A 1,013,411-nucleotide genomic window follows, 5' to 3' on the forward strand; every position below is an offset into this window, starting at 1 on the left:
CATCTGTGACCTCGTCTAGCGGTACTTACCTGCACGCAACCTCCGATCCTCACAAGATCTCCTCTTCCCACAATCGCATAAAAGATTTCTCCTGCGCATCATCCCTACTCTGGAACTCTCAACCACAACATATCAGACTCTCGCCAACCATGGAAACCTTCAAAAAGAACCCGAAGACCTACCTCCGACAAGCCTACAACCTGCAGTAACCACCGATCGACCAAACCGCTGCACGACCAGCTCTGCCCTCGCCTACTGTATCCTCACCCATCACTTGTAGATTGTGAGCCCTCGCGGACAGGGTCCTCTCTCCTTCTGTACCAGTCGTGACTTGTATTGTGTAAGATTACTGTACTTGTTTTAATTATGTATACCACTCCTCACATGTAAAGCACCATGGAATAAATGGCGCTATAATAATAATTATAATAAAATGACAATGCTAGTGTGATGATCTCTTGTGGTATGTGCACACCAGTTTTTCTGCTGAGTTCTTGTAGTGGAAACCTAGCAGGAACTCCCAAATTTTTGAGTAGTTTTGATTTATATTTTTTCTTTAGGTTTTTTGAAGACTTTCTGCTCCAAAAACTCAGTACAAAGACTCGGTGTGACCATACCCTTACACTGACTCTCATATCACTGTTGTCAGTGTCACCTCAACGATGCTGGCCATGCCAATATGTCTCTTAAGCTACTTGAAGTAGTCATAACATCGCCTAAAGATGCTTGAAAGACACTTCTTATTCATTTCTCTTGTAAAACCATTTTGCTGTTCCTATGTGCAGTGTTTTGAGCTTTTTTAAGGGTGTTGTCCAGTCTTCTGATAAAAGTCCGCTGTCACTTTGTAAGTTTTTTTTAATATAGGCTTTTATGGGGAGCCTAAAAATGTTTTTATGCAAAATTGCAAATATTCTTTTAACCGCTTACCGTCGTATGGTACACAGTTAGGTATTATCTGGCCCCCTGACTTTGGTGCATGCTTTGATATTCGGCCAATTATCTGCCTCTAACAGCCGTGAACGGAGCTCCACCCATGGCTGTTAACCTGTTAAATACCGCTGTCAATATCTGATTGTGGCACCCCAGGAAACCAATTGCCACAGTGGCATTGCCTCCCTCAAAGGGAGTAATGTTATGCCTGGAAGCAAGGAGGGGTCCATTTAGCCAGATGTCAGTAGGAGAGAGGTAGAACAGAACCTGGCAAGTGGAGCTGTGATTAAACTCGCCCCACAGCTGAGCGCTAGGAAATGGATACCGGAGTCCGTGGTTGTGTGGATACTGAAGTCCCGGCAGCTAAATCCGGAGGGCAGGGGACTGCAGGTCTCTTGGCCCGATCTAATACCTGGTGGCACAGCAGCATACTAGAGCCTGGAGCCGACACAAAGGAGCGCCACCTGTGATAGGCTCGAGCTGCCTGCCATGCGGGCAACGGTTAGTTTTTAAAAACAGAGAGAGGCAGCAGGAGGGTGAGCTGTTAGGCATCAAGGAAAAAGGGAGGACAGTGCAGAAGGAAGGCCTCTGTACCTACCTGGCCAATGTATCCAAAAATTGCTTCCAGGCTGCCCGGCTCTCCATTACGATCTGTTACCAGTAGCCTGGTCTGTACTATCAACCATCAATCAAAGGAAAAGAAAACTACAGCCCTTGTGTCATTCAGTGATCTCTTGCGACCTGAGTCCTGCACCACAAGGTACACGAAGCCTGACATAAACGGGACCGGTAGCCCCGTGGGGAGCAGGACCATCCCAGCTGCATCACTATCAGCTCCAGCAGTCTCCTTTAGCAGCGTCAGCCATCCATTACCGAACACCACAGGTGGAGTCACGTTAAATCCCATATACATATTCCCAATTTTATGGCACAGCCAGGGCCGCGGAGTCGGGTCACGGCCCCGTGACTTCCCTAAAGAACTGTCCAAAACGTTTCCGAGTACCCCACGGCCCTGGTGGGCAGAGGTATATCTAGGTTTTCTGGCACCCGAGGAAAGAATTCCCCGAGGAAAGAATTCATGTTAGCGCCCCCCCAATTCCCAAGAACATATGCGATTTGCACACTAAGGGCTCATTTCCACTTGCGAGGAAAACGGACGAGTGCAATCCGATAAAAAATCGGATTGCACTCAGACCAATGTTATTCAATAGGTGTCTTTTCATTTGCGATTTTTTTCTTAGCCGAAATCGGACTGAGAAAAAAATCGCAGCATGCTGCGTATTGCTGCGATTCTCAGACGAGACTCGCCAATGCAAGTCAATGGGTGTGAGAAAAAAATCGCACAGCACTCGCACCATGCGAGTTCTGTTCGATTTTTACGCACCGGTGTCCTTTGAAAAGCCGGCAATTCAGCGCGGTGTACAGTAAAATCACACTGACAGGTTAGAATAGAGTAGATATACACTCACCGGCCACTTTATTAGGTACACCATGCTAGTAACGGGTTGGACCCCCTTTTGCCTTCAGAACTGCCTCAATTCTTCGTGGCATAGATTCAACAAGGTGCTGGAAGCATTCCTCATAGATTTTGGTCCATATTGACATGATGGCATCACACAGTTGCCGCAGATTTGTCGGCTGCACATCCCAAAGATGCTCCATACAAGGCAGGATGGATCCATGCTTTCATGTTGTTTACGCCAAATTCTGACCCTACCATCCGAATGTCGCAGCAGAAATCGAGACTCATCAGACCAAGCAACGTTTTTCCAATCTTCTACTGTCCAATTTCGATGAGCTTGTACAAATTGTAGCCTCAGTTTCCTGTTCTTAGCTGAAAGGAGTGGTACCCGGTGTGGTCTTCTGCTGCTGTAGCCCATCTGCCTCAAAGTTCGACGCACTGTGCGTTCAGAGATGCTCTTAGGCCTACCTTGGTTGTAACGGGTGGCGATTTGAGTCACTGTTGCCTTTCTATCAGCTCGAACCAGTCTGCCCATTCTCCTCTGACCTCTGGCATCAACAAGGCATTTCCGCCCACAGAACTGCCGCTCACTGGATTTTTTTTCTTTTTCGGACCATTCTCTGTAAACCCTAGAGATGGTTGTGCGTGAAAATCCCAGTAGATCAGCAGTTTCTGAAATACTCAGACCAGCCCTTCTGGCACCAACAACCATGCCACGTTCAAAGGCACTCAAATCACCTTTCTTCCCCATACTGATGCTCGGTTTGAACTGCAGGAGATTGTCTTGACCATGTCTACATGCCTAAATGCACTGAGTTGCCGCCATGTGATTGGCTGATTAGAAATTAAGTGTTAACAAGAAGTTGGACAGGTGTACCTAATAAAGTGGCCGGTGAGTGTATACACATAGAATAGGTATATATACATATATATATGTCAGTGAGACACCTATATATATATATTTATATTTAATGCAGCGCTAGATAGCATAAAAGCCGCTAATTCAATTGCCGGCTTTTGCTCTCTCCTTCACAAACCCGACAGGATATGAGACATGGTTTACATACAGTAAACCATCTCATATACCTTCTTTTATTACATATTCCTCTTTACTAATGTAAGAAGTGTCTGTGTGTCAAATTTGGGGGCTCTAGCTATTAAATTAAAGGGTTAAATCGCGGAAAAAATTGGCATGGGCTCCCGCGCAATTTTCTCCGCCAGAGTGGTAAAGCCAGTGACTGAGGGCAGATATACATGGTTATTGGCCCCCCTGGCTACAAACATCTGCCCCCAGCCACCCCAGAAAAGGCACATCTGGAAGATGCGCCTATTCTGGCACTTGGCCACTCTCTTCCCACTCCCGTGTAGAGGTGGGATATGGGGTAATGAAGGGTTAATGTCACCTTGCTATTGTAAGGTGACATTAAGCCAGATTAGTAATGGAGAGGCATCAATTATGACACCTATCCATTGTTAATCCAATAGTATGAAATGGTTAATAAAACACACACATTATTTAAAAGTATTTTAATGAAATAAAGACACAGGGTGTTTTAATATTTTATTATACTGGTAATCCACCTGAAGACCCTCGTCCTGTAAAAATGGTAAATTAAAAAATCAACAATATCCCATACCTTCCGTCGTTCCGTCAGTCCCACGATGTAAATCCATCTGAAGGGGTTCAATCAATTTACAGCCAGGAGCTGTCCTGTCTGTAAAATGTTGTGAATGTCAACAGGGGAATGTCCTGTAGTTACCTTGAGTTGCGGTGATGCGCCCCCTGCTGGATGTCCTCATATGAACTCGAGCATGGGAACTTTTTCTCCCCCACCATCCCCATCATTGCCCTTTCCACCACATCCATCATTTCCTCCTCCCCACCATCCCTATCATTGCCATTTCTACCACCACCATCATTGTCCTTTCCACCACCACCACCATCCTTGCCCGTTCCACCACCTCCATCATTTTCTCCCCTTCCACCATCACCATTGTCCTTTCCACCACCGCCATCCTTGCCCATTCCACCACCTCTATCATTTCCTCCCCCTCCTTTCCATTATTGCCCTTTTAACTACCTCCATCATTTCCTCCTCCCCCACCACCATCATTGCATTCTCCCACCACCACCATAGTTGCCCATTCCACCACCCCCATCACTGTCTTCTCCTCCCACCCCATCTTTGCCCATTCCATCACCTCATCATTTCCTCCTCCCCACTACCCCATCAGTGCCCTCTCCACCACATCCATCATTTCATCCTCCCTCACCATCCCCATCCTCGCCCATTCCACCACTTCCATCATTTCCTCCCCACCATCCCCATCATTGCCCTCTCCTCCCCCTACACACACAACACCATTTACCTCTCTGCACATTCCCCCGCAGTGTTACGCATGCACGCACATACACACAACACACACAACACGCGTACACACACAGCACCTTTCACCTGTCCACACGCTCTCCCGCACCTGAAGCATCACCATTGACAGCTTCCTCTCTCTGGTACAGTCGGCCACTGAAAGATGACATCATCCAGAGAGACCAGGCGCGCTGATTGGCATCAGCTGTCACATTTCGTCCAAGATCGCTTCTCCAGCAGAGGAAGCCAGGGTGCCAACGGGAATAAACAGAAGTAGATTTTTTCCCATGTACTTTGCCGACCATTATGATGTCTTTCTACATGACTTCAAATGGCATGCGTTTTGACACACATCCACTTCTCACAACATATTGGGTTATATCGATCTGGTGAAGGTATTGTGAGATCTGGGCACTAAACTGAAATTTAGGTAATGTTCCCACTTGTGAAAACACAAAAAATAACTAAATATACAATCGCAGTCTGTTCTGAATAAGGTGGTTTTGCCACATTTTTTTTTATACATTTCCAATTTTCTATGTGTTTTTGTGCAGATTTGAAGTTTGTTTTTTTTTAGCGGCTATGATGGAATTGTGCACTTAAAGATGCAATATACAGCTCTGGCAAAAATTAAGAGACCACCACATTAAACCCTGTCATGGGCAGCCCAATCTCCAGACCTGAACCCCATTGAAAACCTCTGGTATGTAATCAAGAGGATGATGGATAGTCACAAGCCATCAAACAAAGAAGAACTGCTTACATTTTTGCACCAGAAGCAGTGTGAAAGACTGGTGGAAAGCATGTCAAGACGCATGAAAGCTGTGATTAAAAATCATGGTTATTCCACAAAATATTGATTTCTGAACTCTTCCTGAGTTAAAACATTAGTATTGTTGTTTCTAAATGGTTATGAACTTGTTTTCTTTGCATTATTTGAGGTCTGAAAGCACAGTTTGTTTGTTTTTTTTAATTTTGACCATTTCTCCTTTTCAGCACAAAAATACAAAATTTATTGCTTGGAAATTCAGGGACATGTTGTCAGAAGTTTATAGACTAAAAGAACAATTTACATTTTACACAAAAATATACCTATAAAGAGAAAAATCAGACAAACTGAACATTTTGTAGTGGCCTTTTAATTTTTGCCAGAGCTGTATATAAATTGATGAACCAGAATTGTGCCCCCCATTAACTATAATTGGCCACTTTTTTCCCCCACCCTCAACTTATGTCATGTCTTCTCTTCCACCACTCACATCAAATTCATTGTCATGTCCTCTGTTACCACCCCCAATTCATTATAAAGTCATATCATTTCCATCTAACCCCCATTCATTATACTGTCATAGTCTCTCTCCCACCCCACCCCCAATTCATTATAATATCATGTCCTCTCTCCCGCCCCCAATTCATCATTATGTCATGTCCCCTCTCCTTCCCCCAATTCATTATGTCATGTCCTCTCTCCTACAAACCCCAATTCATTCCACAAAAAAGAATCACACACCTCTCCAAACAATGTTGCGCTTTCTTCCTCTTGTTGCAGGTGAGTATGTGCTAAATGTCACAGCTGGTGAGATGACTTTGCGCTAGCTGAGTCATAGAGAAAACGCCAGGTGTTGTGGATTCTGTTTGTGGGCTCCCTCTGGTGGTTACTGCTGGTACTGGGTGACTTTGGTGGGTTGCGGCCTTTGGTTTCCACCTGTCCATCAGAGGCTGGGTGTTTCCTATTTTACCTGGCCTTTCTGTCATTCCCTTGCCGGCTATCAATGTATTCAGATGTGCTCTGTTTGGTTCCTGCCTACCTGCTCCCAGATCTTTCAGGATAAGCTAAGTGCTGATTTTCAGTTGTTTGGTTTTTTGTCCAGCTTGCTTATTATGTCTCTATGCTAGCTGGTAGCTCTAGTGGACTGAGGTTCTCCCCATGTGCCATGAGTTGGCACATGGGTTCTTGTAATCTCAGGATGGTTTTTTGATTAGGGTTTTTTGCTGACCGCTCAGACCCCTTTTGTATCGTTCTGCTTTCTAGTTTACAGCGGGCCTCAATTTGCTGAACCTATATATATCATCTCTATGTGTGTGCCTTCCTCTCATTTCACCGTCAATACATGTGGGGGGCAACTATACCTTTTGGGGTTCATTCCTCTGGAGGCAAGTGAGGTCTTATTTTCTCTGCAGTACTAGTTAGCTTTTAGGCTGGTGCGTGGCGTCTAGAACCAACGTAGGCACGCTCCCTGGCTATCTCTAGTTGCGTTTGTCAGGCATAGGTCAGCGGTCAGCCCAGGTTCCATCACCCTAGAGCTCGTCCGATATTTTGTATTACTTTGCTTGTCCCTTGCTATCCCTAGCCATTGGGATTCATGACAGTATAGCCGGCCCACAAAGTGTTAATTGTTTGGGCTGAAGCAGGAGAAAAAGAAGTGTTTAAGGGAAATTTTTTTTTTTTTTTTTCCTTCTGAGTTTTGCTGCCTAGCCCTTAATTGCTGTCTAGCTGCTTCTTACCTCCTCTTAACCCTTGAATGGCTCTGATATTAGCTGTTTAACATGGATGTCCAGAGTTTGGCTTCCAGCCTGAGTAATCTCGCGGCAAAAGTTCAAAACATACAGGATTTTGTTGTTCACACTCCCATGTCTGAACCTAGAATTCCTATTCCAGAGTTCTTTTCTGGAGATAGATCTACCTTCCTGAATTTCAGGAACAATTGTAAATTGTTTCTTTCTTTAAAATCTCGCTCCTCTGGAGACCCTGCTCAACAGGTCAAGATTGTAATATCTTTCCTGCGGGGCGACCCTCAGAATTGGGCATTTGCATTGGCACCAGGGGATCCTGCATTGCTCAATGTGGATGCGTTTTTTCTGGCATTGGGATTGCTCTATGAGGAACCCAACCTGGAGATTCAGGCTGAAAAGGCTTTATTAGCCCTCTCTCAGGGGCATGATGAAGCGGAAATATATTGTCAAAAATTTCGGAAATGGTCGGTGCTTACTCAGTGGAATGAGTGCGCCCTGGCTGCTAACTTCAGAAATGGTCTTTCCGAGGCCATTAAGGATATTATGGTGGGGTTCCCTACGCCTACAGGTCTGAATGAGTCGATGGCTATGGCCATTCAGATTGATCGGCGTTTACGGGAGCGCAAACCCGTGCACCGGTTGGCGGTGTCTTCTGAACAGGCACCTGAGACTATGCAATGTGATAGAATTCAGTCCAGAAGTGAACGGCAAAATTATAGGCGGAAAAATGGATTGTGTTTTTATTGTGGTGATTCAGCTCATGTTATATCAGCATGCTCTAAACGCACAAAAAGGGTTGATAAATCTTTTGCCATTGGTACTCTGCAGCCTAAGTTCATTTTGTCTGTGACTCTGATTTTTTCACTGTCTTCCATTTCCGTCGATGCCTATGTGGATTCAGGCGCTGCCCTGAGTCTTATGGATTGGTCATTTGCTAAACGATGCGGTTTTAGTCTGGAGCCTCTGGAAGTTCCTATCCCTCTGAAGGGAATTGACTCTACACCATTGGCTATGAATAAGCCGCAGTACTGGACGCAAGTGACCATGCGCATGACTCCCGTTCATCAGGAGGTGATTCGCTTCCTTGTACTGTATAATTTACATGATGTACTAGTGCTTGGTCTGCCATGGTTACAAACTCATAATCCTGTCCTGGACTGGAAAAACAATGTCTGTGTTAAGCTGGGGATGTCAGGGGGTTCATGATTATGCACCTCCGATTTCAATCGCTTCATCTACTCCTTCTGAGATCCCTGCGTTTTTGTCTGACTATAGGGATGTTTTTGAGGAGCCTAAGCTCAATTCGCTCCCTCCTCATAGAGATTGTGACTGTGCTATAGAATTGATTCCTGGCAGTAAGTTCCCTAAGGGTCGTTTATTTAATCTGTCACTGCCAGAGCATACTGCTATGCGGAATTATATTAAGGAGTCCTTGGAAAAGGGACATATTCGTCCATCTTCGTCCCCTCTGGGAGCAGGTTTTTTTTTCGTGGCAAAAAAAGATGGTTCCCTGAGGCCTTGTATAGATTATCGCCTTCTGAATAAGATTACAGTCAAATATCAGTATCCACTGCCATTATTGACTGATTTGTTTGCTCGCATTAAGGGGGCTAGGTGGTTCACTAAGATAGATCTTCGCGGTGCGTATAATCTGGTGCGGATAAAACAGGGTGACGAGTGGAAAACCGCATTTAATACGCCTGAGGGCCATTTTGAGTATTTGGTAATGCCTTTTGGACTCTCCAATGCTCCGTCAGTCTTTCAGTCCTTTATGCACAATATTTTCCGTGAATATCTGGATAAGTTTATGATTGTGTATTTGGATGATATTTTGGTGTTTTCTGATGACTGGGAGTCTCATGTTTTACAGGTCAGGAAGGTGTTTCAGGTTCTGCGGGCCAATTCTCTGTTTGTGAAGGGCTCAAAGTGTCTCTTCGGAGCCCAGAAGATTTCTTTTTTGGGGTACATTTTTTCTCCTTCTACTATTGAGATGGATCCCGTCAAGGTTCAGGCGATTTGTGACTGGACACAACCTACATCTGTTAAGAGCCTTCAGAAGTTCTTGGGGTTTGCTAATTTTTATCGTCGGTTCATTGCTAATTTTTCCAGTATTGTTAAACCTTTGACTGATTTGACTAAAAAGGGTGCTGATGTTGCTGATTGGTCTCCTGCGGCCGTGGAGGCCTTTCAGGAACTTAAGCGCCGGTTTTCTTCTGCTCCTGTGTTGTGTCAACCAGATGTTTCACTTCCTTTTCAGGTTGAGGTTGATGCTTCCGAGATTGGAGCGGGGGCGGTTTTGTCACAGAGAAGTTCTAATGGCTCGGTGATGAAGCCATGTGCATTCTTCTCTAGAAAATTCTCGCCCGCCGAGCGCAATTATGATGTGGGTAATCGGGAGCTTTTGGCCATGAAGTGGGCATTTGAGGAGTGGCGTCATTGGCTTGAGGGTGCTAAACATCGTGTGGTGGTCTTGACTGATCACAAGAATCTCATTTACCTTGAGTCTGCCAGGCGTTTGAATCCTAGACAGGCTCGTTGGTCGTTGTTTTTTTCTCGTTTCAATTTCATGGTTTCATACCTGCCAGGTTCAAAGAATGTGAAGGCAGATGCTCTTTCCAGGAGTTTTGTGCCTGACTCTCCTGGAGACTCTGGGCCTACTGGTATCCTTAGGGATGGGGTAATATTGTCCACCGTATCCCCAGACTTGCGACGTGCATTGCAGGAGTTTCAGGTGGATAAACCGGATCGTTGTCCACCAGAAAGACTGTTTGTTCCGGATGATTGGACCAGTAGAGTCATCTCCGAGGTCCATTCTTCTGTGTTGGCTGGTCATCCTGGAATATTTGGTACTAGAGACTTGGTGGCCAGGTCTTTTTGGTGGCCTTCCTTGTCTAGGGATGTGCGTACCTTTGTGCAGTCTTGTGAAGTGTGTGCTCGAGCTAAGCCTTGCTGTTCTCGGGCCAGTGGGTTGTTGTTATCCTTGCCCATCCCGAAGAGGCCTTGGACGCACATTTCCATGGATTTTATTTCTGATCTCCCGGTTTCACAGAAAATGTCCGTTATCTGGGTGGTGTGTGACCGCTTTTCTAAGATTGTTCATTTGGTGCCCTTGCCTAAGTTGCCTTCCTCCTCTGAGTTGGTCCCTTTATTTTTTCAGAACGTGGTTCGTTTGCATGGGATTCCGGAGAATATCGTTTCTGACAGGGGATCCCAGTTTGTGTCTAGATTTTGGCGGACGTTTTGTGCCAAGATGGGCATTGATTTGTCTTTCTCGTCTGCATTCCATCCTCAGACGAATGGCCAGACGGAGCGAACTAATCAGACCTTGGAAACTTATTTGAGGTGTTTTGTTTCTGCTGATCAAGATGACTGGGTTGCTTTTTTGCCGCTGGCCGAATTTGCTCTTAATAATCGGGCTAGTTCTGCCACGTTGGTCTCTCCTTTTTTTTGTAATTCGGGGTTTCATCCTCGTTTTTCCTCTGGTCAGGTGGAGTCTTCGGATTGTCCTGGAGTGGACGTGGTGGTGGACAGGCTACATCAGATTTGGAATCAGGTGGTGGACAATTTGAAGTTATCTCAGGAGAAGACTCAGCAGTTTGCTAATCGCCGTCGCCGCGTGGGTCCCCGACTTCTTGTTGGGGATTTGGTGTGGTTGTCTTCTCGTTTTGTCCCTATGAAGGTCTCTTCTCCTAAGTTCAAGCCTCGGTTCATCGGTCCTTATAGGATCTCGGAGATTCTTAACCCTGTATCTTTTCGTTTGGATCTCCCAGCATCGTTTGCTATTCATAATGTGTTCCATCGGTCGTTGTTGCGGAGGTATGAGGTGCCCGTTGTTCCTTCGGTTGAGCCTCCTGCTCCGGTGCTGGTGGAGGGAGAATTGGAGTATGTTGTTGAGAAGATCTTGGATTCTCGTGTTTCCAGACGCAAACTCCAGTATTTGGTTAAGTGGAAGGGTTATGGTCAGGAGGATAATTCCTGGGTCGTCGCCTCCGATGTTCATGCGACTGATTTGGTCCGCGCCTTCCATAGAGCTCACCCTGATCGCCCTGGGGGTTCTCGTGAGGGTTCGGTGACCCCTCCTCAAGGGGGGGGTACTGTTGTGGATTCTGTTTGTGGGCTCCCTCTGGTGGTTACTGCTGGTACTGGGTGACTTTGGTGGGTTGCGGCCTTTGGTTTCCACCTGTCCATCAGAGGCTGGGTGTTTCCTATTTTACCTGGCCTTTCTGTCATTCCCTTGCCGGCTATCAATGTATTCAGATGTGCTCTGTTTGGTTCCTGCCTACCTGCTCCCAGATCTTTCAGGATAAGCTAAGTGCTGATTTTCAGTTGTTTGGTTTTTTGTCCAGCTTGCTTATTATGTCTCTATGCTAGCTGGTAGCTCTAGTGGACTGAGGTTCTCCCCATGTGCCATGAGTTGGCACATGGGTTCTTGTAATCTCAGGATGGTTTTTTGATTAGGGTTTTTTGCTGACCGCTCAGACCCCTTTTGTATCGTTCTGCTTTCTAGTTTACAGTGGGCCTCAATTTGCTGAACCTATATATATCATCTCTATGTGTGTGCCTTCCTATTATTTCACCGTCAATACATGTGGGGGGCAACTATACCTTTTGGGGTTCATTCCTCTGGAGGCAAGTGAGGTCTTATTTTCTCTGCAGTACTAGTTAGCTTTTAGGCTGGTGCGTGGCGTCTAGAACCAACGTAGGCACGCTCCCTGGCTATCTCTAGTTGCGTTTGTCAGGCGTAGGGCAGCGGTCAGCCCAGGTTCCATCACCCTAGAGCTCGTCCGATATTTTGTATTACTTTGCTTGTCCCTTGCTATCCCTAGCCATTGGGATTCATGACAGCCAGGCAGAAAGCCAAGAATAGCTTCCTGTACTAATTTTCTATTCCTGGAAGAGAAGCTACAGGAAAGCTTCCTGTCCAATGATGTATGTGCCGATGGTGGCGCAAACAATATTATAGAGAGGGCAATCTGGCCAGGGGCCTCCCCGAGAGCCCCAGGCGGTTGCCCTGGCTGCCCTCATTATAATCCACCTCTGATAGTATATTACGTCTAAATTAAATATAAAATAGTGTCATCACCTCATATACAGGGTTAAAGATATACAATAACATGCACATTCATCCACACTCAAAAAAGGCACAAAACCACCACTAGACAACTGTATAAAATCCACCTTGCGGCTGATAGTACAAAGGCCTGTAGGCCGCATACCTTCTGAATGTACGCGCCCGATAGTGGGCAGAGGCGCAGTGTGCACCTAGCCTTACTGCATGTAAATATTCCAAATGGTTCATTGCCTAACATTGAAAATAATGTTCTTTATAGGAAGCCTATAGGGAGGGTGTTGCTGTATATGATGTCCCCAACAACTTCACACCCTCAAGGTTGCTTACTAGGGATGAGCGCATAGCTTCAGATACGTCCTTATCCGAATAGCTATAGCCTTACTGAACCGCTGCATCAGGAACCCGGATACCTGGAGCGCTCCCGAGCGCTCACTTATCTGAAGCTATTCTCTCATCCCTATTGCTTAAAGCAATTCAACTGTGAAAAATTCCTGCAGATGCCACAAGTGAGCACCAAGGGGCCTGCAAAGCCTAAATGGATTCTTCTCCAAGCAAATCTGTACTCTTGAAATATATTTGGTATTTTTGCAATATCATTTACACCTGCTTTATGATGTAGCTCTGGTGACCTCCAAGTTGTAGAGGTATATAAAACCAAGCTAACATTCCCACAATATTACATCCCATGGGGCTACACAGCAGCTGGAAACACAGATGTTTTTAAGTTTGCAGTGATGCTTCTTGCACAATGTGTTACATAATCCAGCGTTTCCGTGTGACGTGGAATTTACCACTTGGCTCAATTTTACAATGATTTCCTGGACCAAAATTCCTATCCCAAGAAAGTGATAATGCAGTTTATATAATAATATTTGCAAATATATATATGTGTGTGTGTATGTTTATAGTTATATATATCTATATATATTACAATCAGTGTAACATTTTTTCCTCGTTGGCCTAAAACTTTGTATTTTTGAAGTGTAAAGGAACGATACATGGTTTTCTAAATACTTAAAAATATAAATCTGATAATTGTGACGTGCATTTGTATTCAGGCCCCTCTCAGGGTTTGGGGGTAGGTCTCTACCAGCTTTGCACATCTAGAGGCTGACATTGTTGCCCATAATGCTTTACAAACGAGCTCTAGCTCAGTGAGATTGGATGGAGAGCGTTTGTGAACAGCAGTTTTCAAGTCTTGCCACAAATTCTCAGTGGGATTTAGGTTTGGACTTTGGACCTTTCAAACACATGAGTATGCTTTGCTCTAAGCCATGGATGGGGAACCTCAGGCCCCCGGGCCGTACGGCCCTTGATAACCTTTTATCAGCCCCTCAAGCAGATTCTCAGGGACCACATTCTTGGGCAGGGAGCTGTATTTTGATTGCCACCAGCTCATTAATTTCTTCTTGATCTGTTAGCACACACATGCAGTGTTCACTGAAGGGCATGCAATGAAAGATTATGTCCTGACACCAGTGCCAGAGTCAGGATGTACTTTGTGGGCAGAGTTTGTACGGCCCCCGAAGGATTGTATAAATATGCAAATGGCCCTTGGTAGAAAAAAGAGTCCCCACCCCTGCTCTAAAACATTCTATTGTAGCTCTAGCAGTATATTTAGAGTCTTCCTGCTGGTAGGTGAACCTATGCTTCAATCTCAAGTCTTTTGCAGCCTCTAACAGGTTTTCTTCCCAGATTGCCCTGTATTTAGCGCCATCCGTGTTTGCATAAACTTTGACCTTCTTCCCTTTCCCTGCTGAAGAAAAGCATTCCCACAGCATGATGCTACCACCATGTTTGATGGTGTGGATGGTGTTTTCAGGGTGATGTGCAGAGATAGTTTTCTGCCACACATAGCATTTTGCATTTGGCTTCAAAAGTTTTACTATGATCTCATCTGACCAGAGCATATTCTGCCAAATGTTAGCTGTGTCCCCTGCTTTGCAAACTGCAAATGGGACTTCTTATGGCTTGCTTTCAAAAATTGTGTTTTTTTTTACTCTTCATCCAGAAAGGACAGATTTGGAAGGGGGAACCAGGGAGATAGCAATGGCCGACAGCAATCCCAATATCATTCCCTGGACCCCCTCCTGCATAAGATCACGTTTCTCTGCTGCATTACCTCTGTGCTGATTCTCTGCGCCATCTGGACTTACCCGATACGGGGATGTATTCCTCACAGATGGTTCCGAAATAAGGGAGACACACTCTGGCTCAACTTCAATGTTAACTCTTTTACTCAGCACAGCTTGTTCAAATACAGGCACTTCAGGTATCACAGTTCATTTGTTCCCCTCTGTCCCTTCTCTGTCCTTTTCTTTACTATGCTCAGTCCCGAGTTGGACCAAATCTTCCGGTTTCACAGAATCTATTCCATCTGGAATTCTTGCCTTACATGGGGGAGTCCTACACCGCTTCACCCCGGTTCTAAGAACTGCCGCCCAGGCAAAGACCTGCCACATCTTGCTTGTGCTGCCCGGCTGAACAAACTTCTCTCTCTATGGGGACAGATTCCTTCTGCTGCGTCCGCAGTATTCCCACACTCCTTTCCTCCTAGAGGAATCCTTCAATATGCTGTTCTATGTTGGGCCCCTTCCTTAAGGTTGTGGGGCACAGTGACTCCTGGCTAGGCAGCCCAGTGAGCTGCACGGGCACCCAGACCCTGGCTGATTGAAACCAGGAAGCCTAACTATTCTTATGCTACTGTGCCACTACTATTCTAACTATACACTATAGTGCTTCCCTCTAGTGGCCAACTATGAACACTACGCCCCTATCACTATACTGGACCCGGGGACAAACTTTCCCTATCACAAGTGTGCAGGCAACTGTGCATGTAAAGGCATACATATATAAAGAGCAATACACAAGGGGTGTAGCAATACTCTTGTACATGGTGGTAATACACTTTATGTGTAGCAGTACCACCATGTACTAACACATTAATAATATACATTTGCATTCTTAAAGGGGTTGGGGAGAAAAGGAAACATCATGCATTTCACATCCCCTACATATAAATAGTTGCCCTGTGGACAGATCTGTGGACCTCTGCGGCTCCTCCAGAGTGAGCCATACTCCTTACATTTTTGGATGATGAATTGAACAGTGCTCTGTGGGCTATTTTTTTTTTTTATTCATAACCTACGCCTGCTTTAATCTTATCCACAACTTTATCTCTAAACTATCTGATTTGTTCTTTGGTTAAAAACCTACATCCCCATTCCTCACTTGAAGTCACCCAGCACAGCAGACCCTTTCTCTTCAGATGTAAAATGTCTTCAGAATACAGATTGATTCCTGACTTTTCATTTGGACAATTCTGCTTTGCACCAATACTTAAAGGGGTTGTCCTATGAACAAAGTACATTGTAATCAATAGATCTTGGAATAATAAGTTGCACAACTGGATATGTTAAAAAATGTTCCTGTGCTGAGATAATCTTATGAACATGCCCCTGCTATGTACTGTGTAATGGCCATGTCGGTCCGTATTGGAACATGGTAAGTACTTACTACATCTCCTAGACTGAAAAAGAAACAAAAGTGTATATATACAGGACAGCACGGGATCACAGCTGATTGTTTCTATGGAGTAAAACATTTCCCTGCCTTATTTTTCACAGGAGTGAATGTTTATGTCCTGACTCTGAGCTCAACATAAATCAAGTGCATGATATGTGAGCTCTGTGGAAGCCACAGCTCCTACCTTACTGACTCAATTTATGATAAACTCAGGGGACTGGAGACATGGCAAAAACACTCACTTGTGATAAAACAGCAGGTTAATATGTTCCTTACAGAATGAAGCGGCACCAAGCCACTCCTAAGGCATCTATATAATCACTTATTCTTCCAACTGTGGACAGAAATTGTGGTATGCACCGACCATGAACTGGAGCAGCTCTACATGGTCGGACATAGCCATTACACAGTACACAGAAGGGGCAAATAGATAAGATTATCTCAGCACAGGAGCATTTTTTTAAACATCCAATTGTGGTACTTATTTAATTCCAAGATCTATTGATTAAAATCTGATTTAAATGTATTTTGTTCATGGGATAACCCCTTTAAGCCATGCATTTTACTCTTTAAGTTTCTGCTGTTTCACCTGTGATGTGCATGGCATAGATAGTATTTCAGAGAATGTATCTTGGAGGTTCTTTTACTTTTAATAAGCTCTGTTTTTAGCTCCCTTTTTGTTCTCGCACCACTTGGTTCAGCAAGGCCAGTGAGCCAGTTTATACTGTAGTTATTCTCTGCTTATTTGCAAAATAATTATAGCCAAAATCTTTAACCCCTTAATGACCCCAGCTTTTTTCGGTTTTGCGTTTTCGTTTTTCGCTACTCTCCTTCCCAGAGCCATAACTTTTTTATTTTTACGTCAATATGGCCATGTCATTGCTTATTTTTTGTGGGACAAGTTGTACTTTTGAGCAACATCATTGGTTTTACCATGTCGTGTACTAGAAAACGGGAAAAAAATTCCAAGTGCGGTGAAATTGCAAAAAAAGTGCAAATCCCACACTTGTTTTTTGTTTGGCTTTTTTGCTAGGTTCAATAAATGCTAATACTGACCATCCATTGTGATTCTCCAGGTAATTGCGAGTTCATAGACACCAAACATGTCTAAGTTATTTTTTATTTAAGTGGTAAAAAAAATTCCAAACTTTGCTAAAAAAATTGTGCCATTTTCCTATACCCATAGCGTCTCCATTTTTCGTGATCTGGGGTCGGGTGAGGGCTTATTTTTTGTGTGCCGAGCTGGCGTTTTTAGTGATAACATTTTGGTGCAGATACGTTATTTTGATCACCCGTTATTGCATTTTAATGCAATGTCGCAGCAACCAAAAAACGTAATTCAAATTTTTTTCTCGCTACGCCATTTAGCGATCAGGTTAATCCTTTTTTATTGATAGATTGTGAGATTCTGAACACGGCGATACCAAATATGTGTATATTTGTTTTTTTTTAATTGTTTTATTTTGAATGGGGCGAAAGGGGGGTGATTTAAAGGGAACCTGTCACACCCCCCAGTCATTTCAAACTAAAAGAGCCACCTTGTGCAGCAGTAATGCTGCATTCTGACAAGGTGGCTCTTTTAGGTCTGGGTGCTGTAACTAGAGAAATTATCAGTTTTATAATTTGTCCGAAATACCTGGTCCTCAGTCAAGTGGGCCGGCGTTTCCCCCCTGCTTCAGACAGCACACAGCTGTCACTCACATCTTCTTGGCGCCGGGCGCCGCCTCCTCCTCACCGCTGTTTTCAAAAGTAGCCGGCGCCTGCGCTCTTATCCCCTGCCTGGTGCAGGCGCAGTGAGCGCTGCCCGTCTGTCCTCATATGCAGTCCAGCTGACTGCGCCTGCGTGGCCGCCCTGCTTGCGATTCCCAGCCCGCAGTGACTTATGATTTATTCACATTGCGGGGCTGGGATTCACAGGCAGGGCGGCCGCGCAGGCGCAGTCAGCTGGGCTGCATATGAGGAAATACGGGCAGCGCTCACTGCGCCTGCACCAGGCAGGGTATAAGAGCGCAGGCGCCGGCTACTTTTGAAAACAGCGGTGAGGAGGAGGTGGCGCCCGGCGCCAAGAAGATGTGAGTGACGGCTGTGTGGCATCTAAAGCAGGGGGGAAACGCCGGCCTACTTGACTGAAGACCAGGTATTTCAGACAAATTATAAAACTGATTATTTCTCTAGTTACAGCACCCAGAACTAAAAGAGCCACCTTGTCAGAATGCAGCATTACTGCTACACAACGTGGCTCTTTTAGTTTGAAACGACTGAGGGGGGGGGGGGGGGGGGGTGACGGGTTCCCTTTAAGCTTTTCTACATTTTTTTTAATATATTTTTTAAAACATTTTTTCTTTTACTTTTGCCATGCTTCAATAGCCTTCAGGGGAGGCTAGAAGCTGGCATAGCCGTATCGGCTCTGCTACATAGAGGCGATGCTCAGATCGCTCCTATGTAGTAGAATTGCTACATTGCTATGAGCGCCGACCACAGGGTGGCGCTCACAGCAATCCGACATCAACAACCATAGAGGTCTTCAATAGACCTCTGGTTGTCATGCCGAGGCATCGCTGACCCCCGATCACGTGACGCGCACATTTCCGGCCCGATGTCTGGAAGCGCTAGTTAAATGCCACTGTTAGAGTTTGACAGCGGCATTTAACTAGTTAATAGCGGCAGTTGGATCACGATTCCGCCCGCCGCTATTGCGGGCACATGTCAGCTGTACAAAACCAGCTGACATGCTCCGGATTTGATGCAGCTCACCGCCGGAGCCCGCATCAAAGCAGGGGTAATGTCCTCGGATGTACTATCCTGTCCGCGGAAAGAAAGAAAGAAAGAAAGAAAGGGGTTAAAGAGCTACTCCCATCTCCAAGATCCTACCCCAAGATCTGGTCAGAAAATTAGTAGTTGCTTACCCCATGTGCAGGGCATTGCAGTAGAATCACAGAATCATAAAATGTTAGAGTTGGAAGGGACCTCCAGCCTAACCCTAACCCTAAGGTCATCGTGTCCAACCCCCTGCTCAATGCAGGATTCACTAAACCATCTCAGATAGATGTCTGTCCAGCCTCTGTTTTAAGACTTCCATTGAAGGAGAACTTACCAGCTCTCGTGGCAGCCTGTTCCACTCATTGATCACCAGCTTGGCTTAGCCTTCATCATTTGTCCCTTTTCAAAGTTGCACAGATCCTTAACTTTGCCTATTTTTTTGGCTTCCAAAAATCTCCTCCACCTTTCGATGGTTTCAGCCTATCCTTATTTGCACTGTAAGACGTAGTATTGCGATGACAGCGTCTTCATCCATAGAAGGTGGTATATATTTCTGTACACCGAGGTCTCTATTGAACTGTGCGTAATAGTCTAATGATAGATGACAGCGCTTATCCATACTTCATCTCGTCTGACAAAAGTTAAGAAAGATCTAAAAAAAAACCCCTGGAGACTAATCACTCCTACAAACAAATGAAGTGCAGACCCCACAGAACAATCTTCTCATATTTTTATTAGTTGTCATCTTGTGACTTGCTAGATACTTTACAGCAGTATTGTTGAAAGATACAGTTAAGTCTGTAATTTAATTCTTGGCATCGCTGCATAGCAGTCACCAAATTGTTACACAATGTTTTCTTTTCAACTTGACTCACGTCACGTGACATAGAAAATGCTCTACAATAACTTTGTTTTCTACAAGTATGTGATTTTCTGTGCAAGAATAACAGGATATGCTTCACGACAGCTGTTTTCCTTTTCTGTAAAATTTTACCCCCAAAAAGAAGAGACATTTACAAGATGCAAATAGTCCTGATTGCATTATATGACAAGCTACATAAAAGTCCAGAGGTTAATAGTACTACATTACAGAAGATGATAGTTTAAAATGCGCAGGTAACGATAGAGCTTTTTGTGTTAGAAGAATAATTAGGGTCTCCAAAAATATAAACATACAAAAACCAATGCCCTCTGAGCCCACTGGGCCTCCAAACAATGCATAGCTGATCATTGAATATATGAATTTTTATCTGCATTACTGCCATAGGGCAGTTGGGATCCAAAAATAAACCTCCTTCTAGAAGTACAAGAAGTTACATAGACACAGTATTTATTACAGGTTGTACAATGACAACCATAGAATATTTTTAAAGACAAGTCTGAGGGAATCTGTCACCAGGTTCATCCTATGTAATCTGACAGCAGTATGTTGTTAGGTTAGAGACCTTGATTCCAGTGATGCGTAGTGTGCATGCTGTCATTTTAATAAAATCACTGCAGATCTCCCAGTTCTCTGAATGCTGAGTTCTATATGACCCCACCCACACCGCTGCTGGCAGTATTCTGTTTACACTGTGCATTGGCAGAAAGTTTGGGACTACATGGCACGAGACAACTAGTCCTCTAGTCGCAATCTCCTGTTGATAAAACACTGATTTTTATTGATATTTCAGTAAGGAGCCCATGTTGCTATTATCAGGGTCTCAGCCCCTATATCATGCTGCTGTCAGATTACATAGCAAGAATCCTCTGACAGTTTCACTGTAATGTGTATATCTCAGTGAAAGGCAAACAAGGACTTGTATAGTGCTCACTTTTTATTAGTATAAACACCAAACAGACAAACAATGGATTTGTTATGGGACACTTAGAAAAGGAGTATTACTACATGACCTCCTTCTTAAGAGGAATTGTATTGTTATCAAACCACCAAGTGGAGAAGGACGATAGGTAAAATGTAGAGTGCGAAATGCCTACCTGGGTGTCTGAACACCGCGCAATAATAGAAAGCCCATTATGATTTGCTTGGGATCCCCTCCCTTTAAATACACTCCATTCATCATATCTACAGGTCTGACATAGAAAGCAGTACAAAATTCACTTTTATCGATTACATATACACTCACTGGCCACTTTATTAGGTACACCTGTCCAACTTCTTGTTAACACTTAATTTCTAATCAGCCAATCACATGGCGGCAACTCAGTGCATTTAGGCATGTAGACATGGTCAAGACAATCTCCTGCAGTTCAAACCGAGCATCAGTATGGGGAAGAAAGGTGATTTGAGCGCCTTTGAACGTGGCATGGTTGTTGGTGCCAGAAGGGCTGGTCTGAGTATTTCAGAAACTGCTGATCTACTGGGATTTTCACGCACAACCATCTCTAGGGTTTACAGAGAATGGTCCGAAAAAGAAAAAAAATCCAGTGAGCGGCAGTTCTGTGGGCGGAAATGCCTTGTTGATGCCAGAGGTCAGAGGAGAATGGGCAGACTGGTTCGAGCTGATAGAAAGGCAACAGTGACTCAAATCGCCACCCGTTACAACCAAGGTAGGCCTAAGAGCATCTCTGAACGCACAGTGCGTCGAACTTTGAGGCAGATGGGCTACAGCAGCAGAAGACCACACCGGGTACCACTCCTTTCAGCTAAGAACAGGAAACTGAGGCTACAATTTGTACAAGCTCATCGAAATTGGACAGTAGGAGATTGGAAAAACGTTGCTTGGTCTGATGAGTCTCGATTTCTGCTGCGACATTCGGATGGTAGGGTCAGAATTTGGCGTAAACAACATGAAAGCATGGATCCATCCTGCCTTGTATGGAGCATCTTTGGGATGTGCAGCCGACAAATCTGCGGCAACTGTGTGATGCCATCATGTCAATATGGACCAAAATCTCTGAGGAATGCTTCCAGCACCTTGTTGAATCTATGCCACGAAGAATTGAGGCAGTTCTGAAGGCAAAAGGGGGTCCAACCCGTTACTAGCATGGTGTACCTAATAAAGTGGCCGGTGAGTGTATATCTATGAACGTTTTCTAGCAGACTCGAGTAGCTCTTTATAGAAGTGGTAAACTCTGAGAGTCTGCTGAGAGACTGGACAATACAGAACAGATGATGTCTGGCAGCCAGGAAAGCTAGGTATTGGCCCCTGCCCTTTCCTTGGGCACTTAGGCTTTGTTTTCACTTATGAGCACACCCATTCAAAAATGTACAAAAGTATGGTAAGTGGCAGACACAAAAATAAGAATGGTTAGTTTATGGCCCGTATAATAAAACAATCCTAGGGGCCGATACTGCAACCGGTTTGTTAAAATACAGTGGCCAACCCCTTCAAGTGTCATGAACAAACAGTCTTTAATTTAGACAGGAGACCCCTACCCTAAGGGAGGGTCTATACAACTACTTTGGCACAGGCTGTGGGGTCCAAGATTGCTACATGTCACTACCAAATTTAACATGTGAATGGGGACAGATTTGGACCCACAAGGCACCACGACCATAACAAGCAAGTCGCCAAAAAGTCTGAAGAGTTGGTCACAGTACCTTGTGGGCCCCAACGTGACCCCATTTACTTGCAATATGCTGCAATTTCGCAGCTTTCTACAGCAATCTTTGGCAGCATGACTTCTGACATGGCCATAGTCGCTGTATAGCCCCTACAAATCAGAGGGGGTCTTAGTGCATGAACTCCCACCATTGACATGTTACATGTCTAAATGTTATATGTAATAATTTACCATCTAGGTAAATAAAGGACTATGCCCTTACACGTGATTGACAGATGGAAAGTGCGTAATCTTTGGCACTACAGGTAGATTATTTAAGGGTCACCAATCTAACCCAAGAAGAGGTGCGAAACCGGCTAAATAAGATTAAAATAGATAAATCTCCGGGTCCGGATGGCATACACCCACGAGTACTAAGAGAACTAAGTAATGTAATAGATAAACCATTATTTCTTATTTTTAGGGACTCTATAGCGACGGGGTCTGTTCCGCAGGACTGGCGCATAGCAAATGTGGTGCCAATATTCAAAAAGGGCTCTAAAAGTGAACCTGGAAATTATAGGCCAGTAAGTCTAACCTCTATTGTTGGTAAAATATTTGAAGGGTTTCTGAAGGATGTTATTCTGGATTATCTCAATGAGAATAACTGTTTAACTCCATATCAGCATGGGTTTATGAGAAATCGCTCATGTCAAACCAATCTAATCAGTTTTTATGAAGAGGTAAGCTATAGGCTGGACCACGGTGAGTCATTGGACGTGGTATATCTCGATTTTTCCAAAGCGTTTGATACCGTGCCGCACAAGAGGTTGGTACACAAAATGAGAATGCTTGGTCTGGGGGAAAATGTGTGTAAATGGGTTAGTAACTGGCTTAGTGATAGAAAGCAGAGGGTGGTTATAAATGGTATAGTCTCTAACTGGGTCGCTGTGACCAGTGGGGTACCGCAGGGGTCGGTATTGGGACCTGTTCTCTTCAACATATTCATTAATGATCTGGTAGAAGGTTTACACAGTAAAATATTGATATTTGCAGATGATACAAAACTATGTAAAGCAGTTAATACAAGAGAAGATAGTATTCTGCTACAGATGGATCTGGATAAGTTGGAAACTTGGGCTGAAAGGTGGCAGATGAGGTTTAACAATGATAAATGTAAGGTTATACACATGGGAAGAAGGAATCAATATCACCATTACACACTGAACGGGAAACCACTGGGTAAATCTGACAGGGAGAAGGACTTGGGGATCCTAGTTAATGATAAACTTACCTGGAGCAGCCAGTGCCAGGCAGCAGCTGCCAAGGCAAACAGGATCATGGGGTGCATTAAAAGAGGTCTGGATACACATGATGAGAGCATTATACTGCCTCTGTACAAATCCCTAGTTAGACCGCACATGGAGTACTGTGTCCAGTTTTGGGCACCGGTGCTCAGGAAGGATATAATGGAACTAGAGAGAGTACAAAGGAGGGCAACAAAGTTAATAAAGGGGATGGGAGAACTACAATACCCAGATAGATTAGCGAAATTAGGATTATTTAGTCTAGAAAAAAGACGACTGAGGGGCGATCTAATAACCATGTATAAGTATATAAGGGGACAATACAAATATCTCGCTGAGGATCTGTTTATACCAAGGAAGGTGACGGCACAAGGGGGCATTCTTTGCGTCTGGAGGAGAGAAGGTTTTTCCACCAACATAGAAGAGGATTCTTTACTGTTAGGGCAGTGAGAATCTGGAATTGCTTGCCTGAGGAGGTGGTGATGGCGAACTCAGTCGAGGGGTTCAAGAGAGGCCTGGATGTCTTCCTGGAGCAGAACAATATTGTATCATACAATTATTAGGTTCTGTAGAAGGACGTAGATCTGGGGATTTATTATGATGGAATATAGGCTGAACTGGATGGACAAATGTCTTTTTTCGGCTTTACTAACTATGTTACTATGTAATGATTCTACTTGTCACGCAGTGATAGATGATGATACATTTTTTAGGATACTCGTTTATATTATATAAACAGGTTGTACAGTTTGCAAAGTTGTTTTTGCACAAAATTAGTGTAAAGGAGTAAATGTCTTAAAGAAAGGTTTCAGCTCCTATTCATCTGGCTTGTTAAGGGGGCCGGGAAGGAGTGCAGGGTGTTTGATTCATCAAGGGGTGTGAGGCAAAGCGGAGTGTCCCTCTGTGCGCCTTGCCACAAATCTTACATCATTCAACGACTGGAGTGAGATCTGTGACACAAGGCACACCACCTATCACATCCCCCAAGTTGTCACCAAAAATTGAACATTTTTGGCAGCTTCACATTTTGCAAAAAGTTTGCGGCTTTACAAAGCTCTTTATCCTAGTTTTCATGATGAATCAGGACCTACTTTCATGAGTTGTTGCATTTAGTGATTTGTGAGCTACAACTTCTGGAGGATTAGGCATGATTATGTAATTGATGTGCAAATTGCCTCTTCAGAGAAGAAGAGGGCTTGAACGCATATATGACTTACGGTAAAAACCAAACTAGAATCTCAATTTGCAGACACGTGTTTTGGGGTGTTGCCCCTCCTCAGTGCAAAGCATGAAACCTGATTTGGCTGTATAAGAGGCCTCTGACTGGGGTCTAACATCTCTCCCACCCATTGACATAAACAGTAGATTACACCCACTGAGGTATGAAAATGTAGGCATTCTATCAGATTCCCCCAGTGATACTTGTTCTCTATCTGCAGTGTTGAATTGCTAAAGGAAAATGTTTGATGGACAACCAAGCTAGATGGCTCTACATCGGTTTTAACTCAAATACATGCAAATGATTAAATTTTATGCAAAATAATAGGAAAATAGAATTATTTTTATACCCATTAACACCATCTTAATGTAGCCAGTTTTATTTGTAATATATCTACAAATCTATTAAAATACATTTTCTTCTGTATTTCTGCTATTTACAATAGTTCTTACTTTACTGCATAATTATTGTAAACCTGGACTTTATTTTATGAAGTTGGATATTAGGCTGGATTCATATCATACCTACCGTCTTGTAAGAGTTCACATGCTGCATCTTTGAATTTCCTTTTTACACATATTTCTTGTGCTGCAATAATTTATACTCATCTGTTAAATTAGGATTAGTGCTGAATTGGGGACAGAAAATACATCGTGTCTACAGTGATTTTTTTTAAAATAAAATATTAATGATTAGCATTCAGCCTGGTATTGAAATATGTCTTTTTGACCTTCAGAAGGTCACACCTTCATATAATAGAACTTCGTAGGACCAGACATTCAGGGTATGTGCACACGTCAGGATTTCTTGCAGAAATTTCCTGAAGAAAACCGGAAATTTTCTGGAAGAAAACCGCATTTTTTTTGTATTTTTTTTCCCGTTTTTTCGCGTTTCTTTTAGCATTTTGCAAGCGTAGTTAGCATCGCTTGGAAAACTGATTGACAGGTTGGTCACACTTGTCAAACATGGTGTTTGACAAGTGTGACCAACTTTTTACTATAGATGCTGCCTATACAGCATCAATAGTAAAAGATAGAATGTTTAAAAAAAATAAATAAATAAAAAAAATGGTTATACTCACCCTCTGCAGACAGCCGATCTCCTCAGCGGCATCCGTTCCTATAGATGGTGTGTGTGTGCAGGACCTTCGATGACGTCACGGTCATGTGAGCGGTCACATGAGCGGTCACGCGACCAATCACAAGACCACGACGTCATCGCAGGTCCTTCACCACACCATCTATAGGAACGGAAGCGGCAGCATGCACCGCTGAGGCGGGAAGACTCCGGGGCCATCAAAGGTGAGTATATGACTATTTTTTATTTTAATTCTTTTTTTTTGACCAATTATATGGTGCCCAGTCCGTGGAGGAGAGTCTCCTCTCCTCCACCCTGGGTACCAACCGCACATAATCTGCTTACTTCCCGCATGGTGTGCACAGCCCCGTGCGGGAAGTAAGCAGATCAATGCACTCCTAGGTGTGCGGAATCCCCGCAACTCCGCATTTTAATGAACATGTTGCTTTTTTTTCCGCGATGCGTTTTTTTCACAGAAAAAAATGCAACATTTGCACAAGAAATGCGGAATACACTGTAAATAATAGGAGGCATATGTTAGCGTTTTTTTTGCGTTTTTTTTGCGTTTTTATCACGTTTTTATAGCGAAAAAACGTGAAAAAAATGTGAAAAATACTGAACGTGTGCACATGGCCTTAGCGTTTTGATACAAATGTAATGGCGGTAAATTCTACCAAATATAAAAACTTTATGATCAGTGTGGGCAGAAACTGCACGTAAGATCCTAATATGAAAGCCAAACTTTAGTCTATTTTAGACATATGAGAACATCATCAATAATTTAGTTATAGTCTGCAGAAAATGGAGTGTGATGTTATCATTTTAATCAATGTAAATTTAACAAATATGAAATTATACCAAGAATATACACAAAAAAACACAAATTTATTAAAATTAGATTCCACATTGGAAAAGTGTGTGTCCAATTAAAATTGAGCAAGGTAGTAATACAAGGAACTATAATCTGCTGATGGGTTACATAGGGCATCTTCAGCGAAAATTCTCCACAGGTTTTAGATTAAATGCTACAAAAAATTTTGCCAAGTGATTTTTTTTTAACAAAAATAAGAAGCACAAAAATATTTGTTCACGTCACATTCTAAACCAGTCCATACATATTATAGAGCTATCGGCCATCAAGTCCTGCCCTTCTAAAATCGCAAGTAGGATTACCATACTGTCTAGCAGCATGTATATGATATACTGTACATGTGTACAGCATGTGCAGATCAGTATAAATAATAGCTCTTTTTTTTTACAACAGCCCATCTAGTCTCTGAAACTGTAGACTTTAAAGATAGAATTTAGAATGTTTACATTGATAGTCCCATCTCCAAGATCCTATCCCAATATGTAGTAGGTGTAATAATAATAATAATATTAGCAAATATCTCCAGTTAGAAATGTAGTATAGTTCTTCTGATTCGCTATATCCCTTTCCCCATGTAGGGCATTACTGTACTTGGACCGATTAAAGTCTGCTACGTTAGACATTTAGCTACTCTAAGCATATTATTTGAATACCAGTTGCCTTATTTAACTGTATGTGAACATTGTTGGTCAAAAATAAATGAAAAATAAAAGTCAAAACATCAGTTTGCTTAATTTTTTTAAAAAAATGGTTGCACAGGTTCACTTATTGCTATAGTCAGGCATTCTTACATTCTGCACAGAACTAACTCACATATGTTTTACATAAATATTTACTACAAACTAAAACCTGTCGTATTTGTTTTATCACAGGAAGATGGAGAAATGCTGCCTCTTTTCCTTTTTAGGCTTGTTCCAGTGCTGGTGGAGGCCGTGAGTTTGTATATATTGCTTGAATGGGCACCTTCCGCGGAATGCTACAAGTTGTTCATCCACAGTAACATTTTCACCAGTATTGTATAATTGTGGAAGAATCTCTATCCATTTATCCCAAACTTCTATAATAGCGGCTAGTTATTAGAGAATTACCTGCTGTAAGCAGAGGACACTTTTCCTGCCTGGGCAGAAGGCTGCAAGCTCCAAATTCCTTTTTTTTTTTACACTGAGTTGCTTGCATCGGACTAGCTGTCTGGGTATCGTGTCTCATCAGATTCAGCTTCAGAATCAGAATTCTCTTAATCCCTTTCCCCACCACTTATGTGGTCCTCATCTTCGGACACCTCTTCCAGTTGGATATCTTCTTCAGAATCTGAGGCGTTGGCAAGCTTTTCCAATTCAGCTTCACTCAATGGACGTCTTCGACACATTTTTATCCAACTTTACAAATAATGGACACTCACAACTTTCACGGGGTAAAATCAGCGTTGTGTAATAAAATAGCACTATATAAATAAACAACAATAATAATAATAATAAAATAGCAGCAAACACTAATCAGTTTAGCAACACTAAGAGCTCATATATAGAGTTGAGCGAATTTGTTCAGATTTGGTTGCCGAACGTGAATTTGCCATATTCGTGACATATTGGTACCCTATTCATGCCGAATTTATGTTTGATGATCGGTTCCGAACATATTCGGTAATTTCTACTCCCATTGACTCTAAAAACGTTCGGCTGTGTTCGATGAATATTGCAAAAACAATATTCGTTGCCGATCGTATTCGGACCCAAATCCGAACAAATTTGCTCAACTCTACTTATATACTGCAGCGAAACAGACCTGCTCAGACCTGTTCTCAAAGCCCATCCATCTGCAGTAACTTGCAAATGTATCGAGCGCACGGACCGGTGGGAACTGGAGAAATCGGTGAATAAAGTAGATGCAATAAATAATTCACATTATAGATCATTTATGTGACTGAAAATATGGCGGGAGATGTGTACAAAACACTATCGGGACATATTCACCCAAACAGTACATATGTAACAATCATTATTTCATACAAAAAAACCTCACCAACACTCATAATAGCAACACCTACCCATAAACAAACTCACCTAACCACGATTTGCAGATTATAATAATACATAATCTGCAGCTTCACAAACTTTTCCTCGAACCCGAATAGTACAGCAGGGTAAAGAGGCATTCCAATCTTCTAAGTATAGCAGATGCAGATCTCACCAATGGTATCTTGAGAATGAGGCCCTAATGTGTGCAGCAGTCAATGAAGAGATGGTCAAAATTTCCATTAATCTGTATTCAAATTTCCACTACCTCTCCAATGAAAGTTGGGAACGTGGGTCCTGTTCTCAAGATATATGTGGATCATTTTGGTGAGTCCAGCATCTACTATACACTTGGTTTTTATTCCTAGAGAGACGTGCCGGTCCAGCCCAGAAACGCGTTGATACTACTAGAAACTGTTTTGGAATTCCAAGACGAAGCGCAGCCCACCTAAACGTGCCAGCATCCATTTTTGCTACTAGACATTATTTATTCTATAAATGTGAAAGAATGGAATACCCCCCAAAAGGTTTTTTTTTTTTTTTTCTTTGGGGGGGGGGGATCTTTGAAGCCACTGAATATCCACTACACTAACATTTCTGCTGTTCAGGACTTTTGATACTATTGATGGAAGATGTATTAAGAGAATGTAGAAGCTAATAGGTTACTGTAGCGCCCCCACCGCCGCAGGGCCGAGGGGTACCCGGTACCGGGCCTCTGAGTCTCTGCTCCTAGGGTTGTCACGGCGGCTAGGCCCCGGTCCGTGACCCTGCCGTGGGGCGCACAGTCAATGCTAGGTGTGGATGTTGGTGGTGCAGTTGTGGGGTGCAGGTCGCGGTAAATAACGAGGACACCAGGTTGCAGTCTCTTTACCTCTTTACTGGAGATCTCTGAGTCCTCAGTCCAGAATATGGTTCACCAGGCTGCGCAAGTCCGGCCGGTCCAATGGCACCTCCAGAGTTCACTTCACAGGTGGAAATCGGTGCCTTCCTTCTTAGCGCTATGTGTTGTAGTCCTTCCCTGCTATGCTTACGGAAAGTACCCCACAACCGTTGTGTCTGTTTCTTAAGTTCCCTCACAACTCGATTAAATGATGTTCTTCTAATCTTCCGTCCCTTCCTGATGTTACAGTTAGAACGGCACCCGTTTGTCGGGTAGGCCTGGAGTTCTTCCGGGACCCTAGAGACGCCCCTCTCCCGCAATTGCCTCCCAAGACTTCATAGGTGATATGTGTTAGACAGCCCGCCTTAAACTGACTGCCCTGCCGCTGTTTAGAGTATTGCTTGAAGCTGATTATTGTAATACTCCCTCGGCGTTCCGGCCACCGGTAGTGCGCCTCAGTAGGATGTTGCTCCGGTCTTACAGCACGACCCCTACTGGTATTCTCCTATTGCTTGATCTCGTTTCTCACTCAGCACAATCTATCTCGCTTCTAGTCCTTTCTTGGGTCCCGCCGCTTCCCGGAGCTGGCGCGGACCCGTTACGTTCTTTTCAATGCCAAGCCTCTGTCAGGATCCCACCCCTGACAGAGACCCTACTGTCTCTTCCTCCACAACACCCTCTGCCACTAGGTGTTGCTTCGTCCAATCCAGTCAGCTTTCTGATCTAACTTCCTGCCAGACCCCCAGTTTACCCACTATGGTGGGGAGTGGCCTAATCAATAGCACCCTTAGCTCCCCCCGGAGGCCCAGCTGTGAAATGTATTGGTGTTTGTGATACCTGATCAGATGAACTCCTTCAGTGCCATCGGACGCACCGTAGCTCCCCATAGTGGCGGAGCCACAGTACTGCAACGACCAGGACTCTGGGGCGCTGCATTACAATGTAAAAAGATTGGCCTTGTAATAAGAATACCTGCATAGTAGTGTAAATTAGTCTAATTTATTTTTATATTTTCTTACTGTATAGATAAGGCTTGAAGAAATCGTTGTAATACACTTAAAGGGTTTGACTACTTTTGTCAATCTTTTATTTTTGTTATACAAATCCCCCCAAAATATTAGCTGTAGTATGAAAGGGGATTCTGGCCCTTTGAAACTGATGGAAATAAAAGGACTTGCTGGATTCTTCGGATACAGAGATGTGTTCTCTAGCTGCTCTTATCTTTTGCAAATTGATTGAGATCCTACCTTAAGGAGCAACATAAAAGCTTAACACGCAAATGGAAAAAAAAGAGTTTTCTAAACTAGATAACCCTTTTAAAAGTCCAGAGTGCTTGTGAAAGCTAAGCATAAAACCAAGAGAATCTGGCCTAGATATATCTACAGTTTCTAAAGGTGTCCCTAAAAGGCCCACTTGTTATTTTGCTAAGAAAAATGGTTTCCAGGAGGTTCTCTGGCGTTTCTCATACCTGCATTGAGCGCTGATGACATTGCGTTGGCAGATGGATGCCATGGTGCGTGTATCAATGGTAGGTATCAGACATGTATCCTGTTCTAATGAATTGGACAGGGTGCACCATACCTGTCGGTTGTGTGCATGAATTAGCAGGCAAGCGTCGAAGCAGAACAACAATGACTCTCGCCTCCTGATGTGGAAGGAGGATACCTTTAGTGCTCGTCATGTGCAAGGTAGGTCTATCGGGTTAGGAAGATGGAGATGCTGAAGAGCCACTCCAACAGTGGTGGTGCTTCGGGAGGCAAAATGATTCTGACAGGTTCCCTTTACATGTCATCCATCCAATAGGTTTCACTCATTCACAAGCTTTCACCAATGCTTACAGATGCCTGTTACGTGACTGTCTTTCCCTAGATTTGGGACTATTATTGAAATTTACAGTAGTGTCAGTTTTTAGCATAGACAACCCAGAGCAGCAGCATTTTTAGAAGGAATTCTATTGCTGTCACATTAGAGAAAAAGTGGATTGCGAGGGTAAGATAGTTTATAGCATATTACTATCATTACCCTTATTAGTAACCCAAGTACTTATGGTAATATACACTGGCAGCCATGAATTATCACTTATGGTTGTTCACTGGACACTTTGTTCAGAACACTTGATCACAAGGCAGCCATGCACATACATTCTGCCGATAGCCATCTTACCACAGACATAAATATTTACATTTTCGCCTCAAGTTTATATAAAACCGGCAGAAAGAGAGAAAAACTGATGTTAGACACCCTTGGCATCAGATTATCTCCTTGGTGGATCCTGCCAATTCCGGCTGATATGAACTAATCTGTGCAAGCTGCCTAAAGGCCCCCATACACATTGGACTAATGTTGGTTGAACCCACCTATGGGTTGGTCTATGGTTTAATGTGTATGGGGGCAGTGGACGACTTCTGGTGGGCGGTGATGTCAATTGCACTGAGATAAGCCACCGGCTGATGTGTCAGTCTGCAGCTTTCCCCTAGAAAACACAGGAGTGAGTGGTCCTATATATGGCCGTCTGCCGAGCAAACAGCTGAAGCATCACTCGGCCGACAGACATTTAATATGTATAGCCGCCTTAAGAACTGGTATTGAACTGATGGCTAGCATTTCCTGTTGACTACAAATCATATTGTTATGTGGTGAGAAATTAGATTCACTTTCAATCAGATCTATCATTTCTTTCTTTTATTTTTTATTATTTTTTGGTGTAGAAAAAAAGCAAATCACACAGTTGCTCTTCAATAATGCTTTCCATATACAAATAAGTTCAGTACTATGAATCAAATAAAAAGATGACAAATAAAAAAGGAACTATGACCTTCTAAGCTACATACGTACTGCATGTACAGTATGTTCGCATATCCATGTAATAATGTTTTCTAACAAATGATATGAAAATATGCACATTATGAAACCCTTTTTCTCTATCAATTTACCACTTGTCATTAAAAATAATAAAAAAAATGTTTTTCTTTTTAATTCTCACTCTACTATTTTTAGATATTACACAATTGCTAGAGAAACATAATTATTTCACAAGTAAATCTAACCGACCTTCCAATTTGTACAGGGAGTGTCACCACTTTCATGCTGATGGCAGATGTTAGTAACAAGAAGGTCTGGGCTTTTGTTTTTTTCAAGAGAGATAAGCTGCAGAAGGTGGTGTCTGACAATGGGGTACTCTTTTTTACCCATACAGAACACATGCCCATTTGACTGAGCCCAACATGCTGGTACAGGTGCTTCTCACAAAATTAGAATATCATCAAAAAGTTAATTTATTTCAGTTCTTTAATACAAAAAGTGAAACTCATATATTATATAGAGTCATTACAAACAGAGTGATCTATTTCAAGTGTTTATTTCTGTTAATGTTGATGATTATGGCTTACAGCCAATGAAAACCCAAAAGTCATTATCTCAGTAAACATACTTATATATAACACCAGCTTGAAAAATAATTATAAAATCCGAAATGTTGGCCTACTGAAATGTATGATCAGTAAATGCACTCAATACTTGGTCGGGGCTCCTTTTGCATCAATTACTGCATCAGTGCGGCGTGGCATGGAGGGGAACAGCCTGTGGCACTGCTGAGGTGTTATGGAAGCCCAGATGGCTTTGATAGCAGTCTTCAGCTTGTTTGCATTGTTGGGTCTTGTGTCTCTCATCTTCCTGGTGTCTCTTGACGAGTTTGCTGGCCAACCAAGCACAGTGATAGTGTTGTTTTTAAACCAGGTATTGGTATTTTTGGCAATATGGACAGGTGCCAAGTCTGCTGGAGAATGAAATTTCCATCTCCAAAAAGCTTGTCGGCAGAGGGAAGCATGAAGTGCTCTAAAATTTTCTGGTAGATGGCTGCGCTGACTTTCGTCTTGATAAAAGACAGTGGACCCCCACCAGCAGATGACATAGCTCCCCAAAAGTTTGTGGAAACTTCAAACTTGACCTCAAGCAGCTTGGATTGTGTGCCTCTCCACTCTTCCTCCAGACTCTGAGACCTTGAATTCCAAATTAAATGTAAAATTTACTTTCATCTGAAAGCAACACCTTGGATTACTCTGTGGTGGCTCTTGAAGCAATGACTCCAGCAGCAGTCCACTCCTTGTGAATCTCCGCATCTCCCCCAAATTTTTGAATGGCCTTTTCTTAACAATCCCTTCAAAGCTGTGGTTATCCCGGTTGCTTGTGCACCTTTTTCTACCACACTTTTTCCTTCCATTCAACTGTCCATTAATATCCTTGGATAAACAGCCAGCTTCTTTAGCAATGACCTTTTGTGGCTTACCCTCCTTGTGGAGTGTGTCAATAACTGCCATCTGTCAAATCAGCAGTCTTCCCCATGATTGTGAAGCCTACTGAAACAGACTAAGAGACCTTTTTAAAAGGTTGGGAAGCCTTTGCAGGTGTTTTTTGTTAATTATTTTAATTTACTGAGATAATGACTTTTGGGTTTTCATTAGCTGTAAGCCACAATCATCAGCATTAACAGAAATACACTTGAAATAGATCACTCTATTTGTAATGACTCTATATATATGAGTTTCCCTTTTGTATTTAAGAACCAAAATAAATTAACTTTTTGATGATATTCTAATTTTGTGAGAAGCACCTGTATATGGGAGAAGAGTAGTGATGAGCGAGCGTGCTCGGATAAGGTGTAATCCTAGTACGCTCATGTGATAATAGAGTATTTTCAGAGAGCTTGAATACCATGTTCGAGTCCACACGGCTGCATGTCTTGCGTCTGTTAACAGACGCAACACATGCATAGATTGCCTAACAAATGGTCAATCCCTGTATGTGTTGCGGCTGTCGAACAGCCGCGAGACATGCAGCCGCAGGGACTCGAAAATGGTATTCAAGCATGCTGAAAATACTCTATTATCACATGAGCGTACTAGGATTACACCTTATCCGAGCACGCTGGATCATCACTAGAGAACACTTGACACCAATTTAAACTGTATGGCTGCTTCAAAATCCTTGGGGTACACATAACAGTCTATATTGTTATATATTGTTATATTGTATAAAACCCTAGTCCATGCCCTCATCATCTCTCGTCTTGACTACTGCAACCTCCTGCTCTGTGGCCTCCCCTCAAACACTCTCGCACCCCTCCAATCTATTCTAAACTCTGCTGCCCGACTAATCCACCTGTCCCCCCGCTATTCTCCGGCCTCTCCCCTCTGTCAATCCCTTCACTGGCTCCCCATTGCCCAGAGACTCCAGTACAAAACCCTAACCATGACGTACAAAGCCATCCACAACCTGTCTCCTCCTTACATCTGTGACCTCATCTCCCGGTACTTTCCTACACGCAACCTCCGATCCTCACAAGATCTCCTTCTCTACTCCCCTCTTATCTCCTCTTCCCACAATCGTATACAAGATTTCTCTCGCGTATCACCCCTACTCTGGAACCCTCTACCACAACACATCAGACTCTCGCCCACCATCGAAACCTTCAAAAAGAATCTGAAGACCCACCTCGTCCGACAAGCCTACAACCTGCAGTAACCACCGATCAACCAACCGCTGCACGATCAGCTCTATCCTCACCTACTGTATTCTCACCCATCCCTTGTAGATTGTGAGCCCTCGCGGGCAGGGTCCTCTCTCCTCCTGTACCAGTTATGACTTGTATTGTTCAAGATTATTGTACTTGTTTTTATTATGTATACCCCTCCTCACTTGTAAAGCGCCATGGAATAAATGGCGCTATAACAATAAATAATAATAATAATAATATTGTTTTCTTATATCAGTTGAAGGATTTCACACAGCTATCTCACTCACTTTCTATAGATGGTGAATATTAAAAAGGTTGTCCAGGACTAAACAACTGGAGGATAGGTCACCCTAACACCCAGCGCTTTTACTTATCGGATGAAATCTACTTCGACAGTTGCTGGATATAAACAATGTATGGGGCTGAACTCAGAAGTTAAGTACATGTTTTACTGCCTGCTGCCAGATGGTGTGCATTATCATCTATTTTATGGATAATGTAGGCCATCAATTGTTTTCTCCCGAGCATTCCCTTGCTTTTCAGAAGAGTAATGGTAAGACCTTATTCAGGCGTCTGATTTTCTTACGTTATTTTGATCAGATTTTGGTTAGAGTTTGGTCTGCGTATTATCAGTTTTTCTTGCACGTAGAGAAATAAAAAGTCTGAAAATGGGACTCGGATATAATTTTTTCACGGACTCGTAGAATTGCATTGCAGATTTTGATCCGACCCTTGGATCAAAATGTTATATGTCCCCGCAATTTTCCGCAGACTGCTCGGTTAGCAAAGAGTCACGGATATGTCAACGGCCCCATAGACTTGTACAGGAATAAGTGATAACCGTGAAAATCAGTGATAGCCCTCATACGCAAAAAAACAGACATCCAAATGAGGCCTAACGGCGAGTGTTGGAGCTGTATTCTGTATTCTCATAACTGCAGAATAAAGCACAATACTATTTATTCACAAGAAATGGTGGATTTATCAATGTCATACTGATTAGATCTAATAAAAAGACTCTGAATACAGTTCTCGGTGACTTGTTCCACAATTATGCAACAACTGGGAATTTTTTTTTTTAAATCGGGCCAATTTCACACATCTGTCCATACACGGACCGCTTTGCACAGACTAGCTGAGGGTAACTCAGAAGCCTCACGTATACAAGGCTGCTGAGAAATACAGATGTGTGAATTTGGCCTTAGAAAGGGCACTCTCAAGCTTAATAATTGGAGGCGGACGGGCAAAACTGCAAATAGCTAAATACATTTTGTACTACAAGTGTAAAGTGCATGAACTAAAGGTCGGACCTGGCATGTTTTACAACAATCTGTAATATTACAGACACAAGTTATAGACTTCATTTAAGTTAATGGCAAAATAAAAAACCTCATCCCTGCTACTTTATGAACACATCTCCCCTATTGTGTTTGGCTTGCTTGACTGTTGTAGCATTACAAGTTGAAGGTCAGTATTAATAAAAGGTAAGTTTTGTTTCTAATGTACAGTAGCCGCTTTAAGTTGATGAATTTCATGGTCTATGTAGCTTGGGAACTGTGAGATCCCTTATTACAAGGACAACTGTAGCTAAATGTATAATTGAGGATTATTCACTTTTAGTATATAATGTATTCCGGGGAATGACTGAAGCTCAGGACGGTAGCTTGCTATCAGTGCATTAGGATGCGATGTTTCGCCTCAATGAGACTCTTCATTCCATTGTTACCTTACTTTAGATATATACAGTCTGAGTGATTGGTGTGATCGAGTGTCCATATTGGTAAAAAGCCCTAGTGTATGACAATATAGTGACCACATAGAAAAACTGTTGACGTTTGACCAAAGGCATTAGTGAATTAGGTGGATAATACAATGACTGAAACGTAACAAGTTAAAATTTAAGGCCTTTATCTGTAAATGAGCGCTCTATTAGAAATCATCTATATACCATATTTACAGATGCTATAATATATATATATATATTTCTTAAAAGTAACAGTTTTCTGTTCACAGTGCCAATATCTGTACAGGTAGCATTTCACAACTCGTCAGTATTTGACATGGGGATCAGTAGCTCCGTATATACAGAAAATAGAGCAGATACGGAAAATAGAGCAGATGCAAAAACAAAAACAAAATACATCTGCTATAATGACATTTATAAACCCTTTGTGGTAATGTGGCCATGAGTTGTACGAAGCCAAACAAGTCCAGACGAAAGTTTATTCAAACTCTCCTTTCACGGAGAGGCGCTTGCTAAATCCAAAGTGGTGTGAAAACATTCAAAAGTGTCTGTACATTTGTAGGGAAGTGTGGGTAGTGCTTCAATTATACCTTTAGTTCTGATCTAGACAATATAAAAAGTAAAAATAAAGAGCATATCTTGCTTGTGATACTTTACATATTCGTATAAACTTGTCTTGTCACATAGATCTCTTCTGAGTCCAGTTGATGCTGGTGTTTTTTTCCCATTCTGGTTTTGTTCATTATTTTGTATTTGCTCGTGAACAAAGTCGGATGTCACTCAAGAGGTTGGGGGTAGTTTTCATTAAGCATTGAAACGCAGTCGAAAAGTGCTATGTTACGCTACATTAGTCTGCATATGGCATTCTCTAGTTGGAAGGTTCATTCAGGAGAAACCACCTATTCCTGTGTCCTCATGCCTAATTAGACAGATTGATCACAGGAACCTTAGGGTACTGGTCTTGCCCAGTCTGAAATGAATGAGAGATGCTGGAAAGGCTGATATAACATGATACCAGACAGCGGGTAACCACTGTTACCCAGATTACTATACTCTGCTTCCTTCTGACCTCTCTGAGACCTGTTGTAAAAAGCAACAACAGCCCACCTGAAGTTGATAAGAATCCCTCTTCACTGAAAGCAGCTAAGGAAAAGGCAACAAAGACAATCGCAGATCTGGTCACTAGGGAACTCCGCCTTCACTGATATTTTGGTTGCCTTTGCCATCAGTTCCTTGCCCCAATCGATCTTTGCTCTTGCTGCGCTGCTTATGTAAAAGCGCTCTCCACTTGGACTTGTTCTTCCTGAGGTGATTTAGCATATTTAAAGATAGAGGAGTGTCTCCTGTAAATCTCGCCCACTCCACAAACAGTGGCTCTGCAATGTAGGTTATAAAGCCTAAGGACAAAAGAAAGAAAGAATGGAAATGTAAAAAATTGCAAACGATGAGCTGTTTTAGACGGGCAATAATGTAACTAGTTTCATACTTTCCATCTTAGCTTTCCATCCAAGTGTGAAATCGTGTGACTCCTAAGGGTATGTTTCCACGTTCAGGAAACGCTGCGTGTTAGACCAGATGTTACAGCATAGTGGAGGGGATTTCATGAAATCCTGTCTCCACTATGCAGTAAAAGATGCATGCGGCAGACCCGCGGAAACGGACATGCGGCGCGTCTTTTAAGAACGCAGCATGTCCTTGCATTGCTGAAACAAAGCAAGGACAACGCAGGTGACCTGCCAGTGACCTCAGGTGCAGATTTGGTCAGGATTTTACCTGCATAAAATCCTGACCAAATCCTGAGGCAATCCTGAACGTGGACACATACCTTAAAACATTCCTTGTTATCAACTGAGTGGCAGGGAATTTTTGGTGATACCTTTTTATTAGTTGAGCAAAGACCCCCATACACATTAGATTCAGGTGGGTTTGCCCAGCAGGCAGTCTAATATGTGGGGCTCCCAATTCTGCTGCGAGCGTGAGATTAGGGTACTTTCACACTTGTGTCGGTGCGGGTCCGACGCTAAGCGTCGGGCCGACGTACCAACGCACGTTGTGAAATTTGTGCACGACGTGGGCAGCGGATGCAGTTTTTCAACGCATCCGCTGCCCATTCTGAAGTCCGGGGAGGAGGGGGTGGAGTTCTGGCCATGCATGCGTGGTAGAAAATGGCAGACACGACGTACGAAAAAACGTTTTTTCGTGATGACGGTCCGCCAAAACATGACGGATCCGTTGCACGACGGACGCGACTTGTGGCCATCTGTCGCGATCCGTTGCTAATACAAGTCTATGGGAAAAAACGCATCATGCGTGCAGATTTGCGGGATCCATTTTTTCCCAAAACGACGGACTGCGACGGATGCCAAACGACGCAAGTGTGAAAGAAGCCTAAGGCCTCTTTCACACTTCCGTCTTTCAGCTCCCGTCACAATCCGTCGATTTTGGAGAATGCAGGATCCTGCAAAAAAAAATTTGCAGGATCCTGCATTTACTCATAGACTTGAATTAGCGACGGATTGTGACGGATGGCCATCCGTTTCATCTGTCGTGCACTGGATCCTGCGAAAAAAAAGGTCCGTCAGGTCTGTCAGAAAGACGGGCCCAGTGCACACGTTTTCCACAATCTGCACAGGACCCGTCATTTCAACGTCTTGATGGATCCTGTGCAGATTTGGAAGATGGAAGTGTGAAAGAAGCCTTAGTGCTCTGATCCTCTTGCATGCAAGAATCGGATCACAGGTGAGGAGAAGAAGGAGAGATGAATCTCTCCATCTCCTCCATTGTCTGTCTCGGCGTATATCGGATTGCACTCCGATGACATCTGAGTGAAGTCTGATATATTGCATGCACCCTTTGACATGAATGGGTGTGCGCCATATGATACACTGCCAATCGCAGCATGTTGCAATTTTTTTCTTATGCTGAATAAACTTGAGAAAAAAATGTGCAAATCTGCACTATCTCATTGAATTACACTAGTACGAGTGCAATACGGGATTTTCTCGCATTGCACTGCTCCGTATTATATGCCAGTGTGAGTGAGCCCTTATGCAGATTTAATGTGACTCTTGCCTGTGTTTTGTTTCAGCCAAACCAAGATTAACCGCTCAAGGACAGGGCAATTTTTTAATTTTTCGCTTTCTTTATTTCATTCCCCTTTCCAAGAGCCATAATTTTTTAAAATCCACTAACAAAACCATGACGGTTTGTTTTTTTTGCAGGATAAATTGTAAATTTTTTAATGTCTGTTAATGGAGCAGTGTTAGGGCTTGTTTTTTGCGCATTGAGCTGATGCTTTTATTGATACCACTTTGGGATACACACAATGGTTTGATTCCTCTTTATCGGGGATTTGTATCGCATAGGCATTTTGATTGTTTCTTACATTTCAACATTCACCTTATGGAATAAATATTGTATATATTTTAGTAGCGTGGGCAATTAAACATATAGAAATACCAAATATTTTTATTTGCTATCTTTTCCATTTGGCTAGTTATGCTTGTGGAAAAGAAAGCTTGTGGAAAAGAAAACTATTATATATATATATATATATATATATATATATATATATATATATATATATATATATATATATATATATATATATATTATTGTATGTAAACCATGTCTCATTCTGGTGGGTTGAATTATCGGCTATTCTGCTATCTAACTCTCTATGAAATATAACGATATATATACAGTATTATATGTATGTCAATTATATATATATATATACAGTACAGACCAAAAGTTTGGACACACCTTCTCATTTAATGATTTTTCTGTATTTTCACGACTATGAAAATTGGAAATTCACACTGAAGGCACCAAAACTATTAATTTACACATGTGGAATTATATACTTAACAAAAAAGTGTGAAAGAACTGAAAATATGTCTTATATTCTAGGTTCATCAAAGTAGCCACATTTTGCTTTGATGACTGCTTTGCACACTCTTGGCATTCTCTTGATCAGCTTCAAGAGGTAGTCACCAGGAATGGTTTTCACTTCACAGGTGTACCCTGTCAGGTTTAATATGTGGGATTTCTTGCCTTATAAATGGGGTTGGGACCATCAGTTGTGTTGAGCAGAAGCCTGGTGGAAACAAAGCTGATAGTCCTACTGAATAGACTGTTAGAATTTGTATTATGGCAGGAAAAAAGCAGCAAAGTAAAGAAAAACGAGTGGCCATGATTACTTTAAGAAATGAAGGTCAGTGTTAGGAGTCGAGCTCCCGCCGCTGCACAGGGGGAATCTCGAACCATGTCTGCTGCGGTCACTCATTCTGCATCAGCCGCAGTGGAGCCTGCTCAGCGAAGACGTCGGTCCCAGCGTCTCGCTCAGTCTGATTCTGTGCAAAGGGCTCTGCCATTGTAGCCTGTACTGATCGGCGGCGAGCAGACGTCTCTGGGACTAAGTCCTGCTTTTCCCCTTCTGAGCATGCCCAAAGAAAGACCTCTCAGTGGAGGTCTGGGGTCACAAGCTCAGGTACTGCAGTAGCTCCTATTGGTCCTCTAGGAAGCTCCTGAAGTTGCTCAGTTACTGTAGCAGTTCTCATTGGTCCTCTAGGAAGGTCCTGAACTTGCTGCAGCTATAAAAGGTTCGCATGGCCACATGGCTATGCGCTAGTATACACTTGTTTACGTGTGTGTGTTGTGAGTGAAAGTCGCTTTTTAACCCCTTAGTGACAGAGCCAATTTGGTACTTAATGACCGAGCCAATTTTTACAATTCTGACCAGTGTCATTTTAAGAGGTTATAACTCTGGAACGCTTTATCGGATCCCGCTGATTCTGAGATTGTTTTTTCGTGACATATTGTACTTCAAGTTAGTGGTAACATTCCTTCGATATTAATTGCGATTATTTATGAAAAAAATGGAAATATGGCGAAAATTTTTAACATTTTGCAATTTTCAAACTTTGTATTTTTATGCCCTTAAATCAGAGAGATATGTCACAAAAAATAGTTCATAAATAACATTTCCCACATGTCTACTTTACATCAGCACAATTTTGGAAACAATTTTTTTTTTTGTTTGGGAGTTATAAGGGTTAAAAGTTGACCAGCAATTTCTCATTTTTACAACACCATGTTTTTTTTAGGGACCACATCACCTTTGAAGTCATTTTGAGGGGTCTATATGATAGAAAATAACCAAGTGTGACACCATTCTAAAAACTGCACCCCTCAAGCTGCTCAAAACCACATTCAAGAAGTTTATTAACCCTTTACGTACTTCACAGGAACTGAAACAATGTGGAAGAAAAAAATGAACATTTAACTTTTTTTTGCAAACATTTTACTTCAGAACCATTTTTTTTAATTTTCACAAGTGTAAAAACAGAAATTTAACCACAAATTTTGTTGTGCAATTTTTCCTGAGTACGCCGATACCCCATATGTGGAGGTAAACCACTGTTTGGGCGCACCGCAGAGCTTGGAAGTGAAGGAGCACCGTTTGACTGTTTCAATGCAGAATTGGCTGGAATTGAGATCGGACGCCATGTCGCGTTTGGAGAGCCCCTAATGTGCCTAAACAGTGGAAACCCCCCACAAGTGATACCATTTTGGAAACTAGACCCCTTAAGGAACTTATCTAGATGTGTGGTGAGCACTTTGAACCCCCAAGTGCTTCACAGAAGTTTATAACGTAGAGCCGTGAAAATAAAAAATCGCATTTGTTTTCACAAAAATGATTTTTTCGCCCACAAATTCTTATTTTCACAAGGGTAACAGGAGAAATTAGACCACAAAAGTTGTTGTGCAATTTCTCTTGAGTACGTCGATACCCCATATGTGGAGGTAAACCACTGTTTGGGCGCACCGCAGAGCTTAGAAGTGAAGGAGCACCGTTTGACTTTTTCAATGCAGAATTGGCTGGAATTGAGATCGGATGCCATGTCGCGTTTGGAGAGCCCCTGATGTGCCTAAACAGTGGAAACCATTTTGGAAACTAGACCCCTTAAGGAACTTATCTAGATGTGTGGTGAGCACTTTGAACCCCCAAGTGCTTCACAGAAGTTTATAACGTAGAGCCGTGAAAATAAAAAATCACATTTTTTCTACAAAAATGATCTTTTTGCCTCCAAATTTTTATTTTACCAAGGATAACAGGAGAAAATGGACCCCAGAAGTTGTTGTACAATTTGTCTTGAGTACGCCGACACCCCATATGTGGGGGTAAACCACTGTTTGGGCGCATGGCTGAGCTCGGAAGCAAAGGAGCGCCATTTGACTTTTCAATGCAAAATTGACTGGAATTGAGATCGGACGCCATGTCGCGTTTGGAGAGCCCCTGATGTGCCTAAACAGTAGAAACCCCCCAAAAGTGACCCCATTTTGGAAACTAGACCCCCCATGGAATTTATCTAGATGTGTAGTGAGAACTTTGAATGCCCAAGTGCATCACAGAAGTTTATAATGCAGAGTCGTGAAAATAAAAAATATATTTTTTTTAACAATAAAGATTTTTTAGCCCCCAAGTTTTTATTTTCACAAGGGTAACAAGAGAAATTGGACCCCAAAAGTTGTTGTCCAATTTGTCCTGAGTATGCTGGTACCCCATATGTGGGGGTAAACCACTGTTTGGGCACACGGCAGAGCTCGGAAGGGAAGGAGCGCCATTTTGGAATGCAGACTTTGATAGAATTGTCTGCGGGCGTTATGTTGCGTTTGCAGACCCTTAATGTACCTAAACAGTAGAAACCCCCAACAAGTGACCCCATTTTGGAAAATAGACCCCCCCAAGGAACTTATCTAGATATGTGGTGAGAACTTTGAATGCCCAAGTGCTTCACAGAAGTTTATAATGCAGAGTAGTGAAAATAAAAAATATTTTTTTTTCCCACAAAAAATATTTTTTTAGCCCCCAAATTTTTATTTTCACAAGGGTAACAAGAGAAATTGGACCCCAAAAGTTGTTGTCCAATTTCTCCTGAGTATGCTGGTACCCAATATGTGGGGGTAAACCACTGTTTGGGCGCACGGCAGAGCTCGGAAGGGAAGGAGCGCCATTTTGAAATGCAGGCTTTGATAGAATGGTCTGCGGGCGTTATGTTGCGTTTGCAGAGCCACTGATGTACCTAAACAGTAGAAACCCCCCACAAGTGACCCCATTTTGAAAACTAGACCCCCCAAGGAACTTATCTAGATATGTGGTGAGAACTTTGAATGCCCAAGTGCTTCACAGAAGTTTATAATGCAGAGTAGTGAAAATAAAAAATATTTTTTTCCCACAAAAAAAGATTTTTTTAGCCCCCAAATTTTTATTTTCACAAGGGTAACAAGAGAAATTGGACCCCAAAAGTTGTTGTCCAATTTGTGCTGAGTATGCTGGTACCCCATATGTGGGGGTAAACCACTGTTTTGGCACACGGCAGAGCTCGGAAGAGAAGGAGCGCCATTTTGGAATTCAGACTTTGATAGAATTGTCTGTGGGTGTTATGTTGTGTTTGCAGAGCCCCTGATGTACCTAAACAGTAGAAACCCCCCAAAAGTGACCAAATTTTGGAAACTAGACCCCCTAAGGAACTTATCTAGATATGTGGTGAGAACTTTGAATGCTCAAGTGCTTCACAGAAGTTTATAATGCAGAGTAGCGAAAATAAAAAAATATTTTTTTTTCCCACAAAAAAGATTTTTAGCCCCCAAGTTTTTATTTTCACAAGGGTAACAGGAGAAATTGGACCACAAAAGTTGTTGTCCAATTTATCCCGAGTACGCTGATGCCCCATATGTGGGGGTAAACCACTGTTTGGGCGCACGCAGAGCTCAGAAGGAAGGGAGCACCATTTGACTTTTTTAGCGCAAAATTGGCTGTCGTGTTTGGAGACCCCCTGATGTACCTAAACAGTGGAAACCCCCAAATTATAACTCCAACCCTAACTCCAACACACCCCTAACCCTAATCTCAACCCGATCCATAATCCTAATCACAACCCTAATGATAATCACAACCCTAACCCCAAAACAGCCCTAATCTCAACCCTAACCATAACCCTAATCAAAACCCTAAATCCAACACACCCCTAACCCTAATCCCAACTCTAACCCTAACTTTAGCCCCAACCCTAACCCTAACTTTAGCCCCAACCCTAACCATAACTTTAGCCCCGTCGTCACAAAAAGAGTTCAATGTAACCTTTTTTTTGTACGTCACGTCCGCCATTTCCGCGCATGCGTGGCCGTAACTCTGCCCCCTCCTCCCCAGGACATAGACTGGGCAGCGGATGCGTTGAAAAACTGCATCCGCTGCCCACGTTGTGCACAATTTTCACAACGTGCGTCGGTACGTCGGGCCGACGCATTGCGACCGCCCCGTACCGACGCAAGTGTGAAAGAAGCCTAAGGCTACTTTCACAGTAGCATCGTACTCGGCCCATCGCAGTGTGTCGGGCCGACGTACCGACGCTAGCGTTGTAAGCGCCGCACAACGGGTGCAGCGGATGCTGTTTTTTCAACGCATCCGCTGCCCCATTGTTAGGTGTGGGGAGGCGGGGGAAATGGCGGACACGTCGCACAAAAAAGTTACATGTAGCTTTTTTTGTGCCGACGGTCCGCCAAAGCACGACGCATCCGTCGCACGACGGATGCGACGTGTGGCAATCCGTCGCAATGCGTCGCTAATGCAAGCCAATGGAGAAAAAACGCATCCTGCAAGCACTTTTGCAGGATGCGTTTTTTCTCCAACGACGCATTGCGACGGAAGCCAAAAAACGCTAGTGTGAAAGTAGCCTAACCCTAGCCCTAACCCTAACCCTAAATTTAGCCCTAACCCTAACTCTAACCCTAGCCCTAACCCTAGCCCTAACCCTAAATTTAGCCCCAACCCTAACCCTAACCCTAGCTCTAACCCTAACTCTAACCCTAACCCTAACTCTAACCCTAACCCTAACCCTATCCCTAACCCTAATTTTAGCCCCAACTCGTCTCTCCTGCCGGCCGGCAGATGGCAGCAGATGGCGGGCGCACTGCGCATGCGCCCGCCATAAGGAAAAAGCCGGCCGGCAGGAGGAGACAGAAGAGGACCCAGGGACACCGGGTGAGTATCATAGGGTCCCCCGAATCCCCCTATTTCTCTGTCCTCTGATGTGCGATCACATCAGAGGACAGAGAATTACAGATCGCTTTTTTTTTTTTTTTTTGCGGTCGCCGGTAAACTGTTAATTACCGGCGATCGCAAAACAGGGGTCGGTGCAAACCGACCCCGATCATGTTCTTTGGGGTCTCGGCTACCCCCGGCAGCCGAGACCCCAAAGATCTTCCGGGTGCCGGGCGGCGGGCGCACTGCGCGTGCGCCCGCCATTTTTTCCCAGAAAAAAGATGGCGGCTACCCTCGGCAACCGAGACCCCAGAGAAAATCCGACTCTGGGGGGCGCTATTCACTTTTTCCACAGCGCCGTTAATTAACGGCGCTGTGGTTTAAGTACCCTTAGCGGCCGCCGTTAAAAGGCGTATCGGTGGTCGTTAAGGGGTTAATCATCCCCTCCCTTGTGTTTGAATGCTCACGTAAGGAGGATGATTGTAATCTAGCGCCCGACTTGTTACCAACACTGGTACATAAACAGCGTCTATTACTGTGACCGCCAGTGCCCTATCACCACGCTTTCCAAACCCAAGTCTGGGTGGTTAGTGGCGTCCACCAGTGAGGCACCGCACGCACTCTCGTGCTACTTAATTATTATTTCTGTTACGTGCGGTACTGCGGCCCTGTGACGCAACAGGGTTTGCTTCTTTCACACAGGGTGAAGCTAAGGCTACTTTCACACTAGCGTCGTGCACTGCACGTCGCTATGCGTCGTTTTGTAGAAAAACGCATCCTGCAAAAGTGCTTGCAGGATGCGTTTTTTTCACCATTGACTTGCATTAGCGACGCAGTGCGACGCATTGCCACACATCGCAACCGTCGTGCGACGGTTGCGTCGCGTTGGACTGTCGCCACCAAAAAACGTTGCATGTAATATGTGCATGTGTATGTTTGGTGCATCGTGTCCAGCATTTCCAACCGCGCATGCGCGGCTGGAACTCCACCCCCTCCTCCCCGCACCTCACAATGGGGCAGCGGATGCGTTGAAAAACAGCATCCGCTGCCCCCCTTTGTGCGGCGCTTCCACAGTATGCGTCGGTGCGCCGCAACGTCGCGTTGCGACGTGCAGTGCACGACGCTGGTGTGAAAGTAGCCTAACCCTTGTGTGTATCCTCATTGTACCGCCATATAGTCCGGCATTGCTTAGCAGCAGGTTCCATCTCTGCACGGTGGACCCCGGGCTGCGAACGCACCTTATTCCTTTTCTCTAATTATTTGGTGCGTTCCCATAGCCCTAATAGTCAGTCCGAAAAATTAGGAAAACTTTGAAAGTGTCTCCAAGTGCAGTTGCAAAAACCATCAAGCGTTACAAAGAAACTGGCTCACATGAGGACCTCCCCAGGAAAGGAAGACCAAGAGTCACCTCTGCTTCTCAGGATAAGTTTATCCGAGTCACCAGCCTCAGAAATCGCAGGTTAACAGCAGCTCAGATTAGAGACCAGGTCAATGCCACACAGAGTTCTAGCAGCAGACACATCTCTACAACAACTGTTAAGAGGAGACTTTGTGCAGCAGGCCTTCATGGTTAAATAGCTGCTAGGAAACCACTGCTAAGGACAGGCAACAAGCAGAAGAGACTTGTTTGGGATAAAGAACACAAGGAATGGACATTAGACCAGTGGAAATCTGTGCTTTGGTCTGATGAGTCCAAATTTGAGATCTTTGGTTTCAACCACCGTGTCTTTGTGCGACGCAGAGAAGGTGAACAGATGGACTCTACATGCCTGGTTCCAACCGTGAAGCAGATGTGATGAGGAGGTGTGGTGGTGTGGGGGTGCTTTGCTGGTGACACTGTTGGGGATTTATTCAAAATTGAATGCATACTGAACCAGCATGGCTACCACAGCATCTTGCAGCGGCATGCTATTCCATCCTGTTTGCGTTTAGTTGGACCATCATTTATTTTTCAACAGGACAATGACCCCAAACACACCTCCAGGCTGTGTAAGGGCTATTTGACCAAGAAGAAGAGTGATGGGGTGCTACGCCAGATGACCTGGCCTCCTCAGTCACCAGACCTGAACCCAATCGAGATGGTTTGGAGTGAGCTGGACAGCAGAGTGAAGGCAAAAGGGCCAACAAGTGCATCTTTGGGAACTCCTTCAAGATTGTTTGGAAGACCATTCCCGGTGACTACCTCTTGAAGCTCATCAAGAGAATGCCAAGAGTGTGCAAAGCAGTCATCAAAGCAAAAGGTGGCTACTTTGATGAACCTAGAATATAAGACACATTTTCAGTTGTTTCACACTTTTTTGTTAAGTATATAATTCCACACGTGTTAATTCATAGTTTTCATGCCTTCAGTGTGAATTTACAATTTTCATAGTCATGAAAATACAGAAAAATCTTTAAATGAGAAGGTGTGTCCAAACTTTTGGTCTGTACTGTATATCTACCTATACTATGTGTAGACATTTATTTTATCTATTCTATTGTAACCTGTCAGTGTGATTTTACATTACACCGCACTCAATTGCCAGCTTTTCTATAGGACACCGATGCATATTTCTCGCAAGTCACACTGATGGTCCGTGTGATGTGCGAGTTTCTCACACCCATAGACTTTCATTGGCGTATTTTGGCCATAATACGGTGACAATCGCAGCATGCTGCGATTTCCTCCGCACATATAATACAGTCGAGAAAACAATGGATGATGGAGGCTGCCCCATAAATTAACATTGGTCCGAGTGCTATGCGATTTTTTATCGCATAGCACTCGTCCGTATTTCTCGCTAGTGTGATGTTTTTTTCGTCCACACTAGGAGTTTATATAAAAAAGAGCATACTTTGTTAATTCTGTTCTTTTCTTTAGGAAGCAAATGGTCTTTGGTTACAAAATAGACGATGCACCGAACTTCAAATTTTTCATGAATAATTCCTAACTTATGATCATAGGTTTACTCCTTCACACATTATTTCCTTTTATGAAGTGTACGGTTTAATATGATAATGATGAATTAAAGTGTACTTACCAACTTGTATACTGGGTATCGAGTCCTTTTGTTGATTGCAAAGTGGGCTTATTTCTAGGCCAAACTTACGTTCAAGGTCTCCTAGGAAGCAAATAAAAATGTCTTTTAGTTAGCCACCAATACCTTCTAACTGACCGCATATACATTGCATGTCCAGACAATAAAATTCACGGCAAAAGAGAGGTATTTAATAGGCAGCTTGTGCTGCATGTCATTCCTTTCAGTTACATAAACTAGAAAATAATTTGACTTTGGAAATGCAACCATAAACAGTGAATTAGTGGGTTAGTACGATACATGTTGGGGTAACATACAACTGTGCTTTCCCGCACATACTATTCTGGAATTGATTTAGGCTTCGACTACACAGCGACGTTGGCCAAGACACCTATTAGTTCTCCTGACATGTCTGTTTTGGTAAATATTTGCATTGCCCAAGAAATAACAATTTTGGGGAATCTAAAAACACCTTTAAATTAGTGCTGATAGGGTAAGAATAACTCACACATCAAGTTGTCAATAATATCATAACAGTGGTACAGAATAATACAGAGTTCTATCACCTATCATAATGTACAACTGCTGGGAGTCCCACTACTTGGGTCATTACTGAGCACTGGTTCCCAGTCCCTACGCTTCATGACTAAAGTGGGGCGGAGTTGTAAGCTGCATACATATTAGACTAAAGTCAGATTATCCTTTAGCCAACATTTGACTAATGTATATGGGGACTGTTAAATAGCCCAAAATTCCACACAATAACAGTCTAATGTGTATGGGGAACTCCTGACTCTCTTAGACAGATGATGTGTGTAACAACCCTGCCGGCATCACTGCATGGCCTTCCATCCCCCACCTGCCTTACACACCAGCTTACTCACTACTCCGAGTCACGCTGTGAGTTCTGTGTTCTGCCGGCTCCATGCTGGGTGCCTCTTGTCTCCTGCCTGCTCCCTGCATACTTCCTGGCTGTGTGCATAGGGGGGCGGTGCCGGCACTCCCTGGCTCTTATTGAGTCAGTGTGCATCTTCCTAAGGTGTCCCCAGCCAATTGTCAAGAGGCCTAGGTACTTAAGGCATCCCCGTCCATAGGAGGATGCCTGATCAACTTACTTCCTCAGTTAGTGTCTTGCTGCTGAGGTGCCAGGTCCTGTTCTGCTAGTTCTCTTGTGTCAGCCACCCAGAGGGGCTTCGTACCCTGGCCTGTACCTGTGTCTCTTGTTTCAGCCACCCAGTGGGGTTTTGTACCCTGGTCTGAGTCCTTGTTTCTGTGCCTTGTCCCGTCTGAACCTAGTCCTATACCTGTGTCCGTTTGTATCCCTGTCTGTAGCTTTTCCCATTCCGCTGTGTATTTCTTTGTGTTCCCTCGTTCAGCTCTTAGCTCTGCCTCCTACGTTTCTGCTCTTTGCTCCGTCTCCTGTGGTTTTGCCCTTTGCTCCGCCGCTTGCTGCTCTGCTCTTTGTCTCGCCTCCAGCGGTTCTGCTCTTGGCTCTGCCTCCTTCAGCTCTGCTCTTTGCTCCACCTCCTGTGGTTCTGCTCTTTGCTCCGCCTCCTGTGGTTCTGATTTTTGCTCCGCCTCCTGTGGTTCTGGTCTTTGCTCCACCTTCTTTCGTCTCTGGTCTTTGCTCCGCCTCCTTCGGCTCTGGTCTTTGCTCCGCCTCTTGCGGTTCTGCCTTGCATCCGCTCCTTGCGGTTCTGCCTTGCATCCGCTCCTTGCGGTTCTGCCTTGCATCCGCTCCTTGCGGTTCTGCCTTGCATCCGCTCCTTGCGGTTCTGCCTTGCATCCGCTCCTTGCGGTCCTGCTCTAGTTTTGTTTTGCAACCTGCGGGTCAGGTCCCTTCCTGTTCCCATATACCCTCCAGTTTGTACAGGTCCCTACCTGTTTCCATATACCTGCCCATATTGCTTTCCCTACCAAGTCAGTACCTGTTCTGCCAGTTTCTCAGCTGTCCCCGCCTGCCAGTGTCTCACCGTGCCCGCCTGCCAGTGTCTCAGCTGTGCCCGCCTTCCAGTGTCTCAGCCGTGCTCGCCTGCCATTGTCTCAGCCGTGTCTGCCAATCGAGCCCGTTGCCTGCTTCTGTCCTAGCGTTCCATCCCCCAGTGGGATCAGCAGCCACAGCCAGACAGCACCCTGGAGTGGTATCTGGCAGCTACCTGCCGCACAAGCCTGACCTCACCATCAGAGGCTCCAGTGAACACCAAGGTAGCTGCTTAGTCACGCCCGTTCCAGAGTAGTCTGGTTTGTGGCACAGTGGGGCCACAATCCCCTCGCTCACGCCTCCCAGTCAGGGCGTAAGCGTGACAACGTGAAGAAAAAGATGTCAGAATTCCAATGTCTATTCCTTGTTTTTCTTCAGGAGACAAGCCACTGCCAGAAGAATCTGACGGCAGCTCGCTCATAGAGAATATTGGAGTGCTCGCTTGTATGGTGGACTTGGGGAAAATATTTCAACAGAAAATTTTGTAATATCTATGGGGCCCTTTAATCTATGGAAGATATACAAACTGTTAAGTAAAATAATGAAAAAGAGCCAACCATAGTATCCAAATCAGTAAAGTTGCTCTCATTACTATGAATTTCACAATGCCACGATGATGGTAGGTGACTGTGTACAATGGTTTGGACGATGTAGAAATCCCATAGGAAAAATATAATATATATATTTTTAGCAAAAAAAAAAGTAAAGGTTATGAAAGTTTCCCTTCTATTTTAGTAAATGATGCCAGGAGGAGGCTGGATCTCCCAAACTTCATTGTGCCTGTAGCCAGAGTCTCCTGTGAGCAGCTCATCCCATCTACTGCTTTATTACAGAAATGAATATAAGCTATGGTAATTCACTTTATTCTGGAGTCTTAGCTTTGTCCTGAGAGGATCTTTTAACTTTTGTTTAAAAAAATGGCTGTGAGTTATTGGTTTGGCTCAGCAATGCTGGACACGTTGCTGTAAATTTCTGGCAATGTCTAACCTTGTCTGTAGAATTCTTCGCAGACTCTCTCACTCCATTGCTTGCTCAGCTCCCATACACGGCAAGGATTGCAGATGTCAGCACACTTCAGGGCAATCTGAAAGCACAATTCAATTCAGTAACAATGAGGTGTATAATATTCACTAATCATATGTCAGGTCTGAAAATTAATGTAACTGAATGCCCCATCACAGTCTTTGTACCACGATATATAGTACTCTATGGTTCCGAGCTCATTGTAACATTTTGCAGGAACTGGCTGTGAAATAATTGGATGTAGCCTAACAAACATTGGTGCACGTAAGTAATGGTCCATCATGCTAAAGCCAAATAAGATTTTTGGGCATGTAAGGAAAAGACAGATACTGTCAGTATGGAGGCCATACTGTGTACACCATGATTCTATCATCTCCATTCACGTGAATGGCTATGTCAGGGTTTTTGTGGGATTACCACGGTTTCCAATGGAAACCCATATAATCTGTCCATGGTTTAATGTGAACCTAATCTGAAATCAGTCCATTCAGTGAATCTCTGCAGATGTTGGTGCCCTTTTAATGACATTTTATACTGGTGTGTGAAAAAAAAAGAGAAAGGCCTTGAATCGTTAAGATTGTTGTTTCTTATGTATGAGGGGCATGCAGGAATAAGGTGCATCGGATTCATTAAGAGGTCTTATCAGTGGGATGTATCTCCGTGCACCTTAGCACAAATGATACTCCAGTCAATAAAAAACGGAGGCAACCATTACTGACTACCACATTTTTTGTTCTTGATTTCTTTTAGTGTTTCTTAAAGCCAGAAAGTTGCCATTTGAAATGACTTTAGTTTTGTGCCATGTCTGTGATCTGCTTTTTTCTACAAAATTAAACAACTGAATGAACATCCTCCAAGGCCGGTGATTACATAATTTTTGCCAGGGGTTGTGTAAGAATGATACCTTACTCACTAACCAGATATATATTGCTTCAAACTTTCAGGGCACACCGGTCTGGATAAAAACATTTAGATAAAAGGCCCTTGAAATTACAACGCCCCCTTGGTAAAGCGGGAATAAAATAAGAATTTTGACCTGTGACAGGTCCTCTCAAGGCAGCTATTCAGCACATGTGCAGATTCAAAAGGTTCTGCTGCCTGTATCTGCATGTGCGATTAATATCTTCAGTGCTTGCAGAAGAAGGACAGAGCAGAGGAAGTGGTCATAAGAGTAAACCACATGACCACAGCCATCTTAACTATTATGAACGCTTCAGTGCCACCATCCATAACTTAAAGAGGTTGTTCACTACTTTTACATTGATGACCTATCCTTAGGACAAGTCATCAATCTCTGATCGGCGGGGGTCCGACACCCAGACCCTCCACTGATCAGCTGTTATCAATGTCATACTAACTTGCCGAGCAGCTCCATCTACTTGTAGTGGCCGGGGCTTGGTATTACACATCCGCCTCCCATTCAGGTCAATAGGAGGCGGATGTATAGTTCCCTGCAGCAGCCAATACAGGTAGACGCAGCAGCTTGGCAAGTGAGTCCTTCTGCTGCCACCACCCATAACAGTTGATCGGCGGTGGTGCCAGGTGTCAGACCTCGGCCGATCAGACTTTGATAACCTATCCTTAGGATAGGCCATCAATGTAAAATTAGTGGGAAACATCTTTAAATCGGAAATTTGTGTATGTCAGGAGGCTTTAAAATGCAACAAAGGATAAGCAATGGGGGATTTAATGACTGTTTAAGTCAGAACAGTGCATTGTACAATTTTGGCTAGCAAGTGTACCACCAATAGTCAAATTGTTCATTTAGAAACTAAGGAACAAAAAAAATGCATGCTTTAGACTAGGATATAATTTTTACCTGTAACATAAAATGCCGGTGGTCTGTGTCTGTTAGAATGAGATCTTTATTTTCAAGGTGACCTTTAAAACGGCTTAGAAATTCATTCTGACGATTGATGTCTGTCGATAAGATTAAAGAACCCAATTGTTGTTCAATATCCAGCCTGAAATAACAACAAATGGTTAGGGTGATCAAAGACAAGCAAAAAATCTCCATGGCAGAGCTCATGTCTCCCTTCATGAAGTGTAGCCCCATGTGTTGTGGAATGGATTACAGTGGGCTGTCTAGTCTAGATGGGGAACTAGACCACCTATGGACAAGAGTGGAGCTGTTTTGTGGACAACTCTATAACTGTTTTTTATAATGCTATCATTAGCAGTCATTCTGACTGAGCTTTAGGGCTGGTACACAGGAGCATAATATACGGATATGCATTAGTCGCCTCTGTATTTCAGCTGGGACTCGCCCATTCAAATGTATGAGTGTGCAAAAAAAATCCGATCCCATATGGATCATATGTATTGCACCTGAATTTTACGGCTATATTGCCGATATTAACCTAGGCAAGTATCATGTATATTTTAAACTGTTGATGTATAAATTCAGATGCCATACCAACATAAAATATGGACACAGGGATGGAAAATGCATGACAATAGGGTTTCTTTACAGTTTCTTTGTATTTTCTTTTTTTTTTTTTTTTTTACAAAACTGTATAACCCTAAATACTGTATGAGGAGGATAAAATGTATGAAGGGATGAGCATAATATAAGAAAATGACTTTGTGCTTAAAAGTATTCTTCTTTATATTTTAGGTAAATGATAAATATTAAAGTTATGTGGTTTCATAATACTTACGTCATTTCCTTTGACAAATGTGCAAATAGCCTTGATTCTCTCAGCATGCCTACAGTGGACCTCCAGTGGTGGTTCTCTAAAACTGATGTGTTCTAGTGTAGGAATGCAATAAAATAAATGTTAGAAAATAGGAATCACAGGGTATTACCAATATAAACTAACCTATCGTCTAGTGGTTACCCCCACTAAATATGATACATCAATTATCATTGCTATAGCTTTTCTACTCCCCAATCGCATGACTGTATTATTACGTATTACCAAGTTCAAGTTTTTCAATGACTCAGTCAGTGACGCATGCTGTTGTAAAGCTCTGGTGTGGCCTTACCTATAATGTAGCCAGGATGTTTAGAGTCCACATGTACTATAAGTGGCCCGTTTAATGGGCTTTTTCAGGCTAATGATATTGATGATCTTTTTGACACCTGGCACTTGCATGGATCAGCTGTTTACAACTGTGGGGGTGGCTGGATGTAATCAGTGTATGGAGTAAGAACAGCATAGCTCGATAGACTGTGCAGTGACCGTTCAAGCGAGTGGAAACTGAGCAGCGGTAGCCGAGAATGGCCTCTACACAGTGAACAGACACTGTTTACATCCGGCCATCTTGGGAGCAGCAAACAGCTGAGTAATGGGGGTGCAGGGTGTTAAACCTTCAACAATCAGATATTGATAACCTATCCCAGGGACAGATCATTAATACTGAAGGTCTTGAAAACCCCTTGAATGGAGTAGTTTGATAGATTCTGGGATTGTTTACACAAAATAATAGCGATCCCAATGACACTAATCTTATCACTGGAGAGGTTGTTTCAAACCCGACTGGCTCCTAAAAGTGTGAGCCAAACATCTGTCCTACTAGACCAATGTGGGAGATTTATGAAAACTGTCGAAAAGAAAAACTGTCTTTATTGCTCTAACAACCAATCAGCTATAATTTTTTAAAAGCAGAAGAAATGAAAGTTAAACAATCATTGGCTGCTTTGGGCAACAAAGACCATTTTTCTTTTAATCAGTGTCCTAATTCTCCCCATTGTGTTAGATTTTTCTATTCTACAAGAGATTAGTGCTATTAGCTATTATTCTAACAGAAAGGATACTCACACCCTTACCATACTTTCATATCATAATGAAAAAAAGACAATTAAAAGGCTAAAACCCCATTCACATGACCCAAACAGACGTTTACCTGGTACATGCTGGCAAGATGGTGTTTAGTTTTGATCAAAAATGGCTGGTTTACTCCTGGGTGATCCACATCGTGTGCAGCTGCTGCCAGCAGCCCGAGCATTATATCCAGAGGAGTTAGATAGCTGGCAAGCTGGATGACATAAGTAGAGGTTTACTTTCTACAGACGTAGCAACCATCCTTACAAATATTATTTAAGTAACCAGCTCGCATAGGTATAAAAACCCTGCATAAATCAAGTCTGATGCATTAATTGTTTTTACAGAGGAAATTGGTCTGACCTTAGCCATTAATTGGGCCTCTTTCATAACTTACAGAAAAACTAAAGATCACAAATCTAACGGATCATCCTACAGAGTCATCCATCTAATATACAGTAATTAAATTACAGAATTTAAATGGATTGTTCACTTTCAGGAAAGTGGGCCCCAAGGTGAAAAATATTTAAAATAGCAAACTCAGCAGGTACTCGCCCTCCCTAGGTTCAGTGCTGCCCCCCTGCCTCTCATCTGCTCTTGGTGCTTTGGCTGTGGCGGTGACGTCACGTCAACGGTGCGCATCATGGCTCTAGCCAATCACAGAGCTCAGAGGCGCGTGCTACGGACCACGGCACAGCCACTGAGCTCATTAAGTGCCAGAGCGGTGATGCATGCAGTTGGCGTGTTGATGCTGCTGGTCCAGATTCCATAGCCAAAAAACTGAGTCTAGAGCAGCAACTTGGAGCTGGTGCTGGGTTCAGGCAGGGTGAATACCTGCCGTGTTTGTTATTTTAGGTATTTCACAAAATTTGGGATCCATTTTCCTGAAAGTGCACGAACCCTTTAAGGGTATGTGCACACACTGTTTTTTTGCATTGTTTTTCTGCCCCGTTTTGTCACAAACACTGAAGGATTTCCTAGGGCCAGCAAAGTGAATGAGATCCCTGAGGTCTCATGCACATGTTGCTTATTTTTTCTTTGCAAATTTGCAGACGATTTAAATCTACATAATGTCAATTCTTTCAGTGTTTCTGCTGCAGGTTTCACCCACAATATTGAGTGGAGGAAAATCTGTAAAAAAAAATGCAGTAAAAATGTGCATATTTTGAGCCGCTTTTTTCCTGCAAACACATCAGGATTTGCACCAGAACTTGAGCACATGCCGTAAAGTAATTATTATTATTATTATTATTATTTATTGTTATAGCGCCATTTATTCCATGGCGCTTTACATGTGAGGAGGGGTATACATAATAAAAACAAGTACAATATTCTTAAACAATACAAGTCATAACTGGTACAGGAGTAGAGAGGACCCTGCCCGCAAAGGCTCACAAGTGTTTTTTGATGTTTTAAAAATAAAGTACCTACAGATGTGTCCTTTTTAAGTTGTCTCTAATCCTGGCATATCCCCAAATGTATAGTATAACATGGTAAACATACATGAAAAAATTGTATATGGTGGGTAACTCGATGAATGCTATCTAATGGCCATCATCAAAGGTTCCCAGCATATTTTTACTTATTTTTTTACTGAATGGGATGATTATCTATTGAATTAAAAGCTTGACAAATTGTATAACCTAATATAGTTTAAGAAAAGCTGGTTGGATACACCTGTATAAATGTTTGATTGCAGTGAGGACAGGCATGTTATAGGGACATCACACAACACTGGCAGTATAGTATGGCCATGTGCTGAAGGTGAGACTGGCTTCCAGAAGCATTTCATCTACAGACAGTACGGACTAAGTGATACGTCATACTCTATTTGAACAATCTGCACACAATTTTTATAGGGAATCTGTCACCGGGTTTTTGCTATCTCATCTGAGAGCAGTGTAAACAGGTGCGTGCAATGGCGCAGAAGATGAAGACATAGTGGTAACTTATCCAAAGATTATTTATTTATCTAACACAACGGTTTAGGTGATTAGAATACAGAATTAAGAAGGATTGAGAAAAGAATGCAGAGAAGTATTTTACAATGGCAATGTGTGCTCCTTTTTGGGGATGGGATTTGCCATTACAATTAAAACTCTATCTTACAAGGCAACAAACAATAATGATCAGTCCTAATACCCTGCTCTATAGTGTGTCACAGTGAGACTCGTACTCTTGACCATAGTCTCTTAGTACGTCGGCAGTAACAATTTCAGTACAGGCCCTATGGGAGTCAGCGGTACTACTCCGTTAGGCTGCAAGTCCCTTATCAACTATTCGCGTCAGCGATGCTTTTACTCCAGCTACCTCTGTCTATTGACGTGTAGCCCCATGTCACTTCTGTACCGTAATTTACACTGCAGCCGTTCCCCTGATTTGCTCCCCTCTCTCGGGTTGTCTCAATCCCTCTGGTCGGCTCTCTCTTCCTTGAATCTTCTGATTGGCTCTTTCGATTCCTCTGTTTAGCTCCCTCTTCTCAATTCCTCTGATCGGTTCTGCCGCTCTCTCGATTCCTCTGATCGGCTCTCTTGATTCTTCTGATCGGCTCCCTATGCTCAATTCCTCTGATTTTTTCTCCTGCTCTCTCGATTCCTCTGTTCATCCCTCTTGATTCCTCTGATCAGCTCCCTCTGCTCAATTCCTCTGATCGACCCCCCCCCCCCTTCGATTCCTCTGATTGGCTCTCTTGATTCTTCTGATTGGCTCCCTCTGCTCAATTCCCTTATTGGTTCTCCTGCTCTTTCGATTCCTCTGATTGGCCCGCTCGATTCCTCTGATCGACTCCCTCTGCTCGATTCTCCAGCTCTCTAGATTCCTCTGATCGGCTCCCTCTGCTCAATTCCTCTGATCAATTCTCCAGCGCTCTTGATTCCTCTGATCGGCTCCCTCTGCTCAATTCCTCTGATTGGTTCTCCCGCTATCTCAATTCCTCTGATCGGCTCCCTCTGCTCAATTCCTCTGAATGGTTCTCCCGCTCTCTTGATTCCTCTGATCGGCTTCCTCTTCTCAATTCCTCAGATCGGCTCTCCCGTGCTCTCAATTTCTCTGATCAGCTCTCTCTCTCGGATCCCTCTTTCTTACTCAAGGCTGGGGCTTCACTTCAGTGATCAATCCTGTGCTGGTAGCTGCGGATATAAGGCAGCTCAGCTACTTTCATAAGTCTGTCCTGATAGATGTTCAGCCATTGACACTCCCCCTTCTCTGCTCCCTTGGGCCTTTTATAATTCTTAGCTGCAACACAGTTATCACATGACCTCGTGTCCCTTTCTTTTGGTTCCTCCCCTGCAACCCACGCCTATTTTATGGTACCTCTATTTCTTCCCGTTCTTACAAGCTCTGGCCGATAGATGGCGATGTTTGCTTATTTAAGCGTCACTGTACACTCGGCTACAAACATCCTTAATTCTCTTAGGGTACCGTCTCACAGTGGCACTTTGGTCGCTACGACGGTACGATCCGTGACGTTCCAGCGATATCCATACGATATCGCTGTGTCTGACACGCAGCAGCGATCAGGGACCCCGCTGAGAATCGTACATCGTAGCAGATCGTTTGGAACTTTATTTCGTCGCTGGATCTCCCGCTGTCATCGTTGGATCGGTGTGTGTGACACCGATCCAGCGATGTGTTCGCTTGTAACCAGGGTAAACATCGGGTAACTAAGCTCAGGGCCGCGCTTAGTAACCCGATGTTTACCCTGGTTACCGTCGTAAATGTAAAAAAAAACCAAACAGTACATACTCACATTCCGGTGTCCGTCAGGTCCCTCGCCATCTGCTTCCCGCACTGACTGTGAGTGCAGGCCGGAAAGCAGGGCACAGCGGTGACGTCACCGCTGTGCTCTGCTTTTACTTTACGGCCGGCACTCACAGTCAGTGCGGGAAGCAGACTGCGAGGGACCTGACGGACACCGGAATGTGAGTATGTACTGTTTTTTTTTTTTTTACATTTACGATGGTAACCAGGGTAAACATCGGGTTACTAAGTGCGGCCCTGCGCTTAGTAACCCGATGTTTACCCTGGTTACCCGGGGACTTCGGCATCGTTGGTCGCTGGAGAGCTGTCTGTGTGACAGCTCCCCAGCGACCACACAACGACTTACCAACGATCACGGCCAGGTCGTATCGCTGGTCGTGATCGTTGGTAAATCGTTTAGTGTAACGGTACCCTTACACTGTACAGCCGAGTGTACAGTGACGCTTAAATAAGCAAACATCGCCTTAAGACTTAAGGTACCTTCACACGAAGCGACGCTGCAGCGATAGCGACAACGATGCCGATCGCTGCAGCGTCGCTGTTTGATCGCTGGAGAGCTGTCACACAGACTGCTCTCCAGCGACCAACGATGCCGAGGCCCCCGGGTAACCAGGGTAAACATCGGGTTGCTAAGTGCAGGGCCGCGCTTAGTAACCCGATGTTTACCCTGGTTACCAGCGTAAAAGTAAAAAAAACAAACAGTACATGCTCACCTGCGCGTCCCCCAGCGTCTGCTTCCTGACACTGACTGAGCTCCGGCCCTAACAGCACAGCGGTGACGTCACCGCTGGTGCTTTCACTTTCACTTTAGGGCCGGCGCTCAGTTAGTGTCAGGAAGCAGAGGCTGGGGGACGCGCAGGTGAGCATGTACTGTTTGTTTTTTTTACTTTTACGCTGGTAACCAGGGTAAACATCGGGTTACTAAGCGCGGCCCTGCGCTTGGTAACCCGATGTTTACCCTGGTTACCAGTGTAAAACATCGCTGGTATCGTTGCTTTTGCTTTCAAACACAACGATACACAGCGATCGGACGACCAAATAAAGTTCTGGACTTTATTCAGCGACCAGCGACATCACAGCAGGATCTTGATCGCTGCTGCGTGTCAAACTAAACGATATCGCTAGCGAGGACGCTGCAACGTCACGGATCGCTAGCGATGTCGTTTCGTGTGAAGGTACCTTTACAGCAATGTCACTTACTGGACTTCTTGCTGTAAACTTGATAAAATCACAGTATTCTCTGCTCTACACCTACAGGTTACCTGATATGGAGCTCTTTATAACCTCCCCCACATCACTGATTGGCAGCTATCTGTGTACACTATGCACAAGCAAATAAGCAGTGTGTGTGTGTGTTGCAGAGTTATACAGAGCTCACGATTAAAGAGGACTACACAAAACCACAGCAAGCACCCCAGTAAGTGACAGCAAGTAGCCCAACAAATGACACATCATTGGAATCAGGGACTCCGCCCCTAGATTATGCTGCTCTCAGATTAGAGGGCAAAGGCCTAGTGACAGTTTAAAATTAAGCATCACAAGACCTCTGCACAGAAGGTTAAATGGATTAATAATGCAGATCTGAATATGACTGTCTTTAGAGTGACTATAGGGCCAAACAACAGTAAGATGTTACACGGAATTATTTAAAAACCTGACTTGTTCCCATTATATCAATATGTAGATATCATAACTAGTAGGGATTGTTAATTATCAGCGCACACATACCTTTGGGTCTTTCAAATAGCAGTGCATAGCTTGTGTGACATCTGCAGCATGGACAGCATTATGGTATGGGTTTTGATTATGGTAGTCTTCCTGAACCATGACTAAAACAAATTACCCAATAGACATACATATTAATGGTTAGGCATGCATATTCATTATTATAGCTAAAGGAAATAATCTCAATTATAGCTAAATGTTTAATAAACAGAGTCTTGATGACATCATGTAAGAAACAAGAAGCCCAAACCTCATAATCTTTAAAACATATGGTCTTTTTTGGTAACTATAAAATTGTGATTCAAATATAAGTATCAGAGCATTGGGTTCCAGAAAAATCAAGCTACTTAAAAATTATAAATAAAAAAAATATATAGAAATTATAGCTGGGCTATTATGATTTCTGGTGAGATTCCCAGTGTTCATAAACGTGTTTGTGGGTGCAGCCAGACGGCCGTATAAATCGGATCGAGATTGGACCACAATGCTAGGACACAGCGTAGATCTCCCAACCCGAGAGTGACAGCTGCATAGAAATAGATGAAGTTTCACAATCGGGTCGGGAGAGCAACACTATGTCAAGCATTGTGGTCCAATTTCGGTCTGATTTATGCGGCCATCTGGCTGCACCCTAACCTTTATTGAGGTGCTATCATTTCTCATGACTTATCTGTTATTAGGTACTTCCCATGAAATGCTGGGGCATGTTTTCTTACAACTCTGTGTCTCTTATTATTCCTCTCCTGGAATTTTATGAATGAATTGAGAACGAGACATTACCATTCCATTGCCCGTACATAGTCTGCCACCATCAGCACTGACTGGACGGCATTAGTGCCATGAAATTCCACCCACCTGTGAGTGACCAATGGACGCATCATTTGGCTTCATAATAAGCGGTCATTTAATGCTGCTGATGCATGGCGTTTAGGTGACCAAGCACAGGAAATGGCAACAAGTTGTCAATTTATTCATACAGTTCCAGAAGGAATAAAAAGGAATAAAACAAGGCATAAATCGAACAAAATTTACATTCCAGAACTGTTATTTCCTTCCGAATACTAGGGTTTAGTCACACAAACATGTCAGATCCCTTTACACTGTGTGTCAATATATATTACATACAGCCAGGAACATACCTAGAAACCTGTGCAATTTCACCATGTCAAGCTGGAAATGATGGATAAGTCCGTGGACATTGAAGAGATGACACAGCAGTGTTACAAGGCTGTTACCTGGTGAAGCAGAAATGCTTTCATTAGTTCCAAGTAATAGAAAAAAGCCCTTTCACGAGTCCTTTAATAGGGACAGTTAAGGGGGGCTCCTATTTATAACTGAGGTTTCGCATTTGGTATCCTGGGGTGCTGGATTGTTCACCTTTTTATTGCTGACATTTCACTGTAATACTCGGCTGCTGTCTTTAGCACTGACTGTGAGCTGTGAATAAGGGAAATACAGGAATGTGGTGAACCACAAAAGCCTTTTCATTCTTCAGTTGCCAGAAAGGTAATAAGGTTACTGCCAGTTCTTTATGTTCCTTGGAGAGCCGTGGGTCAGTAAGAAAATCAATAGCCTTCATGCAGAAGCTCCAAGTTTTGAGTATAGAAGCGGGAAACAATGGAGTATGTATACACTTCATCACTGGTATAAAAAGACTGTGTGAACTTCACAAGTTTTTGCTTTTGTAAAATATTGAGACACAAGTCTGGTTCCTCCTCTGGCCGGCACTTCACAGTAATGCTGGAGGTGATTGACAAGTGAGGAAGAGACCTGTCAATCACCTGCAGCAGGAGGAGCTGGCCAGGGGACCTTCAGAGTGTACTTTCTCTGATTATTCTTCACCAGGAGGAATCCAAAAGTCATTGCACCCAGCATAAGCTCTGACAAAGGCACTTTGGATTTCATCCTAATAGCCCACAACAGATATGGTTGTCTACCGCAGTTTTGCTGTTTTTCTCACACACTTGTGTCTAAAACTGTGCAAAACATTTTATGCGTGGTAGAACAATGCTTTTATCGGTTAGTGCTATATACCTTTTAATCCATCTGATGATCTTATTTGACTCATAGGCAGCAATTTGCTCTAAATTCCCATTTCCGTCACCATGTAAGTTTTATCATTTTAAAAATAAGCCATAATACTGCCCAAAAATGCTTTATGGCCAATGTGAACATGCGTTTATGTGCTGCATGTATACCAACTTAATCCAAGCTCAATTTTTGTGTTTTTTTCTTTGTATTTTTGCATTCTGTGCAAGCCGGGGTGTGGCCTCCCTCTCCTGAGCTGGAAATTAAAGGCTTCCCCAGACTGGTGTCCACTGGTTGGGACCTGGTCCTTTTTGTCTGCCCTTATTCACACACTGAGGTCAACTCTGACACATGGTAAGGTTTTTAATATTAGACAGCATAGGACTGTCTCGATCAGGGTCACCTTGTCAATGGTGGGATGGCTTTTATGCTATTTTTGATCAATACAGTATTACTAAGAACCCTGAGTTATATAAATGCACTTTTGCTTTTTACTTATTTAGTTACAGCAGGGTTTTTGCTCATATTGTTTCTTGTAAGTTTGGTATGCCTTATGGCCAATGTGAGAATGCGTTTATGCACCGCATGTGTACCAACTTAAACCAAGCTCGGTTTTTGTGTTTTTTTTTTCCAAAAATGAACCTACTCCTAGCTAAGCTCTATTATAAAAATATACCCACTATGTCCAGCACAGTGGTGTCTAGCGCACCAAAAGAATTGAATGTGTCCATGTCTTTGATTAGTGAATCATTTCTGTGGAAATTGTCCAAACGATCCCCTGCTGCTAAATTCGCTAAATCTTTTGCGCATTACTTCAGGCCAGATCTCCGCTGTAACAAGCATTTGTGAGAGATGCAGTTGTAATGCTTTAGCAATAATGGAAGTAAATAAGTGGTCTGTAAATGATGAGGGTTCATGAGAAGCATATGGTAGATAATTCACTATAAGTGTCTGTCCTAAACAATCACCATCTGCTGAAAAAATCAAGCTGATTATATTTTCATTATATAATGTTTGATGCCATTTACTCAGGATTGTAATCATCATTGTTAATGCTGAGGGCAGAGTTAATCTTCCTATGGTCACCTGTGGTTGGACAAACGCTTACACAATTTTTAACATCATGCTGCTAAATATGCGCAAAGCAGAGACAGAGATGAGAAAAGTGATCTGTGGTTATTCATACCAGCAATATGAACAATGAAAACCACTCTGATGCCTATGGTACACAAATGTTTCATGATTACGATGACAAATGATGTCAAATCCATAGCACATGTCAAATCAGCAGCAGTCATCAAGCTCTGCACATTGTTATCCATGTGAAGTAAAAGTAGGTGAAAATATGTGCAGAAAAATGTACGTCATAAATTCTGCTTACCATTTGTCAGGCGGTCAAAGAGGAAAATGTCAAAATTCCACATCCCCACTTTAGATAACATATGCTGGGAATGAAACAAAAAATTTTGTTAGCTTAATTGTTAAGTTAAAATGCTGTACATGTCAAAGTACATTACTCCCATAAATGCTGCCCGTACAGTCAATGAGTAGTAAAATATGTCACTACATCACAGTTCATTTCATAAATGTGCGGATCAGTGACCGGCCCGACGTAGGGGCTCACCTCCCTGTCTCTGTGATCTGTGATCGGCCCAATGTAGGGGCTCACCTCCCTGTCTCTGTGATCGGCCCAATGTAGGGGCTCACCTCCCTGTCTCTGTGATCGGCCCAATGTAGGGGCTCACCTCCCTGTCTCTGTGATCGGCCCAATGTAGGGGCTCACCTCTCTGTCTCTGCAATCAGTGATCAGACCAACGCAGAGGCTCACCTCCCTGTCTCTGCAATCAGTGATCGCCCCAATCGTAGGGGCTCACCTCCCTGTCTCTGTGATCGGCCCAATGTAGGGGTTCACCTCCTTGTCTCTGCAATCAGTGATCGGCCCAATCGTAGGGGCTCACCTCTCTGTCTCTGCAATCAGTGATCGCCCCAATCGTAGGGGCTCACCTCCCTGTCTCTGTGATCGGCCCAATGTAGGGGCTCACCTCTCTGTCTCTGCAATCAGTGATCGGCCCAACGTAGGGGTTCACCTCCCTGTCTCTGCAATCAGTGATCAGACCAATGCAGAGGCTCACCTCCCTGTCTCTGCAATCAGTGATCGCCCCAATCGTAGGGGCTCACCTCCCTGTCTCTGTGATCGGCCCAATGTAGGGGTTCACCTCCTTGTCTCTGCAATCAGTAATCGGCCCAATCGTAGGGGCTCACCTCTCTGTCTCTGCAATCAGTGATCGCCCCAATCGTAGGGGCTCACCTCCCTGTCTCTGTGATCGGCCCAATGTAGGGGCTCACCTCTCTGTCTCTGCAATCAGTGATCGGCCCAATGTAGGGGCTCACCTCCCTGTCTCTGTGATCGGCCCAATGTAGGGGCTCACCTCCCTGTCTCTGTGATCGGCCCAATGTAGGGGCTCACCTCTCTGTTTCTGCAATCAGTGATCAGACCAACGCAGAGGCTCACCTCCCTGTCTCTGTGATCGGCCCAATGTAGGGGTTCACCTCCTTGTCTCTGCAATCAGTGATCACCCCAATCGTAGGGGCTCACCTCTCTGTAATCAGTGATCGCCCCAATCGTAGGGGCTCACCTCCCTGTCTCTGTGATCGGCCCAATGTAGGGGCTCACCTCTCTGTCTCTGCAATCAGTGATCGGCCCAACGTAGGATTCACCTCCCTGTCTCTGCAATCAGTGATCAGACCAACGTAGAGGCTCACCTCCCTGTCTCTGCGATCACTGATCGCCCCAATCATAGGGGCTCACCTCCCTGTCTCTGTGATTGGCCCAATGTAGGGGCTCACCTCTCTGTCTCTGCAATCAGTGATCGGCCCAACGTAGGGTTCACCTCCCTGTCTCTGCAATCAGTGATCAGACCAACGTAGAGGCTCACCTCCCTGTCTCTGCGATCACTGATCGCCCCAATCATAGGGGCTCACCTCCCTGTCTCTGTGATTGGCCCAATGTAGGGGCTCACCTCTCTGTCTCTGCAATCAGTGATCGGCCCAACGTAGGGGCTCACCTCCCTGTCTCTGCAATCAGTGATCGGACCAATGTAGGGGCTCACATCCCTGTCTCTGCAATCAGTGATCAGACCAATGTAGGGGCTCACCTCCCTGTCTCTGCAATCAGTGATCGGACCAATGTAGGGGCTCACATCCCTGTCTCTGCAATCAGTGATCAGACCAATGTAGGGGCTCACCTCCCTGTCTCTGCAATCAGTGATCGGACCAATGTAGGGGCTCACATCCCTGTCTCTGCAATCAGTGATCAGACCAATGTAGGGGCTCACCTCCCTGTCTCTGCAATCAGTGATCGGACCAATGTAGGGGCTCACCTCCCTGTCCCTGCAGTCAGTGATTGGATCAATGTAGGGGCTCACCTCCCTGTCTCTGCAAACAGTGATCGGACCAATGTATGGTGCTCATCTCCTTGTCTCTGCAATCAGTGATCAGACCAATGTAGGGGCTCACCTACATGTCTCTGCAATCAGTGATCGGACCAATGTAGGGGCTCACATCCCTGTCTCTGCAAGCTTAAGTCATCACTTTTCAGAGGGTACATTTTTCTTTGTGTCAATGGCTACGTCTGTAAGAATTAGTGCTATTGCTACAACTATTATTGACTAGTCAGGAAAAAGTGTAACAGTCTTTGATTACAAGAAATACCATATTTCCATCAATAGCTTTTACCTTTTTTTTATCATAGAAAGGTAAAAAATCTCTAAATAATTCCAATTCATGTAATACTCTCTATGGACATGTTCACATGTTGCATTTTTGCTGTGGTTTCTTTTGCTCGTTTTCAAGGGTAAAAAATGCTGCAGTGTACAGTACCAGAAAAATGAATGAGAGTTCTGAAATCTCATATACGTGCTTATCAATTATTACCTTGCAGAGCAAAACCATTAGTTTTTTTTTTTTCAAATTTGCAGCATGTCATTTCTTTGAGCATTTTTGCAGTATTTTTTCACCCATTCAATTGAATGGGGAAAAAAAAACACAAGTAAAAACACATGTTATGCAGTGCTTTTCCTGCCAACACTCAGAAAAATCTACTGCAATTGCTCAACAAGTGCACATACCCTATCTAATGATTTCAGCCTATGTATCTTTGTATATAGTGGACGTGTGACAGCTACCACAATATTCAAATTATTAATGGGACCCTAAAGTGACCCAAACTCTCAAGATCTAGATTTTGCCAATGTGACGTGTGTTCAGAGCACATATTTCTATCAGATGAGAAAGAATTTTTGCCCTACAGAAATTTCCTAACATACCGAATATGTGATAACCGATGCCTCCCACAACATCCCCTTGTAAAAACCTGAAAAATTAGTACAAAATAAAAAGGGCCAAATTTCTGAAAATACATTAAAGATTAATTAAAAAAAACCCGACAACTTAGGGGGCAGAGGGAATAAAATAAGAGCAGAAACTGGCCACTTCTGATTTGGTTACTGGTCCCATTAAAAGTTGCAGCCACTAATTGGTGACCTGAAGTACTACTGTCATCACCGCTTATAGATGAGAGCCATGAGATGCCTGTTTTAACGTGGGCCATTTACATTTTCATGAGTTTTCCTCCTACTATGTACAATACATAGCTGCTTTAAAAACTTCCACACCGTGCTGGTTTCTTAAGAACCAAACAACAGTTAAGATTACCAGTAACCTGCTATTAGTTAACGTGTAGTCATGCCAGTAAATAAAGATGTAATTCCTATAGTACATCCATTCTGGATTGTCTTTACCCTTTAGTTGGTGTTTAACCATTCCCTATTTACTAATAATTGACAATTGGGTGTTACCAGTTGAACATGTGTCTATACACACCTTCACATCGTGCTAACAGTAATGTATGGACAAACCACTTTGACAAGTGAACAGAAACATCCACTTGTCAATTTTTTAAATACATTTCTTGGAGAAAAAACATAAGAACAGCACAGCATAGATCATCTAAATACAAGTATTTATTTACTAAAACAGACATATCAAAAGTGGTCGGAGATGGTTAAAGCAAATAATTTCCAAAGTTACTCAACTTTTTATAGGTGTCTAAGGGGTAACGCCTCTCCTTGTGGAGAGTGACATCCTAGACATGCCAGTGTAAGGAGACTTATAGGCCAGGCAATGCTCCTCTGTGAAATTAAATATGCAAATTGCCTTTTTAGAGAGGAAGAAGACTTGAACCACCTATTGGAAGTAGCAGTCTTAAGAGTCAATATCGACTATATAACGAGACTTGCCACTTGACTTAGGATAAAAGCCAAACCAGTATCTCTATTTGTAGAGACGTGTTTTGGAGTGTTGCTCCTCCTCAGTGCAAAGCATGAGATCGAATTTGGCTTTATCAGGTGCCTCTGACTGGGATCTAGGGGGTAACGTCTCTCCTTATAGAGAGTGGCATGCATGACATGCCAGTGTAATTAGCAAGGTTCCTTAAAGGGTCGATATTGACTTGTAAGATTGCTACTTCCAATAAGTGGCACCAGCGTTCAAGTACTCTTCCTCTCTGAAGAGGCAATTTGCATTATCAACTTTTTATATAGACTGTAAAATATTAGTGTCTGTTTATTTTGTTAACAGTAGAGGAGCTTTATGAACAACCTCCATTTTTTCAGGGATTTGATTGTAAGAACTGTGAGTACACAGAAGTGATACAGAATTTATTCTTACCCGTGCCTGGCCAAGATAGTCTTCATCCAATAAGTGCAGTGAGGCTTGTGGCACAATTCCACGCAGAAGCCTTGATGCATGAAAATATCTCTGAAAGCTCAAGAGTCTCTTTACTTTTTTCTTTGAGCCAATTTCTCCTGAGTGAGATGTATCTGCAACAACACAAAACCCATCATAATAAACAGAAGTGTTGGAAGAGAGATGACTTTATCTCTGATATATTTTACCCCACACATTAACACCTCTATTGATAGTCCTGCTACAACCAGCTGCATACTTCAAAGGCAACAGTGAAAGAAAAACAGTTTTGCAAAAAAAGCAACTTTGTAATCCATCTTATCAAAGAAATCTGCTTATCCTCCTGACTGATCTGTCACTCTCTCTTAATAGGTAAAGTCTGTTAAATCTGTATTTAGTGAAGACAGATGTTTCCATTACTTAGATAGGAGAAGACAGTGTTGCTTATAAGATTCTATGCAGGAGGGAGGAGAAATAGGAGGAGTTAGAGGCAGACACAGACATTCTTCTGCAAGATCACTTAAAAAGACAGACTTTACCTTTTTTTACCCACATATTTAGGAGAACTTGTAGCAGAATGTCTGTTTCTGTATCTAACTCTTACTGTCCTTTCTTCATAGAATTTTATGAGCACCAAGTGTCATCTCCTATCTCAGTAGTGTGAAAATCTGTCTTCACTGATATAAAATGGTGTTATTCTTTATGTACGCACACACACACACAGGACAGCTTATTCTGAAAAGATACATGAAAGCACAGTTACCCTTTAAAGGTGTTGTCCAATGAAAGCAAATAATCAACTTTCTGCAAGATAGGTATTAACTTGCTGGTTGGGGGGAGCCTGACCACTGGAACCCACACCAATCGCCAGAATGGCAAATTTTTATCCCCGCTAATGTACTTTTATTCCCGGTACTTTTATGCACAATCAACACTCCATTCACTCTCTCTGGGGCTTCCTGAAAAAGCTGATTGCATTTCTTGGCAAGCTCATAAGTAATGAGTGGAGTGGTGGTCGAGCATGAACACTGCGCCGTTTCATTCCATCAGGAATAAAAATATCCTGCTCTGCAGAACGGTGTGAGTCCCAGCAGTCAGACCGCCATCGATTAACAAATTTTCACCAATTCTACGGATAGGTGATAGCTTGTTTTCACAGGGCAACACATTTGGGGGTTTATCCAGGACTATTATTTTTACTATAGGCCTAAAAACAGGCAGATACAGTGGCTTGCCAAAGTATTCACCATTTTTTTGTGTTTTGCTACCTCACAACCTGGAATTTCACTGCTTTTGTGACAGTTTGAATCAGTTCATGTAAAGAGCATGCCTACAAATCTACAACTGTGAACATTTGTTTTTCTATTTTTTGTGAAATAAACAACAAATAGGCCAAAATAACTGAAATTGTCAGTGTGCAGAACTATTCACCTCCTAAAGTCAGTATTTTGTAGAGCCTCCTTATGCAGCGATTACAGCTGCAAGTTACTTTGGATAAGTATGAACTGTTCACATCTTGTCACTGGGATTTTTGCCTATTCCTTAAGGCAAAACTGCTCCAGCTCCTTCAACTTAGATGGTTTCCTCTGGTGAACAGTAATCATCAAGTCTGACCAGAGATTCTCAATTGTATTAAGGTCTGGGCTTTCACGGGGCCACTCCAAAACATTTACACGTTTCCCCTTAAACCACTTGAGTGTGTTCAAGTGTTGCTTTAGAATCTCCATCCCAGGATCAAATCACTGACAGATAGAAACAGGTTTTGCTGAAGAATATCCTTGTATTTCGTACCATCCGTCTTCTTTTCGACTTGGACCATTTTCCCTGTCCCAGCTGGCGAAAAATATCCCCACAGCATGATGCTGCCACCACCATGTTTCAATGTGGGGATGGTGTTCTTGGGGTGATGAGCGGTGCTGGTTTGGTGCTGGATATAGCATTTACTTTGGTGTCCAAAAAGTTACATTTTGGCCTCATCTGACCACAGCAGCTTTCTCCATACATTTGGGGAGTCTCCCACATGTCTTTTGGCAAACTCAAAATGAGCCTTACAATTTTTGTGTGTAAGTAAAGGCTTTCCTCTGCCCACTCTTCCATAAAGGCCACCTCTATGGAGTGTACGGCTTATTGTAGTCATATAGACAGATACTCTAGTCACTGACTGGGAATTCTGAAGCTCCTTCAGGCTGCCGTCACACTAGCAGTATTTGGTCAGTATTTTACATCAGTATTTGTAAGCCAAAACCAGGAGTGGGTGATAGAAACATATGCACAACTTCTGCATTTATCACCCACTCCTGGTTTTGGCTTACAAATACTGATGTAAAATACTGACCAAATACTGCTAGTGTGACGGCAGCCTCAGGGTTACCTTAGGTCTCTGTGCTGCCTCTCGGATTAATGCCCTCCTTATCCCGGCTGAGAGTTTTGGTAGGCGGCCCTCTCTTGGCAGATTTGTTGTGGCACCAAGTTCTTTCCATTTGATGATAATAGATTTGATGGTGCTCCTGGGGATCATCAGAGAATGGGATATTTTTTATGACCCAACACTGACTTGATCTTCTCAACAACTTTGTCCCTGACTTGTTTGGGGATCTCCTTGGTCTTCATGGTGTTTGGTTAGTGGTGACTCTTGCTTAATGGTGTTGCAGCCTCTGTGGCCTTTTAGAAAAGGAGTGTGTATATACTGACAGACCATGTAACACTTAGATTGCACACAGGTGGACTTCCTCTCAATAAGCATGTGACGTATAAATGTAATTGCTTTCACCAGAAATTTTTAAGGGCTTCAAAGCAAAAGGGCGAATACATATGCACATACCAATTTTTAGTTATTTGATCCCATAAATTAAATTTATGCCTATATTTTTCTAATTTCACTTCACCAACTTAGACTATTTAATGCTGATGCATCACACACAAATCGGATTACAGAAATATTTAACCACAGGTTGTAATGTAACAAAATAGGTAAAAATCCAAGGGGGTGAATACTTTCGTAAAACACTGTAGTTGCTAACTACCTGCCTGTTCTACCCAGCCCAGATAAGAGTGGTCCTTGACTGCCCCTGCTTTCGATTCAGCTGCTCAATGTGAACAGAGAAGTTCTTACTATTCCAGGCTACTTTGCCAATGGGGAATGGCCGCCAACTTCATGCTGACTGACAGCCAGCTCCCAGCTGTTTTAAAGCAGAATGAAAGAATGGAAGAGAAGCTACTGCTCTGTTGAAGTGACATCAATAGAAGCCAATGAATCGCTGGCAGGAGTGGCCTGTATCTGCTCTGTTATTGGAACAGATCACCATCGGACACAACAGGCAGGTACAGTAAGTAGCAACCACTTGCCAGTTAGGTTTTAGGTCCATAGTTCTGTATAAACCCTTTGAGTTGATACCTTTTTTTTATTATTCTAGATGGAAATGCTCTTTAAATCAAAACTTGTTGAAATTACACCTTTGCATTGACGCTTTGGATAAGAAATACTGGTGGGAAGACAATCTTTCCTATGAAATCACTGCTTATTTTATCGAGAAGACATATAGACTTCTATTCTCATTTAAATGGCATAATATTGCTTTTACCTATACCCAGAACTGTGCTCTACATCCTACATGGAGTATGACTAATGCTCTCTACAATAGTAATATGATACGGCTTTCATTTGCATCAATGCTGATTTGGTATGGTACTTTAAGCATAAAAGCAGATTATAAAGGTTTAATTTATGAGGGGCCAGAGCACATTATGATTACATAACAGCAGATTATTTTGAATCAGAAATGTTGGACACCACGCTTACATTCAATTAGGCTTTCAGACAAAGCTTTGCTGACTGGCACAAAAGTAATTCAGCTTCAAAATAAGTATTTCCAGTGAAGATGTCTTCCTAATTCTGAACAATCTTTCAATGGTCAAGTAAGTTGGTTCTAATCTAAAATACCGTTAAGTACGGTAGTTATGAGAATACAAGGTAGGCTTTGAAAAGGAAATCCAGCCACATGTGCAGACACAATGTATATATCTTTTATTAATATTAATTTTTCCATGTACTACTGAGGGATTATTGCACCCCCCCAAAAAAAAAACAACTAATTATCCCCTATCCATAAAATGGGTAAAACTTGCATATTACTGGGGGTCAGGCCAAGAACGGAGCTTTTGAACTCCTAGAATAGGATCCTGTAGGCCTGTCCTAAAAGGAGCATAAGTGTGCATGCGTCGATTTTGCTCCATTCATTGTCTATTGGACTAGCTGAGCGCTGCACTTGGTAGTTCCATGGACAAAAAATGGAGCAAAGGTGATGCATGGGCACCTCCTCTCCATTAAGCCCCATTTTTGGGGTTTGAAAGGCTTGGGTTCCTGGGATTGCTAGGAGTGCCCAGCTGTAGGACCCTCAGAAAAAAGGGTTATTTAAAAAAATGTTTTCTTGGGTATAACCCTTTAATTATAATAGATTATACATGTGAAAAAAGAGTTTACAATATATAACGCAAGTTAAAAACACAAGTACTAAAAACATGGATAGATTGACACACAGAGAGACAGAAACCAGTCAGAAAGGACTACCAACGTAAAAGCGAGTGGAGAAGGAGACAGTAGGTGGAGGCTGTAGCTGGGTTTTTGTAGGCTATAGACTTTTCTGAAGAGGGGTTTTCAGGTTGCTTTCAAAGAATTTTGTTTTTAATAGTGGTGGAGAGTCTGATGTGTTGAGCTAGAGAATGTCAGCATATTGGCGATATATGGGAGAAATCTTGGAGACGGTGGTGACAAGAGAAAAGAAGGAGGTCTTGTGTAGACCAGAGATTATGGGTTATGGACAATGGGCAATGGTTAGTCAATTAAGCCCAGCACTCTTAGTCTCAAAATGGCAGGTACTAGATGGGTATGTGGCCAGACCTAATCCAACTGAAAGAGCTTTTTATGCACAATGTTTTTCATTCGGAAGAGATGCTCCTCCATCAGATGCCATTTTGAAAATAGGGGTGCTCTGCAGTCCTCAAACTGCATTAACAAGGTACAAGAGGGGACTATAAGGGCTCACTCACACTGGTGTATAATATGGAGGTGTGCAATGTGAGAAAATTTTGCATATCACTCTGAATGCTATTCAATGAGGCAGAGCAGAGCGGCAATTTTTTTCTCATACAGATGCAGTGTGAAAAAAAATTGCAGAATGGTGCTATTGGCAGTGTATCTCGCATGGTGCAAACCTATTCAAGTCAAGGGGTGCGTGCAAAACATCAGACTGCACTCAAATGAATGAAGAAGATATAGAGATTAATCCCTCCTTCTCCTCACCTGTGATCCAATTCTGGCATGCAAGAGGATCGGAGCACAATAACAAGACACTCGGCTCACACCGCAGCAGAGTTTGAGTTGAGTGTCATTAGCATCCGATGCCATACAATAATGTGACCCCGGCCTAATACTTATGGTGTAACTATTGTTTCAGGAAAACTTGCCGCAGGATGTCTGCATCTGCCTCTATATCCTTCCTTCTTCTCCTCCCCTCTCCATAGAACTTTATAAGCACCACCTTTCACCTCCTATCTCAATAATTTGAAAGCACAAGCTCCCTGGAATCGCACTCCTGCGAAGGCGTACTTATCTGCTCTGTTTAGGGCAGAGCAAAGTACTGCAGTGTGCAGGCACCGGGAAAGATTAGAGAGGCCCAGCGCCTGTGCATCATACGACTTTGCTCTGCCCTCAACAGGGCAGATAAGTACGCCTGCGCCGGAGCACGATTCCGAGAAGCCTATGTGGATGTTGCAGGGACATGTCATCCACATGAAGCAAGCAGGAGGAAGGCTTCGCAAGAAGATGGGAGACGCCGAACCAAGAAGAGCGACACCCTTCGGACTGGACCACCCCGCAGGTGATCCTATGGACTGACCTGCCCGTTCCCCAGACCTGAATCCAATCAAAACATACATCATGTCTCGTTCCATCCACCAACGCCACGTTGCACCACAGACTGTCCAGGAGCTTACTAATGCTTTAATCCAGGTCTGGGAGGAAATCCCTCAGGAGAACATCTGTCACCTCATAAGGAGCATGCTCAGGCGTTGTAGGGAGGTCATACAGGCACGTGGAGGCCACAAACACTACTGAGCATCAATTCCTTGTCTTGAGAGATTTCCACTGAAGTTGGATCAGCCTGTAATTTGATTTTCCACTTTGACTTTGAGTATCATTCCAAATCGAGACCTCCACGGGATATTACTTTTGATTTACATTGATCATTTTTTTGTTTTATTGTTCTCAACACATTCCACTATGTAATGAATAAAGATTTACAACTGGAATATTTCATTCAGTGATATCTAGGATGTGGGATTTTAGTGTTCCCTTTATTTTTTAGCAGTGTATACATACTGTATATACATATAATAGAGCACAAAGCTAGTATTTGCCATCTGTTTAATTTAATATAGCTAATGCTTAGCAACCTAAGCCTTACTCTGTTGACATCCATAAAAATTTATACGAGCAGATGAGCTGGTCATGTAATCCTAGATTTTGTTATACATATATGCATAACTATGTTATGTGTCAACTGTGGACTAAGTGTTAAAAGACGTAAATTAAAAAAAAGTTATGTAATGCCACTGGCATTTAAGCTTCTTCAATATTGAATTGGATGATTTACAGTTTGTTGTTTTTCTTACCTAAAAATGGGCCATCTTCCTAATGCTCTATCTGATTGCTAGTATTACATATTTACTTCTGAATAATTTACTAAATAATTTTTCCTGCATAAACTAAAAAAGAAAACGGTATTAAAACATTAATTCTGACGAAGATTGAAAACAGTGGTCATTTTCCATTGTCAGTCATTTTATAGTATGCAAGCAATATTGTACATTTTTAATTTGTAACAATTTTTCCACTTGAAATGTTTGAATGCAGATTTATTAGACACCCAGATTCAGAAAAAAACTTCTATATCCGGTGGTTTTCCTTTTGGAATTTGTATTTTCTATGGCGTGATTGTTTATGTAGTCACACACCTATTAAATTGGTTCTTTAAGGAGTTTTGCAGCTTACTGCATTGAAGTCAAGTTGGAAGACATTAGACCGCTGATGCTAGTGATTGGCTGCAGCAGTCAATTGCTATAGTTGTAACATCACGGCTGCTGCTTTGTCACAAAAGACCACGGACAGCAGAAGAGAAAGAGTTCTGAAGAAGCAGTGGGGAAGAAGGGTTATTTTTTTTGTCACAGACTAAAGGACCAAATAGACAGGCAGATAGTCAGGAACGAAAGTTGCTAGGAACTTTCACTTCCCAAATATCGACCTGTCTGAACAGGTTGGCAAGAACGAACGATCAAAACATTTGTTTGTAGAGAGATGAAACAGAAGTGTGTTTGGGCTGTCTAAACAGGCGGTTAAACGACTTACATGTAGCCAATTGACAGTCTTTTAATGGCTGTAGTCGGCCCATCTAAATGGGCCTTAAATGCGTTACCCAATATACTGATGAAATCTATGACATAGGTCATCAATATAAGATTGGCGTTGGTCCAATACCTTGCACCCCCAGCAACAAGTTGTTATTTGCTCTGGCGGCTGGCGGACATTGAATGGAGCTGCTATTGTAATGCTGCTGCAGTGCAGTATAGCGCAACCTCCACTAGGGGATGCTGGTGAGGGAAAAGAGGTTGCACACACAGCGTAACAACACTGAGCAGCAGCACAAGCGCCACCAAGTGGCGAAAGAGTGGTCAGACGTGCCGAGTCAGAAACCGTCAGGACAAGAAGTACCAGAGGTCACAGCAATACATGTGGTCAAATACAAGCCAGAAGTCAGAGCCAGACGGGAGCAGATATAACCAAGATGACAGTAAAACAGGTCAAAAGCCAAGCCGGGTCACTTACCAAAAGGTCCAAGAACAGGGAGCGAACATTAAGACAAAGCGGGAAGGCAGGAAAGGGAAGTCATGAGAACAAGGTACATGGGCAGAGGACAAACACGGTATCAAGGGGTCAGCTGCTCTAGCCTGGAAGCATGAAATATCACTGACATTGGTCTGCAGGCCATAGCAGAGTGAAATAGCACACAGCACCCAAAACAAGGCAGAGGTTAACCCCCGCATGACCAAAATGGGGAGAAAATAACAAGAAACAAACCCCGACCTGGATCATGACAGATATTCAATGTATAGCAGCCATTGCTGGGTACTGCAGAACACCTATTTACATCTAGTTCTTTTGAATAGGAGGTGTTCTGGAGTACCTGGCAGCAGCCACTACACATACAATGGAGCTACACTGGAGCAGATATCATGTGTTTGCTCTGGGTGCGATATTGACAACTTACCTTTGGATAGGTCATCAATATGTTATGACCATAGACTTTAAGGCCATGTGCACACGTTCAGTATTTTTCGCGTTTTTTTCGCGTTTTTTCGCTATAAAAACGTGATAAAAACGCGAAAAAAAGGCTTACATATGCCTCCTATTATTTTAAGTGTATTCCGCATTTTTTGTGCAAATGTAGTCTTTTTTTCCGCGAAAAAATCGCATCGCGGAAAAAAAAGCAACATGTTCATTAAAATGCGGAATTGCAGGGGATTCCGCACACCTAGGGGTCCATTGATCTGCTTACTTCCCGCACGGGGCTGTGCCCACGATGCGGGAAGTAAGCAGATTATGTGCGGTTGGTACCCAGGGTGGAGGAGAGGAGACTCTCCTCCACGCACTGGGCACCATATAAGTGGTCAAAAAAATAAGAATTAAAATAAAAAACAGTCCTATACTCACCCTCGATGTCTTCCCGCCTCCACTGCACGCTGCCGTTCGGTTCCTGTAGCTGGTGTGCGGCGAAAGACCTGCCGATGACGTCACTGTCCTGTGATTGGTCGTGAGCGGTCATGTGACCGCTCACGTGACCGTGACGTCACGGAAGGTCCTGTGCACACAGACCAGCTATAGGAAGAGGAGCCGGACGCCGCTGAGGAGATGTCTGGGTGAGTATAAGCATTTTTTTATTTTTTTTATTATTTTTAAACATTCTATCTTTTACTATAGATGCTGCATAAGCTGCATCTATAGTAAAAAGTTGGTCACACTTGTCAAACGCTATGTTTGACAAGTGTGACCAACCTGTCAGTCAGTTTTCCAAGCGATGCTACAGATCGCTTGGAAAACTTTAGCATTCTGCAAGCTAATTACGCTTGCAGAATGCTAAAAAAACGCGAAAAAAACGGAAAAAAAACGCAAAAAAAAAATTGCGGATTTCTTGCAGAAAATGTCCGGTTTTCTTCAGGAAATTTCTGCAAGAAATCCTGATCGTGTGCACATACCCTAAGTGTACAAAATCTCTACAAGGACATTGCTTGTTTGGTCACAACTTAACCAACTGTTTGTTTGGCTTGCTAATTGCTTTTGTGCCCTTATTTGGAAAGTGGTTGTCTCTGATGGGACAATTCCTTTAACCTCTTCCCGACCTGTGACGCCACGTAGGCGTCATGAAAGTCGGTGCCAATCCGACCTGTGACGCCTATGTGGCATCATGGAGGGATCGCGTCCCTGCAGATCGGGTGAAAGGGTTAACTCCAATTTCACCCGATCTGCAGGAACAGGGGGAGTGGTACTTTATCCCATGGGGGGTGGCTTCACCCCCTCGTGGCTACGATCGCTCTGATTGGCTGATGAAAGTGAAACAGCAAATCAGAGCGATTTGTAATATTTCACCTATGAAAATGGTGAAATATTACAATCCAGTCATGGCCGATGCTGCAATATCATCGGCCATGGCTGGAAACCTTGATCTGCCCCCCCCCCCACTGCCACCGATCGCCTCCCCAGTCCTCCGTCCTGTGGTCCGCTCCCCTCCGTCCGCTCCCCCGTCCTCCTGTCCGCTCCCCCCGTGCTCCGATCCCACCCCCCGTGCTCCGATCCCCCTCCATACTTACCGAGCCTCCCGGTGTCCGTCCGTCTGCTCCATGGGCGCCGCCATCTTCCAAAGCGGCGGGCGCATGCGCAGTGCGCCCGCCGAATCTGCCGGCCAGCAGATTCGTTCTAGGTACATTTTGATCACTGTGATAAAACCTATCACAGTGATCAAAATAAAAAAAATTGTAAATGAACCCCCCCTTTATCACCCCCATAGGTAGGGACAATAATAAAAATAAAAAATATATATTTACTTTTATTTTTACACTAGGGTTAGAACTAGGGTTAGGGTTAGGGCTAGGGTTAAAGCTAGAATTAGGGTTAGAGTATGTGCACACGCTGCGGATTTCGCTGCGGAACCACAGCGTTTCCGCAGCTGCGGGTCCGCAGCGGTTCCCCATAAGTTTACAGTACAATGTAAACCTATGGGAAACGAAATTCGCAGTGCACATGCTGCGGAAAATGCCGCACGGAAATGCTGCATTGTATTTTCCGCAGCATGTCAATTCTTTGTGCGGATTTCGAAGCGTTTTACACCTGTTCCTCAACAGGAATCCGCAGGTGAAATACACACAAAAAAACGCTGGAAATCCACAGTAAGTCTGCGGGTAAAACGCAGTGCATTTTACCTGCGGATTTTTCAAAAATGGTTCGGAAAAATCTCACACGAATCCGCAACGTGGGCACATAGCCTTAGGGTTAGGGTTGGAATTAGAGTTAGGGTTAGAATTAGGGCTAGGGTTGGAAATAGGGTTAAGATTAGGCTTGTGGTTATGGTTATGGGTGTGTGTTGTGAATTAGACTTTTTGGCTCCCTCTTGTGGTCACTAGTGATATGACTCTGGGATTGTCTTTCTTCAGTTTGGCACTCACCTGGGTCGTTAGTCCAGGGGTGTTGCTATATTAACTTCCTGGATTCTTAGTCCAGTGCCTGGCATCGTTGTAATCAGATCCTTTCTGTTTGCTCCTGTCTGCTGGTCCGGGTTCTTGCAAAATTAAGCTAAGTCCTGCTTCTTTGTTTTTTGGTTATTTGCTTTGCTCTTATTTTTGTCCAGCTTGTACTAAATGTGATTTCTGACCTTGCTGGAAGCTCTAGGGGGCTGGTATTCTCCCCCCGGCCGTTAGACGGTTCGGGGGTTCTTGAATATCCAGCGTGGATATTTTAATAGGGTTTTTGCTGACCATATAAGTCTTCTTATTATATTCTGCTATTAGCTAGTGGGCCTCTCTTTGCTAAATACCTAGCTCATTCTTACGTTTGTCTTTTCCTCTTACCTCACCGTTATTATTTGTTGGGGGCTTGTATCCAACTTTTGGGGTCTTTTCTCTGGAGGCAAGAAAGGTCTTTCTTTTCCCTTCTAGGGTTAGTTAGTTCTCCGGCTGGCGCGAGACGTCTAGAACCAACGTAGGCACGTTCCCCGGCTACTGCTATTTGTGGTGCTAGGATCAGATATATGGTCAGCCCAGTTACCACTGCCCTATGAGCTGGTTTTTTGTGTTTGCAGACTTGGTATTTATTTTTGAGACCCTCTGCCATTGGGGTCATAACAGTATGCCAGGCCTTCATTGAATGTTTAATGCATTGCAGAAGTGGGATAATAAGAAAGGAAATTCTGAGTTTTTTTTTTTTTTTTCCCTCTCTTCCTCCCCTTTACCTCTGAGTGGCTTGGGCTTGCTGCAGACATGAATGTCCAGACCTTGATTACAAGTGTGGACCAGCTTGCTGCTCGTGTGCAGGGCATACAAGATTTTGTTACCAGTAGTCCTATGTCTGAACCTAAAATACCTATTCCTGAACTGTTTTCTGGAGACCGATTTAAGTTTAGGAATTTCAGGAATAATTGTAAATTGTTTCTATCTCTGAGACCCCGTTCATCTGGAGACTCAGCTCAGCAAGTTAAAATTGTTATCTCTTTTTTACGGGGCGACCCTCAGGATTGGGCTTTCTCGCTAGCGCCAGGAGATCCGGCATTGGCAAATATTGATGCGTTTTTTCTGGCGCTCGGATTGCTTTACGAGGAACCCAATCTTGAGGTTCAGGCAGAAAAAGCCTTGCTGGCTATTTCTCAGGGCCAGGATGAAGCTGAAGTGTATTGCCAAAAATTTCGGAAATGGTCCGTGCTTACTCAGTGGAATGAGTGTGCTCTGGCCGCAAATTTCAGAAATGGCCTTTCTGAAGCCATTAAGAATGTGATGGTGGGTTTCCCCATTCCTACAAGTCTGAATGATTCCATGGCGCTGGCTATTCAAATTGACCGGCGTTTGCGGGAGCGCAAAACCGCTAATCCTCTGGTGGTGTTGTCTGAACAAGCACCTGATTTGATGCAATGTGATAGAATTCAGACCAGAAATGAGCGGAAAAATCATAGACGTCAGAATGGGTTGTGTTTTTACTGTGGTGATTCTACACATGTTATATCAGCATGCTCTAAACGCCTAACAAGGGTTTGTTAGTCCTGTCGCCATTGGTAATTTGCAACCTAAATTTATTTTGTCTGTGACTTTAATTTGCTCATTGTCCTCTTACCCTGTTATGGCGTTTGTGGATTCAGGTGCTGCCCTGAGTCTTATGGTCTGTCATTTGCCAAGCGCTGTGGTTTTGTTCTTGAGCCGTTGGTAAATCCTATCCCTCTGAGGGGTATTGATGCTACGCCATTGGCGGAAAATAAACCGCACTTTTGGACACAGGTAACCATGTGCATGACTCCTGAACATCGGGAGGTGATTTGTTTTCTTGTTCTGCATAAAATGCATGATTTGGTCGTTTTGGGTTTGCCATGGTTACAGACTCATAATCCAGTCTTGGATTGGAAGGCAATGTCTGTGTCAAGTTGGGGCTGTCAGGGTATTCATGGTGATTCCCCGCCGGTGTCTATTGCTTCCTCTACTCCTTCGGAAGTTCCTGAGTATTTGTCTGATTATCAGGATGTGTTCAGCGAGTCCAGGTCCAGTGCTCTGCCTCCTCATAGGGACTGTGACTGTGCCATAGATTTGATTCCAGGTAGCAAATTTCCTAAGGGAAGACTATTTAATCTGTCTGTACCTGAGCATACCGCAATGCGTTCGTATATCAAGGAATCTCTGGAGAAGGGGCATATCCGTCCATCCTCTTCCCCTCTTGGTGCGGGATTCTTTTTTGTGGCCAAGAAGGACGGATCTTTGAGACCTTGTATTGACTATCGGCTTTTGAATAAAATCACTGTTAAATTTCAGTATCCTTTGCCTCTGTTGTCAGACTTGTTTGCTCGGATTAAAGGTGCCAAGTGGTTCACCAAGATAGATCTTCGTGGTGCGTACAACCTTGTGCGCATTAAGCGAGGAGATGAATGGAAAACCGCGTTTAATACGCCCGAAGGTCATTTTGAGTACTTGGTGATGCCTTTTGGGCTCTCTAATGCTCCTTCAGTGTTTCAGTCCTTTATGCATGATATTTTCCGGAAGTATCTGGATAAATTTATGATCGTTTATCTGGATGATATTCTGGTTTTTTCTGATGACTGGGACTCGCATGTAGAGCAGGTCAGGATGGTGTTTCAGGTTTTGCGTGAGAATGCTTTGTTTGTTAAGGGCTCAAAGTGTCTCTTTGGAGTACAGAAGGTTCCCTTTTTGGGGTTTATTTTTTCCCCTTCTGCGGTGGAGATGGACCCAGTCAAGGTCCGAGCTATTCATGATTGGACTCAACCCACGTCAGTTAAGAGTCTTCAGAAGTTCTTGGGTTTTGCTAACTTCTACCGTCGTTTTATTGCTAATTTTTCTAGCATTGTTAAACCTTTGACGGATATGACCAAGAAAGGTTCTGATGTTGCTAACTGGGCTCCTGCAGCCGTGGAGGCTTTCCAGGAGTTGAAGCGCCGGTTTACTTCGGCGCCTGTTTTGTGCCAGCCTGATGTCTCACTTCCCTTTCAGGTTGAAGTGGATGCCTCTGAGATTGGGGCAGGGGCCGTTTTGTCGCAGAGAGGCCCTGGTTGCTCTGTGATGAGACCTTGTGCCTTTTTCTCTAGGAAGTTTTCGCCTGCTGAGCGGAATTATGATGTTGGCAATCGGGAGTTGTTGGCCATGAAGTGGGCATTTGAGGAGTGGCGTCATTGGCTCGAGGGTGCTAAGCATCGTGTGGTGGTCTTGACTGATCACAAAAATTTGATGTATCTCGAGTCTGCTAAACGCCTGAATCCTAGACAGGCCCGCTGGTCATTGTTTTTCTCCCGTTTTGACTTTGTGGTCTCGTATTTACCAGGTTCAAAGAATGTGAAGGATGATGCTCTTTCAAGGAGCTTTGTGCCTGACTCTCTGGGAGTCGCAGAACCAGTTGGTATTCTTAAAGAGGGAGTTATCTTGTCAGCCATTTCTCCGGATTTGCGAAGTGTGTTGCAGAGATTTCAGGCTGGTAGACCTGACTCTTGTCCACCTGACAGACTGTTTGTTCCTGATAAGTGGACCAGCAGAGTCATTTCCGAGGTTCATTCCTCAGTGTTGGCAGGGCATCCGGGAATTTTTGGCACCAGAGATCTGGTGGCTAGGTCCTTTTGGTGGCCTTCCTTGTCACGGGATGTGCGGTCGTTTGTGCAGTCCTGTGGGACTTGTGCTCGAGCTAAGCCTTGCTGTTCTCGTGCCAGCGGGTTGCTCTTGCCCTTGCCTGTCCCGAAGAGGCCTTGGACACACATTTCCATGGATTTCATTTCAGATCTCCCGGTGTCTCAGGGCATGTCTGTCATCTGGGTGGTATGTGATCGCTTTTCTAAGATGGTCCATTTGGTACCTTTGCCTAAGCTGCCTTCCTCTTCCGATCTGGTTCCTGTGTTCTTTCAGAATGTGGTTCGTTTACACGGCATTCCTGAGAATATTGTGTCTGACAGAGGATCCCAGTTTGTTTCCAGGTTCTGGCGATCCTTTTGTGCTAGGATGGGCATTGATTTGTCGTTTTCGTCTGCCTTTCATCCTCAGACCAATGGACAAACGGAGCGAACTAATCAGACTCTGGAGGCTTATTTGAGGTGTTTTGTTTCTGCAAATCAGGATGATTGGGTGACCTTCTTGCCGTTGGCTGAGTTTGCCCTTAATAATCGGGCTAGTTCCGCTACTTTGGTTTCGCCATTTTTCTGCAACTCTGGTTTCCATCCTCGTTTTTCCTCGGGACATGTGGAGCCTTCTGACTGTCCTGGGGTAGATTCTGTGGTGGATAGGTTGCAGCAGATCTGGAATCATGTGGTGGACAACTTAAAGTTGTCACAGGAGAAGGCTCAGCGTTTTGCCAACCGTCGTTTTGTCTAGTTTCTAAAATGGGGACACATGTGGGGGAGCTCCAATGTTTAGGCACACAGGGGCTCTCCAAACACGACATGGTGTCCGCTAACGATTGGAGCTAATTTTTCATTCAAAAAGTCAAATGGCGCTCCTTCCCTTCCAAGCCCTGCCGTGTGCCCAAACAGTGGTTTACCCCCACATGTGAGGTATCAGTGTACTCAGGAGAAATTGCCCAATAAATTTTAGGATCCATTTTATCATGTTGCCCATGTGGAAATGAACAAATTGAGGCTAAAAGAAATTTTGTGAAAAAAAAGTACTTTTTCATTTTTACGGATCAATTTGTGAAGCACCTGGGGGTTCAAAGTGCTCACTATGCATCTAGATAAGTTCCTTAGGGGGTCTAGTTTCCAAAATGGGGTCACTTGTGGGGGAGCTCCAATCTTTAGGTACACAGGGGCTCTCCAAACGCGACATGGTGTCCGCTAACGATTGGAGCTAATTTTTCATTCAAAAGTCAAATGGCGCTCCTTCCCTTCCGAGCCCTGTTGTGCGCCCAAACAGTGGTTCCCCCCCATATGGGGTATCGGCGTACTCAGGACATATTGTTCAATAACTTTTGGGTTCCAGTTTCTCTTTTTATCTTTGGGAAAATAAAAAAATTGTTGCTAAAAGATCATTTTTGTGACTAAAAAGTTAAATGTTAATTTTTTCCTTCCATGTTGCTTCTGCTGCTGTGAAGCACCTGAAGGGTTAATAAACTTTTTGAATGTGGTTTTGAGCACCTTGAGGGTGCAGTTTTTAGAATGGTGTCACTTTTGGGTATTTTCAGCCATACAGACCCCTGAAACTGACTTCAAATGTGAGGTGGTCCCTAAAAAAAATGGTTTTGTAAATTTCGTAGTAAAAATGAGAAATCGCTGGTCAAATTTTAACCCTTATAACTTCCTAGCAAAAAAAAATTTTGTTTCCAAAATTGTGCTGATGTAAAGTAGACATGTGGGTAATGTTATTTATTAACTATTTTGTGTCACATAACTCTCTCGTTTAACAGAATAAAAATAAAAAAATTGAAAATTGCGAAATTTTCAAATTTTTCGCTAAATTTCCATTTTTTTCACAAATAAATGCAAAAATTATCGACCTAAATTTACCACTAACATGAAGCCCAATATGTCACAAAAAAAAAATCTCAGAACCGCTAGGATCCGTTGAAGCGTTCCTGAGTTATTACCTCATAAAGGGACACTGGTCAGAATTGCAAAAAACGGCCAGGTCATTAAGGTCAAAATAGGCTGGGTCATGAAGGGGTTAAGAAAGCCTTTTTTACTGACAGTAGTACCATCTTATGCCAATAACAACAAGGGAAGTTATATTAACCCCTTCACCCCCGGAGCTTTTTCCGTTTTTTTCGTTTTTCGCTCCCCTCCTTCCCAGAACCATAACTTTTTTATTTTTCCGTCAATATGGCCATGTGAGGGCTTATTTTTTGCGGGACAAGTTGTACTTTTGAACGATACCATTGGTTTTACCATGCCGTGTAAGGCTATTTTCACACTAGCGTCGGGCTCGGCCCGTCGCGGTGCGTCGGGCCGAGGTTCCCGACGCTAGCGTTGTCTCCGCCGCACAACGGGTGCAGCGGATGCATATTTCCAGCGCATCCGCTGCCCCATTGTGAGGTGCGGGGAAGTGCGGGGAGGTGGGGGCGGAGTTCCAGCCGCGCATGCGCGGTCGTAAAGCGGACCGTCGGGAGCAAAAAATGTTACATGTAACGTTTTTTGGTCCCGATGGTCCGCCACAGCACGGCGCAACCGTCGCAGTTAACGCTAGTGTGAAAGTAGCCTAACAGAAAACGGGAAAAAAAATTCCAAGTGTGATGAAATTGCAAAAAAAGTGCAATCTCACACTTGTTTTTTGTTTGGCTTTTTTGCTAGGTTCACCAAATGCTAAAACTAACCTGCCATTATGATTTTCCAGGTCATTACGAGTTCATAGACATCTAACATGTCTAGGTTATTTTTTATCTAAGTGGTGGCAAAAAATTCCAAAGTTTGCAAAAAAAAAATAAATAAATTGCGCGATTTTCCGATACCCATAGCGTCTCCATATTTCGTGATCTGGGGTCAGGTGGGGGCTTATTTTTTGCGTGCCGAGCTGGCGTTTTTAATGATACCATTTTGGTGTAGATACATTCTTTTGATCGCCCGTTATTGCATTTTAATGCAATGTCGCGGCGACCAAAAAAACGTAATTTTAGCGGTCAGGTTAATCCTTTGTTTTTATTGATAGATCGGGCGATTCTGAACGCGGCAATACCAAATATGTGTAGGTTTGATTTTTTTTAAATTCTTTGATTTTGATTGGGGCGAAAGGGGGGTGATTTAAACTTTTATATATTTTTTATTTTTTTTATATTTTTAAACACTTTTTTTTTTAAATTTTGGCATGCTTCAATAGCCTCCATAGGAGGCTAGAAGCATGCACAACACGATCGCCTCTGCTACAGAGAGGTGAAGTACAGATCACCTCTATGTAGTAGAAATGGTCGTGTACTTTGAACGCCGACCACAGGGTGGCGCTCAAAGCATTCGGCCATCAACAACCATAGAGGTCTCAAGGAGACCTCTGGTTGTTATGGCAATGCACCGATGACCCCCGATCATGTGACGGGGGTCAGCGGTGCGAGCACTTCCGGCCGCGCGCGCCAGTTAAATGCCGCTGTCAGCGCTTGACGGCGGCATTTAACTAGTTAATGGGCGCGGGCGGATCGCGATTCCGCTCGCGCTCATTGCACGCACATGCCAGCTGACGTACTATTCCGTCAGCTGGCAGAAAGGGGTTAAAGTCAAAATTGGTTGTCCAGATATACGGTAAATAGTATCATTGAACAAAGACACATGTCCAAATAATAGCTTCTCTTTAAGGCTACTTTCACACTAGCGTTAACTGCATTACGTCTCAAAACGTCTTTTTTCAGAAAAAACGCATCCAGCAAAAGTTTTTGCTGGATGCGTTTTTTCCCCATAGACTTGTATTGGCGACGTATTGCGACGGATTGGCATACGTTGTGTCCGTTTTACGACGGATGCGTCGAAATTTGGCCACACGTCGTCGGCAAAAAACGTTGCTTGTAACGTATTTTGTCTCCGCCTAAAAAACGTGTCGCGACGCATCCTGTGGCATACGTCGTTGGCTACAATGGAAGCCTATGAGCGACGGATGCGTCGGGACACGTCGTACGACGCAATGCAGCGCTGCAATACGTTTTTTTGCACTGAGCATGCTCAGAAGCTGGATTTTGTTGCCAATTGGCCAGACACCCCCAAATCTATATAAACCTGGCCTGGGCCTTCAACCCCACATATGCCAGCAAGACCCAGAGAGAAGACTGCCAGCCACAAGACCCCAGCCAGCCACGTATTTAAGTGCCACGTATATAAGTGCCACGTATATAAGTGCCACGTATTTCAGTGCCACGTACTATAAATACTATAACTACGTGGTTATACGTGGCACTTATATACATGGCACTTATATACGTGGCACTTATATACGTGGCACTTATATACGTGGCACTTATATACGTGGCACTGAAATACGTGGCACTGAAATACGTGGCACTTATATACGTGGCACTTATATACGTGGCACTTATATACGTGGCACTTATATACGTGGCACTTATATACGTGGCACTTATATACGTGGCACTTATATACGTGACACTTATATACGTGACACTTAAATACGTGACACTTAAATATGTGGCACTGAAATACGTGGCACTGAAATACGTGGCACTGAAATACGTGGCACTATGACTGTCAGAAAATGTTCATTAAACGGTTAGGGGTGAGGTTAGGGGTAGGGTTAGGGTTTGGATCCCTTTATCATCATCCGTAGTTCATTAATCGGATGTATCCAGAGTCGCCTCCGTCTCCATTGCTGCAGAAGCATCCTCCGTTTTTCCGCTGCCGCCTCCTTCTCCCGCACTATGATATCCAGGCGATTCGTCTCAAAGATAATGTCGGTAACCAAACTAGCAATGCTCACAAGAACACCTTCCATCGCTGCCACAAAACTAAAACCCTCAAAGATGGGCTGTAAAAACAGTAACTATATAGTTTTCCATATTTTCCAGTAGCCAATCAAATTTGGGAGCCTCCCTTTTAAAAACGGATCAGTCGTAAAAACGGATGCAACGGATGGTAAAAACGGATGCAACGTATGCAACGCATCCAGTATTTTCGACGGAAACGTTTAACGGATTTGCGACGGATCCGTCGAAATGCTGTATGCGTTGCATACGTTTTTCACTTTTTTGACGCATCCGTTTTTTCGGCAAAAAAACGGATTTGCGACGTAATGCAGTTAACGCTAGTGTGAAAGTAGCCTTAGGGATTTTGAGCACCTACAGATATAATTGATACATCTAAGGAAAGCTCTTCTGAATGATCAAAGCAATCTCTACAATTACAGCATATATACAGTACAGACCAAAAGTTTGGACACACCTTCTCATTTAAAGATTTTTCTGTATTTTCATGACTATGAAAATTGTACATTCACACTGAAGGCATCAAAACTATGAATTAACACATGGAATTATATACTTAACAAAAAAGTGTGAAATAATTGAAATTATGTCTGATATTCTAGGTTCTTCAAAGTAGCCACCTTTTGCTTTGATGACTGCTTTGCACACTCTTGGCATTCTCTTGATGAGCTTCAAGAGGTAGTCACCGGAAATGGTTTTCAATTCACAGGTGTGCCCTGTCAGGTTTAATAAGTGGGATTTCTTGCCTTATAAATAGGGTTGGGACCATCCGTTGTGTTGTGCAGAAGTCTGGTGGATACACAGCTGATAGTCCTACTGAATAGACTGTTAGAATTTGTATTATGGCAAGAAAAAAGCAGCTAAGTAAAGAAAAACGAGTGCCCATCATTACTTTAAGAAATGAAGCAAATATCCAAAATAACTCGGCACTCAAATATTGATGAAGAGAAGAAAATTCAATTTATTTTGCGTCCAGACATGGAACCAGTTTGTTGAACGTTTTCGGTCCAAGGTGGACCTTCCTCAGAACAGTATTTATCTAGTGCAAACAAGTTTTTACAAAAACAGAAAAATTATATAAATAAAAATACAAGCAAAAACAGAAGATCAAAAAGTAGAAACATCAGAAGGTAGAACCATGTTGCCTGTCTGATATTGCATAGTGATAAATATACTAATCAGCATATATATATCATAACTTGAAAGTATATATATGGCCGTCGCAACATTAGTCGTGCCCAAAGAGTAGGTATTACTTACATGGGTATAACCTAAAAACAAGGTTAAAAAAAGATAACCACAATAGGAACACATTAGGAACGATGACATGCTGCAAAGGATATATGTGCTCCTTACTAGGAGAAGTGCAATTTCCTTGTGGATCTAGTTCCATAATACGGACGGATTTCTTCCATATAATCAGTGCAGAAACGAAGGTCAGTCAGTCCGAAAAATTGGGAAAACTTTGAAAGTGTCCCCAAGTGCAGTGACAAAAACCATCAAGCGCTACAAAGAAACTGGCTCACATGAGGACCGCCCCAGGAAAGGGAGACCAAGAGTCACCTCTGCTTCTGAGGATAAGTTTATCTGAGTCACCAGCCTCAGAAATCGTAGGTTAACAGCAGCTCAGATTAGAGACCAGGTCAATGCCACACAGAGTTCTAGCACCAGACACATCTCTACAACAACTGTTAAGAGCAGACTTTGTGCAGCAGCAGGCCTTCATGGTAAATTAGCTGGTAGGAAACCACTGCTAAGGACAGGCAACAAGCAGAAGAGACTTGTTTGGGCTAAAGAACACAAGGAATGGACATTAGACCAGTGGAAATCTGTGCTTTGGTCTGATGAGTCCAAATTTGAGATCTTTGGTTCCAACCACCGTGTCTTTGTACGATGCAGAAAAGGTGAACGGATGGACTCTACATGCCTGGTTCCCACCGTGAAGCATGGAGGAGGAGGTGTGATGGTGTGGGGGTGTTTTGCTGCTGACACTTTGGGGATTTATTCAAAATTTAAGGCATACAGAACCAGCATGGCTACCACAGCATCTTGCAGCGGCATGCTATTCCATCCGGTTTGCGTTTAGTTGGACCATCCTTTATTTTTAAACAGGACAATGACCCCAAACACACCTCCAGGCTGTGTAAGGGCTATGTGACCAAGAAGAAGAGTGATGGGGTGCTACGCCAGATGACCTGGCCTCCACAGTCACCAGACCTGAACCCAATCGAGATGGTTTGGGGTGAGCTGGACCGCAGTGTGAAGGCAAAATGGCCAACAAGTGCTAAGCATCTCTGGGAACTCCTTAAAGATTGTTGGAAGACCATTCCCGGTGACTACCTCTTGAAGTTCATCAAGAGAATGCCAAGAGTGTGCAAAGGAGTCATCAAAGCAAAAGGTGGCTACTTTGAAGAACCTAGAATATAAGACATGATTTCAGTTGTTTCACATTTTTTTGTTAAGTATATAATGCCACATGTGTTAATTCATAGTTTTGATGCCTTCAGTGTGAATGTACAATTTTCATAGTCATGAAAATACAGAAAAATCTTTAAATGAGAAGGTGTGCCCAAACTTTTGGTCTGTACTGTATATGTGTATGTATGTATGTACATATATATATATATATATATATATATATATATATATATATATATATATATATATATTTATATTATAGGGGTTCACTCGCTCAGGTGCATAGGAGGAAACAGGAGGCACATTCTCTTCAGCGTTCATGTAGGTTTATTCACTCCATAAACCATTTAAGTCAGCAAAACAAAGGAAAACAGTCTTACATCAGACGGATAAGTCCTCAGTGTCCATAGTAGAGCTTCGCTCTCCCTCAGACCTGTAGGCATACAGGCTGTGCCATGTCCAGCACGTAGGCTCTCCAGCCTAAATATGGTCTCTGTGTGCTTCCAGGACGTCTGTCCCCACTTGGAACCGTCCAACACACAGGCCACTCTGCAGTGTCCAGCCAAGACACATGGAAGTGTGTCCACTCTGACAGACTTCCAAACACTCCCCAGCATGTGCCAAACACACCTCCATTATGTAGCCTGAAACCACACCCAGGCACCTGTCACATGATTAGACATGTGGTTCTGACATCACCACAGGTCCTGAAACAAACATAGATAGGCATGGTTATGCCCCTTACCCAGGGGTGAGGTATATGGGTAGCCACACCCTCCCATCTCTCATAGCTACCCGTAACCCAGACCCAAATATACCAAACACTTCCTTATTGCTTTATGTGCATTACAGAAAACACTCCGGGTTACATCACAGCGACAAGACTTCTCTGTGATACATACCTCCCGTCGACTATCCAACCTTTAGCCACGCTACAATATATATATATATATATATATATATATATATATAATTTTGGAATAGGTAGGCTGCGGGGCTAGGCTTAGATGTGTCCTTTATATAGAGCAAAGATTGTGAACTGTTTCCCACAGCATGGGAAAAAATCCAGTAAATGGTTGGTAAATGCTGACACCACGCATGAACACCACTAAGAAAAGGGAGAGTGCTATCAGATATACCATATATACTCTAGTATAAGCCGACCCCAGTATAAGCCGAGACACCTAATTTTGCCACAAAAAACTGGGAAGACTTATTGACTCGAGTATAAGCCTAGGGTAGGAAATGCAGCAGCTACTGGTAAATTTCAAAAATAAAAATAGTTACCAATAAAAGTAAAATTAATTGAGACATCAGTAGGTTAAATGTTTATGAATATCCATATTGAATCAGGAGCCCCATATAATGCTCCATACAGTTCATAATGGCCCCATAAGATGCTCCATAGAATAATATGCCCCATATAATGCTCCATAAAAGTTGATGGCCTCATAAGATGCTCCATAGAATAATATGCCCCATATGCTGCTCCATAAAGGTTGATGGCCCCATAAGATGCTCCATAGAATAATATGCCCCATATACAGTACAGACCAAAAGTTTGGACACACCTTCTCATTTAAAGATTTTTCTGTATTTTCATGACTATGAAAATTGTACATTCACACTGAAGGCATCAAAACTATGAATTAACACATGTGGAATTATATACTTAACAAAAAAGTGAGAAACAACTAAAATTATGTCTAATATTCTTCGTTCTTCAAAGTAGCCACCTTTTGCTTTGATGACTGCTTTGCACACTCTTGGCATTCTCTTGATGAGCTTCAAGAGGTAGTCACCGGGAATGGTTTTCACTTCACAGGTGTGCCCAGTCAGGTTTAATAAGTGGGATTTATTGCTTTATAAATGGTGTTGGGACCATCAGTTGTGTTGTGCAGAAGTCTGGTGGATACACAGCTGATAGTCCTACTGAAAAGACTTAGAATTTGTATTATGGCAAGAAAAAAGCAGGTAAGTAAAGAAAAACGAGTGGCCATCATTACTTTAAGAAATGAAGGTCAGTCAGTCCGAAAAATTGGGAAACCTTTGAAAGCGTCCCCAAGTGTAGTGACAAAAACCATCAAGCGCTACAAAGAAACTGGCTCACATGAGGACCGCACCAGGAAAGGGAGACCAAGAGTCACCTCTGCTGCTGAGGATAAGTTTATCCGAGTCACCAGCCTCAGAAATCGCAGGTCAACAGCAGCTCAGATTAGAGACCAGCTCAATGCCACACAGAGTTCTACCAGCAGACACATCTCTACAACAACTGTTAAGAGGAGACTTTGTGCAGCAGGCCATCATGGTAAAATAGCTGCTAGGAAACCACTGCTAAGGACAGCCAACAAGCAGAAGAGACTTGTTTGGGCTAAAGAACACAAGGAATGGACATTAGACCAGTGGAAATCTGTGCTTTGGTCTGATGAGTCCAAATTTGAGATCTTTGGTTCCAGCCACCGTGTCTTTGTGCTACGCAGAAAAGGTGAACGGATGGACGCTACATGCCTGGTTCCCACCGTGAAGCATGGAGGAGGAGGTGTGATGGTGTGGGGGTGCTTTGCTGGTGACACTATTGGGGATTTATTCAAAATTGAAGGCATACTGAACCAGCATGGCTACCACAGCATCTTGCAGCGGCATGCCATTCTATCCGGTTTGTGTTTAGTTGGACCATCATTTATTTTTCAACAGGACAATGACCCCAAACACACCTCCAGGTTGTGTAAGGGCTATTTGACCAAGAAGGAAAGTGATGGGATGCTACGCCAGATGACCTGGCCTCCATAGTCACCAGACCTAAACCCAATCGAGATGGTTTGGTGTGAGCTGGACCGCAGAGTGAAGGCAAAATGGCCAACAAGTGCTAAGCATCTCTGGGAACTCCTTAAAGATTGTTGGAAGACCATTCCTGGTGACTAACTCTTGAAGCTCATCAAGAGAATGCCAAGAGTGTGCAAAGCAGTCATCAAAGCAAAAGGTGGCTACTTTGAAAAACCTAGAATATAAGACATAATTTCAGTTGTTTCACACTTTTTTGTTAAGTAATAATTCCACATGTGTTAATTCATAGTTTTGATGCCTTCAGTGTGAATGTACAATTTTCATAGTCATGAAAATACAGAAAAACCATTAAATGAGAAGGTGTGTCCAAACTTTTGGTCTGTACTGTAGTGCTGCACAAAGGTTAATAATGGCCCCATAAGATGCTCCATAGAATAATATGCCCCATATGCTGCTCCATAAAGGTTGCTGGCCCCATAATATGCTTCATAGAACATAGAATAATATGCCCCGTATGCTGCTCCATAAAGGTAGATGGCTCCATAATATGCTCCATAGAATAATATGCAGGCGGGGACACCGGCGCACTATGGGGGTCAGGTGCCGGAGTCGCCGCTGGCTCAGGCCCCCGGCACTTGCGATATTCATCTGTCCCCATTCCTCCGCTGTGTCTTCCGGGTCTCTGCAGTGACTGTACAGGCAAAGGGCGCGCACTAAACACGTCATCGCACCCTCTGACCTGAACGTCACAGCTAGAGGATGCAGAAGACAGAGCCCGGCGATGGAACGGGGACAGGTGAATATCGCATGGCTCACCCTCCCCCGTCATACTCACCCTCCTGGCGCGGTCTCTGCACTTCCCTGCTTCGTCCCGGGGCCTGCAGCTCCTTCCAGTGTTGAGCGGTCACATGGTACCGTTAATTAAAGTAATGAATATGCGCTCCACGCCTATGGGAGTGGAGTCGCATCCATATTCATTACTTTAATGAGTGGTACCACGTGACCGCTGAACACAGGAAGAGATGCAAGCGCTGGAGACCATCTGAGAAGCAGAGACCGCGCCAGGAGGGGGTGAGTATGATGTGACAGCCACCACTCCTGCCGCTCCCCTTTCCCCGCCGACCCCCTGGGACAATAACTCGAGTATAAGCCAAGAGAGGCACTTTCAGCCTAAAAAAAGGGGCTGAAAATCTCGGCTTATACTCAAGTATACAGTATAAGGTAAGTAGACAGTTGACTACATGCAGATCATGATAATACCTTGTAATGACTGGTGCCTAAGACCATTTAATGTGAAACATGCGTAGAAAGTGAATATTTGATCTATTTTATAAGAAAACTTAATAGACGTTTGTGAGTCCATCTAGTATACATCATTACCAGGCACAATAGCATGCCTTCATGGAACCATCAGGGGTAAGAGAAACCTGATGAGACAGAACCCAGCACAAGTGTGAGAGAAGTCTATCATCAGTACCAATATACGATATGGAGTCTAACTGCTTACATACGTGAACTTGAGTGTGAAGCCAGACAGTTTCACACATAATCATTCACTGTAGTTTAAAGGGAACCTGCCCATAGATTCATACTGTCCAAACCATGGGAAAAACTCGGCTTTGTGAAGATTGGAGAACACATTTCATACATTAGTGTCTCGGCTGGAGAGGAGGTTTAATATTATATGTCTTATCAAGGGACCTGTCCCTGAACATACCAGACTTCTTTACATAATCCCAGGTGGAAGTCATTGCCAGCATCTTTCCATGCAAAAAAAATATGTTATCAAGTATGAGAAGGTGGGAGAGATTTAAATTCCCACCAAGTTCAATTTGATGAAACTAAGATTCTCATGGTATGTGGTAACCAGTCTGACCCCTTCTCCAAACTCTGACAGAAACTGGATAATACTAGCTAGAGCAGGCTGAATGCTGACTTTTGCTAGGGTAATGTTTTATAGTAGCATATACATCAACTCATGCTGCTTGTCTGCTTGGGTTAGCATTGCATTTTGTCATCCCTGCTATGGAATGGAGCTGTAGGAATATAACAAGTGTCCGGATATACTGTAAAACAACTGCTCCTGACTTATGGTACGTTTTCAGAGCTCAGGAAATTGGACGATTTACTTGAGGTCGATCCAAAGACAAACAAAGAGGAAGCACGCAACGCTCAACATTACACATTCTAAATCGCTGCACTTCACACGAATCATCTCTTCTATCTACTTATTTTTGCAAACATCATATTTGAAGAGATCTTTTATAGACACCCACAGTATTTGACTTTACTCATTGTGCAGTTTATTCTGTTTTCCCTGCGGATGTGAACCATCAAATTATTTTTTTTTTTCAAATCTGCAGCATTTCAGTACTTTGAGCGTTTTTACAGCATTTTTCACCCATTCAAATAAAGGAGAAAAACGCAAGTAAAAATGCATCAGAAACACATGCAAATACTTGTCAAAAATGCAGCATTCTTCCTGCGAACACTCTGAACTTTCTTGCAGAAACATCTCCTTTAAATAACCTGTGCTCATAGCCTAATACAGATGAGAAGTAAATGGAAGATATACTTATAAGTAGAAGAATATTCCAAAAAATCGTTCATCTTTATCCCTCAATATTACAACTTATAACAGTCACATAGAAAAAGCTTTCACTGTCAGATACAGCAAAACGGCTACACAACTGCTAACCAATCTAAGCCTTGCTGCTATTAACAAACTCAGATTATTATTTACTATGCTGTCCTTATATAGCGCTATCTTATTCCGCAGCGCTTCACATACTTCATCATCACAATTTAAATTCCCTATCAGTATGTCTTTGGAGTGTGGGAGGAAACCAACACACACATGAAGAGAACATACAAACTGTTGTCCTTGGTGGGATTTGAACCCGAGCCACCGTGATGCCCATGTATGACAGTGGTCACAATCCACATTTCTCAAGTAGAATCAAGACAAAAGGAATGAAGATGACAAAATATATTTTCTTGATTTTATTGACTTAAATAGGTGATACACATCTGCTCGATGAGCTGGGATCTCCATCCATCACTAGAACAAATGAATGGATTGGCATGGTTACACATTCCCACTTATGCTCCATTCATTGTCTATGGGATTCATGGAGATAGCTGAGTACGGTGGTATGTTCTCGGCAACTAATAGGCTCCTACTGCGCAAATGGCTCCTACGATGGGCTGAGATACATCAGATAACAGAAGTGAGTGATATTAAATAAGGTTCCAGCATGTCTGTTATAGGATTGTAGAAAACACCTCAGGAAGTTCAGTACTGCCATAACAGGGCAAGAAATAGACCTCTTTTGAACAATGAATCTTTGGAACATTCGGAAACCATGGATGAAATATTTTGACAAGTTCAATTCCAAGTAGGTAAAGGATGACAGTGCCGTGCCAATAACTGAAGTAATAGGAGGCTATAATTAGTATACACTAACAGCAACAGGAGGAAATACATGACAATTCGGAGCATGTATGTTTAATACGTCACAGGTAATGTTATACTTCCTTGAGATTATGCTTGGAACACTTTCTTGTCTGTGTATTGGCATTTTTCTCCATATTTCATATATCCTTCTCATTAAAAATGGAAGAAAATATATAGTCATTTTAGAAGTGAGAGAAAAGAATGGAAAAACAGGAGTGATTTACATGCAGGCCATGTCTAGTGTTTCCATTGACCAGCGGTTATTATAACCACTTGATTTCCCATGGTACAATATGTAATTCAGACCTGCAGCTCCACAGAAAGGCATTAGTATTCATATCTAGTCCGTAAGGCAGCTCACTTCTTCCTTGCAAACCCGATTCCTGACAGTTGTGGATTTGTATTGCGTGATGTCAGATCACTACAACTCATACAGTTCTTCTTGGGGATGCGTCCTGCCAGATTTACTGATGAGCTTGGCTTCATTTACATTTTATTTCAAGTAAAGCTAAGCTGTTACATAGTCATTGTAGCAGCTCGAACTCCACAATTACTATTTTGACAAGATGAAATCTTTTAAGATCCGAATGACCCTGCTTTTAATGAGACTGAATATTTCTAAGACTGTATACTGTATACGAGGGGCGTTCATTAAAGATTTCCCCTGGCCCACTTCTATTCATCATAGGGCGCTGAAGCTGCCCATGTGTAATGATATAAGTCTCTATAGGTTACCTGCCAGTTTGCAACTCAGAACTGATAATGGTCTTGATTTTACAGGTGCTGAAGTGGTGTGAGGTTTGATAATGGACCAGTGGAATACAGAGAAACCATCAAGTTCCTTTACTTGAAAGGCTGCACACCAAAGGAGACGTTTGATGCAATGAGAGAGGTTTATGGTCATGATTACTCATCATATGAAGTAGTCAAGAACTGGCATTGTCAATTCAAATGTGGTCGGACTTCAGTGCAAACAGCTCCAATTCCAGGGCGATCCCACTCTGCTATTGATGAACACACCATCCATCAAGTGAAGGTCGCCATCTTGGAAAATCGTCAACCATTCGCCACCTAGCCCAAAATGATTAGTGTGGGGTCTGTGGAAAAAAATCATCCAACACCACCTTCACATGCATAAGGTTCCCCAGCTGCTCACACATTTCCAGAAGCAGGAACAAGTAGAATGCTCTCAGGCTCTATTAATGATGTGTCATCCAAACCAGGAGGACTTTTTCAACAGACTGATCACACAGGATGAAAACTGGGTCCATCACTATGATCCTGAGACTAAATTCCAGTCGATGCAATGGAATCATCATGGCTCACCGCCTCCAAAGAAGGCACATGCCCAACCCTCTGCAGGCAACGTCATTATCACAGTATTTTGGGACCAGCAAGGAGTAATATTGATGGATTTCCTAGAAAGCATTTTCCAGACGATGAGACTCTGATTTCCGAAGTCACAATGTGGCTTTTGGAGCGACCTCTCAACTTCTACAAGCGAGGTGTTTACAGTTGCTTACAGAGATGGGAGAAGTGTGTGTCCCTTGGTGGCACCTATGTAGAGCAGGACTAATAACTGTGCCAAGTTTCATTACTATCAGTCCAAAGGAAGTGTGTCAGGGGAAATCTTTAATGAACGCCCGTCGTATTGTAGTAGCCTACAATAACGGTGCAAAAGTGGAAAAGACATATTTAAGGGAATCTGTCAGTAGGATCAACCCTCCTGAACCATCTATGTGGACATGTAGGTCATAGAAAGCAGAATAAAATGATATCTGCAATCTGCAACCTTGATAGGCTACGTTCACATTTGCGTTGTTGGGCGCAGCGTCGTCGACGCAACGCACAACACATGTCAAACGCATACACAACGCAGCGTTTTTTGACGCATGCGTTGTCCTATACAATTGAAGATCCAAAACGCCCCCCAAAAAATACATTTAGTCAAAAGGCGCGTCAAAAAACGCGGCTCAACGCAGGCAACTGCGCCCTATGCGTTTTCCATAGACACTAATGTGTTTTTTTGGCGCATTTACGACGCAGGTGTGTTGCATGCGTTTTTCTTCGGAAATGTGACGCATCAAAACTGCAACCTGTAGCGTTGTCCGCGCCCTGTCTGGTGCACCAAAAAAACGCATGCATCATACAACGCATGACAACGCATACCGGCGCATGTCCATGCGCCCCCTGTTAAAGATAGGGGCGCATGACGCATGCGTCGGTATGCGTCGATGACGCTGCGCCCAACAACGCAAATGTGAACGTAGCCATATCTGCGATCCAGAGAAATCTACAATTTTCTTAATATGCAAATGAGCTGTTAAGATCTATGAGCAGGACACTTATCTACATGGGAATCTGCCTCCAGAGCTTATTTTAAATAAAAGGGCAAGTTCACAGTGTGAGACATGTAACTAACACAGAACAGTAGAACTGAATTTTGTCTCCTTACAAACACATTTGCTGCAGCTCTCACAGCTCTGCTGTAGTGCAACAATATTGCAACTCTGCCTGAGAGATGGAAACTGAAGCTGAGAGGAACCTGCTGATGTGTCAGTTATAATCACACACAGCTCTGCAGAGAGATCAGGAAAGAAGAGAGCGGCCATTACACATCACACTGGTAACACTGGTAACCATTACACATCACACTGGTAATGCCTCCTACATGTAAAATAAGCTCTGGAGACAGATTCTCATGCAGATCAGACACCTGCCCATAGATCTGAATAGCTTATTTACATATAATAAAAATGTGGATTTCTCTGGAATAAGACATTGGATCATAGATATCAAGGTATCGTTTTATTCTGCTTTCTATGACCTGCATGCCCATATAGACGGCTTAGGAGAGTTGATCCTATGCCCACCAGTTTCATAGTTTGTTTGTTTTTACACAACTGCACCATTCTTTCATAGCGGCTTTGCAAAACCAGAGTGTGTTTTTTGTCAACTAGTAAAACAACATAAATATGTGTGAACAAACCCTACGAATACGTTCCCATGGGGCATTTCTGTTGAGGACCTCCTGCAATGGAAACACCTCAACAATATCCAAAGCAGATGTCATTGCAAAAGTGGTTCAGTTAAATTGCACATTTCACCCTTTGCACTGCAATGACATAATTCACAATGACTTTTGCAAGACTGCCCTGCAGTCTGCAATCCCGAAAGGGCAGGGCCCTCTCCTTTCTGTACCAGTCTATCATTGTTAGTTTTTTCCATATTTTATATTTGTATTTTGCATGTAATCCCTTCTCATGTACAGCAGCATGGAATTATGCTGTAAAATTAAATACTATTACTACTACTACTACTAATAATAAATGGACATGAAGCAGATGGCAGTGATGCTCAGTTAATGCTGCTGACATTTTATACAGTATGTGCTTGGGATTTCTTAAAATTCCAATACTGTAACATGTAGCAGACCTAAAAATCTGCTGGATTTTTGGTATGTAGGAACATACCCTCAAGAGGACTTTCTAGGCATGATTGTACTAAAAGACCAAAAGATTCAGCTCCCCCCCCAACAAACACATGCGAACACACACAGCACTTTTTTTTATACCAAAATTATATTTTTTGATTCTGCGGAAAAGTTTGGTTATTGATTTCAAGGTTTCACTTTGTCTCTCTATTATCTGGTAATTGTTGCTTGCATATACAGCACACACTACTACAGGTTTACATACTAGTACACTGCAGAGTGCTATTTTATTATACAAAATACGGTAATTCTCTCACAGTAAACTATATATCAGCAAAATCGATTATGCACTTCTACCCTCCTACACTATAGTTGCTTTCTAAGACTAAGTTCATAACTATGGTATATATTTACTGAAAACTCACCAAATCCCCTGGATATACAGTATATGTGCTGGTGAGGCAACAGAGAAACCATTTTCATTAAATGTCCAGGCTGGTTTATTGGTGCTTAATAAACCGTGCGAGAAGCAAAGAAAAATAAATGGTCTTTCAGTGCATGCAAAATACAGTAAATAGTTCCAACACAGCCAGAGATAGTCCAGGGCACACAAACTGGATAGCATCCAGCATACTGGCTCAGTCTGGAGAAGTCACACAGGAGGTCTGATCACCACCAGATACAGACCAAGTGTCAAGCAATCAGACTCCATTTTACCTTATGAACCACACCTAGGGTTGAGTATGTGGGCAGCCAGACCCACCCATCTCTCAGACTGCCCATAAAACCTTGCCCAGATGCACAAAATATGCCTCTTAGTACTACGTGCACAATAGCATTATCTCAGGTTTACATCACAGAGGACAACCCCCTCTGTGATACTTACGTCCCATCAACTATGTGTCCAGCAGCCACCATACAGTACCAAATGAATCCCCAACCTATGAGTGGACCTGTATCATAAGTGCCTAAGTGTGTTTTTCTATGATACGACTGAGCAGTGATTTATCACCTTATTGAAGTACAGTTGATACACATTTTAGTTTAGGAGATCCTGTTTATTAGCATAAAGTCTGGGTTGAATATACCATTGGTGCAACCTGTACAGCAGCAGATAGGCCCAAGAGATAAGGGGGCCACTATCACTAGCAAAGCAGCACAGTCTTGCACAGGGGCCCACGTCTCTGTGTCCAAAATTACATAAAATTGAACATATTAGGCCCTATTCCCAGCAAGTAAGTCTGGAGTACCTGCCAAGCATAGCCTATGTTACAAATCCAACTCTTGCGAACTTAAATGACACCTCCTCATATTTTTCTTATTGGCTTTAGTTTTCAGTTATTATACAATGTATATCTTACATAGCTAGAAAAGCTTAGGAGAGAAGAACAAAGTCAACGTGACAATGCCCAGTCAGGGGTTTCACATACCAAATTCTCCAAGAGCTCAAGAAAATGGCACTGAACAGGTGAGAAAAAAAAGAAGAAAGATTTGCAAATGAAAACACTGTTTTGCCTGAACTGATCCCAGCGAGACATGGGGTATGACTGATTTGAGCAAATCTGGAGATAGAAATGTTTGTGAAAAAGTCTGCGTAAGATTTGACAAATCACTTAAATGGCATATTAAGGCCAGTAAATATATGTTTAGATCCTTCGGGCACTCAAGGGTCCAATAGTACTGGGCAAAGCATAATCCATACTATTTGTCCTTCTGCTTGTAAATTGTTACAGCTCTGACATGTATATGTTTGGATGTGTGTATAGATCACCAGGAAATATTTATTATTACTCCTCATTAGGTCTGGTCCACGTGACTCTATTATGGATCCATGTAGTATAATAGAGATCATTATTAATATGCTAGATTACAGATGTATTCTCCCTTTAAAACATTCATGGGACAGCACATAGAGTATGGAACTGCAGAGACTGTGTGCACGTGGCAGCGTGTAAGAACCATATATTTCTCATCCAAAATACCCATGGCTTCTCCCAGCATCATAGCAGTATTCTACATTAAGCATGCAGTTATCATGCAATTATTAAATACTGTAAAATAGTGAAGGAATATGTGTCACTTTACATTCTGCCTGCCGCCATGGTTCATTGCTATACAAGCTTTGCAGATTTCCCTGAACGAGAACATTTCAGGGTGAGATTTAAAAAAAAATCTAAATCCCAAATGGTTTACTACATGACCTATTCTTATCTGGAATTAATATACCAGCTGAAACTCGAGAGAACAGGAAGACATGTTGATTTATCTCTCCTCATGGTACGAATGATTGATCAACAAAAAATATTTCAGTGCTTCACAGATCTACCGGGAACAAAAAAGAAAACTATGGAGGCACTGATTACTTACTGTAACATAGAAGATTTACAAGTGTTTATTTCAAATAAAAAATAAGTCTGGGCTTGAAACACTTAGCCGATTTCTAACAGTCACTCATGAGAGTGGTGGTTTTGAGAGAAATTCAAACTTTTCCAATAAAAAGACATACTGTATAACATTAATAAGTGTATATGCAAGAAATGTATAGCCTATTACTTCTATACCCTAATACCTATTTACTATTTTTTTAAGGAAATTACAATAAAAAAAGTAAAAATAAGAAGAAAACTAAAAGGTCCCGATTCATCAAAGCTTTTACATAAAAAAAAGTTGTATAAAAGCTTTGAAAACTAAAAAAAATTCAAAGTTGCACCAAAATGATGTGACTTTTGGCGTTTTCTCGCAAGTTTCTCCAAGATCCGCCAAAATGGGTAGGAGCTGGGGTGTATCGCCACATCTTATCTCATTCATGACAAGCTGTGGCAATCCATACACCAGAAATCTCGCTCCAGTGACTGGAGTAAGATTTGTGACGCAGCACACGGAGATGCACACAACTCAACAGACGTTCCAGATTCATAAAGAGGCGTGCACTTCTTCATTAATCAGGAGCATCTGACTCCAGCGCACCCTTCATCAAGACCGGAGAGAAAATTACCAGTCTTGATGAATTGGGGCCAAAATGTTCAAACAGCGTTACACATAAAACTTTTTGTTTTGTTTTTTTAATCAAATTGGTCAAGGCATATAATTGGTCCAACTTTTTCCTTTACTGAACAAAACTCCAAAAAGTACAGAATGTTAGAACTACTGTGACTATCATAAGCTATTTTAAACTTACCTTATATGACTTCTTTGTCAGATTTCTGGTCCGTGTGAAAAATACTCAGTGTGCATTAGTGCATAGGCTAACATTGTGTACTCTCTATTTTCCACACCGACAGCTCTTGGACTGAAAATACGTTTGTCTAAACATACCCGTAGCTTGAATTCTCACTTCCATGTATAATTGTCTGTGTACAGAAACAATTCCCAGACCAAAGGAAGGTCTCCTTACCTGAACTAACTACCTCATATGTGTCTATTGTGGCTATATTTATGCACGTTATTAAATAATGGTATAAAGTAGATGCTTCAGACAATTAAAGGGAATCTGCCAGCAGGATTGTGCACAGTAACCTACACACAGTGTCAGGTTGGCTCTGTTATACTGATTAAAATGATAACCTGGTTGATGAAATCCATCTTGTGGTTGTTGTTTAACCCCTTTCCGACATTGGGTGTAATAGTACGCCGATGTCGGAGTCCCCGTTTGGTGAGGGCTCTGGCACGGAGCCCGCACCTTTCCAGGCACATGATAGCTGATATATACAGCTGTTATGTGCCCACAACAGCCACACATGGAATCGCGATCCACCCACGGCTGTTAACTAGTGAAATGCCGCAGTCAATCTCTGACAGCGGCATTTAACTCGTGCTCCCGGCAAGCGCGCCAGAAATCCCGCCCATCGGTGACCCCGACACGTGATCGCGGGTCACCAATGGGTTAGCATTACAATCAGAGGTCTCCAGCAGACCTCTACGGTTGTCATAGTCAGATTGCTATGAGTTTAGCAAGTGAGCATTTCTGCTACATACAGGTGATCTGATCATCACCTGTACGTACTAGAGCCGATCAAACAAGTGCAGCTTCTAGTCTCCCATGGAGACTATTGAAGCATGCAAAAAGTAAAAAAAAAGTTTTGAAAAATATACAAAAAATATAAAAGTTCAAATCACCCCCCTTTTGCCCCATTTAAAATAAAACAATAATAAAAAAAAAAACATACACACATTTTGTATCACCGCATTCAGAATCGCCCGATCTATCAATATAAAAAAAGAATTAACTCAATCGTTAAACGGCATAATGAGGAAAAAAGTCAAAATGCCAGAATTACATTTTTTGGTCGCCATAACATTGCATTAAAATGCAGTAATGGGCGATCAAAAGATCTTATCTGCATCAAAATGGTATCATTAAAACATTAAAAACGTCAGCTCGGAACGCAAAACATAAGCCCTCGCCCAACTCGATATCACGAAAAATGGAGACGCTACGGGTATCAGAAAATGGAGCAATTTTTTTTTAACAAACTTTGGAAATTTTTATTACTTTAAAAAGAACCTACACATGTTTGGTGTCTATGAACTCGTAATGACCTGGAGAATCATAATGGCAGGTCAGTTTTAGCAGTTAGTGAACATGATAAAAAAACAAAACAAAAAACAACCATGGGATTGCACTTTTGTTGCAATTTCACCGCACTTGGAAATTTTTTTTCCATTTTCCACTACAAGATATGCTAAAATCCATGGTGTCGTTCAAAGGTACAACTCATCCCGCAATGGCCCTCATATATGGCCATGTTGACCAAAAAATATAAAAGTTATGGCTCTGGGAAAAAGTGGAGAACAAAATGAAAATGCAAAGACAAAAATACCTCTGGTCCTTAAGGGGTTAATCTTTATTTTCAGTTAATGATATGCTTGTGCTCTGGGACGGCCTGTGGGGGGGTCTTCATGTGGTGCTCTGATTAGGTATTCATCAATATGGCTTCTAAGAGGTCACTGATCCCTCACTGACCTGCCTCCTAGTTTCCATAATGAACATTATATACATTTGAAAAAAAATCCCCTTCTGCAGGAAGACGGCGGCGCCTGCGCTGCACCATAATCGCATCCATATTGTGCATATTGACTTCCCCCCCACTGGTCACCCTGGGGCACGGGCATATCATTAACTGAAAACTGAAAATAAGATGGATTTCAACCAAGGTATCATTTTAATCAGTATAACGGCGCCGACCTGACACTGTAGATTAATGTGCACAATCCTGCTGACAGGTTCCCTTTAAGGAACTTTATAAGATTTGATTAATGAATTTGTATGGCCTCCAAAACCAGCACCACTCCATGTTCAGTAATAATGGATGCAGCTCAATTATTTCGCTTCTAAGGCATCCGATAGATGGCACTAAATATGTCAATATCTATATTATATTCAGTATAATTTTGCTCCAATAATATAAGTATAGTATTCTTCATGGCACAGTTAGATCCTGAGCCGACTTTGTTATGCTGATATCAGATAAGCTATTATTTTTCTTGGCTAGAACGCTGTTAACTAAGGCATTAGACATGCCACTATCATTCTTGGAATTCAGACAATTACATAATGCATTGGCCATGGCGTGATGATATTATCACTGGTAAAATTATAGTTGTAATATCAGACACGGTCATTTTATTTTTTTCACTAGCGATATTAAAAATGGCCCAGACATTTTGGCAATTAAATGTATCGCAAGCCAGTCATATTTTAATTTTTAATTATTGCTATTGTTTAATTCAATACCATATGGACAAATCGCAAATAAAGCAGCATTTACTATTCTCACAGCTGCTCCTTCTCCAGCTTTCCAGGCAAGTAGCACGCAACTCGCCTTTAGACGTCATGCATGGGCTGACTAGTGTTTTGCTTTGCAGGTAAGTTTCCTCAAAGAAAAGTAACATCAGTAATTGAACGTAATTTATTAGTAAGTGCTAGTGGGCTGCTAAGAATACAGCCCAGTTAGACCACTCAAACATCCTCCGCAGCTTTGGCACATGGCCTGGTTTCCCTGCAGCCTTTACACATGTACTAACACGTGACGTGTCACATTGTCTCCAGCTCTCTAGCAAAAAATGGCCTGCATCTTTTATATTAAACCAGAAAATGAAATCTTTTCTGGCAATCATTACTGCTTTCTGGCAAACATTATAGAAATCTTTGCAAGAAAAAGCACAGATATGCAAAAAATAGGCACAAACAGCACTTGCGGTAAACTTTATGCCTTTTTGTCACCAGAAAAGTGGAGCAGAGGGGATGATAACTTCCCCAGTAAATGTTTACACAATTCCTGACATGGCCAATTTCGTTTTTTTGCATTTTTCTTTTTTTGCTCCCCTTTTTTTTAATTTTTCGGTCCACATAGACGTACGTATAGGGTTTGTTTTTTTGCAGGACGAGTTGCACTTTTGAATGGCACCATTCCTTTTATCACATAGTGAACTGAAGCAAGGGAAAAAAGTGCAGTGAAATTGCAATTATGCTGTAAAAATAACCTGCCACCATGATTGTACAAGTCAGTATGATTATAGTGATACCAAACTTGTCAAGTTTCTTTTATTATGTTAGTGGTGAAAAAACAAATATTGAAGGGGTTGTCCACTGCTAGGACCCTTTCCTGCACTAAATGTGATGCCCTGATAAAATAATAAAACCTATGCCAGCGCCGTGCACTCGCAGTCCCGGGCCTGTGATGCGGTGGAATGACACATGATGCCCGGCGCCCGATCAGCACTGGCGTCACTGTCACCACCTTCGGATAAACTGAACATGAAAAGGACGTCCCTGGCTTCCGGTTCATGTTCAGTTTGTCCGAAAGTGGAGACAGTGACGCTAGTGCTGATTGGGCACCGACGTCACATGTCACAACATCGCATCACAGCCCCGGGACTGCAAGTGCCAAAACCACAAGATGCGAGTATAGGCTTTATTATTTTATCGGGGCTGAACATTTAGTATAAGAAAGGGGTGACCTAGTAGTGGACTACACCTTTAACTTTTTTACAGTCGTAATTTTCTAAGACTCGAAACATTTTAATTTTTCGATCGAAGGAGCTGTGTGAGAGTGTGTTTATTGTGGGGCGTGTACTTACATAGAATTTTGAGATAGTTATGAAGCTTTAATGACTTCTTACTGCATTTCTGTAGCATTGTGGGGAACAAAAAAAACACGATTTTGGTGTTTTGATTTTTTTTGTTTATGGATATCACAGATCGGGCTTATCTAATTTAGGTAGATCAGACTTTTCTGGACTCGGTGATACCATGTATGTGTAATTTTTTAAAATCTTTAATTTAATAATGGAGGAAAAGAGGGTGGATTTGAAATTTTATGTTTCTTTTATTTTTTTTTAAAACATTTTTGCCATAGCAACCCAGCGGTGCTCCATGATTACATCATGGTAATGACCTTCGAGTACTGTATATATTTTTTTACATAAATATGATGCTATATAATAATATCTAGTACTGAACAGAGGTGAACTGAAACCATGCCCTGAAAGTGTATAGAACTTACATCTGAGTGAGACATGCATACTGCTTGCACTTCGTTCCGGCTTTCTGATGGTGAATGGTATGCCGCAGTAGTACATGTCCCTAAAATAAGCTTCAGCAACTACAATGAACATCTCAAGTTTTCTATCTAAGTAGGTCAAGCTTTCTTTCCAAAGACTACACAAGCTCCACAACATGAGCCACAAACAAAACATGCTTTCCCCAATGAACACCAAATAAAACTTTTCTCTTTTTACCCCCATAGAAACCACATTAATCTCCTTTCTCTGCATGGAGAAGATGGGTACTAAAGTTAAGATCCTCCCCCCTACATCTCCTAGGAAATCTAGAATACCACTTAAATTCTACTTACTTTTATTTCATTAAACCTTCCTTTCCAATGACACTGTTTACTCCAAAATCAAGAACACACTAGGCCATCAATGTTTTAGTTCCAGAAAAGCCTTTAAATGCAGGCACCCAAAAATATCACCTGTCCCTCCTTCATTAAAAGAAACTTGTCACCTCCAGAGATGCTGTTTACCTGCAGATATAGTGGTAATCTGCAAGCAAATAGCATTTAAATAATGCCTGGCAAGCAAACTGGGCCAGCGGCTACAGGGAGAAAAAAAGTTATGTTTTCCCTGCAGCCGCTCGCTTCCAGAATCTTCACCTTTGTTCTCTTTAGAAATGTGAAGTCAAAAGCTTTCACCCTCTACGAGGGCAACCTGAGACATGACTCAACCAAATAAACCATAAGAAGTGTTGGAACCATTGTAGTGAGGAGAGTGGTTGTATCCATGAAATAATACAAAAATGTCAGCAGTAACCACTTCTGAATCTTTATAATATCGTAATCAAACATGTTTTTCAAAAAGTGCAAATAATCCATAGCAAAAGGTTAGCTCCAATCCTCTACAACTGTGGCAATCAGTTCATATCTATCTACCTTTCTAGCCTTATCCGTGGCACAGTAATGGCACTAACATCTTGAAAAATTTTGCAGTCCATGAGCATTTGCTATATTTATATAAATTGTATAATAGCAAATTGGGCAGAATATTGAAAGAGCATCCAAAGGGTAAAACTATGTTCCACCTATCATTTAAATAGTACATTAAAATCTACGTTTGAATAAAGATGAATTGTTTCTGGTTACAAAGGGTTATCCTATCATCACATTGCATTGTCCATAGTTTAGTACTTAAATTATTTCTCTAATGAAAATAGATAGCAAATGTCAAAAAGGCTTCTTATTGTTCCCACAATCACATCCCTCTATCTCCTTCTCTTGCCTTTTCAGTGTAGGGGATGTATCCGGTATACTATCTCTAGTACACCCTTCCCTTTCCATCGGACAATAGGTTAATAGCGAACTTGGCAAACATCTTTAAAGTAATCACAAAAACATAGAAAAATATGCAAATATAACAATCATTTAAAAAAAAGTGTACAAGATCAGAAATAAATGGATACCTCCACCCGTGACTTACAGGCAATCACTACTGTAACTTACAGTGTAGTCATTTTATTTGACAGATCTGAAAAAAAATAAAAATTGTTTTCCCAGTTACCATTTCAGGTACTTGCCACAAGAAGTATCGTAACATGCAATATACACACTAATGTGGTGTCAAGATAATTGAATTAAGTCAAAGGTGAGACATGTTCCACCTCTTTATAAATACAAGACGAAAATATATATGGTCTATCCTTAAAATTGAACAGCCATGTAATAACAGTGGGGTCTAACTCCCAATATCTCCTCCTTAGATGAACTGAATAAGGGAATCCCTTACTTATTCATAAGGAACAGCTCTGTACTTTTGGTAGATGCTGTGTCTGGTAGTGCAGATCAACATGAATGGGAAGGGGCTGCTGTGAACTGCAATTGGGTCTCAGATTTGATATTAATAGACTACCATTGGTCGCTGTGTCATTTAGTGGCAGCTGTGTCATTTAGTGACAGCCGTGTCTGGCATTGCAGCTCAGCGCAATGTTGTCACTTATAAAGGGAACACCCCTCATTTTGATTTATGCTGCCCAAACCACTGAACTAGGATTATAGTAAAAGGCGGTTTAGTAGTGGAGCGCCAGGAGGTAGACCCAGAGAGGGGAGAGGGAAGAAAAGGTGCAGAGTCCCCCGCAGCTTCCAGCCGAACACCTCCAGTGGAGGATGCGATAGCAGGGAAAATGAAGATCGGTCTCAGGAGTGTAGAAAGAAGACTCGAACACCAGGTTGCATTTGAACCACAACACGTTTCAACGGATAACACCGTCTTCATCAGGTGGGCAGAACTGCCCACCTGATGAAGACGGTGTTATCCGTTGAAACGTGTTGTGGTTCAAATACGACCTGGTGTTCGAGTCTACTTTCTGCGTTCCTGAGACCGATCTTCATTTTCCCTGCAAACCACTCAACTAGTCACTGTAACACACCTGTCCTGGGTATTATAAGTTCTGCTTCCTTCATCTTGATTTGCTGCCCGCTGTGGTGTTCGAGTCTTCTTTCTGCGCTCCTGAGACCGATCTTCATTTTCCCTGCAAACCCATGAACTAGTCACTGTTACACACCTGTCCTGGGTATTCTAGGTTCTGCTTCCTTCATCTTGATTTGCTGCCTGCTGTGGTGCTCCACGTCGGGTTTTGTAGGTTGACATCTTAGGATTGAGACTCTAGTGTTCCATGTTTGGTTTACATTCATTCTTCCTGGGTGCCACTCTATCTGTCTGAATGCTTCTGAAATTCCAGATAGTCCAAGTCCTCGATTCAAATTTTCTCCTCGGAAGCTGCACCAACGCCCGGAGTCCATGTGCCCTACCTGGACCAGATGCTTTGGGACCTACCTCACCAAGTGAGCCTTACAGTCTCATATCTGTCTATGGTCCCCATATCTTTAAACTATGGGCCCAATAAGTCAAAGGATTCTGGAGAAAAAGTTTTGAAAATTTGCAAAATGTTGTTGCAACATAAGGATGCGATAAAATATGTTAACTGATGGTGTTCTCACACCATTTTTGCACAGCTACGATAAACTGGTTGGAGCTGGGTCAGGATGGGGGTCGTGTAAGATTTGTGACGAAGCGACAGTCATCTAACCAGCAGGAGTAAGGCCCCCACTAGTATAATATTGATGGCCCAATATGAATAAAGGTTATCAAGATACTAGTCCTGGAAAATCCCTTTGCTAAGGCTGTAATAATGGTGATTGGAAACATTTCTCTGTATATAAGACAATGACTAGGTCTAAGGGCAGTATGTTTTCTCATCCAAGAGAATCGGGTCGATTAGGCAAATCACACTCTTGATCAAACTGTGATCAGAGTGTGATCCGAATCCGATTCTCTTAGATAAGAAGAAGGAGAAAAAATGTTTTTCGTCTTCTCCATTCTGTCAGTCTATGGAAATCGCACTGCATTCAGCTATCATCTGAATGAAGTCCGATGGTTTCCACGGACTCACTGACTTGTTTGGCCAAGTGTGATCCAAATATCAGATCAAACTTGAGCATACAGCGACTTTTGCCTTGGGCAGCCGAGGTCCGAGGAACAAATCTGACATGTGCATGGCCCCCTAAACTAACACTGGTCTGAGTGCAATCTGATATTTTGTTGGATTGCACTCGGACACTGGAGTAAACAGAACTGCTCTACTATTAATGAAAAGCCAATCAATGAAGTAAGAAAACAAACAGAACCTCCAAATATTTTTCTAGCTTTTGAATAATACAAAGAGTTGACAGTAAAGTAAAGAAATAGCTAGATATGGAAAGATTTAACTTATGGGTATAGCCTGGCACATGAAGGAGTCCTTACAAATGTTTGTAGAGAAGTCTTTTTTTTTCTATCCACACCGAAATCTCAGAGTGTCACCCAGGAAAAAAGTTGCCATGGCAACAATGACAAGGTGTTCATTATTTCCCCCTGCTGTGACTGTATGTGATGAGGTCAATTGAGTTTGAAATCAACTTCAGACTTGGTCTTGGCCTAGGACTTTTATCAGAAGACCAGATGGTTCTGTGTTAAGCTTATTTCATGCATTTTTGTTCCGGGGAGTCATAAAATCATGATATAGTATATATATCGAGTACATCCTGCCTAATAGAGTGAACAGGAATTTTATTCTTATGTGATGCGTGGCTCACTGCTGTTTATTAACACCATAATGACATTTTACTTTTAGGACATGAAAGGGTTATGCAGGTATTTAAAACTAATAGCACATCCTTAAGATATGCCACCAAAATTGCATTGGAGTTGCTAAAATTCTGAATAACAGTATATTTTAGTATCTTCCAATCAGTAGTGGGGCAGCATCATACAGAGCTCATGAATATGGAGGACTATAGGGCAGCAGGATTACTAGTCCTCTAGGGATAATCCCTTGCTGATAAAGCAGTGATTTTTAGTGACAAATCGCTAGAATCAGGGTTTCGCTTTCTACATCATGTTGCTTCCAGATTATGTGGCAAAAAGTTGCTGACAGATTCCCTTTAGTTACATCTGTTTGTTAGGCACTCTCTGCATGGGTTACGGCTATCTAACAACCGCGAGACATGCAGCCGCAGGGACTCGAACATAATAATCGAGCACACCGATACTCGGATAACACCTTATCCCAGCACGTTCGCTCATCAAAAGCTAGAATCAGTATTTTGTATAAGAAGTGGAAGCTACAGAGAAATAGTATATGGAAAAGCTTGTTCCCTTTCCATGTTTTGGCCTACAAATAGTGAAAAGAAATACTGATTACAATACACAAATAGGAAATGGGCTTATGATAGGGCTATCCTGATACTTAAACTAGCGCTCATTCTAAACATAAAATCACACTGTCTGTATAATTCTTAAGCAATAATGTTTGATGTCTATTAAAGGTTTTGTCCCAGGATTAAAATAATGTCTGTTTCATGAATGCGATGGAAGCCTTGTGTACAGACTAATGGAATATCCCATAGAATGTAAGTCCGCAAGGACAGGGTCCTCTCCCCTCTGTACCAGTCTGTCACTGTAAACGTGTTTACTGTAAATGATATCTATAACCCTGTATGTAACTCCTTTCTCATGTACAGCACCATGGAACTAATGGTGCTATATAAATAAATAATAATAATAATATAAAGCATAACTCCATAGCACCCTAGTTCCCTAACTGAATACTACACTTGGAGATGGATGAAGTTTAGTCTACAGGTGTGGACGGTATGTTTTGAAGGTTAGGATAACACCCCATGTACATGTAAATTGGTTACATATTTCCTCCTGTAACACATTAGTTTTTCAAATGTACAAATTAGGCTCAAATATGTAAGCTATACTTACTGTTCAGGAGCCGGTAATCAATAACGGGGTATGAGCCACGGCGTTCAGAGAGAACACCCGTTTGACCTCTCACTCGAGCATCTCCTGTAAGAAATAAAAAGACTGAAATTTAACATTTTCTCTTTGCTAAAAAGAATAAAGAAAGGTAAGGTCACATGCAGCAGCCAAGCTAGGGCTAACAATTTCAATGGCAAGATGTATTACTATAAATCGGGATGTTTCTTTATTTTTATACTAGTAGATTTTACAGGTAAAAGATATCAAACAATCGCATAATAGGCATTGCAACTGTCTAAGCCACTTTGTGTGGCCACCCCTTTATGAAAAATCCCTTCTACTAGAAGACTTTGGTTATATTCCCTATATAGTTGAACGTGATCCAAATTCTGCACATTCATATAATCCATTTCTGTGGGTTCAACAAAATGATGAGTTCATGTTCATTCTTTTGGAAGGCAGCAAGAGCAAAAACTTGTAATACAAATACATAAACAGACACATAAACAAACAGCGCACACTATACACACATTTTGAAATGAACAATTATTTCTCATCAATTACAAAAGTTTATTTAATAAAAGACTCAAATGGATATATCAGACGCAAAACTAAGCATCCTGGATGCTTGTCTTCACATTGGCTAGGTACTGTGTTATAAGTGCATACCGGTAAGTACTAATATTAATGCAAAAAAGTTGGAACTAGGCGTGCGTGAGTTCACACTGCTCTTCCCCTGTGTGTATTTGAGTGGTCATGTACATGACAGTCCTGAGCACAGAGCTTGGACGGCAGATCATTGAGCCTGCATGAAATCGAAGGCAGAGAGAGGTAAAGAAGAGTACGTGAGCCAAAAAGATGTAACTTAACAGTTGCTGGAATGTAGGGAAAAATGTCTGATTTTGGCTAGTAAACTCTGAGAATTCTTGCAGTCCCCAGGTATCTGGAATCTGTACATATAAGAAGACAATATTAATTGCCCCAAGAAGAAAGGAAACAAGACACAGGTTCCACAAACACCGAGAACAGGAAACAAAAAACTGTACAGACAGCAACAGACAGGATACCGTGATGATTACGAACTAGTTTCCTGTCAAATAACTGCATAGAGAGAGACATATTGTCTTAAAGGCACTGTGCAATATTATATATTAGGTACACCTCATGCCACATAGCATAGGGGAGCATCCACTCTCATCACCCAATGTGACTAAAGGCCTCATTTAGACATGTGTGTGCTGCACATACTGTATGGGTTATATTCATTTTTTTCCTTATAATAAATTATAATGGGTATATTATAATCAATGGTACTATTCATATGTCTGTGTTTATTCACGGACCATGTGTCCATGCAAAACTCATGGAGACATGTCCGTTTTTCTCTGGTATCACGGATGAAAAGTACCAATACAAGTCTAAGGGCCCGTGAAAGACATATAAATCACATCTGTGTGCCCTCTGTGTGCTGTCTGTATATAACATTACAAAGGATAGGAGAAGCTGTGACATTTATTTATTTATCCATCTGTGAAAAATACGGATGACACACTGATGGTGGAAACGGACACTGGGACCATACACTGATGGTGGAAACGGACACTGGGACCATACACTGATGGTGGAAACGGACACGGGGACCATACACTGATGGTGGAAACGGACACGGGGACCATACACTGATGGTGGAAACAGACACGGGGACCATACACTGATGAAACACTGATGGTGGAAACGGACACGGGGACCATACACTGATGGTGGAAACGGACAAGGGGACCATACACTGATGGTAGAAACGGACACGGGGACCATACACTGATGGTAGAAACGGACACGGGGACGATACACTGATGACACACTGATGGTGGAAACGGACACGGGGACCATACACTGATGGTGGAAATGGACACGGGGACCATACATTGATGGTGGAAACGGACACGGGGACCATACACTGATGGTGGAAACGGACACGGGGACCATACACTGATGGTAGAAACAGACACGGGGACCATACACTGATGGTAGAAACGGACACGGGGACGATACACTGATGACACACTGATGGTGGAAACGGACACGGGGACCATACACTGATGGTGGAAATGGACACGGGGACCATACACTAATGGTGGAAACAGACACGGGGACCATACACTGATGACACACTGATGGTGGAAATGGACACGGGGACCATACACTGATGGTGGAAACGGACACGGGGACCATACACTGATGACACACTGATGGTGGAAACGGACAAGGGGACCATACACTGATGACACACTGATGGTGGAAACGGACACGGGGACCATACACTGATGACACACTGATGGTGGAAACGGACACGGAGACCATAAACTTATGACACACTGATGGTGGAAATGGACACGGAGACCATACACTGATGGCACACTGATGGTGGAAACGGACTCGGGGACCATACACTGATGACACACTAATGGTGGAAACAGACACGGGGACCATACACTGATGGTGGAAAGGGACACGGGGACCATACACTGATGACACACTGATGGTGGAAACAGACACGGGGACCATACACTGATGGTGGAAACGGACACGGGGACCATACACTGATGACACACTGATGGTGGAAACGGACTCAGGGACCATACACTGATGGTGGAAACGGACACGGGGACCATACACTGATGAGACACTGATGGTGGAAACGGACTCAGGGACCATACACTGATGGTGGAAACGGACACGGGGACCATACACTGATGACACACTGATGGTGGAAACGGACACGGGGACCATACACTGATGACACACTGATGGTGGAAATGGACACGGGGACCATACACTGATGACACACTGATGGTGGAAACGGACACGGGGACCATAAACTTATGATACACTGATGGTGGAAACGGACACGGGGACCATACACTGATGGCACACTGATGGTGGAAATGGACTCAGGGACCATACACTGATGACACACTGATGGTGGAAATGGACACGGGGACCATAAATGTACGACACACTGATGGTGGAAACGGACACGGGGACCATACACTGATGGCACACTGATGGTGGAAACGGACTCAGGGACCATACACTGATGACACACTGATGGTGAAAACGGACACGGGGACCATACACTGATGACACACCGATGGTGGAAACGGACACGCGGACCATACACTGATGACACACTGATGGTGGAAACGGACACGGGACCATACACTGATGACACACTGATGGTGGAAACGGACACGGGGACCATACACTGATGGTGCAAACAGACACGGGGACCATACACTGATGACACACTGATGGTGAAAACGGACACGGGGACCATACACTGATAACACACTGATGGTGGAAACGGACTCGGGGACCAAACACTGATGACACACTGATGGTGGAAACGGACTCAGGGACCATACACTGATGACACACTGATGGTGGAAAAGGACACGGGGACATTACACTGATGGTGGAAACGGACACGGGGACCATACACTGTGGATACACAGATCCAAAACACTGATGACACCTTACCATTTATTCACATACATTTTTAAACATGGACATGTGAATGAGGCCTAACGCAGAGATTCTCAGGGACATAGGCTGTGTGGTGCACCATGCATCTAGGTTGCCTTGTATGTCTTTAGTGTGTAATCCTAAAGAGCAGTCTTGGCCCCTGATTTAAATGAAATATTGCAGTCTTTAGGGGTTGCTCATTTAAGAAATGTCTTCCAGTTTCTAAATTATCCAGCATAGCGTTGCACATGCTAAACTTAATGAAGGGCTCGCTGGAGTATGACGCATAAAATTAATGATTAGGTGCATGACACTTAACAAATTAGGTGCATCTTCTGACTGGCATGCAGTGCCAGTACGTGTACGCCTTACAAGAAATGATACTCCAGTCTGGAACTGGATTAACGTTCCTGGCGTAATAAATGCTGGCACTTTTGCTGAATTAGTAGCTATGCCCCATCATACCTCGCCTCCTCCCCAGCTGCGCCCATTTTGTTGGAGCTGCTTCAAACTAACGTGAAAACCTCAAAAGTCTGTAAACTTTTTTGCAATTTCACAAAAAATTTACCTCTTTTAGAAATGTTTTACTCCAGTTTATAGGCGAAAACACTTTGATGAAGCGACCCCAAGCGCTATATAATCATTACAAAGTATCATTTATGAAAATATCCACACAAGTTCATTAAAGACATAAAAAATAAATGCTGTCAAAGCAATTCAAAGCAACCGTTAAAACAAAAAAAAGTGAAATTAGAAATGTTATAGGTGTTAAATCCATTCAATAATCAAAATAAGTGTAAAATTAATTAATACCAGATATGAGATATTTCCAAATGATATCAACAACAAATAGAATTCTACTACACTCTACTCTCCTCCGTACACCATCATAAGTATTGTGTACTAATGCAATGGTCAGCACCCATAGCACAACCAGAAAAAGAAATCAGTTCAAGATTTATATTCTTTTTTATTACTTTTACCAGTGGCAAAACATGTAAACTTGCAGCTTTTTTACAACGCTAGTCCTCTGCTTTGCACACTCATGGGATGAATGACATAAGAAGGAAGGATATTGCCGTCTACCACCAAAAGAGAAGAGGAAATAAAACTCTGTGAAGTATAGTTCTTATATATATTTCTTCTCAGACAGAATGTAGCTGTCGCCAGTCACAGTTGGGAACAGTTTAGAAAACAAGTTTAAGGAAATACATTCACATTGCGCAGAGAAAGCAATCCGCATCCACAAGTTGCCCTCCCTATCGTGTATACACTGTGACAGAAATTACTGCGCGTCTGTGTGAGGTGATGCAATGACAGATCTACCCATCCTCACATGAGGTCTCCAGCAGTCACATATCACCTTAACAGATTTATGCTTCCAGTTTTGGGAAACTTAAGGCCTATTACTTTGCTTCTGGTGCAGCAGCAAAAAAAAGGCAATCACAGTTCTAGGATGTACAGTCGTGCTCAAAAGTTTACATACCCCGGCAGAAGTTTTGCTTTCTTGGCCTTTTTCCAGGAAATATGAATGATAACACAAAAACTTTTTCTCCACTCATGGTTAGCGGTTGGGTGAAGCCATTTATTTTCAAACTACTGTGTTTTCTCTTTTTAAATCATAATGACAGCCCAAAACATCCAAATGACCCTGATCAAAAGTTTACATACCCTGGTAATTTTGGCCTGATAACATACACAGAAGTTGACACAAATGAGTTTGAATGCAACTAAAGGTAACATCCTCACCTGGGTCTGTTTGCTTGTAATCAGTGTGTGTGCATAAAAGCTGAGTGAGTTTTTGGGATCCAGACTGACTTTTGCATCTTTCATCCAGCCACTGATGCTTCTGGATTGTGAGTCATGGGGAAAGCAAAAAAATTGTCAACGGATCTATGGGAAAAGGTAGTTGAACTGTATGAAACAGGAAAGGGAAACAAAAAGATATCCAAGGACTTGATAATGCCAGTCAGCAGCGATCAATCTGTGATTAACAAATGGAAAATCAGGGGCTCTGTAAAAACAAAACCACGGTCAGGTAGACCAACAAAAATATCTTTCACAACTTCCAGGAAAATTGTTTGGGATGCAAAGAAAAACCCACAAATAACATCAGCTGAAATACAGGACTCTCTGAAAACTAGAGGAGTGGCTGTTTCAAGATGCACAATAAGGAGGCACTTGAAGAAAAATGGGCTGCATGGTCGAGTCACAAGAAGAAAGCCATTACTGCGCAAATGCCCACAGTATCTCGCCTACAATACGCAAAACAGCACAGAGACAAGCCTCAAAACTTCTGGAACACAGTAATTTGGATTGATGAAACCAAAATTGAACTTTTTGGCCACAACAATAAATGTTACATTTGGAGAGAGGTCAACAAGGCCTATGACGAAAGGAACACCATTCCTACTGTAAAGCACGGAGGTGGATCGCTGATCTTTTGGGAATGTGTGAGCTACAAAGGCACAAGAAACATGGTCAAAGTTGAAGGAAAGATGAATGCAGCACGTTATCAGCAAATAATGGAGGAAAATTTTCACTCATCAGCCCAGAAGCTGCACATGGGACGTACTTGGATGTTCCAACATGACAATGATCCAAAACACAAGGCCAAGTTGACCTGTCATTGACTACAGCAGAACAAAGTGAAGTTTCTGGAGTGGCCATCTCAGTCTCCTGACCTCAATATCATTGAGCCACTCTGGTGAGATCTCAAGCGCGCAGTTCATGCTAGACAACCCAGGAATTTACAGAAACTGGAGGCTTTTTGCCAAGAAGAGTGGGCAACTTTACCATCTGAGAAAATAAGGAACCTTATCCACAACTACCACAAAAGATTTCAAGCTGTCATTGATGTTAGAAGGGGCAATACACGGTATTAAGAAATGGGGTATGTGAACTTTTGATCAGGGTCATTTGGATGTTCTGGGTTGTCATTATGATTTAAAAAGAGAAAACACAGTAGTTTGACAATAAATGGCTTCACCCAACCACCAACCATGAGTGGAAAAAAAGTTTTGGTGTTATCATGCATATTCTCTGAAAAAAGGCCAACAAGAAAGCAACAATTTTGCCGGGTATGTAAACTTTTGAGCACAACTGTATTAAGAGAAGCATAGAATTTAGATCAAGTGAAGTAATTATCCCCCTCTACTCCTCTTTGGACAGGTCGCATCTGGAATACTGAGCCCAGTTCTGGGCATCACATTTTAAAAAAGACAAATCTGGAGCAAGTTCAGAGAAGAGCTACCAGGATGGTGAGTGGACTGCAAACTATGTCCTACGAGAAATGATTAAAGGATCTGAGAATATTTAGCTTGCAAAAAAGAAGGCTAAGAGGAGACTTAAGTAGTCTACAAATATCTGAAGGGACTTCACAGTGTAGATCGATCATCATTATTCTCATTTGCACATGGAAACATGAGAAGCAATGGAATGAAACTGAAAGGGACAAAATACAGATTAAGATATTAGACAAAACTTTTTGACAGTGAGGGTGATCAATGAGTGGAACAGGCTGTCACGAGAGGTGGTAAGTTCTCCTTCAATGGAAGTCTTCAAACAGAGACCGGACAGACATCTGGCTGTGATGCTTTAGTGAATCTTGCACTGATCAGGAGGTTGGACACGATGACCGTGGCAGTCCCTTCCAACTCTTACATTCTATGATTCTATAATTCTATGATTTAAAATGGCTATCTGAAGCCCAAATACATTTAATAATAAAAGTAAATAAGTAAGAAATATATATACTGTATATTTTATTAGGACCACATCCAAATGACTACTGTAGATTTATCAAGACTAAGAGGAGACAAAAAAGTCTTTGTTGCCCATAGCAACCAATTAGAGCACAGCTTTCAATTTAACCAGAGCTGTTTAAAAATGAAATGTTGTGCTAGTCCAGCATCCAGTCTTGTGCCTCTAATCGTCAAGTCTTCACTTCTGAACCTGAAATTCTTGGCCGGAAAGAACAGGTAACACCAAGTGCAATAGGGTCTTATCCAATGAACAATTTGTATAGATGAGGAGTACGATAACTGCTCACCATTTGGTGTTGTTTAACACCAGACTGAGGAATCAAGGATTGACAGCTGCTGCAGTACCCTCAGGTTGGGAGATTCCACTGTTAAGAGAAACAAGTGTGAGGATAGGAGTGGTAGTCTGCCTGCTGATGTAATTCAAGAAATCCAGAACACGTAATACAGGAATAACCATACGGTTTATTCTCAACACGTTTCAGAGTTGGACCAGTTTCCAAGGTACACCTTGATATCTCTGAATACTGAGTCCATTTTTACCAACCATCATGCAGATCAGATTAACACATTGAGAATAAACTACATGGTCAATCCTGTATAACGTCTTCTGGATTTCTTGAATTTCATCAGCAGCGCAGGCTAACACTCCTATGGAGAAGATACTACTTGGAATCCTTGGCCCGGTATCCTGCACTTCTTGCCCTCATCAGCCCTGTAGGTGCTGACAGAACGCCAGACTAGGGTAGAGCGAAATGAATTGTTCATCTCTAAAGCTGTGCTCTTCTAAGTTGATACAGGCAGCAATGGTTTTTTTTTAGATAATTTTAATAAATGAATTCTAATATTTTGCAACTGGACAACCCCTGAAAAGGATGCATATGTAAACCTATGGAGTGACATAAAAATAGGTAGTGCAGTAAAAGAGGACTTTTCATTGGAATTTTTAATTAGAAATGTGTCTCTCCTCCATTTAGTATTGCTCCACTGATTCCGGACCTGTTTTTCTCTTTCTTATGTGCTCCTCTGATGCAAAGTTATGCCCCTTGGTAATAATGGCACAGATCTTCCCTCAAGCAATTAAGCGCATGTCACAGAACTTGTATGCGGGCTTTTAATTTTTCTCCTCTGTTGCTGGCCCAATTAAGACACAATGAAGCACTGAGAAACTTACATATTTTTCAGTGGGGGACATTACTTTGGAACGGAGGGGTACAAAAGAAAAAGAAAAGTGGTTCCAGAATCAGTGGAACAGCACTAATAGAAGGAGGTACTCAATTTAAATTAAAAAATCCAGTGAAACGTCTGGCATTGAAGAACACCCTTCCTATATGTTACAGGACAATCTTGGTGTTATTTTATAGGGAAAACTTTACAACTCTCGAATGTACCATATAATGTAACTAAATGACTTGACTTATCATATGGCAATCATCATTTCCTGCAGTAGCGTCTACCTATATTTTTTAAAACTATTTATCTTTTAGCTCATTAGATTCAAAATACATGGTATTACAAGATGAAAAAAATACTTAACGTACTTTCACATATATGCGTTTTTGGCCTCAGCGCTGCCTACATGGAAAATGGATCACATACAGACAGCTCACAGACTAATGAATTGATGTAGCTCACATGAATGTTTCTTCACATGGACCGATGGTCTTTGTGAAAATAAATCACAGGATCTGCTAGTCTCATTTGTTTTTCAAATGAGACTTGTCTATACAATTCAATGGGTGTGCAAAAAAAGACAGATGCTATATACATACAATCGGCGGGCCTTTTTTAAAGTCATTTTTATTTCTTTCAACTTCTGAACGTTAATCAATAAGGAAAAAATTTGAAGCTTCTCCTTTAAAAAGGATGAAAAAAAATTGATGCAACATAGATGTAAAACAGATACAAAACAATGGGAAAATGGATGACACAACCAGAAAATAAGTAAATTTTTACTGGATGTAAAATTGAAAACTGATGCATGAATTTAGCCTTAAAAGGGTTGGTCACTTTTTCTTTATTTTAACTAATGTTCTGCGTGTACAGTTTTGTGGCACCTACGAACATTTAAGTATTACAAGTTCTCTTCTGCTCTTGCATCCTTCCTCACATACTGTGCAGCTCTCCTGCACTAACAAGTGAAAGTAGGAGAACCAGTTATATCTACAGGTGCTTCTCACAAAATTAGAATATCAAAAAGTTAATTTATTTCAGTTCTTCAATACAAAAAGTGAAACATATTTTATATAGAGTCATTACAAACAGAGTGATCTATTTCAAGTGTTCATTTCTGTTAATGTTGATAATTATGGCTTTCTGTGTCGAAGAATTGAAGTAAATTAACTTTTTGATGATATTCTAATTTTGTGAGAAGCACCTGTATATATGCCATAACATCATGTCCCCCAGCAGTGACATCACTTGAAGCCTGTGGGTCCCAATGCAAAATCTCCAATTGGGCCCCCAGCTATCATTTTGATAGTATTAGTCTTCTCATATGCACCACTGGGACCTTTTGTGTTCGCATCTGCTCCAGGGAACTGGTGCGACTACAACCAGTGAACCCATTTTTGTTACGTTCCTGTCCCCACCACATTTATTAAATTAAGATAAGGTGACCAAACCCTTTAAATTTCTGACTTTGCCCCAGCGTTGGTTACCTGCGATTTCTGAACTGTTACACGTACACATAATTACTATCCTGAACAATCAGGATCAGTCATTTAAAGCCTAGATAACGTGTATAATAACTATGTATGGTAACAATTTTAGGCGCAAACATAGCTTTATATTCATCTGCAATAATTAGAAATAATATGTCTAAGCTAGTAGGTCTCTTTTCACGCTGTGTTTTTGGCTTCCATTAAATGCACTAGCATCTGTCATCTATAGTATTCCACTGTGAGAAAAAAACAAATACTATGAGATATATTATTTTACTAAATGCCCCTTTTAGGAAAAGTGAAATATGGAAATCTGATATATACTAATCGGATAAAGTCCAAAGGATTTGCACTAGCTGGTCTGGTGTCAAATGTAGTATTTTGTGGCATGGCAGTGCATACTTCCTAGCCTGGCATTTGATTTGTGGCATCCTGGATGCCTCTTTCCATTACTAACCCCCATGACATTATGATGATGTGTGAGGCCTAGTCACTTGGCCTGATGATAATCTGCATTGCATTGTGAAATCATGATGTTGCAGGTACCTACTCAATGCAAGAGTCACCCAGGGTGCCGTTATTTGAGTGTTGTCAGCTGAAGGTCACACTGTCCTGGTCTGGCTGTCCAGGGTACAGAACCAGGCTAATGGAAATCTTTTTGCCTATCTCAAATAGTCCACCATTTTGTGCTGGCACATATGATAAATGTTCACCGCCAATATGGTATGAAAGTTGCAACATAAAAAACCATGTTATGGATGAAAGATATATGTTCCTAGCTAACTCATACAACTAAAGTTTTGTTGTAGATAGTACTAAAAATTAAATACAATTTGTCCTGTGAGTGTGCACATTTTGGTTAGTTTATGGTTATTTTCATTTAGTTTTGTATGAAAAGTATCTGAGCAGTTAATAACAATATTCTAACAATATGTCCTTTACAAAAAAAACCCTCAAGTACAGTTTCTTTAGATGGAAAATATTAGTTGTTGGTTAGCCACATAGAGTGGTAGCCACATCACAGAAATACCAGGCCCCTAAATGTGTGCCCTGAATTGTGGCATCTGTGTTAAGTGATATTGATCAATAAGAAATAATAGCCATCTCAGTGGAGTTTATATATAGAGTGTGCCACGCTGCGAGGCTTCATGATTTAAGACACTACCACCCTTGTAAGCTTTGCTTATAAAACATGTAGGCAGATACTTGTAGTACCTTATACAAATGTAAACTTTTGAAACTTTGGCATTTGACTCGAAACGTGGGTGGCATTACTAACCCGGTTACTTCTCAAATGTTCTTCTTCTGTTTTGCTCAATATGAGGAAAATGTAAAAGCCACAACTACCTTAAATTGAGAACATTTCAAAACTGGTTTTAGCAGTCAGTCATTACTTATGTCTCATCTCCGCAGGCATAAAAATGTACTAAGCAAATGAAACTTCAACTATGACCTATGAAGTGTGCCAATCTAATACAAAGACTTAAAAATAGGATAGATATTCCATCCCATCTCCCAGAAATGTATTCTATGACCATATATATAGTTTGTATAACTTGAATTAAAGAAAATCCTTTGCACAATGACCAATACTATAAAGAATCTACAATCATATGTAAACAAACTCCAAGATGCATAAAACCAATTTACTGGTTGTACCAACACCTGGGCCATTACTTCATGAATTGGGAAGGGCCAAGTCATCAGATGTAATTCGCTAACATGACATCAATGGTTACATATAAACAAGTGAAAACTTACATCTGTCTTGCATTTTATGAGGATATACAGAGTAAAATGTATCATAAAAAGTTATTACAGTAATGATTATGAGAGTTGTATTTGTAGGTTATGAGTACACTTTTATGCCATGCAGGTTAGAACTCTCAGTTCCTGCCATCAACTGAGTTAATTTTTATTTAAATTCCTTTTTTGTATATTGATGTCCTGTATAAATTCTGAGAATACAGGACACCTCGTGATATTTTTGTATATAAAGTCCCTGCGCATAACATAGTAGAAACTATTACTTATTGGATGCAGATGTAACCTCCTAGACTAAAAGTGGATCCAGCTTTAACCCCAACACCCCAAAAACTCTACAGTCCAAATGATAGTGTGCACTTACCGTATATCTTCTTGGTCTTAAAGGACCATACAGGTCTGAAACATGTTAGATAGGTTAAAAAAAAGACCTAGGTCCATCAAGTTCAACCTTTGTCCATCAATTGTGCATTTTGTCCCTAAAATAACTATGACCCCCAATGTTATGTGTATTGCCTGGGAACACAGTGGATATTTCTTTTCTGCTCTTTTAATTTTTGTGCTATTGTGTTCGACCATTTTTTGTGCCTTTTATACTACTGGATCAATAAAGCAATTCTTTTATGAAAATGTGAGTGCTTGCTATAGTTTGGACTGTTGCTATTACTGGTGTATCTTGCCGTGCACCTGGACAAGTGAGCTGATTGCTCCTCCTTCACCCCAGTTTTGCTTGGAGACTACGACAATCTTATACCCTGAGACCTATCCTTTAAGAGAGGCAATGTGTTGGCGACTAATCACTTTAACTGTCCATGTGCTTACTGTATCTGTTGCACAGAAGAAGAAACAAAAATCTATGAATTTATTTTCCATAATAAAAAAATAAACTTTTTTTATACTTCTGTCTAGTATGAAAATTATAAAAATTTGCAAACCACTTTATGAGGGGATTATATTCATACCTGTTAAAAAATGCATTTCAGTGGCTCTTAATCTGCTGCTTTTCCACAGTATATTGACCTGCACTGATATCAGAATGTACTCTATTTGGAGTACAAAAGATGACAGTGAAAAGCCAGCAGATGTGTCTCACCAGGAGATTGTTCTGATAAGGGCCCCTTTCCACTTGCGAGGAAAACGGACGAGTGCAATCCGATAAAAAATCGGATTGCACTCGGACCAATGTTATTCAATAGGTGTCTTTTCATTTGCGATTTTTTTCTCAGCCGAAATCGGACTGAGAAAAATCTGGGTCGGCTGAGAAAAAAATCGCAGCATGCTGCGTATTGCTGCGATTCTCGGACGAGACTCGCCAATGCAAGTCAATGGGTGCGAGAAAAAAATCGCACAGCACTCGCACCATGCGAGTTCTGTCTGATTTTTACGCACCGGTGTCCTTTGAAAAACCGGTAATTCAGCGCGGTGTACAGTAAAATCACACTGACAGGTTAGAATAGAGTAGATATATACACATAGAATAGGTATATATACATATATATATGTCAGTGAGACACCTATATATGTATATTTATATTTAATGCAGCGCTAGATAGCATAAAAGCCGCTAATTCAATTGCCGGCTTTTGCTCTCTCCTTCCCAAACCCGACATGATATGAGACATGGTTTACATACAGTAAACCATCTCATATCCCTTTTTTTTGGCATATTCCACACTATTAATGTTAGTAGTGTGTATGTGCAAAATTTAGGCGCTGTAGCTTGTAAAATAAAGGGTTAAATGGCGGAAAAAATTGGCGTGGGCTCCCGCGCAATTTTCTCTGCCAGAGTGGTAAAGCCAGTGACTGAGGGCAGATATTAATAGCCTAGAGAGGGTCCATGGTTATTGGCCCCCCCTGGCTAAAAACATCTGCCCCCAGCCACTCCAGAAAAGGCACATCTGGAAGATGCGCCTATTCTGGCACTTGGCCACTCTCTTCCCACTCCCGTGTAGCGGTGGGATATGGGGTAATGAAGGGTTAATGTCACCTTGCTATTGTAAGGTGACATTAAGCCAGATAAATATTGGAGAGGCGTCAATTATGACACCTATCCATTATTAATCCAATAGTACGAAATGGTTAAGAAAACACACACACATTATTACAAAGTCCTTTAATGAAATAAAGACACAGGTTGTTGTAATATTTTATTATTCTCTTAATCCAGCTGAAGACCCTCGTTCTGTAACAAAGTAAAAATAAAAAATAAACAATATCCCATACCTTCCGTCGTTCTGTCAGTCCCACAAAGTAAATCCATCTGAAGGGGTTAAATAATTTTACACCCAGGAGCTGTGCTAATGCAATTGTGCTCCTGTGTGTAAAAACCCTGGCGAATGAATGAAATGCAGGGTGACTGACCTGTAGTTACCTTGAGTTGCGGTGAGGCGCCCTCTGCTGGATGTCCTCATATGAACTCGAGCGTGGGAACTTTTCCCAGGCTCCAGTTCATGACATCCAGCAGAGGGCGCATCACCGCGAATGAAGGTAACTACAGGTCATTGACCTACATTACCTTCATTCGCCGGGGTTTACAGGCAGGAGCAAAGCTGCATTATAGCAGAGCTCCTGCCTGTAAAATATTTTAACCCCTTCAGATGGATTTACATCGTGGGACATAACAGATCTACGGAAGGTATGTATATTGTTGTTTTATTATTTTTAATTTGTTACAGAACGATGGTCTTCAGGTGGATTGAGAGACCAATAAAATATTACAACAACCTGTGTGTTTATTTCATTAAAATACTTTTCAATATTGTGTGTTTTTTTTTAAACATTTCATACAATTGGATTAATAATGGATAGGTGTCATAATTGACGCCTCTCCATTATTAACCTGGCTTAATGTCACCTTACAATAGCAAGGTGACATTAACCCTTCATTACCCCACATCCCACCGCTACACGGGAGTGGGAAGAGAGTGACCAAGTGCCAGAATTGGCGCATCTTCCAGATGTGCCTTTTCTGGGGTGGCTGGGGGCAGATGTTTGTAGCCAGGGGGGGCCAATAACCATGGACCCTCTCTAGGCTATTAATATCTGCCCTCAGTCACTGGCTTTCCCACTCTGGCGGAGAAAATTGCGCGGGAGCCCACGCCAATTTTTTCCGCCATTTAACCCTTTATTTTAGCAGCTACAGCGCCCAAATTTTGCACATACACACTACTAACATTAGTAGTGTGGAATATGCAAAAAAAAGGGATATGAGATGGTTTACTGTATGTAAACCATGTCTCATATCCTGTCGGGTTTGGGAAGGAGAGAGCAAAAGCCGGCAATTGAATTAGCGGCTTTAATGCTATCTAGTGCTGCATTAAATATAAATATACATATATAGGTGTCTCACTGACATATATATATATGTATATATACCTATTCTATGTGTATATATCTACTCTAGTCTAACCTGTCAGTGTGATTTTACTGTACACAGCACTGATTTGCCGGCTTTTCAAAGGACACCGGTGCGTACAAATCGGACAGTAATACGGATGTCATACGGATGATGCGATTACAAAAAATGGATGATGCGATTAAAAATCGCATTGCACTCGCATGACACTCGTATGACAATCGCATATGTTACATCCGTTTTTTCGGTCCAGATTACGGACCGTTTTTTCTCTCGCAAGTGGAAAGGGACCCTTAGCAGAACACTCAGAGGAGGAGTCAGGTGCTGAGCCATTCACTGCCATCATCTGTACTCCAAATGCTTACATTCTGATATCAATACAGCTGAAGGCAAGCACACAGACTGGGGAAAAGCAGTGACTTACATGCATTTTTTAACAAGTATTAGACAAATCCCCTAATAAAATTATGTAAGTTTCATAACTTTCCATGCTGGACATGATTATAAAAAAATGAAAGTTTAGTTATTCTTTAAGAACCAAAAAACCACACAGAACTGTAGCAAGAAACAATTCATTAGTGATTACCTTCCTTCATCAATTCAGTTCTGGTTTTGCAGGTACAACTAAACAGCTCCAAGGAGAGCATCACAATAAGTCTCCAAATTACTACATCCTAAAATATTTGGTTGGAATTCCCTTTATCTGTGCTGGTCTAATATGTATTAGCAAAATCTCACCAGTAGAAGATTTAAAAAGAAAGGTTCTTGGTAAGATAATTTACATTACAGCGAGGAAATGATTATTATCAACTACAGGAGAAAAAAAACATTTCAGTAAATGTTAGGGTACTGTCACACAGTGGCACTTTGGTCGCTACGACGGCACGATCCGTGACGTTCGATATCCATACGATCTCGCTGTGTCTGACACGCTACTGCGATCAGGGACCCCGCTGAGAATCGTACGTTGTAGCAGATCGTTTGAAACTTTCTTTCGTGGTCAAGTGTCCCGCTGTGGCGGCATGATCGCATTGTGTAAAGGTGTGCACGATATTGTATACGATGTGCGCACAGTAACCAACGGCTTCTACATCACAAATACGTCATGAAATTATCGCTCCAGCGTCGTGCATTGCGAAGTGTGACCGCTGTCTACGACGCTGGAGTGATATTGGAGCGACGCTTGAGCGTCACGGATCGTGACGTCGTAGCGACCAAAGTGCCACTGTGAGACGGTACCCTTACACTCAGTCAAAAATCTCTTATCAGATTGTCCCCCAGGGATTGTCCTTAAATGTGCGCAGTTCATGTGTCACTCAGTTTTAGATGTTTAGGAGCGAGAAAATCAGCATGTAGTGTATTACAGATGGACAGAAAAGTGGAATTTTCGCAAGCATTTGCCTAGAGTGTTACCATCTGTAAATACTTAGATATTGCTTATAGATTTCACGTCGATGTAAGGATGCGTGCTTGCGTGCATCAAGGTTTACAAACTGCTTTCCTGGCTCCTTCAAAGTTCAAGTAATATTTGGATGTCATTAGATGCCTTTCTAAGACAGTAAACTGGAAACAAAGAGAGGATCCACACGTACAAAGGAAGTGACCTGTGCAACATTATTTACAGGAGACGTGAAAATAGGGTGAATTTCAGTAAGGTTGGGGGGGGGGGGTGAAGTATGTCTGAAGCACAGCATAAAACTGGCCTTTGAGATAGACTGTAAAGGAAATCCTGCAATGTGTTGACTTTCTACTTTTTCTGTTTGCCACGAAAACTGCTAAAATCTTGTGAGCTCTGATCATTACGTTAGGGATTATTTTATAAAAACGGATAATTAATGCCACCTTGTGATTTGTGGATTCTGTATATTTAATGTAAATGTCCTGACCTTTATGTCCACTAATTAAAAAAAACAAGCAATATGAGAATGTAAAACGTCATGCATTATTATGTGCTCCTGGGAAAACAGAAGCATTTTGCCTTTACTCTTAGGCTATGTGCACACGTTCAGGATTTCTTGCAGAAATTTCCTGAGCAAAACAGGACATTTTCTGCAAGAAATCTGCATGTGTTTTTCTCGCGTTTTTTTACCACGTTTTTGGTGCGTTTTTTTTTTGCGGATTTTTCCGGAGGTTCCCAATGCAATAATATAGTGGGAAATCCGCAAAGAAATGGCAAAATTAATGAACATGCTGCGGTTTTTTACCGCAATACGTTTTTTTTTGTGGAACAAAACGCATCATGTGCACAAAAATTGCGGAATGCATTCGAAATGATGGGATGCATAATGTATGCATTTTTTTGTGTTTTTATAGCGAAAAAACGTGAAAAACTCGAAAAATCTGCTACGTGTGCACACAGCCTTATATGCAGTATATATTAAAAAAGTGAACAGTAAGTATTATGGCTACTGTTACTAAAAGGGAAACCTAGGAACGTCACAATGCTAAGAGAGTACGATATGGTACCCAGATATATGTTGATTCATATATGTAGCTGGAAAAAGTACTAAGCGCTGCGGAATATGTTGGCGCTATATAAATAAAATTATTATTATTATTATTATTATTATTAGGAAACACCCTAAACAGCACAATTTTAAATAAAACAAAATTGAACAATAAATTAAAATATACTTATATCAGTTATTACAGTGCCTACCTGGTGTACTTCGGAAACCCCTACGAAAAACCAGTTCACCATCGATTGAACCTGGATGTGGTGCAAGGAGTAGTACTTTCTCGCTAGTCGTTTGCTTGTTGATAACAACACTCCCACCACAGGTTAAGAATAGAAATAATGACTCTCCGACCAACCAAAAACCTGTTGAACACGATAGTAAGAGCCCTAGTTGACATGCATCATCTAATGGCCAACGGTTGTAACTCCCAAGCATCAGTGACATGTGTTTAATTAATGTCATCTGGGCAAGTTAAAAACACCGAGCCCGATTCATCAAAGCTTTTACGTCAGAAACTGTCATAAAAAGCTGGGGCATGATTTTGCGTGGTAATCTTTGCTCTTCAAATATATGACGAGCGGTTGCATTCCGTGTGCCACAAATCTTACTCCAGTAACTGACTGGCGTAAGATTTGTGGCAAGGCACATATTGAGATAAATGCCACTTTACGCCTTGCTTTATTCATTAAGAAGCATGTACCTCCTAATCAGTCAGGTACCTCACACTCCAACCTGGCTCATCAAAACCGGCATGAAAAATACCAGTCTTCATGACTTTTGACCACAGTATCCAAAGCCAAAATATATGTGTTTAGAAATACGGTAAACATTTTATTTGAATATTAATAAAAAATAATAACATGGAGTCCCAAATTGTAGGTAACAAAAATGTTGAAAATAGTAACCTAATCCTTGTCAAAAGTATTGCAGGTGGAGACTTGGGGATCATACATTGTTGCATAGCTAATACAGTAGAAAAATGTTCAGGTTCAACTGAGGGATTGGAAAGGAAGTGGAACATGCACAACCACAATGCATGATCCATTACACTGCAATAGAGCTAATCTTTCTCCCTTGATCCCAATTGTTGATCCACTGGACTATACATTCAGAAAAGAACTTTACGTATTTATATAGATACTAGATGGTGGCCTGATTCTAATGCATCGGGTATTCTAGAATATGTATGTAGTTTATTTCTGAAGATTTCAGAATAATGCAATGAATACACAGGATTCGGCCGGCCGGGCGTGACCAATCATCAAAGCGTGGTTCAAATCCCGTGCCAATTCGCAGCCGGACTGCATCTGTCGCTGTTTTTTTGTGGCAGGCCGGGCGCGACTAATCAGTGAAGCCAGGGCCAGCTCCAAGTTTTTGTGGGCCCCGGGCAAAAAAGTCTCACAGCCCACGTAGCATATAACACAGCCCACGTAGTATATAGCACAGCGACGTAGTATACAGCACAGCCACGTAGTATATAACACAGCTACGTAGTATATAACATAGGCACATAGTATATTGCAGCCACGTAGTATATTGCCCAGCCACGTAGTATATAGCACAGCCCACGTAGTATATAACACAGCCCACGCAGTATATAACACAGCCCATGCAGTATATAGCACAGCCCATGTAGTATATAGCACAGTCCAAGCAGTATATAACACAGCCCACGTAGTATATAACACAGCCCACGTAGTATATAGCACAGCCATGTAGTATATAGCACAGCTACATAGTATATAGCACAGCCACGTAGTATATAGCACAGCCTACGTAGTATATAGCACAGCCTATGTAGTATATAACACAGCCCACATAGTATATAGCAGTGTGGGCACCATATCCCTGTTAAAAAAACAATTAAAATAATAAATACTTATATACTCACCTTCCGGCGGCCCCCGGATCCAGCCCAGGCCTTTAGCGATGCTCCTCGCGACGCTCCATTCCCAGTAATGCCATGCGGCAATAACCCGTGACCATGTAGCGGTCTCGCGAGACTGCTACGTGATCCCGAGTCATTGCCGCAATGCATTCGTGGGACCGGAGCGTGGCGAGGAGTGGGAAAGGCTGCCGCGGACACCGGAGGTGAGACTATAATGTTTTTGTTTATTATTTTAACATTATATGTTTTTACTATTGATGCTGCCTAGGCAGCATCAATAGTAAAAAGTGAAGCGGTGTTTAAATCCCGCCCCAGTATCGCTGATTGGTCGCAGCCGACCTGGGATTTCCGCGACAGACGGAAGTTACAGACAAATAGACGGAAGTACCCCTTAGACAATTATAGATTTATGTTATGGTCTTCTAAAGATCCATTCACTAAGTTTGAATATAGAACCAAGGGTTAGACGAAATATCTAATGTAAGCGCTAATTTGAAAAAAAGCCATGGATCTAAATACCCGAATGCCAGACACTGTTGATTTTTATTCAATGCAATAGAAAATATCGATATATGGACTAGCCAAGCCCTTTCTTCTCAGTGACACCACAGCAAAACTACAGTTTCCAGCTCAGTATGCTGGTGTTTACAGTCTTGTACAGTGAGGACATTTTCATTGCTTGTTACCATCTGTATATGTACAAGCTTTACATAAAGATGTTCAGTCTCACTGACCAACACTGCATGTGGGACAAAGTCTATAGGAATGAAAACACAGGAAACATGCATGTAAGCTTTAAATATTGTGCAGCATGGTGGCCTAGTGGTCAAGACTGTAGCCTTACAGCACAAGGGGTCTGAGTTTAAATCCCACCAAGGATAATTTCTGCTCGAAGTTTACATAATCTTCCCATGATGGCATGGGTTTCCTCTGGGTGCTCTGGTTTCTTCCAACACTCCAAAGACACACTTACAGGAAATTTAGATTGTGAGCCCCAATGAGTACAGTGATGATGTACAGTTGAAAGTAGTTTACATAAAGACACAAATGCATACGCATATTTTCTCAATATCTGGAATGAAATCAGAATAAACCTTTCCCATTTTAGGTCAATTAGGATTACCATAATTATTAATATTTGCCAAATGCCAGAATAATGATATATATAGAGTCAGAATGTTTTAAGGCTTTTTATTACTTACTGCAAAGTCAAAAGTTTACATACAGCAAGATTTACTATGCCTTTAAGCAATTCTGGACCATATGATGATGTCATGTGTTTGGAAGCTTCTGGTAATTTTTTTTTTTTTGCAACATCTGAGTTAATTAGAGACAAACCTGGCGATGTATTTTAATACACACGTGAAACACCTTGCTTCTTTGTGTAGCATCATGGGAAAGTCTCAAGAATTCAGATAAGATATCAGGAAGAAAATTGTGGACTTGCACAAGTCTGGCTCATTCTTGGGTACAATTTCAAGATACCTGACGGTGCCTCGTTCATCTGTTCAAACAATTATACTTAAGTACAAACAAGATGGGAATGTCCAGCCTTCATACTGCTCAGGAAGGAGACAGATTCTGTGTCCCAGAAATGAACGTGCTTTGGTCCAACAAGTGCATATCAACTCAAAGACGAGAGCAAAAGACGTTGTGAAGATGGTGAAAGCTGGTAAGAATGTGTCACTATCCACAGTGAAAAGAGTACTGTATCAACATGGACTGAAAGGCCACTCTGCCAGGAAGAAGCCATTACTCCAAAAGAAACATAAAAAAGCCAGATTAATGTTTGCAAATGCACGCAGGAACAAAGAGCTTAATTTTTGGAGACATGTCCTGTGGTCTGATGAAACTAACATTTTTGGGCATAATGACCATCATTATGTTTGGAGGAAAAGGGAGAAGCTTGGAAGCCTAAGAATACCATCCCAACTGTGAAACATGGGGGTGGCAGCATCATGTTGTGGGGTTGTTTTGCTGCAGGATGGACTGATGCACGTCACAAAATAGATGCTATCATGAGAAAAGAAGATTATGTGGCAATATTGAAGAAACATCTCAAGTCATCAGCCAAGAAGTTAAAGCTTGGGTGGAAATGGGTCTTCTAAATGGACAATGACCTGAAGCATACTGCCAAAATGGTAATAAAGTGGCTTAAGGATAACAAAGTCAATGTTTTGGAGTGGCCATCACAAAGCCCTGATCTCAATCCTATTAAAATTTATGGGCAAAGATGAAAAGACAGGTGCGAGCAAGGCGACCTACAAACCTGGATCAGTTACACCAATTTTGTCAGGAGAAAATGGGCCCAAATTCCAACCATTTTGAGAAGCTTGTGGAAGGATTTCCCAAACGTTTGACCCAAGTCATTCAGTTTAAGGGCAATGGTACCAAATACTAATGAAATGTATGTAAACTTTTGACTTGGCAGAAAGTAATAAATATGGCTTAAAACATTCTCTGTCTCATTATTCTGGCGTTTGGCAAATATTAATAATTATGGTAATCCTAATTGACCTAAAACAGAAAAGGTTTACTCTGATTTCATATCAGATATTGAGAAAAACATGCATATGTGTCTTTTTATATAGTGTATGTAAACTTCTACTTTCAACTGTATGTAAAGTGCTGTGGAACTAATGGCACTATATAAGGGGGGGAATAAATAAATATAAAAGGGACCAAGACATATGAAGCCCTTTCAGATCGTGAAAGTGTTGCCTGTTGCAAAATTCATAGGAAGATTGGACTATTAAAGCCAGAATGATGAAATGGTCATGTAGGAGTGACAACTTTTAAGAGCAAAAGAACAATTATGAAGAGGGCATTTGCTAAAATATGGTGCCACAAATATTGGACTGAGATACATATCTGTATCTCTGTATTTAAGGCTGTGTAGGGAATAGTACCAGGAATAAGCACCAACATGGCCACTGATATCTAGGACAAATCTAAAAATCTCTTAGAAAGGAATGTGGAGTTAATTTTGTAGGTACCAATTCAAGATCATCATTGCCTGAGAAAGAAGGGTATCCAAAGCTTTAGAGAACCATGCATTACATTGGCAGGCCTGTTGTGAATTCTGCTTTTGGGCTCCCTCCGGTGGTTGTAGGTGGTAATGCAGTTGCCCCTGAGTTGCAGTCTTGGTCAGGTGTATCTGCTGATTGCAGATCTGACTGGGGTATTTAGGCTTGCAGGATTCATTAGTCCTTGCCAGTTGTCAATTGTTGTTGGGAGGTGTAGGACCTCTGCCTGGTTCCTCTTGCCTTTCTGCCAAATCAGCAAAGATAAGTGTCTGGTTCTTTTTCACTGTGGCACACATGTTGTGTGCTTCACAAGTCAGTGCTATTCTTTGTGTTTTCTTGTCCAGCTTAGATTGTGTCAGTATTTTCTCAGTCTTGCTGGATTCTCTGGAGTGGCAGATATACATTCCATGTCTTTAGTTAGATTGTGGAACTTTTTGTATTATCTGCTGTGGATATTTTTGGAAGGGTTTTAATACTGACCGCCTAGTTATCTGTCCTATCCTTTCCTATTTAGCTAGAGTGGCCTCTTTTGCTAAATCCTGTTTTCTACCTGCGTGTGTCTATTCTTCTCCTACTCACAGTCATTATTCGTGGGGGGCTGCCTATCCTTTGGGGGTCTGCTCTGAGGCAAGATAGCATTCCCATTTCCATCTATAGGGGTATTTAGTCCTCCGGCTGTGTCGAGGTGTCTAGGGAGTGTTAGGCACACCCCACGGCTGCTTCTAGTTGTGGTGTTAGTTCAGGATTGCGGTCAGTACAGGTTCCACCGACTCCAGAGAAAGTTTCATGCGGCTCCAAGGTCACCAGATCATAACACAGGCCATTGATTTTAATGGGGATTTATTTGCCCTGTGGCAGTGCTTCTGGTTTTACTGCTTACATAACATTGTTCTGGTGTCCTGCTTGCAGGACAATAATTACTGTCAGTTCAGTGGTTTCTTATTATAAAAAAAGCTATTGTTCCAGCCAGACAACTCCATCAAGTGCAAATAGAAATGACAAGAGACACTTGAAGTTTGTCAGTGCAAACAATGTTTGTAATGGTGAAAAGCCTATGACGCAGAAAAGTCTGTGAGCTTCAGATGTGAAGAGGACCTTTCACTGGATTTTACAATTTAGACTTAGCGCCCCCCACAGTTAGTGATGCGCCACTGATTCTAGAACAGTTTTTCTTTTTCTTCTGCATCCTTAACTTCCAAAGTTATGTCCCCCTGGTAATAATAGTGTACATTTTCCCTTCACCCAACTGGGTGTATACCACAAAACCTCTCTGTCTACTGTAGATAAACAAATTTAGATTGTGAGCCCCAATGGGGACAGAGATGATAATGTTTGTGAAGTGCTGTGGAAATGAATGGCGCTATATAAGCGAGTAAAATAAATCCTTTAAGTTACACTTATATAATAAAGAAATAAATAGAAGGGCTTATTATATCCGGTGGGTATACGTACACACCATGCTTATAGTAGTACCAGTTATGAACACAATCCAGTCTGTTTAGTGACCCTATGCTGAAGGATGCCATAAGTTTCTGTTTTCACATTATGTATTATATCTGTCCTAGATTTCTGCTAATTCTACTTGTGTCAAATACAGTGAGGGAGGGGAAGGACTAAATGTCCTGTCTATACTGTATATTTAGAGTTTTGTTTGCTAATAGAAACGTAACTCGCCATATGTGAAGAATTAATAATACCTGTCTACCTCATCAGAAGAAAACTGGTATATTGATGATGAATCATATTTCTTAGAAACATGGACAATCTTTCTGATAGAAGGTGCTGTCATCATACCGACGCAACCCAATAATTGACATTGGACTTATTTTTAGTATATATAATTTAGAAAAAATTTCCAGCATACATTACTCTGTGCTCATGTGATATTATTAAAAAACACAGTGTTATCATATCATAAAAGAAGAAACACCTAGCTTGGCACTGTAAAGTTCTGGGTTCTTCTACATTGGCTAGCAACGTCTACATTGTCTTACTCGGTGTTCATCTATTCTCACACAATGGACAGATGTGACATTACTTCAGTAAAAAGAACATCCAGGGACATCCATGTTAATGTAATAATTGTAATATCCCTTTGTGCTTAGCCCTGTATTTGGCTATCTCCGGCAGGCCCATACACAATAAATGGTCTGGGCCATCCCTCCATTCAAAGAAAGCATTTCAGGGCCATGTTCTCAAGACTGGTAGGGGTTCCAGAAGCAGCCCTCCAAGTGATTAGCAAGTTATCACCTATCCTGTGGATTACTGATAATTTGATATGATTGGAATAACCCTTTCATTATTTCAAATATAGCTTTATATATAGTTATTAGAATACTAGCTATTGTTTTTGCAAACAAATCACACTCCCAGTTTCTGGTCTGGTGTCAGTATTGTTGAGTTGTAATGCTTATGTGGTGTGGTCAATGTGTCATATGTAAAAAAAAAGTAGGACAATGTGATTGATTGTAAGGACAACTTGAGGTATTTCAAAGTCAGACAACAATGAGTTAAGAGCTGCGTATCCCACAAAGTGTCCTTTCAAGAATATGGTATAGATTCCAACAGGGTGGAAGTATAATTTAAAACATATTAAAAATGCATGTAAATGGAAAACAACGTACATATGCTATTAAAAAATGATTAAGGCTACTTTCACACATCAGTTTTTTGCCGTCAGGGACAATCCAGCGAATTTTTTAAAAAACGGATCAGGCAAAAGTTGGTGCCGGATCCGTTTTTTTCTCATAGAATTGTATTAGCGACGGATGGCCTCACGCTTCATCCTTTTTTCGCCGGATCCGTCAAAAATTAATTTTCCGGCGGCCAGAGAAAACGGACATAGGAACGTTTTTTGTGACCGTCGAAAAAAACGGGCAGCAACGGATCCGTCGCCGTGCGTAGTTTGCTATAATGGAACCCTATGGCGCCGGATCCGTGAAATGATGGAATCCGGTGACGGATTCCATATTTTAAACTAAGCATGCATTTTCCATTCAGGGGTTTCTCTCTCTCTCCCTGGATCAGCTAGTCGGATCAGGAGAAAAACGGATCCGTTGCATCAGTTTTTCACAATTTGCGAAGGACCCGTTTTTTCCAAAATTCAACGAATTCAGCCTGATGGCAAAAAACTGATGTGTGAAAGTAGAATAAGAGTTAAAGTTGAAACCAGAAGTTTACATACATTATATAAAAAGACACATACAGTATGCATGCTTTTCTCTTTTATGTCAGTTAGGATTACCATAATTATTACTATTTGCCAAGTCCCACCATAATGAGAGAGAATGTGTTAAGGCATTTTTATTACTTACTGCAAAGTCAAAAGTTTACATACATTTCATTAGTATTTGGTACCATTGCCCTTAGACTGAATGACTTGGGTCAAACGTTTGGGATTTCCTTCCACAAGCTTCTGACAATAGTTGGTCGGAATTTGGGCCCATTTCTCCTGACAAAACTGGTGTAACTGATCCAGGTTTTTAGGTCACCTTGCTCACACCTGCCTTTTCAGCTTTTCCCATAAATTTTCAATAGGCTTGAGATTAGGGCTTTATGATGGCCACTCCAAAACACTGACATTGTTATCCTTAAACCACTTTGTTACCATTTTGGCAGTATGCTTTGGGTCATTGTCCATTTGGAAGACCCATTTCCGCCCATGCTTTAACTTCCTGGCTGATGTCTTGAGATGTTTCTTCAGTATTGCCACATAATCTTTTTTTCTCATGATACCTTCTATTTTGTGAAGTGCAGCAGTCCCTCCTGCAGCTTTTTAACACCACGACATGATGCTGCCACCCCCGTGTTTCACAGTTGGGATGGTGTTCTTAGGCTTCCAAGCTTCTCTCCTTTTCCTCCAAACTTAATGATGGTCATTATGCCCAAAAAGTTAAATTTTAGTTTCATCAGACCACAGGACATGTCTTCAAAAATTAAGGTCCGTGTTCCTGTGTGCATTTTCAAATATTAATCTGTTTTTTTTTTATATGTTTCTTTTGGAGTAATGGTTTCTTCCTGGCAGAGTGGCCTTTCAGTCCATGTTGATACAGTACTCAATTCACTGTGGATATTGACAAAACCTTACCAAATTCCGCCATTATCTTTTCAAGGTCTTTTGAAAATTTACCCTTGGGTTGATATGCACATGTCAGACCAAAGCACGTTCATCTCTGGGACACAGAACCCATCTCCTTCCTGAGCGGCATGATTGCTGGATATTCCCATCTTGTTTGAACTTGAGTATAATTGTTTGAACAGATGAACAAGGCACCGTCAGGTATTGTGAAACTACACCCAAGAATGAGCCAGACTTACGCAAGTCCACTATTTTCTTCCTGATATGTTGTCTGATTTCTTGGACTTAACCATGCTACACAAAGCAGGATGTTTCAGGTGTGCATTAAAATACATGCACAGATGTGTCTCTAATTAACTCATATGTTCCCAAAAAATCCTATCAGAAGCTTCCAAACACATGAAATCATCATATGGGCAGTCCAGAATTGTTTAAAGGCATAGTAATCTTAGTGTATGCAAACTTTTGACTTTGCAGTAAGTAATAAAAATGCCTTAAAACATTCTCTCTCTCATTATTCTGGCATTAGACAAATATTAATAATTATGGTAATCCTAACTGACCTAAAACAGGAAAGGTTTATTCTGATTTCATTTCAAAAATTGAGAAAAACATGCAGATGAGTCTTTTTATATAGTGTATGTAAACTTCTGATTTCAACTGTATTAGGCTAGTTTCACACTAGCGTTTGCATGAGCTGCGGAGGGCTGCGGACTTCCTCCGTGAAGCCCCACCCTCGGCCGCACCTCCGCCTCTAGCTCCGCCTACTTCTGCATGCGGCCGGCTTGTGGCCTGTGTACCTATCTTTAACATTAGGTACGCAGGTCGTGCCGCAGTATGCGGATGCTTCCGCATGCGTCGTTTTGACGATGCGGCGACTAGCGTAAACGCAGCTTGTAGCAATTTCATTTTTTTGCCGCATCGTCAAAACGACGCATGCGGAAGCATCCGCATACTGCGGCACGACCTGCGTACCTAATGTTAAAGATAGGTACACAGGCCGCAAGCCGGCCGCATGCAGAAGTAGGCGGAGCTAGAGGCGGAGGTTCGGCTGAGGGCGGGGCTTCACGGAGGAAGTCCGCAGCCCTCTGCAGCTCATGCAAACGCTAGTGTGAAACTAGCCTTACATTTATCTAGCATGGATCCACCTGGTATTCACAGTGTATAGATGTATGAGCTGGGTGCAGTGAGCCGAGTGCTGGTGGTGGACACCAATGCTCATTTGTAGTCTCTGCTCACTACAGGGCAGCCAAAAAGAAATAGCTTCCTGTCCTGCTGGTCAGGTAAGGAGCAAAGTCACTATAACTGGAAGAACTGCTGAAAAGGAAGTAGAAACAGATTATATTGTCAGCTGCCAGGGAGGGAAAGAGACTCATTCTGTGCTGCCTCTAAAAACCTATATTATCAACCGCACCAAGACAGGTGGGGCATAGAAGCAAATAAAAATGTAAGTTAGAAAGAATAATAGAATAGTCCCATAAAAAAATGAAAGGTTATGCAGGCAATCAAAGGTATATGTAAATGTGCCGAAAACAGTAAGTTATATGAGTTGCTTATATATTTCTAACTTTCCCAGGTTCGGCAACTCGATCCACACGACAGCGTTTTTACTGTTTTCATGTGCCCAGTGCTAATTGTGAAGGACTGCTCATTTAAATAGCTAACCCATCCCTTTCCGTTCTCTGTTTATATATCAGCCCTGACCAAGAAGGGGACTGGCTTAAGAATTTTTTTCTTACAGCCATTTTCATAAAATCCCTGGTTATCTGCTGCAATGCTGGAGTCCTCATGTTACCAGAGAGTGAGCATGGATTCATCAGCATGCACACATAATTGAAAGAGCTTCTCAGCTAATAGTGTAGATAATCAGGAAAAAGGCAGCAAGCAAAAATGGGGTAAAGGCCCCTATACACATTAAACTAACATTGGCAAAGCCGGGCGATATTGTTGGGTTTAGCCAACAGTACAATTTGTCCCCAAATTTCCAGAGAGATGAAGTTGGGGGAGATAAAAAAAAACCCAGAATGCCCGTTTCAGGATCCTTTTGTTCTCTAACAGATAAGCCAAAGATGTATGATAGTGGTTCCCTCATAGAAAACAGAGGTCTTTTCTGTGTATGGAAGAGTCAGTTGAGAAAGCTGAGAGTTGAATAATTGGCTAACAACTATTCCCCAACTCCAGTCTTCAAGAATCACCAACAGGTCATGTTTTCAGGAATAGTTTTGCCCACGTGTTGGAATTAGTGCCTGTGCAGGTACTTCACTTATCACCTGGACAACACTAAGGAAATCCTGAAAATGACCTGTTGGGGGCTCTTGAGGACTGGAGTTGGATGTATGCTGTTACTTTTGTATATTATGTGTTGTGTGTCAATTTATGACTTTTTTTAACGTGATTTAAATAAATAAATAAATAAAGTTCTGATTTTATGTACAAGGTTATTATATGATTTTCTACTGATTGAGACCTTGCAATTTGATTTTTTTCAACGAACACTGATCTAAAGTGTATGGGGGGGCTGCTCTGCAATCAGGGTCTCAAATAATTGAGTGTAAACCTGTGACAGATTCCCTTTAAATAATGATGTATTAGAAATAATATTAGCTCTGAATGAATTTATTCATAATTACATACTGACAAATATGATGAAATTAATTTTTCTTTACTATTGTGGTCTTTAGAACACTGCTAAATTCACGCTATGCACATAGCCATCTATTTGTATTCTCTTCTACTTTACTGACATTTCCCAAATAGAAGTTGTCCATTTAAATATTTCTCAAATGTGCTCAATCCTCCCTGAAGGTTTATTGCGTCAATGCAGAAGATAGTGTAACCCTGAGATTACACGCACATTTGTTCAGATTGGTTCGTTTGCTTCACAACCTTGAACGATTTAACAAGAGACATTTCATAACTCTGTCTTTATCTTTTGGCAGCACTTTTGATGCTACACGATAAGCTTCTAAAGAGAGCACATGTTTGTAAGACTATATAATATATGCTCCCTTCCGCTGTATAAACACCAGACATGGTTGCAGTTTCCTTACCTATTTAGTGCTTAAGTTTAGGGCCAAATATTTTACACATGGAATGAATGTGTGCGATGTAAGTAATGCTGTGCAATTGTGAATGTATCAGTCGCATCCTTATATCCTATATCTTAGTCATTTGCACAATTTGCACGCCCAAACAGGTGGCAAGTGTTAACACGGCAAGAGAAGCTTAAGACATCAGATTGCAATTTAATAAATGAAAGGTCAACATGAAAAGTCAAATAACATTGCATCTAAAGTAACAGTGATTAAACAGGAAAGTAAAGCACATTATGAAAATGTACACTAGCATTGTACATTAAAGGAGGGTGTATTGCTTTTAAAGAAGCACTCCATTCAAAACATTTATCCCTTTAGTATATTGCAGTCAATGTGAGCTAACGTGCTTGGATAAGATGTTATCTGACCATGCTCGAGTGCTAACCAAGTATCTTTGGCGTGCTTGAAAAATACAGTTGTGCTCAAAAGTTTGCATACCCTGACAGAATTTTTGCTTTCTTGGCCTTTTTTTCAGAGAATATGAATGATAACACCAAAACTTTTTCTCCACTGATGGTTAGTGGTTGGGTGAAGCCATTTATTGTCAGACTACGGCGTTTTCTCTTTTTAAATCATAATGACAACCCAAAACATCCAAATGACCCTGATCAAAAGTTTACATACCCCATTTCTTCATTTCTTAATACCGTGTATTGTCCCCTCTAACATCAATTACAGCTTGAAGTCTTCTGTGGTAATTTTGGATGAGGTTCTTTATTTTCTCAGATAGCAAAGTTGCCCTCTCTTCTTCTTGACAAAAAGCTTCCAGTAAATTCCTGGGCTGTCTAGCATGAACTGCGCTCTTGAGATCTCCCCAGAGTGGCTCAATGATATTGAGGTCAGGAGACTGAGATGGCCACTCCAGAACCTTCACTTTATACTGCTGTAGCCAATGACAGGTTGACTTGGCCTTGTGTTTTGGATCGTTGTCATGTTGGAACATCCAAGTACTTCGCATGCTCAGCTTCCATGCTGATGATTGCAAATGTGCCTACTGTATTTGCTGATAATGTGCTGCATTCATCTTTCCTTAAACTTTGACCAATTTTCCTGTGCTTTTGTAGGTCACACATCCTTAAAAAATCAGCGATCCACCTCCATGCTTAACAGTAGGAATGGTGTTCCTTTCATCATAGGCCTTGTTGACATCTCTCCAAATGTAACGTTTATGGTTATGGCCAAAAAGTTAAATTTTGGGCTCATCACTCCAAATTACCTTGTTCAACAAGTTTTGAGGCTTGTCTGTGTGCTGTTTTGCAAATTGTAGGTGAGATACTTTGTGGCATTTGTGCAGTAATGGCTTTCTTCTGGTGACTCGACCATGCAGCCCATTTTTCTTCAAGTACCTCCCTATTGTGCTTCTTGAAACAGCCACACCGCTAGTTTTCAAAGAGTCCTGTATTTCCGCTGATGTTATTTGTGGGTTTTTCTTTGCATCCGGAACAATTTTCCTGGCAGTTGTGGACAAAATTTTTGTTGGTGTACCTGACCGTGGTTCTGTTTTTACAGAGCCCCTGATTTTCCATTTGTTAATCACAGTTTGAATGCTGCTGACTGGCATTATCAATACCTTGGATATCTTATTGTATCCCTTTCCTGTTTTGAACAGTTCAACTACCTTTTCCCATAGATCCGTTGACAATTCTTTTGCTTTCCCCATGACTCACAATCCAAAAACGTCAGTGGCTGGATGAAAGATGCAAGAGTCTGTCTGGATCCCAGAAACTCATCAGCTTTTATGCACACACACTAATTACAAGCAAACAGGTCACAGGTGAGGATGTTACCTTTAGTAGCCATTCAAACCCATTTGTATCAACATCTGTTCATGTTATCAGGCCAAGATCACCAGGGTATGTAAACTTTTGATCAGGGTCATTTGGATGTTTTGGGTTGTCATTATGATTTAAAAAGAGAAAACACAGTAGTTTGATAATAAATGGGTTCGAGTCCCCGTGTCTGCATGTCTCACAACTGTCTGACAGCCGCAACACATGCAGGGATTTCCTAAAACACAGGCGAACAGCCACGAGACATGCAGCCACGGGGACTCAAACATATTTTCGAGTGCGCCAGAGACACTCGGTTAGCACCGGAGCATGCTCGGATAACACCTTTTCCGAGCATGTTCTATCTTCACTACAGTCATCATATTACATAGCACTGTGTATATACAATTGTTCATTTTGCCCATCTACCCAGTTAATTGTTCTCTTTTCCATTAGGTCTATGACATCACATGCTTAAAAACTGATTGGCTAAATCCTTCAAAGCTCTATGAAGAAACAGGAGATCAATTTTCTCTGTATGACTCATGAGTCATTGCAACAGTCCCTAACAGGCAAGAAGAATGCAGCAGCTGGGTCAGGAGCTGTAGAGGGGAATGATAAATGTAGAGACAAGAGACTATTTGTTTCTACATAGAGCAGAGAAAAGAAAATAATTTTCTGGGTAAAAGGGCAAAATGAGCAATTGTAAGTACACAGTGCTATATATTATGATGACTGCAATATATTAAGAGGATAAAAACGTAGATGGGATGAGGGCTTCTTGAAGGAAATCCTTTTGTTACTACAATGTAAAATGCACACCGACATTCACTGATTCACAGATTTGTAAACAAAAACAAGTCCACTAAAAATGGCTTAGAGAGGATAACTCAAGCAGAGACTTGCCAGCTGGATATCGCTAGATTCTGTTCACATCTGTAATAGGAATTTCGTTTTTCTGTTCTGCTAAAGGAATTTATACAGGAAATGGATCAGCCACAAGATAGCTATAAACTCACACGATGACTATATTGGGGTTCTTCAGATTTTCTTCATTGTCTTCGGCATTTTGTCAGAAAAAAATTGTGCTGCGTGCTGGACTATTTTATCCAAGAAAAACTACCTTATTTGTGATTCAGAAGTAAAAGGATTGTAAGATGAAAGCATTTCTCCATGTAACTCTAATGATTAATCTTTTTGTCATATGTTATGTTTTTCATTAGGCCACAACAGATTTGATCCCCTGAATACCTCCCTTCCTAAGACATCATTCACATGCCCATGCTGCTCATATGTGTTGTATCCATTTTTTTCAAGGACCGTGTATCCGTTCAAAACACACAGAGAAATGTCTGTTTTTTTCCAACAGCATGGATGAAAAGTGACAATACAACTCTATCAGTCCATGAAAAACACATGCAGCACACGGATGGCATCAATGTATGTGTGCTGTCTGAGTTTAACATTGCAAAGTATAGGAGAAACTTTGTAATTAATTTCTTTATCTATCCATGAAAAATACTGATGACACACTGATGGTAAAAATGCACACACTGATAAAAACGGATACACGGACCATACACTGACGGTAAAAATGGAAACACTGATGTCACACTGATGGTAAAAATGGACACACTGATGTCACACTGATGGTAAAAATGGACACACTGATGTCACACTGACGGTAAAAATGGAAACACTGATGTCACACTGATGGTAAAAATGGAAACACTGATGTCACACTGATGGTAAAAATGGAAACACTGATGTCACACTGACGGTAAAAATGGAAACACTGATGTCACACTGATGGTAAAAATGGAAACACTGATGTCACACTGATGGTAAAAATGGAAACACTGATGTCACACTGATGGTAAAAATGGAAACACTGATGTCACACTGATGGTAAAAATGGAAACACTGATGTCACACTGATGGTAAAAATGGAAACACTGATGTCACACTGATGGTAAAAATGGAAACACTGATGTCACACTGATGGTAAAAATGGAAACACTGATGTCACACTGATGGTAAAAATGGAAACACTGATGTCACACTGATGGTAAAAATGGAAACACTGATGTCACACTGATGGTAAAAATGGAAACACTGATATCACACTGATGGTAAAAATGGACACACTGATGTCACACTGATGGTAAAAATGGAAACACTGATGTCACACTGATGGTAAAAATGGAAACACTGATATCACACTGATGGTAAAAATGGACAAACTGATGTCACACTGATGGTAAAAATGGAAACACTGATATCACACTGATGGTAAAAATGGAAACACTGATGTCACACTGATGGTAAAAATGGAAACACTGATGTCACACTGATGGTAAAAATGGAAACACTGATGTCACGCTGATGGTAAAAATGGAAACACTGATGTCACGCTGATGCACAACACCAATGACATGGATACAATTTTTTCATACATGCATTTAAACACAAACGTATGAATGAGGCCTTATAATGAGTCTGATTTCTGTGCCATATTCTGGTGTATTCTACAATACCACTGAAAATCAGTAGGTAAAAGGAGCATTAGGCTTTCCAAATAGAGAAAGTTTTGTGGTCTTCAGAATTATTTTTAATGTTAAATATATTTTTTTCCTGGAACTTCCTTTTCCTATTTATGCTGTTAGAAACTAGGATGTTTTTTTCTTTAATGTGACCACATTCTTAGTTTTTACATTGTACTGACATACAATTGAAATGGTTACTAAGCTCATAGTGAAGATACAGAATTGCAAGCGAACATATGATGGTGACAGTCATGTGACTTTTCCACTTAGAGGTGACCGACAATAGAGACTATGGAAAGAAAATCTGACAAGATGTAATTCAGCTAATGCTGTCAGGAAACACTCAGCACAGGAGAGGAAGGCATTGTGCTACACACCCGAATATACTGTACGTACTGAGAATTGTTTTGAATTCTTGTCCAACAGTTTATGGGACATTCTGTACTTACTGGATGTACCACAATGCTCCTAACTTTAGGAAGAAACCTTTAAATCCGAAAGCCAGTAGTATGATAGTAAGATATAGAACGCACTGTCAAAAACAATAACGATACACAAATGCAAGTATTGTATCCAGTCTTCATCTACGTAACTATCTGAAAATGTACTGTACGATAAACTTTCTTCTTTCCCCATCCAGCTGGCTTGTATAAACACTCCCCAAATTTCTAGCTGATGTTTAAGTTAGAAAAGTAGCTTGATGAAGCACAGATATCTGTCACTGGCCTTCTAAATCCCCTTAAAGGACACACTGACATGATATATGTCTTCTCCCACTGCCTGGGGCTCCAAAGGCACAATAGATTTATAACAGTTTGATGTGAACTCCTATGAGCTTTCCCGCTGTGTCTCCAGGCCCATGTCTGCAATGGACAGTCTGACGTCACAGAGCAATGATGAGCAGGCGATTTAAGTCAAGGTCGATCCACTTGGCAGGGCTTTTCATGGTTAAACGCCAGTGATTTGGATGTTGAAACTCTTACTCACTTGAAAGGTCACCGGGGAAATTGTATTTTAAAAAAGGTTTCCATACAGGTAACAAACAGCAGAATATTTGTTTCTTGTAATTATCATGGCAAAAAAAGCCTGTCTAACGTTAGGAAGCACTGAAAATGTCAATACCGAAAAAGATCTATCTGTAATAGGAAGAATCCATTTCCTTAAAATATAGGCTCAGCTTTGTAGATCAGAATCTACACCATGTCTCTATCCAGACTGTGTCCCTGACCACCTGGTGTCATTGAATTAGCATATAACGCACACATTAGGCTAGGTTCACGCTAATGCAGTGCTCTCTGCTAAGCACTCCTCTAAGGCCACGTTCACACAGTCAGTATTTGGTGAGTATTTTACATCAGTATCTGTAAGACAAAACCAGGAGTGGGCCAATCAAGAGGAAAGGTATAATAGAAACATATGCACCACTTCTGTATTTATCACCCACTCCTGGTATAGGCTTACAAATACCGATGTAAAATAACTGACCAAATACTGATAGTGTGACCGTGGCCAAAACAGGGATTCTGTTGGATTCTACCAAAACCAGAATTCTGACAGGAAACCCAGACTCCTCCCCAATGGAGCCATTTGTTTCACAAAAATGTGGCATATCATTCACATGAATGTCTGATAAAGACGAATACTGCCAGAATAGAGGCCAGACAGGGTGCAGAATGACTCAGTTGGGTTCACTGAAATTAATAGCTGCATCAGGGCTCTGCCAGGGTTCCCTTCTGCATCCTGTTTTTCGAGGATTCTGACACAAACCCCAACTCAGTGCTTGGCAGAGAGCACTATATTACTGTGAACCTCGAATTAGAAAGGCGCCTCTAGAATGGATGAATATTACTGCCTCTTGTGCTATATTATTTTATGTGGCCCTTCTGAATCAGATAGGGCTGATACCTTCATTTTAGAAATCTATCTTGGTGTTTTGCAGAAATCCAGCATTCAAATCTTATGCAAATGAGACACAGATGATTTGGGATGGGATACCGCACTTGCAGCTCTCCTGCCCGCCCTCAATACTGCCTAACAACCGCCTGCCTCTTGTGTCAGACTGACAGGTTGCAAGCAGGTGGCCGGATGCCATACAAAGACAGAGCACAAGGTGGAAGTAACCACTGAAACAATTTATTTCTCTGATATCGCGGGAATTGCAGAAACTATGAAACAGTTAATGCTAAATAGGGTAATTGCAGCATGAAACATACGATAACAAATGCACAAATAATCTCCAGATTCACTCTAGCTACTAGAGCAGTCTTTGGTTATATGTTCTTATAACTTCTGACAAAGGGGATGACACCGGCACCAGAGAAAGTCACTGCATTATCGATTATCCTAACATAGGCCCTAGCGGAGGTGTCCTGGCCCAGACCAACCCCTGCACTGTTTGTTACCGCGAGTGTCCACCCCTGAGCGGAGTCTTCTACAGGATCTTAGGTACTTGACCGACAGTGGATGTCTCTTGTACCCCATGAGATGAGGGCTGGGCATCAATTCTTGACGGGCGTACCGCACTCTGGACTCCAGGTATTGACCGGCGCAGGTCCGGTTTTCAGAATTTGACTGGTGTCTTGATTCTTGAACTTGCCTGGCGTGGATCGGATCTTCGAATCTTGACTGGCGTAGTCTGAATTCCAGAACTCGCTTGGTACCACCCTGGTTCTGCTTACAGGACACTGCCTCGTGCCTTTTGCTGCAGCCTGTCATTTCGGCCTCAGCGTCTTCCTGGATGCACGTCTTGCATGTTCCTTTACTTGGCTCCAAATCTCTTCCCGTTTTGATGCGCTCGCCTTTCATATCGGTGAACTGCGTCATCAAGATTACCTGACCCAGTGCTCCATTCAAACTCTTCCCCTCTGAAACTCTGCCTCTTCTGGTTGGTTCCATTTGGTCTTGTTTCTTGTCTCTTATGTTGCACCTTCTCACAAGGTCTTGTTTCAGTTACCTGCCTCCACACCGAGATTTCACACAAGCCCTTATAGTGCCAGGGGCAGTCAATGCACAGTAATGCCCTCATGATGTCTCTAGACCCAGTGAGTCAATCCGAGCATTCAGTACCAGACACTAATGGCACTTGCGGGAGATCTTGGTCAAGGGACCCAGGTCACTGAAACAAGATTAACTTGTCACTCTGACACAAGAGTTAGGCGGCGTTTGGGGAGTAATGAGGGAGGGGCAAGAGAGCTGTAAGTGCACCACCTTGAAACACTTTCGGCTCATTTGCATAAGATTTCAATGCTGGATCACTGAGAAACAATAACATTTGTAAAATCAAGCTATTAATTTAATCAGCCTCAAAGCTACTGTACATACAAATCATTTGTTTGAGACATAATATCCTCATGATAGGTTCCCTTTAAGCATTATGTATCATCTAAGGGCATGAAAGGGATTTTACAGCTTGTTTACAAACCTGACAGTGGCAAACTGGCAGACTGGAAGAGATGATAACCTATCTATCAGCCTCCTAATTCTGTTGCCAATCAGTGGCCTCAGCAGCCGTGTAACTGGTAGCTGTTACTTCATCACTACTGGTCCAGAAGAGACTGTTGAAATGGAAGCACTGAAGTGAGGAGCAAAATCCCAAGTTGAGTTCTTTTGTTCCCATGGCTTGACGTGGTCAGATTTTTTAACAAGCCAGAAAACCTCTTTAACCCCTTAAGCCCCGAGGGTGGTTTGCACGTTAATGACCAGGCCAATTTTTACAATTCTGACCACTGTCCCTTTATGAGGTTATAACTCTGGAACGCTTCAACGGATCTTGGCGATTCTGACATTGTTTTCTCGTGACATATTGTACTTCATGTTAGTGGTAAAATTTGTTCGATATAACTTGCGTTTATTTGTGAAAAAAACGAATATTTGGCGAAAATTTGGAAAATTTCGCAATTTTCCAACTTTGAATTTTTATGCCCTTAAATCACAGACATATGTCACACAAAATACTTAATAAATAACATTTTCCACATGTCTACTTTACATCAGCACAATTTTGGAACCAAAATTTTTTTTTGTGACGGAGTTATAAGGGTTAAAAGTTGACCAGCAATTTCTCATTTTTACAACACCATTTTTTTTTAGGGACCACATCTCATTTGAAGTCATTTTGACGGGTCTATATGATAGAAAATACCCAAGTGTGACACCATTCTAAAAACTGCACCCCTCAAGGTACTCAAAACCACTTTCAAGAAGTTTATTAACCCTTCAGGTGTTTCACAGGAATTTTTGGAATGTTTAAATAAAAATGAACATTTAACTTTTTTTCACACAAAATTTATTTCAGCTCCAATTTGTTTTATTTTACCAAGGGTAACAGGAGAAAATAGACCCCAAAAGTTGTTGTACAATTTGTCCTGAGTACGCTGATACCCCATATGTGGGGGTAAACCACAGTTTGGGCGCATGGCAGAGCTTGGAAGCAAAGGAGCGCCATTTGACTTTTCAATGCAAAATTGACTGGAATTGAGATGGGACGCCATGTTGCATTTGGAGAGCCCCTGATGTGCCTAAACATTGAAACCCCTAACAAGTGACACCATTTTGGAAAGTAGACCCCCTAAGGAACTTATCTAGATGTGTGGTGAGCACTTTGACCCAACAAGTGCTTTACAGAAGTTTATAATGCAAAGCCGTAAAAATAAAAAATCATATTTTTTCACAAAAATGATCTTTTCACCCCCAATTTTTTATTTTCCCAAGGGTGAGAGAAGAAATTGGACCCCAAAAATTGTTGTGCAATTTGTCCTGAGTACGCTGATACCCCATATGTGGGTGTAAACCATTGTTTGGGCGCAGGGCAGAGCTCGGAAGGGAAGGAGCGCCATTTGACTTTTCAATGCAAAATTGACTGGAATTGAGATGGGACGCCATGTTGCATTTAGAGAGCCCTTGATGTGCCTAAACATTGAAACCCCTAACAAGTGACACCATTTTGGAAAGTAGACCCCCTAAGGAACTTATCTAGATGTGTGGTGAGCACTTTGACCCAACAAGTGCTTTACAGAAGTTTATAATGCAGAGCCGTAAAAATAAAAAATCATATTTTTTCACAAAAATGATCTTTTCACCCCCAATTTTTTATTTTCCCAAGGGTAAGAGAAGAAATTGGACCCCAAAAATTGTTGTGCAATTTGTCCTGAGTACACTGATACCCCATATGTGGGTGTAAACCATTGTTTGGGCGCAGGGCAGAGCTCAGAAGGGAAGGAGCGCCATTTGACTTTTCAATGCAAAATTGACTGGAATTGAGATGGGACGCCATGTTGCGTTTGGAGAGCCCCTAATGTGCCTAAACATTGAAACCCCCCACGAGTGACACCATTTTGGAAAGTAGACCCCTTAAGGAACTTATCTAGATGTGTGTTGAGCACTTTGACCCAACAAGTGCTTCACAGAAGTTTATAATGCAGAGCCGTAAAAATAAAAAATCATATTTTTTCACAAAAATGATCTTTTCACCCCCATTTTTTTATTTCCCCAAGGGTAAGAGAGGAAATTAGACCACAAAAGTTGTTGTACAATTTGTCCTGAGTACGCTGATACCCAATATGTGGGTGTAAACCATTGTTTGGGTGCATAGCAGAGCTCAGAAGGGAAGAAGCGCTATTTTACTTTTCAATGCAAAATTGACTGGAATTAAGATGGGATGCCATGTTGCGTTTGGAGAGCCCCTGATGTGCCTAAACATTAAACCCCCCCACAAGTGACACCATTTTGGAAAGTAGACCCCCTAAGGAACTTATCTAGATGTGTTTTGAGAGCTTTGAACCCCCAAGTGTTTCACTACAGTTTATAACGCAGAGCCGTGAAAATAAAAATATTTTTTTTTTTCACAAAAATGATTTTTTAGCCCCCAAGTTTTGTATTTTCACAAGGGTATCAGGATAAATTGGACCCCAAAAGTTGTTGTCCAATTTGTCTGGAGTACGCTGATACCCCATTTGTGGGGGGGGACCACTGTTTGGGCGCATGACAGAGCTCGGAAGTGAAGGAGCGCCATTTGGAATGCAGACTTAAATGGATTGGTCTGCAGGCGTCACGTTGCATTTGCAGAGCCCCTGATGTACCCAAACAGTACAAACCCCCCACAAGTGACCCCATATTGGAAACTAGACCCCCCCAAGGAACTTATCTAGATGTGTTGTGAGAACTTTGAACCCCCAAGTGTTTCACTACAGTTTATAACGCAGAGCCGTGAAAATAATATTTTTTTTTTTTCACAAAAATGAAATTTAGCCCCCAGTTTTGTATTTTCACAAGGGTATCAGGATAAATTGGACCCTAAAAGTTGTTGTCCAATTTGTCCTGAGTACGCTGATACCCCCTATGTGGGGGGGAACCACTGTTTGGGCGCATGACAGAGCTCGGAAGGGAAGGAGCGCCATTTGGAATGCAGACTTAAATGGATTGGTCTGCAGGCATCACGTTGCATTTGCAGAGCCCCTGATGTACCCAAACAGTACAAACCCCCCACAAGTGACCCCATATTGGAAACTAGACCCCCCAAGGAACTTATCTAGATGTGTTGTGAGAACTTTGAACCCCCAAGTGTTTCACTACAGTTTATAACGCAGAGCCGTGAAAATATTATTTTTTTTTTTTTTCACAAAAATGAAATTTAGCCCCCAGTTTTGTATTTTCACAAGGGTATCAGGATAAATTGGACCCTAAAAGTTGTTGTCCAATTTGTCCTGAGTACGCTGATACCCCCTATGTGGGGGGGAACCACTGTTTGGGCGCATGACAGAGCTCGGAAGGGAAGGAGCGCCATTTGGAATGCAGACTTAAATGGATTGGTCTGCAGGCGTCACGTTGCATTTGCAGTGCCCCTGATGTACCCAAACAGTACAAACCCCCCACAAGTGACCCCATATTGGAAAGTAGACCTCCCAAGGAACTTATCTAGATGTGTTGTGAGAACTTTGAACCCCCAAGTGTTTCACTACAGTTTACAACGCAGAGCCGTGAAAATAAAACATTTTTTTTTTCCCACAAAAATGATTTTTAGCCCCCCAAATTTTTATTTTCCCAAGGATAACAAGAGAACTTGGACCCCAGAAGTTGTTGTTCAATTTGTCCCTAGTACGCTGATACCCCATATGTTGGGGTAAACCCCTTTTTGGACGCACGGGAGAGCTCGGAAGGGAAGGAGCACTGTTTTACTTTTTCAACGCAGAATTGGCTGGAATTGAGATTGGACGCCATGTCGCGTTTGGAGAGCCCCTGATGTGCCTGAACAGTGGAAGCTCCCCAATTCTACCTGAAACCCTACCCCTAACCTCACCCCTAACCGTTTACTGAACATTTTCTGACAGTCATAAGTGCCACGTATATAAGTGCCACGTATTTAAGAGCCACGTATTTAAGTGCCACGTATTTCAGTGCCACGTATTTCAGTGCCACGATATTTCAGTGCCACGTATTTCAGTGCCACGTATTTCAGTGCCACGTATTTCAGGCACTGAAAAATACGTGGCACGTAAATACTTCAGTGCCACGATATTTCAGTGCCACGATATTTCAGTGCCACGAATTTCAGTGCCACGTATTTCAGGCACTGAAAAATACGTGGCACGTAAATACGTGGCACGTAAATACGTGGCACGTAAATACGTGGCACTGAAATACGTGGCACTGAAATACGTGGCACTGAAATACGTGGCACTGAAATACGTGGCACTGAAATACGTGGCACTGAAATACGTGGCACTTAAATACGTGGCACTTAAATACGTGGCACTTAAATACGTGGCACTTATATACGTGGCCACTGAAATATCGTGGCACTTATATACGTATATACGTATATAAACGTATATTTCAGTGCCACGTATTTCAGTGCCACGTATTTCAGGTTAGGGGTAGGGTTAGGGGTAGGGTTAGGGTTTTTTGTTTTTTTCTTGTTTTCTTGTGTTTTTCTATAAAAACGCATGCGTTTTACCGCGTTTACATGCATTTTTTCACACATGCGGTTTTTTTAAAAAACGCATGCAGATAAAAACGCAAGTGTGAAACCAGACTAAAAGACGCTTTTTATAGCAAAAAAGTTTTTGCGTCTCCACATTTTGAGACCTATAATTTTTCCACATTTTGGTCCACAGAGTCATGTGAGGTCTTGTTTTTTGCGGGACGAGTTGACGTTTTTATTGGTAACATTTTCGGACACGTGACAGTTTTTGATCGCTTTTTATTCCGATTTTTGTGAGGCAGAAAGACCAAAAACCAGCTATTCATGAATTTCTTTTGGGGGAGGCGTTTATACCGTTCCGCGTTTGGTAAAATTGATAAAGCAGTTTTATTCTTCGGGTCAGTACGATTACAGCGATACCTCATTTATATCATTTTTTTATGTTTTGACGCTTTTATACGATAAAAACTATTTTATAGAAAAAATAATTATTTTGGCATCGCTTTATTCTGAGGACTATAACTTTTTAATTTTTTTGCTGATGATGCTGTTTGGGGGCTCGTTTTTTGCGGGACAAGATGACGTTTTCAGTGGTACCATGGTTATTTATATCCGTCTTTTTGATCGCGTGTTATTCCACTTTTTGTTCGGCGGTATGGTAATAAAGCGTTGTTTTTTGCCTCGTTTTTTTTTTTTTTTTTCTTACGGTGTTTACTGAAGGGGTTAACTAGTGTGCCAGTTTTATAGGTTGGGTCGTTACGGACGCGGCGATACTAAATATGTGTACTTTTATTGTTTTTGTTTGTTTTTTTTAGATAAAGAAATGTATTTATGGGAATAATATTTTTTTTTTTATTATTATTTATTTAGGAATTTTTTTTTTTTTTTTTACACATGTGGAAATTTTTTTTTTTACTTTTTTACTTTGTCCCAGGGGGGGACATCACAGATCGCAGATCTGATAGTGTGCACAGCACTCTATCAGATCCGCGATCATACTTTCATCGGAGCAGGCTGCAGCTTTCATCTGCAGCCTGCTCCGACCCGGAAGTGCTCCCTGCAGGACCCGGATACAGCCCCTCGGCCATTTTGGATCCGGGGCCTGCAGGGAGAAGACGTTCGGTACGAGGTGAGTACATCACCTTGTACCGATCGTCTCAGGGAAGCCCGCAGGGAGCCCCCTCCCTGCGCGATGCTTCCCTGTACCGCCGGTACACCGCGATCATGTTTGATCGCGGTGTGCCGGGGGTTAATGTGCCGGGGGCGGTCCGTGACCGCTCCTGGCACATAGTGCTGGATGTCAGCTGCGATATGCAGCCGACACCCGGCCGCGATCGGCCGCGCTCCCCCCGTGAGCGCGGCCGATCGCGTATGACGTACTATCCCGTCACCGGGAATTAAGGCCCACCCCACCTCGACGGGATAGTACGTCATACGGGCTTAAGGGGTTAAGTCATAGGGCAGGAAACGGGGAGAAATATTTTGTAAAGAGTTATAATACAAAAATTCAATATACATGCAATTTGTCTAATTGAATTTCTGCCCATTCTAGATTTAGAAGTCCAGTGTGTGGTGCAGTTCAGTGATTGAAAGCTGATATATAATTTGCTGCAAAATTGATCATGAGAAAATTCTCTGCATCCTGTTTACCATAAAATGTTTAGAATTCCTTTAACTGTACAAGGTCTAATATCCCCACATACAATGTGTGTGAAGATGGATCTTATATTTGTCTACCTTTTTATCATGGTGTCCATCTTACTGTCCTTCATGTAAAAGCACGAGGCCAAAGATGCTGAAATAATATTATTAAGAGGTAAATGAAAATATCCCAGCTAAGATGATTTGAAATATCACTGGTATCCTCCATGTAGTATCCGTCTGGGTTCCTGGACCCACCATGGAATATTATTGAAATATCACTGGTATCCATATCGTAACAGTCTTGGTTTCCTGGACTCACCATGGAATATTATTGAATATCACTGGTATCCAAATAGTTTCAGTCTTGGTTTCCAAGACCCACCATGGAATATTATTGAATACTAGATGGTAGCCCGATTCTAACACATCGGGTATTCTAGAATATGTATGTAGTTTATTTATGAAGATTTTAGAATAGTGCAATTTATACACAGGATTCGGCCGGCCACAACCAATTAGCGAAGCGTGGTTCAAATCCCGCGCCAATTCGCGGCCAGACTGCGCCTGTCGCTGATTGTTCGCGGCCGGCCACGTAGTAAATAGCACAGCCACGTAGTACATAGCACAGCCACGTAGTATATAGCACAGCCACGTAGTATATTGCACAGCCACGTAGTATATAGCACAACCACGTAGTATATAGCACAGCCCACAGAGTATATAGCACAGCCAAGCCATGTAGTATCTAACACAGCCCACGGAGTATATAGCACAGCCAAGTAGTATATAGCACAGCCCACGGAGTGTATAACAGCCCACATAGCATATAACACAGCCACTTAGTTTATAACAGCCCACATAGCATATAACACAGCTCACGTAGTATATAACAGCCCACGCATGCAGTATTTAACACAGCCCACGTAGTGCATAACACAGCCCAAGTAGTGTATAACACAGCCCACGTAGTGTATAACACAGGCCACTTAGTATATAACAGCCCACGTAGTGTATAACACAGGCCACGTAGTATATAGCACAGCCCACGTAGTATATAGCACAGCCATCTAGTATATTGCACAGCCACGTAGTATATAGCACAGCCCACGAAGTACATTGCACAGCCCACGTAGTACATTGCACAGCCCACATAGTACATTGCACAGCCCACGTAGTATATTGCACAGCTCATGTAGTATATTGCACAGCCCACGTAGTACATTGCACAGCCCACGTAGAACGATGCACAGCCCACGTAGTATATTGCACAGCCCACATAGTATATTGCACAGCCCACGTAGTATATTGCACAGCCCACGTAGTATATTGCACAGCCCACGTAGTATATAGCAATGTGGGCATCATATCCCTGTTAAAAAAAAGAATGCAGGCGAAGCGTTTACCGATGCTCCTCGCACGCTCTGGTTCCAAGAGTGCATTGCAGTCTCGCGAGATGATGATGTAGCGGTCTCGTGAGAACGCTACGTCATCATCTCGGGAGACCGCAATGCATGGAGCGGTCACCGGAGCGTCGCGAGGAGCGGAAAAGGCCTGTTCCTGATCAGGGGGCCAACGGACGGTGAGTATATAACTATTTTTTATTATTTTTAACATTAGATCTTTTTACTATTGATGCTGCATAGGCAGCATCAATAGTAAAAAGTTGGTCACACAGGGTTAATAGCAGCGTTAACGCAGTGCGTTACACCGCGGCATAACGCGGTTCGCTAACCCTGCCATTAACCCTGTGTGAGCGCTGACTGCAGGGAGTATGGAGCGGGCACTGACTGCGAGAAGTGAGGAGCGGCCATTTTGCCGTCGGACTGTGTCCCTGTGGCTGATTGGTCGTGGCTGTTTTGCCACGACCAATCAGCGACTTGGGATTTCCGTTACAGACAGACAGACAGACAGAAGGACAGAAAGACGGAAGTGACCCTTAGACAATTATATAGTAGATCACTGGTATCCATATAGTTTCAGTCTGGGTTTCCTGGACCCACCATGGAATATTATTGAAATATCACTGGTATCCATATAGTATCAGTCTGGGTTTCCTGGACCCACCATGGAATATTATTGAATATCACTGGTATCCATATAGTTTCAGTCTGGGTTTCCTGGACCCACCATGGAATATTATTGAATATCACTGGTATCCATATAGTTTCAGTCTGGGTTTCCTGGACTCACCATGGAATATTATTGAATATCACTGGTATCCATATAGTTTCAGTCTGGGTTTCCTGGACTCACCATGGAATATTATTTTGAGGCACCACCCTTTTTGTCTACAGAACATATATAATTTTATACAGAAAATTACATTTTTCGGGATATGTGGATATATTATAATGTCAGGGCATAAGCTCAATGAAGGATCCTCTGGCACCCTGGTGGGCATCAGGTTCTCTTTGTGAAATGTAAAGGCAGATTATTATTAATAATATATATCCATCACCAATGGAATTCAGTCTGCCATGTTTTGTGGTTCATCTTTATTTGCATTTAGTAAAACATAAATCTTTGCAAAAAAACATATTAGAAGTGTAGAGACACAGTAGTCTCTCATACATTCTGTTTATACAACGCTTTTTGGCAAATGAAAACACCGTCATCTGGAAACAGTGGATTGAGGAAGTGTTGCACACTGCCCTCTCTCTTCACTGCTCCAAAATGTTGACTTAATATATTTACTTGCTGTGCTAAAGCTAACACATACATCCTTAACCATAATTAGCCGCCTTCATAGAATATCTGGATGATTTGTTTGCTGGTACAAATGACTGCCTATTCATTTTAGTGAAAACCTGATTTCTGCATGAGGGACCTTACCTTTATGGCACTTAATAGGGACCTTATAGAAGAGAAGGAAAGACCATCACAAGCTATTCAACATCACTAGAGGTGGCAACAATTAAACTGGGATTTAAGACCTCATTCAAACATCAGAGATTTTTCACACACACCAAAAAAACCTCGGTCAGAGTGTCGTCAGTGTTCTGGATACAAGTTTCTTCAGTGTTTGGTTAGTGTGTCAGTTTTTATATAAACCACCAACAACTAGAAATGTTTGACAGAGGTATCCAGGAAAATAAAACAATCACAGAAAAATCACCGCCTAAAGTCATAAGTATTTATTAGCTATATCTTAAAAAGGAACCACTTAATAAAGTTCCAAACAAAGAGTACGAAAGATTGGGATAAGTTTGATGTATAAGTAGATGCATACATATATTAACCCACATAACAGACCATATGGAAGCAGCTGATTGTGGACTGCTTGTGGATCTACAAATAAAGTTGCAATCTGTAGCGCTATGTAATGAAAACTTGAAACATATGAAGTCTGAATTGCATTAGAAAATAGGAAAAATTTGAATACTTAGTGCAAAAATTGGCCAATTCATGTATAACTAGCAGCCACGATAAGGTGATTCTCTTTGCTGGGAACCTACCTAATGTGAATCCTCTCCTAGCCTGTAGCCTACTTTTATATGGAAAGGTAGGATCCTGCTATAATTAAAAAAGCCTAAGGCTGATAGGTGCAGTGCTCTGTCAGAGAGCCTATGTATACAAATATCCAAAGACTGGTAGTCACTTCCAAACAGAAAATAGGTGTGTACAGGTGTTTACTAAGAGTAGCCATCTGAATAGTTATACAGTTATATGAAAAAGTTTGGGCACCCCTATTAATCTTAAGCTGAATGTTTTATAAAAATTGTTTTTTTTTGCAACAGCTATTTCAGTTTCATATATCTAATAACTGTTGGACACAGTAATGTTTCTGCCTTGAAATGAGGTTTATTGTACTAACAGAAAATGTGCAATCTGCATTCAAACAAAATTTGAAAGGTGCATAAGTATGGGCACCCTTATCATTTTCTTGTTTAACCCCTTCACCCCCGGAGCTTTTTCCGTTTTTCCGTTTTCGTTTTTCGCTCCCCTCCTTCCCAGAGCCATAACTTTTTTATTTTTCCGTCAATTTGGCCATGTGAGGGCTTATTTTTTGCGGGACGAGTTGTACTTTTGAACGACATCATTGGTTTTAGCATGTCGTGTACTAGAAAACGGGAAAAAAATTCCAAGTGCAGTGAAATTGCAAAAAAAGTGCAATCCCACACTTGTTTTGTGCTTGCCTATTTTGCTAGGTTCACTAAATGCTAAAACTGACCTGCCATTATGATTCTCCAGGTCACTACGAGTTCATAGACACCTAACATGACTAGGTTATTTTTCACCTAAGTGGTGAAAAAAAATTCCAAACTTTGCAAAAAACAAAACAAAACAAAATTGCGCCATTTTCCGATACTCGTAGCGTCTCCATTTTTCGTGATCTGGGGTCAGGTGAGGGCTTATTTTTTGCGTGCCGAGCTGGCGTTTTTAATGATAGCATTTTGGTGTAGATACGTTCTTTTGATCGCCCGTTATTGCATTTTAATGCAATGTCGTGGCGACCAAAAAAACGTAAATCTGGCGTTTCGAATTTTTTTCTCATTACGCCATTTAGCGATCAGGTTAATGCTTTTTTTTAATTGATAGATCGGGCGATTCTGAACGCGGCGATACCAAATATGTGTAGGTTTTTTTTTTTTTTTATTGATTTATTTTGATTGGGGCGAAAGGGGGGTGATTTAAACTTTTATGTTTTTTTTATTTTTTTCACATTTTTAAAAACTTTTTTTTTTTACTTTTGCCATGCTTCTATAGCCTCCATGGGAGGCTAGAAGCAGGCACAGCCCGATCGGCTCTGCTACATAACAGCGATCATCAGATCGCTGTTATGTAGCTAAAATGCAGGTGTGCTGTGAGCGCCGACCACAGGGGGGCGCTCACAGCCACCGGCAATCAGTAACCATAGAGGTCTCAAGGACCTCTATGGTTACAATACTGAAGCATCGCCGACCCCCGATCATGTGACGGGGGTCGGCGATGCGCTCATATCCGGCCGCACGGCCGGATGCGGTAGTTAAATGCCGCTGTCTGCGTTTGACAGCGGCATTTAACTAGTTAATAGCGGCGGGTGATCGCGATTTCACCCGCCGCTATTGCGCGCACATGTCAGCTGTAAAAAACAGCTGACATGTCGCGACTTTGATGTGCGCTCACCGCCGGAGCGCACATCAAAGCGGGGGTCCCGACATGTGACGTACTATTCCGTCACATGTCGGGAAGGGGTTAAAATACTCCTACCTACTTTTTACTGACTTACTAAAGCACTTTTTTTGGTTTTGTAACCTCATTGAGCTTTGAACTTCATAGCCAGGTGTATGCAATCATGAGAAAAGCTACTTAAAGTGGCCACTTGCAAGTTGTTCTCCTGTTTGAATCTCCTCTGAAGAGTGGCATCATGGGCTCCTCAAAACAACTGTCAAATGATCTGAAAACAAAGATTATTCAACATAGTTGTTCAGGGGAAGGATACAAAAAGCTGTCTCAGAGATTTAACCTGTCAATTTCCACTGTGAGGAACATAGTAAGGAAATGGAAGAACACAGGTACAGTTCTTGTTAAGGCCAGAAGTGGCAGGCCAAGAAAAACATCAGAAAGGCAGAGAAGAAGAATGGTGAGATCAGTCAAGGACAATCCTCAGACCACCTCCAGAGAGCTGCAGCATCAACTTGCTGCAGATGGTGTCTCTGTGCATCGGTCATCTATACAACGCACTTTGCACAAGGAGAAGCTGTATGGGAGAGTGATGCGAAAGAAGCCGTTTCTGCAAGCACGCCACAAACAGAGTCGGCTGAGGTATGCAAAAACACATTTGGAGAAGCCAATTTCTTTTTGGAAGAAGGTCCTGTGGACTGATGAAACCAAGATTGAGTTGTTTGGTCATACAAAAAGCCCTTATGCATGGCGGCAAAAAACACAGTGAGTTGTATAGTTGACCGATGCACAGTGACACCATCTGCAGCAAGTTGATGCTGCAGCTCTCTGGAGGTGGTCTGAGGATTGTGCTTGACTGATCTCACCATTCTTCTTCTCTGCCTTTCTGATGTTTTTCTTGGCCTGCCACTTCTGGCCTTAACAAGAACTGTACCTGTGTTCTTCCATTTCCTTACTATGTTCCTCACAGTGGAAATTGACAGGTTAAATCTCTGAGACAGCTTTTCGTATCCTTCCCCTGAACAACTATGTTGAATAATCTTTGTTTAGAGATCATTTGACAGTTGTTTTGAGGAGCCCATGATGCCACTCTTCAGAGGAGATTCAAACAGGAGAACAACTTGCAAGTGGCCACTTTAAGTAGCTTTTCTCATGATTGCATACACCTGGCTATGAAGTTCAAAGCTCAATGAGGTTACAAAACCAAAAAAAGTGCTTTAGTAAGTCAGTAAAAAGTAGGTAGGAGTATTTAAAACAAGAAAATGATAAGGGTGCCCATACTTATGCACCTGTCAAATTTTGTTTGAATGCAGATTGCACATTTTCTGTTAGTACAATAAACCTCATTTCAAGGCAGAAACATTACTGTGTCCAACAGTTATTAGATATATGAAACTGAAATAGTTGTTGCAAAAAAAACTATTTTTATAAAACATTAAGCTTAAGATTAATAGGGGTGCCCAAACTTTTTCATATAACTGTATATATAAAACTAACAAAGTTGCACTCTGTAGCGCTATAGCATGGTAACATAAAATATATTACATTTGAATTGCATTACTGCTCTAGAAAATAGGAAACAATGAGAATACTTAGCGCATAAATTGGCCAATACATGCATACCCAGCAACCGCGGTAAGGTGATTCCAATTTCTGCGCTAAGTATTCTCATTTTTTTACTGGATAGGTTCCATTTTAATAATACAAGTTTCCATCTTTGATACACAAAGTGTCTGTGTAACCTTTCAATATTTAATGAAAATAGGTAACACCACAGTATGTTACTACAAGCTCTAATTTGATGAAGTCTTTGTGGAGTGTGGAGTCGTCATATATGTGTCTCATTTTACACTACATATGCAAAATCAGTGACTGAATCCACTAGTTTTGTAGAGGTGTAGTGTGGCCTTAGTCTATATTTTTATGGGCAGTCTAAGCAACTTATAGAACTCTGCACTTTGGGCAAAGTACAAACACACAACTAACAAACCATAAGGAAGCAGACATCCTTCAAATCCCTACACAAGAAAGTTGGGACAATTAAGAGTAAAATATAAATCCTTCTAATAATAAAGCAGTAATTCTAAAGTATTAGCAGGCTGGATCTGTAGGCTGAGTTTCCTATTCTACGATGCACACTTCCAGCAAGGCCAAAAAACCTAGTAGCCACTGGAAACTTGTGCTTATGTTGGCTTATGTCTGTACTGCTTGGCAGAAAAACAGTTGTACTTTGTAAAAAAGACAACAGGGAAGGTCCACAGGACTTTGGGTTATTAGTTTTAAAGGGGATCCTGCAAACTAAAATAAATATACCCTGTAAATTTAAAAAAATAAGTAAGCATTACTTAACCTTTGAATGCCCTGCTACTCCAGCACCACTAATCAGGGGACCTCAGTACTGGAAACAATGACATCCAAAACATCAGTCACCTGCTCTCTGCAGCCAATCACTGGCCTCAGAAACCACATATTGTGACGTACTTGTAAATGTCAAAACTGCAGTAGTCGGGCAACTAAACAACAGTATGTCATCACTTGCGTTATCAGCACATTCAAGGGGGAATCAAGGGGTAAGGCTACGTTCACATTTGCGTTGTGCGCCGCAGCGTCGGCGCCGCAGCGCACAACGCAAACAAAAACGCAGCAAAACGCATGCACAACGCTGCGTTTTGCGCCGCATGCGTCGTTTTTTTCATTGAATTTGGACGCAGCAAAAATGCAACTTGCTGCGTCCTCTGCGCCCCGACGCGGGCGCCGCAGCGACGCATGCGGCGCAAAACGCAAGTGCGCCGCATGTCCATGCGCCCCCATGTTAAATATAGGGGCGCATGACGCATGCGGCGCCGCTGCGGCGCCCGACGCTGCGGCGCTGGCCGCAAATGTGAACGTAGCCTAAGTAATATCATTTTTTTTATTCTATTTTAGAACATTGCCTACATCAGCCAAATTTAAAAAATCCTCTAAAATTTGTTAAATTTGTTCATCCTCACTTAAGGCGCTCAGACACTGTAATCTTCTGTTTTAGTCCTAAACAAACCATAATTTATCACTTCTTCATTTAAGTTCTTCTAAAGCTCTGGAAAAAATCCATTCGCTAAGAAAAAATTGGATAGAACAGTAAAAGAAGGGGAGAGGCATATGGATTGAAGAAAAATGTGCCTTTCAACTTTCGGTCCATGGATGTGAGTCATTCTGTTTTATTATCTAACATTAGGGTATGTGCACACGTCAGGATTTCTTGCAGAAATTTCTTGAAGAAAACTGGAAATTTTCTGCAAGAAATCCGCATGTTTCTTTTTGCGTTTTTTTCCCGTATTTTTTCGCGTTTTTTTTAGCATTTTGCAAGCGTAATTAGCTTGCAGAATGCTAAAGTTTTCCAAGCGATCCGTAGCATTGCTTGGAAAACTGACTGACAGGTTGGTCACACTTGTCAAACATTGTGTTTGACAAGTGTGACCAACTTTTTACTATAGATGCAGCCTATGCAGCATCAATAGTAAAAGATAGAATGTTAAAAATAATTTAAAAAATGGTTATACTCACCTTCTGCAGACAGCCGATCTCCTCAGCGGCGTCCGTTCCTATAGATGGTGTGTGCAGGACCTTCGATGACGTCGCAGTCACGTAAAAATTGAAAAAAAAAAGGTTTTTAAAAATATTTACATTTTTTTTTTAAATGTAGACATCCAACCCCCTTTTGCCCCATTAAAAAAAAATGAAAAATACACATATTTGGTATCACCTTGTTCAGAAACGCCCGATCTATCAAAATATAAAATATAAAAAAGAATCTGCTCGGTAAACTGCGTAACGAGAAAAAAATTAAAACCGTCAGAATTATGGTTATCTGGTCGCCACAACATTGCAATAAAATGCAATAACGGGGGATCAATACATTGTATCTAACCCAAAATGTTATCTATAAAAATAAGCCCTCACCCAGCCCCACATCCTGAACAATGGAGAAGCTACGGGTCTCAGAAAGTGGTGCTATTTTTTTTTAAACAAACTTCGGATTTTTTTTCACCATTTAATTAAAAGAGAACCTAGACATATTTGGCATCTGCAAACTCGTAATGAATTATAGAATGATAATGGCAGGTCAGTTTTAGCATTTGGTGAACATGGTTAAAAAAAATAAATTGTGGTATTGCACTATTTTTTGAAACTTCACCGCACTTGGATTTTTTCCCCCCGTTTTCCAGTACACTATATGGTAAAATCAATGGTGCCATTCAAAAGTACAACTTGTCCTTCAAAAAACAAACCCTCACACGGCTATATTGACGAAACAAAAAAAAGTTATGGATCTGTGAAGAAGGTGAGCAAAAAAACAGAAACGCCACTATATAAGATAAGAGATAAGCCACTGCCAGACATATTTAGTAGCAGCTTTCTTCTCCCTAGCAACACAAAAACACACGCATGCTCAGCTGAACTGAGCACTCCTGTATTGGAAAGTTGGGAGAGATGGCTGTCTACTGAACAAATGTTTAGCTAATAATGATCTCATGTATCTGTCCAGATTCACAAGTAGATAGATTATTTACCTTTCCTGCTCTGCTTACCCTTTTAGTTCTGAAACTATCACGGCAAACATCCTGATGGACCCCCATAATAAATTAATTAGGGCCACTGGGCACTGTTTGCATCTGTAGTGTCATGGATCATTGAGGCTTACGTCATAAATTAAAGTTACCACACATTTCTGTTCAGGAATGCATCCATGGAGTCCCTTCCTGGAAGGATATGTCAGACATAAAGAAACAATGTCCCTAAGATAAATGCAAAGTAGTAAAACAAAGTAGTAATAGCACAAAACATTGAAATCCAGTAAAGGGTCTGCATTGAGAACCTTCAACCTTTTAGCACACTGAGAACTATGTGATGCATTGGTCAATAATTTGGATTGATTAGTAGTCAGACTTCAAGACAATCCATACAAACCACTACATTGTCTTCAAAGAAAAAAAATCTTCTGCTAAATATAATAAATATCTGCTAGATGTGTCACACACACATATATATAGCCTTACCATTCTGCCTTTCCGCGTTTTCTTTCATATTTCACATTGAAATGTTACAATCCCACTATTTATAGGTTTCTCCCAAAATGACAGTATCGTATTTTCTGAGAGCAACATTTTTTTGTCTAGGCGGTCCAAATACTTTAGTGGGTAATATCTCATCTCCAGGGTTTGTGTAGGATTACAGCTATTCCCATAAAATATATTCTATGTCAATATAAATAATTCTATGTGATTTCAAGGCACACAAGGACACATGTCTGACATGACAACAAATCTTTGAATGTAGACCTATCCAAGTTTTATGTCTACTAGACTCCTTACTGTATACATTCAGCCTTGCGGGTACCACAATGTAAATACATAGCCTATCATCCATATCCGGCTATTTATAAATGCTGCTCATAATGCTGGAACATATAGCGATGCTATGTGAAATGTATATATTTGCGAATCCACCTCACTTTACACTACGTTGTGGTATTATTGCTGCTGAAACACATAAAAGGTCGCTTTTTCAGCATTGATGCGCAACCTACATATTTCACAAGCACGTGTGATAAAGCAATGTGCAGTAATTAGAGTAGATTTATCTTATGCTTGACATGTTAGCTAGTAAGATAATGGCTCATCATGTTGGCTATGGCGCTGCTCAGCTTCATTATATGGCTTGATATCAGTGTCCTTTTAAGATATGCACGTACAAATCAGCCACCTTCCCTGCATATGTGTTAAGGGCACTGAATTTAATTCCTAGGTGTTTATAGGGACTCATTCAAATGTCAGTGTTTCTTGTATAAGTGATACGTTTTTTTATGAATAGCACCCGTACCTATGATAGTCTATAGAACTGTTCACATGTCCAGTTATTTCCATGGACCGAGTGGTCTGCACAAAATAAGAAAATGTCCAATATTGATCCGAGTGTCGTATCAAAGTCTATGGGTCCATGAATAAACCAGACATCACTTTGTGCTGTCCCTTTTTCACAGTCTGTTTGATAAGTTAAGTTCACACATTAGAATTTCATCAAGAAAACTTGTGACAATTTTTTTCTCACTTATCATCTGTGTGCAATATTTGTGCAATCCGTTTTTACAACAGCAGTTATGAATAATTTACAGGACCATTTACAGTTTCCTATGTTAAAAGACTGCAATGTAACAATAAAAATCAGATGAGATATATATAGAATCTGTTGGGAATTTGTTGCGCACCCATAGACTTGATTCTGAATGTGCAATTCTCATCCAACACATGGGAAAACTGTGCCCGCTAAATCAGACTGCGCTCTGATGACATATGAGTGCAGTATGATGTTCTATACACACCCACAGACTAGTATGGGAGCACGTGAACCAATCATCGGATGCACTCACAGCATAAAAAAAATCACAGATCTGCACTGCCCTATAGTTTAACATTGGGCAGAGTGCTATCTGACAAACATCACAGATCTGCACTGCCCCATAGTATAACATTGGGCTGTGTGCTATCTGATAAACATCACAGATCTGCACTGCCCCATAGTATAACATTGGGCTGAGTGCTATCTGATAAACATCACAGATCTGCACTGCCACATAGTATAACATTGGGCTGACTGCTATATTATAAACATCACAGATCTGCACTGCCCCATAGTATAACATTGGGCCGAGTGCTACCTGAGAAACATCACAGATCTGCACTGCCCCATAGTATAACATTGGGCCGAGTGTTATCTGATAAACCACACAGATCTGTACGGCCCCATAGTATAACATTGGGCCGAGTGCTATCTGATAAAATATCACAGATCTGCACTGCCCCATAGTATAACATTGGGCTGAGTGCTATCTGATAAACATCACACATCTGCACTGCCCCATAGTATAACATTGGGCTGAGTGCTATCTGATAAAACATCACAGATCTGCATTGCCCCATAGTATAACATTGGGCTGAGCGCTATCTGATAAACATCACAGATCTGCACTGCCCCATAGTATAGCATTGGGCCGAGTGCAATCTGATAAAACATCAGAGATCTGTACTGCCCCATAGTATAACACTGGGCTGAGTGATATCTGATAAACATCACAGATCTGCACTGCTCCATAGTATAACATTGGGCTGAGTGCTATCTGATAAACATCACAGATCTGCACTGCCCCATAGTATAACATTGGGCTGAGTGCTATCTGATAAACACACATCAGATGTCCCCCCCCCCCAGGACATATGCGATTTGCACACTTAAGGTACCGTCACACTAGGCGATATCGCCAGCGATCCGTGACGTTGCAGCGTCCTGCATAGCGATATCGCTATGTTTGGCACGCAGCAGCGATCTGGATCCTGCTGGGATATCGCTGGTTGCAGGGAGAGTGGACGAACTTTCTTTCGTCGCAACTCTCCCGCTGACACCGCTGGATCGCCGTGTGTGACGCCGATCCAGCGATGTCTTCACTGGTATCCATGGTAAACATCGGGTTACTAAGCGCAGGGCCGCGCTTAGTAACCCGATATTTACCATGGATACCATGGTAAAAGTAAAAAAAAAAACACTACATACTCACCGTCTGTTGTCCGTCACGTCCCCTGGAGCTTGCCGTACTGACTGTCTCAGCGCCGTCCGGCCGTAAAGCAGAGCCCAGCGGTGAACCTGCAGTAACAGCGGTTCACCGCTGGGCACCGCTGTTACGGCCGGCCGGCGCTGAGACACAGTCAGTGCGGCAAGCGCCGAGGGACATGAAGGACGACAGAAGGTGCGTATGTAGTGTTTTGTTTTTTTTTTACATGGGGACTTCGGCATCGCTGAAGACAGTTTCAGCGATGCCGAAGTCGCTTGGTCGCTGGAGAGAGCTGTCTGTGTGACAGCTCCCCAGCGACCACACAGCAACTTACCAGCGATCACGTCGCTGGTCGCGATCGCTGGTAAGTTGCTTAGTGTAACGGCACCTTTAGTCATGTACCCACGAGCTGCTCTCCCTAATGCTCTCAATGTTCAGTGAAAAACTGAGAGAAGAAGGAAGAGAAGCTCGTTGTCACAGGACCAGAAGTATGAAAGTAGCATATGAGTGAAGTGTCCATGTGACGACTACTGGAACCTGCAGAGCTGAATCCTGACTTCGCAGGCTTCTGAATTCTCACAACTAATGCACTGCACACATTTAGGATTCTCCCTTGCAGGCGGACAGTCATGTCAGCACAAGCATGTGATTTGTATACCTCTGACCACATTCCGACTAGACATGCCTGATCTCGCTCAGTTCATTTTCTTTGACTGAGGCCACACATGTCTAGTCAGCATGTGACCGCATGTATGTAAATCACCAGCACCAGAGAATCCTGACAGCGTGCAGTGCGCACTGTGAGAACTCAGAAGTCTGCAGTCACAAAGAATGACTGCAGACTTATCACAAACTTGGACATCCCCTTTAATGCTCCTAACATAAATAAAAACATGAGAATTAGTATCACAAATAACATTTACATCCAGGTACCTTATAGATGATGTCGTCTCTGGAGTCATTCTTCTTTTCTTCATCTTGTCCAGACCCCATGATGAGTTTTCTCATCCACAGCTCGTTTCTGCAGACTTCCATATTCTCCGCTCTTTTGCAGAAAATCTCCACATGACGCCCTTAAAGATAGAAGTGTCATTATAATGCTCCTGAATAAAAAATTGCCCCTCACTATATTGTCGGCACAAAATATGACCCCCACACTGTCTCTCTTATGGTACGTGCTCTTAACACTGACCTCTCCTTTCCATACCGGCCCCCTCATCACACTGTGTCCCCCCCATAGGGCCCAGTATTTATACTGTACTCTCTCATCACACTCCCCCTCCTTGGTATACTGTCCCCTCCTGGCTGTGCCCTTACACTGTCCCTCCATGCTACGAACCCACTACTCAGTTTCTATTCTGTGCCCATTCACTTTTCTCCCCCCATACTGTCTCCTCACACTATTCCCCTCCCTCCTCATACTGTCTCCACTCACATCCCTCCTGTTCACCATACTGTCTCCTCATATATTTACCCCCTCACTTTCTATAGTGCCTGCTCACCTGACTCCCCATACTGTCTGCACACATCCCATCACCCTCAATCCCCGTATTCTGTCTACGTACATTTTTCACATCGCTACTCATACTGTGTCCACATACATTCCCCCATCGCTCCCAATAATGTCTGCACCTATCCCCCATACTGTTTCCTCATACATGCCCCTCATTCCCCCAGTACTGTTTCCTCTTACATGCCCCCCATTCCCCCAGTACTGTTTCCCCATCTCCCCCTTTGCTCTTCATTTTGTGTCCTTAAATCTCCCCCACACATTAAATCCCCCCATCCCCACTACAAATCTCCTCACACACAATAAATAACCCCATCTCCACTCCAAATCTCACCCCACACATTAAGCACCCCCATACCCACTCCAATTCTCCCCACACATAATAAATCCCCCCATCCCCACTCAAATTCTCCACACACCTAATAAATCCCCCCATCCCTGCTCAAATTGTCCCCATCCCCGTGCACTTAATCTTCGGTGTCTTCTGCTCCACTGGAGCACTTACCACCAGTGTTCGCCTCTGCACTGCAAGTGAGCGACGTCAGCATCGTGATCACATGATCTGATCACGCTGCTCACATCGCTCTGACCCAGCAGTCTGAACTCACTTCTGTAAGATGCCAGTACAATTGATCCCTGGGCAGGGGCGGACACTGACAGCTTGGGGCCCCTGTACAAGAAATGTGTTTGGGCCCCCCTCCTTTTATGGTGACAAATCTATATATATATAGCCACACACACAAAAATGTGTATATATTACATACCGTATATACTCGAGTATAAGCCGACCTGAGTATAAGCTGAGGCACCTAATTTTGCCACGGAAAACTGGGTAAGCTTATTGACTCAAGTATAAGCCGTGTATGTATTGACCCCTCATCACTGTCCATCATGTGTGGCTCCCCCTCTTGTCCTGCTCTGTGTGGCTCCCCCTGTTATATGCATGGCTCCCCAGTCCCATCTTGTATGCATGGCTCCCCCTGTCCTATCCTTGTATGCGTGGCTCAGCTCCCCTCCCATCCTTGTATGCGTGGCTCTGCTCCCCCCTCCCATCCTTGTATGAGTGGCTCTGCTCCCCTCCTCACATCCTTGTATGCATGGCTCTGCTCCCCCCTCCCATCCTTGTTTGCGTGGCTCTGCTCCCCCCTCACATCGTTGTATGTGTGGCTCTGCTCCCCCCTCCCAACCTTGTATGCGTGGCTCTGCTCCCCCTTCCATCCTTGTATGCGTGGCTCTGCTTCCCCCTCCCATCCTTGTATGCGTGGCTCTGCTCCCCCTCCCATCCTAGTATGCGTGGCTCTGCTCCCCCTCCCATCCTTGTATGCGTGGCTCTGCTCCCCCCTCACATCCTTGTATGCGTGGCTCTGCTCCCCCCCTCACATCCTTGTATGTGTGGCTCTGCTCCCCCCTCACATCCTTGTATGCGTGGCTCTGCTCCCCCCTCACATCCTTGCATGCGTGGCTCTGCTCCCCCCCTCACATCCTTGTATGCGTGGCTCTGCTCCCTCCTCACATCCTTGTATGCGTGGCTCTGCTCCCCCCTCACATCCTTGTATGCGTGGCTCTGCTCCCCCCTCACATCCTTGTATGCGTGGCTCTGCTCCCCCCTCACATCCTTGTATGCGTGGCTCTGCTCCCCCCTCACATCCTTGTATGCGTGGCTCTGCTCCCCCTCCCATCCTTGTATGCGTGGCTCTGCTCCCCCTCCCATCCTTGTATGCGTGGCTCTGCTCCCCCCTCACATCCTTGTATGCGTGGCTCTGCTCCCCCCTCACATCCTTGTATGCGTGGCTCTGCTCCACCTCAAATCCTTGTATGCGTGGCTCTGCTCCCCCCTCACATCCTTGTATGCGTGGCTCTGCTCCCCCTCCCATCCTTGTATGCGTGGCTCTGCTCCCCCTCCCATCTTTGTATACGTGGCTCTGCTCCCCCCTCACATCCTTGTATGCGTGGCTCTGCTCCCCCTCACATCCTTGTATGCATGGCTCTGCTCCCCCTCCCATCCTTGTATGCGTGGCTCTGCTCCCCCTCCCATCCTTGTATGCGTGGCTCTGCTCCCCCCTCACATCCTTGTATGCGTGGCTCTGCTCCCCCCTCACATCCTTGTATGCGTGGCTCTGCTCCCCCTCACATCCTTGTATGCATGGCTCTGCTCCCCCCCTCACATTCTTGTATGCGTGGCTCTTCTGCCCCCTCACATACTTGTATGCGTGGCTCTGCTCCCCCCTCACATCCTTGAATGCGTGGCTCTGCTCCCCCCTCACATCCTTGTATGCGTGCCTCTTCTCCCCCCTCACATCCTTGTATGCGTGGCTCTGCTCCCCCCTCACATCCTTGTATGGTGGCTCTGCTCCCCCCTCACATCCTTGTATGCGTGGCTCTGCTCCCCCTCACATCCTTGTATGCGTGGCTCTGCTCCCCCCTCACATCCTTGTATGCGTGGCTCTGCTCCCCCCTCACATCCTTGTATGCGTGGCTCTGCTCCAACCTCAAATCCTTGTATGCGTGGCTCTGCTCCCCCCTCACATCCTTGTATGCGTGGCTCTGCTCCCCCCTCACATCCTTGTATGTGTGGCTCTGCTCCCCCCTCACATCCTTGTATGCGTGGCTCTGCTCCCCCCTCCCATCCTTATATGCGTGGCTCTGCTCCCCCCTCCCATCCTTATATGCGTGGCTCTGCTTCTCCTCTCCCATCCTTATATGCGTGGCTCCTCCATCCTCCCCCCGTCCTCCTTCATCCTCCTTCTCCTCCCCCGTCCTTCATCATCCCCGGCTGTCATACTCCCCCTCCTCACAGCGTGCTGAATGGACTCATTGCATCTCTGTCCTGACTTCCGGCGTGGCAGCTTCTTCCTGTGTGAGTGGTCACGTGGTACCGCTCATTAAGGTCATGAATATGCGTCCATATTCATCACCTTAATGAGCGGTACCACGTGACCGCTGAGCACAGGACGAGCTGCCGGCGCTGAGACCATCGGAGCTGCAGGCACCGCTGGAGGAGGGTGAGTATGTCGTCTTCAAGGAGGTGGGAAGGGGGAGAGGGGGGGAGGGAGGTGGGCAGCCGGTTGACCCCAGACTTAAAAAAAACCTTGCTCAGGTGCCGCCTCCCGCATCCTGGCACCCTAGGCACATGCGCTCACGTGCCTAGTGGCAAATACGGCCCTGGGCCGAGTGCTATCTGATAAAACATCACAGATCTGTACTGCCCCATAGTATAACATTAGGCCGAGTGCTATCTGATAAACATCACAGATCTGCACTGCCCCATATATAAAATTGGGCTGAGTGCTATCTGATAATACATCACAGATCTGCACTGCCCCATAGTATAACATTGGGCCGAGTGCTATCTGATAAACATCACAGATCTGCACTGCCCCACAGTATAACGTTGGGCCGAGAGCTATCTGATAAACATCACAGATCTTCACTGCCCCATAGTATAACATTGGGCTGAGTGCTATCTGATAAACATCACAGATCTGCACTGCCCCATAGTATAACATTGGGCTGAGTGCTATCTGATAAACATCACAGATCTGCACTGCCCCATAGTATAACATTGGGCTGAGTGAAATCTGATAAACATCACAGATCTGCACTGCCCCATAGTATAACATTCACTGCCCCATAGTATAACATTGGGCTGAGTGCTATCTGATAAAACATCAGCTAGCATCTCAGTCAGCCATTTTATACGCTTGTGCGAGCAAGCCCTATGAAGCACACATATGGACATAATGTCGTAGCAGAAAAAATAGCAGCATACGCTAATCTAGAATACAAAGTTGTGTGTTGGTTGTGGGTAAAATAAAAAGTTTAAAAGCCCACAAGGTCTCTATAGAAAGTAGAAGATACTAAGAGCAACATATCGGAACAAGTGCGGTAAACAATACAAGACATATTAACCCCTTCATGACCCAGCCTATTTTGGCCTTAATGACCTTGCCGTTTTTTGCAATTCTGACCAGTGTCCCTTTATGAAGTAATAACTCGGGAACGCTTCAACGGATCGTAGCGATTCTGAGACTGTTTTTTCGTGACATATTGGGCTTCATGTTAGTGGTAAATTTAGGTCGATAATTTCTGCGTTTATTTGTGAAAAAAATGGAAATTTGGCGAAAATTTTGAAAATTTTGCAATTTTCACATTTTTAATTTTTATTCTGTTAAACCAGAGAGTTATGTGACACAAAATAGTTAATAAATAACTTTTCCCACATGTCTACTTTACATCAGCACAATTTTGGAAACAACATTTTTTTTTGCTAGGAAGTTATAAGGGTTAAAATTTGACCAGTGATTTCTCATTTTTACAACAAAATTTACAAAACCATTTTTTTTAGGGACCACCTCACATTTGAAGTCAATTTGAGGGTTCTATATGGCTGAAAATACCCAAAAGTGACACCATTCTAAAAACTGCACCCCTCAAGGTGCTCAAAACCACATTCAAGAAGTTTATTAACCCTTCAGGTGTTTCACAGCAGCAGAAGCAACATGGAAGGAAAAAATTAACAATTAACTTTTTAGTCACAAAAATGATCTTTTAGCAACAATTTTTTAATTTTCCCAAGGGTAAAAGGAGAAACTGGACCACGAAAGTTGTTGTCCAATTTGTTCTGAGTACGCTGATACCTCATATGTGGGGGTAAACCACTGTTTGGGCGCACGGCAGAACTCGGAAGGGAAGGAGTGCCATTTGACTTTTTGAATGAAAAATTGGCTCCAATCTTTAGCGGACACCATGTCGCGTTTGGAGAGCCCCCGTGTGCCTAAACATTGGAGCTCCCCCACAAGTGACCCCATTTTGGAAACTAGACACCCCAAGGAACTTATCTAGATGCATAGTGAGCACTTTAAACCCCCAGGTGCTTCACAAATTGATCCGTAAAAATGAAAAAGTACTTTTTTTTCACAAAAAAATTATTTTAGCCTCAATTTTTTAATTTTCACATGGGCAACAGGATAAAATGGATCCTAAAATTTGTTGGGCAATTTCTCCTGAGTACACTGATACCTCACATGTGGGGGTAAACCACTGTTTCGGCACATGGTAAGTCTCGGAAGGGAAGGAGCGCCATTTGACTTTTTGAATGAAAAATTATCTCCATCGTTAGCGGACACCATGTCGCGTTTGGAGAGCCCCCGTGTGCCTAAACATTGGAGCTCCCCCACAAGTGACCCCATTTTGGAAATTAGACCCCCCAAGGAACTTATCTAGATGCATAGTGAGCACTTTAAACCCCCAGGTGCTTCACAAATTGATCCGTAAAAATGAAAAAGTACTTTTTTTTCACAAAAAAATTATTTTAGCCTCAATTTTTTAATTTTCACATGGGCAACAGGATAAAATGGATCCTAAAATTTGTTGGGCAATTTCTCCTGAGTACACTGATACCTCACATGTGGGGGTAAACCACTGTTTGGGCACATGGTAAGTCTCGGAAGGGAAGGAGCGCCATTTGACTTTTTGAATGAAAAATTATCTCCATCGTTAGCGGACACCATGTCGCGTTTGGAGAGCCCCTGTGTGACTAAACATTGGAGCTTCCCCACAAGTGACCTCATTTTGGAAAGGAGACCCCCCAAGAAACTTATCTAGATGCATAGTGAGCACTTTAAACCCTCAGGTGCTTCACAAATTGATCCGTAAAAATGAAAAAGTACTTTTTTTTCACAAAAAAATTATTTTAGCCTCAATTTTTTAATTTTCACATGGGCGACAGGATAAAATGGATCCTAAAATTTGTTGGGCAATTTCTCCTGAGTACGCCGATACCTCATATGTGGGGGTAAACCACTGTTTGGGCGCATGGCAAGGCTCGGAAGGGAAGGCGCGCCATTTGACTTTTTGAATGGAAAAGTAGCTCCAATCGTTAGCGGACACCATGTCGCGTTTGGAGAGCCCCTGTGTGCCTAAACATTGGAGCTCCCCCACAAGTGACCCCATTTTGGAAACTAGACCCCCCAAGGAACTTATCTAGATGCATAGTGAGCACTTTAAACCAACAAGTGCTTCACAGAAGTTTATAACGCAGAGCCGTGAAAATAAAAAATAATTTTTCTTTCCTCAAAAATGATTTTTAGCCCAGAATTTTTTATTTTCCCAAGGGTAACAGGAGAAATTGGACCCCAAATGTTGTTGTCCAGTTTGTCCTGAGTACGATGATGCCCCATATGTGGGGGTAAACCACTGTTTGGGTGCACGGCAGGGCTTGGAAGGGAAGGCACGCCATTTGGCTTTTTGAATGGAAAATTAGCTCCAATCATTAGCGGACACCATGTCGCGTTTGGAGGGCCCCTGTGTGCCTAAACATTGGAGCTTCCCCATAAGTGACCCCATTTTGGAAACTAGACCTCCCAAGGAACTAATCTAGATGTGTGGTGAGCACTTTGAACCCCCAAGTGCTTCACAGAAGTTTATAATGCAGAGCCATGAAAATAAAAAATAATTTTTCTTTTCTCAAAAAAATTTTTTTAGCCCTGAATTTTTTATTTTCCCAAGGGTAACAGGGGAAATTTGACCCCAATAGTTGTTGTCCAGTTTCTCCTGAGTACGCTGATACCCCATATGTGGGGGTAAACCACTGCTTGGGCACACGTCGGGGTTCGGAAGGGAAGTAGTGACGTTTTGAAATGCAGACTTTGATGGAATGCTCTGCGGGCGTCACGTTGCGTTTGCAGAGCCCCTGATGTGCCTAAACAGTAGAAACCCCCCACAAATGACCCCATTTTGGAAACTAGACCCCCAAATGAACTTATCTAGATGTGTGGTGAGCACTTTGAACCCCTAAGTGCTTCACAGAAGTTCATAACGCAGAGCCGTGAAAATAATAAATACGTTTTCTTTCCTCAAAATTTTTTTTTTAGCCCTGATTTTTGTATTTTCCCAAGGGTAACAGAAGAAATTTGACCCCAAGAGTTGTTGTCCAGTTTCTCCTGAGTACGGTGATACCTCATATGTGGGGGTAAACCACTGTTTGGGCACATGCCGGAGCTCGGAAGTGAAGTAGTGACGTTTTGAAATGCAGACTTTGATGGAATGCTCTGCGGGCATCACGTTGCGTTTGCAGAGCCCCTGATGTGCCTAAACAGTAGAAACTCCCCACAAGTGACCCCATTTTGGAAACTAAACCCCCAAGGGAACTTATCTAGATGTGTGGTGAGCACTTTGAACCCCCAAGTGCTTCACAGAAGTTTATAACGCAGAGCCGTGAAAATAAAAAATCATTTTTCTTTCCTCAAAAATAATTTTTTAGCCCGCAATTTTTTATTTTCCCAAGGGTTACAGGAGAAATTGGACCCCAAAAGTTGTTGATCAGTTTCTCCTGAGTACGCTGGTACCCCATATGTGGGGGTAAAGCACTGTTTGGGCACACGTCGGGGCTCGGAAGGGAGAGAGCACCATTTTACTTTTTCAACGCAAGATTGGCTGGAATCAATGGTGGCGCCTGTTGTGTATCCGCTTTTTGGGCTCCCCTGGTGGTTGCTGGTGGTACTGGTGACTTGTTTGCACTTTGCTTCTTCTGTTCACCTGCTTCCATCAGTGTTTGGGAGTTTCCTATTTAGCCTTGCTCTCCAGTCATTTCCTTGCCGGTCATCATTGTAACCAGAGCCTTCGGTTGCATGTTCCTGCTACTAGTCTGCTGATCAGCTAAGTGGACTTTGTCCTTTTGTTTTGTACCTTTTGTCCAGTTTGCAGTTTTTGTAATTCTCTGTAGCTGGAAGCTCTTGCGGGCTGAAATTGCCACTCCTGTGTCATGAGTTGACACAGGAGTCTTAAAGTAATTTCAGGATGGTTTTTGAAAGGGTTTTCAGTTGACCGTGAAGTCCTCTTTTGTATCCTTCTGCTATCTAGTAAGTGGACCTCTCTTTGCTAAATCTACTTTCATACTGTGTATGTCTTTTCCTCTTAATTCACCGTTATTACATGTGGGGGGCTGCTATCATCTTTTGGGGTATTTCCCTAGAGGTAAGCCAGGTCTGTTTCTTCCTCTACCAGGCGTAGTTAGTCCTCCAGCTGGCGCGTGGCATATAGGAAGCCGTAGGTATGCTCCCTGGCTACTGTTAGTTGTGTGGTAGATTTAGCTCACGGTCAACTCGAGTTTCCATCACCCGAGAGCTCGTTCGTTACTTATATGTTTCTTATGTTCCCTTGCCATTGGGAACCATGACAGTATGACCGGCCAGTGTTAAACTTATTGGCAGAAGAAAGGAGAGAAAAAAGAAGTCTGTAAATTTTTTTTTTTTTTTTTCCCTTTTTCCTCTATGCTTGCTCCATAGTTGGATCTGTTGTATTTCAGCTTTAATTAAAGCCTTTGCCTTTCTCTCCTTATAATCCTTGAATGGCTCTGAGCTCACCTGTTTAAAGATGGATCCTCAGAGTTTGGCTGCAGGTTTAAATAATCTTGCTACGAAGGTTCAAAATTTACAAGATTTTGTTATACATGCTCCTATTTCTGAACCTAAAATCCCTATACCAGAGGTGTTTTCCGGAGATAGATCTCGGTTTTTGAATTTCAAATATAATTGTAAATTATTCCTTTCTCTCAGACCTCACTCCTCAGGAGATCCTGTCCAGCAGGTTAAGATTGTAATCTCTTTGCTGCGAGGTGACCCTCAAAATTGGGCATTTTCATTGGCACCAAGGGGATCCTGCGTTGCTCAATGTGGATGCGTTTTTCCTGGCTTTAGGGTTGCTTTATGAGGAACCTAATTTGGAGATTCAAGCTGAAAAAGCTTTGATAGCCCTATCTCAAGGGCAAGATGAAGCGGAGATATACTGCCAAAAATTTCGTAGGTGGTCTGTGCTTACTCAGTGGAATGAGTGCGCCTTAGCGGCAAATTTCAGAGAGGGCCTTTCTGATGCCGTTAAAGATGTTATGGTCGGGTTCCCTGCGCCTACAGGTCTGAATGAGTCCATGACAATGGCAATTCAGATTGATCGGCGTTTGCGGGAGCGCAAACCCGTGCACCATTTGGCGGTATCTTCTGAAGAGACGCCAGAGAAAATGCAATGTGACAGAGTTATGTCCAGAAGCGAGCGGCAGAATTATAGGCGTAAAAATGGGTTATGCTTCTATTGTGGTGATTCTGCTCATGTTATATCGGCATGCTCTAAGCGTACTAGGAAGGTTGACAAGTCCATTTCAATTGGCACTTTACAGTCCAAATTTATTTTGTCTGTAACCTTGATTTGTTCATTATCAGTTATTACCGTGGATGCCTATGTGGACTCTGGCGCCGCTCTGAGTCTTATGGACTGGTCCTTTGCCAGGCGCTGTGGGTTTGATTTAGAGCCTCTGGAAGTCCCTATACCTCTGAAGGGTATTGATTCTTCACCTTTGGCTTGTAATAAACCACAGTTCTGGACGCAAGTGACTATGCGTATGACTCCAGACCATCAGGAGGTGATTCGCTTCCTTGTGTTGTACAATTTACATGATGTTTTGGTGCTTGGATTACCATGGTTACAGTCTCATAACCCAGTCCTTGACTGGAAGGCTATGTCTGTGTTAAGCTGGGGATGGGGACTCTCCTATGGTGTCCATTTCGTCATCTATTCCATCTGAGATTCCGGCATTTTTGTCTGATTATCGTGATATTTTTGAAGAGCCTAAGATTGGTTCACTCCCTCCTCACAGGGATTGTGATTGCGCCATAGATCTGATTCCTGGCAGTAAATTTCCAAAGGGTCGTTTGTTTAACCTATCTGTACCTGAACATGCTGCTATGCGCGAGTATATTAAGGAGTCCCTGGAAAAGGGACATATTCGTCCTTCTTCATCACCTTTAGGAGCCGTTTTTTTCTTTGTCTCTAAAAAGGATGGCTCTCTGAGGCCTTGTATTGATTATCGTCTCCTGAATAAAATTACAGTCAAATATCAGTATCCGTTGCCTTTGCTGACTGATTTGTTTGCTCGCATAAGGGGGGCTAAGTGGTTCTCTAAGATTGATCTTCGTGGGGCGTATAATTTGGTGCGAATTAAGCAGGGGGATGAGTGGAAGACCGCATTTAATACGCCTGAGGGCCATTTTGAGTATTTGGTAATGCCTTTCGGCCTTTCTAATGCACCTTCTGTCTTTCAGTCCTTAATGCATGATATTTTCCGTGAATATTTGGATAAATTTATGATTGTGTACTTGGATGATATTTTGATTTTTTCTGATGACTGGGAGTCTCATGTTCAGCAGGTCAGGAGGGTTTTTCAGGTTTTGCGGGAGAATTCTTTGTGTGTAAAGGGTTCAAAGTGTGTTTTTGGGGTTCAAAAAATTTCATTTTTGGGGTATATTTTTTCCCCTTCTTCTATTGAGATGGACCCTGTCAAGGTTCGGGCTATTTACGACTGGACGCAGCCTACTTCTCTGAAGAGTCTCCAGAAATTCTTGGGCTTTGCTAATTTTTATCGTCGATTTATAGCTGGTTTTTCTGGCGTTGCTAAACCTCTGACGGATTTGACTAAAAAGGGTGCTGATGTTGCCAATTGGTCCCCTGCTGCCATGGAGGCCTTTCGGGAGCTTAAGCGCCGCTTTTTGTCTGCCCCTGTGTTGCGCCAGCCTGATGTTTCTCTTCCCTTTCAGGTTGAGGTCGATGCTTCCGAGATCGGAGCGGGGGCGGTTTTGTCGCAGAAAAGTTCCGACTGCTCAGTGATGAGACCTTGTGCGTTCTTTTCGCGAAAATTTTCGGCCGCCGAGCGAAACTATGATGTTGGTAATTGGGAGCTTTTGGCCATGAAGTGGGCATTTGAGGAGTGGCGTCATTGGCTTGAGGGTGCCAGACATCAGGTGGTAGTTTTGACTGATCACAAGAATTTAATTTATTTGGAGTCTGCCAGGCGCCTGAATCCTAGACAGGCACGTTGGTCGTTGTTCTTTTCCCGGTTTAATTTTGTGGTCTCGTACTTACCGGGTTCTAGGAATGTGAAAGCAGATGCTCTTTCTAGGAGTTTTGAGCCTGACTCTCCTGGGAATTCTGAACCTGCTGGTGTCCTTAAGGATGGAGTGGTTTTGTCTGCTGTCTCTCCAGATTTGCGACGTGCTTTGCAAGAATTTCAGGCGGATAGACCTGATCGTTGTCCGTCTGGTAGACTGTTTGTTCCTGACGAGTGGACCACTAGAGTCATCTCGGAAGTTCATTCTTCTACTCTGGCAGGTCATCCGGGAATTTTTGGCACCAGAGATTTGGTGGCTAGATCCTTCTGGTGGCCTTCCCTGTCTCGAGATGTGCGTGTTTTTGTGCAGTCTTGCGATGTGTGTGCTCGGGCCAAGCCTTGTTGTTCTAGGGCTAGTGGGTTGTTGTTGCCCTTGCCTATTCCGAAGAGGCCTTGGATGCACATCTCTATGGACTTTATCTCGGATCTCCCTGTTTCTCAGAAGATGTCTGTCATCTGGGTGGTGTGTGACCGTTTTTCTAAAATGGTTCATTTGGTGCCATTGCCTAAGTTGCCTTCCTCATCTGAGTTGGTCCCTCTGTTTTTTCAAAATGTGGTTCGCTTGCATGGTATTCCGGAAAACATCGTTTCTGACAGGGGTACCCAGTTCGTGTCTAGATTTTGGCGGGCAGTCTGTGCCAGGTTGGGCATTGATTTGTCCTTTTCGTCTGCATTCCATCCTCAGACCAATGGCCAGACGGAGCGAACTAATCAAACTTTGGAGACTTATTTGAGGTGTTTTGTGTCTGCGGATCAGGATGATTGGGTTGCCTTTCTGCCGTTGGCGAAGTTTGCTCTTAATAATCGGGCTAGTTCTGCCACTTTGGTTTCTCCTTTCTTTTGCAATTCAGGGTTTCATCCGCGTTTTTCATCTGGTCAGGTTGAATCTTCGGATTGTCCTGGAGTGGATGCGGTGGTGGATCGGTTGCATCGGATTTGGGGACAAGTGGTGGATAATTTGGAATTGTCCCAGGAGAGGACTCAGCAGTTTGCTAACCGTCGTCGTCGTGTTGGTCCCCACCTTCGCGTTGGGGACTTGGTGTGGTTGTCTTCCCGTTTTGTCCCTATGAGGGTTTCTTCTCCAAAATTTAAGCCTCGGTTCATCGGTCCTTATAGGATTTTATTATAGGATATAGGTCCTTATAGGATTTTGGAGATTCTTAACGCTGTTTCCTTTCGTTTGGACCTCCCGGCATCTTTCGCTATCCATAATGTGTTCCATCGGTCGTTGTTGCGGAGATATGAGGTACCGGTGGTTCCTTCTACTGAACCTCCTGCTCCTGTGCTGGTGGAGGGTGAATTGGAGTACGTCGTAGAGAAGATCTTGGACTCCCGTATTTCCAGACGGAGACTTCAATATCTGGTTAAATGGAAAGGCTATGGTCAGGAAGATAATTCTTGGGTAACTGCCTCTGATGTTCATGCCTCGGATTTGGTTCGTGCCTTTCATAGGGCTCATCCAGATCGCCCTGGCGGTTCTTGTGAGGGTTCGGTGCCCCCTCCTTAAGGGGAGGGTACTGTTGTGTATCCGCTTTTTGGGCTCCCCTGGTGGTTGCTGGTGGTACTGGTGACTTGTTTGCACTTTGCTTCTTCTGTTCACCTGCTTCCATCAGTGTTTGGGAGTTTCCTATTTAGCCTTGCTCTCCAGTCATTTCCTTGCCGGTCATCATTGTAACCAGAGCCTTCGGTTGCATGTTCCTGCTACTAGTCTGCTGATCAGCTAAGTGGACTTTGTCCTTTTGTTTTGTACCTTTTGTCCAGTTTGCAGTTTTTGTAATTCTCTGTAGCTGGAAGCTCTTGCGGGCTGAAATTGCCACTCCTGTGTCATGAGTTGACACAGGAGTCTTAAAGTAATTTCAGGATGGTTTTTGAAAGGGTTTTCAGTTAACCGTGAAGTCCTCTTTTGTATCCTTCTGCTATCTAGTAAGTGGACCTCTCTTTGCTAAATCTACTTTCATACTGTGTATGTCTTTTCCTCTTAATTCACCGTTATTACATGTGGGGGGCTGCTATCATCTTTTGGGGTATTTCCCTAGAGGTAAGCCAGGTCTGTTTCTTCCTCTACCAGGCGTAGTTAGTCCTCCGGCTGGCGCGTGGCATATAGGAAGCCGTAGGTATGCTCCCTGGCTACTGTTAGTTGTGTGGTAGATTTAGCTCACGGTCAACTCGAGTTTCCATCACCCGAGAGCTCGTTCGTTACTTATATGTTTCTTACGTTCCCTTGCCATTGGGAACCATGACAGGCGCCGTGTCGCGTTTGGAGACCCCCTGATGTGCCTAAAAAGTGGAAACCCCTCAATTCTAACTCCAACACTAACCCCAACACATCCCTAACTCTAATCCCAACCCTAACCACAACCCTAACCCCAACACACCCCTAACCCTAGTCTTACCCCTAATTCCAACCCTAAGGCTATGTGCTCACGTTGCGGATTTGTGTGGATTTTTCCGCAGTTTTTGAAAAATCTGCAGGTAAAACGCACTGCGCTTTACCTGCGGATTTACCGCGGATTTCCAGTGTTTTTTGTGTGGATTTCACTTGCGGATTCCTATTATGGAGCAGGTGTAAAACGAAGAATTGACATGCTGCAGAAAATACAACGCAGCGTTTCCGCGCTGTATTTTCCGCACCATGGGCACAGCGGGTTTTGGTTTTCCATAGGTTTACGTGGTACTGTAAACGTGATGGAAAACTGATACGAATCCGCAGCGACCAATCCGCTGCGGATCCGCAGCCAAATCCGCACCGTGTGCACATAGCCTAATTCTAACCCTAATTCTAACCCTAATTCTAACCCTAAGTGCAACCCTAGCCCTAAGTGCAAGCCTAGCCCTAAGTGCAACCCTAGCCCTAAGTGCAACCCTAAGTGCAACCCTAAGTGCAACCCTAGCCCTAAGTGCAACCCTAAGTGCAACCCTAGCCCTAAGTGCAACCCTAAGTGCAACCCTAGCCCTAAGTGCAACCCTAGCCCTAAGTGCAACCCTAAGTGCAACCCTAAGTGCAACCCTAGCCCTAAGTGCAACCCTAAGTGCAACCCTAAGTGCAACCCTAAGTGCAACCCTAGCCCTAAGTGCAACCCTAAGTGCAACCCTAAGTGCAACCCTAGCCCTAAGTGCAACCCTAAGTGCAACCCTAGCCCTAAGTGCAACCCTAAGTGCAACCCTAGCCCTAAGTGCAACCCTAGCCCTAAGTGCAACCCTAGCCCTAAGTGCAACCCTAAGTGCAACCCTAGCCCTAAGTGCAACCCTAAGTGCAACCCTAAGTGCAACCCTAGCCCTAAGTGCAACCCTAAGTGCAACCCTAAGTGCAACCCTAAGTGCAACCCTAGCCCTAAGTGCAACCCTAAGTGCAACCCTAAGTGCAACCCTAGCCCTAAGTGCAACCCTAAGTGCAACCCTAAGTGCAACCCTAGCCCTAAGTGCAACCCTAAGTGCAACCCTAAGTGCAACCCTACCCCTAACCCTACCCCTAACCCTACCCCTAACCCTAACCCTAATGGAAAAACAAAAATAATTATATTTTCTGTATTTTATTATTGTCCCTACCTATGGGGGTGATAAAGGGGGTGATTTATTTACTATTTTTTTTATTTTGATCGCTGTGATAGAACTTATCACAGCGACCAAAATGTGCGGGAACGAATCTGCCGGCTGGCAGATTCGGCGGGCGCACTGCGCATGCGCCCGCCATTTTCCAAGATGGCGGCGCCCATGAAGCAGACGGCCGGACACCGGGAGGGACATCGGAGCTAGGTAAGTATGGGGGGGTGGGACCGGAACATGGGGGGGGGATCGGAGGACCTGGGGAGCGGACAGGAGGACCGGGGGAGCCGACAGGAGGGAGGAGGGGAGCGGAACGGAGATCGGGGCAAAAAGGACGACTGGGGGGGCGATCGATGGGGTGGGGTGGGGACAGATCGGGGTCTCCAGCCATGGCAGATGCTATTGCAGCATCGGCCATGGCTGGATTGTAATATTTCACCATTTTCATAGGTGAAATATTACAAATCGCTCTGATTGGCAGTTTCACTTTCAACAGCCAATCAGAGCGATCGTAGCCACGGGGGGGGTGAAACCACCCCCCCTGGGCTGAAGTACCACTCCCCCTGTCTCTGCAGATCGGGTAAAATGGGAGTTAACCCCTTCACCCGATCTGCAGGGACGCGATCATTCTGTGACACAGCATATGCGTCACAGGTCGGATTGGCACCGACTTTCATGACGCATACGCTGTGTCACAGGTCGGGAAGGGGTTAAATGGCATGTTCCTTATGGTCTGCTGTATACACTTTTCATCATTTGTGCTTTTCCCAAGTCTCTTGCCCTGTAAACAGGAGTCTTTTTATATTTTCCAGTATCAAAATTGCATTTTGAAAGGAAACCATCTGCCATTTGCCACTAGATGCAATAATATTATCTAGAACGATTCCTATTTCCAGCCATGTTAGAGGGCAGCTAGTGCTTTATGTTGATGGACAGTGGCAATAAATTATATCCGATGGTATTTAAAGAATGCAGAAAGAAATTGGGAATAAATGTAGGTTACAGGCCTAAAGAGACAGATCACAAAATGTAAACCTCTGAATCAGTTGCATTCCTATCTCTATAAATCATTCCTTTTATTTCCCCTTAGAAGCTATAACAAAAACCTAATTTAATCATGCTGCTACCATGTTAATACACAGAGGAAATTGTGCTCCTTATTTGTCAGGTTGAAATGATAGGTGGAGACATTTTAAGTAGTGATCACGACCACAGGATGTGGGGTAAATAATGTGTTATAAAGGTAAAAAAATCTGTCAAGACTTCTGCTACTATATATCATCATAAACCCTTAAAGAGGTTGTCTAGCAGATGAAAATCACTATTTATTAATATTCACTCTAACTTGCCGGTCTTGACTTCCTGGCCCAGTCTTAACACACCAGAAATGGCTGGAAAAGCCCACTCAGCCAATTACCGGTTGCAGCAGTGTCCCATCTTAGTCATTAATTGCCTGAACAAGCATTTTCGGGCCATTTCCCCACTTCAAAGCCCAGTTTGTCCATTAATTGACACATTCTTCTTTACATGTAAAGACTAAAAACCTGTAAAGACCTAGTAGTGCTCAAAGCTGTGATAGTGTTACAGTGTACCAGGGAAGGCCTATGTGTCAGTCCAGAAAAAAGACAGAGTTATGAGGATTGTGCAACATGTTTTTATCCATTAGACATGCTGGATTACCATGATGGAAGGGTAGATATGCAGAACATTTTCAGAACGTTTGGAAGAAAACTTGATTTTGTGTATGTCTTCCAGCCATGTGCAATGTAATTTTAACAGCTGGCTATATCACTAGAAACCTAAACAGATAATACCGTAATTCTGAAAAACTAAAACAACCAAGATGAAGTATAAAGTGACCATAGAATAGTGTGAGATCTCTGCTGTGACCTTGGGGCAAACCGATCGGCTTTACTTGACTTAATCGGCTTACAGCCAAACAGCCTATCACCAAGCATATGCAGTCACTTTCTATATGATGCACTTGTGCTTACACCCAAATTCCCCTTACTGTAAAAAAAAGATGCTACATCACAAGAGAATTGCAGTATCACCAATGATTAGGACTACTATTCCAATGCATCACTGCCTGGAATTCCCTAGCAACCAGGCAACCCCCACATGTACCGTACTTATGCTGGCTAACAGATGTAAATCATTCAGCTGCGGCAAGAAAAACTAAATCTCCGAGCACTAAAAAATACTCGGAGGACCCCCGAGCGTGCTCGAGAAATCTTGAGTAACGAGTATATTCGCTCATCACTAGTCCAGATGCAAATCCCATTGAACACAAGTGGAGAGATCTAACCCACTTTCCGATCTTTAGACGTATAGCTACGTCCAAGGTCGCCTCCCCTTGTATGCTGCGGACTCCGGCGATGAGCCCACAACTTTTCTGATACGTCAGCTAATTTCATCAGCTGACATGTGCCCCTGACAGCTGCAGGTGGAATCGGATTTTTTTCACCACTTAAATAAAAAATAACCTATACATGTTTGGTATCTACAAACTCATATTGACCTGGAGAATCATAATGGCAGGTCAATTTAGCATTTATTGAACATGGAAAAAAAAAAAAATTGTAGAATTGCCCTTTTTTGCAATTTCAACGCACTTTGAATTTTTTTTTATGGCACTGGGAAAAACGGAAAAACCCAAGGTGGTGAAGGGGTTAAAATTGCTATGTGGTGAAGGCACCCTTCAAATCAATGACTTGAAGCAGTTTTAAAAAGAAGAGTGAATCCGAAATTCCAGTAGAGAGGTGTAAGAAGCTTGTTGGTGGTTATAGGAAGCGATTGATTGCAGTTATTTGTACAAAGGGGGCGCAACCAAATATTACAGTAAGTTGGGGGAGCCAACACAACAATTTTGTCCGGACCATTTTGCCTTTTTTTCCTCATATGTTCGTGTTGTTCCAATATACCTAACGGAAATAAATGTGTGTATAACAAAACAGGTATAATTGCAATAATTTTCTGGGATAAATACTTCATTTTCTGGAGCAATTTAAAGGGTGCCAACATTCTCGCCCATGACTGTATAACCACAAGTCTTGTTTGTTGCTTTAGGCTACTTTCACACTAGTGTCGTGCACTGCACGTCGCTATGCGTCGTTTTGCAGAAAAAACGAATCCTGCAAAAGTGCTTGCAGGATGCGTTTTTTCTCCATAGACTTTTATTAGCGACGTATTGCCACACGTCGCAACCATCATGCGACGGTTGCGTCGGACCGTCGCCACCAAAAAACGTTGCATGTAACGTTTTTTGGTGCGTCGTCTGCAGCATTTCCGACCGCGCATGCCCGGCCGGAACTCCGCCCCCTCCTCCCCGCACCTCACAATGGGGCAGCGGATGCGTTGGAAAACTGCATCCGCTGCCCCCGTTCTGCGGCGCATTCACAGCTAGCGTCGGTGCATTGTCTGTCTCTGCCTCTATTATTTCTCTATCCCTTTCATAACTTGGTAATATACCAATAGAAAAATAAAGACTTGATATAACTAGTCCAAGTACGAGTTACCATTTAGTATCAGTCTTTTCTTACTAGGAGGAAGGGTGAGGGAGTCTTAAACATGGATGTAACTATTTTTAAGCACTAAAAATTAAATAATTTATTATATATGAATAACTTCCAATTACGCAATGTCAATATTTTCCAATATGTTGCCCTGTCTCATATTGGGAAGGGAACATGCCTGTACACTTCAAGAGACCAATCGTTTTGTGTGAGAATATAGAAGAGTTGGTGTCAATGCATTGGGTTACCCACTGTCCAGTCTATACCTATACATAGATATCTCTGTAGAGGAAATCTGTATACATAATATATACATATTACATATGTACAATGTAAATATATTTACAAAATAAGGTAATTATATTTTGCTCCATGAACAATTTTAACATATTCCAAAAACAAAGGCAAACTTCCAATTATTCTATACAGTGAAATAAATATATATACCCATACATTATATTGTATACACACATACAGACATACATTATACACATATATAGACACACACATTATATACACACACCTACATTATATATACACACACATACAGACATACATTATACACATATATAGACACACACATTACACACACATACATTGTATATACACATATACATACAGACATACATTATACACATATATAGACACACATACATTATACACACATACATTGTATATACACACACATACAGACATACATTATACACATATATAGACACACATTACACCCACATACATTATATACACACACACAGACATACATTATACATATATATATAGACACACATACATTATACACACACACACACACACACTATATTAGTTATCTATATACACATACAGTGCCCGGCCATCTACCTTGGCCATTACCTGGCAGTGCCCCCAGGGCATCCACGTCGCTCTGGAGGTCCCTGTGCTTGGCACTCAGGATGCCATTCTTTGACTCCCACAGCAGTTTGACCATCTCGAAGATTTCGGGCATCTCGCAGAGCAGGCTCCCCGAGTGGTAGGCTGGCATAGCCCCCATGCAGGTCGGTAGCAGCACCTCACCTGTCCTCCAGCTCTCGTTATAGCCGCGATCCAGCACTGGCATCCTGCCCTGCACAGGGGCACACCGGGCACACAGCCGCGAGCCCTGTGAGTGCAGGAGGCTGCTGGCTCCTCGGGACGGAATAACAAGTCTATGAAATCGGTTTCACGCACATGACACCGTGCAGACAGGAGGCTGAGTGCTGGGGCTGACGCTCCCCCTGGCTTCTGCCTCGTGTCATGTCTTCTCCCCCTCAGGAACAGCTTGTAGGGTCTCCGTTAGCAGCCAGTAGGTGCTGGGGCAGCTCAGTGCACGGTGTGAGCCCAGCAGTTCAGTCAGGGAGTGAGTGAGAGAGGAGCGCACAGAGCAGCTGCCTCCTTCCCCTGTGCTGGCAGGGCGCCAGCTCTTCCTTCCTCTGGCTGCATTGTCAGGAGGGCACGGGTGCCATGTAATGACCTCTGTGCTGTTTGTCAGTCACACACAGGTATGTGCGGCCATGCTGGTGGTGCAGAGAGCAGCACATGTGTAACTCCCTGATCAGCTCTTTCTCCTGGCTAATGGCAGCTTATACTGTGAGGGAACTACCTCAGCACCTACGGCAGAACTTTTCCTCAGACATTGACTGCCAGTGGCAATGTAGGGAAGGCAGCCATCTACCTCTACAGCCACTGACGACTTATGGCGAATGTGTGAGGCTGCTGAGCTCAATGACTGACTGCAGCGGTTACGTGTTGTAGATGTTCAGCCATGTAAACAAGGCCCCCCACAGCCGTTTCCCCCCAAAAAATGGTGCATCGAATAGTAATGGCTTCACCCCTAGGGCTCATTCACACATCAGTTTTTCTCATACAAGTTCTATCCTTTTTTTTTTCACATAGCACTTTTAACGAATGTACGGTTTGCATGTCGGTTCATTCTTGTGGGCCAAGCTTTTAAGCCAGAAAACTCTCATAAAAAGCTTTAAAAAGTTGATGATGGAGCACCGTGACCGCAGTTTGTCATGAATTTGCTCCTTACGTCACAAACCTTGCTCCATTTCCTGGCTGATGGCGAAAACCAGTTTTCTTAATGAATCGGGATCTCACTCTCCGGCTTGCCCCTCTGCCGGTCTAGATGAATGGCGCCTCAGTGTGCACATACCCGTACTATGGTTCTCTGGCAAGAAAATGTGCATCAGCTCTCAGCTTTTACTGTTCACTAATTCTTAGGCCACATTCACACGTTCAGTATTTGGTGAGTATTTTACCTCAGTATTTGTAAGTCAAAACCAGGAGTGGAAGAATCAGAAGAAAAGTTTGTAATACAAAAATCGTTTTAAAACAAAATATTCTTCAAAACATATATATATATATATATTAGATAGCTAGATTAAAAGCTGGCAAATCATCTGCCACGTACAGTATAGGTTATAATAGAATAGATAGAATAGATATATACACCTAGAATAGGTGTATATATAGTGTACACACTACGGCTCCAAAGTTTAGGGTCACCCAGACAATTTTGTATTTTCCATGAAAACTCATACTTTTATTAATCAAATGAGTTGCCAAATTATTTTAAAATCTAGTCCAGACATTGACAAGGTTAGAAAAAAAGATTTTTATTTGAAATAATAATTTTCTCCTTCAAACTTTGCTTTCGTCAAAGCATGCTCCTTGAATTCAGGACCGTGGGAAAATGCCAGGGATGAGGTCACAGCAGTTCATGTCGGCTGCAAGAACAGCTTCAGTGAATAGAGGTGATGTCACTGATGCTGCGCTCCCTCACAGCCTGACCCGCACTGAACTCTTGAGCGTGGGAAAATCAGCTGGCATTTTACCACGCTCAAGAGTTCATCTGAGTTCAGGCTATGAGGGACCGCAGCTTCAGTGATGTCAGCTCTAGTCACTGATACTGCGCCGGCAGCTTCTCATTCATTCCCCAGTAGTTTACAGCCGGGGCGGTCGCATTAGCACCGCTCCCGATTGTAAACCTGTATATCCCCCAAATATGGATTATGGCGTGGGACAGACTGAACGCCGGACAGGTTTGGTATATTGTGATTTTCTTATTTTTTCTTTTTTACAGGAGATCGAGGGCGTCGCATGGATTAGCAGTAACAATAAAATAGTCAAACTGTGTTTAGTGTTTTATTTCATTAAAACACTTTTTCTGGCTGTGTCTTTTTTTTAACCCATTAACAACTATAGAATTAGTAATGGATAGGTGTCTTATTGACACCTCTCCATTACTAAGCTTGCTTGATGTCACCTTACAATGCAAAGGTGACATTAACCACCTATTACCCCATATGCCACTGCTACAGGGCAGTGGGAAGAGAGAGGCTAAGTGCAGATGCGCCGTTTCTGGGGTGGCTGTGAGCTGGTGTTTGTAGCTGGGGGGCAATAACCATGGCCCCTTCCTAGGCTATGAATATCAGCCCGCAGCTGTCTGCATAGCCTTTTCTGGCTATTATAGGGGGACCCCACGTCATTTCTTTGGGGGGTCCCCCTATTTTAATAGCCAGTAAAGGCTAAATATACAGCTGCGAGCTGAGATTCATAGCCTGGGAAGATCCATGGGTATTAACCCCTTCCTAAGCTATAAACATCTGCCCCAGTTGCTAGCTTTCCCTCTCTGGCGCAAAAAATTGCTCGGGACCCACGCCATTTTCTTCCCTGAAAAGATTATTTTATTAAATACATATAAGTCCCATAATTTGTACACACACTATACTAATTGTATTGGTCACACACATCTATATGTCAAACTATTCTGCATGGATTTACTGAATGTAAACCATGTCTCCTATCCTGTCAGCTCCTGCATTGATTTTACAGAAGCCTACAAATTAATTACCGACTATTCTTCTATCTATATCTATATGCAATATAAAGATATATATATATGTGTGTGTCACTGACATAAATATATATATATATATATATATATATATATATATATATATACACACTACCGTTCAAAAGTTTAGGGTCACTTAGAAATGTCCTTATTTTTTAAAGAAAAGCATATTTTTTTCCAATGAAGCTAACATTAAATGATTCAGAAATACACTCTATACATTGTTAATGTGGTAAATGACTATTCTAGCTGCAAACGTCTGGTTTGTAATGCAATATCTTCATAGGTGTATAGAGGCCCATTTCCAACAACCATCACTCCAGTGTTCTTATGACACTTTGTGTTTGCTAACTGTGTAAGAAGGCTAATGGATGGTTAGAATACCCTTGAAAACCCTTGTGCAAGTATGTTAGCACAGCAGAAAACAGTTTGGCTGATTAGAGAACCTATAAACCTGACCTTCCTTTGAGCTAGTTGAGAATCTGGAGCATTACATTTGTTGGTTCCATTAAACTCTTAAAATGGCCAGAAAAAAAGAACTTTCATGTGTAACTCGACAGTCTATTCTTGTTCTTAGAAAAGAAAACTATTCCATGTGAGAAATTGCCAAGAAACTGAGGATTTCCTACAACGGTGTGTACTACTCCCTTCAGAGGAGAGCACAAACAGGCTCTAACCAGAGTAGAAAGAGAAATGGGAGGCCCGGCTGCACAACTGAGCAACAAGACAAGTACATTAAAGTCTGTAGTTTGAGAAATCGACGCCTCACAGGTCCTCAACTGGCAGCTTCATTAAATAGTACACGCGAAACGCCAGTGTCAACGTCTACAGTGAAGAGGCGACTCTGGGATGCTGGCCTTCAGAGCAGAGTAGCAAAGAAAAAGCCATATCTGAGACTGGCTAATAAAAGGAAAAGATTAATATGGGTAAAAGAACACAGACATTGAACAGAGGAAGATTGGAAAAAAGTGTTATGGACAGACGAATCCAAGTTTGAGGTGTTTGGATAACACAGAAGAACATTTGTGAGACGCAGAACAACTGAAAAGATGCTGGAAGAGTGTCTGACGCCATCTGTCAAGCATGGTGGAGGTAATGTGATGGTCTGGGGTTGCTTTGGTGCTGGTAAAGGGGGAGATTTGTACAAGGTAAAAGGCATATTGAATAAGGAAGGCTATCACTCCATTTTGCAACACCATGCCATACCCTGTGGACAGCGCTTGATTGGAGCCAATTTCATCCTACAACAGGAGAATGACCCAAAGCACACCTCCAAATTATGCACAAACTATTTAGGGAAGAAGCAGGCAGCTGGTATTCTATCTGTAATGGAGTGACCAGCGTAGTCACCAGGTCTCAACCCAATTGAGCTGTTGTGGGAGCAGCTTGACCGTATGGTACGCAAAAAGTGCCCATCAAGCCAAACCAACTTGTTGGAGGGGTTTCTGGAAGCATGAGGTAAAATTTCTCCAGATTACCTCAGCAAATTAACTGCTAGAATGCCAAAGGTCTGCAATGCTGTAATTGCTGCAAAGGGAACATTCTTTGACGAAAGCAAAGTTTGAAGGAGAAAATTATTATTTCAAATAAAAACCTTTTTTTCAAACCTTGTCAATGTCTGGACTAGATCTTCAATTCATTTGGCAACTCATTTGATTAATAAAAGTATGAGTTATCATGCAAAACATAAAATTGTCTGGGTGACCCTAAACTTTTGAACGGTAGTGTGTATATATATATACAGTATATATACACCTATTCTATGTGTATATATCTATTCTAGCTATTCTAACCTGTCAGTGTGATTTTACTGTACACAGCACAAGAATTGCCGGCTTTTCTAAGGACACCGGTGCGTATTTCTCGAAAGTCACACTGATGGTTCGTGTGGTGTGCAAGTTTTTCTCGCACCCATAGACTTTCATTGGCGAGTCTCGGCCAATGTACGCTGCAAATTGCAGCATGCTGCGATTTCACTGGCATATATAATACGGCCGAGAAAAGAAACGGTGATGGGAGCTGCCCCATAGATTAACAGGGGTCTGAGTGCTATGCGATTTTTTCTCGCAGAGCACTCATCTGTATTCCTCTCTAGTGTGACTCCGGCCTAATAGAAACACGTCACCACTTCTGTATTTATCACCCACTCCTGGTTTTGGCTTACAAATACAGGTGGTAAAATACTGACTAAATAAACATGGCCTTAAAAAGGGTTTATCATTTGGGGGCAACCTTTTTAACACTTTGAGCGTGTTTGCATGAAATTTACACCGCCCACCTTGTACCTCAGCATTTTTCCCCACTATGGTTTTAATATCAAATAATGAAATATTATTCACATAGATTTTCAAAGACTACAGAATTGATGACACATACTTATAGGGGTATTCCCATCTTCACGATCCTATCCCAATATATAGAGTAGGTGTAATAATACTCACATTAGCAAATACCTCTAATTAGAAATGTAGTGTTGTTCTTCTGATTCGCTATGTCGCTTACCCGACCTGTGCAGGGTATTGCAGTAGCTTGGGTAATCCATGGTTACATCTAAAATGCTATTATTAAGGTTCTGTGCTGTTACTGCAGTATATCACAGAACAATGAATTCACAATCACATTAACTATACAGGAACAGTAACTCCTTATCTCACATGATGAATTATTATTCACAGACTGACTACCTCTCCCATCTTCAATCTGCTCCACTAGTGCAGTAGGTCAACACAATCCAATTGTGGCCATTTTATGCCCCTATGTAGAATAGGCTGTGTTCTCTGGTCTCCTATCCCAACACTGTAAAAACATAAAATGGCGCTGCTTGGTCTGCCCTCATCTTTTGTACTGGCTGTGATAATCTCTCCTGATTGGCTTCGCTAAACGATGTAATGTGATAGCTGCAGTGCATTATGGGGAAGCGTGCCTAGCTCGCTCTGTGATTCTTCAGCAGTGCAAGAAATGACGCTGGGCATTTTTTTATGTCTGATCTGCCCAAATCAAATCTCAAACTATTCGAATTATCGGGGAACTGCAAATTTCAGAAAATTTAACTTGAAATCGATTTTCCACAGATCAGTTCTCATTCTGTCATCTTTATATAACAACACATCCCTATTAAAAAAAAAACATTTGTTGGCATGTAAAATAGCAAGAAGAATAATTTCAAAACTATTTCCACCTTAAATGTCACCCAATGACTGTACAATTCCATTGAAAAATCTAATATTTTTGCTAGAAAATTAACCCCTTTCTGTCATTGGACGTACTATTCCGTCCATGTGAGGTGGGCCCTAATTCCCAAGGACGGAATAGTACGTCCAGCGCGATCAGCCGCGCTCACGGGGGGAGCGCGGCCGATCGCGGCCGGGTGTCAGCTGACTATCGCAGCTGACATCTGGCACTATGTGCCAGGAGCGGTCACGGACCGCCCCCGGCACATTAACCCCCGGCACACTGCGATCAAACATGATCGCAGTGTACCGGCGGTACACGGAAGCATCGCGCAGGGAGGGGGCTCCCTGCGGGCTTCCCTGAGACAATCGGTACAAGGCGATGTGCTCACCTTGTACCGAGCGTCTCCTCCCTGCAGCCCCCGGATCCGAAATGGCTGCGGGGCTGCATCCGGGTCCTGCAGGGAGGTGACGTCACAGCGCCTGCTCAGAGCAAGCGCCGGGAAGCCTCCCTGCTGTGCACGTCAGATCGCCGATCTGACACAGTGCATAGCAAAGTGTCAGATCGGCGATCTGTCACTTTACTGTGATGCCCCCCCCTCCCCCCGGGGCAAAGTAAAAATGTAAAAAAAAAAAAAAATTCCTACATAAATAATAAAAAAAATTTTTTTATTGTTCCAATAAATACATTCCTTTAGCTAAATAAAAAACAAACAAACAATAAAAGTACACATATTTAGTATCGCCGCGTCCATAACGACCCGCCCTATAAAACTGTCCCACTAGTTAACCCCTTCAGTGAACACCGGAGGGGAAAAAAAAAAAAAAAACGAGGCAAAAAACAGCGCTTTATTATCATACCGCCAAACAAAAAGTGGAATAACATGCGATCAAAAAGACGGAAATAAATTACCATGGTACCGCTGAAAATGTCATCTTGTCCCGCAAAAAACGAGCCACCATACAGCATCATCAGCGAAAAAATAAAAAAGTTACAGTCCTCAGAATAAAGCGATGCAAAAATAATTATTTTTTCTATAAAAGTTTTTATCGTATAAAAGCGCCAAAACGTAAAAAAATGATATAAATGAGGTATCGCTGTAATCGTACTGACCCGAAGAATAAAACTGCTTTATCAATTTTACCAAACGTGGAACGGTATAAACGCCTCCCCCAAAAGAAATTCATGAATAGCTGGTTTTTGGTCATTCTGCCTCACAAAAATCGGAATAAAAAGCGATCAAAAAATGTCACATGCCCGAAAATGTGACCAATAAAAACGTCAACTCGTCCCGCAAAAAACAAGACCTCACATGACTCTGTGAACCAAAATATGGAAAAATTTTTGCTCTCAAAATGTGGTAACACAAAAAACATTTTTTGCAATAAAAAGCGTCTTTTAGTGTGTGACAGCTGCCGATCAAAAATCCGCTAGAAAACGCGCTATAAATAGTAAATCAAACCCCCCTTCATCACCCCCTTAATTACGAAAAATTAAAAAAATTAAAAAAATGTATTTATTTCCATTTTCCCATTAGGGTTAGGGTTAGGGCTAGGGTTAGGGCTAGGGTTAGGGTTACGGCTAGGGCTAGGGCTAGGGTTAGGGCTAGGGTTAGGGCTAGGGTTCGGGCTAGGGTTAGGGCTAGGGTTAGGGCTAGGGTTAGGGTTAGGGCTAGGGTTAGAGCTAGTGTTAGGGCTAGGGTTAGGGCTAAGGTTTGGGCTAGGGTTAGGGCTACAGTTAGGGTTAGGGTTGGGGCTAAAATTAGGGTTGGGGCTAAAGTTAGGGTTGGGGCTAAAGTTAGGGTTAGGGTTTGGATTACATTTACGGTTTGGAATAGGGTTGGGATTAGGGTTAGGGGTGTGTCAGGGTTAGGGGTGTGGTTAGGGTTACAGTTGAGATTAGGGTTAGGGGTGTGTTTGGATTAGGGTTTCAGTTAGAATTGGGGGTTTCCATTGTTTAGGCACATCAGGGGCTTTCCAAATGCGATCTCAATTCCAGCCAATTCTGCGTTGAAAAAGTAAAACAGTGTTCCTTCCCTTCTGAGCTCTCCCGTGCGCACAAACAGGGGTTTACCCCAACATATGGGGTATCAGCGTACTCAGGACACATTGGATAACAACTTTTGGGGTCCAATTTCTCCTGTTACCCTTGGGAAAATACAAAACTGGGGGCTAAAAAATAATTTTTGTGTAAAAAAAATATTTTTTATTTTCACGGCTCTGCGTTATAAACTGTAGTGAAACAGTTGAGGGTTCAAAGTTCTCACAACACATCCAGGTAAGTTCCTTGGGGGGTCTAGTTTCCAATATGGGGTCACTTGTGGGGGGTTTCTACTGTTTAGTTACATCAGGGGCTCTGCCAATGCAACGTGATGCCTGCACACCAATCCATCTAAGTCTGCATTCTAAATGGCACTCCTTCCCTTCCGAGCTCTGCCATGTGCCCAAACGGTGGTTCCCCCCCAAATATAGGGTATCAGCGTACTCAGGACAATTTGGACAACAACTTTTGGGGTTCAATTTACACTGTTTCCCTTGGAAAAGTACAAAACTGGGGGCTAAAAATAGTTTTTGTGGAAAAAAAAGGATTCTTTATTTTCACAGCTCTGCGTTATAAACTGTAGTGAAACACTTGGGGGTTCAAAGTTCTCACAACACATCTAGATAAGTAGATAGGGTATCAGCGTACTCAGGACAAATTGGACAACAACGTTTGGGGTCCAATTTCTCCTGTTACCCTTGGGAAAATACAAAACGGGGCTAAAAAATAATTTTTGTGGGGAAAAAATAATTTTTATTTTCACGGCTCTGCGTTATAAAGTGTAGTGAAACACTTGGGGGCTCAAAGCTCTCACAACACATCTAGATGAGTTCCTTAGGGGGTCTACTTTCCAAAATAGTGTCACTTGTGGGGGGTTTCAATGTTTAGGCACATCAGTGGCTCTCCAAACACAACATGGCGTCCCATCTCAATTCCAGTCAATTTTGCATTGAAAAGTCAAATGGCGCTCCTTCCCTTCCGAGCTCTCCCTTGCGCCCAAACAGTGGTTTACCCCCACATATGGGGTATCAGCATACTCAGGACAAATTGTACAACAACTTTTGGAGTCCAATTTCTTCTCTTACCCTTGGTAAAATAAAAAATTGGGGGCGAAAAGATCATTTTTGTGAAAAAATATGATTTTTTATTTTTACGGCTCTGCATTGTAAACTTCTGTGAATCACTTAATGGGTCAAAGTGCTCACCACACATCTAGATAAGTTCCTTAGGGGGTCCACTTTCCAAAATGGTGTCACTTGTGGGGGGTTTCAATGTTTAGGCACATCAGGGGCTCTCCAAACGCAACATGGCGTCCCATCTCAATTCCAGTCAATTTTGCATTGAAAAGTCAAATGGCGCTCCTTCCTTTCCAAGCTCTGCCATGCGCCCAAACAGTGGTTTACCCCCACATATCGGGTATCGGCGTACTCAGTACAAATTGTACAACAACTTTTGGGGTCAATTTTCTCCTGTTACCCTTGGTAAAATAAAACAAATTGGAGCTGAAGTAAATTTTTGGTGTAAAAAAATTAAATGTTCATTTTTATTTAAATATTCCAAAAATTCCTGGGGGCGCATGCGCGGACTCTAATGGAGCAGGAAGTGCTCGGCTGAGCTCCGCAACCCGAGGCCTGTATTCCCCCCTTACAGACACCGGAATCGGGACTATTTTATAGCGATCTGCCTCCCCTCACCTCCGAGAACACCGAGGCCCGCTATGCCCAGGAAAGGAGGCGCAGGACAGCCGGCAAGCCACCCGATATCTGAGCTCTTGGCGGGCGGCGGTGCAGGTAAAATGGCCGCCGCACCTGTCTTCACGCACACTCACACCCCGGCTCTGCAGCTCTGTGAAGGAGCAGATGAGGAGGACTTAAATAATGGAGGGGACGCTGTTATATCAACAGCAGCGCTCACCAAATCCCTCCAAGAGACCTTCCGCACGGAACTCTCTGCAGCCATGAATGCAGTCACCACCCAGCTGCAAGATATTTCCCAGCGCACAGTTTGTTTGGAGGAGAAAATGGAGGCCACTGCAGAGGCCCTTAGTGAAGACCAAGAGACCCTCACACTTCATGCTGACCGCATTGTGGATCTAGAGCTGCGAAGTGAAGATCTAGAGAACAGGTCTAGGAGAGGTAATATTAGAGTACGTGGCTTACCAGAATCTTATGTGACATTAAAAGAGACAGTCACTGCATTATTTACTGCGCTCCTGCCACAAGCAGATCCATCTACACTGCATGTCACAAGCATTCACAGGGCACTAGGCAGAGCACGTTCTGCAGATATTCCCAGAGACGTGGTCCTCAAGATGCAATACGAGGAATCTAGAGATTTAATTCTCAATGCAGCGAGATCTTTATCTACACTTCCTGGACTTCCAGACTCTGTGAAATTGTTTGCAGACATAGCGCCAGCCACGTTGTTCCGCAGGAGAGCCCTTAAACCAATTACTACAGCGCTACAGTCAGTGCAAGTAAAATACCGCTGGGGCTTCCCATTCTCTTTATCCTTTACACATAAGAATGAGCAGCATATCTGTCGTACTCTGGATGAAGGCAAAAAAGCGTTGGAACAAGCTGGAATCCCGCTCCCTGATATCCTGCCTTCACTCCCGCAAAGAAGACCCAGACCAGTTAAAGAATGGCAGCAGGTTCCTGCGACCAGGAGCCAACGATCAAGAATCACTTGACTGTTTCCTGGTTTCTTCGGGTTTATTTCCTTAGACGTGGCTTTACATTGTTTCCACCGGTTGACTACATCGAGTTATTCTGAGTTGTCTGTTAACGATCATTAGACTGATCTGTATTTTCCCGATTTCGAATTTATTTGAATAGGCCTACATCTGTTTGATCCTCCTATTTTACTTATTTATTATTTTTCTATTAGATTTCCCATCCCCCCCCTCCCCTTTCTCCCCCCCTCCCTCCCCCTCTCCCCTCCCCTTTCTCCCCCCTCCCTCCCCTTTCCCCTCCCCCCTCCTCCCCTTTCCCCTCCCCCCCTCCCCTCTTCCCCCCCCTCCCCCTTCCCCCCCCTCCCCCTTTCCCCTCTCCCCCTTCCCCCCCCTCCCCCCCTCCCCCTTTCCCCCTTCCCCCCCTCCCCCTTTTCCCCCCTCCCCCTTTTCCCCCCTCCCCCTTTCCCCCCTCCCCCCCCTTTTTTTTTTTTTTTTTTTTTCTTTCTCTCCTCTTTTTCTCTCGCCCATCCCCCTCTTCTCCCTGGCTGGGCTTGTAATCATAACGGGTGCGACCTCGGGTTTACCTCATGTTGCCTTATTTTGGTGATTCCAGGTTTACTTTTAATATGGTATCCCTGATCTCCATTTTTTGTGAGCCTAGAACTCACACTCTTGTTCTATTAATGTTTTATGTGTTTGTTTTCCCTTGTTCTGTCTCTCTCCCTTTGTTTTCTTGTAGATCTTCCCAATGCTATCCGCCTCACAGCTCTCAACGGAGGAAATTAGGCAGGATTGGTCGAGTGTTTGGGCCCGTAAGCATTAATTGTCTGTCTAACAATGTGTAGGGTAATTTCTCACAACGTAAAGGGACTAAACTCACCCATTAAACGGAGGAGAGCATTCATAGATTACCATAAACACAGACCTGATATTTTGTGTTTACAAGAAACCCATTTCTCCTCTTCTTCCTCCCCTAAATTTTTTGACTCAAGCTATACCCGCTACTTCCTTGCCTCTTGGGACAGAAAGACCAGAGGTGTTGCTATATTTCTCAAAAACTCTTTCCCCTTCCACCTAACAGATTCATATTCAGATCCAGAAGGAAGGTTCATTATATTACAGGGAACTCTACAGGACAAAAAAATCTGTATTATTAATAGTTATCTCCCCGCTACTTCTCAACTACGGGTTTTCAAATTAATTATAACAAAGCTCTCTCAAATCTCATACCACCACCTGATTTGGTGTGGTGATTTTAACATGGTCCTTGATCCAACTCAGGACAGTAGCGCAGCTCGGAGGTCTGATGTTTCCAAGAGGGATAGGAAGCGGGTTTTGCACTTGATGAGGGAAAATAGATTAGTGGATGTCTGGCGGGAGCTCAACGGGCAGGCAAAGGGATTCACGTTCTACTCACCGGTACACAAATCATATTCTCGCATTGACTTACAGTTAACGACAGCAAACACACTAACATCAGCCCTGTACTCACGACATGTCCCATCAGCTTGGTCAGATCATGATTCTGTTCTGTCGGTTTTTAAGTTCGATATTGCCACGTCCGGCCTTTTTAAATGGCGCTTAAATGAATCCCTGCTCACAGACCCCACTATATTTTCTCAACTCAAAGAAGATCTTAAACTTTTCTTCCAAACTAATGTAACTAATGATTCCTCCCCTGGCAACATCTGGATGGCTCATAAAAAGTTCATAACTGGCTCTATAATCAAGGTTGCTTCCACCCGTAAAAAAAACAGATCAGCCCTCCAAAATAGACTGGAAACCAAATTGTTCAAGCTAGAACAGGCCAATCAGCTATCAACATCTCGCTATTTAATAAAACAAATCTCGGACGTTAAAAAACAGCTGAGCTCATTACTTACTGTTAAAACAGAGAAAATCCTTGCCTGGACTAGAGCCTCCTTTTATAAACAGGCAAACAAACCCTCCAGAATGCTAGCACGCCAGCTACGCGCAAGAGAGTTTTTAAACTCTATTCCCTCCATTAGAGATAACTCTGGACGCATATCTGCTCACCCAGAGGTCATTTATAAAGTCTTTCACGAATACTATCAAAAATTGTACTCTTCCCCTCAAAACATCCCCTTGAGCTCCCTGAATTCCTTCCTACAAGGTATTTCCCTTCCTAAAATTTCCGAATCTGCTATTCAGCAACTCCAGTCAGAAATCCTTCCTGAGGAAATTATTGCAATAATCAAAAAATTAAAATCGGGAAAGGCCCCAGGTCCGGACGGCCTGTCTGCCCTTTATTACAAAAAATTTGGAGGTCTCCTAGTTCCCCACATTAAGAATTTCTGCAACGCCCTTCTTTCAGGCTCCCAAATGCCGCCCGAGTTCTATATTGCCCACGTTACTGTCATTCCCAAACCAAAACGTGATCACTTATTAGTTAAAAATTACCGTCCCATTTCTTTATTGAATGTCGACTTAAAAATTTTCACGTCCCTTATCACTGATAGACTGAACAAAATACTTCCCTCGCTTATACATCGGGATCAGGTGGGTTTTATCCCGATGAGACAGGGACCCGACAATATACGCAGGAATCTCAACATCATCCACTCAGCGAATCATACGCAGAAACCTTTGATGGTACTAGCCCTAGATATCGAAAAAGCCTTCGATACAGTCCTTTGGCCATATCTCTTTTCAGTGTTGGAAAAATTTTACTTCCCTCAAAAGCTGATCTCCTGCCTTCAACTAATCTATGACAATCCATCAGCATATCTCAAGCTCCCATCCACTAAACCGTTATCTATAAATATACAAAGAGGTACTCGTCAGGGATGCCCGTTGTCCCCTGCTTTATTTGCTTTAGCCATGGAGCCGTTAGCTGCAGCCATAAGAGAAAATCCCAACATATTAGGACCCACGGATCTAGGTGACAAATACAAATTGAGCCTTTTTGCTGACGACCTTTTACTCACCTTGTCTAACCCCTACTCTACTTTACCCAACCTATTCTCGCTTCTCCGTACATTCGAAAGGATATCGGGTCTCAGGATAAATGTCGATAAGTCAGAGGCCTTATTCGTCAACACCTCCAAGACTGACCAAGACAATCTGGTCTCACAGTTCGGCTTTGCAAGAAAGGAGCATTTCTTATCTTACTTGGGAATTAACCTTACGACTCATAAATCTTCCCTTTTCAAGTGGAACTATTCTCCTTTAATTGCAAAATTCAAGACAGATATAGCAAAATGGTCCCGCTTGAAAATCTCATGGTTGGGCCGGTTACATACTATAAAGATGGTTACTCTACCGAGATTCCTATACTTATTTAGATCACTCCCTATTACGATACCTTTGAAATGTCTCCGAGATATTCAGTCAACTATTTCCAAATACATATGGAATGGTAAGAGACCCCGCATTAAACAAAACATAATGTGCCTACACAGAAAGTGTGGAGGTATGTCACTACCTAATCTCTTGATATATTTCAAATCAGCTCAAATAGCCCAATTGACAAAACTCTCTCCTAGCAGTAATACTCCCAGATGGGTGCAACTGGAATCCTACTTTTTCCAACCATATTCTCTTAGTGGCCTCATGTGGTCTACGGTGAGACTCCCGCCAGACATTCAGGTCACAGCTCCCTTTTCGGCTCTCTCTCTGATCATATGGAGAAAGGACAGATTTAAGCATAATCTTCAATCTAAGTCCTCGCCACTTGCATCATTGTTTCGAAATCCTATGTTTCAGCCGGGATTGAGGCCTGCACTGTTCTCCTGGTGGATCGGAAGGGGGATCACCATGCTAAAGCACCTCTGTTCGCCATTCAATATTTTACTCACTAAACAAGAATTTATACAATGTCATGGCCCTCCGACAGGAGAGGCTATGCGCATCAACCAAGTTTTTCACTTTGCCAGACAGTTTCTGTCACGGGGGGCCCCTTTTCGGCTCACCAGTTTTGAACAGAGGTATTCTGGAAACCCTATGGGTAGTGGGGTGGTTTCGCTGGTGTATTCCACGATGAATGTCGCACATATATCAGGGAAACTAAACTATATGCTACAATGGGAGAAAGATCTGGGGCTTACCCTGCCTTTAGAGACGTGGCATAGATGTAGTGAAACCCTGTCCAGAGGCAGCCATCAGACATCTTTGATGGAAACTTCACTTAAAGTGTTACATAGGACATATTATGTTCCAACTAAACTGCATGCTATTTATCCGCACATCTCTGAAGATTGCTTTAGGGGCTGTAGTATCCCTGGGGATATGCTCCACATTTGGTGGAAATGTCCGATCGTTGAGAAACTATGGCAAGAAGTTAACTTAATCATTAACCAATTATTTGGCAAACCAACACCCATGGATCCCACAATATATCTATTGGGCAAGAAACAACATGGGTTCTCGAAGAATTTTCAGAGATTAGTGAATACCTTATGTATGGCAGCTAAAATTCATATAGCCTCTAAATGGAGATCTCAGACGCTGTCCATTTCAATGGTGAGAGATAGAATGAATGAAATCTTAATGTGTGAGAGAATCCAAGCAACTAGGTGTGATGACCTGAATACTTTTTTCAAGATTTGGAACCCATGGCTCGATCATGACCCCGACTCCCCCCTGACCCGTACCCTCTTGTTGTCTCCTTGATTTTTTGAATTTCTATCTTCTGATGCTTGTAAAGCTCATTAACACAATTAGTACATTGCGATAAATCTACACTCACCTAAATATCAATGCTTGATGCCGTGTCTTGCTGGATTTCTCCCCGTATCTGGTAGAACGAAGTGGTGTTATTCCCCTTGTTGTTTCTATCCCTAGTCTGTCCTGTCTTGTCTTTCCTGTTTGGTTTATGTGATTGACCTTTATGGTTATGGTTACTTTTATATCTTTGTCAAGATATTCTGCAAACAACTATGTCTTATTTTACATGGAAGGTTGTATTTGTTATATACCGTTATGAAAACTTTAAATAAACTTATTGAAACTAAATATTCCAAAAATTCCTGTGAAACACCTGAAGGGTTAATAAACTTCTTGAATGTGGTTTTGAGCACCTTGAGGAGTGCAGTTTTTAGAATGGTGTCACACTTGGGTATTTTCCATCATATAGACCCTTCAAAATGACTTCAAATGAGATGTGGTCCCTAAAAAAAAAAGGTGTTGTAAAAATGAGAAATTGCTGGTCAACTTTTAACCCTTATAACTCACTAACAAAAAAAAATTTTGGTTCCAAAATTGTGCTGATGTAAAGTAGACATGTGTGAAATGTTACTTATTAAGTATTTTGTGTGACATATCGCTGTGATTTAATTGTATCAAAATTCAAAGTTGGAAAATTGCAAAATTTTCCAAATTTTTGCAAATTTTCCAATTTTTTCACAAATAAACGCAGGTAATATCAAAGAAATTTTACCACTGTCATGAAGTACAATATGTTATGAGAAAACATTGTCAGAATCATCAGGATCCGTTGAAGCGTTCCAGAGTTATAACCTCATAAAGGGACAGTGGTCAGAATTGTAAAAATTGGCCCGGTCATTAACGTGCAAACCACCCTTGGGGGTAAAGGGGTTAAAAAGAACTAAAATAATGTAATTGCATAAATATGCAATCTGTCACCCCCAGTTGAGTATAATCTATCTTGTTTTTCTCCTCTTTCAGGTTACATCGGGGGCTTATTTTCAGCATTACAGAATGCTGTAGATAAGCCCCTGATGGCTGTGGCCGAAGCTTACATATGAAAAAGTAGGTGACAGATTCCCTTTAAACTAATACTTTGTTAAGTACTGTGAAGCACACGCACCTTGCCACCCCGCCTAACATCACTATTACATCAGAGGGATCATGCAGTACGGTTTCCCCACTTGCACCAATGTGACGTTCCACACCTCCTGGGGACACGTAAGGTCAGCTTGGAACAGTTTTACACAGACATCCCCTGTCCACACGGGCCTGGGGAGGCACGGGTAGAGAGAGAGAGTTGTCCCACTTGCTAGCAGCAGTGAAACAGAGCGTTATCAGCCCAGTAAGACTGCCAAGAGTTCCTCGTTAGATATAAGACTATAACGGGCCAGAAACCAGCCCCGGAAGCATATGAAGTTAAAACTGAGAACATGGACTTATGGATTTGTGGATCGAGATAAAAGAGCAGCCCAAGGTTAAATTACATATTTAATCGCCCTAAGGGCACTCTAGACAAAACACTATATACACAATGGTTATAGATATACAATTGTCAAATATGCAAATACAGGTGAAGTACAATATAAATAAGCAAATGAATCATATCAGTCACTGATTTAATATTCGACCATGTGTGCTGGGCCGCATGCCGGCATGGGGCTGCCAGCTGATTCCAGTTCCTTCTAGCATGCTGCGCAATGTGCCCCCCTTACCCTTTAGAAGTGAACAGGAAGCATGACAAAGAGAGAGTGCATTGCCTTGCACAAACATTTAACCCCTTGGTTGGTTATTCCCTGTTTCATCCCCTGGATGATCCTAATCCCCCTCCCCTGGGTGTTTGTAGCTAAAACTTTAAAAATCTATCAAAGATCATAACTTCCCAACGGAATGTCATAGGACGGCGTTTTCCATCAGATCCAGCCAGGCCTCCATTATGCTTGGAAACCAAACACAACTTTTCTATGTGGCTTCTACTAACCGTTTTGCGTATCTCCTCACCTTGAGGTGCCAGAATGGATTGAGACCCTGGAAGGTGTTCAGCCCATTTCAGAGATCTCGAAAATGTAAGAAATTTGTGGCTAGGACGTACAATAACTCCATATTTGACTTAAATTTCTTTACGAAATTCCCATCTGACTGAATGAAGCAGTTACACAGAATAACCCCCTGTGGATATTACCTAAGCTGGTGGGCATGTGAATTTTCCCTTTTCAGCTGAAAAGACTGGACCACCTGCTGAGCCAGGTGGCCCTTTACAGCTACACATGCAGAAGGAGGACTGTAGTATGATATGATACAGTTCATGGGCATGACTTAGATCCCCCCAATATTCTTCACAAGTACACTTTGAAGTAATGACAGTATTCAGGAGTCTATCAGCAGGATACTTCGAATTGGCAATCTTTAATGCTGTTGTAAGCTTCTTGGCAACCACCTGGTTCAATTTTCTTTTTGTCTTTACATACATTTTTGAGGGACATGTAGCACTAGTTAGTCTCACTGTTGTGCCAAATTTAAGCCACTTCTGGAAGATGTCTTCAGATTGTTCCACGTAATATCTAATGTTTTGGATTTTTTTTCATATACCCTTCTGATTGATAATTTTCAACAATAAGATCCCTTTGTTGTGTTGTAAGTAGTTAGTTTAAAGATGATGACTTTTTGCTGATAATGTAAATAAGAAAATGTCAGGAAAATCTACTAGAACAACTAAACTTTATATGGGGTTAATCAGAATAACTTTAAATAATGGTGGCCATGTACTGAATACTATTTAACATGAGTTTAAATGTGATTGTAATTCTGAACACAATACATCCCCGATTATAGAAGGATGTTCATACTTATGCAAACAAATAACTTTAGTTTTGTTATTTTTATTTCCCCCTGAAAAATATTTCAGTTTGTTTATCAATTGAATTGTGACATTAAAGGTGGAAAAAGATCATGAAATTACTTTTCTTGGTATGATTTTTTTTGAATGAGAAAAATGTTGCATTTAACAGGGGTGTGCAGGTATTTTAGATCCATTGTTCATGCATGAAGTGAAGAAAAAAGTATATAACCACGTGTATCATGGCACATGAATGTTATAATTTGCATATTGCCGAACTCTCATGAAGGTGTAAAGTCTACATTATAAAATGAAGAAGGAAATATGTTTTACATTATATTGCAATGTGAATACTGACTACAAATAAAAACAGCACATAAAAATCAGACAAAGTTCAGAATATAAATCATTTTACATCCGTGAATGCATGGTATTAATATATCATGTACCTATTATAATTTGCCAGTTGTTTTTAGCTTTATAATCCATTATCCGACACATAGTGGTCAAAACATACTCTGCCTTTGTAAGGGACTGGACCAGGGCAGTAGTCATGGCCGAACACTCCGGTGTATCTTTGCCCAGGCCCCCCATTACATGAAAACATTGTCCATCACTTTGTGTACCTGTGGCTTCATTCTCTGCGTCATTAGGGTCACCTCTGTTTGTCTGCGTGTCCCCATCAGTCGGAATGTAATAAAGATTGAGACACGGTCCTTTTCAACTTTCAAATCAACAACTTTACTGTAAGCTTTATGCAGCACATCCAGACTCTTCACAGCAATTACAACAGGATCAGCATTACACATTTCCTCTTCTGTCCCTGCACCTTCCTTCCTTTCACATAACGCATATGAAGCGGCCCCCAGATGCAGGGCAGTGGGGTACTCGGTACCGGGTCCCTCAGTCTCGGTTCTGGGGTTGTCACGGTGGCCTGACCCGGTCCGTGACCCTGCTAAGGGGCGCCCAATTAAAGATGTAGGTGAGAGTTTGTCAAGTGTTCGTGACGCCACCTGTGGTATTCGGTCAGGATGACCGACGCTGCTAGGGGTCCGCTGGGGTGATGGAATGGCAGCTACATGGTATACCTCCCCACAGGTGAAGTATGTCCCCAGGGCTTCCCAGAGGTGTAGATGGTGATGGTGTAGATTGCAGTAAATGACGAGGACACAGGGTTGCAGTCTCTCTACCTTTTACTGTAGACTTCGGCATCCACAATCCAGAGCACTGCTAACAGGGCAAGCTGAGACCGGCCGGTCCGAAGGCACATCCAGAGTTCCCTTTGCAGGTGGAAATCGATAGCCTTCCTACTTGCGCCTGTGTGTTGTAGTACCTCCCTGCTGAGCACCACAGGATAGTCCTCACAACTCTTGTATCTGTTTCTGATGTTCTCTCTCCGTCCCCCAGTTGGTATGGCTAGGACGCACCCGTATGACGGGGTAGGCCTGGAGTTATTTTATAGGGACCCTAGAGACGCCCCTCTCCCACAATTGCCTCCGTTGTCTGCTTAGGTGAAAAGGTGAGACAGCCAACCTAAAGTTAACTGCCCTGCCATAGTTCAAAGTAATGCGTAGAGCCTGTTACTTCCTCGGCATTCCGGCCGCCGGCTACGCACCTCAGAAGGATGTTGCCTCGATCTTAGGGCACGACTCCTCCCGGTATTATCTCCTAGTGCTGTGATCTCGTTTCTTACTTCTCCAACAATATACTCCGCTTCTTGTCCTTTGTTAAGATGCCGCCGCAATGAAGTGCAGGCGTGGCTCCATAACGATCTGTCTCTTGCTAGGCCACTGTCAGGATCCCACCCCTGACAGGGACCCTCCTGAGTCTTCCCAAGCAACGCTCTCCTCTCACTAGATGCTACCTGGGCAAGACCCAGTCAGCTTCTTCCTAACTTCCTATCCAACCCCCAGTTTTACCAGAGTGTGAGGAGTGGCCTAATAAATAGAACCTTTTGCTCCCCCTGGTGGCCGGAGTGTGAAGTGTAATGTATGACTGTGATACCTGGCCAGGTGAACTCTTTTAGTACAATCAGACGTACCATCACTCCCCTTAGTGGCAGAGCGACAATACTGCACGACCAGGACTTTGGGGCGCTGCACTCCCCCCCCCGTTAAATCCAGTACTCCCGGACTGGGAAAAGAAGAACAACAATACATGTTAGGAAAAGACATACAAAATTTTGAAATGCTGTAAACAATTAAATATAACGGTGCTTCCCTTTATGGGAGGTGAGGACGCTTGAACGTTACAAACAGAAACATATTTACATTGGACTTAAGTTTTAAATAACACTTACAATTAACTGACTATAAATAACTATTATGACCCAGCCGGGCATACTATCTATTAAGTGCAATCCCTGAACAATAATTTAACTTTTCCTTTAAGGGCGTATACTGAGCCCACTAAAGGCATACTACAAAATACTACAGTACAAATTAACTTTTCTTTATTTCTCTTTTCTAAGTGCAAAATCTATGAACCATCCATCTATGGTTCTCCGGAGGACTCACTAACCCCTACGGGTTCACTTTATTGAAACTCAGCTTTCAACTTTCCTTTGTCCTCAATCTCTAAGGTTCGTCATTAAACATTTTCCTATTACTAACTAACTATATGCTATTTCTATGTAGAACATTATCACTATTCAACTTTCCTTAAGGCAACATTATGGCTTAGACTAAGTGCAACAATTATACATTCCTTTTAAGAGGGTACCAAGTCTCTTCTGAGGTAGTGCAAATTCTCGATCTGCAAGTCCGGTTAAAGCAAGAACTTCTGCGCTGTACTCAGGAACAGTCTCTTCAAAAAGCTCTTCTTTTTGTAAAACCAGTAGGGGGCACCTTTAAGAAGGTGCAACTATATACAAGCGGCAGTTTGTGAATCATTCACTGTCCATGATTCGGCAGTCTCTGGATAACAAAAGTAGAAAAACTTGAAACAATAGGGATCCTGGGTCAACAAAGGGATCCCTTTAAGAAGTAACCCCGGTCGGGTTTAAAGCAGCAAGACAGGAAAAACAAACAAATAACTATTTACAGTTGTTCTGGTTCTGAGGTCTATTCTTGTGACTGTAGCGGCTTTACCTCACATACCACCCCTCTCAGCCGAGAACGGGTGGGACCCAAGGTCACACGATGGGTCCGGGCAGCCTGATGGTCCGTAGTGGAGGTTGCAGTCGTCTTCTCTGCGACGGGTCCGATTTCCTGGGCCTCAGTTGCAGCCAGGAGAGCTGCGCACCGCTGGACATCCTGGGCTCTCCACCTAGTCCCCCTTTGCCACTGGGTGTAGGTCACGGCGTCCCCAGGTTGCAAATCGCGGTCTGCGTCGACCTCCCCGTGGCAGGGCTCTACCTCGCTCCAGGTGACGTGCACCCTCAGCGGCACTCCAATCTCTTGGATAACTCCTCGTCCCTCCTGGGAGTTGAAGGTTACTACTAGGGTTGAGCGACTTTTACTTTTTTAGGATCGAGTCGGGTTTCGTAAAACCCGACTTTCTCAAAAGTTGGATCGTGTGAAATCGGCCGATTATTGTGAAAAGTCGGGGGGCCGACCGAAACACGAAACCCAATGCAAGTCAATGGGGATATTATATATATATATATTTTTTTTTCTCTCTCTCTCTCTCTCTATCCTCAGACAGTGTAGATCGCTACATTCCTCGGACTGTGTAAATCGCTACATACAAAACGGTAAGATGGCGTTTATACCCCCCACCCCCTGTGACGCCGCAGAAAGCAAGACGTGACCTATGTCATCACGCTGCCCACACTCCTTCATTGGCTGAAAAAAATGGCGGTTAAAGCGTCATACGAAACGTGACTTTGGCGCGAAGATCGCCGACCGCATGGCCGATCCCACACTGGGATCCGCTCGGGTTTCATGAAACCCGACTTTGCCGAAAGTCGGCGACTTATGATATTGACCGATCCGTTTCGCTCAAGCCTAGTTACTACGACACCCCACTTCGGCGGAGGATCGTCCGCGTCGCCCTGCAAATCAATCGTGGCCGCAGGTCGGGTCTCTTTGCTCCACGCAGCCACCAGGCGCCGCCAGTGTTCCATCCAGGGCAGAATCTTCAAGTCCCGCTCCCGCGGCTCACGACCCGGTGGTGGGGTCCGTGAATCCTCTGCAGTCGGAGCGGGGGAAGAGGGGAACGGGGGGGACAGGCGGATCTCCGCAGGGTGGCCAAGCCGGGAACTCACAAAAGAGAGTAGGCTTCTCGGCAGCGCACCAGCTGCCGGGCTTTGGCCGCGGCCACCCAGTCATCTGGCGACTGGCTGCTGGGCCTCCCCAAGGGCAGCTCTGCGACGGTCAATCCCCGCAGCAACGGTGGATCCGGGCTCGCTTCGGGTGATGAGGCCCTGCGCCGGGCCGGGATGTCCCCACGTGGCGGCCTGGGAGTCGCCATGTTTGTCCCATCTTCTGGGTCGTCTTCCCGCTCTTTCGGGGGCGGCCCCGTCTCCATGGTCTCCACCCTCCATAGAGAATTAGGAGGTGGATCTCGGCTGCTGACGGACACGTCCTCAGGACACAGAAATATTTAGACTGGGCGGCCATTATTTTTCGCGCTATTCAGTTTGTTCACGCCCCCAAATCCACATCCTTCTTCCTCTCCTGCACTCCTCGTTGCGCTATAATGGCGGCAGTTTTGGCGGGAATTTTTGGCAGCAAGTGGCAATACACAGTCTTTGCAATAAATCAGGATTCAAGCACAATTCAGTCACAGTTCCAAGGCACACATGACCTGATTCTCAGGCTTAAGTAGATCCTGTTCGTGACGCCAAAATTGAGCAGCGCTGCCACATGCATTGACACGGCCGGTGTCTGCACATCCCACTTATCCACCAACGCGGATTCCAGCCACTGCGTACACGGAACTCTGAGGACGGATCCACACTGATTCCCTCACCCTGCGGGTCTATCTTGCTAAAATTAATATACATTGGCTCTGGCTGGCTCCGTAAACAAGAAGTCGTGCAGGTCTCCCCAGGTGACTGGTCCATCCCTTTAAAAGCACCAGACATTCGCCATGACAGGCTTCTCAATCTAACAGCCTTTGATGCATATAGCAACCGACCTCTCTCCACGGCGGCCGCTGCACCAATAAGATTAAGGTTTGTCTACCCTTATTATTTTGGCTGATACCCTAGCAGCACCAGTTACACCCTAGAGAAAAGAATTTCTACCTAAGGCGATTTAGTGATCAAGGCCACGGGTTGGCCGAAACGTTTTTGTACTTATCGCTCCACCCGAACATCTCCAACAATATACTCCGCTTCTTGTCCTTTCTTAAGATGCCGCCGCAATGAAGTGCAGGTGCGGCTCCGTAACGATCTGTCTCTTGCTAGGCCACTGTCAGGATTCCACCCCTGACAGGGACCCCCCTGAGTCTTCCCAAGCAACGCTCTCCTCTCACTAGATGCTACCTGGGCAAGACCCAGTCAGCTTCTTCCTAACTTCCTATCCAACCCCCAGTTTTACCAGAGTGTGAGGAGTGGCCTAATAAATAGAACCTTTTGCTCCCCCTGGTGGCCGGAGTGTGAAGTGTAATGTGTGACTGTGATACCTGGTCAGGTGAACTCTTTTAGTACAATCAGACGTACCATCACTCCCCTTAGTGGCAGAGCGACAATACTGCACGACCAGGACTCTGGGGCGCTGCACATACCAGGGTCGGCCCATGCCGCACTGTTCCTTAGTGTGTAAGGTACTAGCAGGAACACGGGATGCAGTGATGAGCAGGGGGCAGAGCAAGAGTTAACAAATTTTATATCAGAATATGTGCCACTAGTAAATACTCCACGCAGGGAGTAAGAGGTGTAAGCATATGGGCCCACAAAATATATTTATCAATAAAGGAATTGCAACAGGTGTAAAGCGGGTTAACTTATCAGTCTCTGATTCCTGGATGATGGTTGGTTGGAAGATCCCACGATGGCGCCGTAGGTGGCGCGTGACGTCTCAGAGCCGGTCCTGGAGAAAGGTGAAGCACTATCTCTGTACAGCGACGGAGTAACCTGATCTTCTTATATGTGGTTTGGTGATCGTGGAACGAGGTGCAGTATGGGGGAAGGATTTCTGCACAGCCAAATAAGTACAAAGTCCCAAAGCTACAGACCGCACATGTCACGCCCTGTTTGTGAATCCCAGCCCCGCACTCTGTTATGCATTATGCAGAGTGCAGGGCTCGGATTCACAAGCAGGGGGGCCGCACAGGCGCAGTCTGCAAGCCTGGCTGTGACGTCAGACGGCCAGAGCTCACTGCGCCTGCACCAGACAGTACTACACAGCGCAGGCGCCAGATTTCATGCGAACACAGCGCGGAGGGGGCGGCGCCCAGCGCCCCTGAAGATTTGAGTGACTGCAGTGTGGCGTTTCAAGCAGGGGGGTGAGGACCTGCCTCGCTGGCGAAAGAAAGGTATTTTGGAGAATTTATAAAACGCATTATTTTGGGAATACATGCACCAAAAACTAAAAGAGCCACCTTGTTAGAATGCAGCATTACTGCTGCACAAGGTGGCTCTTTTAGTTTATAACGGCTGGAGGGGGTGACAGTGGCCCTTTAAGTGGCTCTGCCAAGGAAAACATATGTACATGCCTCTATATCAGCTAAAGCAGACTCTTATTCAAGAAGAGCATGTGGCTATTTCAGGGTTCTAGCCCTGATTTGTACAGAGTAGGGCACTGGTTGGCAGGCGTGAAATCCCTTTTTCATTCCTTTTCAGTTGGGAACCAGTTCTGAGCAATGAAAAGGTTGAAATCATGTGCTAATCTGCAGCAAAATCCACCTGTAACACAAGAAAATTTTGCCTTGGACTTGTGCTTCATTGCTACTTAACCCCTTCATGACTTTTGACGTATCTATACATCCAGGTCGGTAGGCACTTAATGACCATGGACGTATGGATGCTAATTAAGGGCTTTCCAGGAGTGGTAGAATTTTCACAGTCTCCCATCTTTTCCTATAAGCGAGGACGGAATTTGAAAGATCGACTGGTCCACTCGGATATAGGTTCGGGAAGGGTCGTTCCCGTACAGAGAACGTTGGCTCCTCCTAGGCAGGGCAATTTGCTGCGGCAATATGCTGAAGGGAGATTTTTTTCACCACCCCCATAGAGGGAAGAAAATAGCAATTAGGGATAGATATACATGTACCTCTAGTTTTGTTATCTATATGCTAGTATGCCCCTGCGGTTTAGTATATGTGGGGGAGACGACGATGGAGGTGAAGGCACGTATTGGGAAACACAAGAGTACAATTAGAACTAATATGGTGGAGTTACCTGTTCCTAAACACTTCTGTGAGAAAAAACATGCCATTAGTCAACTAAGATTCAGGGTTATAGATGGGGTAGAAAAAAAAAGGAAACAGGCAGCCATGTGGTCCCATAAAACATAACACTTTATTGAAAAACGTTAAAAAACACCATACATAGAACAGGGGCACAGTAGGGGATGCAAATACATCCAATTGGCAATGCAAACAAACAGACAAAACCGGATCCAAAGACCGTGCTGCTATATCATTGTAACATATCTAGCATCTCCCCAAATGAATAATAACCAGTACATAGTCCAGAAAAATATATATAAGGCCAATGCCCACATATGGGGGATAAGTAGTAGGAGTTATGCAACATTCAGCATATCCATAACAGGTAACATACCTTCAATAGACAGCACAGGTATAAGGAACGGCAAGCCTGACCCCTTTTTAACGCGCGTTTCGGAGCGTAAAAGCGCTCCTTCCTCAGGGGGTAAAGGAATCAACTCCATGGTATGCTTTTTATACCGCCAAAGGCGGAAGTAAGTGTGCTAACAAGCCGCACCTGCGCAGTGGCGGTATAGACGTCATCCAAACTGGCCGCCGGCACCAACAACACGCAGGGCCCCACGTGGTTGTGCGCCGGACGGCGAGAAGGAGCGCTCACACCGCCAGAAGATGAAGCGCATGCGCACACGGCCAACATACAAAGAAATTGCCATGACGCAATGGGGTAAACGTAAGGGCAAAAAAAATTAACAAACAAAATAACAAAAGAAAATAATACACCGGAGATACAATAAACAATGCATAATTATACTGAATCCTGCAACAGCAGGTATATTTACATAAAAATACGCAATATAACAGATATAGCATTATATTCAAACCCGTACCCCATATATAACATATCAACGATGCAAAAAAACCTCATGCATATACATAAATATATTACATTACATCACCCCAAAATTATTTAATAGTATATATAAATTTGCAAATGTCCAACAAACAAATAAAAAACAAAAAATAAATAATAATAACCACAATAAATAAATGTTGACACGTAGCAGCGCAGAGAAGCAACTTGATAGAGAAATCCATCAATATTCCTGTATCCATACCATACATGTAGATGGCATTGAGATGGTAGCGGACTCCAGATTTAAACACGCAGATGAACACTGCCGATAGCATCACATCAAAATAAAATAAAAAATAAAAAATAAAAACAGAAGTTAAAACCAGATATTAATAAACAAAGGCATTCACCATGGATGACAGGGGATATAGCATGCGCAAGCAAATGTGGATCACAGGAATGGGGCAAAAGAAATTTTTTCATTTAACCCATCAGGGTGAATCGTACGCAGAGTCCAGATCCACCTTGACTCAAGTTGCGCAAGGCGTTTGGACAACCCACCTCCACGAATGTTAATGTTGAGCAGATCTATGCCACGTACCCTCAACGACGCTGCATCACAGGAGTGGAAGCTTTTAAAATGTCTTGGTAGTGTGTCAAGAGTGGTAACATCAAGACATGTGGTTGCCGCTTGAATACCCAGCACATGCTCTCTAACTCTGACCTTAAGCTGCCTTGTGGTTAAACCAACATATATAAGATCACAAGGACAGGTGGCGTAGTATATAACGTATCTAGATGTACAAGTGATACGTTTTTTAATGGTGTAATTCTAAGATTCTAAGATTCAGGGTTATAGATGGGGTACCACCACTCCGGAGAGGTGGAGATCGTGTCAAATTGTTGAAGCAAAAAGAACTGAAATGGATTTCCCGTCTGGGTTCATTGCAACCTAAGGGGCTTAATATTGAGTATAATTTGCAAATATGTGCGTCATAATAAGTCTTGGGATTATTCTACGGTCTCTCTTAAGTGTGGGAGTGTTTTTAATTGGTTTTTTATATAAGATGTTCTTTTTTTCTTTTTTTTATATTTCTTTAGGTCTATACTTATAGATGATCATGGTATGGGAAGAACACATATTCGGTTTTTGCTTGGGAGATGTATCTTCGCGTTTTGGCTTCTATTCTACTTTGGAATATGTCCTACATGTATGTACTGGCTTGTCTACAGCGGCCGACGAGTTCAAATTTGATTATGAAATCGCGGGCTTATATACCGCCTTTTTTTCCTCTATGTAACTTTGTGCTTATGAGTATGTACACCATTCTTTTACATCTGCTTTGAAATATGTGTTAATATGAGATGTAGGTGTGATGGATGGTCTATTGACCAGAAATTATCCTATGGTTATTGTTACCCCAACGTTTATAGATTTTATGGCCTGGAAATTGGTTGTCAGTATATGTTGGTTAGTTGCGATATCCTATGGGGGTTCTTTTCCCCATGAGAAGTTATTACTATACTTTAGCACCCATACATATGTGCACTAATCTTCCGGATAGTCCCTGGGTGTATGTCGTGTCACCAGGTTACACAAGGGGCCTGTCCCCATTGTGAGAGTGTTAGTACGCAACGTCATACGAGTGTTATGTTATTGGAAGCCTGTGCGCATGCGTAGTTGTGCAGCGGTAGGTGTACATTGTTTTGGGTGACGCTTCTCCTGATGGGCGGTTGATGGACAGTCGCTTTTCCCTAGGCTACACAGGGGGCGTTCCTTCATGGAGAGGGCATCGCTATGCAGTGTCACATTGGTGGCATATGATTGGACGCCGGTACGCACGCGCAGTGATGCGGCGATGGACGTACTTTGTTTTCCTTATGGGGAGGCGTCCTTTAGTGATGACGTCCCGGGTGGGTGGAGCCTCGAGTGCACGCCTGCACATGAACATGGAGGCCCGGATGCCGATTTTTTAAGGGTGGTAAGACTGACAGCTCTTCTTATTGGTGATCGCACATGTGCTTTTTCTGGTGCTTTTATGAAGCAGCTCATCTATTGGTTGAGCTGGTTGTTTTGTAAACAACACAGGGGACGTATCTGGGGATTGGTGCGCTTGGGACCTGAGGCATGTTGGGTATGATGTCTGATTGGTGTGAATACATGAAGCATACATTGGTTGAATATGCACATGTGGGTGGATGGGATAGTAAACTGAGCCTGATTGGCTCTAAACGAGCGCTCAAAATGTGATATACTCTGCGATTGGTGCTGTGTTGTCATGGATACCATGACACTATTGTAAGTGTTTCCTCTCAAAAGTAAAATATCAACCATTAATGTATTTGTAAAGAATTTTTGTATTTTGCCGTGATATCTAATTTGTATATAGTACAGACTCTATTTGTATGGATTTATATGTTGTTTTTAACTGTATGTGTCAATTGGTGGGTACTGTGTAGGGAATGGTGGATGTTAATCCACTTCCTATATAAGTCCGCCATTACCAATGTATTGTATGCTTGAAAAAGACCCTTGTGGTTGAAACGTTGCACGTGGCAAATAAAAGAATTTGATTTGGATATTTCACCTGGATTGGATGCTGTCCTTCATTGCTTTTTTGGTATGGATACATCGATCAGGCATCTCTGGCACTCCCGAGTTGCCAGGTCCTGATAGACACTGGTCAGAAAACCGCCTTTAATATCTAATTCAGTAGTGTAGCTACCGGGGGGGGGGGGGGCAGAGGGGGTGGTCGCCCAGGGCCCTGCGCTCTGAGGGGGCCCACCCGGAGTGGCGCTACTGTAACTGTATCGGCGTGCACATCGCGCCGATACAGTTACATTCTGCAGCAGAGCAGGGAGAATTGATCTCCCTGCACTGCCACCCGGCTGCTATGGGGCCCCTAAGCAGGCGGGGGGTCCTGTGCCAGCAGTGGGCCCCCACCCGTCATCGCAGGTTATACTACACGGAGACGGTGGACCTATGGGGAGTGCATTATACAATATGGAGACCTATGGGGAGTGCATTATACTTTATATAGAGTCTGACTATGTGGAGTGCATTATACTATATGGAGACCTATGGGGAGTGCATTATACTTCATATAGAGTCTGCCTATGGGGAGTGCATTATACAATATGGAGGCCTATGGGGCATGCATTGTACTATAAGGAGGCATATTGGGCATGCATTATACTATATGGAGACCTATGAGGAGTGCATTATACTATATAGAGTCTGCTTATGGGGAGTGCATTATACTATATGGAGATGGTGGACCTATGGGGAGAGCATTATACAATATGGAGACCTATGGGGAGTGCATTATACTATGTGGAGACCTATGTGTAGTGCATTATACTATATAAAGGACTATCGGGTGTGTTATACTATATGGAAGCTTTCTAGAGGGCCATCATACAGTGTGGAGATTACAGTGAGTGGGCCATCATACAGCATTGGAGCCATTAAACAGTTTGGGGGATAGTAAGGGGTCAGTATATATACAGTGAGAGCTGTGAGAGCTTATACTGTGTATAAGAGAGCATCACACTCTGTATAGGGGAGCTGTACAGGGGGGAGACTCGGGACATTATTAAATGTAAAGTGGGCACTTATTGTTATAGGGGAATTCAGGTTACTGTGACTGTCAAAGGGGTACACAGAGGGCATTATTACTTTTTAGGGGACTTAATGTGGGCACTGTTTTCTAGGGCATTTGCACCCAGCATTACTATATTTTAAAGGGTTGCTTTAGAATTTAGAGGGCACAGAGAACCACACAGCAGGTGCAGTAATAGATACACATACGGCAGCAGCATTGGGGTACCAGAAGGATGAGGAGTTTGTGCAGGTTGGAAATAGATGGTGACGTGCTGAAAATGTGAGATGTGAAATATGTCTTTGATGTAATCTCTGCAGCCAAGTCCTGGCTGGAGGAAGTTGTCATGTTGGTCTGAGCCAGATGGAAAAGGCGTAAAAAGTGAATGATTCCATCAGAAAGAACATCAGCTGTAAGTCACCATCTATAACTTGCTGTGATCTCTTATATGTTCTGTAGGACGGATGTCTACCACTGATCATATTGCGGTAATATCAATATTTATATAGAGATTATTTTCAGCAACAGCCCGGTCATCTGCTGAGGTTCTCCTCCACGATGAGGGTGCGTCACCCATTTATAATCAAGGTTACCTGGTTAGGGGCCCGCTCAGAAGTTTCACCCCCACTGAACCAAAACCCTAGCTACGCCTCACATCTAATTATCTCAATTTCTGGGCTCTAAAGGTAATCCATGACCTTCATTATTGGTGTATTAAGAAAGCGTACACAAAAAAACCCATTTAAATAACCATAAAAGTAATAACACAAAAAGTACCCAAATTTCATAACTACTGCCAAATAGTCTCCAGTGTTTTGGACATAACTAATACTAAACATTACAAATTGGTAAAAAAAAATTAATTGTAAGGCACTTAGATACTACTGAAGTCATAGTCGCTCAGATTCAGATGTTAAAAGTTCAGCAGAAGAAAAGCATTGACAAAAACAAAAGCAAGGTTGACAGATCATATCATATCAGAGATTATTATTACGTATTCGGATGCAATGTGCCTAGAGGTCATTTCTAAGAGAACCTTCTTATTTGTAAGAAAACCCTACTTATTTCTATGAAATATCCACAAGCTTGGCATTATTTGAAGTAAGAACCTTAAAAAAAAAGAGCCTTCAGGCACAATGAGCCTGAGACGCCAAGGAGGTCATACCTGCTCTCTGCAAGGACAGTGGTAAAACTGAGTAGGGAAGTTTCAAGCAGTACATAAAGATAAGAAGATACTGGGGAGGAGGGTGTCATGATTCTCAATGGCGAGAGAACATAGCCCAGCATATATGAGAACTAGCTCTTGGAAGATGGAAACTATACTGACCATGAACTAAACCTGCCGCACAACTAGAAGTGGCCGGGTAGCATGCCTACGTTTTTTATTCCTAGATGCCCAGCGCCAGCCGGAGGACTACCTAATCCTAGCAGAGGAAAATACAGTCCTGGCTCACCTCTAGAGAAATTTCCCCAAAAAGGCAGACAGAGGCCCCCACATATATTGGCGGTGATTTAAGATGAAATGACAAACGTAGCATGAAAATAGGTTTAGCAAAATCGAGGTCCGCTTACTAGATAGCAGGAAGACAGAAAGGGCACTTTCATGGTCAGCAGAAAACCCTATCAAAACACCATCCAGAAATTACTTTAAGACTCTAGCATTAACTCATAGCACCAGAGTGGCAATTTCCGATCACAAGAGCTTTCCAGACACAGTAACGAAACAGCAGCTGTGAACTGGAACAAAATGCAAAAACACACAAGGACAAAAGTCCAACTTAGCTGGGAGTTGTCTGGTAGCAGGAACATGCACAGAAAGGCTTCTGATTACATTGTTGACCGGCATGAAACTGACAGAGGAGCAAGGTTATATAGCGACTCCCACATCCTGATAGGAGCAGGTGAACAGAGGGGATGATGCACACAAGTTCAATTCCACAAGTGGCCACCGGGGGAGCCCAGAATCCAATTTCACAACAGTACCCCCCCCCTCAAGGAGGGGGCACCGAACCCTCACCAGAACCACCAGGGCGATCAGGATGAGCCCTATGAAAAGCACGGACAAGATCGGAGGCATGAACATCAGAGGCAGTGACCCAAGAATTATCCTCCTGACCGTATCCCTTCCATTTGACCAGATACTGGAGTTTCCGTCTGGAAACACGAGAGTCCAAGATCTTTTCCACAACGTACTCCAACTCACCCTCAACCAACACCGGAGCAGTAGGCTCAACGGAAGGCACAACCGGTACCTCATACCTGCGCAACAATGACCGATGAAAAACATTATGAATCGAAAAGGATGCAGGGAGGTCAAAACGGAAGGACACAGGGTTAAGAATCTCCAATATCTTGTACGGGCCGATGAACCGAGGCTTAAACTTAGGAGAAGAAACCCTCATAGGGACAAAACGAGAAGACAACCACACCAAGTCCCCAACACAAAGCCGAGGACCAACACGACGACGGCGGTTGGCAAAAAGCTGAGTCTTCTCCTGGGACAACTTCAAATTGTCCACCACCTGTCCCCAAATCTGATGCAACCTCTCCACCACAGCATCCACTCCAGGACAATCCGAAGATTCCACTTGACCGGAGGAAAATCGAGGATGAAACCCCGAATTACAGAAAAACGGGGACACCAAGGTGGCAGAGCTGGCCCGATTATTGAGGGCGAACTCCGCCAAAGGCAAAAAAGCAACCCAATCATCCTGATCCGCAGACACAAAACACCTCAAATATGTCTCCAAGGTCTGATTAGTCCGCTCGGTCTGGCCATTAGTCTGAGGATGGAAAGCAGACGAAAAAGACAAATCTATGCCCATCCTAGCACAGAATGCCCGCCAAAATCTAGACACGAATTGGGTCCCTCTGTCAGAAACGATATTCTCCGGAATACCATGCAAACGAACAACATTTTGAAAAAACAGAGGAACCAACTCGGAAGAAGAAGGCAACTTAGGCAAGGGAACCAGATGGACCATCTTAGAGAAACGGTCACACACCACCCAGATGACAGACATCTTCTGAGAAACAGGCAGATCCGAAATAAAATCCATCGAGATGTGCGTCCAAGGCCTCTTCGGGATAGGCAAGGGTAACAACAATCCACTAGCCCGAGAACAACAAGGCTTGGCCCGAGCACAAACGTCACAAGACTGCACAAAGCCTCGCACATCTCGTGACAGGGAAGGCCACCAGAAGGACCTTGCCACCAAATCCCTGGTACCAAAGATTCCAGGATGACCTGCCAACGCAGAAGAATGAACCTCAGAGATGACTCTACTGGTCCAATCATCAGGAACAAACAGTCTACCAGGTGGGCAACGATCAGGTCTATCCGCCTGAAACTCCTGCAAGGCCCGCCGCAGGTCTGGAGAAACGGCAGACAATATCACTCCATCTTTAAGGATACCTGTGGGCTCAGAATTACCAGGGGAGTCAGGCTCAAAACTCCTAGAAAGGGCATCCGCCTTAACATTCTTAGAACCCGGTAGGTACGACACCACAAAATTAAACCGAGAGAAAAACAACGACCAGCGCGCCTGTCTAGGATTCAGGCGCCTGGCAGACTCAAGGTAAATTAAATTTTTGTGGTCAGTCAATACCACCACCTGATGTCTGGCCCCCTCAAGCCAGTGACGCCACTCCTCAAAAGCCCACTTCATGGCCAAAAGCTCCCGATTCCCAATATCATAATTCCGCTCGGCGGGCGAAAATTTACGGGAAAAAAAAGCACAAGGTCTCATCACGGAGCAGTCGGAACTTCTCTGCGACAACACCGCCCCAGCTCCGATTTCAGAAGCGTCGACCTCAACCTGAAAAGGAAGAGCAACATCAGGCTGACGCAACACTGGGGCGGAAGAAAAGCGGCGCTTGAGCTCCCGAAAGGCCTCCACAGCATCAGGGGACCAATCAGCAACATCAGCACCCTTCTTAGTCAAATCAGTCAATGGTTTAACAACATCAGAGAAACCAGCAATAAATCGACGATAAAAGTTAGCAAAGCCCAAAAATTTCTGAAGACTCTTAAGAGAAGAGGGTTGCGTCCAATCACCAATAGCCTGAACCTTGACAGGATCCATCTCGATGGAAGAGGGGGAAAAAATGTATCCCAAGAAGGAAATCTTTTGAACCCCAAAAACACACTTAGAACCCTTCACACACAAGGAATTAGACCGCAAAACCTGAAAAACCCTCCTGACCTGCTGGACATGAGAGTCCCAGTCATCCGAAAAAATCAGAATATCATCCAGATACACAATCATAAATTTATCCAAATAATCGCGGAAAATGTCATGCATAAAGGACTGGAAGACTGAAGGGGCATTTGAAAGACCAAAAGGCATCACCAAATACTCAAAATGGCCCTCGGGCGTATTAAATGCGGTTTTCCACTCATCCCCCTGCTTGATTCGCACCAAATTATACGCCCCACGGAGATCAATCTTAGAGAACCACTTGGCCCCCTTTATACGAGCAAACAAATCAGTAAGCAGTGGTAACGGATATTGATATTTAACCGTGATTTTATTCAAAAGTCGATAATCAATACACGGCCTCAAAGAGCCATCTTTCTTAGACACAAAGAAAAAACCGGCTCCTAAGGGAGATGACGAAGGACGAATATGTCCCTTCTCCAAGGACTCCTTTATATATTCTCGCATAGCAGCGTGTTCAGGCACAGACAGATTAAATAAACGACCCTTAGGGTATTTACTACCCGGGATCAAGTCTATGGCACAATCGCACTCCCGGTGCGGAGGTAGTGAACCAAGCTTGGGTTCTTCAAAAACGTCACGAAAGTCAGACAAGAATTCAGGAATCTCAGAGGGAATAGATGATGAAATGGAAACCAAAGGTACGTCCCCATGAGTTCCTTTACATCCCCAGCTTAACACAGACATAGCTTTCCAGTCGAGGACTGGGTTATGAGATTGCAGCCATGGCAATCCCAGCACCAAAACATCATGTAGATTATACAGCACCAGAAAGCGAATAACCTCCTGGTGATCCGGATTAACACGCATAGTCACTTGTGTCCAGTATTGTGGTTTATTACTAGCCAATGGGGTGGAGTCAATCCCTTTCAGAGGTATCGGAGCCTCCAATGGCTCCAAATCATACCCACAGCGTTTGGCAAAGGACCAATCCATAAGACTCAAAGCAGCGCCAGAGTCGACATAGGCGTCCGCGGTAATAGATGACAAAGAACAAATCAGGGTCACAGATAGAATAAACTTAGACTGTAAAGTGCTAATTGAAACAGACTTATCAAGCTTCTTAGTACGCTTAAAGCATGCTGATATAACATGAGTTGAATCACCACAATAGAAGCACAACCCATTTTTTCGTCTAAAATTCTGCCGCTCGCTTCTGGACAGAATTCTATCACATTGCATATTTTCTGGCGTTTTCTCAGTAGACACCGCCAAATGGTGCACAGGTTTGCGCTCCCGCAGACGCCTATCGATCTGAATAGCCATCGTCATGGATTCATTCAGACCCGCAGGCACAGGGAACCCCACCATAACATCCTTAATGGCATCAGAGAGACCTTCTCTGAAAATCGCCGCCAGGGCGCACTCATTCCACTGAGTAAGCACAGACCATTTGCGGAATTTTTGGCAGTATATTTCAGCTTCATCTTGCCCCTGAGATAGGGACATCAAGGCCTTTTCCACCTGAAGCTCCAAATGAGGTTCCTCATAAAGCAACCCCAAGGCCAGAAAAAACGCATCCACATTGAGCAACGCAGGATCCCCTGGTGCCAATGCAAAAGCCCAGTCTTGAGGGTCGCCCCGGAGCAAGGAAATTACAATCCTGACCTGCTGTGCAGGGTCTCCGGCAGAGCGAGACTTCAGGGACAAAAACAATTTGCAATTATTTTTAAAATTTTGAAAGTGAGATCTATTCCCCGAGAAGAATTCAGGCAAAGGAATTCTAGGCTCAGACATAGGTGCATGAACAACAAAATCTTGCAAATTTTGTACCTTTGTGGCGAGATTATTCAAACCTGTAGCTACACTCTGAAGATCCATTTCAAACAGGTGAACACAGAGCCATTCAAGGATTAGAAGGAGAGAAAGAGAGGAAGGCTGCAGTATAGGCAGACTAGCAAGTGATTCAATTAAGAGCACACTCAGAACTAGAGGAAAAAAAAAAAAAAAAAAAAAAATTGTAGCAGACTTCTTTTTTCTCTCCTTTCTCAGCCAGTAATTTAACCCTTTTTTGGGCCGGTCAAACTGTCATGATTCTCAATGGCGAGAGAACATAGCCCAGCATATATGAGAACTAGCTCTTGGAAGATGGAAACTATACTGACCATGAACTAAACCTGCCGCACAACTAGAAGTGGCCGGGTAGCATGCCTACGTTTTTTATTCCTAGATGCCCAGCGCCAGCCGGAGGACTACCTAATCCTAGCAGAGGAAAATACAGTCCTGGCTCACCTCTAGAGAAATTTCCCCAAAAACGCAGACAGAGGCCCCCACATATATTGGCGGTGATTTAAGATGAAATGACAAACGTAGCATGAAAATAGGTTTAGCAAAATCGAGGTCCGCTTACTAGATAGCAGGAAGACAGAAAGGGCACTTTCATGGTCAGCAGAAAACCCTATCAAAACACCATCCAGAAATTACTTTAAGACTCTAGCATTAACTCATAGCACCAGAGTGGCAATTTCCGATCACAAGAGCTTTCCAGACACAGTAACGAAACAGCAGCTGTGAACTGGAACAAAATGCAAAAACACACAAGGACAAAAGTCCAACTTAGCTGGGAGTTGTCTGGTAGCAGGAACATGCACAGAAAGGCTTCTGATTACATTGTTGACCGGCATGAAACTGACAGAGGAGCAAGGTTATATAGCGACTCCCACATCCTGATAGGAGCAGGTGAACAGAGGGGATGATGCACACAAGTTCAATTCCACAAGTGGCCACCGGGGGAGCCCAGAATCCAATTTCACAACAGGAGGGGCTCACACAAAAATGTATGAGCAGTGCTAGTCAGGCCTATTACACAGCAGGCCACCTGGAGTCCTTGTCCCGAGGGGGGTGGTGATGCCCCCAAGCAACTCTGTGATCATTGCTGGCCTGATGCAAGCATTAAGCCTGCCAGCCAGCAGAGACACTGAGTTGCGCATTGCTCCGCTGCGAAGGGTGAGAATACAATTGATGCACCAAGCTGCGGGCTGATATTTTGAGGCTGGGAAGGGTCGAATAACCATGGACCTTCCCAGCCTGATAATACCAACTCACAGCTGTCTGCTTTACCTTTGCTGGTTATCTAAAATAGGGGGAATCCCACTTAATTTTTTTCAAGTTATGTATTTATATATTAGGGTCAACAAGCCAAAAAAGCTGTAGAATTAACTCCATATGAAATTGTGTAAGTTTATGATAGGTAGAGACTTGTCAAATTATATATCTGCAGGATATCTATTCTATCTATTTATTTATCTATCTATTCACAGGGTATTGACTGTGAATTTATTATACTTGGCTGATGAAATCTCGTCGTTCCTTTTTTTCTCATACCCATTGACTTGCATTAGCGAGTCTCGTCTGACATACGCAATCAATCACAGCATGCTGCTATTTTTTTCAGTCTGATTAGAGCTGAGGAAAAACTCGCAGATGAGCACTAATTGACTGATTGACTTATTGAATAACATTAGTCAGAGTGAAATGCAATGTTTTCTCACATTGCACTCCTCCCTATTATACGCCAGTGTGAGCGAGCCCTAAGTCATGTGGTAAGGGTCATTAAAGGCTCAATATGGATTCCAATAGGTGGCAAAAAATGAACATACAGATGCATCTCACAAAATTAGAATATCATCAAAAAGTTAATTTATTTCAGTTCTTCAATACAAAAAGTGAAACTCGTATATTAGAGTCATTACAAACAGAGTGATCTATTTCAAGTGTTTATTTCTGTTAATGTTAATGATTATTTCTTACAGCCAGTGAAAACCCAAAAGTCATTATCTCAGTAAATTAGAATACTCTATAACACCAGTTTGAAAAAATGATTTTAAATCCAAAATGTTGGCCTACTGAAATGTATATTCAGTAAAGGCAGTCAATACTTGGTCGGGGCTGGTTTTGCATCAATTACTGCATCAGTGCGGCGTGGCATGGAGGCGAACAGCCTGTGGCACTGCTGAGGTGTTATGGAAGCGCAGGTTGCTTTGATAGCAGTCTTCAGCTCGTCTGCATTGTTGGGTCTGGTGTTAAGATCAGGCGAGTTTGCTGGCCAGTCAAGCACAGTAATACTCTTGTTTTTAAACCAGGTATTGGTACTTTTGGCAGTGTGGACAGGAGCCAAGTCCTGCTGGAGAGTGAAATTTCCCTTTTTTTCAGTTCAGAGTTTTTATTAAGCACAAAAAACAAAAAATATATATAAGTCTGATACTGATGTAAATGCACTGACCTGCAGAATCAAATTGACTTGGTATTTACACCATAAACTGAAAGGCATAAATATATATATATATATATATATATATATATATATATATATATAATAGAAAAAATTGGAACAGCACAAATCCTTTACTTATCTTCGGGTGCAAGGCCCAAACAACCCGTCCCTTGGTTGCTTTCAGTCCATATAAGTCACAAAAGCAGGCAGCACTCCATATTCTTAAAGGTGATTTGCAGGTCTTTATTGAGCCCACATCTCATGCAACGTTTCAGCTCTCAACTGAGGCTTGAGAAAGGCTCAGTTGAGAGCTGAAACGTTGCATGAGATGTGGGCTCAATAAAGACCTGCAAATTACCTTTAAGAATATGGAGTGCTGCCTGCTTTTGTGACTTATATATATATATATAGCGCCCCAGGGTCCTGGTAGTCAAAGTAGCAGTGCTTTCCTCACGGGGAGAGTGATGTTACGCTTAAAGGCAAGAAGAGATAACTGTAACCAGGTACCACCAACATGCAATACATTCACACACCAGGCCACCAGGGGGAGCTTTTGATCCTACTTACTAGGTGACTCCCCATATATATATGCAGCGCCCCAGGGTCCTGGTTATTGCAGTAATATCGGTAATATCATTATCCTCTAGGGGGGAGTGATGTTACGTTTGGAGGCAATAAAGGAGATCTCTTTACCAGGTACCACAAACATACAACACATTTCATACTCCAGTCCACCAGGGGGAGCTATGCTTCCATTTATTAGGGCATTATTCACAGTTAGGTAAAACTGGTGGTCTGGATAGGAAGTTAGGCAGATGCTAGCTGAGCTGAGCTCAGGCAGTTGCTGGTTGAGCTCTGGCTCAGGTAGTTGGTCCCTGACAGGAGTGGGATCCTGTCAGAGGCCTAGACAGAGGGACACGGAGCTGCGCCTGCCCCACGTGCGGCAGTTCCTAAGAAAGGACATGAACAGAGAACTGTATTGTAGAGAGTGAGAAAGAAGTCATAGCAAAAGGAGTGGAAACCAGAAGGAGTTCTGCCCTGCACAGGCTGCCTCCTTCTGAGGCGCAGGATCCGGTAGCTGGAACACTGAGGGAGCAACAGTCCTTTATGCCTTGCTCCAGAGACCGGCAGGACAGCTAATTTCACGTTACTGATCCGCCCCATACCCAGGAGGCAAGGAGGCACCCACGAAAGGCCGGGGCGTGCTAGAGTCCCTTTAAAAAGCCTCAGGCCACTGGTCATATGGGTTGTCCTATCCATCTGGGGGACAGAGAGAGAGACATAACATCTAGAATATCTACAACAGTTGTGAGGACCTTATGAGAGGCTCAGCAATAAGGTACTACAACACCCAGGCTCTAGAGAAAGGCTACTGATTTCCACCTGGATAAGGGGACTCTGGATTTGCCTCCAAACCGGCCGGACTCTGCCTGCCCTGTGATCTGGTGCTCTGGACTGTGGATGCTGAAGTCTTCAGTAAAAGGTAAAGAGACTGCAACCTTGTGTCCTCGTTCTTCACTGCGCCTCACACCATCCACCATCTACACACAGGGAAGCCCTGGGGACATACTTCACCTGTGGGAAGGTATACCATCTAGCTGCCATAACATCAACCCAGCGGACCCTTTAAAGCAGCATCGGTCACCCTGACCGAATACCACTGGTGCCATCACGAACATATCCCTTTTAGAGACCTTTCCCTTTTTACACCGGACCTCCCGAGGGCCATGGACCGGGTCAGCCACCGTGACATCCCCTTTGAGAACCAAAGGACCCGGTACCGAGTACCCCACTGCCTACGGGGGCGCTCCATATATATAACTAGTATTCTGTAGGGAAAGTCAGTGAGTTCTTGCCAGGAAACAGACTGGATCAGTCTGAGGCGGCAGAGGGTTTATGGAGCTGTATAGCCGCAGTGCAGCAGCTCCTGGAAAGAGACATTAAGAAAGCCGAATACAATGCAGAGAGCGTGCAGGAGAGCAAAGCACAGGAGAGAATACCGGGGGGAGACCAGCCCTGAGCAGGCTGCCTCCTTCTGAGGCGCAGAGACCGTTAGCCAGAACACCGAGGTTGTAAGGACCTCTATGACTTACATCGGAGACCGGGAGGACAGCTGAACTCCACGTTACCTGTCCGACCTAACTCCCAGGAGGCACGGTGTCACCCCTCAGAGGCCTGGGCGTGCTAGAGTCCCTATAAACAGCCTCAAGCCACCAGTCATACGGGTTATGTCCTATCCTATCCGGGGGGCAGAGAGAGAGAGATAACATCTGTGAGGAACTTATGGGAAGCCCTAGGCAGTAAGAGACTACAACACCAGGGCGCTAGAGGAAAGCTTTTAGTTTCCACCTGGATAAGGGGACTCCTAACTTGCCTTCAAGCTTGCCAGACCCTATCTGCCCTGTGATCCAGTGCCATGGACTGTGGCTGCCTGAAGTCAACAGTAAGCAAGGTAAAGAGACTGCAAACCTGTGTCCTCATTCTTTCCTGCGCCTTTCACCATCCTCCATCTACACACCGGGAGCCCTGGGGATATACTTCACCTGTGGGAAGTTATACCATCTAGCTGTCATAATGCAGCGCCCCAGAGACCTGGTCGTTGCAGTAACATCGCTCTGCCACTAAGGGGGGTGATGGTACGTCTGATGGCACTGAAGGAGTCCACCTGACCAGGTATCACAGACACCAATACACTTCATAGTCTGGCCTCCAGGGGGAGCTAAGGGCGCTATGTATTAGGCCACTACTCACAATCTGGTAAAACTGGGGGTTAGATAGAAAGTTAGGGAGAAAGATGACTGGGTTGGAACCAAGCAACATCCTGTGGCAGAGGGTGTTGCAGGGGAAGATTCAGGGGGGTCCCTGTCAGGGGTGGGATCCTGACAGAGGCCTAGCGAACAGAAAAGAACGTTAAGGAACCGCGCCTGCACTACATCGCGGCGGTATCTCAAGAAAGGACAAGAAGCGAGGTTTATTGTGGAGAATGAGAAACGAGATCAAAGCAAAAAGGAGATAACACCAATAGGAGTCGTGCTGTAAGATCGAGGCAACATCCTATTGAGGCGCGTAGCCGGTGGCCAGAATGCCGAGGAAGTATTAGGCTCCAAGCAATACTTCAAACAGAGGCAGGACAGTTGATTTTAGGTTGGCTGCCTCACCAAAATCACCTAAGAAGACATAGGGGGCAACTGTGGGAGAGGGGCGACGCTAGGGTCCCGGAAGAACTCCAGGCCTTCCCGTCATAGGGGTGCATCCTATCCATATCATCTGGGGGACGGAGAAGAACATCAGAACAGACATAAGTTGTGGGAAAGAACATCAGAAACAGACACAACAGTTGTGAGGACTATCCCGTGGTGCTCAGCAGGGAAGTACTACAACACACAGGCGCTAGAAGGTAGACACAGATTTCCACCTGCAAAGGGAACTCTGGAGGTGCCATCGGAACGCCCGTTCTCTCACAGCCCTGTTAACCGTACTCTGGATTGAGGACCTGGAAGCCTTCAGTAAAGAGGTAAAGAGACTGCAACCCTGTGTCCTCGTTATTCATCGCGACCTGCACCACGCACCACCACCTACACCTCTCATTGGACGCCCCTTAGCAGGGTCACGGACCGGGTCCAGCCACCGTGACGACCCCAGAACCGAGACAGAGAGGCCCGGTGCCGAGTGTCCCGCGGCCCTGCGTCTGGGGGCGCTCCAAACTTGGCGTCACGAATAGGATCTACTCCAGCCTGAAGAATCAGGTCATGTGTGCCTTGGAACTGTGATTTATTGCAAAGATTGTGCATTGCCATCACCGCCAAAAGTTCCCGCCAAAGCCGCCGCCATTGCAGCGCCAAGAGGAGCGCAGGAGAAGAAGAAGGGCATGGAAGTGGGCGTAGACAAGCTGAAGGGCGCGAAAGACGATGGCCGCCCAATCTAAATACTTCTGTATCCTGAGGACGCGTCCGTCAGCGGCTGAGGTCCGCCTTCTCATCCTCTTTGGAGGGTGGAGACCATGGAGACGGGGCCGCCCACGAAAGAGAGCGCGGGAAGAGGACATCATGGAGGAGGCAAAGATGGCGACGTCGGAAGCACCGCATGGGGACGACCCGATCCAGCGTGAGGCTGCATTACCCGTCACAGCCCCAGATTCGCCATCGTTACAGGGACTGGCCCTTACAGAGTTACTACTGGGCAGACCCAACTGGCCGCCATCCGAGGAGTGTGTGGCTGCAGCTGAGGCCTGGCGGGTAGCGCGCCGCCGGGAGGCCGACGATCGTGTGATCTCTCGACTGGGCCAACCCACGGAGGTCCGCCTATCTCCGGTGTCCCCCGCTTCCTCCATCCCGGCCGCGGCAGAGGCAGAGTGTGAGCTGCAGGCACATGGCCTGAGGATCCTGCCGGAGGCAGAACACCTGCGGCGCCTGATGACGGCGTGGAGAAATAGTCCCCAACCTGCGGTCCAGATCGACCTGACGAGTGCTGAGGCGGTCCCACCATCGCACTGGGGTGTGCTGGTATTCTTTAACCCTCGGGAAGGAAGGGGAGTCATTCAAGAAATTGGAGAGCCGCTGCAGGTCCGTGTTGACCGGAAGGAAGTGGAGCCCTGCGGTGGAAGATATGACAAAGACCGCGATTTGGAGCCCGGAGACGCAGTGACCTATACCCGGTGGAAGAGGGAGGTCGGCTGGATGGCTCGGGGCGTTCAGCGGTGTGTCGCTCTCCAGGCTGCCGCTGGAACATCAGAGGACGGACCCCCTGCGGAAAAGGTAGCGGAACCTGTCCCCGCGGAACCCCAGGAAATCCTGACCCACCATGTATCCATGGGACGGGGCCGCTCTCGGTTGAGGAGGGTGGCCCAAAGAGGAGTGCTGCCGCTGCCTAGATGAGGACCGGGCCTTTCTACACCACCACGGGCCGTTTGCCAGGTGAGGCCCGGAAGGAGACCACCTCCGGATCAGCCGGAACATGAGTAAGCAGTAATGCTTTACAGAATGTATATAGTTAACTGTTCGTCTTTTTGTGTTTCTCTGCTGCTATAACCCGATCAAGGTTATCTCTTAAAGGGATCCCTTAGTTGACCCGAGATCCCTATTTTGCCTTTTTGATTGGTTCATCACTGTTTTAAAGACTACCGAATCATGGACGGTGAATGGTTCACAAACTGTTTTGTAAATAGTTCACACCTTATTAAAGGTGCCCCTACTGGTTTTACAAGAAAAAGAACTCTTTGCGAAGAAACTGTTCCTGGAAACAGTACAGGAGTTCCTACCTTACACGAACTTGCAGCTTGAAAAGTTGCGCTACTTCCAAGAGACTTGGTTCCCTCTTAAAGGGAATGTTCACCTATAGCACTTAAAGTATAATGATGCCTTAAGAGAAGTAGCAATAATGTTTATATGTAGAAGTAATGTGTAGTTAGTTAGTTATAAGAAAATGTTTGATAATGTTGCTAGAGATTGAGGACAGGGAAGTGAACCCGTACGGGGTTAGATGGTGAGTCCTCCTAGGAGCCATAGAGAGATGTTTTAGTGTTCCTGTGCTAAGAAAAGAGGCAGTAGGCCTGGGCAGATAGACAGGAGGTCCTGCATAAGACAAATCAAGAAGAAAGTGTTGCACTTAGAAGAGAAGTGATAAAAGTTAATTTATATTTTAGGAGTTTTATAGTAAGCCTTTAGTGGATTCAGCTTATACGTCCTTAGAGGCAAAGTTAAATTATTGTTGAGAAGTAGAATACCCAGCTGGGTAAGAAAAGTTATTTATAGGATGTTATTTGAAATATTTAACCATGTTCTGTTTGTAACGTTCAAGTGTCCTCACCTCCCATAAAGGGAAGCTTTGCTCAAATTTACTTGTTTCTGCATTTCAAAAATTGTATGTCTTTTTGCTAACATGTATTCTTGTTTTCTTCCCTGTCCAGGAGTACTGGATTTAACCGGGGGAAAGTGCAGCGCCCCAGAGACCTGGTCGTTGCAGTAACATCGCTCTGCCGCTAAGGGGGGTGATGGTACGTCTGATGGCACTGAAGGAGTCCACCTGACCAGGTATCACAGACACCAATACACTTCATAGTCTGGCCTCCAGGGGGAGCTAAAGGCGCTATGTATTAGGCCACTCCTCACAATCTGTTAAAACTGGGGGTTAGATAGAAAGTTAGGGAGAAAGATGACTGGGTTGGAACCAAGCAACATCCTGTGGCAGAGGGTGTTGCAGGGGAAGATTCAGGGGGGTCCCTGTCAGGGGTGGGATCCTGACAGAGGCCTAGCGAACAGAAAAGAACGTTAAGGAACTGCGCCTGCACTACATCGCGGCGGTATCTCAAGAAAGGACAAGAAGCGAGGTTTATTGTGGAGAACTGAGAAACGAGATCAAAGCAAAAAGGAGATAACACCAATAGGAGTCGTGCTGTAAGATCGAGGCAACATCCTATTGAGGCGCGTAGCCGGTGGCCAGAATGCCGAGGAAGTATTAGGCTCCAAGCAATACTTCAAACAGAGGCAGGACAGTTGATTTTAGGTTGGCTGCCTCACCAAAATCACCTAAGAAGACATAGGGGGCAACTGTGGGAGAGGGGCGACGCTAGGGTCCCGGAAGAACTCCAGGCCTTCCCGTCATACGGGTGCGTCCTAGCCATATCATCTGGGGGACAGAGAAGAACATCAGAACAGACATAAGTTGTGGGAAAGAACATCAGAAACAGACACAACAGTTGTGATAAAACAGTTATAACTTTATTTGAAGACCAACAATACATATATCATAAAACAATGCCTCAAACCATAATGTTATAAATAGCAGATAGGCGTAGAAATAATCCTTGGGATAGCAGAGAGCATAGGGTAATACAAATAATCATTTGTCTGTTGAATCCACCAGTAGAGCATGCTGAGATAACATCATAGATATTTCTGATTATGGTAGTAGATGCTGCATTCAGCTATCAAACTCAGTATGACTCAGCTTGCCTACTGGGGAGAAACAGTACAGAGAACTATTGTTACAAATAATGCTGATCAGGGCTAAAAATATAACCATGCACTGACAAAAATAAGTCAGATAAATAAAGAATAAATGTTTATGGCGTCCCAACCGTATTTAATAGATAATCACCCAAAATAATGGAGATTGCTGTGACAAGCCTGCATAAATCAGCATTAAAGCGGTTTCCTCAACAAACTAATGACAGATTTAGTACATGCATTGGATTGTAAGGTGTCACAGCAAAGTACTCAAAAAACGATCACAGTGTAAAAGGGCAGTTCAACGCAATGCTCACCATGTACCTATATAATGCACCTGACTATCAGTTAAAGCTCAGACCTCCCGATCATATGAGGTAATGCATGTATCTATCCAATTGAACAAAATCTGAGTCAAAGAAACTATTATATACGTATTACCTGACAGTGTAGTGCTCCCTGCTCCCAGCCACACGTGGCACGCCAACCTCCGCAAACCCCATGGGGTACACTGTCAGGTAATACCACAGGTGGCGTCACAAACATAAACTTTATTCCCTTTACAGACCTTCCCCTTTTAAATGGGCGCCCAGAGCCACGGACCGGGTCGCCACCGTGACATCCCCCTGTGAACCGCAGGACCCGATACCGAGTACCCCATGGCCCTGGCGGGGCGAGTCATATATATATATATATATATATATATATATATATATATATACTGCATATATATATATATATATATATATATATATATATATATATATATGTACTGCAATAAAGGAAACACTTAAACAACAGAATATAACTCCAAGTAAATCAAACTTCTATGAAATCAAACTGTCCACTTAGGAAGCAACACTGTTTTACAATCAATTTCACATGCTGTTGTGCAAATGGAATAGACAACAGATGGAGATTATTGGCAATTATCAAGACACACTCAATAAATGAGTGGTTCTGCAGGTGGGGACCTGTTGTGAACTCTATTTTTAGGCTCCCTCTAGTGGTCACAATCGGTACTGTGTAGTGTTGTCTTTCTGCAGGTTGGCTGCATCAGCTGGTTCGTTATCCTTGGTTGGTTTCCTATTTAACTCACCTGGATACTCAGTTCCTTGCCTGCTATCAATGTATTCAGTGCTCTTCAGATTCCTTGTGATTACCTTGCTCCCAGCCTCTCTAGTTGGTGCGGGGGTTCTTGAAATCTCAGTGTGGATATTTTGTAAGGGTTTTTTACTGACCGCACAGACCCCTTACTATTTTCTGCTATCTAGTATTAGTGGGCCTCATTTGCTGAATCTGTTTTCACCCCTGTGTATGTGCCTTCCTCTTACCTCACCGTTATTATTTGTTGGGGGCTTCTATATCTTTGGCGGTATTTTCTGAACAGAGACCCGAGTCTATGCAATGTGACCGAACTCTGACCAGAATTGAGCGACAAAGTCATAGACGTCAAAATGGGTTGTGCTTTTACTGTGGTGATTCTACTCATGTTATCTCAGCATGCTCTAAACGTTTAAAAAAAAATCGCTAAACCTGTCACCATTGGTACGATACAGCCTAAATTTATTTTGTCTGTTACTTTGATTTGTTCTTTGTCGTCCTACCCAGTTATGGCTTTTGTGGATTCGGGTGCTGCCCTGAATCTGATGGATTTGTCGTTTGCCAGGCGCTGTGGTTTTGTCCTGGAGCCTTTGGAATTTCCTATTCCTCTGAGGGGAATTGATGCTACGCCATTGGCTGAGAATAAGCCTCAGTATTGGACGCAAATGACCATGTGCATGACTCCCGTACATCAGGAGGTGATTCGCTTTCTCGTTCTGCATAATTTGCATGATGTTGTTGTTTTGGGTCTGCCATGGCTGCAGGCTCATAATCCAGTTTTAGATTGGAAAGCTATGTCTGTGTCAAGTTGGGGTTGTCAGGGAATTCATGGCGATACTCCGTTGGTGTCTATTGCTTCTTCCACTCCTTCTGAGGTCCCTGAGTTTTTGTCTGACTACCAGGATGTATTTGATGAGCCCAGGTCCAGTGCCCTGCCCCCTCATAGGGATTGTGACTGTGCTATAAATTTAATTCCTGGTAGTAAATTCCCTAAGGGACGACTTTTTAATTTGTCTATACCAGAGCATGCCGCGATGCGGAGTTATATAAAGGAGTCTTTGGAGAAGGGACATATTCGCCCATCCTCTTCCCCTCTTGGTGCAGGATTTTTTTTTTTGTGGCCAAGAAGGACGGTTCTTTGAGACCTTGTATAGATTATCGTCTTCTGAATAAAATCACAGTCAAATTTCAGTATCTTTTGCCACTATTGTCTGATTTGTTTGCTCGGATTAAGGGGGCCAGTTGGTTCACTAAGATAGATCTCCGTGGTGCGTATAACCTTGTGCGCATTAAGCAGGGAGATGAATGGAAAACAGCATTTAATACGCCCGAAGGCCATTTTGAGTACTTAGTGATGCCTTTTGGACTCTCTAATGCTCCTTCTGTGTTTCAGTCCTTCATGCATGACATCTTCCGAGAATATCTGGATAAATTTATGATTGTTTATCTGGATGACATTTTGGTCTTTTCTGATGATTGGGAGTCCCATGTGAAGCAGGTCAGGATGGTGTTTCAGGTCCTGCGTGCTAATGCTTTATTTGTGAAGGGCTCAAAATGCCTCTTCGGAGTACAGAAGGTCTCCTTTTTGGGTATTATTTTTTCTCCTTCTACTGTGGAGATGGACCCAGTCAAGGTCCAGGCTATTCATGACTGGACTCAGCCTACGTCTGTTAAGAGCCTTCAGAAGTTCTTGGGTTTTGCTAATTTTTACCGTTGTTTCATCGCTAATTTTTCTAGCGTGGTTAAACCTTTGACGGATTTGACCAAGAAGGGTTCTGATGTGACTAATTGGTCTCCTGCGGCCGTGGAGGCCTTTCGGGAACTGAAGCACCGGTTTTCTTCAGCTCCAGTCTTATGTCAACCAGATGTCTCTCTCCCCTTCCAGGTCGAGGTTGATGCTTCTGAGATTGGAGCAGGGGCTGTTTTGTCGCAGAGAAGCTCTGATGGCTCTGTGATGAAGCCATGTGCTTTCTTTTCAAGAAAGTTTTCGCCTGCTGAGTGGAATTATGATGTTGGTAATCGGGAGTTGTTGGCTATGAAGTGGGCATTTGAGGAGTGGCGACATTGGCTCGAAGGAGCTAAACATCGTGTGGTGGTCTTGACTGATCACAAAAACCTGATTTACCTCGAATCTGCCAAGCGCCTGAATCCTAGACAGGCTCGTTGGTCGCTGTTTTTCTCCCGTTTCAACTTTGTGGTCTCATACCTGCCTGGTTCGAAGAACGTGAAGGCTGATGCACTTTCTAGGAGTTTTGTGCCTGACTCTCCGGGAGTTTCTGAGCCGGCTGGTATTCTCAGAGAGGGAGTGATTTTGTCTGCCATTTCCCCAGATTTGCGACGAGTGCTGCAGAAATTTCAGGCGGATAGACCTGACCGTTGTCCACCAGAGAGACTGTTTGTCCCGGATAGATGGACCAGCAGAGTTATTTCCGAGGTTCATTCTTCGGTGTTGGCGGGTCATCCTGGGTTTTTGGTACCAGAGATTTGGTGGCTAGGTCCTTCTGGTGGCCTTCCTTGTCGCGGGATGTGCGTTCCTTTGTGCAGTCTTGTGGGATTTGTGCTCGGGCTAAGCCTTGCTGTTCTCGTGCCAGCGGTTTGCTTTTGCCTTTGCCTGTCCCGAAAAGGCCTTGGACGCACATTTCCATGGATTTTATTTCGGATCTTCCAGTATCTCAGAAAATGTCTGTCATCTGGGTGGTGTGTGATCGTTTTTCCAAGATGGTCCATTTGGTGCCCTTGCCTAAGTTGCCTTCCTCCTCCGATTTGGTTCCTCTATTTTTTCAGAATGTGGTTCGCTTGCACGGCATTCCTGAAAATATTGTGTCTGATAGAGGATCCCAGTTTGTGTCCAGGTTTTGGCGGACTTTTTGTGCTACGATGGGCATTGATTTATCTTTTTCGTCGGCCTTCCATCCTCAGACTAATGGCCAAACCGAGCGAACTAATCAGACGTTGGAAACTTATTTGAGATGTTTTGTTTCTGCTGATCAGGATGATTGGGTGACTTTTTTGCCATTGGCCGAGTTTGCCCTTAATAATCGGGCTAGTTCTGCTACTTTGGTTTCGCCTTTTTTCTGCAATTCAGGTTTCCATCCTCGTTTTTCCTCGGGTCAGGTTGAGTCTTCTGACTGTCCTGGGGTGGATTCTGTGGTGGATAGGTTGCAGCAGATTTGGAACCATGTGGTGGACAATTTGAGGTTGTCACAGGAGAAGGCTCAGCGCTTTGCCAACCGCCGCCGCGGTGTGGGTCCCCGACTTCGTGTTGGGGATTTGGTGAGGCTGTCTTCTCGGTATGGTCCTATGAAGGTCTCCTCTCCTAAATTCAAGCCTCGCTTCATCGGTCCTTATAAGATCTTGGAAATCCTTAACCCGGTGTTTTTTCGTTTGGATCTCCCAGCATCGTTTGCCATTCATAATGTGTTCCATAGGTCTTTGTTGCGGAGGTATGTGGTACCTGTGGTTCCTTCTGTTGAGCCTCCTGCTCCGGTGCTGGTCGAGGGAGAATTGGAGTACGTGGTGGAGAAGATTTTGGATTATCGTATCTCTAGACGGAGGCTTCAGTATTTGGTGAAGTGGAAGGGCTATGGTCAGGAGGATAATTCCTGTGTTGTCGCCTCTGATGTTCATGCGGCCGATTTGGTTCGTGCCTTCAACGCGGCTCATCCTGATCGCCCTGGGGGTCTTGATGAGGGTTCGTGACCCCTCCTCAAGGGGGGGGTACTGTTGTGAACTCTATTTTTATATTTTTAGGCTCCCTCTAGTGGTCACAAGCGGTACTGTGTAGTGTTGTCTCTCTGCAGGTTGGCTGCATCAGCTGGTTCGTTCTCCTTGGTTGGTTTCCTATTTAACTCACCTGGATACTCAGTTCCTTGCCTGCTATCAATGTATTCAGTGCTCTTCAGATTCCTTGTGATTACCTTGCTCCCAGCCTCTCCAAGACAAGCTAAGTTTTTGTCCGTTCATTTTTTGATTATCAGCATTCATCATGTTTCTTGTCCAGCTTGCTAAGATGTGATCTCCTCACTTGCTGGTTGCTCTAGGGGACTGAGTTTCTCCCCCCACACCGTAGTTGGTGCGGGGGTTCTTGAAATCTCAGTGTGGATATTTTGTAAGGGTTTTTTACTGACCGCACAGACCCCTTACTATTTTCTGCTATCTAGTATTAGTGGGCCTCATTTGCTGAATCTGTTTTCACCCCTGTGTATGTGCCTTCCTCTTACCTCACCGTTATTATTTGTTGGGGGCTTCTATATCTTTGGGGATTATTTCTCTGGAGGCAAGAGAGGTCTTTCTTTCTCTCTAGGGGTAGTTAGTTCCTCAGGCTGGTTCGAGACGTCTAGGATTTTTAGGCACGTTCACCGGCTACTTCTAGTGTGTTTGGATAGGTTCAGATTTGCGGTCAGTCCAGTTTGCCACCTCCCTAGAGCTTGTCCTATGTTTGTTACTTAGCTGGAGTAATTCGTGATCCTCAACCACTAAGGATCATAACAGGGACCACAGAACACATCTCAGTACCAATGCTTTCTGGCTGATGTTTTGGTAACTTTTGAATGTTGGTTGTGCTTTCACACTCGAGGTAGCCTGAGACGGACTCTACAACCCACCAAAGTGGCTCAGGTAGTGCAGCTCTTCCAGGATGGCACATCAATGCGAGCTGTGGCAAGAAGGTTTGCTGTGTCTGTCAGTGTTGTGTCCAGAGGCTGGAGGCGCTACCAGGAGACAGGCCAGTACACTAGGAGACGTGGAGGGGGCCATAGGAGGGCAACAACCCAGCAGCAGGACCGCTACCTCAGTCTTTGTGCAAGGAGGAACAGGATAAGCACTGCCAGAGCCCTGCAAAATGACCTCCAGCAGGCCACAAATATGCATGTGTCTGCACAAGCGATTAGAAACCGACTCCATGAGGATGGTCTGAGTACCCGACGTCCACAGATGGGGGTTGTGCTCACAGCCCAACACCATGCAGGACACTTGACATTTGCCACAGAACACCAGGATTGGCAAATTCGCCATTGGCGCCCTGTGTTCTTCACAGATGAAAGCAGGTTCACCCTGAGCACATGTGACAGACGTGACAGAGTCTGGAGACGCCGTGGAGAGCCATCTGCTGTAATACCCTTCAGCATGACTGTTTGGCAGTGGGTCAGTAATGGTGTGGGGTGGCATTTTTTTGCAGGGCCGCACAGTCCTCCATGTGCTCGCCAGAGGTAGCCTGACTGCCATTAGGTATCGAGATGAGATCCTCAGACCCCTTGTGAGACCATGTGTTGGTGCGGTTGGCCCTCGGTTCCCCCTAATGCAGGACAATGCCAGACCTCATGTGGCTGGAGTATATCAGCAGTTCCTGCAAGATGAAGGCAATGAAGCTATGGACTGGTCCACCCATTCCCCAGACCTGAATCAGATTGAGCACATCTGGGACATCATGTCTCGCACCATCCACCAATGTCACGTTGCACCATAGATTGTCCAGGAGTTGGCGGAGGCTTTAGTCCAGGTCTGGGAGGAGATCCCTCAGGAGACCATCCGACGCCTCATCAGGAGCATGCCCAGATGTTGTAGGGAGGTCATACAGGCACGTGAAGGCCACACACACTACTGAGCATCATTTCCTTGTCTTGAGGCATTTCCACTGAAGTTGGTTCAGCCTGTAACTTCATTTTCCACTTTGATTTTGAGCATCATTCCAACTCCAGACCTCCGTGGGATATTAGTTGTGACTTACGTTGATAATTTTTAGGTTTTTTTAGTTTTTTTTAGGTGTTCTCAACACATTCCACTATGTAATGAATAAAGATTTACAACTGGAATATTTCATTCAGTGATATTTAAATTCCCAGAGGAGCATTGTACGGCAAATAAGCCTCCTTACCTTGACAAGCCAGAGATGGTATGTCACTCTCCATAAGGAGAAACGATACCCCTTAGACCCCATGTCCAGAGCCTTTCACCTAGCCAAATCAGTTCTCATGCTTCGCACTGACGAGGGCCAACAGCCCGAAACACCGTGTCTGCGAATTGAGATACTGATTTGGCTTTTATCCTAAGGCTGGGGTCACACATGCGTGTTTTACGTACGTAAGAGCGCAAAAACTACGTACGTAAAACTCGCATTACATACGGCACAATGCTTCTCAATGGGGCTGCTCCTATTAGCCGTATATTACGGTTCAGTATTATACGGCGTTCTACGGCCGTACAAAATCGCAGCATGCTGCGTTTGTCAGCGTATTGCGCAAATAATACGCCAATGAAAGTCTATGGGGGCGAGAAAAATACGGATTCCACACGGACCAGCAGTGTGACTTGCGAGAAATACGCAGCGCTGTTAGTGAAAAGTCGGTAATTCAATTGCCGGCTTTTCATTTCTCCTGCACAAACCCGACAGGATATGAGACATGGTTTACATACAGTAAACCATCTCATATCCCCTTTTTTTTTGCATATTCCACACTACTAATGTTAGTAGTGTGTATGTGCAAAATTTCAGCGCTGTAGCTGCTGAAATAAAGGGTTAAATGGCGGAAAAAAATGGCGTGGGCTCCCGCGCAATTTTCTCCGCCAGAGCGGTAAAGCCAGTGACTGAGGGCAGATATTAATAGCCAGGAGAGGGTCCATGGTTATTGGCCCCCCCGTGGCTACAAACATCTGCCCCCAGCCACCCCAGAAAAGGCACATCTGGAAGATGCGCCTATTCTGGCACTTGGCCACTCTCTTCCCACTCCCTGTAGCGGTGGGATATGGGGTAATGAAGGGTTAATGCCACCTTGCTATTGGAAGGTGACATTAAGCCAGATTAATGATGGAGAGGCGTCAATTATGACACCTATCCATTATTAATCCAATTGTAGGAAAGGGTTAAAAAACACACACACATGATTGAAAAGTATTTTAATGAAATAAACACAGCGGTTGTTGTAATAATTTATTGTTCTCTCAAATCCATTTGCAGTCCCTCGCTTGGCAACATAATAAACGCACAAGATACATACCTTCTGATGTACTGTCAGGTCCAACGATGTAATCCATCTGAAGGGGTTAACTAATATTACAGGCAGGAGCCCTGCTAATGCAGCGGTGCTCCGTGCCTGTAATCCCCGGCGAATGAATGAAATGTAGGTCATTGACCTACATTTCATTCATTCGCGGTGATGCGCCCCCTGGTGGATGTCCTCATATGACCTGGAGCGTGGGAAAAAGTTCCCAGGCTGCAGTTCATGAGAACATCCACCAGAGGGCGCCTCACCGCGAATGAATGAAATGTAGGTCAATGACCTACATTTCATTCATTCGCCGGGGATTACAGGCACGGAGCACCGCTGCATTTAGCAGGGCTCCTGCCTGTAATATTAGTTAACCCCTTCAGATGGATTACATCGTTGGACCTGACAGTACATCAGAAGGTATGTATCTTGTGCGTTTATTATGTTGCCAAGCGAGGGACTGCAAATGGATTTGAGAGAACAATAAATTATTACAACAACCGCTGTGTTTATTTCATTAAAATACTTTTCAATCATGTGTGTGTGTTTTTTAACCCTTTCCTACAATTGGATTAATAATGGAGAGGTGTCATAATTGACGCCTCTCCATTATTAATCTGGCTTAATGTCACCTTTCAATAGCAAGGTGGCATTAACCCTTCATTACCCCATATCCCACCACTACAGGGAGTGGGAAGAGAGTGGCCAAGTGCCAGAATAGGCGCATCTTCCAGATGTGCCTTTTCTGGGGTGGCTGGGGGCAGATGGTTTTAGCCACGGGGGGGGCCAATAACCATGGACCCTCTCCTGGCTATTAATATCTGCCCTGTTGTGAATTTGCTTTTTGCTCCCTCTAGTGGTTACTAGTTTTTTGACTCTGGTTTTTCTGTCATTCCTTTTATCCGCACCTGGGTCGTTAGTTAGGGGTGTTGCTATATAAGCTCCCTGGACCTTCAGTTCAATGCCTGGCAACGTAGTTATCAGAGCTAGTCTGCTGTGCTCTTGTCTACTGATCCTGGTTCCAGTTATATCAGCTAAGTCTGCCTTTTGCTTTTTGCTATTTGTTTTGGTTTTGTATTTTTGTCCAGCTTGTTCCAAATCTACATCCTGACCTTTGCTGTAAGCTCTAGGGGGCTGGTGTTCTCCCCCCGGACCGTTAGACGGTTCGGGGGTTCTTGAATTTCCAGTGTGGATTTTGATAGGGTTTTTGTTGACCATATAAGTTACCTTTCTTGATTCTGCTATCAGTAAGCGGGCCTCTCTGTGCTAAACCTGGTTCATTTCTGTGTTTGTCATTTCCTCTTACCTCACCGTCATTATTTGTGGGGGGCTTCTATCCAGCTTTGGGGTCCCCTTCTCTGGAGGCAAGAAAGGTCTTTGTTTTCCTCTACTAGGGGTAGCTAGATTCTCCGGCTGGCGCGTGTCATCTAGAATCAACGTAGGAATGATCCCCGGCTACTTCTAGTGTTGGCGTTAGGAGTAGATATATGGTCAACCCAGTTACCACTGCCCTATGAGCTGGATTTTTGTATTCTGCAGACTTCCACGTTCCTCTGAGACCCTCGCCATTGGGGTCATAACAGTTTGCCAGGCCAGTATTAAATGTTTAATGCATTGCAGAAGAGGGATTATAAGAAAGAAGATTCTGAGTTTTTTTTTTTTTTTTCTGCTTCCCCTTTACCTCAGAGTGGCTATGCTTGCTGCAGACATGAATGTCCAGACCTTGATTACAAGTGTGGACCAGCTGGCTACTCGTGTGCAGGGCATACAAGACTATGTTATCAGAAATCCTATGTCAGAACCTAAAATACCGATTCCTGAACTGTTTTCCGGAGACAGGTTTAAGTTTAGGAATTTCGTGAATAATTGTAAATTGTTTTTGTCCCTGAGACCCTGTTCATCTGGAGATTCTGCTCAGCAAGTTAAAATTGTTATTTCGTTCTTACGGGGCGACCCTCAGGATTGGGCTTTTTCGCTGGCACCAGGAGATCCGGCATTGGCTGATCTTGATGCGTTTTTTCTGGCGCTCGGTTTACTTTATGAGGAACCCAATCTTGAGATTCAGGCAGAAAAGGCCTTGCTGGCTATGTCTCAGGGGCAGGACGAGTCTGAAGTGTATTGCCAAAAATTTCGGAAATGGTCCGTGCTGACACATTGGAACGAGTGTGCACTGGCCGCTAATTTTAGAAATGGCCTTTCTGAAGCCATTAAGAATGTTATGGTGGGTTTTCCCATTCCCACAGGTCTGAATGATACTATGGCACTGGCTATTCAAATTGACCGGCGGTTGCGGGAGCGCAAAACCGCAAATTCCCTCATGGTGTTGTCTGAACAGACACCTAATTCGGTGCAATGTGATAGAAAAACCGCAAATTCCCTCATGGTGTTGTCTGAACAGACACCTGATTTAATGCAATGTGATAGAATCCTGACTAGAAATGAGCGGAAAATTCATAGACGCCGGAATGGCTTGTGCTACTACTGTGGTGATTCTACACATGTTATCTCAGCATGCTCTAAACGTATAGCTAAGGTTGTTAGTCCTGTCACCGTTGGTAATTTGCAACCTAAATTTATTCTGTCTGTAACTTTGATTTGCTCACTGTCATCTTATCCTGTCATGGCGTTTGTAGATTCAGGTGCTGCCCTGAGTCTCATGGATCTCTCATTTGCTAAGCGCTGTGGTTTTACTCTTGAACCATTGGAAAATCCTATTCCTCTTAGGGGTATTGATGCTACACCATTGGCAGCAAATAAACCGCAGTAGTGGACCAGCAGAGTCATTTCCGAGGTTCATTCCTCGGTGTTGGCAGGTCACCCGGGAATTTTTGGCACCAGAGATCTGGTGGCCAGGTCCTTTTGGTGGCCTTCCTTGTCAAGGGATGTGCGGTCATTTGTGCAGTCCTGTGGGACTTGTGCTCGAGCTAAGCCTTGCTGTTCTCGTGCCAGCGGTTTGCTCTTGCCCTTGCCTGTCCCGAAGAGACCTTGGACACATATCTCCATGGATTTCATTTCTGATCTTCCGCTATCTCAGGGCATGTCCGTTATCTGGGTGATATGTGATCGCTTCTCCAAGATGGTCCATTTGGTTCCTTTGCCTAAGCTGCCTTCCTCTTCCGATCTGGTTCCTGTGTTTTTCCAGAACGTGGTTCGTTTGCACGGCATCCCTGAGAATATTGTGTCAGACAGAGGATCCCAGTTCGTTTCCAGGTTCTGGCGATCCTTTTGTAGTAGGATGGGCATTGATTTGTCGTTTTCGTCTGCTTTCCATCCTCAGACTAATGGACAGACGGAGCGAACCAATCAGACTTTGGAGGCTTATTTGAGGTGTTTTGTCTCTGCTGATCAGGACGATTGGGTGACATTCTTGCCGTTGGCTGAGTTTGCCCTTAATAATCGGGCTAGTTCCGCCACCTTGGTTTCGCCTTTTTTCTGCAACTCTGGTTTCCATCCTCGCTTTTCTTCGGGTCATGTGGAGCCTTCTGACTGTCCTGGGGTGGATTCTGTGGTGGATAGGTTGCAGCAGATCTGGAATCATGTGGTGGACAACTTGAAGTTGTCACAGGAGAAGGCTCAGCGCTTTGCCAACCGCCGCCGCGGTGTGGGTCCCCGACTACGCGTTGGGGATTTGGTATGGCTTTCTTCCCGCTTTGTTCCTATGAAGGTCTCCTCTCCCAAATTTAAACCTCGTTTTATTGGGCCTTACAAGATATTGGAAATCCTTAATCCTGTATCTTTTCGTCTGGATCTTCCTGTGTCGTTTGCTATTCACAATGTATTTCATAGGTCCTTGTTGCGGCGGTACATTGTGCCTGTAGTTCCTTCTGCTGAGCCTCCTGCTCCGGTGTTGGTTGAGGGCGAGTTGGAGTACGTGGTGGAGAAGATCTTGGATTCTCGCCTCTCCAGGCGGAGGCTTCAGTACCTGGTCAAGTGGAAGGGCTATGGTCAGGAGGATAATTCCTGGGTGGTCGCCTCTGATGTTCATGCGGCCGATTTAGTTCGTGCCTTTCATGCCGCTCATCCTGATCGCCCTGGTGGTCGTGGTGAGGGTTCGGTGACCCCTCACTAAGGGGGGGGGTACTGTTGTGAATTTGCTTTTTGCTCCCTCTAGTGGTTACTAGTTTTTTGACTCCATACCCCATATCCCACCGCTACAGGGAGTGGGAAGAGAGTGGCCAAGTGCCAGAATAGGCGCATCTTCCAGATGTGCCTTTTCTGGGGTGGCTGGGGGCAGATGGTTTTAGCCACGGGGGGGGCCAATAACCATGGACCCTCTCCTGGCTATTAATATCTGCCCTGTTGTGAATTTGCTTTTTGCTCCCTCTAGTGGTTACTAGTTTTTTGACTCTGGTTTTTCTGTCATTCCTTTTATCCGCACCTGGGTCGTTAGTTAGGGGTGTTGCTATATAAGCTCCCTGGACCTTCAGTTCAATGCCTGGCAACGTAGTTATCAGAGCTAGTTTGCTGTGCTCTTGTCTACTGATCCTGGTTCCAGTTATATCAGCTAAGTCTGCCTTTTGCTTTTTGCTATTTGTTTTGGTTTTGTATTTTTGTCCAGCTTGTTCCAAATCTACATCCTGACCTTTGCTGTAAGCTCTAGGGGGCTGGTGTTCTCCCCCCGGACCGTTAGACGGTTCGGGGGTTCTTGAATTTCCAGTGTGGATTTTGATAGGGTTTTTGTTGACCATATAAGTTACCTTTCTTTATTCTGCTATCAGTAAGCGGGCCTCTCTGTGCTAAACCTGGTTCATTTCTGTGTTTGTCATTTCCTCTTACCTCACCGTCATTATTTGTGGGGGGGCTTCTATCCAGCTTTGGGGTCCCCTTCTCTGGAGGCAAGAAAGGTCTTTGTTTTCCTCTACTAGGGGTAGCTAGATTCTCCGGCTGGCGCGTGTCATCTAGAATCAACGTAGGAATGATCCCCGGCTACTTCTAGTGTTGGCGTTAGGAGTAGATATATGGTCAACCCAGTTACCACTGCCCTATGAGCTGGATTTTTGTATTCTGCAGACTTCCACGTTCCTCTGAGACTCTCGCCATTGGGGTCATAACACTGCCCTCAGTCACTGGCTTTACCACTCTGGCGGAGAAAATTGCGCGGGAGCCCACGCCAATTTTTTCCGCCATTTAACCCTTTATTTTAGCAGCTACAGCGCAGAAATTTTGCACATACACACTACTAACATTAGTAGTGTGGAATATGCAAAAAAAAGGGGGATATGAGATGGTTTACTGTATGTAAACCATGTCTCATATCCTGTCGGGTTTGTGCAGGAGAAATGAAAAGCCGGCAATTGAATTACCGGCTGTTCACAGATATCGCGCTGATTGAAATCTAAATACAGAATATATATATATGTGTCACAATGACATATATATATATATATATACTGTATATATGTTTTCCCGAACATTTGAGCACATAAATCCATTAGATGTCGGTTTTGCAAGCCTGCGCGAAAATCTCGCAGTACGGATGCCATACGGATTACATACGGAGGATGCCATGCGCAAAATACGCTGACACACCCTGACTACGGATCACTATTTTGGGAACATTTCTCCGTATTACGGCCGTAGTACGGACGTATAATACGTGGCGTATTGTCTTACGCCATGTGTGACCCCAGCCTCAGTCATATTGCACGACTCGTTAAAGGGTTGATTGTGACTTGTAGGATCGCTACTTCCAATAGGTGGCACTGTAGAGTTTAAGTCCTCTTTTTCTCAGAAGAGGCAATTTGCATATTTAAATTCCCAGAGGAGCATTGTACGGCAAATAAGCCTCCTTACCTTGACAAGCCAGAGATGGTATGTCACTCTCCATAAGGAGAAACGATACCCCTTAGACCCCATATGCAGCTAGAATAGTCATTTACCACATTAACATTGTATAGAGTGTATTTCTGAATTATTTAATGTTAGCTTCATTGGAGCAAAATGTGCTTTTCTTTCAAAAATAAGGAAATTTCTAAGTGACCCTAAACTTTTGAACGGTAGTGTATGTATATATAAGTTTTGTATTTTACCCGTCTCATTACACTTGGAATTTCATCCCACTTTTTTCATATTTTTCTTCCTGATAAAATGAATTGTGTCAATGAAAACTGAAAAAACTTCACATGGCTATGAAAATTAAGCATCTGAAAATTATTGCTCTTGAAAGGAGGTGAAGAAAAACAAAAGCCAAAAAATGAAAATTCATTGGGTTGTGTAAGGGTTAAAAGAAGCATAGCTATTCATGACAAGCACATAGTTTTAGCTTTATGCAAGTCATTAGAGCGGCCACCCTTGGAATACTGTGTATAATTTTGGTCTCCTGTGTATAAGAAGGACATAGCTGAACTAGAGAAGGCACATTTAAGAGCAATCAGGGTTATTAAGGAAATTGGTGTGCCAAGACAGGTTGTCAAACTTTGGGTTATTCAGTTGGGGATTAAAAAACTTATATTCAACCTCTGGTGCCACTACAGCAATGTTTGCAACAGGAAACACTTGCCACTCACATGACATTTTTATATCGTGTGAACACTGCAGCCCATCAACAGCGTTAATGGGCTGTGGCAATCACTCTTCATTCGGACAAAACTCGGACATCCATGGGAAGCTGTGAGTGCTGCAATCCATTAGCGGCCCCATCTATGCTATAATGTCATATGGGTGCCGAGAGACCCAACAATAACATTGTTGGAATGGCACCAGTGTTGGAGGTGAGTATATTTTTGTATTTTACTCTGGAGACTACAGCATTTAAGAAGGTGTTGTCCAAGTACTAGACAACTCTTTTAAAGACAACTCAGCAACAATGCTCAGAGATATTAGATGATTATAGGTTGGACTTGATGAACCTGTGTCCTTTTTCATCTATATCAGCTATCTTATGTAACAGTGCATTAATAATTATAATTAGTGTGAAATACCAAAAACACTGTCTTTTTCAGGCAGCAGAAAATATTAGGTTTCTTTTGCCTTAAGGTGGGGATGGTTTTCTAAAGAAAATAAGATAATTAGTACTAGTCTACTAACTGAAGAGATTATGTTGCCACTATCATTAGGTCTACTCTCTAGGTCATTTAATGTCACAAAGTCCCTGATGATTTTCTAACATATTATACAAAGTAAAAAGATATAGGGGCCAAGTCATCAAAGATTTTACGCCAGAAAACCGGCAAAAAACATTTGAAAAGCTGCATAGAAAAATTTTGCGTTTTTGGTGAGTGCTCCTGTGTATGGTTGAGATGGTCGACATAGTTGCTGGGCAAACCATCAGTCGGCTGGCAGCCATCTATGGTGTATTGGAGGCTTTAGGTGCAAGACTGATAAAAGTTTTAGTTATTAGAGCATGTGCTTGTATTAAACATCTGTTATGTACATAAGTCACTCATACATGGGTAACGGGAATAATAAAGCCTACAACACAGAGAAGCAGCACTCCTACTTTACTGGTCCTTGTACACACTAGACAATGCCTAGTCGCACAACTGAAAACATAACCTTGAACCTGGTTCCCTAAAGGGCCTTCAAGGGGTTTCTCGTACGGCCTGAGGAACTAAAGGGGAGGCCGCTGTACACAGCTAACTATGAGAAGGAAAGTCCTCAGAGGGATAAGGGGACCCAGGTTGAGGAAACAGAAAGCACGAGCCCAAAGGGGACATAAGGAGAACTATGGATAATAATAAATGAAATGAGAATAATCTCCAACCAAACCTAACTGAGGAGGAAGGAAATGTGCTGGGAAGGCAGACAAACAAGCACACAGCAGAAATACACACAGTGATTGCCTTGCAGGGAAAATCCATTTTCTGAAGAGCTATACATTCTTAGCACTAATCCATGTAGAAGTATGGCCAGCAAGGAAATGCAGTGAAGGGTGAACATATGTAGCCCAAGCCAGGACGTGAAAGGGCAACAAAAATGGAACAATAGGAAACACCTGAAAGGGAACAAACTCAGAGAGGAAAAATAAAGGCAATAAGAACCATCAGCAAAAGGAAAGAGAAGAGAAGAACAATATCTCAGCAGACAGGAGAACTGACCAGAGGTCACCTGATCGAATCCCCAAGCTGAACCATGACAACATCCTTGTGTCCATCACATAAAGAGATTTGTATCCACTAGAAGTGCCTTTTCATTATACAAAAATTACATTTGCTGAAACCTGAATATTTATGGACACTGTGTGGATGTCCAAATATGCATCTAATTAAACTTTGTTCTGTGCAGATTTGTGGCAAAAATAACACAACAATGAAAACCAATATAGTTCATAATGTCTTCAGGTTCCTGACACTGATAGCATGAGAAAATTGAAGCACAAATACAGAAAAACAATAGCACATTCAGATATCACACATGATTATTTAAATACAGAGTTATTATTTTATCTGGAAGTTGAAACTGGAATATTTAGCAAATTGGTAGCATTAGGTTGTATTCCCCTGCAATGCCAAGATTACCTAACTTTCCAGAAGTAAATAGGTCAGTTTATTGATTGCCACAAAGTCTGTCAAATTTTCAGGCTGTCTGTGTTTTATTTTTTATAAGTGTCTTATTATAGAGCTGAACATAGGATTTAGTTTCTTTCTATATAATCCCATTATTATTATTTCTGTTATTAATGTGTGTTGACTCCCCTTCTTCCTTTCATGATTTAATACCATTTATGAAATGTGCTAAATGGAAATCTACTCCTTACTGATTTCTTCAAAATGAAACATTTGGTGTGGTAGGATAAAGTGGGGCAAGATATAATAAAGCAGGGAAGATCACAGTGCAAAAAGAAAGCAGTAAATAAAGTATAAGTTAAAAGGAAGTAGAATATTTTTCAACAAATGTATAGGAAATTGCATGCAGGACCAAGCAAAGTATCTTGGTGTCTTAGGGTGTACTTGGAGCGCCCCCAGACGCAGGGCCGCGGGGTACCCGGTACCGGGCCTCTCTGTCTCGGTCCTGGGGTTGTCACAGTGGCTAGACCCGGTCCGTGACCCTGCTAAGGGGCGTCCAATGAAAGGTGTGATGGTGGTGCATGGTGCAAGTCGTGATGAATAACGAGGACACAGGGTTGCAGTCTCTTTACCTCTTTATTGAAGGCTTCAGGGTCCGCAATCCAGAGCACTGCTAACAGGGCTGGCTGAGACCGGCCGGTCCGAAGGCACATCCAGAGTTCCCTTTGCAGGTGGAAATCAGTGCCTACCTTCTAGCGCCTGTGTGTTGTAGTACCTCCCTGCTGAGCACCACGGGATAGTCCTCACAACTGTTGTGTCTGTTTCTGATGTTCTTTCTCACAACTCTCGTTTCTGTTCTGATGTTCTTTATCCGTCCCCCAGATGATTTGGCTAGGACGCACCCGTATGACAGGTAGGCCTGGAGTTCTTCCGGGACCCTAGAGTCGCCCCTCTCCCACAATTGCCTCCTATGTCTGCTTAGGTGATTTAGGTGAGACAGCCAACCTAAAGTCAACTGCCCTGCCGCTGTTTGAAGTAATGCTTGGAACTCAATACTTCCTCGGCGTTCCGGCCACCGGCTACGGGCCTCAGTAGGATGTTGCCACGATCTTAAGGCACGACTCCTACTGGTTCTATTCTCCTTTGTGCTGCGATCTCGTTTCTCACTTCTCCACAATAAACCTCGCTTCTTATCCTTTCTTAAGATACCGCCGCAATCAGGTGCAGACGCGGTTCCGTAACGTTCTGTCCTTTTCGCTAGGCCTCTGTCAGGATCCCACCCCTGACAGGGACCCCCTGAATCTTCCCCTGCAACACCCTCTGCCACAGGATGTTGCCTGGATCAAACCCAGTCAGCTTCTCTCTAATTTCCTATCCAACCCCCAGTTTTACCAAATTGTGAGGAGTGGACTAATACATAGAACCCTTTGCTCCCCCTGGAGGCCAGAGTGTGAAGTGTAATGTGTGACTGTGATAGCTGGTCAGGTGAACTCCTTAAGTGCCATCAGACGTACCATCACTCCCCTTAGCGGCGGAGCAACAGTACTGCAACGACCAGGACTCTGGGGCGCTGCACTCCCCCCCGGTTAAATCCCGGACTGGGAAGAAGAACAACAATACATGTTAGTAAAAGACATACAACATTTTGAAATGCAATGAACAAGCAAATTCAACAGTACTTCCCTTCATGGGAGGTGAGGACACCCGAACGTTACAAACAGAAACATATTTACATTTTTAAATAACACTTATTAAATGGCTAACTATAAATAACCATCTTTACCCAGCCGGGTATTCTACCTACTAAGTGCAAATTCTGGAACAATAATTTAACTTTTCCTATAAGGGCGTATAGGCTGAACCCACCAAAGGTCCACTATAAAACTCTAGAATACAAATTAACTTTATCTCTCTTTTCTAAATGCAATATTTTCTCTTTACTCTCTGATTTTGGAACATGCAGGACCGCCTGGCTACTCGTCCAGGCCTACTGCCTCCCCTCTTTTTGCAAGCTTCATTCACAGTATAAGATCAATCAACCATCTCTCTATGGTCTCCAGGAGGACTGACTAACCCCTACGGGTTCACCTCCACCGAAACTCGACTTTCAACTCTTTCCTGTCCTCAATCTCCAGTAACATCATTAAACATTTTCTATTTTTAAATAACTACACACAATCCATTATCATTCAATATTCTTAAAGTAACATTATACTTAAGTGCAACACATGAACATCCCCTCCAAGAGGGACTCAAGTCTCTTTGAAGTAGTGCAGACTCTCTTTCTGCAAGTCCATTTAAAGGCTAGAACTTCTGTGCTGTATTCAAGAACAGTCTCTTCAAAAAGCTCTCCTTTTTGTAAAACCAGTAGGGGGCACCTTTAAGAAGGTGCGAACTATTTACAACACAGTTTGTGAACCATTCACCGTCCATGATTCGGCAGTCTTTAAAACAGAGATGAAAAAAACAAAAAGCAAAAACAATAGGGATCCCGGGTAAACAAAGGGATCCCTTTAAGAATAACCCTGGTCGGGTATTAGCAGCAAACATCAGGGAAACAAACAGTTAACTATTTACATTGGTTCCAGTTTCAGGTTTACTCCCGTTGAGGCGGCTGCAGCTCCACAGGTAGCAATGGGCAGGGCCATCCACCCGAATACCTGCAGCTACCAGATGTTGCTTCAGGAGCTTCCTTACTCCAGTTAGAGGTCTGGGTCCCCACAGTTTTAGATCTTGGGATGGCCTGGGCGCTAGCCATCACCGCAGTCAGTTCCCTAGCCACCACAGTGGCGGTGGTGGCTATAGTGCAGGTCGTGGTCTTGACGATAGTGCACGTCGGGGTGGCAACAGTGGTCTTGGTGGTCACTGTAGCCTGACCACAAGGGGGCGCCTTCACCATGGGGGACAATTTCTCTGGCACCATGGTTGGGGGTGTCACGGGGCTTCGCCTCTTGTAGATGTTCAGAGCGAACCACCCCTTCTCCCCAAAGTGCCTGGTGTAGGTGACTTCATCCCCGGGGTAGAGATCCCGATCCGGGTGGCCCTCTTTAAGGTGGGACTCTACATCCCTCCGATTCACAAAAACCTCAGCGTACAGGCCCGGCTCCTTAATAAATCCCCAGCCCCCTCGGAGTCTAAAGGCGGTGACGATGCCCTGCCTGCGCGGGGCCTGGTGGCTGGTGCGGTCCTTGCGGGCCCGGTCCTTCACTGCTAGGTCCTTCTGGTGATGGGCCTCCCGCTGGGCCTGGTACTCCTTCTCCTTCTCCTCCCATCGTTGGTCCAGCTGGGCCTGGTATTCCACCCAGCTAAGGGCCTCCACCAACTCCCCTTCCTGCGTCTTCACCCCGGGGAACCCCATGAAGTTGGACCCTGGGTTCACCCTGCGGCACACCGTACGCTCTGCATAGACCTTGCCCGGCAAGGTAACTGGCGAGATCGGGGCTTTTAAGAGGTGCTCCATGCCCGTGGCCTGGTCCCAGGCAAGGAGGCGCTGGAGTCGATAGGTCCCGGGGGGAGGTGGCGCCGCGACTGGGCCTACCAGCAGGTCCTCCGCTAGCGGGGCAGGGTCAGCGGGCTTACCGGCCTGTGCGGCGCCCTCCCTCGCAGCTGGCTCCACCGGCGGTGACATCAGTGGGGACATCGGCAGCAGCTCGAGCAGCGGCACAGGAACCGATGTCAGGGGATCCTCCGCTAGCGTCTCCTGGGGTGCAGCCTTGGTCTCCATCCGCAGTTGACGGAGCTGCCCAATTAATTCCTCCAGCTCAGGCTGCAGGAGGTCAGTGCCGACTGTGGAGATTTGACCGTTCTGCTCTTCCGGGTAGCTGGGGGAGCCCTCCGCTTCCACCCCACACTCTGGTTCTGAGCTGTCAGCCATGGCATTCTCCACGTGGCTCACTTCCTGGTCTTTTTCTCGCTCTCTTCTTCGTGGGCGGTTTCGCTTTCGTTGTCGCCGCCCTCCATTGAGGATTAGGAGGCGGATCTCGGCTGCTGACGGACACGTCCTCACGGTACAGAAATATTTAGACTGGGCGGCCATTGTCTTTCGCGCTCTTCAGCTTGCGTACGCCCACTTCTTCTTCTCCTGCGCTCTTCCTAGCACTGTAATGGCGGCGGTTTTGGCGGGAATCGGCAATGCACAGTCTTTGCGATAAGTCACAGTCAAGCACAATTCTGACACAGTTCTAAGGCACACATGACCCGATTCTTCAGGCTTAAGTAGATCCTGTTTGTGATGCCAAGTTGGAGCGCCCCCAGAAGCAGGGCCGCGGGGTACTCGGTACCGGGCCTCTCTGTCTCGGTCCTGGGGTTGTCACGGTGACTAGACCCGGTCCATGACCCTGCTAAGGGGCGTCCAATGAAAGGCGTGATGGTGGTGCGTGGTGCAAGTCGCGATGAATAACGAGGACACAGGGTTGCAGTCTCTTTACCTCTTTACTGAAGGCTTCAGGGTCCGCAATCCAGAGCACTGCTAACAGCACTGGCTGAGACCGGCTGGTCCGAAGGCACATCCAGAGTTCCCTTTGCAGGTGGAAATCAGTGCCTACCTTCTAGCGCCTGTGTGTTGTAGTACCTCCCTGCTGAGCACCACGGGATAGTCCTCACAACTGTTGTGTCTGTTTCTGATGTTCTTTCTCACAACTCTCGTTTCTGTTCTGATGTTCTTTCTCCGTCCCCCAGATGATTTGGCTAGGACGCACCCGTATGACGGGTAGGCCTGGAGTTCTTCCGGGACCCTAGAGTCGCCCCTCTCCCACAATTGCCTCCTATGTCTGCTTAGGTGATTTAGGTGAGACAGCCAACCTAAAGTCAACTGCCCTGCCGCTGTTTGAAGTAATGCTTGGAGCCCAATACCTCCTCGGCGTTCTGGCCACCGGCTACGCGCCTCAGTAGGATGTTGCCACGATCTTAAGGCACGACTCCTACTGGTTCTATTCTCCTTTGTGCTGCGATCTCGTTTCTCACTTCTCCACAATAAGCCTCGCTTCTTATCCTTTCTTAAGATACCGCCGCAATCAGGTGCAGGCACGGTTCCGTAACGTTCTGTCCTTTTCGCTAGGCCTCTGTCAGGATCCCACCCCTGACAGGGACCCCCTTGAATCTTCCCCTGCAACACCCTCTGCCACAGGATGTTGCCTGGATCAAACCCAGTCAGCTTCTCTCTAATTTCCTATCCAACCCCCAGTTTTACCAAATTGTGAGGAGTGGCCTAATACATAGAACCCTTTGCTCCCCCTGGAGGCCAGAGTGTGAAGTGTAATGTGTGACTGTGATACCTGGTCAGGTGAACTCCTTAAGTGCCATCAGACGTACCATCACTCCCCTTAGCGGCGGAGCAACAGTACTGCAACGACCAGGACTCTGGGGCACTGCATACTCATAACATGTTTTAGCTACTGTACATGTCAAGGGCTATGTTGGGACTTTCGTTTGGAGCCCTGAAATATGGGATTCAGGTGTGCAGTTGTGTCCGCTGATGGAGCCATTGACTTCAAAGAAACAAAGTCACTTTGGGCTCTGTCATTTTCTGCGGTGTCTCCCTTTTTGATGCGGGTACAAAAACGTGGTCAAGTGCGCTTTCATGCCCACCTCAAAAAGACAGATAATGCTGAAAATTAGGTCAGACAGAGCACAAAATGACTCCGTCTGCAAAAAGCCAATTGCTCCTTTGGCAGATAACCCTGAATCCTGTTTTTCAGGGTTTCAAATGAAAGCCCCTACGTACCCACTAATGTGTGTCAAAAACGTCAAGGAAACATATCCTAAAACAGATAACATAAATTGTGTCCTTTTCTGCGTGTGATAGAAGTGATTGGGTTTAGAATCATAGTCTCACACAACTACTCAATCCGCTCATATTCACTGATGGCCGATTAACTCCTTCATGGCGGGTCCATTTCTTGTGTTTGTTCTTTTGGTTTTTTCCTCCCCTACTTCAAAAAGCCATAACTTTTTTCTTTTTGCATCAACATAGCTGTGTTTATTGTACATGGAGTTAATTTTTCTTTTTAATAATACCATTCACTTAACTTTATTTTACAGCTGTCATTGTGCAGTAAAAATGATCTGGCAACATGATTCTTCAGGTCACTAAAAATTACTGATACCAAACTAGGTAATGATAGACAGACAGACAGACAGACAGACAGACAGACAGACAGACAGATAGATAGATAGATAGATAGATAGATAGATGGATAGATAGATAGAAAAAAAATCTATCTATCTATCTATCTATCCATCTGTCATTGAGACAGGTTCTAACTTTAGAACCGAAACGTCGCGATGATGGGCCATTAACCAGGAATTTTTTTCATTTTGAGATGCGTGCTTCCTGCAATCTCTGGAAGTACATTGAAGGTTTGGTGGATACCTGGGGGGCTTGGCACCCAAATAATACGTGTTAGTGCTGCTCTTGTTTTCTTTTTTTAGATAGATTGATTTTTTTCTGTTGGTGGAGCTATGTAAGGATTTATTTTTTGCATGCAAATATTTTTTTATTGCTTTTTATTGCATCTTTGGGGAGACGTGCAGTGACCCAAAAAAAATGACAATACCAAATATTTTCATTTTTTAAATTCCCCTATTTTTAAATTGGGGAAAAGTGGGATGATTTAAACTTTTGTACTTTTCTTTTCAAAATACATTTTTACATTAACTTTAATTTTGCTTTTCAGTCCTTTTAATCTCCCTATCGGATTGGCTTGATTTGTATACTATATTACAAACTATTATAGTATACTGGAGTACACTATTATACTGTTGTATAATAGTAGAAATAATGATCTTCTGTGAATCCTATGAAACCCGGCATGTACAAACTCAGTAAAAATACAGTGGAGATGGGGCCTTCAGTATGCCCTCCCCCAGTTATCTGCTCTTATCGATCACATACCTGGGCATAGGCTGGATGAGGAAATGGTCACACTACCAGATGGTGCCAGTTAAAAGCCCCCGCTTTAAAGATTTGTATTTTTAAAATGTTTGTTAGTTACATGTTTACCTGCTAAAAGTCTGCAAAATTGCAAGATTTGCATGTAGAACAGTACTGCTACAGACATTGAACATGTACAGCCTGTGTAGCTGCACAGAGTATCAGTAGCCAAAGAGGACAATAGCCAGATGACCTGGCATCTCTTATTACATGTCTGTTTTAGTAATACTTGTATTACGTAAAAAATAACATATTTTCTCATAACGCTGCACCGTGCTAGTCTTTTTTTCTTTCTAGAGATGTATGAATAAGTTCACAGCTCAACATAACTATTCCTGTTGGCAATAGGAAATCCTACGAAAAGATAATACGGGACCCTTATTTGATGTAATTACAATTATCTATTAAAACGGAAATGTCTCCTTGAACAAATTTTTGAATGGTATTACTAAAGGCCCCGTCTCACATAGCGAGATCGCTAGCGAGATCGCTGCTGAGTCACAAGTTTTGTGACGCAACAGCGACCTCCATAGCGATCTCGCTATGTGTGACACGTACCAGCGATCAGGCCCCTGCTGCGAGATCGCTGGTCGTGTCAGAATGGCCTGGACCTTTTTTTGGTCGTTGAGGCCCCGCTGACATCGCTGAATCGGTGTGTGTGACACCGATCCAGCGATGTCTTCACTGGTAACCAGGGTAAACATCGGGTTACTAAGCGCAGGGCCGCGCTTAGTAACCCGATGTTTACCCTGGTTACCAAAAAAAACAAACAGTACATACTCGCCTTTCGGTGTCCAGGTCCCTTGCCGTCTGCTTCCTGCTCTCACTGACTCCCGGCCGTACAGTGAGAAGTGAGAGCACAGCAGTGACGTCACCGCTGCGCTCTGCTCTCAGTGTACGGCGGCTCAGTCAGAGCAGGAAGCAGACGGCAAGGGACCTGGACACCGAAAGGCGAGTATGTACTGTTTGTTTTTTTTGGTAACCAGGGTAAACATCGGGTTACTAAGCGCGGCCCTGCGCTTAGTAACCCGATGTTTACCCTGGTTACCCGGGTGCTGCAGGGGGACTTCGGCATAGTTGAAGACAGTTTCAACGATGCCGAAGTCGTTCCCCTGATCGTTGGTCGCTGGGGAGAGCGGTCTGTGTGACAGCTCCCCAGCGACCACACAGCGACTTACCAACGATCACGGCCAGGTCGTATCGCTGGTCGTGATCGTTGGTAAATCGCTTAGTGAGACGGGGCCTTTACTTTAATCTATGTAGCACAATAGTTGGCATTGTTGTTTGCAATGATGGTGCCTGGGTTCAAATCACATTAAGTCAACATCTGTATGGAGTTTGTATGGTCATCCTATCTTTGTGTGAGTTTCTTCCAATTGCTGTAAAGCAAGGATGGGGGACCTTTTTTCTACTGAGGGCCATTTGGATATTTCTAACATTATTTGCCATACATAATTATCAACTTAAGAATTATCCTGCTATATGTGGTGAAACCTTTAATTAACTCACACCTAATGTGATTACTTTAACTGCTTCTGTGGCACCCCAGAAGTCCAGTTGCCACAATATCATTGGGATCACCTTAGAAGGTAACACAAACATACAACACCTTTCTAACTCCAGACCAGAAGGGGAAGCTCTAAACCCGGTTTCAGGGCTCCAGAGGATGATGGAGTGTTGCCTCGGGCACAAGAACTTTGAAACCATTCTGTTGTACCTGGATGACGTCATCATCTTCTCCAAAACCTATGAAGACCACTTGAAGCACCTGGCCAAAGTGTTTGAAGCCCTGTTCAACATTGGCCTGAAAGTGGAGCCGTCCAAATGCCACCTGCTGAAGCCCAAGGTACAGTATCTAGGTCACGTGGTAAGCGCTGAAGGTGTGGCACCAGACCCTGATAAAGTCACCGTTATCAGGGAGTGGCCAAAACCCAACAACATTCATGAAGCACGGCAGTTCCTCGGGTTGGTAGGCTACTACCGGAGATTCACCATGGGCTTTGCCAAGATAGCTGCACCCCTGTAAGACCTCTTAGTGGGCCAATCCAAGAAGACTAAGAACAAGGGTCCTCCGTTGTTCCGAGTGGAACAACAGACTAGAAGAATCCTTCACTAGGTTGAAGTTGGCTCTCACGGGAGATGAAGTCCTGGTCTATCCTGACTATGACCAACCATTCATACTTTATACTGACGCCAGCAACGTGGGATTAGAAGCCATGCTGTCACAAGTGCAGAAAGGCAGAGAGAGAGAGAGTGATTGCCTACTCCAGCAGGAAGCTTAGTTTCCACTGAAACGAACCCTGACAACTACAGTTCCTGGAGTTCCTCGCCATTGTCTGGGTGGTAACGGAGTGCTTCATGCACTATTTGGCTTCAGCGATGTTTACCATCTACACGGACAATAATCCGCAGACCCACCTTGAAACGGCAAAGCTAGGTGCATCCAACAGCGATGGATGTTCAACTAAGAATTTACCATCAAGTACCAAGCGGGACATAAGAACGCTAATGCTTATGCGCTGTCCAGAAGGCCCAATTTACCAGACGAGGGAGAAGATCTGGAAGCACTCAAAGAAATCGAGTTACCAGTCTACCACCGCCTAGTTGCGGCCCAATGCTCCCAGGGAGTGAGGAACAAGCCCTGCATCATGCAAGAGGCCACATTAAACCCATTGCCCCACCATGAGTGGGCAGAAATGCAGGATAGCGATCCAGCAGTTCGCCTTGTAAAGGAGCTACTGAGACAAGCTGACTCACACCCTGATCCAGATGCTCCACAGGAAGTGCAGCAGTTGTGGAAGGAGAAGGGCAAGCTGTTCATCTTATGAGGGTAAGCTGTGTCAGAGGAACATCAACCCACGCACTCATGAACTGGTCTGGCAGGTGGTAGTCCCGAAGCAGGATGCGCCAATGGTCTTAGAGGCATACCATGATGGAGCAGGGCACTTCGGGTGGAAGAAGTTGGAGGTTCTGTTTCGTGAGAGATTCTACTGGATTGGCATGAGAACAGCCATTGAGAAGTGGTGCCCCTGCAACCTGCGCAGGAAAGACCTCAACAGCCAGCGAACCCCAGCCGATCATCACCAAACAACCGCTTGAACTGATAGCCTTGGACCACGTGAAGCTGACCCCAAGCCGATCAGGCTATGTCTACACCCTCACCATAGAGAACCATTACTCAAGGTTCCTGTTAGTCATGCCTGTTAAAGATCAAACAGCAAAGACAGCAGCCAAAGCGTTCCAAGAGCACTTTTGTCGACCTCACGGTTACCCTGAAAAGGTACTCACCGACCAAGACCCAGCCTTTGAAGCAGAAGTGTTCCAGGAGTTCTGTAACCTGTACGGTCTCAAGAAAATCAGGACAACGCTGTATCATCCACAGACAAATGGCATGTGTAAGAAAATGAACCAGGTGGTAAATGACCTATTGAAGACCTTGCCCCTGGAAGAGAGAAACCAGTGGCCAGAGAAGTTGCCAGATTTGGTAGATCTGTACAACCATATCCCAGTGAACTCCACCATCTGTACACCAGCCTACATAATAAGAATGAGACCTGGCAAGTTACCTATTGACTTTGATATGGGAGTCATAACACCAGAAACAACATCACGAGATGCAGACTGCGATACAGAGCGGCAACAGCAATACCGCAAAGTGCAAGAATGTGTAGCAAAAAGATTGTCCCAAGCAAGGCAGAGACAGGAAAAGAGCTACAACCAACAAGCTCCGGCTACTCCTTTAGTACCAGGAGAACAAGTTCTCAAAAGGAAGAGAAGAATGCACAAACTAGATGATCAGTGGGAGGCTGAACCATACACCATCATACCTTCAAACTTTGATAATGCCAAGCTATGCATTGTCAGTAAAAATGGAGGAGAAACCTCAGCAGCCGTATCAAGAGATCATCTGAAGGTATGCCCTGAACAATTAAGAAACAAGGAAGAAGACCAAGATGCCCCTCAACCTATAGAAGAGGAGGAAAAGAAAATCCATACCGTTCTTGGAGACTTTCCCCAGTCATGGACACAGGTAAACCAAGCAATCGCAGTACCTGTACTGATCTTTCCCCTACCTACTGCACCTGAAGCAGCATAGACTCTAGATCCGTCAGCTCAAGCAGCAGATGCCACACTAGCAGAGGAGCAAGAGAGTCCACCCCCTCCCAGCGGTGAACCTGTCATGCCCACAGTGAGCAGGAGCAGTCATAGGAAATCAGGTATACCTGTGCTACGTAGAATCACCTGTTGCATAGCTAATAGCGGGTACACTACACCAGTGGTAGCAAGCATAGTGAATCCGGTTAGGACACTGTCAATACCTGTACTGCATAGATCTACCCGTAGTACCAGACGTCAGGTCCCAGCCTGTTATAGGGACTAAAATGTCACTGTAAAACTAATATAAATAAGTTGAAATGTACAGTATAACTTTGCAATAGTTAAAGCATGAGTACCTACAGAGACTACTGTATGAACCTTTAAACATGCATAATACCCTGTTAAAAGACAATTGGGCCACAGGACTATGTGTGGTCAGGACCTTTTCTTGTACATAGTTACCCCGGTTTGGCCTAGAAAATAAACCGCCGGCTTGGCCGAAGACCAGGCCCACCAGCAGAGTGCTCTGTAGCCACGCCCAGGGACGATACATAAGGTGGGTTGGTGCGATTCCCACCAAGGAAACTCAAAAGTCCGGAGGGTAACAAGAATGGACCAGTGTTTCCCCCAGGAACTTAATTGGCCAATTATTACCGTGTTGTTTTGGTTTTGGTAAATTTTTATATTTTTTTAAACTCTGTAACCCTTTACAATTGTTCCCCTGTTAACATGTTCTTCTTTTTGTTTCCTCAGTTGGGGAGTACTGAATTGTACTAGGGGGTAATGTGGCACCGCTGGAGTCCAGATGCCACAATGGCATTGCCTTCCTCATGGGGGGTGATGTCATGCCTGGAGGTAAGAAGGGATCCACTTAGCAGGTGACACAAACATACAACACCTTCCTAACTCCAGACCAGGGGGAGCTCAAAACCCAGTTTCAGGGTAGCTTCCCTATAAGTTCCTGTCTGGATGCGGGGTTAGAGAGTTTAGTGTGAGACACTGAAGGGAAAGGAAGCACGTGAGGAGAGAGACTGGGGTCTGGAGCTGCGACTGGGCTCACCCCAGAGCAAAGTGCCAAGAAACCAGACACTGGAGTCCGTGGTGGTATGGGAATTGCATACCCAGCCACTGAATCCGGAGGACAGGAGATTGTAGGTCTCCTGGCCCATCTAACATCTGCAGGTACCACAGCAAGTCAGAAGCCTGGGGCTGCCAGAGAGAAGACAGTGTCCATGAAAGGTTCAGGCTGTCAGCCATACAGGTTGGGAGTACAGACACTAAGAGGAACTTGTGTAAAGCTTCAGGCAGCAAGGGATAGGAAAGAGAGCACAGCGCAAAAGGAAGGCTTCCGAACCCACCTGGCTAGGTGGATCCCAAGATACTCCCAGACTGCCTGCACCTCATCAACACCTGTAACCTGTGCCCTGAACTGCACCTGCAATTTCACCAGTAAAAGGTAAAGGAAACTGCAAATCCTGTGTCCTCCCATTATTTCCGGCACCCTCAGTCCTGCACCCCACCATCTATTATCCCTTACTAACTGCATCGGTAGCCCTGGGGACTAAGCTCTACCTGTGGAGAGCAGTGCCAACTCTGCTGCAATACCATCAACCCCAGTGCTCCCCTTTAAGTAGAGTTGGCCATCCCTGGCCGAGTACCACAGGTGGCATCATGAACATTTCTCCATAGATTTTATACACTTCATCCCCTTTAATTGGATGCCCAGGGCCACCAACCGGGTCACAGCTTCTGTAACTACCCTTTTAAGTACCAACGGCCCCGGCCCGAGTACCCCATGGTCCTAGCAGGCGCTCTACTTCTCTTTTGTGAGGCATGTGATGTTAGGTGGCATTGATGATATTGCTGTTTGCAAGTGATTTTCCAGGTCAGTCCACTCTTTTTAACGTTAAGTCTTGAAAAGAACTGCTCAGTAAGTTGTTCCAAACGTGGATGCATATTTCACTGCATGTCTCCTCATCATGGAAAATTTATCACCGCTTATGTAACATTAATAGCGCTATAGAAGTGGGAGGTTGCAGTATACTTCACATAGGATACACCAAGACTGCTGCACATACATCCCATAGGATACACTGAGAATGTTGTACTGTATATACATCTCAAATGATACACTGACTGTTGCATACATCGCATATGAGACACTGCGACTGCTGTACATGCATCACATAAAATACACAGGGACTGCTGTATATACATCACATAGGACACCCTGAGACTGCTGTACACATCACAAAGGATATACTGAGACTGATATTTACATCGCATAGGATACCCTGAGACTGCTGAATACAGTGGGTACGGAAAGTATTCAGACCTCTTTACATTTTTCAATCTTTGTTTCATTGCAGCCATTTGGTAAATTTAAAAAATATACCTATAAAGAGAAAAATCAGACAAACTGAACATTTTACAGTGGTCTCTTAATTTTTGCCAGAGCTGTATATACACTATATATACAGTAGGTACGAAAAGTAATCAGACCCCTTTAAATTTTTCACTCTTTCTTTCATTGCAGCCATTTGGTAAATTCAAAAGAGTTCATTTTTTTCACTTTAATGTACACTCTTCACCCCATCTTGACTGAAAAAAAAACAGAAATGTAGAAATTTTTGTAAATTTAATAAAAAAGAAAGACTGAAATATCACATGGTCATAAGTATTCAGACCCTTTGCTCAGACACTCATATTTAAGTCACATGCTTTCAATTTCCTTGAGATGGTTCTTCTCCTTCATTGGAGGCCAGGTGTGTTTAATTAAACTGATAGGACTTGATTTGGAAAGGCACACACCTGTCTGTATGAGACCGCACAGCTCACAGGGCATGTCAGACCAAATAAGAATCATGTGGTCAAAGGAACTGGCCAAGGAGCTCAGAGACAGAATTGTGGCAAGGCACAGATCTGGCCAACGTTACAACGTAATTTCTGCAGTAATCCAGGTTCCTAAGAGCAAAAGGTTTCCTTTTTAATAAATTTGAAAACATTTCTACATTTCTGTTTTTTTTCAGTCAAGATGGTGTGCAGAATGTACATTAATGAGAAAAAAATAACTTTTTAGAATTTACCAAATGGCTGCAGTGAAACAAAGAGTGAAAAAGTTAAAGAGTTCTGAATACTTTCCGTACCCACTGTATCACATAGGATACACTGCGACTGCAATATACACTCACCGGCCACTTTATTAGGTACACCTGTCCAACTTCTTGTTAACACTTAATTTCTAATCAGCCAATCACATGGCGGCAACTCAGTGCATTTAGGCATGTAGACATGGTCAAGACAATCTCCTGCAGTTCAAACCGAGCATTAGTATGGGGAAGAAAGGTGATTTGAGTGCCTTTGAACGTGGCATGGTTGTTGGTGCCAGAAGGGCTGGTCTGAGTATTTCAGAAACTGCTGATCTACTGGGATTTTCACGCACAACCATCTCTAGGGTTTACAGAGAATGGTCCGAAAAAGAAAAAAAATCCAGTGAGCGGCAGTTCTGTGGGCGGAAATGCCTTGTTGATGCCAGAGGTCAGAGGAGAATGGGCAGACTGGTTCGAGCTGATAGAAAGGCAACAGTGACTCAAATCGCCACCCGTTACAACCAAGGTAGGCCTAAGAGCATCTCTGAACGCACAGTGCGTCGAACTTTGAGACAGATGGGCTACAGCAGCAGAAGACCACACCGGGTACCACTCCTTTCAGCTAAGAACAGGAAACTGAGGCTACAATTTGTACAAGCTCATCGAAATTGGACAGTAGAAGATTGGAAAAACGTTGCTTGGTCTGATGAGTCTCGATATCTGCTGCAACATTCGGATGGTAGGGTCAGAATTTGGGGTAAACAACATGAAAGCATGGATCCATCCTGCCTTGTATGGAGCATCTTTGGGATGTGCAGACGACAAATCTGCGGCAACTGTGTGATGCCATCATGTCAATATGGACCAAAATCTCTGAGGAATGCTTCCAGCACCTTGTTGAATCTATGCCACGAAGAATTGAGGCAGTTCTGAAGGCAAAAGGGGGTCCAACCCGTTACTAGCATGGTGTACCTAATAAAGTGGCCGGTGAGTGTACATCCCAGAGTATACAGTGAGACTGCTGTATATATCACAGAGGAAACACTGCGACTGCTGTATACATCACATAGAATACCCCGAGACTGCTATACATATCACATAAGGTGCACTAAGACTGTTGTATATACAGTACATTATACAGGATACACTGAAACTCTACTGTACATATATCACATAGGATACATTGTGACTGTGATATACATCAAATAGGATACTCTAATATACATCAAATCGAATATTGTACACTGAGCTACACTCTACATCACATAGGAGACACTACAACTGCTTAACACATTGTAGGCAGGAGTGGGACAAGAGCACAGAGCTCACTAACTTTCCCAGAAAAGAATTCCCTGATGCTGTCACCGGGCAGCTTTGGATATAATGCTGCATTGCGTTATCTGTGGTGGCATTTAGTGAATTTTCTGTGCATGCACTTTACAGAAGACTTAAATGTCTGGCAGCTGAAAAATATGGTGCCAGCAGCCCACCTGGAAACTGTCCTACTGCCAGATCAACTGCCCTAAAGACATACTGATTGTGAATATCGATTATGAGCTCCATTGGAGATGGTGATGAATGACAATGACTGTAAAACACAGTGGAATATGTAGGTGCTATATAAGCAATGACTATAATTATTAATTCCCAATTGGGCTTCGTATCACTCATGATGAACAATGGTTCACCTCAACATTTAGGAAGGTTTTCCCATTGCATTGCAAGCAGTAATATCTGCCACATATCTTTACAATATGGAAAATGCACTCGACTACACTGGATGTGAATAGGGTTTTGTATTATGTGTAAGAAATTATGCTGCAACCTGTTTTGGATTTTGTATATGGAACTCATTCTGGTACGTTGAAACAAATATAGGATATATAATCTCCTATTGTCCATATTCACTAAATTTTCTTTATTATCTTTTAAGCCCTGATTCATCATTGTCTTTGAGCCTTTGTGGAATGATGTGGAATGAAAATAATCTTAATAGTGACTATTTTATTTGTACCTTATTCATTATTTCATTTGCATTTTTCCAAAGTTAACTTTACTTGGTTTTGTCTGTTTTTTGTTTTTTTGTTCAACGATGCTGACATGGCTTTCCTTATCTAGTCTATCATACTGGAGTACAAAATCTATCTAATTTTATTTTTTTGCAGTGGAAGACATTTTAAAGGATTTTGCAAATATGTGCTCTAAAAATAAACATATTTTGCACAAAATTAATTAACCCCTGTATTCCATTTTGATGTATGTGGCACAAAAAATGCTAACTAACTTTCAAAAACGATGCATCGGGGCCTTAATATTTTCATAACCATGAAATCAGATAAAGGAATTACCATTTCATAAAAGAGTGTGTCAGGCAAAATTAAAATACATGAAAAAAATATGTATAATATTGTATTATAATAATAATATTTGACTTTTGATGTTGTGCTTACCAAAGATCCATCTGACTAGTTATGTACAAAGATGGGTATTTCACCCCTTCTTTATTTCAACTGTAAAAATTGGAATTACTGGAAGAAACTGAAGAAAGAACCAATCAATCATGGCTACTACAAAAGTTATGGTAACAGATTAGATTAGTACGGATGTTTACATGTCCACTAAAGGATAGCTAATCAATATGTTGTAAATGATTACACATAAACCCTAGTTGAGCAGACATCTGACCGCTCAATAATGTAACTCCAACATTTCCTATAGTACTTTCTGTAACAATTCAGGAATTTACACACCCTTACCTTAAAAGAGATCAACTACATCTACAACTTCTCAACTACAAAACCTATGACATTCCTACCTAGCTGATCATCACTTCTTATAAAATACACATATTACCGACTACATAGTAATTTAAAAGACAATTAATCATTGGCATTTGTTAAGTCACTTTTCTTTTTTTGTTTTCTGCCTTATGTTGACTTTTTTGGGTCAAATTCTTCACAACGGCAAGTGCGGTTCTTGAATTTTGCATAAAATAAAAAATGCTTGCTCTCTGGGCTTGTGGAACTACCGTATATACTTGAGTATAAGCCGACCCGAGTATAAACCGAGACCCCTAATTTTGCCACAAAAAAACCTGGGAAAATGTATTGACTCGAGTATAAGCCTAGGATGGGAAATGCAGCAGCTACTGGTAAATTTCAAAAATAAAAAATAGATACCAATAAAAGTAAAATTAATTGAGACATCAGTAGGTTAAAAGTTTTTGAATATCCAGATTGAATCAGGAACCCCATATAATGCTCCATAAAGTTCATGATGGGCCCCATAAGATGCTCCATACAAAAAATATGCCCCATATAATGCTGCACAAAGGTTAATAATGGCCCCATAAGATGTTCCATATTAAAATATGCCTATTATAATGCTGCACAAAGGTTAATAATGGCCTCATAAGATGCTCCATATTAAAATATGCCCCATATAATGCTCCATAAAGGTTGATAGCCCCACAAGATGCTTCATAGAATAATATGCCCCGTATGCTGCTGCTGCTGTGATAAAAAAAAAAAATACATACTCACCTGGCCAGGTGTCGGTGTCCTGAGCAAGCGGGAACACCGGCACGCTATGGGGGGCCAGGTGCCGGTGTCGCTATTGGCTCAGGCCCCCGACACTTGTGATATTCACCTGTCCCCGTTCCACCACCACGCGCCGCTGTGTCTTCCGGGTCTCTGCTGTGAATGTTCAGGCAGAGGGCGCACTAAGCACATCATCGCGCCCTCTGACCTGAACATCACAGCTAGAAGACACGGAAGACAGTGCCTGGTGGTGGAACAGGGACAGGTGACTATCGCATGGCTCACCCTCCCCCGTTATACTCACCATCCTGGCGTGGTCTGTGCACTTCTCTGCTTCGTCCGGCGGCATGCAGCTCCTTCCAGTGCTGAGCGGTCACGTTGTACCGCTCATTAAAGTAATGGGAATATTCATTACTTCAATGAGTGGTACGATGTGACCGCTGAACACAGGAACAAGCTGCCAGTGCCAAAGATCATCGGAGAAGCAGAGACTGCTCCTGAATGGGGTGAGTATGATGTGACAGCCGCCACTGTTTTTTTAAGTAACTTGACAGAAAACTCTTGGAGAACTAACCACGGATATTCTGTGGATGAAGGCTTGTACAAGTCATTCTGTATCTTCATATAATTACAAACAGACGTGAATATGTTGAGATCAAGGTTCTATGAGGGTTTATATTATCACTCACAGAACTCCTTGTTCTTTTTTCCTTAAGATAGTTCTTACTGACATTGGCTACATGTTAGAGGTCCTTTTCCTACTGCAAAATGCTCTTGAAGCAATCAGATGCCTCACTCCCCCCTGATTGTATCATAGGTTAGTATCTACCTATATTTCTCAGCACTGAGAAAAATAGTACTGTATGTAATGACATGTAATTACACAAAAAAAGCAAGGTCCGCACAGGTTAGTTCTTTAAATAATGGTAAAAGGGAGTTGATTACTAAGGATAAAAAGGCAGAATTACTAAGTGGATTCTTTAGCTTTGTATATACCAAAGAGAAATGTAATTGATCCAAGTGCTCTTAATACCTCAAATAATATACTCAGTTGGCTAAATGTAGATATCATTCAAGCTTAGTTACATAAAATAAATATAAACAAGGCTCTGTGCCCAGGTACAATGTAGGAAAGAGTTCTTAAGGAATTTACCATATTTTTCACACTATAAGATGCACTCTTACCCCCCAAAATTTGGGGGGGTGCGTCTTATAGTCCAAATGTAACTTACCAGGGGGTTGCAGTGATGGTGGAGTGGGATAACAGGATGCAGGTACCTTCCTCAGGATGCCAGCGGTGGCGATGCTGTAGGTCCAGTATCGGCTGAGTGCATTGCTTTCCCAGCAGCCATTTTCGTGAAGTCATGGGCCGCCAGAGGCGGTGCATGCGCACACTGGGAACTTGCGCGGTTGGAGTTCTCAGCAGAGTTGAGATACCAGTCTGCACATGCACCGCCTCCGGCGGCCCACGGCTTGAGGATAATGGTGGCAGGGAAAGCAATTTACCCCTTTCTGCCTCACTGCTGACACCAGGCTCACAGCATTGAACAGCTTGGCTCCCCCTTTTCCCACCCAGGGCCCGCAGCATTGTCCACTTCTGCCGCCACTGGCTTCCTGAGGAAGGCACGATGCCTCCTGTGACCCCACTCCACTTTTTTTTTTCCTATTTTCCGCCCCAGAATTTGGGTGCGTCTTATAATCTGAAAAATACAGTAATTTAGTTATTGCTGAGCCTCTATAATTTATAGAGACTCTCTAGTGACTGGTGCAAAACTGCTGTGATTCCCGTTTTCAAATTCGGGATTTAGGCTTTCTCGAGTAATTATAGACCAGTAAAGTTAACATTCATTGTGAACAATTTTTTCAACAAAGTATTAATGGTTTAATTAAAAATATATATTATTATTTGTTTTTAAAGGAGTGAAATATGTTCCACTTTTAAACATCAGGGGGATCAAATGCTGACATTTGCCATGAAAACCTAGTGTATTGCTGGTGTAAATTACGACTGCAGTAAATTGGGACGTGATCCGCTCACGTGTGTGACATCATTCCTCCCGTCCTCTTCTGGGCATTTGCAAAAGGTCAAGAGAGGATGACAGAGGATCACGCTGCAAAGCCATTTGGTCGGTGACTACAAAATGATACTGAGATGTGGACAGTATCACCGAGGACGGCTGGCAGCTTCGATTCTGTTAGTTAGTTCTGCTCACTGTATCATATGCTGGGGCTAGTTACCCGGAGTGAATCACGTGCTGTGATAAATCCCAATGTGTGTTACACTCCGCATATCTAATTGCAGCACGTGATACACTCCGCGTATGTAGATACAAGGCTCAGTGTAGAGTATCACGCATGATGGTAATAGATACACTGATCTGGGGTGTATCACTATAGAAGGAGAGTGCCCCAAAATATACATGTTCTTCCTTCCCCCCAAAATATACATATATATAATGCATGTTGTCCATGTATTTCAAATATGTATGTTTATATGTATATATACAGCTCTGGCAAAAATTAAGAGATCACCACATCAAAACCCTGTCATGGGCAGCCCAATCTCCAGACCTGAACCCCATTGAAAACCTCTGGAATGTAATCAAGAGGATGATGGATAGTCACAAGCCATCAAACAAAGAACAACTGCTTACATTTTTGCGCCAGAAGCAGTGTGAAAGACTGGTGGAAAGCATGCCAAGATGCAAGAAAGCTGTGATTAAAAACCATGATATTGATTTCTGAACTATTCCTGAGTTAAAACATTAGTATTGTTGTTTCTAAATGATTATGAACTTGTTTTCTTTGCATTATTTGAGGTCTGAAAGCGCTGTTTTTTTGTAATTTTGACCATTGCTCCTTTCTCCTTTTCAGAAAAAAAACCCAAAATGTATTGCTTGGAAATTAGTAGTTTATTGAATAAAAGAAAAATGTACATTTCACTCAAAAATATATCTATAAAGAGAAAAATCAGAGAAACCGAACATTTTGCAGTGATCTCTTAATTTTTGACAGAGCTGTATATACTGGTTTAGTGTAATGGTTAAGACATGGGTGACTGGGGTTCAAGTCCCGTATCTTACCTGTGGAAAAATAAATTATATACCAAGGCTCCTAGCACCGTAATACACTCTAGGTGGCTGTTATAGTGTAGCGGTTAAGGTGCACAACCACCAGTCTGGCTCTACCCTTGGGCAAGACTGCTAGCACTATAGTGCCTACCTCAATAAACATGAGAGTGGAGTGTCATGAACAAAGTCCCATCAATAATCGTGATGCAATTAGATTATTTATAGCCTTTTATAGTATCTACCTCTAATAACAAGGAGATTCATAATACTAACAGCCTCCTTCATTTTAACTATGGATTTCGTATTCCACCCAGGAGGGAGCACATAAGCGAGGTGACACAAGCCCACTTTCAGGATTTTTCCACCAATACTGGTGGTGGAACGCTTCAACAATAACAAGTGAAACACACATCCATGTTTAATACGTCATCTCCGCCTCAGTGGTGGAACGCTCACATGACAGATGACACACACACTCATACCCGACACGTCACTTCCGCTTCTGCGGCATGTTGCTAGGTTACCGCCCCACCTGCAGAGGACCGTATCTATCCGCTGGCCGGGCTCATTAGTACCCGCCCACAGCGGTCTCCTATATGAACATTCTCCCATGCGGCCCCCACACTGCGGTGGACGCCGCGATAGCAGCCTCGATCCAGGTATGTCACAGCCTGCCTGCATATCATGCATAAGCCGTTCCTAGCACATCTGGCCCCTTAAATATCGCATATAACCTTTCATCTAGGCCGCATTTACCTCACACAGATGACTCCTAAGTATCTACAATCCACATTATTGGTAGGTCTTCTGTGATCCTATTTACGCAGCGTTCACGCTAGACTCACTTATTGGCACCTATGCATCACCTACACACTATCTCTCCTATAGGCTTGAACAGCTACTTCCATTCAGCATTCCACATCCCTCTGTATGGTACGTTGTTCTGCATTTTTTCCACTCTTTCCCGTCCTTTCCTTATGTGATCTGACTATGCCTTGATATACCAATTTCTTCCATACCGATATTACTGTTATGTGTATATCCATCTGCCACTATGGAAATATGTGAGAGTATCTATATATTTTCCTGTGTATACTTTGTTATTAGTTTTTTCATTGCTTTCGATTTATTTTTGTAATTCCTATCATACCTATACATTTGATATACTATATACTGTATCTATGTACATTTCTACAGCAATTGATGAAGGTCTATGGTTTGGACCGAAACGTCTTGTCACATACTGGGATCGAATAAATTCTCTTTTACCTTTACCGCAAAGTTGAGTGCCGGGTTCTGCTTAATTCATGAACAAAGAGTCATGCCGGCTCGGACGTCGCCTGGATTAACAAGGTCCGCGTCAGATGTTGAGGGACAAGGACAATCTCATGATAAATGGGCTACTGGAGCAAAAACCATACATGCACAAGGCAAGAGAACCTGGATCTGATGAAATGCTACTTTAACAGCAGACCAAATGAGAGGGGATATATGAAGCGTAGGAGGAAACTCTGGATGGATACAAGACCTGCATGTCCACTGACTGAGAATACTAGTCACTAGTGTTGAGCATTCCGATACCGCAAGTATCGGGTATCGGCCGATATTTGCTGTATCGGAATTCCGATACCGAGATCCGATACTTTTGTGGTATCGGGTATCGGTATCGAAACAACATTAATGTAAAAATGTGTAAAAGAGAGAATTAAAATAAAAAATATTGCTATACTCACCTCTCCGACGCAGCCTGCACCTTACCGAGGGAAGCGGCAGCGTTCTTTGATTAAAATTCGCGCTTTTCTTTCCTTACGTGAAGTCCCGGCTTTGTGATTGGTTGCGTCGCAGTCACATGGGCGACGCAACCAATCACAGCAAGCCGTGACGTAATTTCAGGTCCTTAAGGATTTTAAAATTACGTCCCGGCTTTGTGATTGGTTGCGTCGCAGTCACATGGGCGACGCAACCAATCACAAGCCGTGACATCACGGGAGGCTGGACACGCGCGCATTTTAAAATGCGCGCGTGTCCAGCCTCCCGGCTTGTGATTGGTTGACCGCGACGCAACCAATCACAAAGCCGGGACGTAATTTTAAAATCCTGAAGGACCTGAAATTACGTCACGGCTTGCTGTGATTGGTTGCGTCGCCCATGTGACTGCGACGCAACCAATCACAACGCCGGAACGTAATTTTAAAATCCTGAAGGACCTGAAATTACGTCACGGCTTGCTGTGATTGGTTGCGTCCCGGCCACATGGGCGGCACGCGACCAATCACAAGCCGGGACTTCACGTAAAGGAAAGAAAAGCGCGAATTTTAAACAAAGAACGCTGCCGCTTCCCTCGGTAAGGTGCAGGCTGCGTCGGAGAGGTGAGTATAGCAATATTTTTTATTTTAATTCTTTCTTTTACACATTAATATGGTTCCCAGGGCCTGAAGGAGAGTTTCCTCTCCTTCAGACCCTGGGAACCATCAGGGATACCGTCCGATACATGAGTCCCATTGACTTGTATTGGTATCGGGTATCGGATTGGATCCGATACTTTGCCGGTATCGGCCGATACTTTCCGATACCGATACTTTCAAGTATCGGACGGTATCGCTCAACACTATTAGTCACCCAACATTTCAATATCATAAAGAGAAAGCTATTATTACAACTTGAGATGGATCAACTGCAATGCACATGAAGACCCTGGAAGAACAACATGTGCAGCCCCCTGAAGATCCTGATCTAATCCTGCAACTAGAGAGCATTGCATCTGATCTGAATCAGAAGATCTTAGATAAACTAAATATCATCAATACCAGAGATCGACTGCCAAGGCTCAGCAAAGAAACACCCACAGAAAGTATGCTAGAAGATGCCAATAGAGCACTTGCATCAATACCTACCACCCCCATAACTCAAACCATGATCTATGCTACTGTCTCAGCAATCATGGAAATGCTTGGCTATACAACCAGCAAGAACAACAGAAGTACGTACCACCCTTGGAAGACTGGAGATCAAGGTGACAGGAAGGGCACATACATAAGGGTGTAAAGATCAAGAATAAGATCAAGTTAGACAAGTACAAAGGTCTGACCCCAACTGAAGCCCTAGAGACTGCAAAACTGAAGCTCACAGCACTCTCTGCAAGACTAGGGAGATACACCAGAGAAGCTGAGGCCAAGATGATAAATGCCTTGTTCTCCGAAGAACCATCCAAGGTGTACTCCCAACTACAGAGTAACAGCACAAAGGCAGAAACTCCACCAATAGCAGAGACTAAACAATACTGGAGGAACATATGGGAGAAGGAAAAACACACAACACCAGTGCAATGTGGCTGCAAGATCTGAGAATGAAACACAGCAACCACCTAGAGCAAGAACCAGTCACCATTACAGAAGCAGACATCCAGCAGCGCATCAAGAACATGAAGAGCTGGACAGCACCTGGCCCAGATATGATCCGCACCTACTGGCTAAATAAATTAACAGCGGTACATGAACACATGGCAAAGCAGATGAATCAACTGCTAGAAGCAGGCCACCACCCAGATTGGCTAACACAAGGAAGAACAGTGCTGATCATGAAGGATTCTCACAAAGGAACAGCTCCATCCAACTACTGCCCAATAACCTGCCTTACAACAACATGGAAACTCCTGTCAGGTATCAAAGCCACCAAGCTACAGAACCATATGAACCAGTACATGAATTCAGTTCAGAAAGGCATTGGGTCCGACACCAGGGGCTCTAAGCACCAGCTCCTAGTAGATATAGCAGCTGCTCAAGACTCAAGACCAGACAGACCAATCTCAACACAGCCTGGATTGACTACAGGAAAGCCTATGACTCAATGCCACACACATGAATCTGTGAATGCTTGCCTCTCTACAATGTCAACAGGAAATGTACCCCTTTGGGTGGTTTGCACGTTAATGACCGAGCCAATTTTTACAATTCTGACCATTCTCCTTTTATGAGGTTATAACTCTGGAATGCCTCAAGGGATCCTGGTGATTCTGACATGGTTTTCTCATGACATATTGTATTTCATGATAGTGTTAAAATTTATTTGATATTACTTGCGTTTATTTGTGAAAAAAACGGAAATTTTGAAAAAAATGGAAATTTTGAAAATTTCGCAATTTTCCAACTTTGAATTTTCATGCCCTTAAATCACAGAGATATGTTATACAAAATACTTAAAAAGTAGCATTTCCCACATGTTTCCTTTACATCAGCACAATTTTGGAACCAACATTTTTTATGTTAGGGAGTTATAAGGGTTAAAAGTTGACCAGCGATTTCTCATTTTTACAACACCATTTTGTTTTAGGGACCACATTTGAAGTCACTTTGATGGGTCTATATGATAGAAAATATCAAAAAGTGACACAATTCTAAAAACTGCACCCCTCAAGGTGCTCAAAACCACATTTAAGAAGTTTATTAACCCTTCAGGTGCTTCACAGGAATTTTTGGAATGGTTAAAAAAAATGAACATTTAACTTTTTTTCACAAAAAAACTTATTTCAGATCCAATTTGTTTCATTTTACCAATGGTAATAGGAGGAATTGGACCCCAAAAGGTATTGTACAATTTGTCCTGAGTATGCCGATACCCCATATGTGGGAGTAAACTACTGTGTTGGGAGCATGGCAGAGCTTGGAAGGGAAGGTGCGCCATTTGACTTTTCAATGCAAAATTGAGATAGGACACCATGTCGTATTTGGATAGCCCCTGATGTGCCTAAACAGTGGAAACTCCCCACAAGTGACACCATTTCGGAAAGTAGACACCCTAAGGAATTTATCTAGATGTGTGGTGAGCACTTTTAATCCCCGAATGCTTCACAAAAGTTTTATAATGTAGAGCCGTAAAAATAGAAAATCATATTTTTTCACAAAAATGATCTTTTCGCCCCCGATCTTTTTAGTTTCCCAAGGGTAACAGGAGAAATTGGACTCCAAAAGTTGTTGTGCAATTTGTCCTGAGTATGCTGATACCCTATAAACCACTGTTTGGGCACATGGCAGAGCTCGGAAGGGAAGGAGCACCGTTTCACTTTTTCAATGCCGAATTGGCTGGAATTGAGATCAGACGCCATGTCGCTTTTGGAGAGCCCCTGATGTGCCTAAACAGTGGAAACCACCCACAAGTGACCCCATTTTGGAAACTAGACCACCTAAGGAACTTATCTAGTTGTGTGGTGTGCACTTTCAACCCCCGATTGTTTCACCAAAGTTTATAATATAGAGCCGTGGAAAATAAAAAATCATTTTTTTTCCACAAAAATGATTTTTCGCCCCCAATTTTTTATTTTCCCAAGGGTATCTGGAGAAATTGGACACCAGAAGTTGTTGGGCAATTTGTCCTGAGTACGCTGATACCCCTTATGTGAGGGGGAACGATCGTTTGTATGGCAGAGCTCGGAAGTGAAGGAGTGCTGTTTTGGAATGCAGAATTCGATGGAATGGTCTGCGGGCATCATGTTGCGTTTGCAGAGCCCCTGATGTACCTAAACAGTAGAACCCCCCACAAAGTGACCCCATATTGGAAACTAGACCCCTAAAGGAACTTATCTAGATATGTTGTGAGAACTTTGAACCCCCAAGCGTTTTACTAAAGTTTATAACGCAGAGCCGTGAAAAAAAAATCTTTTATTTTTTCCACAAAAATGATTTTTTAGGCCCCAGTTTTGTATTTTTACAAGGGTAACAGGAGAAATTGGACCCCAAAAGTTGTTGTCAAATTTGTCCTGAGTACACTTATACCCCAAATGTGGGATAAAACTACTGTTTGGGCACGTGTCGGGGGTCGGAAGGGAAGAAGTGGCGTTTTGGAATGCAGACTTTGATGGAATGGTTTGCGGGCGTCACGTTGCATTTGCAGAGCCCCTGATGTACCTAAACAGTAGAAACCCCCCACAAGTGACCCCATATTGGAAACTAGACCCCCCAAGGAACTTATTTAGATGTGTTGTGAGAACTTTGAACCCCAAGTGTTTCACTAAAGCTTATAACGCAGAGCCGTGAAAATAAAAAATCTTTTTTTCCACAAAAATGATTTTTTAGCCCCCAAATTTTTAATTTCCCAAGGGTATCAGAAGAAATTGGCCACAAAAGTTGTTGTCCAATTTGTCCTGAGTACACTGATATCTCATATGTGGGGGTAAACCACTGTTTGGGCGCACGTCGGGGCTCAGAAGGGAAGAAGTGGTGTTTTGTAATGCAGACTTTGATGGAATGGTCTGCCGGCATCACATTGCATTTGCAGAGCCCCTGATGTGCGTAAACAGTGGAAACCCCCAATTCTAACTCCAACCCTAACCCCAACACACTCCTAACCCTTATCCCAACCCTAACCACACCCCTAACCCCAACACACCCCTAATACCAACACACGCCTAACCCCCAAGACACCCCTAACCCTAATCCAAACTCTAACCATAACCCTAACCACATCCCTAACCCGAACACACCCCTAACCCTAATCCCAACACACCCCTAACCCCCACACACCCCTAACACTAATCACAACCCTAACCATAACCCTAACCACACCCCTAACCCTGACACACCCCTAACCCAACCGTAAAAATAATCTAAACCCTAACCCCAACTCTAGCCCCAACCCTACCCGTAACTTTAACCCCAACCCTAACCCTATCCCTAATGGGAAAATGGAAATAAATACATTTTTCTTATTTTATTATTTTTCCCTAAGGCGGTGATAAAGTGGGGTTTGATTTACTATTTATAGCAGGTTTTTATAGCGGGTTTTTATGTTTGGCAGCTGTCACACACTAAAAGATGCTTTTTATTGCAAAAAATAGTTTTTGCGTCACCATATTTTGAGACCTATAATTTTTCCATATTTTTGTCCACAGAGACATGTGAGGTCTTGTTTTTTGCAGGACGAGTTGCCTTTTTTATTGGTACCATTTTTGGGCAAATGACTTTTTTTTTTATCGCTTTCTATTCCGATTTTTGTTAGGCAGAATGAACAAAAACCAGCATTTCATGAATTTCTTTTGGGGGGGGGCGTTTATACAGTGCCGCGTTTGGTGAAATTGATAAAGCAGTTTAATTCTTCGGGTCGGTATGATTACAGCAATACCTCATTTATATTTTTTATGTTTTGGCGGTTTTATACAATAAAAACTATTTTATATAAAAAATAATTGTTTTTGCATCGCTTTATTCTGAGGACTATAACTTTTTATTTTTTCGCTGATGATGCTGTATAGTGGTTCTTTTTTTGCTGGACAAGAAGATGTTTTCAACGGTACCATGTTTATTTATATCCGTCTTTTTGATCGCGTGTTATTCCACTTTTTGTTCGGCGGTATGATGATAAAGCATTGTTTTTTGCCTCGTTTTTTTTTTTTTTTTTTACGGTGTTCACTGAAGGGGTTAACTAGTGGGATAGTTTTATAGGTCGGGTCATTACGGACGCGGTTATACTAAATATGTGTACTTTTATTGTTCTTTTTTAAATTTACATAAAGAAATGTATTTATTGGAACAATATTTATTTTTATTTTTTTTCTTTATTTAGGAATTTAAAAAAAAAATATTTTTACACAGTGTTTTTTTTTTTTTTTAACTTTTTTTCATTGTCCCAGGATGAAACATCACTATATGAAGTCAGATCGCTGATCTGAGACTTTGCGCAGCACTGTGTCACATCAGGGATCTGACAGGCAGTGCTGGAGGCTTGCCGATGCTTGGCACAGACAAGCCGCCTCCCCGCAGGATCCGGAAGACCCCGCGGCCATTTTGGATCCAGGGGCCTGCAGGGAGGAGAAAGGAGGAGATGCTTGGAACAACGCGATCACATCACGATGTTCCAAGGGTCTCAGGGAAGCACGCAGGGAGCCCCCTCCCTGCGCGATGCTTCCCTATGCCACCGGAACGCTGCAATCATGTTTGATTGCAGTGTTCCGGAAGGTGAACCTTCTGCCAAGTCTGAAGTCCAGAGCACTCTGATAGAGGTTTTCATCTAGGATATCTCTTTACTTAGCCACATGTTTCATGTTTCCTTCAATGACAACCAGTCGTCCTGTCCCTGTAGCTGAAAAACACCCCCATAGCATGATGCTGCCACCACCATGTTTCACTGTTGGGATTGTATTGGGCAGGTGATGAGCAGTGCCTGGTTTTCTCCACACATACCACTTAGAGTTATCACCAAAAAGGTCTATCTCTCATCTCTCTGGTCTGAGTCACCAGACCAGAGAATCTTATTTCTCATAGTCTGGGAGTCCTTCATGTGTTTTTAGCAAACTCTATGCAGGCTTTCATATGTCTTGCACTGAGGAGAGGTTTCCGTCGGGCCACTCTGCCATAAAGATAAAATTACAGCTAAAATTAAAAAGGAGTGGCTTTAGAACAACTCTGTGACCATTCTTGACTGGCCCAGCCAGAGCCCTGACTTAAACCCAATTGAGCATCTCTGGAGAGACCTGAAAATGGCTGTCCACCAACGTTCACCATCCCACCTCATGGAACTGGAGAGGATCTGCAAGGAAGACTGGCATAGGATCCCCAAATCCAGGTGTGAAAAGCTTGTTGCATCATTCCCAAGAAGACTCATGGCTGTACTAGCTCAAAAGGGTGCTTCTACTCAATACTGAGCAAAGGGTCTGAATACTTATGACCATGTGATGTTTCAGTTTTTCTTTTATAATAAATTTGCAAAAATTACTACATTTCAGTTTTTTTTAGTCAAGATGGGGTGCAGAGTGTACATTAATGAGATAAAAAAAAGAACTTTTTTGAATTTACCAAACGGCTGCAATGAAACATAGAGTGAAAAATTTAAAGGGGTCTGATTACTTTCCGTATCCACTGTACAGTGGGGGAAATAAGTATTTGATCACTTGCTGATTTTGTAAGTTTGTCCACTGACAAAGACTCGAACAGTCTATAATTTTAAGGGTAGGTTAATTTTAACATTGAGAGTTAGAATATCAAAAATAAAATCCAGAAAATCACATTGTATAAATTAATTTGCATTTTGCAGTGAAAAATAAGTATTTGATACCCTACCAACCATTAAGAGTTCTGACTCCTACAGACCAGTTAGAGGCCCCTTTCACACATCAGTTTTTTGCTATCATTTGCAATCCGTTTAATTTTGAAAAAACGGATCCGACGACTAATGCCGCCGGATCCGTTTTTTTCTCATAGTATTGTATTAGCGAAGGATTGCGACTGATGGCCTCACGTTTCATCCATCGTTCGCCGGATCCATCGAACATTGTCTGGCGGCCGGAGACAGCGGACAAAGCAAAGTTTTTTGTGTACGTCGAAAAAACGGACAGCGACAGATCCGTCGCCGTCTGTTGTTTGCAAGAATGAAAGCCTATGGTGTCGATGTATCAAATGATGGAATCCGACGATGGATTCCATTTTTTTTAACTGAGCATGCTCTGATCCAATTACCTATGTCTACTATTCGAAGCCATCCAAAAAACGGATCAGTCGCATCAGTTTTTCACAATCTGCGATGGATCCGTCAATCCGTTGAGCCAATGGATTGTGACTGATGGCAAAAGACTGAATTGTGAAAGGGGCCTTATATAGTCACCTTTATAAAAGACTCCTGTTCATAGACTCAATTAATCATCTATAAACATAATAATCATCTAACCTCTACAACATGGGCAAGACCAAAGAGCTTTATAAGGATGTCAGGGACAAGATCATAGACCTGCACAAAGCTGGAATGGACTACAAAACCATCATTAAGATGATGAGTGCAGGACCTGTTTTAGAGAAAGTGAGGGCCTCGGAAAAATTTCAAGTGGGGCCCCAAATGCTCACATATTCCACATCACATCAATATTTTGGCTGTATTTACAGGTGCAGAGTTCAGGCTGTCAATCGAGCATGATCAACAATAATGAAGTTGTTTGACGTTTGCTCTCGAGTTTCTTTACACCGACTGAGGAAGAATGATGGGAGCAGATAGTCCTCTATACAGTATAATGCAGGTCCCATATAGTACAATGCACTCTACAAGGTCCTTGATAGAGTATGCTGCAGCCCAAACACACACACACGCACACAGTATAATGTAGCCCCTCCCTACACACACATGCAGTATAATGCAGCCCCTCCCAACATACATGCAGTATAATGCAGCCCCCCCACACATGCAGTATAATGCAGCCCCCCACACAGTATAATGCAGCCTCCCCACACACACAGTATAATGCAGTCCCCCCACTCACAATATAGTGCAGTTCCCCCCACATGCAGTATAATGCAACCCCTCCCCACACATGCAGTATAATGCAGCCCCCAATCACAGTATAATGCAGCCCCTCCCCACACATGCATTATAATGCAGCACCCCCACTCACAGTATAATGCAGTTCCCCCACACAGTATACTGCAGGCCCCAGTCACACAGTATAATGCATCCCCCAAACACACACAGTATAGTACAGCCCCCCACACAGTATAGTGTAGCTCCTCCACATACAGTACAGTGCAGCTCCCTCACACACACACACACACAGTACAGTGCAGCTCCCCCATGCACAGTACAGTGCAGCTCCCCAACACACAGTACAGTGCAACTCCCTCCAACACACAGTTCAGAGCAGCTCCCCCACACACAGTATAGTGCATCTCCCCAACACATAGTATAGTGCAGCTCCCTCCAACACACAGTATAGTGCAGCTACCCAACACACAGTATAGTGCAGCTCGCCCAACACACGGTATAGTGAAGCTCCCCAACACACAGTACAGTGCAGCTCCCCAACACACAGTACAGTACAGTTCCCCAACACACAGTACAGTGCAGCTCCCCCAACACACAGTGCAGTCCAGCTCCCCCCAACACACAGTATAGCACAGACCCCCACCACACAGTATAGTGCAGACACACACACAGTATAATGCATATATTCACACACACTATACTCACCCCTCCTCCTTGTTACTTGCACTGCTCCAAGCTCTGCTTCAGTCTCATCAGCTCCACTGCTGGCACAGCACAGCGCACGATGAAGTGACGTCATCACGCGCCCACTGAGTCACAATCAGAGGGGAAGTGACGGAAGAGGGAGCATCATCTGAATGGGGCACTAGGCATTTGCCTGGTCTGCCTGCCCCTAACACCAGCCCTGGCTGGGTGAGAAAGAGACAACTGTTGGTGCAATAGTAAGAAAATGGAAGAAATACAAAATGACTATCAATCGACATCGATCTGAGGCACCATGCATAATCTGACCTCATGGAGTGTCCTTCATCATGAGGAAGGTGGGAGATCAGCTTAAAACTACACAGGAGGAACTTGTTAATGATCTCAACGCAGCTGGGACCACAGTCACCAAGAAAACTGTTGGTAAAGGTTTAAAATCCTGCATTGCCCGCAAGGTCCTCCTACTCAAGAAGGCACATGTGCAGGATGGTCTGAAGTTTGCCAATAAACACCTGGATGATTCTGTGAGTGATTGGGAGAAGGTGCTGTGGTCAGATGAGACAAAAATTGAGGTCTTTGGCATTAACTCAGCTCGCCATGTTTGGAGAAAAAGAAATGCTGCCTATGACCCAAAGAACACTGTCCCCACTGTCAATCATAGAGGTGGAAGCATTATGTTTTGGGGTGTTTCTCTGCTAAGGGCACAGCACTCCTTCACCGCATCAATGAGAGAATGGATGGAGCCATGTACTGTAAAATCCTGAGTAGTGTTGAGCATTCCGATACCGCAAGTATCGGGTATCGGCCGATACTTGCGGTATCGGAATTCCGATACCGAGATCCGATACTTTTGTGGTATCGGGAATCGGAATCGGAAGTTCCCAGTGTATGGTTCCCAGGGTCTGAAGGAGAGGAAACTCTCCTTCAGGCCCTGGGATCCATATCCATGTAAAAAATAAAGAATTAAAATAAAAAATATTGATATACTCACCTCTCCGGAGGCCCCTGGACATCACCGCTGGTAACCGGCAGCCTGCTTTGCTTAAAATGAGCGCGTTCAGCACCTTCCATGACGTCACGGCTTCTGATTGGTCGCGTGCCGCTCATGTGACCGCCACGCGACCAATCACAAGCCGTGACATAATTCTCAGGTCCTAAATTCCTAGAATTCGGCATTTAGGACCTGAGAATGACGTCACGGCTTGTGATTGGTCGCGTGGCGGTCACATGGGCGGCACGCGACCAATCAGAAGCCGTGACGTCATGGAAGGTGCTGAACGCGCTCATTTTAAGCAAAGAAGGCTGCCGGTTACCAGCGGTAAGGTGCAGGGGCCTCCGGAGAGGTGAGTATATCAATATTTTTTATTTTAATTCTTTATTTTACACAGTAATATGGATCCCAGGGCCTGAAGGAGAGTTTCCTCTCCTTCAGACCCTGGGAACCATCAGGATACCTTCCGATACTTGGTGTCCCATTGACTTGTATTGGTATCGGGTATCGGTATCGGCGATATCCGATACTTTTCAGGTATCGGACGATACTATCCGATACCGATACTTTCAAGTATCGGACGGTATCGCTCAACACTAATCCTGAGTGACAACCTCCTTCCCTCTGCCAGCATATTGAAAATGGGTCATGGCTGGGTCTTCCAGCAAGACAATTACCCAAAACATACAGCCAAAGCAGCAAAGGAGTGGCACAGGAAGAAGCACATAAAGGTCATGGAGTGGCCTAGCCAGTCTCCAGACCTTAATCCCATAGAAAGCTTATGGAGGGAGTTGAAGCTCTGAGTTGCCAAGCGACAGCCTCAAAATCCTAATGAATTCGAGATGATCTGCAAAGAGGAGTAGACCAAAATTCCTCCTGACATGTGCGCAAACCTCATCATCAACTACAAAAAATGTCTGACTGCTGTGCTTGTCAACAAGGGTTTTGCCACCAAGTATTAAGTCTTGTTTGTCAGAGGGATCAAATACTTATTTCTCACTGCAAAATGCTAATAAATTTATATAATTTATACAATGTGATTTTCTGGATTTTATTTTTGATATTCTATCTCTCAATGTATAAGATTGGGCAGAGTGCTCTCTGATAAAACATCGTAGAGCACTTGATGACCGTATTAAACACCAGTGTGAGCGAATCCTTAAGGCTAAGTTCCCAAGGTGAGTATTTGTAAGTATAAGAGTATTTTTGCTGTACAATTTCCAGCAAAGTCAATAGGATTTATAGAAGTCTTATGCCAACTGTGCACTTTTAAGTCTTCAATATGTCAATTCCTTTCGCTATAAATATGTGTTTGTTTTTTTTTTGCAGACTTTCCCCATAGACTAGAATGAGATGAGAAAAATCCACATGTTAAAAACGTATTTGCATTCTTGGTGCGTGTTGAGGGTTGAGTTCCCACCTCTGCACAGGGGGAATCTCAGGCCATCTCTGCTGCAGTCTCCCATTCTTCTCCTGCCGCAGTGGAGCCTGCTCAGTGCAGACGTCGGTCCCAGCGTCTCGCTCAGTCTGACTGTGCAAAGGGTTACTGCTGCTTTTCTAGCTTCTGTCATTGAAGCCAGTGCTGGGCAGCGGCGAGCAGATGCTTTTGGGACTAAGTCCTGCTTTTCTCCTTCTGAGCATGCCCAGGGTAAGATCTCTCATTGGAGATCGAGGGTCACATGTTATGAGTTTTGCGCCAGTGTGGTCACACTTGTGTGGATTCAGGGACCCGGCTGAAATAAGCCACTTAGAATACCGGCACCTCCAGTGAGGAGATTGTGTGTATGGTTTCAGGGCCCCGGCTGAAATAAGCCACCTAGAATACCGGCTGCTCCGATGAGGAGATTGTATATTTGCCTCCTTGACTGCGTGACCACAAGCTGCTATCTGCTCAGCAGTTACTGTGTATTCCTGTGGAGTTTAACAGGACACAGTCCTTTCTTTATAGCGACTCTGTGAAGCAACAGAGATCGCTTCCACCGCCATATAGTGCCGCCGTTTGCCAGCAGCAGGTTCTTTTCCTGCACGGTGGACCCTGGGCTGCGAACGCACCAAATAACAGCTCTATATTTACTCGGTGCGTTCCGCCAGCCCTAACAGTATACTAGCGCCAGTTCGCCGTCCAATTCCGGACTCTGGTCTCTTAGCTGGAGTGGCCGGATAAAGTCCTTATTCCGATGTTCTGGAAAGGACTGGCAGACAATGTGAAGGACGCCTTGGCCACAAGGGAGATTCCCGCCACACTGGAGGAGCTCATTACTATATCTACCCGCATCGACCTCCGTTTTAACGAGCGGAGGTTAGAGCGGACCCAGTGTAGGCAGAGGTTTCGGCTGGCTCCCACCTTCGCCAGACCTCTAGAATCTTTCGTTCAGGCGTCCGACTCCCATGAGGCCATGGAGGTTTCTCGAGCGGGACCTAAGTCTCAGACCGCTCGAGTACCCGTGGTTTGTAGAAATTGCCAACAACAAGGACATTATGCAAATAAATGTCCACGGCGGTCGGGTAAACGATCGCGTCTAGTAACCATTGGAGGAGGTTCACTAGACACAGCGGCGTTTTCCTCCAAGCTGTCCTTCAAAGGGACAATCATGTTAGGCTCATCCTCTCTAACAGTCGAGCTTTGTGTGGACTCTGGAGCAGAGGGGAATTTCATGTCCTCTGCGCCATGCAATACCTCTGGTGATGCTCGCCAAACCGGTGACTGTTAGAGTAGTGAATGGGTCGACTGTTATGAACTGGTGGCCTAGGAGCAGCATGGACGAGCTCTGGAGTAGGTGGCCTCTATACTGACCGCAGACTCTGAACTTAACACATCAACTAGAAGTAGCCGTGGGATGTTCCTGTCACTCCCTAGACACCTCGTCACGGCCGGAGGACTAATTACACCTAAAGAAAGAAACAGGAATACTATCTTGCCTCAGAGAAAATTCCCAAAGGAAAGGCAGCCCCCCACAAATATTGACTGTGAGAGGAGAGGGAAATTACAAACGCAGACTGAAAACAGAATTTAGCAAAGGAGGCCACGCTACCTAGAAAGAAAAGACAGGAAAGAGTACTGTGGGGTCAGTATAAAAAATACTACAAAATCCACCACAGAGAATGCAAAAATCTCCACACCTAACTAAAGGCATGGAGGGTAACTCTGTGACTCCAGAGCTTCCAACTTGGCTGAGTAAATCTTAACACAGACAAAGCTGGACAAGAAAAACATAGCAATTCACAGAACTATTAAGTCCACCGCATGTGGACTGCAAAAACAGAGCCAGGACTTATCTTTGATGATTTGGACAATCCAGAAGGAGAAACCAAGCAGAGATGTGGATTCCTAGAAAACAATGGACAACTGGCACTCACTAAAGGAAAGAGCCAAAAGTGGAAGCAGCTGATGACTGTTGTGAAGGACAAACAGCAGCACTACCACTTATAACCACCGGAGGGAGCCTAAGAGCAGAACCCACAACAGAATTCACAACAGTCGACACTTCCCTCGCAAATCACACACCAGACTGTCCCTTTCACATTATCTATGTCCCCTTCCCATCAGGAGATTATTTCCCTTCTTGTTCTTCCCGAGGGAATGGACGAGATTCTGCTGGAAATACCCTGGCTCCGTTTCCACTCCCCACATATTGAGTGGACCTCTGGGAGGATATTGGGTTGGAGTGATTCATGTAAGGGCAGATGTGTGAGGGAGTGCATTCAGGTTTCCTCTACTGAGATACCCGCAGATCTCTCTTCCCTTCCCAAGTGCTATTGGTCCTATGCAGACGTCTTCTCCAAAAAGGCTGCGGAGTCCCTTCCGCCACACCGTCCCTATGACTGTCCTATTGATCTCTTGCCTGGAGCAGAACCTCCTCGGGGACGGGTCTATCCCCACTCTCTCCCAGAAACGGAGGCTATGTCCCAATAAATCCAGGAGAAATTGGCAAGAGGGTTCATTAGGAAGTCAGTATCACCTGCAGGGGCGGGGTTCTTCTTCGTGCAGAAGAAGAACGGAGAATTACGTCCTTGCATAGATTACAGGGGTCTTAACGCCATCACCGTTAAGAATAAATACCCGTTGCCCCTGATTTCTGAGCTCTTTGATAGGCTACGGGAGCAAGGGTATTTACCAAATTACATCTGCGGGGTGCTTATAACCTGATTCGTATCCATGAGGGGGACGAGTAGAAGATGGCGTTTAATACCAGGGATGGGCACTATGAGTATCTGGTGATGCCCTTCGGGCTCTGTAATGCCCCAGCCGTTTTCCAAGACTTTGTCAGCGATATCTTCCTGGATATGCTCTCCACCTCGGTCGTAGTCTATCTGGATGATATTCTCATCTTCTCTCCAGATATTGACTCCCACCGGAGAGATGTTGGCAGAGTCTTCGACCTCTTACGGGCAAACTCCCTCTATGCAAAGTTGGAGAAGTGTATGTTTGAGCAGGAGTCTTTACCTTTCCTGGGCTATATCATCTCCGCCCAGGGATTGGCTATGGATCCTGCCAAACTACAGGCTGTAATGGACTGGCAAGAACCCCATTCTCTTAAGGCGGTGCAGCGCTTTATGGGGTTCATAAATTACTTTCGTCAGTTCCTTCCCCACTTCTCAACTTTGGTAGCTCCCTTGGTAGCCCTCACCAAGAAGGGAGCAAATCCCAAATTGTGGTCTGAAGAGGTTTCCAAGGCTTTTTCTTCTATTAAGTCTCATTTTGCTAGCGCTCCCATCCTACATCGTCCCGATGTTGATAAGCCGTTCATAATGGAGGTGGATGCCTCATCCGTTGGTGCAGGAGCAGTCCTCTTCCAAAAGGATGCTCAAGGTCGGAAGCATCCTTGCTTCTTCTTCTCCACGACCTTCACACCAGCAGAGAGGAATTATTCCATCGGGGACAGGGAGTTGCTAGCAATGCAGTTAGCCTTCTCAGAGTGGAGACATCTTTTGGAGGGGGCTTACTTTCCCTTCCAGGTCTTCACGGACCACAAAAATTTGGTTTATTTACAAACAGCCCAGCAACTAAATTCTCATCAGGCCAGATGGTCCTTGTTCTTCTCCCGGTTCCACTTCACCCTCCATTATCTCTCTGGGGAGAAGAACATTCGTGCTGACACCCTCTCTCGCTCCATTGTGTCATCTGAGGAGGAGGAAGGGGAGCCTCAGCTTATTGTCCCTTCTGAGAGCTTGAGAACCGTAGCTCTGGTTTCGCTAGAGTCTGTGCCTCCGGGCAAGACTTTTGTACCCATTAATTTGCGACCAGAGGTTCTCTCTTGGGCTCATTCGTCCAGGGTGGGTGGACACTTTGGGACAAAGAGGACATCTGAGCTGCTGGCGAGGACGTACTGGTGGTCACATATGGTCCGTGATGTCGGAGATTATATTCGGGCGTGTGTCTCCTGCGCCAAAAATAAGTCTACTCGACAACGGCCAGCTGGGTTGCTCTATCCCTTGCCAGTGGCAGACAGGCCCTGGGAGATGATCGGGATGGACTTTGTGGTGGGTTTGCCTAAGTCTCGTGGCTGTACCATCATTTGGGTTATCACCGATCATTTTTCTAAAATGGTGCATTTGATGCCGCTTCCACGGCTACCTTCTGCACGGGCCTTGGCAGCGTTGTTCATAAAACACATCTTCCGCCTACACGGTATGCCGGACAAAACTGTCAGTGACCGGGGTCCCCAGTTTGCATCTCGATTCTGGAGAGAGCTTTGTCGTCTTCTCATCATTGAGTTGAATCTCTCTTCCGCATATCATCCCGAGACGAATGGGTTGGTAGAGAGGGCCAACCAGGCCTTGATCACATATCTGTGACATTTTATCTCAGCCAGGCAGGATGACTGGGCTTCCCTGCTACCGTGGGCGGAGTTTGCGCTGAACAATGCCGTAGCTGACTCCACTGGACAAACCCCATTCCTCCTCAACTATGGTCAGCATCCATGGGTACCTGTGCCTATGCCCGTGTCTTCCGCTGACTCCAGGGTGGCAGACTGGGCTGTGGAGACACGGGATATTTGGGACCGCACTCAGGATGCCATTCAGACCTCCAAGGAGAGAATGAGGTCCTCCGCCGATGCACATCGGCGCCCCGCTCCGACCTTTGCTCCTGGCGACTTGGTGTGGCTCTCCGCCCGTACCATCAGGCTGCGAGTTGAGTCCACTAAGTTTGCACCTCGCTACTTGGGCCCTTTCAAGATCCTCAAACAGGTTAACCCTGTGGTCTACCGTTTAGCCCTTCCACCACGCCTGGGTATCACCGACACCTTTCATGTGTCCCTCTTGAAACCCGTATACATGTCTCGGTTTTCCGAGTCATCTGCCGGGACATCGGGTTCGTCTATGGACGATTACGAGGTGAATGCTATTTTGGGGTGCAAGGTGGTACGTGGCAAAAAATTTTATTTGGTGGACTGGAAGGGTTATGGTCCTAAGGACAGGTCCTGGGAGCCTGCTGAGCACATTCAGGCTCCGCAGCTCATTGCTGCCTTCGAGCGTAGCGGGGTCCAGGGAGGTGGGGGGTAATGTTAGGGGTCAAGTTCCCACCTCTGCTCAGGGGGAATCTCAGGCCATCTCCGCTGAAGTCTCCCATTCTCCTCCTGCCGCAGTGGAGTCTGCTCAGCTGAGACGTCGGTCCCAGCGTCTCACTCACTCTGACTCTGTGCAAAGGGTTACTGCTGCTTTTCCAGCTTCTGCCATTGAAGCCAGTGCTGGGCAGCGGCAAGCAGATGCTTTTGGGACTAAGTCCTGCTTTTCTCCTTCTGAGCATGCCCAGGGTAAGATCTCTCGTTGGAGATCGAGGGTCACATGCTTGGATACTGCAGCAAAGCCCATTGGTTCTCCTGGAAGGTCCTGAAGGTGCTCAGGCTCTGTGGCAGCCTCTCATTGGTCCTTCTAGGAAGGTCTTGTAATTGCTGCAGCTATATAAGGTTCGCATGGCCGCACGGCCATGCGCTAGTATCAATGCATGTTATGAGTTTTGCGCCAATGTGGTCACGATTGTGTGGATTCAGGGACCCGGCTGAAATAAGCCACTTAGAATACCGGCACCTCCGGTGAGGAGATTGTGTGTATGGTTTCAGGGCCCCGGCTGAAATAAGCCACCTAGAATACTGGCTCCTCCGGTGAGGAGATTGTATGTTTGCCTCCTTGACTGCGTGACCACAAGCTGCTATCTGCTCAGCAGTTACTGTGTATTCCTGTGGAGTTTAACAGGACACAGTCCTTTCTTTATAGCGACTCTGTGAAGCAACAGAGATCGCTTCTACCGCCATATAGTGCCGCCGTTTGCCAGCAGCAGGTTCTTTTCCTGCACGGTGGACCCCGGGCTGCGAACGCACCAAATAACATCTCTATATTTACTCGGTGCGTTCCACCAGCCCTAACAGTGCGTTTTCGTAACTATAAAAATAAACTTGTAAGATTTCTATTTTTATAAGCATTCTTATTTTGCAGCATATTTTCACAAACTTTTGCACAGTGCATATCACATCATCAAGTTTCATTTTTTTTCCAAGCTAAAACTTTGACTTTTGTTTCAACTAAAATACCATATATGGATAAAGAGTACAAAACTAGAAACATAAGTGAAATTATTCTACAACGTACCATTTGCTAAATTATACAAAATTTAATGGTCTTTTCTCTTATAATAATGTCAATCAAAACTATTCAATGAAAAGGGGATGAATAAAGTTTCAGTTTATGATGTGTCTCTGGACTGTCCAGTAAACAGGACAACTAAACAAGCCGGAGAAAGCAAAGGTGATTCAGTATATAAGTGAACACACTGGTGAATAAAAATATTTTTATGCAAATGTTAATTAGAATTTTTTTGTATATGAGTTGAATTAATGAATGTTATATATTTTATTAAGTTGGCCCACTTGACCAGAATGCGTTTTATATATTTCCACAGTTTGGTCAACAGAACAAGCAGTAGTTTAGAGAACATCACAAAACTGGTGCTGTATTTATCTGTTTTTCTCAAAGTTGCAATCATATGGCTTTTCTCAATGTAAGATTCCACTTTTGATTAACATTGGCTACAAAGTCACTAACTTTAGAGCCTAATAGAAAAATGCGGGCAGGACAAAGTACCAGCTATGGAATTATCCCATGATCAGTAGTGATGGTAAAAAAATATAAAAATATTAACCAGCTTTGACTAGTCCATATTCCTATTCTTGACACATCTTGGCACATTTTTTTTCTAGTACATGTGGTTTTATGAGCTTTAAAATTTGAAGCTGGAAAAAGTGTGAAAAAACACATGAAAATAAGCAGTAAAGAAACGTGTGAAACCAAGCCAGATTATGTGTTATACCTTTGATTATACAAAATGCCTTCCTTTTAACCTGTGAGTCGCCCGCCAGGGCCGTGGGGAACTCAGTAGCAGGTCCGGTACTTAAAGGGGATGTCACGGTGGCTGTGATGTGGTCCGTGGCCCTGGGCGCCCAATTAAAGGGAAAGGTCTTTTAAGAGTTTAATAAAATTTGTGTTCGTGACGCCACCTGTGGTATTCGGTCAGTGGGGACCGATGCTGCTTAAAGGGGTCCGCTGGGGTTCTGCCACGCCAAACGGGTTTTTCTTCAGGTATCTGTAAACAAATGTAAACTTTAAGGCAATGCTAGGACACAGTCCCATTAAGAGTTTTATGTAAAACCAGTAGAAAGCACCTTAAAAGGTGCCAACTATGTGCAATAAAGTTTGTGAATCATTCACTGTCCATGATCCTGATGTCCTTTTAAACAAATGAACTGTTAACGGAAACCTGGCCAGGTTAAATGAAACTTTTAAACTTGAACAACTTTAACTTTCAGTAGTCATATTCAAATTTTGTAATCAAAAACTGTCAGGGTAGCTTTTAACTTTTAACTATTCACAGTCATTTTAACATGCAGAAATTCTCTATTTTCTCCTGCCGGACAGGAATTGCTGTCTCTCCCTCTCCTCCCGATGCCTGCAATTCTCCCACCAGGTGATCATGGGGATCTCCCCCTGGAGCGCAATCATGTCCTCCTCCGCGGGTCCCTCTGCAAACACCATGGGTTCCGGGGAGCTAGCCTGAGGTCCACTAATTGGGATAAGTGGGGCTGTCATCTGCCTCAGGCCGCTGTCATCCTGGTGTAGCCGGTAGCGTACCCGTTCGGAGTCGGTGGGATTGGAAAGGGGCCCAGCAAGGTGTCATCGGGCCCAGAGGTTGTTGCAGAGCTGGCAGCCGGGATTCCCTTGAGGTGCGGTGACGTGTCATCGAGGGCCTTGTAACCCTGGTCTGGTGTGTATAGCGGTGCAGGTGAGTCGGGAATGTCTGTTGAGCCTTCCGCCACCAGGGTCGTCAGGGTCATGCCCCTTACCTCTGCCTCCAGAGCGCCGGAACTTCTTTTCTGCTCTGGGCCAGTCAGGGTAGCTGGTGGTCATCCGGCAAGACTTCTGATGAAGGCCTCTCTCCACCCGGTCACAGTCTCCTGCTGCATCCTCATGAGCTGCCGGGTGAGTTCTTCTATCTTTCTCCGCAGGAGGTCTGGATCCTACTTCAGTGACCGGTATGGTTCTTGCAGGTCCCGGCTGGGGGAGTCCTCCTGCTCCACCCCACGCTCCGGTGTCCACTCACCTCATGGGCATATTCTCTCACATAGTAATACTGATGAGGGGCGGCCATGGTTTTCGCCCAATTCCTCCAGGTGCCACCCACAACAACACACCCTTTTCCTCCTGCACGCCACATGGTGCTATAATGGTGGCAGTTTTGGCAGCAATTCACAGTCTCTCAGCACAACACAGTCTCTTAGGCGCACAAGACCCACTTCAATGGGTCGGTCCATCCTGTTCATGACGCCAAAGTTGAGTCGCCCGCCAGGGCAGTGGGGAACTCGGTGACGGGTCCGGTACTTAAAGGAGATGTCACGGTGGCTGCGAACCGGTCCATAGCCCTGGGCGCCCAATTAAAGGGAAAAGTATTTTAAGGGTTTAATAAAGTTTGTGTTCGTGACGCCACCTGTGGTATTTGGTCAGTGGGGACCGATGCCGCTTAAAGGGGTCCTCTTGGGTGATGTTATGGCAGCTAGATGGTATAACTTCCCACAGGTGACGTAGGTCCCCAGGGCTCCCGGTGTTATGATCCGGTGGTAGGATCACCAAACTGACCTGATAGGTAAACCTGAATAGTAGGACAAGCTCTGGGGATGTGGAAACTATATCGACCGCAATCCTGATCCTATCCACACACACTAAAGGCAGCCGTGGAGCGTTACCTAAATAATAATAACGGTGAGTTAAGGGGAAAATACAAACGTAGGAATGAAAAACAGGTTTAAGCAAATGAGGCCCGCTAACACTAAATAGACAGAAGATAGCAGGGATCTGTGCGGTCGGTACAAAAACTATCCACGCAGAAAGTACAAGAACCCCCACACCGACTCACGATGTGAGGGGCGCACTCTGCTCCCCAGAGCTACCAGCAAGCGAAAAATCACATATAAGCAAGCTGGACTGAACACATCATATACTGAGAAACAAATTCAAGGAAACAATGAGCAAAAAGAACTAGCAAGACTTAGCTTCTCAGAAATAGACAGGTCACCAGGAAAATCCAGGAGAGGTCAGAACCAGTACTGAATACAACGACAGCAGGCAACAAGTAAAGGTCCAGGTGGAGTTAAATAGGGACCAGCATAGCAGGAAATGAGGCAGCTGAGCCCAGCTCCAGACCCACAGTATCGCTAAAGGCCACCAGAGGGAGCCCAGACAGAATTCACAACAGTACCCCCCCCTTGAGGAGGGGTCACCGAACCCTCACCAGAGCCCCCAGGCCGATCAGGACGAGCCGAATGAAAGGCATGAACCAAATCGGCCGCATGGACATCAGAGGCAACAACCCAGGAATTATCCTCCTGACCATAGCCCTTCCATTTAACCCCTTCACCCCCAAGGGTGGTTTGCATGTTAATGACCGGGCCAATTTTTACAATTCTGACCACTGTCCCTTTATGAGGTTATAACTCTGGAACGCTTCAACGGATCTTGGCGATTCTGACATTGTTTTCTCGAGACATATTGTACTTCATGATAGTGGTAAAATTTCTTCGATATAACTTGCATTTATTTGTGAAAAAAACGAATATTTGGCGAAAATTTTGAAAATTTCGCAATTTTCCAACTTTGAATTTTTATGCCCTTAAATCACAGACATATGTCACGTAAAATACTTAATAAGTAACATTTCCCACATTTCTACTTTACATCAGCACAATTTTGGAACCAAAATTTTTTTTTGTGACGGAGTTATAAGGGTTAAAAGTTGACCAGCAATTTCTCATTTTTACAACACCATTTTTTTTTTAGGGACCACATCTCATTTGAAGTCATTTTGAGGGGTCTATATGATAGAAAATACCCAAGTGTGACACCATTCTAAAAACTGCACCCCTCAAGGTACTCAAAACCACTTTCAAGAAGTTTATTAACCCTTCAGGTGTTTCACAGGAATTTTTGGAATGTTTAAATAAAAATAAACATTTAACTTTTTTTCACACAAAATTTATTTCAGCTCCAATTTGTTTTATTTTACCAAGGGTAACAGGAGAAAATAGACCCCAAAATTTGTTGTACAATTTGTCCTGAGTACGCTGATACCCCAAATGTGGGGGTAAACCACTGTTTGGGCGCATGGCAGAGCTCGGAAGGAAAGGAGCGCCATTTGACTTTTCAATGCAAAATTGACTGGAATTGAGATGGGACGCCATGTTGCATTTGGAGAGCCCCTGATGTGCCTAAACATTGAAACCCCCCACAAGTGACACCATTTTGGAAAGTAGACCCCCTGAGGATCTTATCTAGATGTGTGGTGAGCACTTTGACCCAACAAGTGCTTCACAGAAGTTTATAATGCAGAGCCGTAAAAATAAAAAATCATGTTTTTTCACAAAAATGATTTTTCGCCCCCAATTTTTTATTTTCCCAAGGGTAAGAGAAGAAATTGGACCCCAAAAATTGTTGTGCAATTTGTCCTGAGTACACTGATACCCCATATGTGGGTGTAAACCATTGTTTGGGCGCAGGGCAGAGCTCGGAAGGGAAGGAGCGCCATTTGACTTTTCAATGCAAAATTGACTGGAATTGAGATGGGACGCCATGTTGCATTTGGAGAGCCCCTGATGTGCCTAAACATTGAAACCCCCACAAGTGACACCATTTTGGAAAGTAGACCCCCTAAGGATCTTATCTAGATGTGTGGTGAGCACTTTGACCCAACAAGTGCTTCACAGAAGTTTATAATGCAGAGCCGTAAAAATAAAAAATCATATTTTTTCACAAAAATGATCTTTTTGCCCCCAATTTTTTATTTTCCCAAGGGTAAGAGAAGAAATTGGACCCCAAAAATTGTTGTGCAATTTGTCCTGAGTACGCTGATACCCCATATGTGGGTGTAAACCATTGTTTGGGCGCAGGGCAGAGCTCGGAAGGGAAGGAGCGCCATTTGACTTTTCAATGCAAAATTGACTGGAATTGAGATGGGACGCCATGTTGCGTTTGGAGAGCCCCTGATGTGCCTAAACATTGAAACCCCCCACAAGTGACACCATTTTGGAAAGTAGACCCCTTAAGGAACTTATCTAGATGTGTGTTGAGCACTTTGACCCAACAAGTGCTTCACAGAAGTTTATAATGCAGAGCCGTAAAAATAAAAAATCATATTTTTTCACAAAAATGATCTTTTCGCCCCCATTTTTTTATTTCCCCAAGGGTAAGAGAAGAAATTAGACCACAAAAGTTGTTGTGCAATTTGTCCTTAGTACGACGATACCCCATATGTGGGGGTAAACCACTGTTTGGGTGCATAGCAGAGCTCGGAAGGGAAGGAGCGCTATTTTACTTTTCAATGCAAAATTGACTGGAATTAAGATGGGATGCCATGTTGCGTTTGGAGAGCCCCTGATGTGCCTAAACATTAAAAACCCCCACAAGTGACACCATTTTGGAAAGTAGACCCCCTAAGGAACTTATCTAGATGTGTTTTGATAGCTTTGAACCCCCAAGTGTTTCACTACAGTTTATAACGCAGAGCCGTGAAAATAAAAATTCTTTTTTTTTTTCACAAAAATGATTTTTAGCCCCCAGTTTTGTATTTTCACAAGGGTATCAGGATAAATTGGACCCCAAAAGTTGTTGTTCAATTTGTCCTGAGTACGCTGATACCCCATATGTGGGGGGGAATCACTGTTTGGGCGCATGACAGAGCTCGGAAGGGAAGGAGCGCCATTTGGAATGCAGACTTAAATGGATTGGTCTGCAGGCGTCACATTGCATTTGCAGAGCCCCTGATGTACCCAAACAGTACAAACCCCCCACAAGTGACCCCATATTGGAAACTAGACCTCCCAAGGAACTTATCTAGATGTGTTGTGAGAACTTTGAACCCCCAAGTGTTTCACTACAGTTTACAACGCAGAGCCGTGAAAATAATAAATCTTTTTTTTCCCACAAAACTTATTTTTTGGCCCCCAGTTTTGTATTTTCCCAAGGGTAGCAGGATAAATTGGACCCCAAAAGATGATGTCCAATTTGTCCTGAGTACGCTGATACCCCATATGTTGGGGTAAACCCCTGTTTGGGCACACGGGAGAGCTCTGAAGGGAAGGAGCACTGTTTTCCTTTTTCAACGCAGAATTGGCTGGAATTCAGATCGGATGCCATGTCCCGTTTGGAGAGCCCCTGATGTGCCTAAACAGTGGAAACCCCCCAATTATAACTGAAACCCTAATCCAAACACACCCCTTACCCTAATCCCAACAGTAACCCTAACCACTCCTCTAACCCAGACACACCCAACCCTATTCCCAACCGTAAATGTAATCCAAACCCTAACCCTATCTTTAGCCCCAACCCTAACTGTAGCCCCAACCCTAGCCCCAACCCTAGCCCTAACCCTATCCCTAACCCTAGCAATAACCCTAGCCCTATCACTAGCCCTAACACTAGCCGTAACACTAGCCCTAACCCTAGCCCTAACCCTAGCCCTAACCCTAGCCCTAACCCTAGCCCTAACCCTAGCCCCAACCCTAGCCCCAACCCTAACCATAGCCCCAACCCTAGCCCCAACCCTAACCCTAACCCTAGCCCTAACCCTAGCCCCAACCCTAGCCCTAACCCTAACCCTAGCCCTAACCCTAGCCCTAACCCTAACCCTAGCCCTAACTCTAGTCCTAACTCTAGCCCTAACCCTAACCCTAATGGGAAAATGGAAATAAATACATTTTTTAATTTTTTTATTTTTCCCTAACTAAGGGGGTGATGAAGGGGGGTTTGATTTACTTTTATAGCGGGTTATTTAGCGGATTTTTATGATTGGCAGCTGTCACACACTGAAAGACGCTTTTCATTGCAAAAAATATTTTTTGCGTTACCACATTTTGAGAGCTGTAATTTTTCCATATTTGAGTCCACAGAGTCATGTGAGATCTTGTTTTTTGCGGGACGAGTTGACGTTTTTACTGGTAACATTTTCGGACACGTGACATTTTTTGATCGCTTTTTATTCCGATTTTTGTAAGGCAGAGTGATCAAAAACCAGCTATTCATGAATTTCTTTTGGGGGAGGCGTTTATACCGTTCCGCGTTTGGTAAAATTGATAAAGCAGTTTTATTCGTCGGGTCAGTACGATTACAGCGATATCTCATTTATATCATTTTTTTAATGTTTTGGCGTTTTTATACGATAAAAACTATTTTATAGAAAAAATAATTATTTTGGTATTGCTTTATTATCAGGACTATAACTTTTTTATTTTTTTGCTGATGATGCTGTATGGCAGCTCGTTTTTTGCGGGACAAGATGACGTTTTCAGCGGTACCATGGTTATTTATATCAGTCTTTTTGATCGCATGTTATTCCACTTTTTGTTTGGCGGTATGATAATAAAGCGTTGTTTTTTGCCTCGTTTTTTTTTTTTTTCTTACGGTGTTTACTGAAGGGGTTAACTAGTGGGGCAGTTTTATAGGTTGGGTCGTTACGGACGCGGCGATACTAAATATGTGTACTTTTATTGTTTTTTTTATTTTATTTAGCTAAAGAAATGTATTTATGGGAATAATATATATATATTTTTTTCTTTATTTAGGATATTTTTTTTATTTTTTTTTTACCCACATGTGGGGAATTTTTTTTTACTTTTTTACTTTGTCCCATGGGGGGACATCACAGATCATTGATCTGGCAGTGTGCACAGCACTCTGCCAGATCTGCGATCTGCTGTGCAGGGCTGCAGGCTTACCAAGTGTCTGCTCTGAGCAGGCACTCGGTAAGCCACCTCCCTCCCTGCAGGACCCGGATGCCGCGGCCATCTTGGATCCGGGACCTGCGGCGAGGAGGGAGGTAGGAGACCCTCAGAGCAACGCGATCCCCCTCCCTGCGTGATGCTTCCCTATACCGCCGGTACACCGCGATCATGTTTGATCGCGGTGTGCCGGGGGTTAATGTGCCGGGGGCGGTCCGTGACCGCTCCTGGCACATAGTGCCGGATGTCAGCTGCGATATGCAGCTGACACCCGGCCGCGATCGGCCGCGCTCCCCCCGTGAGCGCCGCTGATCGGTGATGACGTACTATCCCGTCGGCGGTCATACGGGCCCACCCCACCTCGACGGGATAGTACGTCAAATGTCGGGAAGGGGTTAACTAAGTACTGAAGCTTCCGTCTCGAAACACGAGAATCCAAGATCTTCTCCACCACATACTCTCTCCCTCGACCACATAATTCTCCCTCGACCAAGACCGGAGCAAGAGGGTCAACAGAAGGAACCACAGGCACCACATACCTCCGCAACAATGACCTATGGAACACATTGTGAATGGCAAATGATGCTGGGAGGTCCAAACGAAACGACACAGGATTGAGGATTTCCAAAATCTTATAAGGACTGATGAAACGAGGCTTGAACTTAGGAGAGGAAACCTTCATCGGAACATAACGAGAAGACAACCATACCAAATCCCCCACACGAAGTCGGGGACCCACACAGCGACGGCGGTTAGCAAAGCGCTGAGCCTTCTCTTGTGACAACGTCAAATTGTCCACCACGTGGTTCCAAATCTGCTGCAACCTATCCACCACAGAATCCACCCCAGGACAGTCAGAAGGCTCAACCTGACCTGAGGAAAAACGAGGATGAAAACCAGAATTGCAATAAAAAGGTGAAACCAAAGTAGCAGAACTAGCCCGATTATTGAGGGCGAACTCAGCCAATGGCAAAAAAGTCACCCAATCATCCTGATCCGCAGAAACAAAACATCTCAGATAAGTCTCCAAGGTCTGATTAGTTCGTTCGGTTTGGCCATTCGTCTGAGGATGGAAGGCCGATGAAAAAGATAATTCAATGCCCATCTTAGCACAAAAGGACCGCCAAAATCTGGACACAAACTGGGATCCTCTGTCAGACACAATATTCTCGGGAATACCATGCAAACGAACCACATTCTGAAAAAACAGTGGAACCAAATCGGAGGAGGAAGGCAGCTTAGGCAAGGGCACCAAATGGACCATTTTAGAAAAACGATCACAAACCACCCAAATAACAGACATCTTCTGAGAGACTGGAAGATCCGAAATAAAATCCATGGAAATATGCGTCCAGGGCCTCTTCGGGACAGGTAAAGGCAAAAGCAATCCACTGGCACGAGAACAGCAAGGCTTGGCCCGAGCACAAATCCCACAGGACTGCACAAAGGAACGCACATCCCGCGACAAGGAAGGCCACCAAAAGGACCTAGCCACCAAATCCCTGGTACCAAAAATCCCAGGATGACCCGCCAACACCGAAGAATGAACCTCGGAAATGACTCTACTGGTCCATCTATCCGGGACAAACAGTCTCTCCGGTGGACAACGGTCAGGTCTATTGGCCTGAAATTCCTGCAGTACCCGTCGTAAATCAGGGGAGATGGCAGACAAAATCACCCCCTCTCTGAGGACACCAGCCGGTTCAGAAACTCCCGGAGAGTCAGGCACAAAGCTCCTAGAAAGAGCATCAGCCTTCACGTTCTTCGAACCCGGAAGGTATGAAACCACGAAATCGAAACGGGAGAAAAACAGCGACCATCGAGCCTGTCTAGGATTTAGCCGTTTAGCAGACTCGAGATAAGTCAAATTCTTGTGATCCATCAAGACCACCACACGATGTTTGGCTCCCTCAAGCCAATGTCGCCACTCCTCAAATGCCCATTTCATTGCCAACAACTCCCGATTACCAACATCATAATTCCGCTCGGCAGGCGAAAACTTTCTTGAAAAGAAAGCACATGGCCTCATCACAGAGCCATCAGAGCTTCTCTGTGACAAGACAGCCCCAGCTCCAATCTCAGAAGCATCAACCTCGACCTGGAAGGGCAGAGAGACATCTGGCTGACGCAAGACAGGAGCCGAAGAGAACCGGCGTTTGAGCTCCGGAAAGGCCTCCACGGCCGCAGGAGACCAATTCGTCACATCAGAACCCTTCTTGGTCAAATCCGTCAAAGGCTTAACCACACTGGAAAAATTAGTGATGAAGCGACGGTAAAAATTAGCAAAACCCAAGAACTTCTGAAGACTCTTTACCGATGTAGGTTGAGTACAGTCATAAATAGCCTGGACCTTGACTGGATCCATCTCAATGGTAGAAGGAGAAAAAATAAAGCCCAAAAAGGAAACCTTCTGGACTCCGAAGAGACATTTAGTGCCCTTCACAAACAAGGCATTGGCTCGCAGGACCTGAAATACCATCCTGACCTGCTCCACATGAGATTCCCAATCATCAGAAAAGACCAAAATATCATCTAGGTACACAATCATAAACCTATCCAGATATTCTCGGAAGATATCGTGCATGAAGGACTGGAACACAGAAGGGGCATTAGAAAGCCCAAAAGGCATCACCAAGTACTCAAAATGGCCTTCGGGCGTATTGAATGCTGTTTTCCATTCATCGCCCTGCTTTATACGCACAAGATTATACGCTCCACGAAGATCTATCTTGGTGAACCAACTGGCCCCCCTAATCCGAGCAAACAGATCGGACAACAGTGGCAAAGGATACTGAAATTTGACCGTGATGTTATTTAGAAGGCGATAATCTATACAGGGTCTCAGAGAACCATCCTTCTTGGCCACAAAAAAGAACCCCGCACCCAAAGGGGACGAGGACGGGCGAATATGCCCCTTCTCCAAAGACTCCTTGATATAACTCCGCATTGCGGCATGTTCTGGTACAGACAAATTAAAAAGTCGTCCCTTAGGGAACTTACTACCAGGAATCAAATTTATGGCGCAATCACAATCCCTATGAGGAGGTAGGGCACTGGACTTGGGCTCATCAAATACATCCTGGTAGTCAGACAAAAATTCAGGGACTTCAGAAGGAGTAGAAGAAGCAATAGACACCAAAGGAGCATCGCCATGAATCCCTGGCAACCCCAACTTGACACAGACATTGCTTTCCAATCCAGGACTGGATTATGAGCCTGCAGCCATGGCAGACCTAACACGACAACATCATGCAAATTATGTAACACAAGAAAGCGAATCACCTCCTGATGTGCAGGAGTCATGCACATGGTCACTTGAGCTTAGTACTGAGGTTTATTCTTGGCCAATGGCGTGGCATCAATTCCCTTTAGTGGAATAGGGAATTGCAAAGGCTCCAAGATGAAACCACAGCGCCTGGCAAAAGACAAATCCATCAAATTCAGGGCAGCACCTGAATCCACAAAAGCCATAACTGAGTAGGATGACAGAGAGCAAATCAAAGTAACAGACAAAATGAATTTAGGCTGTACAGTACCAATGGTGACAGACTTAGCAAAGTTTTTTATGCGCTTAGAACAATCTGAGATAACATGAGCAGAATCACCACAGTAAAAGCACAACCCATTCTGACGTCTGTGATTTTGCCGTTCAATTCTGGTCAGAATCCTGTCACATTGCATAGACTCAGGCTTCTGCTCAGAAAATACCGCCAGATGGTGCACTGGTTTGCGCTCCCGTAAGCGCCGATCAATCTGAATGGCCAAAGACATTGACTCATTCAGACCCGCAGGCGTGGGAAACCCCACCATAACATCCTTAATGGCTTCAGAAAGACCCTTTCTGAAAATCACTGCCAGGGCACACTCATTCCATTGAGTGAGCACAGACCATTTCCTAAACTTCTGACAGAAAACCTCTGCTTCATCCTGACCCTGGGAGAGAGCCAGCAAAACCTTTTCTGCTTGGTCTACCAGATTAGGTTCCTCATAAAGCACTCCAAGCGCCAGAAAAAACGCATCCACATTTTGCAATGCAGGATCTCCCGGCGCCAGAGAGAATGCCCAAACTTGAGGGTCACCACGCAACAAAGAAATAATAATTTTAACTTGCTGAACCGGATCACCAGAGGAACGAGGTCTCAGAGAAAGAAATAATTTGCAATTATTTTTAAAGTTCAAAAACCTAGATCTGTCTCCGGAGAACAGCTCAGGAGTAGGTATCTTAGGCTCTGACATAGGACTGCGGACTACATAATCCTGAATGCCTTGTACCCTAGCAGTGAGATGATCCACACTAGAAGACAGACTCTGAAGGTCCATAGCTGCAGCTGAATTCTGAACCACCCAGAGATTAAGGGGAGGAGAGAGGCTAGACACACTGCAGAGGAAAAAAAAATGAACTCAGGATTTCTCTTATCCCTCTTTTGCGATGCATTAACTCTTTACCGGCCTGCTGTACTGTTATTGCAGCGCCCCAGAGTCCTGGTCGTTGCAGTACTGTGGCTCCGCCACTAAGGGGAGCTATGGTACGTCTGATGGCACTGAAGGAGTTCATCTGACCAGGTATCACAGACACCAATACATTTCACAGCCGGGCCACCGGGGGGAGCTAAGGGTTCTATTCACTAGGCCACTCCCCACCATTGTGGGTAAACTGGGGGTCGGGCAGGAAGTTAGACAGAAAGCCGACTGGATGGGAACCAGGCAACACCTTGTGGCAGAGGGTGTTGCAGGAGAAGATTCAGTAGGGTCCCTGTCAGGGGTGGGATCCTGACAGAGGCTTGGCAACTTGAGCGAACGTAACGGGACCGTGCCTGCTCAGTATAGCGGCGGTGCCCAAGGAGGGATTGGAAGCGAGATAGATTGTGCTGAGTGAGAAACGAGATCAAAGCAACAAGGAGAATACCAGTAGGGGTCGTGCTGTAAGACCAAGGCAACATCCTACTGAGGCGCATAACCGGCGGCCGGAACGCCGAGGGAGTATTACAATATTCAGCTTCAAGCAATACTCTAAACCAACGGCAGGACAGTCAGTCAAAGGCGGGCTGTCTCATCTAAATCACCTATGCAGTCTTGGGGGGCAACCTGTGGAGAGGGGCGACTCTAGGGTCCCGGAAGAGCTCCGAGCCTACCCGTCAAACGGGTGCCGTCCCAACCAGAACATCAGGGAGGGACGGAGGATTAGCAGAACATCATCTAATCGAGTTGTGAGGGAACTTAAGAAACAGACACAACAGTTGTGGGGACTTTCCGTAAGCACAGCAGGGAAGGACCGCAACACATAGCGCTAGAAGGAAGGCACAGATTTCCACCTGTTAAGAGAACTCTGGAGGTGCCATTGGACCGGCCGGACTTGCGAAGCCTGGTTATCCGGACTCCGGACTGAGGACCCAGAGATCTTCAGTAAAGAGGTAAAGAGACTGCAACCTGGTGTCCTCGTTATTTACTGCACCGCACCACCACAGCACCACTACCACCATCCACATCCGTATCTATCATTCACTGTGCGCCCCTCGGCAGGGTCACGGACCGGGGCCTAGCCACCGTGACAACCCCAGAGCAGAGACTCAAAGAGGCCCGGTACCGGGTACCCCTCGGCCCTGCGGTGGTGGGGGCGCTACATTATGATCCGGTGGTAGGATCACCAAACTGACCTGATAGGTAAACCTGAATAGTAGGACAAGCTCCGGGGATGTGGGAACTATACCGACCGCAATCCTGATCCTATCCACACACACTAAAGGCAGCCGTGGAGCGTTACCTAAAAACCTAGACGCCTCTTCACGGCCTGAGAAACTAGCTACCCCTAGAGAGAAAGCAAAGCCTCACTTGCCTCAGAGAAATAACCCCAAAGTTTAGGCAGCCCCCCCACAAATAATAACGGTGAGTTAAGGGGAAAATACAAACGTAGGAATAAAAAACAGGTTTAAGCAAATGAGGCCCGCTAACACTAAATAGACAGAAGATAGCAGGGATCTGTGCGGTCGGTACAAAAACTATCAAAAACTATCCACGCAGAAAGTACAAGAACCCCCACACCGACTCACGATGTGAGGGGCGCACTCTGCTCCCCAGAGCTACCAGCAAGCGAAAAATCTCATATAAGCAAGCTGGACTGAACACATCATATACTGAGAAACAAATTCAAGGAAACAATGAGCAAAAAGAACTAGCAAGACTTAGCTTCTCATAAATAGACAGGTCACCAGGAAAATCCAGGAGAGGTCAGAACCAGTACTGAATACAACGACAGCAGGCAACAAGCAAAGGTCCAGGTGGAGTTAAATAGGGACAAGCATAGCAGGAAATGAGGCAGCTGAGCCCAGCTCCAGACCCGCAGTTTTGCTAAAGGCCACCAGAGGGAGCCCAGACGGAATTCACAACATCCCGGTGTATAGTTGAAGATGGTGAATGTTGCAGTAAGAATGAGGACACAGGTTTGCAGTCTCTTTACCTGATTTACTGAAGCTTCAGGCAACCACAGTCCAGGGCACCAGATCACAGGTACAGGCAGGGTCCGGCCGGCTTGGAAGCGAATCCAGAGTCCCCTTTACCTGGTGGAGATGAAAGCCTTCCTCAAATCGTGGTGGTGTTGTAGTCCTTTACTGCCTATTGCTTTTGATAAGGTTCTCACAGTTCCTCTTTGTCCCCCATATAGGTTAGGACTAGTGTTGAGCATTCCGATACTGCAAGTATCGGGTATCGGCCGATACTTGCTGTATCGGAATTCCGATACCGAGATCCGATATTTTTGTGATATCGGGTATCGGTATCGAAACAACATTAATGTAAAAATGTGTAAAAGAGAGAATTAAAATAAAAAATATTGCTATACTCACCTCTCCGACGCAGCCTGCACCTTACCGAGGGAAGCGGCAGCGTTCTTTGTTTAAAATTCGCGCTTTTCTTTCCTTTACGTGAGTCCCGGCTTGTGATTGGTTGCGTGCCGCCCATGTGACCGGCACGCAACCAATCACAGCAAGCCGTGACGTAATTTCAGGTCCTTCAGGATTTTAAAATTACGTTCCAGCGTTGTGATTGGTTGCGTCGCAGTCACATGGGAGACGCAACCAATCACAGCAAGCCGTGACGTAATTTCAGGTCCTTAAGGATTTTAAAATTACGTCCCGGCTTTGTGATTGGTTGCGTCGCAGTCACATGGGAGACGCAACCAATCACAAGCCGTGACGTCACGGGAGGCTGGACACGCGCGCATTTTAAAATGGGCGCGTGTCCAGCCTCCCGTGACGTCCCGGCTTGTGATTGGTTGCGCCGCGATCAACCAATCACAAGCCGGGAGGCTGGACACGCGCCCATTTTAAAATTTTAAAATGCGCGTGTGTCCAGCCTCCCGGCTTGTGATTGGTTGACCGCGGCGCAACCAATCACAAGCCGGGACGTCACGGGAGGCTGGACACGCGCCCATTTTAAAAAGCGCGCGTGTCCAGCCTCCCGTGACGTCACGGCTTGTGATTGGTTAATGGCGGCCATGTTGCCGGGACGCGGACCAATCACAGCAAGCCGTGACGTAATTTCGTCACGGCTTGCTGTGATTGGTCCGCGTCCCGGCAACATGGCGCCGTGACCAATCATAAGCCGGGACGTCACTGGAGGCTGGACACGCGCGCTTTTTAAAATGGGCGCGTGTCCAGCCTCCCGTGACGTCCCGGCTTGTGATTGGTTAATGGCGGCCATGTTGCCGGGACGCGGACCAATCACAGCAAGCCGTGACGTAATTTCGTCACGGCTTGCTGTGATTGGTCCGCGTCCCGGCAACATGGCCGCCCTGACCAATCACAAGCCGGGACTTCACGTAACCAAGTAAAAGCGCGAATTTTAAACAAACAACGCTGCCGGTTCCCTCGCTGAGGTCCAGGCTGCGTCGGAGGGTGAGTATAGCGATATTTTTTATTTTAATTCTTTCTTTTACACATTTATATGGATCCCAGGGCCTGAAGGAGAGTTTCCTCTCCTTCAGACCCTGGGAACCATCAGGAATACCGTCCGATACTTGAGTCCCATTGACTTGTATTGGTATCGGGTATCGGTATCGGATTGGATCCGATACTTTGCCGGTATCGGCCGATACTTTCCGATACCGATACTTTCAAGTATCGGACGGTATCGCTCAACACTAGTTAGGACACAAACACGTATGACAGGTGACTCGAGCCTTTTTGCAGGGTCTCTATCATGACCTTGGCCCTATATGCCACAGTGTCTCCTGGGTATTAAGGCGGACAGGTGATTTATAATCCAGCTGTCCTGCCGATTTCTGCTGTGCCTCCTAGAGTCCGACACGGCCTCGGTCTTCCGGCTACCGGAATCTGCGCTCAGCCAGGGAGGTAGCCAAATCGCTGCTAAGCTCCTCTGGTATCACTCTCCTGTGCTCTGCTCTCCTGCACACTTTCCACAAACTGTCCTTTCCTTCTGTATCTCTTTCTCCAGGAGCTGTAGCGACTCTGGCTTCACGGCCCCTTCAGTCTTTCTGACACTCACTGTGCGACTGCTCTCTTCTCTGTCCTCTGACAGACTACTCCCTAACTTCCCCTCCAGCCAGAATATATTAGGAAAGTTTCCCTTCATCCGGGTTCAGAGCTCCCCCTTCTGGCCTGGAGTACGAACATGTGTGTATGTGATTACCTGATATAAGAGGTCTTTCATCGCTTCCAAGCGTGACATCACTCTCCCGGTAAGGAAAGCAATGCCACTGTGATGACCAGGACCCTGGAGCATCACACCTGATGGCAGCTTTACACATCCTTGGCATTCAGTCAAGCAGCTTCATCAGGTAACCACCTGGAATGGCTTCCAATGAACAGGAATACCTTGCCAAGAGTTCATTTGTGCAATCACAAGCCTTCAGAAAGTGTTTGTGACCATAAGGTGTGTTTTGGTATACATTTCCATACAGTTGTCACGCTGGGTGAGGGAGAAGCTAGGTGCACAACAACGGGAAGAGGGTGGGGGAGCCCAAACACTAGGAAAGGGGGGAGTGGAGACCCCTAGGCATATATGACAACACCCTGTCGGTCCTACCATCCCTAAATAGGTTCCGCACCTATCGCCGAGCAGAAGCCTAATCCCTGAGTGCCCCTAGTGATAGACCCTGGATAGTGAAGGGATGGGGTAGCACTAGTCAGCCCCTACTACAACTAAAGACAAAGCAGGAAGACAAATAAGGGAATACACTTAGCTTGAGAAGACACAAGAGAGCTCATGCCAGCAATCCTCCAGGAGGCACCAAGAAGAAACTAGTCGACTTCTAGCACTTCCAACGGACAGAGGTAAATAGTGCTATCACCGATGCCTTACTGAAGTGACTACAGATATTTAAACATCCAGCAAGGGTGTGTTAATCAGCTGCAAGCGGTGGATATCACTGATAGGTCCTAGAGGGAGAAGGATATCACTCCACAGCAGAGATGCAAGATCCAGAATGTGCCTGCAGAGGCAAGCGCAATGACCTTCTACAGCAGAATCCAGAATGACTGTCTGTCACACTTGACACATCTGTGAAAACAGTGCTGAGACCTATTCCAAAACTGTTCTAAGCCAGAATATGACAAAAAACACTCAACTAAATAAAGAGAAATGACAGTCCATAATTACTTTAAGATATGAAGGTCCATCAATCTAGATAATTGCTAAAACCTTACAGGTTTAAAGGAAAACCATCATTCACTATTATGAAATTGGCTTTTATGAATTTAGGACCGCTCCGGATAAAGAAGACCAAGAATGACCACTGCTGCAGAGGATAAGATAATCAGAGTTACCACTCTCAGAAAGAGTAAATTGACAGCACCTCAGATAACAGCCCTCCTAAATGATGCACAAACATCAAGTAGCAGACACATCTCAACATCAACTGTCACTCCTTTACAAGAAGTAGGCCTTTATGGTCAAATTTCTGCAAAGAAGCAAAAATACTCAAAAAGGAGAGAGTTATTTGGTCTAAGCAATACAAGAGCTGGATGCTAGATCAGTGGAAATATGTACTGTGCTCTAATTAGTCAAAATTTTAGCGGAATTTCTAATTTGGCTCCCCCAACAACAACAAAAAAAAATTAATATTCGGCGGGGTCTCAGGCTCACTACTTTGCAGCTTTTACAAAGTAATTATCCTCCTTCTGATGCCCTATATTCCCCTTTCATTGCACCCATAAAGTATGATGCCAACAAAGGTGCCATACAAACAATGTATGTTACACACACTGTGAATTCCTCTTTAGTACCTTCCACTCACACATTATGATGATCCTACTGTACCCCGCCTACACTCCCCATGCAAAGTATGGTGACCCCAACACAGTATGATCCACTAACTGTAGCCGCCACTAGCACTCCAAACAGTATGATGGACCCGCACAAACCTTTACACTGTATAATTGCTTGCATGCATATATAATGGCTCCCACATAGCCCTCCAAATATTTTAATGGACTCCACATAGCCCTCCATAAGCATAATGGGCCCCATAATCCTCCATATAGTATACTGCACCCCATAGTCCTCCATATAGTACACTGCACCCCATAGACCTTCATATAGCATTCCCCATAGTCCTCCCCAAGTTTTTTTTTCTAGCTATAAGCAGCAAAATGGACAGGTTGTGACAGGCTGTTTTTTCATTTTTTTCCCTATTTTGTTTTTACTTATACATTTTTTAACTTTTACACATTGTCATAAAGGTTTTAAAAGACCTTTGGGGGGCATTACACAATTGAAATATATTTTTATTATTGCTTTCCATGGTAATGGAGCTGGCATGTTATCCCCAGTTACAGGGCAAATTCAACCTCCCGCTTTAACTGCATAGTTGATATGTGTCTTCTAAGACCCAGCAGCTCCTGCTGCACCTCAGCAGCCAGAGATCACATGGTGGAACTGGATCATTATCAGAGCTTTCTACACAGTATACACAGTAGGTAGCAATATATATAACAATGACAAACATTGGTATGTCAGGGGAACAAAGCTGGTGTTATAAAAATATTAATCATACAAAATTGTCAGTGATGTAGTAATTCATACACTACCCCTGACCCATGTACAGGACTGAATGGGACTGACTGTAACAATACTGAAGCAGAGTGGGATGAACCAAAAATGACACAATCATGTAGTCCATAAGTACAAAAATGCAATAACTTTATTGATCACATGAAACAAGTGAAGGCAGACGAGATAACAAGGTGGGCAAACAAACAGTGATGCAGTGCGGAGGGCAGGTTAGACCAATTTATGCAAAATAATTAGGCAATCAAAACTGTTGTTAAGTGTACATAGTAACAACGAGATCCACTGTCAATCATATAGCAAAGTAAATACTCTGCATGTACATATACTGAGGCAATAGTGTAGAATGAATGTATACAGAGCACCCACTAATAGAATATACTTAGCATATCCATGTAATGGATTGAAAATGTGCCGCCGGGGTTGCCTGATAATAGTACACTGTGCCCTTAGATATGGTGATTGAAGGATAGTACAGTATATAAACCATGTCTGCTAATCTACCTGGTAGAGCGCAGCAGTAGGATCTCCTGGTCAGCCCGCCCGCCCCTATGCACGTTTCGGATAAAAGCTCCTTCCTCAGGGGGCAAGTTATTGCATCTTTGTACTTATGGACTACATGATTGTGTCTTTTTTGGTTCCTCCCACCCTGCTACAGTATACACAGTGCATGCTTGTTCAATGCTGTGCATAAAGAAGATGAGGAAGGCAGAGAGGGTTATAAACTATCTGAGCCTCCCGCATAGGTAGGCCATTGGTAGTTTGGCTGTCTCTGTTCCTTCTGACCCTGCAAATATGTTCTAAATAGTGATGAGCGAATATACTCATTACTTGAGATTTCCCGAGCACGCTTGTGTGTCCTCCGAGTATTTTTTAGTGCTCAGAAATTTAGTTTTTAGCGCCGCAGCTGAATGATTTACATCTGTTAGCCAGCATAATTACATGTGGGGGTTGCCTGGTTGCTAGGGAATCCCCACATGTAATTATGCTGGCTAACAGATGTAAATCATTCAGCTGCGGCTCTAAAAACTAAAACTCCGAGCACTAAAAAATACTCGGAGGACACCCGAGCATGCTCGAGAAATCTCGAGTAACGAGTATATTCGCTCATCACTAGTTCTAAAATGTGATTGTAAATCACCTAGTGGACATATGAAGACAGATGAACGGAACACAAAGGGATACACATACTTCTCCCCAGCCCATAAAACATATTCCAGAATTGATCTCCACCTAACAATAGCTAACTCACTCCCAACAATACTATACGCCCGCCATATACCTTCTTCACCCAATCTGAATCTGAAATTCTGACTATTTTATGTTGATGGCGTTGCATGCAACAGTTGATAGTAAACTGGTGTAAAACACACTGTAGGTTACCTCTGTAACAACCCTGCCGACATCACTGCATGGCCTTCCATTCCCCACCTGCTTGTTACATCAACTCACTCACCCTGTGCCATGCTGTGAGATCTGTCTGCTGCCGGCTCCATGTCGTGTACTTCATGGCCGCTTGCTCTGTGTTCACTTCCTGGCTGTGTGCATAGGGGGGCGGCGCTGGCAAATCCGTTTTTTTATTGAGACTGTGTGCACCTCCCTATGGTCTACCAGGCCAATGGCCTAGAGGCCTCTGATTCTTAAGGCGTCCTCACCCATTGGAGGACGCCTGAGCAAACTATTTCCCTCAGTTAGTATTTGATACTGAGCTGCCAGGTCGTGTTCTGTTTCCTGTCTCAGAGGGCTGCAATACGCATGCCTTTATCTGTGTTCTGTTTGTGTATCCGTGTCCGCCACCCAGTGGGGCATCGTACCCTGGTCTGAATCTGTGTTCCGTTACTTCTGTGTCTGTCTCTGAGGCCTGCAATCTGCAGGCCTATATCCGTGTGCAGTTCTAGAATCTGTGTCTGTTTCTGTCTGAACTCTGGTCTATGTTTGTTCCTGTTCCTTCTTTGTTTGTTTGCCATTTCCACTCTGCTGTGTGTATCTCTGCCTTATTTCTCTGCTCTGTTTGCCGCTACCAGTGGTTCTGCACCTCTCTGCTCTGTTCGCCACTACCTGTGGCTCTGTGCTTTTCAGCTTGCTCGCCACAACCTGTGGCTCTGTGCTTCTCTGCTTTGCTCGCCACAACCTGTGGCTCTCCACCTTCTGGCTCTTGGCTTTGCCTTCTTCAGTTCTGGCTCTTGGCATTGCCTCCTGTGGTACTGCTCTTGGCTCCGCCTCCAGCATCTCCGCTCTTGGCTCCACCTCCAGCGTCTCTGCTCTTGGCTCCACCTCTAGCGTCTCTGCTCTTGGCTCCACCTCCAGCGGCTCCATCCTTAGCTCTGCCTTCTCCTACTCTGCCTTCTCCTTCTCTGCTCTTAGCTCCACCTTCCTCTTCTCTGCTCTTAGCTCTGTCTTCTTCTTCTCTGCTCTTGGCTGCGTTTCTGTTCTTGGCTCTGCCTCCTGCTCTTAACTCCGCCTCCTGTGGTTCTGCTTTGCATCCGGTCTTGTGGTCTTGCTCTATCTCCATTCTGCAACTTGCCACACAGGTCTCTACCTGTTACTTTATATTCACCAGTCCGAACAGGTCCTTACCTGTTCCCATATACCCTTCAGTCTGAACAGGTTCTTACCTGTTTCCATACACTCACCTGTATACCAGTTCCTACCAGAGTATCAGCCCTGTCGTCTGACCTGCCAGAGTGTCATCCATGCCCGCCTGTCTGCCAGAGAGCCAGCCATGCCCGCCTGCCTGTGTCTCTGTCAAGCCCATCTGCTCATCAGGGTCTCTGCCATACCCGTCTGCCAGCTAGTGTCACAGTCGTGCCTGCCGGTGTCCTGTCCCTTGGGGGGGGATCAGCATCCACAGCCAGACACCACCCTGGAGTGGTACCTGGTAGCTACCTGCCGCACAAGTCTGACCTCACCATCAGAGGCTCCAGCGAACACCAAGGAAGCTACTTAGTTACGACCCTTCCAGGGTAGTCTGGTCAGTGGCCCAGTGGGTCCACACCCCCAGACGTCCGCGTCAACCAGTCTGGGCGCGAGCGTTACAACCTGTTTGTCTTCCCTTTGTACTGCCCCCCCAAACTTTTTCTTGTCTACCCCTATGTTAAAATTTGTATTTGTTCATTATTATTGAAATTTACGCCTCCCCTGCATGGGAGAACCTACCCAAACTGTTGTATACTTTCAATTTCATATTTCTAAATAAAACCTTTTGAGACTAAAATGTGATTGCAGATCACCGTGAAAAATTCTAATTTTTTCCCATGGTGAAGACACTGAACTTGAACTGTGGTGACCTAATCACTTACTTTTTTCCCCATGGTGCTGAGGTCGCTGCAGCTCAGCCTGTTTGGAAAGCAGCCTCACTGATTGGCAGTAACCACGATGATGTCACAGCTGGTCACTGACGCTGTGCTTGCAGCAGCTCATTCATCAGTAGTTCTCAGACTGGATGGTTGCATATTGGCACCATCCAAGTTGAAAACTACTTATCCCCCAGATATGGATTACACCGTGGGACAGAATGACAGATAGGTGAGGGATAGTGTTGTTTTTTTTAATTTTAGTTTTATTGCAGAAGACAAGGGCTTCCATGGAATTAGGCGTTAGGTGAGTATAACTGTGTTTGCTATTTTTAAATAAAAATGGAAAACTGTGTTTTGTTTTATTTCTAATAAAAGACTTTATTCGGGCTGTGTCTTTATTTACCAGATAACTATAGAATTAGTAATGGATAGGTGTGTTATAGACACCTCTCCATTACTAAGCCATGGGCTTGATGTCACCTGACAATACAAAGGTGACATCAACCACACAAATATAAACTCCACTTGCCACCACTACAGGGCAAATGGGAAGAGCCAGGCAAAGTGCCAGAATTGGCACATCTAATAATAATAATAATTTTATTTATATAGCGCCAACAAGTTCCGCAGCGCTTTACAAATTATAATAGATGTGCCTTTTCTATGCAGCTGCAGGCTGCTATTTTTAGGCTGGGGGGGCCTATATCAATGGCCCCTTACCAGCCTGAAAATACCAGCCCCCAGCTGTCAGGTTTAGCAAGGCTGGTTGTCAAAAATGGGGGAGACCCCACACCGTTTTTTTAAATTATTTATTTAAATTAAAAAAAGCATGGGGACTCCTCTATTCTTGATAACCAGCCTTGCTGAAGCTGACAGCTGAGGGATGCAGCCCTCAGCTGTGAGTTGTGCGTGGCTGGTTATAGAAAATAGAGGGGAACCCATGCTGAGTTTTTTAATTAATGAATTTATTTATAGCGCAGGTGGCAGGTGATGAATACTCCCTTCAGCCGCTCCTGCTATCACTGTTATTAGCGGCAGCAGGTGTAGGCTGATGGGAGTAATATTTCAATCAGCAGCCATCTGCTGTCTCTGTTATCAATTGAATATAACTCTCATCATTCTCCCCTGCTTGCGATGATCGCTGGCAGAGCAGGGGAGAATGATGAGAGACGTCCTCAGCACCTAGTGCCGGGGAACAGCGTCTACTGCAGAGATTCTTTCCTGATGCCCATCTGTGTGATACTGATGCGGCACACCGTTGTGACATGTGTGCCACAAGTATTACACACACGGACACTGACATCTCCGGTACTGATTTCTCCAGTACCTTAAATAACAGGACGAGTGAAACCGGCTTAAATGTATAAGATGGCAATAAACCTTTAATGAAAGGTCTGCCTATGCATAAACTTGGGACTAGATGATAACTCTTTAGAAGCCATTAAAATGACAAAATGTGTTGCCCAAGTCAATAAGATAATTTTGTTAACCAAATAGCCCCCTTTCCTCTTTAAGTAATGCTGCATTCTAAAGGTCATATTTTTATTACTGAAGCATCCACGTCATTATATAATTATGTAAGGCTGTAATAAAGCCATAATACTATGCACATCTTACAATTACATTATAATACTTCGGAAGAGTCTACAATTTACTATGGGTTATGGTTTGTTTTGCTTCATTCAGCAGTACACGCTCTGCTATATATGGCCAAGGTGATGAAGTTGATCATGAGCAAATGCTTACATAAGTCAACAAGAATAGTGTCATATGTAAGCTGTTGAAAATATGTTAGGGTAGGTGTCAACATTAACTTGTAAAGCAATGCAAAAACCTCTATAAAGTTATGTTGATAAGATCACCAGACATATACCATGTGACAACTGGCAAACACAAGTTGAAAGTTGCTAGGCGGTTGCTACTAAACAGAAACTCTTGAACTGTGCAAACTAGAAGGATCATGTTTGTAAGAGAGCAAGATAGGACGGAGATGTCCACTGACTAGAATGTGAATTTCAACACCCTAAAGATGACCTTAGAAAGTTGTTATTAATGAGAACAACATGTTCAAACATATCTATGTCTGAAGTACAGGTGGACATAGTAAGTTTAGGACATCACATACAGTAAGTTTCCATCCACTCTTAACCCAGATCTGAACAATGTCATTGTCCAACAAGACAATATACCCTTAAGCTAGCCTAAATGTCTATATGTTGAAGAAAAGTGCTGGGTTATGCAGATATAGTACCTGTACTCTTCAACAATGAAATTGCAACATCAAGAAAGAAACGTCATGGAATTATGGAAATCACAGGATAGATAGACATGTTAATGATATGCAAATAGTGTGAGAATGGAAACAATATATTAAAACCTCTTGCTTTGTTCAGCATTGAGCACAAGCGCCACACACAGAAAAACATGCACTTACACGCCTTTGCATGCTATCATTGAGGTTATTAATTGTCTGAGGAATGTTCTGCCACGCTGAATGCACTTGGGGGCGTAAATCTTCAAGATCTGCTACTGGCAGCTCTCTTTGAAATTGCTGAGCAATTCTGTCACCGATGTGCTTGATGGGAGACAAGTCCAGAGATGTCCAGGCAGTAACTTAGCTACTGGAGGGGCAGAGGGGTGGTGGCCCAGGGCCCCGCACTCTGAGTGGGCCCACCCGGAGCTACGCTATGTAACTGTATTGGCATGCGCAGGCCTATAGGGAGTGCATTATACTATACAGGCCTATGGGGAGTGCATTATACTATAAAGGCCTATGGGGAGAGCATTATACTATACAAGTCTATGGGGAGTGCATTATACTATGCAGGAATATGGGGAGTGCATTATACTATGCAAGCCTATTGGGAGTGCATTATACTATACAGGCCTATGGGGAATGCATTATACTATTCAGGCCTATGGGGAATGCATTATGCTATACAGGCCTATGGGGAATGTATTATACTATATTGAGGACTATCTGGCACATTACACTATATGGAGGCTATCTAGGGGGCCATCATACAGTGTGGGGATTACAGTGAAGGGGCCATCACACAGTGTTGGGGCCATCAGGCAGTTTGGGGGCTACTAAGGGGTCAATATACTGTGTGGGGGTAAATTACAGTGAGGAGATATCATGTTATGTATAAGAGAGCATCATGCTGTGTATAGGGGAGCTGTACGGGGGGGACTCGGGACAAAATGTGGGCACTGTTTTCTAGGGCACTTGCACCCGGCATTATTATATTCTAGAGGGATGCTTTAGAATTTAGAGGGCACAGAGAACCACACAGCAGGTGCAGTAATAAGGACACATACGGCGGCAGCATTGGGGTAGTAGTAGGATGAGGAGTTTGTGCAGGTTGGGAATTGATGGTGACGTGCTGAAAATATGAGAAGTGAAATGTGTCTTTGTTGTATTCTCTGCAGATGAGTCCTGGGTGGAAGAAGTTGTGTCGGTCTGGGACAGATGGAAAAGACCAGAAAAGTCACCGACTCCAGAAGAAGGTCAGCTGTAAGTCACCATCTGTAAGTGTACTTTGATCTGTTATAAGTTCTACAGGGCTGGTATTTACCACTGACCATATGGCTGTAATATCAATGTTGCTCTTTGTATAGTGATTATCTTCAGTAACAGCGTGGTCATCTGCTGAGGTCCTCCTCCACTATTAGGGTGTGTCACCCAGTTGTAATCAAGGTTACCTGGTTAGGGGCCCACTCAAAAGCTTCACCTCCCTGAACCAAAACCCTAGCTACACCTCTGTGTCCAGGTCATGCTAGCATGTTTAAACCCTGTAGACTGCTCACAGTAGCACGAGCAATATGAAGCTTGACATTGTCATGTTGAAAAACGTCTCTAGGTACTCTTTGGGAAAATAGCCATACCACTTGTTCCAAGACCAAATAATAATAATAATAATAATAATAATAATAATAATAATAATAAAAATAAAGGTTTCTTCATGTCATTACTCATGTGGTCTCTAGACCAATCTCTGACTTTCACTGTCTCCATCACAAAAGTGGGACACATCTCTGAAAACCAAAGATCTCCATTCCAACCTTCCCTGCCATCTCATTCGGCATCATGATAGCTTTAGGAGCAGTAGCATAAGTTCATTGGAACAAATGTAGCTGGATGTAGTCCAATAACGTTTCTTCCGATGGATTATGTAGACACTGTTTGACACCTTAAGCTTGGTATGTTATGTCCAATTTCACTTGCAATACAGACTGGATCAATTTTGAATTAGTGGCATGGTAATTTCTCCAACGAGTCCAGAAACAACAGGGCCCATATTTTCTTGGTGTTACCGTGACCAGCCAGCATGGCATTAACAAAGCCATCATGGCCTAAATGTGCTACCATGGCCTGCTGCAGCTCAGGAATTGTCTCCTATTGATCACATCTGGGACATCATTGGTCAATAATTGCAAAGGGACCTGTCAGCAGTGGATTTTGATGATTTACGTGCCCAAGTCATTCAGCTTGGCAGAACATTCCTCAGAAAAACATTAATAAACTCATTGATAACAGCCAAGGCATGTGTGGGTGTTTGTGTGGCTCTCATACTTGAAATAAAGATGCTTAGAAATTATTGTTTCCGTTTTTTGCATATTACTAGTATGTCTATCGATCCTGTGATTTCCGTAATTCCATGATTTTTCATTCCTTGTGTTAGAATTTCAATGTTAAGGAATGTGTTAAAAAATAAAAGCTTGCATTTTATTTCTAGTCATCTATATATGGGCAGTATGTTCAGTTTATTTTTTTCTGTCTCAGCAGGATTGATAGCAACCAAAATCCCATGTACATACTTAGAGACCAGGGTGGCAGAGAATATCTGTCTGTAAACCCAAATAAAAAATCAGCTCCAAACAGTATCAGATAACAACAGGAAGACAAAAAGAGCAAACTGATTATATCTAAAAGATATCATATCATTTTATTATATCATAGAAAAGGTAAAATGTCACAACAATATATAGAACACCAAAAAACAATGCAGACTGTTATGAACCCCACCCACACCTATCCCCACCCCACATATACATTTCAATCCCTGGAAAAATAAATAAATAAAGGTCCAAAGACCGTAACTCAAGGAAAAGATAGTGCGTCCAAACATGGACGTCAGGGAAGCAGCATGCATGAACCAGATGATCGGGAATAAAGTTACACCAGTCTATCTAACATCTAAGGTGCAATAGTGCATGGCAAGAAATGCAGCTCTTACCAACAGATGAGTGGAAACAAGGAGGGGGGTGGATGGAGGGTCCCCACGTGGGTTTTGTGGCAGCTAGAGGCCGCTTTCTCAAGGGAGTGTGTTTCTGGTCCCTGCAGGACCTTCTAATAACCCCGTGAACTTAGTCACATGGCCTGAAATGGCCAATCAGGATGGCTAGAGTCGGCACATGCGCACTGCGTCCGTCAGGTCCTGAACTGCAGATAGGGCGTCACGGGAAGTGCACACACACCAGGGGAGAGCCCATCAAGCGGTGCACACACCGTAAAGACGCCCACCCGCAGACAGGAGACAATAGGTCGCAGTGCGATGCGCAACACAGGTTTGAGTAGAAAAGTCCAAACTTCAGTGGCATGAATTACTGCCTTAAATAATAATCTTTATTTTATAATAATCTTTATTTGTATATAGCGCTAACATATTCCGCAGCGCTTTACAGACATTATCATCCCTGTCCCCAGTGGGGCTCACAATCTAAATTCCCTATCAGTATGTTTTTGGAATGTGGGAGGAAACCGGAGTGCCCGGAGGAAACCCACGCAAACACGGAGAGAACATACAAACTCTTTGCAGATGTCCTTGGTGGGATTTAAACCTAGGACTCCAGCACTGCAAGGCTGCTGTGCTAACCACTAAGCCACCGTGCTGCCCTTAAAAAAACATTACGATTAGCTTGTGATGCAGGAATGCCAATTATGAATCATGAGTCTACAATTTTTTGCTTTCATGTATTATGTTGATATACTATAAACAGTACCACTTTTGCCTAGTGAATAGCCTTAAAATATAGAGCAGTAAATATATAATAGCATGATTGTTTCAGTTAATATGTGTGAATATCATTTACAGTCACTTTGTGAAAACTGAAATTTCACAGTTTATGCCAAAAATAAATGGATGAAGAATACTGGATGTATTAAATAGTTGGTATCTGTCTCTAATTGTAGCCAGAGCTCAGCTACATCTGAGGCTGTTAACCATTTAAATGCCATTGTCAGTCTCTGACAGCGGCGCTTTAAATGGAATGCAAACGGATGCTTACGTGTACCAGTTTCCATTGGCATCCCATGATGCAATCATGAGTGACAATATGTTACCATGGCAGCCCAGGGTCTTATTAAGACTCCTTTTACTGATATTTTACTTTTCCTCTACTGAAAATAAAGAAATAAAACACATGAAAAAAATATATACTGTACATACTGGTGTTACCGCATTCATAAAAGTCTGACCTATCAAAATGCAAAATTAATTTGTATTTTGATTTTCGCATTAATTCGGTCAGTAATTTTTTTTTTTATTACAACTTCTCCCTAAAAAAATGAAGTAGAAACCGATCAAATACTGTGTCTAATCCAAATTGATATCTATAAAACCATGAGCTCAGCACTCAAAAAACAACCCTCACTCAGCTCAATCAATGGAAAAATTAAAATGATACGGGTCTCAGAAAATGGCAACACAAACAAAAATAAAATAATTTTACAAATTTCTGATTTTTTCTCACTTAAATGAAAAAATAAACTACACAAGTTTGATATTAAACCCTTCACAACATATGGCGTATATTTTAACCCCTTCCTGACATCCGACGTACTATCCCGTCGAGGTGGGGTGGGCCCGTATGACCGCCGACGGGATAGTACGTCATACGCGATCAGCGGCGCTCACGGGGGGAGCGCCGCCGATCGCGGCCGGGTGTCAGCTGATTATCACAGCTGACATCCGGCACTATGTGCCAGGAGCGGTCACGGACCGCCCCCGGCACATTAACCCCCGGCACACCGCGATCAAACATGATCGCGATGTGCCGGCGGTGCAAGGAAGCATCGCGCAGGGAGGGGGCTCCCTGCGGGCTTCCCTGAGCCCCCCGCAGCAACGCGATGTGATCGCGTTGCTGCGAGGGTCTTACCTCCCTCCCTGCAGCTCCCAGACCCGGATCCAAGATGGCCGCGGATCCGGGTCCTGCAGGGAGGGAGGTGGCTTCACAGACGCCTGCTCAGAGCAGGCACTGTGAAGCAGCCTGCACTTTCCTCAGATCGGTGATCTGTCAGAGTGCTATGCAAACTGGCAGATCACCGATCTGTATTGTCCCCCCCTGGGGCAAAGTAAAAGAGTTAAAAAAAATTTTTTCCAAATGTGTAAAAAAAAAAAAAAAAAATATTCCAAAATAATGAAAAAAAAAAAAAAATATTATTCCCATAAATACATTTCTTTATCTAAATAAAATTAAAAAAACAATAAAAGTACACATATTTAGTATCGCCGCGTCCGTAACGACCCAACCTATAAAACTGCCCCACTAGTTAACCCCTTCAGTAAACACCGTAAGAAAAAAAAAAAAAAAACGAGGCAAAAAACAACGCTTTATTACCATACCGCCGAACAAAAAGTGGAATAACACGCGATCAAAAAGACGGATATAAATAACCATGGTACCGCTGAAAACGTCATCTTGTCCCGCAAAAAACAAGCTGCCATACAGCATCATCAGCAAAAAAATAAAAAAGTTATAGTCCTGAGAATAAAGCGATACCAAAATAATTATTTTTTCTATAAAATAGTTTTTATCGTATAAAAGCGCCAAAACATAAAAAAATTATATAAATGAGATATCGCTGTAATCGTACTGACCCGACGAATAAAACTGCTTTATCAATTTTACCAAACGCGGAACGGTATAAACGCCTCTCCCAAAAGAAATTCATGAATAGCTGGTTTTTGGTCATTCTGCCTCACAAAAATCGGAATAAAAAGTGATCAAAAATGGTCACGTGTCCGAAAATGTTACCAATAAAAACGTCAACTCGTCCCACAAAAAACAAGACCTCACATGACTCTGTGGACCAAAATGTGGAAAAATTATAGGTCTCAAAATGTGGAGACGCAAAAACTTTTTTGCTATAAAAAGCGTCTTTTAGGCTGGTTTCACACTTGCGTTTTTATCTGCATGCGTTTTTTTAAAAAACGCATGTGTGAAAAAACGCATGTAAACGTGGTAAAACGCATGCGTTTTTAGACGCATGCGTTTTTATAGAAAAACACAAGAAAACAAACAAAAAAAAAAAACCCTACCCCTAACCCTACCCCTAACCTGAAATACGTGGCACTAAAATATACGTTTATATACGTATATAAGTGCCACGATATTTCAGTGGCCACGTATATAAGTGCCACGTATATAAGTGCCACGTATATAAGTGCCACGTATATAAGTGCCACGTATATAAGTGCCACGTATATAAGTGCCACGTACTTACGTGCCACGTACTTACGTGCCACGTACTTACGTGCCACGTATTTACGTGCCACGTATTTACGTGCCACGTATTTAAGTGCCACGTACTTAAGTGCCACGTACTTAAGTGCCACGTATTTACGTGCCACGATATTTCAGTGCCACGTATAACCACATAGTTATAGTATTTATAGTACGTGGCACTGAAATACGTGGCACTGAAATATCGTGGCACTGAAACACGTGGCACTGAAACACGTGGCACTGAAACACGTGGCACTTAAATACGTGGCACTTAAATATGTGGCACTTAAATACGTGGCACTTAAATACGTGGCACTTATGACTGTCAGAAAATGTTCATTAAACGGTTAGAGGTGAGGTTAGGGGTAGGGTTAGGGTTACCGTTGGGATTAGGGTTAGGGGTGTGTTTGGGTTAGGGTTTCAGGTAGAATTGGGGAGTTTCCACTGTTCAGGCACATCAGGGGCTCTCCAAACGCGACATGGCGTCCGATCTCAATTCCAGCCAATTCTGCGTTGAAAAAGTAAAACAGTGCTCCTTCCCTTCCGAGCTCTCCCGTGCGTCCAAAAAGGGGTTTACCCCAACATATGGGTTATCAGCGTACTCGGGACAAATTGAACAACAACTTCTGGGGTCCAAGTTCTCTTGTTATCCTTGGGAAAATAAAAATTTGGGGGGCTAAAAATCATTTTTGTGGGAAAAAAATATGTTTTATTTTCACGGCTCTGCGTTGTAAACTGTAGTGAAACACTTGGGGGTTCAAAGTTCTCACAACACATCTAGATAAGTTCCTTGGGAGGTCTAGTTTCCAATATGGGGTCACTTGTGGGGGGTTTGTACTGTTTGGGTACATCAGGGGCTCTGCAAATGCAACGTGACGCCTGCAGACCAATCCATTTAAGTCTGCATTCCAAATGGCGCTCCTTCCCTTCCGAGCTCTGTCATGTGCCCAAACAGTGGTTACCCCCCACATAGGGGGTATCAGCATACTCAGGACAAATTGGACAACAACTTGTAGGGTCCAATTTATTCTGTTACCCTTGTAAAAATACAAATCTGGGGGCTAAAAAATCATTTTTGTGAAAAAAAAAGAATTTTTATTTTCACGGCTTTGCGTTACAAACTGTAGTGAAACACTTGGGGGTTCAAAGTTCTCACAACACATCTAGATAAGTTCCTTGGGAGGTCTAGTTTCCAATATGGGGTCACTTGTGGGGGGTTTGTACTGTTTGGGTACATCAGGGGCTCTGCAAATGCAACGTGACGCCTGCAGACCAATCCATTTAAGTCTGCATTCCAAATGGCGCTCCTTCCCTTCCGAGCTCTGTCATGTGCCCAAACAGTGGTTACCCCCCACATAGGGGGTATCAGCATACTCAGGACAAATTGGACAACAACTTGTAGGGTCCAATTTATTCTGTTACCCTTGTAAAAATACAAATCTGGGGGCTAAAAAATCATTTTTGTGAAAAAAAAAAGAATTTTTATTTTCACGGCTTTGCGTTACAAACTGTAGTGAAACACTTGGGGGTTCAAAGTTCTCACAACACATCTAGATAAGTTCCTTGGGAGGTCTAGTTTCCAATATGGGGTCACTTGTGGGGGGTTTGTACTGTTTGGGTACATCAGGGGCTCTGCAAATGCAACGTGACGCCTGCAGACCAATCCATTTAAGTCTGCATTCCAAATGGCGCTCCTTCCCTTCCGAGCTCTGTCATGTGCCCAAACAGTGGTTACCCCCCACATAGGGGGTATCAGCGTACTCAGGACAAATTGGACAACAACTTGTAGGGTCCAATTTATTCTGTTACCCTTGTAAAAATACAAAGCTGGGGGCTAAAAAATCATTTTTGTGAAAAAAAAAAAGAATTTTTATTTTCACGGCTTTGCGTTACAAACTGTAGTGAAACACTTGGGGGTTCAAAGTTCTCACAACACATCTAGATAAGTTCCTTGGGAGGTCTAGTTTCCAATATGGGGTCACTTGTGGGGGGTTTGTACTGTTTGGGTACATCAGGGGCTCTGCAAATGCAACGTGACGCCTGCAGACCAATCCATTTAAGTCTGCATTCCAAATGGCGCTCCTTCCCTTCCGAGCTCTGTCATGTGCCCAAACAGTGGTTACCCCCCACATAGGGGGTATCAGCATACTCAGGACAAATTGGACAACAACTTGTAGGGTCCAATTTATTCTGTTACCCTTGTAAAAATACAAATCTGGGGGCTAAAAAATCATTTTTGTGAAAAAAAAAGGAATTTTTATTTTCACGGCTTTGCGTTACAAACTGTAGTGAAACACTTGGGGGTTCAAAGTTCTCACAACACATCTAGATAAGTTCCTTGGGAGGTCTAGTTTCCAATATGGGGTCACTTGTGGGGGGTTTGTACTGTTTGGGTACATCAGGGGCTCTGCAAATGCAACGTGACGCCTGCAGACCAATCCATTTAAGTCTGCATTCCAAATGGCACTCCTTCCCTTCCGAGCTCTGTCATGTGCCCAAACAGTGGTTACCCCCCACATAGGGGGTATCAGCGTACTCAGGACAAATTGGAAAACAACTTTTAGGGTCCAATTTATTCTGTTACCCTTGTAAAAATACAAAGCTGGGGGCTAAAAAATCATTTTTGTGAAAAAAAAAAGAATTTTTATTTTCACGGCTTTGCGTTACAAACTGTAGTGAAACACTTGGGGGTTCAAAGTTCTCACAACACATCTAGATAAGTTCCTTGGGAGGTCTAGTTTCCAATATGGGGTCACTTGTGGGGGGTTTGTACTGTTTGGGTACATCAGGGGCTCTGCAAATGCAACGTGACGCCTGCAGACCAATCCATTTAAGTCTGCATTCCAAATGGCGCTCCTTCCCTTCCGAGCTCTGTCATGCGCCCAAACAGTGGTTACCCTCCATATATGGGGTATCAGCGTACTCAGGACAAATTGGACAACAACTTTTGGGGTCCAGTTTATTCTGTTACTCTTGTAAAAATACAAAAGCTGGGGGCTAAAAAATCATTTTTGTGAAAAAAAAAAAGAATTTTTATTTTCACGGCTCTGCGTTATAATCTGTAGTGAAACACTTGGGGGTGCAAAGCTCTCAAAACACATCTAGATAAGTTCCTTAGGGGGTCTAATTTCCAAAATGGTGTCATTTGTGGGGGGTTTCAATGTTTAGGCACATCAGGGGCTCTCCAAACGCAACATGGCGTCCCATCTCAATTCCAGTCAATTTTGCATTGAAAAGTCAAATGGCGCTCCTTCCCTTCCAAGCTCTGCCATGCGCCCAAACAGTGGTTTACCCCAACATATGGGGTATCTGCGTACTCAGGACAAATTGCACAACATTTTTTGGGGACCAATTTCTTCTCTTACCCTTGGGAAAATAAAAAATTGGGGGCGAAAAGATCATTTTTGTGAAAAAATATGATTTTTTATTTTTACGGCTCTGCATTATAAACTTCTGTGAAGCACTTGGTGGGTCAAAGTGCTCACCACACATCTAGATAAGTTCCTTAGGGGGTCTACTTTCCAAAATGGTGTCACTTGTAGGGGGTTTCAATGTTTAGGCACATCAGGGGCTCTCCAAACGCAACATGGCGTCCCATCTCAATTCCAGTCAATTTTGCATTGAAAAGTCAAATGGCGCTCCTTCCCTTCCAAGCTCTGCCATGCGCCCAAACAGTGGTTTACCCCAACATATGGGGTATCTGCGTACTCAGGACAAATTGCACAACATTTTTTGGGGACCAATTTCTTCTCTTACCCTTGGGAAAATAAAAAATTGGGGGCGAAAAGATCATTTTTGTGAAAAAATATGATTTTTTATTTTTACGGCTCTGCATTATAAACTTCTGTGAAGCACTTGGTGGGTCAAAGTGCTCACCACACATCTAGATAAGTTCCTTAGGGGGTCTACTTTCCAAAATGGTGTCACTTGTAGGGGGTTTCAATGTTTAGGCACATCAGGGGCTCTCCAAACGCAACATGGCGTCCAATCTCAATTCCAGTAAATTTTGCATTGAAAAGTCAAATGGCGCTCCTTCCCTTCCAAGCTCTGCCATGCGCCCAAACAATGGTTTACACCCACATATGGGGTATCAGCGTACTCAGGACAAATTGTACAACAACTTTTGCAGTCTATTTTCTCCTGTTACCCTTGGTAAAATAAAACAAATTGGAGCTGAAATAAATTTTGTGTGAAAAAAAATTAAATGTTCATTTTTATTTAAACATTCCAAAAATTCCTGTGAAACACCTGAAGGGTTAATAAACTTCTTGAGTGTGGTTTTGAGCACCTTGAGGGGTGCAGTTTTTAGAATGGTGTCACACTTGGGTATTTTCTATCATACAGACCCCTCAAAATGACTTCAAATGAGATGTGGTCCCTAAAAAAAAATGGTGTTGTAAAAATGAGAAATTTCTGGTCAACTTTTAACCCTTATAACTCCCTAACAAAAAAAAATTTTGGTTCCAAAATTGTGCTGATGTAAAGTAGACATGTGGGAAATGTTACTTATTAAGTATTTTGCGTGACATATGTCTGTGATTTAAGGGCATAAAAATTCAAAGTTGGAAAATTGCAAAATTTTCAAAATTTTCGCCAAATTTCCGTTTTTTTCACAAATAAACGCAAGTTATATCGAAGAAATTTTACCACTATCATGAAGTACAATATGTCACAAGAAAACAATGTCAGAATCGCCAAGATCCGTTGAAGCGTTCCAGAGTTATAACCTCCTAAAGGGACAGTGGTCAGAATTGTAAAAATTGGCCCGGTCATTAACGTGCAAACCACCCTTGGGGGTGAAGGGGTTAATATGGGCTCCAGCGCTAAAGCTGCATCCTTCCCTGCACATGACGACTGACTGATTTAGGCCGGCGTCACACTGGAGAGTTTTACAGACGTATGAGCGCATAAACTACGTCCGTAAAATTCGCATTACACACGGCCCAATGAATCTCTATGGCCCAGCTCATATCTGCCGTATATTACGCATCCGTAATATACGGTCTTGTACGGCCGTAGAAAATCGCAGCATGCTGTGTTTGTCACCGTATTGCGCAAAAAAAACGCCAATGAAAGTCTATGGGGGCGAGAAAAATACGGATTCCACACGGACCTGCAGTGTGACTTGCGAGAAATACGCAGCGGTGTTAGTGAAAAGCCGGTAATTCAATTGCCGGCTTTTCATTTCTCCTTCACAAACCCGACAGGATATGAGACATGGTTTACATACAGTAAACCATCTCATATCCCCTTTTTTTTTGCATATTCCACACTACTAATGTTAGTAGTGTGTATGTGCAACATTTGGGTGCTGTAGCTACTAAAATAAAGGGTTAAATGGCTGAAAAAATTGGCGTGGGCTCCCGCGCAATTTTCTCCGCCAGAGTGGTAAAGCCAGTGACTGAGGGCAGATATTAATAGCCAGAAGAGGGTCCATGGTTATTGGCCCCCCCTGGCTACAAACATCTGCCCCCAGCCACCCCAGAAAAGGCACATCTGGAAGATGCGCCTATTCTGGCACTTGGCCACTCTCTTCCCACTCCCGTGTAGCGGTGGGATATGGGGTAATGAAGGGTTAATGCCACCTTGCTATTGTAAGGTGACATTAAGCCAGATTAATAATGGAGAGGCGTCAATTATGTCACCTATCCATTATTAATCCAATTGTATGAAAGGGTTAAAAAAACACACACATTATTAAAAAGTATTTTAATGAAATAAACACACAGGTTGTTTTAATATTATATTGCTCTCTCAATCCACCATCATTTTACAGGCAGGAGCTCTGCTAATGCAGCGGTGCTGCATTAGCAGCACATTATACTTTTTAATAATGTGTGTGTTTTTTTAACCCTTTCATACAATTAGATTAATAATGGACAGGTGACATAATTGACGCCTCTCCATTATTAATCTGGCTTAATGCCACCTTACAATTGCAATCTTCCAGATTTGCCTTTTCTGGGGTGGCTGGGGGCAGATGTTTGTAGCCAGGGGGGCCAATAACCATGGACTCTCTCCTGGCTATTAATATCTGCCCTCAGTCACTGGCTTTACCACTCTGGCGGAGAAAATTGCGCGGGAGCCCAGCCATTTAACCCTTTATTTTAGCAGCTACAGCGCCCAAATTTTGCACATACACACTACTAACATTAGTAGTGTGGAATATGCAAAAAAAAAGGGGATATGAGATGGTTTACTGTATGTAAACCATGTCTCATATCATGTCGGGTTTGGGAAGGAGAAATGAGAAGCCGGCAATTGAATTACCGGCTTTTCACATATATCGCGCTGAATTAAATATAAATACAGAATATATATATGTGTCTCAATGACATATATATATATATATATATATATATATATATACTGTATATATGTTTTAACGAACATTTGAGCACATAAATCCATTAGATGTCGGTTTTGCAAGCCTGTGCGAAAATATCGCAGTACGGATGCCATACGGATTACATACGGAGAATGCCATGCGCAAAATACGCTGACACACCCTGCCTACGGATGACATACGGACCACTATTTTGAGGACTTTTCTGCGTATTACGGCCGTAAAAAACGGACCGTATTTACATACGCTGAGTGTGACGCCGGCCTTATTCAGCTGTCATGTGCCTTTAATAGCTACGGGTGTTAACCAGTTAAATCCTGCTGTCAATCTCTGACAGCGAGATTTAACATTTGCCAAAAATTCCGCCCATCGGTGCCCCTATCACGTGATCGGAGGGCACCGATGGGTTGTCATGACAGCCATGGGTATACAGAAGACACCTGTGCCTGACATTGTGAATCTCCTGTGAACAATGGCTCGTGGCTGGGATTTATAGGAGATCATGATTTCTGCTATGCATAGCACTGCAGAAGCCCTGCTATATGTAGTGGATGATCACAGCTTTAAGTCTCCTAACAGGAGTATTGAAGACAGTATAAAAATGAAAACAGAAAAGTTTTAAAAATATGAAAAAGAAAAAAAAAAACAGAAAAGTTGAAATCCCACCATTTTGCCCCAATAAAAAAACCCGCATACAGTATTTGGTATCACTATGTTCAGAAATGTCCAATCTATGAAAATGTAAAAACAATCAATCTGATCGTCAAACTGCGTAAAGAAAAAGAAAATCAAAATGCCAGAATTAGGTTATTTTGGCAGCTGCAACTTTGCAATAAAATGCAATAACAGGCAATCAAAACATCATATCTACCCCAAAATGGCATCAGTAAAAACGTCACCTCAGGGCGCAAAAAACAGGTCATCACCCAGCCCCATATGCCAAAAAAATGAAAACGTTACATGTCTTGGAAAATTGCAAGAAATGCAATAACTTTTTTTATACCAATTTTGAAACATTTTTTCACCACTAAAATATAAATTGTACATGTTTGGTATCTGTGTACTCGGACTGACATGGGTAATCCTATTGCCAGGTCAGTTTTACCATATATTGAACATTGTAAATAAAAAATCAAATTGTGGAAAAAAACAATTGTGGAATTGCAATTTCATCGCATTTCAAAAAAATGGAAAATGACCTTGGTGTGAAGGGGTTAATCATGATGAACTGTAGAATCATGATTGAGAACATTTTTAATAAGAGAATGTGCGCCATAAAAACAAGAGCCGAAATACCATAGGAGAATTTTATTTTCACACTTTCACTGCATTGGAATTTTTTTCCTGTTTTCCGGTACAATGACTGATAAAACGAAAAGTGTCATTCAAAATTATGACTTTACCTGCAAGAAAACAAGCTTTTAAATGGCTTAAATGTTGATATAAAAAAATGTTTATTGAGAAAAGAACAAAAGCGAAAAAAACAAAAATTGGTTGCAAACGGAAGTGGCTAACTATCAACCCTGACTTCACACAATGAAAGTTTATGACTATGGAGTCTTACGCCAGGACACCAAGGTGACACATTATTCACTTGTCACAGTAAATTAGGAGCATCACTATTTTTGAATTAGTAACAACATGAAATGTCGTCATGTTGTCATGTTGGCCCTCCCTTTTGAATTCATTTCTCAGATTCAAATGAAAAAAAATCATCATCTCATTTATAAAGCAGTGACCATTTAATAACCAATTGCTGATCAGTGTTGCAATGTGACAGTCAATTTGTTGGAACTATCAACAATTACTAATGCAATAATCATTACTTTGAATAACTTTGATATACAGTGGGTACGGAAAGTATTCAAACCCCCTTACATTTTTAACTTTTTTTTTCATTGCAGCCACTTAGTAAATTCAAAAAAGTTCATTTTTACTCATTAATGTACACGCTGCACCCCATCTTTACTGAAAAAAAAAACAGAAAAACAGAAATGTAGACATTTTTTCAAATTTATTTAAAAAGAAAAAACTGAAATATCACATGATCATAAGTATTCAGACCCTTTGCTCAGTATTCAGTAGAAGCACCCTTTTGAGCTAGTAGAGCCATGAGTCTTCTTGGGAATGATGCAACAAGTTTTTCACACCTGGATTTGGGGATCCTTTGCCATCCTCCTTGCAGATCCTCTCCTGTTTCGTCAGGTTGGATGGTGAACGTTGGTGGACAGCTATTTTCTGGTCTCTCCAGAGATGCTCAATTGGGTTTAGGTCAGGGCTCTGGCTGGGCCAGTCAAGAATGGTCACAGAGTTGTTCTGAAGCCACTTCTTTGTTATTTTAGCTGTGTGCTTTGGGTCATTGTCTTGTTGGAAAGTGAACCTTTGGCCAAGTCCGATCCAGAGCACTCTGAAAGAGGTTTTCATCCAGGATATCTCTGTACTTGGCCACATTCATGTTTCCTTCAAAGACAACCAGTCATCATGTCCCTGCAGCTGGAAACACCCCCATAGCCCAATGCTGCCACCACCATGTTTCACTGTTGGGATTGTATTGGGCAGGTGATGAGCAGTGCCTGGTTTTCTCCACACATACCGCTTAGAATTATCACCAAAAAGGTCTATCTTTGGCTCATCAGACAATAGAATCCTATTTCTCATAATCTGCTGGTCCTTCGTGTGTTTTTTAGCAAACTCTATGCAGGCTTTCATATGTCTTGCACTGAGGAGAGGCTCCATAGGGCCACTCTGCCATAAAGGCCCGACTGGTGGAGGGCTGCAGTGATAGTTGACTTTGTGGACCTTTTTCCCATCTCCCTACTGCATCTCTGGAGCTCATCCACAGTGATCTTGGGGTTCTTCTTTACCTCTCTCACCAACGCTCTTCTCCCATGATTGCTTAGCTTGGCTGGATGGCCATGTGAAGGAAGACTTCTGGCAGTCCCAAACTACTTCCATTTAAGGATTATGGAGGCCACTGTGCTCTTAGGAACCTTGAGTACTGCAGAAATTCTGTTGTAACCTTGGCCATATCTGTGCCTTGCCACAATTCTGTCTCTGAGCTCCTTGGCCAGTTCCTTTGACCTCATGATTCTCATTTGGTCTGACATGCACTGTGAGCTGTGGGATCTTATAAAGACAGGTGTGTGCCTTTCCAAACCAAGTCATATCAGTTTAATTAAACACAGCTGGCCTCCAATGAAGGAGTAGAACCATCTCAAGGAGGATCACAAGGAAATGGACAGCATGTGACTTAAATACGAGTGTTTGAACAAAGAGTCTGAATACTTATGACTAGGGTTGAGCGAAACGGGTCGATCATTTTCAAAAGTCGCCGACTTTTGGCTAAGTCGGCGTCTCATGAAACCCGATCCGACCCCTGTGCTTGTCGGCCATGCGGTACGCGACTTTCGCGCCAAAGTCGCGTTTCAATGACGCGAAAAGCGCCATTTCTCAGCCAATGAAGGTGAACGCAGAGTGTGGGCAGCGTGATGACATAGATCCTGGTCCCCACCATCTTAGAGAAGGGCATTGCAGTGATTGGCTTGCTGTCTGCGGCGTCACAGGGGCTATAAAGGGGCGTTCCCGCCGACCGCCATCTTACTGCTGCTGATCTGAGCTTAGGGAGAGGTTGCTGCCGCTTCGTCAGAAGCAGGGAGAGCGTTAGGCAGGGTCCACTAACCACCAAACCGCTTGTGCTGCAGCGATTTCCACTGTCCAACACCACCTTCGGTGTGCAGGGACTGTGGAAGCTATTTTTTTTTTTTTTTCCCCTCAGCGCTGTAGCTCATTGGGCTGCCCTAGAAGGCTCCGTGATAGCTGTATTGCTGTGTGTACGCCACTGTGGAAACCAACTGCTTTTTTCAAAGCACATATCCTCTTGTTCCTTCCTTTCTGCACAGCTATCTTTTTTGTTTGTCCACACTTTTTATTTAATTTGTGCATCAGTCCACTCCTATTGCTGCCTGCCATACCTGGCTTACATTACTGCAGGGAGATAGTAATTGTAGGACAGTTTTTTTTTTTTTTTTTTTTTTTTTTTGTGGGAGATTAAGATTGGCATTTCTGCTACAGTGCCATCCCTGTGTGTGCCATCTCTCACTGAGTGGGCCATAGAAAGCCTATTTATTTTTTCCGTGATTTGTGTTCTAAAATCTACCTCAACACAAAAACACTACATCAATCAGTGGGAGAAAAATATTGGCCTCAGTCAGGGCTTGTGTGCCACTGCTGTGTGTGCTATCTCTCATTCAGTGGGCTATAGCAAGCCTATTTTTTTTTTTTTTTTTTAATATTATTTGGTTTCTAAAGTCTCCCTGAAAAAAAAAAAAAACCTAAAAAAACAGTGGGAGAGTAATATTGCCCTTTCAGCTTGTGTGCCAGTCTTGACTCCTGGGTGTGCCACCTCTCTCCCTCTCATTCAGTGGGCCATAGAAAGCCTATTTATTTTTTTAAAAAAATATTATTGGGTTTCTAAAGTCTCCCTGAAAAAACAAAAAATACATAAAAAAACAGTGGGAGAGTAATATTGCCCTTTCAGCTTGTGTGCCAGTCTTGACTCCTGGGTGTGCCACCTCTCTCCCTTTCATTCAGTGGGCCATAGAAAGCCTATTTATTTTTTCCGTGATTTGTGTTCTAAATTCTACCTCAACACAAAAACACTACATCAATCAGTGGGAGAAAAATATTGGCCTCAGTCAGGGCTTGTGTGCCACTGCTGTGTGTGCTATCTCTCATTCAGTGGGCTATAGCAAGCCTATTTTTTTTTTTTTTTTTTTTTTTTTTTAATATTATTTGGTTTCTAAAGTCTCCCTGAAAAAAAAAAAAAAACCTAAAAAAACAGTGGGAGAGTAATATTGCCCTTTCAGCTTGTGTGCCAGTCTTGACTCCTGGGTGTGCCACCTCTCTCCCTCTCATTCAGTGGGCCATAGAAAGCCTATTTATTTTTTTTTTTTAATATTATTTGGTTTCTAATTCTCCCTGAAAAAAAAAAAAAAACCTAAAAAAACAGTGGGAGAATAATATTGCCCTTTCAGCTTGTGTGCCAGTCTTGACTCCTGGGTGTGCCACCTCTCTCCCTCTCATTCAGCGGGCCATAGAAAGCCTATTTATTTTTTTTTAAAAATATTATTGGGTTTCTAAAGTCTCCCTGAAAAAACAAAAAATACATAAAAAAACAGTGGGAGAGTAATATTGCCCTTTCAGCTTGTGTGCCAGTCTTGACTCCTGGGTGTGCCACCTCTCTCCCTTTCATTCAGTGGGCCATAGAAAGCCTATTTATTTTTTTTTTTAAATATTATTGGGTTTCTAAAGTCTCCCTGAAAAAAAAAAAAAAACCTAAAAAAACAGTGGGAGAGTAATATTGCCCTTTCAGCTTGTGTGCCAGTCTTGACTCCTGGGTGTGCCACCTCTCTCCCTCTCATTCAGTGGGCCATAGAAAGCCTATTTATTTTTTTTTTAAAATATTATTGGGTTTCTAAAGTCTCCCTGAAAAAAACAAAAAAAACCTAAAAAAACAGTGGGAGAGTAATATTGCCCTTTCAGCTTGTGTGCCAGTCTTGACTCCTGGGTGTGCCACCTCTCTCCCTCTCATTCAGTGGGCCATAGAAAGCCTATTTATTTTTTTTTTTAAATATTATTGGGTTTCTAAAGTCTCCCTGAAAAAACAAAAAATACATAAAAAAACAGTGGGAGAGTAATATTGCCCTTTCAGCTTGTGTGCCAGTCTTGACTCCTGGGTGTGCCACCTCTCTCCCTTTCATTCAGTGGGCCATAGAAAGCCTATTTATTTTTTTTTTAAAATATTATTGGGTTTCTAAAGTCTCCCTGAAAAAAAAAAAAAAACCTAAAAAAACAGTGGGAGAGTAATATTGCCCTTTCAGCTTGTGTGCCAGTCTTGACTCCTGGGTGTGCCACCTCTCTCCCTCTCATTCAGTGGGCCATAGAAAGCCTATTTATTTTTTTTTTAAAATATTATTGGGTTTCTAAAGTCTCCCTGAAAAAACAAAAAATACATAAAAAAACAGTGGGAGAGTAATATTGCCCTCTCAGCTTGTGTGCCAGTCTTGACTCCTGGGTGTGCCACCTCTCTCTCTCTAATTGTGGGCCATAGAAAGCCTTTTTTTTTTTTTTTTTTAATATTATTTGGTTTCTAAAGTCTCCCTGAGAAAAAAAAAAAAATAAATTAGGTGGGAGATTAATATTGACATTAGTGCTTGAGTGACAGTCCTGCGTGTGTGTCATCTCTGTGATTTTGTGCCACAGAAAACAGAGTGTGTAACATTGTGCCTGATTTTCCTTGTGGTCTCACCAACCTGTTAAGGGATATTGAAATCATACTGAAGTTATAGCTCACCGTGTAAGTTGTTTGACAGCAACAAATAAAGTTACTTTGGTTAAGATTTTAAAACAATGAGGAAGTCTGGTGCAAGAGGTCGTCGTGGGCGTTCATTGTCAGCTGGTAATGATGGTAGTGGTAGAGGAGCATCAGGTGGTCGTGGGGATAAAAATATTCCACCTAAGTCTGGAGCTGTGGAGCCAGTTTCGTCGTCAGGCTACACAAGGCCTCGAACGCTCTCTTTTCTGGGAGTAGGAAAACCGCTTTTAAAGGCGGAGCAGCAACAGCAAGTTTTGGCTTACATTGCAGACTCAGCCTCTAGCTCTTTTGCCTCCTCTTCCGAAACTGGTAAATGTAAAAGCAGCGCGTCGCTTGTGGATGTTCACGGTCAGGGACAAGTCGCTTCCTTGTCCTCCTCAGCAAAAACTACAACAAGAGAGAAGGATGCAGCAGGCGACACAACGGGTCACTCCATGGAGCTCTTTACACATACCGTCCCTGGCTTAGAAAGTGAAACATTTAACAGGCCATGCCCATTACAAGTATATTCTGACATGGAGTGCACTGATGCACAGCCACAGCCAGAGTACTATGCTGCTCCTTTGACTCAGACCACCACATTGCCCTCTCAGGGTACAGATCCACAATCAGACCCTGATGAGACTATGTTGCCCCGCCACGAACGCTATACCACCGACCGACACAGTGACACAGACGAAGTTGCACACGAGCTCGAAGAGGAGGTAATAGATGACCCAGTTATTGACCCCGATTGGCAGCCATTGGGGGAACAGGGTGCAGGCGGCAGTAGTTCAGAAGCGGAGGTGGAGGAGGGGCCGCAGCAGGCATCAACATCGCAACAGGTTACATCTGCCGGGCCCGTATCTGGCCCAAAACGCGTGTCAAAGCCAAAACCTGTTGGAGCACAGCGTTGCCATCCGGTTAAAGCTCAGTCTGCAATCCCTGAAAAGGGATCCGAGTCTAGGAAGAGTGCAGTCTGGCATTTTTTTAAACAACATCCAACTGATCAGCGCAAAGTCATCTGTCAAAAATGTTCAACTAGCTTAAGCAGAGGTCAGAATCTGAAAAGTCTAAATACTAGTTGCATGCATAGACACTTAACCACCATGCATTTTCAAGCCTGGACTAACTACCAAACGTCCCTCAAGGTTGTAGCACCCTCGGCCAATGAAGCTAGTCAGCAACGCAACATCCCTTCCGTCACTGTAAGGCCACCATTTTCCGCACCACAGGCAGTATCTGTGCAGGTTTCTTTGCCAGCCAAAAGCAGTCAGGGTCAGGGAATCACCAGTTTTGTAGGAGGAAATATTGCATCTAGGGCACCGGCGGAAACAATACCGTCTCCAACCGTCTCTCAGTCTGCCATGTACACCGGCACACCCGAAAGTTCCACGATCTCCAGCTCTCCAGTCCAGCTCACCCTACATGAGACTCTGGTTAGAAAAAGGAAGTACTTATCCTCGCATCCGCGTACACAGGGTTTTAACGCCCACATAGCTAGACTAATCTCGTTAGAGATGATGCCCTACCGGTTAGTTGAAAGCGAAGCTTTCAAAGCCCTGATGGAGTACGCTGAACCACGATACGAGCTACCCAGTCGACACTTTTTTTCCAGAAAAGCCATCCCAGCCCTGCACCAGCATGTTAAACAGCGCATCGTCCATGCACTCAGGCAATCTGTGAGTACAAAGGTGCACCTGACTACAGATGCATGGACCAGTAGGCATGGCCAGGGACGTTATGTGTCCATCACGGCACACTGGGTGAATGTGGTGGATGCAGGGTCCACAGGCGACATCAATTTAGGGACAGTTGTGCCTAGCCCACGGTCTAGGAAACAGTTGGCTGTAGGCGTTCGCACCCCCTCCTCCTCCTCCTCCTCGTCCTCCTGCAGAAGCTACAGCTCTTCCACAGAACGCAGTCTGCCAACCACTCCATCGGCAGATGACACTGTTGCACACCAGTTGTCCCATTATGGGCCAGCTACTGCCAAGCGTCAGCAGGCTGTATTGGCTATGAAGTGCTTGGGCGACAATAGACACACCGCGGAAGTTCTGTCCGAGTTCTTGCAACAAGAAACGCAGTCGTGGCTGGGCACAGTAGATCTTGAGGCAGGCAAGGTAGTGAGTGATAACGGAAGGAATTTCATGGCTGCCATCTCCCTTTCCCAACTGAAACACATTCCTTGCCTGGCTCACACCTTAAACCTGGTGGTGCAGTGCTTATTGAAAACTTATCCTGGGTTCTCCGACCTGCTCCTCAAAGTGCGTGCACTTTGCTCACATATCCGACGTTCGCCTGTACACGCCAGCCGTATGCAGACCTATCAGCGGTCTTTGAACCTTCCCCAGCATCGCCTAATCATAGACGTTGCAACAAGGTGGAACTCAACACTGCACATGCTTCAGAGACTGTGCGAACAGAGGCGTGCTGTTATTTATTTGTGGGAGGATACACGGGCAGGCAGTAGGATGGCAGACATGGAGTTGTCAGGTGTGCAGTGGTCTAAGATACAAGACATGTGTCAAGTCCTTCAGTGCTTTGAGGAATGCACACGGCTGGTTAGTGCAGACAACGCCGTAATAAGCATGAGCATCCCCCTAATGCGTCTGCTGATGCAAAGTTTGACGCACATAAAGGAGCAGGCGTCTGCACCAGAGGAAGAGGAAAGCCTTGATGACAGTCAGCCATTGTCTGGTCAGGGCAGTGTACAGGACGAGGTAGCGGGCGAAGAGGAGGTGGAGGACGAGGAGGATGATGGGGATGAGTATATTTTTAATGCCGAACCTTTCCCGGGGGCACAGGAATTTGGTTGCGTGTCACGGCCGGGTTCTGGTTTTTTGAGGGACACAAGTGACGTAGATTTGCCTGCAACTGCCCCTCAACCAATCACAACCGGAGATTTGACAACTGGAACTTTGGCCCACATGGCGGATTATGCCTTACGTATCCTAAAAAGGGACACACGCATTACGAAAATGATGAACGATGACGATTACTGGTTGGCCTGCCTCCTTGATCCACGCTATAAAGGCAAATTGCAAAATATTATGCCACATGAGAACTTGGAACTAATATTAGCAACCAAACAATCAACTCTTGTTGACCGTTTGCTTCAGGCATTCCCAGCACACAGCGCACGTGATCGTTCTCACACGAGCTCCAGGGGGCAGCAGACTAGGAGTGTTAGGGGTGCACACATCAGAAGTGGCATTGGACAGAGGGGTTTTCTGACCAGGTTGTGGAGTGATTTTGCTATGACCGCAGACAGGACAGGTACTGCTGCATCAATTGAAAGTGACAGGAGACAACATTTGTCCAGTATGGTTACTAACTATTTTTCATCCCTTATCGATGTTCTCCCTCAACCGTCATTCCCATTTGATTACTGGGCCTCCAAATTAGACACCTGGCCAGAATTGGCAGAATATGCATTGCAGGAGCTTGCTTGCCCGGCAGCAAGTGTCCTATCAGAAAGAGTATTCAGTGCTGCAGGTTCAATATTAACCGAAAAAAGGACTCGTCTGGCTACCCAAAATGTTGACGATCTAACATTCATTAAAATGAACCACAACTGGATTTCGAAATCTTTTGCCCCACCTTGCCCGGCCGACACCTAGCTTTCCTATGAAAAGCTCTTGCCTGTGAATTACTTTTCTAATGTCTAATTTGCTGCAGCTGATTGTACAGCATACGACATGTTTACACCTCCCTAAATGGCAAAACTCCCCACACGGGGCCGTGGTATCGCGACTTGGCGCAAGCACCCGTGAGACTGCTGTTTGTCTGAAGAGGTGGGTGTGCTCGCTTTTGGTTGACGGCATTGCTACTGGGTCCCTCATAGTACAATGTAGTGTCTCTGGCGGTGGTGGTGCGCACCCAACGTCAGACACACCGTTGTAACATGAGGGGCCCTGGGGCGGTCCCGCCGGCCTCAAGAGAGTTCCCCCCTACCCCAGCTCAAAATGTGCTCTACCACGTGCAAAATTATGTCGCACAGCTCCACCAATCTTTAGTCTATTCGCTGACATCATTCAATGTCTGGCACTGACAATACAAATTTGTAGACATCTATGATGCAACTTAAAGTAGTCTGTGTCTGTGTCCTATATTGGCACCATTAAATAGTTACTGCCAAATTACTATGTCAGAAACTCAGTAGATGAGCCCACCCCTGTACCTAAGTATGCCACCTTTTTTTTTTGTTTTGGTTGTTTTGCGAGACATTAACATCTATTTATATTTTGGGAGTACTGGGACAGACACTCCTTGCACTACTCCTCCACTCACCACCAAGCTGCCTGTGTATCCATGTAACCGCTGTAAAACTGCCATGAGCCTATTGTTTGTTATTTTAGGCCTTTGATAGCCTGTCTGCGGCCCCTACTTGCAATACTCCTCCACTGACCACCAAGCTGCCTGCCCGTGTATCCATGTAACCGCTGTGAAACTGCCATGAGCCTATTGTTTGTTATTTTAGGCCTTTGATAGCCTGTCTGCGGTCCCTACTTTAAATACTCCTCCACTGACCAGACCACTGCTGCCCGTGTACCCCTGGAACCAATTATAAAGTGCCTACAGCCAGCCCATTTTTTTATGTTAGGCCTTTGAAGCCTGTCTGCGGTCCCTACTTGCAATACTCCTCCACTGACCACAATGCTGCCTGGAGTGCCTGCCTGTGTATCCATGTAACCGATGTAAAACTGCCATGACTGCCTACTGTTTGTTATTTTAGGCCTTTGATAGCCTGTCTGCAGCCCCTACTTGCAATACTCCTCCACTGACCACCAAGCTGCCTGCCCGTGTATCCATGTAACCGCTGTGAAACTGCCATGAGCCTATTGTTTGTTATGTTAGGCCTTTGATAGCCTGTCTGCGGTCCCTACTTTAAATACTCCTCCACTGACCAGACCACTGCTGCCCGTGTACCCCTGGAACCAATTATAAAGTGCCTACAGCCAGCCCATTTTCTTATGTTAGGCCTTTGAAGCCTGTCTGCGGTCCCTACTTTAAATACTCCTCCACTGACCACCAAGCTGCCTGCCCGTGTATCCATGTAACCGCTGTAAAACTGCCATGAGCCTATTGTTTGTTATTTTAGGCCTTTGATAGCCTGTCTGCGGCCCCTACTTGCAATACTCCTCCACTGACCACAATGCTGCCTGGAGTGCCTGCCTGTGTATCCATGTAACCGATGTAAAACTGCCATGACTGCCTACTGTTTGTTATTTTAGGCCTTTGATAGCCTGTCTGCAGCCCCTACTTGCAATACTCCTCCACTGACCACCAAGCTGCCTGCCCGTGTATCCATGTAACCGCTGTGAAACTGCCATGAGCCTATTGTTTGTTATGTTAGGCCTTTGATAGCCTGTCTGCGGTCCCTACTTTAAATACTCCTCCACTGACCAGACCACTGCTGCCCGTGTACCCCTGGAACCAATTATAAAGTGCCTACAGCCAGCCCATTTTCTTATGTTAGGCCTTTGAAGCCTGTCTGCGGTCCCTACTTTAAATACTCCTCCACTGACCACCAAGCTGCCTGCCCGTGTATCCATGTAACCGCTGTAAAACTGCCATGAGCCTATTGTTTGTTATTTTAGGCCTTTGATAGCCTGTCTGCGGCCCCTACTTGCAATACTCCTCCACTGACCACAATGCTGCCTGGAGTGCCTGCCTGTGTATCCATGTAACCGATGTAAAACTGCCATGACTGCCTACTGTTTGTTATTTTAGGCCTTTGATAGCCTGTCTGCAGCCCCTACTTGCAATACTCCTCCACTGACCACCAAGCTGCCTGCCCGTGTATCCATGTAACCGCTGTGAAACTGCCATGAGCCTATTGTTTGTTATGTTAGGCCTTTGATAGCCTGTCTGCGGCCCCTACTTGCAATACTCCTCCACTGACCACAATGCTGCCTGGAGTGCCTGCCTGTGTATCCATGTAACCGATGTAAAACTGCCATGACTGCCTACTGTTTGTTATTTTAGGCCTTTGATAGCCTGTCTGCAGCCCCTACTTGCAATACTCCTCCACTGACCACACCAATGCTGCCCGTGTACCCCTGGAACCTATTTAAAAGTTCATAGAGCCTAGTTATATATTTTATTTACTATTAATAAGGCCATGATGGACTACGCTGTACCACGCTACAAGCTAACCAGTCGACACTTCTTTTGCGAGAAAAGCCATCCCAACCCTCCACCAGCATGTAGAAGACCGCATTGTCCATGCACTCTGGCAATCTGTGAGTACAAAGGTGCACCTGACAACAGACGCATGGACCTGTAGGCATGGCCACGGAAGATTACGTGTCCATTACGGCGCAATGGGTTAATGTGGTGGATGCATGGTCCACAGGGGACAGCCTACTAAGTCTGTCTGCAGTCCCTAATTCAAATTGTCCTCCACTGTCTAAATCGGAACTTCCACCTTCTGGCTTTCGGCCTATAGTATCAGAAATTAAACTGCATTTGGCCTTCAACTTTGGTTAGGGCCTACTAACGGCTTCTGCCCCTCCCTGGTGTTGCCCTCAACTAAATAAAGCTGAGCTTCAACCTTCCGGCTCTCATTATGTGGTTTAAAAAAAAAAAATGGTGGTTAGGGCCTACTAACGGCTTCTGCCCCTCCCTGGTGTTGCCCTCAACTAAATAAAGCTGAGCTTCAACCTTCCGGCTCTCATTATGTGGTTTAAAAAAAAAAAATGGTGGTTAGGGCCTACTAACGGCTTCTGCCCCTCCCTGGTGTTGCCCTCAACTAAATAAAGCTGAGCTTCAACCTTCTGCTCCAAATTACCATTTTAAAAAATGCAATAGGCTTTTCAGGCCTACTAAAGGTGTCTGTCTGTGTGCCCCTCCCTGGTGTTGTCCTCAACTAAATAAAGCTGAGCTTCAACCTTCCGGCTCTCATTATGTGGTTTTAAAAAAAAAAATGGTGGTTAGGGCCTACTAACGGCTTCTGCCCCTCCCTGGTGTTGTCCTCAACTAAATAAAGCTGAGCTTCAACCTTCCGGCTCTCATTATGTGGTTTTAAAAAAAAAAATGGTGGTTAGGGCCTACTAACGGCTTCTGCCCCTCCCTGGTGTTGTCCTCAACTAAATAAAGCTGAGCTTCAACCTTCCGGCTCTCATTATGTGGTTTTAAAAAAAAAATGGTGGTTAGGGCCTACTAACGGCTTCTGCCCCTCCCTGGTGTTGCCCTCAACTAAATAAAGCTGAGCTTCAACCTTCTGCTCCAAATTACCATTTTGAAAAATGCAATAGGCTTTTCAGGCCTACAAAAGGTGTCTGTCTGTGTGCCCCTCCCTGGTGTTGTCCTCAACTAAATAAAGCTGAGCTTCAACCTTCCGGCTCTCATTATGTGGTTTTAAAAAAAAAAATGGTGGTTAGGGCCTACTAACGGCTTCTGCCCCTCCCTGGTGTTGTCCTCAACTAAATAAAGCTGAGCTTCAACCTTCCGGCTCTCATTATGTGGTTTTAAAAAAAAAAATGGTGGTTAGGGCCTACTAACGGCTTCTGCCCCTCCCTGGTGTTGTCCTCAACTAAATAAAGCTGAGCTTCAACCTTCCGGCTCTCATTATGTGGTTTTAAAAAAAAAAATGGTGGTTAGGGCCTACTAACGGCTTCTGCCCCTCCCTGGTGTTGTCCTCAACTAAATAAAGCTGAGCTTCAACCTTCCGGCTCTCATTATGTGGTTTTAAAAAAAAAAATGGTGGTTAGGGCCTACTAACGGCTTCTGCCCCTCCCTGGTGTTGTCCTCAACTAAATAAAGCTGAGCTTCAACCTTCCGGCTCTCATTATGTGGTTTTAAAAAAAAAAATGGTGGTTAGGGCCTACTAACGGCTTCTGCCCCTCCCTGGTGTTGTCCTCAACTAAATAAAGCTGAGCTTCAACCTTCCGGCTCTCATTATGTGGTTTTAAAAAAAAAATGGTGGTTAGGGCCTACTAACGGCTTCTGCCCCTCCCTGGTGTTGTCCTCAACTAAATAAAGCTGAGCTTCAACCTTCCGGCTCTCATTATGTGGTTTTAAAAAAAAAAATGGTGGTTAGGGCCTACTAACGGCTTCTGCCCCTCCCTGGTGTTGTCCTCAACTAAATAAAGCTGAGCTTCAACCTTCCGGCTCTCATTATGTGGTTTTAAAAAAAAAAATGGTGGTTAGGGCCTACTAACGGCTTCTGCCCCTCCCTGGTGTTGTCCTCAACTAAATAAAGCTGAGCTTCAACCTTCCGGCTCTCATTATGTGGTTTTAAAAAAAAAATGGTGGTTAGGGCCTACTAACGGCTTCTGCCCCTCCCTGGTGTTGTCCTCAACTAAATAAAGCTGAGCTTCAACCTTCCGGCTCTCATTATGTGGTTTTAAAAAAAAAAATGGTGGTTAGGGCCTACTAACGGCTTCTGCCCCTCCCTGGTGTTGTCCTCAACTAAATAAAGCTGAGCTTCAACCTTCCGGCTCTCATTATGTGGTTTTAAAAAAAAAATGGTGGTTAGGGCCTACTAACGGCTTCTGCCCCTCCCTGGTGTTGCCCTCAACTAAATAAAGCTGAGCTTCAACCTTCTGCTCCAAATTACCATTTTGAAAAATGCAATAGGCTTTTCAGGCCTACAAAAGGTGTCTGTCTGTGTGCCCCTCCCTGGTGTTGTCCTCAACTAAATAAAGCTGAGCTTCAACCTTCCGGCTCTCATTATGTGGTTTAAAAAAAAAAAATGGTGGTTAGGGCCTACTAACGGCTTCTGCCCCTCCCTGGTGTTGTCCTCAACTAAATAAAGCTGAGCTTCAACCTTCCGGCTCTCATTATGTGGTTTTAAAAAAAAAAATGGTGGTTAGGGCCTACTAACGGCTTCTGCCCCTCCCTGGTGTTGTCCTCAACTAAATAAAGCTGAGCTTCAACCTTCCGGCTCTCATTATGTGGTTTTAAAAAAAAAATGGTGGTTAGGGCCTACTAACGGCTTCTGCCCCTCCCTGGTGTTGCCCTCAACTAAATAAAGCTGAGCTTCAACCTTCTGCTCCAAATTACCATTTTGAAAAATGCAATAGGCTTTTCAGGCCTACAAAAGGTGTCTGTCTGTGTGCCCCTCCCTGGTGTTGTCCTCAACTAAATAAAGCTGAGCTTCAACCTTCCGGCTCTCATTATGTGGTTTTAAAAAAAAAAATGGTGGTTAGGGCCTACTAACGGCTTCTGCCCCTCCCTGGTGTTGCCCTCAACTAAATAAAGCTGAGCTTCAACCTTCTGCTCCAAATTACCATTTTGAAAAATGCAATAGGCTTTTCAGGCCTACTAAAGGTGTCTGTCTGTGTGCCCCTCCCTGGTGTTGTCCTCAACTAAATAAAGCTGAGCTTCAACCTTCCGGCTCTCATTATGTGGTTTAAAAAAAAAAAATGGTGGTTAGGGCCTACTAACGGCTTCTGCCCCTCCCTGGTGTTGTCCTCAACTAAATAAAGCTGAGCTTCAACCTTCCGGCTCTCATTATGTGGTTTTAAAAAAAAAATGGTGGTTAGGGCCTACTAACGGCTTCTGCCCCTCCCTGGTGTTGCCCTCAACTAAATAAAGCTGAGCTTCAACCTTCTGCTCCAAATTACCATTTTGAAAAATGCAATAGGCTTTTCAGGCCTACAAAAGGTGTCTGTCTGTGTGCCCCTCCCTGGTGTTGTCCTCAACTAAATAAAGCTGAGCTTCAACCTTCCGGCTCTCATTATGTGGTTTTAAAAAAAAAAATGGTGGTTAGGGCCTACTAACGGCTTCTGCCCCTCCCTGGTGTTGTCCTCAACTAAATAAAGCTGAGCTTCAACCTTCCGGCTCTCATTATGTGGTTTTAAAAAAAAAAATGGTGGTTAGGGCCTACTAACGGCTTCTGCCCCTCCCTGGTGTTGTCCTCAACTAAATAAAGCTGAGCTTCAACCTTCCGGCTCTCATTAAGTGGTTTTAAAAAAAAAATGGTGGTTAGGGCCTACTAACGGCTTCTGCCCCTCCCTGGTGTTGTCCTCAACTAAATAAAGCTGAGCTTCAACCTTCCGGCTCTCATTAAGTGGTTTTAAAAAAAAAAAAAATGGTGGTTAGGGCCTACTAACGGCTTCTGCCCCTCCCTGGTGTTGCCCTCAACTAAATAAAGCTGAGCTTCAACCTTCTGCTCCAAATTACCATTTTAAAAAATGCAATAGGCTTTTCCGGCCTACTAAAGGTGTCTGCCCCTCCCTGGTGTTGTCCTCAACTGAACAAAGCTGAGCTTCCACATTCTGGCTTTCGCCCTATACTATCAGATATTAAACTGCATTTGGCCTACTAGTGTGGTTAGGCCCTTGAAACAGTGTCTGCTGCTCTTGGGTTTGCTACTCCACTGAACAAAGCAATGCCGCCTGTTTAGTCCTGTTACCAATTTTGAACTGCATGTAGCCTACTTTATTCTTTGGCCCTATATCTGTTTCCTCCTCATCCTGCCCATTGCCCAGCCACTGCTAAATGAGTCTGCTGGTACATTGACCTAGACCACTACATTCCCCTTGTACTCTACACAGCCAGAATCTGTCCCTGCTGAAAGTAAGGTTCCCCTTCCCGCATGTTATACCACCTTACACAGGGACAAAGAGGAAGGTGCAGATGAAAGTGCAGGTTCCTTCATCAGGTGGGGGGGCATACTCGTTGGCGACGTCACTGGCACAGGGCCCCTCAGAGTACGCAAAAGTGTCGCTGCTGGTGGGAGGCGCCCCCGCCATGCAAACACACCGCCGTACTTTGAGGGGCCCTGTGCCAGTGGCAATGCGAACGAGTGGGCCCCCCCCCTGCTTGCTCAGGATCACAGCACTTGCAACTTTTAAATACTTACCTTTCCCTGCAACACCGCCGTGACGTAGTCCGCATTTCCTGGGCCCACGAAAAACTTGAGCCAGCCCTACTCCCCCCACAACTTTCACCCAATTCCCTATGCCCAACTATTATTATACAGTTAATTAAGATTGGCAAGCTTCAGAAACAAGAATGGATGTTTTTGGCATTAAAATGGGCACTGTAGGTGTTTTCCTGGCCTCCACTCACTGCCGACTATGCTTCCCCATTGACTTGCATTGGGTTTCGTGTTTCGGTCGATCCCCGACTTTTAGCGATAATCGGCCGACTGCACTCGACTCGACTCTGGACAAAATCGGGTTTCCCAAAACCCTACTCGATCTTAAAAAAATGAAAGTCGCTCAACCCTACTTATGACCATGTGATATTTCATTTTTTCTTTTTTAGTAATTTTGCAAAAATCTCTACATTTCTGTTTTTTTCAGTCAAGATGGGGCGCAGAGTGTACATTAATGTGAAAAAATAAACTTTTTTGAATTTACCAAATGGCTGCAATGAAACAGAGAGTGACAAATTTAAAGGGGTCTGAATACTTTCCGTACCCACTGTAAATCAAATTTCTTTGACAAATTAGTTAACTGTCTGTCATAAATTGTGTTATAGTTATACACCTCAAAGGATGGGGGCATTGGGTCTTTGTCTGCATTCTCTGCTGTGAACAGGCAATTGAAGAAGGTTATGTGATGGAGTGCAGACATGGAGTGTGTACACAGAGTAATCAACAAGTAGCTGACAGTTGTTGGAGGGGCAAACTTTGACTGTGTGCACCCCAATTACTAATGCGGCACTAATCAATGCAAGGTGACAAATACTGCATAGGAGGAAGACAGAATAGTTGAATGTCAGAAGGCCTCACATGACAATGGAAATACAATATTTTCCATGCCATATCTTTAAAATCCGAGTTTGACATCATCCATGGATCAACATGTTAGGGCATGTTAGGTTAGGCTATGGGTTGAACTAGATGGACTTAAAGTCTTCCTTCAACCTTAATAACTATGTTACTAGAAACATATTTACAGTACATCTGTGGGTAAAATCACAAAAGTATTGGTTAGCTGGCAATCCAGAGGAGCGCAATATCTCACTGAATTATGCATATGTCATATTCATGTTTGATATGTATAGAATGCTTGAAGTGTATTCAGTAAGATGATGGCCTTATTGTTTCTCTAGAAGGTTCATGTGAAATAATATGACGCAGATGGGAAATTAGGGACAATACTGAGGTTTAAGCGCATCCAATCTGCTGTCCTACTCTTACCTCAGCAGAGGGAGGAGTGAGGGGTCTGGTCGATTTCTTTATAATATCTCATTAACCAAATATCATTGTCAGGCCCCAGTAAAAGCAATGAGCATTGCAGATCTGTCCATCTTTACTGTAACGTTCCCCTCCACCAGAAGCGCTCATGGATCAAAATCGTAAGACTTATCTGTATTTTCTCCCTTTTATTTTATACTGTTTTTGCTGGTACATATGTCTTTGTATTATTTCATCTTTTGCAACCTTTTTCAGCATTGTACTTAATTTTGTATATTAAATTTAAAATGTAATAACTTTGTTTCTTGCTGCTCTAAATGTTCCCACAAAGCCTGGAGAGGGTGAAAATAGCTTGGTTAATGCACTGTGTAAGCCAAAGTGCAACAGAGAACCTATCAGGTGCTGGGAAAGCAGGGTGGCATGTGTGGTAGTGTGTGACCCAGTGCAGGTGTTTCTCTGGACAGTCAAAACTGCAAGTGGCAGCAGCAAAAACTGTGGTGTGGATGTGAGAACTGTCTTTGGGGTACACTTAGCTCTTTGTCAACCTATTGTGATTTGTTTGAGGATGAGTGAGTGGGGGAAGCAGAGTCCGCCTTTACAGTAACATCTGAGTCATGTGTGTTGTGAGAGAGTTCTGTTAGTAACATGGCGGTGCAGGCGGTAGTGGTTATTTCATGACACTGTAGCATTCAAATTTTGGCAGATTTTCTCATCAGTATTTCCTAGGTGTTTTTGAAGGGCAGATAAAATGTGAAGACGAGCTGCATCAAACATTACTCCAAGACAGTAGGCAGGCTGTTTAAAGCTATGTTCATGCATTTATGTAATAGGTAAGGTAACAATACAACACTGAAGCACCATACTAGGGTTTGAGACGTGACAGAGAAAGAGAGACAGAAGGAGAGAGAACAAAATGTAAGGCTATGTTCACAGTTTTTTTGCTGAGTGTTTGGAGCAGAAACTGAGCAGAATTTCTGCAAAATCCTTCTCAAAAAGTTGAAATTTCTGCTCAGTTTCTGCTCAAAAGCTCAGCAAAAAGACTCAGTGTGAACACACTCTTTGATACAGCAGGTAAAAGTATAACTTTAACCATTTTACGACCCTGGACATATAGGTACGTCCAAAGACGCCACCCTCTTTTTGATGCGGGCTCCTGCGATGAGCCTGAAACTTTTCTGGCAAATGTCAGCTGATTTCATCAACTGACATGTGCCCCTAACAGCTGCAGGTGGAATCGCAATCCACCCCAATCTCTGACAACGGCTTCACAAACCCAGCCCATCGGTGCCAGTGTCACATGACCATGGGTTGCTGATCGGTTGGCATGACAACCTGGGCTCTGCAGAAGATTCTTGTGGTTGCCATCGCCATCTGAAAATCATAGCAGATGAGCATTTTAACTACACATAGCAGGGCTGTAGACCTGCTATGTGTAGCACAGGCGATCGGTTGATCGCAGCTTCTAGTTTCCCATAGAGACCATTGAAGCCTGTAAAAAAATGTTTTTCAAAATATTATTATTTATTTATATAGCACCATTAGTTCCATGGTGCTGTAAATGAGAAAGGGGTTACATACAGAGTTATAGATATCATTTACAGTAAACAAATTTACAATGACAGACTGGTACAGAGGGGAGAGGACCCTCTCCTTGCAGACTTACATTCTACGGGATAATGGGGAAGAGACATAAGGTCGGGGGTGCAGCAGCTCTGGTGGTGGTGAGGTGGCAGAATGGTTATTGCAGGCTGTAGTCTTTCCTGAATAGATGGGTTTTCAGGTTCCACCTGAAGGATCTGAGGGTGGTGGATAATCGGACATGTTGAGGCGTGTAATTCCAGAGGATGGGGGATATTCGGGAGAAATCTTGGAGGCTGTTGTGTGAGGAGAGAAAGTGTGGTATAGAGTAGGAGGTCTTGGGAGGATCGAAGATTGCGTGAGGGAAGATATTGGGAGATTAGTTCAGAGATATAGGGAGGGGACTGGTTGTGGATGGCTTTGTAGATCAGTGTTAGTAGTTTGAACTGGATTCGTTGAGGAATTGGGAGCCAGTGGAGGGATTTGCAGAGGAGAGAAACACAGGAGTAGCGAAGAGAGAGGTGGATTAGGAGAGCAGCAGAGTTGAGGACAGACTGGACTGGTGCAAGAGAGTTAGCGGGGAGGCCACAGAGGAGGGTGTTGCAGTTTGAGGGCATACACAAGAGTTTTAGTAGATTGAGGGCTGAGGAAGGGACAGATTCTGGCAATATTTTTAAGTCTGAGGCAACATGAGGTGGCAAGAGTTTGGACGTGCTGTTTGAAGGACGGGGCAGAGTCGAGAGTTACTCTGAGGCAGCGGATTACAGGTGCGGGAGAGAGCGTGATGCCATTTACCATAACAGATAGATCGGGTAGGGGGAGATATGCCAGGTGGAGGAAAGATGATGAGTTTGGTTTTGTCTACATTGACTTTTAGGAATCGAGAGGTGAAGAAGGAGGATATGGCTGATAAACACTCTGGGATTCTGGACAGCAGGTAGATCTGAGTGTCATCCACATAGAGGTGGTACTGGAAGCCATATGACTTTATGAGTTGTTCTAGGCCAAGGGTATAGATGGAAAAAAGTAGGGGCCCCAGGACAGAGCCTTGAGGGACACCAACAGAGAGAGGGCAGGATGAGGAGGTAGTGTGGGAGTGGGAAACGCTAAATGTGCGGTCAGAGAGGTATGAGGTAATCCAGGACAGGGAAAGGTCTTTGATGCATGGGAAGAAAGAATCTGCAGCAGTAGGCAGTGGTCGACTGCGTCAAAGGCAGAGGACAGGTCGAGGAGGATGGAGAACTGTCTGTTGGCTTTGGCTGTGAGTAAGTCATTAGTAATTTTGGTCAGGGCAGTTTCAGTGAAGTGTTGGGGGCATAAGCCAGACTGGAGGTTGTCAAGGAGAGAGCTAGATGAGAGGTGGGAGGAAAGTTGAGCATGGACATGCTGCTCAAGGAGTTTCGAAGGAAATGGGAGCAGTGATATGGGGCAATAGCTGGGCATAGCAGTTGGGTCAAGGTTTGTTTTTTTGAGGATGGGTGTGATGGTGGCATATTTGAAGGCAGAGGGGAAGATAGCAAAAGATAGCGATAAGTTGAAGAGATGGGTTAGGGCTGGAATGAGCGTGTTAGTAAGGTTGGGGAGCAGGTTGGAAGGGATGGGGTCAAGTGCACAGGGGTGAGGTGTTATTTGGAAAGGAGGTGAGTATGCTCTCCTTCAGAGATGTTGAAGAGGGAGGTCATTAGGGAAGGGCAGCAGTCTGGTATATGCAGTGGCTGGGGCGGTGGAAGAGTAAAGGTTTGCCTTGTTTGGTCGATCTTATTTTTGAAGTAGGTGGCAAAGTCCTCGGAAGAGATGAGGGGAGTTGGAGGTGGCAGTGGTGGGCGGAGGAGAGAGTTGAATGTGCTGAACAGTTGTTTTGGGTTGTAGGAATAAATATTATATAAATATATATATATATAAAAGTTTAAACCACTCCCCATTTGCCCCATTCAAAATAAAACAATGAAAAAAACCAACACATATTTGGCATTGCCGCTTCCAGAATCGTTGGATCTATCAATATATAAAAATAATTAATCCGATTGGTAAACTGCATAATGAGAGAAAAAATAACATGATCAAAAGATCGTATCTACACCAAAATAGTATCAATAAAATGCGTGCAAAATAGAAGTCCTCACCCAACCCCAGATCCCGAAAAATCGAGATGCTAAGAGTCTCAGAAAAAGGCGACATTTTTTTTGCAAAGTTTGGAATTTTTTTAACCACTTAAATAAAAAAGAACCTATACATGTTTGGCATCTGTGTACACGTAATCGCCTGGAGAATCATAATAGCAGGTCAGTTTTAGCATTTAGTGAACATTGTAAAAAAACAAAAAACAAACAATCGTGGAATTGCACTTTTTTGCAATGTCGCCGCACTTTGAATTTTTTTTTAACCATTTTCCAGTACACTGTATGGTAAAACCAATGATGTCGACCAAAAGTACAATTTGCTCCACAAAAAACAAGCCCTCACATGACAATATTGATGGAAAAGTAAAATGGCTCTAGGAAGAAGGGGAGCAAAAAATGAAAATGCAAAAACGGAAATACTTATGGTCATTAAAGGGTTAAACTGCAGAAATAATTGTCATATGAGGTAAAGGGCAGTGGTTACAGAATGACAGCTGACTTTTTATCATGATATTAGATGGATAAAGGAATGTTTATTACAAGCTGTGAAACTACCATATGTGTGCTTGGTTTGCTGACATTAACAATTGTGTGTAGGTTAGATATCAGCTTATTCTTTAAACAATAGGTTAGATTTACAGGTTAGCAATGATATATTGTATCTACATATTCTTTTACATAAGATTCTAAAAATCAATGTAATCTAAATTCAATTAAAATTGGGTCAAGAATGTTTGTTTTCACACAGTTGCCCTTTGTTGAAAAGGTGCTTTAAGAACATATTCCCTTTACAAAGCAGAACCCCTTAAAACCAAATTAGAATTTTCTACAGGAAAATGAAATAAACCATATCTGTTAAGCCAAGAAACATAAAATAAGAACCATAAAAACAATATTAAATATATTGTATAATTTTTTATGTTTTTAATGTTTGTTGGTTTAAAATCTAATATTTATTTAATTCCATTGTAAAAAAAAATATACATCTATAGCTGTAATTGTAGAGAACAGTATTAAAATATCTCAGTGCTCAATGACATTTTCTTTAGTTGTACCTAAAGAACTTAGGTCTAAGGGTCAATCCTATTCCAAGGTTCGTTTGATACTTTCTAGTTGTTATCTTGACCTGAATACTTGTAATCTTGCTATATCCGTCCAACCCAAATACATTAATAATCTGAATTAAAGGGTTTTTACACCCCAAAGCAAAATTTCGGTAAGAAATGCAACTTGCCGAATACTAAAAATGTGTCTGCTTGGAAACTGACTGCAAGTATGCAAAGTCATTACAGTTCATTAAATTCAGATCAATTTCATACTTGCAGTTACGTGGTGATTGCATGAACCAGCTAGTAAATCCTAAAAGTACAGTGGGGCAAAAAAGTATTTAGTCATTCAGCAATAGTGCAAGTTCCACCACTTAAAAAGATGAGAGGCGTCTGTAATTTACATCATAGGTAGACCTCAACTATGGGAGACAAACTGAGAAAAAAAAATACAGAAAATCACATTGTCTGGTTTTTTATCATTTTATTTGCATATTATGGTGGAAAATAAGTATTTGGTCAGAAACAAACAATCAAGATTTCTGGCTCTCACAGACCTGTAACTTCTTCTTTAAGAGTCTCCTCTTTCCTCCACTCATTACCTGGAGTAATGGCACCTGTTTAAACTTGTTATCAGTATAAAAAAGACACCTGTGCACACCCTCAAACAGTCTGACTCCAAACTCCACTATGGTGAAGACCAAAGAGCTGTCAAAGGACACCAGAAACAAAATTGTAGCCCTGCACCAGGCTGGGAAGACTGAATCTGCAATAGCCAACCAGCTTGGAGTGAAGAAATCAACAGAGGGAGCAATAGTTAGAAAATGGAAGACATTCAAGACCACTGATAATCTCCCTCGATCTGGGGCTCCACGCAAAATCCCACCCCGTGGGGTCAGAATGATCACAAGAATGGTGAGCAAAAATCCCAGAACCACGCGGGGGGACCTAGTGAATGAACTGCAGAGAGCTGGGACCAATGTAACAAGGCCTACCATAAGTAACACACTACGCCACCATGGACTCAGATCCTGCAGTGCCAGACGTGTCCCACTGCTTAAGCCAGTACATGTCCGGGCCCGTCTGAAGTTTGCTAGAGAGCATTTGGATGATCCAGAGGAGTTTTGGGAGAATGTCCTATGGTCTGATGAAACCAAACTGGAACTGTTTGGTAGAAACACAACTTGTCGTGTTTGGAGGAAAAAGAATACTGAGTTGCATCCATCAAACACCATACCTACTGTAAAGCATGGTGGTGGAAACATCATGCTTTGGGGCTGTTTCTCTGCAAAGGGGCCAGGACGACTGATCCGGGTACATGAAAGAATGAATGGGGCCATGTATCGTGAGATTTTGAGTGCAAACCTCCTTCCATCAGCAAGGGCATTGAAGATGAAACGTGGCTGGGTCTTTCAACATGACAATGATCCAAAGCACACCGCCAGGGCAACGAAGGAGTGGCTTCGTAAGAAGCATTTCAAGGTCCTGGAGTGGCCTAGCCAGTCTCCAGATCTCAACCCTATAGAAAACCTTTGGAGGGAGTTGAAAGTCCGTGTTGCCAAGCGAAAAGCCAAAAACATCACTGCTCTAGAGGAGATCTGCATGGAGGAATGGGCCAACATACCAACAACAGTGTGTGGCAACCTTGTGAAGACTTACAGAAAACGTTTGACCTCTGTCATTGCCAACAAAGGATATATTACAAAGTATTGAGATGAAATTTTGTTTCTGAACAAATACTTATTTTCCACCATAATATGCAAATAAAATGATAAAAAAACAGACAATGTGATTTTCTGGATTTTTTTTTTCTCAGTTTGTCTCCCATAGTTGAGGTCTACCTATGATGTAAATTACAGACGCCTCTCATCTTTTTAAGTGGTGGAACTTGCACTATTGCTGAATGACTAAATACTTTTTTGCCCCACTGTATGTACATTACACGTTAGTATTTGGTAAGCTGTGCTGCTTGCCAAAAGTTCTCACTGGGGTGAAGAAGCACAAAAAATGATTTACAGATTTTTCTTTTGAGTAGAGTAGTATTTACGGTATAAGAAAGCATTTTACTTTTATTGGCAAAATAGATATCAGAAAACAGACATAGAAAAAGCAAAATTGTTAAAGGGGTTATCGAGGATTAACATATTTTTAAATCAAATCATTTTTATTGAAAAACGCCAAATAAAATGTTTCCATCTTGCAAGTAACATAAATGACATAATAATTCCATAGTATAAAACATAAACAAAGTAACTCAGCTTCAATTCCCTAAACACAAATCCCAACATTCCAGAGACGACCGTTTTAATTTTCAGGGCAGTTCTAGAATAATGGAGTATAACATTCGTAGAGGGGGGGTGGGGGTGGGAGAAGGACAAAAAGAGGACTCACAATTAATGGATAGCATCGTAAATATTCTATCTCTAATTAGATGATTTGTGGGCAGGCCTGGAGTATCCAACCAAGGACTCCATATCATTTCAAATTTGCGAATAGAGTTAGGTTTATGATAAACTCCTCTTTCCAACCAGATTATATTATTTATTTTTCATTGTAGATGGAGGTTGTGTCTAACAAATGAAATGCAAGAAGTTTACTTGCTTGAAAATAAGATGTGAAAGATACCTTTGAATAGAGGCAAGTCAAGATCCACCCCATCTTCTTTTTTTACATAATATTATATGCAGTATGTAAAATAGGGGGCAGGTCACTGAGGAATCAGTGACCTGTCAGAAGCCATACTAGTGAATACCTAATCAGAGCACCACATGAAGACCCCACAGGCTGCCCCGAGGAACGAACATATCATTAACTGAAAACTACAAATAAAGATTAAACAACAACCACAAGACGGATTTCATCAGCCAAGGTATCATCAGTATAACAGCGCCGACCTGACACTGTCTGTAGGTTACTGTGCACAATCTGCTAACAGGTTCTCTGTAAATTCACCTGTGCATAATTAATTAATTAATGTAAAATAGTAAAAAAAAGTCTAGCATAAATTGTTAGTTGGTCACAGTTCTACAGGCAATATGGAGTTTAGGTCATAAGGGACTCCGTCTAAGGATTGATTTATGAAATAAAAATTAAAACAATGGTTACTCTTTAAAAGCAGGTAACACTCAGAATTTAAACCTGACTTCTTGTACAGGAACATACAAACTTGGAAATACCATATTCTATACTTTTTAATGTGTCTTCTTTGTGGTATAAGCTAAGGCCTAGATGTAGTAATGTAAGTGAATTGAAGACAGGAGAGTGGTCAGACAGCAATTTAGCAACTATTAAGGTTTAATTTTGAGCTTCTCTTTATATATGGGGCTATTACCGAATACCGAAAAGATTAATTATATGTAAGGCATTTCTACAATTCTGTATATTGTCTTCTGGGCTGTTTGCCATGTTCTCCCCTGAAAAACTAGTAAGACAACATTAACATTGTCAGATGATTAATTATAACACTCAAGTATGTTGTCCCCTATAGCAGCTGCATTGCCTGTTACTCATATAGTTATCAAAATATATTTTAATCGCTTCCAACTTTCTTTGCATTAAGTTGATTGATCATGTATTTTTTTCCTACCAACTGTTGGATGAAAGTTATAAAGTTGAAAGTGTCCAATATGTTTCAATTCTGCTTAAAGAGAACCTGTCAGCAGGATTGTGCTCAGTAAACTACAGATACTGTCAGGTCGGAGCCGTTATGCTGATTAAAATGATACCCCATGGCTGGTGAAATCTGTCTTGTGGTTGTTGTTTAATCTTTATTTTCAGTTTTGAGTTAATGATATGCTCGTGCTCCGGGGCAGCCTGTGGGGGGTCGTCATGTGGTTTTTTTATTAGGTATTCATGTGTATGGATTCTGACAGGTGACTGATACCTCAGTGACCTGCCCTCTAGTTTACATAATGAATATTATATATGTATATATCTTTTAAAAAAATCCCGTTCTGCAGGCTAGCTCCGGTGGTGGCACCTGCGATTCATCATTAATATATATATATATAATGTGTATTTTACTTACAGTATTTCTTTGATGTTATCCTTAAGTTCCTAAAAAAAAAAATCGTCTTAAAAATGCTGCCGGCTGCGCCATCTTGTTATAAAAAAAATTGTTATTTCTCCTCCAAGATAGCGCCGGCGGTGCCTGCATAATAGTAGATATTGGTGATCGCTGATAGCTGTTTTATTATTATTATTATTAGACATTTTTATAGCGCCATTTATTCCATGGCGCTTTACATGTGAAAAGGGACAAATAGAAACAAATATAATAAACATGAGCAAAAAACAAGGCACACACAAGTACAGAAGGAGAGAGGACCCTGTCAGCGAGGGCTCACAGTCTACAGGGGATGGGTGAGGATACACTAAGGCAGGGTAGAGCTGGTTGTGTGGCGGTGCAGTGGACTGAGGATCACTGCACGCTGTAGGCTTGTCGGAAGAGGTGGGTCTTCAGGTTCTTTTTGAAGGTTTCCGTGGTAGGCTAGAGTTTGATGTGTTGGGGTAGAGAGTTCCAGTGTATGGGGGAAGCATGGGAGAAGTCTTGTATGCGGTTGTGGGAAGAAGAGATGAGAGGGGAGTAGAGAAGGAGGTCTTGAGAGGATCGAAGGTTGTGTGTAGGTAAGTACCGGGAGACTATGTCACAGATGTATGGAGGGTACAGGTTGTGGATGGCTTTGTAAGTCATAGTTAGGGTTTTGTATATGTACTTATTATATCTGGAGATATGTTTTATTGTCAGCAACAAAAACGTTTCGGTCCCAAAACGGACCTTCCTCAGTTACTGAAAGTGCAAATAACATAAAGTAAAATGAACAAACAAATAAACAAAGTATTTACAATGCTGGTCATCCAGTGTATGGCGAACATGGCGGTACAGTTGCTACAGTAATACAAAACCAGTACAGAACCAACCAATATTGGCACAATGCTACTTTGAATGGTGAGTGGTTAGAACTATTGTAAGTGAGGGGGTAATCACATACCATTAGAAGTAGAGGATTGGAGAAAGATGTGCCCGTGTAGGCAGGTGATAAATGGTTTCTGTAAAATAGGGCATAAGTATTGGACCAGGGAGAAAGTGGTTGTGATAATGTAGGAAAGAAAAAATCATACCCATGAGGCTGCAGACCTTAGGTCTGTGTGAGGCTGAGTGGGCAATGCCCTAATCGGTAAAAAAAGGGGGGGGGGTTAAGGAGGGTTGCAAAACTGTCAGCTAGCATGCCCAGGCTATGTTAGAGAAAAGACGCTCGCTTTGGAGACAGGCTTACCTTGCAGAAGTGGCGTTACTGACGCGGTGTCCACCGCTAGTCTGCTGCCATCTGCTTCATGGTGTGTCACTTTATATATGTACGCCTAGACTAGAGGCCTGTGTATTGCTAAGCCGGATGTGGGCGTGTCCGGCACGCTGTGCTGTAAATTGAGGCTGTGGGTGTCATCACCAAGATGGTGGTGCGTTCCAGGGGGCGGAGTTATGCGGGTCACGCTGGGGGGCGTGTCTATTGGAGAAGGTGCAGCCCTGTACATGGCATCACCAACATGGTGGTGCGTTCCAGGGGGCGGAGTTATGCGGGTCACGCTGGGGGGCGTGTCTATTGGAGAAGGTACAGCCCTGTACATGGCAGCACCAACATGGTGGTGCGTTCCAGGGGGCTAGGCATATTTTGCCTATGGGGGGGCACGTTGGAATCCCTGGAAACATTTTTTTCGTTTTTGAATGGAGCATGGCAAGGCATAAAGTTTACCATAACCCACGACACTAGGACTGTAAGTTTCCTAGACACTATGGTAGTGAAAGATGAAGAAGGTCGTTTAACCACAGACCTCCATGTGAAGCCCACTGACCGAAATAGCATTTTGCATTACGATAGCTTTCATCCCCCGGCAGTCAAACGCTGTATCCCCAAATCACAGTATCAACGCGTACGTCGCATAGTCTCTGATCAGGACTTACAGGACCAACGTTTACGGGATATAACCACGAAGTTCCAGCGACGTGGCTATCCTGAACGTATTCTACAAGAACAACTAAACCCTTCAACTCGCATCCGGAGTAATGAACAGGGAAAAAGAGTCCCCTTTGTAGATGTCTATCATCCGGTTACCTCCATCCTCCATAAACACATCAGAAAACACTGGCCTTTACTTTCAGTAGCGTATCCCACGGTTCCCGAGTTCAAAGTCCCTTTCCTTCCATGTTTTAAGAGACCACAGAATCTCAGGGACACCTTGGTCAGGGCAGATTTTGGGCCCACACAAACAACAAAATCAAGATTCCTGTCACACCCCAAAATGGGAACATTCCCATGTCTACATTGTGCCCAATGTGGGAATATATAAAAGGGTAATACTTTTCAGCATCCACATACGGGCAAAAGCTTCCAGATCAAAAATTATTACACATGCGAATCGTCATTCGTCATCTACCTCATCAAATGCCCATGTGGTTTACTGTACATCGGGGAGACCACCCAATCGGTGCGGGATAGAATATCCAAACATAAATCCACTATCCGCTGCAACAATTTACTTCTGCCAGTCCCCCATCACTTCTCTACCCATGGTCATACCATTTCACAACTTAGATACCAGGTGATCGATTCAGTACCCCCGCTACGAAGAGGGGGTGATAGGATTGCACTCCTAAAAAAACGGGAAGCTTTCTGGATACATACCCTGGAAACCCTAACACCCAAAGGGTTAAACAGGGAGTATGACCTATTGGCGTTCATCTGAATAATTTTGGGGTTGCGTTATTGTTTTATGCCACCTTTATCATGTGTATACTAATAATTCCCGTTTTCTGTTATTTTAGAATCGTCTGTATTGACTTCTGGACCCAGAATCCTCCCATGTGGCACTCACTTCTGATATGACGGCTCACCCTCTAATCACCAGCACTGCTTCAGCTAATTATACGTAACTTTGCCTTTCTCTACATCCTCCCACGTGACTCTTTCTGTTGGCATATTTATTAATACGGTTCAATACATACAGTATATATTTTTATATATACAGAGATATTCTATCAACCACCTCTGTCTCACAGGGATCATCCTATCCATGTGTCCTCTAATATCCATACCCACCTAGGAGCATACGTTCCCTCCCAGTGATATGTCTTCACATATCACTGTTATCATGTAGGGAGTACTGTCTCCTACTTTACATGTCCTCTGTATACAACACGCTAGCTATGCTCTCTGTTACGCACCACCACTTGGGTGATAGCGTTCTCATCTGTAGCTCACATAGGGGCTTTTTCTACTCCTTAGCCAGGACTGCATTTTCTTCTATAGACACGCCCCCTTATGTGACACGCACAATCCCGCCCCCTGGAACGCACCACCATGTTGGTGCTGCCATGTACAGGGCTGTACCTTCTCCAATAGACACGCCCCCCAGCGTGACCCGCATAACTCCGCCCCCTGGAACGCACCACCATGTTGGTGATACCATGTACAGGGCTGCACCTTCTCCAATAGACACGCCCCCCAGCGTGACCCGCATAACTCCGCCCCCTGGAACGCACCACCATCTTGGTGATGACACCCACAGCCTCAATTTACAGCACAGCGTGCCGGACACGCCCACATCCGGCTTAGCAATACACAGGCCTCTAGTCTAGGCGTACATATATAAAGTGACACACCATGAAGCAGATGGCAGCAGACTAGCGGTGGACACCGCGTCAGTAACGCCACTTCTGCAAGGTAAGCCTGTCTCCAAAGCGAGCGTCTTTTCTCTAACATAGCCTGGGCATGCTAGCTGACAGTTTTGCAACCCTCCTTAACCCCCCCCCCCTTTTTTTACCGATTAGGGCATTGCCCACTCAGCCTCACACAGACCTAAGGTCTGCAGCCTCATGGGTATGATTTTTTCTTTCCTATATTTTTTCTTTCCTACATTATCACAACCACTTTCTCCCTGGTCCAATACTTATGCCCTATTTTACAGAAACCATTTATCACCTGCCTACACGGGCACATCTTTCTCCAATCCTCTACTTCTAACGGTATGTGATTACCCCCTCACTTACAATAGTTCTAACCACTCACCATTCAAAGTAGCATTGTGCCAATATTGGTTGGTTCTGTACTGGTTTTGTATTACTGTAGCAACTGTACCGCCATGTTCGCCATACACTGGATGACCAGCATTGTAAATACTTTGTTTATTTGTTTGTTCATTTTACTTTATGTTATTTGCACTTTCAGTAACTGAGGAAGGTCCGTTTTGGGACCGAAACGTTTTTGTTGCTGACAATAAAACATATCTCCAGATATAATAAGTTGAGTGCCAGGTTTTTTTACATATGGTTATGGTGTTGGAACCTACCTGAGCACCACAAAAATCAAGGCTGTGCACGAGTCTAACTTTTGATAGTTAGGGTTTTGAACTGTCTGGACTGTCTGAACAATAGGAAGCCAGTGAAGGGCTTGGCATGGGGGGGAGAGGCTGAGGAATAGCGGGGAGACAGGTGGATTAGTCGGGCAGTAGAGTGTAGGATGGATTGGAGTGGTGCCAGAGTGCTAGAGGGGAGGTCAGAGAGTAGGAGGTTGCAGTAGTTGAGGCGGGAGATGTTAAGGGCGTGCACTAGTGTTTTTGTGGTTTCATGGTCAAGAAATGTGCAGATCCTGGAAATATGTTTGAGTTTGAGTCAGCAGGAGGATGCAAGGGGTTGGATATGTGGCTTGAAAGAGAGGGCAGAGTCGAGGATTACCCCAAGGCACTGAGCATGCGGGACTGGGGAAAGTGAGCAGCCATTGACATTGATGGATATGTCTGGTGGAGGGGTAGAGTGAGATGGGGAAAGATGATGAATTCTGTTTTGTCCATGTTCAGTTTTAGAAAGCGAGCAGAAAAGAAGGCTGAAATAGCAGACAGACATTATGGTATTTTGGTCAGTAAGGAGGTGAGGTCAGGTCCAGATAGGTAGATCTGCGTGTCATCGGCATAATGATGATACTGCAAACCATGTGATTCTATGAGCTGTCTCAAGCCGAAGGTGTAGATGGAAAAGAGTAGGGGTCCTAGAACTGAGCCCTGAGGAACAACGACAGACAGGGGGCTAGGTAAGGAGGTGGTGTGGGAGAGGGAGACACTGATTGTTCGGTCTGTTAAGGTACTGTCACACAGTGCAATTTTGATCGCTACGACGGTACGATTCGTGATGTTCTAGCGATATCGTTACGATATCGCAGTGTCTAACACGCAGCAGCGATCAGGGATCCTGCTGAGAATCGTACGTCGTAGCAGATCGTTTGGAACTTTCTTTCATCGCTTGATCACCCGCTGACATCGCTGGATCGTTGTGTGTGACAGCGATCCAGCGATGTGTTCGCTTGTAACCAGGGTAAACATCAGGTAACTAAGCGCAGGGCCGCGCTTAGTAACCCGATGTTTACCCTGGTTACCAGCGTAAACGTAAAAAAACCAAACAGTACATACTTACATTCCGGTGTCTGTCCTCCGGCGTCTCAGCTTCTCTGCACTGTGAGCGCCGGCCAGCCGGAAAGCGAGCACAGCGGTAACGCGGTGATGTCACCGCTGTGCTTTCCGGCTATGGTGCTTACACAGTGGAGAGAAGCAGAACGCCGGGGGACAGACACCGGAATGTAAGTATGTACTGTTTGTTTTTTTTACGTTTACGCTGGTAACCAGGGTAAACATCGGGTTACTAAGCGCGGCCCTGCGCTTAGTAACCCGATGTTTACCCTGGTTACCCGGGGACTGCGGCATCGCTCCAGCGCCGTGATTGCAACGTGTGACCGCAGTCTACGACGCTGGAGCGATAATCATACGACGCTGCGACGTCACGGATCGTGCCGTCGTAGCGATCAAAATTGTACTGTGTGACAGTACCCTTAGATATGAAGAGATCCAGGATAGGGTCAAGTCTGTGATGCCAAGAGATTAGAGAATCTGTAGCAGGAGGAAATAGTTCACAATGTTGAAAGGCAGAAGACAGGTCCAGGAGAAGAAGGACAGAATAGTGTCGCTTGCTCTTGGCGGTTAGTAGATCGTTGGTGACTTTAGTTAGGGCAGTTTCCTTTTACCTCTATACAAGTCACTAGTTCGACCACACTTAGAATACTGTGTACAGTTCTGGTCTCCGGTGTATAAGAAAGACATAGCTGAACTGGAGCGGGTGCAGAGAAGAGCAACCAAGGTTATTAGAGGACTGGGAGGTCTGCAATACCAAGATAGGTTATTACACTTGGGGCTATTTAGTTTGGAAAAACGAAGGCTAAGGGGTGATCTTATGTTAATGTATAAATATATGAGGGGACAGTACAAAGACCTTTCTGATGATCTTTTTAATCATAGGCCTGAGACAGGGACAAGGGGGCATCCACTATTTCTGGAGGAAAGAAGGTTTAAGCATAATAACAGACGCGGATTCTTTACTGTAAGAGCAGTGAGACTATGGAACTCTCTGCCGTATGATGTTGTAATGAGTGATTCATTACTTAAATTTAAAAGGGGACTGGATGCCTTTCTTGAAAAGTATAATGTTACAGGGTATATACACTAGATTCCTTGTTAGGGTGTTGATCCGGGGAACTAGTCTGATTGCCGCATGTGGAGTCAGGAAGGAATTTTTTTCCCCAGTGTGGAGCTTGCTATTTGCCACATGGTTTTTTTTTGCCTTCTTCTGGGTCAACATGTTAGGGCATGTTAGGTTAGGCTATGGGTTGAACTAGATGGACTTAAAGTCTTCCTTCAACCTTAATAACTATGTTACTATGTTAGTTTCAGTTGAGTTGTGCGGTCGGAAGCCAGATTGTAACAAGTCAAAGAGGGAGCAGGAGAAGAGGTGGGAGGACAGTTCAAGATGGTCATGCTGTTCTAGTAGTTATGAGGCATAAGGGAGAAGAGATATCGGGCGATAGCTAGACACAGAGGATTGGTCAAGGGAGGGCTTCTTGAGGATGGGTGTGATTGAGGCATGTTTGAAGGATGAGGGAAAGACACCATGTGTAAGTGAGAGGTTGAAGAGGTGTTACAGTTGGGATGAAGACTGTGGCAAAGTTAGGGATGAGGTGAGACGGGAGCAGGTAAAGCGTGCAAGTGGTGAAGTGTGATCTTGACAGGAGGGTGGAGAGCTGATCTTCTGTCATGGTGGAGAAGCTGGTTTTGGAGGAACAGGGCTGAGCAGCTAAGAGGGGCATTGGACGCTGTGGGACAAAGCTTTCTCTGATCGTATTAATCTTCTTTTTAAAGAAAGAGGCAAAGTATTCAGCAGAAATGAGAGGAGCGGGAGGAGGTGCTGGGGGACGGAGTAGAGAATTCAAAGTGTTGAAAAGCTGTTTAGGGTTGTGAGACAGGGAGGATATGAGGGATAAGAAATAAGTTTGTTTTGTGGCAGTGAGCGTGGACTTGAAGCTGGTGAGGGACTGCTTGTATGCGATAAAGTGCTCGGCAGAGCGGGATCTCTTCCATCTCTGCTCAGCGACCCTGGAAGCCTGTCTCAGTTCTTTGGTCAGGCTGGTCAGCCAGGGCTGCCTGTTGATTGTACGAGTTTTGCAATGCGTGAGGGGGCGGCCGAATCAAGTGTTGCTGTTATTGTGGTGTTATAAAAAGTGGTAGCAGCATCTGTGTCATGAAGAGAAGTTATGTCTGTAAGAGAGTGAAGGGACTCAGAGAGTGATTGGAAACTGAGGTGTTTGAGATTTCTGCGAGGGTGGGTGAATTTGTGGAGTGGGGGTTGTGAACTAGGAGAGGAGAGGGAAGAGAATTTCAGTAGGTTGTGGTAAGACAGGGGCAGGGGTGAGTTAGTGAGATTAGTAAGGGAACAGAGGGGGGTGAAGATGAGGTCCAGCGTGTGGCCATCTTTGTGAGTGGTCACAGAGGACTATTGAGTGAGGCCAAAGGAGGCAGTGAGCGATAAAAGTTTAGAGGCAACTGAGGTGGAAGTGTCAATGAAGATATTGAAGTCACCCATGATCATAGTGGGATGTCGGCAGAAGCATGAAGTAACCAGGTGGTGAAGTGGTTGAGAAAGGTGGAGATGGCTAGTTCTGGGGGGCGGTATATGACAGCCAGCTGGAGGTTGGAGGGGGAATAGATGCAGACGGAGTGCACCTCAAATGAGGGAAGTGTAGTGGATGGTGGTAGTGGAATTGGGGTAAAGGAGCAGGTATCGGACAGGAGCAAGCCAACTCCCCCACCACGTTTGTTGAAGGGGCGAGGGGTGTGAGAGAGATGGAATCCGCCATAAGAAAGTGCAGCTGGAGAGGCTGAGTCAGAGGGGGTGAGCCAGGTTTCAGTGATGCTAAGGAAGGAGAGTTTGTTAGTGATGAAGAGGTCATGGATATAGGACAGTTTGTTGCAGACAGAGCGTGCGTTCCATAGTGCTCCAAGTAGGAGGACCAGGAGGGTGGGGGCTGGATGAATGGGTATGAGGTTATCAAGGTTGCAAGAACGTGTAGAGGATCATGGCAGTCGGTTAGAAATGAGTGTGGGGATGTGTTGAAGAGGGCCAGGATTTGGGGATACGTCACCAGCAATGAGGAGTAGTAGACAGAGCATTAGAAGGTGGGAGCAGTATAGGACATGATGTGGCCATGTGTCTCTGGAGAAAAAGGATTGTATGTGGAGGAACAGTTGTGAGGAGGAGGTGAGATGGCTGGGGAGGATAGAGGGTAAAATTACTAGTTCCTTCCTAGGTGGGGGGGATTACAGGAGGTAGGGAAAAATAGAGTATTATGGAGGGCGCCAGAGGAGCGATCTTGGAGGATGATTTTTTCTCTAGCAAGATCGCGCCACCGGGGCCTGCACAGTAGCAGTTTTCAGATCGCAGGCACTGCCGGCGCCATTTTCGGATTGATTTTTTTTTTTTAGAAACTTAAAGGTAACATCAATGAAATGCGTAAGGTACACATTATATATGTGATAATGTTGCAGCGTTGCAGCGCAGGCACCACCGCCGGAGCCTGCCTGCAGAAGGGGATTTTTTTAAAGATATATGTATACAGTATATATATATATAATATTCATTATGTAAAATGGGGGGCAGGTCAGTGAGGGATCAGTGACCTTTCAGAAGCCATACAGATGAATATGTAAGCAGAGGATCATATAACTCCCCCCCCCCACACACACAGGCCGCCACGAAGCAAGAGCATATTATTAACTGAAAATAAAGATTAAACAACAACCACAAGACGGATTTAATCAACCAAGGTATCATTTTAATCAGTATAACACAGCCGGCCTGACACTGTCTGTAGGTTACTGCGCACAATTCTGCTGACAGGTTCCTTTCAATGCATAAGGGCTTTGGTTTTCTAATAAAAGCCATTTCTACCCTGTCTGTACTGCATAATCAGCCATTTATGGCTGTAAATATTGTTTGGCAACAGATGATATTGCATTGCCTTAATTTTTGACCCTGCATATGTAGGATTTGTTAACATTATGTTACCACTGGCTTTTATGGTAGTTTTATTTTTGCTAAAACTACATAAAGCCCGTGCACGTACTGTATGCACATATATGGCTAAATATAAAGTAATGCATTTATTATTTTACAGCCAGGAAAGTTGTATAATAAAGTAGTGTACACACAGAATGTCAGAAACTAGAAAACCACAGTACTCGCTAAGATATATAGAAAAAACTTATTTTTTTTATATCACAGGTATAAGAACATTGTAAAAGAGATTATGGCCATTCCAAATCACACCTCGCTAGGTTCCTGATGTCGAGCTGTACTATGTAACTGGCTGTAGGCTCTTTTACCATGATCTTATGTCTCTGACGGAATAAAAGAAGGTTCTTCTATATGGTTTGGCAAGTTTCATGGTTTTTCAATCTCTGATATTCTGTCCCGACCTTTCTACTATTACTACGCCACTTACGTAGTATAGATCTTTTATTTATTATTACTTTTGTCAGATTCAAGTTATTTCTGTGACCATTGTGAGTTTTTCTGTCATAAAACGAGGGGTACCAACAATTTTGACCACATGTTCATATATACAGTACCCTATAACACAATAAAGTAGTGCAAAAAGATTGTTCCTTCCTCTGCATTTAAATTGGTTCCACCAATTTGGATGGTGATCCTAACTCCGCTATAATGACGGAATGCTTTCATGGAAATATTGGAGGGCATCAGATGCTTTCTATGTGGTAAGAATACACAAGTACAGCTATTTACACCTCTCCGATGAGTTAGCACAGTAAAAAGAAGAGAGGGGATAAATGTAGATCCCGCTGAGCAAGAATGCTTATGCAACAGCTGCTCATATATTCTTCCCGCATGATGTCATAATCCTGTTAGAACATCTTAATTCTAATGCCAAATCATTTGGATCTGGTTCAATGCAGAATAAAAAAGAGGTTTATTAAGTCCTCTGGGGATGTTAATTTTCCAAGTGACTTTGATAGTTCCAGGGACATGGACTACAAGATTGAAATTGCTTTTCACCAAGCTAGTAAAGTAGTAATTTTAATACAAGTAAAGATTACCTAATTTGTCTTCAGAAGCTATCATCTGAAAATGACCTATTGTTTAAATCAGGTTATTGTGTTACATGCATTTAATAAATATTATAAATGTTTCCCATATCAATTCATGATCTTTCTAAAAAAAAAAAAAATAATTTTACAATTTTCAGAGTGGCATGTGGGGCTTTTTTAGAGGCATACTTTTTGTCCTTTCAGGAAGTTTTCAGCAAGGCTCGTTAACATCAGAGACCAGATTACAATGACAAGTGACACCTCTACACAGTTAATAATTCAGGATCTATATTCACACTGGCATACATGAGACTGCTCCCTGCCTCATTCACAATGACATTTTCACACGCTCATTAGATGCTTCAATACAAAAGATAGGGTGAAGAGTCCATTCATTGCTGCTTATGTACATGTGAATTTCCTAAAAGAACAGGAAGCTAGAGTGTAAAAAAATACCCAATAGCAAGTGTGAATATTGCAAAAAATGTTTTTAATACTTTTAATTCGGATTTGATATGACATTTTACAAAATACAATTAATAGTGATGAGCGAATATACTCGTTACTCGAGATTTCCTGAGCACTCTCGGGGGTCCTCCGAGTATTTGTAAGTGCTCAGAGATTTATCTTTCCTTGCAGCAGCTGAATGATTTACATCTCTTAGCCAGCTTGATTAAATGTGGGGATTCCCTAGCAACCAGGCAACCCCCACATGTACTTATGCTGGCTAATAGCTGTAAATCATTCAGCTGCCACAATAAAAACTAAATCTCAAATCTCTACAAATACTCGGAGGACACCCGAGCGTGCTTAAGAAATCTCAAGTAACGAGTATATCCGCTCATCACTAACAATTAACACAAAAAACATAATTTACACAAAAAGTGACGATAGCTTCCATTTAAGTAGAGGTTTCAGGGTAAACTAAAGAGGGCTAAAGAAATGTTCCATTTTATAGTAAAAAATCTAATTGTATCCCAAATTAAGGCTCTGTTCATATTGTTTTTGATGGTAAGAACGGAGAAATCTGCAGTACTATTCTTGTTGTCCAAAATACCATTCATTATGATCCATCAGATTCAGTTGGCATTTTTTTTTAACATCACATTTTGCTATAGCTCAGCTATGAAAAAAGTCATGAACAGTATCGACACAGGCTAAAAATGATTACTAATTTAACCCCTATACGACCTTGGACTTATAGGTATGTCCAAGGTCGCCTACCCCTGTTTGATGCAGGCAACGGCGATGAGTCACAACTTTTCTGGCATGTCAGCTGATGTCATCAGCTGACATGTACCCCTAACAGCTGCAGGTGGAATCGCAATCCACCCACGGCTGTTAACATGTTAAGTGCCGCTGTCAATCTATGACGTCACAAACCCAGCCCATCGGCACCCATGTCACATGACCTTGGGTCGCCGATGGGTTAGCATGACCACCCGAGGTCTACAGGAGACCCCTGTGGTTGTTATTGCCGCAGTACTATGAGTGCCTCCCAGTAGCCGGCGCTCATACCGCAACCTATAGTGTCCCATGGAGACTATTGAAGCCAGTAAAAATAAATGTATTTTAAAATATGAAAAAAATATAAAAGTTTAAATCACCCCCCCCATTCACTCCATTCAAAACAACAAAAATACACATATTTGGTATCGCCAAGTTCAGAATCACCCGATCTATAAATACATAAAAATAATTAATCCGATCAGTAAACGGTGGAACGAGATAAAAAAATCAAAACTCCACAATTAAGTTTTTAGTTCACCGCAACATTAAATTAAAAAGCAGTAACCGGTGATCAAAAGATCGTGTCTACACCAAAATGGTATCAATAAAAACGTCAGCGCGGAATGCAAAATATAAGCCCTCACCCGGCACCAGATCATGAAAAATGAAGACACTATGGGTGTCGGAAAATGGCAACTTTCTTTTTTTTTATACAAACTTTGGATTTTATTTCACTACTTAAATAAAAAAGAACCTATACATGAAAAAAAAAACAATTGTGGAATTGCATTTTTTTTTTTTTGCAATTTTATGGCACTTTGAAATTTGTTTCTGTTTTCCAGTACACTATATGGTAAAGCTAAAGGTGTTGTTCAAAAGTGCAACTTGTTTCACATAAAAGAAGACCTCACATGGCCATATTGATTGAAAAATAAAAAAGTTATGGCTCCGGGAAGAAGGGGAGCAAAAAATGAAAACTCATAAACGGTAAAACCCAAGGTGGTGAAGGAGCTAATAGTAAGTCACTACATGTGAGAGTGGAGCTAATGGGCACTGGTCTTAAATTCCATAAAAGTCAGCAGTCCCACTACTGGAAACAAACACCATCTGTAGCCTTTTTGGTGTTGCTTAACCATAGAAATCACTTATGCGTTCAGCGAAGAGAAACAAAAGAAAGGTGGCGTAAAACAAGCCTTTATTTCATCAAAGACATCAGAAGGAGCGGTGAGCAGGGGGTGTGAAAAGCTGGTCGACGGGCATTTCGCGCTTCTTGCCATATTCCCATGGGTCCACTTGACAAGTGGATTGCAGCCAGGTATATTTTTAATTGACACCAAGATGGGGACCATAGCTAGAGACAAGACTAGTCCTTAACTGCTCCCAAACAGCTTCAGGTGAGGACAGGTATCTCCTACATTGAGATATCTGTCAATCTCCTGAAGTTGCACTAGGAAAATCTGGTCTCGTCTCATCTCTGGCCAGATCTTCTATATTTCCTCTGAAATGTCAGTTAATTTCAAAGAAAGATATACCTGGCTGCAATCAGGCCACATTTATTCATGACTAGGCCTTTTTTTTTTTTTTTTTAGAAAAAAAAGTTTACTTGTCACTCAGCTTTGCACTATTTTTTACTAACTTTGTAAAGTTAAGACCCATCTAGATATAAGGGTAGAATATGCCTGTTCTGGCTTATGTGATTTGACAATAAATATACACTGCTCAAAAAAATAAAGGGAACACTAAAATCACACATCCTAGATATCACTGAATGAAATATTCCAGTTGTAAATCTTTATTCATTACATAGTGGCATGTGTTGAGAATAATAAAACCTAAAAATGATCAACGTAAATCACAACTAATATCCCACCGAGGTCTGGAGTTGGAATGATGCTCATAATCAAAGTGGAAAATGAAGCTACAGGTTGATCCAACTTCAGTGGAAATGCCTCAAGACAATGAAATGATGCTCAGTAGTGTGTGTGGCCTCCACGTGCCTGTATAACCTCCCTACAATGCCTGGGCATGCTCCTGATGAGGCGGCGGATGGTCTTCTGAGGGATCTTCTCCCAGACCTGGACTAAAGCATCCGCTAGCTCCTGGACAGTCTGTGGTGCAACGTGACATTGGTGGATGGTGCGAGACATGATGTCCCAGATGTGTTCAATCGGATTCAGGTCTGGGGAACGGGCAGATCACTCCATAGCTTCAATACCTTCATCTTGCAGGAACTGCTGACACACTCCAGCCACATGAGGTCTGGCATTAGGAGGAACCCAGGGCCAACCGCACCAGCATCTGGTCTCACAAGGGGTCTGAGGATCTAATGTCGGTACCTAATGGCAGTCAGGCTACCTCTGACGAGCACATGGAGGGCTGTGCGGCCCTCCAAAAAATGCCACCCCACACCATTACCGACCCACTGCCAAACCGGCCATGCTGAAGGATGTTTCAGGCAGATCGCTCTCCATGGTGTGTCTAGACTCTGTCACGTCTGTCACATGTGCTCAGTGTGAACCTGCTTTCATCTGTGAAGAGCACAAGGCCCCAATGGCGAATTTGCCAATCCTGGTGTTCTATGGCAAATGCCAAACGTCCTGCATGGTGTTGGGTTGTGAGCACAACCCCCATCTGTGGATGTCGGACACTCAGACCATCCTCATGGAGTCGGTTTCTAACCATTTGTGCAGACACACGCACATTTGTGGCCTGCTGGAGGTCATTTTGCAGGGCTTTGGCAGTGCTCCTCCTGTTTCTCCTTGCACAAAGGCTGAGGTAGCTGTCCTGTCCTGCTGCTGGGTTGTTGCCCTCCTACGGCCCCCCCGACATCTCGTGGTGTTCTGGCCTGTCTCCTGGTAGTGCCTCCAGCCTCTGGACACTACGCTGACAGACACAGCAAACCTTCTTGCCACAGCTCGCATTGATGTGCCATTCTGGATGAGCTGCACTACCTGAGACACTTTTGTGGGTTGTAGAGTCCGTCTCATGCTACCACGAGTGTGAAACCACAAACAACATTCAAAAGTGACCAAAACCTCAGCCAGAAAGCATTGGTACTGAGATGTGGTCTGTGGTCCCCACCTGCAGAACCGCTCCTTTATTGAGTGTGTCTTGATAATTGACAATAATTTCGATCTGTTGTCTATTCCATTTGCACAACAGCATGTGAAATTGATTGTCAAACAGTGTTGCTTCCTAAGTGAAAAGTTTGATTTCACAGAAGTTTGATTCACTTGGAGTTATAGTCTGTTGTTTAAGTGTTCCCTTTATTTTTTGAGCAGTGTATATAGCACAGATACATTTCTAGCCTTTACAGGGCAATCCTATACATTTTATACTTCTTATTTCAGATTTATGACAAGGGATGATTTGCACAACTTTTATCTCATAGCATTTGAATGACATTTTATTACATGACCTAAAGTTATATATTTCTTGATTCATGTATCACACTAGCCCATCAAGTCCATAAAATATATATTTACCAGTTTATTATAGCGAAGTACAATGTATGCAAAGGAAGGTTGGAATTTATGGTGCCTGGCTATTAATCACTGACACACAATCATTTGTTAAATACAGGGTGAGTCCGGGTTGTACTCCTCTTATACTGTTGTGCTGTTTTCTGGACTCCGTGGCCAATTTATTTTCCTGGAATCTCTTTGTATCATTAAAGCTCATTAAAATATTTTCAATGTGCAGTTGGCATGTCCATTGTTTATCAGCCATGGCACAACAAACAGAAAACTTGGTTTCCAAATAATTTTTTGTCCTTCTATATTAACTTGTTAATTACCACTACACAATTCAGCAACATCTTCACTGTGCATTATGAGGATTATGAGTAGGAAGGGTGTATAGACTGATTATTTCAGGTCATTGAACTACCGTTAAAGGAATTGTCCACTACTGGACAACCCAAGACTAATCAATACAGGAACCCAATAAAATGTAAAATAATACATAAGTGCCATTCCTGCTCCGTTGGTGCCGCTATTCCCTACTGGTGATTTCGCATTGATCAGTCAATTTGTGGTCAATGTTTGGCTGAAGCTCATCAATATGTTATCAAGGTGGATGTCCACTCTGATGGAATAATAAAGGCTACAGCCACCCAGTGGCGCGAACTGGCTGCAGCCTGGAGTTATGTTGTGCCACATATTTCCAATTAATAGTTAATAGCATGGATCCAACTACCCTCATGGAAGTGCATGGACTTCATTTTAGTAGTGGATCCTTCCATCTACACTTTGCATGAGTCCTAGAGTTGTATAAACTATGTTATTTACTTTTGTCATATAAGGTTAAAGGGAACCTGTCATGTTGCACATGCAGTCCGATCTATGGACATCAGAGTATAGAGAAGCAGAATTACATATAGGTTTATTTGAAAACATTCAGTTTACCTTGTAGTTTTTTAATTAAAATCTCTGTTTATATGTATACTATCCATATATCCATATTGTATCCAGTGGGCAGTTCTACTCAGTGATTGACAGCTACCTCTGCTTGTACATTAATACAGTGAAGACTGTCAATCACTGAATGAAACTGCCCACCGGACGCATATGCTCTATTACATCCTGTTGGCAGATCAAACACCATTTTCAATATGACAGGTTCCCTTTAATTTAAAACTTTAATAAACTACTTATAGAATCCACTTTGAAGCTCATGTAGCCTTTTCATTTACAATCTCATTAAACTTTGCTAATCCAGGTTTCCTGCAGTGCTGATTTTTCTTTTATAAAGAAAGATGTGTGGCCGACTGCCGTACATCTTACACTTGGCAGCATTGTACGCTGAAATTATATCAGTTGAAGGAGCATCATACTAGTGGATATTAGAACCGATTAACACATGTCTAATAGTGTGATTGAGGCTTAGATTTGTTAGATTCAACTACTAAACACAAGTAAAATGTCATGTAATAACGACATTTTCCAAATTAATAGTAATTTGTAATAGTAATTACCAAAATCAATAATTAACCTTACGTTTATTGAATTGTGTTTTTTTTTGTTACAATAAGTAATTTCTTCATATTGTACTAAGTAATTGACTGGTAACATATGTGAATATTCCCAAATTTTATCAAAGCAGATATAAAATTTTGGCTGTTAGTAGACAAACCTCATATTATTTAGTAGGACAAACCGCATAAGATCCTTAAACCCAAAACATTTACTGAATTAAAATCACTATATCTCCACAACTAGAAACTGACCATGAATGAAACTCTTATTACTTGAAAGGATAGGGCACAGCATTTCAAATGATGATGTCAGAAACAGAATAATGACAGCAATGATTTCAGTGGAAGAAGACACTTTGAGAAGAGAAAATAATTGGCACTTGGACCAGGTGAAAAGTTTCTTCTGCATGTAGGCATAATCAGGACGGGATTAAAACAAACGGCATGCAAAGCTGTTTTTTTGTTTTTTTTTAAACTTTCCTGTGCTGTTTAAATCCCTGTTTTGTTTGTGCCTGATTTCTTTACTTCACCCTCCATCTTAATTTGTAGATCTCATCCTGCATTTTTTACCTCTATTCCTGCTATAAATCTTATGATACATCAAGATAGCAAAACTGAGACAGTAGCATCTCTGTTTCCTGGTATCACACTGATTATCCTACCTCTTTATATTCTTCTAAATAGACTAGTCTATTATAACTATACAATCAGGAAGTTGAATTATCATCTCTCAAGTTAGAATTGTGTGACAGGAGCTGAGCAGTTGCAGCGCCCCAGAGACCTGGTCGTTGCAGTAACATCGCTCTGCCGCTAAGGGGAGTGATGGTACATCTGATGGCACTGAAGGAGTTCACCTGACCAGGTATCACAGACACCAATACACTTCACAGTCTGGCCTCCAGGGGGAGCTAAGGGCGCTATGTATTAGGTCACTCCTCACAATCTGGTAAAACTGGGGGTTAGATAGAAAGTTACAGAAGCTGACTGGGTTGGAACCAAGCAACATCCTGTGGCAGAGGGTGTTGCAGGGGAAGATTCAGGGGGGTCCCTGTCAGGGGTGGGATCCTGACAGAGGCCTAGCGAACAGAAAAGAATGTTAAGGAACCGCGCCAGCACTACATCGCGGCGGTATCTCAAGAAAGGCAAAGAAGCGAGGTTTATTGTGGAGAGTGAGAAACGAGATCAAAGCAAAAAGGAGATAACACCAATAGGAGTCGTGCTGTAAGATCGAGGCAATATCCTATTGAGGCGCGTAGCCGGTGGCCAGAACGCCGAGGAAGTATTAAGCTCCAAGCAATACTTCAAACAGAGGCAGGACAGTTGATTTTAGGTTGGCTGCCTCACCAAAATCACCTAAGAAGACATAGGGGGGAACTGTGGGAGAGGGGCGACGCTAGGGTCCCGGAAGAACTCCAAGCCTTCCCGTCATATGGGTGCGTCCTATCCATATCATCTGGGGGACGGAGAAGAACATCAGAAACAGACATAACAGTTGTGAGGACTATCCCGTGGTGCTCAGCAGGGAAGTACTACAACACACAGGCGCTAGAAGGTAGGCACAGATTTCCACCTGCAAAGGGAACTCTGGAGGTGCCATCGGACCGGCCGGTCTCTTGCAGCCCTGTTAACCGTACTCTGGATTGAGGACCTTGAAGCCTTCAGTAAAGAGGTAAAGAGACTGCAACCCTGTGTCCTCGTTATTCACCGTGAACTGCACTACGCACCACCACCTACACCTTTCATTGGACGCCCCTTAGCAGGGTCACGGACCGGGTCTAGCCACCGTTACGACCCCAGAACCGAGACAGAGAAGCCCGGTACCGAGTACCCCGCGGCCCTGCGTCTGGGGGCGCTCCACAGTCATCATCATTATCTGTTATAGGAGTTTATGTCTCCCCCCTGTGGAAAGCTTTATTGATTCAGTCCATGCTATTTCATCATACAGAAAGTTCTGTTGACTGAGATGGTAAACATAAAGATATGCAATTTCCTGTGGGTCATTGTGATCTAATCACATGACCTAACTTAAGGATATATTGAAATATAATAACTTTTAATTTAAAAAAAATTGAAAGCGAAGTAAACACATACCACCACTAAAGTATCATACAGACACCTAGGGAGTTGGCTATCCCTACAAGACTACAAGATTACCCGACCAACATGTGGAGGTTGGCACCCTAAATCCTGCGCAATGGCGTCCCCGCTTGTCGACGACTCACCCTGCTGTTTTGGAGCAGGGGGAAAAACATTATTTATTTACCTGTCCCTGTGTTTTTCAAATCTGCCTACCAGTGGGAGTTGGCGCCCAAGATGCAACTAGAGTGGTGCCCCGGCTCATCGGCTGCTGTCCCTTCTGTCCCTAACTGAATATAATTGCAAGTTGGCATAGTTTAAAGGGGGCCATTGGACAGGATTTAGGGTGCCAACCTCTGCTGGTAGGTAGGGTAATCTCAGTGTATTGTAGGGATAAACACCTCCCTAGGCTTCCTTTATAGATGTCTGTATGATATTTTGGTAGTGGTATGTGTTTATTTCACTTTAATTGTTAATTTTAATATAAAAATTAAAAGTTACATTTTAATATATCCTTACGTTGGTTTTTTTCCAGTTAATTATTATTTCTTTACATACTCCTATATTTGACCCTTTTTTTTCTGTGAAAACAATAATCAAATGACTTAATTGAAGAGAACTACAATGTGAATTTAGATATAGAACAAATTAACTAACTAAGGTAATACTAATCTAATGACATGTATTGGGGGGCTAGTGACAGTAATAAAAACTGAACAGAATAATCCAGAAATTAAGTGATATGATACCAAATGTACCAATATCTGGCACGGAGTCCCCCAAAAATCAAACTGTTTAGTGTATGGTTACTGAAATCAAAATGCAAATTTCATTTATCTACATTACATTGTTTTATTCTAATACAATTAGGCTTTGAAACAAGGGCATAATCCTGTGGTAGGCAGTAATGGAGAATGGCTTGCATGCCTTCATGGAGAGATAGCCATAGGTTTGTCTAGATATCTACTAAATGATCATTCTCATTAGTAATTAAAATCAAAATAATCTTTTTAAATGGAACCTGTCACATCTGGAAATATTATTTATCTGCAGATATAAGGGTAGTCTGTAGTTAAATAGCATTTAAATCCTGTTTTCCGACTTACTGGAGCAGCGACTACACAGAGAAAATGAAGCTATATTCTCCCTGCAGCTGCTCGCTTAAGCAGCTAGTGGAGAGCAGATACTGTCAACGCCATCTATACAGTGAGAGTGACTGTAATCACGCTCCTGCACTTGGTTGACAGCCTGCTCTACAGCATATTTGTGCACAGTAGTTGTTAGGTGTCGAATTCCCGCTTCTGCACAGGAGGCATCTCCGCTGCAGTCTCTCATTCTTCTTCAGCCACAGTGGAGTCTGCTCAGCAGAGGCATCGATCCCAGCGTCTAGCTCAGGCTGATACTGGGCCACTGGTTACTACTGCTCTTCCAGGCTCTGCCTTTGTAGCCAGCACTGATCAGCAGCGAGCAGGTCTTTCTGGGACTAAGTCCTGCTTTTTCCATACTGAGCATGCACACGGGACGACCTCCCATTGGAGGTCGGGGGTCACGTGCTCAGGTCCTTTTGCGGCTCCTATTGGACCATCTGGAAGCACTGCCGCTATAAAATGTTTGCATGGCCGCTCGGCCATGCGCTAGTGTACACTTGTAAACGTGTGTGTATTGATGTGTGAAAGTCACTCTTTAATCATCCCCTCCCTTGTGTTTGACTGCTCGCGTAAGGTGGATGATTGCTATCTAGCGCCTGACTTAGTTATCTGCACTTGAACACACAAAACAGCGTCTAATTGCTGTGACCGCCAGTGTGGCGCTGTGCGCTATCACAGTGCTTTCCTGACCCAAGTTTGGGTGGTTAGTGGCGTCCGCCAGAGCGGCACCGCACGCACTCTCGTGCATCTAAATTATTATTTCTGTTAATCTCTGACACCCCAGTTGCTGTGTCGAGCGCAAGAGGTCTAGATGAACTCTAATCCCGAGTCTTGGGGTAGAGTTCTGTGACTCTTTGCTTGCGCTCTTTGTGCGGTACCGCGGCCCTGTGATGCAACTGGGTTCGCTTCCTTCACACAGGGTGAAGTTAACCTGTGTGTGAATCCATATTGTACCGCCATATAGTCCGTCATTACTTAGCAGCAGGTTCCATCTCTGCACGGTGGACCCAGGGCTGCAAACGCACCTTATACTATCTTTCTAATTATTTGGTGCGTTCCGCTAGGCCTAACAGTAGGTTGTCAATCAGAGTGATGGAGAATGATTAATCCCTTCAAGACCTTTGCATGTTCACTTACCAACTAGGGATCATATATACACACCGCCTGCACATTGATCTAAAGGTACATATACATATATATATACATGTATGGTGTATTGCATTTCTATATGATTCCATTTTGTATGTTTATCTAAGAACCAGTGATCATTTACACACAGATCACATACCCTGTAGCGCGGTATCTTCTTATTTATTAATTCCATATGAATTTCACTTTTTGTATTGAAGAACTGAAAAAAATAACTTTTTGATCATATTCTAATTTTCTGAGAAGCACCTGTATATACCACCAAAATGTATCCCAGACCACAGATGGGTGAAAAATTAATCCTAGCAAAATTTTTGAACACTTTTTTTTTATAGTGATAGATATCACAGTAATGTAACCCAGGCCACGAGATACTGTACTGTATGGTTGAGAAATTTAACCCAGCAAAAATGTTTAACTTTTTCTGGAGTAATAGATATCGCAGTAATGTACCCCACACCACAAAATACTGTATGGGTGAGAAATTTAATCCAACAAAATGTTTTAACTTTTTTGGGAGTGTTATATATCAGACAATGTACCCCAGACCACGGAATAGTCTATGGGCAAGAAATTTAACACAGAAAATTTTTTTAAGCTTTTTTAAAATTATTATTTATCACAAAAATGTACCCGAGAACACGGTATACTGTATGGCTGAGAAATGTAAACCAGAAAATTTTGTAACACTTTTTTGGAGTGATAGATATCACACGAATGTACCCCAGACCACAGAATCCTGGATGTAACATAGCAACATAGTAACATAGTTAGCAAGTCCAAAAAAGACATTTGTCCATCCAGTTCAGCCTATATTCCCGTCAGAATAAATTCCCAGATCTACATCCTTCTAAAGAACCTAATAACTGTAAGATACAATATTGTTACGCTCCAGGAAGACATCCAGGCCTCTCTTGAACCTCTTCAGGCAAGGAATTCCAGATTCTCACTGCCCTAGTAGTAAAGAATCCTCTTCTACAGTATGTTGGTGGAAAAACCTTCTCTCCTCCGAGCGCAGAGAATGCACCCTTGTGACCGTCACCTTCCTTGGTATAAACAGATCCTCGGAGAGATATTTGTATTGTCCCCTTATATACTTATACATGGTTATTAGATCGCCCCTCAGTCATCTTTTTTCTAGACTAAAAAATCCTATTTTTGCTAATCTATCTGGGTATTGTAGTTCTCCCATCCCCCTTATTAATTTTGTTGCCCTCCTTTGTACTCTCTGTAGTTCCATTATATCCTTACTGAGCACCGGTGCTTAACGTGTACACAGTATTCCATGTGCGGTCTAACCAGGGATTTGTACAGAGGCAATATAATACTCTCAAAATGTGAATCCAGACCGCTTTTAGTGCACCCCGTGATTGTGTTTGCCTTGGCAGCCGGTGCCTGGCACTGACTGCTCCAGGTAAGTTTATCATCAACTAGGATCCCCAAGTCCTTCTCCCTGTCAGATGTACCCAGTGGTTTCCCATTCAGTGTGTAATGGTGATATTGATTCCGTCTTCCCATGTGTATAACCTTACATTTATGATTGTTAAACAGCATCTGCCACCTTTTGGCCCAAGTTTCCAACTTATCCAGATCCATCTGTAGCAGAATACTATCTTCTCTTGTATTAACTGCTTTACATAGTTTTGTATCATCTGCAAATATCAATATTTTACTGTGTAAACCTTCTACCAGATCATTAATGAATATGTTGAAGAGAACAGGTCCCAATACCGACCCCTGCGGTACCCCACTGGTCACAGCGACCCAGTTAGAGACTATACCATTTATAACCACCCTCTGCTTTCTATCACTAAGCCAGTTACTAACCCATTTACACACATTTTCCCCCAGACCCAGCATTCTCATTTTGTGTACCAACCTCTTGTGTGGCACGGTATCAAACGCTTTGGAAAAATAATGACATACCACGCCCAATGACTCACCGTGGTCCAGCCTATAGCTTACCTCTTCATAAAAACTGATTAGATTGGTTTGACAGGAGCGATTTCTAATAAACCCATGCTGATATGGAGTTAAACAGTTATTTTCATTGAGATAATCCAGAATAACATCCCTCAGAAACCCTTCAAATATTTTACCAACAGTAGAGGTTAGACTTACTGGCCTATAATTTCCAGGTTCACTTTTAGAGCCCTTTTTGAATATTGGCACCACATTTGCAATGCGCCAGTCCTGCGGAACAGACCCCGTCGCTATAGAGTCCCTAAAAATAAGAAATAATGGTTTATCTATTACATTACTTAGTTCTCTTAGTACTCGTGGGTGTATGCCATCCGGACCCGGAGATTTATCTATTTTAATCTTATTTAGCCAGTTTCGTACCTCTTCTTGGGTTAGTTTGGTGATGGTGACCCTTAATATAGGGTTTTCTTTGTCTCTTGGCATTTCACCTAGCATTTCATTTTCTACCGTGAATACCATTGGAGAAGAAGGTGTTTAATATATTAGCTTTTTCCTCGTCATCTACAACCATTCTTTCCTCACAATTTTTTAAGGGGCCTACACTTTCACTTATGATTCTTTTACTATTGATATAGTTGAAGAACAGTTTGGGATTAGTTTTACTCTCCTTAGCAATGTGCTTCTCCGTTTCCTTTTTGGCAGCTTTTATTAGATTTTAAAGGGAACCTATCACCCCGTTTTTTTCGGTATGAGATAAAAATACTGTTAAATAGGGCCTGAGCTGAGCATTACAATAGTGTATTTTGTGGACCCCGATTCCCCACCTATGCTGCCGAAATACGTTACCAAAGTAGTCGTTTTCGCCTGTCAATCAGGCTGGTCAGGTCGGATGGGCGTGGTTTCTTCCCCCAGATATTGCGTAGTTTTCCGTTGGTGGCGTAGTGGTGTGCGCATGTCCAAGGTCCCGAATCCTGCACAGGGGTGTAAAAATAGCAGCGATGTCCGTTAATCCATTAGTGGTCGGTGGGCGCGGCCATCTTCCTTTGGCCGCGCGTGCGCAGAAGCGGCGCTCTGCTGGCCGCGGCTTCAGGAAAATGGCCGCGGGATTCCGCGCGTGCGCAGATGGATATCGCGGCGGCCATTTTCCTGAAGCCGCGGCCAGCAGAGCGCCGCTTCTGCGCACGCGCGGCCAAAGCAAGATGGCCGCGCCCACCGATCACCAATGGAATAACGGACATCGCTGCTATTTTTACACCCCTGTGCAGGATTCGGGACCTTGGACATGCGCACACCACTACGCCACCAACGGAAAACTACGCAATATCTGGGGGAAGAAACCACGCCCATCCGACCTGACCAGCCTGATTGACAGGCGAAAACAACTACTTTGGTAACGTATTTCGGCAGCATAGGTGGGGAATCGGGGTCCACAAACTACACTATTGTAATGCACAGCTCAGGCCCTATTTAACAGTATTTTTATCTCATACCGAAAAAAACGGGGTGATAGGTTCCCTTTAAGATAAAGTATTTTTCTCCCTATAGTTTTTAGAGCTTCAATGGTGCCATCCTGCTTTAGTAGTGCAAATGCTTTCTTTTTACTGTTAATTGCCCCTCTTACGTCTTTGTTTAGCCACATTGGATTTTTCCTATTTCTTGTCCTTTTATTCCCACAAGGTATAAACCGCTTACAGTGCCTATTTGGGATGTTCCTAAATATTTCCCATTTATTATCTGCATTCTTATTTCTGAGGATATTGTCCCAGTCAACCAGATTAAGGGCATCTCTAAGCTGGTCAAACTTGTCTTCCCAAAGTTCAGTGTTTTTGTGACTCCTGGACAAGTCCCCCTAGCGAAAGACAAGTGAAACTGTACAATATTGTGGTCGCTATTTCCTAGATGCCCGATGACCTGCAGATTTGTTATTCTGTCAGGACTATTAGATAGTATTAACCCTTTCACGACATGTGCCGTACTATTACTGCGCATGTCGTGTCTCCCCCTTTGATGTGGGCTCCGGCGCTAAGCCCACATCAAAGTCGCGACATGTCAGCTGTTTTGTACAGCTGACATGTGCACGCAATAGCGGCGGGTGAAATCGCTATTCACCCGACGCTATTAACCTGTTAAATGCTGCTGTCAAACAATGACCGCGGCATTTAACTACCGCTTCCGGACGTGCGGCCGGAAATGAGCGCATCGCCGACCCCTGTCACATGATCGGGGGTCGGCGATGTGTCAGGACAGTAACCATAGAGGTCCTTGAGACCTCTATGGTTACTGATGCCGGCCTGCTGTGAGCGCCCCTCTGTGGTCGGCGCTCACAGCACCCCTGCAATTCAGCTACATAGCAACGATCAGATGATCGCTGCTATGTAGCTGAGCCAATCGAGTTGTGCCAGCTTCTAGCCTACCATGGAGGCTATTGAAGCATGGCACAAGTAAAAAAAAAATGTTTTTAAAAATATGAAAAAAATATAAAAAATATAAAAGTTTAAAACACCCCCCTTTCGCCCCATCCTAAATAAAACAATTAAAAAAAAAATCAAACCTACACGTATTTGGTATCGCCGCGTTCAGAATCGCCCGATCTATCAATAAAAAAAACCATTAACCTGATCGCTAAACAGCGTAGCGAAAAAAAAATCGAAACGCCAGAATTACGTTTTTTTGGTCGCCGCGACATTGCATTCAAATGCAATAACGGGCGATCAAAAGAATGTATCTGCACAAAAAGTGATATTATTAAAAACGTAAGCTCGGCACGCAAAAAATAAGCCCTCACCCGACCCCAGATCACGAAAAATGGAGACGCTTCGGGTATCGGAAAATGGCACTTTTTTAAAAAAAATTTTAAAGCAAAGTTTTGAAATTTTTTTCACCACTTGGATAAAAAATAACCTAGACATGTTAGGTGTCTATGAACTCGTAATGACCTAGAGAATCACAATGGCAGGTTAGTTTTAGCATTTAGTGAACCAAGCAAAAAAGCCAAACAAAAAACAAGTGTGGGATTGCACTTTTTTTTGCAATTTCGCCGCACTTGGAATTTTTTTCCCGTTTTCTAGTAAAAGACATGGTAAAACCAATGGTGTCGTTCAAAAGTACAACTTGTCCCGCAAAAAATAAGCCCTCACATGACCATATTGACGGAAAAATAAAAAAGTTATGGCTCTGGGAAGGAGGGAAGTGAAAACGAAAATGCAAAAACGAAAAAGGGCCGCGACTTGAGGGGTTAAGTCTTAAAGTTGTGCTCCTCTGGCTGGATTCTGCACCAATTGTGAAAGATAATTTTTCTTGGTTAGTAGCAGAAACCTGTTGCCTTAATGGGTTTCGCAGGTCTCTGTTTCTCAGTTAATATCCGGGTAGTTAACCCCTTTCTGACATTAGACGTACTATCCCGTCGAGGTGGGGTGGGCCCGTATAACCACCGATGGGTTAGTATGTCATATGCGATCGGCCGCGCTCACGGGGGTAGCGCGGCCGATCGCGGCCGCGTGTCAGCTGACTATCGCAGCTGACATCCGGCACTATGTGCCAGGAGCGGTCATGGACCGGCACATTAACACCCGGCACACTGCGATCAAAAATGATCGCAGTGTTCCGGCGGTATAGGGAAGCATCGCGCAGGGAGGGGGCTCCCTGTGTGCTTCCCTGAGACCCCCGGAGCAACGCGATGTGATCGCGTTGCTCTGAGGGTCTCTAACCTCCTCCCTGCAGCAGGCCCGGATCCAAAATGGCCACGGCATCCGGGTCCTTCAGGGAGGCGGCCTCACAGCGCCTGCTCAGAGCAGGCGCCGGGAAGCCTGGAGCTGTGCACGTCAGATCGCCGATCTCACACAGTGCACAGCAAAGTGTCAGATCAGCGATCTTACACTATAACATGATGCCCCCCCTGGGACAATGTTATAGTGTAAAAAAAAATTCCCCCCCCCCAAAAAAAATATTGTTCCTATAAATACATTTCTTTATCTAAATAAAAAAAACAATAAAAGTACACATATTTAGTATTGCCACGTCCGTAACGACCCAACCTATAAAACTGTCTCACTAGTTAACCCCCTCAGTGAACACCGTAAAAAAAAAACGAGACAAAAAACAACGCTTTATTATCATACCGCCAAACAAAAAGTGGAATAACACGCGATCAAAAAGACGGATATAAATAACCTTGGTACCGCTGAAAACGACATCTTGTCCCGCAAAAAATGAGCTGCCATACAGTGTCATCAAAGAAAAAATAAAAAAGTTATAGTCCTCAGAATAATGCGATGCAAAAATAATTATTTTTTCTATGAAATAGTTTTTACCGTATAAAAGCGCTAAAACATACAAAAATATAAATGAGGTATCGCTGTAATCGCACTGACCCGAAGAATAAAACTGCTTTATCCATTTTACCAAACGTGGAACGGTATAAGCGCCTCCCCCAAAAGAAATTCATGAATAGCTGGTTTTTGGTTATTCTGCCTCACAAAAATCGGAATAAAAAGCAAAAAATGTCGCATGCCCGAAAATGTTACCAATAAAAACATCAACTCGTCCCGCAAAAAACAAGACCTCACATGACTCTGTGGACCAAAATATGGAAAAATTATAGCTCTCAAAATGTGGTAACGCAAAAAATATTTTTTGCAATAAAAAGCGTCTTTCAGTGTGTGATGGCTGCCAATCATAAAAATCCGCTAAAAAACCCACTATAAAAGTAAATCAAACCCTCTTCATCACCCCCTTAGTTAGGGAAAAATTAAAACAATGTATTTATTTCCATTTTCCCATTAGGGTTAGGGTTAGGGCTAGGGTTAGGGTTAGGGCTAGGTTTAGGGTTAGGGCTAGGGTTAGGGTTAGGGCTAGAGTTAGGGTTGGGGCTAGGGTTAAGGCTAGGAATAAGGCTACAGTAAGGGTTGGGGCTAAAGTTAGGGTTAGGGCTGGGGCTAAAGTTAGGGTTAGGGTTTGGATTACATTTACGGTTGGGAATAGGGTTGGGATTAGGGTTAGGGGTGTGTCAGGGTTAGGGGTGTGGTTAGGGTTACCATTGGGATTAGGGTTAGGGATGTGTTTGGATTAGGGTTTCAGTTATAATTGGAGGGTTTCCACTGTTTAGGCACATCAGGGCTCTCTAAACGTGACATGGCATCCGATCTCAATTCCAGCCAATTCTGCGTTGAAAAAGTAAAACAGTTCTCCTTCCCTTCTGAGCTCTCCCGTGCGCCCAAACAGGGGTTTACCCCAACATATGGGGTATCAGCGTACTTAGGACACATTGGAACACAACTTTTGGGGTCCAATTTCTCCTGTTACCCTTGGGAAAATACAAAACTGGGGGCTAAAAAATAATTTTTGTGGAAAAAAAAGATTTTTTATTTTCACGGCTCTGCGTTATAAACTGTAGTAAAACACTTGGGGGTTCAAAGTTCTCACATCACATCTAGATAAGTTCCTTTGGGGGTCTAGTTTCCAATATGGGGTCACTTGTGGGGGGTTTCTACTGTTTAGGTACATTAGGGGCTCTGCAAACGCAATGTGACGCCTGAAGACCAATCCATCTAAGTCTGCATTCCAAATGACACTCCTTCCCTTCCGAGCTCTGCCATGCGCTCAAATGGTGGTTCCCCCCCACATATGGGGTATCAGCGTACTCAGGACAAATTGGACAACAACTTTTGGGGTCCAATTTCAACTGTTACCCTTGGAAAAATCCAAAACTGGGGTCTAAAAAATAATTTTTGTGGAAAAAAAAAAAGTATTTTTATTTTCATGGCTCTGCGTTATAAACTGTAGTGAAACACTTGGGGGTTCAAAGCTCTCAAAACACATCTAGATAAGTTCCTTAGGGGGTCTACTTTCCAAAATAGTGTCACTTGTGGGGGTTTCAATGTTTAGGCACATCAGTGGCTCTCCAAACGCAACATGGCGTCCCATCTCAATTCCAGTCAATTTTGCATTGAAAAGTCAAACGGCGCTCCTTCCCTTTCGAGCTTTCCCATGCACCCAAACAGTGGTTTACCCCCACATATGGGGTATCCGCGTACTCAGGACAAATTGGACAACAACTTTTGGGGTCCAATTTCTTCTCTTACCCTTGAGAAAATAAAAAATTGGGGGCGAAAAGATCATTTTTATGAAAAATATGATTATTTATTTTTGCGGCTCTGCATTATAAACTTCTGTGAATCACTTAATGGGTCAAAGTGCTCACCACACATCTAGATAAGTTCCTTAGGGGGTCTACTTTCCAAAATGGTGTCACTTGTGGGGGGTTTCAATGTTCAGGCACATCAGGGGCTCTACAAACGCAACATGGCGTCCCATCTCAATTCCAGTCAATTTTGCATTGAAAAGTCAAACGGCGCTCATTCCCTTCCGAGCTCTGCCATGTGCCCAAACAGTGGTTTACCCCCACATATGGGGTATCGGCATACTCAGAACAAATTGTGCAACAACTTTTGTGGTCCATGTTCTCCTGTTACCCTTGGTAAAATAAAACAAATTGGAGCTGTAGTAAATTTTTTGTGAAAAAAAGTTAAATGTTCATTTTTATTTAAACATTCCAAAAATTCCTGTGAAACACCTGAAGGGTTAATAAACCTCTTGAATGTGGTTTTGAGCACCTTGAGGGGTGCAGTTTTTAGAATGGTGTCACACTTGATTATTTTCTATCATATAGACCCCTCAAAATGACTTCAAATGAGATGTGGTCCCTAAAAAAAAATGGTGTTGTAAAAATGAGAAATTGCTGGTCAACTTTTAACCCTTATAACTCCCTAACAAAAAAAAATTTTGGTTCCAAAATTGTTCTGATGTAAAGTAGACATGTGGGAAATGTTACTTATTAAGTATTTTGTGTGACATATCTCTGTGATTTAATTGCATAAAAATTCAAAGTTGGAAAATTGCGAAATTTTCAAAATTTTCGCCAAATTTCAGTTTTTTCACAAATAAACGCAGGTAATACCAAATAAATTTTACCACTATCATGAAGTACAATATGTCACGAAAAAACATTGTCAGAATCACTGGGATCCGTTGAAGCGTTCCAGAGTTATAACCTCATAACATAAAGGGACAGTGGTCAGAATTGTAAAAATTGGCCTGGTCATTAACGTGCAAACCACCCTTGGGGGTAAAGGGGTTAAAGTTCCTCATAACAAGGACTTCATTATGAGTTGCACCTTCATCTATCTGCCTTAGGCCGGTTTCACACATCAGTGGCTCCGGTACGTGAGGTGAGTTTCCTCACGTACCGGAGCCACTGTCACACGTAGACACATTAAAATCAATGCATCTGTGCAGATGTCGTTGATTTTTTGCGGACCGTGTCTCCGTGTGCTAAACACGGAGACATGTCAGTGTTCGTGCACGTATTACACGGAATCCATTAAAGTCAATGGGTCCGTATAAAACACGTACCGCACACGGACGTTCTCCATGTGACGTGCAGGAGACAGCGCTCCAGTAAGCGCTGTCCCCCCACATGGTGCTGAAGCCACGATTCATATCTTCTGTGCAGCAGCGTTTGCTGTAAAGAAGATATGAATTATCCTTTTTTTAGTGGTATTTCGTGTTTAAAATAAAGCTCCATGTCCCCACCCCCTGTGCGCCCCCCCGCTGTTCTGAAAATACTCACCCACCTCCCTTGCAGTGTCCTGTCCTGGCCGCACCTTCTACTGTATGCGGTCACGTGGGGCCGCCGATTACAGTCATGAATATGCGGCTCCACCTCCCATATGGGTGGAGCCGCATATTCATTACTGTAAATGAGCGGCCCCACGTGACCGCATACAGTAGAAGGTGTGGCCAGGACAGGACACTGCGAGGGAGGCGGGTGAGTATTTTCAGAACAGCGGGGGGGCGCACAGGGGGTGGGGACATGGAGCTTTATTTTAAACACGAAATACCACTAAAAAAATGGATAATTCATATCTTCTTTACAGCAAACACTGCTGCACAGAAGATATGAATCGCGGGTTCAGCACGATGCAGGGGACAGCGCTAAACTTTAGCGCTGTCTCCTGCACGGTGCGTGTGGTACCCAGTGGGCACACGGGAGGCACACGTGTGTCACACTGATGTGCCACAGAAACGCAGGGGCACATGGACACGGATAATTCCGGTACCGATTTTTTCCGGTACCGGAATTATCTGGACGTGTGAGACTGGCCTTAGTAGTAGACTTTCCATGATTTCTGTTATATTTGGGGGTTTGTAACAGACCCCAAAGAGTATTTTGTTACTATTTTTCCCTCCATGTATTTCAACCCATATGGACTCGACATCCTCATTGCCTTTGCTAATATCCTCCCTTAAAGTAGACTTTAGACTAGACTTTACATAAAGACAAACCCTTCCTCCTCTTCGATTTTTACGATCCTTTCTAAACATACTGTAACCCTGTAAGTTAACTGCCCAGTCATAGCTTTCATCTAACCATGTCTCGGTTATTCCCACTATGTCATAGTTACCTATAGATATTTCTGCTTCTAGTTCTTTCATCTTATTTGTCAGGCTTCTGGCGTTTGCGAGCATGCAGTTTAGAGGATTTCGTTTTGTTCCAATCTCCTCCTTGTGGATTATTTTAGAAATTTTCTTACCTCCATTCTGAGTATGTTGTCTTGCGTCTTCTTTGCCGCACCTCATACCCTTCATCAGTATATTTTCTGGCTTCATTTTTTAAATGCGTTTTGGAAATATTAGATATCACAGAAATGTCCCCACACCACAGAATACTTCATGGGTGAGTAATTGAACTCAGAAAAATTTTTAAATGCTTTTTTATAGTGTTAGATATCACATAAATGTACCCCACACCACGGAATACTGCATGACTAAAAAATTTAAACCAGCAAAAAAGTTTTTATGCTGTTTTTGGAGTGATAGATATCAGAGTAATGTACCCTAGACCAAGGAATACTGTATGGGTAAGAAATTTAACCCAGCAACATGTTTTAATGCTTTTTTAAAGTGCTAGATATCATAAAAATGTACCCCAGGCCACGGAATACTTTATGAGTGATTAAGTTAATCCAGAAAAAAAGTCAACACTTTTTTGGAGTGTTAAATAACACAAAAATGTACCACAAAGCACATAATACTCCATGGATCACACAATATATTCACAATTTTAAAAAAAGGCCTCAGATTGTATTCTGCCATTGTCCCTGCTCCTGCAACTCTTTCTCTCTCCCTAGGCTAAATGCAGAATGTATGAGATACAAATACAAATTGCAAAGTAAACAATCCGGATTATAAGACGCACCCCAAATTTTGAGGAGAAAAATAGGAATTTTTTTTTTTTTATAAATGGGGGGGGGGGCTTCTTATAATCCATGCGTCTTATTGCTTACCAGGGGTTGTGGCTGCGGTGGATCAGGGTCCCAGGCAGGAGTGGAGCATTGCTGCAGGCTGGGATGAGGGGGTCTGCAGGGGGGCTCCTGTGCTGCAGGGGGCTCCGGTGCTGCAGGGGGGCTCCTGTGCTGCAGGCTGGGATGAGGGGTGCTGCAGGGGGCTCTGGTGCTGCAGGGGGCTCTGGTGCTGCAGGGGGCTCTGGTGCTGCAGGGCTGTCTCCGGTGCTGCGGGGGGCTCTGGCGACATTTTGTGAAAGACCAGAGCCCCCAGCAGTTCGTCCATGCGTTCCTGTATGACTGACTCCGGGAAACTGGCCGCCGGAATCTCGAGAGATGAGATCTCAGCGCTGAAATCTCATCTCCCGAGATTCCGGCGGCCATTTTCCCAGAGTCAGTCATAGAGGAACTCGTGTAACATATTATCCCCTTAAAAAAATTTTGATATATTTAAAAATACCACTTCCCAGTGAAATCAGCAAAAATTTTTTTAGATAAACAAATCTACTAGGTGCACCTGTCCTAAAACGATAACCCTACCCTGACGCCTGCTGGCCCTGTTGAAAAACCAACCAGCTATAGGAGGGAAAACAGGGTCTGCCCTGGCATTAGGGCACCTGCATCATTGACCTCCGGTTCATCATATCCGTTTTTGCCCCCTGAGGAACCGTATGACGGAGAAACGCGTCTTTTCATTTCTGTCAATTGCTCAATGTTTTCCCTCCTATAGCTGGTTAGTTTTTCAACAGGGCCAGCAGGCGTCAGCCGTCGCGGAGTGGGGGCGCCAAATAATCTATCAGGGTGCCAACCTCCACTGATAGGAAGGGACAGCAGGCGAGCGTAGGGTTATCGTTTTAGGACAGGTGCACCTAGTAGATTTGTTTATCTAAAAAATGTTTTGCTGATTTCACTGGGAAGTGGTATTTTTAAATATATCTTATTAAAAATCAAAAATTTTTTAAGGGGATAATATGTTACACGAGTTTTGATTTTTCCTTTTTGTCTATTTTTCTTGGATGTTTCTATTGTCAGTCATAGAGGAACGCATGGACGAACTGCCGGGAGGCTCTGGTCTTTCAAAAAATGTCTCCAGAGCCCCCCGCAGCATCGGAGCCTCCAGCATCACCCGGGGCAGCAGCGGACAACAGTGGTGGCGGGCAACAGCGGTGGTGGGCGGCAGCGGCGGCGGATACCCCCTCATCCCAGCCTGTAACAGTAAGCGGTATATCCGCTTTGTAAGACGCACCCCCATTTCCCCCCCAAATTTGCGACCAATCACAAGCCGCGACGTCACCGTGACGTCACCGAAGGTCCTGGAAGGGCTGATTCTTAGGAAGGAAGGCTGCCGGAAAGAAGCAGGGCGTGTCCGAGGGTGAGTATATACCTAATAGGAATATACTCACCCTTGGCTTCGTTCCGGCAGCCTTCCTTCCTAAGAATCAGCCCTTCCAGGACCTTCGGTGACGTCACGGTGACGTCGCGGCTTGTGATTGGTCGCGCGAGCGGTCACATGGGCGGCCGCGCGACCAATCACAAGCCGCGACGTCACCGCGATGTCACCGCAAGGTCCTGGAAGGCTGATTCTAAGGAAGGAAGGTTCCCGGTTAGTACCAGGGCCCGTCAGAGGGTAAGTATAGCGATATTTTTTATTTTAATTCTTTATTTTACACTTAAATCTGAATTCCGATACCAATTCCCGATATCTTAAACATATCGGGAATCGGTATCGGAATTCCGATTCCAGATTCAGAAGATCGCCGACTTCATGGCCGACCCCACACAGGGGTCGGGTCGGGTTTCATGAAACCCGACTTTGCCAAAAGTCGGCGACTTCTGAAAATTGCCGACCCGTTTCGCTCAACCCTAGGTGAATATTCTGATCTTGATCCCTCTTTAATTCGTGACCTTTTGAAAATGGTTATAGAAGAAAAGTAAACAAATTTTAATGGTGTAATCCTACCAAAATTGTTATTCCCACTCTGTTCATGAGTAAGTAGGTGAAGAAGTATTACAAACTAAATAAAAACAAAATAGAAAAGGCAAAAATTAAAGGTTTGTCATCCATATCCAATTGATGATATGACCAGATTTTCACAATGATAACAGGAGAAAAGGGATGCCAAAATTTGTTGTGCAATTTATTCAAGGTACGCAGGTACCCAATATTTGTTGAAAAACGACTGCTTGGGCGCATGGTAGGGCTGGAAAGAAAATGAGCACTATTTTGGCTGCAATAGGTTTTGGATACCGTGTCAATTTTGAAGAACCCCTGACATGCCAAAACAGCAGAAACACCCACAGGCGATCCCATTTTGTAAACTATACCTCTCAAGGGATTCATCAAGGGGAGTAGTGAGTAGGATTAACCCTCAGGAGATTCACAAACTTGTATAAAATTGGACTGAGTAAATTAAATATTAGTATTTTTTTCCACTAAATATCGCTTTGACCCCAAGTTTGCAATTTTCAAAAGGGGTAATAGGAGAAAACGAACAGTACAATTTGTTATGAAATTTCTCTTGAGTACATCAATACCCCATAAGTGGTCGAAAACTACTTTTGAGGCACAGTGCAAAGCTCAAAACGGTAGGAGCGCCATATCACAGTGCAGATTTTGCTGCATTTGTTTAAGGGGGCCATATCACATTGGCAAAACCCCTGTGGTGCCAGAACAGAAGAAACTCCTGTAAGTGACCCCATTTTACAAAATACATATCTCAATACGTTCATTTAGGGGTGCAGTGATTATATTGACACCACAAGTGGGTCACAGAATTTTATACCATTTGGCCAGGATGAAAAAATAATTAAATTTTTACCACAAAAAAAAATGTTTTAGCCCCAGATTTTAAATTTTCCCACTGGAAAATAGGGAAAAATGGAGCCAAAATGTGTCACACAATTTCTGCTGAACTTGGCAATACTCTATATGCGGCTGTACAGTACTGGTTAGCCACATAACGAGACTTGGAAGGGACAGAGCGCTATTTGACTCTTGGAGAACAAATTATTATAGAATAGTTTCCAGACTCCATATAAAGAGGACCTAAATGCCAGAAAAGAACAATCCCCCCTCAAGAAACCCCAGTTTGGAAATTATTAACATATGGGTATATATCTACAGGTTGAAAATCATATAGAGAAAGAGCACCACAAGTATCAATTATAATAAAAATTACAAAAGTTTATTGAAGAAAAATATACATAAAATAACCAGAACAAAATATAACAGGGATGTGACAAGGTAAGCCAGAAGTAGATGGCACCAAAACCAGAGGCAGGTCTACCCTTAGCACTTAGTCACTTTACTGTTTTTTTGCTCAGGTCTCAAGGGCGGTATACAGCCCCTTTGCATAATACCTTTTGTCTATGCTTTTTTGCACAAATACTGGTGACTTAATCTTGAGCATGCATATTGCATTCTTAGTATATACCTGATTGGACCTGCCTCTGGTTTTGGTGCCATCTACTTCTGGCTTACCTTGTCACATCCCTGTTATATTTTGTTCTGGTTATTTTATGTATATTTTTCTTCAATAAACTTTTGTAATTTTTATTATAATTGATACTTGTGGTGCTCTTTCTCTATATGATTTTCAACTAGTACCGGCACTTATCTCATATCTTTGCACCGTTCCTTAATTGGTTGTGGGTGCAGGCCTTGTCTATTTTGATTCATATATCTACAGGTGTAGTGATGATTTTGACTCCATAAGTGTTTTCCAGAAACAAGCAGCAGTGGATGCTGCTGAGTGAAAATTGCAAACTGCCGTTGTAGTGACCAATATGCTGTAGTGACCAGTACGTTGCAGACACCAGTATGATATGTGTCATGATCTCTGCAGGCAGAGATCATAGCAAGCCTATAGAGGGACAAGCTCTCGGAAGATGGAACTATACTGACCATGAACTAAGCCTGCCGCGCAACTAGAAATAGCCAGGTAGCATTTCCTATTTATCGCTAGATGCCCAGCTCTGGCCTAAGACCTAAATAGCTAGCAGAGGGAAATATAAGACCTGGCTCACCTCTAGAGAAATATTCCAAAGAAGACAGTAGCCCCCCACATATAATGACGGTGAGTTCAGATGAAACAACAAACGCAGCAGGAAAATAGTCTTAGCAAATTTGAGGTCCGCTTACTAGATAGCAGAAGACAGATAGTATACTTTCATGGTCAGCAGAAAAACACTAACAAAACACCATCCAGAGATTACCTTAAACTCTGGCATTAACTCATAACGCCAGAGTAGCAATCCCTGATCAACGAGAGCTTTCCAGACACAGTAACAAAACCTCAGCTGTGAACTGGAACAAATAGGCAAAACAAAACATGGACAAAAGTCCAACTTATCTAGTAGTTGTCTAGAAGCAGGAACAAGCACTGAGAGGCATCAGATAACATTGTTGACCGGCAAGAAACCACCAGAGAAATGAGCTTAAATAGCGACACCCACTACTGATGGAACCAGGTGAAACAGGAAAGAGGATGACAAGTCCAATTCCACAAGCGGCCACCGGGGGAGCCCAGAATCCAAATTCACAACAGTACCCCCCCCTCAAGGAGGGGGCACCGAACCCTCACCAGATCCACCAGGGCGACCAGGATGAGCCCTATGGAAGGCACGAACAAGATCAGAAGCATGAACATCAGATGCATTGACCCAAGAATTATCCTCCTGGCCGTAACCCTTCCAGTTGACCAGATACTGGAGTCTCCGTCTGGAAACACGAGAGTCCAAAATTTTCTCCACAACGTACTCCAACTCACCCTCAACCAACACCGGAGCAGGAGGCTCAACTGAAGGTACAACAGGTACCTCATACCTGCGCAATAACGACCGATGAAAAACGTTATGAATGGAAAAGGACGCAGGGAGGTCCAAACGGAAAGAAACAGGATTAAGAATCTCCAATATTCTATAAGGGCCGATGAACCGAGGTTTAAACTTAGGAGAAGAGACCCTCATAGGGACAAAACGAGAAGACAACCACACCAAATCTCCAACACAAAGCCGAGAACCAACACGACGATGACGGTTGGCAAAACGCTGAGTCTTCTCCTGGGACAACTTCAAATTGTCCATAACCTGCCCCCAGATGTGATGCAATCTCTCCACCACCGCATCCACTCCAGGACAATCCGAGGATTCCACCTGACCGGAGGAAAATCGAGGGTGAAACCCCGAATTACAGAAAAACGGGGACACCAAGGTGGAAGAGCTGGCCCGATTATTGAGGGCGAACTCTGCCAATGGCAAAAAAGCAACCCAATCATCCTGGTCAGCAGAGACAAAACACCTCAGATATGTCTCCAGGGTCTGATTAGTCCGCTCGGTCTGGCCATTAGTCTGAGGGTGAAAAGCAGATGAAAAAGACAAATCTATGCCCATCCTAGCACAGAATGCCCGCCAAAATCTAGACACAAATTGGGTACCTCTGTCAGAAACAATATTCTCAGGAATACCGTGCAATCGGACAACATTCTGAAAAAACAGAGGAACCAACTCAGAAGAAGAAGGCAACTTGGGCAGAGGAACCAAATGGACCATTTTAGAGAAACGGTCACAGACCACCCAGATGACAGACATCTTCTGGGAAACAGGCAGATTTACATCAGGCTGACGCAACACAGGGGCAGAGGCAAAACGGCGCTTAAGCTCCTGAAAGGCCTCTACAGCATGAGGGGACCAATTAGCAACATCAGCGCCTTGTCTGGTCAAATCAGTCAGTGGTTTAACGACATCCGAAAAACCAGCAATAAATCGGCGGTAAAAGTTGGCAAAGCCCAAAAATCTCTGAAGACCCTTAAGAGAGGAGGGCTGAGTCCAGTCACAAATAGCTTGCACCTTGACGGGATCCATCTCAATGGAAGAGGGAGAAAAAATATACCCCAAAAAGGAAATTTTCTGGACCCCAAAAACGCACTTAGACCCCTTCACACATAAAGAATTAGACCGCAGAACCTGAAAAACTCTCCTGACCTGCTGGACATGAGAGTCCCAGTCATCAGAAAAAATCAGAATATCATCCAGATATATTATCATAAATCTATCCAGAAAATCGCGGAAAATATCATGCATAAAAGACTGGAAAACTGAAGGGGCATTAGAAAGACCAAAAGGCATGACCAAATACTCAAAGTGGCCCTCGGGCGTATTAAATGCGGTCTTCCACTCATCCCCCTGCCTGATCCGCACCAAATTATACGCCCCACGAAGATCAATTTTAGAGAACCACCTAGCACCCTTTATACGAGCAAACAAATCTGTAAGCAATGGCAATGGGTATTGATACTTAACAGTGATCTTATTCAGAAGCCGATAATCAATACATGGTCTCAAAGAGCCGTCTTTTTTTGAGACAAAGAAAAACCCAGCTCCCAAGGGAGAAGAAGATGGACGAATATGTCCCTTTTCCAAAGACTCCTTTATATATTCCCGCATAGCAGCATGTTCCGGCACAGACAGATTAAACAAACGACCCTTTGGATATTTACAACCCGGTATCAAATCTATGGCACAATCGCACTCACGGTGCGGAGGTAACGACCCAAGCTTGGGTTCGTCAAAGACGTCTTGATAATCAGAGAGGAACTCAGGGACTTCAGAGGGAATAGACGACGAAATAGAAACCAAAGGTAAGTCCCCATGAATACCCTTACATCCCCAGCTCAACACAGACATTGCTCTCCAGTCCAAGACTGGGTTGTGAGACTGCAACCATGGCAATCCCAGTACCAAATCGTCATGTAAATTATACAGCACCAGGAAACGAATAATCTCCTGGTGATCCGGATTGATACGCATGGTTACTTGTGTCCAGTATTGTGGTTTATTATTAGCCAATGGGGTGGAGTCAATCCCCTTCAGAGGAATAAGAGTCTCCAAAGGCTCTAAATCAAAACCACAACGATTGGCAAAGGACCAATCCATAAGACTCAGAGCGGCGCCAGAGTCAACATAGGCGTCCGTGGCAATGGATGATAAAGAGCAAAGCAGGGTTACAGACAAAATAAACTTAGACTGAATGGTGCCAATGGATACAGACTTATCAAGCTTCTTTGTACGCCTAGAGCATGCTGATATAACATGAGTAGAATCCCCACAATAGAAACACAATCCATTCTTCCGTCTAAAATTCTGTCGCTCGCTCCTGGACAGAATTCTATCACACTGCATACTTTCTGGCGTCTTTTCCATAGACACCGCCAGATGGTGCACCGGTTTGCGCTCCCGCAGACGCCTATCAATCTGAATAGCCATTGTCATGGACTCATTCAGACCTGCAGGCACAGGGAACCCCACCATAACATCCTTAACGGCATCAGAGAGACCTTCTCTGAAAGTTGCCGCCAAGGCGCACTCATTCCACTGAGTAAGCACAGACCATTTACGGAATTTTTGGCAGAAAACTTCAGCTTCGTCTTGCCCCTGAGATAGTGCCATCAAAGTTTTTTCTGCCTGAAGTTCCAAATGAGGTTCCTCATAAAGCAAGCCCAAGGCCAGAAAAAACGCATCCACATCGCGTAACGCAGGATCCCCTGCTGGCAATGAGAAGGCCCAATCTTGAGGGTCACCCCTGAGCAAGGAAATCACAATCCTAACCTGCTGAGCAGGGTCTCCAGCTGAACGAGACTTCAGGGACAAATAAAGCTTACAATTATTTCGGAAATTCTGGAAGCTAGCTCTATTCCCTGTGAAGAACTCCGGCAAAGGAATTCTCGGCTCAGATACCGGAGCATGTACCACAAAATCTTGTAAATTTTGTACTTTCGTGATGAGATTATTCAAACCCGCAGTTACACTCTGGAGATCCATTATTGTCAGGTGCACACAGAGCCATACAGAGATTAGGAGGAGAGAGAGAAAAAAGACTGCAGCAAGGCAGACTGGAGGAAAAAAAAAAAAAAAAAAAAATTCCAGCAGACTTCTTATAACTCTCCTTTCTCAACCTGGGTCTTTAACACTTTACAGTCCGGTCAAACTGTCATGATCTCTGCAGGCAGAGATCATAGCAAGCCTATAGAGGGACAAGCTCTCGGAAGATGGAACTATACTGACCATGAACTAAGCCTGCCGCGCAACTAGAAATAGCCAGGTAGCATTTCCTATTTATCGCTAGATGCCCAGCTCTGGCCTAAGACCTAAATAGCTAGCAGAGGGAAATATAAGACCTGGCTCACCTCTAGAGAAATATTCCAAAGAAGACAGTAGCCCCCCACATATAATGACGGTGAGTTCAGATGAAACAACAAACGCAGCAGGAAAATAGTCTTAGCAAATTTGAGGTCCGCTTACTAGATAGCAGAAGACAGATAGTATACTTTCATGGTCAGCAGAAAAACACTAACAAAACACCATCCAGAGATTACCTTAAACTCTGGCATTAACTCATAACGCCAGAGTAGCAATCCCTGATCAACGAGAGCTTTCCAGACACAGTAACAAAACCTCAGCTGTGAACTGGAACAAATAGGCAAAACAAAACATGGACAAAAGTCCAACTTATCTAGTAGTTGTCTAGAAGCAGGAACAAGCACTGAGAGGCATCAGATAACATTGTTGACCGGCAAGAAACCACCAGAGAAATGAGCTTAAATAGCGACACCCACTACTGATGGAACCAGGTGAAACAGGAAAGAGGATGACAAGTCCAATTCCACAAGCGGCCACCGGGGGAGCCCAGAATCCAAATTCACAACAGATATGCCCAGCCCGTGATTCTGGAGACATACACCCATAAGTAAGGCTGGCTCTCATCACTACAGAAATGCCAAACATGTGGACGCTATATGTGGTTTAGACACACTGGGGCAGGGGGCATTTGAATTTGGGAGCGCAGAATTTGCTGAATTTCTTCTAGGGGGGTGAGTAGCCATAACGCTTTTCCAGAGCCTTTGTACTACCAGTAACGTGGAAGCCCTCTATGATGGACCTGAGTGAGGACTTGCTTTTTTTGTGGATTGAGTTGAAGGTTTTATTGGGAACATTTTACATAACGTTAGGGATCACATTTATCCGGCACACCACACTGACCACTTACTTTGGGGTTTCCATATAAATCTCAGAGTGATGTGATTAAAGTGAAACCCCCAAGGGATCCATTCACTATTATTAGGCAGCAGAGTTATGCTGGACTCCATCTGGCCTCTGTTTAGGAGTGTCCTTCTTTTCAGAGGTGCACAAAACTGGCGGACCACGCTTTTATGTATGACTAAAAAGACGGACACCGCCAGATCACAGGTCCTATGGTGCCAACTGTGCCTCCATTTGCCTTATTATAGGGAATCTTCCGCTAGGGGTTCTGTCTGAATCACATATTTCAGAGATTTACACGGAAACCCCAGTGTATGCGCTCAACACAGAGCACAGGATAAATGTGCGCCAAGCCTTACTGTGATCTTTGGGAGGCAGAATGAAAAAAATCAACAGCAGATGAAGAATTGATTTTATTTATTTTTTACTCCATTCCTCGTGTGGTATAAGTGATTAGGCAACTTTATTCTTTGGGTTGGTGCAATTACAGTGATACCAGATTTATATCGGGTTTTTATGATTGGCTGCAATCACACACTAAAAGACGCGTTTTATTGCAAAAACAAGTGTTTGCATCACCACATTTTGAGAGCTATAATTTTTCCATATTTTGGCTGAGTCATGTGAGGGCTTGTTTTTTGCGGGACAAGTTGATGTTTTTATTGGTACCATTTTTGGGCACATGACATTTTTTGATTGCTTTCTATTCTGAGTTTTGGGACACAGAATGATCCAACACCAACAATTCAGGAATTGTTTTTAGGTTTTTTTATTGCCGTTCCGCATGTGGTAAAATTAATAAAGCATTTTTATTCTTCGGGTCACTACAATTACAGCGATACCATATTTACATAGTTTTTTTTATGTTTTGCCGCTTTTTCACAGTAAAAACTATTGTGCAGAAAAAAAATAGTTTTTGCATCGCTTTATTCTGAGAGCTATAATTTTTTTTATTTTTCTGCTCTTGGAGCTGGCAGATTGTTTTTTTGCGGCACAAGATGACATTTTCATCGCCACCATTTTTATTTAGATTTGACTTTTAGATCGCTTTTTATTCTACTTTTTGTTTGGCAGCATGATGAAAAAGCAAAGGTTTCTGCTCCGTTTTTTTTGTTTTGTTTTGTAACGGTATTTACTGGAACTCAGAGCACATTTAGAATATTATTATAAACTTATAAAAAAGATAAAATAAAACTGCACTGAACAGTAAGTTGTAATGATAAAAACAATAAGAAGCAAATGTGCAAAAAAAAGAAATTTGTTCTATAGAAAGCTACTTTTTTCTAAGTAGCTCAATTTGAAGAAAAACAACAGGAAAATCTCTGTTTCCCTCTGTATTTAAAATTTTTGGCATTTTGTTAAACCTGTTTTGCATGGAAATGTCTTGTGTCATCATAAGTCTAAATTGCTATATTTTACAACTCCATTAATGTAAATCTATTGCAGACGTGATTTTTTTTTTATACAAGAACAGCTAAAAGTATGTTGGCAAAACTGTTTTCTAATTCCTGCATTTTATTATTATTATTTATTAAGTAAAATTTCTTATTACGGGACATGAAAAGTACATATAAACATTCTAGGAAAGTTTAGGAAAACATTTGCTTTGGTGCAGCGGTAATATAGCTGACATAAGAAACACATTTAAATGAAACCACATTCCTGGAAATATTTGGAGAAATAATCTCCTTCAATCATGCTCCATTAACTGTAATTTGGCCTATTGGGAATTCAATGTTAACCACAAGGAATCACGGTTATCAGTCTATTTGACCTCTTGTATAATTTGATGAAACTATAAATATTGGTCTAATATTGCTTATTATAAGCTTCAACTCAAGCAATCCAAGGTTTGGTTTCCTCTGCTACGATACACCTTACATAACCACTCTGTTCTCCACAGTTGCAGTAATGTTGAACACCATCATATCATATTATACAGAACGTGATTAGTGGGAGTCAAAATATGAGTTATTTAAGAAGAGAGTAAAAATGTGAAAATCTGAATGGTCATGTCAGGGAGGTCAAGAATAGTAAATCAAATGCTTACTGTTGAGGGTGCTCTACCTTACTTCTATAATGGTCATATGTCAGTGGCCAGCAGCGCCATATTTGTTTCAAGGTCAAATTGAAGCTCGTTTTCCATTTTCCATAATCAGTCTAGAAAATTACATAGTACAGATAATATCTTAGTTGTTAGCTTCATAATATTAAGGACAAATTCTTTAAAAATGGCTGGATTGGAGGCTAGGCTACCTTTGAAAGAGGTTGCCCACTTTCTAAAGTTACCAAATTGCAATAGAGTATTGTGCTTTGGTGCAGAAAATGTTAATCACCTCAATCCTTGCAGCAACAGTTCCCCATTGATACAGTGCATAAATACTGGATGCTTCTGCATCTACAGTTAGCAAGAAATTAATATTCCCATGATTTAGCCATGTGACCAATTCTGCTTTATCTTTAGCAGAGAAGGGGACAAACCCAGGAAGGCAGTGATGTAGATAAATAATGTGATCACAGACATCTTGAGAGCAATGGACAAGGAGACCACTGTGTCTTGCATTTTTGCATTTATATAGTGTATCCATGGGCAATAAGGGGTCTTAAAGCGAACCTGTCAGCAGGATTTAGCCCTATTGTAATGCCGGCGTCTCTGCCCTCTGCCTCTCTTTCGCAGCAGACACACTGACTTTACTCACAGCCGCAGCCTCCTCTCCTCACTTCCTGCTTCAGCTGCTGTTGTTCTGGGTGCTTGCACTGTGTGCAGATCCCCTGTGCTTAGGGCATACGCGGTCCCATCCTCTAAAAGGGACAATGTGCGTCATTGTGAAGTCCCCGATGGGGCTCAAAATCTAAATTTCCTATCAGTATGTCTTTGGAATGTGAGAGGAAACCGGAGTGCCCGGAGGAAACCCACGCAAGCACAGAGAGAACATTCAAACTCTTTGCAGATGTTGTCCTTGGTGGGGTTTGAACCCAGGACTCCAGCGCTGCAAGGCTGCAGTGCTAACCACTGCGCCACCGTGCCGCCCAATGTGAAAGGATCCACTATGTGGCTGCTGAATGCTCTGAATGAAGTTTTCAGAAAATTACATGTTGTGTGCTCCAGTGTGCTTCAGGGCGGGTCATGGAGGCAGGGTCTTTTTCTTGTTCTCCGCTGTAGGGGTTTAACTCACTTGGGTGCAACGGGAGAAAAATAGGAGGCTTGTTCCTTTAAAAGTTTATATGGGTTTATTGCTTCATAAACCCCAGAAGCACAAACAGAAAATAAACAGCCTTTAGATCAGGTAAAGCAAAGTACCAATGACAATAGCAGGGCTTTGCTCCGCCAGGCCTGTGGGCACACAGGCTGGGGTAGCGTCTAGTATTCAGGCTTGGTCTGGAGCCAAACACACAACAGGCCTTCTCCCTCCCAACATACAAACCATGTGCCAAACAACAGCCTCCATTATATAGGTTGTAACCACACCCAGATGTGAGGTAAATGGGTAGCTAAATTGGCCCATCTCTCATAGCTACTCGCAACACGGTCCCAGGTGCAAGAAATGAACCTCTTAGTGCTTTCATGCACTAGAGAAAATACTCTGAGTTACATCACAGAAACAAGCCATCTCTGTGACACAAACCTCCCAGCGACTATGCGACCATTAGCCACACCAAATCGCACCACCCCACCATCCTCTGTCTTGTGCAGGTCACTGATTAGTCTGTGACCTGCCTCCTTTTTAAAAGTCCACGGCGCCACTGCCATTATTGTGTGGGCAGCATGTGGGCAGTGGGAGCAAGCATCCATTGTGCAGGGCTTCAATAAAATAGGGCCGAATGCGGCACATGCACAGATTGAGATCTTGGCTCAGTTCAGAGACAAAATCTCGATCTGCGCATGCACCGCCTCTGGCACCATGAATGAACAGTGTCCTGCGCAAGAAGCAGAGGAGGCTGGTAAGGTGGAGGCTGAGAAGACCCTATCCACACGTCCGCCCCGAAGCACACAAGACATCATTTTCAGAAAACTTCATAAGGTCAGTATTCATCAGCCACTGAGCAGAGACCTTCACATAAGGTATCATATTAATCAGCATCATAGCGCCATTATACACTGCTCATGTTATTGGAGGGGGGACGAATGTGTTTGGTGTATTTACATTTATTAAAAAATGGGGAAAGTATTATCATTTGTACTCTAATGCATTAATGCATGCTTATGTATGTAATGTTATCCTTTCTGCTTTCTTCAATAAAAAGTATTTGATTTAAAAAAACAACAACAGAATATAACTCCAAATAAATGAAACTTCTGTGAAATCAAACTGTCCACTTAGGAAGCAAAATAACCTTCAGCAGGCCATAAATGTGCATGTGTCTGCACAAACGGTTAGAAACCGACTCAATGAGGATGGTTTGAGTGCCCGACGTCCACAGATGGGGGTTGTGCTCACAGCCCAACACCGTGCAGGACGCTTGTCATTTGCCATAGAACACCAGGATTGGCAAATTTGCCACTGGCGCCCTGTGCTCTTCACAGATGAAAGCAAGTTCACACTGAACACATGTGACAGACGTGACAGAGTCTGGAGATGCTGTGGAGAGCGATCTGCTGCCTGCAACATCCTTCAGCATGACCTGTTTGGCAGTGGGTCAGTAATGGTATGGGGTGGCATTTCTTTGGAGGGCTGCACAGCTCTCCATGTGCTCACCAGAGGTAGCCTGACTGTCATTAGTTACCGAGATGAGATCCTCAGACCCCTTGTGAGACCATATGCTGGTGCGGTTGGCCCCGGGTTCCTCCTAATGCAGGACAATGCCAGACCTCATGTTGCTGGAGTGGGTCAGCAGTTCCTGCAAGATGAAGGCATTGAAGCTATGGACTGGCCTGTCCGTTCCCCAGACCTGAATCTGATTGAACACATCTGGGACATCATGTCTCGCATCATCCACCAATGTCATGTTGCACCACAGACTGTCCAGGAGTTGGCAGATGCTTTAGTCCAGGTCTGGGAGGAGATCCCTCAGGAGACCATCTGCTGCCTCATCAGGAGCATTCCCAGGTGTTGTAGGGAGGTCATACAGGCACGTGGAGGCCACACGCACTACATTTCCACTGAAGTTGGATCAGCCTGTAACTTCATTTTCCACTTTGATTTTGATCATCATTCCAACTCCAGATCTCTGTGGGATATTAGTTGTGATTTGCGGTGATCATTTTTAGATTTTATTGTTCTCAACACGTTCCACTATGTAATGAATAAAGATTTACAACTGGAATATTTCATTCAGTGATATCTAGGATGTAGGATTTTAGTGTTCTCTTTATTCTTTTGAGCAGTGTTGCAATGTCTTTAGTTTATAGAGCTAAATAATTTAAAGTGAAGAGCTACAGCAAAGAATTGGGTGATTTGGAATTTACCGCACCATAGGAATACAGTTTATGGCATTTGATAAAATGCATTAGAAATGGACAATCAATGGTTACATAGGCTGAAAAATGAAATACGTACAGCAACTTTAACCTTTTCAATTATAGATTTTTATTCTGAAGAATTCAGTCATTAAAAAGAATTCCTGGCGGTCAACTGCAAAAAGCATAGTTTAACCTGAAAAAAACGTAAACCTGTCTTTAGCATTCTCCTAATTATAATAGCCAGGTATCTGATGTTGCATTGAGTCTAGAGCAGTGATGGGCAACCTTTTGAGCTCGGTGTGTCAAAATTCGCCAAAAAACCGAGCATAACTTGGGTGGTGTGTCACCTTGATAAAAAAACATAATTTTGCGACATGTATAGTTTAAATAACAAATATGTATAATTAGAATTAACTTACCTGCTTAGTGACTTCTTTGTTCATCTGTCAGTTGGTTTCTTTTGTTGGTCTTGCTATTATTTAACTTGTGTGGGGTGCCGTGAACTAAGATAAGTGAGGGGGAGGGGGAATTCTTCCAGTGATGGCGAACCTGTGGCACTCCAGCTGTTGCAAAACTACAATTCCCATCATGTCTTCACAGCCAAAGCCTTTGCTTTGAATGGCCAGCCATGATGGGAATTGTAGTTTTGCAACAGCTGGAGTGCCACAGGTTCGCCATCACTGATGCCTCCCTCTCACTTATCTCAGTAATGGCCAATGACACCCCACAGTTCACTGGATGATGGTTGCTGTAGTAGTCACAGGGCCTCCAGACAGCAATCACAGGGCCTCCAGACAGCAATCACAGGGCCTCCAGACAGCAATCACAGGGCCTCCAGACAGCAATCACAGGGCCTGAGTCCAGACAGCAATCACAGGGCCTGAGTCCAGACAGCAATCACAGGGCCTGAGTCCAGACAGCAATCACAGGGCCTGAGTCCAGACAGCAATCACAGGGCCTGAGTCCAGACAGCAATCACAGGGCCTGAGTCCAGACAGCAATCACAGGGCCTGAGTCCAGACAGCAATCACAGGGCCTGAGTCCAGACAGCAATCACAGGGCCTGAGTCCAGACAGCAATCACAGGGCCTGAGTCCAGACAGCAATCACAGGGCCTGAGTCCAGACAGCTATCACAGGGCCTGAGTCCAGACAGCTATCACAGGGCCTGAGTCCAGACAGCAATCACAGGGCCTGAGTCCAGACAGCAATCACAGGGCCTGAGTCCAGACAGCAATCACAGGGCCTGAGTCCAGACAGCAATCACAGGGCCTGAGTCCAGACAGCTATCACAGGGCCTGAGTCCAGACAGCAATCACAGGGCCTGAGTCCAGACAGCAATCACAGGGCCTGAGTCCAGACAGCAATCACAGGGCCTGAGTCCAGACAGCAATCACAGGGCCTGAGTCCAGACAGCAATCACAGGGCCTGAGTCCAGACAGCAATCACAGGGCCTGAGTCCAGACAGCAATCACAGGGCCTGAGTCCAGACAGCAATCACAGGGCCTGAGTCCAGACAGCAATCACAGGGCCTGAGTCCAGACAGCAATCACAGGGCCTGAGTCCAGACAGCTATCACAGGGCCTGAGTCCAGACAGCTATCACAGGGCCTGAGTCCAGACAGCAATCACAGGGCCTGAGTCCAGACAGCAATCACAGGGCCTGAGTCCAGACAGCAATCACAGGGCCTGAGTCCAGACAGCAATCACAGGGCCTGAGTCCAGACAGCTATCACAGGGCCTGAGTCCAGACAGCAATCACATGGCCTGAGTCCAGACAGCAATCACAGGGCCTGAGTCCAGACAGCAATCACAGGGCCTGAGTCCAGACAGCAATCACAGGGCCTGAGTCCAGACAGCAATCACAGGGCCTGAGTCCAGACAGCAATCACAGGGCCTGAGTCCAGACAGCAATCACAGGGCCTGAGTCCAGACAGCAATCACAGGGCCTGAGTCCAGACAGCAATCACAGGGCCTGAGTCCAGACAGCAATCACAGGGCCTGAGTCCAGACAGCAATCACAGGGCCTGAGTCCAGACAGCTATCACAGGGCCTGAGTCCAGACAGCTATCACAGGGCCTGAGTCCAGACAGCAATCACAGGGCCTGAGTCCAGACAGCAATCACAGGGCCTGAGTCCAGACAGCTATCACAGGGCCTGAGTCCAGACAGCTATCACAGGGCCTGAGTCCAGACAGCTATCACAGGGCCTGAGTCCAGACAGCTATCACAGGGCCTGAGTCCAGACAGCTATCACAGGGCCTCCAGACAGCTATCACAGGGCCTCCAGACAGCAATCACAGGGCCTGAGTCCAGACAGCTATCACAGGGCCTCCAGACAGCTATCACAGGGCCTCCAGACAGCTATCTCCTCAGGCCTCAGAAGTGCAGCCTGGGACTTCTGGTCGGTGCAGCCTGGGACTTCTGGTCGGCGCAGCAGGGAGCAGCGCAATGTCGCCCAAACAACACAGATCCGACGCAGAGGCCTGGGACTTCCGGGAGCTGCGCCTGGCCTACCGGAAGTCCCAGGCCTAGACGCTCTGCACCGGAGCTCTGTTGTTTGGACCCACAGACCTCCTGCATGGCATCCGATCCGATAAAAAATCGGATCGGATGCCATTGTTTAGCATTCCGATACCGCAAGTATCGGGTATCGGCCGATATTTGCTGTATCGGAATTCCGATACCGAGATCCGATACTTTTGTGGTATCGGGTATCGGTATCGAAACAACATTAATGTGTGTAAAATAAAGAATTAAAATAAAAAATATTGCTATACTCACCTCTCCGACGCAGCCTGGACGTCCGCGAGGGAACCGGCAGCGGCGTTTGCTTAAAAATCGCGGTTTTCCTTCCTTACTTGAAGTCCCGGCTTGTGATTGGTTGCGTGCCGCCCATGTGACCGAGACGCGACCAATCACAGCAAGCCGTGACGTAATTTTAGGTCCTTCAGGATTTTAAAATTACGTTCCGGCGTTGTGATTGGTTGCGTGCGGTCACATGGGCGACGCAACCAATCACAACGCCGGAACGTAATTTTAAAATCCTGAAGGACCTAAAATTACGTCACGGCTTGCTGTGATTGGTCGCGTCTCGGTCACATGGGCGGCACGCAACCAATCACAAGCCGGGACTTCAAGTAAGGAAGGAAAACCGCTATTTTTAAGCAAACAACGCTGCCGGTTCCCTCGCGGACGTCCAGGCTGCGTCGGAGAGGTGAGTATAGCAATATTTTTTATTTTAATTCTTTTACATATTAATATGGTTCCCAGGGCCTGAAGGTGAGTTTCCTCTCCTTCAGACCCTGGGAAAGAAGCAATTTCTATGGGGCCGCGGCCGGCGGCCGGCGTGTCACTGAAAATGACTACGCGTGTTAGCACTGACACGCGTGTCATAGGTTCGCCATCACTGGTCTAGAGTAATAGACTAATATTTACTATGTGGTGGACGCTTGGAAAATGGCTGCTGTGGTCGGCGCATGTTCAGATGAGGATCTTGGCACCAAAAACTCAGGAGATGAGATCTCAGCGCAAAGATCTCCATCTGCGTATGCGCCGCTTCAGCAGCCATTTTCCAGGAGTCCACCGCATAGTAAACCATGTAAGTGTGGGAGTTCTGGGCTTTCACAAAATGTCGGCGGAGCCCCGCACCACCGAACACCTGCTGCGGCGCACATCCAAACACCTCCTCATCCCAGCCTGCGGCCTGCAGCAATGCTTCTCTCTTGCCTCCTTCAGAAGTGACCCTGGGACCCCGCTTCACCAGAGCCACCGGGGGTAAGCAATAAGATGCATGGATTGTAAGAAGCACCACCATTTTATAAAAAAAAAGGTTTTTTTCCTATTTTTCTCCTCAATATTTGGGGTGCATCTATGGTAGTTAAGGCTACATCCACATACTGTCTCTACACAAAGGAGATCCCATCTGCCTACTCTTATTGCAGGAATTCAGAACCACAGGGGAATCTCCTGGGAGAATACTGAGAGGTGTCAAACAATGGACCTTTAGCTTCAAAGACCTAGCAGATGGTTTGAGACTAGGTAGAATATTTCCCATTAACTGTACAGAGAGGAGCGGCGAGGCCACAGGATATGCAAGGCCCTTAGCTCACCGTCCAACCACAAACAAATTTTTTTAAATAGTCCAATCCAGGGAATCCTGGAAATATGAGCCTATAGCCAGGACTATAAAAAGCTGGGTGGCACAAAAGAAAGATGTTCACATGTGGGGGCTGCAGATGCTGTTTGTGATCCATAATTCATTTTCTTCCTCCACGAAGGAAACAGAGGAACAATAAGTATTTCTGTTATTTCTCCCTTTTTATTTTATCACTGTTTTGCATATTTGTGTGTCGTTTTATTTTTAGAAAAGGGAACTATCATAAAAACCTCATAAACACTGTAAAAAATTACAACTTTATTGAAAAAGAAAAGGACAAACAACATAAACTCTCATACACCATGCAAAAGTGCACTCTAGGTTCACCCTAACGATTGTCTGTGATAAATACCCTACCTGACTGGGGTGGTTGGCACCTTAGACAAATACGAGAATGGCACCCCCGCTCAACGAAGACTGCTCCTAATTTCCTGTGTGGCCCTAGGGACAAGTGATCAACACATTCCAAGTCCAAAGGGAACCCTTGCCACCACATTTGATGCAAAAGGGACAGGAAGGAACAGGTGGGTATGTAGGAAGTAGAGGTGAACCCCTTTGATTTACAGAGTAATAAACAGGATAGATAGAAATGACATAGATATTGTCACCCCGCTGTGCTGATACCTGCGCTGTGCCCTGCCTGACAGCGGAGGTTGGCACCTTACTGGTCAGCGGACATGGCACCCCCGCTCCACGATGGCTATCCCTAGAAAGCCCTTAATCAGATATAAAGTACGCTCAAACAATCCCTCAATGAAGTGTGAGGCTTGACAATAACAGAAAGTGCGGGGGACACACTGATTTATAGTTACACTGAGTCTTCCAGTAGGATATTAGATGGAAAAAAATGATAAAACCTCCAGCAGGATAGCAGACATAAACAAATCCCAAAAGTTTAAGCCCACAACTCTGCACTTAAGCTAGATCCTCCAATAAGATATCAGATCCAAAAAAGCACAGAGATCACTAATGTATAACACACTATTAAGACATCAAATGTAGGCTTAACCAGAGGGGGATACTCATGGCTCAGATGTCACATGACCTCAACCTCAACGCGTTTCACCACATGGCTCATCAGGAGGCTGGATAGAAGGATAGTGCATCATTTTATTTTTACCTTTTTATATCTTTAATCGTAAGCACTGTATATTTTTATATTAAAGTTTAAAATGTTTAATATGTTTGATCCTTGTATGCTCTGAGGAATAGCCTTTCAGAGAATGTGTGACCTTTTGATTGTCTGAGAGTAAAATATTTTGGGGACTCATTACCCCATGTGTTTGATGGGGTGTGTAGACTGTGTAAGGGTGTGATTTATGCTCTCTTTATAGCCTAGGAAAGAGGTTGAATGCTGGGATGAGAGGAGATAAATAGACCCTTGCAGGCGCACCCCATGTCACGTACTGAGAAGTACATGACACCATTACTATTGAAGAGTTGCGATTATTCGGGGCTATGTTGGTGATTTTGCATTGGGTCCCACAAGCTTCAAGTTCTGTCAATTATGTCCAGTATTAATAAGTATATAATGAATATACTCCATATTATTATTATTATGGATAAATATAATTCATATAATCCATATGATTATATTCTATATTTTGAAATTAAGTTCTAAAAACTGATTATTCAAAAACTGCATTTTAGAAAACCAGAAACCAATGTGTGAAAAATGCAACATTTCATAATAAATATTCCAAAATCGGGGCATTTTAGAATATGTTTATTCTACAATAAGCCGCTTTCTTGGATGTAAAGATGTAAAGATACAGTTTTTCTTTATTGATTGTGCTGGTAATTTTAGAGATGGTTGGCAAGGTTGTTTACTGTAAATTCTGTGAATCTCTTTCCCTCCTACACTTTTATCCTTACCTAACCTCATACTCTAGCCACTTCTAATAGATCATTATACTCCATACACTATAATGTGCAGCCTGGATATGGGTCATTTAGACCCACAAACTTGCTGCTGCTGCATTTTTTCTTACCAATTAAAGTCTAAATCATATTACTTTCATGTTTTCGTTTCATGTAGAATGGAAAAATATGGTCAAATAATTCTAGAACACACATTTTAACTCATAATTGTTGAGGAGCCCAAAAGCAGGTGCGTATTATCATCACAAACATTCTTTTATGTATTTTACAAAGCAACAATAAATCTTTAGCAAATGTGAAAATATGAAACTTTGTAATATTTCTTATTAGCGTTAAAGAAGTGACATAGTCCTGTATTTCCCTTTTTTCTGCCTGCACACATTTTGTAACATAATCAGAGATTTTCCCTGCTATGGAACAAAATCTGACCTGAAAGAATACATAAATGACAGGGAAGGGAGGGGGATGCAGCTGCAGTTTTTGGGGAGAAAATGGACATCATTAAGTCAAATGTTATTCAGTTTGGCTATCCATATCCCAATTTTGAGTTGGGACATGGACCTGGGTTTCTACAATGTCCATGTTAAAAAAAAAAAAATTGCAGTATGCACTAACCTCGCCTATTCTGTAGGTGCACAAATGATTTGGATCCCATACGGATTAACTGTATTTCATCTGATTTTTATGCACACATTGGCATTACTAACATAGGAGATTTTTGGGGGGTCTTGAAAATTTTAGCCACTGCTGATCTATTAAAACGGATGCCATACGGTTGACAATACGGATGAAAAGTTGTTATATGCTTGTATTAATTTAGCCTAAGAGAGGGAAGGAAGAGCTTTTCCCACAACCAGTAATCCATCTCACCTTTTTTGTTTCCAGATCAGGTTTGGCATGGAAAGAAGTGATCTATTTTGTTCAAAGACTGAAACGTTTGCTAGTATATATTTTATGTATGAAATTCATTTTTCTCTTGGTATATTGTATGTGTTGGATTCTAGGTTTAATTAAACAAGCACACAGTGTCCAATGATTCAAGCTGGTTAACAGGCTTTCTGGAGGGTATCCCAAGCACCTCAGTGTCTTCATTGTTAAATTACTCCATACTACATAACAATGCAGTTTTTGTGTGTTTTTTTATGGCAGCTTTGTTTTTATTCAATTAAAGGAACCTGTCATCATGATTTTGCAAATGAAAGTAGTGGTATGTCTGCGTAGGAGCCTGTTCCCCTATTAAAATGATACCTTTTTTTTGTAAAGCTCTGATATGCCAGTCATGAGAAATCTTGTGATAACACTGTATGCAAATCAGAGTGGCAAATGCACTGGGGGCGTGCCAATGCACTTGAAAGGAACAGTCAAATTGCATTGTCACGCTCCAAATGCACTTTCAGCCTGATTTGCATATGGCGTTTTCATAAGATTTCTCATGACTGGCATATCAGATGTCTATAAAAAAGTTATCATTTTAATAGGGGGACAAGAGTTTACACAGACATACTTCTACTCCCACATAAGAAAACGTGCTCACATGTTCCCTTTGAATTAAACAAAAACTGTAATACTGAGTTCATGGCTTTGTGCAGTATGGATCTATGTCAAAAATAAAGTGCTCAGGCCCTTTTAATTTGCTGATTGTGGATGTGCTGGAAATGTTTGATCGGCTAGTCAACTGTGCTATTATTAAATGGAAGCATCTAAGAGTAATATCTCAACCAATAGTAGACAATAAAAATACACTGCCCAGGCTGTGGAGCAATTGAAATGTGTTTCCTGAAGTCATGAGTTTACTGGTAGTCTGATTGATGAATGGATTTTGGCAAATGCCCGGAGAACCCCTCCCAGAATGCCTTTCGTTGATTTAATGGAGGAATATAGACGGAGTTGCTTTTTCGAGTTTAGGCTCCTTGTTTCCATAGATGGGTAATGGTAATCATACATTTAAGCTTCTCTACTTCCAACTTTTTGTGGCAACATTTTGAACAAGTCCCTTGCCTCCTTCAGCATGACTGTGCACTTGAACGCAAATCGAGAACCATAAAGGGCACAGTCACGCGTTCAGTATTTGGTCGGTATCTTACCTCAGTATTTGTAAGCCATTACCAGGAGTGGAACAATCATAGGAAAAGTCATCAACACTTCTACATTGTTCACCTACTCCTGGTATTGGCTTACAAATACTGAGGTAAAATATTACAAATGCAGATGTGAAATACTGACCAAATACTGAATGTGTGATCGTGCTAAAAGACATGTTTTGAGAAATTTGCTGTCATTAAACTTAACCACAAGAACAACTTTTTGATGAATTGGAACACTGATTCTGAGCCTGATTTTTCTTTCTGGGTCTGACCTCACAAATATTTGTTTGGCTTAATAAGCAAAAACCCCAGAAACACACTTCATAACCTTGTGGAAAGCCCTCTCACCGTTGTAGAGGCTGTTGAAGCTGCAAAGCAAAATAGAGCAACATGACATATTTATGCGTATGGTTTTAAAATAAAATGTCATATAACTCTTAGTTAGCAAAGAAATAAGAAGTCCTAGGAGGTAAAAGTTGGACCTGTCTATTGCTGTTTGACTCTAGACAATGAGGAAGATTGGTGCCACATATGAGTTTTGTGAAGACATCTGCCCAGGGGTTCTTTAGTGCTAAAACCAGCCACTCATCATACAGTAATCTCTAGATGATGATTTTTTGTCTAGAAACTTCAAACTTCAATCTATATTTTTCATATTCCTGTTATCTACGCAAATATTTTAGTTTGGAATAAGATTCCCTACTAATAAGATCAAAGCCACTGTATTTTTGTATGTAGTTTTTCTTTACAGTCTGAATATATATATATATATATATATATATATATATATATATATAACAGTATTGGAAGGGGATCACCAAGGGCAACATCCTTATGAATATTAACCTATTAATGTCTCATGACAGGTATATCAATCATGGAGCTGACCAGGGTATGCGGAGTGGGCTCAGGAGCTGAGCCTGCACCAAACGAAGCAGGAATTGGCTACATTAATTAGCTTTCATTTGTGTCTAACAGCTTTGGATGCAGCTGAATTCACATTCTGCTGATAGTCATTTAGATGCTGCTGTCAAACTCTGACAGCAGCATTTAAATGGAACATGCACCAGTGCTTACGCGTACCTACTTACATTAGCCAACAAGTTGATTGAGGGGAACCATAGCAGCCAAAGGCTTTTAAAGGAGTCCGAGATTTTAATTTTATTCTGTCATACCATAAGTATAATAGATCAGACGATCGCAGGTTCAAGTCTCTGGAGGGGACTAAAAAATAAGAATAAAAAAGAAAAAGTATTTAAAAATATTATAAAAATTCAAATCATCCTCCTTTTCCCACAATGAAAATAAAATAAAGAAATTTAAAAAATAATCATATTTAATTTTACCGTGTCAAAAAAAGTTGGAACTATCAAAATATGAATTGCATTTTTCATTTTGCTCATCATTACATGCCGCTTGGAAATTTTTTGTTTACAGTAGATTATATAGTAAAATGGAAGAAGGAGAGGAAAAAAACAAAAGCACAAAAATGAAAAAAATCACCCGTACGTTAAATTTTGGCTATTCTCGCTCCAATAACATATGCTTAGGGAGGTGAGTAGGGCAACACGTCTAATGGTACCTGTGGCATAAATGATCGGCATCTGACCTATTCTATTCTACCTGTTTTATGCCTATTCTGCTGCAGTATATCAATATAAGAACCTTAAAAAATGTTATTTTTTTGCCAGGTACAAAAGTTCTTTTAATTCTAGTGATTCAACTTTCATTATCTTGGTTTAAGAGTTTGTTTATGTAAGTACTGTACTTATTTCAGAAATGTATTTTGACTTAAATTCCATTTACAACCTATATTTCTAAGAATTGAAAGCAAAAAGTACTTTTAGAGGAAAGTAAATTCACTTCTATCTGTGACATGATTCACTGCAAATTTTTGACATATTGAGAAAAATTCTGTACTGTTAATCTTGTTTAACTGTTTACTTGTTCTTATTTGTATCTACAAGACCAGAAATTTTTTAGCATAACCTAAATTTGAGGCTTTTTATACTCCCGTGTTAGTTACGCTTGGTGCCTCTAAAGGAAGTAACACCCTTGAGAAGATTTCCTCCAGTACAAATTCATCCTGTCATATTATAACCCACTCTTTTTAATGCACAATCTATTTAACCTATGTCACCTTTCTATTTTTTCTTTATTCCTGGTTTTGGCCTCCCATTTGTGGGTACTTCTAGTATATCTCAAATTATTGCCTGTTATTTTAAGGTCAAGTAAGAAGTAAGACATAAAGAAACCCATTATGATTTCCACATACCCCACTTTCTACATCATTTTTGGTTTGTTTTCTTAGGTTATATAATTTTTGAGTCACACAGTCTACTTTAGCCCTTGCTTTCGTTAGGCAGCATTCACCACTTCTATGATCTAGGTGTAGGTTTTTAGCACAGCTGGAGACACGAAATACCGGAAGTCAATGTAATTTTTAGTATATATGTAAGCATAAATTATCTAGTTTGGCTTTTGAGGATTATAAAAAGTTAAAAATTGACTATAACGGAAGAAAAAATTATTACCAATTAGAATAGTTTAAAGTAATATACATAGATAATATTTACCTTTGAGCTCACATAGTCAAAAGTGACAGGGGGTTAGAGGTTTGTTTTGTTTGGTCAGCTTTCCACAGCAGCAAGATTGCTTATTTTCCTTGTTACTTCCGTATTTGGACACTCTCCTACATCCTTTCTCTCTGCATCTAGGCTGGGTGATGCATGTATGGTCCTCTTTTACATTAGTTTGACTGGAAGTTATTGTCCCAGCTGGACAGGGAGTCTATGTCTTGCTGTATAGTGCAGATTACCTGTTGAAATCCTCTCTCTGCTGCGAGACTTTGGCAGCTTCACTCTCTGTTTAAGCCTCCAGTAGCTACTTCTAGCTGCCAGATATATTTGGCTACTACTCTGGTCTGTTGCTTGTTTAGTCATAGTAGCCTTTCTTTTCTTCTGCTTACTTCCTTACTTTGGCTTATATTTTGACTTCCCAACTGTTTCTCACTTTTGCCCCTGACGTTTACCTCCTAAATATGATTCATCTTGATTATCCTTCTTTTTGCCACCTTACTCCACCAGTCAGCAGCCACTCTGGATGTAGACAAGGGGGTCCTGCGTAAGTCCATATCCCAACATAGGGACTTCAGGGTGAAGGTCAGGGTTCCTCTAGAACATGCTCGACAGAGTGGTTTGTGAAAAGCCTGTGTACTGAAGTCCTGTTGAGCTGCCAGGCTATCACAGAGCTTCATTACATCACTACAGAAGTGGAATCTTTGGTGATATGGTGTAGTTGGGGTAATTCTGCAGCTCTATCATGGCTAGCTCACCTTGGAGTTCCACCTGTACTAGTAACAAGTTTTATCTTTTATTTTAACTTCAAATACTACAAATAAGGTTATCTGTAATGTGGATTTGTGACGAATAATATTACAACAAATGGGTTTCTGTTCTTTAGAAAAATCTCTTAAAATTATTTAACTGCAGTATGAGTAATCATTTGCTAATGTTTTTAGCTTAATATCCTCGGCAATTCAGTCTTACAAACAGTCGTGTTGTTTATTGCTGCTTATGTGACATGATGCACTCTCTGAGTGTGATTTTTGCACCTTTTCTACCTCCTGAAGTACAAGACATCACATATCATGTTCTGTCCTCCCTGCTGTCTTCACTCTTCGGGCAGAAGCATGCTTCACATACTGGGCAGCAGATTGTGCAGTGACCAGTAAGAAGCAGCATCATTCTGTAGCAGAGCAGTGCCTTCATGTGTGGTCTGTGAAGAATCTGATTGTAACTATGTATGCAAAGAGTTGTGGCATGTCCACGCTATAGTTTTTCATCAGTAGGTATAGTTAGAAGAACTTACAAAACAGTCAACTGAATTAATTTCTATGGGACAAACTATTGACAATGATGTGTTAAAATGTGTGGTGTTTTCGTAACTAAATCTCTGTAAAGGTACTCAAGCAGATCTTTCTTTCATATCTATCTTTTGCTTTGTGTTACAGGGAACCTGTCATTGGATTCATGCTACCCAAACCATGTGCAGCATGTATAAGAGCCTGGCCGCATGCTCTACAATTTCAGACAACACATAATTTGAAGATCCTCTTCTCTTGTAGTTGATGGTCATGTGCTTTGGGCCACACCAATCGACAGGTTCATATAATAAAGTGGTTTAAAGAGTTGAAAAAGCAATTAGGATCAGCACTCAGACTTACAAACTCATAGGCCCCGATTTATCATCTGCAATTTTTTTTAAAGTCACTTTCCTTTTATGTTTTGTGGTATCAGTTCCTGTTTTTGCTGACAAATTCATCAAAACGGTGCATACAACTCATGAATTTGGGGCAAAGTAAAAAATCGTCTTTCTTACTGTCTTGGACTATTTTTGTGACTTTTGAAGATAAGTCATACGTTGACCCCAAAAATCATTACAATTTGAGCCGGAATTTGAATGTACACAAAAATGAAACATCTGGAAAAACTAACTAGGCTCCGTTCACAAAGCAACAAAAAACCCCAAAAAACAGGAGAACATATGTGAAACAGACTTCAAAAAAGGCAAAAATGGAATAATAAATGGTATGCAAACAAACAAATTAGCAAAAACCGCACAAAAAAACAGACAGAAAAACAGGTACAAAGGCAAAGCTAAATAATTGCCTTAAATTGTAAGCTTTTCAGCAGGTCCCTCATTCTTCTTGGTATTTGTTGAACGGTGTGTTACTCGGTAATAGCTTATCTTGCTTTCACATGTCCCCTCTGATGTGTAAAGTGCTGTGGAATATGTTGGCACGATAAAAATAAAAATTATTATTTAGGTAGATAAGTACGTACCGAATTACTTCTGCAGAGTGAACATAGACGGGCGACAAGTACCACAGTGGTGGTCCTGAATCGGCATGGGCAAATCAGGTCACTAAGGGTTTTTGTTATGTTATAGCATTTCTCGCCTTTGGTGAATTGTATTCCGATTTAAGAAGTCCTCTTTATTGTGATGACTGTAGAAAGGCTATGGGTTTGTCTATATTAACCACTGACAGCTATAGCAGAAACTCTTGTTAGGGTTCACATGTTCACTATTTGGTCAGTATTCAGTGGCGTAGGAAGGGGGGTGCGGGGGGGGCGGGCCGCCCCGGGCGGCACAGTGCGGGGGGGCGTCACAATGTGGGGGTGAGTCAGTGGCGTATCTAGGGGGGAGCAGCCGGCAGGGGGACGCAGTTGGGCCGCCTAATTCGGCGGTCCGCAGTGTCTCCCCCGGCGGCTGCATTCTGCCACCCCCCCCCCCGCACTGGGAGTCAGCTGTTCTCTGTGCCGACTGTCAAGCTGACAGCCGGCACAGAGAAGCTGCAGCGCGCCGGCTCCCAGTGTTCAATTGTACTGCATCTGAGATGCGAGTACAATTGAAGCTCTGACTGCCGGGTCAGAGCGATGCCAGCAGCGTGATCAGGTCATGTGATCACGCTGCTGACGTCACTCACCTGCGCGGCAGAGCAGGAGATGCAGATCCAGCAGGAGACATAGAGCAGTGGTAAGTGCTCCAGTGGAGCTGAAGACACCGAAGGTGCAGGGGGGGGATTTACTGTGAGTGGGGATGGGGGGCATACATTGGGGGGGGATTTACTGTGAGTGGATGGGGGGCATATATTGTGGGGGAGGGATTTACTGTGAGTGGATGGGGGGCATATATTGTGGGGGGGGATTTACTGTGAGTGGATGGGGGCATATATTGTGGGGGGGGGATTTACTGTGAGTGGGGATGGGGGCATATATTGTGGGGGGGATTTACTGTGAGAGGATGGGGGGCATATATTGTGGGGGGGATTTACTGTAAGGGGATGGGGGGCATATATTGTGGGGGGGATTTACTGTGAGGGGATGGGGGGCATATATTGTGGGGGGGATTTACTGTGAGGGGATGGGGGGCATATATTGTGGGGGGGATTTACTGTGAGTGGGGATGGGGGCATATATTGTGGGGGGGATTTAATGTGAGTGGGGATGGGGGGATATATTGTGGGGGGGATTTACTGTGACTGGGGGGGATTTAATGTGAGTGGGGATAGTGGGATATATTATTGGATTGGGGATTTACTGTGAGTGGAGATGGGAGGGATTTATTGTGGGGGCAGATTAAATGTGAGTGGAGATGGGGGATTGAATGTGTGTGGGGGGAGATTTGTCATGGGAATGGGGGGATTTAATGTGTGGGGGAGATCTGAGGACACAAAATGAAGAGCAAAGGGGGAGATGGGGGGCATATATGAGGAAACAGTATGGGGGATGGGTGCAGACAGCTTGGGGTCAAACAGGGGAATGTATGCAGACACAGTATGAGTAGCGATGTGAAAAACGTATGTGGACAGAGTACGGGGAGTGAGGGTGTTGGGATGTGTGCATGCGTAGCATGGGGGACAGTGTAAGGGCACAGCCAGGAGCGGACAGTATACCAAGGAGGGGGAGTGTGATGAGAGAGTACAGTATAAATACTGGGCGTTATAGGGGGGACACAGTGTGAGAGGACAGTGTGAAGAGGGGGCCGGTATAGAAAGGAGAGGTCAGTGTGAAGAGCATGTACCATAAGAGGGACAGTGTGGGGGTCATATTTTGTGCAGACAATATAGTGAGGGGAAATTTTTCATTCAGGAGCATTATAATGACACTTGTATCTTTAAGGGCATCATGTGGAGATTTTCTGCAAAAGAACGGAGAAGATGGAAGTCTGCAGAGATGGCTGTGGATGAGAAAACTCATCATGGGGTCTGTACAAGATGAAGAAAAGGAGAACGACTCCAGAGACGACGTCATCTATCAGGTACCTGGATGTAAATGTTATTTGTGATACTGACTAACTCTCATGTTTTTATTTATGTTAGGAGCATTAAAGGGGATGTCCAGGTTTGTGATGAGTCTGCAGTCATTCTTTGTGACTGCAGACTTCTGAGTTCTCACAGTGCGCCCTGCACACTGTCAGGATTCTCTGGTGCTGGCGATTTACATACATGCGGTCACGTGCTGACTAGACACGTGTGGCCTCACTCTATGAAAATGAACTGAGCGAGGCCAGGCACGTCTAGTCGGAATGTGGTCAGAAGTATACAAATCGCATGCTTGTGCTGACATGACTGTCCACCGGCCAGGGAGAATCCTAAAAGTGTGCAGTGCATTAGTTGTGAGAATTCAGAAGCTACGATGTCAGGATTCAGCTCTGCAGGTTCCAGTCGTCGACACATGGACACGTCACTCATATGCGATTTTCATACTCATGGTCCTGTAACAACGAGCTTCTCTTCTGCTTCTCTCAGTTTTTCACTGAACATTGGGAGCTTAAGGGCGAGGAGCTCGTCGGTACATGACTAAGTGTGAAAATCGCATACATTCTGGGGGGGGGGGGGGGGCGCCAAACTCGGGAACAGCCCCGGGCGGCAAAAGCTCTAGCTACGCCCCTGTCAGTATTTTACCTCAGTATCTGTAAGTCAAAACCAGGAGAGGAACAATCAGAGGAAAAGTATAATAGAAACATATGCACCACTTCTGTATTTATCACCCACTTCTGGTTTTGGCTTCCAAATACTGAGGTAAAATATTACAAATACTGAGGTAAAATACTGACAAAATGTTGAATGTGTGAATGTGGCCTTAGCATAACCTACTTAATTGGTTACGCTATTGATAAATTGTTTATATAATGCATTTTCAAGAGTTGGGTAGAGTTAAAAATAACCGTAGCCTTATCCAGCAATACCCTTCCAGTGATAATGAAGCCATTCTTCATATGAGAGAATACATTTGTCCCTGCAGCATTGGAAAACGTGTTTGGATTAAGTTTTGTGTTGAGAATTGTAAGCATATTATTTACAGGAAAAGACAATTCTACAGACAAAACCACAATACCAGTATTTAATTAGGCGGCCGGTAATATAATCGTGGTGTTATCTTAGTTGTAGGAGGTACTGCAGTTTTGCTCCGTGCAAAAGAGGATAACAATTAGACTACAGCCTACTAATATCAGTTCACTGCAAGGGCATCACTGCGGCACAAAGAGCTCTTCATTAGACAAGAGCTTGTGCTTGCTGCTTTGCTTCCAGTTTGCACTAACAATGTGGGAAGAACTGGATTCCCACATTCCTTCACTGACATCAGAAACCCGTACACACATTAAATCCACCTCTTCCTTCTCTGAAGAGAGGGAAAATAAATTGCAGAAGAAAACCTACATGTTACAATATTAGCACAATCTAAGCTATTTTAAAGAATCATCAGCTGCTCGGGGGAACATAGAAAAAGCACAGCTAAATAATCATCTCAACGGGAAGCAAAGAAAAGTTTGTTTCCATGTATGTATAGCATACTGTGCTTGCAATGTATGTTAGAGGTATGTTGGGCAAGTGTTAGGGCTAGTGGAACGCACCGAGTAAATAGAGATGTTTTTATTGATATTGGTGCATTCGCAGCCCAGGGTCCACCGTGCAGGAGTACCTGCTGCTAGCAACGGCGGCACTATATGGCGGTATGGACTAACTCAGTTAATTCACCGAGTAGCCGTGAAAGCAAAGCACTGTGCCCTGTTAGACTTCACAGAGGCACAGGCTAACTGCCCAAACAGAGAGCAGTCAGTGGTCACGCATGCACACAAAACTCATTGCCGGAGGTGCCAGCATTCTAGGGGCTTATTTCAGCCAGGTCCCTGAATACATACAAACACAAACTCCTCGCCGGAGGTGCCAGCATTCTAGGGGCTTATTTCAGCCGGGTCCATGAACACACTCTCACGTGGCCACACTGGCGCAAAGCACATAACAAAGAACAATACTAGCGTGCGGCCATGCGAGCCTTAAATAGTTGCAGCACATACAGGACCTTCCTAGAAGGACCAATGAGAGGCTGCCACAGAGCGTGAGCACCTACAGGACCTTCCTGAAGGACCAATGGCCTTAGCTGCAGTATCTGATCATGTGACCCTCGATCTCCACTGAGAGATCTTACTCTGGGCATGCTCAGAACGAGAAAAGCAGGACTTAGTCCCAGAAGCGTCTGCTCGCCGCTGCCCAGCACTGACTTCAATGGCAGAAGCAGGAAAGGCAGCAGTAACTCTTTGTACAGAGTCAGACTGAGCGAGACGCTGGGACCGACGTCTCTGCTGAGCAGGCTCCACTGCGGCAAGAGAAGAATGGGAGACCGCAGCGGAGATGGCCCGAGACTCCCCCTGTGCAGAGGCAGGAACTCGAACCCTAACAGCAAGTTTCACAATATATGCTTCTGAAATTTGCCATTGTATAACCATACCTTGCCATAGACACCCATATTAAAATACCATATACCATGCAAGGCAGTGCTATGCCATATAGTGGAAAAAATATATAGTACTATACGTCACTCCATCTGGGTAGAGGTGCCCGAGCAGGGATCCAGTCCATAAATATGAACAGACAAAAACTCGGCACTCGGGGGTTGAGCAGTAGAATAGAGGTAATTTTATTTAAGCAATCCAATTGCAATATACATTTGACGTTTTGGTAATAATTTCTGGACCTTCCTCAGAAAGCATCGGATTGCCATGGATGAGGTAGTTTCAGGAGAAGGAGCACAAGTAGTCCGGTATGTCTTCTGTAAGGGCTTAATCAGGCTGTACAGAAATTCTTGTGTTACAAAATTATTGCACGTAATAACATCGGCGAGTAGAAGAAAATCTATGATGGTTTCCACATATCAACAGTATATATCAATATGGAAAATCATGAGTGCCGAACTAGGACCAAAATTCAGTCCTGGCATTTGAGAACACAAAGGCCCACTTTCTGTTGTGAATGGTAACTATGTCCATGCACTTAAGGATTATGTCTGAATGTGGTGTACATCAGATTTACAGAACACAAACTGGTGTAAACTTCACTTTGATATTTACAGTCAAAATCCAAGGTATATTATGAGGAATATGAGGTTCCCTCCAGGAAAAGTGCGATTGTTTCTGATGGGAGGCATGAAAATACATGAAAAAAGGTCCTTGATATCCATTAAAGACAGTCAAAAAACAGTCAAGCAGAAAAAATCAGCTGTGATCCCATACTGTAATGTCTGTATACTCTCTTTCGCTTCCCCCCTGCCCTGGTATGATCAGACCATGTTCCTGTACTGTCAGACACAGCCATTACACAGCAGGGGCACATTTATAAGATTATCTGAGCACAGGAACATTTTATTTATTCACATCCAATTGTGGAACTTATTATTATTCCAAGATCTATTAATTGAAATTAATTTTTGTTCGTGGGAAAACCCCCTTAACTGTTCACAATAACAGTAATTTTTGATCTGGGGTACCCAAACTTTTACATGTCACTGTAATCCTGTCCGTTTTTCACCCAGAATCCTTTGGTTTAGGGGGCTGCCATATTATACTGTGTATTATGTTAAATGGCTTGGCTCATCACAGTCTAATGTTCCATTCCAGCCCATGGAGGAGTAAGGGGTCACCCATTGTGATTCTCATGGCTCTACTAGTACATTTCACAAAATCAGCAATTTGACAAAATCAAAGTGCAAATTTAACTTTTCTAAAATGTCTATTAGATCAGGATGTATTTATCAAATATGTATCGTGTAATCAGGATTGCTCTTTGACATTGCATTATGTATGAATACACAAATCTCATTAACACACCCATGTCAAGTACATCCTGTCTCCTTATATGTCAGTTTTGAAATATAGTGTAAGTATCAAAATAGCTCCCTTTATAAGGGAGGCAGTTAAAAAATAACACATAGGCAGACAACAATTAAGGAGTGGCATGCTTTGGCTTGACATGTCAGCAAAACCAGAATGCTAATGTATTACCTCCAGAGATCTATCCTCTTGTGCTTAATGAGATTGCCAACTATTTGGAAAACCCCTTCTAAAAAGCAATTATTTTCCCATTTAAATAAAAAAAAAAAGAGATGCTCGCCTCCCGTATCAGCACTGCTTTAGCGAAGTTGGCGAGGAGTCTTCTGGGATTTGAATGACACTATTACGTCATGTGAGCGCTGCAGCCAATCAGCAGCCAACAATGGACAGCAACGCTCACACCTTTGCAGGACATCTGCATTTCATTCAAAGGAAGTGAAAGAAAAGCAGCCAATTAGTGGCAGCTGATTGACTGCAGCACTCACATAACATCACAATGTCATGTGAACCCTGCACCAACATTGCTGGAACAGCGCTGGTGCTCATCGTCAGAAAAGGAAATTTGTACTTTATTAAAATGAAATTTTGATTCCACGCTCAGAAAACTTAAAAATTTAAAATCCATAATGCCATATATAAAAAAGCTAAGAAAGTGAGAAAAGCACCTGCCACGGTGTTTCAAGTATTGTGTCCCTGTCCACTTCATTTGATTAATACATGATCGTATATACATCCTGGCAGGTATTTGCTAGAGCAGTGGTGTCATCGCCATCATCAATGCTGCTCACCACTCGATTCGGAGGATTTGAGCAGAACCAGACAATCCTTTTAAGTCCACCTATTTCTTTATAACAAAATCTGTAGTTTTGCACAAGTGGATGCTTGTAGATGTTGGTAGATTACTGAATCTATCTTCATTTAGTGATGAGCGAATATACTCGTTACTCGAGATTTCCCGAGCACGCTCGGGTGGTCTCCGAGTATTTTTTAGTGCTCGGAGATTTAGTTTTCCTCACCTCAGCTGAATGATTTACATCTGTTAGCCAGCTTGATTACATGTGGGGATTCCCTAGCAACCAGGCAACCCCCACATGTACTTATGCTGGCTAACAGATGTAAATCATTCAGCTGCGGCGATGAAAACTAAATCTCCGAGCACTAAACAATACTCGGAGGACCCCCGAGCGTGCTCGGGAAATCTCGAGTAACAAGAATATTCGCTCATCACTAATCTTCATTTATTGCAAGTCATATTCCAAACAAGATATTGATTTATTTAATTACAAAATTATTTATTTTACAGGCGTAACAATAGCAGGCATTCAACCAAGCAAATAGGTGGAATAATGCTAATCCATTTCCATGGTTAGTAACACACATTGAATTTTGGGTGGAACATTTTAGCTCTCTTATTATAGTGGAACACATAATGACTATGTCCTAGTAAAAGATGTAATGAATATGTTATAGAACACTGATGGCTATAGGGCGGCTTTTCTCCAGTATCACAGTATCACAGAGTGTTAGACGCACAGATTACAGTAATCACCTTATCTTCTTGCATAACCCTGATAATTCCTCATCATTCAATTAACCTTTTGAACTTGTAGTGAAAATAACACGGTTCGTCCTATCAATGTAGACAACTTTAGTTGATTAAGCAAAAGCTATTCCCATCTCCAAAATTCTCTCCCAATATGTAGTAGGTGTAATAATAATAATATTAGCAAATACCTCAAATTAGAAATGTAGTATAGTTCTTCTGATTCGCTATGTTTCTTTACTCATGTGCAGGCATTGCAGGGCCTTAGGTATCCAACTAGCTTACTTTCACTATATCAGTGGTCGCAACCATGGATACCTAAGGTCCTGCAAAGCCTGCACATAAGGAAAGAAACAGTGCATCAGAAGAAATACACATTTATAATTGGAGGTATTTCCTAATATTATTATTATTATTATTACTCCTCCTACTAAACACTGAGATAGGATCTTGGAGATGGGAATACCCCTTTAAACTATGTTTACATGTCCAGTAGTTATTTCCATTTTTTGGATCTGTTTTGAGATGATAAAAACGGAAATAAAGGATCATTTAAATGGGGACAGAAATGTCCTAAAATATCTTCCCATTAACTGCAACAGGAAAGAAAGATATCTTGGTACCGTGTTAGCCAGTAGATAGAAAAATATTTAGAATTGAGAGTCCTCAGTGGTTGATACCTTTTAATGGCTAACTGAAAAGATGGTAACAAATTGCAAGCTTTCGAGACTACACAGGTCTTGAGTCTTTGCCTGATGAAGAGACCTGTGTAGTCTCGAAAACTTGCAATTTGTTACCATCTTTTCAGTTAGCCATTAAAAGGTATCAACCACTGAGGACTCTCAATTCTAAATATTTTTCCATTGACTGCAATACATTTTTGAGTTGGATCAAAAAACATAGTCCGCATATCTATTTTGTCCAGCCAAAACAAGGCAGATAGCAACTAGATTTTTTTTTTGTAATATCAACTGTTAATTTTTCTGTTTTTTTAACCCCTTAATCCCATTTGACGTACTATCCCATCGAGGTGACCTGGGACTTAATTCCCAGTGACGGGATAATACGTCATATGCAATCGGCTGCACTCACAGGGGGGAGCGCGGCCAATCGCGGCCGAGTGTCAGCTGACTATCACAGCTGACATCCGGCACTATGTGCCAGGAGTGGTCACGGACCGCTCCTGGCACATTAACCCCCGAAACACTGTGATCAAACATGATGGCAGCATTCCGGGGGCATAGGGAAGCATCGCGCAGAGAGGGGGCTCCCTGCGTGCTTCAATGAGACCCTCGGTACAAGGCGATGTGCTCACCTTGTACCGAGCGTCTCCTCGCTGCAGGCCCTGGATCCAAAATGGCCACGGGGCTACTTCCGGGTCCTGCAGGGAGGTGGCTTACAAGCGCCTGCTCAGAGCAAGCGCTGGTAAGCCTGCAGCCCTGCTTGTCAGATCGCTGATCTGACACAGTGCTGTGCAAAGTGTAAGATCAGCGATCTGACCCTATAGTGTGATGTCCCCCCCTAAAAATATTTAGATGTGTAAAAAAAATAATAAAAAAAATTCCTTAATAAAAAAATATATTGTTCCCATAAATACATTTCTTTATCTAAATAATAAAAAAATAAAAGTACACATATTTAGTATCACCGCGTCCTTAACGACCCCACCTATTAAACTGTCCCACTAGTTAACCCCTTCAGTGAACGCTGTAAAAAAAAAACGAGGCAAAAAACAACGCTTCATTATTATACCGCCGAACAAAAAGTGGAATAACATGCGATCAAAAAAGACGGATATAAATAGCCATGATACGACTGAAAACGTCTTCTTGTCCCGCAAAAAACGAGCCGTCATACAGCATCATCAGCAAAAAATAAAAAAGTTACAGTCAGAATAAAGCGATGCAAAAATAATCATTTTTTCTATAAAATAGTTTTTATCGTATAAAAGCGCCAAAACATAAAAAAAAATAAATGAGGTATCGCTGTAATCGTTCTGACCCAAAGAATAAAACTGCTTTATCAATTTTACCAAACGTGGAATGGTATAAACGCCCCCCCAAAAGAAATTCATGAATAGCTGGTTTTTGGTCATTCTGCCTCACAGAAATCGGAATAAAAAGCGATCAAAAAATGTCACGTGCCCAAAAATGATACCAATAAAAACGTCAACTCGTCCTGCAAAAAACAAGACCTCATATGACTCTGGGGACCAAAATATGGAAAAATTATAGGTCTAAAAATGTGGAGACGCAAAACTATTTTTTGCAATAAACAGCGTCTTTTAGTGTGTGACAGCTACCAATCATAAAAATACGCTAAAATACCTGATATAAATAGTAAATCAAATCCCCCTTCATCACCCCCTTAGAGAAAAATAATAAAATTAAAAAAATGTATTTATTTCCATTTTCCCATTAGGGTTAGGGTTAGGGTTAGGGCTAGGGTCAGGGCTAGGGCTAGGGTTAGGGCTAGGGTTAGGGCTAGGGCTAGGGTTAGGGTTAGGGCTAGGTTTAGGGCTAGGGTTAGGGCTAGGGTTATGGTTAGGGCTAGGGCTAGGGTTAGGGCTAGGGTTAGGGCTAAAGTTAGGGTTAGGGCTAGGGTTAGGGCTAGGGTTAGGGTTGGGGCTATGGTTAGGGCTAGGGTCAGGGTTGAGGCTAGGGTTAGGGCTACATTTAGGGTTGGGGCTAAAGTTAGGGTTAGGGCTGAGGCTAAAGTTAGGGTTAGGGTTGGGGCTAAAGTTAGGGTTAGGGCTACAGTTAGGGTTGGGGCTAAAGTTAGGGTTAGGGCTAAAGTTAGGGCTAGGGTCAGGGTTAGGGCTACAGTTAGGGTTGGAGTTAAAGTTAGGGTTTGAATAACATTTACAGTTGGGATTAGGGTTAGGGGTGTGTCAGGGTTTGGGGTGTGGTTAGGGTTATGGTTGGGATTAGTTAGGGGTGTGTTGGAGTTAGGGGTGTGGTTAGGGTTGGGATTACAGTTAGGGGTGTGTTGGGGTTAGGGGTGTGGTTGGGATTAGGGGTGTGTAGGTAAGGGTTTCAGTTAGAATTGGGGGTTTCCACTGTTTAGGCACATCAGGGCTCTCCAAACGCGACATGGCATCTGATCTCAATTCCAGGCAATTCTGCGTTGAAAAAGTAAAACAGTGCTCCTTCCCTTCCGAGCTCTCCCGTGTGCCCAAACAGGGGTTTACCCCAACATATGGGGTATCAGCGTACTCAGGACAAATTGGACAACAACTTTTGGGGTCCAATTTCTCTTGTTACCCTTGGGAAAATAAAAATTTGGGGGGCTAAAAAACATTTGTGTGGGAAAAAAATTATTTTTTATTTTCACAGCTCTGCGTTATAAACTGTAGTGAAACACTTTGGGGTTCAAAGTTCTCACAACACATCTAGATAAGTTCCTTGGGGGTCTAGTTTCCAATATGGGGTCACTTGTGGGGGGTTTCTACTGTTTAGGTACATTAGGAGCTCTGCAAACGCAATGTGATGCCTGCAGACCGTTCCATCTAAGTCTGCATTCCAAATGGTACTCCTTCCCTTCCGAGCTCTGCCATGCGCCCAAACAGTGGTTCCTCCCACATATGGGGTATCAGCGTACTCAGGACAAATTGGACAACAACCTTTGGTGTCCAATTTCTCCTGTTACCCTTTGGAAAATACAAAGCTGGGGGCTAAAAAATAATTTTTGTGGAAAAAAAATGATTTTTTTTATTTTCACGGCTCTGCGTTATAAACTATAGTGAAACACTTGGGGGTTCAAAGCTCTCACAACACATCTAGATAAGTTCCTTAGGGGGGTTATCCTTTTAAGGGTGTGGAACCTGAAAATAGCTGATAGGGATTTAGAGTAGGCAGAGAACTGTGCAAACCTGAAAGTTGACAACTGAATCATGGAATTCTCAAAGCAGTATGTATTTACCCTGAATACAGCCCAACTCCCTACATAATAAGTCTGTTAACTGTTATTAGCACTTTAGAGAATATTACAAGAGTGGTAGTTTTCTCTGTTTTCATATACCTTTTTATTTTTCTTGCACATATAGCACATTTTTGCATAGCTTTACTTTTCAAATCCATGTCAGAATAGCTGACATGGATTTCAAAAACTTTTTGAAAGTGTTCATCATTGATATTAAAATGAGCATTTAGTGAGCCAACCTCTAGCTGGACTCCTAAACCTATTGTCAGGATTACAGCCATGCTAATGTTAATGATTAAAGTAAGTTAGCCAGCTTTTTCAGGTCTGGAAGATCTAAGTAATAATGTATGGAGTTTGTGTTTTGAAATCTGGTTACAGGTTTGCTTTAAAAAAGTTGTACAATACTTTCAAAAGTAAGCCAAGGGTGCTGCAAAAATAACAATGTTTCTTCTAGTCCGAAGGGGTGTGAAGTGTGATCAACACTGCTGATTGGCTATTCATGTAGTGGGACACTCCCCCACAGAACTGCAACCCATTATGACAATAAATATCATGAATGTTTTTTCCTTTTTTTTATGCTTTTATCCAGAGTAATTTTAGCTTTGTTCCTTCTTATCCTTTCCTGTTCACATTTCTGGTCATCATCCGTTTGTATCGGATCTTGTATAAAAAAAAAAGAAGCTGTATGCGTTATAAACAGAGAAAAAAGCATATGCAAACTTTGGTTTCCAATTTGCATCTGTTTTTATTTCCATTTGCAATGGATCTGTTTTACTAGAGGTGTCTCTGAACACCCGTAATGTTCTGGGCACACACAGTGCTTAACCCCTTAAGCCCCAAGGGTGGTTTGCACGTTAATGACCGGGCCAATTTTTACTATTCTGACCACTGTCCCTTTATGAGGTTATAACTCTGGAACGCTTCAACGGATCCTGGCGATTCTGACATTGTTTTCTTGTGACATATTGTACGTCATGATAGTGGAAAAAATTTACTTGATATTACCTGCGTTTATTTGTGAAAAAAATGGAAATTTGGCAAAAATTTTGAAAATTTCGCAATTTTCCAACTTTGAATTTTTATGCCTTTAAATCACAGAGATATGTCACACAAAGTACTTAATAAGTAACATTTCCCACATGTCTACTTTACATCAGCACAATTTTGGAACCAAAATTTGTTTTTTGTTAGGGAGTTATAAGGGTTAAAAGTTGACCAGCAATTTCTCATTTTTACAACACCATTTTTTTTTAGGGACCACATCACATTTGAAGTCATTTTGAGGGGTCTATATGATAGAAAATAACAAAGTGTGACACCATTCTAAAAACTACACCCCTCAAAGTACTCAAAACCGCATTCAAGAAGTTTATTAACCCTTCAGGTGTTTCACATGAATTTTTGGAATGTTTAAAAAAAATGAACATTTACCTTTTTTTCACAAAAAATTTACTTCAGCTCCAATTTGTTTTACTTTACCAAGGGTAACAGGAGAAAATGGACTGCAAGACTTGTTGTACAATTTGGCCCATATGTGGGGGTAAACCACTGTTTTGGCGCATGGCAGAGCTCGGAAGGGAAGGAGTGCCATTTGACTTTTCAATGCAAAATTGACAGGAATTGAGATGGGACGCCATGTTGCGTTTGGAGAGCCACTGATGTGCCTAAACATTGAAACCCCCACAAGTGACACCATTTTGGAAAGTAGACCCCCATGCCTCACTCTAGTCTAAGATCAAAGCTACAGTACTAGAAGGTCCAAATATCTTTTATGCATTTTAAACTACCTCCTGTCTCGGAGAGGGAGAAGACCTCAAAGACCTGTTTGTAACAATTGTCTCATAGTAGTTGTCTAGACTTCGGGTTCAGGTATGCAGTGGGTGAGTGCCTGGCTATGTATGCGATTTGCATACATGCAGTCAAGTGCCAACAAGATGTGCACAGCCTTGCCCAATACAAGTGAATTGAGCGAGGCTGGACACATCTAGTCAGAATGTGGCTGGAAGTATGCACATCACATACTTGATGCCAGGACCGGAGAGTCCTGACAGTGTGTAGTGTATATGCTGTGAGGATTCACAAGTCTGCAGTCATGTAGAGTGACTGCAGACACACAAGTATACTACCCATCAGTTATAATCTTTTATATCAGTAGATGGATATATGAAATACTTGCGGTGGAACACTGCTGTCCCTTACATTATTGACTTTAATTGGAGATAAATAGCAGTATTAAGCAGTGTCTACTAAGAAGTGGATTGAAGCCAATCATAGTTAAAATTCCAGTTAAATTTTAGTTAAAGACTATAGAAACAATTAACATACGTTTACAAAAAAGCTACCTCCATATTACATCAGAACAATACCCCATGGGGGAACCATCGAGAAAACCAGACTGCAATACTGATAAAATAACAAAAGGAGCACTGAAAAACAACCAAACTGCAACATATACCAATTAATCAAACCCACAGACTCACATGCAGCACATAGATCCCTCCTTAGGTGCTAACAGCATCCCTTTATATATCTATACTCATGTGATTTCAATATAAGTGCGATTTATAAAGTGCAGTAGTAGTATTATACAACCTGCAGTAACCACCGATCAACCAAACCACTGCATGACCAGCTCTATCCTCACCTACTGTATTCTCACCCATCCCTTGTAGATTGTGAGCCGTCGCGGGCAGGGTCCTCACTCCTCCTGTACCAGTTATGATGACTTGTATTGTTTAAGATTATTGTACTTGTTTTTATTATGTATACCCCTCCTCACATGTAAAGTGCCATGGAATAAATGGCGCTATAACAATAAATAATAATAATAATAATATATAAAGGGATGCTGTTAGCACCTAAGGAGGGATCTATGTGCTGCACTCCAATACAGTAACAAAAAGCTAACTCTTTAAATAAGGAGACCTTCCACACATTTTCACCTTAAGATTTCTACCAGGCAGTTTCCAATTAGTCATTACAACAGACAGTAATGATGTGTCTACAACTTCCAGACATTTCTGTGAACAAGACAGCACAAGAATAAAATGGTAGCGTTTTCGTGAGAGGACATTCCATAAGACCCAACTAAAGTCATAATAAGGAGTTTATTTACCTGCAATGTTTGCTTCATTGCTTGATGCCAATAATTTGTTAGCTGCGAACGTCCTTGCAATGGTTGCTGTAGAGAGATCGCCAAGAAGCTATTTTCACGTGGCTTGTGGGAATTGGGATTCAAACCACAAATATCTTCCAGCCCAATCTTCAACAAGATTCCAGGCACATGAAAAAAGCACTTTTTGACATCAATTTTATGGCCTAATTCATCTTCTATTATATATATATATATATATATATATATATATATATATATATATATATATATATATATATATTTTAGAAATAGTATTTCAGTATATAAAAATATTTTAACTTTGTATTGCCAGCCAAAACTAATAGGATTATTTTGTGAATGAAAACTTCATGGCTGTACTCGTTTCACATTCACCAGAAATACAGGGGTAAAGCTTTATCACCTTTAGCATTTGCATTAGAAAAATGAAGACTTCTTACCTAGCATGCACACGCATCTGGCATTCTGATCTGGGTTGTCAAATTGGATTTCTCCACACCTCTGAAAGGGCAAAACAATATGTCTGTTATACGATTGTCCATATGAGATCTGCTGGTGAGCTATTATTATTATTATTATTATTATTATTATTCAGTTGTGGTACACGGCTTTATGAATGATGTATAAGTATAAAGTTATAAAGTACACATTATGCTAAACATCAGAATATCAAGCAGGAAACTTAGTCATATACGCAACTTAAAAAATTATTTCTAAGTTATAAAGAATATGGGACTGTTTTAGTTAAGGGTAATATTGGTTACCAACCTCCTGCCTTTCTACAGATCTGAAGTTAGATCACCTAAAACTATATCTCTAAAGTTAGCTGTTATTTGATGGCCATTGGCAGAACAATGCTTCGGTCGATCCTTTGATTGACAGCCATATTGGCCATCTTTCTCATACACAGGAGCATTGCTTGGCCAACTACTGCATTGCTCTCTGAGACATCTCTGTCAGAGACTTATCTTTGGTATTACGAAGGAATCAGCAGTCGGAAATTAGACATGTCAGATGGACATTTCCACCACCATCAGTAGTTTTGCTATCTTACATTAGTGTGAAGCTTGAAACTGGCCTAACCCATACTTTAAAGACTTTGCAAATCAAATACAAGATGGAATAAAATGGTTGAATGACCTTTATTGCAAATTAGAAAACATTCATATACTAACATGGTCTTATTAGTCCATGTAGATGTTGCATTTTTGGCACTGGTGGACACAGACAGAATATGGGCTCTTTATATGTAAAATAAAAATAGTTTGTATTCAAATTCAGTGCCAGTGCCATTCTAGCCATATGTCTGATATGTACAAGAACAATATATGGGAACATTCCAGTCCAGTAGCTCATCATAATGCACAATTGCACCTGCTTTGGAAGTAGAACTGGGTACCCTTACCTCTCCGGCCCCTGTGCAACTGCACAGGTCACACCAATGGCAATCAATCTTCACCATTATAGAAGACAAACTTTCCACCCTATTCTCAAGATCACATCTCACCACGTGTGCACTTGACCCGATCCCATCCACTTCATCCCAGTCTTCATCCCAACTCTAACCCATCACTTCAACCTATCAATAACAACTTGTGTTTTCCCCTCATGCCTCATGCTTCAAACATACCTACCTCCATCACATCTATCCTCAAAAAGTCCTCTCTTGACCCATCCTCTGTATCTAGCTATCGCCCAATATCACTTCTCCCCTTTGCCTCAAAACTACTGGAACAACATGTCCATTTCGGACTGTCCTCCCACCTCTCTTCCTGCTCCCTCTTTGACCGCTTACAATCTGGCTTTTGGCCGCATCACTCTACTGAAACTGCCCTAACTGAAGTCACCAATGACTTGCTGACTGCCGAAGTCAAGCGACACTACTCTGTCCTCCTTCTCCTGGACCTGTCCTCTGCCTTTGACACAGTGGACCACTCCTTATTACTACAGACCCTCTCATCTCTTGGCATCACAGACTTGGCCCTATCCTGGATCACATCATACCTAAAATATCGGACATTCAGTGTCTCCCACTCACACACCACCTCCTCACCTCACCCCCTATCTGTTGGAATTCCGCAAGGTTCAGTCCTAGGGCCCCTGCGCTTCTCCATTTACACCTTCGGACTGGGACTGTTCATAGAATCTCACGGCTTGCAGTATCACCTCTATGCTGATGACACACAAATCTACCTCTCTGGACCAGATATCACCTACCTACTAACCAAAATCTCACAATGTCTGTCCACTATTTCATCCTTCTTCTCTGCTAGATGTCTAAAACTTAACATGGACAAAACAGAATTCATCATCTTTCCCCCATCTCACTCGACTCTCCCAACAAACCTATTCATTAAAGTAAATGGCTGCTCAATCTCCCCAGTCCCACAAGCTCGCTGCCTCGGTGTAATTGCAGTGCCCCAGAGTCCTGGTCGTTGCAGTATTGTCGCTCTTCCACAAGGGGGAGTGATGGTACGTCTGATGGCACTAAAGGAGTTCACCTGACCAGGTATCACAGTCACACACTACACTTCACACTCCGGCCACCAGGGGGAGCAAAAGGTTCTATGTATTAGGCCACTCCTCACACTCTGGTAAAACTGGGAGTCGGATAGAAAGTTAGAGAGAAGCTGACTGGGTTTTGCCCAGGTAACATCTAGTGAGAGAGAGCGTTGCTTGGTAAGACTCAGGGAGGTCCCTGTCAGGGGTGGGATCCTGACAGTGGCCTAGCACGAGACAGATCGTTACGGAGCCGTGAATGCACCTCATTGCGGTGGCATCCTAAGAAAGGACACGAAGCGAAGCATATTGTGGAGAAGTGAGAAACGAGATCACAGCACAAAGGAGATAGAACCAGGAGGAGTCATGCCCCAAGATCGGCAACATCCTTCTGAGGCGCGTAGCCGGCGGCCAGAACGCCGAGGGAGTAATAGGCTCTACGCATTACTTTGAACTACGGCAGGGCAGTTAACTCTAGGTTGGCTGTCTCACCTTTACACCTAATGAAGACAACGGAGGCAATTGTGGGAGAGGGGCGTCTCTAGGGTCACTATAAAATAACTCCAGGCCTACCCCGTCATACGGGTGCTGTTATGGCTGGACCTGGTGGTTAGGAGCACCGGGAATGACCTGATAGTCAAAACTGCAAAATAGAGCGAGCTCTGGGAAGTGGGAGCTCTGCTGACCGCAGCCCTAATCTATTATCACACACACTAGAATTAGCCGTGGATCGTACCTGACTCTGCCTAGACGACTCTTCACAGCCTGAGAGGTAACTACACCTAAAGAGAAATATAGCCTCACCTTGCCTCAGAGAAATTCCCCAAAGGAAAAGAGCAGCCCCCCACATATATTGACTGTGAGTTAAGAGGAAGGCACAAACACAGGAATGAGACAGGTTTCAGCAAAGGAAGCCCGACTTACTAAATAGACAGAAGATAGATAAAGGGATCTTTGCGGTCAGCACAAAAAACTACAAAAAGCCACGCAGAGTGAGCAAGAAACCCCCCGCGCCGACACACGGCGCGGTAGGTGCCACTCTGCAACCCAGAGCTTCCAGCTAGCGAGACAATATCATGATAGCCAGCTGGACAAAACTTAGCAGGTACTCAGAAATATATTCAGCACACAAATGAACAACAAATGAGCTTAACAGGGACTTAGCTTCTGCTGAAGTAGACAGGTCATCAGGAGATCCAAGTGAGATCTGAACCAGTACAGATACATTGACAACTGGCATCAGGTAACGATCTGAGCAGAGTTAAATAGAGGAACCAGCCCAGTCTTAAACGATGCAGCTGAGGAAGCCACCTCCAGACCAGCAGCTCCACTTTCAGCCACCAGAGGGAACCCATGGACAGAACTCATAGAAATACCATTCCTGACCACAGGAGGGAGCTCAAGAACAGAGTTCACAACAGTACCCCCCCCTTGAGGAGGGGTCACCGAACCCTCACCAGAACCCCCCGGCCGATTAGGACGAGCCAAATGAAAGGCACGAACCAAATCGGCAGCATGGACATCGGAGGCAAGAACCCAGGAATTATCTTCCTGACCATAGCCCTTCCATTTGACCAGATACTGAAGTTTCCGTCTCGAGATGCGAGAATCTAAAATCTTCTCCACCACATACTCCAATTCTCCCTCGACCAACACCGGAGCAGGAGGGTCAACGGAAGGAACCATAGGCGCCACATATCTCTGCAACAACGACCTATGGAACACATTATGGATGGCAAAAGAAGCTGGAAGGTCCAAACGAAATGACACAGGATTGAGGATTTCAGAAATCTTATAAGGCCCAATAAAACGAGGCTTAAACTTAGGAGAAGAAACCTTCATAGGAACATAACGAGATGACAGCCAAACCAGATCCCCAACACGAAGTCGAGGACCAACACGGCGACGGCGGTTAGCGAAACGTTGAGCCTTCTCCTGTGACAATGTCAAATTGTCCACTACATGAGTCCAAATTTGCTGCAACCTGTCCACCACAGAATCCACACCAGGACAGTCCGAAGTCTCAACCTGCCCTGAAGAGAAACGAGGATGGAAACCAGAATTACCATAAAAAGGTGAAACCAAAGTAGCCGAACTGGCCCGATTATTAAGGGCAAACTCAGCCAATGGCAAGAAGGTCACCCAATCATCCTGATCAGCAGAAACAAAGCATCTCAGATATGTCTTCAAAGTCTGATTGGTTCGCTCAGTTTGGCCATTTGTCTGAGGATGGAAAGCAGAAGAAAAAGACAAATCAATGCCCATCTTAGCATAAAAGGACCACCAAAACCTCGAAACAAACTGGGAACCTCTGTCCGACACAATGTTCTCCGGAATGCCATGCAAACGAGCCACATGCTGGAAAAACAACGGAACCAAATCAGAGAATGAAGGCAACTTAGGCAAGGGTACCAAATGGACCATCTTAGAGAAGCGATCACAAACCACCCAGATGACCAACATCCTTTGAGAGAAAGGGAGATCTGAAATAAAATCCATGGAAACATGCGTCCAGGGCCTCTTCGGGACCGGCAAGGGTAACAGTAACCCACTGGCACGAGAACAGCAGGGCTTCGCCCGAGCACAAGTCCCACAGGACTGCACAAAAGCACGCACATCCCGGGACAGGGAAGGCCACCAAAAGGACCTAGCCACCAAATCTCTGGTACCAAAAATTCCAGGATGACCAGCCAACACCGAACAATGAACCTCCGAGATAACCCTACTAGTCCATCTATCAGGGACAAACAGTCTCTCTGCAGGACAGCGGTCAGGTCTATCTGCCTGAAACTCCTGCAGAACACGCCGCAAATCAGGGGAGATGGCAGACAAAATCACCCCCTCTTTGAGAATACCAGCCGGCTCAGAAACTCCCAGAGAATCAGGCACAAAACTTCTTGAAAGGGCATCAGCCTTCACATTCTTAGAACCCGGAAGGTATGAAACCACGAAATCGAAACGGGAGAAAAACAGTGACCATCGAGCCTGTCTAGGGTTCAACCGCTTGGCAGACTCGAGATAAGTCAAATTCTTGTGATCCGTCAAGACCACCACGCGATGCTTGGTGCCCTCAAGCCAATGTCGCCACTCCTCGAATGCCCACTTCATGGCCAACAACTCCCGATTGCCAACATCATAATTACGCTCAGCAGGCGAAAACTTTCTAGAAAAGAAAGCACATGGCTTCATCACAGAGCCATCAGAACTTCTCTGAGACAAAACAGCCCCTGCTCCAATCTCAGAAGCATCAACCTCGACCTGAAAAGGGAGCGAAACATCTGGCTGACACAACACAGGAGCCGAAGAAAAACGACGTTTCAGCTCCTGAAACGCCTCAACGGCCGCAGAGGACCAATTCACCACATCCGCACCTTTCTTGGTCAAATCAGTCAGTGGTTTGACAACACTAGAAAAATTAGCGATAAAGCGACGGTACAAATTCGCAAAGCCCAGGAATTTCTGAAGGCTCTTTACAGATGTAGGCTGAGTCCAATCATAAATGGCCTGGACTTTAACTGGATCCATCTCGATAGTAGACGGGGAAAAAATGAAGCCCAAAAAGGAAACCTTCTGAACTCCGAAGAGACACTTAGACCCCTTCACAAACAAGGAATTAGCACGAAGGACTTCGAACACCATTCTGACCTGCTTCACATGAGACTCCCAATCATCCAAAAAGACCAAAATATCATCCAAATATACTATCATGAATCTATCCAGATACTTTCGGAAGATGTCATGCATAAAGGACTGGAATACAGATGGCGCATTAGAAAGGCCGAATGGCATCACCAGATACTCAAAATGGCCCTCGGGCGTATTAAATGCGGTTTTCCATTCATCGCCCCGCTTAATACGCACAAGATTATACGCTCCTCGAAGATCTATCTTGGTAAACCAACTAGCCCCCTTAATCCGAGCAAACAAATCAGACAATAGAGGCAAAGGGTACTGAAATTTGACCGTGATTTTATTAAGAAGGCAGTAATCTATACAAGGTCTCAGAGAACCATCCTTCTGGGCCACAAAAAAAAACCCTGCTTACAAAACGGTGACGACGGGCGAATATGCCCTTTCTCCAAGGACTCCTTTATATAGCTCCGCATAGCGGCGTGTTCTGGCACAGATAAATTGAAAAGTCGGCCTTTAGGAAACTTACTACCAGGAATCAAATTAATAGCACAATCACAATCCCTATGAGGAGGCAGGGCACTGGGCTTGGGCTCATCAAATACATCCTGGTAATCCGACAAAAACTCAGGTACTTCAGAAGGAGTGGAAGAAGAAATTGACAACGCTGGAACATCACCATGGGCCCCTTGACAACCCCAACTGGACACAGACATAGATTTCCAGTCCAATACTGGATTATGGACCTGTAGCCATGGCAAACCCAACACGACCACATCATGCAAATTATGCAACACCAAAAAGCGAATATCTTCCCGATGTGCAGGAGCCATGCACATGGTCAACTGGGTCCAGTACTGAGGCTTATTCTTGGCCAAAGGCGTAGCATCAATTCCCCTTAATGGAATAGGATGCTGCAAGGGCTCCAAGAAAAAACCACAGCGCCTGGCATACTCTAACTCTAACACTCTCACGCCCATCCACTCTATCTTAAATCTCTGCTGCCCGACTAATCCACCTATCCCCCCGCTATTCCCCGGCCTCTCCTGTTATGGTTCTCAATGGCAAGAGAACATAGCCCAGCATACATAGGAACTAGCTCTTGGAAGGATGGAAACTTAAACTGACCATGAACTAAACCTGCCGCACAACTAACAGTAGCCGGGTAGCGTAGCCTGCGTTTTATCCCTAGACGCCCAGCGCCGGCCGGAGGACTAACTAATCCTGGCAGAGGAAAATATAGTCCTGGCTCACCTCTAGAGAAATTTCCCCGAAAGGCAGACAGAGGCCCCCACATATATTGGCGGTGATTTAAGATGAAAATGACAAACGTAGTATGAAAATAGGTTTAGCAAAATCGAGGTCCGCTTACTAGATAGCAGGAAGACAGAAAGGGTACTTTCATGGTCAGCTGAAAACCCTATCAATACACCATCCTGAAATTACTTTAAGACTCTAGTATTAACTCATAACATCAGAGTGGCAATTTCAGATCACAAGAGCTTTCCAGACACAGAAACGAAACTGCAGCTGTGAACTGGAACAAAATGCAAAAAACAAACAAGGACAAAAGTCCGACTTAGCTGGAAGTTGTCTGGTAGCAGGAACATGCACAGAAAGGCTTCTGATTACAATGTTGACCGGCATGGAAGTGACAGAGGAGCAAGGTTAAATAGCGACTCCCACATCCTGATGGGAACAGGTGAACAGAGGGGATGATGCACACAAGTTCAATTCCACCAGTGGCCACCGGGGGAGCCCAAAATCCAATTTCACAACAGTACCCCCCCCTCAAGGAGGGGGCACCGAACCCTCACCAGAACCACCAGGGCGATCAGGATGAGCCCTATGAAAGGCACGGACCAGATCGGAGGCATGAACATCAGAGGCAGTCACCCAAGAATTATCCTCCTGACCATATCCCTTCCATTTGACCAGATACTGGAGTTTCCGTCTGGAAACATGGGAGTCCAAGATTTTTTCCACAACGTACTCCAACTCGCCCTCAACCAACACCGGAGCAGGAGGCTCAACGGAAGGCACAACCGGTACCTCATACCTGCGCAACAATGACCGATGAAAAACATTATGAATAGAAAAAGATGCAGGGAGGTCCAAACGGAAGGACACAGGGTTAAGAATCTCCAATATCTTGTATGGGCCGATGAACCGAGGCTTAAACTTAGGAGAAGAAACCCTCATAGGGACAAAACGAGAAGACAACCACACCAAGCCCCCGACACAAAGCCGAGGACCAACCCGACGCCGGCGGTTGGCAAAAAGCTGAGTCTTCTCCTGGGACAACTTCAAATTGTCCACTACCTGCCCCCAAATCTGATGCAACCTCTCCACCACAGCATCCACTCCAGGACAATGCGAAGATTCCACCTGACCGGAGGAAAATCGAGGATGAAACCCCGAATTACAGAAAAAAGGAGACACCAAGGTGGCAGAGCTGGCCCGATTATTGAGGGCAAACTCCGCTAAAGGCAAAAAAGCAACCCAATCATCCTGATCTGCAGACACAAAACACCTCAAATATGTCTCCAAAGTCTGATTCGTCCGCTCGGTCTGGCCATTAGTCTGAGGATGGAAAGCAGACGAGAAAGACAAATCTATGCCCATCCTAGCACAGAATGCCCGCCAAAATCTAGACACGAATTGGGTTCCTCTGTCAGAAACGATATTCTCCGGAATACCATGCAGACGAACCACATTTTGAAAAAACAGAGGAACCAACTCGGAAGAAGAAGGCAACTTAGGCAGGGGAACCAAATGGACCATCTTAGAGAAACGGTCACACACCACCCAGATGACAGACATCTTCTGAGAAACAGGAAGATCCGAAATAAAATCCATCGAGATGTGCGTCCAAGGCCTCTTCGGGATAGGCAAGGGCAACAACAATCCACTAGCCCGAGAACAACAAGGCTTGGCCCGAGCACAAACGTCACAAGACTGCACAAAGCCTCGTACATCTCGTGACAGGGAAGGCCACCAGAAGGACCTTGCCACCAAATCCCTGGTACCAAAGATTCCAGGATGACCTGCCAACGCAGAAGAATGAACCTCAGAAATGACTTTACTGGTCCAATCATCAGGAACAAACAGTCTACCAGGTGGGCAACGATCAGGTCTATCCGCCTGAAAATCCTGCAAGGCCCGCCGCAGGTCTGGAGAAACGGCAGACAATATCACTCCATCCTTAAGGATACCTGTAGGTTCAGAATTACCAGGGGAGTCAGGCTCAAAACTCCTAGAAAGGGCATCCGCCTTAACATTTTTAGAACCCGGTAGGTATGACACCACAAAATTAAACCGAGAGAAAAACAACGACCAGCGCGCCTGTCTAGGATTCAGGCGTCTGGCGGACTCAAGATAAATTAAATTTTTGTGGTCGGTCAATACCACCACCTGATGTCTAGCCCCCTCAAGCCAATGACGCCACTCCTCAAAAGCCCACTTCATGGCCAAAAGCTCCCGATTCCCAATATCATAATTCCGCTCGGCGGGCGAAAATTTACGAGAAAAAAAAGCACAAGGTTTCATCACGGAGCAGTCGGAACTTCTTTGCGACAAAACCGCCCCAGCTCCGATTTCAGAAGCGTCGACCTCAACCTGAAAAGGAAGAGCAACATCAGGCTGACGCAACACAGGGGCGGAAGAAAAGCGGCGCTTAAGCTCCCGAAAGGCCTCCACAGCAGCAGGGGACCAATCAGCAACATCAGCACCCTTCTTAGTCAAATCAGTCAATGGTTTAACAACATCAGAAAAACCAGCAATAAATCGACGATAAAAGTTAGCAAAGCCCAAAAATTTCTGAAGACTCTTAAGAGAAGAGGGTTGCGTCCAATCACAAATAGCCCGAACCTTGACAGGATCCATCTCGATGGAAGAGGGGGAAAAAATGTATCCCAAGAAGGAAATCTTTTGAACCCCAAAAACGCACTTAGAACCCTTCACACACAAGGAATTAGACCGCAAAACCTGAAAAACCCTCCTGACCTGCTGGACATGAGAGTCCCAGTCATCCGAAAAAATCAGAATATCATCCAGATACACGATCATAAATTTATCCAAATAATCACGGAAAATGTCATGCATAAAGGACTGAAAGACTGAAGGGGCATTTGAAAGGCCAAAAGGCATCACCAAATACTCAAAGTGGCCCTCGGGCGTATTAAATGCCTTTTTCCACTCATCCCCCTGCTTAATTCGCACCAAATTATACGCCCCACGGAGATCTATCTTAGAGAACCACTTGGCCCCCTTTATGCGAGCAAACAAATCAGTCAGCAGTGGCAACGGATATTGATATTTAACCGTGATTTTATTCAAAAGCCGATAATCAATACACGGCCTCAAAGAGCCATCTTTCTTAGACACAAAGAAAAAACCGGCTCCTAAGGGAGATGACGAAGGACGAATATGTCCCTTTTCCAAGGACTCCTTTATATATTCTCGCATAGCAGCATGTTCAGGCACAGACAGATTAAATAAACGACCCTTAGGGTATTTACTACCCGGAATCAAATCTATGGCACAATCGCACTCCCGGTGCGGAGGTAATGAACCAAGCTTAGGTTCTTCAAAAACGTCACGATAGTCAGACAAGAATTCAGGAATCTCAGAGGGAATAGATGACGAAATGGAAACCAAAGGTACGTCCCCATGCATCCCCTTACATCCCCAGCTTAACACAGACATAGCGTTCCAGTCGAGGACTGGGTTATGAGATTGCAGCCATGGCAATCCAAGCACCAACACATCATGTAGATTATACAGCACAAGAAAGCGAATAATCTCCTGATGATCCGGATTAATTCGCATAGTTACTTGTGTCCAGTATTGTGGTTTATTACTAGCCAATGGGGTGGAGTCAATCCCCTTCAGAGGTATAGGAGTTTCAAGAGGCTCTAAATCATACCCACAGCGTTTGGCAAAGGACCAATCCATAAGACTCAAAGCGGCGCCAGAGTCGACATAGGCATCCGCGGTAATAGATGATAAAGAACAAATCAGGGTCACAGATAGAATAAACTTAGACTGAAAAGTGCCAATTGAAACTGACTTATCAAGCTTCTTAGTACGCTTAGAGCATGCTGATATAACATGAGTTGAATCACCACAATAAAAGCACAACCCATTTTTTCGTCTAAAATTCTGCCGTTCGCTTCTGGACAGAATTCTATCACATTGCATATTCTCTGGCGTCTTCTCAGTAGACACCGCCAAATGGTGCACAGGTTTGCGCTCCCGCAGACGTCTATCGATCTGGATAGCCATTGTCATGGACTCATTCAGACCCGCAGGCACAGGGAACCCCACCATAACATCCTTAACGGCATCAGAGAGACCCTCTCTGAAATTCGCCGCCAGGGCGCACTCATTCCACTGAGTAAGCACAGACCATTTACGGAATTTTTGGCAGTATATTTCAACTTCATCTTGCCCCTGAGATAGGGACATCAAGGCTTTTTCCGCCTGAAGCTCTAAATGAGGTTCCTCATAAAGCAACCCCAAGGCCAGAAAAAACGCATCCACATTGAGCAACGCAGGATCCCCTGGAGCCAATGCAAAAGCCCAATCTTGAGGGTCGCCCCGGAGCAAGGAAATCACAATCCTGACCTGCTGAGCAGGATCTCCAGCAGAGCGAGATTTCAGGGACAAAAACAACTTGCAATTATTTTTGAAATTTTGAAAGCAAGATCTATTCCCCGAGAAAAATTCAGGCAAAGGAATTCTAGGTTCAGATATAGGAACATGAACAACAAAATCTTGTAAATTTTGAACTTTCGTGGTGAGATTATTCAAACCTGCAGCTAAACTCTGAATATCCATTTTAAACAGGTGAACACAGAGCCATTCCAGGATTAGAAGGAGAGAGAGAGAGGAAGGCTGCAATATAGGCAGACTTGCAAGTGATTCAATTGAAAGCACACTCAGAACTGAAGGGAAAAAAAAAAAAAATTTTTCAGCAGACTTCTTTTTTCTCTCCTTTCTCTGCCAATTAATTTAACCCTTTGTGGGCCGGTCAAACTGTTATGGTTCTCAATGGCAAGAGAACATAGCCCAGCATACATAGGAACTAGCTCTTGGAAGGATGGAAACTTAAACTGACCATGAACTAAACCTGCCGCACAACTAACAGTAGCCGGGTAGCGTAGCCTGCGTTTTATCCCTAGACGCCCAGCGCCGGCCGGAGGACTAACTAATCCTGGCAGAGGAAAATATAGTCCTGGCTCACCTCTAGAGAAATTTCCCCGAAAGGCAGACAGAGGCCCCCACATATATTGGCGGTGATTTAAGATGAAAATGACAAACGTAGTATGAAAATAGGTTTAGCAAAATCGAGGTCCGCTTACTAGATAGCAGGAAGACAGAAAGGGTACTTTCATGGTCAGCTGAAAACCCTATCAATACACCATCCTGAAATTACTTTAAGACTCTAGTATTAACTCATAACATCAGAGTGGCAATTTCAGATCACAAGAGCTTTCCAGACACAGAAACGAAACTGCAGCTGTGAACTGGAACAAAATGCAAAAAACAAACAAGGACAAAAGTCCGACTTAGCTGGAAGTTGTCTGGTAGCAGGAACATGCACAGAAAGGCTTCTGATTACAATGTTGACCGGCATGGAAGTGACAGAGGAGCAAGGTTAAATAGCGACTCCCACATCCTGATGGGAACAGGTGAACAGAGGGGATGATGCACACAAGTTCAATTCCACCAGTGGCCACCGGGGGAGCCCAAAATCCAATTTCACAACACTCTCCTCTTTGTCAATCCCTTCACTGGCTTCCCATTACCCAGAGACTCCAGTTCAAAACTCTAACTATGGCATACAAAGCCATCCACAACCTGACTCCTCCATATATCTGTGACCTCGTCTCCTGGTACCTACCAGCACACAACCTCCTATCCTCACAAGATCTCCTTCTCGACTCCCCTCTTATCTCTTCTTCTCACAATCGCATACAAGATTTTTCCTGTGCATCCCCCCTCCTCTGGAACTCTATACCCCAACATATCAGACTCTCGCCTACTGTGGAAACCTTCAAAAGGAACCTGAAGACCTACCTCTTCCGACAAGCCTACAATCTGCAGTAAACACCAATCCACCAAACCAGCTCTGCCCTCACCTATTGTATCCTCACTCATCCCTTGTAGATTGTGAGCCCTCGTGGGCAGGGTCCTCTCTCCTCCTGTACCAGTCGTGACTTGTGTTGATCAAGATTATTGTACCTGTTTTTTATTATGTATATCCCTCCTCACATGTAAAGCGCCTTGGAATAAATGGTGCTATAATAATAATAAATAATAATAATAAAAATAATGTCTGCCCTGAGTCTGGGTCCATGCTAGTTCTCTTCCAGTCCTGTGCTCCAGGACAGTTGCTACTGTGGTAATAATAAAAGCAGATAGGATCAGGCTCAACCACTGTTAGGGTACTGTCACACAGTGGCACTTTTGTCGCTACGACGCTACGATCCGTGACGTTCCAGCGATATCCATACGATATCGCTGTGTCTGACATGCAGCAGCGATCAGGGACCCTGCTGAGAATCAAACGTCGTAGCAGATCGTTTGGAACTTTCTTTCGTCGCTGGATCTCCCGCTGTCATCGCTGGATCGTTGTGTGTGACAGCGATCCAGCGATGCGTTCGCTTGTAACCAGGGTAAACATCGGGTTACTAAGCGCAGGGCCGCGCTTAGTAACCCGATGTTTACCGTGGTTACCAGTGTAAAAGTAAAAAAAACCAAACCGTACATACTTACATTCCGGTGTCTGTCCCCCGGCATTCTGCGTCTCTGCACTGTGAGCGCCGGCCAGCCGGAAAGCGAGCACAGCGGTGACGTCACCGCTGTGCTTTCCGGCTGGCGCAGACACAGTGCAGAGAAGCAGAACGCCGGGGGACAGACACCGGAATGTGAGTATGTACGGTTTTTTTTTTTTTACTTTTACGCTGGTAACCACGGTAAACATCGGGTTACTAATCGCGGCCCTGCGCTTAGTAACCCGATGTTTACCCTGGTTACCCGGGGCCTTCGGCATCGTTGGTCGCTGGAGAGCTGACTGTGTGACAGCTCCCCAGCGACCACACAACCACTTACCAACGATCACGGCCAGGTCGTTTCGCTGGTCGTGATCGTTGGTAAATCGTATAGTGTGACAGTACCCTTAGGTGCTCAGGGGTAAAATGGTGAGACAATACAAAAGAACTAACCCCGGCAGACTCCAAAAAATGTGAAGACAGAACTGTTGCTTTCAAAGTTTTTTTATTGATCTTGTGCAAAAGAGAATGGTTTCCAACATTTCGGCTCAGGCACGAGTCTTTGTCAGGAAGACAATCTTATGGTAGTTATATCGTATGTAGGTACCGGGCTCTCAGATTGCCCTATTGAAGTCTGTCAAAAGTGGTCTTGATTGGCCAGCAGAATGGAATTAAATGAAACTGTTCACACCCACAGTGGACTATCCTTTGTTATCAATTGCTAGGAATACAGATGTATTGAGGTAGACTTAGCCTTTGTATCTTTCAAAAGTAATGGAATTGCGCATAAGGTATTGTAAGAGGTGGTTAGACCACAATGAGCCTTATTCACTGTTCATAAGGAAGGCTGCAGCTGGCATGTGGTTCCCACCCTGTGTCCTTGTTAGTGACCGCTTCAGTGTGGAGGCAAGGAGCTTCCATAGAGCAATCTGAGAGCCCGGGACCTACATACGGTATAACTAATATAAAATTGTCTTCCTGACGAAGACTTGTGCCTGAGCCGAAACATTGGAACCCATTCTCTTTTGCACAAGACAGTTCTGTCTTCAAGTTTTTGGAGTTTGCCGGGGTTAGCTTTTGTGGTGGCTACTGTGTTGACATGTGACTTTACCAGTGAGTGAAGGGGGCTGTCTGACTGCTCATTTCAATAGCCAAGCTGTCTCTAAATTATAGAAGTGGAGTGACTTAGCAATTTAAATTAATAGTCAACCAGCCCCCTTCTGACACTGTGGTGGTTAAATGTCGAAAAATGAATAGATCTAATTATCAAAGAAATATATTTTTAAAACTAATCTGTAAAGTGAACAAGCACGGTATCAATTGCCGAACTACAGACCCAGTACATTACAGGAAAATTGTGCCCTATTCCCAATGTGTTGTCAAATGTGGGGTACATCACAGTCACTTGTAGACCGCAGGCCTCCGCTTTCTCCAGGTCTCCAACCTCAGGCACATAACTCATGGGACACGCAATTCATTGTAAACAAGCAAAAGTTTACTGAACAGTTCTAGTTCATCAAACTATAACATGCAGTATTGAGACCAAAATGAGATGGAGTAAAAAAGTCCCAAACAACATAATTAAAAGACAAATACAAAATTTATTAATCAATAACACATGACAGCTATAAGTGTATATCTGTTGTATGCAGTATATACCAAACAGGGAGGTATGGCAGAGGAAACATATCGATACATCGGGTTACATGCGGTCAACACTATTCATCTCTGGGATACACACTAATCAATGTATATGTCAAAAGAAGGGGGTCCTAAAACCATATAGTGACTCTGGCCAAGCAGCCATGTACATGTCACAGTATCCCCATAGTGGTAACTCAAAGGCGTTTATAAAGATATGTGCTATGTGATGGGGCACATGCCGCGGACCCAGTGGTGGGCTGGTTTCGTTACATAGATGATGTTCTCATGATTTGGAACGGTGACGAGGCCAGCCTAGCCAGATTCATGCAGGAACTTAATAACAACACTTTTAATTTGAAGTTCACATACACTTGGCATGCAAATAGAATTGACTTCTTGGACATCACTCTATATGTAAGGGAAGATGGTTCAATTGAGACTGATTTATATAGAAAGGATACATCTGTCAATTCTTTATTGCATTCCTCGTCAGCACACAATTACTCAGTCATTAAGGCCATTCCAGTTGGGCAGTTCTTGAGGAACAGGCGGGTGTGCTCCACAGAGGCCCGCTTTGAGAGACAATCCTCCATTCTCACGAAGCGATTTGAGGACCGGGGTTACAGCCGCCGGTGTATTAGGACAGGATATGGACGGGCCAAGTCTATACGTAGGGAGGACTTACTGTTGCAATCTAAGAAACCTGAATTTCCCAGAGATTCTGGGGTGAGATTCATCTCCACCTCCAATTGTCACTGGGGTCGGATCCGTGAGAGTCTGAATAGACATTGGTCCGTATTGTTGACTGATAGGGTCTTGGCATCACAACTCCCGGAACGTTCCCTAATGACACAACGTAGGGGAAGGAATCTAAGGGACAATCTGGTAAGAAGCCATTATGTGGCTAAAACAAAGAATTTCTTTGGCACAGACGACTCACGCAAGGGCTGTTACCCTTGTGGTACATGTGTCGCGTGTCCTAACATTCTGAGATGTGGGACCTTTAAAACATCTGATGGAAGCAGGGAATTTAAGATTCGGGAATATATTTCCTGTAACACCACGTTTGTGGTATATTATGCCACATGTCCCTGCTCCCTCATTTATATTAGTCTCACGTCCAGAGAATTGAAAGTTAGGACACGCGAACATGTGCGAGATATCGTAGCGGCCAAGGAGGTAACAGATATATCTGGCCTCAAAACTTTGCCGAGACATTTTCGGATATATCACGGATCTGACCCCAGTGGCCTAAAGGTGAGGGGCATAGATAGGGTACGTGGAGGTATCAGGGGTGGCAATATGGTTAAGATCCTGGCACAATGTGAGTGTAAATGGATCGTCACCCTTGATACCATGGCCCCAAATGGGTTAAATGAAAAATTGAGTTTTGCCCCCTTCTTATGATCTGTCCCATTGTAATATGGTTAAGTCCCCACTTTTCGCCCTGTCTGTGTGGCTAATTGGACGTAAATTTGATACATGAGTATTTTTTCCTCTCTCTGTTGATACCCATTCCCCACTCAATTTTAACTCTATATGTTTATTTATTGTTTTTTTTTTGTGTGTTTTTAGTTTCTGTCACTTTTCAACAGCTGACCATGAGCCTAGAGGCCATATGGAGGACGATAGATCGCTTCTTACACGGATTATAGAACCAAGAAGATCACGTCGTTGTTGCACTTTAGTTATTTTGCACTATTATCACTTTAATTGGCCAATGATGTGTCATTGACCGATCCCTATGTGTGTAATTTGATTCCCCAACATTGTATGGGTAATTTTTGCTATTTTTGTTGGGAGGGTTATTAATATTTATAACTATGTTCCTCATTCTTGACAGGTCATTCTCATTATTGTTTATGGAGGTCTTCAATGATTGAGTATGTCGAGTATGACAACACTGTTAGTTTCAAAATTGTCTTTTTAAACATTGTTATGTTTTTTCAATATGATGATGGTGCGCGCACGCGCGGTACAGCGTCTGTTGCTCGCTTTCCCCCTCTTGTGATGAAATTCCCTGAATACTTTTGGGGACATTTTAGTCATCATTGTAGGGGGTTCTTAAATTGTTTTATATCTTAATTGCACTCTATGGATATTTACCCTTTTTGTGATTTGTAGATCACGTAGGTTGATAGTGTGCAGGTACGTCATCACATTTGCATTGTCGGTCATAATATGGTCTCTTCAAACATGGCCGCGCTCCTGGTCTTCTCTAAAATGGTTGCCGGTGCGCGCATGCGAGGTTGTCGCTCCTGATGCCCGCCCCCTTATAGTGGCTATCTCTATGTGCACAGCACGCATGTCATATGACGTCACAAGGCGGAGTTCCGCCTACATGCGCGCTTTGTTATGACGACCGCAGAGGTGGCGTGTGTGGATCACTGCCGCGCACGTGCCAAGTTCCGGCTATGCTTCCACTTTTGCTTATATATAAGCACACTAAATGGACACAATATCAACCCCTGTTGAGAAAGCTAACCGCGAAACGCGCATCCAGGGCCGTCGGGTGCAGTGCGGTCTACTCCTCTGACCTATTTATGGGTAAGCACATATCTTTATAAACGCCTTTGAGTTACCACTATGGGGCTACTGTGACATGTACATGGCTGCTTGGCCAGAGTCACTATATGATTTTAGGACCCCCTTCTTTTGACATATACATTGATTAGTGTGTATCCCAGAGATGAATAGTGTTGACCGCATGTAACCCGATGTATCGATATGTTTCCTCTGCCATACCTCCCTGTTTGATATATACTGCATACAGCAGATATACACTTATAGCTGTCATGTGATATTGATTAATACATTTTGTATTTGTCTTTTAATTATGTTGTTTGGGACTTTTTTACTATATCTCTTTTTGGTCTCATTTATCCGGAGTTGTCCATTTGAGTGAATACCCTTGTGGTGTCCAGGGAGAGTTACATACTCTCAGGTATATTCTAGACTGGTGCTTTATGATTATATATATCAACATGCAGTATTGAATATAACACTTCTTATTCTTCGTTTCCTTAGTACACTACTTTTCGAGCATTACTATCTGTTCCACCTCACAATCCCCACATTTACTGGTTCTGTCAACCCAGGGATTTCCAGTCCAGTTCCACAGTGCATCCGAGATCCCTTTGCTTAACGCATTTCCACGTCCAACTGTCACGCTGCTGCAATGCAGGTAGGTGTAGGCTCTACTTGATGGCAGTAGAGTGGAAGCAGGACTCTATCTAAACAGAGCTGGCCTGCAGTGCAGCAGTAAGGCTACCATAGGTGGCAGCAGAATAGTCAAACTAACAGGGTCAAATCCTAGACTGTAGCGCAGTACCAAAGGAATAAGCAAACTCACGGTCAGAGACAAGGCAGGGAGTCAGTAACGATCAAGAGCGGATAAGCCAAAAGACAGAAGCAGGTCAGGATACAAGCCAAGTCAAAACCAGGGAGTTAGCACACTGAAGGGAAGCATGGAGTCAAGACGGGAATAGGGGAAAACAGAGACACGAGTTCAGACAGCAATGCAGCAGGACAAATCAAAGCAATCAGAGTCAGCTACAGCAGCACTAGGCAAAAACTATAACTGACATCGCCTGCAGGAAGCAGAGGCGATAAACAGCCAACCTGAACCCAAACAGAGGCTGAGAAAGGTTAACTCTTGACATGACCAGACCAGGAAAAAAGGACTCAAAACCTGGTCTGGATTATGACAGTACCCTCCTCTCAAGGGGGGTCACTAGACCCCCAGGTTTCTCAGGATACCGTGCATGAAATGCCGGTACCAACCAATCGGCATCCAGGATCGACCCTCAGGACCGTAAACCCTCCAATGGACCAAACAGTGCAGCGAACTGCGGACCATGCGCAATTCCACAATCTATTGCTACTCATACTCCATCTGTCCATCCACAGAAACCGGAGACGGAGGGGATGGAGACCCATCAGAAGAAGGTACAAATGGCTTCAAGAGAGACTTATGTATCACATTGGGGATCCGAAGCAACAGATGTAGACGTAAGCGAAAGGCAACTGGATTGACAACCTCAATTTCCTCATAAGGACCTATAAACCAGGGACCTAGTTTAGTGGAAGGAACTTTCAGCTGAATGTTCTTGGTAGACAATCATACTTTATCTCCCACCAGGAATATGGGTCCTGTAGATCGTCGCTTATCCGCAAACTGTTTATGTTTGCCTTGAGCTTCCCCAATGTTTCTCTGGACCTCGCTCCATACCTCCCTCAGCCGCTGAAAGGCCGAATCAGCCCCTGGACACCCCGAGTCCATCCTGGAAAACTCAACAAAATGGGGGTGAAAGACATAATTACATAAGAACGGAGAGGTGCTCATGGACTGATTAATACAACTATTAAAGGCAAACTCAGCCACTGGTAACAAAGAACACCAATCATCCTGCTAAGACGTGGCAAGACACCACAAAATTTGTTCAAGAGACTGATTGGTCCTCTCTATCTGACCATTGGTTTTGGGGTGATAGGCCGAGGAGAAGGCCATAGTAATACCTAACCTTTTACAAAAAGCCCTCCAAAATTTGGACACAAATTGTACCCCCCATCTGAAACCACATTCAAAGGCACACTATGCAATTGCACTATGTGCTCAAAAACCTAGAAAGTGTTTCAGCATTAGGCAGTCCCGCCAAAGGTACAAAATGCACCTGTTTACTGAATCTATCCACCACCCAGACCACAGTTTTGCCCTAGGAAGGAGGGAGATCAGTGATAAAGTCCATGGACAAATGAGTCCAAGGTCTATCCAGAATTAGCAATGGCACCAATTGCCTGGCTGGCCAGTTATGAGAGCTTTTAGGATTGGCACAAGTATTACAGGAAGACACAAATACGGCGACATCAGAAGCCGTAGAGGACTACCAAAACAGCCTAGCAATAGCTCTATGAGTGGCCGAGATTCCAGGATGCCCACTAAGAGCAGAATCGTGGAACTCCTGGAGCACCCTCACCGGTAATGAACCGGGACAAAGAGATTGTTGTCAGGCAAAGACGGAGGAGCAAGAGACTGAGCCTCACAAATCTCCCGCTCCAATTCTGAAGCCACTGCTGCCACGACCACCCCGTGCTGAAGAATGGAGGAAGGAGGTTCGGGAGGTGATATCAGATCCAAGCTGCGAGATATGGCATCCACCTTGACATTCTTGGAACCAGGTCGAAAGGTGATGGAAAAATTAAAGCATGAAAAAAAGGGACCATCTCGCCAGTCTGGGAGTCAAATGTTTGACGACTCAATATAACACAGATTCTTGTGGTCTGTAATCACCGTGATCCGATGAACAGCTCTCTCCAAAAACTTGATAGCTAAAAGCTCCCAATTCCCAACATCGTAATTTCTCTCAGCAGGAGAGAATTTTTTAGAGAAGAAGGTACAGAGCTTCAGGTTAGTCAAAGTGGCGGGTCCTTGGGATAACACTGCCCTCACCTCTGATGCGTCCACCTCAACGATGAATGGTTCAGATGGATCAGGCTGGACCAAAACAGGGGCAGACATAAAGCATTTTTTAAATAAAGCAAATGCATCTACAGCCGGAGCTGACCAGTTTTGGAGATCAGTCCCCTTACGAATCAGATCAGTGATGGGCTTGACCACCTGTGAAAACCCCTTAACGAATTTCCTACAATAGTTTGCAAACACCAGAAAACGTTGAAGACCCTTTAAGTCTCTGGGTTTCACCGAATCCACAATAGCCCGTACCTTCCCAGGGTCCATATGGAACCCCTTGTCAGACAGAATGAACCCCAGAAAGGACAATTCTTGGACAAAAAATGTACATTTTTCAGGTTTCACAAAGAGCGAGTTCTCCTGTAACCTCAGGAGAACCGCACGTAGATGATCCATGTGAACTTGTTTGTTAGATCAATACACAAGGATATCATCTAAATATACCACAAAACACCCCAAAAAATCCGAAAATACATGGTTGATAACATTTTGAAAAACAGCTGGAGCATTAATGAGACCAAAGGGCATAACCAAATTCTAAAATAACCCTTCAGAAGTGAGAAATGCCGTTTTCCATTCATCCCCCTCCCGAATATGGATTAGATTATATGCTCCCCTGAGGTCCAATTTAGAAAACCATCTGGCCCCCAACAATTGATTGTACAAATCATGGATGAGCGGGAGGGAATAGGTATTTCTCACTGTGATCTTATTTAATTCCCAAAAATCGAGGCACGGGCGCAAACCACCATCTTTTTTCTTACAAAAATGAATTCAGCTGCAGCAGGAGAGACAGAAGGATGGATGTGGCCTTTGTGTAGGCTTTTAGAAATATACTCCTTCATAGCGGTTCGCTCTGGGCCAGAGAGGTTGTACAAACTGGCCTTGGGCAATTTAGCACCCAGAACCTGATTAATAGTACAGTCAAAAGGGTGGTGTGGTGCTAAGACCTCAGCCTCCTTTTGGGAAAAAACATCCTCAAAATCCTTCAGGTACTCTGGAATACCTTCCAGATTAACGGATGACACAAGTACAGTAGTAACTAGTAAGGCAACTTTTGACACAATTAGGACCCCATTTGACAATGTCCCAAGATTCCCAATCTATCACAGGGTTATGTAACTGTAACCAGGGGAACCCCAACACCAGTCCCGCATGCAGATTGTCCAGAACAAAACATGAAATATGTTCCTGGTGCAAGGAACTCACTTTAAGGAGAAACTCCTCCGAGACAAATTTAATGACATTCTTAGCCAGCGGTGTTTTGTCAATGGCAACAATATGAATAGGAGTCTCAAGCCTAACTGTCCCTAGTTTACACTTGGTCACCAAGTCAGAGTCAATAAAGTTCATGGATGACCCACAGTCCACGAAAGCAGAGGTGGGCATGAAGCAACTACCACAACTAAGTTCCACTTCCAAAAATACTTCAGAGAATGAGAAAAAAGGTACCTGAGAGTCTGGGTGACCTCCTCGACAATCACCCAGACTCAGAAGCTTGTTAGTCGGTGGGCAGGAGGAACAGTCCTTTTTCCAATGTCCAGGATCTGCGCAATAAAAACACAGATTTCCTTCATGTTGCTGTCTCCTCTCCTACTTGAGGTTGGTGGCCCCCACCTCCATAGGTTCAGACGGTGGCAAAACAACAGGATTAGCAGGGAGCAACGGAACCTCTCGCTGTGTAACACCTATCTCCCGCAGCTTCCGATCCATAAGGATAGCCTGAGTCATAGCATCCTCCAATGAGCTGGGTGGTGGATGTAGAGCCAGAATATCCTTCAGCTGATCCGACAGTCCTCTCCTGAACTGACTTCTCAATGCAGAGTCATCTCAGGACACCTCAGTGGTCCATCAACGGAGCTATACCATTCAGCCGAGAGCTTACTCTGAAAGAAACTCATGATTGTGTCCTCTACCACTTTGATCCGGTTAGGCTCATCAAAAGTAAGTCCTGGGGCCTCAAAGAACTTATCCACAGACACACGTTCAGGGGCAGAAGCAGGTAAACAGAAAGCCCATGATTGAGGTCCCTCCCAAAGTAAGGAAATGATTATCCCTAATCGCTGACTCTCATCTCCAGAAGATCAGGGTCTAAGAGAAAATGGCTTGCAACTCTCCTTATACGTACGGAACCTCTCCTTTTCCCCAGAGAAGGTATCTGGGAGCCTGACTGTAGGTTCAGGAGACTGTAATGAGACATTAACAGTGTCAGAGTGCTTACAGACAGACTGGGAAGAAGGTTCCTGCAAAGATTTTACTGTGTCAGAAAACTCTCTTTGCAAGTGGTTATGAGACGTGGCCAAGGCCCTATGTTCCACAGACAGACCCTGTATCATTTGTGTCAAATTAGTCATTTGATCTGCCAAGGTATGGAGCGAATCCATAGAAAGCAAAGCAGAGAAAAAAAACTGTCTGTTTCTGGTCAGTTATAGTGTCATGCTGCTGCAATGCAGGTAGGTGCAGGCTCCAATAGATGACAGTAGAGTGGAAGCAGGACTGTATATTAACAGAGCTAGCCTTTCAGTGCAGCAGTGAGGCTACCAAAGGGGGCAGCAGAATAGTCAAACTAGCCGGGTCAAATCCTAGACTGTAGCGCAGTACCAAAGGAATAAGCAAACTCACGGTCAGAGACAAGCCAGGGAGTCAGTAACGGTCAGGAGCGAATAAGCCAAAAGACAGAAGCAGGTCAGGATACAAGCCAAGTCAAAACGAGGGACTCTGGACACTGAAAGGAAACATGGAGTCAAGGCGGGAATAGGGGAAAACAGAGACACTGGTTCAGACAACAACGCAGCAGAACAAATCAGAGCAATCAGAGTCAGCTACAGCAGCACTTGGCAAAAACTATAAATGACATCGCCTGCAGGAAGCAGTGGCGATAAATAGCCAGCCTGAACTCAAACAGAGGCTGAGAAAGGTTAACTCTTGACATGACCAGACTGGGAAAAAGGGTAAACAGGACTAAAAACCCGGTCTGGATCATGACACCAACTTTCTCTGTACGCCAGAGAATAAGACCCTCTCTGTAGTACCTGTATTGAGCCCTATTCCTCCTTAGCAGGAATGTCAGCAGGAGATTTCAGTAAAGCTTCCCACTGCCTTGATCAATAGCTGACTGCCTACTGCAACTAGAACTTGGCCTTGGTTATTGTACTTCCCTATCTTACTAGCTATCAGGAAGTAGTCCTCTTTTACTTGGTCTTGTCCCTCCCACTATGGACCAGTCCCAAACTTTAAATGTCTGTTCCTACAGTATGTGCAGATTTCCATCACAAACACTAAGTATGGGTACTGAAGGGTAATGAAAGAGTTAGCAGAGGAAATTGCAGAACCACTAGCCAGAATTTTTGAAAAATCCTGGTGAACAGGAGAAGTCCCAGAAGATTGGAGAAGGACAAATGTTGTCCCTATTGTCAACAAAAGGAAAGAAAATGGAGCCAGGAAATTACAAACCAGAGAGCCTTACTTCTATACCAGGAAAGATCTATGAACAAATTATTAAACAGCATGTGTGTAAGTACTTGGATGATAATACAGTAATTAACCAGAGCCTGCATGAGTTTGTAGCTAGCAAGTAATGCCAGACTAATCTAATTTCCTCCTGTGATGGAATCACTGGGTGTATCAGGGAAATGCGGTAGACATTGTATATCTCAACTTCAGCAAAGTATTTGATAAAGCATCTCCTATTATCCTTACTGAAAAATGGCCAAGTATGGTATTGACAAGACTACGGTTAGGTGGATTCATAACTGGCTCACTGATCGTACTCAAAGAGTGGTGATAAATGGTTGCACATCCAAATGGAAGAATGCTTCAAGTTGGGTACCACAAGACTCTGTCCTGGCCACAGTGTTGCTCATCATTTTTATAAATGATCTAGATAAGGGAACTGAAGGTAAAGTAAAAAAATTTGCAGACAGTGCAAAGCTAGGAGGGATAGCGAACACTAGAGAAGACAGAGAAAGAATTCAGAAGCATTTAGATAAGCTTGAACAATGGGCAGCAACTAATAGAATGGTATTTAACAGAGGGAAATGCAAGATTCTACAATAGGGCAAGAAAAACAAAAATTACATCTATAGAATTGGAGGAAAAGAACTGAGCAACAGCACGTGTGAAAAAGACTTGGGTATACTAATAGATCACAGACTGGACCTGAGTCAACAGTGTGATGCAGCAGCAAAAAAGACAAACACACTTCTAGGATGTATTAAGACAAGCATATAGTCTATTATCCCCCTCTACTCCTCCTTGGTCAGGCCTCATCTGGTCTGCAATGTAGGTAAAATGAGGAACGGTTAAAGGATCTGTGAATGTTTATCTTGCAAAAAAGAAGGCTAAGGGTATGTTTCCACGGTCAGGAAACGCTGCTTGTTTGACGCTGCGCAGAGCTGCAGCGTCAAACAAGCAGCGTCCAGATGTTCCAGCATAGTGGAGGGGATTTTATGAAATCCCGTCTCCACTATGCGTGGAAACCCGCACGCGGCGGCCCTGCGACTCCGGACATGCTGCGCGTCTTTTCAGATCGCAGCATGTCCGTACACCTTGCGGGGACGCAGCGTCCCCGCAAGGCATATCACAGGGCGCTATGGGAGAGAGCGATCATCCCGGATGTGAAGAGTTAACACATCCGGCATGATCGCGTCCCAGAAAGGGGGCGGGGCTTAGCGCCGAGCGGCTTCGCCGCTGCGGCGATACCGCCGGCCATCCTGACAGTGGAAACATACCATAAGAGGAGACTTAATAGCTGTCTACAAATATCTGAAGGGATGTCAGAGTGTTGAGGGATCATCCTTATTATCATTTGCACATGGAAACACAAGAAGCAATGGAAGGAAACTGAAAGGGAGAAGATACAGATTAGATGTTAGAAAAAACTTTTTAACAGTGAGAATGATCTTATGTCCTCAGCCTAACTTATGTCTTACTCTATACTTTACACTAGACATCTTACTTATACATTACATATTACCATATATATGTATTATAATACGATTGGTGATGTCACTGGTATGTCAGGTATGACAGGCAGTCATCCTGGATTCGGCTATAGAAGGTTATTGCAATTAGCACCTTCTTGATTTTTGCATCTCTGTTATCGAGCGATATCCTTCTCCCTCTAGGACCCAACAGTTACCTCCATTTTCTGCTACTAATTACACACCATTGCTGAAGGTTTAAATACATTCAGTTTTTGCAGCATGGTGCTTGTGTTAGCTCAAATTTGCTTCTGTCCTATTGGAAGTACTAGCAGTCGATTAGTGTCCTCTCAGAGGACTCTTGGAGGATTGCTGGCGTGACTTCTCAGTGGTCCTCTCAAGGTAAGTGTATCCCCTCATTTGTCCACCCTCTCTGTCTTTAGTTGTAGTGGGGTCTGACTAGTGGCACAACGTCCCCTCTAGGGCCAAGGCCAATCGCTAGAGTCAGGTAGGGATTAGGTTTCTGCTCAGTGATAGGTGCAGAACCTATTTAGTGACGTTTAGGGCAGACTGGGTGTTGCTAGGTCTGCCTAGGGGTCTCCACTCCTCCCTTTCCGAGTGTTTGGGCTTCGCCCCCCCCTCTCCCAATTGTTGTGCACTTTACTTCTCCTTCACCCAGCATGAAAGGTGACATCAGGGGCAGAAACATGATAGTACAGTCCACCACTTTTTCAAATCTCTCACGTGAATACACTTTAATTCATACTACCCTTTCTGTGTTTCCACTTCCTCCAAAATGCAGTTTTACAAAAGCCCTTGTTTAGCTTTAAAGAGGACAAGTCACTCACCACGTGAAAAGTGGCATGTTTTTACAGATTTTGCCTTTATTGTATTTCTGTTGCTCCCATAAGTATTCATTTTTTAATCCACCATACAGTTCCAGAGATAACTGTTTTTCTATTTAGCAAGTTTAATAGGCTTTTTATGTTTTTTTCCCAAGTGGACAGTGTTCAAAGATTCTCCTGGGTTGTGTCTTTAGGCTTCTTTACATTATTACCCTGTGAGCAATAATAATATAATAATAATAATTTTTATTTATATAGCGCCAACATATTCCGCAGCGCTTTACAACTTATAGAGGGGACTTGTACAGACAATAGACATTACAGTATAACAGAAATCACAGTTCAAAACAGATAACAGGAGGAATGAGGGCCCTGCTCGCAAGCTTACAAACTATGAGGAAAAGGGGAGACACGAGAGGAGCAATGCCACTTGATAAAGACCATAAAAATTAGCATAAAGGGAACACTAAATAAAAAGGCCCAAATCTCAAGAACCATATGGAGGATTAAAAAACAAACAAAAACAAACTAATATTAAGGGGTGTAGTGAGAATAAAATAGGAGCAAAACTGTCACTTTTGACAGGTCGTCCTTAAGTATTTTATCACAGGTAGGAAAATCCATTGCTGAAATAAGTCAATAATCAGAGTTCAAGTGACGCTATTTCCTCATCCAATCTATTTATTATTTTAACATCCATTATAAATTAAAATACAAATCTACAATTCCGTAACTTAGTCATTTTTATTGCTTTGTACAATATAGTACCATAATTGACTTGCTAATTAGAAATGTGATCCAGTTAGAAAATGAAAATACGCTCTATGAAAACCTAATTTACACTATGGAAAAAATTACAAAGCATGAAATGCTGCATGAGTGTGATAAATCTGAGGGAAAAATACAAACTGTGAGTTCTCGAGGGAAATGCTTTCTTTCATGTTTAATTGTCTCACATACAATAGTTTTCAAGCTTTGAATGTTTGTCTGTATTTTATCATTATCACTTATTTAGGACAAGCCATAGAAATTTACATGGCAATGAAGAATTCATGTTTACTGCTCAACTAAAAAAACAAAAATTATAAAAAATCATGGTATAATATGTATTATTCTGATGTTCCTGTTTGGTTGCTTCTGTCCAAAACTTCATCCCCTATGATGTCCTATGGCCACATGATTTAGTTTTCACAACATTGGATTTTAGCATCAGAACGGTGTAGTTTTTTTAGACACATGGATTTAGAAGCATGTGGTATTGTCCTTAGGCCTCATCTACATGACAAAGAATGAAGGGAGGCATTCAGCTTCCCTACAGCTCCCTTCAATATTACTTTAGTTAGTCTGTAAGTTTCTGGGGTGCATTCCTACGTATCTGTGCATTAAATACAGTATGTCACCATTTTTTTCTGTTAGATCCATATTTTTCTATTCCTCTGTATGATTTCTGAGTCAAACAGAGGTACAATAAAGTCCAACAGATTTTGTAGTTGCCATGTTATATTTCTCTATAACCAGCATGTCAAGCACACCACTCACTTCAGTAAAAAAACAACATGTGTTTATTGAGCATAATTAAAAACATCTTCATGGGTCCATACATGCAGCATAAAACATTTTGCATAAGAAAATGGCAATGGCAAAACACACCAAGATCAAAATCAGCAATAGTATGGTCTGTATGACCCACTTGTAAATACTCTCGAAATATATATGACCGATTAGCAAGGAGAGATCGCATGAACTAAAACAGAACTTTTAATCTAATAATCTAAAATTTGATAAATCATACAAATAACACACAGTGATAAAGTGCAAGTGCAAAAGGTTACCAGGTCTCAATAAAAAATGGTTTGCTCTCACCACTAATGTAGTAATTCTCTGCAGGTCGCAGGTATACAGGAGTATAGATTATATATATAAACGGTGGAGAAGAGTTTCTAGTGTCCGCTGTCATGCCCCTGTATTACTGTAAGGCTACTAAGATGTCCCCACCAGATTGTGTAAATTCATCAGGAGAGAAAATAATATGTGCGGAAATAAGAGTTCCTGCATTGTCAGGTAACCCACATGTCAGGTCCAACTGGTTTTGTTAGAACCTGCCAAGTAAAAAGCCTGGTACATAAGGGTCCTTATTAGCATGCCCTTCTTTTATATTCTCCTACTCACCCCCATATTGGCCGGCGTCTGTTGTCACTTCCGGTAGTTGCACCACATGGTGAAGCGCAGGTCCATAGGAAGTGATGCGCCTAAGCCTTGCCAGATGTATGCAGCCGATAACCCTCTTCATTTCCAATGATTTTACCGCATCGTGGAATGCAGGTCAACTGGAAGATGGTGAGTGAGATCAAACCATTTTTAATTGAGCACTGGCAATCTTTTGCACTTGCACTTTATCACTGTTTGTTATTTGTATGATTTATCTAGTTTTAGATTATTAGATGTAGGCTATGTGCACACGTTCAGGATTTTTCACGTTTTTTCAGCCATTTTCCACAGAAAAAAAGCTAAAAACCGCATACATAAGCATTCCATCATTTTTAATGCATTCTGCAATTTTTGTGCACATGCTGCATTTTTTTCAGCAAAAAAACGCATCACGGTAAAAAACGCAGCATGTTCATTAATTTTGCGGATTTTTTGCATTTTTGCAGCTTTATTATTGCATTGGGAAGCTCCGGAAAAAATGCAAAAAATATGCAAAAAAAGCACAAAAAAAGGCGATAAAAACGCCAAAAAAAAAATGCAGGCGGATTTTCTGCAGAAAATGTCCGATTTTGTTCAGGAAAATTCTGCAGACATTCCTGAATGTGTGCACATAGCCTAAAAGTCATGTTTTAGTTCATACTATCTCTCTTTGCTAATTGGTTAAAACACACAAGGCAACATTTTACTGGCATCTCCAATCCTTAGTCTCAGCCAGTGCCAGAAGTTGCTGTGCACCTGGCAGGTGAGCTGGTTGGATTTCCTTTTTTATTCCATTATTTTAAACTCACCATAGGTCCAGTGTTGAGTCTCCACTGCTTCAATTATATCTGTTATTTTCTGCAGCACTGACATCATGTCTACAGTAGCGTTGAGCGACTTTTACTTTTTTCGGATCTAGTCGGGTTTCGCGAAACTCGACTTTGTCAAAAGTCGGGTTGGGTGAAATTGGCCAATTATTGCGAAAAGTCGGGGGCTGACTGAAACACGAAACCCAATGCAAGTCAATGGGGAATCAAAGTCGGCAGTGAGTGGAGGACAGGAAAACACCTACAGTGCCCATTTTAATGCCAAAAACATCAATTCTTATTACTTAAGCTTGTCAATCTTAATTTACTTTATAATAATAGTTAGGCATTGAAAACTGGGGGTCATTTGGCTAAAGTTGTAGGGGGGTAGGGCTGGCTCAAGATTTTCGTGGGCCCAGGAAACGAGGAATACGTCACGGCGGTGGAGCAGGGAGAGGTAAGTATTTCAATTTTGCAAGTGCTGTGATCCTGAGCAAGCAGGGGGGGCCCACTCGTTGGCTCTGGCACAGGGCCCCTCATAGTACGGCGGTGTGTTTGACGGCGGGTGGCGCCTCCCACTGGCAGAGACACTTTTGCGTACTATGAGGGGCCCTGTGCCAGTGACGTCGCCAACGAGTATGCCCCCCCCTGATGAAGGAACCTGCACTTTCATCTGCACCTTCCTCTTTGTCCCCGTGTAAGGTGCTATAGTATGCGGGAAGGGGAACCTGACTTTCAGCAGGATCAGATTCTGGCTGTGTAGAGTGCAAGGGGAATGTAGTGGTCTGGGTCAATGTACCAGCAGACTCATCTAACAGTGGCTGGGCAATGGGCAGGATGAGGAGGAAACACAGATATAGGCCCAAATAATAAAGTAGGCTAAATGCAGTTCAAAATTGGTAACAGGACTAAACAGGCGGCATTGCTTTGTTCAGTGGAGGAAAACTGTAATGAGTAGCAGACTACGTTAGTAGGCCCAAATAATAAAGTGGGCTAAATGTCTGCCAAAAAATTGTTCATAAATAAACAGGTGGCATAGCTAGGTACAGGGGTGGGCTCCTCTGCTGAGTTGCAGACAGTGGTAGTAGGCGCAAAGTATTAACTGGTCTAAATTGAGGCCAGGGCCCCTGTATATTTTAACTATCATCTATCATTTCAACAAATTTATATTGGCAGTGCCATTGAAGGATTTAACAGCACAGACTACACAGTGGTGGAGCAGGGAAAGGTAAGTATTGCAAGTGGTAGAGCACTGTTCGAGCTGGGGGGAACACTCTCTCGTGGTCGGCAGTACTGGCACAGGGCCCCTCATATTACGAAGGTGTGTCTGACGTTGGTTGTGCACCACCACCGTCAGAGACACTTCATTGTACTATGAGGGACCCTGTGCCAGTGCCGTCGCCCAAGAGTGGGCCCACCCACCTGTCCAGGCAAACGGCACTCGCACGAGTGCTTGCGCCAGGTGGTGACCACGGCCCTGTGGGGGGAGTCAGCCCATTTAGGGAGGTATAAAAATGGCCTATGGTGGACATTCAGCAGCTGCAAATGGAGGAATTGCAGAAGTCAGTAAGAGGAGGCCAAAAGCAAGACATTTTTCAGGCAAGCTACGTGTCAGCAGGGGAAGGTGGGGCAAAATGATTTGAAATCCATGATTGGTTCATTTTAATGAAGGTTAAATCATCAACATTTTGGGTAGCCAGACGTGTCCTTTTTTCGGTCAGTATTGAACCAGCAGCACTGAAGACTCTTTCTGATAGTACACTAGCAGCAGGGCAAGCGAACTCCTGTAATGCATATTCTGCCAATTCATGCCAGGTGTCTATTTTAGATGCCCAGTAATCAAAGGGGAATGACCTGTGAGGGAGAACATCGATAAGGGAGGAAAAGTAGTTCGTAACCATACTGGACAAATGCTGTCTTCTGTCACTTTGAATCGATGCAGCAGTACCTGTCGTGTCAGCGGTCATTGCGAAATCACTCCACAACCTGGTCATAAAACCCCTCTGTCCAATGCCACTTCGGATTTGTGCACCTCTAACACCTCTGCCATGTTGCCCCCTACGGCTCGTGTGAGAACCATCACCGCCGCTGTGTGCTGGGAATACCTGAACCAAATGGTCTACAAGAGTTGCTTGTTTGGTAGCCAATATTTGCGCAAGGTTCTCATGTGGCATGATATTTTGTAATTTTCCTTTATACCGTGGATCCAGGAGGCAGGCCAACCAGTAATCGTCATCGGTCATCATTTTGATAACGCGGGGGTCCCTTTTTAGGATACACAAGGCATACTCAGCCATGTGGGCCAATGTTCCAGGTGTCAATTCACTGCTTGTGCTGGGTTGAGGAGCACTTTCTTGCAAATCAACATCACTTGTGTCCTGCAAAAACCCTGTTCCTGATCTTGCAACGCCACCAGTTTCTATTGCCCCCTGAGAAGCATCCTCCTCCCATAAATATTCATCCCAATCATCCTCCTCCTCCTCCTCTTCGTCCACCACCTCGTCCAGGAGAGTTCCCTGAGCAGACAATGGCTGACTGTCATCAAGGCTTCCCTCCTCCTTGGCTGCAGACGCCTGCTCCTTAATGTGCGTCAAACTTTGCATCAGCAGACGCATTAGTGGGATGCTCATGCTTATGATGGCGTCGTCTGCACTTACCAGCCGTGTGCATTCCTCAAAACACTGAAGGACTTGACAGAGGTCTTGTAGCTTCGACCACTGCACACCAGACAACTCCATGTCTGCCATCCAAGTGCCTGCCCGTGTATGTGTATCCTCCCACAAATTAATTACAGCACGCCTCTGTTCGCACAGCCTCTGAACCATGTGCAGTGTGGAGTTCCACCTTGTTGCAACGTCAATTATTAGGCGGTGCTGGGGAAGATTCAGCGATCGCTGATGGTTCAGCATACAGCTGGAGTGTACAGGCGACCGGCGGATGTGCCAGCAAAGTCTTCGCACCTTCAGGAGCAGGACTGGTAACTCCGGATAATTTTTGAGGAAACACTGCACCACCAGGATCAAGGTGTGAGCCAGGCAAGGTATATGTTTCAGTTCTGAAAGGGCTATGGCAGCCATAAAATTCCTTCCGTTATCACTGACTACCTTGCCTGCCTCAAGATGTACACTGCCCAGCCATGACTGCATTTGTTGCTGCAAGTACTTGGCCAGTACTTCCGCGGTGTGTCTGTTGTCGCCCAAACACTTCATTTGTAACACAGCCTGCTGACGCCTACCACTAGCTGTTCAATAATGGGACACCTCGTGTGCAACACTGTCAGCTGCGGATGGAGTGGTCGTGCGACTGCGCTCTGTGGACGAGCTTTTGCTTCTGGAGGAGGAGGGGGGTGGCAAACACCTACAGCCAACTGTTTCCTAGACCGTGGGCTAGGCAGAACTGTCCCACTATGGCTGTCCCCTGTGGACCCTGCATCCACCACATTAACCCAGTGCACCGTGATGGACACGTAACGTCCCTGGCCATGCCTACTGGTCCATGCATCTGTTGTGAGGTGCACCTTTCCACTGACTGATTGCCTCAGTGCATGGACAATGTGGTCTTTGACATGCTGCTGGAGGGCTGGGATGGCTTTTCTCGCAAAGAAGTGCCGACTGGGTAGGACATAGCATGGTACTGCATTGGCCATCAGGTCTTTGAAAACTTCGCTTTCAACCAACCGGTAGGGCATCATCTCTAACGAGATTAGTATAGCAATGTGGGCGTTCAAACCCTGTGTACGTGGATGAGAGGATGAGTACTTTCTTTTCCTAATGAGAGTCTCTTGTAGGGTGAGCTGGACTGGAGAGCTGCATATGGTGGAACTAGCGGTGGGGGTGGTGGACATGGCGGATTGAGAGAAGGTTGGTGATGGTATTCTTGATGTTGGCCTACATACAGTGTTTCCTACCAAGAACCTTGTGATTCCCTGACTGATTTGGCCTTGCGACGATACCTCCACATTTGCTGCTGGTGGTGTCCTAACCGGTGGGCTTACAGTGAGGGAAGCAATGTAGCGTTGCTGACTACCTTCATTCTGAGCAGGTGCACCAATGATACGGGACGTTTGGTAGTTAGTCCAGGCTTGCAAGTGCATGCTGGTTAAATGTCTAAGCATGCACGTTGTATTTAAATTTTGAAGATTCTTCCCTCTGCTAAAGGTCTTTGAGCATTTCTTACAGATAACTTTGCACTGATCATACAGATCTTGGTTAAAAAATTGCCACACTACACTATTCATACTATGGAATACCTTTTCAGGCATTGCACGCTGTGCTTTCACCGGATGGCCACGCTGTCCTAAAACTGGTTTTGTTTTTGACAAACGTTTTTGGCCTGATACGGGCCTGCCAGATGACAGCTGTTGCAATGTAGATGGCTGCTGCGGATCATCCCCCTCCAATTCTGAGCTACTGGCAGCGGCACCCTCTTCCCCCAATGGCTGCCAATCTGGGTCAACAACCGGGTCATCTATCACCTCCTCTTCAATGTCATGTGCACCTTACTCTGTGTTACTGTGTAAGGTGCTATAGCGTTTGGGACGGGGCACCATACAGATTCTGGCTCAGTACACTGCGAGGGCAATGTAGTGATCTGAGTCAATGGAACAGCATAATAATCTAGCTGTGGCTGTGCATCAGTGCACTCCATGTCCGATTCATCTTGTAATGGGCAGTTAACAATTTCCCTTTCTAACCCAGGCACGGTATGTGTAAAAGCTCCATGGAGTAACCTGTAGTGTCGCCTGACGCATCCTTCACTTTTGGTTTGGGTGAAGGACACAAGGAAACGTCTTGTTCCTGACCGGAAGCATCCACTGACGACTTGTTGCTTTTATATTTTGAACTTTCTGAAGAGGAGGCAAAAGAGCTAGAGGCTGAGTCAGCAAGGAAAGCCAGAACTTTTTCCTGCTGCTCCGGCTTTAAAAGCTGTTTTCCTACTCCCAGATAAGGGAGCCTTCGAGGCCTTGTGTAGCCAGATGATGACGCTGTCTCAACACCTCCAGCCTTAGGTGCTATTGTGCTTTTGCCACTACCACCAGATGCACCACCACCACCATCAGTACCAGCTGGCAACCTACGCCCACGGGCTCTTCCACCAGACTTCCTCATTTTTTGGAAAATCTAACCAAAATAACAACCGTTATATGGTACTGTAAAACAAGGTAGAAGGTGTATATGAACTTGTTGAGAATTTAAATCTCCCTTTTTTTTTGGAGACTGAACCAAAACTCAGGCCCAGTGTATAAAACTACGCAATGTAAGTGGCAGCAAGTGGCTGGCTGATATACAACAAACTAACAGGACTGAAGTATATCCACTTTGTGAGAATTTGAATCTCCCTTTTTTTGGGAGACTGAACCAAAACTCAGGCCCAATGTATAAAACAGCGCAATGTAAGTGGCAGCAAGTGGCTGGCTGATATACGACAAACTAACAGAACTGACGTATATCCACTTTGTGAGAATTTGAATCTCCCTTTTTTGGGGGGGGGGGGATGGAGACTGAACCAAAACTCAGGCCCAGTGTATAAAACAACGCAATGTAAGTGGCAGCAAGTGGCTGGCTGATATACGACAAACTAACAGGACTGAAATATATCCACTTTGTGAGAATTTGAATCTCCCTTTTCTTTTTTTTGGGAGACTGAACCAAAACTCAGGCCCAGTGTATAAAACAACACAATGTAAGTGGAAGCAAGTGGCTGGCTGATATACGACAAACTAACAGGACTGAAATATATCCACTTTGTGAGAATTTGAATCTCCCTTTTCTTTTTTTTGGGAGACTGAACCAAAACTCAGGCCCAGTGTATAAAACAACACAATATAAGTGACAGAAAGTGGCTGGCTGATATACAACAAACTAACAGGACTGAAGTATATCCACTTCGTGAGAATTTGAATCTCACTTTTTTTGGGGGGAGACTGAACCAAAACTCAGGACCAGTGTATAAAACAATGCAATGTAAGTGGCAGAAAGTGGCTGGAAGATATATGAAAAAATACAAGGACTGTAGTACAATTTCAATCTCCCTACAATGATCTCAGAACAAGTATGGCAGCAATAAAAAGGACTGCTGCACACAAAAGTGTGCACAAATAAACAAGATAACTGTGCTCAAAGGAGCAACAGGATTTTTGCTTTTAAAAAAGCAGTTGGTTTGCACAGCAGCGTGCAAACAGTAATGCAGCTATCAGGGAGCCTTATAAGGCAGCCTAATAAGCTACAGAGCTGATGCACAAAGATATAGCCTTCACTGTCCCTGCAAAAAAAGGTGGTGTTGGACAGTGGAAATCGCTACAGCACAAGCAGTTTGGGGGGTTAATCTTCCCTCCCTAACTATATCCCTTCTTCTGATGAAGCTGCAGCAACCTCTCCCTATGCTAAGATCGGCAGAAGTAAGATGGCGGTCGGCGTGCACGCCCCTTTATAGCCCCTGTGACGCCGCAGAAAGCAAGCCAATCACTGTCATGCCCTTCTCTAAGATAGTGGGGACCGAGACCTATGTCATCACGCTGCCCACACTCTGCATCCTCCTTCATTGGCTGAAAAATGGCGCTGAAAGCGTCATACGAAACGCAACTTTGATGCGCTGATTGCCGACCGCATGGCCGATCCCACACTAGGATCGGGTCGGGTTTCATGAAACCCGACTTCGCCGAAAGTCGGCGATTTTTGAATTTGTCCGATCCGTTTTGCTCAACCCTACTGGCAATCTTACAATGCCTGTAGTTTACTTAGCAAAATCCTGCTGACAGGTTTGTTTTAAGTTTGCATATAAGGATTACATAATGCTGTGTTTGTAGAGCACATTTAAGTCTTCAAAGTGCCTTTGTGACTGGATTTTAGCGGAGAGATGTGTTGTGCACACCCTCTGTTTATGAGCCTATTAAGTTTAAGTTATGACCCTGAAAGTAGCTGATAAATAACTCAGCCGCACCGACATTCATGACTATATTGTCCTGCTGGCGATTATCACCATAAATATGTCACCATCAAATATTATATATGATATTTCATAACCGTAAAGGCTACTTTGCTGTTAATCTCAACACAACACACAAATCTTGTATCACAAACCTTCAACACATCTTTGTATAACTAATCTGTAGGATTTCATCCAGCCTGTGTTTAAAATCAATATTTTTACTGAACAAAAGACTGTTTATGTAAGACTTTTAGCATCTCAATGGGTGATGCTTCTGAATTCATAACCATTAATTAGATGCAATTTCAAACTACAGCAGTTTCAAAGGGAGAATTAATCCATGTCCCCATAAACAAACCACACATAAAACTGAAATGATTTCAAGAAAAAGTTGCAACATGGCCACAAATACCAAGTAAAATACATTTTATTGCAGAATCACCCTTTGCTAAGATAAAACAGCCATTGCAGAAAACCGTGTTTGCACTGTTTATATATGAAAAATATAGCTATAGCTTTGTATGTGGCTAGAATGGGGCAAAGACACATCTGAGATCTGGAACCTAAGGAAACCCAGAAGATCCCTTTGCCCCATATTAGAAAACCAATACTGTTAAAGACTTGTGATAATTGAGGGCCCTGCTGGAGATTTTGCATTAGGACCCACGAACACAACTGGTACAAAAATAACAGTGGGGCATATAGGAATTATCTTTAGAAAAAAAAGAATCCTTTGTAGTCCAAAGCTCCCTCAGTGCACAATGAGTGCTAGATGTGGTAGTCAATCATGTTGTGGTATTGAAGTAATTACGCAGAGGGGCTAATCCTCCTCCGTCATTCCACAGTTCGATTGCAAGTTGGTCAAGGCACTTACACTTGCATTGCTTCGCTAGCCCTTTTACCTGTATTGCAGGAAGCTTTGGGCCAACCAACGTTTGTTTGCGACTTGCCATGACTGTAACTACAGTAGTACAGTCAATAGAGAAGAAAAAAAGCTCTGCAAAAATTGGAATGTTAGTATAACAGTGGGATGTCACCGGGTTAATTATTTTGTATGCATTTCATTGTACCTTAAGTACAATTTAAAAAAAAAAATGGAACAATAAATATCAAAAACTCTGCAAAGTATAAATGTAAGAAAACTTTTGGTGATACAATTTTTTAAAGTCTTGAAAATCCTTTATCCCCAAAAATCTAGTTATCTTAGACACCGTAGATGTCATATATTCGTAGTTGTTTCATTTTTAGTTTTACGAAATAACTTCGTAAACTAAGGCAAACTTCATAACTTTCCCAAAACGGGAACAATGGAAGTTATGCTAAGATATGAAGTGTTTATTTTCGCTGACCTTCTGATAAACATATAATTGTACAACAATCCAGGATATAATCTAATGTAGACAAGCAATTGGCAAAATCCTGGATAGGAGGTGCTGAGAGGGTTAATGGTACCAATATATGGGACCAGTATTGTTAGGAATGATTAGATGAGATGGACAGGACTAGTCATTTCCACCCTCCAACTCAGAAGGTGCAGCTGGTTTCAAAGGGCAGGTGAGCTGCTCATTCCTCTTCCGGGAGTAGAGGTACAAACACCTCTGGTATTTGAGTCTGTGTGTAGAGTTGGAAAGTTCTTTAAGACCTGGTTTCTGTGGGAGCTCTTACCTTGGTGCAGTGAGAATCTGAACTATATTGTGAAGGAGTGAACCCTGTACCACACTTTGGACTATTTTGTTTTGCTTTATGACAAAAGGACGTTTATCTGTTTTGCTGGAAAAGATTTATGAGCTTTAATAAATCTGCCTGCTTGGACAAAGAAACTGCATTGCTGTGTAAACGCTGCCGACTACCTGAGAATGAAACCCTACACTATTCATCAAATAGCAATAACAATAAATTTATGCTAACCAATTGCAGTCATCATTAATTGCTATACAGATATTTTCAAATCTTGGCTATAACATTTTATTGATGTAACATGAAATGCTATTACCCAGAAGCTTCCCTTTTCTTACTGTCAATAAAGTCAGCCACAGATGCCACACTTTATAGGCTTTCATTATTCTAATGTTTTTCTATACATTGGGGCTAGTGATGATCGAGCACTCAAATGCTCAAGTGCTTGGTATTCGAGTAGCGAGCATAACAAAAGTGAATGTGAATCTCAAGAACTTTTCCGGAGGTCTCTCTCAAGTTTACTAAAACTGGTTTATGTGTACACTGACTAAAAATTAAACAGACAGTCAGAAAATGCACCAAATTTATTCAAGTGGCTCCATCGCAAGTGTATCATCTCTACTTTTCTTCTTAAAGTGATGGCAGCCCAAACAAGAACCAACATTATAATCAGCCATTCTTGCAATAGTTCATTTTTTCTGTTCCCTCAATTGAACTGAAAAACAGAATTCCAAATATTTGCATGAACCTAGTCTTCCTAGTCTGACAATATTTCATCTATATGTGCCCATTTATTAAACTGTTCATTCGACAAATATAGACACAAAGGGTCGATGCATGAAAGCTTTCACAATAGAATTTTGTCAAAAAAAGCATCAAAATTTAGGCGCAACTTGGAATAGCGCCGCTGAAATGTTAGAACTTTTGGCATTCTCACACCAGTTTCTCCCAGCTCTGACAAAATGGGCAGAGCTGGGCACGTGCTAAGCACTACTACTACTTATACATTACTAGTGGCGGTGTTCGTTATCACACACATTTTACTCCAGCCTGATTTAAACAGTAGGTCATTTTCTGATGAGATATTCTCTTTAAGCCAAAGCTCAATATTTCACTTGTTTCTATAGATGATATTATAACATTATGCTATTTTTCCAACCTATCCATCATTCAGCTTATTTTTGGAATTTTGAATGTGGGCATACATAAAACCACAATAGTTTCTGACTCTTAGTTATTAAAATGAAGTTTGTATAGTAAATAAGTATCTGATTTCAGCTGCTTGATGTATTCATTAAAACTATGTTCACATTTATATTGTGGTTTTCATTTAGAACATAAGACACAAAAATAAGCTGGATCCATGGTTTGAAGGACACTAGTGGTCCTTGAGGAACCACATTGACTTATAACGGGGATCTGTTGGGTTCCACCAACTTCCACCAGCTTTTACAAAACAAATAGGGCTTCAGTACAGGCTTAAAATGAAATATAGTAAATATGAACATAGCCTTAGTTATGTGGTTTATGTTTTTACATTATAGTACTATTTACCTGCTGCTCACAAGCTAAAGTAAAGCTCCCATACACATTGGACAGCAGTCTGATGCACAATTGTTCTCTTCTGATTCCTGCATAAAGAAGAACTCTCGGCTCAGCTGAGCGCTCCTGTGTTCTCTATGAGAGATCCCTTGCCAGACTCCTTTGACAGTGTCTTATCTGGATGCCAAATAAAAGGATCATCAGTTGAAATTCTGTTGATCCTTCTCTCCCCTGGCATAATCTGTTGGGTGTTGGGGGAGAGTCAGGAAGCCCTAATACACATTAGACTGTCACCCAATCTTGCTATCAGAGGCTTCGGCCAACTTTAGTTTGTGTATGGTGGCCTTAAGAAGTGAATAATCTATAAAAGTTTTGGGCCAGGAATGCCTATGTTCCATCTATGGTAATTAACCTAAGATGTACATAGGTTTTCTTGTGAAAGTGGCTGACTAAATCCTGTATTTAGATATTTAGTTGTACATATCCTAGCACTAGACTAGTCTTCCCCCATATACTATAGTCCAATATTTTACCAATTTTCCAAGGTTTAGAAACTTGTATCAAGTTATGGCCAAAAAGTTCAGCGTTGGTCTCATCAGACCATAACATGTTTTCCCACATATTTTTGGCAGGCTTGATGTAGGATATTCCAAAATATATCTGGATGCTTTCCTTTGTAAGAAAATGCTTCTTCTTGCCACTTAACTCCACCCCACCGGCCAGACATGAAGAATATGGGAGATTGCTGTCACATGCAGTGCACAACCAGTACTTGCCATAAATTCCTCTTATTCTTTTAATGTTGATGTTGGCAATGTTGGCAGCCTCCAGGACTACCTTTCTTCTTATTTTTTTCATTAATTTTTAAGAGTTGTTCAGTTCTAGGTAAAGCCACTGCTGTCCAAAATTTAAGCCATTTCTTGATGACCATTTTTACATTCTTTCATGGCATATCATTTGTACTCTTCTTCTAACTGATAACTTATGGACCATGGCTTTTTGCTGTACAATGCAGCTAAGAAAATGTCAGGAAAATTGTTTATGTGGAAATAATCATACATGAATGATGGCGGCGGCCGTGAACTGACTACTATTCAACATCAGTTTAAGGCCGGTGTCACACTCGGCGTAAGACAATACGCCACGTATTTTACGGCCGTAATACGGCCGAAATACGGTGAAATGTTCCCAAAATAGTGATCCGTAGTCAGGGTGTGTCAGCGTATTTTGCGCATGGCATCCTCCGTATGTAATCCGTATGGCATCCGTACTGCGAGATTTTTGCGCAGGCTTGCAAAACCGACATCTAATGGATTTATGTGCTCAAATGTTCATTAAAACATATATACAGTATATATATATATATATGTCATTGAGACACATATATATATATATATTCTGTATTTAGATTTCATTCAGCGCGATATCTGTGAACAGCCGGTAATTCAATTGCCGGCTTTTCATTTCTCCTGCACAAACCCGACAGGATATGAGACATGGTTTACATACAGTAAACCATCTCATATCCCCTTTTTTTTTGCATATTCCACACTACTAATGTTAGTAGTGTGCATGTGCAAAATTTCAGCGCTGTAGCTGCTAAAATAAAGGGTTAAATGGCGGAAAAAATTGGCGTGGGCTCCCGCGCAATTTTCTCCGCCAGAGCGGTAAAGCCAGTGACCGAGGGCAGATATTAATAGCCTAGAGAGGGTCCATGGTTATTGGCCCCCCCGTGGCTAAAAACATCTGCCCCCAGCCACCCCAGAAAAGGCACATCTGGAAGATGCGCCTATTCTGGCACTTGGCCACTCTCTTCCCACTCCCTGTAGCGGTGGGCTATGGGGTAATGAAGGGTTAATGCCACCTTGCTATTGGAAGGTGACATTAAGCCAGATTAATAATGGAGAGGCGTCAATTATGACACCTATCCATTATTAATCCAATTGTAGGAAAGGGTTAAAAAACACACACACACATGATTAAAAAGGATTTTAATGAAATAAACACAGCGGTTGTTGTAATAATTTATTGTTCTCTCAAATCCATTTGCAGTCCCTCGCTTGGCAACATAATAAACGCACAAGATACATACCTTCTGCTGTCAGATCAGGTCCCACGATGTAATCCATCTGAAGGGGTTAACTAATATTACAAGCAGGAGCCCTGCAAATGCAGCGGTGCTCCGTGCCTGTAATCCCCGGCGAATGAATGAAATGTAGGTCATTGACCTACATTTCATTCATTCGCGGTGAGGCGCCCTCTGGTGGATGTTCTCATGAACTGCAGCCTGGGAACTTTTTCCCACGCTCCAGGTCATATGAGGACATCCACCAGGGGGCGCATCACCGCGAATGAATGAAATGTAGGTCAATGACCTACATTTCATTCATTCGCAGGGGAATTACAAGCACGGAGCACAGCTGCATTTGCAGGGCTCCTGCTTGTAATATTAGTTAACCCCTTCAGATGGATTACATCGTGGGACCTGATCTGACATCAGAAGGTTTGTATCTTGTGCGTTTATTATGTTGCCAAGCGAGGGTCTGCAAATGGATTTGAGAGAACAATAAATTATTACAACAACCGCTGTGTTTATTTCATTAAAATACTTTTCAATCATGTGTGTGTGTGTTTTTTAACCCTTTCCTACAATTGGATTAATAATGGATAGGTGTCATAATTGACGCCTCTCCATTATTAATCTGGCTTAATGTCACCTTCCAATAGCAAGGTGGCATTAACCCTTCATTACCCCATATCCCACCGCTACAGGGAGTGGGAAGAGAGTGGCCAAGTGCCAGAATAGGCGCATCTTCCAGATGTGCCTTTTCTGGGGTGGCTGGGGGCAGATGTTTGTAGCCACGGGGGGGCCAATAACCATGGACCCTCTCCTGGCTATTAATATCTGCCCTCAGTCACTGGCTTTACCATTCTGGCGGAGAAAATTGCGCGGGAGCCCACGCCAATTTTTTCCGCCATTTAACCCTTTATTTTAGCAGCTACAGCGCTGAAATTTTGCACATACACACTACTAACATTAGTAGTGTGGAATATGCAAAAAAAAGGGGGATATGAGATGGTTTACTGTATGTAAACCATGTCTCATATCCTGTCGGGTTTGTGCAGGAGAAATGAAAAGCCGGCAATTGAATTACCGACTTTTCACTAACAGCGCTGCGTATTTCTCGCAAGTCACACTGCTGGTCAGTGTGGAATCCGTATTTTTCTCGCCCCCATAGACTTTCATTGGCGATTTTTTTGCGCAGTACGCTGACAAACGCAGCATGCTGCGATTTTGTACGGCCGTAGAAAGCCGTATAATACTGAACCGTAATATACGGCTAATAGGAGCAGCCCCATTGAGAATAATTGTGCCGTATGTTATGCGAGTTTTACGGACGTAGTTTCTGCGCTCTTACGTCCGTAAAACTCGCCAGTGTGACGCCGGCCTACATGTGAGTGGCTAGTTCTGATCCCAACCACATCCCTAACTATAAGAGTATGTTCACAATTATGCAACCACATTATTTTAGTTTTGTTATTCTTATCTTCAACATCAGCATTAATGTAATTTGTTTCTCAATGGATTTTTGTGACAGTAAAGGTGTAACAAGTTCTGGAATGATTGGTATAGTTTTTTTTACATGATAACAACCTGGTATTTTAATAGGGATGTGAAGACTTTTTATATCCACTGTAACTAGTAGCTGAAGACCATGCATAATGTATGATAGACACTGTGTTGTATTTCTGCAGAATACCAATGAAATCCCCTTATAAACATGCACAAGTTCTTAAACTATTTGCTCCTGTTATGTGTGTTAGTATTCGAAGTATCATGATCAGGAGGGAAATTTTTTTAACTATCATTATTCTGCATTGCACAAAATGAAGGTGATGTGATAATTGGCTTGGGTGAGATAATAGCAAGATATTTCATAGAAAAAAAAACAGAAAGAAAACAGAAGTAATGACGAAGTAAATATCCGTGTGACAGAAATAACATGTGATATGCAGCCTTTCAAGTGGAAAAGTCACAAACTATATATAGTGACAAATGCATACCCGCGGAGAATTGTAACACACCCCATGTAGGAAAAAAGACCTTAAAAGCACCTGTATAGACTATATATAGAAGAAAAAGTAAGGTAAAGTTTAGGATAAGCAAGAGGGTAAGGACTGTATTGTAACCACTGGTTACTTTTTATATCATTGTTGACATGTGGTCATCTTATATTATGGAATTGTAGAAGTATACAATAAAATATATCTATTACAGCACTCAGTCTCATTACATAATACAACTTTTTCCTTCTGTGTTCTTACATGAACATGATTAAAATGAAGATGTGCAGTAGATTATGGTTGAGCGAAACGGGTCGGCAATTTTCAGAAGTCGCCGACTTTTGGCAAAGTCGGGTTTCATGAAACCCGACCCCTGTGTGGGGTCGGCCATGAGGTCGGCGATCTTCTGAATCTGGAATCGGAATTCCGATACCGATTCCCGATATGTTTAAGATATCGGGAATTGGTATCGGAATTCAGATTTAAGTGTAAAATAAAGAATTAAAATAAAAAATATCGCCATACTTACCATCTGACGGGCCCTGGTACTAACTGGGAACCTTCCTTCCTTAGAATCAGCCTTCCAGGACCTTGCGGTGACGTCGCGGCTTGTGATTGGTCGCGCGGCCCCCATGTGACCGCTCGCGCGACCAATCACAAGCCGCGACGTCAACGTGACGTCACCGAAGGCCCTGGAAGGGCTGATTCTTAGGAAGGAAGGCTGTCGGAAAGAAGCAGGGCGTGTCCGAGGGTGAGTATATACCTAATAGGAATATACTCACCCTCGGCTTCGTTCCGGCAGCCTTCCTTCCTAAGAATCAGCCCTTCCAGGACCTTCGGTGATGTTACCGAAGGTCCTGGAAGGGCTGATTCTTAGGAAGGAAGGCTGCCGGAAAGAAGCAGGGCGTGTCCGAGGGTGAGTATATACCTAATAGGAATATACTCACCCTCGGCTTCGTTCCGGCAGCCTTCCTTCCTAAGAATCAGCCCTTCCAGGGCCTTCGGTGACGTCACGGTGACGTCGCGGCTTGTGATTGGTCGCGCGAGCGGTCACATGGGGGCCGCGCGACCAATCACAAGCCGCGACGTCACCGTGACGTCACCGCAGGGTCCTGGAAGGCTGATTCTAAGGAAGGAAGGTTCCCGGTTAGTACCAGGGCCCGTCAGAGTGTAAGTATAGCGATATTTTTTATTTTAATTCTTTATTTTACACTTAAATATGGATCCCAGGGCCTGAAGGAGAGTTTCCGCTCCTTCAGACCCTAGGAACCATTGGAAACCCAATGCACTGCATTGGGTTTCGAGTTTCGGCCGACCCCGACCCCGACTTTTTTATAGGATCGGCCGATTTCACTCGACCCGACTTTTGAAAAAATCGGGTTTCGTGAAACCCGACCCGATCCTATAAAAGTAAAGGTCGCTCAACCCTACAGTAGATCCTTTCCTAATTCCCCAGGCCTTATTTCTCTGCTCCATTCTAATTGCAAAACCTGGATGACAAAGAAACTAGACAGAAGAAGAATCTACGCCATCAAAATGTTGTGCTGGAAAAAGATGTCCATGGATGACAAAAAGAACAAACAAATCAATTTTGGAACAAATCTAGCCCAACCAAGCTGCAACTAGCCTACTTTGGATACATCATACTAAGAGAGAAATCAGTGGAGAAGGAAATGGTTGGAAGAGTAGAAGAAACAAGGCGAAGAGGAAGACCAGCAACTTGACGGCCCTGGTGGACATATCTAGGCTTGAACAAGATCAATCTTCCTGCAAATTGCTCCTCCATCAAGTCGCAAAGGCTCAAGATCAAACTGAAGGCCGTTGAAAAAAAATTCTGATTCATGTCCCCTTTTCTGGACACTTAATTAATATAGGAATGAGACTTGGGCTCCATTGAAAATCATTAGTATCAGATCTAGTCCTCCTGCACAAAATGCATTTTCAATACCTTAAAGTAGTTGTTCTCTTTCTGTTAAGTTTCTATTCTAGCTGCAGCCTGTTATAAAACAACAAACTTCGCTGTACTTACGTACTTACTTTTCCTGCATCCACCCGTAACTCTCCACTGATGATTCCTGTGTCTATCATTGATTGCAGCACTGAAGCTGACGTTACCTTAACAGCACGATAGACAATCAGAGATCTCAGCAGCTCTGTCAGTGTAGATAGAACACCGCTTCCAGATCCGCTGGCTGTCGTGAGATTGACATGACGTAAGTGCAGCAGCCAAAGCCAGGCACCACAAGCAGGATTGGAGACTCAATGGTGAACCTGGGGAAAGTGAGTACAGCGTGGTTTGCTGTTTCATCAACTGCAGTAAGGTTAGAAACTTAATTTAAAAGGAACAACTTTATTAATGATTGACTTCCCTATTTCAGAGGTTTGACCTCTATTTGTGACATGCTTCATATTTTAAGAGTGTGGATCAAAACTTAGTCACTGATTTATTCCTTAACAGGATATAACATTCTTAAAGAAGCACTCCCATCAAAGTTTTTATCCTCTTAATATATTGCAATCATCATATGATATACTGATGTGTACTTACAATTGCTCATTTTGCCTTTCTACCCAGCTAATTTGTCTCTTTTCTCTGCTTTATGTAGAAATCGGAAGTCTCTTTTCCCTGCATTTATCATTCCCCTCTTCAATTCATGGACTTTTGCAGTGACTCATGACTTGTGCATAGAAAATTGACCTCCTGTTCCTACATAAGGCTTAGAAAGATACAACTAGTCAACTTTTTAATCACGTGATGTCATAGATCTAATGCAATGGAAAACAAAAGAATTAACTGTTGGCATTTGAGTTTCCTATTATATTGTTAGAGAGATTACATTTATAAGTCAAACTGTCTAAACCATGTAGTTGACAGTAGTGCTAAACAGACTGAGAGTATGATAGTTGAGAATACAATCCATGCATATTCAAAAATCACAATGTAGATATGTCAACTACATATTTTCCATATCATAGTGCAATGTAATTTATATGACCACTGTACAAACCTATAAGTCTTTTTACTCATGCAAAGAATGAAGTAAGGCAGCATTTAAAAAATGCAAAAAAACTTTTTTTTTCCCCTAGTAGGTATTTGCTAATGACCTGCCTGTTCTGCTCTACCATGATTTCATCTCCTGGATCAGAGCGGTCATGGATCTTCTGGTGGTGATACTCCTGCTTCCTGCGATGTCACATAGACAGAAGAGCTTTTGCATTGTCACATAACATCAACGCAAGCAGGAGAAATGCAGAAAAGTGCTTAGCCAGGAGGTCTATGACCGCTTTGAGTAGCGAGGGATTGGTGCATGGAAGAACAGGCTACTAGTTCTCAGATATCTGCCAAGAAGTGCTTGGCTTCGTAGAAAAAAATTCCAGATAACCTAATTGAGTTACAGTCACTTTCAATGCAGCAATTATTCTACAAGCAAATATACAATATTTCAATCAAGAATGTTCCGTCAAGAAATTTTACAAAACATTTACCCCAAATAGGACTAGTTCAGATTTTGTGTTTGTTCTCTTTTATACATAAATGAAAGCAATTGGACCTGTGAAGCATATTCAGTGACCAGTAATTGCTTTCTTATGCTGGGCTTTTGATGTCATTAGACCACACCCCGCCTCATTACAGAGATGCAAATCACCTGATTTACTTAATTGGTAGTTGGCTCTCAAGCCTGAACAGCTTGGAGTAGGACAACATGTATAAAAAGTATCATGTGATCAAAATACAACTTGCCTAATAATTCTGCACACAGTGTATACTGTGTATGTGAGTGGGGGGCTGCATTATACTGTGTGTGGGGGCTGCACTATACTGTGTGTGTTTGTGGGGGGCTGAATTATACTGCTGCAGTATACTCTGAGGGAGGCTGCAGTATACACTGAGAGGGGCTGCAGTATACTCTATCAACGACCATGGGGAGTGCATTATACTATATGTACTATGCGGGACCTGCATAATATTGTATCAAGGACTATCTGTCCCCATCATTCTTCCTCAGCCAGTGTAAAGAAACTCGGGAACAAGCGTCAAACGACTTCAATATTGTCGATCACACTTGTTTAACAGCCTGAACTCAGTGCGTGTAAATGCAACTGTGTGATGGTACAATATGTGAGCATTTGGGGCCCCACTTTAAACTTTTTCCCATGGCCCCACTTTGTCTAAAACCGGCCCTGTCCGTAAAGTTATAACAGAACTCAGCAAACTTCTAAAGCCTTATTTTGCTCAATTAGGGTCAATGTACTTGATTCTACAATAAGAAAGATTTTGGAAAAAAATGGTATTCTTAGGACAGTTGCAAAGAGCAAACCATTGCTGACCAAAAAGTACACAGACTATCGTCTTGCATTTGCCTAAAAGCCTAGATGAGGTTTGGGATAATGTTGTGAGCACTGATGAGTCAAAGGGGGAACTTTTTGGAAGAAATAGATCAAGTATATTATACTAATAATCTGCAGAACCAGGACGACTTTTTTGTACTTAATGCAACTATGAATATTGCAATATCTTAGATATCCTGAAGGAGAATATTCATCCATCAGCTTGTGTCTTAAAGATTAAGTGCTGTCTGATTATGCAACTGGATGAAGATCTGAAGCACGCAAGTCTAATTCTGAATTGATAAAACTAAATAAAGTTTTTGAAAGTGCTGATTTGAATCCCACTGAGATGATGAGGCAAGACCTTAAAGGGAACCTGAAAAATACATTTCACATGCAGTTATACAGTTAAAGGGGTTTTCCCATGAACACAAATTCATTTTAATCAATAGATTTTTCAATAATAAGAAGTTCCACCTTTGGATGTGTTTAAATAAAATGTCCCTGTGCTGAGATAATCTTATAAATGTGCCCCTGCTGTGTACTGTGTGAAAGGCAGTGTCTGACCGTACAGGAACATGGTCTGATCATACCACAGCTCCTGACGTAAGGGGTTCACGTGATTCATGTGAGCTTTTGTAGCCAACCCATTTAACCCTTAACTTTCAGAAAATTTTTCTTAAGCCTAGTAAATTCCCCCTTTAGAAAGAAAAATATGAGACTCCAATTGGATTAAATGGCCACAGCAGCCTCTTATTAAACATTAAATTACAAACAATTCAACAATATCCTCCCAGGAGGGGTGGTCCTCAAAGCCCCAAGATATATACACTGCAGATAGGCAAATTCCACCTTGGCCTCCAGGTTTAGTCTTACCCCCAGAACTCCATCTGTTCTACAAAATTCCCCCACTCCCGATTCCAATTGCACATGGCGCACCACCACCGCGCCATTTCTTGCCATAAAATGAGACACCGCCCTATTTACCATAATTCTCGCTCTATTTATCCCTTCAATGGACAGAGCCCCCCGCCAGACCTTCGTGGGAATAATATCCGACTGAATAACCAACACTTTCGGAAACATCGCCCACAGCCTCAGCATATCAAATTTGATGTCCTTGATTAACACCCTGCAAGGCCTCTTGCCCAAATAATTCCCACCTAGATGAAAAACCACCACATCTGGTGCCCAGTCCAAACGCACAAAACAGTGAAAATCAGGTAAAAATTGACTCCAGACCATCCCACGTTTGCGTTCCAACGCAGAATCGGCGTCTCCCGTGGGAAACCCAACTGACGCCCGTCCGGACGAACTACTGCCCATATCGCTGCCCAGAAAACGAACGAGTGTCCCATTATACAAATAAGCCGTTGACCGCAGTCTGAAACAAAAATCAGCAAAATTGTTTAAACCACATAAACCCCAACACAGTGTTCTGTCTTCATACACGTTGATACGGTGTGTGATCCAACATACAGCATAAACCACTTCTGTCTTCCAAATAAGCAGACTGTTCTCTGTAGTCTAACTTGTTTATTGGTAACAGGTACTGAAAATGCGGTAAAACTAAAGGAATACAAATAACATATATAAATATTGGGCTAAACAATCACACAGCTGATACTTTACAACTGACAAAGAAAGTATACAGTAGGATGCAACCTATGTACATAACTACATAGTAAGTCCCTGGTAATCACATTTCCTGTGTACTGGCTGCTATACAGTTAATCACATTCTTTACAACACTACATTGCAAGAACAGGGATAAAGATCTTACCGGATAAACTTTACCAGGATGGCAACTAAGTAAGGTATTTCCAGCACAGCAGAAGAACACGTGTGTCCAGGAAGAACACAGAGGGAAAATGGAGGTTCCTCATCCCAAAATGCCTTGGTGCAATCCCACAATGCAACACTCTGATTATTACTAAAAAACACAGGTTATAAATTTAACCACCACTAGATGGTGCTATAACACAGCAAACCAAAACACTAATAGTACTAAAACTTTAATGCATGATACGAACACCGTCCTTCATTAGAATGGACAGAACACTCCCCGCTTGGCATCAACCAATGCCACCTACAGGCTCTTTTGGTGAGAACAGTAAGACAAGTTCCACAACTGGTCTGAGGAATAGTCTACTCTCCCCGGACTTGCTTACTTTGACCTCGACCTTACGCACCTTCCCATATTTGCTTGGGAATATTTTAGTGATGAGGCCTAGTGGCCACTCATTACGGTGAGACTGGCTGTCTTTCATGAGAACGACATCACCGGTTTTGATGTTTGGTCTGTCGGTCTGCCACTTCTTCCTTGGTTGTAAGGTAGAGAGGTACTGCTTCCTCCATCTGTCCCAATAGGTATTGGAGAGACTTTGGACTTGTCTCCATTGTCATCTGTAGATGTCCTTGTTGCTAAATTCTCCAGGTGGAGCGCTGAGAACGCTGGCTTTCTGAGTAAGTAACATGGCAGGAGTGAGAATGGTCGGATCCTCAGAGACACTAGAAAGTGAAGTCAATGGTCTAGCATTAATGATGGCCAAAACTTCTGCCAGGAATGTGGTCAAACTTTCATGTGTGTCTTGCTCTACCTGTTTGCAAGAAAATAGAATCAAGGATTCTGCATGCTATTCCTATCATCCTCTCCCAAGCACCTCCCATGTGAGAAGAGTGTGGAAGATTGAAAGTCCAGATACATCCCTGCTCATTCAAGTATCTTTTCACACTGGTGGTGTCTAGGTTGGAAGGAATTTGAAGTTCTTTCACTGCTCCTACAAAGTTGGTACCTCTATCGGTGCGTATGTGCTTCACGGGGCCTCTGATGGCGATGAAACGTCGGAGTGCATTTATAAACCCTGAAGTGTCCATGGACTCAATTACTTCGATGTGGACTGCTCTGATGGACATACAGGTGAACATAACCGCCCAGTGTTTGGCGTTGGCTTGGACTCTTCTAGTGTTCCGTGCAGCCACAGACCATGGCCCGAACACATCCAGTCCGACGTTGGTAAAGGGAGGTTCTGTACTAAGTCTGTCCAATGGGAGATTTGCCATCTTCGGCTTTTGAGTCCTGCCACGGAGTTTGCGACAAATCACGCAATTGTAAATGAGTTTACTCAAGCATCTCTTTGCTCCAACTATCCATAGTCCAGCAGTTCGTAAATTTCCTTCTGTGAACAGTCGGCCCTGATGTTTCACCAGAACGTGGTGGTGTTGCACAAGCAGGGTCGTGACATGATGATGTCCGGGAATTATTATAGGGTGTTTCTCTCCAAATTCCACTTAAGCTTCTTGAAGACGACCTCCAATTCTTAACAGCCCATCTTGGTCGATGACTGGATCAAGCTTCTTCAAGACGCTGTCTCTAGAAACAGGTTGGCCTTTATTGAAGTTATCTAATTCTTTGGCATAACATTCACGTTGTATGGTGCGAATTATAACGTTCTTGGCATTTTCGATGTTTGGAACGGTAAAGGCAAGCTTGCAGTGATGCCAACCCTTGCAAGGTTTCTGAATGGTGGGTAATGTTGACTTATAGGATCGAGCCACATGAATCAAACAAACGAGGGCACGAACAAGCAAGTTCCAAGTTGAGAATTTGTTGAAATGGTGGGATTTGAGGTGATTATCTTTAGTCACCGTACGTAGAACAGATACCTGAGGGCGGATTTCGTCATCTGCCTCTGGGTCCACCAGTTCAAAGGTGTTTGACTCGTCAATATATGGCGTTGAACGGTATAAGAATGTAGGGCCAGTAAACCAGATTGTGTCCTTAAGGTGTCTTGCCTCAGTGGATCTGGTTGCGTGGTCCGCCGGATTGTGGTGCGTGGACACATAGTGCCACTGTTTAGGGTCAGTGGATCTCCTGATCCTTAGCACCCGATTGCTGATATAGACATTAAAGCGACGAGTTTCATTGCAAATGTACCCCAGCACTACCTTGCTGTCAGTGTAGAACTCGACTTCTTTGATTTCCAGGTCCATTTCTGTCGAGATAAGCTCAGCTAACTCTACTGCTAGCACAGCTGCACAGAGTTCCTGTCTGGGTACTGTGTGTTCACGGAGTTGGGCCAGTTTATTCCGGCTCATAACAAGCCTTACGTGGCATTGTTCGTTGATGTCAGTAGTTTTCAAATACACCACTGCTGCAATTGCTTTGGTTGAGGCATCGCAGAAGATACAAAGCCTTTGCATCTTCATTTCTGTTCATGGCACAGAAGCATATGGTCGTGCCACGTAGAGACTTGACAGGGCTTCTAAAGAGTTCTTCCATCTTACCCACAAGTCCCTTTTCTCGCTGGGAAGCGGATCATCCAAATCGGACGTCTCTTGGGTGAAGTCTCTTAACAAACATCATTTTACCTTGGATAGTTACAGGGGTTACAAATCCAAGAGGATCGTACAAGCTGTTTACATCGGACAGGACGCCTCTAAGCGTGAAGGGTTTCTCTTCTTCGCTGATCTGGAAGGTGAATGCATCCTTTTTCAAATCCCAGAGCAAACCCAGGCTCCGCTGCATGGGAAGGGAGTCCGTGCTTAAATACAAGTCTTTTAAATCGGTTGAGTAATCTTGAGAGGGAAAGGCTGCCATTAGTTTTTGGCTGTTGGAAGCAATTTTGTGCAACCTCAAATTGGACGAAGCGAGCATTTCTTGTGCCCTCTTTAGGAGACTGACTGCCGACTCATCTGTGGGTGTGGATTTCAGGCAGTCATCTACGTAGCAATCCTTTTCTACAAACAATCTTACATCCGATCCATACTTTGCTTCACCCTCTCTGGCTGAATGTCTGAGGCCATAGATAGCGACAGCAGGGGAGGGGCTGTTCCCGAAGATGTGTACCTTCATACGATATTCCACGATGTCCTTGTAGGGGTCATTTTCGCGGTACCAGAAAAACCTCAAGTAGTTTCTGTGTTCTTTAACAAGGAAGCAGTCAAACATCTGTTGTATGTCGGCCATAAATGCTACTGCATTTTTGCGGAAGCGAAGAAGTACTCCCAGAAGTCTGTTATTGAGGTCTGGACAAGACAGAAAGACGTCGTTTAATGAAACACCTTCGTATCTGGCACTTGAGTCAAATACTACTCTTATCTGACCTGGTTTCTTCGGATGATACACGCCGAAAATAGGTAAGTACCAACATTCCTCGGAATCTTGAAGTACAGGTGCAATTTCTGCGTGGCCACTCTGGAATATTCTCTCCATGAAGGTAAAGAAGTGTTCTCTTGTTTCTGGTGCCTTCTGCAGTTTGCGTGTAAGGGAGACAAATCGACTGTAGACAATTTCTCTGTTGTTGGGTAAATGTTGCCTCTGTGGTTTGAATGGTAAAGGTGCGACCCAACTCTTTGATTCATCTCTTACTATCTCTCGCTCCATGATGTCCAAGAACAGTCTGCCCTCTATGGACGTTGCTACCTGGTTGTCTTCTCTTGTCCTGTGGAAAACTGTGCACCCTATATGATCTTCCTCACCATCGCATGCATGATCTTTACAGGAAGGATCAGCTAACGGACAAGGTGGAGGGGCGTTGTGTGGCAATTCTTTAATCAGGAAACTGCTCTTGCATGGCTGGAAGAGAGACGGACGTCCATTTTCGAGAGTATTGGTGAGCATGTTGTTGACTGATGTCGGCCTGTGTGCTCCACCCAAACAGACGTCTCCCACGATGACCCATCCTAGGTCAAGTCTCTGAGCATATGGGGCATTTTATGGGCCATTAATCTGTCCTCTAGCCTTGAGGACCCGTAGTATATCTCTTCCGAGGAGTAAGACGATAGGAGCTCCTTGGTCAAGCTCCAGTATCAGGTGAGCTATACATTTCAAGTGGGTGTGATGAGCTGCTACCTCTGGTGTAGGTATCTCAGACCTGTTGTCGGGAATCTGGTTGCACTCCAGTATTGATGGCAAGGATAACCAGGTTTGACCGTCTATAGACTCTACTTTGAATCCGGTCACTTTTCTCCCCGCCATCTCGACAGTACCTGCACATGTCTTCAAGGAGTACGGAGAGCCGGGACCAGCAATGTTGAAGGTGTCGAAGAGAAAGGACTTAGCTAGAGACCTGTTGCTCTGATCGTCCAAGATTGCATATACCTTGATTGCCTTATCCCGTTGGCTCGCTGGGAATACTGTGACAAGACAGATCTTCGAGCAGGATCTTCCTGCTACAAGTTCCTTGCAGATCTCTATACACTGAGAAGTGACCACTGGGGTGTCTATGTTAGTGTCCATCTGTTTTTCGGCAGACTCTTCTACTCGCGACGATACCCCCGAGGGTGGTCCAGGGTGTAAAGCCGTGTTGTGCTCCACACTACTACATTCTGCGCATTTCACGCTGGTTTCACAGTTTTTGGCGAAGTGTGTGGTCGTCGCGCAGCATCTGAAGCATATCTTGTTTTCCTTTAGGAAACTCTTACGGTCTTCTAGAGACTTCTCCCTGAAGGCTCTACATTTTAGTAGAGGATGAGGTTTCTTGGGTAGGGGGCAGTGTTTGCTGAGATCCTGAGGTTTGTCCTCTTCTGGAGAGGACTTACTTGCCCTGTAAGGAAAACCTGTGGAGGTAACATTAGTTTTGTGGACTGCCACTGGTGTTTTACTTGGTTTTACACCAGAGGCAGTGGTACATGACATAGTGAAATCGAAACTGGGGTCATTTCTAACTTTAGCCTGCTGAGCAACAAAGTCTACAAACACCCTGAAAGAAGGAAATGGTACCTTATGAGCCTGTTTGTAACAGGACCCGTGACTGACCCACTTTTCTTGTAAGTTGTAAGGGAGCTTTTGGACAATCGGGTTAACACCTCTGGCAGTGTCCAGGAATGCCAACCCTGGTAGGTCACCTTCTGCCTGAGCAGCATGTACCTCCATTAACAAGTCGCTCAGTTCCCTGAGCTTTTGATAACCCTTATTTGCTATCTTGGGGAAATCATCAATTCTGTTATACAAAGCGTTTCCTATAGCTTCTATTGATAATCAGCCACAGCTCAGAATAACCAACCTGTTGCACAACTCTTAGGGTAAGTAGTATACAGCAGCTAGAAGAGTATAACCCAATTATTAAAACATAACCTTTACTAGTTAGATTAAAATGGACAAACTAAACACATATAATATCAAAAAAAGAGTGCTCATGACGAAAACTGTGCTCTAATAAAAAACTGGTTTGATCTCACCAATTATGGACGAAAGGGTCCCCACATTGGTTGTGCAGGGTCCAGGGAGGGTCCACAGTAGCAGGGTGGAGTAGAGGATATGGGGACCTTTTCCCTTAACCCCTGTCCTGCCCCAACAGTAACTCCTGTCCTCACAAGGACAGGCCCCAAGTGAGCCCTACTATGGACACCCCCAACATGAAGAATATAGCAGACGCCTCCCTACGCGTTTCCTCTCCAATCCCGGAGATTCATCAGGGGAGTTTTCAATGGCCAAAAGGCCCAGGCATCAGCTCAAATGTCCATAGAAATCGGGTATTAGCAGTGGCTGAATAGTCCCAGGAGTGAGCGATCCTATGTGACCGTGTGTCACAATGCGTGAGTCACCTGACTCACGCATTGTGACACTCCACCCTGCTACTGTGGACACTCCCTGGACCCTGCACAACCAATGTGGGGACCCTTTTGTCCATAATTGGTGAGATCAAACCAGTTTTTTATTAGAGCACAGTTTTCGTCATGAGCACTCTTTTTTTTATATTATATGTGTTTAGTTTGTCCATTTTAATCTAACTAATAAAGGTTATGTTTTAATAATTGGGTTATACTCTTCTAGCTGCTGTATAGCTTCTATTGACCCATAACATTCTTCGAGTCTCTCCCACAACATACAAAGTCCTGTGTGTGGGTACTTTATGTTAATGTTCCTGATTCTTTTGGCGTGTTCAGCTGACTCGTTCCCAAGCCACCTTACCAGTAGATCTAACTCTTCACTACTGGAAAGATCCAAGTCTCTGATGGCGTTCTGGAAGGAGGCTCGCCATGCTCTGTAGCTTTCAGCTCGATCAGTGAACTTTACAAGTCCCTTGGTCACCAGCTCCCGGCGGGTAAAGAACCTTGCAAAGTTCATAGTGGCTGAGTCAGTGCCAACATGAGCTGGTGTGCTGTTGTCATGCGGTGTGTGTGGTGCATCCTCATACCTGGTAGGAGCTTCTGGCTTAGGAAAGTCTGTATAAAACCATTCCAAAGCGAAGGGTGTCCCTGTCAGTCTGGGAGGAGGCAGGTACCTTCTGTTCTGTAAGACGGTAGTGGTGGTCGACGTCGGTTCGCAGTATACCTTCCTGCTTCCAGTACGTGTTTGGAGGAAGAATCTCTGGTAATCTGTATAGGCTGGTTGGTGTAACGGATCAGAGTTGTCTTCTATTCTGGGATGTTGGTGGACATATTCTGAGACGCGTTGAGCAGGGTCCTGTCGATCAAGGTCTGGTCCACGTACGTCTCTGTCACGCTCAGATTCAGGAAACTCCACGGCTTCTAAGAACTCAGCTTTGGCTATTGCTGCTTCTTTTTCAGCGGAAAGTCTTTCCAAAGTCGCTCTCAGGCGTGCTGTATCTGCATCTCTATCTGCCTGCAGGCGAGCTCTTTCTGCTTGCAGGCGAGCGCTTTCTGCTTCTTGGTCTGCTTGCAGGCGAGCTCTTTCTGCTTCTTGGTCTGCTTGTCTTAACTTTCACTGCATCTCTTGTGCAGCGAAGGAGGATCTTACTTTCGCCGCCTCAGCTTCTGCACGGGCGAGGGCGACAGACCTTTTCGATGAAGACTTGCTAGAGCGGCTTGTTTGGGACCTCGTCCCGAGTGAAGATGCTCGACTTGCAGACATTTCGTGTCTGTTTGCAGACTGTAGGATGTCTCAGAGCGGGTAGAAATGAACTTCAGCGTGGACTGAGACGTGTCGCGCTTGCTGGGGGCTGCACTCTCGGTACTTGTGACTGTATGGCGGCCACTGCAGTATCCGCGGGCAGTGCGGTGAGGGTACAAGCGGCTCCGTAAGTGGTATTCGCTATCGCTGGCGTCTAGCCTCTGTTTTACTGCTATCGCTGGCGTCTAGCTTCCATTTTACTGTTCTGTCTTCATACACGTTGATACGGTGTGTGATCCAACATACAGCATAATCCACTTCTGTCTTCCAAATAAGCAGACTGTTCTCTGTAGTCTAACTTGTTTATTTGTAACAGGTATTGAAAATGCGGTAAAACTAAAGGAATACAAATGACATATATAAGTATTGGGCTAAACAATCACACAGCTGATACTTTACAACTGACAAAGAAAGTATACAGTAGGATGCAACCTATGTACATAACTATATACAGTAAGTCCCTGGTAATCACATTTCCTGTGTACTGGCTGCTATACAGTTAATCACATTCTGTGCAACACTACATTGCAAGAACAGGGATAACGATCTTACCGGATAAACTTTACCAGGATGGCAACTAAGTAAGGTATTTCCAGCACAGCAGAAGAACACGTGTGTCCAGGAAGAACACAGAGGGAAAATGGAGGTTCCTCATCCCAAAATGCCTTGGTGCAATCCCACAATGCAACACTCTGATTATTACTAAAAAACACAGGTTATAAATTTAACCACCACTAGATGGTGCTATAACACAGCAAACCAAAACACTAATAGTACTAAAACTTTAATGCATGATATGAACATCGTCCTTCATTAGAATGGACAGAACACACTGCATTGTTAAACTAGATTCGGGTGGATATACAACCTAAACCTTGGCGATTTCCACCACGCAATCCTCTTCACCACTTCCTTCCCTAAACCCCTCCTGGCTGTCTCCATGGCTGCACTGATCCTAAAAGAATGTTCACTGTAATCCTACACCGAGATGCTCCCCAGTCCCAAACAATGCTTAAATATAGCAATAAACTGAAAACGTGATTAAAATGAACCATCTGCATGGATCAAAAAAGGATTACACAACACGCCACCCTGCCTCATAAATACACAAACCACCGGACACAAAGGGGAACCAGTGACCCCAAACAACACCACTTTGCAACCCTTTCCACTCACATATGTATTGGAGGACCGAATGAACACCACCTCTCTATCACTATAAACATCTAAGTCCTCCCTCAACATGCCAACCTTCTTTGACTTGGAGGGGCAAACCAATTCCCCCAAACGAAAGGCTCCAAAGAAGGCCAAAGGAAAAGCCACCTTGAAAAGATCCACCTCCCACTGTGAGGAACACACTCCTGGCAACTAATTACCCAAAACTAATAATGCCTCAAAGGAAACTGGACATCTCCTATCCACCAATCTCCATCCCTTTCTCCAGCCTTTTAAAGCTTGAAGCACCAAACAAGACTTAGTCACATTTCTGAGACTTCTAACCTTGAAACCAAAAGCAAGACCTGCTAACTAGGGTTGAGCGAAACGGGTCGGCTATTTTCAGAAGTCGCCGACTTTTGGCAAAGTCGGGTTTCATGAAACCCGACCCGACCCCTGTGTGGGGTCGGCCATGAGGTCGGCGATCTGCTGAATCTGGTATCGGAATTCCGATACCGAGTTCCGATATGTTTGCGATATCGGAAATCAGTATCGGAATCCACATTTAAGTGTAAAATAAAGAATTAAAATAAAAAATATTGATATACTCACCTCTCTGGAGGCCCCTGGACATCGCCACTGGTAACCGGCAGCCTTCTTTGCTTAAAATGAGCGCGTTTACGGCCTTCCATGATGTCACGGCTTCTGATTGGTCGCGTGCCGCTCATGTGACCGCCACGCGACCAATCACAAGCCGTGACGTAATTCTCAGGTCCTAAATTCCTAGAAGAAGGCTGCCGGTTACCAGCGGTGATGTCCAGGGGCCTTCGGACGGGTGAGTATATCAATATTTTTTATTTTAATTCTTTATTTTACACATTAATATGGATCCCAGGGCCTGAAGGAGAGTTTCCTCTCCTTCAGACCCTGGGAACCATAGTATTCCATTGCACTGCATTGGGTTTCGTGTTTCGGCCGACCCCGACCCCGACTTTTTTATAGGATCGGCCGATTTCGCTCGACCCGACTTTTCCGATCCTATAAAAATAAAAGTCGCTCAACCCTACTGCTAACAACTTATTCAATTTTGTCACTGACCAACCCGATTCTCTACAATGTCCCACCAGCAACAGCAATCTGCTCTCATCCTCCATCCCCTCCACTAAAGATACTCTCCAATCTTCCCAAATACTCCAGGCCTGACCATATTGCCTCCACGACCTATCCAACAATGACTTTGCAAACAAATGCCCTACTGCCCACAAGGAAGACTCCACAATTCTGATGGACATTCCATGCCCAATTAATCCGCTTGAGGTGCCAGCTCCTGAAAATGATCCCACTGTAAATGAAAAAGAGCAACAATGACAGGATTAAACACCACTGACCTGACCTCTGCCACAACCCATAAGTTAAAAGATAACCCCAACATGACCAAATGTTGTAACACTTTCACAACCGCCGGAGATGCCAATGATAATGAATTTATCACTGTCACCACCCCTTCCAGCACACATGGAAAACGAATCTTCCTATTTCTCACTCTTCCATCCCTTGATCTACCTCCTGTCCGTGACAATATCTCACGTTCCTGCGATTTCTACATTATCACAAACTGTTGTGCTTGCAGTTGATACAAACAGAAGTGCAGCGCCCCAGAGTCCTGGTCGTTGCAGTACTGTGGCTCCGCCACTAAGGGGAGCTACGGTGCGTCCGATGGCACTGAAGGAGTTCATCTGATCAGATATCACAGACACCAATACATTTCACAGCTGGGCCTCCGGGGGGAGCTAAGGGTTCTATTCATTAGGCCACTCCCCACCATAGTGGGTAAACTGGGGGTCAGGCAGGAAGTTAGAGGAGAAAGCTGGCTGGATTGGACGAAGCAACACCTGGTGGCAGAGGGTGTTGTGGAGGAAGAGACAGTAGGGTCTCTGTCAGGGGTGGGATCCTGACAGAGGCTTGGCATTGAAAAGAACGTAACGGGTCCGCGCCAGCTCCGGGAAGCGGCGGGACCCAAGAAAGGACTAGAAGCGAGATAGATTGTGCTGAGTGAGAAACGAGATCAAGCAATAGGAGAATACCAGTAGGGGTCATGCTGTAAGACCGGAGCAACACCCTACTGAGGCGCATTACCGGTGGCCGGAACGCCGAGGGAGTATTATAACAATCAGCTTCAAGCAATACTCTAAACAGCGGCAGGACAGTCAGTCTAAGGCGGGCTGTCTCACCTAAATCACCTATGAAGTCTTGGGAGGCAATTGCGGGAGAGGGGCGTCTCTAGGGTCCCGGAAGAACTCCAGGCCTACCCGACAAACGGGTGCCGTTCTAACTGTAACATCAGGAAGGGACGGAAGATTAGCAGAAGATCAGTTAATCGAGTTGTTGTGAGGGAACACGAGAAACAGACACAACAGTTGTGGGGTACTTTCCGTAAGCATAGCAGGGAAGGACTACAACACATAGCGCTAGAAGGAAGGCACCGATTTCCACCTGTGAAGAGAACTCTGGAGGTGCCATTGGACCGGCCGGACTTGCGTAGCCTGGTGAACCGTATTCTGGACTGAGGACCCAGAGATCTTCAGTAAAGAGGTAAAGAGACTGCAACCTGGTGTCCTCGTTATTTACCGCGACCTGCACCCCACAACTGCACCGTTACAACACCACTTATTGCACCGGACGTCCCCCACTGACAGACAGGGCCACGGACCGGGTCTAGCCACCGTGACATCCCCAGAACTGATAACTCAGAGGCCCGGCTCCGGGTACCCCTCGGCCCTGCGGCGGTGTGGGGGCGCTACAGAAGCACAACAGGTATATACTTTTTATATCGGTTAAATGTGGCAATTTAGAAAAAATTTAAAAAAATGACAGAGGAGCAAATACTTTCTCAAAATATTGTAAAACATGTAGAATAATTCAATACCCCCAAGACAAAGGCTCTTGTGTTATTTTCTAAAAATGTATCCCATATCAATTCATATGATGTATCTACACATGGGTGTAAAAAACTGTGTACTGGATTAATAAAACTGGGGAAACAGATAATAGTTATTGGTTTACATGTTCTCATGTACATATGCCAAAAGATCTTGTTTTTTGCCCAGTTAATGAGCTATGACTAATTTCCTCTCTTTTTAGATCCTCTCACTCATTTGATGGACTTCCCTCACCCTGACCTGTTGTGTGGAACTCATTTACCCTAAGACTATTAGACTTACTCCTACTTATTCCTTTGTTTTAGGCATCCTTTAAAAATGATTTTAGTTTCAAGAAGGCACATTTCACAAACTAGAGTCCATGGCTTGAACACAACCTGAAAGTGATCATAAATATCTCCACTTATCCTGTTCTCAACTTACCTATCCTTGTCACACCCACTTCATATTCAAGTTGGAAAAACAATATTGGGGTGATAGATTAATGCAAAATTATAATAATTGTTGAAAGGGTTTATTTAATCGAAGAAAAGCCCTTTAAAAATGAAGTCCTCCAACTCATGGCAAAACCTTGGCAAACAAATATTAGTAAGCAGTTGCTGATGTTCGGGAAATATAGATCTACACAGTGGGCAATAAGATGAATGGTCCTCCTCGTAATATAAGGACAACGTCAGTGACCAGAATGAGTACTGCTGGTAATAAGTAACTCTCCATTCTGGCTCAAAGAGGTGGGTGGAATGAGCAAACCCTCAATCCTCATGATCGCCACACCTTTTGATTCTTGAACATCAGACTATGAAATATTATATAACTAACAGTCTGCAAAAATGGTTCAACAGACCTTCAACATCGCCAGTAATAGCAGGTTTCCTTTTCTGTTGGTAAGAAAAATGGTGTTCTTAGACCATGTATTGACCACTGAGAAATTAACAAAAACTACTGTGAAAAATCTGTATCTGCTGTTTCATCTCCCTTCCATTTGGCTCTCTGGATCCAAACCAAGAGCCCCTGTGTCAGTTCAGATCCCTATACTGGGCACAAAGCATGAAGTCCAGGGCAACTCCTGGCACCAGCTAGTTGGAGTAGCTACAAAGTCTGTCCATAGAAGTCCTATTAAGAGCTGCCAGACTACCATGCACAGACCTCCTTGACAGATGAAGATCAAGAGGCCAGTGTTACACCAATCATCCTATTTACCATAAGCGAACAAAGTAGATTTTTTGTGTAATGGAGGAGGTGACTTTAAATGTAAAAGTATGGCTTTATAGAGTATATGGGTAGCACGGTGGCTTAGTGGTTAGCACAGCAGCCTTGTAGCGCTGCGTTATGCTGTAAGAATCAGTCCTATTTGAGTGTGACGATTCAAAGAGGGAAAACGGAGAGTGGACCCTCTAGACCGCGACGACGAACCCCTCACGGACGAGCTGACCAGATAGACCGCCCCCTATACAAGAAGAGTTAGGGGCAGGCCCGTGAGGGACTATTGCCATGGAAGCTGGAGGACCAGGACGGGAGAAGACGAAGAAGAGGCGGAGATAGTAGGAACACAGGATAGGTGAGTACTGCAGAGAAACAGGACTGATGGATAAACTGCAGCAGTGCAGGGACTGGCGGAGGAACTGAGGAAACGCAGAGGCTAGCAGGATAAACCCAAAGTCAGAGGGAAAACGAACTTCACAGAGACTAAGAGCGGCCAGGAACACCTGAAGGAACAAATGATAACCAGGCACAGAGGAACAGCAGGAAGCAGTTTAAATACCTAAAGGCAGGGTAGCACTTCCAGGTAACAGACCTCCAGAACGATAGAGAGGACAATAAGGAGGACCGACTTCCGGGTGCTAGTCCTCCAGGACCATAGAGGAGACGAAGAGGAGGACCGACAGAAGATCAGAAGTGCACACGTGCAGCACTGAACCTGGTATGCGCGCGCGCACGAGAAGCAGAGGCCGGGAGCGAGCGCGGAGGGAGAGACGCTGACTGGGGAGGCGGCAGCAGTGGTATAATACGCTGGAGTCCAAATACCACCAAGGATGACATCTGCAAGGAGTTGTATGTTCTCCCCGTGTTTGTGTGGGTTTCCTTTGGGTACTCCATTTCCTCCCACATTCCAAAGACATACTAATAGGAAATTTAGATTGTGAGCCCCATTGGGGACAGAGATGATAATGTGTGCAAAGTGTAAAGTCCTGCGGAATATGTTAGCACTATATAAAAATAAAGATTATTATTAGATTATTACAAAGCAACATGTTTAGTTTAATATTTCGGGTGACAGACTCCCTTCATTGATCAAGCAACATTTTTGCTTTTTTGATAGACGCATTCCAGGATCCATTATATTTTTAATTGTTGCAGCCCTATAAGGGCTTGCTTTTTATGAGATAAGTTGTATTTATCAGTAGCACCATTTTTGGGCACGTTTGACTTAATACTTATACTATTACTAATACTATTTGTAGGAAGAAATAGAAGAGAGAAATCAGAAAATATTGTGCTGTATTTTGGAGTTTAAAATTTTGCTTTTCATGGACTTCACAAATAAAATGTTTTTTTTTTTCCTTAGGTTCAGTACAATTTAGGCAATACCAAATTTATATATTTGTATTTATTTATTTTCCACAATAAATACACTGTTTGAAAGAAAATCAATTGGTTTTGTGGTGCCATATTTTGAGAGTCACAAGTTTTACAAACTGTTGTTTTCACCAGAGCCATTGAGTACATACATACTTTTTGATTATTTTTCACTCCATTTTTTTGGCAGTAGAGATCAGCAAAAAACAGTAATTATGGGACTATTTTCTCTATTTTTATTACAGGGTTCACAGTGTGTGATATATAATAATGTTTTTCTTTAGTATAGGTTGTGACTATTAACGTCTTTCCTAATTTCTTTGTTTTTTATGTCGTACTACTTTTGCAACAAGAAAACAACTTTCTCAACAGCCATGTCAGGCTAGCACCTCTACAAAACAGAGCCTTTTACATGCAGAGACAACCCCAGGATGCTGGTACTACAAATAGAGTAACAAGGAAAAAAGAAAAAAAAAAATTTTTAACTGTCAAATAAAAAGAAAACTTATTTGCTTTAAATGTGGGCAGCTAAAATAAGTTTTCAGTGTTCTATGGCTGCCGGGAGCAGAGGTGCACAGGTGACTAGTAGGAATAAGCGGACACGTGGAAGTTTGGATTCTGGTACTTGACCAGAACTTTAGTCCATAGTTCGGTTCGGGTAGTAAAATTGTACCCGAATGTGAACCAGAACCCGAACCCTATTGAAACAATGGAGACCTGAACTCTGGATCTGGAAAAAAAAAATCTCTCTTTCCCCCGGAACTCCGAACATTAAAATGGACTTCCGGGAGAAGTCTGTGTTCGGAATTTAGCACCGGAAAGTTATTGTTTTAAGTTTGGGTTCTTTTAAGTTTGGGTTAACTCATCTCTAGTGACTAGTCATACAGGTGGGTCCCCAGCAGCTTCTCCCCACCCATTGACAGTGACTGACAAGCCGCTGCCTGCAGCATTCCACAGAAAAACATAATTTGATAGCCACTGGGGACCAAGCAGCACAGGAGCTTAGTCAGACAGGCGATTCTCAAGCAGCTTCTCCCCGCCCGCTGCCTTGGAGTGAAAAGTTATGCAGGGAGAGACTTAGGGTATGTGCACACGCTGCGGATCCGCAGCAGTTTTCCCAAAGTTTACAGTACCATGTAAACCTATGGGAAAAAAAACCCGCTGTGCACATGCAGCGCCCCAGAGTCCTGGTCGTTGCAGTACTGATGCTCCGCCGCTAAGGGGGGCTATGGTACGTCTGATGGCACTGAAGGAGTTCACCTGACCAGGTATCACAGACACCAATACACTTCACAGTCTGGCCTCCAGGGGGAGCTAAGGGAGCTATGTATTAGGCTACTCCTCACAGTCTGGTAAAATTGGGGGTTGGATAGGAAGTTAGAGAGAAAGCTGACTGGGTTGGAACCAGGCAACATCCTGTGGCAGAGGGTGTTGCAGGGAAAGATTCAGGGGGGTCCCTGTCAGGGGTGGGATCCTGACAGAGGCCTAGCGAACAGAGAGAACGTTACGGGACCGCGCCTGCACCTGATCGCGGCGGTACCCTAAGAAAGGACAAGAAGTGAGGTTTATTGTGCTGAGTGAGAAACGAGATCAACGCAACAAGGAGAAACACCAGTAGGAGTCGTGCTGTAGTTAGTCAGTTATAGGCGGGCTGTCTCACCCAAATCACCTAAGAAGACATAGGGGGCAACAACAGGAGAGGGGCGACACTAGGGTCCAGGAAGAGCTCCGAGCCTACCCGTCATACGGGTGCGTCCTAGCCATATCATCTGGGGGAAGAAGAAGAACATCATAATCGAGTTGTGAGGGAACTTCAGAAACAGACACAACAGTTGTGGGGACTTTCCGTAAGCACAGCAGGGGAGGACCACAACACACAAGCGCTAGAAGGTAGGCACAGATTTCCACCTGCAAAGGGAACTCTGGAGGTGCCATCGGACCGGCCGGACTTGCGCAGCCCGGTTAACCGTATTCCGGACTGAGAATCCCGAAGCCTTCAGTAAAGAGGTAAAGAGACTGCAACCTGGTGTCCTCGTTATTTACTGCGACCTGCACCGCACTATAACATCATCACCACCCACACCTTTCATTGGGCGCCCCTCAGCAGGGTCACGGACCGGGTCTAGCCACCGTGACAACCCCAGGACAGAGACTCAGAGGCCCGGTACCGGGTACCCCTCGGCCCTGCGGCAGTGGTTGTGCTACACACATGCTGCAGAAAATTCCACGCGGAAACGCAGCGGATTATTTTCCGCAGCATGTCAATTCTTTGCGCGGATTCCGCAGCGGTTTTCAACCAGCACCAATAGGAAAGTGCAGTTGAAAACCCGCAGAGGAATCCGCAGAAGAAACCGCGAGAAAATACGCAGTGAAAACCGCAGTGGTTTTGCACTTCGGATTTTCCAAATCCGCTGCGGAAAAATCCGTAGCAGAATCCGCAACGTGTGCACATACTCTTACTACTCCACAGCAGTGGTCAGGAGAAGCCGCTGGGGACTCAACTATCCGACTAGTCACTTAGGTACATGGCAGCTTTTAAACTATGTTTCTGGCTAAAAAGCCAGAGTCCAATGTGAATGGCTGAAATTATGCAGTCATTGTCTGATACATGCTGCTTGTGGACCGGACAGCATGTATGAGTTGTCAGTTTCCCTTTAAAATTTCTGTCTTGCTACTAAAATACAAGGAGGAGTAAAAAAAATATGGACTCTGGTGGTAGAATTTATTTTAATCAACTTTTAGGAAAGACAAATACATATTTTTTTGTTAGAATTTCCCTGCTTTTCAATATTCTTTGTTCATCTGTTAACTGTTTTATATTCCCTCATTAAAAATATTTTAGGCTAAGCTGTGTGGACCAGTGTGGACCACTGTCTTCATATCTGCTGAGACATGAATCTTTGTATCTTGTATGGCTTCTTTCAGAGGATACAATGGGTGCGAAAAGTATTCAGACCCCTTTAACCCCTTCATGACCTTGGGATTTTCCGTTTTTCCATGTTCGTTTTTCGCTTCCCTCCTTCCCAGAGCCATAACTTTTTTATTTTTCCGTCAATATGGCCATGTGAGGGCTTATTTTTTGCAAAACAAGTTGTACTTTTGAATGACATAATTGGTTTTAGCATTTCGTGTACTAGAAAACGGGAAAAAAATTCCAAGTGCGGTGAAATTGCAAAAAAAGTGCAATCCCACACTTGTTTTTTGTCTGGCTTTTTTGCTAGGTTCACCAAATGCTAAAACTGACCTGTCATTATGATTCTCCGGATCATTATGAGTTCATAAACACCTAACATGTCTAGGTTATTTTTTATCTAAGTGGTGAAAAAAAATTCCAAATTTTGCTTAAAAAAAAATTGCGCCATTTTCCAATACCCGTAGCATCTCCATTTTTCATGATCTGGGGTCAGTTGAGGGCTTATTTTTTGCGTGCCGAGCTGGTGTTTTTAATGATTTTATTTTGGTGCAGATACGTTCTTTTGATCGCCCGTTATTGCATTTTAATGCAATGTCGCGGCGACCAAAAAAAGGAATTCTGGCTTTTCGAATTTTTTTCTCGCTACGCTGTTTAGCGATCAGGTTAATGCTTTTTTTAATTGATAGATCGGGCGATTCTGAACGCGGCGATACCAAATATGTGTAGGTTTGATTTTTTTTTTTATTGATTTATTTTGAATGGGGCAAAAGGGGGGTGATGTACAGTTTTATACTTTTTTTTTATTTTTTTCACATTTTTTTTAAACTTTTTTTTTTACTTTTGCCATGCTTCAATAGCATCTATAGGAGGCTAGAAGCTGGCACAACTCGATCGCCACTGCTACATAGCAGCGATCATCAGAAATGCAGGTGTGCTATGAGCGCCGACCACAGGATGGCGCTCACAGCTAGCCAGGATCAGTAACCATAGAGGTCTCAAGGACCTCTATGGTTACTATGCAGAAGCATCACTGACCCCTGATCATGTGACGGGGTCAGCGATGCGCTCATTTCTGGCCGGAAGCACTGGTTAAATACCGCTGTCAGTGTTTGACAGCGGCATTTACAGCCATGGCCAAAAGTATTCACACCCCTGCAATTCTGTCAGATAATACTCAGTTTCTTCCTGAAAATGATTGCAAACACAAATTCTTTGGTATTATTATCTTCATTTAATTTGTCTTAAATGAAAAAACACAAAAAGAATTGTTCTAAAGCCAAATTGGATATAATTACACACCAAACACAAAAAAAGGGGGTGGACAAAAGTATTGGCACTGTTCGAAAAATCATGTGATGCTTCTCTAATTTGTGTAATTAACAGCACCTGTAACTTACCTGTGGCACCTAACCGGTGTTGGCAATAACTAAATCACACTTGCAGCCAGTTGACATGGATTAAAGTTGACTCAACCTCTGTCCTGTGTCCTTGTGTGTACCACATTGAGCATGGAGAAAAGAAAGAAGACCAAAGAACTGTCTGAGGACTTGAGAAACCAAATTGTGAGGAAGCATGAGCAATCTCAAGGCTAGAAGTCCATCTCCAAAGACCTGAATGTTCCTGCGTCTACCGTGCGCAGTGTCATCAAGAAGTTTAAAGCCCATGGCACTGTGGCTAACCTCCCTAGATGTGGACGGAAAAGAAAAATTGACAAGAGATTTCAACGCAAGATTGTGCGGATGTTGGATAAAGAACCTCGACTAACATCCAAACAAGTTCAAGCTGCCCTGCAGTCCGAGGGTACAACAGTGTCAACCCTTACTATCCGTCGGCGTCTGAATGAAAAGGGACTGTATGGTAGGAGACCCAGGAAGACCCCACTTCTTACCCCGAGACATAAAAAAGCCAGGCTGGAGTTTGCCAAAACTTACCTGAAAAAGCCTAAAACGTTTTGGAAGAATGTTCTCTGGTCAGATGAGACAAAAGTAGAGCTTTTTGGGCAAAGGCATCAACATAGAGTTTACAGGAGAAAAAAAGAGGCATTCAAAGAAAAGAACACGATCCCTACAGTCAAACATGGTGGAGGTCCCCTGATGTTTTGGGGTTGCTTTGCTGCCTCTGGCACTGGACTGCTTGACCGTGTGCATGGCATTATGAAGTCTGAAGACTACCAACAAATTTTGCAGCATAATGTAGGGCCCAGTGTGAGAAAGCTGGGTCTCCCTCAGAGGTCATGGGTCTTCCAGCAGGACAATAACCCAAAACACACTTCAAAAAGCACTAGAAAATGGTTTGAGAGAAAGCACTGGAGACTTCTAAGGTGGTCAGCAATGAATCCAGACCTGAATCCCATAGAACACCTGTGGAGAGATCTAAAAATGGCAGTTTGGAGAATATTCAAATATCAGGGACCTGGAGCAGTTTGCCAAAGAAGAATGGTCTAAAATTCCAGCAGAGCATTGTAAGAAACTCATTGATGGTTACCGGAAGCTGTTGGTCGCAGTTATTTTGGCTAAAGGTTGTGCAACCAAGTATTAGGCTGAGGGTGCCAATACTTTTGTCTGGCCCATTTTTGGAGTTTTGTGTGAAATGATCAATGTTTTGCTTTTTGCTTCATTCTCTTTTGTGGTTTTTCATTTAAGACAAATTAAATGAAGATAATAATACCAAAGAATTTGTGTTTGCAATCATTTTCAGGAAGAAACTCAGTATTATCTGACAGAATTGCAGGGGTGTGAATACTTTTGGCCATGACTGTAACTAGTTAATAGTGGCGGGTGAATCACGATTTCACCCGCCGCTATTGCGGGCACATGTCAGCTGTTCAAAACATTTTTGACTCACCCTTGTAAATACTGCGTATACTAAATGCTAAGATAAACCAGTAATTTGTTTATACAATTGCCCAATAGACTGTATCTGATATAGATTTATGAAGAATATGGCTTTCAATAAGTACGGTACTCTCTGGCTTCTCAAAAACACGACAGTCCTTGAAAATGTTCTCAACATTTCCATCTTTGTGGCTTGTACTGGACTCAGTGTTTACAGTGGAAGGTTATGTAACTCGAACTGTTAAACTTTCTCTTGTAAGATATTACAAAAGGTATCTGAAATAGCAAGACACATTGTGTTCAAGTAGATTCTTAGTTACAATAGTCGATCCTCATCATATAAATAATCTGATTAATTTTGTAGACTATGGCAAATCTAAAAAATGTGACATTCAGAGTTTCAAGACTTATACAACGCATGCTTTCCAAGAAATGAACGTAACATGAATCAACCACCCATGAGCAAAAGCACTTTTAAATGCAGAAAACATATATAACAGACTTACATCTGTATGCGACAATACAAGACAAAACCAACCATTTAAGACAAAAAACTTTCTCAAACTAAAATTTGCAAGAATCTCCATAAATATCCTTTTTTCAAACAGTGAGTGTTTTCACTTTAAAGGGGCTCTCTAACCTAAACAATGATGGCCAATCCCTAATGTTAGGCTATATTCACACATCCATGTGACATGTCTCTGTGCTGTCCATTTTTTTTTCTCAGACATCACACTGGCCTATAGAGTTTCGTTGTTTCATGCACACATCTGTATTAAAATAGATACATATCTCTGGTCCAGAAGGCTCAGAACCTGTCCTGTTCTCATCCGTTTTGCGCATCAGACTCGGCCATTGAAGTCTTTGGGATCGATGTAAAACAGATGACACACTGAAGATATGCTTCGCACTTCAGTTTTCCATCTTCATTTAATCTATTTTTAATTGATCCATTGCTAACAGTTAATGAATAGAAAGAGTTCAGACAGTCCACCTGACTAAAACAAGAGAACAAGAATGAAGCAACTAGGATGCTTCTAGAATGATAACTGAGAGTAGCCTTAAAGAGGTTGTCCACTACTTTCTCACTGATGACCTAGGATGGATCATCAATGTCTGATCGGCTGGGGTCCGACATCCGGTACTCCCACCTATCAGCTGGCGGTGGCGGAGGTCAGCCAGAAGTACTCACTTGTCGAGCGGCTCTGTCTTCTGGTAGTGGCTGGGGCTTCATACTGCTCATCTGCATCCTATTCAAATCAATAGGAGGCGGATGTGTAGTACCCTGCGGTGGCCATTATCAGATGACGGGTCAGCTTGACAAGTGACCACTTCTGGATGACAGCTGACACAGATAACAGCTGATCGGCGGGAGTGCTGGGTGTCGGACTCTGTCCGATCAGACATTGATGATCCATCCTAAGTATAGGTCATCAATGTAAAAGTAGTGGACAACCTCTTTAATTGGAGGGAATCCAAACTCCAGGATCACTGCTGATATGCAGAATTAAAGGGCCAAAGCACATCAGCAGTGCTCAAGTGAAAGATGCCAAGTCGCAGTACCAGGCTTCCACTCATCAAACATTGACAGACTATTCTAAAAAAACAAAAAGCTTATGTAAGAAAAGTCTACTGCAAAGGTTCTGCCTAATCAATTATTCATTAGAGTCGCAGCACAATTAAGGCTCGGTACATATCTGCACTGGACGCATATCCAGTAAAGTGCTGGACACCATGATGGAAAACCCGATGAATCTCATTAATGTTCATGAGGCAGGGGGTCCACTGGTGTCATCAGTTATGTTTGTATTCCTGCTGCAAAATACAGAAAGAGCAATCCAGATATGAATAGATTCTCCATAATGTGAACAAAACGGCCATAAATAGGCAAAAATGTGTTTACCTCTTTATGGACTAAGGATTTTTCACTCTTATTTTTCCAAGAAACAGAACTTATCTTCCAGGCGCCATAGATATATGGGGGCTTGTATTCTGCATGACAAGCTGTATTTTAGAATGAAACCATTCATTTGCCATATACTGTACTGAAAAATTGGAAAACAAATGCCAAGTGGGATAAAATGGTGAAAATAACGCTATTCCATCATTGTTTGGGAGGGTTTACAGCGTTTAGTTCTGCAGTAAAAAACGACCAGGAAACATGATTGTCAAGGGCACAGTGATTATGGTAGAGCACTGTATTGATTTTATTTATTTAAAGGGGTTTTCTGTTTGGCAAAAAAAATGTACTACTGCCCATTTTGCTAAGTGCATGCATACTATAAACTATGATTTTTTCCCATTTCAATGTACCGTATTTTCCGGCTTATAAGACGACTTTTTAACCCCTAAAAATTGTCCCAAAAGTCGGAGGTCGTCTTATACGCCGGGTACGTCGTGTGCAGGGAGCGATCCTGGATGTTCCCAGTGTCTGAAGGAGAGGAAACTCTCCTTCAGGCCCTGGGATCCATATTCATGTAAAAAATAAAGAATAAAAATAAAAAATATGGATATACTCACCCCTCCGAGAAGCCTGGCTGTCACCGCTGCAAGCGTCTGCCTCCGTTCCTAAGAATTGCAGAGCGTGAAAGACCTTCGATGACGTCACGGTCAGGTGACCAATCACATGAGCGGTCACGGACCAATCACAAGACCGTGACGTCATTGCAGCAGCGGCACAAAGACCCTGACAGTTCGGCCACTATGACCAGGCTGCAAGACATGAGCCCGCCGAGGCTCCCAAGACTGCAGCGCCGATCCCAAAAACGGAAAAAGAAATAGCGGACTATCTCTATTCCTCCCCCATCACCTTCCAATGTGTCTGTAATGTCAGGTTTGTCTCACCCTTCCAGTGTGTCTCAGCCCTCTCATGCGTCAAGCCCCATCCCCAAACTCCCAGATCCCACTACGTTGATTGCCCCTTCTCCTCCTGCGTTGTCCTTAGCCAGGCCTCACAGCTACACACCCCCCAGTTCCGTCACTCTACCTCAAGCAGGCGCAGTTAATTTTTTTTGTTAAAAAATAAATAATAATGTTTTTTTTGCCCCCAATAAGTACAACACTGCAGCTTTGTGTGTGTTTGGTATAGAGCTATAAAAAAAATGGCAAAAAAATATAACTTGTATTTTCTCCATAATCTCTTCAGTCTGATTAATCCGTGTCGCAGACTGAAGAGAATATAGCGGTAATTCAAAGTAGATCTATACTCAACAGGTCATATGTCATAAATAGTGAGTTCATGATGCACAAAACTCTGCATCATGAACTCATTATATATGACACCTGACCTGGTGAGTAGAGAACTGCTGTGTATAACCTCCATTTTTTCTTCAGTGTACGTAATCTATTTCACACAAACTGAAGAGACGATGGAGGTCATACAAGGCATATCTATACTCACCTGGACAGTTGTCAGAAATAGTGAATTCATGAGCCTGTTATTTGTGCATCATGAATTCATTATTTCTGACACCTGACTTGAGGAGTGTAGATCTGCTTTTTATTATACCTCCATCTTCTCTTCAGTCTGCATCCAATAGATACTGCAGAACAGAATCTGGACGTAATGACGTCAACTACAGTACCTTTCCACTATGAACATAAGTGGTTTTTAGAGGAAATACATAGGAGACTCGGTCAAGATAGCAAAACACGAATTTTATTAAAAAATATTATTTGTCATGATTCTCAATGGCGAGAGAACATAGCCCAGCATATACGAGAACTAGCTCTTGGAAGATGGAAACTATACTGACCATGAACTAAACCTGCCGCACAACTAGAAGTGGCCGGGTAGCATGCCTACGTTTTTTTATCCCTAGATGCCCAGCGCCAGCCGGAGAACTACCTAATCCTAGCAGAGGAAAAGACAGTCCTGGCTCACCTCTAGAGAAATTTTCCCAAAAGGCAGACAGAGGCCCCCACATATATTGGCGGTGATTTAAGATGAAATGACAAACGTAGTATGAAAATAGGTTTAGCAAAATCGAGGTCCGCTTACTAGATAGCATGAAGACAGAAAGGGCACTTTCATGGTCAGCAGAAAACCCTATCAAAACACCATCCAGAAATTACTTTAAGACTCTAGCATTAACTCATAACACCAGAGTGGCAATTTCCGCTCACAAGAGCTTTCCAGACACAGTAACGAAACAGCAGCTGTGAACAGGAACAAAATGCAAAAACACACAAGGACAAAAGTCCAACTTAGCTGGGAGTTGTCTAGTAGCAGGAACATGCACAGAAAGGCTACTGATTACATTGTTGACCGGCATGAAACTGACAGAGGAGCAAGGTTATATAGCGACTCCCACATCCTGATAGGAGCAGGTGAACAGAGGGGATGATGCACACAAGTTAAATTCCACAAGTGGCCACCGGGGGAGCCCAGAATCCAATTTCACAACAGTACCCCCCCCTCAAGGAGGGGGCACCGAACCCTCACCAGAACCACCAGGGCGATCAGGATGAGCCCTATGAAAGGCACGGACAAGATCGGAGGCATGAACATCAGAGGCAGTGACCCAAGAATTATCCTCCTGACCGTATCCCTTCCATTTGACCAGATACTGGAGTTTCCGTCTGGAAACACGAGAGTCCAAGATCTTTTCCACAACGTACTCCAACTCACCCTCAACCAACACCGGAGCAGGAGGCTCAACGGAAGGCACAGCTGGTACCTCATACCTGCGCAACAATGACCGATGAAAAACATTATGAATCGAAAAGGATGCAGGGAGGACACAGGGTTAAGAATCTCCAATATCTTGTACGGGCCGATGAACCGAGGCTTAAACTTAGGAGAAGAAACCCTCATAGGGACAAAACGAGAAGACAACCACACCAAGTCCCCAACACAAAGCCGAGGACCAACACGACGACGGCGGTTGGCAAAAAGCTGAGTCTTCTCCTGGGACAACTTCAAATTGTCCACCACCTGCCCCCAAATCTGATGCAACCTCTCCACCACAGCATCCACTCCAGGACAATCCGAAGATTCCACTTGACCGGAGGAAAATCGAGGATGAAACCCCGAATTACAGAAAAACGGGGACACCAAGGTGGCAGAGCTGGCCCGATTATTGAGGGCGAATTCCGCCAAAGGCAAAAAAGCAACCCAATCATCCTGATCCGCAGACACAAAACACCTCAAATATGTCTCCAAGGTCTGATTAGTCCGCTCGGTCTGGCCATTAGTCTGAGGATGGAAAGCAGACGAAAAAGACAAATCTATGCCCATCCTAGCACAGAATGCCCGCCAAAATCTAGACACGAATTGGGTCCCTCTGTCAGAAACGATATTCTCCGGAATACCATGCAAACGGACCACATTTTGAAAAAACAGAGGAACCAACTCGGAAGAAGAAGGCAACTTAGGCAAGGGAACCAGATGGACCATCTTAGAGAAACGGTCACACACCACCCAGATGACAGACATCTTCTGAGAAACAGGCAGATCCGAAATAAAATCCATCGAGATGTGCGTCCAAGGCCTCTTCGGGATAGGCAAGGGTAACAACAATCCACTAGCCCGAGAACAACAAGGCTTGGCCCGAGCACAAACGTCACAAGACTGCACAAAGCCTCGCACATCTCGTGACAGGGAAGGCCACCAGAAGGACCTTGCCACCAAATCCCTGGTACCAAAGATTCCAGGATGACCTGCCAACGCAGAAGAATGAACCTCAGAGATGACTCTACTGGTCCAATCATCAGGAACAAACAGTCTACCAGGTGGGCAACGATCAGGTCTATCCGCCTGAAACTCCTGCAAGGCCCGCCGCAGGTCTGGAGAAACGGCAGACAATATCACTCCATCTTTAAGGATACCTGTGGGCTCAGAATTACCAGGGGAGTCAGGCTCAAAACTCCTAGAAAGGGCATCCGCCTTAACATTCTTAGAACCCGGTAGGTAAGACACCACAAAATTAAACCGAGAGAAAAACAACGACCAGCGCGCTTGTCTAGGATTCAGGCGCCTGGCAGACTCAAGGTAAATTAAATTTTTGTGGTCAGTCAATACCACCACCTGATGTCTGGCCCCCTCAAGCCAGTGACGCCACTCCTCAAAAGCCCACTTCATGGCCAAAAGCTCCCGATTCCCAATATCATAATTCCGCTCGGCGGGCGAAAATTTACGGGAAAAAAAAGCACAAGGTCTCATCACGGAGCAGTCGGAACTTCTCTGCGACAACACCGCCCCAGCTCCGATTTCAGAAGCGTCGACCTCAACCTGAAAAGGAAGAGCAACATCAGGCTGACGCAACACTGGGGCGGAATAAAAGCGGCGCTTGAGCTCCCGAAAGGCCTCCACAGCATCAGGGGACCAATCAGCAACATCAGCACCCTTCTTAGTCAAATCAGTCAATGGTTTTACAACATCAGAAAAACCAGCAATAAATCGACGATAAAAGTTAGCAAAGCCCAAAAATTTCTGAAGACTCTTAAGAGAAGAGGGTTGCGTCCAATCACCAATAGCCTGAACCTTGACAGGATCCATCTCGATGGAAGAGGGGGAAAAAATGTATCCCAAGAAGGAAATCTTCTGAACCCCAAAAACACACTTAGAACCCTTCACACACAAGGAATTAGACCGCAAAACCTGAAAAACCCTCCTGACCTGCTGGACATGAGAGTCCCAGTCATCCGAAAAAATCAGAATATCATCCAGATACACAATCATAAATTTATCCAAATAATCGCGGAAAATGTCATGCATAAAGGACTGGAAGACTGAAGGGGCATTTGAAAGACCAAAAGGCATCACCAAATACTCAAAATGGCCCTCGGGCGTATTAAATGCGGTTTTCCACTCATCCCCCTGCTTGATTCGCACCAAATTATACGCCCCACGGAGATCAATCTTAGAGAACCACTTGGCCCCCTTTATACGAGCAAACAAATCAGTAAGCAGTGGTAACGGATATTGATATTTAACCGTGATTTTATTCAAAAGTCGATAATCAATACACGGCCTCAAAGAGCCGTCTTTCTTAGACACAAAGAAAAAACCGGCTCCTAAGGGAGATGACGAAGGACGAATATGTCCCTTTTCCAAGGACTCCTTTATATATTCTCGCATAGCAGCGTGTTCAGGCACAGACAGATTAAATAAACGACCCTTAGGGTATTTACTACCCGGGATCAAGTCTATGGCACAATCGCACTCCCGGTGCGGAGGTAGTGAACCAACCTTGGGTTCTTCAAAAACGTCACGAAAGTCAGACAAGAATTCAGGAATCTCAGAGGGAATAGATGATGAAATGGAAACCAAAGGTACGTCCCCATGAGTTCCTTTACATCCCCAGCTTAACACAGACATAGCTCTCCAGTCGAGGACTGGGTTATGAGATTGCAGCCATGGCAATCCCAGCACCAAAACATCATGTAGATTATACAGCACCAGAAAGCGAATAACCTCCTGGTGATCCGGATTAACACGCATAGTCACTTGTGTCCAGTATTGTGGTTTATTACTAGCCAATGGGGTGGAGTCAATCCCTTTCAGAGGTATCGGAGCCTCCAATGGCTCCAAATCATACCCACAGCGTTTGGCAAAGGACCAATCCATAAGACTCAAAGCAGCGCCAGAGTCGACATAGGCGTCCGCGGTAATAGATGACAAAGAACAAATCAGGGTCACAGAAAGAATAAACTTAGACTGTAAAGTGCTAATTGAAACAGACTTGTCAGGCTTCTTAGTACGCTTAAAGCATGCTGATATAACATGAGTTGAATCACCACAATAGAAGCACAACCCATTTTTTCGTCTAAAATTCTGCCGCTCGCTTCTGGACAGAATTCTATCACATTGCATATTTTCTGGCGTTTTCTCAGTAGACACCGCCAAATGGTGCACAGGTTTGCGCTCCCGCAGACGCCTATCGATCTGAATAGCCATCGTCATGGACTCATTCAGACTCGCAGGCACAGGGAACCCCACCATAACATCCTTAATGGCATCAGAGAGACCTTCTCTGAAAATCGCCGCCAGGGCGCACTCATTCCACTGAGTAAGCACAGACCATTTGCAGAATTTTTGGCAGTATATTTCAGCTTCATCTTGCCCCTGAGACAAGGACATCAAGGCCTTTTCCGCCTGAAGCTCTAAATGAGGTTCCTCATAAAGCACCCCAAGGCCAGAAAAAACGCATCCACATTGAGCAACGCAGGATCCCCTGGTGCCAATGCAAAAGCCCAGTCTTGAGGGTCGCCCCGGAGCAAGGAAATTACAATCCTGACCTGCTGTGCAGGGTCTCCGGCAGAGCGAGACTTCAGGGACAAAAACAATTTGCAATTATTTTTAAAATTTTGAAAGTGAGATCTATTCCCCGAGAAGAATTCAGGCAAAGGAATTCTAGGCTCAGACATAGGTGCATGAACAACAAAATCTTGCAAATTTTGTACCTTTGTGGCGAGATTATTCAAACCTGTAGCTACACTCTGAAGATCCATTTGAAACAGGTGAACACAGAGCCATTCAAGGATTAGAAGGAGAGGAAGAGAGGAAGGCTGCAGTATAGGCAGACTAGCAAGTGATTCAATTAAGAGCACACTCAGAACTAGAGGGAAAAAAAAAAAAAAAAAATTGTAGCAGACTTCTTTTTTCTCTCCTTTCTCAGCCAGTAATTTAACCCTTTTTTAGGCCGGTCAAACTGTCATGATTCTCAATGGCGAGAGAACATAGCCCAGCATATACGAGAACTAGCTCTTGGAAGATGGAAACTATACTGACCATGAACTAAACCTGCCGCACAACTAGAAGTGGCCGGGTAGCATGCCTACGTTTTTTTATCCCTAGATGCCCAGCGCCAGCCGGAGAACTACCTAATCCTAGCAGAGGAAAAGACAGTCCTGGCTCACCTCTAGAGAAATTTTCCCAAAAGGCAGACAGAGGCCCCCACATATATTGGCGGTGATTTAAGATGAAATGACAAACGTAGTATGAAAATAGGTTTAGCAAAATCGAGGTCCGCTTACTAGATAGCATGAAGACAGAAAGGGCACTTTCATGGTCAGCAGAAAACCCTATCAAAACACCATCCAGAAATTACTTTAAGACTCTAGCATTAACTCATAACACCAGAGTGGCAATTTCCGCTCACAAGAGCTTTCCAGACACAGTAACGAAACAGCAGCTGTGAACAGGAACAAAATGCAAAAACACACAAGGACAAAAGTCCAACTTAGCTGGGAGTTGTCTAGTAGCAGGAACATGCACAGAAAGGCTACTGATTACATTGTTGACCGGCATGAAACTGACAGAGGAGCAAGGTTATATAGCGACTCCCACATCCTGATAGGAGCAGGTGAACAGAGGGGATGATGCACACAAGTTAAATTCCACAAGTGGCCACCGGGGGAGCCCAGAATCCAATTTCACAACAATTATTAACATTTTACACAATATTGTCTTGCCATGCCACACGTCCAATATCAGAATCAAAATAGGCAGCAAATTGGTCTGCATGTGGCCAACTTCAACTGTTGACTGCTGCGCGTGATGCTGGTAATCTGGCAATGGGTTTGCAACTGGTTCATCCAGTTCAATGTTGGATCGCTCCTTAGCCATTATGTAATTGTGGAGAGCCACACAGTCTTTGACCACCTCATCGACTGTCTCCATTTTTCGATTAATGGCTGTCACAAGAATGCGCCATTTTGAGACCAGAATCCCAAAGGTACACTCCACTGTTCTTCGGGCCCTGGGCAGTCTGTAGTTATAAATCCTTTTAGTGTGGTTCAAGTCCCGACTGGAATATGGCTTCAGTAGGTTTTCACACATCTGAAAGGCCTCATCCCCAACCATAACAAATGGCATCGGTGGGCCTTGAGTATTGGGGAGAGGTCGTGGCAGTGGAAAATTAAAATTTCTTCCATAAACACGTCGGCCCATATCCGAGTTCTTGAAAGTCTGTGAGTCATTCCCACCACCAAAAGCTCCAATATCCACGGCAATGAAGCGACAGTCCGCATCTGCTATTGCCATGAGCACAACTGAAAAACATTTTTTGTAGTTGAAGTACTCCGATCCAGTTCTGGCGGGTTTGATAATGCGTATGTGCTTTCCATCCACCGCTCCCAAACAGTTGGGGAAATCACACAGACTCCAGAATTTTTCAGCAATTTCAATCCACATGTCCTCCGTGGGTAGTGGTATAAACCCATCCCGGAGAACATTCCACAAAGCCCGGCAGGTGTCCGCTACTATTCCAGACAGGGTGGAAATTCCAAGCCGGTACTGAAAGTGTAGGGATGATAAGCTCTCTCCGGGTGCCAGAAATCGGAAATAAGAATAAAAAAAAAATTACAATCAATTCCATTTAAGGTGGTGTTTAGCTAAAGACCTAAAGGAAAATACAAATAATACATGGCAGACCAATAATAATTATGACTGGCATTTGTTTAGAATTATTACGTACCTTAATGTAACCAGGAGACGTTCCTCTGCTGGAATCGCTCTATGGAGCTGGGTGTCCTGTCTCTGGATGGCTCCTTGGACATGACCAAGCAATTCCCAGAAAGAGTCTTGAGACACCCTGGTATATTCTGGGAATTTGTCCGGGTTGGCATTAAGCTCGCCATATAGCGTGTGGTAGGCTACACGGCTCTCCCAGAGTTCAAAAATGGGGTGTCTCCAAAAACGCCTACGCCGTGTCCTTCTCTGTGGTTCTCTATTTCTTTGTTGTTCCCAAGCAAATGCACAGGCAAGAAACATCTTGATGCTTAAATCCAGGTTGAAATAAAAGCTCTCCATGCGAAGATCCATCATGACACAGGATACAGTAGCAAACTGTGAAGATTTCAGCAGTCCAAGGGTCTATATATAGATATCCCATAATACACGCCCACTGTAGTCCCATTGGCGGTGTCTGTTTATCTAGATTTTGTTTCTGTTAAATTTTTCACCATGCATACAAAAAACGCAAATGCATGCAAAACGCATGGAAAAGCGTGAAAACGTATGCGTCTAAAAAAACGCTGCGTTTGTACGCGTTTCAAGTTTGTTTTTCCTTTATTTGCGGTTGCGGATTAAACGCTGTGGATTCTAACGCACATGTGAAACTAGCCTTACATCATAATACATCAGGGACAGGGGTATATCACTAATTTAGCAGGCTGCATTAAGTATCCAACCTCACCCCCCCCCCCCACACACACACACACAAGTATCCTCATTACTTCTTAATTTCTCATCTTTCCATTTTTTTTTTTTAAATTGGTAAAAACAATGTGTTATTTGCCCTTTTTTTATTCCATCCCACACGTTCATATAAGTCAAACTCTTTTATTCTCCTCTGCAGGTGATTGCTCATCTTCACAGTTCAATCTACCACTCTGCCTACGATTATTATACGGTGACAAATCTACATACGCACACAGCTCTGCTACTACACATACACTCAGTTCAGCCACACCACACATAACACACTCCCAGCTCAGCTACACCGGACACAACACACACTCAGCTCAGGTATAACTGACACAACACAAATTCAGCTCAGCCACACCAGACACAACACACATTCAGCTCAGCAGCACCGGAAACAACACACATTCACCTTAGCCACACGAGACACAACACATACTCAGCTCAGCAGCATCGGAAACAACACACATTCAGCTTAGCCACACCAGCTAGAACAGACACAACACACATTCAACGCAGCTGGAAAGTGACAGAAATCGGTAGCCATGACTGAGCTGCCGTCTCATTACGCCCTAGCATTTTACATGAAATTCGTGTCCCAGTACCAATGTGCTATCCAGTGAGGGGTGCATAACACTCACGTGTATGCCACAGGCCTCTGCTGTTTCCAGGCCTCCATCTTCCAGAGCCACTGCACATAACTCAGAGGACACGCACTTCGTATTAACCAACAAAAGTTCAAAATAATCAGATTGTAACATGCATTATTGGGCACCACACTTCTCCTTTGTCTCCTTGACACAGTCCATTTCCAGCATTACAATATTTTCCTCCTGGACTATCCCTATGTTGACTATTCCTGTCTGCCCCAGGGATTTCCTGTCCAGTCTTGCAGTGCACCCGGGATCCGTTCCCTTCCATTCTGTGTCCATCATCCTCTGTATGCCAGGGGATAAGGCACTCCTCCCAGTACCTATGCCGAGCCCTGAGTTCTGGACATTGCAGTATTGTCCTTCAAGGGATTCTAGTAAGGCCTCCCATGGCAAATAACGACAGCGCCTTGCTGCCGCCAGCAGCCTACTGTTCTTGAACTTGACCTTGGTTACTGTACTCCCCTAGCAAACTAACTATCAGGAAGTAGTCTGCTTTATACTAGAATTAGTCCCTTCCAATTTCGGGCTAGTTCCAAACATTAACTGTACTTTATCGAATGCCCCCAGCTAACTACAGTTACTATCTTACACCAGTATGTACTAAGTTTATTGCCTTTCTTTTATATCATAATATATATCTTATCCTATGCTGTTCACTGCCATATCACAGTCTATTCACAGAATACATGTTACACTTATAAATTACCACTACATTACTCATGCACTTTATATTATAACTAGTGTTGAGCGATACCGTCCGATACTTGAAAGTATCGGTATCGGAAAGTATCGGCCGATACCGGCAAAGTATTGGATCTATTCCAATACCCGATACCAATACAAGTCAATGGGACTCAAGTATCGGACGGTATCCCTGATGGTTCCCAGGGTCTGAAGGAGAGGAAACTCTCCTTCAGGCCCTGGGATCCATATTAATGTGTAAAATAAAGAATTAAAATAAAAAATATTGATATTCTCACCTCTCCGACGCAGAATTAGGCATTCAGGACCTGAAAATTACGTCACGGCTTGTGTGATTGGTCGCGTCGTGGTCACATGGACGGCACGCGACCAATCAGAAGCCGTGACGTCACGGAAGGCAGTAAACGCGCGCATTTTAAGCAAAGAAGGCTGCCGGTTCCCTCGGTAAAGTGCAGGCTGCGTCGGAGAGGTGAGTATATCAATATTTTTTATTTTAATTCTTTATTTTACACATTATATCGATCCCGATACCGATTCCCGATACAACAAAAGTATCGGATCTCGGTATCGGAATTCCGATACAGCAAATATCGGCCGATACCCGATACTTGCGGTATTGGAATGCTCAACACTAATTATAACATCACAATACATTAGACAAGATATATAAAAGACACATTACACTTTATACATGACGTGATTGGAGACTTGGTGATTTCAGGGGCAGGAACGCATTAGTACAGTCCACCACCTTACACTGCTACACCGCTCAGCTCAGCTATAACAGACACAGCACATACTCATCTTGTCCACAACAGAAAAAACTGGAGAAAGCCAGAGACCCAAGTGACTGGTTGGCATGATGTAATCATAGCCACATCACAATCGGGGAGTTCAGGTCATATGACAGCACTCTAGAAGACTGAGGAGACACACAAATGTGAGTGCATCACAAAGTTGAAGAAGGTGTATGATGGGGGAACAATGGAGAGGAGAAGTCTGAAAGCAAACAACCCTTTTAAAGGGACTCTGTCAGCACCAAATAACTGTTCAAACCGGTGCTCTGTGAACTCTTGGCGTGGCCAATCATTAAATTCACCTTCACACCTGTTCGGAAGTAAGAGGGGCAATTAACCCCTTTCTGACATCCAACGTACTATCCCGTCCATGTGGGCTGGGCCCGTCTGACCATGGACGGGATAGTACATCATAACCAATCGGCCGCGCACACGGGTGGTGTATGGCCGATCGGGGCCGGGTGTCAGCTGATTGTCACTGCTGACACCCGGCACTAAGTGCCAGGAGTGATCATGGACCACTTCCGGCACTTTAACCCTGAGACACTGCGATCAAACATGATCGCAGCGTTCCAGAAGCAGGCAGAGGGGCTGTCAGCTCTGACAGCCCCTCTGTCTTTGGATCGGAGACCCCGTGGCATGCCGTGGGGTCCCAATCGGTGCCATGGAGACCCGATGTCATCGTTTTGATTTTCTTTCTCGCTACGCCGTTTAGCAATCAGCTTAATCCTTTTTTTTTTATTGACAGATAGGGCGATACCAAATATGTGTAGGTTTGATTTTTTTTATTGTTTTATTTTGATTGGGTCGAAAGGGGGGTGATTTGAACTTTTATGTTTTTTTATTTTTTTTATTTTTAAACACATTTTTTTTTTACTTTTGGCATGCTTCAATAGCCTCCATGGGAGGCTAGAAGCTGTCATTACCCGATCGCCTCTACTACATAGAGGTGATGCACAGAATTACAGCATTGCTATGAGCGCCGACCACAGGGTGGCGCTCATAGCAATTCATCATCAACAACCATATAGGTCTTGAGGAGACCTATGGTTGTGATGGCAACGCACCGATGACCCCCGATCATGTGACAGGGTCAGCAGTGCGCGTATTTCTGGCCTGGTGGCTGGAAGTGTTTAGTTTGTGACTATCCGCCATTTTCTTGTGGAGTTCTGGCTGCTGGTCTTTTTCTTCTGGTGCTGGGTTTGTCTTGGGTCAGGTGGTTGTATCACTCTTTATTAACCAGCACCTGCCTCCCATTCCTTGCTGGACAACAGTGTTATTCTGCTTGAGCTCTAGCTTGGTGCTTTGCTTTGTGTTCTGTGTGTGTTATTTGTGCAGTGCTGGTACCTCTGGTTCTGCTAGCCTTAGTTTCTGTTTTCTATTGGATTCTGCAGCCTTCTCTGTGTTTTCTACTATGAGGTGACCCGTTTTTGTACCCAGTCCTTAGTTCTTTTAGGGAACCCCTTCCCCTTATCTATAGGTCTTCGCTTGAGATTAACCTAGGATCGTCGGTGGGTCTATTTGCAAGGAATGGGTCGCCCACTCCATCGTACTGTTTCAGCCTAGTCATAGTGCAGGGTCAGATTTCCCCCTTCTGCCTTAGTCCTGTGTTAGAGATCCATAACAGTTTGTCCAGCCAGAAAGAAGTCTCAAAAAAAAAACCCTCCCGGATTTCTGCAACATGAACAGCGTTCAAGATCTTGCTTAACGTCTGCAAGGGTTAACGTTGGAAGTTGCCAGCTTACAACAGCACGTGAGTAATTGCCCTGGAATCCGCTCTGAAGAACCTAAGGTGGGTTTGCCTGAATGTTTTTCTGGTAAATGGCAGGAATTTTTTTCGTTTAAAAATGCATGTTTACTTTATTTTCGGCTTAGACCCAAGTCTTCAGGGACTGAATTACAGCGTATGGGGATTATTATGTCGTTATTGCAAGGTGAGCCCCAAATTTGGGCATTTTCATTGCATCCGGATGACCCTTGTTTGATGTCTGTAGAAGAGTTTTTTTGCTATGGGGGTATTATATGATGATCCTGATCGGGTCACTACAGCCGAGGCAGAACTCAGGCAGCTGAAACAGGGTTCTGGCTATGCTGAGAGGTATTGTACCCAGTTCAGACGATGGTCTGCAGAGGTCAGCTGGAATGATGCAGCACTCGAGTCAGTTTTTATCAGGTTTGAATGACAGGGTTAAAGATTTGCTCATTGCATATCCTGCACCTGCTAGGCTTAAGGCTGCTATGCAATTAGCTATCTGGGTGGATAGAAGATTAAGAAGTAGACAGAATGAGGAGAGGGTTTCAATTTTGCTGGAGAGCCCTGTTGACTGTGGGGAGCTGATGCAACTTGGGGCGATGTCTGTTGTGAATTCTGTTGTGGGTTCTGCTCTTGGGCTCCCTCCGGTGGTTATAAGTGGTAGTGCTGCTGTTTGTCCTTCACAGCAGTCATCAGGTGCTTCCACTTTGGACAAGGCTATTTAGTCTGGCTTCACCCTTTAGTGAGTGCCAGTTGTCCATTGTTTTTCTGGAGGATTCACATCTCTGCTTGGTTTCTCCTGCTGGATTGTCCAAATCATCAAAGATAAGTCCTGGCTTTGTTTTTGCAGTCCACATGCGGTGGACTTTATAGTTCAGTGAATTGCTATGTTTTTTCTTGTCCAGCTTTGTCTGTGTAAGGATTTATTCAGCCAAGCTGGAAGCTCTGGAGTTGCAGATTTTCCCTCCATGCCTTTAGTTAGGTGTGGAGATTTTTGTATTCTCTGTGGTGGATTTTTGTAGTATTTTAATACTGACCGCACAGTACTCTGTCCTGTCTTTTCTTTCTAGGTAGCGTGGCCTCCTTTGCTAAATTCTGTTTTCAGTCTGCGTTTGTAATTTCCCTCTCCTCTCACAGTCAATATTTGGCGACATTGGCTTGAGGGGGCCAAGCACCATATTGTGGTCTTGACCGATCATAAGAATCTGATTTACCTTGAGTCTGCCAAACGGCTGAATCCTAGACAGGCCCGATGGTCCCTGTTTTTCTCCCGTTTTGATTTTGTTGTCTCGTATCTTCCGGGTTCTAAGAATGTTAAGGCTGATGCCCTCTCTAGGAGTTTTTTGCCTGATTCCCCTGGGATAATTGAGCCGGTTGGTATTCTGAAGGAAGGGGTGATTCTTTCTGCCATCTCCCCTGATTTGCGACGGGTTCTTCAGGAGTTTCAGGCTGATTAACCTGATCGCTGTCCAGCGGGGAAACTGTTTGTTCCTGACAGATGGACTAGTAAAGTGATTTCTGAGGTTCACTGTTCTGTGTTGGCTGGCCATCCTGGGATTTTTGGTACCAGAGATTTGGTTAGTAGGTCCTTTTGGTGGCCTTCTTTGTCACGGGATGTGCGTTCTTTTGTGCAGTCCTGTGGGACTTGTGCGCGGGCCAAACCTTGCCTTGCTTTTGCCTTTGCCGGTCCCTGAGAGGCCTTGGACGCATATTTCTATGGATTTTATTTCGGATCTTCCTGTTTTCCAGAGGATGTCTTTTATCTGGGTGGTCTGTGACCGGTTTTCTAAGATTGTTCATTTGGTACCTTTGCCTAAATTGCCTTCCTCTTCTGAGTTGGTTCCGTTGTTTTTTCAGCATGTGGTTCGTTTGCATGGCATTCTGGAGAATATTGTGTCCAATAGAGGTTCCCAGTTTGTTTCTAGGTTTTGGCGGTCCTTTTGTGCTAAGCTGGGCATTGATTTGTCTTTTTCTTCCGCATTTCATCCTCAGACAAATGGCCAAACCGAGCGAACTAATCAGACCTTGGAGACTTATTTGAGATGCTTTGTGTCTGCCGATCAGGATGATTGGGTGGCTTTCTTGCCATTGGCCGAGTTTGCCCTTAATAATCGGGCTAGTTCTGCTACCTTGGTTTCACCATTCTTTTGTAATTCTGGGTTTCATCCTCGTTTTTCTTCAGGGCAGGTTGTCTTCTGATTGTCCTGGTGTGGATTCGGTGGTTGACAGGTTGCAGCAGATTTGGGCTCATGTTGTGGACAGTTTGGTGTTGTCTCAGGAGGAGGCTCAGCGTTTTGCCAACCATCGTCGGCGTGTGGGTTCCCGGCTTCGGGTTGGGGATTTTGGTCTGGTTGTCTTCTCGTCATGTTCCTATGAAGGTTTCTTCCCCGAAATTCAAGCCTCGGTTTATTGGTCCTTATAGGATTTCTGAGATTATCAATCCAGTGTCTTTTCGTTTGGCCCTTCCAGCCTCTTTTTCCATCCATAATGTTTTTCATAGATCTTTGTTGCAGAAATATGTGGTGCCCGTGGTTCCCTCTGTTGATCCTCCTGCCCCGGTGTTGATTGATGGGGAGTTGGAGTATGTTGTGGAGAAGATCTTGGATTCTCGTTTTTCAAGACGGAGGCATCAGTATCTTGTCAAGTGGAAGGGTTATGTGTTATGGTCTGGTGATGTAGGAGCGACATGCGACTAGCTCTGAGCAGGTAGTAACTATATAGACCGCAGATCCTGATCTTAACACAGACACTAGCAGTAGCCGTGGGATGTTCCTGTCACTCCCTGGACACCTCGTCACAGCCGGAGATCTAGCTACCCCTAAAGGTAGAAGCAGGAAAGCTATCTTGCCTCAGAGAAAATCCCCAAAGGATAGGACAGCCCCCCACAAATAATGACTGTGAGAGGAGAAGGAAATGACATACGTAGTATGAAACAAGATTTAGCAAAGGAGGCCACTACTAGCTAGAAAGAATTAGTTCCGGGACAGAACACTGTGCGGTCAGTAATAAAAACTAGAAAAAGTCCACCGCAGAGAAATGCAAAAATCTCCACACCTGACCAAAGGTGCAGAGGGCAAACTCCGCCGCCCAGAGCCTCCAGCCCAGCCGACCAGACACATACCAACAAGCTGGACAAATAAGCAAAACACAGAAGTGCTAAACAACAAAGTCCACAACAAGTGAACCGCAAAAAGACAAGCAAGGACTTAGCTTTGCTGAAATGGTCAGAGTGACAGGGAAATCCTCAGAGAGCCATGACTCCAAGCTCAACAATTGACAACTGGCATTGAATTAGGGAAAAGGCTAGACTAATATAGCAGAGCCAGAAAGACGATCAGTGAAAACAGCTGCTGATGCTAAATCCAAGAAGCAGCCATACCACTGAAAACCACAGGAGGGAGCCCAAGAGCAGAACTCACAAAAATGCTACTTATAACCACCGGAGGGAGCCCAAGAGCGGAATTCACAACAGTACCCCCCCCTTGAGGAGGGGTCACCGAACCCTCACCAGAGCCCCCAGGCCGATCAGGACGAGCCAAATGAAAAGCACGAACCAAATCGGCGGCATGGACATCGGAGGCAACCACCCAAGAATTATCCTCCTGGCCATAACCCTTCCACTTGACAAGATACTGAGGCCTCCGCCTCGAAAAACGAGAATCCAAAATTTTCTCAACCACATATTTCCACAACAAAGATCTATGGAAAACATTGTGGATAGCAAAAGAGTCTGGAAGGGCCAAACGAAAAGACAATGGATTGATAATCTCAGAAATCTTATAAGGACCAATAAACCGAGGCTTGAACTTAGGGGAAGATACCTTCATAGGAACATGATGAGAGGATAACCAGACCAAATCCCCCACACGAAGCTGAGGACCAACACACCGACGGCGGTTAGCAAAACGCTGAGCCTTTTCCTGAGACAACGTCAAATTGTCTACCACATGAGTCCAAATCTGCTGCAACCTGTCCATCACAGAATCCACACCAGGACAATCAGAAGGCTCAACCTGTCCTGAAGAAAAACGAGGATGGAAACCAAAATTACAAAAGAAAGGCGAAACCAAAGTAGCTGAACTGGCCCGATTATTAAGGGCAAACTCGGCCAAAGGCAAGAAAGCCACCCAATCATCCTGATCAGCAGACACAAAGCATCTCAAATAGGTTTCCAAGGTTTGGTTAGTTCGCTCAGTTTGGCCATTTGTCTGAGGATGGAACGCCGAAGAAAAAGACAAATTAATGCCCATCTTAGCACAAAAGGCCCGCCAAAACCTGGAAACAAACTGGGAACCTCTGTCAGACACAATATTCTCTGGAATGCCATGCAAACGAACCACATGCTGAAAAAATAATGGAACCAAATCAGAGGAGGAAGGCAATTTAGGCAAAGGTACCAAATGGACCATTTTAGAGAACCGGTCACAAACCACCCAGATAACAGACATCCTCTGGGACATAGGTAGATCCGAAATAAAATCCATGGAAATATGCGTCCAGGGCCTCTCAGGGACAGGCAAAGGCAAAAGCAACCCACTGGCGCGGGAACAGCAAGGCTTAGCCCGGGCACAAGTCCCACAGGACTGCACAAAAGAACGCACATCCCGCGACAAGGAAGGCCACCAAAAGGACCTAGCAACCAAATCTCTGGTACCAAAAATCCCAGGATGACCGGCCAACACAGAACAATGGACCTCAGAAATTACCTTACTTGTCCATCTATCAGGAACAAACAGCTTCCCCACAGGACAGCGGTCAGGTTTATCAGCCTGAAATTCCTGAAGCGCCCGCCGCAAATCAGGGGAGATGGCAGACAGAATCACCCCTTCCCTAAGAATGCCAACCGGCTCAAGGACTCCAGGAGAATCAGGCATAAAACTCCTAGAGAGGGCATCCGCTTTAACATTCTTAGATCCTGGAAGATATGAGACCACAAAATCAAAACGGGAGAAAAACAGGGACCACCGAGCCTGTCTAGGGTTCAGCCGCTTGGCCGACTCGAGGTAAATCAGATTCTTATGATCGGTGAAGACCACAATGCGGTGCTTGGCTCCCTCAAGCCAATGTCGCCACTCCTCAAATGCCCACTTCATAGCCAACAACTCCCGATTGCCGACATCATAATTGCGTTCCGCAGGCGAAAACTTTCGGGAAAAGAAGGCACATGGCTTCATCAAGGAACCATCAGAATTCCTCTGTGACAAAACGGCCCCTGCCCCAATCTCAGAAGCGTCAACCTCAACCTGAAAAGGAAGAGAAACATCCGGCTGACGCAAGACAGGGGCAGAAGTAAATCGGCGTTTAAGCTCCTGAAAGGCCTCAACAGCCTCAGAGGACCAATTAGTCACATCAGTGCCTTTCTTCGTCAAATCGGTCAGGGGTTTAACCACACTAGAGAAGTTGGCAATGAAACGGCGATAAAAGTTAGCAAAGCCCAAAAATTTCTGAAGGCTCTTCACAGATGTGGGTTGAATCCAGTCATGAATGGCTTGGACCTTAACAGGATCCATTTCTATAGACGAATGAGAAAAAATAAACCCCAAAAAAGAGACCTTCTGAACTCCAAATAGGCACTTAGACCCCTTCACAAATAGAGCATTATCATGAAGGATCTGGAATACCATCCTGACCTGCTTCACATGAGACTCCCAATCATTGGAAAAAATCAAAATATCATCCAAATACACAATCAAGAATTTGTCAAGATAATTGCGGAAAATATCATGCATAAAAGACTGAAATACAGAAGGATCATTAGAAAGCCCGAAAGGCATCACCAGGTATTCAAAATGGCCTTCGGGCGTATTAAATGCAGTTTTCCATTCGTCACCCTGTTTAATACGAACAAGATTATATGCCCCTCGAAGGTCAATCTTGGTAAACCAACTAGCCCCCTTAATCCGAGCAAACAAATCAGAGAGCAAAGGTAAAGGGTATTGGAATTTGACCGTGATCTTATTAAGAAGGCGATAATCAATACAGGGTCTCAAGGAGCCATCCTTCTTGGCAACAAAAAAGAATCCCGCTCCCAATGGTGACGAAGACTGCCGAATATGCCCCTTCTCTAAAGACTCTTTTACATAGCTCCGCATGGCGGTATGTTCAGGCACAGACAGGTTGAAAAGTCGGCCCTTAGGGAACTTACAGCCAGGAATCAAGTCAATAGCACAATCACAGTCCCTATGTGGAGGAAGGGAACTGGACTTGGGCTCATCAAATACATCCTGGAAATCTGACAAAAATTCAGGAACATCAGAAGAGGGGGAAGAGGAAATTGACATTAAAGGAACGTCACTATGTACCCCTTGACAACCCCAACTAGTCACAGACATTGATTTCCAATCCAGCACTGGATTGTGTACTTGTAACCATGGAAAACCCAGTACAACAACATCATGTAAATTATGCAACACCAGAAAACGGCAATCTTCCTGATGTGCTGGAGCCATGCACATAGTCAGCTGAGTCCAATACTGAGGTTTATTCTTGGCCAACGGTGTAGCATCAATACCCCATAAGGGTATGGGACTCTGCAAAGGCTGCAAAGAAAAACCACAGCGCCTAGCGAATTCTAAGTCCATTAAGTTCAGAGCAGCGCTCGAATCCACAAATGCCATGACAGAAAAAGATGACAATGAGCAAATCAGGGTCACAGACAGGAGAAACTTAGGCTGCACAGTACTAATGGTAACAGATCTAGCGACCCTCTTAATACGCTTAGGGCAATCAGAAATAGCATGAGCAGAATCCCCACAGTAAAAACACAGCCCATTCTGACGTCTGTATCCCCTCTGTTCCGCTCTAGTCAAAATCCTATCACATTGCATAGGCTCAGGTCTCTGCTCAGAGGACGCTGACATATGGTGCACCACTTTGCGTTCGCGCAGGCGCCGATCAATCTGAATGGCCAGAGACATAGATTCGCTCAAACCAACAGGCGTGGGGAACCCCACCATAACATCTTTAAGGGCTTCAGAAAGACCCTTTCTGAAAATTGCTGCCAGAGCGTCCTCATTCCATTTAGTGAGCACAGACCATTTTCTAAATTTCTGGCAGTATAATTCTGCCACTTCCTGACCCTGACACAGGGCCAACAGTGTTTTCTCAGCATGCTCTACAGAGTTAGGTTCGTCATACAATAATCCAAGCGTTTGAAAAAATGCATCTACATTAAGCAATACCTGATCCCCTGACTCAAGGGAGAATGCCCAGTCCTGAGGGTCACCACGCAGCAGAGAAATAACTATTTTTACTTGCTGAATGGGGTCACCAGAGGAACGGGGTTTCAGAGCAAAAAACAATTTGCAGTTATTTTTAAAGTTCAAAAACTTAGATCTATCCCCGTAAAACAAATCTGGAGTAGGAATTCTAGGCTCTAAGGCCGGAGTCTGAACAACATAATCTTTAATACTCTGTACTCTTGCAGCAAGCTGATCCACACGAGAAAACAACCCCTGAACATCCATGCCCGCATCCAAATCCTGAATCACCCAGAGATTAAGAGGAAGGAAAAAGACAAAACAGACTAAAGAAAAAAAAATGGCTCAGAACTCTTTTTCTTTTCCTTCTTTTGAGATGCATTCAGCTCATTTTTGGCCAGTTGTACTGTTATGGTCTGGTGATGTAGGAGCGACATACGACTAGCTCTGAGCAGGTGGTAACTATACAGACCGCAGATCCTGATCTTAACACAGACACTAGCAGTAGCCGTGGGATGTTCCTGTCACTCCCTGGACACCTCGTCACAGCCGGAGATCTAGCTACCCCTAAAGGTAGAAGCAGGAAAGCTATCTTGCCTCAGAGAAAATCCCCAAAGGATAGGACAGCCCCCCACAAATAATGACTGTGAGAGGAGAAGGAAATGACATACATAGTATGAAACAAGATTTAGCAAAGGAGGCCACTACTAGCTAGAAAGAATTAGTACAGGACAGAACACTGTGCGGTCAGTAATAAAAACTAGAAAAAGTCCACCGCAGAGAAATGCAAAAATCTCCACACCTAACCAAAGATGCAGAGGGCAAACTCCGCCGCCCAGAGCCTCCAGCCCAGCCGACCAGACACATACCGACAAGCTGGACAAATGAGCAAAACACAGAAGTGCTAAACAACAAAGTCCACAACAAGTGAACCGCAAAAAGACAAGCAAGGACTTAGCTTTGCTGAAATGGTCAGAGTGACAGGGAAATCCTCAGAGAGCCATGACTCCAAGCTCAACAATTGACAACTGGCATTGAATTAGGGAAAAGGCCAGACTAATATAGCAGAGCCAGAAAGACGATCAGTGAAAACAGCTGCTGATTAGTGTTGAGCATTCCGATACCGCAAGTATCGGGTATCGGCCGATACTTGCGGGTATAGGAATTCCGATACCGAGATCCGATACTTTTGTGGTATCGGGAATCGTTATCGTGATTAATATCAATGTGTAAAATAAAGAATTAAAATAAAAAATAGGGATATACTCACCTCTCCGGCGGCTCCTGGACTTTACCGCCGTAACCGGGAGCCGTTGTACCTAAGAAAGCGCGCTTGAAGGGCCTTAGATGAGGTCACTGCGCTCTGATTGGTCCGTAGCGGTTGCGTGACCGCTACGCGACCAATCACAAAGCAGTGACGTCACCTAAGGTCTTTCAAGCGCTTGAAATACCTTAGAAGACGTCAAGCGCGCATTCTTAGGTACAACGGCTCCCGGTTACGGCGGTAAAGTCCAGGCTGCGTCGGAGGGTGAGTATATCCCTATTTTTTATTTTAATTCTTTCTTTTACACATTGATATGGATCCCAGGGCCTGAAGGAGAGTTTCCTCTCCTTCAGACCCTGGGAACCATACAGGATACCATCCGATACTTGGTGTCCCATTGACTTGTATGGGTATCGGGCATCAGTATCGGATTAGATCCGATACTTTGCCGGTATCGGCCGATACTTTCCGATACCGATACTTTCAAGTATCGGACGGTATCGCTCAACACTACTGCTGATGCTAAATCCAAGAAGCAGCCATACCACTCAAAACCACAGGAGGGAGCCCAAGAGCAGAACTCACAAAAATGCTACTTATAACCACTGGAGGGAGCCCAAGAGCAGAATTCACAACAGTTATGGCCAGGAGGATAATTCTTGGGTTGTTGCCTCCGATGTTCATGCTGACGATTTGGTTCGTGCCTTCCATTTGGCTCATCCGGATCGGCCTGGGGGCTCTGGTGAGGGTTCGGTGACCCCTCCTCGAGGGGGGTGTACTGTTGTGAATTCTGTTGTGGGTTCTGCTCTTGGGCTCCCTCCGGTGGTTATAAGAGGTAGTGCTGCTGTTTGTCCTTCACAGCAGTCATCAGGTGCTTCCACTTTGGACGGGGCTATTTAGTCTGGCTTCACCCTTTAGTGAGTGCCAATTATCCATTGTTTTTCTGGAGGATTCACATCTCTGCTTGGTTTCTCCTGCTGGATTGTCCAAATCATCAACGATAAGTCCTGGCTTTGTTTTTGCAGTCCACATGCGGTGGACTTTATAGTTCAGTGAATTGCTATGTTTTTTCTTGTCCAGCTTTGTCTGTGTAAGGATTTATTCAGCCAAGCTGGAAGCTCTGGAGTTGCAGAGTTACCCTCCATGGCTTTAGTTAGGTGTGGAGATTTTTGTATTCTCTGTGGTGGATTTTTGTAGTATTTTAATACTGACCGCACAGTACTCTGTCCTGTCTTTTCTTTCTAGGTAGCGTGGCCTCCATTGCTAAATTCTGTTTTCAGTCTGCGTTTGTAATTTCCATCTCCTCTCACAGTCAATATTTGTGGGGGGCTGTCTTTCCTTTGGGGATTTTCTCTGAGGCAAGATAGTTTTCCTGTTTCTTTCTTTAGGGGTAATTAGTCCTCCGGCTGTGACGAGGTGTCTAGGGTTTGACAGGAACATCCCACGGCTACTTCTAGTTGCGGTGTTAAGTTCAGGGTCTGCAGTCATTATAGAGGCCACCTACTCCAGAGCTCATCCATGCTGCTCCTAGGCCACCAGATCATAACAGATGTCCTCTCGTTCCCAGGAAAGGCAGAGAAGATTCTCTGAGGGGCTATGTCTTTATTGTGGTAAGGCTGACCATTTTATTAAGCAGTGTGAAGGATGCAGACAAGGAAAAGAGAAAAAAAAAGTTCAATCAGAATAACCCTATCTTTCGCATTGTATTTTTACAGTCGGCAGGAGTTTCTTTTTCTGGTAGTTCTACCTGTCATGGTCATTCAATTGATTTTAAAGTGATGGTGGACCATGGTTCTGCACTTAATTTGATTGATCAACAATTTCTAGACAAGTATAAGATTGATTCTGTACCTTCATCATGCCCTTTTCCTGTAGTGGCGGTTGATAACACTCCTCTAGAGCATGGGTGCGTTTCTGGAAAATCACCGGGTTTCCACTCACTGTGAACATAGAACACCAGGAATCTTTAGATTTGTTTGCACTTGATAAATTGCCTTTTCCAGTTGTCCTGGGGTTACCCTGGTTAAAAATGCACAATCCTGTACTGGACTGGTCGTCAAGTACGATAAGATCCTGGGGTCAGGAGTGTTATGGGAAATGTTGTGATGTACACATTGCTGCTGTTGTGAAAAATGAGCTACCTGAAGCCGTTCAGGAATTCTGGAAAGTATTTTCAGAAGTGGAGTCACAAGCTCTACCACCTCTGTTATGATCCGGTGACTTTGGAGCCGCATGAACTTTCTCTGGAGTAGGTGGAAACTGTACTGACCGCAAAACCTGAACTAACACCACAACTAGAAGTAGCCGTGGGGTGTGCCTAACAAACCCTAGACACCTCGACACAGCTGGAGGACTAAATACCCCTATAGATGGAAATAGGAATACTACCTTGCCTCAGAGCAGAACCCCAAAGGATAGGCAGCCCCCACGAATATTGACTGTGAGTAGGAGAGGAAAGACACACGCAGGCAGAAAACAGGATTCAGCAAAAGAGGCCACTCTAGCTAAATAGGGAAAGATAGGACAGAATACTGGGCAGTCAGTATTAAAACCCTTCCAAAAATATCCACAGCAGATAATACAAAAAGTTCCACAATCTAACTAAAGACATGGAATGTATATCTGCCACTCCAGAGAATCCAACAAGACTGAGAAAATACTGACACAATCTAAGCTGGACAAAAAAAACACTGAATAGCACAGAATTATTAAGCACACAGCATGTGGGCCACAGAAACAAAACCAGACACTTATCTTTGCTCATTTGGCAGAAGGCAGAAGGAACAAAACCAGGACCAAAACCTCCCAACAACCATGGACAACTGGCAAGGACTAATGAATCCTGCACGCCTAAATACCCCAGTCAGAACTGCAATTGGCAGATACACCTGACCAGGACTGCAACTCAGGGACAACTGCATTACTGTTATGACCCCAATGGCAGAGGGTCTCAGAAATAATTACTAAGTCTGCAAACACAAAAACCAGCTCATAGGGCAGTGGTAACTGGGCTGACCATATATCTAATCCTAGCACCACAAATAACAGCAGCCGGGGAACGTGCCTACGTTGATTCTAGACGTCTCGCGCCAGCCGGAGAACTAACTAACCCTTGAAGGGAAAAGAAAGACCTTTCTTGCCTCCAGAGAAAAGACCCCAAAAGTTGGATACAAGCCCCCAACAAATAATAACGGTGAGGTAAGAGGAAAAGACAAACGTAAGAATGAGCTAGGTATTTAGCAAAGAGAGGCCCACTAGCTAATAGCAGAATATAGTAAGATAACTTATATGGTCAGCAAAAACCCTATCAAAAATATCCACGCTGGAAATTCAAGAACCCCCGAACCGTCTAACGGCCCGGGGGGAGAACACCAGCCCCCTAGAGCTTCCAGCAAGGTCAGGAATCACATTTAGTACAAGCTGGACAAAAATGAGAGAAAGCAAATAACCCAAAAAACAAAGAAGCAAGACTTAGCTTAATTTTGCACGAACCAGGACCAGCAGATAGGAGCAAACAGAAGGGATCTGATTACAACGATGCCAGGCACTGGACTAAGGATCCAGGGAGTTTATATAGCAACACCCCTGGACTAACGACCCAGGTGGGTGCAAACTGAGGGAAGAAAATCCCAGAGTCATATCACTAGTAACCACAAGAGGGAGCCAAAAAGTCTAATTCACAACACATTACCACCTACAACCACCGGAGGGAGCCCAAAAGCAGAATTCACAACAGTACCCCCCCCTTGAGGAGGGGTCACCGAACCCTCACCAGAGCCCCCAGGCCGATCAGGACGAGCCAGATGAAAAGCATGAACTAAATCAGCAGCATGGACATCAGAGGCAAAAACCCAAGAATTATCCTCCTGGCCATAACCCTTCCATTTGACAAGATACTGAAGCCTCCGCCTCGAAAAACAAGAATCCAAAATCTTCTCAACCACATACTCCAACTCCCCATCAACCAACACAGGGGCCGGAGGATCAACAGAGGTAACAACGGGCACCACATATTTCCGCAATAAAGATCTATGGAAGACATTATGGATAGCAAAAGAGGCCGGAAGCGCCAATCGAAAAGACACCGGATTAATAATCCCAGAAATCCTATAAGGACCAATAAACCGAGGCTTAAACTTAGGAGAAGAAACCTTCATAGGAACATGATGGGAAGACAACCAGACCAGATCCCCAACCTGAAGCCGGGAACCAACACACCGACGACGGTTAGCAAAACGTTGAGCCTCCTCCTGAGACAACACCAAATTGTCCACCACATGAGCCCAAATCTGCTGCAACCTGTCAACCACCGAATCCACACCAGGACAGTCAGAAGGCTCAACCTGCCCAGAAGAAAAACGAGGATGAAAACCAAAATTACAAAAAAAAGGCGAAACCAAAGTAGCCGAACTAGCCCGATTATTAAGGGCAAACTCGGCCAATGGCAAAAAGGCCACCCAATCATCCTGATCCGCAGACACAAAGCATCTCAAATAAGTCTCCAAGGTCTGATTAGTTCGCTCGGTTTGGCCATTTGTCTGAGGATGAAATGCAGAGGAAAAAGATAAATCAATGCCCAGCCTAGCACAAAAGGCCCGCCAAAACCTAGAAACAAACTGGGAACCTCTGTCAGACACAATATTCTCCGGAATACCATGCAAACGAACCACATGCTGAAAAAACAACGAAACTAAATCTGAAGAGGAAGGCACTTTAGGCAAAGGCACCAAATGAACCATCTTAGAAAACCGGTCACAAACAACCCAGATAACCGACATCCTCTGGGAAACCGGAAGATCAGAAATAAAATCCATAGAAATATGCGTCCAGGGCCTCTCAGGGACCGGCAATGGCAAAAGCAACCCACTAGCACGGGAACAACAAGGCTTGGCCCGCGCACAAGTCCCACAGGGAGAAGCGGAGTCCATGTCCAAATAAGTAACATTATACTTTATTTATTTTACAAAAATAGCTAATAAATTACCAGAAACATATAACAAATACAACAGGATAAAAATCAGGATAGTCAGAAAATGGAAGGTAGCACAGACATATACCGGTGCAGCACACAGACTGGTGCAGTATTACATTAAAAATCACCTGCATAGTGCAAAATATCACAAAGGTATGGAGCCGGGGGACAAGAGGAACAGTATAAATAAATCTTCTGAGCCCTGTACACTGACTCATATTACAATGATGGCGTCATAACCCCCACCCCGGAACCTTACCCGCACGCTGGCACCAGACCTGGACCGCACCGCTGCCCCAACGCGCGTTTCGCGTCGGCTTCTTCGGGGACCGCCCCCCAAGCTCATCGAATACATCCTGAAAATCAGACAAAAACTCTGGAATTTCGGAAGAGGAAGAAGAGGAGATGGACGATAAAGGAACATCATTATGGACCCCCTGACAACCCCAACTAGTCACAGACATAGACTTCCAATCCAACACAGGATTATGTACCTGCAACCACGGAAAACCCAACACGATAGCATCATGTAAATTATGCAATACCAGAAATCGACAATCTTCCTGATGGGCTGGCGCCATGCGCATGGTCACCTGTGTCCAAAACTGGGGCTTATTTTTAGCCAAAGGTGTAGCATCAATGCCCCTTAAGGGAATAAGGTTCTGCAAGGGGAACCACAACACCTGGCAAACTCAAGGTCCATTAAGTTAAAAGCGGCACCTGAATCCACAAACGCCAAGACAGAAAATGATGACAATGAGCAGATCAGGGACACCGATAACAGAAATTTAGGTTGTACAGTACTGATGGTAAATGAACTAGCGATCCTCTTTGTCCATTTAGGGCAGACTGAAATGACATGAGAAGCGTCGCCAAAATAATAACACAACCTATTCTGACGTCTGAGTCCTTGTCGTTCTGTCCTAGACAGAATCCTATCACACTGCATTGGCTCAGGACTCTGCTCTGAGGACAACGCCACAGCGCACACAGTTCTGCGCTCCCGCAACCGCCGATCAATCTGAATGGCCAAAGACATAGAATCACTCAGACCGACGGGCGTGGGAAACCCCACCATAACATCTTTAACAGATTCAGAAAGACCCTTTCTGAAAATTGCAGCCAAAGCATCATCATTCCATTTAGTCAACACAGACCATTTTCTAAATTTCTGACAATACAATTCTGCCGCCTCTTGACCCTGAGATAGGGCCAACAAGGTCTTTTCCGCTTGATCCACAGAATTAGGTTCATCATATAATAGTCCTAAAGCCTGAAAAAAGGAATCTACATTAAGCAAAGGAAAATGCCCAATCCTGTGGATCACCACACAGCAGGGAAATGACGATTTTAACCTGCTGAATAGAATCCCCAGAGGATCGAGGTCTCAAAGCAAAAAACAGTTTACAGTTGTTTTTAAAACTCAAAAATTTGGACCTGTCACCAAAAAACAAATCAGGAGTAGGAATCTTCAGCTCTAAAACAGGAGTCTGAACAATATAATCAGAAATTCCCTGTACCCTAGCAGCAAGCTGGTCTACACGAGAAGCTAATTCCTGAACATCCATGCTAACACAAGACTCCTTAGCCACCCAGAGAAAAAGAGGGAAGAAAAGGCAAAGCAAACTGCAGAAAAAAAAATGACTCAACACCTTTCTTCCCTTCTTCTGAGATGCATTTAACTCATAGTAGGCCAGTTGTACTGTTATGATCCGGTGACTTTGGAGCCGCATGAACTTTCTCTGGAGTAGGTGGAAACTGTACTGACCGCAAAACCTGAACTAACACCACAACTAGAAGTAGCCGTGGGGTGTGCCTAACAAACCCTAGACACCTCGACACAGCCGGAGGACTAAATACCCCTATAGATGGAAATAGGAATACTACCTTGCCTCAGAGCAGAACCCCAAAGGATATGCAGCCCCCCACGAATATTGACTGTGAGTAGGAGAGGAAAGACACACGCAGGCAGAAAACAGGATTCAGCAAAAGAGGCCACTCTAGCTAAATAGGGAAAGATAGGACAGAATACTAAGCGGTCAGTATTAAAACCCTTCCAAAAATATCCACAGCAGATAATACAAAAAGTTCCACAATCTAACTAAAGACATGGAATGTATATCTGCCACTCCAGAGAATCCAACAAGACTGAGAAAATACTGACACAATCTAAGCTGGACAAAAAAAACACTGAATAGCACAGAATTATTAAGCACACAGCATGTGTGCCACAGAAACAAAACCAGACACTTATCTTTGCTCATTTGGCAGAAGGCAGAAGGAACAAAACCAGGACCAAAACCTCCCAACAACCATGGACAACTGGCAAGGACTAATGAATCCTGCACGCCTAAATACCCCAGTCAGAACTGCAATCAGCAGATACACCTGACCAGGACTGCAACTCAGGGACAACTGCATTACCACCTACAACCACCGGAGGGAGCCCAAAAGCAGAATTCACAACACACCTCATAGAGATTACGATTGCACTATTGAGTTCGTCCCAGGTGCTACTCTCCCTAAGAGTCGTTTATTTATTCTGACGATTCCTGAGAAGGAGGCCTTAAAGGAATACCTACAGACTAGTCTTGCTGTAGGTCATATAAGACCCTCTAAATCCCCTGTGGCTGTGGGGTTCTTTTTTGTAAAAAAAAAACATGGGGGTCTTAGGCCGTGTCTGGATTTCAGGGAGATTAATAAAATCACTGTGCGCAATCCATACCCCTTTCCGCTAATTCCGGATTTGTTTAACCAATTAGTTGGAGCCAAGTGGTTCTCTAAGATCGATCTCCGTGGGGCATATAATTTGCTGCGGGTTAAAGAAGGCGATGAATGGAAGACAGCCTTTAATACCCCGGAAGGTCATTTTGAGTGACTAGTTATGCCTTTCAGCCTTACAAATGCTCCGGCATTCTTTCAAAATTTCATTAACAATATCCTGAGGCCGTTGATCGGTAGGAGTGTGATTGTTTATTTGGATGATATTTTGATCTATTCGCCCGATCTGGAGTCGCATTGGCAGAGAGTCCGTGAGGTTCTGCCGATTCTGAGAGAAAACACACACTTCGCTAAATTGGAGAAAAGCGAGTTTGCGGTACAGAAAATTCGTTTTTTGGGGTACTTTGTTTCCAGTGATGGTTTTGAGATGGACCCAGTGAAGGTTCAAGCAGTTTTGGGGTGGCCTAGACCTGAATGCTTGAATTCGATTCAGAGATTTTTGGGGTTTGCTAATTATTATAGAAAATTCATAAAGAATTTTTCTGTTATCACAAAACCCCTTACTGATCTTACTAAAAAGGGTTCCAATACTGTCCAATGGTCCCCTGAGACTGTTAAGGCTTTTGAGCATCTCAAGGAGAGGTTTAGCTCTGCTCCTGTTTTGATCCAGCCAATGAGACTAAGCCCTTTCTGGTAGAGGTGGACGCCTCATCAGTAGGAGTGGGGGCTGTTCTGTCCCAGGAGGGAGAGTATGGAGTGCATGCCTGTGCTTTCTTTTCTAAGAAATTTTCAGAGGCGGAACTCAACTATGATGTTGGGAACCGAGAATTGCTGGCTATTAAGCTTGCGTTTGAGCATCGGCGACATTTTTTGGAGGGCGCTAGACATCCTATACAAGTCTTTACTGATCATAAGAACCTGATCTATCTGGATGCTGCTAATTGTTTGAATGCCCGTCAAGCTAGGTGGGCATTGTTTTTTGCCCGGTTCCATTCCTCTGTGACATATATCCCTGGGACAAAAAATGTTAAAGCTGATGTTTTGTCTAGAAGTTTCTCCCCAGCGGTTAATACTGAAAAGGAATAATCTAATCTGCAGAGAGGGGTGGTGGTGGCAGCATTAGGTTCTGAGTTGGAAAATACCATTCTTAAAGCCCAGGATGCGGCACCAACTAGCACTCCGTTTGGGAAATTATTTGTGCCTAAAGCCCTGAGGAGATCTTTGTTTACGGAATGTCATGAGTCTTGTTTTGCAGGTCGTCCAGGGATTGCCGAAACAAGAAAGTCGATCTTGACTCAGCTTTTGACAGTGGCATTTAACTAGTTAATAGGTGCGAGTGGATCGCGATTCTGCTGGCGCCTATTGTGGGCACATTTCAGCTGGTCATAACAGCTGACATGTTGCAGCTTTGAGATGGGCTCACTGTCGGAGCCCACCTCAAAGCAAGGGATACTGCCAGCTGACGTACTATTCTGTCAACTGGCAGAAAGGAGTTAAGAGGTCTGGATACACATCATGAGAGCATTATACTGCCTCTGTACAAATCTCTGGTTAGACCGCACATGGAGTACTGTGTACAGTTTTGGTCACCGGTGCTCAGGAAGGATATAATGGAACTAGAGCGATTGCAAAGAAGGGCAACAAACTTAATAAAGGGATGGGGGAACTACAATACCCAGAGAGATTAGCAAAATTAGGATTATTTAGTCTAGAAAAAAGATGACTGAGGAGTGATCTAATCACCATGTATAAGTATATAAGAGGACAATACAAATATCTCTCCGAGGATCTGTTTATACCAAGGAAGGTGACAGTTACAAGGGAACATTCTCTGCGTCTGGAGGAAAGAGGGTTTTTCCACCAACATAGAAGAGGATTCTTTACTGTTAGGGCAGTGAAAATCTGAAATTCCTTGCCTGAAGAGGTGGTCATGGCGAACTCAGTCCAGGGGTTAAAGAGAGGCCTGGATGTCTTCCTGGAGTGTAATAATATTGTATCTTACAGTAATTAGGTTCTTTAGAAGGACGTAGATCTGGGGATTTATTCTGAGGGAGTATAGGGTGAACTGGATGGACAAATGTCTTTTTTTCGGCCTTGCTAACTATGTTACTACGTATGTTAGTATGGTTTCCATCTATCTCCACCCTTCCTTGGCTCTATGAAGCCAGAGTTGCCAATCAAAGAAGAGTTGGTGGCAATTGAGGGAAATCAATAAGATGGGAAGTAGTAGTTAAATGTTTGGCCCCTCCATGATGCGTGGTAGGACTTAGTTTGAACAGTCATTCTGTGCTGATGAATCCCTTTAAGTAATTTTGTAACAAACAGTTTTGCTTTATTTTGCAATTTTCTGAGTGAGCTGAAGTTTTTATTGACAGTTTGAAGTATATTTTTTAAAAACTTTGAACTTAATTCATTAAGATCGTTGTTTCTTTCCCCAGCCTTAATAATATAATTATAGGAGTAAGACGTGCCTAATTCAGTGAGAGGCACATCTTATCGCTGGCATTCACCAAGAACTGGACTAAAGGTACCTTCACACTAAATGATATCGCTAGCGATCCGTGACGTTGCAGCGTCCTGGATAGCGATATCGTTGTGATTGACACGCAGCAGCGATCAGGATCCTGCTGTGATATCTCTGGTCGTTGATTAAAGTTCAGAACTTTATTTGGTCGTCAGATCGCCGTGTATCGTTGTGTTTGACAGCAAAAGCAACGATACCAGCGATGTTTTACAATGGTAATCAGGGTAAATATCGGGTTACTAAGCGCAGGGCCGCGCTTAGTAACCCGATGTTTACCCTGGTTACCAGTGTAAAATGTAAAAAAACAAACAGTACATACTAACCCTCTGATGTCTGTCACACGTCCCTCGCCGTCCGCTTCCTGCACTGACTGTGAGCTCCGGCCGGCCGCAAAGTGAAAGTACAGCACAGTGGTGACGTCACCGCTCTGCTGTTAGGGCCGGCAGTCAGTCAGTGCAGGAAGCGGACGCCGGGGGACGTGAAGGTGAGTATGTACTGTTTGTTTGTTTTTTAACATTTTACACTGGTAACCAGGGTAAACATCGGGTTACTAAGCGCGGCCCTGCGCTTAGCAACCCGATGTTTACCCTGGTTACCCGGGGACCTCGGCATCGTTGGTCGCTGGAGAGCGGTCTGTGTGACAGCTCTCCAGCGACCAAACAGCGACGCTGCAGCGATCGGCATCGTTGTCTGTATCACTGCAGCGTCGCTTAGTGTGACGGTACCTTAACATTTTTGGCATAAATTACCCCATGTTTTTTGATGAATTTATTAGGCGGGTTTCACAATGCGGAATCTCACCCAAATACTCCCGACTTTTGCTGAATTGGATAAAACTGGTGTGAAACAAAAACAAAAAGTTTTTGTGCAACTTTTTGTTGGACTAAAATTTTGCATCATTTTAAGGTGTTTTCTGCCAGTATTTCCCTTCATGAATTTATGTTTATTTTTACATTATTATTTATTTCCCAAAAGTGTAACTTTCATGTTAAATGCCATCTCATTTTTGCTTATGATCATTGTTTCAATGAAGCGTTGTCAAGATGTTTGTGCGTATAAATTAGTACTTGTATTGTATTTCTGTACATAGTATGCTCTGCACTCACAATTTCTTTAAAATTCCAGTGTGCATGTAAAGTGCCAAATATCTAATTTCAGAAAATATATGTGTATGAAGATTCAGTATTTTTTTTATATGTGCATAATTTAGGTTTTATGAGAAGATGTCAAAAGTTTGAAAACTGCCTCCACTACCATTGGTGCAACCTGGACAACCACACATTGGGCCCAAGAGGGAAGAGGGCCACTACCACCTTGAAAGCAAGTGAAATTGTGTATTATGAGGAGTTATTGCTATTGATCTGATGGACGGAGGATATATAAGGACTACTAATTGGGGGTAAGGAACATCCCTGAGGAAGGAGACAGACGCCTCCGAAACGCGTCGGTTTTTGGTCCTTATCGCTATCCGTACTTCCCCTCCAGTCACGTGCACGGTCACGTTACTCACTATGTCACGCAGGTCCTTCAGGCGCACCACTTTCACCGCTCGCACACTGCGAGACACTCGCCTGTTTTGATCTCGCACGCTGCAAGCTTTGGGGGAGAGTTGCTGCCACCGGCCGGGGCTGCTATTCGATACTACCTGAACCATTTTTTGACCTCAATTTCTACCAGTGCGGATCATCCATCATGGTTTCTGGACTAGGGTAAGAACTGTATGACTTTGCATTTTATGGACTGTCATCTAGGGTTCCACTTGCCTGGCATAATTGCGGAATCGTATGGGATTAACCATTTGTATTCACATTTAATCAGGTGGGCTTCTCTAGCAGTCATCCTATACTGATCATTCCATCACCTCTCTGGTGTTAATTATTACCATCCTTTACTATAGTGGCTAGAATCAGCACAAATTTTTTATATATATGTGTTTACATATATATATATGTTTTATAATTCTTTTTCGTCTCTATAATTTTTTGTGGTAATTGTTTAAATTCGCAGCAGTACTATTAGCTGTTTAAGCACTTTGCGCCACTCTTACATTTGTTTTTTATTTAGATTATAATATGTGTAGCATCTGACGGGGCTTTCGCATGGTTCCCCTAGTCCCACCATGCGGGAACGCTGGCTTACTCACCGCCACGACCGCAGCAGCATCCTCGGAAGCTTTCTTCTCTTCCTCTGTGCGCACCGCATTGTTTTCCCCCACTCTTACAGGAGCAGCACACGCACATAGCAAAATGTTTGTTAAAGTATCATCTGCAAGGTGTCTCCCAGCCAATAGGTGAGAAACATCTTGTATATAAATCACCCTCCCCAATAAGGAGGTGTCTGAGCAACCCTTATAGTTTAGTATTAGAGGTGTTTGTGTGGGCAACTGTATGTTGCCTGGTCCCCCGTCCTTACTCTGTTAAAGTTATTCCCGTATCCTGTGTTCCCGTTAGCCTAGTATAGTTTGTCCATGTTCCTGTGACTCCTTTGGTGGAATCCCAGTCCTGAAACCACTTCTGTGGTACCTATATCTTTCTCCTAGCCCCGATGCGGCCAGTCCTGATTCCATTTTCCCTGGTCCTAGTGTGGCCAGATCCTGAACTGTTTCCTGATATCTACGAGTGTGAACAAGAACCTATATTCAACATCCAAGTTGTCTATAGAGTCCGTCAGCCTCCCCCTGTCCATGAATCTGACCCCTGAGATTAGCAGCTGCCGTACCTGTGCCTGCCTAGGAGTGGTACCTGGCGGCTACCTGCAGCCTAGTTAGTTTTCACCATCAGGAGCTCCAGCGAACACCAGGTAGCCATTTAGCTATGCCCCTTCCTAGGCAGGTTTGGCCTTGTGGCACAGTGGGTCCACGAACCACACAGTGTGGCACAGTGCATACCCTAAGGATATTATTAAGTCTGCAGTTACACAGAGTGACTGCAGACTTATTATTTTAGACCTGATAACCCCTTTAATTCTTCTCAATATTAAGTCATACAATTAATATTAATATAAAATATTTATAATTTTTAGCCTATTGGTTCGATCCTCCACAACAGTCATGGTCTTTCATGTTGCCCCTTGGGAAAATGAATTGCCCACACCTGGTGTAGAGTACAGGAGAGCTCAGTGTGATTACAAACACTTCTAAAGCTCTCCTGTCACAGTGCTCTCAGCTGTGCCCCCACTCACATTGACTAAAATGAGATGAAAGCTACAAGAGGTGTTTGTAATCACACTCTCCTTCCCCTAAGACTGCAGAGACAATAGCTACAAGGGATGCTTGTTAATCACACTCAACTCAGCTGTACTCTACATAGTACCTGCAGAGTTCAGAGCTAAAAACACAACATTATTGTCTTACAATAAAAAGCATGTTTTTATGACACATTGGGAGGTTGTTTTTTCCCCTACATGAGACCTCTTGATTCTGTTGGTCAAAGTCATACATAGAAAAAGTAAACACTGCAAGAGAAGACTTTCTGGTAACACACCGAAGGACTTATAAAAAATTACAACCTAAACTTTACAAGCTATGATCTCAGCAACAGAGAGGAGAAATAAAAAAATGATTCAGCTCTGCTAACAATATTCCATAATATGGCCAGTTTAACATGTTAAAACTAATGAATTATCCTCTTTAAATAAGAGCTGCTGATCTGCAGCACATGACTGTAGCTGCTAAACAGTAAATGGAGTTGTGCTTGTTTACATATGGCCACCACCGGAGCTAATAACAGCTGACCAGCTGCAGTTACGGGTGTTAGACATATATAGAATCTTATATTGATCATCTGCACAACACCACAGTTAGCTGGGTTTTATTAATTTATATTATACTGGTGAATTGATCACAAAATCCCTATATATAAAGTAACCGGAATCCCATGCAGAAAAAAACTCATAAACATCATACAAGTTAAAAGCACCATCATAATTTTTGTTCTACTGTTCTGCTAGAAGATCCATGGTAACAAGATGCCTTCAGAACCTTTTAAAACATATGTGCCATCCCTTACCCGGATAAGGAGAGAGGATATCCTGCTAAACTAACTTTATGATCTTAGTGTTGTTACAAAACAATAATTCTGTATGTCTCCAAGGAAACTTTTCATTCCAGATACCCAGAGGTAGGTTTTGACGAAACCGGTAAAACAAAATATAAATTGCAGTTCTAACTGACTAGTTGTTTTTTTTTTAAAGTGTCTACAAATGTAAAGGACAAGTTTACTACTACTATTTTGCTTTTACTCCAGGATGTAAGGGTCTACAATTCTCACTGATCTGGCATTATTTCATAAAAATCTACACTCTAGAAGGTAGACTATAAGAATTCAGTTGTGACTACAGAAAGTAATGTATAATATATATTATACAGTATATATATCTATCTATATATATATATATATATATATATATATATATATATATATATATATATATATACAGCGTTGACAAAAAATAAGAGACCACTGCACAGTTTTATAAAAATCAGCTTCTCTGCATGTCTGACAGCCATTCCATTCCAGTGTCAGTTGAATTCAAACCAGAGTATACCTCATTCTACTTAATGTGCTTCTGATTAGGTGATCACCTGAACCAAATCTTATTTAACGAAGGAAAGTATAAAAAACACCGCTGTGGTGTTCACAATCCTCTTGAAATAGGACAAGCTGGATTGTAAAACAAGTGCTAGCAATATCCCAAAAGTAATAGGAATGAAAAAATAACTTTTAACCATGCCAAATGAGTTGAAAAGAAGGGCTCAATTCTGGCTTTACTATCAGAGGGACACAGTGAGCGTCATGTTGCCTCCATCCTTAAAATTTCTAAGATGGCAGTCCATTACAACAAGGTCAAGCAGCAGACATTGGGGACAACAAAGATACAGACCGGCAGAGGGTGAAAACGACTCTCCACTGACCGTCATCTTATTAAAATGTCACTCAGCAACCGCCAGATGACATCAAGTGACCTACAAAAGGAATGGCAAATGGCAGCTGGGGTGAAGTAGATGGCAAGAACAGTTCGTAACAGGCTCCTAGAGTCAGGACTCAAGTCATATAAAGCTAGAAAAAAGCCTTTCATCAATTAAAAACAAAGGACAGCCAGACTGAAATTTGCCAAAGACTATAAGGATTGGACCATAGAGAACTGGAGTAAGGTAATCTTCTCTGATGAGTCAAATTTTCAGCTGTGGCCAACACCTGGTCATCTAATGGTTAGACGGAGACCTGGAGAGGCGTACAAACCACAGAGTCCTGCTCCCACTGTGAAATTTGGTGGAGGATCGGTGATGACCTGGGGATGCTTCAGCAAGGCTGGAATTGGGCAGGTTAATCTTTGCAAAGAACGTATGAATCAATCCGCATACAAGGTTATCCTGGAATAACAGTTGACTCCTTCTGCTCAGACAATGTTCCTCAACTTTGAGGACTGTTTTTTTCCAGCAGGACAATATGCCATGCCACACAGCTAGGTCAATCAAGGTGTGGATGAAGGGCCACCACATTTAATCCCTATCATGGCCAGCCCAATCTCCAGATCTGAACCCCATTGAAAAGCTCTGGAATATAATCAAGAGGAAGATGGATAGTCACAAGCCATCAAACAAAGAAAAACTGCTTACATTTTTGTACCAGGAGTTACATAAGGTCACCCAAAAGCAGTGTGAAAGACTGGTGGAAAGCATACCAAGACGCATAAAAGCTGTGATTAAAAATCATGGTTATTCCACAAAATATTGATTTCTGAACTCTTCCTGAGTTAAAACATTAGTATTGTTGTTTCTAATTATTATGAACTTGTTTTTTTTTTGCATTATTTGAGGTCTGCAAGCAATTCATTTTTTTTGTTATTTTGACCATTTCTCATTTTCAGAAAATAAATACAAAATTTATTGCTTGGAACTTCGGAGACATGTTGTCAGTAGTTTATAGAATAAAAGAACAATTTACATTTTACTCAAAAATATACCTATAAAGAGAAAAATAAGACAAACTGAAAATTTTGAAGTGGTCTTCTAATTTTTGCCACAGCTGTATAAAATTAGGAAATGCTCCTGACTTACACACAGCAGACTCCTCCTATTAGAAAACTATGTACACTATTTCAAGGTACCCCATCTAGTGGGAAAGCTTCAGTACTGCACTTTCCCTACAACATTATATGCATAAAGGTAATATATATATATATATATATATATATATGTATGTACCAAAACAGGAAAAAAAGGCAGCACTCCAGTTCTTTTAAAGAGGCACACCGATAGCGCGGCCTCATGCTAAGTGCCGCGGCGATCGGGTGTGGGTGTCAGCTGTATGTGACAGCTGACACCCCGTAGCAGCATCGGACTGGAGCACCTTGGGCCCACCAGAGAAAATCATTCTTGGGGCTCACTATGTAACTACATAGAAATAAAGACCACCAATTGTGTGGTAAAATACGCTAATATCAGGGTATAATATAAGGTAGTACACATCTTAATTATGTAGCAGAGGTTGGGGTAGCCCCCTCATAGAATATAAAGCAGCCCCCTCATAGAATATAATGTAGCCCCCTCATAGAATATAAAGTAGCCCCCCTCATAAAATATAATGTAGCTTCCCTCGTGAAATATAATGCAGCCCCTCATAGAATATAATGCAGCCCCCTCATAGGGTATAATGCAGCATCCCATAAAATACAGTATAGTGCAAACCCCTCATAAGGTATAATGCAGCCCCCTATAGAATATAATGTAGCACCCTCATAGGGTATAATGCAGCCCCACTCATGTAGTATAATGCAGCCCCTCCACAGAATATAATGTAGCCCCTTCAGAGTTTAGTACAACTCCCTCATAAGGTTTAATGCAGCCCCCCATAGAATATAATGTAGCAACCTCATAGGGTATAATGCAGTCCCCTCATATAGTATAATGCAGCCCCTCCACAGAATATAATGTAGCCCCCTCAGAGTATAATGCAGCCCCCTCATAGGGCATAATGCAGCCCCTTTCATATAGTATGTAGCCCCCTCAGAATATCATGTAGTCCCTGAGAGAATAATGCAGCCACCACACAGAATATAATGTAGCCCCCTCATAAAGTATAATGCAGCCCCCTCATAGAGTATAATTCAGCCTCCCCTCATAGAGTATAATGCAGCCCCTCATATGGTATAATGCAGCCGCACCGGCTTTACATGCAGGCAGTGTTAGCCTCAGCCTGTGGTACCAATAAAATCGTAAGCTCGTCCCACAACAAACAAGCCATAACATGACTCTGTCGGCCAAAATATGAAAAAATTATGGCTCTCAAAATATGGTGATGCAAAAACTACTTTTCGCAATAAAAAGCATATTTTAGTGTGTGACAGCAGCCAAACATAAAAACCCGATATAAATTTGATATCGCTGTAATCACACCAACACGAAGAATGAAGTCGCCTAATCACTGATACCGCACGAGGAACGGTGTAAAAAATAAATAAAACCAATTCTTCACATGCTGTTGATTTTTTCGTTCTGCCTCTCAAAGATCGCAGTAAGGCTTGGCACACATTTATCTTGCACTCTGCGCTGAGCGCTTATATCGGGGTTTCTGTGTTAAACTCTGAAATACATGATTCAGATAGAACCCCCAGCAATTCCTGTGAAGCACCTGAAGGGTTAATAAACTTCTTGAATGTGGTTTTGAGTAGATTGAGGGGTGCAGTTTTTATAATGGTGTCATTTTGGGGTATTTTCTGTCATAAAGGCCCCTCAAAGTCACTTCAAATGTGAGGTGGTCCCTAAAAAAATGGTTTTTCAAATTTTGTTGTAAAAATAAAAAATCGATTGTCAACTTTTAACCCTAATAAATTACTTATAAAAAAAATAGCGTTTCTAAAAATTGTGCTGATGTAAAGTAGACATATGGAAAATGTTATTTATTAACTATTTTGTGCGATATGGCTCTCTGATTTAAGGGCATAAAAATTAAATTTTGAAAATTGCAAAATTTTCAGCAAATTTCCATTTTTTTAACAAATAAATGCAAGTTATATCAAAGAAATTTTACCACTGTCATAAAGTACAATATGTCATGAGAAAACTATCTCTGAATCACTGGGATCCGTTGAAGCATTCTACAGTTATGACCTCATAAAGTGACAGTGGTCAGAATTGTAAAAATTGGCTTGGTCAGGAACGTGAAAAAAGGCTTCAGGGTGAAGGGGTTAAGCTATTTGAAGACTTGTTTCTTTGTGCCCTAAACTGATGTTTTTATTGATAGCATTTTGGAGCACATAGGATATTTATTGCATCTTTTTCGGGAAGTGCCAGTTCTGAAGTTTTTTATCTAATGTAGCAATTTATTCTCACCTTATCAATATGTAAGGGGAGAAACTAACCAGGTTTGCCTCATCCGTAATGGGTCCGGAACCATTGGGTCTGTCACCTAGGTTACAGGGGGGAGAGCTTGGGGTGTCAGAGTGTTCCCTGTGCTTGAGAGAAGGGGGCATGGCTAAGAAGACAGTTAATGCGCGTGCAGAAATTCAAACAGTTTGGGAGGGAACGATGTGTGCGGGAGTCCTGTCAGAAAAGATCAGTTGTGAGGTGACGGGGTGGCACTAACTGGAGCCGGGGACGAGAGGACGCACTGACAGGAGCCGACAGACAGGGTCCCACTGACACACCGGAGATACCGCTGTCCACGCTAACACCGCTGTCCCCGTTTACATCACAGACATTTGTGAGACTGCTGACATGGCCGCCTACATTAACAAATCCGTCTGGGCCGGTAACCGTGAGAGGCAAGGTCTGTGTACGAGATACAGGCGCTAAACAGTACAGTGCAGCAGACCGGGCTGGCCATTATAAACAGTGTCGGGACAGTGTCATAGACCCCGCTAGTGTAAGGGCTCTCACCGCTGAGAGAAGAGATTATTCCCCTTTCCTCCTTCATCCTTGGAGGCCAGTGCCCGTGCTGGAGCCACAGACTATAGCCGCCATCGACAGGATTGGGGGAGGATGCAGCCATCGCCGGGACCACAACAGGACAATGCCATAGTCAGGACCACCAGAGAGCACCGACATCGTCAGGGCCACTGGAGAACACCATCAACGTCAGGGAAGTTTTCTCCCATTCTCCCCAGAACTGTGATAAATCCCCTTTGGGCATAATCTAACTGTTTCAGTAGTGGATAGGAGCACATCTGTGACCGGAGCCCAAAGTGTTAAGTGCATAGTTCTTTTTTTTTTAGTATATTCTGTGTTAGGAAATTGCTTCTTGACCTTGTTTATATATATTTCCCTGCGAGGAGTTACTGTTTGTTAAATAAATCCCCTTTTTGACCCTTAATCTGCCTCTTTGTCCGTACTGCATCCCGTAACCTGCTTATACTTGGCGTAGTAGGCAGGATGCAGTCTACACATACGGACATGGCAGACCAAGCGTCTGGGGAGGGCCCTAGATCTAGTATCTCCCTGGGGGCAATGTTAAATAACCTCCCGAAGTTTAATGGAAATAACACCATGTTGTGGAGCTGGACTGAGCATATAAAGGGGATGATGAGAATGCACCCTATGGTTCCTGCCTTGCAGGTGGAGGTCACTATAATGGCCTTAGATGGGAAGGCGAGAGATTCACTTATGTTGTGGCCCCCTCGTGAACAAGACACCCTTGATAAAGTATTACAGATACTGGAGGAGACCCATGGGGACACCACAGACGTAGGGGAATTACGCATGCATCTGTTCCGTCTGGGTCAAAGAGAGGGGGAGACAGTGACCCATTATATGAATGCGTTGCAAGAGATTCATACGGCCATAGTCAGAAAAGATGGCTTGGGAGTAGGGCCGACTGATGTGGTGTTGGGTGACCAATTAGTGACTGGGATGAGAGACTCATTGCTTAAGCAGGCACTGTGAGAGCACTTGCGCGTGAACCCACATATAACCTTTGCAGAGGTGGAAGCGAGGCACGCACACGCGAACAGGAAGATTTACTAAAAGAGATCCAATCGATCTGACCAAGACTAAAAGAAAAGTGACTTTGATAAGTACACCTGGAAGCAAAACCCTCTCAATGCTACGCAAGGATGAAAAAGGGTCTCGTCGGAGAGAACCCCTAACGTGTTATCTCTGTGGAAAATTAGGACATATGGCCCTTGACTGCCCACAATGTGGATGGCCTCCAAGACATCACGCATTAAACTAAAGGGCTCCGAGGCTGGGGGATGCTACTCGGAACCAGGACAGCCCAAAAGGATTACCAATAGTCCCACCAATTTAGTGCCAGTGAGTCCCTTGGTATGGGCCGAAAAAGATGGACGGGCCCTATGCTGCCTTGTAGATACAGGCTCTCAACTAACCACGATGCCTGAGACATATTTTAAGAGACAATTTCCAGAAGCTTTGAGGCCAGAGTGAGGGCCAGTGATCAAATTGACAGTCACCAATCAACTGCCCATCCCAGTCAAAGGTGTGGCGTGGATGCAGATTAAAGTCTGCAGCAAAGACCTGGGCCGTAAGTGAGTGATGTTGACCGCAGATGACCCCATGCAAGGACATACTATTACGCTTGGAATGAATGTACTCAGAGAGTTTGGAAGTCTTCTGATTAGCGAATCTCCAAACACATTCCTGAAACAATGGACCCCGCATACCCCACAAAGGAAGGTATTCCAGCAATTGATCCTGACGGCCCAGGCACAAGAGGTCTCCTGTGAAGGAAAGGTGTTAGGGAAGTTGATCATACTGGCCACCAACAATCTTGACTTACCTCTGGGTCAAAGTGTGATTTCACTACCTGTTTCAGCATGCACCCCGTTGGAAAGGGTTGAAGTTCAAGTGGAACCAGCAACTGTGGAAAGTTTACCATTGGGACTCTTAATAGCCGGGACATGAGCTACCGTGTGTGATGGAAAGATACCCGTGCGGTGTGCAAGCCTAAGAGAAGATACTCTGACACTTACCCCCAGAAGCGAAATCGGAAAAATTGTACAAAAGAGGGGGCGTCACATCCTAGAACAAACCCAGGCTGAGTTGGCAGAGTTCACACCACAACAGGTGAAACAAGTGGAGACTGTGTTGGGACGTTATCAAGAAGTGTTCACTAGTCACAAGGATGACTTTGGTTGTATGACTGCTATCACCCACGAGATCCCAACGGGTAATGCTGCACCTGTGAGAGAACGTTACAGACAGATTCCCCTGCAAATGTACCAGGAGGTAAAATGCATGTTAGTACAAATGTTACATAATGGTGTCATCCGAGAGAGTCAGAGCCCGTGGGCTGCGCCCATTGTCCTCGTATGTAAAAAGAAGGCACCCTATGGTTCTGTGTGGACTATCACAAATTAAACGCCTGTACAGTGCAAGATTCGCACCCACTGCCCCGGATTGAAGAATCATTCTCCGCTCTGGGGAACGCAAAATAATTCTCCACTCTTGACCTGGCTAGTGGGTACTGGCAAGTGCCAATGTCAGAACATGACCGAGCAAAGACGGCCTTTATACTACCCATGGGCCTGTACGAGTTCAACAGAATGCCGTTTGGATTAGCTAATGCTCCTGGTACTTTTCATGGAGAGGTGTTTGGGGGATTTGAACTTTGAAGCCACCCTCATCTATCTGGATGACATCATTGTATTTGCCCCTACTTTCAAAGAACACTTGCAGCATCTGGAGCAAGTACTCAGCCAGATACAGAAGAATGGGCTTAGAGTGAAACCATCTAAATGTCACCTGTTCCACACCCAGATTGAGTACCTGGGGCATGTGGTCTCTGCAGATGGTGTACATCCATCTCGTGAAAAGATTGCAGCGGTGCGAGACTGGCCAACCCCAAGAACCATAAAAGATGTCCGAGCCTTCTTAGGACTGACTGGGTATTACCGACGGATCTTGAAAAACTTCACCCAGATTGTGAATCCGTTATTGGAACTGTTGAAAGAAATACCAGCAGAAGGGAAAAATTGGAAGATTCAATGGGGAGAGCTCCAGGACAAAGCGTTCCAAACCTTGAAAATGACTCTGACAGAGGCCCTGGTTCTGGCCTATGCTGATTTCTCTCAACCCTTCATCCTTCATACAGATGGAAGCTTACATGGGCTTAGAGCAGTGTTTTCGCAGATCCAAGATGGAATAGAGAGGGTGATTGCCTATGCGAGTCGCTCCTTTCATGACTTTGAACGAAACCCAGACAATTTCAGCTCATTCAAACTAGAACTGTTAGCACTAGTCTGGGCCCTTACAGAAAAGTTTGCAGAGTACCTATCCAGATCAGAAGTACAGGTGCACACGGATAACAACCCTCTGGCCCATTTAGAAAACACAAAATTAGGGACCTTGGAACAACACTGGGTCGCTCGAATGGCCAAATACCAGTGCAGAATAGCCTACAAATGGGGGGCTGAAAATACCCATGCTGACGCATTATCCAGAGTTCCCTATGGGCAATCCTGCCCTAACCGGGATGAAGAGCTGGAGGCTGATGAACTGCTGAAGTTCCATGGATCTGCCAGGACTTTGGCGGCTATGAGGGAACCAGAACGGGCAGAAATTCCAGCGGGAGTTTTGGAGCAGCCTCATGATGAGTGGGTACGGATTCAGCAGGAAGATGAAGAGCTCGCTCGACTTCAGCAATGGGTGTCCCTCAAACAACTGCCTACACGAGAGGAGAGAGAGAACCTGTCCCCTGAAAGGAAACAGATTCTCCAGCAATGGGAAAGGCTACTGTTGTGAATTCTGTTCTCGAACTCCCTCCTGTGGTCATGAATGGTACTTCGGCGAGTTCGGCCCATGGACTCCCTCTGGTGGCTGTGAGTGGAGCTGCTGGTTCTGAGGTTCCTTCCTCAGCTGACCTCATTTGGTCCCAGGCTGGCTGCTCTATTTAACTCCACTCAGATCGTTACTTGATGCCAGCTGTCAATGTTCTAGTACTGGTTCAGATCTCTCTTGGATCTTTCTGAGGACCTGTCTACTCCAGCATAAGCTAAGTCCCTGCTAGTTTATTTGCTGATCTTTGTTTTTTTGTCCAGCTTGCTATCATGATATTGCCTTGCTAGCTGGAAGCTCTGGGAGGCAGAGTGGCACCTCCGCACCGTGAGTCGGTGCGGGGGTCTTTTTGCACACTCTGCGTGGCTTTTTGTAGTGTTTTGTGCTGACCGCAAAGATACCTTTTCTATCCTCAGTCTGTTTAGTGAAGTCTGGCCTCCTTTGCTGAAACCTCTTTCATTCTTATGTTTGTGACTTTCATCTTAACTCACAGTCAATATTTGTGGGGGGCTGCCTTTTCCTTTGGGGAAATTTCTCTGAGGCAAGTTAGGCTTTATTTCCTATCTTTAGGGGTAGTTAGCTCTTAGGCTGTGAAGAGGCATCTAGGCAGAGTTAGGTACGCTCCACAGCTATTTCTAGTGTGTGTGTGATAGGATTAGGCTTGCGGTCAGCAGAGCTCCCACTTCCCAGAGCTCGTCCTGTGTGATAGTTTAACCATCAGGTCATTTCGGGTGCTCCTAACCACCAGGTCCATAACAGGCTACACCTAAAAGAAGGATTGTTGAAGAGAAAAGTACAGTTACAATGGGCCCTGTCACCTGGCAAGTGGTGATTCTTGAAAATCTATTACATCAAATGGCCACAGAGACACATGAAAAAGAGGCTCTCTTCGGTCCAGAAAAAAACTTTAATTGGCTGCAAAGTCTAGTGTATCATCCACTGTTAAAAATAAAGGTGGAAGAAGTCTGCCGACTCTGTAGGAACTGCGAGCTGGTAAAACCTATGGAGCAGAGGGCCCCCACACAAACCATCGTAACCTCCACTCCGTTGGACGTATTAATGATCGATTATTTAACAATAGGCCTAGCCCATCAAGGACATGAACATTGTTTAGTAATGGTCGACCACTTTACTAAGTTCGCGGTAGTGACCCCGACTCGGGACCAAACTACTGAGACTGCAGCTTACGCCAGAGAATTCACTCAGACCAAGGTGCTTGCTTCTTAGGGCGAGTTATGGAAGAACTACATCAATTGGATGGAATTGAGAAATCTCGGACAACCCCTTATCATCCTCAGGGCAATGGAGAGTGTGAACGGTTCAATCGAACTCTCATACAAATGTTGAGAACCCTAGAAGAGGATCATAAGGCCCGTTGGCCGGACTATGTAGCAGAACTAGTGTGGGTGTATAACAATCGGGTACATCGCCCCACCGGATGAATGCCATATACTCTGCTTTTCGGCCGGCCAGGAAAAGAGATCACTGAGTTGGACCCTGAGGAGGACTACCCAAGGATGGGGATGTCAAGCTGGGTCCGAGAGCATCGTCATCAACTACAGAGTCTACATCATCTGGTGCAGACCTCTTTTCGAGAGTTGAAACATCCAGAGATGGCTCCTCTATGGGGGGCAGCTCTACAGGCCGGCGACTGGGTGTTAATCAGAGAAAAGTGTCCTCAAAACAAATTAGATCATCGATGGGAAAAGACACCGTCCCATGTACGGTGACCAGTCAATTGTGAAGGACCTGTTTACGAAGTCCAGACCGAAGGTGATGACGATACTCCTACTTGTGTTGTACACCTAAACATGTTACGCCACTATGTGTCTAGAGATCCCATGCAAATAGAGAAAGAAAAACACGATACCCTTGAGGATCCTCTACCCATTGCAAGTGATGAAGAAGATGACGAGTACGCTGTACCTACAGGGATAGAATCAGAAAAAGAACAGAAATCTGAGACTCCAGAGACTCCAGACATTCCTACAAGGACTGTTTCTCCAGGGCAGAGCGAACCCACACCTTTGTCTATACAGCCAGATTCAAGTACTCAAGCAGAACAAGCTGAAATTCCCAGTTTATGACGATTCAAGTACTCAAACAGAACCAGCTGAAATTCCCAGTTTATGACGTTCTGAACGATCGACAGCAGGAAAAAACCCTAACTGATTTGACCAGGAAAATTTTGTTTGGCAACAAGTTGTTCGAAACTTAAAAGAATGTCAACGCCTCTTGCAGGAACTCTCGCCCATGGAATGGCGAGCACAAAGAGAGGGGGAATGTAAGGGGGAGAAACTAACCAGGTTTGCCTCATCCGTAACGGGTCCGGAACCATTGGGTCTGTCACCTAGGTTACAGGGGGAGAGCTTGGGGTGTCAGAGTGTTCCCTCTGCTTGAGAGAAGGGGGCGTGGCTAAGAAGACAGTTAATGCGCGTGCAGAAATTCAAACAGTTTGGGAGGGAACGATGTGTGCGGGAGTCCTCTCAGAAAAGATCAGCTGTGAGGCGACGGGGTGGCACTAACTGGAGCCGGGGACGAGAGGACGCACTGACAGGAGCGACAGACGGGGTCCCACTGACACACCGGAGATACCACTGTCCTCGCTAACACCGCTGTCCCCATTTGCATCACAGACATTTGTGAGACTGCTGACGTAGCAGCCTACATTAAAAAATCCGTCCGGGCCGGTGACTGTGAGAGGCAAGGTCTGTGTACAGGATACAGTCGCAGCGGACCGGGCTGGCCATTATAAACAGTGTTGGGACAGTGTTATAGGCCCCGCTAGTGTAAGGGCTCTCACCGCTGAGAGAAGAGATTATTCCCTTTCCCTCCTTCATCCTTGGAGGCCAGTGCCCGTGCTGGAGCCACCGATTATCGCCTCGACAGGATTGGGGGAGGACGCCACCATCACTGGGACTACAACAGGACAACTCCATCGTCAGGACCACCAGAGAGCACTGACATCATCAGGACCACTGGAGAACACCATCAACATCAGGGAAGTTTTCTCCCATTCTCCAAAGAACTGTAATAAATCCCCTTTGGGCATAATGTAACGGTCCCAGTTGTGGACAGGAGCAAATTCATGACAGGAGCCCAAAGTGTTAAGTGCATAGTTCTCTTTTTTTTCCTTTTTAGTATATTCTGTGTTAGGAAATGACTTCTTGCCTATATATATATTTTTTTATAAAGTTTTAAAATTCCCAGCAAGTCAGTATATTTTCTTTTTCAGTGACCGGAAATACTGTATGACTTGCAACTGATCACTGGCGGCAGTAGTTCACCATTACAGTTAAAATTTGTCCACAGGCATCACATGTCCATATTGAGGCTTTATTGTTGGGGCTGGAAGTTTCAGAACTGGAGAAGTGGGGTATCGGCAAGGTGAGCATGGCTTTTCTTGTCATTTTAAAACATTTCATCGATAGACAAGCCTTTGAAGTGTAAAATACAATTTTTGTAAACTTCAAAGAGTATTTTTTTTATAATTGTCCTTGCAGCTATTGTTTTTTTCAGTTACAGTAAGAATGATTTTTACTGTTACAGTATGTAAAATAGATAAAACATCATTCATCAATTTCAGGATGTGTTGATCTGATGTACAATTAAAATATGAATGCTCTTCAAGAAATGACATTAGCCTAGCTTTTCCATTTTATACCTAACACACTGTGTAATGCGAAAAGTAGGCACGAGAAAAATGAGAAAAATTATATAGCTATGAGCACCCATTTTCGGAATGACATATTAAAGGTATATTCATATTTCTGTTCATGTGTGGTAAGCATTTATCTGTTGTCTATCATTGATTACTCCCACTCACCATATCTTCCCATCTTTTCAAAGAGGCCAAGTCAGCCCACACACATGCAAATAAGTAGGGATCATTGTTACCCAGTCACATTATGGACTTAAAGGTAGAGTCAATGATTTTTCTTAGTTTACTAACTGACACAAGGAGGTCATTAATCAAAGAGGCAGCATAGAGACCAAAGTAACCCTGAAGGAGCTGCTGAGTTCCCAAGCCGAGACTGTAGCAACTATCTATATGACCACAATAAGCCATACTCTCAATAGAAGTGGCTCTTATGGAGTAGTGGGCTGAAAAAAGCCTTTACTAACACATAAAAATTGTAAAACTTGTTTTGAGTTTGCCAAAACACATGTGGGAGATTTCCCAAATGTATGAACTAAGGTATTGTGGTCAGATGAGACCAAAATTGAACTTTTTGGCTACCAAGGTAAATGTTATGTCTTGCACCAAACCAACACTGCTCATTACCCCAAGAACACCATCCCAACAGTGAAACATTATGGTGCATCTTTATGCTGTTGGGGTGTTTTTCGGCAGCAGAGACAGGGAAAATGGTCTGAGTCCAGGGGAAGATAGATGGTGCGAAATACAGGGATATTCTGGAGCAAAACCTGTTTCATTCTGTCAGTGATTTGAGACTAGGACAGAGGTTCACCTTCCAACAAGTCAATGTCCCAAAGCATACTCGAGTGGTTTAAGGGGAATCTTGTAAATGTTTTGGAGTGGCCTAGTTAAAGCCCAGACCTTAATCCAATTGAGAATCTGGGGTCAAACTTGAAGATTGCTGTTCACCAGAGGAAACCATCTAACTTGAAGGAGCTGGAGCAGTTTTACCTTGATGAATGTAGAAAATAAACTCCATGGCAAGGTGTGGAAAGCTGATGGAGACTTAGGCTTCTTTCACACTAGCGTCGGGCCGAGGTCCCCGACGCTAGCGTTGTCCCCGCCGCACAACGGGGGCAGCGGATGCATTTTTCCAGCGCATCCGCTGCCCCATTGTGAGGTGCGGGGAAGTGCGGGGAGGTGGGGGCGGAGTTCCGGCCGCGAATGCGCGGTCGGAAAAAGCGGACCGTCGTGAGCAAAAAACGTTACATGTAGCGTTTTTTACTCCCGACGGTCCGCCACTGCATGACGCATTCATCGCACGACGGGTGCGACGTGTGGCAATCCGTCACAATGCGTCACTTCATGTTAACCCCTTAAGCCCCGAGGGTGGTTTGCACGTTAATGACCAGGCCAATTTTTATAATTCTGACCACTGTCCCTTTATGAGGTTATAACTCTGGAACGCTTCAACGGATCTTGGTGATTCTGACATTGTTTTCTCGTGACATATTGTACTTCATGTTAGTGGTAAAATTTCTTCGATATAACTTCCGTTTATTTGTGAAAAAAACGAATATTTGGCGAAAATTTTGAAAATTTCGCAATTTTCCAACTTTGAATTTTTATGCCCTTAAATCACAGACATATGTCACACAAAATACTTAATAAATAACATTTCCCACATGTCTACTTTACATCAGCACAATTTTGGAACCAAAATTTTTTTTTGTGACGGAGTTATAAGGGTTAAAAGTTGACCAGCAATTTCTCATTTTTACAACACCATTTTTTTTTAGGGACCACATCTCATTTGAAGTCATTTTGACGGGTCTATATGATAGAAAATACTCAAGTGTGACACCATTCTAAAAACTGCACCCCTCAAGGTACTCAAAACCACTTTCAAGAAGTTTATTAACCCTTCAGGTGTTTCACAGGAATTTTTGGAATGTTTAAATAAAAATGAACATTTAACTTTTTTTCACACAAAATTTATTTCAGCTCCAATTTGTTTTATTTTACCAAGGGTAACAGGAGAAAATAGACCCCAAAAGTTGTTGTACAATTTGTCCTGAGTACGCTGATACCCCATATGTGGGGGTAAACCACAGTTTGGGCGCATGGCAGAGCTTGGAAGCAAAGGAGCGCCATTTGACTTTTCAATGCAAAATTGACTGGAATTGAGATGGGACGCCATGTTGCATTTGGAGAGCCCCTGATGTGCCTAAACATTGAAACCCCTAACAAGTGACACCATTTTGGAAAGTAGACCCCCTAAGGAACTTATCTAGATGTGTGGTGAGCACTTTGACCCAACAAGTGCTTTACAGAAGTTTATAATGCAGAGCCGTAAAAATAAAAAATCATATTTTTTCACAAAAATGATCTTTTCACCCCCAATTTTTTATTTTCCCAAGGGTGAGAGAAGAAATTGGACCCCAAAAATTGTTGTGCAATTTGTCCTGAGTACGCTGATACCCCATATGTGGGTGTAAACCATTGTTTGGGCGCAGGGCAGAGCTCGGAAGGGAAGGAGCGCCATTTGACTTTTCAATGCAAAATTGACTGGAATTGAGATGGGACGCCATGTTGCATTTAGAGAGCCCTTGATGTGCCTAAACATTGAAACCCCTAACAAGTGACACCATTTTGGAAAGTAGACCCCCTAAGGAACTTATCTAGATGTGTGGTGAGCACTTTGACCCAACAAGTGCTTCACAGAAGTTTATAATGCAGAGCCGTAAAAATAAAAAATCATATTTTTTCACAAAAATGATCTTTTCACCCCCATTTTTTTATTTCCCCAAGGGTAAGAGAAGAAATTAGACCACAAAAGTTGTTGTGCAATTTGTCCTGAGTACGACGATACCCCATATGTGGGTGTAAACCATTGTTTGGGCGCATAGCAGAGCTCAGAAGGGAAGAAGCGCTATTTTACTTTTCAATGCAAAATTGACTGGAATTAAGATGGGATGCCATGTTGCGTTTGGAGAGCCCCTGATGTGCCTAAACATTAAACCCCCCCACAAGTGACACCATTTTGGAAAGTAGACCCCCTAAGGAACTTATCTAGATGTGTTTTGAGAGCTTTCAACCCCCAAGTGTTTCACTACAGTTTATAACGCAGAGCCGTGAAAATAATTTTTTTTTTTTTTTTTCACAAAAATGAAATTTTGCCCCCAGTTTTGTATTTTCACAAGGGTATCAGGATAAATTGGACCCTAAAAGTTGTTGTCCAATTTGTCCTGAGTACGCTGATACCCCCTATGTGGGGTGGAACCACTGTTTGGGCGCATGACAGAGCTCAGAAGGGAAGGAGCGCCATTTGGAATGCAGACTTAAATGGATTGGTCTGCAGGCGTCACGTTGCATTTGCAGAGCCCCTGATGTACCCAAACAGTACAAACCCCCCACAAGTGACCCCATATTGGAAACTAGACCCCCCAAGGAACTTATCTAGATGTGTTGTGAGAACTTTGAACCCCCAAGTGTTTCATTACAGTTTATAACGCAGAGCCGTGAAAATAAAAATTATTTTTTTTTCACAAAAATGATTTTTTAGCCCCCAGTTTTGTATTTTCACAAGGGTATCAGGATAAATTGGACCCTAAAAGTTGTTGTCCAATTTGTCCTGAGTACGCTGATACCCCCTATGTGGGGGGGAACCACTGTTTGGGCGCATGACAGAGCTCGGAAGGGAAGGAGCGCCATTTGGCATGCAGACTTAAATGGATTGGTCTGCAGGCGTCACGTTGCATTTGCAGAGCCCCTGATGTACCCAAATAGTACAAACCCCCCACAAGTGACCCCATATTGGAAACTAGACCTCCCAAGGAACTTATCTAGATGTGTTGTGAGAACTTTGAACCCCCAAGTGTTTCACTACAGTTTACAACGCAGAGCCGTGAAAATAAAACATATTTTTTTTCCCACAAAAATGATTTTTAGCCCCCCAAATTTTTATTTTCCCAAGGATAACAAGAGAACTTGGACCCCAGAAGTTGTTGTTCAATTTGTCCCTAGTACGCTGATACCCCATATGTTGGGGTAAACCCCTTTTTGGACGCACGGGAGAGCTCGGAAGGGAAGGAGCACTGTTTTACTTTTTCAACGCAGAATTGGCTGGAATTGAGATTGGACGCCATGTCGCGTTTGGAGAGCCCCTGATGTGCCTGAACAGTGGAAACTCCCCAATTCTACCTGAAACCCTACCCCTAACCTCACCCCTAACCGTTTACTGAACATTTTCTGACAGTCATAAGTGCCACGTATATAAGTGCCACGTATATAAGTGCCACGTATGTAAGTGCCACGTATGTAAGTGCCACGTATGTAAGTGCCACGTATATAAGTGCCACGTATTTAAGTGCCACGTATTTAAGTGCCACGTATTTAAGTGCCACGTATTTAAGTGCCACGTATTTAAGTGCCACGTATTTAAGTGCCACGATATTTCAGTGCCACGTATTTCAGTGCCACGTATTTCAGTGCCACGTATTTCAGGCACTGAAAAATACGTGGCACGTAAATACGTGGCACGTAAATACGTGGCACGTAAATACGTGGCACGTAAATACGTGGCACTTAAATACGTGGCACTTAAATACGTGGCACTTAAATACGTGGCACTTATATACGTGGCCACTGAAATATCGTGGTACTTATATACGTATATACGTATATAAACGTATATTTCAGTGCCACGTATTTCAGTGCCACGTATTTCAGGTTAGGGGTAGGGTTAGGGTTTTTTGTTTTTTTCTTGTTTTCTTGTGTTTTTCTATAAAAACGCATGCGTTTTACCGCATTTACATGCATTTTTTCACACATGCGGTTTTTTTAAAAAACGCATGCAGATAAAAACGCAAGTGTGAAACCAGACTAAAAGACGCTTTTTATAGCAAAAAAGTTTTTGCGTCTCCACATTTTGAGACCTATAATTTTTCCACATTTTGGTCCACAGAGTCATGTGAGGTCTTGTTTTTTGCGGGACGAGTTGACGTTTTTATTGGTAACATTTTCGGACACGTGACCATTTTTTATCACTTTTTATTCCGATTTTTGTGAGGCAGAATAACCAAAAACCAGCTATTCATGAATTTCTTTTGGGAGAGGCGTTTATACCGTTCTGCGCTTGGTAAAATTGATAAAGCAGTTTTATTCGTCGGGTCAGTACGATTACAGCGATACCTCATTTATATCATTTTTTTATGTTTTGACGCTTTTATACGATAAAAACTATTTTATAGAAAAAATAATTATTTTGGTATCGCTTTATTCTCAGGACTATAACTTTTTTATTTTTTTGCTGATGATGCTGTATGGCGGCTCGTTTTTTGCGGGACAAGATGACGTTTTCAGCGGTAACATGGTTATTTATATCCGTCTTTTTGATCGCGTGTTATTCCACTTTTTGTTCGGCGGTATGGTAATAAAGCGTTGTTTTTTGCCTCGTTTTTTTTTTTTTTTTCTTACGGTGTTTACTGAAGGGGTTAACTAGTGGGCCAGTTTTATAGGTTGGGTCGTTACGGACGCGGCGATACTAAATATGTGTACTTTTATTGTTTTTGTTTGTTTTTTTTAGATAAAGAAATGTATTTATAGGAATAATATTTTTTTTTATTATTATTATTTATTTAGGAATTTTTTTTTTTTTTTTTTACACATGTGGAAATTTTTTTTTTTACTTTTTTACTTTGTCCCAGGGGGGGACATTACAGATCGCTGATCTCACAGTGTGCACAGCACTCTGTGAGATCTCCGATCTCACTTACAGCCGTGCAGGCTGCAGCTTTCATCTGCAGCCTGCTCCGACCCGGAAGTGCTCCCTGCAGGACCCGGATACAGCCCCTCGGCCATTTTGGATCTGGGGCCTGCAGGGAGAAGACGTTCGGTACGAGGTGAGTACATCACCTTGTACCGATCGTCTCAGGGAAGCACGCAGGGAGCCCCCTCCCTGCGCGATGCTTCCCTGTACCGCCGGTACACCGCGATCATGTTTGATCGCGGTGTGCCGGGGGTTAATGTGCCGGGGGCGGTCCGTGACCGCTCCTGGCACATAGTGCCGGATGTCAGCTGCGATATGCAGCCGACACCCGGCCGCGATCGGCCGCGCTCCCCCCGTGAGCGCGGCCGATCGCGTATGACGTACTATACCGTCACCGGGAATTAAGGCCCACCCCACCTCGACGGTATAGTACGTCATACGGGATTAAGGGGTTAATCAATGGCGAAAAAACGCATCCTGCAAACACTTTTGCAGGATGCGTTTTTTCGGCAAAACGACGCATTGTGACGGAATGCAGTTAACGCTAGTGTGAAAGTAGCCTTATCCAAAGCGACTTGCAGCTGACTTTAGGGGGGTGAATAATTTTGCACACTAATGTTTTCAGTTATTTTGTTCTATTTGTTGTTTTCTTCGCAATAAAAAGAAAAGCAAATATGCACAGCTGTAGGCATGTTATTTACATGAACTGATGCAAGCCCTCAAAAATAGCAGTGAAATTCCAGGTTGTGAGGTAGGAAAACATGAAAATGTCAAAGGAGGGTAATCCCAGCATGTTTTTTGCCTGTCTTAATTGTCACAAAACATGCGGCCACAGGGACGCGAACATGTCTCTTGAGCACCCGCGCTACTGGTCTCAGGATACTTTACTGTTATCATGACACATGATAGCGCTCACATTTTATTTTCCAGACAATCATTTTTTACAGAAACCCAAACAGTCAGAAGGAGGCTTAATCAGAAAAAATAAATGTACCTCAGGCCTTCAGTCTAATCCCTGTACTTCTAGCAAAATGTCACTCTGTCCTTGATGTTTTTCTTCAAGAAAAGTGTTTTTTTTGTTGTTGCCATTTTTGACACCTGGTCAGCCTCCAAAATTCTTCTCCTCCCTGTGCATGCAGTTGCACTGACACCTGCCTGCTGCCATTTCTGAGCAAGCTCTGCACAGGTGTTGAATCAATTCCATAGGTGAAACCTCTTTATTAGGCAGTTCTGGCACTTGCCGGACTTTCTTGGGCAACCTGAAGAATTCTTCACAGCAAATGACCCTCTCTCTTTGAATGCGGTTTTGTGATTAAATTAATTTTCCTGGCAAAGAATGACTTTGAATTTTTTTGCAATTCATTATAGCAATCTAGAGTTTATGTAAATAGACAAAAAGACTAAAGCAGCGGACTTTGTGAAAACCGAAATTTGTGTCAGTCTCAAAACTTTTGGCTACGATTATAGATATGGGTGCATGTGTTACACACCTTTTCCGGGTGTCCCAGGCTCCACTTCCTTCCCCTGGGTCCACTGCCCTCTGCTGTACTCCGTGTTAGGTTTTGAAAGACTTTTTTAAGGCCCATTTTAACACACACCTGTGTCTTGGGATTAAGACTCTAGTCCCATGTTTGGTGTGCTCTACCTTTTGTGCTTTATCTGTTTGTGTTTTTACTTGCTTCCTTCACTGCTGGGTTCTACTTCATCGGGTCTGTTGCTCCTAAGATTCTTGAACGTGTCTAGTCCTCCCTACCTACATACCTTCCTGTTTGCTGCATCAACGCCTGGGTCTGTGTGCCCACCTGGACCTGAGGCTTGGAGGATCCACCTCACCTAATGAGACTTAATAGCCTGGTGCATCTGGTGCAGGATATAGGGGGGCATTGTGTGGTGCCAACAATTTACTCAGCTGTGGCCAAAGTAGTTAGATTCAGGGCTAGAACAGAAAACTATTTACCCGAGGTAAAGGAAAGCCTAGCTATGACTGCATTATGTTTGGCTGTTGTATAGTTTACTACTGAGTGGCTTTTATGGGTCATCATCATACTGATCTGTGTACATTTCTGTTGTCTGTTTCACCAACACTCAGTAATGATATTTTTCAAGTCTAATCTTTGCGGATCTAATATGTTATAAGTTATAACCTCTGCCCATTCCTTAGTAAATACCTTCATGACATTTTATCATATAATCGAATCTGTTTATGTAATAATATCACGCTCCCTATAAATAAACAGAGTGTATGGTAAACTAAAATAATAAAAATAATACTTGGAAAAGACCAATGTTTCTGATACAGGCTGCACTGCCAATATTAAAGATGACATGACGCTGTAAATTGTACTGCTGATAACTTTATGAGCATTTTATAGAGGGCTGTGCCAGGGCTGAATGTCATCATGATGGCTCTTGATTAGAGATGTTGAAGAAGCTCTCTAAATAAGCCCCTAGAGAATCCTCACAAATATAGGTGCTTCTCACAAAATTAGAATATCATCAAAAAGTTATTTTATTTCAGTTCTTCAATTCAAAAAGTAAAACTCATATATTATACAGAGAGATGTATTTCAAGTGTTTATTTCTGTTAATGTTGATGACTATGGCTTACAGCCAATGAGAACCCAAAAGTCATTATCTCAGTAAATTAGAATACTTTATAACATCAGCTTGAAAAAATGATTTCAAAACCTGAATTGTTGGCCTACTGAAATGTATATTCAGTAAATGTACTCAATAATTAGTCAGGGATCCTTTGGCATCAATTACTGAATCAATGCGGCGTGGCATGGAGGTGACCAGCCTGTGGAACTGCTGAGGTGTTATGGAAGCCCAGGTTGCTTTGATAGCAGCCTTCAGCTCGTCTGCATTGTTAGGTCTGATGTCTCTCATTTTCCTCTTGACAATACCTCATAGATTCTCTATGGGGTGAAGGTCAGGCGAGTTTGCTGGCCAATCAAGCACAGTGACACTGTTGTTTGTAAACCAGGTATTGATACTTTTGGCAATGTAGACAGGTGTCAAGTCCTGCTGGAGAATGAAATTTCCGTCTCCAAAAAGTTTGTCAGCAGAGGGAAGCATGAAGTGCTGTAAAATTTCCTGGTAGAGGGCTGTGCTGACGTTGGTCTCGATAAGCTGGTTTCATATATCCTGATATCCATGAGATATCCATGTCCGTGTGTCCGTGTGTCTACTACGTGGAAAAAAAATCCAAGGTTTGTTAAGAAAAAAAAAAATTGCGTCATTTTCCGAGACCCATAGCATCTCCATTTTTTGTGATCTGGGGTCGGGTGAGGGCTTATTTTTTTGTGTGCCAAGCTGACGTTTTTAACGATTCCATTTTGGTGTGGACACGATCATTTGATCGCCCGTTATTGTAGTTTAATGCAATGTTGGAGTGACCCAAAAAATCATAATTCTGGCATTTTGACTTTTTTTTTTGCTATGCCGCTTACCCATCAGATTAATTATTTTTATAGCTTGATACTGTAGATCAAGCGATTCTGAATGCGGCGATACCAATTATGCGTTTGTTTGATTTTTTTATTGTTTTATTTTAAATGGGGTGAAAGGAGGTGATTTGAACATTTATTTGCTTATTTATTTATTTTTTATACTTTGAAAAACATTTTTTTTCTACTTTTGGCATGCTTCAATAGTCTCCATGGGAGATTAGAAGCTGCCATAACCCGATCGGTTCTGCTACATACAGGTGATGATCAGATCCCCTGTACATAGCAGAATTGCTGACTTGCTGTGAGCATCGGGCGGCGCTCATAGCAATCCGGCAGTGACAACCATAGAGGTCTGCTGGAGACCTCTGGGTGTCATGCCAACCCATCGGTGACCCGCGATCGGGTGAACGGGTCACTGATGGTCGGGATTTCCAGCGCACTTGCCAGAAGTGTGCGTAAAATACTGTTGTCAAAGATTGACAGCAGCATTTAACAGGTTAACAGCGGCCAGTGGATCACGATTCCACCCGCGGCTGCTTGAGGGACATGTCAGCTGTTCAAAACAGCTGACATGTGCTGGGAAAGATGTGGGCTCAACATCAGAGCCCACATCAAGGGGGGAGATACAACATGCGCAGTACTAGTACGGTGCATGTCGTGAAGGGGTTGAAGAAAAAAAAGCACAATGGGCATAAGAGATGAAATCTCATTCACTTTGCAGGAACTGTAAAAAGCCGCTTTTGAGGCTTTTGCAGCATTAGAAAACTCACCAAAAACTCATTGTGTGAACTTATGCTAAAAGGGTATTAGACAATTTATGTAATTAAAGGGAACCTATCAGCAGTTTTGGCTGATATAAGATATGGCCACTGCTAGTGTTGAGCGATACCTTCCGATATTTGAAAGTATCGGTATCGGATTGGATCGGCCGATATCCAAAAAATATCGGATATCGCCGATACCGATACCCGATACCAATACAAGTCAATGGGACACAAATATCGGAAGGTATCCTGGATGGTTCCCAGGGTCTGAATGAGAGGAAACTCTCCTTCAGGCCCTGGGATCCATATTCATGTAAAAAATAAAGAATAAAATTAAAAAATATGGATATACTCACCCCTTGGACGGACCCTGGACCTTAGCGGTGCAACCGGCAGCCTCCATTCCTAAGAATGCAGTAAGTGAAGGACCTTCGATGACGTCGTGGTCACGTGAGCGGTCACATGAGCAGTCACGCGACCAATCACAAGACTGCGACGTCATCGCAGGTCCTGTACACTCACTGCATTCTTAGGAACGGAGGCTGCCGGTTGCACCGCTAAGGTCCAAAGTCCGTCGGAGGGGTGAGTATATCCATATTTTTTATTTTTATTCTTTATTTTTTACATGAATATGGATCCCAGGGCCTGAAGAAGAGTCTCCTCTCCTCCAGACCCTGGGAACCATACACTGGGAACTTCAGATTCCGATTTCCGATATCACAAAAATATCGGAACTTTGTATCGGAATTCCGATACAGCGAATATCGGCCGATACCCGATATTTGCAGTATCGGAATGCTCAACACTAGCCACTGGGCTTATCTACAGCACTCTATAATGCTAGAAGCCCCCGATCTGAAAGATTTTTAAAATAAGATATATTATTCTCACCCGGGGGGGGGGGGGGGGTGCGGGACGGTTGCGGTCCTAACAGTGATAGTATTAAATATGTGCTGTTCCATAGAGTTTTAAGAAAATTATTGTATCCGACTAATGTTATTATAATACGTATGTGTTTTAAATCTACTTTGTACAAGATTAGGGACAGACATAGAAGTTAGGATAGGACAATATTGGGAATAGATTATTGGGGCACAATACAGATAAGAAGTGAGAGTGCCAGACCAAGTAAAGTCAGAATAAGGGGTTTTCCAGATGGGAGGAGCTAGAGATGGGTGTAGCATAGAGCAGTGATATAGTGAAGAAGCTTTCTGATTAGGATCAGAGGACTAGTGATGTAGTGACAACAGATGGAAGACAGATAGCCCTGGGGCTGGAGACTGCTGGGGCAATGTGGGACCCCAGGCTAAGCAACGTGCGCACGATCACCATCTAAGGAAGTAACTATTCCAAAGAGGATCCTGGGACTAAGCAGAGCTGAACGCACCTTTTACCTTTTCCAATTGAAACCGGACAGGGGGAATGGGAGGAAGATGGTGGATATAGGGGTATAGAAGCCGCAGGAGTAAAAGGAGGGTCTGCGGGATGGAATTTGCCAGAAGAGAAACAGGGAGAGCTCATGGAATGTAACTGGATGTGAACTGTCTTACCTCTGTATCGGAATGAGCTCATGAAAAGTAATTGGATGTGAACTGTGTTACCCCAGTACCAGAACCCCTGTTTTCCAGTAAAGTTGAACTGTTGAGTAGGAATATAGAGTCTGAAATTGTTTGTGCAAACTCTGAATCTGGAACCAAGAATATGGAGCCAGAGGGAATCCCGGTGTCTAATCTAAGTGTCCGGCTGCGCACATTTTACATACAACAGATTGGACATTATGTTTCCATTGTGGGGAGCCAAGGTGCAGAACCACAACAGCTCCTCGCCATGACTACCCTGGCCATGTCACATTATCATACCCTTGGGGGCATGACAGCATAATTTTCAGTAGCTGGCGTCATTGTCGCTCATGCAAATCTAGTGTATGATGTGCTTTACCAAAAAGCTCCATCTTGGTCTCATCTGTCCACAAGACGCTGTCCCAGAAGGATTTTGGCTTTCTCACATAGCATTTTTATGCCACTGTGTCAGCAGTGGGGTTCTCTAGGGTCTCCTGACAGATAGTTCACGCTGACAGTGATGCACTCTAAGCTGAAGTACAGCTTGAATTTCTTTGGAACTTGATTGGAGCTGCTTATCCACCATCCAGACCAACCTGCATTGCAACCTTTCATCACTTTTTCTCTGCCGTCCATGTCCAGGGAGATTAGCTACAGTGCCATGGGTTGTAAACTTCTTGATTATGTTGTGCACCATGGACAAAGGAACATCAAGATCTCTGGAGATGGACTTGTAACCTTGAGATTGTTGATATTTTTCAACAATTTTGGTTCTCAAGTCCTCAGCTAGTCCTTTTCTCATCATTCTGTTCTCCAAAAGTTGTGTGGCACACAGAGACACGATTGTTATGGATCCCAATGGCTAGGGGATCGCACTGGACAAGCAAAAAATAACTCAAATAACGGACGAGCTCTAGGGTGATGGAACCTGGGCTGACCGCTGCCCTACTCCTGACAAACACAACTAGAAATAGCCAGGGAGCGTGCCTACGTTGATTCTAGACGCCTCGCACCAGCCTAAGAGCTAACTAGCACTGCAGAGAAAATAAGGACCTAACTTGCCTCCAGAGAAATAAACCCCAAAGGTATAGTTGCCCCCCACATGTATTGACGGTGAAAATGAGAGGAAGGCACGCACATAGATATGAAAATAGAGTTAGCAAAACGAGGCCCGCTATAACTAGAAAGCAGAAGGATACAAAAGGGGTCTGAGCGGTCAGCAAAAAACCCTAATCAAAAACCATCCTGAGATTACAAGCACCCATGTGCCAACTCATGGCACATGGGGAGCACCTCAGCCCACTAGAGCTTCCAACTAGCATAGAGTAATATTTAGCAAGCTGGACAAAAAACAAAACAACTGAAAAGCATAACTTAGCTTATCCTGAGAGATCTGGAAGCAGGTAGTCAGAACCAAACTGAGCACATCTGAATACATTGATAGCCAGCAAGGGAATGACAGGAAAGCCAGGTTAAATAGGAAACACCCAGCCTCAGATGGACAGGTGGAAACCAGAGACCGCAACCCACCAAAGTCACCCAGTACCAGTTGTAACCACCAGAGGGAGCCCCAAAACAGAATCCACAACAGTACCCCCCCCTTGAGGAGGGGTCACCGAACCCTCACGAGAACCCCCAGGGCGATCAGGATGAGCTCTATGGAAGGCGCGGACCAAATCAGTCGCATGAACATCAGAGGCGACCACCCAGGAATTATCCTCCTGACCATAACCCTTCCACTTAACCAAATACTGGAGTTTACGTCTGGAAACACGAGAATCCAAGATCTTCTCAACAACATACTCCAATTCTCCCTCCACCAGCACCGGAGCAGGAGGCTCAACCGAAGGAACAACGGGCACCTCATACCTCCGCAATAACGACCGATGGAACACGTTATGAATAGCAAACGATGCTGGGAGATCCAAACGAAAAGATACAGGGTTAAGAATCTCCAAGATCTTATAAGGACCGATGAACCGAGGCTTGAACTTGGGAGAAGAGACCTTCATAGGGACAAAACGAGAAGACAACCACACCAAGTCCCCAACACGAAGTCGGGGACCCACGCGGCGACGGCGATTAGCAAACTGCTGAGCCTTCTCCTGAGACAACTTCAAATTGTCCACCACCTGATTCCAAATCTGATGTAGCCTGTCCACCACCACGTCCACTCCAGGACAATCCGAAGGCTCCACCTGACCAGAGGAAAAACGAGGATGAAACCCCGAATTACAAAAGAAAGGAGAAACCAAAGTAGCAGAACTAGCCCAATTATTAAGGGCAAATTCGGCCAGTGGCAAAAAGGCAACCCAGTCATCTTGATCAGCAGAAACAAAACACCTTAAATAAGTTTCCAAGGTCTGATTAGTTCGCTCCGTCTGGCTATTCGTCTGAGGATGGAATGCAGACGAGAAAGACAAATTAATGCCCATCTTAGCACAAAACGTCCGCCAAAATCTAGACACAAACTGGGATCCCCTGTCAGAAACGATATTCTCCAGAATCCCATGCAAACGAACCACGTTCTGAAAAAATAAAGGGACCAACTCAGAGGAGGAAGGCAACTTAGGCAAGGGTACCAAATGAACCATCTTAGAAAAGCGGTCACACACAACCCAGATAACGGACATTTTCTGTGAGACAGGGAGATCTGAAATAAAATCCATGGAAATGTGCGTCCAAGGCCTCTTCGGGATAGGCAAGGATAACAACAACCCACTGGCCCGAGAACAGCAAGGCTTAGCCCGAGCACACACTTCACAAGACTGCACGAAGGTGCGCACATCCCTTGACAAGGAAGGCCACCAAAAAGACCTGGCCACCAAGTCTCTAGTACCAAATATTCCCGGATGACCAGCCAACACAGAAGAATGGACCTCGGAGATGACTCTACTGGTCCAATCATCCGGAACAAACAGTCTTTCTGGTGGACAACGATCAGGTTTATCCGCCTGAAACTCCTGCAATGCACGACGCAAGTCTGGGGAGACGGCGGACAATATTACCCCATCCCTAAGGATACCAGTAGGCCCAGAGTCTCCAGGAGAGTCAGGCACAAAACTCCTGGAAAGAGCATCTGCCTTCACATTCTTTGAACCTGGCAGGTATGAAACCACAAAATTGAAACGAGAAAAAAACAACGACCAACGAGCCTGTCTAGGATTCAGACGCCTGGCAGACTCAAGGTAAATCAGATTTTTGTGATCAGTCAAGACCACCACACGATGTCTAGCACCCTCAAGCCAATGACGCCACTCCTCAAATGCCCACTTCATGGCCAAAAGCTCCCGATTACCCACATCATAATTGCGCTCGGCGGGCGAGAATTTTCTAGAAAGAAACAATTTGCAATTGTTCCTGAAATTCAGGAAGGTAGATCTATCTCCAGAAAAAAACTCTGGAATAGGAATTCTAGGTTCAGACATAGGAGTGTGAACAACAAAATCCTGTATGTTTTGAACTTTTGCAGCGAGATTATTCAGGCTGGAAGCCAAACTCTGGACATCCATATTAAACAGCTAAGGTCAGAGCCATTCAAGGGTTAAGAGGAGGTAAGAAGCAGCTAGACAGCAATTAAAGGCTAGGCAGCAAAACTCTGAGGGAAAAAAAAAAACAAATTTCCCTTCAACACTTCTTTTTCTCCTGCTTCAGCCCAAACAATTAACACTTTGTAGGCCGGCTATACTGTTATGGATCCCAATGGCTAGGGGATCGCACTGGACAAGCAAAAAATAACTCAAATAACGGACGAGCTCTAGGGTGATGGAACCTGGGCTGACCGCTGCCCTACTCCTGACAAACACAACTAGAAATAGCCAGGGAGCGTGCCTACGTTGATTCTAGACGCCTCGCGCCAGCCTAAGAGCTAACTAGCACTGCAGAGAAAATAAAGACCTAACTTGCCTCCAGAGAAATAAACCCCAAAGGTATAGTTGCCCCCCACATGTATTGACGGTGAAAATGAGAGGAAGGCACGCACATAGATATGAAAATAGAGTTAGCAAAACGAGGCCCGCTATAACTAGAAAGCAGAAGGATACAAAAGGGGTCTGAGCGGTCAGCAAAAAACCCTAATCAAAAACCATCCTGAGATTACAAGCACCCATGTGCCAACTCATGGCACATGGGGAGCACCTCAGCCCACTAGAGCTTCCAACTAGCATAGAGTAATATTTAGCAAGCTGGACAAAAAACAAAACAACTGAAAAGCATAACTTAGCTTATCCTGAGAGATCTGGAAGCAGGTAGTCAGAACCAAACTGAGCACATCTGAATACATTGATAGCCAGCAAGGGAATGACAGGAAAGCCAGGTTAAATAGGAAACACCCAGCCTCAGATGGACAGGTGGAAACCAGAGACCGTAACCCACCAAAGTCACCCAGTACCAGTTGTAACCACCAGAGGGAGCCCAAAAACAGAATCCACAACACACGATACAAAGATAGTCAACTTCTCCCCTTTTTATCAGGTTTTAGGTGTGATTTTCATATTGTCCACACCTGTTACTTGCCACAGGTGAGTTTGAATGAGCATCACATACTTGAAACAAAGTTGTTTACTCACAATTTTGTCCGGATCATTTTTTGGGTTTTGTGTGAAATGATATACAATTTGCATTTTTTCAAATTTTTTTGTGTTTTTCCAATGCACACAAAGGAAATAAACAAGTATATAATAAAAGATGTGCAATTACCATAATTTTCTCGGAGAAATACCTAATTTCCTGGACATTTTTCAAGGGTGCCAACACTTCTGGCCATGACTTTTTATATCTTATCTAGCAATCTATCTACCCTCTATCTATCTATCTATCTATCTATCTATCTATCTATCTATCTATCTATCTATCTATCTATCTATCTATCCCTTTGTCACATTTTTAACATCTAAACATCTGTAATTTCTTTTCCATTACGTGTCACACTGATGACATACACGGACGACACACATGTGCGGCACATGACGCACATGGACACAGATAACACCTGTTTGTGAGAAGGAGGTCTAAAATACTTTGTGAGTTGCTCCAAATTTATCCTGATACATCCACTATTTTAATAAATAGTTTGTGTTTTTTTCACTTAATACTAAAAGCATACATTTTATAACACTAGTAAATTTTCCCCAGGGATTTTTAGGAAGTAGTGTTGGCTTTCTGCATAAAGAGACTTTATAACACAACTACCATATGGAGTCAATCTATCTATATAATCGTCTAAGGTCCACTTCTGTCTGTTTGTCTGTCTGTTTCTCTGTCAAGGAAATCCTGCGTCGCTGATTGGTCGAGGCCGGCTGGGCGCGACCAATCAGCGACAGGCACAGTCTGGCCACAAATTCGCCCCTCCCTACTTCCCTCCAGTCAGTGCCCCCTCCATTCTCCCCTCCAGTCAGCGCCCACATAGCGTTAACGGACTGCGTTACACCGCGGCATAACGCGGTGTAACGTTGTCCACTAACGGTGCCATTAACCCTGTGTGACCAATGCAGCGCCCCAGAGTCCTGGTCGTTGCAGTATTGTCGCTCTTCCACCAGGGGGAGTGATGGTACGTCTGATGGTACTAAAGGAGTTCACCTGACCAGGTATCACAGTCACACACTACACTTCACACTCCAACCACCAGGGGGAGCAAAGGGTTCTATCTATTAGGCCACTCCTCACACTCGGGTAAAACTGGGGGTTGGATAGGAAGTTAGTCAGAAAGCTGCCTGGGTGAGACCCAGAGAAGACCTGTCAGGCAGACAGGGAGAGAAGGAGGAACATCTGAGCTGGAGACAGAGGTCCCTGTCAGGGGTGGGATCCTGACAGAGACTTAGCAAGAGATAGAACGTTACGGAGCTGCGCCTGCACCTCATTGCGGCAGCATCCTAAGAAAGGACAAGAAGCGAAGTATATAGTGGAGAAGTGAGAAACGAGATCACAGCACAAGGAGATAATACTGGGAGGAGTCCTGCCTTAAGATCGGCTACATCCTTCTGAGGCGCGTAGCCGGTGGCCAGAACACCGAGGGAGTAATAGGCTCTACGCATTACTTCAAACAACGGCAGGACAGTTAATTCCAAGTTGGCTGCCCAACCTTTAACCTAATGAAGACAACAGAGGCAAATTTTGGGAGAGGGGCGTCTCTAGGGTCCCTATAAAATAGCTCCAGGCCTACCCCGTCATACGGGTCGTCCTATCCATACCAACTGGGGGACGGAGAGAAAATATCAGAAACATACACGACAGTTGTGAGGACTAGGGTTGGGCGACCTTTACTTTTATAGGATCGGGTCGGGTTTCACGAAACCCGACTTTTTCAAAAGTCGGGTCGAGTGAAATCGGCTGATCCTATAAAAAAGTCTGGGTCGGGGTCGGCCGAAACTCGAAACCCAATGCAGTGCATTGGGTTTCCAATGGTTCCCAGGGTCTGAAGGAGCGGAAACTCTCCTTCAGGCCCTGGGATCCATATTTAAGTGTAAAATAAAGAATTAAAATAAAAAATATCGCTATTAGTGTTGAGCGATACCGTCCGATACTTGAAAGTATCGGTATCGGAAAGTATCGGCCGATACCGGCAAAGTATCGGATCCAATCCGATACCGATACCCGATACCAATACAAGTCAATGGGACTCAAGTATCGGACGGTATTCCTGATGGTTCCCAGGGTCTGAAGGAGAGGAAACTCTCCTTCAGGCCCTGGGAACCATATAAATGTGTAAAAGAAAGAATTAAAATAAAAAATATCGCTATACTCACCTGTCCGACGCAGCCGGGACTTCAGCGAGGGAACCGGCAGCGTTGTTTGTTTAAAATTCGCGCTATTACTTGGTTACGTGAATTCCCGGCTTGTGATTGGTCAGGTCGGCCATGTTGCCGGGACGCGGACCAATCACAGCAAGCCGTGACGAAATTACGTCACGGCTTGCTGTGATTGGTCCGCGTCCCGGCAATATGGCCGCCCTGACCAATCACAAGCCGTGACGTCACGGGAGGCTGGACACGCGCTCATTTTAAAATGGGCGCGTGTCCAGCCTCCCGTGACGTCACGGCTTGTGATTGGTTGCGCCGCGGTCAACCAATCACAAGCCGGGAGGCTGGACGCGCTCATTTTAAAATGGGCGCGTGTCCAGCCTCCCGTGACGTCACGGCTTGTGATTGGTCAGGGCGGCCATATTGCCGGGACGCGGACCAATCACAGCAAGCCGTGACGTAATTTCGTCACGGCTTGCTGTGATTGGTCCGCGTCCCGGCAACATGGCCGACCTGACCAATCACAAGCCGGGAATTCACGTACAGGTGTGCACGGCCTCACCAGCAGGTGTCACTATAGGGAACTAATAAATACAGGTGTGCACAGCCTCACCAGCAGGTGTCACTATAGATAACTAATAAATACAGGTGTGCACAGCCTCACCAGCAGGTGTCACTATAGGGAACTAATAAATACAGGTGTGCACGGCCTCACCAGCAGGTGTCACTATAGGGAACTAATAAATACAGGTGTACACAGCCTCACCAGCAGGTGTCACGGCTTGCTGTGATTGGTCCGCGTCCCGGCAATATGGCCGCCCTGACCAATCACAAGCCGTGACGTCACGGGAGGCTGGACACGCGCTCATTTTAAAATGGGCGCGTGTCCAGCCTCCCGTGACGTCACGGCTTGTGATTGGTTGCGCCGCGGTCAACCAATCACAAGCCGGGAGGCTGGACGCGCTCATTTTAAAATGGGCGCGTGTCCAGCCTCCCGTGACGTCACGGCTTGTGATTGGTCAGGGCGGCCATATTGCCGGGACGCGGACCAATCACAGCAAGCCGTGACGTAATTTCGTCACGGCTTGCTGTGATTGGTCCGCGTCCCGGCAACATGGCCGACCTGACCAATCACAAGCCGGGAATTCACGTAACCAAGTAATAGCGCGAATTTTAAACAAACAACGCTGCCGGTTCCCTCGCTGAAGTCCCGGCTGCGTCGGAGAGGTGAGTATAGCGATATTTTTTATTTTAATTCTCTCTTTTACACATTTTAACATTAATGTTGTTGCGATACCCGATACCCGATACCACAAGAGTATCGGAATCCCGGTATCGGAATTCCGATACAGCAAGTATCGGCCGATACCCGATACTTGCAGCATCGGAATGCTCAACACTAATCGCTATACTTACCCTCTGACGGGCCCTGGTACTAACCGGGAACCTTCCTTCCTTAGAATCAGCCTTCCAGGACCTTGCGGTGACGTCGCGGTGACGTCGCGGCTTGTGATTGGTCGCGCGGCCGCCCATGTGACCGCTCGCGCGACCAATCACAAGCCGCGACGTCACCGTGACGTCACCGAAGGTCCTGGAAGGGCTGATTCTTAGGAAGGAAGGCTGCCGGAAAGAAGCAGGGCATGTCCGAGGGTGAGTATATACCTAATAGGAATATACTCACCCTCGGCTTCGTTCCGGCAGCCTTCCTTCCTAAGAATCAGCCCTTCCAGGACCTTCGGTGACGTCACGGTGACGTCGCGGCTTGTGATTGGTCGCGCGTGCGGTCACATGGGTGGCCGCGCGACCAATCACAAGCCGCGACGTCACCGCAAGGTCCTGGAAGGCTGATTCTAAGGAAGGAAGGTTCCCGGTTAGTACCAGGGCCCGTCAGAGGGTAAGTATAGCGATATTTTTTATTTTAATTCTTTATTTTACACTTAAATCTGAATTCCGATACCAATTCCCGATATCTTAAACATATCGGGAATCGGTATCGGAATTCCGATTCCAGATTCAGAAGATCGCCGACTTCATGGCCGACCCCACACAGGGGTCGGGTTTCATGAAACCCGACTTTGCCAAAAGTCGGCGACTTCTGAAAATTGCCGACCCGTTTCGCTCAACCCTAGTGAGGACTATCCCGTGGTGCTCAGCAGGGAAGTACTACAACACACAGGCGCTAGTAGGAAGGCTACTGATTTCCACCTGCAAAGGGAACTCTGGATGTGCCTTCAGACCGGCCGGTCTCAGCCAGCCCTGTTAGCAGTGCTCTGGATTGTGGACGCTGAAGTCTACAGTAAAAGGTAAAGAGACTGCAACCCTGTGTCCTCGTTATTTACTGCGACCTACACCATCATCATCTACCTTACTGGGAAGCCCTGGGGACATACTTCACCTGTGGGAAGCTATTCCATCTAGCTGCCATAACATCACCCCAGCGGACCCCTAAGCAGCGTCGGTCACCCTGACCGAACACCACAGGTGGCGTCACGAACATTTGACAAACTACACCTTTAATTGGACGCCCCTTAGCAGGGCCACGGACCGGGTCGAGCCACCGTGACATCCCCAGAACCAAGACAGAGGGACCCAGTACCGAGTACCCCACTGCCCTGCGCCTGGGGGCGATCCAACCAACGTTTTAATATTGATGCTGCCTATGCAGCATCAATAGTAAAAACACATAATGTTAAAAATAATAATAAAAAAAATCATTTTATTCTTACCTTCCGCCATCCGCGCCAGCCTTTCCCGCTCCTCGTGACGCTCCGGTCCCAAGAATGCATTGCGGCAATGACCGGAAATGACGTAGCGGTCTCGCGAGACAGCTACATCATGATGTGTTATTGCCGCAAGGCATTACTGGGAACGGAGCGTCGTGAGGAGTATTGATAAAGGCCTGGGCTGGATCCGGGGACCGCTGAAAGGTGAGTATATAACAATTTTTTATTTTAATTCTTTTTTTTAACAGGGATATGGTGCCCACATTGCTATATACTACGTGGACTGTGTTATATACTGCGTGGGCTGTGTTATATACTGCGTGGGCTGTGTTATATACTACGTGGGCTGTGTTATATACTATGTCGCTGTGCTATATACTATGTGGGCTGTGCTATATACTATGTGGGCTGTGCAATATATTATGTGGCTGTGTTATATACTACGTGGCTGTGTTATATACTGCGTGGGCTGTGTTATATACTGCGTGGGCTGTGCTATATGCTACGTGGGCTGTGTTATTTACTATGTGGCTATGTTATATACTATGTGGGCTGTGTTATATACTACGTGGGCTGTGCTATAAACTACGTGGGCTGTGCAATATACTACGTGGCTGTGTTATATACTACGTGGCTGTTATATACTGTGTGGGCTGTGTTATATACTACGTCACTGTGCTATATACTACATCACTGTGCTATATACTATGTCGCTGTGCAATATACTATGTGGGCTGTGCTATATACTACGTGGCAGTGCTATATACTACATGGGCTGTGCTATATACTACGTGGCTGTGCTATATACTACGTGGCTGTGCTATATACTACGTGGCTGTGTTATATACTACATAGCTTTGCTATATACTACGTGGCTGTGCTATATACTACGTGGCTGTGCTATATACTATGTGGGCTGTGTTATATGCTATGTGGGCTGTGAGACTCTTTCGCCCAGAGCCCTCAAAAACCTGGAGCTGGCCCTGGCTTCACTAATTAGTCGTGCCTGGCCGCAAACAATCAGCGACAGATGCAGTCTGGTGGCCAATTGGCACGGGATTTGAACCACGCTTCGCTAATTGGTCACGCCCGGCCAAATCCTGTGTATTCATTGCATTATTCTCAAATCTTCATAAATATACAACATACATATTCTAGAATACCCAATGCGTTAGAATCGGGCCACCATCTAGTAAACATTATAACTGGGGTTTGCAATGTGCCAACTGAAATTCAGGGCAATTACTGATTTGAAATTTTTTTAGACACCCTGCTCTGTTCAATTAAGTTCCCACAATTAGTTTTTTAGGTGAGTTTGTGATGCTGCATATTTTTGCTGCACAAAAAAATGGAAAGTCTTACAGTTTCAGTAAAATAGATGGGATTTATAGAAATCTCATGACCATTGTACTTCTTCCTATGCAGCGTAAAGTGACCTGCAGAGTGCATATGAAATTGGCAACATTTCAATTTCTATTGTGGGTACGCTGAGTTTTATATGCACCTGAACTATGTTTTTGCTTGTTTATGTGGGTCAGGTGCACACTGTTTCAGAATCTCAAGCACTACCCTACAGCACTGACACAGTATTTGATTTTTATTTCTATGGTTGTCCCTGTCTGCGGGCTGGACATGGACGGTTAAAGAGCTGGATGTGGTCCGTAGGCTGCACTTTGCCTAGGCCTGCTCTATAATATGTCTTGAAAATATATTGAGTAAGGCACAATCATTTATTCTATGAGCATAAAAACATACACATCATGGCCAGAATGTGTAAACACTTAAAAAAAGTAAAACAGCAATGTTAGAAAACAAAAGAATCATTGTTACAAAAGTAAGATAGACAGACACATTCTATTTACAGCATATACAGTCTATTGTGTAGCAAAGTCTGCTGGAAAAGACAAAGAAGAATGAAGTTTCTACATAGCCGCAATTGTTAGTCTTAATCATTGGTCAAGACCAGGGGTGGGCAATTAATTTAGCCATGGGGGAAATTGGGATGGTTTTAGAGGGCCGGACTAATATAATTAACTAATTTTTACCCAATACTGTAGTATACTGTAGTGGCCCCATATAGTGCTGCACAAACATTATGGCCCCCATATAGTGCTGCACAAACATTATGGCCCCATATAGTGCTGCACAAACATTATGGCCCCATATAGTGCTGCACAAACGTTATGGCCCCCATATAGTGCTGCACAAACATTATGGCCCCCATATAGTGCTGCACAAATGTTATGGCCCCATATAGTGCTGCACAAACGTTATGGCCCCCATATAGTGCTGCAAAATGTTATGGCCCCATATAATGCAGCACAAACATTATGGCCCCCATATAGCGCTGCACAAACATTATGGCCCCCATATAGTGCTGCAAGAATTGTTGTGTCCCGGCTGCCGCCCCCCCCCCCCCGGATACGCCACTGCCAGTCACAGCCCCCCAGGACCAGTATAGATGGGGAGGCCGCCAGTCACAGCCCCCAGGACCAGTATAGATGGGGAGGCAGCCAGTCACAGCCCTCCAGAACCAGTATAGAGGGGGAGGCCACCAGTCACAGCCCCCCAGGACCAGTATAGATGGGGAGGCCGCCAGTCACAGCCCTCCAGAACCAGTATAGAGGGGGAGGCCACCAGTCACAGCCCTCCAGAACCAGTATAGATGGGGAGGCCGCCAGTCACAGCCCTCCAGAACCAGTATAGATGGGGAGGCCGCCAGTCAAAGCCCCCCAGGACCAGTATAGATGGGGAGGCCGCCAGTCACAGCCCTCCAGAACCAGTATAGAGGGGGAGGCCACCAGTCACAGCCCTCCAGAACCAGTATAGAGGGGGAGGCCACCAGTCACAGCCCTCCAGAACCAGTATAGATGGGGAGGCCGCCAGTCACAGCCCTCCAGGACCAGTATAGATGGGGAGGCCGCCAGTCACAGCCCTCCAGAACCAGTATAGAGGGGGAGGCCGCCAGTCACAGCCCTCCAGGACCAGTATAGAAGGGGAGGCAGCCAGTCACACAACCTCAGCAGTCAGCCAGAATGCAGGCCGTTGTGTGCAGCCGGTCAGGGTGAAGCATGGACGGTGGGTGCAGGGAGGGCAGATACAGCCTTTCTCGGACACTTACCAGTGACCTTGGTGCCGATCTCGTCCGCACAGACAATCTCAGGGATAAATCTCAGCTCCTCACACCCGGGCCGCCACTGTTAGAGCCCGCAGAAGCCTCCAGAGACCGGCCGCTCCCCCTCACCGAGGTCAGTGACAGACTGACAGGCCAGCCAATCACAAGTAGTGATGGAGCGAGAGCCGGGCGGCCCAACCAATGGTGTAGCACAATGCAGCCGAAGGGCGGGGCCAGGAGCTGCACCGTGTCTGAGGAACCACCAATGGCGTCTGGCGGCTGGCCAAGCGGTGCCGGGGGCGGCTGTCAGAAGTGACAGCTAGCTGGCGGGCCGTTCAAAATCATCAGGCAGGCCGGATGCATCTTGCCCAGGTCTGGTCAAGACTATTCATTGATTTATGTTTTCCAGGCCACTATTCTACTAGGTAAATTGACAGTTGACATACTGTAGGCTGTCAGCTGTGGAAAGATCCCTTCCTGTGATGGCCCCTCAGACTGCATTCATATATTAGGAGGAATTGAACGTAATAAATCAGCATTTTCCTAAAGCCCAGTAAAAATAACTGCCTGCTAAGTCATTTAACAGCACACATTATTTGCAGCATGATATATTGCTAGATAATAAATGTAACACTGGTGAGGAAGTGAACGCTCTAAAAAAAAAAAAATACATATTGTGGCATAGCGACTGGTCATGTGATTAATGGGCGGTATGTATCGCAGAGGTGGGTGGCCCTGTGATGGAAGCCTGGGTATGTTTTGCTCAAGCAGATCTACTGCTGAGGGATTTGTTTACATTGGGAAGGCTTCAATGTGATTGGAGAGATGGGTGGGTTCAGTCACCTACAAACCAAAGAGGCGTGTCTGAACACCTAAGATGGTTTTGTGTTTAAGGACCTGTGGTGATGTCACGCTCACCTGACTGGCCATGTGACAGGTACCTGGGTGTGGTTACACCTATGTAAAGGAGGTGTGTGTAGCACATGGTGTGAGTGTTGGGAGTCAAGTGTGGACAGACTTCCACGTGTCCTGGCTGGACACTGCAGTGTGGCCTGTGTGTTGGATGTTTCCAAGTGGGGACAGACATCCTGAACAGCACACAGAGACCATATTTAGGCTGGAGAGCCTACGTGCTGGACATGGCACAGCCTGTGTGCCTACAGGTCTGAGGGAGAGCGGAGCTCTACTATGGACATTGAGGATTCATCTGTCTGATGTAAGATTATCGTTTGTTCATCTTTCTATGGTTTATGGAGAGAATAAACCAAACAGACTGCTTTAAGTGGAAAACCGTGCCTGAGTGCTTGACTACCGCAGCCAAGAGAGTGTCTCCCCAAGACCCGATGTGGGTGAAATGCTACAATATATATATATATATATATATATATATATATACTAGCTGCAAATTAAATGTATATATTTTTTTACACCCAGAGGCAAAAAATACGCAGGGCAACAAAGTGGCTCAATAAACTCTGTTCACATGGCGTCATTTAGATGCTGGTGCAGCCACCAAGTTTTCCTAGACTGAGCCACTTCAGAAAGATGCTTGCAATGGTTTTCCTGTGGCAGTCTCACCAGCGGCATTGTCAGTCTTATGGCGGCTCCGCTGTTGGCAGCGTAAACTCTATACTATTAAGTATAGAGAGCAGGCGTCTCGAAGAATGAGCATGCCACTTCTTTTAACTGTTTCAGGGTTTCATAACCTTAAAGCGATTAAAAGTAATTACATAAGAAGGAAAATGTGCACGACATTGTCCTTGTGCTGTGATTTTTCAGGCAGATTCTAGGTGGATTCTGCCTAATGAAGACATCGCAAGCACATATCCAAAATACCTCCTGAAAATAACTTGGAAAACTCTTCCAGTTTATCGCTATGGCTATGTGCCCACAAAGTCTTTTTGCTGAATTTTTGTAGGGGAAACTATCAATCAAAAGGCTGCAAAAAGATAAAAACTGTCCTGGAAAAAAACTCTTCAAAATCGCTTCAGGAAATGCTTTAACAAACAAGAAAAACACTTCCAAAATCTTTCCCAAAAGGGAGAATTCCCGGAAGCAGTTTCTTTCATTCATGGTTTTTGGACTCCTGAAAAAACTCAGTATGAAAATAGCCTTTTAGGGTATGTGCATGGTCTCATTTAGATGCCGACACAGCCACCAAATTTTCCCAGGCGAAGTTGCTTCAGTAAAATGCTGATTGCTGTTTTCTGAGATGGCTTCGCCGTCTGTCTTGGAGGGCTGCACTGGTGGCAACTTTCTCTTGATACTGTTAAATTTAGACAGGGGCAGGACCTTCCAAGCAGAAGCTACCTGAATAACAAGCATGTCACTTCTTGTAGTGGCTTCAGAGTTTCTAAAACCAAAATAAGGTGGAACATGTTCATTTTATAAGACACTTTCAGAATTGGTGGGATCAGCCTGGAAAAGACGTATTGTGCATATGCACTTTGGCTTAACTTAGACATCTTTGAGTCACGAGTATGTTCTATCTGTGTTTTTCATTAAATTTGTACCCTTATAGCCCATGGGACTATTCACATGATACTGTTTTTCCAATATGCTTGTTTTTGATCCAACCCATGGACCAAAATGACCCATACAAGTCTGTGTGTCATCTATGTGTTGGTCACTGTTTAACAATTTAGTTAACAGAAGATTTACATTTCTTTTAATTTAATTTTAAATCAGTGATAGTTATAATTATAATCATTGATGAAGCACTGATGGTAAAAGCCAACACTGATCAAACACAGTTGAAACTTAAATTCCCACAATTAAGTTTTGGTGAGTTTTTTTACACTATTTTTGCTGCAAAACACAGGCAGCGTCTTTCAGTTCCAGCAAAGTGGATGGGATTTATAGAAATCTCATGCCCACCGTGCTTCTTTTTATGCCAGACATTACCTGTTGCAGTAAAGTTAACAGCCCCTCACACACATTAAACTGACAGCTGAGCCCTCAATATTGGCAGGTTAACCAACGTTAGTCTAATGTGTATGGGGCTTAAGAGTGTTTTTATTACTTTGGCAGAAAGGAACAACTCCGGGATGCATATTTTTAGAAAATGGTACTGTTGTGAGAGTCGTTATTTTTATTAAGGGTTTATCTGGTTAATACAAGTTTTTCAAAGGAAGAAATTGGGGAAATATGTTACTATATGCCAGTAGAGAAAAACTTGGCACTCAAAAAATTATGCAAAAAAAAATTCATTTATTGGCATCCAAAAAACATGTTAGCTAGTTAAACGTTGTCCCTGAACGGACCTTTATCAGAACTGATTCAGAAGAAGATTCTATATTCCACTCTATGTGGTGACACTTCAATGGGATTGGATGCCTGAACCACATTCATGGAATTGCATGGAACAGCGCGTCAGGTGTATGCGACTACTGTCGCTGTGGATGAGCGCAACAGAAAACGTTTAACTAACATTTTTTGGATGCCAATAAATGAACTTCTTTTTGCATAATTTTTTGAGTGCCAAGTTTTTCTCTACTGGTATATGACGGGCTGGATACCCTACTTGAGCACCTATATCTCAATTTAGTGCCGTGTTTATTTGTATTATGTTACTACATGCATTACATCAAGAGCCTATTGATTTTACATTGACCATGTAATACCTCTGCTTGCCTGCGGTAGCACTGCAGGCAAATTGAATACCTGCTTACATTATATTACCGTTGATCACTTGGGCTATCAGCAGTAGGACACCCTGTTATTAACTTACTGCCTATAAAAGAATTGTCCAAAGCAGACTCCTCTTTAAGAACACAGTTTTCTTCACTGTATATTAAGACCTTTTGGAATTCCTTCTGCAAGTGTTGTATACCGGTGAAAGCAGGATGCAGGAACTTGTTCAGTCTAGAAACTTGTTATCTTCCCAATTCTTCTCCTCTGTTTTCTCAATTTTGTCTCAATCTACCCTTGGGCTATAAGCATATCTGGCTATAGTGTGTGAAGATTTATTTTTTATCTTTTGCTTTACAAATACAGAGCAGATGTAGGAACACAGAGTCAAGCATCCAAGACATCTGCAACACACTTATTAAAGCCAAACATCCTATTATTTCTCACGGGAGTGTGTATGTGAATAAATAGAATACAGACTGATGCTTAAGACATTGCATTTTTGCCCCCTGTAGGGTTGGACAAATGCATAAAAATATATAAGTGCTGCAGGTGTGTCTGTTCACTGAAGTAAAGTCATAAAAATGACTTCAATTAGCATACGTGGCGGCATCAACTTTACTATGGGATGGAAAGAAACACTGCTGCAACATCCACTCTAGAACATAAATTATGACATGGTCAAATAACTTCATCAAATAGTGGATTTCCACTTAGAAACCAATAGTAGTGGGCTATAAGTTTTTCATATTTGTATTTTAGAACTGCTCCTATGGTCTACCACCAATGGGCACTTCACTTGCTGGTCTGGGCTTTGCACGTCATATTTAAAGGTGTTATTTTAATTGATATATAAGGTCATTAATGGGATTTTCCACTTTCAGGAACGTGGATCATAAACGCTGTGGAAACAAAAAACACAGCCTGGGATAAATAATGTCCAGGACAAAGGAAGTGAACTAGACAATAAATAAAATCAATACTTTATTGAGCAATGTAGATAAAAACAATTAAAATCAGAAAAGGTGCTCCTAGAACAAAGGATGCAGAAAATGATCATTCTCAAGGAGTATAATAGTGGGATTACAACAGCGGTGTAAAGGTAGAAAGATTGAGGTAAGTCAAAGAGTGGTTACCCATACACACAATAGTACCGTAACTTAGTACAGTTGTGCTCAAAAGTTTACATACCCCGGCAGAATTGTTTTGACCTTATTTCAGAGAATATGAATCATAACACCAAAACTTTTTCTCCACTCATGGTTAGTGGTTGAGTGCAGCCATTTATTGTCAAACTACTGTGTTTTCTCTTTTTATCCCCTTCACGACCTTGCCCTTTTCCGTTTTTCTGTTCTCGTTTTTCGCTCCCCTCCTTCCCAGAGCCATAACTTTTTTATTTTTCCGTCAATATGGCCATGTGAGGGCTTGTTTTTTGCGGGACAAGTTGGACTTTTCAACAACATCATTGGTTTTAGCATGTCGTGTACTAGAAAACGGGAAAAAAATTCCAAGTGCGGTGAAATTGCCAAAAAAGTGCAGTCCCACACTTGTTTTTTGTTTGGCCTTTTTACTAGGTTCACTAAATGCTAAATCTGACCTGCCACTATGATTTTCCAGGTCACTATGAGTTCATAGACACCAAACATGTCTAGTTAAACACTATATAAATGTCCAGAGCGTGACAATAGGACACAAAACTCCAACTAGTATATATAAACACTAAATAGGTCTAAAGAACCACAAATGAGTATAATCCAGAAAGATTTTATTAAAGAAAAATAATAAACAAACAATAACAGAGATAATAAAAGGAGAACCACAGGAAACCAATGAATGGGACACAGCAAGCCCAGCACACCAGGAAACCGGAAATACCATGCATATAAGTATCAAATCAATGCCATGTGAAGTGCATAAGAGCGGGCTAGACATAGAGTCTGTGCAACTGCTAGAGAATTAGCGCTTCACTAAACACCATGAAGGTGGGTAAGGTGCAAGGTGCATAGGAGGCCAAATAAGACCATAGAACTTAGAATACATGAATAAATACAGGCATGATGTACTTACAGAAAAACCAAGGTGTACGCGGCTAGCTGGTCCCTGCCGCCCCAACGCACGTTTCGTCGAGACTTCTTCAGGAGGCGTGATAATAAAAGGTTCTCCTTTTATTATCTCTGTTATTGTTTGTTTATTATTTTTCTTTAATAACCAAACATGTCTAGGTTCCTTTTTATCTAAGTTGTGAAAAAAATTCCAAACTTTGTTAAAAAAAAAAATGGTACCATTTTCCGATACCCATAGCGTCTCCATTTTTCGTGACCTGGGGTCAGGTGAGGGCTTATTTTTTGCGTGCCGAGCTGGCGTTTTTAATGATACCACTTTTGTGCAGATACGTTCTTTTGATCGCCCGTTATGTCGCGGCGACCAAAAAACCGTAATTCTGGCGTTTCAAATTTTTTTATCCCTACGCCGTTAGCGATCAGGTTAATCCTTTTTTTTATTGCTAGATCGGGCAATTCTGAAATCGGTGATGCCGAATATGTGTAGGTTTGATTTTTTTTTTATTGTTTTATTTTGAATGGAGCGAAAGGGGGTGATTTAAACTTTTATATTTTTTTTATTTTTTTGACATCTTTTAAAAGTTTTTTTTACTTTTGCCATGCTTCAATAGCCTCCATGGGAGGCTAGAAGCTGGCACAACTGGATCGGCTCTGCTACATAGCAGCGATCATCAGATCGCTGCTATGTAGCTGAATTGCAGGCTTGCTATGAGCGCCGACCACAGGGTGGCGCTCACAGCAGGCTGGCATCAGTAACCATAGAGGTCTCAAGGACCTCTATGGTTACCATCCTGACGCATCGCCGACCCCCGATCATGTGACGGGGGTCGGGGATGCGATCATTTCCGGCCGCGCAGCCGGAAGCACCGGTTAAGTGCCGCTGTCAGCGTTTGATAGCGGCATTTAACTGGTTAATATCGGCGGCCACTATTGCGGGCGCATGTCAGCTGTTCAAAACAGCTGACATGTCCCGGCTTTGAGGTGGGCTCAGCACCGGTGCCCAAATCAAAGCAGGGGACCCGACCTCCGCAGTAATAGTATGGCGGAGGTCGGGAAGGGGTTAAATCATAATGATAACCCAAAACATCCAAATGACCCTGATCAAAAGTTCACAAACCCTGGTGACTTTTGTCTGATAACATGCACAGATGTTAACACAAATGGGTTTGAATGGCTACTAAAGGTATCATCCTCATCTGTGAGCTGTTTGCTTGTAATCAGTGTTTTTGCATAAAAGCTGAGTGAGTTTCTGGGATCCAGACAGACTCTTGCATCGTTCATCCAGCCACTGACATTTCTGGATTGTGAGTCATGGGGAAAGCAAAAAATTGTCAACGGATCTATGGGAAAAGGTAATTGAACTGTATAAAACAGGAAATGGATGCAAAAAGATATCCAAGGAATTGATAATGCCAGTCAGCAGCGTTTTAAACTGTGATTAACAAATGGAAAATCTGGGGCTCTGTAAAAACAAAACCACGGTCAGGTAGACCAACTAAAATGTCAGCCACAACTGCCAGGAAAATTGTTTGGGATGCAAAGAAAAACCCACAAATAACATCATCTGAAATACAGGACTCTCTGAAAACTAGCGGTGTGGCTGTTTCAAGATGCACAATAAGGAGATACTTGAAGAAAAATGGGCTGCATGGTCGAGTCGCCAGAAGAAAGCCATTACTGAGCAAATGCCACAAAGTATCTCTCTTACAATAAGCAAAACAGCACAGAGACAAGCCTCAAAACATAGGTAATTTGGAGTGATGAGACCAAAATTGAACTTTTTGGCCACAGCCATAAACGTTACATTTGGAGAGAGGTCAACAAGGCCTACAGTTATATGAAAAAGTTTGGACACCCCTATTAATCTTAAGCTTAATGTTTTATAAAAATTGGTTTTTTTGCAACAGCTATTTCAGTTTCATATATCTAATAACTGTTGGACACAGTAATGTTTCTGCCTTGAAATGAGGTTTATTGTACTAACAGAAAATGTGCAATCTGCATTCAAACAAAATTTGACAGGTGCATAAGTATGGGCACCCTTATCATTTTCTTGTTTTACTCCTACCTACTTTTTACTGACTTACTAAAGCACTTTTTTTGGTTTTGTAACCTCATTGAGCCTTTGAACTTCATAGCCAGGTGTATGCAATCATGAGAAAAGCTACTTAAAGTGGCCACTTGCAAGTTGTTCTCCTGTTTGAATCTCCTCTGAAGAGTGGCATCATGGGCTCCTCAAAACAACTGTCAAATGATCTGAAAACAAAGATTATTCAACATAGTTGTTCAGGGGAAGGATACAAAAAGCTGTCTCAGAGATTTAACCTGTCAATTTCCACTGTGAGGAACATAGTAAGGAAATGGAAGAACACAGGTACAGTTCTTGTTAAGGCCAGAAGTGGCAGGCCAAGAAAAACATCAGAAAGGCAGAGAAGAAGAATAGTGAGATCAGTCAAGGACAATCCTCAGACCACCTCCAGAGAGCTGCAGCATCAACTTGCTGCAGATGGTGTCACTGTGCATCGGTCAACTATACAATGCACTTTGCACAAGGAGAAGCTGTATGGGAGAGTGATGCGAAAGAAGCCATTTCTGCAAGCACGCCACAAACAGAGTCGGCTGAGGTATGCAAAAGCAGATTTGGAGAAGCCAATTTCTTTTTGGAAGAAGGTCCTGTGGACTGATGAAACCAAGATTGAGTTGTTTGGTCATACAAAAAGGCGTTATGCATGGCGGCCAAAAAACACAGCATTCCAAGAAAAACACTTGCTACCCACAGTAAAATTTGGTGGAGGTTCCATCATGCTTTGGGGCTGTGTGGCCAATGCCGGCACCGGGAATCTTGTTAAAGTTGAGGGACGCATGGATTCCTCTCAGTATCAGCAGATTCTTGACAATAATGTTCATGAATCAGTGACAAAGTTGAAGTTACGCAGGGGATGGATCTTTCAGCAAGACAATGATCCAAAACACCGCTCCAAATCTACTCAGGCATTCATGCAGAGGAACAATTACACTGTTCTGGAATGGCCATCCCAGTCCCCAGACCTGAATATCATTGAACATCTGTGGGATCATTTGAAGAGGGCTGTCCATGCTCGGCGACCATCAAACTTAACTGAACTGGAATTGTTTTGTAAAGAGGAATGGTCAAAAATACCTTCATCCAGGATCCAGGAACTCATTAAAAGCTACAGGAAGCGACTAGAGGCTGTTATTTTTGCAAAAGGAGGATCTACTAAATATTAATGTCACTTTTCTGGTGAGGTGCCCATACTTATGCACCTGTCAAATTTTGTTTGAATGCAGATTGCACATATTCTGTTAGTACAATAAACCTCATTTCAAGGCAGAAACATTACTGTGTCCAACAGTTATTAGATATATGAAACTGAAATAGCTGTTGCAAAAAAAAAACAATTTTTATAAAACATTAAGCTTAAAGAAGTTGTCCACTACTATAACTTTTTTTTTTTTTTTTTTCATAAATCTTGCTATTATGTGCCACTGAAAACATCTACTGTGTTTATTTTAGCAATATTACCTTTTATCATGCTGTAGCAGCACATCTTTAGTGCTGGATCCAGCTCTCATGGGGTTAATCGACAACTTCCTTTCTCCTGAGTTATTGTGCTCTAATACTACAAGTTCCATGATGCATTGCACTGCCACTACCTCCTCTCCCCCTCTATCTTCAAAAAGATTTGTGATGTCATTTCTGTCCAACCTCCTCTTTTACATTTGTCCAACCCACACTCCATTACACACGGATAGATGGATGGATGGATGGATCGATCGATCGATCGATCGATCGATCGATAGATAGATAGATAGATAGATAGATAGATAGATAGATACAGATATATCTATGTCTATTTCCATAGATATGTCCATATCCATGTTTCTAAACCCCTTCACCCCTGGACCATTTTTGTTTTCGTTTATCGCTCCCCTTCTTTCCAGAGCCATCGTTTGTCCGTCAATATGGCCATGTGAGGGCTTATTTTTTGCGGGACAAGTTCTACTTTTGAACGACACCATTGGTTTTACCATGTCGTGTAACAGAAAATGTGAAAAAAATTCAAAGTGCAATGAAATTGCAAAAAAGTGCAATCCCACACTTGTTTTTTGCTTGGCTTTTTTGCTAGGTTCACTAAATGCTAAGGCTGTGTGCACACGTTGCGGATTTGATTGCAGATCCGCAGCTTTTTTTGCCGCACTGAATTGCATCAAATCCGCAGTGTAGAGCACAACAACCAATGTAAGTCTATGGGAGCTGCAGACTTGTTGTGCACATGCTGCGGAAAAAGCCGCACCGAAACGCAGCTTTTTTTTTTCTCGCAGCATGTCACTTCTTTTGTGCGGAACTGCAGCATTTCTGCACCCATAGACTTTAATTGAGTTGGGCACATCCACAGCAAAACCGCAGATGTAAAAAAGATCTGCAGTTTAGATGCGGATGTGGGTCCGAGAAACGCTGCAGTTCGGGAGGAGGGAAGTGTGTGGGCAGTGACGGTGTGCGTGTATGTGTGTGCGGGCGGGGTCTGCGGGCTGTTCGGATGTGTGCGGCGCTGTGCGGGAGTGTTCAGGTGTGTGCGGGGTCTGCGGGCTGTTCGGATGTGTGTGGGACTGTTCAGGTGTGTGCGGGACTGTTCAGATGTGTGCGGCCCTGTGCGGGACTCTTTGGGTGTGTGCGGGGCTGTGCGGGGGGTCTTTTGTGGTGTGTGTGCAGGCATCATCCGATGGGACTACAAGTACGCAGCATCCAATCTGCAGCTCATTCGGATGTAATCCGGACAGTGGACACACACCCTACGCTATCCATACATCTATCAAGAGATATATCTATCCAGATATATCTATAGATAGATATATGAATAGATAGATGTATGCATCTATAGATTTATCTATATGTAGATCTGTCTATTCATTTAATCTATCATCTATCTGTCAATCTGTGTGTGTAATGGAGTGTGGGTTGGACAAATGTAAAAGAGGAGGTTGGACAATAATGACATCACAAATCTTTTTTTTTTGTTCAATAATACACCTTTATTTAGCTTTCCAAATCGCATAAAAACCGCACCAAAAGCGAATTAAAAAATGCATCAAAACCGTGCAAAAACCTGCCTAAAAAAAGCATCAAAACTGCGCAAAAAAATGCATCAAAACTGCACCAAAAACTGCATCAAAACCGCACCAAAAACTGTATCAAAACCGCACCAAGAACTGTATCAAAGCCACACCAAAAACTCCATCAAAACCGCACCAAAACTGCACCAAAAACTGCATCAAAACCGCACCAAAAACTGCATCAAAACTGCGCAAAAACCGCACCAAAAACTGCATCAAAACCGCACCAAAAATTGTATCAAAACCGCACCAAGAACTGTATCAAAGCCGCACCAAAAACTCCATCAAAACCGCACCAAAACTGCACCAAAAACTGCATCAAAACCGCACCAAAAACTGCATCAAAACTGCGCAAAAACCGCACCAAAAACTGCATCAAAACCGCACCAAAAACTGCATCAAAACCGCACCAAAAACTGTATCAAAACCACACCAAGAACTGTATCAAAGCCGCACCAAAAACTCTATCAAAACCGCACCAAAACTGCACCAAAAACTGCATCAAAACCACACCAAAAACTGCATCAAAACCGCACCAAAAACTGTATCAAAACTGCACCAAGAACTGTATCAAAGCCGCACCAAAAACTCCATCAAAACTGCACCAAAACCTGCATCAAAACCGCACCAAAACTGCAAAACTGCACCAGGTTTTGATGCAGTTTTTATGCAGTTTTTGTTGCAGTTTTGATGCTTTTTTTGGTGCGGTTTATGCACGGTTTTAATGCCGTTTTGGGAAATAAATAAATAAATGGAAAATGTGCATGATTTGAATGGAAACATGCATGAAAAAACAGATTCCAAGGCCGGATTCATCATTTCACATCTCAGTTTCATACGTTTTTTGCCGGATCCGTCGCTGTGCGTTTTTTCGCCAGACAGAAAAAACGTTCCTCTGTATGTGTTTTCCATCCGGCAGAAACAGCTTTTTTGACGGATCCGGCAAAAAAACGGATGAAACGTGTGGCCATCAGGCGCAATCCGGCGCTAATACAACTATATGAGAAAAAAACGGATCCGGCGGAAAAAAATGGATCCGTTTTTTTCAAAACTTGCCGGATTGTGCCTGACGGCAAAAACCTGATGTGAAAGCAGCCAAATATATGGATAGATACATCTATGTATTTACAGATATATCTATCTATAAATATATCTATAGATAGATATATCCATAGATATATAATAGAAAGGCTGATGTTTCTAAGGCTACTTTCACACTAGCGTTGTGCACTGCACGTCGCAATGCGTCGTTGTGGAGAAAAAAACGCGTCCTGCTAAGTTGCCCGCAGGATGCGTTTTTTCTCCATAGACTTTTATTAGCGACCCAGTGCCACACGCCGTGTTTTGGCGCACCGCCGGCACAAAAAAAGTTATATGTAACGTTTTTTTGTGTGTCTAGTCCGTCGACGGCGCTTGCACGGGCGAAATGCAGCCCCCTCCTCCCCGGACCTTGCAATGGGGCAGCGGAAGCGTTTTAAGACTGGACCAGTATGCGTCGGTACGTCGGGCCGACGCTAGTGTGAAAGCAGCCTAAGGCTACTTTCACACTTCCGTTTTTATCAATCCATCTTTTTGGGAAAAAAACGGATCCTGCAAATGTGCTCGCAGGATGCGTTTTTTACCCATAGACTTGTATTAGTGACGGATCGCGACGGATAGCCACACGTCGCGTCCGTTGTGCAACGGATGCGTCGTGTTTTGGCGGCAGGTTGGGACGAAAAAACGTTCAAGTGAAAGGTTTTTTTTGTCTGTCGCGTCCGCCATTTTCTACCACGCATCCGCAGCCAAAAATCCGCCCCCTCCTCCCCGGACTTCAGAATGGGCAGAGGATGCGTTGAAAAACTGCATCCGCTGCCAACAACGTGCACAAATTTCACAACGTGCGTCAGTACGTAGGCCCGACGCATAGCGACGGACCCGTACCGACGCAAGGGTTAAATAGGCCTTTATGAGCGTTTAATTTAATTAAAAAACTGAAAAAAACGGCGTGGGCTCCCGCGCAATTTTCTGCACCAGAGGGGGAAAGCCGACGGCCGGGGGCCAATATTTGTAGCCTGCTAGGAATATCAGCCCGCAGCTGTCTGCGTAGCCTTTACTGGCTATTAAAATACGGAGACCTCCCCCAAAAAATGATGTGGGGTCCCCCTATATTTTATAGCCAGAAAGGCTACGCAGACAGCTGCGGGCTGATATTCATAGCCTAGAGAGGGGCCATGGATATTGGCGCCCCCGGCTACAAATACCAGTCCACAACTGCCCCAGAAATGGCGCATCTGTAAGATGCGCCAATTCCGGCACTTAGCCCCTCTCTTTCCACTCTCCTTGCTATTGTAAGGTGACATTAAGCCGGGTTAATAACGGAGAGGCGTCAATAAGACACCTATCCATTATTAATCCAATAGTAAGAAAGGGTTAATAAAACACACACACATTAGGAAAAAAGTATTTTAATATTCTTCATTTAACCATACTTACCATACTTCAGCGCCTGCAAAAAACGTAAAATAATAGACCGCATACTACCTGTCCGCCGTAATCCAATTAATAACGAGTGTCCCACGACGATCTCCCCTATAGAACAATGACATCGGGTGATGTCACTGCTCTATAGGACACTCAGTGACACACTGACAGGAGACAATGGCTCCTGCAGTGCATCACTGAGAGGTTACTAAAGTTCACTGGTCTCACTTTATGGCAAAAAGCTGCGTGGGAACTTCCTCACACAGCAATGCCATAAAGTGAGACTAGGGACTATTTTCTCACAGGGGCGTAGGAATACATTGTGGGGAATACATTGTGGAAGGATACCTTCCTCCCCTCATTGTTTTCCTGGAGCCCCTGGAGAGTGGTTGCATCAGCTGATGCTCCTGCTCTCCACAGGAGATCGTCGAGGGACACTCGTTTTAATTGGATTTCTGCGGATCAGGGAGTATAGTGTTTGTTTATTATTTTAATATTTTTTACAGATGACAATGGCTTCGGAGATCAAAGTGACAAGTGATGGTGAGTATGTACTCTATGTTACATGTACTGTATGTCTGTATGTATGTATCCACTGTATGTATGTACTGTATGTGGCATGTTGCATGTCACATGTTGCATGTCATCGCATGGTGCATGTCGTCGCATGTCGTCACATGTCACATGGTGCATGTCACATGATGTCACATGTTGCATGTCGTCGCATGGTGCATGTCGTCGCATGTTGCATGTCGTCTCATGTTGCATGTCGTCGCATGTTCTCACATGTAGCATACTGCATGTCACATCGCATGCTGCATGTCGCATGATGTCACATGTTGCATGTCGCATGGTGCATGATGTCACATGTTGCATGTCGTTGCATGGCGCATGTCGCCGCATGTCGCATGGTGCATGTCGTCGCATGGTTCATGTCATCGCATGTTGTCACATGTAGCATGCTGCATGTCACATGTCGCATGGCGCATGTTGTCGCATGCTGCATGTCGTCGCATGGTGCATGTTGTCACTTGCTGCATGTCGCATGGTATCACATGTCGCATGTTGTCGCATGCTGCATGTCGTCGCATGGTGCATGTCGTCGCATGGTGCATGTCATCGCATGCTGCATGTCGTCGCATGGTGCATGTCGTCGCATGGTGCATGTCGTCGCATGGTGCATGTCATCGCATGTTCTGTATGTGTGTTCTATGTATGTATGTACTGTATATGTGTGTTGTTTTTTTTTACATTCAACACATTAGCCGGATGATGGGACTACTACTCTCCCATCATTGGCTAACGTGTCACTCACTGTCACTGTAGCAGGCAGAGCCCGATGGGACTTGTAGTCCCATCGGACGATGCCTGCACACAGAGACAATGCCGCCGCCACCACCACCGCACAGCCACACTCCAGCACCTTCGGTTTCACCGCGCAGACCCCTGCCGTTGCACCGGCTGCCGCCACGGCACCGGACGCCGCCGCACCAGCCGCCGCCGCGGGACCGGCAGCCGCCACTGGACCACCCGCCGCCGCCGCACATCTCGGCCAGCAGATCCCAGCACCACAGACACCAGCACAGCATCGCCCACCCCCAGCAGAGCCCCGCCCGCCCCAGCACAGTGCCGCAGGCAGCCCACAGTCCCGCCCACAGCCCAGTCACTCTTGAGTGACTGCTGACTGTGCGGCTTGGACATGCCTGTTACTGACGTCACGTCAATTTTCAGAGCCTGGAAATTGACGTGACGTCGGCGGAAATTAGCGGTGGCTGCAGCCTGGGGGTCACGTGACCGGGACTCAGCCGCCGCCATAGCGCCGCTCACAGGCAAAAATGGCAACAGAAGGTATTTATAAAATTCATTAGGGGCCTCGGGAGGATACATTGGGGGGTTAACTGAAAGTAGTGGACAACCCCTTTAATGACCCTGTCAAATTTTTTAAAATTATGTGGTTATAACTCTGGAATGCTTAGCGTATCACACTGATTCTGAGAATGTTTTTTCGTGACATATTGTACTTCATGATAGTGGTATAATTTTTTTGATATGACTTTATTTGTGAAAATATCAAAATTTTTGAAACTTACGCAGTTTTCAAACTTTTAATTTGTATGCTCTTAAATCAGAAAGTTATGTTACACAAGATAGTTAATAAACAACATTTCTCACTTGTCTACTTTACATCTGTATCATTTTTTAAACTTTTTTTTAGAAAGTTATAAGGGTTAAATGTTGATCAGCAATTTCTCATTTTTCCAACAAAATCCACAAACCCATTATTTTTAGGGACCACATCATGTTTGAAGTGACTTTGGAGGCCTATATGACAGAAAATGACAGAAAATAACCAAAAGTGACACATTTCTAAAAACTGCACCCCTCAAAGTCCTCAAAATTACATTCAAGAAATGTATTAACCCTTCCGGTGTTTCACAGGAACTAAAGCAATGTGGAAGGAAAAAATGAATATTTTACTTTTTTTTCACAAAAATTTTAATTTAGCTCCAAATTTGTTATTTTCACAAGGGCAACAGAAAAAAATGGAGCTTAAAATTTGTTGTACATTTTCTACTCAGTAAGCAGATAACCCAAATGTGGGGGAATACTACTATTTCAGTGCACGGCAGGGCTCGGAATAGAAGGAGTACCGTTTGACTTCTTGAACGCAAAACCGGCTGGAGTCGTGAGCGGATGCCATGCTCGTTTGGAGAGCCCCTCATGTGCCTAAACAGTGGAAACCCCCAACATGTGACCCCATTTTTGAAACTAGACCCCTCAAGGAACTGACCTAGATGTGTCCTGAGCACCTTGAATACCCAGGTGCTTCACAGAAGTTTATAACGTTGATCTGTGAAAATAAAAAAAATCACATTTTACCCACAAAAATGTACTTTTAGCCCAAATTTTTAACAGGAGAAAATGGACCCCAAAATGTGTTGTACATTTTCTACTGAGTTTGCCACTTCCCCATATGTGGGTGAATACTTCTATTTGGGCGCACGGCAAGGCTCGCAAGGGAAGGAACACTGTTTGACTTCTTAAACGCAAAACTGTCTGGAATTGATGCCATGTTGCATTTGGAGAGCCCTTCATGTTCCTAAACTGTGGAAACCCCCCACAAGTGATCCCATTTTGGAAACTACACCCTTCAAGGATTTTATCCAGGGTTAGGCCGGCGTCACACTCAGCGTATGAAAATAGGGTCCGTTTTTTACGGCCGTAATACGCAGAAATGTTCCCAAAATAATGATCCGTATGTCATCCGTAGGCAGCGTGTGGCAGCGTATTTTGCGCATGTCATCCTCCGTATGTAATCCGTATGGCATCCGTACTGCAATATTTTCTCGCAGGCTTGCAAAACCAGCATCTAATGGATTTATGTGCTCAAATGTTCGTTAAAACATATATGCAGTATCTATATATTGTGACACATATATATATGTATTTATATTTAATTCAGCGCTAGATAGCATAAAAGCCGGTAATTCAATTGCCGGCTTTTGCTATCTCCTTCCCAAGCCCGACATGTAATGAGACATGGTTTACATACAGTAAACCATCTCATATCCCTTTTTTTTTTGCATATTCCACACTACTAATGTTAGTAGTGTGTATGTGCAAAATTTGGGCCCTCTAGCTATTAAATTAAAGGGTTAAATCGTGGAAAAAATTGGCGTGGGCTCCCGCGCAATTTTCTCCGCCAGAGTGGGAAAGCCAGTGACTGAGGGCAGATATTAATAACCTAGAGAGGGTCCATGGTTATTGGCCCCCCCTGGCTAAAAACATCTGCCCCCAGCCACCCAAGAAAAGGCACATCTGCAAGATGCGCCTATTCTGGCACTTGGCTACTCTCTTCCCACTCCCGTGTAGCGGTGGGATATGGGGTAATAAAGGGTTAATGTCACCTTGCTATTGTAAGGCGACATTATGCCAGATTAATAATGGAGAGGCGTCAATTATGACACCTATCCATTATTAGTCCAATAGTACGAAATGGTTAATAAAACATACATTCATTATTACAAAGTACTTTAATGAAATAAAGACACAGGGTGTTTTAATATTTTATTAGACTCTTAATCCACCTGAAGACCCTCGTTCTGTAAAAAAGGAAAAATAAAAAAACAACAATATCCCATACCTTCCGTTGTTCAAGTCACATCCCACGATGTAAATCCATCTGAAGGGGTTAAATCATTTTACACCCAGGAGCTCTGCTAATGCAGTGCTCGTGGCTGTAAAACCCCGGGGAATGAATGGAAAGCAGGGGAATGTCCTGTAGTTACCTTGAGTCGTGGTGATGCGCCCTCTGCTGGATGTCCTCATATGAACTCGAGCCTGGGAATTTATTTTTATATTATCACTTGTCTCATACTTCTGTCAGTGACTCACTGACTCGTGCCTGTGCCTCCAGTTTATTGCTGGATCCCACAGGCCTTCATACCCTGGAATCATCACATGACCTCAGAGTACCATGATAACAATCAGGACCCGCGATTCTCATGGCGGGAGTCTGATGGTTACTAAGGGCATCTTGTGACCCCCTTGTAACAACTTAAATACCGCTATTAAGGCGGTGCAACACAGCACTCGTACTAATATATAAGATAGGTGCTCAAGTAGGGTATCAAGCCCAAAATAGTCCAAAATCAGAAAAAACTTGGCACTCAAGAGGAACTTTGGGGTGAAAAAAGATATTTATTGATGCGCATCCATAAAGACAACAGTTGAACGTTTTCGGTTCACATCTGGGCCTTCATCAGAACAAATTTACTGGTATAAAGAGAAAAGCGTGCTTCCTGTCAATACTGGTTCCAATAGGGTTATTCAGATAGCCTGGATGCAGTAGGAGATCCTGTGTGTGTCAGCCCACGTGGAGGGCAACACTTGGTGAAAAGCATATCGGTGGTTGTTAAGGGGTTAAGCTACAAACAAGAACCCTAGTGGGAATGAATGTCAAGCAGGATTTGATTCTACACTATAGCTCGCTGGTTTCATCATAGTTTTCCAATGGTTTTTATATTTTTTGGCACGGTATAGGCTAGGGTTCTTTATAGGTTCCTAGTGGTTGGCTAACTGATTAACATTACGAAGGCTTGAAGCTGAAACACGTTGGTTGTTTTTTGGACTCACTGTGGTTTGCCAATTCAGCATTTCATCCTGCTGCCTGGACTGTGTTATATGGTTTTTCATCTTATACCTAGAGTATTTTACACTGACATATATTCATCATTAGGGATTGGTGATCTATCTGTTATTGTTATATGCACTTTGTTGCAGGTTGGGCCTCCTTTTGATATTTGAACACCTATGTTGTCATTTATATTAACATACAGGCATTAGGGACTTTGTACCAGGCATATCTGATGGATAATTAATATCAGCAATAGTAATCATTGATATGTTGGTCTGTCCCTAAGGGGTTCAGATCTGCTTTCTAGTCCTTTTGTTTTGTGTCCTAAGTAATTTTTTAATCTTCATTTTGTATATGATCTTTCTAATAAAATTTGATATTTTGATATATTTATGATCTTTTGCTCCTTCATTTTTTTTCCGCTATTTGTGTGAGACATGTATAAACCAACAGTCTGCTCTTCTCACTGAAGAGTGATGACAGGTGCTGGAGCAGAACAGACCTGAGTGTGATTAACTAAGGCTATGTCCTCATGTTCAGGATTCCCTGCTCTTTGAACGCAGTGGATTCCTCGCTCCACCCAAAGCGCCGCCCCCTGTTGTACATGCGGTGATTCCGGATGTGTTCATTGAACACATGTGGAATTACCGCATCGTATTCATAGACTGGGTTATTTATCTTGCGGAGACAGAGTATCTCCACAAGATAAATAGACATGCTGTGGTCTGGAAAGATGCACCGCATGTCTGGATATGCAGGGCCGCCGGATGTCGCCCTGCACGCATAGTGGAGATGGGATTTCATAAAATCCCCTCCACTATGCTGTAACATCAGGACGCTGCGGATTGGACGCTGCGGCTGTGCGCAGCGTCCAATCCGCAGCAAATCCTGAAGGTTTCCTGACCACGGAAACATAGCCTAATAGCTTTCAGCTCTCATAACTGGTGGTCTATGTGTTGGGGGGGAGAGGCAGTATTGCAGAAATTTAGTCTTATTATTAACACTTCTAGAGGCTCGTCTCCCAAAATTCAATTTCAAATAACCTTTTTTGGCAGGACAAAATACACATTAGCATTGCCAAATCAAGTGTAGTGCTGCCAACTCTGCTGTACTGCAACTGCCACCACACTGACTGCTCAAGATGAACTGTTAATCACAATCAGGTCTGCTGTGCATCTAAACATGTAATCACTCTATAGTGAGGAGAGCAGACTGTGTCTCACATAGAGTCGGTTGTAAGCTATAGTGTGGGCATGTTCTTTGTTTTACACCTGTATGTGGATGCCTGCTTATTATTGGCAGAACTGGCATTACTATGAGAGGACAGTTACTAGAAGTGTTTGCAAAGAGACTAAACTCTGCAGCTCATATGAACTCATATGAACTCGAGCGTGAGAACTTTTCCAAGGCTCCAGTTCATGAGGACATCCAGCAGAGGGCGCCTCACCGCGACTCAATGTAAGTACAGATCACTCTGCTTTCCATTCAGTACCCGGGGTTTTACAGGCAGGAGCGAGTGCATTAGCACAGCTCCTGGCTGTAAAATGATTTAACCTCTTCAGATGGATTTACTTCGTGGGACATAACGATGGAAGGTATGGAATATTGTTGTTTGTTTTGTTAACTTTGCTTCAGGACGATGGTCTTCAGGTGGATTAAGAGAATAATAAAATATTACAACAACCTGTGTCTTTATTTCATTAAAGGACTTTGTAATTATGTGTGTGCGTTTTATTAACCATTTAGTACTATTGGATTAATAATGGATAGGTGTCATAATTGACGCCTCTCCATTATTAACCTGGCTTAATGTCACCTTACAATAGCAAGGTGACATTAACCCTTTATTACCCCATATCCCACCGCTACACGGGAGTGGGAAGAGAGTAGCCAAGTGCCAGAATAGGCGCATCTTGCAGATGTGCCTTTTCTTGGGTGGCTGGGGGCAGATGTTTGTAGCCAGGGGGGGCCAATAACCATGGACCCTCTCTAGGTTATTAATATCTGCCCTCAGTCACTGGCTTTACCACTCTGGCAGAGAAAATTGCGCGGGAGCCCACGCAAATTTTTTCAGCCATTTAACCCTTTATTTTAGCAGCTACAGCGCCCAAATTTTGCACACACACACTACTAACATTAGTAGTGTGGAATATGCAAAAAAAAAGGGATATGAGATGGTTTACTGTATGTAAACCATGTCTCATATCATGTCGGGTTTGGGAAGGAGAAATGAAAAGCCGGCAATTGAATTACCGGCTTTTCACATATATCGCGCTGAATGAAATATAAATACAGAATATATATATATGTGTGTCTCAATGACATATATATATATATATATATATATACTGTATATATGTTTTAACGAACATTTGAGCACATAAATCCATTAGATATCGGTTTAGAAAGCCTGCGAGAAAATATCGCAGTACGGATGCCATACGGATTACATACGGAGGATGCCATGCGCAAAATACGCTGACACACCCTGCCTACGGATGACATACGGATCACTATTTTGGGGACTTTTCTGCATATTACGGCCGTAAAATACGAACCGTATTTTGATACGCTGAGTGTGAGGCCGGCCTTAGGCTGCCGTCACACTAGCAGTTTTTGGTCAGTATTTTACATCAGTATTTACAAGCCAAAACCAGGAGTGGGTGATAAATGCAGAAGTGGTGCATGTGTTTCTATTATACTTTTCCTCTAATTGTTTTGGCTTATAAACACTGATGTAAAATACTGACCAAATACTGCTAGAGTGACGGCAGCCTCATACTTACCCTCCTTATGGCCCAGTGCCTAATCTCTACCACAGTTCCTGGTGTCAGTCACTGTTTGCAGTGCTGACATCACATCAATAATTGAGTTCAGTTGCTCTGAGCGGCTTATGCCATCACTTTGGGCTCTGTTTTTGGCTGCATTGCAGAGACATGACTTTGGCACTGCAGACAATAGCAGTCATTGGGAGCAGGGCAGAGACTCAGCATTGTACACAGGAAGGCTGAGTTTAAAAACCAAAAAGCCCTATATCAGAAAATATTCCAACAGTTCTATTCTATTATGATAATTGAGTCAAAATATAAAAATATCAACTCACAGAAGCCCTGCTACATTTCTGCAGCATGGAACGCAACTGAACGACTTCTGTTTTTGCACAAATGCTGGTGAACCTGTTGCACATTTTTTTTAAGAAACACAGAAAAGTAACTTTTAATTGTATACCCTAGCTTTATGCTTCAGACTATGTACTTATAGTATGTTTTAGTTGTATTATTTGTTGTAGTATATTTAGTTGTAAGCCTTACAAGTGTAGATATTTTTTTTATTTAGTAATATAGTGCTCATAATTAATGTTGTGTTCTATGTGAATCATCTTTATGATCTGATGCTCAAACCAAAGTCTTGGAACTTCTCTCTCATAAAAAACAAGACTCAGGGACTGTTATAAAATCAGTGATCACATTCATTTAAACAGTGAATATGGACAACGTTTGAATTTTTTTTCAGACAGCTTTCAAGGACCTTAAGGTTTACACAATATCCATTATTTCAATCTCCTCTGTAACCTTGTATATAATAGCATGAGCTAGAATTCCAAGGATGTCATGTTTTTTTTTTAGTCTACTATTTTATTAACTCTTGACCCTATGTTAGGAAATTCAAAATCTTTATCATTACGAAGGTTATGTTATTTCTCACAGCGCTCCAAGGCCAGTTCTGTCTATTTCTACATTTAATTGCTTCTTTAGGCTAGCGCTCTTGTTGTTACTGAGTCTCCCATGATTTGTAGTAAAATCATATCTTTACTGTAGCATGTTGACTACTTTAGTGTTTCCCTACGCCAGCCCGGCAAATTCATTGCGAGAGCTGGCATTTTCTACACCATAGAACACCCCACACAAAGATGATTAGAAGGCAATGTATAATAATCAAAATTTAATTTTATTAAAGTATTACAAAATTTTTAAAAACCATATTGACAGCTTAGGGGAATAGGACAATATCCCTCTCCCATTACCAATGTTGACGTGCAGCAACAGGTGAAAAACAGGGTACATCCCACATCGGATGTTACAATAGGAAACATTCACATCATTAATAATTTAATCCATAATGACATCATATAGTACATCTATGACAGATATGCATCCATGTATTAGTACACCCTATCTCGCCCCACTCAATACAAAGTCTATACCGCTACCATAAATAAGGCACCACCTGTGTAAGATGTTACCATACAAGTAATAGGCAGTCAAAGGACCGGTATAATTACCTATTTAGAGGTAGAGACTGGGATGTGGGCTCCCCGCTGTCACCTGGACCCGCACGTCTGCCCCGACGCGCGTTTCGGACTCCTTTTTCTCCAGGCCCCTTGAAAAAGGAGTCCGAAACGCGCGTCGGGGCAGACGTGCGGGTCCAGGTGACAGCGGGGAGCCCACATCCCAGTCTCTACCTCTAAATAGGTAATTATACAGGTCCTTTGACTGCCTATTACTTGTATGGTAACATCTTACACAGGTAGTGCCTTATTTATGGTAGCGGTATAGACTTTGTATTGAGTGGGGCGAAATAGGGTGTACTAATACATGGATGCATATCTGTCATAGATGTACTATATGATGTCATTATGGATTAAATTATTAATGATGTGAATGTTTCCTATTGTAACATCCGATGTGGGATGTACCCTGTTTTTCACCTGTTGCTGCACATCAACATTGGTAATGGGAGAGGAATATTGTCCTATTCCCCTAAGCTGTCGATATGGTTTTTAAAAATTTTGTAATACTTTAATAAAATTAAATTTTGATTATTATACATTGCCTTCTAATCATCTTTGTGTGGGGTGTTCTATGTAGTAGTTGATGATAGGCTATTTACGTCCTGTCGTTTGCATGGTTACTAATTTTGGACATATATATATTTTACCATGCTTCGTTGTCATCTGTGTATATTGATCATTTTCTACACCAGAAATGCTACTGGAGGAGCATTTCTTGTGCAGTGCATTGAGGCACAAGACACTCGGAAGAGGTGCCAAATTCAATAATTGGCCGTGCACCTTACAATTAATTAGGTGCCTTATACTTTACTAAGACAGGTGTAGTGCAAGTGTACGCTACGCCAGTGTTAATGAATTGGCCCAGTGGCGTAGCTACCGGGGGGCAGTCGCCCAGGGCCCCACACTCTGAGGGGGAGGAGCTAATGCTACTGTAACTGTATTGGCATGTGCAACACACCAATACAGTTACATTCTGCGGCAGAGCAGGGAAAATCGATCTCCCTGCTCTGCCCCCTGCTGCTATGGGGCCCCTGAGCAGGCGGAGGGCCCCATTGCCAGCAGTGGGCCCCCCGGCTGTCATCGCAAGGTCAGCTGTACCGGCATTTAGCCAATACAGCTGACCGCATTGTTGGGAGGAGCGCTACGCTCTCTCTCCCATCATACCCCTGTTAACATCTGACGTCACCGACGCCGACACTGACAATGGGCGCGATGACATCACTACCCAGCGCCTGCTGTCAGGAGATGAGCGGGTGCTCAGAGCAGCAGAGGAACCAGGAAGAAGAGAGGTGAATATTTATTTATTATGGGGGCTGCGTTATACTACAGGGTCTGCCTACGGGGAGCTGCCTTATACTACAGGGTCTGCCTATAGGGGTGCTGCTTTATACTACAGGGTCTGCCTGTGGGGTGCTGCCTTATACTACAGGGTCTGCCTATGGGGGTTTTGCTTTATAATACAGGGTCTGCCTGTGGGGTGCTGCCTTATACTACAGGGTTTGCATATGGGGGTGCTGCTTTATTCTACAGGGTCTGCCTGTGGGGTGCTGCCTTATACTACAGGGTCTTCTTATGGGGGGGCTGCTTTATACTATAGGGTCTGCCTGTGGGGTGCTGCCTTATACTACAGGGTCTGCCTATGGGGGTTCTGCTTTATACTACAGGGTCTGCCTGTGGCGTGCTGCCTTATACTACAGGGTTTGCATATGGGGGTGCTGCTTTATACTACAGGGTCTGCCTATGGGGGTTCTGCGTTATACTACAGAGCTGTACAGGGGGGGACTGTTGTGAACTCTATTTTCGGGCTCCCTCTAGTGGTCATAAGCGGTACTGTGTAGTGTTGTCTTTCTGCAGGTTGCAGCATCAGCTGGTTCGTTATCCTTGGTTGGTTTCTTATTTAGCTCACCTGGATACTCAGTTCCTTGCCTGCTATCAATGTATTCTGTGCTCTTCAGATTCCTTGTGTCTACCTTGCTCCCAGTCTCTCCAAGACAAGCTAAGTTTTTGTTTGATCATTTTTTGATTATCAGTGTTTATTATGTTTTTAGTCCAGCTCGCTAAAATGTGATTTCCTCGCTTGCTGGTTGCTCTAGGGGACTGAGTTTCTCCCCCCACACCGTGAGTTGGTGTGGGGGTTCTTGAAATCTCAGTGTGGATATTTTGTAAGGGTTTTTTACTGACCACATAGATTCCCTTTTCTATTTTCTGCTATCTAGTATTAGTGGGCCTCATTTGCTGAATCTGCTTTCACCCCTGTGTATGTGCCTTCCTCTTACCTCACCGTTATTATCTGTTGGGGGCTTCTATATCTTTGGGGATTATTTCTCTGGAGGCAAGAGAGGTCTTTCTTTCTCTCTAGGGGTAGTTAGTTCCTCAGGCTGGCTCGAGACGTCTAGGATTTTTAGGCACGTTCACCGGCTACTTCTAGTGTGTTTGGATAGGTTCAGATTTGCGGTCAGTCCAGTTTGCCACCTCCCTAGAGCTTGTCCTACGTTTGTTACTTAGCTGGAGTAATTTGTGATCCTCAACCACTAAGGATCATAACAGTATAACAGGCCAAAAAGTGTTTAATGCATCGCAGAAGTGGGATTAAAAGAAGACCTGAGTACATTTTTTTTTTTCCTCCCGCTTTTCCTTTGCTGCAGTCTGTTTAGCTTCTTTCATCCCCTTGAACTCTGGGTGGTTTTGAGCTCAGCTGCAGACATGAATGTTCAGACTCTGACTTCTAGTGTGGATCATCTTACTGCACGGGTGCAAAGTATTCAGGATTTTGTTATTCATAGCCATATGTCAGAACCAAAGATACCCATTCCTGAGTTGTTTTCTGGAGATAGATCTAGGTTTCAAAATTTTTAAGAATAATTGTAAGTTATTTCTATCTCTGAGAACTCATTCCTCTGGTGATTCCGCTCAGCAAGTTAAAATTGTTATCTCCTTGTTGCGTGGCGACCCTCAAGATTGGGCTTTCTCTCTGGCGCCAGGAGATCCTGCTTTGCTTAATGTAGATGCATTTTTTCTGGCTCTTGGACTGCTTTATGAGGAGCCTAATCTTGAGAATCAGGCAGAAAAAGCGTTGCTGGCTATCTCTCAAGGTCAGGATGAAGCAGAGGTTTATTGTCAAAAATTTTGGAAATGGTCGGTGCTTACTCAATGGAATGAGTGTGCCCTGGCTGCAAATTTCAGAGAAGGTCTTTCTGAGGCCGTTAAGAATGTTATGGTGGGGTTTCCCACCCCTACAAGTCTGAGTGATTCTATGGCTTTAGCCATTCAGGTTGATCGGCGTTTGCGGGAGCGCAAATCTGCTCATCCTTTGGCGGTATTTTCTGGACAGAGACCTGAGTCTATGCAATGTGACCGAACTCTGATGACCAGAATTGAGCGACAAAGTCATAGACGTCAAAATGAGTTGTGCTTCTACTGTGGTGATTCTACTCATGTTATCTCAGCATGCTCTAAACGCTTAAAAAAAATCGCTAAACCTGTCACCATTGGTACTATACAGCCTAAATTTATTTTGTCTGTTACTTTGATTTGTTCTTTGTCGTCCTACCCGGTTATGGCTTTTGTGGATTCGGGTGCTGCCCTGAATCTGATGGATTTGTCGTTTGCCAGGCGCTGTGGTTTTGTCCTGGAGCCTTTGGAATTTCCTATTCCTCTGAGGGGAATTGATGCTACGCCATTGGCTGAGAATAAGCCTCAGTATTGGACGCAAATGACCATGTGCATGACTCCCGTACATCAGGAGGTGATTCGCTTTCTTGTTCTGCATAATTTGCATGATGTTGTCGTTTTGGGTCTGCCATGGCTGCAAGCTCATAATCCAGTTTTAGATTGGAAAGCTATGTCTGTGTCAAGTTGGGGTTGTCAGGGAATTCATGGCGATACTCCGTTGGTGTCTATTGCTTCTTCCACTCCTTCTGAGGTCCCTGAGTTTTTGTCTGACTACCTGGATGCATTTGATGAGCCCAGGTCCAGTGCCCTGCCCCCTCATAGGGATTGTGACTGTGCTATAAATTTAATTCCTGGTAGTAAATTCCCTAAGGGACGACTTTTTAATTTGTCTATACCAGAGCATGCCGCGATGCGGAGTTATATAAAGGAGTCTTTGGAGAAGGGACATATTCGCCCATCCTCTTCCCCTCCTGGTGCAGGATTTTTTTTTTTGGCCAAGAAGGACGGTTCTTTGAGACCTTGTATAGATTATCGTCTTCTGAATAAAATTACAGTCAAATTTCAGTATCCTTTGCCACTATTGTCTGATTTGTTTGCTCGGATTAAGGGTGCCAGTTTGTTCACCAAGATAGATCTCCGTGGTGCGTATAACCTTGTGCGCATTAAGCAGGGAGATGAATGGAAAACAGCATTTAATACGCCCGAAGGCCATTTTGAGTACTTAGTGATGCCTTTTGGACTCTCTAATGCTCCTTCTGTGTTTCAGTCCTTCATGCATGACATCTTCCGAGAATATCTGGATAAATTTATGATTGTTTATTTGGATGACATTTTGGTCTTTTCTGATGATTGGGAGTCCCATGTGAAGCAGGTCAGGATGGTGTTTCAGGTCCTGCGTGCTAATGCTTTATTTGTGAAGGGCTCAAAATGCCTCTTCGGAGTACAGAAGGTCTCCTTTTTGGGTTTTATTTTTTCTCCTTCTACTGTGGAGATGGACCCAGTCAAGGTCCAGGCTATTCATGACTGGACTCAGCCCACGTCTGTTAAGAGTCTTCAGAAGTTCTTGGGTTTTGCTAATTTCTACCGTCGTTTCATCGCTAATTTTTCTAGCGTGGTTAAACCTTTGACGGATTTGACCAAGAAGGGTTCTGATGTGACTAATTGGTCTCCTGCGGCCGTGGAGGCCTTTCGGGAGCTGAAGCACCGGTTTTCTTCAGCTCCAGTCTTATGTCAGCCAGATGTCTCTCTTCCCTTCCAGGTCAAGGTTGATGCTTCTGAGATTGGAGCAGGGGCTGTCTTGTCGCAGAGAAGCTCTGATGGGTCTGTGATGAAGCCATGTGCTTTCTTTTCAAGAAAGTTTTCGCCTGCCGAGCGGAATTATGATGTTGGTAATCGGGAGTTGTTGGCTATGAAGTGGGCAATTGAGGAGTGGCGACATTGGCTCGAAGGAGCTAAACATCGTGTGGTGGTCTTGACTGATCACAAAAATCTGATTTACCTTGAATCTGCCAAGCGCCTGAATCCTAGACAGGCTCGTTGGTCGTTGTTTTTCTCCCGTTTCAACTTCGTGGTCTCATACCTGCCTGGTCCGAAGAACGTGAAAGCTGATGCACTTTCTAGGAGTTTTGTGCCTGACTCTCCGGGAGTTTCTGAGCCGGCTGGTATTCTCAGAGAGGGAGTGATTTTGTCTGCCATTTCCCCAGATTTGCGACGAGTGCTGCAGAAATTTCAGGCGGATAGACCTGACTGTTGTCCACCAGAGAGACTGTTTGTCCCGGATAGATGGACCAGCAGAGTTATTTCCGAGGTTCATTCTTCGGTGTTGGCGGGTCATCCTGGGATTTTTGGTACCAGAGATTTGGTGGCTAGGTCCTTCTGGTGGACTTCCTTGTCGCGGGATGTGCGTTCCTTTGTGCAGTCTTGTGGGATTTGTGCTCGGGCTAAGCCTTGCTGTTCTCGTGCCAGCGGTTTGCTTTTGCCTTTGCCTGTTCCGAAAAGGCCTTGGACGCACATTTCCATGGATTTTATTTCGGATCTTCCAGTATCTCAGAAAATGTCTGTCATCTGGGTGGTGTGTGATCGTTTTTCCAAGATGGTCCATTTGGTGCCCTTGCCTAAGTTGCCTTCTTCCTCCGATTTGGTTCCTCTATTTTTTCAGAATGTGGTTCGCTTGCACGGCATTCCTGAAAATATTGTGTCTGATAGAGGATCCCAGTTTGTGTCCAGGTTTTGGCGGACTTTTTGTGCTAAGATGGGCATTGATTTGTCTTTTTTGTCGGCCTTCCATCCTCAGACTAATGGCCAAACCGAGCAAACTAATCAGATGTTGGAAACTTATTTGAGATGTTTTGTTTCTGCTGATCAGGATGATTGGGTGACTTTTTTGCCTTTGGCCGAGTTTGCCCTTAATAATCGGGCTAGTTCTGCTACTTTGGTTTCGCCTTTTTTCTGCAATTCTGGTTTCCATCCTCGTTTTTCCTCGGGTCAGGTTGAGTCTTCTGACTGTCCTGGGGTGGATTCTGTGGTGGATAGGTTGCAGCAGATTTGGAACCATGTGGTGGACAATTTGAGGTTGTCACAGGAGAAGGCTCAGCGCTTTGCCAACCGCCGCCGCGGTGTGGGTCCCCGACTTCGTGTTGGGGATTTGGTGTGGCTGTCTTCTCGGTATGTTCCTATGAAGGTCTCCTCTCCTAAGTTCAAGCCTCGCTTCATCGGTCCTTATAGGATCTTGGAAATCCTTAACCCGGTGTCTTTTCGTTTGGATCTCCCAGCATCGTTTGCCATTCATAATGTGTTCCATAGGTCTTTGTTGCGGAGGTATGTGGTACCTGTGGTTCCTTCTGTTGAGCCTCCTGCTCCGGTGCTGGTCGAGGGCGAATTGGAGTACGTGGTGGAGAAGATTTTGGATTCTCGTATCTCTAGACGGAGGCTTCAGTATTTGGTTAAGTGGAAGGGCTATGGTCAGGAGGATAATTCCTGGGTTGTCGCCTCTGATGTTCATGCGGCCGATTTGGTTCGTGCCTTTCACGCGGCTTATCCTGATCGCCCTGGGGGTCTTGATGAGGGTTCGGTGACCCCTCCTCAAGGGGGGGGTACTGTTGTGAACTCTATTTTCGGGCTCCCTCTAGTGGTCACAAGCGGTACTGTGTAGTGTTGTCTTTCTGCAGGTTGCAGCATCAGCTGGTTCGTTATCCTTGGTTGGTTTCTTATTTAGCTCACCTGGATACTCAGTTCCTTGCCTGCTATCAATGTATTCTGTGCTCTTCAGATTCCTTGTGTCTACCTTGCTCCCAGTCTCTCCAAGACAAGCTAAGTTTTTGTTTGATCATTTTTTGATTATCAGTGTTTATTATGTTTTTAGTCCAGCTCGCTAAAATGTGATTTCCTCGCTTGCTGGTTGCTCTAGGGGACTGAGTTTCTCCCCCCACACCGTGAGTTGGTGTGGGGGTTCTTGAAATCTCAGTGTGGATATTTTGTAAGGGTTTTTTACTGACCACATAGATTCCCTTTTCTATTTTCTGCTATCTAGTATTAGTGGGCCTCATTTGCTGAATCTGCTTTCACCCCTGTGTATGTGCCTTCCTCTTACCTCACCGTTATTATCTGTTGGGGGCTTCTATATCTTTGGGGATTATTTCTCTGGAGGCAAGAGAGGTCTTTCTTTCTCTCTAGGGGTAGTTAGTTCCTCAGGCTGGCTCGAGACGTCTAGGATTTTTAGGCACGTTCACCGGCTACTTCTAGTGTGTTTGGATAGGTTCAGATTTGCGGTCAGTCCAGTTTGCCACCTCCCTAGAGCTTGTCCTACGTTTGTTACTTAGCTGGAGTAATTTGTGATCCTCAACCACTAAGGATCATAACAGGGGACTAGAGACATTATTAAATGTAAAGTGGGCACTTATTGCTATAGGGGAACTCAGGTTACTGTGACTATCAAAGGGGTACACAGGTGACTATCAAAGGGGTACACAGGGCATTATTACTTTCTAGGGGGCAAAATGTGGGCACTGTTTTCTAGGGCACTTGCACCTGGCATTACTATATTCTAGAGGGTTGCTTTAGAATTTAGAAGGGACAGAGAACCACACATCAGGTGCAGTAATAGGGTCACATATGGCAGCTGCAGCTCAGCATTGGGATATCAGCAGTATGAGGAGTTTGTGCAGTTTGGGCATAGATGGTGATGGGGCTGGAATATGAGAAGTGAAACATGTCTTTATTGTATTCTCTGCAGCTGAGTCGTGGCTGGAAGAAGTTGTCATGTCGGTCTGGGCCAGCTGGAAAAGTCAGGAAAAATGAACTATTCCATCAGAAAGAACATCAGCAGTAAGTTATTTTCTGTAACTGTGCTGTGATCTCTTATATGTTCTGTAGGACTGGTATCTACCACTGACCATATGGCGATGATATCAATATTGGCCTTTATATAGAGATTATCTTCAGTGATAGCACTGTCATCTGCTGAGGTTCTCCTCCACTATTAGGGGGCGTCACCGAGTTGCAATCAAGGTAACCTGTTTAGGGTTTCACTCAGAAGCTTCGCCCCCCTTGAACTAAAACCCTAGCTACGCCTCTAAATCGGCCCCTAAATTGTGTTAGGACCTTTGTCATAGACCCAGCTTCGTCATTGCCTTTATGTCTGCTTTTTTTCAATTTTTATGTTTTGCGCCTTTTTTTGTTAGCACCCAATTCATGACTTTTGGATATGGGACGGACTTTGACTCCATCTTAAAACAACCATAACTACAATAAACCTAGGCGCTAGAATAAATACACAAAACACATTATTTTGGTTGTCAAAATGGCCACAGCTTTATTTAAATCACAGGATTAAAACAATCACAGTAGGAGTCAGGTGAAGTGCTAATACATTGGGATTCACAAGTACTGTCATATTCCCAGCTGTCTGACATACAGCACCAGGACAGATAGCCATAAAGAGGCGGCACGCACTGGCTTGCCATTGAAGCAGAGCCAGTAAACTTTCAGGGTACCAATGACCCTATTATCCTCACTCCTGTACTTAACCACTGTGCCCTCACCTGATTAACTTTACCCTTACAACGTCCTTGAGGATGGCCACCAAAGCCAAGCCTGTTCACCACCATAAGGTTTTACATCCTCCATTAGTTAAAATGAGTCCACCTTAACTTGTCTGCAACCTCCACCTGGCTCCTAAACTGCGAAGCTGTGGCGGGTTATAAATTAACACTTTATATATTTTTTTTAATAAATCACTTTTTTAAACTTATAAACTAGAAGTTCCTGGAAAAGCATTACGGGGACTAAAATTGGCAAACCTCTGACTCACAAAGAGTCATCCTATGATGCTCAAGAGAGGAAAAAACCCCTGTGGAGGAAAACTCTAGGGAACCATGGCTGAAGGAATGCCCTTTCCTTGGGCCTAGAAGGTTAATGCTAATGTTAACTCTTTATAGCTATGATAAAATTGGACCTGGTACAAGATATACAATGGCAAATTCAAAAAATACAATTAAGCATTCATCATTATACAAGCAATAATTAAAACACTTTGGGACAGTGATTACACTGGTCAACAGCATTTTTGGTGCCAAAGATATTTCATCGAATTTAGGGTATTTTTGGGGTGCTGATTCTGAATATGTCATCAGTTTTGCCAGATTGGCTCAAGTTTTTGAGATTTTTGGTATCTTATTTATAGCACTTGTTGGTAAATGCGACGCATCATCTCATTAATTTCTTTGGATTAGTACTTGAACTGAGCAGTTCTCAATATAGTTTTGTGTTAATTAGTGTTCTAAAAGTTTGTTCATAGCTTGATTTTTGCACTAACTTTATGTTGTTGTCTGTTTTCCAGTGAAAAGCATGAACTCATCAAGAAGAAGTTGTCTTAACGATCCAGACTCATTCTGTTACATTTGTGGTGAATACACACTGCCAAAACATAGAAGAAACATAACAGACTTCGTAAAAAAAAGTGTATTTTGCCTATTTTGGGGTTATGCTTGGGGACCAAGACAAGTTTTGGGCACCACACATAGTGTGCAAAGCATGTATCGAATTATTACGAAAATGGAGCAAAGGACAAAGAAAAAGCTTCAAATTTGGTGTTCGAATGGTGTGGAGAGAGCCAAAAAATCATCATGATGACTGTTATTTATGGTAAACACAGGTACAGGCACATCTTCACAATGAGGGACAGGCCTTCTTGCAGATTCCATGTTACTCCCATTTTCGTTTCTTATGCTTATTGAATCCTTGCACTTGCACTGCACAGAAATAACAGTCATCATGATGATTTTTTGGCTCTCTCCACACCATTGGAACACCAAATTTGAAGCTTTTTCTTTGTCCTTTGCTCCATTTTCGTAATAATTCGATACATGCTTTGCACACTATGTGTGGTGCCCAAAACTTGTCTTGATCCCCAAGCATAACCCCAAAATAGGCAAAATACACTTTTTTTACGAAGTCTGTTATGTTTCTTCTATGTTTTGGCAGTGTGTATTCACCACAAATGTAACAGAATGAGTCTGGATCGTTAAGACAACTTCTTCTTGATGAGTTCATGCTTTTCACTGGAAAACAGACAACAACATAAAGTTAGTGCAAAAATCAAGCTATGAACAAACTTTTAGAACACTAATTAACACAAAACTATATTGAGAACTGCTCAGTTCAAGTACTAATCCAAAGAAATTAATGAGATGATGCGTCGCATTTACCAACAAGTGCTATAAATAAGATACCAAAAATCTCAAAAACTTGAGCCAATCTGGCAAAACTGATAGCATATTCAGAATCAGCACCCCAAAAATACCCCAAATTCATTAAAATATTTTGGACACCAGAAAAAATTTTTTTTTTTGTTGACCTGTGTTATAACAGGGCGGGAGGGCAGGTGATGTTTCCTCCAGTTCATCTAGTGAGAGAAAGAGGGAGAGAGACAGAGGTACCTCCTCTATATAAGCCCCACCTCCTCACAGTAACACACCAGGCACAGACATACTGTGCTCCTTCATTTTAAAGCAACATCACTCTTGCTTAAAATCGACACCGCAATACAAACAAAGCTGCAGGAGTTAAAGGTCCACCCCTACAAAGTCATGTCCTCTTCCGTTTAGTGCTTCGGTGGTTTCTTTATGTTACTTGTACCTTTTTTTAAATCTATTTTATATATGCTTGCCTATTTTTTTTTATTTTTTGCTTTATGGACAGAGTTTAGTGATTCTAATCATTTTTGCCTGAATCATCATTTGCAGTTTTTTAAAAAGTCGTAAAATTTGGTGCAACTCCACTCCAGCCCCCCCCCACTACCTATATTTTTGAGTACGCCAGTATAATGTGCAACTGTTAGCAGTGCACCAAAAAAGTTGCAAAAACTTGGTTTGTGCAGTCGTTCTGTGCTGAATGTGTCCCTTTAAAGTATAACAGTTGGTTGTAATATAAATGAAATATAATGTAATATCATTTATAATATAATATAAATACCTGGGATCAGTACAATTTCCAATTTTATGATTCTAGAGGACATTAACTCTTTGTTGCTTTTCCAGACGTAAGAACTAAATTTTTCCTTCTGCTAATAGATTACTGATTATTGTTATTTTTAGGACAGAAAAGTTATCACAATCATTGTGAAAAGGCTTAGAGTAGGGCGCTTTGGCACTGAGAATCTTAACTTAAAGGCATTATCTGCTTCTGGACAACCCCACCGAAATCAATTTAGGACCCTAGTTAAAATGATAACAATCCATATTCACCTCTCGAAGCAATGCCGTTCCCCTGATGATGACGCCACTGTTCCCGGAGAGTGACGTCAATTTTCTTGTCATGTGAAGGCCAAGTGCTGCTCTTTAGTTGCAGCTCATCAATATTCCATAAGGGTAGAATTCCACTATAGCTAAATAGTAACGTTTCCTCCTCACAAGCAACTGCACATTGGCTGCAGCCTGCATGTGACACAACTATGTCATGTCTCCCCTGGGAACAAATGCTTTGACATCAATGGAATGGCGCCAATGTGTAGACTGTTCTTATTTTATTTAGGATCCTAAATTGGTTAAAGTGGTGTTCTCCATAAGAGGACAACACCATTCAATTTTACTTTTATTTAAATTAGAAATCTGCATATAAAAATAATGTTTAGCTTGATCTGATATATTGCATATGCTAATATACGTAATTTCAGAAAAGCCATATACTTCAAGTCTGAAGTAATCCTCTTTAGCTACATAAGGTCAGAAGGACCTCAAAAAATCAAATTGTTCTCACTCAATAGTTTGCACGTTAGGGAATATTTGTGTCTCCACTTCTGCAAATCATAGCAACACTTCGTATGTTTCGTGCTGAAAGTTTTGTCAGTAGAAAAAAGTTATGTAAACTTAAATGTGTTGTCTGCTGTCTGGCCCTGGGTCTTTATGATAGAAAAAAAGCTAATTCCTTCCATCTGTTTCATCTATGACAGTACAAGTAGCTTTTCCCATAAATCATTCATGCTTAGCTGAGCAGAGCGATCAATAGCAACACTCTTAGATGTGTAACTTTGAATGCTGTGAATTCTCAAGGCTCTTCATATTCCCAATACATAATGAACATTGAGAAGTTTTTTTTATTCTTGGTTATTTTAGAAATGAATAGGGTAAATAACATCACTCATATCCAACATGCTATAGTGAATAGAAAATGTTGAAAAAAACATTTTTATTTTTTTTAATAAGTTGTTTGTAACTTATACATGAAGTAGATTAATATCCTAATTTAAAAATGAAAAAAAAAAACCCTCACACTACATCGTCTCCAACATCTTTCACCACTTCCAACTGGAGGTCATAGGAGACTGTTGACCACACAGGCGAAAATGTTCCATTGTCAATAAACGGACTTCAACACGCTACAAAAACGATAACCCTTTATTCTTCAATGGTTTAAAAAGGTAATCCAAACATGATGAGGGAGCACACTATATAGCCTGGTTCGTACTCAAGGTTATAATCCTGCGATGTGTGGTGCTAGTTGCTACCTAGAGACAAACCATGAGGTCGGGAAGTCAGGGAGTCCAATGTCAAAAGCCAGGAGGCTAAGTCATAAACAGAGGTGAGGCAAAAGCATAGTCAGTTCACAGTATAGGGTCAGAATTCTACGAAGGTAGTGGATCAAGACAATGGGGCTAGGCAAACGGATGGTCAAAGGCAAATCTAAGGTCAGTCTACAATATCAAAATACTAGAACTCAAAGCACAGAGCAAACACACACCAAACTGAGCAGAGCTACAGCTGTCAGAGATAAAAGGCAGACAGCAAGATAAATAGCCTGAAAATTATTCCAAACCAGAAACACCTGTAGGAAACCCAGCAAGCCCTGGTCCTGCTGGTCCTGATTGGGTGACTGGACTGTCACTCACCACACTGACAGCTCAGTGCACCAAAGTTTCAGATTGGAAGGCTGAGCTGTCTATCATGATAGTGACAGCTCAGCACGCCCCTGCCCCAGATTAGATGGCTGAGCTGCCACTCACCTCACTGAGAGAAGGAATCGTGACATGGTGTTTAAAAAATGTTAGTTCCCTTGTCATTTTTGAATAACATTTTCAAACTTTTGAAGAATAAAGAGATATATTTATGTAAAGTGGTGGGGCGCGTTTATGGACATTGGAACTATGTGATAAATTAGTTCTTTACGTTTTAAGTGCTTTATGTGTAGTTATTAGATAAAAAAAAGTCAGTATAGAGATTAAATATAGCGTAATAAGGGCCCGGCAAAATAATAATACATATGGTAGATGTTCTGCCCATTTATGTGCAGCAAGTTAATACATAGTGTAATACCAGTTATAACCATTAGAGGTCATTAGGTTCCCATTTGTCCTGTCCCTGGATTCAGGAAATTTTCCCCTTTAACAAGTAATGTATTCTGATTAGTACCACCCCCTTAGTTTCCCGGGCAAGAAGGTTGCAGACATTTTCTCCTGGACCTTTGAGTCTTACACACGTGTTCCTGACTCTCTCTCTACAAAGCACTGCTCCTGACCAGCGGATTCCAGTGAGGGTCAAAAGTACCTGTGTGTTATGTAAGAATCTGTATATGCAGCCACTGTGCAATGTACTGTGTAGTTAGGTATATTGTGCAATGTATCCTGCACTTTCTTACAATGCTTTTGCACTGCTTACAGATAGATTACACTACTATAGAGCAGAACAGTGTTGCAACATTTCTGTATCATGCTATTTCTGTTCAATTTTTGTAAAGCCCTAGTTACTGATGTTAATTGCACCCTGTATCATGCTGTTGTCTCTGTTATCTGCCAGTACTGATACACTGTTTATTCCCTTGTAGTTTTTACCACATCTCATATCTTCCACTCCATGACCTTATATCGTCCACCGTTATTGTCCACCATTATCGTTCACCGTTACCAAGTTGACATCATCACCTCAATAAGAATAGACTTAAGAATCCATACAGCCTGTTTACTGGGGAAGTGGACGAGGGTTTAGCTGTATGCTGGAATCCACATAGCACCATATGTAGAGGAAGGCAGAACAGTAGATATATGCTAGCATATTTCAAAAATAAAAATTGAAGTCCCCTATTTAGACTAGACAAAAAGCTAAATTGTTTTTTTTAAAAAAGAAGGACGATATTGAAGGTATATTATAGTTGCTCAGTGATTTGTACTGTCACTTGCAACACTGGACTTGAGGCTCAAGTCCAACCATACAAATTGTTGGTTTGCTATGTTTGTGGATTTCCTTCCACACATTATAAATATACTATCTGAAACTAGTTTTTAAAAGTTGGATAATTCATTACAATGTTTCATTGTAAACTTAAACAGGTAGTCCACTTCCCCCTTCTCATTCTCCATGGTTGGCCCAGATAAAAACACTTATACAGAACTTCCTGTGCCAGTGCTGTTCCAGTGGACAACTACTTTAATAAACAACATTATATTTATATATATATTTATTTAAAAAATGATGGAATCTGGGTGAGTGAAAAAACACAGGCTATAAGTCCTCGTTATTCTGGTGCTGACATATAGTATGCAAAATCTTAACCAAACAAATTTAGTAAAAGCGACCAAAAAAGGATGTGATTGAATCATTTTCTTCTATGCACAAACAGGATATAGAATATAGACATATTAGTTTATGTCTATATAACAAATTAAAAAGATGTGTAAGATAGTGGTAAGATAGAAAATCTATGACACAGAGCCCAAGACCAAAGCGCAAGGCAGCTCGCGTAAGTCGATGTGGGGACATGGCACAAAGTCCCCATATGGACATCTCATGTGACTATCCCCTTCAGTTTGTGCTCTAAAACCCTTAAAGATGACTTGTCACAAGGTCAAAAGTGTCCATTTTTTGCTTTTATTTTATTTCTACTCCTCCACTGAGTATTTTTTTTAATTTTTGTATTTTTTTTCATATCTGCCAGACAGTTCCTGAGATATGGGCCTTTTTATTTACTGCTATTTTTATGGTTTTTATTTAGGTGGTGTGGCTCACATGGTAATAAAGCAGAGCAGCTGCCTAAAGACCCCCTCCCATAGATTATGTGAACTCCGCCCCCTTAGAAAAGACCCTAAAAAGTAGCACTAAATAAAAAGGCCCATATCTCTGGGACTATATGATGGATTTAAAAAAAGAGAAAAGTGGAATAATAAAGTAATAGCAATAACTGGACATTTTTGACCTAGTGACTTGTCCTCGTTAACTAAATCAGTTGGCTAGACTAGATTTGTGACCTGAGCGTATGTACATACATTACAATTAATAGTTTGGAGCACATTTTAGATGACTTTGTTGGTACATAATGAATGTTCTATCTGAAATGTGAAGATTAGATAAAGACTTTTAACAGTTTCTAACAATGAAAAAAAAAAGACTCGAGTCGATCTCCAGCTGCAATACGTTACAGCAGCAGAGAAAATTGCATTTACATCACAGATTCACACAGTTCCAATTCTGACAGCTTATAAAACATACATGCGCATTGGGCAAATTTATATATTGAGCAGATTATTGTGCAGACAGATATGTTTTATTGAGTGGTAGCATGATCCTGGCTTAATATTTGAATCATGTGACCTCTATGTGACTTTAATAAATCAATTCTCAGGTATTGAAAGAATTCTGATACATGCCAGAAGCGGACAAGATTTCCATGCCCATTTCTCCATCTACTGGTCTATAGCAACATTACATTGCATTCCACATTGTATGAAGTTATGAAGTACACAGCACTGAATCATCTTTCCTCCATTGTTTAAGTTACACTGAGAAAAAATTTACACTTCCATTTACACTCTGAAAATAAAAATATGATATACTATTACATATGTTGTAAAATGAAAGTGACATCAGATTATGCTGACCTGTGTAAAGGCAGCATAGGATTAGGACAGGTGTGCCCTTCTATAAATCAAAAAGGCACAAAAATATAATGAAGTTCGACTTATAAGAGAAGTAAGAAAATACATCAGACACAATGTTTTTGAGTCATTGCATTTATTAGAGAAGTGCTCCCCTCTGTTACTCCCCACCCCATTCATCGAAGATTGATAGCTGTCTGATCCATCCCCCATCAATCTCCCTCTTCGTCTGACATATCAGCACAGTCGGCGCAATGATGTCACTATTTTGATGATTTCCCATTCCCATGATCTCTATGTACGCCCCTGCCTGCTAGGAAATACCCAATGCTCTAGTCATATGCTCTGACTCTTAAGATCTATTCATTAAAATGTACTTTGCTCATGGGAGAACCCCTTTAAAGGGAACCTATCACCCCGTTTTTTAAAGATTAGATAAAAATAGTGTGAAATAGGGGCAGAGCTGGACTTTACATTACTGCCTTTTTGGTGCCTTTACACCCCCGTTAGGCTGCCGAAATACCTTTGTGAAGTGGCCGTTTTCTGCTGTCACTCAAGTTGGTCAGGTCGGATGGGCGTGGTCACAGCGCTGTTTGTCCCCCAGGATCCTGCTCATCATTACGTTGGTGGCGTAGTGGTGTGCGCATGTCCAGCAGGCGAATCCACTGCCCAGGAGATGAATAACAGCGCGGTCTTTGCTATTCAGCCGTTTACCGGTGGGCGCGGCCATCTTTCCTGTGGCCGCGCCTGCGCAGATGGAGCGCTCTGCTGCCCGGGCTTCAGGAAAATGGCCGCGAGATTCCACGCGTGCGCAGATGGAGATCGCGGCGGCCATTTTCCTGAAGCCCCGGGCAGCAGAGCGCTCCATCTGCGCAGGCGCGGCCACAGGAAAGATGGCCGCGCCCACCGGTAAACGGGTGAATAGTGAAGACCGCGCTGTTATTCATCTCCTGGGCAGTGGATTCGCCTGCTGGACATGCGCACACCACTACGCCACCAACGTAATGATGAGCAGGATCCTGGGGGACAAACAGCGCTGTGACCACGCCCATCCGACCTGACCAACTTGAGTGACAGCAGAAAACGGCCACTTCACAAAGGTATTTCGGCAGCCTAACGGGGGTGTAAAGGCACCAAAAAGGCACTAATGTAAAGCCCAGCTCTGCCCCTATTTCACACTATTTTTATCTAATCTTTAAAAAACGGGGTGATAGGTTCCCTTTAAGTTTGTTTCCATATGAAAAGGTTCATTATTATATTTGATGGCAAAGAAAAACGTCCCCAATTGTAGACATCTATATAAATAATCGTCTAAAGGGTACTTCCGTCTGTCTGTCTGTCTATCACGGAAATCCCGCATCGCTGACCGGTCACGGCCGCTAAGCTGCGACAAATCAGCGATGGGCACAGTCCGGCCGCGAATTCGCCCCTTCCTACTCTCTGTCAGTGCCCCATCCAGTCAACGCTCGCACAGGGTTAATGGCTGCGTTACACCGCGTTATGCCGCGGTGCAATGCAGTCTGTTAACGCTGCTATTAATCCTGTGTGACCAACTTTTCACTATTGATGCTGCCTATGCAACTGCAGAGTTGCTGGATCACCTGATGTGGGTGGTGACCTCTCCCACGATCCTTTAAATGGTCACCTGATGCATTTGCTGACTGTTGGTGGTAGAGTTTCTGTATGAAGACCAGCCGTGCAGTTGCAGCTCTCTGGTGTCAGCTATTTCTGGAGTTTTGGAGTCCTGTTTCTGTGTTATCTGCAGTGTGGTGCTTGGCAGCGGAGTTTGGAAGCTAAGTGTTGTGTTTATTCCTTGTCCCTCTCTTGTTTGTCACGGTCCCCTGTGTTTGTTACCATTTGCAGTGGTGAGACTAGCGCTCTTGCCAGCGAGTGCACAAGCCAGGGCAGTGTGACGTTGGTGGGGGAAGGACCCACTTATGGCATTAGGGAAGTGCAGGGACAGACTCAGGTTTGATTTCAGGTGGTGACCATCCCCCATTCCCTATCAGTTGGGCCATCCTCTCCCATACACTATCTCGTTGTGTGTTTCGTGCCATCCGCTGACTGACCCCCTGTGGACCCCGTAACACGTAATCCTAATTATGGTTGCATCACCTACTTTTATAAAAGCTCTCTGTATAATTTATTCAGTTTTAGAATTTCTTAGCTCCGTTTTTTAGCATATTGACATGTTTATATATGTTTTTTTCAGATATGCCTCATTCTTGCATTGACAAGGCAGATTTTTGCTACACATGAGAAGCCAGTTTTGCATCACAAGGGCGATACTTGGTTACCATGATAAGGAAAGCCTACAACCTGTATTCTGGTTGCAGAATGGGAAATTAGGACAAGAGTTTGGCTCCACACATATGCTGCAAAAGATGTGCATCACACTTTACCCAGTGATTGTATGGAAAGAGGCAATCTATGCCTTTTGGAGTCCCAATGATCTGAATAGAGCCAACAGATCACACCAACAATTGCTCCGCAATGTTAAGTCTCTGTACCAGGAAAACAGGGGCTCCGCAATGTTAAGTCTCTGTACCAGGAAAACAGGGGCTCCGCAATGTTAAGTCTCTGTACTGTTACCGCGGGGACCAGGGTGTCATAGTCTCTAAAACGGGTCTCAAAGTGCCCCTCTCCAGTCACAGCAGAGTCCGCTTTATGTACTCACGAGATACAGTCTTTCTGGGCAGTCTCTCTCTATTTGTCCTCAGACCGGGAGCTCTCTCTCTCTCTCTTCTGAAGCGCAGCTGCACCCTGTTCTGCACGCTTCTCTGTCTCCTGCGTGCGTCCCTTTCCCGCCCTGTGGCTGCTTCCTTTCTGTCCCCGTCTATCAGTCTCTCCCTAGGGAACCCGCAGCACAGCTCCATGGTTCCGGGCACAGAGCCAGGAAGGTAACCGCCCCCAGACTCTTCTTGTGCTTTTAACTCCTTACACTAACAACCAGCGAGAACGATAAGTGAGCCGCCGTTACGTCACTGGATCGCTCCTGCATCGTTCTGGAGTTGCTGTGTTTGACGTCTCTACAGCGACCTAAACAGCGACGCTCCAGCGATCTAGTTTAGGTCGGCTCGTTGTCTATATCGCCGCAGCGTCACTGAGTGTGACGGTACCTTAAGTCTGACACTGCTGCTGGCACCTCTCCAATTTCTCTCTCCCCTTATCAATTAAATCTCGGTATAATAGGCTTTCTTTATCTGTCTCTTTTGCTGCAGTCAGCACTGACATTCTCTCACTATCCTAAATCACCCTAAAATATCTGCTGCATTCTTTACCTCTGATTGTCCCTCCTGGCTGTGCTATGCCATTTGATGTGTTAGCTGAAAGGCATTATTGGAAGGGTAAGCACGCATGGCCACACCTAAGGTCGTAAGTGCTTTCTGTGGCTGATGCAATCTTTTGCAATGTTTAAAATGGCAGCAAGCATTTTTTTGGGCATATCAAATAATTTGAATCACAAACTGTTTGAATTCACCGGTATCTGCACATTTTTGAAAAAATTGTCATAAATTTGATTTACACAGATTTTGTCTGTTCAGCTCTACGATACACATCTGAAAAGTTAAATTGCATACCAACAGCTTTTTCCGTCGCTATGGGTCCTGAGAACAGAAAAGTCACTGTTCAAGTTGACATAGTCCTCCTTCACCACAATATGCTCAACACCAGTGTGGTGCCCCAAGGTCCTTGTCGTCACAGTAGCATTGCTTTCCTCACGGGAAGAGTGATGTTACGCTTGAAGGCAAGAAGGGATAACTGAAACCAGGTACCACAAACATGCAACACATTCACACACCAGGCCACCAGGGGGAGCTTTTGATCCTATTTACTAGGTGACTCCCTATATATAAGGTAGTTTTTGGAGAGAAGGGCAGTCGGTTTCAGGAAGGTCCAGTCAGTTCTTGCCAGGAGACAGACTGGATCAGTCTGAGGCAGAAGAGGGTTTACAGAGCTGTGTTGCTGCAGTGCAGCAGTTCCCGGAAAGAGACATTCAGAAAGCCAAATTGATTGCAGTGAACATGCAGGAGAGCAAAGCATAGGAGAGGATATCAGGGGGAGACCAGCCCTGAGCAGGCACTGTGGCTGCCTGAAGTTGACAGTAAACAAGGTGAAGAGACTGCAGACCAGTGTCCTCGTTCCTTACTGCGCCATTCTCCATCTACCATCTACACACCGGGAGCCCTGGGGATATACTTCACCTGTGGGAAGTTATACCATCTAACTGCCATAACATCACCCCAGAGGACCCCTTAAAGCAGCGTCGGTCTCCACTGACCGAATACCACAGGTGGCGACACGAACATAAACTTTATTCCCTTTAAAGACCTTCCCTTTTACATGGGCGCCCAGGGCCATGGACCGGGTCGCCACCGTGACATCCCCCTGTGAACTCAGGACCCGGTACCGAGTACCCCATGGCACTCACCAGCATGTGATAAGGGCATATGTGCAGTGAAGCCATCTCTTGCCATTGCAGATGGGGTGTATCAGCTTTGCAATTTACATTCTACAATGAGGCTTGAAGTATTTCATGAGCTGGCATTTATTGCATTTTATACCAGATCTCTTTGTTTAGCTCTTAGTTCTTCTCAATAAAACACACCATTTAATGCTGAGTGGGAACTAGCAAAGATATGAAATTTTCCAGGTCTGTACTATAATTATAGTGCTTGGCACCATAACAGCAGACATTTTGTTTACTATACCCATACCACTTTTTCTGGAAGACCTTGTGTACTGAAACACAGACATGCTATGACTTTTTTGCTTTTTGCTCCTGGAGAGCTGCATTATTTGCCATGTGCACTGGTTATTGTCTGGCATCAAACAATAGGACCAACCGGTTCAGTACATTGTGTACTGTATTAGCTGTGGAAATCCCCTAATAAATCTACAATTAATATATTAATGTCCTCAAGCCCTGGCAAACATCATACATGTGTTTTTTAATGCTTCTGCCAAAATCGTGGATAAATACTCTTGTTATAGTTACAAGCATTTATCATCATTGACTAAGCCAAAATATGAACCATAGTAATTTTAAATACATCACCATGTTAACATTTTTCATAGCCATGCCATTTTTTGCGAATGATTGGGCATCAATCCTCGTCCAGGTTGATTTTCTAAATGAAAAGCAGCTAAAACAAAGTCTGACATGTATACAAAGTTTAATACACTGTTTATATGTACATGTTCAGTTGATTACAGTGCAAATACAATGAAACATAAAATGTAAAACATACAAATACTTTCTATTTAATCTAACAGTCTATTTAATCTACATTCTTGTTATGACCCCAATGGCGAGGGTCTCAGAGATATCAGCAAGTCTGCGAAGTACAAAAATCCAGCTCATAGGGCAGTGGTAACTGGGTTGACCATATATCTACTCCTAACGCCAACACTAGAAGTAGCCGGGGAACATGCCTAAGTTGGTCGCTAGATGTCTCGCGCCAGCCGGAGAGCTAACTACCCCTAGAAGAGGAAAACAAAGACCTCTCTTGCCTCCAGAGAAAAGACCCCAAAAGTAGGATACAAGCCCCCCACAAATAATAACGGTGAGGTAAGAGGAAATGACAAACACAGAGATGAACTAGGTTTAGCAAAGAGAGGCCCACTTACTAATAGCAGAATGTAGTAAGATAACTTATATGGTCAACAAAAACCCTATCAAAAATCCACGCTGGAGATTCAAGAACCCCCAAACCGTCTAACGGCCCGGGGGGAGAACACCAGCCACCCTAGAGCTTCCAGCAAGGTCAGGAAACAGATATATATACAAGCTGGACAAAAATGCAAAACAAAAAACAAATAGCAAAAAGCAAGAAAGTAGACTTAGCTTAATCAAGCAGGAACCAGGATCAGCAGACCAGAGCACTACAGATTAGCTCTGATAACAACGTTGCCAGGCATTGAACTGAAGGTCTAGGGAGCTTATATAGCGACACCCCTGACCTAACGACCCAGGTGAGCATACAAGGGATGAATGACATACCCAGAGTCAAATCACTAGTAGCCACTAGAGGGAGCCAAAAGGTAAATTCACAACAGTACCCCCCCCTTAGTGAGGGGTCACCGAACCCTCACCAAGACCACCAGGGCGATCAGGATGAGCGGCGTGAAAGGCACGAACTAAATCGGCCGCATGCACATCAGAGGCGACCACCCAGGAATTATCCTCCTGACCATAGCCCTTCCACTTGACCAGGTACTGAAGCCTCCGCCTGGAGAGACGAGAATCTAAGATCTTCTCCACCACGTACTCCAACTCGCCCTCCACCAACACCGGAGCAGGAGGCTCAGCAGAAGGAACCACAGGCACAACGTACCGCCGTAACAAGGACCTATGAAATACGTTGTGAATGGCAAACGACACCGGAAGATCCAGGCGAAAGGATACAGGATTAATGATTTCCAATATCTTGTAAGGACCAATGAAGCGAGGCTTAAATTTGGGAGAGGAGACCTTCATAGGAACAAATCGAGAAGACAGCCATACCAAATCCCCAACGCGAAGTCGGGGACCCACACCGCGGCGGCGGTTGGCAAAACGCTGAGCCTTCTCCTGTGACAACTTCAAGTTGTCCACCACATGAGTCCAGATCTGCTGCAACCTATCCACCACGGAATCCACCCCAGGACAGTCAGAAGGCTCCACATGTCCCGAGGAAAAACGAGGATGGAAACCAGAGTTGCAGAAAAATGGCGAAACCAAGGTGGCGGAACTAGCCCGATTATTAAGGGCAAATTCAGCCAACGGCAAGAAGGTCACCCAATCATCCTGATCAGAAGAGACAAAACACCTCAAATAAGCCTCCAGAGTCTGATTAGTACGCTCCGTTTGTCCGTTAGTCTGGGGATGGAAAGCGGACGAAAACGACAAATCAATGCCCATCCTTCCACAAAAGGATCGCCAGAACCTGGAAACAAACTGGGATCCTCTGTCTGACACAATATTCTCAGGAATGCCGTGCAAACGAACCACGTTCTGGAAGAACACAGGAACCAGATCAGAAGAGGAAGGCAGCTTAGGCAAAGGAACCAAATGGACCATCTTGGAGAAACGATCACATATCACCCAGATGACAGACATGCCCTGAGACACCGGAAGATCAGAAATGAAATCCATAGAGATGTGTGTCCAAGGTCTCTTCGGGACAGGCAAGGGCAAGAGCAACCTGCTGGCACGAGAACAGCAAGGTTTAGCTCGAGCACAAGTTCCACAGGACTGCACAAATGACCGCACATCCCTTGACAAGGAAGGCCACCAAAAGGACCTGGCCACCAGATCTCTGGTGCCAAAAATTCCCGGGTGCCCTGCCAACACTGAGGAATGAACCTCGGAAATGACTCTGCTGGTCCATTTAGCAGGCACAAACAATCTGTCAGGTGGACAAGAGTCAGGCCTACCAGCCTGAAATCTCTGCAACACACGTCGCAATCTGGAGAAATAGCTGATATGATAATTCCTTCCTTAAGAATACCCCCAGGTTCAGCGACTCCAGGAGCATCAGGCACAAAGCTCCTAGACAGAGCATCGGCCTTCACATTCTTAGAACCTGGTAAATACGAGACCACAAAGTCAAAACGGGAGAAAAACAATGACCAGCGGGCCTGTCTAGGATTCAGGCGTTTAGCAGACTCGAGATACATCAGATTTTTGTGATCAGTCAAGACCACCACACGATGCTTAGCACCCTCGAGCCAATGACGCCACTCCTCAAATGCCCACTTCATGGCCAACAACTCCCGATTGCCCACATCATAATTTCGCTCTGCCGGCGAAAACTTCCTAGAGAAAAAGGCACAAGGTCTCATAGTGGAGCAACCAGGGCCTCTCTGCGACAAAACGGCCCCTGCCCCAATCTCTGAAGCATCCACCTCAACCTGAAAGGGAAGTGAGACGTCAGGCTGGCACAAAACAGGCGCCGAAGTAAACCGGCGTTTCAACTCCTGGAAAGCCTCCACGGCAGCAGGAGCCCAGTTACATCAGAGCCTTTCTTGGTCATATCCGTCAGCGGTTTAACAACGCTAGAAAAATTTGCGATAAAACGACGGTAGAAGTTAGCAAAACCCAAGAACTTCTGAAGACTCTTAACTGACGAGGGTTGAGTCCAATCATGAATAGCTCGGACCTTGACTGGGTCCATCTCCACAGCAGAAGGGGAAAAAATGAACCCCAAAAAGGGGACCCTCTGTACACCAAAAAGACACTTTGAGCCTTTTACAAACAAAGAATTTTCACGCAAAATCTCAAAAACTATCCTGACCTGCTCCACATGCGAGTCCCAATCATCAGAAAAAACCAGAATATCATCCAGATAAACAATCAAAAATTTATCCAGATACTTCCGGAAAATGTCATGCATGAAGGACTGAAAAACTGAAGGTGCATTAGAGAGCCCAAATGGCATCACCAAGTACTCAAAATGACCTTCGGGCGTATTGAATGCGGTTTTCCATTCATCGCCTTGCCTAATGCGCACAAGGTTGTACGCACCACGAAGGTCTATCTTGGTAAACCACTTGGCACCTTTAATCCGGGCAAACAAATCTGACAACAGCGGCAAAGGATACTGAAATTTGACAGTGATCTTATTTAAAAGCCGATAGTCAATACAAGGCCTCAAAGATCCGTCCTTTTTGGCCACAAAAAAGAATCCCGCACCAAGAGGGGAAGAAGAAGGACGGATATGCCCCTTCTCAAGAGACTCCTTGATATATGAACGCATTGCGGTATGTTCAGGTACCGACAAATTAAACAGTCTCCCCTTAGGAAACTTACTGCCAGGAATCAAATCTATTGCACAGTCACATTCTCTATGAGGAGGCAGTGCACTGGACTTAGACTCGCTGAAGACATCCTGATAATCAGACAAATACGCCGGAACTTCCGAAGGCGTAGAAGAAGCAATAGACAAGGGCAGGGAATCTCCATGAATTCCATGGCAGCCCCAACTTGACACTGACATTGCCTTCCAGTCCAAGACTGGATTATGGGTCTGTAACCATGGCAAACCCAAAACAACCAAATCATGCATTTTATGCAGAACCAGAAAACGTATCACCTCCCGATGTTCGGGAGTCATGCACATGGTAACCTGTGTCCAAAACTGCGGTTTATTTTTTGCCAAAGGTGTAGCATCAATACCCCTAAGAGGGATAGGATTTTCTAATGGCTCCAGAACAAAACCGCAGCGCTTGGCAAATGACAGATCCATAAGACTCAGGGCAGCACCTGAGTCTACAAACGCCATGACAGGATACGATGACAGTGAGCAAATCAAAGTTACAGATAGAATAAATTTAGGTTGCAAATTACCAATGGCGACAGGACTAACAACCTTAGTAAGACGTTTAGAGCATGCTGAGACAACATGTGTTGTGAATTTGGATTCTGGGCTCCCCCGGTGGCCGCTTGTGGAATTGGACTTGTCATCCTCTTTCCTGTTTCACCTGGTTCCATCAGTAGTGGGTGTCGCTATTTAAGCTCATTTCTCTGGTGGTTTCTTGCCGGTCAACAATGTTATCTGATGCCTCTCAGTGCTTGTTCCTGCTTCTAGACTACTACTAGATAAGTTGGACTTTTGTCCATGTTTTGTTTTGCCTATTTGTTCCAGTTCACAGCTGAAGTTTTGTTACTGTGTCTGGAAAGCTCTCGTTGATCAGGGATTGCTACTCTGGCGTTATGAGTTAATGCCAGAGTTTAAGGTAATCTCTGGATGGTGTTTTGTTAGTGTTTTTCTGCTGACCATGAAAGTATACTATCTGTCTTCTGCTATCTAGTAAGCGGACCTCAAATTTGCTAAGACTATTTTCCTGCTGCGTTTGTTGTTTCATCTGAACTCACCGTCATTATATGTGGGGGGCTACTGTCTTCTTTGGAATATTTCTCTAGAGGTGAGCCAGGTCTTATATTTCCCTCTGCTAGCTATTTAGGTCTTAGGCCAGAGCTGGGCATCTAGCGATAAATAGGAAATGCTACCTGGCTATTTCTAGTTGCGCGGCAGGCTTAGTTCATGGTCAGTATAGTTCCATCTTCCGAGAGCTTGTCCCTCTATAGGCTTGCTATGATCTCTGCCTGCAGAGATCATGACAGTTTGACCGGCCAATAAAGTGTTAAAGACCCAGGTTGAGAAAGGAGAGTTATAAGAAGTCTGCTGGAATTTTTTTTTTTTTTTTCCTCCAGTCTGCCTTGCTGCAGTCTTTTTTCTCTCTCTCCTCCTAATCTCTGTATGGCTCTGTGTGCACCTGACAATAATGGATCTCCAGAGTGTAACTGCGGGTTTGAATAATCTCATCACGAAAGTACAAAATTTACAAGATTTTGTGGTACATGCTCCGGTATCTGAGCCGAGAATTCCTTTGCCGGAGTTCTTCACAGGGAATAGAGCTAGCTTCCAGAATTTCCGAAATAATTGTAAGCTTTATTTGTCCCTGAAGTCTCGTTCAGCTGGAGACCCTGCTCAGCAGGTTAGGATTGTGATTTCCTTGCTCAGGGGTGACCCTCAAGATTGGGCCTTCTCATTGCCAGCAGGGGATCCTGCGTTACGCGATGTGGATGCGTTTTTTCTGGCCTTGGGCTTGCTTTATGAGGAACCTCATTTGGAACTTCAGGCAGAAAAAACTTTGATGGCACTATCTCAGGGGCAAGACGAAGCTGAAGTTTTCTGCCAAAAATTCCGTAAATGGTCTGTGCTTACTCAGTGGAATGAGTGCGCCTTGGCGGCAACTTTCAGAGAAGGTCTCTCTGATGCCGTTAAGGATGTTATGGTGGGGTTCCCTGTGCCTGCAGGTCTGAATGAGTCCATGACAATGGCTATTCAGATTGATAGGCGTCTGCGGGAGCGCAAACCGGTGCACCATCTGGCGGTGTCTATGGAAAAGACGCCAGAAAGTATGCAGTGTGATAGAATTCTGTCCAGGAGCGAGCGACAGAATTTTAGACGGAAGAATGGATTGTGTTTCTATTGTGGGGATTCTACTCATGTTATATCAGCATGCTCTAGGCGTACAAAGAAGCTTGATAAGTCTGTTTCCATTGGCACCATTCAGTCTAAGTTTATTTTGTCTGTAACCCTGATTTGCTCTTTGTCATCCATTGCCACGGACGCCTATGTTGACTCTGGCGCCGCTCTGAGTCTTATGGATTGGTCCTTTGCCAATCGTTGTGGTTTTGATTTAGAGCCTTTGGAGACTCTTATTCCTCTGAAGGGGATTGACTCCACCCCATTGGCTAATAATAAACCACAATACTGGACACAAGTAACCATGCGTATCAATCCGGATCACCAGGAGATTATTCGTTTCCTGGTGCTGTATAATTTACATGACGATTTGGTACTGGGATTGCCATGGTTGCAGTCTCACAACCCAGTCTTGGACTGGAGAGCAATGTCTGTGTTGAGCTGGGGATGTAAGGGTATTCATGGGGACTTACCTTTGGTTTCTATTTCGTCGTCCATTCCCTCTGAAGTCCCTGAGTTCCTCTCTGATTATCAAGATGTCTTTGACGAACCCAAGCTTGGGTCGTTACCTCCGCACCGTGAGTGCGATTGTGCCATAGATTTGATACCGGGTTGTAAATATCCCAAGGGTCGTTTGTTTAATCTGTCTGTGCCGGAACATGCTGCTATGCGGGAATATATAAAGGAGTCTTTGGAAAAGGGACATATTCGTCCATCTTCTTCTCCCTTGGGAGCTGGGTTTTTCTTTGTCTCAAAAAAAGACGGCTCTTTGAGACCATGTATTGATTATCGGCTTCTGAATAAGATCACTGTTAAGTATCAATACCCATTGCCATTGCTTACTGATTTGTTTGCTCGTATAGAGGGTGCTAAGTGGTTCTCTAAAATTGATCTTCGTGGGGCGTATAATTTGGTGCGGATCAGGCAGGGGGATGAGTGGAAGACCGCATTTAATACGCCCGAGGGCCACTTTGAGTATTTGGTCATGCCTTTCGGTCTTTCTAATGCCCCTTCAGTTTTCCAGTCTTTTATGCATGATATTTTCCGCGATTTTCTGGATAAATTTATGATAATATATCTGGATGATATTCTGATTTTTTCTGATGACTGGGACTCTCATGTCCAGCAGGTTAGGAGAGTTTTTCAGGTTCTGCGGTCTAATTCTTTATGTGTGAAGGGGTCTAAGTGCGTTTTTGGGGTCCAGAAAATTTCCTTTTTGGGGTATATTTTTTCTCCCTCTTCCATTGAGATGGATCCCGTCAAGGTGCAAGCTATTTGTGACTGGACTCAGCCCTCCTCTCTTAAGGGTCTTCAGAGATTTTTGGGCTTTGCCAACTTTTACCGCCGATTTATTGCTGGTTTTTCGGATGTCGTTAAACCACTGACTGATTTGACCAGACAAGGCGCTGATGTTGCTAATTGGTCCCCTCATGCTGTAGAGGCCTTTCAGGAGCTTAAGCGCCGTTTTGCCTCTGCCCCTGTGTTGCGTCAGCCTGATGTGAATCTGCCTTTTCAGGTTGAGGTTGACGCTTCGGAGATCGGAGCTGGGGCAGTGTTGTCGCAGAAAGGTTCCGACTGCTCCGTCATTAGGCCTTGTGCCTTCTTTTCTCGCAAATTTTCGCCCGCAGAGCGGAATTATGATGTTGGGAATCGGGAGCTTTTGGCCATGAAGTGGGCGTTTGAGGAGTGGCGCCATTGGCTCGAGGGGGCTAGGCATCAGGTGGTGGTATTGACTGACCACAAAAATTTGATTTATCTTGAGACTGCCAGACGCCTGAATCCTAGACAGGCGCGCTGGTCTTTATTTTTTTCTCGCTTTAATTTTGTGGTGTCATACCTACCGGGTTCTAAGAATGTTAAGGCAGATGCCCTTTCTAGGAGTTTTGACCCGGACTCTCCTGGTAATTCTGAACCCACAGGTATCCTTAGGGAGGGAGTAATTTTGTCGGCCGTTTCTCCTGATCTGCGGCGGTCCTTGCAAGAGTTTCAGGCGGATAGACCGGATCGTTGTCCGCCTGATAGACTGTTTGTTCCGGATGATTGGACCAGCAGAGTCATCTCTGAGGTACATTCTTCTGCATTGGCAGGTCATCCCGGAATTTTTGGTACCAGGGATTTGGTGGCAAGATCCTTCTGGTGGCCTTCCCTGTCACGAGATGTGCGAGTCTTTGTGCAGTCATGTGACGTTTGTGCTCGGGCCAAGTCTTGTAGTTCTCGGGCTAGCGGACTGCTGTTGCCCTTGCCTATTCCTAAGAGGCCTTGGACACACATCTCGATGGATTTTATTTCAGATCTGCCTGTTTCCCAGAAGATGTCTGTCATCTGGGTGGTCTGTGACCGTTTCTCTAAAATGGTCCATTTGGTTCCTCTGCCCAAGTTGCCTTCTTCTTCTGAGTTGGTTCCTCTGTTTTTTCAGAATGTTGTCCGATTGCACGGTATCCCTGAGAATATTGTTTCTGACAGAGGTACCCAATTTGTGTCTAGATTTTGGCGGGCATTCTGTGCTAGGATGGGCATAGATTTGTCTTTTTCATCTGCTTTTCACCCTCAGACTAATGGCCAGACCGAGCGGACTAATCAGACCCTGGAGACATATCTGAGGTGTTTTGTCTCTGCTGACCAGGATGATTGGGTTGCTTTTTTGCCATTGGCAGAGTTCGCCCTCAATAATCGGGCCAGCTCTTCCACCTTGGTGTCCCCGTTTTTCTGTAATTCGGGGTTTCACCCTCGATTTTCCTCCGGTCAGGTGGAATCCTCGGATTGTCCTGGAGTGGATGCGGTGGTGGAGAGATTGCATCACATCTGGGGGCAGGTTATGGACAATTTGAAGTTGTCCCAGGAGAAGACTCAGCGTTTTGCCAACCGTCATCGTCGTGTTGGTTCTCGGCTTTGTGTTGGAGATTTGGTGTGGTTGTCTTCTCGTTTTGTCCCTATGAGGGTCTCTTCTCCTAAGTTTAAACCTCGGTTCATCGGCCCTTATAGAATATTGGAGATTCTTAATCCTGTTTCTTTCCGTTTGGACCTCCCTGCGTCCTTTTCCATTCATAACGTTTTTCATCGGTCGTTATTGCGCAGGTTTGAGGTACCTGTGGTACCTTCAGTTGAGCCTCCTGCTCCGGTGTTGGTTGAGGGTGAGTTGGAGTACGTTGTGGAGAAAATTTTGGACTCTCGTGTTTCCAGACGGAGACTCCAGTATCTGGTCAACTGGAAGGGTTACGGCCAGGAGGATAATTCTTGGGTCAATGCATCTGATGTTCATGCTTCTGATCTTGTTCGTGCCTTCCATAGGGCTCATCCTGGTCGCCCTGGTGGATCTGGTGAGGGTTCGGTGCCCCCTCCTTGAGGGGGGGGTACTGTTGTGAATTTGGATTCTGGGCTCCCCCGGTGGCCGCTTGTGGAATTGGACTTGTCATCCTCTTTCCTGTTTCACCTGGTTCCATCAGTAGTGGGTGTCGCTATTTAAGCTCATTTCTCTGGTGGTTTCTTGCCGGTCAACAATGTTATCTGATGCCTCTCAGTGCTTGTTCCTGCTTCTAGACTACTACTAGATAAGTTGGACTTTTGTCCATGTTTTGTTTTGCCTATTTGTTCCAGTTCACAGCTGAAGTTTTGTTACTGTGTCTGGAAAGCTCTCGTTGATCAGGGATTGCTACTCTGGCGTTATGAGTTAATGCCAGAGTTTAAGGTAATCTCTGGATGGTGTTTTGTTAGTGTTTTTCTGCTGACCATGAAAGTATACTATCTGTCTTCTGCTATCTAGTAAGCGGACCTCAAATTTGCTAAGACTATTTTCCTGCTGCGTTTGTTGTTTCATCTGAACTCACCGTCATTATATGTGGGGGGCTACTGTCTTCTTTGGAATATTTCTCTAGAGGTGAGCCAGGTCTTATATTTCCCTCTGCTAGCTATTTAGGTCTTAGGCCAGAGCTGGGCATCTAGCGATAAATAGGAAATGCTACCTGGCTATTTCTAGTTGCGCGGCAGGCTTAGTTCATGGTCAGTATAGTTCCATCTTCCGAGAGCTTGTCCCTCTATAGGCTTGCTATGATCTCTGCCTGCAGAGATCATGACAAACATGTGTAGAATCACCACAGTAGTAACACAAGCCATTCTGGCGTCTATGAATTTTCCGCTCATTTCTAGTCAGGATTCTATCACATTGCATTAAATCAGGCGTTTGTTCAGACAGCACCATAGGTGAATTTGCGGTTTTACGCTCCCGCAACCGCCGGTCAATTTGAATTGCCAGGGCCATGGAATCATTCAGACCTGTGGGAATGGGAAAACCCACCATCACATTCTTAATGGCTTCAGAAAGGCCATTTCTAAAATTTGCAGCCAATGCACACTCGTTCCACTGAGTCAGCACGGACCATTTTCGAAATTTTTGGCAATACACTTCAGCCTCGTCCTGGCCCTGAGACATAGCCAGCAAGGCTTTTTCTGCCTGAATCTCAAGATTGGGTTCCTCATAAAGCAAACCGAGCGCCAGAAAAAACGCATCAATATCAGCCAATGCCGGATCTCCTGGCGCCAGCGAGAAAGCCCAATCCTGAGGGTCGCCCCGTAAAAAAGAAATAACAATTTTCACTTGCTGAGCGGAGTCTCCAGAGGAACAGGGTCTCAGGGACAAAAACAATTTACAATTATTCCTGAAATTTCTAAACTTAAATCGGTCTCCGGGAAACAGTTCAGGAATCGGTATCTTAGGTTCTGACATAGGATTTCTGATAACATAATCTTGTATGCCCTGCACACGAGCAGCAAGCTGGTCCACACTTGTAATCAAGGTCTGGACATTCATGTCTGCAGCAATCACAAGCCACTCTGAGGTAAAGGGGAAAAGAAAAAAAAAAAAACTGAGAGAGAAAAAAACCTCAGAACTTTCTTTCTTATAATCCCGCTTCTGCAATGCATTTAACATTTAATGGCCTGGCAAACTGTTATGACCCCAATGGCGAGGGTCTCAGAGATATCAGCAAGTCTGCGAAGTACAAAAATCCAGCTCATAGGGCAGTGGTAACTGGGTTGACCATATATCTACTCCTAACGCCACACTAGAAGTAGCCGGGGAACATGCCTAAGTTGGTCGCTAGATGTCTCGCGCCAGCCGGAGAGCTAACTACCCCTAGAAGAGGAAAACAAAGACCTCTCTTGCCTCCAGAGAAAAAACCCCAAAAGTAGGATACAAGCCCCCCACAAATAATAACGGTGAGGTAAGAGGAAATGACAAACACAGAGATGAACTAGGTTTAGCAAAGAGAGGCCCACTTACTAATAGCAGAATGTAGTAAGATAACTTATATGGTCAACAAAAACCCTATCAAAAATCCACGCTGGAGATTCAAGAACCCCCGAACCGTCTAACGGCCCGGGGGGAGAACACCAGCCACCCTAGAGATTCCACGCGTGCGCAGATGGAGATCGCGGCGGCCATTTTCCTGAAGCCCCGGGCAGCAGAGCGCTCCATCTTCGCAGGCGCGGCCACAGGAAAGATGGCCGCGCCCACCGGTAAACGGGTGAATAGTGAAGACCGCGCTGTTATTCATCTCCTGGGCAGTGGATTCGCCTGCTGGACATGCGCACACCACTACGCCACCAACGTAATGATGAGCAGGATCCTGGGGGACAAACAGCGCTGTGACCACGCCCATCCGACCTGACCAACTTGAGTGACAGCAGAAAACGGCCACTTCACAAAGGTATTTCGGCAGCCTAACGGGGGTGTAAAGGCACCAAAAAGGCACTAATGTAAAGCCCAGCTCTGCCCCTATTTCACACTATTTTTATCTAATCTTTAAAAAACGGGGTGATAGGTTCCCTTTAAGTTTGTTTCCATATGAAAAGGTTCATTATTATATTTGATGGCAAAGAAAAACGTCCCCAATTGTAGACATCTATATAAATAATCGTCTAAAGGGTACTTCCGTCTGTCTGTCTGTCTATCACGGAAATCCCGCATCGCTGACCGGTCACGGCCGCTAAGCTGCGACAAATCAGCGATGGGCACAGTCCGGCCGCGAATTCGCCCCTTCCTACTCTCTGTCAGTGCCCCATCCAGTCAACGCTCGCACAGGGTTAATGGCTGCGTTACACTGCGTTATGCCGCGGTGCAATGCAGTCTGTTAACGCTGCTATTAATCCTGTGTGACCAACTTTTCACTATTGATGCTGCCTATGCAACTGCAGAGTTGCTGGATCACCTGATGTGGGTGGTGACCTCTCCCACGATCCTTTAAATGGTCACCTGATGCATTTGCTGACTGTTGGTGGTAGAGTTTCTGTATGAAGACCAGCCGTGCAGTTGCAGCTCTCTGGTGTCAGCTATTTCTGGAGTTTTGGAGTCCTGTTTCTGTGTTATCTGCAGTGTGGTGCTTGGCAGCGGAGTTTGGAAGCTAAGTGTTGTGTTTATTCCTTGTCCCTCTCTTGTTTGTCACGGTCCCCTGTGTTTGTTACCATTTGCAGTGGTGAGACTAGCGCTCTTGCCAGCGAGTGCACAAGCCAGGGCAGTGTGACGTTGGTGGGGGAAGGACCCACTTATGGCATTAGGGAAGTGCAGGGACAGACTCAGGTTTGATTTCAGGTGGTGACCATCCCCCATTCCCTATCAGTTGGGCCTTCCTCTCCCATACACTATCTCGTTGTGTGTTTCGTGCCATCCGCTGACTGACCCCCTGTGGACCCCGTAACACGTAATCCTAATTATGGTTGCATCACCTACTTTTATAAAAGCTCTCTGTATAATTTATTCAGTTTTAGAATTTCTTAGCTCCGTTTTTTAGCATATTGACATGTTTATATATGTTTTTTTCAGATATGCCTCATTCTTGCATTGACAAGGCAGATTTTTGCTACACATGAGAAGCCAGTTTTGCATCACAAGGGCGATACTTGGTTACCATGATAAGGAAAGCCTACAACCTGTATTCTGGTTGCAGAATGGGAAATTAGGACAAGAGTTTGGCTCCACACATATGCTGCAAAAGATGTGCATCACACTTTACCCAGTGATTGTATGGAAAGAGGCAATCTATGCCTTTTGGAGTCCCAATGATCTGAATAGAGCCAACAGATCACACCAACAATTGCTCCGCAATGTTAAGTCTCTGTACCAGGAAAACAGGGGCTCCGCAATGTTAAGTCTCTGTACCAGGAAAACAGGGGCTCCGCAATGTTAAGTCTCTGTACTGTTACCGCGGGGACCAGGGTGTCATAGTCTCTAAAACGGGTCTCAAAGTGCCCCTCTCCAGTCACAGCAGAGTCCGCTTTATGTACTCACGAGATACAGTCTTTCTGGGCAGTCTCTCTCTATTTGTCCTCAGACCGGGAGCTCTCTCTCTCTCTCTTCTGAAGCGCAGCTGCACCCTGTTCTGCACGCTTCTCTGTCTCCTGCGTGCGTCCCTTTCCCGCCCTGTGGCTGCTTCCTTTCTGTCCCCGTCTATCAGTCTCTCCCTAGGGAACCCGCAGCACAGCTCCATGGTTCCGGGCACAGAGCCAGGAAGGTAACCGCCCCCAGACTCTTCTTGTGCTTTTAACTCCTTACACTAACAACCAGCGAGAACGATAAGTGAGCCGCCGTTACGTCACTGGATCGCTCCTGCATCGTTCTGGAGTTGCTGTGTTTGACGTCTCTACAGCGACCTAAACAGCGACGCTCCAGCGATCTAGTTTAGGTCGGCTCGTTGTCTATATCGCCGCAGCGTCACTGAGTGTGACGGTACCTTAAGTCTGACACTGCTGCTGGCACCTCTCCAATTTCTCTCTCCCCTTATCAATTAAATCTCGGTATAATAGGCTTTCTTTATCTGTCTCTTTTGCTGCAGTCAGCACTGACATTCTCTCACTATCCTAAATCACCCTAAAATATCTGCTGCATTCTTTACCTCTGATTGTCCCTCCTGGCTGTGCTATGCCATTTGATGTGTTAGCTGAAAGGCATTATTGGAAGGGTAAGCACGCATGGCCACACCTAAGGTCGTAAGTGCTTTCTGTGGCTGATGCAATCTTTTGCAATGTTTAAAATGGCAGCAAGCATTTTTTTGGGCATATCAAATAATTTGAATCACAAACTGTTTGAATTCACCGGTATCTGCACATTTTTGAAAAAATTGTCATAAATTTGATTTACACAGATTTTATCTGTTCAGCTCTACGATACACATCTGAAAAGTTAAATTGCATACCAACAGCTTTTTCCGTCGCTATGGGTCCTGAGAACAGAAAAGTCACTGTTCAAGTTGACATAGTCCTCCTTCACCACAATATGCTCAACACCAGTGTGGTGCCCCAAGGTCCTTGTCGTCACAGTAGCATTGCTTTCCTCACGGGAAGAGTGATGTTACGCTTGAAGGCAAGAAGGGATAACTGAAACCAGGTACCACAAACATGCAACACATTCACACACCAGGCCACCAGGGGGAGCTTTTGATCCTATTTACTAGGTGACTCCCTATATATAAGGTAGTTTTTGGAGAGAAGGGCAGTCGGTTTCAGGAAGGTCCAGTCAGTTCTTGCCAGGAGACAGACTGGATCAGTCTGAGGCAGAAGAGGGTTTACAGAGCTGTGTTGCTGCAGTGCAGCAGTTCCCGGAAAGAGACATTCAGAAAGCCAAATTGATTGCAGTGAACATGCAGGAGAGCAAAGCATAGGAGAGGATATCAGGGGGAGACCAGCCCTGAGCAGGCACTGTGGCTGCCTGAAGTTGACAGTAAACAAGGTGAAGAGACTGCAGACCAGTGTCCTCGTTCCTTACTGCGCCATTCTCCATCTACCATCTACACACCGGGAGCCCTGGGGATATACTTCACCTGTGGGAAGTTATACCATCTAACTGCCATAACATCACCCCAGAGGACCCCTTAAAGCAGCGTCGGTCTCCACTGACCGAATACCACAGGTGGCGACACGAACATAAACTTTATTCCCTTTAAAGACCTTCCCTTTTACATGGGCGCCCAGGGCCATGGACCGGGTCGCCACCGTGACATCCCCCTGTGAACTCAGGACCCGGTACCGAGTACCCCATGGCACTCACCAGCATGTGATAAGGGCATATGTGCAGTGAAGCCATCTCTTGCCATTGCAGATGGGGTGTATCAGCTTTGCAATTTACATTCTACAATGAGGCTTGAAGTATTTCATGAGCTGGCATTTATTGCATTTTATACCAGATCTCTTTGTTTAGCTCTTAGTTCTTCTCAATAAAACACACCATTTAATGCTGAGTGGGAACTAGCAAAGATATGAAATTTTCCAGGTCTGTACTATAATTATAGTGCTTGGCACCATAACAGCAGACATTTTGTTTACTATACCCATACCACTTTTTCTGGAAGACCTTGTGTACTGAAACACAGACATGCTATGACTTTTTTGCTTTTTGCTCCTGGAGAGCTGCATTATTTGCCATGTGCACTGGTTATTGTCTGGCATCAAACAATAGGACCAACCGGTTCAGTACATTGTGTACTGTATTAGCTGTGGAAATCCCCTAATAAATCTACAATTAATATATTAATGTCCTCAAGCCCTGGCAAACATCATACATGTGTTTTTTAATGCTTCTGCCAAAATCGTGGATAAATACTCTTGTTATAGTTACAAGCATTTATCATCATTGACTAAGCCAAAATATGAACCATAGTAATTTTAAATACATCACCATGTTAACATTTTTCATAGCCATGCCATTTTTTGCGAATGATTGGGCATCAATCCTCGTCCAGGTTGATTTTCTAAATGAAAAGCAGCTAAAACAAAGTCTGACATGTATACAAAGTTTAATACACTGTTTATATGTACATGTTCAGTTGATTACAGTGCAAATACAATGAAACATAAAATGTAAAACATACAAATACTTTCTATTTAATCTAACAGTCTATTTAATCTACATTCTTGTTATGACCCCAATGGCGAGGGTCTCAGAGATATCAGCAAGTCTGCGAAGTACAAAAATCCAGCTCATAGGGCAGTGGTAACTGGGTTGACCATATATCTACTCCTAACGCCAACACTAGAAGTAGCCGGGGAACATGCCTAAGTTGGTCGCTAGATGTCTCGCGCCAGCCGGAGAGCTAACTACCCCTAGAAGAGGAAAACAAAGACCTCTCTTGCCTCCAGAGAAAAGACCCCAAAAGTAGGATACAAGCCCCCCACAAATAATAACGGTGAGGTAAGAGGAAATGACAAACACAGAGATGAACTAGGTTTAGCAAAGAGAGGCCCACTTACTAATAGCAGAATGTAGTAAGATAACTTATATGGTCAACAAAAACCCTATCAAAAATCCACGCTGGAGATTCAAGAACCCCCAAACCGTCTAACGGCCCGGGGGGAGAACACCAGCCACCCTAGAGCTTCCAGCAAGGTCAGGAAACAGATATATATACAAGCTGGACAAAAATGCAAAACAAAAAACAAATAGCAAAAAGCAAGAAAGTAGACTTAGCTTAATCAAGCAGGAACCAGGATCAGCAGACCAGAGCACTACAGATTAGCTCTGATAACAACGTTGCCAGGCATTGAACTGAAGGTCTAGGGAGCTTATATAGCGACACCCCTGACCTAACGACCCAGGTGAGCATACAAGGGATGAATGACATACCCAGAGTCAAATCACTAGTAGCCACTAGAGGGAGCCAAAAGGTAAATTCACAACAGTACCCCCCCCTTAGTGAGGGGTCACCGAACCCTCACCAAGACCACCAGGGCGATCAGGATGAGCGGCGTGAAAGGCACGAACTAAATCGGCCGCATGCACATCAGAGGCGACCACCCAGGAATTATCCTCCTGACCATAGCCCTTCCACTTGACCAGGTACTGAAGCCTCCGCCTGGAGAGACGAGAATCTAAGATCTTCTCCACCACGTACTCCAACTCGCCCTCCACCAACACCGGAGCAGGAGGCTCAGCAGAAGGAACCACAGGCACAACGTACCGCCGTAACAAGGACCTATGAAATACGTTGTGAATGGCAAACGACACCGGAAGATCCAGGCGAAAGGATACAGGATTAATGATTTCCAATATCTTGTAAGGACCAATGAAGCGAGGCTTAAATTTGGGAGAGGAGACCTTCATAGGAACAAATCGAGAAGACAGCCATACCAAATCCCCAACGCGAAGTCGGGGACCCACACCGCGGCGGCGGTTGGCAAAACGCTGAGCCTTCTCCTGTGACAACTTCAAGTTGTCCACCACATGAGTCCAGATCTGCTGCAACCTATCCACCACGGAATCCACCCCAGGACAGTCAGAAGGCTCCACATGTCCCGAGGAAAAACGAGGATGGAAACCAGAGTTGCAGAAAAATGGCGAAACCAAGGTGGCGGAACTAGCCCGATTATTAAGGGCAAATTCAGCCAACGGCAAGAAGGTCACCCAATCATCCTGATCAGAAGAGACAAAACACCTCAAATAAGCCTCCAGAGTCTGATTAGTACGCTCCGTTTGTCCGTTAGTCTGGGGATGGAAAGCGGACGAAAACGACAAATCAATGCCCATCCTTCCACAAAAGGATCGCCAGAACCTGGAAACAAACTGGGATCCTCTGTCCGACACAATATTCTCAGGAATGCCGTGCAAACGAACCACGTTCTGGAAGAACACAGGAACCAGATCAGAAGAGGAAGGCAGCTTAGGCAAAGGAACCAAATGGACCATCTTGGAGAAACGATCACATATCACCCAGATGACAGACATGCCCTGAGACACCGGAAGATCAGAAATGAAATCCATAGAGATGTGTGTCCAAGGTCTCTTCGGGACAGGCAAGGGCAAGAGCAACCTGCTGGCACGAGAACAGCAAGGTTTAGCTCGAGCACAAGTTCCACAGGACTGCACAAATGACCGCACATCCCTTGACAAGGAAGGCCACCAAAAGGACCTGGCCACCAGATCTCTGGTGCCAAAAATTCCCGGGTGCCCTGCCAACACTGAGGAATGAACCTCGGAAATGACTCTGCTGGTCCATTTAGCAGGCACAAACAATCTGTCAGGTGGACAAGAGTCAGGCCTACCAGCCTGAAATCTCTGCAACACACGTCGCAATCTGGAGAAATAGCTGATATGATAATTCCTTCCTTAAGAATACCCCCAGGTTCAGCGACTCCAGGAGCATCAGGCACAAAGCTCCTAGACAGAGCATCGGCCTTCACATTCTTAGAACCTGGTAAATACGAGACCACAAAGTCAAAACGGGAGAAAAACAATGACCAGCGGGCCTGTCTAGGATTCAGGCGTTTAGCAGACTCGAGATACATCAGATTTTTGTGATCAGTCAAGACCACCACACGATGCTTAGCACCCTCGAGCCAATGACGCCACTCCTCAAATGCCCACTTCATGGCCAACAACTCCCGATTGCCCACATCATAATTTCGCTCTGCCGGCGAAAACTTCCTAGAGAAAAAGGCACAAGGTCTCATAGTGGAGCAACCAGGGCCTCTCTGCGACAAAACGGCCCCTGCCCCAATCTCTGAAGCATCCACCTCAACCTGAAAGGGAAGTGAGACGTCAGGCTGGCACAAAACAGGCGCTGAAGTAAACCGGCGTTTCAACTCCTGGAAAGCCTCCACGGCAGCAGGAGCCCAGTTACATCAGAGCCTTTCTTGGTCATATCCGTCAGCGGTTTAACAACGCTAGAAAAATTTGCGATAAAACGACGGTAGAAGTTAGCAAAACCCAAGAACTTCTGAAGACTCTTAACTGACGAGGGTTGAGTCCAATCATGAATAGCTCGGACCTTGACTGGGTCCATCTCCACAGCAGAAGGGGAAAAAATGAACCCCAAAAAGGGGACCCTCTGTACACCAAAAAGACACTTTGAGCCTTTTACAAACAAAGAATTTTCACGCAAAATCTCAAAAACTATCCTGACCTGCTCCACATGCGAGTCCCAATCATCAGAAAAAACCAGAATATCATCCAGATAAACAATCAAAAATTTATCCAGATACTTCCGGAAAATGTCATGCATGAAGGACTGAAAAACTGAAGGTGCATTAGAGAGCCCAAATGGCATCACCAAGTACTCAAAATGACCTTCGGGCGTATTGAATGCGGTTTTCCATTCATCGCCTTGCCTAATGCGCACAAGGTTGTACGCACCACGAAGGTCTATCTTGGTAAACCACTTGGCACCTTTAATCCGGGCAAACAAATCTGACAACAGCGGCAAAGGATACTGAAATTTGACAGTGATCTTATTTAAAAGCCGATAGTCAATACAAGGCCTCAAAGATCCGTCCTTTTTGGCCACAAAAAAGAATCCCGCACCAAGAGGGGAAGAAGAAGGACGGATATGCCCCTTCTCAAGAGACTCCTTGATATATGAACGCATTGCGGTATGTTCAGGTACCGACAAATTAAACAGTCTCCCCTTAGGAAACTTACTGCCAGGAATCAAATCTATTGCACAGTCACATTCTCTATGAGGAGGCAGTGCACTGGACTTAGACTCGCTGAAGACATCCTGATAATCAGACAAATACGCCGGAACTTCCGAAGGCGTAGAAGAAGCAATAGACAAGGGCAGGGAATCTCCATGAATTCCATGGCAGCCCCAACTTGACACTGACATTGCCTTCCAGTCCAAGACTGGATTATGGGTCTGTAACCATGGCAAACCCAAAACAACCAAATCATGCATTTTATGCAGAACCAGAAAACGTATCACCTCCCGATGTTCGGGAGTCATGCACATGGTAACCTGTGTCCAAAACTGCGGTTTATTTTTTGCCAAAGGTGTAGCATCAATACCCCTAAGAGGGATAGGATTTTCTAATGGCTCCAGAACAAAACCGCAGCGCTTGGCAAATGACAGATCCATAAGACTCAGGGCAGCACCTGAGTCTACAAACGCCATGACAGGATACGATGACAGTGAGCAAATCAAAGTTACAGATAGAATAAATTTAGGTTGCAAATTACCAATGGCGACAGGACTAACAACCTTAGTAAGACGTTTAGAGCATGCTGAGACAACATGTGTAGAATCACCACAGTAGTAACACAAGCCATTCTGGCGTCTATGAATTTTCCGCTCATTTCTAGTCAGGATTCTATCACATTGCATTAAATCAGGCGTTTGTTCAGACAGCACCATAGGTGAATTTGCGGTTTTACGCTCCCGCAACCGCCGGTCAATTTGAATTGCCAGGGCCATGGAATCATTCAGACCTGTGGGAATGGGAAAACCCACCATCACATTCTTAATGGCTTCAGAAAGGCCATTTCTAAAATTTGCAGCCAATGCACACTCGTTCCACTGAGTCAGCACGGACCATTTTCGAAATTTTTGGCAATACACTTCAGCCTCGTCCTGGCCCTGAGACATAGCCAGCAAGGCTTTTTCTGCCTGAATCTCAAGATTGGGTTCCTCATAAAGCAAACCGAGCGCCAGAAAAAACGCATCAATATCAGCCAATGCCGGATCTCCTGGCGCCAGCGAGAAAGCCCAATCCTGAGGGTCGCCCCGTAAAAAAGAAATAACAATTTTCACTTGCTGAGCGGAGTCTCCAGAGGAACAGGGTCTCAGGGACAAAAACAATTTACAATTATTCCTGAAATTTCTAAACTTAAATCGGTCTCCGGAAAACAGTTCAGGAATCGGTATCTTAGGTTCTGACATAGGATTTCTGATAACATAATCTTGTATGCCCTGCACACGAGCAGCAAGCTGGTCCACACTTGTAATCAAGGTCTGGACATTCATGTCTGCAGCAATCACAAGCCACTCTGAGGTAAAGGGGAAAAGAAAAAAAAAAAAACTGAGAGAGAAAAAAAAAAAACCTCAGAACTTTCTTTCTTATAATCCCGCTTCTGCAATGCATTTAACATTTAATGGCCTGGCAAACTGTTATGACCCCAATGGCGAGGGTCTCAGAGATATCAGCAAGTCTGCGAAGTACAAAAATCCAGCTCATAGGGCAGTGGTAACTGGGTTGACCATATATCTACTCCTAACGCCACACTAGAAGTAGCCGGGGAACATGCCTAAGTTGGTCGCTAGATGTCTCGCGCCAGCCGGAGAGCTAACTACCCCTAGAAGAGGAAAACAAAGACCTCTCTTGCCTCCAGAGAAAAAACCCCAAAAGTAGGATACAAGCCCCCCACAAATAATAACGGTGAGGTAAGAGGAAATGACAAACACAGAGATGAACTAGGTTTAGCAAAGAGAGGCCCACTTACTAATAGCAGAATGTAGTAAGATAACTTATATGGTCAACAAAAACCCTATCAAAAATCCACGCTGGAGATTCAAGAACCCCCGAACCGTCTAACGGCCCGGGGGGAGAACACCAGCCACCCTAGAGCTTCCAGCAAGGTCAGGAAACAGATATATATACAAGCTGGACAAAAATGCAAAACAAAAAACAAATAGCAAAAAGCAAGAAAGTAGACTTAGCTTAATCAAGCAGGAACCAGGATCAGCAGACCAGAGCACTACAGATTAGCTCTGATAACAACGTTGCCAGGCATTGAACTGAAGGTCTAGGGAGCTTATATAGCGACACCCCTGACCTAACGACCCAGGTGAGCATACAAGGGATGAATGACATACCCAGAGTCAAATCACTAGTAGCCACTAGAGGGAGCCAAAAGGTAAATTCACAACACATTCTAGAATGTAATAAATTCCCTGACCATTTGTCCCATTAACAACCACCATATACTTTGTTATGGTGATTGTTCATGCGGCTTCTTATGCATTGTACAAACCTTATATCTATGCTATGGTTAACAACTTTGGGCATCCAGTACTGATAGGCTAATAAATTTGGTCTCAAGGCTAATAAATTTGGTCTCAATAATAAAACAAAGTCGGTTCTTTACAATACATGCTTGTGGAGGTGTATCATGGCACAAAGAAAACAGAATGCTGTAGATAAGTCCCAGATGGCAGTGGCCGCAGTTTATAGGGCCAAAATTAGGAGACACATTTCCTTTAATGATCAAGCCAATTTTTACAATTCTGACCACTGTCACTTTATGAGGTCATAGCTTTGGAATGCTTCAACTTATCCCACTGATTCTGAGAATGTTTTTTCGTGACATTGTAATTCATGTTAGTGGTAAAATTTCTTCGATATAACTTGCGTTTATTTATGAAAAAAATGGAAATTTGGCAAAAATGTTGAAAAATTTGCAATTTTTAAACTTTTAATTTTTGTACCCTTAAATCAGAGTGGTGTCACACAAAATAGTTAATAAATAACATTTCCCACACTTTACATCAGCACAATTTTGGAAACAATTATTTTTTTTGTTAGGATGTTATAAGGGTTAAAAGTCGACCAGTGGTTTCTCATTTTTCCAACAAAATTTACAAAACCATTTTTTATGGACCACCTCACATTTAAAGAGAGGGGAGTTAATATGACAGAAAATAACCCAAGGCAACACCATTCTAAAAACTGCACCCCTCAACGTGCGCAAAACCACATTCAAGAAGTTTATTAACCCTTCAGGTGCTTCATGAGAACTAAAGCAATGTAGAAGGAAAAAATGAACATTTTATGTTTTTCGCAAAAAATGTACTTTGGAACCAAGTTTTTTTAATTTTCACAAGGGTATTAGGAGAAAATGAATCACAACATTTGTTGTGCAATTGCTCCTGAGTACACCGATACCCCATATGTGGGGGAAAGTCACTGTTTGGGCTCATGGCAGGGCTCAGAATGGAGAGAGCACCGTTTGACTTTTTGAATGCAAAATTGGCTGGAATCAATGGTAGGCGCCATGTCGCATTTGGAGACCCCCTGATGTACCTAAACAATGGCAACCCCCCAATTCTAACTCCAACCCTAACCCCAACACACCCCTAACCCTAATCCCTACACTAACCATAACCCTATCCACAACCCTAACTGTAGCCCAACCCTAATCCTAACCCAACCCTAACCGTAGCTCAACCCTAACCCTAACCCTAGCCCCAACCCTAACCCTAGCCCCAACCCTAACCCTAGCCCGACCCTAACCCTAATGGAAAAAATGGAAATAAATACTTTTTTTATTTTATTATTTCTACTTAACTAAGGGGGTGTTAAAGGGGGTTTGATTTACTATTTTTTATTTTGATCACTGTGATAGGGTCGGGGGATAGGCTGTGGGATGCAGGAGGGTCAAGGGGCACCAGAGGTACCTGGGGAGGGCTTGGGGGACCCCATTTCTCTCTCCTCTGATGTGCTAGATCACATCAGAGGTGAGAGAAATTAAATGAGAAATCTGACCTTTTTTTGCAGTTGCCGTTGATCACAACACTGGGGTCAATAAAATTCAACCTGAATCGCGTTCTCTGGGGTCTCAGCTACTCCCGGTAGCCGAGACCCTGGAGGATTTCCCACGCTGGGGGGCACTATACACTTATTTCTCAGTGCCATTAAAAAGCAGCTCTGAGGAATAAGCACTTTTAGCTGCCGCCGTTAAAAGGCATACCAGCGGTCATTAAGGGGATTAATAAGAAGCATTATTTTTGGAGAAAGTATAGACGCATAAAAGTCAAACCATTTATGAAACCCGGCTGTGGTAGTATCATGTTTTGGGCCTGTTTTGCTATTGTAACTGTTGAGTTGTAATCACTGATGGGTAGTGTTGAGCATTCCGATACCGCAAGTATCGGGTATCGGCCGATACTTGCGGGTATCGGAATTCCGATACCGAGATCCGATACTTTTGTGGTATCGGGAATCGGTATCGGGATTAATATCAATGTGTAAAATAAAGAATTAAAATAAAAAATAGGGATATACTCACCTCTCCGGCGGCCCCTGGACTTTACCACCGTAACCGGGAGCCGTTGTACCTAAGAATGCGTGCTTGAAGGGCCTTAGATGAGGTCACTGCGCTCTGATTGGTCCGTAGCGGTCGCGTGACCGCTACGCGACCAATCACAAAGCAGTGACGTCACCTAAGGTCTTTCATGCGCTTGAAATACCTTAGAAGACGTCACTGCTTTGTGATTGGTCGCGTAGCGGTCACGCGACCGCTACGTGACCAATCAGAAGCTGCGGACGTCTTCTCAGGTATTTCAAGCGCTTGAAAGACCTTAGGTGACGTCACTGCTTTGTGATTGGTCGCGTAGCGGTCACGCAACCGCTACGGACCAATCAGAGCGCAGTGACCTCATCTAAGGCCCTTCAAGCGCGCATTCTTAGGTACAACGGCTCCCGGTTACGGCGGTAAAGTCCAGGCTGCGTCGGAGGGTGAGTATATCCCTATTTTTTATTTTAATTCTTTCTTTTACACATTGATATGGATCCCAGGGCCTGAAGGAGAGTTTCCTCTCCTTCAGACCCTGGGAACCATACAGGATACCGTCCGATACTTGAGTCCCATTGACTTGTATTGGTATCGGGTATCGGTATCGGATTAGATCCGATACTTTGCCGGTATCGGCTGATACTTTCCGATACCGATACTTTCAAGTATCGGACGGTATCGCTCAACACTACTGATGGAACAATTAAATCTTAATTATACCAGCAAATTCTAAAGGAAAATGTCAGAACATCTGTCTATGAGTTGATTTACAATAAAACATAGACCATGCAGAAAGACAACAACTCAAAACACAGAAATTGCTCTATAAATGAATGGTTATAGAATAATAAGGTTGGTTTGGAATGGCCAAGTCAAAGTCATGACCTTAATCCGATAGAAAGATTATGAAAGAGTCTGAATGAAACAAGCTGTGGAAAAAAACAAACAAGCAGAGTTGAAGTTGTTTTGTGGGAAGGAATGGCCTAATATTCCTCCAACGTGATTTGCAGGTCTAATCAACAGTTATCGGAAATGTTTAGATGCAGTTATTATTGCACTAGGGGGTCACATTGAGATAATGAAACCAAAGTTTTACATCCTTTTGCCACTCACAGACATATGATATTGGATCATTTTCCTAATTTAAAACAGTCTAATATTTTTGACTCATTTGTTTGATAAGGTTCCCTTTATCTACTTTTTAGGACTGATCTAGTTTTAGGTCAAATTTTTGCAAAAATATAAAAAATTCTGAAGGGTTCATAAACTTTCACTAATGAACATTTACTCTAGAGCTGGCAGGGCATTGAAGCACATAAAATATTGGTCTTCCCATTGTTATTAAACTGACTGATTAGTCAGCTACCAATCCTTTGTGCTAGTGTCATTGCTCACCGTTGGTCTGCTTGCACCTAGTCTTTACTGACAGCTACTTACAATGTTTTGCTTAGTGTTTGAACTATGAATAAATGTGGGATGCAAGAAGACTGGTGGTGAGCAGTCTCACTATTCTTTTATAATGTATTCATGGTCAGGAGATCAATGACTTTCATGCTTTTTAAAAAAAAAAAAAAAAAATATATATATATATATATATATATATAATTATTATAGAAGTGCTCAACTGATCACCACTTAAAGTTCCTAAAGGGGGACAAAAAAGAGAAAAGTTAAGTTTATCACCTTTAAGATTTGTGATGTACACGTAAGAACATATCGGGTATAGGTCTATGGAGCTCTACTCATTCTACATGCTGGTTATACAGCCCACATCCTTGCCTAACATTAGCAACTGGAGCTAGCTCCACTCACTGCTGTTAACCCTTTAAATGACAACGGTATTTAAGGTTTGCTATCTAGTTGGCGTGCCATTTCGAAGACTATTGTAGGATGCTGATAATCTGCTATGACAGATGGGGGCCTTCATGGCTGTCAAATTGATAATGCGCTGAAGCCCATCTTCAAACTGTTCACAGGTTCATAGGAGACCATCCATCAACCTACAGTATGTACTGCATAGAATAGCTGATCAAGGGATTGCAGGTTCAAGCCTCTAAAGGAAACAAAAGAATACGATTATAAAAAAGTTTTTAAAAATTAAAATCACTACCCTACCCCCATTTCTATTTAAAAAATAAAAATAAAAAAAAATATTGAAACCACCGGAATTTTTCAATTGCCACAACTTCAACTAAAAAAGTTACTGGTCTCAAAAAAAAGTGACTAAAGCCAATTTTTTTTTTTACATATTTTAGAAAAAAATTTGAACACAACTTTTCCTTGACATCTACAATACTGTATATATACAATATAGCGGACACTACATTCATCTTCATGGTCACTATACCCTTAGATGTATTCCTTGAAGTGTATACTATCTAAAATGGGATCACTTGTGAGGGGTTTCTTTTGTTTGTTCCCTTTGTGACTTTGGAAATGCAACATAGAATCTGCTATTTTTGCGCTCCAAAAGTCAAATAGCTCTCCTTCCCTTCCATGCCATGCCATGTACACAAACATTAGATTCGACTACATATATGGTAACATGTTGTGGGTCCACTTATTCCTCCTTCCCCTGGTGAAAATGAAAACATTTGGGGCTAAAGCAACATTTTAGTGGAGAAATCGTAATTTTTCAGTTTCATTTTCACATCCCAATATTATAAACTTTGGTTCTAAAATGGTTACCAAACCCCTTTCATGAAGTCCTTGAAGGTTGTAGTATCTAAAATGTGGTCTGCAAATGTGATTTTAAATATAAAATAGCGCACCTTCCCGTCCATGCCCTGCTTTGTGCCACAATTGTAGATTCCGACCACATATGAGTTATTGAGACATTCAGTAGAAATGATGTAACGCATTTTTAGCTGCTTTTTGTTTTCATTATAGCTTGTAAAAACTAAAAATTTAAGGCCAAAGCCACATCATAATTCGTATCTGTAATTTTTCATTCTGTTTTTCATTACGTTTTGAAATAATTCCAGTGAAAGGTTAGCAAACTTCTTGAATGTGATTATAAAAGGAATCTGCCACCAGGTCATCATAAACCCATCAGAGAGTAGCATATAAGGGCAGATACCCTGATTCCAGTGATGTATCACTTATTGGGCTGCTTGCTGCAGTTTTGAAATCACTGTTTTATCTACTGCACATGCAGCGCCCCAGAGACCTGGTCGTTGCAGTAACGTCGCTCTGCCGCTAAGGGGAGTGATGGTACGTCTGATTGCACTAAAAGAGTTCACCTGACCAGGTATCACAGTCACACATTACACTTCACACTCTGGCCACCAGGGGGAGCAAAAGGTTCTATGTATTAGGCCACTCCTCACACTCTGGTAAAACTGGGGGGTTGGATAAGAAGTTAGTGAGAAGCTGACTGGGTTTTGCCCAGGTAACATCTAGTGAGAGGAGAGCGTTACTTGGGAAGATTCAGGGGGGTCCCTGTCAGGGGTGGGATCCTGGCAGAGGCCTAGCAAAGGACAGATCGTTACGGAGCTGCGCCTGCACCTCATTGCGGCGGCATCTTAAGAAAGGACATGAAGTGAAGTATATTGTGGAGAAGTGAGAAATGAAATCACAGCACAAAGGCGATAGAACCAGAAGGAGTCATGTCCCAAGATCAGCAACATCCTTCTGAGGCGCGTAGCCGGCGGCCGGAACTCCGAGGAAGTAATAGACTCTACGCATTACTTTGAACTACGGCAGGGCAGTTAACTTTAGGTTGGCTGTCTCACCTTTTACACCTAATGAAGACAACGGAGGCGGTTGTGGGAGAGGGGCGTCTCTAGGGTCCCTATAAAATAACTCCAGGCCTACCCCGTCATACGGGTGCGTCCTATCCATATCATCTGGGGGACGGAGAGAAAGAACAGAAACATACACGACAGTTGTGAGGACTATCCCGTGGTGCTCAGCAGGGAAGTACTACAACACCCAGGCACTAGTAGGTAGGCTACTGATTTCCACCTGCAAAGGGAACTCTGGATGTGCCTTCGGACCGGCCGGTCTCAGCCAGCCCTGTTAGCAGTGCTCTGGATTGCAGATGCTGAAGCCTTCAGTAAAGAGGTAAAGAGACTGCAACCCTGTGTCCTCGTTATTTACTGCGACCTACACCGTCACCTACATCTTTAATTGGACGCCCCTTAGCAGGGCCACAGACCTGGTCAGGCCACCGTGACATCCCCAGAACCGAGAGAGACCCGGTACCGAGTACCCCGCTGTCTTGCGCTTGGGGGTCGCTCCAAACTTGGCGTCACGAACAGGATCTACTTAAGCCTGAGGAATCAGGTCATGTGTGCCTTGGAACTGTGACTGAATTGTGCTTGAATCGTGATTTATTGCAAAGACTGTGTATTGCTCTTTGCCGCCAAAAAAATTCCCGCCAAAACAGCCGTGATTACAGTGCCACGAGGAGCGCAGGAGAAGAAGAAGGGCGTGGATTTGTGGGCGTGGACAAACTGAAGAGCGCGAAGAACAATGGCCGCCCAGTCTAAGTATTTCTGTACCTTGAGGACGTGTCCGTCAGCAGCCGAGATCCGCCTCCTGATTCTCAATGGAGGGCGGAGACAAAGAAAGCGAAACCGCCCACGAAGGAGAGAGCGGAAAAAGGACCAGGAAGAAGAAAACCACATGGAGGACGCCATGGCGAGCTGCCCAGGACCAGAGCGTGGGGTCAGAGCAGAGTTCTGCCCCAGCTACCCGGAGGGGCACCGTAACCAGACCTCCACCGCTGTTACTGATTTCCAGCAGGCCGGAATGGAGGAGTTGATTGACCAGCTCCTGCAGATGAGGGTAACCACCAGGACCGCATACCGGATGACACCTGCGGAGGATTTCTCAACACCGCCACCGCTCCCTACATCGCTACAGGAGCCGCTGCCAACACCGTCGCGGACGCCGCTTCCAGCAGAGCCAGCTGACATCGAGGACACCGCTACGGCAGGTAAGAATGCCGACCCTGCTCCGGTGACTGAGAAACTATGGATAGGCCCCGTCGCAGCGCCACCTGCTGCCCTGACTAAGACTACCTCTGAACCGACGAGTCCTAGCACTACTACTACAGTGTGCATTATCTCTACTACTGAACTTACTACCAAAACTGACATTCGAACCCAGATTATACCTGAAAAACGATTAGTGACATTGATACCCACACAGATCTTCCCAGGCCAGGAAGTGTTCGCTACCGAATGATGCCTTGCAACCTACCATGAGAATAAACCTCGGAGCCATGAGTATGTAAATAGTTAACTGTTTGCTTTCCTGCTGTTTTGCTGCTTTAAACCCGACCAGGGTTAGTTCTTAAAGGGATCCCTTTGTTGACCCGGGATCCCTATTGTTTTATGTTTTATGCACAAGTTTTCCACGTTTATAAAAGACTGCCGAATCATGGACGGTGAATGATTCACAAACTGTCGCTGTATATAGTTCGCACCTTCTTAAAGGTGCCCCCTACTGGTTTTACAAAAGAAAGAAGAGCTTTTTGAAGAGACTGTTCCTGGATACAGCGCAGAAGTTCTTGTTTACCGCAGACTTGCAAATTGATAGTTTGCACTACCTCAAAGAGACTTGAGATGTCCCTCTTAAAGGGAATGTTCATTGTTGCACTTAGCCAAAATATAACGTTGCCTTAAGAAAGTTAAATGGTAATAATGTTTACATAGGAATAGTATGTAGTTAGTTAGTAATAGGAAAATGTTTAATGATGAACTTTAGAGATTGAGGACAAAGGAAAGTTGAAAACTGAGTTTCAATAAAGTGAACCCGTAGGGGTTAGTGAGTCCTCCGGAAAGCCATAAGAAGATGGTTGGTGAATCTGTACTTAGGAAGATAAAGAGAAGTTAATTTGTACTATAGTGTTTTATAGTATGCCTTTAGTGGGTACCTGCCCTTACGCCCTTAAAGGAAGAGTTAAATTATTGTTCCGAATTTGCACTTAGTAGATAGAATGCCCGGCTGGGTAATGATAGTTATTTATAGTCAGTTATTTAATGAGTGTTATTTAAAATCTTAAGCACAATGTAAATATGTTTCTGTTTGTAACGTTCAAGTGTCCTCACCTCCCATAAAGGGAAGCACTGTTAAAATTTACTTGTTTACAGCATTTCAAAATTTTGTATGTCTTTTGCTAACATGTATTGTTGTTCTTCTTTCCCAGTCCGGGAGTACTGGATTTAACGGGGGGGAGTGCAGAGCCCCAGAGACCTGGTCGTTGCAGTAACGTCGCTCTGCCGCTAAGGGTAGTGATGGTACGTCTGATTGCACTAAAAAAATTCACCTGACCAGGTATCACAGTCACACATTACACTTCACACTCTGGCCACCAGGGGGAGCAAAAGGTTCTATGTATTAGGCCACTCCTCACACTCTGGTAAAACTGGGGGTTGGATAGGACGTTAGGGAGAAGCTGACTGGGTTTTGCCCAGGTAACATCTAGTGAGAGGAGAGCGTTACTTGGGAAGATTCAGGGGGGTCCCTGTCAGGGGTGGGATCCTGGCAGAGGCCTAGCAAAGGACAGATCGTTACGGAGCTGTGCCTGCACCTCATTGCGGCGGCATCTTAAGAAAGAACACGAAGCGAAGTATATTGTGGAGAAGTGAGAAACGAGATCACAGAACAAAGGTGATAGAACCAGAAGGAGTCATGCCCCGAGATCAGCAACATGCTTCTGAGGCGCGTAGCCGGCGGCCGGAATGCCGAGGAAGTAATAGACTCTATGCATTACTTTGAACTACGGCAGGGCAGTTAACTTTAGGTTGGATGTCTCACCTTTTACACCTAATGAAGACAACGGAGGCGGTTGTGGGAGAGGGGCGTCTCTAGGGTCCCTATAAAATAACTCCAGGCCTACCCCGTCATACGGGTGCGTCCTATCCATATCATCTGGGGGACGGAGAGAAAGAACAGAAACATACACGACAGTTGTGAGGACTATCCCGTGGTGCTCAGCAGGGAAGTACTACAACACCCAGGCACTAGTAGGTAGGCTACTGATTTCCACCTGCAAAGGGAACTCTGGATGTGCCTTCGGACCGGCCGGTCTCAGCCAGCCCTGTTAGCAGTGCTCTGGATTGCAGATGCTGAAGCCTTCAGTAAAGAGGTAAAGAGACTGCAACCCTGTGTCCTCGTTATTTACTGCGACCTACACCGTCACCTACATCTTTAATTGGACGCCCCTTAGCAGGGCCACAGACCTGGTCAGGCCACCGTGACATCCCCAGAACCGAGAGAGACCCGGTACCGAGTACCCCGCTGTCTTGCGCTTGGGGGTCGCTCCAAACTTGGCGTCACAAACAGGATTTACTTAAGCCTGAGGAATCAGGTCATGTGTGCCTTGGAACTGTGACTGAATTGTGCTTGAATCGTGATTTATTGCAAAGACTGTGTATTGCTCTTTGCCGCCAAAAAAATTCCCGCCAAAACAGCCGTGATTACAGCGCCACGAGGAGCGCAGGAGAAGAAGAAGGGCGTGGATTTGTGGGCGTGGACAAACTGAAGAAGAACAATGGCCGCCCAGTCTAAGTATTTCTGTACCTTGAGGACGTGTCCGTCAGCAGCCGAGATCCGCCTCCTGATTCTCAATGGAGGGCGGAGACAAAGAAAGCGAAACCGCCCACGAAGGAGAGAGCGGAAAAAGGACCAGGAAGAAGAAAACCACATGGAGGACGCCATGGCGAGCTGCCCAGGACCAGAGCGTGGGGTCAGAGCAGAGTTCTCCCCCAGCTACCCGGAGGGGCACCGTAACCAGACCTCCACCGCTGTTACTGATTTCCTGCAGGCCGGAATGGAGGAGTTGATTGACCAGCTCCTGCAGATGAGGGTAACCACCAGGACCGCATACCGGATGACACCTGCGGAGGATTTCTCAACACCGCCACCGCTCCCTACATCGCTACAGGAGCCGCTGCCAACACCGTCGCGGACGCCGCCTCCAGCAGAGCCAGCCGACATCGAGGACACCGCTACGGCAGGTAAGAATGCCGACCCTGCTCCGGTGACTGAGAAACTATGGATAGGCCCCGTCGCAGCGCCACCTGCTGCCCTGACTAAGACTACCTCTGAACCGACGAGTCCTAGCACTACTACTACAGTGTGCATTATCTCTACTACTGAACTTACTACCAAAATTGACATTCGAACCCAGATTATACCTGAAAAACGATTAGTGACATTGATACCCACACAGATCTTCCCAGGCCAGGAAGTGTTCGCTACCGAATGATGCCTTGCAACCTACCATGAGAATAAACCTCGGAGCCATGAGTATGTAAATAGTTAACTGTTTGCTTTCCTGCTGTTTTGCTGCTTTAAACCCGACCAGGGTTAGTTCTTAAAGGGATCCCTTTGTTGACCCGGGATCCCTATTGTTTTATGTTTTATGCACAAGTTTTCCACGTTTATAAAAGACTGCCGAATCATGGACGGTGAATGATTCACAAACTGTCGCTGTATATAGTTCGCACCTTCTTAAAGGTGCCCCCTACTGGTTTTACAAAAGAAAGAAGAGCTTTTTGAAGAGACTGTTCCTGGATACTGCGCAGAAGTTCTTGTTTACCGCAGACTTGCAAATTGATAGTTTGCACTACCTCAAAGAGACTTGAGATGTCCCTCTTAAAGGGAATGTTCATTGTTGCACTTAGCCAAAATATAACGTTGCCTTAAGAAAGTTAAATGGTAATAATGTTTACATAGGAATAGTATGTAGTTAGTTAGTAATAGGAAAATGTTTAATGATGAACTTTAGAGATTGAGGACAAAGGAAAGTTGAAAACTGAGTTTCAATAAAGTGAACCCGTAGGGGTTAGTGAGTCCTCCGGAAAGCCATAAGAAGATGGTTGGTGAATCTGTACTTAGGAAGATAAAGAGAAGTTAATTTGTACTATAGTGTTTTATAGTATGCCTTTAGTGGGTACCTGCCCTTACGCCCTTAAAGGAAGAGTTAAATTATTGTTCCGAATTTGCACTTAGTAGATAGAATGCCCGGCTGGGTAATGATAGTTATTTATAGTCAGTTATTTAATGAGTGTTATTTAAAATCTTAAGCACAATGTAAATATGTTTCTGTTTGTAACGTTCAAGTGTCCTCACCTCCCATAAAGGGAAGCACTGTTAAAATTTACTTGTTTACAGCATTTCAAAATTTTGTATGTCTTTTGCTAACATGTATTGTTGTTCTTCTTTCCCAGTCCGGGAGTACTGGATTTAACGGGGGGGAGTGCAGAGCCCCAGAGACCTGGTCGTTGCAGTAACGTCGCTCTGCCGCTAAGGGGAGTGATGGTACGTCTGATTGCACTAAAAGAGTTCACCTGACCAGGTATCACAGTCACACATTACACTTCACACTCTGGCCACCAGGGGGAGCAAAAGGTTCTATGTATTAGGCCACTCCTCACACTCTGGTAAAACTGGGGGTTGGATAGGACGTTAGGGAGAAGCTGACTGGGTTTTGCCCAGGTAACATCTAGTGAGAGGAGAGCGTTACTTGGGAAGATTCAGGGGGGTCCCTGTCAGGGGTGGGATCCTGGCAGAGGCCTAGCAAAGGACAGATCGTTACGGAGCTGTGCCTGCACCTCATTGCGGCGGCATCTTAAGAAAGGACACGAAGCGAAGTATATTGTGGAGAAGTGAGAAACGAGATCACAGAACAAAGGTGATAGAACCAGAAGGAGTCATGCCCCGAGATCAGCAACATGCTACTGAGGCGCGTAGCCGGCGGCCGGAATGCCGAGGAAGTAACAGGATCTACGCATTACTTTGAACTACGGCAGGACAGTTAACTCTAGGTTGGCTGTCTCACCTTTTACACCTAATGAAGACAACGGAGGCAATTGTGGGAGAGGGGCGTCTCTAGGGTCCCTATAAAATAACTCCAGGCCTACCCCGTCATACGGGTGCGTCCTATCCATATCATCTGGAAGACGGAGAGAAAGAACAGAAACATACACGACAGTTGTGAGGACTATCCCGTGGTGCTCAGCAGGGAAGTACTACAACACCCAGGCGCTAGTAGGTAGGCTACTGATTTCCACCTGCAAAGGGAACTCTGGATGTACCTTCGGACCGGCCGGTCTCAGCCAGCCCTGTTAGCAGTGCTCTGGATTGCGGATGCTGAAGCCTTCAGTAAAGAGGTAAAGAGACTGCAACCCTGTGTCCTCGTTATTTACTGCGACCTACACCGTCACCTACATCTTTAATTGGACGCCCCTTAGCAGGGCCACGGACCGGGTCAGGCCACCGTGACATCCCCAGAACCGAGAGAGACCCGGTACCGAGTACCCTGCTGCCCTGCGCTTGGGGGCCGCTCCAAACTTCTAACAGTTCACTGAATGCTGAGATCTTTGTAATCACACCCACACCACTGATTAACAGTGCAGAGGCAGAAACCTGTCAATCAGTGGTGAGGGCAGGGTTATCCAGAGTTCATGAATATGCACGACTAAATGGCAGCAGGTTTATTAGCCCTTTAGTGATAATCTCCTGCTGATGAAACAGTGATTTTATCAAAACTACAGCAAGCATCTCAGTAAGTGACACATCACTGGAATCAGGGCTTCTACATTATGCTGTTCTTACAGTAGGTGGAAAAAAAACCTGGTAACTGACTTATTTTAAACACATTGAGGGGTGCAGTTTTTAAAACGCTATCACTTTTGGAGATTTTCTTAGTTATAGGATCCACAAGTCACTTCAAAGCTGAATACTCTAGGTGTGAGCAAAAATAGATATTGAAAATTTTACAAAGAAAAAAAATGCTCCTAACTTTTAACTCTTGTAATATCCGAAAAAAATCTATGTATGTTTGAAATATGATGCCATTATAAAGTAAAAAATGCTAAGGAGCAAGTAAAAACCCAATAGGGTTTTACGCATTTAAAAATAAAAAAAAATTAATAAAGGTTATGCTAACCTGCTTATGGTGTGATCACACAACATTTAAAGAGCATACAATCCCAGCTACAGCAGGTCCATGGGTGCAAAGACAAGGTACAATTACAGTGGGGGAAATAAGTATTTGATCCCTTGCTGGTTTTGTAAGTTTGCCCACTGACAAAAACATGGACAGTTTCTAATTTTAAGGGTAGGTTAATTTTAACACCGAGAGATAGAATATCAAAAATAAAATCCAGAAAATCACATTGTATAAGTTGTATAAATTTATTTGCATTTTGCAGTGAGAAATAATGGTTGGTAGGGGATCAAATTCTTAAGAGTTCTGGTTCCTACAGACCAGTTAGACGTTCCTAATCAACTCATTACCTGCATTAAAGACAGCTGTCTTACATAGCCGCTTTTATAAAAGACTCCTGTCCACAGACTCAATTAATCAGTTAGAATCTAACCTCTACAACATGGGCAAGACCAAAGAGCTTTATAAGGATGTCAGGGACAAGATCATAGACCTGCACAAGTCTGGAATGGGCTACAAAACAATAAATAAGACGCTGGGTGAGAAGAAGACAACTGTTGGGGCAATAGTTAGAAAATGGAAGAAATACAAAATGACTGAGATCAGCCTACAACTACATGGGGGAACTTGTTAATGATGTCAAGGCAGCTGGGACCACAGCCACCAAGAAAACCATTGGTAACACATTACGCCGTGAAGGTTTAAAATCATGCAGTGCAGTGTATCTCTGCTAAGAGCACAGAACTACTTCACTGCATCAATGGGAGAATGCATGGAGCCATGTACCGTAAAATCCTGAGTGACAATCTCCTTCCCTCCGCCAGGATATTAAAAATGGGTCATAGCTGGGTCTTCCAGCAAGGTAATGGCTCAAAGCATACAGCCAAGGCAATGAAGGAGTGGCTCAAAAGGAAGCACATTAATGTCATGGAGTGGCCTAGCCAGTCTACAGACCTTAATCCCATAGAAAACATAAGGAGGGAGTTGAAGCTCCGAGTTGCCAAGCCACAGCCTCAAAATCTTAATGATTTAGAGATGATCTGCAAAGAGGAATGGACTAAAATTCCTCCTGACTTATGCGCAAACCTCATCATCAACTACAAAATATCTGACTGCTGTGATTGCCAACAAGGGTTTTGTGACTGATATACATTGTCCTAGAATACCGTAAAATAGGCAGTAAAAATGTGAAATACCACAAGTGGAATGTTTTTTCAATATATAAAAAAAAGAAACAAAACTATTGATATTGGCATTTGCCTGGTTGCACCGGCCTGCGGACATATTTTACAACTCTAAATGGTCCCATATTGGTTCTCACTTTTGAATTCATTAGACTGATATATTCCCAATGATGACTTAGGTTCTGAGAAAATTATTTTCATTTATTTTTCATATGCATAAGATCATAACAGTACACTGTGTCAATGGTTGAGTTCATCAAGTCTTCAGGTACATTGAGATTTGTGTCTCGATATCTGTCCTAAGAGATTGGACTATAGAAAAACATCAGAATGCCCCAAATGGTCACAGAATCAAGCTAACCTCTCAGATTTACAGTATACTGGAGATGGCCAAAATGTTGGTGATATTGGCAGTGGGATACCAACAAGCTCTCCATGGTCTTGGTTCTAATACCTTTGGATCGAGCACTTTGTATTTTAAGGGTTGAAAGTATTATTACATTTTCAAGGCCATAAGAATTTTAGAGTTTGCTTGCTAGAGTGGTTTTACAAGAGTGGATGTCACCTCAACATCTCTCAGACTTAATTTCGATAAAATGGGTTTTTAGTTACCCATATGAGAAAGACATTTATCAGAGTAAGAAACAACTTCCTCAAATTCAACGGCATATGGAGTGCATGGATCAGAAAACTTCTTCCTTACCTCAAATAAAGGAAGACTTTTGAGAATATCCAAAACCTCCTTGTTTACTTGCACAGAAGGATACAGAGTCATTGTGGTTGGGATTCTGGCAGGGGCGGAGATGTAGGGGAGGAAAGGGGAATAGAACTGTTCAGTTTTATTTTTTCCTTTGTATGTTTGTAATGGATTATAACTCTGTTTTTATATGCAAGAGTATAAATGAAAAAAATAAAAAACATTGTCATTTGTCTGGTTGCAGCAGTCACATTTGACAGAAAAGGCAGCCATATTGGCTCTCACTTTTGAATGACGACTGGCATGTTAACATTGATATTGGATATGCTGAGATAGCTTCATACATTTTGGTTTTTACCTGGTTTCAGATGCTTACAGCACATTGCCACTGTGCTATAACTCCCTGGTCCCAATGCAAAATTTGTACACGGCCTCTTACTTTGTGCATGATGAAGAATGGGAATCAACTGTCTAAAGAAATTGGTTTAAACTGAGAAATCGATTTTTCCTTCTTAGTTCATATGAGACAAAACCATAAAGTTCAAAATGTTGAGGTCCTCTAAGGTTCACTGCTGTTTCTTGGTTTGAGTTTATTGATGGTAGTGTTCACTAGAACTATATAACAGCAATTTTCGGAATATAAAAATTAGACAATTCTGTATGTCACTACTTGGCCACAACTGGAAGTTTGCCTTATTTGGTTTAATGTTAGCCATGAAATCACTGTTACGGCCTAGTGCTCAAGATGAGAACTGAAATTGTATGCACTGTTCTTTATAACTGATATTTACTGCATTGCGGTGGATTTCACTTTAGTTTATATGACATAGCAGTTTTGGGCTAAATTCCCATGATGAGTATTTAGCGCACTCTTCCCACAGCGTATTTTTGTGTACAAAAAACGCAAAGTAAACTGGCCTGCAGAAAGCGATTGTGAAATCTGCAACATGTCAACTTCTATTGCGGTAAATATACATTTTATTTCCAGATTTTCCTCAAAGACTGGGAGGTGATGAGGACAATCCATGGACAAAAAACGCATAAGCATTTTTTTGCGTTTACGCAGTGGAATTGCAATAAAAGCCCATGCAATACTTACAGAACTTTAGTAATAAAGTTTTATCAAAGCTAGTAATAGGAAGTATTCAAAACAAAGTATATTTAGTTAAAGTGAACCTGTCAACAGGTTTGACTGATATGAGTTAAGGCCACATCCTTTCAGGCCTGATATACAGCATTCTATAATGCTGTATATCTGCCCCAACCCGACCTGAAAGACAAGAAAGACAGCTTTTATTATACTCACCTGGGGGGCGGTTCGGTCTTTGGGGTGTCGCTGGCCTTGGTCTGGCGCTTCACATCTTTTTGAGATGCCATCCTCCTTCTTGCTTCGTGTGTAGATGACACATCCATATGTCAACCCCACAGTCTTCCCAGCATCGCACTCCTGCGCAGACGCACTTCTCTGCCCCGTTGACAGCTGAGTAAAGTACTGCAGTGCGCGAGAAAGGTCAAAGGAGCACAGCGCATGCGCACTGCAGCACTTTACTTTGCCCTAGTCAGGGCAAATAAGTACGCCTGCGCAGGAGCGCGATGCCGGGGAGACTGTGTGGATGACGAAGGGACAAGTCATTCACACAAAGCAAGAAGGATTGTAAGAAGATGGCGGGCGCCACACCAAGACTAGCGACACCCATTAGACCGGACTGCCCTGCAGTTTAGTATAATAAAAGCTCTTTTTCTTCTCAAAAACATTCTTATTTAAAGTGCCGTAGTGTTAATGAGCCCTATTAGGAGCACAGGATACTAACAAGATACTGCTGAATGTAAGAATATCACTCAGCATTACTCTCTGGGCATCTACCCAGGCCAGCATAACACCAGATATAAATAATACCAGCATATCATGGATCCATATTAGGTTTCATACATAAATCTGGAACATCAAAAAGGCTTCAATTACTCATTAAGGGAACTTAGCTTTAAGCATCCATACTTCTAATAGCTACTTACAGTAGCCCTCATACCCCTTTAAATTTTTCACTCTTTGTTTCATTGCAGCCATTTGGTAAATTCAAAAAAGTTAATTTTTTTCACATTAATGTACACTCTGCACCCCATCTTGACTGAAAAAAAATGAAATGTAGTAATTTTTGCTAATTTAGTAAAAAAGAAAAACTGAAATATCACATGGTCATAAGTATTCAGACCCTTTGCTCAGACACTCATATTTAAGTCACATGCTGTCCATTTCTTTCTGATTCTCCTTGAGATGGTTCTACTCCTTCAGCTGTGTTTAATTAAACTGATAGGACTTGATTTGGAAAGACACACACCTGTCTATATAAGACCTCACAGCTCACAGTGCATTTCATACCAAATGAGTATTATGAGGTCAAAGGAACAGGCCAAGGAGCTCAGAGACAGAATTGTGGCAAGGCACAGATCTGGCCAAGGTTACAACAGAATGTCTGCAGTACTCAAGTATCCTAAGAGCATAGTGGCCTTCATAACCCTTAAATGGAAGAAGTTTGGGACCACCAGAAGTCTTCCTAGACCTGGCCATCCAGCCAAACTGAGCAATCATGGGAGAAGAGCTTTGGTGAGAGAGGTAAAGAAGAACCCCAAGATCACTGTGGCTGAGCTCTAGAGGTGCAGTAGGGAGATGGGAGAATGTTCCACAAAGTCAACTATCACTGCAGCCCTCCACCAGTCAGGCCTTTATGGCAGAGTGGCCCGACAAAAGCCTCTCCTCAGTGCAAGACATATGAAAGCCTGCATAGAGTTTGCTAAAAAACACATGAAGGACTCCCAGACCATGAGAAATAAGATTCTGTGGTCTGATGAGATGAAGATAGACCTTTTTGGTGATAATTCTAAGCGGAATGTGAGGAGAAAACCAGGCACTGTTCATCACCTGCCCAATATAATCCCAACATTGGAACATGTTGGTGGCAGCTTCATGCCATGGGGTTTTTTTTTCAGCTGCAGGGATAGGATGACTGGTAGTCATTAAAGGAAACATGAATGCGGCCAAGTACAGAGATATCCTGGATGAAAACCTCTTCCAGAGTGCTCTGGGCTTCAGATTTGTCCGAAGGTTCACCTTCCAACAAGACAATCACCCTAAGCACACAGCTAAAATAACAAAGGAGTGGCTTCAGAACAACTCTGTGACCATTCTTGACTGGCCCAGACAGATCCCTGACCTAAACCCAATTGAGCATCTCTTGAGAGACCTGAAAATGTCTGTCCACCAATGTTCACCATTCAACCTGATGGAACTGGAGAGGATCTGTAAGGAAGAATGGCAGAGGATCCCCAAATCCAGGTGTGAAAACTTGTTGCATCATTCTCAAGAAGACTCATGGCTGTACTAGCTCAAAAGGGTTCTTCTACTCAATACTGAGCAAAGGGTCTGAATACTTATGACCATGTGATATTTCAATGTTTATTTTTAATAAATTTGCAAAAATTACTACTACTTTTTTTTCAGTCAAGATGGGGTACAGAGTGTACATTAATGAGAAAAAAATGAACTTTTTGGAATTTATCAGATGGCTGCAATGAAAGCTAAAAATATGGAATACCCACAGGGATGCTACGTTCATATGTACTTGATGAATCAGGAGCTGCGGATATTTGGGTGTTATCCAAAACTAACAATAATTGGATGAATACTTTGTTATAAAGCTCGATGCTGATGCCACTACAACAATACTGCCCTAGACAGTTGAGGAATGAGGGTGTGTGCAGTCTTGAATGGGTGGGTGGGTTTTGACTTTCTGCTGCTCTCATGTTCTCCTGGGTTCTTACTTAAAGGGAATCTGTCAGTATGATAAACCCTCCTAAGCCGTCTATATGGGCATGTAGGTCATAGAAAGCTGAATAAAATGATACCTTGATATCTGTTATCCGATGTCTTGTTCCTTAGAAATCCACATTTTTCTTAACATGTACGGTAAATGATTTGCTAAGAAGATCTATCAGTTTGTAAGGGGATGTTGGTTTTATCCTTTTAAACCCCCATGTTATAGTGATGTTTATATGCAATAACGTCTCATTATGTTGCTGCTATTTGCACAATGTATTTAATAAGGAAAGTGCAGTGAATAGATTGGCCATTAGATGGAGACATAGAGTCCTATTGTCTATCCACCCTGTAAATAGTTAACCACATAGGAGGGGTTAGCTGGGGAGTAAGGTAGGAAAGCTTCCTGTTTTTGAGTCAGATGGGCTAGGGAGCTGAAAGAGCCCAGTCAAGGGGTATACCCCTGGGTGCTTGGGTGGGCTAGAGGCCCGGGATGCCCACTATCCCTGCAATGTTCAAGTGAGTGCCCAGACATCCAGATAATGGGGAGGGAACATCATTTCCCTAGTGTGGGTTAGCACCAGCCCACATTACAAGTGGAGACAGATAGCTGGGAGTAACACATACGGTCGGAAGAGCTGTCAGGAAAGTACCTGTAGAAAGGTGTTGTGGCACCCCAGGACTCTGGTTGCCACAGTGACATTGCCTCTCTCACGTTGGGTGATGCCATGCCTGGAAGCAAGAAGGGATTCCCTTAGCGGGTACGCTGGCATACAACACCTTTCCTGATTGCAGACCAGAAGGAGGAGCTCTAAACCCAGTTTCAGGAACACTTGCCTATAAGTTCTGGCCTGGAAGCAGGGTAAAATGAGTTCAGTGTGAGACAGTGAAGCTAGAGGAAGCATGTGAGGAGAGCCTGGGAGTGGAGCTGCGACTGATCTCACCCCAGGATTGAGCGCAACAGAGCGGACACCAGATTCCGTGGTTGTGTGGAAACTACAGGCCCCACAGCCAGATCAAGAGGACAGGAGATTGCAGGTCTTCTGGCCACAACTGACACCCGAAGGCACAGCCGCATGCCAGAGCCCGGAGTCACCACAAGGGAGTGACTCCTGGAAAAGGCTCAAGCTGCCTGCCATGCGGCTAGTGTTTCACTAAGTGGACCGACTGAGAGAAGGACTTGAGGAGAACTACAAGCATTAGGAACCCAAAGAGCGGCGCAGTAGGGAGGCTTCCAACCCCACCTTTCTAGGGGAATTCTGAACTGCTTCCAGGCTGCCCGAATATCCAATACCACCTGTTACCTGTGCTTCGGACTGCACCTACAATTAAAGGTAAAGAAACTACAGTCAGTCCCTGTGTCCTCCAATTATTCTTGCACCCCAATGTCCACAACCCCTCATAGACTGTTCTGGTAGCCCTGGGGCCCCGCTCCACCTGTGGGGAGTCAAACCATCTCAGCTGCAACACCACCGGCCCCAGTGGTCCCCTTAAGCAGCATCGGCCATCTCTAGCCGAACACCACAGGTGGTGTCACAAATAATACCCTACAAACATTTCCCTTTTATTGCGTGCCCAGGGCCATGGACCAGGTCACTGCTGCCGTGATCACCCCTTTAAGCGCTGTCCATCCCGGTTCTGAGTACCCCATGGCCCTAGCGGGTGTTGCAGTATCACAGCAGGATCAAGCGGGCGGATGTTCAGCATGTGGCAAAACCAAGCACGGGCAGACACCTTTCTAGCAGAAGCAAAGCAGTGAAAGGAACTCCCAAAGGAAGCCGGGCTGCACAGGGAACATACCGGTGAAGCGTACAGAAAGGTACGACCCATTGTATAACCGTGTGACAGAGCAAGCAGGGAAAGAAAGGAAGAGTTGATATGTGATGTGAAGTCTGTCATTAACGCTGTGCTGGATATGGATATTCTGAGAAGTACGGATGTTAAAGTGTTGCATTTCAAGTTTTACTGTGACTGTGCGTCCTCTCATTCACCTGAGAAACCTCTCAGTCTCCATCTTGAAGAGTAAAGGATTTTCCACAGGAGGGTGTCTGTGAAGGGAGGCCAGGGATCAGGTGTTGCAGTATCCTCGGTTATGACTACAACCCTGGCAGACCTTTACAATTTGAACACCTATCTGCATGAGAACCTTCCTTCAGAGCTTATTTTATGTGAGAAGGGGCATTACCAGTGTGAGACATGAAGGTCAAGAGAGCAGACTGTCAGTCATTAAGTCCCACTGTTTAAACGCCCCTGTAAGTTAAAATAAGCTCTGGAGGCAGACTCCCAGGGAGATATGTGGCCCATCTATAGTTCTTTACAGTTCATTTGCATATTAAGAAAATTGTGTATTTTTCTAGAGTAAAACATTAGATATCAAGTTATTGTTTTGTTCATCTTTCTATGACCTACATGCCCGTAGGTGCAGGTGCGTTGAGCCTACTGACAGACGTCTTTTAATATGTCGGGTACACCACACAATACCAGCCAGGGGAACAGTACAACACAATGTCACCCTCACCTATTTTACTGGTTGAAGTGTGGGAGAGAGATCGCCACCCTCTTGGGAGGTGGGTTCTGCATGGGGCACATAAAACATTACTCCCAATGTTCATTACTTTCCAATCTGCATACCACACTCTGATATCACACAAGTGTTAATTGTGGCTTAATTGTACACTTTTCATGCTCTTACACGTAAAGGTATCAAGGGTCATCTACTATATAATTGTCTAAGGGTCACTTCCGTCTTTCTGTCTGTCCTTCTGTCTGTCTTTCTTTCTGTCACGGATATTCATTGGTCGCGGTCTCTGTCTGTCATGGAATCCAAGTCGCTGACTGGTCTCGCCAGCTGCCTGTCATGGCTGTCGCGACGAATCAGCGACGGCCACAGTCTGATTAGTCCCTCCCTACTCCCTTGCAGTCAGTGCCCGGTGCCCACTCTATACTCCCCGCAGTCACGGCTCACACAGGGTTAATGCCAGCGGTAACGGACCACGTTATGCCGCGGGTAACTCACTCCGTTACCGCCGCTATTAACCCTGTGGGACCAAGTTTTTACTATTGATGCTGCCTATGCAGCCTCAATAGTAAAAACATCTAATGTTAAAAATAATAAAAAAAAATAACAAATCATTATATACTCACCTTCCACCGCCTTTCCTGCTCCATGCAAGCGGCAGGTTCCGGTGCTAAGGATGGTATGCGACAAGGACTGCGACGTCATCACAGGCCCTGCGCGCCTGCGCGAGAAGGACCTGCCATGACATCACAGTCATGTGACCGCGACGTCATCACACTCAGGGACCGGAAGCTGCCGCCTGCACCGCACACAGGCAACAGAACTACAAGGGTACCCTCGGAAGGTGAGTATATGTTTATTTTTTATTTTATGACCTGTGACATACGTGGCTGGGCAATATACTACGTGGCTGGGCAATATACTACATGGACATGCATATTCTAGAATACCCAATGCGTTAGAATCGGGCCACCATCTAGTAGTATTATACTAATCTACAGCAAGTAACTGGGCAGTAATACATCAGATGTGTCAACTGTCCCGTTCTCCTATATATTTAAACATTCTCCATAAAATAACAATTCTGCAGTAGCTTTTCTTAGTGCTCCGCATTGTGTCCATCCTCTGCTTCTTTTCCTGTAAATTTGTGAATACATTGGCAGTGGGTGATACTCATCTGTCTATCAATAGGGTTTATCCCCTAATGCACAATGTCAGATTTAAGGCTGAAACAATAATTAAAAAGCACAATTTCTGTTAGGGTTGAGAGTAGTGATGAGCGAATTTGTTCAGAAAACGATCCCCAAACATAAATTCGGCATGAATTTAGATTCAGATTCGTGATCGGAAACACAATCGAAATTTAAAAAAAAATCGGTAAAAATCAGTAACATTCAGTAAAAGTGCGGGAAAATATTTGCGTTGCCACAAATATTTTCCGCACCTTAGCAACGCTAATGGTGGTGTATCATGAGCTTTTGGCACGTGTTTGATGAGGGGAGGGGTTTTGCAGAGCTCAGAGGCACGATGTTCTTGGAAGCACAGCACAGCAGTCATTTATTTTTTCTAACTTTATGTGTGCACATTGTGGCTAGCCAAACAGGGCGCAGGAAACGCCCACAATGTCCTGACACTACAGCTTGTGTCATTGGCTGCTGAAATCACATGTCCCTCTCCATATAAATAGCGGACATCTTGTTTTAGCGCCATTCTGACAATGGAACAGCTAGAGGCTGCTCCTGATGCTGCCACAGTTAGCAGTTATATATCAGTCAGATAGTGTAGCTATCTAGTGTCCAGTGTGGCTGTTGAATGTACCATCCAGCATTTATTTTTTTGCCATTACTGAGGTCCACAGACAAAGCCAGCAGGGAACATGTCCTACAAGTGTGTTGTGCCCTGCTTCTACTGTGCTCCATGCATGAGTATAGCATTCTAAAAAATATCATTTCACTAGCTAAATGTGAAAAAGCCTGCTGCATGCCACCTTGTCATTTAGTGCTGTGGTAATATGAAAATGTCTGCAGGCCTAAGGCACATTAACCCCTTAAGCCCTGGAGGTATTTTCGATTTAGCGTTTTTGTTTTATTTTTCTCCCTCCCCCTCTCTCTCCTTCCCTGAAACAGGAATTCCAAACTCTATGCCCAATAAACAAAAACGGAACCAGCAAAAAAACGGATCCGGCTCATCAGTTTTTCACAATTTGCACCGGATCCGTTTTTTTCAAAGATCACCAGATTATTAAACTGATGTGGGAAAGTAGCATAAAAAAGTGTAATTTTTTCTGTTGCTAAATGTGAAACAGTCTGCCATATCCCACGTTGTCATGTTGTGGTGGTGATATGAACCTGTCTGCAGACCTAACACGCATTAAAAAAATTCTAATTTTTTCTGTTGCTAAATGTGAAACAGCGTGCTGTATCCCACCTTGTCATTTAGTCCTGTGATGATATGAAATTGTCTGCAGACCTAAGGCACATAAAAAAATTCTATTTTTTCTGTTGCTAACTGTGAAACAGCCTGCTGTATCTCACCTTGCCATTTAGTGCTGTGGTGATGTGAAATTGTCTGCAGACCTAAGGCACACCTCGTACACACGTGGCTCTGCTCTGTACACCTCGTGCACACACAGCTCAGCTCTATACACCTCGTACACACGCGGATCCGCTCCATACACTTTGTACACACGAAGCTCTGCACCATAAACCTCAAACACACAGGGCTCCAAACACCTTGCACACACACAGCTTCGCTCCGTACACCTTGTACACTCACAGCTCTGCACCGTACACCTCGTACACATACGGCTCCACTCCGTACACCTCGTACACATGGGGCTCTGCGCCATACACCTCATACACACAGAGCTCCACTCCGTACACCTTGCACACACAGCTTCACTCCGTACACCTCGTACACTCACAGCTCTGCACCGTACACCTCGTACACACACGGCTCTGCTCCGGACACCTCGTACACACACGGCTCTGTGCCGTACACACACACACCTTGTACACACACACACAGCTCTGCTACATCCACACTGTAAACCTCTCCTGACCTCACACATAAACTTACCCTCATCCAGCACCATGACAACCAGCAGAGTCATGCATGTGTACACGGAGGCCTCGATCATGTGACCCCTGACTCCTCCCCTCCTGTGACCTCATCACAGGTCCTGTGCGCACAGAGCAGCCATATATGTGATGTGCTGCTCTGCGGGTGGTGGGATGACTCTCACACCTCCCAACCGTCCCGGATCCAGTGGGGGCAGTCCCGATGAGGCTGAGGCTGAGATTCAGTGCAGGAAAACTGCTGTCCCGCCCGTGACCATGGGGCAGACTGTTAAAATTGGGACTGCCCTGCTGGATCCGGGACGGTTGGGAGATATGCCTAACATGCATTAAAAAAATTCTATTTCTTTCTGTTGCTGAATGTGATACTGCCAGCCGTATCCCATGTTGTGATATGAACCTGTCTGCAGACCTAACGCGAAGTAAAAAAATATTCAATTTTTTTTCTGTTGCTAAATGTGAAACAGCCTGCTGTATCCCACCTTGTCATTTAGTGCTGTGATGACATGAAATTGTCTGCAGACCTAAGGCACATAAAAAAAAAAAATCAAATTTTTTCTGTTGCTAAATGTGAAACAGTCTGCCATATCCCACGTTGTCATGTTGTGGTGGTGATATGAACCTGTCTGCAGACCTAACGCGCATTAAAAAAATTCTAATTTTTTCTGTTGCTAAATGTGAAACAGCGTGCTGTATCCCACCTTGTCATTTAGTCCTGTGATGATATGAAATTGTCTGCAGACCTAAGGCACATAGAAAAATTCTATTTTTTTCTGTTGCTAAATGTGAAACAGCCTTCTGTATCGCACCTTGTCATTTAGTGCTGTGATGATATGAAATTGTCTGCAGACCTAAGGCACATAAAAATATATATAATTTTTTCTGTTGCTAAATGTCAAACAGCCTTCTGCATCCTACATTGTCATGTTGTGGCGGTGATATGAACCAATCTGCAGACCTAACGCCCATTAAAAAAAATTCTAATATTTTTTCTGTTGCTGAATGTGATATAGCCCGCGTATCCAATGTTGTCATGTGGTGGTGATATGAACCTGTCTGCATGCCTAACATGCATTAAAAAAATTTAATATTTTTTTGCTGAATGAGATACACCCCGCCGTATCCCACATTGTCATGTTGTGGCTGTGTTATGAACTTGTCTTCAGACCTAACGCACATTAAAAAAAGTTCTAATTTTTTCTGTTGCTGAATGTGATACAGTACGCAGTATAACACATTGTCATTTTGTGGCGGTGATATGAAGCTGTCTGCAGACCTCAAGCACATTAAAATATTTATTTTTTTCTGTTGCTAAATGTGAAACAGCCTTCTGTATCCCACCTTGTCATTTAGTGCTGTGGTGATATGAAATTGCCTGCAGACCTAAGAAACATAAAAAAATTATAATTTTTTCTGTTGCTAAATGTCAAACAGCCTGCCACATCCCACATTGTCATGTTGTGGCGGTGATATGAACCTGTCTGCAGACCTAATGCGCATTAAAAAAAGTCTAATTTTTTTCTGTTGCTGAATGTGATATAGCCTGCCGTAACCCATGTTGTCTTGTTGTGGTGGTTATATGAACCTGCCTGCATGCCTAACGTACATTAAAAAAAGTTTGAATATTTTCCTTTGCTGAATGAGATGCGCCCCACCGTATCCCACATTGTCATGTTCTGGCTGTGTTATGAACCTGTCTGCAGACCTCAAGCACATTAAAATATTTATTTTTTTCTGTTGATAAATGTGATACAGCCCGCTATAGCCAACCTTTTCATTTAGTCGCCTTCAAATTGTTCTGTGTGGGCAGAGCTGCTGCACATTAAAATTTATTTTTTTACACATGCGATACAGCAGCCAAGATCTGAGTTTGAAATTGTTTTGAACCTATCTTATAGATTATGTGCTTCTTTGGCATCCAATTTCTCACGGGCATCTTTTATACCTAGCTTGAGATGCGCATCTGTTACACCTATCTTCTGACAAGCTTCAAATACTCTCTGGTAATTGATGTTGGGTAGATGAGTAATAGTTGTAGGCTGGATCCTATAGACGCCCTGTTATTGATCCTGTTGTATGTTCCCATTCCTGCCCAAAAACATTCTTCTGTTACTTACGTCATACAGTAGTGGACATGTCAATTTGAAATTTTTTGTAGCATCTACAGGCCTCATCACCACCAAAAATAAAATTATAATCTGTTACTAATGTCACACAGTAAGGGGCATCTCACTTTGAAATTTTTGGGAGCAGATCTTCTTTGTCATACAGGCATCATCGGCACTGAAACAATTCTTTCTGCTGTGAGTAACGTGATTAATCACGTCTTATTTCACCTTTTTGTGCCACTGAAATTCAGCTGTGTGCAGAGGTTGTGCAGAGTAAAAAATCTATTTTTAGTTGCTAATAGTGTGCTCCTAGCTGTTAATGTTTCTGAAAACACTAGTGACCCACTAACATGATGTCCTATCCAAAGACAACTGACAACTTCTGTTACTGGATGTTGTAGTTTTTCGTATGCTGTATTGTTCTTGCGTAATTACAGTCTCTGATATCTTTAGGGGAGCTTATATGCCTGCTGTTACTGCTGCTGCTGGAGATGTTAACAATAATTTGTGGAAATGTGAACAGTCCTGCTTGCGTGTCCATTTGCTGGGTTGGGTGTAGTGGAAAACCTGTTGGTCCATATTATACTATTTCTACTGTGGTTAAATTGATGCCACTTTGTTAGTGCCTGACACTAATTTTTGTAAATGTGCAGATTCCACATTGGGTCTCCTTCATATGTGTTGTCTGTAGCAGTAGGCCTCCGATACCGACTGTCCTCCACTGTCTTTGAGTCAACTAGCCGTGTTACTATCCTTACATTTTTCTGACAATAGTAATATACAAAACTGATATGTGTGCCACCTGAGTGTGGCTGAGCATCACTCTCAATTTTTTTTTTTTTTTATCACTTATATAATGCCAATAATGTAACATCGCTTTACAGACATTACTGGCACTGTCATCATTGGGACTCACAATCTAAATTTACTATCTGTATGTCTTTGCAGTGTGGGTAGAAAAATAATTACTGGGAGCAAACCCTCGCAAACAAGGGTAGAACATGCAAACTCTTTGCAGATGCTGTCCTTGGTGGGGTTGTAACACAGGAATACAGCGCTACAAAACTGCTAATGTTTTTGCATTGACAGCTGAAGGTTTCTGTGGTTGGAAGGCTATCATTGCCATGCAAACTGTGTGCCTCACTGCTGTGTTGGGAAAAACCACTGCCAAGAATGTCTTCCAGCATGTTTTGATGCTGCAGCATGGGCGCATCCCTTTCCAGGGGGGAAGCAACTGGCATTGTGGATAGAACACACTGGCAACCCAGTAGTCAGCACTATTTGGAATCATAAGTATACGGGTAACAATCATGTTGCAGATAGTGCTGCAAGAAGGCACTCGTGGGTCAGTCTCTTTCATGAAGTCCAACTTCACAGTGTGTTGGTGGTGGTAAAACACTCAAACTTTCTTCCTTGATCCCCTCTTGACAACCACAGACAACATACAGGGAATTATTATCCTCTTCATCTCCTAACTGTTGTACGTCCACCACCTCTTCCTTCTCGTCATTTTTATGTTCCTTCTCCATTTGTTCCTCACATGGCAAACGTCTGTGAAATGATAGACCTGAACTTATAGATATTGTTAATTCTAAAGTTATTCTCCTCTGCTGCCTCTTCTTCCCCTAGGACCAACACCATCACCTGCTCACCCACACTATTTATAGTGTGCTCCAGCATGTAGATGACAGTAATAGGGATGCTGATGACGGCATCATCACCTCTGACCATCTTAGTAGCCATTAATTAAATGTACAGAAAGGTGCAGAGGTCCTGTATCCAGTACACAAGTGTGAATTGCACCATGTATGTACTGCCTTGTGCCAGGCTAAGAAAATTGTTATCCTGCACCAGGTCTCGGAGCTGCTGCCAGAGTGGCTGCAACATGTGCAGAGTTTAATTCCACGGTGTGGTCATATCGCATATGAACCGATTAACCGGCAGTGGTTTCTGCAGCAGTGCATCCAGGCTGGGACAGTGGCAGAGAAATTGCTGTACCATCAGGTTGAGGATGCCAACCATGCAAGACACGTGTGTAAGGTTGGCCTGGTGCAGGTTTGCCACTAGGATTGCACTATTATCAAACATGGCCTTCCCTGGCTCCAGGTTGAGTGTAGACAGCCATTGCTCAGACTTGGCATGGATAGCTGTTCACAACTCTTGATCTGTATGACTGCGATCTCCAAGGCATATTATTGTAAACACTGCCTGATTACGGTGAGCCCTGGCTGCGCAGTACAGAGGTGGGGGTGGATTCTCTCTGTAATGTTGTTACATGTGTTCAATTAAGGCAGAGGTTGAGGGCACAGGTGGAGGCCCTAGAGGAGGTGGAGGAGGCAGAAGCACTGTTACATACAGAGGTTTGTTCCACAAGCCCAGGGGATTCCAAGACTTGGTGTCTAATGACACCTTGATGTCTACTGTGTTACTTCTTCATCCCCTGGTGTGTACTAGTTTAGTTCCCCAACCCAAGCTGTTTAGTAGTTTAGTTCTCCAATCCCTGTTGTCTATTAGTTTAGTTCTCAATGTTCTGGTGTTAATTGGTTTAGTTCTACAATCCTAGCTGTTTAGTAGTTTAGTTCTCCAACCCCCTGTTGTCTAGTAGTTATCCATCTTATGGTGTGTTGTGGTTTATTTCTCCATCCTTAACTGCCCTGCAAGCCTTGGGGATTGCAAGACTTGTGGAGCATCCCCTTCCCCGACTGCCCCTGCAGCCACCAGAGTCACCCAGTGCCCAGTCATCTAGCTGTACCTTTCCTGTACATGCTTGCTCATCCAGGTGTCATTGTTGAAATGCACCCTGGAAGACACAGAATTTTTCAGGGAACAGATGATGTTGTTTCCGACTTGTTGCTATAGCGCAGGCACGCCTTTCTTAGAGGCGGAAAGGCTGCATCTCCTTGGCCAACAGATTGGAGTGGTCATGCAATAATCAAAAAGATCACAGGCCATGAGTCATACAGAAACAAACACTGTGATCTTAGCAGCAAATAGCTCTCAGCTGGCCCTATCGTCCAGCCAATGACTTGATTGGGCAACGAATCATCCGAGGAGGCTGTAGGATGTTCACAATAATTAGTTCTCAGAAAAGTAATAGTGAGCGTACGGCTTATCCACGTCCAGTTTACAAGACATGGAATATGCGTATATCCCACTGTACGATCACTGCTAACTCCATGATAACCTTACACTCCTTGCTGCCAACAACAATCCTGTTTTTAACCCAATAAATAAATGCAGGCCAATTGAATGCCATATTTCTTTTGAGGTTCACACCATCAGGGTGTTCCATCCCCTCTCCCTCAGAGTAGCAGTCACATACCGGCAACCAGGCTCACCCACCCACTTCCTTGACCACTTTTATGCATTGCGGCCACACTTCATGTCATCAGGATTGACAACCCTTATCCTGGGAGACTTCAACAGCTCCATCTCCCCAACTGCATCCCAGCTTCTATCTCTAGCCAATTCTTGTGGCCTCTCACAACTTTCAAACTCTGGGAAACAAAAAAATGGTAACATCCCTGATCTGGACTTTGTCCAACTAAGTTCAATCTCCTACCTAGATGACTCACCTCTTACCCTTTGTCCCCCATGAAATTAGGAGTATAACCAAAACTTAGACATTTTTAGGTGCTCCTTGAAAACACATCTGTTTAGGGCTGCCTATCACATTCCCTAATCAAAGTTGTACCATCAATGAAAATAAGCACCTGTAGTTGGTGTCACCCTCACCTCATTGTAGATTGTAAGCTATGAAGAGCAGGGTCATCATTATTTTTGCTTGAATTGTTTGATTATCTTAAACTTTTGACTGTTTTATATGAACTGCTGACTCGTAAAGCTATGCGTAATGTGTTTGTGATATATAAATAAACGTTATTATTATTAGTAGATTGAAGATGGTGAAATTCAAGCTGTTAACTCTGCCATGTGTAGGAGTAAAGGATCTTTTACGTGAGCACAACTGCACAAACAAGGGTTTGCTGCTGTGCCGACACAGTGTGGAGTAGGGTGAACACGACAATCTGCTGGACTGTGAGAGAGATGCAGGCGGGGATGTTAAGGTGGATTGAGGAAGATGGGGTGTGCTTGGTATGTAAGATCAGTCAAGAACAGCAGGCATGTCCAATTCTGTATCAGCTGACAGGCTCTCAATCACCCCAACTGTAAGGGGTAAACAAGTGGAGGTTCTTCGGCCTGTATGACAACACTTGACACGGTGAGAGAGGAGGAAGAATCAGAAGGTGCGGTTGATGGGGAGGACGGTGGTTGGCGAGACCTGTTAGTCTGCATATTAGCACAAATACATTCCCAGATTAGCACATGTTGATTGCGCATGTGCCAATTCATGCATGTAGTACTGAAATTATTATTTTTTTTACTCCACTAGGTCTTTTTTTTTAAATTTGACAGCTAACATAATTTTTTAGATTTTTGCTGGTCTGAAAAAAGACCTAAAATAGCCAACTGCAGAACCTCGAATGCTGCTGTCCATTGCCAGAGTTAGGCCTCAGCATGCATTGGTTGTAGTGGTTGCATAACTCTTTGTCTATGTAACCTCCTCTTCCTCCTCCTCCTCTGCTGAGCTACTCAGCTGCATGCCTCTGAGTTTACACCAAGTGTGATCTACTACCTCATCATAATCCTCTCTGCTCTCCCACTCCTCGCCCTGAGAGTCATCCTCCTTCCTCCGTGCTTGCTATTTGTCAGGTTCCACAGGTCCGCCTGTCTGCTTGTCTATCCTGTACCCATCTGCTCTTACCTGTCTGTGCCCATCTGCTCGTACCTGTCTGCTCTCTTCTGTCCATCAGCCGGTACAGATCGCACCTCCGGGCGCCCATCTGTCTAACACCTGGTCCAGCCCACTGCTGCCAGTGGTTTTCTGTTCCTCAGCCGGTCCCATCTGCACCCGTAGTTCCAGAGTCTCAATAGTGCCTGCCTGCATTTTTCATCCCTCCTTTGGGCCATAGCAGCTTACCCGCTGTAGGGAGTCAGCTGCCACATTCTGTAGGCCAGCCACGGAGTAGCATCTGCTTCCACCTTTTTGTACCTCCTTGGGTCACAGTTTTTGCCTGCTGCCACTTTTCCGAGTAGGGATTTGGTGGGCCATCCCTTCCAGGCTTTCAGAGGGATACAGAACAGGGATTCCACCACCTTGCCTGTTACAGTCTCCATCTGCTGGGTTAGGTGTAGTGGAAGAGGTGTCGGTCCCCGCTATACTAATTCTTCTTTATTGTAATTGATGATACTTTGTTGGCGTCTGCCACTAATTTTTGTATGTATGTGTAATGTGTAGACTCCTGGTTGAGTCTCCTTCATGCGTGTTGCCTGTAGCAGTAGACCTCCGAGACCATTAGGCCTCCACATCCTTGTACTCAACTACCCGTATTACTATCCTTCAATTTTTCTGACAATGGTAGTCTACAAAACTGATATTTGTGCCACCTGAGTGTGGCTCAGCATGAAAGCAGGTAGAGGTGTTGTATTTGGCATCAGGGCACCCAGCAAAGGGACCCTACATCAATCCCTAAACCAACTCGTCTTACTGTGAAGTTCAATTGAAAGCTGTAAATGCTGTCCCAGACCCTGATACTTCTTCCCTGGCTGATTGCTGCAGTGCCATGCTAAAATCTGTACTGTGGGTGAATTGAGGCCACTTTCCTGGTGTCTGTCCCTCATTTGATGTGTTTTGGCAGCATTTGGGGCCGTTATAAGGTGTTGTGCATGCGTTTGTTTTTGCCTCCCTTTAACCTGAATGGCGTTTGGTAACATTCGGTGAATATTCGACAAATTAATCTGTAGATATTGCAAATTTGGAGAACGTAATCCGAACCGAACATTGAAATATTCACTCATCTCTTGTTGAGAGCATGTTTAAGTGTAGCTCTCCAAATGTATGAAAGGGGTATAGTAACACAAGTGGAGTACTCCCAATAATATTGCAAGACAAAGAGAAAAGGAGTAAACAAAAAACAACAAAGATCAGTATACACTAAATACATTTTGTTAATACAAAATATGCAGACATGTTAAAACAGAAATCACATAGCAAAATATAATAAATACATAAGGAGGAGACATAGAGGTAGGCAAGGAGAGGGTAGAGGTTGGAGTAAGACCTAGGGAGGCAGAGCCGATAGTCACTGTGGCGTGTGTAGATGTAGCACCAGAGATTAGAAATAGTTAATTGTAAAGTACATAATGTGCGTCGGCAGTGTGAGCCATCATCAAAAATCATACCTGCTTACCCATAGTAGGTCTGGACCGCTACCACCCTCCTTGCAGCCCCTGACACACGTTTCGCGTACCTGCTTTTTCGAAGGGGTAGATGGAATATCCTGCCTCAAGGGTTTAAATATGTGGCAATAAAAAAGGCGCCAATGATTGCAGTGCATGGGCCCCGGACATAAGCTCACTTCCTCCACCGTAGCTGCTGCATTATTAACGTTTGATATCGGAGTGCCCTTTTTAGGTAATCCACGTATGTGTTTATATGGTTTACCTGCTGGTAAACTGTTTGTCTCACACCTTAAAAACATTCTTATAGCTTACTTGGCTTATTAGGAAATTTACCTTAGTATTTATGAATAAGGAATTTAAATTGTGCGCCCTGTTGCTCGAGGGGATGACATAAACTTTGGCAACTACTGTATAGCGCTGCGGTATATGTTCGTGCTATATAAAGAGAAATAAAGGGCAATGATGATGCATTTTTATCTTTTGTGTCTCTGCAATGTTTTCAAAAACTGGAAGCTTGGGAGCAGGGCCTCACTCCTCTTGTTTGGATGGCTGAATTATGTGTTACTCTGTAATGTCTGATACTGTTTGTATTTCTATTTTTTGAATTATAAAGTTCTGCGGAATATGAAATAGTGGTTAGTGCCATTATTTATTAGAGCACATCCTATCCCTTGGTTTCTTTAGGATATGCTCGTTTTTATATCTGCTGTTGAATGGCAGAGAACGGGAGGCACATTGGGTAAACTATATTTCAGCTTTCCCAGTACCACATCGGGATGGCATGAAATGGTGCCCTCTACATTAGCATCTGTCATAAAGGATTTGCCAGGTGACCCCCATCCTTTTTGGATGTATGAACAAATATCTGTTTTCAATTATGTTTACAAAAAAATTCAACGTATCAAACTATTGGGTAAACTTTCAAGAAAACACAATGTCACATTCTCAGGACTATCAGCTACTGCGATTTTAGTAGGCAACAGGTATACTTTAAGCATAAAGAACTGGAAAAATGGTGCTTTATGCTAGAATTTAGTGCCAGTCTAATGAGACGTGGAATCAGCATCTATAGGTTATCCAAAGTCTAATATTAAAGAGCTTATTATTGCACCAACAGCAAGAAAGAGCCAAGGAGATGCTGGAGTCTCAGTCATGTGTAAGCAACACACAAAGTCCCTGTTTTTCTACCAAGCACTGCAGAATAGCAATTGTCCATTCACAGCACATACCACATCCTCTGCATTTTTCCCTGATAATATATGTACAGTCCTTAACTCCAAGGCTGCTTGGAAAAAAAAACTGCAGCACATTGCAAAGTAACACCTATCACAACACCAACCAGTCTTAGAAACTCTAATGAATAAATGAATGTAAATGGGAAGTGCAATGTAATAGGTACTTTGAGTCCAGCCTATTGCCATTGTCAAGCAAACTATGATTTAACCCTTTTTACCCCACCAGAGATGCAAATCATCTGCTTAAAGTATAGCACTTGTTATTCCAAGGTCGGTCACTACCTCTTTTACTATATCATTTATTATTGGAAATCAGTATTCATCACATATTTTAGATAAAAGAAACAGTATTTTGCTGTTGTTTTCCCAGATACCTTTCTGCTGCAAAGATCTTGCTTCTGTTATTTCCTAGAGAAGTCTCTTTTTAAATGCACATCGCAAAAGGTGGAAGGAGCAGGTTCTGCAAATGGTGACGTTTTATGTACTATTGGTATTCCTCTGTAGGAATAGAGAAAACATTAGCTGCTCCAACGCAGCAGTTTAAGTTGAAAAACATTCAAGTTTGCCTATGAAACAATTGCTATATATATATATATATATATATATATATATATATATATATATATATACACACCATATCCAGTTGTCAATACCTGTTATACTCATTCACTAATGCTATGCAGAGCCTTGTACATTCACACACTGCAGCAATCTCCCAACAAGCTCTGCATTGCATGAGGGGGTTGAGTTTTGTATTGCTGCCTAGGCCACAAAGGATTCATTCTTATTTTTACTATTAGATTTGACTTAGCAGTAGCTCTTTTCGACGTCTGAAAACCAAATCTGTGGAAGAAAAGGATTAAGGAATAATATTTTGACTTTTTTTCAGCTAAACCAAATGAAACCTCTAAACGTCAATGAAGCAAATAATCCCAGATATGTCGAAATATATTATTTAAGTGGATATAGAGCAGTAACGGTTTATTTGTCATTTTAAGTCTTTTTTTATGTTGCAACAAGTAACATTGTGAATTTGTGACATCTGTAGAAGCAGCGTCTCGATTCATGCTCATTACTCTTGTGTACCCCCGATATGTGTGTATATGGACATATAGGATATAAGTGACTTGTAACTTTTATTGGAACAGATTAAAACCTGATTAAGGTACAGCTTGGGCCTCCATTAATCATCCACAATGTGACAGCGTGTTATCTGGCAATAACTTGTCTAGTACATGTTTACTGTCATATTCAGACGTGACCACTCAAAGCATTGTAAAAATAGAGCTGTTATCTGTATAAAATGGGCTTACTGGCAAATCAAGCTATTCTGGGCAAGAGAATAATCAATTTCCTATTAACCATGCACATAACTGTTTGCTTATTAGGTACATAGTTGGTACCATAACACATATGCATATATACCATAACTAATGGGTAAACATTTTAATATAAATATATGTGTGTATACGTATGTATATATATGCATATGTATATGTGTGTCTCTATATATATATATACACATATAACTACATATATTTATATATATTTATACATATATAAACATACATATATATATATAAACATATATGTGTGTATATATATATATATATATGTATTTCTACTTTATTATGGTTTCTTTTTTTTTTTACAAACTACATTAGTAAACAACACATCTCTCATTAAGGCAAATCAGACCTGCCATAGAGGCAACATGAAGGGCGCAGATACCACAGACCTGTTTCCATGGAAATATAATTGTATCATTGAATCACCAGACCAATGTAAAATAATAAGAATACTAATAACGTCCAGCTTCATCACTTGCTGCGCAAAGTTTGATCCCTTCCTGTCTCTAGGATCACATGCAAATGTAATAAATGCTACCTACCTCAACCATTAAACAAGACATTTAACCATAGTTGCAGCTCAGTGACCTCCGATCGCCTTGAAAGGTGTGATCGATGCTGCTTGTACATATAGACTTGTGCTGCAGAGTCCAGCAGCAGCATCCAGGATTAGCTTTTGGGAATGATTCAATATAGCGGTGGAAGTGAGTGGGTTAATAAAGAGGAGATGAGGGTCCCAGCTTGAGGTGGATGTGGGGGTTCTACTTTAGTTTGCGGCTGCTGCAGTGTGAGTAACTATAGGACTGTGTATTGGTGAAGGCTCTACAGCTGGGAGGTGCTGGAGTCAGTCGCCACTGGCAGGCAGCAGCAGACCAATAAGCTTCAGCACTGTCAGCTCCCAGCACTGAGCTCCCCTTTCTGTGCTTGTTTCCTCATTTCCAAAGTGACGTCAAACAGCTTGGAGTTTTTTCCTCTTCTCCCTTGCTGCATGCACAATTCATTTCACAGGCTGCCTATGAGAGGAATGCGCTCTCACACTTAGGCATAGCTAGAGGTGTTCTGCACATACCTTACCAGCACAGGCATTGTGTGCTGCCTGCTTCACAGACTCCGAAGAGCCAGCCATTTTATGGTCTATGCCCTTTCTTATCACCAGAATGAAATTCTTTTATTCCGTGATTTTTTGTTTGTGCACCCAGTAAGCCTTTTAAACAAATTGTAAACCTTTTGTCGACAGGCGTCTGCTAAATTTAAACCTATAGTGACTAGGGAAATGTACACAATTGTGTCTAGGAGTAATTAATCACACATAGTAATCACTGGTACAATTCAGATGGTATACATACAAACAAAATCAGATTTTACAGAAAAATGACACTACGAATTAGGCCTCGCTCACAAGAGCGTTCATTCTCCGATGCCGTAGTTGCAATTAAATTTAATTATTGCAAATTAGGTTTATTAGCAAAATGTATAAACTTTCTTCTGTTTGCCATAAACCAACGAAACAAGAGCAATTTGAAAACTTCAATACAACTAATCCAACAAGCGTTTTTTCCAAATTCAGCACAAAATGCCACTTTTAATGACTACGGACTGCTCTGAATAGAATTCCTAGTGATGAAACCACACAGTCAGGTTCTGGTTCAGGTTTTTGATGCAGTTGTTGAAATATAAACCAGGACTGGATTTGAAAAAAAAAGTACGATAGTATCTGTCCTTCACACTGGACTGGCTAAGGGTTCATTGACTGTGGAGTTTGATTGGATATTAGAAATGGCATACGGCCCCCATATACAATAGTTGGCCAATATTGACAACAACAATTGTTGGCTGCTTCCGCAGATGCCCAGCTAACAAACATTCATTATAGTTCAAAAACCTAATCGTCATGTTTAATTATTTTTCAAATGATAAATAAGCACTGGCTCCATCATTGACTTGAAAAATCTAGCACAGCCAAGGTGTTCTGAGATGCTCTTTTCCCATCACCAAACAGCCCATTTTTCTTTCATGTGTCTCTAAACACAGTGGTCCAAAAAGTTAGCAGAAAAAATCATTGTCTTGCTCAAACAAGGAAATTAAATGTTCTTAGAAAGATACTAAATTGAATGTTCTTAGAGATAGTTAAAAGTGTAGTTCTTGTGTTCAAAGTTAAAAAAAAACACTGGTTACACTACCTGGATGTGTCAGAAAGAGGAAGCTGTCACCACCAGATTCCTGAAGAGTCAGGTTGTCAAAACATGAGTGACTGCAAAAAACCTGCAGCAAGATTTGGTGACAGCAGGCACTGAGATTTCAGTATGGAGCGTGAGTAGCATACTAAATGCTGGAAGGCTCAATGCCCAAACTCCACAAGACATATGGTACTTCTCTACTGAATGAAAAAGTACAAGAAAATGGCTGAGAAAAACACCCCATCTGCAGTCAAGCATGGCGGGGGCTCGGTCATGATCTGGGGCTGTTTAGTTTCCTCTAGCACTGGAAACCTGCAGAATGTGGAAGGAAGGATCATTACAATAAAGTATCAGTGCTAGGAGAAAACAACATGTCTTCTGTGAAGAAGTGGAAGCCTGAGCATCATTGGACCTTCCAACAGTAGAATGAACTCAAACATACCTCAAAGTCCAACAAGGTTTGGTTTCATAAGTTCTGTAAGATTGTAGAGTGACTGTCAAAGTTTTCTGACTTGTACTCCTTTAGAAAATTGTTGCAACACTCTAAACATAAGAATATTAGTGAACTGAAGGATACTGCCCATGAGGAATTTTGCTACAATTTCTTAGGAACACTGCCAGAAGCAGCAGGTCATAACAGCTAAAGGGCATTCTACTAAGTACTAAAGACGCTTGTTATGAATGGGTTGCATAATTGTGAGACTGCAGCAGACAATAAAAGTGTCATTTGGTGAAGCTACTTGTTATATTACCTGTGTCTAGCTATTTAAATTGCTCTTATTTGATTGGTTTATTGCAAACAGCAGAAAGTTTGTACCAATTTTGGTAATAAACCTAATTTGCAATGGGTATTTAATTATTTTGATTGCGGCGCTATATTTTATAATTAAAAAGACTTTCTGGGAAATATGGAAACGTAAAGAAAAATATAGATGTTTGAATAAATCTCAAAGGAAATGTGGTTTAATAACTCCACACATGAGTTAAGCCCTAAAAAACATAACCCACATTTCCATGTCCAAGAAAATCGTGTGCACATAATCTCCAAAGCAAGAGAAAAGTCAGAAAAGCTACGCTGTGACACATGGGGCTAACACCCTGTATGGATCATAACTATAGTTTTGCAAGTAGGTTCATATAACTTTCTATCAACCATGGACTTTTTTGGAAAGTTAAGGGCTCATACTCATCAGAGTAATAAAAATCGTTCCAATGTTGTTCCTGAAAAGTACAACGAGTATAATGCGAGCGTCAGAGAGTACAATGAGATTTTTCTCACCTAGCATCCGTGTGACATCTGTATGACATGGGTATGCAATCCCTATGCAATGCATTTTTAACATCAACTTTTACATACTGTAATTCTCTATGTAATTTAAAGCTAGTTTATAAACTAATAAATCAATCTTATATGCAGATATAGATAGATACATAGAAATATGTCAGTGACATACTGTATATAATCAGTGCTTTGTGTGTGTAGCTAACTATACGTGTATTTAGCTAATTCATAAAAAAATATGTGAGTAACAATGGCATGGGGTTCCCCTAATTTTATTTGCCAGCTGAAAGAAAGAAGACAGCTGGGGGGCTGGTGTTATTATTCTGGGAAGAGGCCACTATCCATGGATCTTCCCAGCTTATTAACTCCTTCATGACATGCGCCATACATGTACTGCGCATGTCGTGTCCATTCCTTTGATGTGGGCTGTAGTACTGAGCCCACATCTTTGCCAGCACATGTCAGCTATTTTGAACAGCTGACATGTGCCCCTAACAGCCGTGGGTGGAATAGTGATCCACCCACTGCTCTTAACTTGTTAAATGCTGCTGTCAATCTCTGACAGTGGCATTTAATGTGTGTTGTGCAGTGTTTTTATTGTGCTCCATGCACAAGTCTAGCATTCTAAATAATATTTTTTCACTAGCTAAATGTGAAACAGCCTGCTGTATCCCACCTTGTCATTTAGTGCTGTGGTGATATGAAACTGTCTGCAGACCTAAGGCACATTAAAAAAATATATAATTTTTCAGTTGCAAAAAGTTAGACAGCTCTCCATATAACACTTTACCGTTTTGTTAGGTTGAAATTAAGCTGTCTGCAGATCTCACGCTCATAAACAAAATATTTTTTTCTGTTGCTAAATGTCATAAAGTAGGGGAGTAGGGGACCTGACTTTAAAACAGTTTGTAGCTAGTGTTGAGCGATACCTTCCGATACTTGAAAGTATCGGTATCGGATAGTATCGGCCGATACCCGAAAAATATCGGATATCGCTGATACCGATACCCGATACCAATACAAGTCAATGGGACTCAAGTATCGGAAGGTATCCTGGATGGTTCCCAGGGTCTGAAGGAGAGGAAACTCTCCTTCAGGCCCTGGGATCCATATTCATGTGTAAAATAAAGAATAAAAATAAAAAATAGGGATATACTCACCCTCTGACGCGCCCTGGACCTTACCGATGTAACCGGCAGCCTCCGTTCCTAAGAATGAGCAGTTTAAGACCTTCGATGACGTCGCGGCTTGTGATTGGTCGCGTGCCGCTCATGTGACCGCTCACGCGACCAATCACTGGCCGCGATGTCATCGCAGGCCCTAAACTCCTCAAGTTTAGGGCCTGCGATGACGTCGTGGCCTGTGATTGGTCGCGTGAGCGGTCACATGAGCGGCACGCGACCAATCACAAGCCGCGACGTCATCGAAGGTCTTAAACTGCTCATTCTTAGGAACGGAGGCTGCCGGTTACAATCGGTAAGGTCCAGGGGCCCCCGGATGGGTGAGTATATCCATATTTTTTATTTTAATTCTTTATTTTTTACATGAATATGGATCCCAGGGCCTGAAGGAGAGTCTCCTCTCCTCCAGACCCTGGGAACCATACACTGGGAACTTTCGATTCCGATTTCCGATACCACAAAAGTATCGGAACTCGGTATCGGAATTCCGATACCGCAAGTATCGGCCGATACCCGATACTTGCGGTATCGGAATGCTCAACACTATTTGTAGCATCTATTGTTTTATAGACGTCTGATCTACAGGCAACATAAAAATTATCCTGTTTCTAGTATAATACAGGGATCCTACAAATAGCTCACGGAGTAAGAAGTCCAAAAAAACTTTTATATAAAAAATTAATTATACTTTATCAACAAAGTGTAGACAAGTAATATATACAGACTCAAATGTCAAAGCACATACAGAGCTCATGTGCGAGGGATAATCTACACTGTAGTAGCAGCAAGGGGTACCTATACAAATAATTGCACTCTGCAAATCTAACCATGTGATATCTATTCCAAAAGGTGCATACTGCAAGGTAAAGTGCAAGAGCTAAACTGTTGTGTCCTCCAGGCAGTAATAAATATGTAACATAAATATGTTCAAAGCCAAAGGAGAGCACCTATAAAGGGATACTGATCTTACCCATAAGTGTCTGCAAGTGTATGTCCGGTTGCAGCCCCGATGCGCGTTTCGAGTGGACTTCCTCAGCTCAGGGGTATGTGATCGCACATCAGAGGAGAGAGTAATAGGGTCCCCCGGTCCCCTGATCACCCCATCTGTACCTCTGGAGTTCCTGCCATCCCCCTGTGATGCCCCCTGGGCCACCGGAGTCTTCTTCTGGGAGAAAATGGCAGGCGCATGCTTAGTGTGCCCGCCGAGATCTGCTGGCCGGCACCTGGCAACAATAGGAAATTTTTCCTATTGGTTCATTTTGATCACAGTGATAGACCCTAATCTCCAAATGCGACATGGCGCCACCATTGATTCCAGACAATTTTGCGTTTAAAAAGTCAAACGGTGCTCCCTCCCTTCTGAGCCCTGCCATACACCCAAACAGTTGTTTACCCCAACATATGGGGTATCAGCATACTCAGGACAAATTACACAACAACTTTGGGGGTCTAATTTTTCCTGTTACCCTTGGGAAAAAATAAAAATTAGATTTTTTATTTTCACGGCTCTACGTTATAAACTTCTGTGAAGCACTTGAGGGTTCATAGTGCTCACCACACATCTAGATAAGTTCCTTTGGGGGTCTAGTTTCCCAAATGGTATCATTTGTGGGGTGTTTCCACTATTTAAGCACATCAGGGGCTCTCCAAATGCAACATGGCTTCCGATCTCAATTGAAGCCAAATCTGCATTGAAAAAGTCAAACGGCACTCCTTCTCTTCCGAGCTCTGCCATACACCCAAACAGTGGTTTACCCCCACATATCAGGTATCAGCATGTTCAGGAGAAATTGCACAACAACGTTTGTGGTTCATCACTTGTGAAAATAGAAAACAATGGTTCTGAAGTAAAATGTTCATTTTTTCCTTCCACATTGCTTCAGTTCCTGTGAAGCACGTAAAGGGTTAATAGACTTATTGAATGTGGTTTTGAGCACATTGAGGGGTGCAGTTTTTGGAATGGTGTCACTTTTGGGTATTTTCTGTCATGTACACCCCTCAAATTGACTTCAAATGTGATGTGGTCCCTAAAAAAAATGGTATGGTAAAAATGAGAAATCACTGGTCAACTTTTAACCCTTTTAACTTCCTAACCCAAAAAAAATTGTTTACAAAATTGTGCTGATGTAAAGTAGACATGTGGGAAATGTTATTTATTAAGTATTTTGTGTGACGTACTGTATCTCTCTGATTTAAGGGCATAAAAATTAAAAGTTTGAAAATTGCAAAATTTTCAAAATTTTTGCCATATTTCCGTTTTTTTCACAAATAAATGAAAGTAATATCAAAGAAATTTTACCGCTAACATGAAGTACAATATAACACTAATAGGAGAACCATGAGTCAAAAAAGTTGCCAAAAATAGTTAGAGCAAAGGTACAAAATTTATTAAAGATACAATCAATATCAGGATAAAATATTACCAGTTACAGTAAAGTGACTAAATCCGTGGATACAGTGGTGAGCTGAGAACACCAGGACGAGACGTGGAAATCCTAAGGTATATGAATATGTAATACTTATGCTATTACGATCGTGTGTACTGAAGGCTAACTGCCAAAAGCAGGCAGCCCAGCAAAGAAATGTGATAGTAACATAAGGTGCAGACGTACTAAAACAATTAGCCGGGAGCTACAGCACACACAAAATAAGTAAAGCAGTTAGTTACCCATATGGGATGATGTGGAGGTCCCGTCCGGCGCCCAGTCACATACCCCATATGGGGTATGTGACTGGGCGCCGGACGGGACCTCCACATCATCCCACATGGGTAACTAACTGCTTTACTTATTTTGTGTGTGCTGTAGCTCCCGGCTAATTGTTTTAGTACGTCTGCACCTTATGTTACCATCACATTTCTTTGCTGGGCTGCCTGCTTTTGGCAGTTAGCCTTCAGTACACACGATCGTAATAGCATAAGTATTACATATTCATATACCTTAGGATTTCCACGTCTCGTCCTGGTGTTCTCAGCTCACCACTGTATCCACGGATTTAGTCACTTTACTGTAACTGGTAATATTTTATCCTGATATTGATTGTATCTTTAATAAATTTTGTACCTTTGCTCTAACTATTTTTGGCAACTTTTTTGACTCATGCTTCTCCTATTAGTGTTATATCTATGGTTGAGTCGCCATTTTTTGGTAATACAATACACGGCTGATGTTCCTGTATGTGTATGAAGTACAATATGTAACAAAAAAATATTCTCAGAATCTGTGGGATATGTTGAAGCGTTTCAGAGTTATAACCACATAAAGTGACATTGGTCAGAATTGTTAAAATTGGCCTGGTCATTAAGTATCAAACTCGCTCTGTCACTAAAATAGTTTGAAGCATCCTAGTGTGTTATAGAGGTCTAATTCAGAGACCACAAAAAAATTCTTCTGTTCCTAATGTCATACAGTAAAGGACCTGAGTTTAAAATAGTGTGAAGCATTTAGTATGCTATAGAGGCCTGATCCAGAGGCCACCAAAAATTCTTCTGTTCCTAGTGTCATACAGTAGGGGACCTGGCTTTAAAATAGTTTGCAGCATCTAGTGTGTTATAGAGGCCTGATCCAGAGGCCACAAAAAATTCTTCTGCTCCTAGTGTCATACAGTATGGGACCTGACTATGAAATAGTTCATAGCATCTTGTGTGTTATAGAGGCCTGATCAAGAGGCCACTAAAAAAATTCCTCTGTTCCTAGCGCCATAGCATAGGGGACCTGACTTTAAAATAGTTTGTAGCATCTAGTGTGTTATAGAGGCCTGATCCAGAAGCCACAAAAATTATTCTGTTCCTAGTATCATACAGTAGGGGACTTGACTATGAAATAGTTTATAGCATCTAGTGTGTTATAGAGGTCTGCTCCAGAGACCACAAAAAAATTATTTTATTCCTAGTGTCATACAGTAGGGGACCTGACTATAAAATAGTTTGCAGCATCCAGTGTGTTATAGAGGCCTGATTCAGAGGCCACTAAAAAATTCTTGTGTTCTCAATGTCAAACAGTAGGGGAACTGACTTTAAAATAGTTTGCAGCATCTAGTGTGTTGTAGAGGCCTGATCCACAGGCCACAAAAAAAATATTCTGTTCCTAGTGTCATACAATTGTGGACCTGACTTTAAAATAGTTTGTAGCATCTTGTGTGTTATGAAGGCCTGATCCATAGGCCACAAAAATTCTTGTTTTACTAACATCATACAGTAAGAGACCTGACTTTCAAATAGTTTATAGCATCTAGTGTGCTAACGAGGCCTGATCCAGAGGCTACCAAAAATCCTTCTGTTCCTAGTGTCATACGGTAGGGGACCTGACTTTAAAATAGTTTGTAGCATCTACTGTGTTATAGAGGCCTGATCAAGAGACCACCAAAAAATTATTTTGTTCCTAACATCATACAGTAGGGTACATCTGACTTTCAAATTGTTTACAGCATATCTTCTTTGTCATACAGACCTCATCCACACTCAAACAATTCTTTCTTCTGTGACTAAAGCAATACAGCATGCCATTAGTGATGAGCGAGTATACTCGTTGTTCGTGTTTTCCCGAGCATGCTCGGTGATCTCCGAGTATTTGTTAGTGCTTGGATATTTAGTTTTCATCGCCTCAGCTGCTTTTTTACGGCTGCTGGACAGCCTGAATACATGTGGGAATTCCCTAACAAACAGGCATTCCTCACATGTATTCAGCCTGTCTTGCAGCCATAAATCATGCAGCTGTGGTGACGAAAACGACATCTCCGAGCACTAACAAATACTTGGAGACCACCCAACCGTGCTCGGGAAAACCCGAGCAATGAGTATACTCGCTCATCACTACACGACATGTTTCACTTTGGAATATACTGTCACCGAAATTCAGTTGTTTGCAGAGGTGGTACAGATTTTAAAATCTAATAATTTTTTGTTGCAAATACCGTGCTGCTACCACAGTATCTGATTAACAATGCCTGACATATTGGAAACACATTAAAGATTATGGTCCCAGGACCGGGACCTTGCTGAGAGCGCTCACGCAACTCCGCCAATGAATGACACCTACAGAGAACAAGGAGTGTTACCCTCATGAATATATATGACAATTTAGTAAGGAGTGAGACACAAAAGGAGTTTAAATATAATACAAAAGTGTCTTTATTACGTTAACTCACTCACAAAGGTCAATGCGGGCTTTTAGCCCCAATACAAAATACATGATGAGAATAAAATTGGGGGGGGACAAAGACAAGCGGGCGTCACAAACTACCAAGGTACTTCCTTAAATGTTATTAAATAGCAAGCTAAAAGTGCAAAGCCTGAATAGAGAGAAAATATACTTTTCCAGGTCAGAATCTCCGTAAAAAACAAAGGGTCTAACCGGCATGTGCCGGATGAGACCTAGGAGAAAAAAAGCATTGCTATCAACATCTCTCAAGAGAAGCTAGTGCTTACCCATGTTGGGAGGAAAGAGCCCGGTAAAGAGAGCGCTCCAACCCTGATGTGTGTTTCACGTAGTTGGCTTCCTCGGGGGGCAGTATATTCCATCCAAGCGTGCTCAATATATATAGTGTAGAGGCTATCATCAGTAATATGGTTATTCAATGCGCCCAGTGCGGCGCATGCGCAGTGCGCCCGCGGCCATCGTAGCACGCTACATCCGGCAATCTGGGCTACGGCGCAGGTCAAGAAAAACACTTCCTGTGATGTCAACTACCCGTGCCGAGCCCAAAGGATGCCTTCAGCAGCGCGAGCCGGCCGGAGACCCACTGCGCACGCGCACAGCGCAGTGGCCATATTGGATACTGGAAAAGATATGGGCAGCCAGTATAAGCATGCAAAATATACATAAACAGTCCGTGGGATTGATAAAGTACATTGTGGTGTTAGATGTGGGGACTACAAACGTATATTGGCGCAGCTTGAGTGCCGATGGATCGTGACTTTGGGCACAATGTCCCCACATGGCCTCAATGAGAAATTGTCCTTTGCCTCCTTTTTTTAGTCATTTTGCTGGGGCTTCTTCATGGCTTGGATTATGGAGTTTTACTCTGTGTTTTTCTCTGGCTATCCGCATGATCTTGCTCCCCTCATCTGTGTTGTATGTGTTTTAATATGTTTTCCATATTTTTAATAGTGCCACAGTGATAGGAAAGTCTGAAGGTCTGCTATCCATCTCTCTACCATTCTGTCCACCTCTTCATTTGAATACAAATGAAGAATACTGACAAGACTACCTAGGATGGAATCTCAAATGGAATAACTAAAAGGACATTCGCTGATCTCCACCTTCCCTTAAGGACCTTACTGATGTATGAATATATGGAGTTCTGCGATCTGATTTTTCCTACTGTCTGTGCCTTTTTCCCTGCTTTTTATATTTGCATTGCATTCTTACCTCATACGGCAGTGTTTATGTATATTTGGCGTGCTTATACTGGCTGCCCATATCTTTTCCTGTATCCAAAATGGCCACTGCGCTGTGCGCGTGCGCAGTGGGTCTCCGGCCGGCTCGCACTGCTGAAGGCATCCTTTGGGCTCGGTGCGGGTAGTTGACGTCACAGGAAGTGTTTTCCTTGACCCGTGCCGTAGGCCGGTTTGCCGGATGTAGCGTGCTGCGATGGCCGCGGGCGTACTGCGCATGCGCCGCACCGGGCATGTTGAATAGCCATATTACTGATGATAGCCTCTACACTATATATGTTGAGAACGCTTGAGTGGAATATACAGCCACCTGAGGAAGCCAACTATGCGAAACGCGCGTCAGGGCTAGAGTGCTCTCTTTACCGGGCTCTTTCCTCCCAATATGGGTAAGCACTAGCTTCTCTTGCTTTTTTTCTCCTAGGTCACATGCCAGTTAGACCCTTTGATTTTTATGGAGATTCTGACCTGGAAAAGTATATTTTCTCTCTATTCAGGCTTTGCACTTTCAGCTTGCTATTTAATAACATTTATGGAAGTACCTTGGTAGTTTGTGACGCTCGCTTGTTTTTGTCCCCCCATTTTTTTTCTCGTCATGTAATTTGTATTGGGACTAAAAGCCTGCATTGACCTTTGTGAGTGAGTTAACGTAATAAAGACACTTTTGTATTATATTTAAACTCCTTTTGTGTCTCACTTCTTACTAAATTGTCATATGTATGTTCTCTCTACCACAGTATCTGAGCAACATGGCTGGAGAAAAGCGAGGCCGTGGTGGAAGAGGAATTAGGCTTGGTGTTCAATGTGTATGTGAGGTTAGTGGTAATGTTTGTGATGAGGCCCAGAAAGAGCATGTGCACGAGTGGATGGCAAGTGCAGCTTCAAGTGACCTCTCCTCCTCTTCCTCCACATCAAAATCACACCCAGTACAGTCCATAGTGGTGGCACCCAAATTCCTCTTGCTTCCCCCAGCATCCCTACTTTCCAACTGTACAACTGACTGTACAGAACCACAGATGGGTGAGTCTGAAGTGCAATAATTTGACTACTACATGTATGAACCTTCACATGTGCAATCAACATGCATTACTGTGGGAATCCCCCTGCACAAAAAAGCGGACGAGCAGACCTCAACAACCATCACCGCCCCATCAATTGCATCTGCTGCTTCTTCCTCCTCCTCTGTTACAGTGCCAACTATTCAGACGCAAGTCTTCGACCGCAAAACCTCGGGTTCTTTACCCGCTCCGGTCATGCTGACTGAGAGTCCACCGTCAGCTGTAATGGAAGCGGACATGCCTGCTGTTTTTGACTGATCTCAGAGAGTGAGCACAACACAACCTTCTCAATCCACTGTAACATCTTCGCCTGCACCTGTCGCACGGTCCAGCAGTTTGTCCGGTTCACCGTATTCCGCCCTCTCTCAGCACTGCAGCCAGCTCACGGTTGCACAGATGTGGTCACGTAAAAAATTGTTTCCTCCTATGCATGACAAAGCTAAGAGGTTGAACTCCATTATCTCCAATCTGTTGGCCATGAAAATGCTGCCTTTCAGCCTGGTATATACAGACAGTTTCCGAAAGCTGATGGCCATCACAGTCCCCCATTAGCAATTGCCCAGTTGCCATTACTTTTCTAAGAAAGCTGTGCCTATGCTACACAGCATGTCGCAGACAACATCTCCGGTTAATAAAACCCTGTCTTCCAGGGTGCATTTCACCACAGACACTTGGACGATTAAGCATGGCCAAGGGCATTATATCTCACTGACTGGGCACTGGGTGACTCTAGTGGCTGTGGGGGCAGGTGCTGCTCCACAAGTCTTGGAATCCCCAAGGCTTGCAGGACAAACCTCTACATTTAACACTTTCTCCACTGCTTCTGCCTCCTCCTCTATCTCCTCTAGGGCCTCCACCTGCGCCCTCAACCTCTGCCTTGAGTCAAGCATTCCAACAGGGCAGAGCGAATCCCCACCACCTCCGTACTGCGCAGCCAAGGCTCACCGCAATCAGGCAGTATTAAAATTGATATGCTTTGGAGATCGCAATCATACAGCTGAAGAGTTGTGGACAGCTCTCCAGGATGAGTTTGATCAATGGCTGTCTTCGCTGAACCTGTATCCAGGGAAGGCCATGTCTGATAATGGTGCAAACCTGGTAGCGACCTTACGGCGAGGCAAGCTCACACATGTGCCTTGCATGGCTCACATTCTCAACCTGGTGGTACAGCGTTTTCTCTGCTACTATCCTGGTCTGGGTAAGCTGCTGCAGAAAGCACAGAAGCTGTGTGCTCATTTCTGCCATTCGCACCCCTCAGATCATTGACTTGCATCGATAGAGAGGTCTTTGTACATGCCAGTTAACAGATTGATATGCAATGTGCTGACACAGTGGAATTCTGCTCTGCACATTTTGCAGCAACTGTTGCAGCAGCAACGAGCCCTAACGCAGAGTGTCATGTCGTATAGCCTGGGCCAATGCAGTACGGACGTGGCACATATCACGGATCTCTGCACCCTTCTGCACAGTTTATTCCGGTCATCTATATCCTGGAGCAGACTTTGAATAGCCTGAGGGAGGAGATGATGGTCCCAGAAGAAGAGGAGAAAGTAGAGGAGGATGCGGAAGGGATAACATTGTCTCAAAGTTCCAGACTGTTGTCACACAGTCTGTTGCCAAGGGAGGGTGGATTACTGCAATCGAGGAGGGTTGGTGATAACAGACAAACTGTTATCGAAGGTGCAATATCCAAGGAACAAATGGAGGAGGAAGAGGTGAAGGGCGAGCAACTGTCAGATGAAGAGAATAATCCTCCCCTCTCTGTTGTTCGTGGTTGGCGGGAGGGGATGGAGGGAGGGACAAGCCTCATTGTTACCCAGCCATCAACACAGCATGGTCTTAGATCACATGGTAGAGCCCGACATATGAGTGCATTCTTGCTGCAGTATCTGCAACATGATCCCTGTATAGTTATGATTAGGAATACTGCTGTCTATTAGGTTGCCACTCTGTTAGATCCACATTATAAAACCAAATTTTGCCAGATGCTTCCCGCCCAGGAAAGAGACCTGAGAATGCTGGAGTATCGAAACATGCTTTTAAACAACCTCAAGAAAGCTTTTCCCCAAGACAGCAGTGAAGCACACAGTTCGCATCACAGCTATAGAGTTAAAATCTCCGGCACGTCAATTCTTCAACACCAAAATATTAGCAGCAGCAGCAACAGTGGTGTAAGTGGAAGAAGCAATTTCTGTGAGTCCTTTGACACTTTTTTAGACCAGCTCATGCACCTACACAACAGAGTCCAAGTTTTACATGTGGTAAACAAATGGAGAGGATGGTGCAGAAGTATCTAGAACTGAATATGAGTACTATCAGAGAGGGTTTGGACCCTTTCACATTTTGGTCTTCCAAAATGGATGAGTGGCCTGAGCTTGCCTCAAATGCCTTGGAGGTTTTATCGTGCCCAGCAGCCAGCGTTCTCTCAGATCGTGTCTTCAGCACTGCTGGTGGTGTCCTGATGGATAAGCACAGCCAGCTGTCCCCTGAAAGTGTAGAGCACCTAACTTTCAACAAGATGAACAATTCATTGATCTCCTGTCATGTCGGACACTGTTCAGACCAGGTCGTCTGACAGACAGCGGTAATTCCGCGTTTGACCACTGTTTGCTCATTGGCGTCGGCTAGTTTTCGTCTGGCTTCTCCGGGGTTAATTTATCTGATCCTCGGATTGGAAGCTGGGCCATGCCCATTTCCTTTCAATGGTTCTCCTGATCTTTGGGCGTCGCCGATTATAGCTTCTGTCTTATCCGTAGTTATCTCGGTCCGGAGTGGAGAGCTGGTTGTTGGAGAATCGTTGCTGGTGGTGTATTTTCCTTTGTCTTATTTACTCCTTCCTATATTTGTATTTATTTTGCCCTGCACCTTTATAGTGTATTCCTGATTGACTGCGGCATGGTGTATATTTTCCTTTATCCTTGTTTGTTATAATTGTGGGTATTGGTCTATTGCATTCACTGGGTGGTGGGCGGTGGTGTTCAGTCTAGGGCTGAATCAGGAATCAGGGTGAGGGTGGAGGCCTGAACATGCACACCTTCAGTGTAAATTTCAGGTAGAGGGTCAGACAGGGTTTCCCTAGTCTGAGGGAAATTGCAGGGGCCCGGGTTATTAGCTCTCGCCCTCCTTATATCCCCGTGACATCTCCAAGGACTTTTGCACCCCAATCGAAGACTGTATAGACTAGGTTATATTGCATTTTTTAGTGTGATGCATTAATATCACGTAACTGCACTTTGTGATATCTTTAGTGTTGCTTCTGTGCCTGCTGTGGCTGCTGTTGCTGATGTTAACACAAATTTGTGGAAATTTGAACAGCCATGGTTGGTCTACATCTGCTGGATTAGCTGTAGTGGAAGATGTGTCGGTCTCAATTATACTATTTCTATTCACGTGACAGTTATTCCACTTCGGTGCTGTCAGGCCCTCATTTTTTAAAATGTGAAAACTCCAGGTTGGGTGTCCATCTGCTGGATTGGGAGTAGTTGGTCCCTATTGTAGTGTTTCTACTGTGGTGAAATTGATGCCACTTTAACATTGTCTGACAATAATTTTTGGTAATGTGAATACTCCTGGTTGGGGGTCCATCTGCTGGATTGGGTGTAGTCGAAGACCTGACGGTCCCTATTATACTATTTCTACTGTGGTGAAATTGATGCCACTTTAGTATTGTCTGCCAATAATTTTTGGAAATGTGAATACTCCTGTTTGGGTTTCCATCTGCTGGATTGGGTGTTGTGGAAGACCTATCGGTCCCTATTATACTATTTCTACTGTGGTGAAATTAATGCCACTTTAACATTGTCTGACAATAATTTTTGGTAATGTGAATACTCCTGGTTGGGGGTCCATCTGCTGGATTGGGTGTAGTCGAAGACCTGACAGTCCCTATTATACTATTTCTACTGTGGTGAAATTGATGCCACTTTAGTATTGTTTGCCAATAATTTTTGGAAATGTGAACACTCCTGGTTGGATGTCCATCTGCTGCATTGGGTGTAGTGTAAGACCTGTCGGTCCCTATTATACTATTTCTATTCTCTTGAACTTAATGCCACTTCTGTGGTGTAAGGCCCTCATTTGTTTAAATGTGAACACTCCTGGTTGGGTGTCCATCTGCTGGATTGGGTGTAGTGGAAGACCTGTTTGTCCCTATTATACTATTTCTACTCTGGTGAAATTGATGCCACTTTGGTTTTGTTTGCCAGTAATTTTTGGAAATATGTCACTCCAATTACTTATTAATAAGTTTAACTCCTTTATGAACTTTGACGTATCCATATGTCCAGGTCAGTAAGTACTTGCTGACCTTGGACATATTGGAACGTCATGACAATTTTGTGCGCACTGAAGTCATGCACACGTGATCACTGCCGGATGGTCATCGATTCTAACAGCTGGCACCCGACACTCACCTGCAGTTTAACTCCCTAAAGGCTGCGATTAATATTGATGGCAGCATTTAGAAGGGAGGTAGAGGGAGGGAACCCTCTCTGCCCCCCAATTGGCACCCCAGTGTCATCATTACGGAGCCTGATCATTGCCATGATAACCCGATGTTGTCATGACGACATCTGGGTCACCAAGCTATAGCAAGTTAGTTAGATCATGCACAGTGCATGATCTAAGGCATTCTTCACACTAGCATTCGGCAGGGCTGGGGACTGCAGCCTTCTTCCTCCGTGAAGCCCCGCCCACTGCTGCGCCTCTTCCTTCAGCTCCGCCTACGTCTGCATGCGTTTTGCATGCCGTATCTTTAACATTGGGTATGCAGGCCATGCGTGTTAGGGCTAGCGGAATGCACCAAATAATAAGAAAAATAGAGTAAGGTGCGTTCGCAGCCCGGGGTCCACCGTGCAGAGATGGAACCTGCTGCCAAGTAATGACGGACTACATGGCGGTACAATGTGGATACACACAACGGTTAACTTCACCCTGTGTGAAGGAAGCGAACCCTGTTGCGTCACAGGGCCGCGGTACCGCAGCAAGAGCGCAAGCAAGGAGTCTCAGAACTCAATCCCAAGACACAGGATTTGAGTTTATATAGACCTCTTGCGCTCGACACCGCAAGTGGGGTGTCAGAGTGAAAGAAATAATAATAAAGATGCACGAGAGTGCATGCGGTGCCGCACTGGCGGACGCCACTAACCACCCAGGTTTGGGTCAGGAAAGTGCTTTGAAAGCACACGGCGCCGCACTGGCGGTCACAGCAGTTAGATGCTGTTTTGTGTGTTACGTGCTGATGGCTAAGTCGGGCGCTAGATAGCAATCATCCACCTTACGCGAGCAGTCATACACAAGGGAGGGGATAATTAATGAACGACTTTCACACATCAACACACAGACGTTTACACTAGCGCATGGCCGTGCGGTCATGCGAAGCTTATATAGCTGCAGCATGAACAGGACCTTCCAAAAAAGGACCAATGGGAAGCTGCCACAGAAGTTGAGCACCTTCAGGACCTTCCTGGAGGACCAATGGGATCTGCTGCAGTATCTGAGCATGTGACCCTTGATCTCCAACGGGAGATCTTGCCCTGGGTATGCTCAGAAGGGGAAAAGCAGGACTTAGTCCCAAAAGTGTCTGCTCGCTGCTGCCCAGCACTGGCTTCAATGGCAGAAGCTAGAAAAGCAGTAGTAACCCTATGCACAGAGTGGAACTGAGCAAGACACTGGGACTGACATCTCTGCTGAGCAGACTCCACTGCGGCTGGAGAAGAATGGGAGACCGCAGCAGACATGGTTTGAGATTCCCCCTGTGCAGCAGCGGGAACTTGACTCCTAGCTATGCCGATGCCTCTGCATGCACCGTCTTGACGCTACGCTGACCTGCATCAAAAGCAACATGTTAGGATTTTGTTGCGGTCAGCGCAGCTTCAAAACGACGCATGCGGAAGCATCCTCATACATCCGCATGCGTGCGTATCCAATGTTAAAGATAGGGTACGCAAACTGCATGCAGATGTAGGCGGAGCTGAAGGAAGAGTGGGAGGGGCTTCACAGAGGAAGAAGGCTGCTGTCCGCAGCCCCGCCGAACGCTAGTGTGAAGCTAGCCTAACTTAAGCTGGTTTCACATTTGCGGTTGTGTCCGCAGCGTTTGTGCTGCAATTTTCCGCATGCGTCGTGTATTCCTATATTTAACATTAGGGATGTAGGTTGCGTTTGGCCGCGTTTGACGACCCATGCGTCGTTTTGTTGTCTGCGGCTTGGCGCGGTAAACGCTGCATGTTGTAATTTCAGAGGCGTCAATTTGCCACCTCGAAACGTATGCGGTTGTTAGTGGAAGGAATGCGTCGAAAAAACGCATTTACAGTCTATGTGAACGCATGTGTTTGCAAGCACATGTGTTTGTTTGCATTTGTGAACGCATGCGTTTTACCACAGGAAAACCTGTCTAGACACTGATTAGCCACCCCCCACATACAAATTGATAAAAGGAGGGACTGGGCATTTGCAGAAAGAATCTGGGAGGAATCTACACTCTGAACAATGTGAGTATCAAAGCCAACGTCTTTATTTTCTTTTTTCTGTCTTTATATGTCCTAATAATTTTTGTATTTTTTTTTCTTGCTGCATGCATCAGAATGTCTTCTTCTTCTGAGGAGGAGCAACATCTTGGGTACTCACCTCTTCAGATTGGTAAGTATTCTCTGTCACATCTACACATGTGACAAATTTTTCTTTTTTTTTCTTTTCTTCAACTGCGGCAGAGGTCGAGCAGGAGCAGCGTGGACACGGTCGTGTGGCAAGGTGGCGTGTAAGTATACCTGACTGATTGTACTCTGCTTATTGTATCCTGACTTTACTATTCTTCACTGTTCATTTCTTTACTTTGCTCTTTCTTTACCTTTTTCTTCTTGACTCCTTTTTTTTTTTTCTTGACTTTGAATATTCTTGCCTGTTTTCTGTCTCTGTTGTTTTCTTTCTTTTCCTTATGTTAATGTCTCAGACATTAATGTATTTATTTATTTTCTAGGTTCCAGAATGGGATGAGGACCTCATTGACAATTACATCCTCATCTCCCTGGTCTATGAGCGAGTCCCGTTGTGGGACACCCGGGTTCTGCAGCACTCGGACAACGTGACGATCCGGCGGCTATGGAATGAGGTGGCCAAAGCGATGTGGGATGGCTGGGACAATGCCCCGACTCGGGTCCACAAGGCATTTCGCAAGTATTGCAATGGGGTGTGATGCAGTAGTGACCTTGGCCGGGATCACACTACTGTGTGTGATAAGAGAAACTCCTGAGAGTTTCTCACATCACACACAGTTGTGTGATCCCAGCCAAAAGCGCATTGTCTAACCATTATTTTTTTTTCAACAGTGCTCAAAGTCAGAACACGTTGGCGTTCGATGAAGGATCGCTTCAACAAAGACCTTCGTCAAGAGAGCCGGGTTCCTAGTGGTTCTGGAGCAAGGATCCGAAAATATAAATATCACCACATCCGGGCATTTTTGAGACCAGTCCTTGCCCAGAGAACGTAAGTATTTTATGTGGTGTATTGGGTTGTGTTGTATTGCCTAATCTGTATTTTTCTATTCCACAGGAGTTGGCGCTTTCACTATTGTAAATGTTTGGTACTAATGCTTTTTTGTTTTTTTCCACAGTCCTTCATCAAACAGCCACGGACCCGTCCCAGCCATCCAGCAGTGCTGCAGCAAGTGGGCCTGCAACACAGACTGTAGACCAGGAAGCTGGTCCATCAGGTGTTCCCCTGTCCCAGTCCTCTGCCTCTTTTTTGGGGGGCTCTTCCCGGCAGCGTCAGAGGGCCTCGGACAGGTCACTCATGCCCGAGTTTTTGCACTTGAGCTCGGTCTTTCATGATGGACTCAAGGCGATGGGAGACAGACTGGATAGTGCCATAAACCATATGAATACTCGTATCCAGGATGTCACCAGAAGCCTTGACCAAGTGAAAGCCGACCTCCAGAGGCCAGCACATCATTTTTTAAATCAAATAGAGAAGGGCATGTCGGAACACCTTACTCCTGATCTCCAGCTTAGTGTCATGCAGGCCTGCAATGCTGCTTACGTGCAGGCTATGCAGCAGAGTCTGTATTTTCAGCAGCCAGTGGTGGCCTTTCCACCTGTGCCAACACTGTCATGCTTGACTTCAATGCCGAGCTCTGCTGCATACCACTGCACGGCCACCACCATTCCATGCAATGCCAGACACCACTACAGTGCCACCACCATGCCGAGTGCTGTTGGACAGCCCACCGCCACCACCATGCCAACTGCTGCACCTGCTTGGACATCCTCCACTGCCACCACCATGCAGCAGCAGCAACAGCAGTACCCGGACCCTGGAATGGCTTTCCGCACCACCACCATGCAGCAGCAGCTGGACCGTGGCACGGCCTTCCCCACCACCACCATGCAGCAGCAGGACCCTGGCATAGCCTTCTGCACCACCACCATGCAGCAGCAGCAGCAGCCAAACCCTGGCACGGCCTTCCCCACAACCACCATGCAGCAGCAGCAGCAGCCAAACCCTGGCATGGCCTTCCCCACCACCACCATGCAGCAGCAGGACCCTGGCATGACCTTCCGCATCACCACCATGCAGCTGCAGCAGCCGCCAGACCCTGGCATGGCCTTCCCCACCACCACAAACAATGCAGCAGCAGCGGCACACGGACTCTGACAGGTCGGCCACCATGACCAGGCCGCAAGAAATGGGCCCACCGAGGCTCCACAAACCACAGCGCCGATCCCAAAAAGGGAAAAATGAAAAAGCAGCGGACTATCTCTATTCCTCCCCCCTCACCTCCCAATGTGTCTGTGATGTCAGGTTTGTCTCACCCTTCCAGTGTCTCTGCCTTCTCATGCATCTAGCACCATCCCCGAACTTCCAGACCCCACTACTTTAATTGTGCCTTCTCCTGCAACCCCTGCATTGTCTACAGTTAGCCAGGCCTCACAGCTACACAACCCCCAGTTCCGTCACTCTAACCCCAAGCAGGCACAGTTAATTTGTTTGTTTTTTTGTTTATAAATAAATGTTAATCTTTTTTACCCCAATACTGTTTGGTTATTTGTGTATTTCACTGCCGGCAACACAGACCGTGCACCGAATAAACACACTGCGCCGTACACTTTGTTTTTTTGCCACCTCATAGCTCCAGTAGTTATTAAGTACAACACTGCAGATTTATATGTTTGGTATGGAGCTATGAGTTGGCAAAAAATAATATTACTTGTATTTTCTCCATAATCTCTTCAGTCTGCTTAATCTGTGTCGCAGACTGAAGAGACAATGGCGGTAATACAAAGCAGAACTATACTCAACAGGTCATGTGTCAAAAAACTCATTATTTATGACACCTGACCTGGTGAGTAGAGAACTGCCTTGTATAACCTCCATTTTCTCTTCAGTCTACGTAATCTATTTCACACAAACTGAAGAGACGATGGAGGTCATACAAGGCATATCTATACTCACCTCGACAGGTGTCAGAAATAGTGAATTCATGAGGCTGGGTTTTGTGCTCATGAAGTCATTATTTCTCACACATGACTTGGTGAGTATAGATCTGCTTTATATTATACCTCCATCGTCTCTTCAGTCTGCTTCCAATAGACACTGCAGAACAGAATCAGGATGTAATGACGTCAACTACCTTACCACTAGCAACCTAAATGGTTTTTAGAGGAAATATATAGGAGACTATGTACAGATATCAAAACACGTTGTTTATTAACAAAAAATATTAGTAACATTTAAAACATAACTGGTACAGACCCAAACCCAACAGCACATTTTGCACAATATTATCTTGCCATGCCCCACGTCCAATGTCAGAAACAAAATAGGCAGCAAATTGGTCCCGCATGTGGCCAACTTCAACAGTTGACCACAGCAGGTGATGCTGGTAATCTGTCAATGGGTTTGCAACTGGTTCATCCAGTTCAATGTTGAGTCACTCCTTAGCCATTATGTACTTGTGGAGAACCACACAGGCTTTGACCACCTCATCGACTGTCTCCATTTTTAGATTAATGGCTGTCCCAAGAATGCGTCATTTTGAGACAAGAATAATAAAGGTACACTCCACTGTTCTTCGGGCCCTGGTCAGTCTGTAGTTATAAATCCTTTTAGTGTGGTTCAAGTCCTGACTGGAATATGGCTTCAGTAGGTTTCACACATCTGAAAAGCCTCATCCCCAACCATAACAAATGGCATCGGTGGGCTTTGAGTGTTGGGGAGAGGTCATGGCAGGGGAAAATTAAAATTTTTGCCATTAACACGTCGGCCCATATCCGACTTCTTGAAAGTCTGGGAGTCATTGCCATGGCCAAAAGCTCCAATGTCCACAGTGATAAAGCGATAGTCCGCATCTGCTATTGTCATGAGCACTACAGAAAAATATTTTTTGTAGTTGAAGTACTCAGATCCAGCTTTGGCGGGTTTGATAATATGTATGTGCTTTCCATCCAGCACTCCCAAACAGTTGGAGAAATCACACACACTCCAGAATTTTTCGGCAATTTCCATCCACATGTCCGCGGTGGGTAGGGGGATAAATTCATCCGGGAGAACATTCCACAAAGCCCGGCAGGTGTCCGCAACTATTCCAGACAAGGTGGAAATTCCAAGCCGATACTGAAAGTGGAGCGATGATAAGTTCTCTCCGGTAGCCTGGAATCTGAAATAAAATTTTATAAAAAATTACAAACAATTCTATTTATGGTGGTGTTTAGCTAAAGACATAAAGGAAAATACAAATAATACATGGCAGACCAACAATAATTATGACTGGCATTTGTTTAGAATTATTACGTACCTTAATGTGACCAGGAGACGTTCCTCTGCAGGAATCGCTCTACGGAGCTGGGTGTCCTGTCTCCGGATGGCTCCTTGGACACGACCAAGCAAATCCCGAAAAGACTCTTGAGTAGAGATGAGCGGTGTTCGAGTCGAACTGTTCGCCAGTTTCAAATTCGATCTGTTTTGGGCGGTGTTCGAGTCGTTTGACGAACCCGAACAATTTGCTTAAAATTCGGCTGTTCGAGTTTCTGTTCGATAACTATTCGTTCACCAAAAGCCTAACTTGATTTGCACATTAAAACTGTTTATCATTGTTAATGGACTGTTTCAGTGTATAGTGGGCGGGGGATAGATCTGTGCTGAAATAATGCCGATCTCCTTTTTTTTTTTCTTTCCCGCATTTACAGAGGGGCGGTGCAGTCTCTCAGCCTATCAGCAGTGCGCACACACACAGCAATGTGCATGTGATGCAGACAAGCAAGGGCATGTGTCACTGGCTGTGTATGTCACATGTCACTCCTTGCCCAATGAGAACCAGCCATTTGCCCCGTCGTCACCATTTCCTCACTGCTGCAGCTTAGTGTTAGACGGCACCGCTGCTGCTGTGGGCGCTATACAGTCAAAGAGTCTTTTTTTGCCAGCGAATTTTCTGAGAGATAGGTTTAGGGAGTCGGGAGTTGGGACTAGTTGTAATATCAGCCCTTTTCAGGGTAGGTTACAGCAGTTCATAGCACTGTTTGCCAGGCAGGTCTGAGCCAGTGCTGTGCAAGTGTTAGTCACAGCATTTGGTGTAATCTAGCTCAGCCAATCCTTTTGGGCTAGTAGCATTGTCTGATAGTCATCTGAGTAGCCCGCCTGTGAAGCTAGCTACACCGCCTGTGTATCTCAATTTTTACTGCATCTAACCCAGTAAATCGTTTTGGGTTTTGGGCTTAGTAGCAGTGTCTGCACGTCAGTAGAGTAGCCCGCCTCTGAAGCTAGCTACACCGCCTGTGTATCTCAATTTTTATGGCATCTAACCCAGTAAATCGTTTTGGGGTTTTAGGCTTAGTAGCAGTGTCTGCACGTCAGCAGAGTAGCCCGCCTGTGAAACAAACTATACCGCCTGTGTATCTCTATTTTCACTGCATCTAATCCAGTTGATAGTTTTGGGCCTAGTAGCATTGTCTGCACGTCAGCAGAGTAGCCCGCCTGTGAAACAAACTATACCGCATGTGTATCTTTATTTTCACAGCATCTAATCCAGTTGATAGTTTTGGGCCTAGTAGCATTGTCTGCACGTCAGCAGAGTAGCCCGCCTGTGAAGCTAGCTACACCACCTGTGTATCTCAATTTTTACGGCATCTAATCCAGTAAATCGTTTTGGGGTTTTGGGCTTAGTAGCAGTGTCTGCACGTCAGCAGAATGTCGTGCAGCTGCAGTGCAGTACAGCTCAACCTCCACCAGGGGGAGCTTGGTAGAGAAGCGAGACTGCACACACAGAGCAGCTGAACAGATGCCGCCTAGTGGCGAGAGAGAGAGGTCAGGATAGCCAAGTCAGAACACAAGATAGCACTACAGTACAAAATGATTTAGACAGAATGGATAGTCAGGACGTAGCAAGGGATCAGTAAACCAGGACGGGCAAAATACGGTACAATAGGGACAAGCTGAAACGGAGTCAAAACGCCAAGCCAGGAGGTCAGAACCAGGGAGTCAAGCAGATCTACAGACAAACAAAGAGACACTGGGAAAGGGCAGGCAGGGGGAGATAACAGACACAGGACAAGTCAGGGTTCGCAGCAGGACAAATCAAGAGCTTCCAGAGTAAGGTTCATGCGCCAAAGACAGAGCTATAGCTGACACCACCTTCAGGATACCTGGGAGCTAAATAGCAAACCCGAGCCCAGAAGGAGGCAGAGCAAAGTTAACCCTAGACATGATCCACCCAGAGAAAGAGCAGACAGGACTAAACTCTGGAATGGATCATGACAAGAGTAGCCCGCCTGTGAAACAAACTATACCGCCTGTGTATCTCTATTTTCACTGCATCTAATCCAGTTGATAGTTTTGAGCCTAGTAGCATTGTCTGCACGTCAGCAAAGTAGCCCGCCTGTGAAGCTACCTACACCGCCTGTGTATCTCAATTTTTATGGCATCTAACCCAGTAAATCGTTTTGGGGTTTTGGGCTTAGTAGCAGTGTCTGCAAGTCAGCAGAGTAGTCTGCCTGTGAAACAAACTGTACCGCTTGTGTATCTCTATTTTCACTGCATCTAATCCAGTTGATAGTTTTGAGCCTAGTAGCATTGTCTGCACGTCAGCAGAGTAGCCCGCCTGTGAAACAAACTATACCGCCTGTGTATCTCTATTTTCACAGCATCTAATCCAGTTGATAGTTTTGGGCCTAGTAGCATTGTCTGCACGTCAGCAGAGTAGCCCGCCTGTGAAGCTAGCTACACCGCCTGTGTATCTCAATTTTTACGGCATTTAACCCAGTAAATAGTTTTGGGGTTTTGGGCTTAGTAGCAGTGTCTGCACGTCAGCAGAGTAGCCCGCCTGTGAAACAAACTATACCGCCTGTGTATTTCTATTTTCACTGCATCTAATCCAGTTGATAGTTTTGGGCCTAGTAGCATTGCCTGCATGTCAGCAGAGTAGCCCACCTGTGAAACAAACTATACCGCCTGTGTATCTCTATTTTCACAGCATCTAATCCATTTGATAGTTTTGGGCCTAGTAGCATTGTCTGCACGTCAGCAGAGTAGCCCGCCTGTGAAGCTAGCTACACCGCCTGTGTATCTCAATTTTTATGGCATCTAACCCAGTAAATCGTTTTGGGGTTTTGGGCTTAGTAGCAGTGTCTGCACGTCAGCAGAGTAGCCCGCCTGTGAAACAAACTATACCGCCTGTGTATCTCTATTTTCACTGCATCTAATCCAGTTGATAGTTTTGAGCCTAGTAGCATTGTCTGCACGTCAGCAAAGTAGCCCGCCTGTGAAGCTACCTACACCGCCTGTGTATCTCAATTTTTACGGCATTTAACCCAGTAAATAGTTTTGGGGTTTTGGGCTTAGTAGCAGTGTCTGCACGTCAGCAGAGTAGCCCGCCTGTGAAACAAACTATACCGCCTGTGTATTTCTATTTTCACTGCATCTAATCCAGTTGATAGTTTTGGGCCTAGTAGCATTGCCTGCATGTCAGCAGAGTAGCCCACCTGTGAAACAAACTATACCGCCTGTGTATCTCTATTTTCACAGCATCTAATCCATTTGATAGTTTTGGGCCTAGTAGCATTGTCTGCACGTCAGCAGAGTAGCCCGCCTGTGAAGCTAGCTACACCGCCTGTGTATCTCAATTTTTATGGCATCTAACCCAGTAAATCGTTTTGGGGTTTTGGGCTTAGTAGCAGTGTCTGCACGTCAGCAGAGTAGCCCGCCTGTGAAACAAACTGTACCGCCTGTGTATCTCTATTTTCACTGCATCTAATCCAGTTGATAGTTTTGGGCCTAGTAGCATTGTCTGCACGTCAGCAGACTAGCCTGCCTGTGAAACAAACTATACCGCCTGTGTATCTCTATTTTCACTGCATCTAATCCAGTTGATAGTTTTGGGCCTAGTAGCATTGTCTGCACGTCAGCAAAGTAGCCCGCCTATGAAACAAACTATACCGCCTGTGTATCTCTATTTTCACTGCATCTAATCCAGTTGATAGTTTTGGGCCTAGTACCACAGTTTGGCCTCCCAGTTCTGCTCGGTTTTCATCCATCGGTTGTTGTGCCAACAACTTCAGATACAGAGTTGCCAATTAAGCACTAAAATGAGTGGCCAAAGGCCTGCTGCTGGTGGAAAGGGGAATAGGCGTGTTGGAAAGGGAAAAAAAGGTTGTGTCCGTGGGGTAGGTGGTAAAGCAACAGTAACATCTGCAGAAGAAAGACCATCTTACAGCCAAAGTAAGATGTCTACTTCTTTTCGTGGACAATCTGATATGATCCCTTTCTTATGACCATCGCTACAAGCATCGCCAAAAATTCCAGATGAGGCACAAAAACAGCAGGTGCTTGAACGGATATCAAGTGCTCGTTCAAGTGGGCTCTCCTCCATGTCAACTTCAACATCACAACTACTCCAGTCCTCAGAGTTGTCAACCCAATCGCACTTGCTTCCTCACAGCTCCCAAGTCTCCAGCTGCCCATCTGAGCATGGGGTAGCACATATGGTTGAGTCTGTAGAGCTGTTTACGCATACTGTAGCCTGGGAATCAGAGGTCTGCTCCAGAGCTTCTGTCAATCCAGATGAGGAAATGATCTGCACTGATGCCCAGAATCTTTGTGAGTTGGATTCAGGCACAGACGAAGAAGGTTCTGAGTATAAAGTAGACTCTCGTTCCCAAACTGTAACTCCTGTTGGTGGAGACAATGAGGAAGATGATGATGAGACTGAGATACCTGATTGGAACGAAAACTTGACTTTTCGGTCGGGGCAGGAAGAGGTTGGCTCTGAGGACGATGGGTGTGAGAACACACAGGATGATGATGACGAGGTTGTAGACCCCACTTACGGTCAACCCCCAGTGCGCCAGTCCATGAGGTCAGCAGAGGATGTGGAGGAGGATGCTAGTGACAAGTCTGATGATGAGGTAACGGTGCGCCTTCCTGGACAGAGACGGAGTACTGGAAGCACGTCAACAACTGCATCCTCAACCCCAATTGTGCCTCAGACCAGAAGTCGTGGTGGCTCTTCAGGTCGCACGGGCTCTAAGCCTTGCATAGCCTGGGCATTTTTTGACATCGCAAAGGATGACCCAACTCATATTGTCTGAAAGATTTGTCAACAAAATCTCAGTAGAGGCCAAAAAATCACTAGCTTCAGTACTTCATGCATGAACCGTCACATGGATATGAGGCATAAGTTGCAGTGGGAAGCTCACTGTGCTACAATGTGGCCTAGTGGGCCGGGTCAACCACCGTCTGCCCCATCAAGTGCATCCGCGTCCTCTTCATCCTCTGTGACTGTGGGGACAGCAGTCGCACATGGTTTTGGAAGCAAACCTTCCACCTCTTTACCCGCAACAGCCAGTGTGATTGGCAGGTCGTCAGGACATTTGCAAGTGGAAACACCTGCTGGTGTTGAGCGCTCTCCGACATCGACACCACATTTTGATCAAGGCAACATAACATCTCCGCCTGCACCTTCCTCACAGACCAGCAGTTTGCCGGGGACACCCTACTCAACTCCGTCTAAGCACAGCAGCCAGCTCTCAGTCCCTCAGATGTGGACAAGTAAAAGACCATTTCCTCCTAGCCGTGACAAAGCTAAGAGGTTGAATTTCTCCATCTGCAAGCTGTTGGCTACAGAAATGCTGCCTTTCCGCCTGGTGGACACAGAGGATTTTCGAGACCTTATGTCCGTCGCAGTGCCCCAGTACCAGATGCCCAGTCGCCACTACTTCTCAAAGAAAGCTGTGCCTGCGCTACACCAGCATGTCGCACACAACATCACCACTTCCTTGAGAAACTCTGTGTGTGACAGGGTGCATTTCACCACAGACACTTGGACGAGTAGACATGGACAGGGGCATTACATGTCGGTGACTGGGCACTGGGTAACTACGGCGACATCAGGAGAAGGGGCTGCTGTCCAAGTCTTGCCGTCCCCACGAGTTGCTCGTCGATCCTCTGTATCTAGAAGTTCCTCCACTGCTTCTGCCTCCTCAACCTCCTCTCGGTCCTCCACCTGCACCCAAAGCCTGTCTGGTAATGCCACCCGCGTTGTAACTGCGCAGAAGGAATCCTGCACACCTCCTCACTATGCTGTCACCAGGGCTCAATGGCATCAGGCAGTGTTTACATTGAAATGTCTGGGAAATGTGAGTCACACAGCTGAGGAGTTGTGGTCAGCTCTGGAGACCGAGTTCCATCAATGGTTGTCTCCACTCAACCTGCAGCCAGGGAAGGCTGGGTGCAACAATGCTACAAACATGGGTGCGGCCCTTCCCCGGGGCAGTGTCACACACGTGCCTTGTATGGCTCACGTTTTGAACCTGGTTGTCCAGCAATTTTTATCCCACTATCCCGGACTAGATGGGATTCTGCAGAGGGCAAGGTCGTTGTGTGCTCACTTCCGCCGTTCGCATCCTGCAGCTCGACGACTTGCATCTCTACAGAAGTCGTTGGGCCTGCCAGTTCACCGGCTGAAATGCGATGTGCCCACATGGTGGAATTCAACTCTGCACAAGTTGCAGCGACTGGCAGCACCGACGAGCCCTGGTGCAATATGTTATGACTAGGGTTGAGCGATACCGTCCGATACTTGAAAGTATCGGTATCGGAAAGTATCGGCCGATACCGGCAAAGTATCGGATCTAATCCGATACCGATACCCGATCCCAATACAAGTGAATGGGACTCAAGTATCGGACGGTAAATCAGCCCTTTCTGTCCTTCTATATGGGGTTCTGGAGGGGGGGGAGAGTGTGGGCGGTGCGTGGGCGGAGACTGCGTGTCTCTGTGCGGGCGGGGTCTGTGCGGGCCTGCCAGGCATCTCATTCTATGCGGCCGGCGCTGTATGCCCAGGCTTGATGCGGTGTGCCGGGGCTTGATGCGGCGTGGGAGGGCTCTGCGGCGTGCTGGGGGGGTCTATGCGGCGTGAGGGGGTCTAAGCGGCGTGCTGGGGGGTCTATGCGGCGTGAGGGGCTCTCTGCGGCGTTCTGGGGCGTCTATGCGGCGTGCTGGGGGATCTATGCGGCGTGAGGGGCTCTCTGCGGCGTTCTGGGGCGTCTATGCGGCGTGCTGGGGGGTCTATGCGGCGTGCTGGGGGGTCTATGCGGCGTGCTGGGGGGTCTATGCGGCGTGCGGGGGTCTCAGCGGCGTGCGGGGGTCTCTGCGGCGTGCTGGGGGGTCTCTGCGGCGTGGGGGGGGTCTCTGCGGCGTGGGGGGGGTCTCTGCGGCGTGCGGGGGTCTCAGTGCGGGCATCGTCCGATGGGACTACAAGTCCCATCGGGCTATGCCTGCTACACTGACAGTGATTGACACATTAGCCAATGATGGGACAGTAGTAGTCCCATCATCCGGCTAATGTGTTGAATGAAAAAAAAAAAAATACTCCATACATACATTCTACATACATAAATACATATAGACATACAGTACATTCATACATTACATACATGACATACATTACATTAAACATAGATTACATACTCACCATTACTTGTCATTTTGATCCCCGAAGCCAGTGTCATCTATAAAAAATGTGAAAAAAACAAACAACCAATATACTCCCTGTCCGCAGAAATCCACGAGTGTCCCACGACGATCTCCCGTGGAGAGCAGCAGCATCAAATAATGCGACCGCTCTCTAGGGGCTCAGAAACACAATGACGGGAGGAAGGTATCCTTCCGCCACTGTATTCCTCCGCCGCTGTAAAAAAAAAAGTCCCTAGTCTCACTTTATGGCATTGCTGTATGAGACATTTTCCCATGCAGCAATTATATAAAGTGACACTTTGAACTCAGGTAACCTCAGTGATGCACTGCAGGAGCCATTGTCTCCTGTCAGTGTGTCACTGAGGGTCCTATAGAGCAGTGACGTCACCCGATGTCACTGTTCTATAGGGGAGATCGTCGTGGGACACTCGTTATTAATTGGACTACGGCGGACAGGTAGTATGCGGTTTATTATTTTACGTTTTTTGCAGGCGCTGAAGTATGGTAAGTATGGTGAAATGAAGAATATTAAAATACTTTTTCCTAATGTGTGCGTGTTTTATTAACCCTTTTCTTACTATTGGATTAATAACGGATAGGCGTCTTATTGACGCCTCTCCGTTATTAACCCGGCTTAATGTCACCTTACGATAGCAAGGTGACATTAACCCCTTATTACCCCATATCCCACCGCTACACGGGAGTGGGAAGAGAGGGGCTAAGTGCCGGAATTGGCGCATCTTACGGATGCGCCATTTTCGGGGCGGCTGCGGACTGGTATTTGTAGCCGGGGGGGGGCCAATATCCATGGCCCCTCTCTAGGCTATGAATATCAGCCCGCAGCTGTCTGCGTAGCCTTTCTGGCTATAAAATATAGGGGGACCCCACGTCATTTTTGGGGGGGGTCCCCCTATTTTAATAGCCAGTAAAGGCTACGCAGACAGCTGCGAGCTGATATTCATAGCAGGCTACAAATATTGGCCCCCGGCCGTCGGCTTTCCCCCTCTGGCGCAGAAAATTGCGCGGGAGCCCACGCCGTTTTTTTCCATTTTTTTTTTTTTAAATTCAACGCTCATAAAGGCCTCTTTCACCCTTGCGTCAGTACGGGTCCGTCGCTATGCGTCTAGCCGACGTACCGACGCACGTTGTGAAATTTGTACACGACGTGGGCAGCGGATAGCGGATGCAGTTTTTCAACGCATCCACTGCCCATTCTGAAGTGCGGGGAGGAGGGGGCAGAGTTTCTGCTGCGCATGCGCAGTAGAAAATGGCAGACGCGACAGACAAAAAAACGTTCACTTGAACGTTTTTTCGTGCCGACGGTCCGCCAAAACTCGACGGATCGGTTGCAGAACGGACGCGACGTGTGGCCATTCGTCGCGATCCGTCGCTAATACAAGTCTATGGGGAAAAAAATGCATCCTGCGAGCACATTTGCAGGATCCGTTTTTTTCCGCCAGATCCGTTTTTTCAGTCGGATCCGTTGTTTTCCGCCAGATCGGTTTTTTTCCACCGGATCCGTTTTTTCCGCCAGATCCGTTTTTTTTACATTGGATCCGTTTTTTTCTGCCAGATCTGTTTTTTTCCACCGGATCCGTTTTTTTCCACCAGATCCGTTTTTTTTCTGCCAGATCCGTTTTTTCCTGCCGGATCCATTTTTTTCCGCCAGATCCGTTTTTTCTCATAGAGTTGTAATAGCGCCGGATTGCGCCTGATGGCCACACATTTCATCCGTTTTTTGCAGGATTCGTTAAAAAAAACTGTTTCCGCCGGACGGAAAACTCATAGGAACGTTTTTTGTCCGTTATATTTCATGCATGTTTCCATTCAAATCATGCACATTTTCCGTTTATTTATTTTCCAAAAACCTCATCAAAACCTGCATCAAAACTGCATGAAAAACCGCACCAAAAACCTGCATCAAAAACAGCATCAAAAACCGCACCAAAAACCTGCATCAAAAACCGCACCAAAAACTGCATCAAAAACCGCACCAAAAACTGCATCAAAAACCGCACCAAAAACCTGCAGCAAAAAAGCACCAAAAACTGCATCAAAAACTGCATCAAAAACCGCACCAAAAAACTGCAGCAAAAAACTGCAGCAAAAAAAGCACCAAAAACTGCATCAAAAACCGCATCAAAAAGCTACATCAAAAACAGCACCAAAAACTGCACCAAAAACTGCATCAAAAACAGCACCAAAAAACTGCAGCAAAAAAAGCACCAAAAACTGCATCAAAAACCGCATCAAAAAGCTACATCAAAAACAGCACCAAAAACTGCATCAAAAACCGCACCAAAAACCTGCAGCAAAAAAGCACCAAAAACTGCATCAAAAACCGCATCAAAAACTGCACCAAAAACTGCATCAAAAACCGCATCAAAAAGCTGGAGCAAAAAAAGCACCAAAAACTGCATCAAATACTGCACCAAAAACTGCATCAAAAACCGCACCAAAAACCTGCAGCAAAAACTGCATCAAAAACCGCATCAAAACTGCACCAGTTTTTTATGCAGGTTTTGATGCAGTTTTTGGTGCAGTTTTTGATGCGGTTTTTGATGCAGGTTTTGGTGCTGTTTTTGATGTAGCTTTTTGATGCGGTTTTTGATGCAGTTTTTGGTGCTTTTTTTGCTGCAGGTTTTTGGTGCTGTTTTTGATGCAGTTTTTGATGCAGTTTTTGGTGCTTTTTTGCTGCAGGTTTTTGGTGCGGTTTTTGATGCAGTTTTTGGTGCAATTTTTGATGCGGTTTTTGATGCAGTTTTTGGTGCTTTTTGCTGCAGGTTTTTGGTGCGGTTTTTGGTGCAGTTTTTGATGCGTTTTTTGATGCAGTTTTTGGTGCTTTTTTGCTGCATGTTTTTGGTGCGGTTTTTGATGTAGTTTTTGGTTCAGTTTTTGATGCAGTTTTTGGTGCTTTTTTTGCTGCAGGTTTTTGGTGCGGTTTTTGATGCAGTTTTTGGTGCTGTTTTTTATGTAGCTTTTTGTTGAGGTTTTTGATGCAGTTTTTGGTGCTTTTTTTGCTGCAGGTTTTTGATGCCGTTTTTGATGCAGTTTTTGGTGCTTTTTTGCTGCAGGTTTTTGGTGCAGTTTTTGGTGCTGTTTTTGATGTAGCTTTTTGATGCGGTTTTTGATGCAGTTTTTGGTGCTTTTTTTGCTGCAGGTTTTTGGTGCTGTTTTTGGTGCTTTTTTTGCTGCAGGTTTTTGATGCCGTTTTTGATGCAGTTTTTGGTGCTTTTTTGCTGCAGGTTTTTTATGCAGTTTTTGGTGCAGTATTTGATGCAGTTTTTGGTGTTTTTTGCTGCAGGTTTTTGGTGCGGTTTTTGGTGCAGCAAAAAAGCACCAAAAACTGCATCAAAAACCGCATCAAAAACTGCACCAAAAACTGCATCAAAAACCGCACCAAAAACCTGCAGCAAAAAGCACCAAAAACTGCATCAAAAAACGCATCAAAAAGTGCACCAAAAACTGCATCAAAAACCGCACCAAAAACCTGCATCAAAAAAAGCACCAAAAACTGTATCAAAAACTGAACCAAAAACTACATCAAAAACCGCACCAAAAACATGCAGCAAAAAAGCACCAAAAACTGGCGAAAATTAGCCCCTCTCTTCCCACTCCCGTGTAGCGGTGGGATATGGGGTAATAAGGGGTTAATGTCACCTTGCTATCGTAAGGTGACATTAAGCCGGGTTAATAACGGAGAGGCGTCAATAAGACGCCTATCCGTTATTAATCCAATAGTAAGAAAAGGGTTAATAAAACACGCACACATTAGGAAAAAGTATTTTAATATTCTTCATTTCACCATACTTACCATACTTCAGCGCCTGCAAAAAACGTAAAATAATAAACCGCATACTACCTGTCCGCCGTAGTCCAATTAATAACGAGTGTCCCACGACGATCTCCCCTATAGCACAGTGACATCGGGTGACGTCACTGCTCTATAGGACCCTCAGTGACACACTGACAGGAGACAATGGCTCCTGCAGTGCATCACTGAGGTTACCTGAGTTCAAAGTGTCACTTTATATAATTGCTGCATGGGAAAATGTCTCATACAGCAATGCCATAAAGTGAGACTAGGGACTTTTTTTTTTACAGCGGCGGAGGAATACAGTGGCGGAAGGATACCTTCCTCCCGTCATTGTGTTTCTGAGCCCCTAGAGAGCGGTCGCATTATTTGATGCTGCTGCTCTCCACGGGAGATCGTCGTGGGACACTCGTGGATTTCTGCGGACAGGGAGTATATTGGTTGTTTGTTTTTTTCACATTTTTTATAGATGACACTGGCTTCGGGGATCAAAATGACAAGTAATGGTGAGTATGTAATCTATGTTTAATGTAATGTATGTCATGTATGTAATGTATGAATGTACTGTATGTCTATATGTCTATATGTCTATATGTATGTATGTAGAATGTATGTATGGAGTATTTTTTTTTTTTTCATTCAACACATTAGCCGGATGATGGGACTACTACTGTCCCATCATTGGCTAATGTGTCAATCACTGTCAGTGTAGCAGGCATAGCCCCATGGGACTTGTAGTCCCATCGGACGATGCCCGCACTGAGACCCCCGCACGCCGCAGAGACCCCCCCACGCCGCAGAGACCTCCCCCACGCCGCAGAGACCCCCCAGCACGCCGCAGAGACCCCCGCACGCCACTGAGACCCCCGCACGCCGCATAGACCCCCCAGCACGCCGCATAGACCCCCCAGCACACCGCATAGACCCCCCAGCACGCCGCATAGACGCCCCAGAACGCCGCAGAGAGCCCCTCACGCCGCATAGATCCCCCAGCACGCCGCATAGACGCCCCAGAACGCTGCAGAGAGCCCCTCACGCCGCATAGACCCCCCCAGCACGCCGCATAGACCCCCCCAGCACGCCGCAGAGCCCTCCCACGCCGCATCAAGCCCCGGCACGCCACATCAAGCCTGGGCATACAGCGCCGGCCGCATAGAATGAGATCCCTGGCAGGCCCGCACAGACCCCGCCCGCACAGAGACACGCAGTCTCCGCCCACGCACCGCCCACTTTACATTATAGTGATTTTAGCACTGTGGGGACTTCCGATTCCGATACCCGATACCACAAAAATATCGGATCTCGGTATCGGAATTCCGATACCGCAAGGATCGGCCGATACCCGATACTTGCGGTATCGGAATGCTCAACACTAGTTATGACGTATAGCCTGGGCCAACGAGATCAAGAGGTGGGGCAAATCACGCTGCAGGAGTGGTCTCAGATTAGGGACCTATGCACCGTTCTGCACAGTTTTGAAATAGCAACGAAGATGTTTAGTGCTGACGATGCCATTATCAGCATGACCATTCCGGTGATTTACATGCTGGAGCACACCTTACACAGTGTTCGGAGTCAGGTGGTGGAACAAGAGGAGGAGGAGGAGGAACAGGAGGAGTCGTATGTGGAAGGGATCATATCTCCAAGGTCAAGAAGGTTGGCAGCACCAAGGCAGCTGGCATTGGAGGCTGGGGGAGGGGGATTACCGAGGGCGCATGGTAGCAGCCAAACTGTTGAGGAAGGTGCAAGAGGCGAGGAAGAAGTGGAGGACGAACTGGCGCTGGGCATGGAAGACTCATCAGATGAGGGAGACCTTGATCAAATTTCTGTTGTGCGAGGTTGGGGGGAGAGGGCAGACGATGGAAGCATGATTCTCACCTCGCCACCACCAAGACAACAAGGACTTGGTCCTCCTGGATGCGCAAGACACATGAGGGCCTTCTTGCTGCACTACCTGCAACATGACCCTCGGATTCTCAGAATCCGAAGTAATGCCGACTACTGGGTTGCCACACTCTTAGATCCCCGGTACAAAAGCAAATTTGACGAAATAATTCCTGCTATAGAAAGGGATTCACGCATGCAGGAGTATCAGCAGAGACTGTTACAGAATCTAGCATCTGCTTTTCCACAAAACACCAGTGGTGCACGTAGTGAATCTCTGAGTTCTAACTTGCCAACCGTGGGACTATCGAGTCATCACTCAAACCGTAACAGTAACATCGTATCTGGTGGTAACAGCAATTTTTTCCAATTGTTTCAAGATTATTTTAGACCATCCTTTGCAAGGCCACAGGAGACAAGAAGTCTGACACAGCCAATGCCTAGAGAGGATGGTACAAGAGTATCTCCAAGTTAACATCGATGCTATGACTGTGGAACTGGACCCTTGCTCACTTTGGGCTTCCAATCTTGAAAAATGGCCTGAGCTCGCCACTCACGCCTTGGAGATCTTGTCGTGCCCCGCAGCCAGCATTCTCTCTGAATGTGTGTTCAGCGCTGCTGGTGGTGTGCTGACAGATAAGCGCACGCGGCTGTCCAGTGACAATGTAGACAGACTAACGTTCATCAAGATGAACAAATCCTGGATCCGCAAGGACTTTTCTACCCGTGTCATCTTGGGGAGACTAAAAGCTTGATGATTTTTGTTCTGCCCATCTTAATGTGCAGAAAGTTAATTATCATGTTATTCAAGTTGTGGCCACTGGAGGTCATCAGTTGCCTACTTTTCATGTTGTTTACCAACTTTTCCCTCAGAAGAGCAATGTCTTCTGGGTGAGTTCCGCCCTCATTCTTCTTGTGGAAGACAAGCTTCAGTAGCCATTTTTCCTCAGGTCTGAAGAGAGGCACACGTGCTCCTGTCTCACTTACTTTCCTACCCCTGTCCTAACGGATCTCGGTACGTTTATAAAGGGTTAAATGCATCTTATGTTTGTGTTAGTATTTGAGCCTTATGCAGCTCCTATAGTCTGATATAGTTAGGCAGATTGTGCTCGGCAGCTTGCAGTTAGGTTAATGTTTACTCTGCATGTAGATAGAGGCATCTTTGTATAGAATAGGGCAGTGCTGTTAGAATTACTGTGCAATGCACTCTGTATAATTCTTGCTGTAATGTCCCAGTTATTTATGTGATTGCACCCTGTATTTGTATATACTGATATGCTGTTATTCTTTACAGTTTTTCACCAGTCATCCACTATGATTATTCACTGAACATCCACTTTGTACATCAACATCATTCACTATTCGATCATCTACTATGAATACTATCCACCATTGTTGTTCAATGTTATAGTTTGTTATCATCACCCTAATAAATAAGACTTAAGCATCAACACAGTCTGTTTACTGGGATGTGGATGAAGGTTTAGCCGTATGTTGGAATCCACACAGCATCCTATGTGGAGGAAGGCAGAACAGTGAAAAACGAGACCGCCAGTCGCAGGCGGTGATTGTAAAGTAAGAACAGATTAGCTGCCTTCAGTGAAACTGATAGCCGGTCGCAGGCTGTAGTTGATCAGACTGTACGGAACCGCTAACACCCACACTGCTCCGCATTCGGGTATCACAGCAGCCTCCATACAGCCGCAGAACTATACTGCAGCCCGCCAAGAAGAGCTACATCATTCCCGCCACGCGGAAGCTCACCGCACATAGACTCAGTTTCCCACCAAAACACTCAGCAGTACGCCGCTAAGCGCACAATGTCTCGAAACAGCACATCCTCACTCAAGACGAGGTCACGAGCAAGCTCTAGCAGGTCATCATTAGCAGAGCTGGCTGCTGTCGCTCGTGCTGAAGCTGAAGCAGCCAAAGCGAGGTCCTCCTTCGCCGAGAAAGAAATGCATCTAAAGCTGAGACAAGCAGAGCATGAAGCAGAAAATGCACGTTTGCAGGCAGAACAAACTGCACGCCTGCAAGCCGAAACTGCATGTTTGCAGGCAGAACAAACTGCACGCCTGCAAGCCTGAAACCGCGTGAAAGTGCGTGTCTGCAAGTGTCTCTAGAAAGACTTATGGCAGACAAAGAGGCAGCAGCTGCAATAGCCAAGGCAGAGTGCTTGGAAGCCATGAAGGATCCTGATTATGAGGGACGCAGCAACGTTCTTGGAACAGATCTAGAGCAGCAAGATCCAGCTCAGCGCGTTGCAGAGTACGTCCATCGACACTCCAGCATGGACAACACCCTCGACAGACTACATCGATCAGCCTACGCCGATTATCATCGATCAAACCCCGAACTTCGCTACTACAAACCAGAAGACGTCCAGCACAGAGGAGTCGACTACAGCTACCATTCCACTGAGAAGAAGGTACAGCTCCCACCTCACCTTAAAGAGACATCTTCACCAGAAAGGTACTATGCAGACTGTCCGAAGCCAAGAGCATCTCACAGGCATGGTGATACACCACACACTAGACATGACTATAACATACCGGCTCGTACCAACACTGATCAAGCCACCGTAGACTTGGCAAAGTTCTTTGCCCGCCGAGAACTGGTAACAAAAGGACTTGTAAAGTTCACTGACACAGCCGAAAACTATAGGTCATGGCGAGCTTCGTTCCAGAACGCCATTCAGGGACTGGACCTTTCTAGTAGTGAGGAGTTAGATCTCCTGGTAAAGTGGCTTGGAACTGAATCGGTCGAGCATGCTAAAAGACTAAGAGACATTAACATAGAATACCTACACATAGGTCTACGTAAAGTGTGGGAAAGACTTGACGAATGCTATGGGTCCATAGAAGTAATAGAGAATGCTTTATTCAAAAGAATTTCCCTAAGATAGGGCCCAAAGGTTATCAAAGGCTTAGAGAATTGAGTGATTTATTGATAGAGTTACAAGTCGCCCAGAAGGAAGGTCACTTGCCTGGATTGGCATTCTTAGACACTGCTAGGGGTGTCAATCCAATAGTACAAAAACTTCCTTACAATCTTCAAGAAAGGTGGATTATACATGGTTCACGGTATAAACAAATTCATAATGTACCATTCCCTCCTTTTACTGTATTTGTTGAGTTTGTCACCCAGCAAGCCAAGATCAGAAATGACCCTAGTTTTGATTTCACTCTGTCATGTTCCACTACCCCTGGTGTCAAACCCAGTAAGACACCCGTGGCAGTCCATAAAACTAATAGTGATTCCACAGGTCCTCCTCACAAGACAACTAAGCCCCCTACGGAAGAGAGCAAACCTCAGGATGTCAGTAAGCAGTGTCCTCTACACAGGAAACCACATCCTCTACTAAAGTGCAGAGCCTTCAGGGAGAAGACTTTAGAGGATCGCAAAGGTTTCCTCAAGGAAAACAACATCTGCTTCAAATGCTGTGCTACAACCTCTCACTTCGCCAGGAACTGTGGAGCTAGCGTGAAATGTGCAGAATGTAGCAGCATGGACCACAATACAGCCTTGCACCCTGGACCATCTCCAGGAGTGTTGACACAGGCAGAGGAGCACGATGAGAAGCAGAAGAACACCGACGAAGACACCCCTGCGGTCATCTCTCAATGTACGGAGATCTGTAAGGGACTCACAGGAGGAAGATCCTGTTCAAAAATCTGCCTTGTCCGAGTCTATCCAGCAGGCCACAGAGACAAAGCGCTCAAGATATATGCAATCCTGGATGACCATAGTAATAGGTCTTTAGCCAGGTCCATCTTCTTTGACAACTTCAACATTGTAGGACCCGGTTCTCCCTACTCCCTTAGGACATGTTCAGGTACCATCGAGACGGCGGGGAGGAAAGCAACCGGATACAAAGTGGAGTCCATAGATGGCCAGACCTGCCTGACACTACCGACCATCCTGGAGTGCAACCAGATTCCGGACAACAGGTCTGAGATACCTTCACCAGGGGTGGCAACGTATCACCCCCACCTGAAGCGTATAGCCCACCTGATACCTGAGTTAGAACCAGAAGCCCCAATAGCTTTACTTCTGGGAAGAGATATACTACGAGTCCACAAGACTAGAGAATATATCAACGGCTCGAGGAATGCTCCATACGCTCAGAGTCAAGACCTTGGATGGGTCATTGTAGGAGATGTCTGTCTAGGAGGAGCACACAAGCCGGTCTCAGTCAACAGTATGCTTACCAGCACACTAGAAAATGGACGTCTGTTATGATCCGGTGGTAGGATCTCAAAACTGACCTGACACATATGACCAGAATATAGGACAAGTTCTGGGGAGGTGGAAGCTATACTGACCGCAATCCTGATCCTATCCAAACACACTAAAGGCAGCCGTGGAGCGTTCCTAAAATCCTAGACGCCTCGTTCACAGCCTGAGAAACTGACTACCCCTAGAGAGAAAGCAAAGACCTCACTTGCCTCAGAGAAATAACCCCAAAGTTTTAGTCAGCCCCCCACAAATAATAACGGTGAGTTAAGGGGAAAAGACAAACGTAGAAATGAAATAGGTTTAGCAAATGAGGCCCGCTAACACTAGATAGACTGAAAAAAAATAGGAGTCTGTGCGGTCAGTACAAAAACTATCAAAAATAAACCACACAGAGAATACAAGAACCCCCACACCGACTCACGATGTGAGGGGCGCACTCTGCACCCCAGAACTAACCAGCAAGCGAAAAATCACATATAAGCAAGCTGGACTGAACTCATCATATACAGAGAAACGTTTTCAAGGAAATAATGAGCAAAATGAACAAACAAACTTAACTTCTCCAGCAGGAGACTGGTCACAAGGAATATTCAGGAGCTCTCAGAAACACGACTGAATACACCGACAGCAGGCAACAAATGAAGGGCCAGGTGAATCAAATAGGCCCAGCACAGCAGGAAACGAAGCAGCTGAGCCCAGCCATATCGCTAAAGGCCACCAGAGGGAGCCCCAGAACAAACTCACACAGTACCGCTCATGACCACAGGAAGGAGTCCGAGAACGGAATTCACAACAGTACCCCCCCCTTGAGAAGGGCTCACCGAACCCTCACCAGAGCTCCCAGGCCGATCAGGACGAGCCAAATGAAAGGCACGAACCAAATCGGCCGCATGGACATCGGAGGCGACAACCCAGGAATTATCCTCCTGACCATAGCCCTTCCATTTAACTAAGTACTGAAGCTTCCGTCTCGAAATACGAGAATCCAAGATCTTCTCCACCACATACTCCAACTCCCCCTCGACCAAGACCGGAGCAGGAGGATCAACAGAAGGGACCACAGGCACCACGTATCTCCGCAACAATGACCTATGGAACACATTATGAATGGCAAACGATGTTGGGAGGTCCAAACGAAATGACACAGGGTTGAGGATTTCCAAAATCTTATAAGGACCGATGAAACGAGGCTTGAACTTAGGAGAGGAAACCTTCATCGGGACATAACGAGAAGACAACCATACCAAATCCCCCACACGAAGTCGGGGACCCACACAGCGACGGCGGTTAGCAAAGCGCTGAGCCTTCTCCTGGGACAATGTCAAATTGTCCACCACATGGTTCCAAATCTGCTGCAACCTATCCACCACGGAATCCACCCCAGGACAGTCAGAGGGCTCAACCTGACCCGAGGAAAAACGAGGATGAAACCCAGAATTGCAAAAGAACGGTGAAACCAAAGTAGCAGAACTAGCCCGATTATTGAGGGCGAACTCAGCCAATGGCAGAAAAGTCACCCAATCATCCTGATCAGCAGAAACAAAACATCTCAAATAAGTTTCCAAGGTCTGATTAGTTCGTTCGGTTTGGCCATTCGTCTGAGGATGGAAGGCCGATGAAAAAGACAATTCAATGCCCATCTTAGCACAAAAGGACCGCCAAAATCTGGACACAAACTGGGATCCTCTGTCAGACACAATGTTCTCCGGAATACCATGTAAACGAACCACATTCTGAAAAAATAGTGGCACCAAATCGGAGGAGGAAGGCAGCTTTGGCAAGGGTACCAAATGGACCATTTTAGAAAAACGATCACAAACCACCCAGATGACAGACATCCTCTGAGAGACCGGAAGATCCAAGATAAAATCCATGGAAATATGCGTCCAAGGCCTCTTCGGGACAGGCAAAGGCAAAAGCAATCCACTGGCACGAGAACAGCAAGGCTTAGCCCGAGCACAAATCCCACAGGACTGCACAAAGGAACGCACATCCCGCGACAAGGAAGGCCACCAAAAGGACCTCGCCACCAAATCCCTGGTACCAAAAATCCCAGGATGACCCGCCAACACTGAAGAATGAACCTCGGAAATAACTCTACTGGTCCATCTGTCCGGGACAAACAGTCTCTCTGGAGGACAACGGTCAGGTCTATTGGCCTGAAACTCCTGCAACACCCGTCGCAGATCAGGAGAGATGGCAGACAAAATCACCCCCTCTTTGAGGACACCAGTCAGTTCAGAAACTTCCGGGGAGTCAGGTACAAAACTCCTAGAAAGGGCATCAGCCTTCACGTTTTTCGAACCCGGAAGATATGAAACCACGAAATCGAAACGAGAGAAAAACAGCGACCATCGAGCCTGTCTCGGATTCAACCGTTTGGCAGACTCGAGATAAGTCAAATTCTTGTGATCAGTCAAGACCACCACACGATGCTTGGCTCCCTCAAGCCAATGTCACCACTCCTCAAATGCCCACTTCATTGCTAACAACTCACGATTACCGACATCATAATTCCGCTCGGCAGGCGAAAACTTTCTTGAAAAGAAAGCACATGGTCTCATCACAGAGCCATCAGAGCTTCTCTGCGACAAGACAGCCCCTGCTCCAATCTCAGAAGCATCAACCTCGACCTGAAAGGGAAGAGAGACATCGGGCTGGCGCAAGACAGGAGCCGAAGAAAACCGACGCTTCAGCTCCTGAAAGGCCGCAGGAGACCAATTCGTCACATCAGAACCCTTCTTGGTCAAATCCATCAAAGGCCTAACCACGCCAGAAAAATTATTGATGAAGCGACGGTAAAAATTAGCAAAACCCAAGAACTTCTGAAGACTCTTCACAGATGTAGGTTGAGTCCAGTCATGAATAGCCTGGACCTTGACTGGATCCATCTCAATAGTAGAAGGAGAAAAAATAAAGCCCAAAAAGGAAATTTTCTGGACTCCGAAGAGACATTTAGAGCCCTTCACAAACAAGGCATTGGCCGCAGGACCTGAAATACCATCCTGACCTGCTTCACATGAGACTCCCAATCATCAGAAAAGACCAAAATATCATCCAGGTACACAATCATAAATCTATCCAGATACTCTCGAAAGATGTCGTGCATGAAGGACTGAAACACAGAGGGGGCATTAGAAAGCCCAAAAGGCATCACCAAGTACTCAAAATGGCCTTCGGGCGTATTAAATGCTGTTTTCCATTCATCGCCCTGCTTTATGCGCACAAGATTATACGCTCCTCGAAGATCTATCTTGGTGAACCAACTGGCCCCCCTAATCCGGGCAAACAGATCGGACAACAGTGGCAAGGGGTACTGAAATTTGACCGTGATGTTATTTAGAAGGCGATAATCTATACAGGGTCTCAGAGAACCATCCTTCTTGGCCACAAAAAAGAACCCCGCACCCAAAGGGGACGAGGACGGGCGAATATGCCCCTTCTCCAAGGACTCCTTTATATAACTCCGCATAGCGGCATGTTCTGGTACAGATAAATTAAAAAGTCGTCCCTTAGGGAACTTACTACCAGGAATCAGATTTATAGCACAATCACAATCCCTATGAGGAGGTAGGGCACTGGATTTGGGCTCATCAAATACATCCTGGTAGTCCGACAAAAATTCAGGGACTTCAGAAGGAGTAGAAGAAGCAATAGACACCAAAGGGGCATCGCCATGAATTCCCTGGCAACCCCAACTTGACACAGACATTTCTTTCCAATCCAGGATTGGATTATGAGCCTGCAGCCATGGCAGACCCAACACGACAACATCATGCAAATTATGTAGCACAAGAAAGCGAATCACCTCCTGATGTGCAGGAGCCATGCACATGGTCACTTGAGTCCAATACTGAGGTTTATTCTTGGCCAATGGCGTAGCATCAATTCCCTTTAGTGGAATAGGGAACTGCAAAGGCTCCAAGACAAAACCACAGCGCCTGGCAAACGACAAATCCATCAAATTCAGGGCGGCACCTGAATCCACAAAAGCCATAACTGAGTAGGATGACAGAGAGCAAATCAAAGTAACAGACAAAATGAATTTAGGTTGTACAGTACCAATGGTGACAGACTTGGCGAACCTTTTTGTGCGCTTAGGACACTCTGAGATAACATGAGCAGAATCACCACAGTAAAAGCACAACCCATTCTGACGTCTGTGATTTTGCCGTTCAACTCTGGTCAGAGTCCTGTCGCATTGCATAGGCTCAGGTTTCTGCTCAGAAAATACCGCCAGATGGTGCACAGGTTTGTGTTCCCGCAAACGCCGATCAATCTGAATGGCCAAAGACATTGACTCATTCAGACCCGCAGGTGTGGGGAACCCCACCATAACATCCTTAAGGGCTTCAGAAAGACCCTTTCTAAAAATCGCCGCCAGGGCGCACTCATTCCATTGAGTGAGCACAGACCACTTCAAAAACCTCTGACAGTAAACCTCTGCTTCATCTTGACCCTGAGAGAGAGCCAGCAAAACCTTCTCTGCTTGGTCCACCAGATTTGGTTCCTCATAAAGCACTCCAAGCGCCAGAAAAAACGCATCCACATTTAGCAATGCGGGATCTCCTGGCGCCAGAGAGAATGCCCAATCTTGAGGGTCACCACGTAACAAAGAAATAATAATTTTAACTTGCTGAACAGAGTCACCAGAGGAGCGAGGTCTCAGAGAAAGGAATAACTTACAATTATTCTTAAAGTTCAAAAACCTAGATCTATCTCCAGAGAACAGCTCAGGAATTGGTATTTTAGGCTCTGACAAAGGACTGCGGACTACATAATCCTGAATGCCCTGTACCCTTGCAGTGAGATGATCCACACTAGAAGACAGAATCTGAATGTCCATATCTGCAACTGAATTCAGAACCACCCAGAGATTAAGGGGAGGAGAGAGGCCAAACACAGTGCAGAGAAGAAAAAAAATGACTTCAGGATTTCTCTTCTCCCTCTTCTGCTGCATTAACACTTTAGGGCCTGCTGTACTGTTATGATCCGGTGGTAGGATCTCAAAACTGACCTGACACATATGACCAGAATATAGGACAAGTTCTGGGGAGGTGGAAGCTATACTGACCGCAATCCTGATCCTATCCAAACACACTAAAGGCAGCCGTGGAGCGTTCCTAAAATCCTAGACGCCTCGTTCACAGCCTGAGAAACTGACTACCCCTAGAGAGAAAGCAAAGACCTCACTTGCCTCAGAGAAATAACCCCAAAGTTTTAGTCAGCCCCCCACAAATAATAACGGTGAGTTAAGGGGAAAAGACAAACGTAGAAATGAAATAGGTTTAGCAAATAAGGCCCGCTAACACTAGATAGACTGAAAAAAAATAGGAGTCTGTGCGGTCAGTACAAAAGCTATCAAAAATAAACCACGCAGAGAATACAAGAACCCCCACACCGACTCACGATGTGAGGGGCGCACTCTGCACCCCAGAACTAACCAGCAAGCGAAAAATCACATATAAGCAAGCTGGACTGAACTCATCATATACAGAGAAACGTTTTCAAGGAAATAATGAGCAAAATGAACAAACAAACTTAACTTCTCCAGCAGGAGACTGGTCACAAGGAATATTCAGGAGCTCTCAGAAACACGACTGAATACACCGACAGCAGGCAACAAATGAAGGGCCAGGTGAATCAAATAGGCCCTGCACAGCAGGAAACGAAGCAGCTGAGCCCAGCCATATCGCTAAAGGCCACCAGAGGGAGCCCCCAGAACAAACTCACACAGTACCGCTCATGACCACAGGAGGGAGCCCGAGAACGGAATTCACAACAGACGTCCATCTCTCTTCCAGCCGTGTCACAATAGTCTGCTGGTAAAGGAACTACCGAGCAGCACTCCCCTACCTTGCCCTTTCTCAGTTCCTATCAACCACGCCTGTGAAGGTGAAGAAGACCACATAGGATGTACAGTCTTCCACAGGACGAAGGAAGACAACAAGGTAGCGATGTCTATAGAAGACAGGATGTTCTTGGACATCATGGATGAACAAATAGTCAAGGATACGTCGAATAGTTGGGTCGCACCTCTACCATTTCGACCTCAGAGGAGATGCCTACCCAACAACAGGGAATTGGTCTTCAGCAGATTCATCTCCCTAAGACACAAGCTTCATAAGTCCACACTGACAAGTGAGGCCGCAATCAGTCTACTAAAGAGGACTCGTGACATGCTCGCTCAGTCTAACCTAAGGTTACACAAGATTTCCTCCAACAGCCGAGAGTTGATGGAAGCCTTTCCCTCTGAAGACTATTCCAGCGATCTAAAGGATTTAGACCTCAGCATCGACCCCCTTTCCATGCAGCGGAGCCTTGGATTGTTGTGGGACCTGAAGACAGATACCTTCACCTTTCAGATCAGCAAGGATGAGAAACCCTTCACGCGCAGAGGAGTTCTTTCCTTCGTGAATAGTTTATACGACCCCTTAGGGTTCGTAGCTCCAGTAACCATCCAAGGAAAGCTGATGCTCAGGGACTTCAACCAAGACACTACTGATTGGGATGATCCACTTCCAGCAGAAAAGGCTGACCTGTGGGCAGAGTGGAGGAAGTCTCTTGAAGCCCTGACCAACCTTCGTGTGAAACGACCGTATGCTCCTGTGCCATCCACAGAGGTCAAAACGCAAAGACTTTGTATTTTCTGTGATGCGTCAGTCAAAGCGATTGCAGCAGTAGCGTACCTCAAAACCATAGACGTAAGCGGACAATGCCATATCGGGTTCGTTATGAGCCGGACGAAATTGGCGCCACTTCGTGAACACACGATACCCAGACTGGAACTCTGTGCTGCTGTCCTTGCAGTTGAGTTGGCCGAACTGATCTCATATGCGATGAGTCTGAAGATCAAGGATGCAGAGTTCTACACCGATAGCAAGGTGGTACTGGGGTACATCTGTAACGAGACACGACGCTTCTACGTCTACGTCAGCAACCGGGTACTTCGGATAAGAAGATCCACCGGCCCTAATCAGTGGCACTACGTACCTACTCACCACAATCCTGCGGACCATGCGACTAGATCCGTTGCACCCAGTTATCTGAAGGATACTACATGGTTCACAGGTCCTACCTCTTTGTACCGTTCGATGCCCCACATCAGCAGGCCTGAAACTTTCGAACTAGTGGGTCCGGACACAGATGATGAGATCCGACCTCAAGTGTCTGCTCTACATACAGAGATTTCAAGCTGCCACCTCGAATCTCACCGGTTCAGCAGGTTCTCCACCTGGAAGTCACTTGTTCGAGCTATAGCTTGTCTATTTCATGTAACCCAGTCCTACAAGTCAGCACTACCTGATAGCCAGAGACTTTGTAAAGGTTGGCATCACTGCAGGCTTGCGTTTACTGCTCTTGACCTGGAAAGAGCCAAGGTTATAATACTTCGTGTCGTACAAAGAGAAACCTATGGCAGAGAAGTAGACAACCTCAACAAGGGACAACCCATTCCTGAAGTCAGTGGGCTGAGGAAGCTCGATCCGATTGTCGACCAAGATGGGCTGCTGAGAGTTAGTGGCCGTCTTCAAGAAGCTGAGGTAGAACTTTCAGAGAAGCACCCGGTGATAATTCCTGGACGTCATCACGTAACAACCCTGCTGATTCAACATCATCATGTCTTAGTGAGACACCAAGGCCGTTTGTTCACTGAAGGAAACTTACGGGCGGCTGGACTATGGATAGTTGGAGCAAAGAGAAGAGTGAGCAAACTCATCTTCGACTGTGTTACGTGTCTCAAACTCCGGGGCACATTCCAAAATCCGAAGATGGCCAATCTTCCACCCGACAGACTTAGTACTGAACCCCCCTTCACCAACGTTGGACTAGATGTATTCGGTCCTTGGCCTGTGGCTACATGACGGACTAGAAAAATACTTACAGAAGCAAAGTGTTGGGCAGTTCTATTCACGTAATAAACCAATGAGAAAGGAAGCACCAAAGGAACCAAAGGTAAAATATAATAACAACTTTATTGAAAACAAAAATATAATTGGACATGTAAAACACAGAGAGAACACAGGATGAAAGACAGGGAATGCACCATGAAGGTGGCACCACGGAAAACCAGCAGGTAAACCACAGTAAGAAGCATCAATAAACCTAAATTCCGTGCACCCAATCAAAGTAAGCATACAAGTATATAGGAAATGCCTGGACAAATGCCAATAGAGAGGGGCACCATTAAGGAGTAACTAGATATTAAGGGAAACACATGAAGATGCAAAAAGTAACAGTAACGTGGAGAGTACCTGTGGGACCGTGATGCCACCCACCCCAACGCCGCGTTTCGGCCTCGTGCCTTCTTCCGGGGGTATGGCATCATCAATAAGTGCCAGCGTTTTAAAGTATGGGTCAGCCAATCCAGAGCGCCGTAAAAATGAGGCCCATATATCGGCGCATGCGCAAACCGGCTAGTTCAGGAGACAGGCCGACACCGAGGGCGTCAAGCGAGGCCGAGGACCGCGTCACCAGGCCCCGCCCACATGAGATCACGTGAGCGGCGGCGACGTCAGACCCCAGACAGGCTTGTCTGGGGTCTGACGTTGCCGCCGCTCACGTGATCTCATGTGGGCGGGGCCTGGTGACGCGGTCCTCGGCCTCGCTTGACGCCCTCGGTGTCGGCCTGTCTCCTGAACTAGCCGGTTTGCGCATGCGCCGATATATGGGCCTCATTTTTACGGCGCTCTGGATTGGCTGACCCATACTTTAAAACGCTGGCACTTATTGATGATGCCATACCCCCGGAAGAAGGCACGAGGCCGAAACGCGGCGTTGGGGTGGGTGGCATCACGGTCCCACAGGTACTCTCCACGTTACTGTTACTTTTTGCATCTTCATGTGTTTCCCTTAATATCTAGTTACTCCTTAATGGTGCCCCTCTCTATTGGCATTTGTCCAGGCATTTCCTATATACTTGTATGCTTACTTTGATTGGGTGCACGGAATTTAGGTTTATTGATGCTTCTTACTGTGGTTTACCTGCTGGTTTTCCGTGGTGCCACCTTCATGGTGCATTCCCTGTCTTTCATCCTGTGTTCTCTCTGTGTTTTACATGTCCAATTATATTTTTGTTTTCAATAAAGTTGTTATTATATTTTACCTTTGGTTCCTTTGGTGCTTCCTTTCTCATTGGTTTATTATACTCTAGTAGCACTGAACCTTACTAGATATACCCTGGCACCTCGTCTATATCCTTTTGGTGTGGTGTGTATATTTCGCTTTTGGATTTATATAGTTCTATTCACGTGTCTGTCCATCAGAGCCGTTCATATCGAAGTAATCGAATCGATGAACACATCAAGTTTTATAAACGCACTTCGACGCTTCATCGCAATCAGAGGCCCTGTGAAGCATATTCGTTCTGACCGAGGTACGAATTTCGTCGGAGCGGCAAGAGAACTCCAAATCCCTTCCAATCTGGACATCGCTAATGTGGAAAGGTATCTAGGCGAGCAAGGATGTACCTGGACTTTCAATCTACCACACTCTTTGCACATGGGAGGTGCGTGGGAAAAGATGATAGGGATAGCACGCAAAATACTAGACTCTATCTTCTTGCAAGCTAACACCAGACTTACACAAGAGAGTTTATCCACGTTCTTGGCAGAGGTCTCGGCCATCATGAATGCCAGGCCACTGACAGCACTTTCTAGTGATTCTGGAGATCCATCCATCCTTACTCCTGCAATGTTACTCACACAGAAAACCTGTGTCCCGAAAGCTCCACTCGGAGAATTCAATGACAAAGACCTCTACAGACGACAATGGAGGCAAGTACAAAGCGTGTCCAACGTCTTCTGGGATAGATGGAGGATACAGTATCTCTCCACTCTGCAAACCAGGACAAAGTGGCAGAAAGACCTCCCAAATATTCAATCTGGCGATGTTGTACTCGTCAAAGACAGTCAGTCACATCGGAACAAGTGGCCACTCGGCCTAGTCATCAAGACCCTTCCCAGCAAAGATGGGAAGGTGCGGAAAGTAGAGGTCAGAGTGTGCAAGCTTGGGGAGAACAAACTGTTCCTCAGGCCTGTTACCGAGCTTGTATTATTATTTTCCCCAAAAGAACCTAATTGTGGCATCTGTTGACGCCAAGCGGGGAGTGTTCTGCCCATCTTAATGTGCAGAAAGTTAATTATCATGTTATTCAAGTTGTGGCCACTGGAGGTCATCAGTTGCCTACTTTTCATGTTGTTTACCAACTTTTCCCTCAGAAGAGCAATGTCTTCTGGGTGAGTTCCGCCCTCATTCTTCTTGTGGAAGACAAGCTTCAGTAGCCATTTTTCCTCAGGTCTGAAGAGAGGCACACGTGCTCCTGTCTCACTTACTTTCCTACCCCTGTCCTAACGGATCTCGGTACGTTTATAAAGGGTTAAATGCATCTTATGTTTGTGTTAGTATTTGAGCCTTATGCAGCTCCTATAGTCTGATATAGTTAGGCAGATTGTGCTCGGCAGCTTGCAGTTAGGTTAATGTTTACTCTGCATGTAGATAGAGGCATCTTTGTATAGAATAGGGCAGTGCTGTTAGAATTACTGTGCAATGCACTCTGTATAATTCTTGCTGTAATGTCCCAGTTATTTATGTGATTGCACCCTGTATGTGCATATACTGATATGCTGTTATTCTTTACAGTTTTTCACCAGTCATCCACTATGATTATTCACTGAACATCCACTTTGTACATCAACATCATTCACTATTCGATCATCTACTATGAATACTATCCACCATTGTTGTTCAACATTATAGTTTATGTTATCATCACCCTAATAAATAAGACTTAAGCATCAACACAGTCTGTTTACTGGGATGTGGATGAAGGTTTAGCCGTATGTTGGAATCCACACAGCATCCTACGTGGAGGAAGGCAGAACAATTTTTGAAAATCACCTCACCAACCGTTTTAAAAAACTCTGGCGAAATTGATGCCACTTAAGTGGTGTCTGTGGCCGAATTTTTGGAAAAAATGGAGACTCTTTGATTTAGTCTCCTTGCTGAGTTTTACATGACGTTGCCATCGTCAATTCCAGGTGGGTGGGGTCATCTGCAGAGTTGTTTACTCATACTATGGCCTGGGATTCAGAGGTCTGCTCCAAAGCTTCAGTGTCTGCTAGTCAGCAGAGTAGCCCAGCCACCCACTGCCTGTTTACCTAAGTACTATTTTTAACAGCATCTGGCCCAGGAAATCCTTTGGGGCCTAGTAGAATTTGGTGCTACTCAGCAGTGTACTTCACCCATGAAGCAAGCTACACCACCTGTTTACCTAACTACTATATTGTAATGGCATCTAGCCCTGGAAATCCTTTTGGGCCTAGTAGAATTTAGTGCTACTCAGCAGCGTACCCCACCCATGAAGCAAGCTACACCGCCTGTTTACCTAACTACTATTTTGCAACGGCATCTAGCCCAGGAAATCCTTTTGGGCCTAGTAGAATTTGGTGCAACTCAGCAGCGTACCCCACCCATGATGCAACTTACACCGCCTATTTACCTAACTACTATTTTGTAACAGCATCTAGCCAAGGAAATCCTTTTGGGCCTAGTAGAATTTGGTGCAACTCAGCAGCGGTCCCCACCCATGAAGCAAGCTACACCGCCTGTTTACATTAACTACTATTTTGTAACGGCATCTAGCCCAGGAAATCCTTTTGGGCCTAGTAGAATTTAGTGCAACTCAGCAGCGTACCCCACCCATAAAGCAAGCTACACCGCCTGTTTACCTAACTACTATTTTGTAACGGCATCTAGTCCAGGAAATGCTTTTGGGCCTAGTAGAATTTGGTGCAACTCAGCAGCATACCCCACCCATGAAGCAAGCTACACCGCCTGTTTACCTAACTACTATTTTGTAACGGCATCTAGCCCAGGAAATCCTTTTGGGCCTAGTAGAATTTGGTGCAACTCAGCAGCGTACCCCACCCATGAAGCAAGCTACACTGCCTGTTTACCTAACTACTATTTTGTAACGGCATCTAGCCCAGGAAATCCTTTTGGGCCTAGTAGAATTTGGTGCAACTCAGCAGCGTACCCCACCCATGAAGCAAGCTACATCACCTGTTTACCTAACTACTATTTTGTAACGGCATCTAGCCCAGGAAATCCTTTTGGGCCTAGTAGAATTTAGTGCTACTCAGCAGCGTACCCCACCCATGAAGCAAGCTACATCGCCTGTTGATCTAATTACTAATTTTTAACTGATCTAGCCCAGGAAATCATTTTGTACCTAATAGCATTTTGTGCTACTCAGCAGAGTACCCCACCTATGAAGCAAGCTACACGTCCTGTTTACCTAACTACTATTTTTTAATGGCATTTGGGCAAGGAAATCCTTTTGGGCCTAGTAGCAATTTCTGCTACTCAGCAGAGTACCCCATCCATGAAGCAAGCTACACCGCCTTCTTTCTTTCTCAATCTAACCCCTCGGCTCTGGGGTGTCCACTCTCCCTCCAGCTCTCTCCTTCTCACAGGTGGACTACCGCGTTGTGGTGTCCGAGGAGACGGACAGAGAGTGGACCCTCTGGGTCACGGTACTGACGCACCCAAGGGCGAGCGGGCCCGGGGGGCTACCCCTATACAGGGACAGTTGGGAGCAGGCCAAAGGAGGTCGAGTACCGCAACAGCTGATGCCAAGAGGGACGGCTCGAGGAGAGGCAGGTAGGGTATGGCAACAGAAAACAAATGGAAGGGAGGTGGAGAGAACCGAAGGAAGGCAAGGGAGATGGAGGAAGGGAAAAACCAGGGAGTAGGACTGGAAGAGCTGAATAGACAGGAACAGGCAAGAGACCGAACCACAAGGACCTGAGTTAGAGCACAAGAAGCACAATAATAATCAGGCGCCTCCGTTATGGAGGAGCCGCCTGATATAGCCGTGGGAGGTACCTGATTGGAGGGAGGGGAAGCGTGGAAGAGGTTAAGAGGAGTGAGGAGCGGGCGCCCGCGTCCTAAGGCGCATGTGCGGGGCAGACGCAGGGAGAGAGGAAGCGCGGACACCACGCCGGAATCCCCGGACAGCAGAAGGAGGAACCGGGGAACCGGCGCGGCGCAGAGAGCGGCGACTGCCGCGGGAAGAGCCGGCAGGAGCAGGAGCCGCAGCAGCGGGCGAGACAGCAGGAGAAACCAGAGAACCGGTGCGGCGCAGAGAGCGGCGGCTGCAGCGGGAAGAGCCGACAGGAGCAGGAGCTGCAGCAGCGGGTATGACAGTACCCCCCCTCTTAAGACTCCCCCCTCTGAGGCTGGCCCAGAATCTATTTAGAATCCGTGGGGCATTAACGTTCTCCCTAGGTTCCCAAGACCTCTCTTCAGGACCAAACCCTTTCCAATCAATAAGGTAGAAGACTCTCCATCTAATCCTCTTCATGGCCAGAATATCCCTTACTTCGAAATCGTTGTCACTGCTTAGAGGCAAAGGAGAGTCAAGTGGTGCAGGACAGAACCGATTAAGGACGAGGGGCTTCAGGAGCGAGACATGGAAGGCATTAGGGACTCGGAGCGAAGCCGGCAACCTCAATTTGTAAGCGACGTCGTTGATACGTCCCAGAACCTCGAAGGGGCCGATGTATCGAGGAGCCAACTTGTAAGAAGGGATCTTCAAACGGATATGTTTAGTAGAAAGCCAGACTTTATCACCAGGACGGTATGGTGGAAGATCTCTTCTCCTCTTATCAGCGTGTCTCTTCATTTGGGCAGAGGCCCGAACGAGTGCCTCCTTTGTCTCTCGCCAGATTTGAGAAAATTCAGAAGAGAGAGAATCCGCAGCAGGTACACCCGAAGAAGAAGACATAGGGAGGGGTACTCCCGGGTTTAGACCGGAGACCACAAAAAATGGAGATTTAGAAGTAGCCTCACTAGGATGATTATTATGGGCAAACTCAGCCCAAGGGAGAAGAGACACCCAATCATCGTGATGTGCATTGGTAAAGTTGCGTAGATAGGAGGTCAAGATTTGATTTATCCTTTCCACTTGCCCGTTGGTCTGCGGATGGTAGGCGGAGGAGAAATCCAGGGATACGCCTAAGAGCTTACAGAGAGCTCTCCAGAACTTGGAGGTAAATTGAACCCCCCGATCGGACACAATTCGCAGAGGAAGTCCATGTAATCTGAAGATATGAAGGAAAAAAATTCTTGCCAATTCTGAAGCTGAAGGTAGTCCCGGTAAGGGAATGAAATGGGCCATCTTGGAGAAGCGATCCACAACTACAAGGATGGTTGTACATCCAGAGGAGCGAGGCAAATCTGTGACAAAATCCATGGCTATCTGTTGCCAAGGGGCTTCAGGAACGGGTAAAGGATGTAGAAGACCAGAAGGTAGTTCTCTGGGTACCTTGTTTCTAGCACAGGTCATGCAGGAGGCTACGAACTCTGAAACATCTTGTCGTAGGGATGGCCACCAATAATATCGGGAGAGAAGAAGAAACGTCTTCTTAGTACCGACATGTCCAGCAATCTTAGAGGAATGTCCCCAATGTAATACCTCTGTTCTCTTGTCACACGGGACAAAAGTTTTGCCAGGCGGAACTGAGTGGAGATTCGAAGGAGCTACCATAATGAATTTAGCAGGATCGATGATGTGAGAAGGAACTTCCTCCGTCTCGGGAGATTGCAAGGACCGAGAGAGTGCATCTGCTTTAGCGTTCTTGTCTCCGGGACGAAAATGCAGTTTGAAATCAAAACGAGAAAAGAACAAAGACCACCTAGCTTGCCTGGAATTGAGTCTCTGAGCGGATTGAATGTAGGCCAAGTTCTTGTGATCAGTGAAAATTACAAAGGGATGAATGGCTCCCTCCAAGAGATAGCGCCACTCCTGTAGAGCCAATTTTATAGCCAGCAACTCTCGATCTCCAATAGAATAGTTGCATTCCGCAGGAGAAAACGACTTTGAGAAGAACCCACAAGGAACCAGACGACCAGAGAGAGAACGTTGAGAGAGGACCGCCCCGGCACCAGTAGAGGAGGCGTCCACCTCGAGGACGAAGGGTCTGCTGGCTACAGGCCGATGAAGAACAGGAGCGGAAGCGAAGGCCCGTTTCAAGGAAAGAAAGGCGTCTTCAGCCTCCTGAGGCCAAACGTCTGGTTTTGCTCCTTTCCGGGTAAGGACGACAAGAGGTTTAGTTACTGAAGAGAAATGCGGGACGAACTGTCTGTAGTAGTTTGCGAAGCCTAAAAATCGTTGGATGGCCTTGACCCCAACGGGACGGGGCCACTTGAGAACAGCAGACAATTTCTCTGGGTCCATCTTCAACCCCAAGTCAGAGATAATGTACCCCAGGAAGGGCAAGGAAGTTTGTTCAAATAAACATTTCTCAATCTTCGCATAGAGACGATTCTCCCGAAGACGTTGTAGAACCAGACGGACGCTTCTCCTGTGGGAAGACAAGTCGGGAGAAAAAATAAGGATGTCATCTAAGTATACTACTACACAGGAATACAGTAAGTCACGGAAGATCTCATTCACGAATTCCTGGAAGACTGCTGGGGCATTACAGAGACCAAAAGGCATGACTAGGTATTCATAATGACCATCTCGAGTGTTAAAGGCGGTCTTCCACTCGTCTCCAGCGCGAATTCGGACCAAATTATAGGCCCCTCTAAGATCTAGTTTGGAAAAAATTCGGGCTCCCCTCAAACGGTCGAAAAGCTCAGGGATCAGAGGTAGGGGATATCTGTTCTTGACCGTGATGGCATTCAGGCCCCGGTAGTCAATACAAGGCCGAAGGGATCCATCTTTCTTCCGGACGAAGAAGAAACCGGCTCCAGCCGGGGAAGACGACTTTCGGATGAAACCCTTGGCTAGATTTTCTCGGATGTACTCAGACATGGCTGTGGTCTCTGCTGGAGACAAAGGATAGGTTCTTCCTTTAGGAAGAGAAACTCCAGGGATTAGCTCGATTGGACAGTCGAAAGTTCGATGTGGAGGAAGGATCTCTGCATCCTTTTTATCAAAGACATCGGCAAACGAAAGGTAGGCAGAAGGAAGATTTGGAGGGTTGACGGATGCTTGAGGGCGGACAGAACGGGAAACGGGCAGCAGACAACGTTCATGACAACCATGCCCCCATCGGAGAATCTCCCCAGAGCGCCAATCCAGAACTGGCTCGTGCGACCTGAGCCAGGGTAAACCCAAAAGCAGAGCATGAGACAGGTAGGGCAAAACATAAAATGCTATCTTCTCCCGGTGTAGAGCTCCAATCTGCATCTCCAACTCGAGGGTCACCATTTTAATGGGGACAGAAAGCGGTTTGCCGTCTACTGCAGAGATTTGACGCGGAGTCTCAAGAGCAACCACTGGTATCTGAAACTGGTTCACCACGTCCTCACGAATGAAATTACCAGCCGCACCCGAGTCCACATATGCCTCCACAGACCTGCGCTCCCGACCTAAGAAAATCAAAGCTGAGATGGTTAAGGGTAGAGAGGGGTTAGGGTCACCTAGGAAGGCCTCTCTTACCTGGCCTAGGTGGAGGAGTTTCCCGGCCTCTCTGGGCAGGAACGTAGGAAATGATTGACCCCTCCGCAGTAGAGACACAAGCCCTGTGCCAACCTCTCCTTACGTCGCTGCTCCGACAATTTAACACGATCTACCTGCATCGGCTCCGGGGCAGGTAAAGCGGAGGGTTTGAAAGAAGGAGACCCGGATGCCAAATTGGTTTTAAAAGGCCTCCTTTCCCTGACTAACTCCCGAGAGCGTTCCTGGAAGCGTAAATCAATACGCGTAGCCAGAGATATAAGATCCTCCAAGGTAGTGGGAGTATCCCGGCCAGCGAGCTCGTCCTTAATCTTGGACGAAAGCCCTCTCCAAAAAGCCCCTACCAATGCCTCGTTATTCCATCCGAGCTCAGAGGAAAGAGTTCGGAAGCGGATTGCATATTGCCCAACTGTGAGATTTCCTTGTTGCAGGTTAAAGAGGGATTCTGTAGTAGAAGCCACCCGACCTGGCTCATCAAAGACCCTCCGAAAAGTATCTAAGAAAATCTGAATGCTGGCTACTACCGGATCATCCCGCTCCCATAACGGGTTTACCCAGGCTAGGGCCTCCCCCTCCAGATGAGACACAATGAAGGCCACTTTAGCACGATCTGATGGATACTGCTGTGGTAGAAGCTCGAAGTGAAGACGGCACTGGTTCAAAAAACCCCGACACAATTTGGGGTCACCGCTATACCTAGGGGGCTTTCCCAAACGAGGAGGGGGAAGTGGTACTGAGTCACGGCGTGAGACTGAAGCAGCGGTAGTAGATTGTAGAGAGAGTAAACGGTCGTCAATGGACGCCATATAAGTGAGGATATGGGACTGGGTATCTCGCTGCTGCGCAAGCTCCTGCTGGAGACCAGCCAACAGTGGAGCGTTACTAGGATCAGAAGTCTGCAGGGCTGTCACAAACGGGAGTCCATAGATTTCATGACCGACATGATCCGGGTCTGATTCTCCCGTAAGAACAACAACTCTTTCTGAGTTGCCGCAGAGGCACCAGCGGGGTCCATGGCCTGATTATACTGTGGTGTCCGAGGAGACGGACAGAGAGTGGACCCTCTGGGTCACGGTACTGACGCACCCAAGGGCGAGCGGGCCCGGGGGGCTACCCCTATACAGGGACAGTTGGGAGCAGGCCAAAGGAGGTCGAGTACCGCAACAGCTGATGCCAAGAGGGACGGCTCGAGGAGAGGCAGGTAGGGTATGGCAACAGAAAACAAATGGAAGGGAGGTGGAGAGAACCGAAGGAAGGCAAGGGAGATGGAGGAAGGGAAAAACCAGGGAGTAGGACTGGAAGAGCTGAATAGACAGGAACGGGCAAGAGACTGAACCACAAGGACCTGAGTTAGAGCACAAGAAGCACAATAATAATCAGGCGCCTCCGTTATGGAGGAGCCGCCTGATATAGCCGTGGGAGGTACCTGATTGGAGGGAGGGGAAGCGTGGAAGAGGTTAAGAGGAGTGAGGAGCGGGCGCCCGCGTCCTAAGGCGCATGTGCGGGGCAGACGCAGGGAGAGAGGAAGCGCGGACACCACGCCGGAATCCCCGGACAGCAGGAGGAGGAACCGGGGAACCGGCGCGGCGCAGAGAGCGGCGACTGCCGCGGGAAGAGCCGGCAGGAGCAGGAGCCGCAGCAGCGGGCGAGACAGCAGGAGAAACCAGAGAACCGGTGCGGCGCAGAGAGCGGCGGCTGCAGCGGGAAGAGCCGACAGGAGCAGGAGCTGCAGCAGCGGGTATGACACGCGTGTTTTCACACTGTGGCTAATCTTTTGGGCCCAGGCATAAGAAGCCGTCGAGGTAATGGATAATATGTGCCGCCTTACAAACGTCCATGACGACACATTCGAGGAAGCAACTAAATGCCTCAAATAGTGAGCAGGATATGGAGCACCCCATGGGCAAGCAGCGATCTATGTAGTATGCTCCTTCACAGAAGCAGCCCAATGGGAGGACACTATTCGGAGGCACAGGTAGTAACCAGAACGCCCCCTCAATGTCTGTTTTGGCCATTAGGGTGCCCCTTCCCAACTTCTTGACCCACCTGATTGCCTCGTCAAAGGAGGTACAGTACATAGTACTGTACTTGGTTCCATGTCGATGTTGTCGTTTACTGACCTGCCCCTTGGATATGACAAATGGTGGATTAGTCTGAATGTATTGGGTTCATTTTTTTGGCACAACTCCCAATGGGGGTACCACTACCTCTTCTAAGGAAAGTGTTCTGAATGGACCCGCCGCCATTCTACCTAAAGATATATATATTTTTATTTTTTTTTGTCAAGACGTCTGGGTGTTGGTAGAGTGAGTTTAGATTTTTACTCCAGCCTTTCTTAACTTTAGAAGGGCATGACATGCCTATATCTGTGTCTCCTCCTCCTTTTACTCCTCCACCTCTTTTCTTTTCGCATAACTATGTCTAGTTGTGACTTTTCCATGTGTTTGTTGTGTCTTCTGAGCAGTTTGTCAGCTTTTGGACACCTTTTAAAGTGTTTTCTATGTGTTTTCCATGTGTTTAGCTTGATACTTAAATCCAGGTTGAAATAAAAGCTCTCCATGCGAAGATCCATCATGACACAGGATACAGTAGCAAAATCTGTAGATTTCAGCAGTCCAAGGGTCTATATAAAGATATCCCATAATACACGCCCACTGTAGTCCCATTGGCTGTTTATCTAGATTTTTCTCCTGTTAAATTTTCCACCATGCGCACAGAAAAAGCAAACGCATGCAAAACACATGAAAAAGCGTGCAAACGCAGTTTTTTTTACCTCATGCATTACCTTATGCGTGCGTTTCAGGTTGCTGATTAATCGCTCCGGTGACTACCTCTTGAAGCTCATCAAGAGAATGCCAAGAGTGTGCAAGGCAGTCATCAAAGCAAAAGGTGGCTACTTTGAAGAACCTAGAATATAAGACATAATTTCAGTTGTTTCACACTTTTTTGTTAAAGGGAACCTATCACCCCGTTTTTTAAAGATTAGATAAAAATAGTGTGAAATAGGGGCAGAGCTGGGCTTTACATTACTGCCTTTTTGGTGCCTTTACACCCCCGTTAGGCTGCCGAAATACCTTTGTGAAGTGGCCGTTTTGTCCTGTCACTCAAGTTGGTCAGGTCGGATGGGCGTGGTCACAGCGCTGTTTCTCCCCCAGATCAGGCTCATCATTACGTTGGTGGCGTAGTGGTGTGCGCATGTCCAAGGTCCCGAATCCTGCACAGGGGTGTGAAAATAGCAGCGATGTCCGTTATTCCATTGGTGGTCGGTGGGCGCGGCCATCTTGCTTTGGCCGCGCGTGCGCAGAAGCGGCGCTCTGCTGGCCGCGGCTTCAGGAAAATGGCCGCGGGCATCCGCGCGTGCGCAGATGGCTATCGCGGCGGCCATTTTCGTGAAGCCGAGATGCGAACTCTGCTTCACGAAAATGGCCGCCGCGATAGCCATCTGCGCACGCGCGGATGCCCGCGGCCATTTTCCTGAAGCCGCAGCCAGCAGAGCGCCGCTTCTGCGCACGCGCGGCCAAAGCAAGATGGCCGCGCCCACCGACCACCAATGGAATAACGGACATCGCTGCTATTTTCACACCCCTGTGCAGGATTCGGGACCTTGGACATGCGCACACCACTACGCCACCAACGTAATGATGAGCCTGATCTGGGGGAGAAACAGCGCTGTGACCACGCCCATCCGACCTGACCAACTTGAGTGACAGGACAAAACGGCCACTTCACAAAGGTATTTCGGCAGCCTAACGGGGGTGTAAAGGCACCAAAAAGGCAGTAATGTAAAGCCCAGCTCTGCCCCTATTTCACACTATTTTTATCTAATCTTTAAAAAACGGGGTGATAGGTTCCCTTTAAGTATATAATTCCACATGTGTTAATTCATAGCTTTGATGCCTTCAGTGTGAATGTACAATTTTCATAGTCATGAAAATACAGAAAAATCTTTAAATGAGAAGGTGTGTCCAAACTTTTGGTCTGTACTGTATGCGAGCCCCAGACACCCATAGTAAGACCCCTCAAACAGTGTCAGATTGGGATGCTACCTCCAGTTACATAGTTACATAGTTACATAGTTATTAAGGTTGAAGGAAGACTGTAAGTCCATCTAGTTCAACCCATAGGCTAACCTAACATGCCCTAACATGTTGATCCAGGGGAAGGCAAAAAAAAAAAACCCCATGTGGCAAAGAGTAACTCCACCATGGGGAAAAAAATTCCTTCCCGACTCCACATACGGCAATCAGACTAGTTCCCTGGATCAACGCCTTATCAAGGAATCTAGTGTATATACCCTGTAACATTATACTTTTCCAGAAAGGTATCCAGTCCCCTCTTAAATTTAATTAATGAATCACTCATTACAACATCATACGGCAGAGAGTTCCATAGTCTCACTGCTCTTACAGTAAAGAATCCGCGTCTGTTATTATGCTTAAACCTTCTTTCCTCCAGACGTAGAGGATGCCCCCTTGTCCCTGTCTCAGGTCTATGATTAAAAAGATCATCAGAAAGGTCTTTGTACTGTCCCCTCATATATTTATACATTAAAATAAGATCACCCCTTAGTCTTCGTTTTTCCAAACTAAATAGCCCCAAGTGTAATAACCTATCTTGGTATTGCAGACCCCCCAGTCCTCTAATAACCTTGGTCGCTCTTCTCTGCACCCGCTCCAGTTCAGCTATGTCTTTCTTATACACTGGAGACCAGAACTGTGCACAGTATTCTAAGTGTGGTCGAACTAGTGACTTGTATAGAGGTAAAATTATGTTCTCCTCATGAGCATCTATGCCTCTTTTAATACATCCCATTATTTTATTTGCCTTTGTAGCAGCTGCCTGACACTGGCCACTGAATATGAGTTTGTCATCCACCCATACACCCAGGTCTTTTTCATTGACGGTTTTGCCCAGACTTTTAGAATTAAGCACATAGTTATACATCTTATTACTTCTACCCAAGTGCATGACCTTACATTTATCCCCATTAAAGCTCATTTGCCATTTATCAGCCCAAGCTTCTAGTTTACATAAATCATCCTGTAATATAAAATTGTCCTCCCCTGTATTGATTACCCTGCAGAGTTTAGTGTCATCTGCAAATATTGAAATTCTACTCTGAATGCCCCCTACAAGGTCATTAATAAATATGTTAAAAAGAAGAGGGCCCAATACTGACCCCTGTGGTACCCCACTGCTAACCGTGACCCAGTCCGAGTGTGCTCCATTAATAACCACCCTTTGTTTCCTATCCCTGAGCCACCTCTCAACCCACTTACACATATTTTCCCCTATCCCCATTACTCTCATTTTATGTAACAACCTTTTGTGTGGCACCGTATCAAAAGCTTTGGAAAAGTCCATATATACTACGTCCACTGGGTTCCCTTGGTCCAGTCCGGAACTTACCTCTTCATAGAAGCTGATCAAATTAGTCTGACATGAACGGTCCCTAGTAAACCCATGCTGATACTGGGTCATGAGGTTATTCCTCTTCAGATACTCCAGCATAGCATCCCTTAGAATGCCCTCCAGGATTTTACCCACAGTAGAGGTTAAGCTTACTGGCCTATAATTACCGAGTTCAGTTTTTGCCCCTTTTTTGAATATTGGCACCACATTTGCTATACGCCAGTCCTGTGGTACAGACCCTGTTATTATGGAGTCTTTAAAGATTAAAAATAATGGTCTATCAATGACTGTACTTAATTCCTGCAGTACTCGGGGGTGTATCCCATCCGGGCCCGGAGATTTGTCAATTTTAGTTATTTTTAGACGCCGCTGTACTTCCTGCTGGGTTAAGCAGGTAACATTTAATTGGGAATTTTTATCACTAGTCATTTTGTCTGCCATGCAGGGCCGGACTGGCCATAGGGCACTTCTGGCAAATGCCAGAAGGGCCGGTGCCAGTGGTGGGCCGCTCAATCCGCCGCCCCCGCCGTCGCATTCAACTATACCGGCGTATAGACGCCGGTACAGTTGAATGCAATGATGGAGGAGAGAGCGTCCACAGACGCTCCTCTCCCATCATTCCCCGCTCTGCCTCTGACACTGCGGGTGCGCGATGATGTCATATCATCGCGCACCTGCTGTGTCCCGGGCAGACTGCAGCTGCTGAGACAGGAGCAGGAACCAGGAAGCAACGCTGGGCACGAGGAGAGGTGAGGAGAGTTTTTTTTTTTTTCTGGACTGTGGGGCCATTCTCGGAGGAGAGGAGGGGAGGAAGAGAAGAGATGTGGGCTGTATATAGTTCTCTGTGGGCTGTGCTCTGTGCTGTATACTACCGTGGGCTGTGTGCTATATATAGTACTCTGTGGGCTGTGCTCTGTGCTGTATACTACTGTGGGCTGTATATAGTTCTCTGTGGGCTGTGCTCTGTGCTGTATACTGCTGTGGGCTGTATATAGTTCTCTGTGGGCTGTGCTCTGTGCTGTATACTGCTGTGGGCTGTATATAGCTCTCTGTGGGCTGTGCTCTGTGTTGTATACTACTGTGGGCTGTATATAGCTCTCTGTGGGCTGTGCTGTATACTGCTGTGGGCTGTATATAGTTCTCTGTGGGCTGTGCTCTGTGCTGTATACTGCTGTGGGCTGTATATAGCTCTCTGTGGGCTGTGCTCTGTGCTGTATACTACTGTGGGCTGTATATAGCTCTCTGTGGGCTGTGCTGTATACTGCTGTGGGCTGTATATAGCTCTCTGTGGGCTGTGCTCTGTGCTGTATACTACTGTGTGCTCTGTGCTATATATAGTACTCTGTGGGCTGTGCTCTGTGCTGTATACTACCGTGGGCTGTGTGCTATATATAGTACTCTGTGGGCTGTGCTCTGTGCTGTATACTACTGTGGGCTGTATATAGTTCTCTGTGGGCTGTTCTCTGTGCTGTATACTGCTGTGGGCTGTATATAGCTCTCTGTGGGCTGTGCTCTGTGCTGTATACTACTGTGGGCTGTATATAGCTCTCTGTGGGCTGTGCTCTGTGCTGTATACTACTGTGTGCTCTGTGCTATATATAGTACTCTGTGGGCTGTATATAGTACTCTGTGGGCTGTGCTCTGTGCTGTATACTACCGTGGTCTGTGTGCTATATATAGTACTCTGTGGGCTGTGCTCTGTGCTGTATACTACTGTGGGCTGTATATAGTTCTCTGTGGGCTGTGCTCTGTGCTGTATACTGCTGTGGGCTGTATATAGTTCTCTGTGGGCTGTGCTCTGTGCTGTATACTGCTGTGGGCTGTATATAGTTCTCTGTGGGCTGTGCTCTGTGCTGTATACTACTGTGGGCTGTATATAGTTCTCTGTGGGCTGTGCTCTGTGCTGTATACTACTGTGGTCTGTATATAGTTCTCTGTGGGCTGTGCTCTGTGCTGTATACTGCTGTGGGCTGTATATAGCTCTCTGTGGGCTGTGCTCTGTGCTGTATACTACTGTGGGCTGTATATAGTTCTCTGTGGGCTGTGCTCTGTGCTGTATACTACTGTGGGCTGTATATAGTACTCTGTGGGCTGTGCTCTGTGCTGTATACTACTGTGGGCTGTATATAGTACTCTGGGCTGTGCTCTGTGCTGTATTCTGCTGTGGGCTGTATATAGCTCTCTGTGGGCTGTGCTCTGTGCTGTATACTACTGTGGGCTGTATATAGCTCTCTGTGGGCTGTGCTCTGTGCTGTATACTACTGTGGGCTGTATATAGTTCTCTGTGGGCTGTGCTCTGTGCTGTATACTACTGTGTGCTATATATAGTTCTCTGGGCTGTGCTCTGTGCTGTATACTACTGTGGGCTGTATATAGTACTCTGTGGGCTGTGCTCTGTGCTGTATACTACTGTGGGCTGTATATAGTTATCTGTGGGCTGTGCTCTGTGCTGTATGCTACTGTGGGCTGTATATAGTTCTCTGTGGGCTGTGCTCTGTGCTGTATATAGTTCTCTGTGGGCTGTGCTCTGTGCTGTATACTACTGTGGGCTGTATATAGTTCTCTGTGGGCTGTGCTCTGTGCTGTATACCACTGTGGGCTGTATATAGTTCTCTGTGGGCTGTGCTCTGTGCTGTATACTACTGTGTGCTGTATATAGTTCTCTGTGGGCTGTGCTGTATATAGTACTCTGTGGGCTGTGCTGTATATAGTACTCTGTGGGCTGTGCTGTATATAGTACTCTGTGGGCTGTGCTGTATATAGTACTCTGTGGGCTGTGCTGTGTATAGTACTCTGTGGGCTGTGCTGTATATAGTACTCTGTGGGCTGTGCTGTATATAGTACTCTGTGGGCTGTGCTGTATATAGTACTCTCTGGGCTGTGCTGTATATAGTACTCTCTGGGCTGTGCTGTATATAGTACTCTGGGCTGTGCTTTATATAGTACTCTGGGCTGTGCTTTATATAGTTCTCTGTGGGCTGTGCTGTATATAGTTCTCTGTGGGCTGTGCTGTATATAGTTCTCTGTGGGCTGTGCTGTATATAGTTCTCTGTGGGCTGTGCTGTATATATTACTTTGTGGGCTGTGCTGTATATATTACTTTGTGGGCTGTGCTGTATATATTACTCTGTGGGCTGTGCTGTATATATTACTCTGTGGGCTGTGCTGTATACTACTGTGTGGACTGTGCTGTATACTTCTACGTGGGCTGTGCTGTATACTACTGTGTGGTCTGTGCTGAATACTGCTGTGTGGGCTGTGTTATCTACTACGCGAGCTGTGCTATAGTATGCAGGCTGTGCTGTATACTATGCGGTTTGTGCTATATAATATGCGGACTTTGCTATATACTATGGGGAGTATATTATATTCTATGGGGGAGGCTGCGTTATATACTATGGGGGGCTGCATTATATTCTATGGGGGGCTACATTATATATTATGGGGAGGTGGGCTGTATTATATTCTATGGGGGTTACATACTCTGGGGTGGCTGCATTATACTCTGTGGGGTGGCTGCATTATACTCTGGGGTGGCTGCATTATACTCTGGGGTGGCTGCATTATACTCTGGGGTGGCTGCATTATACTATATGTGGGCTGCATTATACTGTATCGAGGACTATGGGGAATACGTTATACTATATGAAGAACTATGGGGTGCATTATACTATGGGAAGTGAATTGTACTACATGGATGACTGTGGCGGTGCATTATACTATATGGAGCACTATGAGGATTGTATTATGCTATATGGAGGACTATGAGGATTGTATTATGCTATATGGAGGACTATGAGGAGTGTATTATACTATGTGGAGGACTGAGCAGTGTATTTTAATATATGGAGGACTATAGGGAGTGTATTATACTATATGGAGGACTATGGAGCACATTATAATATATGGAGGACTATGGGGTGTATTTAACTAAACAAGTAAAATGCTGCATATTCGGATTGTTTTTGCTGGAACAAAAAGCCTTGTTGTCAGCAGCACATTGCCAGTGTAAACTGTAGATGTGCTGCTGAAAACATGATACTGTATGGTGATCTGTTAGTGATCTATTAGTGATCGTTCTGTCCCATCATTATTCCTCAGCTGGTGGAAAGAGGCCGGGAAACAAGCGTTGAACAACTTCAGTATTGTCGATCAAACTCGTTTAGCGGCCTGAACTCAGTGCACGTAAATACAACAGAAAGGCTTCTGTGTGATGTGCAATATGTTAGCATTTGGGGACCCATTTTAAACTTTGCCTAGGGCCCCACTTTGCCTAAAACCGGCCCTGCCTACAAGTGTACAAAGATATTATACAGTCACCATGTGACAAGTGGGCCTGTGTAACTTCAAATGCCAGGGCTGAATTTTAGTCCCAGTCCGGCCCTGCTGCCATGGGATTTTCTTTTGTAAATACTGATGAAAAAAAGTCATTTAGCATATTGGCTTTTTCCTCATCCTCATCCACCATTTCACCCAGACTATTTTTAAGGGGGCCAACACTGTCATTTTTTAGTTTCTTACTATTTATATAGTTAAAGAATATTTTGGGATTATTTTTACTCTCTCTGGCAATGAGTCTCTCTGTCTCAATCTTTGCTGCCTTGATTTGCTTTTTACAGAATTTATTTAATTTTCTGTATTTATTTAATGCCTCCTCACTACCTACTTCCTTTAATTCTCTAAATGCTTTCTTTTTGTCCCTTATTGCACCCCTTACAGCTCTATTTAGCCATATTGGTTTCCTCCTATTTCTAGTATGTTTATTCCCATACGGTATATACTGTGCACAGGTCCTATCCAGGATGCTAATAAACGTCTCCCATTTTCTTTGTGTATTTTTGTGTCTCAGGATATCGTCCCAGTTAATTGCACCAAGATCCTCTCTCATCCGTTGGAAATTTGCCCTCCTGAAGTTTAGTGTCCTTGTCACCCCCCTACTACCCATCTTATTAAAGGTTACATGAAAACTTATTATTTTGTGATCACTATTCCCCAAGTGACCCCCAACCCTTATATTTGATATGCGGTCTGGCCTGTTGGTTAATATTAGGTCTAGCAGTGCCCCCCTCCTTGTTGGGTCCTGAACCAGTTGTGAAAGGTAATTGTCTCTCATAGTTGTCAAAAACCGATTACCTTTGCTGGAACTGCAGGTTTCTGTTCCCCAATCTATTTCAGGGTAGTTGAAGTCCCCCATAATAATGACTTCTCCTTGAGTCGCAGCTTCATCTATTTGCTTTACGAGGATATTCTCCATTGCTTCCATTAGTTTTGGAGATTTATAACAAACCCCTATCAGTAATTTATTATTTTTTCCCCCTCCCCTTATCTCCACCCACAGGGACTCTACATTTTCATTAAATTCACCTATATTATCACGCAGGATGGGTTTTAAGGAAGATTTTACATATAGACACACCCCTCCCCCTCGCTTATCTGTACGGTCATTTCTGAACAGGCTATAGCCCTGCAAGTTAACAGCCCAGTCATGGCTCTCATCCAGCCATGTTTCAGATATCCCCACCATGTCATAATTATGCTCCAACAACATTAGTTCTAATTCATCCATTTTGTTGGCGAGGCTTCTGGCATTAGTATACATGCACTTGATGTTACTCTCTGTACCTCTATTCTTTCTTAAATTACTAACTGTTCTAACCCCACCCCCCATGCCACCGCCACCCCCAACTTCCTCATTTGTGCCCAGGTCTCTATCTGCACTATCTTCCCCTCCTATAAAATGAATACCCTCCCCCCCAATCCCTAGTTTAAACACTCCTCCAACCTTCTAACCATTTTCTCCCCCAGCACAGCTGCCCCTTCCCCATTGAGGTGCAGCCCGTCCCTAGCGTAGAGCCTGTAGCCAACTGAGAAGTCGGCCCAGTTCTGCAGGAACCCAAACCCCTCCTTCCTACACCAATTCTTGAGCCACTTATTAACCTCCCTAATCTCCCGTTGCCTCTCTGGCATGGCACGTGGTACAGGCAGTATTTCGGAAAATACCACGTTGGAGGTCCTTGCTTTCAGCTTGCAGCCTAATTCCCTGAAATCATCTTTAAGGACCTTCCACCTACCTCTAACTTTGTCATTTGTGCCAATGTGCACCATGACCGCTGGGTCCTCACCAGCCCCTCCCAGTAATCTGTCCACCCGATCAGCGATGTGTCGGACTCGAGCGCCAGGTAGGCAGCACACCGTCCGACGATCCCTGTCTTTGTGACAGATTGCCCTATCTGTTCCCCTAATAATTGAGTCCCCCACTACCAGCACCTGTCTGGCCTGCCCTGCTCTCCTTTTTCCCTCCTTACTGGAGCAGTCACTCCTCCGGCTTTCAGAGGACATGCCTGGCTGCAGCAGTGCTACCCCTGTACTGGCACCCCCCTCATCTGCCAACTTAGCAAACTTATTGGGGTGTGCCAGATCAGGACTAGCCTCCCTGGCACTCTTCCCTCTACCCCGCCTTCTGTCTGTCACCCAGCTAACTGCCACACTGTCCTGCAGCTCCATCCTACCATCCCCCTCCTCATCTATCCCATTGAGCGTCTGCTCTGTGAGCAGAAGACTCCTCTCCATATTGTCTATGGATCTCAGTGTTGCCAGCTGCACATTTAGATCCAGTATCTGGGTTTCCAAATGCACAATGTGCTCACATCTCGCACAGCAGTATGCACCCTCGACCGGCTGGTCAAGGACTGCATACATGTGGCAAGATGTACACTGGATGGCATTAACAATTGTGGAGCACATTTCCTAATGGGGATTGCAGCACACAGAAACGTTAATTAAAAATAAATACAAAGTATTAATTAAACAAAAAAAAAAAACAGAAGCAATTCCTCCCTTGGAAACTCCCTGATTCCAAAGTCACTGAATCACAAGTCACACACTTACCGCCGTTCACACTTACACTCAGGTCACACTCAGCTCGCTCACACTCGCTGTGCTGAAGATTTATAGATTTTTTTTTTTTTTTCTCTATCTCCCCTCAACAGCAATCCACCTTGCTGTTCAGATGCACTTCCAAAAAGGAAGTTAGACCCCAGACACGTGGAAGCTGACCCAGCAGGACTGGCAGACTGGCGGGAACCGCAGGTAACGGAGAACTTGGCAGAAGATTGGCGACCGATACTGGTAGTGGACTTGTAAGAAACAGCATTAATTTGTTTTAAGACCTCAAAGGGACCAATGAAGCAAGGTTCTAATTTGTAGGTAGGCATCTTCAGACGGATGTACTTGGAGGAGAGCCACACCTTATCTCCAGGCTGAAAGGTCAGAGCATCCAGACGCCTCTTGTCTGCATATCTCTTTATACACTGCAATGCTTTCTCTAGGGCAGTCTTGGTATCCCTTCACATCTTAGAGAAATCCTGCGAAAGGGTATCTGCAGCTGGAATGCCCGAGGATCCAGAGATAGGAAGAGGGATTCTGGGTTGGAGTCTAAACACAATCTGGAAGTGAGACTTAGCACTTATATGATTGTTGCAGGAGAATTCCGCCCACTGTAGTAACTTGACCCAATCATTGTGATGCTCGTTGACGAAGTGACGCAGGAATCTGGACACGATCTGACTAATCCTCTCCACTTGACCATTGGATTGCGGAAGACTAGCAGAAGAGAAATCCAGCTCCACGTTCATTAGCTTACAGATCGCCCTCCAAAACTTTGAAGTGAACTGGACACCCCTGTCGGACACAATATGGAGAGGAAACCCATGGAGGCGGAAAATTTGTTGAATGAATTAGTTGAAAAGTCCAGGAGCAGAAGGAAGACCTGACAGAGGAATAAAGTGAGCCATCTTAGAAAAACGATCTACCACAACCCAGATAACGGAGCAGCCAGAGGAGATGGTGAGGTACGTAATGAAGTCCATAGCAATGTGATGCCCAGGGACTGGAAACCAATGTATTTCCAGGGGGAAACCTGAGACAGATTGATACAGGCTACAGTCACCATTCTGGACGGCTCAATGATTTGTTGAGGCTCTTCCTCCAAGTGGGGAGGCAGAAAGGCCCTAGAGAGTGCATCGGCCTTGACATTCTGGCTGCCAGGGCGAAAATGAAGAACGAAGTCAAAACATGCAAAGAACAAGGACCACCTGACCTGGCATGGATTCAGCCTTTGTGCAGACTGGAGGTAGGCTAAATTTTTATGGTCGGTGAATATAATGACCTGATGAGCTGCTCCCTCGAGAAGGTGACGCCATTCTTGCAGAGCCAACATGATTGCCAGCAATTCTTAATCCTCAATGGAATAGTTTCTCTTGGAATCGGAAAAAATCTTCGAGAAAAAGTCGCAAGAGACCATTCGCCCAGTGGAAGACTTTTGAGTTACAACTACCCCAGCACCTTTGGATGAAGCATCTACTTCGAGGAAGAATTGTTTATCTGCGACCAGACAAAGGAGCACAGGCGCAGAAGAGAAGGCTTTTTTCAGGGAAGTAAAAGCCTCCCCTGCCTCAAGAGGCCAGTCCTTGGAGTTTGCGCGTTTTCGGGTCAAAGCCGAGATGGGAGCCACCCGAGATGAGAAGTGTGGAATAAATTGATGGTAATAGTTAGCGAACCCCAGGAACCGTTGTATTGCTTTAACCCCGATCGGGCGAGGCCATTTGAGGATAGAGGCCAACTTCCCTGGATCCATCTGCAAACCTGTGGACGAGACAATATAGCCAAAAAAGGGCAGAGAGGGTTGCTCGAAGACACACTTCTCAAATTTGGCGTACAGCCTGTTCTCCCTGATTCTCTGCAGGACCTGGCGGACACTCCTCCGATGTGTGGCCAAGTCTGGGGAGTAGATGAAAATGTCATCCAGGTATACAACAACACAAGAATAGAGGAGATCCCTAAAAATATCATTCACAAACTCCTGAAAGACCACAGGAGTGTTACTGAGCCCAAACGGCATAACTCAGCATTCATAGTGCCCATCTCGGGTGTTGAAGGCCGTCTTCCGTTCGTCTCCCTGACGTATGCGGATCAGGTTGTAGGCCCCTCTGAGATCCAACTTAGTAAAGATCTTGGCTCTCCTGAGTCAGTCAAACAACTGAGTGAAAATAAGTGGAAACGGGTATTTGTTTTTTTTACCGTGATCTGGTTTAGACCCCTATAGTCGATACAGGGCCGTAGAGATCCATCCTTCTTCTTGACCAAAAATTTTTTAAATTGGGCTTCATTAAAAATTCTGTACCATTTGACTCCTATAGCCATGGTATTACATTGTCTATTGCTGGCTGCAGAATGTGTTACCAAGGTTGTCCAAATTATCTTTATTTTATGTGTTTGGGACGTGATTTTGTGGCACTTACTATTATATAGTATGACAGGTTCTCCTTCTGCTCTTGTTAGTATAGATTTCCTTACAGACTGCACAGCTCTCCAGTCCATAAATTGGCTGCTGGTAGAGCAGCATGTGTTCAGACTTGTCCATCAGCCTCGTCCAATAGAAAAGCAGCTTTTTAATGTGAAGTTTTCAATTGGACAAAACTAGTTGACATGTTCCTCCACTAGCAGCCATTTTATGAACTGGAGAGCTGTGCTGTCTGTGAGGAAATCTGCACTAACTAGAGCAGGAGGAGAAGTCATACTATATAATAGTAAGTGCCACAAAATCATGTCGCAAACACATGTGATTAAATAAAGATAATGTGTCCAACACTGATAACGCATTCTGTAGCCAACAATGAACAGTGTAATATAGTGGCTATGTAAGCGGATCTAAGGACTGGTACTCACCCCTACCCCTTTAAGAACCAACTTGGCTCTTATTGTACTCTTGATATATGGTAAATGCTGTTATGTCCCTATATGCTGCTATGTACATATGTTTATATATTGTCTTTGTTGTATATGTGTTATGCCTTTCAATCTGCTAAACGTATATATTTCTAATGTGTCATTTAAAGTACATGGTTGCTTAGGGAATGTGCAGTACCTTAATTGGGACACTAGATGGGGCACAGTAGGATTAGGTAATAGAAGCTTAGTATAGTAAATAGTTAATGTAGGAGGGGTCAGCTGCAGCTAAAAGAGGGAGAACTTCCTCATTTCAGTCAGAAGAGCCAGGGTGCCCAGACAGTCCACACGGGCTTAAGTGCACGGGGTGATAGCAGCAACCACGCAATGTTCGCTAAGAGAAAAGCCTAGCCATCCACATCATCAGACCTAATCAGCAGCAGGCCAGTACAGCAGCAAGCAAGGAGACTAAATGACAGAAACAGTGACAGGACGAGGATGCAGGTAGCTCCAGTATGTAGCAGCTTATAGCATGGGCAGATGCCCTCAGAACCGGTGCAAAACAGCTGAGGGAGCTCTAAGATGCAGTGAGCTTGCACGAGGAGTGCGCTGTGTCATTGCAAAGTACAGTACAGATGGGCAGGTCACTCTCCAAGTGGCTACTGACTTTGGAGGCTTATAATCTCTTGTCTGGGGTGAAACAGACTAAGGAAAGTCTATCCGTAGCAGAGCTGAATTGGGAGGATGCTGAAGAACTATGCGGTACGATTTGACCCTGGTATGTGCTGTGTAGCAGAAAGGAAAGTGCAGGGAAAGAGGAAGAAATGTGCAATGTGAATCCTCTTTCAAATGCCGTGAAGAATATGGATGTGCTGCATAAAGAAAATAGTAAAGTTGTTTATTTGAAAGTTGAAAAGAACTGTGTCTCAATCTGTGCAATATCGTCTACAGGGAGCCTACAGCAGAGCAGAGGGGACCCTGACGGCACAGAAAGTGGAGCCACAGGTATGCAAAGTAATGGACATTATTTTCATGTGAAGGGAGGCCAGGGCACAGACGCCCTGGTATCCTCGGCCATGACTAAGGCTTTGGCCCTCACAGCTACAGAAAACAAATGGTGAAAATTCTTTAACCCCTTAGTGACAGAGCCAATTTTGTACTTAATGACCAAGCCAATTTTTACAATTGTGACCGCTGTCACATTATGAGATTATACCTCTGGAAATGGATCCTGCATGTCTATTGCTCCACTCCCTGACAGCAAGCAGCCTGAATGGTAAACTTATCATTCATTCTCTGAACTGAAATATCCTGCATGTCTATTGCTCCACTCCCTGACAGCAAGCAGCCTGAATGGTATCTGAGTCATTCTATCTTCGGCATTGAATCCTGCATATATCTATATATGTTAGCCATCTTATGCAATTGTTTTTGTTTATAGATATTTAACTTACTTCTGCTTGTCCTTATGCAGAGAGATCACATAACTGTTTCAAAGCGGTTTATGATCCATGTAGATCTGGACATTTGTTTATCTGATCACTAAATTTATTGTGTCCTGCTGTCTCAACTGAGTTAGATTGATTGGTAACGAGAGGGAAAAAAGAAAAAAAAAAAAAAAAAAAGAAAAAAGTGAGATCTAAGAGCTAGCCTTCTATAAATGTAGACATACTTTGGGGATGCATTCGTGCAGGGGTGCATTCGTGCACTATTATTCATGTACATTTATTCAAAGTACTTTTTTCTAAGTACTCGGCAGTTATAACATGGCAGTTAGACAGGGCAGGAGACAGGTAAGAAAAACTAAATCTATTCCCTATTCATTTGAAACAGAACAAATACTCACTATATGTATTTGTATATTTGTATAATCTATATCCTGGCTGCGGCATTCACTCACATTCACCGCCCTTGCATAAACTCTTTACACTCCCTCCATATCGGCCCCTCTGTCTTCTCCTCTCCTATATATAGCACTCATGCTCTGTTCACATTGCTTAACAGCGCTGATCCATTCAGTCCCACCATCCAACACAAGAGACGCTCTCACAAATTACTTAACCATCTGCTCACTCTTTCTATCCTCCTTCTCCTAGTTGCTGGAGACATCTCTCCCAACCCCGGCCCCCCATGTTATAGCCAGTCAAACCTCCCAACTGCTACACTCAGAAACCCCTCTAACCTTATTAATATTCCATGCATGCCTTCTGTCTCTTTCAATTGTGCCCTTTGGAATTCTCGCTCTGTGTGTAATAAACTCTCCTTCATTCATGACTTCTTCCTTTCTAGCTCTCTTAATCTCCTGGCTCTTACTGAAACCTGGATCCAGCAGTCAGACACCACCGCTGCTGCTGCTCTTTGATATGATGGACTACACTTTTCTCATACCCCAAGATCAGACAACAGAGCAGGTGGAGGCGTTGGTCTGCTCCTTTCATCCAAATGTACCTTCCAAATTATCCCCAAGTACCCTCACTTGTATTCCCTTCCTTTGAGGTCCATGCTGTCAGACTCTACGTCCCCTTCTCCATGCAAGTGGCGGTGGTGTATCGTCCTCCAGGCCCCTCTCATCAGTTCCTGGATCACTTTGCCACCTGGCTTCCACATTTTCTCTCCTGTGACACCCCCACCCTTATCATGGGTGATTTCAACATCCCCATTGCTTCTCCCCTCTCCCCATCTGCTTCTCACCTTTTATCTGTAACCTCTTCTTTCGGCCTCTCGCAGCATATTAACTCTCCAACGCATGAGGACGGAAACTCCCTCGACTTGGTCTTCTCCCGGTTTTGCTCAGTGAACGATTTCTCAAACTCCCCTCTCCCGCTCTCTGACCACCACCTTTCATTCTCTATCAAGAACTGCTATCCCGCTCAGGTCACCCCCACTTTCCACACTTATAGAAACATACAGGCCATTAACACCCAGAAACTTATGAAGAACTTGCAGTCCTCATTGGCCCCAATCTCCTTCATCTCATGTCCTGATTCTGCTCTGAAGCATTACAATGAAACCCTGCAAAGTGCCCTGGATGAAGCTGCACCTCCTATACATAGAACAACTCAACACAGATGGCGACAACCGTGGCACACGCTGCAAACACGTTTCCTGCAGCAGTGCTCCAGGTGCAACGAACGTCTGTGGAGAAAATCTAATCTACCTGAAGATTTCATCCATTATAAGTTAATGCTAAAAACATACAACTCTGCCCTTCACCTCTCCAAACAAACTTATTTAAACACCCTGATCACCTCACTGTCAAATAACCCTAAACGTCTCTTTGACACTTTCCAGTCCCTTCTCAACCCAAGAGAGCAGGCCCCAACCACGGATCTCCGCGCTGACGATCTGGCCAATTACTTCAAAGAAAAAATTGACCACATTTGACAGGAAATCATCTCCCAATCTCTTCATACCATGCACTGTCCTCCCTCCCCCACTGCATCTAGTTCACTCTCTGACTTTGACCCATTTACAGAAGAAGTAGTAGTCGGGCTTCTTGCATCTTCTCGCCCGACCACTTGCACCAGTGACCCCATTCCGTCACATCTCCTCCAGTCCCTTTCCCCGGCTGTCACCTCTGACCTAACAAAAATATTCAACCTTTCTCTCACTTCAGGTATTTTTCCCTCCTCATTTAAGCATGCCATCATACATCCATTACTTAAAAAACCATCCCTCGACCAAAACTGTGCCGCTAATTATAGACCTGTCTCTAATCTTCCCTTCATCTCTAAACTCCTCGAACACCTGGTCCACTCCCGTCTTACCTGCTATCTCTCAGATAACTCCCTTCTCGACCCTCTTCAATCTGGCTTCCACTCTTTACATTCTACTGAAACTGCCCTCACTAAAGTCTCTAATGACCTACTAACAGTTAAATCTAATGGTCACTACTCCATGCTAATTCTCTTGGATCTCTCCGCAGCATTCGATACTGTGGATCATCAGCTCCTCCTCAATATGCTCCGCTCCATCGGCCTCCAGGACACCGTTCTCTCCTGGTTCTCCTCCTATCTCTCTGACCAATCCTTCACTGTATGTTTTGCTGGTTCCTCCTCCTCTCGCCTTCCCCTTACTGTTGGGGTTCCTCAAGGATCAGTCATAGGCCCCCTCCTCTTCTCTTTGTATACTGCCCCTATTGGACAAACAATCAGTAGATTTGGTTTCCAGTACCATCTCTATGCTGACGACGCCCAATTATACACCTCTTCTCCTACCCTTTTAGAAAACACCAGTGATTGTCTTACCGCTGTCTCTAACATCATATCCTCCCTCTATCTGAAACTGATCCTGTCAAAAACTGAACTCCTCGTGTTCTCTCCCTCTACTAACCTACCTTTGCCTGACATTGCCATCTCTGTGTGCGGTTCCACCATTACTCCAAAGCAACATGCCCGCTGCCTTGGGGTCATCCTTGATTCCGAGCTTTCATTCACCCCCCACATCCGATCACTGGCTCGCTCTTCTTATCTGCATCTCAAAAACATTTCTAGAATTCGCCCTTTTCTTACTTTCGACTCTGCAAAAACTCTTACTGTTTCACTTATTCATTCCCGTCTGGACTATTGTAACTCTCTACTAATCGGCCTCCCTCTTAAGGTACCTTCACACGAAGCGACGCTGCAGCGATAGCGACAACGATGCCGATCGCTGCAGCGTCGCTGTTTGATCGCTGGAGAGCTGTCACACAGACCGCTCTCCAGCGACCAACGATGCCGAGGTCCCCGGGTAACCAGGGTAAACATCGGGTTGCTAAGCGCAGGGCCGCGCTTAGTAACCCGATGTTTACCCTGGTTACCAGCGTAAAAGTAAAAAAAACAAACAGTACATACTCACCTGCGCGTCCCCCAGCGTCTGCTTCCTGACACTGACTGAGCTCCGGCCCTAACAGCAGAGCGGTGACGTCACCGCTGTGCTTTCACTTTCACTTTAGGGCCGGCGCTCAGTCAGTGTCAGGAAGCAGACGCTGGGGGACGCGCAGGTGAGCATGTACTGTTTGTTTTTTTTACTTTTACGCTGGTAACCAGGGTAAACATTGGGTTACTAAGCGCGGCCCTGCGCTTGGTAACCCGATGTTTACCCTGGTTACCAGTGTAAAACATCGCTGGTATCGTTGCTTTTGCTTTCAAACACAACGATACACGGCGATCGGACGACCAAATAAAGTTCTGGACTTTATTCAGCGACCAGCGACATCACAGCAGGATTCTGATCGCTGCTGCGTGTCAAACTAAACGATATCGCTAGCGAGGACGCTGCAACGTCACGGATCGCTAGCGATATCGTTACAAAGTCGTTTCGTGTGAAGGTACCTTTACCAAACTCTCCCCGCTCCAATCTGTCCTGAATGCTGCAGCCAGGATCATATTCCTCACCAACCGTTACACCGATGCCTCTACCTTGTGCCAGTCATTACACTGGCTACCCATCCACTCCAGAATCCAGTACAAAACTACTACCCTCATCCACAAAGCACTCCATGGCTCAGCACCACCCTACATCTCCTCTCTGGTCTCAGTCTACCACCCTACCTGTGCCCTCTGCTCCGCTAATGACCTCAGGTTAGTGTCAGGACTCTGGATTTCCTGCTTCATTTGTGGTACTTTTCGCCCTTTTCCAAGATGGCGTCTGCTGCCTCGCTTCTGCTCATGTGATCTGCCTTCCCTGTCTTTATAACCCTGGTTCACATCCAACTCTCTGCTTGTGTATTCTGCTAGTATTCCAGGCTTGTGCTACAAGAGACTTTCCTCTTCAGATTCTCCTGCTCCGCCTCCTCAGCAAACCTGCTCATTTCTCAGTGGTCTTGTGCTGCAAGCTGTTTTTGCCTGAGTCTATCTACAACCTTCTCCTGCCTGCTAGGACACGTAAGCTCTGCCTGCTACAGCCAATCTAGTTTGGTATCCGCTGCCAGTTTGTCTGTTTCTGGACTCAAAAGCTCTGCACTGCTTCTGGACACTTTTCTAATTACTGCCTAACCTAGTATGAACTGTATCTGATTACCTCTTCACCACAGAGGGTGCTACACCCATCAGACTTTGCCCGCAGCAGGGCTGCAATGAACTACTCCTAAGAAGGACCTCGTTTGCTTTTTACTGGAACTGTTGTGCACATGCTGCAACCACGTTTGTGCATATAAACACTGACTCTGCCTGCAGCAGAGCTGCTAAGGCACTACTCCTGATTTCATCTTGTTTGCTGTGTTTGGACTTGCTCTCACCTTGCACCTGTGTTTTTGAATAATGCAGACCTTTCACTGCACTTTGGTTTTGTTGCCTTATTTGTCTCAAGCCAAGAGATTCCTGAGTGTACCACTATAATCGTTACAGGATACACAAGCCAAATAAGGAATCTGCTGAGACAATGGCTACTGACCCTAAGTTGGAACAATTGTTCTCTATGATGAGATCTCTGCAAAAAGAGGTGGGCAGTCTGCAGAGTAAAGGTACCGTCACACTAAACGATATCGCTAGCGATCCGTGACGTTGCAGCGTCCTCGCTAGCGATATCGTTTAGTTTGACACGCAGCAGCGATCAGGATCCTGCTGTGATGTCGCTGGTCGCTGAATAAAGTCCAGAACTTTATTTGGTCGTCCGATCGCCGTGTATCGTTGTGTTTGACACCAAAAGCAACGATACCAGCGATGTTTTACACTGGTAACCAGGGTAAACATCGGGTTACTAAGCGCAGGGCCGCGCTTAGTAACCCGATGTTTACCCTGGTTACCAGCGTAAAAGTAAAAAAAACAAACAGTACATGCTCACCTGCGCGTCCCCCAGCGTCTGCTTCCTGCTCTGACTGAGATCCGGCCCTAAAGTGAAAGTGAAAGCACAGCGGTGACGTCACCGCTCTGCTGTTAGGGCCGGAGCTCAGTCAGTGTCAGGAAGCAGACGCTGGGGGACGGGCAGGTGAGCATGTACTGTTTGTTTTTTTTACTTTTACGCTGGTAACCAGGGTAAACATCGGGTTACTAAGCGCGGCCCTGCGCTTAGCAACCCGATGTTTACCCTGGTTACCCGGGGACCTCGGCATCGTTGGTCGCTGGAGAGCGGTCTGTGTGACAGCTCTCCAGCGATCAAACAGCGACGCTGCAGCGATCGGTATCGTTGTCGCTATCGCTGCAGCGTCGCTTAATGTGACGGTACCTTAAGGTGGGAGGCTTGGAACATAATCAGCAGTTGTTTGGACAGACTCTGCAGGATTTGAGTACTCGCATGGACACCCATGAAAATAAATTTAAGAGCATGGAGTCTCAGTATGGACAGGCCTTTCAGGACTTAAGTGCTCAGATGGCCACTCAGGCGGTCTCACCCCCAGGGCAACCGCAGGCAGTCAGTCCTCCTAAGCTGCCACCATTTAGATACAATGGCGATCGTGACAAATTTCGTAGCTTTATAAACCAATGTATGTTGTATTTTGATGTGCACACCGACCGCTTTCCCACTGATCGTTCTAAGGTGTTGTGTATAATTTTGTTATTGACATCACGAGCACTCGCCTGGGCGAATCCAATGATCGAGTCTCGTGACCCACGTCTAAATGTTTTGGAAGACTTTTTAGCTGCTATGGCCTTAATGTTCGATGATCCTAACCGTCGTGCCTCTGCTGAGACCGCCTTACTGTCTTTACGCCAGGGTAAACGTTCTGTAATTGAATATGCCACTGATTTTTGAAGGTTAGCAGTTGATACTAATTGGGATTGTTATGCACAGTTGCCTATTTTCAAGAGAGGTCTGTCTAGTGTTATAAAGGAAGAGCTAGCTCGTTCTGAGTCACTACAAGAACTAGAAACCTTTATCCAACATTGTGTACGCATTGATATTCGCCTTACTGAGCGGAGACAAGAGAAAATGGCAGTATTTAATCGCATGTCTAACTATTCCCTTTCTCCCAAGGAACCTGCAGGTAAAGCCACTCGGGAGTCTGAGGTGGTGCCTATGCAAATTGACTCAGTGCAGAAGCGAGAGAGTAATGAACGCCGGGAACACCGCTTCCGTGAGAGTCTATGCTTCTATTGCGGCCAATCTGACCACTTCCTGATCAATTGTCCCAAGCGGCCTAACAAGGTGTTAGCAGCAGTAGGGGAATATGATAACTGACGCTGAGTCAGATGTCTCTGAATTTAGTCTACCAGTGAATGCTGTTTTCCATGCACTCTCAATGACTACTTCTTCTACTGAGCAGAAGGAGAGGAGTTCTCAGTGTTCTCTTCCTATAAAAGTTTTGTGCTCTGGACAGTGGATCTCTAGTGCAGCTATAATTGACTCTGGTGCAGGGGGTAATTTCATGGACATTGCTTTTGCCAAGAAACATGGTATAGATATTCTGCATAGAGCTTCCCCAATTGCCATGGAGACAGTGGATGGGTCACCTTTAGTCTCTGGGCCTGTCGATCAGGAGACCGTCCCTCTTACCATTGTATTGGAGCCAGATCATCAGGAGCAGCTCTCCTTCTTATTAATTTCTTCTCCTTATTTTCCTGTGATTCTAGGCATTCCCTGGCTGTGTTCACAGAATCCAACAATCAACTGGGAGACCAGAGAGATTACATTTCCAACAAGAAGTGATTCAACATTTACAGAGACTCTACCAAAGTCCTTTGATTCAGAAACTCCAGAACCGGTATTAACTTTACCTTTTGTGTATAAGGAATTCTCAGATATCTGTGATAAGAAGAAGGCAGATCAGCTTCCACCACATAGGGCTTATGATTGTCCTATTGAACTGCTTCCAGGGGCAGCCATTCCTTTCAGCAATGTTTATCTATTAGCGGCTCCTGAACTCCAAGCTTTGAAGGAGTATATAGATGAGAATTTGGCCAAGGGCTTTATACGTCCTTCTTCCTCACCAGCAGGGGCGCCTATTTTCTTCGTGAAGAAGAAGGATGGGACTCTGAGACCCTGTATTGACTATCGGGAACTCAACAAGGTGACTATCCGGAATAGATATCCTTTGCCTTTGATTCCAGAGCTATTGGAGAGAGTCCGTCATGCCAAGGTATTTTCTAAATTAGATCTTCGCGGGGCATACAATCTGGTACGTATACGTCCTGGTGATGAATGGAAGACTGCTTTCAGATGTCGGTATGGACACTTTGAATACTTGGTGATGCCTTTTGGGCTGTGCAATGCTCCTGCAACCTTTCAACATCTTGCCAATGATATCTTTAGAGATTTACTGGACCAGTTTGTCGTAATCTATCTGGATGACATCCTAATTTTTTCTGATTCTCTACAGGAGCATCAAGAACACGTCAAGGTGGTTTTGAGACGTTTACAAGAAAACCATCTTTATATAAAGCCAGAGAAGTGTGATTTCCATCGTTCTGAAATACAATTCTTGGGGTATGTCATCTCTCCTCAAGGGATAAACATGGAATCTGGTAAGATTCAAGCAATCCTTGATTGGCCGGTACCCAAAAAATGTTAAAGAGGTTCAACGCTTTATCGGCTTTGCAAATTTCTATAGACGTTTTATCCGAAATTTTTCAGAGATTGTCCGTCCCATCACTTCTCTGACTAAGAAGGAGAAATCCTTTAAATGGTCTTCACAGGCTCAGGAAGCCTTTGATCGGCTGAAATCATGTTTCACTTCAGCTCCGCTCTTGATTCATCCGGATCCAGCAATACCTTTCATCGTGGAGGTGGACGCTTCTGATTGGGCGTTGGGGGCCATTCTCTCTCAAAGAACTGGAGAGAAGGCCCTGTTACATCCTTGTGCTTTTTTTTTCCCGTAGGCTTACCCCTGCAGAGAGGAACTACGACGTGGGAGATAAGGAACTTCTAGCGATTATTGCTGCCTTCAAGGAATGGAGGCACCATCTGCAAGGGGCCGCACAACAGATCATTGTGTTGACCGATCATCGCAATTTAGAGTTCCTCAGATCTGCTAAATGTCTTTCTCCACATCAGGCTCGGTGGAGTTTATTTTTAAACCAATTTAATTTTGTGATTTCGTACAGTCCAGGTTCACGTAATGGGAAGGCTGATGCTTTGTCCCGAATCCATTCTGCGGATTCCGTACCTGGAGCCCCACCCAAGACCATTTTATCGGATGCCAACTTCATCGGAGTAATCCATGATCCAGACCTGTGGACGGAGATCAAGGAGGCCTATGATGGTGATGTATGTCTTGCTAACCCACCTGTGGATCTCAATCTTGTCCTTAAGGGAGGCTTGTGGTTCCATGACCGACGTATCTACATCCCTGAGGCCGTACGTCTGCAGATTCTCAAGTTGGTACATGACTCCAAGTTGGCTGGTCATAGGGGGGTACAGAAGACACAAGAATTCTTGAGCCGATTCTTCTGGTGGCCAACTTGCCTGAAGGACACTAAAGACTATGTTCTTTCTTGCGAGGTATGTGCTCGTTATAAGACTCCTTGTGCTTCTCCTACGGGTCTACTCCAACCACTACCAGTCCCATCTCGCCCATTGGGCTCAATTTCTATGGACTTCATTGTGGATCTTCCTACTTCTGGTGGTATGAATACAATCCTAGTGGTGGTTGATCGTCTGACGAAGGCTGCTCATTTTGTTCCTTGTGCCGGCCTCCCCACGGCAAAAGAGACTGTGAACTTAGTGATTCAGAATATTTTTCGGCTGCATGGGGTCCCAGATGAAGTCATCTCTGACCGTGGAGTACAATTCACATCAAGATTCTGGAAGGGGTTTTGTGTTGCACTTAATATTAATGTTCATCTTTCTTCTGCATATCATCCTCAGACGAATGGTCAGACCGAGCGAACCAATCAGACTTTGGAGCAATATCTGCGATGCTACATCTGCCATCTTCAGGATGATTGGTTGGAGCTACTTCCTTTAGCAGAATTCTCCTATAACAATTCTCAGAGTGCCTCCACTATGGTAACTCCTTTCTTCGCTAATCTAGGTTATCATCCGAGCATCTTTCCTAGATCTCCAATTGATGTTCCAGTTCCGGCAGTGGAGGAGAGGTTGATTACCATGAGGGAGAATCTAGAAGTCCTTAAGGAATCTTTAACCTCAGCCTAGGAACGTTACAAGAAATCAGCTGATAGATTCCGGAAGCCAGCACCTATGTTTAAGGTAGGAGACTCAGTGTGGTTATCCACTAAGAATCTAAGACTTAACGTTCCCTCACAGAAACTGGGACAGAGGTTCATCGGTCCTTTCAAGATCAGCGGTATCGTGAGCTCTGTGGCCTGCCGTCTAAAGCTGCCAAGGACTATGAAGGTACATCCAGTATTTCATGTCTCTCTATTGAAAAAGGTCTCGCCTAATAAATTTCAGGGACGCAGTGTGCCCCCTCCACAACCCGTACTGGTAGACGGGCAGGAACAATTCTTGGTGGAAGAGATCATCGACTCCAGGATTCGCAGGAATCGACTTCAGTATCTAATAAGATGGCAGGGGTATCCACCTGAGGAGGACTCCTGGGAACCCGTGGCTAACATCTGTGCCCCACAGAAGATTGCTCAGTTTCATCAAAGATACCCAGAGAAACCAGGTCCAGGATCGTCCTGAGGCCGCTGTTAAGGAGGGAGTAATGTCAGGACTCTGGATTTCCTGTTTCATTTTTGGTACTTTTCACCCTTTTCCAAGATGGCGTCTGCTGCCTCGCTTCTGCTCATGTGATCTGCCTTCCCTGTCTTTATAACCCTGGTTCACATCCAACTCTCTGCTTGTGTATTCTGCTAGTATTCCAGGCTTGTGCTACAAGAGACTTTCCTCTTCAGATTCTCCTGCTCCGCCTCCTCAGCAAACCTGCTCATTTCTCAGTGGTCTTGTGCTGCAAGCTGTTTTTGCCTGAGTCTATCTACAACCTTCTCCTGCCTGCTAGGACACGTAAGCTCTGCCTGCTACAGCCAATCTAGTTTGGTATCCGCTGCCAGTTTGTCTGTTTCTGGACTCAAAAGCTCTGCACTGCTTCTGGACACTTTTCTAATGACTGCCTAACCTAGTATGAACTGTATCTGATTACCTCTTCACCACAGAGGGTGCTACACCCATCAGACTTTGCCCACAGCTGACGAAGCAGGTGCGAAACGCGCGTTGGAGTGGTGTGTGTGGGGGCTGCGGTGCACTGGTCCGTCTGGTAAGGTCCGGCTTCCATCTGTATTGCTTTTGCATACTATGTGCATGATTTGAAGAATGTGTTACAACTAGTGTTGAGCGATACCGTCCGATACTTGAAAGTATCGGTATCGGAAAGTATCGGCCGATACCGGCAAAGTATCGGATCCAATCCGATACCGATACCCGATACCAATACAAGTCAATGGGACTCAAGTATCGGACGGTATTCCTGATGGTTCCCAGGGTCTGAAGGAGAGGAAACTCTCCTTCAGGCCCTGGGAACCATATTAATGTGTAAAAGAAAGAATTAAAATAAAAAATATTGCTATACTCACCTCTCCGAGGGAACCGGCAGCGTTGTTTGCTTAAAATTCGCGCTTTTCTTTCCTTACGTGAAGTCCCGGCTTTGTGATTGGTTGCGTCGCAGTCACATGGGCGACGCAACCAATCACAGCAAGCCGTGACGTAATTTCAGGCCCTTAAGGATTTTAAAATTACGTCCCGGCTTTGTGATTGGTTGCGTCGCAGTCACATGGGCGACGCAACCAATCACAAGCCGTGACGTCACGGGAGGCTGGACACGCGCGCATTTTAAAATGCGCGCGTGTTTAGCCTCCCGTGACGTCACGGCTTGTGATTGGTTGCGTCGCCCATGTGACTGCGACGCAACCAATCACAAAGCCGGGACGTAATTTTAAAATCCTTAAGGGCCTGAAATTACGTCACGGCTTGCTGTGATTGGTTGCGTCGCCCATGTGACTGCGACGCAACCAATCACAAAGCCGGGACGTAATTTTAAAATCCTTAAGGGCCTGAAATTACGTCACGGCTTGCTGTGATTGGTTGCGTCGCCCATGTGACTGCGACGCAACCAATCACAAGCCGGGACTTCACGTAAAGGAAAGAAAAGCGCGAATTTTAAACAAAGAACGCTGCTGCTTCCCTCGGTAAGGTGCAGGCTGCGTCGGAGAGGTGAGTATAGCAATATTTTTTATTTTAATTCTCTCTTTTACACATTTTTACATTAATGTTGTTTCGATACCGATACCCGATACCACAAAAATATCGGATCTCGGTATCGGAATTCCGATACCCGCAAGTATCGGCCGATACCCGATACTTGCGGTATCGGAATGCTCAACACTAGTTACAACTAATCACATTATTATTGTGCTTCAGAATTTGGAGGGTTAAAATATATACTATGGCAGTGTTATAGATATACAGTTGGCTACAATATAATTGATTTACATTGATATAACTGTCACATTTTGGCACATATATACGTTATATATACTTTTTATTATTCACATTCAGTTATTTGCTTGCTGTTTTCAGTTATATAAAATTTAGAGTGATTGCTTTTTTAAGCCTTTTCACATATGATTTTGCAAATTTTGTGTTGATTCACAATTTTCACTATTCAGTATATATACATATATAGACTTTTATTTATTTAAACACATTATATAGACACATTCATTATACATCCGTTAATATTCACTGGGGTTATTAATTATTACTCTGTATCTTTTGTATTGTATATCTTTTATATTTATATATTTACTGGATTTTTCCAAATGTATATCAATTAGGTGCTTATATTTGTATTATTTATATATAAATTTTGTCTCCAATTCTTCTGTATATTTTTATATGTGCACATTATGGCCGGTTTATGACTGCTTTTAATATTTAAATAATCTTGATTGTGATTGCATTAGCACTTTATTTGGTTTATTGTCATTTTTTTGCCAGTTGATTCTTGTGTACCACAGCCCCCCACATACGAGATATATATATATATATATATATATATTTTTTTTTATATTTATATTCAGTTATTTTAACAGCTAATACTTTTTAATAAAATAATGATAAATGTTGTGTAATGTCCTTTTAATATAAATAAAATGAATTTGAATAAAAATCATTTATTGAGTTGTCAGTAAATATTTTTTCTGGGGTACATGTTTGTTGCGCAGTATTTACTGAATAGATTATATTTTGAGAATTGTTTGGTATTTCTTTTCTATATAGGATTTTTTGCCCATAGCAGGGCTGCAATGAACTACTCCTAAGAAGGACCTCGTTTGCTTTTTACTGGAACTGTTGTGCACATGCTGCAACCACGTTTGTGCATATAAACACTGACTCTGCCTGCAGCAGAGCTGCTAAGGCACTACTCCTGATTTCATCTTGTTTGCTGTGTTTGGACTTGCTCTCACCTTGCACCTGTGTTTTTTGAATAATACAGACTTTTCACTGCACTTTGGTGCAAAAAACAAAAACCATAATCGGGTTCCTCGTATCATGTTCTCAAACACTTTATGCAGTTAATAGCCCTCTGTGTCTGCACTGCTACATACTTAGGCAGTTAACTGGTTCATGCAGCTTTACATGAACACCCGAGCCTTACACTATGGCTGGTCCAAATAACTAAAGCAATTGTTACCATCCACCTCTCGTGTCTCCCCTTTTCCTCATAGTTTGTAAGCTTGCGAGCAGGGCCCTCATTCCTACTGGTATCTGTTTTGAACTGATTTCTGTTATGCTGTAATGTCTATTGTCTGTACAAGTCCCCTCTATAATTTGTAAAGCGCTGCGGAATATGTTGGCGCTATATAAATAAAATTATTATTATTAAATGGATCCCATTGATTCTGAGAGTGGTTTTTTTTTTCATGACATATTGTACTTCATGGTAGTGGTAACATTTCTTTGATATGACTTGCATTTATTTATGAAAAAAACAGAAATTTGGCAAAAATTTTGAAAATGTTGCAATTTTCAAACTTTAATGTTTATGCCCTTAAATCAGAGAGTCATATCACATAAAATAGTTAATAAATAACATTTCCAAATGTCTACTTTACATCAGCACAATTTTGGAAACACAATTTTTTTGTTTAGGATTATATAAGGGTTAAAAGTTGACGAGCGATTTCTCCTTTTTTCCAACAAAATATACAAAACCATTTTTTAGGGACCACCTCACATTTGAAGTGAGTTTTTGGGGTCAATATGACAGAAAATACACAAGTGACACCATTCTGAGAACTTCACCCCTCAAGGTGCGCAAAACCACATTCAAGTAGTTTATTAACCCTTCAGGTGCTTCACAAGAACTAAAGCAATGTGGAAGGAAAAAATGAACATTTTACTTTTTCACAAAAAAATTACTTTAGACCCAAACGTTTTTATTTTCACAAGGGTAAGAAGAAAAAATGAACCACAAAATTTGTTGTGCAATTTCCGAAACCTGGTATGTGGGGGAAAGCCACTGTTTGGGCACATTGCAGAGCTCAGAAGAGAGGGAGCACAGTTTGACTTTTTGAATGCAAAAATTGTCTGGAATCAATGGCAGGCACCATGTTGCGTTTGGAGACCTTCTGATGTGCCTAGACAGTGGAAATCCCCAAATTCTAACGCCAACCCTAATACAGCCCTAACCCCAACACAACCCTAACGCCAAACCTAACCGTAGCTCCAACCCTAACCCTAGCTTAACCCTAACTCTAGCAGTAACATAGCCCCAACCTTAACCCTAGCTCTAACCCAAACCCTAGCACAAACCTTAACCCTAGCCGCCACCCTAACCCTATCTCTAATCCCAACCCTAAACCTAGCCCTAGCCCCAACCCTAACCCTAATGGAAAAAATGGAAAAAAAATGCATTTTTTTATTTTATTATTTTTACCTAACTAAGGCGGTGATAAAGGGGGGCTTGATTTACTATTTTTTTATTTTGATCACTGTGAAAGGGTCTATCACAGTGATCAAAATTAACCAATAGGAAAAATCTCTTACTGCTGCCAGGTGCCAGCTGGCAGATCTCAGCGGGCGTATTGCACATGCTCCTGCCATATTCTTCCTGGAAGACGATTCCGGGGGACAGAGCCAGAGGGACAGGGGGATGCCAGAGGCATTGGGGGGCTCGGGTGATTCAATTTTTCTCTCCTCTGGTATGCTAGATCATATTAGAGGAGAAAGAAATATATGGGAAATCTGACATTTTTTGCGGTCGCCATTATTCACCGCAACATTGGGCGGTAAAAACCGATCTGAATCATGTTCTTTGGGGTCTCGGCTATCCCCAGTAGCCAAGACCCCAGAGATTTTCCAACGCTGAGGGGCAGTGCTGAGGAATAACTACCCTTAACTGCCGCCATTAAAAGGTGTATCGGCGGTCATTAAGGGGTTAATGAAGCCCATTTGCAAAAATGGTTTTTCTCTTCGCCACGACAGCACCCACTGAGAGAGGGGATCCGCCCCTAGGAACAGGAAACCCTACGGAGAGATAAAAGGGGCGGTCCCCCTCGCTCCCACAGTTTGGTTTCCTGTTCCTATGGGAAATCCACGGAGAAGAGGATGCCTAGCCTGGATGCCGCTTGCGCAGTTTACCTGTGAGGACGGCAAGGGCTCCAGAGCTGGAAGCAGCGTCGGGGGTCCTGGTGTCAGCTTCCCCCCTCTGCTGGCAGACGCTGTGAGGCCAGGGCTGGAGAGTGCTGGCTCACAGAAAGTCATCCGGAACGTCTGCGGGGAGTTAGCGCTGTAATGGGGAACGCTGCGCCGTCCTCGGCGAGCGCTTATACGGCGTGGAGCCCCAGTATGCCCCCCGGAAGTATAAGCTGAAAAGCTTCCGAGGAGAGGGAGGAGACGGCGCCGGCGCTGGTGCCGGTGACAGCGCGGGCATATGGAATATGGCCGCGACCCGGAAGTGATTAGCACTTCCGGGTTCAACAGGAAGAAGATGGCGGCCCCCATGTGAAAAGGACGCCGGCGGTAACGCTCCGGCGTCCAATATGGATTCGGCACAGGACCCTGCGATGTCTTCTATTGAGGCCACCGCAACTACTCCTCGCAGCCATGCCAGCAGCAGCAGCCGCTCCAAGCGGAGTGGATCTTCTAAAAAGAGCAAGCCTCTGCAGTCTCCTCCCCGTCAGCCGGTACCTTCACAGACGCTTCACTGGGGTGAGTGTACATCTACCCTATTAAGCTGATTGCTGTCCCCTCTTCTCTAACACTCTAGGCAAAATGTACTGAAAAAACGAAACACAAACAGTGTGCGATATGTCTTCAGCCCCTTCCGGATAGTTACACAAAGAAACTTTGTAAACCATGCATTGATTCCACCTTACGGGAAGAGGCCTCTGTTAAATCTGAGGACATTAGAGTGTTGATTAGAGAAGAACTACAAGCCCTGCATAGTTCGGGAAAAGAAACGCGTCCTAAGGGGACAAGAGAGTATGTTTCACCCATATCTGACCAATCTTCCGAATTAGAGGATGCAGATTCGGATGTTTCTAGGGATTATGTTTCCTCGGATGAGGATCAAGATACGTGCTTCCCCACCGACAGTATAGATAACCTGGTGAAGTCTGTCCGTAACACTATGGGCATTGAGGATTCTAAGACCCCTAAAACACAGCAGGACATAATGTTCGCTGGGCTGTCCGAAAGGAAAAGACCCTCCTTTCCGGTGATAGCAGCAGTTAAAAATTTAATTAAAAAAGAGTGGGAAAGCCAGGGGCAGAGGGGACTACCACCATCTTCAAAGAGACGTTATCCCTTTAATGATGAGGAATTCTCAACCTGGTCAAAAGCCCCAAAAGTAGACGCAGCAGTGGCTTCCACATCTAAAAAATCCCTGCTACCTGTGGAGGATTCAGGTTCACTACAAGATCCTTTGGACTGCAAAGCCGACTCTCTCCTTAAAAGAGTGTGGGAATCTTGTGCGGGAGCCCTAAAACCGGCTGTGTCAGCTACATGCACCGCTAGGTCCATGCTAGTCTGGCTAAATGACTTGGAAGAAGGACTTAAAAACGGTCTCTCTAGAGACAAGTTGAGAGCCTCTATACCTTTAATTAGGGGTGCTACAGCCTTCCTGGCAGACTCATCTGCTGACTCAATACGATTAGCGGCCAAGTCAGCGGGGCTGACTAATGCAGCACGTAGAGCCCTGTGGCTTAAGGGCTGGAAAGGCGATCCCCAGACAAAATCCAAATTGTGTGGTCTTCCATGTCAGGGTGAGTACCTATTTGGTACTAAGCTGGACGAGATCCTGACTAAAGCAGGGGAGAGGAAAAAGGGCTTCCCTAATAATAATTACCTTCCATCTTATAGGAGGGCGTTCCGAAAGCCCATGTTTAACAAGAGGAAGGATTTCAAGAGCCAAGATCGCTGGGCCACTAGAGACACCAGACAGAGAGGAGCACTTTTTGGGAAGCGCCCTTACAAAACTGAGGAAAAACCCCGTTAGAACAGATCTGCCTGTCGGAGGTAGATTGTCTTCCTTCTCAGATCAATGGCAGAAAATAACTTCGAACATTTGGGCAAATAGTATCATCACCTTCGGCCTAAAATTAAAATTTTCCCGAGTCCCGCCGGACTCATTTCTATTGACTTCTTTAAAAACCCAGTTACAGCAGGAGGCTTTGGAGCAGGAGGTATTGAACCTTCTAGCCAAAGGGGTTTTGGTGGAAGTCCCATTTCTTCAGCAAAAAAAGGGGTTCTATTCCCCTCTATTTTTAATCCCAAAGCCAGATGGATCTTTCAGAACCATATTGAACCTTAAAAAATTGAACACCTTTTTGCAGAATCAAACCTTTAAAATGGAGTCTATCCGATCCACCATAAAACTGTTGTCTCCCCATTGTTTTATGACGGTACTCGACCTAAAAGATGCGTATTACCATCTGCCAATTTTTATAGAACATCAACAATATCTCCGCGTGGCGATTGTGTTGAATGGACGTATACGACACTTTCAGTATACAGCAATGCCCTTTGGACTATCAATAGCTCCAAGGGTATTCACTAAGTTAATGTCGGAAGTAATGTCATACCTAAGAGTAAAAGATACCCTCATAATTCCGTACCTTGATGATCTTTTAGTGGTAGGAAGCTCCCCGTCACAATGTCACCAACGATTGTGTAATATGGTCTCGTCCCTGCAGAGGCTAGGGTGGTTGGTGAATTGGGAAAAGTCTAGACTTCTTCCAACTACTCGACAAACATTCTTGGGGATTATAATAGACTCCATAAGCCAAAAATGTTTTTTACCACAATCCAAGCAATTGACAATAAGAAATAAGGTACAGTCGGTAATAGATAAACCTCTAATATCTTTAAGACAAGGCATGTCCCTCCTTGGCTCCTTCACGTCATGTATCCCAGCAGTACCATGGGCCCAATTTCATTCAAGGTGTTTACAATATGCAATTTTACATGAGGAAATAAAATTACAAGGTCATCTAGACGGTAAAATTTCCCTTTCTGAAGATGTAATTAAATCCCTATCCTGGTGGCTAGAACCAGATCACTTGGTTAGTGGGGACCCCTGGGTAGTTAAACCTTCAAACACAATATTCACGGATGCCAGTCCTAGTGGTTGGGGAGCACATATGAGAGATCAGGTAGCCCAAGGTCTATGGTCGGTTACGGAGTCAGACGACTCGTCTAATATAAGAGAGCTGAAAGCTATCCATCACGCTCTTTGTGAATTCCTTCCGCAGCTACACGGAACACATACAAGGATTCTGTCAGACAACATGACATCAGTAGCGTATATCAATCATCAAGGAGGAACAAGATCAGGAACACTCATGTCTATAGCCGAAGACATCCTAACTATAGCCGAGAAACATCTACTGTCTCTATCAGCACTACATGTCAGAGGAGTGAACAATTCAAAAGCGGACTTCCTCAGTCGCCATACCCTCCACCAAGGGGAGTGGGTTTTAAATCATCGAATCTTCAAAATGATAACCGTAAAATGGGGTTTACCAGAGGTAGATCTCTTCGCTACAAGAGACAACAGGCAATTAAAAAAGTTCGCTTCAATGTTCCAATCCGACAAACCCGATTTTCTCGATGCTCTCCAGGTACCCTGGACATTTCAGAAAGCGTATGCCTTTCCTCCTCTGATACTTCTACCAACAGTAATCAGGAAGATAAGAGAGGACAAAGCCAATATAATCCTGATTGCCCCATTTTGGCCAAAGAGACCATGGTTCTCCCTGCTCAGAGCTATGTCCATCTCAGATCCATGGATTCTCCCAGAGGATCAGGATCTTCTTTTCCAGGGGCCATTCAACCACCCTCATGTGAAGGGTCTACGGTTGACAGCCTGGAATTTGAGAGGCAATTGTTGAAATTAAGGGGTTTCTCTGATCAAGTAATTAATACTCTATTATTAAGTAGGAAAAGATCCACTACTTCTATATATGTAAGAGTATGGAGGAAGTTTCTAAGTCTTTATCCATTGGCCTTGTCAAACGAAATTCCTATACTTAACATTTTAGAATTTCTCCAGAAAGGACGTGACTTAGGTCTTTCAGTTAATACCTTAAAAGTACAAGTCTCTGCTCTAGGGGCATTGTATAGTCACAATGTAGCGGGTGATAGGTGGATAACTAGATTTATTTCAGCCTGCCAGAGGTCAGAACCAGTTCAGATTCCCCGCATACCGCCTTGGGATGTTAATCTAGTCCTTGAGGCCTTGACAGGTCACCCATTTGAGCCACTACACTCAGCTCACATTAAACACGTTACTCTCAAAACTACTCTTCTTGTCGCATTAGTATCGGCAAGAAGGGTAAGTGACATACAGGCACTATCAGTAGATCCTCCCTTTCTGTCAATATTTCCAGATAGAATCGTCCTGAAAACAGACCCTTCCTACCTACCTAAGAGATGTACTAAATTTCATAGATCTCAAGAAATTCTTCTTCCTACTTTTTATGATAATCCTACAAATCAGGAAGAGGAGAAATACCATACCTTAGATGTGAAAAGGGCTGTAATGACTTACTTAGACAGGACTAGCGCCTGGAGGAAGAGCAGGGCTCTCTTTGTTTCCTTCCAGGGTCAAAGGAAAGGAGCTGGTGTCACAAAAGGCACATTATCTCGATGGATTCGGGAGGCGATATACCTGGCCTATTCATCTAAAGGGGAAGATCCACCCGAGACTGTAAAGGCACACTCAACCCGGGCAATAGCATCATCCTGGGCAGAGCGAGCAGAGGTTCCAATAGAACTCATATGTAAGGCCGCAACCTGGTCTTCGCCTATTACCTTCTATAGTCACTATAGATTAGATCTATCTGCTTCCACTGATTTGTGTTTCGGTAGATCAGTTCTTAACACGATAATCCCCCCCAAATAGCTGTCTCTGAAAGTCTCTCAGTGGGTGCTGTCGTGGCGAAGAGAAAACACCGGATTACGTACCGGTAATGCTCTTTTATAGAGCCACGACAGCACCCCTTCACTTCCCTCCCTTATATATTAGTTTACATATGAGCACTGATAAGGGTGATTGGTTCTTGTAAATATACGTGATTAAGTCAAAGATGAAATGTTAATATAGAATGACCTACTAAAACTTGTGGGCGGTTCCTCGCAATCTCTGTAACCCAAACTGTGGGAGCGAGGGGGACCGCCCCTTTTATCTCTCCGTAGGGTTTCCTGTTCCTAGGGGCGGATCCCCTCTCTCAGTGGGTGCTGTCGTGGCTCTATAAAAGAGCATTACCGGTACGTAATCCGGTGTTTTAGACCCAATTGCATATATTTAAGTAAGAAAAAAATTGTCCCAAAAGTGGACAACCCTAGCTAGCTTAACCCCTTAATCCCATATGACGTACTATCCCGTCAAGGTGACCTGGGACTTAATTCCCAGTGACGGGATAGTACGTCATATGCGATAGGCCGCGCTCACGGGGGGAGCGCGGCCGGGTGTCAGCTGACATCCGGCACTATGTGCCAGGAGCGGTCACGGACCGCCCCGGCACATTAACCCCCGGCACACATGATCGCAGTGTACCGGCGGTACAGGGAAGCATTGCGCAGGGAGGGAGCTCCCTGCGGGCTTCCCTGAGACAATCGGTACAAGGCGATGTACTCACCTTGTACCAAGAGTCTCCTCACTGCAGTAACCGGATCCAAAATGGCCACGGGGCTGCATCCGGGTACTGCAGGGAGTACTTCCGGGTCCACAGCAGGCGCTGGTAAGCCTGCAGCGCTGTCAGTCAGATCGCTGTTCTGACAGAGTGCTGTGCAAACTGTCAGATCAGCGATCTGTGATGTCCCCCCCCCCCCCTGGGACAAAGTAAAAAAAAGTTTAAAAAAAAAAATTCCACATGTGTAAAAAAAAAATTCCTAAATAAAGAAAAAAAAAATATTATTCCCATAAATACATTTCTTTAAAAAAAAACAAACAATAAAAGTACACATATTTAGTATCGCCGCGTCCGTAACGACCCAACCTATAAAACTGTCCCACTAGTTAACCTCTTCAGTGAACACCATATGAAAAAAAAAGAGCCAAAAAACAACGCTTTAATATCATACCGCTGAACAAAAAGTGGAATAAGACGGATATAAATAACCATGGTACCGCTGAAAACGTCATCTTGTCCCGCAAAAAACAAGCCACCATACAGCATCATAAGCAAAAAAATAAAAAAGGTATAGTCCTCAGAATAAAGCGATGCCAAAATAATAATTTTTTCTATAAAATAGCTTTTATCGTATAAAAGCGCCAAAACATGAAAAAATGATATAAATGAGGTATCGCTGTAATCGTACTGACTCAACGAATAAAACTGCTTTATCAATTTTACCAAGCGTGGAACGGTATAAACGCCTCCCCCAAAAGAAATTCATGAATAGCTGGTTTTTGGTCATTCTGCCTCACAAAAATAGGAATAAAAAGCGATCAAAAACTGTCATGTGTCCGAAAATGTTACCAATAAAAACGTCAACTCGTTCCGCAAAAAACAAGACCTCACATGACTCTGTGGACCAAAATATGGAAAAATTATAGGTCTCAAAATGTGGAGACGCAAAAACTTTTTTGCTATAAAAAGCGTCTTTCAGTGTGTGACAGCTGCCAATCATAAAAATCCGATATAAAAAAATGCTATAAAAGTAAATCAAACCCCCTTCATCACCCCCTTAGTTAGGGAAAAATAATAAAATTTAAAAAATGTATTTATTTCCATTTTCCCATTAGGATTAGGACTAGGGTTAGAGCTAGGGTTGGAGCTAAAGTTAGGGTTAGGGTTGGGGCTAAAGTTAGGGTTGGGGCTAAAGTTAGGGTTAGGGTTGGGGCTAAAGTTAGGGTTAAGGTTGGGGCTAAAGTTAGGGTTAGGGTTTGGATTACATTTACGGTTGGGATTAGGGTTATGGGTGTGTCAGGGTTAGGGGTGTGGTTAGGGTTACCGTTGGGATTAGGGTTAGGGGTGTGTTTGGATTAGGGTTTCAGGTAGAATTGGGGAGTTTCCACTGTTCAGGCACATCAGGGGCTCTCCAAACGCGACATGGCGTCTGATCTCAATTCCAGCAAATTCTGCGTTGAAAAAGTAAAACAGTGCTCCTTCCCTTCCGAGCTCTCCCGTGCGCCCAAACAGGGGTTTACCCCAACATATGGGGTATCAGCGTACTTGGGACAAATTGGACAACAACTTTTGCGGTCCAAGTTCTCTTGTTATCCTTGGGAAAATAAAAATTTGGGGGGCTAAAAATCATTTTTGTGGGGAAAAAAAAGGATTTTTTATTTTCACGGCTCTGCGTTGCAAACTGCAGTGAAACACTTGGGGGTTCAAAGTTCTTACAACATATCTAGATAAGTTCCTTGGGAGGTCTAGTTTCCAATATGTGGTCACTTGTGGGGGGTTTCTACTGTTTGGGTACATCAGGGGCTCTACAAATGCAACGTGACGCCTGCAGACCAATCCATCTGTCTGCATTCCAAATGGCACTCCTTCCCTTCCGAGCTCTGCCATGCGCCCAAACAGTGGTTCCCCCCCCACATATGGAGTATCAGCGTACTCAGGACAAATTGGAAAACAACTTTTGGGGTCCAATTTCTCCTGTTACCCTTGGGAAAATACAAAACTGGGGGCTAAAAAATACATTTTGTGTAAAAAATATTTTTTATTTTCATGGCTCTGCGTTATAAACTGTAGTGAAACACTTGGAGGTTTAAAGTTCTCACAACACATCTAGATAAGTTCCTTGGGAGGTCTAGTTTCTAATATGGGGTCACTTCTTGGGGGTTTCTACTGTTTGGGTACATCAGGGGCTCGGCAAATGCAACGTGACGCCTGCAGACCAATCCATCTAAGTCTGCATTCCAAATGGCGCTCCTTCCCTTCCGAGCTCTGCCATGCGCCCAAACAGTGGTTCCCCCCCACATACGGGGTATCAGCGTACTCAGGACAAATTGTACAACAACTTTTGGGGTCCAATTTCTCCTGTTACCCTTGGGAAAATACAAAACTGGGGGCTAATATATCATTTTTGTAAAAAAAAAAGAATTTTTATTTTCACGGCTCTGCGTTATAAACTGTAGTGAAACACTTGGGGGTTCCTTAGGGGGTCTACTTTCCAAAATGGTGTCACTTGTGGGGGGTTTTAATGTTTAGGCACATCAGGGGCTCTCCAAACGCGACATGGTGTCCCATCTCAATTCCAGTCAATTTTGCATTGAAAAGTCAAACGGCGCTCCTTCCCTTCCGAGCTCTGCCATGCGCCCAAACAGTCGTTTACCCCCACATATGGGGTATCAGCGTACTCAGGACAAATTACACAACAACTTTTGGGGTCCAATTTCTTCTCTTACCCTTGGGAAAATAAAAAATTGGGGGCAAAAAAATCATTTTTGTGAAAAAATATGATTTTTTTTTTTTACGGCTCTGCATTATAAACTTCTGTGAAGCACTTGTTGGGTCAAAGTGCTCAACACACATCTAGATAAGTTCCTTAGAGGGTCTACTTTCCAAAATGGTGTCACTTGTGGGGGGTTTCAATGTTTAGGCACATCAGGGGCTCTCCAAATGCAACATGGCGTCCCATCTCAATTCCAGTCAATTTTGCATTGAAAAGTCAAATGGCGCTCCTTCTCTTCCAAGCTCTGCCATGCGCCCAAACAATGGTTTATACCCACATATGGGGTATCAGCGTACTCAGGACAAATTGCACAACAATTTTTGGGGTCTAATTTCTTCTCTTACCTTTGGGAAAATAAAAAATTGGGGGTGAAAAGATCATTTTTGTGAAAAAATATGATTTTTTATTTTTACGGCTCTGCATTATAAACTTCTGTGAAGCACTTGGTGGGTCAAAGTGCTCACCACACATCTAGATAAGTTCCTTAGAGGGTCTACTTTCCAAAATGGTGTCACTTGTGGGGGGGTTTCAATGTTTACGCACATCAGGGGCTCTCCAAACGCAACATGGCATCCCATCTCAATTCCAGTCAATTTTGCATTGAAAAGTAAAATGGCGCTCCTTTCCTTCCGAGCTCTCTGCCATGCGCCCAAACAGTGGTTTACCCCCACATATGGGGTATCAGCGTACTCAGGACAAATTGTACAACAACTTTTGAGGTCCATTTTCTCCTGTTACCCTTGGTAAAATAAGAGAAATTGGAGCTGAAATAAATTTTGTGTGAAAAAAAGTTAAATGTTCATTTTTATTTAAACATTCCAAAATTCCTGTGAAACACCTGAAGGGTTAATAAACTTCTTGAATGTGGTTTTGAGCATCTTGAGGGGTGCAGTTTTTAGAATGGTGTCACACTTGGGTATTTTCTATCATATAGACCCCTCAAAATGACTTCAAATGAGATGTGGTCCCTAAAAAAAAATGGAGTTGTAAAAATGAGAAATTGCTGGTCAACTTTTAACCCTTATAACTCCCTAACAAAAAAAAATTTTGGTTCCAAAATTGTGCTGATGTAAAGTAGACATGTGGGAAATGTTACTTTTTAAGTATTTTGCATGACATATCTCTGTGATTTAAGGGCATAAAAATTCAAAGTTGGAAAATTGCAAAATTTTCAAAATTTTTGCCAAATTTCCATTTTTTTCACAAATAAACGCAAGTTATATCAAATAAATTTTACCACTATCATGAAGTACAATATGTCCCGAGAAAAGAATGTCAGAATCGCCAAGATCCGTTGAAGCTTTCCAGAGTAATAACCTCATAAAGGGACAGTGGTCAGAATTGTAAAAATTGGCCCGGTCATTAACGTGCAAACCACCCTCGGGGCTTAAGGGGTTAATATGACTGTTTAAGTAATGTTCCTTTCAATGCAAACCAGTAAGTGAAATATGTGTAATCCGGAGTAAAGACTTCTACTTTTTCAGTCCCAAACTACTGTTGATTGTTATTTGGACTGTGCTTTCAAAAGAATCATACAAGTAAAGTTAATTTCCATGAAAACCAATGAGCAAATGTATGAACCCGCTACTTTATTTGCCGCAACTGCTGTTGACTGTTATGGCTACTGTTGGACTATAACTATATCTCTGAACTGTACATACTACTGTAGCGCCCCCACTGCCGCAGGGCCGAGGGGTACCCGGTACCGGGCCTCTGAGTCTCTGCTCTGGGGTTGTCACGGCGGCTAGGCCCCGGTCCGTGACCCTGCCGTGGGGCGCACAGTGAACAATAAGTGTGGATAACGGTGGTAGTGGTGCGGTGCAGTAAATAACGAAGACACCAGGTTGCAGTCTCTTTACCTCTTTACTGAAGATCTCTGGGTCCTCAGTCCAGAATAAGGTTCACCAGGCTGCGCAAGTCCGGCCGGTCCGATGGCACCTCCAGAGCTCTCTTCACAGGTGGAAATCGGTGCCTTCCTTCTAGCGCTATGTGTTGTGGTCCTCCCCTGCTGTGCTTATGGAAAGTCCCCACAACCGTTGTGTCTGTTTCTTAAGTTCCCTCACAACTCGATTAAATGATGTTCTTCTAATCCTCCGTCCCTCCCTGGTGTTCTGGTTGGGACGGCACCCGTTTGACGGGTAGGCTCGGAGCTCTTCCGGGACCCTAGAGTCGCCCCTCTCCACAAGGTGCCCCCCAAGACTTCATAGGTGATTTGGTGTGAGACAGCCCGCCTTAGACTGACTGTCCTGCCGCTGTTTGGAGTACTGCTTGAAGCTGAATGTTATGGTACTCCCTCGGCGTTCCGGCCACCGGTAGTGCGCCTCAGTAGGGTGTTGCTCCGGTCTTACAGCACGACCCCTACTGGTATTCTCCTTTTGCTTGATCTCGTTTCTCACTCAGCACAATCTATCTCTCTTCTAATCCTTTCTTGGGCACCGCCGCTACCCGGAGCAGGCGCGGTCCCTTTACGTTCTTTCTTGTTGCCAAGCCTCTGTCAGGATCCCACCCCTGACAGAGACCCTACTGTCTCTTCCTCCACAACACCCTCTGCCACAAGGTGTTGCTTCATTCCAATCCAGTCAGCTTTCTAATCTAACTTCCTGCCTGACCCCCAGTTTACCCACTATGGTGGGGAGTGGCCTAATGAATAGCACCCTTAGCTCCCCCCGGAGGCCCAGCTGTGAAATGTATTGGTGTCTGTGATACCTGATCAGATGAACTCCTTCAGTGCCATCAGACGCACCATAGCTCCCCATAGTGGCGGAGCCACAGTACTGCAACGACCAGGACTCTGGGGCGCTGCACTACTTTCTACTCGTATGCTTATGCGTAGTGTGAATAGTGTTATGCATTTTATGTATTTAATGTGTATGTGTATAATCCCTATGTAATATTTTATGGCAATGTGTAGTATAGTGGGGCAAATGAGTGTGCATAAAGATTGTGAAGTGTTTATAGATAACAGAAAGCAAGGATTATTTGTAATATACGGTAGGAGATAGGAAATAGATAAGGAATAGTTAATGTTAGGTACAGGATGTGAAGGATGGAGGATGGAGGATACCTGTCTCAGCAGGGGGGCCCAGTCTTCTCAGCTTCAGAGATGAAATTCACACCCCCATCAGCTAGCTAGTATGAAGCTCCTACAAGAAGACCCTTACTGATACCATGCAGGCTAATTGCTTTGTTCAGTCAGGTATGATTTCATAAGGAGAATATGGACGTGCAGACTCCTAGTAACAAACTGGTTACATTTTCATGATCTCGGGAATGAACCAAACGCCTTCCAGGGTCTCGATCCATTCTAGCACCCCAGGGTGGGGAAATACGTAGAACAACTTGTAGGAGCTAGGGAGCAATGCAGTGTTTGATCTACAGGCGTAACGGGGCCCGGCCGTACTCAATGGTACCAAAACCGCCGCCCTATGACCTTACGTTGAGAAGTTATAATCTTTCATAGGTTTTGGGAGATGTACAGTACAGACCAAAAGTTTGGACACACCTTCTCATTTCAAGATTTTTCTGTATTTTCATGACTATGAAATTTGTACATTCACACTGAAGGCATCAAAACTATGAATTAACACATGTGGAATTATATACTTAACAAAAAAGTGTGAAACAACTGAAAAAATGTCTTATATTCTAGGTTCTTCAAAGTAGCCACCTTTTGCTTTGATGACGTGATCCTTCTGAGGTAATAGTGATGTTAAAAGGAGTGGCGAGGTGCAGGTTCAACATGTGTGGTGGCAGTGGTGGGATCAAGATAATAGTGTGCGTGAATGTGGGATCCATACTCCCAGACACTAAAGATTATCAGCAGTAGCTTCTGACACTGGAGTTTCAAGATCAGCTCAGCGTTAGATAGTCCGAATGCAAATACTGTAAGATGTGTGGGTGCATCAGGTTGCAGCTCTGTGTCGGTGACCAAAGATTGCAAAGATGGCCAGTGGCACCAGGGGCAGAGCCAGGGAGAAGGCCAATGCTACAGATGGTGGGCAGGAGGTAAAGATGATATTTCTCAAGCAGAGGGGGAGTTAAGCCCAGGCTCCCAAGAAGTCAGTCGCTGGCGGTCAGTCACTACCTGCCTGTCCCCTCATCCAGGAAGGCTCGAATACACTCCTGCAAGCTGTCCTGGCCAGGCTCAAGGAAGGAGACAAGACCTCCCATGAGACCCTCACAGCAGCAGCAGAATGAGGAAGCTGTAGAACATCAGTGGGAGCATGCAAACCAGCAACAAATGCTTCAGCTCTAACTCCAGTACCAAGTGTACACACCAGCCAGTAACGAGTCCCCTGGGATCCGGGTCCTGAAGCTACGAGTGGAGGACTTCCCCTTGCTGGACAAAGTAGGGAACTTGGACACTTTCTTGAAAAACGTTGCCATCAATACCATCTGTTTGAGGACCAGTGGGTCCAGTTCTTATCCCCTCGCCTCAGGGGTAAGGCTCTGGAAACCTTTTCGTACCTGCCAAGGTAGACCACATTGAGCTATGAGGACATCAATCAGGCTCTGGTTCGGCTGTATAACTAGACCCTGAGACGTACGGGAAGTTCTGGAGTATGCAGCAGGGTCCTGCAGACCACTGGGCAATCACATGCAGGCCCTACTGAGAGCAATCAATCAATGGACCACAGGACTTAAACTCACCACCATCCAGCAGCTGAAAGAGCTAATTGCGACTGATCAGTTTTTGAGGACCTCCAGCAGTATCTCCGCGACCGGGAGCTAAAGGGGCCTCTGCAATAGCAACCCTTGCCCTTGACCAGTACTCCAACAACAGGACTCCAGAGATCAAGAAACCTGCCAGCTGGAGAGGTTTACCTATACTATAATTATAACTATAATTTAACCTTTTAACTTCACATGCTACTGGGGCTGGTTTCTGGCCCAATACGCAGGGTTGTGTGCTGCGGCATGGGCCACCTTCTTTCACTCCCCATGCCACCCTGGGTCCATGTGGAAAGGGGGTGTTTCTGTTAAACTGTGCTAAGCTGACCTTACGTGTCCTCAGGGGATGCGGAACGTCATGTTGGTGCAAGTGCGGAGACCATACCGTGTGATCCCTCTCACCTAATAATGACATCAGACTGGGTGGCGAGGTGCAGGTTCTTCACAAAAAGATTTAAGCAAGTTCTTTGTGGAGTTTACGTGCAGTGGACTTCTAGGGCCAACATGGACCTATCACTTGGGGCAGTGGATTGCCATACAACTCCTCCATGTGGATCCATTCATTGGGCTCGGGAACTCGAGATTGGCACATTGCATCTGGAGGCTTGCAGAGGAAGATTTACAGGGATCATGAAAGGCAGAGGATGATGGAATCTGGATGCACTGCTATCAGTTGAGAGGTATCCCTAGAGGTAGTGGAGACAGCAGGATAATAGATGCTCTATCGAGAACGAGTGCTAGAGCTGATGTTATGTCCAGTACCCGAGGGAAAGATTGTAACCTGTTGTGTCCTATCCCATATGCTCCACTTTAATGACTAGGAGCTGCTCAGTAAAAGCTTGATTGTTGAAAAGCACTTGGTGTCCCTTGAACTGTGTGTGGCGGTTCCAGAAGATGGAATTCTGGAAGTCTGGAAGCCTATGGCCCACAAGTGAGTGTGATGCACCCCATACCTAACAGCACACTGTGAATGGGACATGATTTTCCTATAGGGTGCCAGAGCGTGCAGAGGCAGCACCATGTCCATGACCAGGGCCGGCGTCAGCACCCGGCGTACCCGGGCAAGTGCCGGGGCCCTGGCGAGACGGGGGGGCCCATTTACGGTGCGCAGCTGCAGCCGGAATACTCACCTCCGGGAGTCGGGCCCTCCGTCACCATGGATACGATGCAGCCAGAGTCACTTCCGGGCCGGGCCTGCTGCTGGGACTGAGTTTCACACAGCTGCGCCTGCAATACTCACCAGTCACCACTGGCGCCGCCATCACCATGAATCCGGGCCGGCGGTCGCTCTCTCCTGTCACTTCCGGATGTGAGAGCTCGTCAGATTCCTAAGAGCTCAGAGAAGAGATCCAGCTGCTGTCATCCACGCGTCCAGGACAGGTCCAGGCATCCAGCGGCAGCGCAGACACAGGGACAGCACAGCGGCAAGCAGAAAGACGAGCGGAGCAGGAGCAGTAGTCAGGTGTCATAAGTTAATAGGAGGAATGTGGTGCCATAAAAATTCCTTTTCTGCCCTCTGCATCTTACAGTATAATGGCTTTCCCGTGACCTCTGACCTGTTTACAGGCCACTTACACAAACACAGATCTGAGCTGTGAATCGTAAATAGCAGCCCCGGCCCCAGCACCTGTGTCCTGCAGAGGGGACATTGCAGGCTGTTAGCACAGACCTCTATGGTAATCCCTTTTCCTTGCCTTATTAACTATTGCACAGCTGGAGGCAGATTGCATTGGGCAGAGGTGCAATGTGCTGCATGCAGTCCCCCCTGTTTGGATGGGTACTATCACCTTCCATGCATGGCCACTGGAACAATCACTACTGTTTGCCTTCACTTTAAATCTCTCCTCCCAGGGGGTTTGCAGGAGCTGAATCATCTCCAGGGGAGATCCAAGTTCCAGCATTGCTGTGACCCTGATGTCAGAGGGGGCGCTATTAACATAGCACTGGCCATGCAACTGCAAAGAAAAAAAAACACACTGTAAAGAGGTGGGCGGCCATGACTAGATGCCTCATCTGTGCGGCCTGACCTGCCTGTTTGTAATGATGGATCTGGCAGTCTGTGCTACATACTGCGTGAGCTGTGCTATATACTGCGTCTGCGTGGGCTGTGTGTGTTATATACTGCGTGGGCTCAGGCTGTGTTATATACTGCGTGGGCTGCCTGTATTATATACTACGTACGTGCCTGGGCTGCCTGTGTTATATACTACGTGGCTGTGCTATATACTATGTGGCTGGGCAATATATTAAGTGGCTGTGCAATATATTATGTGCCTGTGCAATATACTATGTGGCTGTGCAATATATTACATGGCTGGGCAATATACTATGCGTCTGTGCTATATACTACGCGTCTGTGCTATATACTACGCGGCTGTGCTATATACTACGCGGCTGTGCTATATACTACGCGGCTGTGCTATATACTACGCGGCTGGGCAATATACTACGTGTCTGTGCTATATACAGTACTACATGGGCTGTGCAATATACTATGTGGCTGTGTTATATACTACGTGGGCTGTGCTATACGCTACATGGCCTGTGCTATATTTCTCTGCTCTATCTCTGCATCATGAATTGTGGCATGTGTTAAAGAGGGGGGCCCACTGAGACTCTTTCGCCCGGGGCCCTCAAAAACCTGGAGCCGGCCCTGTCCATGACTACCTCGTTTGGGCACCTTACACCTGCAAGGTGATTTCCACCAATAGCATAAAGAGAATTGTCAAGTGGTCTAACATTAAAATCTTTGTGAAGGTCTGCAACTACAACCATCTTATAGAGATTGATCTTCTGTTGATAACACTCTTGAACAAAGACAATTTTAGGGACCCAGCTCTGAAGCGTAAATCCTGGAGGGAGGCCAAAGTAAAATTTGAAGAGAGGTACAAGACAAGTAAAAACAAGTGGTTCTTCCTGAAGCTGACAATCTAAATTATACCCAAACTGACCAAAGCTTTTGTCCATATAATAGCTACTGGTAGAAAAGCATGTGACCAAACCAGTCATCAGCCTTCTCCTACAGAAAAGCAGCTTTCCCATGTGAGGTGTTTTATGGTTTGTATTATGAAAACTGCTGGCAAGCCTGCTTTAAGCATGGCTGTAAATTATCAGTGGATAAAACACTTCAAATATGGGTGACCAGTAGGGTTGAGCGACTTTAATTTTTTAAAGATCGAGTCGGGTTTTGTGAAACCCGACTTTGTCCAGAGTCGAGTCGAGTGCAGTCGGCCGATTATCGCTTAAAGTCGGGGATCGACCGAAACACGAAACCCAATGCAAGTCAATGGGGAAGCATAGTCGGCAGTGAGTGGAGGCCAGGAAAACACCTACAGTGCCCATTTTAATGCCAAAAACATCCATTCTTGTTTCTGAAGCTTGTCAATCTTAATTAACTTTATAATAATAGTTGTTCAATGGAACTTGGGTCATTTGGCAAAAGTTGTGGGGGGTAGGGCTGGTTCAAGGTTTTAGTGGGCCCAGGAATCGTGGACTACTTCACGGCGGTGGAGCAGGGAGAGGTAAGTATTTAAACGTTGCAAGTGCTGTGATCCTGAGCAAGCAGGGGGGCACACTTGTTCGCATTGGCACTGGCACAGGGCCCCTCAAAGTACAGCGGTGTGTTTGCACGGCGGGGGCGCCTCCCACCAGCAGCGACACTTTTGCGTACTCTAAGGGGCCCTGTGCCAGTGACGTCGCCAACGAGTATGCCCCCCCCACCTGATGAAGGAACCTGCACTTTCATCTGCACCTTCCTCTTTGTCCCTGTGTAAGGTGGTATAACATGCGGGAAGGGGAACCTTACTTTCAGCAGGGTCAGATTCTGGCTGTGTAGAGTGCAAGGGGAATGTAGTGGTCTAGGTCAATGTACCAGCAGACTCATCTAGCAGTGGCTGGGCAATGGGCAGGATGAGGAGGAAACAGATATAGGGCCAAAGAATAAAGTAGGCTAAATGCAGTTCAAAATTGGTAACAGGACTAAACAGGCGGCATTGCTTTGTTCAGTGGAGTAGCAAACCCAGGAGCAGCAGACACTGTTTTAAGGGCCCAAACACACTAATAGGCCAAATGCAGTTTAATATCTGATACTTTAGGCCAAAAGCCTAAGACTGAAGCTCAGCTTTATTCAGTTGAGGGCAAACACCAGGGAGGGGCAGACACCGTTAGTAGGCCCTAACCACCAATTTTTAAAAACACAGCACTTAATGAGAGCCAGAAGGTTGAAGCTCAGCTTTATTCAGTTGAGGAAAAACACCAGGGAGGGGCAGACACCGTTAGTAGGCCGTAACCAAAGTTGAAGGCCAAATGCAGTTTAATATCTGATACTATAGGCCGAAAGCCAGAAGGTGGAAGCTCAGCTTTATTCAGTTGAGGGCAAACACCAGGGAGGGGCAGACACCGTTAGTAGGCCCTAACCACCAATTTTTAAAAACACAGCACTTAATGAGAGCCAGAAGGTTGAAGCTCAGCTTTATTCAGTTGAGGACAAACACCAGGCAGGGGCACACACCGTTAGTAGGCCGTAACCAAAGTTGAAGGCCAAATGCAGTTTAATATCTGATACTATAGGCCGAAAGCCAGAAGGTGGAAGCTCAGCTTTATTCAGTTGAGGGCAAACACCAGGGAGGGGCAGACACCGTTAGTAGGCCCTAACCACCAATTTTTAAAAACACAGCACTTAATGAGAGCCAGAAGGTTGAAGCTCAGCTTTATTCAGTTGAGGACAAACACCAGGCAGGGGCACACACCGTTAGTAGGCCGTAACCAAAGTTGAAGGCCAAATGCAGTTTAATATCTGATACTTTAGGCCAAAAGCCTAAGACTGAAGCTCAGCTTTATTCAGTTGAGGGCAAACACCAGGGAGGGGCAGACACCGTTAGTAGGCCCTAACCACCAATTTTTAAAAACACAGCACTTAATGAGAGCCAGAAGGTTGAAGCTCAGCTTTATTCAGTTGAGGAAAAACACCAGGGAGGGGCAGACACCGTTAGTAGGCCGTAACCAAAGTTGAAGGCCAAATGCAGTTTAATATCTGATACTATAGGCCGAAAGCCAGAAGGTGGAAGCTCAGCTTTATTCAGTTGAGGGCAAACACCAGGGAGGGGCAGACACCGTTAGTAGGCCCTAACCACCAATTTTTAAAAACACAGCACTTAATGAGAGCCAGAAGGTTGAAGCTCAGCTTTATTCAGTTGAGGACAAACACCAGGGAGGGGCAGACACCGTTAGTAGGCCGTAACCAAAGTTGAAGGCCAAATGCAGTTTAATTTCTGATACTATAGGCCGAAAGCCAGAAGGTGGAAGCTCCGATTTAGACAGTGGAGGACAATTTGAATTAGGGACTGCAGACAGACTTAGTAGGCTGTCCCCTGTGGACCATGCATCCACCACATTAACCCATTGCGCCTTAATGGACACATAATCTTCCGTGGCCATGCCTACAGGTCCATGCGTCTGTTGTCAGGTGCACCTTTGTACTCACAGATTGCCAGAGTGCATGGACAATGCGGTCTTTTACATGCTGATGGAGGGTTGGGATGGCTTTTCTCGCAAAAGAAGTGTCGACTGGTTAGCTTGTAGCGTGGTACAGCGTAGTCCATCATGGCCTTATTAATAGTAAATAAAATATATAACTAGGCTCTATGAACTTTTAAATAGGTTCCAGGGGTACACGGGCAGCATTGGTGTGGTCAGTGGAGGAGTATTGCAAGTAGGGGCCGCAGACAGGCTAACAAAGGCCTAAAATAACAAACAATAGGCAGGCATGGCAGTTTTAAATCGGTTACATGGATACACAGGCAGGCAGCATTGTGGTCAGTGGAGGAGTATTGCAAGTAGGGGCCGCAGACAGGCTATCAAAGGCCTAAAATAACAAACAATAGGCAGGCATGGCAGTTTTAAATCAGTTACATGGATACACAGGCAGGCAGCATTGTGGTCAGTGGAGGAGTATTGCAAGTAGGGGCCGCAGACAGGCTATCAAAGGCCTAAAATAACAAACAATAGGCAGGCATGGCAGTTTTAAATCGGTTACATGGATACACAGGCAGGCAGCATTGTGGTCAGTGGAGGAGTATTGCAAGTAGGGGCCGCAGACAGGCTATCAAAGGCCTAAAATAACAAACAATAGGCAGGCATGGCAGTTTTAAATCGGTTACATGGATACACAGGCAGGCAGCATTGTGGTCAGTGGAGGAGTATTGCAAGTAGGGGCCGCAGACAGGCTATCAAAGGCCTAAAATAACAAACAATAGGCAGGCATGGCAGTTTTAAATCGGTTACATGGATACACAGGCAGGCAGCATTGTGGTCAGTGGAGGAGTATTGCAAGTAGGGGCCGCAGACAGGCTATCAAAGGCCTAAAATAACAAACAATAGGCAGGCATGGCAGTTTTAAATCGGTTACATGGATACACAGGCAGGCAGCATTGTGGTCAGTGGAGGAGTATTGCAAGTAGGGGCCGCAGACAGGCTATCAAAGGCCTAAAATAACAAACAATAGGCAGGCATGGCAGTTTTAAATCGGTTACATGGATACACAGGCAGGCAGCATTGTGGTCAGTGGAGGAGTATTGCAAGTAGGGGCCGCAGACAGGCTATCAAAGGCCTAAAATAACAAACAATAGGCAGGCATGGCAGTTTTAAATCGGTTACATGGATACACAGGCAGGCAGCATTGTGGTCAGTGGAGGAGTATTGCAAGTAGGTGCCGCAGACAGGCTATCAAAGGCCTAAAATAACAAACAATAGGCAGGCATGGCAGTTTTAAATCGGTTACATGGATACACAGGCAGGCAGCATTGTGGTCAGTGGAGGAGTATTGCAAGTAGGGGCCGCAGACAGGCTATCAAAGGCCTAAAATAACAAACAATAGGCAGGCATGGCAGTTTTAAATCGGTTACATGGATACACAGGCAGGCAGCATTGTGGTCAGTGGAGGAGTATTGCAAGAAGTGTCTGACACAGTTAGTACTCCCAAAAAATAAATAGATGTAAATGTCTCGCAAAACAACTATAAATAAAAAAAAGGGTGTCATGCTTAGGTATAGGGGTGGGCTCATCTGCAGAGTTTATGACAAAGTAATTTGGCAGTAAATTAGTATTTACTGGTGTCAATATAGGACACTGACCCAGACTACTGTAACTATCATCATAGATGTCAACAAATTGGTATTGATTGTCAGTGCCAGGCATTGAATGATGTCAGCGCATAGACTAAACATTGGTGGAGCTGTGCGAGATAATTTGGCACGTGGTAGAGCACAGTTTGAGCTGGGGGGGGGGACTCTCTTGTGGCCGGCGGTACCGCCCCAGGGCCCCTCATGTTACAACGGTGTGTCTGACGTTGGGTGCGCACCACCACCGCCAGAGACACTACATTGTACTATGAGGGACCCAGTGGCAGTGCCGTCGACCAAAAGCGAGCACACCCACCTCTTCTGACAAACAGCACTGTAACTAACGGGTGCTTGCGCCAAGTGTCGAGAGTGAGACAACGGCCCCGTGGGGGGAGTTTTCCCATTGGGGGATGTGTAAACATGTCGTATGCTGGTCAAACAGCTGCTGCAAATTAAGAGATTTTAACACTCAGTAAGACCAGTCCACAAGCAAGACCTTTTTATAGGAAAGCTAGGTGTCAGCCGGGAAAGGTGGGGCAAAATAATTTGAAATCCAGGAGTGGTTCATTTTAATGAAGGTGAGATCATCCACATTTTGGGTAGCCAGACGAGTCCTTTTTTCGGTTAATATTGAACCAGCAGCACTGAATACTCTTTCTGATAGCAGACTAGCTGCTGGGCAAGCAAGCTCCTGCAACGCATATTCTGCCAATTCAGGCCAGGTGTCTAATTTGGATGCCCAGTAATCAAATGGGAATGACGGTTGAGGGAGAACATCAATAAGGGCTGAAACATAGTTAGTAACCATACTGGACAAATGTTGTCTCCTGTCACTTTGAATAGATGCTGCAGTACCTGTCCTGTCTGCGGTCATTGCGAAATCACTCCACAACCTGGTCAGAAAACCCCTCTGTCCAATGCCACTTCTGATCTGTGCACCTCTAACACCTCTGCCCTGTAGCCCCCTGCAGCTCGTGTGAGAACCATCACCGGCGCTGTGTGCTGGGAATGCCTGAGTCAAACGGTCTACAAGAGTAGCTTGTTTGGTTGCTAATATTTGTTCGAGGTTCTCATGTGGCATAATATTTTGCAATTTGCCTTTATAGCGAGGGTCAAGGATGCAGGCCAACCAGTAATCGTCATCGCTCATCATTTTAATAATGCGTGGGTCCTTTTTGAGGATACGTAAGGCATAATCCGCCATGTGGGCCAAAGTTCCAGTTGGCAAATCTGCGGTTGTGCTGGTTTGAGGGGCAGTTACAGGCAAATCTACGTCACTTGTCTCCCTTACAAAAACAGAACCCGGCCTTGCAACGCCACTAATTTCTGTTGGCCCAGGAGAAGCTTCCTCAGTAAAAAAGTACTCATCCCCATCATCCTCCTCGTCCTCCTCCTCCTCTTCGCCCGCTACCGCGTCCTCTACACGGCCCTGACCAGACAATGGCTGACTGTCATCAAGGCTTTCCTCTTCCTCGGCTGCAGACGCCTGCTCCTTTATGTGCGTCAAACTTTGCATCAGCAGACGCATTAGGGGGATGCTCATGCTTATTATTAACTAACCAGCCGTGTGCATTCCTCAAAACACTGAAGGACTTGACACAGGTCTTGTAGCTTCGACCACTGCACACCTGACAACTCCATGTCTGCCATCCAACTGCCTGCCCGTGTATCCTCCCACAAATACATAACAGCACGCCTCTGTTCGCACACTCTCTGAAGCATGTGCAGTGTGGAGTTCCACCTTGTTGCAACGTCGATGATTAGGCGATGCTGAGGAAGGTTCAAAGAACGCTGATAGTTCTGCATACGGCTGGAGTGTACAGGCGAACGGCGGATATGCGAGCAAAGTCTGCGCACTTTGAGGAGCAGGTCGGGTAACCCCGGATAACTTTTCAGGAAGCACTGCACCACCAGGTTTAAGGTGTGAGCCAGGCAAGGAATGTGTTTCAGTTGGGAAAGGGCTATGGCAGCCATGAAATTCCTTCCGTTATCACTCACTACCTTGCCTGCCTCAAGATGTACAGTGCCCAGCCATGACTGAGTTTCTTTCTGCAAGAACTCGGACAGAACTTCCGCGGTGTGTCTGTTGTCGCCCAAACACTTCATTGCCAATACAGCCTGCTGACGCTTGCCACTAGCTGTCCCATAATGGCACACCTGGTGTGCAACAGTGGCAGCTGCGGATGGAGTGGATGTGCGACTGCGGTCTGTGGACGAGCTCTCGCTTCTGCAGGAGGAGAAGGAAGAGGAGGAGGGGGGGCGAACGCCTACAGCCAACTCTTTCCATGACCGTGGGCTAGGCAGAACTGTCCCAATATTGCTGTCCCCTGTGGAGCCTGCATCCACCACATTCACCCAGTGTGCCGTGATGGACACGTAACGTCCCTGGCCATGCCTACTGGTCCATGCATCTGTTGTCAGGTGCACCTTTGTAGTCACAGACTGCCTGAGTGCATGGACGATGCGGTCTTTAACATGCTGTTGGAGGGCTGGGATGGCTTTTCTAGAAAAGAAGTGCCGACTGGGTAGCTCGTAACGTGGTACAGCGTAGTCCATCAGCGCTTTGAAAGCTTCGCTTTCAACTAACCGGTAGGGCATCATCTCTAATGAGATTAGTCTAGCAATGTGGGCGTTCAAACCCTGTGTACGCGGATGCGAGGATGAGTACTTCCTTTTCCTAACAAGAGTCTCATGTAGGGTGAGCTGGACTGGAGAGCTGGAGATCGTGGAACTAGCGGTGGTGCCGGTGGACATGGGTGAGTGAGAGAGGGTTGGAGATGGTATTCTTGCCGGTGCCCTACATGCAGTGTTTCCTACTACTAACCTGGTGATTCCCTGACTGCTTTGGCCTGGCGACGAAAGCTGCACAGATACTGCAGGTGGTGTGGGAAATGGTCGGCTTACAGGGAGGGAAGGGATGTAGCGTTGCTGACTAGCTTCATTGGCCGAGGGTGCTGCAACCTTTAGGGATGTTTGGTAGTTAGTCCAGGCTTGCAAATGCATGGTGGATAAATGTCTATGCATGCAACTTGTATTTAGACTTTTAAGATTCTGACCTCTGCTTAAGGTAGTTGAACATTTTTGACAGATGACTTTGCGCTGATCATTTGGATGTTGTTTAAAAAAATGCCAGACTGCACTCTTTCTACTATCGGATACCTTTTCAGGCATTGCAGACTGAGCTTCTTTAACCGGATGGCCACGCTGTCCTCCAACTGGAGCTCAATGGAGTAACCTGTTGTGTCGACTGACGCATCCTTCACTGTTGTTTTTAGTGAAGGACACAAGGAAACAAATATACAAGACATATTATAAATTGTAAGGTTACACAGTAAATCCTTTTGAAAAGTATTTAAAAAACTATTAAATTACATATCATCTTAGCAAAATTTAAAAATTTAAAAGTTAGAAAAAAAAAAAATAATAAAAAATAAATAAATAAATAAATGAAAATAAATAAATAAAAAAATGTAATAAATTTATTACATTTTTTTTATTTATTTATTTTCATTTATTTATTTATTTATTTTTTATTTTTATTTTTTTTCTACTTATCTAACTTTTAAATTTTTAAATTTTGCTAAGATGGTATGTAATTTAATAGTTTTTTAAATACTTTTCAAAAGGATTTACTGTGTAACCTTACAATTTATAATATGTCTTGTATATTTGTTTATATATATATATATATATATATATATATATATATATATATAATTATTATATATATATTTTTTTTTTATTATACCATTATAACATTTGATACACCAGGATTGGTTGAAGATCACACTGACTCACTTGGCGTGGAGTGTTAATCCCAATTAATTCAGGCACACCCCTGCTATGTATTAGGAGTCACCAGTCTATAAAGATAACATTCTTTTAAAACATTTTTAAAAGCACATATAATACCTGATGAAGGCCGTTGTGGGCTGAAACGCGTTGTTTTGTTCTTATTAAAGTGTCCTAATAAATTTGGTATTGAGCAAATTATCTCAACCTTCAAATCATCCTTGTCTTCCGGAAGCGCCAAGAAAGGAAATTTTTTTTTTTTCTAACCATTGTATTCACATGCAATCCTTGGATCAAGGCTGGCATAGTTCCTGCAATAGTGCTGCATACCGGAATATTATAAGGCGTGGATCCATCATACGGATCAATTGAATATACATACAAGACATCCAAAGGGTGAGTGCAACAATATATATTTCTTGCTGTGAATATACATCTACACTTAGACTCTGCGCCCCTTGTCTCTCCTTTTATATCTCCTTTCGATATCCTTGTGAAATTTCAACTGAGGGAAGCCTTCGGCGCATCAGCTACAGAGGAGTCACTCCTGTTTTTAGGAGAAGGGAGCAGCGAGATCTAAAATGGAACATTTCACTAATCGTACTAAGAAGAAAAGAGGTACTATCTACAATTATTCCATCCTATACAGGTTGGAAACACACATCTTAACACGGACATAGACAATGAGACTAAAAGAAATATCTCAAGGCTTTTTACAAGTTTTGAGAAAAACATGAAAAATGAGATTAGACACCAGTTGGATGCTGATTTCTTAGACATTTGTGTCCAGCAAAATATTATACCAGCAGGGCTGCGGATTCATTTTAACAGCACTTTTCCGGATGATACAGCTTTTTCGAACAATTGGTATGATATTGTGGACAATTGTTCCTATGAATTAATGAGACTTTTGATCAAAAAAAGAACAAGTTTGGCTCACAGATTTGTCCAAATTTGTGAGGCAGATTTGAATGAACTAACACAGTATAACGGGTGTGCTCTATATAATGCCTTAAATAGAGACACTAATAGAAACTTACAAATCTTTGAGAACAATCTCATTGAAATAAAAACCAAAAAAATTAGAAGAGATTTTTTTGAGCTGAAAAACTCAAAGAACTCAAAATCAAAAGGAGAAACGGTTTCAAATTCTAAACCCATTTCAGATTAAAAAACGTATTCCCATTTTCCAGCCAATCGGGAATTATCCAAAAAACAACATGAAGTTTTAATTGGGTTGCGTACCTTTTACAATTCAAAACTACCACTAAGGGAAATCACTGACTCAAATAAATCAAAAAAGTGTTTTTCAGCAACAGAAGCGGGAGCCATTCCGAAAAATAAAAATCTAGTCAAAAATATGAAAAAAAGCCATGTGGAAATTAACAATATCACCAAAAAAAATGAAGACACAATTCACACTAGACAGAATCTTTCCACACCAAATACATCTATCAGAGCATCCAAGGTTATCAAGGACAACATAATTGTGGAGATTAACCCTTCTCCACTTTCTCTGATAGACAAGGATATCTCACCCATATTAAATAATTCAACACCCATTGCGATTTTGGTAAAAAATCCTGAAATATCATCTTCAAACATTATCACAAATCTCCCCTCCATTCACGAAGCTTCCAATATATCTCTCAACATCAGTGATCTTACTGTACATGAAACTACTGAATCATCATCCATATTCACCACAGTGTTACAAGCAACCACTCCATCCCCTTCACCTGGCAGTTCTCATGTATCTTTTTTAGAGATATGCCCCACTCTCCCACCTCCATTATCGGAGGTGCTTTTACCCAGACTAGAGAGTCGCTCTCTTTCAGCAACACCGCTACATACTCGGGCAAACAATCCCATAACAAATTATTTTTTACGGACCCCCTCCCAGTCAGCAAAAAGAAAAGGAGGTCCCGAGGCACTAGGGGAAAAGGAACCACCAAAAAAAACATTGACAGACACAGAATCAATAAATCTATAAAAAACAAAACCAAAATGATTCATTCAGATTGCTTCAAAAACATTCTTGAAAACGAAAACTCAGACAAAAATAACACGATAAAAATATTCAATCTGTCAGCACACAATTTGACCACAACAGAACTAAAAATCTTATCAAAGGGTCTAAATTACTGCCCCACACAAAAAGCAAGCGAGTTTGACCTATTCTTGGATCTCAATGAATTTGTTCGAAAACTCACTTTAAAACGTCACTTTGCAATTCAGGAGCGAACAGTAGATACAAATAAACTCACGGATAAAGAACCTGTTGATTTGAATGACCATTGCATTCACAAAGAAGTCCAACAGAGGTCCAACTTTAACCCTGTATATCACAGGGGGAGTAGTTTGGACACTTTTTATACATTAGTAGCTGATGAATTTCGCAATTTAAATTCATCAAAAAGTGTAAAAAATTCCATTGACCCCAAATACAAAGCGAACCGAGTCAAACAGAGAAAAAAATATATAAACAAAGAGAAAAACACTGCAAGTAGATTTTTTGATATGAAAAACAATATTTCTAGATCAGAGCAGCAAGCTCTCAAGCAATTAAAAAATAACAAAAAAATAGTCATAAGACAAGCAGACAAAGGAGGTGGAGTGGTGATTCAAGACAGAGAAATATATTTGCAGGAAGCCTACAATATTCTATCAAATGAAAAATATTATAAAAAAGTAAATATGGATCCAGCCAAAACATACAATTCAGAATACCATCTATTTATAAATAAAGCCTATTCTCAACATATTATCAATAAAAAAGAAAAACGTTTTCTGACAAACAAAAATCCAAGCACAGCAATTTTTTACAACTTACCAAAGATCCACAAAAATCCCATAGCACCTCCAGGTAGACCCATTATCTCGGGTATCGGATCTTTGACCACCAGTTATCCCATTATATAGACTTACATCTTCAGGATCTTGTAAAAAAAACTACCATCTTTTCTACTGGATTCTAACCAACTTATAAAGGAATGTAGTTCCCTAAATTGGGAAAAAGATTATTTCTTTATTACACTAGATGTGAACGCTCTATATTCAAACATAGAACACAATATGGGAATCGAAGCAGTAGCCCACTATCTATCTGGGATTCCAGATATGCCACCAGTCCAGAGAGATTTTCTCACAACAGGTTTAAGATTTATATTGGAGCATAATGTTTTTGAATTTCAGGGTGAGCTGTTCCTGCAGCAATTTGGCACCGCGATGGGGACTCGGGTCGCGCCCAGTTTTGCAAATCTCTTTATGGGGCGATTCGAGTCTTCATCGCCTCTCAGCCAAACACCTTATAAAGAAAACATATTGCTATACAGGCGTTATATAGATGATCTTATCATCTTTTGGAAGGGCACTGAAGAATTAGCAATCTCACTTGTAGAGGAACTCAACAAGAATAATTGGGGCATTTCCTTCACATACAATATAAATAAAGAGAAAATCCATTATTTAGATCTAGAAATCAGTCATTCAGGCGAAAAAATTATAACCAAAACTCACTTTAAAAAAACAGATTCTAATGGTTTTTTGGATTTTCGGAGCGCACACTATTCTAAATGGAAAAAGAATATACCGTTTAGTCAATATCGGCGCATCCGTAAAAATAATACGGTAGACACAGACTATGTAGAACAATCCAAAATTTTGACAAAAAAGTTCTTGGATAAAAAATACCCGAAAAAACTCATAGCAGAAGCTTATGAAACAAACTTGAAAAAAACTCAAAATGAGTGTCTGTACAAGAAACTCATAAACAATAAACAACCTTCTAGTTCAAACATCGAACAAATGAAGACGTGCAAAACCAAAAATGAAAACACTATAGAAAAAAATACTAGATGGGAATACAATTTCATCACAGCTTTTAATCAGGGGAGCGTGCAAGTAAGACAGATTTTAAATAAATATTGGTACATCCTAAGAAAAGATTCTTTTTTAAAACAATGGTTACCTAAGCATCCCGGTATTACATTTCGGAGGGGAGTTACAATTAAAAACATCATTGCTCCTAGTAATTTGGGGAAACCCCTTTCCTCTTTAAATACTAAAGGGACTCCTATACAAAATCTTTTTGGAGTTTTCAAATGTGGATCTAAAAAGTGTCACTGCTGCAACATCATCAGTCATAAACAAAACTATATTATATCTAGCAGTACAGGAGAAACCATAAATATAAATCAATATCTTACTTGTGATAGTGACTATGTAATTTATGTGATCACTTGTGCTTGTGGCCTTCAATACGTGGGTCGCACCACACAGACAGTGCGATTGCGTATGAATGGCCACAGGCACAACACCAAAAAAGGTTTTTCAAAACATAGTCTGTCCAGACACCTTCTGGTCAAACATCACCAAAAATTTGACATAAAGGTAACCCCTGTGGAGCAAATACCACAGAATGACATCAACAGAATCCAGAAATTAAATAGAAAGGAGTCCTATTGGATTTTCCGATTGAAAACCTTATATCCCGATGGCCTCAATGAAACAGTGGAAAATGTATAGAGATTCACAATGGAGAGGGAGAAGAGGTAAATGAAAGATGAAGGGGAAAAGGGAGAGAGGAAGGGAGAAAAAGGAGGAAAGACAAAAAAAAAAAAAAAAGTGTATATATATATATGTATGTATGTATGTGCGTATAAGTATTGTGCATATTTTTTCCCTTCTGAATTCTGCCAAAAATGCTATTTAATTGTTTTACAAATGTGTGGAAAGGATCACAGGATCCACTGTGTAATTTTGCAGTTTATAATATGTTTTGCATATTTATTAATTAATCCATTCATTCATTTTATTACATTTTTTTTATTTATTTATTTTCATTTATTTATTTATTTATTTATTTTTTTTCTACTTATCTAACTTTTAAATTTTTAAATTTTGCTAAGATGATATGTAATTTAATAGTTTTTTAAATACTTTTCAAAAGGATTTACTGTGTAACCTTACAATTTATAATATGTCTTGTATATTTGTATATATATATATATATATATATATATATATATATATATATATATATATATATATATAATTATTATATATATATATATATTTTTTTTTTATTATACCATTATAACATTTGATACACCAGGATTGGTTGAAGATCACACTGACTCACTTGGCGTGGAGTGTTAATCCCAATTAATTCAGGCACACCCCTGCTATGTATTAGGAGTCACCAGTCTATAAAGATAACATTCTTTTAAAACATTTTTAAAAGCACATATAATACCTGATGAAGGCCGTTGTGGGCTGAAACGCGTTGTTTTGTTCTTATTAAAGTGTCCTAATAAATTTGGTATTGAGCAAATTATCTCAACCTTCAAATCATCCTTGTCTTCCGGAAGCGCCAAGAAAGGAAATTTTTTATTTTTTTTTCTAACCATTGTATTCACATGCAATCCTTGGATCAAGGCTGGCATAGTTCCTGCAATAGTGCTGCATACCGGAATATTATAAGGCGTGGATCCATCATACGGATCAATTGAATATACATACAAGACATCCAAAGGGTGAGTGCAACAATATATATTTCTTGCTGTGAATATACATCTACACTTAGACTCTGCGCCCCTTGTCTCTCCTTTTATATCTCCTTTCGATATCCTTGTGACAGTGTTTTCGGTGCCACACAATGAGAGACAGATACCACACACAGCAATGGCACGGAGGCAGACTTGCCAATATTTATCTCCCACTAATTTTTTTTTTGGAAAAGGGAGAATGTACCCCAAAAAAAAAAAAAAATGGCCAAGTATTACACAGTGTTTTCGATGCCACACAATGAGAGACAGATGCCACACACAGCAATGGCACGGAGGCAGACTTGCCAATATTTATCTCCCACTAATTTTTTTTTGGGAAAAGGGAGAATGTACCCCAAAAAAAAAAAAAATGGCCAAGTATTACACAGTGTTTTCGGTGCCACACAATGAGAGACAGATGCCACACACAGCAATGGCACGGAGGCAGACTTGCCAATATTTATCTCCCACTAATTTTTTTTTTTGAAAAGGGAGAATGTACCCCCCCCCCCAAAAAAAAAATGGCCAAGTATTACACAGTGTTTTCGGTGCCACACAATGACAGACAGATGCCACACACAGCAATGGCACGGAGGCAGACTTGCCAATATTTATCTCCCACTAATTTTTTTTTGGGAAAAAGGAGAATTTAGCAAAAAAAAAAAAAAAACTGGCCAAGTATTACACAGTGTTTTTGGTGGCACACAATGAGAGACAGATACCACACACAGCAATGGCACGGAGGCACACTTGCCAATATTTATCTCCCACTAATTTTTTTTTTGGAAAAGGGAGAATGTACCCCCCCAAAAAAATGGCCAAGTATTACACAGTGTTTTCGGTGCCACACAATGACAGACAGATGCCACACACAGCAATGGCACGGAGGCAGACTTGCCAATATTTATCTCCCACTAATTTTTTTTTTTGCAAAAGGGAGAATTTAGCAAAAAAAAAAAAAAAAAAAGGCCAACTATTACACAGTGTTTTCGGTGGCACACAATGAGAGACAGATACCACACACAGCAATGGCACGGAGGCAGACTTGCCAATATTTATCTCCCACTAATTTTTTTTTTGGAAAAGGGAGAATGTACCCCAAAAAAAAAAAAAATGGCCAAGTATTACACAGTGTTTTCGGTGGCACACAATGAGAGACAGATACCACACACAGCAATGGCACGGAGGCAGACTTGCCAATATTTATCTCCCACTAATTTTTTTTTGGGAAAAAGGAGAATTTAGCAAAAAAAAAAAAAAACTGGCCAAGTATTACACAGTGTTTTCGGTGGCACACAATGAGAGACAGATACCACACACAGCAATGGTACGGAGGCAGACTTGCCAATATTTATCTCCCACTAATATTTTTTTTTGGAAAAGGGAGAATGTACCCAAAAAAAAAAAAATGGCCAAGTATTACACAGTGTTTTTGGTGGCACACAATGAGAGACAGATACCACACACAGCAATGGCACGGAGGCACACTTGCCAATATTTATCTCCCACTAATATTTTTTTTTGGAAAAGGGAGAATGTACCCCCCCCCAAAAAAAATGGCCAAGTATTACACAGTGTTTTCGGTGCCACACAATGACAGACAGATGCCACACACAGCAATGGCTCGGAGGCAGACTTGCCAATATTTATCTCCCACTAATTTTTTTTTTGGGAAAAAGGAGAATTTAGCAAAAAAAAAAAAAAAAACTGGCCAAGTATTACACAGTGTTTTTGGTGGCACACAATGAGAGACAGATACCACACACAGCAATGGCACGGAGGCACACTTGCCAATATTTATCTCCCACTAATTTTTTTTTTGGAAAAGGGAGAATGTACCCCCCCAAAAAAAAATGGCCAAGTATTACACAGTGTTTTCGGTGCCACACAATGACAGACAGATGCCACACACAGCAATGGCACGGAGGCAGACTTGCCAATATTTATCTCCCACTAATTTTTTTTTTGGAAAAGGGAGAATGTACCCAAAAAAAAAAAAAAATGGCCAAGTATTACACAGTGTTTTCGGTGCCACACAATGAGAGACAGATGCCACACACAGCAATGGCACGGAGGCAGACTTGCCAATATTTATCTCCCACTAATATTTTTTTTTTTGAAAAGGGAGAATGTACCCCCCCCCCAAAAAAAAATGGCCAAGTATTACACAGTGTTTTCGGTGCCACACAATGACAGACAGATGCCACACACAGCAATGGCTCGGAGGCAGACTTGCCAATATTTATCTCCCACTAATTTTTTTTTTGGGAAAAAGGAGAATTTAGCAAAAAAAAAAAAAAAACTGGCCAAGTATTACACAGTGTTTTCGGTGCCACACAATGACAGACAGATGCCACACACAGCAATGGCTCGGAGGCAGACTTGCCAATATTTATCTCCCACTAATTTTTTTTGGGGAAAAGGGAGAATGTACCCAAAAAAAAAATGGCCAAGTATTACACAGTGTTTTCGGTGCCACACAATGAGAGACAGATGCCACACACAGCAATGGCACGGAGGCAGACTTGCCAATATTTATCTCCCACTAATTTTTTTTTTGGAAAAGGGAGAATGTACCCCCCCCAAAAAAATGGCCAAGTATTATACAGTGTTTTCGGTGCCACACAATGACAGACAGATGCCACACACAGCAATGGCACGGAGGCAGACTTGCCAATATTTATCTCCCACTAATTTTTTTTTTTGGAAAAGGGAGAATTTAGGAAAAAAAATGAAAGATGAAGGGGAAAAGGGAGAGAGGAAGGGAGAAAAAGGAGGAAAGACAAAAAAAAAAAAAAAAAAAGTGTATACATATATATATGTATGTATGTATGTGCGTATAAGTATTGTGCATATTTTTTCCCTTCTGAATTCTGCCAAAAATGCTATTTAATTGTTTTACAAATGTGTGGAAAGGATCACAGGATCCACTGTGTAATTTTGCAGTTTATAATATGTTTTGCATATTTATTAATTAATCCATTCATTCATTTTATTACATTTTTTTTATTTATTTATTTTCATTTATTTATTTATTTATTTATTTATTTATTTTTTTCTACTTATCTAACTTTTAAATTTTTAAATTTTGCTAAGATGATATGTAATTTAATAGTTTTTTAAATACTTTTCAAAAGGATTTACTGTGTAACCTTACAATTTATAATATGTCTTGTATATTTGTATATATATATATATATATATATATATATATATATATATATATATATATATAATTATTATATATATATATATATATTTTTTTTTATTATACCATTATAACATTTGATACACCAGGATTGGTTGAAGATCACACTGACTCACTTGGCGTGGAGTGTTAATCCCAATTAATTCAGGCACACCCCTGCTATGTATTAGGAGTCACCAGTCTATAAAGATAACATTCTTTTAAAACATTTTTAAAAGCACATATAATACCTGATGAAGGCCGTTGTGGGCTGAAACGCGTTGTTTTGTTCTTATTAAAGTGTCCTAATAAATTTGGTATTGAGCAAATTATCTCAACCTTCAAATCATCCTTGTCTTCCGGAAGCGCCAAGAAAGGAAATTTTTTTTTTTTTTTCTAACCATTGTATTCACATGCAATCCTTGGATCAAGGCTGGCATAGTTTCTGCAATAGTGCTGCATACCGGAATATTATAAGGCGTGGATCCATCATACGGATCAATTGAATATACATACAAGACATCCAAAGGGTGAGTGCAACAATATATATTTCTTGCTGTGAATATACATCTACACTTAGACTCTGCGCCCCTTGTCTCTCCTTTTATATCTCCTTTCGATATCCTTGTGACAGTGTTTTCGGTGCCACACAATGAGAGACAGATACCACACACAGCAATGGCACGGAGGCAGACTTGCCAATATTTATCTCCCACTAATTTTTTTTTTGGAAAAGGGAGAATGTACCCCAAAAAAAAAAAAAAATGGCCAAGTATTACACAGTGTTTTCGATGCCACACAATGAGAGACAGATGCCACACACAGCAATGGCACGGAGGCAGACTTGCCAATATTTATCTCCCACTAATTTTTTTTTGGGAAAAGGGAGAATGTACCCCAAAAAAAAAAAAACTGGCCAAGTATTACACAGTGTTTTTGGTGGCACACAATGAGAGACAGATACCACACACAGCAATGGCACGGAGGCACACTTGCCAATATTTATCTCCCACTAATATTTTTTTTTGGAAAAGGGAGAATGTACCCCCCCCAAAAAAAAATGGCCAAGTATTACACAGTGTTTTCGGTGCCACACAATGACAGACAGATGCCACACACAGCAATGGCTCGGAGGCAGACTTGCCAATATTTATCTCCCACTAATTTTTTTTTGGGAAAAAGGAGAATTTAGCAAAAAAAAAAAAAAAACTGGCCAAGTATTACACAGTGTTTTCGGTGGCACACAATGAGAGACAGATACCACACACAGCAATGGCACGGAGGCAGACTTGCCAATATTTATCTCCCACTAATTTTTTTGGGGGAAAAGGGAGAATGTACCCAAAAAAAAAAAAAAAATGGCCAAGTATTACACAGTGTTTTCGGTGCCACACAATGAGAGACAGATGCCACACACAGCAATGGCACGGAGGCAGACTTGCCAATATTTATCTCCCACTAATTTTTTTTTTGGAAAAGGGAGAATGTACCCCCCCCCAAAAAAATGGCCAAGTATTACACAGTGTTTTCGGTGCCACACAATGACAGACAGATGCCACACACAGCAATGGCACGGAGGCAGACTTGCCAATATTTATCTCCCACTAATTTTTTTTTTTGGAAAAGGGAGAATTTAGCAAAAAAAAAAAAAAAAAGGCCAACTATTACACAGTGTTTTCGGTGGCACACAATGAGAGACAGATACCACACACAGCAATGGCACGGAGGCAGACTTGCCAATATTTATCTCCCACTAATTTTTTTTTTGGAAAAGGGAGAATGTACCCCCCAAAAAAAAAAAATGGCCAAGTATTACACAGTGTTTTCGGTGGCACACAATGAGAGACAGATACCACACACAGCAATGGCACGGAGGCAGACTTGCCAATATTTATCTCCCACTAATTTTTTTTTTGGAAAAGGGAGAATGTACCCCCCCAAATAAAAATGGCCAAGTATTACACAGTGTTTTCGGTGCCACACAATGACAGACAGATGCCACACACAGCAATGGCACGGAGGCAGACTTGCCAATATTTATCTCCCACTAATTTTTTTTTGGGAAAAAGGAGAATTTAGCAAAAAAAAAAAAAAACTGGCCAAGTATTACACAGTGTTTTCGGTGGCACACAATGAGAGACAGATACCACACACAGCAATGGCACGGAGGCAGACTTGCCAATATTTATCTCCCACTAATTTTTTTTTTGGAAAAGGGAGAATGTACCCCCCCAAATAAAAATGGCCAAGTATTACACAGTGTTTTCGGTGCCACACAATGACAGACAGATGCCACACACAGCAATGGCTCGGAGGCAGACTTGCCAATATTTATCTCCCACTAATTTTTTTTGGGAAAAAGGAGAATTTAGCAAAAAAAAAAAAAAAACTGGCCAAGTATTACACAGTGTTTTCGGTGGCACACAATGAGAGACAGATACCACACACAGCAATGGCACGGAGGCAGACTTGCCAATATTTATCTCCCACTAATTTTTTTTTGGGAAAAGGGAGAATGTACCCAAAAAAAAAAAAAAATGGCCAAGTATTACACAGTGTTTTCGGTGCCACACAATGAGAGACAGATGCCACACACAGCAATGGCACGGAGGCAGACTTGCCAATATTTATCTCCCACTAATTTTTTTTTTGGAAAAGGGAGAATGTACCCCCCCCCCAAAAAAATGGCCAAGTATTACACAGTGTTTTCGGTGCCACACAATGACAGACAGATGCCACACACAGCAATGGCACGGAGGCAGACTTGCCAATATTTATCTCCCACTAATTTTTTTTTTGGAAAAGGGAGAATTTAGCAAAAAAAAAATAAAAATGGCCAACTATTACACAGTGTTTTCGGTGGCACACAATGAGAGACAGATACCACACACAGCAATGGCACGGAGGCAGACTTGCCAATATTTATCTCCCACTAATTTTTTTTTTGGAAAAGGGAGAATGTACCCCAAAAAAAAAAAACATGGCCAAGTATTACACAGTGTTTTCGGTGCCACACAATGAGAGACAGATGCCACACAGCAATGGCACGGAGGCAGACTTGCCAATATTTATCTCCCACTAATTTTTTTTTTTGAAAAGGGAGAATGTACCCCCCCCCAAAAAAATGGCCAAGTATTACACAGTGTTTTCGGTGCCACACAATGACAGACAGATGCCACACACAGCAATGGCACGGAGGCAGACTTGCCAATATTTATCTCCCACTAATTTTTTTTTTGGAAAAAGGAGAATTTAGGAAAAAAAAAAAAAAAAAAATTGGCCAAGTATTACACAGTGTTTTTGGTGGCACACAATGAGAGACAGATACCACACACAGCAATGGTACGGAGGCAGACTTGCCAATATTTATCTCCCACTAATATTTTTTTTTGGAAAAGGGAGAATGTACCCCCCCCCAAAAAAAATGGCCAAGTATTACACAGTGTTTTTGGTGGCACACAATGAGAGACAGATACCACACACAGCAATGGTACGGAGGCAGACTTGCCAATATTTATCTCCCACTAATTTTTTTTTTGGAAAAGGGAGAATGTACCCAAAAAAAAAAAAAAAAATGGCCAAGTATTACACAGTGTTTTCGGTGCCACACAATGAGAGACAGATGCCACACACAGCAATGGCACGGAGGCAGACTTGCCAATATTTATCTCCCACTAATTTTTTTTTTGGAAAAAGGAGAATTTAGCAAAAAAAAAAAAAAAACTGGCCAAGTATTACACAGTGTTTTCGGTGGCACACAATGAGAGACAGATACCACACACAGCAATGGCACGGAGGCAGACTTGCCAATATTTATCTCCCACTAATTTTTTTTTTGCAAAAGGGAGAATGTACCCAAAAAAAAAAAATGGCCAAGTATTACACAGTGTTTTTGGTGGCACACAATGAGAGACAGATACCACACACAGCAATGGCACGGAGGCACACTTGCCAATATTTATCTCCCACTAATATTTTTTTTTGGAAAAGGGAGAATGTACCCCCCCCCAAAAAAATGGCCAAGTATTACACAGTGTTTTCGGTGCCACACAATGACAGACAGATGCCACACACAGCAATGGCTCGGAGGCAGACTTGCCAATATTTATCTCCCACTAATTTTTTTTTTGGGAAAAAGGAGAATTTAGCAAAAAAAAAAAAAAAACTGGCCAAGTATTACACAGTGTTTTCGGTGCCACACAATGAGAGACAGAGGCCACACACAGCAATGGCACAGAGGCAGACTTGCCAATATTTATCTCCCACTAATTTTTTTTTGGGAAAAGGGAGAATGTACCCAAAAAAAAAAAAAAAAAAAATGGCCAAGTATTACACAGTGTTTTCGGTGCCACACAATGAGAGACAGATGCCACACACAGCAATGGCACGGAGGCAGACTTGCCAATATTTATCTCCCACTAATTTTTTTTTTTGAAAAGGGAGAATGCACCCCCCCCCCCCAAAAAAAAATGGCCAAGTATTACACAGTGTTTTCGGTGCCACAAAATGACAGACAGATGCCACACACAGCAATGGCACGGAGGCAGACTTGCCAATATTTATCTCCCACTAATTTTTTTTGGGGAAAAAGGAGAGTTTAGCAAAAAAAAAAAAAAAAAAACTGGCCAAGTATTACACAGTGTTTTTGGTGGCACACAATGAGAGACAGATACCACACACAGCAATGGCACGGAGGCACACTTGCCAATATTTATCTCCCACTAATATTTTTTTTTGGAAAAGGGAGAATGTACCCCCCCAAAAAAAAATGGCCAAGTATTACACAGTGTTTTCGGTGCCACACAATGACAGACAGATGCCACACACAGCAATGGCACGGAGGCAGACTTGCCAATATTTATCTCCCACTAATTTTTTTGGGGGGAAAAAGGAGAATTTAGCAAAAAAAAACCAAAAAACTGGCCAAGTATTACACAGTGTTTTCGGTGGCACACAATGAGAGACAGATACCACACACAGCAATGGCTCGGAGGCAGACTTGCCAATATTTATCTCCCACTAATTTTTTTTGGGGGAAAAAGGAGAATTTAGCAAAAAAAAACCAAAAAACTGGCCAAGTATTACACAGTGTTTTCGGTGGCACACAATGAGAGACAGATACCACACACAGCAATGGCACGGAGGCAGACTTGCCAATATTTATCTCCCACTAATTTTTTTGGGGGAAAAGGGAGAATGTACCCAAAAAAAAAATGGCCAAGTATTACACAGTGTTTTCGGTGCCACACAATGAGAGACAGATGCCACACACAGCAATGGCACGGAGGCAGACTTGCCAATATTTATCTCCCACTAATTTTTTTTTTGGAAAAGGGAGAATGTACCCCCCCCAAAAAAATGGCCAAGTATTACACAGTGTTTTCGGTGCCACACAATGACAGACAGATGCCACACACAGCAATGGCACGGAGGCAGACTTGCCAATATTTATCTCCCACTAATTTTTTTTTTTGGAAAAGGGAGAATTTAGGAAAAAAAAAAAAAAAAGGCAAACTATTGCACAGTGTTTTCGGTGGCACACAATGAGAGACAGATACCACACACAGCAATGGCACGGAGGCAGACTTGCCAATATTTATCTCCCACTAATTTTTTTTTTGGAAAAGGGAGAATGTACCCCAAAAAAAAAAAAATGGCCAAGTATTACACAGTGTTTTCGGTGGCACACAATGAGAGACAGATACCACACACAGCAATGGCACGGAGGCAGACTTGCCAATATTTATCTCCCACTAATTTTTTTTTTGGAAAAGGGAGAATGTACCCCCCCAAATAAAAATGGCCAAGTATTACACAGTGTTTTCGGTGCCACACAATGACAGACAGATGCCACACACAGCAATGGCACGGAGGCAGACTTGCCAATATTTATCTCCCACTAATTTTTTTTGGGAAAAAGGAGAATTTAGCAAAAAAAAAAAAAAAACTGGCCAAGTATTACACAGTGTTTTCGGTGGCACACAATGAGAGACAGATACCACACACAGCAATGGCACGGAGGCAGACTTGCCAATATTTATCTCCCACTAATTTTTTTTTGGGAAAAGGGAGAATGTACCCAAAAAAAAAAAAAAATGGCCAAGTATTACACAGTGTTTTCGGTGCCACACAATGAGAGACAGATGCCACACACAGCAATGGCACGGAGGCAGACTTGCCAATATTTATCTCCCACTAATTTTTTTTTTGGAAAAGGGAGAATGTACCCCCCCCCAAAAAAAATGGCCAAGTATTACACAGTGTTTTCGGTGCCACACAATGACAGACAGATGCCACACACAGCAATGGCACAGAGGCAGACTTGCCAATATTTATCTCCCACTAATTTTTTTTTTGGAAAAGGGAGAATTTAGCAAAAAAAAAAAAAAAATGGCCAACTATTACACAGTGTTTTCGGTGGCACACAATGAGAGACAGATACCACACACAGCAATGGCACGGAGGCAGACTTGCCAATATTTATCTCCCACTAATTTTTTTTTTGGAAAAGGGAGAATGTACCCCAAAAAAAAAAAAATGGCCAAGTATTACACAGTGTTTTCGGTGCCACACAATGAGAGACAGATGCCACACACAGCAATGGCACGGAGGCAGACTTGCCAATATTTATCTCCCACTAATTTTTTTTTTTGAAAAGGGAGAATGTACCCCCCCCAAAAAAAAAAATGGCCAAGTATTACACAGTGTTTTCGGTGCCACACAATGACAGACAGATGCCACACACAGCAATGGCACGGAGGCAGACTTGCCAATATTTATCTCCCACTAATTTTTTTTTTGGAAAAAGGAGAATTTAGGAAAAAAAAAATAAATAAATTGGCCAAGTATTACACAGTGTTTTTGGTGGCACACAATGAGAGACAGATACCACACACAGCAATGGTACGGAGGCAGACTTGCCAATATTTATCTCCCACTAATATTTTTTTTGGAAAAGGGAGAATGTACCCCCCCCAAAAAAAAATGGCCAAGTATTACACAGTGTTTTCGGTGCCACACAATGACAGACAGATGCCACACACAGCAATGGCACGGAGGCAGACTTGCCAATATTTATCTCCCACTAATTTTTTTTTTGGAAAAGGGAGAATGTACCCAAAAAAAAAAAAAAAATGGCCAAGTATTACACAGTGTTTTCGGTGCCACACAATGAGAGACAGATGCCACACACAGCAATGGCACGGAGGCAGACTTGCCAATATTTATCTCCCACTAATTTTTTTTTTGGAAAAAGGAAAATTTAGCAAAAAAAAAAAAAAACTGGCCAAGTATTACACAGTGTTTTCGGTGGCACACAATGAGAGACAGATACCACACACAGCAATGGCACGGAGGCAGACTTGCCAATATTTATCTCCCACTAATTTTTTTTTTGGAAAAGGGAGAATGTACCCCCCCCCAAAAAAAATGGCCAAGTATTACACAGTGTTTTCGGTGCCACACAATGACAGACAGATGCCACACACAGCAATGGCACGGAGGCAGACTTGCCAATATTTATCTCCCACTAAGTTTTTTTTTTGAAAAAGGGAGAATTTAGCAAAAAAAAAAAAAAATGGCCAAGTATTACACAGTGTTTTCGGTGGCACACAATGAGAGACAGATACCACACACAGCAATGGCACGGAGGCAGACTTGCCAATATTTATCTCCCACTAATTTTTTTCTTTGGAAAAGGGAGAATTTAGCAAAAAAAAAAAAAAATGGCCAAGTATTACACAGTGTTTTCGGTGCCACACAATGAGAGACAGATGCCACACACAGCAATGGCACGGAGGCAGACTTGCCAATATTTATCTCCCACTAATTTTTTTTTTGGAAAAGGGAGAATGTACCCCCCCCCCAAAAAAAAAATGGCCAAGTATTACACAGTGTTTTCGGTGCCACACAATGACAGACAGATGCCACACACAGCAATGGCACGGAGGCAGACTTGCCAATATTTATCTCCCACTAATTTTTTTTTTGGAAAAGGGAGAATTTAGCAAAAAAAAAAAAATGGCCAAGTATTACACAGTGTTTTCGGTGCCACACAATGAGAGACAGATGCCACACACAGCAATGGCACAGAGGCAGACTTGCCAATATTTATCTCCCACTAATTTTTTTTTTGGAAAAGGGAGAATGTACCCCCCCCCAAAAAAAAATGGCCAAGTATTACACAGTGTTTTCGGTGCCACACAATGACAGACAGATGCCACACACAGCAATGGCACGGAGGCAGACTTGCCAATATTTATCTCCCACTAATTTTTTTTTTGGAAAAGGGAGAATTTAGCAAAAAAAAAAAAAATGGCCAAGTATTACACAGTGTTTTCGGTGGCACACAATGAGAGACAGATACCACACACAGCAATGGCACAGAGGCAGACTTGCCAATATTTATCTCCCACTAATTTTTTTTTTTGGAAAAGGGAGAATGTACTCCAAAAAAAAAAAAAAAAGGCCAAGTATTACACAGTGTTTTCGGTGGCACACAATGAGAGACAGATACCACACACAGCAATGGCACAGAGGCAGACTTGCCAATATCTATCTCCCACTAATTTTTTTTTTTGGAAAAGGGAGAATGTACCCAAAAGAAAAAAAAAAAAAAGGCCAAGTATTGCACAGTGTTTTCGGGGCCACACAATGAGAGACAGATACCACACACAGCAATGGCACGGAGGCAGACTTGCCAATATTTATCTCCCTGCAGTTATCTCAGAAAAGTATGGCAGGCAGCTATAAAAAGGACTGCTGCACACAAAAGTGTGGACAAACACACAAGATAGCTGTGCAGAAAGGAAGGAAAAACAGGATTTGTGCTTTGAAAAAAGCAGTTGTTTTGCACAGCGGCGTACACACAGGCACAGCAATGCAGCTATCAGGGTCAGGGAGCCTTCTAGTGCAGCCCAATGAGCTACAGCACTGAGGGAAAAAAAATGTAGCTTCCACTGTCCCTGCAATCAAAAGGTGGTGTTGGACAGTGGAAATCGCTACAGCACAAGCGGTTTGTAGCTTTATGTACCCTGCCTATCACTATCCCTGCTTCCGAAGAAGCTGCAGCAACCTCTCCCTACGCTCAGATCAGCAGCAGTAAGATGGCGGTCGGCGGGAACGCCCCTTTATAGCCCCTGTGATGCCGCAGAAAGCAAGCCAATCACTGCAATGCCCTTCTCTAAGATGGTGGGGACTGAGATCTATGTCATCACGCTGCCCACACTCTGCGTCCACCTTCATTGGCTGAGAAATGGCGCTTTTAGCGTAATTGAAACGCGACTTTGGCGCGAAAGTCGCGTACCGCATGGCAGACCCCACACAGGGATCGGCTCGGTTTCATGAGACGCCGACTTTGCCAAAAGTCGGCGCCTTATGAAAATGAACGATCCGTTTCGCTCAACCCTAGTGACCAGTAGTTGTAGATAGCAAATAAATAACTGGTTCCTGAATCATGACATTAATCCTTCACATACTGAGTGTCTGAAAATGAAAGGAGTAAGAGAACATATGTACTATATAAATCAGCAGAGGAAGATAACTTCAAATAAGCTAGCACATTTTCTACTGGGGCCTCACTAGACTGGTGAAGATGATGTCTGGACCTCATCATCTGAAGTAGAAGATTAGTCTCAAACTAGCCTTCTCAACTATAGATGAGTGGTGTTCGAGTCGAACTGTTCGCCAATTTCAAATTCGATCTGTTTTGGGCGGTGTTCGAGTCGCTCGACGAACTCGAAAAATTTGCTTCAAATTCGGCTGTTCGAGTTTCTGTTCGATAACTGTTCGTTCACCAAAAGCATAACTTGATTTTCACATTAAAACTGTTTATCAATGTTAATAGATTGTTTCAGTGTATAGTGGGCGGGGGGCGGGGGATCTGTGCTGAAATAATGCCGATCTCCATTTTTTTCCCCCGCATTTACATTGGGGCGGTGCAGTCTCTCAGCCTATCAGCACTGCACACACACACAGCAAAGTGCATGTGATGCACACAAGCAAGGGCATGTGTCATTGGCTGTGTATGTCACATGTCCTTGCCCTATAAGAACCAGCCTTTTTCCCCGTTGCCACCATTTCCTCACTGCTGCAGCTTAGTGTTAGATGGCACCGCTGCTGCTGTGGGCGCTATACAGTCTAAGAGTGTTTTTTGCGAGTGAATTTTCAGTTAGATAAAGAGAGATAGGTAAAGGGAGTCGGGACAAGTTGTAATATCAGCCCTTTTCAGGGTAGGTTACAGCAGTTCATAGCACTTTTGCCAGGCAGGTCTGTGCCAGTGCTGTGCAAGTGTTTGTCACATCATTTGGTGTAGTCTAGCTCAGCCAATCCTTTTGGGCTAGTAGCATTGTCTGGTAGTCATCTGAGTAGTCCACCTGTGAAGCTAGCTACACCGCCTGTGTATCTAAATTTTTACTGCATCTAACCCAGCAAAATTGTTTTGGGCCTAGGAGCAGTGTCTGCACGTCAGCGGAGTAGCTCGCCTGTGAAGCTAGCTACACCGCCTGTGTATGTAAATTTTTACTGCATCTAAACCAGTAAATCGTTTTGGACCTAGGAGCAGTGTCTGCACGTCAGCGGAGTAGCCCGCCCGTGAAGCTAGCTACACCGCCTGTGTATCTAATTTTTTACTGCATCTAACCCAGTAAATTGTTTTGGACTAGTACCACAGTTTGACGACTCATCTCTGCTCGATTTCCATCCATCGCTTTTTGTGCCAGCAACTACAGAGTTGCCAATTTGTTAAGCACCAAAATGAGTGTCAAAAAGGCCTGCTGCTGGTGGAAAGGGGAATAGGCATGCTGGAAAGGGAAAAAAGGTTGTGTCCGTGGGGTAGGTGGTAAAGCAACAGTAACATCTGCAGAAGAAAGACCATCTTCCAGCCAAAGTAAGATGTCTACTTCTTTTCGTGAACAATCTGATATGATCCCTTTCTTACGACCATCGCTACGAGCATCGCTACAAATTCCAGATGAGGCACAAAAACAGCAGATGCTTGAATGGATATCAAGTGCTCATTCAAGTGGGCTCTCCTCCACCTCAACTTCAACATCACAAATACTCCAGTCCTCAGAGGTGTCACCCCAATTGCAGTTGCTTCCTCACAGCTCCCTAGTCTCTAGCCACCCATCTGAGTATGGGGTAACACAGATGGTTGAGTCTGCAGAGCTGTTTACTCATACGGTAGCCTGGGAATCAGAGGTCTGCTCCAGAGCTTCTGTGAATCAAGGCAAGGAAATGATCTGCACTGATGCCCAGAATCTTTGTGAGCGGATCCAGGCCCAGATGAAGAAGGTTCTGAGCATAATGTAGACCCTCATTCCCAAACTGTAACTCCTGTTGGTGGAGACAATGAGGAAGATGATGATGAGACTGAGATACCTGATTGGAACGAAAACTTGACTTTTCGGTCAGGGCAGGAAGATGCTGGCTTTGAGGACGACGGGTGTGAGAACACACAGGGTGATAATGACGAGGTTGGAGACCCCACTTACTGTCAACCCACAGTCTGCCAGTCGATGAGGTCAGCAGAGGAGGTGGAGGAGGATGCTAGTGACGACGAGGTTAGGTTGCGCCTTCCTGGACAGAGACGGAGTACTGGAAGCACGTCATCAACTGCATCCTCAACCACAACTGTGAGCTCAAGTCGTTGTGGCTCTTCAGGTCGCATGGTGTCTAAGCTTTGCATAGCCTGGCCATTTTTTGACATTCCAAAGGATGACCCAACTCATGTTGTTTGCAAGATTTGTCATCAAAATCTCAGTAGAGGCTAAAAAATGAATAGTTTGAGTATTTCATGCATGAACCGTCATATGGATATGAGGCATAAGTTGCAGTGGGAAGCTCACTGTGCTACAATGTGGCCTAGTGGGCCGGGCCAACCACCGTCTGCCCCATCAAGTGCACCCGCAACCTCTTCATCCTCTGTGACTGTGGGGACAGCAGTTGCACATGGTTTTGGATGCAGACCTTCCACCTCTTTACCCGCAACAGCCAGTGTGATTGGCAGGTCGTCAGTAGATTTGCAAGTGGAACCACCTGCTGGTGTTGAGCGCTCTCCGACATCACATCGAGACCACCACATTTTGATCAAGGCAACATAATATCTCCACCTGCACCTTCCTCACAGACCAGCAGTTTGCCGGGGACACCCTACTCTACTCCGTCTAAGCACGGCAGCCAGCCCTCGGTCCCTCAGATGTGGACAAGTAAAAGACCATTTCCTCCTAGCCATGACAAAGCTAAGAGGTTGAATTTCACCATCTGCAAGCTGTTGGCTACAGAAATGCTGCCTTTCCGCCTGGTGGACACAGAGGATTTTCGAGACCTTATGTCCATCGCAGTGCCCCAGTACCAGATGCCCAGTCGCCACTACTTCTCAAAGAAAGCTGTGCCTGCGCTACACCAGCACACAACATCACTGCTTCTTTGAGAAACTCTGAGTGTGACAGTGCATTTCACCACAGACACTTGGACGAGTAGACATGGACAGGGGCATTACATGTCGGTGACTGGGCACTGGGTAACTATGGTGACATCAGGAGAAGGGGCTGCTGTCCAAGTCAGTTGCGCGTCGATCCTCTGTATCTATAAGTTCCTCCACTGCTTCTGCCTCCTCAACCTCCTCTCAGTCCTCCACCTGCACCCAAAGCCTGTCTAGTAATGCCACCCATGTTCTAACTGCACAGAAGGAATCCTGCAAACCTCCTTACTATGCTGTCACCAGGGCTCAATGGCATCAGGTGGTGTTTACCTTGAGATGTCTGGGAAATGTGAGTCACACAGCTGAGGAGTTGTGGTCAGCTCTGGAGACCGAGTTCCATCAATGGTTGTCTCCACTGAACCTGCAGCCAGGGAAGAACGTGTGTGACTCTTTTTGGAGTCCCCTTGCTTTGTTTTACATGACGTTGCCATCATCACTTCCAGGTGGGTGGGGTCGCTCCCCCCCTTTTAACCTTTAGAAACTACATACACTGTGGCTTGGGGTAACACAGATGGTTGAGTCTGCAGAGCTGTTTACTCATACTATGGCCTGGGATTCAGAGGTCTGCTCCAAAGCTTCAGTGTCTGCTAGTCAGCAGAGTACTCCACCCTGGAAGCAAGCTACACCGCCTGTTTATCTAATTACTAATTTTTAACTGCATCTAACCCAGGAAATCCTTTTGGGCCTAGCAGCAGTTTCTGCTACTCAGCAGAGTACCCCACCCATGAAGCAAGCTACACCGCCTGTTTATCTAATTACTAATTAATTACTAATTTTTAACTGCATCTAGCCCAGGCAATACTTTGGGACTAGTAGCAGTGTCTGCTACTCAGCAGAGTACCCCACCCATGAAGCAAGCTACACCACCTGTTTATCTAATTACTAATTTTTAACTGCATCTAGCCCAGGAAATCCTTTTGGGCCTAGTAGCAGTTTCTGCTACTCAGCAGAGTACCCCACCTATGAAGCAAGCTACACCGCCTGTTTATCTAATTACTAATTTTTAACTGCATCTAGCCCAGGCAATACTTTGGGACTAGTAGCAATGTCTGCTACTCAGCAGAGTACCCCACCCATGAAGCAAGCTACACCGCCTGTTTATCTAATTACGAATTTTTAACTGCATCTAGCCCAGGCAATACTTTGGGCCTAGTAGCAGTTTCTGCAAGCTACACCGACTTCTTCCTTTCTCAATCTAACCCCTCAGCTCTGGGGTGTCCGCTCTCCCTCCAGCTCTCTCCTTCTCACAGGTAGACTACCACGTGTATTCACACTGTGACGAATCTTTTGGGCCCAGGCATAAGAAGTCATCGAGGTAATGGATAATATGTGCCCCCTTAGAAATGTCCATGACGACCCATTCGGGGAAGCAACTAAACGCCTCAAATAGTGAGCAGGATATGGAGGACCCCATGAGCAAACAGCGATCTATGTAGTATGCTCCTTCACAGAAACAGCCCAATAGGCGGACACTATTCGGAGGCACAGGTAGTAACCGGAACGCCCCCTCAATGTCTGTTTTGGCAATTAGGGTGCCCCTTCCCAAATTATTGACCCGCCTGATTGCCTCGTCAAAGGAGGTTCAGTATATAGTACTGTACTTGGTTCCACGTCCATGTTGTCGTTTACTGACCTGTCCCTTGGATATGACAAATGGTGGATTAGTCTGAATGTATTGGGTTCCTTTTTTGGCACGACTCCCAATAGGGATACCACTACGTCTTCTAAGGAAAGTGTTCTGAATGGACCCGCCATTCTACCTAAAGATATTTCTTTTTAAATTTTTTTGTCACGACGTCTGGGTGTTGGTATATGTACTTGTGACTTTTCCATGTGTTTATTGTGTCTTCTGAGCAGTTTGTCAGCTTTTGGACACCTTTTAAGGTGTTTTCTATGTGTTTTCTATGTGTTTGTATGTGTTTGTGTTTGCCTGCCATTGGTTTCAATGGGGTTCGACGGTGTTCGTGGAACGTTCGACGAACATTCGTCAAACACGCCCCAATTCGACGAACCGAACTCAAACACTAGGGGGGTGGCTCAACTCAACTATTCTCAACAGAACACAGTATAAGACTAAAATAGGTGCACAATTAGTCAATTGTATTGATAAACCAGAATTTGCTGAAGCCATTTCAATAATAGGGCAGAATAGGATCACTTCTATGAAAACTGTGTGCCACACTGCACCTCATCAACAGCCAGGATCTGGTCTGTCTGACTAGTGAGGACAGCCTCCCAGATTGAGAAACACAAAGCTAGCATATTCTACATGTACATGAAAAGGAAGCTTTACAATCTTTTGACCAGACCCCATATAACAGGTCCACCTTCTTACTTTATCTAATTTGAACATAGGCTGAAGCATGTATGCCCCAATTAAAATTGGTCTGTGCTGCTTTATCTTACCATTTGTCTCCCTTTAATAAGTATTTTTTTATATGTTTACATTTCATACTTTTATTTAGTATTCATATGTCGCATTACTAAAGCTCTATCCTGTTGGATCATGTCTACTGTAGAACTATAACAATTTCAGAAATTTCTTAAACTTTTATATTATGCAGCTGAGGATATATGTTTGTGAACTTTTGTAATGCATTTTAGATGCTTTTAAATCATTTTCCTTTTACAATTTGAAGTCCTAGGCAAAATTTATTGTACATTAGAAGTTCATAAATGTAAAGAACCTTTTAGTAGTCAAGTTTTAAGTTTTCGGATGGAAACTAACTTTAATATGACTGTTTTATTGCTTTTTTACATTACATATTTTCTTATTTTTATGTATCCTATCCTTTCTTCCTTGAGTAGTTGCCTGGAGTTATTTGTATAGCTTTACTAATTCAAGCAGTAAAATAGCCTGTGCCAAAACTCAACCCAAATATGAAATGAAAGTATTGCCCAATTTGAACAAAGTACAAGTTGAGAGAACATCTTTTTATTTTAACAGAGGTCAAATTGTGTGGTTGGAAGAGGGCTTCAGCCACTGGTAGTGGTCACCTTACTACTAGATTTTCAACCATATGTTAAATAATCCTCTCAGTTTAATGAGGTGTAATTTCCAGAAGTATAATCTAGCAAGGTTAAAGGAGTTTATTGCTGTGGGTCGAGCGTAAAAAGTTCTTGGCAATCAGCTGGTATTGTTATTGCAAAATGTAGTTGATTATACATTTCTTCCAGAGTAGTCCAGGGGAAAACATTTTATAAATTCAAAGCAATGTTATAATAGTAATAATTTTATTTCTATAGCGCAAACATATTCCGCAGCACTTTACAATTAAGCGGTGACATACAGACAATAAGACAATAAATTCAATACAAGGTAAGACAGTTTAAACAGTTACATTAGGAGTGAAGGCCCTGCTCACAAGCTTACAATCTACAAGGAAATAGGGGGGCACAATAGGTAAAAAGTGCTTGTTATTTCAGATCCAGTAATTTTCATATAACGTTCCATGATTTGGTCATCAGCCAGTGTGTGTCTATGTGCAATTATCAGGTACAGTTATCGTGTGCATGGACGGTATGGAGACAGATGAATAGGAGAGAGCAGATTCTGATATTTGGAAGGGGGAAACGGTAGTGTTAGGTTTGTGAGTTGAAGTGATAGGCTTGTTTAAAGAGATGTGTTTATAAACATTTCATTAATACGCATCATAGGGCAATTTCCTCTTTACAAATTTTTGGCGTTGAAAGAGTTAAGAAACCGATCCGGGGTGGAGACATGAGGAGATGCTTTTTGACAAGAAAAGCTTCTTGGATATTTTATTTAGGTGCACATTTTCCTACCGGTTTAAATTTTGAGAAGTGAAATTGCATATCATTATTAATTAAATTATCTGTGTTATGCATTCTGAAATATTTCCTGTCCTGTATGTATATATTAATTTGACACAATTTTGTTTTTACTTGATCACATGTTTTCATTTTGTCACGTATGTATGTAGGTTCACATTTAGTTATTCTGAGCAAGCTTTGACAAAGAACGGTCATGTTCGAAACGCGTCGCTTGCTCTCTATACTGTCTGCCTTGGGATACTCATTTTACTGAATTTTTGGATGAAATTAAGTTTTGTAATTGATTTTAACCAGTAGCTGTAAATTCTAACTCTTTCCTCTATATATGACAATAATCTGAAAGCACAACTCTAATACTGGGGCCAAGATCATAATAAAATATAGCTCACCCTAAGTTTCTTAAAGAAAAAAGTAAGAAAAGGCGGAATACTCCCAATCGTAATCAAACTGAACCAATGGAGTATAAGAACAAACCACCAAGAATTTGAATACAAAATAGATCAAATGTATTATTACACATAAAACACCCATATTAAAATAAAAAAAATATGAATCCAAAATGAAAATGGAAACATATGGAAGAGGGATGGAGGTAAGCAGGGAGGGAAAACAGCACCAGGTATCTACATCAGACCAGGAAAGCAGATCAAAAGAATCATTCTAGTGCAAGCCCAACAGTTTTAGAGTGACAGAAGTAAAGTGCATAATGTGCATCAAACAGTCAGCAATTCACTAAGGATTCTTGTCTGCTTATCCATGATGGTTCACAGCTGCTGTCACCTGCTCTGCAGCCCCTGACGCACGTTTCGCGTACCTCCTTTGTCAAAAGGGATGATGGAATGAATTTCACCCAGTGACATCATAAGGCATGCGCACAGTGATGAAGTCGATAACTGCAGAGAGCGACATGTTGTCAGAGTCCTAGTGCGCACGCGCACCCTCGGTGGCCACATTGCTGGAGACCAAAATCAAGTACAGAGAGTGGCCATCTTGGGTGAGATACACTGTATAATTGATATATAACTGATATAATTGATTCATTCCAATGAAAAGATGAATGAATAAAGAAGTGAGGCAAGGGGAAGTGAGAGTGAATGAAGAGTGAAGAAAAGAATAGGAAGGTATATTAGCAAATGGGAACCGTGTTAACGGAATGCATAAAAGAAAAAAATTACTAAAGAAGCCCAAGGCATTTTACAGTAATATACTCAGGTGAGTAGATAATAAAGCGAAAATATATGGGGATAAAAATAAGTTAAAAAGACACATAAGGTGCAATAAAGGGAGGACATTAAAATACATAATATTATAGAGGAAGTACATAATTGAAGCTCTGGTATAATTGCAGTTAATACATATCAAATTCCACAATGAATAAAAAGAACTACAGAAGCCAGCCGAAAGAGGACAGAAAAGTTCTTGTCAAAATGGCTGATCTTCATAGAGCCAAGCATAGAGGTCTCCTGACCTATAGGCCAATATCACCATATACACCAAGACGGAGGTGAAGGAAACATGTCCAGAAACATGCACAGCTTCAGGCAGGGCGTCCAAAGATCAAAATACAAATAAAAGGAACCAACAATGACAACTAAGAACAAAGGACAAAACATCAATTAAAAATCAAAATTGCAGAGAAACAACAAGAAACATGACATCTCACGAGATGGTGGAAAAATATATGTACAAATGTGGCACCCCAGGAGTCCAGTTGCCACAATGGCATTGTCTTCATCCAAAGGGGGTGATGTCATGTCTGGAAGTAAGGAGGGGTTCCCTGGGCAGGTAACACAAACATGCAACACCTTCCTGACTCCAGACCAGAAGGGGGAGCTCTAAACCCGATTTCAGGGGAACTTCACTATAAGTTCTGGTCTGGAGGCGGGGTTAGTTAGTTGGTGTGTAGGAACAGTGAGTGAGGGTCGAAGAGGCAAGAGAGAAAAACCTGGGGTGTGGAGCTGCGACTGAGCTCACCCCAGGATTAAGCGCCAAAGAGACCGGACACCGGAGTCTGTGTTTGCAAGGGTACTAATCCCCAGCAACTAAAGTCAGAGGGCAGGAGATTGCAGGCCTCCTGGCCCCATCTGATACCTGGAGGCACGACAGCAGATCAGGAGCCTGGGGCTGCCAGTGAGAAGACAGTGCCCATGAAAGGCTCATGCTGTCAGCCATATGGGTTAGGAGTAACAGATACTGAGAAGAACTGGTGCAGAGCTTCAGGCAGCAAGGGACAGAAAATACAGCGCAGAAGGGAGGCCTCTGAACCCACCTGGCTAGGTGGATCCTAAGTTACTTCCAGGCTCCCCGGACCCCATCAATACCTGTTACCTGTGTCCCAGACTGCACCTGCAATTCACCAGTAAAAGGTAAAGGAAACTGCAATCCTTGTGCCCTCCAGTCATTTCCTGCACCCTCAGTCCTGCACCCCACCGTCTATCATCCCTTACCAACTGTACCGGTAGCCCTGGGGCCCTGCTCCCCCTTTGGAGCAGAAGCATCCCTGCTGCATTACCATTGACCCCAGCGGTCCCTTTAGGCAGCGTCAGCCATCCTGGCTGAAAACAACAGGTGACGTCACGAATTATCCCTCATAGACTTTACTTTTCATCACCCTTCGTCATTTTTGTTGGACGACCAGGGCCACCCCTCTAAGTACTGCCAGACCCGGCCCAAGTACCCAACGGTCCTAGCGGGTGCTCCACAAGGGATGAGCAAACAAACCAAAACAGGTGGGCAGGGGTCACAAAAAGGGGACAAAACTGAGCTTTTCGTTCAGACTCTTTGGGGACATGGTGTCAAGGGTGACAATCCATCTGCATTCTCGCTGAGCTAAAACCTGTATGAGATTGCCACCCCTGGATCCACCATGTACCCTGTCAATGCCCCTGACCTTCAAACCACTGGGATCAGACCCATGAAAAATCCTAAAGTGCCTCAGCAAGGTTTTTAGTGTCAAACAATCTGATACTTCCTTGGTGGCAAGAATGTTGGGTACATGTTCGCGAGTTCTTGTCTTTAATTCTCTAGACGTGAGACCAACATAAATGAGGGAGCAGGGACACGTAGCATAATAAATCACGAGTGTGGAGTTGCATGAAATATATTCACAAATTTTATATTCCCTGCTCCCATCAGCAGATGTAAAGGTCCCACATCTAAGGATGTTAGGGCACGCCACGCATGACCCGCAGGTTAAACAACCATGCTTGGGGCTACTAGAATTGAAAAATGACTTTTGTTGTGCCACATAGCTTCTTACAAGGTAATCTTTCTGGTTCCTCTCTCTACATTCGTAGAACTGACCAATGTTTGGACAAAATTGCACGGATCTGGTCCCAGTGCCAGTTAGAGGCTGAGATGAATCTAAGGTCAAAATTATCTTGTGTCTTTCTCCCAGACGGTTTAAGTGACTCATCTCTCCCTGTTGATTTGTCCCACCTATAGCTGGTCTTAATACAACGATTGCTGTAACCCCTATCTTTAAATCGCTCAGAATGACAGATTGCTCTTCAAACTGGCCAACTGGGATGGCCTTAATAACAAAATAGCTATGGGCCGAGGAAGCATGTAATAGAGAATTAACAGATGTTTCTTTAGGGTATAAGTCTGTCTGAATATGTCCATCTTACCCCACACATAAGCTAATATCCAAAAAGATGATTTTCTTCTGATGACAATTATATGCAAATCTGAGGTTAAAGGGGTTATTGTTGAGGTGTCGCATGAAAGATGACAGGCTGGTCTTGTCACCCTCCCAGATCATAAGCACGTCATTGATGTAATGAAACCAGCCTATGACGGGGTCTGAGGTGTGTGCTCCATCACCCTGGAAAACCTGCCTCTCCCAAAAGCCGAGAAACATTTGCATATGATGGCGCACACGCCGCGCCCATCACGGTCCCTTGAATCTGAAAAAAAACCTGTCCTTAAACACAAAATTGTTATGAGTAAGAATAAACTCAAGTAAATCAAGAATGAACTCAGAAAAATGCCCATTCCAGTTGGCTGCCTCTAGAAAAAAGCGGGCCGCCCTAAGTCCATCAACATGGTGAATGGATATATAGAATGACTCAATGTCAATTGTTACAAGCAACATTGTTGGCCTCAAGGTAAATCCTGTCAATCTTGGTGAGGACATCTGTCATGTCTCTGACATAGAGGAGTGTTTCCACTAATGGTTTGAGATAGTGGTCAATCAACTTACAAACATTGTCACTAAGCCCTCCTATGCCAGAGACAATAAGATGACCAGGGGGATTTTCAATATCCTTATGCACCTTAGAAAAACAGCAAGAAATAGGGAACTTAAAACTTAACATTTAATACAAAAATCCACAACACAACATTTAAAATCAGACACCCAAACAATTAGAATATGCACAACCAGAATAGGGTAACTGATTGTGGGCAAAGAGACTGCCAGTACCACTAGCAATATTATTACGATTTAGACACACACAATTATTTAAATAGATCAGTACCACTGATGATACTGTAAATTGTGTCTAAATGTTCAAAGGGTCCATAGAAAAGAAGGAAAGTCAGAACAATCTCACCAATCCGGGTGGAGATGCCAACATCAAACTATTACCTTCCTAAGTTTCAATGAATAGGAACCCTTGAAACCATCACTTGGTATTCAATGAGCCATTCCTAGATGGGACTGCCTCCTTATGCACCTTAGGCAAAAGGTAAACGGTAGCATCCCTTGGAAATTTAGTTAGTAGCCCATCCATTATTTTCTTTGGGACAATACCCGACTAGTATGCATTCAAGAAAATCCAATATGGCAAAAAATGATTGGGTAGAATCCCCAGAGAGCATTTGATGCGTATCCTTATTCTTCAACTGGCGAAAGGCCTCTTTCTCATATTTTTCAATCGGCTAGATCACCACATTCCCTCCCTTGTCTGCTGGTTTAATGAATACAGAGTCAAGGGCCTCCAATTCCCTCAAAGATTTCCTCTGGGAAGTTGTAAGATTATCATTACGGATATTTCTAGGAATCTCCTTCAAATCCTCAATAACAAGTTTACAAAAAATTTCGACTTGTAGACAGACAGACAAAGGAGGGAACGTAAGCGATCTGGGTACGACCGAGGAAGGAAAAATACCTGTAGAATCAGGCTGCTGTTCCCTCAGCCGCTTCTCCAATGCTGAATGCTGTCAGCGCCTGTTGCTCCACTTCACTTATAAGTCCCAAATTTTTGTTTTGTTTTGTTTACGACAAAAAAGATGTACGTCTTTCAAGGCTGTGAAAAAATGAAAGCTGTTACTTGGAACAAAGTTTAAACCCAATTTAAGGAGTTAATTTTGTGTTTCAGAGAGGGGATATGTTGAAAGATTAATTACCTCTAAATTTGAATTTTTTGCCTTTCGCTCATATATAGGAGAATTCTGCTTTCTTTTGTTATGGGCATGGCGTCCCCTCGTAGTCCTAGGAGGTTGGGTGCTCCTAGTTTTCTCATTCAAGGATGGTTTAAATTGGTCAACAGTATAGCTAGATTCTTCCACAGGTGTAAAGGATGACATAGACCCAGACCGTGTTTGTGATGGAGGTCGATGTCTCCCTTTACTGTTCTGCCATCTATAGACTTTATTTTCTTGAAAGTCAAGACTAAAAAAATGTAATTTTCTAGATTTGACGGCACCAATCTCCTGCTCCCATTTGGAGAAATCCTTCTCCAAATCCTCATTAAGTTTATCCAGAGCATCTGGGGTGAGATCCTTTTTAATGCTTGCCTGGATAGTGTCTATTTATTTCTTTTTCTAGGTCACCCAATTTTTTCTCATCGAGCTTAGCTAACAATTCCATGAAACCCCGGGAGCATTTAGTTGCAATCTCCTCACATTCATTCCTAAACACTTCATCATCCACAGGGAAAGAAGGAAATGTCTGTATCCGTAACCCCCTAGGGATCAAGCCACGAGTCAGATATTGTCCCAAAGACGCCCTGTTCCACCAGAACTTAGTCCGTTATGTAGAAGAGCTCTTAATCTCACAATCAGTTCCTTGGAATCTCTGCAATTAAACTAAGAAATACCACCAGTCTCCTCCTTGAAGACCTCATACAGGCGTGTAAGCCATGATTGGTCACGAGCACGAAAATCCATAGGCTTCGGATTAGAAACTGTGAACAACACAGAACAAATACAGAATTTGACAATAATCTGAAAGAACAACTTAAATACTGGGGCCAAGATCATAATAAAATATAGCTCACCCTAAAGTTCTTAAAGAAAAGTAAGAAAAAGCGAATACTCCCAATCATAATCAAACTGAACCAATGGAGTATAAGAACAAACCACCAAGAATTTGAATACAAAATAGATAACATTTATTATTACACTTAAAACGCACACATTAACATAAAAAAATATGAATCCAAAATGAAAATGGAAACATATGGAGGAGGCATGGAGGTAAGCAGGGAGGGAAAACAGCACCAGGTATCTACATCAGACTAGAAAAGCAGATCAAAAGAATCATTCTAGTGCAAGCCCAACAGTTTTAGAGCAACAGATGTAAAGTGCATAATGTGCATCAAACAGTCAGCTCAGTTCATTAAGGATTCCTGTCTTCTTACCCATGGTGGTTCACAGCTGCTGTCACCCGCCACACAGCTCCTGACGCGCGTTTCGAGTACCTGCTTTGTCGAAGGGAATGATGAAATGTCCGACCTCTCTAATTATATATACCCTGCTAATGAAGCCCTGATGACAGCAAAGCATGCGCCCTAGAAGGCTCCGCATACTTCTGGTTGTCCACTCCACTACCGTAGCATCACCGTGCGCATGCGGATAAAATTTCACCCAGTGATGTCATAATGCGTGCGAACAGTGATGAAGTCGATAACTGCAGAGGGAGCGGGGCTGCGGAGCGGGTGACAGCAGCTGTGAACCACCATGGGTAAGCAGACAGGAATCCTTAATGAATTGCTGACTATTTGATGCATATTATGCACTTTACTTCTGTCACTCTAATACTGTTGGGCTTGCACTAGAATGATTCTTTTTATCTGCTTTTCTGGTCTGATGTAGATACCTGGTGCTGTTTTCCCTCCCTGCTTACCTCCATATGTTTCCATTTTCATTTTAATTTATATATATTTTTATTTTAATATGTGTGTTTTATGTGTACATGGGAAGGAGACTTGGCTACCCCTAGAGTGTTGGTTGTTGAGTATGTCATGCCCTTCCGGGACAAAATAATGACCTTATCGCTGCTGGTGCAGGACAATATGGCCTAGGCCCAGGCTGACCTGAAGCGCTGGTATGACCAGAATGCTTGTGAAAGGACCTACCAGGTGGGTCAGAAAATGTGGGTACTGGTTCCCGTACCATAGGACAAGCTTCAGGCAGCCTGAGAGGGCCCATACCTCATGCACCAGTGGCTCAATGAGGAAGGCCTTCCACGTGAACATGATGAAGGCGCATCATGAGCGGGAGGCCTGTGCCCATCCCATGTGCAACCTTCCAGAGGAACCGGAGGCTGAAACCCTCTCGGATCTGCTCACCCAAGCCAAGGCAGGCAGATCCATTGAGGACATAGGGATTGGTCACCAGCTCTCCAAGGTCCCTACCGGTTCCAGCTGGCGGTTACTCTACGCCCCTCCGGGAGCTGTTCAGCAGCCTTTCCAGAAGGACCGAGTTGGCTGTCCATCACGTGGACACTGGAGATCACCCCCATTCCAGCGGTCAGCATATCGGGTCTCTCTCGATATGCAGCAGCAGATGCGCCAGGAGATTGACAAGATGCTGAAGCTGGGGGTGATCCAGGCATCCAACAGTGCATGGGCATCACACGTAGTCCTCAACCCCAAAAAGGACCGAACAACCCGTTTCTGCTGCACTACCGAGGGCTTAACGATGTCACGATTACCGATGCATTCCCTATGCCCCGCATCAATGACCTGCTCGACCAGTTGGCCGGGGCTAAGTACCTGATTTTTTCTTCAATGTGCCTAAGCTATTTCACACAAACGGAAGAGACGATGGAGGTCATACAAGGCATATCTATACTCACCTGGACATGTGTCAGAAATAGTGAATTCATGAGGCTGTTATTTGTGCATCATGAATTCATTATTTCTGACACCTGACTTGATGAGCATAGATCTGTTTTGTATTAAACCTCCATCGTCTCTTCAGTCTGCGTCCAATAGATACTGCAGAACAGAATCAGAACGTAATATCGTCAACTACCTTACCACTAGCAACCTAACTGGTTTTTAGAGGAAATACATAGGAGACATTGTCAAGATATCAAAACACGTTGTTTATTAACAAAAAATATTAGTAACATTTAAAACATAACTGGTACAGACCCAAACCCAACAGGACATTTTACACAATATTGTCTTGCCATGCCACAAGTCCAATATCAGAATCAAAATAGGCAGCAAATTGGTCCCGCATGTGGCCAACTTCAACAGTTGACTGCAGCGGGTGATGCTGGTAATGGGTTTGCAACTGGTTCATCCAGTTCAATGTTGGGTCGCTCCTTAGCCATTATGTAATTATGGAGAACCACACAGGCTTTGACAACCTCATCGACTGTCTCCATTTTTAGATTAATGACTGTCCCAAGAATGCGCCATTTTGAGACCAGAATCCCAAAGGTACACTCCACTGTTCTTTGGGCCCTGGTCAGTCTATAGTTATAAATCCTTTTAGTGTGGTTCAAGTCCCGACTGGAATATGGCTTCAGGAGGTTTTCACACATCTGAAAGGCCTCATCTCCAACCATAACAAATGGCATCGGTGGGCCTTGAGTGTTGGGGAGAGGTCGTGGCAGTGGAAAATTAAAATTTTTGCCATACACACGTCGGCCTATGTCAGAGTTCTTGAAAGTCTTGGAGTCATTGCCACGGCCAAAAGCTCCAATGTCCACGGCGATGAAGCGACAGTCCACATCTGCTATTGCCATGAACACAACAGAAAAATATTTTTTGTAGTTAATGTACTCTGATCCCGTTCTGGCGGGTTTGATAATGCGTATGTGCTTTCCATCCACCGCACCCAAACAGTTGTGGAAATCACACACACTCCAGAATTTCGCTGCAATTTCCATCACCATGTCCTCGGTGGGTAGGGGTATAAATTCATCCCGGAGAACGTTCCTCAAAGCCCGGCAGGTGTCCGAAACTATACCAGACAGGGTGGAAATTCCAAGCCGGTACTGGAAGTGGAGAGATGATGAGCTCTCTCTGGTTGCCAGAAATCTGAAATAAAATAAAAAAATAAAATTACAATCAATTCTATTTATGGTGGTCTTCTGCTAAATACATAAAGGAAAATACAAATAATACATGGCAGACCAACAATAATTATGACTGCCATTTGTTTAGAATTATTACGTACCTTAATGTAACCAGGAGACGTTCCTCTGCAGGAATCGCTCTACGGAGCTGGTTGTCCAGTCTCCGGATGGCTCCTTGGACATGACCAAGCAAATCCTGAAAAGAGTCTTGAGACATCCTGGTATATTCTAGGAATTTGTCCGGGTTGGCATTAAGCTAGCCATATAGCGTGTGGTAGGCTCCACGGCTCTCCCAGAATTCAATAATGGGGTGTCTCCAAAAACGCCTACGCCGTGTCCTTCTCTGTCGTTCTCTATTTCTTTGTTGCTTCCAAGCAAACGCACAGGCAAGAAACAGCTTGATGCTTAAATCCAGGTTGAAATAAAAGCTCTCCATGTGAAGATCCATCATGACACAGGATACAGTAGCAAACTGTGAAGATTTCAGCAGTCCAAGGGTCTATATATAGATATCCCATAATACACGCCCACTGTAGTCCCATTGGCGGTGTCTGTTTATCTAGATTTTTCTCCTGTTAAATTTTTCACCATGCGTACAGAAAATGCAAACGCATGCAAAACGCATGGAAAAGCATGTAAACGCCGTGTTTTTTAAACTCATGCGTTAACGTATGCGTCTAGAAAAAAACGCTGCGTTTGTACGCGTTTCCATGCGTTTTTTCCTGCATTTGCGGTTGCAGATTAAACTCTGCAGATTCTAACGCAAATGCGAAACTAGCCTAACAATGTGAAGCATCCATGGTACGTCCATACAAGTGATGAGAAGCAACATGTGGCCCCAACAGATCCACAGAGACAGGATAAGTTTGAATATTTCTTCCTCCTCCATCCTTTCTTTGAACTCTTGTTAGCATTTTTCCATTGCAATAAAGAGACGAATTACGTAGCTAATGCCATAGTTGTTCCTACTAACAAATTTGTAGCCTCTTCGAAGCGTCTCAGCAAGGGACATGCATCCTCCGCCACCTGCCATTGGGGATTTCAAGGTAACACAAGCACCAGTTTCTCTGCTGCATGATATAAAATCAGTTATATAACTGCCTTACCTTGCTCATTACAATGTTGCCAGTAAGAGTATGTGCTGTGATGTACCAACTAGTGTATTGAGAGACAGGTATTTATCGCACAGACAGAGGCCTGCTGCGATCTGAATCCAGGACAGGTGGCTGGGTCTTTTTGTCCCACAAACCTGTATATTTGAAAAGGGCTGCATTTAAGGGTTAACCAGAAATTGATGGGCAGGACTGGATAACCATATATCTCCCAGGGGGTGTGTTCTTGTGAGCTCAGAAAGGTCTTATATAGGGTTGAGTGAAACGGGTCGACCATTTTCAGAAGTCGCCGACTTTTGGCAAAGTCGGGTTTCATGAAACCCGACCCGACCCCTGTGTGGGGTCGGCCATGAGGTCGGCGATCTTCTGAATGTGGTATCGGGATTCCGATACCGAGTTCCGATATGTTTGCGATATCGGAACTCGGTATCGGAATCCACATTTAAGTGTAAAATAAAGAATTAAAATAAAAAATATTGATATGCTCACCTCTCCGACGCAGCCTGGATATCGCCACTGGTAACCGGCATCTTCTGTTCCTAAAAATGGCGCTTGAAAGACCTTTTGAATGCTTCACGGCTTGTGATTGGTCGCGGCGGCCCACGTGACCGCTGAGCGACCAATCACAAGCCGGTGACGTTATTCTCAGGTCCTGTTCTGGTTCTCAGGTACATGAGAATTACGTCACGGCTTGTGATTGGTCGCTGAGCGGTCACGTGGGCCGCCGCGACCAATCACAAAGCCGTGACGTCATCGGAAGGTCCTTCACGCGTTCATTCTTAAGAAGGAAGGCTGCCGGAAAGAAGCCGAGGGTGAGTATATTCCTATTAGGTATATACTCACCCTCGTACGTGCCCTGCTTCTTTCCGGCAGCCTTCCTTCTTAAGAATGAACGCGTGAAGGACCTTCCGATGACGTCACGGCTTTGTGATTGGTCGCGGCGGCCCACGTGACCGCTCAGTGACCAATCACAAGCCGTGACATAATTCTCATGTACCTGAGAACCAGAACAGGACCTGAGAATAACGTCACCGGCTTGTGATTGGTCGCTCAGCGGTCACGTGGGCCGCCGCGACCAATCACAAGCCGTGAAGCATTCGAAAGGTCTTTCAAGCGCCATTTTTAGGAACGGAAGATGCCGGTTACTACCAGGGCACGTCAGAGTGTGAGTATATCAATTTTTTTTATTTTAATTCTTTATTTTACACGTAAATATGGATCCCAGGGCCTGAAGGAGAGTTTCCTCTCCTTCAGACCCTGGGAACCATAGTATCCCATTGCACTGCATTGGGTTTCGCGTTTCGGCCGACCCCGACCCCGAGTTTTTTATAGGATCGGCCGATTTCACTCGACCCGACTTTTGAGAAAGTCGGGTTTCGTGAAACCCGACCCGATCCTATAAAAATAAAAGTCGCTCAACCCTAGTCTTATATGCTTCCTGGTTGCACATCACATGGAGGGAGAGGAAAAGGCTATGTGGGAGTCTGGAGCTGGCTGGTGCTCTTGAAAGTCCAGGAAGATACTGAGGGTCTGGACTAGAGACAGGACCCATGTGAAGCCAGTTTGTGAAGCCTGAAAAACTGTTAAACAGGTAACCCAGAGCATGGGGAATTGTGTGCACTAATTAGTGTCAGTTATTGACCTGTGCGGACACAACCGCAGTTGAAAATGGACTAATGGTAGATACATTTCTGTAAAGCGTAGAGATGTATCTGCTGAAGAGAATGGACTGACTGTCGGTTATGTGAGGGTTACATGGCATATAGTGGTTTATGCTTGTATAATAAACCAGGAATGGACTAGTTTAAAGGAAGACACTGTTGCCGTATGTTTTATCGCTGCCAAGTGAGTATACCCCAACCCGCTTAGTGATTGCTACGGCACAGTGCACACGTTCAGTATTAGGCAGCGCTTTGGACACAGCACATGTTCGCTGCGTCCAAAGAGCTGCAAGCTTTTGAACGCAGGTGATTCCACATGTGTTCATTGAACCATGTGAAATCACTGTACCCCATACATTGGACGGGTGATATTTATCTTTCGGAGACTGAGTGTCTCCGCAAGATAAATAGATATGTTGCGGTCTGGAAAGACGTGCTGCATGTCCGTCTCCGCAGGGAAGCCGCGGGTGCCGATGCACACATAGTGTTCTTGAAATCCCCCCACTATGCTGTAACATCTGGCCACTGCGGATGTACGCAGAGTCCAACCCACAGCGTTTACTGACCATGGGAACATACCTTAAAGGGAATCTGTCATCTCATTTTTCGCATATAAGCTGCGGCCACGTCCATTAGGGGCTTATCTATAGCATTTTGTAATGCTGTAGATTGCTGTAGATAAGCCCCCGATATAACCTGAAAGATAAGAAAAACAAATTAAATTATACTCTCCCAGGGGCGGTCCAGTGCAGTTCGGGTCCGATGGGCATCGAAGGTCTGGGTTCGGCACCTCACATCTTCATACGATGACGTCCTCTTCCTTGCAGGCCTAATTCTCGGCCCTGTTGAGGGCAGCATAAAGTACTGCAGTGCGCAGGTGCCGGGAAAGGTCAGAGAGGCCCGACTCCTGCGCACTGCAGTACTTTGCTCTGCCCTCAACAGGGCAGAGAATTAAACCTGCACAGGAGCCGCGACAGAAGCAAGGAAGAGGACAGAGGACAGAATGCTGTAGATAAGCTCCTAATGGCGGTGGCCGCAGCTTATATACGAAAAATGAGGTGACAGATTCCCTTTCCTGGCTGCCATTCTTCTCCCTGTAAGAGTGGATGAAGTGTCCAAATACTTTAGTGACCATGAGCATGACCTTGTTCTAGTGTGTATATTTGTTTAAAAAATGTTGTATGATCAAATTGAGACCATGTATCATGCAGCAAGCATGTCAAGTCTGAGGATTAAACTGTTGTTGCTGCCTGTGACATGCACCTTGCAGCACAATGACAAGGTGCACATGAGATTAAAAAGTAGGGCCGGTTTCTTAAAGAAATAATGGCGTTTAAGCATCCTCCAATGAACATGCAAGCAAGCCATCATTTCGACAAAGGCAGTACAATTCATGGTACAGCAGCGATTGTGGTGAACTTGGACATGTGGGAGTTATGTTTTCACACAGAGTATGGAAAACAGTGGATGATGTTAATGATGACAATGACCAAAAGCTACTTGAGGATGCCGCATAGCTACCAGAAAGAAGCTCATAAAAAGGACAACTTGAGCTCATATTGCTGGTAAGTTGCTTTTTCCACATGAGCAAGTGATGCAGCTTTATATGCTGACAGAGAGCTGTAGTTCATAATTGTGCGAAGACCACTTATTTTGTCATTACAGAGTCAATAGATTGGCCTTCTGGCAACATAGAAAATAATTCCCAAACTACAGATGACTGCAAATAAGATTCGCCAGCATCACAACCATGACTAGAGCTATCAGGTGTTGTTGACTCTCCATCACCAAAAGCAGTTGTGGCTTCCTCTGCTCCCAAGTTGACCACAGAAGAAGCAGATCTGACTGCGGAAGATCTTTTGGACAGACATTCCTAACTTGGCTGACAGTTGTGTTAGTGTTGGCAATGTTGAGAGTTGCTTGCTCCCTTCTTCTGATTGCCACCTCTAGATTTGCCCTGACTCAGAGAGCCACATACATGTTTGTTGTCGCTGCCAGTGCCCCTAATACCACAGTTGTCAGTGCAACTACTATTACCACGGCCAGCAATAAAACTTGCCATTTGAGTCATGTCCTCCAATTCCTCTGTCACTGTTTCATCCAAGTTCAAATGCTGACTACATTTATCCAATATATCAACTAAAAGTTGTGATGAAATATCTTCCTGAGCACCTACAATGCTGTGGCTTAGGGGCCTTGGTGTTATAAAAGACATGTAATTGACCAAATTGAAACTCCACAATCAAAATGATTAACTGTTTCATTGGTGGAGGAATGTAAAAAACATTCACTCAAACTGATGGTGTTACTGTCAGGGATAAGCTGTTGTGACTGAGATGAGTGCCATACAGTTATTAACACCCCCTGCTTCATCTCCTCTAGTACGCTTGCAGGAGGCAAAAGAGAAAAAGTGTGCCATGTGCTTGGTTGTGCTGCTGCATATATCTCTGCTTCCAGATGCCGTAATATGATTTTTTTTCTTTTACATTCCTCATCCATTGCCATTGTCAACCACACATTTTGTATTGCTTTAGAATAATTTTTTGTCGTTATTTTGAATCACATTTCCCTCTCTTTCCCAATAAGGACCAACAAAAAAATACTTGGTACACGATGAAACAGCATCAAAGAAAACAGGCAGCATTTTTCACGGACAGAAAACATGCCATTATAGTCTATGGGGCTATTTATATGACCATTTTTTTTGTTGTGGTCCATATGCCCACAAAAAATCATGGAGACGCTGGTCTTTTATTTAAGTTATTGCTGAAAACAACCCATACAAATCTATGGGCACGTGTGCTACCTGTTTTTAACATTACATACAGTGGGTGGGAGAAGCTTTATCATCATTTTTTGCCATATGAGAAATTTACTGATAAAACATTGATGATTAAACTGGCACACTGAACAAATATTGAAGAAAATATGATCCACAACTTCGATGAAGAATTGTTCCTTTTTTTTGCACATGAAAAAAATCAGTAAGGTCTTAATGAGGCCTAAATGTTAGCATTTTTTATTAATTGTAGATTGTAAGCTCTTATGGACAGGGTCATCAATATCTTTGCATTACTTATTCTATTATCATTAACTTTATTATGACTGTTGTAGTATATGAACTGTTGAATTGTAAAGCGCTGCGGAATATGTTGGCGCTGTATAAATAAACAACAAAAGAGAAAAAAAAAAGCCAGGACTAATTTTAAGCCATATTAAGATTAATATACCTTATTTAAATTGACATTAAAATTCCAATAAATAGACACAAAAGAAAATGGTGGGTGAGACAATGGGGGGTATACATAAAAGTTTATAACACAGATTAATATTCAGGTTTTTCAAATGTGGGAAATAAATCATGTATTTATTCACATAGTAAGCTCTCTCATTGAAAAGTAAAGAGATGTGAAGAAATCGACATGTGCATACAAATATACAATAGTCCTTTTAGTGTGTTATTTGATTATGCCAGAAGATCAAATGCTTCTACGACCAGGTTAAACAAGCTTGACGCTAAACATCATTTAATAATAGGAAAAATTGTGGTCAGAGGAGATGTAGTCTGGCACTGTATGCACATGAAAAAATGCTCCCCAAAGTGAAAGATAGTAGGTCACATATAGCGCATGTAAAGGAGTAGCTTACTCAACCATACACCCAATCAGGGCCGGACTGGGACTAAAATTCAGCCCTGGCATTTGAAGTTACACAGGCCCACTTGTCACATGGTGACTGTATAATATCTTTGTACACTTGTAGGCAGGGCCAGTTTTAGGCAAAGTGGGGCCCTAGGCAAAGTTTAAAATGGGGCTAAACATATTGCACATCACACAAAAGCATTTCGGTTGTATTTACATGAACTGATCTCAGGCCGCTAAATGAGTTTGATCGACAATACTGAAGTTGTTCAACTTGTTTCCCGGCCTCTTTCCACCAGCTGAGGAATAATGACGGGACAGAACGATCACTAATAGATCACTAACAGATCACCATACAGTATCATGTTATCAGCAGCACATCCACAGTTTACACTGCTGCTGAGAACAATGATTTTTGATCCAGCAAAAACAATCTGAATATGCAGCATTTTACTTGTTTAATAAAATACACCCCATAGTCCTCCATATATTATAATGTGCACCACAGTCCTCCATATAGTATAATACACTCCTCATAGTCCTCCATATATTAAAATACACTGCTCAGTCCTCCATATAGTATAATACACTCCTCATAGTGCTCCATATAGTATATAACACAACTACATAGTATATAATACGGCCTCCCCCATAGAATAGAATATATCCCCATAGTATATAGCAAAGGCCACATAGTATATAGCACAACCCGCATAGTATATAGCAAAGCCCGCATAGTATATAGCACAACCCGCATAGTGTATAGCACAACCCGCATAGCATATAGCACAACCCGCATATCATATAGCACAACCCGCATAGCAAATCACACAGCCCACGTAGTAGTATACAGCACAGCCCACACAGTAGTATACAGCACAGCCCACGTAGCAGTGTACAGCACAGCCCACGTAGTAGTATACAGCACAGCCCACACAGTAGTATAAAGCACAGCCCACATAGTAGTATATAGCACAGCCCACATAGTAGTATATAGCACTGCCCATACAGTAGTATACAGCACTGCCCACACAGTAGTATACACAACTGCCCACACTGTAGTATACAGCACAGCCCACACAGTAGTATACAGCACAGCCCACACAGTAGTATATAGCACAGCCCACATAGTAGTGTACAGCACAGCCCACATAGTAGTTTATAGCACAGCCCACATAGTAGTATATAGCACAGCCCACATAGTAGTATATAGCACAGCCCAGACAGTAGTATATAGCACAGCCCACACAGTAGTATATAGCACAGCCCACACAGTAGTATACAGCACAGCCCACATAGTAGTATATAGCACAGCCCACACAGTAGTATACAGTGCAGCCCACACAGTAGTATATAGCACAGCCCACATAGTAGTATAAAGCACAGCCCACATAGTAGTATATAGCACAACCCTCACAGTAGTATATAGCACAGCCCACATAGTAGTATATAGCACAGACCGCATCTCTCCTCTCCCCGAGAATGGCCCCAACGTCCAGTATAAAAAAACACTCCTCACCTCTCCTCGTGCCCGCGTTGCTCCCTGCTCCTGTCTCGGCGGCTGCCGCTGCACTGCCTGGGACACAGTGAGTGCGCGCGCACCCACAGTGTCAGAGGCAGAGCGGGGAATGATGGGTGAGAGAGCGTCAGCAGACGCTCTCTCCTGTTGTGATTCGGTTCGTGGGCTCTCCCGGTGGTCTCTTGTGGTACTGGTGTCCTGCAAGCTTTGCCTTCTCAGTTCACCTGTTCCTATCAGGATGTGGGAGTACCCTATTTAACCTTGCTCCTCAGTCATTCTAATGCTGGCCATCAATGTATCCAGAGTGATTCTGTTGCATGTTCCTGCTCCCAGTTTTCTGCTCAGCTAAGTTGGACACTTTAGTCCTTAAGTCTATTTTTGTATGTCTTGTCCAGTTTGCACTTATGTGAATCTCTGCAGCTGGAAGCTCTTGTTGGGCTGAAATTACCACTCCAGTGGCATGAGTTGTCACATGAGTTAAGGTAATTTCAGGATGGTGTTTTGAAGGGTTTTGCAGCTGACCGCGAAGTCCTCTGTTGTATCTTTCTGCTATTTAGTTAGCGGGCCTCTCTGTGCTAAATCTGCTTTCATACTACGTGTGTCTTTTCATCTGCTCTCACCGTTATTATATGTGGGGGGCTGCTATCTCCTGTGGGGACATTCTCTGGAGGCAAGCCAGGACTGTGTTTTCTTCTACCAGGGGTAGTTAGTTCTCCGGCTGGCGCGCGGCATCTAGAGACAACGCAGGAATGCCCCCTGGCTACTTCTAGTGTGGTGTGTAGGTTTAGCATCGCGGTCAGCTCTAGTTTCCATCACCCGAGAGCTTGTCCGTTTATTCTATGCTTCTGATGTTTCCTTGCCATTGGAAACCATAACAGTATGGCCAGCCAAAATGTTTAATCTATAGGCTGAAGCAGGAGAGAAAAGGAACTGTGTGAAACCTTTTTTTTTTTTTTTTCCTTCCTCTGAAGTTGCACTCCAGCTCTAATTGCAGTCTCCTGTTTTCCTCTCCTCTTAACCCCTGAATGGCTCAGACTTTATCTGTTGAAATATGGATCCCCAGAGTCTGGCTACCAATTTGAATTATCTTGCCTCTAAAGTTCAGAATATACAAGATTTTTTGTTACATGCTCCTCGGTCTGAACCTAAAATTCCTATACCGGAGTTTTTTTCTGGAGATCGATCTTGTTTTCTAAATTTTAAATACAATTGTAAATTGTTTCTTTCGCTGAGATCTCGTTCTGCTGGAGATCCTGCCCAGCAAGTAAAAATTGTTATTTCTTTACTGCGGGGTGACCCCCAAAATTGGGCATTTTCATTGGCACCAGGGGATCCTGCGTTGCTCAATGTGGATGCGTTTTTTCTGGCTTTGGGGTTGCTTTATGAGGAACCAAATTTGGAGATTCAGGCTGAGAAAGCCCTAATAACCCTCTCTCAGGGGCAAGATGAAGCCGAAATATATTGCCAAAAATTTCGAAATTGGTCTGTGCTTACTCAGTGGAATGAGTGCGCTCTGGCGGCAATTTTCAGAGAAGGTCTCTCTGATGCTGTAAAAGACGTCATGGTGGGGTTTCCTGCGCCTACTGGTCTGAATGAGTCCATGACAATGGCAATTCAGATTGATCGGCGTTTACGGGAACGCAAACCTGTGCACCAGTTGGCGGTGTCTTCTGAAGAGGCACCACAGAGTGTGCAATGTGATAGCTTTCTGTCCAGAAGCGAACGACAGATATATAGGCGCAAAAATCATTTGTGCTTCTATTGTGGAAATTCTACTCATGTTATATCAGCATGCTCTAAACGAACAAAGAAAGTTGATAAATCCTCTGCTATTGGCACTTTGCAGTCCAAGTTTATTTTGTCTGTAACTCTAATTTGTTCGTTATCTTCTATTGTTGCGGATGCGTATGTGGATTCTGGCGCCGCTTTGAGTCTTATGGATTGGTCCTTTGCCAGGCGCTGTGGGTTTGATCTAGAGCCTCTGGAAGTTCCTATACCTTTAAAGGGTATTGATTCTACACCATTGGCTAGTAATAAACCTCAATACTGGACACAAGTGACTATGCGTATGACTCCAGACCATCAAGAGGTGATTCGCTTCCTTGTACTGTATAATCTACATGATGTGTTGGTGCTGGGATTGCCATGGTTGCAAACTCATAACCCAGTCCTTGACTGGAAAACAATGTCTGTACTAAGCTGGGGATGTCAGGGAAATCATGGGGACACATCTTTGGTCTCCATTGCTTCATCTATTCCCTCTGAAATTCCTGAGTTTTTGTCTGATTATCGTGAGGTTTTTGAGGAATCTACTCTTAATTCTCTTCCTCCTCACAGAGATTGCGATTGCGCCATAGATTTGATCCCTGGCAGTAAATTTCCTAAGGGTCGTCTATTCAATCTGTCTGTACCTGAACATGCTGCCATGCGAGAGTATATTAGGGAGTCCTTGGAAAAGGGACATATTCGTCCTACTTCGTCTCCTCTTGGAGCGGGGTTCTTTTTCGTAGCTAAAAGCGATGGTTCTTTGAGACCTTGTATTGATTATAGACTCTTGAATAAGATCACAGTCAAGTATCAGTATCCTTTGCCATTGCTGACAGATTTATTTGCTCGCATTGAGGGGGCGAAGTGGTTCTCTAAGATTGATCTTCGCGGTGCGTATAATTTGGTGCGAATTAAGCAGGGGGATGAGTGGAAAACCGCATTTAATATGCCCGAGGGCCATTTTGAGTATTTGGTGATGCCTTTTGGTCTGTCAAATGCCCCTTCGGTCTTTCAGTCTTTTATGCACAATATTTTCCGTGAATATCTGGATAAATTTATGATTGTGTATTTGGACGATATCTTGATTTTTTTCGGATGACTGGGAATCTCATGTTCAACAAGTTAGGAGGGTTTTTCAGGTTTTGCGGACCAATTCTCTGTTTGTTAAAGGTTCAAAGTGTGTTTTTGGGGTTCAGAAGATTTCTTTTTTGGGGTACATTTTTTCCCCCTCTTCTATTGAGATGGATCCTGTGAAGGTTCGGGCTATTTGTGACTGGACGCAACCGACTTCTCTTAAGGGCCTTCAGAAATTTTTGGGCTTTGCTAACTTTTATCATCGATTCATAACTGGTTTTTCTAGCGTTGTCAGGCCTTTGACTGATTTGACTAAGAAGGGTGCTGATGTTGCAGATTGGTCTCCTGCTGCTGTGGAGGCCTTTCGGGAGCTTAAGCGCCGTTTTTCTTCTGCTCCGGTGTTGTGCCAGCCTGATGTTTCTCTTCCTTTTCAGGTGGAAGTTGATGCTTCCGAGATCGGAGCGGGGGCGGTTTTGTCGCAGAAAAGTTCAGATTGTTCAGTGATGAGACCTTGTGCGTTCTTTTCTCGAAAAATTTTCGCCCGCCGAGCGAAATTATGACGTCGGTAATCGGGAGCTTTTGGCGATGAAGTGGGCATTCGAGGAGTGGCGTCATTGGCTTGAGGGTGCTAAACATCAGGTGGTGGTCTTGACTGATCACAAAAATTTAATTTATCTTGAGTCGGCCAGACGTCTGAATCCTAGACAGGCGCGCTGGGCGTTGTTTTTCTCCCGGTTTAATTTTGTGGTTTCGTATCTGCCGGGTACTAAGAATGTGAAGGCGGATGCCCTTTCTAGGAGTTTTGAACCTGATTCCCCTGGTGATTCTAAACCTACGGGTATACTTAAGGATGGGGTGATATTGTCTGCTGTCTTCCCAGACCTGCGACGTGCTTTACAAGAGTTTCAGGCGGATCGGCCTGATCGTTGTCCGCCTGGTAGATTGTTTGTGCCGGATGAGTGGACCAATAGAGTCATCTCGGAGGTTCATTCTTCTGCGTTGGCAGGTCATCCGGGAATTTTTGGTACCAGAGATTTGGTGGCTAGGTCCTTCTGGTGGCCTTCCCTGTCTCGGGACGTGCGTACTTTTGTGCAGTCTTGCGATGTTTGTGCTCGGGCCAAGCCTTGTTGTTCTCGGGCTAGTGGGTTGTTGTTGCCCTTGCCTGTTCCTAAGAGGCCTTGGACACACATCTCTATGGATTTTATTTCTGATCTCCCTGTTTCTCAGAAGATGTCCGTCATTTGGGTGGTGTGTGACCGCTTTTCTAAGATGGTTCATTTGGTGCCCTTGCCCAAGCTGCCTTCCTCATCTGAGTTGGTGCCCCTGTTTTTTCAGAATGTGGTTCGGCTGCATGGTATTCCGGAGAATATCGTTTCCGACAGGGGATCCCAGTTTGTGTCCAGATTTTGGCGGGCGTTTTGTGCCAGGATGGGCATTGATTTGTCTTTTTCGTCTGCATTTCATCCCCAGACAAATGGCCAGACGGAACGTACTAATCAGACCTTGGAGACTTATTTGAGGTGTTTCGTGTCTGCTGATCAGGATGACTGGGTCTCCTTTTTGCCGTTGGCTGAGTTTGCCCTTAATAATCGGGCCAGTTCTGCCACTTTGGTCTCCCCTTTCTTTTGCAATTCAGGGTTCCATCCTCGTTTTTCATCTGGTCAGGTGGAGTCTTCGGATTGTCCTGGAGTGGATACCATGGTGGATAGGTTGCATAGTATTTGGGGGCAGGTGGTGGACAATTTGGAGTTGTCCCAGGAGAAGACTCAACGTTTTGCTAATCGCCATCGTCGTGTTGGTCCTCGTCTTCGTGTTGGGGACTTGGTGTGGTTGTCCTCCCGTTTTGTCCCTATGAGGGTCTCTTCTCCTAAGTTTAAGCCTCGGTTCATCGGTCCTTATAAGATTTTGGAAATTCTTAACCCTGTGTCTTTTCGTTTGGACCTCCCAGCATCCTTTGCTATCCATAATGTCTTCCATCGGTCATTATTGCGGAGGTATGAGGTACCACTTGTGCCTTCTGTTGAGCCTCCTGCTCCTGTGCTGGTTGAGGGTGAATTGGAGTACGTGGTGGAGAAAATCTTGGACTCCCGTGTTTCCAGACGGAGGCTTCAATATCTGGTGAAATGGAAGGGCTACGGTCAAGAGGATAATTCTTGGGTTACAGCTTCTGATGTTCATGCTTCTGATTTGGTCCGTGCCTTTCATAGGGCTCATCCAGATCGCCCTGGTGGTTCTTGTGAGGGTTCGGTGCCCCCTCCTTAAGGGGGGGTACTGTTGTGATTCGGTTCGTGGGCTCCCCCGGTGGTCTCTTGTGGTACTGGTGTCCTGCAAGCTTTGCCTTCTCAGTTCACCTGTTCCTATCAGGATGTGGGAGTACCCTATTTAACCTTGCTCCTCAGTCATTCTAATGCTGGCCATCAATGTATCCAGAGTGATTCTGTTGCATGTTCCTGCTCCCAGTTTTCTGCTCAGCTAAGTTGGACACTTTAGTCCTTAAGTCTATTTTTGTATGTCTTGTCCAGTTTGCACTTATGTGAATCTCTGCAGCTGGAAGCTCTTGTTGGGCTGAAATTACCACTCCAGTGGCATGAGTTGTCACATGAGTTAAGGTAATTTCAGGATGGTGTTTTGAAGGGTTTTGCAGCTTACCGCGAAGTCCTCTGTTGTATCTTTCTGCTATTTAGTTAGCGGGCCTCTCTGTGCTAAATCTGCTTTCATACTACGTGTGTCTTTTCATCTGCTCTCACCGTTATTATATGTGGGGGGCTGCTATCTCCTGTGGGGACATTCTCTGGAGGCAAGCCAGGACTGTGTTTTCTTCTACCAGGGGTAGTTAGTTCTCCGGCTGGCGCGCGGCATCTAGAGACAACGCAGGAATGCCCCCTGGCTACTTCTAGTGTGGTGTGTAGGTTTAGCATCGCGGTCAGCTCTAGTTTCCATCACCCGAGAGCTTGTCCGTTTATTCTATGCTTCTGATGTTTCCTTGCCATTGGAAACCATAACACTCTCCTCCATCATTGCATTCAACTGTACTGGCGTCATAGACGCCGGTATAGTTGAATGTGGCGGCGGCAGTGCTGGTGGTGGGACGCAGCGGCCCACTACTGCCACCGGCCCTTCTGGCATTTGCCAGAACTGCCCGATGGCCATGCCGGCCCTGCACCCAATGCACATTTAGCATCATTGTGTTTTACCCAGGCTAATTTAGCAACCGCTGTGTGAGAACCTTGTTTTTGCCTTGCAGCACTGTTCACGGCTATCTGCAAGGTGTCTGTGTGAGTGCAGCTCACTCTGTAGTCTGGTCTGCAGCCACTGCTGGTTGTAGTCAGCTCAGGGTGCGTCACTGCCTCATACCGTTCCATTGTCCGTTTTTCAATTAGTGCAGCCTGCTGCACATTTTTTCAAATTTATCCTATTAGTGGCTTTCCATCCGTATCCTGCTAGATTGTGGAATAACACTATATAGGATTACATACAGGAGCTTTTTTTGGCCTTGCAGTGCCGTTAACGGCTGTCTGCACAGTCTCTGTGTGAGTGCAGCTCACTCTGTAGTCTGTTCTGCCGCCACAGCGGGTTGTAGTCAGCTCAGGGTGTGTCAGTGCCTCATACCGTTCCATTGTCCATTTCTCAATTAGTGCAGCCTGCTGCACATTTTTTCAAATTTATCCTATTAGTGACTTTCCATCCGTATCTTGCTAGATTGTGGAAAAACACTATATAGGATTACATAGAGGAGCTTTTTTTGGCCTTGCAGCGCCGTTTACAGCTGTCTGCACGGTCTCTGTGTGAGTACACCTCACTCTGTAGTCTGTTCTGCCGCCACAGCGGGTTGTAGTCAGCTCAGGGTGCGTCACTGCCTCATATCGTCCATTGTCCGTTTCTCAATTAGTGCAGCCTGCTGCACCTTTTTTGAAATGTATCCTATAGTGGCTTTCCATCCGTATCAAGCTAGATTGTGGAAAAACACTACATAGGATTACATAGAGGAGCTTTTTTTGGCCTTGCAGCACCGATAACGGCTGTCTGCCCGGTGTCTGTGTGAGTGCAGCTCACTCTGTAGTCTGTTCTGCCGCCACAGCCGGTTGTAGTCAGCTCAGGGTGCATCACTGCCTCATACCGTTCCATTGTCCGTTTCTCAATTAGGGCAGTCTGCTGCATATTTTTTCAAATTTATCTTATTAGTGGCTTACCATCCATATCCTGCTAGATTGTGGAAAAAACACTATATAGGATTACATAGAGGAGCTTTTTTTGGCTTTGCAGCACCGTTTACGGCTGTCTGCACGGTCTCTGTGTGAGAGGAGCTTACTCTGTAGTCTGTTCTGCGGAAAAAACAAAAAGTTTATAAAGTTCACCAAACACTCCACTTTAGGGTTGTGTAGGCCACATTAGGTCATATTAAAGTCTAGTCCACACTTGATACAATTAGTGTTCCTTATACCTGTTAGCAGCTGTTCAGGAATAAGCACACTAAGCCCTTTTCTGCCTATCTTTATCAGTCTACCAAGATGAAGAAGGCAGGGAGTAAGGCACGTGGAGGTGGAGCAGGGAGAGGACATATGGATTCTGTGCCTGCTGCGGGCACCGGTGACTCATCATCCCCCAGTTTTATCAGGGAACAGTCCTTCATGCGCAGCTTTGCAGGAGCTCGCTGTGCCCCGCTGCTGCGGGATGAACAAATTGAAGCCGTTGTCGGATGGATGGCAGCTAACACATCGACTTCAATTAGTGCCACATCCTCTCAGGCACAGAGCACTGAAGAGCACTCATCTGTCTCTTCACCACCTGCCAAATTGCCCAGGCAGTCAGAGAGCCCAGGACAGGAGCCATCTCTACTTCTGTTCTCTGAATCTCTTGGCTTGGAAAGAGGGGGCCAGCCAAGCAGCATTGGAGAAATGGAAGAAGAGGCAGTATGCAGTGATGCCCAACAGCTTTGTCTCTCTGACTCTGAAGAGACGGGTGGGCCAGTGCCTCCGGTCAGCACAACTCAGTACGCATCTGATGATGAGACTCAGGTGCCACTTTCAGGTGCATACTCTGCTGCCGAGACTACCCAGGAGAAGCAGTTGGTGGAAGAGGGTACTGTAAATGATTAGGTCCTTGACCATCATGGCGTGAGGTACAGGAAGGTGGTGGGAGCTGCTCTGAGGAAGAGATTCCCTGAACGGTCCAAAGAGGGAGAGGGAGGGGGAAGACTGCGGTGCCTGTAGCCTCCACTTTGGCACCCGTTAGGAGCATGCCTCTTCCAAAAGCCAAAACGGGCGCTCCCTAGACTTGCAGTGCCTGGTCCTTTTTTGACACAGTTGCAGATGACATTTGCTTTGTCAAATGCAAGGTGTGTCATCAGAAAGTCAAAAGAGGGAAAAGTGTCAGCAACCTCAATACCACAAATATGTGGAAACATGTGCGGACCAAGCACACAGTGGAGTTACAAAAACACACTGAAGACCTAGGCCAACCTACAGCGGCACCTACCACCTCTTCAGCTCGTGTTGTTGCCTCAACCTCCAGCTCACACACAGCTGGTTCGGCTTCCTCACAGGATCGCCATGGAAGAACCTCTGGCACTGTTGTCCAGAGACCCAGTGTAATTCCACCCACAGCACCACGTTCCCAGTCATCCTTACACTCCCAGCCCAGTCTACAGCCATCGGTAGCACAGGCATGGGAGACAAGGCAGCCATTCTCGGCAAACCACCCCCGAGCACAGGCTCTGAATGCTGGCATTGCAAAACTACTGTCCCTTGAAATGCTGTCATTCAGGCTGGTGGAGACTGACACCTTCTGTAACTTGATGGCATTGGCAGTCCCACAATACAATGTGCCCAGCCGCTTTTATTTCAGCAGGCAAGCCATCCCTGCCCTGCAAAAGCATGTGGAGGGAAACATTAAACACGCGCTACTGAACGCCGTCAGTAGCAAGGTCACCACCATGCGTGGACCAGTCACCATGGACAGGGGTGATACCTTTCCCTCACTGCCCATTGGGTAAATGTTGTGGAGCCGCATACAGATCATGCGAGTGGCGCAGGACGTGTTCTGCCAACTCCAAGGATTGCAGGAATCCAGTCTGTACACATTGACTCCTCCTCATACTCAAGTTCCTCTGAATCAGCGCTGCAGGAGCTGTCACAGTCCACCTCCACATGGACCCATGAACGTTTACCTGTTACGACCGATATGAGCACAGCCGTGGCCAAATGTCAACAGGCTGTATTGAAATTTATTTCTTTGGGGAATCGAAACCACACAGCGCAGGAGCTCTGGAATGCCATCAGCAGGAGAGCGACGTGTGGTTTGTGCCAGCAAATCTCCAGCCAGGCATGGTAGTGTGTGACAATGGCCGAAATCTGGTGGCAGCTCTGGCCCTAGGCAAACTCACTCACATCCCATGTCTGGCACATGTGCTCAACTTGGTCGTGCAGAGTTTTTTGAGGGACTATCCGGATCTTGATGCACTGCTGCACAAGGCCCGCCTAGAGGATGCTCACTTGCGGAGTTCCAGCATGGCAAGATCGCGCATTGCAGCTCTGCAGTGCCGATTCTGCCTTCCGGAACATTGCATCATATGTGACCTGCCCATCAGGTGGAATTCCACGTTACATATGTTGGAGCGGTTATGTGAGCAGCAGCCAGCAGTAATGGAGTACCAACTGCATCAGGCGCAAAGAAGTCGCACTGCGCGCCATTCAGACTTCATAACCACTGAGTGGGCCACTATGAAGGACGTCTGCCAGGTTTTGCGTGCCTTCGATGATTCCACGCGGATGGCGAGTGCAGACGATGCACTAGTCAGCATGACTGTCCCCCTTATCTGCCTGCTTGAAAGAACACTGCAAGCGCTAAGGGATGATGTTGTGGAAGAGGTGGAGGATGAGGAGTCACCAATTCCATCTGCTTCTGGACAGTCAGCGCAACGTGGTTCCTCACAAAGGCCTAGGCAGGGGACACTTTGTGAGGAGGATGAGGAGGAGTCAATGGAGGAGGAAGACATCTGTCCAGAGGAGGGAGTTACACAATTCTCCAGTAGTCAGTGTGTAGAGCGAGGGTGGGGTGATGCAGAGCAGGCAGAGATCACGCGTCAAGCAGGGGACAAGTGTTTCTTGGCCAGTTGGCAGTCTGCAGCACATGGTTGATTTCATGCTGCAGTGCCTGAGAAACGATCGCCCACATTCTCAACACAGCTGATTATTGGGTGTACACCCTCCTAGATCCTCGCTACTGGGACAACTTTCCAGGCCTCATTACACCATTGAACCGGGAGCGTAAAATGCTGGAGTACCATGACACACTGGTGCAGTCCATCATCTTCTCCAGTCCAATTGAGAGCAGTGCTGCTAGTGCTTTACAAAGCAGCTCAGTGCGTCGAGGCAGTGGAGGAAGCTCTGCACAAACAGGGAGCAGAAGCTGTGCCTCAGCACAAGGCAAGACCAGTATGGCCCAACTGTGGCAAAGTTTTGTGTGCCCGCCACAAATGTCTACACCATCACAGACGGCTCCAGTCAGCAGGAGGCAACGTTTCCGTCAGATGGTGACAGACTACATGTCTTGCCCTCTCAGTGTACTCCCAGACGGCTCTTCCCCCTTCAAGTTTTGGGTCTCTAAGCTGGATACATGGCCAGAGCTTAGCCAGTATGCATTGGAGGTGCTGGCTTACCCTGCTGCTAGTGTATTATCGGAACGCGTCTTTAGTGCCGCAGGTGGTGTACTAACAGACCATCGCATGCGACTATCCTCCGATAACGTTGACCAGCTTACTTTTCTGAAAATGAACAAGGCCTGAATCGCGCAGGAATTTGCCACTCCTCTTCCAGATTAAATAACTGGTTGGCTACAGTATACAGGTCTCCTGTTGTGTTCATGTTTCTACCACTGAACTGTAATCCCTGGGCTCCAACACCGCTAGTTGCTGCCCAGAAGTGCCGTCTGCACAGTCAACACATGACCCAGTGTTATTGGGTTTCAGTAACGTCAGCTGATCCCCAGCTGTGTATCCGGCAATGTGTCCTGCTACCTCCACGCTGACACTACAACAGAAATTTAAGGGAACCTGTCCCCCCCCAGGCGTTTGTTACAGAAAGAGCCAACTTGTGCAGCTGTAATGCTGCACAAGGATAAGGTGGCTCTTTTAGTTATGCTCCTTGCACACGCTGAACTTAACACTTATAAAATGTGTCCCCTCATACTGTTAAACCATCCTGGAGGTGGGACTTTCCTTCGTAATGAGACGCAACACAGCCGTCATTCCTACCCCCTTGGCGCCATGCGCCGCCTCCTCAGCGTTGTTTGAATCTGTCCCGGAGCTTGCGCTGTTGTGTTAAACCTTGGGCAAGCACAGTTAGCGCTGCCCGTCTTCTGACATCATTTGGTGTCAGGATGTCTGCGCCTGTGCTGCCGCTCTGACCGAGATCCCGCCTCGCAGTGTCTTCTGATTTATTCACACTGCGGGGCTGGGATTCATGGGCCTGCGCAGTGCATATCTTCACCTCAGGCTCTCACTCATCTCCCTCCACCTTCTTGAAACTGCAGCGTCAGCTGATCCCTAATCACATGCCAGGGCCATGACGCCGCACAATCTGAAGAAGGCGGAAGGAGATGAGTGAGAGGCGAAGATATGCACTGCGTATGCCCGGGAATCCCAGCCCGCAGTGTGAATAAATCAGAAGACACTGCGATGCGGGATCTCGGTCAGCGCGGCCGCACAGGCGCAGTCAGCCTGACAGCAAATGATGTCAGAAGACGGGCAGCGCTAACTGCGCATGCACAAGGTTTAACATAACAGTGCAGGCTCCAGGACAGATTCAAACAATGCTGAGGAGGCGGCGCACGGCGCCAAGGGGGTAGGAATGATGGCTGGGTTGCGTCTCATTACAAAGGAAAATCCCACCTACGGGACGGTTTCACGCTATGAGGGGACATATTTTATAAGTGTTTAGTTCTACGTTTGCAAGGAGCATAAATAAAAGAGCCACCTTTTCCTTGTGCGGCATTAGTGCTGCACAAGGTGGCTCTTTCAGTTACAAACGCCTGGGGGGTTAAAGGTTCCCTTTCAACTTGCTCCAATTAGGCCTCAGCCTACACTCTGCTTCTCCTGCATTCCCTGGGCTCCAACACCACCAGTTGCTGCTCAGAAGTGCTGTCTGCACAGTCAACACTTGCTGCCGTGTTATTGTGGTTCAGCAACGTCAGCTGCTCCCCTGCTGTGTATCCGGCAATGTGTCCTGCGACCGCCATGCTGACACTACAACAGATATTAAACTGCCTCGAGTACAGGCCTCGGCCTACACTCTGCTTCTCATGCATCCCTGGGCTCCAACACCGCCAGTTGCTACCCGGAAGTGCCGTCTGCACAAAGAAAAACACTCGCTCCTGTGTTAGTGGGGTTCAGTAACGTCAGCTGCTCCCCTGCTGTGTATCCGGCAATGTGTCCTGCGACCGCCACGCTGACACTACAACAGATATTAAACTGCCTCGAGTGCAGGCCTCGGCCTCCAGTCTGCTCCTCCTGCATTCCCTGGGCTCCAACACCGCCAGTTGCTGCCCGGAAGTGCCATCTGCACAGAGAAAAACACTCGCTCCTGTGTTAGTGGGGTTCAGTAACGTCAGCTGCTCCCCTGCTGTGTATCCGGCAATGTGTCCTGCGACCCCCACGCTGACTCTACAACAGATATTAAACTGCCTCGAGTGCAGGCCTTGGCCTACACTCTGCTTCTCATGCTTCCCTGGGCTCCAACACCGCCAGTTGCTGCCCAGAAGTGCCGTCTGCATAGAGAAAAACACTCGCTCCTGTGTTAGTGGGGTTCAGTAACGTCAGCTGCTCCTTTGCTGTGTATCCGGCAATGTGTCCTGCGACCGCCACGCTGACACCACAACAGATATTAAAGAGAACCTGTCCCCTCCCCCCAGGCGTTTGTATCTGAAAGAGCCACCTTGTGCAGCAGTAATGCTGCACAAGGAAAAGGTGGCTCTTTTAGTTATGCTCCTTGCACCCGCTGAACTTAACACTTATAAAATGTGTCCCTTCATACCGTGAAACCGTCCCGGAGGTGGGACTTTCCTTCGTAATGAGACGCAACACAGCTGTCATTCCTACCCCCTTGGCGCCGTGCGCTGCCTCCTCAGCGTTGTTTGAATCTGTCCCGAAGCCTGCGCTGTTATGTTAAACCTTGGGCATGCGCAGTTAGCGCTGCCCGTCTTCTGACATCATTTGGTGTCAGGATGACTGAGCCTGTGCGGCCGCGCTGCCTCGCAGTGTCTTCTGATTTATTCACACTGTGGGCCTGGGATTCATGGGCATGCGCTGTGCATATCTTTGCCTCAGGCTCTCACTCATCTCCCTCCGCCTTCTTGAGACTGTGCGGCGTCAGCTGATCCCTAATCGAATGCCGCACAGTCTGAAGAAGCCGGAAGGAGATGAGTGAGAGGCGAAGATATGCACTGCACATGCCCATGAATCCCAGGCCCGCAGTGTGATTAAATCAGAAGACACTGCGAGGCGGAATCTCGGGCAGCGCGGCTGCACAGGCGCAGTCAGCTTGACACCAAATGATGTCAGGAGATGGGCAGCGCTAACTGCCCATGGCCAAGGGATAACATAACAGCGCAGGCTCCGGGACAGATTCAAACAACGCTGAGGAGGCCGCGTTCTGCGCCAAGGGGGTAGGAGTGACGCCTGTGCTGTGTCTCATTCCGAAGGAAAGTCCCACCTCCGGGACGGTTTCACGGTATCATGGGACACATTTTATAAGTGTTTAGTTCTGCGTTTGCAAGGAGCATAATAAAATGAGCCACCTTTTCCTTGTGCAGCATTAGTGCTGCACAAGGTGGCTCTTTCAGTTACAAATGCCTGGGGGGGGGGTTAAAGGTTCCCTTTCAACTTGTTCCAATTAGGCCTCAGCCTACACTCTGCTTTTCCTGCATTCCCTTGGCTCCAACACCGCCAGTTGCTGCACGGAAGTGCCGTTTGCAGTCAACACTTGCTGCCGTGTTATTGGGTTTCAGTAACGTCAACTGATCCCCAGCTGTGTATCCGGCAATGTGTCCTGCGACCGCCACACTGACACTACAACAGATATTAAACTGCCTCGAGTGCAGGCCTCGGCCTACACTCTGCTCCTCCTGCTGTCCCTGGGCTCCAACACCGCCAGTTGCTGCCCAGAAGTGCTGTCTACACAGTCAACAGTTGCTCCTCTGTTATTGGGGTTCAGTAACGCCAGCTGCTCCCCTGCTGTGTGTGCGGCACTCACTCAAGTCTGCTCCTCCTGCTGTTCCTGGGCTCCAACGCCGCCAGTTGCTGCCCGGAAGTGCTGTCTGCACAGTCAACAGTTGCTCCTCTGTTATTGGGGTTCAGTTAAGCCAGCTGCTCCCCTGCTGTGTGTGCGGCAGTCACTGAAGTCTGCTCCTCCTGCTGTCCCTGGGCTCCAACACCGCCAGTTGCTGCTCAGAAGTGCTGTCTGCACAGTCAACACCTGCCCAAGTGCTATTGGGTTTCAGTAACGCCAGCTGCTCTCCTGCTGTGTGTGCGGCAATCACTCAAGTCTGCTCTTCCTGCTGTCCCTTGGCTCCAACACCGCCAGTTGCTGCTCGGAAATGCTGTCTGCACAGTCAACTCCTGCTCCAGTGTTATTGAGGTTCAGTAACGCCAGCTGCTCCCTTGCTGTGTGTGTGGCAATCACTCAAGTCTGCTCCTCCTGCTGTCCCTGGGCTCCAACACCGCCAGTTGCTGCTCGGAAATGCTGTCTGCACAGTCAACAGTTGCTCCTCTGTTATTGGGGTTCAGTAACACCAGCTGCTCCCCTGCTGTGTGTGCGGCAATCACTCAAGTCTGCTCCTCCCGCTGTCCCTGGGCTCAACCCCGCCAGTTGCTGCTTGGAAATGCTGTCTGCACAGTCATCTCCTGCTCCAGTGTTATTGAGGTTCAGTAACGCCAGCTGCTCCCTTGCTGTGTGTGTGGCAATCACTCAAGTCTGCTCCTCCTGCTGTCCCTGGGCTCCCACACTGCCAGTTGCTGCCCGGAAGTGCTGCCTGCACAGTCAACACTTGCTCCTCTGTGATTGGGGTTCAGTAAAGCCAGCTGCTCCCCTGCTGTGTGTGCAGCAATCACTCAAGTCTGCTCCTCCTGCTGTCCCTGTGCTCCAACACCGCCAGTTGCTGCCTGGAAGTGCTGTCTGCACAGTCAATAGTTGCTCCTCTATTATTGGGGTTCAGTAACGCCAGCTGCTCCCCTGCTGTGTGTGCGGCAATCACTCAAGTTTGCTCCTCCTGCTGTCCCTGGGCTCCAACACTGCCAGTTGCTGCTCGGAAGTGCTGTCTGCACAGTCAACACCTGCTCCAGTGTAATTGGGGTTCAGTAACGCCAGCTGCTCCCCTGCTGTGTGTGCGGCAATCACTCAAGTCTGCTCCTCCTGCTGTCCCTGGGCTCCAACACCGCCAGTTGCTGCCCGGAAGTGCTGTCTGCACAGTCAACAGTTGCTCCTGTTTTTGGGGTTCAGTAACACCAGCTGCTCCCTTGCTGTATGTGCGGCAATCATTCAAGTCTGCTCCTCCTGCTGTCCCTGGGCTCCAACACCGCCAGTTGCTGCCCGGAAGTGCTGTCTGCACAGTCAACAGTTGATCCTCTGTTATTGGGGTTCAGTAACGCCAGATACTCCCCTGCTGTGTGTGCGGCAATCACTCAAGTCTGCTCCTCCTGCTGTCTCTGGGCTCCAACACTGCCAGTTGCTGCCCAGAAGTGCTGTCTGCACAGTCAACACCTGCTCCAGTGTTATTGGCGTTCAGTAACACCAGCTGCTCCCCTGCTTTGTGTGCGGCAATCACTCAAGTCTGCTCCTCCTGCTTTCCCTGGGCTCCAACACCACCTGTTGCTGCTCGGAAGTGCTGTCTGCACAGTTAACAGTTGCTCCTTTGTTATTGGGGTTCAGTAACGTCAGCTGCTCCACCGCTGTGTATCCGGCAACTGCTCCTGCTCCCTCCAAACTCACACAACTTCAGAAATTAAACTTACTCCAATTAGGCTTCGGCCTACACTCTTTTTCTTCTGTAATCCCTGGGCTCCAACACCGCCAGTTGCTTCCCGAGAGTGCCGTTTGCACAGTGAACACTTGCTGCCATGTTATTGGGGTTCTGTAACGCCAGCTGCTCCCCTGCTGTGTGTGTGGCAATACCTCCAGTCTGCTCCTCCTGCTGTCCCTGGGCTCCAACACTGCCAGTTGCTGCCCGGAAGTGCCGTTTGCACAGTCAACACTTGCTGCCGTGTTATTGGGGTTCAGTAACGTCAGCTGCTCCCCTGCTGTGTATCCGGCAATGTGTCCTGCGACCTCCATGCTGACACAACAACAGAAATTAAAGGGAACCTGTCCCTCCCAGGTGTTTGTAACTAAAAGAGCCATCTTGTGCAGCACAAATGCTGCATTTGGACAAGGTGGCTCTTTTAGTTATTCTCCTTGCACACGCTGAAGTTAACACTTATAAAATGTGTCCCCTCGTACCTTCAAACCGTCCCGGAGGTGGGACTTTCCTTCTTAATGAGACGCAGCACAGCTGTCATTCCTACCCCCTTGGTGCCGGGCGCCGCCTCCTGAGCGTTTTTTGAATCTGTCCCGGAGCCTGCGCTGTTATGTTATCCCTTGGCCATACGCAGTTAGCACTGCCCGTCTTCTGACATCATTTGTTGTCAGGCTGGCTGCGCCTGTGCAGCCGCCCTGCCCGAGATCACGCCCCGCAGTCTCTTATTTATTCACACTGCGGGGCTGGGATTCATGGGCATGCGCAGTGCATATCTTCGCCTCTCACTCATCTCCTTCCGCCTTCTTCAGACTGTGCGGCGTCACGGCTGTGGCATGTGATTAGGGATAAGCTGATGCCGCACAGTCTGAAGAAGGCAGAAGGAGATGAGTGAGAGGCAAAGATATGCACTGCGCAATGCAATGAATCCCAGCCCCGCAGTGTGAATAAATCAGAAGTCACTGCGAGGCTGGGATTCATGGGCATGCGCAGTGTATATCTTCGCCTCTCACTCATCTCCTTCCACCTTCTTCAGACTGTGCGGTGTCATGGCCGTGGTATGTGATTAGGGATCAGCTGACGCCACACAGTCTGAAGAAGGCAGAAGGAGATGAGTGAGAGGCGAAGATATGCACTGCGCAAGGCCATGAATCCCAGCCCCACAGTGTGAATAAATCAGAAGACACTGCGGGGCTGGGATTCATGGGCATGTGCAGTGCATATCTTCGCCTCTCACTCATCTCCTTCTGCCTTCTTCAGACTGCGGCGTCATGGCCGTGGCATGTGATTAGGGATCAGCTGACGCCGCACAGTCTGAAGAAGGCGGAAGGAGATGAGTGAGAGGCGAAGATATGCACTGCGCAAGGCCATGAATCCCAGCTCCGCAGTGTGAATAAATCAGAAGACACTGCGGGGCGTGATCTCGGGCAGCGCGACCACACAGGCGCAGTCAGGCTGACATCAAATGATGTCAGAAGACAGGCAGCGCTAAATGCGCATGCCCAAGGGATAACATAACAGCGCAGACTCCGGTACACAAACAAACAACGCTCAGGAGGCTGCGCCCGGCGACAAGGGGGTATGAATGACAGCTGTGCTGCGTCTCATTAAGAAGGAAAGTCCCGCCTCCGGGACAGGTTCACGGTATGAGGGGCCAAATTTTATAAGTGTTTCGTTCAGTGTGTGCAAGGAGCATAATTAAAAGAGCCACCTTTTCCTTGTGCAGCATTACTGCTGCACAAGGTGGCTCTTCTAGTTGCTAATGCCTGGGGGGGTTAAAGGTTCCCTTTCAACTTGTTCCAATTAGGCCTCAGCCTACACTCTGCTTCTCCTGCATTCCCTGGGCTCCAACACCGCCAGTTGCTGCTCAGAAGTGTCTTTGGCATGGGTACTCCCTCCTGCCCAGCCCGGTTCCAGCACGCCAGCTGTTTCCGGGTACTGTCAAGGTCACTTTGCCTCAAATACGTTGTCCTGTCGTGTTGCGGTTGGGTTAGCTAACTCTATGGTGCATGCAGTTTAGGTGCTTCCTATGTGGGCTGCGGGAACTGGCAATCAAGGCTGGTTCCGTAGTGCCAATAGGACAAGCTCCCCCTGTAGGACTGTGGATTTTTGGTAACTACGGCCGACTCGCGGCCTATCAACTTTTGTTTTTCCTGTGGACCTTCTGCTGCCTGAGTTCCAGCACCATTAGCTGGTTCTTAGGAAGACAATCTTGAATAGGTCCCCCTGGTTTCAGTACCGTCAGCTGGTTCCGGGCAGAGCCTTTGGCTTAGGTGCCTCCCTCTGGGTATCCGAGTTCCACCAACGTCAGGTGGTCCTTGGTAGTGCTTTCAGGCACGGGTACCTCCTGCTTAGTAACCGGGTTCCAGTAACGTCAGCTGGTCCTCGGTACTTCCATTAGCTCTTGTACCTTCTGCTACCCATCCGGGTTCCAGTACCGTCAGCTGGTTCTCGGCAGTGTCTTTTGCTCTTGTACCTTCTGCTCCCCATCCTGGTTCCAGAACCGTCAGCTGGTTCTGGGCAGAGCCTTTGGCTTAGGTGCCTCCTTCTGGGTATCTGAGTTCCACCAACGTCAGGTTGTCCTTGGTAGTGCTTTCTGGCACGGGTACCTCCTGCTTAGTAACCGGGTTCGAGTAACGTCAGCTGGTCCTCGGTTGTTCCATTGGCTCTTGTACCTTCTGCTCCCCATCCTGGTTCCAGTACCGTCAGCTGGTTCTGGGCAGAGCCTTTGGCTTAGGTGCCTCCTACAGGGTATCCGAGTTCCACCAACGTCAGGTGGTCCTTGGTAGTGCTTTCTGGCACAGGTACCTCCTGCTTAGTAACCGGGTTCCAGTACCGTCAGCTGGTCCTCTGTAGTTCCATTGGCTCTTGGACCTTCAGGTAGCCATCCAGGTTCCAGTACCATCAGCTGGTTCGTGGCATTTCCTCAGACTTCTTGTACCTTTTGCTACATTTCCAAGTTCAAGCCCCTAAAGACGACGACCCTGAAGACCACCCCTAAGACGACGACGACCCCAGAGACGACGACCCCTGAGACGATGACTCTGGAGACGATGACCCTGAAGACCTACCCAAAGACGACGACCCCGGAGACGACGACCCTGGAGAAGACGACCCTGAAGAACGAGAAGCAGAAGAACAAGAAGCTGCAGAACAAAGAGCAGAAGAACATTAAGCATAAGACTAAAAATCTGAGCAAAAGATATTATCTAAATTATAAGCAGAAGAAGACTAAGCAGTGTATGGGGGTGAGTCCGTTCCTCCTCGTGGTGCCCCTGGAAAAAGCCTGCTGCTGCAGGACAAACTGAACGCGAACAAATCCTTTTGTAACTCTTTAGTGACAGGCAGAACGGAAGGTGTAATCTTCAAGTGCAGCGCCCCAGAGTCCTGGTCGTTGCAGTACTGTGGCTCCGCCACTATGGGGAGCCATGGTGCGTCCGATGGCACTGAAGGAGTTCATCTGATCAGGTATCACAGACACCAATAGATTTCACAGCTGGGCCTCCGGGGGGAGCTAAGGGTTCTATTCATTAGGCCACTCCCCACCATAGTGGGTAAACTGGGGGTCAGGCAGGAAGTTAGAGGAGAGAGCTGACTGGATTGGACGAAGCAACACCTAGTGGCAGGGGGTGTTGTGGAGGAAGAGACAGTAGGGTCTCTGTCAGGGGTGGGATCCTGACAGAGGCTTGGCATTGAAAAGAACGTAACGGGTCCGCGCCAGCTCCGGGAAGCGGCGGGACCCAAGAAAGGACTAGAAGCGAGATAGATTGTGCTGAGTGAGAAACGAGATCAAGCAATAGGAGAATACCAGTAGGGGTCGTGCTGTAAGACCGGAGCAACATCCTACTGAGGCGCACTACCGGCGGCCGGAACGCCGAGGGAGTATTTCATTAGACAGCTTCAAGCAATACTCTAAACAGCGGCAGGACAGTCAGTCTCAGGCGGGCTGTCTCACCTAAATCACCTATGAAGTCTTGGGAGGCAATTGCGGGAGAGGGGCGTCTCTAGGGTCCCGGAAGAACTCCAGGCCTACCCGACAAACGGGTGCCGTTCTAACTGTAACATCAGGAAGGGACGGAAGATTAGCAGAAGATCAGTTAATCGAGTTGTGAGGGAACACGAGAAACAGACACAACGGTTGTGGGGTACTTTCCGTAAGCATAGCAGGGAAGGACTACAACACATAGCGCTAAGAAGGAAGGCACCGATTTCCACCTGTGAAGTGAACTCTGGAGGTGCCATTGGACCGGCCGGACTTGCGCAGCCTGGTGAACCGTATTCTGGACTGAGGACTCAGAGATCTCCAGTAAAGAGGTAAAGAGACTGCAACCTGGTGTCCTCATTATTTACCGCGACCTGCACCCCACAACTGCACCACCAACATCCGCACCTATCATTCGCTGTGCGCCCCACGGCGGGGTCACGGGCCGGGGCCTGGCCACCGTGACGACCCCAGAGGCGGAGACTCAGAGGCCCGGTGCCAGGTACCCCTCGGCCCTGCGGCAGTGGGGGCGCTACAACTTGGCGTCACGAACAGGATCTACTTAAGCCTGAAGAATCAGGTCATGTGTGCCTTGGAACTGAGATTTGTTGTGCTAGGACTGTATTATGTTGCAAAGACTGTGCTATGACCTTCCCCGCCAAAACCGTCGCCATTACAATAATATGTGGCGCGCAGGGAACATGGGGCGTGTCATCGTGGGCGTAGCTTGGAAGAGTGGCGCGAAAATGGAACCCACCCCTCACAGATACTACTATGTTCAGAAGATATGCCCATCAAGGGGAAGGGCCCGCCTCCTAGTGTGGGATGGTGGAGGAGAGAAAGGCCGCCCTCCGGACGGGGAGGGGCAAGGGCTTCTGGAGACCACGAGGCGGAATCCGATTGGCAGCATGGAGCGCGGAAGTCGCCCCGGGGAGGGAGAGAAGACCTCTGCCAGGTTCTACCAATGGGAGCCGGCGGAGTCCTTACCAGGTTGCGCTAATCAGGAAATCCTCGGGGCAGAAGTGGAGGAGCTGTGTCGGCAGTTCCGGAGCCTGTGCCAGCGAGCAACCACCCCTAGCGAGGAGCCGCACCAGGTATCGGTCCCGCAGCCGACAGCGGAGGAGGCCGGCACCGGAGATGCGGCGGAAGCAGGTGGCAGCGCCGACTTGGACGTGGCGATTGGGGAGCCCCTGCTGGTGGATGTAGACTCGCCCCCACCACGACCACCCGGACGGGTGTGTAGCCGTATCGAGTGCGAGAGGCCCTGGGAAACCTTGCAGACCGCCGATCGCCCCCTGCGACCCATCAAGCAGTCCCCGCAGTTCCAGGGAGAATGGGTCACCTTCAAGTGGACCCGCGCGGCCACCACCAACCTGATGGGGTTTCCCGGGGATGTCCAGGAGGAAGGGGAGAGTATTGAGGTCATCCGCCAGAGGGAATACCGCCAGCAGCTGCGCCAGCAAGAAGAGGAGTGGGCCCGCAAGAAGGAACTCCGGCGTCAGGCTGAGCGGGAGAAAGACCTTCAACTCAAAGCCCAGGTCAGGCAGGCCGCTGAAGAAAACTGGGGCCCGCAGCGCTGCGGTGTGATCAGCACCTTCCGATTGCAGGGAGGTTGGGGCTTCATTAAAGAGTCCGGCCTTGCCTTGGAGGTGTTTGTAAACCGGCGGGACGTGGAGGCGCACCTTGTGGAAGGACATCCAGGCCGGGATCTCTATCCAGGGGACCGAGTTAAGTATACCCGCCACTGGGGAGATAAGGGGTGGTATGCCTTGCATGTACGTAAATACAAGCCGGAAGTGACACTACCAGCCCCTGATGATTCCCCAAGACCTGCGGCCATTCCCCCGATCTCCTTGTGTGCCAGATGCTTGCGGACCATCACCCCAAGGAGAACTGTGAGTACCCAGACCCCAATCCGGGGTGCGGACGCCCTTTATGTGGTGGCAGGAGGAGAGCGGTACTCGCGGAAACCGCCCCCAGACTTGGAAGGTTAAACCTCGATACCATGAGTATGTATATAGTTACTATTTCCTGCTGCTAAACCCGCTCAGGGTAAACTCTTAAAGGGATCCCTTTGTTGACCCGGGATCCCTATTGTTTTGTTTTCTTGTTTGTTTTCCAAGTTTTTGCACAAAGTTTACAGAACTGCTGAAATCATGAACAGTGCATGATCCGAACTTTTTGTATATAGTTTGCACCTTATTAAAGGCGCTCCCTACTGGTTTTATTTAAAGACTCTTTGCGAAGATACCGCACTGGAACCTTTGCTGAGCATGGACTGGTAGTCTGAGAAGACGAACTACCTCAGAAAGACTTGATCCCCTCTTAAAGGGGATGTTCATTTGCTGCATTTTGATAGTAATATTGCTTAAGACAAGTAGCAATAACGTTGATGAAGAGAAAAGTGATGATAATGTTGTACGAGAAAAGTTATATGTGTTTAATTAGTTAAATGTGAAGAAATACTGATGATATGCTCTGAGAATTAAAAGGTGAAAGATAGAAGAAGGATGCAGTGGGCCCGTAGAGATAGATGTGGTGTCCAGCATGCAAGAAAGGAAGAAAGATAATGAGAAGGCTTAATGTTCGATAGAAAATGTTTAGATAATGTTGATAGATAGTTAGGATAGAAGGTAAACCCTGAGTCCTCATAGGAGTCATGTAGAGATGGCTCAGTGCTCTTAAACTGAAAGTAATGTTATGTTCTATACTGTGTATAGTAGTTGAAAAGGCAGTAGGCCCTGGCTGAACGGGGCGGTCCTGTAACAGAAAGGAGAGGCAGTAGGTCTGGTGCCGATAGGACAGGCGGTCCTGCAGATTTAAAGAAGGCGAATGGGAAAGTTAAAATACCTTATAATGTGATTATAGGAAGGTCTTTAGTGGATTTAGAGTGTGAGTCCTTAAAGGCAATGTTAAATTATTGTTCAACAATTTTGTACTTAGTAGAGTACCCGGTTGGGTAACAGGAGTTATTTATAGCCTGTAATTTATAATGTTAACCATGTTTGTAACGTTCAAGTGTCCTCACCTCCCATAAAGGGAAGCTCTGTTCAAGTATACTTATTATTATTTGCACTCAACAAAAATTGTATGTCTTTTTGCTAACCTGTATTGTTGTTTTCTTCCCAGTCCCGGAGTACTGTGTTTAACCAGGGGGGAGTGCAGCGCCCCAGAGTCCTGGTCGTTGCAGTACTGTGGCTCCGCCACTATGGGGAGCCATGGTGCGTCCGATGGCACTGAAGGAGTTCATCTGATCAGGTATCACAGACACCAATAGATTTCACAGCTGGGCCTCCGGGGGGAGCTAAGGGTTCTATTCATTAGGCCACTCCCCACCATAGTGGGTAAACTGGGGGTCAGGCAGGAAGTTAGAGGAGAGAGCTGACTGGATTGGACGAAGCAACACCTAGTGGCAGGGGGTGTTGTGGAGGAAGAGACAGTAGGGTCTCTGTCAGGGGTGGGATCCTGACAGAGGCTTGGCATTGAAAAGAACGTAATGGGTCCGCGCCAGCTCCGGGAAGCGGCGGGACCCAAGAAAGGACTAGAAGCGAGATAGATTGTGCTAAGTGAGAAACAAGATCAAGCAATAGGAGAATACCAGTAGGGGTCGTGCTGTAAGACCGGAGCAACATCCTACTGAGGCGCACTACCGGCGGCCGGAACGCCGAGGGAGTATTTCATTAGACAGCTTCAAGCAATACTCTAAACAGCGGCAGGACAGTCAGTCTCAGGCGGGCTGTCTCACCTAAATCACCTATGAAGTCTTGGGAGGCAATTGCGGGAGAGGGGCGTCTCTAGGGTCCCGGAAGAACTCCAGGCCTACCCGACAAACGGGTGCCGTTCTAACTGTAACATCAGGAAGGGACGGAAGATTAGCAGAAGATCAGTTAATCGAGTTGTGAGGGAACACGAGAAACAGACACAACGGTTGTGGGGTACTTTCCGTAAGCATAGCAGGGAAGGACTACAACACATAGCGCTAAGAAGGAAGGCACCGATTTCCACCTGTGAAGTGAACTCTGGAGGTGCCATTGGACCGGCCGGACTTGCGCAGCCTGGTGAACCGTATTCTGGACTGAGGACTCAGAGATCTCCAGTAAAGAGGTAAAGAGACTGCAACCTGGTGTCCTCATTATTTACCGCGACCTGCACCCCACAACTGCACCACCAACATCCGCACCTATCATTCGCTGTGTGCCCCACAGCGGGGTCACGGGCCGGGGCCTGGCCGCCGTGACGACCCCAGAGGCGGAGACTCAGAGGCCCGGTGCCGGGTACCCCTCGGCCCTGCGGCAGTGGGGGCGCTACACAAACTTTTATAGATAACTACAGGAATGCCTGTCACAAATAAGAATATGATGAAGAAGTAGAATATGAAGAAGAAGAATAGTTTAATAAAAAGAATATGAAGAATGTAACAAAAAAGAAAAATAGGAAGAAGGTGAAGAAGAAGATGAATAAGGTGAAGAAGAAGTTGATGTAAAAGATGCTGCTGCTGAGGATGATGAAGAAGAAAGTGTCAGAGAAGTAAAAAAGAAGGTGAAGAGCATGGAATTAGTGAAACATCAATATCTGACAAAATATAAAAAATCTTAACATAGTCAATATCTTTGTAACTCCGAACGTGTTAAAAAAAAATGTTAATTCCTGCTATTCCATTTGATTGGGCTAAACCTCTATGCCTTTAATGTCTCCTCCACCTCCCCCAATACATCCACATTATTCTTAGTTGTTTTCCTTCATGTAGAATTAACCTACAAGGAAAGAAAGGGTTTATTTTAATTCCGATATTTTGGTCCATTGACCTGCATTGGTATCGGGTATCGGCGATATCCGATATTTTTTGAATATCGGCCGATCCAATCCGATACCGATACTTTTAGATATCGGAAGGTGTCACTCAACACTTCTGATGAGACATAATCAGTATCAACAAGTGAACATTTACATCCAGGTATCTTACCTGTGACATCTTCTCTGATTGAGTCATTTCTTTCTTTTCATCTCCATCTTGTTCAGATGCCATGATGACTTGTCACATCCACAGCTCTTCTCCCCAGATTCTGCAGCACATGTGTGACACCCCAGGAATCCGGTTTTCACATTGGTATTGCCTGCCTCCCGGGGAGGGTGATGCCATGCCTGGAAGTGAGAAGGAATTCCCTTAGCAGGTAACACTAGCATACAACACTTTCCTGACTCCAGGCCAGAAGGGGGAGCTCTAGACCCGGTTTCAGGGTAGCTTCCCTATAAGTTCTGGCTTGTAGGAAGGGTTAGAGGCAGTCTGTGTGAGACAGTGAAGGGAGAGGAAGCAAGAGGAAAGAGAAACTGGGAGTGGAGCTGCAATTGAGCTCACTCCCAGGATAGAACACAAGAAACTGGACATTGGGGTCCGAGGTTGTGTAAGAACTGTATGTCCCACAGCAGAAACCGGAAGGCAGGAGATTGCAGGTCTTCTAGCTACAACAGACACCCAAAGGCACAGCAGCAGATTAGAGCCCAGAGTCACTACGAGAAAGGGACACCTGTAAAAAGGCTCGAGCTGCCTGCCATTCGGGTAGTGTTCCACCTGAGGAACAGATTGAGAGAGAGACTTGAATAGAGCATAAAGCATCAAGAACCCAGAATTCAGCACAGAAAGGAAGGCTTCCAACCCCACCTGGCTAGGGGGATTCCGAACCGCTTCCAGACATTTTTCAACCGGGAGCGCTGCTAATGCGGCCGCACCCAGCTGTAAACGACTGGGGAATGAATGAAATGCGGCATGAACTCATATGAACTCTTGAGCATGGGAAAATCAGCTGGCATTTTCCCAGGCTGAAGAGTTCATTTGAGTTCATGCCGCTAGGGGGCGCAGCTTCGGTGACGGCACCGATAGTCAACGAAGCTCCGCTCCTTGCATTTCATTAATTCCCCAGTCATTTACAGCTGGGAGCGGCCACATTAGCAGTGTTCCCGGTTGTAAAATGTAAATGCCCCCAGATATGGATTACTACGTGGGACTTGACTGTACAGCGGACAGGTATGGGATATTGTTGCTTTTTTATTTTGTAATTTTTTACAGGAAAACGAGGGCTTCGCTTGGATTGAGAGTGCAATAAAGATATTAAACATGTGTGTTTCATTATTTCATTAAAATACTTTATTCTTAATGTGTGTGTATTTTTAACCCTTTCCTACTATTGGATTATTAACCCCTTCATGACCGTGGGATTTTTCGTTTTTCCGTGTTCTTTTTTCACTCCCCTCCTTCCCAGAGCCATAACTTTTTTATTTTTCCATCAATTTGGCCATGTGAGGGCTTTTGCGGGACGAGTTGGACTTTTGAACGACATCATTGGTTTTACCATGTCGTGTACTAGAAAACGGGAAAAAAATTCCAAGTGCGGTGAAATTGCAAAAAAAGTGCAATGCCACACTTGTTTTTTGCTTGGCTTTTTTGCTAGGTTCACTAAATGCTAAAACTGACCTGCCATTATGATTCTCCAGGTCATTACGAGTTCATACACACCTAATATTACTATGTTATTTTTTACCTAAGTGGTGAAAAAAAATTCCAAACTTTGCTAAAAAAAAAATAAAAAATTGCGCCATTTTCCAATACTCATAGCGTCTCCATTTTTCATGATCTGGGGTCGGTTGAAGGCTTATTTTTTGCGTGCCGAGCTGGCGTTTTTAATTATTCCAATTTGGTGCAGATACGTTCTTTTGATCGCCCGTTATTGCATTTTAATGCAATGTCGCGGCGACCAAAAAAACGTAATTCTGGCGTTTCGATTTTTTTTCTCGTTACCCCGTTTAGCGATCAGGTTAATGCTTTTTTTTATTGATAGATCGGGCGATTCTGAACATACCAAATATGTGTAGATTTGATTTTTTTTTTATTGATTTATTTTGATTGGGGCGAGAGGGGGGTGATTTAAACTTTTTTTTCACATTTTTTTTTACTTTTTTTTTTTTACTTTTGCCATGCTTCAATAGCCTCCATGGGAGGCTAGAAGCAGGCACAGCACGATCGCCTCTGCTACATAGCAGCGATCTGCTGTTCGCTGCTATGTAGTAGAAAATCAGGTGTGCTGTGAGCGCCGACCACAGGGTGGCGCTCACAGCTACCGGCGATCAGTAACCATAGAAGTCTCAAGGACCTCTATGGTTACAATGGAGAAGCATCGCCGACCTCCGATCATGTGACGGGGGTCGGCGATGCCGTCATTTCCGGCCGCCCGGCCGGATGCGGTAGTTGAATGCCGCTGTCTGCGTTTGACAGCGGCATTTAACTAGTTAATAGCGGCGGGTGAATCGCGATTTCACCCGCCGCTATTGCGGGCACATGTCAGCTGTTCAAAACAGCTGACATGTCCCGACTTTGATGCGGGCTCACCGCGGAGCCCTGCATCAAAGCAGGGGAGCTGACATCGGACGTACTATCCCGTCCGATGTCAGTAAGGGGTTAATGGATAGGTGTCTTATTGACACCTCTCCATTATTAACCAGGCTTAATGTCACCTTACAATAGCAAGGTGACATTAACCCCTTATTACCCCATATGCCAATGCTACAGGGCAGTGGGGAGGGAGAGGCTAAGTGCCGGAATAGGCGGATCATACAGATGCGCCTTTTCTGGGGTAGCTGGGGACTGATGTTTTTAGCCAAGGGGGGCCAATAACCATGGTCCCTCTCTGGGCTATTAATATCTGCCCTCAGTCACTGGCTTTCCCTCTCTGGTGGAGAAAATTGTGCGGGAGCCCACGCCAGTTTTTTCCATGAATTAATCCTTTAATTTAACACCTACAGCTCCAAAATTTTACACACACACATTACTAACATAATTACGGAGGGACATATAAAAATCTACCTGTTCTGCAATGGTTTACTGTATGTAAACCATGTCTCATATCCTGTCTGGTTCTGCAATGATTTGAATTGAATATATATATATATGTATGTGTGTCACTGACATATATATATATATATATATCTACCTATACTATGTGTAGACATTTATTTTGTCTATTCTATTTTAACATGTCAGTCTGATTTTACATTACACTGCACTGAATTGCCGGCTTTTCTATAGGACACCGATGCATATTTCTCGCAAGTCACACTGATGGTCCGTGTGATGTGCGAGTTTCTCACACCCATAGACTTGCATTGGCGTATTTTGGGCATAATACGGTGACAATCGCAGCATGCTGCGATTTCTCTCGCACGTATAATACGGCCGAGAAAACAACAGATGATGATGCTATCGCATAGCACTCTCCGTATTACGCTCTAGTGTGACTTCGACCTAATTCCTAATCCATGTACACGGCAGCCGCTATCTATTCTTGCTTCCTGTACTGCAGTAGACACTAGATGGCGCGATGACGTCACCGTATCGCGCCATCCGACATCCCCTGCATGTGCCATCTCCACTATTTTGCCCAACCATAAGGTGTCTGATAGCGGAGGTTGACATAATAAGTAGATATGCAATATGGTGTCCCTGCAACCCTAGATAAATACCCATGCATATTGCCTATTAACCCCTTTACCACCCGCCCCTCCCCCCGCAGGGCTGTAATAACCTTGGAACACTTCAAAGGATCCCGCTGATTCGGAGATTGTTTTTTCGTGACATATTGTACTTCATGATTTTTGCAATTTTTGAAACTTTTAATTTTTATGCCCTTAAAATCAGAGTTATGTCACAAAAAATAGCTAATAAATAACATTTCCCACATGTCTACTTTACACAGCGCAATATTTGACATATATATATATTTTTTTTTTGTTAGGAAGTTATAACGATTAAAAGTCAACCAGCGATTTCTCATTTTTTCAACAAATTTTAACAAACCATTTTTTTAGGCACCACATCACATTTGAAGTGACTTTGAGAAGCATATATGACAGAAAGTACCCAAAAGTGACACCATTCTAAAAACTGCACCCCTCAAGGTGTTCAAAATCACAGTCAAGAAGTTGATTAACTCTTCAGGTGCTTCAGCGGAATTAATAGAAAGTGGCAGGAAAAAAAATGAACACAACTTTTTTTTCACAAAAATTTTACTTTAGACCCAAATATTTGAATTTTCACAAGGGTATCAGGAAAAAGTATTTTACCAATTGTCTTTTCTTTCCACACTTATCTTCTTCACTGCTGAGCAATAAAAACACTCTGACATTATGTGCACATTTTGTCCACTGTTTATAGAAGAAAAAAAAACTTACATATAATTCACAAAAAAATGACTACTACATTTCCTACGTCTGCTTTTATACAGGATATGATAGCCTCTCCTGATTGGCTGTGCTATAACATGTGATTAGATAGCTGCAAGACATTATGGGGAATCCTACCCAGCTACCCGTGAGGTCATGCGAGTCCTCTCTGGCTGATGAAATCTTTTACAATGTGTAAAATGGTGGTGGCCATTTTAAATGATTTGCATAAAATGAAGCAAAAATTGATCAATTTCTCCAGAATCAGAGAATTCCTAAAAGATTGACACAAATCAATTTGCTCAAAAAAGAGGGAGGGGAAAGTAATAAATGTTGTGAATCTACTTGGAATATGCAACCTATAAATATAATGCACAACTAGGATATATAAATGGCAAATTTTATTAAACAGATCATAAAAACATAACAAAGCAAATTAATAAGGAACAAAACACTCTACAGTATAAAGCACAGGAAAAGGGGGGCTGTAAACAACATGTATACAATCATTAAATGATCAATAATGTATAAAGAATGAGGTCCACAGAGAAGTCAGAAGAGATGAATAAATAAATAATCATGTGCAAATAGTGCAATACTCATGAAGCATTCACCCTGAACTGGCTCTTACGTGTAAAACATATATGTGAGAGACTCCCATGTTCACAAAGAACATATCACTATTTTGGAATATGAATAACAATGAAAAATGTATGTGCAGTGTAATGGTGGGAACACAGTGACCAGTAATTGTACATTTAAATAACAAAAGTCAAGAGATGACCAAAAAAATCACAAAAATCTCAAGTGTAAAGTAATAAATGCTCATAAAGTGTCCAGTGCCTTAAACATTGCAAGAATGAACATAGTAAAAAGTTGTATGGAAACAGTCAAGCAAAAATAGAAGAGAAAGGAGAAACTGACATATTATACAGACCACAATATCCCTGTGTGTGCCCAACACGCGTTTTGCCTAGACTTTAACATCAAATCGATTTGCATCAAATCAATTCACTCATCTCCACTCCTCACCCTGCAAAAGACTTGCTGCAGTATCAAAATCAATCTACTTCCTGAACATTAAAGACCTTCTAAAGACTCAAATTTCCCCTCAACAAGATTGATCCTTATAGGTCTACAGTCAAGTGATAACTTTCCATTTTCAAGTTTACACACAGGACAGGGGTCCAAGAGGTAAAGGTCCCACTTCCATCTCCAAGCAGCAAACAGCTTCTGTCACACATACATTTGACTGCAATGGCTAATACACTGTTCTTGCACAGCAGCTCTCATCTGTCAGACTGGAGCACCTTGGGCCCACCAGAGAAAATCATTCTTGGAGCCCACTATGTAGCTACATAGAAATTGTGTGGTAAAACATGCTAATATCAGGGTATAATATAAGGTAGTGCATGTCTTAATTATGTAGCAGGGGTTGGGATAGCCTCCCTCATAGAATATAATGTAGCCCCCTCATAGAATATAATGTAGCCCCCCTCATAATATAATGTAGTCCCCGTCAAAGAATATAATGCAGCCCCCTCTCATAGAATATAATGCAGCCCACCTCATAAAATATAATACAGCACCCCACAAAACATAATTCAACCTCCTGATAAGTACAGTATAATGCAGTCCCCACCGTAGAATATAATGTAGCACCCTCATAGTGTATAATGCAGCCCCCTCATAGGGCATAATGCTGCCCTCCCTCATATAGTATGATGTAGCCCCCAGAATATAATGTAGTTCCCTGAGAGAATAATGCAGCCCCACCACAGAATATAATGTAGCCCCCCCATAGAGTATACGGTAGCCCCCTCATATAGTATGATGTAGCCCCCCAGAATATAATGCAGTCCCCTGAGAAAATAATGCAGTCCCTCCACAGAATATAATGTAGCCCCCTCATAAAGTATAATGCAGCCCCCCTCATAGGGTATAATGCAGCCCCTCTCCACCTCCATCATTGTTGTCCCCTCTACCCCCATCATTGCTTTCTCCTCCACCACTCCTATCATTGCCCTTTCCATGACCTCCATCATTGCCTTCTCCCCCACAACCCCATCATTTCCCATTTCAACACCCCCATCATTGCCCATTCCACCACCACCATTGTCTTTTCCACCACTACCATCATTGTCTTTTCCACCACCTCCATCATTGCCTTCTCCCCCACAACCCCATCATTTCCCATTCCACCACCACCATTGTCTTTTCCACCACTACCATCATTGTCCTTTACACCACCTCCATCATTGCTTTCTCCCCCACCACCCCATCACTGCCCATTTCAACACTTCCATCATTGCCTCCCCCCACCACCCCCATCGTCCTTCCCCACCACCCCATCATTGCCAATCTCCAATACACACATCTCCAATACACACACAGCACCGCACCACTCTCTCTCACTCACACACACAAAGCACCACTCACCACTCTCTCGCATGCACACACAAAGCACCGCACCACATACACACACAGCACCACTCACCTCTTGCAGCACATCCTGGCAGCCTCTTCCTTGCTGGTAGCTTTCTGTCTGAAACAGCCGTGCGCTGAATAATGATGTCATCCAGCTGTGCTGTCTCAGACAGGAAGCGCTGGGCAGGAAGCAGGGCTCTAGGATGTGCTGCGAGAAATGAGTGGTGCTGTGTGTCTGTCTGCATGTATGTGTGTATGTGGTGCGGTGTGTGTGATGCTTTGTGTGTGAGTGTGAGAAAGTGGTGCGGTGGTGGTGGGGCTTTACATGCGGGCAGTGTTAGCTGCAGCCTGCGGCTAACGCTGCCTGCTATTAAAGTGAAATGGTATTCACTCCTCTCCATGCCCATGGGGGCATGGAAAAGCGTGAATATTCATTTCTCTTTAGCAGTGGGGACAGGTGTGACTTCCTGTCACCCGCTGCTGCTCCAGTGGCTGGGGGCCCCTAGAGCAGTGAGGGCCTTAGGCAGCTGCTGGCCAGTATGCCAGCAGGTGTCAGTGTCTGGGCCCACCGGAGAATTCGGTGGGCCAGTACGACCCTGGTTGTGTTCTTGGTAACAGTCAATTGGTTCATGGTAGACTTTTGAAAGATAAATGAGGACGATTGCAATAGTATGATGGTAACAGTTGCATGTAGCTCTTTCAAAGACAAGTCCAGCAATATTTAACTAGTCAATTCCTCCATTACTGAGAAATCAGCATTTGGATTAATCTGTAATTGAGGCTGCAGATTTGAAGCCCCTTGTCAGGACTCAAACCCAGCAGCTCTTGTGCACCAGGTGGCAGCTCTTCCCTCTGAGATATTCAGCTCGCTGGAGAGTTCTGTGCTAAACCTGATACTTCTACCTGTGTAGCTTCTGATTGGCTCAACCATGATTGAACCCCCTATTTACCTGGCATAGCACTCCCTTCTTTGCAAGATTATTGAGCTACAAGCCTTTAGTCAAGCTTCCTTTCACCTGCTCTTTCATTCTAAGATTACATTGCTGCTCCTGTGTACTGACTCCTTAGCTATCCCTGACTACGCTATGTACTGCTCCTTAAAACTACATTGCTGCTCCTGTGTATCGACTCCTTGCCTATCCCTGACTACGCTACCTGCCGGTGCTGCCCCTAGTGGTTGCAATACCACTATTCCGACCCAGTTATTCAGTTCATAACACCCCTGTCACACCAGCTCTATTCACAGCCCAACTCCATCTCCTCCTTTTTGAGGAGTACTATGTCTAGATAGGCTTCCAGTCAAGCAACAGGAGGCGGCGCTGAGCAGGGAATAGAGCTGGAGTGGCAAAGGCTTCAGATCTACAATTTTATTTACATATCAATTAAAATACTGATACTCAGTAACAGAGGAACGGACTGGCCATGTAAAGGTATTGTTGGGTTTGTCTTTGAAAGACCTACATGTGCATATAAATAGTTTGTTGTTAAATATTCTGCTAACTAATTCCTTTTAAAAAACAGACTTAAAAAAAAACTTACCTCCCTTGGTACCCTTGGTATGTTAGCTTCAGAGGTTATTTTTCCTCTTTCTTTATTCATACAGTGTAGGTACATTGTGGCATAGACTCAATCTCATTTACTGTGTTCAGAGATATTCTCCACTAAATGCATTGTTTCCAGGGAAAAATACTTCCATACAGAGAGTTATGGACTGACCTGAGTTGGAGTAGTGGTATTGCAACCACTAGGGGCAGCACCGGTAGGTTGCGTGGTCAGGAATATCCAGGGTTCGGTACACAGAAGCAGAGGTGTATCTAGGGTTCCTGGCACCCGTGGCAAGAATTCATTTTGGTGAACAACCCCCCCCCCCCCCCCCTTCCCCGGGACATATGCAATTTGCACACTTAGTCATGTACTGACGAGCCGCTCTCCCTAATGCTCTCTATGATCAGTGAAAAACAGCGAAGCAGGAAGAGAAGCTCGTTGTTACAGGACCATAAGTATGAAAGTCGCATGTGAATCAAGTGTCCATGTGATGTCTACTGGAACCTGCAGAGCTGAATCCTGATATTGCACGCTTCTGAATTCTCACAACTAATGCACTGCACACTTTTAGGATTCTCCCTTGCTGGTGGACAGTCATGTCAGCAGAAGCATGTGATTTGTATACTTCTGACCACATTCTGACTAGATGTGCCTGCCCTCGCTCAGTTCATTTTCATTGAGTGAGGCCACACGTTTAGTCAGCATGTGACTGCATGTATGTAAATCACCAGCACGAGAGAATCCTGACAGCGTGCAGTGCGCACTGTGAGAAGTCAGAAGTCTGCAGTCACAAAGAATGACTGCAGACTCATTACAAACCTGGACACCCCCTTTATTGCTCCTAACATAAATAAAAACATGAGAATTAGTTAGTATCACAAATAACATTTACATCCAGGTACCTTATAGATGACGTCGTCTCTGGAGTCGTTCTCCTTCTTTTCTTCATCTTGTCCAGACCCCATGATGAGTTTTCTCATCCACGGCTTGCCATTTCCATCTTCTCCACTCTTTTTCAGAAAATCTGCACATGATGCCTTTAAAGATAGAAGTGTCATTAAAATACACCTGAATAAATAATTGCCCCTCACTATATTGTCTGCACAAAATATGACCCCCACACTGTCTCTTATGGTACATGCTCTTCACACTGACCTCTCCTTCCCATACCGACCCCCTCTTCACACTGTCCTCTCATACTGTGTCCCCCCTATAGGGCCCAGTATTTATACCATACTCTCTCATCACACTCAACCTCCTTGGTATACTGTTCCCTCCTGGCTGTGCCCTTACACTGTCCCTCCGTGCTATGCCCCCACTACTCAGTTTCTATTCTGATCCCACTCACTTTTCTCCCCCCACACTGTCTCCTCACTCTATTCCCCTCCATCCTCATACTGTCTCCTCTCACATCCCCCTGTTGACCATACTGTCTCCTCATATATTTACCCCCTCACTTTCTATACTGCCTGCTTACCTGACTCCTCATTCTGTGTCTGCACACATCCCATCACCCTCACTCCCCGTACTCTGTCCACATAAATTTTTCACTCCTCATACTGTGTCCATATACATTCCCCATTCGCTCCCCATACTGTCTGCACCCATCCCCCATACTGTTTCCTCATATATGCCCCAATTCCCCTGTAATGTTTCCTCATACATGCCCCCCATTCCCCTGTACATTCCTCATATATGCCCCTATCTCCCCCTTTGCTCTTCATTTTGTGTCCTCAAATCTCCCCACACGTTAAATCCCCCCATCCCCACTACAAATCTCCCCACACACAATAAATAACCCAATCTCCACTCCAAATCTCCCCACACTCATTAAATCCCCACATTCCCACTCCAAATCTCACCCCACACATAATAAATCCCCCTATCCCAACTCAAATTGTCCCCACACATTATAAATCCCCCTGTAGGAGACAGCACTGTACATAACAGCAAAGGAAGCTATATAATAAGGACGGCTGTTATGGTTCTCAATGGCAAGAGAACATAGCCCAGCAAACATAAGAACTAGCTCTTGGAAGGATGGAAACTAAACTGACCATGAACTAAACCTGCCGCACAACTAACAGTAGCCGGGTAGCGTAGCCTGCGTTTTATCCCTAGACGCCCAGCGCCGGCCGGAGGACTAACTAATCCTGGCAGAGGAAAATATAGTCCTGGCTCACCTCTAGAGAAATTTCCCCGAAAGGCAGACAGAGGCCCCCACAAATATTGGCGGTGATTTTAGATGAAATGACAGACGTAGTATGAAAATAGGTTTAGCAAAATTGAGGTCCGCTTACTAGATAGCAGGAAGACAGAAAGGGCACTTTCATGGTCAGCTGAAAACCCTATCAAAACACCATCCTGAAATTACTTTAAGACTCTAGTATTAACTCATAACATCAGAGTGGCAATTTCAGATCACAAGAGCTTTCCAGACACAGAAACGAAACTACAGCTGTGAACTGGAACAAAATGCAAAAACAAACAAGGACTAAAGTCCAACTTAGCTGGGAGTTGTCTAGCAGCAGGAACATGCACAGAAAGGCTTCTGATTACAATGTTGACCGGCATGGAAGTGACAGAGGAGCAAGGCTAAATAGCGACTCCCACATCCTGATGGAAACAGGTGAACAGAGAGGATGATGCACACCAGTTCAATTCCACCAGTGGCCACCGGGGGAGCCCAAAATCCAATTTCACAACAGTACCCCCCCCTCAAGGAGGGGGCACCGAACCCTCACCAGAACCACCAGGGCGATCAGGATGAGCCCTATGAAAGGCACGGACCAAATCGGAGGCATGAACATCAGAGGCAGTCACCCAAGAATTATCCTCCTGACCGTATCCCTTCCATTTGACCAGATACTGGAGTTTCCGTCTGGAAACACGGGAGTCCAAGATTTTTTCCACAACGTACTCCAACTCGCCCTCAACCAACACCGGAGCAGGAGGCTCAACGGAAGGCACAACCGGTACCTCATACCTGCGCAATAATGACCGATGAAAAACATTATGAATAGAAAAAGATGCAGGGAGGTCCAAACGGAAGGACACAGGGTTAAGAATCTCCAATATCTTGTACGGGCCGATGAACCGAGGCTTAAACTTGGGAGAAGAAACCCTCATAGGGACAAAACGAGAAGACAACCACACCAAGTCCCCAACACAAAGCCGAGGACCAACCCGACGCCGGCGGTTGGCAAAAAGCTGAGTCTTCTCCTGGGACAACTTCAAATTGTCCACTACCTGCCCCCAAATCTGATGCAACCTCTCCACCACAGCATCCACTCCAGGACAATCCGAAGATTCCACCTGACCAGAAGAAAATCGAGGATGAAACCCCGAATTACAGAAAAAGGGAGACACCAAGGTGGCAGAGCTGGCCCGATTATTGAGGGCAAACTCCGCTAAAGGCAAAAAAGCAACCCAATCATCCTGATCTGCAGACACAAAACACCTCAAATATGTCTCCAAGGTCTGATTCGTCCGCTCGGTCTGGCCATTAGTCTGAGGATGGAAAGCAGACGAGAAAGACAAATCTATGCCCATCCTAGCACAGAATGCTCGCCAAAATCTAGACACGAATTGGGTACCTCTGTCAGAAACGATATTCTCCGGAATACCATGCAAACGGACCACATTTTGAAAAAACAGAGGAACCAACTCGGAAGAAGAAGGCAACTTAGGCAGGGGAACCAAATGGACCATCTTAGAGAAACGATCACACACCACCCAGATGACAGACATCTTCTGAGAAACAGGAAGATCCGAAATAAAATCCATCGAGATGTGCGTCCAGGGCCTCTTCGGGATAGGCAAGGGCAACAACAATCCACTAGCCCGAGAACAACAAGGCTTGGCCCGAGCACAAACGTCACAAGACTGCACGAAGCCTCGCACATCTCGAGACAGGGAAGGCCACCAGAAGGACCTTGCCACCAAATCCCTGGTACCAAAGATTCCAGGATGACCTGCCAACGCAGAAGAATGAACCTCAGAAATGACTTTACTGGTCCAATCATCAGGAACAAACAGTCTACCAGGTGGGCAACGATCAGGTCTATCCGCCTGAAACTCCTGCAAGGCCCGCCGCAGGTCTGGAGAAACGGCAGACAATATCACTCCATCCTTAAGGATACCTGTAGGTTCAGAATTACCAGGGGAGTCAGGCTCAAAACTCCTAGAAAGGGCATCCGCCTTAACATTCTTAGAACCCGGCAGGTAGGACACCACAAAATTAAACCGAGAGAAAAACAACGACCAGCGCGCCTGTCTAGGATTCAGGCGTCTGGCGGACTCAAGATAAATTAGATTTTTGTGGTCAGTCAATACCACCACCTGATGTCTAGCCCCCTCAAGCCAATGACGCCACTCCTCAAAAGCCCACTTCATGGCCAAAAGCTCCCGATTCCCAACATCATAATTCCGCTCGGCGGGCGAAAATTTACGCGAGAAAAAAGCACAAGGTCTCATCACGGAGCAATCGGAACTTCTCTGCGACAAAACCGCCCCAGCTCCGATTTCAGAAGCGTCGACCTCAACCTGAAAAGGAAGAGCAACATCAGGCTGACGCAACACAGGGGCGGAAGAAAAGTGGCGCTTAAGCTCCCGAAAGGCCTCCACAGCAGCAGGGGACCAATCAGCAACATCAGCACCCTTCTTAGTCAAATCAGTCAATGGTTTAACAACATCAGAAAAACCAGCAATAAATCGACGATAAAAGTTAGCAAAGCCCAAAAATTTCTGAAGACTCTTAAGAGAAGAGGGTTGCGTCCAATCACAAATAGCCTGAACCTTGACAGGATCCATCTCGATGGAAGAGGGGGAAAAAATATATCCCAAAAAGGAAATCTTTTGAACCCCAAAAACGCACTTAGAACCCTTCACACACAAGGAATTAGACCGCAAAACCTGAAAAACCCTCCTGACCTGCTGGACATGAGAGTCCCAGTCATCCGAAAAAATCAAAATATCATCCAGATACACAATCATAAATTTATCCAAATAATCACGGAAAATGTCATGCATAAAGGACTGAAAGACTGAAGGGGCATTTGAAAGACCAAAAGGCATCACCAAATACTCAAAGTGGCCCTCGGGCGTATTAAATGCGGTTTTCCACTCATCCCCCTGCTTAATTCGCACCAAATTATACGCCCCACGGAGATCTATCTTAGAGAACCACTTGGCCCCCTTTATGCGAGCAAACAAATCAGTCAGCAGTGGCAACGGATATTGATATTTAACCGTGATTTTATTCAAAAGCCGATAATCAATGCACGGCCTCAAAGAGCCATCTTTCTTAGCCACAAAGAAAAAACCGGCTCCTAAGGGAGATGACGAAGGACGAATATGTCCCTTTTCCAAGGACTCCTTTATATATTCTCGCATAGCAGCATGTTTAGGCACAGACAGATTAAATAAACGACCCTTAGGGTATTTACTACCCGGAATCAAATCTATGGCACAATCGCACTCCCGGTGCGGAGGTAATGAACCAAGCTTAGGTTCTTCAAAAACGTCACGATATTCAGTCAAGAATTCAGGAATCTCAGAGGGAATAGATGATGAAATGGAAACCACAGGTACGTCCCCATGCGTCCCCTTACATCCCCAGCTTAACACAGACATAGCTTTCCAGTCAAGGACTGGGTTATGAGATTGCAGCCATGGCAATCCAAGCACCAACACATCATGTAGGTTATACAGCACAAGAAAGCGAATAATCTCCTGGTGATCCGGATTAATCCGCATAGTTACTTGTGTCCAGTATTGTGGTTTATTGCTATCCAATGGGGTGGAGTCAATCCCCTTCAGGGGTATAGGAGTTTCAAGAGGCTCCAAATCATACCCACAGCGTTTGGCAAAGGACCAATCCATAAGACTCAAAGCGGCGCCAGAGTCGACATAGGCATCCGCGGTAATAGATGATAAAGAACAAATCAGGGTCACAGATAGAATAAACTTAGACTGTAAAGTGCCAATTGAAACAGACTTATCAAGCTTCTTAGTACGCTTAGAGCATGCTGATATAACATGAGTTGAATCACCGCAATAGAAGCACAACCCATTTTTTCGTCTAAAATTCTGCCGTTCACTTCTGGACAGAATTCTATCACATTGCATATTCTCTGGCGTCTTCTCAGTAGACACTGCCAAATGGTGCACAGGTTTGCGCTCCCGCAGACGCCTATCGATCTGGATAGCCATTGTCATGGACTCATTCAGACCCGCAGGCACAGGGAACCCCACCATAACATCCTTAATGGCATCAGAGAGACCCTCTCTGAAATTCGCCGCCAGGGCGCACTCATTCCACTGAGTAAGCACAGCCCATTTACGGAATTTCTGGCAGTATATTTCAGCTTCGTCTTGCCCCTGAGATAGGGACATCAAGGCCTTTTCCGCCTGAAGTTCTAACTGAGGTTCCTCATAAAGCAACCCCAAGGCCAGAAAAAACGCATCCACATTGAGCAACGCAGGATCCCCTGGAGCCAATGCAAAAGCCCAATCCTGAGGGTCGCCCCGGAGCAAGGAAATCACAATCCTGACCTGCTGAGCAGGATCTCCAGCAGAGCGAGATTTCAGGGACAAAAACAACTTGCAATTATTTTTGAAATTTTGAAAGCAAGATCTATTCCCCGAGAAAAATTCAGGCAAAGGAATTCTAGGTTCAGATATAGGAACATGAACAACAAAATCCTGTAAACTTTGAACTTTCGTGGTGAGATTATTCAAACCTGCAGCTAAACTCTGAATATCCATTTTAAACAGGTGAACACAGAGCCATTCCAGGATTAGAAGGAGAGAGAGAGAGAAAGGCTGCAATATAGGCAGACTTGCAAGAGATTCAATTACAAGCACACTCAGAACTGAAGGAAAAAAAAAAAAAAAAAAAATCTTCAGCAGACTTCTCTTTTCTCTCCTTTCTCTGTCAATTAATTTAACCCTTTTTGTGGCCGGTCAAACTGTTATGGTTCTCAATGGCAAGAGAACATAGCCCAGCAAACATAAGAACTAGCTCTTGGAAGGATGGAAACTAAACTGACCATGAACTAAACCTGCCGCACAACTAACAGTAGCCGGGTAGCGTAGCCTGCGTTTTATCCCTAGACGCCCAGCGCCGGCCGGAGGACTAACTAATCCTGGCAGAGGAAAATATAGTCCTGGCTCACCTCTAGAGAAATTTCCCCGAAAGGCAGACAGAGGCCCCCACAAATATTGGCGGTGATTTTAGATGAAATGACAGACGTAGTATGAAAATAGGTTTAGCAAAATTGAGGTCCGCTTACTAGATAGCAGGAAGACAGAAAGGGCACTTTCATGGTCAGCTGAAAACCCTATCAAAACACCATCCTGAAATTACTTTAAGACTCTAGTATTAACTCATAACATCAGAGTGGCAATTTCAGATCACAAGAGCTTTCCAGACACAGAAACGAAACTACAGCTGTGAACTGGAACAGAATGCAAAAACAAACAAGGACTAAAGTCCAACTTAGCTGGGAGTTGTCTAGCAGCAGGAACATGCACAGAAAGGCTTCTGATTACAATGTTGACCGGCATGGAAGTGACAGAGGAGCAAGGCTAAATAGCGACTCCCACATCCTGATGGAAACAGGTGAACAGAGAGGATGATGCACACCAGTTCAATTCCACCAGTGGCCACCGGGGGAGCCCAAAATCCAATTTCACAACAGACGGCACCATATATAACTAGAGAGAATGGTCCGTAATAGGGGATGATGTTATACATAATAAAAGAGGAAACTGTGTAACTAAAGATGGTGTTATACAGAATTAGTGAGTACACTATATACTAAGGGACTGTGCTATATGTAAGTGAGTACACTATATACTAAGGGACTGTGTTACGTATACATAAGTACGTACAGTTTATACTAAGGGACTGTGTTAGACATAATAAGCAATAATAATGTCTTCCTCCCCCTGTTCCTAAGTCCATTATAAGTCCCCCTTCCTCCCATCCCAATCCCCAACACCCCTCATTGTCCTACTCCCCCTGCATCCCATTATTGTCCTCTACCCCACCCCATCATTGCTCTCTTCACCACCTCCATCATTGCCTTCTCCACCACCACTATCATTACTTTTTGCCCCACCCCATATAATTGCCCATTCCACAACCTCCTTCATTTCCTCCTTCCCCACCACTCCCATCATTGCCCATTACACCACCTCCATCATTTCCTCCTCCCCACCACACCCATTATTGCCCTTTCCACCACCACCATAATTATCCTTTCCACCACCATCATTGCATTCTCCCCCACCACCCCATCATTGTTCTTCCCACCACCTCCATCATTGCTTTTTCCCCACCACCCCATCATTGCCCTTTCCAATATCTCCATCATTGCTTTCTCCCCGACCACCCCATCATTGCCCTTTCCACCACCTCATCACAGCTTTCTCCACCACCCCATCATTACCTCCTTCCCCACCACCCCCATCATTGTCTTTTCCACTACCACCATCATTGCCTTCTCCCCCACCATCCCTATCATTGCCCTTTCCACCACATCCATCATTTTCTCCTCCCCACCATCCCCATCAATGCCCTTTCCACCACCATAATCATTGTCCTTTCCACCAACAGAATCCTTGTCCATTCTACCACCTCATAATTTCCTCCCCCCTCCACCCCCCATTATTGCACTTTCCACCACCTCCATCATTTCCTCCTCCCTCACCACCATCATTGCATTCTCCCCCCACCACCATCATTGCCTATTCCAACACCTCCATCATTGCCTTCTCCCCCACCCCATCATTGCCCATTCCACCACCTCCATCATTTCCTCCCCATCCCCATCATTGCCCTTTCCACCACATCCATCATTTCCTCCTCCCCCACCATCTCCATCCTTGCCCATTCCACCACTTCCATAATTTCCTCCTCCCCGACCATCCCCATCATTGCCCTCTCCCCGTCAGCCCCATCATTGCCCTCTCCTCCCCCTACACACACACAGACACACATCATTTACTTCTCTGCACATTCCCCCGCAGCGCCACGTATGCATGCACACACTCAACACACACAGCGCCTCTTACCTCTATACACACACCCTCTCACCTCTCCACACGCTCTGCCGCAGCATCTCCATTGCCTTCCTCTGACGCAGCCGGCCGCTGACTGATGACATCATCCAGCGGCACTGCCTGTGTGAGAGGAAACGCGGGCAGGAAGCTGGAAGACAGATCGCTGCAGCTTCACTGCCATTTTCTCTTGTAGGCAGCGAAGCTGCAGGGTTTTCTCCCTACCCGCCGCAGCCACCCTGCAGGGGCCCCCTCCTCCTACGGGCCCCAATGCAGCTGCACAGGCTGCACATGCGGTATGTCAGCACATGGGAGCCAGCGCGCTGCAGCTTCTCCGTGCCAGGTGTAAGCTTAACAGTCGGCACAGAGAACAGCTGACTCTCAGTCCGGGGGGCGTCAGAATGCAGCCGCCGGGGGAGACACTGCCGACTGCCGCATTAGGTGGCCCAACTACCCCCCCTGCTGGCCACACCCGGGGCACATGCCTCGGCTGCCCCCTAGATACACCACTGCACAGAAGCAGCAATGTAGCAAAGGCTCAGCAGGTTGCATAGTCAGTAATAGCCAGGGGTCGGTACACAGAAGCAGCAATGTAGTAAAGGATCAGTAGGCTGCACAGACAGGAATAGCCAGAAGTCTGTACATGGAGCAGCAATATAATCTTGGAATGAAGAAGTAGCTGAAAGGAAGCTTGACTAAAGGCTTGTCGGGAGTGGGAGGTACGGATTAGTGCAGAGGTTAGTTGAAAGTCGTTTGCAGAGCTCAGTGCTTGGTTAGGCAGATAGACAGAAATGAGGGAGGAGATGTAAGGGGGTGCCGCCCTGTGGAGAGCTTTGTGGGTGAGAACAAGTACTTTGAATTGGATTCTATAATGAATGGGCAGCCAGTGTAATGACTGGCCAAGAGGGGACACGTCTGAATACCGATTAGCTAGATGGACAACCCTGACTGTTGCATTAAGGATAGACTGGAGAGGGCAAAGTCGAATAACGGGGAGGCCAATTAATAGAGCATTGCAGTAGTCCAGGCGGGAGTGGATCAAGGTGACAGTGAGGGTTTTTGTTGTTTCCATGGTGAGAAAAGGGCGGATTCTAGAGATGTTCTTTAGGTGTAAGCGGCAAGAGCGGGCAAGAGATTGTATATGGGATGTGAACAGGGCCGTATTTAGAGTTCGTGCTGCCCTAGGCACTTTTAGTGCTGCCTCCCCCATTGGTATGACTAAGGGCTCATACTGAAACTCGGATGAGTGTTGCACGTCAATACTTGTCACTGAGATCGGAGCCTGTGGCCGCATAGCAGTACACGCTCCGCTCCTGAGTGCCGGATATTGATGTGCAACACTCATCCGAGTTTCTCGTATGCAAGTATGAGCCCTAATGCAGACACTGTCGGCAGTGACTTAGGTTATTTTCACATCAGCGGCACACATACATACAGCTCTGCACACACGCATACAACTCCGCACACACACACATATAGACCCACACATACATCTCCGCACACACACACATACAGCCCCGCACACACACATACAGCCCCGCACACTCATACAGCTCTGCACACACACATACAGCCCGCACATACAGCTCCGCACACATACAGCCCCGCACATACAGCTCCGCACACATACAGCCCCGCACATACAGCTCCGCACACATACAGCCCCGCACATACAGCTTCACACACACACACAGCTCCACACACACATATACAGCTCCGCACACACAGCTCTGTTCACACACACATACAGCTCCGCGCACACACACACACTCACACACACATACACAGCCCCCACACACATACAGCTCCGCTCACACACATACAGCTCCACACACACATACAGCTCCACGCACACACAGCTCTGCTCACACACACACATACAGCTCCACACACACATATACAGCTACACACAGCTCCGCACACACAGTCGCCCCACACCCCCACACACAGCTCCACACACACACAGCTCCGCGCACACACAGCTCCGCACGCACACAGCTCTACGCACACACACAGCTCCGCGCACACACAGCTCCATGCACACACAGCTCCACGCACACACAGCTCCACGCTCACACAGCTCCGCACACATACACACAGCTCCGCACGCACACACACAGCTCCGCACGCACACACACAGCTCTGCACGCACACACACAGCTCTGCGCACATACACACACAGCTCTGTGCACACACACAGCTCTGCACATACACAGCTCCGCACACACACACACAGCTCTGTACACACACAGCACCGCACATGTTTGCTCCCAGGACCCACCCCACTCACTCTATCTGGGTCCAACTCCTGGGAGCAAACAAACATCAAACATTCCAGTGCACGGCTCCAGCCTCAGGCACTGTCTGCAGGCAGAAATGATGCTGAGGAATCTGAGGGAAGGGGTGAGGGGAGTCATGACAGAGCCAGGCAGCAGCAGGCAGTGTGCAGGCGGGAGAGCATAACAGTACTTACTGTGTACTGCTCTACTGCGAGTCCTGGCCAGCAATGTGTGTGTCCTAGGATTGGGAGACAGGGCACCGCGGCTCCACCTCAGCCCCAGTAAGTGGACTTCGGGGCATGCAGGAGTTAGGCTGTGAGCAGGGGGTCACTGTGTCTCACTCAGCAAGGAGTAGGGAGAGTCGGCATCAGCACCACGTGTTCTGACTGCCGCTCTGCCTTCCCTGTCTTCTGGAACCAAGGGATGCACTGGACTAATTGAAAAAAAAAAATCTTGCTCATGCGCCACCCCCCGCATCTTCCCACCCTAGGCACGGGCCCTCAAGTGCCTAGTGGCAAATACGGCCCTGGATGTGAAGGAGAGATTGGAGTCAAACATAACACCCAGACAGCGCGCCTGCTGCCGGGGTGTTACTATGGTGCCACCCATGGAGAGTGAAATATCAGATTTAGGGAGGTTAGTAGATGGCGGGAGCAGAAGAAGTTCAGTTTTGGAAAGGTTGAGTATCAGATAAAGAGTGGACATGATGTTGGAGACTGCAGACAGACAGTCACTGGCGTTCTGTAATACAGCGGGAGTAAGGTCAGGGGATGACGTATATAGTTGTGTGTCATCAGCGTAAAGATGGTACTGAAAGCCAAATCTGCCGATAGTCTGTCCAATTGGGGCCGTGTAGAGAGAAAAGAGAAGGGGGCCAAGGACTGAGCCCAATAGCGAGAGGAAGAGGAGATGAAGTGGAGCCACCAAACAAAACACTGAAGGAGCGGTCAGAAAGGTAGGAAGAGAACCAGGAGAGAGCAGTGTCTTTAATGCCTAGTGACGAGCCCAGAGAGTAGGAGACAGTGGTCAACAGTGTCGAAAGGGTCAAGAAGAATGAGCAGAGAGTGGTCACCATTACATTTTGCTGTCAGAAGGTCATTGGTCACTTTGATGAGTGCAGTTTCTGTCGAATGTAGGGGGCAGAAGCCGGACTGTGAAGGGTCTAGGAGTGAGTGAGTGGATAGGTAACAGGTAAGGCGGGAATAAACTAGGTGCTCCAAGAGTTTAGAGATGAAGGGGAGATTGGAGACTGGTCTGTAGTTATTTGTGCAGGATGGGTTGAAAGCAGGTTTCTTTAATAATGGAGTAATGATAGAGTGTTTGAAGGAGGATGGGAAAATGCCTGAGGAGAGGGATAGATTAAAGATTGTAGTTAGGTGAGTTGTAACGACTGGGGAGAGAGACTGCAGGAGATGAGAGGGAATGGAGTCAGTAGTGCATGTAGTCGGAAAACAAGAAGAGAGGAGCCTGGAGACTTATTCTTCTGTGATGGGCTCAAATGTGGAGAGTGAGCCAGGGGAAATGCAGGGAGGGATGGGAGTCACTGAACTTGGTGGTTGGGAGCAGATTTTGACGGATGTTGTCTATTTTCTCTATAAAGTGGGAGGCCAGGTCATCAGCACAAATGTCTGTGATAAGGGCTTGTGCTTTTGGCCTGAGGAGGGAGTGAAAGGTGTCAAAAAGTTTCCTGTGGTTGTTGGATAGTGGTGTAGTAGGTATGTTTGGTGAGGTCAAGGGCAGCATTATAGGTTTTTAACATAAATTTTAAGTGGATAAAGTCTTCTGGTGTGCGAGTTTTCCTCCATAAGCACTCCAAGAGCATCGCTGGAGAAATTGAGTGTGCGATGTGAGCCAGGGCTGTTTCACTCTGTGTTTGGAGGTTCTGAGGGTGAGGGGCGCTACTTGGTCCAGGGTGCTTCTGAGAGTGTCATTGTAGTGGTGAACAGCCAGATCAGGACATGAAAAAGAGGAGATTGGGGACAGTGATGAGTGTAGGGAGTCTGAAACTGTATTAGGGTTAATAACTTGTAGATTTATGAATGTATGGTAGGTAGAAGGGTGCTGGGGGGTGAGGATTTGTGAGCGTAAGGGAGAGAATGTTGTGGTCAGAGAGGGGAAGCGGTGAGTTATTTAGGTAGGAGATTGAGCAGAACCGGACAAAGACCGGGTCAAGGGTGTTACCGTCCTTGTGTGTCTCAGAGGTTGAGAGCAGTGAGAGGCAAAGAGAAGTGATTAGTGATAGAAGCTGGGATGCAGATGTGGAAGTGGGGCTGCTAATGGGGATGTTGAAATCTCCCAGGATAAGGGTTGGGAGTTTTGAGGACATAAAGTGAGGCAACCAGGCTGAGAAATGGTCCAGGAAGTGGGTGGGTAAGCCTGAGGCCAATATATGACTGCTACTGTGAGGGAGAGGGGACAAAAGAGCCTGATGGTGTGGACCTCAAAAGAAGGGAATGAGAGTGATGGAACTGGGGGCATGACCTGGAAAGTGCATTGTGGGGACAGGAGTATGCCGACTCCACCACCAGGTCTGTTTGTGGGTCTCAGGGAATGGGAGAATTGTAAGCCACCATGGAAAATGGCAGCAGGGGAGACAGTGTCCGAGTCCTGGATCCAGGTTTCAGTGAGGGCCAACAGATTCAGAGTTGTTCAGAAAGTAGTTGTGCAGGAAAGGAAGCTTGTTACATATAGACCGTGGATTCCAGAGGGCACAATTGAAAGAGGGAGATGAGGGAGTGGAAGTAATATTAATAAGATTAGTATGGTTTCGATATGAGGGATGGTAGGGGTTGGGGGATGGTGGACCGGGGTTGGGGGAGATGTCCCCCGAAATCAGTAGGAGTAGGAAGATAAAGAGCAAGTAGTTTTTGGAATTGTGCGAAGTTTTTTAGTGCAGTTTGTTTGGGCAAGATGGACTGAGGTTTTTCAGGAAGGTGAGAAGTGCATGGGAGCTGTACATGGGAGAGGGAGGTATAGAGAGGCTAATGTGTGTGAGTCGTGATGGAGGGGGGATGGTGTGGTGAATTTGGATGGCAAGGGAACATAGGAGAATAGCAATAAAGCACATGGATAAAAGGAAGAGTAGAGTGTGGGTTACCTGAATCCTGCCCTGACTAACTGCCATGGAGTAACTGCCTTTTGCTTTATGCTTCGCTAATGCGATGCTTTGCTGAATGCGTGCGACCCCACACATGCGTGCATCCCTTAGAATGTTTATAAATTTATAGGCCCCCAGTACAGAGACAGGAGAGCGGGATTGTGGGAGCTGGTTAGTTATAAATTAGCAACAGCTGCTCAACATATCCTGTTGTGGAAAAGATGATCAAAGATGCAGTCCTGATTACATCTCTATACTATAGCACCTCCCGAGATAACATCTACAGAGATCCCCCACCCCCTGGATATACAACAGTAAGTACTGAGAACCATGTAACTGATGAATTCTAGCAAAGGAGTTGAATGACATGATTACCATTCAGGCTACTGGCTGTTATGACCCCAATGGCAGAGGGTCTCAGAAATAGTTACCAAGTCTGCAAACACAAAAACCAGCTCATAGGGCAGTGGTAACTGGGCTGACCATATATCTAATCCTAGCACCACAAATAACAGCAGCCGGGGAACGTGCCTACGTTGATTCTAGACGTCTCGCGCCAGCCGGAGAACTAACTAACCCTAGAAGGGAAAAGAAAGACCTTTCTTGCCTCCAGAGAAAAAGACCCCAAAAGTAGGATACAAGCCCCCAACAAATAATAACAGTGAGGTAAGAGGAAAAGACAAACGTAAGAATGAGCTAGGTATTTAGCAAAGAGAGGCCCACTAGCTAATAGCAGAATATAGTAAGATAACTTATATGGTCAGCAAAAACCCTATCAAAAATATCCACGCTGGAAATTCAAGAACCCCCGAACCGTCTAACGGCCTGGGGGGAGAACACCAGCCCCCTAGAGCTTCCAGCAAGGTCAGGAATCACATTTAGTACAAGCTGGACAAAAATGAGAGCAAGCAAATAACTGAAAAAACAAAGAAGCAGGACTTAGCTTAATTTTGCACGAACCAGGACCAGCAGATAGGAGCAAACAAAAAGGATCTGATTACAACGATGCCAGGCACTGGACTAAGGATCCATGAGGTTTATATAGCAACACCCCTGGACTAACGACCCAGGTGGGTGCAAACTGAGGGAAGAAAATCCCAGAGTCATATCACTAGTAACCACCAGTGGGAGCCAAAAAGTCTAATTCACAACAGTACCCCCCCCTTAAGGAGGGGTCACCGAACCCTCACTACGACCACCAGGGCGATCAGGATGAGCAGCGTGAAAGGCACAAACTAAATCGGCCGCATGCACATCAGAGGCAACCACCCAGGAATTATCCTCCTGACCATAGCCCTTCCACTTGACCAGATACTGAAGCCTCCGTCTGGAGAGACAAGAATCCAAGATCTTCTCCACCACGTACTCCAACTCGCCCTCAACCAACACCGGAGCAGGAGGCTCAACAGAAGGAACCACAGGCACAACGTAGCGCCGCAACAAAGACCTATGGAACACGTTGTGAATGGCAAACGACACCGGAAGATCCAAGCGAAAGGAAACTGGATTAAGGATTTCCAATATCTTGTAAGGACCGATGAAGCGAGGCTTAAATTTAGGAGAGGAGACCTTCATAGGAACAAATCGAGAAGACAGCCATACCAAATCCCCAACACGAAGTCGGGGACCCACACCGCGGCGGCGGTTGGCAAAACGCTGAGCCTTCTCCTGTGACAACTTCAAGTTGTCCACCACATGATTCCAGATCTGCTGCAACCTATCCACCACAGAATCCACCCCAGGACAGTCAGAAGGCTCCACATGTCCCGAGGAAAAACGAGGATGGAAACCAGAGTTGCAGAAAAATGGCGAAACCAAAGTAGCGGAACTAGCCCGATTATTAAGGGCAAACTCAGCTAACGGCAAGAAGGTCACCCAATCATCCTGATCTGCCGAAACAAAACACCTCAAATAAGCCTCCAGAGTCTGATTAGTTCGCTCCGTTTGTCCATTAGTCTGAGGATGAAAGGCAGACGAGAACGACAAATCAATGCCCATCCTAGCACAAAAGGATCGCCAGAACCTGGAAACAAACTGGGATCCTCTGTCAGACACAATATTCTCAGGAATGCCGTGTAAACGAACCACATTCTGAAAGAACACAGGAACCAGATCGGAAGAGGAAGGCAGCTTAGGCAAAGGCACCAAATGGACCATTTTAGAAAAGCGATCACATACCACCCAGAGAACAGACATGCCCTGAGACACCGGGAGATCAGAAATGAAATCCATGGAAATGTGTGTCCAAGGCCTCTTCGGGACAGGCAAGGGCAAGAGCAACCCGCTGGCATGAGAACAGCAAGGCTTAGCTCGAGCACAAGTCCCACAGGACTGCACAAATGACCGCACATCCCGTGACAAGGAAGGCCACCAAAAGGACCTAGCCACCAGATCTCTGGTGCCAAAAATTCCCGGATGACCTGCCAACACCGAGGAATGAACCTCGGAAATGACTCTGCTGGTCCACTTATCAGGAACAAACAGTCTGTCAGGTGGACAAGAGTCAGGTCTACCAGCCTGAAATCTCTGCAACACGCGTCGCAAATCAGGAGAAATGGCTGACAAGATAACTCCCTCTTTAAGAATACCAACAGGTTCTGCGACTCCAGGAGAGTCAGGCACAAAGCTCCTTGAAAGAGCATCAGCCTTCACATTCTTTGAACCTGGTAAATACGAGACCACAAAGTCAAAACGGGAGAAAAACAATGACCAGCGGGCCTGTCTAGGATTCAGGCGTTTAGCAGACTCTAGATACATCAAATTTTTGTGATCAGTCAAGACCACCACACGATGCTTAGCACCTTCGAGCCAATGACGCCACTCCTCAAATGCCCACTTCATGGCCAGCAACTACCGATTGCCAACATCATAATTCCGCTCAGCAGGCGAAAACTTCCTAGAGAAGAAAGCACATGGTCTCATTACCGAGCAACCAGGGCCTCTCTGTGACAACACGGCCCCTGCCCCAATCTCCGAAGCATCCACTTCGACCTGAAAGGGAAGTGAGACATCAGGCTGGCACAAAACAGGCGCTGAAGTAAACCGGCGCTTCAAGTCTTGGAACGCCTCCACGGCTGCAGGAGCCCAGTTAGCAACATCAGAACCTTTCTTGGTCATATCCGTCAAAGGTTTAACAACGCTAGAAAAATTAGCGATAAAACGACGGTAGAAGTTAGCAAAACCCAAGAACTTCTGAAGACTCTTAACTGACGTGGGTTGAGTCCAATCATGAATAGCTCGGACCTTGACTGGGTCCATCTCCACAGCAGAAGGGGAAAAAATAAACCCCAAAAAGGGAACCTTCTGTACTCCAAAGAGACACTTTGAGCCCTTAACAAATAACGCGTTCTCATGCAAAACCTGAAACACCATCCTGACCTGCTCCACATGTGAGTCCCAATCTTCAGAGAAAACCAGAATATCATCCAGATAAACAATCATACATTTATCCAGATACTTCCGGAAAATATCATGCATAAAGGACTGAAACACTGAGGGAGCATTAGAGAGCCTAAAAGGCATCACCAAGTACTCAAAATGACCTTCGGGCGTATTAAATGCAGTCTTCCATTCATCTCCTTGCTTAATGCGCACAAGATTGTACGCACCACGTAGATCTATCTTGGTGAACCACTTGGCACCTTTAATCCGGGCAAACAAGTCCGACAACAGAGGCAAAGGATACTGAAATTTAACAGTGATTTTATTCAGAAGACGATAGTCAATACAAGGTCTCAAAGATCCGTCCTTCTTGGCCACAAAAAAGAATCCCGCACAAAGAGGGGAAGAGGATGGACGGATATGCCCCTTCTCCAGAGACTCCTTGATATACGAACGCATTGCGGCATGCTCAGGTACAGACAGATTAAATAATCTACCCTTAGGAAATTTACTACCTGGAATCAAATCTATGGTGCAGTCACAGTCCCTATGAGGAGGCAGAGCACTGGATCTGGACTCGCTGAATACATCCTGATAATCAGACAAATACCCAGGAACTTCCGAAGGAGTAGAGGAAGCAATAGACACCGGCGGGGAATCAGCATGAATTCCCTGACAACCCCAACTTGACACAGACATTGCCTTCCAATCCAAGACTGGATTGTGGGTCTGTAACCATGGCAGACCCAAAACGACCAAATCATGCATTTTATGCAGAACAAGAAAACGAATCACCTCCCGATGTTCAGGAGTCATGCACATGGTTACCTGCGTCCAAAACTGCAGTTTATTTTCCGCCAATGGCGTAGCATCAATACCTCTAAGAGGAATAGGATTTACCAACGGTTCAAGAACAAAACCACAGCGCTTGGCAAATGACAGATCCATAAGACTCAGGGCAGCACCTGAATCCACAAACGCCATAACAGGGTAAGAAGACAATGAGCAAATTAAAGTCACAGACAAAATAAATTTAGGTTGCAAATTACCAATGGCGACAGGACTAACAACCCTTGTTAGGCGTTTAGAGCATGCTGATATAACATGTGTAGAATCACCACAGTAAAAACACAACCCATTCTGACGTCTATGATTTTTCCGCTCATTTCTAGTCTGAATTCTATCACATTGCATTAAATCAGGTGTTTGTTCAGACAACACCACCAGAGGATTAGCGGTTTTGCGCTCCCGCAAACGCCGGTCAATTTGAATAGCCAGCGCCATGGAATCATTCAGACTTGTAGGAATGGGGAAACCCACCATCACATTCTTAATGGCTTCAGAAAGGCCATTTCTGAAATTTGCGGCCAGAGCACACTCATTCCACTGAGTAAGCACGGACCATTTCCGAAATTTTTGGCAATACACTTCAGCTTCATCCTGGCCCTGAGAAATAGCCAGCAAGGCTTTTTCTGCCTGAACTTCAAGATTGGGTTCCTCGTAAAGCAATCCGAGCGCCAGAAAAAACGCATCAATATTTGCCAATGCCGGATCTCCTGGCGCTAGCGAGAAAGCCCAATCCTGAGGGTCGCCCCGTAAAAAAGAGATAACAATTTTAACTTGCTGAGCTGAATCTCCAGATGAACGGGGTCTCAGAGAAAGAAACAATTTACAATTATTCCTGAAATTCCTAAACCTAAATCGGTCTCCAGAAAACAGTTCAGGAATAGGTATTTTAGGTTCAGACATAGGACTACTGGTAACAAAATCTTGTATGCCCTGCACACGAGCAGCAAGCTGGTCTACACTTGTAATCAAGGTCTGGACATTCATGTCTGCAGCAAGCACAAGCCACTCAAAGGTAAAGGGGAGGAAGAGAGGGAAAAAAAAAAAAAAACTCAGAATTTCCTTTCTTATTATCCCACTTCTGCAATGCATTAAACATTCAATGTTGGCCTGGCATACTGTTATGACCCCAATGGCAGAGGGTCTCAGAAATAGTTACCAAGTCTGCAAACACAAAAACCAGCTCATAGGGCAGTGGTAACTGGGCTGACCATATATCTAATCCTAGCACCACAAATAACAGCAGCCGGGGAACGTGCCTACGTTGATTCTAGACGTCTCGAGCCAGCCGGAGAACTAACTAACCCTAGAAGGGAAAAGAAAGACCTTTCTTGCCTCCAGAGAAAAAGACCCCAAAAGTAGGATACAAGCCCCCAACAAATAATAACGGTGAGGTAAGAGGAAAAGACAAACGTAAGAATGAGCTAGGTGTCATGATTTCCCCAATGGCAGGGAAATCAAAATAACGAACGGACTAGCTCTCGGGTGATGGGAACTAAAGTGACCGTGACCTGAACCTGACACAACACTGGAAGTAGCCGGGGAGTGTTTCCTACGATGCCCTAGACACCACGCGCCAGCCGGAGATCTAACTACCCCTATCAGAGGAATATACAGGCCTGCCTTACCTCCAGAGATGAACCCCAAAAGGAGATAGCAGCCCCCCACAAATATTGACGGTGAGTCAAGAGGAAAAGACATACGTAGGATGAACAGCAGATTTAGCACAGTGAGGTCCGCTTTCTAGATAGCAGAAGTACAGGAAAGAGTTACTTCACGGTCAACTTCAAAACACTACTCAAAAACACCATCCTGAAATTACTTTAAAACTCCAGTGACAACTCATGCCACTGGAGTGGCAATTTCAGTCCACGAGAGCTTCCAGCTACAGAGAGTCACATTGCAGATAGCTGGACAAAAATAGCATAAACAAGAAACAAAATTCAACTTAGCTGAACAGGAGCTTGAGGCAGGAGAATGCAACAGAATGCTACTGATACATTGTTGGCCGGCATAGGACCAGCAGCCAAGCAGCCTTAAATAGGAAACTCCCCTAATGGGTGGCAACAGGTGATCAAGGATAGAAGAAGGCAAATAAGTGGCACTACCATAAAACACCACCGGGGGAGCCCACAAACAGAATTCACAACAGCTAGGTATTTAGCAAAGAGGCCCACTAGCTAATAGCAGAATATAGTAAGATAACTTATATGGTCAGCAAAAACCCTATCAAAAATATCCACGCTGGAAATTCAAGAACCCCCGAACCGTCTAACGGCCCGGGGGGAGAACACCAGCCCCCTAGAGCTTCCAGCAAGGTCAGGAATCACATTTAGTACAAGCTGGACAAAAATGAGAGCAAGCAAATAACTGAAAAAACAAAGAAGCAGGACTTAGCTTAATTTTGCACGAACCAGGACCAGCAGATAGGAGCAAACAAAAAGGATCTGATTACAACGATGCCAGGCACTGGACTAAGGATCCATGAGGTTTATATAGCAACACCCCTGGACTAACGACCCAGGTGGGTGCAAACTGAGGGAAGAAAATCCCAGAGTCATATCACTAGTAACCACCAGAGGGAGCCAAAAAGTCTAATTCACAACAACTGGCTAACATTGAATGGAATGAAAATACATGCAGGGTAGTTTAGTAAAGAAGTCTACTACAAAAAAAGCAGCTGTATGAAATTAGAGGCTTAGTATAAACCCCTTGTACCTCTACGTGAGTCCTATTGCAGCCTCAGATTCTAAATATCTCTGGATATAAAGTGAAAAAAATAAATACATTCTTCATATGTGAAAGTACAGGGTGGGCCATTTATATGGATACACCTAAATAAAATGGGAATGGTTGGTGATATCAACTTCCTGTTTGTGTCACATTAGTATATGGGAGGGGGAAACTTTTCAAGATGGGTGGTGAACATGGCGGCCATTTTGAAGTCGGCCATTTTGGATCCAACTTTATTTTTTTCAATGGGAAGACGGTCATGTGACACATCAAACTTATTGAGAATTTCACAAGAAAAACAATGGTGTGCTTGGTTATAACATAACTTTATTCTTTCTTTAGTTATTTACAAGTTTCTCTTTGTTTACAGCCATTGACATGTCGCAGAGGTTAACACGTAAGGAGCGGATAGAAATTGTGTTGATGTCTGGTGAATGCAGTACCCGGGTCATTACAGCAGATTTCAATGCAAGACACACTACGAGACCACCCATCTCCCATGCTTCAGTTATCAAACTGCTTGCCAAATTTCATGAAACAGTTTCAGTGTTGGATTTGCCAAAACATGGATGCTAGAAAACTGTCACTAATGAAGAAACATCAGTGGCTGAAGATGCACTAAAGATGGCACGTTCCCTGAAGATGACATGTTCCCTCTGAAGATGACATGTTCCCTGAGTTTTTCCAGCAAGATAGTGCACCACCACATTATGGGTGTCAGGTCTGAGCATTCCTACATGAACAGTTTCCTGGAAAGTGGATTGGTCATCATGGGCCAGTTGAATGGCCAACAAGGTCTCCTGATCTGACCCCCTTAGACTTATATCTTTGGGGTCATCTGAAGGCAATTGTCTATGCTGTGAAGATACGAGATGTGCAGCATCTGAAACAAAGGATAATGGAAGCCTGTGCTAGCATTTCTTCTGCGGTTTTGCTATCTGAAACAACGGATACTGGAAGCCTGTGCTAGCATTTCTTCTGTGGTTTTGCTATCAGTGTGTCAAGAGTGGGAGAAGAGGGTTGCATTGACAATCCAACACAATGGGCAGCACTTTGAACACATTTTATAAGTGGTCATGAACTTGTAAATAACTCATGAAATAATAAAGTTACTTTAAAACCAAGCATACCATTGTTTTTGTTGTGAAATTCTCAATAAGTTTGATGTGTCACATGACCCTCTTCCCATTGGAAAATATAAAGTTGGATCCAAAATGGCCGACTTCAAAATGGCCGCCATGGTCACTACCCATCTTGATAAGTTTTCACCCTCCCATATACTAATGTGCCACAAACAGGAAGTTGATATCACCAACCATTCCCATTTTACTTAGGTGTATCAATATAAATGGCCCACCCTGTATAAAGGCAACATATAAAACATTGATGGTACTTATCAGCTGCATTTCTTACATTACAAGCAATTTTTTACTACTCCCTTTAAATAAAGTGTTTATCAGATCATAATGTGTGGCCCTCCAGTACTTAAACGTTTTAAACTAACATCATTGAATGTCTGTGGGTGAAAGACTTTTAGATTCACTTGTGTTGCCAAGCATTGACTAAACATAGGATTAGATTTTCATGGAAGCTTTGGATGAACTAAATGGAACATAAACATTAGAAACCTCATGGCAGAATATGCGCAATTCTTATTGGGTGTCTGAATCTTTGTTACCTTCCGCTCATATTACATTCCATTTCCTGGACACAGTTTACTTGAGTGTGAAAGGAAGAAGGACTGATATTTTGCCAAATTGCAAAACGTAAACCCAGTAACCTGTTACAGTCATGAAAGAACTCCAGCATTAGTACAGACTTAGCATTTATTACCAAATACTATAAATTCATATTCAGTGCCTAATGGTTGGCATTTTAAACAATGTTTTCTAGAATTGGGATGTCCTCAAATTACTTTTTCTTTCCACATATAAGGGCTACATTATGTCCATATTGTATTGAACATCAGGGATGTTTTTTATCTGTTTAGTACAGTAATATGAAGATTACTTTTCAGCTAGGGTCACACAACACTTTCTTTTATCCGAAAAAATTGTTCCAATTATGCTAATCACATACTGATCAGAGTTTGATCAATTTTCTTGTATGTGGAATCCATTCACTCTGTCTGTGAAAATCGGACCGTACTTAGGTGTCATCCATGTGGGCTCTGATGTTTTCCACTGACCCATAGACATGCATGGGAGAGTACCATCGAAGGCAAATCGTGCATACTGTGGATATTGTATATGCGCACAGCACCATAGGATAACATGGGGACGAGTGATATCTGTCAAAATGATGGACAGCAATCATCTGATCTTAACGATTGCCTCCTCAAGCCCTTACAGTTCTAGCTCAGCTATATGCTCAGGAACGATTGGGGTAACAGTTGATGTTGATCTGAGAAGCAAACACAGGGTCGAACTGGCCCACCGGTAAACCGGAGGATTCTCCGGTGGGCCCAGGCACTGACACTTGCTGGCATACAGGGCCAGCAGTTGCCTAGGGCCCCACTGCTCCTGGAGCCCCCAGCCAGTGGTATGTCACTAATAGCGGCACACCACACAGCTGCTATGGGGGCCCCTGTGCCAGCGGAGCAGCAGCGGGTGACAGGAGGCAGAAGCTGACTGGGGCGGCTAAAGCCTGCTAAAGAGAATTGAATATGCACTCTTCCCTATGCACCAAAGGGCGTGGAGAGGGGTTAATATTTATTTCACTTTAATAGCGGGCAGTGCTAGCCGCAACAGCCGGCTAACATTACCCGCTATCAGGGCCAGAGACCAGGGCCCCCGCTCCCTCAGCCCACGAGGCAGCTATGGAGAAGTAAGTCAGGGGGCCTGGCGCCAGCGCCGCCCCCCAGTGCATGCCGCATTCAACTGTAGCAATAATGGAAGAGAGAACGTCAGACGACACTCCCTCTCCCATCATTAACCTCTGCCACTGACACAGCCGTGCACGATGACTTCACTTCATCGTGTACCCACTGTGTGTGCTGGGCAGATGGCAGCGCAACTCCTGACACGGAAGCAGAGCCGGAATCAGCGTGGGAGTGAGGAGGAGAGGTGAGTATTGTGTTTGTTTTTTATATACAGTGGGTAAGGAAAGTATTCATACTCCTTTAAATTTTTCACTCTTTGTTTCATTGCAGCTATTTGATAAATTTAAAAAAATTAAAAAAAAGTTCATTTTTTTCTCATTAATGAGCACGCTGCACCCCATCTTAACTGAAAAAAAACAGAAATGTAGTAATTTTTGCAAATTTATAAAAAAAAAAAAATTGAAATCACATGGTCATAAGTATTCAGACCCTTTGCTCAGTATTGAGTAGAAGCCTCCTTTTGAGCTAGTACAGCCATGAGTCTTCTTGGGACTGATGCAACAAGTTTTTCACACCTGGATTTGGGGATCCTTTGCCATTCTTCCTTGCAGATCCTCTCCAGTTCCGTCAGGTTGGATGGTGAATGTGGGTGGACAGCCATTTTCAGGTCTCTCCAGAGATGCTCAATTGGGTTTAGGTCAGGGCTCTGGCGGGGACAGTCAAGAATGGTCACAGAGTTGTTCTGAAGCCACTCCATTATTTTTGCTGTGTGCTTAGGGTGATTGTCTTGTTGGAAGGTCAACCTTCGGCCAAGTCTGAGATCCAGAGCACTCTGGAAGAGGTTTTCATCCAGGATATTTCTGTACTTTGCCGCATTCATGTTTCCTTCAATGACAACCAGTCATCCTGTCCCTGCAGCTGAAAAACACCCCCATAGCATGATGCTGCCACCACCATGTTTCACTGTTGGGATTGTATTGGGCAGGTGATGAGCAGTGCCTGGTTTTCTCCACACATACCACTTAGAATTATCGTCAAAAAAGTCTATCTTCGTCTCATCAGACCAAAGAATCTTATTTCTCATAGTCTGGGAGTCCTTCATGTGTTTTTTTTTAGCAAACTCTATGCAGACTTTCATATGCCTTGCCAGAGGAGAGGCTTCTGTTGGGCCACTCTGTCATAAAGGCCTGAATGGTGGAGGGCTGCTGTGATATTTGACTTTGTAGAACTTTTTCCCATCTCTCTACTGCATCTCTGGAGCTCAGCCAAAGTGCTTTTGGGGTTCTTCTTTACCTTTCTCACCATGCTCCAAATTATATTCCGCACCAAATCTTCAGGTCAAAAACACTTAACATGTTCATGACACTTTAGGTTTCTCATTCACTTTGCTGTCATCAGGTTGAACCACAAATCCGCACAAAAAAAAGTGACAAAAACACACCAAATCTGCAGCGTGTGCACACAGCCTAAAATTTTGATCAAGTGTTTGGAGGCTTGTATAGCAACAAAATCTACCCAAGAATATGTTAAACTCTATGGATGAGCAATATATTATACCAATCAATTTTTTAACATGTTGTTTAAGGCTTATATTGCAACTAACTGTACACAAGATGAAATACCCTATTAACCCCTTCACCCCAAAGCCTGTTTTCACCTAAGTGACACGGCCAATTTTTACAATTCTGACCACTGTCACTTTATGAGGTCATAACTCTGAAACGCTTCAACGGATCCTGGTGATTCTGAGACTGTTTTCTCGTGACATATTGTACTTTATGATAGTGGTAAAACTTCTTCGATATGACTTGCATTTATTTGTGAAAAAAACAGAAATTTGTCGAAAATTATGAAAATTTAGCAATTTTCAAATTTTTCGTTTTTATGCCCTTAAATTAGAGAGTTATATCACATAATATAGTTAATAAACAACATTTCCCACATGTCTGCTTTACATCAGCACAATTTTGGAAACATAATTTTTTTTTGTTAGGGAGTTATAAGGGTTAAAAGTTGACCAGCGATTTCTCATTTTTGCAACAAAATTTGCAAAACCATTTTTTTTACGGACCACCTCACACTTGAAGTGACTTTGAGGGGTCTATATGACAGAAAATGCCCAAAAGTGACACCATTCTAAAAACTGCACCCCTCAAGGTACTCAGAACCACATTCAAAAAGTTTATTAACCCTTCAGGTGCTTCACAGGAATTTTTGGAATGTTTAAAAAAAATTGAACATTTAACTTTTGTTTTACAAAATTTTTACTTCAGATCCAATTTGTTTTATTTTACCAAGGGTAACAGGAGAAATTGGACCAAAAAAGTCGTTGTACAATTTGTCCTGAGTACGCCGATACCCCACATGTTGGGGTAAACCATTGATTGGGCACATGGCAGAGCTCGGAAGGGAAGGAGCGCCATTTGACTTTTCAGTGCAAAATTGGCTGGAATTGAGATCGAAACCCATGTCGTGTTTGGAGAGCCCCTGACGTGCCTAAACAGTGGAAACCCCCACAAGTGACACCATTTTGGAAAGTAGACCCTCTAAGGAACTAATCTAGATGTGTGGTGAGCACTTTGAACCTCCAAGTGCTTCACAGAAGTTTATAATGTAGAGCCGTAAAAAAAAATGAATATTAATTTTCACAAAAAATGATCTTTTTGCCCCAAATGTTTTATTTTCCCAAGGGTAGCAGGATAAATTGGACCCCAAAAGTTGTTGTGCAATTTGTCCTGAGTACGCTGATACTTCATATATGGGGATAAACCACTGTTTGGGCGCATGGCAGAGCTCGGAAGGGAAGGAGCGCCATTTGACTTTTCAATGCAAAATTGGCTGGAATTGAGATCGGAACCCATGGCGTGTTTGGAGAGCCCCTGACGTGCCTAAACAGTGGAAACCCCCACAAGTGACACCATTTTGGAAAGTAGACCCTCTAAGGAACTAATCTAGATGTGTGGTGAGCACTTTGAACCTCCAAGTGCTTCACAGAAGTTTATAATGTAGAGCCGTAAAAAAAATTAATATTAATTTTCACAAAAAATGATCTTTTTGCCCCAAATATTTTATTTTCCCAAGGGTAGCAGGATAAATTGGACCCCAAAAGTTGTTGTGCAATTTGTCCTGAGTACGCTGATACTTCATATATGGGGATAAACCACTGTTTGGGCGCATGGCAGAGCTCGGAAGGGAAGGAGCGCCATTTGACTTTTCAATGCAAAATTGGCTGGAATTGAGATCGGAACCCATGTCGTGTTTGGAGAGCCCCTGACGTGCCTAAACAGTGGAAACCCCCACAAGTGACACCATTTTGGAAAGAAGACCCCCTAAGGAACTTATCTAGATGTGTGGTGAGCACTTTTAACCCCCAATTGTTTCACTAAAGATTAGAATGTAGCGCTGTGAAAATTAAAAAATCATTTTTTCTTTCCACAAAATGATGTTTTAGCCCGCAATTTTTTTTTCCCCAAGGGTAACAGGAGAAATTGGAGCACAAAAGTTATTGTCCAAATTGTCCTGAGTACGCTGATACCCAATACATTGGGGGGAACCACTGTTTGGGTGCACGGCAGAGCTCGGAAGGGAAGGAGCGCCGTTTGAAATGCAGACTTAGATGGATTGGTCTGCAGGTGTCATGTTGCATTTGCAGAGCCCCTGATGTACCTAAACAGTAGAAACCCCCCACAAGTGACCCCATATTGGAAACTAGACCCCCCACGGAACTTATCTAGATGTGTTGTGAGAACTTTGAACCCCCAAGTGTTTCACTACAGTTTATAACGCAGAGCCGCGAAAATAAAAAATATATTTTTTTCCCTGAAAATTATATTTTAGCCCCCACGTTTTTATTTTCCCAAGGGTAAGGCTGGTTTCACACTTGCGTTTTTATCTGCATGCGTTTTTTAAAAAAACGCATGTGTGAAAAAACGCATGTAAACGCGGTAAAACGCATGCGTTTTTTAGACGCATGCGTTTTTATAGAAAAACACAGGAAAACAAGAAAAAAACAAAAAACCCTACCCCTAACCCTACCCCTAACCCTACCCCTAACCCTACCCCTAACATGAAATACGTGGCAGTGAAATACGTGGCACTGAAATACATTTATATACGTATATACGTATATAAGTGCCACGATATTTCAGTGGCCACGTATTTAAGTGCCACGTATATAAGTGCCACGTATATAAGTGCCACGTATATAAGTGCCACGTATATAAGTGCCACATATTTCACGTAAATGCCACGATATTTCAGTGGCCACGTATATAAGTGCCACGTATTTAAGTGCCACGTATTTAAGTGCCACGTATTTAAGTGCCACGTATTTCACGTAAATGCCACGATATTTCAGTGCCACGTATTTCACTGAAATATCGTGGCACTGAAATACGTGGCACTGAAATATCGTGGCACTGAAATACGTGGCACTGAAATACGTGGCACTGAAATACGTGGCACTGAAATACGTGGCACTGAAATACGTGGCACTATGACTGTCAGAAAATGTTCATTAAACGGTTAGGGGTGAGTTTAGGGGTAGGGTTAGGGTTTGGATCCCTTTATCACCTTGATGGTGGTTGGTGACTTTTCAGTGTGTGTTCTGTTTTTTTTCTATAAAAACGCATGCGTTTTTAACGCAAACAAACGCGTTGAGATCGGACGCCATGTTGCGTTTGCAGAGCCCCTGATGTGCCTAAACAGTGAAAACTCCCCAATTCTAACTGAAACCCTAACCCCAACCCTAACCCCAGCCCTAACCCCAACCCTAACCCTAGCCCTAACCCTAGTCCTAACCCTAGCGCTACTTTCACACTAGCGTTTTTTTGCATACGTCGCAATGCGTCGTTTTGGCGAAAAAACGCATCCTGCAAAGTCATCTGCAGGATGCGTTTTTTCCCCATAGACTAACATTAGCGACATATTGACACACGTCGCAAGCGTCGTGCGACGGTTGCGTCGTGTTTTGTGGCGGACCGCCGGCAGCAAAAAACGTTACATGTAACTTTTTTTGTGCCGACGGTCCACCATTTCCGACCGCGCATGCGCGGCTGTAACTCCGCCCCCACCTCCCCGCACCTCACAATGGGGCAGCGGATGCGTGGAAAAACAGCATCTGCTGCCCCCGTTGTGCGGCGCTTGCACAGCATGCGTCGGTATGTCGGGCTGACGCAGCGCGACGGCCCCGTACCGACGCTAGTGTGAAAGTAGCCTAACGGGAAAATGGAAATAAATATATTTTTTTAAATGTTATTATTTTTCCCTAACTAAGGGGGTGATGAAGGGGGATTTGATTTACTTTTATAGCGTTTTTTGGGCGGATTTTTATGATTGGCAGCCGTCACACACTAAAAGACGCTTTTTATTGCAAAAAATAGTTTTTGCATCACCACATTTTGAGAGCTATAATTTTTCCATATTTTGGTCCACAGAGTCATGTGAGATCTTGTTTTTTGCGGGACGAGTTGACGTTTTTTATTGGTACCATTTTTGGGTACATGACATTTTTTGATCGCTTTTTATTCTGATTTTTGGGAGGCCGAATGAACAAAAACCAGCAATTTCTGAAATTCTTTTGTGGGGGGCGTTTATACCATTCTGCGTTTGGTAAAAAGGATAAAGCAGTTTTATTCTTCGGGTCAGTACGATTACAGCAATGCCTCATTTATGTAATTTTTTTATGTTTTGACGCTTTTACACAATAAAAACTATTTTATATAAAAAAATAATTGTTTTTGCATCGCTTTATTCTGAGGACTATAACTTTTTTATTTTTCTGCTGATGATGCTGTATGGCGGCTTTTTATTTTGCGGGACAAGATGACGTTTTCAGCGGTACCATGGTTATTTATATCCGTCTTTTTGATCGCGTGTTATTCCACTTTTTGTTTGGCGGTATGAGAATAAAGCATTGTTTTTTGCCGCGTTTTTTTTTTTTTTTTTTTACGGTGTTCACTGAAGGGGTTAACTAGTGATATAGTTTTATAGGTGGGGTCGTTACGGACACGGCGATACTAAATATGTGTACTTTTATTGTGTGATTTTTTTTTATTTAGATAAAGAAATGTATTTATGGGAATATTTTTTTTTTTTCTTTATGTAGGAATTTATTTATTTTTTACACATGTGGAAATTATTTTTTTTTATTTTGTCCCAGGGGGGGACATCACAGATCGGTGATCTGACAGTGTGCACAGCACTCTGTCAGATCACCAATGTGACAGGCACATTGCAGAGGCTTGCCGGCGCCTGCTATGAGGAATTCTCAGCAGACGCCGGCAAGCAGGGTCATCTCATGACCCGGAAGGAGTCCCGCGGCCATCTTGGATCCGGGGACTCCTTCCAGGTCACCGGAGCCCCCGTCCCTGCGCGATCCCCCTCTATGCCGCTGTCACTATTGACAGCGGCATCAGAGGGGTTAAATGCCCACGATCGGCGATAGCGCCGATCGTGGGCATTGCTGCGGGGTGTCAGCTGTCATATACAGCTGACACCCGCACCCGATCACCGCGGCGCTCAGCGTGAGACCGCGGTGATCGGGGCGCCGTACTAGTACTGCGGCTGGCACTAATGCAGTGCCGGCAGCGCAGTACTAGTACGGCGCATGTCGCAAAGGGGTTAATGAGCAATATAATACCGATAAATGAACAAGTTTTTTGAGGCTTATATGAGGGGCATTAAAGATTTCCCCTGACCCACTTCCTGTGGACTGAGAGCAAGGAAACTTGGCACAGTTATTTTTCCTTCTCTACATATGTGCCACCTAGGGACGCACACTTCTCCGATCTCTTTAAGCAACAGTAAACACCTCGCTTGTAGAAGTCAACAGGTTGCTCCAAAAGCCATGTCATAGTCTCATCATCTGGAAAATGCTTGCCCTTCAAGCCACAGGAGCATGCAGTAGAATTTCAAAGCCACAGGGGCATGCTTCCATTTGGGCAACATGTGAGCTGTGAACTTGGTGCATTGTCTTGCAGAGGCAGACAGCTTTGGTTACTATGCAACATCTCTTGGTTTTGATGGCCTCCTGCAATTTCCACAGCATTGAAGCATAGTATGCCCCAGTGATCATGGTACCCTTTGCTAGGAAATGCATCAATACTACTCCGTGCTGGTCCCAAAATACTGTGAGCATGAACTTGCTTGCCGAGGGTTGGGCACGTGACTTCTTTGGAAGCCGTAAGCCATGATGATTCCATTGCATCGACTGGACATTAGTCTCAGGATCATAGTGATGGACCCAGCTTTCATCCTGTGCGATCAGTCTGTTGAAAAAGTCCTCCTGATTTCCATGGCACATCGTAAATAGAGCCTGAGAGCATTTGGATCGTTCCTGCTTCTGGAAAGGTGTGAGCAGCCTGGGAACCCAGCGAGCAGATACCTTATGCATGTGAAGATGGTCTTGGATGATTTTTTCCACGGACCTCACACTAGTCTTGACATTTTAGGCTAGGTGGCGAATGGTTACGCAGAGATTTTCCAAAATGGTGACCTCCACTTGCTGGATGGTGTGCTAATCAATACCAGAGTGGGGTCGCCCTGGAATTGGAGCTGTTTGCAGGAAAGTCCAACCACATTTGAATTGACGATGCCAGTTCTTGACTACATCATATAGTGGAAAATCATCACCATAAGCCTCTTTCATCACATCGAACACCTCCTATGGTGTGCGGCCTTTGAAGTAAAGGAGCTTGATGACTGCTCTGTATTCAACTGGGTCCATTATTAAACCTCATGCCACTTCAGCACCTGTAAAATCAAGATCGTTATCAGTTCTGAGTTGCAAACTGGCAGGTAACCTAAAGAGATTTATATCATTACACATGTGCAGTTTCAGTGTCCTGTGATAAATAGAAGTGGGTCAGTGGAAATATTTAATGAACGCCCCTCGTCAAACAACGAACTGTACCCAAGAAGATGCAATACTCTAAGGATGAGCAATATAATGCCAATAAAGTTTTGAACACAATTTTGAGGCTTTTACAACAACGAAATGAACGTGTCACGCTATGATGGTCTTCTGTAAGGAAGGGGGACCTCAAACTGTCCCTGAAACTGGGACCCTAACAACCCCTGTCCCGGGAGTACCCTTGAAGGTAGAGAGGCCCAAGTCGTCAACCTTATTGTTCTCCTGTTATCCCCTAACCTGTCCCCTCCCCTGTTGTGAATTCTGCTCTTGGGCTCCCTCCGGTGGTTGTTAGTGGTAGTGCAGTGGTCTCTGGATTATAGGCCAGGGCAGGTGTTTCTGCTTATTGCAGCTCTATTAGGTATTTAGGTTTGTAGGATCCATCAATCCCTGCCAGTTGTCCATTGTATCTTGGAGGGATTGCATCTCTGTCTGGCTCCACTGCCCTGCTGTCATTTCAGCTAAGATAAGTGCCTTGTTTTGGTTCTCTGTAGCACGCATGCAGTGTGCTTTTATGTGCAGTGCAATCTATTGTGTTTTTGTCCAGCTTGACTTGTTTGGATTTTTCTGTCATGCTGGTTTCTCTGGAGATGCAGATATACATCCTATGTCTTTAGTTAGATGAAGTATATAGTATTTTCTGCTGTGGAATTTTCTAGTGTTTTAATACTGACCGCTTAGAACTCTGTCCTATCCTTTCTATCTAGCTAGAAGGGCCTCTTTTGCTAAACTCTGTTTTTTCTGCCTGTGTACGTATTTCCTCTTAAACTCAGTCAATATTTGTGGGGGGCTGCCTATCCTTTGGGGCTCTGCTTTGAGGCAAGATAGGATTACCCATTTCCATCTTTAGGGGTATTTAGTCCTCCGGCTGTGTCGAGGTGTCTAGGCCTGGTTAGGTACATCCCACGGCTACTTCTAGTTGCGGTGTCAGTACTAGGATTGCGGTCAGTACAGGTACCACCTACTCCAGAGATAGTCTCATGCAGCTCCAGGGTCACCGGATCATAACACTCCCCCACCCTATGAGGCCTGGAACAGAAATATACAACAATCAAAACACAAGGACAAAATGGGGATAAAAGAATGCAACAAACATACAAACACTCACCACAGGTAAAGAGGTATATAGGGAAGGATAGAATGTACCAACCAAATGGGAATAGGGACCAGGAGCTAAACACATACGTACTGCAGCAAACTAAATATTACTACTACAACAACTCCACTCCAGCCACTTAGCTTTAGCACTCAGCACAGGAAGACGAATCTCCAGTAGCAACAATTAACTTCTATTCAGCACAGCATCTTGAAGGAGCTATGAAACAAAGCTTTCATTGGCAAGGCAGAGAGAGTCTGGCCAGGTTTTATAGGAAGAGGCAATGAAAAGACCAGAAGCAGCTGAAAATGGGTCTGCAAGTTTCTGACCAGCAAAGAAAGGGTCGTTAACCTCTTCAGCACCAAAGGAAACCAAATCCAATTAATATGAGACACAAACACAGGTTAAATGGAAGAATATGTAAAGATGTTCTACCCCCAGTTCTCCCAGGAGTATGTGACACACTAGTGACAGGATGCCAGACCATGGATTAGTGTATGGATAAGCAATATAAAACCGATTCATTTTTTTAACAAATTTTTGGAAGGTTACATACCAATGAAATGTACCTAAGAATATGTAACACGCTCTGGGTGAGCAATATAATACTGACAAAATTTTGAACAATTTCTTTGAGGCTCGTATAGCAACTAAATATACCCAAGAAGATGTAATACTCTATGGGCCAGTAATATAATACCGATACATTTTAAACAAGTTTTTGTGAGAGTTATATGCAAACAAAATGAAATTCAGACCATGGAATACCCTATGGGTGAGCAATACTATAACAGTAACATTTTGAACATTTTTTTAGGCTTATACAGCAGTGAAATGTACTCCAGACCACAGAATAGTCTATGGGTGATCAATATAATAATGATAACATTTTTAAAAAGTTTTTGAGGGGTATACAAGAACAAAATGTACCCAAGAAAATGTAATACTCTATGAGTGAGCAATATGAAACCGATAAATTTGGAACAAGTTTTTGAAGGCTTATATAGCAAGTAAATGTACACAAGAAGATGTAATACTCTATAGATGAGCAAGGTTAACAAGTGTTTTGAGGCTTATATAACAATGAAATGGACTCCAAACCATGGAATAGTCTATGGGTGAGCAATACAATACCGATAAATTTTGAAAAAGTCATTTGAGACTTATATAGCAATGAACTGTACCCAAGAAGATGCAATACACTATGAATGAGTAATGTAATAATGATACATTTTGAACAAGTTTTTTTGAGCATTATATACCAAGAAAATGTGCTGCAGACCAGAGAATAGTCTATGTGGTGATGAATATAACAACGATAACATTTTGAACAAGTTTTTTGAGGGTTATAATCCAACGAAATGTACTCAAGGATACTGAATGGCTGAGAAATGTAACCCAGCAATATTTTTTTGAGTCTTATATATCACAAAAATGTACCCCAGAACACAAAATAGTTTATGGGTAAAAAAAAGGGGGAGAAACAAGTAAAATGTTTAAACTTTTTTTTTTCTACTATTGTATACCACCAAAATGTCACATAAAGCACGCAATACTGTATGGATGAGCATTCTAATACTGAACTATTTTTGTACGCTTTTTGTAAGTTTTACATACCACTGTAATGCAACAATAACCATGTTAAACTGTATGGATGAATCATTGAATCCATAACAAAATTTTGAACGAAAATATTTTGAAAATGTATAATGCAAATGAAATGAAAAGAGGTGGCACTCACCGAAATAAAGTCCAAACTTTATTTGTCTAAAAAAATGTGTAGTTGATGTACTTAAACAGTCAGAAAGTGCAAAGCCAGACAGAAAATAAGATTAGGTTCATCTATAGACCTCTGAAAGGCAACAACTGGCAGGCCTCATTATATTATTGAATTTTACAAACACTTTATGTGTTGCTGTCATCTGGTGGTGTTTAAACGTGTGGGCTAATCCAAGCTTTGTTCATTTTTATGAGAGTGAGCCTGTCTGCATTCTCTGTTGACAGGCGAAAGCAACTATCTGTTATGACTACTCCGGAGGCACTAAAAACTCACTCAAATAAGATGCTAGCAGCAGGGCAGCACAATACCTCCAAGGCATGGAGGGACAGCTCATGCCCGATGTGCAGCTTTGAGATGCAAAAGTTGAAAGTTGCAGTGGAATTAGGGAATGTTGGTTTGGTCAGCCAGGTATTGCTTTACCATCTTTAAAAACTTTTCTCTCCCTGTCAAAAATACCCAATCATGAGGTTCTGGCCGCTGGGCTGGTGTCATAAAATTGACCCACTCGTTTGACAGTGTAACCCTGCCTTCTCCATTTGGTCACCCCACTGCCTCTTCCTGTCTGCTTCGGTGCTGCCGATCTCTCTCCCTCAGAGCTGCTGGCCTCACTCTCCATGCCAGCTTCCCAGGTTGGGTTCATGGGCGGGCACACCGCATGTTCAGCCTGTGCAGCTGCACAGGGGCCCAGGAGGACAGGGGGCCCGATCAGCTGCTCAAATATCTTACTCTCTCATAGACCCAGGGGCTGCATCTACACTAAGAGGAGAGGAAGGGGCCGTACCCGAGTCTTTTGCTGTCAGAGAGGGGCCTCTTCCTCTCCTCTGAGTTGATGCTGCCGCTGGCTCGTTGATATGATGAAGGAGCCCGGGATCACAGGACACGCCCCCAGCTTCTCTTCCTGGTTCGTGCAGGGCAGGCAGGAACAGGCCTGGTAAGTATTGCTGATCTCAGCCAGTCCTGTCTCCTGCCTCCTCCTCACTGCCTCTGACTGCTGCTGGGAACAGCCTCTGAGCAGTCAGTACATCTGTAACCTCTGCTGCCTCCTGAGCAGTTCTGACATCTGAACTGCTTGATCAATGTTCACATGAGAGATCACATCAATCCCCCTGTAGCTACCTCCACCTCCTGTACCGAGGGGGCTTTATTGGAAAACTGTGGCACTGGCCCATTCAGATTCAGGAGCTGCAGTGTGAATGCTGAAGAGTGGCCAGTGCAGCCCAGTAAAGACCCCTCAGTACAGGGTTGGTAAGTGGCTACGGGGGGAGGGGAGGTTGATGTGATGGCCGATGTTCACATGGCTCAGGCACCTGACAGAACTTCTCAGGAGGAAGAAGTCTCAGATCCACTGACTACGGGGAGAACATTCTGCAGCTATCAGAGGTAGTGAAGAGGCAGGAGGACTGGCGAGAGCTGGAGATCTGGCCAGTAAGTGCTGATGGAGAACTGAAGACCTCCAGGATGGAGCTGCTGGAGATGGAAGAATGCACCTGCCAGAGGGACGGCACGTGTAAGTAACAAAATGTGTACAGACTTACTATCACCTATGTGTATTACCATACTTCTGTGCAACTGTTTGTAAAAGTCTATATATAAGTATATATATATATATATATATATATATATATATATATAATTGTCTAAGGGTCACTTCCATCTGTCTGTCCTTCTGTCACGGTTATTCATTCGCTGATTGGTTTCGCCAGCTGCCTGTCATGGCTGCCGCGACCAATCAGCTACAGGCACAGTCTGGAAGAAAATGGCCGCTCCTTACTCCCCGCAGTGTCCACGGCGATCCGCTCCATTATCTCCGCTCCCCGCAGTCAGTGTCCCCGGCGCTCCACTCCATACTCCCCGCACTGTCCCCGGCCCTCCGGTCCATGCTCCCCGCAGTCACTGTCCCCGGCGCTCCGCTCCATGCTTCCCGCAGTCACTGTCCCCGGCGCCCGCTCCATACTCCCCTCCGGTCACCGCTAACACAGGGTTAATGCCGGCGGTAACGGACCGCGTTATGCCGCGGGTAACGCACTCCGTTACCGCCACTATTAACCCTGTGTGTCCCCAACCTTTTACTATTGATGCTGCCTATGCGGCATCAATAGTAAAAAAGTAATGTTAAAAAAAAAAAACCCTGCTATACTCACCCTCCGTTGTCCGCTCGCGCCTGCCGCCATCTTCCTTTCCCAGCGATGCTTTGCGAAATTACCCAGAAGACCTAGCAGTCTCGCTAGGAACGGAAGATTTCGCGCCCATCGGCACAGCGCCATATGATCCCAGGAGGGGGAGAGACGGGACGCTGAGGAGCAGCGACGAGAATGGTGAGTATGTTAGAACTACAAGGGGCCCTCAGATCCGAAGGTGAGTATGTTTATTTTTTATTTTTTAACCTGTGACATACATGACTGGGCAATATACTACGTGGCTCCATGCTGTATACTACGTGGCTGGGCAATATACTACTTCACTGGACAATATACTACGTGGCTCTGTGCTGTATACTACGTGGCTGGGCAATATACTACGTCACTGGGCAATATACTACGTGGCTGGGCAATATACTACATCACTGGGCAATATATTACGTCACTGGGCAATATACTACGTGGCTGGGCAATATACTACGTGACTGGGCAATATACTATGTGGCTGGGCAATATACTACATCGCTGGGCAATATACTGCGTGACTGGGCAATATACTACGTGGCTGGGTAATATACTACGTCGCTGGGCAATATACTACGTGACTGGGCAATATACTACGTGGCTGGGTAATATACTACGTTGCTGGGCAATATACTACGTGGCTGAGCAATATACTACGTGGCTGGGCAATATACTACGTGGCTGGGCAATATACTACGTGACTGGGCAATATACTACGTGGCCTGTGTTATATACTACGTCGCACTACATGCATATTCTAGAATACCCGATGCGTTAGAATCGGGCCATCATCTAGTGTATGTATATGTACCTATTGTAAGACAATGTAAGATTTCTCTTACTGAGTGTATTGGGGGACACTCACTTGGCGCGAGATTAATGTAGCCAGGCACAATTTTCTAACAAAACAGTCCGGGCGGTTTATTGAATATGCCATAAACCGGGTTATGCAAAGTTCATTACTTATATCACATAAAACACAACAGGCACCAACAGTCTCTTTGGTACCTGACAGGAGCTCCTGCTCCTCATGCCGACTCCGTTAACCTCTTCTGGGTAAGCTGCCTAACGGGGATCACCAACTCGCCTGGTCAATACACAGTAGTCAGTCCAGACCTCACCGAAGGACTCCAGCTTCCCCACACTCCGTTAACACTCTTCTGGGTAAGCTGCCTAACGGGGATCCCCAACTTGCCTGGTCGGCACCCAGTAGTCAGTCCAGACCTCACCGAAGGACTCCAGCTTCCCCACACAGTAACTGTCCCTGGCTCCGCAGATCCCGGTCCTCACCTCGTGCTATTCAGGGATCCGGTCCTCGTCGCAGGACCTCCCAACACCCAGGTAGCCAGGACCCTGCCTGGTGGCCTAGTCCGGGTACTCTTCAGGACGTCCTTCCCCAGCCGGGAACGTCCAATACCCAGGCCACCCGAAGCCAAGTCTCACGGTCTCAGGTGCTTGCAGAACCCTAGTCATTCCTAGGACAATCCAGCACCGACCATCTCAGGTGCTTGCAGGACCCTAGTCATTCCTAGGACAATCCAGCACCTTCACCATCTCAGGTGCTTGCAGGACCCTAGTCATTCCTAGGACAATCCAGCACCATCCATACATCAGGTTCCTCGGTTCCAGGTGCTCACAGGACCCTAGTCATTCCTAGGACGATCCAGCACCTTCACCGGTCAGGTCCATACACAGGAACCACACAGGACCTACCGGACACACCTCTCAGCTCCACACACAGGGAGCTCACAACGAACACTGACCCACACCCTGGTCACGTTACATACTGGTAACCACTCCCCTGGGTGGGAGTGTGTGTGTGTGGCTAGTCTGACCCTCCCATCTCTCATGACTAGCCCTGCCAATCTCCCATGAGAACTATACACATAACACAAACTCTTGAGGGACTACAGGTCCCAGCAGACCAACTTACAAACAGATTGACAGTGCAGAGTAACCTCCTCTGCAACACACATATTGGCCATTTACAATCCTGCCAAACTTTCTCTCTTCACCATCACGCCTCCAAGCGCATACTGGGGAGTTCATGCAGCGCCCCCTACCTGTCACAGGGGCTACTGCATCACATATATCACACTATGCACAGTGCTCATATTTATCTGTGGGACACAAAGATAATCACAGTACAATATATATATACACTCACCGGCCACTTTATTAGGTACACCATGCTAGTAACGGGTTGGACCCCCTTTTGCCTTCAGAACTGCCTCAATTCTTCGTGGCATAGATTCAACAAGGTGCTGGAAGCATTCCTCAGAGATTTTGGTCCATATTAACATGATGGCATCACACAGTTGCCGCAGATTTGTCGGCTGCACATCCCTGATACGAATCTCCCGTTCCACCACATCCCAAAGATTTCATGTTGTTTACGCCAAATTCTGACCCTACCATCCGAATGTCGCAGCAGAAATCGAGACTCATCAGACCAAGCAACGTTTTTCCAATCTTCTACTGTCCAATTTCGATGAGCTTGTGCAAATTGTAGCCTCAGTTTCCTGTTCTTAGCTGAAAGGAGTGGTACCCGGTGTGGTCTTCTGCTGCTGTAGCCCATCTGCCTCAAAGTTCGACGCACTGTGCGTTCAGAGATGCTCTTAGGCCTACCTTGGTTGTAACGGGTGGCGATTTGAGTCACTGTTGCCTTTCTATCAGCTCGAACCAGTCTGCCCATTCTCCTCTGACCTCTGGCATCAACAAGGCATTTCCGCCCACAGAACTGCCGCTCACTGGATTTTTTTTCTTTTTCGGACCATTCTCTGTAAACCCTAGAGATGGTTGTGCGTGAAAATCCCAGTAGATCAGCAGTTTCTGAAATACTCAGACCAGCCCTTCTGGCACCAACAACCATGCCACGTTCAAAGGCACTCAAATCACCTTTCTTCCCCATACTGATGCTCGGTTTGAACTGCAGGAGATTGTCTTGACCATGTCTACATGCCTAAATGCACTGAGTTGCCGCCATGTGATTGGCTGATTAGAAATTAAGTGTTAACAAGAAGTTGGACAGGTGTACCTAATAAAGTGGCCAGTGAGTGTATATATATATATATATATATATATATATATATATATATATATATATTTGAGACACAGTAGGTAGTAAGTGTAAGGGTAAATATCACTTAAAGGGAACATGTCAGCAGTTTTGGCCGCTATAAGATACGACCACCACCTTTCAGGGCTTATCTACAGAATTCTGTAATTATGTAGATAAGCCCCCGATCCAACCTGAAAGATAAGAAAAATAAGTTTTATTATACTCCCCTGGGGGGCGGTCCGGTCCGATGGGTGTCGCAGCTCAGGGTCCGGCGCCTCCCATCTTCTTGCGATGCCATCCTCCTGTTGCTTCACGGCTCCCCGGAATCGCGCTCCTGCACAGGCGTACTTATCTGTCCTGTTGAGGGCAGAGCAAAGTCATGCAGTGCACAGGCGCTATGCCTCTCTGACCTTTCCTGGCATCTGGGCAATACAGTACTATGCACAGATAAGTACGACTGCGCAGGAGCGCAATGCCGGGGAGCCATGATGCAAGCAGCACGGCGGCGATCATAAGAAGATGGGAGGCGCCGGACCCGGAGCTGTGACTCATCAGACCGGACCGCCCCCGGGTGAGTATAATAAAACTTATTTTTCTTCTCTTACAGGTCGGATCGGAGGCTTATATACAGCATTATAGAATGCTGTAGATGAGCCCTGAAAGGTGGTGGCTGTATCTTATATCTGCCAAACCTGGTGACACGTTCCCTTTAGCGGGGCATTCCCGGGGCCAGACAAGTCGCAGCTGCATTGGGCCCAGAAGTGGAGTGCAGCCACTGACACCAGCGAATATTTCAGCTCGATCTGCATCCTTGGACGCACATTCAGCTGAAATATATTGCAGCACCGGTGATCCGCCAGTTCCGCTGCAGTACACGCCGCTGACCAATTTGCATCCAGCATCTGACCTCGCAGAAAGGACCGTGGCAGCCAACGGGCGCCCTTGCAGCCTATCATCACCAAGCGGCCGCTCGAACTGGTCGCGCTGGATCATGTGAAGCTGACATCTAGCCGGTCAGGCTATGTCTACGCTCTTACCATCGTGAATCACTACTCCAGATTTTTGGTGGTTGTGCCTGTCAATGATCTAACGGCCAGGACGGCTGCCAAGGCCTTCCAGCAGTACTTTTGTAGGCCCCATGGCTACCCGGAGAAGGTACTGATCAGGGACCAGCATTCGAAGCGGAAGTGTTCCAAGAGTTCTGCCAACTGTACGGGTGTAAGAAGATCAGAACCACACCGTACCATCCCCAAACCAATGGGATGTGCGAAAAGATGAACCAGGTGGTGATCGACTTACTAAAGACCTTGCCCGTAGAGGAACAGAGCCTGTGGCCAACGAAGTTGCCTGACTTGGTGGACATATACAATCACATCCCAGTAAATTCCACCAACTGCACTCCAGCGTACCTGATGCGAGGAAGGTCTAGCAAGTTACCCGTTGATCTGGACATGGGGGTCCTAACCCCCGAAGATACCTCACCGGATGCCGATTGGGATACTGAGAGGCAGCAAAGGTACCGCAAGGTACAGGAGGGAGTAGAAAGAAGCCTCGCTCAGGCCAGGCAAAAACAGGAAAGGGACTACAACCAGCATGCCCCTGCGATTCCCTTGCCACCTGGTGAGCACGTACTCAAACGAAAGAGGAGGCTACACAAACTCGACGACCAATGGAAAGCGGAACCGTATACCGTCCTGCCATCCGATTTCGACAACACAAAGGTTTGCCTCATCAGCAAGGATGGAGGGGAGACTTCGACGGTGATATCCAGGGACCACCTTAAAGCCTGCCCTGATAAGCTGAGAGCGAGGGAAATGGATCCAGGAGCCTCCCCACCTGTAGAAAAGGAGAAGATGATCCACACTGTCCTTGGTGATTTTCCCCAGTCCTGGACTCAGATAAATCAGGCCATCGTGGTACCTGTCCTAACGTTCCACCAGCCGAATCCACCAGAACCAATGGTGGTACCAGATCATCCGGCCCCGCAACCTCAACAAGCCCTACCTGAAGATGCCGTGCCGACCGTTGAACTGGCAAATCCTCCCCCTGCTATCGGCGAACCTGCCGTACTCACTGTTGGTAGTAGCAGCCCTGAGAACTCCAGCCTGCCAGTGCTACCCAGACTCACTAGAAGTGTAGCTAGAAGGCAGTGCACTACACCAGCGGTAGCAAGCATAGCGGGCCCTGTTAGGCCGGTAGCAACCCCTACGCTGCGAAGGTCGACACGTAGCACCAAGAATCAAACTCCCCTCCACTACAAAACTTGGAGGTATTAGTAAGGGCTGCTATTTAGTTAAAATTGTTTGTGTGCATATCTTTTGTTACAGGTTTTAAAATGGACAACGGAGTAATGGACAGTGAATTGCTCCAAAAACTTCTAAAAGGGGACCCCTTTGTTGACCCGGGGTCCCCGCTGTTTCAACCACTGAACTGAGAGTCATAAACTGTGCATGACCTAACTTTTGCAACGTTCAAGAGTCCTCACCTCCCATAAAGGGAAGCACTGTTATGTTTAATTGTTTATGATATTTCAAAATTTTGTGTGTTTTCTGTTAACATGTATTGTTGTTCTTATTTTCCCAGTCCGGGAGTACTGGATTTAACCGGGGGGGAGTGCAGCGCCCCAGAGTCCTGGTCGTTGCAGTAACGTCGCTCTGCCACTAAGGGGGCGATGTTGCATCTGATTGCACTAAGGGAGTTCACCTGATCAGGTATCACACACTACACTTCACACTCCGGCCACCAGGGGGGGGGTTCTATCTAGTAGGCCACTCCTCACACTCTGGTAAAACTGGGGGTTAGACAGGAAGACAGAGAGAGAAGTAACTGGGAAGAGCTAGAGAGAGGACCTGTCAGGGATGGGATCCTGGCAGACTCCTAAGAGAAGGACAAACAAGTGAGCAACGGGAATACAGCAGAGAGAGGCGATAGGACCAGAAGGAGTCATGCTGTAAGATCGAGGCAACATCCTTCTGAGGCGCAAACAGTCGGTGGCCGGAACGCCGAGCAAGTAAGAGACTACAAGCATTACTTCAAACCACGGCCGGACAGCCAATTATAGGTTGGCTGTCTCACTAAAACACCTAAGCAGACAACGGAGGCAGCTGTGGGAGAGGGGCGACTCTAGGGTCCCGGAAGAACTCCAGGCCTACCCCGTCATACGGGTGCGTCCTAACCATATCATCTGGGGGACGGAGAGAACGAACATCAGAGGCAGACAGAATCAGTTGTGAGGACTATCCCGGGGTGCTCAGCAGGGAAGGACTACAACACATAGGCGCTAGCAGGTAGATGCTGACTCCCACCTGTCAAGAGAACTCCTAATGTGCCTTTGGACCGGCCGGTCTCAGCCAGCCCGGTTAACAGTGCCCTGGATTGACTATCTCGAAGCCTTCAGTAAAGAGGTAAAGAGACTGCAACCTGGTGTCCTTGTTATTTACTGCGACCTGCACCGCACCATAACATCATCACCATCCACACCTTTCATTGGACGCCCCTCAGCAGGGTCACGGACCGGGTCTAGCCACCGTGACAACCCCAGAACAGAGACTCAGAGGCCCGGTACCGGGTACCCCTCGGCCCTGCGGCAGTGGGGGCGCTCCACTTGCCCTTCACAAGTGCTTTCAAGACAACAAATCTGCCCCCTGGATCGCTATGAGCTTTAGTCACCTGTAATGCACAATTTGAAGACAACAAAATCGCTACTCCACCCCTCTTACTGTCATTGTAATCTGCGTAGGCCCAGGGAAAATAATTTAGTGCAAACTTAAAGGGAACCTGTCTCCATTTTTCTGTCCTGCCAGCTAAAATATCATTTTATTCAGTGTCAGCTATGCATTCCCTAAATACTTATCTAACCCCCTGACTCCCCATGTATCACCCATAAAAACCTTTTAGATTTCTCCCGCGATGTATGATAATCGGGTCCGTCCAGTCCAATGGGCGTGGTTTCGGGTCACTGCATGAAGTCCTTCACGTGTATGATGCAGATGGATGTGAGATATCGCGCCCCCGTAGTTAAATGGTTTCTTACACGTGCGCACTTCTGCTTTTCGGCTTTGTCCGCAGTTGGGCACCTGATTACACTGCATAGCAATTACAAACTGCTTGAGCACAGCTGAAATACGTGTAATTACTGTCCCAACTCAGGAAAGATCGTGTTGATGAAGAGCAAAACAGCAGAGGTGACCATTCTAAGAGAGGCGAGCTGATAGAAAAGTTTATAATGTGACACAAATAAGTTTAGCTGCACTGCCCCTCCCTTCACACTGACTGATGACACTAACTCATGCAATGTGATGCTAAGTCACTGCTCATGGACAAGTCGTGAGACAGGGTAGTTAGGAGATCCAAAGTCAGATATCAGGAGGGCTCGTAGTACAGAGGAGTGATACAAACGCATGTAACAGTCTGGGGTCAAATACCACTAAGGTACTTCAAAAGCAAAAAGGAAAATCCAAAAGAGTAGTCACAACAAAATCCAGGGTCATCAGCAAGATCAGAGTGAGACACAGAGCAAGCAAATACATCTAGCTAAAGCAAATCTACAACTGACACAGACTACTAACAGTTTGCCAGCTAAATACCTTGCAAAAGATTAGGGATGAGAGGCACCTGAGGAAACGTCCACAGGCTAAACCAGATTGAGCAGCAGGGTTGTCAATCAAACTGTCAACAACCCAGCATGCCTATAACACTATTGCCAGCTCTCCTCCATGATTCTCCTCCCCCTCCATGAAGGGATGCTGGCATATTCTCTGCTCCGGCTCTGCAGCGTAGTCGCCTTCTGCTGGCAGGTCTTGTGCATGCTGCACTTTCTGGGAGCGCGCCTTGTATTTGCGTATGTGCGCGTCCTTATTCTTAAAGTGGCAGTGCACATATAGTGAAATTCCCTCAGCCTGTTAAGGGATTATAATTAGTTCACCTGCTAGATGACTCAACTACTTGCTGAGAATCATCCTGTATAAAGGACTCCCTCTCCCTTAGGGAGTCGCCAAAGCAACAGCATTCATTAGTATGTAGTCTCCCTACTAGTGAGTTGTTAGGCCCTCTGGTCCAGGTGTGGACATTGACCTAAACATTGTTCCCTGGCCTTGGTGCAGCCATTCCTGTCCCCGAACTCCCAGTGTTGCCAGAGGCCTGAACATTGTCTCCTGGTCCTGGTGCAGTCAGTCCTGTGTCTAGAACTCTCCTGGTCCAGGTACAGCCAGCTCCTGAACATTGTGCCCTGGTCCAAGTAAGGCCAGTCCTGTTCCCAAAGTCTCCTGGTCCCAGTGGTGTGGACAGTTCTGTTCCCAAAGTCCCCTGGTCCCGGTGCAGTCAATCTCTGAACATTGTTTATTTCTGAATCTCTGTGTCAGTACCATTCTCAACTGAACATGTTAGTCTGAATGGAGCCCTATGAAGTGTCAGCATAACTGAACAGTACCAGGTTCTGCCTAGAAGTTGTACATGGCAGCTACCTGGCGAACAAGCCTTAGTTTATCACCACTTCCTTGGTAGGCCCGGTCCTGTGGCACAGTGGGCCACTAATTCACATGCACCATATGCGGGCGTAACAATTCCCCAATATAAGACTGTATAACTGGACTGTCACTCACAAAACTGAAAGTCCAGCACACTCCAGATCCCATATGGTGGCTGAGCTGTCACTCACAGCGTTCCTTGGCCACAATCAATATAGAAACATGACAGGACACCCTCTAATAGGGGGGCCACCGGACCCCCAGGCTTCCTGGGAAACCTAGTATGAAAGGCCCTGACCAGTCGATCGGCCCTCACGGATCAGGCTGGAACCCAGGATCTCTCCTCTGGTTGATATCCCTTCCAATGTATGAAGTATTGGAGGGAATTACGAACCCTCCGAGAATCCACAATTCTCTGCACCTCATACTCTAGACTGTCAAAGACAGCAACTGGAGGAGGTGAAGACAAGGGTGACACCGTGGGGACAAATTCGTGCAACAGGGATCTATGGAATGTGGATAAATGGACGAAACTTCAACCTAAATGCCATCAGATTGACCACTTCCAAAACCTTATAGGGGCCAATGAATTTCGGACCCAACTTCATCGATGGTACCTTAAGTTTAATGTTTCTGGATGATAGCCAAATGTTGTGAACTCTGTTTCAGGCTCCCTCTTGTGGTCACTGGTGGTATGGTGTGACTTTTGCTTTGGGCTCCCCCTGGTGGCTTTGTTTGTTTTCCTGCTGGTCTCTGGCTATCAGCTGGTTTGTTATCCTCTGGGAGGTTCCTATATAACTCTGTTTTACTTCCACTTGTTGCCGGCTGTCGATGTAATCAGTGCTACTCAGATTCCTTCTGACTACCTCTCTCCCAGTCCATCCGGGACAAGCTAAGTTTTGTTTGCTCATTTTTTTGATCAGCAGTGTTTATCATGTTTTCTTGTCCAGCTTGCTAAAATGTGATTCCCTCGCTTGCTGGATGCTATAGTGGACTGGGTTTCTCCCCACACACCATTAGTTGGTGCGTGGGTTCTTGAAATCTCAGGATGCATATTTTGTAAGGGTTTTTTATTGATCGCATAGACCCCTGCTCTATTTTCTGCTTTCTAGTACTAGTGGGCCTCTTTTGCTGAATCTGATTTCATCCCTACGTATGTGCCTTCTTCTTACTTCACCGTTAATATTTGTTGGGGGCTTCTATATCTTTGGGGATTATTTCTCTGGAGGCAAGCGAGGTCTTTCTTTCTCTTTAGGGGTAGCTAGTTCCTCAGGCTGGCTCGAGACTTTTAGGAATTTTTTAGGCACGTTCACCGGCTACCTCTAGTTGTGTTAGATAGGTTCAGATTTGCGATCAGTCCAGTTACCATCTCCTTAGAGCTTGTCCTTAGTTTATTCACTTGCTGGTCTATTCGTGATCCTCAGCCACTAAGGATCATAACAGTACAGCCAGCCCATAAAGTGTTAATTGCATGGCAGAAGCAGGAGAAAAGAAGCCTTGAGGAATTTTATTTTTTTTTTTCTTGCCGTGTGTCTAGCTGCTGTGGCTAGCTTCTCTCCTCCTCTTAATCTTGGTGTGGCTCTGAGTTCAGCTGCTGACATGGATGTCCAGAGCTTGGCTTCCAGTCTGGATCATCTTGCTTCTAGGGTTCAAAGTATTCAGGATTTTGTTGTTCACAGTCCTATGTCAGAGCCTAGAATACCTATTCCGGAGTTGTTTTCTGGAGATAGATCTAGGTTCCTGAATTTTAGGAACAATTGTAAGTTGTTTCTTTCTTTGAAACCTCGTTCCTCTGGTGATGCCGTTCAGCAAGTTAAGATTATCATTTCCTTTTTGCGTGGTGACCCTCAAGATTGGGCCTTCGCATTGGCACCAGGGGATCCTGCATTGCTTAGTGTAGATGCGTTTTTTCTAGCCCTTGGATTGCTCTATGGGGAACCTAATCTTGAGAACCAGGCTGAAAAAACGTTATTGGCCCTCTCGCAGGGGCAAGATGAAGTAGAGGTGTACTGCCAGAAATTTCGGAAATGGTCGGTGCTTACTCAGTGGAATGAGTGTGCCCTGGCTGCAAATTTCAGAGAAGGTCTTTCTGAAGCCATTAAGAATGTCATGGTGGGGTTCCCTACGCCTGCAGGTCTGAATGAGTCAATGACTCTGGCCATTCAGATTGATCGGCGTTTGCGGGAGCGCAAACCTGTGCACCATTTGGCGGTGTCTTCTGAACAGACACCTGAATCTATGCAATGTGACAGAATTCTGACCAGAAGTGAACGGCAAAATTATAGATGGCAAAATGGGTTGTGCTTTTACTGTGGTGACTCAGCTCATGTTATCTCAGCATGCTCTAAGCGCAAAAAAAAGGTTGATAAATCTGTCACCATTGGTACTTTACAGCCTAAGTTCTTTTTGTCTGTTACCCTGATTTGTTCCCTGTCATCTTACCCGGTTAATACTTTTGTAGATTCAGGTGCCGCCCTGAGTCTGATGGATTGGTCATTTGCCAGGCGCTGTGGTTTTGATTTGGAGCCTTTAAAATTCCCTATTCCACTAAGGGGAATTGATTCTACACCATTGGCTACGAATAGACCTCAGTACTGGACACAAGTGACCATGTGCACGACTCCTGTTCATCAGGAGGTGATTCGCTTTCTGGTACTGCATAATTTGCATGATGTCGTCGTGTTGGGTCTACCATGGTTGCAGACTCATAATCCAGTCCTGGATTGGAAAGCTATGTCGGTGTCAAGTTGGGGTTGTCAGGGAATTCATGGTGATGCTCCTGTGGTGTCAATTGCTTCGTCCACTCCTTCTGAAGTCCCTACGTTTTTGTCAGACTACCAGGATGTATTTGAGGAGCCCAAACTCAATTCTCTACCTCCTCATAGGGACTGTGATTGTGCTATAAATTTGATTCCTGGTAGTAAGTTTCCTACGGGACGACTTTTCAATTTATCTGTGCCGGAGCATGCTGCCATGCGGAGTTATATAAAGGAGTCTTTAGAGAAGGGACATATTCGCCCGTCCTCATCCCCTCTTGGTGCAGGATTATTTTTTGTGGCTAAAAAGGATGGTTCCCTGAGACCCTGTATTGATTATCGCCTTTTGAATAAAATCACGGTCAATTTCAGTATCCTTTGCCATTGTTAACTGATTTGTTTGCTCGCATTAGGGGGTCTAGTTGGTTCACCAAGATAGATCTTCGTGGTGCGTATAACCTTGTGCGTATAAAACAGGGTGATGAATGGAAAACTGCATTTAATACGCCTGAAGGCCATTTTGAGTACTTGGTGATGCCTTTTGGACTTTCTAATGCTCCTTCAGTCTTTCAGTCCTTTATGCATGACATCTTCCGTGAATATCTGGATAAGTTTATGATTGTGTATCTGGATGATATTCTGGTTTTTTCGGATGATTGGGAGTCTCATGTTAAGCAGGTCAGGATGGTCTTTCAGGTCCTGCGTGACAATGCTTTATTTGTGAAGGGCTCAAAATGTCTTTTTGGAGTCCAGAAGATTTCTTTTTTGGGTTTCATTTTTTCTCCTTCTACTATTGAGATGGACCCAATCAAGGTTCAGGCTATTCATGACTGGACGCAGCCTACATCTGTTAAGAGTCTTCAGAAGTTCTTGGGTTTTGCAAATTTTTACCGTCGTTTCATAGCTAATTTTTCTGGCGTTGTTAAGCCTTTGACGGATTTGACCAAGAAGGGTTCTGATGTGACTAATTGGTCTTCTGCGGCTGTGGAGGCCATTCGGGAGCTGAAGCGTCGGTTTTCTTCGGCTCCGGTCTTATGTCAGCCAGATGTCTCACTTCCCTTCCAGGTGGAGGTTGATGCTTCCGAGATTGGAGCGGGGGCTGTTTTGTCGCAGAGAAGCCCTGATGGCTCTGTGATGAAGCCATGTGCTTTCTTTTCAAGAAAGTTTTCGCCTGCCGAGCGGAATTATGATGTCGGTAATTGGGAGCTGTTGGCTATGATGTGGGCATTTGAGGAGTGGCGACATTGGCTCGAGGGAGCTAAACATCGTGTGGTGGTCTTGACTGATCACAAGAATTTGATTTATCTCGAGTCGGCCAAGCGGCTGAATCCCAGACAGGCTCGTTGGTTGTTGTTTTTCTCTCGTTTTGATTTCATGGTCTCGTACCTGCCGGGTTCGAAGAATGTGAAGGCTGATGCTCTTTCTAGGAGTTTTGTGCCTGGCTCTCCTGGAGATTCAGAGCCGGCTGGTATCCTTAGAGAAGGGGTGATTTTGTCTGCCATCTCCCCAGATTTGCGACGTGTGCTGCAAGAGTTTCAGGCGGATAGACCTGACCGCTGTCCACCGGAGAGACTGTTTGTCCCGGATAGATGGACCAACAGAGTCATCTCCGAGGTTCATTATTCGGTGTTGGCGGGCCATCCTGGAATATTTGGTACCAGAGACTTGGGGGCCAGGTCTTTTTGGTGGCCTTCCTTGTCGCGGGATGTGCGTTCCTTTGTGCAGTCTTGTGGAATTTGTGCTCGGGCTAAGCCTTGCTGTTCTCGTGCCAGTGGTTTGCTGTTACCTTTGCCTGTCCCGAAGAGGCCTTGGACGCACATTTCCATGGATTTTATTTCAGATCTCCCTGTCTCTCAGAGAATGTCTGTCATCTGGGTGGTGTGTGATCGTTTTTCTAAGATGGTCCATTTGGTGCCCTTGCCTAAGTTGCCTTCCTCCTCCGAGTTGGTTCCACTGTTTTTTCAAAATGTGGTTCGTTTGCACGGGATTCCTGAGAACATTGTTTCTGACAGAGGATCCCAGTTTGTGTCTAGATTTTGGCGGACCTTTTGTGCTAAGTTGGGCATTGAATTGTCTTTTTCGTCGGCCTTCCATCCTCAGACGAATGGCCAAACCGAGCGAACTAATCAGACCTTGGAGACTTATTTGAGATGTTTTGTTTCTGCTGACCAGGACGACTGGGTTACTTTTTTGCCGTTGGCCGAGTTTGCCCTTAATAATCGGGCTAGTTCTGCTACTTTGGTTTCTCCTTTTTTTTGTAATTCGGGGTTTCATCCTCGTTTTTCCTCGGGTCAGGTGGAGCCTTCTGACTGTCCTGGAGTGGATGTTGTGGTGGATAGGTTGCATCAGATTTGGAATCATGTGGTGGACAATTTGAAGTTGTCACAAGAAAAGGCTCAGCTCTTTGCCAACCGCCGTCGCTGTGTGGGTCCCCGACTTCGCGTTGGGGACTTGGTGTGGTTGTCTTCTCGCTTCGTTCCTATGAAGGTCTCCGCTCCTAAGTTCAAGCCTCAGTTTATCGGTCCTTATAATATTCTGGAAGTCCTTGGCCCTGTGTCATTCCGTCTGGACCTCCCGGCATCATTTGCTATTCATAATGTGTTCCATCGCTCGTTGTTGCGGAGGTATGTGGTACCTGTTGTTCCTCCGGTTGAGCCTCCTGCCCCGGTGCTGGTTGAGGGAGAATTGGAATACGTGGTGGAGAAGATCTTGGATTCTCGTGTTTCTAGACGGAGGCTCCAGTATTTGGTCAAGTGGAAGGGCTATGGTCAGGAGGATAATTCTTAGGTTGTCGCCTCTGATGTTCATGCGGCCGATTTGGTTCGTGCCTTCCATGTGGCTCATCCTGATCGCCCTGGGGGTTTTCATGAGGGTTCGGTGACCCCTCCTTAAGGGGGGGGTACTGTTGTGAACTCTGTTTCAGGCTCCCTCTTGTGGTCACTGGTGGTATGGTGTGACTTTTGCTTTGGGCTCCCCCTGGTGGCTTTGTTTGTTTTCCTGCTGGTCTCTGGCTATCAGCTGGTTCGTTATCCTCTGGGAGGTTCCTATATAGCTCTGTTTTACTTCCACTTGTTGCCGGCTGTCGATGTAATCAGTGCTACTCAGATTCCTTCTGACTACCTCTCTCCCAGTCCATCCAGGACAAGCTAAGTTTTGTTTGCTCATTTTTTTGATCAGCAGTGTTTATCATGTTTTCTTGTCCAGCTTGCTAAAATGTGATTCCCTCGCTTGCTGGATGCTCTAGTGGACTGGGTTTCTCCCCACACACCATTAGTTGGTGCGTGGGTTCTTGAAATCTCAGGATGGATATTTTGTAAGGGTTTTTTATTGATCGCATAGACCCCTGCTCTATTTTCTGCTTTCTAGTACTAGTAGTACTAGTGGGCCTCTTTTGCTGAATCTGATTTCATCCCTACGTATGTGCCTTCTTCTTACTTCACCGTTAATATTTGTTGGGGGCTTCTATATCTTTGGGGATTATTTCTCTGGAGGCAAGCAAGGTCTTTCTTTCTCTTTAGGGGTAGCTAGTTCCTCAGGCTGGCTCGAGACGTCTAGGAATTTTTTAGGCACGTTCACCGGCTACCTCTAGTTGTGTTAGATAGGTTCAGATTTGCGATCAGTCCAGTTACCATCTCCCTAGAGCTTGTCCTTAGTTTATTCACTTGCTGGTCTATTCGTGATCCTCAGCCACTAAGGATCATAACAGCCAAACCCTATTGCCCCCTTTAATAGGGGGGCTACCGGACCCCCAGGCTTCCTGGGAAACCTAGTATGAAAGGCCCTGACCAGTCGATCGGCCCTCATGGATCAGGCTGGAACCCAGGATCTCTCCTCTGGTTGATATCCCTTCCAATGTATGAAGTATTGGAGGGAATTACGAACCCTCCGAGAATCCACAATTCTCTGCACCTCATACTCTAGACTGTCAAAGACAGCAACTGGAGGAGGTGGAGACAAGGGTGACACCGTGGGGACAAATTCGTTCAACAGGGATCTATGGAATGTGGATAAATGGACGAAACTTCAACCTAAATGCCATCAGATTGACCACTTCCAAAACCTTATAGGGGCCAATGAATTTCGGACCCAACTTCATCGATGGTACCTTAAGTTTAATGTTTCTGGATGATAGCCAAACCCTATTGCCCCCTTTAAAAACAGGAACGGCAAACACCTTTGATTAGCTTTCCATTTGGGGCAAACTTGAACAACCACAATATTCCTTTGAATCTCCTTCCAAATATCCCCAAACTTCTGTATGGCAACCTCCATCCAATGACACTCAGAACTCATCCTGGAAAACTCACCAAAATGACGATGAAAACCATAATTACAGAAAAATGGAAACGATCCAGTGGATTGAATGATCCGACTGTTAAAATCGAACTCTGCAAGAGGTAGAAATGAGGACCAGTCCTGAGCCGCAACAAAACACTTCAAAATTTTCTCCAAAGATTGATTTGCCCTCTCCATCTGACCATTAGTTTCAGGGTGGTAAGCAGATGAAAAATATAAGAGACATACTCAGACAGACAGAGTTACACACATATAACTAAGGACTTACTATCAGTCTATCTCCTCTTCAGTTCTTCTGACTCCCACAGACTTGGCACTCTCCCATGACTGGTCACATGATCAAGATGCCACCAAAGGTCCTGAAGCAGTCTCCACATCAGAAGTCATACTGAAAATGCTATTATCAGTGTAGCTCCTGCTGTAAACGCTGGGGGGTAACTTCTAAGGGTGTGGGACGACCTGGGCAATTGCCTAGTTTCTCCCCCTAATGCCGAACCTGCTTGAATGCTTCTTGGAAAAAGCATATCAGGTCATGTATATTTGTGTAACGAGGAGGGTGTCACCTAAGGATATCAACACAATTTATCAGAGTGTGCAGAATTATTAGGCAGCTTGTTTTCCTCAGGCAACATGGGCCAAAGAAGCAATTTAAATTACTCTGAAAAGTAAAATATTGTTAAAAGTCTTACAGAAAGATACAACACTAATGAATGTGCTAAGATATTGGGTCAGCATGATCACAGAACCATGAAAAGTTTTGTTGCAGATAGTCAACAGGTTTGCAAAAAAATGTTATGAGAAAAAAGAGCACATTAACTGCCAAAGATTTAAGAAGAATCAAACGTGAAGTGACCAGGAACCCATTATCCTCCAGTGCTGTCATAATCCAGATCTGCAACCTCCCTGGGGTGCCCAGAAGTACAAGGTGTTCAGTGCTCAGAGACCTGGCCAAGGTAAGGACCCAACCAATACTGAAGAAGTCATGTAAGTTGAAACGTCAAGACTGGGCCAAGAAACATCTGAAAACATATTTTTCAAAACTTTTATAGACTGATGAGATGAGAGTGACTCTGGACAAAAAAGATGGATTGACCCATGGCTGGATCAGTAACAGGCACAGATCTCCACTTCGACTCACACGCCAGCAGAGTGAAAGTGGGGTACTGCTATGGGCTGGTATTATTAAAGATGAGCTAGTTGGACCTTTCCAAATTGAAGATGGACTCAAAACCAACTCCCAAACCTACTGCTAGTTATTAGAAGACACTTTCTTCAAGCAGTGGTACGGGAACAAGTCTGCGTCTTTCAAGAAAACCATGATTTCTATGCAGAACAATGCTCCATCACATACGTCGACTTCTCCACTGCTTGGCCAGCCAGTAATGGTTCTTTATTTTCTCAGATGGTAAAGCTACCCACTCTTCGTGGCAAAAAGCCTCCAGTTCCTGTAAATTCCTGGGCTGTCTAGCATGAACTGCGCGCTTGAGATCTCCCCAGAGTGGCTCAATGATATTGAGGTCAGGAGACTGAGATGGCCACTCCAGAACCTTCACTTTGTTCTGCTGTAGCCAATGACAGGTCGACTTGGCCTTGTGTTCTGGATCTTTGTCATGTTTGAATGTCTAAGTGCATCCCATGCGCAGCTTCTGGGCTGATGAGTGCAAATTTGCCTCCAGTATTTCCTGATAATGTGCTGAATTCATCTTTCCTTCAACTTTGACCAAGTTTCCTGTGCATTTGTAGCTCACACATCCTACTTTACAATAGGAATGGTGTTCCTTTCATCATAGACCTTGTTGACCTCTCTCCAAATGTAACGTTTGTTTGTGGCCAAAAAGTTCAATTTTGGTCTCATCACTCCAAATTACCTTGTTCCAGACGTTTTGAGGCTTGTCTCTGTGCTGTTTTGCATATTGTAGGCAGGTACTTTGTGGCATTTGCGCAGTAATGGCTTTCTTCTGGCGACTCGACCATGCAGCCCATTTTTCTTCAAGTGCCTCCTTTTTGTGCATCTTGAAACAGCCACACCGCTAGTTTTCAGAGAGTACAGTATTTCAGCTGATGTTATTTGTGGGGTTTTCTTTGCATCCTGAACAATTTTCCTGGCAATTGTGGACAACATTTTTGTTGGTCTACTTTACTGTGGTTTTGTTTTTATGGAGCCCCTGATTTTTCATTTGTTAATCACAGTTTCAATTCTGATGACTGGCATTATCAATTCCTTGGATATCTTTCTATATCCCTTGCCTGTTTTATTCAACTATCTTTTCCTGTAGATCCATTGATAATTCTTTTGCTTATCTATGACTCACAATCCAGAAACATTAGTGGCTGGATGAAAGATACAAGAGTCTGTCTGGATCACGGAAACTCACTCAGCTTTTATGCACACACACTGATTACAAGCAAACAGGCCACATGTGAGGATGTTACCTTTAGTAGCCATTCAAACCCATTTGTGTAATCTTCTGTGCATGTTATCAGGTCAAAATCACCAGGGCATGTGAACTTTTGATCAAGGTCATTTGGATGTTTTGGGTTGTCATTGTGGTTTAAAAAGAGAAAATACAGTAGTTTGCCAATAAATGGCTTCACCCAATTAACCATGAGTGGAGAAAAAGTTTTGGTGTTATCTAATATATAAAGCTGAATGTGTGTATGTGTGTATGTGTGTATGTCCGGGATTGGCATCTGAACCGTCGCAGCTACAGCCACAAAATTTTGCACAGTCACACGTCTGGACCCCGAGAGCGTCATAGGCTATATTGTGAGGTGAAATTTTAACCCCGCACTTTCCAATTCACCAAACAATTTTGCCCCTATCTACATAATGGGGAAAAAGTGAAAGGAAAAGTGTTGGAGGCGTCGCAGCTACAGGCACAAAATTTTGCACAGTCACACGTCTGGACCCCGAGAGCGTCAAAGCTATGTTGTGAGGTGAAATTTTAACCCCGCGCTTTCCAATTCACCAAACAATTTTGCCCCTATCTACATAATGGGGAAAAAGTGAAAGGAAAAGTGTTAGAGGCGTCGCAGCTACAGGCACAAAATTTTGCACAGTCACACGTCTGGACCCCGAGAGCGTCAAAGCTATGTTGTGAGGTGAAATTTTAACCCCGCGCTTTCCAATTCACCAAACAATTTTGCCCCTATCTACATAATGGGGAAAAAATGAAAGGAAAAGTGTTGGAGGCAAATTAACAGCTGCCAGATGTGAACAAGGGGGACTTAAAGAATGAGAGTGATGGCGCCAAAGAGTATATACTGTACAGTTGCTAAGGTGGGGCCTCGACATGAGATAATCACCACACCACGGGGATATGAACACACACACAAAATGCGCCACACACTACCACGTGCTCGAACACATATACCACCCTCAGCGCACATTTCACCACACATACACCAACCTCGCCACATAAAAGTCGAAACACAAAAGTCGCCGCTCAAAACTCGTCACGCGCAAAACTCTCCACATGCAAAACTCGCCACACGTGCAAAACTCACCTCATGGAAAACTCGCCACACGCAAAACTTGCACACGCGGAAAAATTGCCACATGCACAAAAGTTGCAACACATGCAAAAGTTGCCTCACACAAAACTTGCACATACTCAAAAGGCACCACACATAAAACTCGCCACGCGCAAAACTCGCCATGTGCAAAACTTGCTGCACACAACTTGCTACACTAACCTGTCACATGCAACTCAACACACAAAAAGTTGTTACACGCATGTCGCCACGCAAAACTCATCTCACAAAAGTCGCTACATGCATGTCGCAACACGCAACTCAACACACACAACTTGACACACGAAACTCGCCCTAAAACACACACAAATCTGGTATTATCCTTCAAAAATAAAAATCTGATTAATAAGCAGACAAACTACAAGAGCATCAAATGTACCATATAGGAATCCGGCAGCTGTCAGTCACATGACCAGTCTATTATGTGTATGTGTGAGCTAATATATATTGCCAGGGGGTGGGCTTACTGTTGGCTGGGGATTTATCAGGCTGCCAATTTAGCTTACAAATACTGAGGTAAAAATACTGACCAAATAACGTGTGAACGAGGTCTAATACAGGAGGAGATGACATACAGATATATACTATGTACAGGAGGAGATGCCATACAGTTATATACTATTTACAGGGGAGATGACACACAGGTATATACTATATACAGGAGGAGATGACACACAGATATATACTATATACAGGAGAGATGACACACAGGTATATACTATATAGAGGAGGAGATGACATACAGGTACATACTACATACAGGAGATGACATACAGGTATATACTATATACAGGAGGAGATGACACACAGGTATATACTATATACAGGAGCAGATTACCTACAGGTATATAGTATATACAGGAGGAGATGACATACAGGTATATGCTATGTATAGGAGGAGATGACATACAGGTATATACTATATACAGGAGGAGATGACACACAGATATATACTATATATAGGTGAGATGACACACAGGTATATACTATATACAGGAGGAGATTACATACAGGTATATACTATATACAGGGGAGATGACACACAGCAGGTATATACTATATACAGGGGAGATGACACACAGCAGGTATATACTATATACAGGGGAGATGACAAACAGGTATATACTATATACAGGAGAAGACATACAGGTGTATACTATATATAAGGGAGATGACAAACATGTATATACTGAGGTGAAAATGAGAGGTGTGAGGTGAAAATGAAAAGGTGTGAGTGCAAAATGAGAGGAGTGAGGGAAAATAGTGGAGTGATCGGAAAATGACAGATGTGAGGTCGAAATGACAAGTGTTAGGGGGGAATGAGAGGAGTGAGGGGGAAAATAAGAGGAGTGAGGGGGAAAATGAGAGGTGTGAGGGAGAAAATGAGAGATGTGAGGGGGAAAATTAAAGATGTGATGGGGAAAATGAGAGGCGTGATGGGAAAATAAGAGAAGTGAGGTGCTATAACTAACCACAGATATTTACTATGCCCAGGCAACGCCGGGCTCTTCAGCTAGTCATTTATATTTTCTGAAAAAAAGGCCAAGAAAGCAAAAATTCTAATGGGGAATGTAAACTTTTGAGCACAACTGTACATAATATAGATATACACAAGCATAAATAAAATAAGGAATTACACATGCATATATACACTCACTGGCCACTTTATTAGGTACACCTGTCCAACTTCTTGTTAACACTTAATTTCTAATCAGCCAATCACATGGCGGCAACTCAGTGCATTTAGGCATGTAGACATGGTCAAGACAATCTCCTGCAGTTCAAACCGAGCATCAGTATGGGAAAGAAAGGTGATTTGAGTGCCTTTGAACGTGGCATGGTTGTTGGTGCCAGAAGGGCTGGTCTGAGTATTTCAGAAACTGCTGATCTACTGGGATTTTCACGCACAACCATCTCTAGGGTTTACAGAGAATGGTCCGAAAAAGAAAAAAAATCCAGTGAGCGGCAGTTCTGTGGGCGGAAATGCCTTGTTGATGCCAGAGGTCAGAGGAGAATGGGCAGACTGGTTCGAGCTGATAGAAAGGCAACAGTGACTCAAATCGCCACCCGTTACAACCAAGGTAGGCCTAAGAGCATCTCTGAACGCACAGTGCGTCGAACTTTGAGGCAGATGGGCTACAGCAGCAGAAGACCACACCGGGTACCACTCCTTTCAGCTAAGAACAGGAAACTGAGGCTACAATTTGTACAAGCTCATCGAAATTGGACAGTAGAAGATTGGAAAAACGTTGCTTGGTCTGATGAGTCTCGATTTCTGCTGCGACATTCGGATGGTAGGGTCAGAATTTGGCGTAAACAACATGAAAGCATGGATCCATCCTGCCTTGTATGGAGCATCTTTGGGATGTGCAGCCGACAAATCTGCGGCAACTATGTGATGCCATCATGTCAATATGGACCAAAATCTCTGAGGAATGCTTCCAGCACCTTGTTGAATCTATGCCACGAAGAATTGAGGCAGTTCTGAAGGCAAAAGGGGGTCCAACCCGTTACTAGCATGGTGTACCTAATAAAGTGGCCGGTGAGTGTATATTACATACATATAGTGCATCCACTTATGCTCATTGTGCACATATCCAAACCGTACACATGCATGTAACATTAGACATACAGTACGGTTATAATATATACATCTTACAAAACAAACAACTACTAGGAGTGCAATGAGCTGGTGTTCTGATTCAATCAAGACGCATGGGTCCATTACTTCCAGGATCCATCCCAAAGAAGAACAGCAGTGGTGGGGGACGTGGATACATTGAGCTTCCCTTAGCTGTCTGCTGTAAGCACGGAAGTATGCCTGCACACATCCTCTCCCTCAGAGGTGTAGCTAGGGTCTTGGTTCAGGGGGGCGAAACTTCTCAGTGTGCCCCTAACCAGGCAAACTTGATTACAACACGGTGACGCACCCTAATAGTGGAGGAGAACCTCAGCAAATGACAGCGCTGTTACTGAAAATAATCTCTATATAAAGACCAATATTGATATTACAGCCATATGGTCAGTGGTAGGTACCAGTCCTACAGAACATATAAGAGATTACAGCAGTTACAGATAGTGACTTACTGCTGACGTTCTTTCTGATGGAATCGTTCACTTTTCACGTCTTTTCCATCTGGCCCAGACTGACATGACAATTTCTTCCAGCCACGACTCGGCTGCAGAGAATTTAACAAAGACACATTTCACTTCTCATATTCCAGCCATCACCATCTATGCCCAAACTGCATAAACTCCTCATCCTGCTGATATCCCAATACTGAACCACTGGTGCCTTAGGCTACTTTCACACTAGCGTCGTGCACTGCACGTCGCTATGCGTCGTTTTGTAGAAAAAACGCATCCTGCAAAAGTGCTTGCAGGAGGCATTTTTTTCTCCATAGACTTGCATTAGCGACGCAGTGCGACGCATTGCCGCACGTCGCAACCGTCGTGCGACGGTTGCATCGTGTTGTGTCGGTCCGTCGCCACCAAAAAACGTTGCATGTAACGTTTTTTGGTGCGTCGAGACCGTCTTTTCCGACAGCGCATGCGCGACCGGAACTCCGCCCCCGCCTCCCCGCACATCACAATGGGGCAGCGGATGTGTTAAAAAACAGCATCCGCTGTCCCCGTTGTGCGGCGCTTTCACTGCTTGCGTCGGTACGTCGCAACGATGCAATTCGTCGTGCATCGTACGACGCTAGTGTGAAAGTAGCCCTATGTGTCGCTATTACTGCACCTGCTGTGTGGTTCTATGTCCCTTCTAAATTCTAAAGCACCCTTCTAGAATATAGTAATACCGGGTGCAAGTGCCCTTGAAATCAGTGCCCATATTTTGCCCCCTAGAAAGTAATAATGCCCTCTGTGTGCCCCTTTGATAGTCAAAATAACCTGAGTTCCCCTATAACAATAAGTGCCCACTTTACATTTAATAATATTCTGAGTCTCCCCTGAACAGCTCCCCTATACACAGTATAATGCTCTCTTACACACAGTATAATGCCCCCTCACTGCATAGTACCACCCACACAGTATACTGACCCCTTAGTAGCCCCCAAACTGTTTGACTGCTCCAACACTGTATGATGGCCCCCTCACTGTAATCTCCACACTGTATGAAGGCCTCCTAGATACCCACCATATAGTATAATCCACCAGATAGACCTCAATATAGTATAATAGACTCCCCATAAGCCTCCATATAGTATAATGCACTCCCCATAGGCCTCCATATAGTATAATGCACTCCCCAAAGGCCTACTCTATATTGTATGATGCACCCCCATAGACAGACTCTATAGCACAAGGCAGCACCCATAGGCAGACTCTAGTATAAGGCAGCCCCCAGAGGCAGACCCTGTAGTATAGCACAGCACCCCATAGGAAGACTCTGTAGTATAAGGAAGCACCCCACAGGCAGACCCTGTAGTATAAGACAGTATCCCATAGGCAGACTCTGTAGTACAAGACAGCATCCCATAGGCAGACCCTGTAGTATAACACAGCACCCCATAGGTAGATTATGTAGTATAAGGCAGCACCCCACAGGCAGATCCTAAAGTATAATGCAGACTCTGTAGTATAAGACAGCACCCAAAGGTGCACTCTGTAGTATAAGGCAGCACCCCATAGGCAAACCCTGTAGTATGACAGCACCCCATAGGCAGACTCTGTAGTATAAGAGAGCACCCCATAGGTATACTCTGTAGTATAAGACAGCACCCCATAGGCAGACTCTGTAGTAGAAGACAGCACCCCATAGGCAGACCCTGTAGTATAAAATAGCACCCCTTATGCAGATTCTGTAGTATAAGGCAGCACCCCATAAGCATACCCTGCAGTATAAGGCTGCCCCCATAGGCAGACTATGTAGTATAAGACAGCACCCCATAGGCAAACTCTGTAGTATAAGGTAGCACCCCATAGGCAGACCTTGTAGTATAAGACAGCAACCCATAGGCAGACCCTGTAGTATAAAATAGCACCCCATAGGCAGACTCTGTAGTATAAGACAGTACCCCATTGCCAGACCCTGTAGTATAAGGCAGCCCCATAGGCAGACTTTGCAGTATAAGACAGCAACCCATAGGCAGACACTGTAGTATAAGGCAGCACCCCATAGGCAGACCCTGTAGTATAAGACAGCACCCCATAAGCAGACCCTGTAGTATAAGGCAGCACCCCATAGGTAGACTCTGTAGTATAAGGCAGTTCTCATTGGCAGACTCTGTAGTATAAGGCAGCACCCCATAGGCAGACTGTAGTATAAGACAGCACCCCATAGGCATACCCTCTAGTATAAGGCAGACCCTGTAGTATAAGACAGCACCCGATAGGCAGACCCTGTAGTATAAGACAGCACCCCATAGGTAGAATATATAGTATAAGGCAGCACCCCACAGGCAGATTCTGAAGTATAAGGCAGACTCTGTAGTATAAGACAGCACCCATAGGTACACTCTGTATTATAAAGTAGCACCTCATAGGCAGACCCTGTAGTATGACAGCACCCCATAGGCAGACTCTGTAGTATAAGAGAGCACCCCATAGGCAGACCCTGTAGTATAAGACAGCACCTCATAGGCATACTCTGTAGTATAAGACAGCACCCCATAGGCAGACTCTGTAGCATAAGACAGCACCCCATAGGCAGACCATGTAGTAGGAGACAGACCATGTAGTATAAGACAGCACCCCATAGGCAGACCCTGTAGTATAAGACAGCACCCCATAGGCAGACCCTAAAATATAAAATAGCACCCCTTAAGCAGATTCTGTAGTATAAGGCAGCACCCCATAAGCAGACCTTGCAGTATTAGGCAGCCCCCATAGGCAGACTATTTAGTTTAAGACAGCACCCCATAGGCAGACTCTGTAGTATAAGGTAGCACCCTATAGGCAGACCTTGCAGTATAAGACAGCAACCCATAGGCAGACCCTTTAGTATAAAATAGCACCCCATAGGCAGACTCTATAGTATATGGCAGCCTCCATAGGCAGACTCTGTAGTATAAGACAGTACCCCATAGGCAGATCCTGTAGTATAAGGCAGCCCCATAGGCAGACCCTGTAGTATAAGGCAGCACCCCATATGCAGACTGTAGTATAAGGCAGCCCTCATTGGCAGACTCTGTAATATAAGGCAGCACCCCATAGGCAGACTTTGTAGTATAAAACAGCACCCCATAGGCAGACTCTGTAGTATAAGACAGCACCCCATTGGCAGACCCTGTAGTATAAGACAGCAACCCATAGGCAGGCCCTGTAGTATAAGACAGCACCCCATAGGCAGACCCTGTAGTATAAGGCACCACCCATAGGCAGACTCTGTAGTATGAGGCAGCCCCCATAGGCACTCTGTAGTATAAGGAAGCCCCACATAGGCAGACTCTATAGTATAAGACAGAACCCCATAGGCAGACCCTGTAGTATAAGACAGCACCTCATAGTCAGATTATGTAGTATAAGGCAGCACCCCCACAGGCAGACCCTGTAGTATCAGCCCGATAAAAAAAAATACTCACCTCTCTTCTTCCTGGTTCCTCTGCTGCTCTGAATGCCCACTCATCTCCGGACAGCAGGCATCGGGTAGTGACTTCATCGTGACCACTGTCAGTGTTGGAGGTTGGTAACGTCAGATGCTGACAAGGGTATGGGAGGAGGAGCGTAGCACTTCTTCTTTATCAATGCAGTCAGCAGTATCGGCATGTAGTCAATAAAGCTGAACCAGCGATGATGGGCGGCGGGCTCACTGCTGGCACCCGTTCCCCCACCTGCTCAGGGGCCCCATAGTGGCCGGGTGGCATGGCAGGGAGATCGATTCTCCCTGCTCTGCTGCAGAATGTAACTGTATCGGCAAGCTGCACATGCCGATACAGTTACAGTAGTGTAGCTCTGGGTGGGCCCCCTCAGAGCACGGGGCCCAGGGCAGTGGCCCTCTCTGCCTCCCCGGTAGCTACACTACTGCTCTCCCTTCCCCCACATCCCGTCTACCAAGTTTATTGCATGCTGGGTTAGTACAGGAGGACACTCTGGCTGCTGCTTTGGGTCTTCTGGTGCTGCAGCTTACAATACATCATGTATACAAACAAGATCAGCACAGATTTAGCTTCTTGGGTGGGCTCTCTCCCTTACAAGTCCCCTGTGCCATGAAGTGACAAGTCTTTGTGCCTTTTCAACATTTATTCCTGAGATCAAATCATCTATACAACTTTTTATAACCCTTCATTCAATTAATTATTGGATATCTCAAGTCACAAAGATGTATAACAATGAACATAGACTTTTATGTGTATTGAACTTTTTCTCTATGTATATAACACCACATTTCAGGGCAGACATACCGCATGTGCAGCCGGTGTGGCTGCTCCGGGTCCTGGAGATGGAGGGGGGCCCCTGCAGGGAGACTAACACTGAGGGCAATCTGGCCTATTTATCTGGCTCAGGCTCCGGGAGGCCCCTTGTTGTGAACTCTATTTTTGGCCTCCCTCTAGTGGTCACAAGCGGTACTGTGTAGTGTTGTCTTTCTGCAGGTTGGCAGCATCAGCTGGTTCGTTATCCTTGGTTGGTTTCCTATTTAGCTCACCTGGATACTCAGTTCCTTGCCTGCTCTCAATGTATTCAGTGCTCTTCAGATTCCTTGTGACTACCTTGCTCCCAGTCTCTCCAAGACAAGCTAAGTTTTTGTTTGTTTATTTTTTGATTATCAGCATTCATCATGTTTCTTGTCCAGCTTGCTAAAATGTGATTTCCTCGCTTGCTGGTTGCTCTAGGGGACTGAGTTTCTCCCCCCACACCGTTAGTTGGTGCGGGGGTTCTTGAAATCTCAGTGTGGATATTTTGTAAGGGTTTTTTACTGACCGCACAGACTCCTTTTCTATTTTCTGCTATCTAGTATTAGTGGGCCTCATTTGCTGAATCTGCTTTCACCCCTGTGTATGTGCCTTCCTCTTACCTCACCGTTATTATTTGTTGGGGGCTTCTATATCTTTGGGGATTATTTCTCTGGAGGCAAGTGAGGTCTTTCTTTCTCTCTAGGGGTAGTTAGTTCCTCAGGCTGGCTCGAGACGTCTAGGATTTTAGTCACGTTCACCGGCTACCTCTAGTGTGTTGGATAGGTTCAGATTTGCGGTCGGTCCAGTTTACCACCTCCCTAAAGCTTGTCCTATGTTTTGTTACTTAGCTGGAGTATTTTGTGATCCTCAACCACTAAGGATCATAACAGCCCCTGGCCAGATTACCCTCATGAGCAGCAGGCAGGAGCGATCCTTGCAACTTCGCTGCCTACAGGAGAAAATGGCAGCGGAGTGGAGCTGCAGGGATCCACCTTGCTTCCTGCCCATGCTCCCTGTCTGACACAGCAGCACGGCTAAATGATGTCAGCATTCTTTGTCAGAGAGAGGAAGCTGCTGGCGACAATGATGCTGCGGCTGCAGTGAACATGCGGAGGGGTGATCAGTGTGTGTGTATGTATATGTGTGTAGGTGGTGGAGATGTGTGTGTGTATGTGGTGGAGAGGGCAATGATGGGGGTGGTAAGGGAGAAAGAAATGATGGAGGTGGTGGAAAGGGCATTGATGGGGCGGTGGGGGAGAAGGCAATGATGATGTGGTGGAAAAGACAATGATGGGGTGGTGGAGAAGGAGGCAATGATGGAGGTGGTGGAAATGGGCAATGATGGGGGTGGTGGGGGAGAAAGCAATGATAGAGGTGGTGGAAGATGCAATGATGGGAGTGGTGGGGAGAAAGCAATGATAGAGGTGGTGGAAAGGGCAATGATGTGAGTGGTGAGGGAGAAGGCAATGATGGAGGTGGTGGGAGAGAAGGTAATGATGGAGGTGTTGTAGAGCACAATGATGAGGGTGGCTGGGGAGAACAATGATGGAGGTGGTGGAAAGGGAAAGAATAGGGGTGGTGGGGAAGAAAGCAATGATGGAAGTGGTGGGAGAGAAGGTAATGATGGAGGTGTTGGAGAGGACAATGATGAGGGTGGATGGGGAGAACAATGTTGGAGGTGGTGGAAATGACAATGATGGGGTGGTGGGGAAGAAAGCAATGATGGAGGTGGTGGGAGAGAAGGTAATGATGGAGGTGTTGGAGAGGACAATGGTGAGGGTGGATGGGGTGAACAATGATGGAGGTGGTGGAAATGGCAATGATGGGGTGGTGGGGAAGAAAGCAATGATGGAAGTAGTGGGAGAGAAGGTAATGATGGAGGTGTTGGAGAGGACAATGATGAGGGTGGATGGGGAGAACAATGATGGAGGTGGTGGAAATGACAATGATGGGGTGGTGGGGAAGAAAGCAATGATGGAGGTGGTGGGAGAAAAGGTAATGATGGAGGTGTTGGAGAGAACAATGATGAGGGTGGATGGGGAGAACAATGATGGAGGGGGTGGAAAGGACAATGATGGTGGTGGATGGGGAAAACAATCATGGAGGTGGTGGAGAGGGTAATGATGGAGGTGATGGAAAGGGCAATGAGGAAGGTGATGGGGAGGGCAATGATTGGAGTGGTGGAGAGGGCAATGATGGAGGTGGTGGAGAGGCCAATGATGGAGATGGTGGAGAGGCCGATGATGGAGGTGGTGGAGAGGACAATGATGGAGGTGATGGAGAGGGCAATGATTGGGGTGGTGGAGAGAGCAATGATGGAGGTGGTTGAGAGGGAAATGATGGAGATAGGGGGGAGGACAATGATAGGATGTGGGGGGAGGAGGACAATAATGGGATGCGGGGATTTGGATGGGAGGAAGGGGGACTTATAGGACTTATGAACAGGAGGAGGGGAAGGATGACATTAGATATGGATGTAAAATGAAATGGGTGGTGGAGAAGGGTTCTATGTCCCTAATAGCATCCTCCCCATTTCACAATTCATTGTGATGCTATCAGGGACTTAAAATGTATTGGGGAGCGGGAGAGGAGGCGATAAAGTGCATAGGACACTTTATAATGAACTGAAAGGTGGGAGAAGACACTGTCATGGACTTGTAATGAATTGGGAGGTGGTGGAGGATGTTCAGTACCTGATGGCGTCTTCTCCCACTCACAAATTCATTATGATGCTATCAAGTACTTATAATGAATGATGGGGACACAGAACAGGGACTAAGGCTATGTACACACGTTCAGGATCTGCATTCTGCTGCATGTCCTAATGTGTTGGCAGGAAGAACGCTGCGTAAAATACATTTATTTTTTTCTACATTTTTGCCATGCTTTTGTTACTTATTTTTTCCCCATTAGTACGGGTGAAATGCGTTGCAAGAAATGACATTATGCAGAATTTAATCTGCTGCAAATCTGCAAGGAAAAGATAAGCAACGTGTGAATGAGAATTCAGGGATCTCATTCACTTTGCTTGTACTGTAAAACCTTACATATTTTCTGCATGCCATAGCCTTACAGTTAATTGGGGAGAGTCACAGACTGAATAATTTACATTATTGGGAGTTAGAGATTTTACACTGCTCAAAAAAATAAAAAGAACACTTAAACAACAGAATATAACTCCAAGTAAATCAAACTTCTGTGAAATCAAACTGTCCACTTAGGAAGCAACACTATTTGACAATCAGTTTCACATGCTGTTGTGCTAATGGAATAGACAACAGATGGAAATTATTGGCAATTATCAAGACACACTCAATAAGGAGTGGTTCTACAGGTGGGGACCACAGACCACATCTCAGTACCAATGCTTTCTGGCTGATATTTTGGTCACTTTTGAATGTTGATTGTGCTTTCACACTCGTGGTAGCATGAGATGGACTCTACAACCCACACAAGTGGCTCAGGTAGTGCAGCTCATCCAGGATGACACATTAATGCAAGCTGTGGCAAGAAGGTTTGCTGTGTCTGTCAGCGTAGTGTCCAGAGGCTGGAGGCGCTACCAGGAGACATGGAGGGGGCCATAGGAGGGCAACAACCCTGCAGCAGGACCGCTACCTCAGCCTTTGTGCAAGAAGGAACAGGAGGAGCACTGCCAGAGCCCTGCAAAATGACTATCAGCAGGCCACAAATGTGCATGTGTCTGCTCAAATGGTTAGAAACTGACTCCATGAGGATGGTCTGAGTGCCCAACATCCACAGATGGGGGTTGTGCTCACAGCCCAACACCGTGTAGGACGCTTGGCATTTGCCACAGAACACCAGGATTAGCAAATTCACCACTGGTGCCCTGTGCTCTTCACAGATGAAAGCAGGTTCACACTGAGCACATGTGACAGACGTGACAGAGTCTGGATGCGCCGTGGAGAGCGATCTGCTGCCTGCAACATCCTTCAGCATGACCGGTTTGGCAGTGGGTCAGTAATGGTGTGGGGTGGCATTTCTTTGGAGGGCCGCACAGCCTTCCATGTGCTCACCAGAGGTAGCCTGACTACCATTAGGTACCGAGATATCCTCAGACCCATTGTGAAACCATATGCTGGTGCGGTTGGCCCTGGGTTCCTCCTAATGCAGGACAATGCCAGAGCTCATGTGGCTGGAGTGTGTCAGCAGTTCCTGCAAGATGAAGGCATTGAAGTTATGGACTGGCCCGCCTGTTCCCCAGACCAGAATATGATTGAACACATCTGGGACAACATGTCTCGCACATCCACCAAGGTCACGTTGCACCACAGACTGTGCAGGAGTTGTCGGATGCTTTAGTCCAGGTCTGAGAGGAGATCCCTCAGGAGATCATCCGCCGCCTCATCAGGAGCATGCCCAGGCATTGTAGGGAGGTCATACAGGTACATGGAGGCCACACACTACTGATCATCATTTCCTTGTCTTGAGGCATTTCCACTTAATTTTCAACTTTGATTATGAGCATCATTCCAACTCCAGACCTCCATGGGATATTAGTTGTGATTTATGTTGATCATTTTTAGGTTTTATTGTTCTCAACACATTCCACTATGTAATGAATAAAGATTTACAACTGGAATATTTCATTCAGTGATATCTAGGATGTGGGAATTTAGTGTTCCCGTTGTTTTTTTGAGCAGTGTAGTTAATGGGGGTCATAGTGCTGCTTATCACTTTATATTTTTAATGGTACGTGAATAATTGTATATTAATGGTGGGCTACATAGCTGTACTCAGGATTTACATAGTTGCACTCAGGAGGGGAGACACATATACAGTTGTGCTCAAAAGTTTACATACCCCGGCAGAATTTTTGCTTTCTTGGCCTTTTTTCAGAGAATTTAAATGATAACACCAAAACTTTTTCTCCACTCATCGTTAGTGGTTGGATGAAGCCAATTATTGTTAGACTACTGTGTTTTCTCTTTTTTAATCATTATGACAGCCCAAACCATCCAAATTACCTTGATCAAAAGTTTACATACCCTGGTGTTTTTGGCCTGATAACATGCACAGAAGTTTACACAAATGGGTTTGAATGGCTACTAAAGGTAATATCCTCATCTGTCACCTGGTTGATTGTAATCAGTGTCTGTGCATAAAAGCTGAGTGTGTTTCTGTGATCCAGACAGACTCTTGCATCTTTCATCTAGCCACTGATGCTTCTGGATTGTGAGTCATGGGTAAAGCAAAAGAATTGTCAACGGATCTACGGGATAAGGTAGTTGAACTGTATAAATCAGGAAAGGGATACAAAAATATATCCAAGGAATTGAAAGTGCTAGTCAGCAGTGTTCAAACTGTGATTAACAAATAGAAAATCAGGGGCTCTGTAAAAACAAAACCATAGTCAGGTAGACGAACAAAAATGTCATCCACGACTGCCAGAAAAATTGTTCGGGATGCAGACAAAAACCCACAAATAACATCAGCTGAAATATAGAACTCTCTGAAAACTAGTGGTGTGGTTGTTTCAAGATGCACAATAAGGAGGCACGTGAAGAAAAATGGGATGCATGGTCGAGTTGCCAGAAGAAAGCCATTACTGTGCAAATGCCACAAAGTATCTCGCCTCCAATGTGCAAAACAGCACAGAGACAAGCCTCAAAACGTTTGGAACAAGGTAATTTGGAGTGATGAGACCAAAATTTTAATTTTTGGCCACAATCATAAACGTTACATTTGGAGAGAGGTCAAAAAGGCCTATGATGAAAATAATACAATTCCTACTGTAAAGCATGGAGGTGGATCGCTGATGTTTTGGGGATGTGTGAGCTACAAAGGCACAGGAAACTTGGTCAAAGTTGAAGCAAAGATGAATACAGCACGTTATGAGCAAATGCTGGAGGCAAATTTGCACTCATCAGCCCGGAAGCTGCACATAGGACATACTTGGACGTTCCAACATGACAACGATCCAAAACACAAGGCCAAGTCAACCTGTCATTGGCTACAGCAAAGCAAAGTGAAGGTTCTGGAGTGGCCATCTCAGTCTACTGACCTCAATATCATTGAGCCACTCTGGGGAGATCTCAAGCACGCAGTTCATGCTAGACAACCCAGGAATTTACAGGAACTGGAGGCCTCGAAGAGTGGGCAGCTTTACCATCTGAGAAAATAAAGAACTTCATCCACAACTACCACAAAAGACTTCAAGCTGTTATTGACGCTAGAGGGGGCAATACACAGTATTAAAAAATGGAGTATGTAAACTTTTGATCAGGGTCATTTGGATGTTTTGGGTTGTCATTATGATTTAAAAAGAGAAAACACAGTAGTTTGATAATAAATGGCTTCACCCAACTACTAACCATGAGTGGAGAAAAGTTTTGGTGTTATCATTCATATTCTCTGAAAAAAAGGTCAAGAAAGCAAAAATTCTGCCGAGGTATGTAAACTTTTGAGCACAACTGTATGTATACAATGTATATGACCTTGTTATTTTCAGGTCTGCTATGATCATTGTGACAAGAAAAGTCATGGCTGGGAGATGTCGACGTGTATGTCTGACCAGATGGAGAGGATACAGGAGAAAGCGGCTCTAATCAGTCGAGATGTCAGTGGGTAGTGCCTGGATGTAAATATTGTTCTGTATCTGTTCTGTGTGAAATGGAGTGATAATGTATGTTATCTGTAAAATCCCTTATTTTACATTCTGACATTTGTGTGAAATGTCCGTGTGCTTCCAGGTATTTTTATCGGATGGCACACGGACTCATAGAGTTTTATAGGTCCATTCATACATACATGAAAATCATGGATCTGAGAATGAAATCCGTGAGGGTCAGAGAATACCCTGTTCTGATCCGATTTTGAGGATCATAATAGGACATGCTCAATGCATCTGTAAAAGCTCGCAGCACACCAACTCTGCACACAGATACAGGGACGTAGCCTTATTATGTATCGCACAGTCTCCTAGTATAAAGTGTACTCAATATGTATAACACAGTCTCTTAGTATATAGTGTACTCACTTACTATGTATAGCAGAGTCCCTTAGTATATAGTCTACTGACTTATTATGTATAGCACAGTCTCTTAGTATATAGTGTACTCATGTATTATGTCTAGTACAGTTACTTCGGAAACAGTGTACTCACTTATTATGTATAACACCATCCTTTGTTACATACTTTGCTCTTTTATTATGTATAACACTGTCCCTTATTACGTACCATCCTCTCTAGATACTGTATATAATGCGTCCCTTATTATATAGCTTCCTCAGCTGTTATGTACAGTGCTGTCTCTTACATAGTGCATTCTTGTTATATTTGTTATTCACATTACCCTCTCTTATTACATAGTCCCCTCTCCTGTTAAATATAAAATGATTGCTGATATGGAGCAGTCAGTGACCAGACGACCAGCCCATCAGCTTCTCCATTAAAAAAGAAGCTTTTCCATGCCCCATCAGCCACCATTGCATTATACATCTAACAAGACAGGACAGTAATAAAGACAGGGTTCTATATAATCCAATATGTAAGGGATGGAGCTGTACATAAAAAGAGAGGGCACTGTGTAATAAGGGATGGCAATATACACAATAAGGGAAACTATATAAGATATATAGCGTACATGTATGTGTGTGTGTGGCTGTGTGTGTATATATATATATATGTATATATATATATATATATATATATATATATATATATATACAGTACAGACCAAAAGTTTGGACACACCTTCTCATTTAAAGATTTTTCTGTATTTTCATGACTATGAAAATTGTACATTCACACTGAAGGCATCAAACTATGAATTAACACATGTGGAATTATATACTTAACAAAAAAGTGTGAAACAACTGAAATTATGTCTTATATTCTAGTTTCTTCAAAGTAGCCACCTTTTGCTTTGATGACTGCTTTGCACACTTTTGGCATTCTCTTGATGAGCTTCAAGAGGTAGTCACCGGAAATGGTTTTCACTTCACAGGTGTGCCCTGTCAGGTTTAATAAGTGGGATTTCTTGCCTTATAAATGGGGTTGGGAACATCAGTTGTGTTGTGCAGAAGTCTGGTGAATACACAGCTGATAGTCCTACTGAATAGACTGTTAGAATTTGTATTATGGCAAGAAAAAAGCAGCTAAGTAAAGAAAAATGAGTGGCCATCATTACTTTAAGAAATGAAGGTCAGTCAGTCCGAAAAATTGGGAAAACTTTGAAAGTGTCCCCAAGTGCAGTGGCAAAAACCATCAAGCGCTACAAAGAAACTAGCTCACATGAGGACCGCCCCAGGAAAGGAAGACCAAGAGTCACCTCTGCTTCTGAGGATAAGTTTATCACCAGCCTCATAAATCGCAGGTTAACAGCAGCTCAGATTAGAGACCAGGTCAATGCCACACAGAGTTCTAGCAGCAGACACATCTCTACAACAACTGTTAAGAGGAGACTTTGTGCAGCAGGCCTTCATAGTAAAATAGCTGCTAGGAAACCACTGCTAAGGACAGGCAACAAGCAGAAGAGACTTGTTTGGACTAAAGAACACAAGGAATGGACATTAGACCGGTGGAAATCTGTGCTTTGGTCTGATGAGTCCAAATTTAAGATCTTTAGTTCCAACCACTGTGTCTTTGTGCAATGCAGAAAAGGTAAACAGATGGACTCAACATGCCTGGTTCCCACCGTGAAGCATGGAGGAGGAGGTGTGATGGTGTGGGGGTGCTTTGCTTGTGACACTGTTGGGGATTTATTCAAAATTGAAGGCATACTGAGCCAGCATGGCTACCACAGCATCTTGCAGAGGCATGCTATTCCATCCGGTTTGCGTTTAGTTGGACCATCATTTATTTTTCAACAGAACAATGACCCCAAACACACCTCCAGACTGTGTAAGGGCTATTTAATCAAGAAGGAGAGTGATGGGGTGCCAAGCCAGATGACCTGGCCTCCACAGTCACCAGACCTGAACCCAATCGACATGGTTTGGGGTGAGCTGGACCGCAGAGTGAAGGCAAAAGGGCCAACAAGTGATAAGCATCTCTGGGAACTCCTTCAAGATTGTTGGAAGAGCATTCCCGGTGACTACCTCTTGAAGTTCATCAAGAGAATGCCAAGAGTGTGAAAAGCAGTCATAAAAGCAAAAGGTGGCAACTTTCAAAAACCCAGAATATAAGACACAATTTCAGTTGTTTCACACTTTTTTGTTAAGTATATAATTTCACTTGTGTTAATTCATAGTTTTGATGCCTTCAGTGTGAATGTACAATTTTCATAGTCAGGAAAATACCGAAAAATCTTTAAATGAGAAGGTGGTCCAAACTTTTGGTCTGTACTGTATATATATATATATATATATATATATATATATATATATATATATATATATATATAGCCTTGTCGCCATAAATGGAGGGGGTCCAGACACATTTCTTGCACAGGGCCCCAAGTTGTCAGTGTCCGCCCCTGCCGCATTTATCTTTAGGCAAATAAGGTACAGAGTTTATAGCCCCCCATACACTTTAGATAGCATCTGCCGATTGATAGTTCACTAGATCATTTGGACAGCAGGTCGCCTGATTCTCCTATATAAAGGAGCATTCCTGTATTCTCTATAGTCGCTACCAGAATCCCTAGGTGGTGGCTTATCTCTAGGCAACAAAAGATCAGCAGGCCGAAATCTGACATGTTGAATCCTTAACTCTCTTGACAATCATCTGTTAGGGAAGGCAATATACATTAGTCTGTGGGCCTAACTTGTCGATATTGGCGGGTTTGGTAGACTTTAGGCTAATCTGGGACCTTAAAGGTGTGGTCCGAAGGTCAAATAAATTTTCATCTAAATCCCAATCTATTTAGTGTCGTAATTTAAACTAATTTCTAATATGTTTGCATGAAAAACTCCTTACTGTTACCTAACTACACTATCTAACTGCTATTGCATTATTTTCCATACTTCCTATGTAATGACAGTTCGATTGAGAATTCCAGTGCATTCTAAGATACTCAAACGAAGTGTCATCAGTGGCAGAGGCTGAGGTCACTGTCAAAGCCCCTGCCCCTTCTGTGAAAGGAAGCATTGTCAACTAGATGGGTATTTCCTGAAGGAACTACAGATAGTGCTTTGGAATGGTGCCCGGGTTGCCCCAGCAAGACTTTCACACTTGGGTGCCCCTCAGGCGCTGTTTTGGTAGTTGTAGCCACTCTGGGTCCGATTTGGCGGGCGGCGCCACTCTGGGTCCGATTTGGCAGGCGGCGCCACTCCGGGTCCGATTTGGCGGGCGGTGCCACTCCGGGTCCGATTTGGTGGGCGGCGCCACTCCGGGTCCGATTTGGCGGGCGGTGCCACTCCGGGTCCGATTTGGCGGGCGGCGCCACTCCGGGTCCGATTTGGCGGGCGGCGCCACTCCGGGTCCGATTTGGCGGGCGGCGCCACTCCGGGTCCGATTTGGCGGGCGGCGCCACTCCGGGTCCGATTTGGCGGGCGGCGCCACTCCGGGTCCGATTTGGCGGGCGGCGCCACTCCGGGTCCGATTTGGCGGGCGGCGCCACTCTGGGTCCGATTTGGCGGGCGGCGCCACTCTGGGTCCGATTTGGCGGGCGCGCCACTCTGGGTCCGATTTGGCGGGCGGCGCCACTCTGGGTCCGATTTGGCGGGCGGCGCCACTCTGGGTCCGATTTGGCGGGCGGCGCCACACTGGGTCCGATTTGGCGGGCGGCGCCACTCTGGGTCCGATTTGGCGGGCGGCGCCACTCTGGGTCCGATTTGGCAGGCGGCGCCACTCTGGGTCCGATTTGGCGGGCGGCGCCACTCTGGGTCCAATTTGGCGGGCGGCGCCACTCTGGGTCCGATTTGGCGGGCGGCGCCACTCTGGGTCCGATTTGGCGGGCGGCGCCACACTGGGTCCGATTTGGCGGGAGGCGCCACTCTGGGTCCGATTTGGCGGGCGGCGCCACTCTGGGTCCGATTTGGTGGGCGGCGCCACTCTGGGTCCGATTTGGCGGGCGGCGCCACTCTGGGTCCGATTTGGCGGGCGGCGCCACTCTGGGTCCGATTTGGTGAGCGGGGCAATAATTATAATAAGACTACAGATAGTGCTTTGAAATTGTGCTGTGCTATCACTTTAAGAGCTGATATTATCTGGCAAAACTGTGCTGGTGTGGTCATGTACAGTTCGCAGGCATTGGCATAGTAACTGGGCCTGACTGCGCATATCAATGAGCTAATCAGCCAGGTGGCAAGTGGCAGGTACATTTCAAATTGCCTCAGAAACCCGGCCATTATAACCTATGGGAAAATTTCCCTATTGAAATGCATTACAATGAGGGGAAAAAACATTTTCAAACGCAAATTGCGCCAAAACTACAAATCCGATCGACATGAAAAATACTTAGCGCACCTCTTGGGGACGCTGGCTTCGAAATGACACCTCACTGGAGTCTGTGAGTGAAGCGGTTCGGGCCGCATTACGTGCGGACTGAATAATAATAAGAACTAGATGGGTATTTCCTGAAGGAACTACAGATAGTGCTTTGGAATGGTGCCCGGGCTGCCCCTGCAAGACTTTCACACTTGGGTGCCCCTCAGGCGCTGGTTTGGTAGTTGTAGCCCCTCAGGGTTGAGGCCACTCTGGGTCCGATTTGGTGGGCCGGGTCACTCTGGGTCCGATTTGGTGGGCCGGGTCACTCTGGGTCCGATTTGGTGGGCCGGGTCACTCTGGGTCCGATTTGGTGGGCCGGGTCACTCTGGGTCTGATTTGGTGGGCCGGGTCACTCTGGGTCCGGTTTGGTGGGCCGGGTCACTCTGGGTCCGGTTTGGTGGGCCGGGTCACTCTGGGTCCGATTTGGTGGCCCGGGTCACTCTGGGTCCGATTTGGTGGGCCGGGTCACTCTGGGTCCGATTTGGTGGCCCGGGTCACTCTGGGTCCGATTTGGTGGGCCGGGTCACTCTGGGTCCGATTTGGTGGCCCGGGTCACTCTGGGTCCGATTTGGTGGCCCGGGTCACTCTGGGTCCGATTTGGTGGCCCGGGTCACTCTGGGTCCGATTTGGTGGCTCGGGTCACTCTGGGTCCGATTTGGTGGCCCGGGTCACTCTGGGTCCGATTTGGTGGCCCGGGTCACTCTGGGTACGATTTGGCGGGCGGCGCCACTCTGGGTCCGATTTGGCGGGTGGCGCCACTCTGGGTCCGATTTGGCGGGCGGCGCCACTCTGGGTCTGATTTGGTGGGCGGCGCCACTCTGGGTCCGATTTGGCGGGCGGCGCCACTCTGGGTCCGATTTGGCGGGCGGCGCCACTCTGGGTCCGATTTGGCGGGCGGCGCCACTCTGGGTTCGATTTGGCGGGCGGCGCCACTCTGGGTCCGATTTGGTGGGCGGCGCCACTCTGGGTCCGATTTGGCGGGCGGCGCCACTCTGGGTCCGATTTGGCGGGCGGCGCCACTCTGGGTCCGATTTGGCGGGCGGTGCCACTCTGGGTCCGATTTGGTGGCCCGGGTCACTCTGGGTCCGATTTGGTGGTGGCCCGGGGCACTCTGGGTCCGATTTGGTGGGCCGGGTCACTCTGGGTCCGATATGGTGGGCGGAGCCACTCTGGGTCTGATTTGGTGGCCCGGGTCACTCTGGGTCCGATTTGGTGGCCCGGGTCACTCTGGGTCCGATTTGGTGGGCCGGGTCACTCTGGGTCCGATGTGGTGGCCCGGGTCACTCTGGGTCCGATGTGGTGGCCCGGGTCACTCTGAGTCCGATGTGGTGGCCCGGGTCACTCTGGGTCTGATGTGGTGGCCCGGGTCACTCTGGGTCCGATTTGGTGGCCCGGGTCACTCTGGGCCCGATTTGGTGGCCCGGGTCACTCTGGGTCCGATTTGGTGGCCCGGGTCACTCTGGGTCCGATTTGGTGGCCCGGGTCACTCTGGGTCCGATTTGGTGGCCTGGGTCACTCTGGGTCCGATTTGGTGGCCCGGGTCACTCTGGGTCCGATTTGGTGGGCCGGGCCACTCTGGGTCCGATTTGGTGGGCCGGGCCACTCTGGGTCCGATTTGGCGGGCCGGGCCACTCTGGGTCCGATTTGGCGGGCGGCACCACTCTGGGTCCGATTTGGCGGGCGGCGCCACTCTGGGTCCGATTTGGCGGGCGGCGCCACTCTGGGTCCGATATGGCGGGCGGCGCCACTCTGGGTCCGATTTGACGGGCGGCGCCACTCTGGGTCCGATTTGGCGGGCGGCGCCACTCTGGGTCCGATTTGGCGGGCGGCGCCACTCTGGGTCCGATTTGGCGGGCGGCGCCACTCTGGGTCCGATTTGGCGGGCGGCGCCACTCTGGGTCCGATTTGGCGGGCGGCGCCACTCTGGGTCCGATTTGGCGGGCGGCGCCACTCTGGGTCCGATTTGGTGAGCGGGGCAATAATTGTAATAAGACAGATAGTGCTTTGAAATTGTGCTGTGCTATCACTTTAAGAGCTGATATTATCTGGCAAAACTGTGTTGGTGTGGTCATGTACAGTTCGCAGGCGTTGGCATAGTAACTGGGCCTGACTGCGCATATCAATGAGCTAATCAGCCAGGTGGCAGGTACATTTCAAATTGCCTCAGAAACCCGGCCATTATAACCTATGGGAAAATTTCCCTATTGAAATGCATTACAATGAGGGTAAAAAACATTTTCAAACGCAAATTGCGCCAAAACTACAAATCCGATCGACACGAAAAATACTTAGCGCACCTCTTGGGGATGCTGGCTTCGAAATGACACCTCACTGGAGTCTGTGAGTGAAGCGGTTCGGGCCGCATTACGTGCGGACTGAATAATAATAAGAACTAGATGGGTATTTCCTGAAGGAACTACAGATAGTGCTTTGGAATGGTGCCCGGGCTGCCCCTGCAAGACTTTCACACTTGGGTGCCCCTCAGGCGCTGGTTTGGTAGTTGTAGCCCCTCAGGGTTGAGGCCACTCTGGGTCTGATTTGGTGGGCCGGGTCACTCTGGGTCCGATTTGGTGGGCCGGGTCACTCTGGGTCCGATTTGGTGGGCCGGGTCACTCTGGGTCCGATTTGGTGGGCCGGGTCACTCTGGGTCCGATTTGGTGGGCCGGGTCACTCTGGGTCCGGTTTGGTGGGCCGGGTCACTCTGGGTCCGGTTTGGTGGGCCGGGTCACTCTGGGTCCGGTTTGGTGGGCCGGGTCACTCTGGGTCCGGTTTGGTGGCCCGGGTCACTCTGGGTCCGATTTGGTGGCCCGGGTCACTCTGGGTCCGATTTGGTGGGCCGGGTCACTCTGGGTCCGATTTGGTGGGCCGGGTCACTCTGGGTCCGATTTGGTGGCCCGGGTCACTCTGGGTCCGATTTGGTGGCCCGGGTCACTCTGGGTCCGATTTGGTGGCCCGGGTCACTCTGGGTCCGATTTGGTGGCTCGGGTCACTCTGGGTCCGATTTGGTGGCCCGGGTCACTCTGGGTCCGATTTGGTGGCCCGGGTCACTCTGGGTACGATTTGGCGGGCGGCGCCACTATGGGTCCGATTTGGCGGGTGGCGCCACTCTGGGTCCGATTTGGCGGGCGGCGCCACTCTGGGTCCGATTTGGCGGGCGGCGCCACTCTGGGTCCGATTTGGCGGGCGGCTCCACTCCGGGTCCGATTTGGCGGGCGGCGCCACTCTGGGTCTGATTTGGTGGGCGGTGCCACTCTGGGTCCGATTTGGCGGGCGGCGCCACTCTGGGTCCGATTTGGCGGGCGGCGCCACTCTGGGTCCGATTTGGCGGGCGGCGCCACTCTGGGTCCGATTTGGCGGGCGGCGCCACTCTGGGTCCGATTTGGCGGGCGGCGCCACTCTGGGTCCGATTTGGCGGGCGGCGCCACTCTGGGTCCGATTTGGCGGGCGGTGCCACTCTGGGTCCGATTTGGTGGCCCGGGTCACTCTGGGTCCGATTTGGTGGTGGCCCGGGGCACTCTGGGTCCGATTTGGTGGGCCGGGTCACTCTGGGTCCGATATGGTGGGCGGAGCCACTCTGGGTCTGATTTGGTGGCCCGGGTCACTCTGGGTCCGATTTGGTGGCCCGGGTCACTCTGGGTCCGATTTGGTGGGCCGGGTCACTCTGGGTCCGATGTGGTGGCCCGGGTCACTCTGGGTCCGATGTGGTGGCCCGGGTCACTCTGGGTCCGATGTGGTGGCCCGGGTCACTCTGGGTCTGATGTGGTGGCCCGGGTCACTCTGGGTCCGATTTGGTGGCCCGGGTCACTCTGGGCCCGATTTGGTGGCCCGGGTCACTCTGGGTCCGATTTGGTGGCCCGGGTCACTCTGGGTCCGATTTGGTGGCCCGGGTCACTCTGGGTCCGATTTGGTGGCCCGGGTCACTCTGGGTCCGATTTGGTGGCCCGGGTCACTCTGGGTCCGATTTGGTGGGCCGGGCCACTCTGGGTCCGATTTGGGGGGCCGGGCCACTCTGGGTCCGATTTGGCGGGCCGGGCCACTCTGGGTCCGATTTGGCGGGCGGCGCCACTCTGGGTCCGATTTGGCGGGCGGCGCCACTCTGGGTCCGATTTGGCGGGCGGCGCCACTCTGGGTCCGATTTGGCGGGCGGCGCCACTCTGGGTCCGATTTGGCGGGCGGCGCCACTCTGGGTCCGATTTGACGGGCGGCGCCACTCTGGGTCCGATTTGGCGGGCGGCGCCACTCTGGGTCCGATTTGGCGGGCGGCGCCACTCTGGGTCCGATTTGGCGGGCGGCGCCACTCTGGGTCCGATTTGGCGGGCGGCGCCACTCTGGGTCCGATTTGGCGGGCGGCGCCACTCTGGGTCCGATTTGGCGGGCGGCGCCACTCTGGGTCCGATTTGGTGAGCGGGGCAATAATTGTAATAAGACAGATAGTGCTTTGAAATTGTGCTGTGCTATCACTTTAAGAGCTGATATTATCTGGCAAAACTGTGTTGGTGTGGTCATGTACAGTTCGCAGGCGTTGGCATAGTAACTGGGCCTGACTGCGCATATCAATGAGCTAATCAGCCAGGTGGCAGGTACATTTCAAATTGCCTCAGAAACCCGGCCATTATAACCTATGGGAAAATTTCCCTATTGAAATGCATTACAATGAGGGGAAAAAACATTTTCAAACGCAAATTGCGCCAAAACTACAAATCCGATCGACACGAAAAATACTTAGCACACCTCTTGGGGACGCTGGCTTCGAAATGACACCTCACTGGAGTCTGTGAGTGAAGCGGTTCGGGCCGCATGACGTGCGGACTGAATAATAATAATAATAAGAATAAGAAGAAGTTATCCACGATGGAATAACAGTATAGTGCTTTGTTCCAAAGCACTATAATAAGAAGTTTACCACGGTGGAATAACAGTATAGTGCTTTGTTCCAAAGCACTATAATAATGCTTGTTTTAGGGGTGAGGCTATTGCCTGCATGCTGTTATTGTGCGAGGTGCACAGTGACGGTGTGCCCTGTGTTTCCAGCGCAGATCAAAAGTAATGTAAGTGTGCGTTGTCAGGATACTTTCCGTTCAGAGACCAGTCACATCACTTGCGGGTACGGCACTAAATTGACCAAAAAGAAAGTGCTCAGAGTAACAAAAAATAAATATTCAAAACTAATTTAACAAATCACGATTTTACTAGGGACACCAAAGTGATAGGGCAAATTATAAACATAAAGAATCAGGACAGGATTAAAAACCACAAAAATATATTAAAAGAGTAGGCGGAGAAACATCAGCAGTGTGAACCAAATATGGTCTCGCTCTCTGAGGAAGTACTTGCGAAAGGTGTTCCGGAATGAGGGGCGGTGGCAGCATGAACCTGGGTCAGTATTTTCTACATTTATTTAATGAGGATCTATACCATAGCCTTGTTACATTTAATTGACACTGTTGTTTGAGTAACTCTCCACACTATGACTTCTCTATATTCAATTTTTATTTTTGCTTAAGTAACTCTTACTCTTATCTGAAATCTGTTGAGTACCTGTTGGACATTATGTATTAGTGCATTCAACGCAAACTGTCCAGGAGCTTGCTAATGCCCTGATCTAATTCTTGGAAGAAATTCTCTAGGAAGCCATGTGCCCTCTCAACAGGAATATGTCTAGAAGTTGTCAGGAGTTCATGCAGGCATGCAGGGGCCACACACACTACCGAGTCACATTACGAGTTGCCATTAAAATTCACACAAATTAGACCTGACAGTGATCTCAATTTTTTACCTTCATTTTCAAGGTGATTTGTAATCCAGACTCAATCAGATGATAACTTTGGTTTCCATTGATAATTGATACATCATTTTTCTCAATGAATTATAAAATATGTAAAAACTTTAATCCTTTGCTCATCAAAACGTATAATTTATAATTGATCATGAAAATTAACTAAATAATGAGTTTATACATTTTGGACAAACATTTTCTCAGGCTTACCTTCTTAACAAAGACTCAACATTAGTTATCTCTCCAGTAGTAAATATGAAAATATAATAAACTAAAAATCAAATTGACCCATATCATAATAGAAAATCTCTACTTTACAGGATGTTAAGTTGTCATACTGAAAGTTGAAGGAGGTAAAACAAAACAGTGTGTATATGCTTTCTAAGATGGGATATAATGACAGAGGCGAATGTAGGTTTTTATGCACCCGGATGAGTTTTGCGCTCCCGCTTAAGCAGTTTCAGTAGTTGTCATGAGACCGCTCACATGTGATTTGTAAACTTACAGTCATATACTGACTAGCTACTCATCCTAATTCTCTCATTGCTCAGCAAAAAAACTACAGCCCCTGCTTCACTGAGACAAGCAGGAAGAGAAGCTAGTTGGTAGGTGACCATAAAGTATGAAAAATGCATGAGTGGTCATATGATGACCGTCGGATTTCGCAAGCAGAGCCAAATTCTGACAGTGAGTATATTACACGCTGTTGGAATTGCTACATACTAAATTTTATAATTAACAACTGTAACATAAATACAGATGGAGTAATGTTCAAGTTGTTAGATGGCACAATACTTTACTGACAAGTTATGGATTACTACTACATGTGTACGGCATCAGAACCAAAAACAGTACAAGAATGCAGCTGAGAACCAATAACAGTACAGGAATACATCATCAGAATCACAATCAGTATATGACTACATCTCCAGAACCCACATCAGTGAAGGAATACGTCACCAGAAAAACCATCATCAAGTTAATATCAATTGTAATGTCAGGTCAGCCCCATATATAATTGTATTGCATGAATCTACAACTCGGAGAATTTCTTTAACAATAGAAAGGAGATACTGCAAGTTATTATTGCATGTCATCATCAGACTGTGGACATTACAGGAACCACAGAACTGATGATACGTAATTTGGATGATATATAAGCATTTACATCTAGGTACCTCATATGTGACATCTTATCTAGATTAAAGTCGCTCTGTTCCTTTTGTTCTCCATCTTGTCCACAAGCCATGATTATTTTTCATATCCACAACTAGTCTCTGCAGATTTCTACCTTTTCCAGTCTTTTGCAACTAATCCCGACGCGGTGCCCTTAAAAATATGAATGTCATCATAATTGAAACATTTGTGGATCGTGGACCCACTGCACCAAGGGCCAGTCTTACCATGGAGGGGCCTAACTAAGCAGCTACCTGGTTTTTACTGCAGCCTCTGATGGGGCGCTTAGGCTTGTGTGGCAGCTAGCTGTCAGGTACCACTCCAGGGCAGTATCCTAAAAAGTAGCAGCTGACCCCAGATGTTGGTTCAGATAGAGTGTCCAAGACAGGATAGGACAGTCACTGGTGCAGGTTTAGACTGTGCGGCTCTGGATAGAGGACAGGACGGCCACTGGTGCTGGTAGAGACTGTGCAGTTCTGGATAAAGGACAGGATGGACACTGGTTCTGGCAAAGACTGTACGGTTCTGGATAGAGGACAGGACAGACACTGGTACTGGTACAGACTGTGCAGTTCTGGATAGAGGACAGCACAGTCACTGGTACTGGCACAGACTGTGCAGCTCTGATTAGCAGACAGGGTGGCCACTGTAACTGGTACAAACTGTGTGGTTAAGGACAGTAGCAAGATGGTCACTGGTACTGGTACAGACTTTGTGGCTCAGGACAATAGACAGGTTGTTTAGACAACACTGGATCAAGATCACACAAAGCGGACAAGGCAGGCAAGTACCAAAAGAACACAAATGTTGCTCAGGCACCTCCCAACAGGTGGAGGTGCATTAAGTAGTAAGTGTCTCCCAGGTATTGGCTGGGGACAAATTAGGAGAGTGCACTCTGTCTATTTAAGAGAGAGGGATTACATGTGCACCCTACATGTGCTACCAGGACACCTGAGGCACAGGAGCAGAGGCAGAAGATGCGAATGGCTTTTTGCGGGAGTCAGCGTCCCTGCCAGGAAGAAGGAATGGAGACACACATGGACACAGGCGCTACAGTAATGCTCTCGAATAAAAATATCTATCCTATGCTGTGCCCCAGAATAATTGCCCCTCATTATGCTCACTGCACAAAATATGACCCCCAAACTGCCTTCCCCTTTCCACACTGGGCCCCCTCTACACACTGTCTCATCACACTGTGTCACCCTATACTTTCCAGTCTCTATACTGTGCCTATACTGTCCCCTCACACTTTTTACCCGATAATGCCCCCTCACACGCTCCCCCTACAATCTCCTCACACTTACTCCACATACTGTCTCCTCATACCCTCCACAGTTCCTTCACAAGATTCATTCCCCAATAACACTCTTGCATTCTTAGCCCCATTGGAGTGCTTTACTTACCCCAACAGCACTCCTTGCTTGTTGCACCAGGGAAAAATTCCCTACCTGCCTTCCCTCCCCCTAGATATGCCCATATTTTACCCACATGATCCCCTAAAGTACCCACATAGTACCACCAAAAGTGTGAACAGTGTCGGCAGTGACAGAAATGTTCCATGTAAGGCAGTAGACAAGACTAGTTAGGCCTTTTCATTAGGCATGGTTTAACCCAGCATCTGAAATGTCACTTAGCTATACACAGAAGGAGATATCAATAATACCTAAAGCAGTAACAAAAGTGATCTCATTGCTTCTGAGCAAAGAATGCACACTTAATTGTGCAATAGAGTGGTACTACCCTCTGCTGGCAGCAGCCAGTATAACTGGTCGTGTCTCATCGACAAAACTTAATTTGCTTTCAAGGTTCGGCAGTCGGCACATGGAGGTTAGGACCACTAGAACTTCTTTCCCCAATTCAATTTGGATTGTCAGTGGATTTTACTGCCACTTATATATGCACATATAAGATACATTTCTCATCAGAGAAGTGGATCCTTTAAGCAACAGTTGGTTTGGCACTGGCTAGTGTCCCAGGATAACCTTAATAGGGCTTCCATACACAGACATAGTACTAGCCACTCCGTCTACCAAATCCCAGGGGTTGCCCTGGTCTTCACACATTAATTTCAGTGTGACGCAGAGTCACTTCTCACAGACAAACCGAGAGTCAGGGTAGTCAAGGAGTCCAAGGGCAAAAGCCAGGAGGGTATGTCATAAACAGTGGGAAGAGACAAAGGCATATTCAAGTAACGATCCGAGGTCAGCATACCAGGAGGAAAGTGGATCAGAGCAAAGGAAACAAGAAACATGGATGGTCAGAACGAGGTCCAAGGTCAAGCAGCAAAAAAAATCCACAAGCAGAAAACAAGGCAAAGAGAGACAAACCACACAGAGCTGAATGTACGTCTGGAAGAGATCTGGGATTTACAGCCCAGCAAAGTAGGGAAATCACCTTGAAAGGCAGCCCAGAACCTCCCAGTCTCAGATTGGCCGGCCGAGCTGTCAAAGTACTAACATCTTCAGCACACCTCTGCACCAGATTGGATGACTGAGCTGTCAGAGTACTGACAGCTACAGCACTCCCCTGCACCAGATTTGACAGCTGAGCTGTCAGTAACTGCATCCCAGATAAATTGAGGGGTGGAATTGTGACACCCAGTACAAGGATCTGGACTAACAATGGATATAAAAAGTCTACACACTCTTGTTAAATTGTAAGGTTTTTGTCATGTAAAAAAATCATACCAAGAAGAAGAATTTCAGAACTTGTCCACCTTTTTTACCTAGAACTGGACATCCCTCGAAAATTGATGGCAGGAAGAAAGTTGTTCTGAGAGGCAGCCAAGAGGCCCACAGCAACATTAAAGGAGTTGATGGAATTTCTGATAAGTACTGGTTGAGTACTGCATGTGATAACATTCTCAATTCTCTCTACCTATGGGGTAGTATGGAAAGATGGAAGCTTTTTCTTACAAGGAAAAACATCAAATCCCAGCTTTATTTTGCCAAAACCTACATCAAGTTTGCCAAAAACATGTAGAAATATATGTTATTTTCTGATATGACCAAGGATGATTTTTTTGGTCTTAATTACAAATGTATGTATCACCAAAAGATCACCATACCCTCAGTGATGTGAAGAAAATGGAGGAAAATCCAACGCACTTTATTGAAGACACTTCAATAAAAATAGATACTTTTTTAAGTAGTATAAAAATCCATAAAAGTCCCAGCTATGTGCATGGGGTTACATGAATGAGCAAACTTTTAAAAATGTTGTAGGCTTCCATTTCTCAGACATACAGTGTTACGTGGTCTGTAAACATTTCTGTGATCTCTAAAATGAACAAAAGCTTATAAAAATGTTGTACTCTTCCATTTCTCAGACTTAGGCCAGTGTCCCACTTGCAACTGCAATGCGAGAAACTCGCGCTAGTCTCTCGCCTCAATACCCGGCACTGCTGTTGGCTCTCAGGACCGGTGTGTGCGGTTGTATTTCTATGCAGCTGAATGCTCCGGTCCGAACCACCGGCGGCAGTGCTGGGTGTTGAGGCGAGAGTCTCACAGGAGTTTCTCACATTGCAGTTGCAAGTGGGACACTGGCCTTAGAGTGTTACGTGGTCTGTGAACATTTTTGTGATCTGTAAAACTCCTGAAAAGCTTTTAAAAATTTTGTAGGCTTCCATTTTTCAGGCATAGTGTTATGTGGTCTGTGAACATTTCTGTGATCTCTTAAACTGAAAAAAATCATTTAAACATTTTTCTGGATTGAATTTGATTGACATGAAAACAATTTTGCTTTCTTTCTGTTACATTACGGTAGAGAAAACTACCAAAAAATGTTTTTATTATTGCAGATAACCATTTTTTTTTCCTTTTATTAAAAATAAACTTGGTTTCAAGAGACCTAAAATTTACAAAATGCGTAAGGTGTGTGTTAAGGGATAGGGAAGTGGAAGCGCTGATCAATCATGGTACACGCACATGCCGAGGACGTGGGGCAGGTGCGACTGTGTCTTTTGCTGGAGCACAAGAAACTAGCCCAACCACAGCAACCAGGTTCATGTCCCACTTTGCAGGGAGGCACGGTACACCACCTTTGAAACCAGAGCAGTGCGAACAGGTGGTCGGTTAGATAGTAGATAATGCAAAAAGGTGGTCAGATATGGTAGATAATGAATTCAGCAGACTTGGCAACACCACACAATCTTCCACACAATACAATCTCACCAGCCTAAAGTCTGGATCACTTAAATCTCACCCTGATCCTCCTTACTCCCCCATGTTGAGTCCTAGGAGACTAGTGATCCTACAGTAGAACACTCCAAGGATGCTCCAAGAGAGACAGGACAACATGCTGTTTAATGATGCACAAAACTTAGAGCAGCCATGGCCATAAGAACATGATGGTGGGAAATGGCAAATTTGGGATAAGGAGGAAGAATTTGATGAGACACAGTTGCCTCCAAGTCATGCTGTTGTTAAGTCACAAATTCAGGAGGACCAGGGTGTGGTGGTGCAAGACAAGGTGGTATATGCAAAGTCAACGACGCAACCTGGGAAGCTGGCATGCAAAGCAAGGCCAGCAGTGCTGAGGGGGAGAGATTGGCAGCACCGAAACAGACAAGATGAGAGAGAAAAATATTTAGAATTGAGAGTCCACAGTAGTTGATACCTTTTAATGGCTAACTGATCAACCACTGAGGACTCTCAATTCTAAATATTTATCTATCTACTGGCGAACACGGTACCAAGATATATATCTTTCCTGTATCAAACCAGATGAGAGAGGTAATTGTCCTGAACTGTGGGTAAGAACTTAACATAGTAACATAGTAACATAGTTTTTAAGGTTGAAGGAAGACTTTAAGTCCATCTAGTTCAACCCATATCCTAACCTAACATGTTGATCCAGAGAAAGGCAAAGAAAATCATGTGGCAAACAGCAAGCTCCACATTGGGGAAAAAAAATAGCCTTTGCTTTTCCAAATTAACCCCTTAATCCCATATGACGTACTATCCCGTCAAGGTGACCTGGGACTTAATTCCCAGTGACGGGATAATACGTCATACGCGATCGGCCGCGCTCACGGGGGGAGCGCGGCCGATCGCGGCCGGGTGTCAGCTGCCTATCGCAGCTGACATCCGGCACTATGTGCCAGGAGCGGTCACGGACCGCCCCCGGCACATTAACCCCCGGCACACCGCGATCAAACATGATTGCAGTGTACCGGCGGTATAGGGAAGCATCGCACAGGGAGGGGGCTCCCTGCGGGCTTCCCTGAGACCCCCGGAACAACGTGATGTGATCGCGTTGCTGCGAGGGTCTCCTACCTCCTTCTTCGCTGCAGGTCCCGGATCCAAGATGGCCGCGGCATCCGGGTCCTGCAGGGAGAAAGGTGGCTTACCGAGCGCCTGCTCAGAGCAGATGCTTGGTAAGCCTGCAGCCCTGCACAGCAGATCGCAGATCTGACAGAGTGCTGTGCACACTGTCAGATCATCGATCTGTGATGTCCCCCCCTGGGACAAAGTAAAAAAGTTTAAAAAAAAAATTTTCCACATGTGTAAAAAAAAATAAAAAAATTCCTAAATAAATAATAAAAAATATATATATATTATTCCCATAAATACATTTCTTTATCTAAATAAAAAAAAAAACAATAAAAGTACACATATTTAGTATCGCCGTGTCCATAACGACCCAACCTATAAAACTGCCCCACTAGTTAACCCCTTCAGTAAACACCGTAAGAAAAAAAAAAAAAACGAGGCAAAAAACAGCGCTTTATTACCATACCGCCGAACAAAAAGTGGAATAACACGCGATCAAAAAGACGGATATAAATAATCATGGTACCGCTGAAAACGTCATCTTGTCCCGTAAAAAACAAGCCACCATACAGCATCATCAGCAAAAAAATAAAAAAGTTATAGTCCTGAGAATAAAGCGATACCAAAATAATTATTTTTTCTATAAAATAGTTTTTATCGTATAAAAGCGCCAAAACATAAAAAAATGAGATAAATGAGGTATCGCTGTAATCGTACTGACCCGAAGAAAAAAACTGCTTTATCAATTTTACCAAACGTGGAATGGTATAAACGCCTCTCCCAAAAGAAATTAATGAATAGCAGGTTTTTGGTCATTCTGCCTCACAAAAATCGGAATAAAAAGTGATCAAAAATGGTCACGTGTCCGAAAATGTTACCAATAAAAACGTCAACTCGTCCCGCAAAAAACAAGACCTCACATTACTCTGTGGAGCAAAATGTGGAAAAATTATAGGTCTCAAAATGTGGAGACGCAAAAACATTTTTGCTATAAATAGCGTCGCTGGTTTCACACTTGCGTTTTTGTCTGCAGCGTTTTTTGCACAAAAAACACATGCATTTTTTCCCTATATTTAACATTGAAAACGCATGCGTTTTTTTGTACGCGTTTGGTCGCGTTTTCAAACGCATGCGTTTTTTTTCTGCATGCGTTCATTTTCAGAAATACAACCTGCAGTATTTTCTTGCTGCGTTTTTTCGCGGCAAAAAAATGCATTGTGGTCTATGTAAACGCATGCGTTTTTAAGCACATGCGTTTGTTTGCGTTAAAAACGCATGCGTTTTTATTAAAAAAAAAACAGAAAACACACTGAAAAGCCACACACCACCATCAAGGTGATAAAGAGATCCAAACCCTAACTCTACCCCTAACCTCACCCCTAACCGTTTAATGAACATTTTCTGACAGTCATAGTGTCACGTATTTAAGTGCCACGTATTTAAGTGCCACGTATTTAAGTGCCACGTATTTCAGTGCCACGTATTTAAGTGCCACGTATCATGTATTTCAGTGCCACGTGTTTCAGTGCCATGTATTTAAGTGCCACGTATCACGTATTTCAGTGCCACGTATCACGTATTTCAGTGCCACATATTTTAGTGCCACGTATTAAAGTACCACGTATTTCAGTTGCACGTATTTCAGTGCCACGTATTTCAGTGCCACGTATTTCAGTGCCACGTATTTCAGTGCCATGTATTTCAGTGCCATGTATTTCAGTCACGTTTAGGGTTAGGGGTAGGGGTAGGGTTTTCTTGTTTTTTCTTGTGTTTTCTTGTGTTTTCTTGTGTTTTTCTATAAAAACGCATGCGTCTAAAAAACGCATGCGTTTTACCGCGTTTACATGCGTTTTTTCACGCATGCATGCAGATAAAAACGCAAGTGTGAAACAAGCCTTAGTGTGTGACAGCTGCCAATCATAAAAATCCGATATAAAAAACGCTATAAAAGTAAATCAAACCCCCTTCATCACCCCCTTAGTTAGGGAAAAATAATAAAATTAATGTATTTATCTCCATTTTCCCATTAGGGCTAGGGTTAGGGTTAGGGTTAGGGCTAGGGTTAGGGTTGGGGCTAAAGTTAGGGTTAGGGTTAGGGCTAGGGTTGGAGGTAAAATTAGGGTTAGGGTTGGGGCTAAAGTTAGGGTTGGGGCTAAAGTTAGGGTTAGGGTTTGGATTACATTTACGGTTTGGATTAGGGTTGGGATTAGAATTATGGGTGTGTCAGGGCTAGGGGTGTGGTTAGGGTTACCGTTGGGATTAGGGTTAGGGGTGTGTTTGGGTTAGGGTTTCAGGTAGAATTGGGGAGTTTCCACTGTCCAGGCACATCAGGGGCTCTCCAAACGCGACATGGCGTCCAATCTCAATTCCAGCCAATTCTGCGTTGAAAAAGTAAAACAGTGCTCCTTCCCTTCCGAGCTCTCCCGTGCGCCCAAAAAGGGGCTTACCCCAACATATGGGTTATCAGCGTACTCGGAACAAATTGAACAACAACTTCTGGGGTCCAAGTTCTCTTGTTATCCTTGGGAAAATAAAAATTTGGGGGGCTAAAAATCATTTTTGTGGGAAAAAAAAGATGTTTTATTTTCACGGCTCTGCGTTATAAACTCTAGTGAAACACTTGGGGGTTCAAAGTTCTCACAACACAACTAGATAAGTTCCTTGGGAGGTCTAGTTTCCAATATGGGGTCACTTGTGGGGGGTTTGTACTGTTTAGGTACATTAGGGGCTCTGCAAACGCAATGTGACACCTGCAGACCAATCCATCTAAGTCTGCATTCCAAATGGCACTCCTTCCCTCCCGAGCTCTGTCATGCCCCCAAACAGTGGTTCCCCCCCACATATGGGGTATCAGCGTACTCAGGACAAATTGGAAAACAAATTTTGGGGTCCAATTTATTGTTACCCTTGTAAAAATACAAAGCTGGGGGCTAAAAAATCATTTTTGAGAAAAAAAAAAAATTATTTTCACGGCTCTGCGTTATAATCTGTAGTGAAACACTTGGGGGTTCAAAGCTCTCAAAACACATCTAGATAAGTTCCTTAGGGGGTCTACTTTCCAAAATGGTGTCACTTGTGGGGGGTTTCAATGTTTAGGCACATCAGGGGCTCTCCAAACGCAACATGGTGTCCCATCTCAATTCCAGTCAATTTTGCATTGAAAAGTCAAATGGCGCTCCTTCCCTTCCAAGCCCTGCCATGCGCCCAAACAATGGTTTACACCCACATATGGGGTATCAGCGTACTCAGGACAAATTGCACAACATTTTTTGGGGTCAAATTTCTTCTCTTACCCTTGTGAAAATAAAAAATTGGGGGCGAAAAGATCATTTTTGTGAAAAAATATGATTTTTTATTTTTACGGCTCTGCATTATAAACTTCTGTGAAGCACTTGGTGGGTCAAAGTGCTCACCACACATCTAGATAAGTTCCTTAGGGGGTCTACTTTCCAAAATGGTGTCACTTGTAGGGGGTTTCAATGTTTAGGCACATCAGGGGCTCTCCAAACGCAACATGGTGTCCCATCTCAATTCCAGTCAATTTTGCATTGAAAAGTCAAATGGCGCTCCTTCCCTTCCAAGCTCTGCCATGCGCCCAAACAATGGTTTATACCCACATATGGGGTATCAGCGTACTCAGGACAAATTTCACAACATTTTTTGAGGTCCAATTTCTTCTCTTACCCTTGGGAAAATAAAAAATTTGGGGCGAAAAGATAATTTTTGTGAAAATATATGATTTTTTATTTTTACGGCTCTGCATTATAAACTTCTGTGAAGCACTTGGTGGGTCAAAGTGCTCACCACACATCTAGATAAGTTCCTTAGGGGGTTTACTTTCCAAAATGGTGTCACTTGTAGGGGGTTTCAATGTTTAGGCACATCAGGGGCTCTCCAAACGCAACATGGCGTCCCATCTCAATTCCAGTCAATTTTGCATTGAAAAGTCAAATGGCGCTCCTTCCCTTCCAAGCTCTGCCATGCGCCCAAACAATGGTCTACACCCACATATGGGGTATCAGCGTACTCAGGACAAATTGCACAACATTTTTTGGGGTCCAATTTCTTCTCTTACCCTTGGGAAAATAAAAAAATGGGGGCGAAAAGATCATTTTTGTGAAAAAATATGATTTTTTATTTTTACGGCTCTGCATTATAAACTTCTGTGAAGCACTTGGTGGGTCAAAGTGCTCACCACACATCTAGATAAGTTCCTTAGGGGGTCTACTTTCCAAAATGGTGTCACTTGTAGGGGGTTTCAGTGTTTAGGCACATCAGGGGCTCTCCAAACGCAACATGGCGTCCCATCTCAATTCCAGTCAATTTTGCATTGAAAAGTCAAATGGCGCTCCTTCCCTTCCAAGCTCTGTCATGCGCCCAAACAATGGTTTACACCCACATATGGGGTATCAGCGTACTCAGGACAAATTGTACAACAACTTTTGGGGTCCATTTTCTCCTGTTACCCTTGGTAAAATAAAACAAATTGGAGCTGAAATAAATTTTGTGTGAAAAAAAGTTAAATGTTCATTTTTATTTAAACATTCCAAAAATTCCTGTGAAACACCTGAAGGGTTAATAAACTTTTTGAATGTGGTTTTGAGCACCTTGAGGGGTGCAGTTTTTAGAATGGTGTCACACTTGGGTATTTTCTATCATATAGACCCCTCAAAATGACTTCAAATGAGATGTGGTCCCTAAAAAAAAATGGTGTTGTAAAAATGAGAAATTTCTGGTCAAATTTTAACCCTTATAACTCCCTAACAAAAAAAATTTTGGTTCCAAAATTGTGCTGATGTAAAGTAGACATGTGGGAAATGTTACTTATTAAGTATTTTGCGTGACATATGTCTGTGATTTAAGGGCACAAAAATTCAAAGTTGGAAAATTGCGAAATTTTCAAAATGTTCGCCAAATTTCCGTTTTTTTCACAAATAAACGCAAGTTATATAGAATATATTTTACCACTAACATGAAGTACAATATGTCACGAGAAAACAATGTCAGAATCGCCAAGATCCGTCAAAGCGTTCCAGAGTTATAGCCTCATAAAGGGACAGTGGTCAGAATTGTAAAAATTGTCCCGGTCATTAACGTGCAAACCACCCTCGGGGCTTAAGGGGTTAAATAACCCCAAGTGTAATAACCTGTCTTGGTATTGCAGGCCCCCCAGTACTCTATAACCTTGGTCGCTCTTCTCTGCACCCGCTCTAGTTCAGCTATGTCTTTCTAATACACCGGAGACCAGAACTGTACACAGTATTCTAAGTGTGGTCGCACTAGTGACTTGTATAAAGGTAAAATTATGTTCTACTCATGAGCATTTATGCCTCTTTTAATGCATCCCATTATTTTATTTGCCTTTGCAGCAGCTGCATGACAATGGCCACTAAATGTGAGTTTGTCATCCACCCATATCCCTAGATCTTTTTCAGTGACAGTTTTGCCCAGTGTTTTACAATTAAGCACATAATTATACATCTTATTTCTTCTGCCCAAGTGCATGACCTTACATTTATCCCCATTAAAGCTCATTTGCAATTTTTCAGCCCAAGCTTCTAATTTACATAAATCCTCCTGTAATATAAAATTGTCTTCCTCTGTATTGATTACCCTGCAGAGATTAGTGTCATCTACATACTCTGTATGCCCCCTACAAGGTCATTAATAAATATGTTAAAAAGATGAGGGCCCAATACTGACCCCTGTGGTACCCCACTGTTAACTGTGACCCATTCCGAGTGTGTTCCATTAATAACCACGATTTGTTTACTATCCCTGAGCCAGGTCTTAACTCACTTACACATATTTTCCCCTATTCCCATTGTTCTCATTTTATGTATCAACCTTTTGTGTGGCACATCAAAAGCTTTTGAAAAGACCATATACACCACATCCACTGCATTTCCTTGGTCGAGTCCGGAACTTACGTCTTCATAGAAGCTTATCAGATTAGTCTGACATGAACGGTCTCTTGTAAACCCATATTAATATTGGGTCATGAGGTTATTCCTCTTCAGATACTCCAGCATAGCTTCCCTTAGAATGCCCTCCAGGATTTTACCCACAGTAGAGGTTAAGCTTACTGGCCTATAATTTTCTTGTTCAACAGGTATATTTACTAGATTGTGCCAGATTAAGACTGGGCTCCCTGGCACTTTTCCCCCTACCCCTACCCTTTCTTGTAACATTTACCCAGCTACGTACATTTCTATTCTGATCTTCCCCACCTCTACCCTACTCCATATCACTGGTCGAGCCAGCGCAAGCTCAGTGAGCTCTAAACTCCTCTCCAGGTTTGCAATGCTCCTGAGTGTTGCAAGCTGCACATTTAGGTCCATTACCTGGGTTTCCAAACATGTAACTTGCTGACATCAAGTGCAGATATATTCACCCTCAAACGGCTGTTCAAGGCATACATACATCTCACAAGATGCACACCTGGTTGAATTGTCCATGGAGCACATATTAAATGGAATAAACCATAGAGATAAAAGCAGAAAAAACAATGGGAAGCTAGTAAGGAAATCACCAAACTATGCTCTTCTATTAAACTATGATATAGTGTTTAACTATGTGCTTATCTGCAGCCCCGGACTTAAAGGCAGCCCTTTCTCTGCTCAGCAACCCTCGCATAGAGTATTTGGAACTTGCAGTCCACCAAACAGCACAGCCCACCTATAGACTTTTCTGTGGGTCTGGAGTACAATTAGTTGCTATATTAGCCTCCAAAAACTTGTTCCAAGTTCCAAGTTTATCGGTATTATATTGCTCACCCATAGGGTATTAAATCTTTTTGGGTACATTTAGTTACTATATAAGCCTCCAAAAATTTTTTCACAATTTATTGGTGTCATATTGCTTACCCATATGATATTACATCTTCTTGGGTACATTGCTTAGCCATAAAAGCCTCAAAAAAATTGTTCAAAATTTATTGGTATTATAATGCTCACCTATAGATTATTCCATGGTCTGGAGTACATGTAATTGCTATATAAGCCGACAAAAACATGTTCCAAATTTATCGGTATCATATTACTCAACCCATAGGATGTTGAATCTTCTTGGGCACATTTAGTTACTATATAAGCCTCCAAAAACTTTTTCCAAATGTATTGGTATCATATTGTTCACATAAAGCGTATTAAATCTTCTTGGGTACATTTAGTTTCTATATAAGCGTCTAAAAACTTGTTCCAAATGTATTGGTATCATATTGCTCACCCATAGGGTATTGCATCTTCTTGAGTACATTTACTTACTATATAAGCCTCCAAAAACTTGTTCCAAATTTTTCTGTGTCGTATTGCTCAACCATAGGGTATTACATCTTCTTTGGTACATTCCTTGCTATATAGCCCTCAAAAAACTTGTTCAAAATTTATCGTTATTATATTGCTCACCCATAGGATATTTCATCTAGAGACAAGCAAATTTGATCGGGTCAGGGCTTATTTGGCATACTATAGCGCTTACCGAATAAGCTGCCTTGGGAACCTGGATACCTGGATTGCTTCGTCTGATCAGTTGTTCGGCTTCGCAGCTGCATGTGTCACGGCTGAGTGACTGTCACAACACATGCCCAACAAACAGGCACTCCATGCATGTGTCGGGGCTGTCACACAGCCACGACACATGAAGCTATGGCGCTCTACAGTTGATTATCGGGAGCAAACCAGGTAGCTGAGTTCCTGATCTAGCTTCTTCAGTAAGCTTGCCGAATAAGGAGCAAACCAACAATGTTCGCTCATCTCTAGTCTGGAGTACATTATGTTGATATATAATGCTAAAAAAAACTTGTTAAAAAATTTAGGCTGTGTGCACACATTGCAGATTTGGTGCTTTTGATGCGTTTTTTCTGCACAAATTTGTGACAAAACCTGAAGTAAAACCTAATGTCAGTGAATGACAAACCTGAAGTGTCATGCACACGTTGAGCATTTTTGACTTGCAGATTTGGTGCAGAAAATAATCTGCTGCATGTCAATTCTTTGTGCATTTTTGTCCTTCGTTATCCCCGTTGACTTCACTCCAATCAATCAAAAATTCAGGGCAAAAAAGCACCAAAAACGTGCATTACCGGAGCTGCATTTTTCCTGCCAAAAGATGCTGAAATGGTGCAGAAATTTTCCTCAATGTGTGCACATACCATTATCAGTATTATATTGCTCACCCATAGACTTTTCCATGGTCTGGAGTACATTTCCTTGGTATATAAGCCTCAGAAGTGCATAGCCTTTATGAGTCTAGGAAACTAATACAAGACAATTTGAACAGAATATTTATGAGACCCCTCTTTATGTCTAATACAGGGTGTATCTGAGTTCCTTATTTTTGGCAGTTCTTGCTTCCTTCATAAATTACACTGAAATTTCTTATTTTATAATAAAAAAAATCAATTTTAGTTCACTTAAATTATATATATTTTTTTAAATCCTTTTTAAATTTTGCCTTATATGCAACTCATTATACAGGAAAAACATGTTTCTTAACATTTTTTTCCTGTAAAATGCAATTTCTCTTGGGCTTGGAATTGTCACTCCTTAAAGTGGAGTAAAAGTGTGACACCATTGTTCTCAGCAGTGATCTGGGAATCAGATATGTGTCAAGGGGTCTTCCCTATGCTGTTCTTCGTCTATTCAGCACTTTTCCCATCCATTCCAACATTTTCACTGCCCCCCAGTCATTTATGTAGGGTCTGCTGGAAAAAAAGCTTGGATTTCCCATTGACTCCAATTATACTCCTTTCTCGAATCGAGCAGTCAAGTATTAGGAATGGCTCGGTTCAAGCAACGAGCACCCGAGAATTTTGATGCTCGCTCATCCCTACTAATTACTAATTGGTGGAAAATAACTTTAAATGAAATCAGGAATGTAGTCAAGGGTTATTAATTGATTAGCAAACAGGATGCAGCACGAAAGAAAGGGGAGACAGATTTGTTGTCCCTAGTTAGGCAAGGACTTGAAAATTGGAAAAAAAGACAACGGGAATCATGTGACTAATCCAAAGAATGAGAGAAACTCAATATAGGAACCAGGCTGAGGTCAAGGTAAACCGGTGGAAAGAAGCAGTGGACTGGCCTGCGTAGGAGGATGGACGACAATGGAACCAGTGAGGCAACCAACATACTGTCTACCGTGAAGCAGATTTATCAATACTGTCTAATACTTGTAAAGTGCAGACTTAGACTAGATAGTATTAAAATGTGCTAGATTTATCATAGAGGTACACAATTATTCATAAATATGTCTAGTTTTAAGGCTGTCTAATATAACTTTGCACGACCTGTTAGTTGACCTTCTTTGTGCTAGAAATGTGCTCCACAGTTCTGACCCAGTTTTAATGAATTTTATCCCACACCTATTTTCTGTTAAGCCAAGCCACTTTCAGAGAGGTCATGCCAACTTGTCAGATAAGTTTCAGAAAACACATGTTAAATATAGCACAGATTATGAAGAATGGCCAAAGTTATGCATGGAGAATATTATTTTGGAGCATTTTGCTTGATAAATCTTCTCCAGTGAACATGTGAGGCAGCTTATCTTTTGCTACCACATGACTTGCTTATTGGTTTATTGTGGAGTTTTGTTTAATAAAAGTAAGGGTCTATTTTTCCCAGTTAAGGTATTAAAATAATCTGGCTTCTTTTTAGTAGATCATTGTGATATAAATACCGTAGTGGCTAGATAAAAAAAATCCCTTCATCTCTGTCACCTTAGGAATGTTTCAACAATCAGATTTGGCACATTTTCCATTTTCCATGTTTCTGTTTTCTTTCTAGTTCACTAATTTAATTATATGCTATATTTCTGCCAATAGAAAATATAGCTCGAGAAACAAAGCAAAAAGCAACAAACTTTCAAGATTCTGAACCTAATCAACCTCTTAATAAAGTTTTTTTTTTTTTCAGTTCTACTATTCTTATGTTAGGTGCCACAGAACAATGTGAGGCAATATGTGATCTGAAATATCTGATGATGTTTAAATACCATTTTTACAGGGTGTTAACCCCTTAGTGACAGAGACAATTTTGACCTTAAGGACCAAGCAAAATGTTTGAAATCTGACCAGTGGCACTTTATATGGTAATAACTTTGGAACGCTTCAATGTATCACAGTGATTCTGAGAACATTTTTTCATGACACACTGTACTTTAGGTTAAAGTAGTAAAATTAGGATGATATTTTACCAAATAAATGAAAACAATTGGAATTTTGACGAAAATTTTGAAAAATTTGCAAAGTTTCATACTTTCAATTTTTATATCCATATACCAGTTAGTCATGCTGTACAAAGTAACTAATAAATAACATTTTCCATATGTCTACTTTACACTTACGTCATTATTCAAATTTAAGTTTATTTTATTAGGATATTAGAAGGGTTAAAAATTTAGCAGCAATTTATCATTTTTTCAAGAAATTTAGAAAACCTTTTTGTTTAGGGATCTATTCACATATAAATGGAGTTTGAGGGACGTAAATTTAGGAAACTCCCCAAAAGTGATACCATTTTAAAAACGACACCCTCACATACTTCAAAACCGCTGTAAAGAAATTTTTTAACCCGTCAGGTTCTACACAGGAATTAATGCAAAGTGGAAAGAAAAAAAAAAAGTTTCCTCTAAAATATTGCTTCAGCCCCAATTTTTTCACTTTCACAAGGAACAGTATGAGAAAATGAACCCCACAATTTTTTACAAAGTTTCTTCTAAGGGTGCTGATACCCAACATGTGGTCAGAAACCTTTGGACAAATGGCAGAGCTCGGACGGGAAGGAGCACCCTTTGATGTTTGGAACACAAATTTGGCTGATATAGATGACGTGCGTCATGTCGATTTTGCACTGCCCTTAAGATGCCTAAACACCAGAACAACCACCGAAAAAATGACCCTGTTTTGGAAAGTACACCCCTCAAGGATTTTATGCGGGTGACATTTGCAGAGACCCAAAGGTGCAAGAACAGGCGAAAGCCTCCAAAGTGACCCCACTGTAGAAATTTAACCTCTCAATAAATTCATCTACATACAGCTACAGTGACTATTTTATAACATCCACGCCATGCTTTATTCAGGAGAATTGCAAATTGCAGGAGCAGGTGAGTATAACGCAGTGCACCTGCTCCCTGTTCCACCGACGGCCGCCGCTGCATCTTCCCCGTCCTCTGCATTGACGCTCAGGTCAGAGGGCGCGGTGACGCGATTAGTGTGCACGCCGCTCTCTGCCTGAACGTCAGTGCAGAAGACACAGCGGCGGCCGTCGGAGGAACACGGACCGGTGAATATAGCAAGTGCCCGGGGCCTGAGAGGTGAGTATGAGTGAGTATGGGATTTTTTTTATTTTTTTTATCGCAGCAACAGCATATGGGGCAAATGTCTGTATGGAGCATCTTATGGGGCCATGTGCAGCGATATATGAGGGCAAATATCTGTATGGAGCATCTTATGGGGCCATGTACAGCATTATATGGGGCAAATATCTCTATGGAGCATCTTATGGGGCAAAATGTGCTGCATTATATGGGGCAAATATCTGTATGGGGTCATGTGCAGCATTATATGGGGCAAATATCTCTATGGAGCATCTTATGGGGCCATGTGCAGCATTATATGGGGCAAAAATCTCTATGGGGCCATGTGCAGCATTATATGGGGCAAATATCTCTATGGAGCATCTTATGGGACCATAATCAGCATTTGTGGAGCATTATATGGGGCAAATGTGTCTACGGAGAATCTTATGGGGCCATTATTAACCTTTGTGCAGCATTATATGGGGCATATTTTAATATGGAGCATCTTATGGGGCCCATCATAAACTGTATGGAGCATTATATGGGGCGTATTTTGTATGGAACATCTTATGGGGCCCATCATGAACTGTATGGAGCATTATATGGGGCTCCCGATTCAATATGGATATTCAAAAACACTTAACCTACTGATGTCTCAATTAATTTTACTTTTATTGGTACCTATTTTTATTTTTGAAATTTACTGGTAGCTGCTGCATTTTCCACCCTAGGCTTATACTCGAGTCATTAAGTTTTCCCAGTTTTTTGTGGCAAAATTAGGGGGGTCGGCTTATACTCTGGTCGGCTTATACTCGAGTATATACGGTATGTCAGTTTAGTGCCCATACATTGTGCCCCCATACAGTGCAATGCCCCCATATAGTGTAGCACCCCCATGCATTGTGCCCAGCTTGTGCTTCTGGTGATACACACCCCTTAATAGCACTCTTGCCGCCAGGGGCGTAACTACCGCGGTCGCAGGGGTCGCAATTGCGACGGGGCCCGCAGTGTTTAGGGGCCCGCCCAGTCCAGCAGACTGGGCGGGCCCCTAAGAACTCTGAGCTACAAAATGGGCCGCCGGCCCTTTAAATAAATCTTCTTTACAGGCCCTGGAGCGCGTGCACTCTCTCAGTGCATGCGCGATCACGGGTGGGACTGCACTTGTCCCGCAGCAGAGCCCCTCCACCGCAGAGAGCTGCACACCACAACTATGGCTGCAGCTGCTCTGTGCGCACAGGACCTGTGATGAGGTCACAGGAGGGGAGGAGTCGGAGTCACATGATCAAGGGCTTCCGTGTAGTGCAGGACAGTAGTGCAGTGCTGGTTGTCATCGTGCTGGAGGAGGGTAAGCTTTTGTGTGAGGTCAGGAGGGGTTTGTGTGGATGTAGCAGAGCAGTGTGTGTATGAGGTGTACAGAGCGGAGCCGTGTGTGTATGAGGTGTACGGATTAGAGCCGTGTGTGTATGAGGTGTACAAGGCGGAGCTGGTGTGTATGAGGTGTACGGAGCGGAGCCGGGTGTGTACGAGGTGTACGGAGCAGAGCCGTGTGTGTATGAGGTGTACAAGGCGGAGCCGTGTGTGTACGAGGTGTACGGAGCAGAGCCGTGTATGTATGAGGTGTACAAGGCGGAGCCGTGTGTGTACGAGGTGTACGGAGCGGAGCCGGGTGTGTACGAGGTGTATGGAGCGGAGCTGGGTGTGTACGAGGTGTACGGAGCGGAGCCGCGTGTGTACGAGGTGTATGGAGCAGAGCTGGGTGTGTATGCTGTGTATAGAGCGGAGCTGTGTGTGTATTAGGTGTATGGTGCGGAGCCGTGTGTGTATGAGGTGTATGGTGCGGAGCCGTGTGTGTATGAGGTGTACAAGGCAGAGCTGGGTGTGTACGAGGTGTACGGAGCGGAGCCGGGTGTGTACGAGGTGTACGGAGCGGAGCTGGGTGTGTACGAGGTGTACAGAGCGGAGCTGGGTGTGTACGAGGTGTACGGAGCGGAGCTGGGTGTGTACGAGGTGTACGGAGCGGAGCTGGGTGTGTATGAGGTGTACGGAGCGGAGCTGGGTGTGTATGCGGTGTATGGGGCGGAGCCGTGTGTGTACGAGGTGTACGGAGCGGAGCTGGGTGTGTATGCGGTGTATGGAGCGGAGCCGTGTGTGTACGAGGTGTATGGTGCGGAGCCGGGTGTGTACGAGGTGTACGGAGCGGAGCCGCGTGTGTACGAGGTGTACGGAGCGGAGCCGCGTGTGTACGAGGTGTACGGAGCAGAGCCATGTGTGTACGAGGTGTACGGAGCGGAGCTGGGTGTGTACGAGGTGTACGGAGCGGAGCCGCGTGTGTACGAGGTGTACGGAGCGGAGCGGCGTGTGTACGAGGTGTACGGAGCAGAGCCATGTGTGTACGAGGTATATGGAGCGGAGCCGTGTGTGCAAGGTGTACGGAGCGGAGCCGGGTGTGTACGAGGTGTACGGAGGGGAGCCGCATGTGCAATGTGTACGGAGCTCAGCCACGTGTGTAGGAGTAACTATGTGTGGCCATTATACTGTAGGCAATATCATGTGTGGCCATTGTACAGTATGGAGCATCATGTGTGGCCATTGTACAGTATAGAGCACTATGTGTGGCCATTGTACAGTATGGAGCACTATGTGTGGTGTCGTGATCTCTGCAGGCAGAGATCATAGCAAGCCTATAGAGGGACAAGCTCTCGGAAGATGGAACTATACTGACCATGAACTAAGCCTGCCGCGCAACTAGAAATAGCCAGGTAGCATTTCCTATTTATTGCTAGATGCCCAGCTCTGGCCTAAGACCTAAATAGCTAGCAGAGGGAAATATAAGACCTGGCTCACCTCTAGAGAAATATTCCAAAGAAGACAGTGGCCCCCCACATATAATGACGGTGAGTTCAGATGAAACAACAAACGCAGCAGGAAAATAGTCTTAGCAAATTTGAGGTCCGCTTACTAGATAGCAGAAGACAGATAGTATACTTTCATGGTCAGCAGAAAAACACTAACAAAACACCATCCAGAGATTACCTTAAACTCTGGCATTAACTCATAACACCAGAGTAGCAATCCCTGATCAACGAGAGCTTTCCAGACACAGTAACAAAACTTCAGCTGTGAACTGGAACAAATAGGCAAAACGAAACATGGACAAAAGTCCAACTTATCTAGTAGTTGTCAGAAGCAGGAACAAGCACTGAGAGGCATCAGATAACATTGTTGACCGGCAAGAAACCACCAGAGAAATGAGCTTAAATAGCGACACCCACTACTGATGGAAACAGGTGAAACAGGAAAGAGGATGACAAGTCCAATTCCACAAGCGGCCACCGGGGGAGCCCAGAATCCAAATTCACAACAGTACCCCCCCCTCAAGGAGGGGGCACCGAACCCTCACCAGATCCACCGGGGCGACCAGGATGAGCCCTATGGAAGGCACGAACAAGATCAGAAGCATGAACATCAGATGCATTGACCCAAGAATTATCCTCCTGGCCGTAACCCTTCCAATTGACCAGATACTGGAGTCTCCGTCTGGAAACACGAGAGTCCAAAATTTTCTCCACAACGTACTCCAACTCACCCTCAACCAACACCGGAGCAGGAGGCTCAACTGAAGGTACAACAGGTACCTCATACCTGCGCAATAACGACCGATGAAAAACGTTATGAATGGAAAAGGACGCAGGGAGGTCCAAACGGAAAGAAACAGGATTAAGAATCTCCAATATTCTATAAGGGCCGATGAACCGAGGTTTAAACTTAGGAGAAGAGACCCTCATAGGGACAAAACGAGAAGACAACCAGACCAAATCTCCAACACAAAGCCGAGAACCAACACGACGATGACGGTTGGCAAAACGCTGAGTCTTCTCCTGGGACAACTTCAAATTGTCCATAACCTGCCCCCAGATGTGATGCAATCTCTCCACCACCGCATCCACTCCAGGACAATCCGAGGATTCCACCTGACCGGAGGAAAATCGAGGGTGAAACCCCGAATTACAGAAAAACGGGGACACCAAGGTGGAAGAGCTGGCCCGATTATTGAGGGCGAACTCTGCCAATGGCAAAAAAGCAACCCAATCATCCTGGTCAGCAGAGACAAAACACCTCAGATATGTCTCCAGGGTCTGATTAGTCCGCTCGGTCTGGCCATTAGTCTGAGGGTGAAAAGCAGATGAAAAAGACAAATCTATGCCCATCCTAGCACAGAATGCCCGCCAAAATCTAGACACAAATTGGGTACCTCTGTCAGAAACAATATTCTCAGGAATACCGTGCAATCGGACAACATTCTGAAAAAACAGAGGAACCAACTCAGAAGAAGAAGGCAACTTGGGCAGAGGAACCAAATGGACCATTTTAGAGAAACGGTCACAGACCACCCAGATGACAGACATCTTCTGGGAAACAGGCAGATCTGAAATAAAATCCATCGAGATGTGCGTCCAAGGCCTCTTAGGAATAGGCAAGGGCAACAGCAGTCCGCTAGCCCGAGAACTACAAGACTTGGCCCGAGCACAAATGTCACATGACTGCACAAAGACTCGCACATCTCGTGACAGGGAAGGCCACCAGAAGGATCTTGCCACCAAATCCCTGGTACCAAAAATTCCGGGATGACCTGCCAATGCAGAAGAATGTACCTCAGAGATGACTCTACTGGTCCAATCATCCGGAACAAACAGTCTATCAGGCGGACAACGATCCGGTCTATCCGCCTGAAACTCTTGCAAGGACCGCCGCAGATCAGGAGAAACGGCCGACAAAATTACTCCCTCCCTAAGGATACCTGTGGGTTCAGTATTACCAGGAGAGTCCGGGTCAAAACTCCTAGAAAGGGCATCTGCCTTAACATTCTTAGAACCCGGTAGGTATGACACCACAAAATTAAAGCGAGAAAAAAATAAAGACCAGCGCGCCTGTCTAGGATTCAGGCGCCTGGCAGTCTCAAGATAAATCAAATTTTTGTGGTCAGTCAATACCACCACCTGATGCTTAGCCCCCTCCAGCCAATGGCGCCACTCCTCAAACGCCCACTTCATGGCCAAAAGCTCCCTATTCCCAACATCATAATTCCGCTCTGCGGGCGAAAATTTGCGAGAAAAGAAGGCACAAGGCCTAATGACGGGGCAGTCGGAACCTTTCTGCGACAACACTGCCCCAGCTCCGATCTCCGAAGCGTCAATCTCAACCTGAAAAGGCAGATTCACATCAGGCTGACGTAACACAGGGGCAGAGGCAAAACGGTGCTTAAGCTCCTGAAAGGCCTCTACAGCATGAGGGGACCAATTAGCAACATCAGCGCCATGTCTGGTCAAATCAGTCAGTGGTTTAACGACATCCGAAAAACCAGCAATAAATCGGCGGTAAAAGTTGGCAAAGCCCAAAAATCTCTGAAGACCCTTAAGAGAGGAGGGCTGAGTCCAGTCACAAATAGCTTGCACCTTGACGGGATCCATCTCAATGGAAGAGGGAGAAAAAATATACCCCAAAAAGGAAATTTTCTGGACCCCAAAAACGCACTTAGACCCCTTCACACATAAAGAATTAGACCGCAGAACCTGAAAAACTCTCCTGACCTGCTGGACATGAGAGTCCCAGTCATCAGAAAAAATCAGAATATCATCCAGATATATTATCATAAATTTATCCAGAAAATCGCGGAAAACATCATGCATAAAAGACTGGAAAACTGAAGGGGCATTAGAAAGACCAAAAGGCATGACCAAATACTCAAAGTGGCCCTCGGGCGTATTAAATGCGGTCTTCCACTCATCCCCCTGCCTGATCCGCACCAAATTATACGCCCCACGAAGATCAATTTTAGAGAACCACTTAGCACCCTCTATACGAGCAAACAAATCAGTAAGCAATGGCAATGGGTATTGGTACTTAACAGTGATCTTATTCAGAAGCCGATAATCAATACATGGTCTCAAAGAGCCGTCCTTTTTTGAGACAAAGAAAAACCCAGCTCCCAAGGGAGAAGAAGATGGACGAATATGTCCCTTTTCCAAAGACTCCTTTATATATTCCCGCATAGCAGCATGTTCCGGCACGGACAGATTAAACAAACGACCCTTTGGATATTTGCAACCCGGTATCAAATCTATGGCACAATCGCACTCACGGTGCGGAGGTAACGACCCAAGCTTGGGTTCGTCAAAGACGTCTTGATAATCTGAGAGGAACTCAGGGACTTCAGAGGGAATGGACGACGAAATAGAAACCAAAGGTAAGTCCCCATGAATACCCTTACATCCCCAGCTCAACACAGACACTGCTCTCCAGTCCAAGACTGGATTGTGAGACTGCAACCATGGCAATCCCAGTACCAAATCGTCATGTAAATTATACAGCACCAGGAAACGAATAATCTCCTGGTGATCCGGATTGATACGCATGGTTACTTGTGTCCAGTATTGTGGTTTATTATTAGCCAATGGGGTGGAGTCAATCCCCTTCAGAGGAATAAGAGTCTCCAAAGGCTCTAAATCAAAACCACAACGATTGGCAAAGGACCAATCCATAAGACTCAGAGCGGCGCCAGAGTCAACATAGGCGTCCGTGGCAATGGATGACAAAGAGCAAATCAGGGTTACAGACAAAATAAACTTAGACTGAATGGTGCCAATGGAAACAGACTTATCAAGCTTCTTTGTACGCCTAGAGCATGCTGATATAACATGAGTAGAATCCCCACAATAGAAGCACAATCCATTCTTCCGTCTAAAATTCTGTCGCTCGCTCCTGGACAGAATTCTATCACACTGCATACTTTCTGGCGTCTTTTCCATAGACACCGCCAGATGGTGCACCGGTTTGCGCTCCCGCAGACGCCTATCAATCTGAATAGCCATTGTCATGGACTCATTCAGACCTGCAGGCACAGGGAACCCCACCATAACATCCTTAACGGCATCAGAGAGACCTTCTCTGAAAGTTGCCGCCAAGGCGCACTCATTCCACTGAGTAAGCACAGACCATTTACGGAATTTTTGGCAGTAAACCTCAGCTTCGTCTTGCCCCTGAGATAGTGCCATCAAAGTTTTTTCTGCCTGAAGTTCCAAATGAGGTTCCTCATAAAGCAAGCCCAAGGCCAGAAAAAACGCATCCACATCGCGCAACGCAGGATCCCCTGCTGGCAATGAGAAGGCCCAATCTTGAGGGTCACCCCTGAGCAAGGAAATCACAATCCTAACCTGCTGAGCAGGGTCTCCAGCTGAACGAGACTTCAGGGACAAATAAAGCTTACAATTATTTCGGAAATTCTGGAAGCTAGCTCTATTCCCTGTGAAGACCTCCGGCAAAGGAATTCTCGGCTCAGATACTGGAGCATGTACCACAAAATCTTGTAAATTTTGTACTTTCGTGATGAGATTATTCAAACCCGCAGTTACACTCTGAAGATCCATTATTGTCAGGTGCACACAGAGCCATACAGAGATTAGGAGGAGAGAGAGAAAAAAGACTGCAGCAAGGCAAACTGGAGGGAAAAAAAAAAAAAAAAAAAATTCCAGCAGACTTCTTATAACTCTCCTTTCTCAACCTGGGTCTTTAACACTTTATTGGCCGGTCAAACTGTCGTGATCTCTGCAGGCAGAGATCATAGCAAGCCTATAGAGGGACAAGCTCTCGGAAGATGGAACTATACTGACCATGAACTAAGCCTGCCGCGCAACTAGAAATAGCCAGGTAGCATTTCCTATTTATTGCTAGATGCCCAGCTCTGGCCTAAGACCTAAATAGCTAGCAGAGGGAAATATAAGACCTGGCTCACCTCTAGAGAAATATTCCAAAGAAGACAGTGGCCCCCCACATATAATGACGGTGAGTTCAGATGAAACAACAAACGCAGCAGGAAAATAGTCTTAGCAAATTTGAGGTCCGCTTACTAGATAGCAGAAGACAGATAGTATACTTTCATGGTCAGCAGAAAAACACTAACAAAACACCATCCAGAGATTACCTTAAACTCTGGCATTAACTCATAACACCAGAGTAGCAATCCCTGATCAACGAGAGCTTTCCAGACACAGTAACAAAACTTCAGCTGTGAACTGGAACAAATAGGCAAAACGAAACATGGACAAAAGTCCAACTTATCTAGTAGTTGTCAGAAGCAGGAACAAGCACTGAGAGGCATCAGATAACATTGTTGACCGGCAAGAAACCACCAGAGAAATGAGCTTAAATAGCGACACCCACTACTGATGGAAACAGGTGAAACAGGAAAGAGGATGACAAGTCCAATTCCACAAGCGGCCACCGGGGGAGCCCAGAATCCAAATTCACAACAGTGTGGCCATTGTACAGTATGGACAGGGGCGTAACTACCGCGGTTGCAGCGGTCGCCATTGCGACCGGGCCCGGCAGGTCAGGGGCCCGGGGCCGGCAGGTCAGAGCAGGGCCGGACTGGCCATCGGGCACTTCTGGCAAATGCCAGAAGAGCCGGTGCCAGTCATGGGCTGCTCGATCCGCCGACTCACCCCCCCTGTCGTCGCATTCAACTATACCGGCGTCTATGACGCCGGTACAGTTGATTGCAATGACGGAGGAGAGAGTGTCTACAGACGCTGCATCTCCCATCATTCCCCGCTCTGCCTCTGACACTGCGGGTGCGCGATGACGTCATATCATCGCGCACCTGCTGTGTCCCGGGCAGACTGCAGCCGAGCCTGAGACCGGAGCAGGAAGCAACGCTGGCAAGAGGAAAGGTAAGGAGAGTGTTTTTTTTTTTTACTGGACTGTGGGGGCATTCTCGGGGGGGGGGGGGGCGCGAGAGATGCGGGCTGTGCTGTATATACCACTGTGCGGGCTGTGCTGGATAGACCACTGTGCGGGCTGTGCTGGATATACCACTGTGCGGGCTGTGCTGGATAGACCACTGTGCGGGCTGTGCTGGATAGACCACTGTGCGGGCTGTGCTGGATAGACCACTGTGCGGGCTGTGCTGGATAGACCACTGTGCGGGCTGTGCTGGATAGACCACTGTGCGGGCTGTGCTGGATAGACCACTGTGCGGGCTGTGCTGGCACCCAACACCATGTTGCAGTGCAGGAGATTCCTCCTGCACAGCAACAGTCCGAGGCGTATCTAGGGGAAGGGGGCAGCCGGGGCACGTGAGAGACAGGAAGCAGCTCCAGTCATCATGATGAGACAGCTTCTCAGTCTGTATTTTTCCCCCCTCATACATCTCATGTACATCTGAATGAGATCATATTTAAGAGAAAGCCAAAATAACCCCGGGACAGAAGGCGAGAGCAGGGGGGAGGTGCGGGACAGAGCCGCTTTAGTCAGGAGAAGCTGAGGAGCTGCAGCCGGTTTACATCAGCCACCCCTGTACCAGAGCGGAGATTGTGAGTTGTGTATATGAGCTGGTATCTCTGGTGTGTGTGTGTGTGTGTGTGTGTGTGATATCTGTAGTGTGTGTGTGATAACTGTAGTATGTGTGTGTGTGATATCTGTAGTATGATGTGTGTGTGTGTGTGTGTGTGTGATATCTGTAGTGTGTGTGATATCTGTAGTATGTCTGTGTGTGTGATATCTGTAGTGTGTGTGTGATAACTAGTATGTGTGATATCTGTAATATGTTGTGTGTGATATCTGTAGTGTGTGTGTGATATCTGTAGTATGTGTGTGTGATATCTGTAGTGTGTGTGATATCTGTAGTGTGTGTGTCATAACTGATGTGTGTGTGTGTGATATCTGTAGTGTGTGTGTGTGTGATATCTGTAGTATGTGTGTGTGTGTGATATCTGTAGTGTGTGTGTCATAACTGATGTGTGTGTGTGTGATATCTGTAGTATGATGTGTGTGTGTGATATCTGTAGTGTGTGTGTGATATCTGTAGTATGATGTGTGTGTGTGATATCTGTAGTGTGTGTGTGTGTGTGTGTGTGAGGCAGCGGCGTAACTACCACGGTTGCAGCTGAAAGCGGCTCTGGCAGGTCAGGGGGCCGTGTGTCCCCTTGAGCCTGTCTCCCTTATGCTTGTGTCCCCATGTGCCAGTCTCCCTTGCCCATTAGTCCCTGTGTGTCCCCATGTGCCTGTCTCCTATGTCCCCTTGTGCTTGTGTCAGTCTCCTTTGTCACCTTGTGCTTGTGTCAGTCTCCTTTGCCCACTAGTCCTTGTGTGTCAGTCTCCCTTTCCCACTTGTCCCTGTGTGTCCCCTTGTGCTTGTATCCCTTGTCCCCTTGTGTCAGTCTCTTGCCCACTAGACCCTGTGTGTCCCCTTGTGCCTGTCTCCCTTGTCCCCTTGTGCTTGTCCCTTGTCCCCATGTGTCCCCTTGTGTCAGTCTCCATTGCCCACTAGTCCCCTTTAGGGTTGAGCGAAACGGGTCGATCATTTTCAAAAGTCGCCGACTTTTGGCTAAGTCGGCGTCTCATGAAACCCGATCCGACCCCTGTGCTTGTCGGCCATGCGGTACGCGACTTTCGCGCCAAAGTCGCGTTTCAATGACGCGAAAAGCGCCATTTCTCAGCCAATGAAGGTGAACGCAGAGTGTGGGCAGCGTGATGACATAGATCCTGGTCCCCACCATCTTAGAGAAGGGCATTGCAGTGATTGGCTTGCTGTCTGCGGCGTCACAGGGGCTATAAAGGGGCGTTCCCGCCGACCGCCATCTTACTGCTGCTGATCTGAGCTTAGGGACAGGTTGCTGCCGCTTCGTCAGAAGCAGGGAGAGCGTTAGGCAGGGTCCACTAACCACCAAACCGCTTGTGCTGCAGCGATTTCCACTGTCCAACACCACCTTCGGTGTGCAGGGACTGTGGAAGCTATTTTTTTTTTTTTTTCCCCTCAGCGCTGTAGCTCATTGGGCTGCCCTAGAAGGCTCCGTGATAGCTGTATTGCTGTGTGTACGCCACTGTGGAAACCAACTGCTTTTTTCAAAGCACATATCCTCTTGTTCCTTCCTTTCTGCACAGCTATCTTTTTTGTTTGTCCACACTTTTTATTTAATTTGTGCATCAGTCCACTCCTATTGCTGCCTGCCATACCTGGCTTACATTACTGCAGGGAGATAGTAATTGTAGGACAGTTTTTTTTTTTTTTTTGTTTTTTTTTTGTGGGAGATTAAGATTGGCATTTCTGCTACAGTGCCATCCCTGTGTGTGCCATCTCTCACTGAGTGGGCCATAGAAAGCCTATTTATTTTTTCCGTGATTTGTGTTCTAAAATCTACCTCAACACAAAAACACTACATCAATCAGTGGGAGAAAAATATTGGCCTCAGTCAGGGCTTGTGTGCCACTGCTGTGTGTGCTATCTCTCATTCAGTGGGCTATAGCAAGCCTATTTTTTTTTTTTTTTTTTTTTAATATTATTTGGTTTCTAAAGTCTCCCTGAAAAAAAAAAAAAACCTAAAAAAACAGTGGGAGAGTAATATTGCCCTTTCAGCTTGTGTGCCAGTCTTGACTCCTGGGTGTGCCACCTCTCTCCCTCTCATTCAGTGGGCCATAGAAAGCCTATTTATTTTATTTTTTTAATATTATTTGGTTTCTAATTCTCCCTGAAAAAAAAAAAAAAAACCTAAAAAAACAGTGGGAGAATAATATTGCCCTTTCAGCTTGTGTGCCAGTCTTGACTCCTGGGTGTGCCACCTCTCTCCCTCTCATTCAGTGGGCCATAGAAAGCCTATTTATTTTTTTTTTTAAATATTATTGGGTTTCTAAAGTCTCCCTGAAAAAACAAAAAATACATAAAAAAACAGTGGGAGAGTAATATTGCCCTTTCAGCTTGTGTGCCAGTCTTGACTCCTGGGTGTGCCACCTCTCTCCCTTTCATTCAGTGGGCCATAGAAAGCCTATTTATTTTTTCCGTGATTTGTGTTCTAAATTCTACCTCAACACAAAAACACTACATCAATCAGTGGGAGAAAAATATTGGCCTCAGTCAGGGCTTGTGTGCCACTGCTGTGTGTGCTATCTCTCATTCAGTGGGCTATAGCAAGCCTATTTTTTTTTTTTTTTTTAATATTATTTGGTTTCTAAAGTCTCCCTGAAAAAAAAAAAAAACCTAAAAAAACAGTGGGAGAGTAATATTGCCCTTTCAGCTTGTGTGCCAGTCTTGACTCCTGGGTGTGCCACCTCTCTCCCTCTCATTCAGTGGGCCATAGAAAGCCTTTTTTTTTTTTGGTTTTTTTAATATTATTTGGTTTCTAAAGTCTCCCTGAAAAAAACAAAAAAAACATAAAAAACAGTGGGAGAGTAATATTGCCCTTTCAGCTTGTGCGCCAGTCTTGACTCCTGGTTGTGCCACCTCTCTCTCTCTAATTGTGGGCCATAGAAAGCCTTTTTTTTTTTTTTTTTTAATATTATTTGGTTTCTAAAGTCTCCCTGAGAAAAAAAAATAAATAAATTAGGTGGGAGATTAATATTGACATTAGTGCTTGAGTGACAGTCCTGCGTGTGTGTCATCTCTGTGATTTTGTGCCACAGAAAACAGAGTGTGTAACATTGTGCCTGATTTTCCTTGTGGTCTCACCAACCTGTTAAGGGATATTGAAATCATACTGAAGTTATAGCTCACCGTGTAAGTTGTTTGACAGCAACAAATAAAGTTACTTTGGTTAAGATTTTAAAACAATGAGGAAGTCTGGTGCAAGAGGTCGTCGTGGGCGTTCATTGTCAGCTGGTAATGATGGTAGTGGTAGTGGAGCATCAGGTGGTCGTGGGGATAAAAATATTCCACCTAAGTCTGGAGCTGTGGAGCCAGTTTCGTCGTCAGGCTACACAAGGCCTCGAACGCTCTCTTTTCTGGGAGTAGGAAAACCGCTTTTAAAGGCGGAGCAGCAACAGCAAGTTTTGGCTTACATTGCAGACTCAGCCTCTAGCTCTTTTGCCTCCTCTTCCGAAACTGGTAAATGTAAAAGCAGCGCGTCGCTTGTGGATGTTCACGGTCAGGGACAAGTCGCTTCCTTGTCCTCCTCAGCAAAAACTACAACAAGAGAGAAGGATGCAGCAGGCGACACAACGGGTCACTCCATGGAGCTCTTTACACATACCGTCCCTGGCTTAGAAAGTGAAACATTTAACAGGCCATGCCCATTACAAGTATATTCTGACATGGAGTGCACTGATGCACAGCCACAGCCAGAGTACTATGCTGCTCCTTTGACTCAGACCACCACATTGCCCTCTCAGGGTACAGATCCACAATCAGACCCTGATGAGACTATGTTGCCCCGCCACGAACGCTATACCACCGACCGACACAGTGACACAGACGAAGTTGCACACGAGCTCGAAGAGGAGGTAATAGATGACCCAGTTATTGACCCCGATTGGCAGCCATTGGGGGAACAGGGTGCAGGCGGCAGTAGTTCAGAAGCGGAGGTGGAGGAGGGGCCGCAGCAGGCATCAACATCGCAACAGGTTCCATCTGCCGGGCCCGTATCTGGACCAAAACGCGTGTCAAAGCCAAAACCTGTTGGAGCACAGCGTTGCCATCCGGTTAAAGCTCAGTCTGCAATCCCTGAAAAGGGATCCGAGTCTAGGAAGAGTGCAGTCTGGCATTTTTTTAAACAACATCCAACTGATCAGCGCAAAGTCATCTGTCAAAAATGTTCAACTAGCTTAAGCAGAGGTCAGAATCTGAAAAGTCTAAATACTAGTTGCATGCATAGACACTTAACCACCATGCATTTTCAAGCCTGGACTAACTACCAAACGTCCCTCAAGGTTGTAGCACCCTCGGCCAATGAAGCTAGTCAGCAACGCAACATCCCTTCCGTCACTGTAAGGCCACCATTTTCCGCACCACCGGCAGTATCTGTGCAGGTTTCTTTGCCAGCCAAAAGCAGTCAGGGTCAGGGAATCACCAGTTTTGTAGGAGGAAATATTGCATCTAGGGCACCGGCGGAAACAATACCGTCTCCAACCGTCTCTCAGTCTGCCATGTACACCGGCACACCCGAAAGTTCCACGATCTACAGCTCTCCAGTCCAGCTCACCCTACATGAGACTCTGGTTAGAAAAAGGAAGTACTTATCCTCGCATCCGCGTACACAGGGTTTTAACGCCCACATAGCTAGACTAATCTCGTTAGAGATGATGCCCTACCGGTTAGTTGAAAGCGAAGCTTTCAAAGCCCTGATGGAGTACGCTGAACCACGATACGAGCTACCCAGTCGACACTTTTTTTCCAGAAAAGCCATCCCAGCCCTGCACCAGCATGTTAAACAGCGCATCGTCCATGCACTCAGGCAATCTGTGAGTACAAAGGTGCACCTGACTACAGATGCATGGACCAGTAGGCATGGCCAGGGACGTTATGTGTCCATCACGGCACACTGGGTGAATGTGGTGGATGCAGGGTCCACAGGCGACATCAATTTAGGGACAGTTGTGCCTAGCCCACGGTCTAGGAAACAGTTGGCTGTAGGCGTTCGCACCCCCTCCTCCTCCTCCTCGTCCTCCTGCAGAAGCTACAGCTCTTCCACAGAACGCAGTCTGCCAACCACTCCATCGGCAGATGACACTGTTGCACACCAGTTGTCCCATTATGGGCCAGCTACTGCCAAGCGTCAGCAGGCTGTATTGGCTATGAAGTGTTTGGGCGACAACAGACACACCGCGGAAGTTCTGTCCGAGTTCTTGCAACAAGAAACGCAGTCGTGGCTGGGCACAGTAGATCTTGAGGCAGGCAAGGTAGTGAGTGATAACGGAAGGAATTTCATGGCTGCCATCTCCCTTTCCCAACTGAAACACATTCCTTGCCTGGCTCACACCTTAAACCTGGTGGTGCAGTGCTTATTGAAAACTTATCCTGGGTTCTCCGACCTGCTCCTCAAAGTGCGTGCACTTTGCTCACATATCCGACGTTCGCCTGTACACGCCAGCCGTATGCAGACCTATCAGCGGTCTTTGAACCTTCCCCAGCATCGCCTAATCATAGACGTTGCAACAAGGTGGAACTCAACACTGCACATGCTTCAGAGACTGTGCGAACAGAGGCGTGCTGTTATTTATTTGTGGGAGGATACACGGGCAGGCAGTAGGATGGCAGACATGGAGTTGTCAGGTGTGCAGTGGTCGAAGATACAAGACATGTGTCAAGTCCTTCAGTGTTTTGAGGAATGCACACGGCTGGTTAGTGCAGACAACGCCGTAATAAGCATGAGCATCCCCCTAATGCGTCTGCTGATGCAAAGTTTGACGCACATAAAGGAGCAGGCGTCTGCACCAGAGGAAGAGGGAAGCCTTGATGACAGTCAGCCATTGTCTGGTCAGGGCAGTGTACAGGACGAGGTAGCGGGCGAAGAGGAGGTGGAGGATGAGGAGGATGATGGGGATGAGTATATTTTTAATGCGGAAACTTTCACGGGGGCACAGGAAATTGGTTGCGTGTCACGGCCGGGTTCTGGTTTTTTGAGGGACACAAGTGACGTAGATTTGCCTGCAACTGCCCCTCAACCAATCACAACCGGAGATTTGACAAGTGGAACTTTGGCCCACATGGCGGATTATGCCTTACGTATCCTACAAAGGGACACACGCATTACGAAAATGATGAACGATGACGATTACTGGTTGGCCTGCCTCCTTGATCCACGCTATAAAGGCAAATTGCAAAATATTATGCCACATGAGAACTTGGAACTAATATTAGCAACCAAACAATCAACTCTTGTTGACCGTTTGCTTCAGGCATTCCCAGCACACAGCGCACGTGATCGTTCTCACACGAGCTCCAGGGGGCAGCAGACTAGGAGTGTTAGGGGTGCACACATCAGAAGTGGCGTTGGACAGAGGGGTTTTCTGACCAGGTTGTGGAGTGATTTTGCTATGACCGCAGACAGGACAGGTACTGCTGCATCAATTGAAAGTGACAGGAGACAACATTTGTCCAGTATGGTTACTAACTATTTTTCATCCCTTATCGATGTTCTCCCTCAACCGTCATTCCCATTTGATTACTGGGCCTCCAAATTAGACACCTGGCCAGAATTGGCAGAATATGCATTGCAGGAGCTTGCTTGCCCGGCAGCAAGTGTCCTATCAGAAAGAGTATTCAGTGCTGCAGGTTCAATATTAACCGAAAAAAGGACTCGTCTGGCTACCCAAAATGTTGACGATCTAACATTCATTAAAATGAACCACAACTGGATTTCGAAATCTTTTGCCCCACCTTGCCCGGCCGACACCTAGCTTTCCTATGAAAAGCTCTTGCCTGTGAATTACTTTTCTAATGTCTAATTTGCTGCAGCTGATTGTACAGCATACGACATGTTTACACCTCCCTAAATGGCAAAACTCCCCACACGGGGCCGTGGTATCGCGACTTGGCGCAAGCACCCGTGAGACTGCTGTTTGTCTGAAGAGGTGGGTGTGCTCGCTTTTGGTTGACGGCATTGCTACTGGGTCCCTCATAGTACAATGTAGTGTCTCTGGCGGTGGTGGTGCGCACCCAACGTCAGACACACCGTTGTAACATGAGGGGCCCTGGGGCGGTCCCGCCGGCCTCAAGAGAGTTCCCCCCTACCCCAGCTCAAAATGTGCTCTACCACGTGCAAAATTATGTCGCACAGCTCCACCAATCTTTAGTCTATTCGCTGACATCATTCAATGTCTGGCACTGACAATACAAATTTGTAGACATCTATGATGCAACTTAAAGTAGTCTGTGTCTGTGTCCTATATTGGCACCATTAAATAGTTACTGCCAAATTACTATGTCAGAAACTCAGTAGATTAGCCCACCCCTGTACCTAAGTATGCCACCTTTTTTTTTTGTTTTGGTTGTTTTGCGAGACATTAACATCTATTTATATTTTGGGAGTACTGGGACAGACACTCCTTGCACTACTCCTCCACTCACCACCAAGCTGCCTGTGTATCCATGTAACCGCTGTAAAACTGCCATGAGCCTATTGTTTGTTATTTTAGGCCTTTGATAGCCTGTCTGCGGTCCCTACTTTAAATACTCCTCCACTGACCACCAAGCTGCCTGCCCGTGTATCCATGTAACCGCTGTGAAACTGCCATGAGCCTATTGTTTGTTATGTTAGGCCTTTGATAGCCTGTCTGCGGTCCCTACTTTAAATACTCCTCCACTGACCAGACCACTGCTGCCCGTGTACCCCTGGAACCAATTATAAAGTGCCTACAGCCAGCCCATTTTCTTATGTTAGGCCTTTGAAGCCTGTCTGCGGTCCCTACTTTAAATACTCCTCCACTGACCAGACCACTGCTGCCCGTGTACCCCTGGAACCAATTATAAAGTGCCTACAGCCAGCCCATTTTCTTATGTTAGGCCTTTGAAGCCTGTCTGCGGTCCCTACTTTAAATACTCCTCCACTCACCACCACCAAGCTGCCTGCCCGTGTATCCATGTAACCGCTGTGAAACTGCCATGAGCCTATTGTTTGTTATGTTAGGCCTTTGATAGCCTGTCTGCGGTCCCTACTTTAAATACTCCTCCACTGACCAGACCACTGCTGCCCGTGTACCCCTGGAACCAATTATAAAGTGCCTACAGCCAGCCCATTTTCTTATGTTAGGCCTTTGAAGCCTGTCTGCGGTCCCTACTTTAAATACTCCTCCACTGACCAGACCACTGCTGCCCGTGTACCCCTGGAACCAATTATAAAGTGCCTACAGCCAGCCCATTTTCTTATGTTAGGCCTTTGAAGCCTGTCTGCGGTCCCTACTTTAAATACTCCTCCACTCACCACCACCAAGCTGCCTGCCCGTGTATCCATGTAACCGCTGTGAAACTGCCATGAGCCTATTGTTTGTTATTTTAGGCCTTTGATAGCCTGTCTGCGGTCCCTACTTTAAATACTCCTCCACTGACCAGACCACTGCTGCCCGTGTACCCCTGGAACCAATTATAAAGTGCCTACAGCCAGCCCATTTTCTTATGTTAGGCCTTTGAAGCCTGTCTGCGGTCCCTACTTTAAATACTCCTCCACTCACCACCACCAAGCTGCCTGCCCGTGTATCCATGTAACCGCTGTGAAACTGCCATGAGCCTATTGTTTGTTATTTTAGGCCTTTGATAGCCTGTCTGCGGTCCCTACTTTAAATACTCCTCCACTCACCACCAAGCTGCCTGTGTATCCATGTAACCGCTGTAAAACTGCCATGAGCCTATTGTTTGTTATTTTAGGCCTTTGATAGCCTGTCTGCGGTCCCTACTTTAAATACTCCTCCACTGACCACCAAGCTGCCTGCCCGTGTATCCATGTAACCGCTGTGAAACTGCCATGAGCCTATTGTTTGTTATGTTAGGCCTTTGATAGCCTGTCTGCGGTCCCTACTTTAAATACTCCTCCACTGACCAGACCACTGCTGCCCGTGTACCCCTGGAACCAATTATAAAGTGCCTACAGCCAGCCCATTTTCTTATGTTAGGCCTTTGAAGCCTGTCTGCGGTCCCTACTTTAAATACTCCTCCACTGACCAGACCACTGCTGCCCGTGTACCCCTGGAACCAATTATAAAGTGCCTACAGCCAGCCCATTTTCTTATGTTAGGCCTTTGAAGCCTGTCTGCGATCCCTACTTTAAATACTCCTCCACTCACCACCACCAAGCTGCCTGCCCGTGTATCCATGTAACCGCTGTGAAACTGCCATGAGCCTATTGTTTGTTATGTTAGGCCTTTGATAGCCTGTCTGCGGTCCCTACTTTAAATACTCCTCCACTGACCAGACCACTGCTGCCCGTGTACCCCTGGAACCAATTATAAAGTGCCTACAGCCAGCCCATTTTCTTATGTTAGGCCTTTGAAGCCTGTCTGCGGTCCCTACTTTAAATACTCCTCCACTCACCACCACCAAGCTGCCTGCCCGTGTATCCATGTAACCGCTGTGAAACTGCCATGAGCCTATTGTTTGTTATGTTAGGCCTTTGATAGCCTGTCTGCGGTCCCTACTTTAAATACTCCTCCACTGACCAGACCACTGCTGCCCGTGTACCCCTGGAACCAATTATAAAGTGCCTACAGCCAGCCCATTTTCTTATGTTAGGCCTTTGAAGCCTGTCTGCGGTCCCTACTTTAAATACTCCTCCACTGACCAGACCACTGCTGCCCGTGTACCCCTGGAACCAATTATAAAGTGCCTACAGCCAGCCCATTTTCTTATGTTAGGCCTTTGAAGCCTGTCTGCGGTCCCTACTTTAAATACTCCTCCACTCACCACCACCAAGCTGCCTGCCCGTGTATCCATGTAACCGCTGTGAAACTGCCATGAGCCTATTGTTTGTTATTTTAGGCCTTTGATAGCCTGTCTGCGGTCCCTACTTTAAATACTCCTCCACTCACCACCAAGCTGCCTGTGTATCCATGTAACCGCTGTAAAACTGCCATGAGCCTATTGTTTGTTATTTTAGGCCTTTGATAGCCTGTCTGCGGTCCCTACTTTAAATACTCCTCCACTGACCACCAAGCTGCCTGCCCGTGTATCCATGTAACCGCTGTGAAACTGCCATGAGCCTATTGTTTGTTATGTTAGGCCTTTGATAGCCTGTCTGCGGTCCCTACTTTAAATACTCCTCCACTGACCAGACCACTGCTGCCCGTGTACCCCTGGAACCAATTATAAAGTGCCTACAGCCAGCCCATTTTCTTATGTTAGGCCTTTGAAGCCTGTCTGCGGTCCCTACTTTAAATACTCCTCCACTGACCAGACCACTGCTGCCCGTGTACCCCTGGAACCAATTATAAAGTGCCTACAGCCAGCCCATTTTCTTATGTTAGGCCTTTGAAGCCTGTCTGCGGTCCCTACTTTAAATACTCCTCCACTCACCACCACCAAGCTGCCTGCCCGTGTATCCATGTAACCGCTGTGAAACTGCCATGAGCCTATTGTTTGTTATGTTAGGCCTTTGATAGCCTGTCTGCGGTCCCTACTTTAAATACTCCTCCACTGACCAGACCACTGCTGCCCGTGTACCCCTGGAACCAATTATAAAGTGCCTACAGCCAGCCCATTTTCTTATGTTAGGCCTTTGAAGCCTGTCTGCGGTCCCTACTTTAAATACTCCTCCACTGACCAGACCACTGCTGCCCGTGTACCCCTGGAACCAATTATAAAGTGCCTACAGCCAGCCCATTTTCTTATGTTAGGCCTTTGAAGCCTGTCTGCGATCCCTACTTTAAATACTCCTCCACTCACCACCACCAAGCTGCCTGCCCGTGTATCCATGTAACCGCTGTGAAACTGCCATGAGCCTATTGTTTGTTATTTTAGGCCTTTGATAGCCTGTCTGCGGCCCCTACTTGCAATACTCCTCCACTGACCACAATGCTGCCTGGAGTGCCTGCCTGTGTATCCATGTAACCGATGTAAAACTGCCATGACTGCCTACTGTTTGTTATTTTAGGCCTTTGATAGCCTGTCTGCAGCCCCTACTTGCAATACTCCTCCACTGACCACACCAATGCTGCCCGTGTACCCCTGGAACCTATTTAAAAGTTCATAGAGCCTAGTTATATATTTTATTTACTATTAATAAGGCCATGATGGACTACGCTGTACCACGCTACAAGCTAACCAGTCGACACTTCTTTTGCGAGAAAAGCCATCCCAACCCTCCACCAGCATGTAGAAGACCGCATTGTCCATGCACTCTGGCAATCTGTGAGTACAAAGGTGCACCTGACAACAGACGCATGGACCTGTAGGCATGGCCACGGAAGATTACGTGTCCATTACGGCGCAATGGGTTAATGTGGTGGATGCATGGTCCACAGGGGACAGCCTACTAAGTCTGTCTGCAGTCCCTAATTCAAATTGTCCTCCACTGTCTAAATCGGAACTTCCACCTTCTGGCTTTCGGCCTATAGTATCAGAAATTAAACTGCATTTGGCCTTCAACTTTGGTTAGGGCCTACTAACGGCTTCTGCCCCTCCCTGGTGTTGCCCTCAACTAAATAAAGCTGAGCTTCAACCTTCTGCTCCAAATTACCATTTTGAAAAATGCAATAGGCTTTTCAGGCCTACTAAAGGTGTCTGTCTGTGTGCCCCTGCCTGGTGTTGTCCTCAACTAAATAAAGCTGAGCTTCAACCTTCCGGCTCTCATTATGTGGTTTTAAAAAAAAAAAATGGTGGTTAGGGCCTACTAACGGCTTCTGCCCCTCCCTGGTGTTGCCCTCAACTAAATAAAGCTGAGCTTCAACCTTCTGCTCCAAATTACCATTTTGAAAAATGCAATAGGCTTTTCAGGCCTACTAAAGGTGTCTGTCTGTGTGCCCCTGCCTGGTGTTGTCCTCAACTAAATAAAGCTGAGCTTCAACCTTCCGGCTCTCATTAAGTGGTTTTAAAAAAAAAAAATGGTGGTTAGGGCCTACTAACGGCTTCTGCCCCTCCCTGGTGTTGCCCTCAACTAAATAAAGCTGAGCTTCAACCTTCTGCTCCAAATTACCATTTTGAAAAATGCAATAGGCTTTTCAGGCCTACTAAAGGTGTCTGTCTGTGTGCCCCTCCCTGGTGTTGTCCTCAACTAAATAAAGCTGAGCTTCAACCTTCCGGCTCTCATTATGTGGTTTTAAAAAAAAAAATGGTGGTTAGGGCCTACTAACGGCTTCTGCCCCTCCCTGGTGTTGTCCTCAACTAAATAAAGCTGAGCTTCAACCTTCCGGCTCTCATTATGTGGTTTTAAAAAAAAAAATGGTGGTTAGGGCCTACTAACGGCTTCTGCCCCTCCCTGGTGTTGTCCTCAACTAAATAAAGCTGAGCTTCAACCTTCCGGCTCTCATTATGTGGTTTTAAAAAAAAAAATGGTGGTTAGGGCCTACTAACGGCTTCTGCCCCTCCCTGGTGTTGCCCTCAACTAAATAAAGCTGAGCTTCAACCTTCTGCTCCAAATTACCATTTTGAAAAATGCAATAGGCTTTTCAGGCCTACAAAAGGTGTCTGTCTGTGTGCCCCTCCCTGGTGTTGTCCTCAACTAAATAAAGCTGAGCTTCAACCTTCCGGCTCTCATTATGTGGTTTTAAAAAAAAAAATGGTGGTTAGGGCCTACTAACGGCTTCTGCCCCTCCCTGGTTTTGTCCTCAACTAAATAAAGCTGAGCTTCAACCTTCCGGCTCTCATTATGTGGTTTTAAAAAAAAAAATGGTGGTTAGGGCCTACTAACGGCTTCTGCCCCTCCCTGGTGTTGTCCTCAACTAAATAAAGCTGAGCTTCAACCTTCCGGCTCTCATTAAGTGGTTTTAAAAAAAAAAAAAATGGTGGTTAGGGCCTACTAACGGCTTCTGCCCCTCCCTGGTGTTGTCCTCAACTAAATAAAGCTGAGCTTCAACCTTCCGGCTCTCATTAAGTGGTTTTAAAAAAAAAATGGTGGTTAGGGCCTACTAACGGCTTCTGCCCCTCCCTGGTGTTGTCCTCAACTAAATAAAGCTGAGCTTCAACCTTCCGGCTCTCATTATGTGGTTTTAAAAAAAAAAATGGTGGTTAGGGCCTACTAACGGCTTCTGCCCCTCCCTGGTGTTGTCCTCAACTAAATAAAGCTGAGCTTCAACCTTCCGGCTCTCATTATGTGGTTTTAAAAAAAAAAAATGGTGGTTAGGGCCTACTAACGGCTTCTGCCCCTCCCTGGTGTTGCCCTCAACTAAATAAAGCTGAGCTTCAACCTTCTGCTCCAAATTACCATTTTGAAAAATGCAATAGGCTTTTCAGGCCTACTAAAGGTGTCTGTCTGTGTGCCCCTGCCTGGTGTTGTCCTCAACTAAATAAAGCTGAGCTTCAACCTTCCGGCTCTCATTAAGTGGTTTTAAAAAAAAAAAATGGTGGTTAGGGCCTACTAACGGCTTCTGCCCCTCCCTGGTGTTGCCCTCAACTAAATAAAGCTGAGCTTCAACCTTCTGCTCCAAATTACCATTTTGAAAAATGCAATAGGCTTTTCAGGCCTACTAAAGGTGTCTGTCTGTGTGCCCCTCCCTGGTGTTGTCCTCAACTAAATAAAGCTGAGCTTCAACCTTCCGGCTCTCATTAAGTGGTTTTAAAAAAAAAATGGTGGTTAGGGCCTACTAACGGCTTCTGCCCCTCCCTGGTGTTGTCCTCAACTAAATAAAGCTGAGCTTCAACCTTCCGGCTCTCATTATGTGGTTTTAAAAAAAAAAATGGTGGTTAGGGCCTACTAACGGCTTCTGCCCCTCCCTGGTGTTGTCCTCAACTAAATAAAGCTGAGCTTCAACCTTCCGGCTCTCATTATGTGGTTTTAAAAAAAAAAATGGTGGTTAGGGCCTACTAACGGCTTCTGCCCCTCCCTGGTGTTGCCCTCAACTAAATAAAGCTGAGCTTCAACCTTCTGCTCCAAATTACCATTTTGAAAAATGCAATAGGCTTTTCAGGCCTACAAAAGGTGTCTGTCTGTGTGCCCCTCCCTGGTGTTGTCCTCAACTAAATAAAGCTGAGCTTCAACCTTCCGGCTCTCATTATGTGGTTTTAAAAAAAAAAATGGTGGTTAGGGCCTACTAACGGCTTCTGCCCCTCCCTGGTGTTGTCCTCAACTAAATAAAGCTGAGCTTCAACCTTCCGGCTCTCATTATGTGGTTTTAAAAAAAAAAATGGTGGTTAGGGCCTACTAACGGCTTCTGCCCCTCCCTGGTGTTGTCCTCAACTAAATAAAGCTGAGCTTCAACCTTCCGGCTCTCATTAAGTGGTTTTAAAAAAAAAAAAATGGTGGTTAGGGCCTACTAACGGCTTCTGCCCCTCCCTGGTGTTGTCCTCAACTAAATAAAGCTGAGCTTCAACCTTCCGGCTCTCATTAAGTGGTTTTAAAAAAAAAATGGTGGTTAGGGCCTACTAACGGCTTCTGCCCCTCCCTGGTGTTGCCCTCAACTAAATAAAGCTGAGCTTCAACCTTCTGCTCCAAATTACCATTTTGAAAAATGCAATAGGCTTTTCAGGCCTACAAAAGGTGTCTGTCTGTGTGCCCCTCCCTGGTGTTGTCCTCAACTAAATAAAGCTGAGCTTCAACCTTCCGGCTCTCATTATGTGGTTTTAAAAAAAAAAATGGTGGTTAGGGCCTACTAACGGCTTCTGCCCCTCCCTGGTGTTGTCCTCAACTAAATAAAGCTGAGCTTCAACCTTCCGGCTCTCATTATGTGGTTTTAAAAAAAAAAATGGTGGTTAGGGCCTACTAACGGCTTCTGCCCCTCCCTGGTGTTGTCCTCAACTAAATAAAGCTGAGCTTCAACCTTCCGGCTCTCATTATGTGGTTTTAAAAAAAAAAATGGTGGTTAGGGCCTACTAACGGCTTCTGCCCCTCCCTGGTGTTGCCCTCAACTAAATAAAGCTGAGCTTCAACCTTCTGCTCCAAATTACCATTTTGAAAAATGCAATAGGCTTTTCAGGCCTACAAAAGGTGTCTGTCTGTGTGCCCCTCCCTGGTGTTGTCCTCAACTAAATAAAGCTGAGCTTCAACCTTCCGGCTCTCATTATGTGGTTTTAAAAAAAAAAATGGTGGTTAGGGCCTACTAACGGCTTCTGCCCCTCCCTGGTGTTGTCCTCAACTAAATAAAGCTGAGCTTCAACCTTCCGGCTCTCATTATGTGGTTTTAAAAAAAAAAATGGTGGTTAGGGCCTACTAACGGCTTCTGCCCCTCCCTGGTGTTGTCCTCAACTAAATAAAGCTGAGCTTCAACCTTCCGGCTCTCATTAAGTGGTTTAAAAAAAAAAAAAATGGTGGTTAGGGCCTACTAACGGCTTCTGCCCCTCCCTGGTGTTGTCCTCAACTAAATAAAGCTGAGCTTCAACCTTCCGGCTCTCATTAAGTGGTTTTAAAAAAAAAATGGTGGTTAGGGCCTACTAACGGCTTCTGCCCCTCCCTGGTGTTGCCCTCAACTAAATAAAGCTGAGCTTCAACCTTCTGCTCCAAATTACCATTTTGAAAAATGCAATAGGCTTTTCCGGCCTACTAAAGGTGTCTGTCTGTGTGCCCCTGCCTGGTGTTGCCCTCAACTAAATAAAGCTGAGCTTCAACCTTCTGCTCCAAATTACCATTTTAAAAAATGCAATAGGCTTTTCCGGCCTACTAAAGGTGTCTGCCCCTCCCTGGTGTTGTCCTCAACTGAACAAAGCTGAGCTTCCACATTCTGGCTTTCGCCCTATACTATCAGATATTAAACTGCATTTGGCCTACTAGTGTGGTTAGGCCCTTGAAACAGTGTCTGCTGCTCTTGGGTTTGCTACTCCACTGAACAAAGCAATGCCGCCTGTTTAGTCCTGTTACCAATTTTGAACTGCATGTAGCCTACTTTATTCTTTGGCCCTATATCTGTTTCCTCCTCATCCTGCCCATTGCCCAGCCACTGCTAAATGAGTCTGCTGGTACATTGACCTAGACCACTACATTCCCCTTGTACTCTACACAGCCAGAATCTGTCCCTGCTGAAAGTAAGGTTCCCCTTCCCGCATGTTATACCACCTTACACAGGGACAAAGAGGAAGGTGCAGATGAAAGTGCAGGTTCCTTCATCAGGTGGGGGGGCATACTCGTTGGCGACGTCACTGGCACAGGGCCCCTCAGAGTACGCAAAAGTGTCGCTGCTGGTGGGAGGCGCCCCCGCCATGCAAACACACCGCCGTACTTTGAGGGGCCCTGTGCCAGTGGCAATGCGAACGAGTGGGCCCCCCCCCTGCTTGCTCAGGATCACAGCACTTGCAACTTTTAAATACTTACCTTTCCCTGCAACACCGCCGTGACGTAGTCCGCATTTCCTGGGCCCACGAAAAACTTGAGCCAGCCCTACTCCCCCCACAACTTTCCCCCAATTCCCTATGCCCAACTATTATTATACAGTTAATTAAGATTGGCAAGCTTCAGAAACAAGAATGGATGTTTTTGGCATTAAAATGGGCACTGTAGGTGTTTTCCTGGCCTCCACTCACTGCCGACTATGCTTCCCCATTGACTTGCATTGGGTTTCGTGTTTCGGTCGATCCCCGACTTTTAGCGATAATCGGCCGACTGCACTCGACTCGACTCTGGACAAAATCGGGTTTCCCAAAACCCTACTCGATCTTAAAAAAATGAAAGTCGCTCAACCCTAGTCCCCTTGTATCAGTCTCCCTTGCCCACTATTCCCCGTGTGTCAGTCTCCCTTGCCCACTAGTCCCTGTGTCCCCATGTGCCAGTCTCCCTTGTCCACTAGTCCTCGTGTGCCCTTTGTGTCAGTCTCCCTTGCGCACTTATCCCCGTGTGCCCCTTGTGTCAGTCTCCATTGTCCCCTTGTGTCAGTCTCCCTTGCCCAATAGTCCCCTTGTAACCTTCTCCCCTGCCTCCTAGCCCCCATGTGTCCCCTTGTGCCTGTCTTCCTTGCCCCCTTGTGCCCTCTCCCCTGCCCCCTCGTCACCATTTGCTCGTGTCTTTCTCACTGCCCCTGTATGGAGCATGCATTATGCTATGAGGGGGGCTGCATTGTATTCTATGGGGGTTACATTGAATTTTATGGCGGGGGGGGCCCCCATTTGGAAGTTCGCACCGGGGCCCATAACTTTGTAGTTACGCCACTGCTTGCCGCTACAATAATGTCAACATGTTGTCGCTTGCTGATTTGGGAACACAGACTTCACTGGAGTTTATTTGAGGGTGTGTTGAAAAAGTGTGGATTTTCCAGAGCCTTTGTTCTACCAGTAAAGAGGAAACCCTTATGCTTCCAGGATTTTTATTGGTAACATTTTGGGGTTGTGACAGAGTCACTGGCAGAGCACTAGAAGGGAGATATGTGTCACTGCTCTTAACGGCATCAGTGATATGAAACCAGAGCATTTTTTCTCCAGCACACTACGTGTTGAGAGGGTTAAGTTGGAAAAAGGGCTGGTTTTAAGTGGACATTCATAAATCTGGTGGGAGAGGGTCCACTTTATCTCCCGGGCAGACCTGCCAGGACCTGCGTGAGGTCATGATCATGTGATCAGTCACTTGATGGGTATCACAGGCTTAGGATTAAATAACCGAGCTCTACAGGCAGTTGGTGTTCAGCTAGCCAGGAGAAAAGAGTCTCCAGGGGCTTTGTGGCTTGTTGGGCACAGACTGAACCTGTGCTGCTCCAGAGCGGGGTGCCGTCCGCAACATAAAGACGGTGTTGCAGCATTGTTGGTTTTTTTTCCTTTTTGCTTGTTTGTACCGGTTTTAGCCAAAAAGCCTGAGTTTTGTTTCCATGAGTTGGTTTATGTTGCTTGATAATAAACCAACAAGGACTTAAATAGATGGTGTACCCAGTTTTTCTTACCTCTCTGTGCCGCCATGTGAGTGAACTACCACAAGCGGTGTTTCAAATGCGGCATAGTTCCAAGAAGCAGTCATGGTCAAAACCGCATGTCCTGGGTACAGGAGGCCACCAGCCAGCAGACAGCGTCAAGCAAAACGGAGGACCTCCTCAAGCATTTGATGAGCGTACAGCAGCAACAACAGCTAGCCCATCAGGAGACGAGTATGTTGCTCATTCAGCAACAGCAGCAGCAGCATCAGGACCAATTCAGAAAGCAGCAGAAGCAGATCGCCGAGGCCATTCGGGGAGACCGGAAACCCAGGCAAGAAGTCCAGGTGACAACACGCACATCCGGGAAGCGGTAAGGCGAGCGATGCAGAAAATAACCCCGGGTGATGATGTGGAGATATTTCTGACTGTTTTTGAGCAGGTGGCGGAGCGAGAGAGACTTCCACCAGACCAGTAGATGGAGGTGCTGATCCCTTCTCTAACTGGCGAGCCCCAAAAGGCTTATTGTGACCTGGCCTTGCAAGATGCCCAGGAATATGGGAAACTGAAAACTGAGATACTCGCTCTCTCAGGGGTGACGATGTCTGTCTTCCGGGCCCCAAAGGGTTCATCATTGGGTGTATTGCGGTGATAAGCCCCTTCATTCCCAGATGTTTGACTTACTTCACCTGGTGCAGAAATGGTTACAGCCGGAGTCCTCCACCCCAGCTCAAATGGTGGAGCGGGTTGTAATGAACATGTTTATCCATTCCCTTCCTAGGTCGGTACAGACATGGGTGGCCCAGGGGGATCCTCGAAATTCAGGTGACCTGGTCGGCCTAGTAGAAAGATACCAGGTGGTAGAGAGGGCCTTAAAGAAGTGGGGTGTACATCCCCATACTGGGGTACCCAGTGGAAGCCTAAGTCCCAAAATATGGGTAGAGCCACCATTGGGGGAGGTCTGAGGTTCCAAGGTCCTGTTGAAGGGGTGCAAAAGACTGCTGTGCAAAAGACTGCTGGTAAGTGCTTGATCTACTGGCGGTGCCACGATCCTGGACATGACACTGCCCATCGTCCTTTGTCTTCAGAGCAGATGGATTGCAGTCTAGGTCTACGCTGCTCATACTTCGCTTACCCTGCTTGCAGTGTGGACCATCAGCTTGCGGATGGGCTTCAGTCATGTTCTGTGACCACAAACGGGGTGCTGGTATCAGGACTATTGGACTCAGGGAGTTTGGTGACCCTGATCAGGGCTACACTTCCCCACCAGCTGATTCCAGGGAAGAGCGTGGGCGTTTGCTGTATCCACAGCAATGCCAAGGACTACCCCGTTGCCAGTGTCTGTATATAAACTAATTGTGGCACTGAGTCCCATGAGGTCGGAGCTGTGAAAGACTTGCTACACCCTGTGATAATCTCTTAAAAATCCTAATTGACATATAACAACCTCATTAATTCATAAACAAATACACTATTCCCTATGTGTAAAAGGGAATAACAAGGCAGAGAGAAAGAAAATTAAAATGTACAAATTTTATTATGACAAATAATTAACAACTTTGTTAGCCAAAAAATCCATAGAATACAGAGAAAATCTCAATGAAAAACATAGCAGCAATAGGGCAAGCAAGACATAATACACAAAAACAAAGATTTTAATTATTTGTCATAATAAAATTTGTACATTTTAATTTTCTTTCTCTATGCCTTATTTTTCCCTTTTACACATAGGGAATAGTGTATTTGTTTACCCTGTGATAATCGGCTGGGCCTTCAGCTTGTTTTGGGACTTGTGAGGGAAGGCTGCGATAGTAAATGTCTCAGACAGAGGCCAGCCCAACCCTGCTCAATCCCCGTCACAGCCCGAGGTGTTGGAGTTCCCCTTTTGTGTCATGGCGGGTGACGAGGATGAGGCGGAGGTCAGTGAGGCTGAGGTTTCTGGGGAAAATTTTGGTTCAGCTCAGATACCATAAAGAATGCATTTGAAAAGGTATCTGTAATTGATGGGGATGTTCAAGAGCCAGGGACTGACACCAGGTTCCCACATTTCGCCGTGAATGGCGAGTTACTATATTGGGTAACCTGTTGTGATTCGGTTCGTGGGCTCCCCCGGTGGTCTCTTGTGGTACTGGTGTCCTGCAAGCTTTGCCTTCTCAGTTCACCTGTTCCTATCAGGATGTGGGAGTATCCTATTTAACCTTGCTCCTCAGTCATTCTAATGCTGGCCATCAATGTATCCAGAGTGATTCTGTTGCATGTTCCTGCTCCCAGTTTTCTGCTCAGCTAAGTTGGACACTTTAGTCCTTAAGTCTATTTTTGTATGTTTTGTCCAGTTTGCACTTATGTGAATCTCTGCAGCTGAAACTCTTGTTGGGCTGAAATTACCACTCCAGTGGCATGAGTTGTCACATGAGTTAAGGTAATTTCAGGATGGTGTTTTGAAGGGTTTTGCAGCTGACCGCGAAGTCCTCTGTTGTATCTTTCTGCTATTTAGTTAGCGGGCCTCTCTGTGCTAAATCTGCTTTCATACTACGTGTGTCTTTTCATCTGCTCTCACCGTTATTATATGTGGGGGGCTGCTATCTCCTGTGGGGACATTCTCTGGAGGCAAGCCAGGACTGTGTTTTCTTCTACCAGGGGTAGTTAGTTCTCCGGCTGGCGCGCGGCATCTAGAGACAACACAGGAATGCCCCCTGGCTACTTCTAGTGTGGTGTGTAGGTTTAGCATCGCGGTCAGCTCTAGTTTCCATCACCCGAGAGCTTGTCCGTTTATTCTATGCTTCTGATGCTTCCTTGCCATTGGAAACCATAACAGTATGGCCAGCCAAAATGTTTAATCTATAGGCTGAAGCAGGAGAGAAAAGGAACTGTGTGAAACCTTTTTTTTTTTTTTTTTTTTCCTTCCTCTGAAGTTGCACTCCAGCTCTAATTGCAGTCTCCTGTTTTCCTCTCCTCTTAACCCCTGAATGGCTCAGACTTTATCTGTTGAAATATGGATCCCCAGAGTCTGGCTACCAATTTGAATAATCTTGCCTCTAAATTTCAGAATATACAAGATTTTTTGTTACATGCTCCTCGGTCTGAACCTAAAATTCCTATACCGGAGTTTTTTTCTGGAGATCGATCTTGTTTTCTAAATTTTAAATACAATTGTAAATTGTTTCTTTCGCTGAGATCTCATTCTGCTGGAGATCCTGCCCAGCAAGTAAAAATTGTTATTTCTTTACTGCGGGGTGACCCCCAAAATTGGGCATTTTCATTGGCACCAGGGGATCCTGCGTTGCTCAATGTGGATGCATTTTTTCTGGCTTTGGGGTTGCTTTATGAGGAACCAAATTTGGAGATTCAGGCTGAGAAAGCCCTAATAGCCCTCTCTCAGGGGCAAGATGAAGCCGAAATATATTGCCAAAAATTTCGAAAATGGTCTGTGCTTACTCAGTGGAATGAGTGTGCTCTGGCGGCAATTTTCAGAGAAGGTCTCTCTGATGCTGTAAAAGACGTCATGGTGGGGTTTCCTGCGCCTACTGGTCTGAATGAGTCCATGACAATGGCAATTCAGATTGATCGGCGTTTACGGGAACGCAAACCTGTGCACCAGTTGGCGGTGTCTTCTGAAGAGGCACCACAGAGTATGCAATGTGATAGCTTTCTGTCCAGAAGCGAACGACAGATTTATAGGCGCAAAAATCATTTGTGCTTCTATTGTGGAAATTCTACTCATGTTATATCAGCATGCTCTAAACGAACAAAGAAAGTTGATAAATCCTCTGCTATTGGCACTTTGCAGTCCAAGTTTATTTTGTCTGTAACTCTAATTTGTTCGTTATCTTCTATTGTTGCGGATGCGTATGTGGATTCTGGCGCCGCTTTGAGTCTTATGGATTGGTCCTTTGCCAGGCGCTGTGGGTTTGATCTAGAGCCTCTGGAAGTTCCTATACCTTTAAAGGGTATTGATTCTACACCATTGGCTAGTAATAAACCACAATACTGGACACAAGTGACTATGCGTATGACTCCAGACCATCAAGAGGTGATTCGCTTCCTTGTACTGTATAATCTACATGATGTGTTGGTGCTGGGATTGCCATGGTTGCAAACTCATAACCCAGTCCTTGACTGGAAAACAATGTCTGTACTAAGCTGGGGATGTCAGGGAAATCATGGGGACACATCTTTGGTCTCCATTGCTTCATCTATTCCCTCTGAAATTCCTGAGTTTTTGTCTGATTATCGTGAGGTTTTTGAGGAATCTACTCTTAATTCTCTTCCTCCTCACAGAGATTGCGATTGCGCCATAGATTTGATCCCTGGCAGTAAATTTCCTAAGGGTCGTCTATTCAATCTGTCTGTACCTGAACATGCTGCCATGCGAGAGTATATTAGGGAGTCCTTGGAAAAGGGACATATTCGTCCTTCTTCGTCTCCTCTTGGAGCGGGGTTCTTTTTCGTAGCTAAAATCGATGGTTCTTTGAGACCTTGTATTGATTATAGACTCTTGAATAAGATCACAGTCAAGTATCAGTATCCTTTGCCATTGCTGACAGATTTATTTGCTCGCATTGAGGGGGCGAAGTGGTTCTCTAAGATTGATCTTCACGGTGCGTATAATTTGGTGCGAATTAAGCAGGGGGATGAGTGGAAAACCGCATTTAATACGCCCGAGGGCCATTTTGAGTATTTGGTGATGCCTTTTGGTCTGTCAAATGCCCCTTCGGTCTTTCAGTCTTTTATGCACAATATTTTCCGTGAATATCTGGATAAATTTATGATTGTGTATTTGGACGATATCTTGATTTTTTCGGATGACTGGGAATCTCATGTTCAACAAGTTAGGAGGGTTTTTCAGGTTTTGCGGACCAATTCTCTGTTTGTTAAAGGTTCAAAGTGTGTTTTTGGGGTTCAGAAGATTTCTTTTTTGGGGTACATTTTTTCCCCCTCTTCTATTGAGATGGATCCTGTGAAGGTTCGGGCTATTTGTGACTGGACGCAACCGACTTCTCTTAAGGGCCTTCAGAAATTTTTGGGCTTTGCTAACTTTTATCGTCGATTCATAACTGGTTTTTCTAGCGTTGTCAGGCCTTTGACTGATTTGACTAAAAAGGGTGCTGATGTTGCAGATTGGTCTCCTGCTGCTGTGGAGGCCTTTCGGGAGCTTAAGCGCCGTTTTTCTTCTGCTCCGGTGTTGTGCCAGCCTGATGTTTCTCTTCCTTTTCAGGTGGAAGTTGATGCTTCCGAGATCGGAGCGGGGGCGGTTTTGTCGCAGAAAAGTTCAGATTGTTCAGTGATGAGACCTTGTGCGTTCTTTTCTCGAAAATTTTCGCCCGCCGAGCGAAATTATGACGTCGGTAATCGGGAGCTTTTGGCGATGAAGTGGGCATTCGAGGAGTGGCGTCATTGGCTTGAGGGTGCTAAACATCAGGTGGTGGTCTTGACTGATCACAAAAATTTGATTTATCTTGAGTCGGCCAGACGTCTGAATCCTAGACAGGCGCGCTGGTCGTTGTTTTTCTCCCGGTTTAATTTTGTGGTTTCGTATCTGCCAGGTACTAAGAATATGAAGGCGGATGCCCTTTCTAGGAGTTTTGAACCTGATTCCCCTGGTGATTCTAAACCTACGGGTATACTTAAGGATGGGGTGATATTGTCTGCTGTCTTCCCAGACCTGCGACGTGCTTTACAAGAGTTTCAGGCGGATCGGCCTGATCGTTGTCCGCCTGGTAGATTGTTTGTGCCGGATGAGTGGACCAATAGAGTCATCTCGGAGGTTCATTCTTCTGCGTTGGCAGGTCATCCGGGAATTTTTGGTACCAGAGATTTGGTGGCTAGGTCCTTCTGGTGGCCTTCCCTGTCTCGGGACGTGCGTACTTTTGTGCAGTCTTGCGATGTTTGTGCTCGGGCCAAGCCTTGTTGTTCTCGGGCTAGTGGGTTGTTGTTGCCCTTGCCTGTTCCTAAGAGGCCTTGGACACACATCTCTATGGATTTTATTTCTGATCTCCCTGTTTCTCAGAAGATGTCCGTCATTTGGGTGGTGTGTGACCGCTTTTCTAAGATGGTTCATTTGGTGCCCTTGCCCAAGCTGCCTTCCTCATCTGAGTTGGTGCCCCTGTTTTTTCAGAATGTGGTTCGGCTGCATGGTATTCCGGAGAATATCGTTTCCGACAGGGGATCCCAGTTTGTGTCCAGATTTTGGCGGGCGTTTTGTGCCAGGATGGGCATTGATTTGTCTTTTCCGTCTGCATTTCATCCCCAGACAAATGGCCAGACGGAACGTACTAATCAGACCTTGGAGACTTATTTGAGGTGTTTCGTGTCTGCTGATCAGGATGACTGGGTCTCCTTTTTGCCGTTGGCTGAGTTTGCCCTTAATAATCGGGCCAGTTCTGCCACTTTGGTCTCCCCTTTCTTTTGCAATTCAGGGTTCCATCCTCGTTTTTCATCTGGTCAGGTGGAGTCTTCGGATTGTCCTGGAGTGGATACCATGGTGGATAGGTTGCATCGTATTTGGGGGCAGGTGGTGGACAATTTGGAGTTGTCCCAGGAGAGGACTCAACGTTTTGCTAATCGCCATCGTCGTGTTGGTCCTCGTCTTCGTGTTGGGGACTTGGTGTGGTTGTCCTCCCGTTTTGTCCCTATGAGGGTCTCTTCTCCTAAGTTTAAGCCTCGGTTCATCGGTCCTTATAAGATTTTGGAAATTCTTAACCCTGTGTCTTTTCGTTTGGACCTCCCAGCATCCTTTGCTATCCATAATGTCTTCCATCGGTCATTATTGCGGAGGTATGAGGTACCACTTGTGCCTTCTGTTGAGCCTCCTGCTCCTGTGCTGGTTGAGGGTGAATTGGAGTACGTGGTGGAGAAAATCTTGGACTCCCGTGTTTCCAGACGGAGACTTCAATATCTGGTGAAATGGAAGGGCTACGGTCAAGAGGATAATTCTTGGGTTACAGCTTCTGATGTTCATGCTTCTGATTTGGTCCGTGCCTTTCATAGGGCTCATCCAGATCGCCCTGGTGGTTCTTGTGAGGGTTCGGTGCCCCCTCCTTAAGGGGGGGGGTACTGTTGTGATTCGGTTCGTGGGCTCCCCCGGTGGTCTCTTGTGGTACTGGTGTCCTGCAAGCTTTGCCTTCTCAGTTCACCTGTTCCTATCAGGATGTGGGAGTATCCTATTTAACCTTGCTCCTCAGTCATTCTAATGCTGGCCATCAATGTATCCAGAGTGATTCTGTTGCATGTTCCTGCTCCCAGTTTTCTGCTCAGCTAAGTTGGACACTTTAGTCCTTAAGCCTATTTTTGTATGTTTTGTCCAGTTTGCACTTATGTGAATCTCTGCAGCTGGAAGCTCTTGTTGGGCTGAAATTACCACTCCAGTGGCATGAGTTGTCACATGAGTTAAGGTAATTTCAGGATGGTGTTTTGAAGGGTTTTGCAGCTGACCGCGAAGTCCTCTGTTGTATCTTTCTGCTATTTAGTTAGCGGGCCTCTCTGTGCTAAATCTGCTTTCATACTACGTGTGTCTTTTCATCTGCTCTCACCGTTATTATATGTGGGGGGCTGCTATCTCCTGTGGGGACATTCTCTGGAGGCAAGCCAGGACTGTGTTTTCTTCTACCAGGGGTAGTTAGTTCTCCGGCTGGCGCGCGGCATCTAGAGACAACGCAGGAATGCCCCCTGGCTACTTCTAGTGTGGTGTGTAGGTTTAGCATCGCGGTCAGCTCTAGTTTCCATCACCCGAGAGCTTGTCCGTTTATTCTATGCTTCTGATGTTTCCTTGCCATTGGAAACCATAACAGGACTCCCAATCATCAGAAAAGACCAAAATGTCATCCAGATAAACAATCATAAATTTATCCAGATATTCTCGGAAGATGTCATGCATGAAGGACTGAAACACAGAAGGAGCATTAGAAAGTCCAAAAGGCATCACCAAGTACTCAAAATGGCCTTCGGGCGTATTAAATGCTGTTTTCCATTCATCTCCCTGCTTAATGCGCACAAGGTTATACGCACCACGGAGATCTATCTTGGTGAACCAACTGGCACCCTTAATCCGAGCAAACAAATCAGACAATAGTGGCAAAGGATACTGAAATTTGACTGTGATTTTATTCAGAAGACGATAATCTATACAAGGTCTCAAAGAACCGTCCTTCTTGCCCACAAAAAAAAATCCTGCACCAAGAGGGGAAGAGGATGGGCGAATATGTCCCTTCTCCAAAGACTCCTTTATATAACTCCGCATCGCGGCATGCTCTGGTATAGACAAATTAAAAAGTCGTCCCTTAGGAAATTTACTACCAGGAATTAAATTTATAGCACAGTCACAATCCCTATGAGGGGGCAGGGCACTGGACCTGGGCTCATCAAATACATCCTGGTAGTCAGACAAAAACTCAGGGACCTCAGAAGGAGTGGAAGAAGCAATAGACACCAACGGAGTATCGCCATGAATTCCCTGACAACCCCAACTTGACACAGACATAGCTTTCCAATCTAAAACTGGATTATGAGCCTGCAGCCATGGCAGACCCAAAACGACAACATCATGCAAATTATACAAAACAAGCGAATCACCTTCTGATGTACGGGAGTCATGCACATGGTCATTTGTGTCCAATACTGAGGCTTATTCTCAGCCAATGGCGTAGCATCAATTCCCCTCAGAGGAATAGGAAATTCCAAAGGCTCCAGGACAAAACCACAGCGCCTGGCAAACGACAAATCCATCAGATTCAGGGCAGCACCCGAATCCACAAAAGCCATAACCGGGTATGACGACAAAGAACAAATCAAAGTAACAGACAAAATAAATTTAGGCTGTATAGTACCAATGGTGACAGGTTTAGCGATTTTTTTTAAGCGTTTAGAGCATGCTGAGATAACATGAGTAGAATCACCACAGTAAAAGCACAACCCATTTTGACGTCTATGACTTTGTCGCTCAATTCTGGTCAGAGTTCGGTCACATTGCATAGACTCAGGTCTCTGTTCAGAAAATACCGCCAAAGGATGAGCAGATTTGCGCTCCCGCAAACGCCGATCAACCTGAATGGCTAAAGCCATAGAATCACTCAGACTTGTAGGGGTGGGAAACCCCACCATAACATTCTTAACGGCCTCAGAAAGACCTTCTCTGAAATTTGCAGCCAGGGCACACTCATTCCATTGAGTAAGCACCGACCATTTCCGAAATTTTTGACAATACATCTCTGCTTCATCCTGACCTTGAGAGATAGCCAGCAACGCTTTTTCTGCCTGATTCTCAAGATTAGGCTCCTCATAAAGCAGTCCAAGAGCCAGAAAAAATGCATCTACATTAAGTAATGCAGGATCTCCTGGCGCCAGAGAGAAAGCCCAATCTTGAGGGTCGCCACGCAACAAGGAGATAACAATTTTAACTTGCTGAGCGGAATCACCAGAGGAACGAGGTCTCAGAGATAGAAATAACTTACAATTATTCTTAAAATTTAGAAACCTAGATCTATCTCCAGAAAACAACTCAGGAATGGGTATCTTTGGTTCTGACATAGGGCTATGAATAACAAAATCCTGAATACTTTGCACCCGTGCAGTAAGATGATCCACACTAGAAGTTAGAGTCTGAACATTCATGTCTGCAGCTGAGCTCAAAACCACCCAGAGTTCAAGGGGATGAAAGAAGCTAAACAGACTGCATCAAAGGAAAAGCGGGAGGAGAAAAAAAAAAAAAATGTACTCAGGTCTTCTTTTTATCCCACTTCTGCGATGCATTAAACACTTTTTGGCCTGCTATACTGTTATGATCCTTAGTGGTTGAGGATCACAAATTACTCCAGCTAAGTAACAAACATAGGACAAGCTCTAGGGAGGTGGCAAACTGGACTGACCGCAAATCTGAACCTATCCAAACACACTAGAAGTAGCCGGTGAACGTGCCTAAAATCCTAGATGTCTCGAGCCAGCCTAAGGAACTAACTACCCCTAGAGAGAGAGAAAGACCTCACTTGCCTCCAAAGAAATAATCCCCAAAGATATAGAAGCCCCCAACAAATAATAACGGTGAGGTAAGAGGAAGGCACATACACAGGGGTGAAAGCAGATTCAGCAAATGAGGCCCACTAATACTAGATAGCAGAAAATAGAAAAGGGGTCTGTGCGGTCAGTAAAAAACCCTTACAAAATATCCACACTGAGATTTCCAGAACCCCCGCACCAACTAACGGTGTGGGGGGAGAAACTCAGTCCCCTAGAGCAACCAGCAAGCGAGGAAATCACATTTTAGCAAGCTGGACAAGAAACATGATGAATGCTGATAATCAAAAAATGAACAAACAAAAACTTAGCTTGTCTTGGAGAGACTGGGAGCAAGGTAGTCACAAGGAATCTGAAGAGCACTGAATACATTGATAGCAGGCAAGGAACTGAGTATCCAGGTGAGCTAAATAGGAAACCAGCCAAGGATAACGAACCAGCTGATGCTGCCAACCTGCAGAAAGACAACACTACACAGTACCGCTTGTGACCACTAGAGGGAACCCAAAAATAGAGTTCACAACAATTTTGTACGTGTATTATTTACAACTAACTTAGGGAGGGAAGTGAGTGGGCTGATTAAAAGAGCATTACCGGTAAGTAATCTGGCTTTTTACCCTTCGCCATAACAGCACCCATTAGAGAGACTTCTAGAGATCCATCATCTGGGAGGGACCACCGTGCTGAGTATGGCTCTGCCAAAGGCTAAGTCAGAAGATGAAAGATCAAGTCTATAGTGATTATAGAAAGTAGTCGGAGTCGACCATGTAGCAGCCGTACATATAGATTCAATTGGAATGTCTGCTCTCTCAGCCCAGGAAGATGCGATGGCTCGAGCTGAATGCGCCCTTATACCCTCCGGAGGACTCTCATTTTTTGCGGAGTATGCCAGGTAAATCGCATCCCTGATCCAATGAGATAAGGTACCCCTCATGACTCCGTACCCTTTTTTGCGGCCCTGAAAGGATATAAACAGAGCCATGCACTGTCTCCAATCCATAGATCGATCTATATATTTCATGACTGCTCTTTTCACATCTAGGGTATGAAATCTTTCTTCTTCTGGAGTGGCAGGATTACTAAAGAAGGAGGGAAGAAAGATTTCTTGAGACCTATGAAATTCTAATCTCAGTCCTTCTTTAACTATGTTCAAGATCCAGGTACTCGCTGTTATTGCTTCCCATTTTTTGGAAAAGAATTTTAGACTGCCTCCTACTGGAGGGTCAGGATTATCTGTATCCGCCACCTTTCCGGAAGGAAGATCCTTTAAATATGGCTTTTTGCTTGTCTTCCCTTGTGGTCTAGCAGCTCTGTCTTTCTGACGTCACTCTCCTATTAAATGGACGTCTTCTAAATGTTCTCCTGTAGAATGGGAGAGACGGATTATGGAAACCTTTCTTCCTTTCTTTTGCCTTGGTGAGAATTTCATCTAGGACACTTCCAAAGAGAAACTCACCCTGTCACGAGATAGCGCAGAGTTTTGATTTAGACTGCGCGTCCCCCTTCCAACTTTTGAGCCATAGAGCGTGTCTTGCATTATTAATCAGGCCCGCCGACCTGGCTGCAAGGTGTAAAGAGTCAGTCGAAGCATTGGCCATAAATGCTGCCGCCCCTCTGATTAATGGGATGGCAGATAGCAGTTTGTCTCTAGACACCTTCTGCTGAACCTGCTGCTCCAGCTGATCAATCCATACCAGCATGGACCTAGCTATACATGTACTGGCTATGGCTGGTGTAAACACTCCTGTAGTGGCTTCCCACGACCTTTTAAGTGAAGATTCTGCTTTGCGATCAAGTGGATCTGCTAACATACCCGCATCTTCTACTGGTAGAACTGACTGCCTGGAAGTAGAGGCTACAGCTGCATCTACCTTAGGCCAGCTCAGTAGCTCCTCATCACTAAATGGATACTTCCTTTTAGACACTGATCGAAGGAAGCCCTGCTGATTCTGTTTGTCCTATTCCCTTTTGATTAGGGTTTTAACTGCTGGGATTACTAGAAAGGCTCTTTTCCTTTCCACCAGTCCTGCAAACATTATTTCTAGCGTTTGGGCCTCCTTGGTATCTGTGCACCCTATAGTATTCCTAACTGATCTAACTAGATTGTCGATACTGTCTATTTGGAAGCATGAGCATCCTTCTACGTCTGATGAAAGAGATGATAAAGATGAATGTGGGGAGTCGGAGGCTCCCTTATCGTCACTGTCGGACTCAGAACTGAGGACGGGGGACCTTTCCTTCCTCTTGCTCCTGTGCGCCTGGGGTATACTAGTCTGGCTCAGGGCCTGCAGCTCTTCCCTTATCATTGTGCGGATGTCTACTGATGACACCGCCGCCTCCTCCTGCATTGTCTTACTAATACAATCCTGACACAATCTCTTGGGGTAGGAGTCAGGGAGGGGCTGGGTACATAGGGCACACTCTTTACGTTTTGTTTTCTGTCGCTTCTTTGTCTGAAAGAAGGGGTATATAGCAACAGAAGTCAGCTTAATAGGTAGTCCCCAATCACTCACCCAGTGAAGCTTATACTGTTGTGAAATTGGATTCTGGGCTCCCCCGGTGGCCACTGGTGGAATTGAACTTGTGTGCATCATCCTCTCTGTTCACCTGTTCCCATCAGGATGTGGGAGTCTCTATATAACCTTGCTCCTCTGTCAGTTTCATGCCGGTCAACAATGTAATCAGAAGCCTTTCTTTGCATGTTCCTGCTACTAGACAACTCCCAGCTAAGTTGGACTTTCGTCCTTGTTTGTTTTTGCATTTTGTTCCAGTTCACAGCTGCTGTTTCGTTACTGTGTCTGGAAAGCTCTTGTGATCTGAAATTGCCACTCTGGTGTTATGAGTTAATACTAGAGTCTTAAAGTAATTTCTGGATGGTGTTTTGATAGGGTTTTCAGCTGACCATGAAAGTGCCCTTTCTGTCTTCCTGCTATCTAGTAAGCGGACCTCGATTTTGCTAAACCTATTTTCATACTACGTTTGTCATTTCATCTAAAATCACCGCCAATATATGTGGGGGCCTCTGTCTGCCTTTTGGGGAAATTTCTCTAGAGGTGAGCCAGGACTGTATTTTCCTCTGCTAGGATTAGTTAGTCCTTCGGCTGGCGCTGGGCGTCTAGGGATAAAACGTAGGCACGCTACCCGGCCACTGTTAATTGTGCGGCAGGTTTAGTTCATGGTCAGTTTAGATTCCATCTTCCAAGAGCTAGTTCTTATATATGCTGGGCTATGTTCTCTCGCCATTGAGAATCATGACAGTTTGACCGGCCAAAAAGGGTTAAATTATTGGCTGAGAAAGGAGAGAAAAAAGAAGTCTGCTGAAAATTTTTTTTTTTTTTTTTTCTCTAGTTCTGAGTGTGCTCATAATTGAATCACTTGCTAGTCTGCCTATACTGCAGCCTTCCTCTCTTTCTCTCCTTCTAATCCTTGAATGGCTCTGTGTTCACCTGTTTGAAATGGATCTTCAGAGTGTAGCTACAGGTTTGAATAATCTCGCCACGAAGGTACAAAATTTGCAAGATTTTGTTGTTCATGCACCTATGTCTGAACCTAGAATTCCTTTGCCTGAATTTTTTTCAGGGAATAGATCTTGCTTTCAAAATTTTAAAAATAATTGCAAATTGTTTTTGTCCCTGAAGTCTCGCTCTGCCGGAGATCCTGCACAGCAGGTCAGGATTGTAATTTCCTTGCTCCGGGGCGACCCTCAAGATTGGGCTTTTGCATTGACACCAGGGGATCCTGCGTTGCTCAATGTGGATGCGTTTTTTCTGGCCTTGGGGTTGCTTTATGAGGAACCTCATTTAGAGCTTCAGGCGGAAAAAGCTTTGATGTCCCTATCTCAGGGGCAAGATGAAGCTGAAATATACTGCCAAAAATTCCGTAAATGGTCTGTGCTTACTCAGTGGAATGAGTGCGCCCTGGCGGCGATTTTCAGAGAAGGTCTCTCTGATGCCATTAAGGATGTTATGGTGGGGTTCCCTGTGCCTGCGGGTCTGAATGAGTCCATGACAATGGCTATTCAGATCGATAGGCGTCTGCGGGAGCGCAAACCTGTGCACCATTTGGCGGTGTCTACTGAGAAGACGCCAGAAAATATGCAATGTGATAGAATTCTGTCCAGAATCGAGCGGCAGAATTTTAGACGAAAAAATGGGTTGTGCTTCTATTGTGGTGATTCAACTCATGTTATATCAGCATGCTCTAAGCGTACTAAGAAGCTTGACAAGTCTGTTTCAATTAGCACTTTACAGTCTAAGTTTATTCTATCTGTGACCCTGATTTGTTCTTTATCATCTATTACCGCGGACGCCTATGTCGACTCTGGCGCCGCTTTGAGTCTTATGGATTGGTCCTTTGCCAAACGCTGTGGGTATGATTTGGAGCCTTTGGAAGCTCCTATACCTCTGAAGGGGATTGACTCCACCCCATTGGCTAGTAATAAACCACAATACTGGACACAAGTAACTATGCGTATTAATCCGGATCACCAGGAGATTATTCGCTTTCTGGTGCTGTATAATCTACATGATGTTTTGGTGCTAGGATTGCCATGGCTGCAATCTCATAACCCAGTCCTCGACTGGAAAGCTATGTCTGTGTTAAGCTGGGGATGTAAAGGGACTCATGGGGACGTACCTTTGGTTTCCATTTCATCATCTATTCCCTCTGAGATTCCTGAATTCTTGTCTGACTATCGTGACGTTTTTGAAGAACCCAAGCTTGGTTCACTACCTCCGCACCGGGAGTGCGATTGTGCCATAGATTTGATCCCGGGTAGTAAATACCCTAAGGGTCGTTTATTTAATCTGTCTGTGCCTGAACACGCTGCTATGCGAGAATATATAAAGGAGTCCTTGGAAAAGGGACATATTCGTCCTTCGTCATCTCCCTTAGGAGCCGGTTTTTTCTTTGTGTCTAAGAAAGATGGCTCTTTGAGGCCGTGTATTGATTATCGGCTTTTGAATAAAATCACGGTTAAATATCAATATCCGTTACCACTGCTGACTGATTTGTTTGCTCGTATAAAGGGGGCCAAGTGGTTCTCTAAGATTGATCTCCGTGGGGCGTATAATTTGGTGCGAATCAAGCAGGGGGATGAGTGGAAAACCGCATTTAATACGCCCGAGGGCCACTTTGAGTATTTGGTGATGCCTTTTGGTCTTTCAAATGCCCCTTCAGTCTTCCAGTCCTTTATGCATGACATTTTCCGCGATTATTTGGATAAATTTATGATTGTGTATCTGGATGATATTCTGATTTTTTCGGATGACTGGGACTCTCATGTCCAGCAGGTCAGGAGGGTTTTTCAGGTTTTGCGGTCTAATTCCTTGTGTGTGAAGGGTTCTAAGTGCGTTTTTGGGGTTCAAAAGATTTCCTTCTTGGGATACATTTTTTCCCCCTCTTCCATCGAGATGGATCCTGTCAAGGTTCAGGCTATTTGTGATTGGACGCAACCCTCTTCTCTTAAGAGTCTTCAGAAATTTTTGGGCTTTGCTAACTTTTATCGTCGATTTATTGCTGGTTTTTCTGATGTTGTTAAACCATTGAGTGATTTGACTAAGAAGGGTGCTGATGTTGCTGATTGGTCCCCTGATGCTGTGGAGGCCTTTCGGGAGCTTAAGCGCCGCTTTTCTTCCGCCCCTGTGTTGCGTCAGCCTGATGTTGCTCTTCCTTTTCAGGTTGAGGTCGACGCTTCTGAAATCGGAGCTGGGGCGGTGTTGTCGCAGAGAAGTTCCGACTGCCCCGTGATGAGACCTTGTGCTTTTTTTTCCCGTAAATTTTCGCCCGCCGAGCGGAATTATGATATTGGGAATCGGGAGCTTTTGGCCATGAAGTGGGCTTTTGAGGAGTGGCGTCACTGGCTTGAGGGGGCCAGACATCAGGTGGTGGTATTGACTGACCACAAAAATTTAATTTACCTTGAGTCTGCCAGGCGCCTGAATCCTAGACAGGCGCGCTGGTCGTTGTTTTTCTCTCGGTTTAATTTTGTGGTGTCATACCTACCGGGTTCTAAGAATGTTAAGGCGGATGCCCTTTCTAGGAGTTTTGAGCCTGACTCCCCTGGTAATTCTGAGCCCACAGGTATCCTTAAGGATAGAGTGATATTGTCTGCCGTTTCTCCAGACCTGCGGCGGGCCTTGCAGGAGTTTCAGGCGGATAGACCGGATCGTTGCCCACCTGGTAGACTGTTTGTTCCTGATGATTGGACCAGTAGAGTCATCTCTGAGGTTCATTCTTCTGCGTTGGCAGGTCATCCTGGAATCTTTGGTACCAGGGATTTGGTGGCAAGGTCCTTCTGGTGGCCTTCCCTGTCACGAGATGTGCGAGGCTTTGTGCAGTCTTGTGACGTTTGTGCTCGGGCCAAGCCTTGTTGTTCTCGGGCTAGTGGATTGTTGTTGCCCTTGCCTATTCCGAAGAGGCCTTGGACGCACATCTCGATGGATTTTATTTCGGATCTGCCTGTTTCTCAGAAGATGTCTGTCATCTGGGTGGTGTGTGACCGTTTCTCTAAGATGGTCCATTTGGTTCCCTTGCCTAAGTTGCCTTCTTCTTCCGAGTTGGTTCCTCTGTTTTTTCAAAATGTTGTTCGTTTGCATGGTATTCCGGAGAATATCATTTCTGACAGAGGGACCCAATTCGTGTCTAGATTTTGGCGGGCATTCTGTGCTAGGATGGGCATAGATTTGTCTTTTTCGTCTGCTTTCCATCCTCAGACTAATGGCCAGACCGAGCGGACTAATCAGACCTTGGAGACATATTTGAGGTGTTTTGTGTCTGCGGATCAGGATGATTGGGTTGCTTTTTTGCCATTGGCGGAGTTCGCCCTCAATAATCGGGCCAGCTCTGCCACCTTGGTGTCCCCGTTTTTCTGTAATTCGGGGTTTCATCCTCGATTTTCCTCCGGTCAGGTGGAATCTTCGGATTGTCCTGGAGTGGATGCTGTGGTGGAGAGGTTGCATCAGATTTGGGGGCAGGTAGTGGACAATTTGAAGTTGTCCCAGGAGAAGACTCAGCTTTTTGCCAACCGCCGTCGTCGTGTTGGTCCTCGGCTTTGTGTTGGGGACTTGGTGTGGTTGTCTTCTCGTTTTGTCCCTATGAGGGTTTCTTCTCCTAAGTTTAAGCCTCGGTTCATCGGCCCGTACAAGATATTGGAGATTCTTAACCCTGTGTCCTTCCGTTTGGACCTCCCTGCATCTTTTTCTATTCATAATGTTTTTCATCGGTCATTATTGCGCAGGTATGAGGTACCGGTTGTGCCTTCCGTTGAGCCTCCTGCTCCGGTGTTGGTTGAGGGTGAGTTGGAGTACGTTGTGGAAAAGATCTTAGACTCCCGTGTTTCCAGACGGAAACTCCAGTATCTGGTCAAATGGAAGGGATACGGTCAGGAGGATAATTCTTGGGTGACTGCCTCTGATGTTCATGCCTCCGATCTTGTCCGTGCCTTTCATAGGGCTCATCCTGATCGCCCTGGTGGTTCTGGTGAGGGTTCGGTGCCCCCTCCTTGAGGGGGGGGTACTGTTGTGAAATTGGATTCTGGGCTCCCCCGGTGGCCACTGGTGGAATTGAACTTGTGTGCATCATCCTCTCTGTTCACTTGTTCCCATCAGGATGTGGGAGTCTCTATATAACCTTGCTCCTCTGTCAGTTTCATGCCGGTCAACAATGTAATCAGAAGCCTTTCTTTGCATGTTCCTGCTACTAGACAACTCCCAGCTAAGTTGGACTTTCGTCCTTGTTTGTTTTTGCATTTTGTTCCAGTTCACAGCTGCTGTTTCGTTACTGTGTCTGGAAAGCTCTTGTGATCTGAAATTGCCACTCTGGTGTTATGAGTTAATACTAGAGTCTTAAAGTAATTTCTGGATGGTGTTTTGATAGGGTTTTCAGCTGACCATGAAAGTGCCCTTTCTGTCTTCCTGCTATCTAGTAAGCGGACCTCGATTTTGCTAAACCTATTTTCATACTACGTTTGTCATTTCATCTAAAATCACCGCCAATATATGTGGGGGCCTCTGTCTGCCTTTTGGGGAAATTTCTCTAGAGGTGAGCCAGGACTGTATTTTCCTCTGCTAGGATTAGTTAGTCCTTCGGCTGGCGCTGGGCGTCTAGGGATAAAACGTAGGCACGCTACCCGGCCACTGTTAATTGTGCGGCAGGTTTAGTTCATGGTCAGTTTAGATTCCATCTTCCAAGAGCTAGTTCTTATATATGCTGGGCTATGTTCTCTCGCCATTGAGAATCATGACATTATACAATACCAGTTCTGGAGGACGAGGTACAGTCCCGAGTCCTAGGTGCATTTGCCTTATCACCTTTCCGATCCAGCACTCTGCACCTGAGATTACATCTCTGGTGGGTGCACGTTCTCCTGTGAGGACAACATCTCGGCACACCGTTCTCCCGTTTTATTTCTTTCATATTTGAATCTGGCGTGATTCCTGTGGCTGACCCCGACCCTTCTGGTTTGCCCCGGAAGTATACATCACTTCCGGAGCAGGAGCGCTCCCCGACATATTGCCGCTCATTCCCCGGCCGCCCCGCTCACTCCATGGAACCGATGTTAGCGGAGGCGGCCGGAGTGAGGACTGGATGCTCCCCGCAGTGTTGCGTGTGTCGAGCGGCCTCACTCGGACCCTGACCACGCGCCGCATATCCACGTGGTATCGGGCGGGCGGCCTTCCCCGGTACACACGGACGCCTTACCAGACGAGGGGGGAGGCTGATAGACAGGGCTCTCCCCCAAGGGTACTTCTGGTTCGCAGCCCCTGCCATTCTCAAAGAAACCACACAGGTGGCGTGCATTGGCCCAGGTAACTCTTTCTTCCGTAGGTGTCCATGCTTCGGTTCTCATAGGAACAGGAAACCAACTGCGGAGAGGTCGACCACCCCCTTTTATTTCTGCAGGTTTCCTGTTATGTCCAGATCCCCTCTCTCTAGTGGGTGGTCGTGGCAAAGGGTAAAAAAGCGAGGCCGTGGTGGAAGGGGAATTAGGCTTGTTGTTCAAGGTGTATGTGGGGTATGCGGTAATGTTTGTGAAAGCACTAGTGAACCAAAATCACGTCCTATGCAAAGACAGCTGAAAACTTCTGTTACTGGACGGGCTACTCCACTACATTTCTTTGGCAGATGCACAGCTGTACGCCTTGTCAATGAGGCCCAGAAAGAGCATGTGCGCGAGTGGATGGCAAGCGCAGATTCAAGTGGCCTCTCCTCAACATCACACCCAGTACAGTCCACAGAGGTGGCAACCAAATTACCCTTACTTTCCCCCGCGTCCTAACTCTCCATCTGACTTTACGGGATTACAGATGGGTCAGTCTGAAGAGCTGTTAACACATTTTATGCCATGGTCATCAGAAGTGTACTCAAAAGCTTCACAGAGTCAAGAGGAGGGAATCTGCACCGATGCCCAAAATTCTTTTTAACTTGGATCTGGGGCAGGACAAAGTAGGGTCCGAGCAGCATCCTGACACTAGTCACCCTCCAATCCCCACCATGAGCCCTGCCACACACCATCACCCTCCAATCCCCACCATGAGCCCCTGCCACACACCATCTCCCTCCAATCCCCACCATGAGCCCCAGCCACCCAGCATCCCCCTCCAATCCCCACAAGCCCCTGCTACCCACCATCCCCTCCATAAGCCCCTACCACCCACTGTCCCCTCCAATCCTCATGAGATCCTGCCACCCACTCTCCCACTCCAATCCCCACCATGAGACCATGCAACCCACAGTCCCACTCCAATTCCCACCATAAGCCCCTGCCATCCAATGTACCCCTCTAATCCTCATGGTAAGGAATTCTCTTAACGTAAAATAAAATTACCAGCTGCGGACATCCCGCCGATGCAACTGCACCAGGGCCCGGAGGTGGAGGGGGGCCCCTGCAGGCAGGCGTACTGCCCATAGCGGCAGAGTATGTAGCCGCTATGGGGCCACTCAGTCAAGATTACAGGCGGGAGTGAGAGGGGCCCTATGTCATGCAGCATCAGGCAATTCTCACTCACTCCAGTAATCATGCGAATACCCAGAGCCAGGGAAAGCGGTGCGCAGAGTGCAGGAGTTAAAAAATGGGGCATGTCATGCAGGGACAGAAGCGTGCCAATGAAAGCTTTCCTCACCAGACTGAGGAGAGCGCTCACTGACTGCCGTCTGCATGACGCCTTCCAATGGTGAGTGCTCACCTGCAGTCAGGGGGCTCGGGCTGCACAGCACACAGGAGACAGCAGTGGAGGGAAAAGCAGGACTTACAGTGGGTTTTCTGCTCCTTCCACTGTTCCTTTCCCAGCAGCATCTCAGAGGTCGGAGGAGAGCTCGCTGCACGGGACAGCACAGCCGCAGCAGGGGGCTGATATCAGTGCTGTCTGCTGTGTCCACATACCCCACAGTGGGTTCTGCATCTCTCTCCAGCTGATCTCTGCACTATGCGGCCGACCTCCTCCAGGGCTCATCTGAACACCTGATATCAAAGATTAGTGTGTGTGTGCATGTATGTATATACAGTATGTGTGCATTGTGTATGTAAGTACAGCTTTCATTCACCCCCCACATTCGATCACTGGCTCGCTCTTCTTATTTGCATCTCAAAAACATTTCTAGAATTCGCCCTTTTCTTACTTTCGACTCTGCAAAAACTCTTACTGTGTCTCTTATTCATTCCCGTCTGGACTATTGTAACTCTCTACTAATCGGCCTCCCTCTTACCAAACTCTCCCCGCTCCAATCTGTCCTGAATGCTGCTGCCAGGATCATATTCCTCACCAACCGTTACACTGATGCCTCTACCTTGTGCCAGTCATTACACTGGCTACCCATCCACTCCAGAATCCAATACAAAACCACTACCCTCATCCACAAAGCACTCCATGGCTCAGCACCACCCTACATCTCCTCTCTGGTCTCAGTCTACCACCCTACCCGTGCCCTCCGCTCCACTAATGACCTCCGGTTAGCATCCTCAATAATCAGAACCTCCCACTCCCGTCTCCAAGACTTTACACGTGCTGCGCCGATTCTTTGGAATGCACTACCTAGGTTAATACGATTAATCCCCAATCCCCACAGTTTTAAGCGTGCCCTAAAAACGCATTTGTTCAGACTGGCCTACCGCCTCAACGCATTAACCTAACTATCCCTGTGTGGCCTATTAAAAATAGAAAAACAAAACAAAACACATAATCAGGTTCCTTGCATCGTGTTCTCATACACTTTATGCAGTTAATAGCACTCTGTGTCTGTACTGCTACATACTTAGGCAGTTAACTGGTTCATGCAGCTTTACATGAACACCCGAGCCTTACACTATGGCTGGTCCAAATAACTAAAGCAATTGTTACCATCCACCTCTCGTGTCTCCCCTTTTCCTCATAGTTTGTAAGCTTGCGAGCAGGGCCCTCATTCCTCCTGGTATCTGTTTTGAACTGTGATTTCTGTTATGCTGTAATGTCTATTGTCTGTACAAGTCCCCTCTACAAGTTGTAAAGCGCTGCGGAATATGTTGGCGCTATATAAATAAAAATTATTATTATTATTAGTATATGTATGGTATATTTGTATGTCAGTGTGTATGCATGTACAGTATATGTGTATGTCTGTATGTACAGAATGTGTGTATTTGTGTATGTATATATTTGTAAGTGTATATGATATATATGTACAGTATGTGTGTGTGCATGTACAATATATGTGTATGCTTTATGTGTATTTAACAGTATGTACGGTATATGTGTATGCACGTACAGTATATGTATCCGTATACGTGTATGTACGGTATTTGTGTATGCATGTACAATATATGTATCTGTGTGTATGTACGGAATGTGTATGTATGTATGGTATATGTGTGTATGTACGGTTTATATGTGTATGTACGGTATATGTATGTGTATCTGTGTATGTTTGGTATATGTGTACTGTGTATGCACGTACGGTATATGTACACTGTATGTGTATGGTATATATGTACGGTGTATGTACAATATATGTATGTACGGTATATGTGTGTAATGTGTATGTGTGATCACTGGGGATTTGACCACTGGGTCCCCCGGAGATTCTGTGAACACAGTTCTGCAGTCTCGTCCTGGATGGAGCAGAGTTGTGCATGCTCGGCCTCTGCTCTCTTCATTATCTATAGAGCTGCTGAGCGCTGCGCTCGGCTATTTCTATCAGTTCCATAGACAATGAATAGAGCAGATACCAGATGATACAGACATCAGACATATAATGTAATATACACATGGTTGGGCTCAGCCGGTTCTAGCAGTTATCATGAAACTGTGAGCAGGTGCGCGGGATGCAGTGGCGGACAGGAGGCAGAGCAAGGGTTAACAGTTTTACTTAACAGGGAATACTCCACTAAGGGAGGCAATGGGTTAAACAGTCTAATTGCAAAAGGATATGCAGAGTTGAGGGACATTGAATCAGGTAACGGTCAATAGCGCCAACAACGCCTGGCGCGGTGCTGGTACAAGAAGGTTCAGCTGGTAACGGTGGTCCGTCTTCTGGAGGCAGTGGTCTTCGGTACCTTCCGCTGAGCCCCTAGTTCATGAACATATGCGGCCGGAACAAACAAGGCAGCAGCACAATCAGGGTGCTGGTAAGGTGGGCTGTAAATGTCTGTCCAGTACCCGGTTCTCTCTTTGCCGCACGTGCGCTGTACTCACGGTCACGAAGCACACGGCACCTCGCTCTCTGTCACTTACTGGGCGCGCTGCACTTCTCTCTCTGTGCTGCGCGCTGCCTGTTCCCACCAAGACTGGAGCGCCGACAACCACTGGCGCCATGTTTCTCCAGAGGGTACTGCAGACCACGGTCCGACGAGGGCAGCAGTGAACAGTCCTGAACTCTGCCCTGTCTCTTAGGCTGGCATGCAGTGTTAACTGAACAGGGCTCCCGGGCCTTTCCTTATTACTGCGGTGGGCTCCGGCAGTGTCCCGGGATTGGATCGGCCAGGTGTCGTTGCGGCCTGGCTGCGCACCCCTCGGAGCCCGCACCTTGCCTCTGTCACTGCCGATGGGAAACTGGCTGACGCTGCACGCGCTTTACCTTTTCACCGCGCCCCAGCTTCCGGGTCAGAGCCCCGGTCCGATCCTTTTTGCCTTCCCCCGGGAAATAAGGGATGCAGCCCCAGCAGTTCAAGACCTGGCTCAATACAGGTACTTGCAGCCTGGTCTTCCTCCTTTCATAACCACGAGGAGGTGCTTTGCACACTTGCTGTCATGTACCAACTAGAGAGTCAGCCGCATCTGCAGTGTGCTATTCACTGACAGCGGACACATGGCAGCAAGTATGACTGCGCTGAGACCAGCAGAACTGCATGCAAATGGATAAACAGAGTATACCATATATATATTACACACACAGTAATATATATATATATATATATATATATATATTACTGTGTGTGTAAAATATATATATATATATATATATATATATATATATATATATATATATATATATATTTTACACACACAGTAATATATATATGTATATATATATATATATATAATCAAAAAAAGAGGCAGCACTCCATATTCCAAAGTGAAAAAATGTGCAGGATTTAATCACATCTCAAGGCGACGTTTCAGCTCGCAATGAGCTTTTCTCAAGGCTTGAGAAAAGCTCATTGCGAGCTGAAACGTCGCCTTGAGATGTGATTAAATCCTGCACATTTTTTCACTTTGGAATATGGAGTGCTGCCTCTTTTTTTGATTATATTTGAACTTGGATGATCGGTGGACTGGTTATCTGGGGGCCTTGCACCCAAAGATAAGTATATCTGTGCTGTTCCCCTTTTTTTACTATATATATATATATATATATATATATATATATATATATATATATATATTGCACACACAGTAATATATATATATATATATATATATATATATATATATATATATATATATATATACACACATACATACACTAGTTATTGAACCCGTTCTACGCCCGGGTGGCGAGCATTTATATTGGTATACGGTCACCATCCTGGTATGTTCTGCTTCCATCTTGCGCCCTAATCTTGTCATGTGCTGCGACCATCTTGCGCTCCCTTCCTGTCTATAAGGCAGCACCCCCCCACACACAGACCCTGTAGTATAAGGCAGCACCCCCCCACAGGCAGGCTCTGTAGTATAAGACAGCCCCCATAAAGAAAAACAATACCTCTCTTTTTCCTGCGCTGCTCCCGCTCACCTCCGGACCGCGGGCGCCAGCCAGTGATGTCATCGATCCCCGACAGTGTTGGCTTTGGTGACGTCAGACGCTGACAGGGGGATGATGGCAGGAGCATAGCGCTCCTTCCCTCATCATTGCGGTCAGCTGGCACTGGCCACCCCGCCTGCTCAGGGGCCCATAGCGGCCGGGCGGCAGAGCAGGGAGATCGATTCTGCCACAGAATGTAACCGTATCGGCGCGCTGTGCACGCTGATACAGCTACAGTAGCGTAGCTCCGGGTGGGCCCCCTCTGAGCACCGGGCCCCGGGCTATTGCCCCCTCGGTAGCTACGCTACTGCCGGATGCGTAACTCTGTGATGTCTGCGCTGGCGCAGTCTATAAAGGCTTCGGACAGAGTGACGCTCCTAGCATTATACAGGTCCTTCTCAAAAAATTAGCATATAGTGTTAAATTTCATTATTTACCATAATGTAATGATTACAATTAAACTTTCATATATTATAGATTCATTATCCACCAACTGAAATTTGTCAGGTCTTTTATTGTTTTAATACTGATGATTTTGGCATACAACTCCTGATAACCCAAAAAACCTGTCTCAATAAATTAGCATATCAAGAAAAGGTTCTCTAAACGACCTATTACCCTAATCTTCTGAATCAACTAATTAACTCTAAACACATGCAAAAGATACCTGAGGCTTTTAAAAACTCCCTGCCTGGTTCATTACTCAAAACCCCCATCATGGGTAAGACTAGCGACCTGACAGATGTCAAGAAGGCCATCATTGTCACCCTCAAGCAAGAGGGTAAGACCCAGAAAGAAATTTCTCAACAAATAGGCTGTTCCCAGAGTGCTGTATCAAGGCACCTCAATGGTAAGTCTGTTGGAAGGAAACAATGTGGCAGAAAACGCTGTACAACGAGAAGAGGTGACCGGACCCTGAGGAAGATTGTGGAGAAGGACCGATTCCAGACCTTGGGGAACCTGAGGAAGCAGTGGACTGAGTCTGGTGTGGAAACATCCAGAGCCACCGTGCACAGGCGTGTGCAGGAAATGGGCTACAGGTGCCGCATTCCCCAGGTAAAGCCACTTTTGAACCATAAACAGCAGCAGAAGCGCCTGACCTGGGCTACAGAGAAGCAGCACTGGACTGTTGCTAAGTGGTCCCAAGTACTTTTTTCTGATGAAAGCAAATTTTGCATGTCATTCGGAAATCAAGGTGCCAGAGTCTGGAGGAAGACTGGGGAGAAGGAAATGCCAAAATGCCTGAAGTCCAGTGTCAAGTACCCACAGTCAGTGATGGTGTGGGGTGCCATGTCAGCTGCTGGTGTTGGTCCACTGTGTTTCATCAAGGGCAGGGTCAATGCAGCTAGCTATCAGGAGATCTTGGAGCACTTCATGCTTCCATCGGCTGAAATGCTTTATGGAGATGAAGATTTCATTTTTCAGCACGACCTGGCACCTGCTCACAGTGCCAAAACCACTGGTAAATGGTTTACTGACCATGGTATTACTGTGCTCAGTTGGCCTGCCAACTCTCCTGACCTGAACCCCATAGAGAATCTGTGGGATATTGTGAAGAGAAAGTTGAGAGACGCAAGACCCAACACTCTGGATGAGCTTAAGGCCGCTATTGAAGCATCCTGGGCCTCCATAACATCTCAGCAGTGTCACAGGCTGATTGCCTCCATGCCACGCCGCATTGAAGCAGTCATTTCTGCCAAAGGATTCCCGACAAAGTATTGAGTGCATAACTGAACATTATTATTTGATGGTTTTTTTGTTTGGTATTAAAAACACTTTTATTTGATTGGTCGGGTGAAATATGCTAATTTATTGAGACAGGTTTTTTGGGTTATCAGGAGTTGTATGCCAAAATCATCAGTATTAAAACAATAAAAGACCTGACAAATTTCAGTTGGTGGATAATGAATCTATAATATGAAAGTTTAATTGTAATCATTACATTATGGTAAATAATGAAATTTAACACTATATGCTAATTTTTTGAGAAGGACCTGTATTATAGAATTCGCCAGATGGCCCTCATCATAAC

The 1,013,411-nt window shown here is 44.5% G+C and overlaps 1 protein-coding gene across 3 annotated transcripts; it reads right to left on the minus strand.

The window, feature by feature from the left end:
- Nucleotides 1-37,204: 37,204 nt before the first annotated feature.
- On the minus strand, nt 37,205-675,276 carry PDE7B (phosphodiesterase 7B). Of its 3 annotated transcripts, XM_077289320.1 has the most exons (13): nt 674,893-675,276; nt 430,358-430,418; nt 112,922-113,005; nt 68,813-68,964; nt 64,467-64,530; nt 62,197-62,292; nt 61,061-61,161; nt 55,656-55,787; nt 54,467-54,558; nt 53,626-53,770; nt 51,771-51,867; nt 48,806-48,886; nt 37,205-38,136 (listed from the first exon to the last, which is right to left on the minus strand). In XM_077289320.1, exons 1-13 carry the CDS (start codon nt 674,911-674,913, stop codon nt 37,922-37,924), a joined length of 1,341 nt encoding a protein of 446 aa, XP_077145435.1. In that variant the 5' UTR covers nt 674,914-675,276; the 3' UTR covers nt 37,205-37,921. The 3 variants fall into 3 exon arrangements, with proteins under 3 accessions (XP_077145435.1, XP_077145434.1, XP_077145433.1); XM_077289319.1 differs by lacking the exons at nt 430,358-430,418; nt 674,893-675,276 and adding an exon at nt 189,466-190,032; XM_077289318.1 differs by lacking the exons at nt 430,358-430,418; nt 674,893-675,276 and adding an exon at nt 130,646-130,944.
- Nucleotides 675,277-1,013,411: the final 338,135 nt, after the last annotated feature.

The sequence above is a fragment of the Ranitomeya variabilis genome, chromosome 2 (genome assembly GCF_051348905.1).
Source record: "Ranitomeya variabilis isolate aRanVar5 chromosome 2, aRanVar5.hap1, whole genome shotgun sequence".
NCBI lineage: Eukaryota > Metazoa > Chordata > Amphibia > Anura > Dendrobatidae > Ranitomeya > Ranitomeya variabilis.

Excerpts from the sequence above, each read along its gene's own strand:
- PDE7B (XM_077289318.1), bottom strand. The coding sequence starts at position 130,907 with ATGACATTAATTAAACACATGTCACTGATGCTTGGGAGTTACAACCGT. Across the intron at positions 64,531-68,812 it reads ACTATCTTGGCCAGGCACGG|CATATGTTATCTAAAGTGGG; the intron begins GTAAGAATAAAT and ends TTTCATTCCCAG. Across the intron at positions 53,771-54,466 it reads CATTTGTCAAAGGAAATGAC|GCTGGATATTGAACAACAAT; the intron begins GTAAGTATTATG and ends TTGTTATTTCAG.